Source organism: Staurois parvus, unplaced genomic scaffold (assembly GCF_062004578.1).
Source record: "Staurois parvus isolate SC_StPar_1 unplaced genomic scaffold, SC_StPar_1.0 ptg000205l, whole genome shotgun sequence".
In the NCBI taxonomy this organism is placed as follows: domain Eukaryota; kingdom Metazoa; phylum Chordata; class Amphibia; order Anura; family Ranidae; genus Staurois; species Staurois parvus.
In genome coordinates, this window is record NW_028318001.1 from 2,918,123 (window position 1) to 4,071,555 (window position 1,153,433).

General features: G+C 40.3%; 3 protein-coding genes across 9 annotated transcripts in view; 1 reads left to right on the forward strand and 2 right to left on the reverse strand.

The window, feature by feature from the left end:
* The first annotated feature begins 44,582 nt into the window (after positions 1-44,582).
* On the forward strand, positions 44,583-753,942 carry SNTG1 (syntrophin gamma 1). Its single transcript, XM_089678410.1, has 21 exons — positions 44,583-44,945; positions 197,608-197,647; positions 384,966-385,007; positions 497,171-497,281; positions 511,442-511,497; positions 558,918-559,052; positions 571,377-571,433; positions 599,392-599,449; positions 603,335-603,378; positions 603,469-603,510; positions 615,188-615,290; positions 620,591-620,673; positions 647,517-647,647; positions 676,720-676,849; positions 702,263-702,301; positions 725,872-725,988; positions 726,115-726,186; positions 733,809-733,961; positions 738,676-738,768; positions 739,421-739,531; positions 741,855-753,942. The coding sequence occupies exons 5-21, from the start codon at positions 511,471-511,473 to the stop codon at positions 742,023-742,025; spliced, it is 1,566 nt and encodes a 521-aa protein (XP_089534536.1). The 5' UTR covers positions 44,583-44,945; positions 197,608-197,647; positions 384,966-385,007; positions 497,171-497,281; positions 511,442-511,470; the 3' UTR covers positions 742,026-753,942.
* A 189,675-nt stretch (positions 753,943-943,617) lies between these two features.
* On the reverse strand, positions 943,618-1,001,332 carry PCMTD1 (protein-L-isoaspartate (D-aspartate) O-methyltransferase domain containing 1). Its single transcript, XM_089678411.1, has 6 exons — positions 1,001,172-1,001,332; positions 984,564-984,994; positions 971,183-971,285; positions 964,819-964,990; positions 963,343-963,466; positions 943,618-952,579 (listed from the first exon to the last, which is right to left on the reverse strand). The coding sequence occupies exons 2-6, from the start codon at positions 984,868-984,870 to the stop codon at positions 952,212-952,214; spliced, it is 1,074 nt and encodes a 357-aa protein (XP_089534537.1). The 5' UTR covers positions 984,871-984,994; positions 1,001,172-1,001,332; the 3' UTR covers positions 943,618-952,211.
* A 40,713-nt stretch (positions 1,001,333-1,042,045) lies between these two features.
* Positions 1,042,046-1,153,433, reverse strand: part of ST18 (ST18 C2H2C-type zinc finger transcription factor) — a 394,399-nt gene continuing 283,011 nt past the window's right edge. For 3 of the 7 annotated variants that reach the window (XM_089678414.1, XM_089678412.1, XM_089678415.1), the window contains 15 exons: positions 1,151,450-1,151,540; positions 1,145,657-1,145,749; positions 1,143,051-1,143,250; positions 1,139,502-1,139,710; positions 1,120,681-1,120,926; positions 1,097,189-1,097,304; positions 1,088,752-1,088,814; positions 1,084,029-1,084,097; positions 1,082,681-1,082,743; positions 1,082,517-1,082,597; positions 1,069,346-1,069,567; positions 1,067,176-1,067,264; positions 1,061,565-1,061,671; positions 1,053,067-1,053,210; positions 1,042,046-1,047,724 (listed from right to left, as the gene is read on the reverse strand). In XM_089678414.1, coding sequence (XP_089534540.1) covers positions 1,047,584-1,047,724; positions 1,053,067-1,053,210; positions 1,061,565-1,061,671; positions 1,067,176-1,067,264; positions 1,069,346-1,069,567; positions 1,082,517-1,082,597; positions 1,082,681-1,082,743; positions 1,084,029-1,084,097; positions 1,088,752-1,088,814; positions 1,097,189-1,097,304; positions 1,120,681-1,120,926; positions 1,139,502-1,139,710; positions 1,143,051-1,143,250; positions 1,145,657-1,145,749; positions 1,151,450-1,151,540 — 1,934 coding nt within the window. In that variant the 3' untranslated portion in view covers positions 1,042,046-1,047,583. The remainder of the gene's footprint in view (positions 1,047,725-1,053,066; positions 1,053,211-1,061,564; positions 1,061,672-1,067,175; positions 1,067,265-1,069,345; positions 1,069,568-1,082,516; positions 1,082,598-1,082,680; positions 1,082,744-1,084,028; positions 1,084,098-1,088,751; positions 1,088,815-1,097,188; positions 1,097,305-1,120,680; positions 1,120,927-1,139,501; positions 1,139,711-1,143,050; positions 1,143,251-1,145,656; positions 1,145,750-1,151,449; positions 1,151,541-1,153,433) is intronic. The other 4 variants (XM_089678413.1, XR_016312880.1, XM_089678417.1 and 1 more) reach the window with 4 other exon arrangements.

Sequence of the window (1,153,433 nt, forward strand, 5' to 3'; positions counted from 1 at the left end):
ACTTGCCTATCTATAAAATTTGTCAGAACAATTGCCTACGTGTGTTTAGGCAGCTGCTAAATAACTTATTTTGTGAATGATTTATAAAAAGATATATACTTTTTATAATTTTATATAATTTTCCATATTGTGCTGTTAAGTTATGAAGACTATTTTCATTTAACTACTAGTAATGGTACAAAGTTTTCACAAGTAAACAAGTCTGAGTCCCACTCCATGTACTTTTTCATATGTCCCCTCCACTCCTCCTTTTCATATTACTATCCTGCGTTCCCAAAATCTCACTTCTTTACCGCTGTGCTCCACCCCAAAGATTACACATCTCACCCTCACTGCTACCATCTCCCTACTACTGCTCTCATCACCTCCTGCTGATACTTCACTCACCTGCTGACCCAAACACCAGGACTGGAAGACATGTGCACTCGTGTACATCCCGCTCTCATGTTACTTTCCTCACCCTTCTTCTTCTCCTAACCTCTAAGGAAATCTCCCCAAACCCTGGTCCTCCACTATTTCATCCCCACACCAGGCATCCTCTTTCTTCCGGGAATAGCTGCAATCCCCTCAATTTAATATCGAACCCCGTGCTCCCAAAAACCATCCTCCCTTTTCATGTGCGCTCTGGAATGCCCGCTCTGTTTGCAATAAGCTCACCTCTGTCCATGACCTTTTTGTCTCCCGCTCCCTTAACCTACTAGCAATTACAGAAACCTGGCTTCAAGCAGCAGATTATTCTTCTCCCGCAGCACTTTCCTATGGAGGCCTTCTCTGGACCCACTCACCCAGACTCTGTGGTCGGAAAGGTGGTGGAGTTGGTTTGCTTCTATCCCCACTGACCACCTTTCGAGTCCTCCCTAACCCTCCTCTCTATCCTTCTCTTCTTTCGAGACTCACTGCATCCGGCTGTTTTCTCCCATTTCTGTGAGGATTGAAGTGATCTATCGGCCTCCTGGACCCGTGTCGCGCTTTCTTGATGATTTCTCCACCTGGCTACCCTACTTTCTCTCCTCTGAACTACCCACTATCATTCTCTGAGATTTTAATATCCCTATTAATGTCAACATCCTGACTACAACCCAACTCTTCAACTTAACCTCATCTTTTGCATTAGCAGTGTATACAGTCCTCCACTCACTCTGATGGGAATACATTAGACCTTGTTTTCTCCCATCTTTGCACTCCCTGCAACCTCACAAACACCCCCTTTCCTCTCTCTGATCACAATCTCATCACCTTCACAGTGTCCTCATCTTCAAACACCTATCCCTCCAGGAAACAAACAATTACCCGCAGAAACCTTCATAACTTGAACTCTGCTCCTTTCCACTCTGCAACTGACCAACTCTATGACAGAATCTCTCCCCTGTCCTGCCCTGACCTGGCCACTGCTGTCTATAACAGTTTGCTTTCATCTACATTAGACTAACTTGCTCCTCTAACAACATGAAGCATCAGGCCCTGACCGTTACAACCTTGGCAGACTGACAACACCAGAAATCTTAAACGACATTGCTGTGTGCTGAAGCGATTGTGGCGTAAAACCAAATTTCAACAAGCATTCACCCTATATAAATCTGCTTTCTTAACATACACTTCCTCCCTTCATGCTGCCAAACAAGCCTACTTTGTCACTCTTATTAATACCTTCTCATCCAGTCCTCGTCGTCTCTTCTCTACTTTTAACTCTCTACTTTCTCGACCTCCACCCCCACGCAGTACCTCACTCACTGCTCATGAGATTGCAAATCATTTCAAAAACAAGATTGACGCAATTCGTAGGGGCATTGCCACTGCACAGACATCCATCCCACTTAGCATACCTTACACTAAGCCTCCCTCAACAGTTTCCTCTTTTGACCTCGCTACTACCAAAGAGGTCACTAAGGTTTTCTCAGAAGCCTGTCTCACTACGTGCCCCCTGGATCCAGTCCCCTCACAACTACTACGGTCACCCTCTTCTTCCATCCTATGCTCCCTCACTCACATCTTCAATCTCTCCCTCTCTAATGGTGCCTTCCCCTCCCCTCTAAAGCATGCACACATCACTCCCATACTTAAAAAGCCCTCCCTGGACCCCACCAACCTGAACAACTTAAGACCCATCTCCCTGCTGCCATTTACCTCTAAATTCCTAGAACGCTTAGTCTACAATTGCTTGAGCTCCTACCTCACTGACAACAACCTTCTTAACCCTTTACAGTCTGGCTTTCGCTCACTACACTCCACTGAAACTGCCCTACTAAAACTCACTAATGATCTACCGATCTTGTCTCTAAACATCACCCAAACCGTACTCTTCACTCCTCAAAAGACCTCCTGCTGTCTAATTCCCTTGTCTCCTCCTCCCATGCTCATCTCCAGGACTTCTCCAGAGCTTCTCCCATCCTCTGGAACTCTCTACCCCAATTTATCAGACTATCGCCTACTCTGTTCACTTTTAGGCGATCTCTGAAAACCTATCTCTTCAGGGAAGCCTATCCTGCCCTCAGCTAATAATGGAATCTTATACTCTTCCAACCAGTCCATCCCCCACAGTTACTACCTTTTGTACCACTAACCCCTCCCTCCTAGATTGTAAGCTCCGAGGATCAGGGCCCTCCTATCCCTCTTGTATTGAACTGTACTGTTGCTGTATTGTCTCCCGTTATATTGTAAAGCGCTGAGCATACTGTTGGCGCTATATAAATCCTGTATAATAATAATAATAATAATAATAATAATAATAAAATAAACAAAATAATGAAGCTAACACAGAAAATACAGCAGTTTAATAAGGGAAAAGATGGCTGAGGTGAATGTGTGTGATATATCTGTAATGTGAGGTGGTTTGTGCATATTAGACTTTTACTTTTTTTTCTTTCAAATGATCCAAAAAATAAAGACTCTCAAATTAACTCTCAGCAAACACCTTAAAGTTATAATCTAATAAAAAGAGAAAATGTCATATTTAATAGCCATTTAATAGAAAAAAGTAAATTTCTTGTAGCGTATTGTGAAAGATGGGATTTTTGGCACAACTATTAAAAAATAAACTTTATTCAAGTAAACATAAAACCTAATAATTTAACATAATATTACATAAACTCAATCCATAATACAATCTTATTCATCGGTTTCACCAAAACATTTTAAAAAAATGGTATACATATATGCTGGTCTTTTGGGGTCCAACACGTTTCATGGAATACTCCATTTCTTCGGGAGCTGCCGAGTCCCATTGAGAGTATTTTGTGACATTTGGTTTTGTTGTAGGACTGTGTATTGACTTGAAAGATCCACTATCAGCCTGCTTTGCTTTTGTTTATATATCTCTTGGAATTGATTACTATATCCTACAGCTAGCACCTAGAGTGCAACTGTCTAGGACAGGACCCAATGAAGTTTCTGTCTTTTGATATCAGGTATATATTATAAGACCACATGTTAGCTTGTTTCCTGAATATCAGAAATTTAATAGATTATATTTTGGATAGCTTGTTTGAATAGATATACTGTATTTCCTTTTGTAAGATGCATCTAGTATATACTGGGGGATTTCACACAGTGCTAAGAATACAGTTATCTTTGTTACACTAGCAACTGATGGATTCTGGCCATTTGTTTTTATTCAGGTAGAGTGACCTTAATTATTGGTTATTGAATTATAAGTTTGAAAACCATGGAGACTCTTTCACTGCCATTGGATCCCCTCTGGACCCTGTTCCACGGATGCTTTTCCTTTCTCTGTCATGGCATGTGGTGGGTAACTGGCACTTAGGTCAAGTTGGTATTTCTTAATACTGACAGATATATATGTATACCCCCTACTTCATATCAATTTTGATACAGACCTCCACCCCACCTACCTCCTCTCACACAGCAACCCCCCAACACCCCTCCCCCTTGGCCTCACCACTGTTCAGACCTCCACCCCATCTAACATCCATCTAACCCCATTGAACATTTCTCACACAGTAGCCCCCTCAACACTCCACTTCTTCGACCCCACCACCACTGAGGAGGTCACCAAGGTCTTCTCTGAAGCCTGCCTCACCACCTGCCCCCTCGACCCTGTCCCCTCACAACTCCTATGATCTCCCTCCTCCTCCATCCTACGCTCCCTCTTCCACATCTTTTATCTCTCCCTCTCTTCTGGAGCATTCCCCTCCCCTCTGAAGCACGCACACATCACTCCCATACTTAAAAAGCCCTCCCTGGACCCCATCAAGCCGAACAACCTTAGACCCATCTCCCTGCTGCCATTTACATCCAAACTTCTTGAGCGCTTAGTCTGTACTCTCCTAAGCTCCCACCTCAACAACAACAACCTCCTCGACCCCCTACAGTCCAGCTTCCGCCTCCTACACTCCACCGAAACCGCCTTACTCAAACTCACAAACGACCTGCTAACCGCCAAAGCTAATGGCCACTACTCAGTCCTCCTACTCCTCGACCTCTCCGCGGCATTTGACACAGTCGACCACCCCCTCCTCCTCAAGAAACTACACTACCTTTGCCTCATAGACTCCACTCTCTCCTGGCTCTCATCCTACCTATCACAACGCCTCTTCAGCGTTACCTATAACACTACCACCTCCCCCCCACTCCCCCTTTTCTGTTGGGGTCCCTCAAGGCTCTGTTCTCAGGCCCTTTCTCTTCTCCATCTACACCTCCTCCCTTGGCCAACTGATACACTCTCACGGCTTCAACTACTACCTCTATGCTGACGACACGCAAATCTATCTCTCGACCCCTTGCCTCACCTCTTCAGTCTCCGCCCGAATCACCAGCCTACTGAACAACATATCAGATTGGATGTCGCTCCACTTCCTTAAACTGAACCTCTCCAAAACCGAGCTCCTAGTCTTCCCCTGATCCCGTGAACCCCCCCCCACTGACTTCTCCATCACGTCCAACCATGCCACCATCAAGCCCACCCCGCAAGCCAGAGTACTTGGTGTCATACTAGACTCCAAACTATCCTTCCAGCCCCAAGTCCAATCGCTAACAAACTCATGCAGACCCCACCTCCACAACATCGCCAAAATATGCCCATTCCTAACCCCAGAAACTACTAAGCAGCTCATCCACTCCCTCATCATATCACAACTCAATTACTGCAACTCCCTCCTCACTTGCCTGCCTCACAACAGGCTATCCCCACTTCAGTCGATCCTGAATACGGTGGCCAGACTCATCCACCTTACCAACCGCTCCGTTTTTGCCACCCCCCCTCTGCCAATCCCTCCACTGGCTTCTGATTGCCCAATGGATCAAATTCAAACTGCTAACACTGACGTACAAAGCTGTCCATAATTCTGCCCCAAACTACATCACCAACCTAATATCCAAATACCACCCAAAACGCACTCTCCGCTCTTCACAATACCTCCTTCTCTCTAGTTCCCTGATCTCCTCCTCCCATGCTCGCCTCCAGGACTTCTCCAGGGCATCACCCACCCTCTGGAACTCCCTATCCCAATCCATCAGACTATCACCCACTCTCCTCTCCTTTAGGCGCACCCTAAAAACCCACCTCTTCAGGGAAGCCTACCCCTCCCTCTGCTAACTGAAGATCTCCTCCACTCTTCCTATCACTCCATCCCCCACAGCTTTTCCTCCCATACCACTATCCCCTCCCTCCTAGATTGTAAACTCCAAGGAGTAGGGCTCTCGAACCCCTCGTGTATCGCACTGTATTGTTATTGTACTGTCTCATGTATTGTCCGCCATTGTAATGTACAGCACTGAGCGAACTGTTGGCGCTATATAAACACTGTATAATAATAATAAAAATAATAATACAATACTAAACTGGTGGCTCCTGAAGAAGTGGAGAATAACATGCAACGCGTTGGGTCACAAAAGACCAGCATATATGTAGACCATTTTTATGAACTGTTTTGGCGAAACTGATGAATAATATTGTATTAATGATTGTTTTTATGCAATATTGTATGTTATATTAGTAGGTTTTATATTTAATTGAATAAATAAGTAAATATTTTATTGGTTGTGCCTCAAAAATCCCATCATTCACAATACTCTCCTAGAAATTTATAATACAGGGGTGTAGCACTTTATAATTGATTTAGGATACTAGAAAAATTTAGCTAAGCTGTTGACAATTGACCAGCTAGCTACCAATATGTTTTTAACAGATATTGGTCCTGAAAGTGGAACTTTACCCATAACAACAACAATTATGCTACCAAAAAAAGTGTGTGCTGTAAATTGCCACCAGCATCGTTCCTGTATATTCTTGCTGGAGGATGCCAGAGCCTCTGAGCACCAGTAAATCCTTAAACTGTCAGCAGATCATCCTCTGTATATTCAGTACAGTGCCAATAAATAGGGAGCAACTGAGTATGTGCAGAGCAATGTGAGACAGTGTATTACTGGAGTTTAAACAGTATAGACACTAATTTTTAATGTTTTACATAGCTATACCTGCAAAGGGGCCAACCTGAGCTGATCTAGCATTGCTTTATTTTTTTAAACTTCACCTTTAAAATAGAATTCCCTGTCTAAACCCAACTAGTCTTAAAAATGTAAAGTACCCTCCCCTCTCTTAACATCAATGCTGACTATGCTGTGCAAAAAAGATGTACAGTCAGGTCCATAAATATTGGGACATCGACACAATTCTAACATTTTTGGCTCTATACACCACTACAATGGATTTCAAATGAAACGAACTAGATGTGCTTTAACTGCAGACTGTCAGCTTTAATTCGAGGGTATTTACATCCAAAACATGTGAACGGTGTAGGAATTACAACAGTTTGCATATGTGCCTCCCACTTGTTAAGGGACCAAAAGTAATGGGACAGAATAATAATCATAAATCAAACTTTCACTTTTTAATACTTGGTTGCAAATCCTTTGCAGTCAATTACAGCCTGAAGTCTGGAACGCATAGACATCACCAGACGCTGGGTTTCATCCCTCATAATGCTCTGCCAGGCCTCTACTGCAACTGTCTTCAGTTCCTGCTTGTTCTTGGGGCATTTTCCCTTCAGTTTTGTCTTCAGCAAGTGAAATGCATGCTCAATCGGATTCAGGTCAGGTGATTGATTTGGCCATTGCATAACATTCCACTTCTTTCCCTTAGAAAACTCTTTGGTTGCTTTTGCAGTATGCTTTGGGTCATTGTCCATCTGCACTGTGAAGCGGCGTCCAATGAGTTCTGAAGCATTTGGCTGAATATGAGCAGATAATATTGCCTGAAACACTTCAGAATTCATCCTGCTGCTTTTGTCAGCAGTCACATCATCAATAAATACAAGAGAAGCAGTTCCATTGGCAGCCATACATGCCCACGCCATGACACTACCACCACCATGCTTCACTGATGAGGTGGTATGCTTAGGATCATGAGCAGTTCCTTTCTTTCTCCATACTCTTCTCTTCCCATCACTCTGGTACAAGTTAATCTTGGTCTCATCTGTCCATAGGTTGTTGTTCCAGAACTGTAAAGGCTTTTTTAGATGTCGTTTGGCAAACTCTAATCTGGCCTTCCTGTTTTTGAGGCTCACCAATGGTTTACATCTTGTGGTGAACCCTCTGTATTCACTCTGGTGAAGTCTTCTCTTGATTGTTGACTTTGACACACATTCACCTACCTCCTGGAGAGTGTTCTTGATCTGGCCAACTGTTGTGAAGGGTGTTTTCTTCACCAGGGAAAGAATTCTTCGGTCATCCTCCACAGTTGTTTTCCGTGGTCTTCCGGGTCTTCAATTGGTGTTGCTGAGCTCACCGGTGCGTTCCTTCTTTTTAAGAATGTTCCAAACAGTTGTTTTGGCCACGCCTAATGTTTTTGCTATCTCTCTGATGGGTTTGTTTTGTTTTTTCAGCCTAATGATGGCTTGCTTCACTAATAGTGACAGCTCTTTGGATCTCATCTTGAGAGTTGACAGCAACAGATTCCAAATGCAAATAGCACACTTGAAATGAACTCTGGACCTTTTATCTGCTCATTGTAATTGGGATAATGAGGGAATAACACACACCTGGCCATGGAACAGCTGAGAAGCCAATTGTCTCATTACTTTTGGTCCCTTAACAAGTGGAGGCACATATGCAAACTGTTGTAATTCCTACACCGTTCACCTGATTTGGATGTAAATACCCTCAAATTAAAGCTGACAGTCTGCAGTTAAAGCACATCTTGTTTGTCTCATTTCAAATCCATTGTGGTGGTGTATAGAGCTAAAAATGTTAGAATTGTGTCAATGTCCCAATATTTATGGACCGGACTGTATATAGTTACCTATTTTCATCCTACTCCAGTCTGGTCACATAATCCCCTGTGTCAGCCAGTGGGGACTGAATGGGAGAGGAGCACTTAACAACAGTTGGGAATTCCAGGAGCAGTGATGTCACCAATAGGCTCCCACATCCCAGCTATTTTCGACACTCCCTCCTCTCCCCTGCAGCTGCTGCTGGTTGACGCAGTGAAGCCAGATCATGTGACCGGACCAGAGCTCGTTGAAATTAGGTAAGTATATACAGTGCATCTTTTTTACATTTAGTCATACAATTTAGACAGCATAGGTGTTAGGAGGGGTAGGGGACATTTAAGACTACTTAGGTTTAGGCTGTAATTCTACTTTAAAAGGATTTTAGGGTGCACATATCTGTGCACACAGATAGGGCACATAAGACAATTTACATCATCACTGCAAACCGAAAAAAACCTCAAGCACAGTTTGACAAGTACATATAAATCCAACCACTAAAATGTAATATAACCTTTAACAGTTGGTTATACTGATATACTTAATGTCCTTGCTTGGGCACTCAGTATTATGGGTGACTAATCTATGTCCGTCTCGCACAACCTCCTGCCTGTAATTTACTCTTTCACATTCCTTCCTAATGGAAAAGAAAACAAAAGAAGCATAAAGGGCACAAATGTAAAATGTAAATACACTGATGATATTTGCTAGTAGACACAATATCTCACACTTATAGTGCAGTTGGTGAAGATGTAGGATCCACAGTGAGAAGAAAACAAGCAAGTCCAGACAGAGGATATCTAGAGAGAGAAGAAAGCACAGCTGCTTCTCTGAAGCCGTCAGACTGGGGATGTCAGCATTCATGCACTGAATCAGCATCCAGGAGACATATGCAATGTTCAGCAGCACCAGTTTAATTGTTTTCTGAGCTACTAATAAACTAGAAAGGCAAGGCATGTCAGGACCCCAACACTTATTTTAAATCTCCCCAAAGGAAAGTTCTGTGAAAGATATATAATGCACATTGCCAAGGTATATTACACTATTTTTACCGAAAAGGTCTTTAAAAAACTTGCAGTCAGCAAGAATAAGGAAAACACCCTATGAAAAAACACATGCAGTCAGTCATCAATGAACTGTATGTGGACAACGGCAGACATTGAAAAAAATTGTCTGTAGTCAGCAAAAATTAGGAGATATGCCCTAAGAAAAACCTTATGTAGGCTGTTATAACTGCAGACAGTACATGTGGAGTGGCTGTAAAGAAGTCACAGGACACACATCACCAGCATTGAGTTTTAAAAATCCTTCCCTCCCATCACACCCAAATTCCCCAAGATAAACAGCATTTTGCAAAGGGCAGGCAATAAGGGTTTACATCTACTTTAAGAGATCAGTGTCTACAAGTCCTTCACTAAGGTGCCATTTTGTGTTTTATCAGCAGCAGTCCCTATGCCTTCACTATCACAGCTACGCATATTATCAGTATGGCTGTTGGGAACCCTGCCTATCATAGTGAGGGAGATGGCACATGACAAAGCCTCCATTACTGGCCATTATAACCCACATGACCAACGTTTGAAGCATTTTATTGGTAGTTTAAAGGAAATTTGTAAATTCTGTATAAAATTGTATTCTGTTGTGTGTGCTTTGCCTATGTATTGTACACAGCACTCATTGTGCACACGGCACTAATAACGTTTTCATTACATTTGAATTCCTCGAAGTCCTGATTAGAAATTAGCCTGCCTATGTAACACCCCTTGTTACCATAAAAGTAATGTAATATTAAAGTGATACATATGTGCTAAAAAAACGTCAAATGCACCGAATAAATAGAACAGTGATTTGGAAAGATGCTGAGTTTATCTTTCTGTGTCTGTTCCCTACAGCTGTAGTTATTATTAATTTGGAACCACTAATCCATATGTGGATAGGACTTGCCTATCTATTAAATTTCAGTATAAATGTCCAGAACAGTAGCTAGTTGCTTTGGCAATGAAAGTTCACATTAGATGACCATGTCTGTGCATTACAAATATGTTCTTGCAGCTCATTTCTAGCCTGAAACAGACTGAAACACAACTTTAGAGTTTCTGTTGTGTTTGAGGACGATTACTTCACAGTACAAGCAGCTAGAGAGACCTGTGATTGCTTGATTTAAAGTTATTTTACTGCTTGTTAAGAACATGTATGAAGGAAAAATTCCTAATTGTCTATAGTTTGGGAACAGTGCTATTTAATGTCCAAAAGGATATAGGACAACTTTTCTTTGTGTTCCAGATTTTAGTATAGATTTCAGAAGATGCTTATTTCAAGCTATTGCTGGGAAGTATTTTCTTTTTTGCTTCTACAGCTCTTGCTTTCACTATCACATCGGTTCTACCCTTATTACAGGATCATATTCTGTTTTTTTTTCTGGGTCCATCTGCTTCTTGGCAAACAAGTCACAAAAAATGGATAAGGAATTTTTTTCATGCTGTACAGTGGTCCTGGACCTTTTCCTGAATGCCTTGTTTGAAAGAGGCACAGCTCCTTTCTATTCTTATTCACAGCAGTGTTAGCCAGGTGGCACAGTGAGTTTACAATGGCCTCTCAGCTTAGCACCTCTTCCAAAGGCCAAAGACTTAACTCTACCTCTGTGTACCCATCTATATAACTCTCTAGTCCCTAAGCATTGGTGTATTGCTCCTAAATGCACACAGCCCAAAGTATTTGTGTCTGTTGCTTTTTAACTAACTCTAGATTTTAACTTGTGGCCTTTTACTTGCCTTTATCCTGCCCTTGGGGCACTATACCTTCCATTGATACCAACAATAGGGCAATATTTCCTGCACTGACATCAACAATGGGACGCTATTCTTCCAGCTGACACAAACAATGGGGCACTATTTCCCCAACTGACACTAACAATGGGACACTATTCCTCCCACTGACACCAATGAAGAGGCACTTTTCCTCCCACTTACAGCAGTGATAGGGCACATTTATTCCCACTGACACCAATGATAGGGCACTAATAATTCCCCTAATACCAAAGATGGGACATTATTTAATTTCTACTGATGCTGTGAAATTTTCTACTCCCACTGGCCACAATCCATCCCCCCTAAAGTCTGAAGCACAGTAAACTGGCCCTTTATTTAGAAAGTTTGGAGCCCCCAGGTTTAGATGAACCACTGGACAAGATACTGTTAGTCTGAACCTGTAATAGCCAGATTGAATTTAGAGCTCACAAAACTGGAATGTTTTCTTCATTTTTCCCTTTAGTTGCTTCTACATTATTTTCTAGGCCATATCATTTAGATTTCAGCTCCAGTGATTATTTTAATACAAATAAAATCTCATCTTGCAGGGCCCTTAAACAAGAACCATAATTACACAGTGCATTGTTTTTCCCATAATCATCAACTGCTAGTAATCAGACTGTGCTTTTTGTTTTTTAGATTTATGAGTACCTTAATAACTATTAACTGTACTAATGCTTTATCAGTAGGCACAGAACAAAGAATTTTATAGATATGCAATTACATGGCGACAAAACATTTTGTCCTCATGCTCACTAATAAATTGCATTTTCTGTGTTTAATTAAATGTAGAATTAGAATATTTGACATACAAATTCAAACTAAACTCACACATTCCAAACCTGCATTTATTTTACATATAATTTGGCAGCGCACTTTATTAGAATTATGTGGCATGCGAAAGTACCAGCAGTATAAAACGTGAAATGTTCAAAATATTATACTTTGTATGATTAGAATGGATTTACAAAATCAATATACTGTAGCTATTCATTCACGTGCTGCCAATAATTTGAATTCCCTCTGAGGGGGAATACTTTGAAAAATAGCTTAAAGTTTTGTGGTCTCTAGATAAGCTGCCATTATCTCCATCTCATACCTGTGGAGAGATCATGTGTAATTTATTCTCATTTCATCAATTTTCTTGCCATCTAACATGAACTGCAGAATCATTTAACTTTTTTCGTTTCTGCTACCCTCGACAGCTCTTGGGGAGTTGTGCCCACCTACTTAATCATAAACCAAACCTCCAAGAGCTAAGTCACACTCCAATCACAACTACCATGCTGACAAACTACAATTTCCTTCCACTGTTCACAGAAACAGCAGCCTTCAGCAAGCCATAGATTATACAACTTTTTTTCCTTCCACCACAGATGGAAGGAAATAAAATTGCTTGATTCCTCCTTCAACACAATCAGTGGTGATGGGGAAATTCCTCCCACAGAGCTATGGTGTTCTGTTGGCAGGAAGCCTTCCTTAACATCAGAACACAATGATCGTTGCTGGCTACTATAGCAGTGGGCAGTGGTTGCATGCAAAAAATCAGACAGGCTGGTTGTACTGAAGCCTATTGTCAAGGTCCTACCTTTTCCCAGAGATTGTGCTGCTTCATGTGCTGGCGTCCATCTTGGGTTTTTGCAGAGCATGGTGGGAGTCTTTTATGCCTTCAGGCCTCTGAGGTCCATTCCCCAGAGGGGTGTGGCTAATTACATTTAAGCCTGTGATCCGCACATGCCCTTTGCACTTGTGTCTTGTGTCTTTGTGTTGCTACATCTCTGTTCATACTCTCGTGACTCTCCTGGAATCTGACTCGGCTTGTGACTAGACCATTCTCTGTGTTTTCCTTTGATCTGACCTTCCGTTGCTGAACCCGGCCCGTGACCTGTGATTCTTGTCCACTGTTCTGTACCGTTTTGTCCCGTTGTTGTCGACCCGGCCTGCCTGACTATGCTATTGTCATTCCTACCAGCTACACGCCATTGGCGGCGGCCATTACCGCAGCTGGGGTTTCTCGGGGGCCGCAACCTGGTTCCTGGCTGCGTCAAGTCCATCCCTACCATCAGGGGCTCTGGTGAAGGGCAGCCTGGGACTTAGACTCCGCGCCCTGAGGGACTTCGGTCTGTGGGTGGTGGTTGTCGTCAGTCAGTGCGTTACCCTGCCACTAGGCCTGCCTGTCCGTTCCACAGCCCCTGCCCTGACATTACACAAGTGCCATGAATCCTGACGGTGCAGGTACGCCTTCGCTTCCAATGTTGGTCGCCAGACTTTATTAACAGGATCTCCTGTTGGATCAGTTCGCTCAGGTGTTGCAAACTCTGTTTTCACGCACCGCGCACCTTATTCCTGGTGCTTTTAGGCCGGTTGTCACTCCGGTGGTCGCTCCCGCTGCTGCTCCGCTTGTTGCGCCTACCTCCGTGGCTGTTGCAGTACCCGCGGCGCCCAGAGGTATGACTGGTTGAGCCCCTCTTCCACAGCGCTTTGGGGGTGAGCCGAGTCAGTGTCGTGGGCTCCTCAACCAGGTAGGGATTTATTTCTAATTAATACCCCACGCTTTTCCGACTGAGAGGTCAAAGGTGGGATTCCTAATATTGCTACTCTCAGACAAGGCCTTGACCTGGGCAAATCCCTTATGGGAGAGGAATGACCCGGTGATTCACGAGTTTTCCAGTTTTGTCGACGCCTTCCGTAGGGTATTCGACGTACTGGCTCGCTCCGCCTCGGCTGCCAAGCTGCTCATGTCTATGCATCAGGGTTTACGGACCGTTGCCGAGTACGCCATAGAGTTTCGTACCCTGGCGGCAGAGGTGGGTTGGAACAATGAGGCCCTGGTGGCTGCGTTTTCTCAGGGTCTTTCTAATGCATTGAAGGACGAGATTGCAGCCAAGGAACTGCCTGTGGAGCTGGAAGCACTCATTTCCTTCCTGATCCTGATTGACACCAGGCTCAGGGAGAGGCTTTCACTCAAGGAACGCCTGCGGAGGCCTTCCAATCGACTGGCACCCATGTTTTCTGTCCCACCCGTTCCTCCCTCTCCTCCCATGCCTCCTGGGGATAGATTGTCTGGTGGTGAGCCCATGCAGCTGGGGTTTGCTCGCTTTTCCGAGGGAGAGCGGGCCGCTCGGCATCAGGAGGGTCGCTGCCTGTACTGTGGCCTTGGTGGGCACTTTCGGCAGTCCTGTCCGGTCCGCCCGGGAAACGCTCGCACCTGAGATCCTGTCGGGGACAGATCTTGGGTGGAGTCTCCTCGTCCCCGGCATTCCGCAAAGATAAACCACTGATCACCGTTGTCCTCTCTTGGGTGGAGGGCTTGGTGATGGCCCAGGTGTTGGTAGATTCTGGGGCCGGCGGGTTGTTTATGGACAGCTCGTTTGCTGCCCAGCACTCCATTCCCCTGCAGGCTCGAGTTACCCCATTGGTTCTCGAGGCAATAGATGGCAGGCCCCTGCAACCGCCGCAGGTTACCCACGAGACTATGCCAGTTGAAGTAGCTATTGGGGCTGTTCACAGGGAGTTGGCCTGTTTTCAGGTAATTTCTTCCCCGCACTATTCGGTGGTTTTGGGGTATCCCTGGCTCCAGAGGCACAATCCAACCTTTAATTGGCGAACGGCCGAGATTCTCTCGTGGTCTCCACAGTGTGGGGCCGGGTGCATCCGTGGGCCGGTTAAGGTGTTATGTGCCTCCTCGGACTCTGCGTTGCTCACCGACTATGGGGAGTACCTGGACGTGTTTGATAAGGTACGCGCTGGTACCCTACCTCCTCATCGTCCTTACGACTGCGCCATATCCTTGCAACCCGGTGCCACTCCTCCGCGTGGCAGGGTGTATCCTCTCTCGGTTGCGGAGAATAAGGCCATGGAGGAGTACATTGCAGATGCGCTTTCCCAGGGGCACATTCGTAAGTCTACTTCCCCAGCAGGAGCGGGCTTTTTCTTCATAAAGAAGAAGGGTGGTGAATTGAGGCCTTGCATCGATTATAGGAGCCTCAATCGAATCACCATTAAGAATGCCTACCCAATTCCATTGATTACTGAGTTGTTCGACCGCCTTATGGGAGCAACAGTCTTTACCAAACTCGACATTAGGGCGGCGTACAACCTCGTACGGATAAAACAGGGGGATGAGTGGAAGACCGTGTTTAACACCAGAACGGGTCACTATGAATACTTGGTGATGCCCTTCGAGTTGTGTAACGAGCCCACGGTTTTTCAGGAATTCATAAATGATGTCCTTCGTGACTTGTTGCAGCAGTGCGTAGTGGTTTACTTGGATGACATCCTAGTTTACTCTGCCTCCATGGAGTCCCATATCCAGGATGTCAAGCGGGTGCTGCAACGATTACGTGAGAACTAACTTTTTTGTAAGCTTGAGAAGTGCGAATTCCATCGATCCCAAGTTGCCTTTTTTGGGCTAGATCATTTCTGTGGAGGGATTCTCCATGGACCCTCAGAAGGTTGCGTTGATTCTGCAGTGGCCTCAACCCAATGGTCTTTGGCCCATTCAGTGCTTTTTGGATTTCTCCAACTACTATCGGAAGTTCATCAGGAACTTCTCCACGCAGGCAAGACCTCTCTCAGACCTAACCAAGAAGGGCAGTAATCCTCACAAGTGGCCATCCGAGGCCATCGTAGCTTTCGAGGCTCTGAAATCCGCCTTCGCTTCGGCTCCGATACTGTCTCATCCCAATCCTGGATTGCCCTTCGTCCTCGAGGTTGATGCATCCGAAACAGGAGTAGGCGCTCTCCTGTCTCAACGTCGGTCGCCCGATGGACCCCTACTTCCCTGTGGGTTCTACTCCAGGAAGCTTTCCTCTGCAGAGTGCAACTACCAGATTGGAGATAGTTGTTGGCCATCATCCTGGCTCTTAAGGAATGGAGGCACCTGCCTGAGGGCAGTTCCTGTCCTCATTCTTACCGATCATAAGAACCTGACATATCTTTCGGAGGCCAAGAGATTGACACCCCGTCAGGCCAGATGGGCCTTGTTCTTGTCGCGTTTCAACTATGTGGTCTCCTATTTGCCTGCTTCCAAGAATGTCAGGGCTAATGCATTATCGCGGCAATACTCTGAGTTGTCCAGGGAGGACTCTGAGCCAACCTCGATCATACCTCCGAATCAGATCCTGGCTGCCATTCGCACCAGTCTGACTTCTCCCCTTGGGGAGCAGATTTTGGCGGCTCAAACTGACGCTCCTCCTGAGAGACCGGAGGGTAGATGTTTTGTACCCGAGGGGTTGCGCACCCGCCTGATGCGTACCTACCATAACTCCAAAACTGCCGGGCATCCGGGGAACAACCAGTTGTCTTGGTCTCTCGTTTACTCTGGTGGCCAACTCTCCGTGCCGACATTGCCTCTTATGTAGCGGCATGTTCGATCTGTGCCCAGAATAAATCTCCACGGCATCTTCCATTGGGTCTTCTGCAACCCATTCCCAATGGGGAGCGTCCTTGGTCACACCTGGGCATGGACTTTATTGTAGACCTCCCTGTGTCTTGGGGTCATACGGTCATTCTCATGGTCGTCGATCGTTTTTCCAAAATGTGCCATTGCAATCCACTCAAGAAATTACCAACAGCGCAAGAACTGGCCACGGTTTTTTCCAGGGAGATTTTTCGCCTGCATGGGTTGCCTAAGGTGATTGTCTCAGAACCAAGGTTCTGCCGCGCCTTCTGCTCCCAGTTGGGCATTAGGCTCTCCTTCTCTTCAGCCTACCACCCGCAGTCCAATGGGGCTGCGGAGCATTCCAACCAGGCCTTGGAACAATTCCTTCACTGTTATATCTCGGACCATCAGGACGATTGGGCAGATCTCCTGCCTTGGGCAGAGTTTGCCAGGAACTCGGCTGTCAACTCCTCCTCCGGGATGTCTCTCTTCATGGCCAACTATGGGTTCCAACCTGCGGTATTACCTGAGAGGTTCTCACCACAGGACATTCCAGCTGTGGAGAACCATCTTGCTGCCTTGCGTTCTTCATGGGGGCAGATCCAGAAGTCCTTGAGGGACTCAGCACAGCGCCAGAAGTTCCAAGCTGATCACAGATGGCTGCCCGCTCCTTCATACCAGGTCGGCGATCGGGTGTGGTTATCTACTCGCAACCTCAATCTGCGGGTGCCCGCACCTAAACTAGCCATCCCCATTTTGTTGGTTCTTTTCGCATTCTCCGCAAGGTGAATCCGGTGGCCTATGCTCTTGCCCTTCCTCCTGGGATGCAGATCTCCAATGTCTTCCATGTATCCCTGTTGAAGCCTCTGGTCTGCAATCGCTTTACTGCCTCTCTGCCTCGGCCTCGACCCATCCGGGTTGACGGTCATGAGGAGTATGAGGTGAGCCGGATCCTGGACTCTCGATTGGTTTGTGGTCGGGTGCAATTCCTGGTTCATTGGCACGGTTATGGTCCTGAGGAGCGTTCCTGGGTTCCTTCTGCGGATGTCCATGCCCCTTACCTCCTCCGTGCTTTTCATGCCCGCTTTCCTCAGAAGCCTTTTTGTTGAGCCGCCGAGGGGAGGGGCCCTTGAGGAGGAGGTACTGTCAAGGTCCTACCTTTTCCCAGAGATTGTGCTGCTTCATGTGCTGGCGTCCATCTTGGGTTTTTGCAGAGCATGGTGGGAGTCTTTTATGCCTTCAGGCCTCTGAGGTCCATTCCCAAGAGGGGTGTGGCTAGTTACATATAAGCCTGTGATCCACACATGCCCTTTGCACTTGTGTCTTGTGTCTTTGTGTTGCTAAAGCTCTGTTCATACTCTCGTGACTCTCCTGGAATCTGACTCGGCTTGTGACTAGACCATTCTCTGTGGTTTCCTTTGATCTGACCTTCCGTTGCTGAACCCGGCCCGTGACCTGTGATTCTTGTCCACTGTTCTGTACCGTTTTGTCCCGTTGTTGTCGACCCGGCCTGCCTGACTACGCTATTGTCATTCCTACCAGCTACACGCCATTGGCAGCGGCCATTACCGCAGCTGGGGTGTCTCGGGGGCCGCGACCTGGTTCCTGGCTGCGTCAAGTCCATCCCCACCATCAGGGGCTCTGGTGAAGGGCAGCCTGGGACTTAGACTCCGCTCCCTGAGGGACTTTGGTCTGTGGGTGGTGGTTGTCGTCAGTCAGTGCGTTACCCTGCCACTAGGCCTGCCTGTCCGTTCCATAGCCCCTGCCCTGACACCTATCAGTACAATCAGTCTGCCCATAGATGGATCAAATAGTAGCAGGGATTGGTCAAGATTCAATCTATCTATGGCCAGATTTAGAGTAAACATGTCAAATTCAAGTGCAGAGATGAGTCACATAGGAGGCTGCATCTTTAAATGGTAAATGGCAATGTTTAAATACATGCATTTACATATTCCAAATCACTGCCCAGCTGCACATTCTTTAATTCAAATTACTATTCAGCACCCTTTTTAGCTCAAACACTCTACTCATCTGCACTTTTATAAGCTCAAATGTATTGCTCAGCTGCACCATCTTCAATATATATTCACTGGCCCTGCCTACCCAACTACCTGTCTTTCACAATTCACACTAAGAGAATTATTATTAACCCATCATCAGCTGAGGATCCTGCCCATCCACCAGCTTCCCCATGCATGCATCAATCTAGTTATATTTATTGTACAAATGATGTCTATGGAAATATAAATATGGTGTATTCACCACAAGAAAATGTGACTCTTGGTTATGGAGAGATAGGTAAAGAAGCACAGGATATTTTGCACCCTAAGGAACAGTTTTGTATATTTCTAAGTTGGCCAGTTTAACCACTTGCCCTCCAGAGGAATTAGCCCCCTTTCTGACCAGGCCATGCTTGAATGCATGCAATGCTGTACATAAATGAAATGTATGCCCTTTTTTTCTCACAAATAGAGCTTTCTTTTAGTGGTATTTGATCACCTGAATGGTTTTTATTTTTTGTGCTATAAACAAAAAAAGACCAACAATTTTGAAAAAAAAAAAACAATATTTTTTGACTTTTTGCTATGAAACATATCCAGTAAAAAATTTTAAAAATCTAATTTCTTCATCAATTTAAGCCAACATGTATTCTGCTACATGCCTTTGCTAAAAAAACTCCAATACATCTAAATTAATTAGTTTACGTGAAAGCAGGGGCTGGCTGAAAATTCATGGGGCCCCCAGGCAATAAGGGATCATGGGGCCCCTGTGTCCTTTCCCACACTCAAACCACACCCAATAAAACCTATGAAAGGTGCCAGGGGCATCTCATGGGGCCCCCTACTGACTCCGGGCCCTCGGGAAGTGCTCGAGTGCCTGAATGGTCAGTCCACCCCTGTGTGAAAGTTATAGCATCTATAAATGGCGGTATATATACTTTAATTTTATTTTAATTTTTTTATACTAGTAATGGAGGCGATCAGCGACTTATAGCGGGAAAGTGGGACTACGGCGGGCATTCTGACACTGGGTGGGAATTAACTAACTGCCACTGACATCCCAATGACACTAATTCAGTGATCAGTGCTATTAAAAAGCACTGACACTATACTAATGACACTGGGCAGGAAGAGGTTAACATCTGGGGTGATCCAAGGGTTGACAGTGTGCTTTTTTATATGATGTGCTGTGTGTGTTTTACTACAGAGACATGCTGCTGTGTATTTCTCTGCTGTAGGGGGCACACGCACGCCCTACCTAGAAATGCAAATCACGTATTATATATGCATATACGTGATTTTGAGCAGCCCTACTGCCCTGTAGCAGTAGTTCTACTATAGGGTGGCGTGAAAGCAGTTAAAGAGAGTAATAAATAACCTTCAATAGACACTGCTCAAAAAAATTAAAGGAACACTTTGAAAACACATCAGATCTCAACGGGCAAAAATATCATGCTGGATATCTATACTGATATGGGCTGGGTAATGGGTAATGTGTTATGAATGTAAGAATGCTCCATCATCTGATGGAAATGAAAATTATCAACCTACAGAAGACTGAATTCAAAGACACCCCCGAAAATCAAAGTGAAAAAATGGTGCAGCAGGCTAGTCCATTTTGCTGAAATTTCACTGGAGCAACTCAAAATGGTACACAGTAGTTTGTTTGGCCCCCTGGTGCTGGTATGCATGCCTGACAACATTGAGGCATGCTCCTAATGAGATGATGTATGCTCCTAATGAGATGACATATGGTGTCCTGGGGTATTTCCTCCCAGATCTGGACCAGGGCATCATTCAACTCCTGGACAGTCTGAGGTGCAAGCTGGTGGCAACGGATGGACCAAAACATGATATCCCAGAGATGTTCTGTTGGATTTAGGTCAGGCAAGCGTGGGGGCCATTTAATGATATCAATTCCTTCATCCTCAAGGAACTACCTGCATACTCTCTCCATATGAGGCTGGGCATTGTCATGCACCAGGAGGAGCCCAGGACCCACTGCACCAATGTAGGGTCTGACAATAGGTCCAAAGATTTAATCCCGAAACCTAATGGCAGTCAGGGTGCCATTGCCTAGCCTGTAGAGGTCTGTGCATCCCTCCATGGATATGCCTCCCCAGACCATCACTGACACTAAAGAGGTCATGCTGAATGATGTTGCAGGCAGCATAACGTTCTCCACGGCTTCATCAGACCCTTTCACGTCTGTCACATGTGCTCAGGATGAACCTGCTCTCATCTGTGAAAAGCACAGGGCTCCAGTAGCGAATCTGCCAATTCTGGTATTCAATGACAAATTCCAATTGAGCTCTATGGTGCCGGGCAGTGAGCACAGGGCCCACTAGAGCATGTCGGGCTCTCACACCACCCTTATGAAGTCTGTTTCTGATTGTTTGGTCATAGATATTCACACCAGTGGCCTGCTGGAGGTCATTTTGTAGGGCTCTGGCAGTGCTCATCCTATTTCTCCTTGCACAATGAAGCAGATACTGGTCCTGCTGATGGGTTAAGGACCTTCTATGGCCCTATCCAGCTCTTCTAGAGTAACTGCCTGTCTCCTGGAATATCCTTCATACTCTTGAGATTGGTGGGAGACACAACTAACCTTCTGGCAATGGCATGTATTGATGTGTCATCCTGGAGGAGTTGGACTGCCGGTACAACCTCTGTAGGGTCCAGGTATCACATCATGCTATCAGTAGTGACACTGACCCTAGCCAAATGGAAAACTAGTGAAAAACAGTCAGAAAAGATGAGTAGGGGAAAAAATGTCAGTGGCCTCCACCTGTAAACCATTCCTGTTTTGGGGGGTTGTCTCATTGTTGCCCATCTAGTGCACCTGTTGTTAATTTCATTAACACCAAAGCAGCTAAAACTGATTAACAACCCCCTCTGCTATTTAACTGACCAGATCAATATCCCAGGAGTTTAATTGACTTGATGCTATCCTCTGATTAAAAAGTGTTCCCTTAATTTTTTTGTGCAGTGTATGTGTAAGTATTGTTCTTGTTAGAGTCCTGTCATTTGTCCCAGGATTCAGCCTTAACTCTAGGACTGAACTGCCAATCTTTTTCTGCTCATTTGGAGTTTTGGCAAACAGCTGAACTAAATTGGTGTTTGGTGGGTGTGGCCAAGCAGCCAATGTGAGAGGAAACTGATCTCCCAGCTGTCGCAGATGCTCTGCTTAATTATCTGCTTTATAGGCTTCCCATTGGGGCTCTCTGTGGCTACCCACATTTCTCATCACCCACTCTCCCACCCGATCCACCCTGCAGTCGGAAACAAGTATCAGGGCCACCATGACAAAGAAGAACAAAGAGGAGACTGGGGAGCTGGACTGGAGCAGCCAAGATGGTGCTGTCCAACTCTGTCCTCGTGCTCATCAGTGGGACAGAAGGAGGGACACAGCTGCAAAACTGGAGGACTTTGCCAGGGTCCCAGAAGAGCAATCCCCCTCTCCAAATGCCTCTGCCGATTGAGAGCTATCCTGGACTGGCATAAATATACACCCAGCAGCTCATGAGGGGGAGAGAGAAGAACAGCTTGCGACTGAAGGGGGAGTCTGGGATCCTCAGTCCCAGCCAGTTTGCCTGCTTCTACTCCTGAGCCCACCAATAAAGATATATTTTTAGCTGTGCAGAGCTGAAATTCCTCTCTAGCTATGCTTACTATGCAATTTCAGCATTTAAGGGAAGATATGTCCTTTATTCGCCGTGATGTGCAGAAAGTGCAGGAACACACCTCTGCTTTGGAAGGAAGGGTTAGCTCCCTCAAGGATGAGTGGGGACTGGCTAAGAGGGAAATCTCTGCCACTAACCTGGTAGTGCATAGGCATGTACATTGTATAGATGATATGGAAAACAGACTGAGAAGATATAATGTAAGGATCCTGGGTTTTATTGAGAAAATCAAAGGGAGGAATCCGACAGCATATATAGAGCAGTGGCTGTGTGATACCTTTGATAAGAAAAATCAGACACTGATCTTCGCTGTGGAAAGGGCGCCCTTTCATCTTGAAGCTACTCCACTACAGAGATAGGGATAACATCCTCGCCATGGCTCACACTAAGGGGCCTATTGAAATAAATGACTCCAAAATATCCTTCTTCCCTGATTTCTCGATGGAAGTACAGAAGTTGTGGGCCCAATATGATGAGGTGAAACGCAGGCTTTGCAAGGTGCAAATCCCCTATGCCATGTTGTACCCAGCTAAGCTACGCATTGTGGCAAAACACGAAACCCACTTCTTTGACACCCCTAAGAGCCCAACCCAATGGATGGATCGCAGTGAACAGCACTTGTCGAGATCTTGAACCCCCTCTTGAGCTTGAGATGCCACTAACCTACTGCTACTACATAATCTGAGAGAGAAGTCTACTTCAACAGCTGCTTAAGGCGGTGCTCGTAGTTGGATAATTTTCTGTTTACATCCCCGTTGGTTTTAGGGGACTACAGATTCATACCATCGGATAGCCTTGACACATCTTTGTTCCCCAAAAAATTTCCTGCGGGATTTATTGCAGTGTATGCAGTTTTTGAAGCTCCTGGGAGTCATCCTCCCTCAGTTTCTGATGATCACAACAAACAGAGACCAATGCTCCTGCCACACAATACTAACTTTGTCACTTGTGTCACCTGACTCATTATTGCCCTGTATACTCCACTGTGCTTAAATCATTTGGAATATTCCAACCCCTAGGGCTTCTCAACCTGCTTCTTTTCCTCAAGAGAGGGAGATGATCTTGCACAGTTCCTTTTTGCCTAGGATTCTCTATTATTACCAATGGCTGCAGAACTGAATGTTACTTCCTGGCATATCCAAGTCTTGCAAGACTCCAGCAAACGCCGAGCCCTATTTACTACTCTGGCTCACTATGGGACTTCAGTTGCATGTTTACAAGAAACACACTTAACCGTGGGTTCTATCTCCTTCACGCTCAAAGTTATCCGACACAATATCAATTGGTTTACTAGGCATATGCAAAGGGGTCGGTATCCTGATATCCTCTAAGGTTTATTTTTTCTGTCAAAACTCTATTGTGGACTTGAAAGGGAAATATATACGTATTTTCTGATGTGTAAAATTGACACTTTCTCCTTTTGGTTGGTCAATGTATATGGTCCTCCACCTTACAACAGCAAGGTAATCCGGGTGATTGCGCAGCTGATAGCAGATGAATTCCCTTTCTGGTGGTAGGGGATTATAACACAGTTTGTGATATTGGTATAGATAGAATTCCTCCAGAAACTCAGTCGTCTACTCCATTTGCACGAAAAATAGCCAAAATAGGTCTCAGGGATATGTGGCAGTTATGTAACCCCTCTTCAGCAAAATATTCTTGTTGTGATAGTTCTTACCAGTCTTAATCCAGGATAGATATAGCGTTGGGTGCTGATTCCATTCTACCTCACATTGCGGACGTTTTCTATGAAGCCTGGGGTCTATCAGACCATTCTCCATTAGTCTTAAGTATATTGCCCTCCCAGACATCTAGACGCTCTACCTGGAGAGTTAATCCCTTTTGGCTGAAGGTACTCCAGGAGGGTGATTCTATCCAAAATTCCCTTAGGGAATTTTTCAATATTAAAAGAGTAGCCTTCATCTCTGGTTGTGTGGGACACAATGAAGGCTTATCTGAGGGGGTTGTTGCTCAAAGAGATCAATGTGTACAAAAAAATCGAGTATGGAGTGGGAGACTTTCCTGTCTGATGAAGTTCGTAGAACCTAAGAGTAATATTTGTCTGCCCCCTTCTCCCCAGTCCCTCTGTTCCTGGAAAGATGCCCAAATACTTTATAAACAAAAGGTGCAGGACAAAGTGGAGAGCAAACAATTTTTAGCTGGCTGTCAATACTTTGCAGACGATGAAAACACAGGGCACCTCCTGGTGGTTATAGCCAGCTTCCAAAACCAGCCACACCACATAGCCGCTATTACCACTGCTACAGGAGATATTGCTCTTGACCCTGGTGTCAGGGCTCCCGGGTATGACCAGAGGTGAGTGACTGACGCAGGGAAACGCAGACTTCAGATAAGTTATAAACAATTTATTAACACTAACAATACAAACATAAACGCAGTGCAATACTAAAACATAACACAGTGCAAACGAACCAAACCAAACCACCCACAGATAACAGTACATACAGTGCAAGCGTCAGGCAGGCCGGGTCAATATCAATCGGGCAGGTAGGTACAGGGGGAGCAAGCGGAGAATAGTCAGGTCACGAGCAGGGTACAGCAACTAACAGGCAGGTAGGTACAGGGGGTCAGGCAGAGAATGGTCGGGGTCACAAGCCAGGGATCAGAACAGGAGAAGTCAGCAGAGGTCAGAATCAAGCCGGGTCAGCAACAAGACAGGAACAGGAACAGGAGCAGGAGCAGGATGCAGGAACAAGATACAGGGCCCAGGAAAAACACAACACCAAGGCAGAGTCTGCAGGTCTGAATGTCCCTTAAATACACCAGTATAATTAGTTCCAGGTGTTTGACTGGCTGCAAGGTTGAGTCTCTGATTGCTGGGAGCACCCACTGGCCAGCCCTGGTACTGCAGCTCACAAGGCAGGTGAGTCCCACTATTGCTGGCCAGTCCATTCCTGACACCTGGTGTGATCTCTGATACCTTTCTGAAGTTTTATAGCAACTTATACTGTAGCAAAGTACATTACCCAGAGCAAAACTTGATTAATTTCCTAAGCCCCCTTCGACTGCCAGTCTTGACGGCTGCGGATAGATAACTATTAAACTCCCCTATCACCTTAGAGAAACTGAGTGCAGTGGCGGGTGCGGCCCCTACTAACAAAGCATCAGGCCTGGATGGCCTACCATCAGAGATTGTCAAGACCTTTGGGGAAGCTTTGCTTCTAGAGTTGTTGGCAGTATTGAACTCGACCTATGAACTTCATCAACTCCCTGATTCTATGACTATGGCAGGCATTATTGTTCTTTCGAAACTGGGCAAGGATAACTTTCTTCCATAATCCCATCACCCTATCACTCTTCTAAACTCTGATATTAAATTACTAGCCAAGGTACTGCTCAATAAACTTAGCAAGGTTATGCAGAAATTGGTGCACCCTGACCAATCAGGGTTTATACCCACACATTTAACTGCCTTCATCATATGTAGACTTATTTTGAACCAGCAACTACCCTCAGATAATGTGGGAGATAGGTCCATTCTATCGTTAGATGCGGCCAAAGCTTTTGATAGTGTGGAATGGCCTTATCTTTGGAAGGTAATGGACCTCTTTGATCTGGGAGCTAGATTTATAGACTGGGTGACACTATTATACTCTGCATCCCGAACCACAATGTTGATTAACGGGTCCCAGTCTGCCTTCTTTTCTCTGCACATGAGCACGTGGCAGGGTTCTCCCCTCTCCCATCTCCTCTTCGCTATGGTGATTGAGCCTCTTGCTAAGACTATTCATCAGTTGCCATCTATTGTTGTCTTTAGAAGAGGAGACAAGGAGGAAAAGTTTGCCCTGTATGCTGACGAGCCTGTTTCTGGGATACACGGGCTCATCCTTGTCTCCTCTTATGCCTACTATAGTGACATTTGGATCCTTTTCTGGCTTTGTGATAAATTGGGACAAATCTGTCTTACTTCACTTAGACTCACAAAATATAATGTTGCCCCCCCCCCCCCCATGCTAGGCAGAATGGAATTGTGTCCAAATTTGAATACCTGAGAGTCTGGGTCCATCCCACTGTGGAGGATTACTTTCGCTACAACCTAAAGCCCCTACTGGATAAAATTAAAGTGAAAAGTAGGGCTTGGAGTAAGCTCCCAAAAGTAGTTTAAAAGTGTAGACTCCCTTTTTAGAATATTATAATGGAGGGGTAAGAATCTGATTATCTATTTTGCAATTTCCTAAAGATAGTGGAGGCTTGTCTGTTCCTTCCGCGTGACTATATTTTCTGGCAGCTCAACTTCAGCTCTTTTTTCCCGGGTGGGGTGCTACTAACATACAAGACCCAATACAAGCCATACTTTTGTCTAGGGCAGATAAATATTCAGTAATGGATAAACTAGAAACAGGGAGATTTTGGGATGACTCCCAATATCCAACATTAGTTCTTATGTTTAAAGTCTGGGAGGAAACAGAAAGGATTATGAGATATGAGGGAAGGACTAGCACTTACCCCTGTGGGAGAGGGGTTGGTTAGCTGAGTTACAGAAATTGCAAGGTTTTGAAGGATGGTATGCCAAGGGCATTCTCTTTCTCCATCAGTTATACATAAATAATCCATTGAAATCATTTCAAGACATACAGAGGGAATTTAGTCTTCCACCCCAGAGGTTCTATCAGTATTTCCTGCTTAGGCACACCCTGTCTGTACAAGCTAGATAGCTCCACTCATAGATCAATTAGCTTCTTCCAACAACAAGAGGGGACTTATCTCGTCTCTACATCAATTACTACTGCACAATTCCCTTTGAAATATTCAGCTAAATGGTAGATCAGGGTGGCCTAAGGATATAGATTCTCTGGATGGGGAAATTTGTGAGGCTATTCTGGAGCGGGTTACACTAGTGTCCCTTTCACTGTCCCAATGGCTGTCCCAGCTTTTTGTTATATAGAGAGTGTGCCGAACACCATATAAGCTTGTAGGGAGATGCCAGAATGCTCTAGATGTGGAGGTTCCACTGTGGACCTTCTCCACATGTTCTGGAAATACCCGAAACTGGTTAGATATTGACATAATATAATTGATATTGTAAATCAAGCATTTCAGGCACAACTACATAATGATCCACTAACATGTATACTTTTTACCCCTTATACCAAGACTTATATCTCCAGATTATTATTTATAGCTCGCAAATGTTATTTACTGAAAATGATCTCCCCTTCTCCAACTTTTGGGTTCTGGAGAGAACAGGTTAATATCACTCTGCTCAAGGAGCGACAAATCCTGTAGCAGCGAGGTACTCCTCATAGATTTAATAAGCTTTGGGACCCCTGGCTGCAAGTACCAGGGTTGGCCCCCCTGTCCCTACTATCCTTATGAATTTTCCTTACGAATTTTCCATTGTTAAAATTAATAAGAGGAGCCGGGGATACAGGGTGGGATGAGGATGGTGTCTGACAGTGGGTCAATGTATAGTATCAGAAATAATAAGGTTTATGTTTGTTGACTTATTTTCCATGATGGCGCTGGGGGTAATATGTAATTTCTTAATATGCAATCATAGGTTCTATTTGTGTTCATAGACATAATGTAAGTTTGAAGGATGTGGTGATGATTTCCCAAAGTTTTATGTTTTACTGTTTTGAGGTAATACTGGTTCTATCCCTATTCTAGCACACAGTGCTACATACACGACATGCTGGTACTGTGAAATTGTATGCTTGCTACTGTATATCATGATCTGCTTGGAGTTTTGTACTGTATTCTTTTTTTCCTTTTGGATTTTTGTAAACTTGAAAAATTTTGAATAAAAATTTTTAGGGAAAAAAAAATGGTGTTCGGTCAAGCTAAACCTCCAGCAGCTGTACTGCCACTACTAAATGTGACAGCTTCCCCTCAAACCCCCCCCCCCAAAAAAAAATCCCATGATATAAATACACCATCAGTCATGTCTTCCAGCAATACAGATCCATGTCAATCATGAAACGATTGATGCCTGCCAAACTGCAGGAAGAAAAAAACACTGATGGACACATCTGACCCCATCAGTTCACTTGTGCCAAATTACACTTCCCTGTTCCTGCCATTAAAGTAAATAAAGTGGAGGGGTCTCTTGGGTAATGTCATGACCTAATGGGGATCTCTGTAGTGTTATTGACAAAATATAGACATGTCTATATTTCATCAATGATGTCACTTGGGTGACCACACCTTTTATTTACTTTAGGAGCAATGGCCAGAAGTCATTTGGCTTAAGAGAAGAGACAGAATCGGATGAGTCAGTGTTTTTTACTGTCAGCAAGTTGGAGGGCAATGTTCATCCTCATTGCCATAAATTTACATCACCGGACAACATTATTGGTGGTGGATTTACAGCGTGGGACAGATTTTATTTTATTAAAGTGCACACAAAAGTGTGTGTATTTATTTTTTACTTTTAATGTGCATGAATAGGGGTACTAAGTATTCTTTACTTATTCGCATGGGGAGGTATCTGGGGGCCCCCTTATTGTTAGTCCCCCACCCACCATCCCAAACAACCACTGGGCCATGGTAGTGGAGAAGAGGCTATCAACATTGACTCAAGAGGGGGCACATGCTTTCTTAGCCAGGCTGCATGCTCAAATAAGGGTCTTGTATGGATTGGGGGGAGGGACCCCACACTTTTTCCTGATTTTTGTATCAGGGTCTTCCTTTAAATTAGGGTCTGATACGGAAAATGGTGGGACACTATGTTGTATATTTATTTATTTTTGTTTAAGGTCCCCCTTGACATCCAGATCAGACCCCCACCAAGGATAAGGGTCTGGTATGTATTTTTGGAAGGGAACCCCATACAGAAGCAAGCAGCTGAACCAGTCATTTGACAGAAATGTAAACAGCATTTTTTTCATTGTAAATGTCAGTTTTGCTGTAGTAGGTTGTATACAATGTACAGATGTACCACTTCACAGACAGGTTAAGGTCTTCCCCAGGCATACCATTTAGCTCTGGAAGGTTTTACCCCTTTCATGTCCATGCTATTTTTTTTCCTATTTAGCACTGCACTACTTTAACTGGTAATTGTGCTATTATGCAACGCTGTACTCAAACAAAATTTATATAATTTTTTTTGCACAAATAGAGCTTTCTTTAGTAGTATTTAATCACCATTGGTTTTTTTATTTTATTGCGATATAAATGAAAAAGGGCCAACATTTAAAAAAAAACAATATTTTTTACTTTCTACTACAACACATATCCGATAAAAAATAAAAAAAATAAAAATCCTTCATAAATTTTGTCCAAAATTTTTTCTGCTATATGTCTTTGGTAAAAAAAAAATTGGTTTGTGTGAAAGTTATAGCGTTTACAAACTATGGTATATACAGTATATTGGAATTTTTATTTTATTTTTTTATACCACTAATGGCAGTGATCAGGAACCTAAAATAGGACTGTAATAGAATAAGGGGACTGTTCTATATACCTTATAAGGACTGTTGCATATATGTTTATTCAAAATATTTACTTTTGACAATGGTTCACTTCAATCAATTGTATATTATTTATGTGAATTTCTTGTTGTATTTAAACATTTCACTTAGCACATTGTTATCTATTTATTTTGGTTTATGGATAATAACTTAAAATGATTACAGACAGCTCTTACATATTACATATACATTTTCATGACAACATAAGATTGTCCATAATGCTCATATATTTCCTATACGTTCGCTTTTGCGTTATAATAATTTGTTTTAACATTTAATAATGATATTATATGGTATCACTTAATCAGCATTTGTTAAAATGAGAGAAAATATGATACCTGCACTAAGGCTGCACAGCCACAACCTAAAATTTCAAATTGTATTTATTATATAAAAAGCACAATACAATGACCATATACTAAATAAAACACTTCAAAACAGGGTCAATAAATCAATATCCAGGTGCTCAGATCTAGGCATTTAAATACCCTCACATAACTACCGTATTTTTTGCTCCATAAGACGCACCTGACCATAAGACACGCCTAGGTTTCAGAGGAGAAAAACAAGAAAAAAAATATTCTGAACCAATGGACTGCAGACATAGTACAGGAAGTGACCAGACACTGCGGACACAGTACAGGAGATGACCAGAGACTGCAGATGCAGACAGTACAAGAGATAACCAGTGACTGCGGACACAGTACAGGAGATGACCAGAGACTGCGGACACAGTACAGGAGATGACCAGAGACTGCGGACACAGTACAGTAGATGACCAGAGACTGCGGACATAGTACAGGAGATGACCAGAGACTGCGGACATACTACAGGAGATGACCAGAGACTGCGGACATAGTACAGGAGATGACCAGAGACTGCGGACATAGTACAGGAGATGACCAGAGACTGCGGACATAGTACAGGAGATGACCAGAGACTGCGGACACAGTACAGGCGATGACCAGAGACTGCGGATATACTACAGGAGATTACCAGAGACTGCGGACATAGTACAGGAGATGACCAGAGACTGCGGACACAGTACAGGAGATGGACCAGAGACTGCGGACACAGTACAGGAGATGACCAGAGACTGTGGACATAGTACAGGAGATGACCAGAGACTGCGGACATAGTAAAGGAGATGACCAGAGACTGTGGACAGTTTAGGGGATGACCAGAGACTGCGGACAGTATAGGGGATGACCAGAGACTGCGGACAGTATAGGGGATGACCAGAGACTGCGGACAGCAGAGGAGATGAACAGAGACTGCGGACACAGTACAGGAGATGGACCAGAGACTGTGGACACAGTACAGGAGATGACCAGAGACTGCGGACATAGTACAGGAGATGACCACAGACTGCAGACAGTATAGGGGATGACCAGACACTGCGGACAGTACAGGGGATGACCAGACACTGCAGACAGTACAGGAGATGACCAGAGACTGCGGACAGTACAAATGACCAGAGACTGCAGACAGCACAGGGGATGACCAGAGACTGCAGACAACACAGGGGATGCAATATATATGTGACTTTTCTATAAGCAAATACATCAAATAAAATAAAACCAAAAATTATAAATAAAAAAAAAAATAATAAAAAAATACATATACAAAACTATGAAAATTGTAAAAATTATGTCCAAAGTCCCACCGTGTCCAAAATAAAATCAAAGATCCAAAAAAATAGTCCCCACAAGTGTAAAACGAAAAGCTTAAACTTTTTCTTCTTCTTTCATCACCAAAACCTTCTTAATACTCGCAAATCCTGATATTCATACACCTCAAAAAGAAAAAAACTCGACATAGTGTCATACCTTAAATGATATAGAACACACGTGCCACTCGCTGTGCAGCATGCAAAATATTAACTAAAAGTGTATACTCAAAACAAGTGTCAAAGCACATACAGATAAGTGAAATGACAATATGAGTGAAAACACATTCACATAGGGTATGCAATGCAATGTTTGAAAACCACTCCACAAATAACACTGCCAGTGTATAACACCACACCCTATATATATAAAAAGGTGATAGCCAAAAACCCAGATCACCACTCTCCAACTCTTATATGGATGGGTAATTACCCTATAACAGAAACAGCAGGGCAGATTACCACTCTGGGTTACACTCTCCTCTCATCGATTTTCTCCAAAGACTAGGGTCACTTCCTCCACTTTCCTCCAGAAAACCAGTCACAATATAAAAGATATTCTTCTTTATTGGTAACTCACATAAAAATTCCGTGGTAACAGCTCCTCCTCACAAGAAGTATGCACATGGACAGGTTCAGGGAAACATTAACCGCATGTTCCCACTTCCAAGATGGCCGCGATCGCACTTCCGGTCAACGTCGATGCGTATGACGTCACGTGTCTCTGACGCGTTTCGTCACTTCCTTTGACTTTTTCCTTTGACCCTTCTGAAAAAGTCAAAGGAAGTGACGAAACGCGTCAGAGACACGTGACGTCATACGCATCGACGTTGACCGGAAGTGCGATCGCACTGATGGACACATCTGACCCCATCAGTTCACTTGTGCCAAATTACACTTCCCTGTTCCTGCCATTAAAGTAAATAAAGTGGAGGGGTCTCTTGGGTAATGTCATGACCTAATGGGGATCTCTGTAGTGTTATTGACAAAATATAGACATGTCTATATTTCATCAATGATGTCACTTGGGTGACCACACCTTTTATTTACTTTAGGAGCAATGGCCAGAAGTCATTTGGCTTAAGAGAAGAGACAGAATCGGATGAGTCAGTGTTTTTTACTGTCAGCAAGTTGGAGGGCAATGTTCATCCTCATTGCCATAAATTTACATCACCGGACAACATTATTGGTGGTGGATTTACAGCGTGGGACAGATTTTATTTTATTAAAGTGCACACAAAAGTGTGTGTATTTATTTTTTACTTTTAATGTGCATGAATAGGGGTACTAAGTATTCTTTACTTATTCGCATGGGGAGGTATCTGGGGGCCCCCTTATTGTTAGTCCCCCACCCACCATCCCAAACAACCACTGGGCCATGGTAGTGGAGAAGAGGCTATCAACATTGATATGACTCAAGAGGGGGCACATGCTTTCTTAGCCAGGCTGCATGCTCAAATAAGGGTCTTGTATGGATTGGGGGGAGGGACCCCACACTTTTTCCTGATTTTTGTATCAGGGTCTTCCTTTAAATTAGGGTCTGATACGGAAAATGGTGGGACACTATGTTGTATATTTATTTATTTTTGTTTAAGGTCCCCCTTGACATCCAGATCAGACCCCCACCAAGGATAAGGGTCTGGTATGTATTTTGGAAGGGAACCCCATACAGAAGCAAGCAGCTGAACCAGTCATTTGACAGAAATGTAAACAGCATTTTTTTCATTGTAAATGTCAGTTTTGCTGTAGTAGGTTGTATACAATGTACAGATGTACCACTTCACAGACAGGTTAAGGTCTTCCCCAGGCATACCATTTAGCTCTGGAAGGTTTTACCCCTTTCATGTCCATGCTATTTTTTTTCCTATTTATTTTCCTTTGACTTTTTCAGAAGGGTCAAAGGAAAAAGTCAAAGGAAGTGACGAAACGCGTCAGAGACACATGACGTCATACGCATCGACGTTGACCGGAAGTGCGATCGCGGCCATCTTGGAAGTGGGAACATGCGGTTAATGTTTCCCTGAACCTGTCCATGTGCATACTTCTTGTGAGGAGGAGCTGTTACCACGGAATTTTTATGTGAGTTACCAATAAAGAAGAATATCTTTTATATTGTGACTGGTTTTCTGGAGGAAAGTGGAGGAAGTGACCCTAGTCTTTGGAGAAAATCGATGAGAGGAGAGTGTAACCCAGAGTGGTAATCTGCCCTGCTGTTTCTGTTATAGGGTAATTACCCATCCATATAAGAGTTGGAGAGTGGTGATCTGGGTTTTTGGCTATCACCTTTTTATATATATAGGGTGTGGTGTTATACACTGGCAGTGTTATTTGTGGAGTGGTTTTCAAACATTGCATTGCATACCCTATGTGAATGTGTTTTCACTCATATTGTCATTTCACTTATCTGTATGTGCTTTGACACTTGTTTTGAGTATACACTTTTAGTTAATATTTTGCATGCTGCACAGCGAGTGGCACGTGTGTTCTATATCATTTAAGGTATGACACTATGTCGAGTTTTTTTCTTTTTGAGGTGTATGAATATCAGGATTTGCGAGTATTAAGAAGGTTTTGGTGATGAAAGAAGAAGAAAAAGTTTAAGCTTTTCGTTTTACACTTGTGGGGACTATTTTTTTGGATCTTTGATTTTATTTTGGACACGGTGGGACTTTGGACATAATTTTTACAATTTTCATAGTTTTGTATATATATTTTTTTATTATTTTTTTTTTTATTTATAATTTTTGGTTTTATTTTATTTGATGTATTTGCTTATAGAAAAGTCACATATATATTGTTTAGCTGGCCTTCAAGGGTGAAGGTAGATTACTTTTCTGGGATATTATAGGTTTAAGTGTTGTGATATAGAAGTATAACAACACAGGGGATGACCAGAGACTGCAGACAGCACAGGGCATGACCAGACACTGCGGACCTTTAGGGAGGGTGGGGGAGCGGGTACCTGAATTTGACAGGTACCCGCTCCCACTTCCGCAGAGTTCTCCTTCCTATACTGTGGGCACCCGACTTTGACAGCCGGGTGCCCACTTTGCATGCGCGAGAAGCGCTGCCCTTTGTGAATGGCCCGGCGTCTTTTGGGACCTGTCATGTACTTCTCGCGCATGCGCAGTCGGCACCAGGCTGTCACAGATGCCAGGGCGGGAAGAAGCCGGCGCGGGAAGACTACAGCGCTGGACCGAGGAACAGGTGAGTTCCTGCCGCAGAGAACAGCTGAGCGGCCGGCCCGGTATTCTGACATGGTGGTGGCGGAAATACCAGACCAACCGCTTTATATTCGCTCCATAAGACGCACTGACATTTTCCCCCCTTTTTGGGGGGGGGGGGAAAGTGCGTCTTATGGAGCGAAAAATACAGTACATTAAATATATGGAAAATAAGATCACCAGAATACTAGTACATCATTCAGATTGTGTTCTCCCACTCCTGGCCAAAAATGGCCAACAATAGAAAACTGTGGCCTCAATTATACAATTCTAAATACAATATAAAAAATGTTCAGACATGCGGAATGGCACAAAAAAAAAGAAAGGACAATGTGGCTAACTATATAGACATATGGATAACAACACTCCAGGGTCTCAACAAAATTAATCAACAGTAAATAAAACTAAAAAATAATATACACCAGCAATATAATTTCACAAGAAATACCAAAATAATGCAAACCAAAATAAAACAACACACAAAAAAAATTAAACAAAAAGGTGAAGAAAATAAATCCTAAATAAAAAAAATCAAAATGCTCTAAAAAAAAAAAACAGTGTTTATAGGCAACAGAAATATAAATATTAAAGATTCAACTTACCACAATACTGTAGTTCACTTTTGCCTATAGGAAACAAAATTGTTATATGGTAATTTATTTTTCTCACTGACTTTACAGACAGTATCAAACAGTCTGCTACTAATTGAATGCACCCACATTCAAATCTATTGCACATCGGCAATATTTAAAGCTCATCAAGCAGTGTTTAATTATGTGGGAAGCTGTGCCATGAGTTGCCTATGCTCTAATTGGTGAACAACGCAGGTCAGAGTTAGAAAGCAAACCAGAGGACATTGTGCAGAAGGATCTAACTGGTCAGCCAGCTCACCATCCGATCCGTGGTCCAGGGATATCAGTAATGCCGCTCCCAATCTGATTCTAGTTCCTACTGCAGCCTCAGCCACAGGCTGCATGGGGCATGGTCAGAGCATCATTAGAGTAGCCAGCCCTGCCCCCTTGCCACTGCAGTCACTTCGCCATCATGGGGCGAGCCAAATTTGATAGCAGCACAGGCTCAAGGGGCAGCTGCCTTGGGCTCCATAACAATGATTGGGCCGAGGGCAGCTGCCCCTTTTGCCCAGAATTGTACTACACGTGTGGGTTTTTTTTGGCTTGGATTATGCTGGTATGGTGGCATCCAGGCACTGCTGGACCCTATCTGGTCCCTATGGTCCCTGTCAAGTTCAGTATTCATGTTCTTAAAGTGCCAGTTAAGATAAATGTTTAAGGGTGGTTGGACTATACCTGCATGTCTGACCTCTCTCTTAGATCTATGTCCAACCTAAGGTTAAACTTCACTTTTTTTTTACACAACACATCACAATACGTAGCATGTGCAGTTGAGTGCTGCACTGTGCGTATGTTGTCCATTACTGTAATAGTGCATTGGGGGCAGGGGCGGACTGACCATTTGGGAACTCGGGCACCACCCTGGGTCAGTAGGGGGCCTCACGAGATGCCCATGGTACCTTTCATAGGCTTTTTTGGGTGTGATTTGAGTGTGGGCGAGGACACAGGAGCCCCATGATCCCCTATTGCCCCGGGGGCCCCATGAGTTGTCAGTTTGCCCCTGATTGGGGGCTATTTAAAATGAATGGCTCTGCAACACATCATGATTCACAGTTTACTGGAAAGCAAAGGTGTAAATGGTCCCTAGAAAAAAATCTTTCCAAACACCCTACAGGTTTCCTAGGCCTGTCTGACATATGCTGACGTGAAATGAGGCATTTGCTAAGATTTGCAAGTTGCCCATGCCTACCAAAGCTTGATGGTGAGATTAAGCAATGCAGAACAAAGTGAACAGAACACATTTTAAATGTTTTACTCTTATGTTCCAATGTGTTTAGAAAGCTTCAATCCAATGCCAGTTCTTTATGCCTGTGTGAATGAATCCTAATAATTAAAATGTATCCACAGCCAACCGGGGGCTGTGGAAGTGATCGGGCGGCAGCACAGCCACCTGACTGCTTCTACCTGATAGGCAGGAGTCTGCCTGTCAGTTTTACACACAATCCCGGCGGCTTCAGCCACCAGATGGGTGTATAACCCCCTGCTGTCAGGTCCGGACGATGTACAGACCTGGCAGAGAAAGGGTTAAAGACTGTGTGAGCCTTAGAAAGGATTCACAATAGGACACAGATGGCAAAGAAAAAAAAAAACTTGACATGGGTTTTAACCCTTTCTTATGTGCATGTAGCATGCATTCCTGCACCCACAAGCACCTGCAGCCAAAATGAACTGCTCTGTAGCAGACCCACGGGAGGCACCCCCATGCATTAGGATATGCGGCTCGTTTTCAGTTGTATGAAACCATGTGGCTGCATTTTAAAACAAAAGGTTAAGAACTTTTTCTCTTTGGGAAATGCAGGTACAGCAGCCTATTCAAATGTATAAGTTGCTGTGCCCACCAAACCTAAGCTGTAAGAAATGTTTAAATGTGAACCTAGCCTCAGGGCTTGTTCACACCATCCTACAAGCTACAAAGCATGCATGGTGATGCAGTTGTTACAATGCATCACATTGTTTACTTTTTTACTTTAACCACTTGCCCTCCAGAGGATTTACCCCCCTTCCTGACCAGACCAGTTTTTGTGATACGGTGCTGCGTTACTTTAACTGACAATTGCGCGGTCATGCAACGTTGTACATAAATGTAATTTATGTCTTAAATTGTAATCTCCAAGGAGCAGGGTCCTCCTAACCCTCTTGTATTGAACTGTATTGTTGCTGTATTGTCTCCCATTTATATTGTAAAGTGCTGAGAAAACTGTTGTCGCTATATAAATCCTGTATAATAATAATAATGTATTTTTTTCCCACAAATAGAGCTTGCTTTCGGTGGTATTTGATCGCCTCTGCATTCTTTACTTATTGCGCTATAAACAAAAAAAATTTTGAAAAATCCCAATATTTTTTACTTTTTGCTATAAAACATATCCAATAAAAACATTTAAAAAAATCTAATTTCTTCATAAATTTAGCCCAAAATGTATTCTGCTACATGTCTTTGCTAAAAAAAATCCCAACATGTATAAATTAATTGGTTTACGTGAAAGTTATAGCGTTTACAAATGGAGGTATATATACTAGAATTTTTATTTTTATTATACTAGTAATGACGGTGATCAGCGACTTATAGAGGGGGCTGTGGGACTGCAGTGGGCATTCTGACACTGGGTGGGATCTGACTAACTGCCGCTTACATCCCCAGTGACACTAATACAGTGATCAGGGCTAATAAAAAGCATTGACACTGTCATAAGGACACTGAGCAGGAAAGGGTTAACATCTGGGGTGATCAAAGGGTTAACAGTGTGCTGTGTGTGTTTTACGTTATGTGCTGTGTGTGTTTTACTACGGAGACATGCTGCTTTGTATTTCTGTGCTGTGCAGAGAAATACAAAGTAGCATGTCCTCGCTGAAGGAGAGAGACCTGTGTTGTTTACACACAGGTCTCTCCCCTGTCAGCTTTCTTCGATGATCGTCGAGTGCCACCCGGGAATCACTGGCCGTAACCCGGTGATTGACATCCCTAGCCACCAATAGCGTTCGCGCACCCCCTACCTGGAAATGCAAATCACGTATATATACATGATTTTGTGCAGCCCTGCCGCCCTGTAGCAGTACTACTAAGCACAGGCAAGCGGTTAACTTCATTGAAGTGTCACAAAATGACACTTCTTTTGAAGCAATGCACTTCAACACTTTGCAAAGCGCTGTGATGACATTATTATTATTTAGGAGGTAAATCCCAGCAACAGTTTGAGCAGTGCTTTACAATATAAAGGAAGACAGTACAGCTACAATATAATTCAAAAATGGACTGCGCTTTAGTGTTGTCCATTTTTAAAATATATAAGATTTTGTGTTTAGGAATTCACATTTAGGACTGCTGCTATGTAGGTATCTTATATATAGATAAATTCTTTCACATATATGTTAATTGGTTTTTTTCCTAAGCGCTACAGCACCCCCTTTTTTTTTCAGTACAGCTACAATACAGTAAAAAACAAGAGAGTTAAGAAGTTTATGTTGCAGGGTGCAGAGTTGAACAGTGTGAAAATGCAGCTTGTCTGCAATTTTAGGCAATGTATCACAACCCACCTCAATGAAGAATTGTGATGTGAACAGGGCACATGGAGAACACTTGTTTTCTATGCACCCTTGCCTTGACACTGTGTTGATCTATACAGATCAATACAGCTGAAAGGAAACCTAGTCTAGCACACGTGCACTCATACTGAGAGCCATCAGTTTATTCCTGCACCAAGCATCTGCAGATTACATCTAGGATCAATCATCTGTCCCTAACCCCAGGTAACCACTGGATGAGTGGCAGACAGATATGACTCCAGTCAGCTTGTTATTGCTTTTTACAGGCTGAACGGTCACAGCTGTTCACATACAACTGAGAATCCAGCCACAGGAATCCGCAGATTTCTTTCTGCAGGAATCTGCTGATTGCCATAATTGCAAGCGTGAAATGAGCCCTAGGCCTTATTCACATGCCAAAAAGTGCCAGGTTTGGCAAGACTCCAGCAGATGTCTGCTGCTGAATATATAGGTGAGGTGAGGAGAGTTGCTGCCGTTCTGCCTGTTTGAAGCAATAATAAGCTGACTGATGATGTTCAGATGTAATTACATGTGGAATGATTACCTGTGGATAGGGACCTAACCACAGCTAATTGCTTCATGTACGAATACATCTGAACATTGGCAGACACCTGCTTAGGGGAACCTTCACCCAGCAGTTACTCGTTTGTCAAAATCACTGCTGCTATCACTACTTCTGTCAGCCTTGTAACAGAAGGAGGGGGCCTCGTCCCTATAGTAAATTATTGCAGCCAGGGCAGCCGCCCCTCCTGCCCACCCTTTGTCTCAGCCCTGCTAGGCACTGCAGTTCTTGGGTCTGCTTTGAGCACAGAGCAGTGACTGTCAATCACTTCTCTGTGCTCTGCCTCCATCACTCACTGGAGCACCATGCTGTGAAGGGGGTGTGAGTGGCTGGCTCAGTCTCTCAGTGGCTGCTGGTCAGACATCTAGGTGGATCCTTATTATTCTCAGGATCCCTGCAGAGCCTGGACTGGCTCCGTGATGTCAGATGACATTTAGCCTTCTGTCAGCTGAGTCATAGGAGTGCAGAACTAAGTGCACTCCTGTGACCCACAGGACAAGTATGGCCAAAAGATCATTGACTATACTTCTCCTTTAAGACTTCATTCACACTGGCCTGGACAAACTCGCAACTATATGTGCTCATAGGGCCTTTCTAAATGCATATAATGCTTTTTATAGTAACATTCACACTGTTCATCTACCTGTATTTAGGTGGCTTCAGTTTAGCTGAAAAAATTTAATGCTGTGTTTTCAGAATAAGATTAGATACTCTAAATGCACCTAAACACACATAAATGACTGTAAATGTACATCCCTCTCCATTTTGCAAGGTAACATTTTTACTTTGATACCCAGGGAGGGGCGGACTGACAACTCATGGGGTACCCAGGCAATAGGGGATCATGGGGCTCTTGTGTCCTTGCCCAAACTCAAAAAAGCCTATGAAAAAGGTACCAGGGGCATCTCATGGGGCCCCCTACTGACCCCGGGCCATCGGGCAGTGCCCAAGTTTCCAAATGGTCAGTCCGCCCCTGCTCATGAGATTATTCCAATGGATCCATAATATTCCTAATCACAGGCATTTCTACATTATTTTCTTCTGTTGACATAATAAACATTTTATTTTGTGAGACACCCATGGTACAAGGGGGGTCACTCGCTCATAAATTTGTAAAATCTCTAAGTGAGAGCGATCTTTTATATTTTTAGATTTTTCTGCTGCCATTAAAATATCATATCATTTTATTGGGATACATATTGGGGTTAATTTACTAAAGGCAAATAGGCTGTGCATTGCGAGTGCATTCCAAGTGCAGTGAAAGTGCAGTTTCTCTAGATCTGAGGGGAATATGCAAGGAAAATAAAAGAACAGCATTTATGCTTGTACATGATTGGATGAAAGAAATCATCAGAGCTTCACCTCATTTCAGAGCTTCCCCTCGGATATGAAGCTTGCAGTGCAAAGTAAAGTTAGCTTTAGTAAATCAACCCCAATGTGTCTTTCCAGTCTTCCCCCCTCCTTCTTTTCCCCCCCTTCTCTCCTTTTTCCTCTCCCTCCCCTCCCTTCCCTCCTTTCTTTTCTTTTTACTGTTCCCCAGCATGCATTCTGTCATGTATATACTTACTGGCCACGTTTCCAGGGGTATATACAGTATGTCAGTGGCGTCCCGAAGCAGGTGCAGGGGTTGCACACCGCACCGGGCGACACCGACTGCACGGGGTGACTCCGGATCCATTCCACGGAAAGGTAAGTTGTAAAGAAAGTCAACGATCCCCACAGGATGGATCGGATCTGTGGATTGAGCATAATGGATCGGGCTCCTGGGGTGTCACCAAGTGTTATCACACCGGGTGACACCAACCTTAGGAATGCCCCTGCAGTATGTATACAAGATACATTAGATAATATTACTTGATGCTGGCAGTCAGAGCATCCATTTTTTTCCAAGTCATCCCCCTTTGAGGGGATTTTAAATTTATTTTTCTATGTTAATAAACTAGTGTTTTTTACTGTTTCTGAGATATACTGTATATACTATATTGGATGGTTAATGCTTCTTTATTATTAAAGTCTATTTATTGTTAGGGTCTCTTTAAGTAATTTTTTCCTTTTTTTCCATCATATTTCCTTTACGTTTTTGTTTTTAATTTTCTTTCTCAAGTCCAATATACATTTTTATTTTTTTTGTGTTGATAAATAATTAATGATTATTTTGGATTGACGCTATGATGTGTGATAGACTGTCCGCCGCTTGTTAATTTTTTAGGAGCGACCTGTGGTATGATATTTTTGCACCATCTACTCCAGTGCACCTATCCTGGTTTTTTCTCTCTCCTTATCACACTCTATGTCATTTGCTGCCTAATTATTCCTGCAGCTGATGATACACTATATAATTTCTCTGGAGACTCACACCTCCATGATCAAGCCCTGGTTCAAATATATGCATTTTGTGCGGGCACAAGAGCCCATTCATTTGAATGGACTCCCATGCCCCACAGAGAAGACGTCCCTGTACTTCTTGTGAAAACGCAGCCAGCGCGGGGACCTTGGTTCCCAGCACGGTTGCGTTTTCTAGTGCGGTAACTGATGGCACCTGCCTGCGGGTCTGCATTTCTCTGTGCGGGTGGTGCGGCTGCACAGATTTTCGTGCGGATTCACAGCGGCACCACCCGCACAGATGTGAACATAGCCTTAGGCCTGTCGCCTGGGTGAAACGCATTGGAGGCGTGGCTATGGATGAATTGGCTGAGGCTGCTTTTACCTGTTTATTAATGACTTTTCTAGGTGTATGGTGTTTGGGACCTTCCTCTATACATGTTCTCCCTATGCCTGCGTGTGTTTCCTCCGGGTACTCCAGTTTCCTCCCACACTACAAAGACATGCAGGTAGGTTAATTGGCTCTTGCCTAAATTGGCCCTAGTATGTTTATGAATGTAAGTTAGGGACCTTCAATTGTACACCCCTTGAGGGTTAGGGACTGATAGGAATGTAAAATATATATATGCAAAGCGCTGCGTAAATGATAATGCTATATAAGTACCTGTAATAAATAAAATAAATAAAATATCCACAGTATGTGAGGACTGTAGACGGACTCCTGCCCAACCAGCACCCATTGCAGGAAACAGTGAATGGACTTATAGGAGCTTGAGAGGAGACCGTTTAATGAGGTTACTGTACAGGTGAAATGCAGGAGAAATTGAAATGGAAAGCATTTCTTTCGTTTATACTTCCCAGATAATTTCTCCTGAGTTTGGACAACCTAAATGCAGAGGTCTAGTGTAAATGTAGCCTAACTATAGAATAGTTTGGTAAAAACATTAATGCATAAAATCAGATAAAAAGCACAAATAAAAACATTGGGATTTGGCCATGATCATTGCAGCTAACCCACATAGAAGAAAAATGTATTTGAAATATATTTTAACCGTTTCAATACCGTGCAATTTTACACCTTCCTGCCCAGGCCAGTTTTCAGGTTTCAGCGCTCTCACACTTTGAATGACAATTGCGCGGTCATACAACATTGTACCCAAACAAAAATTTTATAATTTTCTTCACACAACTAGAGCTTTCTTTTGGTGGTATTTAATCACCGCTGGGGTTTTTATTTTTTGCTAAATTAACAAAAAAAGACCAAAAATTTTGAAAAAAAACACATTTTTCTTTGTTTCTGTTATTAAAGTTTACAAATAAATAATTGTTCTTCATAAATTTAGGCCGAGATGTATTCTGCTACATGTCTTTGGTGAAAATAACCCAAATTAGGATGTATTTTTTAGTTTGTAGGAAAGTTATAGAGTTCACAAACTATGGGATAGATCTGAATATTGATCAATCCTGAAGTACTGACGGCCAATCTAATTTCTTGAGGTCCAAGAATGTCAGAATAGTACAGATATCCCCAAATGACCCCTTTTTGCAAAGTAGACAGTCCGACATAAGAGGCATGGCAAGTTTTTTGAAGTTGTATTTTTTGTCATAATTTTTTGGAAAATGAAAAAATTTAAAAAAATATTTTCACTATTTTTTTTTTACATACTGTCACCAGTGCAGTACAGCATCATCATATAACTGGCATGGCGGTGAACAGGGACACTGACTGGTGACAGTATGAAAAAAAAATATATATAATTTTTTTTAAATTTTTTTTTTATTTTTTTATTATATTTAATTTTTTATTACATTTTTTTAAATTTTTTTTAAGATTTTTTTTTCATATTTTACTTTGACCAAAGTAGTGCAATGTTACCATAGTAACATTGTACTACTTTGGGGAAGTGATCAGTATTTTTTTTTTTTTTTTTACACAATTTGCTTATAGCAAAGAATTACTTTGCTATAAGCAAGCATTTACCTGAATGAAATCGATTCATTCAGCTTTTTTTTTTTTTTTTTTTTGTGCTTAGCTGTGATTTGGTCACAGCTAATCACATGACATGTGCATGTGATTAGCTGTGACCATTCACAGCTAGGCACTATACAATGGATGGCATCATGAATGAAGCCATCCATTGTATACACCTGTCATGTGACCTGCTGTGATTGGTCACAGCAGGTCACATGGTACCAGCAACGGGAGCCGGTACTCGGATCTGTCATCGGCCGTGTCCGAGGTGCACGGCCGCTGACAGATCGCACTGCTGCGCGGCTCTGCATTAGCGCAAACGGCGCATGTGCGGGAGCACGCCAAATGGCGTGCACCCGGAATGCAGGGACACAATTGAAGCCGCCAAACGGCCATTGGCCGGGCGGCTAATGGTTAAAAATAGTTTTCCCAAATATTTTGCCATGTATTTCAAATACTACAATTTTGGCCGTATTCAATATATTTCAAAATATACTGTATGTCAATCTATATATATATATATATATATATATATATATATATATATACACTGTATGTTGAAATGTGTTTTTATATATTACAAAATATGTGACAAATATTTTTAAAAATATATATTTTTTAAATATATTCTTCAGATTTTTTTTAACATATAAAAGTCATTTTAACATATATTTTTACATATATCTGTAAATGCATTCCAAAAATGTAGATTAAATGTATTTTTAAAGACATACAGTAATACAGTATATTTGAAATTGTATGTTTAAAAATATTTTTCATATATTTTGTAATATATATATATATATATTTTTTTTTTTTTTAATTATATATATTTTGAAATATGTTGAATATGGCCACAATTTCAAATATATGTCAATATATTTGGGAAGAATATTTTAAAAATATATTTAAAATATATTTTTCTTCCATGTGGGTAGACTGGACTGCATAAATAAAAAGAAGCAATACCCCAGAGCAGGATTGTAAAAATGTCATGGTTGTATGAAATCAGCGCTCTTCCCCTCTCGCTGTGTGTGCTGTAAACCTTGTGATGCAGGATTTATAGCACTGTGCTGTAAAACAGTCCATGTCACGTTTTGTGAACTGTCACTAGAGGCGTGCCTGCCTAGAGATGGAGAGCTCAGGCAGAGAGCAGAATTGCAGCTGTGTTGTGCTGAGCTGCTGCTCTTCCCAAGCACTGTGTACAATGAGATGGCATTAGAAGTGCTGCAGTTCCCTTCTTCTAGTCCTAGCTGGGGCTTTCTCTCCCCCTTGTCTGATCTCTGCTGAATAGCAACTTCCAATTCATCAAAAGGCGAGAGTCAGCCTGCCTGACAATGGATGTCCAGGGCAGAAAAGACACAGACAAGAGCACAGAATAATCAGGATGAGCCTGAGCACATTTTGGAATTAGATTACCCCGGCTAAAGGAGTGGATGCTTTCACTTGTTTTCAAGGATTGCTCCATTATCACCGCATGCAACTGGCTGGTGAGTGCAAATGATTATAGTCTTTTTCAGCTGTGTTGCTGGTTCTTCATTATATGTATGTGCTTTCTTCCCTGCATGCAATAACAAGGCAAGCACACAAGATTCATGTTTCCCCTAAATTCTAAATATAGCAGACTTTCCCACTTTTCGTTCATCTTTTGGTATGCAATCCATGTTCACATGCCAGAAGTGCTGCATACTACCCAAAAATAGTTGCAGCTCCCTTTTGTACAGAGTACCTGCAAGACTTTGGAGCTTCCTGTGTTCGGGAGATTTGCATTTCATATCTTTAGCATAAATCTGCATGTATTTGCATAACCTGAAATGCATTAGTCAGGCTGGCACTCCTGTATATTGCATACATGGATCTAACCCTGAGCATGCCCTAGAAATAAAGTTTTCATCTTACGAATGGAATTGTTAACCCTTGCTTTAGAGCACAGTCATTTACAGCACAGGTGCATGTAGTAGGTGTCTGTCCTTCCACAGTGATCCCAAAATACTCTGTATATGAAGGCATAGTCCTTGATAAATATTCCGTTGAAAGCAAGTAAAGCAGTTATCCAGATTTATAGTGCACCAGTGACATTATACTAAGAGCTTGATCAATTCCAATCATTTCTGTGTAGGAGGTTTTCGAAGGCTTGCTGGTTCCTATGGGCTTTATAAAACTTAGAAAATGATTTCTCTTTCAGTGTTTGACATTATATTGTAGTGCAACACACAATGCAGTCCATGGGACCATAAGTAATGTGTGCTGAATTTGAATGATTGGGCTGCATAGCAGTGAGCTATTTGGAAAAGTGGGCGAAAGGTAATGAGACAGGGCTTCTTATTGCTTCACATGTCAAACAAGTAACCACGTATGTTTCAGCTGTTTTCTCTCTTACTTTTCAAATGGAACAGTGATTTTCTAGAAATAAGATTAATACATCATTGTGATTACGAGTCGAGGATTTCTCTTGAACCGCTGACATGAGATCAGGCTTGCAAACAAATCGAGCGAATATGTGAATGGTTTGTCTGTTAGCTGAGCCTTTCCTTCAGGCGCATAGACCCTAATGAAAATGTTTGCTCTGTGGAACTTGCTCTCTTTTTTGTGCTGCGGGTCAGCGGGTGAAGCAAGAGGAAGTAAATGCATTACAAATGGAAATGGAGGTCTAAAGCTTGGCATGAAAGCAGGATATCACAGGCAGCTGATTTAATAAATGATAATCTGAGGTTGTCACTGCATTATGCTCCATCTAGTGAAATATTTAATATGGTTAAATATTAAAGCATGGCTGTAATATATCTAATTCTGACACGTATTGTTCCCCTAATAATCCAAGTTCTTTTTAAACATATCTTCTTGCAGTAACCCTGGGAGAGTTGCCATACCAAATGGCCTATTTCATGCAGAGAAAAAATGACATTATCACTACTTAGAGCTTATAAAAAGGAAGACTTGGTTGTACATTGTGTATGTTCAGTGGACACATTAACGTCTCTTTTATTGAGTAGCTACTTGTCTTTTTGTAGTTTTGCAACTGATGTGCTGCTATAGTTCTGTTGGGAAGAAATGGAAATGTAAAAAAGAAAAAATCTGATGGTTGGTATATCATCAATCATTCAAATGAGTTATATTGAATTTCTCACTCTTGCCTTTTTCCGCTGCTGGTGCTAATGAGGTGCTGCATAGTTTGAGTAAACATCATAGCATGTTTATGACATATAGAAAAAACCTGTTCTTTCAAAGAGTAAATTTAATGTCATTATTTTGTATTGTTTATTTTTATCTATGCTCCTATAGGCTGATGAAAAATAAGACTTCCAGTCTCCTTTCGACAAGTGTCCCAGGAATCTTCCTATACTGTTTTTAATTAGTGTGCATGGGCATACCAACTGTCTCCCACCTCAGTCTCCCCTCCAGAGAGCTTGCCTTTTTTTGTATGCTACAAATGATATTGTAAAACATTCTTGCATGTCAAAGTCAGATTGAAATTACATCACATTCCCTCAAGAAAGAAAATAGATTGATTGGTAACCAAGAGGTGATTTTTCAAAGCAAGCCTTCAATGGAAATGGGGAAAAATAATAATGGAGAGATTAAAAAAAGCAGCAATACTGCAAAGCAGAACCACTTGATTTTGGCTTAGAAAAATCATAATCAGTTTGGAAAGCAGAACAAAAAGTATGACATTGCTTTCGACACTCCAATATCCAAAATTCAAAAGAGAAGCAGAAAGTTATTAAAATTCTCAAGAAAGAATTTATTTTGTTAGAACTAATCCTGAAGTCAGGCACAATTGCTATACTTGGTCTTAAAGGGGTTGATTTACTAAAATTGGAGAGTGCAAAATCTGGTGCAACTCTGTATAGAAACCAATCGGCTTCCAGTTTTTTTTTTTTTTTGTCAAAAGCTTAATTAAACAAGCTGAAGTTAGAAGCTGATTGTCTACCATGCACAACTGCACCAGATTTTTCACTCTCCAGTTTTAGTAAATCAACCCCAAAGTATTCTTATACAGGGTTTTTAATCTATATTTTATATCGTTTTTGCTTTTTACTCTTTACTTTTGACAGCTGTTAACTCACAAACATCTACCCACCTTCCAGATTTGAAAATTGTTTCACATCCAGACTATGCCCCGTATGATTTTTCTTTCATGTCAGGATAAAACATGGTAGTTTCCATTGTTGACTTGTGTTTAAAGTGCAATCTTCAGGACTGTCATCTTTGGCCAGTGACTGACCTGGAAGAAATCTATATGAAAAACCTGATATCCGCATGTTGATTTCAGGTTAGTGGCTCACAAATTAGCAAAGCAAATATAAGCTAGTAAGATAATCCTAGAGCTTGTACCTTCAAAAACCAAGAAAACTGGCATGATTCTCAACTGGACAGTTGAAATTAGTGAAGTGGTGATTAAACATACCTGCCTCAACAAATACCAACAAGATAAGGATGTTTTACATATAGAGTATCTGAATGCTGGGCAATCAGAAGTCACACATATGTTAGAAGTAGAAAAAAAAACAGAGTTTCTGAGTAGGTTGAGAATGGTGGGTTAAGAAAAGGCTTGTCAATAATGAGTAGGTTTTATGATCAATAGAAGAGGTTTCTGTAATACGCTATACAAGATATGCTGTCTGTATGCACCGCAAGACCTGTCGTCACATGCTCTCTCAGGTTGACGATAAAGCCTCTCTGAGAAATACTGTATCTGTTTGATCTAGCTCTACTTGGTGAATGTGGATTTGCTGGTATTTATTACCGATTTATTACTGATTTTCTCCAATGTGGCAAACTATTCAATCATGTAGCTCCCAGTGTACCTCTTAATCACTGATGATGACCCTCTTGGGCTTATTAAAGCTTTTGATCACTGAAAAAAAAGGTTAGACTTAGACATAAACTACTAAATGTCCCCTGTATGACATCCATCTATTTGGAGAGCTTTCTCTCCAAAATATATATTTTTACATTATATACACACATATTTACATATATTTGATTGCATTTATTCCTAACTATTTCTCTGTATTTATATTTTTAAAATTTTATTTTACATTTGTTATGTATTTTGCTTGAGATAAAAACCAATAACATTCTCGTACCATAAAACAAAATAGGCTTAGAAGGTCTGACACTACAACTTTTGACAGGGTGTTGGTGAATAGTAACTGTGAAAACTGTACTGTTACTTTGTAAGGCTTTGCCCAGCCATAGTTTATTTTAATTGTACTTATCTGGATATACTGATACTGTGCATACTAGACAGTACTTTTTCAATGGCCTGCCTACATAAGCTGGTAAGTCATGGTTTCTGCAAAGTGAGTTTCTTTTTATTTTTTCTATGTATTCTTTGGGAATTCGGATGTTTTAAAGGGCATTGAAATATTCCCAAAAGTCTAAAGTCTCCATAATTTCTCATCTCTGTTTCCATCACAGACTACCATCTTTTCCATGGTAGACTACACACTCTATTTGGCAATGTTGAACAAACCCCCTATATGTGAAAAGGAAACCAGTATGGTGAGAAATACATTGGCTTTCACTGCTAAAAAAAAGCTGTGCGGCATTTATGCCGATTCATAGGCTTCAACATTCTGAGTCACTAACCCGGGGCAGGGATGCAGACCAGGAGTTCCAATTTACCTTGCTGCATGTTTGTTACTAGTCCATGAATCAAAAACTACTGAACTTAGGACATCAGCGTATCAAGCAGCTAAGCGGCAGTTAGAAAAAGATGTCAGCAATGAAATTTTCCATATTAACTTAGTGTAGTGCAACAGGAAAATGGTTGGTTTCATTTTATTAAGATTTTTTTTAGTTTTTTTTTTAAAAACTCTGGCTAATCCCAGTATGTCTTGATGAAAATTACATTGAAGGTCAAGAGTTTTATAGGTGTGAGAAAATTAAAATAGGTTTGATGCTTTACTTTCACTCAAAAAGTTTTTTTTGCAAGCAACATGGAAAGTATTTGTAGGGCACTAAGTCTTGGATCTCCCCATCAGCTGTCTAATGGTGAGCCTAAAAAAGTTGAGCAAAACAGTTTCTTGTAATCGTTTTTTTGCAACAAATCTGTACATTAAAAAAAACACTGAAAAAATAAAATAGTTGTGTTGCACAGAAAACTTACATTTCTTGAGATGAGATGAAGTGTTGGAGCTCATCAGCTTGCGTGTACACTAATTCTAGTGATTAATTGAACCCGTGGGATTCACCCCTCCTCTGCTGTGTGTATAATATATAATTTTATATATATATATATATATATATATATATATATATATATATATATATAGTTCTCTGTTAAATAACTCATCAAAATGAACAATATATGAATTATACCTTTTGACAGGTATAATTCTATGATGGAAATTGCAGATATTGAAGAAAATATGGAATCTGAAATATTTGAAACAAATACTGTGACATTTTTACAGAGAATTATACTTATTTTTTAACTGAAATTATTTGCATTGTGCCCAAAATCTAATATATTACAAATGAAAATGACTTCTTTCCCTCCGCAATTTGCCTGAAATTCCATTATTTGACTGTACCCACGTCTCTTGCAGTGACTGTTAAAAGAATCTGTGGGTAACCTTTCATATGTATGTTCTCATACCTGCATTAACGTCTGTCAAGGTTTAGGAGAAATGACCAAATGTTCCTCCTTTCCATAAGACAACTTATATTTTCGGTTTCAGAATGCTGCTACATTTACTGAACAGGTACCATTTTACATAATCTAGTGTCCTCTCTACTGTCCATTTGCTTCAATGCTTTTGATAATGCAGATATATCTATCAATTAATTTGTAGCTGTTTTATCATTTTCATTCACTGTGTTGCGTTGCATTAATTTTTCTTTCATTGCAGTACAATCATGAACAATTGGGAAGATTTACTAAAACTGGAACACTCAGAATCTGGTGCAGATGTGCATGGTAGCCAATTAGTTTCTAACTTCAGCTTGTTCAATTAGGCTTTGACAATAAGACTTGAAAGCTGATTGGTTTCTATGGAGGAGATACACAAGATTTTGCATGCTCACGTTTTAGTAAATCTCCCCCACTGTTTTGGTAAATGATGCCAATAAAGTACAATTCTTTTTTTTATATAACATTGCTAAAGGTTAGAATATTAGGTTTTATCCCTCTCCAGTGTCAGAGAATTCTGCTTCCTGACCAGTAACAAAAACTGAGGGTAAATCTCCCCAGGAGGAGTAAAAATTTAACGGGCTTTACTATTTCCCCAAACTGCCCAAAACAAAGAGATTTTGGCTGACATTTCACATTAACAACAAGGAAAAATTGTACATTTACTGCTTAAGTTTCATTTCATGAGTTTAGACTTAGCCTGGATTTATATATGTGTGGGGCTGGTTTGCCATACGATTGTAAAACAGTCCGGTGCGATTTTGTTCAGCGGTTCAGGTGCAATTCCAATGCAAATTGTTAAAATGTATGACACTGGAAGTTTCACCAACTGGGCTGAAAAGTGCACCAGACTCTTTCTGAAATCGCACCATGGCCGGCCCGCTGGCAAATGTGTGAGCTGGCTCCAAAGATTTTGATGTCATGCGAATCAGATGAGGTTGAAAACGCATCCAATTCCCATATATGTGAACTCTATCTTACTGGCTGGATCACCAGATGAAACTAGAAGAAAGAAAGTCTAAAAAAGAAAATGAATGTACCCATCACATCTTAGAAAATGTAAACTGAAATATAATAAATGTTTGCTTTTGAGTTTATTACCAGTTTCAGTAAAATCTAGCATTTAGCCAAAGCTGCCTCGTATAAATGGATCGTTCATTGATCATAGGAGAGCAAAAATGGGGCTGATATGGAGAGCAAAAAGGGAAGAACTCAAAGCAAAAGTACTTTCCTGCTGTAATTTTTCTAGTGCAGTTTCCAAAACGGAAGCCACCATATGGGTATGGTTAGCACTTTTTTTTATTTCATCATCTCCAAAGTGCTGGATCCAGCTACTCAACCTTTGATTACTTGGCCAGCATTGATGCTACAAACATACATGATGAAGTCATTAGACATTTCTTCCAAGTTTCTATATGGCAGTGTAATATGAGGGTGTTTAGCTTGGTGGTAAGTACGTTTTGACAGTAAGTCCATGGCAGTCAGCATTTTTGGTTTAAGGGTGTGGCAGCCCATTTTTATTAAAAGGCAACAGAATGAAAGTTCTGATAACATTAGGTTTCCCATGCAAGGGTCCTTCTTAAGCAAACACAACAAACGAAAATGACCAAGTCACTTGACTCTTTGGTCAGCAGCACCTCTGCTTGCTCTGATCTTCCAGATCTTGGGCTCCTCAGACTTGCTCAGTCTGTGCTTGCAGTACAACTGCTCAGGTCACACTCCTGACCTCACTTTATAGGATTCTCCCAGCACCCCGGGCTCTAATGCTTCATGGGAACACAGGTCTCCTACAGCCCCCTCTGTAGACTTACTCGTCACCTCAGCTTTCCCGGTCTCTCTTGACCTGCATAGCTGCCCTGACTCTCCCAGTGCTATGAGAAAGAAGTCCCCCCAACGCAGGGTCACATCTCCTGAGCAGGTCACCCGTCCTGACTGTAGCACACTGCTATGTTCAGACAAAGCCTGTGTCTCTGAATGGCAGCAATTGCCCTGAGATATGCTCAGACCTGATTGTGACCACCTGTGCATTCACACAGGCTGTAGGCAATTAGCAAAGTGAAGACTCCGTCGCACCCAATACTCTTTGGAGCCTTCAAACTTGCAGCCTCAATCCGGACTTACCAAATCCAGAGAAAACTCAGTACACAGTTTTCTCTGCTCGCAAAACATCTGCTGGTGCTTCTCAAACTGACTTTTTGAGAGTCCTGTGTTCTTTTTGAACCCATTTATATAGTGACAGGGACTCTCCTATGACAGATAGCCAAGGTCGAAGGTGTTGAAGCTGTCTTACTTAGAACATCTAGTAAGTCAGGTGAGGTTTTATATGTGTGGTGACACCATATCACTCCTCCCCTGTGTAACCTCCTTCTCTTTATATCAGCATATATGTTGAATAATGTCTTACTATGATATACACTACTGTGCAATATTTTAGTCAGGTGTGAAAAAATGCTGTAAATTAAGAATGCTTTCAGAAATATAAGTGTTAATAGTTTATTTTTATCAATTAACAAAATGGAAAGTGAATGAACAGAAGTGAAATCCAAATCAAATCAATATTTGGTGTGACCACCCTTTGCCTTAAAACAGCATCAATTCGTCTAGGCACACTTGCACACAGTTTTCCAAACATCTTGGAGAATTAAGCACAGATCTTCTGTGCATGTAGGCTACCTCAAATGCTTCTGTCTCTTCATGTAATCCCAGACAGACTCCATCAGAAGATGAACTCAGGGCTCTGTGGGAGCCAAACCATCACTTCCATGACTCTTTGTTCTTCTTTACACTGAAGATAGTTCCTAAAGATGTTGGCTGCATGTTTGGGATCATTGTCCTGCTGCAGAATACATTTGGGGGTCAATAAAAGTGTTCCTGATGGTATGGCATGCTGAATAAGTATCTGCCTGTATTTCTCAGCATTGAGGACACCATTGATCCTGACCAAATCTCCAACTCCATTTGCAGGAATTCAGCCCCAAACTTGCAAGGAACCTCTGCCTTGCTTCACTGTTGCCTGCAGACACTCATTGTTGTACTGCTCTCCAGCCTTTTCATGAACAAACTGCCTGCTGCCATAGCCAAATATATCACAGTTTGACTCACTAGTGCAGAGCACCTGCTGTCATTTTCTGCTTACCAGTTCCTATGTTTTAATGCATAGAACATAGAATCAAGACTAAGCGACTCAACTATGCACAAAAGCATTGGAACTGGAGTGTAGAAAAATGGCAGCAGGTGCTCTGGACTGTTGAGTTTTGGGCTGCATTTTGCAAATGTGAAAATCATTTTGCAAATGCACCAAATATTGATTTTATTTTGGTTTCTCTTCTGTTCATTTACATTCTATTTTGTTAATTGATAGTAGGCTAGTTACAAGGAGGAAACTTGATGTCAAACTGCAGACGTACTTCAATCCTGCATAGTTGTAAAGGTTTCTGTTGCTTGTCCAGATTTCACTGCACAGTGTGAGCTTCTCACAGTGTGCATTAGAAGCTGTAGCAAAAAAGATAGAGCCTGCCTCATTTTCTGGTTGGAGGGCATCCAGCATCAAACTAGTACTTGTGCTCCCCAGCCAAACTGTTTCTGGCTTGCCCCTTTCATTCATTGGATTTTAGTTATTTTACTTATGGAAGTTCAGAGTCACATGCTAATGTTACCTAGGGTGCTGCACTCAAATGAAGCCTGTCTAGGAATGCCCACTCCCCCAGACTGACATCCACTCATTGAGTCCACTGTGTGCAGCAGAGGTGAGGGTTCTTCAGAGATGTACTGAGGAAGGGTGTTGTGATGTTTTCAGGAAGATATGTACTGCACCCTGATGTCCCCTCCCATCAGCCATAATCTGCCTGAATTGTATAGAGAAGAAGAGACCCAGATTACATTAAGGATGCTAAACAAGATATGTAATAAAAATAGAAGGTTTTATTTAAAATGTTATTAAGATGCTGATGAGAGTGGAAGGGGGAACCAGGCAAGGCAATATATAAGCAGATTAGGGAGACTTAACTGTTGAGAACTACCGCAAGAAGGGGACTTGCCCATTGAGCACCATTGAAAACGGGGAAATTTCTGCTAAGTATTATTGAAAATGGGGCCGCTTTACTGAACTTAAAGCTGAGCTCTACCCAAAAGGGGAAGTTCACCTTTAAGGCTTTCTCCCCTGTTCCTCTTTAGGAAATGGCACTATTTTAGGTGGGGCACTCCCACTTCCGCTCTGACTACCCAAGCGATCGGAGCGGACGTTCTACCACCATCCCTCCCGCAGTCTTTTCAGGCAATTCACAATGCACAGTGCAGCTTGTGCATGTGCAGTGGGCACTCAGCTGCGAAGCCACAAGCAGGGTGCCCACAGTTAAAATGCTGGCACCGGAGACCAAAGACAGGTAGAGAAAATAACCTGGGTGAGCACAGTGCAGGGTCCTGGGACAGGTGAGTGGCTGTTTATTAAAAGCTACAGTTTTTGTAAATGCTGACTTTAAATTTTTAGAAATATGACTGGAGCTCCTCTTTAATTGCAAATGGGGCCTCTTTGCTGAGCACCATTGGGAAGAGTGGCCTTTTTTAGGGTTAATTTTTCTCCACCATTGCAAAAGGGGGGCCTCTCTGCAGAGCCCCACTGCAAAGGGGGTCTGTCCACTGGCAACATAGCTATGGGTTCCTGTCTGCTGAACCCCTGCACCAAGGGAGCCTGTTCACTAAACACTTTAGCAAACAGTGCCAGACCACTCTGCAAATAGGGCACTTGTCTGCTGAGCACCATTGCAAAGGCTGGCCTGTCCACTGATCAGCATTGTAAAGAATGGCCTGTGTAGTGAGCACTATTTTAAAGGGGAGTTTGTTACCTGAGTACCATTGCAAAAGGGGGGCCTCTCTGCAAAGGACCTTTGCAAAGGTGCCATAACACAACACAACTGAGCTAATGTCCACTATATATCTTTGTGTGACAATGTTCTCAATAATTATTGTGCAGACTACTAATACAATTTTTCAATGTGAATAAGTGCCCTGTGCATAAATAAGTCCAAAAACAGACATGCGTTGTGAAAAAACCCTAGTGCACACACTGCACTCACTGGGGCTTCCGGTGACATCACTTTGACTTCCTAGAATGCACACTGGAGAGCAATGCAGCAGTTTCAGTTTCATTTTGGCTTTGTCTCAAGTTTTTAACTGTGTAAGTGCAATACTGTTTTCTAACACAGGGCTTGAAAAAGCCGCTGGCCCGCTCGCCAAATGCGAGGAGAAATTCCTCTGTGGCGAGCGGCTGCGAGCGGTGGGCACAAATGAAGCATGGAGCGACTGCACCTGCGTTCCATGCCTCATTGTGAAGCTGAGTTCCGGTTTACAACTTCCGGTTTCCGGCTTCTGCGGCACCGCCGCCTAGGGGACAGGTGCAGGTGAGGTCTGCTCTCCTCCGCTGAGAGGAGACACCCTCTCCACCGCCGTGGGGGACTCAGGGGGACAGTAAGTACTGTATACAACATGTCATATCACTATAATGGAGTACAGGGGAGCTGAGATATACATTACTCAGTAATGTATATCCCAGCTCCCTTGTACTCCATTATAGTGATATGACATGTATACAGTAATGTATATCCCAGCTCCCCTGTACTTCATTATAGTGATATGACATGTATACAGTAATGTATATCCCAGCTCCCCTGTACTCCATTATAGTGATGACATGTATACAGTAATGATTACTGTACACATGTCATATCACTATAATGAAGCACAGGGAAGCTGGGATTTACATTACATTATACATGTCATATCACTATAATGGAGTACAGGGGATCTGGGATATACATTACTGTATACATGTCATATCACTATAATGGAGTACAGGGGAGGGGGATATACATTACTGTATACATGTCATATCACTATAATGGAGTACAGGGGAGCTGGGATATACATACTGAATACATGTCATATCACTATAATGGAGTACAGGGGAGGGGGATATACATTACTGTATACATGTCATATCACTATAATGGAGTACAGGGGAGGGGGGATATACATTACTGTATACATGTCATATCACTATAATGGAGTACAGGGGAGCTGGGATATACATTACTGTATACACGTCATATCACTATAATGGAGTACAGGGGAGGGGGGATATACATTACTGTGTACATGTCATATTACTATAATGGAGTACAGGGGAGCTGGGATATACATACTGTATACATGTCATATCACTATAATGGAGTACAGGGGAGGGGGGATATACATTACTGTATACACGTCATATCACTATAATGGAGTACAGGGGAGGGGGGATATACATACTGTATACATGTCATATCACTATAATGGAGTACAGGGGAGCTGGGATATACATTACTGTATACATGTCATATCACTATAATGGAGTACAGGGGAGCTGGGATATACATTACTGTATACATGTCATATCACTATAATGGAGTACAGGGGAGCTGGGATATACATTACTGTATACATGTCATATCACTATAATGGAGTACAGGGGAGCTGGGATATTCATTACTGTGTACAGTTTTATATTTTGGACTATTTATTCTAAAGAAAAATGTAATTTCATAAGCTTTAAGGGGGCGTGGTTGGGGGGCGAGCCAGGGGTGGGGTTTGGGGCGGACCTGGGCAAGGTTGGGTGGGGCAATTGGTGGAAAGTAAGTTTTGTGATTGGCTAGTAGGTCTGGACTCGAAATTTTAACCCCTGTTCTAACATATAGATAGATACTGTAGATAGATAGATAGATAGATAGATAGATAGATTTGACATCAGCACTATTTTTATCATTAAATAAGGTTTTTGTTTGAATTATTGCAAAGGTAACCTGTTTGCTGAGCACAATTGCAATGGGGATCTGTGCACTTGGCAACATTGCTGGTTGCTGTCCGCTAAGCACCTGTGCAAAGAGGGCCTGTTTACTAAATACATTAGCAAAGGGTGCCTCTCCACTGGGAACCTATGCAGAGCGAGTCTGTCCATTGGGCACCTGTGCAAATGGGCCTTATCCTTTGAACACCTGCGCAAAGGGGGCCTGTCCACTGAGTACTAAAAGGGGGAGTTGACCAAGCTAGCTATTGTTGTTAATGAGACATATCCAGTGATCACACTGGATCAAAGAATGTATTTCCCCTGACCACCAATGTGGAAAGGGTGAAAATTAGAAGGGTGCATACATTGCTCGTTATTAGTAAGGATTATAAATATGTTTCCAATATAACCACCAGTGATTAAGGAGCCTGTTATTAGGGGTACAAAATTCTAGGTGCCCCAGTGTAACAGCTTCAACTTATATACTGTAAACTCATAAGAAAATGACCCCTTTTGTTGACACACAATAATATAAAATAAGTTTGGTTGCATTGAAAAGGATTGCCTTTCTATTAACTTTGTCATACTTTCAAGCTTTATATTTATAAACCTCCAAAAAATTCTTCCTGCAAATCTCTTGTCATTTACCGAAATTCTAACAGACATGTAATGTTCATTCTATATGCACACTCTGTTGTTGGCTTCAAAGAAGATATTGAATTTTTAGTTTTCTTTTTATGTGCGTGAAGGCTGCAAACAAGAATTTAAATTGAGAGGGCAGGAATTCTATGGGGTCAGGTGAGAGCTATTTGTCATTTGCTAAGTCAATCTACTTGGTGTTGTCAGCACTAAGCACAACTCATTGTTGAAGCTTGTACATTATTTTGTCCAAGTTGTCTCAGGCCAATGTTGTGCCCTGTGGCCAGAGGTCAAAGAGTGGCATGTAGGTTGTCATGTAAGCTGCAAGACAGAGAAAATCTTTCAGTCGACAAGAAAATAGGAGAACCTATTTACTCTGACCTTGGCAAGTTGATATGAGCTCTCACATTAAATTGTTTTCTGTAATCTATTGCATGTTGCTCAGCTATTACTAAGGCTCTCTTACTATGTATATCCTTTCAGTAACCATGTTTTAAGGTTGATGATAATAAAATGAAAAGTTGATATTTGTATTCAATAATACGCCATCCTAAGGTAAAGATTTAGTTTATTTTTATTTAGTTTATTTTGTTAAAGGCCTTTTATAGGGACAAATATTGCATTCTGGCAACTGAATTTATTTTATTTCACATGCTTATTTATATTTTTCATGCAGAGTTTGGGTAAACCATATAACACTGGCATGCATGTTTGCAATGCTCAGCATCTCTATTTCTCTCTGCAGTCATTATATGAATACAACTATAGACACAGCAATGGTTTTGCCCAGGCACATACAGTATATCAAGGCTGCACAGAGCCTGAAAAGTAAAGGTAAACAGGTAAAACATTGCAGTCACAGACATACAGTTGTGGCCAAAATTATTCAACCCCCACTGAAATTGAGTGTTTTGGCCAGTTTGACATTGCTTTTGATCATTCAGTCATCTTGCTTACATTTACATTAAAGAGGCACTTGTAGGTCAGACAAATATAACATAACAGTTATAATGAAATAACCACAAATGTCTTTTCTGTGCTCACAGCATTATCAGTTTTATTCAACCCCCAAGTGACATTCAATCTTAGTACTTAGTACAGCATCCTTTTACAGTTATAACAGCTTTTAAACGTGAAGCATAGCTTGACACAAGTGTCTTGCAGCGATCTACGGGTATCTTCGCCCATTCTTCATGGGCAAAGGCCTCCAGTTCAGTCACATTCTTAGGCTTGCGCACTGCAACTGCTTTCTTTAAGTCCCACCAGAGGTTCTCAATCGGATTTAAGTCTGGTGACTGCGATGGCCACTCCAAAATGTTCCAGCCTTTCCTCTGCAACCATGCTCTAGTGGACTTGGAGGTATGCTTGGGATCATTGTCCTGTTGAAAGGTCCAACGTCTCCCAAGCCTCAGGTGTGTGACGGACTGCATCACGTTTCCATCCAATATCTCCTGGTACTGAAGAGAATTCATGGTACCTTGCACACGCTGAAGCTTCCCTGTACCTGCAGAAGCAAAACAGCCCCAAAGCATGATTGACCCTCCACCATGCTTCACAGTAGGCAAGGTGTTCTTTTCATCATAGGCCTTGTTCTTCCTCCTCCAAACATAGCGTTGATCCATGGGCCCAAACAGTTCTAATTTTGTTTCATCAGTCCACAGAACACTATCCCACAACTTTTGTGGTTTGTCCACATGGCTTTTGGCATACTGCAGTCGACTCTTCTTATTCTTTGGAGACAGCAAGGGGGTACGCCTGGGAGTTCTGGCACGGAGGCCTTCATTACGCAGTGTGCGTCTTATTGTCTGGGCTGAAACTTCTGTACCCACATCTGACAAATCTTTTCTCAGTTCCTCAGCAGTCACACGGGGACTTCTCTCCACTCTACGCTTCAGGTAGCGCACAGCAGTCGAAGTCAGCATCTTCTTTCTGCCACGACCAGGTAGCGTTTCAACAGTGCCCTTTGCCTTGAATTTGCGAATGATGCTTCCTAAGGTGTCTCTTGGTATGTTTAACATCTTTGCAATCTTCTTATAGCCATTGCCCTTCCTGTGAAGAGAAATCACCTCTTCTCTTGTCTTCCTGGACCATTCTCTTGCCTTCACCATGTTTGTAACCACACCAGTAAATGTCTAGAAGGAGCTGAGTATCACAGTCATTTTAAAGCTGCCTAATTGGTGCTTATTATGCTTGATTGCTGCTCGGTGACATCCACAGGTGTTTTCAATACCTGATGGAAAGCACCTGTATGAACCTCTGTTCTTCAGAGTGGTAGTCTTTAAGGGGTTGAATAATTGTGGCAATGAAGAAACCACATAAGAACCATTTACTACTGTATTACATAAACAATTGATGTCATTTTAGTTGCATTTGGGTAGTTACAACGTCCTTGTAGGATTTGATTCTGAATACAATTCCAAATGTACACTATAGTCCCTAAACCCCTTTACAGCATTGGGGGTTGAATAATTTTGGCCACAACTGTACATAGCATACATACACACACATACACATTCTCCTTCTTCAGCAAAAAGAGACTGTACACATGTCTATCCAGGGCTGCCATATCTTAGAAAATGTTTTTGGGACAGCCCTCCCTTTATAGATTATCTTATATTTTGGAAGGTTTGAATTCACTTGACAATAAATTTGTTGCTGAGTTGGGGGAGAACAGCCATTTGAATTTGCTTGTCTCTTATTTAAGCTGGCCTAACACCTATAGAATTTCATTAAAAAGTTATCATTTTCAAAATGTTTGACTATCTAAGATCAAAGGGCATAATTCAACACTTAGTTTCTACCAAAGCAGGCAAAAAAAATTCTCCCTGTCAAGAAAAATTTTTGCTAGTTTTATGCTCATGTACTTGTCAACGTTAATATGGAAGTAGAATGTTCATTCTATGAATTTGTTCAAAATTAGTTGAGTCCATGAAACCATTGAATGTTTAGATGTGGATTTTTATACTTTCTCATCCAGATAACAATTCTACAAGTACAGTATAAGGCTAGCATTAAAGTTCCTCTAGAACTACTGTACATGTCCATCTAAGACGATTCTGTCCACAGCGTGACAATGCTGCAGTGATCCCTGTAAATAATGAACAGCTTTGTCCTCCAGCTAAAGAAAGTAAAAATAATAGATCTCCTGGCCAGATCAACATGTTATAAAACTACACGTTACAAGGGAGACTCAGAAAAACAAAAACTGCTGTGTTAATGCTAGCGACAGACAGCATCGTATATATCATTTTAGATTTTGCCTAAAGCTCCACTTTAAATATATACTATAATATGTAGTAATTTAAATGGAATAAAGGTAAACTTCAATTAAATAGTTAAATACGCAGTTGAAATACATATATGTTTGCTGTGTTGCCTTTTTTTGGCAACCATTCTTATGATACACACCTTAGCTAGTCATGAATGTCACACTGCTACTTCTTGGATCAGATTTACTGCTTATTGACAGAGCTGATGATGCTGATTCAGAGTCTGCTGTCATTGTAAGGAGGTGAAGAGGTGGCAAGGGAAGCTGAATAGCTGAACCAGATAGATGAATTGCTTAATCAGTGCTTAGTGTGTCACCTGTATCACTGTGCAGGGTGAAAATGTGTGGAAATCACATATTTAGCTATAAAGAATTAGAAATTATTTGGCAGGTATATCAGTAATATATCATTTTATATTTATTTGGACTTTATATTAGGCTGTTTGCCTGGATGTTTGCTTTTAGATCGTGAAATATGTTTTACTTCAGATTTTACTTTGCATCTGTTTTTAGAACATTCTAGTTCCAATTGTGAAATAATATAGAAAGAATTTACATTCTATCTCTTTTTTAAACAGTTTGTGTTGCCTTTTAATGTAAATGGAAATTAGAGGTACTTCATATTTTTTATTTTGACAAAAGTTTATTTAACTTCTTGCCGACCGCGCATAGCCGAATGACGGCTTCACCGCGGCCGGCCAGTTCTGAGTGGACGTCATATGACGTCCTCCCAGAACGCGCTCTCCTGCGCGCCCCAGGGGGCGCGCACCCGGCGATCTCCGTGATCGCTGTGTCCTACAGACACAGCTGATCACGTGATGTGGTGAAAGGCCGATCCCACCGGCCTTTTACCACGTGATCAGCGGTGTCCAATGACACGCTGATCACAGGGAAATGCAAGTGCCGGTTCTCGGCTGCACTTTCCTCACGCTGTCAGATCGTGAGGAAAGTACTGCCGAGAACCGGCAGTTGTCAGAGCGGGGATCGGCACCGATCATCAGGGCACTGATGATCAGTGCCCTGATGATCGGTGCCCAGCAGTGACACCCGCAAGTTCCGCCCAGCAGTGCGCCCACTAGCCCCGCCCACCCGTTCCCAGCAGTGCCCCCACCTGTGCCCAGCAGTGCCCCCACCTGTGCCACTCTGCAGTGCCACCTACCTGTGCCCAGAAGTGCCACCTACATGTGCCCAGCAGTGCCACCCACCTGTGCCCACCCACCAGTGCCACCCACCTGTGCCCACCAGTGCCACCCACCTGTGCCCACCCACCAGTGCTGCCCACCAGTGCCACCCACCAGTGCAGCCCAGCAGTGCTGCCAGTCAGTGCCACCAGTCAGTGCCCAGGGGTTGTGCCAGTCAGTGCCGCCAGTCAGTGCCCAGAAGTGATGCCAGTCAGTGCCGTCTATCAGTACCCATCATCAGTGTCACCTATCAGTGCCGTCTATCAGTGCTGCATATTAGTGCCGCCTATCCGTGACCCCTAATTAGTGCTGTCTATCAGTGCCGCCTATCCGTGCCACCTCATTAGTACTGCCTATCAGTGCCCTTTAGTGCTGCCTATCAGTGCCCATAAGTGCCGCCTATCAGTGCCCATCAGTGCCGCCTCATCAACGCAAATCAGTGAAGGAGAAAAAATACCTGTTTGAAAAATTTTATAAAAGAAACAAATAAACTTTTTTTTTTCAAATTTTTTGCACTTTTTTTAATTTATAGCGCAAAAAGTAAAGCGCCCAGTGGCGATTAAATACCACCAAAAGAAAGCTCTATTTGTGAGAAAAAAATGATCAAAATTTCATATGGGTACAATGTTGCATGACCGCGCAATTGTCAATCAAAGTGCGGCAGCGCTGAAAGCTGAAAATTGGCCTGGTAAGGAAGGGGGTAAAAGTGCCTGGTAGGCAAGTGGTTAAGTAAAAGTCCAGTCAAATCCTAACTATACTTAAAGCATGAGAATAAATAATGAATATAGCGAGCGCTCAGAAAAACCAGCTGCTGGAACACTTCAAGGGATCACTAAACCTCATAGTAGAGACATTATATATATATAGTGCAGCGCTGAAAATGTAATAAAATAAGAAATATAAAATATAAAATATATATGAAAGTCTTTCTCATGACAATAAAGTCAAACATGTGCAGGTCTTCTCTTCATTAGGTGACTGGAAAATAACAAGATTGCGCACTCACCGACCGCACATTTAAAATGCGCCTGTGTATGATATATTCCAAAAGACCAGCCAGGTATACAGCTCCAGACACCACACGAATCCTCCCTCTTCCACACTCTCATCCGCCTTGGGTGTAGCAATATCTCCAGATCCAAAGGTAGAAAGACAGAGATCCCCCTTTTTTGGTTCCAGACACCCCAAGAATGGAAGATGTATATCTGCACCCTCCAACAGGAGAGTCAAAGAAAAAGGGGAACGCCAATAGTGTGGTACTATCAAAACTTTATTGGAGCAATAATGCCTGGGTCATATGCACACACATATCCATACACCATAAGCCAATAACGGACAGGTAGGTATGAAAAGAAAATAGTACTAACCCGGCAATGGCATAAAAACAAAGACCACTAGACCTCCTCTTGGTCTCAGTGGTCTGGAAGTCACACTTGCTACTTGGCTCCTCCTGAGGCCTTTCGTGCAAAAAGCACTTCTTCAGAGGATGGACGCCACTAGCAGTGTGACAGCCAGACTTCCATTTAAAAGCCGTTCGCGCATGCGCGAAAATCCCGCTCTATCGTGAAAAGCGGTACTGCGCATGCGCGAATAGCGGCCATATTGCCGTGGATCGCGGCTGTGCAGTATCAAACTGCGCATGCGCCACCCGATCGCCGCCATATTGCCATGGATCATAGGCAGCAAGGAATAGCTGCTGCTGAGAATTGACAAATTAAAAGAAACAAGCAAGCAACCCCATACTCAGGTGCTCTTTTATCCTGAAGATGGATACGGATGCCTTCCCACCCTTAAGGGAAACATTAGAAAGGCCCAACCTGGAGTCATTAATTCAAGTGGGATATACATATATATAGGGGAGTGCACAAAATAAGTGCACAAAATAAGTGCCACAAACGCCCTCTCAGAAATCACTAACTCCATGGCATAGGGGCTTATATGTCATCATACAAAGATGGAAATGGTGATAAGCTAAACTCTAAAATTATTATGTACTTATAAAACTTCTAAACGCCCCAAAATCATTCAGTATTGCGATCACATTCTGAAGGGGCTTAATTGATAATAATCAAATAATGCGCAAAGGTTGAGTGGTTCAATGTTAACCTAATCTCACCAATTCCGACTTTCCATATAGTTCAGGGCCATAACTCAAAACCTTGAATGGGGCTATTGAACAATCATAAAAAATCCACATATAGAACGAACTAAAATAAAATAATAAAATGCAATAAAAACTCAGCGCTATACCACGTTACAAAGTCTTCATGTCCTAGCTATTGGCAATGAAACAGTTTATGTCTACCTCCACATTGTGTCCATGAGGGTAAAGAGTACGCAATTCGTAGACCCAACGGGTCTCGGCCTGCGAGACTGTTCTGGTCTTGTGAAGTCCCCTCCAATGTGGTGATACCATTTCTATACCCACAAACCTTAAAGAAGTAGGGTCACTATTATGGAACCGTCTGAAGTGATTAGATAGCGAATGGTCCCTATAACCTTTTCTAATGTTGGCTACATGTTCCCGCAGACGGTCCCTTAGGCGTCTAGTTGTCCGCCCCACATACTGCTTATTGCAGGGACAACTGAGGAGGTAGACAACGTACTTGCTGTTACATGTTATACACTGCTTGATGGTATAGGACTTCCCTGTTGATGTTGAAGTAAACATATCTATTTTCTTCTTACGGGATTTGTCACATCTGCATATGATGCATTTGTTGCATGGATAGAATCCCTTTAAATCCCCAAAAAAAGAGATTTTCAAAGGGGGGTTTACAACATTTGGTGCAATGCGGTTTCTCATAGCCGGAGCTCTCCTAAACATAATTTCAGGCTTGTTGGGTAATATTTGTGAAAGGACTGGGTCCATTCTCAAAATATCCCAATTCTTCTTTATAAGTTTTCCCACCTGTTTATATTGTATTGAAAAAGTTGTTACAAAGGGACACACCTTTTCATTTTTCTTATGTGGTTTATGTGAAAGCATCCCTCTCCTATCCAGGTCAGCAACCTTAGTCAAGGACTCATCAAGTTCGGGTTCTTTATATCCTTTTTCAAGAAATCTATTTTTAAGGATATTTGCTTGGGACCAGTAGGTCTCAAGATCTGTGCAGTTACGTCTTATCCGAGTGAATTGGCCTTTCGGGATGTTTCTCAGCCAATTTGGATGGTGACAGCTACTTACAGGGATATAGCTGTTACGGTCGGATCCCTTAAAGAAGGACTCAGTAACTATCCTCCCATTATTTTTCTTCAGCGTAAGGTCCAAAAAATCAATCTGGTGTTGGCTATAAGTATATGTCAGATGAATGTTTAGGGTGTTATTATTCAACGTTGTAAAGAAGTTATTAAGGGCACTTTCCTCTCCATTCCAGAGGAGGAGGATGTCATCAATGTATCGCTTATATAATACAAGCTCCGGCCAATCTCTGGCATAAATGACATCCTCCTCCCATCTGGACATGAAGAGGTTGGCTAGGCTAGGGGCAAACTTCGCCCCCATCGCAACACCCTTGATCTGAAGATAATATGATTGATTATACCAAAAATAATTATGATACATAGAGAAATGTAACAGGTCCAGAATGAAACGCCTCTGCATTCCCGGTAAACGACTGCAATTGGTTAGATAGAAGTCGGTAGCTTCCATGCCATCTATGTGATTGATGCTGGTATATAAAGAACTGACATCAGCTGTAACCAGAAACATATCCGATGATATACGTATTGCGTCAATTTCATTAAGGACCTGCTTGGTGTCTCTAAGGTATGAGGGAGTTTCAGTAACCAATGGTTGCAGGTGGAAATCAATATACTCCCCAATCCTGGAAAGTAATGATCCTATCCCACTGATTATCGGTCGACCTGGAGGATGTACCGGGTCTTTATGTACTTTTGGGAGAATATACAATATGGGAAGTTTTGGAGCCACAGGGCACAGAAAAGCCTTCTCCTTCTTATTTATAATTCCATCCACAAAACCTTTCTGAATGATGGCCAGAAGGGACTTCTTATAGCCACTGAGAGGATCGCTAGGGAGTGGTCTATAGGTGGAATCATCCAACAACAACTTGCTGACCTCACCCATATAATCAACCTTCTTCCAAACCACCACCCCACCACCCTTGTCAGCTGGCCTGATAACGAGATCTTTCTTCTCCAAGAGAGTTTTTATGGCCAGCCTATCACAGGGATTATCATACGCCCGTTTTACAGGCATATTATCTAAATCCTTTAGAACTTTTTCCTTGAAAACGTTCAAATAGGAATGCGACTGTGGAGGGGGGTTGAAAGTGGATGCATTTTTTAAATTAGAATGAACCACGCCCAAAGAAGGCTGGTTCACCAAACTTGGTCTGTTAAAAAAGTATTTTTTGAGGGATAATTGTCTAATAAATTTATGTACATCCACATAAGTACTAAATTTATTCATCTGTGTAGCAGGGGTATATTTTAACCCTTTATCCAGTAGGTCAAGCTCCTCCTTAGTCAGCTCAACGTCACTCAGGTTATAAATACCCTGACCTTTTATACCCGTCTCTTTTTTGGAGTGTCCTCCCGTTCTCCTTCCTCCTCTCTTTCCCCTTCTATGTCTCTCCTTTTCCGTGGTTGACCTGTCCCTAAAAAAGACTGTTTAGTTTGATTTTGTTGTTGGGAGGGGTTTTGATGTTTCGGAGGTTTGGTGCTGCCCTGGTTATTACCTGATCTGTTATGGTCCTGACGTTTAGGGTAGTGAGACCGGTTCTGATTATAATTATAGTAATCATTTGGATGATAGTTCTGGTTATTATTAAACCCATATTCTCGGGGAGGGTAGGGACGCGCTCCCCCATTATGGTAATATTCCCTAGGGCTCTGTGAGGGATAATAGTATTGTGGATCACCCCTAGGTCTCTGTGGGGTCCTAGGAGGGAGTGGATGTTGATAATAATTATTGTCCCTTAGGGCATCATTGTTCCTATATATCCCATCCCTGGTCAGATGTATGGGGATATTAGGATAATACTCTCTGGATCCTATATTTTGATCCTGGAGGTGAACACCTCGGTTGTCATGAGGGCCCTGTCTCCCTGAATTGGGACCCTTCTTCCTCTTTTTATTCCTATTTTGGTTTCTTTTCATATTAAGATTTGGATCCTGGATCTGAGGCTCAGAATCATGTTCAGGGGGGAGTGTATCTTTGATTTTCTGCCAATCGAAGACCACCTGATTGGAATAATCGTTAAAGTCCCTAAGGAACTTCTTCTTTTTCTTACTTTGTTGTTCCTTCTCCACTCCTTCAAGATGTAATTTTAACTTATCCGATTCGATTTTATATCTGTCATTATCTTTAAGGGATACTAATTTCTCCCTAATAAGGTTAATTTCCCTGTCCAGACGTGTTAATTTCTTCCTCTTCCTAGTTACCAAAAACTTTAGAAGGTCCAATCCTGCATTGTTAAAGAATTGGTACCATTCTAATAAATTAGTCTTATCCTCTGTGTCTGGACGTACATCCCACCTTAGGGATCTCGGGACCATTTGTTCTTTCAAATATTTATCCAAAAAGGAAATATCCCACAAGGTTTTTATTTCCGCTGTGGTGACATTCTTTAATTTAAAGCATGCTCCAACTCCTATTCTAAGCCTATTTTAACCACCCTCTGGAAAAAAAGATGTCTATACCTACCTATGCTGAGGGTGCTCTGGTCCGGTTACACAATCTCCCCAGCGGCTGGCTTCAGTGAAGAGGGGAGATCACTAACATTGGCTGCAGAGTCTGGGTGGTGATGTCACCAATAGGCTCACCATGGGGCATTCGTTGTTGGCTGTTCCTCCTCTACACTGAAGCTGGTGCCGTGAGCCTATCATGACCAGACTGGAGCAACCACAGAATAGCTAAGTATAAACATCTTTATTTTACAGGGTAGTTAGAATAGGCTTAGAATAGGGGTATACTGTAGTATAGTTAGATTTGATCGGACTTTCACTTTGTTTTTTTATTACTTCTATAAAATATTTATTTTAAAATAAATGTTTGATAAAAAGGTATTCAGTAACATTTCAGCTGCAGCCAATTACAAGTTTGGACCAAAACTTGGCTGTTTGTGCATTTGCCAAAACACTGGAGTTTTAGCCTGCTCAGCAGTAGCTGAACATCATATTTAATTGCAATATTTCTACCACATCTAGCATTGAAAGATTCCTATCTGTCAGTGGTTGCTAAGGAAGCAGTAGGTGATAGTACCTGTCCCATCCTTAGCAACCAATGGTGTCATCCACTCCAGAGAGAATAGAGAATCCTCAGATATGTAATAATAAAGTGGGTATACAGTGACATCACTGACTGCCATGGCCATATTTGCTCAATTGCATAACCTAGTAGACCACCACCTTTTTATTTACTTTTAATGGAGGGGATCCAGAAGATTTGGGGTCATTTGGAGCTAGTCAGTGGTGGTATCAGATGTGTCCATCGGTCAGTGGGATTGTTTCCTTTTGGCAAGCGTCAGGTATTGTAGATTGTAGACATGTTATAGATATACCAATTCCCAGTTATTTTAAGAGTATCCCCCAGGCATGTTATTTAAAGGAAATTTAAATTTTTCTGCTGCCCTCAAAGCATTATTAAAATGACTTCTCCCTCCCAAACCTTTTTGTTTTTCTTCATGTTATTTGAATGACAATCTCTTGCCAGTTAGCCTAGAAAATGGGTCAGAGGAGGAGATCAAAATTACCATACCATAGCATGGTAGTACAAATCACTGCAGAAGACCTGAAGTCAGATGTCTCCACATGTCTCCTGCTTGCTAAAGTGATAGTTTTATAATATACATATTTCAGTGTCACATACAACACCAAATCCTCCACTCCTCTTCTTCTTTCTGTTGGGGTACCCCAAGGCTCCATCCTTGAGGCCTTCCTATTCTCTCGCTACACCTCCTCCCTGAGCCAGTTTATAACCTCCCATGGCTTCCAATACCACCTCTATGCTGACAACACCGAGATCTATCTCTCTACTCCCCAGCTCACCCCCTTGATCTCCTTATATACCTATACATATCATTATGGATGGCACACCACTTCCTCAAACTCAATCTTTCTAAAACCAATCTTGTAATACATCCTCCTTCCCAACCCCTCCCTAATAACTTTACCATTAAGATCAACAGCACAACCACTGGTATAAAATTCAAAATACTAACCACAATGAACAAAGCCATCCCTTTACGTTCCTATTGGCTTGAGGTTAAATGGATGACAGACTGTCATTATAAGGTTAAGATCCCTTTAAGGAGAACAAGGGTGGATATTTTTGGTGATATATAAGTACCGACTGACAGCCTGTACAACCAATATCTCTGAAGTGGGTGGGATGAAATGCGTCAGCTACACGTGCCCCCCCCTCCCCTGACATCCACATGCTATCTCCACACACTGTGGTGCATACCTGGATCTTCTACAGCCATACATCCATCTTTGGGCCATTTGCTAGGCTTGAATCTGAGGATTGGCAGCCATGGGAGTGCAGGCAGATTCTTTGCTGGACTTGGAGGTCCCACCGATATTTCAGCCTTTATCATTACAGGACCCAGGGGTCCCATCGGACTGTGAGTACTAGCGATTTTTGTGATGCTACCTTACTCATATCAGCTGTGCAGATCACAGACTGGACTGGTCATACATGTTTATGTCACTGATTTACTCCTTCATTATCTCCTATCACACAGGCTGGCTACCATGTACTACAGTACTGGACTCCTGTTTCCAGCTGACCATCCTCACTCCATGGTTGTCATACCTTCTCTGGCTATTAGCCAATCGATTTCAGCAGGCTGCACCAGTATCATCTACTTTCTCACAGCTTTTGCATGAAATACCTTTCATTGCCTCATCGTTATTATTGCCTTCATCCATCTGGCTCTGGTCACGCAAGAGGTCATTTATACCACATCTTGAATGGACTTTGAGGCTTTTGCCCTGTACAGTGACTGTATACCTTGTTATCCTCTCTGGTCAGTGGCCCTGGTCATACTGGCCTCTGTTTATTGCCATACATACCAATGCTACATGTTTATGCATATATGTCTGCTGTTTAGCTGTTGTTTTGACAATTAATTAGGTAGCACCCTTCCAGATATTCTGGTGGCACCCCCACTTTCAGATTCTGTGCGTGGATTCCCCAGTGTTTCCAAATTTCCTTTTCCCTGATTTTTGATATTTATTTGGTTGTGACTGAGCCTAAGCTTTTCAGACATCATGCATTTTTTACTTTCCAAAGAGCATGCTTATATTGTAAGTAACAGCCTATTACCACTTTGCCTTTTTTGTGCGTTCATTGCATTAAGGCAACCCATTAATTTTGAGTCAGCTGCCAATATACCAGAATGATAAAACATTTTCATATAGCATTTTTTCCATTACAACACACGGTAGTTTGTTACTGTGGGTTGTGGTATGTTGCAATGTATGTGTACTTGATCTGCTTTGCTCTTTTGCATAGGGTTGCTATTCAAAATAAATGTCAATGCAATGCACTAATGCACTCAAAGTGCATGTAAACACATGCTCTACAGCAACATTGGGATATAAAATGCTTTTTGCTTGCACATGATTTGTTAAAAGAATTGAACACATATTCACTTTATTTATCTAGAGAGTATATATATATATATATATATATATATATATATATATATATATATATAGTACGGGGAAGTAATACATGGTCCACTTAATAATAATGATATACAGTATTTCCCAAAGGTAAAAAAACACACACACACATATGACAAAATGCATGGTAATATGAGCAAGATGTAACTTATCAACAAATAAAACAATGAATACATTATTTGGTAGTATTGCCAGTTTATAATTAGTAAAAAGCATTAATAAGTAGTTGATCAATTGAAGGATAAGGATATTCACCTTTACAGTGATCCCAAGTCAGCTAGTGTTTGTGACTGCCTGTCATTAAAACACCTGTGGTAATGTACAGTTGCAAGAAAAAGTATGTGAACCCCTTGGGATTACATGGAGTTTTGCATGAATTGGGCATAAAATGTGCTCTGAATGTCATCTAAGTCACAACCATAGAAGAACACAGTCTGCTGAACATAATACTACACAAACATTAGATGTTGCCATGGTTTAATTGCACATAACATGTAAACATTCACAGTGCAGGGAGGAAAAAGTATGTGAGGCCCTAGCTTAATGACTTCTCCCAGAGCTAATTGCAGCCAGGAGTGAGCCAACCTTGACTCCAATCAGTGTGATGATATTGGATGTGTTGCTGACAGCTGTCCTGCCCTTAAAAAACACACACCTGTTTTGGGTTTACTGGTTTTAAGAAGCACTGTCTGATGTGAACCATGCCTCGCAGAAAAGAGCTCTCAGAAGACCTACCATCAAGAATTGTTGACTTGCATGAAGCTGGAAAGGGTTACAAAAGTATCTCCAAAAGCCTTGATGTTCATGTGTCCACGGTAAGACAGACTGTCTACAAATGGAGAAGGTTTAGCACTGTTGCTACTCTCCCTAGGCGTGGTCGTCCTGTAAAAATGACTGCAAGAGCACAGCGCAGAATGCTGCATGAGGTAAAGAAGAATCCCAGAGTGTCAGCTAAAGAGCTACAGAAATCTCTGGCACATGCTAACATTTTTGTTGACACATCTACAATAAGGAAAACATTAAACAAGAATGGAGTACATGGGAGGACACCACGGAGGAAGCCATTGCTGTCCAAAAAGAATATTGCAGCACGTTTGAAGTTTGCAAAAGAGCACCTGGATGTTCCACAGCACTACTGGCAAAATATACTGTGGACAGATGAAACCAAGATTGAGTTGTTTGGGAAGAACACACAACACTATGTGTGGAGAAAAAAAGGCGCAGCACACCGACATCAAAACCTCATCCCCACTGTGAAACATGGCGGAGGGAGCATCATGGTTTGGGGCTGCTTTGCTGCCTCAGGGCCTGGACGGATTGTTGTCATTGGGAAAATGAATTCCAGAGTTTATCAGGACATTTTGCAGAAAAACGTACGACCATCTGTCCGCCAACTGAAGCTCCGCAGAGGATGGGGGATGCAACAGGACAATGACCCAAAGCATACAAGTAATTCAACAAAACAATGGCTGCAACAGCACAGAATACGCCTTCTGGAGTGGCCCAGTCAGAGTCCTGACCTCAACCCGATTGAAATGCTGTGGCATGACCTTAAGAGAGCGATTCACACCAGACATCCCAAGAATATTGCTACACTGAAACAGTTTTGTGAAGAGGAGTGGTCCAAAATGACTCCAGATCGTTGTGCAGGTCTGATCTGCAACTACAGGAAATGTTTGGTTGAGGTTATTGCTGCCAAAGGAGGGTCAACCAGTTATTAAGTCCAAAGGATCACATACTTTTTCCTCCCTGCACTGTGAATGTTTACATGTTATGTGCAATTAAACCATGGCAACATCTAATGTTTGTGTAGTATTATGTTCAGCAGACTGTGTTCTTCTATTGTTGTGACTTAGATGACGTTCAGAGCACATTTTATGCCCAATTTATGCAAAACTCCACGTAATCCCAAGGGGTTCACATACTTTTTCTTGCAACTGTACTTCAACACACATTGCACATATTTAGCATTATACTAAAATGAATGAACTGATTAATTTACAATAACATGCAACACAAGGCATGACAATATGTGTGCAATACTGCAACACAGAGAGAGAACATTTTTTTCAGGTCCCAAGTGCACATTTGTCCATTGTATTAATGCATGCTTGCCAATATGTGTTACATCACAAATCACTCCAGTGTTCACCCTTTAAAAAAAACATGCACTTGGCAACAACAACAACAACACCAAAAGGACTATTAAAAGGGGATAAATACAATGGGGTTGATGTACTTAAAGAGACAGTGTCACCTTCCCCATGCAGGACCTGGAAGGTAACAGGGCCTCTGGAAAAGGTATTCCCAACCCCCTAATACCCTACCTGCACTCCCTCCCAGGTCCTTGCTCCTCTGCAGTACTACCCACCATTTGTCAGTATGAAGGAGTATGTGACCTGCCCCTCTGTGATGGTGCTTGCATCCTCTAGTCAGTTACTAGGCCATAAGCACTGTCACATTACAGGGGGAGTTCCCCAGTGCAAGCAGAAACCTCCTCGGAGCTTACAGGTTGTACCTCTGTGAAAAGCATGACATAATCATGAAACCCCAGGCTTATGTTTGGCTCAAACCTTATTGGATACCAGAAGCTAAGTGACAATAGCAGATAAGGTGCAGAAAATCTTACATGTTGAGATAATAGAGAAATCCAGGCATGGGTGGCTTAGCCAATTAGTAATAGTAAAGCTGGCAGTTCAATTTCTGAAATGACATTAGGAAGCTGAATGAGGTGTCAAAGTTCTATGTCTATCCTATGCCCTGGGTAAATGAATGATGGGACAAATAAGGGCTGGTCTGGTTCATATCCACCTTGGACCTTACTAAAGGGTACTGGCAAATTCTACTTACTGAGAGCGACAAAAAGACTTCTTTTGCCACTCCAGAGGGATTATGGCAGTATGTCTGCATGCCATTTGACTTACAAGGGGTGCCGTCAGTTTTTCAAAAAGCTATGCTTGAGATCCTTCAGCTACATCATAAGTATTCAGCCACCTACTTTGATTATGTTATAAACACCCCCCAGCTTCTGGTGTAGACTCTGTGGCAGTGTTGTCCTTCCTGGAAGCTAAAATGGTTGTACCTACCAAAAGAAAATTGAGATTTTGTAGGTAAACAGAGAATGTGTAAAAAGAGTAATAAAGAGTAAAAAAATATGACATTTTATTAATCACAAATAAAATCCAAAAATATACAGAGACCGTGTATCACCTGCCCTCACATGGGGTGAACAGTCTAGTGATAGATTGTTCATCCCACGTGGAGGTCGGTGATACACGGTCTCTGTATGTTATAGGCATTGTTTTTATGCTATTTTATATTTTTGGATTTCAGTCAATTATTTTATTTCCTATGCCTCAGTTTTTCATTCTCCTTCCCTCTTACTTGACATGCATGCATTTATATGTGTTTATAGGACAATTCTAAACACATATAAATGCATGTAACGATTTTAAATGGCATCGTTTACACTGTGTATTTACCTTCATTTAAGTGCATTTAGTTTATTTGCCTTTAAATATAACAGAATTCTGAGCATCTGGGAGAGATTTGATACTCTGAATGCATTTGAGTGCATGTAAGCACCCACATATACTTGAAAACACAAGTACGTTTATATGTAGGAAAATTTATCTGGGAAGTATTAAGTTTGCTTATACCTCCCAGATCAATTCTCACGTGTTTAATTAAAACAAATGCAGAAGGCTTTTGTGACTGTAGCCTTTAAGTGTTAGACTTTGGTTCACTGCTTACTCATGTTTTTTCTGTTTCTTTACCAACATTTTCTAAATGTCATAGTATATGTGTAACACAAATCACCTAATCAATGAGCACATTTAGCCCATTTTGGGCCCTTCACTGTTATGAGTTTATTATAATAAGCATTCTCCTAGTGACTTCAGACTACATGCCCACAATGTCAAATAATGTTGAGAACTTGGATTTTAGCAACAAATGTGTCAATTTTTATAATTTATACATCAGTAATTTGTAATGAATAGTGTTTTGATTAAATGCCAATGCAAGGAGGGTGATATGAACACAAGAGGCCAGTTCTGAAAATCCCTTTTGTAATAATAATATTTTCAGATCTTACAGATTGATGATAGAGGGTATTCTGCCAGCATATTTAGACATTTAATAATTCATTCAAGTTAAAGATTAATTACTTAACTTGCTAAAATATTTGCCAGCCATGTCAGATTAATGTGCGTCTGTCTAAACTTTGGATGCTCTTATTAATTATTATATTAAACCTGCCTATATTGTCAAACTTATTTCTTCTAAAAGAAGCATAATTACTACAAAGTGTTTTAGCAAGAAGGAACAGTTATTTTTTAACTGTGGAATAAAGGGAAAATAGGGCCATTTGATTATTCTTTTTCCTTCATGCCAAAAAAACTCCTTCAGTGTAGTGGTACCATGAGAACAAGCAACTGGTGATGACTACTTGTTTGTGATACTGCTGATAACTCTAAAAAACTACCTAACATATTTAGAATCTGTGGGACTCTCATCATTTTACCTATTTACTGCCTCCTTCTATAATTTGGAAAACGACTCCACTCATTATTGATTGCATCCAATTACTACCACGGTCAAGCACTCCACCAATGCTCACTTTCCTGAGTGGAAAACTACTCCGCTCAGTATTGATAACATCCACTACTACAAAGGTCAAGCACTTCACCATTGCTCACTTTCCAGTAGTCCATATGGACACAAAGCTCCTTCTGGTAAATACTGGGATTTATCTTTGTATAGCAAAATGTTTCACAGGATTGAAAATCTGTATATTTTGATTTTTATGCAGCATTTTTGGACACCAATAGCAGATACTTTATAGTTTACTGGTTTAAGTATGTTGTCATTTTCTATATATGTATTTTTCTTTAAGTCCCCATATCACCTCTAATATTACCTCTAAAGATATTAATATTTGAGCTCACACAGGAAGGGCTTTGTTTTGACATCTCTACTGCTTGATATTTTAATAATTGAAGAAAATAGGATTGTAGAGAGTCTTCCTCAGTTGAACTCACAAATCCAAATGATACAACTATGGGGCCATACAAGATGTCTAATTTTAATACCTGCACCCTGGGTGTCCCGGACCACTAAATATATTTGGGTGGAAAAGACATTTCATGGCTTCATTACCATGTCTTCATTTATATAATGTCCTTTCTATATTTGCCTGTATATACAGTATTTGTGTATACTGCAAATACTAAGAAAGATCTACTAGACTTATCTAGAACCTGTGTGATGCTGTCATCCTTTTACCTTATTTAATATGAATACTGCAAACCCATTTGATCAATTCTAAGACAGCTGCCAGTTCCTATAAATTGGAAAACTTTAAGAACCACGTGCAGGCTTGCCAAAAGTGCTGATGTTCTCTTTTCTTGTTCTTTGATGTGCAAGCATTTATCATCCACAGTATTCAAGAAGCTTTCACTTTGCTATGATCATACCAGTGGGTGTGGAACTATGCTTTAATGTTAATGTAAGGTTATGTTAATAGTTATGCTCTTTAATAAGAAAGGGGAATCAGAAGGACTTAAATACTTACCTTTCATGAAGAACATTCTGCTCTAGGCTCCCTTCAGTGTGAAAGCTTAGGGGCTATATTACATAAACTGTGAAAAAAAGAGAATACGAGTTTGGATGTGTTGATCGATACCCTCAACATGGATCATGTGACCAGATATCAATAATGGTTACGATGAGTTATTTTCTTACTTTTTCACAATTCGGTAAAAAATTAAATTGGGATTCGATAATGATAAAAAAAAAAATTATACTTACCTAGGTGGTTGCAGCATTGATCCATTGCCCTGTCCTCTGCTGGCTTTACACTAAGAACTGAGTGATCAAAGATCACTGGTCACTCAGTTCTTCCCTCTGCTCTGAGCAGAAATCAGTGCCTGTCAGCCACTGGCTCTCTGCTCTGCCTCTTCAGTGCAAACTGGAGACCTGGTCGCTGAGAGGCTGAGTCAGCTGCTGGTGGATGGGTGGATCCCAAGTGTAAAGTTGAGATCTTTCCTAATTCTGGACCAGCTGAATGAAGGACTAAAGCCCACTGTTGGCTGAAAACACGTCACAGGAGTGAAGAATGAACTGCACTACTATAAGCCATAGGAGAAGTAGGGCCAAAAAAAGCTTTGGCCCTACTTCTCCTTTATAGGTGCATACAGTTTAATAAAAGACTAGACTGTCCGATAATTGCAAGAGACAAAATCTAAGTATATTTTTCATACATTTTTTGGTTACATGAAAAGTAGTTTCACATTTTGTTATGCCCACAATAAAAATCTTAACCAGATGGTATAGATGTTCCCCCATCCTTTAATGTTCGATCCCTCTTATCCCCTGCCTCTATTAAGTCAGACACTATAGGTATCAAATGTTTTGTATAATCTGTTGAAAATACCCATCTCCCTTTCCCCCCCTACTCCTTCCCTTTATTTTCCTTTTCTTTTTCTCCTCTTTCTTTTCTTATTTCTATAGTTAAGTTAATCATCCCAGCAAAGGCTGCCATCTGGTCTGTCAGCCTCTTAGACATGCACACCCACCAGTGATGCTATGTATATTTATTCTCACCCTTTTGTAAGCTACTGTTACCTTATTTTCTGGGGTTCTACCCTACCCCTCTTGATCCAAGACTACAGCTCAATACACACTTTCTATAGATATTACTTGGTGTAGTTTCCCCAGAAAAATTTGAAATGTTGGCCAAACAGACAAGACTTTTGCCCCTGTTACAGTCTTTGAATACAATATCAATGGATTTTACTGTGCTTACTGTGCTAAGTGTTGTTTCTACAAATGATGTTACTGATTATTGTATTCATCGCAGCGCTGTGTATTCTGAGGCCCTTGGGCCCATGTAACTGCACCTCCTTTCTAATAAAATATTTGTGGAACTAAAAAAAAATCTGAATAAAAAACCTTTTAGAAGACTAGGGTTTTTCCCTTTTTTGCAAGCTGTAGCAACAACTTCTTATTGTCAACACCTGTGGTGGAGAGTTCTTAATCCACAGCTTGGGGTTCCCCAGGGCGCGGAGTCTAAGCCCCAGCCTGCTTGTTCACCAGGGCCCCTGATGGTGGGGATGGACTTGGAGCAGGCTGGAACCAGATCGCGGCCCCCAGGTACACCCAGCTGTGGTAGAAGAGACCGCTAGCGGGAGCAGGGTGCAATGGGAGTAGACTAGGAGATCTAGAAGACAAGCCGAAGTCGGGACAGGCGGAAGACAAGCAAAGTCAGGAACGAAGCCAGGGTTGGTACACAGGTGGACGATGTAGGAGAGAAGTCAGGGACAAAGCCGGGGTCGGTACACAGAAACACTAAACCGGATACTTGGAACACTGGGGAGCACAGACAACAAACGTTGCTCAGGAAATGTGGGACAGACTAAGCAGGTCTTAAATAGACAGGCAGACAAGGAGGCGGGCCAGGAAGTGATGAAACGTAGAACATAAAACCCAGGGAATAGCAGACGACGCCCATAGGTGAGCAGAGAGAAGGAAACACAAACAGCAAGGAGGTAAGACAAAGCAACAGGAGGCTGCAGGCTAACTTGTGACACTTATGATAAAGGGAAGTTGGTTCAGGCAATGGGTGGTGGCAAATGTGTGTTAAAATAGATTACTATGTTTTAAAAACATTAGCAATGTCAGAGGATAATTGTCTTGTGTAGAGAAGAAGAGTGAAAAGCTGTATAAATAGTTTGCAATCTTGGATGGAGTGTTCCAGCATGAAATCATCTATTTTATTACTACAGTAAACTCATACTGGTATCCATATAGGTATATAGCATAAATATGCTATGTACTAGACTGGGTTGATGGCCTATCAGTATATACCCTTTCTACCATATAATCCTCCCACCGTTTTTATGTGTAAATCATGTATCCACACAGGTAGTCACTAGTTTATAAATATTTTGGTCTAAAAAGATTCAGATACACAAACTTTAGGTTGCAGTCTTTCAAATCTGTCCAAAAACAACCCAATATCTGTAGAGGAACACATTACAACACCCAAAAGGGAACTAAACAATAAATCAAAAAGCCACATTCCCTGTCACGTGGGTTGTCTACACACCTCCCCCTTACTTCATTGCACTTAGCACTCCCATTACTAGAGCACTCTATTTTATGTGAAAAACTGGTCCAAAAGACATTGGGCTCCATTCCATGTGTTATTTAAGTGATCTGTCACATTTTCCCCAAATATTGCATGTGATACTAAACATTTCAATTTCCTATCTCGTTTGCGGTATTTACCTAAAATCCAAAATGGCTCTGTAAATAGCATATAAAAGGATGATAAAGTCAATTCACAAAAGGAAATGAATAAATTAATTCATGTGTTAAATACTGTAAGTAGGGGTCCAGCCATGTGATATTAAAGGAACGGATGATCAGAGACAACACTGAGGTCTGTTGAGCTGATCTGTGTAACATAACAGAGAGGGAAGACCACACTGTACAAATATAAAAGACAATCTGGAGTATCCTCTGTCTTGTTGAGCCAGTCTCTCAACAATAATGCACGCCAAACAAAATATGGTGAAATAAACACAGGACATTTAGATTTTTTTGCTCCTGTCATTTCTCCAGATTTTGTTTTTTTTTTTGCATATACAAGTAAAAAAAACATTAGCAGCATAAACCCCTTAATCACTCCAACCATAATACAATGTACATGCATTTCACAATGCTCTACTGCCTTAGTTGAACATGGGTCATATGTAGTGGGAAGACTAATTTTATACAAATATCTTTGGATCTTTGAAGAAAATTGTTGCTATACAGAAGTATTCTTTGGAGAACATTATCGCCAGACAGAAGCATTATTGTATGTTTGATTACAAAACCCATTGTTAAAAAGACTACAGGAAACAAAAATGTTCTCCAGCCATATTCGTAGGCCAAACAACTATTGTTAGACCAGAAATGTGCAGAACTACTGTATTTACAGGTCTTGAGTTATCCGCTTGCCAGCTGCCTACACTACTTGTACTGTGGGCTGGTGGCATGTACAGGCAGAGCAACATACTGGTACCTCGCTCTGGCTGTGCTAACACAGGGGGGGCAAAATGCGGATCCAGGTAATTTGATTTATAACAGCTTTGCTTCCCTTCCTGGTGAGCTCTGATTGGCCCACAGCTCTCACATGGTACATGCCTGGGCCAATCACAGCACCCTGTACCATGTGATTAGTTGTAGCAAATCAAATATCACTAGTATTTTGAACTTTCATGAACTTAAAGTGGTTGAAGAATGTATGAAGGTAAAAAATCTTCTGTGTGCAGCAGCTCTTCCAGCCCCCTCAATACTTACCTGAGCCTTATCACGATCCAGCGATGTGAATGAAAGCCATGACTGCCCCGGGTCTCTGTCTCCTCATTGGCTGAGACAGCAAACGGGAGCCATTGACTGACTGGCTGTCAATCAAAGCCAGTCAGCCAATGAGGAGAGAGAGAGGACGGGGCCAAGCCACAGCTCCGTATGTGAATGGACACATGGAGCAGTGGGTGCCCCCATAGCATGCTGCTTGCTGTGGGGGCACCCGACAGACAGGAGGAGCCAAGAGAGCCTACGGGGGACCTGAGAAGAGAAGGATCCAGGCTGCTCTGTGCAAAACCACTGCACACAGTAGGTAAAGTGTCAACTATGGATATTAATAATGTGCGTAATTTGTATGTCATGTGTAGTGTTTATTTACTTGGAATAACATCATCTTTTATTATGTATCAAACAATTGGGCAATATATTGTGTTTTTGTGCATTAAAATTTCAAAAAGTGTAGTTTTCAAAAAAATTTGCATCTGAACAATTGCAAATACTGTGTGGCATAAAAAAATTGCAACACCCACCATTTTAATCTCTAGGGCCTCTGCTTTAAAAAAAATATATACTGTTTGGGGGTTCAAAGTAATTTTCATGTAAACAAAAAGTGTCAGAAAAGGCTAGGTCTTCAAGTGGTTAGAAGAGTGCCTGCTGTGTGGCAAAATGTTGGCCCTGAAATGCCAGGATAGTAGAGCAACACCCCCCCTCCCCCCCCAAAAAAAATAACTCCTTTTTGGAAAGCAGACACTCCAAGGTGTTTGTTAAGGGGAAAAATCTTCCATGGACTCAACTTTGCTCTGAGCAAATTCCTTGGGGTATCCACTTTCCAAAAAGGGGAAATTTGAAGTTTTTTTGCAATGCCCTGGCATTTTAGCACCTCAAGAAATTTGATAAGCAGTCAGAACGTAAAAACTGTGCAAATTCCAATATTATATATATATATATATATATATACTGTATATATATATATATATATATACCATATTTTGTAGATGCTATAACTTTCACACAAACCAAATAATATACATGTATCTGGATATTTTTTATAACAGAAGTAGAGTAGAATTTTTTTTTTTTCGAAATTGTCAGTCTTTTTTCATTTACAGTATATCACAAAAAATAAAAAACCCAGTGGTGATCAGATACCACAAAAAGAAAATTCCATTTGTGTGAAAAAAAGGGCATAAATTTAGTTTGGGTACAGCATTGCATGACTGTGCAATCACTAGTTGAAATAGCAAAAAATAGTCTGGTCAAGAAGGGGGGGGAACCTTGCAGGGCTAAAGTAGTTGTATGCAAATGGAACTTAGGTGTCCCATCCCATTTTGATACACACCCCTAAACATCTCATCATCTGAGCGGTGAAATGTTTAGGCTCAACTATGAGTTCCACAAGTAAGAAAAAGCCATGTGTGCTACCAGCAAAGAAGAACAATGCTCAACAGTAAAGGCAAAAGCAGGTATGAACATAAATGAAGTGATGCCTACATGTATTCCACAAATAAGGAGAACCATGTGCCACAAGAAAAGCATGAAACTGCAACTATAAAGACAAATGAGGCTGTTTAATCACTTCAGTACTGGACACTTTTACCTTTCTCCTGCCAAGGCCAATTTTCAGCCTTTAGTGCTGTTGCACTTTGAATGACAATTGCACGTTCATGCAACACTGTACCCAAACAACATTCTTATCATTTTGTTCACACAACTAGAGCTTTCTTTTGGTGGTATTTAATCAGCACAGTTTTTTTTCTTTTGCTAACTAAACGAAAAAAAAAACCCTAAATTGTAAAAAAAAAACATGTTTTTCTTTGTTTCTGTTATAAAACTTTGAAAATAAATAATTGTTCTCATAAATTTAGGCCAAAATATATTCTGCTATATTTTGTTGGTGAAAATAACCAAAATCACTTTAGTTTGTAGGAAACTTATAGAGTCCACAAACTGTGGTATATAGTACAGGTATCTCTGTAAATCAATCAATCCTGATGTACTGACATCCTATTCCATTTCTTGAGGCCCAAAAATGTCAGGACATTACAAATTTCCCCAAATTACCTCTTTTTGAAAAGTAGACAGTCCAAAGTATTTGGCAAGAGCCATGACGAGTTTTTTGAAGTTGTAATGAAGAAATTAAATTTTTTATATGCTGTCACCAATGCAGTATAGTGTCATCATATAACTTGTGTGGCAGTGATCAGGGACACTGACTGGTGACAGTACGGAAAAAACTTTTTCTTAATAATTTTTTTACACACTGTGACCAGAGAAATATAATGTTACCATAGTAACATTGTACTACTCCAGCAAAGTGATCCATTTTTTTTACACATTATGATTGCCTATACAGTAGCAATGAATTTAATTGCTATAAGCCAGCATTTTACTGAATGAAATCGATTAATTCAGTTTTTTTGTTTGTGATTAGCTGTGATTGGCCACAGCTAATCACATGGCACAGATGGGCTGTGATTGTCCCAGTCTGTACCATGTGATCACTGTGATCAATCACAGCTAGGAACACAATTGTACACAATGGATGTCATGAAAGGAAGCCATCCATTGTTTACAATTGTCATGTGACCTGCTGTGATTGGTCACAGCGTTCACATGATATTGGCAGTGGGCCAGTGCACTGATCAGTCATGGGCTATGTCAGACGGACACAGCCAGTGACATAGTGTATTGCAGCTCAGCCCCGCGGGTGCGTACAAGGTGAAATCTGTGAGAACGTCTTGCGATGTACACCTGGATCGAAGAAAGGTCCTGCCTGGCCATCATTGTGCTATGTGCTGGGCGGGGAACTGGTTAAGCAAATAAATAAGATCCCTTTTTACTTATTTTATTTGTACTTCATTGGATAATTGAAGTAAATATTCAGTTGTAGCTGTACTAGGGAATTGACTTTGAAGTGGTCAAGTTAAGGCAGACAATATAAGTGATTAAAAACAATGCTTTATGCAATAAATACTGCATATAGACATTTAAAATGCTTGCTTTTCTTTGTTTTTACCTACACTTTAATACATCTTTAATACAATATGTAGACAGAGTTATTTATGAAAGAAATGGTGTATTTTTGACACTTAAAGATTCTATGAGATTCAGCTTCAAAGTACGTGTTGTGAATAGCAATACACAATAAGTACCATAGGTTAAGAGCAAGACTTTTATCTGACGTCTTATACAGTAAAGGCAGAACAGAAGGAAGAATGATCAGTCTTGTTTACCTTTATTTAATTGTTGTAAAGATAACACAAACCATAAATGTTTATCTATATGTTTATCTATAGAAATTAAAATAGAATCCACTTGCTGGGTAACATTTTAATGTTGATTTACTTTGCCTGTCAGTTTTGTCTCCAAGTTACACTTTTTGTATTAGGAGAACATGAAACATGAAAGATTTGTCCATCAACATCAACTGTGTCCCTTTGTAATGATAAGCCTTAATAGTTTAAGGATGATTTAACACGCTATGACCAGTGGCGGACTGACCATTTGGAAAATCGGGCACTGCCCGAGGGCCCGGGGTCAGTAGGGTGCCCCATGAGATGCCCCTGGTACCTTTTTCATAGGATTTTTTGAGTTTTGGCAAGGACACAGGGGCCCCATGATCGCCTATTGCCTGGGGGCCCCATGAGTTGTCAGTATGCCCCTGGCTATGACTGTAATCTAATAAAGTGGGAGCCTGCGGAATCTGCTAGTGACAAGGACAGGATGGATTCCACTCTACTTTCCTATACTACAATATACTACACTGTACTATATTATACTATAGTATACTATATTATACTATTTAGTTTAGAATGAACCAATAATGATATTATGAGAACTTTTGATATGGTGTGTTATTGTAATGACCAGACTGCAGTAAGCTTTGCCCTGTTTAGTTATTCAAGGGTCCACTTTTTAAAGGAAAACAGAATTCTGGCAGATCTGATTTGAAATAGAGACAGTTGACACACTGACCCCCAGCAGTGGGACTGTTCTTTATGTGCTTGTGATTCGACATCCTACTCTGCTTATCAGAGACAATTTAATTGAGAACATCAGGTAAAAGGGGGTACTCGCAAAACCACAAAGCAGGAGAGAATGAAATGGCGAGAGGTGACCAGGTCACTGTAGATAGCAACAAAAAATAACCAATGTGAAACCATGTGTCTTTTTCAAATAGATGCAATGATATGGAGATGCTACCTCTAGCTATGTGTGCAGTCTGTGCTCCGTTACCACCTTTTTAGCATGAGGTAGCATTTCCACATCATTGCACCAATTTGAAAAAGACACATGGTTTCACATTGGTTGTTATTTGTTGCCATCTACAGTGACCTGGTCACTTCTGGCCATTTGAACCTCTCCTACTTTGTGGTTTTGCGAGTATTCCCTGTTTTACCTGATGTTCTCAATTAAATTGTCTCTGATAAGTGTAAGATGTTGAATCACAAGAGCATGAAGAGCAGGCCCGCTGCTTAGGGCCTTTGCAGCTCACAATCCACTAACATTTTCAGGGTGACCTGCAGTCTCCATCTGACAATGAGGAACTTGACAATGACAGCCTGGATCATTGTCCCATGTTTGAGTTCATACTCTTCGGATTCTTTATTAGCTCTGTCAGGTGTAGCCCCATCCTCCAGGAAGGAATTATCCACAGCTATGCTAGAATATAAGAACCAAATTACAACTATGCTTCCTGATGCTGTAACATACTTCTACACCTTCCCCTGCAGAACCTGTGCCTGAAATAACTGTAGCAGTGGTGGCTTCTGAGCCTTTTATTGCAGAAGCTCTGTTGACAAAGAGTCTCACAGTCCTTGCTGGATGATTTGCTCCTGAGGAGCTTCAGGCAGCTGTCATACCTCCCATGCTTAAAAATACCATATCACTTATACCGCACTTATCGATGAGGTACATGCCATTTTAAAAATGGAACAACAGCCTCTATCTTCTACTAACTTCTACTAGTGATGTTACTAGTCTGGGGTCTTCTACCTGTGATGGAAGGAAAGAAAATTGCATAATCTATGGGCTGCTTAACCCCTTCTCACTGCTGCCTCTTGGCCCTTTAAGAGGTTCTAAATACCAGGAGATGGAGACAGAGGCAGAGGTGGGCATTGGCAGTCACATCAGTCACATGATCAGAAAGCGAATGATCGCTAATGATCACAAGTAGTCATTGGGAGCTTTCCACTACCCACTGATAACTGTGTTGGGAGAGCGCAGGGCACGCATTCTAAGCACAGAAGTATTTACATTTATATGTGGCTTCTTGGCTTTAAAGCCAGACTGCCAAGAGGCCGCATATATGCATGCTATATAAGACTATCAAAGCTACTTAGGTACACTCCTTACTAGGAGGTGTTTGTATTGAGATTAGAAAACTGGTAATAAACTATTTATCCCTGACAAACAAAGAAGCCATTGTTGTGCTGTTGGGGCAGAAATAGATACATCTCTGGATTGGGTAGAGATAAATATAAATCATTTGGTAGGTAATAGATCTGTGTATTCTCTCTGCACATTTTGCTCTTTGCCCAGAGTTCAGCTTTAATTTCGCATTAATATTTTATTCTTTAACATTTTCATGTAAATGTCATGTGCATGTCAAAAAACTGCATTGGTATCAAGCTAAAACACAAAGAGAAGGGGCAGATTGGGTTGAAAGAGCTTTATTATGAAAACATTCTATTGGCACATTTTTCTATCATTCACCTGTCTACCTGGACTTCGAGTTTTTATATTTTCTCTCCTGATAATTGGCCCATAAATGATGACTTTAAATTTTATATATAAGGAGCAGCTAAAATTATTCTGACAGACACAATGATATAACAGGCCACTCTGCTGCAACATGCAGTATTTGTACTCTTGGCTGCCAACCACCAGTTAATCATAAATTCCAGGTGTCTGTCAGACTGAGGGCTAAGAATCTAAAATCTGTGTTTGGCATCTTATAATGATTACAAATCAAGCAAATGTATTGAAAAGTACATATATGTATTTTACAGTAAAGCATTAAATAATTCATGAACAGCCAAGGAGGAAATGAGGGCAGAGAAAGGTAATATTAGACATAGTATTTATTTATTTCACAGCAGGTTCTTAGGATTGTAGAATTATTGTGTGTACAAGCATTGTCATATTTTTATAGAAGGCAGCACTACATAAATAAAAAAAAATCTGTTAAATATGTTACATAGTTTATTATATCTTTGAGTCCTTTATTTTTTCCTGTTTTTTTAACACTTTTTCCTTTTTTTTTTAAATTCTTTAGCTAGTTCATATTGTGAGAGCAAAAATGTGTCTGTTACAGATTTGCATTAGGTTATGGCATGAATTGTGTGTATTTTTTTCTATTTAATATGTTGGCTGACTTGTTTGAAGTGGGTTTTTTTATGCTGCGCACAGACACACTTTTCTGAGTGATAATGATGACAGATTAAAGGAAAACAACTCCAGGTTGATTTGACTATTATCACCTCTATTATTTTAAATCAAGCCATGCTGTAACTAAATGTTATTAAACAACTTTTACTTAAATTTACAGGAAGCTATGATTTTCAGTGCCTACCATAATAATTAAAATTCTGTTTTCAAAACCATTGCAACTTTATTCAAACAGAGTTTTTAAAATTATATTTAACCCTAGCTGAACATCATTTGTTTGGCAAAGCACTGTATATCATAAACCATTGTCATGGCTTTTTCATAAATTATTGTTTTCACCTTTTTTATTCTTTGGCAAAACAAGAGGCAATGGAGATGAAGCTCTCAAGAACCAACATGACACAAATAGCGTATTCGAACAAGCTTAGATGAACTACCACTTTATTTCCTAAAGAGACACAAATATTCCAGTGTCCAAAATGGGGGAGCTTACAAATCTAAAGTCCAAGTGGCTTCTTCAGTCTCCAATTTATGGGAGGTATAGGTCGTGCAACAACCAAAAATAAGACTGTTGTCGTGTGATTACTTTGGCTGCCCTCCAGGACAGTGAAATTATGTAGTGGGAGAATGCATGTGGAAATTGCCATTTTATAAATGGTAGCTGTTGAGGCAAAAATTAAAGGTTTGTTGTGTAAGGTATGTCTTTTTTTTCTGATGACACAAAGGTATACAATAGGGTTGATATCCCTGGAGGTGTATGTAACATGCAACATGATTTGGCATTGCTGGAAGATTGGTAAAAAAAAGTGAAAATTGCAGTTCAGTGTTTCCAAATGTAAATTAATGCACCTAGGGAAAAATAAGCCCTTAAGAGAGTACACAATCGGGGGTACATTATTGTTCAGCACTATAGAGGAAAATAATTTGGGGGTACTTATTTCAGGTGATTGCAAAATGAGCAAACAGTGTGGCAAGGCAGTAGAGAAAGCAAATAGAATTCTAGGATGCATCACTAGAGGGGTCACCAGCAGGAAGAAGGAGGTCCTGATTCCTCTGTATAGATCTTTAGTTAGACCTCATTTAGAATACTTTCCAGTTCTGGAGGCCTCACTTACAAAAAGATATTGATAAAATAAAACGAGTCTAGAGACGGTTAACAAAAATGGTGAAAGGTCTGGGGGATAAAACATAACAAGTGTGACTTCAGGAACTTAACATTTATAGTCTAGAGCAGCAATGGGCAAACTACGGCCCGCGGGCCGTATACGGCCCGGCGGACCTTTTAATCCGGCCCGCGGATGTGACTGTCAGGATGTGTCTAGGCGGGGCAGCGTGACGAACGTGAGGGGAGGGGAGCTATGGGGGATGAATTACTATGGGGGATGAATTACTATGGGGGATGAATTACTATATGGGGGATGAATTACTATGGGGGATGAATTACTATATGGGGGATTAATTACTATGCTTACTATGGGGGAATATTACTATACTTACTATGGGTGACACATACACATCATTCATCTACTCTTGGTCCGGCCCCCGGGTCCAATATATGAACCCATTGCGGCCCTCAAGTCAAAAAGTTTGCCCACCCCTGTTCTAGAGGAAAGAAGGGAAAGGGGAGACATGACTGAAACCTTTAAATACATCAAGGGGGTGAATAAGGTTTAAGAAGGCAGTGTTTTCAACAGGAAACCAAAATCAAGAACACGGGGACATGACCTTAAACGAACTGGAGGAAAGTTCAAAAACTAATTCCAGAAAATACTATTTTAATGAAAGATTAGTTAATGCTTGGAATAAACTTCCAGCAGAGGTAGTGAGCCAGTCAACAGTAAATAATTTCAAACATGCTTGGGACAAGCATAAGGCTATACTCAGACAAAAAAGTAAAAAAAAAAAAAAACAACAAAAAAATACCCCCCAAAAAAACAAAATCAACCCGGGGAAAAAACAAAAAATGGGCAGACTTAGCAGACCCCTCGTTTTTTTCTTCCATCACTTTTCTGTGTCTAAATTAGGGTCCCCATATTGGCAGACATGAGAATGTATATTCCAAGATTCTGCTGGATCAGGTTGCTGATCTCTAATGCCTACATTAATTGTTACATGTTGGTGACATCTATTTTTTTAATAGTGAATGCAATTGACTTTGACTTGCACCCTCTAGACAGTGCTGGTGAAGGTGGGAGGGACTGATAAGGGTTTTTTAAATAATATTTAATTAAGTTACTGAAGATAGAGCTATGTGCTGTCAAGCTGAAAGCCTATAGACTGAGCTAGACATTTTGCTACAGTATTATGTAGGGACAGCTATGAAATCTCTGAAGATCCCTGCCTCCTTATCAGAAGAAGTGCTTATCCAATAGTTCTATTGGAAGGATCAACAAGTATTTACAAAATGTTCTTGGGGATACTTAGAAAAACTTAGAGGTCTTACTGGTATGGGCAGCCTATATCACATTTTTGATTTCATAGTCTAACCATAGTTCTACATTAATACAAAATTATTAACATTCTAAAGTGAATTATGCTAGACTTTCAGGCATTGCAGGACTTCTACTCTTGCTAGGCTTGTATGCATGCTATTACATTTGAAAATGTCTCAATGTAATGTTTTGGGTTTTTTTTTTATATTTTTCCTTGGACACTTTTTTGCTAATAAATACCAGTTAACAGAATTCTGCATCATAATGCAATGTAAAACTTGAGAGTTTATATAAAAGAAAGTATTAAAAGGAAACTGATAATGAGGAACAGCTTTCTGTGCAGCTGCAGCCTATTCATTTTTGATGAGTAATTTGCTGTTTGTTTGAAGAACTTACAGTGTTACAATAAGAAGTGTAATGTGCTGCAGCTTTTAAAGGCTTATAGTAAAGGGGAACAGGTCTAATATTTGTAACTTTCTTTAACTGCCACACAAGATTTGCTGTTAAACAAAATTGTAAACTCAAAAATGTTCTTCGCTTAATCTTGCTTAGCAAAGAAAAACAGGCAATATTATAAGATATTCTAAACTGCAGATTCCAAGAAAAAATGGCTGCCATCCATTTGCCTTTTTGCTCTTTTATATTTAACACTGTTACCTCTCCCTAGGGGCAATATATCTATCTTTTTTAACATTTTCCTCATATTAATATTGATGGGACCAAGTCTTGTTTTCAACAAATATACACTCTGTAGAGGGTGCTATAAAATCGCAACCCTAATGTAAAAGTGTTATAGTGCTAAGTGCTACCAATATCAATTCATATAAAATATAAATAAATAAATTAATACAAAAATAAATAAATAGATATATAGGTGTTCATAATATGTATTGAATTATAGTTTATGATCAGTCCCAATAGTCTCAAGTGAAAACACCTTAGAAACACAGAATTACTTGATATTCTGACACCTTCACCACATAGTGTCCATATTTCACCCAGTGATTATGGCAATATTAAATCACTCACCAGACAGATATGACCTCTTTAATTAAACAGATGGTCTCATGGGCTTGTTCAAATCCTTTAATGATAAGACTAAAGGTGAATACTAAGGAATCCCCCTGGGACTTTTAAGGCAGACAAAAATGTAAAGTATTAATATCTAAAAGACAAATGTCAATCTTTATTGTCTGAACATATCTTGTTAATAAAAAACGATAATAAAAAGAGACCTAATCGGTCAATAAAATCTTTAGCCATATCATTATTTTGTGGGATGTTTGCAGAATTCCATATGTTTCATATCACTTGATTGAGTTTATTTCATTAATGCTCATATCCTTTGAAGTATGGATAAGACTTGGTATGTAGTCATGCAATCTGGTCTTCTCACATGCTCCATATTACCACATAAGAACCCAAAAGTGGAAACAATATATAGTGCAGTACATTTATTTAAAACTTGATTATAAAACAAAGATAAAATGCTCACGTTAATGTGTCTAACTTCGGCACTGATGGTACAGCGTGATATGTTTAAAATAGCTCATGCTACCCTTTTGAAAATATGCAATATGTTACATGTTAATGGAAGATAGGATATAGCAGGCACTAGCAAATTCTCAATGATAGCATATTAACACTTTATTGTTTTTTATGGAGTGTTTTTTTCTATCGAATAATAAACATTTTTGTAAATTTTATAAATCGAGGTTGTGTGCCTAAATATCTTGGAATTATGTTTGACACCTTAAAGTCCTTTGTTTTTATTTTCCTTCTTCTGTTGTTATGAGTATTAAGGCTTCTGTGCAATGTTCACTTCTTTAAAAAGTAACTCCAAAACCTTTCACTATAAAATCTGAGCTATAAGGAAAACTTTATAAAACCTACTAGGTTGACACCTGTATTCTGAAAAGGCAGTCTAAATGTCTGTTTTTTACCAATAAAAAAAGAAAATACACCACATAGACAGCAACAGCAACATATTATATACATTTCAAGCATACTATATCAAAAACCAAATGGGCAAATGAGAGAGAGGGGGAGAGAGAGAGGGGGAGAGAGAGAGGGAAGAGAGAGAGGGAAGAGAGCGGGAGGGAGAGAGGCAGGGGGGAGAGAGAGGAGAGGGAGAGAGACGGGGAGAGAGAGAAGGAAGAGTGAGAGGGGAGAGAGAGGGGGGAGAAGAGTGAGAGGGGAGAGAGAAAGGGAAGATAGCGAGGAGAGAGAGGGAAGAGAGAGGGAAGAGGGAGAGAGAGGGAAGAAAGAGAGAGAGATGGAAGAGAGAGGGATGAGAGAGAGGGAAGAAAGAGAGGGAGAGAGAGTAGAGAGGGAGAGAGAAAGGGAAAAGTGAGTGAGAGGAGAGAGAGAGGGGAGAGAGAGGGGAGAGGGAAGGAAGAGTGGGAGGGAAGAGAGAAGGAAGAGTGGGAGGGAAGAGAGAAGGAAGAGTGGGAGGGAAGAGAGAAGGAAGAGTGGGAGGGAAGAGAGAAGGAAGAGTGAGAGGGAAGAGAGAAGGAAGAGTGAGAGGGAAGAGAGAGGGGGAGAGAGAGGGGGAAGAGAGAGAGGGAAAAGAGAGAGAAGGAAGAGGGAAGACAGAGAGAGAGAGGCAAGAGAGGGGGGAGAGAGAAGAGATAAAGAGGGAGAGGGAAGAGAGAGGGAGAGAGAGGGAAGGGGGGAGAGAGGGGGGAGAGAGAGGGGAGAGAGAGGGAAGAGAGAGGGGGGAAGAAAGAGAGAGAGGAGAGAGGAGAGGGAGAGAGACAGGGAGAGGGGGGAGAGAGAGAGAGAGGGAAGAGAGAGGGAGAGAGAGGGAAGAGTGAGGGGGAGAGAGGGAAGAGTAAGAGGGAGAGGGAGAGAGAGAGAGAGGGAGGGAAGAGTGAGAGGGATAGAGAGGAGGAGAGAGAGGGGGGAGTATGAGAGAGAGATGGGAGAAAGAGGGGGGGTTGTGAGAAAGAGGGATGGAAGAGAGAGAGGGAAGGGTGTGAGAGAGATGGGAGAGTGAGAGGGAATTGTGAGAAAGAGGGATGGAAGGGAGAGAGAGAGAGAGAGAGGGGGAGAGAAGAGAGGGAGAGGGAGATAGGGAAGAATGAGAGAGAGAGAGCAAGGGAAGAGCGAAGGGAGAGAGAGGGAGGAGAGAGAGGGAAGAGTGAGAGGGAAGAGAGAAATAGAGAGGGGAGAAAGAAAGGGAAGAGAGAGGGAGAGAGAATCATATATACACACACACACTCATTGAACTCTTTCGCTCTCTCATTGGAGGGCGCACAATTTTTGTGTTGCCTAAGGCAGCACAAAACTTAAATACACCATTAGTCACATTGTACAAAATATAAAAAAAACTATACCTATAATAGCTTTAAGAGTTTAATCAGGCATTGATATTTAATATCCTAGTCATAAACAATAAAATTAATTAAGAACTTGATTTAAAAAATTAGGCAAATCAGACACAGTTAAATAGTATGATTCAGATTGCCCTAATTAATATCTATATTGTTTGACTGTTAAAATATATTTATTGTACAGGATGCCAAGGATGGGTCCTGGATGGGTGCTATGTGGCACCAATATATTGGTTATGGTCCTTTTAAGGTAAATGTGTGTGTACTCAGGTGTACTTACCCGTGATGAGTGAGGAATTCCAGGGTAGTCAAGTCCTCTCGGTATTAGTAGAGAATTATTTGTAAAATAACATATACAGTCATGGCCGAAATTGTTGGCACCCTTGATATTTTTCCTGAAAATCAAGTATTTCACACAAAAAAGGTATTGCATTAACACATGTTTTGCTATACACATGTTTATTCCCTTTGTATGTATTGGAACAAATATAAAACAGAGGCAGAAAAGCAAATATGACATAATGTCACACAAAACCCCAAAAATGGGCTGGACAAAAGTATTGGCACCCTTAACTTAATATTTGGTTGCACACCCTTTGGAAAACATAACTGAAATCAGTCGCTTCCTATAACCATCAATAAGCTTCTGACACCTCTCACCCGGAATTTTGGACCACTCTTCCTTTGCAAACAGCTCCAGGTCTCTCTTATTGGAAGGACACCTTTTCCCAACAGCAATTTTAAGATCTCTCCACAGGTGTTCAATGGGATTTAGATCTGGGCTCATTGCTGGCCACTTCAGAACTCTCCAGCGCTTCTTTGCCATCCATTTCTGAGTGCTTTTTGACGTATGTTTGGGGTCATTGTCCTGCTGGAAGACCCAGGATCTTGGACGCAAACCCAGCTTTCTGACACTGGGCCCTACAGTGCGACCCAAAATCCTTTGGTAATCCTCAGATTTCATGATGCCTTGCACACAGTCAAGGCACCCAGTGCCAGAGGCAGCAAAACAACCCCAAAACATCATTGAACCTCCACCATATTTTACCGTAGGTACTGTGTTTTGTTCTTTGTAGGCCTCATTCCGTTTTCGGTAAACAGTAGAATGATGTGCTTTACCGAAAAGCTCTATCTTGGTCTCATCTGTCCACAAGACGTTTTCCCAGAAGGCTTTTGGCTTACTCAAGTACATTTTGGCAAACTGTAGTCTTGCTTTTTTATGTCTCTGTGTCAGCAGTGGGGTCCTCCTGGGTCTCCTGCCATAGCGTTTCATTTCATTTAAATGTCGACGGATAGTTCGCGCTGACACTGATGCTCCCTGAGCCTGCAGGACAGCTTGAATGTCTTTGGAACATGTTTGGGGCTGCTTATCCACCATCCGGACTATTCTGCGTTGCAATCTTTCATCAATTTTCCTCATCCGTCCACGACCAGGGAGATTAGCTACAGTGCCATGGGTTGCAAACTTCTTGATAATGTTGCGCACTGTGGACAAAGGCAAATCTAGTTCTCTGGAGATGGACTTGTAACCTTGAGATTGTTGATATTTTGCCACAATTTTGGTTCTCAGGTCCTCAGACAGTTCTCGTCTCCTCTTTCTGTTGTCCATGCTTAGTGTGGCACAGACAGACACACAATGCAAAGGTTAAGTGAACGTCTCTCCTTTTTATCTGCTTTCAGGTGTGATTTCTATATTGCCCACACCTGTTACTTGCCCCAGGTGAGTTTACAGGAGCATCACATGCTTGTAACATTCTTATTTATCCGCAGTTGTGAAAGGGTGCCAATACTTTTGTCCAGCCCATTTTTGGAGGTTTGTGTGACATTATGTCGAATTTGCTTTCTTTCCTCCCTTTTTTTGTTTTGTCCCAATACACACAAAGGGAATAAACATGTGTATAGCAAAACATGTGTTAATGCAATACGTTTCGTGAGAAATACATGATTTCCTGGAGAAATATCAAGGGTGCCAACAATTTCGGCCATGACTGTATGTGGAAACAGTACCAAAAATAGACCAAATTATATAAAGCTGCTAAACCTCACCCCTTAAAAAAAAAGGTTGCAATATAAATCAAAAAAAGGTAGCGCTATTTAAAAAAAATCAACAACTTATAATGTGTCATAAATAAATATTGGAAACAAAAAACAAAATGTCTCTGAATTTTCTTTCAAACAATGTGAAAAAAGTCCATCGTCAACAAAAGTGTACCAATCCACCACCAATAGAAATGAATGAACTGACCAGAGCATATTGCTAGTCATATTATAAACCAGCCATTGCACATTTGCTCTGGGAGCAATACTCTGCAGACAGGCACAGCAACAACCAGACTCTCCAGTATATTCACTCTCAGCTAGTGGAGCAATACTCTGCAGGAAGGGAAACCCCAGACAGCCAGACTTTCCTAATATATCCTTTTGGGACCAATGCTCTGCAGACATGGGAACTCGGCAGCAAGATTCTCCATAAAACACTCCAATTCTCTCACACAGACTCAAAGGGGAAGAGAAAACAAAGCAGGCAATAGTGTAATACCATATGGTACATTTATTATTTAAAAAACACATCTGATCCACTCACATGGTAAAGTGTCTAGCCGACACTAGCAACAAACACATTGCATTTAAATCATCACAAAAAGCCAAAGACGACGGCCGCTTACGGAACGTAGTGACGTTAGTCCGAAGCTCCACCCTACGTGTTTCATCACTTGACATCTTCACGGAGCGGAAGGATGAACGTCATTACATACACAGCCTAGCAATTTATATCCCGCTTGAACGAGGAAAAAATTACCGGCATACATGCTTAACAATTATATACTTAAGCCAAAATATCTTTAAACTACAAAATTAATAAAACAATATAATAATTACAGCATAAAAAACTGAAAACATACCCGGTTGGTCATTACATTATATTATACGCCCTAAAGGGCCAGTGTCTTAAAGTGGAACTCTAGCATTCCAATTTTTATACATAAAGATAGTCAACTAATATGAGAATTATCAACTCTAAAGGACTAATATCATAAAGCGGAACTCTAATATTCCAAATATTACTGACAAAAACCATAGCCAATAATTACATCAGTATATTTAGAAATCTGTGAGAAAGCAATTAAGATCAATGTCAATATTTAACCCTTGTGGTCTTAAGGTATCCAAGTTATAGATCCAAAATGTCTCTCTTTTGGAGACTTCTTTAACATATCATTCCCTCTCCAATGCTGGTCAATTTTATCAAGTGACGAAACGCGCAGGGTGGGGCTTCGGACTGACATCACTACGTTCCATAAGCAGCCGGCGTCTCCGGCTTTTTGTGATGATTTCAATGCGATGTGTTTGTCACTATGCAATGTGTTTTTAAAATAATAAATGTACCATACAGTATTACACTATCGACAGCTTTGTTTGCTCTTCCCCTTTGAGCCTGTGTGAGAAAATTGGAGTGTTTTATGGAGAATCTTGCTGCCGAGTTCCCATGTCTGCAGAGCAATGGTCCCAAAAGGATATATTAGGAGAGTCTGGCTGTCTGGAGTTTCCCTTCCTGCAGAGTATTGCTCCACTAGCTGAGTGAATATACTGGAGAGTCTGGTTGCTGCTGTGCCTGTCTGCAGAGTATTGCTCCCAGAGCAAAAGTGCAATTGCTGGTTTATAATATGACTAGCAATATGCTCTGGTGAGTTCATTCATTTCTACTGTTGGGGGATTGGTACACTTTTGTTGGTGATGGACGTTTTTCAAATTTTTTTTAAATAGTGATACCTTTTTTTGATTTATAGAGAATTATTTGTGACCAGGAATTTTGTAGGCCCAAAGTGACATTTGGGTGGGAATTAGACCTCCACTCCTGACCACGGGGACTCCAGTCCCTACGGGATTAAGCAGCCGCAGGAAGCAGCAAATAAAACAGGAAACTCTTAGTAACAGGTGTGATGATGTAGTAGTTGAGAGGAGACCTGGCTGTGTGTTGCACTTGTGCTACAAACTGACAAAACATCTACAGCTGGACGCTGCTAACCCTGGGGTAAAGCCCTTGCTTGACGTTTTCATATCTAATAGTTTGATTTTTGCTGAAAATAAGCTGACTTTTTGTGTTGCATTTTCTAGAGTTTTGGTTTGCTGCTGGAAGCTCTTTTGTTTGTTTAAAGAAAATAAAGACTTTTATGCGTAAGATAACAGCTGTTGCATGTGGTCCCGAGGTGCTAGATACCCTGAACTTTACATTATTAAAACCATTATTTAATGATTGCTTTTTTAAAACTGCAGTACCTAGGAAGGATTTGTGTTGTCTCACTGATGAGAAAGATTTGTAAAAGTTAGGAGTCCAGCTTACTAAATTTGGGAAGCATATGTTCTAATTATGAGTTTTAAATAATTAAACCTATTAGTAAGGGTACTTACTTTCAAAATGTAATTCATGAAGATAAATATAGCTGTACATATTCTTGCACAACTATTGGAAATAACAGCCCTGTTTTCTCAGTTTTGTTGAAACAAAACATAAGGTTATGATAATGGCATACTATAGGGCTTGCTAGACATTTGTAAAGTCTACATTGTCTAGACATTAAATGATAAGTTCAACTAAAAAGATAAAAATAAGTGCACTTTTTTTGCAGGTAAACAAATTGCATTTTTTTTTTCTAAGAAGTCTGCAAAGCAATGCACCTAGGATCAGCAGATTGCAGGTGCAAATTAAGGCTCCTGCAGGCTTTCAGGATAGCTGTGTGGGCAGGCAGTTACCTGGGAGCAGGAAGATCAATGAAATACCAGAGCACTCAACAGCACCCTTGTAGTTCATTGAGAACTATGAGTTGTCAGCTGCCATTCACAGGAAACTGTGAGTGAATGATGTGGCCATGTGGGCAGAGCTGTTGTTGGCTGTTGTTTTCAAAAAGTGACAGCAGGTGCTGGGGATGATTCCCTGCCCGCTGTCACAGGGAGGGGGAAACGGGGGGAGAAATTGCAGATGCTAGAACATGTTACAAATTCCACCCTAAAAATGGGTGAAATATGTAGCATGTTCCAAAGGTGAACATATCCTTTAATTGTTCTTTTTCAGGCTGATGAGAAAGTTAAGCTTTTTCCAATTTGTTAAAAAAAAGTGTGCTTTATTCGAATTTGCATCCAGCAAATATATGCAAAAAAAAAAAAAGAATAGGAATCACCCGGTATCTCAAATTTGTGTCTGGAATTTACACGCATGGACAACAAATTGCTTTAGCTCTTGAGTTAACAGATGGTAAAAATCTTTATCTAACATGTTCAGGAAAAGAAGCTCATTACTAGTGTACAGGTTAATTATATCATTATTGTTAAACCTTCTGAACAACTAAGTGTTCACTAGTGGAGAAAATAAAATTGTGTCCATATAACTTTTGTACCTTCCAGAAGAAGGCTTAAAGGAGTATTTACAGACCGAAATGGAATAAATTTGCTTTCTTTTTTTTACACTGTATCAACTTTTGAAGGATATGCTTACAGATTGTCAAGGTCCTACCTTTTCCCTGAGGTTATGTTACTTCATGTGCTGGCGTCCATCTTGGATTCTGCTGTGCATGATGGGAATCCTTTTTATGCCTTCAGGTCTCTGAGGTCCACCCCCCAGAGGGGCGTGGCTGATGACATATAAGCCTGTGGCCCGCACATGCTCTTTGCACTTGTGTCTTGTGTCTTTGTGTCACTATTACTCTGTTCTGACTCTCGTGACTCTCCTGGTATTCTGATTCGGCTTGTGACTTGACTATTCTTTGTATTCTCCTTTGATCTGACCCTCTGTTGCTGAACCCGGCTTGTGACCTGTGATTCTCGTCTGCTGTCCTGTACTGTTTTGTCCTGTTGTTTTTGACCCCGGCTTGTCTGACTACTCTTTTGTTTCTTCCACCAGCTACACGCCATTGGCGGCGGCCATTACCGCAGCTGAGGTGTCTCGGGGGCCGCGACCTGGTTCCTGGCTGCGTCAAGTTCATCCCCACCATCAGGGGCCCTGGTGAAGGGCAGCCTGGGACTTAGACTCCGCGCCCTGAGGGACTTCGGTCTGTGGGTGGTGGTTGTCGTCAGCCAGTGCGTTACATTGTTAGGCCTGTCTGTCCGTTCCTCGGCTCCTGCCCTGACATTACACAAGTGCCATGAACCCTGACGGTGCAGGCACGCCTTCGCTCCCAACGCTAGTCGCCAGACTCAATCAACAGGATCACCTGTTGGATCAGTTCGCTCAGGCGTTGCAAACTCTGCTTGCACGCACTGCACACCTTGCTCCTGGTGCTATTAGGCCGGTAGTCACTCCGGTGGTCTCTCCCGCTGCTTCTCCGCCTATTGCGTCCACCAGCTCGGTGGCTGCATCAGCGGCACCCAGAGGTATGACTGGCTCTGCCCCTCTTCCACAGCGCTTTGGGGGTGAGCCGAGTCAGTGTCGTGGGTTCCTCAACCAGGTGGGTATTTATTTTGAATTAATACCCCACGCCTTCCCGTCTGAGAGGACAAGGCCTTGGCCTGGGCAAATCCCTTATGGGAGAGGAACGACCCGGTGATTCAAGATTTTTCCGGTTTTGTCGATGCCTTCCGTAGGGTATTCGATGTACCGGCTCGTTCCGCCTCGGCGGCCAAGCTGCTCATGACCATGCATCAGGGTTCACGGACCGTGGCCGAGTACGCCATAGAGTTTCGTACCCTGGCGGCAGAGGTCGGTTGGAACAATGAGGCTCTGGTGGCTGCGTTTTCCCATGGTCTTTTTGACACACTGAAGGACGAGATTGCAGCTAAGGAACTGCCTGTGGTGTTGGAGGAGCTCATCTCTTTCCTGATCCTGATTGACACCAGGCTCAGGGAGAGGCCTTCACTCAAGGAACGCCTATCGAGGCCTTCCAATCGACTGGCACCTGCGTTTTCTGTCCCACCCGTTCCTCCCTCTCCTCCCACGCCTCCTGGGGATGGATTGTCTGGTGGTGAGCCCATGCAGCTGGGGTTTGCTCGCCTTTCCGAGGGGGAGCGGGCCGCTCGGCGTCGGGAGGGTCGCTGCCTGTACTGTGGTCTTGGTGGGCACTTTCGGCAGTCCTGTCCGGTCCGTCCGGGAAACGCTCGCACCTGAGATCCTGTCGGCGACAGATCTTGGGTGGAGTCTCCTCGTCCCCGGCGTTCCGCAGAGATAAGCCACTGATCACCGTTGTCCTCTCTTTGGTGGAGGGCTCGGTGACGGCCCAGGCGTTGGTAGATTCTGGGGCCAGCGGGTTGTTTATGGACAGCTCGTTTGCTGCCCAGCACTCCATTCCCCTGCAGGCTCGAGTTACACCATTGGTTCTCGAGGCGATAGATGGCAGGCCCCTGCAATCACCGCAGGTTACCCACGAGACTGTGCCAGTGGAAGTAGCTATTGGGGCTGTTCACAGGGAGTTGGCCTGTTTCCAGGTGATTTCTTCTCCGCACTATTCGGTGGTTTTGGGGTATCCCTGGCTCCAGATGCACAATCCAACCTTCAATTGGCAAACAGCCGAGATTCTCTCGTGGTCTCCACAGTGTGGGGCCGGGTGCATCCGTGGGCCGGTTAAGGTGTTGTGTGCCTCCTCAGACTCTGCGTTGCCCTCTGATTATGGGGAGTACCAGGACGTGTTTGATAAGGTACGCACTGGTGCCTTACCTGCTCATCGTCCTTACGACTGCGCCATATCCTTGCAACCCGGTGCCACTCCTCCGCGTGGCAGGGTGTATCCTCTCTCGGTTGCGGAGAATAAGGCCATGGAGGAATACGTTGCGGATGCGCTTTCCCGGGGGCACATTCGTAAGTCTACTTCCCCAGCAGGAGCGGGCTTTTTCTTTGTAAAGAAGAAGGGTGGTGAATTGAGGCCTTGCATTGATTATAGGGGTCTTAATCGAATCACCACTAAGAATGCCTACCCGATTCCCTTGATTACTGAGTTATTCGACTGCCTTAAGGGGGCAACAGTCTTTACCAAACTTGACCTTAGGGCGGCGTACAACCTCGTACGGATCAAACAGGGGGATGAGTGGAAGACCGCGTTTAACACCAGAACCGGTCACTACGAATACCTGGTGATGCCCTTCGGGTTGTGTAACGCGCCCGCAGTTTTTCAGGAATTCATAAATGATGTCCTTCGTGACTTGTTGCAGCAGTGCGTGGTAGTTTACTTGGATGACATCCTGGTTTACTCTGCCTCCATGGAGTCCCATATCCAGGATGTCAAGCAGGTGCTGCAACGATTACGTGAGAACAAACTTTTTTGTAAACTTGAGAAGTGCGAATTCCATCGATCCCAAGTTGCCTTTTTAGGCTACATCATTTCTGCGGAGGGATTCTCCATGGACCCTCAGAAGGTTTCGGCGGTTCTGCAGTGGCCTCGTCCCAATGGTCTTCGGCCCATTCAGCGCTTTTTGGGTTTTGCCAACTACTATCGGAAGTTCATCCGGAACTTCTCCACGCTGGCAAAGCCTCTCTCAGACCTAACCAAGAAGGGCAGTAATCCTCACGAGTGGCCACCCGAGGCCATCGTAGCGTTCGAGGCTCTGAAATCCGCCTTCGCGGCGGCTCCGATACTGTCTCATCCCAATCCTGGATTGCCCTTCGTCCTTGAGGTTGATGCATCCGAGACGGGAGTAGGCGCTCTCCTGTCTCAACGTCGGTCGCCCGATGGACCCCTACTTCCCTGTGGGTTCTACTCCAGGAAGCTTTCCTCTGCAGAGTGCAACTACCAGATTGGAGATAGGGAGTTGTTGGCAATCATTCTGGCTCTCAAGGAATGGAGGCACCTGCTCGAGGGCTCCGCGGTTCCGGTCCTCATTCTTACCGATCATAAGAACCTGACTTATCTTTCGGAGGCCAAAAGATTGACACCCCGCCAGGCCAGATGGGCTCTGTGCTTGTCACGCTTCAACTATGTGGTTTCATATTTGCCTGGTTCCAAGAATGTCAGGGCTGATGCGTTATCACGGCAATACTCTGAGTTGTCCAGGGAAGACTCTGAGCCAATCTCAGTTATTCCTCCAGATCAGATCCTGGCTGCCATTCGCACCAGTCTGACCTTTCCTCTTGGGGAGCAGATTTTGGCGGCTCAATCTGATGCTCCCCCCGGGAAGCCGGAGGGTAGATGTTTTGTACCCGAGGGATTGCGCACCCGCCTGCTGCGTACCTACCATAACGCCAAAACTGCCGGGCATCCGGGGAAGAACCAGCTGTGTTGGGTCGTCTCTCGCTTATTCTGGTGGCCAACCCTCCGTGCTGACATTGCCTCTTATGTAGCGGCATGTTCGATCTGTGCCCAGAATAAGTCTCCACGGCATCTCCCTTTGGGTCTTCTGCAACCCATTCCCAATAGGGAGCGTCCTTGGTCACACCTAGGTATGGACTTTATTGTAGATCTCCCGGTGTCTCGGGGTCATACGGTCATCCTCATGATCGTCGATCGGTTTTCCAAGATGTGCCATTGCATTCCACTCAGGAAATTACCAACAGCGCAAGAACTGGCCACGGTCTTTTCCAGGGAGATTTTTCGCCTGCATGGGTTGCCTAAGGTGATTGTCTCGGTTCGCGGGAGTCAGTTCGTGTCCAGATTCTGGCGCGCCTTCTGCTCCCAGTTGGGTATTAGTCTCTCCTTTTCCTCAGCCTACCAACCGCAGTCCAATGGGGCTGCGGAGCGTTCCAATCAGGCCTTAGAACAATTCCTTTGATGTTATATTTCAGACCATCAGGACAATTGGGCCGATCTCCTGCCTTGGGCAGAGTTTGTCAGGAACTCGGCGGTCAACTCCTCCTCCGGGATGTCGCCCTTCATGGCCAACTATGGGTTCCAACCCGCAGTATTACCTGAGAGGTTCTCACCACAGGACATTCCGGCTGTGGAGAACCATCTTGCTGCCCTGCGTTCTTCATGGGGGCAGATCCAGAGGGCCTTGAGGGACTCAGCTCAGTGCCAAAAGTTCCAGGCTGATCGCAGACGGTTGCCCGCTCCTTCATACCAGGTCGGCGATTGGGTGTGGTTGTCTACTCGCAACCTCAATCTTCGGGTGCCCACACCCAAACTAGATCCCCGTTTTGTCGGTCCTTTCCGCATTCTCCGCAAAGTGAATCCGGTGGCCTATGCCCTTGCCCTTCTATCTGGGATGCGGATCTCCAATATCTTTCATGTTTCCCTGTTGAAACCTCTGATCTGCAATCGCTTCACTACCTCTCTGCCTCGGCCCCGTCCTGTCCGGGTTGACAGTCATGAGGAGCATGAGGTGAGCCGGATCCTGGACTCTCGATTGGTGCGCGGTCGATTACAGTTCCTGGTTCATTGGCGCGGTTATGGTCCTGAGGAGCGTTCCTGGGTTCCTTCCGCGGATGTCCATGCTCCTGCCCTCCTCCGCGCTTTTCATACTCGCTTTCCTCAGAAACCTTTTGTTGAGCCGCGGAGGGGGAGGGGCCCTTGAGGAGGAGGTACTGTCAAGGTCCTACCTTTTCCCTGAGGTTATGTTACTCCATGTGCTGGCGTCCATCTTGGATTCTGCTGTGCATGATGGGAATCCTTTTTATGCCTTCAGGTCTCTGAGGTCCACCCCCCAGAGGGGCGTGGCTGATGACATATAAGCCTGTGGCCCGCACATGCTCTTTGCACTTGTGTCTTGTGTCTTTGTGTCACTATTACTCTGTTCTGACTCTCGTGACTCTCCTGGTATTCTGATTCGGCTTGTGACTTGACTATTCTTTGTATTCTCCTTTGATCTGACCCTCTGTTGCTGAACCCGGCTTGTGACCTGTGATTCTCGTCTGCTGTCCTGTACTGTTTTGTCCTGTTGTTGTTGACCCCGGCTTGTCTGACTACTCTTTTGTTTCTTCCACCAGCTACACGCCATTGGCGGCGGCCATTACCGCAGCTGAGGTGTCTCGGGGGCCGCGACCTGGTTCCTGGCTGCGTCAAGTTCATCCCCACCATCAGGGGCCCTGGTGAAGGGCAGCCTGGGACTTAGACTCCGCGCCCTGAGGGACTTCGGTCTGTGGGTGGTGGTTGTCGTCAGCCAGTGCGTTACATTGTTAGGCCTGTCTGTCCGTTCCTCGGCTCCTGCCCTGACACAGATGGGATGTGTTACATCTTTAAATGATATATTTTCATTCCACCAGCACACATATATTAAAGTCATAGAGGGAAAATTTTCTTTATCGGAGATTATAAACGTATTATTGCTATCACAAAAGTATTCTCTTATTCTTATATATCTTGTATTATCTCTTGTATTCTTTATATATACTACTGTGTTGCCAAAAGTATTGGGATGCCTGCCTTTACACGCACATGGAGTTTAATGGCACCTCAGTCTTAGTCTGTAGGGTTCAATATTACGTTGGCCCACCTTTTCAGCTATAACAGCTTCAACTCTTCTGTGAAGGCTGTCCTCGAGGTTTAGGAGTGTGTCTATGGGAACATTTGACCATTTTTCCAGAAGCGCATTTGTGAGGTTAGGCACTGATGTCGGACGACAAGGCCTGGTTCTCAGTCTGTGCTCTAATTCATCCCTAAGATATTCTATTGGGTTGAGGTCAGGATTCGGTTCAGTCCAGTCAAGTTCCTCCACCCCAAACTCGGTCATGCATGTTTTTATAGACCTTGCTTTGTGCACTGGTGCACAGTCATGTTGGAACAAGAAAGGGCCATCTCCAAACTGTTCCCACAAAGTTGGGAGCATTAACTTGTCAAAAATGTCTTGGTATGCTGATGCCTTAAGAGTTCCCTTCACCGGAACCAAGCTCAACCCCTAAAAAGCAACCCCACACCATAACCCCCCCTCCACCAAACTTTACACTTGGCACAATGCAGTCAGGCAAGTAATGTTCTTCTGGCAACAGCCAAACCCAGACACATCCATTGGATTGCCAGACAGAGAAGCGTGATTTGTCATTCCAGAGAACACGTTTCCACTGCTCTAGAGTCCAGTAGTGGGGTGCTTTACATTACTGCATCTGATGCTTTGCATTACACTTGGTTATGTAAGGCATGCATGCAGCTACTCAGCCATGGATACCCATTCCATGAAGCTCTCTATGCACTGTTGTTTAGCTAGACTTTAGCTATTTACTCTGCAGGCAGCTGGCGAATTCTGAGCACTGTGCACTTCAGCATGCACTGACCTCGCTCTTTCATTTTATGTGGCCTACCACTTCTTAGCTGAGTTTCTGTTGTTCCCAGTTGCTTCTACTTTGTGATAATACCACTAACAGTTGACTGTGGAATATTTAGTAGCAAGGAAATTTCACGGATGGACTTATTGCACAGGTGGCAACCCATCACGGTACCACACTTAAATTCACTGAGCTTCTGAGAATAACTAATTTTTTCACAAATGTTTGTAGAAGTGGTCTGCATGCCTAGGTGCTTGCTTGAGTTGCTTGACACCTGTGGCCATGGAGATGATTGGAATACCTGAATCCAATGATTTGGAGGAGAGCCCCAATACCTTTGGCAATATAGTGTGTGTGTGTGTGTATATATATATATATATATATATATATACTGCTCCAAAAAATTAAAGGAGCACTTTGAAAACACATCAGATCTCAGCAGAGAAAAATATCATGCTGGATATCTATACTGATGTGGACTGGGTAATGTGTTGGGAATGTAAGAATGCCCCATTGTTTGATAGAAATGAAAATGATCAACCTACAGAGGACTGAATTCAACGATACCCCAAAAAACAAAGTGAAAAATGATGCAGCAGGCTGGTCTATTTCCTGAAATTTTATTGGAGCAACTCAAAATAGTACTCAGTAGTTTGTATGGCCCCCACATGCTTGTATGCATGCCTGACAATATCAGGTCATGCTCCTAATGAGATGAGAGATGGTGTCCTGGGGTATTTCCTCCCAGATCTAGACCAGGACATCATTCAGCTCCATGGATATGCCTCCTCAGACCATCACTGACCCACCACCAAAACAGTCATACTGAATGATGTTGCAGGCAGCATATTGTTCTTCACAGCTTCTCCAAACCCTTTTACGTCTGTCACATGTGCTCAGGCTGAACCTGCTCTCATCTGTGAAAAGCAAAGGGCTCCAGTGGTGGACATGCCAATTCTGGTGTTCAATGGTAAATGTCAATTGAGCTCTCTGGTGTCGGGCAGTGAGCACAGAGCCCACTAGAGGACGTTGGGTGCTCAGGCCACCCTCATGACATCTGTTTCTGATTGTTTGTTTGATCAGAGACATTCACACCAGTGGAGGCCATTTTATACTGCTCTGGCAGTGCTCATCCTGTTCCTCCTTGCACAAAGGAGCAGATACCGGTCCTGCTGTTGGGTTAAGGACCTTCTACAGCCCTGTCTAGCTCTCCTAAAGTAACTACCTGTCTCCTGATATCTCCTCCATGCTCTTGGTACTGTTCTGGGAGACACAACGAACATTCTGGCAATGGCATATATTGATGTGCCATCCTGGAAGAGTTGGACTGCCTATGCAACCTCTGTAGGGTTAAGGTATGGCCTTATGCTACCAGTAGTGACACTGATCCTAGCCAAATGAAAAAACACTAAAAAACAGTCAGAAAAGATGAGTAGGGAAAAAATGTCAGTGGCCTCCACCTGCAAAAGCATTCCTGTTTTGGGGGTCATCTCATCTAGTGCATGTGTTGTTGTTAACTACCCCCTCTGCTACTTAACTAACCAGATCAATATCCCTACAGGGGCTTAATAGACTTGATGCTATTCGCTGATTAAAAAGTGTTCCTTTAAATTTTTTCTAAGGTGTGTGTGTGTGTGTGTATATATATATAAAAAAAATTTTTTTTAATTATTATAGATATAAGAATGTGAAAAAATAAAAAAAATTTCTGGGAAAATCATACATTGTATACTTTGTTTAGTTTTATTGAAATCAATACAACAGCACGTTCCAGTATTCTATATTGTGTACATCTTACTATTAATAAAATTGTACTCTTTTTTTTTTTTTTGCAAAGAACAAAAAACTGTATGTGCCTCTTGCATTAACAGTTAGCATGAACCTCCACCTTGCCCAGACTAAGAAAAATTAAGTTAATACTTGCATAAATTATCTGAAATTCCTGGTGAAGGTCAGGGTGATTGGGGGACATCCTTACACCTAAAGGTGCAGTGTACCTGTTACTTTCCATTGTCTTGGCAAAGTTTGATTTAAGTTTTACCAAAATATTTGTGTTTGTAGCATTTAGAAGGAAACATTTTATCAAATTACTATGTTTGTTTAGTTTTTTTCTTCATCCTAATTCATCCTGATTTATCCAAATAATTTAAATTATTTCAACGAATGGATATAGAAATTATATGCTTTAAACCTAAATGTATTCTGAGGTGGAAACTTTCATAAACACTAAGCATTCCTTCTTCAGCTGTGCCTTAGGAAGAAATTTTAATATGTTTCATTTATAAAGCAGTGAATGTAAGATTTACAACATTTTCACTGCAGGTGAATCTTTCTTGCACATGTATTAAATTAAAGTGCTTAATTACTTTAATGTTTGCTTAATGTCACAATAACTGCTTACAAAAATATGCCTCTAAGTGTTCCTGAAAGCATGCACCTTAACATATTTTCAAATAGCCACAACAATTTTCCTTTACTACTATTATCTATAGCTAACATGGCAGAACACTTTACTGCAGGCATTGAAACTGTAATCCAAGAGTTCATCACAAAAGTAGATATACAATTTCACAATGTAAGCCCGATAGCCCAATATATATATATATATATATATATATATATATATATTTATATTTATATTAGAGCTCTCTCAGAACTAGCGTGGCTGCTAGAGTTTATATTGCTGCAACATAATTAAAAGTGAATTCAGCCATTTTTTTGTTATATTTTTTTACCATATTCATGCCAAAATGCAGTGCATACATTTTTGTACTGCTGTGCAAGATAAAGATCCTAGTTTTATTCATGACGGATAACACTGTCTGCAGGAGTCTTCCAGTTCTGCGGCTGAGAGCTGTGGGTTTCATACAGAGAAAGGATCATGTAGTTTACCCACCACCTTCTCTCCTCTTGTCCATTCACAAAAGCCCTTGTATTCTATGTACAACATATACAGTGTTTTGTTTAGATGGAAGTGAGGAGAGGAAGTGGAGAGTAGATGACAAGACTTCCCCTGCCCCCAGCAGCTCTCAGCCTCAGTACCAGAAGATCAGTTTAGTTTGAATAAAACTGTGATTTTACCTTTTACAGCAGACATCCAGACCTAGGATAACCAGTATTAAAGGTAACTCATTTGTACTAAGCTGTCATCAAAAATAGTTCCACTTTAGGCTGGCAAATGTCAATTCATGTGCTAATACATAAAGGGCAGTTTTATATAGTTTTTCAATGCAGCCCGCCCACTCCTGATGCTGTGACATTCCTCCAGTATCTGGACGCCATAGAGTGTGCAGATTAAATTCCAAGATCTCTCTACACAGTGCTGTCTAGCTTTGCCTGTGGCATGCTCACTATACAACATGAAACTCCTCTTACTAAAGCCTAGAAAGGACAGAGCAGAGAGGCCAAAACTAGCTGTAACATCCACAACTCTACTCATGCAGCCGGCACTGCTTCCACCAACCCTTTTCAACCTGGGTACCCAGGAACCCTGGGGGGCTTTCAGGTTTCTTCATGGGTGCCTTGGCAAAATGCCTAAAAATTGCCCAAAAATTGTATACAAGCCAGCAGGTGGATTAAGTCTTCCTTTTAGTTACACAAAGCCACAGGTTTTCATTGTGCATCAATACAACCATCATCATTGGTTGATAAGAAAGAACAGTGGGCACTTGGACAGCATGCATGTTTGCTCCTTCCCTACCCTCTCCGTCAGCACTGGGGTCACATTAGCTGAGAATTAGAGAATTATTAGAGAATCTGAGGAAGAAGAGAAACACAGAAATACTAGTCAGTACCCGGGTACAAAGGTATGTTTGCTTTGAAAGAATAAATCACCTCTAACATTGGATGTCCTATGTGTGTGGATACTGCTGCATTCTGTAACACTATTCGTTTTGTTTTTCACATTTTTGAAATGGGGCGCCTTGAGATTGTGCCGAATGGTAAAGTGTGCCTTGACTGAAAAAAAGTAACACTGGCTTAGACAGCAGGGACTCGCTGCCAGGGTTAGACAGCAAAGCAATATGAAGCCTGTGTACATGTGACTAAATCCCCGTACACACAGGCCGAATATTGGCCGGTATCAGCCAATTCAACAGAAACTGAACAACATTTGGCCCATGTGTACACCAGCCTGGCAAACCAGAATTCGATTGGTATCCGATCAGAGCTGGCAGCCAGTGGCAGTCGCCCTGATCACTGTACTGACATCAGATAACCCACTAGGTTGAATGAAAAAATAGTGATAGTATCAGGCATAAAGTGAAAATATGGGACAGCTGGGGCATATACATACAATATAAATGTGGGATAGAGAAGTAATGCTTGGCCCTTTTCTGCAAGCCTTTCCACAAACTAGACTGGCTATTCAGTTAACACTTTAGGTTGTTTAAAAATAGTTGCATTTCTACATAGAATTTTTTTACTTTCAGTAAATGAACATTTTAATTGTGAAGAAGTAGTCATCATATGATGACTCTTGCAGTGATAGAACTTATCTTTAATGAATGGTGACTTTGGAAAGGGATACAGCTGTTTTCTTATGGTTGCTCTGAATGCTTGCTTTGAAAGCATGAATTTTTAAAAATAGTTTTTAGGTAGAAGTAAACTGGATTAGACAAAGCTCAACTCGAATCGAAGAGATTAACACGTATGTTAATAAAGGCAAGTTGTATATATAGATTTTTAAAATAAATATATCTGTTTGCTATTTTTTGTAAGCCTGAGTTGTAGACTAGGCGCCCTTCGTTGAAGCAACTGCTGCTTCTAATGTAAATTTTGTAATTTTTTTTTTAAAATGCCCCCAAGTGACAGCATCAAGGTAATAGATGTTTGGGTACGAAGCTCTGCATTGTTGGAGGAAGTACAATCTAGGTTATTTAAGGATATGGGTTTACTTTAAAGGGAATGTGTAATGTATGCATATATTCTTTAATGAAGGCTTTAAGTACAAAAATGTTAAATATATATATATTTTCTGGTGTATGAGATTACATTACAATTTTTTTTCAATCAAATTATTGCGATGCTGCTTTCTTTAATGAATCATATTGTGAAAGTAATTTTGCATCACTAAATTACCATTTCTTTTTAGACATAAATTACTAGCTGTGCTGTGTTTTTTTTTTAATTGTGGTAAGTAATAGATGTTTATTTACTTTTTTTAAATTGGCTGCCTCTATCTCTATCTCCCTTCTCTAAACTTCAATCCACTGAATTAAGTGCAGTAACAGAAGGACCACCTGACCTCCTGATGTAGGGTAAATGTGCAAGAGTAGAGATTAGTTAATAAGGCTTTCAGTCTAGAGCTGTCTGTGCATGACTACACACAAAGCATGTACCTGTGTAGCTTGTAAGTGGGGAGTGGCCCAAGAGAGACCCCACAAGTTGTTAGAGCCACCCCATAAACATAAAGTGAACATTTGCCACATTCTTCTTTGAAAGAAATCATGCAGCCACAAGCAAAATGTAGTTAACAAATTATAATTATTCTTTTATCTGTTTCATAACACTTTGGTCACTATTTTCAGTGTATATTGTTTGCACACATATATTATTTTATGTGATGTGACATTTAACAACTTCAGGTCTGGACTCTTTCACCCCCTTCTAGTCCAGGCCAATTTGCAACTTTCAGCACTGTCACACTTTGAGTGACAATTACTCATGCAACACTGTACCCATATGAAATTTTTATAATTTTTTTGGGGAACGATACAGCTTTCTTTTGTGGTATTTGATCACTGGTGGGTTTTTTTACATTTTTTGCTATATAAATGAAAAAATACATTTTTTGCTTAGTTTTAATTCTAAAAGCTTGCACATAAATAATCATTTTTTTCATAAATTTAGACCAAAATGTTTTCTGCTACATTTTTGGGGTACAAATAACCCAAAACAGTGTGTATTATTTAGTTAGTGTGAAAGTTAGAGTCTACAAACTATGGGATATATATCTGAAAATTAACTGGTTGAGACTAAAATGCCAGACGCTGGTATAATGTATGGCAGTGATCAGGATGTTGACATGAGGTATGGCGGTGATCAGGATCCTAGTATGGCGGTGATCAGGACACTGGTATGGGATATGGCAGTGATCAGGACGCTACTATAGGGAATGGTTGTGATCAGGGCACTGGGGTGGTGTATGGCAGAGATCAGGGCTCTGATATGACATATGGTGGAGATCAAGGCACTGGTATGGCATGTGGCTGTGATCAGGGTGCTGGTATGGTGGTGATCAGAACATTGGTATGGTGTATGGCGGTATTATTGTGAGCACTGGGACAGGTGACAGGGTCTTTCTTCATTTTTTATTTACATTTCACTGTTGCAGTGATCAGGGACTCTGAGGCACACTGACACTGCAGTATGTGAATGTACATGCAGCCTGACAGCCTAAAAGGTTGCTATTTACTCACAGGCCGCTGCATCGGTTCTCTCTGCTCTTACAATGAGAGCAGAGAGAACCGATCTTTCCTTTTACTTTCCATTTCTTTCTATGTTAATGCTGTGATTGGACACAGCAATCACATAGTAAAACACCATGTGATTACGGGGCTCCCTGGTGCTCTTCATTTGTGATTGACAGTAGGCACTGGGTAGATCCTTAACCAATACACAGCCTGCTATTTGCCAAAGAATCCACTAACTGCCTGCTCTCAATTACACGATGAATACAAACCTGATGGGAACTGGTGTCTCAGCTTCCCTAGCAGAGATGGGGAGATCCTGTTTCTATGTATGCCATCCAGATATGTGACACCCCTGTCAGTTGACCACGCTTGCGCTGTCTTTTGTACCCTTTGGCCTCTACCCATTTATGCGACATACACATTTGTTTCCCCCCCTCTATGGACCACATTAGTGCCAACAACTTTTCAGTTCTTAGCAGTAGATTCATGTCTCCATGTTCAGGAGACACATGATTGTCCTTCGTTTACAGCATCATGCTCCCCCTCTCCACTAGGGGCCGCTGCAGCTTACCAGCCATCGGGTGTGGCCGATGAGCACTTCTCTTCTCAGCAGAACATGCTTTGCAGAGTCTCTTTCGGTTGGGAAGAGTTGGCCTGCCGCCCGAGGCTTCCCTGTGTGAGCTTGCATTCCAGCTCCATGCCACATGACACATGGAGCACACGGCGACCATGTTCTTAGCCTTGTAGCGGCTGGCGTGCGCTCCAGCGGGCCATATCCACCATGAGTGCCTTGATTCACTGCAATCCCAGTGGAAATCCACAGGCATCATCATGGCACTCATTCCTCTCATCCTTTTTCATGCCCTGGTCAACCCTACTGTGGTGCGCATCGAGGTTGTTATGGATGCAGCATATGACATTCACTTACATGGTAGGTGCTACATATTTGTGGCATATTTTATTTTATTGGTCCTACACATGCACATGTTTACTTGGCCACAGTGTGTCTGTCAGGGATTGTGGGGCTCGCTTCGGTGCGTGCGCAGATTGCCTAGGCGCACCAATGTGCAGGCACTAGGACCTGGGCGCCCGCGGCGGCAATTGCGGTGCAGGGCGCACTATTTAAACTAGCCAGGCGGTGATCAGATTGCCGCAAGGTCTAGTTCCTGTGTATCTGTTTCTGAAGTGAAGTTCCTAGTTGCCGACCCTGCCTGTCCTGATTCCTGTTGACCTTCTCCTGCTCTGATCCCTGGCTTGTCCCTGACTACTCCTCTGCCTACCCCTATGTTGTTGGACCTCCTGTTGCTGAACCTCGGCTCGTGACTCATTTACTCTTCGCCTACTGTTCTGTACCGATCTGCCTCCACTGTTACCGACCCGGCTTGCCTGACCACGCATACTCCTGACTGTCATCCATCCATCCCGCACGGGTCCAGGACCTGTCAGCCTCTTCACGTCAGGCTCACCCCTGGCACATACCCTCAGCGGGACCCCTCTACCACAGTTGGGTGCACTCAGGGACCGCGACCTGGTCTCAGTCCCGTGCCAAGTCCATCCCCACCATCAGGGGCTCTGGTGAAAAGGCAGACTGGGGCTTAGACTCCGCGTCCTGGGGAATCCCGTTCTGTGGGTCACTAGAGATCCCGCCAGGCAGTGCTTGACAGTGTCTTTCACACAGATTTCATACAGTTTTCTATATGTGCCCCACTGTTTTTACAAGGACTTGTATACATGTATTGGCATCCATTGTTACCATTCATTCATTCTACATTTCAATGCATTTTTATGGGTGGTACTCATTGGGGCTGTCCCTGCCTCTGAGCATAGAGGTGACAGCCCATCTGCAGCACTTAGACCCAATATCAAACCATTTATAAAGAGGTTCCAGGCACTGTGCATGTAGGCTCTGAGAAAGGGGCAAGTCCCCGAAACGCCTTAACCTATTGGAGGTCCTGTGTTCCTGTGGTGATACCATATCAAGCGGACTGGACATTGCTGTTTCATATGATAAGCTTTTATACTATTAACATTTGTGAGTATATCACTATCTGCTACTTTTATCAATAAATGTAATTTAGGTAATTCACTAGGCCGGTGCACCCTCTGTTTGTTTCTTTGCAAACATGATTATGTACAAGTTTGGGGAAAAAAAATCAAATATGTATTTCAAAGCCTTGGTAAACCCCTGTGATAAAAGGAAAAGGAGAAGACTCTTGCAGGTTTTGTGTAAGCAGCACAAAATAATTTATGGAAGCTTGAGAGTAAAGTGCTAGCAGTTCTCTCTCTCTTGTCATAAAACATTAAGAGAGGTAAATGTAAATCTGGCAGTTTTTACTTGTATTTCAGAGAATGGCATAAAAAGAGAAAAAAATGCATTTTTTTTTATCTCTGCTGACTTAAGAGACATATTTATAAAGTAGTGAATAAAAACATTCACTGCAGGTGAATCAATCTCTGTAATTTAAAACACATAGACTGGGAAGATACACTTGCAGTGAATTATCAGTGAATATCACATTTACAACTTTTTAATATTTATACTGTCTGTGAATGATCAGTGAATATCACATTTACAACTTTTAATATTTATACTGTCTGTTTACATTTTTTATCAGCATTACTGCAATCACAAAGGATCAAAAACATTTCCTGTGATAGCATGGGCCATAAGAGGTTCTCTTTATGGAAAGATCTGAGGTCTCGCGAGATCTCGCCTCTGCCCTTCAAATCAGTCAATCAAACTGAGATTGGTTTGATCAGCTGCTTTTCTAGCTGGTAACCACCACCAAACAAAAGCCCCAAACCGGAAGTGACAAAATCAGTGTCACTTTTGGTTTCATACACCACAAAGACTCAGGGAACAAATGTTCCTCCTTCTTCTTTATGGTAAGCCAGCCCAACTGCCTACATCAGTTCTGGGCTCCCGGGTGGAACGGGGAAGCCCAGGAAAGGTTGCAGGGGGTGGCAGTGGGGGGGACATAAAGTGATTGGGCAGCTGTATGGCTCACTTTTACATTTAAAGTGGTAGTAAACTCAATAGTATTACTTTGCTGCATTAAAATCCTTAAGAATCAATGTATATAGTGCTTTATTTACAGCTTGTCTAATTTGAGCCATTCTGTTGCAATCCAGATAGGATAGATGTGATGACATGACCAGCACATGCACATATTTGTGGGTGTTCACAGCATTCTCTGTGTGCCACCTCTCCATTCCAGATGCTGTGCCTTCATCATCTACTCCCTACGGCTTTGCAATCCTGCAAGAGTATAGACCCGCTCACATCTTCCTGAAACATGTCATGTGACTTTCTACATCACAAGGCGGTGTAAAGCAGGGGCGGACTGACAACTCATGGGGCCCCCTGGGCAATAGGGGATCATGGGACCCCTGTGTCCTTGCCCAAACTCAAAAAAGCCTATGAAAAAGGTACCAGGGGCATCTCATGGGGCTACTGACCCCGGGCCCCGGGCCCTCGGGCAGTGCCCGAGTTTCCAAATGGTCAGTCCGCCCCTGGTGTAAACATCAGTGCTGATCAAGGGGCTCTCAGTGCTAATCATAAACATGCCATAGTAATCCTGGATCTAAAATGAGGCTTGGTTATCACTCAATGTGCATGCTTGAGATTGCCATACAACAAGAAAGGGCAGAAATTTTACAGTGCACAGATGCGGAAGAGAACAGTAAAAATGGTGCCAGCTTTGGACAGGAGACAGGGAAAACAAAATCAGCTAAAAAATGTAAGAAGGAACTGAGGGGGTTTATTTACAAGGCAGATTGATATGAAATGCTTTTGTGAAATGCTTACATTAATTTTCAGGATTTTGTTGGCTAAGTTTACTATTGCTTTAAGGACATCGTCAGCTTAAAAAAATGATCTTGTTTGAACCACTTAAACCTGAGGACATACAGGTACATCCTATTGCGGGAAGAGGTTAATCTAATAACATTATAATGACTTAAAAGTTATGTGTAACCAAAACATATTCTCTCTTTTAGTGTTGGATGGAATAGGGAAGGAATAAATCCTGTACCAGGTTATTTTCTATCTATTATTATTATACAGGATTTATATAGCGCCAACAGTTTATGCAGAACCCTACAAAATAAGGGCAGAAAATACAATTTAATACAGTAGAGATCAGAGGGCCCAGCTTGTTAGAGCTTACAATCTAAAAGGGAGGATCAAGTGATGCAAAAGATAATAACTGTGGGGGATGAGTTAATTGAGACAATAATACAAATATTAGGTGGGGGCAGGGTAGGCCTTTTTTGATGAGAAGGGTTTTCATGGATCATTTAAAAGCGAACAGAGTAGGAGATAGTTGGACAAATTGGGGTACGGAGTTCCAGAGGATGGGAGAGGCTCAGGAGAAATTCTAGAGGTGAGCATGGGAGGAGGTGGCAGCTAGAGAATGCCTAGGGAGGAGAGTAGAGAATGATTTGGTTGGTATTTTGAGACTAGGTTAGTGATGTCGCTATTTGTTTTTTTAACCACTCTGTTTATTATTTGGGAAAGTTCTCTTCCCTGACAAGAAGTTAAAGAAAATTTCCCAAAGTAAGAGGAACTCTTCTGTTATACAGTTATTCCCGGGTACAGGCACCCCCAATGGGAGATTTCCCTCACCTCCCATTCTGGGGCAACTCTAACATTTTGGATTTTTATTTAATTTTTCTTTCTTGTTGACAAGTGTCACCAGTACCAATAGAGGGGTGAATTTTCTAGTGAGGACTCACAGCAATAAAAACTTGACGAAGGGTCTAACCCATCCCCACTATATCCCAAACCAAAAAAAGAATGGTTTTGCCTAGAGTTTTGCCTAGAGACACACTGTAAAAGCAGTTTATTTTCTGCATAGGTCATTGTCTACATGCAAACCAAACCATATTTTGTTGGCTTTTTCACAATTTAGCTATCTGTTTTGAAATATAAGCATCTTCTTCTTTCTGTATGCATCCTAATGTATTCTAAAAATTTCTGTGTATGATTTTGCCTTGATTGGAACAGTGTGTCCTCTATAATATAGAACACATACCTCTTTTGGCTTTGTTTCAATTTAATTTTGATTTTGGAATGTATTATCCAAGCGGCTTCCCTCTAAAGCCATAACTGTTTCTGAATTCCATTCTGATAAAATTAATACTTTATGCACACGAATCCTATGTTTATTTTCTTGACAGGCTCATCAAGGATTAATCAAAATGATTATACAGTGTAGTGGAATATTCTACATTGAGTTTAATTGGCTGTTATGTCCCTTTTATACAAATGGCAAGAGACATATTTATGCGGTAATTGCAATAGACAAGATAATATTAGACAGACAATATTATGTGATTATTGTATGGTTTCCTAATGGTATTCCATTTTAATGACATTATTGGAATGGTTTTATGCATGTATCTATATGTTATGTTTTGTGCAATAAACTATCCCACTTCTTCTAATCATATTCTATTATACTGTCCCTGGGTTTTTACAACCAAAAACTACAGGAACCTTTTTTAACATCCTAAATTCAGAAAATAAATAACATTTGCTTAGTGAAATGTGCTCAAATATGCTGGTTACTTCTTTTTATTTATAAGATCAACAAAAAGAAAAACAACAAAATAAGTGATTTGAAAAAGATCCAATATGACATCTCCTTTCTCATTTAAAATACTGTATATCTGGGGATAATCTCCCACAATCTTTCCCTCTGAGACTTGCCAGGACAAGAGTAATAGTTTTTGTAGATCAAATGTGTGAATGTTGAATCTACATCAGACAACTCTACTGTCTGCTCAGCAGACAAATGGGTGTCAATGTCATTCTGGACTTTACCTATTAGAGTGTTTTCAAAAGGGCAATCAGAGGGTGGTAAAAGCAGCTGGTAGATATGATTTTTTTTACTGCCCACTTACAAGTGGGCATGGCAGCTGGAGAGGATTGTACACATGTACTGGCTGTGATGCTTTGTGTCTGTGGCAAATTTAACTTAGCATGGCAAGTTTGATGGGCGGCACTGCCAGTCAAACTCACCCTTTGAAGTCAATAGGGCTGCACTGCATTTGGTTCAAGATTGTAGCACAATGTTTCAATACAAAATTCCCCCTCCGTTTCAAAAAAGCCAAAAAAATCAAAAACATGCATTCAGGAGGCTGCAGTTTCACCTCCTGAATGCCTGAAAGCTGCTTCTCTGCCTTTCTGTAAGTGATCCACTATGGATTGCTTTTCAGAAGGGAGAGAAAATTAAGCAAGTGATTTTTTTAAAACAGAAGAAACACACACCTATACATTGCTAACTGGTGACTCTGCAGTGCTGTATAAATATAATCAATATGGTAACACGCTCTAAATGTAGCTTTCTATAAAATCATCTAGAGGGATGGATTTTTGGATAATTTTTTTTTTTTTTCAAAATCCCTTATCACATTTGATACAGTTCCCCATAAACTCTTGATTTACAGATTAAGATACAGTATGTTGGCATTGATGATGGTGTATGTACCTGGATATTAAATTGGTTACAGGAGTGCATACAGGGGGTGGTGATAAATTGTGTATATTCAGAATGGTCTGGAGTTGCAAGTGGGGTACCCCAAGACTCTGTCCTTGGACCAATTCTGTTTAATGTTTTTATAAATGAAATAGAGGATGGTATAGATAATTTTCCACTAAGATATTGGCTAAACTTTGTGTGGATTAAACATACTATAGATATTTTAAAAGTCAAATTTACTTTTACACTATGTTTGAACAGCATTTCTTACAGATATCTTGCTTGCCATGGGTGCTAATGTGACCCCAACATTTGCTAACATATACCTGAAACAATATGCAGAAATGAGCAACATGTGCTCTGTTTTATACACCTTACACTAATGATGTTCTGGTTTTCTAGACAGCCTCCAATCTAACCTTAATTTTGTAGTCTGAATGTATCTTCAGCTCCCATCAAACTGTCACACAGTCTACGACAGACGTTGGGGTGGACTTAATAAAGGCAAATAGGCTGTGTACTCTGCAAGTGCAGTTGCTCCACAGCTTAGTAAAAGCTTCAGTTTGCAAAGAGCTATATATACCCAACTCATACAAATAATATATATACAGTGAATAATACATAAATTAAAAAATACAATATAAATAGTCTCTTCATGCATATGCTATAAAGTGCTCAGTGCATAAGTGTCTATCAAAGCTGTGCAGTAATTTATTCTTCCACCATATCCACTTTGGACCTTCTTGTGATCCCCTCAAGAGAGGAATTTGACTCTCTGCTGTCTGCAAAAAGAGTCAACCAGGCATAACAGGTATTATCCCTCCTGGGCTCTCCTCTGGTCCCCAGTGCTTTTTGTCCTTTAATTCCAGTCACTCTCCTGCTCTCCACTTCAATTTCATACCACTCTTCTTGGGAATTAGTGCTCAACCATACATGAGGACAAAGTGGGGAGTTCCTTCATAGTGAAACAAATTTTATTTAAGAAAAACCATACAACACTTTATAAAAACAAATGTGAACAGTATACTCATGTGAACCTATGGACCTTGACGCACTGCTGCAGCGTGCGTTCCACGGGCCAGAAGCAACATCACTGGAAACCGGCAACTCCACCCAATGCATTTCACCCATCCTCCAGGCATCCTCCGAGAACAGATCTGTTCTGGGTCCATAGGTTCACATGACTATACCATTCACATCTGGAGGTATAATACCTTCTATGCCTGGTTGACTCTTTTTGTTGACAGCAAAGAGTCAAATTCCTCTGATTGTGGGAAGATTCGAGGGGGTACGAATCACAAGGAGGTGTACCGTAGATCTTGTGGAACAATATATTACCTCACAGGTTTGATTGACACTTGAGCACTGAGCATATTCATGAAGAGACTCTTTGTATTTTTTATATTTTAAATTATTTATGTATTACTTACAGTATATGTATTTGTATGAGTTTGGTATAGATAGAGCTATGGGAATGCGTTTTAATATATGGTAAAGGGGTTTTGCGCTTATTGGAACATCTGCTTTTTAAAAGAGGTTATTTATTAATTTCAGGTACTTATATAGCACTGTTAATTTTTGTAGCGCTTCACATATATATGCACTTTAGTCCCTGCCCTCAAGGAGCTCACAACCTAAGGTCCATAACTCCCATTTCTACATGTTAAGGCCTATTTAGACCAGGTCCGGTGACCCTAGTGCTGCTAGGAAGAAGTGCTAACCACGTTGCCACTGTGCTGTAATTTTGGATTAAACACTGTTAGGTGAATTTGGAGAGCATAGTGGGCAATTTTGGATTTTATTGATTCATAAGACCTAGCTGTGATGTTAGAAACTGTAGCTATGAATATACATCACCCACTTAAAAAGCAGGATACTTTTAGTCAATTGACATCTAAGATACTGGGCTTTTTTGACTCCATAGATTTCACCATAATAAAAATCTTTATGAACTGCACTTTGAGGCTAACTGAAACTCCCCGTGGCTTTTTTTTTTGTTATAAAGCTTTGCACAATATATAATTCTTTATGTTTATGGCATTGCCAGTATAGGCCTATACTCACAATATCAGTTTTATTTTTTCACCTAGTGGTTACTTTTTTTTTTTTTAATTCTTTTTTAGATTGTTTGTCAAAATATAATTGTATAAGGTATCTCAAATACTTTAAGGCTCCATGCACACTGGCTTAAAAAAACACCAGTGCTTTTGGTAGAAAAAAATGCTAATTTTGAACATTTAGGAGCATTTAGCTTTTTTTTTTTCGCCAGAAAAACACTTTCAAAAACTCAAAACAGAGGGGTTTGGTTCCTGCCCCTAAATGCTGAGCTTACAAATTGCCTCTAGACTACTTAATATGCATGGACACATAGGGATTGAGTTACTAAAGGTAAATATACTGTGCACTGCAAGTGCACCACACATGCACCTGCAAGTGCAGTTGCTTCAGATCCGAGTGGAAGCTATAAAATGAGGTGAAGTGCTTTCATCCAATCATGTGCAAGCAAAAATGCAGTTTTTTTTATTTTCCTTTGCATGCTCCCCTCAGATCTTGCAGGGCACAGCCTATTTGCCTTTAGTAAATCAACCACATAGGATAATACTAGTTGTTTCTACAGGCAAAACGCTAAACTCCTCTAGGAACAGTGTTTTTTTTTTTTTCAAAATTGGTGTGCATGGAGCCTTAACCACTAAGGGATTGCCCACAGTACATATACTGTGGCAATGTGGCTCCTGTGCGTAGGATCACATATATAAACGTGATCCTGCATTTCCAGGTAGGGGGCTCATGATCCGGGAGTCAATCACCAGGTCCCAGCCGGTGATTACCCGCCAGCACCCAGTGATTCCTTCAGACACTGACAGGGAGGAGGGCTGAGCACAGCCATCCTGATCAGTGTGCTTACAGTGCAGCACACATCCCCTGCCCCCTAGTAAAACACTCCCATCACACAGTTAACCATTTGATTGCCTCTCATTGTTAATCCCATCCTCCCCAGTGCCATTAGTACAGTGTCAGCGCACAGGTGATCAAATACCACCAAAAGAAAGCTCTATTTGTGTTAACAAAAGGACATAAATTTAATTTATGTACCGTATTGCATGACCGCGCAATTGTCAGTTAAACTAGTGCAGTGCTGTATAGCAAAAAAATGGTGTAAATTGCAGTATCTATACCATAGTTTGTAGACGCTATAACTTTCACACAAGGCAGTTTTTTTACCAAAAACATGTAGCAGAATAAATTTTGGCCTAAATTTGGAACTAAATTTGAGTTTACTATATATTTTTTATGGCCGAAAGTAAAAAATATTGTTTTTCTTCAAAATTTTATGTCTTTTTTTTTTTATAGCACAAAAAATAAAAAGCGCACAGGTGATCAAATACCACCAAAAGAAAGCTCTATTTGTGTGAAAAAAAGGACATAAATTTTGTTTGGGTACAGCATTGCATGACCGAGCAATTATCAGTTGAATTAGTGCAGTGCCGAGTAGCAAAAAGAGGACTGGTCATTAAGAAGGTATCTTAAGAAGAATCCTCTGGAGGGCAAATGGTTAATGTTGCTCTGAGATTGTTTTTCAGTTTTAGCTTTAGTACCATTTGGGATTACTACATACACATTTTGTAGTTATTGCTGTTTTTTTTACACTTATTCCCAGAGTTCACACCTATAATGTGGAGTGTATACTCTAATTTGTCTTAGTTGTTCCTTATGTTTTCATTTTGTTGGCATGTTTTTATTAATATATGACATTACTTTGCCTATGTCCTTTAACATAGTTCTCTTTATATAAAAGTCATTCACGTAAGTTAGCAGGGATGAAGCATTAGAAACGGTTTCCTGGGGCAACAGGCTGGAGGTTTTGGGTTGCAACAGGAAGACACCAAGAGGGTAAGAATTACAGAAAGGTCAGAAAAGGTTATTTTAAGCTTGTAGTTGCAGCTGAAGGGTACCTTGCCACAGCCTGTGGCTCTAGATCTCATCTAGAAGAGCAAGAACAGCTTGTTTGGACCTGGTATATTTAATAGTAGAGGCTGTTGCTTTATGTTTGACAATGTGCTAAGAGCAATAGCAATAAATTAATAAAAAATGCTTTGTAGAATTGAAAGACATGTGCTGCCCTCCTTATGTGTGTATAGAGATGGAACTCCAAGCCATGTACAAGTGAACAGGTGATCGGAAAAACATACGAACAATACAAATCATTTAGACGAGCATAGAGGTAGTAAAATTATACAACAAATAGTAAGTCACAGGATTGAAGATAGATGTGTGAGAGAATCATTGGGTGGTTATTCTCTAGAACAGCTGTAAAATAAATTCTAGAGTACATTCAAAAAGTTGGGTATAGGGGTAAATGCAGTTACATAAAGGGCACTGTTGCTTAACCACTTGCCTACCAGGCACTTATACCCCCTTCCTTACCAGGCCAATTTTCAGCTTTCAGCGCTGCCGCACTTTGATTGACAATTGCGCGGTCATGCAACATTGTACCCATATGAAATTTAGATAATTTTTTTCTCACAAATAGAGCTTTCTTTTGGTGGTATTTAATCGCCACTGGGCGCTTTACTTTTTGCGCTATAAATTAAAAAAAGTGCAAAAAATTTGAAAAAAAAAAAAGTTTATTTGTTTCTTTTATAAAATTTTTCAAACAGGTATTTTTTCTCCTTCACTGATTTGCGTTGATGAGGCAGCACTGATGGGCACTGATAGGCGGCACTGATGGGCACTGATAGGCAGCACTAAAGGGCACTGATAGGCAGTACTAATGAGGTGGCACGGATAGGCGGCACTGATAGACAGCACTAATTAGGGGTCACGGATAGGCGGCACTGATATGCAGCACTGATAGGCGGCACTGATAGGTGACACTGATGATGGGTACTGATAGACGGCACTGACTGGCATCACTTCTGGGCACCGACTGGCGGCACTGACTGGCACAACCCCTGGGCACTGACTGGTGGCACTGACTGGCAGCACTGCTGGGCTGCACTGGTGGGTGGCACTGGTGGGCAGCACTGGTGGGTGGGCACAGGTGGGTGGCACTGGTGGGCACAGGTGGGTGGCACTGGTGGGCACAGGTGGGTGGGCACAGGTGGGTGGCACTGCTGGGCACATGTAGGTGGCACTTCTGGGCACAGGTAGGTGGCACTGCAGAGTGGCACAGGTGGGTGCACTGCTGGGCACAGGTGGGGGCACTGCTGGGCACAGGTGGGGGCACTGCTGGGAACGGGTGGGCGGGGCTAGTGGGCGCACTGCTGGGCGGAACTTGCGGGTGTCACTGCTGGGCACCGATCATCAGGGCACTGATCATCAGTGCCCTGATGATCGGTGCCGATCCCCGCTCTGACAACTGCCGATTCTCGGCAGTACTTTCCTCACGATCTGACAGCGTGAGGAAAGTGCAGCCGAGAACCGGCACTTGCATTTCCCTGTGATCAGCGTGTCATTGGACACCGCTGATCACATGGTAAAAGACTGGTGGGATCGGCCTTTCACCACATCACGTGATCAGCTGTGTCCGTAGGACACAGCGATCACGGAGATCGCCGGGTGCGCGCCCCCTGGGGCACGCAGGAGAGCGCATTCTGGGAGGACGTCATATGACGTCCAGTCAGAACTGGCCGGCCGCGGTGAAGCTGTCATTCGGCTATGCGCGGTCGGCAAGAGGTTAAGTTGTTAGGAAATAGAATCAAACAAACCACCCAGAGGCTTCCTAGAGAAGGTCATCCCTTAAAATTCTAAAGAAGATATGTAGGAGAAAATCAATAGGGAGGGTCTGAAAATGAGCTACGCAATTCAATAGTTGAGATTGTAATAAAGGTTGCACAGTATCAAGAGCTCTGTATAACCTTGTATAAACTCAAAGTGATGAATGTGGAGCGAATCTAACAAACCGCAAGAAATATAAGATATAGGGGATTCCTTATTAGACTCTGGGCATCTTGGTAAAATTCAAAATTTCAAAATTTTGATGCTGCAAAACAATTGATTACTGCATGGAAAATTAATTGCTAAAGGCAAAGCCTGCTGCAGAAATTAATTTAAAATGGGATTCTTTTCACACAACCCGTGGATAGCAGTACTATTTTCCAAAAACTTCCTGCTTTTGCCATATTTTTTGAATTTCGTACACATGGATGTGGAGCCTGCCTCATTACCATGCTAATAATATTTATATTTACCTAACATGGAGTTAAAATTGTGTCTCTGTCTCAATTCAAAGTAAGTGCAATTTTTCTTTCCCAGTGCTATAATGGAAATAGTCTTTTGTGGGAAGACAGTAAAGCTCTCATGAGCCATATAAATATTCACATACAGTATAACAATAATTTACCATGCTATACCTACAGAAACCTATGTTACATCAAATTGCATATATATTCTGTTGTGGTCAGTGCATGCTGTGGTGTCACCATTTAGAGAACCAATTTTCACTTTCTGTTGATATGAATAAAAAAAGGAATAAATGAAAATCAGATGATAAAATGACCATGTGCATTAAACACTGGTATTTGGAAATAATAGATGGACTGGTACATAAGTGCTTTGTATGGTTTAGCAGTGACCAAATGTATAATTTGTCCACATTCAGCAATTGAAGCAACAGGAGTCTAAATATATATGAAGATTATAGATAATAGAATTGCTTGTAGTTCAAAGCAAATCCTTTCAAGTTCAAGTAGAAAAAAAATGCACAAAATTACTTAAAGCAGGTACACAGGCAATACAATTACAGGTATATTTATACCTATAATTTAGATAATTATGAGTGCTAGAATAATTACATTAAAAAGTCGTGGATAAACTATTGATACAATTAGAGGCAATTCACTGAAAGGGGCTAACTAGCATTTAAAATGTAAATGAGAGAAAGAAAATTCTATATTCTTATCTCAGGAAAGTACCTTCTGTTTCTCTCACCTCCTCCAAATCTACAAATTACATTTTTATTTCTCCTAGATTGTAAGCTCCAAGGAGCAAGGCCCTCCTATCCCTCTTGTATTGAACTGTATTGTTGCTGTATTATCTCCCGTTATATTGTAAAGCGCTGAGCAAACTGTTGGCGCTATATAAATCCTGTATAATAATATGATATTGCAGCTGTGATCCAACTTCCTGTTAGAGGGTGGCTTTGTTTATTCTCCATGGTCCCACTGTATGTAGGAACATAGCCATCCTCTCTTGCTTGCTCCAGAGATGGAGTAGAGATTAGCGATGGGCCAAACACCCCCCTGTTCAGTTCATGGTCAAAATAATTTGAACCTAATGAAAATTCGACCATGAACTTCGAACATAATGCAACTCGAACTTGTAAAATCAAAAGTGCCAATTTTGAAGGCTTATATGCAACTTATTGGCCATAAAAGGGGTATGGGGATTTGGGTACTGCCCTGAAGGACATGAATCAGTGAATAAAATGTTTTCAAAAAGTACCATTTTTAAAAGGGCAGTCATTTTTCATTGCTTAAACTAAAAAAATAAATAAATAAATAAAAATTCCTTTAAATATAATGCCTGGGAGGTGCCCTTAAACTACTTGCAAAGTTATACATCTGTACAATGTATAGAACCTGCTGTAGCAGGACTGACTTTTTTTTCTTTTTAAATTATATTTTTATAAAAAAAAAACAGTGTGGGGTTCCCCCCTCCAATCCATACCAGACCCTTTAGGTCTGGTAGGAAGGTTAGGAGGGACACCACAGTAAAAATTAAAAAAAAAAAAAGGGCATGGGGTTCCCCCTTAAAGCAATACCAGGCCTTTTAGGCCTTGTAGGACTTTTAAGAGGAACCCCACCCTCAATAAATGGGGGAAAAAGTGTGGGGCCCCCCAAATTCCTACCAGATGCTTGATTTGAACACAGGCCTGGCAGGCTAGGAAAGGGGGGACAAATGAGTGGACCCCATCCTTAACTGTACCAGGCCACATGCCCTCAACATGGGGGGGTGATTTGGGGGGGCACCCCCAAAGCACCTTGTCCCTATGTTGATGGGGACAAGGGCCTCTTCCCCACAACCCTAGGCTGTGGTTGTGGGGGTCTGCAGGGAGTGACTTATCGGAATCTGCCATCTGGGGTACATAGTGTTCACCAAATTCACCATTCACCAAAAAAGTTAATAAAAACACAACAGTTTTTGACAAATCCCCTATTTTAAAAAAACAAAAAACAATGTAATCTATTGTCAATCACGGTGTCCAGCGTTGTCACTATGACAGCGACTCGCCGAAATAAAAAAATTCAAATGCCCGCAGACCTTTGCACACCCGCTGATCACTTGCCGCTATCTGACATTTGCCAGTCAGATATAAACAATTGGGTGGAGCTAGCAGTGAAGTCACCAATGGCTCTGTCGAATTGTGTTGTGATTGGCCAAATCATTGCATCTGACCTGTGGTCAGGTGCATTGCTTTGGCCAATCACAATGCACTGTCAGAGCGCAGTGTATTGTGAGGTGTGGTGAGCAAACATTTGACTTGATCATCAAGTCCATTATTAATATAGATTATGGGCTTTAGAATTTTTGTCATTTCTGAAGATCAGTGTGAAGAGAAGAGAATAGTAAGGGAACATTTTCCTGGAAAGTGGTCTATAGAGTTGGAGTCAGGAAGTTGCCCAGATATTTAATTCTCCAATCTCCCCGTTTTAACAGGAAGTTCAATTTTAGACAAGATAATTTATCTGGGGCGACCAAAACGTTCAAAGTTTCGAACTTTGAAAGATTGATTTTGTAGTTGAATAAATGGGAATAAGAGTCAAGTTCCCTTAACAGGTTCAGGATCGTTGTCTCAACACTGGTGATACATGCAGGTTTAAGGCATCCCCAAAGCATGTTAGTTGAAGGATTTTTATATTTATTAATGTCGACCTTTAAGTCACAATAAAATACTATTATGTACCTGGTAGAGACCGAATAGATGAAGGGGCACCTCTTGCACTTCCTGCCCAACAATCATGAAGGTGTTGACTGAAAGTGTGAGGACATGGAGTGGCAGGAGTACTGAAGTTTTGGGCAGTGCCCGGACCTGTGTTGCAGCCAGATTCAGTGGGGCAAGGAGCTGAGGATCATGAGAACCAAGCACAGGAATACATTACAATAACAAGCTGAAAACCACTAAGCAACTTCCTTCTGCAGTGCTTGTGTTTATATAGACTGCTGGGCACCAATAGCAGTGCTATGCATGCATGGTAGTTTTTGCTCATTTTTTAATGCATGCCTACTTGGTAATGAGCATCCTATGCATGGAGGTAAGGACAGAGTTATGTCCACTGGTCCCCTTACACTGTTGTGGATTTTTCCTTCCTTACAAAGACCTTCTCCCCACTGATTGATATTAGGGGATTGGTACATGTACTCTATGGCAGTGTCCAGCTACTTATGCCCTTTTTGGTTAGCAGCTTTCCTCCCATGGCAATTTATTTTATTGTTTGCATACATGCTAAAAATCTGCATTTTTTTGTTAAAAAAATACTTAGAACCTCAAAAAATATATATTTTGACAACAGAAGCCCTTTAGAATTGCATTGTAGCCATTTATCAAAAAATATTTTTCAGTAAGATATACACTAAATACATTTTTATGCACACAAACACAATATAATATCCAATTTTTTGATAAAATATATAAGATGATATTGTGTTGAATAAATATATATCAGCAGTGTCAAGATTTAAAATTGTGTGTGCCTGTCAAATAGTGACAAACTAAGGTACCTAAAATTGTCCTTAGGTGACACCTTTTAACGTATTTACAGGCTATCAGTTAGAATTTAATTGTGAATTAAGGCCATAGGAATATGGATTTTACTCCAATGTTCACGGCAAACCTTCACATGTATGGTGCAATCTATTTTTACATATGTGTGCAGAACCTAAGCCACATTTGCATTTGCGTGTATGTGTGGGGGGTAGGGTTGCATTCAAATATTTCAATATATATATATTATAATTTAGCAATTTTGAAAAAATACATGTTTTCTGTAATTTTATTGATATTACAAGGGGGCGAACAACCCCCCTTATGATCAGCTTTTGGCAGGTGACAGGTACTCTTTATAGAGACATCAGGGCCCTATTAGACCCCTGAAGTTTCCCATATCCTCTAAACCAACTAACCAAGTACAGATTGTGCTTGGTTAAATTCTTGCCTGGCTATAACAGACAGGGAATGACAGCTTTGAAACCAGAAGTGACAAATTTCTCATAGCTACTGGGATCATTCATCACAGAGGAGTCTGGGGAAAGGATGTTCTTCCATTTCCTCTATTGGAAACTGGTGGAATGGGAGAGCCCAGAAACCACGTGCGGCAGCAGGGAGCTGGGACTTTTGGAGTGCTGGAAAAGTCATCCAGTGAGCAGTTAATCCCTTGGTGTCAGCGCCTCCCAGCCCTTTAAATGGGTTTATGATGCCGGGAGTCGGGGAGGGGTTTGGAGTTATGTGACCACCCTGATTAGCTGTTATGGCGGTCATATGATCAGAAAGCTCCTGACCGCAAGTAGCAATTGGGACCTTCCATGAGGCATCAGTAAATGTGCAGAGAGCCCGCAGCATGCGCACTCAAGGCACATCTGTTGTTTACATTGAGTATGCAAATATGCACCCCCTCGGTGTCAAGGCCACATATTTGCTTGTGCTCATCCCTAAGAGTTAATCTTCCTGGATGATTTTTTTCAAGAAAGCCAGTCTCCAACTGAAAAAAATGGTACCAGGATCACTGCTGCAGCTGCAATGACCCTGGTATAACCACTTGTTGACAGGACATTTTAATACCTATAATTGTCAGCAAGTGGTTAATAAATACCAATGTTAAAAAATGATATTTTTATTGCTTATGCTTACTTTTAGATTTCTCCTGGAGATTTGCCATCTACAACTTCTAGTTTTAACAATTTATGTCAGAAAAACATTGATTAAAGCATGACTGTGAAGAGTGTTCTGCATTGGCAATGGCCACTAAAGCTGTTGATTAAACAATATACAGATATGTATTTTATAATATTATGGATACATGTAGCATTTTTCAATTGCTGACCATATTGCTGAACCCCATTGAAGTCTATGGAAGCCAAATCTTGTTATTTTTTCTATCCTTTTTCAAGGCTAATGTACAAGCTTTGTACAATGTATTAAGTGAAAAAATTAGTTTCCCACATTATCATGCTATCTAATATTTAACCCCACTTAAATATTTTAAAATCCTCTTACTGTGTAAGACAGCTGTGCAAAATAAAAGCAATACTTGTATTTACCAAATGAACATCACCATACAAAAACTGATAAATGAAAATATACTGTATATACACACATGTACTGCATGTATGTGCATAAATAAATAAAATAAAACACTAGTAATCATAAATTACTATGTCATCATGATGTAGAAAGTCCACAAATTACTATACAGTATAGTCCAGCTTTCCATGAAGAGTGCCATTTTGATATGAACATGTTTATTCTTGACTTCACCACCTTCTCCAATGTTTACCTGAAAAGATTTATAACATTGGGCTATGTTTGGTATTTAGCAAAATTCCTGATAGGTTAGATGAAAGTGCAGCAACTGTAAAATGTTAGATTTCCTCTCATTGTCTGCTTTGGTGATAGTTGATACCACTACAAAAACTAGGAGTGAATTCCTCCAATGGACTGAAATAACGGAGGTGCTGATGCAGATCACAGTGGGGAGAATTCATAAAGGGTATAATAGATACACATGCCACATCAAAATTGTCAGTGCTTCTGGTCAAATCATGTGTCTGTCACAGATTGAATCTGTTGGTGCCGGGCACTGAGGTTGGAGTTTCCATACTGGACTTTCCTTCCTCAGTGTACTCCCTGCCCAGCCACTACTTCCACCACATTGACAGGTGCATGATCAAGGAGTTTTGTAGTAGAGGTGAGCAGAGTCTCAAGGAAGACTGAGAGATAAGTTCCCCATTGGCTTCACATAACTGTTGATTGACAGCGCTTGGCAGAGGGCAGATCTATAGCAATTTTTCAGTCCAAAAATGACTTTCAGATCTTCCCATTGCCATGTGCTGTCGATCAGAAGTAAGGTGGACCTGATGGGGAACTAGTCTCTCAGTTCCTCATTAAGCTTCATTCACCCACTAATGCATGTTTTTCCCCAAATATGGGCATTGCCATATTTGGGTAATGAGATCAATACTGTCCCCAGCCCCTTTGTTTACATATAGTTTTTGTCTAGGGAATCTTGAAAATTGAAGTACATACTTTATTGAAATCTAACCTATTTGGCTAATGGCTCATCTTTAAGCCGACCATAGATGGATCAAATCTCAGCCAGTTCAGAAGGAACCTGCCAAGATTTGATCCATGTATGGTCAGACTGGTTGTATTGAAGTAGATCCATAAATCAGCTTCAGTGCAATCAGCCTGTTGGAGTTTTTGCATGTGATTACTGTCAGCGTCTATAGCTTCTAGCAATAATCGTTGCGTTTTGCAGGCGGGGAAGGCTCCCCTCCGGCAGAACACAATAGCGCTATGGGAGGGATTCCCCTATCAACACTGACTGTATAATAATGAGGAAATAGAGCAATTTTCTTTTCTGCAACCTGTAGTTGCAAGAAAGGAAAATCAAATCATCTATGGCTTGCCTAATCTATTTTTTCTTGACATAAATTGTTAGAGCTATGACTTGGAAATGGAATATCTCCAGGAGAAAGCTAAAAGTAGGCATGTGAAGATAGAAATATTAATTTCCCATCGCTTGTGAACTCTCCAACTAGGGGTGTTATCCAGTTCTTGAAGAACAAGTGCAAACTGTGAAGATGAAGATTCTCAATTCCCTTGTAGTATACTGTACTTGTTCCATACCAATGACTGCCCTGTTAGTGAATTCAGAGAATTTAATACAGCTGAGTTACAGTTGAAGTGTGGTGATGACGGTTTAAAGCATTATTAAACCAATTCTTAGATGTGGTGGCTGCATTTGTTTTTTAAAGCTTTATTTCCTTTATTGTCATCTGGTGATACATCCAGTTAGTCTATTGTTTTTAACAGCACAAGCTCTCCTGCAAATGTAGCAGTTAGAGAGTTGAGACAAACCACTTTCTACTGACAGGGGTACTTACAATGATCAACTTTGTTTTATTCATTTTAAACCTTTATCCCTCCCCCCAAAAAAAAATGTTGCTGTAACTGCTTGTGTAACTTGTTGTGAGCTGGAGTTTGGATTTAATGTGTTAGTGTAGCTAAATCTGCTAGTAAACCCCCCAGACTGACAATGCTTTTGTCCAAAGGTGACCCTGGGCTCATTCATCCAGAGTGGGGGCATTCTAATTCAGGGACGTGCTACTTGCCAGATGACAGGTGAAAACAGAGGGGGAAAAGCCTAAAAAAAGAAAACAAATGTAGCCATCACATCTAAGGATTAGTAAACTGAAATATATTACAGTTTTGGTTTTGGGTTTATTACCACTATAAGCAAATTCAAATAATAAAAATATGATGTGTTGCATTTGAATCAACACTTGCTAATGTTAGCTAGATGAAATGTACTGTATGGGTTATTCTTTCTGGACTACGTCATAAGAATCATTTATTTCCAGCCAGTGCTAAGATACAGCAATGATGGTAATAAGTCTCACAATTTGTTGGAGACCTCTAGCCAACTGTGTTTTTAGAGATGGATTTGTTCATGGCAGGTAGGCTTTTAGAACACAATTTTATCTTTATAGAGCTTATGATATTTCTACAGAGCACAGCATTACCTCCTAGCAGGAAAATTTAGTTAGAAAAGATTTCTGAGGATTTACAAAATGATCTGTGTGGTTAAATAAATGTAATATATTTGCTTCAGTGGAATTAGGGTGCTATATGCACAGTTATTAGGGGGATCTGACTAGTTCATTGCATTTAATAACAGATCTATAGACGTGTAAATGGATGTGTACAAATAGATGCGATCAATAGAAATCTGCATAAATATTAAAATGGACAATAGCTGTTTTTTTATTCTAGCTGTACCGTAACTGCATTATAAGGAAGCAGCATCACACCGATGAAGCTTTCATCCTGTAAGCACGTTTATGGTGTTAGAGTACAAACTACACAAACCAAGAGATATCTAATTGGCTGGTTGTCCTTCATTATTGATATATGTGAGATTACAAAGGCTGATACCAACATAGTTTGGCACTTGAGCTACTTCTAAATGAAACCACTTGATTTTCCACTTTCGTGGAAAAAATATAGCAAATTAAAAAATAAATATACAATCGCTACAAAAGCCATATTGTAATATATTGTTATACCGTATATAAATTTAAAAAAAGATAGGTATCTTCTACAAAGTTTGTTAAGATCCCTATAATGTATATTGATCACCCAGAGAGCTGTTTTTTTTTTTTCTCCACAAAAGTAGAGATACTCTTTAATGAACACTTTACTATATAAATTGCTTGCCAATAACTTTTCTGTATTGTTTTCTGAAGCCCTAAAGCTATTTATGCCATCTTAATACATCTCACTTTACTTTGTCTGCCTGCATGAGATCACTTGAATTTATTTGTCACTCTCACTAAGTAGTTACAAATTAGTGTGCAGACGATTAGGTGGAATTCAAGAAAACATTTTTTCCTACGTTTTGCTAAAGTGGTAAATTGTTAGAAACCCTCTCTGTTTTTTTTTTTTGCGCAATTTCTTTTGAAAGTTTTTTGGAAGTCCTAACTGCTCACTGAACTGTGCTAGTTACTTAGGTTCAGCATTAAAGGTGTGGTAGTGATCAAATAGATGGAGCTGCCAACTTTGAGCAATAATTGCATATCTCCAGCACACCAAAATGTTATTAATATGACTTGTAAAATCTCCAGTCAATGTTTAATGTTTCAGGGTCATGTTGGGTCCTCTTCGTTACTTTTGTACCTGACCAAGGGAGCCCTGCATAACCATGAAACATTAAGCATTGCTTCTAATGGTGATTTCACAGTACAGTCAGATTATGGGAACAGTCATTGGATGAAGTAGATGTGAGCGGGTCCATATTTGTAAAAGAAACATTCTCAATGTACAAATATTTCTTTAATATAGAAATTAATTCTGTTTTACTGTCTTTCTGGATTCTTGCAATTTGATGTCCTAATGGTGTCCTATTAATCTCCTATTAGCTGTTTTACAGTATCTTCTTTTTTAAAGGCCCATAGTTTTGTCTCTTAATGTCAATTGTCTCTCACATATGTGTTGCCTTGGAGTAATATTAAGATGTCATTGCTGGAGCTCAACATTTGTTTCCACATCTCTGACTATGGAATATCAGTTGTTTCACAAGGAAAGTGAAAGCATGGTAGTCTTCTCTGGATGCAGGCAGCCATTTCCACAACAGTGTAATAGTGGATAAGATAAATCGGGGCAGATTTACTAAAACTGATGCACAAAGAACCTGGTGAAGCTGTGCATAGTAACCAATGGGCTTCCAGGTTTTATTGTCAAAGTTTAATTGAACAATTTGAAGTTAGAAGATGATTAGTTACAATGCACAGCTACACCAGATATTGTATGCTCCACTTTATTATATCTCCCTCATTATTTCCTCATATGTTATTAGGTGGAAATGGCTTTGAGGGAATCTAGTGGTCCTCTGTTACGCATATGAAAATGGCTGTATTTGTATTGACAAATATAAATTTTTTTCTGGTTCTGTCATTTTTTAGCAGACGCATCTCATAGATCCCTAATCATTCACTTCATTTTTATTAATACATTAGGAAATTCCTAGCCTTTTCAGTATTTTTTTTTTAGTTATACATATAAGAGATCTGAACAATGTAAATAAGCTTATTACTGTGTCTTAATGGTTTAACTATATTATTTCGCAACTATATAGTATATGTACAGGGGAACAGCCATATCTGCATATTGCATACACATATTGTTGCATCTCACTATGTAGGTCTAGAATTCTGCTGGACACTAAAACTATACACTTCCTATATGGCTGAAATCTCACTAGTAACTAATCCGAAACTCCAGATAAAACATCCGTTCATGCCGTTTTTATATTTATATATATATATATATATATATACACTATACTGCCAAAAAGATTGGGACACCCCTCCAAATTATTAGATTCAGGTTTTCCAATCACTCCATGGCCACAGGTGTATATATTATGCACCTAGGCATGCAGACTGCATCTACAGACATTTATGAAAGAATGGGTCACTCTCAGGAGCTCAGTGAATTTAAGCATGGTGCCGTGATAGGTTGCCACCTTTGCAAGTCCGTCCGTAAAATTTCCTTGCTACTAAATATTCCATGGTCAACTGTTAGTGGTGTTATAAACAAATTGGAAGTAACTGGGAACAACAACAACTCAGCCACAAAGTGGTAGGCCACGTAAAATAACAGCGCTGGGTAAGCACATGCTGAAGCGCACAGTGCGCAGAAGTCGCCAACTGTCTGCAGTGTCAATAGCTAAAGACCTGCAAACTTTGTGTGGCCTTCAGATTAGCACAACAACAGTGTGTAGAGGGCTTAGTGGAATGGATTTCCATGGCCGAGCAACTGCAACCAAGCCTTACATCACCAAGTGCAATGCAAAGCGTCAGATGCAGTGGTGTAAAGCACGCCGCCACTGGACTCGAGCAGTGGAGACATGTTTTCTGGAGTGACTAATCACGCTTCTCTGTCTGGAAATCTGATGGACGTGTCTGGGTTTGGTGGTTGCCAGGAAAACGGTACCTGACTACCTGCATTGTGCCAAGTGTAAAGTTTGGTGGAGGGGGCATTATGGTGTGGGGTTGTTTTTCAGGGCTTGGACTTGTCCCCTTAGTTCCAGTGAAGGGAACTCTTAAGGTGTCAGTATACCAAGACATTTTGGACAATTTCATGTACCCAACTTTGTGGGAACAGTTTGGGAATGGCCCCTTCCTGTTCCAACATGACTGCGCACCAGTGCACAAAGCACAGTCCCTAAAGGCATGGATGACCGGGTTTGGGATGGAGGACCTTGACTGGCCTGCACAGGGTCCTGACCTCAACCCAAGAGAAGACTTTTGGAATGAATTAGAGCGGAGACTGTGAGCCAGGCTTTCTCATCCGACATCAGTGCCTGACCTCACAAATGTGCTTCTGAAAGAATGGTCAAACATTCCCATAGACACACTCTTAAACCTCTTGGACAGCCTTCCCAGAAGAGTTAAAGCTGTTATAGCTGCAAAGGGTGGGCCAACTCAATATTCAACCTTATGGACTAAGCCTGGGATGCCATTAAAGTTCATGTGCTTGTAAAGGTAGGTGTCCCAATACTTTTGGCAATATAGTGTGTATGTGCGTGTGTATGTATATATACACACCACACCTGTCCCTGTATCCCTCATTCTCTTTCCTCTTTCTGACCTGCTAGTGTAATGGAACAGTTGTGAAAAAGGCAGCAAAGGGGTTTTTTTTCAATCATCTCTGCATATTAACACTTCATGAGACATGCTATAAGAGGTGTGTTGATTGCTTTTCTACTTTGTACTAAAAGATCTCCCATCTTGGAAAACTGGGATGTATGGACAGGAAGAGAAAACCGATTAAAAATAGAAAAAAAATCGTCATTGGTGTATTGCTGCTTTTTCATTGTTCAGTCATCGGGTTGTAGGTTGTGTTTGGGGGAGGAGTGTGCGTATGACATCATAACATTGCCATTCATCGGGATAGCGGCCTGAAGTACTCCACAAAGGGCTCTTGAAACGGCATTACAGCAGGCAATAGCATTCATTGAGTGGGCCCGTGCTCTGCCTTGCAATTTATTACAGATGGTGTCTGTTTTGAGCTTGTACAGGACTCTGGTGCTGAGATGATACTGCCATCTTGTGTTTAATCAGTACATCACTGGATCTTCATCATACCTGGTGCAAAATACACCTCCGGAACATGAGTGTATTTCATATGTTTTAATTGATGAATAAAAGTTTTTAAGGATAAAACACTATTTTGAATTTTTTAATGAGGAATACGGCTGATACTAAGACGCTCATCAGGAGGGAGCTTAATTTGGAGTCTTCATTCAGCAAGCTGATTTTCTGAGTCCATATGGGACCCAAAGTGCAGTTAGACCGTAACATTGTATAATGTGAGGTCACACTGCGTGATTTTAGCAGATATATGGTAGAGGATGTCTTTGCACAGAAACTGATGACAGATGCACATATTTTCGTTATCCAAAGGAAGGTTCACTAAATGGACACTTTATTGATTGAACTTGATTTTTGATTGACATTCATTTGATTCATACTTAAACTTTTTTTAAATTTTTATATGATTTTATTTTATTATTTTTTTGTGGTTATATATATAAATATATATTGTGTGTGTGTTTGTGTGTGTGTGTATATATATATGTATGTGTGTGTATGTATATATGTGTGTGTGTGTGTGTGTATGTATATATATATACAGTGTGTGTATGTATATATATATATATATATATATATATATATATATATATACTGTATATCTATTTCAATATTATTTTTTCTACTACTATTTTTCTTCTAATAATAATAATTTTTTCACTTTGTTTTTTGGTAATGGTTTGTACCATTGGTTTATGTAGCGCAGCATTTTTTCATTTCATTTTTGATTGTATATTTGCCCCACTGAGACATGGGTTAGTTAGCGCTTAAGTTGTTCAATATATATTTTAGATCACATTTTATTAGCCACGATAGAAAGTAAGGGCAAATCATTAAGGGAGACACAAATGGCAATGAAAACCTGACCAGAGTTGTAGCCTTCTCCCACTTTACCTGCATCCAATAAACTCATACATGGTTTGTATGACCTATACCCCTGTAAAGTCTGGTGGTTGCCCTGAGTAATGACAAGCTCTTTTTTTATTTTATTATTTTAAACTCTTATCATTTGGTGAGCATGAGAGTTAGTGTTCCTGTTAATTACACTATTAGTGATACCACAAAATGCTGTTTTGTTTTTTGGTACTGGACCGTATTTGGACAAAGCAGCTTGTGTTGGATCCAGAAAATTGCATGTGACTATGACTATATTTGAGTTCACTTTGTTATTTGTGTATATATCAACATAGTTGATGGCAAAGTCTGTTGCAGATTGGGCTTCCTGCAGCCAAACAGGAAAAGTATCTTCTTAGTCTGTGCATGCATGGCCAGCTTTATGCTGGCTTGCCACTAAACACACTCTGGAAATTACACGCAACATTCATTCTGTGCTAAGCAGAATGTGTTTGAGTACTTGAAGCTAATTCCCTAAAAAGGACTGTTACTATGCTGGATGACTCCTTCAGACCAGGCTTTACAGCAAATAAAACAGAAGTGCTATGCTTGTGGTTGTTTTTTGTAGGAACTCTTAAAGTGGTTGTAAACCTCAGACATGAAATATGAACAAAGCGTATCCCTGTATAGGGTGTGCTTGTCTAAATCAAGAGCACCAAGGGTGATCCCTAAATTCTTGAATGTTTGGAGCCCCTGGGTAGAATGTTTTCTCCCACCTAATTTTGACGAATCCCTTCTTCTTCCTTGATTTTCGTACTGAGTGCCTTGGACATTGTTCTTGGCCCACCCTATATGATGCCCGCCTGTTACCATGCTCCTCCTTACCGCTCATGGAGTCACTGCTGTCACCCTCCCCCTTGTCCTCACCTACCCCCTCTTCTACCCTCCTCTAAAGCCCCCTTTTTTTTCCACAACGTACCAGTGAGTCATTATCCTAACTGATCGAAAATATGAATCCATCGTTGACAACCCCCGACTTTTTACTATCTTTAGAAACTTTGCATTGTTTTTTGCGATATATTGTTTCGTTCTCATTATTGTGACTCTGTCATAGTGTTGTCTATTCCTAACATTATGTTATCAGTACAATTTCTGTTGTATATTGATGATGTCTCTCTGCCCCTGTTACATTGGTTTTACTGTTAATAAAAAGTTTGAACAAGAGCACCAAGGGTAATTTCTGTCTCCTATCTAATTCCTCTGCCATCAGCATGAGCCACTTCTGATGAGTTTTCCTAACACCAAGAGCAAAATGGTGATGGGGAGGGCACAGCCTGTGATTGACAGCCTCAGCTCTGTTCCTGTGAGCTGGGTGAAGGAGGTGTGTCCCTTCCAATCAGATCTCAGAGGTCCCCTCACTGAGTGTAATGTCTGCTCCTCCCCCTGCTTTTCAGAGCTGAGAGATCCTGTGTAAATTCTGCACTTTGAATGGATGTAGAGAAGAGAGCTATAGAAAGGTACAATTTATATAGGAATTTTTGTTTCATCTAAGGCCAGTCACTTCATTGGGTATCTGTAAGGGTTTACAACCACTTTAAATGCCTCACAAATGGTGGTACAAAAAACAGCTTTAACTATAATTCTCACTTTCAGGGCCAGTTAACACCACAAAAATGCACTCCGGATGCATTCCGGATACGTCTTTTGCTTACAGTTCACACCACACACCATTCCAGTGCAGTTTTGATGCAGTTTACTATGTTCCAGTACAGTTCTGTGTAGAAAAAAATGCAGCGTGTTCTACTTTTTTTTCTGCGCCGGAAACTGACTGGAACTGACTGCACTAGTGTGATCTAGGGCCATTGGAATACATGGAAAACACTGTGCATGCATTTTTGATGCATAAAAAAATGGAACTGGACTGCATCTAATGTGAAATAGCTCTCAGTCTGGAGCTGCTCTCCACAGTACCACTTCTTCACAAGTCTTCTGGACTGAATGATACTGGACGTCTTTTGAACCAGTCATAGCTGTTTAATTTAATTATATTTTAATTACATTTTAATATTTAAACTTCAGCTATCCCTTCATCAGTTCAGTTGGAGTATCCCTTATTAATATAGACTGGGGAAAGAATATGAATACAGTCCTACCCCCTGAGCATGGCACCATGCACTTAGATTATATTGATGCAAGGAGCGTTGCTAATGTAATGACCTTGCCACCACTCTCTGCATCATCCAGGAGCTTCCACATCCTTGAGAAGCTGCAGGGGCAAGACTAGCCAGCCAGTCATGTGACCAGATAGGCAACATCCATAAAATGTGAGAAAAAAAAATTACTGCTGGGATAAGGGGAGTAAAGCCATTGGGGGGACCCAAAGCTAAGAATTATTTATACACTCTACCCAGAAGCAATAAACCAAGAAATGCAAAGTCTACCCTAGTTGCTTTAATAGATATTGATATGTACAAACTTAATGAATGGCAAGTGGGTTCCCAGTTGCATGAGCCAACTGTGAGAGTGGTTAACTTCACAGATAAATGTCTTTGTTGAAAGAATTGACAGGCAATACTGTCTCACCTGAATCACAACACAAAATGCCAGAAGCCCAGTGAATGCTTCCAGCATCCTCACTTAATGGGATTAATTTAGTGATTACAATTTTAAATCCTCCAAAATTCAAAGGACCCTGTGCTAGTTCAGGAAAGGATTACACATAATTACATTTTATTTTCACATTTTGATACACTATTAGGCTACATGGATTTTTTTTCTGGAGGGGATAAGGTTTTCATACGCATAAGTGTACCGAGCAGGAACTGGAAAAACATTTTGTTTATGGCTCAGAAGGTCATCTGCTAAAACAGTGGGGAAAGTTACACAAGAGGCAAAAAACTATGCACAGCACAAATTTAGTGAGCGCGCTGCAGCTGCAACAGCTGGCCTCATTCATATGGTAATGGTACTTTTATGTTCTACTGAGTTGTAAGGCAGAATCTTTTTATATTTACCATTTGCTCTTTGCTTTAAAGACTCCTGCCCAAACTAATGAGGGGATCGCTGAAGTTTAATTATTAAAATTGAGTTATAATAAAATTAGATTCACCAACGAATGCAGCCAGAACTCTTCTTGGATTCTTGCTTTATTATGCTAGAAAGGCAATTATTTGGAAATGAAAAGAATTCTCTTCTAAAGCTTATGTTCCAGAAGTCATTAATAAATGCAGCTTACCATTTGCTCAAGGATGCTTATCCTCTGTGAGGATGCCCCCCCAAAAAATGTAATTCGGAGTTATGTCATTGGCTATAGGCTCCTCTACAATTGCTCAAATGTAAGTAATTTTCATGTTTGTAATCTGTTTGCTGCTATCACAATAATCTGAAAGGTTAATTGGCTCCTGTCTAAACTGGCTGTAATATGTGTATGCATGCTTGTGAATAGAGACATTAGATTGCAAGCTCTTTGATGGCAGGGACTCATGAGAATGTACAACATGAAAAGTGCTGCTTAAATTGTCAGAACCATATAAATACATATAACAAATAAAAAAAAAATCATATTTTTGAGAAAATTATCGCATAACCTTCTTTTTTGGCATGTCAATTATTTTTTATTTAAACACCACCGTGATTAGATCCTGGTATCTATAATTGTGGTCTCCAAACTAAACACAATATTATATCTGTCTTTTCATTATTATGGATAAAGTGCAGTTGTGGGGAAAAATTAAATGTACAAGAGAGCTAAGGCCTCATGTACACTGCTGCTCCTAAACGTGAGTTTAGGAGCTTTTGGCATTTGTTTGCCAAAGCCCCTGAACTCAATGCAATAAAAGCCTGTGTCCATGTACACATAGGCTTTTACCAGAGTTTAGAAGTAGCAGAGTTTAGGGACAGTTAAACATTCCTCTTCTGAATGCAGAATAATCGTGTTCAGGAGAGGAACATTTTGGCCAAAAAAATGCTAAACGCTGCAAAAACGCATGTAAACACATCTAAACGCTAGCCACATTTAGAACTTTGGCGTTTTCCATTGATATGGATAAATACTCTGGCCAATCAAATGAATAAACATCTAAGTGCTAAATGCGGATACATGCGGGTGAATGTGGTACTGTTTACATGTGTTTTTGCTGCGTTTAGCTTTTTTTTGCTGCCAGGAGAGTTTAACAATTAGGTGAGTTCATATGTACATGAGGCCAAATAGTTTTCTATTCTTCAATCTGTTACGTTGTATGTTTTGGTATTGTGTGAAACACTTAGGCTTCATGTACACGAGCAGCTCCTAAACTCGAGTTTAACTTGTTGCCGACCGCAGATAGCCGAATGACGGCTGCACTGCGGCCGGCCAGTTCTGAGTGGACGTCATATTACGTCCTCCCAGAACGCGCTCTCCTGCGCGCCCCAGGGGGCGCGCACCCGGCGATCTCCGTGATCGCTGTGTCCTACGGACACAGCTGATCACGTGTTGTGGTAAAAGGCCAATCACAACGGCCTTTTACCACGTGATCAGCGGTGTCCAATGACACGTTGATCAGAGGGAAATGCAAGTGCCGGTTCTCGGCTGCACTTTCCTCACGCTGTCAGATCGTGAGCAAAGTACTGCCGAGAACCGGCAGTTGTCAGAGCGAGGATCGGCACCGATCATCAGGGCACTGATGATCAGTGCCCTGATGATCGGTGCCCAGCAGTGGCACCCACAAGTTCCGCCCACCTGTGCCCAGCAGTGCGCCCACTAGCTCCGCCCACCTGTGCCCAGCAGTGCACCCACCTGTGCCCAGCAGTGCACCCACCTGTGCCACTCTGCAGTGTCACACACCTGTGCCCAGAAGTGCCACCTACCTGTGCCCAGCAGTGCCACCCACCTGTGCCCACCCACCTGTGCCCACCAGTGCCACCCACCTGTGCCCACCCACCAGTGCTGCCCACCAGTGCCACCCACCAGTGCAGCCCAGCAGTGCTGCCAGTCAGTGCCACCAGTCAGTGTCCAGCGGTTGTGCCAGTCAGTGCCCAGCAGTGATGCCAGTCAGTGCCGTCTATCAGTACCCATCATCAGTGTCACCTATCAGTGCCGCCTATCAGTGCTGCATATTAGTGCCGCCTATCCGTGACACCTCATTAGTGCTGTCTATCAGTGCCGCCTATCCGTGCCACCTCATTAGTACTGCTTATCAGTGCCCTTTAGTGCTGCCTATCAGTGCCCATCAGTGCCGCCTATCAGTGCCCATCAGTGCTGCCTCATCAACCCACATCAGTGAAGGAGAAAAATTACCTGTTTGAAAAATTTTATAATAGAAACAAAGAAACTTTTTTTTTTCAAATTTTTTGCACTTTTTTTATTTATAGCGCAAAAAGTAAAGCGCCCAGTGGCGATTAAATACCACCAAAAGAAATCTCTATTTGTGAGAAAAAAATGATCAAAATTTCATATGGGTACAATGTTGCATGACCGCGCAATTGTCAATCAAAGTGCGGCAGCTCTGAAAGCTGAAAAATGGCCTGGTAAATAAGGGGGTATAAGTGCCTGGTAGGCAAGTGGTTAAGAGCTTTTGGCATTTTTTTGCCAAAGCTCCTAAACTCAACTCCATAAAAGCCTATGTGCCAATGAACACATAAACACAGCAGCTCCTAAACTCTGCTAAAAGCTTAAGTTAGGTTAAACCTCCCTCTCCTGAACGCGGAAGAATTGTGTTCAGGATAGGAACGTTTTGACCATCAAAAACTGCGGCAAAAGCGTAGCAAAATGCAGCAACCGTGGTGCTGTGTTTTTGCAACGATTTTGTATTTTCCCACGGCTGCCGGTCAGGGTAGGCTCATGTACATGAAGCCTTAAAATAAGTGACACATTTTTAAGTGGTAGTAAAATCTTGGAAAAAAAAAACTGTTCCCCTGCATGATGAGTTAGTATGTATCGCATGTCCAGCTCATTATGAATGACTTAGCTTTAGACTTGGCATTAGATGAAGCACTCCAGCAGTATACTGTCATCGCTGACAAGGCTTCCATCTTCACCTTCAGCCATTTGAATTGGTGAACCGTAATGACATCACATCCTGCACGGGAGCTATGATTGCGGCACAACGCACTGAAGGGACAGCATATTCAGTATGCTGTCCCTTGAGAGTGCAGTGCACATGCATCTGTGATGTCATTGACTGCAGAAATAGTGGTTAGCTCCTAAACAGTACACATTTAGGAATTATTCCTTGTACCTACAGGTAAGCTTTATTACAAGTCACCAATGAGTGTTTACTACTGCGTTAATAAAAAAAAATTACATTGGCAGCACTTGTTATATAAACATATTTAGTAAATATAATTAATACTGATGAGATGAATTATTGATACTGTTTTAAAGGATAAGTTCACATTTTAATAATAAATGCACATTTTTTCACAGGAAAAAAAAATATGCATTTACTATTTTTTGTTTTAGGAGCCTGGAAAGCATTTCACCAACGATCAGCAGTTCAAGTGCTTTCATTATCCTTGCTTGCTTTTTGTTTCTATTTTTTTTTTATAGAATGGAGAGGGATTAGAGCCCCTGTCAGGTTTTTATTGCTGTTTGTGCCCATGTTAGGGAAATTCACCCCTCTACTTGTCCTGTTTGAGATTTTCTTTTACTTGCACTTTCAGTAATACTGTCAAATTGTGGGCTGTCCCTAGAAAAGTAATAGAGGAGAAATCTTCCAATGGAGATGCTAGTTCCAGTGACCTGGGGGACCCCAAGGAATTCCTTTTAATTTATAAGGATTTCCTTTCACTTTCTGTTTGGCTCTGGGACAGGAAGTGAAGGGAAATCACCCCTATGGGATACGGCAAAAAAATCTGACAGGAGTTATAACCCTCCTTTTACTCTACCCAAAATGAAAAAAAAAATTGTCTATAGTTCTACTTGAAGAGAGAAGGTGCAAGATCAGAATAGACAAATAGGAGAATAATGCATTGCCAATGGATGGTTATTGGCTCCCATTGGGGTGCAAGGACAGGGTGCACCTGGGTTTCATCAGAATTGTAGAAGGTACAAATGAACTTATGGGACAGGACAACTCCTATTATGAATACCACACCAGTGCCTAGCTGGATGACTGTAGACAGATAGGCAGGCACAACCGGATACGCATTAAACAGCAAGGGTCAGTAACAAAGTTAGTACTAGTGAGCTACAAGAATACAATCAGAATATTCAAGGCTGAAAGGTCTAGACCAAATGCAGGAACATACAGAGGCTGATTACTAGAGTTAGTAAAGACCATCTTACACAGATGTACTAGCACTGTCTGGTGAAGGTATGAGCAAAAATAAATGAAACATAGCATTGACAGGGAAAACTTTCCAGATTTGTAACTAGATTCTGTGCTGGCACTTCAGAAGATATCCTTTTTTTCTTGGCCAAATACTCATTTTTCTAAATGTTCAAAGTAGATATAAACCTTAGAGGAGATTTAGACATGCCTCTAAAACTCCCTTGCCTCTGAGGCCCGATTCATGTTCAGGACGTGCTTCAGAGGCTACTGGCAGGCGGTGGGGAAGTGATGTAACTCCTACTAACCACCTGTTTTAACCCTATGAATGAAACGATGAAATCTTGTGCATTGCAAGTGGTTGCAGAGTGTTTTCAGCACTTCACCTTTGAGTTGAATGTGTAGCATTCGGTGGGCATGCCACCCGCCGATCTCTACATGTTGGGTGAACTTTGCCATGGGGATGAAGCAGAGCATTGCAGCCACAGCATGTAAACTAAAAATCCCCATCAGCTGCCTATTGCATTGTTGCACCCCCCAACCGCAAGTGTAAACGAAGTCTAAAAGTTCCTGTAAACCTACTTAAAAAAAATAAACATGACATACTTACCTGCTCTGCGCAATGGTATTGCACAAAGTAGCCCTGATTCTCCTCTTCTGTGATCTCCTGCCAGCGTTCCTGATTCCACCTTTTTGGCAAGTACTGGGCTTGATCCTGAACCACACTGCCTGCATCTATAGACACAGACAGTGCATCTCGGCCCCACCCTTTGCTCCCTTGTCCTATTATTTGATTCAGAGCAGCAATAATCAATGGCTATCAATCTGCCCTGTGAGGAGGGAGAGAGCGGAAAGAGCCACTGCTCTCGTGCACAGTGCTGGATCAAGCTCAGATTCAGGAAAGTATAAGGGGAAGCTCGGGGGGGGGGGGGGGGGAATCCTGTGGCACAGAAGGTTTGTACCTTAATGCAAAGAATGTATTAAGGTCAAAAAACCTTACAGCATATGTAAACCTGACATTTCATATTCCTGATATGTGCCTGCTATACCTTTTACTTGTATGAAAAAGTATCCTGTTTTTTTTTGTATTGCCTCCTTTGTGTGAAATACCTGGTGTTCCTGTCAGTCCCTCTGCTTTTCTATTTCAAACAGACCACAGTAGGCATGAGAGCACAGTGTGGTCAGTTTTCTAGCTGTGCTGGAACTCCGCTTGCTCTCCACCAATGTGGAATTCTGCTGAAATGCCCCATTTGCACAGTCAGTCACTGGAAAGATCAGTGTTCTGCTGTTTTTCCTCGCCCAGCTTCTTATACAGCTGAGATGTAATAACTTATAAAAAAGAGTGGAAAAGATATTTATAATGTTTTTATATGTTTACATACATTTTTTGTCTTTCATTTCTATTTTAAACAGGATGGGTTGTGTTACAAGGTGAGGGTTTACATATACTTTTAGCCTTTATAACCACTTTAACTAGATGATGTTTAATTTTCTAAAAGCATGGTGCATCAATAACAATTGCCATGTTTTTTCTTTTAGTAAATATTGTTGTCATCTTTTGCAGCCCATTTGTAGACATTTCTTCCAGATACTCACCATAGCTTAATATGGGCTTATTGATGGTGAGAATGGTGGAACATGCCTTTCACGGCTACCATTTATACAGTAGTCACCACCAGAAGCTCATGTGAAAAGGTGACAATACAGGAGAGCAAGTGAAAGACAGAGACCCTAACAGAAGAAATGCCTAAGCAAGCACTTTTATGGGAAGATCACTAGATATTTTAGAAAAAGCTATATATTTAAAAAGATGAAAATGACTTTTACAATATATTCCCATGTTAAATCCTATGAGATTTTAGTGGTTGAGTTATTATTATTATTATACAGGATTTATTTAGTGCCAACAATTTGCACAGCACTTTACAATGTAAAAAGGAAGACAGTACAGTTATAATACAATATAAGGGGGTGAAGAGAGCCCTGCTAATATGAGTTTACAATCTAATAGGGTGAGTTTGCATACATGCAGTACTTTAAACATGTTGGTATGAAGAAAATGTTGTTCCTGTGAAGCAAATTTTGTAGTATGATAGAAAATGTCTACAGCTACCATAGTGCATGTTAATTAAAGTTTTATCAGGCTCTCCGATTATCATAAATGTAATTTAATTTTGCATTATTATAAAAAAATTGGCACAGCCAGCATAAAACTAGAACAAATCAGTTCACTGCAAGAGACGATTGTTAGTTTTTGTCATTTGTCACACATAGGTGACTGGGTAGTCATGAGTTGATATGTTTAATGGAAAGTGATCGTCCATGAAAAGATGACTCACCATGGTAGCTAAAGCATTACATGTAAAATGATGTACTACATCTGCTATAAAAGTAATGCATCTTTAATTTGCTGATTGCCAGCTGATGTTCCTGCTGCTCCCCTAATGTAGGATTTGGGAAAAATGTGTATGCCTATAGTGGAAGTGAAAAGAAACCAAAGCAACGCACAGCTGAAATATGGAAGTGTAAACTGTCTTGCCAGTCCAGACAACTGGAAATTTTTTCAAGCAATACAATTTGGTCAAACACAACCCCAATTTGTGAATGGATAGTGAGGGACCAGCAACACACATACATTCTCCTAACATCCAGTTACCTGTGTACTGTTGGAGAAAAGCAAAGGGAAAATCATACGGACTTTTAAGGCACCAATTAACCATAAATGTATAAAATCATCATTTTCATTTAATTCAAATGTTTTTATAAAATCAGCTACAAAGAATCATTATTTTAAAATATACACACAGCCTTTCTTGACTAAACATACACTATATGGACATATTTCATTGATGGTTTACATATCCGACATATTACACAATTCTCATATAAGCGATAGAAGATAGGCAATCCCACTCAACAGGTTTCTCGGAAGACTGTTCTGCTTCTGCAAAAGTGGGTAAGTACAGGATAAAATGAGTGTCACCACCCTAGGGTCCACAGTGGGGGTAATGAACCAGGCTAGTAGCTTTCAGAATAATGGGCGGGGCAGTCCCAGAATCCACAGCAGAGACCCACACCATGCTCTATGTGCTTCAAAAAGAAATTATAATATGAATCTGAGTGCCTTTAATAAACTTGACTTGTACCACAATTGTGGAAATCGAGCATGTCCTCCCTGACTCCTAATGTGCTGGGGATTACAAAAGACTGATAAAAAGATTTTGTGAAGACAAAGGACTCTTCCACACAACCCTGGGTTGTGATTGTGGGGGTCTGTGGGTGAGGGCATTATTAGAAACTGGAAGCCCGTTTAACAAGGGGACACCCAGATCCTGGCCCTCCGCCATGTGAATTAGTAGGGGTACATAGTACCCCTACTCATTCACCGAAAAAAGTGTCAAAAGTAAAAAAAACACAAACACAGTTTTTGACAAGTTCTTTATTAAAAAAAACAAAAACATTTCTCCAAAGTAGATTCAAGGTTAATGACAATGGACAAAATAAAATTCTGCCGCTCACAGAACATGTCTGTCCTGTGTCCCGTCACACCAAATGACAGGTAAACATGGAGGCAGGGTCATCTGGTGATGTCACTGGATGACCCAAACCCTTTGTTTACCTGTCATTCGGCATGTGACAGGACACTGTCCAAATGTCAGGTGAACATAGGGGTGGGGTCACCTGGTGACATCATCGGATAGCCCCCCCCCCCATGTTTGCCTGTCATTTGAACAGTGTCCCGAATGTTTATCTGTCATTTGGCGTTTGACAGGTACACAGGAGCCAAAGTGTTCAGTAGTGGCCAGAGTTCATCATGAATGATGTTGGATCTACTATGGGGGGAAATTGTTTTTGTTTTTTTTGGGGGGGGGTTAAAAAAGGACTTACCAAAAACTGTGTTTGTTTTTTTTTTTCCATTGACACTTTTTTGGTGAATGAGTAGGGGTACTATGGGTGAGCCAGGATCTGTGGGCCCCCTTGTTAAAGGGGTTTTCCAGATTCTGCCAAGACCCCCACCCACAAGTCGCTGATCACCGCCATAAGTCGCTAATAGCCTCCATAAGTCGCTGATCGCCACCATTATTAGTCTTATAGATTGTAAGCTCCAAGGAGCAGGGCCCTCCTTTCCCTCTTGTATTGAACTGTATTGTTGCTGTATTGTCTCCCGTTATATTGTAAAGCGCTGAGCAAACTGTAGGCGCTATATAAATCCTGTATAATAATAATATTAAAAACAAAAATCCCAGTATCTATACTGCCATTTGTAGACGTCATAACTTTCACGTAAATCAATTAATTTACATGTATTGGGATTTTTTTTTAGCAAAGACATGTCACAGAATACATTTTGACCTAAATTTATGACAAAATTTGATTTTTAAATTTTTTTACTGGACATGTTTTATAGCAAAAAGTTCAAAATATAGTTTTTTTTTCTCAAAATTGTTGGGTTTTTTTATTTATAGCACAAAAAATAAAAAACACACAGGCGATCAAATACCACTGAAAGAAATCTCAATTCATGGGGAAAAAAGGACGTAAATTTAATTTTGGAGCAGGGTTTCATCACCACACAATTGTCAGTTAAAGTAGCGCAGCGACGTAATACAAACCGCTTCTGTAACCGCTTCCTGACCGCCTTATAGCAGAAATACTGCTACAGGGTGACATGGGTGCGCAAAATCACATATAAATACGTGATTCACGCTCCCGTGGTTTTCACACCCCTCCCAGATAGCGTCAGATTGCCCCTCAGTACACCAGTAATCACATGTAACCCCTTGATTGACAGGAAGACGCTCATACACAATAAACCTCCATTGCTAGTATAGTGTCTGAACGGATCAATATCTTTGATCAGATCAGCACTATACCAGCGCTCACATTAGTATAAAAATACAGCGTTAACGAGATCAGTGCCTGGCAGCACCTGCATTTAGCCCCTACACTTACCCCCTCCCTTCTCCCCCAGCAAGTGCAGTGTCAGTAGGTCACTGTCACTTGATACATTGCACATAAAACTACAGTGTTCGCAGAATCAGGCCTGATCTCTGTTAGCACTTGCCGGTAAATATTGATGACTCTCATATGCAGCAGAGTACCAGTATTAGTGCCGCGCTACCTTTTGGTGAACTGGCAAGCACCAGCGGCCTAGTACATCCTGGTCTTTTACATAAAATCACTGCAGTATAATTTGGTAACGTGGCGAGTCCCGTAAGTGCAGTACAAGCTGGTGCATTGGTGAGCACAAATATTGCCCCGCAACCATCAAGAATTCGCACACAGGCCCCTTAGTGTCCTTCTGGATGTGCTTGCAAATCCTGATTGGCAGCCCACAAATTCTTCAGCACCCGTACTTCCCCCATTTGCTACCCGGAATTCAGGTAGAAACAGCAAATTAACTACTGCCCTTGATTTTTTGTAGCTGTTTTTCACGGCATATCTGTATACATTGATTGTGGATCAAAGCAATTTATATGCACAACAATTTATTGCTGCCAACCCAAATTCAAACATTGCCAGACCATTCACATGGAAACCCATTACGGTTTCCAAATTTAAATTTTTTGGGGGCCTAACCCTCAGCATGGGCATTACTAAAAAAAATGAATTGCGGTTGTATTGGTCCACAGACCCCATTCATCACATTTAAAGCATGTCATGTTTGATATCTATTTACTCGGCATCTTTTATATTTTACCAAATAATTGGCCAATATATTGCTTTAGTGCATTAAAATAAAAAAAGTTTAATTTTTTTCAATTGTGTTTGAAAAATCGCTGCGCGAGTACTATGTGACGTACGAAATTGTAGCATCCACCATTTTATTCATGTGGACAAAAAGTGTCAGAAAAGGCTTGATCTTCAGGTGGTTAGAAGAGTGAGTGATGTGTGGCATAAACTTCTAATGCTGGGCATAAAATTTCCCCACCCCCCAAAACAACCCTTTTTTGGAAAGTAAAAGACACCCCAAGCTATTTGCTGAGAGGCATGTTGAATCAATAGAATTTATTTTTTACATGTTTTTGGAAAATGACAATTTCTTTTTGCACAAAATTGTCACTGAAATGATTTATTGCTCACACATGCCATGGGTATATGTGGAATTACTCCCCAAAATACATTCTGTCACTTCTCCCAAGTATGGGGGTACCGCATGAAATGAGACATTTTGGCAGTCTAGCCAAGTACAGGACCCCAAAATCCAATAAGCACCTTCAGGCTTTTAAAGGGCTTTATTTCATCATTACACTTCCTGACTACCTATCACAGTTTCGGAGGCCCTGAAATGCCAGGATAGCACCAACCCCGCCCCCCCCATGACCCCTTTTTGGAAAGTAGACACCCTAAGGAATTTGATAAGAAGCATGGTGAGTATTTTTCAGATCTTGTTTGTTGCCACAAGTTTTTGGAAAATTAAGAAAAAAAAACAAAAACATATTTTATCTTTTCTTTTTTTATATTTCAAAACTTTGTGAGAAAAAATAAGATCTGCAAAATACTCCTCATGCCTCTTTTTAAATTCCTTGGGGTGCCTACTTTCCAAAAAGGGGTCATGGGGGGGTTGCTATCCTGGTATTTCAGAGCTTCAAATCTGTGATATGTAGTGAGGAAGTGAAATGAGGAAGTTATTCAGGCTTTCTAAGTGGTCATTGGATTTCAGGCTTCTGTATGTGGCTAGGCTCCCAAAAAAGTCTCACACATGTGGTATCCCCATACTTAGTAGAAGTAGCAGAATGTATTTTTGGGTGTCATTTCACATATACCTATGGCTTGTGTGAGAACTATATAATTTAAATGCCAACTTTGTGTAAAAAAAAATGTTTTTATCATTTTCCAGAAACTTGTGGAAAACAAAAAATCTTCCATGGACTCAATGTGCCTCTTAGCAGATAGCTTAGGGTGTCTACTTTCTGGAAAGGGAGTCATTTGGGGGTGTTTGTACTATCCTGGTATTTTAGCACCTCAAGAAATGTGATGGGCAGTCAGAAAGTAAAAGCTGTGTAAATTCCATTATCTATACCATAGTTTGTAGTTGCTATAACCTTCACACAAAGCAATCAATATACACTTATTGGGATTTTTTTTAACCAAAAACATGTAGCAGAATACATTTTGGCCTAAATTTATGACAAAATTTTACTTTTTTTTAAATATTTTTTATGACAGAAATGAGAAAATATTGTTTAAAAAAAAAAATCAAAACGTTTTTTGTTTATAGCGCCAAAAATAAAAAGCGCACAGATGATAAAATACCACCAAAAGAAAGCTCCATTTGTGTGAAAAAAAAATTAAATTTATGTAATGTATTACATGACCACGCAATTGTCAGTTAAACTAGTGCAGTGCTGTATAGCAAACAAAATGGCATAAATTGCAGTATCTATACTATAGTTTGTAGACGCTTTCACACAAAGCAATCAATATACACTTATTTGGATTTTTTACCAAAAACATGTAGCAGAATACATTTTGGCCTAAATTTATAACTAACTTTGAGTTTACTATATATTTTTTTATAGCTGAAAGTAAAAAATAGTTTTTCTTCAAAATTGTTGGTCTTTTTTTGTTTATAGTGCGAAAAATAAAAAGCACACAGGTGATCAAATACCACCAAAAGAAAGTTCTATTTGTGTGAAAAATGGACATAAATTTTGTTTGGGTACAGCATTGCATGACCGCGCAATTATCAGTTGAATTAATGCAGCGCCGAGTAGCAAAAAGAGGCCTGGTCATTAAGGGGGGTAAATTCTCTGGAGGGTAAGTGGTTAATGTGCACTATAGATTTACTATAAATACCACAAAACATAAGACCTAAGAATCCAGAATTGTCAAGGCTTCATAAGTGTGTTTCTGCTTTGTATCAACAGTTACATATGATGAAAGCAATAGATGAAGCATATTTATTCTACACATGAATTATAAATATGAATTCAATCAATAAATAAACGTAGGAATGATCAAATGTTTGATGTATAGCTCTGATCCAGGAAAAGGCAGTGAATTAAAGGTTATTACTACCATTATGTACTCTTGTTCTAAGCAAGGGCAGAAAAATGATCAGTTTATAAATAGTATTCATTACCTGCTTTGCTTCACTGCATTCATATAAGGTTTTGATGTGTCTACTGTGTTAGTGGAAAATGTTCCTATTTTGTTTGCCATAAGAGAAATGAAGAAATGTATAATGCTGTAAATATTCCATGATTTATTATTTATAGTTGGGGCTTGTTTCAATTGTATCAAGCAAAATATAAGATTTGTGTAAGTCCCAATGACCTGTATGGGATTAACAAAATAATTGTCTAATGATTAATATTTATTGCATTTTTTTGTTTCTAGCTTTTACATTCCCTACAAAACTTTTTTTTGGATAGAGTGTGGAATGGTTAGAACATGTCATGTTTTTGGAGACATTTCCCTTCACTTGCTATCCTCACAACATGACCGATTGTGGAAGGGAGTTTCACACCCTTACTGCTCCAGCAGTAAAAAAAACGTAAGCAGTTTAAGGTTAAACCACTTCTGGTATATCTTCATTAAGTGGCCACGTGTCTTCTTGAGTGACCTAAGACTGAATAGTTCCCTCCCAATGTTGAAATCATCAAGATAATTGTGTATCATTACCATATTGCCTATTGAGCATCTTTTCTCTTGGGAGAATTTGTTTAATGTTTGTAAAGCTGTCCATAACACTGCCCCAAACTACATCACCGACCTGATATCCATTTACCACCCAAAACATACTCTCCGCTCCTCACAAGACCTCCTACTCTCTAGTTCCCTGGTCTCCTCCTCCCATGCCCGTCTCCAGGGCTTCCCCCATCCTCTGGAGCTCACTACCCCAATCCATCAAACTGTCACCTACCCTCCTCACCTTTAGGCGCACCCTGAAAACCCATCTCTTTAGAGAAGCCTACCCCGCCCTCAGCTAATTGCCGATCTCCTCCACTCATCCTACAAATTCAATTCCCCACAGCTATTTCCTCCTGTAACATTATCCCCCCCTCCTAGATTGTAAGGGGCCCTCGAACCCCTCGTGTTTTATTGTATTGTTACTGTGCTGTCTTGTGTACTGTCTCCCATTATAATGTACAGCGCTGAGCAAACTGTTGGCGCTATATAAATACTGTATAATTATAATAATAACTAGAAAAGCTACAATTTCTGGGGAAATTGTGTGAAGTGTTCTTGCCTCCACCAGTAGTCTACAACTGGAGTGGGCGGAGTAACTGGGTGGAGTGGCTTGAGTAACTGTTGTGTGGTTGGAGTGGCTGGAGTAACTGTGAAAAGGTTGGACTGGGCAGAGTAACTTTATGGAGTGGGCAGAGTAACTGTGTGGAGTGTTTGGGGTGAGTAAAGATAGTAAACATTACACTAACCAATTGATTATCAAGCTTGCCATGTGCACTTTTTAAATTTGATCAGAGTGAGAAATGCATTTCAACTTTTAATTATTTATATAGCTCATTTAATTGCAATGTTGTTGCCCAAAGTGCTTCACAGTTACATTAAAACATACATTTTATAAAAACATTAGTAGCATTATCACCTCAAATACTCTCTACTGTAAAAAACTTATTTCCAAACCTTTAACCAGAAGCCGACCAAACTGTTACGAATTCAAAATTAGATTTCAAATAGGGCAGAGAAGAGCGTTTAAAAACAAACTGCTCCAAATTGCTCACTTCAATGGCATCTTCAAATGTTTTAAAAACTATAAATCCTACAGCGAAGCGCTTTATATTGTGAGAATCACAAGACCCAGACCTACATTTTGATGCATAGTATGTCTCTGAAATATTAAAAATGAAGGCACAGTCGCAGTTTAGAAATTGCCCTTCAAATTTGAGGTGGCTAGAGTGGAGTTTCAATGAATGTCAATGGGCGGCTTGAGCTGCGAACAAATGTTCATATTGTGAAAACTATCAGGACTATGGCTTAGCTGTGGACATTTTTAGTGGCAGCAGGGATGGCTGAACGTTTTGATATAAGATTTGTGTAGGTGGGCTTTAAAATGAGGGAGCGATGGCAGAAATCATGTCCTGATTTTTCAGCTCACACTCTAGCTTTTGTCAGCTCCCACTCTAGTTTTGAACATTCCGCCATTCATTCCTATGGGACCAATTTCACCACAAAAACTCCGATATTTCGTGAACCATTCTGCGAAACGCTCCACAAAGTAATAGCACATCAATGAGGAACAATCCGCTCGTTTCGGTATATTACTGTGTAAAAACTGTGGGAGGAGTTAGGGTGGTAAATTTGGCTATAATAATAAGAATATATATGTGAGCTAACAGTAAGTGGTCTTGCCATGCAAGAACACATAATAATAATCATTCTTATTAAGAAGATCCTCCAGCCCTCTTACTAGTTTTGCTGCCCTTCTCTGGACTCTCTCCAGTTCCATCACATCCCTCATGAGGATTGGAGACCAGAACTGTTCATCATACTCAAGGTCAGGGTTTTGTAAAGTGGTAGAAATATGGTTGTATCTCTTGAGTAAATCTCCTTTTTAATGCATGCTAACATAATTGGTTTATCAACTAGGAGTCCCATATCTTTTTCCATCCTTGATTACCCCAGAGGTTCTCCCCCTAGAGTGTAGTTTGCATTCATATGTTTAGCCACTAAATGCATTACTTTACATTTCCCTACTTTGAACCTCATTTGCTATGTGTTTGCCCTCCCCTCTAACTTATCAAGGTCTTCCTATAGCTTTTCTATATCAAGTTTTAAAGTTATTTTCTTGTTCAGCATTGTAGCATCAGCAAACACTGCAATTGAACTAATTATCTCAACCTCTATATCATTTATGAACAAGTTAAACAGGATTTATCCCAAGATAGAGCCCTATACCCACTTATAACTGCAGACCATTCAGAAGATCCGCTATTTATCACCACCCTCTATAAGCACCCCTGTAATCAGTTTTCTGTGAAGGTACATATACTATCTTTAATGCCAACAGACCTTAATTTGTGTATTAAGAATTTATGGGGTACCATGTCAAATGCTTTGGAAAAGTCTAGATACAATACATCCACAGGCCCTACTTTATCAAGATTGCAGCTCACTTCCTCATAGAATGTTAAGAGGTTGATCTGGCAAGAATGATCTTTCATTAATCTATGCTGGTTATTACTAATTATACTGTTCGTATCTGCAAATTCTTGGATATGCTTAATAATCATTCCTTCTAATAGTTTACAAACTATTGGCGTTTGGCCCATTCTTTAATATTGGTACCACATTAGCTTTACACCAGTCCACTAGTCAGTCAGTTTTCCTTAAAGATTAGGAATAATTGTCTACCAATGACTTGGCTGAGTTCTTTGAGGACTCTTTGGTGCAAGCCATCTGGTCCTGGTGATTTGTTCACAATAACCTTTTCTAGTCTTTTCAGAACTCTGGATTTTGGTATCCACAATGGTACATTCCTTGCTGTGTTGCTAACAATTCTATCTTGTCTATTATATCCCTTCTTTTCCATAGGAAATACTGAGGAGAAGAACATATTTAATACTAGTGATAGGCCAAACACCCCGTTTGGTTCACAGTCGAACATTTGAATCTACCGAGAGTTCGACCGTGAACAGGGACAATTTACTGAATGGTATTTTACCACATCTGAGTAGGATACCGCTCAGCTACTGCATAAATTATATTATTACATCATGTGGTATTTTAGTAGTGAAACATTCTTTGATGTTGCAGCTATCAGCGAGGTTCTCCGATGATGCCTGAATGGCAAAATAATTGTCGCCATTGTCCGACAATTTAATTTTTTTTTCTAAATGGCATGGGGTCCCCCCTCCCATCCATACCAAGCCCTTTGGGTTTGGTAAGGATTGTGAGGGGAACCCCCATGTCAAATTAAAAAAAAAATTGTCATGGGGGTCCCTCCCAAAATCCATACCAGACCCTTATACAAGCATGCAGCCTGGCAGGTCAGGAAGCACCCTCCCCTCCTGAACCATACCGGGCCACATGCCCTCAACATGGGGAGGTGTTTTTGGGCAGGGGGACACTCCCCAAAGCACCTTGTCCCCATGTTGATGGGACAAGGGCCTTTTCCCCACAGCCCTGGTCAGTGGTTGTAGGGGTCTGCAGGCAGGGGGCTTATCGGAACCTGGAAGCCCCCTGTAACAAGTGGGTCCCCAGATCCCACCCCCCCATGTGAATAGTACTACTACCCATTCACAAAAAAGTGTAGTGTAAAAATGACAGACAGTTTTTGACAAGTCCTTTAATAAAAACAAGGTCAGTGCATTGCTTTGGCCAATCCCAATGCACTGTCAGGCCGCAGTGCATTGTGCGGCAAGGCAGGCGAACAGCCCGCCAAACACATGAATGGCCAATGTTCGAGTCGAACTTATGTTCGACTCGAACATAAAGCCCAACACTATTTAATTCATTTGCCTTCTCCTTGTTCTCTACATTGGTGATGACTGCTGCAAGGACAGGAAGTTAGAATGAGGAGATTCATTCTAACTTTCTGTCCTTGTAACACACTGGAAATACAGGCAACATTAAAGCTGACAAAAGTTCTAACCCTTCTCTAGTCTAGCTATCCTAAATTATGAAAAAGTGTTTACTGGAATTAAATTTTAATTAAACTACACTGGTATTTGATTGTGTTATACATATGTATGAGCTGGGAAACTGTTCTACTCGCTTGATGTAAAACAGTTAACTCGGAAGTAACTATCAGGACAATTAACTTTCATAAGTAATATTCACAATTAAAAAAGTTTAAAGCCCAACTCTGGGGGAAAAACTGCTTGTTTATTCTAGGAAAGAGTGGAAACACATTTATTTATCCCCTAACAGTTGGTGCTCCTTCATACCCTGGCAGTGGACTGTCCCTCTGCATCATCATTTGGGCTATGGACCCTACATTGATCTTGATGACATCAGAGTCTTATTATTATTATTATTATTATACAGTATTTATAAAGCGCCAATAGTTCGCTCAGTGCTGTACATTACAAAGGGAGACAGAACATGTGACAGAACAATACCAATACAATGCAAAACATGAGCGGATCAAGGGCCCTGCTCTTTCGAGCTTACAATCTAGGAGGGAGGGGGTGGTGGCACAGGAGGTGATAGCTGTGGGGGATGGAGTGGTAGGAAGAGTGGAGGAGGTCGGCAAGTTAGCAGGGGGTGGGGTAGGCTTCCCTGAAGAGATGGGTTTTCAGGGTGCGCCTAAAGGAGAGGAGAGTAGGTGATAATCTGATGGGTTGGGGCAGGGAGTTCCAGAGGATGGGTGACACCCTGGAGAAGTCCTGGAGGCGGGCATGGGAGGAGGAGACCAGGGAACTAGAGAGAAGGAGGTCTTGTGAGGAGCGGAGTGTGCGTGCTGGGCGTTACTTGGATATTAGGTCGGTGATGTAGTTCGGGGCAGTATGGTGGACAGCTTTGTACGTCAGCGTTAGGATTTTGAATTTGATCCGTTGCGCAATCGGAAGCCAGTGGAGGGATTGGCAGAGGGGGGTGGCGGAGACAGAGCGGTTGGAAAGGTGAATGAGTCTGGCAGCCGTGTTCAGGATGGACTGAAGAGGGGATAGCCAGCGGCGAGGCAGGCCAGTGAGGAGGGAGTTGCAGTAGTCGAGTCGTGATATGATGAGGGAGTGGATGAGCTGTTTAGTGGTTTCTGGGGTTAGGAACGTGCGGATTTTGGCGATGTTGCGGAGGTGGAGTCTGCACGAGTTTGTTAAAGATTGGACTTGGGGCTGGAAGGATAGGTTGGAGTCCAGAATGACACCCAGTACTCTGGCCTGCAGGGCGGGTTTGATGGTAGCGTTGTTGGATGTGATGGAGAAATCAATGGGGGGTGGTGTCCGGGCTGGGGGGAAGACAAGAAACTCGGTTTTGGAGAGGTTCAATTTAAGGAAGTGGAGCGACATCCAGTCTGATATGTCGCTCAGTAGGTGTGTGATTCGGGCTGAGACCAAGGGGGTGTCTTAGACCACTGGAGCATGAAGACACTGTGGGGACTGGTGTAGCAGAGTGGAGTAGTGGATGAGTAAATCGTGTGCATACCCCCTAGACCTAAATGATCAGTAAACCCTTGCAGTGCAGGTAGTTGGGCTTTAAGAATGAATATTAAAATCCAAGCATAAGCTAATCTATGACCTATGAGACATAAAGCAGAATGTAGACTTTCAGACTCAGACTCTGGACCCATTGGATCTACAATTCTAGACATTCTGCACATAACGTATTGCAGACTTAGATGACAACAATTGTATGGTGACTGTATCATGCAAAAAAGTGATGAGCATACATTCAGTTCTGTTCTGTTACTGCACTGGGACTAGTTATGAGAAGGCTGATCATTACACTTGTTCATCACTTCCATTAAATGAGCTGACATCTGCAGAAAAGAGCAGGTAAGAATCTGCAATACAATTTGATTAAATTGTAATTGATCCTGTATGTTGACTTGGAAAGAATTTGTGTACAAGAACAACTGGAGTTTTATAATAAGAAATCTCTATAGTTACGAGAGGCAAGTGCAGGAACCTCAAGTGTATAGTGGTAGGAGGGATTAGAGATATACAAAGAAGTTAAAAGTATGCCACCGCACCTACATTCATACATTCTGCTCCATTGCTTTTACCTGCACTAATTTCAGTGTTATGTAGCCTAAACTGTATTTCACCCATAGCCGCTTACCGAAACAGCAGAAATTGTAGACAGTAGTAACCTGCCAACAGAAATTGACTCTCTTAGCATGCATGACATACCATGGAATGCTGCTGACTCTAACTTGGCATGTAATAAACCTGTTACCAGAGTTAAGCTGGTTCCAGAAGCCAAACTTCCTTATTTTGTCAGCTGAGCAGTAAGAATGAACTACTGGCACATTTAGCTCGCATCATAGCACTACTCATTTTTTCTCAATGTCAGGTGTGTCATGCACCATTGTGTGTCACCATTACTATGAGACTGGCTAATCTCTTCAGAGAAATCTACATTAACCATTTTAACTACACAAATCATCCATTCATATGTAATTTTCATTATCTAATTTTGGTTTTTTACAAGTTGCAGAAAAAAATTAAAAATAAGACTTATGATGTTCCCTAATACTTATTAACAGTACATAATTGTCATCTTCTGGAATACATAGCCTGATATCATAAAAACTATCAAAACTAGAAAACTTGTGTGCAGTATAAACATGGTTACAAGCCCAGTCATTTCCACATTTCCCATTTTTTTTCACCTGCCCTGCACAGACCTCTTCTGGGAGCCAACGGTCTGTTCCTGGTTCTTGCAGCTGGTTCCCTAGTGTTTGGATACCAGATCTCAAGTGCACAGCCAGAGATCTGGTGCTAAGCATTTCTTTTTATGCCACAAGAATGAAATATTGAGGTATTTCCTGGTTGATAGAGACTCCTGTGAAATTCCTGTGAAATGGGAGGTAGGTTTCCCAGAAGGAAGCTAGATGTCATAGTACAAATCATCTTCACATAGGTAAGAATCAAGAAAATGGAAGGGTAATATTGAACTATGCAGAAAAAAGGTATTTGTAATGGATTAAAAAAACAAATAAACATAAAAGTATCTAAATAAAACAACAAGGTTGATTTAAAGGCTAATAGGTTATTAATTTGCAAGGGAATATTTGCTTTAGTTAGCTTAGCAAATGCAGTGAAAAATCACTTTGCAAATAATACCCAATCACATTAAAAAAAAGCCGTCAGCAGAGTTTCACCTCATTCCATAAGGTAAAGTAAAAATACCTTGTGAAAACTCCTTTGCAAAGTGAACAGCCTTTAGCAAATCAACCCCAATGTCTCTAATTGGTGGAGAGTATGTACTCCCTCTTATTGCTCTGTTGCCAATGCTTTCATCTTTCCTAAAGCTGACCATAGATGGGCAGAATTTCATACAAACATTCTTGAGAGAAAAAGATCCTAAAAAGTTTGTTAATCTTTCTAATCATTACTGAGTCAAATTAAAGTTCATGTTCAACCACAGTGATGAGAAAATTCAAAGGAACAGGATGGAAATTTTTTCTTGAACAAACACATTTCTAGCAGCTTAGGTGGTTTTCATGCAGTAAAGGCCAATTATTCCAAAATCAAATGTTAAAAACAAAATCTTTCAAACAACAAACAAATGTTCTGAAAATATTGAGACTTTTCTTACAAATTTTCCCAAGACTTTTCTCAAGAATTTTTATTCAATACTTATCCATCTATGGCCAGCTTTAGACAAAGTAACAAAAAAAAAAGCTTTTTCCAAAGCTCACTATATTTTCACTTTAACCACTTCCCACCTGTCCTATACTAAAATGACAGCCAGGTGAGCCCCTCGTCCCTCCCGGAGGGCGTCCTCTGATGCACTTCCTGGATTGCATCTTGCTCGTGCCTGTAGGGCCGCGCTGTGGCATGATCTGTCGCCGGCTGTGTACCTCGGACACGGCCGATGAAAGATCTGTGTACTGACCCCATTGCCAGTACCATGTGATCTGCTGAGACCAATAACAGCAGGTCACATGACAGTTGTAAACAATGGATGGCTTCCTTTCATGCCATCCAGTGTATACAAGTGTGTCTAGCTATGTATAGCCACAGTGATCACATGCACAGGCTGGGCCAATCACAGCCCATCTGTGTCATGTGATTAGCCATGGCCAATCACAGCTAATCACAACAAAAAAACCTGAATAAATCGATTTCATTCAGTTAAATGCTTGCTTATAGCAAATAAATTATTTGCTATAAGCAATCAATTTGTGTAAAAAAAAAAAAAAAATAAAAAATACTGATCACTTCCCCAAAGCAGTATAATGTTACTATGATAACATTATACTACTTTGGTCATAGTGTAATATGAAAAAAAAATCTTACAATTTTTTTTTAAAAATGTAATAAAAAATACAAAAATAATAATAAAATACAAAAAATTTAAACAAAATTATAATTTTGTTTTCCATACTGTCACCTGTCAGTGTCACTAATTGCTGCCACACCAGTTATATGATGACGATGTACTGCACTGGTGACAGAATGTAAAAAAAAAAATGTAAAATAATTTTTTTAATTTCTTTATTTGCGAAAAATTATGACAAAAAAATTACAACTTCAAAAAACTCGCCATGCCTCTTATGAAATACGTTGGACTGTCTACTTTGCAAAAAGGGGTAATTTGGGGGATATCTGTACTGTTCTGACATTTTGGGGCCTCAAGAAATTAAATTGGCTGTTAGTACATTCAGGATTTATCAATTTTCAGATATATCCCATAGTTTGTGAATGCTATAACTTTTCTACAGACTAAATAATAAATACTGATTTGGGTTATTTTCACCAAAAAAAGTAGCAGAATACATCTTTGCCTAAATTTCTGAAGAGCATTTATTTATTTACAAACTTTTATAACAAAAACAAAGAAAGTGTTGATTCAAAAATTTTGGTCTTTTTTTGTTAATTTTGCAAACAATAAAACCCCCAGTGGTGATTAAATATCACCAAAAGAAAGCTCTAGTTGTGTGAACAAAATGTGTTGCATTACCGTGCAATTGAAAGTGTGAGAGCGCTGAAACCTACAAATTGGCCTGGGCAGGAGGGGGGTAAAAGTGACCGGTATTTAAGTGGTTAAGGTGCAAAGTTCTGCCACCATTTTGGCATAGATAATTATGCTTCAACAGGATGGATAAATGAATAATGAACACATGCATGGGACCTTGGCTATTTTTAACAAAGACTGCATACAAAGTAATGGCAGTTGTCCAACACAAAATATCAGCAATGTTTTCTGAACCTATGCAAGAATACATGCAGCAGAATCCATTCATCTGTAGATTATTACATGATGCATTGCAGCAAAACAACATATTTTTCCAAAGTGTTTTTTTAAGCCTTAAGTTTACTAATCCAGAAGCCCACAGTACAAACAACAGAGTGGACATCACCAACCATAGGCACCAGCAAAAGACCCTAACCCCCACCTATTTTTATTGACCTGGTACAATCCTGGCACTCCTTCACCTCTTCAGTACCTGTGACCCTTGATATGCACTTTATGCCCCAGCTTTCGCCAAGCCCCTCCACTCCTCCCCAATAACCTTCCCATTCTAAATCCCCTCCCAGCCACCTCTCCCAAAACCAGCTGTTCCTTCCCACATCCAACCTTACTCTCCTGCCCCAAGTAACCTTGCCTATTTTTTACCCCACCATACTTCCTAACACCCTCAAATCCCTTTCCACATTATTCCTAACCTGAAAGAGCTCATTAAAATACTCCATCAAAAGGTAAAGCTGTTGTAAAAGGAACTCATCAATCGCAGCCTCAATTAATTACTCAGGACAGTTCTGGGAAATGTATAATGTGTGCACCACATGTGTCTCAAGCAGTCATCTCTGTGTATCAGAGCTTTAGTTTTTTTCACAGTGGTGGATAAATGCACATTTAACAAAAGAAAAATGGGTTCTCACAGCAAAGTTGAGCATAAAGCCACTGTAAGATTGCTGCATCATTACTACTACTGCTGGCCACTATTTAATTTTATCTTCTGTTGGACTGAGGTCTGTTGGTCAAGTTTTCAATCTAGTAAGTACTGTAATTTGCACTTGTATGATGTTTCCTTCCTTACTAATTACATACCTACCAATTTTCTGCTTTAGAAGCAATCAGCCCGAATACAAACTCGGCTTCAAAAAGTGGACAACTACTACATAGCTGATGGATTTTTGGAAGCTGCAGGCACATCCAGGACTGCCATCATGACTGGCGTTCCTAAGTTTATTGTATTATGAGTTATATTGTATTAGCAGAAGCATGTCCATTTAGATGTCAACAAAGTAGCACACCCCTGGGAAATTTGCAACAGCAAGAGTAAATCAAGGCCAGTGTGTTTTAGGAATAGTTGCAGGCAGTTGACAGGACAGAATCTGTAATCTCTAAATTTGCTAGTTTCTGGTTGCTGTGGGTTATTAGGCAATAATTTCTATACTATTATTCAATTGAACTAGATTTCTAGATTCTAGTATACTGTCTTTGGTGTTTTCCATGGTGAACAAGTGTTATTTCCTGAGGACCTATGCAACTCAAGAGTACTGTATCTCTCTATATGATTAGTAAATATTTGTATGTTTACATGAAAATCTAGAACTGCCTGTATAAGCACAATTCCGTTTCTTGCCGCCGGGGGCTTTCCATAGTAGAATTTAGCAATTGAGAAGTAATTGAAATGTAAATCAATGTAGCAGTCTTTCATGAAGAACATTTATAAATGAGAAGGCAGTGGAATAAGCAGGAAAACGGCACGGTAGTAGTGTGGGAGTGAAAAGTTGCCAGTCTGCAGATTAAAACTTACACAGATTTATAGGATGTCAGTGGAATTCAGAATTTCAGCTGTTGTTTTTGGAATTCGCTATAAAAGACAATCGGCAGCAGCGTAAAACAAGCCAAAGAGCCATGAAAACACCTTTGATTTGCCAAAGTCGGTACATTGATAATGGGATTTCTAATCTAAATATGGACATGGATTTTAGTGCCTTCCCTCTAAATGCACTTTTAGCTTTATTCCCTGTCTGGCATAGTAATGATGTTTTCTCTGAACGTTTTGGCTCTAGTTCTATGGTTATTGTTTACTCTACTATATTTTATCTCCTGCTGTTTACTGGATTTAGGTGAGATTTATATTTGCCAGCAGCTGCTGAATATATTCATTCGCCCGAGCTTGCAGCAAAAAGGTGCAGTCTTAAAAATGTTTTTGCAATTAAGAAGGACTTGTCAGTTTTAGATTAAACGGTTAATGATATTCCATTCCCCAGCAAACTGTGTGATCCATACTAAATATGGATCCATCGTCCAATTCACCTTTTATAAGTTCTCAAAGCTCCTTATTGCTGAACAAAATGTGTAAATGTGTTAAGATACTTTTGAATTAGAAATCATTTTTGCCCTTCAGCTTGTTTACCAAACATATAAACGGCTTTCCTTCTTCTAGGTTTCACTGAATCCATGGAAAAAGAATTACAAAAAGTCAAATATTAAAGTGGAGGTGCAGCATAGCCTGTAATCATGCTTCAGGGAAAAAAAAACACTTGCAGGTCCTCATTAGCTCTAACATATCACAGCACTCCCTTTGACATTACCTTAATTTCCTTTTATATCCGGAAGGACAGAACCATCTTTGTTCAGGCTTTATCCATGGTTAGCATCTACATCCTGGACTGAGATACTGGCTCAGAGATGACAGTCAGGTATATCCTGACTGTGCAGTTTTTGGCTGTGTTAATGAAAATCTTATATGAATTATGACCATTGGGGGAGAGGAGACTGAGGAATAGCTTCCTTCTGCCTGCAGCAGGCTGTTGGCATTTCAGCCTAGGCAAAATGACTTGCTTATTGCTGAAGGGCTTCTATAATCATAAAGGGTACAGTATTTTTTTTAAGCATACCGTTTGTGGAAATTGTGACATGGCAGGAAATATACAGTATTTACACAAATGAAAGGTTATTCCAATGAGCAGCAATTTCACAAACCTCAGGAACAAAGCACGTACTAGATGTCTTTCACACACCACACACACCAAAATAAGTAGAAACTTAAAGCACAAAGAGCAGCACTACTTGACAAATAATGTCAACCCCAAATCACCATATGTGTGTTATAAACAATCACTTTCATCATCAACATAATCCAATAAATGTATTATGTGCAACACAATGCAGTAGTGTATAATGGTGTGATCACCCTGTGAAATCTTATTCCATCATAAAACAATCTAATGTGAAAACACCTAAAATATAAAATGAAAATAGGGTATCATTCATAAAGCAACATCATAAATGTATACTACATGTGGTTCAAATTCTATTACCAAAACAAACTGAGTGCATGAAATTATGGTAAAATAATACAAGTTCCAAATTTCCTAATATGTGTCCATAACCATCACTGATCATAACTTGAATTCACTAGTCTTCTTTAAACAGCATCGGATTGATCCACCACCAACACCCTTGCAATCCAAAATGGATGCTTACCTTCATAAAAGGACTTTCTCGGCTTTTAGGAGGTCAAACACAGCCTTTTGGGGGTAGCATTTATTCTCAAGCTGCATGTCACTTTAAACAGAGGGTTATTCAGCATATAATGCCAACTTCATGCCACTCTCTACTTCCAACAAAGAACAATGTTCCTCTCCTGCTTTCACATTCCTCCATTCATCACTGTGCAGGGATAGAACTGACAATGAGGCTTGGCTCCTGCAGAAGAAAGGAACAGGCTGCCCTGAAGCCAAGAAGGGGGACCAATCCATGTTTTCCCTACCTCTGTGCAGTTATGAGTGGAGTAATGGGAAAACAGGAGAGGAACATTGTCCTTTGCAGGAAGTAGAGAGTGGACCTAAGCTGGTGTTATATTCTAAAATGACATGCAAACTGGGAATTGATGCTACCCTCAAAAGGCTGTATTTGACCTCCTATAACCCAAGAGGCACATTTATGAGGGTAAGCATCCAAGGCAGCAGCACCTCAAGTGTCTTAAATATTTCTTTAGCTATAACTTCAGCACACTTGAAGAATTACAGATTGAGGGCTCATTTATAATGCTAGTTATCCTTTGTTATTCCCTGCAGGGTTATGGCCTCTGCGGCCTTCATTTTACAGGTAATTCACAAAATGCAGGCCACAGACTTCCCTGTGCTTAACAAAGAAGAGCTAACTTGATGATTGGAGGAGAGCCAGTCATATGACTTTGACAGGTCATGTGACGTAAATATAAATACAAGGTGTGTTCAAATCAAACTGGGACTTTTAATTTTACAGGTATTAAAAGGGATGATAGCGTGGCGGTACTGCACACAGTAAGTGGCAAGTGAGTCATATTACTGATAACACTGATGCATTTCCGCCTGGCATGTTCTCCCTGTGCCTGTGTGGGTTTCCTCCAGGTACTCCAGTTTCCTCCCAAACTCCAAAGACATGCTGGTATGTTAATTGGCTCCTGTCTAAATTGGTCCTAGTATGTGTATGTATGAATGTAAGTTAGGGACCTTAGATTGTACACCCCTTGATGATTAGAGACTTATGTGAATGTACAATATATATGTAAAGCACTGCGTAAACTGACAGCTCTATATATAAGTATCTGTATCAAATAAATAACTACTGAGTCTTGAGCTGTCATGGTGCATGCCAGTGGGAGGTTAGCAGGGAATTGTGACACATAGTTTGGAGGGAGGGGCAGTTGGTGGGATCAGGCAATCCCAGAATTCTCAAACTCCTATTAATTTGCAAGGCTGGTAATGAATTATTAAAAATCTGACATTTCCAGTGTTGTCTTGCTGGTGTGTCACAGCTCCTTATCCCACTAATATTAACAGCAGGAGCAGCTTGCAGATAGCTATAACTGAAGTTGTGTTGTACAGCCCTGAAAAACTATATAACAGTAATTTTGTTTTAATTATTCTTTTGAAATCCAGATGCAATGGAGAACCTAGTAATTATATCAGCAATCATTTAGTGTGTGGGGTGGAGTTTGTATAGTTAAATGTGGTTCTACAATAATGGTGAGATATTCCCTGGAGGATGGCATAAAAATTTTTTTTTAATGAAGTGTATACAAGATGTTCTGAAAGAATGTATTGGATATTCTCAGAGAATTCTGTCAAATTAGACCCAGAGATTATAAGAAGGCAGCTAATGATTGGAAACAAACTTGCAAAAAAAACAAAATCTCAAGGTACCCTGTTAGTATGGCCACTCTCCCTCAGTGTTATTGGCCCATAATGATAGAACACAGAAAAATAGTATATAAAGAGTAGGAGCAGCCATCAATAACAGTCACTTATGAGCTCTTTTAAAAGAAAAAACCTGACCGTGAATCTTTTACACTCAAATAATATATTCAACTGTACTAAAAAAGAAAACACATGCCATAATTTATCTCCAATACAAATATATTTTATTATAGTACATAAAAAAACCCCAAAACAAAACAAAGGACCACATACAATAATAAACTATAAAACGTGGCTTAAAAGGAGAAAAAAACACTCCAGCTATCCCAAACCTTTAGGCTAATATTTAGATCATATAGAGCAGGTAATATAAAATTTAAGGAGCACTTGATTCAAATCAAACGTAATTAGTATTACACAGTGGAACCCTGTTTAATGTATTTACTACATCTGGAGGAGTAAATTTATCTTTGCCTATGGTTATATACTGTATATACACATAAGTAAAGTCCTCCACAACATATTGATTTAACTCCATGTGGTGTATACATGCGGAAAAAAAGGTGTGTATAAAGATAACAGGTATATATCAAATCACCTCTCTCAATATGCAAGGGGCCTAATAAAGTCCCATCAGAGTAGCTATGGCCACTTAGCAATGAATTTCAATATGGCCCATTGAAGTGGAGAAGCAACTTTAGGAAGAAGCAAAAAATATAGCACACATACCATCAGAGCCTTTCCATCTGTGTGATTTTCACATGCATTTCTCATGGTGGATATGAGAGTTTTCAGTAGGGTTGCACCAAGACTGATACCAGTATTGGTATCGGTGTCAACACTAAGAATTTGCATGAGTACTTGTACTTGTGCAAATGATCCAATACCGACACAGCCCATACAAAATGAATGGGCTCAAATCGCACTGCAAAGAATCCCATGTGATTTTGAACAGGAATGTGGTTAAATTCTTTTCTGAATCACATGCAGTTTCCCTGTGGGTGCAGAGCGGTTTGCAATGTGATTTAAGCCATTCATTTTGTACTTGAGCACAAATATCGGTATTCATACTCACCAATTTAAAAAAACATTATTGGTGCAACCCTAGCTTTTAGTTTGTGTCATATAATCCAACTTATCCACAAAATTTCCCAAGTGGACATAAGGATATACGAGAAGCAGTAGTACTGGAGGAAAGCTTCATAAGCAGATGTCAGTAAATGTATGTATCAGCAATAACTAAGTAAAGGAAGGAAGCGTCATAAGCAAGCATTGTGCAAGCAAAAAAAAGATTTAAACACTCTAGCTAAAAATCATACAGTAACAATAAAGCCCTCCGATAAGGGAGGCAATGTTTTTATCATGAACAATGAAAAATATTTACCTATGTGCAATAAGTACAACAAAGACTGGTATCGGTTGATATCGAAATCTCTGATTGAGTTATACAACAAAGAATTTACCTCTTGGCAGATAGAGCATACTATGACAACATTATTTCTAAGAACATTTGGGGGTTCGTTAGAACGGACTTTCCTAGGGTGGCTACCTCCTATGCCTTTCCTAAGATACACAAGAATCCATTGAATCCCCCAGGGAGACCCATCATCTCAGGAGGAGGAGATATAACCGAGAACCTTAGTCGGTTTGTAGACGATCATCTTAGACCTTTTGACACTAGCCTGCCCTCCTATGTTCGGGACACCATACATCTATTACAAATTGTTTATGGAATTCACGTAAGTGATGACACTTTTTTGGTCACCATCGACGTGGAAGCCCTGTACACCATCTGGGCCTTTCTGTGAGTCGTCATGTTTTATCCCAGAGAAGCAAAAGTGAATCCCAGTTGAATTCATTTATCTTGTGTTCTTTGGATTTTATTCTTGGACACAATGTCTTTTCCTTCAGCAGCTCCCACTACCTTCAGGTGCAGGGTTTGCTATGGGGACCTGTTGTGCCCCCTCCTATGCCAACCTGTACCTGGGGGAGTGGGAGCGGCTACTGTTGATTGATGACCATTTTTTGATGTATGCGAGCCATATTTTGGCATGTTATCCCTACATCAGTTACATCTTTGTCCTCTTTGAAAGTTTGGAAGACTCACTTAAATGTCTGACTTTCATGAACAACAATGACTGTAATTTACATTTCACTATGTCCTACAGCAAATCAGACATTACCTTTCTTGATGTATGTATTCAGAAGCGCTTTTCAGTAAACTCTTCCGTAAACCCACAGCAGGCAATGCCATCCTATATGCCACCAGCTTCCATCCAAGGCCACTGGTTGCATCCATCCCTTACAGCCAATGTGTCAGGAATGGACTTGCCAGTAATGGTGGGACTCACCTGCCTTGTGGGCTGCAGTACCAGGGCTGGCCAGCGGGTGCTCCCAGCAATCAGAGACTCAACCCTGCAGCCAGCCAAACACCTAAAGCTGATCATGCAGGTGTATTTAAGGGATGGCCAGACCTGCAGTCTCGTCCTTTGTGTGTGTTTTTCTATGGGCCCCTGTATCCTGCATTCCTGTTCCTGTTCCTGTATCCTGCATTCCTGTTCCTGTCTGATTCGTTGCCGACCCTGCCTGATCCGGACCTCTGATACTTCTCCTGTTTTGATCCCTGGCTTGTGACCCTGACCATTCTCTCCGCCTGCTCCTCCTGTACCTACCTGCCCGATAGCTATCGACCCGGCCTGCCTGATTACGTTGTGCTCTATATGTGTATGTACCTGTGTATCTGTATCAGTTTAGGTTTGGGTTTGTGTCACCTTGTTGTAGGTATTTGTGTTAGCTTGGGGTTTGGTGCACTGCGTTTATGTTTGTATTGTTAGTCTTTAATAAATTGTCTTATTTATAACATATCTGAAGCTTGCGTTTCCCTGCGTCAGTCCACACACTTCTGGTCACACCCTGGAGCCCTGACACAATGTCTGAGGGCTAAGTAGAATTGTTCAACTGATGCACTTTTTAAAAAAGAAGACGTTTTAAGATCACGTCTCTTAGAACGTGGATACACAAACATCTCCTTTAAAAAAGCATACAAACGAGTATCCGAATTACCACTTTAGAGACTACTGTTCTCCAAGAATAGAGCCAAACGGAATGAGCCAACTAGGATTATTACTACATTTTCCAACCAGCATAAACACGTTGAAAGCATTATCAATAAATATTGGTATCTTTTGACCATGGATTCCTCTGTGGGCCCTTTGATCTCTGACCAGCCAGCCATAACCTACAGGAGGGTTCCCTCTGTGGGCAAAAGGCTGGTCCACAGTGAATTTGTGGGAGACAATAGAGGTGACCCTTGTAGAAGAGTTGGTATGTACCACTGTGGAGCCTGTTCTTAGTGCATCTTTATGGACTTACGTCCCTATGCTATACTTCCCAATGGCTAATTGTTTCATCCCAAGCATTTCACCAATTGTAAAACTGCAGGTGTGGTTTACTACTTACCTGTGAGAGTGGATGCATTTATGTTGGGAAGACGAAGATTGAATTTTGGAGATGTATTTACTGCCATGTAGCCAGCATATGTAAAAAAGATCCTGAACTACTTTTAGGTCGCCATTCCGCCCTGGTACATGGTACCACAACTGCAAAGTGCTATTTTTAGCCCTGGATAGGGCACATGCAAATCCAAGGGGTGGTGACTTCAATAAACTTCTCTTACAAAGAGAACTTAGATGGATTTCCAATCTTAATGCCACCACACCCCCTTGTTTAAATGAAGCCTTTAACTTCAAGCCCTTCCTCTAGGGCTTATCCTCAGCGGGATGCAAATTGGGTCTCTAGGTGGGAGCCATTGTTATTATTTTTCCTTTCACCATAATGTTTGTTTTCACTTTATTTGTTCCTTAAGCTATCCAGTGCTTCATATTACCACTGATGTTGACCTTGTCCAGCTGAGGATTTTTAAAATCTCGTTCTTATTTTCCTTGAGCAATATTTTACATGCTTATCCCTTATTAACTGTATGTATGTGCTGGCATTTTTGCAGGTTTTCGGAGAATATATTCCTCCCTTTATCAATACATGTTAAAATGTTAGGCTGTATTTCTGCCATGCATCTGGGGGGTGCTGTGAGGACTTCCCCCCTTTTTTTGGTCCGCTTTCTGCCACCCAGCACGCGGGGGGCTCCCCCCTGGGCTCCCTTGCGGGTGTGGTGGGAGCCCAGTCATGGCCATTAGCTGTGGATTTTGCACTGTGTTCCTTTCCCCGTGCCAAACTCTCACCCATTCAGTCGTGATGGCTCTCTGACACATGCTGTTGACACGTCGACGTGTGACATCATCCTGTACAATGGGCGGAGCAGCGCCGCATGCTGCCGATGTCAAAGGATCCCCATGTGGACACTGCTGTATTCCACCATTAGGTTGCTCACTGACAGCCACCCACTCTTTCCCCCACAAACCATTGGATGGTTCTAAATGATCATCTATATTTATTGATGACATACAACTTCACCTTCTCCCAATTGGCATGCGATTGCTCACGCAAACACACCATACTTGACTTGAAACTGGTAAACCTCACTGGTATTTGCAAGGCCTGCTGCAGGCTGTTCTTCTCTTTTTGTCCCTTATTTTGTCTATGATGGGCTGTATACATTAGATGCACTATGACCTTTGGAGCTTATTTATCTATTTATATTTAATGGTGGACAATGACCAGTTCTCACCCCTATAACTCAGGAGCCTTCAGTAGATCAAATTTATTTATTTTTATAGCATACAAATACATGAATTTTTTATACTTTACAGACCTGTACATGCAAACTGTGGTATCACTGGAGATTCTTGTGGTAGTCTGGTGGACCTACAGGGGCATAGTCCTGCATTCCCTGGGGACACTGGAAGATCTCAGTCTTTTGGGATTTAATCCTTGCCATCCTTATGTGCAATATTACCTCCATTGACTATGTAAGTTAAAACTAAGAGTGTTTTAGGTGTATTTACATACATTTCTCTTGTTCGGCTTGTCTTATATGATTACTGTTTTTTGATATTTGTATGTTATATTTTAGAATTAATGTACCAGTTTCCTCCCCCTGAAGGAGTTATCTCTCTGAAAAATGTTGGGATTTGAAACGTATTGAGGAACACATTCAAAACTGACCAAGCTATGCTTATTGATTGCCAGTATATGTATGGTACAGATTTACATGTACTTGGGTACAGTCATGATATATTGTCAGCATAATCCCATATCGCATTCCATGTAAAGACCAGATGCTTTTACTGACCTATTGGTCTATTTTATTGTGGTACTGTTTATGTATGATCAATAAATAATAATTACTGTATCTTTTAATGATTTACTTTGATCTAGTATTTCCAAATAGAAGCAAATAGTGCTGTTACTCTCCAAGGAGCTTCTCTTATCATGAGTTTGCAGTAGATCATGAGAAGAACTTCATAGGCAGACATCAGTCAGCATACAGTACATAGCAATGTTTCAGTAATGGAGAGAAACTTTGTAAGCTAACAATAGGCAAGCACACTTAATAGAGGTGAACACACAATAGTGTTACCCTCCAAACATTTCCCTAGTAATGCTCTCCTTCTGTAAGCTGTACAGTTGCAGTAAGGCATATATAAAATTTACCCATCAGTATGGATAGTATCACTTAAATAAGGATCCATTCCCGGTAATGTCAATGCCCATGTGCAATATGCACATAAAGACAGGGGTTAAAATTTCGAGTCCAGACCTACTAGCCGGTCACAAAACTTACTCTCCACCAGTTGCCCCACCCAACCTTGACCAGGTCCGCCCCCAACCCCAGCCCACCCCACCCCAAACCACACCCCTGGTCCTCCCCCAACCACGCCCCCTTACAGCTTATGAAATTTCCTTTTTGCTTTAGAATAAAAAGTCCAAAATATAAAACTGTACACAGTAATGTATATCCCAGCTCCCCTGTACTCCATTATAGTGATATGACATGTATACAGTAATGTATATCCCAGCTCCCCTGTACTCCATTATAGTGATATGACATGTATACAGTAATGTATATCCCAGCTCCCCTGTACTCCATTATAGTGATATGACATGTATACAGTAATGTATATCCCAGCTCCCCTGTACTCCATTATAGTGATATGTCATGTATACAGTAATCATTACTGTATACATGTCATCACTATAATGGAGTACAGGGGAGCTGGGATATACATTACTATACAGTAATGTATATCCCAGCTCCCCTGTACTCCATTATAGTGATGACATGTATACAGTAATGATTACTATAATGTCATAAAACCATATATCTATCTATATTATAGTGATATGTTTTATATATATATATATATACATATAACATATCACTATAATGGAGTACAGGGGAGCTGGGATACTGAGTAATGTATATCCCAGCTCCCCTGTACTCCATTATAGTGATATGACATGTTGTATACAGTACTTACTCCTAGTCCCTCCGAGTCCCCCGTGGTGGTGGAGAGGGTGTCTTCTCTCAGCGGAGGAGAGCGGACCTCTCTTGCACCTGTCCCCTCAGTGGTGGTGCTGCAGAAGCCAGAAACCGGAAGTTGTAAACCAGAACTCGGCTTCACAATGAGGCTTGGAGCGCAGGTGCAGTCGCTCCATGCTTCATCTGTGCTTGCCGCTCACCGCAGAGGAATTTCTCCTCCCATTTGGCGAGTGGCTTTTTCAAGCCCTGATAAAGAGTACTATAAATCAAGTGTTCACATGTGGGGTAGCCATGCAATAGGGAGGGGGACTGGGGAGGATTATACCAACCCCAGGGCCTGATGGTTTTTGTCCATAGACACCAGCTGCATCAGAAGCTTGACACCACCTCTGGCATCATCATAGATGAGTTTGTGGTTCAGAGTGGGGCCTAAATTTTCATGATATGATTTCTATTGGTTTCCTGCTGCCAAGGCCAATATGACTACACAATCATAATTGCATAATTTGTGACAGTGTGTTTATACTGCAGTGACAGATGAAGATACAAGTGTGTGTGTGAAAAGTTTGAAAAATAAAGAAAGTAAATATATGTAATGAAGTTTGTTTTTTCCTTTATCACATTAAGGAATAATGTATTTGGGAGTGAATTAGAGAGATGAATAAGTACAGAAGAGTTGAAGATACTGATGTGTTATTTCTTCATGTATCTTTACATAAATTGTTGCTTCAATTGCTTTTAAAGTAGCTGCGTAGGAAGAAACTGACTTTACTTCTCGTAAACTATTTTGGAGGAAGTTTAAATTGTTTCAAAGCAATTTTTTAAAGCTTCTATAGACACATTTTTATTTAATGAGATTTAGGTACTGTATGTTTTCACTGGGGAGACCTCCTATATTCCTCTGTTAAAGAATATTTTTTCCAGCTATGGGACTTTTTTTATGCATAGCTAAAACGGTTTGTAGACACATCTTGAAGATAACACTAGACTGTCCATGATTATTATACATATTTTTTTTGTGACTTTGAGCAATAATGTTGCTTTAGCAATAGTAAATTAATTTCTTTACTAAATACAAGTCTCATAACTGATTTGCCTAGCAAAATTGCTTTCATATATTGTCATATTAGGATTTATGGATAGCTATTAGTTTGTATGTGTGATTAAAAAGAAATTCTAAAAGGTCATTTTACAAGAATAATTTAGGTGTAAGTCTTACATGCTTCAAAGCAACAATATCGGCTGTAAAGCTGGCAATAGGTTGATTGATTTCAGTACAACCAGCCTGTTGGGTATTTTTTGCCCAATCACTGCCGGAGATTATAGACTAAAGCAGTGATCATTGTATTCTGCCACGGGGGAAGGTTCCCTGCACTGCCCACTGGCAGAACACAATAGTGCTACGGGAAGGATTTCTTTCCATTAACACTGGCTGTCTTGATGGGAGAATCTAGCAATTTTCTTTCCTTCAACCTGTGGTTGAAAAAAATGAAAATTGCATAATGTATGGCCTGCCCAAAATATTTTGTAAAAACAGCCCCTGTGAAAGAAGGCTCCTAACACTGACCTCTCAAGCAAGAGTCTGGTCCTAAATTTAGACTGAGTGCTATAGTGGCTGAAGTATCTTCTGCATGAGATATGCTTCTGGGTGTCCCGCTGTGTGTTGTGGTTTCTACTGGCCTCTGCATCACTACCTGTGTCCTGCAGTGACATAAGGCTGGTAAATGGAACACACACCCAACAAAAGAAATCAAGGTGAAGCAAGAACTTCTGATATGCACATTTTAACGCTTTAAGTTTATTAATACTGAATGTTTTGTTAATTGGATACAGGTGTGTAAAGTATGTATATGTGTATATAAAATGTATCTATTGAGGCACTGACTGGCAGGATCAGGGGTGAACTGACAACTCATGGGGCCCCCAGGCAATAGGGGATCATGGGGCCCCTGTGTCCTTGCCCAAATTTAAAAAGCCTATGAAAAAGGTACCAGGGGCATCTCATGGGGCCCCCTACTGACCCCGGCAGTGCCCGAGTTTCCAAATGGTCAGTCCGCCCCTGGGCAGGATTGTGTACTGGGTATATGTGTCACCTAGTTTTCTTACACATGGGGCATTCCAGGGTTTATAAATGATATGGAGAAAGAAAATATTTTGTTGTCTCAAAGTCTTAAAAAGTTCAGTTCCAGGTCCTGAAGCCCAGAGGCATTATAGAGCTTTGAGTGGAATAGAGCCTCTATTCCTAGCTCTACATCTTACCTAATAGCCAGACCTCATTAATAGTCTCAGCTGTCTATAGGACTCTTATTCTCTTTGCTGTGGCTGACTGTTGATAAAACACTAAAAAAGGTACAAGAAATGCCTGTTTGTTCTGGGCAGCCCAACAGAAGGACAACCTGTTGGTCAGGTGCTGGCTTGAGTTTAGTTAGTGGCTCAGACACACAGATGTTTTCTTTTGTTTTATGCTATGGACTTACTGTACAAAGCCTTTCTGCACTAAAAAGTAGGACAAACCTGCTTGGACTGTTTCGAAATGTCCCTGTCGTGTGTATGGTTCACCAGCTTAGTATGTCTCCCTTACAATTTGTGTTTCTGGTGGAATGATTTAAGTCTGATTGTATGTAATGGGATGCTGGAAACTCCTCTCTTCCTAATCTACAGAAAAATAATTTACATTGAGACTTATGCAGGCTGCTTTGGCTTTCCTATCCTCCTGAAACTAATAGTTGCCTAGCTGTTAAAGTATATGTAAACCCTCACCTCGTAAAACAAAACATTTATGTATAGATAAAAAAAAATATATAAAAACGTTTTTGCTCTGTTTTATAAGTGATCACATTCCCTCTGTTATCAGCTGCAAAAGGAGCTCAGAGAGCTGGGGAAGGAAAAACAGCACAATGGTCGTACCAGTGAATAACTGTGTGTGTGTGGGTGTGGGGGGGGAGGGGGTCAGCACAAGTCTAATCATTGGAGGAGAGCAGGCTGAGTTTCCAGCACAACCAGAAAACTGACCACTCTCATGCCCAGTGTGGTCAATCTTTAAAAGGAAAGCAGAGGGACTGGCTGAAACGGCAGGTATTTCACACAAAGTACATGGTACAGTAGTCACATATCAAGAATATGACATGCTGGGGTAACATGATATTTAGGTATTAAGTCTTGGTTTTCTGACCTGGCTGCCATATGCTGAATGATTGACAACACCTACCAGTTGGCAGTCAATTTGTAGAACAGTGCTTTCAAGCTCTGAACAGAAGTACTATAGGTAAAAATTGGCAGTAATATGTGCTACAGTCTTCAATGTGTTCACATGTCCTTCTTTATGATAAATGAATTAACCTCTATAGGATTCCTACACAGTCTAGATTGAGGATTACTAAATTTGGAGGATGGCAGATTGCACAAAATTGGAAATGGGACAATATGAGTATAAATTAAATAAGGAACAGGAAACAACCATAAGACACTCCTGGTCTTTCTAAGTATATGAAAACATTTTCTGCCCTAAAGTCTGCTCTAAAATCTAGAAAGCTCTGCTTCGTCAGTTTACACTAGCTTCAAGGTGAGGAAGAACGTTGTATGTAGTCAAGAGGATTTTTTATGGTGGTAAAGTGATTTTCAGCTGTACTGTTTCATGACTGACATTATCACTGCTACTGCATAAGCAGCTTGCTTGATGGAGGTTAATGTAAAACAATATACCGTATTTTCCGGCGTATAAGACGACTTTTTGACCCTTGAAAATCTTCTCAAAAGTCGGGGGTCGTCTTATACGCCGGTATACGGCATGCTGACACTTTTTAGGGGGGCGGTGCGGTGCCACCGCCGCCCCCCCTTCCAACGGAAGTGAAACTAAGTACAGGGGTGGGCAGGGGCTTCTGTTTCTTACCTGGCTCCGGTCCCACGACGATCCGGTCCAGGAAGCGCGGCTGCTCCTTCCTTCAGTTCGGCCACTGGATGTTCGTGCTGCTGCTCGGCTCCGCCTCCTCACCGGTGATTGGCCGCCAGAACTGTACCTCAGGAAAGGCACACAGGCGGCCAATCACCGGGGAGGAGGCGGAGCCGAGCGGCCCCGCGAAAATCAAGTGAAGGTAAGTGTGCCGTGCACAGGTGCTGCTGCAACCATATATGCTTGCTGCAGCAGCACGATACTGAACAGGGGTCAGCAAGTGTCAGTGGGAGGAATAGTGCCCCATCATTGGTGTCACTGATACCAATGATGGGGCATTATTCCTCCCACTGACACCGACGATGGGGCACTTCCCCCCCCCCCACTGACACCAACGATGGGACACTATTCCCCCCCCCACTGACAAGAATGATGGGGCACTATTCCACCCCCCACTGACACCAATGATGGGACACTATTCCTCCCACTGACACCAATTATGGGGCACGATTCCTCACACTGACACCAATGATGGGGCACTATTCCTCCCACTGACGCCAATGATGGGGTGCTATTCCTCCCACTGACACCAATGATGGGGTGCTATTCCTCCCACTGACACCAATGATGGGACACTATTCCTCCCACTGACACCAATGATGGGGTGCTATTCCTCCCACTGACACCAATGATGGGGTGCTATTCCTCCCACTGACACCAATGATGGGACACTATTCCTCCCACTGACACCAATGATGGGGCACTATTCCTCCCACTGACACCAATGATGGGGTGCTATTCCTCCCACTGACACCAATGATGGGACACTATTCCTCCCACTGACACCAATGATGGGGTGCTATTCCTCCCACTGACACCAATGATGGGGTGCTATTCCTCCCACTGACACCAATGATTGGACACTATTCCTCCCACTGATACCAATGATGGGGCACGATTCTTCCCACTGGTGTGCATTGGAAGAGGGGTAGTCTTATACGGCGAGTATAGCCCAAACACTACATTTTAACAGGAAAAGTAGGGGGGTCGTCTTATACGCCCAGTCGTCTTATACCCCGGAAAATACGGTACTTATATAGAAAATATACAGTAGCTGCATGTTGGAAAGACATATACTGTATAAGCTACCTATAAGGTGCTGCCCAATTTTTCTAAGGCTGTCAGGGATGTCTGTTATTACGTAGTTGCTTTGTGAAATGCTTCTCCTATATTTTAGCCAGCATCTTATAACGTAGTTAATAAATCTAAGGATATGAAGTGTTCTTAAATTGTTAAGCAGATTTCAAGTCTTTTTTTTATCACTTGCTCTGCTCATTTAAAAGTAAAAAAAATGCTGCTCTTGCTGCAATACTTGTCTTGTGTCTCACAGAAATTAAACTTTGCTGGTGGTCATTGGTTTTCTTCCTTGTTGAATGGCAGCCAGTGTCATTTAGCCAAGAACCAGCAAACACAAATGCTCCTGCGCATGGGGATGGACTCGATGCAGGCTACAACCACATAAGGAATGTCCTGGAACATGCACACCTTGCTGCCCTCAAATGGACCGGGGAAATCCAAATATACTGAATGAGGACAGAAAAAACAGAGGGCACACAGGCCTAGTGCATTACCATAAAAAATGTTTAATAAAAAATAAAGTATGTGTTGTACTCACAAACGACAATATAGTCAAGGCACATCATAAAGAACAGCTGGGTCAACACCGCGCTGAGTAACAGTCCGCAATAGGGAGTATAGACATCCAAAAGGCTGACGTATTTCGAGGACTTGCCTCTTCCTCTGAGGACGTCATTTCCGGCATGGGGGCCATATTGGATCACCCTGGTGTAATACCCATGCAGTACACCCATAGCATGCGGTAGGAAGCTTGAATAAGCGTGGCTAATGTGAGTGGACCCCTTGTTTTTATTTGTTATTTGCTTATTAAAACTGGTTGCACTATGGAGGGTCTCTTTTTGTGTTTCATTATGACCCTGGGAGGAGCTGGCTGCTAGTCTGGTGGATGCTGCAGGTGAAAGGAGAAATCCAGAGAGGAATCCATTCTGATAGGATCGCTTTGATCCTTAAAGCGTGCTGACCCTGTGGGGTCTAAATAAGGAGGTGAGGGGGCATTTTGGACGTTAAAGGATTGGCACGTGTGGATCACGCACACTGCACATTATTTTTGCATGAAGAGTGGAGTGGGAAGACCACCACAAAACATTGTATTACTATTATTATATTGTTTGGACTTTTTTGCAATTGAATATTGGTTCACCCATTTTGAGCACTGTACGTTTTTTGCCACTATATTGTATTAAGATTGTATTTGTCACTTTTTTTGCACTAGATATTCCCTATGAGGGAATCCACGCATGACACTATTATATATTCTTTTTGATTATTTTAGATATATATTCATAGGGGATGTAAATTGAGTTTAATTATTGTTATCACCTATTCACTGGATATTTATATTTATTTATTATTTATTAGCGCTACATTGTTTATTTTAATGGACCTGAACACTACCTCTCCATAAGTCAGCTCCCTGACCCAACATAATTACAGATGTTGCTGTATTAGTCTGGCCTATTCAAAATGTTTGTCATTTTTTTTTCCGATCATTTCCAGGTAACCTGGATGTTCAGTTCAATACGCTGTCCCCAAATGACAGTAGCCATTCAGGCTACCTATGGCTCTTGCATTTTTCGCAAGTTCTTTTTATATACAAGTTTCTGTTTTTTTTCTATTGTTCCTACCAGTCTCTACTACTCCACACTCATATGCTACATTACCAGAAGCCATATGCACACCCTCTACCTACAAGTGACTTTATCTCCTGCATGATCTATTACCGTCACCCCAGAGTATGCCCTTTACTTGTCCAAGATGATGTAAATCCACTTCTCACACTCTGAACAACTCATTCAAATCTCCTCCAAAATCTTGATATGCACCACCTTCACCACAAAGCTAAACACCTAAATGGTGCTTAATATTGTATCACTCAACTCTCCCTTCAAGAGATCGTTACTAAACCGAGAGATTCATGCCCTACACGCAGATGTTATCTTTATCCAAGAGACTCGTTTTGATTAATCTAAAACACCCTTCTTTAAGCTGAAAAACTTCTCTAAAAGATACCTGGCATCCCACCATAAAAAGATGAATGGAGTCATGACTACAATCAAAGACACGATTTCCTTTCAGCTCCCATCCAAATACGCTGATCCACTGGGTTGCTTCCTGATACTAGTATGTCTTATCAACAATATCCCTTTCACGCTTGTTAACATCTATGGTCCCAACTCCAATCAACTTCCAATTCTACAAACAACTAATTAACAAGCTCACTCCGATTCAAAAAGGTCACTTAATCATGGGTGGAAATTTCAACATAGTGGGAAACATCCACTTAGATTCTTCATCTGACAAAAGATCTCCAAACCGCAGCTTGAATCAATTTCTCCACTATAACTACTTGTATGATATTTGGAGATGTCAACACTGCTCAGAGCGGGACTACTCATACTAATCACCTTCCCACCTGTCATACTCCATAATAGACTTCTTCCTCTTGGATAAATGGACTTTAAAACACATCTCCTCATCATCAATAGGATCAATAAAGTGGTCAGATCACGCTCCTATTAGTATCTCACTAGTCACACCTGGCAGTTTGCCAAACCCTAAACCATGCATTTAACAGATCTAGAACATAGGAAAACCATTAGAGAAGCTCATGACCTTTTTTTTAAACCAATAATACCCCAGACGTATCTATTGGCACCTTATGGAACACTTACTAGGCTTTTATGAGAGGAATTCTTTTAAAAATAAACTCCCAGGTATTCACTCGCAGGAGGCTTCAGATTGAAGAGCTCTTGGCATCTATTAAGACCAGCGAAGATATAAAAAAAACTAATGCTTATGTAAACAATTCCACCTCCCTATTGACCCAGAGGAAAACATTTTTATCCCTTCTTTTATTTCAATATGACCTGAACCTAAAAAAACTGAGGGCCAAATACTACTCCCTGAGTAATAAAGCAAGCTCCCTTTTAGCCAGATCCGTTAAACAACAACAACTTAAAACCAAAATCTAGGCAATTCGAAAACCGAGTTCTAAAACCCTTGTGTCTAATCCACTGGACATAGCTAATACATTTGCTGGCTCCTACCAGTCCCTCTACAACCTCAAAGATGATGAGGAGACCCCCCCCAGCCAACCCCTGAAGCCATCCAAGCTTTCTTACAATCCATAAAACTCCTAGCCCTCACACCGACTGAACTCCAATCCATTTCTGAACCTTTCCATTCAAATGAAATTAAAACAGTGATTCTCACATTGCCGCTTAATAAATCCCCTGGTAGCGATGGATACACTAACGAATATTATAAACTGTTCGCTAATATCCTCTCACCACACCTATCTAGGCTCTTCAATTCTTCTGCCTCCTCTGGTTCAATGCCGAAAGAAATGTTACAAACCACTATAACCACCATTCCTAAACTAGGAAAAGACCTTCAAATGGTAAACTTTAGACCAATATCCCTTATCAATACTGATGTGAAATTGTATGCCAAAACAATAGCACATAGACTGCTTCCTATCCTTCCATCCTTGGTACACCCAGAACAAGTAGGGTTCATATCAGGACATCAGGCACTGGAATCTCCCTTATTCATGACCTACAAGACCACCGAACGCCCTCTCTGCTCTTGTCACTGGATGCAGAGAAGGTGTTCGTTCGCATTCACTTGGTGTTCATGTAATCAGCCTTGCAAAAATTTGGTATTACAGGATGGATACAAGGGATATCATGTCTCTATACTCTTCCCCGTCAGCCAGAGTCCTTACTGATGGTATGTTGTTGAAATCATTTTAAATCACAAATGGCACCAGACAGTGATGCCCGCTATCCCCCATCATATTTCCACTACTAATTGAGCCTCTTGCCACAAAAATACAAGATAACCCAGAACTAACAGATATCAAACACCACAACTCTGAACATAAAATAAGCTTATTCACAGATGACATCATTTGAATGATTACTAATCCTACCCTATCTATAGATAGAAAGATTTTAGTGTCTTAAACTGCTGTATCGTACTACAAACTTAATGCAAATAAATCCCAAATACTAAACCTATATACACCTAAAAATAACCCAGATGCTTCTTTCAAAAAAATTCCAATTTATTTGGGCTGACCAATCAATTCCCTATCTCGGAATCAACTTAACTGCTTCAACTTCCCAACTGTATGATCTAAACCATAAACCATTCCTCTAAACTCTTCCCAAAGAAATGCAAGCACTCCAGACCTTTGGACTTTCTAAGCTCGGTCGCATAGCATCTCTAAAAATGTTTATACTACCCATACTGCTGTATATCTTTAGAACCCTACCTATCTCTATATCTCTGAAATTTTTCCATGCTGCCCAAAGACAATTCTCCCAATTTCTCTGGGAATCAAAAAGACCCAGATGCACTAACAATCTATTAATTTGCCCACATGGTAGAGGGGGAACAAGCCTTCCACACGTATTACCTAGCTACATTACTTGACCAAATTTATTATGGGTGGCACCCTTCCAAAGAAAAAATTTGGACCACCATGGAATCTCAAATATTCCACCTTACAACACCACAGACTCACCTCATCCTCCGCTCCTCCGACAATAGACTCATTCCATTCAAACAACCTTGTATTAAGGCCTCCCTAGAGGCATGGTCAGCCCTAATAACTCACTCCTCCCCAAACTCAGTAAAAATCTCTTCCCCTCTCAATGTCCCCCTATACCTTTTTATTTTGCATATAATTCTTACCAAATAGGAAACCAATGGTATCTTCGCTTTATCTGACTTATTTATAAATCAAGACCTAGCCCCCTTCCATTACCTCCAAAAAAAATTTCACTTCCACTTTACGCAGCAAAAAATATTACCAGATTATGTAAATCCTTAGACTCCCCGTCTATAACTAGAGTGGTATTTGATCTAAACACCCAATGCGAAATGGAGAGGAGATACTCCCTCTATCACCTTTCCAACTCTAAATTCCACAACGCTTGGGCCCTATGATCACTTAATCCCAAATGCACAGTTCGAGTTTGATAGCTCACATCATATGGAGTATATTTATGATATATCCTGACTGGTATTGTTACTGTATTATAAAAGTTTCTTGTTTCTTTCCTGTTCCTCCCCTTCTCCTTCTCCTCATCCTCTCCTCTCTTCCCCAATTTTCCCCCATTCTTTCTGGTTCCTGCTGTACAAGTTCTCATAGGCGCATTTTCCTCACTTTTATTCCCCTCCCATGGGATCCTCATAGTGCATACTGTACTTTAAAACTGTTTTCTTTTTTTTTTTATTATCTACGCATGTACAATTGTGAACCTGATTTGGTTTTTGTTGTTCCTTTGTACTATTACCTGAAAAACTTCAATAAAAATAAATTGAATATACAAAGAAATAGGGAGTGTAGAAAACTTTAAGTTGTAATAGTCATCTACTTGACAGCACTCTCTCATATTACTATATACAGTATAAGGTGGTTCTTTTGGTGGCACTGCTGTGCTGGATATATTGCCCTATAGAAAACATTCTTCTTAGTGATACTAACTGCTTCAACAGTATCCTTTTAAGAGACACTGAAGGAGATTACTAGTATAATGTTTAAAATACCCCATTAAAGACTTTGCTTAATAAAAGTCTAGTGAACAGTGCCAATTGGCCAGCCCTCAAGTATAGAGAGAAAGTAGATCAAAGCTTATTTTTCAATCCATGTACTGACACTCAGAAAAACTTAGGCTTGCTCTAACTTCATTGTATAATACCCTACTCAGAACTACACGTGGACAGTATTGTTTTTGATGTGCAATGGTTATTTGTGTATAGGACAGATGGTTCTTGTCAGCATGTGAAAACACTATGGAATTGATTTTGGTTCCCATGTATTATCACTTGTTCAGAAATACTTTGTTCTGAAAGTGAACCTGTCACGCACCTGACTGTGGAGCCTGAGATGATGAGGGTGACATCTTGTGTAATTCCTATCCAAGCACCCCTGGCAGTGGACACATGGATTGCTAGGGCAGTGGAAAGGTACAGGTTCCAGGAAGCTGGAGTAGTGAACTTGGGTTTGTAAGCACAAATGTCCTTCCAGTTGCAGTATGCATTCTGTTTGCTAGCTATGTTAAGCTGCAGTCATTCAAGTAGGTTCAGCAACATGTGTCAGAACAGCTGTCAGAAGGTGTAATTGTGGTCATAAGCCAAAGCTGTGGTCAATAACACAAGCGATCAACAGACATAACAGTCAGGGTGATCCAAGCGAGAAGTCAAGTGTAACTGGGTCAGGAACAAGGTAAGCAGACTTTCAGGAACTTAGCATACAGGAACCAGAGCTGAAGACAATCCAACACTGAAGCTAGGCAGACCTTGTTTAAATAGGCCTATGGGTGCCAGGATCTTTGGGTGTTCCTGTGCTCATGCATATGTGCATTCTTGTCCTTGCACGTCTAATTAGTCTTCTATGCTCACGACCCTGCAAATGAAAATTAGCACTTGCAACGCATAAATTAGCAATTGCTGTACAAGATTCCTGCCAGGGACCAAACTCAAAAATGAAGATTTTCAATGTTATAGTAAACATCTAGAAATGGTTACTGTGCCTAAGCCATACCGTAAAAAGGTACGATTTGCTTGGAGTTTCCAAAAAAAAAAAAATCTGTGCACTTCCTGGTATGGAAGTGTGCCTAGGCACAGCTATACACGCAGCCTCATAACCTTATATCTGCAGTTTATATCTAAGATTCTGCTGAAGCTAACTAATAGTATGATAAGATTTGGTGAAGTCAGTACTGTGCCGTGTACCATTCTCCTTACTGGAGGCTCTGAGAAAAAAAACATTGCCTTTATCAAGGTAACCACCACTACACTGAGGCACGATGGAGAACAAGGTATGGGAAAGTAATGGGGAAAGGTCAGCTGCAGGTAGACCATGTCAATACTGGTGAACAGTTCTTTAGCTTCCAACTGCCTTTTTCTAGGCACAGCTTCCTGAGTTCCTATTTTCTTAACAGGTGTCTCTTGCAAACATTTCCTCAAGTTAATTGTCTAAAGTTTCTCAATATTTTAAAAAGTAAGCTATCTACATATTTTTAAGTTCATCTGATTTCTTCTTAGTTAACTGAATGTAGTTTAAAGCCTTGTTTGCTTTGTAAATAGACTCTTTATTCACACTGAATGCTTTCATCTTATTAGAGGAGGTTTTATTAAAATTATGTTTTATCTTGATGACGTTGCTTGTGGATATAGGTTTGGTTTGCACCACGTTTATATCCTTAATGTGCACTTGAGTTGATCTGATTTCATGCTGATATTTGTGAAAAAAAAAAAAAGGTTTCTGCTTGCAGACAGCAATTCTGATATATTGATAAGATTGTGACCACTGCAGTTTATCTACTGTGAATATCAACTAAGCCATTAATAATGCAATTTTGTTAAAGAGGAGCATGACAAAATACTGAAAGCATGTTTATAGCCTAAAGACTGAAACTGCAAAGCTTCATAATTTCATTTTTGTTAATGTCAAAGTCAATAAAATCCTTCTACTAGTCCTAATTTGTAAAGTGTCGCAGTAGTGTAATATGTTTTTCTAGTAGTGGATGTTTGACAATCAAAAAGGCATTTTGGCTATGTGATCTTATCTTATTCATACATTTATTCTGCAGCAGCAATCCCTACAGCCTACACATTTAAAAGCAATTCAGCTTTGGTAGTACCCATATTTCTATCCTTAAGACTCAGTAAAACTGAAACTCGGATCAAAATCAGATCTCAGCAGTGTGATACTGTAGTGCAACTTGGATGCTACTTTGATACTACTTTGCAGTAGTTAGCATATTCAGTGGGGCCAAAATCAAACCTTTTCCAGAATTACACCATGCTGAGCTGTATTGATATGAAGGAGAAACATTGAAAACAATGTGATTTCCATTGTCACATGATTCTGTGCAACTCAAGTCACGCCTAAAATCTCACTAACATGAATGAAACCTTAACGTTCCATTTAACCCATTCGCTTCAAGGTCTGTATGGCATACTTATCTACAGCACTGCTTCCAGCTAGCCAGGTCTGTATGGACCTGACTTTCCTCCTTCTGCTATGAATGGATGATCAGTGGTGGTGGTGGGGTAAATATGTGTTTACCAAACCCCTTCCTTTCTGTCTTTTGAATGGGCACAGTGAGCAATGACTACTGATTGCCCCTCTGTCCATTCATCACTAGAGAATAGTAAACAGTGTTTTTACTATGTTTAAGTTTTGTGAATGAATAGGAGTCTCTATACAGACTCCTATTAATTTCTGTACAGTGTAGCTCAGGCTGCAGAGAAAGGGACTTCAGATTTCTGTTTCAAAAAAGAGACATCAGGGGTCTGTTTAGACCTCTGATATCTTACCAAAGTTTCATGTGAACAAGACCTTAATAGCCATTCAGCAGGAATTTTGTGAGTTATGTTGTATTTGTGTGCACTATTAATGATTTTAGTGTATTTTTAGTGAAAATAGCGATTTGATTTGCGCAACTATTGCAGGGCCTAAAAAATCAGTACCATATTTTCTTTATTCTGCAGGTCATGTGCTTTCAGAAAATATATGGTTTGGAGAGTCTTTTTACAAATCCTGAAAGCTGTAGGGTTTTTAGTGTACATTGTTTTTATCTTCAGTTTTCACCATTTCACAAAAAAGGCACAATTTAAATTTACAAATATTTGTTGTGCTAATTCAATACAGTTTTATATTTTATATTAGGTAGGAATTTAGCAGGGATTCTGTAAATTTTGCCATATATGTATTCACTAATAATGATTTTAGTGTATTTTTTAGTGAAAATAGTGATGTGATAAACATTTGCACAAATATCGTGGGAGCTAAAAAATCAGTAGCACATTTTTTTTGTTCTATAGCTCACGTACTTTCAGAAAATATATGGTTTGGAGGTCTTTTAAAAATTCTGAAGGCTGTAAGTGAAAAATGGTAACCTCCGGGTTTTTAGAGTACATTGTTTTTATCTAGTTTTGTCCAACTTCAGTTTTCACCGTTTCACAAAAAGGCACAATTTAAATTTACAAATATTTGTTGTGCGCTAACTCAAAACCGTTTTTATATTTTAGATTTAGTTGGAATTTATCAGGAATTATGTAAATGTTGTCATTTATGTATCCACTAATAATGGTTTTATGGGTTTTTTTGTGAAAATAGAGATGTAATAAACATTTGCACAAATATCGCAGGGTCAAAAAATCAGTAGCACAATCTTTTTTCGTTCTGTAGGTCAGGTGCTTTAAAGCCTGTCCTGCCTGGCTGTCAATCTGCTATAGGCCAGGCAGGACACTCCTCGTTGTGACTGGGCGTCCTGTCAAAACAAACAAATGGGTTATTTGAGGGGTATTTGTACTATCCTGGCGTTTTCGGGCCTCAAGAAATGAGATGGGCCATCAGTACATTCAGGATTGATCAATTGTCAGATATATATACCTTGGTTTGTGGATTCTATAACTTTCCTACAGACTAAATAATATACACTAATTTAGGGTATTTTCACCAAAGAAATGTAGCAGAATACATTTTGACCTAAATTTTTGAAGAAATGTTATTTGCAAAATTTTATAACAGACTAAGAAAAATGCGTTTTTTTTTCAAAAGTTTCAGGTATTTTTTGTTTTATTCAGCAAAAAATAAAAAACTCAGTGGTGATTTAAATACCACCAAAAGAAAGCTCTATTTGTGTGAAAAAAATGAAAAAATTTCATATGGGTATAGTGTTGCATGACCGCGCAATTGTCATTCAAATTGCAACAGCGGTAAAAGCTGAAAAGTGGCCTGGGCAGGAAGGGGGTAAAAGTGCCTGATAATGAAGTGGGTAAGAAAATATATGGTTTGAGAAGCTTTTACAAATTTTGAAAGCTTTAAGTGAAATATGATAACCTCTTTTTTTTACTGTTTTGCGCACCTTCAGTTTTCATCATTTTACAAAAAGTTCAATTTAAATTGTACAAATGTTTGTTATTTATTAACTCAATACAGGTTTAGCTTTGCTATTTAGTAGCAGTTTAACAGACATTTTTTATATTTTGACATGTATGTATCCACAAATAATGATTTTAGTGTATTTTTAACAAACCTTTTAATAATAATATTATTATTATTATTCAATTTTTATATAGCGCCAGCAGTTTGCACAGCACTTTACAAACTGAAGGTAGACACTACAGTTACAATACAATTTAGTACAAGAGGAATCAGATGGCCCTGCTCAATAGAGCTTACAATCTAAGAGGAAGGGTCAAGTGATATAAAGGGTAATAGCTGTGGGGGATGAGCTGATGGAGAAAGTAAAAACAAAGTGCGTTAGTTAAAAGCAGGATAGGCTTCTTTAAAGAGAAGGGTTTTCAGGGATCGTTTAAAGGTCGATAAATTAGGAGATAGTTGGGCAGATTGGGGTAGGGAGTTCCACAGGATAGGGGAAGCTCGAGAGAAGTCTTGGAGGTGAGCATGGGAGGAGATGACACAGGAGCTAGAGAGCAGGAGGTCTTAGGAGGACAGAAAAGAGTGGTTTGGTTGATATTTTGAGACCAGGTTATTGATATAGCTGGGGGCCAAGTTGTGGATGGCTTTGTTAGTTGTTGCTAGTACTTTGAATTTTATTTGTTGGGAGAGTGAAGCCAGTGAGGGGATTGGTAGAGAGGGGTACTAGACACTGAATGGTTGGTAATGTGGATGAGTCTGGCAGCAGCATTGATGATTGACTGAAGGGGGGATAGCCTATGTAAAGGTAAGCCAATGAGGACGGAGATGCTGTAGTCAAGGCAAGAGATAACTAGGGAGTGAAGTAGAAGCTTTGTGGCATATCCTGGAGATGTTGAAAAGTTTGAGGGGGCATGATATGGATAGGAATTGGATGTGGGCCTGAAAGGACCATTCAGAATCCAGGGTTACACCTAGCACCCTGACATGTGGGGATGGGTTGATAGTTGTGCTATTGATCTGGACAGAGAAATCAGGGGAAGAGGCACATGGGGGAGGAAATATTATGAGCTCAGTTTTGGATAGATTGAGTTTGAGGAAGTGGTGTGACATCCAGTCTGATATTTCTGCTAGTAAATCAGTGATGCAAGAGGAAATTGATGGGGTGTGCTGAGGGGTAGAGAGATAGATTTGTGTGGTATTGAAACAATAGGAATCAGCTGAACCAGGGAAGAGGTGTAGATCAAGAATAGAAGAGGTCCAATGACAGACCCTTGATGCTGGTCAGTTGAATATTCTGCTATGTTTAAATCTGCATCTAGTGAGATGTCTTTACTGTAGTTTTTGCTCTGACCTGTTGCCCGTGTGGGTCACCTCATTTACTAAGCTCTGGAGCAACTGCACTTGCAAACTGCACAGTCTATTTATCTTTAGTAAACCCACCCCAATATGTTTTTACACTTGAAAAGACCATAAAACATCCACTGTACTGCAAGTAACTGAAGTAAAATTGCATTGGATTTATATATATATTGTTCAGAAAGACTCTGTCTAAGGAGGTATCTCAAGGCATAAAGCGGCATTTGAAACAGAATAATCTGCCAAATACTGAAAAACTATTTTAATTGGACATACTCACTTAAATAATTATTACTTTGTATTTAAATAGGTGCTTTTGTTAGAATTTTGTTTTTGGCTATGTGTAATCAAATAAAAAATGTTTCTTATACTGTATGTTTGAGACTCTAAAAACAACAAAAATGTATTGTGAGCCTACAATCCTGACATATATTGTGGAATAGGCTGCCTAGCTGGAACTTCACCCAACAGGGGACATTCCACTTGTTTGCTCCCCCCCCCCTTTAACATTTGGCACTTAATTTTTTTGGGTGGAGAATGGGTACCACCTGGTTTTCACGGGTAAGCATTCCCACTTCTGCCCAGATCACCTCTGCAATCCAAGGAGAAGTTCACCCTCTTTGTCCCCAGCCTTCTGGGACACATCACAGGTCCCAGGTGACTGTGAAACCATTGACAAAGCACCATCAATATTCCCTTTGCACACTTTCCTAGATAAGGCTTTAGGAGTAACAGTTGCTGCAGCAACCACCAGCTGGAAATGGAAACATCACAGATCAAATGCATGTATTTGTTCAAATGCACATCAAATAAGTTCAAATCTTTATTGAATGATCACAGCATAGAAGACATAGTGTACAATGTCTTCTGTGCTGTGATAATTTTTCAGTAAACATTTTGATGTATTTGAGGATATGTAGTTGGTGACTATGTGCATTGCATTCACAAAGCACAGCGCAGCTCGAGCATGTGCAGTGGGAAGCAGGCTGTAAAGCTGCAATTATACACAGCCTGTTTCCCTTAGTTAAAAAGCCAGCATCTTACTCCAAAGCCCATGGAAGAGCTAGATCCTTGGACAGATGAGTGTCCTTATAATATTTGTATCTGCTGACTTTTCATTTTTTTGGGAAGAGACTGAAGTTACTCTTTAAAGAGGATCTCCAGTGGTTTTTGTGTTTAGTAAAAGTCAGCAGCTACAAAAACTGAAGCTGCTGATTTTTATTAAACACACACTAATTTGTCCCAGGATCCAGCATTGTGCTCACCAGTGGTGTATTTTGGTTTTGTGCTGCCCTAGGCAAGACAACAATTGCTCCCCCCTATCTAAATTTGCCCCACCCCTTCCTGTTTAGGATCCACCTCTTCATCTGTAAACTCTGCCTCTTCTGATTTAGGCTCCACCTCTACCCATTAGAGTTCCACCTCCAGGAGTTTGTCAAAGACTGTGGACAGGATACAGGAGACTGTCAGAGAATGTGGACAGGTTACAGGAAATGGTCAGAGACTGTGGATAGGATACAGGAGATGGTCAGAGATTGTGGGTAGGATACAGGAGATGGTCAGAGACTGAGGACAGGATACAGGAGAAGGTAAAAGACTGCAGACAGGGTACAGGAGATGATCAGGGTCTGCTGACATTCTACAGGAGATGGTCAGAGACTGTCGATAGGATACAGGGGATGGTCATAGACTGCGAAACAGGAGAGAAAGAAAGAGAAACAGAAGACAGAGAGAGAAAAAGAGGAGAGAGTGAAAGGGGGGGCATAAAGAGAGAGAGGGGGCAGAAAGAAAGAGGGCAGACAGAGAGAGAGGGGGCAGAGAGGGGGGAGGGGCAGAAAGAAAGAGAGAGAGAGAGGGAGAAAGAGAGAGAGGGCAGAGAGAGAGGGGGGGGAGGGGGCAGAAAGAAAGAGAGGGGGCAGAAAGAAAGAGAGGGCAGAAAGAAAGAGAGAAGGCAGAAAGAGAGAGGATAGGATACAGGGGATGGTCATAGATGACGAAACAGGAGAGAGAGAGAAAGAAAGAGAAACAGGTGACAGAGAGAGAGGAGAGAGATAGGGGGCAGAAAGAAAGAAAGAGAGAGGGGGGCCAGAAAGAAAGAGGGCAGAAAGCGAGAGAGAGGGGGCAGAGAGAGAGGGGGGGGGCAGAAAGAGAGCGATCAGAAATAGAGATAGAGAGAGAGGGGGGCAGAGAGAGAGGGGTGGCAGAAAGAAAGAGAGAGGGCAGAAAGAGAGAGGATAGGATACAAGGGATGGTCATAGACTGAGAAACAGGACAAAGAGAAAGAAAGAGAAACAGGTGACAGAGAGAGAGAGAAAAAGGAGAGAGAGAGAGGGGGGGTAGAGGGGGGCAGAAAGAAAGAGAGAGGGGGGGAGAGAGGGCAGAGAGAGGACAGCGAGAGAGAGAGCGAGAGGGGGGGCAGAAAGAAAGAAAGAGAAATGGGAGAGAGAGAGAGAGAGACAGGGGAAAGAAAGAAAGAAAGAGAAACAAGGCTGGCTGGAAGTGTGGGCGGGGCAGCTTTCTCTCTCCTCTCCCATCTGTGTTGGGGGGGGACTGTCAGCACTGGGGATGGCATATGCTCACAGATCCCCTGCAGTGCTGGAGATAAGGGGAGGGAGGGATGGCTGCGGGGAGCATACAGGAGCCGGCCGCATGCAGGAGATGGATAGGAGAGGCGGCCGGGCGGTACATGGAGGAACCAAGAAATGCACAGCCCTCTATGTGCCGCCAGGCCGCCTCTCCTATCCAGGTGGCCCCATGGATGACAGGTTTTCTGTATCCTCACATGTCCTCGCCCCCCCCCGCCCGAGCACACACAAGCCCTCCTCTCCGCCTGAACACACGTACACACACCCCCGTCCTAGCACATAGCAACCCCCCCCCCGCCCTAACACACATGAGCATGCCCCCCTGCCCATGCACAGCCCTTTGCAGTGACAGCACTGGTCCCTTCTGCCTGGGGGTGATGCAGCCCCCCTGAAAAATGCCGCCCAAGGCAGATGCCTTGTTTGCCTCACGGCAGATACGCCCCTGGTGCTCACCCATGCCTTCCCTTCTCTTCTCCTTTTCCTGGTTACAGCATTTCAATTGTGGGCACCCAGCTGTGACAGCCTTCAGCTTCAGCTTGGCTGCAGCTTGGGAGCGGGTACCTTTCAAAACTAGGTATCGGTTCCCCCCCACCACCTAAAAAAAAATTGGAAGCCAAATGTGGCAGTGGAGGGGAGGGGTACTTAAAGCGGAACTTCTCCTTTTGGGTGGAGCTCCGCTTTAATTTCAAAACCCTTGCATACGGAGCACTTGGTATTCCCCATTCCCAAAAGTCATACTTTGCAATTTTTTTTTCTATTTGCCAGATTTTTGCCTGTTATCTGTGACTATACCACATGGTTGGTGACAGGCAATTACATTATTTACTCTTTTGTCCTTCCCTTCTCATAATTAAACCACTGTCCGCTAAATGAGTTGCTACAAGAGTAACGTAGGAACAAGCTGTTCCTCTGACAGCTAAATATAAGGTAGGATAGTGCTCAGTCAAGCTGCATTTTTTATCACTAGAAATAATTCTTAGCTGTAGAAAACCACAACAACCTTAGCTTCCTCTTCTCTGTAAAGGAATGTTTCCTATGAAATTAGCAAGTGTTGCAGTACAATGGTGACAACTAAATTGTTTAGGACTAATTGGTTTTTAAGCATTATTGATTCTTTATACAATGGCAGGGGGTACACTTAAAAGGTGGGCTTACAGAGCTAGGGTTATTGACACAAACGTTTACAAATAACTTATGTAATCACCGGCAATTGCATTTTTTTTTATCATATTCAAGTCACAAGAGTAAACATCAAATATCATTTTTGGATTAATTATGCACATTATAATCTATCTGAACAATTGATTTTGCTGTTTAAATGTACTACAGGCAAAACAATTTATGGAGACTGCTGTGAGCTGTCAGAAGCATAGAAAGATGGATTGATGAGTTAAGTGCTTTACATGTTCATAGATTCAAGTTAGATTGAGGTGTCATTGACATGTTGACATCATGCAGAGCTGCAATTACAAATGGAAACACACATTCATAGGCTATCAATCTTTTTATCTGAAGAATGGAGTTTTCAATATGTATTTCTTGTAATATGCATAGGAACTAAGTAAGAATGTGCCTACATAGTCTCACCCACATCTAGTTTCCCTGCTTTATTTCAAACTGGCAGCTTTAATGGAAGGAATCATGTGGGAACAAGCTGGATTTTGATATACTGTTGTTTACATCCTCTGTCAGCAGTTAGCCGACAAAATGTGTTCTCTAGAAATAAAGAATGAAATTTAGAAATTAGCATTTTTTTAGTCATGATTAAGTTATATATTTTCTGTTTGTAGAGCTTTAAAAGATGATTATTCTAAAGGAAAAGTTATAGTATTAGATCATATTACCACGTATAATTTTATGTTGTGTGGTTTTGAGTGTGTGTTTGTGTGTGTGTTAAGGATGTGTGGCAGCAATGTGGTTTATAAATCACCTTCCATTTTCAATCCATTTAATCTCTATATATTATTTAGTTGGGTTATCCATTGTAGTCAGCAACCGCAACTTAATATGCTTTTTTGTACCTTTATTATACTGTCATTCTGTCATGCCTGGGATTCTGCAAATAGGGTCCTCATGAAGCATGGGAAGTGGTCTGTGGTACAATTAAACTAGTGAGGCTCTGACTGCTGAAGTCAAAGTTGAGTTGCAGCATGAGATAAAGTGACACTTTGGGGTTGATTTTAACTAAATCTGGAGAATGCAAACTCTGGTGCAGTTCTGTATAAAACCAAACATCTTCTAGGTTTTTTGCCAAAGTAAACTCCACTTTCAGGGGAAACAACTTAGCAAATAAAAAACAAATAATATAGCGTATACAATTGTGGCTCATGTTATATTGTAATTGAATGTTATTGAAAATGACCTTTCCTTTTCAATCTGCAGTGCTGTAATTTTCTGTATAATGAAACTCAATATGGCTTCCTGGAGGCATTCTGCACACAGGCCCCCTCTGAAAATGTAATTCCCTGCTTGTGTGATTGGCTTACTGATTTTCCTAGAAGTCTGCACTAAGATACAAGTCAGATTTTTAGCATCCCCTGTAACAAAATTGTCATTTGTTTGGTGAGATACTCCCAAAACGAAATCACATCTATAGCAATGCAAACCTTGGCAATTTTTTCATTAGAGTCCTGCCAGCACAGCAGCTGATTGATAATTATAAAATCACTCCCATATAGATTCACTTGGACACATGGACACATACAAACACACAGCTACTTCTTCTGAAAAACAAAAGGTAGGAATCTGCAACAAAATTTGTTAACATCGTTGCAATGTGCACTGATCACCCAGAGGGGAATGTTTTTTTTCTCAGCAAAAGTGGAGTTACTCTTTAATTTAACAAGCTGATGTTAGAAGCTGATTGGCTACGTTGCTCAACTGCACAAGATTTTGCACTGTCCAGTTTTAGTAAATCAACTCCATTGCACAGTATGTGGTTTATGGACACTTAGAGAGAGTGTGCATACAGCAGCCAATGCTGGGAGACTGCTGCAGTGTGGGGTGAGCTCAGAATTGGTCTGGTGCAGACCAAGCTTGCCATATGAGGTTATCAGACCATTGACTTAAAGACACACTAAACTTCGTTAAGTATTCAAGTTTATATTCTTAACTCAAAAAATGACCTTCCATTGCTCTCAACCTGCTTCAAATTCCTTTTTTTATTGCTGCTGTGACTTCTTTTAGAAGGTGGCTATACCATGACTTTTTCATGGTCCCACTGTATGTAGGAACATAGCCATCTTCACATGCTCACTTCTGAGATAGACTATAAACTATGGGACAAAACCACTACTAATATGTGCTGCTTGTTCCAAACAAATGGAAATGAGAGGTTAAAGAAGAGATTTGGGAGCTCAGGGAGGATGTTAAAAGGAGGCAAAACACACAGCGAGAAGCAATTTCTATATAAAAAAATATTACAGGGCCATTAAGCAATGGCCATATATATGTATTATTTTTTGAAGAATCATTATATTGTTTAGTGTAATTTTAGGGTAGCATGAACAAAACCTTCAGGGCAAACCTTTTCAGAGCACTGCAGAGTTCTATATTAGCATAATCATTTCCCTTTTCACTCCTGTTCACCTCCTATGAACCAGGACAATTTTTACATTTCTGCTCTGTACCTGTTTATTCGACAATAACTTTGCCATTACTAAAGATAACAAGGCATTACATATGTTCTTTTTTAAAGAAGAAACAAGACTTTCAGGTAATGATATTGTCTTTTTGCAAGAGAATGTATTACGGTAAAAAAACCTTTTTACCTTTACAATCACTTTAAACAAAGCAGACTGTAACCTACCTGGTGGTGGAACCTGAAGTGCAAAGGAAGGCCTCTCTTACAGCTGTGGCTCAAGAGCCCTGGAACGCTGGAGCACAGAGGAACTCGAGTGCCTGGTAAGACTTCTGCTGACGGATGCTGATGTGCATCTGGGATGCAGGAGTAGCTGGCTGGTAGCACGCTGGCAGAAGTGCAGAAGCAGCTGGCAGATGGCATGCTGGCAGAAGTGCAGGAACTGGATGCCGACAGGGATCAGCTGGTTCAGGTGCAGGAGGCAGTGTAGAGTTAAGGTCAGACTGTCCGGGTTGGCAATTTGCAGGCAGATCAATCATAAACAGCAGGCAGAAGAATAGTCAAAGGGAAGCCCAGGGGTCAATACAGGCAGCGTTCATGCAGAGTCAATAACAGGTCAGGTGGGCAACATAAGAAAACCCAGAAACAGAATGTATGGATGCTAGAATGTAGTAGACCAAACAGCATTGATACAAGGCACTAGTGCAGCCTAAACAGCCCGTCTGGTGCCAATGTGCCTTCCGCATGTGCAGTTGTGCATATCTGTGTGCACGATTGCGCATGTGCACCTGCTAATCGGCTACGAGCAGGGCTCACAGGGATTCTGCATCTGTGCATATATGCGCATTTCCTGACACAGATATTTGCTGTACACTGAGAGGGTTGTCCCAAAAGCAGGGCAGAGACTTGATGTGATATACATGCCCTGTATACAATCATGACTTTTTTGAACGTGTGTAGCATGCCCAAAAACTTTACTCCAAGCTCACAGGTAGTTTCAAAGGAGAGAGCAATGAGTGAAGCAGGAACCTGACTTCAAGTTATCAGGTGGAAACAGTTGTGAACAAGACAAGTTTTCCAACAAGTCTGATCACTAGAACATTATGACAATTGTCAGCAGGCCTGGAAATGTTCCGCAAACATTGTTGTCTGATGCCATGGGATCAGGCGTATTTTATCTAATGTGTAAGGGCACAGCCTGTCATCAAGACTGCATGACAATTCAGGGAAGCAATATATTCTGCAGTTGCCATATAACAGCAAACCCTTTGTCATTAAAGTTTCTTTGTCTGCATCTTTCCATAAAGAGAGGAAACAATTGAAAAATGGGAGCAAAAGAGGGCAGTGAGAAATGGCTACTAAAGATACTGAGAACAATACAGAAGCAAAGGATCAGGCTGATTTACTAAAGGTTTGATAATATCCTCTCAATAAATTCAATTATCCCATACAATTCAGATGAAATACACAAGGATTTTTCTTTTAGACATGATTGGATAATTGAAGTGAATCTCTATGTATTTTATTGTGTGAACATTCTCAAATCCATTAGTGAATCAGCCTGAATGTGTAAGTGATACCTTTTATATCAAAGCCTAAATGTTCTGCTTTTTGGTGTCAAATCTTTTTAGGTACTCCATTTCACAATTCCAATATGTCCGGTATTAAAAGAATGGGGCATACTATTGGCACAACATTTTTCCTGTTTATTAAGTTGTAGTATACAGTGTGATCTAGATCATATCCTTTGCCAGGTGTACCACTTGGAGAACATTCCAAGCCTATGTATCTAATAGGTCATATGACTACTTTAATCCAAAAATTGGTTAGAATTAAAAAAAAAAATCAAATTCAGATAGTAATTTAACCTACTTGGAACCTGAGACCCTAAGGGCCAATTCACTCCAGTGGGCTGATCTGTGTTTAAGTACAGCTGTAAAATTCAACAGAAAAAAAAAGATTTGCTGTAGAACATTTTGAACCTCACAAACCATGACCTAACTCTTGATCGTACCCTTAACCCTTCACCTGACCCTTGAAACCCTGACCCAACCCTAACCTATACCCTGATCCTTCATTTGACTCAAAATTTAAGCTTGAACCCCTGACCCAAAAATTATCTTTACCCTGACCCTAAAGTTGACCCAAACCCTAAACCACACTTGACTCTGAGCCTAAACATTTACCTAGCAATGGACATCTGTGTATAATCAAATAATTTTTCTGAGTGACATCGTAAATCATGGTATAAAGTCCAAAACTAAACTTTACATTCACACTGTGACAGCAATGGATGTACCCAATAGCATCTTCTTGTTTGCCGCAATCTCATACGTTTCATTCTCCTCAGTATAGCTAGTACTATCACAATGATTAGCGCTGTTGTGGAAGACATCCTATCACAAAAGACAGAGCACAAATCCACACAACAATTCTCCACATACGATATATGTATTCCCTCATCACACTCCTTCTCCACACACAGGATGTAATGTCACCGGATATGCTGTGAAAATGCAGTGTGCTTTAACGCACACTAAAATGCATGTCAACTGACATTAAAAAGTATGTCAACGTACGTCAAAATGCATGTCAACTGATGCCAGCATGCGACTAAAATGGATGGGAATGTACATCCATTTTCCATACATTTTAGTGCAAACCAGTGTCAATTTGCCCTAAGATATTAATTTAATATGCAACTTTCTGTGGTAGCAAATTATCTCTGTTCCCTGGGGAAAAATAATTATAAAAAACTCACTTCAATTGAGAAGCTCTGTGTCCTTCTGATGAAGTCTTACCAATAAGAATAAAAAATGTAGCTTGCAAATTTTAATACATTTCTTTCTCCTTTTTTAGGATGAATTATGGATGTGTTTGATACAGCTTGAGAGTGGTGGTATGTAATACACCTTACTATTTTGTTAGTGTGTTGCTTTAACGTATTGTAAATGTGTTGAATTTTTGTACGTTTTTGTAAGTACAATATATTTGCAATTTTACAATGTAACGTGTTTCATGTACTTGCTCAAGATAGGATTTGTTTGTATGTAGTCCTGGAAAAGATATACAGGCCCCAAAATGTGTATGCCTTTCATTTACCTCCCAATAATAAACATTTCCATCGTGTATCAAGTTTGTTGCGTCCCTGAACTTTCTGTGCTTTCTTTGGTTAGGACTTGGCCCCACTCTATTGAGAGTCTCTAGTGTATTCTTAAATTTGAGAAACCTAATATCTCTACACTTTCTGCTTTCTTTTTTCATAATGAGAGTACCACGTGCAGTCTCCTGTAGGATGTAAAGTATTAAACACTCATATATACAGTATATATGTACTGTATATACAGTATATATGCACAGTATATAATCAATATTTGGTGTGACCATCCATTGCCTTCAAAACAGAATCAGTTCTTCTAGGTACACTTGCACTCAGTTTTTGAAGAAACTTGGCAGGTAGGTTGTTTCAAACATCTTGGAGAACTAATCACAGATCTTCTGTGGGTGTAGGCTGCTTAAATCCTTCTGTCTCCTCATGTAATCCCAGACAGACTCGATGTTGAGATCAGGGCTCTGTGGGGGCCAAACCATGACATTAAGTTTCCTTAGTCGACCCCTCATCTATGGTCGTAAACGTTGCCTATTTCTTTGTGTTTCTTTAAGAGGTAGCTCAAACAGTACATCTTGAAACCTCAGCCTGCTTCAAAAACTTTACCTTATGCAGTATAACTACCTACCCTGTATCTTGTTGTTATGCTCTTCTTGCCATGGTGTACGAACTGTGACATGAAACTGTCCTCCACAGCCTCACTTTAGTAGCAGAGTCTGGCTGTTCCTCATCCAGTTTAAAGACTCCTACACAGCTGTTTCAGATAATGACTGTGTTTCAATCTACATATTAAATTGATAATCATTAGGACCTGCTTGGTATAATTGGTTAATCATACACCTGACTCTAATCCTACAAAACTCTAGACTTTCTGCATGTATACAAAGTGTGCAAGTGTAAGAATTGATGCTGGTTTGAAGCCGAAAGGTAGTCACACCAAATGTTGATTTAATTATTCTGTTCTCTCATGTTGCATTTTGTAAATTGATAAAATTAAACAATTCATATTTTTATATATATATATACAGTATGTGTGTATGTGTGTGTTTGTGTATATATATATATATATATATATATATATATATATATGTGTGTGTGTAGAAATGTTGCCATATAGTATATATTTAATATATGCCATAGTACATCATATATGTGTCCTTCGTAAGCAGTTACATATCTATCAGCGTGATATATGAGATTGCAAGCTTAGATAATGACTTCTATTTTTGCCTCATTGCAGCACACTGTGACCGTGATTTATATAGTCTAGAAATCCTTGGACAATGCATTCATTATAAGCGGTCTAGGCTGTGCATTACTAATAACCTCCCCATTGCCAGCAGCATCTACTATTTTCATTCCCTCTGTTTGCTGAATATTTTTCTTACTCTGCTGTTGGCCAAAACATGATATATTCTGATTATGATGCAATGTTTAAATAAATTTGTCTTTATTACATACCCTTTTTGTTAGTATAGAGCAGTACAGCTCAATGTTAATCCTAGGTGGGAGGTTGCCAATGAAGCTTGTGATCAGGAGTGATTTATTTAATAGTTCTGGCTAGGTAAATACAGTATAATGCATGAATATCAACAATACTGGCAATAAGTGTCAAAGCTGGGTTAGCTATCAATTTAATCATGCACCCAGCAAATGTGATTTTATTTGCAGAGCTTCCTGAAAAAATAATTCTCCCTGTAGTGACAGCTTTAGTGTTGGGTGGGATTTTGTATGTTAACCATACTCAACCTTCTCAATTACACAGACAGTTGTTGAGATCACCAAGCAGTGATATCTTCCTGATATCTTTTCAGCATTAGTCGCCCAACTCCCTTTGACTTCTATTTTTTATCTTTTATCAGTCTCATAGTAAAAGCCAATCATTGTCATGCAAATATCATTACTACAACTTACAGTACAGCTCTCCCACTAATACATATTTCTATTTTTTGTTGAACGTGCAGATAGAGTATACAAGGACCTTTGAAACATTTAAAATTAAGATCTTTAACAGTTTCCTTCAATGAAAAATGAGTTGTCTTTCAGTCTGGTCTATGCAATAAATGCATTTTACATCTACATCTAGATAAACTAATTTGCTTAGCTGCCCAGGCAAAAACGTTTTAATAAGGCAAAACAGAATTTCCGCTGTGGGACTTCTACTGTTTTACTGCGCATTTGTTCCTTCTTTTATGACCAACTACTTAAGCTAACAAGACAAAGCTGTTGGACCTTATGACTTGAATTTGTCTGTTTTTTTTTATTGTGCCCTTATGCACATCAGCAGAATATTAATGAATATGTAACTTTCCATTACAGTGTTATTCCAACACACATACTGTACATGATAGATAGATAGATAGATAGATAGATAGATAGATAGATAGATAGATAGATAGATATACTGGGGAAGGGTTAGAATAGTTTTCAGCTTTGTATTACTGTCTGTGTCCCCAAAAGTATATCTCATAATTTATTTTCCTAATAACCATTCCCACTTGTGCAGAAAGCAAAGGGGGTTCATTTGAAAGCAGAGTAATTTTGTATCGCCGTGGGAGAGAATCATTCTTATATTTTCCCATGATGACCATTGTCGCAAGACAAGAAGTTAGAGGACATTTCCACAGTATGGACACTGACAGCAGTAAAAGTTTGTCAGGTGTTTTTAACTTTAACTAAAAAAAAAGTGTTCCCCAATTTATATTGCTTTATAGAGTTGTGAAATGAGGTCTACATATCTAAAGCTTCCTAAAAAAAAGTGGCATCTCTGACTAGCATGAGAAGTGTTTCAAATACATACAGTAGTAGATGATCTGAAGGCATTTATTACATTTTAACCAGAAACTGGTAGTTAGGAGTTACACTGCACATCATCATTGCTTTAAAAAGAGTACTGTCGAATGCAAAGTTAAGAAATAATAATTAAAAAACACACTCTGCCTTGCAATACAGTCCACATTATAAATGATCTGAGCCTGTACTAAAGGATTTTGCGGGCTGCATAAAGTATAACATATATCTCTGCAATACATGCACTTCTCCTCATGTTTTGTCTGGTAAAAATGGCAAGTACAGAAAATTACCTGATGATCTGCCAGAAACTTTTTAAGCACCTAACTTCCCATTTAAGTTGAATATATAGGTTCTCAGTTGCACTAAAAGTGTTTTCAGCCCTGCCCAGTCCTACTTTGCCACAGTACAGAATAGGTCCTTCTCCTCGTCTCCATAATATGAAGGGGAGCTATTCTGTATCTTTGCAGAACTCAGTAGGGCTGACTCAGTACAACAGAAGCATAAGGTGTTAGAAGATCTCTTAGGATAATTCTAAATGGATCAACAGGTATTTTTCTGTGCTTGCATCCATTTTTAAGAGATAAAAAATGAGAACATGTGCTTGTATTTCAGGAATGCCATGAATATATTTTTTCTCATTCTGCCCTGACACTTTAAGGCTGGGATTGGCATTAGCTGAATGTAGAATATATCTCTAGGGCTCTTATGCAGGGTTAGTGGTGCATCGCACACCTACCGTACTTGCCCAGTATTGCTTGCTCAGGTGGATTGTCTTTTTCAACTCAATTGGCATTCTGTTACCAGAGACATTTAAACCTTCTCTTTCTTGTTGCTTAATGACTGTTGAATTTGGTAGGTATATGGTGATGGAAGTGCAGCATCATACTTGGCAATGATGATGTAGCCACAATGAGTGCAATGTAATGCCTAGCAAAAGCTTTTATGGTGTAAACATTCTAAGACCAGGGGAAAAAAATCACCCTGAAAAAAATGTTGCAGTTCCAGCTATAAAAATACCTTCAAGGCAAAATTTAGCACAGGTCAAGCATTTAATTCTTTATTTTTATTTTTTTATTGTTATGGTAAATTTGATTTTATAGAACAGTGTGCTGTCTTCAATCAAAGAAATATTATTAAGGGTTAGCAGATAATTATATAAAATCTGTAAGATAATTACATCAATGTGGCCACAGACTTCTCTTCTGACACTGCAAAAGGTACATTATGCTCTTGTCTTCTGTAATATAATTTATTAGCTGTTTTAGTTCTGATTATTTTTGTAACCCAATTAAACTCTAACAACTTAAAAAAAAAACTTTTCATGTGATATATTAATCATTCTTATTTGATTCCATGATTACATCTAATTAAAAGGGTTTTACACCCACTCTTGTCAACACTTCATTTTATAGCAAATGAGGACAAGATGTGATTGGTGGTAAGCCTGTCACAAAAGCAATGAACTGTCTCAAAAATGATGCGGCAGAGTGTCTTTGTAACTAATATAAGTAATTGTAAAAGCTCTTAAGAAAGAGAAATCTCTCTTTTTTTATTATATTGGTTTTTAACCTGGTGCTGATTCCCGCTTCCACCCACAGTTTCTGGGTGAGGGTGATGTCAAAGACCTTCCAGGAAAGCTGAAGATTTCAGATTTTGTGAGAAGATGCTCTTGCACACTATATGTCTTTTGTTGAGTTCCTGGGAAATCTGATTTTGTGAGAAGTTTCTCCAACACAGTGCAGGCACATTTTTTGCGTAGCACTACCCCAATGGAGATTGCTGTTGAGTTTGGGTCCACCTATAGTCCTGCACAGCCAGTCATTCAACATTTTTCCATGCAAGCTCTCATCCGTAGACAAAAATCAGTCCTTGAGCATTTGTTTTGTAATTTTAATGAGGGGATTAGAACTTGGATATGGTAAGGGGTGTATAGGATGCCCGAGGGAACCAAAATCTGAGGACAACTTCCTGAACTAATCACAGCTTCCCTTCTCTGTCACCGTCTCTGTTGGAGTGCTAACTAGCAGCTCCCAGTTGTACCACCCAAGATCCTAGATGAACTCCTCTACACCCAGAAATCTAGAGACTCGCTTCCTGAGCAGGGGAGCTGGCACCTGTTCCTTTAAATAAGGTGCACAGTCACTAGCAAAGGGCTAATCTGGTTTCCCACTAGAGTGTTCCTTCCCCTATCCACCCAGGGGGTGCAGGTGTACTCACTCATATCCTCTCCTGTACTGCTTGCGGGATGGCTGCTGCTACCAGGCCTATCAGCTTGGCTTCTCCTTCCCAGCCATACAGGTGGTCCTCACTCAGGGGGCCAGTGGGTCCTGAGTTTTCCTCCTTTCCATCTCCAGGATTGCAGGCAGCCCCCATCCCACTAGGCCTCCTGGCAGCCTTACTGCTACTGAGCAGGCTCTTCCACTTTTAAAGGAATCCCAGCCCCTTGCCATGCCTCATGTTTGGGATTGCCTGAGGTCCCTCAAGAGTGTAACCAGCCACTCCTTAGATCCACCCACTGCCTCCAAGGCCCTCCTCCAAAAGCCTCAGAGCAGGAAGAAATTCCAGCGGGGCTGGCCTGCAGAGTTTCTCAGCCCTGACCAGAATTTGACCTCCTCATGTGTGTGTGTGTGTTTTTATGTGTAATGCCACGTATTAAAATGAGCAGGTAGGGCTCTAAGAATTAACAGACCTTGGGCTGTTATAGGCTCTGCCTGCTTTAAAACATAATTTCTCTGATTAAAGCCTTAAACACAGTGGTATGATAAGAATTTATTTACTACAATTAGTATCTCATTCACTTATGTGTGTACATTTCAGCTTATTCTTTTGAGTTCTTTAAATAGGATATATTTTTAACTGGCGGCCAACAATTCAGAATCATACAGTATTTGAGAAAAATGAGACATCTTTTGGCATATGCACATATAATGCCATATGTTACTAAACCTGTTTATTATCTTTATTATCCTGTAATTTATGTTAAGTGTCCCCTAAAGGCTACTAATTCCTTCACCCTGCTCCCTACATACACCTATTGTGGTAATGTTCTTTCCTTACAGCATCCTCTCATGTTTTCACATAGCAGTCGCTTAACTATGAGGTAAACACATTGCTGCTTGTTAAAAATTGCATTGTAAATAGGGTATGTTAACCCTATCACTCCTGTACATGGTATATATTGAGTAACTGTTGCTAGGCTAATTTTCCAGGCAATCCTTTTTTTTTTTAAGTCAAATAGGTTTATTGACTTTTTATGCAATTTACCATCCAATTTATACTTTTTATGCAATATACCAATTGAAAAGAAAACTATAAATAACAAAAAAAAGAATACATACAATTCCAAAATTCCATTCCATTCCAGCACATACCTCTCAATGCAATTGAACACTGTTTAAAGAGCCATAACTTATCCATGGTGGAAATGAATGACAAGATAGGTTTGGAAATTTCCTCCATAATTAAATATCCAAAAGGGTGAGCAAGCAAATCCAAAAGTATATAAGATCCCCATAATGAAAAAGGTATTCAGCCTTGGATATTATCATAAAGCAGCAGCACCATCAGACAGGTCATGCATTAATGGATGCGGTTAGGCCTGATGTGGCTATCCAAGGAGACTAAATGTTATTACATTTTTTTTGGACATCCCCCGTGTTGGTAAGTTAGTTTTTCCTTATCAATCATTCACTGTGTTACACCATTGTGCAAAGGTTGGTGTGTTGGGGAAAACAGGTCTGGACTGGCCATAGGGCACCCTAGAGCCTTCGGGCCGCATGTCCCAGAGCCTGCACCCTCATCATCCCTTACCGCCTATCATACTAGTCAAACAGAGCTGGGGAAGCTTTCCCTAGGCTCTTCCTTGACTCTAATGTGCCCTATGAGATAAGATGAGGAGGAGCCTGGAAGGATGTCCTGTACCTCATCCCGCGGCTGGCCCCCCACACTCAGTGGCTGATCAGTGTTCTGGGTCATCACTAAGGACTGGATCATGGGACAGACAATGAGATCATCATGCTGGCTGGCAGGCTGGACCAATACCTGCAGGAGGTCTTCCATCACCTGGACTGGAGGAGAGAGGGCACCATTTCCAAGGAAGAGTTCCACACCCTCTGTGGGGTCCTGGATCTGGAACCAAGGATGGATGAATGCAAGGAGCTGCTGGAGAGCCTCACCTTCTGACATTTCCGGCCATAAAAGTCCCTTTTCAGGGACTTCCTTTAAGGCAACATTCAGATGACCAAATAGCAGCAGCCAGGGGCAGCCCAGAAGGAATCTGTAGCTTCCTGATGGCGGTTGTAAATGTGTGCAGAGGCTGCTGTAAACATCAGTGGTTGTCAGGCCTGGACTGGCTATAGGGCACAACGAGCATTTGGTTTAAAAAAAAAAATTGCTGCTTAGTCTAGAATGCCCTAGCCTATTTTTTGTCCCTGTCGAGGCCTGTGGGAGAGTCAGCATTGAGAGATCAGTCTACTGGCAAAGCACAACAATTGAGTGATTACAATTTTATGTGTAGAAGCTAGCCATTGATCTGGGAGTATGCCTAAAAGGGCAAGTTAGAATAAGGGGTTATTTGTATCGAACATAGATCAGAAATGTTTTGAAATATTGCTGTCTAGTACTGAAATAGTTTGGGGCATCTCCATAACATATTTGCTAAAATGACAATCATTAGCACATCAGGGACAGTTAAGTAACGTGATGCAGTCCCAAGAGAATAATTTTGGGGAGTGTAATACACCCTATGTAGGATAAACAGTTGGGTTAGTTTTTGAGAGGGAGAGGCACAGTACTCAGCATAAATGAGTACACCCCAACAGATTTATAAGAAAACCTTTACTTTCCTTTCAAAATCAACATTTTCTATGGGACACTATACTCCCACAAATGCGGGCCATTGGTTGCCAACAAGATTTGTTAATTTACACACACAAAAAAGTATTTTTCCTAACAAATTTATTCAAGACCATGTTGCAAAAATGAATATGCTGCAATGAAAGTCTTAGGCTGGCCATACATTATACAATTTTCTTGAGATTTTTAATTTAGATTTACCAAAAGCCATATAATAGGAGGTCAAACCTAACAACACTTTCAATTGTATCCAATTAGGCAGGCTCTTGCACCACATAGTTGAAGGTAAATCTAAAGGTAATTGGGCAGAAATTGGACAGAAAATTGTATAGTGTATGGCCAGCCTTAGGAGCAAAGATACATTTTAGACAACAAAATCCTAATTAACAAGAATTCAACTGCAGGTGAGTCTAATTATTCATTAAGCAGGTGTCCAGGGGGTGCATGCGCGACCAGGGATGATGGCGGACGCTTCCTGCTGAGCTCCGCTCATCTCCGGCCAGGAGTGACTCACCCGCTACGCGCCACAGCACATTCTCTGCCTCGGGTGAGTCACATATCCCCGAGCACCCGGCCCAGCACCGGGGAGAGGCTTCCATGGGGAATATAGGGCGCTGGAAGCCCCCCTCCCCGCAGCCTCAGGACCCGCGGCCCTCGCCACTGCGGCGCTTCTTGACTAGGCCGCAATCCCCGGCCTCAAGTGGGGACAGGAGTCCGAGGAACAATCCCGGACCTCTAGCGGCCACAGAGGGTACTGCACCCTGTATGTCTCCAGCACAGCTGCAAGCCTCTGCTTTGATCCATCCACAAATGGGGGATCACAACCCCCAATCCACAGCAGGAGGGGTTATGGACAACTCTACTCCGGGGTATTTTCCAGCCCCTAGTCCAAATCCTCAGCAGACAAAGTCATCCCCTCCGCTCACAACCTCTGCATTGGACAACAAGTTGCAAATTTTTTTACGAAATATCACCACCTCCATAGCCGCTGAAGTGGTCAAATTGGCTACTGAGCTCAGAGGGGAAATAGCCCAGATTGGGGACCGCACAGATAAACTGGAAAGTAAGTTTGATGATTTGGTGCAATACGTTCATGCATTGGAGGAAGATAACGCCTATCTGAAACATTCCATGTCCCAAATGCAACTCCAGCAAGAAGACCTGGAAAACAGGGAACGGCGCCAAAATATCCGTATTCGTGGTATGTCCGAATCCGTTGCTGATGCCCAATTACACCGCCATCTACTGTCCTTCTTCATCGCTACTGCTCCCATGGTTCAAGAGGCAGATTGGCGGATGGATAGGGCTCACCGCACTCTGGGCCCTAAACCTGTTGAGGGAACCAGACCACGCAACGTTATAGTCCGCTTCCACTACTTTCAAAGCAAAGAAGCCTTACTATCAGCGGTCCGCCACAAATCTTCCTTGGAGTTTAAAGGTGATAGACTCCAACTCTTCTGTGATATCTCCCCGATTACTCTTGCCAAGCGGCGTGCTTTGAAGCCGATCACTACACATCTTCAGCAACATCGTGTCCTGTATCGTTGGGGGTTTCCCTTCAAGCTGGTGGTTTCTAGGGACAACACTCATGTTATTCTCTGGGATCTTCAAGAGGCGGAATCTTTCCTAAAGCAGCTGGGACTTCCACCTCTACTGGATGATATGCCCTCACCGCCGCCTACTCCATCCCGTCCTTCCGCCACCCCTACCAAGATCTGGACACCGGCCCGCTGAGGCCGGAAGACAACCACGCGCACCCCGCAACGTCCACGCCCTTCCTGATCAAGCGACCCACCTGCCTGATGATTCTCAGTGGTGACCTTTTGTGGCGAATTTGGTGCTGTTTTGTTTGGCCATGGCCTTGTTGGGTGCATTTTATTTTGTTTTTGTTTCTTCTGGCCGGGTTTGACATCCTCCCGGAAGTGTCGGATGTTGTGCTGCCCCCAATACTGTCTAGCCATTGGCCTAGACGACTTGGGCTTAGTTGACGTTCCCAAGTTTATATCCTTGCGGATACCTGTTCTTCATTGTGTATTTTTTTCTTTTGTGTTCTTTGAATGTTTTATGTTTTTTAGTTTTTTTTTTTACTACTACATCAATGGTATTTCATCTATTTTTCATGCTAATACATGTAGCCCAGTCATTGTTATTTTATAATGGCTTTGAGGTTTCTGTCATATAATGTCAAGGGCCTCAACTCCATTCAAAAAAGGTGGATGGCTTTGAAGAAATTTCGATCCTCAGGAGCAGACATTATTTTTGTCCAAGAGACCCATTTCAAATCAACTGGCTGCTTTCGTTTTGCCTCAAGATTTTTTCCCCGAGCCTACTTGGCTTTTGATCCTTCTGGGAAGGCCGGGGTGGCAATTCTGATTGGGTCACACTGCTCCCTTCGGGTTGTTTCCTCCAAAGTTGACCAACAGGGTCGCTTCATTATTTTGGAGTGTATGTTTGGTGAGACTCCCCTTGTTCTGCTGAATTTATACGCCTCTAACACAGGTCAATTGCAATTCCTATCCAAAACACTTGCTGATATAGATTCCATTTCCACTTTGCAGGTGATAGTTGGGGGAGATTTTAATCTGATTCTTTCCCCCCATAAAGACAGGAAGGTTCTTTTTGAGTCCACCCCCTCAAAGCGGCAATGCTTCTCTTCAAAATCCTTTCGTAGATTAATTAGGGAGCATCGTCTCTTTGACGCATGGCGGATTAAACACCCTATCCATAAACAATTCACTTTTTACTCCACCCCTCACCGTAGTTATTCTCGCCTAGACCATTTTTTCATCTCTGCCCCATTGCTTCCTCTTCTGGTTTCTTCTGATATTAATCCCATTACTTGGTCCGACCATGCCTCTTTGACTTTAAATCTTTTTTTCCCCCCTGTTATATCCAAACCATGTCATTGGCGCCTTAATGAGACCTTTCTTTCCACAGACCATCTTAGAGATGAACTGTCGCAGGGACTTGATACTTACTTCACCCACAATGTTGGCTCCGTAACCTCTTCCTCAACTCTATGGGAGGCCCATAAGGCGGTTTTTCGAGGACTTTGTATTTCTATGGGTTCTCGTTTAAAAAGGTCCTCGGCGAGTGCTAGGGCTTCTCTCATACTACAGCTATCTTGGGCGGAACGACGGTTATTGGCCAAGCCGTCTATTCCTGGGCTCCAGAGGGTAACATCTTTACGTGTCCAAGTTAAAGCTCTCGACTCCAGTAAGACTGCCCAATCCCTCCTTTGGGTTAAGCAGAAATTCTACACCTTTTCCAACAAGCCCCATCGTATGTTAGTCAATCGTCTCAAAGCTCAGTCCCCTTCTACGATGCCTGACCTACTAATACAGCCAGATGGAAGCCCTACTTACGACCCTCGGGCTATGGCAACCCTTTTTGGCTCATTTTATGGGAAACTGTACAACTGTTTGACCCCAGACCTGCATCCACCCCTCACACAGTCATAATTTGATAATTATTTTGACCCATTGTCACTCCCGAGAATCTCACCTTCAGACATTGCCACCCTTAATGCTGACATTACACTAGAGGAATTATTGGACACAATTAAACATCTCCCTTCTCGTAAAGCCCCGGGACCGGACGGATTGGCCTACTCCTACTATAAAACTTTTCTTAGTATTCTGACCCCGCATCTCCTCTCTTTATATCGAGATCTTTTTAAGGGAATCATACCCCAGACCAAATTCTCCCGTGCATATATCTCGGTCATCCCTAAACCCGATAAGGACCATTCTTTCGTAGACAACTACTGCCCCATTGCCCTACTTAATTCCGATTACAAGATTTTCACCAAAATTTTGGCCAACCGATTGTCCGGAATCATTTCCAAGATCATACATAGGGACCAAGTGGGCTTTGTACCTGCCAGACATGCTGCAGATAACACCAGGAGAACTATCGATCTGGTTGATCTGGTTAACAGATCCCCTACCCCTGCTGTGTTATTAAGCTTGGACGCTCAAAAAGCTTTCGACCATTTAGGCTGGCCTTATATGTTCATGGTCTTGGAGAGATTTGGTTTTGGAGGTCCGTTTGTAGCGGCTTTGAAGGCCCTCTATTCATCCCCCCTCTCGCAGGTCAGATTAGCTTCTTTTCTCTCGCCTCCCTTTCAGATGTCAAATGGTACACGTCAGGGCTGCCCACTCTCTCCCTTACTGTTCATTCTTTATCTGGAGCCATTAGCCATCGCCATCAGGTCAAACCCGGATATTCGCGGGATACAATCACATTCCAACGAGTACAAATTATCGTTATTTGCAGATGACATCCTTCTTACGCTTACGAGTCCCCATACCTCCTTACCGATTTTGCATAAGACTTTGAAACAATTTGGGGCTATTTCAGGTTACAAAGTCAATACGTCCAAAACTGAGGCACTCCCAATACATGTCCCACCTACCGTTCTGTCCTCGCTTCAGGAAGCCTTTCCCTATCGGTGGTGCACCCACTCTTTAAAATATTTAGGTACTAATCTTACTCTCTCTTACCAATCCATATACGAGGCCAATTTCCCCCCTTTGTTTCTAGCGATTTCTCGCTCTCTGAAACATTGGGATCCCTTGCCCATCTCTTTCCTCGGACGCATTAACGTCCTAAAAATGACCGTGTTACCCAAACTCTTGTACCTGTTTGCGACCCTCCCCATTCCCATTCCTATGTCCAGGCTTCACTCCCTTCAGAAATCTTTCCTACATTTTATTTGGCAAAATAAGCGGCACAGGATTGCACGTTCTGTTCTGCTCTCTCCACGCTCTAGGGGAGGATTGGGAGCGCCGGATATAATCACGTATTATTATGCAACCCACCTTCGCTTTCTTATGTCATGGTCCACGCATTACCATCCCAATACATGGACTGAGATTGAATCTTTGCAACTGTCCCCAGTTCATCCATGTTCTCTCCTTTGGTCAGCCGCGGCAGTGGATGTCTCTTCCTTCCGTCATCTATTCCTTGGTCCCATGCAATTTTCATTGACTGTATGGCAGAAATGTAAGGCTAAATTTACACTGGCCTCTGAATGCTCCCCTCTGACAAATATCCTCTATAACCCTAATCTGCCAGACAATATGGCCATATCCCGGATGTCTCTCTGGGTGGTATCCAACCTTTTTCAATTGCGTCATTTGGTACATCCGGTGACTCGTAAGCTGCATTCATTTCCGGATCTCCAGAAAAAAGCTTCTTTACCTCCTCATCACCTATATATACAGTCATGGCCGAAATTGTTGGCACCCTTGATATTTTTCCTGAAAATCAAGTATTTCACACAAAAAAGGTATTGCATTAACACATGTTTTGCTATACACATGTTTATTCCCTTTGTATGTATTGGAACAAATATAAAACAGAGGCAGAAAAGCAAATATGACATAATGTCACACAAAACCCCAAAAATGGGCTGGACAAAAGTATTGGCACCCTTAACTTAATATTTGGTTGCACACCCTTTGGAAAACATAACTGAAATCAGTCGCTTCCTATAACCATCAATAAGCTTCTGACACCTCTCACCCGGAATTTTGGACCACTCTTCCTTTGCAAACAGCTCCAGGTCTCTCTTATTGGAAGGACACCTTTTCCCAACAGCAATTTTAAGATCTCTCCACAGGTGTTCAATGGGATTTAGATCTGGGCTCATTGCTGGCCACTTCAGAACTCTCCAGCGCTTCTTTGCCATCCATTTCTGAGTGCTTTTTGACGTATGTTTGGGGTCATTGTCCTGCTGGAAGACCCAGGATCTTGGACGCAAACCCAGCTTTCTGACACTGGGCCCTACAGTGCGACCCAAAATCCTTTGGTAATCCTCAGATTTCATGATGCCTTGCACACAGTCAAGGCACCCAGTGCCAGAGGCAGCAAAACAACCCCAAAACATCATTGAACCTCCACCATATTTTACCGTAGGTACTGTGTTTTGTTCTTTGTAGGCCTCATTCCGTTTTCGGTAAACAGTAGAATGATGTGCTTTACCGAAAAGCTCTATCTTGGTCTCATCTGTCCACAAGACGTTTTCCCAGAAGGCTTTTGGCTTACTCAAGTACATTTTGGCAAACTGTAGTCTTGCTTTTTTATGTCTCTGTGTCAGCAGTGGGGTCCTCCTGGGTCTCCTGCCATAGCGTTTCATTTCATTTAAATGTCGACGGATAGTTCGCGCTGACACTGATGCTCCCTGAGCCTGCAGGACAGCTTGAATGTCTTTGGAACATGTTTGGGGCTGCTTATCCACCATCCGGACTATTCTGCGTTGCAATCTTTCATCAATTTTCCTCATCCGTCCACGACCAGGGAGATTAGCTACAGTGCCATGGGTTGCAAACTTCTTGATAATGTTGCGCACTGTGGACAAAGGCAAATCTAGTTCTCTGGAGATGGACTTGTAACCTTGAGATTGTTGATATTTTGCCACAATTTTGGTTCTCAGGTCCTCAGACAGTTCTCGTCTCCTCTTTCTGTTGTCCATGCTTAGTGTGGCACAGACAGACACACAATGCAAAGGTTAAGTGAACGTCTCTCCTTTTTATCTGCTTTCAGGTGTGATTTCTATATTGCCCACACCTGTTACTTGCCCCAGGTGAGTTTACAGGAGCATCACATGCTTGTAACATTCTTATTTATCCGCAGTTGTGAAAGGGTGCCAATACTTTTGTCCAGCCCATTTTTGGAGGTTTGTGTGACATTATGTCGAATTTGCTTTCTTTCCTCCCTTTTTTTGTTTTGTCCCAATACACACAAAGGGAATAAACATGTGTATAGCAAAACATGTGTTAATGCAATACGTTTCGTGAGAAATACATGATTTCCTGGAGAAATATCAAGGGTGCCAACAATTTCGGCCATGACTGTATATTTTCAAATAAGCCATTTTTTCTCTACTTTATCATCCTCATTGAACCTGGGGAAGCCTACACCCTTCGAACATTTATGTATGCAGGGCCCCCACCAAAGGGGTAATATCTCTAATACTTATAAACTCCTTATGGACGCCTCCCATTTATCTAATGAAACTCACCTTTACATGCGTAGGTGGTCTCAGTTTGTACAACGTGGTATTGATTTACTAACGTGGAAGAATATTTGGGTAAATGCATCTAAATCTTCTGTTTGTGTGCTTTTTAAGGAAAACATATACAAGATTATGATGTTATGGTACAAAACACCTGAGGTTCTTCATGCTTTCAACCCGAGTGCTTCTCCTGTCTGCTGGCGCTGTGGTAAAGATTCTGGTTCTCTCTATCATATTTTTTGGACATGCAACTCTATTGCTCCTTTTTGGGAGGAAGTCCGCTCCTTGTTGCAATCAATGCTGCATGCCTCGCTCCCATTTGACCCTCTGCATTTTTTGCTGGGCTTGCCATTCCCGGGTCTACCTAAACCAGCCAGAAAACTTGCTGCATATGTGCTGACCGCGGCCAGGAGAAGTATTCCTATGGGTTGGTTATCTTCTACTCCCCCTACAATGCCGACTTTGTACAAACTTATTGCTGATGTAAGACAGATGGAGTATTTGACTGCTTTACATAATTGTTCATCTGCTGTATTTGAGATGATTTGGCTCCCGTGGGATTCCTTCATTTCATCTATGCCGGCCCGAAATCTAAGACCCTGATTGTTTCCGCACTGATTTTGTATGACTCTACTGGTCCTGATTATGTGTAGTTATGCCATCGATGTTCCTTTCTGTTATGCTTATTTTTTTTTTTCCTTCTCTTTTGTAAAGCATGTTGTTTGTACTTATTTGAAAACCAATAAAAATTGTTAAAATAGAAATATAATACAAACTCTAGATATCCCCGCGAAAAGTATCACTCTCAGCCTTGAAAGTGCAAACAAAATATACATACAATCTTTTCGATAATCCCTCTACCACCCCCGAACAGTGCAACAACATATATCAGCAAAAGTCCACATGTGAGTCCATGTATAGTGCTTTTCAATATATAGTGTTTTCAAACGTTGGAGACTCCTTCACTTTGCTGTTTTTCAATCCAGGAACCTCAAATAAGGATACCTCAAAAAATATAAACTAAATATAGTGCATTATCTTTAAACAAAGAAACACTCGTGAAAAAACCACACGTGAAAAGCTACAAGTGATTCCTCCTACACTCCCCCCAGTGACAAATCAACACTCCCAAAACCAAAAAAAAGTGATGAAGTGCAACACTCCACAACCAGTGTCACCTTCCAAAAGTACTATATGCCATTACCCTCTCATAAAAACACACGCATCCAAATAAAATAGTGCCATCTCTCTTGTGATTCAAAATACCATTACCCTCTTCCAATGCAGACCAAGCAAAGATTCCTTCCGGGCAATCCAAAATTTCTCCCTCACCGGAAGCTTCCTATTGCTTCCAATTCACCTTCCCCGTTCCTCAAAGGGGCAGATAGTAAAAAGGCTCAGTGGAGTATATAAAAGGGTATCACAATTTTATTCATATCTTACATAGATTACGCCAGCGTCCATCCTCTCCCACAGTCCATATAACTGAACTCCAGTCTTCAAGATGGCCGTGCCGCTCCTTCCGGTTTGAGATAATACTGTTACGTCCTTACGTCCCTGACGCGTTTCGTCACTTCCGACTTTTTCACAAGGGTCATAAAAATTGTTAATACAAAAAAAACAGGTGTCCAGCAGACAGTTGAATATAAAATGGCATTACTTAACAAAGAAAACCCCTTCCCATTTCATGCTGTCAGCAAAGGCACCACATGGAAGAGAAATGTCGCAAAGGTCTGAGAAGGAAAATAATTGATTTACACAAGAAAAATGAAGGCTACAAGAAGATCAGCAAAGCTTTATTTATCAGTCAGAATACTGTAGCAAAAGTGATACAAACATTTAACAGAGATGGAACTGCAACCATCTCGCAGAGACATTCAAGCCATCCACAGAAGTTAACACCTCGACAAGAGCATCTACTGATGAGAAGGGTTGAAAAAAATTGTTATGCAAGTTCACTGCAGTTAGCTAAAGAAGTAGGAAACCAAGCTGGGGTGATTGTTTCCCATGACACAATATGGCATACACTCCAGAGGAATGGCATGCATGGGTGTTGTCCACGAAGGAAGCCTCTCCTAAAGTCCATGCAGAAAATAGTCCACCTACAATTTGCCAGGGCCCATGCTGAAAAACAAGAAGACTTCTGGGACTCTGCACTACGGAGTGATCAGACCAAGATAAATATTTTTGGAACTGATGGCTTCAAAACTGTATGGTGTCGCAAAGGTGAGGAGTACAAAGAAAAAAGCATGGTGCCTACAGTGAAACATGGTGGCAGCAGTGTCCTTCTGTGGGGCTGAATGAGTGCCTCTGGTGCCAGGAAGCTGCATTTCATTGATGGTATCATGAATTTACAGATGTACTGCTCTATATTGAAAGAGAAGATGCTACCATCACTCCATGCCCTTGGTCGTTGTGCACTTTTCCAACATGACAATGATCCAAAACACACCTAATACCACTGTTGCATTTCTTTTTGTTTACAAACATTTTTATTTTGTTTTTTGCCAAGAAATAGACTACAAAATGGCAGTACAACATTAAGTAAGATATACAACAGGAACAAGGCACGTCTGTAATGTATATTTCAAATGGTACAACCATGCAAAGTAAAAAAAGAAACAAAGAGAAAAGAAATTAAGTACATGAGCAATATAGGTAGAAAGGTAGGCAGAGCTATACAGCTACCAAGAAAATGACTCAATCAACCAAAATATGAGTGGACCTTAGTCAGATAGTAAATGCCTATGAGTTCTCCAAATTTCCCATTTACCACTGTTGCATTTCTGAAGAAGAACAGGGTGAAAGTGATTCAGCGGCCAAGTATGTCTCCTGATGTGAACCCAAGCAAACACCTATTCTAAAGAGGCAAGTTGAGCATCACTTTCCATCCAGCATCCAGGATCTAAAAGAGGTCGTTCTTGAGGAATGGAAAAAGATAGATGTTGCAATATGTCGCCACTTTGTTCATTCCATGCCTAGAAGACTTGTTGCTGTCCTTACAAATCATGGAGGCCATACATATACTAGATGTAGTAGTTTTTGTTGTGGGGTGTATTCATTTTTGCATCAAATAATTTGAGTAAAACTAAAGATTTTGTAATCTAAGTTATAATATTAACCTTACTTTTATGTAATGAGCTAAACAAATGTTCTATAAAACTCAGTGTTGTCAGAATTTTGGAAATTGCTCTTGTTTTCAGTGAGCTATTGATTAAAATCTTACTTTTCAAAAGGGGTGTATTAATTTATGCTGAGCACTGTATCTCCAATGCTGTCTCCAAACCCAAAACAGGTGTGTGTTTTTTAAGGGCAGGACAGCTGTCAGCAACACATCCAATATCACACTGATTGGAGTCAAGGTTGGCTCACTCCTGGCTCCAATTAGGTCTGGGAGAAGTCATTAAACTAGGGCCTCACATACCTTTTCCTCCCTGCACTGTGAATGTTTACATGTTATGTGCAATTAAACCATGGCAACATCTAATGTTTGTGTAGTATTATGTTCAGCAGACTGTGTTCTTCTATTGTTGTGACTTAGATGACGTTCAGAGCACATTTTATGCCCAATTCATGCAAATCTCCACGTAATCCCAAGGGGTTCACATATGTTTTCTTACAACTGTATATCCCATTTGTCTAGGTTGCGGCATTATGTACAACTCTGATTTCATCTTCAGTGAAGTCAGAGCTGCGAATTACAGTTCTGGTTGGAATATTCAGGATACAGGGATTCTCTTGAAGTCTAGCTCCTCCAATAAGTAGCCATCTTTTATTGTTTTCAATGCATACAGTGCACTTTATGATTAGAAGAAGGGTTAATGAATGCATATATTAAAAAGAATACAAGCCCTTTACTGAATGGAGGAGAGAGAGTGTACGTGACAAACTGATCTGAGTACTCCAGATCTGTTATTCTCAGAGCCAGATGTTCAGCACTGACTGCATTGTATGGTACTGAGTGAAAATTATACATAGTGCTGCAACCTAGGCATGTGGAGCACACTTCAATAGCGTGGATGTAAAATGTTAAATAAAAATAGTTTTTGGCTTTAAATAAAAATAAAATATACCGTATTTTTCGCTCCATAAGACGCACTTTTTTCCCCCCAAAAAAGGGGGGAAAATGTCAGTGCGTCTTATGGAGCGAATATAAAGCGGCCGGTCCGGTATTTCTGCCGCCACCATGTTAGAATACCGGGCCGGCCGCTCAGCTGTTCTCTCCTGCAGGACCTTACCTGTTCCTCGGTCCAGCGCTGCACAGTCTTCCCGCGCTGGCTTTGGCTTCTGTGACAGCTGGGTGCCCACTGCGCATGTGCTGCGCTTTGTGAATGATCCGGTGTCTTCTGGGACACATGACAGGTCCCAGAAGGCGCCGGGCCATTCACAAAGCACAGCGCTTCTTGAGCATGCGCAGTGGGCACCCGGCTGTCACAGAAGCCGGCCCGGGAAGAAGAGAGAAGGACAACTCCACAGAAGTGGGAGCGGGTACATCTCAAATTCAGGTACCCGCTCCCCCTACCTCCCTCCCCAAAGGTCAGCAGTCTCTGGTCATCCCCTGCACTGTCTGCAGTCTCTGGTCATCCCCTGCACTGTCTGCAGTCTCTGGTCATCCCCTGCACTGTCTGCAGTCTCTGGTCATTCCCTGCACTGTCTGCAGTCTCTGGTCATCCCCTGCACTGTCTACAGTTTCTGGTCATTCCCTGCACTGTCTACAGTTTCTGGTCATTCCCTGCACTGTCTGCAGTCTCTGGTCATTCCCTGCACTGTCTGCAGTCTCTGGTCATTCCCTGCACTGTCTGCAGTCTCTGGTCATTCCCTGCACTGTCTGCAGTCTCTGGTCATCCCCTGCACTGTGTCCGCAGTCTCTGGTCATCTCCTGCACTGTGTCCGCAGTCTCTGGTCATCTCCTGCACTGTGTCCGCAGTCTCTGGTCATCTCCTGCACTGTGTCCGCAGTCTCTGGTCATCTCCTGCACTGTGTCCGCAGTCTCTGGTCATCTCCTGTACTGTGTCCGCAGTCTCTGGTCATCCCCTGTACTGTGTCCGCAGTCTCTGATCATCTCCTGCACTGTGTCCGCAGTCTCTGGTCATCTCCTGTACTGTGTCCGCAGTCTCTGGTCATCTCCTGCACTGTGTCCGCAGTCTCTGGTCATCTCCTGCACTGTGTCCGCAGTCTCTGGTCATCCTCTGTACTGTGTCTGCAGTCCATTGGTTCTGAATATTTTTTTTCTTGTTTTTCGCCTCTAAAACCTAGATGCGTCTTATGGTCAGGTGCGTCTTAGTGAGCGAAAAATACGGTAACTAAAGGCCTTATTTTATTATGTGTTTATTGTTGGTTTTAGAAAGGATCTGTGATCTGTTGTATATAGGTAAAAGTGCATTTAAATTTTGAACATATATTAACATATATTAATGCCTTGGCCTTGTAATGCTGAGTATAGGCGGGTACAGGTACTTATTTCAAACTAAGGTTATCATACCAGGCCCTAACATCCTACCTGATACAATTCAGAGAACCATTACTAAGGGCCCTTTCACACCAATTAAATTTTCATGCATTCCCATTGACTTACAATAGAAGGCACCTCTTTGGTGCACTTTTTAAAAACTTTGCAGCATGCATGACTTTTCAATGCACAGCACACCTGCATTTTAAAGAGTTACATAGGATTTAATGGGGAATAGTTTTCATGCCCTTTTATTGCCCTGGCCGGACAAGGCAAAAGCGCACCAGTGTGAAAGGGGCCTAAGGCAGTTTTTTTTGGCATACAGGATAACATCAGCTAATAAACTTTGAATATGCTGTGTTCCTCATTAGAGGGTACATGTAAAGCTCACCACATATGTTATAAGCTGATTGTACAATCTCCTTTTGATCTACCAACAACTATGTAGTACAAGGGCCTGCCTGATTTTATTAGTTTTTTATAGTACTTATATCATACCTGCTTGTCAAATATAAAACTAGGTAAAGTTGGCCCTACTCTAGAAGAGAGAACTTTCATTTCAGGATCATTTGTTCAGTTTTTGAATCATTCGTGGGGTCCAAGCAAAGTTTGAAGAAGCAAGATGGAAATTTTTTCTCTAATAATGAATGTGTTTTTGTTCAGAAAATTACATTCATTACAAAATCAAATGTTAAAAGCAAACCACATTTTGAAGTACTTTTGAACAACATTTAAATGTATTGTGAGAATTTCTGTATGGCCAGCTTTACAGTGTGGATAGGACAGATAATGAAGTGGTAACATATTAGCTAAAATGCTCAGATGCTATCCTTTAAAGGTGAAATTGCTGCTTCAGGCTAAACAAGTGTGACAGTCTAAGCACTAGGTCATGTGATATTTTATAGGGAGGAAGATCAGAGTTTGTATTGGCTGAGCTGCCCTTCAGCAGATTATGTGACCAGATCTTCATATGGGAACAACACTGAGCCCGAATCAGCATTTTGTTTATTTATTACAGGTTCTTTTAAAGCGCCATCAATTTACGCAGAGCTTTACATATACACTCACTGTCCACTTTATTAGGTACACCTGTTCAATTGCTTGGTAACACAAATTGTTAACCAGCCAATCACATGACAGCAACTCAATGCATTTAGGCATCTAGACGAGGTGAAGATGACTTGCTGAAGTTCAAACTGAGCATCAGAATGGGAAAGAAAGGACATTTAAGTGACTTTGAATGTGACATGGTTGTTGGTGCCAAATGGGCTGGTCTGAGTATTTCAAAAACTTCTGATCTACTGGGATTTTCACACACAATCATCTCTATGGTTTACAGAGAATTGCCCAAAAAAGAGAAAATATCCAGTGAGTGTCAGTTGTGTGGACGAAAATGCCTTGTTGATGTGAGAAGAGAATGAGCAGACTGGTTCAGCTGTAACATTCAAAAGGTAGGGTCAGATTTTGGTGTAAACATAAAAGCATGGATCCATCCTGCCTTTTATCAATAGTTCAGGCTGGTGGTGGTGGTGTGATGGTATGGGGGGTATTTTATTTGCACTAGCAAGGTGTATCTAATAAAGTGGCTGTTGTGTATATTGTACATTAATATCAGTCCCTGCCACATGGAGCTTACAATCTAAGGTCCCTAACTCACATTCATACATACACTATATTGCCAAAAGTATTGGGGCAACCCTCTATCATTGGATTCAGGTGTTCCAATCACCTCCATGGCCACAGGTGGATAAAATCAAGAACCTAGGCATGCAGACTGCTTCTACAAACATTTGTGAAGGAATGGATCACTCTCAGGAGCTCAGTGAATTCAAGCATGGTACCGTGATAGGTTGCCATCTGTGCAATAAGTCCATCCGTGAAATGTCCTTGCTACTAAGTATTCCACAGTCAACTGTTAGTGGTATCATAACAAAGTGGAAGCAACTGGGAACAACAGCAACTCAGCCACCAAGTGGTAGGCTGCGTAAAATGACAGAGCGGGGTCAGTTACCAATTGTCTGAGTCAATAGCTTAACCAGTTGCCACCTGACCGCCATCTGGTCATTTTTTCATTTTCCAAAAAATTCTGACAAAAAAATTACAACTTCAAAACACTCGCCATGCCTCTTATGAAATACATCGGACTGTCTACGTTGCAAAAAGTGGTCATTTGGGGGATATCTGTACTGTTCTGACATTCTTGGACCTCAAGAAATTAGATTGGCTGTCAGTACTTTAGGATTGATCAATATTCAGATATACTGTATACCATAGTTTGTGAACTCTATAACTTTCCTACAAACTAAATATTACATCCTAATTTGGGTTATTTTCACCAAAAAAATGTAGTAGAATACATCTTGGCCTAAATGTATGAAGAACAATTATTTATTTGCAAACTTTTATAACAGAAACAAAGAAAAACATGTTTTTTTTTCAGAATTTTCTGTCTTTTTTTGTTAATTTAGCAAAAAATAAAAACCCCAGCGGTGATTAAATACCACCAAAAGAAATCTCTAGTTGTGTGAAGAAAATTATAAAATTTTAGTGTGGGTACAGTATTGTATGACCGCGCAATTGTCATTCAAAGTGTGAGAGTGGTGAAAACTGAAAAATGGCCTGGACAGGAAGGGGGTAAAAGTGCCCTGTATGAAAGTGGTTAAAGACTTCCAAACTTTGCGTGGCCTTCAGATAAGCACAAAAACAGTGTGCAGAGAGCTTTCCATGGCCAAGCAGCTGCATCCAAGCCTTACATCACCAAGTGCAATGCAAAGTGTCGGCTACAGTGGTATAAAGCATGCTACCACTGGACTCTAGAGCAGTGGAGATGTGTTCTATGGAGTGATGAATCATGCTTCTCTCTCTAGCAATCCGATAGATGTGCTTGGGTTTGGCGATTGCCAGGAGAATGGTACTTGTCTGACTGCATTGTGCCAAGTGTAAAGATTGGTGGATGGGGGATTATGGTGTGGGATTGTTTTTCAGGGGTGGGGCTTGACCCCTGAGTTCCAGTGAAGGGAACACTTAAAGCATCAGCATACCAAGACATTTTGGACAATTTCATGCTCCCACTTTTGTGGGAACAGTTTGGGGATGGCCCCTTCCTGTTCCAACATGACTACCAGTGCACAAAGCAAGGTCCATAAAGACATGGATGAGCAAGTTTGGGGTGGAGGAACTTGACTGGCCTGCACAGAGTCCTGACCTCAACCCGATAGAACAGCTTTGGGATAAAGTTGAGCGGAGACTGTGAGCCAGGCCCTCTCATCTGACATCAGTGCCTAACCTCGCAAATGCACTTCTGGAAGAATTCTCATAGACATTCTCGTAGACGCACTCCTAAATCTTGTGGACATCCTTACCAGATGAGTTGAAGCTGTTATAGCTGTAAAGGGTGGGCCAACTCAATATTGAACCCTTTGTACTAAGATCGGGATGCCATTAAAGTTCATGTGAGCATAAAGGCAGGTGTTCCAATACTTTGGCAATATAGTGTATGCTAGGGCTAATTTAGACAGGAGCCAATTAGCCTACCAGCATGTCTTTTGAAGTGTGGGAGGAAACCCACACAAGCACAGAGAGAAGATGCCAACTCCAGGCAGGTAGTGCCATGGTTGGGATTCAAACCAACAACACTAATGCTGCTAGGCAGAAGTGCCAACCACTTACCCACTGTGCTGCCCTGGATAACCTAGTATCTACACATCCATTGTTACTTAATAATAATATTATTATTATACAGGATTTATAAAGAGCCAACAGTTTGCTCAGCGATTTACAATATAGTGGGAGACAATACAGCAACAATACAGTTCAATACAAGAGGGTTAGGAGGGACCTGCTCCTTGGAGCTTAAAATCTGAGACTTATTAAATATACATCCCAGAAGACTATTAATTATAGCATTATGCTAAAATTTGAGAATTACCAAGCACATGCAAGTAAATGTAAAGAGAGCTCTCAAAACAGACTTACTGCTCTCAGTTCATGTTATGTTTTACATAGAACTTCTATTGCGGTTTAAACACAACATATTTTAAAAGGATTAGCTGGGGGTGCCCTGTATTCTAAAGAAGATTGCCTTAGTACCAGCTTGCTGAATTGCTTCTCTAATGTGTTACAATAGGAAAATAGGACCTAGCTATGATAGCCTTAGTGTGAAACCAATGCCTATAAAGCTTTATAATCTTTGTTATCTTAATGTATTTCTTAGATCTGAGGAAAAATAATTATAGAGATTATCTGAGCAATTCCAATATACGATAGCTCATGATGAAATTAAACACTGGTTGAATGCTTCATAGAGAGAAATCGTACACACTCCTAATACAAAATATGCTTCATAGTGGCAGTTTTCTTTCTATTACTAGAAATTAAAATTGGATGAATGATTAAATGAAATGCATATGCTAATACCTATACTAAAATAAAAGGGCTAATTTAAGCTGAAATGTTGGAATTAGCATGTTTGCTAATAAGATTATTTTCAGAGGCAGGCTACTCATTTATATACTGCATAAATGTACACTTTAGTCAGATCTAAAAAAAAGAAGGAAATATATTCTAGGGGCACTGTCTACTTGCTTACGGCCTTTGTTGTTCATTCTGACATTATTTGTGTACATATGGTCACCAATATGTAAAATCCTATGGTAAATGGTTTCAAGAATCCATATTCCTTCCCAGGCATTGAGATCTCAAACATACTTACCAAAGTTACACTTAAATTGTGGGGCTGACATTTAACCTAATATGCATGCCCACCATTAATATATATATGTGTGTATGTTTATGTTCCCGTCAATCAGAATTAACATTTTTACACCTCTTTTTTTACCTACACTTCACTCTTGTAGAAACAGGATGGTAACATGATTTCCCCAGAATTACCTGCAACACACTGCCATCATCTTTCTTTTAACTTTTCTCAATCGAATTGCAACAGGTTATAGAAACATTCTATGATGCTACGATTTAGTATGGAAGGAAGGTTTAGCATGTGTAAATTAGCTGATACTCCTTTGTTATATGCTAGTAGTTTCTCAGCATCCTAGTAGAATTCATAGTTTTAGATGTCCACCATGCAGTGATTAAGTAGGGATAGGTGCCTATTTGATGAACAGAGCATATCCTTTTTTTTAAAGTTTTTAATGATAGATTAATTTTTATACATCTCAGAACAGAGATAAATACAGTATTATGAGTCTCATAGATTTATGTTAACAGTACATCAACATTAACATGTATGTAAAACATTTGTTTTGATTTTGGATAGAGTACTGAAGCTTTAAAACCCCTGTAAGGTTATTTTTGTCTGTGTTTGTGAATTTCTAGCCTTTTTTCACCCAAGCAAGTGTACCCATTGAAAGAATTACCCTCACCTCCAGGTCTTATGACAACTCAAAAATATTGGCTTTTCTATCACTATCTGTACAGGAGACAATGGTCACCAGGACCATTTGTAAGGATGAATCTCTTCACCAATTAAACAACTGCAAAGAAAGCCAGAACTTCATATGAAAGCGAAATGCTTTATACTGTAATTTCATGTGGGACCAAACCTACATTTTGAGGATGGAGAGGTCTACTTTATTGTATTGTCATCTTGATAAAGTGGTTCTCTATGTCACCAAGACATTGTTTGGTCTCACATGGAACTACAGTAAAGCCTGTCTTTCACATGGAGTGGTGGCTTTCTTTTGCAAAGGATAATCATCATCATTAACTAAGTGCCCTCTAAGATTTTTGGATGTTTGAGGCACAGGTTATTGACTGTAAAAAAAACTGTCAGAAGTTCAATCTTCTCCTAACTCTCTCCAAAACTGCAGAAAAGCAGTTTTTTCATTACATATGCTTTAACAAAATAGAGGGAAAACCTTCTCTGACTGTCCACCCACCATCCAAGGCAATGGTAGCTAACTGCCCCAACCAGATGAATGACAATATCTAAGCTGTGTTGAAAACACAAGTTATTTTAGCTGCTAAATTATGTGTTTTCTGACAACCTAGAAACTTCATTATATCTTGAAGATTTTCTTTTCTTTGTTTGTTAAGCAGATTGTGAATAGAAAGAAGTTGACAGCCTGTAATTCAGCATGAGGCATCACTATTCCTACTATCTTATCATTACTGCCACCAAACTGCTAAACACGTAGGTGATTAAAGCAGCTGGCAGGCTTGACTTTTCCCTTTTTTTTTATTAATGGTGAATTATAAAAAGCAACACTTACGGGAAGCAGTAGACTGTGTGCGTGGCCCGTAAAATCTTGACCATTTCCAATTACCTATCTAACATCTTCTGTTCCCTGCTCAGAAAACCTTACACCAATCCAAATTTAAAAAAAAGAAAAAGGAACTCATATTCCACAAGTTAGTATATTCATTTTATAAGGATATAAACATAAGAACTAGAACTAGCTGTTTATTCATCCTTAGCTAATTTATAGTACTTGCATTTAATGTATCACTTTCACATGGACTAGGTATTAGCTTTTAAAAATCACTTTATTATTTTAATGCAGTTCTAGTTATTGCATAGGTTTTAAGTACTAAGTGTAAAAAGCAGATAGATGTATATGTAAAAAGCCATATATCACGTTGTTCTCTGTAGTGGTAAATAATAAATTAGGTCAAATGCACTGTAACTGACACTTTAATTAAATGCAGCTAAAAGCCTGTTTGTTTGAACTTTGAGTGACTTTTACTGTGTAATTACTTTCTTAATAATGTAGAGATCAAGGTCATGAAGTTCTTGACTAAATTCATACTCGGCTTTTCTGGACACCTGTGGACCTTTTACTTCAATCATATTGTAAGATATAGTTCATTTGCATTGAATCGGTTCCGTACTGCCTTCAAATCTCTCCTTACATGTGTTTTAGGCTATCGCTTAGCATTTGATTAAAAAGAGAGTCAATTTAAAGTCTTACATTTTTTTATTGCTATAATGGCTGTGAAAGGCCAAGTTCACCTTTTTCCAGAAAATAGCCCATGTGGCCAAGGGGTCACAATGGGGATAAAAAAAACCTGAGTAGCTTTGTAAAATATTCAATAATTTCATTGTCACACATGTAGGTCATTTAGGCACCCCAGAAGCCTGGCTGAAAAACTCCCAGTTAGAAATCCCCTACATCCGGCCTTGTTACTAGGATGTGAAAAACATTAGACACTCAGTTCCCGCATTACAGGAGTGAAAACCTACAGGTTTAAACTCTTCCCACCACTACCTCCCGGTCCTTTAAGAGGTTCTAAATGTCTGGTGGAGGAGACGGGCATTCCGATCATGTGGGCACCACTGTCAGCACAGAAAATGTTTGCATCGGGACTCATATATGGCCTCTCTGAGTCAAAGCCTACCTGCCGAGAGGCCACAAATATGCATACGGCCAGCAGGAACAAGATAATAATGTTGTTAAAGTGGGAGTAAACTCATTTTTTGCTTTGTACCTACAGGTAAGCCTTAGTACCATAAATATCTTCTAAATGTGCACCATTTAGGAGATATTTACATGTGAAGCAGCCAGTGGCTTCCAGTGACTTCACTTACAGTGACTTCACCAGCGCACGTCCACTCTCAATGGCCAGCATGCCATCCATAGAGAGAACTGGTTCGTGGCTGTGACTCCAGCACACAGGTGCGGGAGTGACATCATTGGGGCTCGACCATTCGAAAGGCCAGAGCAGGCAAACCCTGAAGGGAGGCCGGGTGAAAGTGGATTCCCTGTCTGCAGTAACAGGGAGCCACTAGAGAAATCCTTTTCATTTAGGTAAGTCTGTCATAATGATTGAAAGCTTGAAAGAGCAGGGCCCTCGATCCCCTCCTGTTTTGCATTGTATTGGTATTGTTCTGTCACATGTTCTGTCCCCCTTTGTAATGTACAGCGCTGAGCGAACTATTGGCGCTTTATAAATACTGTATAATAATAATAATAATAATAATGTGCTTGTATGCAGTGCATACTAGCACATTATGACTTTCCCCTGCAGGGACATCCGTTTTGTATTTTTTAAAAGCAGTTTACTACCACTTTAATAAAAATTTTACAAAGCTTTACATTTTTTTAATACCTACTGAGGCCCCTTAGCTGCATAGGCTATTTTCTGGAAAAGGCTAACTTAGCCTTTAAGCCCATTCATAGCAATAGCTAAATGTAAGGCTTTAAATGGATTTCTTTCTTTTTAATCAAATGCTGATTGAAAGCCTAACAAAACATGTAAGATTTGAGAACTTTGCTTTTCAAAAAGACAATGCAGAACAGATTCAGCAATACCTTTTTATGAGACAGATGTTCTGTAAAATCATAGTTTGATTATGAATTTGCCCTTCGACTTCAGCATAGATGTATATTGTACAAAACTTGCCCCTAACCAACTCTTAACCCTTTTGCTGCCAGAGATGTTTTTGCATTTTCTGCATACATGTTAACATGCATATTTTAGGCCTTAGGATTAGTTGAAAACCGCCTCAAACAATAGATATTTTCTCAAAGTAAGGACCCTGAGGAATAAAATGGTACTAATTGCATTTTTTTATATCACACAATATTAGTGCAATAGCTTATCAAATCCATATTTTTAGTTAAAAGATAACTACAATTAATATAGTGCACACAACTGCAACATATCACTCAAATTATGATAAAAAAATAAAAGATGATGTTGGTTTAAATAAATAGATACCAAAAATGTCAAGTCTTAAAATTGCAAGGGGCATGTGCGGTGGTCCAAGATGGCGAATGCATGAAGTCTGAGCTCCGCTGACCCTCAGACTTCACGGCCCTCCCGTTCCACTTCTACAGCATCTGCAGTTTTGGGAAAGCCCTCTTCCAGGTCGTGACACATCCAGGCATTTCCATGGGAAAAATCGGGTACTGAAAGCCACCCACGCTACCTCCTCCAGACCCTCAGCCTTCAGTGCTGAACCGCTTCTTCACTAGGCCTGCATCCCCCGCCTCGAGTAGCGGTGGCAGCCCCAGCGATCGCTCCGGAGGATCCGCTGAGATGTAGGGGATGAACACAGATCCCCCTGCAGCTTCACATCCTTCTCCAGTGGTCCCTTCTCTGACAGTGGATACCTTGGAGGACAAACTGCAACTATTTCTACATAACATTACCAGCACTATTTCTTGGAGGTTGGGAAATTGGCTCAGGAGCATTGGGGGGAGATTACCCAGATAGGAGGCTGCACAGACCACCTTGAGTCTAAATTTGACAAACTGATACAATATGTTCATGTTCTAGAGGAGGATAATCCCAGCCTGAAACACTCTGTGTCTCAATTACAACTCCAACAGGAAGATTTGGAAAACAGGGAGCGTCGTCAGAATATTCGCATCCATGGCATATCCGAAACAGTCTCGGATTTCCAACTTTAAGATCACTTGCTGTCTCTATTCACTACTCTGGCTTCCAAGGTCCCAGATGTTGATTGGTGAATGGATCGGGCCCATAGGTCATTAGGCCCGAAACACTCTAAGGGCATGAGGCCTAGAGATGTTATCATTTGCCTTCACTACTTTGACAGCAAAGAAGCCTTGCTCACTTCTACCGGCAACAAGCCCTCTTTGGAATTTAAGGTTGACAGGCTCCAAATTTTCGCTATTTATCCCCCATCACCTTGGCAAAAAGACAGGTCCTGAAGTCGGTCACTTCTCATCTTCTGCAGTATCATATCCCATACCATTGTCTCCAAAGATAACACCCAAGTCATACTCTGTGACCTGCATGAAGCGGACTCCTTCTTTGAACAACTGGGACTTCCTCCCCTGCCAGACGAGACCCCTCCACTACCTCCTACCCCATCCAGGCCCCCTACCACCCCACGCAAGATCTGTGCACCTGCTAAGCCTGGAAGGAAGCGATTTCCTCGTACTCCTCAATGTCCACGACTTCCTGGATCAGTGGGCCCTACCACCTGACTTCTCCACATGTCAGGTTTCCCGCCCTATTAATTGGGCTGTTTTTTTTCCATGTGTTCCATAGCATGTTTTCCACATTAATATGTCTTGCCTACAATCGCTATATGTTTTACTGAGGTAGGCATCTGCCAAATTGGGTCAGCTGCCATGTTGCCCCCTGGAGTGTCAGGCCTCTGGCCCTGACGGCTCGGGATATTCCCATTATCCTGGGTGTATATCTTTGATGATATCTTTGTTTCTAGCTGTAATTCCTACAGCCTCTGTTGTGAGTGATACATTTGTATGTAATAAGCCCGTTGCCTTGATAATCACCTGGTGTCCTATCTCTGTTTTCTCTTTTGCCTCATCGATGACAATATTTCTGTATACTCAGGTTACACAGCTGATACACCCACTGCTGTTTCATAATGGCTTTTGTCATATAATGTCAAAGGTCTTAACTCAATTCAAAAATGGTGGATGGCTTGGAAGGAGTTCAGATCATTATATTTATTCAGGAAACTCATTTTAAACAGGATAGCTCTTTTTGTTTTGCCTCTAAGAAATTTCCACTATCCTATTCAGCTTTTGATCCCTTCAGAAAAGCCGGAGTGGCTATTTTGATTAAAAAAAACTGCTCCCTGCGGGTCTCCTCCTCCAGGGCTGACCCACTTGGTCGCTATGTTTTGCTAGAATGTATGTATGAGGGTTCCCCATTTGTTCTTCTGAATTTGTATGCACCCAACTCTGGACAGCTGCTATTTCTCTCTCAAACTTTAGATAAATTATATTCCCTATCTACTCCACGCATGATTGTTAGAGGGGATTTTAATTTGATTATGTCTCCTCAGAAGGATAGGAAGGTTCTCTTCACATCTACTTCATCGAAAAAGCTATGCTCCTCCTCCACAGCCTTCCGTAAACTCATCCGTGAGCATCGCTTCTTTGGCGCCTGTCAAACATCCTCTCCATAGGCAATTCATATTTTATTCTACACCGCATCGCGTATTCTCTCCATTAGATAATTTTTTGTCACCGCCCCCCTGCTCCCCTTTTTGGTCTCTTCTGAGATCAACCCTATAACTTGGTCAGATCATGCCTTACTGTCTCTTAATCTCCTTTTACCTAACTCCTCCCCTAGGGTCTTAGAGAGGAACTCTCTCAGGGACTGGACATTTATTTTCAATACAATGTTGGCTTGGTAGCCTCATCTTCCACCCTTTGGGAGGCTCACAGAGCGGCCTTTGGAGGCCTTTGTATCTCCATGTGCACTCATTTAAAGAAGGCCTCTTTTTGTACCAGACAATCTTTTATACCAACTGTCCTTAGCCAAAAAACGACTAATAGACAACCCGTCTATACCTCGGCTTCAGAAAGTGTCCCTTATATGCGACCAAATCAGAGCTCTTGACCTGCACAAAACTGCCCAGAACCTTGCTTGGGCTAGGCAAAAATTATATGAATTCTCTAACAAACCACATCACATGTTTGTAAATAGACTCAAATTTTAAGTGTCCCCCTCGCTGCCAGGTCACCTACTTCAGTCAGATGACAAACCCACCTATGACCCACATGTAATGGCTACTGTATTTGGGGAATATTATGAGAAGCTCTATAATTGCCTAACCCCTGATACCCACCCTCCCATTCAGATGGCTGCCTTTGACGCTATTTTTGACTCCTTATGACTACCAAGTTTGTCACTTGCTGATGTAACAGCTCTAAATGCAGACATCTCTACTGAAGAATTATTGGATATTGTCAAACATCTCCCCACACACAAATCTCCGGGACCAGACAGTCGTCTTTACTCATTACAAGACCTTTATTGGCATCCTGGCTCCCCACCTTTTGTCTTTGTTTCGGGATCTCCTGAAGGGGTTGCACCTACATGATGATTTTACTCGTGCATACATCTCGGTGATCCACAAACCGGATAAGGATCACTCCCTCCTGGCTAATTATCATCCTATAGCCCTATAACTCTGATTACAAGATATTTACGAAAATACTAGCTAACAGACTGGCCAAGTGTATTTCCAAGCTTATACACAGAGACCAGGTGTGTTTTGTACCGGCTAGACATACCGTGGATAACACTAGGAGGACTATTGACTTGATCGATCTTGTTAATAAGTCCCACTCTCTTGTTGAGCTTGGATGCTCAAAAGGCATTTGACCGCCTTAGCTGGCCTTATATGTTTCTGGTCCTGGAGAGATTTGGGTTTAGCAGTCCGTTTATAGCAGCTTTGAAAGTTCTTTACTCCACCCCCATCTCCCAGGTCAAATTGGCGTCGTTTTTATCACCTTCCTTCCTCATGTCAAATGATAGGCGCTAGGGATGTCCACTGTCCCTTTTTGTTGTTTATCCTCTGTTTAGAACACCTGGCCATAGCCATTAGATCCAACCTGGATATCCAAGGGATACGCACCTACAACAGTGACTATAAACTGTCCCTATTTGCTGATGATATCTTGTTGACGCTGACGGAGCACCAAACTACTTTATCTGTTTTGCATCGTACCTTACAGCTCTTCGGAGCCCTGTCGGGATATAAGGTTAACACATCTAAAACTGAACCGCTACCACTCCATACACCATTTATGATTTTATCTTCCCTCCAGTTAAATTATCCATACTGGTGGTGTCCCCATTCCTTGAATATTTAGGTACCAACATTACTTCCTCATACCTGTGCCATGCGCAACTCAGGAAAGACAGGGGGAGATTAGAGAACTCAATGCATGGCTGAAGACCTGGTGTAAGAGGGAAGGATTTGGGTTTCTAGAGCACTGGGCTGACTTTTCATTGGGGTGCAACCTATATGCTAGAGATGGTCTGCACCTAAATGAAAGGGGGTCTGCTGTGCTGGGGGAGAGGTTTATGGGAAGGCTGGAGGAGTATATAAACTAGGATCGAGGGTGGAGGGAGAATTAGATTATAATGGGGCAGACAGATCAGACAGGGGTCAGTACTTATTGATGGGTGGAATGGGGAAAGATGGGGGGGAAGGCTATGGCAGATAAGAAGGTTCCCATGTTACAAACAACCAGTGGAATTGGTACCATTTGTATGAAAATAAAAAATATGCAAAATACGTGTGAACAAGGTGTCAATCAATTAAAGTGTTTGTTCACCAATGCCAGAAGTCTGCCAAGCAAAATAGGTGAGTTGGTAGCTTTGTTGCATGAAGAGTACTATGATTTAATTGGTATTGCTGAATCTTGGTTTCATTCTTCGCATGACTGGGCCATTAATATTCCTGGCTATGTTCTCTTTCGGAGAGACAAAGTAAATAGGAAAGGTGGTGGTGTATGTCTCTGTGAGAAGTGATCTCAGAGTGAGTGTGAAAGAGGACCTAGTTGATGGAGGGTGTGATGAGACTGAAGTATTATGGGTGGAACTGCACATGGGGTGCGTGCTACAAAGGTAATCATTGGAGTTTGTTATAAGCCTCCCAGTGTTAATGAGGAGGTGGAAACTCAGCTCCTTGCACAGATCGAAAGGGCTGCAAGGGCTGGGACAGTGATAATAATGGGGGATTTTAACTACCTGGAAATTGACTGGAGTAATGGCACTGCAGAAACAGTTAAAGGGCAAACATTTTTAAACCTACTAAAGGACAATTTTATGGTACAGTTCATAAAAATAAAAACGCTCAATTTCAAGAGAGGTAATTTTCCAAGGCTGAGCGCTGCTCTCCAAGACTTAGACTGGGAGGGAATATTGGCATTGATGAACACAACACAGAAATGGGAGTTCTTCAAAAAGACTGTATGTGAACGCACTGCAAAATATATTCCCATGGGCAACAAGTTTAAAAGGCTAAAAATCAAACCTATGTGGCTTATGGCCAAAGTTAAAAAGGCTATAGATAATCAGAAAAGAGCTTTTATTCATTATAAAAATGAAGGAACGCTATCATCGTTTAAACATTACAAAGAATATAACAGAATGTGCAAAAATGAAATAAAGGCTGCAAAAATTGAAAACAAACGACAGATTGCAAAAGATAGCAGGACCAACCCCAAAATATTCTTCAATTATATTAATAGTAAAAAGTTCCAGTCCGAGCATGTAGGCCCTTTACAAAATAATCCAGAGTGGTTGACTGGGGATAAGGGAGAAGGCAAATTTATTTAATACCTTCTTCAACTCTGTGTATACAAAGGAGTATGGGGGAGCTCTTGTCCATAATGGGCATGGTATTGGCACAGCTCCAGATGATCCACATTGGCGCACAATTGATATGATACAGAAATATTTAGACAGTATAAAGGTGAATAAAGCACCTGGACCGGATGGCACACACCCACGGGTCCTTAAAGAATTGAGCTCTGTCATTTCAAAGCCATTGTTTCTAATTTTTAGGGACTCTTTATGACTGGCATAGTACCACTGGATTGGCGTAAGGCCAATGTTGTGCCAATATTTAAAAAGGGGTCAGACTCTTTACCAAATAATTATAGACCTGTTAGTTTAACTTCTATAGTTGGGAAGATACTGGACAGTTTAATAAAAGACAACATAGATGAGTTCTTGCTGGAAAACAATATTTTAAGCAACAGACAGCATGGATTCATGAAAGACAGAAGTTGTCAAACAAATCTGATTTCTTTTTATGAGGGGGTGAGCAAAACCTTGGACAGAGGGGTGACGGTGGACGTGGTATACTTGGTTTTTGCAAAAGCATTTGACACAGTTCCCCACAAACGGCTAATGTGTAAGGTAAAGTCTACGGGCTTGGAAAATCCGTATGTAAATGGATAGAAAACTGGCTAAAATATCGTAGTCAGAGAGTAGTGGTTATACTCTGAACGGTCTGGGGTCATCAGTGGTGTACCCCAGGGTTCAGTGTTGGGACCCTTACTTTTTAATATATTTATAAACGATATAGGGTCTGAGATTAAAGATCCCATTTCAGTCTTTGCAGATGACACCAAGCTGTGTAGTGGAATAACGCCCTTACAGAATATCTTCAACTTACAAGCTGACCTCAATGCACTGTTTAATTGGACAACTATGTGGCAAATGAGATTTAATGTTGATAAATGTAAGGTTATGCGTTTGGGGTTTAAGAATATGCATGCATCATACATACTGGGGGGGTGGGTACAACTGGGGGAATCAATGGTGAAGGATCTGGGGGTTCTGGAAGATCACAAGCTTAATAATGGCATGCAATGCCAAGCTGCGGTTTCTAAAGCGAGCAAAATCCTCTCTTGTATCAATAGAGGTATAGACTCCATTAGTAAGAGAGGTATAGACTCCAGAGAGAGATATCATTTTACCCCTGTACAAATCATTAGTAAGACCTCATCTGGAATATGCAGTTCAGTTTTGGGCACCAATTCACAAAAAGAACATTGGGGAACTGGAGAAAGTACAGAGAAGGGTAACTAAACTGATACGAGGCACGGAGGAGATCAGCTATGAGGAAAGATTTGAGGAACTGAGTTTATTTTCTCTTGAGAAGAGGAGATTAAGGGGGGATATGATCAACATGAATAAATACATCAGTGGTTCATATAGTGAACTCGGTCTAGAGGTCATCACAGAGGAGAAGGGGGCACTCTTTACGTCTGGAGGAAAATAAATTTAATCTTCAAACATGGAAAGGTTTCTTCACAGTGAGAGCTGTGAAAATGTGGAATAGACTTCCTCAAGAGTTGGTTCTGGCCAGCTCAGTGGATTGCTTCAAAAAAGACCTGGATTCTTTCTTACATACACAGAATATAATCTGTCTGAGATGCTTCCTGTTCCTATTCCCATGTCCAAATTACACTCCCTTCAGAAATCTTTCCTCTAGTTCATTTGGCATAATAAATCTTATTGGATTGCCTTTACTGTCCTCCTCTCTCCTCGATCTGGGGGGGAGGTCTGGGTGTCACAGTGCACTGCGTCAGACCCGAGCCCTTCTCACCAACTTGTGGCCGAAGGACCATCTGATCTAAGACCGCACTGCCACTTGCGCAACAATGCCACTCTCAGCTGCGCCCTGCACAAAGATTTTACCGTTCGCTGGACCACAATCTATGTGTCAGCAGCCTGAGAGCGATTGTTACTGGGTCAGTTTAATTACACAATTAACCCTTCACACTGCCACCACCATCTTTTTACAGAGAAGGAGGAAACTCACAAATCTTAGCAGTAACACTATAATATTTGAATAAGCGTCTGTATACACACTGCCACCGCAGACAGATGTATGCAGAGGGTTAATACATACAGTAGCATGTAGGGATTCTTTTAGTTTGCATTAAAAGCTTTAGAGGCAGTTTTAACACTTTTCAGAAAATAGGATTTATTTCTAAAAAGGTCAAAATGGTGCAATTGAAATATTTACAGAAAAGATGTAACAAATATATATATATATATATATATATATATATATATATATATATATATACAAAGAGAGCAATAAAACAACAGAGAAATAAAAGAAAGAAGTTTCAGAAGGTAGGATACTACAAAAAGTTCTTGGTTTAAGCAGAGTCCAAACGTCCGAACAAAAAGTTTGCCTGTCTCCCAAAGATGGTTCCTGGTGTTAAAAGGGAAAAATCTCTTCTTACTCTCTCCAGGCATGTCAGCCTTTTTTCTAGTATCCCCCAGGGGTGTCTCCTGAAAGCAAAGAGCCAATCGCCTCATTTGGGGATGATGTTAGGCTGGGACCCAGGCTATGACCAAATCCCTTACAAGTTTATACCATGGTCAATAGCCTTCAATAAGTACAGGTAGCATCCTAGCAACTAGCATATTAATATGCAGAATCATATTCTGAACGTCCCGATATCAAATATGGCATATCCTGCCACTCCGGATAAAAATATATTGCTTTTACCCTCTTGTAGATGCTACCTAGGGATGCAAGGTGTCATGTGACTCGTATTAAAATGACCTATCTGAATATATGCTTTATATCAATGTGTCCAGTTCCTGTTTAAGTTTATAAATTGGTATGAAAAGTGACTCATGCGGGATGTACGTTTTTTTGGCCCCTGCTGTCATGCTTACATGTCAAGTGACCGACTGAGTTATGGCTTTACGACCGGGCCAAGGAAAGTGTTTGTCAGACACTCTGGCACCAGGCTAATTGTGGTTACAACCATGAAGCTTATTCAGCTGTGCCCATTCACCTGTGACCCCAGTTCACACGCAGACCACATTCCATTCACAGGGAGGGGGGGGACTGGACGGAGTGAGAATGATATTTGCAGATTATGATACAACATGATTGTCAGCGTCCATTTATCTTAGCGCACAATTATCACACTGGGGGCTTCAGACATTGTGTCGTACTACTTCGCTACTCACCTTTGGGCTCCTGTCTCATGGTCCTTCCAGCGCCCTCCTAATAAATGGACCAAGATTGAATGGCTACAACTAAGTCCAACGCACCCTTGTTCTCTCCTCTGGTCTATGACCAACACTGAAACCTCCTCACAAACATCTCCTGCTTGGACCTATGCAGTTCACATTATCTATATGGAAGCGATGTAGGGTTAAATTCTCTATCTTCCCTGTGTTCCCCCTTGACCAAGTAATATTTAATCCCTGTCTCCCAGATAGCCTGACCTTGACTTGTGTGTGTGTCCCTGGACCGATGCCATCTATTTCAGTTGCAACACCTGGTCCATCCAGCGACTCATAAGTTTAAATCCTTCTCTGAGATTCAAAAAGCCACTCATATGCCACCCCACCAATACTATGTTTATCTACAGATACGTCACTTCTTCTCCTCCAAAGTCTATTCTTTGTCTCTTGAGAAACCTACCCCCTTTGAGCGTATCTGCATCCAAGGCCCATACCAATGGGGCATAATTTCCTCTACGTATAAGCCGCTTTTAGATCTTCTATATGTGTAGTATATAAAGAGAACACTTATAAAATTCTGATGTTTTGGTATAGGACTCCTGATGTTCTCCATGCTCGAAATCCGACTGTTTCTTCTGTCTGCTGGTGATGTGGCAAGGAAACTGGCACTTTTTTCCACATTTTTTGGGCTTGCCAGTACATTGGAAATTCTGAAGGACCCTCTGCACACTGGTATATACCCTTTCAAGCAAACTATGCAATAAATAGGGATATTTGGTTCACACATATTGCAATACATGCTTAAGCTGGCCAACTGCGTCAAAGTAATCCCTCTATGGCTAGTCCTACTCTGCCCTGCCTACGCAAGTGCTACTGTGGACACAATGCTAGCATAGGGGAAAAGACACAATGGGGAGAGCTACAAGGTTCAGGTCTGGCTACTGATAAATGCATGCACTAGCTGTATGGATTTGAGCACAGGGATCTCTTGTTTGTTGCCAGTACATTGCACCCTTTTGGAGAGAGGTCCTTAACCTACTACGGCTACTTTTGCGGGCTCCTATTTAGTTTAGCCCATCCACTTTTTGTTGGGCCTACCTTTTTCAAACCTCTCCAGTTTTGCAAGGAAACTTTCCTCCCATGTTTTAACAGTGGCTTTCTACCACGCCTTCTACGCTGTCAGAATTGATGAAGGTTATAGCTGAGATTAGAAAAATGGAGTACCTCACTGCTTTACATGCTAACTCTGTATCCACTTTTGTGGCGGTTTGGGAACCATGGGATACATGCAATTCCGACTGGTCTACTCAATTTTCTGAAAATGCTTGCTAAATCACTGTTATATATTGACATTGTACATACCTATGTACCTCTCATCGAAGAGCCTATTTCTCTGTCCTTTTGTTGCTTTTTGTTTGTCATACCGTGTTTCTATGTAACTCTGTTGTAAATGTTTGAAAATCAATAAAAAGTTAATTACAAGTCTTAAAATTGCACCCACCGATGAAATGGGAATCCAAAAGTGTTTGTAGGCCACATTTTAACCACTTGAAGACCTGGCCTATTCTTAGACTTTTTGTTTACATGTAAATATCAGTATTTTTTTTCTAGAACATTACGTAGAACCCCAAATGTTATATATTTTTTAAGCAGAAGCCCTAGAGAATAAAATGGTGTGTTCTGCAATTTTTCACACGGTATTTGTACAGTGGTTTTTCAAACTCAATTTTTTTTTTTAGAAAAAATATGTTAATGAATTTGTTTGGTAAAATATAATTGATGTTATGCTGAGTAAATAGATACCCAACATATCATGCCTTAAAATTGTGCATGCTCGTGGAATGGAGCTAAACTATGGTAGTTAAAAAATCTCCATAGCTGACTCTTTAAAAGCCTTTACAGGTTACCATTCTGAAGGTGCACAGGAGTCTGATGCTAGAATTATTTCTGTTGCTCTGACGTTCGTGGCGATACTTCACATGTGTAGAGTTATTGTCTATGTACCGACATGGGACTGATGCATGCATTCACCTTTACACACGAGCATGGTGGGACAGGGATGCTTAAATTTTTTTTTTCTATTTATTAATAACGTTTTTATAATTTTTTTCATTTTTACACTGTCTTTTTTATTTTTTTAGCACTCTTAATGCTATCACAAGGAATGTAAACATTTAATGAGACATCTGGAGTCTTAGACCCCAGATGTCTCCTCTGTCCTTGAAAGCATTGGATCAAACTCAGATTGGTTCAATCTACTGCTATTCTAGGCCAAAATGGCTTGTTTACTCTCTACAGAAACTGGAAGTGACAAAATACTCATCACTTCTGGTTTCTCATACCATAGAGATGATTGGGAAAGATGCGGTCCCTGATCCCCTCTATGGTAAGCCAACAGAACCATCTGCTTCAGTCCCAGGCTCCCCGATAGGATAGCTTAGAGAGATAACAATGGGAAAGGGGAGGACCTTGCAGATCTTCACTTGCTCTAAAAAAAGATACAGGGGCCTACTACAGCTGCAGCCATGGCCCAGGTGTAACCACTCAAACTGTTGCGATGTACCCGTACATCATTTGGCACCATTTGGTTAAAAGCATATATAGGTTATCAGGTAAAAGTTAACCATGAATGATGATGTTAGAATTATTGCTCAAATTTTTGCATTTTTTAAGAGAATATGTGTAACAGTTAGTTTTGTACATTTTACATGTTACATGTGATAGCCCTATGTGATAGCATATTGCTGGTGACAGGTCTTCTTTAAGGAGACATCAGGGTCATAGTGCCAGGAGATGACAGCTATGAACTCTGAAATTACAAAATACTTTTCCTGAAGTTCATTTCCAGGAGGTAGGATCAACGAATGTCAGTTAGCTGATCTCCCTGAGCTCTATTCACTAACAGCTGCCATAGCTATCATGGATCTGCAGGTGGGATGGCAGAGCCCATAATATATTGACTGAGGGACGTGTGTGTGTGTGAGGGGGGGTGGGGGGTGGCTGTGGAAGTGTTTGTAAAGTGGGCACACTCTACGATTACAAATACCCTGACTATTTAGCCTATCATCCTTTCTCTGCCATATCTCTAGGCACCCTGCTGAATTCTTAAAGGTGATATTTCTTTATTTCTAAATGGTTTACAAATTCTCATTAATTTTAGTTTACAAATTCTCATGAATTATTACCAAAGAGATGTCTATTGATTGTTATACTCTAGTGGCCATTTTCACAAATACTATTTTGACATTGGCAATGCAGTTTTATAATACATTGTGACATTTGGGAATCTACAGTTCTGAAATATGTCTTAGTTGGTCACTGTTTATTCTGGTCACTTTTACTAATACTGTATTTGGCGTGGTTCACACCTATTTTTTTTGTGCATTTTGCAGAAACGCACTACAGTCCATTTAACATAGTTTCCTATGGGACATCTTCACATTTATGCATCTTCAGTTGCTGTGTTTTAGGAAAGGGTCAAAGACTTTTTTCCTGCAGCAAATTTTGGTTTTTCATTTTTGGTGCAATACACTTCAATGGAACCCCACCAAAAACGCAAGTGTTGCGTTTTTGATGAGATTTTCTTTTTTGGCCAATAGGAAAGTATTGAGTGTGACTTTGATGCAACTATGATGCGACTTTACACACTCTGGAACTCAAGTTGCATCAAAGTATTGCGGGAACCTGTTACAAAAAGCGCCAGAAAAAACACATCAGTCACAACACACATAGATGTGAACCAGGCCTTTCTGCACATATTAAAATACTGTTACCCACATAACTGTACGAACCTGGGTTCAAGCAGATAGGGACTGCCCAGACCCTATTAAGAAAATTCTATTGATATATAAAATATCAAATTATTGACACAGAAGATCTGTGAGCAATAGGAATTTAATTTTAAATATGTTTAAGGGTTAGGAATTTTGTTTCAATAAGATTTTGTGGTTGATTTACTAAAGACATTTCCTTGCATGCGATTTGGCTTTTTTAAAAATATGAAATTTTATCACATTCACTAAGCTGTTCTCTTGCAATGTGTAAATTCATTTGGAATGTGATTACTCTATTTACCTTTAGTAAATCAACCACTATGTATATGGAGGTGATTATATAGTCAAAGTAATTATACAAGTATATTTTGACAGCTGAACAAGAGCAGTACAATTTCCTTATGTATGTAGTACCCTGTCAAAAGTTTGGTAAAATTTCATTTTTGGCTTTGCTGTACTCAGTGGAGAAAGTATCTGTTTTTTTTGCCTGGTCAAGGTTTCCCTAAATTTAGTGTTTGATTGCTCCTGTATGTATCTGGAGGAAGCTTCCAGATAATAGAATAGGATAGTCAACTACTGATAGCCTGATAAGGTGGCAGGAGAGGTGATACATTTCTGGAAGGCCTGCTCAGAGTGTTCTTTTCCTGGGGCAGCTGCCCCTGGGATGCATCCTGTATACTGTAGTTGCTGTGTAGGCCTCAGCAGATGCTGGGCTGAGGGCCTTCAGAATATATGGTAAAAGGATTTTTCTGGAGGGCATCATCTTAAAGTCTGGTTTGGAGAAGGATGTTTGTCTCTGTCGCTGATGACGGTCACCTGGAAGCTGGGTGGTAGCAGCTGTCCTCGAACATTGTGAGTATGACCTAGTTTTAGACTCTCAGGTGTGCATGTGCTGGTGGTAATTGAGGGACAGAGGGTACTGAATGGGCTGGGGATGCTCTTACAGAGACCTAGAATTACTGGCCATTCCCTATTACCTCAAGGCAAGACTCTTTCAAGACGATTTTGTAAGAAGTTTGTCATCCTGTTTATTTCTGCTCTTGTTTTGGAGTATCCTGAATCCTTAAATCCCCTCATGTACAAGTGTATGCAAATAAAATCCACAAAAAGACATCCCCTAGACTTGAGCATGTGTTGGTGTGCTTGGACCTCTGCCTGTGGCAGGCAGATTCTGTACTAGCAAGGGAGATCTGGGCATATTCTCAGTGGCCCCTCTGGGGTCAGATCTACATATAGTGAAATGATAAAGCTGTCACAGATGTTTTCATAATTTTCACATTTCTTTACCTAACTCTCAAGGTAACCTAGTTGACAACCTCCACTCCACCGTTATCAGTATGCCTGGAATCATTGTTCACTTGTCAACCACAAAGGTGTTGTACCATGGGTATGTTATATTTGTGTTTTGCACTGTTATTTGGTGCTATGAAACTTTTAAGACTAATGGCTTTTTTATTATTGGCAACAGATGAGTTAAACTTAGAACCCAGTTACACAACCTAGAGAACAATAGGTCTTTACACAGAGATGGATCCCCTGTTCTATCTTGTCTATTTCTGTAGAAGAAATGCCCTGAATTGATGATAGGACGCCGGCTCCCACCATCTGCATACCGGAAGGGTTATTTCCAGTTCCCCAGATTTGAGCGGCACTGCAAGCTTAACCTCCCTGGCGGTATTCCCGAGTGTAGCTCGGGGTAACATTTCAGTACCAAAAGCGGTAACCCCGAGCTACACTCGGGCTTACCCTGAGGCACTGCTCCGGCATGTGTTCTTCACTTACCTTACCCTGCGCTCCCACGATGTGTCCCCTGCAGCGTCCCCGGCCATCTCCTCCGGCCGATGCCGGCATCCGGCTTCTGTGTCCTGTCCCTGTGACGTCGGGACGTACGGGCGCCGCAGCCGCCGGCGGCGGGAAATTTAAAAATTTTAAAAAATGTCATTTTTTTTTTTTTACATTTTACCTAGTAAAACATTGCTGTTTCAACCTATTTCACATACATATTGTCCCTAGTGCTTTACCCTGCGCCCTGCCTGCATTTTGTCTATTCTTTCTGCTTGGAAACTGAGAAATGTCCATGGCGTCCAAAAAGTGTCCCTTTAGGTCAAAAGCGGTTTAGATCAGCTAGAGAACAGCGATAGTAAATCAGAACCACTTGCAGAATTGAGTGATAATGATTCGTGGGGGAAATTCCTCATCAGACACTGAAAACGATTTTGCGACTGAGCTCAGCAATGTGCGAACTTGGCGCTCTATTTCACATTTCAGTGTTTTTGGTTTGATTATATTATTGAATTAAATTTTTTATTATTTTTATATTATTTTTATGATTATTTATTAAATTATAATTTATGATTTTGTGTTTCAAATTTTATGATACCCGGGATGTTTACTAGACTCTTGTTCGGACAGATTTCAGTGAGTTTTTCCTAAAAATTACAGCCTACAATAAAAAAAATACATATTTCCATGCAAAAAAATGGTACCGCTTTCAGCACCAAAAATCTGAAATAATCATACCGCCAGGGAGGTTAATCTGTCATTGTCTATTTCTGTATTATTATATATTTTTTTTCTTAGAAAACATTTGAGGCAGATGGGCTAAAGTTTAATTGCAACATCATTTGAAACTTCTGACCTAACTGACTTCTACAAATAATGATCACTACAGATTTACATTTTTCTGACCTCATGTTTGGATTTGAGATGTCACTATCAACAGTTTCAGGCTTCTTAATGGTGCTGGGGTCACTTACCTTTGCCTGGCTACGTGCTCCATATTTTTGGTCCCTTAATCCTGTTGGGTGTCCCTAGTACAGCTCCACAGATATCATCCCTTTGGGTTTCCATTTAACTTAAAGAGGAACTTCAGTTGCTTTCTTTTTTTCAAATGCTAGAGCTGCTGAATTTTAAAAATTAGGTAATTACCAGGGCCTGGATTCCAGTGCTGTCTTCCCCCAGCTGGTTCTTTTTACCGCTGTAGGTCCCCAGCACTGCTAACTTGGATATGGAAGCTGGCTGTGGCTTCCTGCAGAACCACAGCTGGTTCCCCACTGTGCATGCTTTAGCTTGCACAGAACTCTGTGACTGGTCCTGCAGCCTTCAGAGACATGTGACATTTCCCAATAGTCTTTAGGAGGGTAAGTCTGGGGCAGCTCCTGCACTATTTCACTGAAGCTTAAGTTGAATCTGTTTATATTTTGCCTTCCCTACTTCCTCTGCCTCTATCAACATGCTAATTAACTTTTTGTAATAAATCCTTTGCTTTCTTATTCTTATATACCTTTTTGGGACCCAGTGATGGAACCACTGACTGGGTCTCAGTGCTCTTCTATGCCATACAGGCAAATCATGGCTGATGGGAGGGGTCAGCAGGGTGTTGTATATAGCTTCCTGAAAATATTACCGCACCCTGCCTCATTACACCTCATCAGCCCTGACCCTGATGCAAGCAATGGGCTAGCTCCTGGAAGCAGTTATGCACATTTCAAAATGCCTTAAGGAGCAGATGTCAGTGTGGAAGAGGGAGCATTCCTAGGCAAGCTGCATTTGCATTCAGACCACCCTAGATCATGCTGAGCCTTCAGGATTGTAATAATGTGCAGGGAAAGTTAAAAAAAAAAAAAAAAAATTTTGCTTGAATGATTGAATGATGGAAGTAAGCAGAGCTTCACCTCCTTCATTAAGCTAAGGTGAACATCCTATTTGCCTTTAGTAAATCAACCCCAAGGTGTCAGGTCAGTTTGGATGCTCTAAAAAACACCATATTTTATTCATCAGCTAGAAGTGTTTTTCATAAATCATATTATAATGCTGGCAGCTGTATTTTCAGCTGGCATAAACTAGCTCATAGGCTCAAATATGCATGCTAATCCAGTTAATCTTTTTAGTAGAGGATCTCTTAAAGTGTTTGAAGACTTGGGGATGTGATGTTCTTTTTGTGGAATTGGGATACTTCCATCAAATATACAGAGAGCCGCCAGGGCAGTACAGAAACTGTCAGATGGACTTTTCAGACATGCAGCAGATATGGACACATTTTACATAATGGGTATTTCTCTCGCCCTCTGCATATCCTAGCATTTGTATCCTGGCAAAGAGCATCCTGTCATTACATTTTAAAAAATCACCTGAGAAAACCTTGCTGTAATAGACTTTAACTTTTTTAAACTCTTTACAAATTGAAACTGAAAATATTTTTCAAGGTATGTATAATATTAAACAAATTTCATTCTAAAAGGAAACTGTTATGTATTTTCAGTGCTTAATACTGTAAAGTTTACTATTAGACATTTGTGACTTAATCTAAATTTTACTACCTTTGACATATATGTTCATGATTACATTTTAAATGCCAATTTTAAAGAGTAACTCCACTTTGTTGTGAAAAAAAATCCCTCTAGATGATAAATGCACATGGCAAGGATTATATCAAACTTTGTTGCAGATTCCTACCTGTTTCTGCTCTGAAGAAAAAGCCGTTTATTCTGTATTCTGTATTCAATCACGCAAGCAGGAAATTACATATATGGAAGTGTTCTGGACACCAACTGTGTTGCCAGGTTGCCATATTGCATTGAATTTTACAGAAAATTACAGTGCTGCAGATTGAAAAGGAAAGGTCATTTGTAATAGCATTACATTACAATATGACTTGTGTGGCAATTATATATGCTATTTAATTTTTTTTTAATTTGCTTTTTTTTTCCCCCACAAAAGTGGAGTTACCTCTTAAGGTTCTCTCTCAAGTGACAAAGAGCTCAAAGAGCACATTCAGCATTGTTGCTAAATACATTATGTAACCATTCCAGCATGCCTGCCCGCAATGCACTACTCCCCCCCGCGACTGCTGTGTCCGGCGGGCACAGCGGAATGAAGATCTTGGTGAATGGGACCTGGTGATCATGTGATCGCTATGCAGTCCCATGATCACAATGTAAGCAAAGCTGTTATGCATCAATCTGATTTATAACAGCTCTGCTTCTCTTCCTAGTGAGCTGTGATTGGCCCACAGCTGTCACATGATACACGGGGCCAATCACAGCACCCTGTACCATGTGACCAGCTCCAGCCAATCACAGATCACTATCTTGAGCTGTCAAAACTCATTCATGACTGTTCATAAATGCTTTAGATTCATGACAACAAGCTTTGCATTGCAGGAGAAATTATCTGTATTTCTCCTGCAAAGCAAATTTAAAAAAAAAGAAAAAAATCCTGATCACTTCCCCCCTCCCCCACAGTAGTACAATATTACTATGGTAACATTGTACAATTCTGATAAAAGTATTTTAAAAAAATAAAAAATAAATAAAAAACCCCCTAAAAATACCATATTGCAAATTTTTAGAAAAACAATGTTAAGGTTTTTTTTTAACTTTTTGCCGATTGCTTACCCGCATTTTGCTGCACTGAGCAAAGCGACGTATTCTTACGTTGCTTCCTATTTCGGGGTGTGAACATGCCTGCGCCACCCGCTGCCCCCCAGTCGGTCTGGGGAGAGAAGAGAGAACACTGCTCTGAGTAAAAGCACTACATTTTACACAAACACAATAGATTAGCGCATTTAACTCTTTGATCGCCCCTATTAACCTTTTGATTGCCCTGTCACCCATCCAGTGTCATTAGTACAGTATCAGTATATATAATTTTTCACTGATCACTGCATTCCTTCCACTAGCAACATCAGATAGCATCAGGGGCAGTTAGCTCCCCTCCCAGCCAGGGTCAGCTAGCGTTAGATTGCCCACACACTATCACACTATAGGTCTCTGATCACCCCCTTTACTAGTATAGTGTTTGTATGGATCAATATAATAATCATGAACAGAACTATACTAGTGCCTGCTTTATATAGTGTCCCCAAAAACACAGTGTTAGCAGGATCGACCCTGTTCATAGCCAGTACTAGCCCCTCTGTTGTTTTTGACAGAAGATTTGTACCAATTTATTGTGGGCCAAAGCAATTTATATGCACATCGCCGCCCACTCAAATTCAGCTCTTGCCAGACAAATCACATGGAAACCTATCAAGGTTTCTGAATTTAAAACTTTTATGGGCCTAACCCTCAACATGGGCATTACATAAAAGAATGAATTGCGGTCATATTGGTCCACATACCCGATTCATCATATGCCCGTGTTCTCTGCTGTTACATATATGCCCAACATAGGCCAGCAATGTACTGGTAGTACGTCGCTAAACTCTGAGTGGTTATATCGGGATGATACTTGCAGCTGCAGACATCATCATGGTATGGCTTTTTTAGCTGACAGTCGGCTTTCATGTAAAAGCAATCCTAGTGGCCAGTTAGCTGCTGAATCATTTTTCAAGCAGTGGGAAGGGACACCCCCCTCCTGCCATCTTCCACAGTTTTCTTGGGCTCTCCTGTCCCACAGGGGAACCTGAGAATGCTAATAATAAATTGAAACCTTGTGCTAAAGAAATAACAATCAATCAAAATAAATGCTGCTGTTCAAAGAAATGACAAAACATTAAACAAAACTCATAAGGTAACACAGCGCAAATAATAAAAAATAAAATTCTAAATTATAATATATACTGTAAGTCCAAAAAAAGTCCCAAATTAAAGTTCAGCATCCCAAAAAAATGTGAAAGTGAAAGAAAAAACACAATTTCATAAATTTTCCAGCATGCTCACATCATCAGTGGTGAATCATTTCCCCCACACTCACCAGATAAAGCAGATTCTGAAGCTGATAAGACTTTGAGAATCAAAACAGGCTTAAAGGTGGAGTGTAGTCTCCTCAGATGTTTTTCCCTTTATCGATTCCTTACTGAATCTCAAGAAATGTTTTCATATTTACAGATGTCCACCACCTCCCAGGTGCATGACAGAGTTCATGAATGCTGTAACAGTCTGACAGCATGCGCAAGTGTTGACCCTGTGCCAGTATGTAAATAGCAGTTCACCATGCATGTGAGGTAACGCCAGGAACGTCAGATCGAGTCCAGTAATTCTAGCACTAGACCTCCTGTTTAAATATAAATTGGTGACCTGTAAAGGCTTTCAAAGCTTCTCCTATAGATATTAAAAATGTGTGTAATTTGTCACCATTACACGGGCATGCGCAATTTTAAAAAATGTCATGTTTACTATCTATTTACTTGGCATAACATCATCTTTTATATTGTATCAAACAATTGGGGCAATATTATGTGTTTTAGTGTATTCAAATTCTAAACGTACATTTTTCCCAAAAGATTTGAGTTTGAAAAATCGCTCCGCAAATACTGTGTGACATAAAAAATTTCAACACCCACAGTTTTTTTCTCTAGGGCCTCTGCTTTAAAAAATATATAATGTTTGGGGATTCAAAGTAATTTCCTAGAAAAAAAAACATTTTATTCATGTAAACAAAAAGTGTCAGAAAAGGCTTGGTCTTCAAGAGTGGGTGATAAACTTCTAATGATTGCCCTGAAATGCCAGGATAGTAGAAGCAACCCTTCCAAATGACCCCTTTTTGGAAAATAGACACTCCAAATTTTTTGCTAAGGGTCATGGTGAGTATTTTGCAGATCTCATTTGTTGCCATGTTTTTGGAAAACAAAGAAAGCAAGAAATGTATTTTTTCTTTTCTTTTTTTCGTTTTCAAAACCCTGTGACAAAAATGATATATGTAAAATATTTACCATGCATCTTCTCAATTCCTTGGGGTGTCTACTTTCCAAAAAGGGGTCATTTGGGGGGTGTTTGTACTATCCTGGCATTTTAGGGTCTCTGAAACTGTGATAGGTAGTGGAGAAGTGATATGAGGAAATATGCCCTTTGAAAGCCTGGAGGTGGTCATTGGATTTTGGGGGCCTCTATGTAGCTAGGCTGCCAAAAAGTCTCTCACATGCAGTATGAGGTACAGTACTCAGGAGGAGTAGAAGAATGTGTTTTGGGGTGTTATTCCACGTATACCCATGGCATGCGTGAGCAATATATCATTTAATTGACAACTTTGTGTAAGGAAAAAAATTGTCATTTTCCAAAAATTTGTGGCAAAAAAATAAAATGTTCCAAGGACTCAACATGCCTCTCTGCAAAATCCTTGGGGTGTCTACTTTCCAAAAAGGGGTCATTTGGGGAGGGGGGTTGTACTGCCCTGGCATTTTAACACCTCAAGAAATGTGATAGGCAGTCAGAAAGTAAAAGCTGTGGAAATTCCAATATATATACCATAGTTTGTAGACGCTGTAACTTTCACACAAACCAATTAATATACAGTCAGGTCCATAAATATTGGGACATCGACACAATTCCAACATTTTTGGCTCTATACACTACCACAATGGATTTGAAATGAAAAGAACAAGATGTGCTTTAACTGCAGACTGCCAGCTTTAATTTGAGGGTATTTACATCCAAATCAGGTGAACGGTGTAGGAATTACAACAGTTTGCATATGTGCCTCCCACTTGTTAAGGGACCAAAAGTAATGAGACAATTGGCTTCTCAGCTGTTCCATGGCCAGGTATGTTATTCCCTCATTATCCCAATTACAATGAGCAGATAAAAGGTCCAGAGTTCATTTCAAGTGTGCTATTTGCATTTGGAATCTGTTGCTGTCAACTCTCAAGATGAGATCCAAAGAGCTGTCACTATCAGTGAAGCAAGCCATCATTTGGCTTAAAAAAACAAAACAAACCCATCAGAGAGATAGCAAAAACATTAGGCGTGGCCAAAACAACTGTTTGGAACATTCTTAAAAAGAAGGAACGCACTGGTGAGCTCAGGAACACCAAAAGACTCAGAAGACCACGGAAAACAACTGTGGGGGATGACCGAAGAATTCTTTCCCTGGTGAAGAAAACACCCTTCACAACAGTTGGCCAGATCAAGAACACTCTCCAGGAGGTAGGTGTATGTGTGTCAAAGTCAACAATCAAGAGAAGACTTCACCAGAGTGAATACAGAGGGTTCACCACAAGATGTAAACCATTGGTGAGCCTCAAAAACCATTGGTGAGCCTCAAAAACAGGAAGGCCAAATTTGAGTTTGCCAAACGACATCTAAAAAAGCCTTCACAGTTCTGGAACAACATCCTATGGACAGATGAGACCAAGATCAACTTGTACCAGAGTGATGGGAAGAGAAGAGTATGGAGATGGAAAGGAACTGCTCATGATCCTAAGCATACCACCTCATCAGTGAAGCATGGGGGTGGTAGTGGCATAGCGTGGGCATGTATGGCTGCCAATGGAACTGGTTCTCTTGTGTTTATTGATGATGTGACTGCTGACAAAAGCAGCAGGATGAATTCTGAAGTGTTTCAGGCAATATTATCTGCTCATATTCAGCCAAATGCTTCAGAACTCATTGGACGCCGCTTCACAGTGCAGATGGACAATGACCCAAAGCATACTGCAAAAGCAACCAAAGAGTTTTTTAAGGGAAAGAAGTGGAATGTTATGCAATGGCCAAGTCAGTCACCTAACCTGAATCCGATTGAGCATGCATTTCACTTGCTGAAGACAAAACTGAAGGGAAAATGCCCCAAGAACAAGCAGGAACTGAAGACAGTTGCAGTAGAGGCCTGGCAGAGCATCACCAGGGATGAAACCCAGCGTCTGGTGATGTCTATGTGTTCCAGACTTCAGGCTGTAATTGACTGCAAAGGATTTGCAACCAAGTATTCAAAAGTGAAAGTTTGATTTATGATTATTATTCTGTCCCATTACTTTTGGTCCCCTAATAAGTGGGAGGCACATATGCAAACTGTTGTAATTCCTATACCGTTCACCTGATTTGGATGTAAATACCTTCAAATTAAAGCTGATAGTCTGCAGTTAAAGCACATCTTGTTCGTTTCATTTCAAATCCATTGTGGTGGTGTATAGAGCCAAAAATGTTAGAATTGTGTCGATGTCCCAATATTTATGGACCTGACTGTACACGTTTTTTTGCCAAAGACATGTAGCAGAATACATTTTAGCCTAAATTTATGACTAACTTTGAGTTTATTGGATATTTTTTATAACCAAAAGTGAAAAATATCATTTTTTTTTTCAAATTGTTTGGTCTTTTTTTGTTTATAGAGCAAAAAGTAAAAACCGCAGAGGTTATCAAATACCACCAAAAGAAAGCTCTATTTGTGTGAAAAAAGGACATACATTTAGTTTGGATGCAGCATTGCACAACCACGCAATTACCAGTTGAAATAGAGCAGTGCCGAACAGCAAAAAACGGCCTGGTCATGAAGGGGGGTAAATCTTCTGGAGGGCAAGTGGTTAAAAAATCAATTACAAAGTAAACCTTCTAGAGACTGCTTTTTCTGTGGATGTCTATGGGTCAAGTTCTGTCTATAAATTTAGACTGAGATAACATGAGTAGTAAAGTACAATCACTATTGTATCACACAAAACATTCAGACATTGCTACTAGAGATGAGCGAATCGAAGTATCCGAAGTGGAATTCGAGTCGAATATCGGAAAAATTTCGTTTCGTGCCGAATCCGAAAAACAGCCTAATTCGGACGCGCGAATCGAAATTTTTCCGAAAATGGCGGCTGACATGTGCGGCGACGGAGCGGGGATGTCGGGGAAGGCGCGCAGACAAGGCGCGCTGCCCCATAATGCATTCCTCAACGACATGTGATCGCATCAGCCAATCAGCAGCCAGCCAGCCAGCACTGTGTAATGGTCGAGGTATATATAGCGGCCATTTTGGAAATCTTCATTTGCCTGCAGTCATTGAACAGAGGCAGACCGCTCTGTACTAGGGACAGGGACAGAGTTAGGGCCACAGAAACGAGAATTGGGGACAGAGAGAAGTTACTTAGGGACAGAGAACCATTACTCAGGGACACAGACTTGTTAATGAGGGCCACAGAATCGTTATTTAGGGACAAAGAAACGCTAGTTAGGGCCACAGAATTCATACTCAGGGACAGACAGAATTTTCACTCAGTGCCAGAGAATTGTTACTTAGGGCCACAGAAACGTTATTAGGGCCACAGAATTTTTACTCAGGGACAGACAGAATTGTTACTGAGTGCCAGAGAATTGTTACTCAGGGACAGACAGAATTGTTACTGAGTGCCAGAGAATTCTTACTCAGGGCCACAGAATTCATACTCAGGGACAGACAGAATTGTTACTCAGGGACAGACAGAATTGTTACTGAGTGCCAGAGAATTGTTACTCAGGGACAGACAGAATTGTTACTGAGTGCCAGAGAATTGTTACTCAGGGACAGACAGAACTGTTACTGAGTGCCAGAGAATTGTTACTCAGGGACAGACAGAATTGTTACTGAGTGCCAGAGAATTGTTACTCGCACAGACACAAAATTGTTACTTGCACAGACACAGAATTGTTACTCGCACAGACAGAATTGTTACTCAGGGCCACAGAATTCATACTCAGGGACAGACAGAATTGTTACTGAGTGCCAGAGAATTGTTACTCAGGGACAGACAGAATTGTTACTGAGTGCCAGAGAATTGTTACTCAGGGACAGACAGAATTGTTACTGAGTGCCAGAGAATTGTTACTCAGGGACAGACAGAATTGTTACTGAGTGCCAGAGAATTGTTACTCGCACAGACACAAAATTGTTACTTGCACAGACACAGAATTGTTACTCGCACAGACACAGAATTGTTACTCAGGGCCACAGAATTCATACTCAGGGACAGACAGAATTGTTACTGAGTGCCAGAGAATTGTTACTCAGGGACAGACAGAATTGTTACTGAGTGCCAGAGAATTGTTACTCAGGGACAGACAGAATTGTTACTGAGTGCCAGAGAATTGTTACTCGCACAGACACAAAATTGTTACTTGCACAGACACAGAATTGTTACTCGCACAGACACAGAATTGTTACTCAGGGCCACAGAATTCATACTCAGGGACAGACAGAATTGTTACTGAGTGCCAGAGAATTGTTACTCAGGGACAGACAGAATTGTTACTGAGTGCCAGAGAATTGTTACTCAGGGACAGACAGAATTGTTACTGAGTGCCAGAGAATTGTTACTCAGGGACAGACAGAATTGTTACTGAGTGCCAGAGAATTGTTACTCGCACAGACACAAAATTGTTACTTGCACAGACACAGAATTGTTACTCGCACAGACAGAATTGTTACTCAGGGCCACAGAATTCATACTCAGGGACAGACAGAATTGTTACTGAGTGCCAGAGAATTGTTACTCAGGGACAGACAGAATTGTTACTGAGTGCCAGAGAATTGTTACTCAGGGACAGACAGAATTGTTACTGAGTGCCAGAGAATTGTTACTCAGGGACAGACAGAATTGTTACTGAGTGCCAGAGAATTGTTACTCGCACAGACACAAAATTGTTACTTGCACAGACACAGAATTGTTACTCGCACAGACACAGAATTGTTACTCAGGGCCACAGAATTCATACTCAGGGACAGACAGAATTGTTACTGAGTGCCAGAGAATTGTTACTCAGGGACAGACAGAATTGTTACTGAGTGCCAGAGAATTGTTACTCAGGGACAGACAGAATTGTTACTGAGTGCCAGAGAATTGTTACTCTCACAGACACAAAATTGTTACTTGCACAGACACAAAATTGTTACTCGCACAGACACAGAATTGTTACTCAGGGCCACAGAATTCATACTCAGGGACAGACAGAATTGTTACTGAGTGCCAGAGAATTGTTACTCAGGGACAGACAGAATTGTTACTGAGTGCCAGAGAATTGTTACTCAGGGACAGACAGAATTGTTACTGAGTGCCAGAGAATTGTTACTCGCACAGACACAAAATTGTTACTTGCACAGACACAGAATTGTTACTCGCACAGACACAGAATTGTTACTGAGTGCCAGAGAATTGTTACTCAGGGACAGACAGAATTGTTACTGAGTGCCAGAGAATTGTTACTCAGGGACAGACAGAATTGTTACTGAGTGCCAGAGAATTGTTACTCGCACAGACACAAAATTGTTACTTGCACAGACACAGAATTGTTACTCGCACAGACACAGAATTGTTACTGAGTGCCAGAGAATTGTTACTCAGGGACAGACAGAATTGTTACTGAGTGCCAGAGAATTGTTACTCAGGGACAGACAGAATTGTTACTGAGTGCCAGAGAATTGTTACTCAGGGACAGACAGAATTGTTACTGAGTGCCAGAGAATTGTTACTCGCACAGACACAAAATTGTTACTTGCACAGACACAGAATTGTTACTCGCACAGACACAGAATTGTTACTCAGGGCCACAGAATTCATACTCAGGGACAGACAGAATTGTTACTGAGTGCCAGAGAATTGTTACTCAGGGACAGACAGAATTGTTACTGAGTGCCAGAGAATTGTTACTCGCACAGACACAAAATTGTTACTTGCACAGACACAGAATTGTTACTCGCACAGACACAGAATTGTTACTCAGGGCCACAGAATTCATACTCAGGGACAGACAGAATTGTTACTGAGTGCCAGAGAATTGTTACTCAGGGACAGACAGAATTGTTACTGAGTGCCAGAGAATTGTTACTCAGGGACAGACAGAATTGTTACTGAGTGCCAGAGAATTGTTACTCGCACAGACACAAAATTGTTACTTGCACAGACACAGAATTGTTACTCGCACAGACACAGAATTGTTACTCGCACAGACACAGAATTGTTACTCAGGGCCACAGAATTCATACTCAGGGACAGACAGAATTGTTACTGAGTGCCAGAGAATTGTTACTCAGGGACACCTAATCGTTGAATTAAATAGTATGTCAGACAACATGCAGAGGAGTGGCAGAGGAGGCAATGTTTTAGGAGCGAGCAGACGTGGCAGCAGAGGAAGGGGTCGAGGCAGCAGTATTCGCAGCCAGAGGCCAGTGCTCCCGGTGTCATCCAGCGGTCGTGTCTCCACCGACAACCCTGCCGTCATTGATTGGTTGGCTCGGTCGTCTTCCTCTTCCCAGGTCACCTCTGACACCTACAGCCAACGGTCGGTGGGTACGTCAGACACAACCGTTAGTTGGCATGGCCCGGGAGCAAGCCCACTGAAATCACGTGTCCTCTACCTGCCCCTGTCCTTTGCTGTTCCCTCACCAAGCGAAGTATCGCATGCTGTGGGCTCAGCCCCACTGTACAGTGAGGAAGAGCTAACAGAGGGCGGTCAGGAACGGGGGGAGACATCGGCCTTTTCAGCAGCCAAGCGAACAAGTACTGGCGAGGAGAGTGGCTCGGTAGCCGGTCTAGAGACAGGTCTGTCTCCTGACCCAGACGCAGCCGAGGGGGCTAGTAGTGAGGCGGAGACCCTACTTGATGATGAGGAGGTTGATCGCACTTGGCAGCCTCGTCGTCATCAGGCAATTTCTTCCGCATCATCAGGAGAAGAGGGTGGCAGCTTGGCAGCGAGCAAAACAGTCGGTGGGTTGCACAGGAGACAGCAGCAGGGTCGCATCAGTGTCAGTGGAGCCAAACGTCCACGGAGTAGAGCACCAGCTCCACTGCAGCCTACCACCACGGCCAGTAGTGGTGCCGGTGCGCACGGAGGAAGTAACAGTCAGCCAGTGAAGAGTAGCGGGGGCAAAGTTTCCTACTCGGTGGTGTGGCAATTTTTCCTCAAGCCGCCCGAGGAAGTAAACGTAGCCGTATGTCGACTATGTGGCCAGAAATGCAAGCGTGGCCAGGGGGCCCATGTTGGGACTACAGCGTTGCGTCAGCATATGCAGCGTCACCATTCGGTGGCCTGGGAAAACCGTGATAAACATACGGCGGTTCTGCCTGCCCCAGCCCCCGCTCCATCACCCGCTCCGTTACTTGCTCCGTCACCCGACGTCGTCAATCGCCCTCTATCAGCCAGTCAAGGCTCCAACACCTCTGCTGAGGGGAGTTGTCGCTCGTTGGCATCTTCCGCTCGTTCAGATGCTCCTTCTCCTGCTACTCCTCTTCTCGGATTCCGTCAACAGTCTTTCTTGGAATCCGTATCCAAGAGACAACAGTTTGCGAGCACGCACCCGACGGTGCAAAAGCTGAACGTCCTCCTGTCCAAGTTGCTGGTGCTGCAGTCCCTCCCTTTCCAACTGGTGGACTCAGCACCTTTCCGAGAAATGATGGCTTGTGCCGCGCCGCGGTGGAGAGTGCCAAGCCGTCATTTCTTTGCCCAAAAGGCAGTGCCAGCCCTGCATTCACATGTAGAAGAGATGGTGGGCCAGTCTTTGAGCATGTCGGTCTCTGCCAAAGTGCACGGCAGCGCCGACGTGTGGAGCTGTAACTACGGTCAGGGACAGTACATGTCATTTACGGCCCACTGGGTGAACGTGGTGCCGGCACAGCCGCACCAGCAACTTGGACAGGTCACGACGCTTTTGCCTCCACGTTTGCACGTCCTTGGTCCAGCAAGCATGTCCGCCTCTACCACCTCTTTTTCCGCCGTGTCCTCAGCCGCCACCCCCGTGCCAAGTCCCATTACCCGACCGGCATATCACATGTGCAGGGCGCAACGGTGTCACGCTGTGCTGCACCTGGTATGCCTTGGCGAACGTAGTCACACAGGGGAGGAACTGCTGAGTGTAATGAACAGAGAAATCGACAGATGGCTGTCTCCGCGCAAACTAAAAATCGGAATCATGTTGACTGACAACGGAAAGAACATGGTGTCTGCTCTGCGTCAAGGAAGGTTGTGCCATGCGCCATGCATGGCTCACGTGTTCAATCTGGTTGTCAAGCGGTTCCTAAAATCCACCATCCCACTGCAAGACATCCTTAAAATGTCACGTAAACTGTGCATGCATTTCAGCCATTCCTACACCGCAAAGAACACCCTCATTGAGCTGCAGCGGCAGAACGGAATTCCACAGCATCGCCTGATCTGCGACGTTGCAACAAGGTGGAATTCAACCCTACACATGTTAGACCGCCTTTACGAGCAGCGAAAGGCCATCACCGATTTCCTGATGTTACAAGCGGATAAAGGTACTCCCCTGTGTAACTTAGATGTCAGCCATTGGCAGCTCATGCGTGACACCTGCCGCTTGCTCAGGCCCTTTGAGGAGGCCACGCTATTCGTGAGTCGGCAGGACTATGGGATGAACGACGTCATTCCTCTGTTGCACGTCCTGGAACAAATGCTGTTAACAATGGCTGGTCAGGGTGCGGTAGACGTGGCGCACAGATCTCAACGCCACATGACCCCTGTGGGGGCAGGACAGGAAGAAGAGGAGGAGGTAGAGGAGGACATTTGTGCTCAGGAATTATTGAGTGAAATGGGTGGTTTTTCCACTCAGCGGACAGGAGTGGAGGAGCAGGAGCATCTGGTAGAGGAGGAGGAGGAGGAGACAGAGGACCCAGACGCACCGTGGCAGTATGCTGTGGAGATGGAGGCAGGGAGTCCCTCGCATTCCTTGGCACAAATGGCCCATAGCATGCTCGGTTGCTTGCGTAGCGACAGCCGAATAATAACCATCAGACAGAGGGATGACTTTTGGCTGTCCACCTTGTTGGACCCTCGCTACCGGTCCAAAATGGTGGCCTTTTTCACACCTGCTGAGAGGGAGGCCAAAATTACGTACTATAAAAACCACCTATGTAGTCAGTTGGTCTCTGCCTTTGTGCGCCAACGTCCATCCTCAGACACTGTGGGCCCTGTGCGCTCGCGTTCCGCTGGCATGGCAGCAGGGGAGGGGTGGGGTGGTAGGAGCAGTGGCAGCTCCACCAGCAGCGGCTGCCTCAGTCTGCAGTCGATGATGAGTAGCTTTCTTCACCAGCGCAGTGAGGAAACTACTAACCAGCCGCAGCAGCAGCAGCAGCATCAGGTGGACCTGGAGCAGGAGCTCAAACAACAGGCTTGGGCCTACTTGGACAGCACCCTGCCAACCGAGGTAGACAATCCCCTTGACTACTGGGCAACGAAACTTGACCTTTGGCCCCAACTAGCTGAATTTGCCCTTGAAAGGCTGTCATGCCCGGCCAGTAGCGTGGCATCGGAGCGCGTGTTTAGTGCGGCAGGAGGTATTGTAACTCCGCGGAGGACACGACTGTCCACCCAAAGTGTGGAGAGACTCACGTTTGTGAAAATGAATCAGGCGTGGATTAGTCTGGATTTCAAACCACCAGTTCCTGACACAACTGACTAAATCCGCCATGAATCATGCCTCAAACATGTGCCACTTTCAGGTCTCCTCACACTGCTGGTGTGTTTAATTTTTTGACATAGGGTGCTGGCAGATTACGGGCCTCCTATAGCTGCTGCCAGGCCCCTAATCTGCCATAGGCCCCTATATACCGCCTCCTCATGCTGCTGCTAGGTCCAGAGTCTCTCATGGGTCCCTGTACGGCCTCCCATTGCTGCTGTCTCCATCGCCACACTCTGCTGCCATGTGCCACTTTCAGGTCTCTTCACACTGCTGGTGTGTTTAATTTTTTGACATAGGGTGCAGGCAGATTACGGGCCTCACATAGCTGCTGCCAGGCCCCTAATCTGCCATGGGCCCCTATATACCGCCTCCTCATGCTGCTGCCAAGTCTAGAGTCTGTCATGGGTCCCTGTACGGCCTCCCATTGCTGCTGTCTCCATCGCCACACTCTGCTGCCATGTGCCACTTTCAGGTCTCTTCACACTGCTGGTGTGTTTAATTTTTTGACATAGGGTGCAGGCAGATTACGGGCCTCACATAGCTGCTGCCAGGCCCCTAATCTGCCATGGGCCCCTATATACCGCCTCCTCATGCTGCTGCCAAGTCTAGAGTCTCTCATGGGTCCCTGTACGGCCTCCCATTGCTGCTGTCTCCATCGCCACACTCTGCTGCCATGTGCCACTTTCAGGTCTCTTCACACTGCTGGTGTGTTTAATTTTTTGACATAGGGTGCAGGCAGATTACGGGCCTCACATAGCTGCTGCCAGGCCCCTAATCTGCCATGGGCCCCTATATACCGCCTCCTCATGCTGCTGCCAAGTCTAGAGTCTCTCATGGGTCCCTGTACGGCCTCCCATTGCTGCTGTCTCCATCGCCACACTCTGCTGCCATGTGCCACTTTCAGGTCTCTTCACACTGCTGGTGTGTTAAATTTTTTGACATAGGGTGCAGGCAGATTACGGGCCTCACATAGCTGCTGCCAGGCCCCTAATCTGCCATGGGCCCCTATATACCGCCTCCTCATGCTGCTGCCAAGTCCAGAGTCTCTCATGGGTCCCTGTACGGCCTCCCATTGCTGCTGTCTCCATCGCCACACTCTGCTGCCATGTGCCACTTTCAGGTCTCTTCACACTGCTGGTGTGTTTAATTTTTTGACATAGGGTGCAGGCAGATTACGGGCCTCACATAGCTGCTGCCAGGCCCCTAATCTGCCATGGGCCCCTATATACCGCCTCCTCATGCTGCTGCCAAGTCCAGAGTCTGTCATGGGTCCCTGTACGGCCTCCCATTGCTGCTGTCTCCATCGCCACACTCTGCTGCCATGTGCCACTTTCAGGTCTCTTCACACTGCTGGTGTGTTTAATTTTTTGACATAGGGTGCAGGCAGATTACGGGCCTCACATAGCTGCTGCCAGGCCCCTAATCTGCCATGGGCCCCTATATACCGCCTCCTCATGCTGCTGCCAAGTCTAGAGTCTCTCATGGGTCCCTGTACGGCCTCCCATTGCTGCTGTCTCCATCGCCACACTCTGCTGCCATGTGCCACTTTCAGGTCTCTTCACACTGCTGGTGTGTTTAATTTTTTGACATAGGGTGCTGCAAGATAACGGGCCTCACATAGCTGCTGCCAGGCCCCTAATCTGCCATGGGCCCCTATATACCGCCTCCTCATGCTGCTGCCAAGTCCAGAGTCTCTCATGGGTCCCTGTACGGCCTCCCATTGCTGCTGTCTCCATCGCCACACTCTGCTGCCATGTGCCACTTTCAGGTCTCTTCACACTGCTGGTGTGTTTAATTTTTTGACATAGGGTGCAGGCAGATTACGGGCCTCACATAGCTGCTGCCAGGCCCCTAATCTGCCATGGGCCCCTATATACCGCCTCCTCATGCTGCTGCCAAGTCTAGAGTCTCTCATGGGTCCCTGTACGGCCTCCCATTGCTGCTGTCTCCATCGCCACACTCTGCTGCCATGTGCCACTTTCAGGTCTCTTCACACTGCTGGTGTGTTTAATTTTTTGACATAGGGTGCTGCAAGATAACGGGCCTCACATAGCTGCTGCCAGGCCCCTAATCTGCCATGGGCCCCTATATACCGCCTCCTCATGCTGCTGCCAAGTCCAGAGTCTCTCATGGGTCCCTGTACGGCCTCCCATTGCTGCTGTCTCCATCGCCACACTCTGCTGCCATGTGCCACTTTCAGGTCTCTTCACACTGCTGGTGTGTTTAATTTTTTGACATAGGGTGCAGGCAGATTACGGGCCTCACATAGTTGCTGCCAGGCCCCTAATCTGCCATGGGCCCCTATATACCGCCTCCTCATGCTGCTGCCAAGTCTAGAGTCTCTCATGGGTCCCTGTACGGCCTCCCATTGCTGCTGTCTCCATCGCCACACTCTGCTGCCATGTGCCACTTTCAGGTCTCTTCACACTGCTGGTGTGTTTAATTTTTTGACATAGGGTGCTGCAAGATAACGGGCCTCACATAGCTGCTGCCAGGCCCCTAATCTGCCATGGGCCCCTATATACCGCCTCCTCATGCTGCTGCCAAGTCCAGAGTCTCTCATGGGTCCCTGTACGGCCTCCCATTGCTGCTGTCTCCATCGCCACACTCTGCTGCCATGTGCCACTTTCAGGTCTCTTCACACTGCTGGTGTGTTTAATTTTTTGACATAGGGTGCAGGCAGATTACGGGCCTCACATAGCTGCTGCCAGGCCCCTAATCTGCCATGGGCCCCTATATACCGCCTCCTCATGCTGCTGCCAAGTCTAGAGTCTCTCATGGGTCCCTGTACGGCCTCCCATTGCTGCTGTCTCCATCGCCACACTCTGCTGCCATGTGCCACTTTCAGGTCTCTTCACACTGCTGGTGTGTTTAATTTTTTGACATAGGGTGCAGGCAGATTACGGGCCTCACATAGCTGCTGCCAGGCCCCTAATCTGCCATGGGCCCCTATATACCGCCTCCTCATGCTGCTGCCAAGTCTAGAGTCTCTCATGGGTCCCTGTACGGCCTCCCATTGCTGCTGTCTCCATCGCCACACTCTGCTGCCATGTGCCACTTTCAGGTCTCTTCACACTGCTGGTGTGTTAAATTTTTTGACATAGGGTGCAGGCAGATTACGGGCCTCACATAGCTGCTGCCAGGCCCCTAATCTGCCATGGGCCCCTATATACCGCCTCCTCATGCTGCTGCCAAGTCCAGAGTCTCTCATGGGTCCCTGTACGGCCTCCCATTGCTGCTGTCTCCATCGCCACACTCTGCTGCCATGTGCCACTTTCAGGTCTCTTCACACTGCTGGTGTGTTAAATTTTTTGACATAGGGTGCTGGCAGATTATGGGCCTCCCATTGCTGCTGCCAGACATGTAATCTGCCATGGGCCCCCGTACCGACTCCTCATGCTGTGACGTTGCAACAAGGTGTAATTCAACCCTACATATGTTAGACCGCCTTTACGAACAGCTAAAGGCCATCACAGATTTCCTGATGTTAAAAGCGGATAAAGGTACTCCCTGTGTAACTTAGATGTCAGCCATTGTCAGCTCATGTGTGACACCTGCGCTTGCTCAGGCCCTTTGAGGAGGCCACGCTATTCGTGAGTCGGCAGGACTATGGGATGAATGAGGTCAAATCGGCCATGGGCCCCCGTACCGCCTGTTCACGCTGATGCTGGTCCCACAGTGTGACCTGGGTCCCTGTACGGCCTCCCATTGCTTCCACTCTGCCATGTACCTCTTTGAAATCTCCTCACACTCCTGCGGTTGTCCATTTTGTCATAGGTTGCTGGCAGATTAGCGGCCTTCCATAGGTGCCGCCAGGCCCCATATCGACCATGGGCCCCCGTACCTCCTGGTCACGCTGCTGCTGAGCCCACAGTGTGACCTGGGTCCCTGTACGGCCTCCCATTGCTTCCACTCTGCCATGTGCCACTTTGAAATCTCCTCACACTCCTGCGGTTGTCCATTTTGTCATAGGTTGCTGGCAGATTACAGGCCTTCCATAGGTGCCACCAAGCCCCATATCGGCCATGGGCCCCCGTACCGCCTGGTCACGCTGCTGCTGGGCCCACAGTGTGACCTGGGTCCCTGTACCGCCTCCCATTGCTCCCACTCTGCCATGTGCCACTTTCAGGTCTCCTCACGCTCCTGCTGGTTTCCATTTTGTCATAGGTTGCTGTATGGCCTCCCATTGCTGCTGCCTCCACCGCCACACTGTGGCTCCAAACACTGGTTTTGGCCCCGTGACTGGCCAAAGGAGTGAAGTGTGCAGTGATTCTAAGATCGACGGCACTCATCTGCATGTCATACTGACAGACAGTATTATTTCTCTTCCCCAGCAGACTCCAAGGGCATTTAAATTAAAGGTACAGTGTTCTGCACTAATATTAAGTCTCTCTGAAGCCTAGAAACACCCTTTTTTAAGTTAAATTCACAGCGAATTTATTCGACTCGAATCGAATATTGTCCACGAATTCGCCGAATCAGTCGAATCGAATTTTTCATTTCTTCGCTCATCTCTAATTGCTACCCAATATACTGTACATATCAAACCATATAATATTAATACGGTTTTAAAAACAGCAGTGCATGCTCATAAAGTGATACTGTGTAAGTTACATATACACTCATATATGCACAAAGAAATACTACACAAGGTTTTGTGCTCTTACCTGCCGCTGCTGTTCCTGATGCTGAGGCATTTTGTTTTCTACAATTTAGCAAGACTGAGTCTGTAATAATGATGCAGCATGCATTTCAACAGTGTTTCCGGATTGATCCAGCAGTAGCTAAGAACATTTGTTATTGGTATAAACAAATTGAAGAATTGGAGTGTTTATGTAAGGTGAAGAGTCCATGGCAACCACACACTTCAGAGGAAAATGTGCATCAATATCAAAAGGCTTTTCAGTGAAGCCCACACAAGTCCACTCTTCCTGGTAGCCAAGAACTTGCAATCCTTCATACAAATGTTTGTCATGTGTTAAATGACGTTTTCTTCTGAGGCCATACTGATTGCAACTGGTGCAAGCTCTTCATGTAAGTGGCCAAACAAAACTTTTAGATTTCTGTCATATGCTCTTAGACGACATGTAGAATGATAAATTCCTGCTGTGTTTGATTTTTAGTGACAAAGCAATGTTTCATCTAAGTGGTAAAGTTTTGCATTACAATGTTTGCATTATGGGGACATGAGAAGCCACACGAACTTGAGCGACTTTCACCAAAAATTAATTTGTTATGTGTGTTTTATTTACAAAGATTTATGGCACTTTCGTTATTGAGGGATGTTACAGGAAATTCCTATCTTGAAATGATGAGTGACTGGCTTGTCCCACAACTTAATGAAGACTCAAAGATTTAATTTTTCAGCAAGATGGAGCACTGCCACATTGGCACAACCAAGTTCATCAGTTTCTAAATGAAACATTGCCTTAATTTGTGTGAAAAAGGACATACATTTAGTTTGGGTGCAGCATTGCACCAACCACGTTGCATAGGTCACACGGGATCCCAAGACTTGGCACTACACTCTTGGCCCCCAAGATCCCCAAACATTATACCCTGTGACATTTTCTATTGGGGATATGTAAAACAATGTGTTTATGTTCCACCATTACCCGCTGACTTGGATGAGCTCAAAAACAGAATCACGGCCACAGTAACTTCTATGGAACACTCTCAGATGCGTTGGGGATGAATTCAGCTATAGTCTTGATGTTGTCTGTGCAGCAGGTGTAGGATACATAGAGCATTTATAACATGGTGAGTGAAACTTGAGGAATTACTTTGTTATGTAACTGTAACAATTTTTCATTATCAAATATAAATATTTGAAATTGGGACATTCTTTTTGAAACACACTATATACTTTAATGAATTTTAATGTACAAAAACACAATATACCCAAGTGTTTGGTAAAATATAAAAGATAATATTACGCTTCACAATTGCGTGCATCTGTGCAATAGCAAAAAACTATCTACATTTTATTATGCATAGATGGCGCTTTACAGTCTTTACAGGTTACCACTTTAGATTTACAAAGGAGGTCTAAAATTATTGTTCTCAATCTGATATTCACAGTAATACCTCACATGTGTGGCATGATCGCTGTTTAGATATCGATGCAGGACTGACGCGTGCATTCGTAAGCACGGTGGGACATGGGCACTTTAAATGTTGTATTTATATTTTACACTGTTCCTTTAAAACTTTTTTGATCACCTTTTATTATCACAAGGAATGTAAACATCCCATTTGATAACAATAGGCAGTGACAGCTATTCTTTAGTGAGAGATCTGGGGTCTGTTAGACCCCAGATCTTTCCTCTGCCCTTAACAGCATCTGATTATACCAATATCAGTGTGATCACATGCTTTTCCAATTTAAAAATGGTGCTGTTTACATCTTGCAAAACAAAATACTCAACACGTCCTGTTTCTCAGACCACATTGATGATTGGGGCCATTCTGGATCCTGATCAGCTCTATGGTCCGCTGGCTAAACACTCTAGTCTTCGGGTAGGACAGGAGAGCCTGAGAAGTCTGATAAAATTGCTCTTACAAGAAAGCCAACTGCTGGCTTATAAAAACAATAGCTAAAGGTATCATCCCAGTATAAGCACTCAAGTTAGACCGGTACGTCATCTTAAGTGAAGTGGTTAATATCTACAATATACTGTATATATAATGTGGTAATATTACCTCTTTTTATGACTTCTTTGGATCTTATAATAAATCTCACTTTTCTACCAAACTCAGTTAGTTACAACATAAGTAAAGTTATTTCCAAAGAACACATATTGGATATATAAATAAAACTAATTCTTTATTTAAAAAAAAAATAATTAAAATAATTTGAAAGACTATGATCCCCACTTTGCTGCACAACATAATGTAATTTGTTAACCTGTGAAAATGGTATTACAACTTGATTTCTAAATGGCTGAGCTATATAATAAGTACCCCACTATTGTTATACAGGGCACTGGATCAAATATTTCTACAAATGTTTGTATGTAGCCTTAACTTGTCATTGAATTTGTTTCTTTGGTATGTCAATGTGGTGACAATACCAGGGGCGGACTGACCATTTGGAAACTCGGGCACTGCCCGAGGGCCCGGGGTCAGTAGGGGGCCCTATGAGATGCCCCTGGTACCTTTTTCATAGGCTTTTTTGAGCTTGGGCAAGGACACAGGGGCCCCATGATCCCCTATTGCCCGGGCCCCATGAGTTGTCAGTCCACTCCTGGACAATACCATATGTGTAACATTGATCCTACTTCACCGTCACATCTCTAATAACTGCTAACCCTTAGATAAATTTTTAGGAAGGACAGCAGTTATTCTATATCATCCTTTATCTATGCTATATGGTAAAACTTTTGAGTCCCTATCAGTAAAAAGACAGCATTTTTTCCACTTTAAGTGTTTTTTAGGAGAGAAAAACACTGGTCATCAAATCCATATAAAAATATTTAAAATGACCCCTGGTACATTTTTGAATTTTTAGAGCTATTCGCATTTTTGTTCCAATTAAAATTTGATGTTGAGATTTTTTTCATGTGTTTTAAAGTTAGGACTAGGATAAAACTAGATTTAAAAAATAAGCTGTAAAAGAACAAATGTTTGTCAAAAGAAAAAGTGCACAGCTTTGACCTTTCATAAATAGCCCTGTTTATGTTAAGGAAAGTTGTGTTGCATGTTTTTTTTTACAACTAATGTGTTTAAGGATATATTTTCCTTCTTTAAAGTACAAGTCCAGCCAAAACTTTTTTGCTTAGCTCTTTACTTTCTTCCTGTCTGGTGAAACCGTTGTCAAAGACACAGAAAGTAGAGGTCGATATCTCTCTAATGAAGCCCCATAGCAATAAACCAGGCAGTCCTAGTCCTTCTCAACTCATACATACAGTTTAAATGATAACTAAGGTATTATCAAAGTGTTTGCAATTTTTGTACTGGAGGAAATTCTGTATGACTACTCTATGTACCTTAAAGTTTTATAAAGATGGATGGGTAGATTTGCAATAATTAAAGTGGTTGTAAAGGCTGAAGATTTTTTTTACCTTCATGCATTCTATATATGAAGGTAAAAACCCTTCTGTGTTGTGCTCCCCCAACAGCTCCCCCTAATACCCACCTGAGTCCCCTCTTGACCCAGAGATGTGCACGGGAGCCTCGGCTGTCCTGGGTCTCTCTCTCCTCATTGCCTGAGACACAGCATCAGGAGTCAATCACAGCCAGTGAGCCAATGACATGCGTGTGGGGACGAGGCCAAGCCGCAGTTCTATGTGTCTTATGGATGCATAGACCAGGGCTCAGGAGTGAGCACTCACCAGTGTCCCCATAGCAAGCAGCTTGCTATGGGGGTGTTCTGGACATTAATGCAGAAAAATGTATACAGAATTTTATACAATTGTATACAGAATTTTCAAATATCTACAATCACAACTGGGCAAGGGGGAGGAGCCAAGAGCACCTGCAGGGGATATGGGAAGAAGAGGATCAACCATTGCACAGAGCAGGTAAGTATGATATGTTTGCTATTAAAAAAAAAAACCCTTTAATATCACTTTGATTACGGAAGCATATGAAATCATAACAAAGACCTCACTCTACCACATCATTTACCCTTTCCAAGTGTAATATGGTATAAGATAATTTATTTAAATATCAGCAATAAATATAATTGGCAATAAACACCTTAATATGTACTGTACTGTAACATTTAGAGATTTCCCTACCCTGAACTGCAACCCCTCCCCTCTGCCCTGTTTGGAGAAATATTATGTAGGAGGATATTAAACACATAAAATACTGTTGATGGTAATAATACATTTTTGAAGCATGTCCTCCAAACATATGGTAGTCACTGATCTTGTCCTCACCAAAATGGGACAAGTAAACATTTTCTATCCTTGCATTCCTATGGCTACAACCATGTTCTTTAGTGCCAAGCAACTCCATGCATGGCTGGTGTTGAAGCTGTTTTAAAGAGGAACTAAAAGATGAACCACTACCATATTTCTGGAATTTGTCAGCTTCTTATCCTCAGGAAAATAGCTGACGATAGGGCTATGCCTTGCATCCCTTTGCTGAGAATAATCCTCTTGTTGGTTACTTCTTCCTCTCTGTTTCATTAAACAATATACAGTAGCCCTTTAGTGAAGAAAGCTCATGTTTTTCACTTATGAGTTGTCTGGAATGGATTTATCCTGATAAACCATTTACTTGCAAATTGCAATGCAATGAACTGTGGCTATGCTGGTATTTCATCAACTCCTCCTCCTTGGCTTGCCCTTCTCAAAAAAGGATGTACAGTATGTTACTGAAAAATGAATAGGAATGCAAAAATAATGTGTGATTGAGAATGATGCATGAAAAACTGTCAAAGTAGTATACTAAATTTTCTTTTAGCACCTAGTTTGGTATCTCCCATCAGCCCGAGGTCTACTGTGTAACTGAAGTCATGACCTCATTTCTCTACAGCACAATTTGTTACTTTGTTACATACTTACACTCTGTACACTTTGCTTTATATTTTTATACTTTATACTATTCCATTCCACTGTGTTTGACATTAAGATTCTGCATACTACTCCACTCCACTGCTCCACAATGAGCTTTAAATTAATATAGTTGATGCTTGCTTCTACATTCTGTACACTATATATTTTATACCATTTTATTCTGCAAATTATGCGTTACCTTAATATAGTCAATTCTGCTCCATTCTGCATATTATGCTGCAAATTACAGTGTGCAGACCCCTGGTTTTCACAGTTTTGTCATTGGTGGACAGAAGTTATCTGTACCATTATGTTTGATTTAAGAGTTGGTTATTTCACTTCTCTCAGTGAATGGGCACACATTTGCTAGGCTGTTCTGCTTCTCAAGGCAGATATTCTAAGGAACATGCTGCTAACTATGCTATTATTATTATTATACAGTATTTATATAGCGCTAAAAGGTTTGCTCAGCGCTGTACATTATAGTGGGGGACAGAACATGAGACAATACAGTAACAAAACAAAACAAAACACAAGGGTGTCAAGGGCCCTGCTCTTTCGAGCTTACAATCTAAGAATGAAAATATGCAAGGTTGTCACAGCATTCTGTCTGTTTATGTCTTTTAACATCATATACTGTATTTGACATTTGCAACTAGCTGGGTGAACTATAGTATAGTGTATGATTTTCATGCAAAATGCTCAGTTGAGTTCGTAGTACAGTAATTCCCCTACTTACGAACAAGTTCCATTCTGGGAGTTTGTTTGTAAGTCCAATTTGTTTGCAAGTCCAACAAAGTAAGGTTTATAATACTTTTCACACAAATAATGCATTAAAAACAAACGCAGGAAATACTGTACAGTAGTACAGTGCAACAGCTGACATATGGGCTGGCATGGAGTGACCAGACAAGATCGCTGATTTTATGCTTGCTTCCAGACATACTAGGGTTGAAATCAACATAAACAGGCTACACTCCATGCTATACCTCTGTTATGCTGTTTAATTTTTTCTCAATCATCGTTACACAGTCATCTTTTAGAGGTCTACTGTGCATCAAAGAGCTTCCTTTATTGGTCAGGTTGGAACATAGAATTTAAATTTCAAAAAGCAGTTCAACATATTTTGAAGATCAAATTACTATGCCAATGTCACTATATTTTACTGTTTAGCAAATGTAATTTTATAATCATTTCTGAAAAAAGCACAATGCTGATGACTAAATGTATTCTAATGCATTCTTTTTTTTTGGATATTTCAATGATTAGGATCCTGCTACAATTAAATTATAATATTATTTGGTATTGCGCTACCTTACTGCTGAAATTAAACATAAACTAAACCAATTATTATTTTAGTTCATGGACAAATCTGACATTGAGAAAATTAACAAAAGCAATCTAAAAATATGAATTACAGAGATCCTGCATATCCTTGCTAGATGTTTTATTTCCGTTGTTAAAAATAGTGGCACATTATAATTTGTATAGGATTGTTCTAACCTTTATCAATCATGATGAATGTAACCACATAGCATTGCTTTGAAAAGAATACAATTAATTGGCTTATAAAATAATTGCATTTGTGTGAATGACCTATACTTCAGATTTTAAACATTGTATTTTATTATTGAATCATTCTGTAGAATATGGTATTTTAAAATAAAATAATCAAAAGCACAGTAGCAAGTTAATGATGGTCATGTTTATTAGCTTGGGTTTAACATACCACCATTTATAAAGTGTAAAAGATGGTTTTAATGCAGTTCTCCTTCAAATGTGTTTTTTTCCCACAAAACCAAAGTGTGTGTTTTCAATTGAAGCTGTAAAAATAATAAGATAAATAAAATAGGAAAGATCATGTGTGTTATAAGCTATGTGAGCAAATAAATACAAAATATTACCTATGCATAACTATGAAATCTGTACATTACATTTTTTTAAACTCTGGAATGAAATCTTACTGGCTTATAAGGATTGCAACTTAGCAATAAATGTGTATATGATTTATTTAAATGTTTAATTTACATTATTCAAATGTTTAACATTCCCTGTGTCAGTTCATTGTTAAATCATTGTCTTTACAAAACCATTGCGAATTGTTGATTTTCGGCTCGAAAAACTGGCACAGCTACACTCCAACAGAACTTGTATCATTTATTTAGCTACCCATCTGGTGTGCAGTGCCTAGGGTCGTTCTGTGCGACATGGTCAGCATTTGGATGCATCCATCTGTTCACAAAATATAATGAATCTATATCTTCATCCATTATTCAGGTCATTTTTTAAGCATAGTTGACTGTTAAGTTTGATTTATTCAAAGTTTTTCATTTAAACTTAGAATTTGTTTATTTATTACAGTTTAAAAAATATTTATTACAAGTATTGATCTTTTATCCGATCAGCTGTTTTATTTTGGTCAATTAATCAGATATTAACATAATTGTTGAATGTAACACCAACAGTGAGTTAGTCTGCATTAGTTTGAATATTTTAGTGACAAAAGTCAAAAGGGTATCATTGTCTGACATCATGATAATATGACCAGAAATGACGGAATCAAAACCAATAAAAATGAGCTGGATCAGATGATTCATTGTGCGACTGTTAACTGAAGTTATTTGATACCATGCAATCAGGCAATTAAAATAGTGGTAATAAGTGATTTAAAATGTGTTAGATTCAATCAGCTCAACAAAAATGCAAGTAGATTTATGTTGGGGTTTATCGAATTACACATATTAGCCACCTACCTAGTAGACTGCTAGAAGTCTATACTGAACAGAATTGTCACTCAGGTGGGAAGACTGAGGAGACCTGTATCATATTGGGGATCTTTTAGCCACAATCTGGGAGATTGTTCTCAGAAATGGAGCTCAATGCTGTTTTAATGATAAAATGTATAGTTTTCTTTTTATATCATACAGTTTCTGTATTTTGTGAAATGTCAAGTATTTATTAATGCAGAGTCACTGACAGGTCTCCTTTAATGTTCAGACACTTGTATAGTAAGAGTCACTCAAGATCTCATGCTAATTAGCACTCGAGTTTATAGAAGTCGGCAAACGAAAATATGCAAGTATTGCAGAGTGTTAATTAAAAGTGGTACTTCAAGTGACTTTGTTGCATAAAAGAAAAAAAATAATAATCCTGTAAATGAAAAGGAAAAAATACACACCTGGTCCACAGTCTGTGCCTCCTATTTTTGCTCTCTTACAGATCTCCACTGGATGATGATTCTTCAATATCTATAACAAACTGAGTATTGGATGACTAGTTTCTCCCTGCATTTTGTGGTTCCATCCACCAGCCAAATGTCACTACAGCTTTTAGAGACAAAGTAATAAACAGTGGAACCACAGAACAGAGTTTCAATTTCTTCATTTAACCCCCCTGGGGTGTGTGTACTGTTGTCTGCCTTGCCCCTGTGGGTCATTTTATGTAGGTAGAACCACCAAGACCCTACTCAAACATTTTGGAGAACATAGACGCCTCATTGAACATCACCATAAATCCACCAAAGGCCTTGGAATCTGGGTGATCGAGGCTATCCCCAAAACATTCCCTGCAGCAGAACTTTTTAAACGTCTGTGCCAACAAGAAACATATTGGATTTATTTCCTCAGAACACTCACCCCAGAAGGGGGGATTTAATGAAGAAATTGAAACGCATACATACACATACAGTATTTACAGATGTCCCCTTCCCTCTTCTCTCCTCCCTTCCCCTTGTCCACTTTATATAAGTACGGTTCCTGATGTACACAGGGCATCCCGGCTCCATTCTTCCATCTTCCAGCCTAGATGACAGCGGCAGACTCTGCTAAAGGAGTACGCTAAGGACCTACTATCTGAAAAGTCTGAAGTTTTTAGTCATCTTGTGAGTGGTTTTAACCCGCTTTTAATAAACCATCCTTATACAAATACTGCACTTAGCTGGTGCCTCCTGTTCTTCCCTTACTGTCTTCCCTACAGAGCTGGTCACATTCTGCAGATGGCTGCCACCTGTGCCTCTTTGGAGTTTTTGTATCTTGTGAAACTCTGGCTTGTGGTGTGGTCTGTTGATTTGGAAAGCTAGGCTGACAATTAATGAGAATTTGCACTTTTATACCTAGCCAGGATGCTATAAACAAATGTGACACCATAGGAAGTTGTTTATAGTCCATTTTTGGTAAAGGAAAAAAAAAACTTGTATTATCTACATGGAGGGTATATGCATTAATGGAATGAACTATAAGAAGAAATTATACAAAGACCTCATATTGTAACACTAACTTTCAAATAAACAGTACATTGTTGCCAAATGGAGAATTTGTATTGTGTGAGATAAAGGTCCTTGGTGCCATTTAAATCATGCTTGAAAATAATTATATAAGAAAAATATTGTCATCACAATGAGAAGTTAGGGTTTGCATGTATAACATTGGGAACAAAGTGAGAACAAGTGCATATTGATCTTTTGTCTAATCTGATTTAGGGATTTTTCTTTCTAATTACTTTTAAACAAGTTCTGAGTCTAGTCAGAACTTACATAGAGATTAGGACTCTTTCCCCTCCTCCATGTGACAGTTATGGACTGCTCACTGACGCAAGACATGAAGGGGAGGGGTCACATTTTTCCCTACCTAAAAATAGCAGGTATTTTCTTTGCTGCTAGTGTCTTCTCTTAAAGGAAATGGCAGGAGATAGAAAAAAGGGTATGTGCTGCTGAAAGGGAACATTAAAGCAAACCTCTTGCTTTGCCTTCCATGGACCCCTGGGCCATACCCCATCTACACCCTGGTAACAATTTGACAAAGTATTTCTAAATTGGCAGGAAAAAGACTCACTCAGTGGAAACACTGGAAGCACAACCAAGATGGTGATTGCTCCCCTTCACAATGCAGCCTCTCACAATAGGACAGAAGCAAGAAAGCTGCAGTAAATTAGTACTATCATAGCCTTCCTAAACAACATTTCTATTTTAATTTCCACTTTAACAGATCAACAGCATACAATTAACAAATTGCTATGCATTAGACAACACACTGGTATTTATGCCAAGCTAAATCCAATATGTTCCTAGTGGATTCCTGCCCTGACTAGTCTCCCTGCTGACTCACCAATAAAACTCACTGATACGTTTAGCTACTTGGGAGTAGAAGTACAACTTCTGCTTGCCAGTTACGTTGAAAATAATTTACTAACTGTTTTCACAGTGTTTAAAAATAAATTCATGATTCTGGACAAGACTACCTCTTACTTTAATGGGAAGAATTAACCTGAAGAATTAACCTATTTAAAAGGAATTTACTAGCAAAATGTCTATACATTTTTTTCAAAGTCCTTGATATACAGTATATTCCTAAATATTGTTTCAAGAACGCATGGTAAAGCACACATTTTCTGTGCCATTTGCCAATGCGTTCGGAAACACACAGATGTGAATGGATCCTCATTGTTCTGTGTAAACGCACCAATTTCACTTTCAGACCCCATTCACACCGAGAGTAGCTGAAGCACATGTTTTTTGGCTTGTTTTTCCAGTGACACCATAGGGCAGACTGTTTATTTCAATGAGAAAATGTATATTATATAGGGCGCTCTTGTTGGAGCCCAACCTCTGTAGCTGTAAGATAAAGGTGCCAGATGGATATCAGGGATGGATGGATGGGAGCAGTAACACTGAGGCAGCTCTTCTTAGAGTGGAAGCAAGGCTCTAATGCAGTAACAAGAAAAAGAGAGGAAGGCGCCTCTAAGTGCAGTATTAACAATTTATTAGTAGACAATGGAAAATTTGCACTTACAAGATAAACGGTTAAAAAGACTCATCGTGTGGTAATTGGATCCAGGTGGGACATCCAGCCGTCCAGCAGCAAGCTATGCCTATAGGATGAGATGGTAGAGTCCAGGATGTGCCTGTGCATCAAAAATGAAGCTTGGAGAGCAGAGTCAGATGTAGCCTGCCTGCTACATCTGACTCTGCTCTCCAAGCTTCATTTTTGATGCACAGGCACATCCTGGACTCTACCATCTCATCCTATAGGCATAGCTTGCTGCTGGACGGCTGGATGTCCCACCTGGATCCAATTACCACACGATGAGTCTTTTTAACCGTTTATCTTGTAAGTGCAAATTTTCCATTGTCTACTAATAAATTGTTAATACTGCACTTAGAGGCGCCTTCCTCTCTTTTTCTGTTTATTTCAATGGGCTGTGCTACTTGTGGAAAATTAGCTCATGGGACATTTTGGTGTGGTGCATGCTGCAAGTTTTTTACTGTGCGTTTGGTTTCACTTCCCACCCATTTTTTCTTGTGGCAAAATGTGTGCCTGTTTCTGTATTTGGTGTGACATTAATAAAAAAAAGTGCAACTAGGTAATTTTAGGTGTATAAGGTGGCCATGCACTATACAATCTGATTGTACAATCTCTGTATAATCTCCTTTAGATTTACAAAACTATATATTTGGAGGACACACCATCTATCCAGTCACTCTATATCCAATCAAGCAGGCCCTTGCACAACATCAAGGGTGTCCCATGGGCTACATGCAGCCCCAGGGAGTATAGCATGCAGTCTGAGCCCATCTGTAGAGATGCTGGGGTAGCCAGGTAAATGCACGGGGGGGGGGGGGAGAGATTCTTGGGATTGCTGTGAAAAACAAATTGATGGGTGAAGGATGTGTACTAATGAGGTTAGTTCAGTATGTGTGTGCTAATGACAATCAGCTGGTAATCAGCTTGCAGGTCTTACTGGCTCCTCTATTCTCTGTCTACATTCCAGAAAGTGGAAAAACTTTCTAAGAAATTCACCAAGTGCTAAAGTAAGGCCTTGTTCTCCAGATCAAAGAGAGCTTGTATATTTTTGCAACTGAGGTACATTAATGGTATATTGGTGCATAGGGGAGCTGGATTTTAGAAATAAAAAGGTGAACTTAGCCTTAAATGCATGGAAAAAGTTGAAATGCCAACTTAACATAGGTTGACCTATAAGGCTGAAGGATGACCATTAAAATGTGAAAAAATATGGGGAGAATGGGTAAGTTATGTTCACACCTATTCCTACTCTAATTCATAATACCACTTCATAGTTTATACTGCTCTGTACACTTTTATTTGACCTTAGTCTCTGTATGGTTTGTTATCAAAACACACAATACTCGATTGGGAAATTTTAAATTAATCAGTAGTCCTCCAGTATCATACTTCACTGCATAACACCAAAAGTGAACCCTTTCTTGTTTTTTTTTCTTTACTTGATTAATTGGTTAGAAGTTCTAAAGCCTGAAGGTTTTTTAACTTCATGCATTTTATGCATGAAGGTAAGAAACCTTCAGTGTGCAGCTCCTCCCTCAAGACCCCCCTTATACTCACCTGAGCCCGATCCTGATCCAGCATTGAAAAGAAGAGCAGAAGCTCTACCAGGTCTCTGCCACCTCAATGGATGAGACACAGCAGCAAGAGCCATTGGCTTTCAGTGAGGTGGGAGCAGGGGGTGAGACAGTATGCTTCATAGACACACAGAGGTGGCTCGGAAGAGAGCATGCATGAGTGCCCCCTGAAGAAGCAGTTTGCTTTTGGGTCACTCAGCAAGGGGAGGGGCCAGGAGCTCCGGGGGGGGGGGGGGGGCTGCAAAGAGAAGGATTGGGGCTGCTCTGTGCAATGGTTTTGCAGGCAAGTATGATATGTTTTTGTTATTTTTTTAAAAATGGAACTTTTACAATCACTTTCAGGGTTTCATGTTGTACTGTTTATATGATATAAAACACTGTATTTATCAAACCATTTAGACATCAATATATGAACAGTGTCATGTTATTGGATTTGATCCACCTTTGCATTCCCTGTAATGAGGTAAATCCTCTCGTCACCAGAACCAATGTCCTCACTGAAAGTTTTCTCTGCAATACTTCTGAAACCACCACAAACCCCTCAAAAAAGGAATTAGCCACACTGCTCATGTAAAACATATACAGGGTGTTTACTAAAACTGGAGGGGGCAAAACCTGGTACAGCTCTGTTTAGAAGCCAATCAGCTTGCAGGTTTTATTGCCAAAGCTTAATTGAACAAGCTGAAGTGAGAAGCTGATTGGCTACCAAGCACATTTGAGTGCGCCAGTTTAGTAAATCTTCCCCATGTTGTTTATTAAATACAAAAATATTAGAAAACATATAACACCCTAACCTTTACAAATAATAACAAATCTCATCCCTAACCTTTACAAATAATAACAAATCTCATATAACTCATAAGGGAGAAATGTAAATATTAGAAATGTAAGTATTAGTTGAAATTGGTGTATAAGCCAGCAAGTGAATGCAAATAAAAATATTTTCATCACAGTTGTAATAACACTATAAATTGATTGCACTATAATCCCAAAAAGGTGCTGGTGAAATTCCGTGATATATAAATATAATGCAAATGTATAATAAACTAATACCAATAGTGTTCATAAGGATAAGCAAACTTAAATATTGATAAAGTGCGCTGTAATATTTTGGGGTATCGCTCCTCGGGACCATGTGCAAAGCCATTTGTCTTAAACATAAAGGTGTTTATTTTTCTTTATGTGCAAACAAAACAGTACCTTCAGCAGCAACACGGAATTCACTTAACTCCAAAAAATATAACAGAAAAGTCTGCTTATCTTCAGCGCAAACAGCATAAAGGAAACAAAGTTTATAGTTGAGATTTACCTCAAGGTTGGCACAGTCTGGAAGCTCCCAGCACACGTGCATCACTCCAACAGGAATCTCTCTAAACTCCTACTCTACACACCTAATACTCAGAGCTACCTGTTCTATGTAATACTTCCTGGAAGCTGCTTAACCCAGTAGGGACTGGTGTCCCTGTAGTCAAGAGTGGAGGTTCTTTTCCCACCTGAATGCCACTCCAAACCTCCAAAATTCTGGGTCCCAAATACATCTCTACTAATACCGAGTGGATAGTGAGTCAGTCCTCTCCTTTACATGACTACCTGGAAATACCTCACCCATCATGGGTGAGACCCCTGAGTATTCACACATTTCCATTAAAGGGACCATAACCCAAACATTGTGCCACATAGCACTCATCTAGGACCCACCCTTGGCACCCTGTACAGTGCACTGATCATGTATTTATCAAATATAACTGAACATCCTAACCAATATTGTGCAATTTTTATATCTAACTATATACCAAAGCTAACTGGGAACATCTTTAACCGGTATACTGCAAACCCAAAATACTTACAAAAAGACAATAAGGCACTAAAAAAAGAAAAATGAAAAAAAAAATATGATCCCAGGCAGTCTATATCCACAAAATGCTTCCAGGGAATATTGAGGGCATCCACAGGATAGCTTAAATTCTTAATTCTAGTGGTAACTTAAAATTATTCATTTTCCTACAGTTTCAGCCCTAATACTATTGGTCACCAAGACAAAGAGAGGGTACACATAACAAAACAATAAAAACCTAATAGAGGTTCTAATGATTTGCCTGAGTTAGCCTTTAAAGATAACATTTAGGACATGAATGCACCAGATGCCTCTGTCAAAAAGCTAAAGACATTGCACCTGTCATAGAAAACCTCACACATCTTGTTGCTTTGATATGCGTATTTTAGATGTTTGTAGTGGAATTGCCCTATGCTTTACAACCAAGTAAGCTGCCATCTTGCCTTCTGTTTGGTCTGCTGTTGCCATGGTGCTGCATATGTGATTAGTTATAACACCAGTCATTTTATAGCTTGACGGTTTGGTTGAGAGCACAAGCAGCTGACACAGTTATTATTCATGGCATGCCCTGTTTTGTAAAACAGATACATTTATGGGTTTAGTTCTGCTTTAAAAATCAGAAGCTATTTTAAGTCCAGTCTGACAAATGTTAGAACCCAATTAGTGCAATCTCTGGAAAGGACCATCACTAGGGTAGGTTTGCAATTGCCTCCTGGGTCATTCACATTTACAGATGAAAGCTGGCAGCGAGAGACTGACAGGGCTTCCCTCTGTGCTGTGCTCTATGCACTCATAAGTGCATCATCTCTGTACACAGAAGCAGCACTATGTGGCTGTATGACTGTTTGACTTTTTTATGGACTCAGTAAACATTGAATGTCTCCATAAGGAGGATAGCCATACTGTATATATGATTATTCTGCAGGAAGGCAAGGCAACTAGCTTACAATTAGTTGGTAGATCATCATCACACAAAAATAGTCATTTATAGGATTGTAAGGTTGCATATTGGTTCCAAAGTCTCCCCTTAGATCAATTATTGCAACTTTCCTTTGGGTGTCTGTTAATATTATTTTGTGCCACCTTGCAGTGAAATAGACCACATCTTACATAATTGGAGCTTTGTTTAACAAAGTGTATACATTTTTTTTAATTGAAAGTCAGCTAATTTCTAACTTTATATATATATATATATATATATATATATATATATATATATATATATATACTGTACTTAATACTTTTCAGATATATTTAACTGACCTGTCATATCTTGAAATACAGTTGTCTTTCAGACAGGCATTTCTTGGTAAATGAAAGCACTGCTGATTTAGGAAACAATGATTTAGGAACATATGTAGGAAATTTAAATACAGATTAGCCAGACACTGCCGTCCTGTCATTACTAATACCAGTCAATCTTCTTGCATGGCTGTCTTACTCTGTATCTGGGGTACACTTGATATGGCTCTTAAGATCCATGGGAATATTTTTAGCCAGACATGAAAATGATTAGGATTAATACGAGTAAAGCTAATATGAGTTCTCTATGACTTTTGCTAGGAGGGAAAAATATTTATAGAACCTGTCTGCCCACATTTGCAGAAGCATATATTTGAAAAGTAAAGCACTCTGCCTGAAATAAATGATTTGGATTTGTTTGATAATAATGTGTACAACATGTGGCACAGACAGGAGCTCAATGTTCTATTGGTAAAATTGTTTTCTCCCAACTTTTCACATGAAATAATTAGTACAATTATAACACAGATATCCAATTCTAGTAAAGTGAATGTTTTTGTATTGCATAAGACTCAGTGCCATACTTAGTTTTCTGTGAATCGCTTTCCACTTAAAACACAGAAAATCTAATTACTAAGCAAGCATGGTTTAGCAAAAAGCAACCAATCAAAAAGTATATTCAACTCTTTGCCCATAATAACAGTCACAATAGAATGCAAAATAATAATATTACTAACAAAAATGTATAATTAAGGCTTGAAAAGCCATATTATTTTCATAGACAGATCATTTGGTTGTGTCTAATTCATTTGATCATATTGCACTTGCCACTTACTTCAAGGCTGTCGTTTCTGTGGGTTCTCACATCAACATCATTTTAAATGGTTACCTCCTTATTTTTATTGTATGTCTAGTGGGTTATGTGCCTTTCTACCTTTGGCATATATGTACAATATATATATATATATATATATAATATGTCATGGAAGATTGTTGACTTTTTGTGTAATTGTTGTCTTATTGTCTTTTCATTGCAAATGTTCTTTCTTTTGTACAAAAAAGTCAGACATTGGTCCACAGAAACAATATAAAGGTACCAAGAGATGAGATTAAAATACAAATACAGCAAGTCTTTTAAGGGAAGCCTGCACATGGGAAGTATGTAGTCATAAAGAATGATTTCACAAGTGCAAATAGTTGTAGGCAGTCTATGCTACTAAACAGCATAGGTGCTGCTTTGTGCCGTAAAGAAGCTAATACATGCATCAGTCACATTTTAACATCATGCATAAGGGTGATTTGTTCAGACTTTGCAGATTTTGTTAATATTTTAAGTTAAGAAATATTTAGTTCTAATGAATATATGATGTCCTTGCAGGCTCCATTAATATTCCCCAGAGACTGAGCTGCTGTGGGAGCAGGAGATTGTTTGTATGGCTATCTAGGGTTGTAGTTCTGTACCTGCTTGGAAATATTTTAAGGTGTCCTAACCTAACCTAGTCCTCTTCCCTTTATGTTTTGTTAACAAAGTATTAAAAAATTATTAAACGGAATCTCACCACTGCTACCCTCTATAAGCTGAGATACCAACTCCAGAGATTACAGTGCTTTAGAGCTAGCTTTCAGGCACTGGCAAACAAGAAATATGACAAAAGGAGAAAGTCGAACTTAGGATCTGATTGACATTCAGTAGAGGGTCTGTCAGGATCTAGATACCCTGCTGGTGGGAATAGTGCTTACCAGAGTGGAGAATTGTAGTTCTGGTGTCCACCAGTGGGTGCCTTCCAGAAGTCAGAAGATCCCATTATTCAGTTTCCACCTGATACTGGCTGCTGGGAGGATATTTAGGTCTTCCCGCTCCAGTGTTTTACTGCTGCAGGATTCTGTTTGCCTGATCTTGCTCCTGCCCTGTATCCTGCTGCCCTGTACGTGCTCTCCATTGTTCCTGATCCAAGTTTTGGTTCTCCCTTCCCATCTGCTCCCTGCACCTCCAGTTTCCCCCTGCTTTTCTGTGTTCCCCATTATGCATATATATTATATAGACTCCTTCAGATTTAATGACTCCTTCAGATTTCTAACACAAGCTTCCAGGAGGTTAACCTGTTCACATCTGTCACAGTGATATTCCCATATTTATTTGGGTACTTCCTAAGATACTTTGTGGTGTTTAGTGACTAAATGTGTTTTTTTTAACTTTTTTTGCTTACAGCAATAAAATTCAACCAGCACAGAAAAAAGCTGTTTTCAACCCTCATGCAGAAGGAAAGTACATGCACTTTCATCTGGGCAAATTGATATTCAATTTTTTTCTAAATATGCCACTAAAAGTCTTTTTGTGAACATACCCCAAACAATGTTGGGCCTTCTATAAAATCTCAATTCCCATCCACCAATCTAATATACATACATTGAATAAAATAAATAAAAAAGATATAGTATTGCAATTGTGCTTTTAAATAAATCACGCGCTGCCCAAACCAACAGTTGGTCTAACCAAAGTTGCTACAAGCACTGCAATGTGTTCCCGCACCTCAAATAAATAACAAAAAAGTGTGCTGTGCTACTTCCTAAAAAAATAATAAACATATAACAGAAATACCCCCCCCCCCCCAGGTCAATAACTCAAATGCATTTACTCTCCTAGAAAATGACTCAAACCCAATGTGCAGTGCAATAACTTATGGACAAATGACAAATCTCAAATATGAAAGCCTTGGGTGTACAGCTGTTGGAAAAATTATGTGTAATAAAATGACATACTGTAAATAATGATCAAAGTGATCCCTGATGAAATCACATGACACGTGACACAATACATCCAAATGGAAGTGGGTGACATCATATCCTGTTTAGACCAGAAGTCGGCCATATTGGTACCTCCTTGTAGCACTATTGAGCCATATGGCTCTGAGATCTTTGTGAGTGTTTTTTTATGTACCATTTTTATCCTTTTAATGAAATACTGCACTGTGGGAAGTTTTTGATCTGTTCCTTTGAGTCCTTTTACCTGTGAGGATTCATTGGATCCATACATGACTGAACCAAGGAAAGTCAGCAATACTGGAGTCTGAAATAAAGTATCATCAGACCCATTGGGGTCTTTACTGGAGGTGAGCATGCATGCTGGCTGGTGGAGGATCACTATCTCAATATATGTTTTACAGAACATGTGCGTGAGAAGAGGCACCAGGTCTTCAATATATATATATATATATATATATATATATATATATATATATATATATTTATGGACACTTTGTACACTGACTGATTATTTTGTGCACTTTATTCATTTGATACCTTAGTGGTCTCATTGTTGTGGTATACTTATTTATCTCTATAGTGTTGGCCCCCCTGAATGGTGTTCACTGTCTGTTTTGAAATTGTTGGTTCTTGGCTATTGATAGGTTTTGACCATTGTTTCATTCCATTTTGTTTTCATTTCATTTGTGTTCATACACCCCTTGCAGGTGTTTACCACTTAGCACATAGCACTTTATGATTATAGTAATGGTTTGACCATTTTTTATTTCATTTGTGTTTTATACCCCTGGCAGATGTTTACCATCTGTTTTTTTTTTCACTGAGCACATAGCACTTTGATCATTATTTATATGTATGTTTATTACACAGAATTTTTCCTATAGCTGTACACTCCTGGCGGTGGTTTATTTATTCCTTCATATGTCATATTAGTCGTTTGCCCTAAAATTATTGCACTGCACATTGGGTATGAGTAATTTTCTAGGAGGTTATATGCATTTGAGATATTGACCTCGGGGGGGGGCGGGAGGTAACAGTATGTCTGTTTTTTTAAGAAGTAGTGCAGCAAACATTGTTTTTGTTATACTAAGTGACTGCTTTATGCATGTAATTGACTGTATGTATCTTAATGAAGGAATGAACAAGGTTTAAATGGAACACAGCACTAGAGACTAAATAGGTTGAGTTGGTTTATTTAAAAAGGAACAAAACATCAGAGACCGATATTTATGGTTTGAGTTGAATTGCAGTACTATATTTTTTTATTTCTTTGATTCAATTCATGCATATTAAATTGGTGGATGAGAATTGAGATTTATAGGAGGCACAGTAAAGTTATAATTTTTTGTTTGTGGGAATTTGTGGGAACACAATCATTTGTTTCAGCCTTCACAATTGGGATTGATATCTATATCTGTAGTATAAAGAGCTCTTATCACCAGGTAGCGCTGGATTGCCCTCCTTTTACTAGTTTTATACTTCAAACAATGCATGGTTAAGCGTGAATAATGCCCTGCTAAATCTCAGAGAGTAAATGTGCTTAAAAACACAAGACAACTTTATGTAGTAATAAAACAACTGAATTTCATACCCCCTAGGTTTCTGAAAGCTGCAAGCCAACAACTAAAATAAACTGCTGAAACATGCTGTAACTATGTGGAAAAGTCTTGGAATAAGCAAACAAAACCCTGTTTGATTTGTATATGTTAAAGTAACAAGCAGACATATATCCAGATATATAAAACTACAGCTGCCAATCTCATGAACATACCTTTAACCCTTTCGCTGCCAGGCTCTTCGCTCCACTTTTAAACTCAGGCGGCAAGACTATTTTTGCAATGTTTCCATTGTTTCATTTTTCCCTTACAGCTTTCAGAGTTTGTGAAATACCCCCAAAACCATACATTTTCTGAAATCATAGGACCAGTAGGAGAAAAAGAGGGTGCTACTGATTTTTTAGGCCCGTGATATTTGCGCAAATGTTTAGCAAACAATTTTTTCGCTAAAAATACACACTAGACCTTATTTGTGGAAACAAACACAGCAAAGCTTACAAAATTCCTAATAAATTCCTACTAAATGTAAAAGCTAAACTGCATTGAGTTAATAAATACTAAATATTTGTACATTTTAAATTGTCTTTTTGTGAAATGTTGAAAACTGAAGATGCACAAAAAGGTAAATAAAAACTGAGGTTACCATTTTTCCCTTACAGCTTTCAGAATTTGTAAAATACCCCCCAAACCATATATTTTTTGAAAGCACATGACCCATAGAATAAAGAAAATGTGATACTGATTTTTTAGGCCTCACAATAGTTGCGCAAATGTTTATCGCTATTTTCACTTAAAAATACACTTAAATCACTTATTTACACTTAAATCATTATTAGCGGACACAAACCCACCTCTACCTCTACAGCGAGCTTTTCATGCCAGCATGACCTTTGGCTGGTACTTGGGAGTCCATTTACATATGGTTCAGCAGTGAAGAACACACTGTATTTACTCCATCACATCCTCTGGGTGAAGCGTGGGACTTCACTGAGGAGAGCACTACCAGCATGTTGAATTGGTGAGAGCCTGCGGCATATTCACACTGTGGTAACTCTAAACTTTACTGTGACTCAGATTTCATGTACTGAGGCCTCCCCAAATTTAAACGCTACAGAATTATCTATGAGCCTTAATTACACTCTGTTTTCTCCATATCTGTGCATGCCCTCAGGATCACATATAAGGTGCAGTCTGCATATGGACAGTGCTGAGCTCTTTTACCTAGTTCATCTACCATATTATGCCCAGAACATGGGCACTGTCAGTATGTCCTCATTTTAGCTTGCTAGTTCACCTCCATAATTCTGGGGTATCCCATCATACTTGGTGTCTGGACATGGACTTCTTACTTTGCCTTGCCATGGTGCTACTGTAATCATGTCCTAATTGGATGTGAATCACCGTTATTTACTTATGTTGCTGCCGTTCAAAATAATTGAGCCTAATCTCCAGACCTCAGTCATCATATTACCCTCAGTATTTGAGGTGTGGGTAGCCTATAGAGTCACTTCTGTGCTCACTGGCACCTATTTACTGTCACTCTGGAGACTGTTGGTCTGATTGATTATGCTCTACATGAGACTGTTTATATGCAATATAGCATGTGTGAGTGGATGTGTGTTGCCCTGGCTTGGTTTTCATTAGGGTGATAACGTTATCCTACCTTATTTTAACGGTGTTTGGAGGATTGTTGGCCAATTAATCCTTATATTTGAATGATCTCAATAAAGCTGTATATTTTGAAAGTCACACCGCGATTGGTTCTCCTAATTTAGCTTCTTATTTTAAGGGGGCCTTCTTGGTCTCCTTTATATTTTTTTTTACAAACCCAACATAATTTACAAATTGCTTGCTAAATTTCTACTAATGGGGGGTACTAAAGTGTATGCCTGTGGAGGGCCATGTTTACCTTCACAGGGATGCCCAGGTGTTCCGTGCATCCCCGTGCAGGCAGTCCTAATGCTAATTGGGATGCAGCAGCTGCAGGGACACATCTGCTGCTCCCATGAATCATTTCCCCCTGATGAAGCCACATGACCCGGTGGAGTAACGCGTAGGGGAGGGGCTCTGACGTCACTATGTTCAGTCGGCTTGTCACGACGAGTATAGGAAGTGTGCAGAGCACACACAGAGGTTTATAACAAAGGCGCGTTACAATTGTTTAATATGTGAGTGGGATTACTCTTTTTATCAATAAAGTATTTTAAAGGATAAGGCACTATTTTTTGCTTTCTTTCTGGCATTATATATGTGGAGTCCTGGAGGGGATACAAGGAGGAATAGACCCCTGGAGGTGAGAAGGAGAAATCCATCCTTCCATCCTTAACCACCATAGGGAGCAGCACATTGGAGAGACACCAGGTGGATAATTAGTATATTGCAACGTGGAACCATCTGAGAAGGAGCTTTGGAGCAGCAATATTTGCATCTGTCCTTGTAGGACAAAAAGCTATTTCAGCCTAAATACATATTAGGCTAAAAAGGAGGTGAGCGCATCCATTTGTTGGAATAAAGTCCTTTTTTTATATATCATTTAAGGAGGACTTTATATAATTTGTGGACACTTTTTGATGGGATATATTTTTCATTATATTAGATTGGGGCAAATATATTGAATTGGTCACCATTATTAGTAATTTTTGTGGATATTATAGATATTTCACGGATTTGAAGTCACAGATGTATGGTTTTTATATTATCATTTATGGTTTTATCTATTAATTTAATAATATTAATATTATTAATTAGCACTGGAGCGCTGCACTATTGTTTGAATATATATATTCTATCATTGGATTACTCACCATCACGTGAAAATTGGCATTCAGTCCAGATTGGTGTGAGTGTTGTGTGGTTTGTTTTCTATGCACATACACTGCGCTTAGGCATCATTATCGGCTTATGCATGTTCCTTTTTTTCACTTATATAGTTGGCATTTATCACATGCACTATAATATCACTTTATTTGTGTATTAATTTTATTTGTTTTATTGTGGATATTTACATGTGTTTATAAGTTAAATTTTTACAGGTTTAGGGTTTATTCATAGGTAGGAGCGCCACATCATTTCCTTTTTCATTTACCATGTTTTTATGCATTTATTTATCTTTTAGTATTTAATATTTAATTTTTTTGGGGGGGGCGGGGGGGTCAGAGGTCTAAATAGACCCTTGATATGTCTTTTTGAGATAGAATTCAGTCCCTTTCTCTGTAGCCTCAACTGCAATGCACAATGAATAAATAGAGATCTCTGCATAGAGACTCCTAATCATTTATTCATAAACTAACACATAGTAAACACAGTTTACTATGTGTCAGTGAGCAATGAACACAGAAGTGATCAGTACAGACTGCTGTCTGTGTTCATTAAGGAAAGGAAGGGAACTGGTAAACACATGTATACCAGACCCCCATCCTGATAGCATAGATAAATGTTTCAAACCTGCTTCTGGGTTTGGGGTGCGCTCACATGCACCCCTAGCCAATCACAGAACAGAGCCCTGTGTTTACAAATAACACAAGGCTCTGTACACAGAGCAACCATTTGGCTGTTTATTCTCCCTGAAAAAAACATCAAAATCTTTTAGTAAAAGCAGCACATATCACACACATTACACTTGTTAGGCACATAGTTAATCCTTTGATTGCCCCTTGATGTTAACCCCTTCTCATTTAGTGTCATTAGTACAGTGACAGTGTAAATATTAGCACTGATCACTGTATTCACTATTGATGTCAGTGTCAGTTAGTGGACCTCTCAGGCAGCATCAGGTGGTGCCAGATTTTTTGCCACACTATCACAGTCCCAGTCATTGATCACCACTATTATCAGTATAGCGTCATAGCTGCATAAATTCCAGTGTATATGCCATAATTGTAGACGCTATAACTTTTGCACAAACCAATTAATATACATTTATTGGGATTTTGTTTTTTCCAAAGACATGTAGAAGAATTCATTTTAACCCACATTTAAAGAGGTTTGTTTTTATTTGTGGATATGTTTTATAATAGAAAGTAGAAAATATAATTTTTTTTTACCAAATTTTCAGTCTTTTGTCATTTATATAATAAAAAATTAAAAAACCCAGTGGTGTTCAATTACAAACAAATGACAGCTCTGTTTGTGTGAAAAAAAAACAATATATGTTTCTTTTGGGTACAGTGATGCCTGACTGCAAATTTTCCAGTCAAAGTAGTGCAGGGCTGAATAGCAAAAAAATGCCCTGGTTATGAAGGGGGTAAAATCTTCAGGAACTCAAGGGGTTAATAACCTACTATATGACAGTATTGAATTGAAATTGACTTTTGCTATATATTTATTGTATACTTTTAGAACAATGGTCAGAAATCTGTCAAACACAATCTATCACTAGTTTGCCTTTGGAAAGTCTGCAGGGCCATCAGGAAAATAGTCAAAAATCTGAAAAGACAAGTAAGAGAACATGCGTGCACCACTTGTTGTTATATATCATACTAAAACGTTTTCCATAGTGGGATTGCTTCAGCAGTTCAGGAAGTGAAGTCACTGCTTTGACTGAAAAATTTTATTATGGTTTGGGGTGGACTGTTCTGGAGTAGATGTAGATTTGACAGCAGGACACACCAGGGAGGGTAGCCATAATCTACAGCTTTTAATTACTCCAGGCTTAACTAATATACTATGAAGACTTAGAAAGAATTGTCTCAGGCTTGTAGGAAATAATAACACAGAATAAGCCCCATTAAAGGAATAGAGCTTTCTTTTGGTGGTATTTGATTGTCTGTGCATTTTTATTTTTTGCGCTATAAAAAAAAGACCGACAATTTTGAGAAAAAAACAATATTTTTGACTTTTTGCTATTAAACATGTCCAGTAAAAAAAAATAAAAAACGAATTTTGTCATAAATTTAGGACAAAATGTATTCTGCTACATGTCTTTGCTAAAAAAAAAATCCCAATATGTGTAAATTGGTTTATGTGAAAGTTATAGCATTTACAAATGGCAATATATATACTAGGGTTTTTTAAAACATTTTTTACGAGTAATGGTGGGACTGCGCAGGGCATTCTGACACTGGGGAGGAACTGACTTGGTGTCACTGACATCCCCAGTGACACCAATACAGTGATCAGGGCTAATAAAAAGCACTGACACTGTACTAATGGCACTTGGTATGAAGGAGTTAAGATGTGGGGCGATCAGAGGGTTAACTGTGCTGTGTGCCATTTTACATGATGTTCTGTCTTTGTGCTTCACTGTAAGCATATTGTTTTGCATGGCTGTGCTGTGCACAGCCATGCAAAGCAGTGTGCAGGAGCTGACAGGGGGAAGACCTGTTTTGTTCCCCCCCCATCGGAGATCCTCGGCAATCACTGAGCGCCGGCGAGTAATCACCAGCCAGGACCGCGAATATATATAGTATATATACGTGATTTTGCACATCGCTGCCACCCTGTAGCAGTATTTCTTCTATGGGGTGACACTAAAGCAGTTAATAAGTGATTGAACAGTACTGACTGGCATTTTCAAGGCTTTGGATAAGTTTTCTTTTATCCTTTTTCACCTTTATAAGGTTCCATTACTTTATTATGCAAGTCTTTTGACAGTTCTTTTCTGCTCCCCATGGCTCAGTATTTAGCTTGCTCATTGCATCCATGTGAGAGCTACCAAACTCATTGACTATATATACACAGACACTATTTGCAATTTAAAAAGCCACAGATGTGGGAAATTTACCTTAAATTGCAATTTTAACCCGTGTGTCTTCTTGTGTATACCAAGGCCAAACATTCCAGGGTATATAAACTTTTGATCAGGACCATCCAGGTGATTTCTGTCATCATTATGATTTAAAAAGGAGCCAAAGAACTGTGTGATAATACATGGCTTCATATGATCACTATCCTTGAATAAAATACATTTTTTGGCATGATCAGTCATATTCTCAATTCAATGCCGAAATGTCATAATTTCTGCCAGGGTATCTTTGAGCACAACTGTCTCTCTCTCTAAATATATATATATATATATATATATATATATATATATATATATATATATATTAACAAATGGGTGGGAGTTTTTTTTGTGCTCTTCACTCTTGGTCCACTTTGCCAGTCAGGGTTTCCTCTGCCCACCCCCACCCCAAAAAATGTCATAACAGCCACTTTTGTGAGAGGTTTTGTTTTTCTTGGGAGAGTGCATGTGATCAGCACAAGGCCAATTAGCACTGCCCAGAAAGAGGTCAGGGGTTCTGCATCCTCTTAGAGAAAACTCCTCCTACAAGATTTAACCAGTGCTCAGCTGGACACTGATAGAAGTCACAAGGCTGCTATATACTTCTGATAATAAAAGGTATTTAGCAGTTTATATTTACTAAAATAATTGCATTTCCATGTTGTGTGTACTGTGGGAGATCAGATATAGTGAATGCAGGGTTCAGGGTTTAGTAACACTTTCCTTGTAATCACCCACCTCTTAATCCTCTATTTGTTTCGTAATGTAAAGGACAGTAATACTGACCCATTAGGAAGGTTCAAGATGTGGGACAGGTGTGGCCAAGCTTTACTTTTTCAGAAAATGGGAAATTTTCATATGTGTTTTTCTATGTATTATTATTATAGAGTATTTATATAGCGCCAATAGTTTGCTTAGCGCTGTACATTATGTATATCGATTACCCTTCTCAAACTATATATGGTTAGTGAAGAGAGCCATCCTTTTCAGCATTTGGACTTACTTACCTGGATGCTGCTGTTGTACAGAACATAAGGGGCAGATATGAATGAAAACCAGGTTAGATAGGAGTCACATGTGCCATGGATTTCTGAGTCTGTAGTAAATTGCATTAAAAAAAAAAGTGGTCCCCTGCAGGGTAATGTCATAATGTGCTGGTATGCCTTGTATACTAGCACATTATGACAGTCTTAACTTAAAACAAAGCCCTCCAGTGCTGAGCTGTCTCCGCTGACAGGACTTCCATCTTCACCTGGTCTTCTTTATGGGTTTACGGACTCCGCAGTGCACATGTCTAAGGTTGTAATCTCCTTAATGGTGCATGTTCTGGAGATATTTATTGTACCTAAAGGTAAGCTTTATTATAGGCTTACCTGTAGGTATAAATAAAAAATCGGACTTCAGCTTTAAAGAACTACTCCTCTGAGCACCATTCAGAGTTAAACTGCTCCCATAATTTCAGTTTCAGCTAAACTACAACCTGTTTTTCTTTGAAGTATATTTACAGTATATTTTATGGCACAAATAATTTATCCTGTAAATAAATATTTTCTATATGAATTTTTATGCATTCTTAATAATTTTGATATCCCCAACAGTTAGGCATATGTTGTAGAATTTAAAAAAAAGGTCAGCTATATGTGACCACATTTCTGCATATCAGTGCTCATATTGGTGGACTGCCAATTATCTTAAACTAACGCAGGCACATGTAGCACCCTCCTAGTATAGGCACTAGGATGTAAATAGTTAGATTAGTGTAGTTTTCTCTTCTGCCTAACCGGGGCACTAGTAGATGAATTTACCCTTGGCATGCTGCTTAACAGGGTGCTGTAAACCATTAGGCAGGACTACTCATGATGCTGCTCCTGCATTCTGGAAGCCACTAGCGTTCTCCAGAAGATATGTGGGAACTAGGCAAATAAACAGCATGAAAATGGATACAGCTCTGGCCAATTACAGGCGGAGCATGGCCCCACTGCATGCTGGGAGATGGTATTTATATTCTGGGAGCACATGAGCTCAGTGTCTTTCACAGAATGGATTGCACCACACCAGGGACAAGGGAGGCTTGCCTCCCTTGGCACCTGCGGCCAAGAGGCCCCAGGTGGGCAACCTGAGGGCCTGAAACTGTAACTGATCAGTGGCCTTGATTCTCCTAAAAGCTGACTGAGAGATGTCCACTGAGGATCCATCTGGTGTCATTGAGAGAGGCTGTTGGTTGTTCTAAAAGAGCCTGTGAGTACAGACATTATGGGATCCCAGGGACCTGGTGCCTGTTAACCCCCCCCCCCCTGCTGTCTTCTAGTCAGCTAAGGGCCCAGCTAAAGGGATCACTGCCTAGTAATCCGAAGAGCTCTGTCTACCTGCCACATACTGCAAGAGACATTACTCAAGCTTCTTTACTACTGCATTGCCATTACAGGAGAATTCTGCCATCTGCTCCCAGCAAGAGCCTAAAGCTCTGTCTGAGAACAGCTAGTGTCCTCAGGTTGTGAATTCTTTTATTGTGGAGTATCCTACTCTAAACCCCTAACCCTATCCAAGGTTCTCTATAATAGGACTACAAAACAACACCCCTAGACTAGACTTTGACTCCAATGAGCTAAAAGTGTTTTCACCTGGCTCTGGGAAAATACCTCGTGCCTGGCTGTCAGCATAGTAGTGGAGAACCCTACGGGGGTAGTACTACACACAAATGACAATTAATTCCAGTTGCTTGTTTCAGAAGATCGACTGATTAATTTGAGTACAGGCAGCTCTTTTACTTGCAAAGCTGTAACAAAATGATCAATGTTTTGTATTTTTAAATACTTTAATGCTTACATTTTTACTTTTAAAAGTAGTAGTACAGTATGATAAAATGTTGGGTATCAATCAAAGAGTAAAGGTTGGTTCACTTATTTTGGGAAGAACTATAATTAAGATAAAGTCATTTAACAAAATATTCAAACTCTATTATATTCCCAAATGACATAGAAAAGGCTGTTGAAAAGTGATATTTAAAGCTAACTAAAAATGAAAACTTTTCAAGTTTTTCTAATAGTCAAACACATTTGAAAAAAGCAACTAGAAAATCTAATATCTCAACTATATGAGTCTGTAATACCTCTTTCCATTCCGTGTTAAAGATTTTATGTCTGTTCTCCACACTATTCAGTCTCTAGTAGATATAGTCACAAAGTTAAAAGGTTAAAAAAGACACCTCTATTCTTCCTCTTACTCCTACATTTTATCAAGACGAAACAAAACCCCTAGACAATTCCTGCCAATATTTCTATACAGGAGGAAAAATAGTTTCTTACTGGAGCCCCAAGGACAGCTGGATCAATTCCCTGGATCAAAATATTGCTCTATAAGTCTTTAGTATTTACAAATTTAGATATTATTACTAGCAAGAAAATCATTCAGACCTTTTTTCCAGGCAGAAATAAAATGTACAAATTAATGCAGCTCTGTATTTATTCGCTTTCTTCCTTAATGTATTTTTCAAACACAAGCTGTGTAAATACCTCATGGCCAAAGCAGTTGTGATTGTAGCCCTTGCAGAGCAGAGTGCAGTCTGGAGGAAGGGGAAGCAGCACAAGGAACCAATCAGCTTGCTTTACTGCAAGGAGCATGCTGATAGAAACAGAGTGACGGTGAGAGCAGCTCATCAGTCTGGTGCTTCTGCTTTCACAAGGTGGTGAGAATTGTACATGTTAGGCTCCATGTACACGGGGACATTTGGAAAACTCTTCTGAATGATGGAAACTGACTGCTGGAAAACGTAGGTTAAAAAATGTCTGTTTAGCCGCGTTTGCATACCGCGTTTATGAGCGTTTGCATTTAGAAGCTTTTTTAAGATAACCTCAGGAGACCTTCTAAAATGCCCAGAATACACTAAAAACAAAAAAAAAAAACGATTTTTGACATTTTGAGAGAAATTTAGAGCAGAAACAGAGAGCAGTATGTGTTGAGATGACCTGTCTTTTCTGGTTGTATTCACTATGGATCCCATCATGAGCATAATGAGGCACATTCTACCACTTTTTCCTTCATGCAAAACCTGGAACTGCCTGCGCTGGTGTACTGGGTCCATTTGAATACATGGAAAACACTTTGCATGCATTTCTGATGATAAAAAAAAGGCTCTGGACAGCATCTGGATATGGAACAGTTAAAAAAATGCTTCTAAACGCAAATGCTTATAAACACGGTTAGCTGCGTTTACACTCATTTACAAGCATTTGGCATTTGAAACGTTAATAAAATCTACTCCTGAACACAAATTTGTTGTGTTCAATAAAACGACTGTAAACTCAACTGCCTGTAAACGACTGTAAACGACATAGTGTACATGGACACATAGGAAAACATTAGGGAGAGTTCAGGGGCTGCTGAAAAAAAAATGCAAAAAAGTTTATGAACTTGAGTTTATCAGCTGCAGTGTACATGAACCCTTACTAAACAGTGGCAGAGAAACATCCAGTGTGCCATTGCCATACAAGGATGCTTAATGTGGAAGAGCTTTATAAATCTCAAAACAGAATGGCCAGAAATATAATTCCTTGGGTAGATAAATATAGTATCTCTCCTATATTATTATTATTATACAACATTTATAAAGTGCCAATAATTTGCTCAGCGCTGTACATTACAATGGGAAACAATATATGAGACAGTACAATGACAATACAGTGTGATACACGAGGGGTTCGAGGGCCCTGCTCCTTGGAGCTTACAATCTAGGATATATGTAATACATATGTGTATGTAGTTGTTTGGCTGGTGTTCAGCTTTAGTTTTCAATAAATATATTTGCTATTATGACCTCAAAAGCGAAAGCATTTCACAGCTTAACTGCTAAAACTGAAATTTTTTTTGTTTAGTAAATGCATTTCCATGGAGGTATTTAGAAAGGCAACCTTTTCAGGCTACTTTGTACTGGTGTTTTAGGCTTTTAGTTGTAGTCGTCCTACGTTTCATATATCAAGGGTATGACATTTAGCGTTAAGATGACTAAAGCTTTTAAACCTCCCACCAATATAGGTGATTTATGTCATTTAATCTCAAGGCTGCCAAGTGCTCACCAAAAGGAATTTGAAAATTCTTTTAGATTAGGGTTCAGCCAGATTGTATTAGGTGACTGGATCATATTTTTACCTGAAAATAACATACTTTCAAAGACATTTATATCAAGGCTGATTTCATCCCTCAGTGAACACCACCTTCATAGGTTTTATTACATAAGGATTCATAGAAAGCTGCAGCTGCACAAACAAATTTATTGCCAAGTACGAACCCCCAACGTATATACTGTATGTTAACTGAGGAATAATAGAAATAACCCAAAGTTCATTTGGGAGCAGGGGCGGACTGACAACTCATGGGGCCCCCAGGCAATAAGGGATCATGGGGCCCCTGTGTCCTCACCCACACCCAAAAAAGCCCATGAAAAAGCCAATGATAGGTACCAGGGGCATCTCATGGGGCCCCCTACTGACCCCGGGCCCTCGGGCAGTGCCCGAGTGCTCGAATGGTCAGTCCGCCCCTGTTTGGGAGTTCATTGTAGTTCTATTGATGATCTTGGAAGGGAAATATTTCACCAAAAGTGTGATAACAGCTTTGTATAGAGTTTGTTTGGGTTTCTCAAATATCAGCTGTACATATACTGTATATATATATTTATGGACAAGAACTGCCATAGAGTGCAATTAGACATGTGCAAAACGAAAATATGTGTTTAGTTTTGGATCAGTTGTTAAGTTACTAATTTTGTTTTGTCGCATTCATAACCAAATTTAAGTTTAGTTTTATTTGTTTTTGACTGGATTCCAAATTTTCTAATGGATTAAAATTATTCAAATAAAATTTGAATTAAATTCAAATAGAAAATATCAAATCAATCCAAATTCACTGTGAATAATAGCTGGAAATTAGATTTTTGAAAGACGATTATATTCTACTTTATTCTATTTATTATTTTTTAATCTAATATATTATTTTATTTTCTATTCTATTCTTTTCTATTCTATTATTTTCTATTCTGTTCTTTTCTATTCTATTCTTTTCTATTCTATTCTTTTATTTTCTATTCTATTTTATTATTTTCTATTCTTCTATATGCTTTTTTATTGTAGCCTATTCTTTTCTGTTCTATTTTTATTCTATTCTATTCTGTTCTGTTTTTCTCTATTTTTTTCTATTCCTTCCTCTTAGATTTTAAGCTCTAATGAGCAGGGTCCTCTGTTTTTCCTCTTGTACCAAATTGTATTGTAACTGTTATGTCTACCTTCATTTTGTAAAGCACTGCACAAACTGTTGGTGCTATATACATCCTGTAAATAATAATTAAAAAATAATAATATTCTATTCTGTTTTATCCAATTTTAAGAATATCTTCTTAGGGTTATTTTCATAGATTAAGTAGTAAAAGCATACAAAATTTTAGAAATATTCACCAATCATGTAACTTGCCTGATTAAGAGATGATGATGCTATTGTGTTGGAACTATGTAAATTCTCATGCTGACCTTAGGAAGAATAAGTTCACCTTCGGAACATGTTATATGCTCCACCTGTATTTAGGATAGAACATGTAGCATGTTCCAGTTCCTACCACCTCTTTCCCCGATCCCCCTTCCCCCATGATAGTGACTTGGGGCTCTTTTCTCTGCATCCACTGTCAATTTTTCAAAAGAGCACAGCTGTGCAGGGGTCTGGCCATACAGCTGCATCTTTTAATTACAGTTTCCTGTGAATGACTAAACTACATGTACCACATATTACAGTGGCAGACAAACTTGTAGCTTCAACAGACTGTGGGGGAGTTTGCTTGTAGTCCATTGACATGTCCCTCGGCTTGCAAGGAAAAAGCCTGTACAGAGGTACAGGCTGAAAGCTGAAGGGCATGTCTCCAGTACTCCACATTGCACCCCTAATCACAGGTGCAATGCTTTTCAGGCTCCTGTTGGAAAATATAATAAATGCACATTTTTTTCTGCAAAACTTTGTGCATATATTATTTTTTTTCCATAAAGGTGAACTTATTCTTTAAACTTACCTTCACTAAAAGTACTATCATATTTCTAGTCTAGATGATACACTTTGCAAGAAGTGTAAATATTCCCAAGTCAAGAAGTCTAGTGTTGTGCATTTTAAATTTACAGTGGGTAAAAGAAGTATTGGACATGTTACCATTTTTCTCTGTAAATATATTTCTAATATTGCTATTGACATGAAATTTTCACCACATGTTGGTAACAACCCATGCAATCCATATATACAAAGAAACCAAAACAGATTTTAGAAGTTCAGAAATTAAGTTAGGTGTAATAAAATGGAATGACACAGGGAAAATGTATTGAATACATGAAGAAAGGGAGGTGTAAACAAGTATGGAATGCCAAGACACCAGCTGAAATCTCAGTAATTAGAAAGCAATCCTACCCCTTGTCAGTGCAAATATCAGCTCAACTGATTGCCTATAAAAAACTGTCTCATTACCAAGGTGTCACACAAGAAACATCTCATGATGATTAAAAGCAAAGAGCTCTCTCAAGACTTTTCACAAGCTTATTGTTGCAAAATCTACTGATGGCATTGGTTACAGAAGGATTTCTAAACTTCTGAATGTTCCAGTGAGCACTGTTGGGGCCATAATCCTGAAATGGAAAGAACATTATTTCACTATAAACCGGCCATTAACAGGTGCTCCCCGCAAACTTTCTAACAGAGGAGTAAAACAAATTATCAGAAGAGTTGTCCAAGAGCCAAAGACTACTTGTGGAGAGCTTTAGAAAGATCTGGAATTAGCTGGTACAATTGTTTCAAAGAAAACAATAAGTCAAGCACTCAACCGCCATGGCCTGTATGCACGCTCACCTTGCAAGACTCCATTGCTGAAGAAAAAAGTATGTTGAAGTTCGGTCAAAGTTTTCTGCACTACATTTAGACAAGCCTGTGAAATACTGGGAGAATATAGTCTGGTCAGATGAGATCAAAATTTAACTCTTTGGATGCCATAATACACATCATGTTTGGAGGTCAAATGGCACTGCACATCTCCCCAAAAACACCATACCAACAGTGAAGTTTGGAGGTGGGAACATCATGGCATGGGGCTGTTTTTCAGAATACGGTACTGGCAAACGACAAATTGTTGAACGAGGGATGAATAGAAAAATGTGCCAAGACATTCTTGATAAAAATCTGCTGCCATCTACCAGGATGATGAAGATAAAACGAAGGTGGACATTTCAGCAAGACAATGATCCCAAACACAAACCCAAGGAAACTCTCAGTTGGTTTCAAAGAAAGAAAATAAAGCTGCTAGAATGACCCAGCCAATCACCTGACTCGAATCCAGTAGAAAATCTGCGGAAAAAACTAAAGATCAGAGTTCATAGAAGAGGCCCACAAGATTTGAAGACTGTTTTTGTGGAAAAATGGGCAAAAATCACACCTGAGCAATTCATGAAACTTGTTTCTGTATATAGTAGGTGTCTTAAAGCTGTCATTACCAACAAAGGATTTTGTACAAAGTATTAAATACATTTCAGTTAGCGTGTTCAATACTTTTCCCTGTGTCCTTTCATTTTATTACACAAAACTTAATTTCTGAACTTATTATTGTTTTCTTTGTATGTATGGATTACATGGGTTGTTACTGCTGTGGTGAAAATTTCATGTCAATAGCACTTTTAGAAATATATTTACTGAGAAAAATGGTAACGTGGTTAATACTTAGTTTACCCACTAGTATGTTGAATAAAGATTTGTAGTAACAGCATCTAACAGGATTTTTTTTTCATCACTGGTAATGAGTCAATTAGGAGAGTACTTACATAGATCGACTTGGTGTAGACTGAGCCAAAAATCATTTTTTATCATATTTCTGATCTACATGTTTTGTATTTTCCACTTTTTATGCATTTTGCCATTTTTTTGCAGAAGTTATTTTGGGATAGCTTTATTTAAGCTAGGATTTTGTATATTTTGCTTTGTTGATGGACTGTTGTGATTTGCGCTTTTTGTGATCTTTCTTTGACCTAGTATTTGTCTTTCAACCCTTGCATTGTGTGATGTCTTCACTAGGGGTGTTGTTGGTGGATGGGACTTTACATTTATTAGTCCGTTCATTTCCATGTTGTAGTGTCTTGAGAAAGATAGATTGAGCTTTATCAAAATATTGCCAATAAAAACTGCTTTTGATCTGCTTTTGATCCTCCTCTGCAAGATCTGTGAGTATATTTTTAAATACAGTATATATATATATATATATATATATATAATACATTGTCACACCAAAGAGGATTTAGAAGCACACTATCTTGGTGGCACATTAACCGTTATTATTCTGTATTTGTGGCATCGTTAACCACTTCAATACTGGGCACTTTCACCTCCTGAGGAAAGTACTGAAGATAACCGGCAAGTGTGTTTACATTGTAATCAGCTGTCATTGGATACAGCTGATCACAATGTACAGGAGAGCTGTGATTGGCTCTTCCTGAAGAACATCACAGAGCATGCCAGGAGCATGCCACATTGGGTGTGTGAGGGATGTGGTTCTGGAAGGACATCCATGGACTCCCTCCCGGAACAACAGAGCTGTGCTGTAGCCATTTTTTGGCTATAGAATGATAAGGAAGTGGTTAAAGAAATAAAACATAGAGAAGTGTGCATGTATGGTGTTTCAGAGACATACATGGTAAATACGTTATAGAAAACCAGAGTGTTATTGCAGCAACTGAAATACAAAGAATAGTTCTGTATGGTAGCTACATGACATTTGTAGTGTCCTGCCTTCCTGCAAAGAAAAGCTGCTATGTTACCAGAATATGTAATTTCCAATTATGAGTTTTCATCAAGAATTTAATGTAAACATGCAAATGACCTTATAGATGCAATGTGGTATGACATTAGCACTGTTTGCACTAAGTGTCAGGCAGAAAAAAGAAGCATACCCTACACTGAGTAATATTTTGAATTCCTAGAGGTTACATGGATTCCATGAAGAATGCCAGCTTACTTTGCATCTGGTGGCCTGCTGGACCTTTCCTTGCATGCTTTGCCTGAAATGAAAGATTCAATTACTAAAATTGGCAGCAGTACCACCATATCACTGTGCCAATGTAGCTAGAAAGTGTCAAAGCTTCATCATAAAAAGCATTCCGGCCCAATTGAGGAACACAGGCTAATATTAACATAAGGATTGCCAGAGTACTGTGTGTGTAGGACACGGAGGCAGGACAGTTTGGGAGAAATAAGACATTATGGCCTTGATTCACTATTGGGCGTGGGCGCATATTTATGGGCTTAAGCCCAATTTTCATGGGCGTCCGTCCATTTTTTACCCTGCAACCTAATTCACTATTGACCAGAGCCCATAAGCAGACGCCCAATCTAATTCACAAAAAGACACACGCCCGGAATCAGACTCACAAAAGCAGACTTGCTAAGAAGCATGTCTAACACCATGAAAAATCACTGTAGAGACATGTTCACTTAGAAATTTGCTTTGCCAAATATCAGGACTTCACTTTAAACAATATCTGCTATTTCCAAAAAAATTAAGAATGTGTTAAAAATCGTTTTTTTCAAGGAAATCGACACAGTAAAAATCTAGACGCCCGTGCAGTGTCTTTGGCAGATAGAACTGAGCATGTGCAGAACACCTTTTAGACCTCTGCCATGGGCGTTTGCTTTTTAGCCACTGACTAATAGTGAATCTGATTGTGGATTCCTCTGACAGCCGGCACTCGGTCGCGACTACTGTGTTTAATAAACAGCACTCGGCATATCTTCATGTAATCTAATTAGATTTCCTTCGTTTTAGTGATTCTATTTTTGTTTCTTATCCTTTATAATTATTTCTGTTATGATTTTACTTATTTTGAAGGTCTAGATAATATTTATTTTGAAAGCTGAATGTAAAAATAAAGGTCCGCAATAAAAAAAAAAAAAAAAAAAACAGCGTGGGTCCCCCCTCTCATCCATACCAAGCCCTTCAGGTCTGGTATGGATATTAAGGGGGAACTCCATGCTGAAATTTAAAAAAAAAACAGCGTGGGTCCCCCTCAGTATCCATACCAGACCTTTATCCGAGCATGCAGCCCGGCAGGTCAGGAAAGGGGGGGGGGGACGAGCGAGCGCCCCCCTCCTGAACCATACCAGGCCACATGCCCTCAACATGGGGGGGTGCTTTGGGGCAGGGGGGCTCCCCCCCCAAAGCACCTTGTCCCCATGTTGATGAGGACAAGGGCCTCTTCCCCACAACCCTGGCCGGTGGTTGTGGGGGTCTGCGGGCGGGGGGCTTATCATAATCTGGAAGCCCCCTTTAACAAGGGGGCCCCCAGATCCCGGCCCCCCCCCCTACGTGAATGATTCTGCGGTACACGGTCCGCAGACTCATTCACAAAAAAACTAAGTGTGGTGTAAAAAAAACACAGTACAGGGTCTTTGACAAGTCCTTTATTAAAACAATGTCCCCCGAAGTAGATCCAACGTCAATCGCGGCGGCGGCGGCGACCCGAAAAAAGGAAAAAAAAAAAAAGGTTCCGCTCCCGTCCAAGGCTTCCAGCCTAGTGAAGAAAAGCCTAGCTGACATTTCTTATATAGGTATGGGCGGGGCCAGCCGGGGACATCATCCCAGTGACCCGCCCCATGTCACATGCTTGCTGTTCCCGGCTGGCCCCGCCCCATACCTATATAAGAAATGTCAGCTAGGCTTTTCTTCACTAGGCTGGAAGCCTTGGACGGGAGCGGAACCTTTTTTTTTTTTTCCTTTTTTCGGGTCGCCGCCTTAGGACACAGCAATCACGGAGAGCGCGTTCTGCCAGGATGTCATATGACACCCTCCCAGAGCTGCCTGGATGCAGTGTAGCGTTATTCGGCTATCTGCGGTCGCCAAATAGGTAACCAGCTAGGCCTTCATGGCTAATCTTTGAATATCTGGACATGTATACTGCGTATAATGCATTACATTCTACAATGTGTTGGTGTACATGGTATTACAGTGTGCAATGCGTTGCTGGATTCTGCATGACAGTGGACAGCGTATCACAGTGTGCAATGCGTAGCTCCAGCCTGCATGACAGTGTACAGTGCATTACAGTCCATAATGTGTGGGTGTACACGGTATCACAGTGTGCAATGCGTTGCTCCATCCTGCATGACAGAGTACAGTGCATTACAGTCTACAATGTGTGGGTGTACACGGTATCACAGTGTGCAATGCGTTGCTCCATCCTGCATGACAGTGTACAGTGCATTACAGTCTACAATGTGTGGGTGTACACGGTATCACAGTGTGCAATGCGTAGCTCCAGCCTGCATGACAGTGTACAGTGCATTACAGTCTACAATGTGTGGGTGTACACGGTATTACATTGCACAGTGTATTACAGTGTGCAATGCGTTGTACACTGCAGTATGCACTAAAGCATTTTACACTCATGCACTGTACACACTAACGCATTTGACATTTCTAGTGTGCAATGTGTTAGTGTGCAATACCTTGGACAGTACAATGCATTTGCAGTATTGGTGTATGTTTATTAAGCACAGATAATTCATCTGATTTTAGTTATCAAGGAGAAGTCTTCTCTGTCCCCCTGTTTATGAGGTGGAGGACAATTGTTTTCCGAAGAGGAGAGGAGACATTTTTTCAAGGAGATCTGTATAGATTTCCAGAGATATGTGTAGATGGTTGAGGGGCTGCATGTGATCTCCGGAGATAATTGTGATTAATGATCACCTGAGTTAAACCAGTGAATGAAAAGTGTAAAAAAACATGGATTGAAAATAATCTGCACTGACCACTGTGCTTTGTCAAGCCACATATTGGCACATTCTGGTGTCACACAGATGCGATGTGAAATTTGCAGTGTTTTCTGTGCAAGCGCTGCACCGCATCACAACCGCAACCCCTTCATGCCACCTGCTGCGGCTTTCTAGGTGAAGTTACCAACACACCAATATTGGTACACAAAGCGTATTGCGATTTGCCAAATTGGATGGCATGCCTATTCACACCCATGTGCATACCCTGAAAAAGAGTCCTGCACATTTTTGGCCCGGATGCGGTGCAATTTGAGGTGTGCAAAATGTTTGTCTCTAATTGCAACGCACACAAATTGCATGTGATTTGCCCAGGAGTGCGGTGTTAGACCACAATGCATGTATGTGAAGCCAGAATAAAAGGATGTGGATTTTGTCTATTTTTACTTGCGCATGTTAACATTATGTAAGTGCATTTTTCTTCTGTTTAACATGCTATAGAAATGCAACATGCATTTGGATGTAGTGTTTTTGTATGTGCATTTTGGAAGTATTCTAAACACACATTGACCCTAGGGCCACACCATATCTTATGCAGGCCATAGATGGGTCGAAAATCGGCCGATTTTCGGATCGTTAGTGGGCTATTTGTTCGGCCGTTTTTCGGTATTTTGGCATATTTTTTTTTTCGGTAAAGTTGGAAAAAAACGGCCGAATTTGCCGATCGGCCGATTTTCGCGGCAATGATGGGCAAATCGGCCGATTTTTTTACTGATAAAAAATCTGCACATGAGCAGTGACCTGCAAGAGGAAGACAAAAAGAAGAAAAAGAAGAAGAGGATGATGATGATGAAGATGATGAAGAAGAGGATGATGATGATGAAGAAGATGATGAAGAGGAAGAAGAGGATGATGATGAAGAAGAAGAGGAAGAAGAAGAGGAAGAAGAACGATGAAAAATGAGAGGAATTCCAGTATGGCAAAAAGTGTCCCTGCAGAGAGCTCCGCTATTTCTTTGACAGTTCCTTGACATTTACAGCGGTTGCAACATTGTATCTATTTGTTTCCGAATAAAAACATCTGTATCCGAAATGGATACAAATACATTGTTGCAACCGCTATAAATGTCAAAGAACTGTCAAAGAAATAGCGGAGCTCTCTGCAGGGACACTTTTTGCCGGCTGTAGACGGGATGAAAATCGGCCGATTTTTTTTTTACCATTGCTGGTAACGTTGGCCGCTTGAACAACCGATTTTTCATTTTTTAAAAGAAAAATCGGCTGTTTTTCTCCCCGTCTATGGCCTGCATAAGCATTAGTGTGCCTGGGGGAGGGGGGGACCTTTGGCCTTTCCAAACACAGTAGATGCTCCAAGAATGTTTCCTTGAACTCTTGAAATGGTTAAAAAGGAAAGACACTCTAGATAGCCTGCACTGAGAATTGACTGTCATGATGACGTGTCAATGATTATTTGCTCTCATTTTTCAGGAGTGGTACTGCTTGCGGTTGAAGCTGGTAGAAATCCACCTTCACGTCCTCCACTCACCTTCACTTGTGACCAGTGGATATTTTGTGGCCGCAGGCAAGAACTGGCATCGAGGACCTGCATAATGACCCTGGCATGCCAGAGGTGGTTTGGAAGCAGCACAGCAATTTGACCATCCCTTTCCTCTATGTTGGTTTTAGGGTGCAGAATTGCTTCTCGTTCGTGAACGGACTGTCGCCAGATATCAGTGTCCCCATATTTTCAAGATATGTTTTAGCCATGTTGGCTTATTTTTATGTTATTTTCCAAGTGTGTCGCACCTAACCGCACAGTAGTGTGGTGCCATGCGTATTTGTGGCTGTGAATGGGGCTGTTTTTAATAGACGTGTGTAGGTGCAACAACGTTTTCATCATGGTACCTGCGCACATCTACATAGGGCATTGCATTTCTTTGCTGTGCTGGAAAATGTGTGTTCTTGCATGCGTTTCTGCACCACCAATGGTGTGAACAAGTCCTAAGGGCTGGTTCACACTATAGAAACAGTCTAGATTTGTTCCTGATGGGTTTTTTTCATGCCCTTTTGGCATGCATGTTTAGTGTGTTCCAGTACATTTTGGATGCATTTTGGACATGTTTACATTGCATTTTTGTATCCCTTCCACTTATTTTTTTCTATTTTCTTTGTATTCAATGTAGTTAGGGACATGTGCGTTTTAGTACATTCAAGGACGTTTCAATGTGTTCCAGTACAGTTCTGTGCAGAAACAATGCAGCGTGGTCAACTTTGTTTACAGCACCTGCAATGCATTGAAAATGCAAGCGCTCATGTGAACTATGACATTGACAACCATATAACCTTCTTTCTGTGCGTTTGTGATGCTGAAAAAGCAACTGAAACACATGTAGTGTGAACTGGCCCTAAAGGTTATTAGAGGTCAGGGAACAGGACTGACCAGGAATTGTGAATTCAATCAGACTAGTGGTGAGATACAATCAGCAATTGTATAATAATGTGAGATCTGAGCTGTAGCTGATAGAAAATGAGACACATTCACTTGATCAGTAAATAGATAGTTAAAGAGTGGGGCGGTGATCCATAGATTTGCATATGGGACAGGTGATGATGGGGTGGGGGAGGGGGTCAAGTTGTATAAGGAGACAGATTTAAAAGAGAAAAAAGTTACAATGAAATATACACGGCATGAAACTTGCACATGACCTAATTGGCAGAAGAACAGTACGCAAGTAACATTCATCCACTTTCTAGTCATTAGGCAAAATCATAATTGATTGATCAATATTCCTGCCACAACCCAGAAAATTGATCTCCATTTTTTTGGGATGTTGCCAAGACTGGGATTAGAACCCATGACCCAAGTGCTGTAAGTTCTGAGCTCTAACCACTAAACCACTGTGGGAAACACAGTTTGAGTTATAATGTAGAATAGTTACATTGTTTAAAAATGATAAAGCGAGCGCTGGTCAAATGATATAGACTAGTAAAATGGTATTACACAAGATAAATATAACCACGAACAGTAGTGCATGAACTCGTGAAAGGTCATCCACCCCTGTGACAGTGTACTACACTATTGAGCACCTTTCTGGCTCCTGTGGCTGAGCTAATTCCTCCCCAGGACCATTTGGGCACCCACCCTGATGGATGGATGGATGGAGCTGGATGACTAACCCATAGCTGCCAGCATACCGCTGCACCCCCAGATGTGCGATGTGTATAACCCATGCACATTAATACTTTTGTTCTGGTGAGTGTAGACCAGTCCCAAGGGTGGTTTACCTTTCACGAGTTCATGCACTACTGTCCGTCACGGAGAGACCACACGTGCCATTCATAGGCAATCTCTGAGTTGGTACTCTCACACGAAGGACATTCCATTATTCAGGAATGATTCTATGAACTTATTTTAGCACGATTTACCAGTTTACATCATTATTGCAATTCTTTGCACTTTTTGGTTTTTACATGCGTTCATTATTGATCACATGCATTTATAGCGCTGCACTTGTCTTTAACATAGAATAGTTATGTGATTAAAGAGAATGAAGATATATAACTATATTGGGAAATTAGAAGTATATAAATTATTTGAGATATAAGTGTGAAAAATTTGAAAATAAAATGTATGACATTCATTAGTAAATGCAATACTTTCCTGATCATTTTGGAGAAACAGCCAAAAAAAAAAAATAGCAAAAGAGAATTTTCAGAATGTAATAGTACAGCTGTATTAGAATTTTCTATCAGAAAAACGCCAATGTTAATAAAGCCCGCGCTTGTGCGCCATCTAGCGAATATATCCGGTATTGCACCTAAAAATGTGCCAGATGGGATACCACATTCACTAATGGCAAAGTAGTCAGTAGACGCTTGTTAATGAGCTTGCTAGACGCTGGTCAGAGGACTGATTGATTGACCGGAGTCTGCCTGAATGGTCAGTCTCTGCTAATACACTCACATCTTAGTGAATCAAGGCCTATCTGTCTAAGCTATACAGATGGTAAATGTGTAGCAATGGTTGAATGATATTAAAGTAAATTGGGCCTTTACCTACATCTTGAATGGTCATTTTTATTAGCTAGTGATTTCTTTAGTTGAAGTTTACTGTAAGTTGACCTTAAAATGGAACTAAAGTGTGCCTATATTGTCTCCGCCCCCCTGTAATGCAACATCTACAAACTCCCTCACTAGCCCCAACATACTCCTCTCAGCCTCTTTGGCCTTCCTGATTGGTCAGCCCTAGGTAACTTCTGTGTTCCACACAATAAATTTTCCACCCCAGCGCAAAAGCATGAGAGAATGTACACTGAGCTGCACATACACAGCTCTCTGAACATTCTACAAAATGTTTTGACCAGGCAGGTAAGAAATATTTATTGCCTCATCACAAATGTTAGTAACTATTGCTTTAATTGAAAGAGTATTTTCACTTTGCCAGAACATTTTAGCTTACAGGTGACATAGTCCACCTTTGGAACTGACAAATATAATGTAGGTGTTGGGTAGAAATATAGATAAATATATAAATATATATTAACATTTTACTCTAGTGATGTTTAGACCTGAACATCTGTAAGCATTCTTAAATACCCCACTGATTTTCCACTTCTGGAGTATGGGAGAGTGATTTGGGATGAAAAAAATGAATAGAGTTGCTTCAATGTATGTGATGGAAAAGCAGCCTTGAACTGTGTTTTGTACTCAGATTTTTCTTTTTATTCCCTCAAACTGCATTGGTAGTAAGCAGTTGTCCCTTTTTTTACTTTCTGTTAAGACTTTTGTTACTGTTCAGCAATCATATACTGCATGCATAAACATCTATAAGCAAAAACTGTCATAAATCATGCTTTTCTTTTTTTTACATTTTTACTCATTTTGTTAGTAAAACCACATCCAATAATTTTGTAAGCCTCTCAAACAACCTATTATCATGAAAGATTGATGAAATTGGGTAATGCATACCTTAGGCTCTTTAATGTTTTCAGTTGATAAACATGCTTTTTGAAAAGAAATTGCTGTAATTTGTTTAAAATGATTGAATGTCTTGTTCAGTATAAACAAGGATTTAAATATATATATTTTCAGGTTTTCACTTGAGATCAGTTCATTACTTTTAATACTGTCAATTCGTATGAAAAAAAAGTTTGAAGTAAGTAAATGAGATGGTTGTTATGCTGCATCCTCTAGATGTCAGAGAAGGTCATTCAGCTTTTACAGCTCATAGATGTAAAACAAGCAAACCTAATTTTCTGAATGTTTCAGGGTTTGTCCTCAAGTAGGGTCATAGAGCCACAGCTGGGTATAACATCCTAGTGTTTTTCTCTTGCTAATGCTACTTCCTCCTGTAAGTATGAGCTTTTCAGCTGTATTTTCAGAGTTAGCTGTCACTATTGTTTCTCCTTTTACCAATATACAGTTCCAGGTCAGGTCACTTTATACCAATTCTGTGCTGAGAAACTATATTTCGACACAGACACTGTATTAGGTGACAGTCATGACTAACTGCGAGAATGTGTCAGAATATCTTCACTGCGTGTCACCAAACTTTTCACTCTTCTTAAAGGAGGTAATAGCTGTTCGACATCTGTATTTTAAGATGGTAGTATCTTGCATGTTTGCATTGGTAGATCCAGTTTATTTTTTTGTTTACAAATGATTTTATTGAATAAAAGTAGACAGTAAAACAACAGCACATTTTCAAATAATATTTACAGCAAAAGCAAGGCACTTTTGAAAAGTACAATTCAGAAAAGTATATTATAGTAAGAAAGAGAAGAAACAGAAAGAAAGTAGATTGCAAGTACATGAAATACGTTAATGATAAGATAGGTTGAATGATACTTCTGTCAACAGTATATGTCAGTCATTTTTCACTGGAAATGTTGTTAATCATGCAATAAATGTCTATAATCACTCCATGACTCCCATTTTTTATCAAATAAGTGCATCTTATCCAGTAGGGTATAATGAATGCTTTCCATGAGCATTACAGCATCAATTCTGTGTAGGACGGAGGCCAAGGGTACAGCATTGGACCTCCAGTGTAAGGCAATAGACCATAAAGTGGCAATACATATAGTATGTATCAATCTCATAATGGCATCAGGGACCCCTATGATATGAGCCCCCAATAGACAGGTCTGTATAGACAAGCGTACTGGGGTACCCGCCAGTGAGGTAGCCACCTCGGATATCCTGCACTAAATCAAAGATATGGACGGGCAATCCCAAAATATATGCACCAAAGTGCCTGTAAGGCCACAGCCCCAGAAACATAGAGGGGACATTTGTGGGAACAATATATGTAGTCTTGATGGGGTATAATACCATCTGGTTAAAACCTTAAGGGCCGTCTCACAAACAGAAAGAGATCAAGAGCTTTTACATATGTTATCCACCATGGAATCCCAATCCTCATCTGAAAAAGTGGTACCACTATCCTCCTCCCATTTTTGTGGGTATAAAGGATGTGTATGAAAAAGACAGAGCAAAGATTGGTGATAAAAATTAGAAATAAGACCCCTACCCCTAGGAAAGTCACGGCTGGTACATTCAAAAAAGGAAATCAGAGAAGATGGTATAAGGCCAAAGTGTGACTTACAAAAAGTGTCTAATCTGTCGGTAACGATGGTACTCACGAAGGGGAATATCAAAAAGTGCGCACAGCATTTCAAAGGTAATGTAAGATCCTCCTCTTTGAAAATCAGATAATCTGATAAGAGATTGATCATACCACCAACGAAACAGTTGAGGAGAAGAAAAAGCTGCTGCAAAAGTAGGATCACCAAAAAATTAGATAACGGGGGGAATAGGAGAGACCAAATTTAATTTAAATTTGTATTTGGACCAAAGTGTCAGTGAATGGGTCACTATGGAGTTATAAAAGGTAAGCGATCGTGGGGAGATTTTGGACCATGGTAGATCCAGTTTAGTTGAAGCAATGGTATATAAAATTTTGCTGAAAGGCAATTCGTCTGTGCAATAGTTTCAGGCACTCCGTGTAAATCTTTTTACCAAGAGGAAAATGAAATACAAAAACATGATGAGTTTGCAAGACATTTGTTATATATATTTGTATATCTATTCTTTATTACCTTATCTTATGTGTTTATTTTGTCTGCTTTATTATTTTATGGTCAAGTTTTCTGGGCCTGGTCACTGTAGATTTCCGGATTTTTTTCATCGAAGAAATGGGATTGATTTACTAAAAGAGTGAAGACTGTTCATCCAGGAAAGAGGAAGTTCACAAATAAGGTGTTTGTAAATAAAGTGAAGGGACAAACATGGAAATTGAAGTGTCACATCTCTGCTATAAGGACCAGATACAAATTTATTCCAATAAAAATCATAGGGCAATCCAAACGTAACCAGCGTGTTTCAGGAGTCCAAGGGTTCCCTCTTCATCAGGGCTAGAAAAACCATAAAGACATCTTCATATCAATACAATATCAATAAAATCTCCCCTCCTAGAGGTCATATTTAAAACAACATACCCAATAGTCAGAAGTATCAAAATTAATGTTGGTTAGCATAGACCTCAAATGTAAGAAAATGAATATTAAACCATACCATTTGGGTTTATCAACTGGGTAAAAAAGTGCTTTTTTCCGGTGCTATTTTTCCTCTTTCCTAAAGTGTATAAGGTGAAGCTGTGTTCCCTTTGCATACCCAGTCATGTCTTGGGTAAATAAATGAGCAAGCTTTTTGCTAGCATATGACTGGATATACAAAGTGAACACACCCTCAACTTAACCACCAGCAATCGCTTTTCAAAATGGACATACATTTACCAACAGAAATATTTGTTTTACCTCTACTCTTTTAGTAATTCAACCCCATGGCATCTATAGATCTATTGGTTAGTGAAGCCTCCTATTAAAGGGATATGTCTGTATTTGGAGATCAAAGGCAAAAGGGAATGGGTCAGAACTAGTGGAACACAGGCTGGGTACTAATTGCATATGAGATATTTGTATGTTTCTATGGAGAGAAAGCTGAGAATCATGGGAAAAGCTGGGGAAATCTTGGGACCATGAACTAACACTCACTTTCCCAACAAACAGTCAAATTGGAGTTTACCCACAGACAAAACATTGTAAAAAAAAAGAAAGATAGCAACAGACTGTGATTAGCCTTTATCAATTACTGCTGGATAATAAAAATGTATGTTTCTTAAGTAGTTTTTCTAAGACTTCAGGGCTTCTGCATCTCTGCAGAAAAATTTCTGCTAAGCCTTCTGCAAATTGCGGAGGTCTTCCTGACATATGTATTATGAGAGGTGTCAGATTCTGTCTCCTTCAGTCATGTAAAGCAGCCATCAGACTTTCATTTCTCACACTTGTGTGTTAAGATGTGTACAGTGTACACTATGCATCTTAACTTGTCAAAAATTAAATTGCTTCTGGCTTTTGAAATCCCTCCATTCAAGGGGACGTCAAGAAGTCAGCTGGAAGAATGTGAAATGTGTTCAGTTTAGTCTGTGTGATTGGTCTGGCAATGTTATTTGGCTCGCAGAAATTACATTAGCGGCAAGTATATAATATACACCACAGACTGTTTGTTCATTTCTATTACAAATAATGTTAAGCCAGGTAAAAAGGAAATAACTAAAAATATACATTTATTTGAGTCATGTTGTGCATTCCTGTTACTGTAATGTGGTAATAGAGTGAAATCTGCAATCATGTAGTAATAGAGTGTCACTTTTTAAAAAATAAAATGAGATGCTAATAAAAACATAAATGAAAAAGTAATTGCTTAGTGTGTGACAGAAAACTGGAAGTTGGGCATAACAAAATCAGACCCACTGTTCTTGCTGTATTGTGCAATTTTACAAATACTGTACCCCATAAGCCCCCTCATCTTTTGCAGTACTGGCTTCTATTTTTAAGGCTCAGGCTGCTTTTGCAGTTGATTCTTAATGTGTATGTAAACCATAACAATGATCTTTTCTTATTTCCTCCTTTTTGGTCCAACTTTTTGTTGTATTTCTTTGATGATTGCAGAACAAATCTGTTGATCCTGCCAGAAATTCAGTAAGCTTTAACCTCTTGAGCACTGTGCCTCTGCTGCACTGAAATCTCATACAGTGTTAACAACCCTGCCCAGTTTACCTCAGTAAGTCCAATCCAAGAGCATGCAGCCTAGGGTGACAGTGCTGCCCCTCCATAGATATAGTACCATTAGGCAGAATTGCTAGGTGAAAATAAGAGAAAACAGTCTGGAAAAAGAAAACAAGTGCAACCACTAGATCTATGGACTTGTAAGGTGCAATGTATTAGATTTTTGTTCTTTAACCGCTTTCCGATCGCCCTATAGCAGAACTACTGCTACAGGGTGGCAGGGCTGTGCAAAATCATATATATATATAATGTATATATACATTATATGTAATTTTGTATCTCCAGATAGGGGACGCATGCGCTTTCTGCACTTGTGCCGCCATTGGTGGCTACAGCTGTTGATCACCGAATCCTGGCTGCAGATTTCCCACCCTTACACGGGGTTCGCTGAGGAACACTGACAGGGAAGAGGTCTGTATGTAAACAATACAGATCTCTCCCCTGTCAGCTCCAACACCCTGCTTTTTATTTCTCTGCTTACACAATAAAACACACACAGCATACAGTTAACCCTTTGATCACCCCAGATGTTAACCCCTTCCTGCCCAATGTCATTAGTAGAGTGTCAGTGCTTTTTATTAGCACTGATCACTGTATTAGTGTCACTAGGGATGTCAATCACAGTTAATCAGTTCCCCCCAGTGTCAAAATGCCCACCGCAGTCACGCTATAAGTCACTGATTGCCGCCATTGCTGGTATAAAAAAAAACTTCCAGTGTATATACCGCCATTTGTAGATGCTATAACTTTCAAGTAAACTAATTAATTTACACATATTGGGAATTTTTTTTAGCATGGACATGTAGCAGAATACATTTTGGCCTAAATTTATGACAAAATTAGATTTTTTAAAAAAGTTTTACTGGATATGTTTTATAGCAAAAAGTCAAAAATATTTAGTTTTTTTTCAAAATTGTCAGTCTTTTAAAGCACAAAAAATAAAAAACAGCCAATAAACTGGTATTGTCAGCAATGGCAGCCTATGTACTTTCTAAACCACAGGTTTCATTTAACTCTTTAAATTAAGTTCTTCAAGCTATTATTACCTGAAATAAAATATAAAAATCAAATTTTTCTGGCATACGTTAGAAGGTAGTTAGAATTTTGGAAGATCCAGACAAGGTTTTGGAATAATCTATACATTTAAATTACTTTGAAAAAAACTCAAAGTGATGCACTTTTATGTTAAAAGTAATTTGTTTGCCTTGGAGAATAAGTGAAGAAGGCCAACTAGAATGAAAAATGTGCACAAGAAATCAAAACAATAAAATAAATAATGCACAGCAACTACCCAACAGCACAAGTTAGAAAATCTCCCTGACAAGTGCCCCTAACTGTATGCAGTTCTCTTTGATGCCAATCTTCAGTACTTAGACTGATAATACTCCAGATCAGAAATGCTTGCTTTTATCAAGCTAATCCAGCCAGTCAATGAAAGAGGACTGTTGACTGGTAATAACATGAAAAATCTTCGTCTATAGTTTTTTTTTCTTCATTCAGCAAGTGGGCTAAACACAGATGATGTGTATGGAAGAATCTTCCCTGGTGGGACATTATATTGACAGTCAGATCCGCTGCTGTCAGAATACACTGGTGAACAGCTTCAGCCAATCGGCAAACATTTTCAAGCAAGCCAGTTCAACAGAAGTTGAACAAATGTTGCAGCAGAAATACACTGGGATGGGATGGCCACATATTAATTGGAATTTGACAAGTCCTTGCTGAGCTCTCCAAATTTCTATCAAGGTTTGATCTGATTAAATCTTCTCCAGACACAAAGGTTTTGGTAATTTGTACTTGTATTGAATTTCCATTCAATGTAATTTACTTTTTCATATATACTGCAAATTGAAATGGCCTCTCTGTTGGAAGCACAGTATACATGTACTTGTAACAATACTGCTTCCATAGTTTCCTCTGAAACTATTTTAAAGTGTTGGCAATAATTCACAAGTTGATTGTGCTGTGCATGTTCAACAAAAGATTACAAATATTTACAGATTTAAATAGACAGTTGAGCATAACAGCATCACAAAAGCTACAAATGAACAGAAATCAATTAGATTACGCATTTATATTCTTTATCACACCTAACGTATTTCCACCATAGACTACAGGAAATCTCTTCAGACTGTGCTTTGCAATCAATGCTACATTATAGAAACCTTCTCCAAAAAGGCTTTTTGTGTGCACTGCACATCTGGGTCAAGATGTTAAAACCATGAATTTTTAAGCAGTACCATTGGCATGTTCTCCAGGCATGTTCTCTAGCAGGCATGAAATGGACATGATTTCTGCAGAACATGATATAACCCCATCTAAAAAAAAAAGTCACTTCCTATTTTTTCATATGAGTAAATTCACCATTGCTGTGACCATCATCTATGGAAGCAGTTTACTAGAAATGTTCTAGCAGCAATACTTAGAGTCAAACATTTTTCCAACACTTTATCCAGTTTGACCCCAATGTCTGGTGGATAATCAGTATAGGGCCTGGCTATCATCATTGATCATACAGAAACCCCCCTATATGGCTATGTGGCAAAATATAAACATATTAGTAGCTCCAAATTGCAAGTTAAAAAGCTAACAGTATTTCTGAGTTTCAGTGAAATGTTGATGAAGAGAGGACACTAGGTTCCGTGAAATTGAGAGGAGAGGGTAATGGCTAGAAGGATTATATTGGAAGCACTAACTACATGAAATAGTCACAGCAAAATTGTTCACAGCCTTTACAGAAGCTGCAATAAAGAGTTTTGAAGCAACCTCTGTTCCTTGCACTTCTTTTCAGTTTATGAGATACATGGTCATTGACAGCACTGGTACTTGTGAGAAAGTGGTTGAAAATAGGAATCACTTGTACTGATAGCTTGATTCATGCGAGTTTGGCTTCTCTCATGATGATGTGCTGTGGGTCGACTTTGAGAGCTGAGGTATACAAAGAATACTTTCTTTATTGTGGATACAGTAATGGAAGAATATTTTATATGTTAGTGTTTGTCCAAGCAGTATACCTAATTGTTTATAAGGAATCTGTTTATGCGCCGATACTACTATTGTGTGTCTGTATTTGCATCTTTGAATCTGTAGAACCTTAAGTTTGCTTCTTAATCTGCTTCAGATGAACTCATAACTGTTATGCAGTCTTTTACCGCACTTTCATGAAAGACATGTCTCTCTGTTTATGTTCTCTTGAGTATCCCTATAACAAGAAGCCTGTGTGTGTGGTAGAGGAGATGGAGTATACCTGTGCATTTAATTTCATTCTGAATTGATTTTTGGATGAAAATTTGATTTTCAGAGATTTGAATGTATACAAATCTAAGAATGGACATAGTAATCAATGTCAACAAATCTGAAAAAGTTTTAACAAAATTACCGAATTCATTCATTTCATTCAGATGACATCACGTGATGCGATAGTAGTTCAGGTCCAATGGGAAATTTTCAAATTCCACAGTCAAATCTTAGGTTTGAAAAATTCAGGGCTGCAGAATTTTGCATTGTATTTATTTTGCTACGTCAGAAAATATCAAATAGTTTCGATATGTAAATAACAAATATTCCTAAAATATCAAAATAGAAAACTGATATATAGCAATCTTCTAAAAAAAAAAAAAAAGCTAAATTTTTAGAATCTACCTTGACCAACAAATATACAAAACAAATGCTGAACGAACATAAAAAATTAATTCAGAAAATGAATTGGTACAACAGTACACATGCCATGGCTTTGGTACTTTTATAGCCAATGACTTATATCAAGTATTCATATTAGGAGTTTTGACTTCACGCTGGTATCCTAAGATGTAATGCTGGCATAGATTTTTAGCATTTAAAGGATTATAGCTGGAGAGGATATAGCTGGAAAGGATTTATACATCAGTGCTGTCCAGTTCTGAAGAGACCTAATTCTTGTACTTCATTAGATTTTATGTAACTGACAGACTCTAATGAATTAAAGATGTATGTTGGTGTTTGGAATTAGGAAGAAACATTTATTGCCTGGCTTGGATAGAGCTCTCAAGGACAGACATTGGCTATTCCTCAGCAAGGTCATAGTACAAGTTGTAGGCAGACCAGATGTCTATTGTGCTTTACAGACAACATTTACAGTGCCAAACTTATAGCCACAAATCTTTTTGCCTGCAGTACCATTCGCAAAATGTGTATATATGTTTAATTAAGAATGATTCCAACATAGGAATAAATAGTGTAACTCCAGTTTTGAAAGAAAACATCTGAATTGCAAATGAAACCCTAATAAATCATACTAATACTGCTAATATCCATTATTCTCACAAGCTGAATTTATATAGGTGCTTTGCACTACTTGTCTATTAACAAACCTTAATGGAGTCCCAGTAAGGTTGGTGCATATCTTTACCTAAAATTGTTTGTGAAGGAAACAGACATGTGGTTGTTTTTCTACATTAACTGACAAGCCCTGTTCAGCTGTAATTTCACTTGCAGAACCTTTACGTTTGAAAAGTCAATAAAATGGTGTTTTGTTTGAAAATAAGTTTGTAAAATCCATGCAATAAATATAGAAAACCTGAAGTATTTTTAAATCTAGATATTCAACATTAAGAAGATGCAAGAGAGAGCATAAATGACCTTCCACAAATCCAAGCATGGTTATGGATCAACAGCATTTTTGTAGTGTTTTCAAAGTTGTTGGTTAGACAACATATTGCCATTGCATATTTTTATTAATTATGTATTGTGAGTTATTAATCTGCAAGTAAGTTTCACCTTCTTTTTTTCCCTAGTGTCAAATTTGCATGTTCATATTTCATTTATAGAATCTAGCACCACCACTAGTAATTATCTGCAGGTCAGACAGTGCAAATAGTATCTGTGCTAAATAAGCCCTGTGGTAAAGAAAGGAATAAAAATGGTGCTGAGCTCCCACACAAAATACCTATATGCTATATATACGCAAAAAAATATATATATATATATTGTACAAAAAATATATATTCCTCTAATAAACTCCACTGTATAGGATGTATAAACATCTAATATGAACAATATCTTGCGATAATGTGCAACATTAACACACATAAGAAAAAAACAAACAAGTATATAAATGCATGTCAAAGACTAAAAAGTAATAGTGCAAATACACACATGCGTCCCTTAAACAAGGGCAAAGGTGACATAAATCACAAAAGTGATGGACATATGGCATAAAATATTCCTGCAACTGTGCAGTGAGAATGGACTAACAACTGGCAAAAATGTTGCCTGTAAAAATAGATGGTAAGACGGTCAGGGTGAAACCTCACTAAAAGACAAAAAATAAGACTAAACAAAGTCCTTCCACATATATGGGTCTCAGAAACGTGATAGGTGACCATAAAGGATGAAAATAAATAGAAATGCCATGCTCAAGTCCCTAAATTGGGACTAAATGTGCTAATAGATGAACATTAACACGCATGTGTGTATTTGCACTATTTCTTTTTAATCTTTGACATGGTTTTATATATTTATTTGTTTTTTTTCTTTGTGTGTTAATTTTGTACATTATCGCACAATATTGTTCATATTAGATGTTTATACATCCTATCCAGCAGAGTTTTTTAAAGGAATATATATTTTATTTCATTTGTACTATATATATATATATATATATATATATATAATTATTATTATTATTATTATTATATATATATATATTTTTTAGTATATATAGCATATAGGTATTTTGTGTGGGAGTGCAGCACCATTTTTCTCCCTTTCTTTGCCATTCTATCCAGGTGTATAGCCAGGTGACAGCAGCTTCCCTATCTTAGGTTATAAGTGTATTCTGGGTAGCACAAGTGGTTTACATACTATTTTTTAAGCCCTGTGGTAAACTTCAAGGGTAAGGGAGATGATTATTGCATCTAATTGCTTTAAAATAGCTATATCAATGGACTCGAACTGAGGTAAATCCAGTTACAAATCTGGGCAACTTCAGCTTACCACATAATGGAAAGGTGCCCAAGCATAGATAGCCTTTAGGCTGACCATAAAAGAATATTTTTTTTTATCCAATTCCCCCATTAAAACAATCGATGTGGATGGGGGAATCACTCCCACTGTGTTATTTTATTTTGACACTGGGAGACTTCCTGGCCATCAGAATATAATGATCAATGCCGTCGGCTATAGCTGGCGGCACTGACTGTTTGGCAAAACCCGACAGGCTACTTATGGGAGTTGATTGATACATCAACTTGTGTACAATCAGCCTGCCTAAACATAAACCTGACAGGCTACTTAAAAAAGTTGATCAATAGATCAGCATGTCTACAACTGGCCTGCCCATACACACAATTTGGCTGATCCCTGCTGAAACAGCCACATTTTGATCCATGTATGGCCACTCTTAGTAAAATAATTCAAATAAAAATGTTCATCAGATACCTTGATCTGATGAACATTTTTATTTGCATTATTTTACAGGCAGTTGTACTTCTCAACCTCCTTATCCTCACTATTAGGCAGGAAGGCTGCACATCTCATTAAATGATTAAGACTGTGATTTACAAGAGAGCAAAGGTTGATAATATACTAAACTTTTGCTGGCAAAGAAAGGATTTGCATATAACCTGAACAGTCTGTATGTCTGTTGATCAACAAGTGATGTTTTCAAGAAAAATTTTACCCATGACTTTTTTTATGATATGCTCACTTTTGTTCAACTTTGTGACTTTGATGTAGACCTTGAATCAGATATATATTCTGACAATAAAGTCAATTTCTTTTTTCTCACTGGAAGACCAGTGGCACCTTAATTCAAGCATCATCCTGGGCCAGAATCTACTCCCAGGGCTACGATGTTGACACCAACAATGTACTCCTGTAAATTCTAGTATCTATGCAATAATCTTTATGATTATGTTGTGTGTATAGAAGTTGTCTCACACTGCTTAGCTGTCTTGTTGCTATGACCCTGTGACCTACTAGGAATATAAATGTATTCCATTACATTTATACAACTTAGTCCTCTTTATGACCTGCCAAATCAATTACAGTGTTATGCCATTTAGCCCCCCTACCACCTAATATGTATTGGAGAGATAAATGAGTGAGGGAATACTAGAGTAATGCTTCTTCCTGCCTACAGCAAACGTAAGTTGACATCATTCTCCAGAGTCTGTTCCTCTCAGGCAGAATTTGAGACAGTACCTAGGCTCAATAACTTTGCTGAAGATCCAGGATTGCATTTAATGACAACAGTGCTTCCCCTTCTCCTGGCCTGAGTGCTTCTTTACAGGGATTACAGGATGCTGAAATCAAATCAAATTCAGATACTTCCACTTTTAATACTGAGAGAATTCAATTAGTCATCCACTAAGGGAGAAGTACAGCCAAAGTTCTTTTGGCTGTACGTCTGTGGATCACAGGAGTGCAGTTTGTTCTGCACGCTTGTGACCTATTCTCAGCTGACAGCGAGCTAAAGCCAGCTGTTGTCTGATGTCACTCAGCCGATCAAGGCTTGGGAAAGATCCTGACTTTAAAGTTGGGATCTACCCCAGAGTCTGAAGCGGCATCTGTCTCAGCCTCTCAGTGATCCGCTGGGAGCCTGAGCCAGCTGTTATCCCCTCCTTACTTCTCTTTTAATGTATACACAGCTTCATTTGTTTGTGTCTTTTATATCCACCTGGAGTTCAGATTTAACTTTGGAGTTCATGCTGAATAATTTACATTAAATCACCTTGCTTAACCACTTTCTGCCCACGTACTGTAATTATACTGCAGAAGGGTGGCACGAGTAGGCTGGAACACGTACATGACCAAGCCTGTTTCACTTTAGGAGCACGCTGTGTGCTTCTCCGGTGACTACCGGTAATTGTTAACCGGGTATCATGTGACTGTTATGATTGGTCATAGTGATCACATGATAGCAATGTAAACAACCTGTCATGAATGATTTTCTATTCATGGACATCTTGCTTACTGTTGTCATTGGCCCACAGCAATCACATGGTTCCTGGCTAATTGTGCCATGTGATTAGCTGTAGCCAATCACAGATCGCAACCAATGGTAGGCTGTTTATGAATAGGAATCCCATTCATGACAGCTAAAGCTATTGCTTATACAGTGACCATCACTGTATAACCAATAACTGCATTAAAAAAAACATTAATCACCCCACTAGAGTAGTACACTGGCATCACTATGGTGACATTGAGCTACTCTGATGACAGCATGTTAAAAGAAAAAACAGTAAAAAAAAAAAAGTAAAAAAAAAAATTAAATTTAAATAAAACAAATTCTAAAAAGTTTTCTTTTAACATATTGTCACCAGTCAGTGTCCCTGATCACTGCCAAACCAGTCACATGATGACCCTGTACTAGTGACAATATGAACAAAAACTGAAAAAATACTTTTTTTTATTTCTTTATTTTCCAAAATATTGTGACAAAAAAATTACAAATTCAAAAACCTCACCATGCCTCTTGCTAAATACCTCAGACTGTCTATCTTCCAAAAATGGGTCATTTAGGGAATATTTGTACTGTCCTGTCATTGGCCATCAGCACATAAGGATTGATTAATTAAAAAAAAAAAATATATATATATATATATATATATATATATATATATATATACACACTGCTCAAAAAAATTAAAGGAACACTTTTTAATCAGAGTTTAGCATCCAGTTAATTCAACTCCTGGGAATATTGATCTGGTCAGTTAAGTAGCAAAAGGGATTGTTAATCATTTTCAGCTGCTTTGGTGTTAATGAAATTAACAACAGGTGCACTAGATGGGCAACAAAACACGACCCCCAAAACAGCAATGGTTTTACAGGTAAAGGCCACTGACTTTTTCTTCTCTACTCATCTTTTCTGACTGTTTTTCATTAGTTCTGCATTTGTCTAGGGTCAGTGTCACTACTGGTAGCATGAGGCGATACCTGGACCATACAGAGGTTGCACAGGCAGTCCAGCTTCTCTAGAATGGCACATCTATACGTGTGTCTCTCAGCACAGTCTCAAGAGCATGGAGGAGATTCCAGAAGACAGGCAGTTACTCTAGGAGAGCAGGACAGGGCCGTAGAAGGTCCTTAACCCATCTCCAGGATCGCTATCTGCTCCTTTGTACAAGGAGAAACAAAATTTTCACTGCCAGACCCTACAAAATGACCTCCGGCAGGCCACTGACCAAACAATCAGTAACAGACTTCACAAGGGTGGCCTAAGGGCCCAACGTCCTCTAGTGGGCTCTGTGCTCACTGCCTGACACCACAGAGCTTGATTGGCATTTCTCATTGAACACCAGAATTGGCAGGTCCACCACTGGTGCCCTGTGCTTAACACAGATCAGAGCAAGTTCACCCTGAGCACTCATGACAGACATGAAAGGGTCTGGAGAAGCCATGGAGAATGCTATGCTGTCTGTAGCATCATTCAGCATGACCTATTATATATATATGTACCATAGTTTGTAGATGCTAGAGATTTCACAAATACCAATTAGTGTACACATGTTGGGATTTTTTTTATATTTCAATATTTTTATTCAGAAACAGGCATATAATGGCATAAAACGAGATGGCAAAAAAAGTCCACCTACATGGTGGAACGATATATAGAATCACAATCACAACACTGATAGGCACGCAAAAAAAAAAAAGACTAACAATGGCAATAGGAATACACACAGAGAGTGCCATTACCATCAAGACATACAGGTTTCAATCAATAAATAAAGATTGAACCGTAGGAATAAACCAAATGTAACAAAAATAATTAAGCTGATAAAGTAGAAAAAGAGAGAAGAAAGAGAGAAAATAAGGAGGAAACAACTCCTAAGGGAAAGGAGAAAAAAGGGGGGGGGGGGGGGTCAGCTGTAAGACTCTCATGATACAGAAATGTAACTAATCCAAGGCTCCCAAGTCCCCTCAAATCTGGACACATCGTCATTGACAATACTTGTAAGTTTACCATTATCCAATTAAGTTTTTGGGAAATAAGTGCACAAGGTTCTGTGAGTAATCTAAGTTTGCTAATGATAAAAGAGCGAAGTTGGTGATAAGTTGGTGATAACTAAATATTTCCCCGGGAGGCATCTGATATTTTGTCAAAAAATGTTGAAGAGACCAAGGACGAAACCCATCTAAATAGTCTCCGATACGTAACAGACCCTTATTAATCCACCACTAGAACACCGATGGAGATAAATCCGGGGCAAACTCAGGATTACCAAACACTGGGGCTAACGGGGTATGTGGAGAGGAGAAAGGTTTGCGAGCTCGCCATCTATCCCACACCGATAACGAATAGGATAGAGTAGGACACAAAATAGGAGGACGCAATCCACTGGGAAGCCACATGAGAGTACCAATAGCATATGGATGGCACAAAAGAGTCTCAATCCCAACCCACTGGGGGACATATCCCCTGGCCGTAGTACACGATAACTGTGCTATTTGGGCCGCCTGAAAGTATGCCAAGAGATTAGGGAGTCCCAAACCGCCATGCCTCTTCAGGGAGAATAAGGTAGACTTGTTAATCCTAGGGTGTTTTCCCCTCCATATAAATCTAGAGACTGCTGCTTGTAGTAATAACAGTTCCCGTTTGGGGACCATGATTGGTAGAGTCCTGAAATAGTACAATAATCTCGGTAAAAAGGTCATTTTAATAGAATTAATTCTACCGAACCAGGAAAGTGAAAGATCCTGCCAGTCTAGTAAGTCATTTTTAAGTCGTTTGAAAAGCGGGAGATAGTTGGTCTTGTATAACGTCAATATAGATTTCATGAGGTGAATCCCTAGATAAGGGAGACAACAAGGGGCCCACTGAAAATCAAAATTTTCCCAGAGGTAATGAACCTCTGAATCGGGTAACGAGATATTTAAGGCAACCGTTTTAGACGAGTTAAGCGTAAGACCAGAGGCCTCAGAAAACCGATGAAACAAGTGGAAGAAACCAGGCAGAGATGTTCGAGGATTAGATACATACATGAGAACATCATCAGAAAATAAGGCGCATTTATGATCCCGTTGACCACAGTAGACACCCGAGATAGTGGGATCAGCGCGAATAGCAATCGCAAGTGGTTCCATTGCCAAAGCAAAGAGCAATGGAGAAAGAGGACATCCCTGTCTAGTCCCTCGTTCTACCAAAAAAGGAGCTGATTTATATCCACGAATGGAAACTTGAGCGGACGGAGTAGAATATAGGGCCCGTAACAGCGTTGTAAAATGAGGGCCAAACCCGAATTTGTCTAACGTCTGAAACAAATAGTCCCAAGATAGACTGTCGAATGCTTTCTGAATATCCAGTGACAGTAGTAGAATTTCCCTCTGTGAAAACCCGTCCCAATTGGACTGCACAGCTGACAGCAAAGCTATATCCGTTGAATTTGGTCTGATGTTTGTCAACCGCTTATGAATCCTGACTGGTCAACATGAATATATAGGGCCAGAAATTTATGGAGACGTAGGGCCAGGATTTTAGTAAGAATCTTTAAATCACAATTAATTAAGGAAATAGGCCGGTAATTGGAAACCATAGTGGCGTCCTTGAGAGGCTTGGGGATGACACCGATGAATGCCTTATTTTCATCTGGGAGTACCATTCCCCCGTCCCGCAAATAATTAAGTAGAGGGCCATATGGGGCGTCAAAATATCAGGGAAAGCTTTATAATACTTATTGGGAAGACCTTCCGGTCCTGGGGCCTTATGAGAGGCAAGAGATTTCACAGCGTTCCCGATTTCTCCACATGAGATAGGCCGTTCCATCATCTCCCTATGGGCCTCCTGGAGGGGGGGAAGCGAAACAGACCCCAAAAAGGTGTCAAGAGAAGAAGAAGAACCCCCTTTGGGCGAGCTATAAAGTTTAGTGTAGAAAGCATTAAATTTGTGGAGGATCTTACTAGGGTCCTGGGATAATGTACTGTTATCCAATCTGAGTTTGGGGAGAGCTGTCTGGGAGTCAGCTTGCATGCTAACAAGGTGCCAGGTCTGTCCCTCCAAGTAAAGAATTTATGATTAGACCAACAAAGTTGTTTGTCAGCAATGGTAGTAAGACACAAATTAAGTTCCAGTTGGGCCTGGTCAAGTTTAAGTAACAAATCAAGACTGGGATTTTGCTTATGTTGAGCAACCAGGTCAGTGTATGACTGAGTTTTAGTGGTAAGTAGGTCATTTCGGGCTTTTTTAAGACGAGAAGAAAGTTGAATAATACACCCCCTGACCGAGGCCTTATGAGCTGCCAAATTAACCACCGGGTTCGTGTCCTCTGCTTTATTGAAGTCAAAGAAAGCTTGTAAGTGTGAGGAGATTTCCCGACAATGAGAGGGGTTACCCAAAATAGAGTCATTAAGACGCCAGTGAAAAGCCATCTTACCAGGTGTCCCGGACGACAAGGTTATAGAAACTGGGTCATGGTCAGACCAGGGCGTAGAGAAGATTTTAGCAGTAAGAAATCTGGGGAGTGAATGTGTATGAAGAAAAATATGATCAATGCGGGAATAACTGTTATGAGCCCTGGAGTAATGGGAGTAGTCTTGAGAAGTAGGATTAGCCTCTCTCCATGCATCAATAAAGTCATAGCGATATAATAGTTGGGCCAACTTACGGCTCCGTCTAGAAGGAGGCTGAAGCGTGACGGTTTGGGAACGATCCAGAGTCTGGTCCAGTGCTAAATTGGAGTCACCAGCCAGAATAACATCACCCTCAAATTCCCCAACCAGAGTGCTTAGCAGGGACTGAAAAAATTCCACCTGATTGGTATTTGGAGTATAATAAATTAGAAAAGTGATTAGTTTTCCTCCCAAGTGGCCTTTCACCAGAAGATATCGCCCCTCCCTGTCCCGGATAATTTTAGATTCGCTAAAGGACAGTTAGAGAGAAAAGCAAAGGGCCACCCCCCGTTTTTTCCCTGTAGCATTAGCAAAAAAGCAGACGGTAATTTTTATGAATATAGTGCGGAGAGAAGGAGGGGGAAAAATGCGTCTCCTGTAAGGCAACTATATCTGCCCCAAGGGAATGGTTTGAACTAAAAGCCTGTATGCGTTTGGAGGGGGAATTAAGCCCCTGAACATTGTGAGAAATTAGACAAATACCCCATCTAGTTGACCGTAGGGAAGACATTATAAGTAATTAAGGAGCTAAGCAGGATAGAGACCCTCCGTTCCTGAAGAGTGAAAATGTTCCTAAGAGTCCCTAAATGTTGCCAGCTGACCCCGGAGGAAAACAAAAAAAGACAAAGAGACAAAAATTGGAGAAAAAGGAAAGAGAAAGGAAAAGACATTTGGAACACAAAAGTCCGAATGTCAAGTAACCGTGGTACACGAAACAATACTATATAAATGAATCAGACTATGTACCAGGAAATACAGAGCAATAGCCCTGTAGTGGAATGGATCTGCTCAGAGAAGCGTTCTCGGGGAAGAGTCTTCCAGTCAGGGAGAGTGCAAAGATGCTCTCCGGCACCGACAGTAACCCATCAGCAATAAATCAAAAGTTTAGTACATAAAAATATAAGAACAAAACAATTGAACCTTCTGAAATGGCATTCAGCAAACAGATGTAATGTAATCCCCAGGTCCCGCCCCCACCCCTAATCCCCTCACAACAACAGAGCAGCAGCAGCCAACGCTCTCAGGAGCCACAGAGAGGCCACCACCAATCAAAACATCACAGTGAAAAGTCCCCAAAAGGACACAGGAGTTTAAGAGATTTTCCCAGGTGGATTCCGTGACCCCTTCTTCTTAGAGTTTGGCGTAGTCCACAATGGTGGGAGCAGCGGAGGTCGAAAAGCGATCCAGTAGGTGAATGGGATGCCGGACTGCGAGAGATAACACCCAGCTGAAGCAGCAACTCCTCGCCATCCTGAAATGTAGCAAACCCATAGGACTTTCCATTAAGAGTGAACTGCAGGCAAAAAGGATAGGCCCAACGATATCTAATGCCCTTCTGAACTAAGTGAGAGAGTAGTGGCTTGAGGGATCACCGGTTCTGGATAATGGCCGGGGAGACATCAGCAAAGATTTGTATCTGGTGCCCCGTAAGCTCCAGGTCCGCCTGCCATACCGCATAACCGCTTCCTTGACCTGTAAAAAATGAGGCTTGTTGATGATATCTCTAGGAGGCCCCCCTTGCCAGGGGGGATTTATGCCCTGTGAATATGATCTATCTCAAGATGAAGGTCATCAATGTCGGGCAAAGCAGACCGCATGAGGGTGTGTGCGCAGCTAGTGAGCTCCTTAACCGACTCAGGGAGTCCTCGAATGCGAAAATTTTATCGCCTGGCCCGGTTCTCTAAATCATCAATTTTAGATTATGCTTCCTCCAGGCGATCTTGCAAGTCAGTGATCATGTTGGAATTTTGGGAGACACTATGGACTGTCGCATCAACTTTAGCCTCGATTCTGTTCAGACGTTGGCCCAAGACCTGAAAATCCTGCTTAAGTTCAGCCGCCAATTTTGAGGTAGCTCTATCCAGTTCGCACTGCAGAAAATCTGCCAACCAAACTATCAAGGTCGCGTCACACGAATACAGTGGCGGGTCAGGAGGAATTGTTGGCGAGGAAGCCGGGCTGTCATCTGCGGGCTCTGTACCGCTATGCTGGCTGGAAAAAATGGCAGCGATCTCGAATGGCGAGGAGGCAGGGGAGTCACGGCCCAAGGAACAGGCCGAAGCCTGGGACTCTGGTGGTACAGGACTGGAAAGTGACCAGGGGGGTCGCAGGGAGTCACTCACCCTAGTTGGTGACACTGTTGCCTCCTCGGTCCAGTGTGGGATGACGTGCTCGTTTTCTCCCTCTGGGGGAGAGGTGCTGCCGTGAGAGAGGCAGAGGAGGCACCAGGAGCTGTGGGCGCCGATCCGGGCGCCATCTTGCACCTCCCAGTCCCGGCAGGGAGCAGCATCTGGGAGCCTCCATGGCTCTTCCCCGCCGTTTGTCCCGGCATATTGTCCCCGAGGTCCGGTCCAGGTCTGGGGGGAGGGGGGTCCTGGGAGCTAGTCAGCACTATGCCCTTATATGGGCTTTTATCGGCGCCGGAGGTGTGCGGAGCTATCACCGGGACATCCGATCCCGGCGGCCGCGCATGCGCACTCCCCGTTGGGATTTTTTTTAACCAAAGATATTGCGCAATTGCCAGTTAAATTAGCACAGTGCTGAATAGCAAAAAATGCCCTGGTCATGAAGGGGGTAAATCCTTCTGGAGGATGACTGGTTAAAACCTACCTAAATGCTGCAGTCTTTTATTAATGTGACAATAAATTACATGCTGCCTTCTGATACAATTCACACAAACAGATTTTTAATATTTAACCGCTTGCCCTCCGGCAGATTTACCCCCCTTTATGACCAGGCTATTTTTTGCTGTTCGGCACTGCACTATTTCAACTGGTAATTGCGCAGTCATGCAATGCTGTACCCAAACAAAATTTATGTCCTTTTTTCACACAAATAGAGCTTTCTTTTGATGGTATTTGATCACCTCTGCAGTTTTTACTCAAAAACTCAAAGGTAGTCATATATTTAGGCCAAAATGTATTGTGCTACATGTCTCTGGTAAAACAAAAAATCCCAAATACGTGTATATTAATTGGTTTGTGTGAAAGTTATAGCTTCTACAAACTATGGTGTGTGTATATATATATATATATATATACATATATATATATATATATATATATATATATTGGAATTTCCACAACTTTTACTTTCTGACTGCCTTTCACATTTCTTGAGGTGCTAAAATGCCAGGGCAGTACAACCCCCCTCCTGAAATGACCCCTTTTTGGAAAGTAGACCCCAAGGATTTTGCAGAGAGGCATGTTGAGTCCATGAAGCAGTTTATTTTTTGCCACAAATGTTTTGAAAATAATTTTTTTTACACAAAGTTTTCAATTAAATGATAAATTGCACATGCATACCATGGGTATGTGTGGAATTACTCCCCAAAACACATTCTTCTACTTCTCCCAAGTATGGGGATACCACATGTGAGAAACTTTTTTGTCAGCCCAGCTACATACAGGTCCTCAAAATCCAATAACCACCTCCAGGCCTCCAGGGCATATTTCCTCATATCACTTCCCCACTACCTATCACAGTTTCAGAGGCTCTAAAATGCCAGGATAATATAAACCCCCCCCCCCAAATGACCCTTTTTGGAAAGTAGACACCCCAAGGAATTTGATAAGAGGCATGGTGAGTATTTTACGGATATCATTTTTGTCACAGGGTTTTGAAAAAGAAAAGAAAAATACATTTGTGTTTTCTTTCTTCATTTTCCAAAAACATATGGCACAAATGAGATCTGCAAAATAATCACCATGCCCCTTAGAAAATACCTTGGAATGTCTACTTTCTTAAAAGAAGTAATTTGGAGGGGTTGCTTGAACTATTCTGGCATTTCAGGGCCAACATTAGAAGCTTATGTCACACATAACCCACTCTTGAAGACCAAGCCTTTTCTGACACTTTGTGTTCACATGAAAAAACAGGTTTTTTTGCTAGAAAATTACTCTGAACCCCCAAACATTATATATTTTTTAAAGCAGAGGCCCTAGAGAATAAAACTTGGATGTTGAAATTTTTTTACGTCACACAGTATTTGCGCCTCGATTTTTCAAAATACACTTTTTAGAATTTGAATGCACAAAAACACAATATATTGCCCAATTGTTTGATAAGATATAAAAGATGATGTTAGGCCAAATAAATAGATACCAAACATGACATGCTTTAAAATTCCGCATGCCAGTGCAATGGTGACAAAAGTACATACAGTTTTAAGTTTGATGCTTTAAAAGCCTTTACAGGTCATCAATTTATGTTTACACAGGAGGTCTAATGTTATAATTACTGCCCTCTATCTGATGTTCATGGTAATACTTCACATGTATGGTGAAATCTCTGTTTACATACCAACACGGGACCAACGCTTGTGTTTGCCTCTGCACACAAGCATGGGAAGGGTAAATTTTTTTTTTTCTTTTTGCAATTTTGTTTATTTTTTTATTTTTACACTGTCCCTTTCTTTTTCTTTTGATCACTTTTATTGTTATCACAGGGAATGTAAATATCCCTAGTGATAGCAATAGGCAGTGACAGGTATTCTTTTCTGAGAAATCTGGGGTCTACTAGACTCAAGATATATAGATATCTCCTCTGCCCTTAAAGCATCTGATCACACCAAGACTGGAGTGATCAGATGCTTTCCCAATTTAAAAATGGCGCAGTTAAAATCCGGCGAAACGGAAATGATGAAATGCTCATAGTTTCCGGTCTCTTGGACCATAGAGATAATTGGAGCCATTATGGTCTCTGATCAGCTCTATGGTCAGCCTGTAGCTGCAGGCATCATCCCGGTATAACCACTCGAAGTCCAGTGACATACCAGTACATTGCTAGTCCATGTTGGGCATATATGTAACAGCAGAGAACATGGGCATATGATGAATTGAGTCTGTGGAACAATATGACTGCAATTAATTTGAATTCATGCGAATTGTCTAGCAAGAGATGAATTTGGGCGGGCGGCAATGCATTGTTTTGTGTATCAATTGCTTTGGCCCACAATCAATTGGTAGAAATCTTCTGTGAAAAAACAGCAGAGGGGCTAAATGCTAGTGCTAACAGCGAACGGTGCCGATTCTGCTAACACTGCATTTACACAGCAGGCACTAGTATAGTTCTGTTCATGATCATTATATTGATCCATAAAAACACTATACTAGTAATGACGGTGATCAGCGACCTATAGTGTGAGTGTGATAGTGTGTGGGCAATTTAATGCTAGCTGACCCTGGCTGGGAGGGGCATTTACTGACCCTGACGCTATCTGATGTTGCTAGTGGCAAGAATACAGTGCCACTGTACTATTGGCACTGGCTGTATGACAGGGCAATCAAAGGGTTAATAGGGGTGATCAAAGGGTTAAATGTGTGTGTAAAATTTAGTGCTTTTACTTGGTGCGGTCTTCTCTCCCTGGACCAACTGGGGGGCAGTGGGGGGCGCAGGCGCATTTGCACCTTGAAATAGAAAACAACGTAAGATTACATCTCTTTGCCCAGAGCCGCTCCTCACCTGCAAAATGTGGGTAAGCGGTCGGCAAGCAGTTAAAAAAAAAAACCTTATTTTTTTTTCTTTACTTATCAATATGGTATTTTATATTTTATTTTTTAAAACTTTTTTATTTATTTTTTAAATACTTTTACCAGACTAGTATCATACCATAGTAACATTGTACTACTGGGGGGTGATCAGGGTTTTTTTTTTTACACTTTGCTTTGCAGGAGAAATAAAGATCATTGCTCCTGCAATGCAAAGCTTGCTGTCATGAACCTAACTCATTCATGAACTGTCATGAATGAGTTAGGTTTTTGACAGCTCAAGATCGTGATCTGTGATTGGCTGGAGCTAGTCACATGGTACAGGGTGCTGTGATTGGCCCTGTGTATCATGTGACAGCTGTGGGCCAATCATAGCTCACTATAATAGAGCTGTTATGAATCAGATTGATTCAAAGCAGCTTTACGAATATTGTGATGATGTAATCGCATAGCAATCACATGATCACGGTCCCGTTCAATGGGAACTTCATTCTGCTGTGTCCGCCAGACACAGCAGTCGTGGGTGGGGAGCGCTTTGCCTGTTGCCCGTATGTTACTTTGCCTGTAGCTACTGCCTGGCCACAGTACATTGTGGGCAGGTGGGAAGTGGTTAATATAGAAGTGGTTTTGTGTGTGCATCTTTCATATTTGAAACCAAGAAGGGTGTCTTTTCTCAAGCTGTGTAAATTATTCTAAGTCATTCTATTTAGATTGTTTCTGTTACAGCTGCTATATACTTTATACATAATGGAATGCTAAAGTGCTGAAAAGCTACTTGAGCTGACGAAACACAAACACATAATTTGGTACACATTGCTATTCTAATAAACATGGAAACCGGTATGAAAGAAATGAAAGAGAAGAAAAGTCAACACAGCCAGTTCTCAGTCATACCTTCTATAGATTGGATAGACACTAGACTCCATTTTAAGTGTTCTCATTTGAAAAAAAAAATACTAGAAACATAATGAAAATACAAATATGTTAAAATATAAGCCAAAGTAAGAGCAATGTGCAATATAACTTTGAAGGAACACAAGTCAGAAATGACAATGTCACATGAGAATGGGAAAACTATGAAACTATGAAAGACATTAGGGGGGGATTTACTGAAACTGGTGCACACAGAGTCTGGTGCAGCTGTGCATAGTATCCAATCAGCTTCAAGGTTTTATTGTCAAAGTTTAATTGAACAATCTAAAATTAGAAGCTGATTGGTTACTATACACCAAATTATGAGTGCTCCAGTTTTAGTAAATCTCCCCCATTGCTTCTTATTTTATGTAACTTTATTCCTTTTATAGGAACAGTAAAGTGTCTAGCGAGCGACCAGATATGATTATTGCACCACATCCCTTAAAATTGCAAATATTCAATAGAGAAGATGGAACTTTCAGGGTGCATAAACATGAATACCAAACCATGAGTTATATAATTTTTATTTTGTGTTTTTTAAAAACAAAAACAGTTACTACAAATATATATAATCAACTTTGAATCTCAGTTCCACTCTTAGTACTGAAATTGTTATGTTTCTGTAATTTTTCCCTTTTGTTTTTAAAAAATACAAAATAACAATTATATAACTTTTTAATATGTTTGGTATTCATGTTCATACACCCATGAAAGTCCCATCTTCTCTATTAAATTTGTATTCCTTTTATGTTATGTACAACATTATTGAAATACACAAAACAAAAATAAAAAAAATAAGATACAGTTCATTGATTAGATTTAAAATAGTATTACAGACTTTAGTCAAAAGTATCATCATCACCTTTTTACTGTCTAGGCCTGCTCAGTGCTAAATTCAACTTTAGTAACCTGTTACATATTACACAGGTATTTAGGGAGTAACACATACTGTAACATGTTACTATGTACAAGTCCTCTCACCTTCCTATCTTCCCCTATGACCACGGGCAGGGATTCTTTTCCCCGCATTGGCTGTCACAATTTAAAAATAGCATAGCTGTGTGGAGTCTCACCCACACAGCTGCATCATTCATTTACAGGAATCTGTGAATGAATGAACTACAAATCCCATCTGCCAAAAAAATAATGCATTCACATTTTATTACCTGCAAAAAACATGTGCATTTATTGTTTATTTATTTATTTATAAGCAAAACTAAACCCATTGATTTAACTGTTTTCCAAAACAGTTATCATTGAGAGCATGCCTTGAATTTAACTGTCACATTTTCTTTTACTAGACAGATCAACAGAGGCCAGGATGTCAGCTTCCTTGGCTGTAAAACAGAGAAGGGTTTTGTTCCATTTTAAAGGCAAACTTAGCCTTTAAACCTTTTGAAACAAATATGGGTTTAGCCAACATTCTGTGGGACCGAGCCCATCTAATGTCTGACTTCAGAGAACTGCAGCCCGTAGGCAGGCCTTGGCAGTGAAAGTCAATTATGTTTGCCTAGATGACTATAACCCTGTCTTCAACTTCATGTGGTGGGGGGATGGGCTTTAAATATTCATTAGTAACTGAAATTACTTAGTAAAATATAATTGGCAAAAGTTTAAAGCTGACACTACTGCATGTTTAAATTTTGTAACTTTTTAACTTTTCTCTTTTTGAAAAATGTCTCACTGAATCCAACTTAGAAAAAAAACACAGAAATTTGCAATAAAGGGATTTTTTTTCAAAGTAAATGCATATCCTATGTAAAAGTCTTTTTTTTTTATTATTATTAAACTGTGTTGGTTTACAGGTTGAATAGAGCCCATTAAGACTTGTGAGTTTTGGTAACACATGTTTTACTGCTCATTAACCACTTCCCCACCGTCCTATAGCAGAAACACTGCTACAGGGCAGCAGGACTGCTTAAAATCACACACACATATATATATATATATATATGTGTGTGATTTTGCATTTCCAGGTAGAGGTCATGCCTGCACTCCGCCCTACCCGTGCCACCATTGGCAGCTTCAGATGTCGATCACTGGGTCCCAGCTGGAGATTCTCCGCCGGCACCCGGCGATCACTGAGAAACAGTGACAGGGGAGAGACCTGTGTGTAAACAACACAGGAGTGTCTCCTACCAGCAATAACATGCTGTTGTGCATTTCTCTGCAGAGCAGAAAAATACACAGCAGCATGTTTCCCTAGTAAAACACACACAGCACATTATGTAAAACAACACACAGTTAACCCTTTGCCCCTGATTTTAACCCCTTCCTGCCCAGTGTCATAAGTACAGTGTCAGTGCTTTTTATTAGCACTGATCACTGTATTAGTGTTGTTGGGATGTCAGTGGCAGTTAGTCAGCCCCCCCCCCCAGTGTCAGAATACCCACCGCAGTCCCACAGTCCTTCTATAAGTCTCTGAACTCTGCCATTGCTAGTATAAAAATTTATTTTTTAAATTCCGGTGTATATACTGCCATTTGTAGATGCTATAACTTTCATGTAAACCAATTCATTTACATGTATTGGAATTTTTTTAGCAGAATAAATTTTGGCCTAAATTTTATGATGAGATTTGATTTTTTTTTTCTGGATATGTTTTATAGCAAAAAGTAAAAAAAAATGTTTTTTTTTTCACAAAAACACACAGGTGATCAAATAGCACCAAAAGAAAGCTCTATTTGTGGGAAAAAAGGACATACATTTCATTTATGTACAGCGTTGCATGACTGCTCAATTGTCAGTTAAAGTAATGCAGCACTGTATAGCAAAAACAGCCTGGTCAGTAAGGGGGGTAAATCCTCTGGATGGCAAGTGGTTAATGCAAGACGTGGTCTTTGCACCTTGTGCATTGTGTTGCAGTCTGATTAATTTAGCATTCATAATGGCATACAACACACAACTAGAATAGCAGACAATGGGGAACATTTACAGTCAGCTTCCAGGTTTTAATGGCTTAATAAAACAACTGAAGTTAGAAGCTGATTGGTTACTATGCACAGCTGCACCAGATTCTGTGTGTTCCAGTTTTAGTAAATCTACCCCTCTGTGCATGTGTAATAGGGCACCACAATGCACATGCCATGCGTTGTGGAGCTCTCTGTTTCTAAAAGGCCAGCTATGCTTTTTGGTTCATTGCCATGGTTTACAGGTTGATTATAGCCCATTAAGACCTGTGAGTTGTGGAAATGCACTGTAAAACACATATTTTACTGCTCATTAATGCAAGATATGGCAATGTATGGCACCTTGTGCATTGTGTTGGAGTCCCATTCATTTAGCAATCAAAATGGCATACAACACGCAATTAGAGTAGAAGACAATATGCCTGTGTAACAGGGCACATTTTTTGTAGTGCTCTGTGTTTAAAAAAGTGTAATATATGCTTTTTGATCAATTGCCTTACTTAGGCAGCCTATTCATAATGAAAGGGCTGTCTTAATGCAACATAACAAGCTTTTATGCATCACATTTACCACGAAAGTCTGAAACCAGTCTAAAATTTTAATTAATCACCAACACATTGAATGTAGCTCAGTATTTTCATATATGCTGCACTTATATCAGATTTATCCTTAGGGTAATTGGGCAATGCAGTTTGTGTTAATTTGAAACTAAATTATGTTGTCAGTCATTAAAATGAATATAATCATAAATGTTTTAGTAAATCCCAAATTTGCATTATATGTAAATATAAATAAATGAAATGTTTTTTAGTAAGTTAAATAGTATTGATCATTGTAGCTGTACATATCCTAAGTGTTTAGCCTGTCATCCACTGTCAGTTTTGGTAAACTGCATTGCATTTCCTTCAATTTTCTCTCCTGATGTCAGTCACCAGAAAACGCAAACAATATTTAGTAAGGCTCATTAACTACTTCTCAATTAGTTCAAATGTAAAATTAACAGTCTGTACTTTAATTAATGCATACCCATCTTCAGGGCAAGGGAGGATGTACACAGCACTGGCACGAACTCATAAATTTATTAAAACCTCCAGTAGTAAAGACTCATGCAGTGTTGTAAAATCAATGGACAGAAGGATTGCTCCAATTCAGCAGAACAGGGATTCTCTGAGGTGCCTACCTGTTCCAAAGAGAATTGTGTATTCCAAACAGCTATAATATTTCTCCTTAGTGGAATCTATAAAGACACAAATTCTAAACTCTTAAACTGTGCACACTTTTGACAATAAAGCATACTTTCACTGGGACAAAAGATAATCATGTTGAACAGTTCAATATGTGGTTTATGATTGGTAATAACTGTCTTTATGTAATCAATGCCAAAATGAACTTTGAATCTTGCTTCACAGATTTGTCTTACTTAAAGTGATTGTAAAGGATATTAAAAAAGAACACTCATGCTATATTTACCTGCTCTGTGTAATGGTTTTGCACAGACCAGACTTGATCCTCCTCTTCTCAGGTCTCCCACTAACTCTCCTGGCTCCCCCTCCCTTTTGAGTGCCCCTATAGCAAACGGCTTGCTTCTGAGTCTACTCTGTGTGTACCTTGACACACAGAGCACGGCTCAGCCCCACCCCCCTTCTTACTGGCTGTAATTGACAGCAACGAAACCCAATGGCTTCTGCTGCTGTCTCTGAGCCAATGAGGAGGGAGAGAGCAGAGAGAGCATTTGCTCTTTGCTCTTGTGCACAGACTTGGATCAAAATTGCTCTCAGGTAACTATTTGTGGGGGAGGGGAAGGGAGGTTGGAGGGAGCTGCATGCTGAAAACGTTTTGCCTTTAGAACTATTTGTTTTTCTTACTAAGTTGATATTCATATTCATGACAGAAAAAACATTTTGTAAATTGTGTTAATTATTCATTTTGTTCCATTATGCTTGTATAGAAGAATCTTGGTGTAATCTTGGAATATACTTGTTGCCAGGGACTTTTCCGACCTTGGCACACATTACTGGAGCTGTCCGGTAGCCCAAACATTTTGGACTGAAATTTTCCATATCCTCTCTTTCATGTTTTCATGCTCTTTGACCCCTGACCCAGCCACAGCTCTCCTCAACAAACAACCAGCAGATTCATACCAGAAATACGCCATGAGGGGTGGAGCCTGAACATGGCGGCGCAGGAGAGCGGAGAATAGACACTCTCCGATAGCCTTCCCCACCTATCCTCCCTAATGTGTCCGGAGAAACTAACTGGCTGAACTGGCGGGCTGCTGGAGACCAACCTGGAAAGGCGGGGGATCTTGGCGGCGGTGCGGTGGCTTATCTGGGAGCAGGAAGCCAAGGCGACCGTTCTCTGGAAGTCTGCCTGAGGTGATCCCGGAGAAAGCGTGGGGTTGCCGGGCGACGAGGAGGAGCAGCGTCACCATGTGGGCTGCCGCGGGGAACTGCTGGGAGAGAAAGAAACCGGCTGGCGTCCTAGGAGCCTGGGGGAAACGCTGCCCGAGTGTCATCACCAAGCTGACCCCAGGAGAATCTGTACAGCATAAAGGAGAAGAGGGAAAAGAGACCTAATAGGAACCCCCCTGAAGAACACGGACAGGAGATAAAACAACCCAGGATGGCAACTCTGAAGCTGCTCCACTGAAGAGGGTGAGTGAGAGCTGTTGATCTGCCTAAGTGATTACTGCTTGGTCTGCTTGGTCTGTACTATAGCCCATTTGACATGCAGTTTGAGAATTAAGGAGGGGGTTCCCAGAGAGGGTCTGAAGATAAGAAGAAGAAGAAGAAGAAGAAAGAAGTGATAGTTTAAATATATACCAAAGAGCCTTAAAAAGCCTTTAAAAATCCTACAGGTGACATGAAAGGGAAAAATAGCAAAGGAAGCATGCCCAAGAACTCCCAAATTCAAACTGTAACGATAAAAAAATATACATCGCAGGGGAAATTGACTCCAGTAAGATCCCAGGAAATAAGTGAAAGGAGTGACCTGGAAATAAGCTTAGATAATAGCTCAAGATCCTCCCTGGGAGCAGCTAACAATAGCCAACAAATAATGGAAGGTATGGAGATGGGAGAAACTGAAAAAGATTTGCAAATACCGAATAAAAAGGAAATGGCGGAGATGTTTAAAAACCTGGAAAAATCTATAAAGCAAGAAATGGGGATAATGCGGAAAGAAATGGGACAGCTGTTGATTAGAGTGGAAGAAACGGAGGAAACAGTTAAATATCATACCCAAATTATCCCATAAATAGAGAAAACGATAATAGAAACCCGGAAGGAACAAAAAAGACTGCTTTATATGATGGAGGATCAAGAAAATAGGGAAAGGAGAAATAATATTAGAATAAGAGGAGTCCCAGAGCTGCTACAGGGGGAAGATTTAAAGGAGACCACATGCAAAATCTTGAACTTCATAATGGATAGATCTGTGGCGGAGACGTTTAAATTGGATGGAGTTTATAGGATAGGAAAGCCCCAACAAGAAAAAGGCCCAGAAAAATCAAGAGATATAATCGTTCAATTCCATAACTATGGAGATAAGGGTGAGATATGGAAGAAGATTAAAGGAAGATCAAATATTAAATATGGAGGGAAAAATATTCAAATTTTTGCAGATATAGCACCTGGGACACTGAGAAGAAAGAGGTCATTGAAACCATTATTGGAACTGTTGAAAAAACATAACGTGCAATATAGATGGGGTCGATCAGCATGTTTAATCGGTTGGAGAGATGGAGTCACAGCATTTTTGAGAACCCCTGAGGATATGAAAGACTTCTGTAACAAATTTGAACTGCAGAAAATAGAGATCCCGGGATGGGAAGAGGAGGAGGGAGAGTCATATATGTTGGGAAAAGAGGAATGGCAGCTAGTTAGAAGAGAAAATAGAGAGCAGATAGATAGAGGGACACCAGGGAGGAGGGGGGGAAGGTGAGCGATACATGGACGGAGCCGAACCCCCAGGTAGGAATCAAAAGTGGGACCTTTTCCACAAATGATTCATAGGCAAACAAAAAGCCTAATAGGGGGGAGGGGGAGGGGGGAGGGGCATTCGAGGGAGGGAGGGAGGGAGGGTAGGCGGAGGGAGGGAGGAGGGGGTTGACGGGAGGGAGAAAACTGGGGAGGAAGCGGGGAAAGGGGGTTTTAAAATTGACATCCTGTATGACAGAAGAGGTACAAGAAAGGGGAAGAGGAAAGGAAAAGGAAATGGTAAAATAGGAAGAAGATAAATAAAATATGGAGGAAATACGCTTTGTAATCCATAACGTAAATGGATTAAATTGTTCGGGTAAGAGATTTAGACTATATAGAGAATTACAGCATAGGGAGGCCTCAGTTGTATTTCTGCAGGAAACTCACCTAGAGCTAAAAAAAAACATTAAGCTGAACTCTAGACACCACCCGACATGGTATTATGCAGATTCCCCAATTAAGAGAGCGAAGGGTGTGGCTATAGGATTCGCAAAAAATATCAGGTTTAAACTGGAGGATAGAAAGGTGGACCCAGAAGGGAGGTTCTTGTTCTTGAAGGGTAAACTGCAGGACACTGAGTGTACACTCGCAAATATATATTGCCCTAATAGGAAGCCGGAGATGTTTTTGAAAGGGGTTATGAGAAGATTGATGGATTTTGGAAAGGGATATTTAATAGTGGCGGGGGACCTTAATATATGTATGGATCCACAAATAGACACAACATCTGTAGTGCAGAGAGGGGGAAATAGGTTGATGGGATCATTAAAAAAGGTGATGAAAGAGAGTCAACTGGTGGATAGCTGGAGAATTGTCAATATGAGAGACAGAGATTATACTTTTTTCTCTAGTGTACATGGGACATACTCTAGATTAGATTATATACTGGTGGACCATCGATTTATTGAGGATTTTATTAGGGTAAAAATAGAAGCAATGACTTTTTCGGATCACGCACCTGTGGTAATGAAATTAAGATGGGGAGGGAAGCTATCAGGTGGCCCGTCATGGAGGTTGAATGAGGCACTCCTCATGGATCAAGATACCAACAGGAAGATCAGGGAGGAGATAGAGAGGTTCTTTGAGGAAAATGAAACTGGAGATGTATCACTAGCCACAGTGTGGGAGGCACATAAAGTATATATAAGAGGAATCCTTATTGCAATTGGGGCAAAGAAAAAAAGGGAAAGACGAGAGAAGATTAGTGGGCTCTTGAAGGAAATAGCTGCGATGGAACTCCTACATAAAAACAATATAAGGAAAGAGATAGAGAAAAAAATGATAAAAAAAGAGGGAAGAACTAGAGAAACTAATGGAGGAGGAAGAAACGAGAACTTTTAATAAGATCAATGGGGAAAGATATAGATGGGGAGATAGATCGGGAAAATATCTAATGAGAGCCTTGAGGAGAAAGAAGAATAGGAACTATATAGATAAAATAAAAAACTCCAAGTGGGAATTAGTCCATTCAACCAAAGATATTGCAAAGGTATTCAAGGACTATTATAGTAAATTATATAATATTGCCCCCAAGGATGCTATAAATAAAGATAAAATGGTAAACACTGAAAAAAGAAGGGAATATTTAAGAAATGCAGGATTACCAAAATTAAGCGAAGAACTATTAAACTCCTTAGAATCTGACATTACACAGGAAGAATTAAAAATAGCACTAAAAAGCTTTATGATGGGAAAAAGCCCAGGCCCAGATGGGTATACTGTGAGGTATTATAAAAAATACAGTGACTTACTACTACCTAAGTTAAAGATATATATGGACTCACTGGGGGGAGAGATGGAGATGAGAAAGGAATCCCTACTTGCACAGATGGTTCTAATACATAAGGAAGGGAAAGACATCACCCAGTGCTCAAGTTATAGACCGATATCATTATTGAACATAGACACGAAGCTGTATGCAAAGGTATTGGCGAATAGGTTAAAAGATCTAATGCCAGATTGGATACATGGAGATCAGGTGGGCTTTGTTAGAGGAAGAGAAGGTCGAGACAATGGGTTGAGATCCCTGTTGTTAGTACAGAAAAGTAAAACGGAAAAAAATCCAGTGGTGCTGCTCTCGATAGATGCGGAGAAGGCGTTTGACAGGGTCAACTGGAGTTTTATGATGGACACACTAGAGGCCCTGGGATTGGGTAATAGGATGAGAAAGTGGATTGGACGGTTGTATGAAGGACCACCTGCGATGGTAATGGTAAATGGAGAAAGATCAGAGACCTTTTCGATGTCAAACGGAACCAGACAGGGTTGCCCACTTTCCCCATTGCTGTTTGTCCTATCCCTGGAACCCCTGCTATCAACAATTAGGAAAAATATAGATATAAAGGGAATTAAAGTAGGAAAGATAGAACATAAGATAGCAGCTTTTGCGGATAACCTATTGTTTTATGTTGGAAACCCTAGGATAACACTTCCTAACTTGGTGAAAACACTGAAGGAATATGGGGAAATGTCAAATCTAAAAATTAACCCGAGCAAAACAGAGATATTAAATATAAATCTTCCAAAGAGTGAAAAAGAAAAAATACAGAAAGAATTTCCCTTTATATGGAAAGACAGAGAAATAAAGTACCTGGGAGTAAAACTCACTCCTTCACAGAAAAACCTATATAAAACTCACTATATCCCATTGTTAAATGAAATTAGGGAGGAATTGAAGATAATTGGTGGAGGAAATCCGTCCTGGCTAGGTCGTATTAACCTGATAAAAATGGTAATTGTCCCTAAGATACTGTATAAATTCCAGATAATTCCTATTAATCTCCCAGAGGTGTATTTTAGAACAATTAAGCGAATGATAACAAAATATATATGGAAAAATAAAAAACCTAGGATATCATATGAAGTGCTAAGTAGAAATAAAGAAAAAGGAGGGTTGGGGATACCGGATTTTAAAAGATATCACAGAGCAGTTATTTTAGTAAGAATTTTTGATTGGGTGCATAACTCAAAGAGCAAACATTGGGTCACAATAGAAAATACACTTAGTGGAAAGGATTTGAGTAGGAGTGTGTGGGTGCCAGCACAGTTTAGAGAACTAGGGGAGAGCACGAGTATATACACGAGGATTGTATTAAGGGAGTGGGATAAAATGCACAAACAGGGGAAATGGGATTTTAATTCATTGTTAATGCCACTAAGAAACTCAGCGTTCTTTCCCCCAGGTAAAGAGGAAATCACAGGTAGATGGATTAAAAAGGAAGATGTCCAGTTGTGAGATGTAATGGAGGGGGAAAAATTAAGAACATTGGAGGATTTGAAAAAGGAGGAGGGAAAGATTTTCACTAGGATAGATATATGGAGATATAATCAACTGAAACAATTTGTGGAGAAACTTATGAAGCCCCTTAGAACTAGGAAAGACTGGAATGTATTTGAGAAATACTTAGAAGCTCGAGGAGATGGGAAACACAGCACAGCTAAAGCATACAAAGCACTCACTGATTTAGATAGTAAGTCAAAACTAAATTACATAGGCAAATGGGAAAGGGATTTAGGAGTGGAGTGGGAAGAGCACACACACAGAGAAAAATATATAAAAGGGTACACGAAAATATAAGCATGCGTGAGGTGGAAATGAATTTTAAGTGTCTGACAAGGTGGTATGTTACACCGATGATTGAGCACAAGATGAGTGGGGAAAAACAACCTTGGTGTTGGCGAGGATGCGGAGGGTTGGGCACGATGTATCACATATGGTGGGAATGTTTAAAAATACAAATATACTGGAAAAAAGTTATAAACCAAATTAGGATCATTACTGGAACAGAGATCGGACTGGACCCTGAAACCTGTCTTTTTCATAACTCAATAATATCTGAGAATAAATATAAAGAATTGGGTATAGGGAGCTACCTAAATGCAGCAAAAAGTTTGATTCCCAGGTTTTGGCGCAAAGTTGAGGCACCTAGAGAAGAGGATTGGATAAATAGAGTCGACCAGATCGCGAGATTGGAAAAACTCTATTATATACAGGAAGATAGGATGGTAGCATACTATATGAAATGGGAGAAATGGGAGGAGTTTAAGGTAAAGGTAAAAGAAGGTACTGAATAAGTAATAGTAAAGAAAGGGGAAAGAGAGAACGAGAAAAGAGAAAGGGGAAAGGAAAAAAGGAGAAAATATAGCAATTTATTTTTCTTTCTTTCTTTCAACTCTTTGTACCCAGAGGATGTGAGATATAAGTTGATCAGACAGATGTCATGGGTTTAAAACAGTGGGAGGGGGCGGAGGGTGGGTTGAAAGGAAGGGTACCAAGGGGAGAAAAAGATACGAAATAAGGGTTTTAAGAGATTTTGGTATGTTGTATTTTTCACTGTGAAATTTGAATTTTGTATCATTCTATTTGAAAATGAATAAATATTTAAATTAAAAAAAAAAAAACAAAACAACCAGCAGATTTGTCCCGCCGTCACTGTAAACTCCTCCTGCAGCAGCGATGCAAACCATAGCCTTGGAAATCGCCTCACCTCCACATCCTAAAAACGACCTTTCTTCTCCTCTTTATGGCCCATTAAAGCCTTTCAATATCGTCACCCTTTTTTTCTCCTCCTTCTTCACTTTCTACTTGGCCCAGGGGCCCTGTTGGTCACTGATAGTCTATCCCAGCAGTTACTTCCTGAGGTATCAACAGCTGTATACCATGTCTTGCCATTACAAACCCATACTGTCAGTAGGATACACTTCTCTGCACCTGTTCACTCGTGCTGGGTTATCCACTCTGCCTAATATGCCCCTTCATATAATCCTGCACCTCAAGGCTAAAAGTGGCCTACTAGAGAAAACCCTAAGAATTTACAGTTTAATAGTCTTGACACTCTGATGTACTTGCTATGTTGATCAGAACTTAAGCATTGTTCTATTACAGCTAATTGTTATATGCTGCTCCTCCTCTTCCCACTAAGGGCTGCACCCCCATAATTTGGGAACACTTTTAGGCACCTATTTTGTTGTGGTCTGTGAAGTTTGTCTACCAGTACCCTCTGACTTGTTATTTTACAATTGCAATAAAATACTTGAACAAGGAAAACTACTTGTTGCCATCTGTGAGATGTACAGACAATAAACTGTATACCGGAACCTTCCATGTTTACACTAACTGTCGGTAGTGGGAAACACTCAAAAAAATGTTATCATCAGTTATCTTCAGCAGGGAACAATAAATGACTGCATAATAAAGTCTTTAAACAAGAAAATTAGGTAATAAATACATTTTGTTATTATATTTCTTTTCTTTGTAAAATAAATCTTTTGCAAAATAACATTGTCATTTAAAGTACAATTCTGCTGGGCATTTGTGCATTTAAACTGCTTATATAACACTTATTCAATTTTAGAAAAAAAAAACTACCAATGCTTTTTTGTGAAAAAATAACTTTTATGAGAGCTTTTATGATAAAAACAGACAACTGAATCAGATTACAAAACTTCTTGGTGTTTTGGGTTTTCTTGAAAAATCACTATTACGCCATGTACCAGTGGTCTATAGGCTGACAAACAAGGTGAAAATAAAAGAGCTGAATTTTTAAAAAAGCTGATGACTCTGTAATGAAGGTTATAAATCAGGCCCTAGCAGATCGGATAAACTACTGGTCCCAGATTAATTGACTATACTGTACACTGTGTTGAAGGAATTGCCTTATCTACAATGTAATTACACTGATACTGTGTTACAATGTAATTCTCTTTTTTTACATATGTATTTAATGATTATTTTTTTTCACCAAGATAATATTCTATAGATTGCTTCTTAAAATATTGTTATGGTACAAGACCACTTCCTTTTCCAGCCCTGTACAAAGCTGTGTGTTTTATTCCATGTAGATACCTTTGCTGTTATCACTCTCAGTGAATACACTATACTCCTTTGGCTCACAATCACAATTCTGTTAGCATTAACCTTTTACAAAGTTAATTTAGAGATTAAGTGCATATGTGTCTGAGGGCTGCCTGTAACACCTTATCCAGGGAAAAGCATTAGCTAAAGAGTTTAAAGGATAAGTTCACTTTAAAAAAAAAAAACGTAAATGCAATTTTTTTGCAGGTAAAAAAAAGTGCATTTACTATTTTTTTGTAGGAGCCCGGAAAATATTGCACCCGCTATCAGCAGGTGCAAAGCAAGGCTCCTGCAGACCGTCAGTGTACGAGCAGACAGTTACACAATGACAGAATCAATACACTACCTAGAGCACTCAACAACCCCCTGGTAGTTCACTGAGAACTAGTAGCCGACAGCCGCAAAGACTGTCGATACTTGTAGTTCATTCATTCACAGAACTCTGTGAATGAATGACGATGTTGTGTGGGTGGAGCCCTGCACGGCCACACTCTTTTCTAATAGTGACAGCAGCTACAGGGAGAACATCCACAACTTGCTGTCATAGGGAGGGGGGCACAGGGGAGCAGCTTTAGAAGAGGGAACATGTTGCATGTTCCACCCTAAAAATGTAACATGTTCCCAAAGGTGAACTTATCCTTTAATGACCCTGTCACTTATTAATTCAAATTAAAAGCATTTTATATACTGGACAACACTTAGTTAAAGTAATTGGAATTGTCAAAAGATTACTAATCTTAGACGATCATATGATTTACAGCATAATTAACCTTCATATTTGCTGTGACATTTCATATAGAGTTCTGCTAAAAGAGAAGCTAAAGATCACTACAGCAGGCTTTTCTACCACTGTTCTGGACATCTGCTAAGAAAGCCAAACCTTATGCCATTTTACAGTGTTTAAACTACATTAGATTCTAAAAACATTATGTTCACAATATAGGGAAAACAGACAGTGGAACCAGAATTGGTTGTACCTGGTTAAAATGCCAATACATCTTTCTTAGTCTATTGCAACACTCTGAATGAAGGTACAATTCCAGTTAACACTTAGATTGTAAACTCCAGGAGCAGGGCCCTCATATTCCTTCTGTACTGAAGTGTATTATTGTACTGTCTCCCTTTATATTGCAAAGAGCTGCGCAAACTGTTGGCGCTATATAACTCCTGTATTATAATAATAATTATGCTTTAAAATCATACAAAAACACAATAGGCTCAACTAGCTAGTATTATACAGCTTTGCATAGAAACCAATCAGCTTCCAGGTTTTATTGCCAAAGCTTACTTGAAAAAGCTGAAGTAAGAAGCTGATTGGCTTCCATGCACATATGCACCAGATTCTGAGTGCTCCAATTTTAGCAAATCTCCTTCAGTGCATTAATGTTAAAGATGGTTTGCCATAATATGCACCAGAAACTGTAGGAAAGTTGAAGTTTATGCACCTTATAAACTAATGTCTGCAGTACAATGTGGAACAGATATTATCCAAAGACTTGCACCTGGTCTGACCAGCAGACTCCCTCTCATAAGCGTTTATACAGACAATTTCCAGAGGTAAAACATCTGCTTCCTCCCTCCCTTCCTCCTCTCTCTCCCTAGTTGAGCAGATGGGAGGAGGTATCTGGCAAGTTTCCTCTCATTAATGTTGGTATGGACACACAACAGAGGGAGCAGGCAGCAGACAACTCTGTGATGCCCTGCTGCCAGTACCTCAGTGATTGATTCCAGGTTTTAGAGGTATACTGTAACAGAAAATTGATAGCGTGAGCTGCTTTCATTCACTGTATGTCTTGATGCACAATGACGATATGATGGTATGTGCTGTCACTATAATTTTTTCCTTATATACAGAGATGTCCTCAGGCAATGCATCATGTTCAGTTTTTAGGGCCCAATGTATTTGTCCAAGGCTTCTGCTTTTGGCAGCCAAAATCACAAGGTACTAAGGCAAACCACAGCTCAAAATCTTTTTTTTTTTTTATAATCTGGAAGCATAAACTCAAGAACAAAATTGTATTATATTTCTATTTTCCAGTTCTTAGATGCAGTGGCTACATTCATTTTCATTTCTGAAACCAAGAACATTTTTAAAAGGTACAGAAAATACCTGTTGACCTTGTCAGAAATACATTGTCCTTTTTACTTTCTATGAATTGAACTGATATATCAAACAATTATGTCTTTCTTCAAGCTATGTTCTATAAATGGTTATTTCTCCTGTACATTTTGTAATAGTACTTAAACAAGAATGGCGGTGTGCATTCCCGTACACCAAAGGCTCAGGGGAGGGCAAATAACATTTATCAGGATTTTAATAATTGGTAGGACTGTTGTATGTGTTGTTAAATACTAGGATGGGGATCATTAACACTCCATAAACCTCCAATGCTGGCTGGGAGATTGGAAGATGTGTATCAGTCTCTCCTGCCCAAAATAGTGGCACCTTGAGAAAACAAAGATTCGGCAAAAAACAAAATCATAATAACAAAAAAAATGGTAACCCTATGCTGAGGTAAATTAAAAATGTCCCTCTCATAGCAAAAAAAAAGAGCACCATATAATAGTGCCTCTTGGATTCTAAACAATAAATATAATAAATACTGCAGGGGGACACAAATGAACAAACATTGGGGTTTGAAGACTTTTGAGGTGGCCAGTATGCAATGAGTTCCTCACCTCTGTCAGCTTCTCCCATAAAAAATGGCAGCCCAGAGAGGTAAAAACTAACTGAAACTACTTAAATCTCTTCACCGCTGGCCAGAGGAAATACTGGAGTAAAAGGTTACCATCCTACAAAAACCATGTGTGCTTCCCCAAAAAAGAAAAGAAAGGTGCAAAACTGAACTAACTCAACATGTTTCACTCCTACAAAGAGCTTTTTCAGGAATAAGTGAATAAATAAAAATCTAACTGTGCACCAAAAAAAATGAAAATCTCATGGCAAAAATAACTGAATCTCCTCTATTTATAACATAAGGGGTCAAAATGGCCCCACCCTGCAGCACATCACATCATGATGCACGTGCATGCACAATACACATTAAGCACCATCTTGTGGTCAGAATGAAGAAATCAGGCGTTATGCTGCACTGTTGTTTTATTGCTCTCAGAAGCAGAAGCTGTAAACAACAAGCATGGGAAAGATAAAAACAATGAACTTTAAGAGAGCAAATTTTCCAAGGATGAGGGCTGCTCTCCAAGACTTAGACTGGGAGGGAATATTGGCATCAATGAGCATTAAACTGATATGGGAGTTCTTCAAAATGAGTGTATGCAAACACACTACCAAAATATATTCCCATGGGCAACATATTTAAAATGCTAAAAATAAAACCTATGTGGCTTATGGTCAAAGTTAAAAAAGCTATAAATAATAAGATAAGAGCTTTTATAAAATATAAAAATGAAGGAACTCTATCATCGTTTAAATCTTACAAAGAATATAACAGAATATGTAATAAGGAAATCAAGGGAGTAAAAATTGAAAACGCGACAGATTGCAAAGGATAGCAGGACCCCCCAAAAATCTTCAGATATATTGCTTGAGGTGATTGTAGCTGTATTAGTGCACTTGTGACAGAAACAGCTGAGTACTGTCTGCATTACATTTTTTATTTGAACAACATTCAATTTTCAGGACAAGCTTTCGGGTATGACCCCTTCTTCAAGGTTCAAGAAGTATTACTTCACAGAATTTTAGCAGAATGTTAAAAAAAAAAAAGACAATCTTTGAGAGGGGAAAAACCCAAAACCAAAAATAAACAAACAAATGTACACAGCAGTGGTAATAAAACTAGGATAGGTAGTAAGATTCGACTAGGCTAAAGCTATAGACTTGGGGTGGGGGTGGGGATGACAGTCACAGAGGGGGTTGTAAAACTGTTGGAGAATGAGTGGGAAAACCTGTGTCTAAATTAAGGCTGTTATGTTTTGTGTCAAATATAACTATAATTAGTTCAAAAGTTTTCCTTTCTTGAATGGTTTTGACATACCCTTTAAGAAGTAAGATATTGAGGTCTTCCATAATGTTGTCCGGTTGTGAAAAATGATGTCCCACAGGTGTGCAGAACTCATCTTCTTTATGTGCCTTGATCGTATGTCTGTGAAAATTCATCCTTGTTTGCAACGTCTGTCCTGTTTCACCAACAAAAGATCCTTTGCTACATTTTTTTGCACTGGATAAGGTACACATTACAATTTCACCTCCATCTCCAAATACAGAAAGGTTTCTTCACAGTAAGAGCTGTGGAAATGTGGAATAGACACTCTCAAGTTTTGGTTCTGGCTAGCTCAGTAGATTTCTTTAAAGGCCTGTATTCTTTCCTAGATTCACAAACTATTACTGGATACTAACATTTATAGGTAAAGTTGATCCAGGGAATATCTGATTGCCTATTGGGGGTCAAGAAGGAATTTTTTCCACTGCTGGAGCAAATTGGATCATGCTTTGCTGAGGTTTTTTGCCTTCCTCTGGATCCACTGTGAGTATAGGATATACATTTTTATGGTTGACTAGGTTGACTTTTTTCAGCCAGATTAACTATGTAATTATGTAAGAACCTGAATAATAATGTGGAGATATAAAAGAGAAAAAGAAAAGGGAGACATTTAAATGGCCCCATTTCTCTTTAATTACCTCACTCAAGGCAAAGGGACCCAAATGATGCAAAAAGTGGTGAGCTTTTTTTTTTTAAAGGAACTAAACAAAGAGATAAATTGGTGATAAATATCATATAAGGGAATGAATCATCAGGAAACAGCAGGAAACATCACTGTGCCCCGTAGTGCAGAATTATTAGGTGAAGAAAAGAGTTAAAGTGGTATGGTATATACAAGTATAGAGAGAAGTAAATAATTGCTCAGGAAGACCGGATGGGCAAAAGCTTATAGGTGTAGAGAACTGTTATTGCACAGTTTGATGGGATGATCAGGTAAGGGATGCACTTCAAGGATCTGCAATCCAGTTGGCCCATGCATCATAACATTTTGGGGTAGACAGATTGACTTCGAAGAATGTGAGAAAAGGGGGATGTAAGGATTTCCATTTTTTTTTTGCAAGAGCTGGGTGGGTAGCTATAAGCATATGAGAGGTGAGGACTTGAAATTTTTTAGGCCAAGTAGGGAGCGTCAAGTCCATCAGGAGCTCCACTGGAGCAAGAGTGAGATGGAAGGGGCTCAGAGAGTTAATTAGACCAAGGACTTGAGACCAGAATGTTTTAATAAAAGGATAGTCCCACAAGATATGGTAGAGAGATCCTGGAAGATGTTGTTGTCAGACCAACTTATTTTGGAGGAAAGGTAATGGATTCAAAGGTAAATAAAGAAAGTTTTGGGGGATAGTACATTTTATCTCTCAGAAGCGTAAAGGAGTGGATTCCAGTTAAAGAAAATATATATTCTTCAGATTTTTTTTTTACATATAAAAAAGTCATTTTTACATATATTTGTAAATGCATTCCAAAAATGTGATTTGTATTTTTAAAGACCTACAGTATATTTGAAATGTATTTTTAAAAATATGTTTCATATATTTTGTAATAAAAATGCATTTCAACATACAGTGTGTGTGTGTGTGTGTTCATGTGTGTATGTATATGTGTATATATATATATATATATATATATATATATATATATATATTGAAATATATTTTGAAATATATTGAATATGGCCCAAATTGTAGCATTTCAAATATATGTCAATATATTTGGGAAGAATATTTTTAAAATATATTTCAAATATATTTTTCTTCCATATGGGGGACCACCAGGCTTTGGCTTGGTCAAGAATTACTGCTCTATAGTAGGATTGAACATTAGCGGTGCCTATTCCACCACAGTGAGTTGGGGTTGTAAGAATGGAAGGTTTGATTCTAGGGTATTTATTTTACCATTAGAATGCATTGAGGATCGGTTTTAATTTAGGAATTTTAGCATGTAAGAAAGGGATAGGTATAGTTCGGAAGACATATAGGATATGAGGTAGCAAATACATTTTAGCCTATGCAATTCTACCTGCCCAGGAAACACAAGGTTGAGATAGCCCCTTAGAGAGACATTGACGCTTTTCTACAAGGTTTGTCAGGTTAATAAGTAATTGTTTATTGAAGTGAGGTAGATTCCTAGATAGAACAATGAGGAGGGAGTCTGGATGAAGGGGGATTGTGCATAGATTTTTATGATGAGTTAGTATATCAAGACCAAGAGATAACATGAAAGATTTGTTGTGGTTTATTTTATATAAGAAGATGGAGCTAAAACTTTCTAAGATCCTTTTGAGTTCAGGAAGAGATTGGAGAGGGTTTGTTAGAGCTATGATAATCGAGATATGATCCAATTTTATGTTCAGTATCACCAACTGTGATGCCTGAAACCAGGGGAGCTGAATGGATAGCTTGCGCTAGCAGTTCCATAATCATTGCACAAATTAAGGGGACAAGGGGCATCCTTGACGTGTGCCATTTGTGATTGTAAAGGGGTCTGAAAGGATGCCTGATGTCCATATACGTGCACTTGGTGTGGAGTATAGGCCTAAAATGGCTGATGAGGGAGTACCTAATAATCCCAATTTTGCAGAGTACAGCCTCCATGTTTGGCCAATGAACTCTATCAAACGCCTTCTCTGCGTCAAGAAAGAGGATCAGAGAAGGAGTTTTATGTAGCCCCGCCCAATGTATGAGGTCAATTGAATGGCGGGTACCATATGAAGCCAGCCTTCCAGCCACAAAGCCAACTTGGTCTACATCGACTAAAAGCGGAATGACCGATGAGAGGCATTGTGCGTGGAGTTTAGCAAAAAGCTTGGTGTCGGTATTTAGTAAAGAGAAGTTGATTTGTTGTTCGAGGAGTAATATTGGAGTCTCAGTTTATTGATATAAAAATCACATTTTTGTTGTAGGTGATCACCAAGTTGGTGCCTAATGTCCTTTAGTTTCCTCGCTAGGGTGGGATCAGATGAAGTTTTGCTCTGTTGTTCTAACGTTCTGATTTGGGAAAGTAAGGAATTAGTGATGAAGGTATGTTGTTTTTTTGCATGTGCTCCCATTTTGATAAACAAACCTCGTACAAAAAAATGATGGGCATTCCAAAGTATGACTTTATCAAGAACAGAGCCTGAGTTGACCTTGAAGAAGTTTTCTAACTTAGTCTGTTCCTCATAGTGTGGGGAGGTGAGAAAAGACACACTGAGCTTCCAGAGTGTGTGTCGTGTTGAGTGGATATGCTGAAACATCTTAATGGAAATCGGGGGTGTGATGTGATCATGTTATGAGGCCAATGTTTGTTTCTGAGATTGATTGTAGAAGATGTTTATCTATGAGGAACAGATCAATTCTAGAGTATGAACATTGAGAATGAGAGTAAAAGGATTAGTGTCCTTCTACATCATGCATACATCTCCAGGGGTCATATAAATCTTTGTTTTTCAGGAGGGATGCAAGGGCTGATGGTCTGCATCTCAAAGGGTTTGAAGTGTCTAAGGTGGGATCAACCACATCATTGAAACCACCCCAAATGACCAAGGGTGAATTTCTGTATGGCATAAGTCTGGCCATCAGTGACTTGTAGAATTTCCATTGTGAGAAATTTGGGGCATATATATTGGCTAAAGTAATTGGGTGGTTATTAATAGTAATGGAGAGTATTAAGTATCTGCCTTCAAGGCAGGGGCAGACTGACAACTCATGGGGCCCCCGGGCAATAGGGGATCATGGGGCCCCTGTGTCCTTGCCCAAACTCAAAAAAGCCTATGAAAAAGGTACCAGGGGCATCTCATGGGGCCCCCTACTGACCCCGGGCCCTGGGCATTGCCCAAGGTTCCAAATGGTCAGTCCGCCCCTGCATCAGGGTCTTTTTTTATATCATGTAGGATAGAGGCACTGATAGTAATCATCATGCCGCAGTTTTTCCTGGGGGCAATGGCAAAGAAGCAATGGGGATATCGTTTGTGGGAGCAGGTCAGAGGTTCATTATTTTTAAAGTGTGTTTCTTGGATACACAATACATCTGTCCTTTAGGCAAATGCTTGTTTTCAAAGAAGGTTTCTTTTGAAAGGGGAATTTAGACCTTTGATATTAAACAAAGTAATTGTGAGGGCCATATTACTAAGATTTGACTATGAGAGTATGCCAGATGAGTGAGATCATACACTGTTATCAATACCATACGAATTATTAGAAAAAGGTGTCAAATAGAGAGGTAGAGGCTGTCTTGACTTGCAGTGGAGCCTACTTAAACATTGTCAACTTTGGCAGCGTGTTAGGACTAAGATGTGTAACAAAAATCAACACATATAATATGAGAGAGGCTCTGTGCAGTTCCATCGTGGCAGGAGATAAGTCCACGACAAGGAGAATGTTGGCATATGGCAGTGGGAGAGGCTTTTTTGCCTTGGCAGTTGAAAGAATTTGCTCCTTAATATGTAAGAAGTGTATTCGACTGAGGATATCTCTGGGGACATCAGCAGAGAGAGGAGCTGGTTTTGAGATCTTGTGTGCCCTGTCAATAATGATATCCTACTGAGTAAGAAGCTTAGTGATAAGTTGTTGCAGGAAGGGAATAAGCTCTGCAGGTTTTACTGACTCAGGGATCCCCTGAATTTAATATTATTGCACCTGGAGCAATCTTCCAGGTCTGCAAGCTTTAATTTAATGCTGCGTATCTCTTCTGCTCCGTGATCGTGTTCCTCCAAGAGCTCGTTATGAGCTTTGGTATATTTGCTCACATGCTCTTCCAGAACATCTGTCCATTCTTCCAGGGATTCAATTCTATTGTGGATATGAGAGATGGAGGCTTGAAACTCTCTGAAAATCTGTGACAGGATTATCAGTTACAGGAATAGAGGCAAGAGAAGGAGAATTTTCCAAGCTGTCATCTGTGTCATAGGAGGCAGCCCATTGCTGTTTCTTTGCCAGGGGCTGTTTGTTGGGTGAATGTGCAGGAGAAGGGGATCGGTGGAGGAACAACTGGAAGAGAAGGGAGACTGTCCATTTCTTCAGTGCCATCTGCTGTAGTGGGAGCCTGCAAGTCTCCAGGTGGCTGTCAGGTGATCTCCGTCTGAGAGCTGTGGAAGAGCAGAGCACGGGTCTCGTGGCTGGAGCCAGCGCCATTTTGAAAGAGCTGCATGTTGATGGCCAAGAAATATTGAGTGAAGCACCTCAGTGCAGGTGGCTTGTACTTTTTTTTTTTGACATGCCACTGAGTGTCCCTAATTCTTACCCCCTTTTTGAGACTCAGGCATCCATCCTGGTCTGTGGCTAGCCATGCCCCCCCCCCCCTCCCCAAGCTTTTTTTTTTAAGGAGTGTTAATGGTCCCCATGCTAATTGTATTTAAGAACACATACAACAGACCTACCAATTATTCAAATTCTAACAAACATTAGGTCATCTGCCCTCCCCTGAGGCTTTGGTGCGTGGGAATGCACACCCCTGTTCTTGATAAAGTATATGTACATGCCATATTAAGGGAGTTTTGATTTTGTATAACACAGCAGGCTTTAGTTTAAGTAACATTATGTAATAGAGATCAAAGCAGGAAGACCTGTTTGTATTTCTGTGCAATGGTGAGAAGCAGGTCATCTCCAAAGATACAGTTAATTGAGTAAGTGTAGCCACCATAGGACAGGAAGTAAGCTATTTGCAATTTGCAGGATTACTAAGTGAAAAAGCCTAAAAAATAAACCCAATGCAGCTATCACATCTAAAGACTGATAATTCATTTGTGGAGTTCATAATATTTCTTTTTCGGTGTTTATATACACTTGACATTACAGTAGCAACGTCCTACTTTCTGTTTCTGAACAGAGTGGCATATTTTATTTTCTATTATGCCTTTGCTAAGTTTTATATGTAGACATAGTAGTACAAACACCAGCAAAAATTTGTTATATTGTCACATCTGTGACATTAAAAATAATTATGTTTTGCATAGTGGAGCGTTCACTTCAGTATCAAGGCGTTTACATATTAATCTTTTTACATCTGACAAACAGTGGAATAGTTTGTTTCAAATTGTTAAGATGTACAATAACAATTTACCTAAATGGGAGTTAACAATAACTGTAACAAGAATACGGTTCAGTTTCAATTCAAAATAATTCTATTGCAAGTCTGGGAAGGATGACATGGTTAATGAGATAAGTAATGAGTACAATTAAGTCAGGAGTCAGCTTTCAGATAGTGCAGTGAGAGTGTGTGAACCATTTGTCCCAGGCATATTTATTTATTTATTACAGGTACTTATATAGTGCCGTCAATTTATGCAGTGCTTTAGATACATATATTGTACATTCACGTCAGTCCCTAACCCTCAAGGGGCATACAATCTAAGGTGCCCGACTCACATACATACATACATACACATATTAGGGCCAATTTAGACAGGAGCCAATTAAGCTACCAGCATGTCTTTGGAGTGTGGGAGGAACGCGGAGTACCCAGAGGAAACCCACGGAAGCACAGGAAGAACATACAAACTCCAGGCAGGAGGTGTATTGTAACTTAGCATAACTATTATTTTTTTTTAACACAAATACCCGTTTGTATGAGCACTGTAGATTCACACTTCTGGTGAGGCTGGTAGACTGGAGGAGATGCATCTGCAAATGATGTTCATTTTGGCTGCATATAGGATATGTACACTATTACAAGTGTGATAAGATTAGAAGGTATTTTGGCTATTTTGATGTGAAGGATAGCTAGCTCAATAGAGGGGGCGGACATCTAAGCTGTAGAATCCAATATAATATAATTCAATTTCAGTAGAACCTCAAAAATTTGCAGTGCCAGAGTATGTGAATTAGTGATCCTATGGAACCACAGGCTCTCCAGCACTGAGGAGAATTAGGAAAGAATTTGGAAAGCTCGAATGGATTAAGAAAACACCTAAATATTGCTTTTTTAAAAAATCCCCTATGGTTTGCACATTAAGTGGCTTTGTATGATAATTTAATGGCTGCTCAACACTTGTTATCAGGAAAAGTTTTACCAATGTCTTGTTCCCATTTCAATGTTGTAGAATTTTTAAGGAACCAGAGTTTGACTCCCAGTTTGTTCTAGAAAAAGGAGATTATCTGAATTTTGGGGGTAAGAGAATTGTAGAACTTGGAGGTGTACAGACCTGTATGGTATGTCAGCGCTAGTTGATAATGTCAAAAGAAATTAGAAGTATGCATGTATCTTTATTGTTCTTGTTGGAGAAGTTTGTATTCTGTACATATGTTACTGAATGGTTTTACCACTTGCTGACTGCCCTGTAGCAGTTTTACTGCTACTGGGTGGCCACTATGCAAAATATCACATACTTTATATGTATTTTAACATCAGAATTCAAAAGGGAAATTGACCTATAATTGTTTAGTTTATTAGGGTCTTTGTCTGGTTTTGGTATAGTTACAACCATCATTACCTCAGTGGGCTTCAAAACACTTTGCCAGGTAGGTACCTGCCTTATTGCTGAGTACATATGAGTTTGCTTTCAGAGGATTATGTTTTTACTTTTTTTTGTGTTTACACAATAATATTTGTAATGGCCTGCCTGTCTTTAAGGAGCTCACTTGCTATCTGAGAGGTTTTTTTTTCATTATTATGATTTTCTTTCAGTTTTATAGTCTGCATTAATCATGCACACTGTTGGATATGTGCTTTCTTAGCATGGTCACCAATTTTCCACTTATTCTTCCTTCTGAAAGCTTTGTGGGCATTCCACACCAGGTAGTGGTTAGTGTCTTGAGAATCAATCAAATAAAAAAATGTGTTTTGCGACTCCACAATCTGCTGTGCATAACGTAGAAATGCTATAAGGTAAGTGTTAAGTCTCCAAAAAGGAGCAGAATTATTAAGTTTTGTGACAATGATCCCTAACCACTTGATGACTGGGCTATTGCCAAATGACAGCTACAGCGTGGTCATCTAGTTCTGGAAGGGCATCATATGGCGTCCTCCAGAAACACGCCTCCCACACACCCCCGGCGAGCTCTGTGATCTCTGTATCCTTTGGACACAGTTGATCACATGACACAGTAAAGGGCCAATCACAGCGCCCTTTTACCACATGATCAGCTGTGTCCATTGACACAACTGATCACAATGTAAATACAGTTGCTGTTTACCGGCTGCACTTTCCTCACGATGTCACAGCATGAGGAGAGAAGAGAGGCGGTAATCGGCAAGTGTATTCCCAAATCAGAGGAGATCAGTGTAGCCCCAAGGGGACGTCAGTGCAGCCCCAACAATGTCCATCAGTGCAGTCCCAGAAGTGTCCATCAGTGCAGTCCCAACAGTGTCCAGCAGTGCCACCAGCCACTGTCCATCAGTGCTGCCAGTCAGTGTCTATAAGTGCCTCCAGTAAGTACCCATCAGTGCCACCAGTTAGTGCCATCTATCAGTGACCTTCAGGGCTGCCTATCAGTGCCCATCAGTGCTGCCTATCAGTGCCTCCTCGACAGTGCCGCCTATCAGTGCAGCCTCATCAGTGCCGCCTCATCAGTAACTATCAGTGCAGCCTAGCAGCGCCAATCAGTGCGGCATATCGGTGCCCATCAGTGCAGCCTCATTAGCGCACATCAGTGAAGGAAAAAAATGACCTGTTTGCAAAATTTTAAGAAACAACTTAAGAAAAATAAATATTTTTCTTATAAATGTTTGGTATTTTTTTGTTTGTTTAGCAAAAAATAACAAACCCAGTGGTGATTAAATACTACCAAAAGAAAGCTCTATATGTCTCAAAAAAATGGGTACAGTGTTGCAAGATCGCACAAATGTCATTCAAAGTGTGATAGCACTGAAAGCTAAAAATTGGCCTGGGGAGGAAGGGGGTGAAAATATCCGGTACACAAGTGGTGCATGGTCTGATCAGAATATTGGTTTGGTACTGAACTCTATGAACTAGAGTTCACTATTCTACTCTATTCCACATTTCCATGCATTCACTATTTGCTGTTCTCTTCCCTGAAAGTCAGTAAGGCAGGAAACACCTGCTTTCTCTAAATGACAGTTGCAGCAAACCTTCCCTGAAGCTGCTGTCAGAAGCAGCAAGGGGATTGCAGTAACAAGGATGAGATGGTAAGTAAAATTTATTCTTTCAAATATTTACTGAACATTGGTTTCAAGATATTAAAAGTAGGTTACAAAATCAGATTTACTCATTTTCTGGAGTTGCTTCTTTAAGAGAAATAATTAAAATTTACTTTATCTGTCTAGCAGGAATTAAATTAAAACAGTTTAATGTGACACAATAATCAGCAATGAAATGTATCTTCAGTGTCTCATTCCTATATAAAACCAGCAGAGCACTTCTGCACATGTGACAGTGCCTAGGCACATCATGTTTTTCTACCCTTACAGTATCCTATGAACAGTTTGGCATACCCAGACCCTTCCTGCTAATCATTTTTGGAGTACATTGATTATGCCATCAGAGGGCAGGCCTTTTGAACAGGAAATATGGAATGAATGCTAATGTTAGCTTGGGCAAAGGATCAGTTACAAAGTGTTTCTGCAGGTGCCATATGCCTTTCACAAGTGATTTATCTTACACTTTCTGAAGAATAATGTCAGGATAAAGAAAATATCACATATATACTTTAATGTACTATGGTTTTAGTATGGTAATTTATTTTCAATACCTACATACTGTAATTTGGTATAAAATAATTAAGATGTAAACATCAGGGCCAACTGGGGATTGTTCTCTCATATCAGCCATCAAAAATTAGAGGTTTTTTTTTCACAGGATTATATGGATTTTGATAGACCTTTAATAAGCAATAGAATTATATTATTTGTAAATACTTTTTTACTAATTCTGTTGTTCAGTTGCCATGACTTACCTTACAGTATGATTTTCAGATGGCAGCAGCAAGGAGGTGCCATCATTCATTTACAAAATACTGATACTTACTGCAGATACAGAGAAACATTTATGATGGCCCCTGCGCTGTAGGATATTGCAGTTTAGTGTCACCATCACAAAGGAATACATACTAAAGAGCCAGCCAGCCTGACACTTAGATTATAGTGAGGAACTCAGAATAATGAGAGCTTATAAAAATAAGGGGAAACTGCACAATTTTCATGCAGATAGTTACCCACCTAGTGGGAATCAAATCATGGACCAGACTTCTGCAGGGCAAAGGCCTTTACCACTTGGACCCCCCTATGCCCTAATGTATCAGTTATTTTGGATAATTGCAATATACCAAGTTCCTTGGCAAAACACATATTTGTGAATAATTATTAATATTTACATCCTTTAAACAATTTAAACTCATGGAAATGTGTTGATGTGTAGCAAAGTTTTGCATGTAACTACTTTGAAAAAAAGGAATAGCAACTCTATGTGATCTGCTTTGAACCATAAATAGAAAAAAGTACATCTATTCTATTTGAAGTAAATTGGTTGTTCGTCTTTTCCTAGTCATGAGCTACCATATGTTGCTTGAGCCTTTCATTCCTAATCTAGCCTTGTCTATTGGAATTTAAGTGATCGCTCTCTTGTGTCCGTTATCAGTGAGCAAAAAGGGTTTACTGCTTTAAAGAGCATTTCCTGGTAGAAGCTGATTTCCTTCATATCCCCTGCTTCATATGTTCGGCTGATTACAGTCACTGTTGAATCTCTCAGTTCATTTCCAGATCCAAGATAATCCTTAGGTTGATTGCCTCAGTATCAGTGCCCTTGACTGCTTTTTATGATCTGTACCTTGTGTGGCTTCAGTGTTCTACTTCAGTTGTGACTTGTGACCTTTGTATTTCCTTGAATTTATATCCCTGCTTCCTATTATACTTCTTCTGCAATATAGGCACACAATCACCTCTGTATACTTATCAGTCACCCACCATTTTGAAATGCATTTCTTCATAAAGTTGGTATTAGCATATACTTAAACAGTTGCAGGTCCACATAAATATTCAGCACTAATGAAATAAAACAAAAGTTTTCTCGCGTTGCATAAACTAAAAAGGGTATTAAACTGTGTGTAGTACTTGAAACTATAATACATAAAAAGACCTGTTAACTCCTTGTTATCATTTTCAAACAGTAAAAATATATTGTAATATTACACTTACAGAAAAAAGGGTTGTGTACACAAAGCAAGTGATGGAATAACATTCTGCTGATCTTCAGAGCTTATGCTCAGCACTCCCCAGGATGTATCTTGATTCATCTTGATGTATTTTGATGTTGGAAAAAAATGAATAATGAAAAGGGGAGGCTGCATGACACATTTAGATCTTTGTTAAAGTTATTACCAACTGCCTACTGGAAGTTACCCCAATATTGATTGGGCCAGATCAAGTAGAATTTGTTAAAGGGCATCAGGACCCAGATGGCACCAGGAGGATGATAAATTTGATTAGGCATACTGAAGCTAATGGAACCCCCACATTACTAGTGGCCCTGGATGCTGAAAAGGCCTTTGATAAGTTCAATTGTGGTTACCAATCCAAAGTCTTATCAAAATTTGGTCTTTTGGGGTTTATCTTCTCCGCTATAATGTCCCCTTATACATTAGCTTCGGCCCAAGTGTTCACATCTGAGATGTTATCTAACAGCTTCTAGTTATCCAGTGTTACTCACCGAGGTTGTCCCCTCTCTCTATTGATTTTCTCAATAGCAATCATACCTCTGCTTGAATTTATTAGGTCCAATTATTTAGTACACAGAATTAAGATTATAGAATATGAGCATACCATTGGCCTGTTTGCCAACTATATTATACTGACCCTTACTAAACCTGAGGAGTCTTTACCAAATGTAAATCATCTTTTAGCTATGTTTGGCAGGGTTTTATATTACAAAGTAAACACTGCTAAATGCTTTGCTTTGTCCATAGGTATTCTGGTAATGGGCTCACAGTCTATTACCTACCTGGAGATACAACTAACCTCTCTCTGAAACAGTTTATTTGCTGACAGTTTCCCCAGATTCTTAACTCACATTGCAGAGGAACTGTGAGATATGGGGAAATTTCTCATGTCCTGGGTGGGAAGAATTGCAGCATTCAAGATGCAGATCTTACCTAAATTGCTTTACTAGTTTAGAGCTCTCCCCATGCGTATATCACCCAATTTCATTCCCAGACTTATGAAATGTCTAAAAAATTATATATGGGCAGGTAACAGACCTCGGGTGTCACTTAATTCTCTTCATGTATCTAAATCTCAAAGGGGCCTAGGTATACTTAATGTATTGGCATATTATAATGCGTCTATGCTAGATCAAATATGGCCCTGGTTCTCTCCATCAACAGATAAACTATGGGTTAATATTGAAAGAGAAGTGACCCAGGGGCATGACCTCCCTGGTTTAACATTTACCTCTTTGCTATCCTTCTAGTATACTGTATCTGATTACACTACAATTAAAGCATACCTAGCCGCCTGGTAATTTTTACTCTGGAAGGAGACTACTGTATAGAGCACGGGTGTCAAACTGGTGGCCCTCCAGCTGTTGCGAAACTACAAGTCCCATCATGCCTCTACCTTTGGGAGTCATGCTTGTAACTGTCAATCTTGCAATGCCTCATGGAACTTGTCGTTTGTCAATAGCTGGAGAGCCACCAATTTGACACCAGGGATATAGAGGAAGGAGTTTGAAAACTTTAGGTCCCTGTGCAGTCCTAGAATTTCTTGGTTTATTTTTTCAATGCCCAAAATTGGATTAACCAATGAACCAACTAATCCTAACTCTACCATTGCTATTCCGCTACCTGTTTGGAACTACCTTATAGGTAGGATATCTGCACTGTGTAAAGGAATTTCCCTTTTATACGCACGCTGCAACTTTTCTCCCCTACTTAGATAACTGCCCACTATGCTTAAATGGGAAACTAAACTTTCACAATGATTTACAATTGGACATTAGAGTAAAGCTCTGTGGTCCAATAGCAAACTCTCATCTTGTATAGACCATTGAGACAACTCTCCAAAAATTCTTTATAGGTGGAATTTGACTCCTTATATGCTAAACAAAATGAGTTCCTTGATTTCCCCACTATGCTGGAGAAACTGCCAACAAATTGGCAGTCTATATTCTTTGGCATTGCAAAATCATACAAGTCTCTGGGACTCAATTTCATCCTGTCTCTCCTTAGTATCTGGTATTAATACCCCGTTAACATCTGCTCTAGCCCTTCTGAGCCTTGGAATAGGAAATTATCCCACTCCATTTCGAATAATAATTTCTCATATTATATATGCCTCAGGGCTAACACTCACTTAAAATTGGAAAGTAGCTTCAGCCCCATAATATACATTTGGTGATTGCTAGAATCAACAAGCAGTAGCATTATGAAAAACTGTTAGCCTATAAGGAGTGGAAGCGACCAAAATTTCTAAGAGAATGGTCACCTTGGCTATGCCATGCTAGGGCTTCAAAAACTGTCTGACATGTTTAATAGTGATGGTTTTGGGGTAAGATTTTGCTGCTCTATTGATACTTATTCTGGCATTCTAAGCTATTACGTGGGATAGAGTATATCCCTATGAGACCCCACATATAGACTAATTGCAGTATTTGCTAACATTTTGGTTTGTTGATTGTTCCTCTATGAGGTTCACCCGTTGGCGTGGGCCAGCTCATAGTCAAATCCCATTGGGGTGATAGGCCTCTACAAAACTCGGGGGACCTTAGGTTTTTGTATTTGTTTGTATAGATTACTTATTCTTTGTATAATTTATACAACGCCAATTTCTTCAGCTTTGTATTCATTGTATATTTTCCTTAATAAAAATTTAAAGTAAAAAAAACCTATATCATTTATATCAAAGAAAAAGAAAGGGTGCAGCAGCTATGCACCACATATAACTCTCATACACAACAGTCCAAACATAATACCCTGTGCTGCGCTGATAAACTAGTGAACATATATTCTCTCAATCTTATATATAATCAGTGACTGTGTATTGTAAATATAAATAAATGCATACATTTAAAGTGTCTGTATTCACAAACAAACTTTGCATATAAACCCAAAAAAAAAAACCACAACTTTTCAGAGATATGTTGATATGCCAAACACTATTTCCCTCTCTGTGCTCCACCAACCACACCGTGTACCACCGCCACCTCAGCATTTTGACCTCCCACTAGGTGCTTGGTCATAAAGCTTGTGTGTCCCCTAAAATGGACTGTGGTCACCACTCCACAATATGCCCAATGATGGTAATGAAACTCTCCTTCTCCTGCTGTCTATTCTCCACAACATGCAAATGAAATACCAAAGATAGTGGTTTATCCTTAAAAACTTTTATTGCCTCCCAAAAACAGATACAATGCCTCTCACATTATGTAGGTGCTAAATTGCACCAAATATATCCAGCCTTAAATTAGATGTAGTAATCCTATGCAATAGCACTATATAGGAATCCACATTTGCCCCACCCCCTCCCCTTAGATGGGTCGGAGCTTGGATGACATCACTACACTCAAACGCCATATGGCATGTGTGAATTCCTATATAGCGATATTGCATGAGGTTGCTACATCTAATTTAAGGCTGGATATATTAGGTGCGAGGCATACATACATAATGTGAGAGGCATTTTATCTGTTTATGGGAGGCAATAAAAGTTTTTAAAGATAAAGCACTATCTTCAGTATTTCATTTGCATGTCATGGAGTGGAGGCAGCAGGTGAAGGGAAGCTTCATTACCATCATTGGGTATATTGTGGAGTGATGACCACAGTCCATTTAAGGGGACACATATGCTTAATGACCAAACACCTAGTGGAAGGTCAAAATGCTGAGGTGAGAGTACAACTCATGGTGGTGGTACACAGTGTGGTTGGTGAAGCATGGTGAAATAATGTTTGGCATGTCAATGTATCTCTGAAGAGTTGACTTTTTTATTTTTTAATTTATTTAAATTTTTGGTTTTATATGCAAAGTTTGTTTGTTTGAATAGGGGCACATTATATTTATTTATTTATATTTATATAGCTTGTGTAAACTATTCATAGTCACTGATTATATATAAGACTGGGAGAATATACAGTATATTCACTGGTTTATTAGTGCAGCACTATTTTTAGATTGTAAGCTCTAAGGAGCAAGGCCCTCCTATCCCTCTTGTATTGAACTGTATTGTTGCTGTATTGTCTCTCATTATATTGTAAAGCCCTGAGCAAACTGTTGGCGCTATATAAATCATGTATAATAATAATAATCCAGGATATCATCTACAATATATCATGTTTATTTTTTTGGAGGATCAAATCTTTAAAGGTGCAGCAAATGTGCATGTAGATTTAAAAACATTACCAAGAGGCTAATATAATTTGTTAATACTGAAAGTGAAGCTACCAGATGACGAGGCTTAGTAATATGTAGCACTTCCTTATTAAAGAGAAACAGTTACAAAAGCAACAACTGAGCTACCAATGATACCAACTAAACAGGCAACTGTGCTAAACTCAGAAAATGTGCACATTTTAACCTAGTCTGAGTTCTCTGCAGTCCACTGCAGCAACATTTTTACAGACCACCTGATATGGTTTTAACAAGAGTAGTAGATTTCTGAAGCCTGTTCAATGTAACTTCCCGTCTCTGCATTTTGTTACACCAATCACATTCAAACTCCAAAGCTGGTTTAAATCTAACCTGAGACAGGGAGTTACTTCTTTGTTTTGACTTTCATTTTACATCTAGATTTCTGTATATGAGTGGCAGCAAGGACTGAGAGTCTATATTCCAGTATATTAAGAAGGCGCTTTTACACAATTTTTACATTGTCAGCAAAAGGGAGTGGGGTGGACTAGTACAGAATAGCAATGCCAGATCAAAGCTGAACTACTAGCAGTTAGACTTTACATCCTCCTTTTTTAATTTTAAGTGTACATCAAGTGTTACTTTGAAGTGTACTTTTAATTAGGTTCAATAAAAAAGTCAATTTACAAGTCTGTAGTCTAGAACTTTAATTTAATTTAGCTCATTCACCTGTGTGCTAACATCAGGCAGCTTCCTCGGACATTAAAAAGTTTCAGTTTATATGCTAACCAGTTTAAACCATGTAATTCCAGCAGGATAATATGATGGTACATCCAGAAAATGAACACTGTATAAAAAGAGCCATGTATTAGAATGCAGACATCCTAATGTTTCTTTTTTTTTTATCAGATCAGTCTTTCCCTATTGACAGGCACCTTGTTCTTGTCACACCTCCATTTGCTTAGTTGCTACTTTCATATTTATTTTCTTTATCAAAAGGCATTGCTACAAAATCATTGATTTGTGAACTTTCTGTGCTTAGAGATTCTCCCTGTTTCTTCCCAAACAACACGCAGTAACAATGAAATGTTCACAGCATTGGACCTATAATTATATTCAGTTTATATCATCAATTCCCTCATTTAAATCTAGTTCAAAATGTACAAAAATCAGTTTGAAATGGTTTATTAAGGGTAAAAAAGTGGAATATGTATTTTAAAATAAAACCTGATAGTGACTCATTTCTTAGCCATTAATGAGACCCATAAAGTAGGAAAATTTAAAACATTATTAAAACCTAACAGTTACGTTTATCTCCAATAGTATCTCATTCTAGCATCTCCACAGCTTGAACATTTTGCAAATTTAGATTGCTGCAATACTCTACCCAAGATTTTCACTTATAGGTTCTGATTCATCAAGCTCTGTAATATGTGACGTTGCATACTAAAAGTATCATATCAGGTGATGCTATTATAAGTGGAAAAGTCACTTTATTCATTAAATAGATTGCATTTATTGAGGTAGAACATTTTTCTTTTTTATCATCTGATTCATACCTTTTTACTAAGTTAAGTCTACTATGTTTATTGAGCAGGGAACTGACGTAAAGTGTTACTAAACCCACAACAGTAAAATCAGTCTGTAAATGCAGTAAAGAATGCTTGTTATACTCACTGTGGAACATAAGGTGTTAATCCTTTGCATTGTGTAAAAAAGGATGTTTGATCCTGCCTTCTCTGATCCTCCCCTTCTTTTACATTCCTCATTTAATCTCCTGATTAAACACAGCCTCTGGGACATGACAGCACATGCTCAGTTTGGTGTGCACTACTAGAGAGTTTTTTCTTTTTCTTGGGAGGGTGCATGTGATCAGCACAGGGCCAACCAACACTGTCCAGACAGATGGCCAGGGGTTATTCAATCTCATAGGGCAGTGAGTGGAGAATGAAAACTCCTCCAACAAGCTTTAACCAGTGCTCAGCTGGACACTGATAGATGTCACAAGACTACTGTAACTGCTGATGAGAAAAGGTATTTAGCAGTTTATAGTTACTAAAATAATTCCATGTTCTGTGTACTGTGGGAGACCAGATATAGTGAATGTAGGGTCTGGGGTTTAGTAACACTTTAAGAAGTAGATTGGTAAACCAGGATATAGAAGAGGGATCTTGCTGACTAGCAGAGGTGTGTTAATCACAAAAATGGTTGGGTACAATTGCAAATTCTTTGGCAGGCAAAGGTATAAACATATTGGGGGAGATTTACTGAAACTGGAGAACTCAGAATCTGGTGCAGCTGTGCATAGTAACCAATCAGCTTTTAACTTTAGTTTGTTCAGTTAAGCTTTGACAATAAAATCTGAAAGCTGATTGGTTTCTGCAGAGCTGCACCAGATTTTGCACTCTCCAGTTTTTAGTAAATAACCCCCATGTTTATCTTCAATGCAATTAGCTGATTTTTTGGGGAGTTCTAGTTCAAAAAAATAAAACATTAAAAAGTAACTTTGTCCTAAATGCTGCCTCATTCAATTATTAGCATTATCAACAGATATTTTTTGGGTAAATTTTGGGATGTAAACACTTTTTTGTTTTGGGATGTAAGATATACTCCAGAGAGAAAGCCCTTCAAAGTACCACTTGCCCTCCAGAGAATTTACCCCCCTTCCTGACCAGGCCATTTTTTGTGATATGGCGCTGTGTTACTGTAACTGACAATTGCGTGGTCATGTAACGCTGCAACCAAATTAAATTTCTGCCCTTTTTCCCCACACATAGAGTTTTCTCTTGGTGGTATTTGGTCACCTGTGCGTTTTTTATTTTTTGTGCTATAACCAAAAAAAGACTGACAATTTAAAAAAAAAAAAAACAATATTTTTTACTTTGTGCTATAAACATATCTAGTAAAAAAATTAAAAAAATCTAATTTCTTCATAAATCATAGTGTATGATATAAAAAGTATGTAAACATGTGAACTGGTTTTTCTGATGTTCTATATATGATACAGTAAATAAAATATTTTGTAATGAATATGAATTTGCTTATCATAGGTGTTACTAAATGTTTCCTGAAGCAGCCTGAAATAGGCAAAACATGTTAAGAATTATGACACCGGAATTATCTTTTGAACTAGTGATGTTTTGATTCAGAAGTGTTTTTTTACTCTTATTGAATTCTATGGATTTCTAATTTGATCAACAACAAAATTTGTACATTTTAGCTTTTGTTGGGTTTATCATTGATGGCACCTTAAAAATCCAGTTATCTCCTGAATTTTGGGGAAGCTCGCCTTTTCTCCCCCCCTCCTTTTTTCTTGTTATTACTACAGTATAAGGATTTCTTCTGATGCCTCTGTCTTTGTTCTTTTTCTCTTCTCTCCATATTCTTGAAGGTACCTTAGTCAGCATTACCACCCTAGTCTACTCTCCTGATTTGGTCTACAAACACCTTCTGCTCTCCTTATCTTCATTACATAGCGAGAAGGATTTTCTTTAGATCACAGACAATAGCTGGGAAGGTTGATAACATTGTTAGATATACAATGGATTTCTGGCACAATCAACAGATATTTTCCTGGAAATGTTGAAAATGCTCGTAGCCTGGAGAAAACAAAGGCAGCTACCACAAGTGGCAGAACTGGTAGCCGCAATATATTACTTTTTTTGTTCTTGGGTTTTTATATTCTTTAAGGGATTTTTCTCCATTTTACTGAAATACTGTAGGTGTGCATAATTTTTGATGCAAGATTTTGTAATGATCAGATTCTGCTTGTTAGAATGTAACCAGTGAATATTTTTCTCTGCTTATGCATGTGAGTTTGTATTTGTATGCATGTGGCTTTTTTACTTTCATTTCTTTGCCAGAAAAGCTTTCCCCGTGTTTGCTATAACCTTGCTGACAACCTATTTCCCTGTACTTTTGTGTTATACCCAGCATAACAATGACAAAAGTAGTAACAACTTCCTTCACTTTTGCTCAAACTTTCTGGATGCTTGAAGAGCAAACTTTGGCACAGAGCATGCCTAGTTAATGTAGGCTGCTTCTCATTTACAAAATTTCATATTGCAGTAATGTTACAAAATGGTTCCTTAAAAAGCTTACATTTTATTTTTTTGTTGTTTTCATTATATTGGCAAAGTTCTCAATTATTCATGTCATAGTATAACTAGTAGTAGTTAGTAATTGGACTAACTAGTAGTCACATCCAAATGGATCTTGGTGATTGTAACATTCAACTGAACTTGTACTATGACTAAACCCTACTTTGTTTTTTTTGGCTAAAATGTTAGACTCCTTGAAAGGAAACCTATTTTATATACTGTACTATACAGTATGTTGAAATAATTCTCTGTTTTTTATTAAGAACACATGTGAATTCAGTATAAGTAGAGGCTGAGCCACTCAGGGGACCAAACTGCCCTGGGTTCATTTTAAGCAGGGTTTGGTGAAGGAATTTCAGATGTCGAACCCCATTGAAAACAGTTGAAGCTGAATCTGTCAAATCAAATATCCTAATTTTCTGGTCTAACAGGCAAGGGGGGCAAAAATAGTATGGAGAGAGGGGGCTGGCAATGCCCTGGGGAATGTGAACTAATAAACAAAAATGTTTTTTAAATTCCATTCTGCCAGGAACAGTGAATTTTAAAATGATGTGGCTGTGTGCCATTTCTTTGCAGAAGCCAAAAATGAGATGTAATTTGCTATTATACATGACATTCTGCTCCCGCCAAACTGGTATATACTTGGGCTTTATGGCCAAATGCCCAAACAGCCAAAGTTCAGTCCAAACTCGTGTTCATACCAAGCCTTGAGCTCATCCCTACTCATAGTGTGTCTTAGTGCCCAGTCACTCCGGAGTGATTTCAGGGTGCAATTTGCAACTTGAAATCGCACCTGAAATCGCATCTAATGAATGTGAATGTCAGTGTCTTAACATTTGCGATTTGCTGCAGCATGATTTCTAAAGTAGTTCTTGCATTACTGTTCCTGCAGTTTTGTTGTGATTTCATATACATAGGATATAATGGAAATTGCACTGCAAATTGCAAGAAATCGTTGAAAATCTTTAGCAGTGGTAGCAATAAAGTCTTCAGAAATCGCACCTGAAATCGCGATAAAATTGCACACAAATCACCATGGTGTGACCGGTGATTAAGACACTCTTTACAATTCTGCTGCACTTCCACACATTGTAAACAGGTGCATAAATCTGGGGATTGCACCATCTGTAGAGGTGCGCTGAGACCAGAGTGTCCATATGAACACATCATCCTCAGTGCAAATGAGCTTCATACTGCCGCTGCAGCTGTCGCACAGACAGGGCAACAGCAGGAGAGTTTTAAAGGTGAGAGAGCGCAGCCTCAAGAGGATTCTGAGACACTATTTTCTGATCAGGTCAGCTCTCCTTGTGATTGACAGCAGGCAGTGGGTTGATTCATAGCCGATAGACTGCCAGCTATTGGCTATATAATCCACCCACTGTCAATCAAAGAGAGAGAGTAGACCCAATAGGAAAGTAGTGCTACAGCTTCCCTGACACTCTCCACCCACTGTCAGCAGCACTTACAAGAAGGCTATCAGCTATGAAGCTTTTCAGCATTCTTAATAACCTGTGACAAGTTGGGATGAGAGGTGGTAGCAGCAGCAAAACAGTGTACGGAGACCGGTACTCTGCTTGTGTCTGTATAGCAAGTTAAGATTGGTCCCTAATTACCGCCAATTTCATTATCTATCATGCGGAGGTAAATATTTTTAAATTTCATGCAGTAATAACACCACTTTGTAATAGTGGTGTTATAAAGAACTACCGGAATCTGGTGCATATATCAGTAAAGCTACCAAAACCGGCTATAGGGATTTTTGAATCCGGCAAAAGCCATTTTAAAAGGCCATGCTACTACAAAAGTGCTGATAGTACTGTAATGACTGTGGTTGCTTTAAATGGCCACTTATGTAAAAGGAAAATTTAAAAGAGACTTTTGTACATGACTGGATCATTGAAGTGAGCACATTATTTTCACCTTATTTTCTAAGCTCGGTGAACATTCCCTTATAATGTGGGAATACACTTTGTAAAGTGAATAGTCCATATTCTTTTAGTAAATTAAGCCCAGAGCATAATAGGAATATACAAACAGGGCGCATGGGCCTAGTGCATTAATAAGAAATAAAAGTAGGTGTTGTACTCACAAACGACAGTAAAGTCAAAGGCACGTCATAAAAGAACAGCTTGGTCAACACCGCGCTAAGTGTCAGTCCGCAATAGGGAGCGTAGACATCCAATAGGCTGACGCATTTCGAGGACTTGCCTCTTCCTCAGTGCGGTGTTGACCAAGCTGTTCTTTTATGAAGTGCCTTTGACTTTACTGCCATTTGTGAGTGCAAATCTAGCTTTATTTGTTATTAAACATTTTTTCATGGTAATGCACTAGGCCCGTGCGCCCTCTGTTTGTTCTTTCCTCATTCAGTATATTTGGATTTCCACTGAGGGCTGCAAGGTGTGCATGTTCCAGGACATTCTTGATGTGGTTGTAGCCTGTATCGAGTCCATCCCCAAGCTCAGGAGCATTTGTGTTTTTTGCTGGTTCTTCATAATAGAAATATGTATATGGTTGATGGGGAACTTTTAAAGCATAAGGTTGGTGCCTGAGCAAAATAAAGTAGTACAAGACCCCCCCCCCCCTTCCTTTGTTGTTTTTGCAATCTGATGTTTGGTTTGATTATGTGTGCTTTATATTTTTGCTTTGAGCATTTCTTGACCTGACAATAGTAGAGTCTAAAGGCTATTTGTGTTTGCTAGGAAAACCAACCTAGCAACACAGTAAAAAAGCAAAACTGCATGGGTGGCTGAGAAAAAAAATCCTCTCAAAGTAAATAGTATACATTGTAATTGTGCTGGCATACTTTTGTTTGTAGTTGTAGACCCCTATCTTTTTCTGTTCTGAAAATTTCCATGTAAGCCTTTGAAGCACTTGCAAGTAATTCTTCTACTTGGGAGGATTTGTATTCATATAGTAATAGTATGATCAGACTCAGTGTTGTAATTTTAAAAAGGCATTCTTGGCATCTCTTTAGATGTGTAAGAGACTAAAGCAGACCATAGATCAGTCGAAAACCGAACAAAAATTCTTGTTGATCGTCAGATCATTTGTTTTTATCATCATTAATGTGCCATCTGTGACATGTTATTTTCCTGCCTCATAAAAAAGTGCCTGATCCAACATGCTGATTTTTTTTAGAAAAACGAAACAAATTATGTCACAATCGTGTGTGCCATTTTCATTTTTCAATCGAGAAAGCGTTTGGATTTCGACTCGTCTACAGCCAGCTTTAGAGAGAATGCCACCAAAATGATATGCTTGTTACGTCCCTGCATACAATTATGCCATTATTTTTTTTGTTTTTCTAAAAGAAAATCCAGCATCAGGCACTTTGTATTGTGGCACTAAAATCACGTATCGCAGCTGGCACACTAATGATGCAAAAAACAGATGAGCTAACGATCGACAAGACTTTTCATTTGGTTTTTGACTTGTCTACGGTCTGCTTTATAGGAGATGACTGTAATTTGCAAGCTCTGTGCAGACTTTTGTAAAAAGCAGTGATCCAATTATTATATTAGATTTCTGAGTGTTGTGCATTTAAATTTCATACAGAATGGCCCTGCTAGCCATAGGCGCAAAAGTTTCTTGCTCTTTATGGTAGGTTTACAAAATCATATTGTCAGTAGATAGGGATTTCATAACTTTAAATTGTTAAATTACTTACGATATTATATTATTATTATTAGTGATTTTTATATTATTTTTATATATAACTATTGCTTGAGCAACATCTCTAAAGTCCCATATGGCGATGTACATAGTTGTTTGGATTATAAAATTACTTGTGTAACAATTATGTTTCTTATATAATTTTTAGAATTTTAAATAAATCGGTCTACAGCAATCAAAGTAACAGTCTCCAAATACATGTAATATTTTTTTTTTGGGGGGGGGTTACCTTTCTGAGAACACCTGTTGCAAGTTACACAGTTTGTCAGTTTGAAAAGCCATTCTAGTTCAACCAACTAGAAAACCTCCATATACACAATCTTATACCAACAATGCATCCTGACGAACGTAAAGAAAAAAATATGATGCATGGTCCTATTTTCTCCAGCAGTGGAATAAAATTCCTTTCTGATCCCTCAGGAGGTAGTTGGATTTTCCCTGGATCAGCTATCCTTGGTGTTATTACTTATAAATGGTAATATTCTGTTATATTTTGTGCAATTAGGAATGTATCTAGCTCTTTTCACATTTTCACAGCTCTTACTGTGAAGAAGCCTTTCTGTTTGTGAAGGTTAAATCTCTTTTCCTCCAGATATAGAATGTCCACTTGTCATTTGTGAACACCTAAATGTGAATAACTCTACACCAAGTTCTCTGTTTGGACAACTTATGTATTTATACTTGGTGATCATATCCTCCTTTAATATTCTCTTTTCAAAAAGAGAATGCATTGAGTTCAGCTAAGCTTTCCTTATAGTGGAGCTCCTCCATGCCTCTTATCAGTTTGGTTGCCCATCTCTGCATCTTTCAGTTTCCCAAAATCCATTTTGTGAACTGGTGCCCAAAACATAACTGCATATTCTAGATGAGGTCGTACTAATGGTTTGAACAATTTCCCCTCTAATTCAGAGGCATAAAGTTTATAATGTTTGTCTAAGTACTGTAAGAGCATTTAGCAATAGAAGCTCTTCTGTGTGTGTTCTTTTTTTTATTATTCTTTATTTAAAGTGACAAATTATAATAAAAAATAAAAATCACATTCTTTAATGTGTATGTAGACTGTATAGCGAGCGCTACTGCAAAAAAGCTTATTCAAATTATGTATATAAGGCGCTAGAACACCAAAAAGGTAACCAACAAACCCTTCCAAAGAACTATAAAAATAACAGTGCAGCGCTAGGAGTAAGAGTAATATCATGCAAATATCAACAAGAAAAAAGAACAGAAATTAAGATATATACAATGTGCAAATTAGTTATCAAAAGCACATTGGGTAATATAAAATTATTGGTCAAAAATCAATATAGTGTCCAAATCACAAGAAATGTGGATATAGGAATCTTGCAGGGTCCCGTCTATCGGTGAAGATAAGTGATCCAAAGGTGAAGATAAATAAATAAGTGGAATGCGCACTCACCAGAAGTGCGTTTAAAATACGCATGAAAGAAGTTTTCTCTATCAACAGATACATCTAGGTCATCTGCGTTCTGGTCAGGCTGCACTCGCAAACATCTTTTGGTCATCCGTTATGACAGGGCTCCAGGGTTCATCAGACAATCCCACACATCCGGGGTCCCCCTTTAGGATAGGCACTGCGGAGGGTGGCGCTCATAAACAGAGCCCAATAAGGGACATCACATAGTGTGATACTGCATAAATTAAATTTATTTAGGTAGGTAGAAACCAAAGTAAACAATACTGACCGGAAAATTCAGGATGGCCTCCAGCGGTGGCTAGATGTCCAAATGCTGTAGCCCTCTGACGCGTTTCGTGCTAAGCACGTATTCATAGGGTGCAGGGCTTACAGCAGGACCTCTGTGGATGGCTATTTATATTCTGAACTGGCGATCGCGCTTATTGAGCCTCCCATTTTGCCGGCGACTGGCGCATGCGCAGTACGCCGGCGCCATTTTGCCGTGGATCGCGGTGACTAGCAATCCTCTTCCCTCTTGTCATATTGTGTGCACCTTACGGCGCCATTTTGTTGGAGGGAAGAGAAACACATAACGTGTTTATAATCCAGAAACGGATCCATAAAAAGCTATGGCAAAATATGAGAATATGATAAAAGTTGGAATGGATAAACAAGATTAGTATCCATAGTGCATTGGGCAGTAAAAGGGTAAAGGTAGTATCCATAGTGCATTGGGCAGTAAAAGGGTAAAGGTAGGGTGGGGAAAGTAACTTATAAGACTTTATAAAACCTTATATACCCCTATATGGATATATTATACATATGACAAAACTGCATATATTAAAATATGCAATGCCCGCCCATTTACACATATACATGAACTAAACATAGTAGTCATGTGTAAGATATGTGTAATTAAAACAAAAATTAATTCAGACGAATATATAAATCAGCAAATTAGCATATGTACCCAGGTGTGACATCAATTTATGGATGTCATATTCGTAAGTGTTTCTAGAGAAGAATATATATAGCAACTATACAATAAATTATATAAATCACAAACAAATTAAAATACAATAAAAATCATGGTCAGTAAAACATACAAGGTCAGTAAAGTATATATAGATAGTAACTAGAGATGAGCGAATCGAAGCATCCGAAGTGGAATTCGAGTCGAATATCGGAAAAATTTCGATTCGTGCCGAATCCGAAAAACAGCCTAATTCGGACGCGCGAATCGAAATTTTTCCGAAAATGGCGGCTGACATGTGCGGCGACGGAGCGGGGATGTCGGGGAAGGCGCGCAGACAAGGCGCGCTGCCCCATAATGCATTCCTCAACGACATGTGATCGCATCAGCCAATCAGCAGCCAGCCAGCCAGCACTGTGTAATGGTCGAGGTATATATAGCGGCCATTTTGGAAATCTTCATTTGCCTGCAGTCATTGAACAGAGGCAGACCGCTCTGTACTAGGGACAGGGACAGAGTTAGGGCCACAGAAACGAGAATTGGGGACAGAGAGAAGTTACTTAGGGACAGAGAACCATTACTCAGGGACACAGACTTGTTAATGAGGGCCACAGAATCGTTATTTAGGGACAAAGAAACGCTAGTTAGGGCCACAGAATTCATACTCAGGGACAGACAGAATTGTTACTCAGTGCCAGAGAATTGTTACTTAGGGCCACAGAAACGTTATTAGGGCCACAGAATTTTTACTCAGGGACAGACAGAATTGTTACTGAGTGCCAGAGAATTGTTACTCAGGGACAGACAGAATTGTTACTGAGTGCCAGAGAATTCTTAGGGCCACAGAATTCATTCTCAGGGACAGACAGAATTGTTACTCAGGGACAGACAGAATTGTTACTGAGTGCCAGAGAATTGTTACTCAGGGACAGACAGAATTGTTACTGAGTGCCAGAGAATTGTTACTCAGGGACAGACAGAATTGTTACTGAGTGCCAGAGAATTGTTACTCAGGGACAGACAGAATTGTTACTGAGTGCCAGAGAATTGTTACTCAGGGACAGACAGAATTGTTACTGAGTGCCAGAGAATTGTTACTCGCACAGACACAAAATTGTTACTTGCACAGACACAGAATTGTTACTCGCACAGACACAGAATTGTTACTCAGGGCCACAGAATTCATACTCAGGGATAGACAGAATTGTTACTGAGTGCCAGAGAATTGTTACTCAGGGACAGACAGAATTGTTACTGAGTGCCAGAGAATTGTTACTCAGGGACAGACAGAATTGTTACTGAGTGCCAGAGAATTGTTACTCGCACAGACACAAAATTGTTACTTGCACAGACACAGAATTGTTACTCGCACAGACACAGAATTGTTACTCAGGGCCACAGAATTCATACTCAGGGACAGACAGAATTGTTACTGAGTGCCAGAGAATTGTTACTCAGGGACAGACAGAATTGTTACTGAGTGCCAGAGAATTGTTACTCAGGGACAGACAGAATTGTTACTGAGTGCCAGAGAATTGTTACTCGCACAGACACAAAATTGTTACTTGCACAGACACAGAATTGTTACTCGCACAGACACAGAATTGTTACTCAGGGCCACAGAATTCATACTCAGGGACAGACAGAATTGTTACTGAGTGCCAGAGAATTGTTACTCAGGGACAGACAGAATTGTTACTGAGTGCCAGAGAATTGTTACTCAGGGACAGACAGAATTGTTACTGAGTGCCAGAGAATTGTTACTCGCACAGACACAAAATTGTTACTTGCACAGACACAGAATTGTTACTCGCACAGACACAGAATTGTTACTCAGGGCCACAGAATTCATACTCAGGGACAGACAGAATTGTTACTGAGTGCCAGAGAATTGTTACTCAGGGACAGACAGAATTGTTACTGAGTGCCAGAGAATTGTTACTCAGGGACAGACAGAATTGTTACTGAGTGCCAGAGAATTGTTACTCAGGGACAGACAGAATTGTTACTGAGTGCCAGAGAATTGTTACTCAGGGACAGACAGAATTGTTACTGAGTGCCAGAGAATTGTTACTCGCACAGACACAAAATTGTTACTTGCACAGACACAGAATTGTTACTCGCACAGACACAGAATTGTTACTCAGGGCCACAGAATTCATACTCAGGGATAGACAGAATTGTTACTGAGTGCCAGAGAATTGTTACTCAGGGACAGACAGAATTGTTACTGAGTGCCAGAGAATTGTTACTCAGGGACAGACAGAATTGTTACTGAGTGCCAGAGAATTGTTACTCGCACAGACACAAAATTGTTACTTGCACAGACACAGAATTGTTACTCGCACAGACACAGAATTGTTACTCAGGGCCACAGAATTCATACTCAGGGACAGACAGAATTGTTACTGAGTGCCAGAGAATTGTTACTCAGGGACAGACAGAATTGTTACTGAGTGCCAGAGAATTGTTACTCAGGGACAGACAGAATTGTTACTGAGTGCCAGAGATTTGTTACTCGCACAGACACAAAATTGTTACTTGCACAGACACAGAATTGTTACTCGCACAGACACAGAATTGTTACTCAGGGCCACAGAATTCATACTCAGGGACAGACAGAATTGTTACTGAGTGCCAGAGAATTGTTACTCAGGGACAGACAGAATTGTTACTGAGTGCCAGAGAATTGTTACTCAGGGACAGACAGAATTGTTACTGAGTGCCAGAGAATTGTTACTCAGGGACAGACAGAATTGTTACTGAGTGCCAGAGAATTGTTACTCAGGGACAGACAGAATTGTTACTGAGTGCCAGAGAATTGTTACTCGCACAGACACAAAATTGTTACTTGCACAGACACAGAATTGTTACTCGCACAGACACAGAATTGTTACTCAGGGCCACAGAATTCATACTCAGGGATAGACAGAATTGTTACTGAGTGCCAGAGAATTGTTACTCAGGGACAGACAGAATTGTTACTGAGTGCCAGAGAATTGTTACTCAGGGACAGACAGAATTGTTACTGAGTGCCAGAGAATTGTTACTCGCACAGACACAAAATTGTTACTTGCACAGACACAGAATTGTTACTCGCACAGACACAGAATTGTTACTCAGGGCCACAGAATTCATACTCAGGGACAGACAGAATTGTTACTGAGTGCCAGAGAATTGTTACTCAGGGACAGACAGAATTGTTACTGAGTGCCAGAGAATTGTTACTCAGGGACAGACAGAATTGTTACTGAGTGCCAGAGATTTGTTACTCGCACAGACACAAAATTGTTACTTGCACAGACACAGAATTGTTACTCGCACAGACACAGAATTGTTACTCAGGGCCACAGAATTCATACTCAGGGACAGACAGAATTGTTACTGAGTGCCAGAGAATTGTTACTCAGGGACAGACAGAATTGTTACTGAGTGCCAGAGAATTGTTACTCAGGGACAGACAGAATTGTTACTGAGTGCCAGAGAATTGTTACTCAGGGACAGACAGAATTGTTACTGAGTGCCAGAGAATTGTTACTCAGGGACAGACAGAATTGTTACTGAGTGCCAGAGAATTGTTACTCGCACAGACACAAAATTGTTACTTGCACAGACACAGAATTGTTACTCGCACAGACACAGAATTGTTACTCAGGGCCACAGAATTCATACTCAGGGATAGACAGAATTGTTACTGAGTGCCAGAGAATTGTTACTCAGGGACAGACAGAATTGTTACTGAGTGCCAGAGAATTGTTACTCAGGGACAGACAGAATTGTTACTGAGTGCCAGAGAATTGTTACTCGCACAGACACAAAATTGTTACTTGCACAGACACAGAATTGTTACTCGCACAGACACAGAATTGTTACTCAGGGCCACAGAATTCATACTCAGGGATAGACAGAATTGTTACTGAGTGCCAGAGAATTGTTACTCAGGGACAGACAGAATTGTTACTGAGTGCCAGAGAATTGTTACTCAGGGACAGACAGAATTGTTACTGAGTGCCAGAGAATTGTTACTCGCACAGACACAAAATTGTTACTTGCACAGACACAGAATTGTTACTCGCACAGACACAGAATTGTTACTCAGGGCCACAGAATTCATACTCAGGGACAGACAGAATTGTTACTGAGTGCCAGAGAATTGTTACTCAGGGACAGACAGAATTGTTACTGAGTGCCAGAGAATTGTTACTCAGGGACAGACAGAATTGTTACTGAGTGCCAGAGATTTGTTACTCGCACAGACACAAAATTGTTACTTGCACAGACACAGAATTGTTACTCGCACAGACACAGAATTGTTACTCAGGGCCACAGAATTCATACTCAGGGACAGACAGAATTGTTACTGAGTGCCAGAGAATTGTTACTCAGGGACAGACAGAATTGTTACTGAGTGCCAGAGAATTGTTACTCGCACAGACACAAAATTGTTACTTGCACAGACACAGAATTGTTACTCGCACAGACACAGAATTGTTACTCAGGGCCACAGAATTCATACTCAGGGACAGACAGAATTGTTACTGAGTGCCAGAGAATTGTTACTCAGGGACAGACAGAATTGTTACTGAGTGCCAGAGAATTGTTACTCAGGGACAGACAGAATTGTTACTGAGTGCCAGAGATTTGTTACTCGCACAGACACAAAATTGTTACTTGCACAGACACAGAATTGTTACTCGCACAGACACAGAATTGTTACTCAGGGCCACAGAATTCATACTCAGGGACAGACAGAATTGTTACTGAGTGCCAGAGAATTGTTACTCAGGGACACCTAATCGTTGAATTAAATAGTATGTCAGACAACATGCAGAGGAGTGGCAGAGGAGGCAATGTTTTAGGAGCGAGCAGACGTGGCAGCAGAGGAAGGGGTCGAGGCAGCAGTATTCGCAGCCAGAGGCCAGTGCTCCCGGTGTCATCCAGCGGTCGTGTCTCCACCGACAACCCTGCCGTCATTGATTGGTTGGCTCGGTCGTCTTCCTCTTCCCAGGTCACCTCTGACACCTACAGCCAACGGTCGGTGGGTACGTCAGACACAACCGTTAGTTGGCATGGCCCGGGACCAAGCCCACTGAAATCACGTGTCCTCTACCTGCCCCTGTCCTTTGCTGTTCCCTCACCAAGCGAAGTATCGCATGCTGTGGGCTCAGCCCCACTGTACAGTGAGGAAGAGCTAACAGAGGGCGGTCAGGAACGGGGGGAGACATCGGCCTTTTCAGCAGCCAAGCGAACAAGTACTGGCGAGGAGAGTGGCTCGGTAGCCGGTCTAGAGACAGGTCTGTCTCCTGACCCAGACGCAGCCGAGGGGGCTAGTAGTGAGGCGGAGACCCTACTTGATGATGAGGAGGTTGATCGCACTTGGCAGCCTCGTCGTCATCAGGCAATTTCTTCCGCATCATCAGGAGAAGAGGGTGGCAGCTTGGCAGCGAGCAAAACAGTCGGTGGGTTGCCCAGGAGACAGCAGCAGGGTCGCATCAGTGTCAGTGGAGCCAAACGTCCACGGAGTAGAGCACCAGCTCCACTGCAGCCTACCACCACGGCCAGTAGTGGTGCCGTTGCGCACGGAGGAAGTAGCAGTCAGCCAGTGAAGAGTAGCGGGGGCAAAGTTTCCTACTCGGTGGTGTGGCAATTTTTCCTCAAGCCGCCCGAGGAAGTAAACGTAGCCGTATGTCGACTATGTGGCCAGAAATGCAAGCGTGGCCAGGGGGCCCATGTTGGGACTACAGCGTTGCGTCAGCATATGCAGCGTCACCATTCGGTGGCCTGGGAAAACCGTGATAAACATACGGCGGTTCTGCCTGCCCCAGCCCCCGCTCCATCACCCGCTCCGTTACTTGCTCCGTCACCCGACGTCGTCAATCGCCCTCTATCAGCCAGTCAAGGCTCCAACACCTCTGCTGAGGGGAGTTGTCGCTCATTGGCATCTTCCGCTCGTTCAGATGCTCCTTCTCCTGCTACTCCTCTTCTCGGATTCCGTCAACAGTCTTTCTTGGAATCCGTATCCAAGAGACAACAGTTTGCGAGCACGCACCCGACGGTGCAAAAGCTGAACGTCCTCCTGTCCAAGTTGCTGGTGCTGCAGTCCCTCCCTTTCCAACTGGTGGACTCAGCACCTTTCCGAGAAATGATGGCTTGTGCCGCGCCGCGGTGGAGAGTGCCAAGCCGTCATTTCTTTGCCCAAAAGGCAGTGCCAGCCCTGCATTCACATGTAGAAGAGATGGTGGGCCAGTCTTTGAGCATGTCGGTCTCTGCCAAAGTGCACGGCAGCGCCGACGTGTGGAGCTGTAACTACGGTCAGGGACAGTACATGTCATTTACGGCCCACTGGGTGAACGTGGTGCCGGCACAGCCGCACCAGCAACTTGGACAGGTCACGACGCTTTTGCCTCCACGTTTGCACGTCCTTGGTCCAGCAAGCATGTCCGCCTCTACCACCTCTTTTTCCGCCGTGTCCTCAGCCGCCACCCCCGTGCCAAGTCCCATTACCCGACCGGCATATCACATGTGCAGGGCGCAACGGTGTCACGCTGTGCTGCACCTGGTATGCCTTGGCGAACGTAGTCACACAGGGGAGGAACTGCTGAGTGTAATGAACAGAGAAATCGACAGATGGCTGTCTCCGCGCAAACTAAAAATCGGAACCATGTTGACTGACAACGGAAAGAACATGGTGTCTGCTCTGCGTCAAGGAAGGTTGTGCCATGCGCCATGCATGGCTCACGTGTTCAATCTGGTTGTCAAGCGGTTCCTAAAATCCACCATCCCACTGCAAGACATCCTTAAAATGTCACGTAAACTGTGCATGCATTTCAGCCATTCCTACACCGCAAAGAACACCCTCATTGAGCTGCAGCGGCAGAACGGAATTCCACAGCATCGCCTGATCTGCGACGTTGCAACAAGGTGGAATTCAACCCTACACATGTTAGACCGCCTTTACGAGCAGCGAAAGGCCATCACCGATTTCCTGATGTTACAAGCGGATAAAGGTACTCCCCTGTGTAACTTAGATGTCAGCCATTGGCAGCTCATGCGTGACACCTGCCGCTTGCTCAGGCCCTTTGAGGAGGCCACGCTATTCGTGAGTCGGCAGGACTATGGGATGAACGACGTCATTCCTCTGTTGCACGTCCTGGAACAAATGCTGTTAACAATGGCTGGTCAGGGTGCGGTAGACGTGGCGCACAGATCTCAACGCCACATGACCCCTGTGGGGGCAGGACAGGAAGAAGAGGAGGAGGTAGAGGAGGACATTTGTGCTCAGGAATTATTGAGTGAAATGGGTGGTTTTTCCACTCAGCGGACAGGAGTGGAGGAGCAGGAGCATCTGGTAGAGGAGGAGGAGGAGGAGACAGAGGACCCAGACGCACCGTGGCAGTATGCTGTGGAGATGGAGGCAGGGAGTCCCTCGCATTCCTTGGCACAAATGGCCCATAGCATGCTCGGTTGCTTGCGTAGCGACAGCCGAATAATAACCATCAGACAGAGGGATGACTTTTGGCTGTCCACCTTGTTGGACCCTCGCTACCGGTCCAAAATGGTGGCCTTTTTCACACCTGCTGAGAGGGAGGCCAAAATTACGTACTATAAAAACCACCTATGTAGTCAGTTGGTCTCTGCCTTTGTGCGCCAACGTCCATCCTCAGACACTGTGGGCCCTGTGCGCTCGCGTTCCGCTGGCATGGCAGCAGGGGAGGGGTGGGGTGGTAGGAGCAGTGGCAGCTCCACCAGCAGTGGCTGCCTCAGTCTGCAGTCGATGATGAGTAGCTTTCTTCACCAGCGCAGTGAGGAAACTACTAACCAGCCGCAGCAGCAGCAGCAGCATCAGGTGGACCTGGAGCAGGAGCTCAAACAACAGGCTTGGGCCTACTTGGACAGCACCCTGCCAACCGAGGTAGACAATCCCCTTGACTACTGGGCAACGAAACTTGACCTTTGGCCCCAACTAGCTGAATTTGCCCTTGAAAGGCTGTCATGCCCGGCCAGTAGCGTGGCATCGGAGCGCGTGTTTAGTGCGGCAGGAGGTATTGTAACTCCGCGGAGGACACGACTGTCCACCCAAAGTGTGGAGAGACTCACGTTTGTGAAAATGAATCAGGCGTGGATTAGTCTGGATTTCAAACCACCAGTTCCTGACACAACTGACTAAATCCGCCATGAATCATGCCTCAAACATGTGCCACTTTCAGGTCTCCTCACACACTGCTGGTGTGTAGAATTTTTTGACATAGGGTGCTGGCAGATTATGGGCCTCCTATAGCTGCTGCCAGGCCCCTAATCTGCCATAGGCCCCTATATACCGCTTCCTCATGCTGCTGCCAGGTCCAGAGTCTCTCATGGGTCCCTGTACGGCCTCCCATTGCTGCTGTCTCCATCGCCACACTCTGCTGCCATGTGCCACTTTCAGGTCTCTTCACACTGCTGGTGTGTTAAATTTTTTGACATAGGGTGCAGGCAGATTACGGGCCTCACATAGCTGCTGCCAGGCCCCTAATCTGCCATGGGCCCCTATATACCGCCTCCTCATGCTGCTGCCAAGTCCAGAGTCTGTCATGGGTCCCTGTATGGCCTCCCATTGCTGCTGTCTCCATCGCCACACTCTGCTGCCATGTGCCACTTTCAGGTCTCTTCACACTGCTGGTGTGTTAAATTTTTTGACATAGGGTGCAGGCAGATTACGGGCCTCACATAGCTGCTGCCAGGCCCCTAATCTGCCATGGGCCCCTATATACCGCCTCCTCATGCTGCTGCCAAGTCTAGAGTCTGTCATGGGTCCCTGTACGGCCTCCCATTGCTGCTGTCTCCATCGCCACACTCTGCTGCCATGTGCCACTTTCAGGTCTCCTCACACTGCTGGTGTGTAGAATTTTTTGACATAGGGTGCTGGCAGATTATGGGCCTCCTATAGCTGCTGCCAGGCCCCTAATCTGCCATGGGCCCCTATATACCGCCTCCTCATGCTGCTGCCAAGTCTAGAGTCTCTCATGGGTCCCTGTACGGCCTCCCATTGCTGCTGTCTCCATCGCCACACTCTGCTGCCATGTGCCACTTTCAGGTCTCTTCACACTGCTGGTGTGTTAAATTTTTTGACATAGGGTGCAGGCAGATTACGGGCCTCACATAGCTGCTGCCAGGCCCCTAATCTGCCATGGGCCCCTATATACCGCCTCCTCATGCTGCTGCCAAGTCTAGAGTCTCTCATGGGTCCCTGTACGGCCTCCCATTGCTGCTGTCTCCATCGCCACACTCTGCTGCCATGTGCCACTTTCAGGTCTCTTCACACTGCTGGTGTGTTAAATTTTTTGACATAGGGTGCAGGCAGATTACGGGCCTCACATAGCTGCTGCCAGGCCCCTAATCTGCCATGGGCCCCTATATACCGCCTCCTCATGCTGCTGCCAAGTCCAGAGTCTGTCATGGGTCCCTGTATGGCCTCCCATTGCTGCTGTCTCCATCGCCACACTCTGCTGCCATGTGCCACTTTCAGGTCTCTTCACACTGCTGGTGTGTTAAATTTTTTGACATAGGGTGCAGGCAGATTACGGGCCTCACATAGCTGCTGCCAGGCCCCTAATCTGCCATGGGCCCCTATATACCGCCTCCTCATGCTGCTGCCAAGTCCAGAGTCTCTCATGGGTCCCTGTACGGCCTCCCATTGCTGCTGTCTCCATCGCCACACTCTGCTGCCATGTGCCACTTTCAGGTCTCTTCACACTGCTGGTGTGTTAAATTTTTTGACATAGGGTGCAGGCAGATTACGGGCCTCACATAGCTGCTGCCAGACATGTAATCTGCCATGGGCCCCCGTACCGACTCCTCATGCTGTGACGTTGCAACAAGGTGGAATTCAACCCTACATATGTTAGACCGCCTTTACGAACAGCTAAAGGCCATCACAGATTTCCTGATGTTAAAAGCGGATAAAGGTACTCCCTGTGTAACTTAGATGTCAGCCATTGGCAGCTCATGTGTGACACCTGCGCTTGCTCAGGCCCTTTGAGGAGGCCACGCTATTCGTGAGTCGGCAGGACTATGGGATGAATGAGGTCAAATCGGCCATGGGCCCCCGTACCGCCTGTTCACGCTGATGCTGGTCCCACAGTGTGACCTGGGTCCCTGTACGGCCTTCCATTGCTTCCACTCTGCCATGTGCCACTTTGAAATCTCCTCACACTCCTGCGGTTGTCCATTTTGTCATAGGTTGCTGGCAGATTACAGGCCTTCCATAGGTGCCACCAAGCCCCATATCGGCCATGGGCCCCCGTACCGCCTGGTCACGCTGCTGCTGGGCCCATAGTGTGACCTGGGTCCCTGTACCGCCTCCCATTGCTCCCACTCTGCCATGTGCCACTTTCAGGTCTCCTCACGCTCCTGCTGGTTTCCATTTTGTCATAGGTTGCTGTATGGCCTCCCATTGCTGCTGCCTCCACCGCCACACTGTGGCTCCAAACACTGGTTTTGGCCCCGTGACTGGCCAAAGGAGTGAAGTGTGCAGTGATTCTAAGATCGACGGCACTCATCTGCATGTCATACTGACAGACAGTATTATTTCTCTTCCCCAGCAGACTCCAAGGGCATTTAAATTAAAGGTACAGTGTTCTGCACTAATATTAAGTCTCTCTGAAGCCTAGAAACACCCTTTTTTAAGTTAAATTCACAGCGAATTTATTCGACTCGAATCGAATATTGTCCACGAATTCGCCGAATCAGTCGAATCGAATTTTTCATTTCTTCGCTCATCTCTAATAGTAACATATAGAAAAATACAGTAATTAACAGGCAATGGTATTCATGATATGATAAAAGGATAACTAAATAAAACATATCATGGATGAATGAAATATATCATAAGTAGATAAAAATTATAAAAAATATATAAAAAGTATATCATGAATGGATAAAAATTGCAATGACAAGAACCAATAAGTCAATAAACCAGTAAAATAGCATATAAATATATATATATATATATGTACATATGTATATACACATACATACACATATGCACAGATGCATAGCCATATGTCAGGAATAAATATCATGGTGTGATAAGGTGTGTAAGATCAATGTAGATAAAAAAATCGATGTAGGATAAAATCATAATATTATAATAATATAATGAGATCACTCATTTAAGAAAAGCCACCCAATATTGGATCAAGACTTATGATTAATGTATATCAAAAGTATATTGTATAAAATATATGTATATATCTTAATTTCTGTTCTTTTTTCTTGTTGATATTTGCATGATATTACTCTTACTCCTAACGCTGCGCTTTTATTATTCTTTAATGTGTGTTTTTTAAATTTTTTTGGCAGGACATTTAACAACCTTTTGGGGAACATACATATCACACTCAAGCATTCACTCAACATTTTGTTTAATCATTTTTCTCTTGGAAAGGATGTGATGAGACAGAATCACATTCCAGTTTGTTTTGACAACTTTACGGACCTGCCATTAATGATTATCACATGTACTTATAAGCATAGTTTCACAAGATCATTCAGCACTCTTTTATTTGTGTTTTTTATTTTCCTTTGTCAGCTACTTGCATGCAAAAGCCTGTGTTGTATCCCCTAGCAACAATCGTATTCACCTATATTCTTTTGCTTTTTTGTATTAGAGAATTGTTGTACATGTTTCTTTGTGTTATTGTGCTGCCACTGAAGGACGTTACATTTAGCTTGTCAGAGCCTAGGGATAGGAAAATAATAACCTTACATAAAATGTCGAATGTCTTCACTCCTGCTGAAATTCACACGCACACAGAGCACTTTTATCTTTGACAAACACCGACATATAGGGCCTGTCACTTGATGCATCAATAGCGTCTGTAACACTGCCACTGTTTGCTAAAGGATCAAGCACTAACTAAGAGAATCAGATCATTGTCTAAGGTAAATGAGTTATATATAGGAATCGATGTATGCTTTCTCTAAGATATAAGGATCATAAAAGTTACAGAACATATTTTGAAGTGTTGACATCAGAAAGTGCTTTTCTAGAGGTCATGGAATTTTGAGGTTCTTTCTGTATTTGGAGATAAAGAGTAATCTCAGAAACTGCTTATATATAAAAGGCAGTACATCCAATCAGATTCTGGCATATGAGCTGTTGTCCCAATTTTAATGACTTGATCATACACAGGAATGGCCATATATGACTGGACTATTGTTGGTATCAGAACATCTTTTCAATCATGTATGTCAAGTAGCAGGTCTGTTATCACCACATATTCACAGAGATGTTGACATACAGAGACTACATTAATCATCCCAGTCATTCAAAATGAAGTCATAAAAATAAAAAAGTAATTCAATAATTAAGCCCCATACACAGGCTGGTTATCATCGGATGTCTGCATACATGTAATAAGCACCTCTGTATGCAGTTAGTATTTAAGCATTAAACACAGCTTCAGGCCAAGCATTATAAAAGACTTAATTTTCATTTACTGTTAGATTTCATTATAACCAAAGCTCACTTCTTATTTTAAGCTAGATTTAGTGAAGTTAACAAAAAAATGCCACCTGCTTTCTGGAATTATGTGGTTCCAGAAAAAAATCATATACTCTTGTTCTTGCACCATGCAATTTGAAGCAGTAACATTGAAGAAAGCCATTACTTGCTGATAATTTATACAATAATGAATACATTTAAGGTAACCTAGAGTATGTTTATTGGAAACTATTTTGTGTTTATTAGAAACAAAATTATATAATACAAACATAAACACAGATGTGCAATTTTGGGATCTGTATTTATCTTTGTATTACATAGTAACATAATTAAAATATATCAAAATATATAGAGGTTGATTTAGTAAAACTGGAGAGTGCAAAATCTGGTGCAGCTCTGCATAGAAACCAATCAGCTTCCAGGTTTTTTTTTTTTTGTCAAAACTTAATTGAGCAAGCTGAAGTTAGAAGACGATTGTCTACCATGCACAGCTGCACCAGATTTCGCGCTCTCCAGTTTTAGTAAACCAACCCCATAGTGTAGTCTTATATGCTTAAATAGTACACTGTGAATAAAAAAACACTAATATAACAGCACATAGGGGTAGATTTACAAAACTGCTGCACTGTTCATGGTAGCCAATCAGCTTCTAACTTCAACTTGTTAAATTAAACTGGAGGCTAATTGGTTTTAATGCAAAACTGCATCAGATTTTGCATGCTCCAGTTTTAGTAGATTAATCCCATAAAGTGCATATTAAAATAATAATGACAAGTGTAAATGTCCGTATAAAATTGCATATGTGAATAGTTCCACAGATACGACCTGTTTCCAATAAAAGAACCTATGATAAAGTGCCAAATGCAAAAATGCAAACCACTAAGTGAACTATGGTTACACTCACAAACCAAAAACTCAGAAATGTCTGATCTATATACACCTCCCAAAGTGTTTTCCAACACCTTCAATCACATGCAAAAAGTCACATAGTTTCTTACCAAATACTGTACTGTAGACCATTACCTGATAAATGGTCAGGTGGACTTTAAATGTAAGGTCCCTTCAATGTTATCCAAAGCCGCAATCTGACTTGTCAATGACAGATGTTTCCGACAACAAACAGTGGGGTATAAAGGGTGCATACTGTTCCATGTAAAAGCGAGCTTTATCAAAATGTAGTATGCACTTACATGATATATCTGCATAGTCACATTAGAATGTGTTCACGGACGATGCCGGAGGGAGTCCAACATGTGTCCGACTGTGAGATACTGTATAATGCAAATCTGTGTATAGCATGTAAGTGCATACTACATTTCAATAATGCTCGTTTTGCATATTTCACTATCGTTGGTGCCTTTTCTATCCCTCTGGTGGTTGCTTGCGTGCTGCAGTTTATTATTATATCATTTGTTTTTAAAACTATTGATGACCCTTCTTTTTGAGTAGCAATCTATAGAAATTAGGTGGAGGAGGGCTGTTTATCAGAAGGGGAGCTGTTTATCAGTTGTGAGCTCAGTTACTGTAATTTGTAATCTCTATATTGTATCCTTGACTCACAAGAAATCAAACAAATGTTAACAGATATCAGAAGGTGCTAGAGCAATTTGAAATATACAATATATAAAACCACAAAATTCATAGGAAAGTCCATACAAAATAAATGAATAGCCATGTTTTAATTGTGCAGGAAAAATGATAGGATTATCCCACTCCGTGAACAATCACTTCTCACGTTCACACTATGCAAGTTTCACTCACTAAAAAGATATGCCTCATGTGTGAATGTTTGGCAGAAAACGCCCAGAATGCACCAATCCTCTGAAGAATCTTCCAATACACTAGTAGACTTCAATCTGGAGGTTTCTAAAAGATATGCCTCACATGTGACTGCTCAGCATGGATTGCCCAGGATGCCCCACTCCTCTGAAGAATCTTCCCATACACTCATAGAATAATGAAACGATGGTTCCTCAGATATTAGGCAAAAACAAGGGGAACTTGCAAAGTGTATTACCATAAAAATGTTAAAATTCATTAACCATCCAATAGCCACTCACAAACAAAACAAAGTCAAAATCATACCATATATCCTGGCTGATCCAAAGGCATTAAAATTGGCTATCTCACACATCAACTATTGGTGTGCCTATAATTCGGCTCTTGGATGTTGCTGAGTTGCAGCTACACCTCCAGGATAGTGTGTAACATTGATACAGATTGCCGTTACCTGCACCCTGATGGAGCACGTTGTCACCTGACCTTTTCAAAGAGCCCTTGATTTCTTGCGAGTTATTTATGTGTTTATTAAGGAGGCAGCAGGAGTTTTTTCACAAATTTAGATTAATTGTTTAATAATTTATTTAACTCTATATGCTATTATTGATTGAGGTATCTGTTCATGGTAATTTCCATAGCCCAGAGTTATTCAAATTACTTTGTACCATTGTCTACTAATTTTAGCTTGTGATTGGGCATTGCAAGCAAATATGTCAAAATATTAATTTGTTTTGTTATGTTGTTTGAGTTATCTTGTTACTGATCCAACAGTCAAACTTCCAGGATTATATAATGTATCATGCAGTTTTGATTCCATTCATGGTTTTCATTTTTTTTGGAAGTCCTTCAGGTTGTTGGTTTTTCTAAGGATGCATTCCTTTTTTTGTTGTAGCTACTAGAATGTAAAGTTCAAAACACAATGTTTTTAAATTGTCTACCTAAATAAAGCTACATTTCAGTGGATCTGAAATGCTGGACATTCCATTTTGAAGATATTCACATGTGTTTCTTCCTAGACCAAAGGATTACTTTTATGGTTGAGCTGACAAATGTCACTCAAGTCCCTTGTCCCCAACTCAGCAGAATCAATATGCAGACCACTGTTTATTTTTTGCTAGTCTAGTAAAAATTTACTTTTCCCCTATTGCCAATTATTAATGTGAATAATTTTGTTCTGGAACGCTTACCAGAATGGCAGGTGAAGGAACAGAATATATTATAGATATTGGTGTCACTAACTTTTTTTGTATATCTGGTGTGCCATTGTTCAAAGCAAATTTCACGTTTATTATTCCTAATCCATGCCCTTCAAAATAATAGACTTCTCTACGTATCATTTTAAGCTTCTCTCTGTATTTTCTTGCCTTTGAAAAATGACAGGAGTGAATATGCACTTTTATTTAAGTGGAGCTGCAATATAAATACATCAAAATAAAAAAATGGTAGAGTTGAACTGAATAAAGATCCATAAGAAAAGTTCAATTTTCAAAAGAATTAAGTCATAATATATTTGTGACTTTTAAGGGATCACAACCTACCGTACATTCCTAAAACTTTTTTGTTTTCATCTCTACCTATACTTTTTTTTTTGTTTCTGTGATCAAGGGGGAAACATGCTTTTCTATTTCTTCTTACCTTTCTTTGTTTTCTCCTTTTCCTTTGCAGATGATCCAGACCGAAGAATTAATGTTGCACTCACCACAAAAGGTATGCTATGTTCTACTTTTTCTCTGCAAATTACTTTAACTATATCTTACCTTTTGGTCAGTACGGGAAGATAAACAAATGGAGAGGTTGGTTGATTTGTTTAATCTTGTTAATATAAAAATGTAACTTCTATGTAGCAGCTTGTGTTCAAAAATTATTACAAAAATATATACATTTTCTAATGGATAATATGGGAAGTATTGTATGTGGTTTGAATTCTGAAAAATGACTCTGCTTCTAAAACAATAAACATGTTATAACATGACAAGTAGTGTAACATGGTTAATATTATGTTTAAGACACTCTCAAACCTATATGTGTGTAATATGTGGTATTGCATGCATTTTCACATGTGGTTACATGCACATGTATTTTTATTTACTTTGATGTAAATTTTTCTAATCATGGTAATGTCGTTTTTTGCTCATACATTATGCAAAGTTGTAATGGAACTTTAAAGCTCAATACCAGGCAAATAGCTCAATGTCTAATCATTAAAAAAAAGAATCTCATACACAGACTGGGAGAGTGGAAATAAATAATGAACAACTTTATGTGTGTTTATTAGAACTGTCACCTGAAAATTTCAAATTAAGTATAAAATGAAAAAATTCTTAAGATGAAGCTTCAGTGACAGTCACATTGGCTGAAAATATGCAATCCATGCGGAGATATAGGTAGCTGAAGTTGTGTGCAAATTTGGACTTTTACAGTTTATATCAAGTGGCATCCCTCCTCTTTCATTTTCTTGAGCTTCCCTATCAGCTCTGAGTAGGCAACTCACTCATCAGGAGTAGGTCGGAGTTGGATCTATGTAAGCCTATAGTACGCATAGACATTTACAGGCATATTAGCAGAGAAGTATTTACAGGTGTAAAAAAAAAAAAACCCCATCAAAGGCACATTTAGAAGAAGAGCTAAAAAAATGCTAAACACATCTAACATTTAGGTACACTTAGTGTTTGATTGTTAATGCATTTTAATAGCCAGAAATTAGTATTCTGGCCAGAGGAATCTATTAATGCTCAAATACTCGACCAGCCTAAATGCACTTAAATTATTATTATTATTACACAGGTTTTATTTAGCGCCAACAGTTTGCTCAGCGCTTTAAAACATTTGCAATATGTGGCTGTTACAGAGTTTTAAGCCACCTTTCTCCTGCCAGGGGTTCTGCCATTCAGAGGGGCTAAACAAATGCCCTGTGTGCATGAAGCCTAAAAGTTCAAATTTGTCAGCAAATTTAGTTGCCTATATCTATGCATCTACAAATCATTTTAAAATGTGTTTTTTACCCAAGCTAATGTCTGCTTGTACTCCAATTACATAAAATAAGAGTTTTGAACATCGGTAAATTAGTATACAGTATGTTTTATCACCCTACCACCATCTCACCATCAAATAAAGGTGGGATCCTCATGATCTAGACCAAGCTGCCTAAACCAACATACGGTGAACTAAAGGGGATCACCAATATACAAAGTAGCTATAAAAGAGGACCTACTGTGGTGTATAAGAGCGTAATGCTTTATTGAAAAATCAGCATCAAAACATTACATGCATGTCAAATTGATGGAATCTAAACCATCCTCCAAGCACCATTAAAAACAAAAGATTGACAACGTTGTCAACTTTTAAAACTTGAGCCTGCACCACCTACACACCACACTTACACACAGCCTCATAAAGATAAAGTAGAGTTTACTAAACACAATAACCTCCTTAAAAAAGAAATAGATAAACTTAAAATAACCTGAAGTTTAAAAGGGATTTAAATTGGATTTAGATGATTAAATAAAAGAGTAGATCTTTGTTATAACCCCAAGAAGAGGAAGAAGTAAGTCAAAAGAAATTAAATTTCAAGAACAAGATCACGGACAGTGGCCACTTCCTTGGAAAGTGAAAAAGGACAAAGATTTTTTAGAAGAAGGCTCCCCAAGGAGGGAGGAGGTATCTCCTTCAAAGGGATCCTGAAAGGAGGGAGGGGACAAGGCTCAGAATGAAAAAAAGTAAAAGGATTAGGACAACCAGTGGAGTTGGAGAAGGCCAGAATGTCAAAATAGACGTATATCTAGACTATACAACAAGTAGATGTAAAGATATGAAGGTAATAAATCTCTCAGATTTTCAACTCGAAAACAGACACATCAGATTTTTGCTGAAGGGTTTTACCTTCATGCCAATGAACAAAATGGATCTTTTTGAGACATATAAAGACGTATGTCTGTTCTTGAGGAAAGTCTATTTGAGACTGATTCATTTTGTTTCGGTAAGCAATCGCTCTTCTTTATAATCACAATTCTACCTTCCTTCAATTCTCTCAATGCTGTCCTTTCATTAGATGTTAAATTGTCATAGGTACCCTTCATTCAGTTCACCCTGTTAAGGTCATTTTCAGAAACAACAACTTCAGCAGGGAAAGACGTTTCAGAAGTAGTGTTCACCAACCACATCCCCTTTACTGACATTATCTCTGATTCCAATTAAGAGCCAATATTCCTGATTCAAAAACTGCAGGTGCCAAACAGATCTTTGAGGTGCTCAGTGTTTTGATAGCACCCCACATATAGGTCTCAATAGAGGGAAAGGGGGACATTTTATCCTCTTGGTGCTTTGTCCTTGTTTTAAGCCTCCTGTGGATAGTTACATAGTTACATAGTCTGGCTGAAAAAAGAAGGACGTTCAACCATTAAAAAAATATTCAGGTCTCTTTTAAGCAATCCACTGAGCTGGGCAGAACCAACTCTTGAGAGATTCTATTTCACATTTACACAGCTCTCACTGTGAAAAAACCTTTCCATGTTTGGTGATTAAATAGCTTTTCTTCCAGATGTAAAGGGTGCCCCCTTGTCCTCTGTGATGACCTCAGGGTGAATAGCTCTACACCTATATGAACCACTGATGTATTTATACATGTTGATCATATCCCCCTTAATCTCCTCTTCTCAAGAGAGAATACATTCAGTTCCTCTAATCTTTCCTGAGAGCTGATCTCCTCCATGACTTGTATCAGTTTGGTTGCCCTTCTCTGTACTTTCTCCAGTTCCCCAATGTTCTTTTTGTGAATTGGTGCCCAAAGATGAACTGCATATTTCAGATGAGGTATTACTAATGATTTGTACTGGGGTAATATGATATCTCTCTCTCTGGAGTCTATACCTCTTTTAATACAAGAGAGGAATTTGCTCACTTTAGAAACCGCAGCTTGGCATTGCATGCCATTATTAAGCTTGTGATCTACCAGAACCCCCAGATCCTTCTACACCATTTATTCCCCCAGTTGTATCCCCCCTAGTATGTATGATGCATATATATTCATAGCTGCCAAGTGCATAACCTTACATTTTATCAACATTAAACCTCATTTGCCACGTAGTTGCCCAATTAAACAGTGCATTGAGGTCGGCTTGTAAGTTGAAGACATCCTGTAATGACTTTATGCCACTGCAGATCTTGGTGTCAGCTGCAAAGACTGAAATGTGATTTTTAATCCTAGACCCTATATCGTTTATAAATATATTAAAAAGTAAGGGTCCCAACACTGAACCTTGGGGTACACCACTGACAACCCTAGACCATTCAGAGTATGACTCATTAACCACTACTCTTTGAATATGATCTTTCAGCCAGTTTTCTATCCATTTGCATACAGATTTTTCCAAGCCCATAGAATTTACTTTACATGTACTAACTTGTGATGTCACCATTCCAGCACCAAGCCTATGCAGTAATGCATGAGAATTGAACTTTAGAAAAGGATTAGGGGCTCCCAATTTATGATTCCCCAGGAACACCAACCACTATTATACCATCATAGGAGACAGACAATACTGTGCATACATTTCCCATCTGGCATGGAGGCCAATCATTATATGGACATGCAAATCTTGATAAAAACAATGAAATATTATAACAAACAAACTGTCTTGTTCTGAACTTTAAAGTGGTTGTAAAAGTAAAAGGTTTTCTATGTTAATCCATTCTCTGCATTGAAGTAAAAAACCTTTAAATAGTAGCTCCCCCAGCAGACCCCCTAAATACTCACCTGAGCCTGATTTAGATCCAGTGCTGTGCGCGTCTGCAGCAGCTCTTCTTCCCTTTCCCCATTCTCACAGACTCCCATGAGAGCAGCGGAAACCATTGGTTTCCTCTGCTGTCAGTCAAAACCTGTAAGCAGAGGGGGAGAGGTGGGGTCAAGCCGGGCTATGTGTCTGAATAGATGCAAACCCCTCTGCTTCGGATCATGCACACATGGTGCCCCTATAGGAAGTGACTTCCTATGAGGGTGCTTGGCAGGGGGAGGAGCCAGCAGTTCTGGTGGGGACCCCAAGAAGAGGAGTATTGGGGTTGCTCTTTGCAAGACCATTGCACAGAACAGTTAAGTATGACTTCTTTATTAGTTACATTTTAAAAACATTAACTTTGACAGTGAAAGAGGAAATCTAAATTGCATGCCTCTACTATTTCTTCTGTCTAAGGATATTTAATTCTGTTTAGCTAGTCTTCAGATCATTTCCTAGTATATGTCTGATAGTTTTCTAGTTTTGTTTGAAGAATTTTAAAGCAACTTATTTTATTTTTTGCCACCTGTCAAGCATGTAATTTTTGTGGGTGACATCAGTTAGAGATCTGGAAACCATAAAGCAGATGATTTAGGGTGGTGCTTTTATAAAAAGTCTTCCTGTAGCTACAAATAAATCTTCTATAAATGAGCAGGCACAGTTGCAATCATTAAACACTGACTATAAAATCTCGAAGTCCATTTGGTGCATGCTTCCTTCTTACCAAGCATGATGATGTCATATAAAAGGTTGGTTTGACATTAAGCACAAAAACATGATGTTACTGTAAATCACACTGGAATATAATTAAGAAGGTTAATTAAATATTTCTTGATTTTGTGCAAGATGATTTGAATTATAAATCAAGTAGTTAGAGTTTATATTACTAAGATAAAATAAATATAACAAAATATTCTATCCAAAAATGTAATAATAAAATATCTATTACTAAATTACTGTGATCAATGCTATCATCTAGTGAAGCTCCAGTATGGTCAACAGTGTGGACATATACCCTGTTTAGCTGGACGAGTACAACAAATCAATCAGTTCTTGGGGGTAGGTGAGATGCAATAGTATAGTTAATGTGTTCTAATTTGAATTCATCAATGTTGTTCTATGATTCTGTGATTAAAAATAATGAGCATTGACTTAAGTAGGCTATAGATGCTGGAGGACAGTAAAACATGCAGGCACAATTCCACAGCTGTACAACATCTCTGGCAGTGGCCTAGCACCTAAACATTGCATTGGGCACACTTTTATGTTTAGCCTATCTAAGGGGATAATATGGGGAGCGTGCTGTAGATAGGTGCTTATTCTATTCTATCTTATTCTAGTCTCACTAGTCACTCATTATTCCCTGGGAAGTTCTTGAGCACCAGTTCTACAAAAGAGGATGGTTTTGAGCTGGAATGTATGATGTGTATACTGTCTGATGAATACATTCATTACTAGTTGGATTCACTGGCGTTCGGCCAAGTATTCTGTGGCCATTGTGTGTGTGAGCCCTTTGCAACTTAACCCTATCTGTCAACTGCCCCTTTTTTGGAACTAAATCCCTCTATCACTTTTTCTTCCTAAGTTGTTTAAATTACTTTGTTTGGTATTTTGTATAAGCAAAATAACTGAAAAGTAGTGATGAAAAGAAAAGCAGCTTTTGGTAAACCAATAATTGTTTTTGCGCATAAATTCTCATAGTTTACACTGGAGGTGTGGCAGGGACATGTCCTTTGCCTACATACTTTGTGCTATAATGTGTCCCTCTTTCCCATCTCACCAAGTTGGGAGGTATGGCTTAAAGAGGTTCTTTACTCTAGAACAAAAAAATTAAAAGTCAGTAGTTTTAAATCCTATAGCTGCTGACTTTTAACAAAAGGACACTTACCTGTCCAAGGAGTGTGCTGTCCTCTCCTGAACTGGCTCTTCACCAGTCTTCAGGTTCCCAGAACTAGCATCTTTAGTGTGGGAAGCTGGCTGTGATGGCTTGCAGGTTCACAACTGCCTTCTAGCACACATGCAGAAGCTGCACTGTGCTGTAGAAAGTGAGGCCAGCAGGTCTTGGAATGATACTATATCTCCATCACTTTCTGACCACTTTCATAGGCTTGATGTTACAATGAAATCAGAGCCTCATTTTAAAAACAGGTAAATGTGGGTGTCAGAAAGCACAATTTTAATTTACATGAGGTTAGCCAATGGCACCAATTTCTTTGTGGTGCTTGCTTAATAAATGTAGGCCATGATGTGCCCAGCAAAATAATTTGAGGGAAGATAAAATTCCTATGTACAAAAAGTCATATTATTAATAGTAGCACAATTCCTTTTAATATGGTTTGAAAGCATATACAATTTTGAGCTTACTAAGGATGTGTGCATGTGTAGACAATCTGATTCAGAGACTTATAAAACATGAAGCTTTAATCTTTCTCCGGTCAGTTTTTAACTAGATTTTAATCCTTCTTTTAAACAATACTAAATTTTATATTATGTGTTCTATTTTCAATGTATTTTTTTCTGGAATGCCTTTTCAGTAGCCATTGCATAAAAGTGAAAATGGTAAATTGAAAAAGGAGGGAAAATAGAATGAAAGTGGGCATTGCATTTTTAATTTGCTCCCCACTGGCTACAAGCTAAACAAATCGAAACCAGATGGTTTCAGTTGCAGTTTTTAAACATGGAGGAAATTCCCATAGATTAACAGCCAAAGAAAACAAGGCTGATTGGTGCTGTGTATTCCTTCCTGCTAGCCTATGTTTAGAAAAACAAACAGAATTATATAAGAATTGAAAATGGAAGTGAAATCCTTGTATACCCTACCCTGAGTTAGGCTATTACATTAGATATTATATTTGCCTATCTTATGGAAGCTACACTTACTGCACCTAATTATCCATCATTGCTACTTGCAATGCATTTTGTTACCAGGGCAGCTACCTTACTATAAACAATTTAGCTTTTACTCTTTCCTGGGTGAACTGGAAACGTGATCATTTTGATCTGTTATTTTTTTGACCATCATATGCATTAAGGATAATAATTAAAATGTACATCAGCTGTCCATGAAATATTTTTCTTGTTAAAATTGTTTATTGGTATGAAAGTGTTAGGGAGGTAACATACAAATAATGTAACCAGCTCAAGACGTAAAGGAACATTTAACAAGTAACAGTATTTGGTACAAGGTACATCTGAAGCATGAACAGAACAGGTCCAGGGGTGTAACAGATCATACAAGCAGTGAGTATCCCATAATGCAAGAAGTAAACAGGCTAGAGCTGGGAGAGCCAATGCCCAATCCCCTACATATCCGCCTATAAATCACTAAGTCGGTAGGTTTCTAGGGTACACAAAAAACTGAACAGCAAAACATACTGAGATACCTCTTAGGTGTAAAGTGGGCATGAAAGTCAGAGTAGAGGGAGAGGGTTTGAGTAAGAGAGGAGGGAGAGAGGCAAATGGAGGGGACCCAGAGCACCAACCCATGGTCGCTTTTGTAGGTAGGCCAGGTCATGTGGGAGGGAAAAGCATTAGGAGAGGTCATGGTAGCAGTAGGAATACAAAATAATTGGAATATGTCTCCTGCGCCACTAGGAATGCTGATATCACTAAGCAGCCAGCACTAGAAGTGCCACAACCACACAACTAACCGTAGTAACCAAGAGATCTATATAAGAACAGTGCGGCGCTACAAACAATGAATATAAACAGAGGTATAAGAACACAATCAATTAATACGTATTATGGCCCAAATAACCATAAACATATATGGGGAGTGCAGACTATAAATATTACACACTCAAACAGGGGTCTCATGCACTGTAGTGATTTCAACACAGTTTAGTGGATAGTGTCCATGTGTATTTATAAATTACATGCAGATGTGAACTCTAGGTGCCAATCCTCAATAGGTGCAGTGCCCCCTCACCTTCCTGCCCAGGCCCCTAAGGACCAATGAGCCTTGGTATATAGTAAGTATCTCTCCTGGAGCTGGATGGATCTTTCAAGGAATGATGGTGGGACCCCTTTCTTGTCTCTATCCTGGATCGTAGGTGGTATAGATATATGCCCCTCCAGAATGGTCACCAGTAAGGCAAGAAAAGCTTATATAGTGTAAAACCGTTTCTTGGAAAAATAGTTAAAAGGAACAAAATCCTACTCACACTTTACTTCAGTAAAATCAGGCCTTCACACCACTCAAAGGGTGTACTGCATACAAGGAACAAGGAGCACCAAGATGGCGCCCGCGCCGGATATGACGTCAAGTCATCAGTCGCTAGAGCTCCTCCCACTGGACTATCTACGCGTTACGTCACTTTGGTCACGTGACTTCATCAGGATATAGTGAACACTATCCACTAAACTGTGTTGAAATCACTACAGTGCATGAGACCCCTGTTTGAGTGTGTAATATTTATAGTCTGCACTCACCATATATGTTTATGGTTATTTGGGCCATAATACGTATTAATTGATTGTGTTCTTATACCTCTGTTTATATTCATTGTTTGTAGCACCCCACTGTTCTTATATAGGTCTCTTGGTTACTATGGTAGCAGTAGGGTTTCATCAAATTGGGGGGGAGAAAGTGGTGTACCCAAGGTTGCCACAATTTAGCAGAATATTCAACAATATCTAGTAATCTATTTAGCATACAGTAGATTATGGCTTTAGTGATTTTATTTTTGGTTTCTACGATATTAAGAAAGTTAGTCTTCCAGGCTTGTGGTTTGTGCACCAGTTGTCACTTGAAGAAATAGTTTATATTCAACCTGTGTTAAGCTGTGAGGTCGTAAAATCAATAGGGCCAAGTGAGGATCTGGAACCAGCTCAACCAACATTAAAGTGGTTCTAAACACTAGAGGTTTTTTACCTTCATGTATTCTATTTCCCTCGGGGTGATCTATGTACATTGCAAGGATTTTAACAAACTTTGTTGCAGATTCCTACCTTTTGTATTCTGAAGAAATTGATATTTTTTTGTCTGTGTCCATGTGCAGAGTGAATCCGTATGGGAGTGATTTCATAATTATCATTCAGCTGCTGAACCTGCAGGGCCCTAATGAGTAAATTGGCAAGGTTTGCATCCCTTTAAATGTGATTTCCCTTTGGGAATATCTCACCAAAAATGATATTTTTGTTGCAGGGGAAGCCAAAAATCTGTCTTATACCTTAGTGCAGACTTCTGGGAAAATGAGTAAGCCAATCATTGAAGCGGGAAATTATGTTTTCAGGGAGCGTTGTGTACGCAATCTGTGTACAGAACACCTCCAGGTAACCATGTTGCATTGCAATTTACAGAAAATTACAGTGCTGCAGATTGAAAAGGAAAGGTAATTTCTATTTTCTAGACAAAAATTTCTATTAACATTTAATTGCCATATGAATTGAGTTGTAATTGTGAACGCTATAATACATTTTTTTTATTTGCTATTTTTTCCCACTAAACTGGAGTCAACGTTTAAGTAAGGGAAGATGATTCAGGTAGAATTTACTTCCTGGAATCCATCTGCCCTTAGATCAGGAAAGAAGGTGTGCTTAGCTGAGAAAAAACCCTCCTCCTTTCCTTAAGACTCCTTGAATGTATGACATCATTGGCCTGGAAATTAGGGAGTAACTAAAGAAATGTAAAAGAAAAAAGTTAAAAATAAGTACATATAATATATCTTTCTATCTATTTACTAGTGCTAGGAACATAAGGATTAAAAATAGTCAATGCTGAATAAGAGAGTGAAGTTATGCAAGTATGCAGGAAAAGAGCTCTTAGGGTCCCTGGTGGCATGACAGACATTAATAGCACATTTGCTATATTACATGAGTTTGCAAATGATTTAAATATCAGTGATTTGGATGAGATAGCCTTTTTTGTGGACTCTTTCCAAAGCCTTTCCTCAGAGATACAGGCAGGTCGTTTTTGGGGTGAGAGATTGAATGTAGTTTGTTTCTTCCTAATCTTAAAAACAAAAAAATATATATTTTTATAACAATGTGAGGTTTATTCATGAACACTGAGAAAGTGAAAAGATTTCTGTGAAACAGTTGTAGACCATTTAAAAAAAAAGAAATACTGTAGGCTCTCTTGAAACAATCCATGAGCATCAGGATCTTGGAGTAAGCAATGAGAGAGAGAGATTGGTCTCAAGTGGCAGCTAAACTCATGATGACTATGGTGTTTCCTGTGTGTAGTGTAATGTGGGCATGGGCAGCACAGTGGCTAAATGGTTAGCACTTCCGTCTGGCAACACTAAGGTCATTGGTTCAAATCCGCACCACCTGCCTGGAGTTTGCATGTTCTCCCTGTGCCTGCGTGGGTTTCCTCCGGGTACTCTGGTTTCCTCTCACACTCCAAAGACATGCTGATAAATTCAGTGAAGTACTTTGGTTTTGTGCTGCCCTAGGAAAGACTAAAATTGCCCCCCCCTCCCTGACAAGACTAAAATCGGGCGCCCCCCCCCCCACCATCTGAATTTGTCCCACACCAGCCATGGTATACCATTTGGTGCCAAATTATGGTACCTAAAAATGTTCATAGGCAACATTTTAAAAGCCTTTACAAGTTACTAGTTTAGAATTACACAGGAGGTCTGGTGCTTGAATTGTTGCTCTCACTCTGACGTTCGTGGCAATACCTCCCATGTGTGGTGTGATCACCATTAACATAGGCGTGAGGGACCTGTGTGCATGTTGCGTGTGAGCACGGGGGAATGGGGGTACTTTGCTGGGGGAATGGGGGAATTGCTGAGCCCGCCCCCCTTCCTAAACCCTTCCTCCCGCCCGAGCCCTGCCAAGCTCTCCCGACCTGCCAAGCCCTGGTCCCTTGTCCCTTCTGCCTGGGGGCAGCATTGCCCCCCTGAAAACTGCCGCCCTAGGCAAACGCCTTGTTTGCCTAGCGGCAGATACGCCCCTGGGTAGGTTAGTTGGATTCTGTCTAAATTGGCTCTAGTATGTGTATGTATGAATGTAAGTTAGGGACCTTAGATTGTACGCCCCTTGAGGGTTAGGGACTGATGTGAATGTACAATATATATATTTAAAGAGCTGCCTAAATTGACTGCGCTATATAAGTACCTAAAATAAATAAGTAAATAAAATTAATTAAAAATAAATAAATCTACAATAAGAATACATTTGATCAATGCCTATTATAATGTTATTCAGTATGTTTACTATATATTTTAAGTCACATACCATTGTTTATTGTAATTGTCATGTTTATCTGCCAAGCTGTTCAGAATAAGTGCAATGACAAAAATAAAAAAATACCCCCTACCCCTGCCAAATTGTAAAACCTGTTTAAAATCCTGTATATATTCAGCACTATGGACAGTGGATATCCCACAATTCCAACCATCACCTAAAACTAAAGGAACTACTACTTTAATTTTCTTTTACATTTGTTTAATTTACATTTAAATTGTGGCTTGGTATAACATTTTCCAAGAACACAATATAAACATGATGAGTATTACTTGCTAATATTCATGGATTCACTGTCATCTATATTAGGATAACATCTATGCCTGTTTGTTTGATGCTTTTTTTGCTGTGTGTTTGTTGGTACATTGTTTTTCATGCTCATTTTTTATGCATTTTGGAATTTTTGGGAAGCGTTGATGTACATTTCTGGTGCATTTTTTATGCAACTCCATTGAAGTCAATGGAGCAAAAAACACAACGTGCTGTGTGTAAAAAAAAAAAGTCCCTGCACCTTTCCAAAAAACACATCGCAGGAAACTACATAGATGTGAATGGGGCCCATAGGTAATGAGGCTGAGTCTGCAAATGCACAAAAAATGCAGATCTGTGAACCTGGCCTTACAGTGTTCTGTCTCATAGTTTTTTTTACCTATCTGAAGAATTCTTTACTTTATTGCTCACTCATTTTTGGCAATGGATAAATATAACATGCTAAATCTGTTCAACAGCTGCATTATATTATATATGTAAATATTACTGTCTACAATATGAAAACTGTGATTTATTTTACATTATTCATTGAATTGCAAATGCCTACTTATTTTACTTTTTTTTCAAATTATATATGCCATGTCTATTTATTCTTAGGTGTATATTTATAAACCAGTGAATTTGACACCAAAACATGAACCGTAGGTATATCTTCCTGGTGTTTGTGCCCTCTTCCCCAGTGCTGTCAAATCCACTCTCTGTGCACCAACACAAATTGTATATCTGCAATGAACCCTCACCTTCCCGTGTGGGAATTTAAAAACAGGTCAGGAGCGCTTCCTCCCTGTCTATGGGGGATCTGTATGGATATCTCCGTAGGTCTGTGGTCTCTCTCTCCTCCACTGTGCACAGGTTCTGGTACACTCTCACTGCTGTCAGTCTGTCAGATAAAGCTCAAGGACAAAAGAAGACGCCATAGTGTAGTACATAAAATTCCAAAAGATATTTATTCAAATTACACTCACATAAAGAAGCTGAATATAAGCAGTTAAAAAGCCCAGGGACTCTCAAACATTGAGCAATCCCTGATGTCTCCAGCACGTTGAGTCTCTTGTCACCTAAGCTCTCCCCCACACGTATCATCATGGACCACGTGACTTCCTCAGTGTACAGTGTAAGCAAAACCTACTTTTGCTGCCTCCAACATCGCACCTCCACTTCCTTTGGCAGCTGTCACAGACTCTGCTTCTCTTGCAGCTCAACTACACCTCAGCATCTCCTGCAAATTCTGTTTCCTTTCACTGCATCCGCAGACCTGCTGCACCTCTGCTGCTACCGCAGACTCTGTGTCATCTTTTCTGCATGCACAGCCCCACTCTACTTCAGTTTTACCTGCCTTCTCCAAAGAATCATTGCTGCACTTGCAGCCCCACTGCACTTCTGCAACTACCACAGACTCAGATGCATTTTACCTGTGCACAAAGCCCTGCTGCACCCCAATTACCCCTGCAGTCTCTGTTTCCTTCCCAGCTTGCTCTGCTGCTTCACCCCAGAACCCGCACTCTCTACTGCAACTACAGTTTGAACCTTGGCTGTGCTATCTCTGCACCAGCTACCTCCAGACTCACCCCTGATTCTAGCTGCATGATGACCTCACATTCCAGTTATTAACTACCTAGGACCTATCCTCCTCCTCATCTGTTGTATGACCTGGGCATAGCATGTAGCTATGCCCAAACTCCCATGGGGGGGGGGGCGTCATGCCAGCTACCACTTAGACTCCACTTATAGGAAAAGCAGCTGCATCAAAGAGCAAAGTCTACATCTCAGATCATGACACTTTGTATTATAACAATAATTCCAGGTTGCATTTATCCAAATAGGAAGAAAACTATCTGGATGTATTATCGTATTCACTATGTCCTTTTGCTCCACCAGGATCAGTTTCCGTTGCCCTATCCTACTTTTTTGTTACTTTCCTCTTACTCATTACACATGTCTTTTTGTTTTTTAAAATGGCTGATAGTGATGACTTCCGGTTCCGGCGCCACATGAGCTAGGTGCGGGACCCGTGGCTCCGGGCACTCCAGCCTAATAAAATGGCTCCCTTACATCAATAAGCACAAAAGTGCCACCCGATCCTCCCTGCATGGATCGGTATCTGTTACAGGCTCCACCCGGCTCCGGTCCCGCTGCAAGGCCAAAGGGAAACAGCTCTCCCCATCCTTCAGCCAAGATGGCCGATCCTTACAGCAGCAGCATGGGCAGCAGCATGGACACAGGACCAGATATGGAAGAGACACAGGCACTGACTGCAGTTACACTGGGGCATGCTGGCACCCTTATTTCCACAGATCAATATGACAAGATTGCACAAGCTGTTGCTTCCTTACTGTTACCTATTATTACTCAGACTGTGGACAGAGCAGTATCATTGTGAATAGAGCAACTTAGAAGGGACCTGAGAGATAATGCCAAATGTATAACTGAAGCGGAGCAGCGCCTTTCAGACTTAGAAGATGAGTTTTAGGCTATGCAAGTGGGCGCTTTACACTCCAAACGCACGCAGCAAAGTATCCTGGAAAAAATTGACTACTTAGAAAATTGTACGCGCAGGAACAATCTGCGGGTTGTAGGCCTCCCAGAATACTGCAGTTCAGGCTCCCTATCCAAATTATGCTCTACGCAAATTGCCACGGCACTTGGCATCCCGACACTTTGTCAAGTTGAACGTGCGCACTGCCCAGGGGCGCCCTCAAATGACAGAAGCACACCGCGCTCAATAATTGTCAAATATCTTAATTACGCTGACCGCGTGGCCATCCTAAACTCTTTTCGCAACTCTTGCTCCCTACAGTTAGAGGGCCATAAACTATTACTATTCACTGACTACTCTCAAGAAGTCTCCCGTTAACAAAAAGCGTTCCAGCAAATATGTGCTATGTTAAACCAAAAAGGGGTCAAATTCACCCATGCATATCCCGCTACATTCACTCACCCGCAGGAAGCCCTTCAATACCTGCAAGCCAATCTCTCTGATATTGTGGGCCCTCTGAATTCCCTACATGTACCCCAAGACCCAGGCATGAGAGACCAACATAATCCGTGCAAGGACCCACCTAAACGACAACACGGCAACTTCTCTTCTGCTAAACTACGACCGCCCTGATTAGGCAAGCGCTTATTAGTTCCAACCAATTTCTTATTACTGATTGACCTGTCTGTCACTTTTTCAGGTCTTCAGTCCTCAGACGGATTTTTGTGAGTTACCCACAGTAGGGGTGGTATTCACCTCAAACGAGAATTTATCATTATCGTTTTGTTGCCCTGTATTATTATGCTATAGCGTTGTTGTTATGGTCACGATGTTACAGGATCTTTAGGATCCATGACTCTTAGTTACAAATGTTTGTCTGTCATGTTTCAATACTATGCTTTGACCACCACAACGCTGCTGGTATTGGGGTTTGCTGGTCCCTTCCCCACCAGGTTGCTAGTGTCACAATCGGGGATCCCTCTATTCATCGTTCCCAGCACTGCAACCCCCTTGGTGCAGGTTCACCTCCTATCAGCTCCGGTTATGCTGGTCGAGGTTTAGAGGTAACATGCGGAAAAATGTGAAGTGCAGATTGCTATTACGGTTTAATGCATTTTTTGGTTACTCCATGGGCCCCTGTTAGACTTTTGAAGTGTCCTTTTCCCCTTCTTCCCGTCTGTCTATTCTTTTCTGCTTACCTGGAGAACCCCTAATACCCCAGAGTTGAGTTTTCCAAGCTTACATTATGCAAAGGTGTTCTTTATACCCATCCACATATCCCTACTCTCACGTCACCATGACACGCATAATTTCATGGAATATCAAGGGCCTGAGATCACTTCATAAACGTATGGCCATACTCCGCCATCTTAAACGGCTAAAAGCGGACATAGCGTTTCTCCAAGAAACACACTTGACTCACTCCGATTTTGCGTGCATGAAAAAATTATGGGTGGGACAGGTGCTAGGCTCCCCCTCACTCCACCATAAAGCAGGAGTACTTATTCTCATATATAAACGGCTTACTCCTGACATCGTCTCTGTAGACAAGGACGATGGGGGGCGCTATGTCGCTGCTCACATCAAATTGGGCTCCTCCTCCTTGGCCCTCAACATATATGCCCCAAACTCGCTGCCTAAACAATTCTTCCAAGAACTGTCCTCACAAATCTCGAAATACATGGAAAATACCACTTATTAGGAGGCAATTTTAACTCATGCATGAACACACAGGAAGATAAATCAAAATCATCTGACCATACCCAACAATTTTCCACCACCCCACCTCCGGCATACACACTGCTCAATGTTACACCACATTGCAGACTCCACTATCCATGATATTGCCATTTCAGATCATTCTCCGATTTCTATAACCCTAAACCATCTACAACCTAGTCAACACTCACGGACATGGCGTTCTCCATCTTTCCTAGCAAATAATCAAGATTTACTTCGGGTTTTGAATTAAACAAACGCAGCTCACCTATCAAATCCAAATCTGTTTTGGGAAACGGGTAAGGTGGTGCTTCGTGGCAGAAATATCGCTTATTCTTTCACAAACGCAGAAAGATCTGGCGGATCTTAACTCACACGAAAACAGGAAAGCATGGGCGGACGCTAAACACCAATTTGATACCCGGGCAGCAACCCAGGAATCTTTATACCAATCTCATCTCGATCTGCATTATCATAAATTTGGCAACAAGCCGGGTAAATTGCTAGCACGTCTATGCAGAAAACCTTTTATTCCCACCCACTTTGCATCCTTAAAGGACTCCCAGGGCACGTTAAAAAGCACGCCAAAGGAAATCATTTCCATCTTAGAAAATTAAATCTATATGACTCAGATCCTATAGATGTCACTCGGGTCAACTCCTTTCTTGAACGCATTTCTCTCCCACAATTAGACCCAATCACGCTTCAATCCTTGAATGCCCCAATATCCCAATCAGACATTCTCCTAGATATGCAATCTCTCATGAATGGTAAAGCCCCTGGACCTAATGGCTATACGGCAGAATTTTACAAACTCATGGCCAAAATCCTTTCCCCTACTTTACAGACAGGATTCCAAACAATCCAGGAGGAAGGAGACTATCTCTCCTCTGGATTCCAAGCCCATATCAAATTAATAGCAAAAAAAGACAAAGACCCGACGGATCCTGGATCATATCGTCCAATATCCCTCTTAAACCTAGATGCAAAACTTCTATCAAAAATTATCGCAAATCCATTAGCCGCTATTTTACCTCCCCTTATTCACCCTTCACAAGCGGGTTTCGTACAGGATCGCTCAGCTGCCTCGAACATACGCAAAGTATTAACAGTCTTGAATAAGGCTAAACATGACTTGCTCCAAGACACAGCGATCATTTTTTTAGACACTGAAAAGGCCTTTGACAATGTCAATTTCACTTGGTTATTCTTAACCCTATGGAAATTCGGCCTTAACCTCGAATCCGTCCTTAGATCTGCCATACATTCAAGACACATTGTCTGACTTCCTCCTCTGCTCAGGGCTCCGCATAAATTTTTCTAAGAGTGAGGTTCTTCCACTGCATCACGCCCACCCTCTCATGTGGTCCTAAAACTCGCTATTCAAACTTGCTACTAGTCACATCACATACCTAGGCATAAAGATAGGGAAAATAGCATCATCTCTATATACGCTCAACTATACACCAATGATCAATAAAATTATAGGAGAATTGGAGATGTGGAAGGATCTACCGCTTTCACTTTTGGGCAGGTCGTATCTTTTCAAGATGGTGAGCTTCCCGAAACTTATATCCACTTCAGGCTATACCTCTCCTCTTGAGGCACAGTGATATAAACGAGATTAAACCAGGCAATATCCAAACTTCTATGGAGGGGTAAACACCCACGCATAGCATTACATAAAATGTTTCTACCGCAGAGTGAGGGGGGATCCGGCCTTCCTAACACACAAATTTACAATCTTTCTTGCCTGCTACGTATACGCCTGGACTGGCTTACCCAATCCTCCAGATACTCCACTTATTTCCTTTGTGTTCTCCTCCGTTTATTAATTTCTAGTTCATAACTTCTCTTCTTTTGTCTCCATCTTTTATTTCCATTTTTTTTTGTGTCTTTGGTGGACATCGGCTGACATCTCTTTGCACCCTGCTTACCCAGAAACAAATCCCACACCATACAATTTGTCGCCTTCACTCATTCCATCATTATTTGTTTTTAGCTTTTAGATCATTTTTTCACTCACCATTTTGTCACAGCACCCCTCAGTTACTTGTCTACATATGCTTCGGGTTGGGGGTTCTCTAATCCAAATGCACCTCAATGTTCTCATGCAATGTTTTCTTGTAGAATATGACTGGAGATTTTCTACATCTCTATATTGACATGATATCCTTTATATGTCGCCTGTTTGTTCGCTACAATGTATGTCTCAAAAACCCAATAAATATTCATTAAAAAAAAAAAAAATGGCTGATAACATATGAAAAGAGAATGAATATGCAATGTCATATACCTTGGTGTCTTGAAGAGCAAAGCTGTATTTTGCAAGGCCAGATATGATCCCTTCTACTACATATTCAATGCTGTCTGGGATGTAAACAATGAGATTTCTCCCACTCTCTCCAACAGTATCTGGCAGATTAAGCACCTATTACTATAGTTTCTGTAGAGGATGCATGCAACAGCACAGAACGGAGTTACAGTCTAAGGGTTTCTACCTAGCAAAAAATTGGAAACACAAATGGCTCATCTCATTTGAAAGGCCTAATTCAACTTGTGATGATCATCCCAGGGATGCATAGAGATCTCCGTTTTAAACATTGGTGAAAATGTATTGAGAAATTTAAACCTGTGCAACTCTACCCAAAACAAATGAAATTTCTTTAAACTGGGGTTACCTTTTCATATTTATATATATATAGTATATATGTATGTGTGTGTATATATATATATATATATATATATATATATATATATATTATACATACATTGTATATACTGTAGATATAAACTGTATTATGTGGTACTGTTCAGATTTGATCCTTAGTTGGCATTGGTAAAATAAGGTTTCCTGCATTTTTCCTTTTTTTTCATCAGTAACATCTATTTTTGTCTTGATTGTAAATGCTTTGTACAATTGACGTAATCAAGGTCAACAGCACAAAGTTAATTATGATAAATTAAAGCAAGCTCTAAAGACTGAATAGCACTACTAGCTCCTGTATTACCATTAGCTATTTTTTTAAACAGAGATAAGAGAGTGAAATATTAAATGAAGAGAAGGAAAAGCAACTGAGTCTGATGACTAAAATCAATAGAAATAATATGCAGGCATGATTTAATAGGATATCACCTAATGATTCCATAAAACTGTACTGTAATTTAGTGGGTAGATCAAGATGATGGATTTTACATGATATATAGGCAGACAATCTATGGACGTGTAGCATTGACATTAGTGTCTATATACAGTGTGTATATATTGTGGGGTTAGCTCAGGTGGATCACCTTCCCTGGGAAAAAGGTAGACCGCAGGCCCTCTTTAAAATCTGACTGGTCGTCAGTTTTATTAAAGGTTGCAAAATATCAAAACCAAACAAAACACAAAATAAATCCTTGCCATCCAGGCACTAACTAAACACTGGTGAAGGGTTTCTCCCTGTCACCAACAAAACAAAACAATAATCCAACCTTTTCTCTTGTGGTATAACAATCACTTTCATGCACAGCTCTCTCAGGAATGGTTCTCTGAGTCCCAGGCCACGAGCCGCTCCCTGCTCCAGCCCTGTCTTATTTATACCACCTGTTGGTGGTCATCAGTGGAGCACAAAATCCGGTCCGGAACCACCTCTGCCATTGTGGCCCCGTAAACCCGGAGTGGACTCCACCTTAAACCTCAAAGTATGATTGCATGCAAGGTGACACATAGGGGTTTATTTACTAAAGCTGGAGAGTCCAAAATCAGACTCCCTTCTGCATAGAAACCAATCAAATCCCCCTGATGAAGCCACGTGACCAGTGGCGTAACGCGTAGGGGTGGGACTGTAACGTCACTCGGAGGGAGTCAGTTCGTTTGCCGGACCACGGGTGCATGCCTCTGACAGTCAGCGGAGGACTCGGTTCACATTGTGATACGGATTTTTGAATACAACACATGTGAGTGTTATACTTGGAGTCAATAAAGCCAATCTTTATAAAGGATAAAACACCATGTTGAGATCTTTTTCCTATGTGGAGAGCCGTATGGAGATGAGAATATAGAGGAGTTGAATCCTCTGGAGAAGGGATCAATCCCAGAGCATATGTCAATAGCGGCGGATATCCATTGTTCCAAAGGAGGGAGTCCTAGTCAAGTAGGTTCCATAGGAGGAGAACCAAAAGCGCATATAGCCTAATTATAGGCAGAGAAGGAGGTGAGCGTACATCTGCACTAATGGGAGGATTCACAATCAGTCACGGATTCACATGCAATATGGATTGAAGATTAATTAACAGCACAAAGTCACTTTTATTATTTGGGACACTGTTTTCACATATGCATTTATTAATTTATTTATGCACATTGATCATTTGAATAATTTTTTATAAGTGAAGTAATATTCATTCTTTTATCACAGTTATTATTTTAGTATAATCACGGAGGTTTTTTAATATTAATTCAGTATATTTTTTATGTCATTTGATTTATTATATATATTTTTTTTATTTTTTTATTTTTATATTTTTTCTACATATGGTTCTTAGGACATAGATAAAGTGATTCCATATATAAATTGGAGTGTTTTGGGAGCGCAACATTATAGGATTTTATTCACATTTTTTTCACATTGGTAGTTATGTGTTAGATGTTTGCGATCCGACTATATAGAGGACATATATTTTATGTTGTATATTAGGGAGATCTTTTTTTGTTTTCTGGCTCGCAAGATACTTTAAATATTTTATTCCAGGTTTCATTGCCAAAGCTTCATTGAACAAGCTGAGGTTAGAAGCTGATTGGTTTCTATGCAGAAGGGAGTCTGATTTTGGACTCTCCAGCTTTAGTAAATAAACCCCACAGAGTCCATCTATCACCTCGCCATTTATACTGTCACAATATATATATATATATATATATATATATATATATATATATATATACTGTATTATATATACTGTACTGCGTATATGTGTATACAGCATAGAAAAGGATAGACAGCACCTGCAACTATTATAGTTGATTCACAGAACCCAGAGCCCTGCCTTCCAGGTTCAGTACATCACAAAAGTCCAAAAACAGTATACATACATAATTAATTTTAACTCAACAAGTTAAAGAGAGAGTTGCGAGGTACAAATATACGATGAGGGATAAAGAAGAGTAACAACCTTTAATATGGCATTTTGTTGAGCAGGGACACTCTCATTTGAAATATACTATTATCGATCTGGTGCCTAAGCTAAAAGAGGAGGTGATAGGGAATTTCTTCTTTAAAAAAGAGGGCAGTCTTCTTGATTCACAAATTAAAGAAGACATACAGTCAAAGCTCATTTGGCTGTACTTCTCTTTTAGATCACATGAGTGAAGTTTGTTTTGCACTCCTGTGACCCATTTTCAGCGATCAGCAGGCTAAAGTGTGCCTTCAGTTGATGTCACTCAGCCAATCCAGGCTGGGGAAAGATCCCAAGTTTAAAGTTGGGATCCACCCAGATTCTGGACCAGAACCTGGCTCAGTCTCTCAGTGAGCAGCTGAGAGCTGGAGCCAGCTGCTCCCACCCCCTACACAGTCCAGCGCTCCAGTGAGCACTGAGGGGAAAAGCAGGCAGAGATGACTGACAATCACTACTCTCTGCTCAGAGCAGCAGGTCTGTGAGGAAGCCCGAATCTGGGGCTTAACACGTATAGGTGGAAGGAGCTGAGCCCTAGATGTTTTGTACTGATGACCATCCAGGAGAGTGGGGTGGTGAGCCATGTAACAAAATTATACATTAAATGCTGGCTTGTTTCTTACATTTTGTAAGTGTTTTTAATCCGGGCGCTAATAAATTGTTTTGTAAATAGAGAGCAGCACTATGGTTCCACTTTTCTATTTTCCATAATACATATTATATGAGAGCGTCAGCTGGAGGAGTGTATACTGTGGCGGTGTCAGGAGAGTACCTGGAGGAAGACCACAGACAAGTCTGTCCACATGTTGAGCACATAATGACCTATTGTTGCGGTCATAAACTGAGCTGAAAAGGTTTTTCACCTCATGGTCGTGGCACGGTTGGCACTAAAGAAGAAATAAGATTTATCTTATACACATTGCGCAGTGGTGTTATAAGAGAATTTTTCATGGGACTTTAATTATTGTTTATTATTTATTTATGGGATATTAGTCTATTGTGCTACACTTTATTGTAATTCATAAAAGATGCCACCATGCACCCAACCACTTACCCCCTGTCTGACTACGAGCCTACCTGAGCCTGGCCAGCTTTGGAGCTGTTCATGCACAGTTCCAAAATCAGTCCATGGCCGTATTTTTTTACGAGCAGCTGCCATCTGTAACGGACATTTATGGGAAGCGTCAAAACTGTACAATTTTAAAAATGGTAAATTTATGGACAGTTGGAAGCCCTGCTCCTCATAGTAAAGATCTTTCCCTTAAAGATCTCCCCTTCCCAGTACAGGGCTCTTCTTCCACCTCCAAATTTCCCCACCCCACCTAGAGAGTACCAGCAGGAGAGTGCAGGCTGTGGAAATAGACTTTGGGAGAAACTGCTGCTGCCAAGCTAGCTAGGCTATGTACACCCTCTGCTCTCACAGAGATATGCACGGCAAGGGGGTTCTGTGTGAGCTTCCAGGTGAGGAGCTCTGTCGCTTGTAAACACAGAAGCCAGATATACAAATGATAGTAGCGAGCAAAAGACCAGCACTGGAGATGGCAGAACTCCATTCCGCTACGTTCCAATTGGAAAAAAAATCCAATCACCTCCATGGCCACAGGTGTATAAAATCAAGCACCTAGGCATGCAGACTGCTTCTACAAACATTTGTGAAAGAATGGGTCACTGTCAGGAGCTCAGTGAATTCAAACATAGTACCACAATAGGTTGCCACCTGTGCAATAAGTCAATCCGTGAAATTTCCTTGCTATGAAATATTCCACAGTCAACTGTTAGTGGAATTATAACAAAGTGAAAGCAACTGGGAACAACAGTAACTCAGCCACAAAGTGGTAGGCCACGTAAAATGACAGAGCAGGGTCAGTGTATGCTGAAGTGCACAGTGAGCAGAAGTTGCCAACTGTCTGCAGAGCCAATAGTTAAGACCTCCAAACTTCATGCGGCCTTCAGATTAGCACAAAAACAGTGCATAGAGAGCTTCATGGAATGGGTTTCCATTGCTGAGTGATGTGTTCTCTGGAGTGATGAATCATGCTTCTCTCACTGGCAATCCAAAGGATGTGTCTGGGTTTGGCGGTTGCCAGGAGAACAGTACTTGCCTAACTCCATTGTGTCAAGTGTAAAGATTGGTGGAGGGGGGATCATAGTGTGGGGTTGTTTTTCAGGGGTTGACCTTGGCCGCTTAGTTCCAGTGAAGGAAACTCTTAAGGCATCAGCATACCAAGACATTTTGGACAATTTCATCCTCCCAAATTTGTTGGAACAGTTTGGGGAAGGCCCCTTCCTGTTCCAACGTGACTGCGCACCAGTGCACAAAGGAAGGTCCATAAAGACATGGATGAGCGAGTTTGGGGTAGAGGAACTTGACTGGCCTGCACAGAGTCCTGACCTCAACCTGATAGAACCCCTTTGGGATGAATTAAAGCGGAGACTGTGAGCCAGGCCTTCTCATCTGATCAATGCCTGACCTCACAAATGCGCTTGTGGAAGAATGGTCAAACATTCCCATAGACACACTCCAAAACCTTGTGGACAGCCTTCCCAGAAGAGTTGAAGCTCTTATAGCTGCAAAGGGAGGGCCAACTCAATATTGAACCCTACGGACTAAGACTGGTTTGCCATTAAAGTTCATATGCGTGGAAAGGCAGGCGTCCCAATACTTTTGTCAATATAGTGTGTGTGTGAATCTATATATATATTGTGGGATTAGCTCAGGTGGGGGATCCCTGGGAAAAAAGGTAGACCGCACAGCAGGCTTTCTTAAAAATCTGACTGGTTGTCAGCTTTATTCACAGGTTTGCAAAACATGTCAAAACAAACAAAACAGCAAAATAATCCCTTGCCATCCAGGCACTAACTAAACATAGAACTATTCCTCTCTCATAGGTGAAGGGCTTCTCCCTGTCACCCAAAACAAAACAATACGCAAACCTTTTCTTGATGGTATAAAACACACCTCTCTCTCTCTCTCTCTCTCTCTCTCTCTCTCCCAGGCCACAAGCAGCTTCTTGCTCCAGCCCTGCCTTATTTACACCACCTGTTGGTGGTCATCAGTGGACCACAAAATCAGGTCCGGAACCACCTCTGCCATGGTGGCGCAGAAAACCCGGAGTGGATTTCACCTTAAACTTCCGTCAAAGTATGACGGAATACGAGCTGACACATAGCGTGCATCGATCACCTCGCCTTTCATACTGTCACTATATATATATATAATTTCCATCCTATATTTCTGCAAATAAAATAGCCAATTTTGATTTAAGCCAATTAAAATGTTAAGTATGTTTTTTTTTTCAATGTGCTTGGATCCAGTTCTCAAAACAACAATGCCATCCCTCTTACTGCTCTGTCTATCCGTGCATGTACCTTGATAAATTCTCCCATTTGAAAAATTGTAACAACTGGGATGTTTTGTGTATCTATGTCTGCCATTAGGTAAAACAACATTAAAGTCTATGGTTAGGATCCATGGCACTTCCAAAATCTCCAGTGGATTATAATTTCCTTTATGTTACGTTTGATTTCAAGAGAAGGAATGACTTTCTCAATGGAGAATGTTACTTTCATTGCTTTACAAATAGGCATCTTACTTTCTCAACTATACTCGAAAATCTCCTGCAGTAACCACTGTTAACAGTGAGAGAATGTTTTTATTCACAAAAATTAAAAATCACTGCTGTAATCCTTAGGGCAAGTTCACACTACATGTGTTTCAGTTGCTTTTTTTCTCCATCCAAAATGCACATAAAGTAGTTTATATGGTTGTCAATGTCATAGTTCACATCAGTGCTTGCAGTTTGTGTGTTCCAGTTGCAGCAAAAAAAAAGTAGAGCATGCTGCATTTTTTCTGCACAGAACTGTACTGGAACGCAGTAACACGTATCAGAAACACACCGGAACGCACTGGAACACACCAAAAACACACTGGAATGCACATGTCCCTATTTAAATTGAAGAAAAATAGAGGGGGAAAAATGAACTGGAATGCATAAAAAACACACTGGAACATGTCCAACGCACATGCAAAAATGCATCTGGAATGCATCTGGACTGTGTTTCTATAGTGTGAACCGGCCCTAAGCCTTTTATGTACCTCAATAAAGTTTTTATGTGTGTTTTTTTGTTTTTTTTTTAAATAAAGGTTGAACGTTGAAAGTTTTTTTTAATGAAAGACTTACTGTGCATATGCTAAGTATGGAAAGGAAAGTGTTACCTCCTATGGATCTTCTGTTTTCTTGGAGAAAAGTGATCCCTTTATGAAAGGTTCTCTCTCTGTGACACTGCTGGACATTGCTTCAATTACTGAGCACATTATAAGAGAAATATTTCATACTGGATGTCATTTCTGATATTGAAATTGACTGGGTTGATGCAAGAAATAGAAATTAATTAGACTAGTGTTAATATGGGGTTATTGTTGCAAATCACAACAGAACTTTAAGCTAGGAGGTAAGAAAAATGCTGTATTGGTTGTAGTCTGCAGTAAAATGAAATATATGGTTCTTATGATGTAGAATAATCATATTTCATTAACAAGGGAAACAGTGCAAGGTAGGATTGATGTCAACAATCTGCTGCCTGAGGCATCAATTAAAATGGTGCACTCCTCTGCCTGTTCCTTGTAATAAGAGCTGTAATCAAGTGAACATAAGCACTGTGTACCTCAAAAGAGTCTTCTTGTCATTTCAATCATAGTTCATGGTCAAGTGGATCTTACTCTTTCCATATGTTACCTATTGCTTGCACAGATCATTATAGCAATGAATTTGAAGATAAACCAGTAAAAAACAAGTTCTATGAAGAAAATGGAGAGAGTATTCTGCGGTTACTATAACCTAAAGCGTATGTTACCTTAAATATTTATTTTTTATTATTGTACGTTCATATATGTGTATTTTATAATTTATAGTGGTTGATTTACTAAAACTGGAGCATACAAAATGTGGTGCAGCTCTGCAGAGAAACCAATCAGTCTTGAAGTTTTAGTGTCAAAGCTTAATTGAACAAGCTGACATTAGAAGTTAATTGCCTACCATGCACAGCTGCACCAGATTCTGAGTGCTCCAGTTTTAGTAAATCTCTGCCATAGTCTCTATCATATTAATGTACTTTTTCCATCTGAAGTACCTGGTTGATCCTGCCAGTCACCTTTTTTCCTTGTTCTAAACTGACCAGTCAACGCACAGAAGATCTATACTTGTGTGGTCAGTTGTCATCCTTTAGCTAGTTATTCAGAGGTACAAGACACTGTGAAAATACATAGCATGCCTATGTTAAGTAGTTTGCTCAGTCTTCACACCCCCTGACAGGGGCAGACTGACCATTTGGAAACTCGGGCTCTGCCCGGGGTCAGTAGGGGGCCCAATGACATGCCCCTGGTACATTTTCATAGGCTTTTTTGAGTTTGGGCAAGGACATAGGGGCTCCATTATTCCCTATTGCCCAGGGGCCCCATGAGTTGTCAGTCCACCCCTGACCAACCGCAGCCTGTCACTCTGATATGCCCCCTGCTCAAGGACAGCTGGCATCTTAAAAATTCAAAACAAGGGTGGTGTGGATGGTGCGACACCCTATTAATTACTATCACAGAATCCCAAAATATTTGGGCTTTTAAGGCACCAGATATCAAATAATGACAACTACATAACATACAATTTTTTTATTTTTACACAATAAAAAGAATTATACATAAAATACATAAAAAATGGAAAAGATTCAATATCAATAATATACAGTAGGTGCACCCAAAACAAATATTCAACCCTATTGCTCTGTCCAAAGAAGGACCATGTAAAATACTATAATTACATTTTATACAAACAGGGAAGAAAGAGGGTCACCGTTGAGCTCTACACGTTACGCAGTCCGAACCGCTTCATCAGGAGAAGCACATATTAGAAACTATTACAATATATAAAACAAAAACCAGTCTCTATCCTCTGTATAAAATGTAATTAGAGTATTGTACATGGTCCTTCTTTGGACGGAGCAATTGGCTATCTTGATCTGCAAGTGTAATATGGTTATAGAGGGTTGGATATTTGTTTTGGGTGCACCTATATTAATTATTTAGAATCTTTTCCCTTTTTTATGTGTTTTATGTATAATTCTTTTCATTGTGTAAAAATAAAAATTTGTATGTTATGTAGTTTTCAGTATTTGATATCTGGTGCCTTAAAAGCCCACATATTTTGGAATTCTGCGACAGCTGGCATCTTGCCACAGGCTTAACAGACTATGGAATAGAAACACATTGTGTATGTGCACAGTGTCCTGTAACCCCATCCCCGACTATCAGGAAGAAGATGTGCATTGTAACATCCTTTTACCTAGTAAAAAAAAACTGTATTAGAGTGTCTATAAGATTGTATGTTCACATTTTATAGTAAATGATAGGTAGATACTTGCTATGCAGTTAATTTGGAAGTTTACTGCATTAGCAATATGTAATACAGATGCGCCAAGTTATTGCTAGGAGTGGTAGGTGGTCTCAGGCTGCCTATCCTCCAGGGCTTTAGTACCATTGGGTCCCAACGCAATTTTCTTCTTAATGTGACTGACCGGTGAATGGGGTACACACAATAAACACTTCAAGCCCCCTTTTTTTTAGAGAATAAAGAAAGTGTCCACATGTACAAACACTTTCCAGTAGGTTGGATATTCTGAGGTACATCATGGACTATATACAATCAAAAGAGCTCATTATCCCCCAGAGAATCCCTGGATAGATCGATTATTGTCAGGTGTGTTACTTGCAAAACATCGTGCTGTGTATGACCAGAGAACTGTATTGACTACCCTATAACCTGAACTGAAATGAACTGGACTAAACATAGGTGTTGCTCAGTTCAGCCTAACATATATTGCTTTTATTTTGTAACCTAAATGATCACTAGAAACTTACTCTGTTGATTAACTACTTGCTGACCCTGCTATAGCTGAAAAACGGCTAACTACTTGGCTCTCCAGTTCTGGGAACACATCTATGGACATCCACCCACGTGCGTGCCTCCCGCACACCCCCTGGGATGCGCATTGGGCGGTCTCTGTGACCGCTGTGTCCAAAGAATACCATAATCATAGATCATGGTAAAAAGCCAATCACAGTGGTCCTTTACCATGTGATCAGCTGTGTCCAAAGAGACTTGCCAGTTATTAGCATTTGCTTTCCTCACACGCTATCTCTGTGTGAAGAAAGGAGAGCCAAAAACCAAACAGTCTGACAGGGCACAATAAGTAATTTATACTGATAATCAGGGCACTTATTATCATTGTAGCCCCACCAGTGCCCATCAGTGTAGGTTATCAGTGCCCATCGATGCAGGTTATCAATGCCCATTAGCGCAGCCTATTAGTGCCACCTCATCAGTGCACCTTCATCAGTGCCCATAAGTGCAGCTTCTCAGTGTCCATAAAGTGCTGTAAAGCAGGAAGCCAAAGCTATACATTTTTTATGAATTAAAATATTTTATTTAAATAGGCCAAAATGTCTTATGTCATCCAAGTTGAACACAGTGGGGTTGATTTACTAAATGCAAATAAGATGTTTACTTTGCAAGGGAAGTAGCACATTGCAAGGGAATTTTCCTCCAGAGCTTAGTGAATGTAATGAATTGTAACTTTGCAAAGAATACCCAATGATGTGCAAGGAAAAAAAAAAACAGCATATTTGTTTGCACATGATTGGATGATGGAATAATGAGCAGCTTATTAACCTTTGGTAAATCAACCTCAGTGACTGCCTTTTTTGCTTTAGACTAAACTATCTATTGCAGTATAAATATTAATTTTTCATGTGTATTTCCTTATTGATCTTTCTATATAAGTCGTCATATTTAATTGTTATGGATAGTTTTTTTTATGAAGAATTGCGCATCGACAACTGAATCAGAACAAAATTACGCATGATATACTGTATATTATATTCTAGCTTATGTTATATTGCAATGTAATTAAATTATGATCACTAAGGCTCCTTTCACATGAACACCATCTGGTTCAATCAGCAGGGGATCCATAACCATTTTTGTGACATCTGCACCCATTCAATTTTTTTTACTTCATTTACATACTGGAGTTTTAAAGACCATGTTGGATCTATGGGAGGGTGGATGAAAACTGACTTACATCCATTTACATCAAATTACCTCTGGTCTGTCATGTTTAGATCCAGAAAAAAAAAAGGCATAGATCTTTTTTCTTTTGTTTTAAGACCTGAACATACTTGGAAGTTGTAAGATGTAAATGGACAAATGTCTATTTACATTCACTTGCCAATCGACATACACATGAGCTTACAAAAGCGTACCTCCAAACTGTAGACTTTCATAGGAGGAGGGGGTTGATTTACTAAAACTGGAGAGAGCAAAATCTGGTGCAGCTCTGCAAAGAAACCAATCAGCTTCAGTTTTTTGTCAAATCTTAATTGAACAAGCTGAAAATAGAAACTGATTGGCTAACATACAGAGTTTCACCAGATTTTGCACTCCTAAGCTTTAGTAAATCAGTTCTACAATCTTGTGGAGGGATAATGCAATAAATGCCTGGCTACTTAGCTTTGAATCAGTCACCAAAAATCCATTATCTCCTGCGCTCAAAGACTTAGATCAAACGGGCGTTAGTAACAAGCAGCGTGTTGTGTGTTCATCCGCTGGTGATCAGAGGTTGTGCAGCTCTATCATGAAGTTACACTAAACAGGCTGAATTGCTGTAATACTGACACTCAGTGGCTGAATATCTCCTTGCCATGGGAACTCTGCCATACTGAAGTCTCTATCTGCTCAACCCAGCTCTGATGAAGAAGGGAGAACCCTTTGAAACTCGTTAGCCTTCATTCCCCCCCCTTTTGGATTTACCTGTATCCCTGTTTGGATTATGGGCACTTATGCCTGTTATACCATCACTTTGTGAGTATATTTCCTTAATAATAAAATTAGTCACTATTTATTGAGGTAATGCGCAAGGTTTGTGCGCTCTTTCTTTCATCTTCTTCTACTTAGCTTTGAATATTGGGTGTGGGTTAAAATGTCATGGTTAAAGAGTGTGAGTCTACTCACAGTATACACTGCCCACATTTGCCACAATCTCTGTACCCAACAAATGCTCTGTAATTACTGTGATACAAGTGAGGGTCAAACAGACACATATAAACCTCAGGACGAAACACATTTTTGTACAAATTCTTCTATTAAATATGCTTTCTGTCTTAGTCTGCCTTAAAAAGAACTTCATTAAAACACTTGAGGGCCACTTAGCAACCAGCAACTGTCAAAGATAAATTATTTGGTTGGCAGCATGTAAGATACAGCACGGCATACTTTTTACTTGTTTGACAGTAGCTAAGTGTCATGCATAATAGAGGTAGAAATAATGCTATAGTACATAGCGGCTTTCTAGCTGTCAATGATTGTTAAGGGAGTGGCAGGTGTCGGCACCCACAATGTCCCTAGAACCCAGTGAAATCACCTGGCCCCCATTCATTTTCTGGCCAGGTATCTCTGGTCGTGTAAATACAGGTACAAGGTTAATGTGACATTGCTAGTCAAATATGGCCACACGGAGGGGTAAATGCTGGGTATTATTAGCCAGTAGGGGAAAAGTAAAATGCCCCACTATTGGTAGCCAGTGAGAGAAAAAATGTCCCACTGTTGGTGGTAATTTGGAGAAAACCCTTGGTTGATTGGTCAGTAGAGCAAAAGTGCCTGGCATTATTAGTCAGTGTTAGAAAAATGTCTGGCATTATTAGTCAGTGTTAGAAAAATGTCTGACATTATTGATCAGTGTTAGGTAAACATGGCCTGACTTTAGTAGGAATAAAAATGGCACTGGCGTCAGAGGTCAGGATGAGTCAAAAATATCCTGGCATCAGCAATAGGGAAAAAAAAATCAGCCCTCCATTAACACCAGACCTTAGATGAGTCATACCACATACCACAAATTAGCCTACTGAAACTCCCCTTTTAGACCTCAGATCAGTCCCCATTAACCATCTCCCTGTCAGTTCCCAGATAATCTTCATATAAAAATTTTTTTTAGCACCCCCCTCTTAAACTTCTCTTCAGACTTCAGATCAGCATCCCCTTTAACCTCTTTGCTATGAGAGTATGCATATATGTATCATCTCCGCGGATGGGCCTTGACTCTGAGAGGCCACATATATATATTCCAAAATATAAACAAACCTGTGCCTAGAGCACATACCCTGCACGCTCCTAGCACAGTTACCGACACCGAACGGAAAGCTTCCGACTGCTACTTGCGATCGGGAGCTTTCCGATCATGTGATCGCTGTGACCGGAAATCACAGTGATCACATGATCATAAACCTCACCTTCCGACATCGGAAACCCCTCAAATGGCTGGGAGGCGCTGGCGTTGAGGGGTTAAACTATACTTCAGACCTGACCCACTTAAACATTACTTTCGACTTCAGGTCAGCATCCATCCACCCCCCTCCATAGCATCTTCAGAGCACACTGGCTTCTCTTGTAGCTCAGAAATAGATGATGGGGATAGATTTACCCACTCTACTGTACTGGTGCTGTTCTGGTCTGAGGTCTAATATTGGCACCAAGTGCTTCCATGAGTGTTCAGTACCCAGCACCGAGCCATGGGATGATTATACGGGATCAGAAATTTCTATATTTTTATGCTTTTTTGTTGATATCCCAAACACAATACTCCCTTTTATCAGTTTTCTGTCTAACAAAATAAAAACATTTTTCCTTTAAAAAGAACTAATGTTGCATAATTTCCAGAACATTACTGATTCAATATTTACCTCCGATAAAGCACATAGTGGAAGCCTAGACCGCTTTCAATTGTGTGAACTGCTGAGTAGATATACCATTACATTATATCATTTTAATTTCATTTCACAAACGTATTGAACTCTGTGGTAAGAACTGATGGGCTACAAAAAAGCAAAATATGCTGTTTAGATTAAAGAGCACACAGTCCAAGTGCCATAAAGATTGCAGCATTAACTTTGAAAACAAACCTTGGCATCCTAAGAATTAATTAATGTCTTGATTCATCAATACTTGAATTCAGTTCATAACCTCTTGTCTACTTAGCAACTCACCACTCTTCTGGTATTACTTTTCTTCGAATTTTATAGAAATCTACCAGCTTATGGCAACAGTTTCTGTAGTAAAAGAAACACTCACAAGCTCATTAGTTTAATGTTTGTTATTTATAATAAAGTTTCTATCTGGAAAGTGAAAGAGCTGGTATGTTTCTCAGGTAAGTCCAGTTCTTAGAGACATAAGTATGCTGTATCTGCTCATTTGGTAGTCATGGAGCCCAATGAATTGCAAAATCTTACATGGGATTCCTCCTGCCATAATTCCTTTTAATTCCTTTTATTTTAAAAATTGTTCACATGGTAACTGGATTCCTAACTATAGTAAAGGTGCTGCTTGGCATTGATTAGCTTCATATAATATATACAGGTTGCCCCATAAGTAAACTCCTACTATTAAAATGCCCTTCATCAGCAGGATTTACCCTCCCTAGTGGTCTGATTATGTCCATATTTCTGTGCTCAAAGCGGTACATTTTTTTTGCATGGAAATATGTATTTTTTTTTATTGTAGGCCTGTAATTTTTAGGAATAACTCACTGAAATCTGTCCGAACAAAAGTCTAGTAAACATCCCGGGTAGGATAAAACTTGAAACACAAAATCATAAATTATAATTTAATAAATAATCATAAAAAATAATAATATAATAATACATTTAATTCAATAATATAATCAAACCAAAAACACTGAAATTTGAAATATAACGCCAAGTTCGCACATCACTGAGCAAAGTTGCAAAATCGTTTTCAGTGTCTAATGAGGAATTCCCCCATGAATCATTATCACTCAATTCTGCAACTGGTTCTGATTTACTATCGCTGTTCTCTAGCTGGTCTAAAACCGCTTTTGACCTAAAGGGACGCTTTTTGGACACCATGGACGTTTCTCAGTTTCCAGGCAGAAAGAACAGTAAAAATGTAGGCAGGGCACAGGACAAAGCACTAGGGACAAAATGTATGTGAAATGGCTTGATACAGTAATGTTTTACTATGTTATTTTAGTGATTTTAGTGAATGTCACATTTTGTCATTTTCAAATTTACCGCCGTTCCGTCCCCCATATGTCCCGACGCTCGCAGGGGATAGAACCCAGATGACAGATGCCAGCATCCGCCGGATTACATTGCCAGGGACACTGCAGGAGGCAGTGTGATCGAGGGATCGCGGAGCAGCGCCGCATGGTAAGCCCGAGTGTAGCTCGGGGTTACCGCTTGTGGTACTGAAACTTTACCCCGAGCTACACTCGCGAATACCTCCAGGGAGGTTAAAGAGGAACCAAACTCTAAAAACTGATCCTAAAAAGGGCAGGCAGAGAACAAAGGACTAGTCACTGGTATCGCCTGGGGTATCCCTATAGCTGCTCTTTCTCCATCACGATCTTACCATGCCCTGCTCCATCTTGTAGCTATGTGTGGGGGCAGCCATCTTGGTGGAGGAAATACTTTGCTTCCTCAGGGAAGACCCACCAGCAAAGAGGAGAATGGCTAGCATAGTAATGACATCACCAAATCTAACTACAAATTTTGTGAGACGTCTAAAGTAGCAATACCTTAGATATCAATTGAAATATAAACAGAAAAAAGACCATCACAAATTCTCCTTACTAAAAACCCAACATTTTGTATGTATACATATATATATATATATATATATATATATATATATGTGATTAAGTGCTGCACAGTGCCAAATCTTCCTAGTGGTAAATGCTCATGTGCCATGAAATATCACATAAAATCATATCATAAGTGAATTAGGTGTACATGCGCATATCCTATGCATTTATGTCCAAATATTGAACATGCATAGAACGTTATGCGTCTATGTAATCACAATATATCTAGACCAATAACTAAACTGAATCTTATAAGAAGGTATTCAGTGGCCATGCATCTCTCCTATGCGTATATGTAAAAACATAGAATCATGCGTAAAATATATGCATTTAACTCATCACCATTTATCTGAAACAATCCACACCCATAACTGCAAAACATAACAAAAACATAAAACTAGATCTTATAATAAATTATGTTCAGTGCACATGCGTGTATCATATGCGTATATCTAAACAAAAAATCATGTATAAAATATATGCGTTTAACTCATCATATATATAAAACAATCCACACCCATAACTACAACACATAAAATAATAGTAAATTTTAAGTGTCCATATATTTTCATAATGTCCAAAAATCCAACCGTGCAACGAAATATGTTGTGCTCTTCCTTTCTAAAATCTCCGTTTATATGATCACCACATGTAGATACCCATCCACTGACAGTAATATGTTCTCACCTTTTTGATAGACCTCACAACAAGGTCTCATGCGCCTGCCCTGGTAGTGTGGTCACCTATATCACAAGAGTAATGGTTTCCTCCAGGTCACTGGGGCTTCTCAATCCATCTCCATCCTCAACAAACCTTGGTGGAATGTTTTTAATAAACTCGGAACAAAGAAGGAAATATAGTGCTCTCCACTTAAAACTCACTATTTATTGAAAAAAGTATATAATACATTCAGCTTTTTTGGTTTTAGTGCACAGATCCAGTGCACGTGCTGAGCGCTGAGTTTTTTAAACTATTTTATTCATATATATATATATATATATATATATATATATTACAACTGACACTACAGGTGTTCTCACAGTCCACCACAATAAATACAAAACAGTGCTATGCTATACCTTTTTATGAAGTTATGAATACATTCTACCAATAAACTGTGTATGTCATGCAAACTAAAGCCATACTATATATCACCCCTTGTGTGAAATACACTTTGTACCCATAAATATAAAGTTAAATATTTATAGTATGCTTTGTTACTTCACTGTGTACCAGTGTACCACAGTCAGTGTCCTTATTCCACATTTACTGTTAAATTTTTCTCAGTAGTGAAGTCACACCATATTGTTCAATTCACATACAATTTGTGTGCACATACACTGTGCAATCTCATCACCATCACAATTCTGCTCTCACCTTCTTTATTTGACCCAAACTCAATCATGTCTACTGTGTCTTCTGCCTTCCCCAGAGAAGTCACGTGATTGAGTGACGTAACCCTTAGGGAGGAGCTGATGACGTCACACCGCAAGCAGAAGTGAGCAAAACACCTTCTTGGAGAGGTAACAACTGGCTGTACTTTTAAAGGGAAACAGAAGCTGTGATCTTTGAAGTGCACCAGATCAGTGCCCAAGTTTATGTGAGTGGCATTTTAAAGTGGCTTTAAACAAAAATAATAGTGGGATTTCAGAGAGTACTAATAGTATTATTTTTTTGGGGAGTGAAACTATCCCTATGGGTGGTTAAGGATGGAGGCAGATTGGGTTTCCAGAATTGGTGAAAGAGATACCAGTCGGGACTTACACACTCCAGTTAAAGGGGAAGGCGTAGTAGACCTAATTGAGTATGAGCACACAATTTGAATTTCAATTGAGCAACATGGTGTGTGACTTCACTGCACAGAAGAATTGAACAAGAAATGTGGAATAAGGACATGGACTGTGATAATTGGTGGATTAACAAAGTGTATTATAAATATTGAACTTTATATTTATAGGTACAAAGTATATTTCATACAAGGGGTGATTTACAGTATAACTTGAGTTTCCACGTCATATGCAATTTATTGGTAGAATGCATTCACGCAGAGGTATTGTGCGGCATTGTTTTGTATTTGTATTTGACCTTAGATATCATGCTGCAGATATACAGCTATGAGACTGCAGAACAAGTGCTAAAGGACATTCACATACCAGAAAGTAAAATGGTAGTTTGATGAGGACTTTAAGACAAAAGGTAACATTTTAGGATGCTGCTTAAGCACAATTAACATTCCTAAATGCTTTCCATAACATTGCAAAATATTCATCTTTTACTCCATTCACACATGTGCGTCTTGTCATGCGACTTAACATCAAAGTTGCATGACAAGTCGTATCCCATATTTTCCAATGATAACCATTCATATATGTGCGACAGTGGTGCAACAGTAAGTCCAGTTTTACAGAGTGACAAGTCACATCCAAGTCACACCCATCCAAAGTTGCACTTAAAAGTCAAGCAACTTTGGAGTTGTACAAATGTGAATGGAGCCTAAAGCATTGCATGTGGATCCGAATAAGATAATTCAGCACATAATTTGTTGCAGCCACATTTGGCTCCATTCACACTTGTAGGACTTCAAAGTTGAGCATCTTTGGAGTTCAATTTTGATGCAATTTTGATACAACTTTGGATGGGTGCGACTTGGATGTGGTTTGTCCCTTTGCAAAGCCTGACCCACTGTTGCACCAGTGTTGTATGTAAAACATTCAGGTCCGACTTTCATTCAACTTTTGAGAGTTAACACTGAAGTCCTCAAGTTGCATGAAAGTTGGCCCACAGTAGTGCATGAACTATTCTGAAGTTGCTGCAACTGTAAGTCACACATATATGAATGGTAATCATTGGAAAACATGGGATACAACTTGTCATGCAACTTTGATGTCCAAAGTTGCATGGGAGGTCGCACAAGTGTGAGTGGAGTCTAAAATAACCAAATATTGATAAGCTCTGTTGAGCACTGTTCTACAAATACAGACAATTCTCAGACTCCTCTTCCCCCTCCAGTTTCTAGTTTACTTTGAAACTATAATTTCCATTTCTAATATTTATAATTCCTTGTCATTTCCTGCTATGCAATGTAAAATCCACTTTCTAAGTATATTGTGTCCATAAGTTTTATTTTAAAGTAACTTTGACTTGTATTACCTTTTATCTTCTCATCAGGTAAAGCTGTACTGCGCATTTCTAATTTACTGCTTGGCCATCTCTTCAAATGAAGCACATAAATACCATTAGAACCATGTAACTATTTAGTTTGTTGCTTAGCTCAGCTAATCTCTAGATACGTACATTTCAATTTAGTGTTTCCTAGGAAAGCAGTCTAAGCCTCAAGTGAAAATAAAGCAAAAGCAGATAAATTAGTTTATAGCATATGTTGTAGATACATTGGTGGACTATGCTGCTTATCCTTTGCTAGTACTTAGACTGCAATCTTTACTTTTGTTAGTGATAAGCCCATAGATCGGTCAGCCTCCTGTGGATTTATACACAACAAATCTACTTAGGAACATGTCTGAAAGGTCAAAGTCATTTTGGTTTTGGAGCATGTTGCTGGATTGTAAAGGCAATTGATTGTAATTTGGGGTTGTAAGAATCTAGCTCTGGGAGACATGTATATGTGATTGCTTCGGAGAGAAAAGCAAGAGAAATTGGGACCAAGAGAAATTGAAGCTTGTGTATTAAAAGCCAAAGAACTATTTTTCTTTTGGTAAATTCATTTTAGCAGGATTGCAAGGATATTTTTTTAAATTGAAAATTTAAAGCAGGTGAAAAAAAAATAAAATAAATTTTATATATATATATATATATATATATATATATATATATATATATGTGTATCAGATAAATATTAGAGATGCCAATACTGATCACCCTGAAAATGCTAGTTGCTTGGCTGTTCTAATGATGGATTCAGCGTTCTCTGATTTAGAGACACACAGTAAGTATACTGGAAAAGTTGGAGATACAGGAAATATCAGGAAATATCAGGAAAGTTGGAGATACATATACCTAAAATGTGTCATTGGGGTTGATTTACTAAGTGTAAGTAGACTGTTCAAGTGCAGATGAATTTTCCATAAAGCTTAGTGAATGATGTGAAGCTTTGCTACCTTTCATCATACAATCATAAATACAATTTTGTTGCGCCTACCCCAAAACTAATTTCACCAAATAACTTATATTTATATGTGTGTGTATGTGTGTGTGTGTGTGTGTGTATATATATATATATATATATATATACACTGCTCAAAAAAAATGAAAGTAACACTTTTTAATCAGAGTATAGCATCAAGTCAATGAAACTCCTGGGATATTGATCTGGTCAGTTGTAGCAGAGAGGGTTGTTAATCATTTTGGTGTTAATGAAATTAGCAGGTGCACTAAATGGGCAACAATGAGACGACCCCAAAACAGGAATGGTTTTACAGGTGGAGGCCACTGACATTTTTTCCCTACCCATCTTTTCTGACTGTTTTTCACTACTTTTGCATTTGACTAAGGTCAGTGTCACTACTGGTAGCATGAGGCAATACCTGGACCCTGCAGAGGATGCACAGGCAGTCCAGGCAGTCCAACTCCTCCAGGATGGCTCATCAATACTTGCCATTGCCAGAAGGGTTGCTGTGTCTCCCAGCACAGTCTCAAGAACATGGAGGAGATTCCAAGAAGGCAGTTACTCTAGGAGAGCTAAACAGGGCTGTAGAAGGTCCTTAACCCATCAGCAGGATCTTTGTGCAAGGAGGAACAGGATGAGCGCTGCCAGAGCCCTACAAAATGACCTCCAGCAGGCCACTGGTGTGAATGTCTCTGACCAAACAATCAGAAACAGACTTCATGAGGGTGGCCTGAGGGCCTCACGTCCTCTAGTGGGCCCTGTGTTCACTGCCTGACACCATAGAGCTTGATTGGCATTTGACATTGAACACCAGAATTGGTGGGTCCACCCCCGGAGCCCTGGGCTTTCACAGATGAGAGCAGGTTCACCCTGAGTACATGTGACAGATGTGAAAGTCTGCAGAAGCCATGGAGAATGTTATGCTGCCTGTAACATCATTCAGCATGACCGTGTTGGTGGTGCTTCAGTGATGGTCTGGGAAGGCATATCCATGGAGGGACACACAGACCTCTACAGGCTAGACAATGGCATCCTGACTGCCATTAGGTATTGAGATGAAATCCTTGGACCCGTTGTCAGACCCTACACTGGTGCAATGGGCCCTGGGTTCTTTATGGTGCACGACAATGCCCGTCTTCATGTGGCAAGAGTATGCAAGCAGTTCCTGGAGGATGAAGGAAATTATACCATTGAATGGCCCCACGCTTGTCTGACCTAAATCCAATAGAACACCTCTGTCAAGTTTTGGTACATCTGACGCTGCCAGGTTGCATCTCAAACTGTTCAGGAGCTTAGAGATGCTCTGGTGTAGACCTGGGAGGAAATACCCCAGGACACCATCGTCTCGTTAGGAGCATGCCCTGATAAAACAAACTACTGAGTACCATTTTGAGTTGCTGCAATGAAATTTCAGCAAAATGGACTAGCCTGCTGCATCATTTTTTTTCTCACTTTGATTTTCGGGGTGTCCTTGAATTCAGTCCTCTGTCGGTTAATCATTTTCATTTCCAACAAATGATGGGGCATCCTTACGTTCCTAACACATTGCCCAGTCCATATCAGTATAGATATCCAGCATGAGATTTTTCTCAATTGAGATCTGATGTGTTTTCAAAGTATTCCTTTAATTGTTTAGTGTATATAAATATATATATATATATATATATATATATATATATATATATATATATATATATATAATAATACAGTTAATCAGTGTGAGACCTTTTCATGCAGTATTCTTTCTTTTGATACTTCAAAATTTCCAAACAAAAATCCACCCTTTGTGCTAGTGTTTCTTAAACCACGTTTTGGTGACTCCCACCACCATTCACATATGCTCTTACCTTCAGCCCTGGTTCACAGATCTCATGTGATTCAGCATTCCTGTGCAAATCACATGTGATGTCTGTATGGTGTGATTTGAGCCATACATTTTGTATGGCTCAAATTGCCTCGCATCTGCACTAAAAAGGTGCAGGACCCTTTTTTTTCCCCGCACCTGATTCGCATTGCATGGGTATTCACATCCATACAATGCAAATTCTGGTAATCGCACGGCATTTCGCGATCTGTTTCGGGATGTCATTAATTTAACATTGACACCTGTACCAGATCACATGGACACCGTGCGATTGCAATGCAGTGCGGGAAACGCACAGGATTCACTGTGATTACCGCACCTCATTAGTGTGAACCAGGGCTCAAAAGCGACCCGTCAGCAACCAGGTCAAAACACGCTTTCCCCACACTGGGGTGATTTACAGGCCCCACTCTACTCCCAGTCCTTGTTTCTACTAGTGCTTCTGATGGTGCCTATGCTGATTCCAAATTCCAGGTGTATGGCCCTTTACATTTTTGGGGTATTTTCTGCTAACAAGCTCATATAACACAGGATGCCCTCATAGTGTAGTACGTTGAAACAAACATGTATTTTTATACAATATTGCACTTACGTTATGTAAAAATGAATCATTGAAGTAAAGAAAACTTTTACCTTTAGAACCACTTTAATGCATTATTTACATTAAGGTAAAAACTTACACTAGCAGTGCCCCCTAGCCTCCCTCCCAAACACTTGCCTGAGTCCCATATCAATCCAATGCTGTGCTCAGCTTACGTTCTTGTTTCCCATGCTTCACATGCTCTCACAAGCTTGGCTGAGAGCAATGCTGCTGTCAGTTACATCATGTTAGGAGGGAACAGGGGATGTGGCCAAGCCGAGCTGTGTGTGTCAATAGACGCACACAGCTTGGCTCAAGCTCAAGCCTGCATGAGTGCATTCAGAGAAGAAACCTAGAGTGCTGGTAGAGGACCCCAGAAGAGGAGGTTAGGGGCCGCTCTGTGCAAAACCGTTACAGTGCAGGCAAGTATGATATGTTTTTAATTTAAAAAATACAGAAGACTTTACAGTAACTTTAAGTATTTTCCCTTCACATGTACGTTTCAGTAATGTATCACCCTTTTGACATTATCTGAATACCTTCTATAATAGTAAGCATTCAAATTAGTTTCATGCAAATGCATCAATGCTGCTATAGCATTCTAGTGATTAGTGAACTGAAACCAAGGAAATCCATGGAAAAATCCAATGAAGTCATATATAGCACCAAGGAGCTGAATCTTGTTTTTTTTTGTTTTGTTTTGCAGGATTACGGTAAAAATAGGAGCATGTGTAGCTGGGCACTGCCATGATGGACATGTACCAATGCAAAAAAAAAATGAGAAAAAATACTGTACAGTAGGAAGAGGGTCTTATAATGTGGACTAAAGGGCAGCATTAAAAATATACAAATCCCTTAAATAACATGCTTATGCCTACACAGGAAGGTATACACTAGTGCTAAGTAATAGTCCAGATGCCATGCCTGCTTTGGTTTGCAGACAAAGCAGACAGATCTCCTGTGCAGTTCTTTGCATTCCAGCAGTGCTAGGGAGCTGTCTTTTGCAATGGGAGTAGCAGTAGGACAGCATTATCTTGACGGTGGGTTGTCAAGTCATGTGTTCATGACTTATGTGAAGAAAACACACTTTTTATTTTTTAAGAACTTAACCTCCCTGGCGGTATGATTATTTCAGATTTTTGGTGCTGAAAGCGGTACCATTTTTTTGCATGGAAATATGTATTTTTTTAATTGTAGGCCTGTAATTTTTAGGAAAAACTCACTGAAATCTGTCTGAACAAGAGTCTAATAAACATCCCCGGTATGATAAAATTTGAAACACAAAATCATAAATTATAATTTAATAAATAATCATAAAAATAATATAAAAATAATAAAAAATTTAATTCAATAATATAATCAAACCAAAAACACTGAAATTTGAAATATAGCGCCAAGTTCGCACATTGCTGAGCTCAGTCGCAAAATCGTTTTCAGTATCTGATGACGAATTTCCCCACAAATCATTATCACTCAATTCTGCAAGTGGTTCTGATTTACTATCGCTGTTCTCTAGCTGCTCTAAAACCGCTTTTGACCTAAAGGGACACTTTTTGGACGCCATGGACATTTCTCAGTTTCCAGGCAGAAAGAACAGACAAAATGCAGGCAGGGCACAGGACAAAGCACTCGGGACAAAATGTATGTGAAATTGGTTGAGACAGCAATGTTTTACTATGTAAAATGTAAAAAAAAAAATGACATTTTTTTAAATTTTTAAATTTCCCGCCGCCTGTGGCGGCGGCGCCCGTACGTCCCGACGTCACAGGGACAGGACACAGAAGCCGGATGCCAGCATCGGCCGGAGGAGATGGCCGGGGACGCTGCAGGGGACACATCGTGGGAGCGCAGGGTAAGGTAAGTGAAGAACAAATGCCGGAGCAGTGCCGCATGGTATTCCCGAGTGTAGCTCGGGGTTACCGCTCTTGGTACTGAAATGTTACCCCGAGCTACACTCGGGAATACCGCCAAGGAGGTTAATAAGCCCTATATGGGTCCTGGAGCCCAGAGAACTGTGGGTGGGATAAAGCCGGCCATACATGGGTCGAATTCTGAAATAATTTTCTTTTGAAAATCTTTTCTAAGAATTTTTGTTCACATTTTGCACCATTAGTGGGCCACAGCAGCGGCCGATTTTCGAGCAACCATCGAATTTAAGTGACCAGGCATTTTGGAATTTTTTTTTTACAAAACCAATGAATTTCTAATCAGATGAGAGAATCGTGCAAGAAATGTAATCGAAAAAAAAATGAGCATGAGCTGTAACCTGCAAAGAAAAGAAAATTCTTGGCCACAAAAATTATTTTCTGTAGCAACATGAGGTAAAATTGAAGGCTTGGTTGTTCAAATTTCGAAATCAATGGTGGCACCAAAACATACGTAGTTTCCGATTTTCTAAAGAACATTCATTCGGAATTCGACCCATGTATGGCTTGCATAAGTCCACATCTTACTTGATAGGAAAACCTTGTGATTAGTCTCAGCTGTGCACAGGCCCTTATGAGCTGACTGATGCTCGGGGCTCCCTCTCTCTCGCTCTATCTGCAGTGGGAGGCTGCTGCTGAGTGAAAAAGCTGACTGCTAGCAAAACATTAAAAGGTACAATTGTTTTTCGTTTCATTTGAGGAACCCATGAGAGGACGCTCTGTTAATCAGGAATGGACCTGGGTGTAGTTAGTGGCTTGGACAAGCAGATATTTTGTTTCGGACTATGCTATGGACTTGCAAATACATCTCTCCTGCATTGTGACAATATTTAAATAATGCCATGCTAAATAAAGTACAGGACAAACTTGCTTGGACTGCTATTGGGTGTCTCTTTCTCATGCATGGTTTATTGTTGCCAGTTTCAGTTTAGCTTTTTCCTCCTAAGGGCTCATGTACATGGGGCATTTGGAAAATTCTTCTGACAGCTGGAAACTGACTGCTTGAAAACATAGGTTAAAAGCCACGTTTGTATACTGCATTTATGTCGATTTAGAAGCCTTTTTAAAAGATAACCTCAGGAGACCCCCCCAAATGCCCAGAATGCACTGAAATTAGTAAATGATTAACTATTTCAGACATTTTTTTAGAGAAATAGAGAGCAGATAGAGTAGTATGTGTTGAGATTACCTGTCTTTTCTGGTTGTATTCACTATGGATCCCATCATGAGCATAATGCGGCACGTTCTACCATTTTATTCCTTCACGCAAAACCTGGAACTGACTGCGCTGGTGTACTAGGTCTATTTGATTACATGGAAAATGCTTTGCATGCATTTTTGATGAAGAAAAAATACTCTGGACAGCATTTGGATATGGACCTGTCAAAAGCCTGGTCTAAACGCAAACGCTGGTAAACGCGATTAACATAGTATTTACATGCATTTACAAGCATTTGGAGTTTGAAACGCCAGTAAAATCTACTCCTGAACGCAATTTTGGTGTGTTCAAAAAATGACTGTAAACTCAACTGCCTGTAAACCACTGTAAACGACTATCTGTATATGGACACATAGGAAAACATAAAGGAGAGTTCAGGGGCTGCTGAAAAAAAACAGCTCCTGAATGTCAGTTTAGCAGCTGCAGTGCACATGAGCCCTTACAGTCTGGAAAAAAAGTAATAAATGTAAGAAAGTCTTTATTATGAGAGATGGATAATCTGAATATCGTATCATGCCCATTGTGTTCTGCAAGGCACCTGATGCCTACAGGAGTTTTTGTACAAAGTCTTTGGTGATCTGCTGTGTGCATGTATCATTGTATATTTTGATAGCCTACAGCTCTTGTCTACTAACCTCAAGAACCAATACTTTTACATCAAGCTGCAGAAATGATAGTTTACAAAAGGTGTGGTCCTCTTTAGGGTTTATGTAGTTTCCGTGGAAGGCCTTTGTATGTAACCTAATGACCTAGCTATGATCTTGTATTGAGCAGAGCCCATAGGCCTGGAAGTTATAAAATAAATTATACTCTTTGTCAAAAAATAGACACAAGAGAAATTATTTTACTGAAGGAGATCATACATGAAGTGGTATTTTATATCTCAGTGTTGAAAGAATAAAAATAATGATCATAGCCTTTTAAACTCAGATCGATTTGTTTTTATTTTCTATTTACAGCGGAACATTCATGAAAAACAGGAGGTCCAATTTCCTGCCAGCCCCTCTGCCACTCACACAAATTTTGATGCAAGAAAAAAAAATGGATCCCCTGTAAATGTCATTGTAATGTGACTGCTTTAAAATTAGATTTTTATCACATTTTACCCAATATTTCTCTCATGACAGGTTCACTTTAATAATAGGTTTCCTTTTTTCTATAGAAAATCAAATGGAAATAAAAAAGAAAGGTCACGACAGTAATGCTATGCATATTAAATGAGGATATGCAAATATTCTCAATTGATTGTCCTCTAGTTAAAACAGACTTAGTCTTGAACATATTGATGTTGTTTTTTTCCCTTCTACCTTTTGTTAATTAGTTGGAAACAACCTTGTAGAAATATTTGCAGTCTTCTTTTTAAAGTCTTCTGCTTAAAGGTTAAGTTCACCTTTTAGAACATTTTACATTATTATGTATTTAGGGTGTTCTTGTTCTTCCTCTCACGCCGTCACCTTTTCACTCCCCCCCCCCCGTGTGACAATGGGTGTGAGTTCCTCCTCCCACACTTGCTGACATATTTTGAAAACAGTGCCCACACAGCCCCATCAATTATTCACAAGAATGTGAATGAAAAAACGATCAGTCCCCTTCACCACCGCAGCAGGTGGACTTGTAGTTTGAATGAACTGCAGGTGCACTGATCAGCATGCCCATTGTTCATTCCCACTGTCTACATCTCTAAAAATGACAGCCAAACAGAGGTACGGGCAACAGAGCTGTAGGCAGTTTGTTCAGGAGCCTGACTTTGTACCTGTGATCTGCTGATTGTTGGTGCAAAACTTTGCTGGCGCCTTTTTAAAAAAAATAACTGCACATTTTTTACCTGCAAAAATATGTGCATTTATTATTTTTAAAAAAAGACATATATAAAATATTAGCACAGGAAAACCATTCAATGCCCATTTTAATGTAAAGAAAATAATCCTAAACACTGCCCCATTTGCTTAGCTTTATGATAAATATGTTTACATCAAGAACAAACCCTGGAAAATTTCCAAAGGGGAATGCTTTTAAGTGAAGAGCACATTTAAACTTGCCATGGTGCTGCCTTCTTGTTCTTATTTTCCAAAAAATTATCCTTGCACAACCATTCCCTGTAATCGGTTTTTGATGAAATAATTTCTTATTGTGTTTTTCTTCCCCCTTGTAAAATTCTATGTGAGACTGAGATCCTCTCATTTCCACTTCATCTTCATTTGTTTGGAATAAGCAGTACTGTTAGTTGCAGTCATGTGCACTGCTGTATGCACATGTAGCGCCCTTTAGGTACATTTTTTTGTGTGATTAGTTAGAGGTTTGTTAGAAGCCTGGGATGAGTCAGCCTGGCGGTGAGGCAGTGAGGTTACCTCAGGGCAGGCTGAGTGGCTTTACAGGTCAGGGCTTCTGGAGCCCTCCCACCCTTCTAGAAACTGCTGGAACTTTTTGGAAGAGTGGTGGAGGAAGGGAGGAGGCCTGGATTTGCATGAGGACTGGCATGGTGACTAGGAAAAACTGAAAGATGGTGCTGGAGCCTGAGAAGGGGCCGTAGGGATAGGGGGATAACTACAGGCTGGAGAAGATAGAAGGATCTCCAGTGCCCTACAGTATCCTAGGGAGGACAACCTGTCAGCAGGGAAGGAGCCAGGCCAGCATATGGCCTGAAAGCAGCTGCCACCCACTCAGCTACAGGAAAAGGACAGCGTGAGTACTTCTATTCCCCCTTGGCGACAGAAGGGAGAGGGTGGACAGGTGCAATACCCAACTAGTTCTCATCTGAGATGGCTTCACAGTAGATTCTGGAATCCCCTTCCCAGGGATACCCTCAGGACAGTCAAGTAAATGAAGGAGAGGTTCATCTAGGGTCTGAGGAGGTACACCAAAGGAAACTCAGGGATCCTTACTAAGACTATTGCTGTTGTTCGTCCACATCTTTGTACATTTTTTCTGCTAAGAAGTTGTCCACGTTATACAATTCCTTGGGCATCCCATATACCCCTAGACCCCTGATCCTAAATCCAAATTGTTAACCCCTAATAAAAACAACAAAAATAAGCTCAAGGACTGTTTCACTCTGAGAGAAAGTGTGGAAAATGCATGTTGCCTGGCTGTGCAGAGTTTAGATGGACCCAGCAAAATCCAGTGGCGCTGAAGGTATCATGACTGCGTTTCATGAACTCACTAAGATTATTGTAGGCGATACATGGCATTTTGCTATCTTTCTATGTCACTTGGTGATGTTAGTACTACTTTAACCTTTAAATGAAAATACTTTGTTTACACGTGACAGTTGTCATTGCGAAATAATGCATACTATTGCATACTGAAAATGTTTGAAGTGATTACGGGGGTTTCTTATACTCACTTTCCATTAGATTACTCACAATCCATTTTCCTGCTGCATAGCTGGGAGAAAAGTCCACTGTTCCATTGATTGGCACTAAGGATACTCTCGTCACCCTTTGTGACAGCACTGGGTGCCCAAGCGGCCAATTTTCAAGCACCACTGGAAGAAGTGAAATAAGTCACATGATCCCTCATATCTGAAAGTACCTGTTTATTTATTTGTTTCTGAAGAAGATTGGAGTGGCAGGATGGCAATAGGAAAGAGACCATACTTGGTAGCTAACATAGGGAACTAGCACGGTTTCCTTTTTAGCTAGATACTTGCATTCATGAAAAACATTATCAATTAAAATATTCTGATTGATTTTTTTTCCTTTGTGATATAAAATTGACTAAAATGTGTCATGTAATATAGATGACTACAAAGAGTACAACATTTCCATTTCATTTTAGTTTCATGTAGAGTTTGTGTGCCTCTTGCTGTAATAAAAATATTCACTTTCAGATTGATCAGCAATGAGTAGAGTAGAGCAACATTAGCCTGGAATGACTGCATTCTACACAGCCTACATGTTTATGAATCATCTATGCTCAGAATGTCAGTTAGCACATTGATTTATCTTGATTCAAATAATAGTCTTTACAATTTGTAGACCAGTGCTGGAAGCTTAGGTTTGTAATGAAAAAGAAATCAAAATCTATCATCACAAACTACACCCCATCACTTTTAATTAAACACTAATGGTGTCATATAATAAAATGCATAGTTAAATTACATAATATGATTGGGATATGTGCTGCATGTTGTGAATATACCAGTTAAGATATCAAATACTATTTTAAGTACATTTTATTTTTTTTTCTTTAATATCAGTATAATTTGCGGGTAAATATCTACTGACACAAAACATTATGAAATGCAATTAAGAGTTGTAATTAACATTCAGCTTTAAGTACAATATATGTCAGAGTTACATTATATGAGAATCAGAGAAGAGGTGAAATATATTAATGATAATAAATAGGGGAAGGTTGCCACTTAATTACATTTAATTACTGGTTAATTTACTCCAGATGTAGATTGATTAGGCCTCCAAACCATGCTGTTATTGTGTACATGACATTCCCCCATTAATCTTCTTTCCTTGCTGCTTCTACCACTTTGTCAGAATGACAGAAGGGTTTCCTTCGCTCCCTATAGCTAACATGGAGGGGGGGGGGTCATAGCATTAGGAGCCATATGAGGTTGAACTCAACAGGGGAGCTTAAATGTGCCTTTTTTCTTTCTTTTCTTTCTTGAGGAGCAGGTCTTTGGAAGCTGTACACAAAATTGAAAAGCAGAAGGACTAGTCACCAGTATTGCTTGTGGTATCCCTGCAGCTGATATTTTGCCCACTACTACCTTATGTCTTGTTCAGCAATGTGTCTCTGAGTGAAGGCAGCCATTAGGGTGTGGGAAGAGTTTTGCCTCCTTGATGTCTGTGAACCTCCAGTAAGGAGAACAATGAACATCACAGTACTGACATCACCAAATCTCATAAATATCACGAGACTAACAATCAGAGGCCCAAGTAGCTTAGACGATCTCAAACTGCACATATAAGGCTTTACAGAACAGAAGTGGCTAGGAATACTGACATATCAAGAGATGCTATTCATTTTTTCAGAAGCAAGTCATGACAAAAGATACATTTTCACTTTAAATGGTACTTATTGGGGAAAACTATATTGACATGGAGAAAGAGACATTGATTATAAGGCAAAATGATAACTTGTTAATGGTTAAGCTCACCTTTGGAACATGTTACATGATCCACCCATTTTTTAGGTGGAACATGTAGCATGTTCCAGCATCTGCACCCCACACCCCTCACCCTCCTCCCTATCACAGCAGGCGGGATCTCTTCTTTAAAAACAGCAAGGTTGTATGGGGCCTCACCTACATGGCCGAGTCATTCTTTCACAGTTTCCTGTGAATTAATAGCCTACAATTATCATCTGTCATTGTGGCTTATGGCTTGCAGTTCTCAATGAGCTGTGAGGGGGCTGGTAAATCATTGATCATCCTGCTCTCAAGTAACTGCATGCTCATATGAGGTGTGGGCTGACAGTTACCCTGAGAGTCTGCAGGAGCCTGAGATTGCACCTGCAAACTGATATGTTCTGCAGGCTCCTTAGAAAACAATAATGAATGCACATTTTTTTACCTGCAAAAACATGTGCATTTAATATTTTTTTTCTAAAGATGCACTTTGCCTTTAAACTGTAGATTATGTAATAAACATTAAATTCATATAGCTTCCAACTCTTTCTACTCTGCAGACAGGTACTGTAGGTCTAAGTCATGAAACATACATGACATCTGACTTCCCTTGCATACTATGTGAATATTCTCCTCTTGTTTCCTTTGCCACCAAATATTGCTGGGTATACAGCATGTATATGGTATTCAGCACACATTGGAGAAGACAATATACCAGAGATGCTATGGATGGCTTAGTCTATGTAACTAGATTACTTTCACTTCCTGAGGGTCTGCTGTGAGAATTGTTGACCAACAAATAAACATCAAAGTTGATGGGTGATTCAGGATTTAAGAAGATCTCAGCAGATACAATTATGTTTTACTGCAATATATCTGCACATATATACAATATTATCTTGAAAATAAGTTTTGCTTTTTTTGGATAAGTTTGTTGTTGTGTAATCATCCTTGCATGTCTAGTGTGCATACTGCTTAGGCAGAAATGCAACATGTAAAGTGCAGAGGGCTTAAGAGGAAATATAAGTCCTTGAAAACGACCAAAGAAAATTCACAGTGAGCATTCACTAAAAGCTGCTGCCCTATAGATAAAATCAGCAGAGACAAAGCACAATACACACCATGCAATACTCAAACATTTTTCACCTGTAGACCGATCAAAAGAAGTGGATTTCTAATTGGAGAAGACCTTTTTCTGTTATAAGCAGAGACAATTTCTGTAGTGATGTTGGGAAGATATTTACACTCTATGGTCTTGCAGATACCACCTTTGATCAAAAGTCCACTGTAAAGGGGTTGGGTAACAAAAGTATACAGATTGGCCTAAATGTGACTGGCACAAGGCTTAAGTGCTGGCACAGAGGATGAGGATAGGTTGCAATCTTTTTACTTTTAAATGTGAATAATCTTTATGACATTCTGTGTAATATAAACATGTCTAAGAAGCGGAGATAAGAAGCAAGACATTTGCAGCATCACAGATGAGAGGGTGAGCAAGCAGGGTTAGCAGGGCAAGTTGCTTTGACTGTGAAATTTCATCCTAATTGCTGTGTGGTGACCTCAGTCTTGTTTTTAAGGTAATGTATTTCTTGTTATGCTGATATAAATAAATGGGTACATAGTCAGGCCACTGGTTCACTTTAAAAGGAATACCACTTTGTAATAGTTTGCAAGCCATTAGGGACAACCCATCTCATTCACCTCTAAACTCCAGTAGTCAAACAGGACTCCTTATTAGCCTAATCTCATATCATCATTATTTTCTAAAACACTGCACAAACTATTGGCGCTACATAAATCCTTAATTATAATACGAATAATAATTATAATTCCACTAAAGTGCTTTCCTCAGGGACCCCAGGCAAAAACTTTTGGCGAGAAAAGAATACAAGCACAGCAATACAATGTAAGTGATCCTTGTGGAAGTAATGCAACTGTAAATGTAATTTACCTTCTCCATGTTCAGCCAGTAAGCTATTCCCCACTTTTCCATCTGAACAAAAAGCTTATCTTCTTCTTTGACATTATAACTCTGCAATTCTGGATGCTTACTGATTATAGGACTTTCAAGGAGAAATATATCACTCTGCATTCTTCCTGATGGGCATACCTACTACCGCAGAGCTGTACAACAAAGCATACCATTTCACTAACATTTACCAGCTCAACACCTCTAAAGGAATTTTGCCAAGAAGGCAATATTAATGAATGGGCTTATTATTAAAATATACTCTTTTAGTTTTAATTATGATGACAACCTTTAGAATCCCTTTAAACTATCACAAGCTCAGTAATACACAACTGGGGTAAAACAGGGAACACCCCCTTTAGTTTCTGCCTAAATGGCATCAAAAAGAAGTGAAAAAAGCGCTTTGAATGTGTCATTTCTACTCAGGCAGGAATTCAAGGGAGTACTTGTTACCAAGCATTACCTGGATATTACAAACTAGGAGAACAGTTGGGACATCAGGAAGAATGCCTCCCTCTTCTCCCCTGATCTAGATTTAAGCAGTGTCCAGGTCAAAGTGTTAAAACAAGGGTGTCTCAGCAACTTTTTGATGTACATCCAATGTACTTTGGCCCCTAAACTTCAGAAGGCCTTTGTGCATCTGTACAGTCTGCACCAACGCAGTGTCCACCCCTTCCCTTAATTGTTTTTTTTCCCCAACATAAGAACTCTGAGAGTTTCCAGTTGTATAATTTATGAAGCTTCTTCTTTTGTTCCACCTTTGAATTACATGATGACTGTCTCTGGAATGTTAATAACAGGCTAGATGACTTTTACAGAGTTTGGGCCTATATCTACCTGCATATAGGTTTATGGTTCCCATGCTCTTGGAATGGCTAAAGCCCAAATGGATGTTTTTGTACACTTTTAAACTCATGTAAATCTAATATGAAGTGTATGAACAATATGTGCCTTGCTACCCTGTTTCTTTTCCTGACCCCTCCATCAATTTTTCCCTTTCACTCAGTCACAGTGTCTTTTTTTTTTTTTTACCTCTACTCAACCAAGGCTGTTTTTTATTACAGTTCAACTTTATTTGTTTCAGAAAAAAAAGATAAGATTAGTTGTCTCACACAGGATGCTACTTAGGCTGCGCTGTTTTTTTTTTTTTAAATGACAAATTAAAAAAAGATTAAAGAAAAAAAAAAGTAAAAATTATAAAAAAAAGTAAGTTAAAAAAGATGACCTAAGGTCAAGGTCCTTACCTGCCCTAAGCCCCTTACAAGAGTGAAACATGTCAACCTTGTCTGTTACGATGTTTTGAACAATACATTTTTTCATTTAGAATGAATAGTGATGGTACATCTTGTATTTTCACAATTATAAAGGAAGTAACTGCCTCTACTAGTTATTACATCTACCTAGAATGCTATAGTGAGTAGCATGATACAACCTACAGACAATTGTGAACTTAGAATCAAATGTTCTAGCTGCTAACAAGTTGGAAGCAGTAAGTACAGTGCCATTTACTCAGAATGTGTGTTAAAGAGCAATGATTGGGAATGTTGACTTCTGCAATCTTAGCAGTTTTTAAAGAAAGGAAAGTTATTGGCAAAATTTTTATCTTTTGGAGTTCTGTAATCGGTTTGTTTAACAGTAAGAAAGATAAGCGTGAGATTTAATTATTTATCAGGAAACAGGATGAGCGGACTAATTGAAAGTCTTTGAGTAACATATGCATTTATTGCACACCATTTACTTCAAGTTGAACATGTTTTATTCACAAATGTACTGTAATAATGACACCGCGGGGGGAAACAGCTAGATCCCAATGGTTTCCAATTTTTTTTTTAACTAATCCTTTCTGCTAATCCTACTTCAGATACTCGCTCTTATATCAGTGATTACAGATAGCCTTTATATTTTTATAAAGAAAAAAATGTATATTTTGTGACTTTTTATATTTTGCCAGCTTTTTTATATTTAGATTTGTGTAGGAATTTTGTGGGAGTTTTTTGGCTCAGGCTAGTCACTCTGGGGTATATTTACTAAAGCTGGAGAGTTCAACATTAGGTGCACTTCTGCATAGAAACCAATCAGCTTTCAGGTTTTACTGCCAAAGCTTAATTGAACAAGCTGAGGTTAGAAGCTGATTGGTTGCCATGCACAGCTGCACCAGATTCTGAGTGAACCAGTTTTAGTAAATCTACCCCTCTGTGTCATGGGGAAGAGTAGTTCAGTAGTTATGGTCGTTCCAGCTCTCTATGACTTCCTTTAATTTTTTTTCATTCCTTTCAAAGTGTTACTTCTTTTTGTTATGATAGCCCCTGACACTGTCTCCTTTGCACTGGTTATTATTATATGACAACTATAACTTTTTAAAGTATGTGCTTGGGTGTTATTCTTTTGCAAAAAAAAGTTTTTTACTTTTTTTTCATCACATAGAGGACACAAAGTCCCCTATGTGATGATTTTTGAGTGACAGGTTCTCTTTAATGAGGCAAGCAGGGTCTAAAAGACCCTGCATGTCTCCTCTGGGCTCCACTGGATGTATTGCAATGCTATTCTAGCCGGGGGAAACTGACAGCAGTGACTAAGAAGTAAAGTCATACATGTCGCTTTCTGCATCACAGCAAGAAGGGGAGGAGAGTGGGGACACATTACTGGAGGCTGTGGAAGAAATCGGGCAGCAGTGCAGCCACCCAACTGCTTGGGTGGTTCTGAGTAGTTTGGCAAGAGAAAACTGGGCAGATATGACAATGTTCAGTTTACAATAATGCTGGATGTTGTCAGCCCACAACCGGATTTTGGAACTTAGTGCCTTTTTTGGCAAATCAACAGGTACAGGGGTTGGACAAAAATATGAAAACGGTACAAGATTTTCATGTGTGAAAGTGACGACATGTTTAATGTTGAAAGTGGAATCGATGTAACATTCTTTTGCTTCCTCTGTGTGAGGAGACACCTAGCTAACAGGTGGGAAGCCTCACTTTCCTCACTCATGCGTGCATTGCTAGTAATATGGAGTCATTTCAGAGCTTACTGAGCTTCAAAGAGGGCAAATAGTTGGTGTCTCTGTGACTGAAATTGCCAACTTATTTGCCATGTTGCGAGGTACAGTATCAAAGGGTATGATGCCATATACAGTTTCTGGGTAAAGGAATAAGGATTGTGACCCGGAATAAGAAAAAAACTGCTGCAAAAGTGACTGCAGAGCTCAAGCTCAGTCTTCCAAAGCCCATGTCCACAAAAACTGTGCAGAGTAAACTCCCTAAGCAAAATATTCACGACGAGCTACAATTGCCAAACCACTAGTGACCAATTTTATTGCTCAGAAGAGGAGAGAGTGGTGCAACACCCATAAATTGTGGACTGTCAATCAATGGAAGACTGTAATATGGTCCCATGAAATGAGCTTCACATTAGTCCCAGCCATCGGATGTGTTTACATGTGGCAAACACCATCCCAAGCTTACGACCAGGACTGATGTGTTCCAATGGTAAAGCATGGTATCAGCGCAATCATGGTTCTGGCAGCCATTTCTTGGTATTCTGCAGGCCCCATCATCCCCTTGAAAAGTAGAGTCACTGCCAGTGACTATGTACAGATTTTGCTAAACCATGTGCACGCTATGTTGCAGATATTGTTTCCCAAAGACAGTGCCAGTTACTAAGATAATAAAGCTCCAATTCACACAGCTGGTGTTGTCAAATCATGGTTGGATGAGCATTCAAGGTCTTACACCTTCCCTGGGCACTGAAGTCATTGGACTTCATATTATAGAGCCACTATGGTCAATTTTGGACAACAAGGTTTGGGCTCATTTTCTGCCACCGGCATCTCTGTGAGAGCTGTAATGATTTTTGCATGAAGAGTGGTATCAGATTTCATTATTCTCCATCCAATACTTACATTTGTCAATTCTCAGGAGAATTCAGGCAATCTCGGATGCCAAAGGCGGTCCAACACCATATTAGGTAACAATTTTATTCTTGAAAATACCGCTTTTCCCTTGGAATTTTAAAGGCAACCAATCAGCACACTGTATATATTTTTTATAAAAACATTTTTTATTTAATTATTTCAACCCTTATAGTGACAAAAAGTCAATGAACTTAATAAAAGTTTTAGAATACATTACTTTACATATATCAATAAAGGACATCAAGTATTGACATGAGTGTTTTTCAAGATTTTTCATTTTGAAGGTCAAGAGAACAGAATCTTGGTTATATGTTGGCCATAATAATCAGCAATTATACTAAGAACTTAGACACAAAGTTTATACTTTTATTCCTTGTCATATTTCATAGATTCCTTTACACTGATATGCATAAACACAGCCTAGATTGTTTTTCTCTCTCCAGGGGGAGAATTAATAGGTATGCTCAAGTCTTTATTGTCCAATGTTCAGGATAGGATGAAATAATACACTGGAAATTACTACTGACCTTTTCAACACTACATTTTCTAAACTGCTACATATCTCCCAAATGCATAAATAATAAATGCATAAGCACATCTAAAGAAGGAGCCACCTTTATTATTTTACAATAAAATAAAAAAACTTAAAGTATATGTGAACACTTATCTTGTAAAACAAAGTTTTACGGGGGGCAGGGGGACTGGCAGGATTACCAGGTATTTCACACAAAGGAAGCAATACAAAGAGAACATGATACTTTTAACAGAAGTACGTGGTACGGCAGGCACATATCAAGAATATGAAATGTTGGGGTAACACATTCTTTAACCACTTCAATATTGGGCACTTTCACCCCCTTTCTGTCCAGGCCAATTTTATACCTTGAATGACAATTGCACGGTCATGCAACACTGTACCCCAAATTGAATTTTTATCATTTTTGGAGAAAAAAAAAAAGCTTTCTTTTGGTGGTATTTAGGCTGCACTGATGGGCAGTGATAGGCACTGATGAGGTGGCACTAATGGCCACTGATGGCCACTGATGAGGTAGCACTGATAAGCTGCACAGATAGGCACTGATGAGGCTGCACTGATGAGCACTAATAGGCAGCACTGATGGGCATTGATAGACTGAACTGATGGGGCTGCATTGATGGGCACTGATATGCTGCATTGATGGGCACTGATGGGCACTGATATGCTGCACTGAGGGACTGCACTGACGGGCACTTATATGAGGCACTGATGGGGCTTCAATGATAATCAGGGCACTGATATCCCTGTTACAGGAAAATTGGTTAACGGATTTCCTTTTCTCGGCACTGTGAAAGTGCCGAGGAAAGGAAATGCCATAAACTGGCATTTGTTTACATGTGTTCAACTGTGATTGGACACAGCTGATCACATGGTAAAGAGCCAAAGTCATTGACGCTTGATCGGTAATGCCCTGTGTCCGAGGGACACAGGTCACCACTGATCGCCGTGCTGCATTTTTCTGGGAGTGCACATACGCATCAAGAATGGGAGGATGTACTATGACAGTCTCCCAGACTGAGAGGTCCCACTCAGCTGTCAATCCACAATAGGCCGGGCAGGAACCAGTTAAGTATATTTCATCTTATGGAGAACTAGTGGCAATGTTCCCTTGTGGCATCATCTTTGTGGAAGATAAGTCATAACTTGCCTGCAAGACATGAGAAACAATATACTGGGCTTGGATAAGTTCTATTTTTTTAACCTCTTGAACTTGGAAGGTTTTACCCCTTTCATGACCAGGCCATTTTTTGCTATTCAGCACTGTGCTACTTTAACTGGCAATTACTCGGTCATGCAACACTGTACCCAAATGAAAATTATATAATTTTTTTCACACAAATAGAGCTTTTTTGATGCTATTTGATCACCAGTGGCTTTTTATTTTTTTATTATATAAACAAAAAAGACCAAACATTTTGAAAAGAAAAACAAAACATATTTTCTAATTTCTGTTATAAAACAAATCCAAAAAAAATCTAATTTCCTCATACATTTAGGCCAAAATGTATTCTGCAACATGTCTTTGGTATAAAAATATCCCAATAAGTGTATATTATTGATTTGTGTAAAAGTTATAGCATGTACAAACTATTGAATATATACTGGAATTCACACAGCTTTACTAATAATGACGATGATCAGTGACTTCTAGTGGGGCTGTGATAGTGCGGCAGGCAATGTGGCGCTGACACTGGCTGGGAGGGACACTAACTGATAACGATGTCGCTAGTGACACTAGTAAAGTTATCAGATATAACACTGTACACTGTACTAATGACACTGACTGGGAAGGGGTTAACATCAAGGGGCAATGAAGGGGTTAACTGTATGCTTAACCTCCCTAGCGGTCTGATTATGTCAGTATTTCTGTGCTCAAAGCGGTACATGTTTTTGCATGGAAATATGTCGTTTTTTTATTGTAGGCCTGTAATTTTTAGGAATAACTCACTGAAATCTGCCCGAACAAGAGTCTAGTAAACATCCCAGGTATGTTAAAATTTGAAACACGAAATCATAAATTATAATTTAAAAAATAATCATAAAAAATAATAATATAATAATAATAAATTTAATTTAATAATATAATCAAACCAAAAACACTGAAATTTGAAATATAGCTCCAAGTACGCACATCACTGAGCAAAGTCGCAAAATTGTTTTCAGTGTCTGATGATGAATTTCCCCACGAATCATTATCACTCAATTTTGCAAGTAGTTCTGATTTACTATCACTGTTCTCTAGCTGGTGTAAAACCGCTTTTGACCTAAAGGGACACTTTTTGGATGCCATGGACTTTTCTCAGTTTCCAGGCAGAAAGAACAGTAAAAATGCAGGCAGGGCACAGGACAAAGCACTAGGAACAAAATGTATGTGAAATGGTTTGATACAGTAATGTTTTACTATGTGATTTTAGTGAATTTAGTGAATGTCACTTTTACAACTTTCAAATTTCCCTCCGTTCCGTCCCGACTTCGCAGGGAACGGAACCCAGAAGACAGATGATGGCATCGGCCGGAGAACATTGCCGTGGACACTGCAGGGGGGACATCGCGGGAGCGCAGGACAAGGTAAGTGCAGAAGAGATCCCGGAGCAGCGCTGCAAAGTATTCCCGAGTGTAGCTCGGCTTTACCGCTTGTGGTACTGAAACTTTACCCCGAGCTACACTCAGGAATACCGCCAGGGAGGTTAACAAATGTAATATGTTTAATGTGTGCAGCTTTTACACACAGATCTGGCTGTTTTTTCTCCCTGCTTTTTAGGGAGAGGAAAAAACCATATCGCTGTTTTGTGTACACAGAGTTCAGTGCGTTTGTAAAGATAGAACTCTGTGCTGTGATTGGCCATAGCCAATCAGCAGGTTTCAGCTGAAATCATTGGTTTAAACCTGCTGACAAACACAGCATGGATCAGTAGGGGACCCGCATAAAGAAGGCTGCAACGTACGGGTACATCTCCTAGTCTGGCTGTACAGCCCGCCTGTACTAGATGCACTGTGGGAGGGTGACAGGCAGTTCATTTTATTGTTTACAAATTTAGCTTTTATCATTTTATATACAATTTACATTTTTTAGGTATTAAGTAAAATGCCCACACATTCTAGGTTTTCTAATGATAGCACACAACAATATATCTTCTCCCTTTCCAACTCTTTCTCTCTAATGAAACTCTGTATGGTGGTAAAGAGAACCAGCGGGGGGGGGGGGTCACCCCTTCCAGATGCTTAGCTATGTGTGTAATTTGAGATTCAGTAAGTCGTGCCCTATTTTCTTTAAAAGGGAGCTGTAAACCTCTAATAAAAGATAGTGATAACTAAAGTATGGCAGGGCTTCCCAGTACTGTCCAATGCACATACCAGTTCCAGCAGCTTGCTTCTTATACTCAATAGTAAAGGCAAGATTTGTGCTGTCCTATACGCTGAAGATGATGCCATCTTAGTTTGTGCTAGTTGTTCTATCACCTGCGCACACTGTATGTCAGACACAATGTTTAGATGCTCGTGTGCACAGTCTCCTGTCCAGCCTGCTTTCATGTTGCCATGCTGTTGGTCAAGCAGGCACTTTTGACACAAAGCAATGAGTGGTGTCATCCCAACAGAACAAGATGCACATCTCACCATTTCTGTTACACTATGAATGCTAAATTGGCTGTACAGTCCACTCCACTCCTAATAATACCTTCTTGTTTTGATAGTTTTAAAGAGTTCAGTAGAAATTGAGCATGCTAAAATAGTAAGTAATGAGGTAGGCTACCATATGTAGGGTTTTATAACAAGCTAAAGTTCTACTTTAATGTATATAAGAAAGCATACAGTATATATAGAAAAAAAACAATGCATTTCCTTTAAAGTATATGTACACTTTTGATCTATATCTTTGGCATCATGTTCATATAAACTCACCGGACACTTTATTGGGCACACCTGTTCAATTGCTTGCTAACACAGATTGTTAATCAGTCAATCACATGGTGCACTCAGAATCTGGTGCAGCTGTGCATGGTAGCCAATCAGCTTCTTAGGTCAGCTTGTTCAATTATGTTTTAGCAATAAAACCTGGAAGCTGATTGGTTTCTGTGCAGAAATGCACCTGAATGTACAACATGCAGCTTTGGTAAATAAACCCCAATGCATTTAGACATGTAGATGTGGTGAGGATGACTTGCTGAAGTACAAATTGAGCATCATAATGAGGAAGAAAAGGGATTTAAGTGAATTTGAACATGGCATGGTTGTGATGCCAGACGGGCTGGTCTGAGTATTTCAAAAACTGCCGATCTACTGGGATTTTCACACAAAAACATCTCTAGGGTTTACAGAGAATGGTCCGAAAAAAAAATATTCAACGAGTGGCAGTTGTATGGACGAAAATGCCTTGTTGATGTCAGAAGTTACAGGAGAATGGGCAGACTGGTTCAGCCACGACATTCAGATGGTAGGGTCAGAATTTGGTGTAAACAACATGAAAGCATGGATCCATCCTGCCTTGTACCAATGGTTGAGGCTGGTGGAGACGGTATAATGGTATGGGGGATATTTTCTTGGCACTAGCAAGGTGTACCCAATAAAGTGGCTGGTGAGTGTATGTACTATATATATATATATATATATATATATATATATATATATATATATATACAGTGCTCAGCATAAATGAGTACACCCCAACAGATTTGTCAGAAAACCTTTACTTTCCTTTCAGAATCAACATTTTCTATGGGACACTATACTACAAACTACTACAAACTACTCCCACAAATGTGGGCCATTGATTGTACACAAGATTTGTTAATTTTCACATGCTAAAAAGTATTTTTCCTAACAAATTCATTCAAGACCATGTTGCAAAAATTAATACACCCCAATGAAAGGAGCAAAGCTAAATTTTAGACAACAAAATCCTAAATAACAAGAATTCATCTACAGGTGAGTCTAATTATTCATTAAACAGGTGTCCAGCAGACAGTTGATTATAAAAGGGCATTACATAACAAAGAAAACCCCCTCCCATTTCATGTTGTCAACAATGGCAGCACATGGAAGAGAAATGTCACAAGGCCTGAGAAAGAAATGTATTTCTTTACACAAGAAAGGTGAAGGCTACAAGAATATCAGCAAAGCTGTACTCATCAGTCAGAATATTGTAGCAAAAGTAATACAAAAAGTTAACAAAGATGGAACTGCGGCCATCTCACAGAGAAGTCTAGGCCATCCATGTAAGTTAACTCCTCAACAAGAGCGTCTTCTGAAAAGGGTTAAAGAAAATAGCCATGCAAGCTCACTGCAGTTAGCTAAAGAAGTAGAAAGCCAAACTGGGGTGATTATACAGTACAGGGTACACTGCGGAGGAATGACATGCATGGGTGTCATCCACGAAGGAAGCCTCTCCTAAAACCCGTGCACAAAAAAGTCTGACTAGAATTTGCCAGGGCCCATGCTGAAAAAAGAAGACTACTGGGACTCTGTACTCTGGAGTGATGAGACCAAGATAAATGTATTTAGAACTGATGGCTTCAAAAACTGTATGGCGTTGCAAAGGTGAGGAGTACAAAGAAAAATGCATAGTGACTACAGTGAAACATGGTGATAGCAGTGTCCTTCGGAGGGGATGCATGAGTGCTGCTGGTTTCAGGGAGCTGCATTTCATTGATGGCATCATGCATTCACAGATGCACTGCTATATATTGAAAGAGAAGATGCTACCATCACTCTGTGCCCTTGGTCATTGTTCTAAGATTGACAATGATCCAAAACACACATCTAAGGCCACTGTTGCATTTCTGAAGACGAACAGGGTGAAAGTGATTCAGTGGTCAAGAATGTTTTCTGATCTGGACCCAACCGAACACCTATAGGGAATTCTGAAGAGACAAGTTGAGCATCACTCTCCATCCAGCATCCAGGCTCTAAAAGAGGCCTTTCTTGAAGAATGGAAAGGGATGGATGTTGCAATATGTCACCAACTTGTTTATTCCATCCCTAGAAGACCTGATGCTTTCCTTTAGCCAAACAAGATACTTGATGCAGTAGTTTCTGTTGTGGGGTGTATTCATTTTTGCATCAACTAATTTGAGTAAAACTGAAGATTTTGTAATCTAAACTATATTATTAGCATTACTTGTATGTAATGAGCTAAACAAATGTTCTATAAAACTCAGTTTTTTCAAAATTTTGGAAATTGTTCTTGTGTTCATTGAGATATTGATTAAAATCTTACTTACAAAAGGGTGTACTTATGTATGCTGAGCGCTGCAGGTGTGTGTGTGTGTATGTATATATATATATATATATATATATATATATATATATATATATAGTGTCTTACCTGGATATCCTGTCAATCTTAGTATTTCCTGTTGCAGGTTAAACCACTGCCTTAGCAGCAGTACTGTTACCTGTCATGCATACTCCTTCAATTGGCTGGTGGGCTGCCTTTCTGTTATACCTGATAGGCAGTTCAATGGGCAGATGAAAAGAAGCACACACAACATGCTGACAAAGCTGCTTCGCATTGTCAACCTGCAAAAGCAGGTTCTATAACCAGCAGAGTCCCCAGGTAAAAAATGGGAACAGCTCATGATCCCTGCTGATTGGAAATCTGTAGCTTTTACTAAGTAAGAGACTGTCACAGTCTGGAGGAAGAGCAAGTGTTACTTAAATCTGAATTTCAGGTATGCATATTTTTTTACACTGTTACATCTTGGACCAATGTAAGTATTTATGTGTAATACTTAAATGATCCCCCTGGAAGCAGCAAATCACTGTAGTCATTCCCGCTACCACAGTGACTGCTGCTAGTTTCCAAGTACCGTGCTGAGCAACTGCCCTACTGCTTAGTGAACACAGGGGATTGCTTGCTCAGCACAGGCACCATTCAGAGAACACTTTGCATTTTCTCAATAAATGCAGAATGTTCTGTGATTAGATGAGGGGGAGATCAATACTTCACCATTCCAGGTCCCACAAGGCTTCTCTAACGCCATTGGACAGCCACTGTTGCAAGTACACATAGGAGTTATATTATTATCTCTGGCATCCAAACCTATTCTCTGCATCTTACAGTTACTGTAAATGATTCAGGATATGGCTGCTCAGTGTACGTAGAAAACAAACTGCAAAACATATGGGAAAGGGTTTGTAATGGCAAAGAGACTTTGCATGTCTCCCCCATCCTCATACAGTTGCTATGCTGCTAATTTTTGGATGGACATTTGGCCCTCATGCCCACTTGACGTTTTTACAGCTGTTGTTTTTGGCTTTTGACGTTGTTTTCTACAACCAGTAAACCCCCCAGCATGTTATCCTATGTGTCCATGTGCACACAGACTGTAATCAGCATTTTTTGGCTGGGACATTTTTGGCTGGAAAAAAAACCCAGGACTAGTGGGTTTCTAGAGGAGTTTCTTAGCTGTAAAAACGCCCTAATAATGAAAACGTGGCAAAACGCTGTAAAATACGGTAAAACGCAGTAAAACGCCACAAGCCGGCATTTGTGGACTTTTTTTGACCCAAAAAATCTTTTGGGGGGTAAAAAAACCTCTAAAAAATGCTAAATGCAAAAACACAAAAAAAAGCTGAAAAGCTCACGTTTTTAACACGACTTCCAGTGTGCATGAGGGTTAAGGATCGTTCTATTTTTTATCAGAATTTTTACATTGTGTGTGGCAGAAATGTTCCTGCATGCTGGAAGGTCTCTATATGAACAAAACCTAGAATGTGTTTTATTAGTATGCAATCAGTAAACATGCACTCTTCCTGATTCCCTTTAGTGTTGCACAGATGGTTGTTTCAACAGAGAAAATCATTGGTTACATGTTCGTGTGTATATATTATTGTGACAGTTTGTATATATTGCTTTTATGTATTTTTGTATTACTTGAAGCAGCTTTATCAAATGAAAAAAGCCAATGTTTGCTTGTTTGACAGATTTTGTGTGACAATCGCTGGAGTCCTTGTCAAAAGGGAAAATTAAATGAAGTGCAGATTATTGAACCTTAAATGGCATCTTGGCCTCTTGGGCATAAGGATTTTTTTAATGTACTCTGTAATTACAGCTAAATCCCAGTGTTCTGGAACAGACTCTGATAATCCTAAGAGACCTTTTTTATTACTTTTTCTGCTGAAAGTGTTCGAGGATCTGTGGGTTCTGGCTTGTTAGATATTTTTGTACTACAAAATTGATCTGTGTCTTCTTCCAGAGTAAATTTATCAGGTTATATTAACAAGAAAAAAATAAAATAAAATAGCTTGGTAGTTGTTTTTTTCTGTAGTTGGTACACCAAACACTGATCTTGACATTACAAAGCTGTGTGTTATAGACTAATTATTCAGCTTCAATCACCATCATGGGACTAGTACATTGTGCCATTGGTATTATCAATGTAATGTATGCATACACATACAACTGAACTTTTCCTGGACTTAGAGATGTTATTTCTATTTTATTTGGTTTCTTACCGTATAAAAACGTAAAACAACTTTTATTTTTCTACACGTTGTGACAATTACTTCACAGCAAACGGTACATGATCTAGAGGTTTTGGAGGGGAGGAGGCAGTTTGGAATGTTGTTGGCAAAAGCAGTGAAATTGAAGAGCCTACAGTATTTCCCCTGTCAAATGGCCTACCCTTGGTACAGGTAAGTATGGCCTTTATACAGACTATAGTACAAGAGTCTAAGATACATGTGTCAAACTCAAGGCCCATGGGCTGAATCTGGTCCTCCAGGGCATTTCATGTGGCCCTCACACATCTCCTCCATCTGCGCCGCCCCCTTGTCTTGCCTCCCTATGCAGACCATTGTGTCTCCACCTCCTCTTGACTAAGCATTCAGCAGACTCCAGCAGATGACTCCAGCCCTTTTTTGATCCTCCTCCAGACCCTGCACTTTCTGCTGCCCAGCTCTGCTCCAAACGTCTTCCTGTCAGTGCCCTGATGATCAGTGTACATGTCCCTTCCTCGGAAAGCCGATTACCGGCTCTCCTCTCGAGCTGTCAGCGTGATAGCTCAAGAGGAGAGAAATGCCGATAACCGGCATTTCCCTGTTTACATGTGATCAGCTGTGATTGAACACAGCTGATCACATGACCGAGACGACATCTTCGGCTCTTTCCGTAGATCGGTGATCCGCTGTGCCCCTCTTTATCCGGCTAGTGCGTGCTCCCTTTAACAACGTGCTCGTCCGCATGAAACGCGTCAGAGGGGAGCCTAGCCGGTGACGTCACACCGCCCCGCACCTCGTGGAGGTTGGCGGCCATCTTTGTTTCTGGGCTACCCTATGTGAGTGTGTATTGCATTGTGTTCAAATAAAAAACGTCTGTACATACTACACTATCAGTGCTTTTTTGGGGTGGGCTGTATGGTTGAGCCCCCCCCCTTTCAAGGTGGATATCTATTTTGGGCACCCTGCTCTGAGGAGTCCTGACTAGCTGTATGACAACCGTTGCTGGATGCCTGGTGACCCCCTGCTGGTTAGAGGAAGGAGCATCTCCATCAGAGTGACAGCCTGCTAGATGACCCACATTGCCTCAGCCTTCTAGTACCAGGAGTGGTCTGACAACTCAAATGCGCATATTATGCGCCTTCTGGTGAGTGCATATTGTATATCCACCTATGAGCACGGAGTCGACAGCATTTGCACTTATTACTGGGACGATTGATATATCACCAGAGGACGCTATTTTCACTTTAAGCACTTTAGCTTTAGCATTTTTATTTTAATTTTATTAGATGCATGATGTATATATGAGTCATTGCTTATCCTTTTTTAGCGCTGCATATTTTTATTATTTATATTGTGAAGGTTTGGGTTTGTACCTCTATGCTAGCTGCTCATTATTCATTTCCAAGCGCTCGTTAATGTTTTACTGTTTTGACTATCATAGCTATAAGCTGACTCGGAATAAGGAGTTCTGGGTCCCAATCATTAGTATGGGACCTGGGGCTCTCGGTGACACCCCGTTCCTTGTGCTGGGAGCACACCGTGTGGCAGCCTTCTCTGTCAGTATGCAGTTGGAACACCAGGCTAATGTACAGTATGTTAGCACACTCTCAATGGAAGGACTCTAAGATGTTTTTCTCTAGGCCATTTTTCATAAGTCTCAGGAAAATAAACGTTGCTGACACTTCTTGGTAACAGCTGTCAAGTTCAATGACCAGGATAAATTTTCTGAAACATTAATACCTAAAATCTTAAAAGCAGATACCCACTCTAACAATTGTCGTCTGATATAGAATGGAACCATGTCAGTCTTGCTCTTCCTAAAATCAATTAATAACTCCTTGGTCTTTCCAATGTTTAGGGAAAAATTGTTTGGCTTACACCACTCTACTAGATTGGCCACTTTTTCTCTGTACTGTCTGTACTGCTTCTTATCCCATCTTGTGATGCACCGTACTATGGGGGTATCATCTGCAAATTTGATGATACTATTTGTAGAAAAGCAGGGAGTACAATCACAAGTGTATAGAGAGTAAAGAAGAGGACTCAGTACACAACCTTATGGTACTCTTATGCTGACCACACGTTGGGTTAAAACATGCTTACCCAGTTTGACCACCTGTGGGCAGTCTACCAGGAAATCCTTTATCCTAGAGCAAAAGGAAGGGGGCATATTCAGCTTCAGCATCTTCTCCACCAATAGATCTGGGACAACGTGGTTAAAAGCTGAACTATAGCCAATGAACAACATTCTTATGTAGTTGCCAGAGTGTTCCAGGTGACGTAAAGCCACATGCAGTGCAAGAACTATAGCATCCTCAATGCTTCTATTGGCTCTGTACGCAAATTGGCAAGGGTCAATACTACCTGATAAGGCTATTTTGATACGTTTTAACACCAATCCCTCAAAGCAGTTCATTATTACCAGGGTGAGCGCAATTGGCCTCTAGTCCTTCAAACTATCTATGTTTGCTTTTTTGGTATAGGAGTAATGATAGCAAATTTTAAGCAGATTAGACCCACAGTCAATGATAATCATTGGTTAAATATATTAGTAAAGACACAGGACTTTAAAACGCTCCCTGGGACTCCTTCTGGACCCACCGATTTGCTGATATTGACAGATTTAAATGCCTGATGCATTTCATGGTCCTGTACCACAGGTGCGGCATCACCCATGCGCAAACTCAAAAAGTGTGTTTCCTGGGGCTACTGCATCCTCAATGCATGAGAAGAAACGGTTTAATTCCTCAGCCAGTTGGATATTACCATTTGCACCCTGGGGAGTGTTCTCTCTGTGGTTTTGGATATGCTGTGTCCCTTTCCAACCTTCCCGTGCATCATTCCCTCTGAAGTATTCTTCAATTTTATTTTAATAAACTAATTTGGCCTTTTTTATGCCCCTCTTTAGGTTTTCTCTAGCAACACTATACTTAACCTTATTCCCATTTCTAAAGGCACTATCCCGTACTCTCAAAAGAGTTAATTTATTTTTGGAGCAAGGGATCTAGCATTTGTTAGGAGGCTAGACAAGGAGGCCTGTGTGCTTGCTTTCTCAGTCTTGGCAGTTTTTCTGGTTGACAACCGCATTTTATTTTCTCTCAAGTTGTTTCCTTTGCTGCTTACCTAGCATAACAATGGGTGGCAGCCTCTCAATGTACTGGGCTGTCCTTGGGGATGACACTTCCTCTGGAAGAGACACCTTTAGCCAGCATTTTTTGGTGTAACCTGATATCCAGCAGCTGCACACTACTGTAGGTCATTTTAGCTTCACATTCCCCATATTCCTCTGAAATTATTACTCAATGTAATGCATAAAGTACATAGAAAAGTACTCTTTCCATTTATTCAAGGTCCAAAAGTAATTCAGCCTATAATGACACAATAAAAGGAAAAAAAGTGATCAAGAAGATTAACCACCTCCTGACCGCGCTATAGCCAAAGATGGCTACAGTGCAGTCGACTACTTCTGGGAGGGAATCCATGGACATCCTCCCAAAACCACTGCCCCCGTGAGCCCCCCGGGGCACGCTCCGTGCATGAGCTGTGATTGCTGTGTCCTTTGGACACAGCTAATCATGTGTTCGGTTAAAGGGTCAATCAGAGCTGCCTTTTACCATGTGATTAGCTTTGTCCAATCACAGCTGATCACAGTGTAAATAGGAAAAGCCGGCTGACAGCACGCGAGGAGTGGAGAGCTGGTAAGCGGCATTTCTCAGAGGGGACATCTACACTGATCATCAGGGCACTGATGATCAGTGCCCTGATGATCAATGTAGCCCCATCAGTGCTTAGCATCAGTACCCATCAGTGCTGGCTATCAGTGCCCATCAGTGCTGGCTATCAGTGCCCATTAGTGCTGCCTATCAGTCTCTATCGTTGCCACCTATCAATACCCATCAGTACTGCTTATCCATGCCCATCATTGCCACATATTGGTGCAGTCTCATCAGTGCTTCCTCATCAGTGCCCTTCAGTGCAGCCTATCAGTGCCCAGTGGTGCAGCCTCATCAGCACACTTCAGTGAAGGAGAAAAATCACTTATTTACAAAACTTTAAAACAGAAACTAACAAATACTTTTTCTTTTTAAATGTTTGTTCTTTTTTTGTTTGTTTAGCAATAAAAAAAATCAAAACCCCGGTGGTGGCTAAATACCACCAAAAGAAAGCTCTATTTGACTCAAAAAAATTATAACAATTTAGTTTGGGTACAGTGTTGCATGACCACTCAATTGTCATTCAAAGTGCAACAGTGCATAAAGCTGAAAAGTAGGCAAGTTGTTAATTATCAATAGAGGGAGCTATGCAACATAGTCAGATATACACAAAACCCAGAGAAATCTGTAAGATCAAATTTCTCTTCTCAGTACAGACACTCTGGAGCCCCTCACTCTGCATTCATGAAATCCTGTGTTATTGCTCCTACAATATATATATATATACAGGGCTTGAAATTTCCACTCGCCTGCTCGCATTGGCGAGTAGAAATTATAGTGGAGCCGAGTGTGTCCCCAGGGTTGTCTTGCTGAGCAGGCTCAGAACTCAGGGCCGGATCTGTCACTTGCACTGGGAGCCGTCAGATTGCTCAATCGTTGAGCACAATAAAAGCAAAGGAAGGAGTGTGTGCTGTGCTCTCTGCTTCCCCCTAGAGTGCAGTACCCGGCTCTGTGAGTGAAGGTAACGATATATTGCAAATTTTTATAGGGCTGTGTGTGAGTGTATGTGTGTGTATTTGTGTGTGTGTGTGTGTGTATTTCTGTGTATGTATGTACATGTATCTGTGTGTGTGTGTGTCTGAGTGTATGTACATGTGTGTATCTGTACATGTATGTGTGTGTGTACATGTGTGTATGTGCATGAACATGTGTGTGTGTGTTTCTGTGTATGTACATGTGTCTGTGTGTATGTACATGTATGTACATGTGTCTGTGTGTATGTACATGTGTCTGTGTGTATGTACATGTGTCTGTGTGTGTATGTACATGTCTGTGTGTGTGTGTGTGTGTGTGTGTGTGTGTGTGTGTACAGGTGTCTGTTTGTGTGTGTATGTACATGTGTCTGTATGTAAACCTACATGTATGGTTGGTTTGGACAGGTTCAGGATTATGTGGTTATTATGAGTGGTAGAGTATGGGGCAATTGAGGTATTGCTGGGTTGGATAGTAGGTAGGATATGCTTGGTAGAGTTATGGTTTTGTGAGTAAAAGATTATGGGAGGTTATGGTTGCATGCGGTGCATGGTCTAAGTATGATGGAGCATTTAGGGGGACATTGGTGATGTAATGTGGGGGGCCTCTGGGGACTAATGTAATGTGGGTAACATTTAACAGTGTCATTTCATGAAATAATTTACTAGGGCGTGCTTAGAGGTGGAATTAGGGGTATAGCAGGGTAGGGGTTGGGTGGGGCAACTGGTGGCGAGTAACTGTTAAGGCCTGGCTAGTAGCTCAGGACTTGAAATTTTAAGCCCTGTTTATATATATATATATATATATATATATATATATATATATATATATACACAGTGCTCAGCATAAATGAGTACACCTTTTTGAAAACTAAGATATTAATCAATAATTCAATCAACACAAGGACAATTTCCACAATTTTGACAAAACTGAGTTTTATAGAATATTTGTTTACATGAAAGCAAGGTTAATTATATAACATATATTACAAAATCTTCAGTTTTACTCAAATTTGTTGATGTAAAAATAAATACGCCCCACAACAAAGACTACTACATATATTATTTTATATGACCTCTATGATTTGTAAGGACAGCACCAAGTCTTCAGACATGGAATAAGTTGGCAACATATTGCAACATCTATAGTACACTTTTCCATTCTTGAAAAATGACCTTTTTTAGAGCCTGGGTGCTCGATGGAGTGTGATGCTCAACTTGTCTCTTCAGAATTCCCCATAGGTGTTTGATTGGGCTCAGATCAGGAGACATACTTGGCCACTGATTCACTTTCACCCTGTTCTTCTTCAGAAATGCAACAGTGGCCTTAGATGTATGTTTTATGTCATTGTCATGTTGGAAAAGTGCACAATGACCAAGGGCACGGAGTGATGGTAGCAGTCTTTCAATATTGAGCAGTACATCTGTGAATTCATGATACCATCAATAAATTGCATCTTCCCAACATCAGCAGCACTCATGTAGCCCCACAGAAGGACTCTGCCATCACCATGTTTCACTGTAGGCACCATGCACTTTTCTTTGTACTCCTCACCTTTGCGACACCATACAGTTTTGAAGCCATCAGTTCCAAAAACATTTATCTTGGTCTCATTACTCCAGAGTACAGAGTCCCAGTAGTCTTCTTCTTTTTCAGCATGGGCCCTGGCAAATTGTAGGTGTGATTTTTTTCTGCATGGGCTTTAGGAGAGGCTTCCTTTGTTGACAAGACCCATGCATGCCATTCCTCTGCAGTGTATGCTGTATTGTGTCACGGGAAACAATCACCCCAGTTCTTAAGCTAACTGCAGTGCATTTTCTTCAATCCTTTTCATCAGAAGACACTCTTATCGAGGTGTTAACTTCCATGGATGGCCTGGACGTCTCTGTGAGATGGTTGCAGTTCCATTCTTGCTAAATGTTTGCATCACTTTTGCTACAGTATTCTGACTGATAAGTAAAGTTTTACTTATCTTCTTGTAGCCTTCACCTTTCTTGTGTAAAGAAATTAATTGTGACATTTCTCTTCCACATGGTGCCATTGCTGACTGCATGAAATAGGAAGGGGTTTTCTTTGTTAAGTAACACCCTTTTATAATCAACTGTCTGCTGGACACCTGTTTAATGAACAATTATTCTTACCTGTAGTTGAATTCTTGCTAATTAGGATTTTGTTGTCTAAAATTTAGCTTTGCTCCTAAGACTTTCGTTGGGGTGTATTCATTTTTGCAACATGGTCTTGAATGACTTTGTTAGGAAAAACACTTTTTTGTGTGTGCAAATAACAAATCTTGTTTGCAATCAATGGCTCGCATTTGTGGGAGTATTTTGTAGTATAGTGTCCCATAGAAAATGTTGATTCTGAAAGGAAAGTAAAGGTTTTCTGACAAATCTGTTGGGGTGTACTTATTTATGTTGAGCACAGTATATATATATATACAAATTACCTTTATTGGCCTTCAAAATAATTGCCATCCTGCACAACACACTTTTGGCAATGTTCATAAAGCTTCTGGAAACTGTCAGCAAAGGCCTCTTTAGGATTCGATTGCAGAACCGCTGTCACATATTCTTGGATTGCTGCCACATCTGCAAAATGTACGCCTTTCATGATGCCTTCAGGCGGGGAAACAGAAATAAGTCCACAGGCGCCAGATCAGGGGAGAACAGGATGATCAATTACAGGTATGCCGCGCTGAGCCAAGAATTACAGCACGTAGGTAGCACAGTGTGCAGGCGCATTATCATGCAGCAACATTCTCTTTCCAGTAGAATAAAAAGTTTAACTGCTCAAGGCTGGTCTCCATCTGTATCACCTCCACTGTATACTAGCAGGTGCTGGCCCTGTTTGTAGCAGGCATCACAGTAGAGAAGAAAAATCCGGTCAGCTGCACATCCGATAAAATCACCTTTATTTGGACATATTCAAAATAGACACTCTAAAACATACAAAAGAGGGAACATAGCACTTCAGCTAACTCGTTTCACGCCACCATCAGTCACCTATCATCCTCTGTCCAGTCCTGTGCAACTCTGGCTGAGCACAGCAGAAGCATCGTAGCAACCATTTCAAAACGTCCTCGTAGAATGCGGCATTCACGGTGTGACCCACAAGAATGGATACCTTATGGATGATGCCATCATTGTTGAAGAAGGCAATCAATATTGTCTTGACCTTGGACTTTTGCAGGTGACTCTTTTTGGGTCACAGGGAAGATGGTGAACACTCCATCATTCGTCGCTTGGATTCCGAATCGAACTGGTAGCACCAGGTCTCCTCCCCTGTGCCAACGGTTCGCAGAATGGATGGATCCTGGTTTGAACCAGTTGTAAACACATTTTCTGCTCATGTCTTCCATCCTATACACTTGTACCAACATTTCATATCTCTCTCTCCATCTCTCTCTCCCTCTCCCCCTCTCTCCCTCCACCTCTCCCTCTCCAACACTCCCTTTCACTCTTCCTCTCTTTCTCTCTCCCCCTCTCCCTCTACCCCTCTACCTCTCTCTCTTGAAAGCTGAGGAGCTGATTGATAGCTCCTGGGATTTGTGCCAGACCCTGGCTGCCACTGACAACCAGTGGTTCTAGCCTGTATTTCCACCTGGACCCCAGAGAACCACTGATTCCCATTTTAAAATGCTGCAGGAACAATAACAACATTCCCTCTGCCATATTAAAATGGAGCCTGGGACTCAAGTAGTTAACATGATCCTATTCCTGCAAAAGACTAGGTATACATATACTTGAAATAGGCAATTTGGTAAAAGTGCCATAAAGGCTTACATTAATATCTCTAGGAAAGTAAAAGGTAGTGATCAAAAGTAGTGAGGGGAGTTTTTTTTTTCTTAAAACAATAAACAATAAAACTGTCACTTCATATTAAACCTTTTTTAGATGCTTTCAAATGTGATAAGACATTTAAAAAATGTAAAGCATTCGTTGTTTATGCTTTTCTAAGCATTTCTGCTTTTTATGTTTCCTTTATGGTTTAGATTACATATTCATATGGAAGTTAAAATGGAACAACTTGATAAGTGTCACCCAAATGCCAGGATGGAATATTGTACTAAGCTGAGCAGTTCAGTAAACATGTGCGTGGTTGGTGATTGTCCTATTTGGGCTGGTAACTCAGATGCTATCTCTGACTATTGACTATTCCCCACTGGAAAAGTATTCCAATCACTCATCTGCATTAGTTGCCTATCTGGACATATTCATATTCACATGTGTTTGTAATCATTATTTACTGTGTGTAATATTCTAGGTTCACACCTATGCATTTTGCAGAAACGCACAGCAGTCCATTTACCATGATCTCCTACGGGACAGGTTCACATCTCCACGTTTTCACCCGGTGTGTTTTTTGAAAAGGGTCAGGGACTTCTATTTAAATCTAAAACATTGCGTTTTTGATTCTATGGGCTTAAATGGAGACGCTGAAAAAAAGCATGTAATGCGTTTTTGATGCGCTTTGACGCGTTTTTGATGTGTTTTGCATTTTATTCTGCCCAGCAACAAATTGAAATAATAAAACATACAGAAACGCATGTGCAAGAACACAAAACGCTCCGCAAAAAGCACTGCAGAAAGGGATCAAATGCAAACTGCATAAGTGTGAACTCATCTTTACAGATATTTATATAAAAGCCAGCCAGGTAGCATTTTCAGGAGGAAAAATCAGCACTGACAGACAACATATTCTCTCAGTATGTTTTTTTCAAAGCAAAACTCTAGGGAAAATAGCTGTTCCCTGTTCTCTACACTGCTCAGCCAACCGATCTTGTGTCTACCCCATTGTGCATTATGAAGTCATGCTAGAACATTTAAGGTCCCTGTGAGGAACTCTTCAGGCAGCCAGTGGGCAGCATCCGTATCATCAGGAAGTATTATAGGCACTGCAGATTTGACCTTCCCACACTAAGTACCACAAAAAGGAAAACCTGTCACCTGAATAGAGTTTCTGGTAGGTATTTGAGGCTGCAGATGAAAAAAAAATATGCATTGCATACTAGCACATTATGAAGGACTTACCTTAAAATGAAGCCCTCCAGCGGTACGTTGTCACCGCTGACAGAACTTCAATCTTCACCGGTCTTCCTTTCGGGTCCACGAGCTCCAGCCATCTGACTGGCCGGGCCGTGATGACATCACAGGAGTCTCAGGACATGGCACAATGCTCTGAAGGAACGCCATGGGTATGCTGTTGCTTCAGAGCGCATGCGCTGGCAGTAAAAAAGAGCGAATATCTCCTAAACGGTGCATGTTTAGGAGATTATAATTTATTATAAGCTTACCTGTAGGTAAAAGATACAAAAATGGGTTTACTTCCACTTTAGGTATATTTTTTACTAAAAAAAATAGATTTAGTACAGGGTTGTTCCCTGGAGACTAGCAATATACTTTACAATATTTTGAAATGGAAAACCATATCCAACAAAAGAAAATGCATTTCTACACATACTAAAATACACTCACCAGCCATTTAATTAGGTACACCTTGCTAGTGCGAAGAAAATATCCCCACACCATTACACCACCACCACCAGCCTGAACCATTGATACAAGACAGGATGGTTCCATGCTTTCATGTTGATTAGGCAAAATTCTGACCCTATCATCTGAATGTCGCAGCAACCAGTCTACCCATTCTCCTCTGACATCAGCAAGGCATTTTCGTCCACACAACTGCAGTTAACTGGATATTTTCTCTTTATCGGACCATTCTCTGTAAACTCTAGAGATGGTTGTTTGTGAAAATCCCAGTAGGTCAGCAGTTTTTGAAATACTCAGACCAGCCTGCCTGGCACCAACAACCATGTCATGTTCAAAGTCACTAAAATCCCTTTTCTTCCCCATTCTGATGTTCGGTTTGAACTTCAGCAAGTCGTCTTCACATGTCCATGCCTAAATGCATTGAGTTGCTGTCACGTGATTGGCTGTTTAGCAATTTGCGTTAACAAGCAATTGAACAGGTGTACCTAATAAAATGGTTGGTCAGTGCATGTCCTTATTTATTTTCATCATTAGTAAGAATGAAAGCTTCAGTATAGTATGTCATATGTATGCTATGTATAAAGTAACATCAGAGTGAGGATATGCAATGACAACTAGGTGTCTTTTCCCAATGTAAAACAGATATCAAATAATTCTCCCAAAATACAAAAAACTTCCTTAATGAGTGTGTTTATAATGTCTTTTGACCATATGTTATACTGCCTGTCTGGAGGAACACTTAAAAAATAAATTGCTTTCATGTTCATTTTATGCATTACGTTTATTGTACTATATACTTCATGGTGTGTTTATTTTCAGTGCATGCTGAGAATTATACATTTAATTATATCAAGGCTTTCCTTTTTTAAACTGCACTTTGGCAACAAGCAATGTGTCTAAGGTAAGGGCAATAAAGTTTAATGTATCAGATCTATCCCATAATCTCTGCTCTTTTAATAATTGAATTGTTGCAATTGCAAAGAGAATCAGAGGGAATCTTGCTTGAAGAGTAGACACACTAAGCATACATCTAAGTTTACAACAGAATAATATGTAATGGTGTGATAAAGAATTTTAGGAAGCTTTAAAGTAACAGCAGTAATACTAATACTTCCTGCACTCACACAAATTGTTCAGGAAAGATCAGTTAGATCTGCTCCATGGTACACAGAGCCCAATTCCTATCATATAATCTACAAAATGTAAAGTACTCAGCCACCCAACCACCTCCTTTCCCCATCATGGAAGTACTGGCAAAAAAATGTCTATTTATAACACCGCAGCACAACAGCTACATCTCACTCCTACTAAGAGAACAATCAAGAAAATAATGTTCCAACTAGGTACAAGGTTCAAAGCAATCAAATAATATATACTGTATATTAGCCAAGGGGAGTGCTTGTATGAATTATGTGTATGTTCATTAAAAAAGAGTACTAGGTACTAGGTTCAAATAGTATATGCACAAATACTAACAACTTCTGCTCTGGATCACAGTACAACAGCACTAAGTAGTCCCTGCAGGTCACATGATTATAAAACAGCCTCCCATTCAAGCCACTCATGCATGCCCTCCAGCGTGTGCTGTGGTGTACTTTCTGATTACTGATTACTCAATATCCCTGATCACTAGTTATCTCTGTATAGTGTCACCATACCAGTGCAGGCAGCAACAGTATCCCAGATCGCTAGCCATCCCAGTACAGTGTCACCATACCAGTGCAGGCAGCCACAGTATCCCTGATCGCTAGCCATCCCAGTACAGTGTCACCATACCAGTGCAGGCAGCAACAGTATCCCTGATCGCTAGCCATCCCAGTGCAGTGTCACCATACCAGTGCAGGCAGCAACAGTATCCCTGATCGCTAGCCATCCCAGTGCAGTGTCACCATACCAGTGCAGGCAGCAACAGTATCCCTGATCGCTAGCCACCCCAGTACAGTGTCACCATACCAGTGCAGGCAGCCACAGTATCCCTGATCGCTAGCCACCCCAGTACAGTGTCACCATACCAGTGCAGGCAGCCACAGTATCCCTGATCGCTAGCCACCCCAGTACAGTGTCACCATACCAGTACAGGCAGCCACAATATCCCTGATCGCTAGCCACCCCAGTACAGTGTCACCATACCAGTGCAGGCAGCAACAGTATCCCTGATCGCTAGCCATCCCAGTACAGTGTCACCATACCAGTGCAGGCAGCTACAGTATCCCTGATTGCTAGCCACCCCAGTACAGTGTCACCATACCAGTGCAGGCAGCCACAGTATCCCTGATCGCTAGCCACCCCAGTACAGTGTCACCATACCAGTGCAGGCAGCCACAGTATCCCTGATCGCTAGCCACCCCAGTACAGTGTCACCATACCAGTGCAGGCAGCAACAGTATCCCTGATCGCTAGCCACCCCAGTACAGTGTCACCATACCAGTGTAGTTAACAAATGTCCCTGATCACTAGCCATCCCAGTACAGTGTTACTATACTTGTGAAGCCAGCCAGTGTACCTGATCACCACCACACCTATACAGTGTTGCCAGACCAATGCAGCTAGCCACAGTGTTCCTGATAGCTGTCATACTAGAACAGTGTTACTGTTACAGTGCATCCAGCTACAGTGTCCTTGATCATCAGCACACCAGTCACAGAGTCTCCAGATCTGTGCAGGCAAAAACAGTGTTCCTGATCACTGACAGAGCAGACCAGTGTAGCCACACCAGGGCCAGTGTAAGATGGCAACAGCATTCCTGAGCCCTGTCACGCCAGTCCCAGTGCCACCAGACAAGGTAATCAAGCAAAAGTGTTCCTGATTGCCACCACACCCATTCCAATGTCGCCACACCAGTGTAAGCCATGCTATATGAAGGGAGAAGTATGGAAAAAGCAACACCAACTTTGAGTTACCAAACAATTTATACATTATTATTAGAAAGTTTCAATGGCCTAATCAAGGCCATCTTGGATAAGTGTTTTTAGTCTATGTATCCAGAAAGTTTCTTATTTGCAGAGTCTCGTAAATCTGTTGTACTTCTTGGAAAGAGATGCAATCGCTACCTTTGGCAGAAAGGTTTAGATTGTTCTTACAACATTCTGCAACCCTCATAGGCATCTGAACACAGATTATAAACTGGGATGAAGAGTTTTAAAAAAATATCAATGGGTTATAAGCAAAATAATGCTGAAAATTCTGAAATTTTTTTTTTTTTCGTAGTTTGTTATAAAATTTTGCAATTAATCTTTCTTCATAAATGTTGGTCAAACTGTATTCGGATACATTTATTTGGTAAAAATAACCTAAAAAATAACCCAAAACAGTATATATTTTTTAGTCTTGTTCTGGGCATTAATGCTGAATTTTTATAGATAGGCAACTCCTATCCTCATATTGATTGGTGGTTCCAAATTAATTTCTACTGCAGTAGGGAACAGACACAAAAGAATACTCAGCATCTTTCCAAATCGCTGTTCTGTTTATTTTGCGCATTTGACGTTTTTTATACACATACTTGTAGGTATCATATTAATGTTACAATTGTACCTTTATGCTAACAAGGGGTGTTACATAGGTAGACTCATTTCTAATCAGGACTTAAAGTAATGCAAATGTATTGAAAACATTATTAGTGCCCTGTGCACAATGAGTGTACAATACATAGGCAAAGCATGCAAAGTAGAATACAATTGTGTACATAATTTACACATTTCCTTTACAGTCTGTTTGAAAGTTACAAAGTCAAAAAACTATATACTTATATAGTATTTAGTATAAACATATAGACAGAGAAGAGTGATTAGTCACTCCAGAGAACACATCTCCACTGCTCTAGAGTCCAGTGGTGGCGTGCTTTAGACCACTGCATCCGATGCTTTGCATTGCACTTGTGATGTAAGGCTTGGATGCAGTTGCTTGGCTATGGAAACCCATTCCATGAAGCCCACTAACAGTTGACCGTGGAATATTTAGTAGCAAGGAAATTTTATGGATGGACTTATTGCATAGGTGGCAACCTATCATAGTACCACGCTTGAATTCACTAAGCTCCTGAGAGCGATCCATTTTTTCACAAATGTTTGTAGAAGCAGTTTGCATGCTTCTAGGTGCTTGATTTTATACACCTGTGGCCATGGAGATGATTGTACATTCACATTAGTCCCTAACCCTCAAGGAGCATACAATATAAGGTCCCTCACATTCATATATGCACATACTAGGGCCAATTAACCAACCAGCATATCTTTGGAGTGTGGGAGGAAACTGGAATACTTGGAGGAAACCTGCACAAGCATAGGGAGAATATACAAACTCCAGGCAGGTGGTGCCATGGTTGGGATTCATACCAATGACCCTAGTGCTGCCAGGTGGAAGTGCGAACCATTTAACCACTGTTGAAAAGGAAATGCCCCAAAGTATTTTTTGAGAGTCATGGTGAGTCTTTTGAAGACTTCAAATTTTGCCACAAATGTTTGGAAAATGGAGAAAGAAAATGGAAATATATTTTTTTTTGCACAAAGTTGTCAATTTAATAAGATATTTTTCACACACAGCATGGGCATACTGAGAATTACACGCCATAACACGTTCTGCTACTCCTTCTGAGTATGGTGATACCACATGTGTGAGAATTTTTCACTGTCTGGGCTAATTATATACCAGACATTGTATCTTGTGCATCTCACAAATCAACCAATTGTATAAAAAACCAATTTACTGTAAAAATCTCCTCTATACGAGTGGTTAGGGAATATAGCTTAGTGTAGTGTCACCTATAGCGGTCCCAGTCCCTGTAAGCCATGAGCCCCTGTGGTTCCAGGAAAGCAGTTGTCTGCAGGGGATGGCTGGCACTGATGTTTCACAGGAACATAATCAGTCAGACATGCAGAAGGGTCAGGTTAGGCCACAGGCAGAAACATGGTCAGCAAACAGGCAAGGATCAGGCCAGGCAACAGGCAGAAACGTGGTCAATAAGCAGACCAGGGTCATTACACGCTGCAGGCAGAGGCAACACAGCACTGGTGTGGCAGTGATCAGGAACATTGTTGCTGGCTGCACTGGTCTGGTGACACTGGGTACTAGTTTAGCAGCAATCAGGAACACTGTTGCTGACTTATAATATTCAGGGGACACTGGGACTGGTGTGGCACCCATCAAGGACACCATTGCTGGCTTAGGCCCCATGTACATGGGCCAGATCCAGATTTGCTCAGCAGGGGATCGATCTGCTGATCCCCTGCTAAGGTGACAGATGACAGGTTCGTGCCCACAATGCTTATGCAGAGTCGACATGAACATAGCCCACTCTCCTCTATGGGCAGTAGGATGTAAACAGACTGGTTATCTGTTTACACCCAGCTGCCACGTGATCCAGTTAGATGGAAGGGAGAGGATCACCTTCATTTTATTTTTGCCAGATCGGTTAGGAGGTAGCCAGGTGTAAAGGGACGCAAGTCCGTTTACTTCCAGCTACCCGTAGAGGAGAATGGAAGGTCCGTCTGAAAAATTGACAGGTGGACTATACAGGACTGCCAGTGTGAAAGGGGCCTTACACTGGTGCATTGACACTGCAACTGGTGTGGCAGTGATCAGGGTGACTGTAACTGGTGTGGCAGTGATCAGAGACAATATGAATGGTGTGGAAGTGATTAGGGACACTGTACGTGGGTGGCAATGATTGGGGACAATGACTGTCATGGTGGTGATTAGGGATTTTTTATTATTATTACATCCTGTCACCAGAGCAGTGCAGTGCTACTCCAGGGAACTGACTGTTTTTTTTTTATTTTTAATATGAATGTCTATACTGCCTTGACGGCTGTATACTGTAAGCAATCATTTCTGACAGTTCTCAGCTGCATTCCTGCAGCCATTGAGAACACTGTGAAAGCTGTGATTGGCTACAGCTATCACATGGTACAGGGAGGTGGTGCTTGGCTCTGTACCATGTAACCACTGTGACTAATCACAGAACTTACAGTAGTTCTGAAAAGCTGCATGAATGGCAGCAATCTTTGCAACTGGACATGTGATCACTCAGTACTTGGCTAGGGGGTGCACAGGAGGTGCCAAGATTGCTGCTTGTCCCACCCGGCTGTTTATGTGCAGTGGCTGGGTCAAAAGTACTTAAAAGTGGGTCACATCTAAGTATGTGCAAGTGTTTTTCCAAGATCTTTTTGATCATCTGATGTTGGCCATTGTATTGGGTCAAGAAACTTAGAGTGTAGTGAGTGGAATTCAAGTTAATTTTTCTTTTGCAGGAAGTAGGCATTTGCTCTGGGTCAGTCTTTATGCCTTCATATCACTCAGAATGTGTAATTTTAATAATAGTGATAATTTTTTTTCTCTTTTTGAAACAATATAGTTTATGTTCTCAGATTTGTCTGAAGTTTTTGTATATTCATTTTGACACTCCCATTACTATTGACTATTTGGTTTTAATTATGATTCTGTGGGATATTTTATTGGTATCCGATTGATATGGAGATCTTCTTATGTTATTTCTAGCCCTGGTGAAGGGGGCAGTCTTGGACCCATACAACGCATTGGTTACTTTTTGAATTGTACCCCTGACTTTTAATGTAATAAAGTTGTATTGGGTCCTCCTGGCAGTGGTGTGGTGCGTTAATCCTAGAAAAATGAAGGTTGCTATAGTCACAATGGGGGTGGACAAGCCATAATAGGTTCCACAAGTTCAGATGTCTACAGTTGTTTGGTCATTTAGTAAATGTAAGCATTACAGAAAAACCTTACCTATATCCTGGTATTTTCAACATCCTCTATAACTGTAGGTTTTCTACACCATTATAAGCGCAGTGACAGACATGATGCACTTTTTTTTGTGTGTGTTCTGTTAATTGCAACAATGAGGTGTGCAATGAAGCAAGGAAAGATTGCTTGCAATTAGTTTTGTTTCTAGTGCTCCGTCCTTTGAACCATCACCACATTTCCTGAAAAGAAACATAAGAACCAGGGGATGCTGCTATGTGTTCTGTACTGAAGTATTTCACACATTTATTTTTTGCTTGTTGAAAATATGTTTCATAGATGTATAATCTTAGGTTATTTGGAGGAACAGCCTTGTGTTTAGCCTGCCATTGAGCCCAGATATACTGTATGTAGATTGGGATGGGTTTCATTGTCTTTTGTCTATTGGATATGCGTAAACATAATATTTCCGTAATTAAAGAAAAACAAACTTTATGCTGATATTTGCAGTTCAATATCTTGTAGGAAACAAAACCTGCATTAAAATGATATGCAATATGTGAATAGATTGGTGAAGGGGATTTTACCTCCAGAGATATTTAAAGACAGAGATCCATCATTCATTCTTTCATCAAGTTTTATTCATTATTAAGATGGATCTTAGCTTTCAGTTAATCAGTTGATTTCCCTAATGTGCAATTATTATTACTAGGCATTAGGGTAGCTGCGGTTACAGGCAGAACATCTTCATGGGTTTTGGCATATCTGTTTATGCTTGTTAGTTAAAATGATGTCTTCAACTGCAATGATTATATAAGATGTATAATAAGAGTAGAGTACTGAGGATAATGGGTATGACGACAATCAGCATGAAAAATAACACAAGGCACTAGAGAGCTTTTCCTTTTTCATATTGGGAATAAATGCTAAAAATAGTAATAACATTAATAGCGATGTGTGTGTTCGATGTGCTAGGAAAACTTCTTAATATAGCTTACTGTCTCAAAATGTACTCCTGAAAGTGGGAATTTTTAGTCAATAATGCTTGAAAACAGTGTGAGATTCAAAGTATATCTAAATCCAAAAACAAAATTATAGAACATTTCAGCTTACCAGTCATTACATGAGGTGGCTGTATTAATTTTCTGTTTTCATTCTTTTTCCCTTTTTTTTTTTCCCAAATAATCCTGTCAATAACAACATGGGTTGCTATGCTCACTTCTCCAGTGGAGGTAACCATGATTGCCACCCAGGGTAGACTTCAAGCAACCTTTGTTCATCTCCATTACACTGGGACTGATAGGATTAGCAGTTCACAAAAGGAAGATAAGAAAATAACATTTTCATTTTAGCTCACAGGAAGTGTCACGGATAATGCATTTCTGGCAAGACCAACAGTTATTTTCTATACATGTTGAAAGTGTTCTTAACCTGAAAAAAGACAACAAATGCATCTACCACATCTAATGACTGGTAAGCTGCAATATATTACTGTAGTCACATTGCCATATGCAAAAGTGACTTCTAAATCTTGTCTGCCTGGCTGTAACTGGACTAAAATTTAGGTTGTGTTGCTCAGTTACCCAAAAGGGCAGTCTGGCTATCAGTTCTCCCTTCTTTACTAGGTATCACTGACACCACTGCAACTAGTAGGAGGATTTACTACAAGTTTGTATTATTATTATTATACAGTATTTATAAAGCGCCAATAGTTCGCTCAGCGCTGTACATTACAAAGGGGGACAGAACATGTGACAGAACAATACCAATACAATGTGATACACGAGGGGTTTGAGGGCCCTGCTCTTTCGAGCTTACAATCTAGGAGGGAGGGGGTGGTGGCACAGGAGGATATAGCTGTGGGGGATGGAGTGGTAGGAAGAGTGGAGGAGGTCGGCAAGTTAGCAGGGGGTGGGGTAGGCTTCCCTGAAGAGATGGGTTTTCAGGGTGCGCCTAAAGGAGAGGAGAGTAGGTGATAATCTGATGGGTTGGGGCAGGGAGTTCCAGAGGATGGGTGACACCCTGGAGAAGTCCTGGAGGCGGGCATGGGAGGAGGAGACCAGGGAACTAGAGAGAAGGAGGTCTTGTGAGGAGCGGAGTGTGCGTGCTGGGCGGTACTTGGATATTAGGTCAGTGATGTAGTTCTGGGCAGTATGGTGGACAGCTTTGTACGTCAGCGTTAGGATTTTGAATTTGATCCGTTGCGCAATCGGAAGCCAGTGGAGGGATTGGCAGAGGGGGGTGGCGGAGACAGAGCAGTTGGAAAGGTGAATGAGTCTGGCAGCCGTATTCAGGATCGACTGAAGCGGGGATAGCCAGCGGCGAGGCAGGCCAGTGAGGAGGGAGTTGCAGTAGTCGAGTCGTGATATGATGAGAGAGTGGATGAGCTGTTTAGTGGTTTCTGGGGTTAGGAACGTGCGGATTTTGGCGATGTTGCGGAGGTGGAGTCTGCACGAGTTTGTTAAAGATTGGACTTGGGGCTGGAAGGATAGGTTGGAGTCCAGAATGACACCCAGTACTCTGGCCTGCAGGGCGGGTTTGATGGTAGCGTTGTTGGATGTGACGGAGAAATCAATGGGGGGTGGTGTCCGGGCTGGGGGGAAGACAAGAAACTCGGTTTTGGAGAGGTTCAATTTAAGGAAGTGGAGCGACATCCAGTCTGATATGTCGCTCAGTAGGTGTGTGATTCAGGCTGAGACCAAGGGGGTGAGGTGGGGGGTTGAGAGATAGATTTGTGTGTCGTCAGCATAGAGGTGGTAGTTGAAGCCGTGAGAGTGTATGAGTTGGCCAAGGGAGGAGGTATAGATGGAGAAGTGAAGGGGCCCAAGGACAGAGCCTTGAGGGACCCCAACAGAGAGGGGGAGTGAGGGGGAGGTGGTAGCATTATAGGTAACGCTGAAGGAGCGTTGTGACAGGTAGGATGAGAGCCAGGAGAGAGCAGAATCTCTGAGGCCGAGGGAGTGTAGTTTTTTGAGGAGGAGGGGGTGGTCGACTGTGTCGAAGCCGCAGAGAGGTCAAGGAGTAGGAGCACTGAATAGTGGCCATTAGCTTTGGTGGTTAGCAGGTCGTTGGAGAGTTTGAGTAAGGCAGTTTCGGTGGAGTGTAGGGGACGGAAGCCGGACTGTAGGGGATCGAGGAGGTTGTTGTCGTTGAGGTGAGAGCATAGGCGGGTGTAGACTAGGCGCTCGAGGAGTTTAGATGTAAATGGGAGCAGGGAGATGGGTCTGAGGTTGTTCGGGTCATTGGGGTCCAGGGAGGGCTTTTTAAGTATGGGGTGATGTGTGCATGTTCCAGAGGGGAGGGGAAAGTGCCTGAGGAGAGGGAGAGATTGAAGATGTGGGTGAGGGAGCGTAGGATGGAGGAGGAGGAAGGTCGTAGGAGTTGTGAGGGGATAGGGTCGAGGGGGCAGGTGGTGAGGTGGGCATCAGAGAGGATCTTGGAGGCTTCCTCGACGGTAGTAAGGTCAAAGGTGCGGAGTGTGGGGGGAGCTTCAGTATGAGGAATATAGGGTGGGGTGGAAGAGGAGGTCAGAGCAGTGGTGGGGCCGTGGGAGAGGGGTGATGAGGGGGTAGCTGAGTGAGGGTGAAGGGGGTTGGAGAGAGTTTGAGCAGCGACGAAGTCCCTGCGGGTTATGTCGAGGGGGAGGGGGGATAAGGGGGTAGCTGTGTGAGAGGGGACGGGTTGAGAGGGTGTGTGAGTTGCGGCAATGTCCTTGCGAATTGTGTCAATCTTGTTTTTGAAGTGATTGGCAATCTCAAGGGCAGTGAGTGATGTGCTGGGTGGAGGTGGGGGTGGAGAGAGTAGAGAGCTGAAGGCAGAGAAGAGTCGGCGAGGATTGGAGGAGAGGGCCTTGATGAGGGTCAAGAAGTAGGCCTGTTTGGCAGCATGGAGGGAGGAGGTGTAGGTGTGGAAGGCAGATTTGTAGCGGGTGAAGGCTTGTTGGGATTTGGTTTTGCGCCATAGTCGCTAAAGGACATGACTTTGTCGTTTGAGGGTTTTGGTGTGATCAGTCTGCCAGGGCTGGAGCGGTCGGGGTCTGATGTTGCGTGTGGTTAAAGGCGCTAGTGAGTCCAGGGCTGTTGAGAGCGCATTGTTGTAGGCGGTCAAAGCCAAGTCGGGGCAGGACAGGGGGAGGATGCGGTCGTGGAGTTGATCAGCTGCAGAGTGGAGGGAGGCAGGGTTAAGGTTGCGGAGGTTACGGCTGGTAGTAGTGTGACATTTGGAGGGGTAGGTGTTGGAGGACGAGGAGATAGAGAAGGCGATCAGGTTGTGGTCAGAGAGAGGGAAGGGGGTGTTAGTGAGGTTGTGGGGAGCGCAGCGGTTGGAGAAGACAAGGTCCAGGTATTATGAATATTTCTTTCTTTCTAGCCAACTACTAGGAGTTTCCTGTGAAAGTTTTGCATGCTGGGTAAGGGTATAAATGCTTGAGTTGAACTTCTGCAAGCTCTCTTTCCTGCCTGAAGAGGGCTATATAGGTTTGATTTAGGGTTTGCATTCCTAGAGAAGCCTGCATGACAAAAGAGCTAAAGTGCTGCTAAAGAGTTTAGACGAGGATGGGAATCCCAGGTAATTCTGGCAGATTCTCCTGGAGGACTCTCTTGAAGATTCTAATGTATGACCTAGGATGGGTGTCCCAGGTAATGTTGGTAGATTCTCCTGAAGATGCTAATGACTGCTAAAGGGATACTAACACTGGAGTGTTAGTTTTGAATGGGAAAGATTCCTTCTGTATGAGAATATGTGCAGTACCTGAGTTCTACTTCAAGCATCTGTGAGATATACCCCTTTCTCCCTGGACTGTAATTAATAAAGCTGCTTTTGTTTTCTTTCTAAAAGTGACTGGCATCCACTCTCTCCCCCCCCCCCCCCCTCGCTCCAACAGAAATGTATCTCATGTGTTGGGAAAACTTTTCAAAAGTCACACATGCTGTTAACAGTGGAACAAAGCACCAGAGAGAAACAACACTTAGAGCTTTGGAGAGAGACAAGTAAACACTACAGAAAACTTTGCTCTGTTCAGATTTCATGTCTGAGGTTTACAACAACTTTTAAGTCTTTTCTTCATAAAACAAATATTATTATTATTATTATTATTATTATTAATAATATGTGATTTTTTTTTTCCAAAAACATCCCCCCCATGTTTACTTTTGAGAGTATCCTCTGGTCGTGCTGATGCACTTCCCCCTCTGCCTGCAGGATCTATGGAGTCCTGCATTAGTCCCATCTACATGTGTGCTCCTGCTCCGTACTACAACTGTAATTAAGAGTATTCTGAGCACTGCGCACACAGGCATTGTAAGAAATACACACACGCAAGCCTCTCCTCCTCCTCCGCAGTGGTGATTGATAGTGGCTCTGTGTCCCTCTTGTGCTGCATGTGTGTGCAGCACAAGAAAGATGCACGCACAGTTGTAGTACAGAGTGGGAATGCGCATGTAGATGGAATGAAGGGAGCATACTGTATAGCAGGGAGAGTTTCAATGTGTCTGGGGGACACCTTTAAAAGTAAATGTTAAAGGGAATTTTTTTTAGAAAAACAGCAAACACATGTAACCAGATTATTATTATTACTATTATTTGTTTTATGAAAAAAGATGACTTTCATTTCACCTTTGTTAGCCTCCATAAAGATAGTATTGCTGTACTAACACTTGGCTGCAAGTGGAAATATTTGGTCCACAAAATGACAGGTTTTACTATATACTTATTTGCCTCCCAGTAATAGTTTTTCTTATTCAATTTTTTTATTAAAAATGTAACAAGTACAATCAAAAACAATTGCAACATTTCACAGACAGGGTGTAAAATCATCTTACAAGGGGCAGCAGCATTGGGGTATGAAGCACTGAATACAAAGGATATAGGTAATACGTTCAGCAAAGAGATAGTAGCATAAATATACAGTACATATGGCATCAAGAACCATGAAGAGCAGAATAGTGGGCACAAATCCAACCGAAAAATACCAGAGTACCATTGCTTCAAATTATTTCCAATTAGGAGCCATGCAAATGTTCATATTCCCATTGCTCACGTTCCTGGATCAGGCTCAGAAATGTCAGGTGCTACAGCAAAATCCAGCTTGAAACTGGAAACATCACAGGTCAACGTTCATATTTGCCTGCACACCACAGATCATCAATGTCATCCAAAAAAGCTTTTTTTATTGAAGAATGGTCAAATCACAGAAAGAAAGGTGTAACATTGCACAGGACCCCTTCGCCAGGCATGTGATGTCTGATAAAGGAGTCCTGTGAGGTTCCAAAATGGAAGGGAGAAGGGAAGGCGAGTGGTGGAATCCCCGGGGGGCAATGTGGATACATACATCTGCACCATAATGCTGATAAGATGTGTGCAGCCTAAACCGTCATGGGAATAATAATGATTCATCAAAATTAGGAGTCAGGTAATGGGGTACCAACCTCCAAGCTTTGTGCCTTGCAGATAGAAAGATGAGAACAGGTATATTTGCAAAATAAGGCGCTTCATTGACTAAAAATATTTATACAACCTTTAACTTAGCAATGCAAATTTAAAAGTGATTTTCAATATTTATAAACATGCAGCCTGCAATAAAAATAATACCTGGCAATCCTGTCATCAAAATCTCAAAAACTTCTTCATATAAAGTGACACCACTTTGTCCCTGTCTCTCAATTTTTGCATCTGCAAATATCACCATGTCACATGGGCTTCTGCCAAACACCTGAGGCCCATGTGACGTGGGGACTTAGGTCACTTGCCACGACATGGAGAAGGTCATCTCCTCACCGACAGGACTCTGTATCTCACCATGTGTCTCTCCGTAAGGTGCATCAGTCTAGCACTTTGACCTAGTGGTGTGCTGTCCCAACTCATATCTCGAATGGTAAAAGGCATCCACTTCACTCACTTGAAAATAGCCAGAAGCTTGGTATTTTATTGTACTTAAGATAGTTAATAATAGCAGTCCATAATAAATGATTAGTCAGGTCCTCTTTACATGGCACTGTACCTCTCAGAATCTGGTATAGGGAGGCCCATACTGGGTTAGCAGTATAGATTTAAGTTCTTAATCCATCCTCCAACCAGGCTCCTCTCTTCAATTCAGCCAGTGAACACCCAGAGTTTAGGAACCTGCCAGGAAAGAAGTGAACTCACCTCACTTCCTAAGAGGACTTAAGAAAAAACCCTAACTTAAAGGGGCAGGAAATTAACCCCTGCCCCAACTTTATAACTGTAACTGGTCAGAACTCTACAGAAATGTTGACCCTGGTCGCACATCTGTATCCAGGGTTAGTTGGAAGCTATATTTCCTGGTAACAGCTCAGATGAGAAGTCATTTAAACATGTAAACTTTGACAGTTCCTGCCATGGAATTGTACAGAGTACAAACCTGACAGCTGTCACTGACAGTTGTTAATGGTTTCAGACAATGGTGTTGATTTATTAAAACTGGGGAGTGCAAAATTTGGTGCAGCTCTGCACAGAAACCAATCAGCTTCCAGGTTTTTCTCAAGGCTCAATTGAACAAGCTGAAGTTAGAAGCTGATTGGCTACCATGCACAACTGTACCAGATTTTACACCTCCAGTTTTAGTAGAACAACCCCAATTCATTCAGCTAGCACATACTATCCACTGATTCTTGCCAGTGGCTGCCCCCATGCAACTCTGTGAATGCAGCCATATTCTCTTCTGTGGCTCCCTGCCTAGTATATATTTTCATAGGCCATTTTTGTGGAAACGCGTCGGGTGAAATCTGAGTGCGATGTCATCACGTACCAGCACACTGGCTGACACTGTGGCCGGAGTTTTTTTATAACATACTAGTCAATTTTACCTACCTAATGTAACTGCAATACTTTTATGAATAAATGAAAGTTTAATTCTACTACCCCATGAGGCTTCTCCCTATTTGTGCTTTACTCATGTGATTGTGGTGAGCGATATTTGAAACTAAGGCTGCTATTTGGTTTTTCTGTACACTCCTTCGATTAACTCATTTAATCTGCAGAGGGTCTGACAGTGAGAGTGCCACCATGGGGTGATGGCATCATAGAAAAAGGAGATTTGATCCTAATCGACCCTTAAAGGGACTGTTTTTTTCTCTAGATCAAGGGAAAGGAAAGAGGGCAGCCAGTGATTCTAAAACAGGGGATGACCAGGAGAGTGGAGGAACCCCAATTTATTTATTATCTTAAGCGCATTCCAATTGCCTCAAGGTGAGACTTCTGTGAGCAGTGAGGTGGCACAATCTGCATGTTTTGCAGCACTTTAAGAGATGGTGTTGTTATATGAGCACGTGAGAAATCTTATGAAGTTGTGAAGGAAGTTGATTGAAATAAAGCTATATCCACGATTCACCATTCTAATTCATATTCACATGGACTTGTTTCTATAGACATTCTATTTGTATGATTTATGCACGTTTTATATACATTTTGTGTTTTCATATTCAATTATTTGATGATTTGGTATGTACGGTATATTTTACATTAGCAGCACAGCATTAAGTTTATTTTATTTATTTATGTTTATGTTGTGGGAACACAATTTTTGATGCTAGCAGCATCTCTATACATTATTATTTATTACATGGTCACATTGAGGTAGTGCATGAGTTAATTCTTTATCTTGTCTGTTATCCCAGACAGCATAATGTTCTCCATGCCTTCTCCAGACCCTTTCACGACTGTCACATGTGCTCAGGGTGAACCTGCTCTCATCTATGAAAAGCACAGGGTGCCAGTGGTGGATCTGCCAATTCTGGTGTTCAATGGCAAATGCCAATTGAGCTCTATGATGTCAGGCAGAGAGCAAAGGGCCCACTAGAGGATGCCGGGCCCTCTGGCCACCCTCATGAAGTCTGTTTATGATTGTTAAGTCAGAGACATTCACACTAGTGGCCTGCTGGAGGTCATTTTGTAGGACTCTGGCAGTGCTCATCCTATTCCTCCTTGCACAAAGGAGCAGATAGCGGTCCTGCTGATGGGTTAAGGACCTTCTACAGCCCTGTCCAGCTCTCATAGAGTACCTGCCTGTCTCCTGGAATCTTCTCCATACTCTTGAGACTGTGCTGGGAGACACCGCAAACCTTCTGGCAATGGCACATATTGATGTGCTATCCTAGAGGAGTTGGACTGCCTGTGCAACCTCTGTAGGGTCCAGGTATCGCCTCATGCTACCAATAGTGACATTGACCCTAGCCAAATGCAAAACTAGTAAAAAAAATTTGAAAAAATGAGTAAGGAAAACAATTTCAAGACTTCCACCTGTAAAACCATTCCTGTTTTCGAGGTCGTCTCATTGTTGCCCATCTAGTGCACCTGTTGTTAATTCCATTAATACCAAAGCAGCTCAAACTGATTAACAACCCCCTCTGCTACTTAACTGAAAAGATCAATATCCCAGGAGTTTAATTGACTTGATGCTATACTCTGATTAAAAAATGTTCCTTTAATTATTTTGAGCTGTGTATTTACCCTACTAAACTCTAGTACACAAGTCACTGGGTTAGGTTTTCTTCTGAGAAGAACTGAAATGGTTATATCAGTTGACATAAGTAATATTCATGTCTATTTTGCATTATAAGTATAATACCAAAACATTCTGTAGAAATTGGGTTCTATTGTCATTTTCTCTACTTTTCAGAATTTCATCTTGGTGAAGGTAATAGTATTTAATGCATGAAGAAATTAGTCTAATGAGTTCAGTTTTCACTTAGAGATATACAATACTTGAGTTGTTCATTACAAAGGCAACACTTTTTATTAATCTATCAATTTCATTAAGACATTCAAGAGGAATGGGCTTAGCTTCTAGGTAATTTATTTGAGTGGCTCTTAAGTTTACACCTGAGACAAAAGCTTTGGTTCATTGCCTAATAGGAATTCCTTCTTGTTTGCTGTTTATTTTGTGTCAGTAGTAGTTTGTGTTTTCTTACTAACGTAAGCAAAGATTTAATCTTGTCTAATCCTTGGAGACAAAACACAGTAAGTGTTCTGTAACGTGCTCCATAGGCATTACACATCATGTATTTCAGAATATAAAGTACATACATAATGTAGTGTAACTACAGGCTGTTTGCTTGTCCAGATGTTACCCCCAATGTGCTGCTGCCTCCACTATTAATAATAACTTTCACTTTTGTAAAACTCCCACTGCATGCCTTTTTCTTCATTACTGTTTTTTGGGCTCAGAAGCAGCTATTTTTATACAGATAAATGTGCATTCTAGTCATACTTGAAAATTAAAGCACTAATATGCATATCAGGGTAGTTCAGATTAATTTTACAGAATGTCTGTTGTTTATGGCTGTATTGCTTTGGACTCCCCACTAAAATAATTTCCTTGTTGAGCACTGAATAAATACCAGCAAACTGGCGAAAGAGATAGATGGAGGTTGCTTGTAGGCAGGTGTAGCTTGGCCTTTCTGCACAGGTAAAGTTGCCAGCTACCAACATGCAGAGAGAGTAGAGAACAGGAGGAACTCACATTCTTCTTAGACCTCCATAGGTGTCATCAGGTGAGCAGATGTCCAGTTGGTTGCTGCTGCCTTGGATGATCTTGTGGCCATCTTTGGTGAGGACGGTGCTTATAAAATGTGCTGGTTCCCTGCATTTGGAGTAATTTTGCATGTGATTAGGACAGGGGCATGAACTGGCTGGTCAGTGAGTGTTTGCCTAACGGAAGGAAAGGTTCCATTGGAAGAGGGACATATTAGGGACTGTTCGCAAGTTCATCAGTATGAAGCCTATCTGCTATGAACACATGATGCGCCACTGCCTGCTAGCCACCTCCTCTGCCACGTGCTGTTGGCATCCAAGTATCATCCTCTGCAAGGGCTGAGTGATGAAAAGGTAAGTAAAAGTAGTTGTTGGTGCCAATCTAGTTTCCGTATTTCCTGGATAACATTAGCAATTCACTGATTTCCCTTGTTGCCCACAGTTGCTTTAAGGTTGTTCTATCAAATTTGTTTGCTTAGAGATTGGCTGTAGAGCAAAGATTAAAAAAAAATAATCTGATGTCATCTGACAGTAGGTAAGGCTCCATTGTTATGGTATAAGAGGGTACCTACACATGTCTGGGTGTTTGGTTAGCATTCCTGCTGATCTTGGATCCTGATATGATCTGAAGACTGAACTGGCATACCATTTCTCAATTTCTAAACAGCTTCCCTAGTTGATTACCTTTACCATGCCCTTTCCCTGTTGACTTAAAATTGTGATGGGTGGCCTCAATGGTCAAAGCTGAGGTTCAGAAATTTAGAAATAGCAGAACTTGGGTATTTTGTATAGTTTTTGAATGACCTGTGGGCCGGTGGATTCTGGCTGTTCTAAGTTTCTGTAAGCCCACCAGGTTCTTCTGGACTATGCTAGGAACCATGGACAGGGTAACTCGCCCTACACACAGGGTACTTTTACTGTATCATACTCATCAATGCCCCAGGACAAGCTAGGGACTGCTTTTAAGGAAAACCAACCTCCAGCTTAGAGATTGCTGTACACCATGTACACTGAGGGAATAAACGTGACTCCAATTCACTCTCTGGTCCCATGTCAATGCACATCTTTACTGTAACTGTTTCCATTTAGGGGGTCCTGCTGTGCAGTTAGCAAGGACCTCATGCATGTACTTTATCTTCTTACTCTTCCATACCTGGCGGCCAGATTAAGGGCCTCCATGACACTGATCTGCTCCCATTGCTATGGGAGACAGACCACTAGCGGAGGGAGTCCCAGAGGCAACTCCCCTGTTACAGGAATATCACTCACATGTCACAGGTACCACTCTTTATGACAGGCAGCTTGTGATGGTTGCTAGACCTCTGTTGCCTATGGCAACTGCTTGTTTTTCTATGTACCATGTTAAATTCTGCAGAGCTGTCTTCATACCCCAATATGCTTTAACTGACCCAAGCTTCAGATGATGTGTAGAGTGCCGTTTATTTTAATACACCACTTTAAATAACTTAAGACCAGGCAAGAAGAACAATTAAAAAAATTACTGATAAAGCTCAGCATTAATAGTTCCAATAAGTAGCAAGTCTTTCCCCTAACTTACCTTAACTTTGGTTCTGACTGCCCCGTGTACCTGCACAGGAAAAGTCCATTATTGGAAAAGTCCAGGATGGTGATTGTTCATGTTGACGGTATCCCAATGAGTCTGTGTATTCAGAGCGGACTGCAAGTCCCAGCAATCCCTCTACATGGAAGGCAGGCTCCAGACTCAAGCCCCAAGCCTCAGCAAGCAAGCAAGCAAGCTCTGGGATTCAGTCCCCTGTCCCTTTTATAACAATACAGAACTAGTGGGTCGGACCCAGAAAAAGCCCTGCAAACTAGCCTGGGGAGGGTGGCAAAGGCATTATCCCCCTCCCCCGGCTAAGGCAGCTAAAGCTAACTGACTTCCAGTAGGCAACCTGCCTACAGACCAGCTCATCACTGTTCTAGCCTTGTAATCCTCAGTGCGTAGGACAGCTCATCTTTCGCTTTGGAAAAAGAAACCATTGAGATCCTGTTGCAGAACATTCCAAACATGTTAGTTTCCTACAATCAATAACAAGCACTTCTGACTTAACTCCTACACTGCCTGATAATCGCAAGCAAAGTTTGAATTAGTTGTATAATTTATGAAATCTAGGCTGTGTACAACCATACACAAAGTAATAGTTAAAGCGGAGTTCCACTCACACTGTAAAAAAATAAAAGTCAGCAGCTACAAAAACAGCCACTCACCTGTCCCATGATCCTGTGGTGTGCTTCCCGCAGCCCGTTTGAGCAGCCATCCTGTGTTCCAGGTGCTGGAATCTTCAGTGCAGGTGCAGGTGCCCATTGCACATGCGCTAGTAGTGCTGCACTTCCTGAATGGCTCCGTAGTGTTCTGGGACCTGTCACGTGTCCCAGAAGCCTGCTGAGAGGGAGGGTAAGAAGACTTCCACTTCCGATCGCCTAGGTGATCGCAGCAGAAGTGGGAGCAGGTACCTGTCAATTTTGGGTACCCACTCCCCAAAGGTGCCAATCCTTAATGGGGAGCAGGGGACAAAGACTTAAAGTGCAACTTCCCCTTTTCAGTGGAACTATGCTTTAAGGAAAACATACAATGAGAGAAATACTTGGCTACTATTGCTGGCTGCCTTCTGAATATGCAGTCCCCTTGGTTTTAATAGCTTGAATCTATTACAGTGGGGATCGAAAGTTTGGGCACCCCAGCTAAAAATTTGTATTAATGTGCATAAAGAAGCCTAGGAAAGATGGAAAAATCTCCAAAAGGCATCAAATTACAGATTAGACATTCTTATAATATGTCAACAAAAGTTAGATTTTATTTCCATCATTTACACTTTCAAAATAACAGAAAACAAAAAAATGGCGTCTACAAAAGTTTGGGCGCCCTGCAGAGTTAATATCTTGTACTGCCCCCTTTGGCAAGTATCACAGCTTGTAAACGCTTTTTGTAGCCAGCCAAGAGTCTTTCAATTCTTGTTTGAGGTATCTTTGCCCATTCTTCCTTACAAAAGTCTTCCAGTTCTTTGAGATTTCTGGGCTGTCTGTCACGCACTGCTCTTTTAAGGTCTATCCATAGATTTTCAATTATGTTGAGGTCAGGAGATTGTGAAGGCCATGGCAAAACCTTCAGTTTACGCCTCTTGATGTAATCCCCCGTGGATATCGAGGTGTGTTTAGGATCATTATCCATTTGTAGAAGCCATCCTCTCTTTAACTTCAGCTTTTTCACAGATGGCATCAAGTTACCATCCAAAATTTGCTGAAATTTTATTGAATCCATTTTTCCTTCTACTCGTGAGATGTTCCCTGTGCCACTGGCTGCAACACAACCCCAAAGCAGGATTGATCCAACCCCATGCTTAACAGTTGGACAGAGGTTCTTTTCATTAAATTCTGTGCCCCTTCTTCTCCAAACGTACCTTTGCTCATTCCGGCCAAAAAAGTTCAATTTTAACCTCATCGGTCCACAGAACTTGTTTCCAAAATGCATCAGGCTTGTCTATATGTTCATTTGCAAAGTTCAAACGATGATTTTTGTGGTGAGGACGTAGAAGAGGTTTTCTTCTGATGACTCTTCCATGAAGACCATATTTGTACAAGTATCTCTTTATAGTGGAATAGTGTACCACAACTCCAGTGTCTGCCAGATCTTTCTGGAGGGATCGTGCAGTCAAACGTGGGTTTTGAATTGTTTTTCTCACAATCCTGTGAGCTGTTCTGTCTGATATTTTTCTTGGTCTTCCAGATCTTGCTTTAACTTCCACTGTTCCTGATGACTGCCATTTCTTAATTACATTCCGAACAGAGGATATTGACATCTGAAAACGCTTTGCTATCTTCTTATAGCCTTCTCCAGCTTTGTGAGCGTCAACTATTTTCAGTTTCAGTTTTCTAGAAAACTGCTTAGAAGAACCCATGGTGCTGATTGTTGGGGCAAGGTCAGATGAGTCTGGGCATTTAAAACCTTTGAGATTGACATCACCTGGTCTTCCCAGACGATGATTGAGAACAATCCATGACACTGGCAGGTCTCAGCTTGGCAAAGGGGGCAGTGCATGCTATAAATTCTGCAGGGTGCCCAAACTTTTGCAGACGCCATTTTTTTGTTTTCTGTTATTTTGAAAGTGTAAATGATGGAAATAAAATCTAACTTTTGTTGACATATTATAAGAATGTCTAATCTGTAATTTGATGCCTTTTGGAGATTTTTCCATCTTTCCTTGGCTTCTTTATGCACATTAATACAAATTTTTAGCTGGGGTGCCCAAACTTTCGACCTCCACTGTACCTAGAAGATGTATGCAGTCAAATGAGAATCTGAACTTGTGATCTACTTGAATTTTCCAGACCAGTGACTCAGAAGGTGTAGAAGTCAAAAGGACAGCTTGACAGCCAGGCAACTGCAATTTTCACAAGGAGATCACTAACGGCAGCTAGTGTGTTTTTGTTTCTTTTTTTATGACAGGGTCTTTCTTTAAGGGCTCATTCACACATATGGGTTTGGTTATGTAGGGGACAGTGCATGTTGGCCAGCACATGACAGTGCACGTGTGTTTCAGCAACACACAGTTATTACTTATATATATCTGTAACCTTCACAAACGAAGCTGCCTGAGTGAACACTGGGCGACTGGTATGCTTCCCTAGATTTGTATAATCTATAAATGTTATATTGGATCTTCTTCCCCTGTGTAAAATCAGGAATTTTACGACGTTCTAGCTATGTCACATGCACAACCTTAATATCACAAACATTAATTATGAATTGAACTGCTATATGCAGTGTTTGGAGATACCGTAATCTTTGTGCTGTTTAATCTACCTCAGAAATATATTAAAGCATGAAAGGAAGAGACAACACTACTTGTGTGCGCAAGATACAGTCTGTTATGTCTGAAAAAAAATCATCACCTTCTGTTTCAATAACATTATGTAGACGAATTATTTCAGACACTGCCGATGATAAAGTGTTTTATGTTGTTTTTGGAGAAGAATTCATGACTTGCTAAAATCAGATGCCGAATAATTATATTCTCAGGCACTCTAAAGTAGATATGTGAAAATAAGCAGTGCTTATCAGTTTGTGTATTTGTAAGTGAAAATGAAGGATAGTGGGAAAAAAGTGCTTGCTATCCATTGTACCAACATTACAATGTTTTGCCCCAAGGTTGTGTTAAAGGGAAACTATAATGATTTTCTTTCAATTTCATTTTACGTGTTTTAAATGTTATACATTTTTATAAGTGTTTTTACTTCTGTTTGTATTATGATGTATATACGTTTTGTTTTTACAAATAAACATTCAATAAGAGATAAATGGTTCCAAGATCCATGATTTCAATAGCACTATGGATTAGCAAAAAAGGGACGGCATAACAGAGCAGCTTTACAGCTCACTTTATCAAATAAAACATCACACTGTGTAAATCATCATGATGTCTGTAAACAACTAGCTTCTGGATAGATAGCTGAAAGCTGAAATACCTGAATATGTGGAAAGGAGACTAGAACTATTTCATAATTACCTGACTAGAAAAAATATGCACTTACTTTTTTAATTTTGACCATAATAAGCAAAGAAGGGAACATATGTATGTTGACTGTTACATTTTAATAAGTTTAATTGTATGTGAAAAAGAATGCTGGTTGACTAAACATTGATGGTGATAGGGTATACTTTGCAGACAGTGCTAGATGAGTAATGGAACCTGTTTATAGTACACATTGTAAGGAATATGCACATGCAAACAGGAGAAAGTGTTTTGAAGAATGGGAGGCGGGGGGCATTTTTCAACTGGTGATAAATACGGGGGCAGTATGATAGACCACCATTGTTAGTCAAGGGCAAGGTCTGGGATACAATGTACCTGCTGCCCTAATTTCGGTAAACTATGTGTCCCGAACTATGAAGGAGAGACTCCAAGATTGTAAGCAGGGATTTTCCAGCTGCATATACCGTCTACTGCCTGAGGCATAAAGAGCAGCAGCAGGACCTAAGGGGCCTATTCAAGGAGAGACCTAGACTCTCCTTGGGGTTCTGCAGACTGGAAGTCTAACATAGAGAATGAGAAAACTAGTCAAGCAGGGAGGCTGGGACTAAAAGGGTTTTCTCTGTCTGAATGAGCAAAACAAGTTGAGCAACAAATTGCTAGGAGTCTGAACAATCTTTGTTGCTAAATGCTGGTTTATCCTCAGTATGGGATAAATCTTAGATTGGTGTGCTTCATTGGTGAGAAACGTGGTCTGGAAGTCTTAAAATGCAGCTCAGTGAGCAGACTGGTACATTGGTACATTTATGAAAATGTTTTAAGCCTAAAATATTCCAAGCATGGTATCTTCTGTCCTTTGTTGCCATTGTAGAGCAATGTACATTTCTAATCTGTATGTGTACATATTGGACTGCACCCTCAGTAGTGAGCTATAAGACCAAACACTGGTTTGCTCCCAGTGACCTATTATATTGCTTTTGGTGAGGTGAAAGTATATCCTTGTGTCCCAGTGCATGGGGTATGGGCTTGTTCTCATACCAATCCAAAGGACTAGTAAATGTGAATAGGAGAAGTTAACCGCTATTCCCAACCAGCCTAGGTGAATAAATGATAAGAAGCAGCCTAAGCCTACATATCTCCACCAAACCACACACCCTGATGCATAGTCATAGGGACCCTATGACTAAGCCCTGGTGTGTGGGGCAAAATGCATCAGGCTGTGTGGTTTGGTGGTTAGGCTGAGTCCACTCCTTATCGTTATTTCACCTAGGCTGGTCAGGAGTACTGGTGATTCTTTCCTCTTTATATTTACTAGACCACTGGTTTGCTCCCAGTTTTGTAGCAAGTAATTTTAGCTTTAACCATCTTGCATGTATTTATGCAATAGTGCTAGAATCCTAGATTGTACCAGTGTTAGTTGTGGCTAAAATTACTGAATTAGAATAGAATCTTCAGACTGAAAAATTGGAAACATGTAAGACCAATTCCATGTTACAAATGTGATAAAATCAGATGTGCTGCAAAATAACATATTAACCACTTCTATACCGGGCACTTTTACCCCCTTCCTGCCCAGGCCAATTTTCAGGTTTCAGCGCTCTCACACTTTGAATGACAATTGCGCGGTCATGCAACACTGTACCCAAACTAAAATTTTAATATTTTCTTCATACAACTAGAGCTTTCTTTTGGTGGTATTTAATCACCACTGGGGCTTTTACTTTTTGCTAAATTAACAAAAAAAGACCAAATATTTGAAAGAAAAACACGTTTTTCTTTGTTTCTTTTATAAAAGTTTGCAAATAAATAATTGTTCTTCATAAATTTAGGCCAAGATGTATTCTGCTACATGTCTTTGGTGAAAATAACCCAAATAAGTATTTATTATTTAGTCTGTAGGAAAGTTATAGAGTTCACAAACTATGGGATATATCTGAAAATTGATCAATCCTGAAATACTGACGGCCACTCTAATTTCTTGAGGTCCAAGAATGTCAGAACAGTACAGATATCCCTCAAATTACCCTTTTTTGCAAAGTACACAGTCTGATGTATTTCATAACAGGCATGGCGAGTTTTTTGAACTTGTAATTTTTTTTCATAATTTTTCGGAAATGAAGAAATAAACAAAATGATTTTAATTATTGTTTTTTTTACATACTGTCACCAGAGCAGTACAGCGCCATCACATAACTGGCATGGCAGTGATCAGGGACACTGACTGGTGACAGTACGAAAAAGAAAAAATGTATATTTTTTTTATTTTTTTAGTAATTTTTTCTCTTTTTTAAGATTTTTTTTTCATATTTCACTATGTACTACTTTGGGGAAGTGATCAGTATTTTTTTTTTTTTACACAATTTGCTTATAGCAAAGAATTACTTTGTTATAAGCAAGCATTTACCTGAATGACATCGATTCATTCAGGGTTTTTTTCCTTTTTTGCTTAGCTGTGAGTTGGTCACAGCTAATCACATGACACAGCTGGGCTGTGATTGGCTCAGCTTGTGCATGTGATTGCTGTGGCCATTCACAGCTAGACACACTTGTATACAAAGTATGGCATGAAAGGAAGCCATCCATTGTATACAACTGTCATGTGACCAGCAGGTCACATGGTACTGGCAACGGGGCCGGGACACAGATCTGTCATCAGCCGTGTCCGAGGTACACGGCCGGTGACAGATCGTGCTGCTGCGCAGCTCTGCTGGCAGGCAAACTGTGCATGCCCGAAAGGATGCCATATGGCGTCCACCCGGAGGGACGAGGTGCTCGCCCAGCCACCATCTGGCCATAGGCCGGGCGGGAACCAGTTAATATGATGCAAACACAATTTGTTTCCTTGTGTGTAAATCTCAAAAACTGTTGCATAAAGCAGTGCAAAAACTATTACGAAAAAATTTAATATTTGGTTCAATGTACAAAAATAGAGAATAAACCTGTTTGTTTACTCAGTGACACCAAGGTGTGCAAAATATTATCACCGCTATTTTAGAGTAAAATACTCGTTCAATCACTTGAATTCACACATAAAATAAATTTGGCACTATGTTATGAGAAAAGGGGTTTTGTTTGGTTGTTTTAACAACACTATATGGTTTATTTGTGAACATACGTATGTATGCATTTGTTTAGTTTTATCTACTAGTTTTGACTACCATTGACTTTGCCTCACTGGTTTTCATGTTAATATATTTTAATAGCAAAAGGCATGCAAGGTAACATAATTGAAGTATAACTAAAGGTATTTTTTTTTTATTTATGTTTTGAATAAAGTGGAGAGTGATTAGAACATCTGGCAGATTTTTATTGCTGTCTATGCCCCCATTAGGGAATTTCACCTTCTCTATTTGTCCTGTTTACCATTGTCACCAAAAGGGAAAATAAAAAAAAATTGAAAATCTTGAGATGTCCCCAGAACAAGAATAGAGGTAAAGTATCCCAATGGAGACACTAGTTTTGGTGATCCTGGTGACAACCATGGATTCCCCATTTTGAAGCGGTTTCCTCCCACATCCTGTTTTTGGTATGGAACAGGAAGTGAGGAGAAATCTCTGTAATGTGACGCAGATGGCAAAAATAAAACTAACAGGAGTTATATCTCCCCTATACTGTATCCAAAATAATGACAAAAATGCACTTAGTTCTACTTTAACTTTAACAGTTAATTCCATTGTGTTTCTTTCTAAAAGATAAATGCACATTTGTTGTACAAATAATTAATGTACTTCCCGTACTTGTTGAATGCATGCTGATAATCCTAAAAATCATCATTACTGCAGTTCAAAATTACCTGGAACAGTGTCTTCCAGCTGAGCAGTTAAAGCATTGAAATCCAGAGGGGAAGGAAGAGGTAGACAGCTTGCAATTGTGTTTGTAATGGAGAGCATTCCAGCATTTCACTTAGGTGTAATTGCTCCTTCTTAAACTTCAGAGAAGAGTCTGTGCACACACAGGACTAGAGAGGACAGGACACCTATACTCAAAATGTGTGGATTTGCTATCTTAAATGGAATTTTATTTTGCAGTAGACATGTGTGGTTTGTTTCGTTCCAAAATCGAATTTGGACACATTTTTCATTATGCAGACATTCGGATGTCTACAAACTTCTGAATTACAATAGTAACAAATCCAAAATAACAAAACAAAATTTATAGGAAATTTGAATTAAATTCAACTTGAATTTGAATAGAAAAAAGAATAATAAATAAATTTGAATTCGAATGCTGATTTGCATTTCTGAATTCGGTTAAATTGAAGTTTAATTTGAAAACTAAGTGAAACAAATTCTGAAAAACAAATTAAATGAACTAAACAAATTTAATGAAACAAAATTATTTAAATACCGAATCAAAATTAAACCAATTTTTTCGTACTACACATGTCTATTTTGCAGAGGCAGTACCCTAACAATCTACCATTTGCCTTGAATTCCTCCGTCTGCTAATAACTATGTATCTGCAGTTTGAGATCGAAGTCACTGCTTCCTCTAATTGCTAGTTTAAAAAAATGTGGTGATGTCACTACTGAGCTGCTCACTGTTTTCCTTGCTGGAGTGGAAGCTGTATTTGAAGACCTGCTATGCAAGGAAAGTCTTTCTTCTGCTTCATTTACTGTATATTGTGGATCTGTGCTTCTTCCATCTCTGCTTCTTGATTATTCTTCCACCAATTTTCAGATCACCAATCATCAAGGGACAGCTCTGACACGAGGAAGCAATGTTCTGCCTCTCTACCAAGATGACTGTGTCCACACAGAGACACGGGTTGATTTACTAAAGGAGTAGCACATGTGAATTTTTATGTATCTTTGCTTGCACCATTCAGTTAGCTATGTGAACATTTATCTTGTAAACTGAACATGTTCTGCTGCTTTAGTAAGTAAATCTTTGTTTTGCTTTTAGACATAAGAAAATTTACTTCAACTGTCTGGATGTGGGACTGTTGAGTCTATCTTTGGGCTGCAACTTTAGACAGTGTGACACTCTTTTATTATTTCTCAGGGTACCCATGGGGACAGCCTGCTTCTCATTTTACTATCTCAAGGTACATTTGGCATTTCACCATACAAGACAAAGTTCCACTCTGTCAAGGTGCACTCCACTAGATCAGTTAGTGCTTCATAAATTTTTCAACATCAGGCATCTGTTTATCAGATTTGCAAGGCTGCCAGCTGGTCTTCTGTTCATCTATGCGTTTCAGAAAGGTGATGTTCAGGCCTACTCTGATGCCAGATTCAGTCATTAGGTTTTTCCAGTAGCTCTGTAAGCTCTTTTGAGTTCCATCTGTTAGCCTGTCATCACTTGTGGGCCTTTTAGCATTTTTTTTTGTTTTTTGCTGCGTTGCTCATTCCTCCATTGCATTGCTTCTGGACATTTCAGTGTCTCAGAATTACTTCATCCTATGCCCATAATTATGAAATTGTAAATCATGATTATGAAAACAGATTTTTTTTTTCTTGGAGTTTATTGAGTACACAGGTCCCACCCTCTCTTTCATGATCAATTCCTACTGTTGCTGTTTTACACAACTGGATTGCGCTAGGAGTAAGAAAAGTTATTCTATGCTGCCTCACAGTGTCTCTGGATTACTTCAACCTTTGCCCTTAATAAACTCCTAAAAAAAGATTTTACAGAAAAGAAAAACAATCCTGTTATTTTTTTTTGCACTCTTCCATAAAGCCCGGCTTTGGAGAATGTACGGGTTAAACTTGCTTCATATGGTAAAGTTGTGCCATATTCCTTCCATGTTTTATTATTGTGTTTAAACATGTTTTTAAGATTGTTCATAATTTGAAATTATTTTTTAAACCAGCCCCTGGCTAGTGTTTTCCAAAATGTTATCTCAGACACGATTTTATAGCTCTTTGATTTTCATGATGCTGATTTCATGAAACTAAGAACATTCAGCTTATTGTGAGACAGTGAATATGTAATACCTCTTTATTACTACTACAAATTTTTTTTTTTCAATAAAAGACATTTTGAAACTAATTGTGAGACTTTGAATGTAACTGACTGCATGTTTTTATTTTATTATCTATTTTGTACAGAACAAATGACATAAAATCCAATTTAGAACCATTTATTTCCAAGTTGTATCAGTAAAATATGGAAAAGTTCAAAGTGGTGAATGTTTATACAAACTGCACAGCAATATATTTTCTATTCCCATCATTCCTTAACATTTTCTATGCTTTTTCATAGAAATGTTTAGTAAAAATATGTTTCTTAATGACCCATGTACTCTTGGCCAACTGGATGGAGCATAATTTATACGAGTGCACTCTCTTTTCCACTTAGGGAGCTATTATGGCAAGCAGTATTGTATGTTGACAGAACAATTAGGAGGCTGAAAGCAGGTAATTATTGTGCATTTAGAATGTACTTCTGTTCTCAGGTACAGTAATCCAATGTACTCAAGCAATGTATGCAGTGTACTGCAAACATTGTACTTTATGGGAAACCACAGTGTTAAATCTTGTGTATAGACCCTTTCATTCAGTTATTGATCCCTTCATCCTTCAGGTTAAACACACAATTTCTGCAAATACCCAGAGTACAAAATATTATGTTTTTTCAAATTATAGTTTACACTACAACTACAAGCATTACTTTTATTCCAGCCCCCAAAAGAAAATATTCATTGTTAAGTAATATGAAGAGATGTAACAGCTTCTTTACAATGTCAGGTCTTCAGTTAATGTTATATGATCTTGAAATCAAAGTGCGTGGTTGTTATTGGATGATAGAAAATGACTATTTTTAAAGCCACATAATCACATTGCCATACACTAACAGTTTATACATGTATATGAGCTTGTTATATATTTTTATTTTTTTTAACTTATAATCTTAAGAGTATTTTATGTGTGGTGCATATTTTATTTAAAATTTAATTTTTCAGTTGTTACATTTTTCAATTTATGGATTTTTAAAAAAAATGTATTCTCTGATGTTTCAAAATATATAAGAATAGAAAAACACATATAGGGTTTGTAGCAACAAAAAAAAAAAACAATTAATGACTTTAAAGTGGTTGTAAACCCTCACATATCCCTAGCGAAGTGACTGGCCTCAGGTGATACACAGAGATTAAATAAATACTCCCATATACATTGTACGAGTTTATCTGTAGCATTCTCTTCTCTACAGCTGTTCAAAGTGCAGAACCTTGTCTGAGCTTCCAGAAAAAAGGGACAGAGAGCTGCAATTACACTCTGCAGAGCTCAGGGAGGAGAGTTCTGAGAGCTGATTGGAGGGAACGGACACACCCTCTTCTCATAGCACACAGGAACAGGCTGTCAATCAGCTGGAGCTCCCTCCTCTGTCACCTTTTTTTTCTTGGTATCAGGAAAACTTGTCAAGTGATTCATGCTGATAGCAAAAGAATGATGCAGCAGACAGAAATGAGACTTAGTGCTCATTTTCACTATAGAGGGGTATGCTTTGTTCATTATTCATGTCTGAAGTTTACAACCATTTTAGGATTGAATGTTTCACTATGAAAGGAGAAAATTGTGAATTAGGTGTAATTATTGATGTATTCATTATATTAATTATGTGTATTTCTTGTAGAGTGACATCACCAAATGCTCCCCTAAAGTTCTGTGTGAGCATGCCAGTTCACACACAGCTTCAAAATTGTCCACCAGCGCACAAGTGTCTCCAAATCAAATATTATAGCAGCATAACAAATACCAATTCCCCTGGTTAATCACAATAGAATTTATTACAAATTGTCCAATGCTTCAGATATACATGAAAGAAGCCATTCCCATCCTTCCATAAGTAATTTTTTCCCAAAAATGTTATTTCACTAGATTCTTACCAGATTTCAATAAAGCCTTATCCCTTCAATGTCTCTGTGTCTTCCTTAATCATTTCCAATAAACCTTTTCACTCCAATGCTTCAGTTTCTTCCATGGTCATCCTCACTTCACCTCATGTTTATCCCTCAAAACAAAAAACTCACATAATGTAACAGCTTCTATAATGGGCCAAAACACCAGTAAGAGTCTGGGAAGTAACCTTTTTGAGAAATTGAAGGATAGAAATTACATATGTCATGTATATCTGAAGCGCTGGACAGTTTGGATTAAATTGCATGTGTGAACATGGTCTAACAGTGCTCAAATCCTCAAGCCTGTGATCCAAAACCACAAGCTTGTGTACTTCCAGGCGATCCAAGAAATTAAAGAGCTGAATAATACAGTATATTCTACGAACACTTACATTGATACTCAAAGCCAAAGTAAAAGCAGTAAGATGCAAACTTACAAAAAGTATTTCTGCCTTACAATTTTCACCTAGCACTTTTCATCCATAAAGAGTTCCACCACCCAATAGGACTTTATCAGTTTGCCTGCTGAAATCCTTCCACCCAGCTCCCCCATACTTTATTAAACTCAGTGATCCCCGATTTTGAAAAATAACTCACTCATACCTGAGAGTAATGGCCATATGCTCCACCCACTCTTTAAGAGTGGGAGGGGAAGTACTCTTCCAATGTAACAATATCACTTTATGGGCCTGAAATAAGGCTCTAGCAACAGCCTCCCTCATAAACTGCTCTGTTAACACATCATCAATAATACCTAAGATACAGCGTTTAGGGTACAGAGAAGGAGTAGTAAGAAAAACTTGATTAATGGTGTTAAGTACTGCCTCCCAATACCTATGCAGTTTGGGACATATGGATCAGTTTACCATTATCCCTGCTACATTTAGGACAAATTGCAGGCAAGAAAGCCTATTTTGGACATTTGCACCAGAGTGCAGTGCAACCTCAGTAGGATATACAACTGAGACAATTGCTGGGATGTGTTCGAGGAGCTAGAATGGACCACCCCCAATGCCATCTCCCACTGCTCACCAGGTAGTTCCCCTATATCCATTTCCCCCTTCTCCGCTACTCTACAAGGATAAGCTGCTGCATGGATGTTCAGCAGCATAGCATAAAAGTGAGAAATAAAGCCTTTCTGACTGAGTCCCTGTTGCATCTCATTAAATATAGGGGTAGGGGAGAGAGAGAATCCTGGCGGGAAATGTTGTGCCTGGATCATGGATTGTGGTAACCCATATTGCAATTGTAGAATGGAGAATGGTAGCAAAATACCCCCTCTGAAAATATCTTTTAGATGTGAAACTCCGTGAGATAGCCATTTCCTTGCATATGGCAATCTAGCCAGCTCAGAGTATGTAGGATTATCCCAAATAGGGCTATAGTTTATAAAACCCTCTACTGCCTGTAACTGTTTGGCCTTACACCACACTTTGTGCATCAATTTGTACATGGGGAAGGACCGGTTGGGCTTAGCAAATTCTGGGATTCTAAACCTTCAGGTAGAGAATTTGACTGGGTGCAAGGTAGGACCAGGGCCAGAGAAGAGTCTACAGCAACCCTGGTGCCATCATCAACCTGGGGCATACCCAGCAACACATGCTGCACTTGAGCCGCCAAATAGTAAAACCAGGGATTGTGAAATGCAATGCCTCCAGTGCACTTAGGTTTCTGAAGTTGTTCCAAACATATCCGAGAAGGGCCTTGTTTGCAAAGGAGAGAGCAAAAAATAGCATTAATTGTACATAACAACTTAAATGGCAGTACAACTGGGGAGTTATGAAGGAAATAAAATTGAGGCGTCATAATCATTTTGGCCAAATTAGCCCATTCCATCACAGAAAGCTTATTTTATGCCATATCTTAAGTTTGTCCCGGAACCTAATGAGCAGTGGAGAGATGTTCAGGTGGGAGTAAGCCGTCAACTCAGAGGAGATGACAATGTCTAAATACTTAAAGGAGGCTACACAGGGAACAGAGCAAACAGATGTAATTGAGAGTTGGGTTACCCCTCCAGATGAATCAATGCTGATTTGGACCAGTTAATGGTTAACCCAGAGTATGTACCAAATTTCTGTATGATAGCCATAGTAGCTTTCAAAGAAGCATCAGTGTCTTCCAAAAGTAGCATTAAATTAGCAAAAGCCTGCATAGTTGTAAATTTTTTTTTAATCTAAATTAGTTTTTATTTGTATTGAAATGAGCAAAAATTGAAAACATCAATGCTGACAAAGACATACACATATGTTGTACATATTAAGTCAAGGAATACATATGACAAGGTCTCTGCAATATTGCATACATAGAATGTATTACATGGGCAATTGGTTATCAAATTGTTAAAGACAAATGAAATGAGTGACCTAAAATCCATATCTCTATGACTAAGCTCAATGAGGGCGAAGAGCATTGGAGGGGTGTGGGTACAGGTGGGGTCTGGCAGATCTCAGACTTGGAATAAAGCTTTTTTTTTACAAAATTGAAGCAATCAGTGTGTGGCTGTCTGTATGTGGATTTGGTTGTGCTATAGAATGAGGATTGGCTCTTATGGCTGGCACCTTTTAAATCCCAGACTGAGAAAGAAGAGCAGAATCCAAAGCTTTCCATTGTTGTAAGGTAGGGGTATCAGTTTGGATCCACACCTTAACAATTAGTATCTTGATAAACAATTCCTTATGATAAAAGGTGAGCAGATAAATGTTTAATTCTGAAGACCCAGGAGGAAGGTCTATTTGGATTGGGAAACCCATGACACAGTGCAAAAAGGTTATTATTTGCTTCCAGTAACCCTGTATCTGTGGGCAGGATCAAACTAGGTAGAAAAATTAGTCAGGAGTCCCTTGAACCTTATGGCATAATGAACTATAAGAAGGTTAATATAAATTAGAGGGTGAGATGACCAGAAAGTTTTAGGGAGACCAGTCAGTGGCTGGTTATGATCCCTGCTCAGATCTCAAAATCAATACGGCCCAAATCAACCTACTTCATCATTTTCCATACCTCTGTGTCTTGGGGTCCTGGAAGGCTGCTTAAAATTCAAAAATCATTTGATTTATTTGAGAGTTTTGTGAACCATAGCAGCAGGCAAACAATTATCTGCAAACACAGGTAATACAGTCCAAATTGCCTGGTGGCAATTTTAGTACTGCAAAAGCATAGAATTTAACAAATTAAATTTCTCTTTAAGATGCAAAAAGGATTTGGGTTGGCCACCCTTTATGATTTCAGATAAATGAGTGATACCATGTCTACCAGAAATCAGAATATTGCACCATACAAAGTGCAGGCAAAGATATATTATGCCAAAATGGAGTGTGACTACCTACCCCTGTAAATACCTAGTTTGGATATACAGGAACAATGTTGCATAGCTTGAGACAGCATCAGGTTGAAAGATCGTAGGCATGCGTAACCTTGACATTTTTAATTATTAATAACAAAATTTGTTAATTTGCACACACAGAAAATTATTTTTCCTAGCAGAATAATTACAGACTATGTTGCAAAAATGAATACACCCCAATGAAAGTCTTATGAGCAAAGCTAAATTTTAGACCACAAAATGCAAATGAACAAGAATTCCACTACAGGTGAGTCTAATTATTGATTAAACAGGTGTCCAGCAGACAGTTGATTATAAAAGGACATTACTTAACAAAGAAAACTCCTTCCATTTCATGTTGTCAGCATTGGCACCACATAAAAGAGAAATGTCACAAGGCCTGAGAAAGAAAATAATTTCTTTACACAAGAAAGGTGAAAGCTAAAAGAAGATCACCAAAGCTTTACCTATCAGTCAGAATACTGTAGCAAAAGTGATACTAAAATTTAACACAGATGGAACTGCAACCATCTCACAGAGATGTCCAGGCTGTCCATGGAAGTTAACACCTCGACAGGAGCATCTTCTGATGAGAAGGGTTGAAGAAAATTACCATGCACGTTTACTGCAGTTAGCTAAAGAAGTAGAAAGCCAAACTGGGGTGATTGTTTTCTGTGACACAATACGGCGTACACTGCGGGGGAATGACATGCATGGGTGTTTTCCTTAAAAGAAGCCTCTCCTACAGCCTATGAACAAAAAGCCTACCTAGAATTTGCCAGGGCCCATGCTAAAAAAGACTACTGGGACTCTGTACTCTGAAGAGATGAGACCAAGATAAATGTTTTTTAAACTGATGGCTTCAAAACTGTAAGGTGTCGCAAAGGTGAGGAGTACAAAGAAAAATGCATGGTACCTACAATGAAACATAGTGGTGATAGTGTTCTGTAGGGCTGCAGGAGTGCTGTTTGTGTTGGGGAGCTGCATTTCATTGAAAGCATCATGAATTTACAGTTGTACTGCTCTATATTTAAAGAGAAGATGCTACCATCACTTCGTGCCCTTGGTCATCGTTCTAACATGACAATGATCCAAAACACACATACAGTATGTGGTCACTGTTGCATTTCTGAAGAAGAACAGGGTGAACATGATTCAGTGGCCAAGTATGTCTCCTGATCTGAACCCAACTGAACACCTATGGGGAATTCTGAAGAGAGAAGTTGAGCATCACTCTCCATCCAGCATCCAGGCTCTAAAAGAGGTCATTCTTGAAGAATGGAAAAAGACAGATGTTGCAATATGTCGCCAACTTGTTCATTCCATACCTAGAAGACTTACAAATCATGGAGGTCATACAAAATACTAGATGTAGTAGTTTTTGTTGTGGGGTGTATTCATTTTTTATTTGTTCAACTAATTTGAGTAAAACTGAAGATTTTGTGATCTAAGTTATATTATTAACCTTACTTTCATGTAATGAGCTAAAAAAACTGTTCTATGAAACTCAGTTTTGTCAAAATTTTGGAAATTGTTCTGGTGTTCATTGAGATATTGATCAAAATCTTACTTTTCAAAAGGGGTGTACTCTTTTATGTTGAGCACTGTATATATATATGCTATTGCAGACTTCTTGACTTGCAAGAGTTATTTAGGTCACTGACAAAGAACAATTATAGTGATAAAGAATCTTGGCTTTCCTCTGCCTAATTTTGTATGCCTTTTCTGTGTGTGTCAGTGAATTAGAAATATTTAAAGGTTAAAGTGTTTCTAAAGGCTAAAATAAAAAAAAAACAAGCAAACATGTCTATACTTACTTGCTCTGTGCAGGGGTTTTGCACAGAGCAGCCCAGATCCTCCTCTTCTCAGGTCCCCCACTGGCCCTCCTGGCCCCTCCGTCCTGTCAGATGCCCCCACAGCAAGCAGCTTGCTATAGTGGCACCCAAGCATGCACACTCCCTAGCCGCTTCTCTGTGTGTCCATTCACACACAGAGCCATAGCTCAGACCTGTCCATCTCTCTTCTCATTGGCTCACTGTCTGTGATTGACAGCAGCGGGAGCCAATGGCTGATGTCTCAGCCAATGAGGAGAGGGAGTCCCAGGATAGCTGAGACTCCAGTGCACATCGTTGGATCGAAAGGGGGTTTGGGTGAGTATTAGGAGGGGCTGTTGTGCATGCTGCACAGAGTTTTTTACCTTCATGCATAGAATGCATGAAAGTAAAAAACCTTGAGCCTTCACAACTACTTTAAGTTCACATTTTGAAGCATTCTACACCCATATTTAGGGTGCAATATGTAACATGCTCCTATGCACCCACCTCCCACCACCACAGTTCCCCTCAGTGAGATAGCGGGTGGGGTTCTGTTCCCACACCCCTGTCACAATTTAAAAACAGCACAACTGTGCATGGCTCCATCCACACAGCCGAGTTATTCATTCACAGGAATTTACAAGCTCGTAGCTCATTGACACTACAAATCTACAAAGACTTGTAATGGCAATAAACTGCAAGCTCGCTGACCAGCACACATATAGTTAATTCACACTGCCTACAGCTCAGGAACTGTCTGCCCTTGCAGAAAGATGGGCAGAGACCTCTAGGCAGAGTGTGCAGGAGCTTGATATTGCATCAATGATCTACTGATTGCGGGTGTAATGCTCTGCAGGCTTCAGTATAAAAAAAAAATAATAGATGCACATTTTTTCCCCTGCAAAGACATGTGCATTCATATTTTTTTTTCACAAAGGTTAACTTAGCCTTTAGGTCAGATGCAGCTAGACAGGTAGCCTTTTAATAAAAAAAAAAGCCAGCAATGGCACCGTTCCCCCATATTTCTGCTCAAGATGAGTAAACTTTAAATGCTAACTGCTTTTCACAAATTCTGTTATTTGAAGTTGCCACGGTTTTCTTTTTGGTCATTAATAAAACATTTATCTAAAAATGAGTTTGAAAGCCCTTACATATTATTCTTGTGTCATATTTTACAAAACCATGTTTCATATACTGTTTTGTAGTCGCTAAGGGTCACATCTATCTATACGTCAGAATGAAAATAGAATCCTGGCTAAATAAGCATTTTAAGAAGTTCTGCAAAATAACATACCACATGTAGAGTATACCTTATTCCACACTATGAGCACTTTCTTAGTGCCTGTAGAGTATTTCCCGATGCCTGCTGCTGATAAGGTGCATTGAGCCAAATCCTTTAAGACACATCATGGCCTCATCATCACTATTGAAAACTGTCACCAAAAACAGCAGATGTCTAACAATTAAAACACTCACATGGGTAGAATAATGTGAACCTGAGAACAGAAATACAAAAGTCATTGTTACTTAACTTGTTTTAAAGGTACAAACGTAGGGTCTGTCATTTGTGTTTTAATATCATGCATACTTCGTCCAGGTCAGTGGTTCAGTAGGTGGTGAAGCCAGGGTCAGCATTACAAAGGCCACACACACAAGATACCAATCAAAGCTCTCATGTCTCTATCTTTGCAGGTTCCCTTTTACTAGTCTGGTATGCTGTCATGCCTAGTACACAGCTTTCAAGAGCCGATCATGTGAAATTTTCCACAGGGACAAGCATGAAAATTTTACTTGTACAATACCAGAACAAACGATTTTCATCTAATCAGTACAGTATTCGTCCGAAAAAAAAATTGAGTGACCAAGACCGTGCATGCCCAGAAACAAAAGAATACATTACAATAAAATACAATACAATATATTACACCACTTTCAAAGTTGTATTCTGTTGTATGAGAATTTTTTTTAACTTTAGTAACCTCATTTTCTATATATTTTTGGGACTAGCATGAAAAAAAATTCACCAAAAATGAACGATTATTTATCCGATATTCTCATCGTGTGTGCAAGGCTTAGCTTAACTCTGCATTTGTGTTAAGTGGGAGGAATGGCCCCAATTTATATGTCGAACAATGGGTGTAAAACTGCTACTATCAAATTGGCATGAAATGAGTTTGCAGTGATTATCAATGAAGCGCAGATGGCTATTTAAGAACAAACATGACTAATTTAAGGCTATTGTTTACTTCACTGTTTGGAACCCTCTACTTTGTAAGCTGTGTCCTCAATTGCTTTGGAAGAAAATTACAAAATCTTTAATTAAAGCCATTATAGTGCGTTTAATGACTATGAATGGTCATAAGCATTATCCCAAGTCATAGTTGGAAAGCAGGGGTCAAAGATATTTTATTGTTTTACATAAATGTTACTTTATTTGATTTATCAAAAAGGCTTCAGTTTCTTTTCATTTTTCTAACCTATGAAGACAATAGTTTTAAACAGGGTACAACGTTCTTATTATACTACCAGTAAAATGTTTTTGGTCATTTAATTACAAGTGATTTCCTGATACTGTTAACATAATAGGATGGATGTTTCTCTTATATTCTGAAATTGCTAAGGATAAAGATACAGGTTGTGAACACTATCTGGGCAGTTTGCCAAGACACAGATGTACAAAAGTTTATATGCAGTGGCTCATTAAAGTCTTAGAACATTTGAAACAGGCAAGTAGAGTGTGAACTTTCTTAAATCTTTGGGGGGCATACTGCATGACAGATGATAAAATCATCAAATGAATGCCTACCGTCAAGTTTAATTATTGTTACTGATTACCTCTTTTTGAGATTTCACAAACCACTTTGCATGTTGAGTAGCTATTCAGCATGCCATTCCTTTCTCAATAATTACACACACAGCTACAGTTTACTGCTTCTTTTCCCAATATCCTTAAATTGTTTCCAAGTTAGTCCCATTGTTTTTTAGGGTGAGCTGTGCTCACATCGTTTCTCCCAAACACATTACTTGCATCATTGTTTCCAGTCCCTTTCCTGTTTGAGCACACTTGCCATGTAAATTCTGTGTTGATTGCTGTTTTTTCTCTCATCAACAGATGTCTGCAGTTTTCTTCGCAACCTAATATTAAGGAAAATCAAAATCTGGATTCATGTTTGGATGAATTTTTGATTGCCGTTTCAACTCAGCTGTGCTTCATGAGCAAGTAGTAAGTCAAATCTATGCCATTGATATTTTTAGGTAATTAATAGTTTCGAATTTAGACTCTTCATCTTGTATTTTCTCTCACCAATTTCCATTTATGGAATAAGAGAAAAAATACACAATTAACTCTGGTAAAATAGATTTGTTGTTTTTAATAGACTGGCCTTCTAGAAGAAGCAGAATGGTGAGAATTGATGCTTATACTCCCACGTTACTTTTGTCAGCTCCATGGATAAAAATAGAGAGCATTGTGTTTTGACTGGGACTGGTAGTCAGTAACATGCAAATAGCATCACAGAAGCATTTCTCCATTACCCAGCAATTCTGTGGTCTGTGAATAGGGAGGGATTATTTAGGAAGCTATAGGCCATATGTGGAAAGAAAATTGTATGCAATGACAGTATTTGCATTGGGAAACCAATGCTGTGTAGTAATACGTTTGTAAAATTTGTTTTACTTCTAATAAAGTGATAGTGAAGTCTTTTTTTTCTATTTTAGTGGTTCTAAAGCCTAAACATTTTCTACCTTTATGCATTCCTTGCATTAGAGTGAAAAATGTTTAGGTAAAGTATTGCCCCCTCACCCCCCTAGTACTTACCTGAGCCCTCACTTGATTCAGCTCTGTGCCCATTTGCAGTGGCTCTCTCATCTTCTCTCCATTCTCACAGATGTTGCTAAGAGCAGTGGGAGCCAGTGGCTCCCGCTGCTGTCAGTCACATCCTATGACAAGGGACTGGGGAGCGGGGTAATCCCATGCTGCTCGAGTCAATGGACATAGACATTGGGGATCAAGCATGCTGGTTGCCAGCATAGGAATCGGTTTCCTATGATGGCACACCAAGAAGAGGAGGATCCAGGAGTGCCGATGGGGGACCTCAGAAGACAAGGTGAGGGGCCTCTGTGTGCAATTCCATTGCACAGAGCAGGTAACTATAAACCTCTTTGCTATTTAAAAAAATTAAGACTTTACAATCACTTTAAAATAAAAAAAGGTTATACTTACCTGTTCTGTACAACAATGTTGTACAGAGTGGTCCCTTACCTCTTCTTCTGGAGTCCCCCACCGGCACTATCCACTCCTTGTCTCCTGTGGGTGACCCTTCAGCAGGCATGGTGCTGAGGGGGCACCTATGTAGGTGCACTTCAAATCCAGGCTGTGACACATACAGTTCTGGTAATACCCGCCCCCTCACTCCTCACAAGAGTTTAACTAACAGCAGCAGGAACCTATGGCTTGCACTGATGCCTGTGTCTCTTGTGAGAAGAGGAAAGGAAAACGGGCTGCAGCTGGGGCACCGCTGGATCAGAAGAGGAGTCATGTAAGTGTTTAAGAATTGGGGGTGAGGGGGATAATGACTGGGGAGTTTTTTCCTTAATGCAGAGAATGCATTTTTGTAAAAAAAAAAAAAACATCTAGCCTTTAGAACTACTTTAATTTCTGTTGAAGAAAACTTAAAGAAACCCTGTCCCCATCTTAAAACATGCAAATAAAAGCATGGCAGATCAAGTAATTTTAAGACTTAATTGCAGTGTTTTCCTACCCATTATTTATTTTCTATTTACTGGCAAAATGTGAAACTTTGACTATTCCAAAAAGAGTCAGATTCCTAGCACAGCCTTTTCTGGAAGTGTCCAGTCACTCTCAATGTTGGCATAGCTCCTCCACCGCTTCATGTGCCTCTCTACATATACTTTTATGTGACTGCTGGGGGAGGAATAAGAGGAATACTATAGAGCAGGGGTGTCAAACCGGCGGCCCTCCAGCTGTTGCAAAACTACAAGTTCCATCATGCCTCTGCCTTTGGGAGTCATGCTTGTAACTGCCAATCCTGCAATGGCTCATGGGACTTGTAGTTTGACAACAGCTGCAGGGCCGCCAGTTTGACACCCATGCTATAGAGTATCATTTGGGTTAAGGCTGTGAATTTGCTGTAGCTGCTGCCAGTACATCCAAGATGGTGAAGCCTAGCAGCAGTCTCAGGGTTTTTGGATGTCCAAACAAGAGATTCTTTTACAGGTAAATAACATGCATTAAATGTGCATATAATCTTATGGGAAGCTTTTTATTGCAATAAATGGTCTGATGACAGCTTGATTGCATGTGCTGTGGGTGAATTCATTGTGGTTTTCCTATTAGGTGCTGATTATACCTTCTGTGTTCATTAAACAGTACTCTCTTTTTCATTAGTACTTATCCATTTGCCCTTTGGAAGATTTATTGCCCTTCATTACAATGCCATTTTTTGCTATCTGATTGAGCAGTCAAGCAACACTGTACACAAATGAAATTTATACATTTTTTTTTTCTTTTAGTGGTATTTGATCACCACTGGGTTTTTTTATTTTTGTGCACTATAAATGAAAAAAGACTGAAAATTGTGAAAAAAAAATATGTTTTACTTTTTGTTATAAAACATATCTTTTTTAAATTTCTAATAAATTTAGGACAAAATGTATTTTGCTACATACCTTTGGTAAAAAAAAATCCCTATAAGTGTATGTTAATTAATGCGTGAAAATGACAGTGTCTACAAATGATGATATATGTACTAGATTTTTTTTTTATACTAGTAATGGCGGCAATTAGTGACTTATAGTGGGACTGTGATAGTATGGTGGCATTTTGACACTGGCTAACTGACACTGACATGACCAGTGACACTAATACAGTGATTAGTGGTAATAAAATGCACTGACACCATACTAATGACATTGGGCAGGAAGGGGTTAACATCTGGGGCAATCAAAGAGTTAACAGCGTGCCTAACTATATGTGATATGTGTACTGTATATTGTTTACTAGTGGAAAATGACAGTTTTTGTCTTCCTGCTTTGAAATGAGAGAGAAACTGGCACATCCCCACTGTCAGTAGATAGATCTCTGTTGTTTATCAACACAGATCTCACTCCTGTCACTAGCTCCCACGATTGGTGGGTCCTGCCTGTGAATTATTGGTGGGACCCACAGATCGGCATGTCAGGGAGCCAATGACAACATGGGTACCTAGAAAAGCAAAATTGCTTGTATATACATGATTTTGCTCAGCCAGGCCACACTGTAGCAGTAAAGCTGCAGTGTGCAGTTGGCAAGCAGTTAAAATGACCCTGTCCATTTTTTTTCACCAATAATCATTCCATAAAAGTTATATATTAACATATTGTTTGCATGTCAATTACCTGTAAAACCTACCTTTAGATATCCAAAGACCCTAAGAGTGCTGCTGGCATCGCCATCTTGGATGTGATATCCAACGCCCCAGCAGACTCAGAGCTATCAGATAAGTGAGGCATAGGTAGAAAGAAATAATCTGAGAGGGGTCTAATCATTCCCAGTCTATCCACAGTTAAAAAAGAGCTAAAAAAAAACAATCTGACTAAGCATACATTTTATCCTTATTATAATGTAAAATTAGCAATCAATCTCTTGTTTTTTTCATTCTCTCTCATTCATGAAGCTTTTAAACATGTTTATACACCACAAGAGATCAAAGGGCCATTTCAGATAGTCACAAGTGCATTTATTTTTGTTTGTCAGCCTCTGCTGAAAATGGAAATTATATTTATGGAGTAAAATAAGGGCAACTTCTAGTGTTTTGGTTGCAGCTTAACTATTGCTTCTCTCTTATACTGGTAGGATTTTATTTTATTATTTATTTATTTCAGGTACGTATAGAGTGCTGTCAATTTATGCAGCGCTTTACATATATATTGTATATTCACATCAGTCCCTAACCCCAAAGGGGTGTACAGTCTAAGGTTCTGGACCCTAACTTACATTCATACATACACATATTAGGGAAAATTTAGACAGGATCCAATTAATCTACCAGCATGTCTTTGGAAACTCACCCAGGCACAGGGAGAACATGCAAACTCCAGGCAGGTGGTGCTGTTGTTGGGATTTGAACCAATGACCTTAGTACTGCCAGGTGGAAGTGCTAACCATTTACTCACTGTGCTGCGGATGGCCTTGGCTGAGCATTACGGGAGGTCTAGTTAAGAAACCGCTGGAGGCTAGATTGCTGTTTGGTTACATCACAGATTTCACTCCTCTTCTTGTGAATACACCAGAATTATATTTTTTTTCTGCTGAGCTTTTAACATTCAAAAATTAAACATATTTTCCCAAATCAAACTGAAACCAATTTTATGCACATCTTAGAGTCAGCAGGAGCATTGAGGATGACATCAATGACATTCAGTTTATAGAACATCTGCTTGGATGGCATGTCACCTTGTGATTTTGTGTCATTTTATTGAGTAAACATATTTGTCAGATTTTTGTTTTGCCGTACTCTCAGAAGATACCTGTCACCAAGATGACATGTGTGTCCATTACCCATAGCATTAACCTGCTGTGCAGCTACAAAATTTTTGCCTTCACCTTATGCCAGTGTGCACATTTGATTTCTGCTTAATGATTTTAAAAGTTCTCATTTTCTTTTTATTAGTGCTTGCTAAAAAGATGATTTGTTCTTATAATTACAGCACTGAAAAATGCATGATTAATTTGCGTCCTAGCAGCTGGGGCATTTTCCATAAGGGTTATACTTGATAGAGCTTTTAGAGAGTTAATTAAAACCTTATGCATATACTGCATGTATGTCCAACTTACTGCTTTAGGCTCCATGCACACTGACTTAAAAAAACACCAGTGCTATTGGAAGAAAAAAAAATCCTTTTTTGGCAGTTTTTTTTTGTACTGGCGTTAAAGAGCATTTAGGTGTGTTTTTTTTCTGCCTGAAGGGTTTTTCTGCCTCTAAACTCCTAGCTTATAAAACACCTCTAGACTACCTAATGTGAATAGACACATAGGATAACATTAGTTGCTTCTACAGTCAAAATACTAAACTCCACTAGGATCAGTATTTTATAAGCCAGTGTGTATGGAGCCTTATAGTTGAACTTTCACTTTAAATCAGCTGAATACATTCAAGGCACATCAAAATATATGATGTTCAATGGCATACAGTTCATTTTCTTATTAAAGCAGTCACAGTCTGAGTAGAAAAGCCTGTCCCCTGCCAGCAGATGCAGAACTGAACCCTTGCTTTCTCTGTAGAAGCAGTGGTTCTTTTGCAGCGTTCTGACAAAGTCTTCCCCAGAAAGATCAAGGGTTCCACACTGTAGTCTACAGACAGGGGACAGACTTTTCTACTCAGACTAGCATTGATTTTGAAGTGTAGCACTCACCTCCACAAAGGATGATGTGTTAATGCCCTGAGTTTATTCCCAATACTTCCACTGCAGTCAAAAACACAGTTTCAGTCACTGTTCAGGCTCATTGACCAGTCTTGAACTTTGACAGGTAGAGGGTAACCATAGGATATGCCAGTAATTCTTAGCAACAAACTTGTGGACACTACTTTACTTGCAGCAATTATTGGACTGAGCTTTTCAGGATCACTATACTAGTGCATTCCCTTTAGGTAGAACTGAAATAGGCTGACTATTGCAAGAGGTATAGCAGCAGCACACAGTCTTTGTGATCTCTCTCACTGTACTCACTAATGTCCTTGGATAATTGGCTGCCTCCTTTCAAGATCTTCTAGACTCATTTTCCAGTGATACCAGACTAGATCCCCAAGGAGAAAAATCCTTGGTTCTGCAAAGTAACTGTAGAATGGGTCCCAGACCAGCAGGGCTGAGACATAGATGAGCAGTAGAAAGCAGAAGCACATGTTAGCTGCTCCAGAGGGCAGCATGCCCTCTAGGATGGACTTCCCCTCTCCAGGACAAGACCATTCTGCTCCAAGTCTAAAACTATTTATACAGTTTTTCAGTGGCTACCTGTACAGGGCTCACAAAGATTGGCTGAGGCACTAGAAATATTGATGCTGCCCATTTACATTACTCCACACTCCAAGACCATCCAGTAGGTTCTAGAAGGCAGGAGGAGTAATCAAACCTGCAGCCTGTGAAACACAGAACAGACCTAAACAATCACACGCAGCTGCACTGATAACTGTGAACCAGAACTAAATTTGCCTAACCTAGGAATTTCAGCCACATTGATTACAGTGAGAAAAGCTAAATTTATCTAACACAAATAATAGAGCTCCAATGAACACAGTGGGCCAGAACTGAATCTGTTTAATCCTAGCACCTATCTAGGAAAGTGTAACATCAGGAAAACAAACTGTAACACTTTGTGCACCTTTTCTTCAAAAAGTGCATCTAGAATGTATAGAGGTGTCTTTTTATCATGCAGCGGTCAAAGACTGCTGCTCAATTCTCTGGCATTCTCAGAGGAGACCGTTCTCCTCTGAATACCTGTTCATGAAGCTAATGAGGAGAGAAGCGATCTACAAACACTTTGAACGCTAGAAAACAGTTTCTGTTACTGTAATCTCACGATTACAGTAAGAGATCAGTCAAACACACAGTTTACCAAGCAGGAGGAAATTGTCGCTGCTTCTTTTGCTGCTCCCCCAATTCTCCACCTCTGGGCTGGAGAATATGGAGGGAGAACACTGATCGCCAGTGAAGGGCTGACATCGCTCCTTCATACACTGGCCAACTGTGTCCTGAGATTATCAGCGGAGAATATGTTCTCCACTGATAATCTCTGTTTCCTAAACCACTAAAGATCTGAGATCAGCAACGATCCTCAGGATCGCTGCTGATCTCAGTTTCATAAAAGTACACCTTAGTTACTTTAACTAAAAGTTTGATTTGGCTTTGAGTAATACAACGTAGTATACTGATATGCTGTGACAGGGTAAGCTTTTGAGTAATATAAGCATTTGGCTTTAAAAAGACAATACTGTATATTGGTTAGATCCTGTACGTTAGTCAAACACATTTTGCTAAGCATTGTTTCTTCTTATTTTACTACATAGCATACATAAAATGCAGTTTTAGGAAAATAATAAGTCTTTCTGTGAACATAACATCTACTGTTCGCAAGGTTTCCATGGTTCTAACTGTTAAACCTCATGAAAGATTAAACATGTGACCACTATAGGGGTCCAGATAAATAAAAAAAAAATTTGCTCTCCTTAACTATTGGTTCATTTTTTTCCAAGCTTCTTTGTCAGTCATGAGGATGCAATTGTCAGGGTCGGCACAAACAGAATATAATTCCAAAAGACCCTAAAGATAATTTATGGCCAAGCTATGAACATTCAATTAGTTACACAATCTCAACAACCAAACTTCCAGAAAACTGAAATGTTCTGGATAATGTGGGTAAGGGTTAGAGCCTCTGTATGGTTTTGTTTGTCATCTGTGTCCCTACTGGGGAGATTTCTCCTGACTTCTTTTCAGAATAGGAAATTATAGAAAATCGCTGTCCTCTGTACTACTATCTTCAACATTTCTTGTACTGGTGTCACTTGGATAGAAAGTGAAGGAAAATATTCCCACTGATGTCAGAGGCAGCAATAAATACCTGAAAGGAACATTCTCATTCCTGCAGTATTAAGAAAATTAGCTGAAGTTTTTCCATCACTCTCTCACCTCTGCAGCTACAAGTCCACAGCAGAAAATCTAAAGCCATTGTCTCTCTCCAGCTCATCTCTTCCTGCTATCCCCCCCCTCCCAGAGCACCTGATCTGTATTTACATTGGAGATTGGATGGCTACCAAGTCACTGCTGAGAGGTAGGAGCAAGGTGACAGCTGAACTGCTGAAAGATAATGGCTGCAGTGTTTCTGAAATCATTTGAGGATGTACTGCTCCACAGGTACTGCAGCTGCAGAGGTCAGTGAGGGTTTTTTAAAAACCGTATGTAGTGCTTGTTAAGAATATGTAAATCATGAATGTTCACAATATTGGCACTGGTTTACTCTTGGGCAAGTAGTTTCATGCAATTATTTTTTTTTTGTGCCTGCTTTAGCTAAATACCCTAAACAGATACCATGTTAATTGTGTGTATGTCAGTGTACACTCTCCAGCGCTCCAAGAATCAATTGTCAAAATGAAACCAAGGGAACCAGGGCAAAAGGTGGCCTATGGGTAGTGTTTTGGGAATGCCACCCTCCTCAGACAGGGAAATCAACCACTGGAAAAAGAGCAAACAGGTGGCGCAAACACCTAGTGCATTATCCAAGGTTTATTAGAAAGTCTGTATGTTTTTGTCATTTTGACTTTCTAATAAACCTTAGATAATGCACGAGGTGTTTGCGCCACCTGTTTGCTCTTTTTCTAATTGTGTGTATGTGCCTATGTGGTTTCCACTGACACTAAAAGATCTTTAAGAAATAAGGAGACAGTAGGTTTTTAGTTTTGGAGGAAAAATTTTGTGAAAATTTAGTGAAAAGTCCAAAGCAGTCCAAATTCTTGTGAAACAGTAGTGTTTGCTGATGCAAAACCACTTCCAACGTCTTAAGGGTGTTCTCTAACCTTGGAATTTTGACCTTCACTACAAAGGTCAAGTGCACGTTTCATTAAACCAGGGATCAGACAGGTACTCAGGGATGGATTCACTAATGGTAACCCTCAGATGCAATACAGCCCATGGGAATTGTCAACACACCTCCATCAATCATCTGCTTCAGCAAATCAGGCTGATTATTAGACACAGCCCCTCGGGTATACACCAGATAACTAAATTAATTGGGCATCAAAAAGCTCAGGACAATTGACCAAACCAACAAATATAAAATAGATACAAAGAAAATTTTAATAATATGAATTTTAATCATAATGATAATAAAAGAAAATAACAGTCATATGCTACATATGCTCCGAGGTTAATGGATTGAATGATTAACCACTTCACAACCACGCTATAGCTGAATGATGGCTACAGCACAGTTGTCCAGTTCCGGGAGGGTGTCATATGACATTCTCCCAGAACGCGCCCTCCTGCGTGCCCCCAGTGGCATGCACTTGGCGCTCTCCATGATAGTTGTGTCCTACGGACACAGCTGATCACATGATGAGGTAAAAGGCCAATCACAACTGCCTTTTACCACACGATCAGCTGTGTACAATGACCAGAAGATCACAATGTAAATACAGTTGCCGGTTAATCAACAGCACTTTCCTCATGCTGTCACAGCATGAGGAAAGTACTGCCAATAACCGGCAAATGACAAAGAGAATATCTGCACCGATCAACAGGGCATTGATGATCAGCGCCCAACAGTGCTGCCCAGCAGTGACACCCACCAGTGCTCAGCAGTGCCTCCCACCAGTGCCCATCAGTGCCACCCATCATTGCCACCCATCAGTGCACAGCGGTGCCAACCATCAGTGCTTCCCAGCAGTTGTGCCCTTCAGTGCCCAGCTGTGCCGCCAGTCAGTGCCATCAGTCAGTGCCACCAGTCAGCGCCGCCCATCAGTGCAGCCCATCAGTGCTGCATATCAGTGCAGCAGCATCAGTGCCTCCTCTTCAATTCATAAAATCAAATAAAGTGCAGCACTTTCATAAGTAACATATTGCCTCTACCTGTAGAAAGTGCACAGTACAAATAAAGTGCTATTATCAATAAAAGTACACAGTATAAATAAAAGTACTATTAGTGCAAACCGTGCAAAGTACAGTCAATAAATCTCCATAAGTTATCAATCAGCATAATATATTAATGTTGCATACACAATCAGGGATTAAAGTGCTAATGTGCAATATATGCGATGAGTGACAATATGTCCATAATAATCATATACTCTTGTAAGCGTATATAAATTCAGCAGGAATCTTCCTTCAAACGGAATATTCCTGTGCTAAAAGTGCAATGGTACATATGTCTTTAAAATATTATCCACCACTTCTTATGGGTGCGCACTCACCAGAACTCTGATGTATACAGGCATGGTTACAATCTGTCACATATGGGTGCAGAGGTAGTTGGGCAGCTTAGGGGTTAATCCAGCATCCTCACAGTACTAGTGGTACCTGTCTCCTTAAATCCTTTTTCCAGGACATACTGTATGTGCAGAACACATGTGCTGTGAGGTAAGTATGGTAAGGTTCAAAAGAATGTGTCAACCGAGGACTTTCTCTAAGCTGCAGTAAGCATATAGATTATTATTATTATTACTATACAGGATTTATATAACACCAATGGTTTGCTCAGAGCTTTACATTATAGTATACATTATACAATACAGTTCAATACAAGAGGGATTTGAGGGCCCTGCTCCTTGGAGCTTACAATCTAGGAAGGAGGGGTTAATGGTACAAAAGGTAATAACTGTGGGTGATGGAGTGGTTGGAAGAGTAAAGGATTCCAGTATTAGCAGAGGGCGGTACAGGCTTCCCTGAAGAGATAGGTTTTCATTGATTGCCTAAAAGTAAATAGAGCTTGCCCCTCATTCATCCAGATCATAGGTGCTACTGCCACAAAGGCCCACTCTGAGTTCAGCTATACTTCATTTGCCTTCTTATCAATGCGCACCAGTGTCACCTCATCAGTGCAGCCTATCAGTGCCCATCAGTACTGCCTATTCATGACACCTCATCAGTGTTGCCTATCAGTGCCCTTCAGTGCTGCCTATTAGTTCAGCCTCATCAATGCACATCAGTGAAGGAAAAAAATTACTTGTTTGCAAAATTTTATAATAGAAACAAAGAAAATGTTTTGCTCTTTCTTTTTATAATGCAAAAAATAAAATACTCAGTGGCAATTAAATACCACCAAAAGAAAGCTGTATGTGTGAAAAAAAATGCTAAAAATTTCATATGGGTACAGTATCGCATGATCGAGCAATTGTCATTCAAAGTGTGACAGCGCTGAAAGCTGAAAATTGGCCAGAGCACAATGCGTGTAAAAGTGCCTGGTAGGCAAGTGGTTAAGTGAGGATTTAGCACTAGCATGAAATAAAATAATGTGGGTAGCACAAAAAACTAATCTGCAATGATCTATGAGAGTGCTGCTTTTGGACCACAGTGCGTGCTCTCGAATCATTGAAAAACAAAAGGAAAGACAAGAGCGCAAAAACCAATAGTGCTGTATACTAAGCACAAAGATTACATAGATAAAATAGGTAAAGATTAAGTATTAAATAGATAAAATTGCACTCACAAGGATGGCATGTGCTAGGCATAACAATCTGAGTTGCCTGGAAACTGGGAGTGATGAAGTGTGAACTAGGACCCCTGCCTTGACCTCTGGCAAGGGTATGAGAGTACACTAGTAATGAAATAAAGTTGTTTTCACTGAAGGAATACTGTCACCGATCCACAACCTCAGAAGTGGAGGGTGCCTGACATAGACAAAGTGCAATAGGATACAGGGATGCACTTTCAAGCTTCAAGCGTCTTCCTTAACCTGACGCAGGTTGAGGAAGACACTGAAATCTTGGAAATGTGTCTCTGTATCCTACAATAAATGTTTGGTGCCTCTCAAATAGGAGGCAGTGGATTGTACTAAAAAATAGATTGGCCATAAGAGAATCTATACAATTTACAATTGGATGGCCGGGTGGGTTAGACTGGTCCTTGTGTGTCTTGGGGAAATAATAATGATTGTAATTTTACCTTCCGAAGGTATCAGATCAGGTGTATCCCCAAGGGGCTGTGTCAATTGATCAGCCTGATTTGCTCAAGTTGGTGATTCCATTGAAGTGTGCGGGCGATTCCCATGACTGCAATGCATCTGAGGTTTACCATTACTGAGTCCATCCACAAGTACCTGTCTGATCTCTGGTTTAACCACTTGCCCTCGAGAGGATTTACCCCCCTTCCTTACCAGGCCATTTTTTGCAATACTGCGCTGCATTACTTTAACAGTTGCACAGTCATGCAATAAATACATGCATTAAATGTAAGTAATTTTTTTCCCCCACAAATAGAGCTTTCTTTTGGTGGTATTTGATCACCTATGCGTTTTTCATAAAACATATCCAGTAAATGTATTCTGCTACATGTCTTTGCTAAAAAAAAATCCCAGTACATGTAAATTAATTGGTTTACGTGAAAGTTATAGCGTCAACAAATGGCGGTATATATACTGGATTTTTTATTATAATTTTTTCATACTAGTAATGGTGGCGTTCAGTGACTTATTGCGGGACTGCGGCAGGCATTTCTGACACTGGGGGGAACTGACTGTCACTGACATCTCAAGTGACACCAATACAGTGATCAGTGCTAATAAAAAGCACTGACACTGTACTAATGGCACTGGACAGGAAGGGGTTAAAGAAACACCTGCACTTGTAGTGAAAGTGAAAATTCCAAGGTGAGAGAACACCCTTAAGGGGTTGGTGGAGGTTTCTCACCAAGTGCACGTCACTACTATATCTCAAGTATTTGGACTGCTTTGGACATTACTCAGGTTTTTTTATGTTTTATAGTTTTTATATTTAAGTTTTATGTTTAATATTTTGTTGTTCACACATCATTTATTTAACTACTGATCACTTATTGTATTTTTATTGACACAGCACTTATTTATATTGAACTTGAGAGAAGCTGCTGGCAGTCCATCAGCTTTCCCTTGCTTGATCCCTGTCCAGTGTTCTATATAAAATGTAAAATCTTAAAACATAAAACAGCTACCATAGTAGAGAGGTTGAGATAGCCCTGAGCATCAGTCAGTGCCCATGTATTGAGAAAAAAAGCTTTCTTTTGGTGGTATTTGATCATGACTGAGGTTTTTATGTTTTGCTAAACAAGGTGTAAAACATTTTGAAAAAAAAAGGTTTTTCATAGTTTCTGTTATAAAGTTTTGTAAATAAGTCTTTTTTCTCCTTCATTGATGGGCACTGATAGGTAGCACTGATGAGGAGTCACTGATGGCCACTGATAGGCAGCACTGATGGGCGCTGTTAGGCGGCACTGATGGACAGCACTGATGGGCATTGTTAGGCAGCATTGATGGGCAGCACTGATGGGCACTGTTAGGCAGCACTGATGGGCACTGATGGTCAGCACAGATGGGCACTGATGGGCACTATTGGCCGCACTGATGGGGCTACACTGATTACCAGGACACTGATCATCAGTGCCCTGATGATCAGTGTAGATGACCCCCTGCAAAATGCCGCTTAGCAGCTCTCCTCACGAGCTGTCAGCGCGAGGAGAGGACTGCCAATCACTGGCATTTTGTATTTATCCAGTGATCAGCTGTGATTGGACACAACTGGTCACATGGTAAAAGTGGCTGTGATTGGCCTGTTCCTTGGTCATGTGATCAGTGGTGTCTGAAAGACACAGTGATCACAGATCATGCACTGTAGCCATCTTTTGGCTATAACGTGGTCGGGAACTGGTTAAGCAGCAAATTAACACATTGATCCTGAATTTAATGTGTTAAAAGCAGAAAAAATGGGCAAGCGTAAGGATTTGAGTGACTTTTGACAAGGGCCAAATTGTAATGGCTAGATGAGTGGGTCAGAGCAACTCCAAAACTGTAGCTCTAGTGGAATGTTCTCAGTCTGCAGTGGTAAGGATCTACTAAAAGTGGTCCAAGGAAGGAAAACCAGCATAGGGGTCATGGGCTGCTGAAGATTATTGATGCACGATGTAAGCAAAGGCTGCCCTGTGTAGTCCAATCCAAAAGAAGAGCGACTGTAGCTCACAATGCTGAAAAAGCTATTGCTGATTCTGATGGAGAGATGTCAAAAAACATAGTGCATTTCACTATGCCTTAGGGTGCCCATGCTGACCCATGTCCACAGCCAAAAGTGTCTACAATGGGCATGTGAGCATCAGAGCTTTATCACGGAGCAATAGAAGAAGGTGGCCTAGTCCAATGAATTGAAGAATAGTCTGAGAAACACAACAATGTTGAGGTGTTGACTTGGCCTCCAAATTCTCCAGATCTCAATCGAGTCAAGTATCTATGGGATGTCCGATCCATGAAGGTTCCACCTCACAACTTACAGGACTTAAAGTATCTGATACTGATGGCTTGATGCCAGACACCATAGCATACCATCGGAGGTCTAGTGGAGTCCATGCCTTGATGGTAATGATGGGTGGTCATAATGTTAAGGCTATGCACAGCTGAGACTAATAACAACATCTGGCTACCCAGTAAGATGTGGACCTAGGAACAAAGGATTATTCCCTCCTAAATGTCTACAAAGCCTCTGGACTGCATGACCTAGAAAATGGCATATCAGTCAAAAGCCTTAGAGCCCCTCACCATGTGTAGATGTATATATGGGTGCGTGCGTACATACTCATTGTACTGTTTTAGCTGTCTCATTGAAATGTTAAAACATACAAAGCCTAGGTATAATAATGCATTATGTTTTCTTTTTTGTAGACAGAATATCCCAAAAGGTGCTACGGCATATGGATTTCAGGACGACATGTGATGAGGTGAGCACTTAAAATGATTATAATGTTTTGAAATAGCATATACTTCAGATCCCTATTTCATTTTGATGAATCAAATGAATGTGTCTTGCTTCATCCTTTAGCTAGGGTAAAATTTGAGGGACCAGTGTTTACATTTTCAGTTACAACAGAGCTCTTTTGGTGCATTTTTATGTACTTTTATATTCCAGTAGAAATTTGGATTTTCCACGTAAAAGTTCATATTGGGTGCATTGTGAATATAGTATTATACCGCATTATTTGTAATCTGCAAATTTCAATTCACATCCCAAAGATTTTTCTCTAGATTTTTCTCTAGAATTGAGATAAAATAGCAGGTTTTGTCTGTTTTGTTGCTACATTTGTCATTGTTCTGGCTTTAACTTCTGTGGCTGATTCCCAAATGAGGAAACAATGATACTGATGATAGTTTGTAGATATGAACTTACCAGTGTATAAACCATGTTTCATTTCGGGGAATTTAGTGTGTAATCCACAAAACTCTTTTAACATGTCATAGGGAAATTATATTTTCTGGGTAATCATTTTACCACTTTCTATTTGCAAGAATAGGACCATTTTAATTTGGCTAGATGTGTTTATGTGCTTGCTGGACACTTTCCAGCAAGGCAACAAAATGGCACTTACATATCAGAAACTTGGTCATAAAAGAAGGGTCCAAAGACTAGAGAAAAACATTGATGTATGCTCATAAGGGCAGCAAACAGTTGAAGTATATGCACACCCAATCACATAAAGGTTTGACATGTTAAAGAGGAGCTTCAAACAGGCTTCCAAAAATTAAGCACTTGACCTCTGGAAAGTGTTACCTGTAGTAAACTTGCTCATCAGAGATGGATGCAAATTCCCCCTTTATTAAAAGTAGTAATTTATCCCTTATTCTCCTTCCCCCTTCCTTTCTGAGAGGCACCATGACAGATGTGTGTGTGTTAAAAGTGTCACAGGCCAGATCCCAGCAGGGAGCCACATGGCACAGCACTGTCCAAAGAACCTGTGTAATTTCCCACCTCGGAAAAAGATAATGGAACCTTCCCAAGAGTTCAAGGCATTCCCAAGAAGCACAAACCAGATAACATTTTTAAAAGATACAGTTTTCCCCTATGTTTCATATCTTGAAATATGGAAGACTTACATAAAAACCGGGCACCTCGTGCGATGCCAATACACAGACTAACATTTTGATGGGTTACTCATCCACCTCAGATCATCAGGGGAGCCAAAACATAGAACTCGTACACCGTGTAATGTACAATTTCATAATTCATATCTACATGATCCTTAGACTTATCTGCATAATAAAATACCCACGGAGAGATTGTCACAACAAAAATGCTTTAAATCACAAGTACAATATATATATATATATATATATATATATGTAATTAGCCAAGTGCTGGCTATACCATTATGCCATTTTGGGACATTTACAGATGAGAGTATGATTAATCCTTTTCCCCCTAGTGCCCACCAGTACTGGAACAGCAGCATCATTGCCTGTTAGCAGAGTGGATCCAGTTCTTCTGACAGCAGAGGATCTTGGGACCTGTAGCCCTATAGCCAATACATACTATATTTCTGAGTTGAGCTGAGCTGATTGAACTACAATTACCAGAGAGCTGGGGAACCACAAGGTTGCTGGGAGAGCAGATATATTCTACAGCAGGGGCTGGCTTGCTCTCTTGGCTTGGGAATTAGAGCTGAACATCGGGGGGACTGCCAGTCTCTTTCAGAGACAGATTGCTGGCTACTACTGCTGGGCTCTGCATACCAGTTCAGTACAGCGGTGACGCTGATTGCCACACCAGGAATGCATCAGCTTCTCTGCATTGGGACTTTCACTATCCAGTCTTCAGACAGTCATCTCTGCTTTTTGAGCTAACAGGCTGTCAGGTGGTAACTCTACACTTCTCTGTGAACAGCCAAGAGTCTGGGCAAGAACCCTGTTCTTAGGAGGTCATGCTATCAATGGGATTGGAAGCCCAGTCTCTTTCTGTCATCACTCAAGAGACACTGCATGCAGACTCCTTTGCACCTCAGTATAAAGTATTGCTGTGTGTTTGAGCGTGTGATTTGATTGCTATTCTGTGGAATTTTAAAATCAATATTTATGTATAAGCTATGGAACACCGATTTATATTATAATAGATCAACTAGTTTATTTTATATAGGTACAGTATATAATCATATTATTTAAACATAAAAAAAAACTTTTTATTTTAATTATGATTGTTTGTTGTGTACCTCATTTAGAGTTCAATGGGCACTTGAAATGTATAGCTTTAAAATCATCAGGAATACACTCTTACACTCTGCTCTGGTGTGAATGCAGGCTAAAAGTCATATCTCAGACATATGATAATTCACATTAGTGTGCATATTTTTATACAAATTTTTATGCACATGAATACTCTTTTTTTTAGAATTTGTTATGCCAGTTAAGGAAGGTAAAGCCATGAACATGGACTCTACCAGTTAACCCACAGCAAAAATGTACAAACCTATAGCACATTCATTTTTGCACTTTTACTGTATCATACATTTCTATAGGCCAAAAACATGCTATACTGCATATAAAAATGTGACAATTTATAAAAAAAGAAAGAAAAAGCTGGTTCAAAGCATTTCAATGGTGTAATCACTGTCTTTAGAAAGAAATGGCCTTTCTATGTGTAATACATGTCACCCAACTTTACGAGAAAGAAAGATACCTTTTAGCACAAAGTTACATACTGTACATACCCCTTCCACTTACTGCACCCCCCTTCCCAAATGCATGGACCCCATAAAATTAATACACAGAAATTATTGGTTTAACCCAAAAGCACATTTCTTTCCATAACCAATGTATCGCTACACTGGGTTCTCAAATAAAAAAATGAAATAATTTAGTGGCAAATACATTTTACATACAGGGCTTTGATTCCAAAGAGGGAATCTCTCCAAGTGAGGTATACTTACAAGCTATGTGTAATGCCTTTTTTTTAGATGAAAAATTCAAAGATATGAACAGATCCATATCAATGTTATTATGGATTTAGATAATTTGATGATGCAAAATAAATGTGTGCACTTCTGATTAAAACACAGCTTTTGCATTTTAGATTTATTTAGATGCAATCAAAGCCTGTCACACAAGGAAGACATTTCTGAAAATAGAAATTCAGATGACCTTTCACCAGATTTCTACTTTGCATTCATTTGTGTGTTATACTTCCCGTTAATAAATCTAAAAATAAAAATATATATATTTTTCCCGTAAACAGGTCACATTAGGAAGTAGTCTGAAATCCTTATTCAAAGGTACAACTAAGCTGCCTGGCGACAAACATGTAGACTTGTAGTACAATAAATGATTTGGATTATTAATGACCATAGACAGTAATAATCAGATAGTGACATTAAAAAAACAAAAAAAAAAGACAAAAGTCACATGATAGAAAAAAACAAAACAAATCCACACTGCTTTCTGCAGCCCAGTGTGAAGATTGTATTTTGGCTTCCTATTCAAACTGATAAACAAGGCAATTAACTCTTGTCTGTGGAAGACTCTAGACTGGGTGAAAAGAGAAGTGCTATGGAAGCTACAGTAGACATTGCAGCACTGGATGGGATCAATTTGTAAAGTGTCTCTGCCATAATATGTAAATATGCTGTGCATACTTGGAAATTATGACAAAAATGTTCTACAGGGAGGGAGGGGAGAATGTTTTTATTTTTTTATTAAGGTTTTACTTCTGCTTTAAGTGCCTGTGTTTCTATTGACTTGTTACACTCATAAATTTCAAAAAATATAAAGTTTGAGGAATGATTGCATTTAGTGTGTTGTTTTGTATATTGCAAAAAGAATTTTCAGTACAAATATCTTTGCTGGGAAAGCTGCATAGGAGATGAATTTCCAGTGCAGTTATTTGAGTTTGTTCTGGAAGGCTCAGTTACAAATTAATAGTTTTTGTACAGATGGAGGTTCTGGAATGGGCAGTACCGGGACATGGTCATCCAATGCCCAGGGCAAAGATGCTGAAATGCACCCCCCCTTCCTTTCTGATGTGTAAGTTTAAGGGATCCTGTGCATAGCTGTCAATTGCCAAAATCACTGTGCAGCTCCTGGCTGTTTGTCAGATTTTGCATCGCCCTGGCAGTGCACAGTTTTTTCAACGCAGTCCCACCAGAAGAGACAGGTAGAAGGGGGAGAGATAACACAGCCCCCGTCACCACCCAGCTCTCTCTCTTTGTCATTCCCAGTACTGGGCTGACAGGAGTAGTGATGCCGCTGTCCCTAGTCCTGTCAGCCTTGTGACAGAAGGAAGGTGCCCCCATCCCTACAGTAAACCATTGCGCCCAGGGCAGCCAACCCTCTTGCCCACCCCTTGTCCTGGCCCTGGGAGTGGGGATTCATAATAAATAATTATGTTGCATATATATAGCCAGGACTGGATTTGCCAATAGGCATAATTTGCTTGAGCCCATTGGTAACAGAGCTAAAGAGGTGGCTCTTCCTTCTTTAGTCAATGGTTATTCATTTTTCATCATCATAATGGAGACATCTCATATAGGCTTATTTACGCATTGTCCCAATAATACAACTTGGGTTAGTACCACTGAAACAAAAAAGTTCATATCAAAGAGATAATGCTTACAGATGGGTTCTGATTGTAGCAGGAAAGCTTATATCCCTTCAAGCTCCAGTGATGGAAATCCAATCTGGTCTTTAGCTGCTTAAAATTCTTCCAAAGTAACATTCTTTAAAATTTTTCAAAGTGGTATACATTTACAGATGCTCATAGAATGACTACAACATAAATGCCTACTTATTTGGATAAATCCCTTAGTGAAGTGAATGTAATGTAGCATAATATTCCAGTAATTGTAATTTTTGAACAGACTGGACACCAGCCATACTACACTGTGTGTTGTATAAAATAGATTTAACTGTTTTTAAAGCCTTCAAATAAGTGTGTCTTTTGGTAATATATGGACAACTTTTAACATCTTCTTGTCCACTGTCTATGCTTCCCAGCATGATGCTTTGCGCAGGAGATGTGTCAACAAACATATCCTCTATGAAGCCAGGAGCTTATTCTTTATGCAAACTGTTTATTTACCTGTTTATGATGCCTCTTAACCTTGGTCCTCACTGATGGGTGGCACCACTGATGATCATAAAACCTATAGGTGTGATTCTCAATGATGTGATCACTGTCACCTCTGACATAGTGATCACATGCAGGCTGGAGGCTTTATAGTGTCATGGTCAGGGGTCAGGTTTGGAGACCAATAACTATAGCAGTGAAGGTTCAAACAGAAACCAGCAGGATAATTCACAAACCGGTCCCCCTGGCGGGTGACACAGGCTCACCCAAGGTATGGGGTCTAAGCACTAGATGGTCTTCACAGAGCTCATAATGGTGGAGATGGGTTTTGCTTCACGCTAATACCAGGTTACAGCCCTCAGGATCACCCCACCAAGCAGGAAATGACCAAGCCAGGCTCCGGTACCAGAGGTAGAGATCAAGCAGAAGTGTAGTCAGTAAACAAGTCAAAGGTCAGTAACACTTATTTGTAGGATGAGATCAAGTGGAAGCTTAGTTGAGGAACAAGCCAAAAGTTAGTAGCGAGTGGTAATAAGAATACGGACGTCAGCAGGAGTGTAAGGAGCAAGATACTGACAAACAGTAAGTGCAAAGGCATGGCTCAAATAGGAATTTCATGGCAGGAGGAAGGCGTTAAAGTTCAGGAGACACAAGATAAAAAGTAAAATTGTCCAAAGGATCAGGCGGGGAGCTATCCAGCATCTCAGGTGGCACAGCAATAAGAGCTGCTTCCAGATGCAGCAGATGTCCAGGATTCAGATCCAGGTTTTAACAATAAACCTTCAGCCTGCAGATAAACACAGCCACCTTCCGGCCGTGGTGACATCTGCAGGGCTACCTGTTTTATACTGAGGGCAATGCTGTATTTGAAAAATGTTTCCATTTTTTGCATAATTTTTGCCTATGATATAAAAAAAACACAGCAGGGTTTTTCTTCAAACAGTGTACAGCATTTAAAAAAGTTCTAAAAATTAATGAACATTTAGGTTAGCAAATTATTCAGAGTTATTGTCAAGTTCTGATGCTACTAAATTTGGCCTGGTAGTTTAAACATTAATGACTCTCATAATGAAAGGGTTAAGTACGGTAGCAGTGTCTTGTGTTGTTTAAATTAATTGAGTAAACACAACAAAGGGCAAAAAGGATTTTGCTTCCATAATTAAAAAAGAAAACAAGTAGTGTAATGTTTTTAGTAGAATTAATGTGATCAGAAAAAATTTCTGCACTGATGTACAGTAGCTGTCCATATGGAAGAAAAATATATTTGAAATATATTTTAAAAACATTCTTCCCAAATATATTGACATATATTTGAAATGCTAACATTTTGGTCATATTCAATATAATTCAAAATTGTTTTATATATATATATATATATATATATATATATAGATAGATAGATATATATACTGTATATATATACTGCATGTTGAAATGCGTTTTTATTACAAAATATCTAAAAAATATTTTTAACAATACATTTCAAATATACTGTTTGTCTTTAAAAATACAAGTTTAAATATTTGGAATGCATTTGCAAATAAATGTAAAAAATATATGTTAAAATTACTTTTTTATATGTTAAAAAAATCTGAAGAATATATTTAAAAAAATATATTTTTTTAAATATTTTTCATATATTTTGTAAAATATAAAAAATTCATTTCAACATGCAGTATATATATTTACTTATATACTACTTTATATAGGTAAATGATGAACAAGGCACCAATTTGTGATAACAAAACAATAAGCCAATGAATAACGGATTATTGTTACTTCTACTTATAAAGACAGTATTATCCAGTCTGTAAAAACTCATAAAATGTACAGCATAAATCATGATTATGTAGGTTCTTAACTTACAAGACTTCTGTACATAAAGCAAATCTCTAAACAAATATTCAAGAGATTCAAAAAGTTAGCAGTTATCCCAATTTGATAATCCCTTGGCAGCCTGTTTCAGTCATTTCTTTTCTTCTTGGGAAGAATGTAGAAAAAAATTTAGACTGCATTTTCGGCAAGGTCAGTGACTCATGTAATGATTATGAACAAATCATTTTGAACCAGTGTCAGGGTTTGATAATTCTGTTGGTATGATGAAGTTGATTTTTTTTTTACTTACGAAGGACAAAGCAACAGGTTCATTTTAAACAGAATGTGTCACATGGTTGAACAGAGCAGAGTGGGAGTAAATGAAAGTTGAGTATGTGTGGGGATTTTAAATTGAACTGCAATATTTTTTTAACCTATGTGAGCAAAACACAAGATTATTTTAAAACCCAAGCCTTTTTTTTTACATTTTTTAAAACCTAATAATATTTAATATGACTTGTTCACAGGGGCGGACTGACCATTTGGAAACTCGGGCACTGCCCGAGGGCCCGGGGTCAGTAGGAGGCCCCATGAGATGCCCCTGGTACCTTTTTCATAGGCTTTTTTGAGTTTGGGCAAGGACACTGGGGCCCCATGATTCCCTATTGCCCAAGGGCCCCATGAGTTGTCAGTCCACCCCTGCTTGTTCAATTCCTTGGTTATTTTTTACTGAAATAGATTTTTGAACCCCAGTGAGTTAGTGTGGGAGACATGCTTCCAAATCCCCACTGCACTGCATTGGTGTCTATGATAGACCAAGTCCTAGTGTTGTGCCTCTGCACCCTTCCTCTCTTCCTCTGCACCCTTTCTCTGCACTCTTCCTCTGCACCCTTCCTCTCTTCCTCTGCACCCTTGCTCTGCTGTGCCATTCACAAAACACAGACACTGCACTTTTAGCATGTAGTACATGTCTCAGGCATTTTATGTATTATCATACAGGTAGTTTGGCATAATTATAACATGTATGGTAGACTATTTGTAGCTATGCTCACAGGGTCATCATAATTTTAATGAGACTCTGTCACCAGACCATTAACAGCAATCTTTTCATAAGATCATATGTGCATTGAACCTAGCAACTGAACATTCATAAAGTGATTTAAAAATGTTAATGGAGGGCGTGGCCGAGCCGCGAGTGAAGATGGCCGCGTAATCACGGAGCTCCCGCCGGCCGGTTCCTACCTTGCTGCCGCTCTGCACTGACGGGTGAGACATCTCCCCTCTGCTATGGGGAAGACCGACAGGGCACCCTCTGGGGCCAGATCGCGGTCCCCGCGGGGTCAGAACACTCAGGGGAGGCATATAAAGGAGCTCTTCCGCTCCCAGCTGAAAGACGGGCCGCAGCCCTCTCCCTCTGCAGCGTCCTCCCCCTCTCCCCCTCCCTCTGCAGTCTCTGACACAGGCTCTGCAAGCACAGCCGAATATGCTGTGCTGGACACAGTGCCACAGCTGGATTCCTCACATTCCTCACGTGCTACACATTCCCTATCATTAAGGGACCTCCAGGCTGTGGCAGCTGACATAAAGACCACTTTAACCACCACATTAACCTCTGCCCTCTCTGAATTAAGGGATGACATCCGCTCTATGGGCACAAGGGTGGAGCGGGTGGAGCTGGATACCAGGCAGAATCAGGCGGCAATTTCTGATTTACAACAACAATCAGCGCTGCATGTGTCGACCATTCGAGATTTTTATAGACACATTGAGGACTTAGACAATCGTGGACGCAGACGCAACATTAGGGTCCGGGGCCTTCTTGAATCAGTGGAACCTTGTGATGTCCCTAAAGCGGTAATAGCTATCTTTAATGACCTCCTAGGTCGCCCACCTTCAACCATGATTGCCATTGAACGTGTACACCGGGCGACCCGTCCTAGGGGGGAAAACACAGACCCTCCCAGGGACGTAATTTGCTGTCTTGAAAGTTACCCGCTTAAAGAGGATATCCTCAAATGCGCCAGGGGGAGAAGACATCTTGCTTATGAGGGGGCGGAGATACAGCTATATCAGGACCTCTCCAATCTGACCCTGCAACAAAGGCGGGCGCTGCGCCCCCTATTGGATACTCTCCGCACGCGCAACATCCCCTATAGATGGCGGTTTCCGTTCTGCCTTTCTGCTCAAGTGAATGGCCGTAATTTCAACCTACGTGTTCCTGAAGAACTGCCATCTTTTTGCTCTGCTTTGGATATTCCTCCGATTGCCTTACCCGATTGGAACGGGTCTATGAGGTTGCCACGTGCCCCAGATCTGAGAGCTGAAGATGGTGCAACGGGCGGGCCTAACCCTGCTCAGCGACGGCGCCGGATGGTCCCTTCGACACCTCCACGATTCCCTGCAGGGGCCTCTATGGACACTTCCAGTCCCACGGCCTCCCCGGCGCACAGGAAGCCTCGGCACGAGAACCAATGATCCGCTACACCAGCAGGCTTTCAGCCTCCGTTTTTCCAGTTTTCCTGTTGATTTGTGATTGGCCAGCTACTTTTGCTTTGAGTAGGGCTCTACTGGTTTGCCCCAACGGTTACTGTTGCCTCGTTACAGTCGCTCTCGCAGGCTTTAGTCATCCATGTTGATATGCCACCTCCCCAGGTTTTGGGGTGATATTTATTAGCGTACAGGTCAGGAGACTTGTTCAAGATCGACACCCGGTATACACCCCATTGGTTTGCGGATTCTCCTTGCTCTAACAAGCATACTGCTCTTGCTCTGGATCTCTGCGCCTATCGCATCATGGAGTTACCTCCCCGCAGTATATTGCCTACTGAAGAAGAGTGGTCTTGCTCCTACGGCAGGGGTCTCTATCTCCTTCCGGGTGCCCGGTTCACTTCCTGTCTTAAGCTCCTCTTGTTCCGGTTTGGTGAAAGCTCTCGGGAAGGCCGGCTCCTTTCAGTTTGTACTGCACTACAAGCCCAGGCCGCGACCCGGCTTCATCTGAAGGATTTTTGCAGCCTTTTGGGGTCTATTTGACCGGAGGGAGTTGCCTCTGCTCCTGCTTCGGACACGTGCTCTATATGATACCCGTGGTTACTTTTGATATCCTTTTTGAGTTCTGCACTAGATACGGGATTTTGATGAGGGGCAGTTGTTATTTAGGGGGAGGGGGGTGGGACGGGGGGGAGAGGGATCTACCTCACAATGCTGCTGCCAGGGGATTGATGGGAGCCCTGTTACATTCTGAACGATGCCGCGTGAATGACCATCACCTCTGCGCACTTTGTTTGAGGCCTCACGGAGCAGGTTGGTGTACTCCCCTGTGACCTGCTTTTATGTAAGCGCTTACGGCTGTCTTGGGGCTCTATGCTTCCCCCCAGTCCTGGGGGTGTGCCCCCCCCTCCTTTCAGCATTGGTTATGGGAGAGGTGCTGCTCATTCTCGTGGGTGTCACAGGGGTTTTGGTAGAATCCGTTCCATATTTTGCTATAATTAGATGAGCTCGTCTCCACGGGGTAACAGTTCTGGCACTGAGTCTGGGGATCCTGAGTAGTACGGATGCCTGAAGCTGGGGTATACTGTTTTCTAGGGTTCTCTCCTGACCTCAGTTTTTGTATTGAAATTTGTTTTTCCTGTATGGCATTTGTTCATATGTTATGTTGTATTATTGCTTCTTTAATTGATAAGCCTGTATTACTCCTTACGGCCTCTCACAGATCTACTGTTTTACATGTCCTGCCTGTAGGTTCTGTTCTTATACGGATATAATTTGCCCTGTCCTCATGCAGGATTGGTTAGCCCCTCGATTTTTCTCAATCCGTATAATGGAATATCTGTGACCTATTATCCCGTCACTGTTGCCCCTTTTTGCCAGCGTGCCCGCCGCGGGCACCCGCATACGCCTCCTGGCTTATCACCTCTTGGGGTTGTCCAAGGTCTTTTCCCTTTTGGCTTGGCCTTTACTGTACACAGTATTACATGCCTTGCTTGAGCCCCCCCTTTTTCAACACTCACCCTCCTTTAGTTTTGTCTTTTTGATTATGCACTTTGCGAGGCGACCGGCCGGCGGTTGCTTCACTCTTGGCTCAACGCTTACTTCGTTCCCCACACAGTGAGCTCTGTGAGCTTTCACTGACCTCCTACATTAGGCTACTATTATTAGTTTCCTCTCCTCTACTTTTTCTTTTCTCTCGTTTTCCTTCCCTTTTTTTCTTTTTTGGCTCTGATCTCCTTCTTCTTCTAACTTTCCTCCCTCTTTCTGTACTCTTCCTTTCATACGTGGACTAGCTGGTCTTCTCCCCGAGCCGTGTAGTACTTTCACCCCTTTTCTTCTCTCTTTTTTTTTTTTTTTTTTCCTTCTTCTCTCTCTCTTGGGAGTTTTCTTATTCCTTCTCTTTTTTCTTGCTCTCTACCCCCTTACTTCTCTCCCTTTTCTCCTACTCCCCCCCCCCTTTTTTTTTTTTTTTTTTCTTCTCCCTGCTCGTTTGTAGTTGTGTCATCAGGCTTCCGCGATCAAGCTCTGCAGTCATGCTTTCTCCCGCCTCTAATGCGGGACTGCTGTCCTTAAAAATTCTTTCACTCAATGTTCAGGGTCTGAACACTCCCGAAAAGAGATCTATGTTACTTTCTTACGCGCATAAGCTAAAGGCGGATATACTCCTCCTCCAGGAGACGCATTTTCGCCGGGACTCCATACCCAAGCTTTTTAACTTCAGATACCCTACTGTTCTTCATGCCACCAATCCACTGGCTAAATCGAAAGGAGTGGCTATCCTGTTTGCCAGACATCTCCCATTTGTGCTACAGGATTCCCTTGCTGACCCGGAGGGCAGATACAGTATCTGTTTGTCAAGGGCTCTTTTTCCAACAGACCCATCACACTTGCCAATATTTATGCTCCCAATACCAAACAGGTTACGTTTATGCGTATGACTGCTGCTACTTTGGCTGAGTTTCAATCGGGTATGCTGATAATGGGGGGGGACTTGAATGTCCCATTAAACCCATTGCTAGACTCCTCTTCGGGCAGTTCATTTTTGCCTTTTAAGGCCCTCAGGCAGATACATTTGCAGTTGCAACACTTGCAATTACATGACTCCTGGCGCACACTCCACCCCACTGTTAAGGATTACACGTTCTTTTCTCCGCCGCACAATAAGTATTCTAGGATTGATTACCTTTTTCTGTCACAGTCGGACCTCCCATTTCTACATGCTGCATCTATAGAGCCGATGGTTCTCTCCGATCACCACCCCATAACCGTAACCTTGCGGCTCCCGGAGAAACTTGCTCGCTCGAAGCTGTGGCGCTTAGACGCCTCGCTTCTTGCAGACTGTGCTATTGAACAAGATATTCGCTCTCATCTGTGTGAATATTTCTCTTTGAATGGCTCTTCGGATACCTCCCCCCTTACGCAATGGGAAGCTCATAAATGTGTTATCCGGGGTTGCCTTATAGCGGCAGCAACGAGACGTAAGAAAGACAGACAGCAACGTTTGAAGCTACTTACAGATAGGAGACGCTCTCTGGAGAGGGCACATAAACAGACTCTGGCTGCGTCGACTCTTTCGGAACTCACAAGTGCTCGCTTGCGACTTCTTACTGAGCTGGGCAAAGTGGTCAAGAAAAGATTCATCCTCTCCCAAAAGCTTTATTATGAGTTTGCCAATAAAAGTGGGAGGTTTCTTGCTCGGGCTCTTCGGGAAAAACGATCCCATATGACTATACATAAAATAAGAGGCCCTGACGGTGTGATGGCCACGTCCAATCCTGATATTGCCTCTCAGTTCGAACATTTTTATAAGTCCCTTTATAATCTTCCACCAGAACGTCCCCCGATGCACATTGACAGGCCTAGAGCGTCCCTAATCTCTGAATTTCTTCGTCTTCATGGTCCAAACGCTCTCTCTGAGGAGACGGTTCTATCGCTGGACCAAGATTTGACCTTAAGCGAATTGCAGTGCGCGGTACGGCAGTTGAAAACGGGCAAAAGTCCGGGTCCTGACGGCTTCTCTGCAGCTTATTATAAATCCTTTCTGGACATTCTGAGTACTCCATTTCTTTCCGCTTTCAATACTCTTTCTCAGTCCCCTAGGCCACACCATAGGCTGTTGGAAGCACACATTTCCGTCATCCCCAAAAGCGGTAAAGATACCTCCCAGGTATCTAATTACAGACCCATCTCCCTGCTAAATGTGGATATTAAGTTGTTTGCAAAGATGCTTGCTAACCGACTTCTCCCTTTGCTCCCTTCCCTCATTGACTTGGATCAGGTGGGATTTATCCCTGGTAGAGAAGCTAGGGACAACACTATCAAGGCCCTTAATCTCCAACACTGGCTTTGCAAATCTAACTCTCCGGCCTTCTTCCTTTCATTGGATGCCGAGAAGGCCTTTGACAGGATTGCTTGGGATTATTTGCAGGGATCACTGATGGCTTGGGCCTGGGCGAGAAAATGATAAACTTTATTATGACCCTATACTCGAGCCCTACAGCTCAAGTTCGGGTCAATGGACACTTATCGAACCCTTTCCGCCTGGGAAATGGCACTCGTCAGGGTTGCCCCCTATCCCCGCTTCTGTTCGTCATTTCCCTTGAACCTCTTCTGAGACAAATTCGCGCTAACCCAGATATTAAGGGGATCAGGATAGCAGACAAAGAATACAAACTTGCTGCTTATGCGGATGATATCCTCCTTTTTTTGGCTGACCCTCGCACCACCCTACCGAGTTTGCTGAAAGACTTTGCTTTTTTCCGCTTTTTGTCAAACTTGAAAATTAATTTTTCAAAGTCATACGCCCTCAACATAACCCTTCCCACTGATCTCGTCTCCTTCTGTGAGTCTCATTTTCCATTTCAGTGGGTGAAGGATGCCCTTCCATATCTTGGTGTACAACTTACTCGCAATCTGGACGACCTTTATGCCAAAAATTTCTTACCGGTTTTCAAAGTCATTCAGGAGGACCTAAACAAGTGGCATCGCCCCTGCTTCTCTTGGTTTGGTAGGGCTGCCATTATTAAAATGAATATACTTCCGCGTCTCCTTTATCTCTTCCAAACTTTGCCAATTCAACTTCCATTGACATTCTTTGCTTCTTGCAAGAAACTATGTTCCTTATTTTTATGGAATCACAAGCGTCCGCGGGTCTCGTTCTCTCAGCTGACTCGTCCCAAACTCAGCGGGGGCATTGGGCTCCCTGACCTGCACCGCTATTACTGGGCGTGTCATCTTTCCCGCATAGTCGATTGGCACATTCATTCTGCTTCCAAAGACTGGGTCCTTTTGGAGAAGGCTTTTTCGCCCACTCCCCTACCATCGATCCCTTGGCTATTGCCGAAACACACACCTCAAGTTCTCCTCTCCCATCCTTTGATAGGTCCCACGTTAGAAGTTTTCCGTAAGGCCTGTAAAACGTCTTCCGTTTCGGACTCTCCTAGTCCCTTGACGTCGATCCGCCTGAATCCAGATTTTCCCCCAGGGTTGCACAAGGATTTTTTATCAAATTACTGGCCATACGCTCAGATTTTAGTAAAACATTTTCTTCACTCCGGCAAGGTGAAAACATTACAGGAGCTGAAGGTTAGCTTGAATATCCGCGAATTCCCTCTCTGGGCCTTTCTTCAGATTAGACACTTCCTGCTTTTCCATAAATCCCGCCATAATTGGACTCGCCCTGTTACTCCATTTGAATCCTTATGCTCTCAATCCGAACCGCGGAAGCATTTGATCTCTGAGATTTATCCTCTCCTAGGGGACAGCAGGACTTGCACTTCTTTCCCCTCTTGCTGTGCGTGGAACAGAGACCTAAAGACGGATTTATCAGAGTCGGATTGGGACCGCATTTTTATGTACTCCCACTCCTGCTCGAGTAATGTTTCGACGCAGGAAAATGGCTTCAAATTAGCCACTAGATGGTATCGTACTCCCTCCAGAATTCATCGGTTTAACTCTTCTGTCCCTGACGTGTGCTGGAGATGTGGGACACCTGGTGGCTCTTTCTTGCATATTTGGTGGTCCTGTCCACTTATTCAACCATTCTGGCAGGAGGTCCACCGGTTGGTGACTTCAGTGACCACTCTGCCCATAGTTTTCTCTGCTGCTCAGCTATTGCTTCATCATACCCCCATTCCTAGGAGTCAATATTTCAAGTCCCTAGCGATGCATATGATCAACGCAGCCAGACTCTGTCTTCCTGTGCTATGGGGCTCCACTCACCCCCCAACTATACGCGATTGGCTCAATCGAGTAGGCAAAGTGGCGGAAATGGAGGAACTGATTGCGACTGCACTTGATCTGCCAACTAAATACTCACATGTTTGGGCCTGCTGGACCCACTTTGTAACTACCCCTGAATTCGGATCTCTCATGGGTCGGGATACCTGATTGAGCTCAGCCCTACCTCTGGTTATGCCCTTGGTTCTCTCATAATCTGTGTGGTTATGACCTCTTTTCCGGTAATTTATATTTGCCTGCTTAGCTTGGGTGAGTGTTTAAATTCTTGACACTCTCATTTATGATCTCCAATAACAATGCTGACACGAACGTCGCAGCCCGGACCCTTCGCTTCCCTTGCTTCCCCCCCCCTTTTTTTTTTTTTTTTTTTTTGCCTCTTATTCCCCCTTCTCCCTCTCCCCTTACTCTACCCCCCCACCCCCCCTTTTTTTTTTTTTTTTCTCTCCCCCTCTTTCTCTTCTCTCTCTCTACTATGACTCCCATTCTTTTCCTTTTCTTATCCTTTTCTTTCTTTCTATTCCCCTTTTTTCTTTTCTTTCTCGACAACCTCTTAGTCTTCGATCAGGCTTAATCTTCATTTTATCCAGGATTACTTGGTATATGGTTAGCTTCTCTCCTCTAGGATAGTCAATGGTACTCACGACGTCTTCTCTTATACTACAATGCTCACTTAGCCTCATGATAGTGTACTGCTTTTGGTTTAGGCTCTGAAGGTTCATTTCCTCCATGCTTAGGCCAGTACGCCAATATTCACTTGGTGGAAGTAAGCTGTTATCACCTTCTATATTGTACATTTTTGAATCTTGAGTACTACAGGCATATCTCTGCCGTAATTTGCCATGCTTATGTTATCCATAGTGTCGCACTCTACCATGTTGTTTCTCCCTGTATTTTGGTTTAAGCTGTGTCTATGACCTGATTGATGCTGCGTGTGCATTTCTTTATATTTTCCTGTAACATGTTGTCACTTCTAAATAAACTTTTATGGAATAAAAAAAAAAAATGTTAATGGAAAGAAAATTTAAGAAAAGTAGGCATTTAAAATACAGTACTTGATTTTTCTGTACTTTTAACGGCAATGTTTTTATGTTTTAATGGTGTTTTTAAAGATCATATTGAAGATGGTGTAGTTATAGTAATCTTCATATCTATCGAAAATCAATTCCTGTTTCTTGGAAAATGGAAAATGGTTGTATTGCTTATACACTCACCAGCCACTTTATTAGGTACACCTTGCTAGTGCCAAGACAATTTCCCCCATACCATTACACCACCACCTCCAGCCTGAACCGTTGATTCAAGGCAGGATGATTACATGCATTCATGTTGTTTACACCAAATTCTGACCCTACCATCTGAATGTCGCAGCAACCAGTCTGCCCATTCTCCTCTGACCTCTGACATCAACAAGGTATTTTAGTCCACACAACTTCCCCTCACTGGATATTTTCTCTGTTTTGGACCATTCTTTGTACACCCTAGAGATGGTTGTGTGTGAAAATCCCAGTAGATCAGCAGTTTTTGAAATACTCAGACCAGCCCAACAACCATGCCACATTCAAAATTACTTAAACCCCCCTTCTTTCCCATTCTGATTCTCTGTTTGAACTTCAGCTATTCATCTTTACCACGTCTACATGCCTAAATGCTTTGAAACGCTGCCATATGATTGGCTGATTAGCAATTTGAATTACCAAGCAATTTAACAGGTGTACCTAATAAAGTGACCGGTGAGTGTATATTATTAGTTATTATTAGTTGGTATACAGTATATAACAGTTCATTACAATTTTTAGTGGGTTTTTTTATTTTGCAATTTTTGTTTTGTGGGAATTGGAAATCTTGGCCATAACTAAAATATTAGGTTATCATAGGCTTATTGCGCAGTTCAAGAAAGAGAGGAATGAGATGTTTGAATTGATGATCTTGAATTGATGTTTATTGTATGCTGAAAGGTCTGTTTCATTTAGCCCTATAAGGTAGTATTACACATAATTACAACAACATAATTGTTTGGGCTGTTTTTTAAAAAAAGGCATTGCCTTTCAGTGATACACCCCCTTCCTTGGGGAAAGGGAGAGTTGAGAAGATTGGTTCATATGGAAAAGTCAGAAAGACAGAAATATTTAGTTTATCTTCTGTTTGGGTACCTGAAAGTGTGTGCGTGATAGGATCTGAATCTTAGTTTGGTCTTATACACTCACAGATAGTTTCTAAGTTTAAAACCTAGCTTCAGGCTCTAGCTACCTTTTACATAGTTCATTTGGATCAAGTTGGTCCAAATGAACTATTTCTGTCTCTAATACATTCACCTTCTGGGAGCACTGTATAAACTGTATGCAGCATCAGCTACCTACAGGAAACATCGTTGTGTTCCAGCAGTGGTACAGGGACTCCCCATCCTGTTCCCCAAAAAAAATTAAACTGGGAATTAGTACTATGGTGCAGCGCTAGAAGAATATAAACTGAAAACAGTCCAAAAGTCAATGTGATAATAGCCGTGGTTTCTTATATAGGGTGCAGACTTTCAAAGCTCTTGCGGCCTTAAATAATAGCAATGCGCACTCACCAGAAACGCATGGATTATGCGCATGTAGGAATAATCATTCCAGATGTCAGATCCTCCAACATTCAGATAGCATGCATCCCTCTCACGGTGGGTCCCTGAAGACTCAAACCAGATCCTGAGGTCCTCCTTAAGGTGTATCAGGTACTTCACAATGGTGGTGGGACTCTCTCCACTAAGTGGTAATGGCACCTTCTCTGCAAAAAAATCTGCTTATATTCTTTTCTCAAAGATGAATTTAGCCTTTAAAGTTCCAGTTCCGCCGGGATCGGTGACCGCTCCAGAGTCAGGCTCGGGCCTCATAGACGGTGACTGGAGGCTGTAGGCCCCGACTTACTGCAACATGGCGAGGACCGGCGGCCCAACAAGCACCACTACTACCACCGCTCTACCTCCTCCCCCTGGAGCGCAGTGCAGCATGGGAGAAAGAGAGAAGGTGGAGCCAGCCCCCACCTGACACCACACGCCTCCCCTTTCCCCTTACTACGACGCCGTGAACCAGCAAGGGCACTTCCGGTCTGGCACTTCCTCTGCTCTGCTCACTGTTAGTGAGCAGAGCAGAGGAAGTGCCAGACCGGAAGTGCCCTTGCTGGTTCACGGCGTCGGAAGTGCCCTTGCTGGTTCACGGCGTCGTAGTAAGGGGAAAGGGGAGGCGTGTGGTGTCAGGTGGGGGCTGGCTCCACCTTCTCTCTTTCTCCCATGCTGCACTGCGCTCCAGGGGGAGGAGGTAGAGCGGTGGTAGTAGTGGTGCTTGTTGGGCCGCCGGTCCTCGCCATGTTGCAGTAAGTCGGGGCCTACAGCCTCCAGTCACCGTCTATGAGGCCCGAGCCTGACTCTGGAGCGGTCACCGATCCCGGCGGAACTGGAACTTTAAAGGCTAAATTCATCTTTGAGAAAAGAATATAAGCAGATTTTTTTGCAGAGAAGGTGCCATTACCACTTAGTGGAGAGAGTCCCACCACCATTGTGAAGTACCTGATACACCTTAAGGAGGACCTCAGGATCTGGTTTGAGTCTTCAGGGACCCACCGTGAGAGGGATGCATGCTATCTGAATGTTGGAGGATCTGACATCTGGAATGATTATTCCTACATGCGCATAATCCATGCGTTTCTGGTGAGTGCGCATTGCTATTATTTAAGGCCGCAAGAGCTTTGAAAGTCTGCACCCTATATAAGAAACCACGGCTATTATCACATTGACTTTTGGACTGTTTTCAGTTTATATTCTTCTAGCGCTGCACCATATTACCTTTTGTTTATACTTTACATTTAAAGGCATTGTGGTTGCCTTCGGTGCTTTAGCTGCTGTGTTCAATAAGAGCGCTCACTATTATTCATTTTTTCCTATTGTCTGGGAATTAGTACTACTCAGACAGTCACAGGAAACATTGTTAATTATCAATGAAGACATGGCTTCCTCTGACTGGTGATCATGATGTCATCCGCTTCCTTCTCCATCTCAGCCATTCAGAGCAAGCCTTGTATTAATTCAAAAAAGTACAAGGCTTCCTGTGAATGGCTGAGCAGTGCTCACCTGACTTGATTTTGTTCCAAGAACAGGAAAGGAATACCACTGCCAGAACACAGTGCTGTATACTATATGTGGACAATGCCACATACAGCTTATACAACTCCCTAGCTAGCAAGTGTTTGTGAAAGAAATAGTTCATTTAGACCAGCTTAGTCAAAACAAAAATATTTAGATGTAAATCAAACCTGGAGTTAGGGAATAACGATAAGGCAGTGCAAATACTTTTTTTCCTAAGTAGTGTTGCAGCCTTCTTTTTCCTGCTTCCTCACTTTGCTGAGTGTAATGTTGTTATCAACCGTCGGCAGCCACCTGAGACATTGTCATTAAGCATCCCAGGAATCTTGAATTTGGTGTAACCCAAGGTATTACACTATTTTGTTACTGAAAAGTACCAGATCTCTGTCTGCACACAGGCAAGAGCCACCTGTACATCATTAGGGGGCTGGCTAAAAAATGGGTAAGAGGCAGTCAAATTCTGAGGAAGATGATGAATTCTAGATGGTGGTATAGAAGGAGAGCAGCTCAAAGAGGACAATGCTGGATTTTATTGGCTTTTTTTTCATATTATACAGGAGTATTAGAGGACCTGATTTTTAATTTGGAAAGGTAATCATGTAGGAGTGAAGAAAACTGCCCATTGTCAGTCACTTAAATAAAGAGTTGCTGTTGGATGCACTCTGTGACTTGAGATCAGTGAAGCTGAGAGCCTGTAAATGAAACAAAAGAAAAAGTTAAAAACGCACATAAAACAAAAAAATTGTATATCAAAATTGATGACCTGTGAACTGATTTCAGGCCAGATTTGGTTGACTACAATTGTACACCACTGAAATACAGCTGAGCTCACTTGGCTCCTCATTTTATGCTGGTAATAATGGTCCAGTAAATTATATACCTGTCCTCGTATTTTAAAAGTGAGAATGAAAGCATCTTCATGAACTATTTTTCAGCTCCAGATGAGATCATTTGGAAAGCACTGTTTTAAGCTTGTACAGTACATGATCTATGAAAGTCTTACTTTGTAGAGAATTTGTAGAAGCAAATCTAATGAAGGTTGTAGGGTTTGCCTTCATTACAACAAAGACCTTTTGATTCATTGTTCCAAGTCAGAGGTTTGCATTGCTGTATCAATTTTCCAATTTACCAGTGGGACAATTTTGAATACAGTGAAATGCAGCTTTAACTATTTCCCTATCTCTGAACATTTTAAAACAGCAGAGAGGTGGACGTAGTGTCCTGAAGTATCATTTTAAAACAGTATATTTTGTGCACATGCGAAGGGGTGATAAGCACAAATCCCAGGCAGAGTGATTTTATGCCTTGTGAATGCTGTGATGGCCAATCATAGTGATCACAAATGCAAACAGCGCAATCTGTTAACAACAGAGGAGTATTTATGAATGGAAGACCTCGGTGGATACATGCAAGGCACCATCCCTTAAATTATCAATAATGTGAATACAAAAAAAGTTTCCAGTTGAGTTCCCTGGAGCTTCATGATCCATTTTGTTTTGTAAAATGTTCAATATACTAGGGGTTTCTGATGGATATGGTTTATAACTGTATTTTTCTGTACTAATAAAGCTGTATTTTAATTTTATGGTAATTGGTATGTTTGGCACATCTAAAATCCCCATATGCTGTTCTTCCTATCCATCAATTGGAAACCTTTTTGTATTCATATTATTTATGAATGAAGACTTAATAAATGAAGGGTAGGCAGCAGTATCCTGTCTCTGTTCTGTATGATATGTCCAAAAGTGGAAGCTCTGCTTATCTGCCTCCTCTTCCCCTCCGCTGCCACATTTGTCACCTACTGGGGGGGAGCGGGTGCCTGGTTTTGATAGGTACCCACTGCCATGAAGGTAAGTTTACAGACTTCAAGGTCATTCCGATCAAAATGAGTAGACTAGAAATAATTGAAATACAATGTTGAAATTATTATTATATTATACATTTTGACCATAAAGTTGCTTAAAGTAAAATTAAAGGTTCACTTTTTTCCTTTAAAACAACAATAGAAACTCCATTCTCTTCTTCTGGGGCCACTGCTGGTGCTCCTGGCTCCTTCATTCTTTTATTGATCAGTCTTTAGTACATTGTTCCAGAAGGTCTGGGCTCTGGCTATATATTGAATGTCAAAGTGTGTTCTTGCACTTTGTGCTCTTTTTTTGACATCAAAGGCTTTTTCTTAACACACCTCTCATGCAAGTTAGATGGCAGCAAACTCTTTTTGATTTTAGATGCAAGCACTTTGACGGTGCATCCGTGTTTTTCACGCTTTTTACCCACATTTTTAGCTACAGTCCCATAGCCTTTCTATTAGGTTCTCACACTTTTTGCCGATTTTCTGAAAGTGTACCAAAGTCCCACATGCTGCATCTGTGGTGCGTTTTCAGAAAAAGCACAAAAAAATGCAACCTGATAGAAAGTCTATGGGGTCACAGTTAAAACTGCAGGTAAAACATGTGAAAACCATGAATACACCCACACTTTAGCCAGCAGTGTGAAGCTGTTCTAAGTCAATAAATTATAAGAACTAATTATGTAAAAAATATATATTTGTAAAGTTCACTAGCAGTAATTGCACAAATACATATTGACATGTCACAATATAATTATTCAAGCTACACATTATATCATTCAAAAAAAAAAACAGTCTGGTCACCAGGCAAGTGACTATGCCTAGGTAAAGATGTGCACAATAGGATAGTAATGTCATCTGTCGGCTGCAGCTGGGAGAAAGCATTTTCTTAGTCTTCCCTCTCAGGTGATTACTTCTGCCCTTTCTTGTTAAAACCATTAAATCATAATAAATACAAGGTCTTTCTTTATCTGATACCTCATGCTGCCCTTCTGCTGCTTAAAAAAAGACCCATGAGCAGTAAACTTAGAGGCAACAAATGCCTTAAGAATGTGACTGCTGAGCCGCTATTAAACTTTTTGTTTATCTTTATGGTAGTACTGACCCACAATTTATTACCAGTGTCTAGTTCTCATCTAGCAAATTACTTCATTACAAAATTCCTATTGTATTAAGTAGTTAATCTGAGCATGGAGAACTGACCTGCATGCTCATGCCTTTCAGTCATCGTTTTAGTTGCCTACAGTATATATCTGGCATGCAAGGCAAATACCTCATGGGGGAGAGAGGGAATGTGCTGCTTTTACTAACAAAAGCCAATACATTTGAGAAAAAAGTAAAAGATCAGTGCTTCATTAGCATACTTGGAGACATTCCCATAATGACACTGTATCTCACATTACATCTCAGACATTGATGTTGTCTTGCAGCATTTTAACAATTTAAAAACTCTAGCCATCACAACAGATTGCAATGGAGTAAACATTTAGTAGATGCAGATATGCAGCCAAATTGCAATTTTTTGGATTGTTTGGAGATACCTGTGCTTAACGGTTTTTAATGAGATCGCCTTGTTGGGCAGAGTGTATGTTTCAGTGTTGTAATGAGTATATATATGTGTGTTTCTATATGAATGTGATTATATAGATATAAATGTAGGTTTATTCATATTTTTTCTCTCTTATAATTTTTTGCATATTGCTTATATGGAAAGTTAACTAAATTCTATTCTTGATAGAAAGTATTAGCGTTAAAGTGGCTTTTTGTAATATGTTTGCTTATACATAGTATGTGTTCATATAGATACATGACTGTATCATGAAGTATTGGTGTAAATATGAACAAATGGGAATATATTATATATATATATATATATATATATATATATATATATATATATATTATCAAAAACACACACTATATTGCCAAAAGTATTGGGACGCCTGCTTTTACACACACATGAACGTTAATGACATCTCAGTCTTAGTCCGTAGGGTTCAATAGTGAGTTGACCCACCCTTTGCAGCTATAACAGCTTCAACTCTTCTGGGAAGGTTGTCCACAAGGTTTAGGAGTGTGTCTATGGGAATGTTTGAACATTCTTTCAGAAGCACGTTTGTGAGGTCAGGCACTGATGTTGGATGAGAAGGCCTGGCTCGCAGTCTCTGGTCTAATTCATCCCAAAGGTGTTCTATCTGGTTGAGGTCAGGACTCTGTGCAGGCCAGTCAAGTTCCTCCACCCCAAACTCGCTCATCTATGTCTTTATGGACCTTGCTTTGTGCACTGGTGTGCAGTCATGTTGGAACAGGAAGGGGCCATCCCCAAACTCTTCCCACAAAGTTGGGATCTTGAAATTGTCCAAAATGTCTTGGTATTCTGACACCTTAAGAGTTCCCTTCACTGGAACTAAGGGGCCAAGCTCAACCTGTGAAAAACAACCCCACACCATTATCTCCCCTCCACAAAACTTTTCACTTGGCACATGACAGTCAGACAAGTACTGTTCTTCTGGCAATTACCAAACCCAGACATGTCAATCGGTTTGCCAGACAGAGAAGCATGATTTGCCAATTCAGAGAACATGTCTCCACTGTTCTAGAGTCCAGTGGTGGCATGCTTCACACCACTGCATCTGACGCTTTGCATTGCACTTAGTGATGTAAGGTTTGGATGTAGCTGCTCGTCCATGGAAACCCATTCCATGAAGCTGTCTATGCACTGTTGTTGTGCTAATCTGAAGGCCACATGAAGTTTGGAGGTCTTTAGCTACAGACTCTGGAGACAATTGGCGACTTCTGCACACTGTGTGCTTCCACATGCTCTGACCCCGCTCTATCATTTTACATGGCCTATCACTTCATGGCTGAGTTTCTGTTGTTCCAAGTTGTTTTCACTTTGTTATAATACTACTAACAGTTGACGGTTGAATATTTAGTAACAAGGAAATTTATTGGATGGGCTCATTGCGCAGGTGGCAACCTATCACAGTGCCACGTTTGAAATCACCTGAGAATGACCCATTCTTTCACAAATCTTTGTAGAAGCAGTCTGAATGCCTAGGTGCTTGATGTTATACACCAGTGGCCATGGAGGAGATTGGAACACCTGAATCCAATGATTTGGAGGGGTGTCCCAATACTTTTGGCAATATAGTGTATTGTGTAATATATATATATATATATATTTATATATGTACTTCCAGGTAGAGGGCGCAGGTGCCCATCTGGGCTGCACTGTCACTGGCTCCCTTACATACTGATTGTCAAAGCAAATGACAGGGGAGAGTTCTGTGAATGTAAACAACACAGATCTCTCTCCTGATAGTGGGGATGTGCCTGTTTTGGTATCAAAGTAGGGAATAAAAAACGGCAAATCCCTTAGTAAAACAGAACATAGTACACAACAATAACACATGTTAGGCACACAGTTAACCCTTTGATTGCCACAGATGTTAACCCCTTCCAACCTAGCGTCATTAGTACAGTGACATTTTACAGTGCATTTTATTAACACTGTGATAGAAGATTTCTGACTGACACATTGAAAATAAAAGTTTATTATTACATTCTATTGTATACAGAAGATAAAAAAGGGGGCGGTGTGAGATGTTAGTAAAAAATAGCGAATAGAATAATGTCCCATTTCATATGTCATAGACTATGCCTAACAGTTGTGAAACTAAAACCGTGAGAAGGGAGGGGGGAAAGAGAGAGAGCATCTAGGTTTGTTGTGTCTGTGTGTTAAGTCAGTGAAGGGCACAGGGCACATTTCAACATCACAAGCAATATAGAGTCTCTTGTGCTTAAATGAACAATACAATGAAAGTCCATGTCAGCACTGATCATTGTATTAGTGTCACTGATCATGTTAGTGTAAGTTAGCCAGTGTCAGAGTGCCTGCCATACTATTACAATCCCTCTATAAGTCACAGGTCGCCGCCATTACTAGTATAAAAAAATCCATTATATATACCATCTTTTGTAGATGCTAGAATTTTTATGCAAACATATTAATCTAAACTTATTGGCATTTTATTTTTACCAAAGACATATAGCAGAATACATTTGGCCTATATTTTTGAAGAAATTTTTTTTTTTATTGGATATGTTTTATATCAAAAAGTAAAAAATATAGTTTTCTTCTCGAAATGTTTGCTTTTTTGTTTATAGGGCAAAAAAACAGTGGTGATCAAATACCACCAAAAGAAAGATATATTTATGTGAAAAAATTTATATAAATTTCATTTTGCGTACAGTGCTGCGTGACTACGCAATTGTCAGTTAAAGTAGCGCAGCGCCATATAGCAAACAATGGTCTGGTCATAAAGGGTGGTAAATCTTCCAAAGGGCAAGTGGTTAATAGTTACATGTATTACCTGTATTACTCGGACTGTATAAACACACATATAGTAAAAACACACTCTCAGTTTCTATCTTGTTTTTTGCATTCTTTTATTTAGGAATTATGAAATATTACAGAGCAAAGAAACCATATAAGAAGCACTTGCAACTAATAACAGCAATATATAAATGAACATATGCATAGTAAAATAAAAATGTTCAATAGTATGGACAAGAAGATGAGATAATGTAATGTTATAATCAACATTTCATTGAAAAACATTAAAAATCAATTTGAACCTTAACAATTTTTATTTTGGTGATTGCTTAGCTGTTAAAACTGTAGCCAACTAGCACAAAATGTAATATATTACTAAAGGCAGTTCAAAACTCATTGAAATACTAGCTAAAAATAGCACAATCGTGAAAATTGTTTTCTGATGACTACCGGTATATGTGATTAATACACATATTGATAGTGAATTATATATTAATGCAGAACTCCAGGCATGTTTTTTTTTTATTTTGTGTCTGCAAACAATAATTATCTCTCCTGTGGTATATCCAAGGGCAAGATTGCCACTCTTTATTTTGATCTCTTTATTTTTATTTAAACTGTATAGTACAGCTCCTGTTGTACTTTGCTGTACTGCCATTTGTCCACCCCACTTTGTCCATTCACAGAATGCTGTATAATACACAACATTTTGTAAATGACCAAGGGGAGACAAGGGCATACAAACACGAATACAAAAGTAAAAAAAAAACTAGGAGTGCTGCATCCCCTCTGTGACAGCTCTGACACTGGAAGTGCCAAATCATTGTCGCTTCTGGGTTAATTTGTCAGAGGAGATCAAGGAGTGGATGTTCCTTCATCCACTGTATGGGAAGTAATTCTGGGTGTTTACCACGGAGGAACAGGAGAGCCAGGAAACCATAGCAGGCAATGGCAGGAGGAAGGGCAGCCCTTCGCAGAACTGTATAAGTGTTCACTTTTACAAAATAGCCGATTGCCGGCTGAAGAAAATTGTAATAACCACTTGCTGACAGAATGTTTACATACATACATCAGTCAGCAAGTGATTAAAGTGTCATTAAACCCACAACAGTAAAATCAGTCTGTATATGCAGTAAAGCATGCTTGTTATACTCACTGTGGAACCTAAGGGGTTAATCCTCTGCATTGTGTAAAAAGGATGTTTGATCCTGTCTTATCTGATCCTTCCCTTCTTCCACAGTCCCAAATCCATCTGCTGATAGAACAGAGCCTTGGGGTAAGCTGTACATGCTCAGTTTGGTGTGTATTGCTAGAGAGGTTTTTTTTTTCTTGGGAGTGTGCATGTGACCAGCACAGGGCCAATCAGCACTGTCCTTCAGCCTCATAGGACAATCAGGGGAGAATGAAATCTCATCCTACAAGCTTTAAAGAATGCTGTGCTGGACACTGATAAAAGTCACAAGACTGTTCTAGCTGCTAGTGAGAGAGGGTATTTAGCAGTTTATCAACAGGTAAAAATAAAGGAAAAAAATATCAAAAAGGAAGCTAGTGTAGCCACCACATCTAGGAATTGGTACTGCAATATATTACATTTTGGTTTTGAGGTGTAATACTGCTTTAAATAAGGGATATACAATTTACTAATATCACACAGACAAGAAAGGAAAACCCAATATGTTCCAGTCCTAATTACCTGGTATACTGCTTGGCTGAAATAGCTGTTTAAATTTCTCTGCTGTGGCTGACATTTATGTGAAATTCCTATTATTGCAGATAAAACCGCATATAAATAACATATTGGAGAGCTTGCTCTATTTCTGTCTTTAATGGAGTTTGTTGGTATTTACATTGCAAAAAGTGACAGTAATTTTACAATTTATTGCTTCATTACATAACCAATGTGACTGTTCTCATGTTTAAAATTCCAAAAAGTGTCTTTTAAAAAATGCATTGCCTCTATTCTAGCCCAACCGCAGATCTTTTTTAACTTTGAAAAGAACATCCATATAAAGATTTAATTACCTTACAGTTGTGGCCAAAATTATTCAACCCCCAATGCTGTAAAGGGGTTTAGGGACTATAGTGTACATTTGGAATTGTATTCAGAATCAAATCCTACAAGGACGTTGTAACTACCCAAATGCAACTAAAATGACATCAATTGTTTATGTAATACAGTAGTAAATGGTTCTTATGTGGTTTCTTCATTGCCACAATTATTCAACCCCTTAAAGACTACCACTCTGAAGAACAGAGGTTCATACAGGTGCTTTCCATCAGGTATTGAAAACACCTGTGGATGTCACCGAGCAGCAATCAAGCATAATAAGCACCAATTAGGCAGCTTTAAAATGACTGTGATACTCAGCTCCTTCTAGACATTTACTGGTGTGGTTACAAACATGGTGAAGGCAAGAGAATGGTCCAGGAAGACAAGAGAAGAGGTGATTTCTCTTCACAGGAAGGGCAATGGCTATAAGAAGATTGCAAAGATGTTAAACATACCAAGAGACACCTTAGGAAGCATCATTCGCAAATTCAAGGCAAAGGGCACTGTTGAAACGCTACCTGGTCGTGGCAGAAAGAAGATGCTGACTTCGACTGCTGTGCGCTACCTGAAGCGTAGAGTGGAGAGAAGTCCCCGTGTGACTGCTGAGGAACTGAGAAAAGATTTGTCAGATGTGGGTACAGAAGTTTCAGCCCAGACAATAAGACGCACACTGCGTAATGAAGGCCTCCGTGCCAGAACTCCCAGGCGTACCCCCTTGCTGTCTCCAAAGAATAAGAAGAGTCGACTGCAGTATGCCAAAAGCCATGTGGACAAACCACAAAAGTTGTGGGATAGTGTTCTGTGGACTGATGAAACAAAATTAGAACTGTTTGGGCCCATGGATCAACGCTATGTTTGGAGGAGGAAGAACAAGGCCTATGATGAAAAGAACACCTTGCCTACTGTGAAGCATGGTGGAGGGTCAATCATGCTTTGGGGCTGTTTTGCTTCTGCAGGTACAGGGAAGCTTCAGCGTGTGCAAGGTACCATGAATTCTCTTCAGTACCAGGAGATATTGGATGGAAACGTGATGCAGTCCGTCACACACCTGAGGCTTGGGAGACGTTGGACCTTTCAACAGGACAATGATCCCAAGCATACCTCCAAGTCCACTAGAGCATGGTTGCAGAGGAAAGGCTGGAACATTTTGGAGTGGCCATCGCAGTCACCAGACTTAAATCCGATTGAGAACCTCTGGTGGGACTTAAAGAAAGCAGTTGCAGTGCGCAAGCCTAAGAATGTGACTGAACTGGAGGCCTTTGCCCATGAAGAATGGGCGAAGATACCCGTAGATCGCTGCAAGACACTTGTGTCAAGCTATGCTTCACGTTTAAAAGCTGTTATAACTGTAAAAGGATGCTGTACTAAGTACTAAGATTGAATGTCACTTGGGGGTTGAATAAAACTGATAATGCTGTGAGCACAGAAAAGACATTTGTGGTTATTTCATTATAACTGTTATGTTATATTTGTCTGACCTACAAGTGCCTCTTTAATGTAAATGTAAGCAAGATGACTGAATGATCAAAAGCAATGTCAAACTGGCCAAAACACTCAATTTCAGTGGGGGTTGAATAATTTTGGCCACAACTGTATTAGTTTGGGCTTCTGCAATTGAATTATCAAGAAGGCGGACATAGAGTTTGTGTGATGATTTATAGGCTGAGTGCTCTTCTAAAATGTCATTGTCTGCAATTACAAAGGGCACACATAAAAAAGGATTGTATTTAATAATGAGTATTTTTTTCCCTTAACAATAGAAGATTTCTATGTAAATTCATGCTGTTTTAGAAGATAAAACAAGGAAAATTTAAATTCCCAGCACCCCTTCTTCCTGCCAAGCAATTCTGACAAAACTGAGCTCACCCATCAAATTGCCTGTCGGGAGTCTAAGCTATGGAGGAGCCAACCAATAGAATCACTGATATATCACTTTCTAAATATTGACTAATAGATCTGTCACATCTGTGAAGTCCGAAACAGTTCAGGAAACTAACCAATCATGGTCATGATTATATGATTCTCTCCAGATTGTACAAATCAACATGCATATGATCAGAAGAATATACATTTTGTAGCTATGGTTTTCAATCTAGTTCATTAGTAAATGTGAAGCCTGCAGATTGTTTACATGTGTCATATATAGAGATGGGAAAGCCTTGAAAATAACGGAAAAATGGGGAAAAAAACTTTTTTTTTCCAAAGCTGTTTTTGGAGTTTTTTTCCGGAATTATTTTTTTAAAAAGAGTTTGCAATATATTCTTTTACAATGATAAATAATATATGTATGACATGGTGCTCAAACTATAAAGAGTTCTGAGACTATGTAAAGTCTTAAATTGTTGCCTTCTCTCATCTAAAGACAGGCAAATCCTGGAATACAATTCAAGTAACATAGTACTTTTCAATGCAGTTCTCCAACAAGAGAAACATGCATTTCTGCTATTAAGGGACACTGCAGGTGAAAGGCTCCACATGCTTGTGGGCTTCATCTTGTACCTCCTACAATTGGGTGATTATTGGGATGCAGTAGATGATAGTTTCTATCCTCCTCTCAGGCCTTAATTGACAGGTAAAAGGGAACATTTGTTTGACAAATTTAGTTTATCTTTATAACCTTTAAATGATTCCTATAAATGTTCTCCACCATCACAGCATAATGTTTACCTATAGTCTCCTCAGTAAGGTTGTTTTTATTTTCCTCTTCTCAGCAAAATGGTGAGGTCAACATCTGAGTTTAGAAACATTTCCACAGTGCAATATCTGCTGAGAGAAAATCTGCAATTTGCAAATATTGTGGGAAGAAGTATTCTTTTCTAAATTCTATAAGAATGACAAAACACATCCTTGCATGCCAGAGGTTTCCTAAAGACATTAAAAATACTTTATGGAATTAAATGATGAGGACCATAATGAAAGTGCAAATAGCTTTTCCCTCCAGAGTTCTCATTCCAGAAACAATCTTTCCTCTGCTTCGGGACCTTCACACATCACAAATTTTAAAAAGCAAGTTTAGTTTATTTACAGAATAAGCTGTACTATTATTTCAAGAATAATACTTTTATCTACACTGCATTTCGTGTTTCCAACATAACAAAATTACTTTCAATTTGTAAAACTAAGCCACACTGATTTTTTTTTTTACTTTTTCTAAAATTTCCATTTTTTTCCAAAACAGAGAAAAAAAAATAACATTCTTCCCATGGCTTCAAAATTTCCAGAATTTTCACATCTCTAGTTATATGTGTAGGACACTAGCAAGCAACCCCACCATTACATGTTATTCGTAGGTCAGCCTTTCTGGATAATGCATCAATCACCCACAGCTGGCACATGATGCTGGCAATAAGGTTTGCAAATATGCCATTTGTGAAGCCAAGGAAAAAATGATGGATTGATAGCAATGAGACTTAGGCATTTGTTGGGATCTCAATGAAAGGGAAATCAAGCAAGATGACTCCATTTTTTATACTGGCATGTGGCTTCATGCACATATCTATAACGTAAAGTGGTTGTAAACCTCAAACATGAAAAATGAACAAAACACATATTTCTATAATGTTTACTTGTCTCAATTAAGAGCACTAAGTGTCATTTCTATCAGCTGCCTTGTTCTTCTGCTATCTGCATGAATCATTTCTGACAAGTTTTCCTGAAACCAAAAAAAAAAAGAAAAGGTGACAGAGGAGGGACCGCCACCATACAGGCTTTGATTGACAGTCTTAGCTCTGTTCCTGTGTGCTGTGTAAAGAGGGGTGTGTCCCTTCTCTCCAATCCGCTCTCAGAACTCTCCTCCTCACTGAGCCCTGCAGTGTGTAACTTCAGCTGTCTGCCCCCTGTTTTTCAAAAGCTCAGACAAGCTTTATAAGTTCTGGACTTTGAATGGATGTAGAGAAGAGAATATTGCAGATAGAAAGGTATAACGTATATCAGAGGTTTTGTTTAATCTCTGTGTATCACCTGATGCCAATCACTTCACTGGGTATACGTAAGGGTTTACAACCACTTTGAAAATACAGTATATACTGTAATTAATCCCTAGCAATTTACCAATCACTGTGAACCAATCATTACAACTATCTGTCATAGTTAGATGATCTGATAGGTGTGCTTGATTGGTGGTAGGTAGATAGCTGAGCAACTGGCAGCCAAAAAGTGTAATATCTCATGACTATTGTGTAGTGGAGTTGCTATACATTTGTTCTACTGCTCTGTGTTTCATATCATAAGCAACAGCAAAGTTGTACCCCAGCAGTGACAGCCCACTTATTGCTCTTGACAATTGAACTTTACATGGAGCCATTGCCCATATACCTGCCATGACACATTAAGGTGAAAAGAATGAGCTATAGCAGGATGTAATGCTAAAAGGACTCAACATGCAAAATTTATGAAATGTCAGGTGACTGGCACTGAGAGAGAATACTACGATCTGTTCTCAGTCAGACATCACAGTGTTTATTCCATCCTGCATCTGCATTTCATGCATCATTCATAAAATAGAACCTGTGGAACCTGTGCCACTACAGAGGACTTACCCTACTAAGAGAAGTCACATGAATGGTTTGCATCTCCTTTGTCCAGCACCTTTTCCCACTATATATTAAATGAATGGGGCTTCATTTGCTTTAAAGTCCCAAGCAAAAATGTGAAGCACATCACAGTGATTAATAAATGTGCCAGAATATTTTTTTTTCTTTGCAAAACATCACTTTATTATGTCTTTGTGTCTGCAGTGGCCATCTGTATTGGACATCTGGGTCAGAAGGCTCCATAGTTTAATAAATGACTCTGAATATAAAATAGGGTATTGTTGAAATACTCTTTTTTAACTTTTCTTGATCCAATATATTTAATAAAAAGTAACAGATTTATTACCACATTTTAAAAGTCAACATTTTATTGTTATTATTTATAGAAAAACTAAATAGGAAAACAGTTTTCTTCAGTTTCTCCTAAAATACAAATATATGTTTTCTTTAATACTGATGAGCTGAATATACCTGGGCTTGGTTGGATCATGGTTTGGCAAAAGATTAGAAAAATGCAGATACCAAATCTGAAGTCCATTAAAATCAATGAGAACTGAATCAATAATTGCCATATTCTTGGCTCATAGGCTAGAGATTGTAAAAAATGCCAAGGGACGCTGAACACTGACTGAGGGAATACATTTCCAATTCGTCCAGAAGCAGTGATTTTAATAACGCCTAAAATGAAACATTAAAAATGCCCAGTTTTTTTAAATCACCTAGCTGGGGGGGGAGGTCTGTTTAAATGCAGGTAAATGACAGAACCCCCCAAAATACATAAAAGACCCCTAAGGGTTTGGTCCAAACTTACATTCAGCCTGAACACTCTGTTCATCCATATTCTTCACATTCATGGTTTTATTTTTATTTTTTTTTTAATAAGTATAACTACTGCTGTTTCTAAAAAATGTGTATGTTGCCAATTCCTTAACACATATGGCACATTTCTAGAATGCTAAAGAATTGCTTCATTTATATCACGGAATGCCCAAATGCATCTTTCCAACAATTATTTCACTTTATGCACCATCTATTTTTTATTCGGTGCATACATATGGTACAATACAAAATGTAGGTTTTTTTAAAATGCTGCATTTAAATGTTTTAATTTTTGGTTGCAATTGGTCAATTGTACAAATGCATTCTAAAATGTATAAGACACTTTTTCCTTGTTCAATGTTGACATATGGACATTGATTGAGTGTATTTTGGTAATCAGAGGCAGGGGCACTTTTCAATAGCTATCGTTCTTCCTTTATTCTGTATTGAAGTGTGCCAATTACATTACAATTGTAACCTCCTTTAGGTATTTTGTCAAGTGTTGGAGCAAGAAATGTGGACTCTTTTTCAATTGCTTGGAATTATGCTGGATAAAAGGGAATTCAGATATTTTGAGTCACTGCTAAAGAATAACAGAGGCTGAGATGATTTTGAAGCAACAGACTCAGCATGACAGCCAAACAAGTAGTATTTGAAGAAGGAGGTCAGCAGAAGACACTAAATTGTCTTACTAAAACTGCCATATTTTCTACAGAACTTTATTAATGGTAGATGACAATATTTTCTTTAATACAGGAAGTATAATTTGTACACTAATGGAACAGTTTTTCTCTACACTCTAATCCTTGGGCACTTTCCATTCAAAATATTATAGACACATATAGCTCCAGGTCAAAATCTGCCAAATGTGACAGTACAAACTGTAAACTCTGGTTAAATGTCCATGTCAATTCCTTGTGGCCTAAGATAAGTTACTTTATTTTCAAGTGCCTCAGGCACAAATGCTCATATTATTCAAAAGTGACATATGCGAGCAGATATAGTGAGGACATATGTGGGTAGACACAGCTGTATGTAAAGGTAGACATAATGAAATATGTACATTAAATATGATTGTATGGTCATATTTGGTCTTTTTAGTTCAGTGCTATCATAAAAGACTAATATTTTATTTACATTCACAATTTGCCTGTTTAGTAATAGCAGCTACTAGTATGCTATGACTATTGAGATAGTGTTTTTTTTTTTTTTTTTTGAGTGTGCATGCGCAGCCGGCGGTACGGGACATGTCTCCCTGAAGCTCCTCCGTGCCGCGGGTAAGACAGCCCCCCCGCCGCGCGATCCGGGCTCGCACTGCTCCATAAGCGGCCCCGATCATCAATATAACCCCCCGGCCATCTGCAATAATGGTCAGGGGGGGGTCATAAACACCAGGTGACGCCGCCCTGCAAGCCCATAAAGGAGGCCCTAGCTCGAGCCTCATCCAAGATGGCCGCCACGTCGGGGAACTACAATGCCCAGCCAGCATCCTCCAGGCTTGCAGTCCTACAGCCAGAGCGACCGAGCCAGCCATGCTCTTCGGAGGGTGAGTCTGCAGATGAATCTGAGACCCCCATGACTACCACGACGCCTGACCTTACTGCCTCTGACCTTCTGACCCGCTTTGAAAAAATGTTGCACAAGGCCCTGAAACAGACCTCTGACCGCATTACTGACCAGCTGTCCAGGGAAATCCGCGAGCTGGGACAACGCACTGCAGACCTGGAGCAGAGGGTGGATGACTTTGACGCAACACTTCAAACGCAGGGGGACGAAATTGACCTGCTGCGGGACGAAAACCTTACACTTCAGACGCGTCTAGAGGACTTTGAGAACCGGGCCAGACGCTCCAATGTACGTATTCGCGGCCTCCCTGAGTCGGTCATTGATGTCCACTCTACAGTTACTGCGCTATTCCAAGAGCTCGCCCCTGCTATTCCAATAGAACGCCTTGAGATGGACAGGGTTCACAGGGCACTAGCTCCTAAACGCACTGACGGCCCGCCGCGAGATATCATAGCTAAACTCCATTTTTTCCGCACAAGAGAGCAACTACTTCAAGCCGCCCGCAATTCGGAGTCCCTCCTGTTTCAAGGTCATGCCTATCAACTATTTCAGGACCTCTGCCCCACTACTATCACCAAGCGCAGAGCCATGAAACCGCACCTGCAAGTGCTTCAGCAACATACTATACCATATAAATGGTGCTTTCCCTTTGCTGTGCGGTTCAGATACCAAGCCCGGGACCACGTATGCAAGGCCACTGATGAACTCCTGGACACGCTACGGAACCTCCAGCTACACCCCCCCGCAACACCGTCAGAGACTTCCAGAAGGCGAACGGCGTTGTGCTCTCCGAAGAAACTACAGCCTCCATCGATCCCTAATGGTCACCTGAATCTACACAACCGCGGTCGATTTTCATCTCCTGCTCCCTCACCACAAGACTCTATGGACTGAATCCTGTTGACCACTTCTACTCCTCCTACCGGCTCTTTGTGTGGTGGTCCGTGGCCGCCCCTGTAGTCGCTACTTGCTGAGTCGAATCAATTGGCCCCCCCATCTGACAGTTTACATTGCATACCTGTATCCTTAATCCTGTTTGCTGGGCTTTATTTGCTTTTTGGTTTTTTGGGGGTTTTTTTTGTTTTTTTTTTGTTTTTTTTGTTTTTGTTTGCTCAGGATACGGGCCATTCTAGATATGTCTTGTGTTGGGGTGTTACCTGCCTTACTGTTTGTTACGTTGGGGCTGCTGTTGGGCCTCTACCTTGCCTATTGGACCCCCGGCCCCGGCGGCTCTGATCGCCCGGTTCCGGTCTTTTGGAGGCTGTGCCGGGTGGGTCGGGGTCGCCGGCACCGGGGCACCCCGGGCTTCCTGCCCATTATGTTTGATGTTTTCTCTCTTTCCAGGATCGCTCAAGTATTTATTTGTCTACATGCTGTCTTACTTGTCGCCCACGCACCTGTGCACTCTCCACTTGCCCCTTTGGTGTCCTGTTTTTTTTTACACCACTCGGGCTACAACCGCTCCCCGGACTACCCGGATTCCGGGTACCACCGGGGACCGTTCTCCTTTTCTTTTTCTTCCAGCCTCTTTATGGCCCTCTTTACCTACCCTAGACCACCCTTACCCCTCCCCACCTCAACCCTTACTTTTCTGTACGGCCCCTTGTCATTATCCAGTTTCTACAACCGCATGCTTTCCCCTAGTTCAATTCGCAAGATGGCTCTCTTGAAGGGATTCCAATATTTACCAAATCACCTCTTCCTCCACCCATGGGTTCCCTGAATATCCTTACCCTGAATGTTCAGGGCCTTAATGTCCCGCAGAAGCGCAACAAAGCCTTTCGTTGTTTTGCATCCTATAAGGCCCACATAGTCTGCCTGCAGGAGACACATTTCACTCCTACCTCCACTCCTAAATTTTTTGGCCCCTGCTACCCACAGGTCTACGCCGCCTCTGCTACTGTTAAGCGCAGGGGTGTTTTAATTGCTCTTCACCGTACTACACCCTTCAAATTATGCACTGAAATTAAAGATCCGGAAGGTCGTTATCTTCTACTTGTAGGGCAATTGCTGGATTTTGAGGTCACCATTGCCACATACTATGCTCCAAACCAGGGTCCTTTGCCATTCGTTTCTCATCTCTTCTCGGTTATTGCTCATCATAAACGAGGCACGCTTATAGTCTGCGGAGACTCCAACTGTACACTATACCCTTTTCTAGATAAATCCCCACAATCTCTCACTCCACATACCCCCAAACACTCCTTTCAATCCATTCTGCAACAGCACTCAATGGTCGATTCATGGAGGGAATCCAATCCTACTAAACGCCAGTACACTTTTTACTCCCACCCACACAAAGTCTTCTCAAGAATCGTATCTTGGCTTCCGATATCCTTCCAATCCCATGGTCAGATCACTGTGCTGTGATCACCACCGTTGCTTCTCTAGCTCCTTCTCCCGCTGATCCCTCCTGGTCCATCAACGAACGCCTGCTGGCTAACCCAGCCCACTGCACAGAGATTGCTGCTGCGCTTAAAGAGTATCTCTCCCTAAATCAAACCCCCGGGATTTCCCCCCTCCTATTGTGGGAAGCGCATAAACCAGTAATCCGCGGATTCTGTATTAGTAAAGCCTCCTTCCTGAGTAGAGAAAGGAGGCAGAAACGCCTCCTTCTTGAACAAGAGTACGACCAATCCCATAGTGCCTTTCAAGCATCCCCCACCCCAGCTAACAATGAAGCCCTTGAACACTCTCGACTAGCCCTAGATCTCTTCCTTACGGACCAAGCCGAGCTCTCCATCCGCAGGTCACGACACAAATTTTACACTAAAGCCAATAAGCCCGACACTTTTCTTGCTCTCTCTCTCCATAAACTAGACCACACCGTCAAGCCTATAAGGTTGCGGACCTCATCGGCAACTTTCACCAGCAACCCGGAACGGATTCTACGAATTTTCCACAAACACCTCTCGAGTCTCTACTCTGCCTCCGCTCCCTTTGACTCTCCCCAGGCCGATGCCCTTTTTGGTTCCCTTCCTTTTCCAAAATTGGCTGGTGAGCATCTTGCTACGCTAGAGCGACCCATCACCACAGTCGAAGTCACAAATGCTATAAATTTCTTGAAGCCCCGCAAACGCCCAGGACCTGACGGCTTTTCAGCCACGTACTATAAAAAGTTTGCCCCCATTTTCACGCCTGTCTTGACGAACGCCTTTAATGCCATACTCTCGAATCATATCTTTAGCCCAGATACTGTGCAAGCCAACATCTCTATGATACCGAAGCCAAACTCAGATGACACGCAATGGTGTAATTACAGACCAATTTCCCTCCTTAACGTAGATGTTAAACTGCTAGCCAAAATCCTATCAACTCGCCTCAACGCATGTATTGGTTCCCTAATCCACAACGATCAGGTTGGTTTCATACCAACTAGGCAAGCAGGAGACAACGTTCGACGTGCATCCCTATTAGCACATTTAGCTAAATCCCGCAATATTCCCACATGCTTTCTGTCCTTAGACATTCGGAAGGCGTTTGACACAGTCTCATGGTCATACTTACATTACATCCTGGTCCGTTGGGGCTTTGGCCCACATTTCTTAACCTGGATATTTTCTCTCTACCAGGGCCCCTCGGCCAGAATTAAATATCTAGGACACCGGTCCGCCCATTTCCCGATTTTATGTGGCACCAGGCAAGGTTGTCCCCTTTCCCCCTTGCTTTTTGCACTAGCCATAGAACCACTGGCACTATTGATTAGAACCGTTCCTGATATCCGAGAGCTTGAGATAGGAGGCACCTCGCATAAACTGTGCTTGTTTGCTGATGACGTCCTACTTTTTCTCACTTCTCCCTTAACATCTACGCCTACTCTACTTCGTCTTCTTGATAGGTTTGGCGCGCTCTCTGGCCTTCAAATTAACCCCCAAAAATAATGGGCGCTTAATATCTCGCTACCACCTAACGAACTTACCCACCTCAAACAGATTTTGCCATTCTCATGGTCGCAAGACTCCGTCCCCTTTTTGGATATAAAATTCACCCCGCATATTTCAGGTCTCTATAACGCTAACTACATCCCTATGCTGGCCCATCTATGACTAAATGGTCCTCCCTTCCTCTAGCTTGGCTGGGCAGAATAGCGGTCGTGAAGATGTCGATCCTTCCCAAAATCCTTTATCTTTTCAGAGTTCTCCCTATTTCTGTACCCACTCATTACCTGCGAGTTCTGCAGCGCCGTATTTCTTCCTATGTTTGGGGCAAAGTCCGCCCCCGTGTCCCCCGCAGTACTCTATACCGATCTAAACTGCATGGCGGTCTTGGTCTCCCTGAGATCAGCAAATACTACCAAGCGGCGCATATGGCACAACTACCAAAATATCACGCTACCTACGAAATCCCGCAGTGGGTCATTCTCGAATCCATCGAGTTCGACCCCTTTTCTATAGCAAACCTTCTTTGGTTGAGACGCATTGACCGCCGCACGATTGAGAATCCCATTACTATGCATTTTTTGTCCCTTTGGGACAAACTGAAATCTCGTTACCTGCTACAATCTCCCCATAACCCCCTCCTTTCCTATCTTCGTAATCCAGCCTTCCCCCCGGCCTGGTCCACACCGCACGTCTTTGCTCGATGGGCAACGGCTGGTCTCACCCAGACCCGTCATTTTGTACTCAGGAATCAATTTAAATCTTTTACCTCTCTATGTGAGTCCCATAACCTCCCCACCTCTGAATTATTTAGATATTTGCAGTTGAAACATTTCTTTGCTCCGTACACATTGGCTGCTAACCCAATTTCCTCTCTGTCTCCTTTTGAGCGAGCATGTCACCGAGACCCTCATGGACGAGGTCTCATATCCTATCTATACTCCCTTTTTACAACTCCATCCGTTTCTCCATTACCCTCATATACCGATAAATGGGAAGCTGATTTAGGCCGGCAAATTGACCCGTCAGATTGGGACCTCATTTGGAACAATACCAAGGAGTCCTCGCAAAATGTTGTGGCCCTGGAGACCAATTACGAAGTCCTGACCCGCTGGTATCTTGTCCCAACCAGAATTGCGAAATTTACCCCTGATTATCCCCCAGTTTGTTTCAGAGGCTGCGCAGACCTAGGAACATTTTTTCATATTTGGTGGGATTGCCCAATCGTCCGAACTTTTTGGGCGGAGGTATTCAGAACACTGTCTGCACTCAGCGCCGCAACCCTCCAACCAAGTCCTCTAGTCGCGCTTCTCAATCACCGGCCACCAGACATCACAAAGGCAATTTTTAAGCTTATTCTGCAAGTCACCACTGCGGCCAAACTAAAGCCTGGAAATCACCCTTACTGAATACGACTGCAGTCATGACTAGGGTCACTCAGGCAATGATCCACGCAAAAATTGAAGCCACTATCCTGGATTCCATCCCCAAGTTTAAAAAGATTTGGAACCCATGGGTGGAGCATTTCCTCCCGCCCAACTTTGACGAGTCCCTACTCAACCCATAATCTGTGTTTTTTTGCTTTTTGGGAACCGTCCTTTGTTGATACTGCGGTTATTTGGCTATTTTCTGTATCCCCTTCCTTGGTGCCGTACACCCTATCCCTCCCTTCCTCCTCCTTTCCTTCATGTTAGGCTCTATTTGATATTTGTTGTTCGCTCTTGTTAGTGCTGCCTGACTATTATAATTGGGAACCTTACCTGTTCATTTACTGTACACCTCTAATATCCCATTTGCTTACTTATAACTTATGTTGTTGTACTCTAAAACAATAAAATGTTTGAACAAGAGATAGTGTTTTTTTTTTTTTTTAATATTGGAAATACAATTATAAAACCAAGCAAAGAAACCAGATAAACTTTCTTTGGATAGCTTTGGGTAGACTTAGGAGGATAAATATTTTTGTCAAGTATCTATTGCAGTATATGACCCCGGGAGATTTTACTTCCAGATTATGTGACAGTTAAACAAGAAATGAGAGAGATGTCATTATGACAGAGAGATACATACATACAGTAATGATAACTTGACAAATGTTCCAACCCTCGTCCACGTTGCTGAAAAGTGCTTTGTTGCATTGTGTGTCCCAGCTTGAGAGATTGTTACTCCCCATAAATACAGTCCACAAGTTAAAAAAATAGCAGAGGCTATAGTCTTTCCGCATTCTGTCCATAAAATAAAAATGATATATATTAATGTACAATATGGGATTGTTAGTCTAGGGATATCCCCCATATAACCTCAACCAATCCCAGCTAGTCTGAGTTTTTTGTTAATGTCCTTAGGTGACGGACCTCTTCTCTCTAGTGAGAGAAGTTTATCATTTTCCTATGGGATTGTTTTTCTAATATTCTAATTTCAAGAGTACAGCCTGCACAATAGCCACTGCAGCTTCTTCTGTGACTTCCAGATCGATTGACATCTTGACTGAGTCTTGGGGGACCATGCCTGGACCCTGCTTGGATTAATATGCAGGGTTGTAACTTTGGTTCAGGCACTGTATCCTCCATGGGCACTCATTTTGAAACATGGTGCATCACACTTAGCTTCATGGTGCTATAGAGGTCAAGGGATGTGTCTTGCTGGTTGCAGATTCCTGTATTTGAAGGCCTCCGAAGGTATGTCCACTATGGAGGGTGAAGCCAGCATGGGGTCTCATCCCCTGTATCCTTTCCTGAGTGCATAGACATTTGTAGTGGTAAATTCAGGGTTTGCACTCCCTAAGGGGCTGGCGCTCCTATGCCTCAGTCAAAGAAGAGCATAGGCTGTGGCACTTTGAACAGTGTGGGTTTCAGACATGGATGGGAACCTCCAGCTGTTAAAACAGGTGGCATGTCTGCAGTAAGTCTTTCGCATCTAGTGCTACAGCTTATGTGCAGGCTGACTCTCAGGCACTTCACTGAGTATGTGCTCTTTCTCTGGTGTATTTTCTTGCTTTGGGTGTGTTTTCTGTTGGCGAGCAGTAACAACTCCTTGACTCTCTCCACAGTATATCACAGTTCAGCTATAGTACAGCAGTCTCCTGGCACAGATGGCTTAACCCTTCCCTTTTCACAGATGTGGAGGTCATGAGTACCCTCTTGGGGTTACTTTTTTCACTACAAATGGCAGATCACAAGTGCAGGGGTAAAGGTTCAAAAGGCCTAGTACATGGATCCAAGAGAGAGGGCATGAATTCTATCTCCACAGGACCCTAGTACCATCTGTTTACATGATTGCCCTTAGTCTAATTCCCTGACTTATTCTGGGCACTCTGCTGCCCTTTCAGACACTCAGTCTTCTTCCTACTTATCTAGGGAAGAATTTTCTACTACAATGTCTGACTTCATGCTTAGAATTTCAGTCCTTTCACAGGCCACAGATAGCAGAAGTCACAACTGAGTCTCTTTTTTTCCCCATTGCTGAGTCAATTTCGACTGCCATGGCTGCAGACACAATGCCTGAGGATCTTCCTACTCTGAAAGAAACTTCTGACTCTCATCTCTCTTGCCCAGTCATCAGTGTCTGGATCCAGGGTAATTTGCACTTTATTCAAAAGGGTATTAAGCCCTTTGCCCCAGGTTGGACTCCAGATTTAACAACAAACTGGACAGCATTGTTGTCAGGTTCATGGACCCTTGGGCAATCGCAGTGGATGCTCTAGTGATTTCATGGAATCATTCCCATTTTATCCCTAGTTTGCTCCGCAGGAACAGGATGGAGTGTGTTTTCTCATCACATGAAACTGGCCCAAGAGGACATGGTACTTGGACATACTCAAATTCTTGACAGACTCTTTGTGGACCCTCCCAGATCATCTTGAACTTTTCTCTCAGGGGCTGGTCAACTGCTTCTTGGTATCTGGCTTTAATGGCATAGCTATAGAAGCCCTGGTCCTGAGGGACAGGGGAGTATCAGATTCAATCATCCCTGCCCTCTTGATGGCTAAGAAGTTGACTCTTTAGAAAGTCTATTATTTCACCTGGGAAGCCTTTTTTGCATCTACAATATTCCATCTTGAGAAATACTCCATTGGACACATCCTATCCTTTGTGGAGTCTGGTGGAGATCACCTATCTGGCCTAAAGTGCTATCAAGGGACAAATATTGGCCTTGGCCATTCTATTTCAGAAACTATTGACCTTTTATTCCTTAGTTGAATCAATTGTTCAGGCTATTGCATTAATTTGAATAAATCAAAGAGTGCGTTAAATATAAGTAAATACAAAAATTATTAGTTTAAAATAATGATGTCCGTGATAAAAAAATATTATATAAAAGTCCATCCACCATCACAAAGTAATTAAACAGTTCTGAAATCTTGTATAAATCAAACACTGTGCAAAAAAAAAAAAAAAGAATCCACCACCGAATGAAATGGGTACACTCACCAGAGCTCCATGCTGTCCAGATAATAAGTCAGCAAAGATAGCGTTTGCTCTGGGAGCGATGATCAGCAGAAGTAATCCAAACTGGGAGAAATATACTGCATGCAGCCAATCAGCACAATATGGAATAGCCTTAACAGCAGGTAGTCATCACGTCTCCATACCATAGATCATGTTCGGGGAATCAAAAAAGGAAATCATGGTGCAGTACGTTTAATACCAAAATGTTTTATTAAAACGTCAGAAATGCACTCACAAACAGGGTGTCTAGCCGACACCAGCAATGACAGCCTCAAGAGAGCAGGGACAAGCCTCGCTCACCGCAATATCACAGCCGACAGTCTATGAGGAGCGTCCCGACGTCACATCCAAAAGAAGCCCCGCCCTACTAGTTTTGTCATCCGACGTCCTCACGGGGCAGAATGGATGATAGACGTCTCTACACAACTATATATCACACACTCAGTCTGCATTGCAGACTAATTGCAGCCAATCAGAAACGGCATTATGGTAACACAATACCACTCGATCTCTGCAGGTACATAAGAGTGATTGCACATAAAATACGTATAAAAAAATTACTTCAATACAAGCAAGCGAGCGATCCCAAAACAATAAAAAATATAAAAAAATAAAAAACATTTTCATAGATGTTAAATAGCAATTACCCACAATTAATATACAGCAATAATGAAATGGCAAACATAATCATAAATAATTAATATGTAATTTATAAAATATAAACTATAATAATACGTACATAATACATAAAATACATCCACCAATCCATATATAGTAATAAATGCATGCAATAATGATGTACCATATTTTTCGCTCCATAAGAAGCACCTGACCATAAGACGTGCCTAGGTTTTAGAGGCGAAAAACAAGAAAAAAAATATTCTGAACCAATGGACTGCAGACATAGTACAGGGAATGACCAGAGACTGCGGACACAGTACAGGGAATGACCAGAGACTGCGGACACAGTAGAGGAGATGACCATAGACTGCGGACACAGTACAGGAGATGACCAGAGACTGCGGACACAGTACAGGAGATGACCAGAGACTGCAGACATACTACAGGAGATGACCAGAGACTGCGGACATACTACAGGAGATGACCAGAGACTGCGGACATACTACAGGAGATGATCAGAGACTGCAGACATAGTACAGGAGATGACCAGAGACTGCGGACATAGTACAGGAGATGACCAGAGACTGCAGACACAGTACAGGAGATGACCAGAGACTGCAGACACAGTACAGGAGATGACCAGAGACTGCGGACACAGTACAGGAGATGACCAGAGACTGCGGACACAGTACAGGAGTTGACCAGAGACTGCGGACATAGTACAGGAGATGACCAGAGACTGCAGACACAGTACAGGAGATGACCAGAGACTGCAGACACAGTACAGGAGATGACCAGAGACTGCAGACACAGTACAGGAGATGACCAGAGACTGCGGACACAGTACAGGAGTTGACCAGAGACTGCGGACACAGTACAGGGATGGTCAGAGACTGCAGACAAACTAGAGGAGACAGTCAGAGACTGCGGATATAGTACAGGAGATGACCAGAGACTGCGGACACAGTACAGGAGATGACCAGAGACTGCGGACACAGTACAGGAGATGACCAGAGACTGTGGACACAGTACAGGAGATGATCAGAGACTGCGGACACAGTACAGGAGATGACCAGAGACTGTGGACATAGTACAGGGAAAATACCAGGGACACAGTACAGATGACCAGAGTCTGCAGACAGTGCAGGGAATAACCAGAGACTGCAGACAGTGCAGGGGATGACCAGAGACTGCTGACCTTTGGGGAGGGAGGGGGAGCGGGTACCTGAAATTGACAGGTACCCCGCTCCCACTTCCGCGGCGTTGTCTTTCCCTCTCTTCCCGCGCCGGCTTCTGTGACAGCCGGGTGCCCACTGCGCATGCGCGAGAAGCGCTGCGCTTTGTGAATGGCCCGGCGCCTTCTGGGACCTGTCATGTGTCCCAGAAAACACTGGACCATTCACAAAGTGCAGCGCATGCGCAGTGGGCACCCGGCTGTCACAGAAGCCAGCGCGGGAAGACTGTGCAGCGCAGGAACGAGGAAGAGGTAAGGCCTTGCAGGAGAGAACAGCTGAGCGGCCGGCCCGGTATTCTGACATGGTGGCGGCAGAAATACCCGACCGGCCGCTTTATATTCGCTCCATAAGACGCACTGATGTTTTCCCCCCTTTTTTGGGGGGAAAAAAGTGCGTCTTATGGAGCAAAAAATACGGTATATATAAAAATCACTATAATATACCTATAGTAATAGCATCGACTACATTAAAAAGACCAATAATAGCATAGAATTCATTGAAGGGCCAATAATCTATCGCAAATCTCAATTTAACATCCCAAACTAGTCGTAATTTAAAAAGAATGCGATAGTAACAAACAACCAGATATTATAAGGTAATAAAACCTATAAATAGATATATTAAACGGATATTAAAATCCATCTATATATATGATACCATAATAGTAATGTCAAATACATATGCGATGCGATTAGTCAGATATAGTAAGATATTATAAGGTTAAAACAACCTATAAACGGATATTATAAACGGATATTAAATCCATCTACATATATAATAGTATTACAAAATACATAGGTGGACCAATAATATATAGCATCCCCCCAATCTAGGCTAAACATAGCTATAGCTAAAAACAAATATAATAAACAGCCAGATAATGGTGATATCGAATACATAGGAGGACCAATTTAATTTATAGCAAACCCCAATCTAACATATTAAGCTAGTCATAGATAGAGAAAAAACTCAAATATAATAAACAGCCAGATGATCTCTGATTGGCTGCAATTAGTCTGCAATGCAGACTGAGTGTGTGATATATAGTTGTGTAGAGATGTCTATCATCCATTCCGCCCCGTGAGGATGTCGGATGACGAAACTAGTAGGGTGGGGCTTCTTTTGGATGTGATGTTGGGACACTCCTCGTAGACTTGTCGGCTGTGATATCGCGATGAGCGAGGCTCGTCCCTAATAAAAACATTTTGGTTTTAAACGTACTGCACCATGATTTCCTTTTTTGATTCCCCGAACATGATCTATGGTATGGAGACGTGATGACTACCTGCTGTTAAGGCTATTCCATATTGTGCTGATTGGCTGCTTCCAGTATATTGCTCCCTGTTTGGATTACTTCTGCTGATCTTGTCAGCATGGAGCTCTGGTGAATGTACCCATTTCATTCGGTGGTGGATTCTTTTTTTTTTTTTTTGCACGGTGTTTGCTTTATACAAGATTTCAGAACTGTTTAATTACTTTGTGATGGTGGATGGACTTTTATATAATATTTTTTTATCACGGACATCATTATTTTAAACTAATAATTTTTGTATTTACTTATATTTAGCGCACTCTTTGATTTATTCACATTTTTACCTTTTTTTGGTTAGGAGTGCAGCTTTTGTTCTATTTAGTTTGTGGCGCTTTTTTTCTCTATTTCTTATAATATTATTGCATTAATTTACTTCTGGTAGGTCCCCTGGTGACTTTGTTCCTTTCCTAGTGTCATGCAGGTTGTCTTGAAGTCAAAAGCCTCTTTGGTCCCGAAGATTATTTCTTCTTTTTCACCTCAGCCAGAACATTGTACTCCCCATAATTTGCTCTGCTGCAAAACATCCTAAAAAAATTCTCTCCACTGTCTTGTTTTGGTACGCTACTGCTTATTTTAGGTAATAATATTTCATATTTCGCTTCCTATGAATTCCTACATGGGGCTCCTTGCTTCTTGCTTCATTAATGCTAGGTGAGACAAGTCATTATTTAAGCCTATAGTCTAAAGTATAGAGTCCCTCCCCTTTCTATCAGGGCACACCCTACCAGGGGTGGACTGACCATTTGGGATCTCGGGCACTGCCCGAGGGCCCAGGGTCACTAGGGGGCCCCATGAGATTCCCCTGGTACCTTTCATAGGCTTTTTTGGGTGTGGTTTCAGTGAGGGCGAGGACACAGAGGCCCCATGATCCCCTATTGCCCGGGGGCCCCATGAGTTGTCAGTCCGCCCCTTCACCCTACCACATATGTTAGTGTTTCATGGGCTTTAAGAATCAGGTATCTGTTACATAGACTTGCAAGGCTGCCACCTGGTCCTCTCTTTAATGTATATGTTTAAGCTTTACCAGGCAGATGCTCAGTCTTCCTCTAATTTCAGGCATAATGTTCTACAGCTGCTCTTTGAGTCCGTTTAGTTCTTCTTTACCTGTTTCTTATATGGGTCTGTTGAGCCTGTTGGTGTTTGTTTGCCCACCTGTCTCTTGGAATGCTTTTGGACATCCCATGGTCAACAATCACCCTGAGGTTAGGTGCCGTGATGTTTTAACTTGTGGATTATTTTACAATAAAGTTTCTTGGAGTTTCCTAACATCAGTGTGCAGCCGTCCAATTTATTCTTGAAAAGGATGTCCTCATTGAAAGATTTCCTCCTGCCTCCTGTTCAGTGGTATCCTATACTTTTGCATTTCCCATCTCTTTATGTTCCAGTGAAAAAAACCTTTGTCTTTAGATACTTTAACTATGCGACATACATCACAGAAATTTTTTATTGCATTTGTACATTAATAATGCTATTTAAGCTATCATAAAAATATTTTCTTTCTGTTTAAGGCAAAGACAGGAATTTGTTTGCTGCAAGATGGTAATCAAGAGCCTTTCAAAGTTCGACTCCACTTAGCCAAAGACATACTGATGATTCAAGAACAGGACGTTATCTGTGTGTCTGGTGAACCATTCTACTCTGGTGTAAGTAATTGTTTTAAAACCAGTTAAATAATGAACTAATTGCCCTGATATCTCCCACAAGATACTTTCTCACAAGTTTTGTGTCTTTCTTTCCCATTGAGGGACACAGAAAATCTTTAACCTTTGAGTTATACTGCTGCCTACAGGTAATTGAATGCTGACAAATAAAACCAAAAAACTGTGGGTCAACCCAGCATACCCCTTCCCAGTACCAGCATGCCTTATTGTTTTTGATAGTTTGCTTAAGAGGACATTTTTTTTGCTATCACCAATTTTTCTTTTTCTTTTTTCCTTTTTTTTTTAATCAAGACCCCTCTATGCAGTGCTGCTGGAGATATGTCTCTTAAATTGCAGCTTCCTTGTGTGGTCATGTTCAGTCTGACTTAGACTTGGAGTACCATTTATAGCCTCCACTGTACAGGATGTTGCAGGGATAACCTGGACTTGACTTTTGGACACTGGGTTTAGCATAGGATATTTTTCAGACTCCATTCTGGTAAAAATTGGCAACAGAGTGCTTTTCAGTCCCAGAGTCACGAACATAGCCTCACTGATTGTCATGTCTCTGAGAATTTACTTAGTAGGTAGGCCGATCGGGCTTAGTACTGGAAGCTACTGTACCTCAGTAACCTAAGTCACCAGGTGCTTTTGTTTTCTGTGGCTGTTGGTTTTGCCGCAAAAGTGGTTAACATTGTAGGATTGCTGACATCATCTGCTGGGTGAAATGTTGTGCGTGCATTCCCTGCACTTTTTCTCTCCATATATCTCCCTATGGAAGAAGCATCCTTCCTGTGGTACTTCTCCTGCCTGCAAACAGCCATGTGGAACTTCAAGTTTCAATCCATTCCTGCTGTCCACCTATTATGACCTTGGTCATTTCTGGCCATCTGACCCTCACCTGCTACCAGCTATACAGGTTTAATGAGTACCTGAGGGCATGCCTTTTACCCTGAGCCTATATTTTGCCTTACTGCCACACGGTCTCAACATGTCTGATCCTAGACTGGGGACGGATCAAATACATGGGAGGATAAAGGGGGTAAGGCACTGTACCAGATGCCACCAGCTTACATTCTAATCTTTTTGCTTTTGAAATTTTTTCCATTTTTTTGTTGTTGGGTCCTTTTCACCCATGGCTTTTTCATGGCCATGCAAGACTTTGACTCCTGTACCATCTCATGCAGATTCTATATCTGGTTAAATCATTGACTCCAGCTTCCAACCCACCAGCTACAGAGACTTTGAGTTGCTCCAGTCTTTGAGTTTACCCCTCAGGAATTAGTCTATTGTTATTACTTTCAAATTAGAGAAGACAGTTTTAGCTCTTACTGATGTAGCACCCACCAATGTAAAACTAGAGGACTAACCTGTTGCTTCTACCTGTGCTATTTTCAGTGTTCAGTCATTTAAAAAATCCTAAGGCCACAAACATTTTCCAGTTCCCTTTGCATCTGCTTTTCCAATCTTTTCTCTATGGAGATTAAAAACATCTCAATAAGTTATTTGATCCTACTAAATGATCATTGTACCCATTTGGCAAGGATTTTGTGCAGACATTTTCTAATCTCACTGTAGATACAGCACTCTCCAGTTTATAATTCTGGTACAGGACATGCATGTCTTCAAGGACCCAACTGCTAAGCAATTGAAAGTCTTCGTAGAGCTCTATTCTTGCTGGCAGGTCCTGCTTTTCATTTGATCCTGGCTGTATCCCTACTTTATCAAACTATGTTTACAGATCTAAAATCCATTTCTAAAGAAAAACTGTTGGTAAGAGGCTTGCTTGTCTTCTGAGGAACACTATTTGAGTACAGCAGCGATTTATTGGCAGTTATATTTGACATGCAGCATTTTTTCTTCACATTGGATTTGGGGACTTTCTATTTGAATTTAATTTTCATTTGGACTTATTACATTTATATTGATTATGTAACAATGACTTGGATTAAGTTTGCTGACAAATCTAGATGCATATGAATTATGTTTCATTTATATATGTATTTAGGAATTTTATTTTGCACATATTTTTGATTGATTACATTTAGTCGACAGTGCACTGTTTTTATTTGGTGTAAAGTGCTGGGCTGCAGAACCCTTGTGCAGAAAGCACTTGATTCTTATGATCTTCAATGCACAGATACTCACTTTAGACCAGCTACTAGTGGCAAAAGAACCCATCTTTCACAACAGAAGAAACCCAAGGAAACATCCCTTTTGTTTCTCTACTGCCATGATCTTAACCATGTTGCAAGTTCTGGTGCTTACAATGTGCTGAATCCTTCAACAAACTCTTTTGCAAAGAGATCACTGTATGTATCACCTTTTATCTTCAGGGAGATTGTCCGGCTTCTGTGGGCATCAGAGATGCTTACCTATCTGTCCCCATTTTTCCACCACATCAGCAATTTTTATGTTATACTGTTAGGCCCCTGCATTACCAATTTGTGGCCCTGCCCTTCAGTCTCCTGCTTGTACCTATGGTACTCATCAAGGTTCTGACTCCTGTCCTAGCTATGCTTCAATTTTCATGCATTCTTGTGGGATACTTAGACAACCTCCAGTTAAGGGAACAGTAGTCATGGACTCTGTGGGCAATGTGTCATTCTGTGGTTTCAGGTTCATTCCCTCCAGTCCAAAAGCTGTCCAACTGTCCACTTTTGCAGTCCGAAGTCTGATGGTAGCCTTTTTGAGGCAATCTCATTTTACCTGCTTCACTCCAGACCTCTATAACACAATATTCTGTTATCTGGACAAATCATTTTGCTTACCACCGACTTGGCTTGGTAATCCTGCTCTGAAGTCAGGGAAATCCTTCCTTACCATTTTTTGGAAGATCCTCATAACCTCTTTCAACCTGTTGGGCTGGGGGGAGTCCTGGGCAGCCTGTTGTAGTAGGGAACTTGATTATTTTCAGACTCTCATCTCCCAAACATTCTGGAACTTCCTGAGATTTGGCTGCATCCTTGGACCATCCTACTGGATGGTTATCGGATCCAGCTTCTGTCAGAGAATGTAAGAACAGTGGCATACATCAATCATCAAGGAGGAACCAAATGTTTTGCCACAGCAAGATAGGTCAATTGAATCCTGCCTTGAACAGAACTGCATTTTCCAGAACTGTCAGCCTTATTCTTTACATGCATGGATGGTTGGCAGCAAGACTTCTTCAGCCAGCAGTGCCTGAACCAGAGGGACTGGTCCCTACACACAGAGGGGTTTTTAGGATCTGTGTGACAGGTGAGGAGTGCTGGATGTGGACCTTATAGCCTCCAGGTTCACGAAAATTGGACAGGTTTGTGTTCAGGTACAGTGATCCTCTAACAGAAGCAGTGGATGCTCCAGTGGCTCAGTTGGATCAATACACTCTGATTTATGTCTGTCCTTCCCCTGAAACTTTTTGGTCTTTGGCTTTACAGTTTGGAAGATGAAGTTGGAGGGCATTCCAGTGATCCTTGTTACTCCAGAGCTCAGGAAGGTGTGCTATATTGACCTGGTAAGACTCTTGGGCTCTACCTGATCATCAATATCTTTTATCCCAAACACTGATTTGCCTCCTGGTTCATAGCTACTGGCTTTAAAGGGTTGGCTTTCCCATGTCCTGATGCATAATGGAATCTCTGTGTCTGTGATTCCTACAATACTAAAAGCTAGCTAGCTGCCTACTTCTCGCAAGGTCTATCATCAGAATTGGAAGGCATACTTCGCTTTGTTTGTAGAGGTTATCCTTAAATACAGCCTTGAATATTGCTAATAAGAGCACACATCGTAAGGAACTGCTGAAGGATAAAAAGAAATCCCCTCAAGCTAATAACATTCCTGCTTTTTCCACTCCCTATAGTGCCGAGTTTAATAGGATCAAAAACATAGTTGAAAGGTATTTACCAGTATTATTTAGTGATCCCGTTTATACACAGGTGTTAGCTAAGTGTATTAGGGTAGTTTCCCGTAGAGCCCCCACTTTAGGTGATTATTTGTCTTCCAGTTTATTTCCCAGTAAGACAGAAATTACTTTGCACTTCAATTTAAGGGTTCTTTTAAATGTGGAGCTAATGGATGTCCCTGTTGCTCACATATTAGAGAAGGAGATATTGTGCATTCCACTAGTGATAATAGAGATAATAAAATCACTTCTTTTATTAACTGTAATGCAAAAAATCGAATCTATGTCTTCACGTGTGGTCTCTGTTCTATTCAATATGGTGATGTTCCTCACAGACTGAGGAATTACTTACATGATTATTACATGATATGATATTTAAAAAACAAATCCCACAAATGTAGCTAATCACTTATGAGCGTCATGGTGTTTTATATCATACAACTGTTTCACAGATTTTCAAGGCCACCACCTAGTTTTCTGTTCACATATTCTACCAGGTGGCCCTTGCAACCTCATCTCATACCAGCTTTGGACAAAAAGGTACTTCAGGTGGCTATTTGAACTGCAGGCAGTCCCTAGTTCTCTGTTGTGTTGTAGGTCTGTTAGAATTTGTTTCCTGGGTTGCTCACCCTTCAGTTTTACTGCTTTTGGAAGTTCCAAAGGTGTAAGAATTCCTGTGTTCCTCTATGGATGGGAAAGAAAATAAGATTTTTGTACTCACTGTTAAAGTATTTTCCTGGAGTCAGTCATTCAGGGACCCCCCTATCCTTGTGATCATTCTCTTGGTACTGCTTTTGGAAGGAGTTATCCTAGGGTGACCTACAGTTTTTCATTTGCCAGTGTCCAATATTTCTGTAAGTGGCAGTATAACCAGAAGCTAAATATTTCCTGGGCCCCTCAATGAACACAAAGGAAAGGATTTTATAATGAGTACAAAAATCCTATTATTTTTGCAGGGACATTAGCCTGCATAGTATTTCTTTTTAAATATTATTTTTCCTGGTCTCCTTTTCGCTTTTGGAACCCACGGGAGTTGATTCTAACCCCTGCTATTTAATAGTTTTAAAAATAGTGACCAATAACTCTTTACTGTATGAATTTTGTCAATATCTGCAGTATCTTGGTACATCAGCTATCTAAAATCTGCAGCAGAACACTAGAAGAGAAAACTGTTTATTTCCTACTGTTTCTTCTGAATAAAGGCTGCATTTTTACATGACAGTAAAAAATAAATAGCGATGTGCTTGCTGCATACCCTTTTGCGCAACAGATAAATCTTGGAAGCTCAGCAGTTTGTATCAATTCGTAGTATTTACTTTTATCATTAATCAGCAGGAAGTACGAATTATGTAGCCTGAGGCTTAGTTCACAATAGTTACCGGGGATCAATTTATAAAAGCAGTGTGTATATATATATATATATATATATATATATATATATATTCACATAGTAAAGCATAATAAAGCAAATATGTCACTGCCATTATCTCATTGATAAATAATTTATGCTGCCAATGGTTCTAACAAAAGGTAATACAGAATTTAATAAAGAATTTAGCATCTGCTGCTAGTTTTTTCCCAAGCTGATAGGCAGAAGATAGATTGATGATTTATAGCTTTACTTGTTATTGAAACTGCTTTAGTATCCCATAATAGAGGACTAACTAAAGTGCATCTGGATACAAGTGACATCAGTGTGTACCAAAGTCATCAAATGTCATTTTAAAGTAAGCTGTAAAATACACCACAATTTGCTGTAAGAAAATACATACAATGTGGCACATTATTTAGCCTAAATATTACTAACCAGACCACCCTCTCCTGTAGCTCAGTCTCTGGTAGCAAGAACCTCCTAGTTTGCTGTGCATGGGCTGTATCTTACTGAAAAGGAACAGGGGAGTCATACCAACAAAGAAATGCTGATGGTGAAGGGGGTGTGGGGGTACTCAGTTACCAAGGTAGGGTGTAATAAGCTACACACATGTAGTAGGAGCCCCTCTGTTACCTATAAAAGCATGCCTAATCCCAGCTGACATGAAGAGTTTGCGCTGCATGCATAAAAGAATTAAGGCGCATCATGGATACAGCAATTGTATTAAGACACAAGTGTACCTTTACATTAAAAACCCTGTTTGTGTTTCCCTACCCCTCTACTATCTGCCATACTCAAAGACAGATCTGAGATGCAGCATGCTGTACACTGTCCAGCTCTCTGCTGCTCCAAGCAGTGTTTTCATTCAGTTTTCTCCTATCACCTGTGTTGCATAGCACAGTTTTAGTAAATAAACCCTTATGTCTCCTGCTGTATTTGTATACTTTAGAATCGATAGATGCCTTGATTACCAAAAGGAAAAATATCCAGTGCATCATCAGTGAACATAAGAAACAAAAAAAACAGTAATAATATTACATTCAGAAATTTGTTAGAACACATAGAAAATACAGTGACTTCAGGATTAACACAATAATGCAAACATGGTATGATATGCAAAAGACCATAGAAGCTTGGTGACATTGGAGCTCAGTTCTGGCTGGATTATCACAACCTCCTGCTTAGTAAGTATATTGGGGAAATATATTCATATAAGGGAAGATCTGGGTAGCAGTGACACTAACATGATTTAATTTAGTGTAAGCTGTAAACAACAAACATATACTGGAAAGATAAAAACACCTAATTTTAAAGAAGCAAATTTTCCAAGGCCGAAGGCTGCTCTCCAAGATTTAGACTAGAAGGGAATGTTGTCATTAAAGAACACAGAACAGAAATGGGAATGCTTCAAATTGACTGTATGCAAGTAACCTGCAAAATATATTCCCAAGGGCTATAAGTTTAAATGGCTACATATAAAACCAATGTGTCTAACGTCCAAAGTTAAAATAGCTTTAAATATTAAGAAAAGAGCATTAAAAATATATTAAAATGAAGGAACACGATCAGCATTTAAAAGTTACAAAGAATATAGCAGAATATGTAAAACAGTAATTAAGGCCACAAAAATCAAAAACTAATGCTAGATTGCAAAAGAGAGTTGGACAAACTACAAAATTCTTGAAATACAGTAAATTAATAGTAAAAAGGTCAGAACAGAGAATGTAGACCCTTTACTAGATTATTTTGAGTTGGTGACTGGGGACAAAGAGAAGACAAATGTATTAAATACTTTCTTCAGGTCTGTGTATACAAAGGAAAAACAGGAAGCTCAAACCCTTAATGGATATAGTATTTACAGAGCCCCAAATGATCCACAATGGCTCAAAATTTACATAGTCCAAAAACACTGGTTGAACTAGATGGACACGTGTATTTTTCAACTTTACTAACTACTAAACATCTGTGTACCCCAAATCCGAGGAGTGGATTCCCTCATGAACTGTGAACGTGGGACAGAGAAAGATGTGAGGAAAGATATAGGCAGAGTAGACATGAGTGTTAAGAGGGGGGTAGTGGTGAAAATGGTGAAGAGCTTGAAAAGCGTTTTGTAGAATTGTTTAAAGCAACCTGCTATGTCTTGGGACTTTGAAAGCAGGTTTTCATTATACACTGCAAAGTGGGGAATGAAAGATTGTGCCCTTTTGCTAAAAATCTGTTTGGCATGTTTTCGAACTGATAATATGTTCACTTTATCGTAAATTATTCACCATGTCCCTCCTCAATTGTAAATCTCTAACTACAGCTTGAGACAGTGTTTTTGGTGTTGGGACACCAAGATGTGAATATTTTTTCTGATCTCTTCTTGTTATGCCTGGCAGCTTGGCAGATTATAACCCTTCTGATATAACATTTGTGAGATTTCCATGTCTAAAAAGGAGGAGACTTTGTGTGTGGGGGGGAGGGAGGGGTATTACTACATCTTAAGTTTGTTAGTCTTGTTAATAAAATGTATTCAGGTTCCATTGCCAGGACCTGGCTTCTTCCTTATGGAGTTGTATCTCCAGTATGATAGGGGCAAGGTCTGAAATAGAGACAATGTCTATGTGGGTTGCCTGAACTTGGTGTAGGTCTGTTTGTTTTATACAGAAGTAGTCTATTCTAAAGTCTCGTTCATCTATGTACTTGGTGTGCCACACATCTATTGAGATCTTTTTTAAAAAGAGAAGAAAAGAGTATGATAAATGCAAGGCATTTTTCAAGACATCTAGTTGTGGGTCTAGGGCAACATCACAATTGCCACCAACAAGCAGGCTTCAAAGAATAAGTCTGATTGCAATCAGGGGTGTAAATGTTTACTAGAGTAGCCTGTTTGCATCCTATAGTCCCATTGAGAAACAGGTGTTGGCTATTTTAAAAGCAAGTATCCAACACAGCATAATTCTCTGAATCCTTTCTTTATTGTAACAGCATTAAAAGCAATTTTATAATGCCTCAAAGGGCCTTAATCATGTTGCACAAGACATAGACCTCAATAAAAAAGAAACTGGCTGTTTTCATCTGAGAACTGGGCCTGGAAGATATAGTTGACACCTCTGGCCACTAAAATGCTGCAATTATTACTACAATAGGTAAAATGCCAGGAGAGCATCTCAGTAGCTCATTTAAACAATACGTGTCTTTGGTCTGTACACTCTGTATGTTGTATGTTCAGTGAAAGAGAATGGGAAGGCAGAAGGGGTATAAAAGCTTTTTATTCAGGGGGAAGGCGGGATAGGATTATTTTGTAAAAGAAAAAACAGGGCGAGTAGGAATAGAGGGGAGGACAGGATACCCCTTGAATTCCAAGAATGGGGAGTAGGGAGTGTAACAAAAGAGAGACTAGGAACTTGGAAAAAAAAATAAAACAAAATACAGGATAACAAATTCTACAAGAAAGCAAAACTCACAACTAGATATCTCCCACAAAGTAAGTTGTTAGGAGTTCCCTCTGTGGTAGCAGTGTCAAGCAGAAGAACTAGTAGAGGTGTGTCACGCACAACTTTATTAAGACAATTAAAAAAAATATATGGAACAACCATGACCCCCATCTAGAGAAGGCCTTCCACCAAAACTCATTAAGGAAAGCATTAGTCTGAGAATTAACCATGAGGTTATTGGTACAGAGATTCATTGCTGAAAAACCTTTCTATAGGACATAACCTCTAAAATATTAGTGCAGCGCTGCACTAATATTTTCAAAATTGTCATTCTGGGACTGTTACCTATACCCTGAGTGCTAGCTGCTTTTAATTAATTTGAATATATATAATTTTAATATCATATACTGCATTTAGCGCTCGCTCTATTATCTTTTCTACATAGGACATAACCTGGACATTTCCAGGTTTTATGACAGAGGAGTGGGAAGAAATACATTGCTGAAAATCATATGAAACCCTTTTTGTAGCTTTTAAAAAGACATATGCAAGGCACAGAAAATATATGAAAAAAGGGATTTCCGCTATGATGAAACCAAAACCTAACTTTCTGTGCTTAACATAAAACATTTTATGAGAAGGAAATTCAAAACTACATCTCACCCACAGAACACAGCCATATGGTACTAGCAGCATCATGTTGTGGAGATTCTTTTTAGTAGCAAGTGTTGGGAAACTGGTGAATAGGGATGAGCCAAACATACCTGGATTTAGTTCAAGGTGGATTCAACAAACATTAATAAAGTTCAGGTGCAAAATCTGAACCCCGTTGAGGTCAATAAAAAAACAGTAATGGACATTTTTTAGGCTAATAGGCAAGGGTTTTTCATACATTTGTTACTGGGGACTGGGCACTGCCCTGGAGAACATGTACAAAAGCACGGACCCCTGTGATGTCACAGACTAAATATGGTCGTATCTATATTTCTTCAATTATGTAATCTGGGAGACATCACCCCCCCCCCCTTTTTCTTAGCAGTGTGGCACCTAGAGATGTCATTTGATGTAAGTGTCAGGAGTGGATCAAAGCAGCGGGATATTCTTTCAGTGGGCATTGTTCATTGCAATTGACATAAATCTGGATCACTGGGCAATGTGATTGATAATGTAGTTATACCATAGGAATTTAGGATTTAGTTTTTTATTGTCAAAAGGTGTCAGTGTGTTTATTTGCTGTTTCCTTTTTTGTGTATTCATAGGAGTGCTATGTAGCCCTTACTTATTATTATTATTATTGTTATACAGTATTTATATAGCGCCAAAGGGCTTGCTCAGCGCTGTACAATAGCAAGGGGGACAGAACATGAGACAAGACAGAAACAATACAACACACGAGGGGTTCGAGGGCCCTGCTCTTTCGAGCTTACAATCTAGGAGGGAGGGGAAAGTGGTACAGGAGGAAATGGCTGTGGGGGAATGAAGTGGTGGGAGGAGTGGAGGAGGTCAGCTGTTAGGTTAGGGTGGGGTAGGCTTCCCTGAAGAGGTGGGTCTTCAGGATGCGCCTAAAGGTGATGAGGATAGGTGACAGTCTGATGGATTGGGGTAGGGAATTCCAGAGGATGGGGGAAGTCCTGGAGAAATCCTGCAATCGGGCGTGGGAGGAGGAGACCAGGGAGCTAGAGAGTAGGTCCTGTGAGGAGCGAAGGGCACAGGTATGGGTAGTATTTGGGTATCAGGTCGGTTATGTAGTTTGGGGCGGCGTTGTGAATGGCTTTGTAGGTCAGGGTTAGCAGTCTGAATTTGATGCGCTGGGCAATTGGGAGCCAGTGAAGGGATTGGCAGAGGGGGGTGGCGGATGTGGAGCGGTTGGTGAGGTGGATGAGTCTCCCCACTGAGTTCAGGATCGACTGGAGTGGGGATAGCGTTCGTTTGGGTAGGCCAGTGAGAAGGGAGTTGCAATAGTCCAGGCGTGAGATGATGAGGAAGTGTACGAGTTGTTTAGTAGTGTCTGGGGTGAGAAATGTATGTATCTTGGAGATGTTGTGGAGGTGGAGCCTGCAAGATCTTGATAGCAATTAGATGTGGGGTAGGAAGGAGAGGTGTGAGTCCAGGGTGACACCCAGGACTTTGGCATGTGGGGTGGGAGTGATGGTGGCATTGTTAGTAATGATGGAGAGAATGGGGGGGGGGGCAGAGGGGGGGGAGACCAGGAGCTCTGTTTTGGACAGGTTAAGTTTGAGGAAATGGAGCGACATCCAGTCTGATATGTCGTTCAGGAGGTGGACGATGCGGGCGGAGAGTGAGGGGGTGAGGTGGGGGGTGGAGAGGTAAATTTGTGTGTCGTCGGCATAGAGGTGGTAATTGAAGCCGTGGGAGTGTATTAGTTTGCCAAGGGAGGAGGTATAGATGGAGAAGAGGAGGGGTCAGAGGACAGAGCCCTGGGGGACTCCGACAGAGAGGGGGAGGGAGGGGGAGGTGGCAGTGTTATAGGTGATGCTGAAGGAGCGTTGGGAAAGGTAGGAGGAGAACCAGGAGAGAGCAGCATACCTGATGCCAAGGGAGTGCAGTTTAGTAAGGAGGAGAGGGTGGTCGACAGTGTCGAAGGCCGCGGAGAGGTCAAGGAGCAGGAGGACAGAATAGTGGCCATTAGCTTTAGCAAAGAGGTCGTGGATGGCAGTGAGCTTGTTGCAAACCGAGCGGGCGTTCAGGAGTGCAACCGAGAGAGGAGGGGTGGATGCGGGGAGGAGGGGGACAGATACGAGGTTGAGGGGGTTGCGGTGGCTGGCGGGAGTAGGGGGGTGCCGAGAGGGGGAGTGGGGAGATGGGGGGCCAGGGTTCGGGGAGATGTCTCCGGCGGTTAGGAGAAGGAGGAGGGTGAGGAAGGTGGCATGGGAACGGGATGTGCAGGAGCGTGTGGGTCTGTTGGTGGTGGCGTGTGGGTTGGCGACCATTATTATACAGGGGGTGGAAGTTTCTGATAAGCCCTCTGACTACAGACCTCTAGCCACTGAGCCATAACTGGGGGCAAAAGGTCCTTGACCTCATCAGCATGGGGACAAGGTGTTTGACAAGGGGTTCCCCCTTAGAAAGGTACCCCTGCATGGTGAGTACACAGGGCCTGGTGTGTTTCAGGAGTGGGATGCACGCTCACCTCCCATTTCCTGGATGACCAGGCTTCAAGTTTGAATCAAGGTCTGGTGTAGATTTTGAGGGGGAATTCGTGCTTTTATTTTTTGATAATTGTGCCCCCTTAAAACCCATACCAGACATGAAGGGTCTGATATGAATATTGAGGGGGGCAACCTTGCTTGTATGGAGTCCCCTTTAAAATCTATACCAGACCTGAAATGTCTGAATATTGGAGAGGTGGGAAGTCACAACCATTTTTTACACAATCCCTACCCATTTGTTTACATTCTGCTATCATTCTGCATGAGTGTGGTATAACATTATTATAAATTATAGGTGTGCAAAGGGACAAGAAAAGCTGGAAATAGTTATTTGCACTTTTTAAAGTGCTTAGTACTATAGCAACACTATAGAAATGAGAAAGATTTTGCAACTGCTGTTTCTGATATTAAATATTTTTTGTTGACAATAAGTTATACAGTTTGTTCAAATTTAGGCTTGACTGGTTTATTTTTTGCTTATAGGAAAGAACAGTAGCAATCAGAAGGCAAACTGTAGGAGGATTTGGACTCAGCATAAAGGTACAGTAACATCTGTAACTTTTAAGTGTGCAGTTGTGTAATATGGAACATGTATTGTAACTCTTTTTTGTGCATTCATTGAACATAATTACGGGTAATGATGTAAAGGTTAAATCCTGGATATTTTATATAACCTGTAGCGCTACCCCCACAGGGGCTGCTTGTTAATGCTTGTTCCCAGTGGTTGCTTTGACCCTGAAAGCCTCCCAGCACCTCTGAAACTCTGGGTTTAGACATATTTCAATGGCATAGGATAATATTGCTGGAGACACAATTCTTAGTAACACCTCTATATTAGTGTTGTTCAAAAGACTAGACCACAATGGGTTTAGGATATACAACCCCAGTTAACGAATAACAGTAGAACACTGGGGAAATAGGAATAATCAATTAGCAACATTTAACAAATTCTACAATCATGAGTAGTAAGCTTCAACTTTTAAATTGCAACACCAGTAGTAAGAGGGAGAAGAAAAAGCTTCTTGACTTATCAGCACCCTCTGGGCCACCTGTGCTGCAAAGGTGGATGCAGAGAATTATGTAAAAGTATACTCCAACATAAATAGATACAAGTACCCTAATTTGAATAGCAATAGCCTTAAATGAGGGGCCCCTTGAACTAGAGATTTCAACTCGAACCCTGTGATGTTAAGGTTCCTGATATGGTGGTGTCCGTTGTCTTTTGCTAGCAATGGTGGGGCCCATAAACAGTAGTGAATACTGGTAATTCAATTAAGTTAAACAGGCTGTGATACTGCTCAAAGCAAAGATATCCTGAAAAGCGATACAAAAACGAGAAGCGCACCAACCTTGTACTGTACTGAGTTTCTACCCCCATGATGGGACCCGCGCTGGCTCCCTATCTTTCAAGTCCCTCTGAGGACTTTCATACTTGATTTTATTCACTGTTTGTGAGTATCATTTTGCATTAATAAAATTTTGGTTACTGAGGTAATGCGCAAGGTTGGTGCGCTTCTCGTTTTTGTTTCGCTTTGCAGTATTGGTCGGGCTTCCCCAGCCTTGTTTAGAGCTGCACAACTATGTATGCACTGGTGGTCGATTTTTCCAGGTCTGGTTCCATCCATCCGCCACCCGCCTGGGTTCTAGAGCGCAGGAGAATTTGTTTCTGGTTCAAAGATATCCTGATACTGAGGTGTAAATGTATCTGCATGCAGTTTCTCTAGAGTGATGACAGAAAGAGGTTCTGCATCCACCTGCTCACCAATCCCATAGATAGCACTGCACACACTCTTGGCTGCATTGAGTCTTCCTGTCAGCATATCTGCTTGCCTGTACATCCCTTACAGGCAAGCAGATACACTGACAGGTCTGCAAGAGACAGGTCTGCTGATCACTGGTGCAATGCATTAGAGGCTCTAGAAACAAAAAAAATAAATACACATTTTTTACCTGCAAAAAAAGGTGTATTTATTATTTTTTGTAAAAAGGTGAACTTATCCTTTAATCATAGTGTCATCTGTAAATGTCCCTGAAAGGCATATTGATATAACTGGCACCTTACTACAAACCTATTTTTTTACTTTGGCAGGGAGATCTTCGACTGCTGGTCATGATGTGACATCCGGAGGGTTGGCTTTAAACTGCACTTCTACAGAATGAATTGTCCAAATATTACCCCAGTGGTCTCTCTATAGGAATGTCTGAAACCTTCATTCTAAAAAAAACAACCATGGAGCTAACAACTAACTCTGGATGTCATTTCACGCCCAGGGTAGGAAGGAGATCTCTCAAGGTAGCCATACCAGCAAATGTGATACTGGGTGTACCCACTCTGTCTGAAACTAAGTAAAATATTCTGCGTGAAGTTTTTCTTTAGATTTGCAATATAGCACAGGCTTTATAAATATAGACTAAATCTTAGAATAGCAGCACATTTTATGGAAGATGAATTACTAAACTCAGGTATGTTTCAACCTAATCTCCCCTTATTTCCTTTTACCTATTCATCATGGTGTGGGTCTGTTTAAGTATTATGCCTGCAGCGGTTTGGAAATGCTGGAAAAACTCAGCATTACCTAAAGAAGAGTTTAGCTTGTTTCATGAATTTCTCTATGTAGTTCATCCTGTAGCTGGAAATTCATGAACTGTGCAATTAACCTTGTTACTATAGAAATAGTACCGCTTTACTGCTTTCTTTCACAATCTGCATTGTTCCTGACTTTTATTAACTTTTTTTTTTTAATATAAGGAATTAGATTGTAGAGTGTGTTCTTTTTAATATTCTATCAGTCTTACTTATTGTACTTGAAATCAAAGCACATTTTGCAGCTAGAATATGACCAGATGTAATTTACAAGTTGGAGGGTGAAGAAGTACTTGATTCTTAATTGTGTTTTGTTACACAGTTCACATATTCCTTCAGATCATTAGGCCTCTTTGTTAACGTATACTTTTACTATTGTTAATATATAACGTATTGAATATGTTGAACAACTATTGCAACTACTCTAATCAATTTATAACCATCTTTTAAAAGTAAGTAAGGTGCACCTTGAGGGATTTGAACAGAACAAACACAATATAAAAAAATCCCAACATACTTACCAGATAGCCATCAAAGGAAAGCAAATTACACTGTTTAACAATTTGCTTGAAAAAAAAACAGTGGTTTTAGTTGCACAATATTTGCAAACATATAGGGAAGCCACACTGCCTAGTAAAAGCCCCTGTGTAGTGTGGTCCCTAACTCTAGCCTATGAGAGCCTGCAAATTGGAGCATATATAGCAATGGAGCAATATATAGCAATTGAGGGCAGGTATGCTTGGAGGCAGTCCATTCTTCCTTAAGGACACAAAAACACACCAGAAGCCCAGCAAAGCACAATGGCAACTGAAGGTGTCTAATTTGTCCCCATGCCAATTCCAGCAATCAATTTGTAATACATTGGACTTGACTGGTGGGTAATCAAAACATCACATCCTGTGTTAGAACATTCAGGCTAGGTTCACACTCATGTGGTGCGGTACATCGCATGTGATTCGCACAGGAACCGCACCGCATTCCTGTGCAAATCAAATGCGAAGTGTGTGCACCGCATCCACAGCAAAAAGGTGCAAGACTCTTTTTAGTGCCCGCACTAGAATCGGATTGCATGGGTATTCACACGTATGTAATCAGATTGTGCACATCGTACCGTGTTTTACGGACCAATTGTGGGGTGTTGTTAACTTAACATACACACCCGCAGCAGTTCGTATGAACGGGGTGCGATTCTGATGCAGTGCGGAATTCGCACTGAAAACGCTGCAAATTCCGGACCGCATCATTGTGAACCCAGCCTTAAACAACAGACCAGTTAATGGCATTTTTAAGGTGGAGATAAAGATTATTATAAAAAAAATTGTATTACTTCATGAATAAAACAATAAAATAGTTCAATATCATTTTGCATAACATATATTTGACACAAGATGTATAACACCTTAATCCACCCCAATTAACTATTACTTAGTTATCTTGTCGGTAGGGTTCAGTACTGAGTTGGCCCATCCTTTGCAGCTATAACAGCTTCAATTCTTCTTGGAAGGCTGTCCACCAGGTTTAGGAAATGTTTGACCATTTTTCCAGAAGCACATTTATGAGGTTAGGCACTGATGTTGGACTAGAATGCCTGGCTTGCAGTCTACACTCTAATTCATCCAAAAGGTGTTCTTTTGGATTGAGGTCAGGACTCTGCAGGCCAGTCAAGTGTCTCCAATCCAAACTCACTCATCCATGTCTTTATGGACCTTGCTTTGTGCACTGGTGTGCAGTCATGTGGGAACATGAAGGGGCCATCCCCAAACTCTTCCCACAAAGTTGGGAGCATGAAATTGTCCAAAATGTCTTGGTATGCTCACGCCTTAAGAGTTCCCTGCACTGGAACTAAGGGGCCAAGCCCAACCCCTGAAAAACAACCCAACACCATAATCCCCCCTCGACCAAACTTTATACTTTGCACAGTGCGGTCAGGCAAGTACCGTTCTCCTGGCAACCACCAAACCCAGGCACATTCATGGGATTGCCAGACAGAGAAGCGTGATTTGTCATTCCAGAGAACACGTCTCCACTGCTCTAGAGTCCAGTGACAGCGTGCTTTACACCACTGCATCTGATGCTTTGCATTGTACTTGGTGATGTAAAGCTTGCATGCAGAAGCTCTCTACGCACTGTAGTTGTGCTAATATGAAGACCACCAATGATTTGGAGGGGTGTCCCAATACGTTTGGCAATATAGTGTATGTTGGCAGACTACACTACAGTTGAGCAGAACTAGTGATCTAGGAGTCTCCCCAGTCTGTGGTTGGACAATGAGGGCAAGCATGGAGCCATCACTCTTCAGTCTTGCATCAGGGTTGAGGGTTCTTGAGATGAGTGCTAAGGCAGAGTGTTGCAATATTTCCAGGAAATTATGTACAGTATCCAGTATCCATGGGCTATCTACATTGCATAGAGAAGAAAAAAGACCCAATGATTACATCCCTGGCTCTAAAATAAAATATGTAATGCGATTAGAAAAGTTTTATTTAAAAGTTGTATTAGCAAGTTAATGAGGAGGGGGAATGAACCATTGAAGGAAAAATATAAGCTGATAAAACAGTTTTAACTGTCTGCTTTCCAACTGTGTATGAAAACCAACTGGAATGATTTTTCCTTTCCTACTGTTTTCACTTTTTGTCATCCTTTTTTTTGTATCTTGGTGCTGCTGATCTTCTCCAGTCTCTTTAAAGCCACCAGTATCTAGGGGCTTTAGCAACAGCTGCATGGCATAGCTCATTCAAGGTTGGTTCCCTGATAATGACAACAGTCATTGATTAGCAGTTAACATTTCTAGGAGTTGCCACTAGAACAGGAATTGAAAAGAAATCTTGAGGATGGATACTTGTTCCATTGACAGCTGTCTAAGAGGGGATTTACCCCACTTTAGATATATTTCCTACTTCCTGTTGTGTTTACATGACAGAGAGTGAAGGGAAAGCTCTCAAATGGGACACAAAGGAAAAAAAAGAGTCTGGTAGAAGCTTAAACCATTTCATACTGTATGTAAAATGAACAAAAAATGTGGGGTTTAGATACAATTTAATAAAAAAACAGCTTGGCCAATGACCTCAGACCGGCTGATTGGACAATGATGAGGCACTGTAGCCCTCTAATTAGGCCATCCCTGTGTTCTTCCCTTGTTTAAGCATGTTCACAATGTGTTACAATGCTGTGCACAGCAAAAGAGACCTGAATGCTGTTCCAGTTTATTCTATGCTGTACAGGGAATTACATAATTCTAAAATAATAATTAAATAAAATATTTAAAGATGAACTTCAAGCTTATATACAAGACACAAATGACACTAATCCTGTTTATTGTTTCATGCAAGCAGTGTAAGTACCTGCATTTGACTTCGCATCAGCGTCATGCCCTTCCCCATACAGCAGTGCTCAGGCTGGGAAATCGGGGAAGCAGCACAAAGTTAATCAGTCAGTCAGTAGCATTGCAGTGCTCATGTGCTAATAAGGGGCATGGTGACAGGAGGAGAGAGCTGCAGGACAGAAAAGTGCACCAGCCTGCTAATTCTTTTACTATTTAGTGACAGTCTGGAGACAAGACCTGTAAGTGTTGCATAACAGCAGCAGAAACTCAGGTTTCCTGCTCTGGTGGACTGGAAGGACAGAAATACAGATGCTTCAACCCCTATTTATATATTTCAGCTGTTGGACTGTAGTTGAGGTTTACTTTTAATTATATTGGCTGTAGTTGCCCTTTAAGATGATTCTGAGTTATGCTGCTACTTTCTCTAGTTCTTCTTTTAGTACATTTTTCACTGTCACTGTATTCTTCACCTAAGCTTGGATGTCCCTCTGTGCTGCGACCATGAGCTTAGCCTGTCCTTTTTGTTCTCATTCAGACTCATCTCTAGCTTTATGTCAGTTCAGAAGTTCACTTTTTTCAGTTTTGTCATATTTCTCTTTATAATCCAAGGTTAGCCCAACACAGAATAAATTACAAACTATACTGATAGAAAAGAAAATGACATAACTTCTTCAGATTATACTTGACTTCCTCTGTTTTTGGTCCACTATGAATATTTTTGCTAAAAAATAAATTCCAGTTGGCTGGGAGGAATTACATGGAATATCAGGAACTACCTGGTATAGGTAAGCATGGGACTCATTTCTCTTTAGGATATTTGCCCCATAATTTTCCCAGCACTGGCACATATAGTTGGAGAATAGATTCTTAGCACCATGTGAGCTCTGACAAATCAGTTTGGAGATTGCACTGGGCCTTCTTGATCTCTTGTTGGCTGTAACAAAGATTAAGGAAAGCTGAGTATGTACTGGTGGTGGGCAAGTGTTAAGTGACTCTTTTGCTATTCTCTGCCTAAGAAAACATCACTAACAATGTAATATATATGCTTGACTCTACTGCTCTGCTGTGAATAGCTTGTGTTGCAATCAGATTATATGCAAAAAGATCAGAGGAGAAGCTCACTACACTGCCTGATAGTTCTGCATATATGGTCCTGTCTGAAAGTATTTCAACTGTGTTGAAATGTTTTCCTGTAGTTCTGAAGTTTATACAAACCATATTTCTGCATAAAATAGCTCGGTGTGGTCCAGATAGAATATAAACACCGCTGTTAACCACTTTCCCACCAGAGAATTTACCTCCCTTCCTGAAAAAGCCATTTTTTGCGTTACGATGCTGCGTTACTTTAACTGACAATTGTGCGGTCATGCAATGCTGCACTCAAATGAAATTTATGTCCTTCTCTTCCCACAGATGGAGTTTTCTTTTGGTGGTATTTGATCGCCTGTGCGATTTTTATTTTTTTGCGCTATAAACAAAGAAAGACCGACAATTTTGAAAAAACAGCTTTTCTTTTTTACTTTTTGCTATAAAACATATCCAGTAAAAAAATGTTAAAAATCAAAATTCATCATAAATTTAAGCCAAAATGTATTCTGCTACATGTCTTTGCTAAAACAATCCCAGTATGTGTAAATTAATTAGTTTACATGAAAGTTTTAGTGTCTACAAATAGTGGTATATATACTGGAATTTGTTATTTTTTTAATACTAGTAATGGCGGCGATCAGTGACTTATAGGTGGGCTGTAGTGGGCATTCTGACACTGGGGGGAACTGACTAACTGCAACTGACATTCCCAGTGACACTAATACAGAGGATCAGTGCTAATAAAAAGCACTGACACTGTACTAATGGCACTGGACATGAAGCGGTTAACATCTGGGGTGATCAAAGGGTTAACTGTGTGCTGTTTTTCTGTGTTGTCTGTGTGTGCTTTACTGTGTAAGCACACTGCTTTGTATTGCTCTGCTATGCAAAACAATACAAAGCAGCATGTTGAAAGGGGAGAGATCTGTATTGTTTACATATAGACATCTCCTCTGTCACTATTCAATCGCCATGTGCCGGCTGGTAATCTCCGACTGAGACCCGGTGATGGACAGCTGAAGCCTCCAATGGCTTCTTTCCCAACAAAGGTGAAGTTACTCTTTAAGGAGACATTTTTGACCTTTACTGATGCAGTGTACATGTGCTTTGACATAGAGCAACTTGAGCAACCTGCATCAGCCTTCTATTAGTCACCAGCCTGGGCTATCTGAAAATGCCCTGGCCCACTAAAACCTTACCTGTACACTTATTTTTTCAGTATGTCTTGTACAGAGATTGGCCCCATCCTGGAAAGATCTTCACCCTTTCCATTCATCTAGCCCAGCTATATCCTATTGAAAGTGTGGGGGGAGGGGGGTCTAAAGATGCTGTACTGGTTGTAGAATCAGGCATCTCCTGTCTTAACAAGATACTATTAGTCCCTGTAGAGGACATTTGGTCTCTGCCTCCACTTCATGTTGTCATATTTGCCAACATCCCAGCTAAAGGCTAGTGGATCTTCACACTGCTCCACAGCAGCTCCTCTCCTGGGGTGTTATTGCCATTGTACCTAAGGAGTAAGGGTTCTAGAGTTTTTACTCAAACCTGTCCACCTTCCTCACTATCTTAACTCTTGTAGTAAATCCCTAAACTCTGTGCTTTGTTTTTATTATTATTATTATTATTATTATTATTATTATTATTATAATACAGTTTGCACAGTGCTTTACAATGTCAGGGCAAACAGTACAGTTACAATACAATTGAATACAGGAGGAATCAGAGGTCCCTGCTCATTAGAGCTTGCAATCTACAAGGGGAGGGTCAAGTCATATAAATGGTAATAACTGGGGGATGAGCTTATGGAGAAAATATATGTACAGTTGTTAGGTGGAGGCAGGATAGGCTTCGCTGAAGAGAAAAGTATGAGAGTAGGAAAACAGTAGGAGATAGTCGGACAGATTGGGGTAGGGAATTCCATAGGATGGGAGAGGCCTGGGAGATGTCCTGCAGACGAGCATGGGAGGAGCTGACAAGGGAACTAGAGAGCAGGAATTCTGGGAGGAACAAAGAGTGCGATTTGGTTGGTATTTTGAGACCAGGTTAGTGATTTAGCTGGGGGCCGAGTTGTGGATGGTTTTGTAAGTTGTTAGTATTTTAATTTAATTTATTGGGTGAGTGCCAGCCAATGGAGGGAATGGTCGAGAGGGGTAGCAGACACTGAACGGTTGGTAAGGTGGATGAGCCAGGCAGCAGCATTCATGATGGACCTTCATGATTAGCCTATGTAAAGGTAAGCCAATGAAGAGGGATTTGCAGTATTCGAGGTGAGAGATAACTTGGGAGTGAATTTGGAGCTTTGTGGTGTCATTGTTTAGGAAGAGGCATATTTTGGATATGTTGTGGAGGTTCAGACAGCAATTTTTGGAAAGTGATTGGATGAGGGGTCGAAAGGAGAGTTCAGAGTCCAGGATTACACCTAGCACCCTGGCATGTGGGGACAGGTTGATGGTTGTGCTGTTGATCTTGATAGATAAGTCAGGGGAAGGGGCATGTAGGGGAGAAAATATTAGGAGCTCAGTTTTGGATAGATTGATTTTGAGGAAGTGGTGTGACATCTAGGTTGATATGTCAGTCACTAAATTAGTGATACATGAGGTGACTCTTGTTGTGAACTGAGGGGTAGAGAAATAGATTTGGGGAATGTCAGCATAGAAATTATATTGAAAGCCATGGAAGGCTATCAGCTGGCCCAGGGAGGAGGTGTAGATTGAAAATAGGGGAGGTCCTAAAACAGAAAATTGGGGGACCCCAATGGAAAAAGGAAGAGGAGAGGAGGAAGTTGAATTGTAACTGACACTGAAGGTGTGGTGAGATAGGTAGAATGAGAACCATCAAAGAGTACAGTCATGGATACCAAGGGAGTAAAGTTTTTTTTTTTTTTTTAGGAGGGGGTGGTCAACCGTATAAAGAAAGGCAGCTGAAAGGTTCAGAAGCAGGAGTACAGAATAGTGTCCATTGATTTTTGCTGTTAGCAAATTGTTTGTGAGTTTTAGGAGAGTAGTTTCTGTGGCGTGTTGAGGGCGAAATCCAGACTGAAGGGGATCAAGAAGATTATTCCTGATGAGGTGGTCAGTTGATTATAGACCAGCCATTCAAAGAATTTGGGGGAAAGGGGAGCAAGGAGATGGGGCATAGGTTGTTAAGATTTCTGGGGTCCAAGGAAGGCTTTTTAAGTATGTGGGTGACTAGTGCATGTTTTAAAGTGCTGGAAAAGGTGCCAGAAGAGAGGGAGAGTTTGAAGATGTGAGTCAGAGAGTGTAGGATAGAGCCAGAGTGTGACCACAGTATTTGAAAGGGAATAGGGTTCAGAGGACAGGTGGTTAGGTGGGCATTAGAAAGAAGTTTAGCAACCTCATCTACAATAGCAGGGTTGAATAAGGGTAGTGTAGAGTGTACCTGTGGACATGGGGTGTTAAGTGGGGGAGTTATCTGTAGAGTGAAAATTTCATTATGAATTGCATTGATCTTTTTTTTTTATGTAATTGGTGATCTCCTGGGCAGTGAGTGAGTTAGTGGGTGGAGGCAATGGAGGATGAAGAAGAGAGTTAAAGGTAGAGAACAGTTGACAGGGACTGGATGAGAAGGTGTTAATGAGAGTGATAAAATAGGTCTGCTTGGCAGTGTGGAGGCAAGAGTTGTATTTTTGGAGGTTTTTTATTGGTTGAAGTCTTTGTGAGACTTGGTCTTGTGCCACAGATGCTCAAGAGCGTGGCTGCATTTTTTGAGATTTCTGTTATTGTCTGTTTGCCAGGGTTGTCGAGGTCTTGGCCTGATCCTGTGTGTAGTGAGAGGGGCGAGCTCATCCGGGGCGAAGGACAGGGATCTATTGTATACAGAAGTGGGGCAGGACAGGGATGAGATATTGTCATAGAGGTGGTCAGTAGCACAGTGGAGAAGAGTTGGGTTAAAGTGGTGAAGGTCTCTATGGGTAATTGTTAGGTGTTGGAGGGAGAGGTGGTGGAAAACAGGGAGAAAGTGAAACTAATAAGGTGGGGAGAGAAGATAAGGAATGTTGAAGAGGTTGGATGGAATGCATAGGTAGGAGAGTATGAGGTCGAGGGTGTTGCCTTCAGAGTGAATAGGAGCATGTCCCCAATGCTTCAGGTCAAATGAAGAGGTTAGACTAAGAAGTTTAGAAGTAGCATGAGTGTTAATAATAACATAGTTGTTGATGTCACCAAGAATGATTGTGGACATTTCAGAAAGTAGGGTAGCCAGGCAGAGAAGTCATCAAGGAATGTTGATAACAGTCCAGGGGACTGGTAGATGACAGCAATTTTTAAAGAAATTGGAGAAAATAGTTGTACACAGTGAGCTTTGAACGATGAAAGGGACAGAGAGGGAGGAGATTGAAGAACCTGAAAGGTGCTCTATGGGGATAGGAGGATTCCCACTCCACCTCCCTTGCATCCACTGGGTCTGGGGGAGTGAGTCCAGAGAAGACCACCGTGGAAGAGGGAAGCAGAAGAGCAGTGTCGGATTCATAAAGCCAGGTTTTGGTGCCAGCAAATAGATGAAAGGAGTGACAAAGAGGTCATAAACAGCGGTGAGTTTGTTGCATACAGAGCGGACATTCCTGAGGGCACAGGATGGACTGGTTTTAAGAAAAAGAGAAATGGAAACTAGATTTTGTCAATTGTGGCTGATGTCAGAGGGTGCAGGGTTATGGGTGCATTCGTTGCAGTTTAATAAAGGAGGCCCAGGGTTTTTGGATATGTCTCCAGAGGTTAGGAGAAGCAGAAGGATGAGAGGGATAATATGAGAGTGCAATATATTTGAGGGGACATGCCTCAGCATCCTTGGGGTTGAATAAACAACATATAAATGTGAACAGAGCTACAGATGGATGTGAAGCAGCAGAGACATAAATGCAGGTTTACCAGAAAGGCATTGAGAGGTATCAGTCTGTATTCAGTTTAAGGTGGATATAATGCAGCAGTAACATGAATGCAGGGTTACCAGAAAGACACTGAGAGGTGTCAGTCTGTATTCAGTTTAAAGTGGATATCAAGCAGCAGTAACATAAATGCAGGTTTACCAGAAAGACATTGAGAGGTGTCAGTCTGTATTCAGTTTAAAGTGGATATCAAGCAGCAGTAACATAAATGCAGGTTTACCTGTGAAGGGAGAGAAGAGATGTCCAGATGATCATATGAGCAAGAGCGGAAGTGCCACTTAATTAACTAACCCCATTTTGTTAGAAGGACCCCAGCATGCACCACCCTGGCATGTGCCTCCATGTTTCTAATACATTTGAGCCTGCCCTTGCTGAGTAAAACTGTTCTGCCATTTGCCCATTTTATAATACTGTATCATCTTCAGTCTTTTATTTCTTATAGTAAAATACCCACCTGTACCCTTTCTCTACTACAATTTGGCCTGTTATCCCTGATTAAAACTGTCCTGCTACTGGCCAACTTTACACTGGCATATCATTTTCAGTATCCTAATACCAACTGTGTTCTTTGTCCTAAGTCCTATCCATGTTATTTAAAAATGTTCTGCTGCTGGCCAATGTTACACTGCTGTATCATTTGTGGTATCCTAATTCTTAACGAGAGCTTAAAAGAAACTGGCCATTGGCATGACAGTTTTGCATCAGCGAGAAAACAGGGACAGCCTCAGTCATTTTCTAACTGCCAGTCAAAGCGGGTCCACTATCTTTTGTTTAAAGAAACATGTTTCTCTGCATGAAAATGTTTTCAAACATGAATTAGTCAGACTGGGGTGCTGTAGCTGTATGTAAACCAAGCTAATTGTAAAAGAAAAAAAAATAAATTCTAGCCAAATATGCATTAAAAGTTTACTCTGTGGATCAACAAAGAATTTGATTCCCCGCATTGTATGCTATATTGCGGTCTAGAAGTAACATGGCCAGCAGGTGGCCGGAGCAAAAAAAAACACGTATCTTTAAAATATATGTATATAAATATATTTTATTAGGTTCTCCAAAAAAAATAAAAATATAAAAACTTAGTTGCACAAGGCACTCATTTACTACACTAATTTCAGTTCACATCAATTGTGCATATTGTTAACAGAGTTTTACACAACTTGCATCATAATTCTCTTAATGATGTACAGCTGGATAATCTGCATCATAAATCTATGCATTTCGTGAAATAAAATATTCTCAATGTCTGATTTGTAGTCTCTTAACCACTTCCTTACTGTGCTATAGCCGAATGATGGCTACAGCGCGATCGTCCAGTTCTGTGACATCCTCCCCTCCGCACTCGGCACTCTCTGTGATTTCTGTGTCCTTTGGTAAATGGCATGGTAAAAGACCAATCACAGTGGCCTTTTACAATGTGTTCAGCTATGTCTAATCACAGCTGATCTCCTTGTAAATACGCTTGCTGGTTATCGGCAGTAGTGTCCTCTCGCTGTCACAGAGTGAGGAAAGTACTGCCAATAACTGCCAACTGTCAAAGGAGACATCTGCTCTGATAATCAGGGCACTGATTAAATACCACCAAAATAAAGCTCTATTTGTGTGGAAAACATGATAAAAATTTCATATGGGTGCATGCTTGCATGACTGTGCAGTTATCATTCAAAGTGCAACAGCTGAAATTTGACTTGGGCAGAAAGGGGGTAAAAGTGCCCAGTAGGCAAGTGGTTGATTTTTAATGACCGCTTGATAGAAACTGGCCAGTGACATGACAGTTTTGCAGCAGCAAAAACAGTCAGTTATTTTCTGTTGATCAAAGCAAATCTACTACCGTTTGATTAAAGAAACTGCTAAACCTACATGAAAAAAAAAAAATTTTAAAACTGAAATTATTCAGATTGTGGTCCTGCTGCTGTAGGTAATTCAAACTAATTGTAAAAGAAAAAAAAATCCATAGTTAAATATGCACTTAGAGTTTACTCTCTTTAAGACTCTTTACTGTCCTTAAGACTTTTTTTGGAAAATTGTACTGTTCTTTAACACCATATACAGCTTTAAGACATCCCCCAAGCATGTTAAAGAATTGTACATTTTCAATGTTGCTCTCAAAGCTGCATGAAAAGACTCTTTCCCGTTGTATGTTGCTTTTCTTTTTTCGCACTAGTACCTTTTCCCAATGGCAGTGTCTACCTTCCAATACCTTTTTGATAGTAGCTTACCTATTAGTCTTAATTTAACTATAATTTAACAAAATGTTTTGCAGTTGCATAGACTTCAGTTGAATTTGCCTCCAGTTTTTGGGTTCCATAATTCTCTTGGCTTATCTAATATAGACAGAATCGCCCACCACTAATTCCAATTGCATATAGATACAAGCTTAGATTTATGGAAATGCAATATAGGTTGGAACCAGGGGTGGACTGACAACTCATGGGGCCCCCGGGCAATAGGGGGTCATGGGGCCCCTGTTTCCTTGCCCACACTCAAAAAAAGCCTATAAAAGGTACCAGGTGCATTTCATGGGGCCCCCTACTGACCCTGGGGCAGTGCCCGAGTGCTCGAATGGTAAATCTGCCCCTGGTTGGAACTATGGGCACATTAATTAGTGTAGTAGAATGACTCTTGTTTAATTATCCATTAATGTCTTTCCTATGTAAGTGTTAAGTATTGTTAATAAAACAACAGTATACCACATATTTAATACACAGTGACATAAAAATATGTGAGCACAGAGGGCAGGACAATACAGTGCCTTTGAGGCACACAAAATTGAAATCTGGCTCAGTATATAAAATAGGTTATTGCACAACACAAATTAGTGCCTGTGTTGTCTCCACAATGATTCTTTTAATACCTTCATAAAATATTGCATTGTCACCTCTGGAACTGATTGCATTATTATACAAAGTTTTGCCTTACTCTGGGTAAGGGTTTGATCAATAACAATAAAAGCAAAAACATGTCTTGCATGCTCTAGAATCTTTAGAATGCAGTTTTTAACTATCTTTTCAGCAGAAAAGCTGCCTGAAAATAGAAGCATGGGTTATTATCAGGATATATGCTGGAGGAACTGGCACAATAGAGGTCCCAAGGCTGTACTTATACTATCCAAAGATGAATTCAGTTTTCTTTTACAAATAGTATTGCAATACAGGTGTGAAATATGAACTAGAAACAGCAATGAAACATTTTTGAATAATACACAAAATCTTACCATCCAATAGCAGTATGCTAAAAAAAAGACCTGTATATGAGAATGACTAACAGCCCCTATAATGAAATCCTTAAAAATATCATTGTGTGATGTGTTTTCTTTCTCTCTATGGTGGTGTTTGAAATAGTCTTTAATTAAACATCCTAAAGAGCAACAGTGATGATCAAAATGCAGTAATGCGCATCAATCAGTTTGATTCAATATTACTAATAAATTCAGTAAAACTGTTTTCTGATTGGTTGCAGTAAATTATTGTTCATTGCCTTATCAAATAAGCCTAAATATATTTACAAAACAGGCTGCTCCCTGTTCCTATATGGAATTTTACAAACTCCCTGCAGATGCAGCCTTAGCAGGATTTAATCACAGAGCCCTTTGGCTAAAAAAAAAAAAAATAAAAAGTACTAATTAGAAATATGTACAGGCATACCTCGGTTTTCAAATTTAATTCTGTGGGACTTTTCATATAGAGAAAAATTTGTAAACCGAAACACCATTTCCCATAGGCATGCACTGAAAACCAATTAATCAGTTCCGGAGGTCAGAAAAAAGTAAATACTACTAAAATACCGCATGCGTTATTTTATCAAGTCATGTGGTATTTTAGTAGTGACAATCATGTGTTAATATTTCAGCTGTCAGCGGGGTTCCCCATTGATAGCCGAATGTAAATAAAGAATTGCCAGCAATTAAAAAAAAAATTAAAAAAAAACGGTGTGGGGTCCCCCCTCCCATCCATACCAAGCCCTTCGGGTCTGGTATGGATTTTGAAGGGAACTCCCATGGCAAAATTAAAAAAAAATGGCGTGGAGTTCAACCCTAAAATCCATATCAGACCTTTATCCAAGCATGCAGTCCGCCAGGTCAGGAAGGGGGAGGGAAAGAGCGAGCGCCCCCTTTCTGAACCATACCAGGCCACATGCTCTTGTTGATGGGGACAAGGGCCTCTTCCCCACAACCCTGGCCGGTGGTTGTGGGGGTCTGCGGGCGGGGGGCTTATCGGAATCTGGAAGCCTCCTATAACAGGGGGGCCCCCAGATCCCGCCCCCCCATGTGATTGAGCATGGGGTACATGGTCCTGCTATTCATTCACAAAAAACGAAAAGTGTAGTGGGAAAAAAGTCAAGACACGGTCTTTGACAAGTCCTTTATTAAAAGAAAAAACAAAAATAATGTCCCCCACAGTAGATCCAATGTCAAGCACGATGTCCGCCGCTGACCCAAAAAAATTTAAAATAAATAGGCTCTGCTCCTGATGATGGCTCCCGGCCATCTGCCTCTGAGCTGGCTTGACAGTTCTTTAATATGTAAGGGGTGGGGCCACCCAGTGACATCACTGACACATCGTGTATGGCCCCACCTCCTTGTGACATCATTGATCCAGCATGCCCCGGTTGATGATGCCACAAGACAAGTTTTTTTCTTTTAATAAAGGACTTATCAAAAACCGTGTCCTGTCTTTTTTCATACTACACTTTTTGTTTTTTTGTGAATGAGTAGCGGGACCATGTACTCCATACTCATTCACATGGGGGGCGCAATCTGGAAGCCCCCTTGTTAGAGTGGGCATCCAGATTTCGATAGGCATCCCCGCCCGCAGACCCCCACAACCACCGGTGAGGGTTGTGCGAAAGATGCCCTTGTCCCCATCAACGAGGTGCTTTGGGAGGGGAGCCCCCAGCCCCAAAGCACCCCCCCGTTTGAGGGCATGTGGCCTGGTATGGTTCAGGAGGGGGGGCACTCGCTCGGATAAGAGTCTGGTAAGGATCTTGGGGAGGGCCCCCACACCATTTTTATTACCATTTTTTTGGCATAGGTATGATGTCAAATCAGCAACAGTAATAAAAGCTGGTAATAGTGGCAGGAGATGGCAATGCTGTAATAACATTTTTGATGCAATATGTAAAGAAAAAAATAAATCCTGAGGGTCTGCCTCAGGGATCTGGTACTCATTGCATTTTTATAAAGGTAAGCCAGTCAACTGTGTCACAAAACCACTTGCTGCACAAAATGTGCATTCTGAAGAGACATTGGCTGCAGGGGAGCCCACCAGCTAGATTGCATACTTTGCAAGCTCCGGCCTGTGGTCCATCCTTGGCACCCAAAAGTCAAGGGAGTTGACCATTCTAAGGTCACCCCCATTATCAGAGATCATACAGTTTAGGTGCTGGCTGTGACTGTAAAGGCTGGATGAGCTCTGGCAATTTCTGCTGGATCTAAAAGGGTGGCAAACCACTAATGGTCCTTTTCCTTAATGGCCAGAATCCTGGGGTCCTTAGATATATGCACTGCAGCATGTATTTGAAAATGAATAAATAAATAAAATGAACTATTGGGTGTATTAATTGTGAGGGCAGTGGATAATGCATATTATATGTAACCCAATGCAATTCACATAACAACCCAGCCACATTGGGTGCAACTTGCAAATCGTATGCGAAGTCGTACCCTATTGTCCGCAATCAGAGCGGTCAAATCGGTGTGGTTCCAACTTGGTTGGAGTCGCATTGATTTCTAAAGTAGTACATGCACTACATTTGTTGAAATTTGCATAGACATCTGTGCCAGATATCTTGCAAATCGCACCTGAAATCGGAATTTCACCCGGATTTGAAATCGTGCGACTTCATTGTAAGTGGCACAATTTCAAAGTGTTAATGAAGCAATATACAACTCAGTGAGCACTGTAACATAGCAGTAATGCTATACAGCACTGTATAGCTATCACAGCTAACACCCTCTGAGAAAAGGCTGATGAGAGAGCTGACTTGTTTGGGGAGGGGGCTGGCACAAACAGTATTAGTGGTTATACTATAGCACCCATCTACAGTTCATGAAATGCATTAGAGTATTTGGGTTTTGGCACAGCTGTGAATGAACTCAATAGTTCTCTGTTTTTCCAGATGACAGATATGGTCAAATTCTATTTTAGCTTGAATCACTTTCCTGGCCAATGCTACCAGTCACTTCCAGCTAACTAACAGATTCTTGCTAATTCTGAAGTATTGAGTTTTAGGTTTAAATGACTAGATCTATCCCTTTAACAATACTTTATTCACAAATGTTTACAGCAAGACCAAAATTGTCTAATCCATTTAATTTGCTAAATCTGGCAGATATCAGGCCTGCCTCTTTCCATTGAAATAGTTGGCTGCTGCTCCCTTTTTCCCCTCCCTTATTTGTGTTCTTCATTACTCTCCCTTGTACCTGCTATAAATTTTAGCCTGGGTTCACACTGACGTGGTGCAGAATTCATCGCATTTTCTGTGCGAATTCCGCACCACATCACAATGGCACCCCGTTCATGCGAACCACTGCGGGTGTGTATGTTAAGTTAACAACACCCCAAAATTGATTTGCAGACTGCAGTGCGATGTGCAGAATTGAGCCATACACAATGTATGGCTCAAATCGCACCACACAAAATTTGCATGTGATTTGCACAGGAATGTGGTGCAGTTCCTGTGCAAATCACATGCAATATGTTGCACCACAGAAGTGTGAACCCAGGCTCAATATAATTGCCTTCTTTCTGCCATCATCAAAATACTGTTCTTTCCCTCTTAACATCACTACACTGATTAAAAAGAGAGATGTAAAAGGGTTGTCCTAAAACAGATATCCACTTGAAAGTTAGGTGAAGCCTATTGTCATACATTTCACCAGAGTGATTGATGAATACAACATTTTGAAAATGATAGGTCCTTAATAAAGGAATACCACTTTCTGAACAAGACATTGTGGGGTTTATTTACTAAAGCTGGAGAGTCCAAAATCAGACTCCCTTCTGCATAGAAACCAACCAGCTTCTAACCTCAGCTTGTTCAATGAAGCTTTGGCAATGAAACCTGGAAGCTGACTGGTTTCTATGCAGAAGGGAGTCTGATTTTGGACTCTCCAGCTTTAGTAAATAAACCCCTGTATGTTTTCTTCCCTGATTTACATTAATTTATTCTGGGTCTAGTTTACTCTAAGAATCCAAGAACATAGAATTTGGATAACTGTTTGCCATTCAGTTAGCCCCATTTTGGGAGAAAGGATATATGATTGTGGTAGGGGTGCCATATTGCAAGCTCCTTTGAGAGAAAGGACTGGTATAATTTAATGTTATCTGGAAACTGCTGAAACATGTGTTAATGGTGTAAAAGGAGTGAATTAAAAAATAACATATTTTGCTATCCTGAATTCACAAAGTTATATTGTTGAACCTAAACTTATGTTTTTGTAAAGGTTTCTTCTAGAACTGAAAAGATAATTTTAGTGTTTTAATAAATCCAGGGCTATATACATATACCTATGCAATTGACTCATTCCGATCTATTATGCCTTACAAGATTGTGCCAGTAGTGGCTGCAGTGCTTTTAATTAAATTGATCAGAGATAAAGTAAATTGACTGCTGTAGGTACATGGGGCAGTCTTTTTATTAAAGGATCTATTTGTTCAGATAAAAACAATTTAAAGTGATTCTAAAGGCAAGACATGTTTTATCTTAATGCATTTCCTGGTTTAAGGTATAAAAAGTCTCAGTAAGTGTATCACCCCTAACCTCCCTATATACCTACCTGAGTCCTATATTGATCCAATGCTGTTCTCTTTCCCTCTTCATACAAGCAGCAGAAGCCATTGGTACCAATAAATCAAATTATGTGAGAAGGGAGTGGGTGTGGTGGGGATAAGCCACACTGTGTGTGTCTATAGATGCATACAGCCCTGGTCAGGAGTGGGCCTGCGGGTATGCCCTCATAGGGAGCAGCTTTCTATGGTGGTGCAAGAAGAAGACGAGGAGCCTAGTCAGCAGGACACCCCAGAAGAGGAGGATGGGGTACGCCCTCTGCAATACCATTGCATGGAGCAAGTAAATATAACATGTTTATTATTTAAACAAGAAATAAGGAAGCCTTCATAATCATTTTAAGCATTTCTTTATATATTGTCCCAATTGCCCTTATTTTCTGTATACATAACTGAGACTGTGTTTCTTTCAAGATCCACTGAACATAAAATGAAGGACAAAAAAATCTATTGATTACATCTACAGATAGCATTGTGAAAATTTTGGTTGTCTTAAAAATATTTAGTTTGGCAGAGGAAATATGTTGCTTTACTTACTTTTCATGTATTTTACCTGTGTTGTAAAACAATTAAAATGGATAGAAATAGAGGTAGTGTGTTCTAAAATACATAACTTTCAGATGGTCTTGTTCTCACTGGTGTCACTGGTGTTCTATTATACTGCACTTTCTAAGTAATTGCAACATGCTGCATTTACAAGTGTTTTCAGCCTATTATAGAAAATTGCTAAAAGCAGTTACAAAAAGGCATAAAAACAAATGTATATGTGTTTTCCATGCATTCTCGAAGTTCATAACTAATTGTCACCACCCTTCAAATACATCAAAAGCCAACACCTAAACGCATTGTTTTTTTTTGTTGTTTTTTTCCCCTTTTGTCTCCATACAAAATAAATACATCTTGAAAAATTACTACACTGTTTTTTTTGGTTCATTTAGATTTTTTTTATTTTATGTTTTTAAACCGATCCTGTATATCTTTTTCCATTTAATTAAAATATTTTTTTAACAGATGAACATATTTAATATACACAACACATTGCAGATTTCCCTTAAAGTGTTATTAAACCCAGGACCCTGCATTCACTCTCTCTGGTCTCCCACAGCACACACAACATGGAAATGCAATTATTTTAGTAAATATAAACTGCTAAATACATTTTCTCATCATCAATTAGAGCTGTCTTGTGACTTCTATCAGTGTCCAGAAGAGCACTGGTAAAAGTTTGTAGAAGTTGTCATCCTCCCCTGACAGTCCTATGAGGCTGCAGGACCCCTGACCCTCTGGCTGGACTGTGCTGATTGGCCCTCTGCTGATCACATGTACCCTCCCAAGAAAAAAAAAAACTCTGGCAATACACACCAAACTGAGCGTAGGCAGCTTGCGCCCAAGGCTCTGTTCTATTAGCAGATGGATTGGAGACATTTGAAGAAGGGGAGGATTAAAGAAGACAGGATCAAACATCCTTTTTATACATTATTATTATAATACAGGATTTATATAGCACCAGCAGTTTGCGCAATGCTTTACAATATAAGGGAGACAGTACAATTACAATACATTTCAGTACAGGAGGAATGTGAGGGTCCTGCTCGTGGAGCTTACAATCTAAAGGAAGGGGGAGGTGATACAAAAGGTGATAGCTGTGGGGGATCATCTGGTGGAGGTGATTCAAGTACAGTTCTTAGGTGGAGGTGGGGTAGGCTTCCCTGAAGAAGTGAGTTTTCAAAGATAGCCTACAGGGTGGGGGCTGACTGGACATGCTGTGGTAGGGAGTTCCAGAGGAAGGGAGAGGCTCTGGAGAAGTCCTGGAGGTGAGCGTGGGAGGAGGTGATGAGGGAGCTAGAGAGGAAGATATCATGAGAGGAACCGAGTGGGCGATTTGGGCTGATGTGTGGATGAGGTCGGTGATGTAGCTAGGGGCAGTGTTGTGGATGGCTTTGTAAGCTGTGGTTAGTATTTTGAATTTTATACATTGGGTTTTTGGAAGCCAGTGAAGGGATCGGCAGAGAGGGGCAGCAGTCATACTACATTGTAGAGGATTAACCCCTTAGGTTCCACAGTGAGTATAACAAGCATGCTTTACTGCATATACAGACTGATTTTACTGTTGTGGATTTAGTAACACTTTAAGGACATGCTTTTATTCTCACATCAGCCTAGGAGGAAACAGAGAGAAGAAGCAGAATAGAACAAGGGCTATTTATTGAGGTGATTCTCAGCCATCCAGGGTAAAACAACAGGTTAACTTTAATACTCGAACCTGTGCTGAAGGGGAGGGGGAGAATTCATATAAAAACTCCAAAATCTCATTTTGGAGCCTACATATGGATGATGATTCTTTCTCTGCACATATGTTCTGTGTGCCTGAGTGGCCAGTTCCTGGGGGAATGGGTCACCCACATACCTGAGTAAATAGCATAAAAATACACAACTACAAAACGTTTACCTACATTTATATTCTTTTCAGTTTTTGTTGATTACATTAGAGCAGAGTTCACTGTGGTCTAGCATTGTGTTGGGTTTTAGCAAACAAAACAGGCTGTGTTTCAGCATTGAACAGCAATAATTATTAAATACGTACACGCATAGTCTACATCCTGGTCTTCCAGCTCCACCTTCACAGATGATTCCCATAGGAAGACTTCTCTCAAGGGTCTCCTACCTGAGGAGATGGCCCCATAGAACCCTATGGAAACATGCCACATAGGTAGGACCAGCACATGAAAGACGGGAAGTGAGATGCAAACCAACCACAGAGGCTGCAGGCACAATTACAAAGTAAGTTTGCATCTGGAGAGTGAAAGGTGTACAGTGTCTGTGTATTATATACAAAAATGTGACAGCACAGCACTTACATATGTAAAAACAAATTAATACAAATATCCTGGCCATATAAAATAATATACAGAAACTACCAAAACCATTAATAAACACCATTAATTGACATAACAATATAATTTCACCAAGTGAAAAGTGATCTAATTAAATATTTATAAATGTATCTCAAGGTGTCCATAAACAATTCTTGTTATCTTCACTCTTGAGTGAATGTGAAAATCTTCAAAACCCAATGAAGTGTCCACCACCTGAGCTTGATCGTAAACTCACCCTTGAGTTGTGACCCTAGTATTTCAGGTCATATGCATGTTTTGGGAATAGTAACCTTTAAACGGTTCTGCTCCACCTCCAACTCACAACCACATTATCCACATCATATCATTTCCAGATACATACAATGAACAGTGATATATCAGTGCTATATTATATAAAACCACTTTTTGTTTAAAACCAAAGTTGCAAGCCTTTGACAAATGCACTCACAAGTGACAGTGCAACGACCTTCACCAATATGTCAAGCCTTATTAGATGCAACTTTTGATTCCAGCTCTAGGGAGTTTCTCCAAAAGTGTTTTTCAGAGATACCTTTAGTATGTACTGTGGCCACACCAACATGTTTTGTCACAATGGATTTCATCCAGGGGTCACGTGTGTTTGTATGTGTATTTAAGGGGGGGTTAGTCATCTATAAACTAACTGCTGTCCTACTGCCATTTTTGTGGTCTGTGCAAACCCCGCTGTTGTTTCTACAGCCTTTCTACAGTGCCTCCCCAGGGTGCCCTGTGTACATTTTTCCTATTTACATTATCACCATTGTGAATGATCAGTTAAAGGAAGTGGCACATATGGGATGTGGCAATCTTATTTTACACCTTGTCTGAATGATTCTAATTTTATATCAGTGGACTTGCAGTTTGCTCATGTGTTAATTGCTACCTAACCGTCTACTCCTTTCTGTTTTTGGATCAGGTCATCTAGGGCATTTCTCCCTGGTCAAATTTATTGTTTTATCTTTTTGTTTTTGTACATCGTTATTTTTATTTCTTGAAACATGCTTTATCCAGAATCCAAATCTTTGTCCTTGTTTGTTTGCCTAAAAGCGTTAAACCAGTCATGGAGTTACACATTGGCAAAAACAACAAATGTTTGAGTGAAATATTGTTATGTCAGTTAATATTTTTGATATTTGATAAGCTGATTGTTACACTTCAATAAGTCTCATACTGTTTATACAATGTACTACAATTAATTACTTAAAAGAGAAGTATTTTTTTTTTTAGAATTTATGCTTACCTAGGTGAATGCAGCATCAGTCCAATGCTGCATCTGTTCCCCACCCTAAGACTGAGAACTGAGCGATCAAGATTGCTGATTGCTCAGTGCTCTCGGAGCAGAGAGCTGGTGACTGTCAGTCACTACTGTCTGCTCTGCCCCCCCCTCACCGCACTTACTGAAGCGCTGGGCTGTGGAGGGGGAGGGGGCAGCTGGCTCAGACTCTCAATGGATTGTTGAGAGGCTGAGCCATATGCTGGTCCAGGCTCCTGGGTGGATCCTGATGATATGTTTGGGATCTTTCCCCAGCCTGGATCAGCTCTGTGACGTCGGCCAACAGCCGCTGTTGGCTGAAAACAGGTCACAGAAGTGCAGAACGAACTGCACACCTGTGATCTGCAGAACTGTAGTCAAAGAAGATTTGACTGTACTTCTCCTTTAACAACTGTAAAGCAACCTTTTAACCTGACAACTAAACACAGACAGGCAATCTGTATTACTTGTAAGTAAGGCACGTCAGTTGTAGTTGTTTGAGACTCCTAGACAAAGATATAAGCATCACAATTTATCCAGAAAATTGACACTTCCAGGAGTGTTGGACTGTGGGCCTTCCAGGATGGCTGAAAAATAAATCCAGCCAGAACATATTCTGTGGTTTTATTTAGAGTGAGAAGGGTTATAACAACTGTCAGTTTGTTTTACTGCTTTCTGTGCCCTTGTAGTGAAGGTTCCAGATGATATTTCCTAAATTTAGAGACATAAAAAAGCCAGTTAAGGTTCCAATTCTTTCCCACGATATTGAAAAAGAATAATTTTTTTTTTGTAGCCTGTAGCCTGTGTCCTGCAGTTGGAGAGGTTTCCCCTCACTTCCTCTCACAAGGAGTGCAGATACTGGAACTGGAAGTGAGACAAGTGTCACCCATTGGGGTCAGAATATGGAGAAAACCCTCTTGTTTTTGGGACTTTAAAGGCACCCGACAGACACAAATTGTAAAAATAATGAGGTAAATTTTATTGTACAAAAATAGTTAAAACCACAGAGGAAAGAATAGGCGGTTAAATATTTTTACATCAATGATGAACCACATTTGGTACAATTTATAAACAGGGTTCAGACCATTTTTATAAATATACATTTTTTTTGTGTAGGAATTGTTGCAGAATCTAGAATCTACATCTGCTAAGCCCCTGTGGTGCCCCCTTTGCCCCCCTTGGGAGTGGCCTGGAAGAGTATTCCTTACCCGTGGCCCCACCTGGAAGATTCATGGAGATGGTGACAGCAAATACTTTTTGGTTTTAAATGATGGCGGTTGTTTTCATCAATCACCTTAGACAGCGTTCATGAAGCAACCTGTATGCAGCTCATTGTATTCAATTTATTTGTCTGTTGAAACAATATATTTACCGATATGTTTTTACTGCAAGTATTTTGCTTTATATCTAGGCACCTCTACAGAAAAGATTCCATTTTTGTCTCAAATTGCATCAGGTGTCCTATAAATGATGGTTTGAACCCTGTTCATAATTTGTACCAAATGTGATCCCTCATTGATGTAAGAATATTTGAACGCCTATTCTTTGCTCTGTGGTTTTACCTATTTTTGTACAATGAAATTTACCTTATTATTTTTCCAATCTATGTCTACCAGTGCCTTTAAAGTAAAAATAAGAGGGTTTGATCCATATTCTTTATTTCAAGGATGATGGGACAATCCAAGACCACACCAATATTTACCCCATTGGGGACAGAGACAACAATAAAACCTGTGTATAGCCAATATTAAAATTGGACTCCTGACATTTTTAAGTATTTACTATTGTCTTCCAGTGTGCTTACCATGGGGCATGGAAAATATCACTACTGGAGATAGAGACAACAATAAAAGCCTTACAGAGATTTAAGATTTAATGTTGTTTGTGTCTGTATTGATGAGGGTTTTCCCTAATGTTTCTGCTTTGTCGACCTCAAAAGGTGCTAGGGGAAATTTGAAGGAGTCACAGACAGAAAGGAAATAAACTGGGGTTCCACTCCTCATTCAGAATAAAGTTTTGAATGGTATCCCACTTTCAAGATTTGTTTTATAGTATATCTAAATCCCAAACTTTTTTACTTCTGTATTGAGTACACGATGGTAAATCTAATGTTACATTTCTGTAGCTTCCAAAAGATTTCTGTTTCCTGTACCTTCCAAAAGGAAGGTAGGGAAAATTTCTCCACACGGAGAGGAAATCCCTCATTTACACAACTGTTACAAGAACTGGTGTCCTCATTGGAGGGATTATCCCTGGATTTATGTTAAGTTGAAATTTTCAATTTTCAGCCACTTTCTATCTCAGTGACATCTTCTTGTCCAGTGGTAGTGGTAAGCACTCAAGTAATAATGAGTACGGTTCTGTGCAGGCTTCTACTGTGATCGTAGACTGGCATAATGATGCATCTACAGGATATGTCTATGACTGCCATGTCTCTCAAAAAATGGAGTCAGCATTTAAATTAAATGAGAACCAGCACTGGAAATTGAAGCAGTGAATCTGTAGGAGACAGCGTCAAAGTGGGGGTGAGTATTCTGGAAAGAAGAGCTGCTGGGCAACTTTTTTTTAAATTTTAGCAAAAAGGTAAAGTTAGGTTTTAATGCATTTAACTTATGTCATCACTATATACAGTTTCTTTGCTTAAAGTGGTTGTAAAGTCACAGAACTGGTATCAATTTCTTCTCATCGACATCATAGAGGAGGGGGAGGAGTAGCTGCCAGGGAATAGTATTACTCAACAAAGGCAGGAGGAGAGGAGAGGGGAGGAGATCGGATTCACACACAGACTATGGAAATGACAGGGAGGGAAGGAGGGGGAGTGGGGGAGATTCAGAAACTCTGATGAGAGAGCAGGATGATGGAGGCACATAATCTAACCATGGATCAGCATCAGCACCTTGATAAATATTGTCAGTTTACACAGGGAAACACAAGAACCAGCAGAATCAACCAGGTATTGTAGAACATGGAGAGGGACAATTGACATGGCAAAAGGACTGTGCTATATCTTGTGCCTTAAAGGGACAGGATCAATTTATTTTTTAATTATTATTATTTTACTATATTACTATAATGTAGTCATGTTGCATATATAGTAATAGATATGATGCTCTTTTCTTTTTTAAGTTTCCAAGTGCTGCAACAAGGGTTAAAATACTCTGTGCTAGCAGTACCTTAGAAAAAAAAAAATGTAATAACAATCCACACAATATTTATAGTTTACAATCCAATATAAGCTTACTTGAAAAATTTCCTTTCATGTAGTCAGTGCTGCCTGTCTGCTGTCCATTTCTGTCTGCAACTTCCTGGATTCCATGCATGCTTTGCAGGTTCTCCTCTGCAGTTTTCTTTATATTTCTAAGGACTACACATCCCATGTTACCTTGCTGTCTGCTAGCATGATTCCTGCACTCTTTTTCTCTCAGCATCTCTGTAGTTAAGAAGGCAGGCTCTGTGAAATATTTCACACAGCAGTGCCTACTCATGGGGGTTAGGGAATAAAAGTTACAGAATTAAAAGATGGAAAATATGTGGGGGTATTCACAAAGTACATTTACAAATTTAAGACTGTTCAGATTAATAGGAGTAGGCTAGAAATGAATAAATAGAAGTTCAGGATTAAAAAAATAGACATTCATATTCACCTAGGTCAGGGGTAGGCAACCTGTGGCTCTCTAGCTGCTGCAACAGCTGAAGAGCCGCAGGTTGCCTACCCCTGACCTAGGTGGATGCATCATTGGTCTGATGCTGCTTCTGTCCCCCACCGCCTCTACACTGAGAACTGAGTGATCAAAGACTGCTGATTGCTCAGTTCTCAGTCTTCAGTGAGCAGAGAGTGGTGACTGACAGTTACCATTCTCTGCTCTGCCCTTTCAGGTCTCGCTGGAGCCCCAAGCAAGGGGGGGGGGGGGCGTAAGCTACTGGCTCAGGCTCTTGGCATTCTCACTGAGAGGCTGAGCCAGCTGCTGGTCATGCATCTGGCAGATCCTGACATTAAAATCAGGATCTATCCAAGCCTGGACGTGCTCACTGACATCAGCTGACATATGGCTTTAGCCTGCTGTCATCTGAATATGAGTCACAGGACTGCAGAACAAAGTGAACTCCTTTGATCCCCAGGTGAAGTAGGGTCAAAGGAGCTTTGGCCCTACTTCTACTTTAAAATACAATGTGAAAATTAATATATGATTTTACATTTTGAACATAAATACACTTTAACAATCTACTAAAGGTTGGGAGTCTTTTCCTTTTCAATAAACATTTTTAATACCTAGTTTTCTACAGGTTTCTGTGTTCTATAAGCTGTGTAATCCCCTTACCATATTTGTCTTCTCTGGCAAGGTTTGTATCTTACCTGTCACTGAGTGTCTGTACACTTGACAATAACTGAAGCAAAGCTCTGTGGGCCTTAATGTCAAATTTGAACATTTCAAACAAGGATAAGGCACAATGGTCTGTGCTTAGATGTACTCATAGGAATGCAGGCCACAGCAGTTCACATGCAGCTGACTGATAAGATAGGAGTATGAGTGTGTATGTATACTAAGATAAAGCATATTGCTTAATGCCGAAAACCTTATAATGGCATTTATCATGATATTTACAAAATAACTTCTTTAATCCTAACTTCAAACATTTAAAGCTTTGATTTCTCTTTTATGTGTTTTTTATAGGGAGGAGCTGAACATAACATTCCCGTTGTTATATCAAAGATATCCAAAGAACAAAGAGGTATGCAAATGCGTGTATATGACTAAAGCAATATCATTTGCTGCTGAATTTTTGGAAATGTATTAGTAAGGTATTTGTTAAAAAAAAATCTGACTGCGACATGAAGGTTGCCATTGTCACTTATTATTCTAGAAATGCTAGTTACCTGGCTGTCATGTTTATCCTCTTGTTTCAATACTGTCTGTCCCCTACCTGAAACAAGTATGCAAATAAGCAAGGCTTGACAATTCCTGTGGGGGAATGCAAGGAAAGTAAGTATTTGCAGCTCTGGAACCATCACTTACCTGTTTCAAGGCTGGCATGTTATACCTCCTTCCTGTCCAGGTCATTTGTTAGCTTTTAGCGCTATGATCACTTGGAAATTGGAAATTACTTTTTTACAGAAATTGCTTTTGGTGGTATTCAATAACCACTGTTTTTACTATTTAAAAGAAAAAAGATAATATAGCAGCTGTGAAGCATCATCCTGAGGTGGATTGTTATGAAGGCGGGGAAACATCATCAGGCAATGGGTCATCATGATGGAGGATGGGTTTACATGGTAGAGCACAAGCAAGGTCACAGGAAAGTGTTAAAAACTGCAAGTAGCTCAAAAATAAAACAATATTTCATTTACATGAAAATAGCCAGGATTTCTCCCCCACTGGACTAGCAGTGCTAAGCTCTAGCAATCACATTATTATAACAGAAGCAACATTTCAGGGCCTTGCAGGACCCCTTCATCAGGCACGTTGCTTCTGTTATAATGATATGATTGCTGAAAAAAGCTTTGTACCCATCATTCCTAGCAAAGGAATTTTTTACTCATTTTCCCCCAAAAAGTAAAATATAAATAAACACACTAATGCAATAAAAAAATGTATTTAATCAAATATAGTTTAAACAAAGTAATCAATGTCCCCCAATGTACATAAAACGTCAATCATGACAACCTGACCCCTACTGATGCCAACCTATCCCACAGTGTTAAAAGGTGCATGGCCTGGTCTGGGTCAAGAAGGGTGGGGAGGGCACATGCTTGCTTCCCTTTTATTCCTAGACACAAAGGCTATATGCTTGAATTAGATTCTGGTGGTAAGTTTAAAGTGTAATCTTAGAAAATTAGGTCCTGCTGGATCACTACAGGCTGGCTCTTTGTGCATGCATAGCTATGTAAAACATTTACATAGAAGTGCCTATACTGTTTAAAATCCAGTAATACACTGTCTCATCCTGCTCTGCACATGCTCTGATGCTCTCTATTTTTAGGCACTGTGCCGAAAATGTAGGGGTTGATCTGCTGACAGCCTAATGATCTGCTGCTGCTCCGGGGCTCTGGGCTTTAGAAAAATGTCAGCCTCCAGCAAGAAACAGAAACAATACTGAAGGCAATTTACAGCGCACACTAATTTTGGTAGCATAATTATTAATATGGACTGTATGTTCCTTTCTAAAAAAATTTTGTTTATCAAGTTATTATGGGTAAAGTTCCACTTTAAGGGGGGACCCTACAACATTTTATTTTTTTAATCCTTTAACCACTTGCCGACCAGTCACTGTAGAAATACGGCGGCAGGTTGGCGCGGCTGGGAAAAAGCATGTTTTAAAACGTGTGTTTGCAAAACAGGTAGGGGGCGCACACGAGGCGCGCTGCCGCCCTACCTGCAGCGCCGATCCCGGCTGTGGGTGTCAGTCGTCGGGTCACGGCCGGTCATTACCGGCTGTGTCCCGCCGATTAGCAGCAATCACTGACAGAGAGCAGGGCTGCAGTAGCTCTACTTTCTGTCAGTTCCCTGACAGCTCCTGACACGCTGATCAGGAGAGAAGAGTTTATCTCTCCCGATCAGCGTGTCCCCATGCAGTACACACCCCCGCCCCCTAGTAAAACACTCCCCTCAAACAGTTAACCCTTTCAGTAAATAAAAAAGTTAACGCCTTCCTCCCCAGTGCCATTAGTACAGTGTCAGTGTTTTTTTTTTTGCACTGATCATTGTATTGGTGTCACTGGGGATGTCAGTGACCCCAAGTCAGTTCACCCGCAGTGTCAGAATGTCCACTGCAGTCCCGCAGTCCTGCCATAAGTTGCTGATCGCCACCATAAGTCACTGATCACCGCCATAAGTCACTGATCACCACCATTATTAGTATGAAAAAACATTAAAAATCTGAGTATCTTTCCCGCCATTTGTAAACGCTATAACTTTCACGTAAACCAATTAATTTACACGTATTGGGGTTTTGTTTAGCAAAGACATGTTTTATAGCAAAAAGTCCAAAATATTGTTTTTTTTTCTCAAAATTGTCACCTTTTATTTTATAGTGCAAAAAATAAAAAACGCACAGGAGATCAAATAGCACCAAAAGAAAGCTCTATTTGTGTGAAAAAAAAGGACATAAACTTCATTTATGTCCCCTATTGCATGACCGCGCAATTGTTCGTTAAACTAGCGCAGCGCTGTATAGCAAAAAAATGGCGTAAATTGCAGTATCTATACCATAGTTTGTAGACACTATAACTTTCACACAAAGCAATCAATATACACTTATTGGGAGTTTTTTTACCAAAGACATGTAGCAGAATACATTTTGGCCTAAATTTATAACCAACTTTGAGTTTACTATATATTTTATATAGCTGAAAGTAAAAAATGTTGTTTTTCTTCAAAAATTTTGATCCTATTTTGTTTATAGCGTGAAAAATAAAAAGCGCACAGGTGATAAAATACCACCAAAAGAAAGCTCTATTTGTGTGAAAAAAAGGATGTAAATTTTGTTTGGGTGCAGCATTGCATGACCGCGCAATTATCAGTTGAAGTAGTGCAGCGCCGAGTAGCAAAAAGAGGCCTGGTCATTAAGGGGGGTAAATCCTCAGGAGGGCAAGTGGTTAAATAACATGCTTGGGGGATTCTTTAAGTAGAAAATAATAAAGAGAAACCTGCAAGTATTAAACAAGATATTTCTTATGCCAGTGTACTATATTTAGCCTGCCTGGAGAGCAATGACTCTGCAATATGTAAATAAACCACATGCCTGCATCCTTTTCATTTATCTGTGAAATAATTTTCCATGTGGGTTTTTTGCCTTGATGAACAAAGTACACACGGTATTTCCAAGAGTCTAAGAGTCATTGCAAAGCTTTCCAGTCTCTGTGTGATGACTGAATAATGAAAAAATAAATTATTACTTGGGGAAAAATTAAAGGCAAATTGAATTATACCACTGTGGCAGATAGATGCATCCTTCCCCACGCTAATCAAGGAAATGCAATCTCTGAATACCAAAATTACCAAGTTTGTGACTCCTACAACTGCCCATAGGAGACTTAAGAGGATTAATGTTTTCTTCCTAGGCGCACTACTTTTGGCAGCTTGAAAATGAGTTTCTGTATCTTACATTTGGTTTTCTCAGTATGGTAAATCCTTTCAAGTAGAGAAAAAAAATCAGATTTGCTAACATTTTCAACAATCTGTTAATACAATCATAGAATGTTTTTTTTTGTGTTAACGTGGAACTATGGGTAACATAAAAAATGATATATATGATGCAGTCTGTCACTAGCATTTACATGGCAGATTTTTTTTTCTGGGCCTGTCCCCTGTAACATAGTTGTCTCACTTGTTGATCCAGCCAGTAAATCTGTTATTTTTCAAATTTCTTTAATAGACCAAGTTCTCCAGTAAACGTTGCAGTAAGAGTGTTGAAACAAACCATTTGACAATGACAAGAGTGCTTACAGTGGTCAATCTTTATACATTTTTGTAAAACCCAAAAGAAAAAAAGTCCAAAACAAGAAAACTAATGCAGCTACCAAATCTAGGAATTGGTAAACTGCAATATATACTTATATTTTTATTCTTAGGTTCAGAAATACTTTAAGTAATCTGTTTATATTTGTATAATTTACAGCAGAGCTTTCAGGACTTTTATTCATCGGAGATGCTATTCTACAGGTAGGATTTTCTAGTGTCTCATGTTCTATCCTGCATTTCCCATAACTATGTAGCATAAACAGTGAATATTGTATCTTATTATTATTACAGATCAATGGAATCAATGTGAGGAAGTGCAAACACGAAGAAGTGGTAAGATTTTTCTCTTTCTTATATATTAAACAGTATCTGTCATCTATCTTGGTGGCTTTTATATAGGTGTTCTTGCCTGGATGTTTGGAAAACATGACTGTTGTGCAGGGAGAGTATTCAGTGAAAGAGATGGTGGCATTACTGCTTTTAGCTCTAAGGCCTTTGTTAGTAAAGTCATATCAATAGTTGGAAGACTATTGTCCCTAATCAATAAAGCTATTGAAAAGTTCTAACTCACAGCATATAAAACGCACAGAAACCTCTAAAGGGTGTTTTTGATTTTATCAGCATTACTTAGAATATAATAACCTCTTCAAAAAAAGCATTCTAAAGTAATTTAGTAAATAAACAACTCTTATTTTGTAACAGCCAATTCAAACTATTTGTAGGACCTTTAAGGTGTAACGGAAGATGGTGTGTTTGGTGCTTGGGGTGCATTGGGCTGATTCACACTTCAGTTATCCCGACATCATAGTTCATATAGTGCCAGGATGACTGAAGTGCATTATTTCTATTATTACATTGTAATATTTAATGAAACAGTTCAATTCACCATAAATCAGAATCAGTGGGAGCCCTGAGCTTGTCAATGTAGCCTTCCACTGGATGCAGCGTGTCACTTGTCACCATCTCCTACCACCAGATGCAGTGTGTCATTTGCCACCGTAGCCTACCACCAGATGCAGAGTGTCACTTGCCACCATCACCTACCACCAGATGCAGTGTGTCACTTGCTACTATCACCTACCACCAGATACAGTGTGTCACTTAACACCATCGCCTACCACCAAATGAAGTGTGTCAATTGCCACCGTTGCTTACCACCAATACAGTATATCACTTGCCACCATCGCCTACCACCAGATGCAGTGTGCCACTTGCCACCATCACTTACCACCGTTACCTACCACCAGATACAGTGTGTCACTTGTCACTATTGCCTACCACCAGATGCAGTATGTCACTTGCCACCATCACCTACTACCAGATGCAGTGTGTCACTTGCCACCATCATCTACTACCAGATGCAGTGTGTCATTTGCCACTGTTGCCTGCCACCAGATACAGCGTATCACTTGCCAACATCACCTACCACCAGATACAGCGTGTCACTTGTCACTATTGCCTACCACCAGATGCAGTGTTTCGCTTGCCACCATCACTTACCACCAGATGCAGTGTGTCACTTGTCACCATTGCCTAACACTGATGCCTACAACTAGATACAGAGTGTCACTTGCCACCATCGCCTACAGGTGAAACTCGAAAAGTTAGAATATTGTGCAAAAGTTCATTTAGTTCAGTAATGCAACTTAAAAGGTGAAACTAATATATGAGAGAGACTCATTACATGCAAAGCAAGATAGTTCAAGCCGTGATTTGTCATAATTGTGACAATTATGGCTTACAGCTCCTGAAAACCCTAAATCCACAATCTCAGAAAATTAGAATATTGTGAAAAGGTGCAATATTCTAGGCTCAAAGTATCCCACTCTAATCAGCTAATTAAGCCATAACACCTGAAAAGGGTTCCTGAGCCTTTAAATGGTCTCTCAGTCTGGTTCAGTAGGAATCACAATCATGGGAAAGACTGCTGACCTGACAGTTGTGCAGAAAACCATCATTGACACCCTCCATAAGGAGGGAAAGCCTCAAAAGGTAATTGCAAAAGAAGTTGGATGTTCCCAAAGTGCTGTATCAAAGCACATTAATAGAAAGTTATGTGGAAGGGAAAAGTGTGGAAGAAAAAGGTGCACAAGCAGCAGGGATGACCGCAGCCTGGAGAGGATTGTCAGGAAAAGGCCATTCAAAAGTGTTGGGGACTTTCACAAGGAGTGGAAGTTAAAGGCTCAGGCTGGAGTCAGTGCATCAAGAGCCACCACACACAGACGGATCCTGGGCATGGGCTTCAAATGTCGTATTCCTCTTGTCAAGCCGTTGCTGAACAACAAACAACGTTAGAAGCGTCTTACCTGGGCTAAAGAAAAACAGACCTGGTCTGTTGCTCAGTGGTCCAAAGTCCTCTTTTCTGATGAGAGCAGCTTTTGCATCTCATTTGGAAACCATGGACACAGAGTATGGAGGAAGAATGGAGAAGAACACACTGCAAGATGCTTGAAGTCCAGTGTGACGTTTCCACAGTCTGTGTTGATTTAGGGAGCCATGTCATCTGCCGGTGTTGGTCCACTGTGCTTCATTAAGTCTAGGGTCAATGCAGCCATCTACCAGGAGATTTTGGAGCACTTCATGCTTCCTTCCGCAGACATGCTTTATGGGGATGCTGACTTCATTTTCCAGCTGGACTTGGCATCTGCCCACACTGCCAAAAGCACCAAAACCTGGTTCAATGACCGTGGGATTACTGTGCTTGATTGGCCAGCAAACTCGCCTGACCTGAACCCCATAGAGACTCTATGGGGCATTGCCAAGAGAAAGATGAGAGACATGAGACCGAACAATGCAGAAGAGCTGAAGGCCACTATTGAAGCATCCTGGTCTTCCATAACACCTCAGCAGTGCCACAGGCTGATAGCTTCCATGCCACGCCGCATTGAGGCAGTAATTGCTGCAAAAGGGGCCCAAACCAAGTACTGAGTACATATGCATGCTTATACTTTTCAGAGGTCCGATATTGTTCTATGTACAATCCTTGTTTTATTGATTGCATGTAATATTCTAATTTTCTGAGATTGTGGATTTGGGGTTTTCATGAGCTGTAAGCCATAATCATCACAATTATGACAAATCACGGCTTGAACTATCTTGCTTTGCATGTAATGAGTCTATCTCATATATTAGTAAGTCCACAACACTTTTGAATGGTCTTTTTCTGACAATCCTCTCCAGGCTGCGGTCATCCCTGCTGCTTGTGCACCTTTTTCTTCCACACTTTTCCCTTCCACATAACTTTCTATTAATGTGCTTTGATACAGCACTTTGGGAACATCCAACTTCTTTTGCAATTACCTTTTGAGCCTTTCCCTCCTTATGGAGGGTGTCAATGATGGTGTTCTGCACAACTGTCAGGTCAGCAGTCTTTTCCATGATTGTAATTCCTACTGAACCAGACTGAGAGACCATTTAAAGGCTCAGGAACCCTTTGCAGGTGTTATGGCTTAATTAGCTGATTAGAGTGGGACATTTTGAGCCTAGAATATTGCACCTTTTCACAATATTCTAATTTTCTGAGATTGTGGATTTGGGGTTTTCATGAGCTGTAAGCCATAATCATCACAATTATGACAAATCACGGCTCAAACTATCTTGCTTTGCATGTAATGAGTCTATCTCATATATTAGTTTCACCTTTTAAGTTGCATTACTGAAATAAATGAACTTTTGCACGATATTCTAATTTTTCGAGTTTCACCTGTACCACCAGATGCAGGGTGTCACTTACCATTGTATCCTGCCACTAGATGCAGCTTGTCACTTGCCACCTTGGTCTACCAGTTTTCTCTTTGCAGTGAAACCTCTCACTATACACTTATGCAGCCTCTCCATGGGCTCCGTCCAGCCTCTCCCCAACGCTACCATCTCAGACAACTGGCATTATATAAGGAGGGAAACCTACAATTGGCATATGCACAGTTCACAATAGGATTCCCCTCCTGAGAATCTGATGCGCCGCTGATGCACTGATCTCACAGGAGGCGACCCAGCACACGGGATCTGACATAGTGTTGAGAACCGCTATGTAAACAAACAGCCTCTCTCCTCCCAGTGGCAGTGAGGCCTGGTTTCTGACAGGCCATGAACTGGTACCGATTTGAAGCCCGGTGGTTAGGGACCCCTTATGTTAAGGACTCATTCAAACCAGCCTTAAATTACAGCCGTTGGTGTGTGGTGGGAAAGCATCAATGCTTATACATTTCACTTTTTTCTGAAAACTTTACAGGAACATCACAAAGTGCCATTTTGTTTAGTTATACTGTTCACACCAGGCTGCACTGAAATACAGCACTGTGTGCTATTCTTTTTTCAGTGCACACCACCTCAACACAATGCTATGAACTTGCATGATAGTGAACAAGGCTTTTTGTCTTGTCTTTCACTGGGACTGTGCCATGCTGGGCACCATGGATAGAGTCTTTTATTACACTATGCTGGTTGGTGATATGGACATTTCCCATGATCTCATTTATAATATAGTTATGCTGCTTTTATTGCATCAACAGTGAATTACTGGTGGAAATGGAGGATAGTTAAGTTCAGTGAGTGGTGCATAGATGGTGGGAAGTGTAGTTGTTCCCAGCATCTCCCTGCCTCTATTTTCTCCAACAAAGAGCATGATGAAGTACAATGATGGACATCACTGCCAGGCTTTTTTCCAGCAGGACTGCCTGGAAGATGCAGAGCTGAGTCTGTGGAAGCGGCAGAGCACAGAAAGTATATACTGCATTTTGTAAGTTAGGAGTTAGAAGCTACTTAGCCCCACCATGTGTCAATTTAGTGTTTCTATTATTCTTACAGACCATAGGTGTTGTGCTATCTCTGTGAGTTTTGTGAATGAGCAAGTGCAGATGAGAAAGAGACACATCAGCATGGGTGTTTCGTCATACTTGCAGCTTTGGTGTCATAATGAAAGTACAAGTAACATGTGAACTGTACAATCCAGTGTAACCAAAAGCCCAGTTTTTAAGTTATATGAAAAAAAGAACACTGAATGTACATGTGGTAGAGGTAACAGCTATTAACCACAATACCTTTTAAAGGTATTGAGATGATGGTGCTTGGCGTTAAACCCTAAAAGATAAAGATACCCATCCCTGAAGAATTCCCATTTTCACCTATCTAGAGAATACACCCAAACATCAATAAAGAGCTCATCTTAGTCTCTTTACAATAATAATATAAAAATCATTTAATATACATTAGTGGTTGGTGAAGCTGCGGGAGTCTCACATCTTAGTCCATGGCAGGACTGCCCTTTCTCCAGGCTGCATTCACTTCCCTAAAAAAAAAACTAATAAACTCATTAAAAGAATATTTTCAGTAAAAAATAAGAAGAAAACTGTTTATTCTTAAATACTGCACAAGTATTGATGAGAATATTAAAACTAGTCATGTTTTGTAGAACAGCATAAGTGTCATCACCTCTTATTGATATTTTCTGACAGAAGAGTTTTAGACAACATAAGCTGTATTCACCACACTTTATTGCACGTTTCTGTTATGAATTGTAGCTGACAAATGCTTTGTTTATTGTTTGCCAGTGCCCGCTTCCACTCTCTGGATTTTCTTAGAAGACAAATCCACAAATCACTTTTTATTGTGTTTCTGCCTGGCTTTTAATAATTAAAATGGCTCTGACAGTTGGCTCTGTTGTGATTTCTATGTGGCTTACAACGGGTAATTGTAGATTAAGCGGGAGTTGTTTCCTTCAATGTACTTTGTTTGGTGATCATTTACAGTATGTGTAACAGATCATATATGTTCCCTGATTGCAATGTCATACTGTACTTTTTCATTTCTTACAGTAAACCTGTGTAAGATAATCCCAGGTCCATTGAGTAGGGTGGTGGATGGCCTTTTTAGCCAATAGACGGGCTTGGTGTGTGGAAGTAAATGGGCATAATTATTACCCAGAAGATAAAGCAACCTACAAACAGTCACCAGTAGGTGCATGGTCATTAGATATGGGGCCACCTTACTTGGTAACATATGCCCAGAGATTTAAAGTGTTACTAAAATCAGAGCCCTGCATTCACTATATCTGGTCTCCCACAGTACACAGGACATGGAAATTAAATTACTTCAGTAAATGTAAACTGCTAAATACCTTTTCTCATCAGCAGTTAGAGCAGTCTTCTGACTTCTATCAGTGTCCAGCAGGGCACTGGTTAAAGCTTGTAGGAGGAGTTTTCCTTCTCCCCTGATTTTCCCATGAGGCTGCATAACCCCTGACCATCTGTCTGGACAGTGCAGATTGGCCATGTGCTGATCTCATGTACTCTTCCAAGAAAAAAAAACCTCTCTAGCAATACACACCAAACTGTGCATGTGTAGCCTGTCCCCAAGGCTCTGTTCTATCAGGAGATGGCCTGGGGACTGTGGAATAAGGGGAGGATCAGAGAAGACAGGATCAAACATCTTTTTTACACAATGAGGAGGAATAACCCCTTAGGTTCCCCAGTGAGTACAATAAGCATGTTTTACTGCATATACAGACTGATTTTATAGCTGTGAGTTTAGTAACACTTTAAGTCAGTTTATTTAGATATGGATCTCACTACTGGTCTGCATGCCCTGATTTTATTAGATTTATACAGAACTTTACTAGTCTAAAGCTGACCATAGATGGGGCTTTTTTCCTTTTTTTAGTCAGCCAGTGGGTTGAGCAAAAAAAAAAAATTATCGATTTTCCCACTCACATAATTAAGATGGGTAAAGGAATTTTCCCTGCTGTGCTATTGTATTATGACAACAGGGACACTTCCTGTGCCAGAATAAACTGATCAGCACTGCATCCGGTTGGCTGAAGCTGCTAATTGAATGAAAATTTTCCAGCATCCCATTCGACAAAAATTGATCGTTAGAGGTGGTGGATGAGAGACAGTGGCAATATGGTGGTTACATGGAAGAGGGAAATTGTGGCTTTAAAATAGTGCCATAGACCTCCTCCTCCATGTAGCCACCAAACAATTATGGAACCACCAAGGCCATTCTCAGACAATCAGCAATGAGCCAGATGGTCATTCCACTTAATCCCTGGCTCTTTACTTATTGGCAGAGAAAACAGAAATCATGCTGCTCAAAACAATCTACTCAGCTTCTAACCTCTCTGTCTCCAGGTCTGCACGAGGAGGGGAAGAAGCATGGTCAAAAAGTCCACAAAAGCCCTTAAATGATTTAACCCCTTTTCCTGCCTTTGTTGTCTTCTATGTTATTGTTTTACATGCTTCAGGGAGCACAGAAGTGGGTAGTCAGATTTTCAATGATTTGTTGGCACCCAGTGTCCTGGATCTTGTTGGATGGCCAGGGGGACTTGAACATTGTGGGACAATGTACAAAATCCAGGACTGTCTCACAAGATCCAGGAGAAGCCTTTAAACAAACTTATATTGCAAAGAAAAGGAAAGGGTGTGTCTGACCAGGTCTATTACATTACTAAGAATATTGAGTCTTACTCTTGTTCCTATTCCCATGCGCTGCATGGCAGCCATAACAAGAAAAATGAAAATGGAGGTTATTTGGATGAAATCTATTTAAATGCATATCTGTTTCTGTGATTTCAACTGGGCTTTTTGGCCAGGAGTGTAACCATAAAAATGGTAGGAAGATTTTTTTCCCAGAAATATCGGCAGTGATTGCCATGTTTACCCTACACCCACCCATCTCTTTAATGCTGCTTTTGATTACTTACAATTCCTCACTGTCCTGAATTTACCTGAAAGCCTGTTGATTAAGTGACAGTAATCAATACGTAAAAGAAAATTCACAACGATTATTACACAGGCATTGCTTCTAAAAATATTGTCATCTTGTGCATGGGGTTGACAATGGGTTTCAATGAGGAGTCTATTGAGGAAAGCAGAAAAACAAGCCATTCCAAAAAGAGATAAACAAAATCACTCATGAAATAAAATGATTGGGATATAGAGAACTTAAATAGTTAAATGTTTATTTCATAACAATTCCAACACTGTCATTTATTTTTGTGAATTGAACACTTTGCTGCTAAAATTGTCATGACACAACATAATGAATGTAAATGAACTCATGTGGCTTTGTGAATTGATCTTATTATTTAACACAGATTTATAATTGCATGCTTATTGCCTGAGATAAACTTGTGGTTTATTTTGCTACATTTATAACATAGCCATACATCTTTACTTTTGCTGCCATGGTTTAATGATGTTTGGGCCCTTTAGCTGTAGTTTCTTTTTGTTACTACATCTGACTCCTCTATATTTTTAGTATTTATTCTTTTCATTAATTAATTTTTGATCTTCAGCCACAGCATAGTGCAGGTACTTGAGGCATTTTCTTCTTCTGTTTTATTATCTCTGTAATTAACAGCAGTCCTTTTGAACTGAGTCTAAATCTCAGAGAATTATTAGCAAATTTGTTTGAGCTTTGCATAATATCTTTGCCCAAAGAGTTTTTGAAAAGAAATCGACTTTTCTGCTTGTGGTAAACAAAGCTGTAAATGTACTGAAAAGGGATTAATGTCCCTGTTACTGAATATTTAACTTGTAACCTTAATACCTAAGACTGATCATTACAATTCCAACAAAGAATGCTATTATGTTTATGGTCCTTAAAATGCATCTAAATATGCAGTGTCTAGTTTAACAAGTTAAGCTTTTGTACCTGCACTCCCTTTATGGACAAAAGCAATTTTTTATATTTCTTCTATGGGCCTTTTGCATGGCATACATTACAAGAAAAATGGGGTGGACAGATAAGGCTTTCTTTTGACAATATTGTCTTGTACAAATCATTTAATTTTGTATGTAACCCATCAAGAAAAAGAAGAAGTGAAGCAAATGTATTTACTTATTTGTTTGTTTGTTTATTTAATCACTTTCCCACTGCCCTATAGCAGAAATACTGCTATAGGGTGGCAGGGCTGTGCAAAATCACGTGTATATATATATATATATATATATATATATTTATACATATATATATATTACGTGATTTTGCATTTCTGGGTAGAGGGGTGCGCAGCCTCAGCTGTCGATCGCCAGGTCCCGGAGGGTGATTTCCTGCCAACACCTGGCGATCGCCGAGTATCACTGACGGGGGGGGAGACCTGTATGTAAACAATAGCTAAACTGTCACGTAAATCAATTAATTTACACATATTGGGATTTTTTTTTTAGCAAAGACATGTTGCAGAATACATTTTGGCCTAAAATTATGACGAAATTAGATTTTTTAAAATTTTTTTAATGGACATGTTTAATAGCAAAAAGTGAAAAACACTGTTTTTTTCTCAAAATTGTTGTTGTTTTTTTTATAACGAAAAAATAAAAATGCACAGGCAATCAAATACCACCAAAAGAAAGCACCATTTGTGGGAAAAAGGACATCAATTTTATTTGGATGCAGTGTTGCATGACCGTGCAATTGTCAGTTAAAGTAACGCAGCACCATAACGTGAAAAATGGCCTGGTCAGGAAGGGGGTCAAATCCTCTGGAGGGCAAGTGGTTAATTTTGTGGTTTGGCTCAGTAAACCCAGATCCTTGGATTTCCTCTCAGTTTGGCTCAGTAAAGCCCCACATCCCTGGATTTCCTCTCTGCTTCAGAAACCATGAGCGCCCCTGAGCCTGCTGATTAAATTAATTGCTGTTGTTAGGGGCTCACAAGCTCCTGATCATAGCCATGGGGGAAAGGAATGGGAAACTAGCATACAGCAGCAGACTACCAAGTCAATAGATGGCAGATCCTGGGGGACTGTCTTCTGTGAATCAATTCAAGAGTGATCTACATTTTTCAGACTATATTTATGATACGAGCCATCTTTAGCATACATTGTATATATTACTTTTTCTATTTTAATTGTTTTAACCAGAGTTCCAGTTATGAAAATAATGCTTAGGCGGTTTTATAATGCATTTATTGTCTACTCATTAAATTTAAAAAAAAGTCTAACAGTAAATGACTATGTAAATAGTCTGTGTTGCAATTTGTGCTAAGAGGCATCTGTGTCCAAGGTCGATGTTAATGTTCATAGATGTAAATGAGAAATGTAAATATAAGGTTTGTAAGACATTTTCTGGCACCGTAGCTGATTGTCTTTGTTATCCTATTTAGTTTAGAAAAACAGTTGGATTCTCATGAAAAGTATATATTGTGACAGTAACTATAGGTTACATTTCAGCATTGCTCTCTGATGTGTTCCCTATTTTGGTACATTGATTTATCTACTGATGTTCTCATTGTACCACAATTGAAAGTAATGCAAACTAGCCTACAAACAATTTGATGATGCCAGAGCTCAGCTCCATGCAAGTAAAAACTAATAATTTAATGTTATTGCCCCCCCCCCATAATCCTTGCACTCTAGACCAATTAGGGACCATCAGCGTGATGCTAGTACGTGACTGTCCAGTCACAACCTGGGGTTGATCATGGAACCAGCTATATCCTTTATCTACAGTGCAGGAAGGTCCAGGGCCTGGCTAAAACATTCCACCTGTAGGTATATCGCCTATCCAATTAGCAATTATACCCAGAGTCCAGCTTAAAGACAGATGTCTATTTTGCCAAAATACAAGGTTCTTTAGAAGCAACTGTTTGAATGTAGTCTTACTCTGTTATGCTGAAGAATTCACCAACAAGCAAACTGGTGATAAATAAATGAAATATGTAAGGTGGCATACTTTTTTGATTTTTATCTCCTTTCATGATACTATAGTGATTCTAGCAGTTTCAAATTTCTGAGGGATTCTCTATAACTATTGGGAGCACAAAAGCCTGTTCCTAATAGCCCATCCCCACGTGAATCACAGATTAGGACAAGTTACAGAACTGCGGCTTGGTCTTTATGGGTTTATGTAGAGTTTCTGAACTCCCAAGCTGTACTTGCAACCAGCTTAAAAGAGAAGAATGAGAATGTAAAAAATCAGACATTCATACTTCCCTAGGTTGATGCAGCATTGGTCCCCCATTGCCTCTAAGATCAAGAACTCAGTGATCAAAGATGGCTGAGTGGTCAGTTCTTGGTCTTCAGTAAGCAGACAGTGGTGACTTCAGTAATTGTCAATCATTGTCAGTCACCACTCTGTGCTCTGCCCCTCGAGCACTCACTTGAGAGCCAGGCTGTAGAGGGGTGGGAGTAGCTGGCTTAGCCTTTTTGTGGCTCACTGAGAGGCTGAGCTAGCTGCAGAGTCAAGCATTTAGTTTGATCCTGACTTTAAAATTGGGATCTCTTCAGAGCCTGGACCGGTCCAGTGACATCAGCCAACAGAGGACTTTAGCCCGCTGTTGTCTGAAAATGAGTCACAGAAGTGCAAAACAAAGTGCTCCTGTGATCCATAGAAGTAGGGCAAAAAAGAGATTTAAAGTAAGTGGGTCTAAGGTATGTGATGCTGGTTCTATAGCACAATTCTGTTGTTGTGTTCATAGTGCCTATTGACACTTAAAAGCAATTTTAATTATCTCTGCTTCCTTCAGGTAGGATAAGTAGGTGGTCCGTGATCATTCAGCTGTGGACTCGGTAGTGATAGTGCACAGTATTGTACTGATTTGTTTGCACTGGTTTTCACTTTGTGATGTGGAGGAAAGTTCAAAACTAATCTTAGAAAGTATCATTTTACCAAAAGCGTAAGTGATGCTTAGAAGAGTCTTCCAGCAGAGGTAATGAGTCAGTCAACAGTAAGTAGATTCAGATGTGCTTGGGACAAACATAGATTTATACTCAGACAAAAAAACAAAACAAAACAGAAAAAAGCATATAAATATACTGCATATGAGGCAAACTCAATGGTTATTTTTCTGCCATTATTCTCTTTTTCTTTAATTAATGAGATATACAGACTATTTTCCAGAGCTCATCTGTTTGGATGTTTGACTGTATTATTGATGTTACTTATCCTCCTCAACGGTAAACATGTAAGAGTAATATAACTAGTGAACCATGTGATCTAGATAATGTAATAGACTGTGTCATTTGCAAGGAGCAGGAACATCAAAAAATATATACCCATTTTGTCTTCATAGGTGCAAGTCTTACGAAATGCCGGAGAAGAAGTTACATTAACTGTTTCATTTTTAAAAAGGGCGCCGGCTTTCCTTAAATTACCCCTGAACGAAGACTGTGCATGTAAGTGCTCTTAATGCTCTTGACATCTGACACCAATTAAGGCGATATATATATATATAAATACTTGTAACCTTTTCTGCATGTGAAAATGTTGCTCACATCAGGCTACATGATGGGAAAAATACAATGCATTTGTCAAAGACACTGAACACTTGACATATGCAGTGAGGGGATGATATGAGGTGAGTCAGAAAATTACAGAAGAAAGACATGAAGGAGGAAAATAATTACAGCAAGGAAAAGAAGAAGCACAGGGAATTTATAAAGAGGCCAGGAATTATAGTTAGATATATTTCTGAAAGGAGGGGGAGATACATGAGAGAAAAAGCAAGTGACACGATTCATACGGGAATGTTTATGAACCAGTGATGCATAATTGCATTTCTTTGTTGTTTATTGAGGGACGCAGAATCCAGAGACAGTTGGGTTATACTGACAACAACAGAAGGATTTGGACACTGGCAAGAAAAAAAATGATTATTATATAGGATTTTTTTTAGTGCCATCAGTTTGCACAGCTTTACAAAATGAAGGTAGACATTACAGTTACAATACAATTTGATACAAGAGGAAACAGAGGGCTCTGCTCGTTAGAGCTTACAATCTAGGAGGAACAAAAGGTAATAGCTGTGGGGGATGAGCTGATGGAAGAAATAAATGGCAGTTTGCTAGTTAGAAGCAGGATAGGCTTCTTTAAAGAAAGAGGTTTTTAGGGATCGTCTAAAGGTGGATAGATTAGGAGCAGGGGCGGACTGACAACTCATGGGGCCCCCGAGCAATAAGAGATAATGGGGGCCCCTGTGTCTCCACCTACACTAAAGCCAAAGCCACATCCACACAACACCCCACTTACATATTACAGCTCAGCTGCATATATAGGGCATTACAAATAATTTAAAAATAATAAAACAACGTTGTGGGATCCTCCCTCCATCCATACCAAGCCATTCGGATCTGGTATGGGTTTTGAGGGGAACACCCACACCAAAAAAAAAATTGCGTGGGGTCCCTCCCAAGATCCATACCAGACCCTTATCAAGCATGCAGCCCGACAGGTCAGGAAACTATACCAAGCCACATGCACTCAATATAGGGTTTTTTTTTTTATGGGGACAAGGGCCTCTTCCCCACAACCCTTGCCTGTGGTTGTGGGGGTCTGAGGGCAGAGGGATTATTGGCCCCCAGAACCTGCTCCCCCATGTGAATGAGTATGGGGTACATGGTACTGCTACCCATTCACAAACAAAAAGTGTAGTGTGTCGGCAATTCTTTCTTTTACATTCAGCTGTCAGTGGGGAACCCCGCTGACAGCTGAAACATTAACACATGGTTTTCACTACTAAAATACCGCATGACTTGATAAGATAACTCATGTGGCATTTTAGTAGCGTTTTTTGGTGAATTCAAACGTTTGTTTTTTTTTTAAATGCTATGTGGTATTCTACTGCATACTCAGATGTGGTAAGATACCGCTTAGTAAATTGTGCCCAGTGAGCCTCTCATTAGGCCCCCTACTGACCCTGGGCCCTTGGGCAATGCCCGAATGCCCTAATGGTCAGTCCACCCCTGATTAGGAGACAGCTGGACATATTGGGGTAGGGAGTTCCATAGGATGGGAGAAGCTTGGGAGAAGTCACCTGCCTGGTATAACCCCACCCTGCTGGACAGGATGAGAGAAGGGCTTGCCTGTAATGTGACCTTTGGGCCCTGGGCTCTGCTTGTGGTACTTTCCATATCTGTGTTTTGTGTGTATGTTAGCAGCAGAGTGTTTTCAGGTCTGGAGCCATGGCACAGCCTCTTGAGGGCACTCAAAATACAGTATATGTAAAAATTGCTAATGCCAGCTCAATTGGTAAGTGCTGCCATTGTAACTAAAAAAAATACATATGAATAAATAATAAAGTCAGATAAGGTCTGAGTGCAGGTTAATAACCCTGAAACTCAGATAGGGCTTGATAAGGTCTGAGTGCAAGTTAAACAGTGGTTTTCTTAATGACATGCATGGCTTTAACTACAGTATATCAAAAAGTCAATTTTGTTAGATTAATCGGAACATTAGAAACCAAGTGCCTTGGTCACATCGGTAAAAAACACACATTATAGTGCATGCCAAATTAAACATGGAACACAAAGACATCATATAATGAGTGCAGTGCAACACTCAGGCACATATTTTCAATCTGTATGTATTTATTATTTATTTCAGGTACTTACCGGTATATAGAGCTGTCAATTTACGCAGCGGTTTACATACATATATTGTACATTCACATCAGTCCCTAACCCTCAAGGGGTGTACAGTCTAAAGTCCCTAACTCACATTCATACATACACATACTAGGGCCAATTTAGACAGGAGCCAATTAACCTACCAGCATGTCTTTGGAGTGTGGAAGGAAACTGGAGTACCTGGAGGAAACCCACGCAAGCACAGGGAGAACATGCAAAGTCCAGGCAGGTGGTGGTGGTTTGGGATTTGAACCAGTGACCCTAGTACTGCCAGGCATGTATGGTATGCATACCAGATATTTATTCATAAAGTCAAAATCAATTATATAAGCTGGGTTTGCTGAGCATTCATTTCCTAAAAAAAGCTTGAGCCAAGATTTTTAAAAAGATTGAACCATTGATAAACCAATAGTCTATATATTGTGTTTAGCTGCCTATTATCAGGTAGCTGCTTCCATTCATAAGTAGGCCAGGGGCGGACTGACCATTCGAGCACTTGGGCACTGCCCGAGGGCCCAGGGTCAGTAGGGAGCCCCATGAAATGCCCCTGGTACCTTATATAGGCTTTTTTGGGTGTGCTTTGAGTGTGGGCAAGGAGACAGGGGCCCCATGATCCCCTATTGCCCAGGGGGCCCCCTGAGCTGTCAGTCTGCCCCTGAAGTAGGCTGTGTGGCACAAGCACCTTTAGCAACTATATTTATTAGTACTATTAGGCACTATCATTACCACCTTTTTTTCCATTTATCTACATGAAAATGGTTAAAACACTGAGGAACTGACTTGTACAGTGAGGAACAGAAGTATTTGAACACCCTGCGATTTTGCAAGTTATCCCACTTAGAAATCATGGAGGAGTCTGAAATTCACATTGTAGGTGCATTCCCACTCAGAGAGACAGAATTTAGAAACAAAGTTCAGGAAATCACATTGTATGATTTTTAAAGAATTTATTTGTCTTGCACTGCTGAACATAAGTATTTGAACATCTAAGAAACAGAAAGAATTCTGGCTCTCAAAGACCTGTTACTGTACCTTTAAAAAGTCCACCTCTACTCCACTCATTAATCTAACTTAGTAGCACCTGTCTGAGCTCTTTAAAGACACTTGTCCACCCCACAGTCAGTCAGACGCCAACTACTACCATGGGTAAGACCAAAGAGCTGTCAAAAGACACCAGAGACAAAATTGTGGACCTCCACAAGGCTGGAAAGGGCTACGGGGCAATTGCCAAGCAGCTTGGTGAAAATAGATCAACTGTTGGAGCAATTGTTAGAAAATGGAAGAGGCTAAAGACGACTGTCAGTCTCCCCTGGACTGGGGCTCCATGCAAGATCTCACCTTGTGGGGTATCACTGATGATAAGAAAGGTGAGGAATCAGCCCAGGACTACAAGGGAAGAGCTGGTCAATGACATGAAGAGAGCTGGGACCACAGTTTCAAAGGTTACTGTCGGTAGAACACTACGCCGTCATGGTTTCAAATCATGCATTGCACGGAAGGTTCCCCTGCTCAAGTCATCACATGTCCAGGCCCATCTGAAGTTTGCCAATAACCATCTGGATGATCCAGAGGAGGCATGGGAGAAAGTCATGTGGTCAGATGAGACCAAAGTAGAACTTTTTGGTCTAAATTTCACTCGTCGTGTTTGGAGGAAAAAGAAGGATGAGTTGCATCCCAAGAACACCATCCCTACTGTGAATCATGGGGGTGGTAATATCATGCTTTGGGGGTGCTTTTCTGCAAAGAGGACAGGTCGACTGCACTGTGTTAAGGAGAGGATGAATGGGGCCATTTATTGTGAGATTTTGAGCAACAACCTCCTTCCCTCAGTCAGAGCATTGAAGATGGGTTGTGGCTGGGTCTTCCAACATGACAACGACCCGAAGCACACAGCCAGGATAACCAAGGAGTGGCTCCGTAAGAAGCATATCAAGGTTCTGGAGTGGCCTAGACAGTCTCCAGACCTAAATCCAATAGAACATCTTTGGAGGGAGCTGAAACTCTGTGTTGTTCAGCGACAGCCCCGAAACCTAACAGATCTAGAGGAGATCTGTGTGTAGGAGTGGGCCAATATCCCTGTTGCAGTGTGTGCAAACCTGGTCAAGGACTACAGGAAACGTTTGACCTCTGTAATTGCAAACAAAGGCTTCTGTACCAAAATATTAACACTGATTTTCTCAGGTGTTCAAATGCTTATGTTCAGCAGTGCAAGACAAATAAATTCTTTAAAAATCATACAATGTGATTTCCTGAATTGTTTTTTTTAAATTCTGTCTCTCAGAGAGGGAATGCACCTACAATGTGAATTTCAGACCCATCCATGATTTCTAAGTGGGAGAACTTGCAAAATCGCAGGGTGTTCAAATACTTCTGTTCCTCACTGTATATGAATACAGAACCTGCTTGATACAAATAAAAGCCTATCAACATGGACCCTTACTTTTATCTCAAAGAGTTGAACAAATAAAACATATCATCGTTCAATGAAGAGTGATAATCCTTACAGTATATATCTAGCCAAAACATTTTTAAAGGTTGTGTTACATAGAGTATGGAAAAGGTGCCAAATTTTTATTTCTATCTACATCTCCATGACATTGTCACCAGAATAAAAAGTGATGGGGAATCCAACATTTTTTGGAGGGTATACAGTATATTCCAGTGGAGCACATATTATAGTGACCACTGCCTATCAGGAAATTTCCCTCACATTCTGTAGTGTCTCTTGGAAAAAAATACTTTTAGATATTGACCCACTTTAAATGTTAATTCTGAGCTAACCCTCAGCAGCCAATCAGAATGCACTTTGTACTGGCTGATTTCAGTGAATGAAAATAGAGATTCGCTATTTTTCCACATTGCATTATAAAAGTTAAACTTACAAACTGCTTGATGGAAACAGTCAAGAAGACTCCTTTAGAATGTAAAACATTTTCACTCTTTTATTTGAAAAAAAAAAAAATGTATGATTTGGGCTTTTTTAAATAAGCGAATAATGTGACTTTTAAATTGAAAGGCAAACAAAAGAGCAGAAATTAAAATAATAAATTAATATTCATATTTTTTAACAGGTGCGCCTAGTGACCAAAGCAGTGGTACATCATCCCCCCTGTGTGACAGTGGATTACATCTAAACTATCATCCAAATAATACGGTATGTCTTTTAATGTAGAAGATTTTTTTAATGCCCATAACATATCAATAAGGTCATACAATGAATATAATAAATACATACAAGTACAGCGCTTAAAAAGTTACAAATAATCATAAGAAAACAGTGAAAAATGTGTCAAAAAATAGTCCATCCAAATATAAAAGAAACCTCTCAGAAACTGTGATGAAACAAAAGAAAACCAAGGACAGTTGTCCTGTCACCGACCACTACTACAGAAGGCTTACCAGAAAGGCATGACCCCCTGTTAAGAGTGGTCAATCGCGCTTTGTTAAACAATCCAGAAAGCCAGTCACTGGAATCCTTCTCCAGATCAACAAAACAGCAGATAAGGATCTTCCAAACAATGGACCTTAATTAGGGTAGCTAAACCATTCAGGATGAGGCTTGGACTCGTAGTGGAAAACATGCAAAGAAAGAACGCTCCACATAGTATAATCCATAATTACAACATTTATTTAAAGTATGGTTGCACTCACATGTAAGCAAACATCATTAGGCATTGATTAGCAAAAAAATCCAAATTTTTCCATTTCCAAAATAGCCCCCAGCTGTTCGCGTATGAGCAGTAGCGTGTGAGCATGGCTCCACCCTACGCATTTCGTCACAGGTAACTTCATCAGGGTCACCAATGAATATAATAAATTGCATTTAAAAATGGGTAGAAATTCTTACAAGAATGTGTCCCTCCTCCTCTCCACCCTCCCACAATTTAACGTTGATACTACCATATTGGCTGCTTAAGGGCATGCATTGGATTGTGGGATGGTCACACATGTTGCAATCCTATTGTATAATCCTCTTCATGTTTACCAACAACTCTGTGGTGCAAGAACCAACTGATTGGATAGTAAATGGATTGTGTAGGGAATTTTTTAAGTGATTGTAAACCCTTGCCTTCTAAAACAGCCCATACAATTTAAAATAGAAATGAAGCAAAACATGTGGATAGATATTAAAAACCATTATAAATACCCTTTTCCCACTTTTTTATAAGTGATTGCTTGCCCTCCGTTCTCAGCTGCATAAGGAGCTGGGGGAGGGGAAACAGCATTACACTGATCTTACAAATGAAAATCTGTATGTTTGTTTGTGTGTGTGTGTGTGTGGGGGGGGGGGTCTAGGACAAGTCTGATCATTAGAAGAGAGCAGGCTGAAAGGCTGTGTGTGTGGGGAGGGGGGGGCGCTGTCAGGACAAGTCTGATCATTAGAGGGCAGGCTATATTCCCAGCACAGCTAGACATCTGACCACAGTGTGTTTTCCTGCCTGGTGTGGTCCGTTTATAATAGGAAAGCAGAGGGTCTGGCAGGAACACCAGGGACTTCAAAAGAAGAAAGCAGTACAGAGAGCACAAGATACTTTTTCATACAAGTACATGGTACAGAAGGCACATATCAAAAATATGAAATGTTGAGTTTACGTATTCTTTAATTCAAAAGGAGAGTTTAAAGCTCAAGCACATAAAATATCTGTCTTTTGTTTATGTTGTCATATACAGTATATTAAATATACTTATTTATTCATTTTCACAATTCCTTTTTTTTTGCTTTGTCTTTCTGGCCCAACCACTAGTGAGATGTGTATCTATTGCTCCAAGTAACATAACTGCAAATGCCAGACACATCATTTACTGCAGTGCCATTCATATAAGGCTGGGAGAAGCAGTACATGATTTTTATTATACACTAAGCCAGTTCACATGGTAACTGAATCAAAGAAAATTGTGAGTAGCACCTACCTATGTGCCAAATAATGGAAGGGCAGCCTGGGACAGCTTACTCCTTGCAACACACTGCACTCTTTCCTAAATGGATTGTAAACCCTCGCCATGTAAAACAACCCTTTCCCCTTTCAGTTTAAAGTAGAAATTAAAACAAAACATTTGTGCATAGATATAAAATATATTATAAATACCTTTTTTTTCCCTCTTTTTTATAAGTGATCACATTACCTCTAAGTTCCTTATGCAGCTGAGAACAGAGAGCTGGGAGGCGGAGAAGCAGCAACACACTGAGCTTCCCAGTGAATGGCTGTGCAAGGGGTCTATCAGCAGAAGTCTGATCATTGGAGGAGAGCAGTCTGAGTTCCAGCACCGCTAGAGAACTGACCCTGCTGTGCTCTCATAGCTAGTATGGTCAATTTTTACTAGGAAAACAGAGGGTTTGGAAAGAGCACCAGGGATTTCACACACAAGAAGCAATACAAAGAGAACAGGAAAGTTTTGCATACATGGTACAGCAGGCACATATCAGGAATACTGATGTCAGGGAACTCTTAGCAGTGGGGAAGTGTGTCTGCATTTGAGGTATGGCTTTTATTGCTAGCTCTGATGAGGATGGCACATGCAGGATAGTTGTAGGGGACTTTACAACTATACTTTAGCCTCATCTTTCATCCCATTAAACACCCTACCTATCCAAATTTTACATTTACATATTGATCGCACTTAATATCCCTGACATGCAAGATCCCTCATACTGCCTCGTAGAATGTGTGATGAAGATATCCGAGGAGGCAGTTTGTGGGATCTTGTGCATGTACAGAAATACTGCAGGGGCTCCCTGGGAGACCTCACCTGGGCAAAGATTGAAAAAAACAAATCAGGTATGTACTTTCTTAAAAACAAACAGTTTTTATAAGCAAGGCAGAGGAGGCAGGAGAGGAGTTGAAGATATGCTTTCAGCTCAGACCGGTAAAGTGGACATATCATCTGCACAATGCCATTGGAGCTTTTGGGGAAGATATATGTCCCCTGCAGTGATGTTCTACATAGGTAACAGAGCAAGCTACAGAAGCAAGAATCTGACAACTCACTTTGTTTTCTTTCCATATCTTTTTCTCTAATGCTTGTCCTTTCTCAGAACACTAGTTGCTCTTACAACTAACTTTCTCATAACCTAACCTCGTAGAGCTTCCATGGTAACATTCAGCAAGTATGGTGGTACCCAGTGGCATTGCTATGGGTGTGGGGACCACCCCCGGGTGACACTCACCAGAGGGGTGGCACCAGAGCTGCATTACCATAAGTGTGCGCTGCCTGCTACTGGGGCCCCAGAGGAGGTAGGAGCCTTGACACTTTTTATAGCTTACAGTCGATACACATCCACCACCTCCTGCGCTCCGGGGCTCAGATCAGAGGAAGGTCAATCCAATAAAATGGTAATGTTCATCCAATACTGATCAAAGGTTGTGCAGCTCTAACATGAAGCTGGGGACGCTTGATATAGACTGTAGTACAGAACAAAAGAAAAGAGCGCACCAACCTAGTACATTACCTCAGTAAACCGTTCATGAATTTATTGATAAATTATACTCACAAGAGTAGCAGTAAAAAAGGTATATAACATCCACAACCAACACAGGGTTAAAAGACACGTGCGAGTTCCATCCAGAAAGGAGATAAACTCTTGGTCAAACTGACGTGTTTCGAAAGGGGGTCCCTTCTTCCTCAGAGCTTAAAAGGTCTACAAATGCGAACCTGGATTACTGATAAAAAATATTCTATTTTAGTTCAGTTCCTATGCACAGGAAGCATTCTGCCACTATATGATGTGTTTCTGTCAATTTTGCAGAAAAAAAAAAGAGAGAAACACTGACACATAGTGGCAGAATGCCTCCTGTGAATAGGAACTGAACTAAAATAGAATATTTTTATCAGTAATCCAGGTCCTCATTTGCAGACCTTTTAAGCTCTGAGGAAGAAGGGACCCCCCTTCGAAACGTGCCAGTTTGACCAAGAGTTTATCTCCCTTCCGGATGGAACTCACACGTGTCTTTTAACCCTGTGTTGGTTGTGGATGTTATATGCCTTTTTTACTGCTACTCTTGTGAGTATAATTTATCAATAAATTCATGAACTGTTTACTGAGGTAATGCGCAAGGTTGGTGCGCTCTTTTCTTTTGTTCTCTACTACTTTTTATAGCTTATCAGAGGTGCAGGTGACAAACGCAGCAGGTTCCGTATCTCTGCTCTGTCTTGCTCCAACGGCTTCATTCATTTTTAAGGGCAGATAGCAGGATTCTGTCTGAGACCAGGAAAGTTAAAGCGGCGCTCCACCCAAAAGGGGAAGTTCCGCTTTAAGGATCAGTCCCCCACTCCCGGTTAAGGATTGGCACCTTTGGGGAGCACGGGGGGGGGCAGGTACCTGAAATTGACAGGCACCTGCTCCCACCTCCGCTGTGATTGCCTAGGCGATTGGAAGCGGAAGTTGTCCTCCCCCTTCCCTCCCCGTAGTCTTCTGGGACACGTGACAGGTCCCAGAAAACTATAGAACCATTCACAAATACTTGGGCATGCGCAGTGAGCACCTGGCTGTGAAGCCGCAAGCTGTCACAGCAGGGTGCCCACACTGAAGATGCTGGCGTCGGGAACACAGGGTGGCTGGTGAAACTGGCTGTGGTGGGAAACTGACACAGTGAGGTCGAGAGACAGGAAAGTGTCCATTTATTAACCACTTTCCTGCTGCCCTATAGCAGATATACTGCTAAAGGGAGGCAGGGGTGCGCAAAACCATGTATATATACATGACTTTGCATTTCCGGGTAGGGCGCACGCAAGCCACACGCTCGCCCTTCCCGCGCTGCCATTCACGGCCACGGCTGTCAATCAACGGGTTCTGGCTCGTGATTACTCATTGGCACTCAGTGATTACCAAGCATCTCCAATAGGGAGGAGGACCGTTTTGTTTACAAACAGTCCTCCTCCCTGTCAGCTCGGGCACACTGCTCTGGATGGCTGTGCTATGTACAGTCATCCAGAGCAGTGTGATTACAGTGAAACACATCCCCCCACATCCCCCAGTAAAACACTCCCTTCGCACAGTTAACCCTTTGATCGATGCATATGTTAACCCCTTCCTGCCCAGTGCCATTAGTACAGTGTCAGTGCTTTTTTTTTTAGCACTGATCACTGTGTTTGTGTCACTAGGGATGTCAGTGACACCAAGTCAGTTCCCCCCAGTGTCAGAATGTCCACCGCAGTCCCGCTATAAGTCGCTGATTGCCGCCATTACTAGAAAAAAAAACCTCCAGTATCTATATCGCCATTTGTAAACACTATGACTTTCACGTAAACCAATTAATTTACACGTATTGGGATTTTTTTTTTAGCAAAGACATGTAGCAGAATACATTTTGGCCTAAATTTTTGACTAAATTTGATTGTTTGCATTTTTTTACTGGACATGTTTAATAGCAAAAAGTCCAAAATATTGTTTTCTTCTCAAAATTGTCTTATTTTATTTTTTATAGCTCAAAAAAAAAACACAGGCGATAAATTACCATCGAAAGAAAGCTCAATTCATGGGAAAAAAGGACGTAAATTTCATGTGGGTGCAGCTTTGCATGACTTGTCAATTAAAGTAATACAGCGCCGTAATGCAAAAATGGCCTGGTCAGGAAGGGAGGTAAATCCTCAGGAGGGCAAGTGGCAAAAAGTCAGCAGCTACAGTTTATGTAGCTGCTAACTTTTATTTATTTATTTTTTCACTGGAACTCCACTTTAACTTCCTCGGGAGTCGGGCTGCGAGTGCTAAGTATCCCTTTCTGTCACTACTACTCTCCCAGTCCCTCCCTCACTCTACCACCTATCCAATCCCCCACTTCGCCTCCCATTTGTGTCCGCCCAACCCCACCCACACTCCAACCCCCTGTGTGAGATGGGGAAACAGCTCTCATTGTTTGAACACTGTTTGTGTGCAGTAAATTATTGTGTGGAGTAAATTAAATGTTTGGGAATGACATTCTGCGGTTTAGCCACAAGATGCCACTGTTTTCCTAACACAGCCTCAGACTGCATAGATATTTCTATATTCATGAAGAGGTGGGGTTTTCACACAGAGTTTACAGAACAGGAAGGAGAGAGACAGCAGCCATGTTTAGACGATGGTGAATGCAGGAGCCGTGTGAACAGAGAATCTGATGGCGTCCAGGTGTGAGAACATCCATCAGTAACCAGAGCTGCAGCTAAGTGAAGCTGATCATGTCCAAGACCCTGATCCTGTTCAGAGAAAGGAAGATTGCTGCCAAGAATTCTGATGAGAGAAGAGGAACAAAGCAACATAAATATACTGCATGCTTGTTGGAGAGACATTTGTTCTGTTCAGAGTCACCAGTGGATGTAAAGCAGACCCGGGTCGGTAAGATCGTGCACGCACCTCATTTCAGTGTTGGCTCCTAGAGACTGAGTCCACGTCTATAGTTAGTTAGTTAGGGTCTCTGTTTGAGTCAGGCCACAAGTGTCATTACTGATCATTGGAAGGGCTCCATAACTTAAAGTGACATTTCACATTGGAGAGCTGATAACATCCCACAAACTCAAGCCAGACTGGCGTTTTGCTCAGAAGGAATACTCAGGCACGTGCTACAGCACCAGTTATGGGAGGGGGAATACTGTAGATTTGTGTAAGATTGTAAGCTGTTGTGCTGCACCGCAGGCTAGCCCATACCGTATACCCATTCACTGATTCCTGCTCTTTAGGGTAATAACGGGTAAGGTGTGGCAGCTTAGTTGTGCCCGCCAGTAGGTAAATTACTACACCTTCTGCCTTCATCCATCAGGAGGCACCGTGCTGTGCAGCACAAGGGTCTCAGCCTTTGGGCTGGGTGTATGTAAATTTATTGTATGTTCTCAGCATTTGTGGTTGTGTTTATATGCCACATCTAAGTAAAATTCTGTTGTGGCAAAAGCTGCTGTTGGGGTTGCTTTCCTCATTCGTGACTTCACTGTATCCTGGGGATCCCACCCCGGTACACGGCTTACACCTGTATGCAATGCCTGCAGTGTGCTGTGAAAGGGGTTCTGTGAGCAGCTGAGCAGGAGATCTGAAACAATGGCTGCTATAGCTGCCTAAGCTGCCCAGTGGGAACCAGTCTGAGAGGAGGGAGGCACAATTGGTGAGTGAGTCTTTGGGACACAGAACAAGCCCCCTGTCACCCCCATAACCACCTTTTGCTCTGCCCCCTCTTCCCCCCTTCTCCCTCCCTCTCTCCTTTCACTCTCCCCTTCTCACCCCCCCCCCCCACGCACACACTCTCCTCTTTTCCTTTCACCCCTCTTTTTCTCCACTCTCTCTCTCTCTCCTCCCTCTCTCATCCCTTTTCCCTCTTTCTTCCCCGAGTCTCAAATTTCCTCTCCCTCTCTTTCTCCCTCCATTCTCCCCACCCCTCTCTCTCTCCCCCCCCTCTCTTAATCCCCCCCTCCGTTTATCCCCCTTTCTCTCTCCACCTTCCCTTCTTCTTTCTCCTCACACTCTCCTCCCTCTCTTCCTCCCTTTCACCTTCCTGTCTCCCCACTTTAGCCCCCTTTCTTTAGCCTCAATTTTTTCTGCCCCTCTATCTTTCTCCAATCTTTCTCTTTTTCTCCTCTCTATCTCTCCCCCCCCCCCGGTCCCCTCACAGTCTCTCCCTTTTGTTCTGTCTTTTTTTTCTTCCTTTTTCTCACCCTCCTCACTCCCCTCATTTGCCCCCATTTTTTGTCCATCCTCTCTGTCCTTCTCCCATTATATTTCCCCCCCCCTTTTTTCACTCTCCCCCTCCTCTCTCTTTTCTCTCTTTCTCCCCTCTCTTCCCGGCATTTCCTCCCCTCTCTTCCCCCCCTTTTCTTTTTCTCCTGTACTCTATCTCTTTCTTCTCTCTCTCTCTCACCTCACTTTCTCTATCTTTTGCCTCCCTCTCCCTCCACCAACTCTTTTTTCCCCTTTCTTTGTCCGATATGTCTCTTCTCATTATATACAGACCAGTTTGCACCCTGATAACACCATACTGTACAACAGGTCTTGAAATTTGAACTCGCCTGCTCGCCAATGGCGAGTGGAAATTATGGTGGGGCGAGTGTGTCCCCAGGGCCGTCTTGCTGAGCAGGCTCGGATCTGTCACTCACACTGGGAGCCGTCAGACTGCTCAATAGCTGAGCGCAGTGAAAGCAAAGGAAGGAGTGTGTGCTGTGCTCTGTCTCCCCCTAGAGTGCAGTACCCGGCTCTGTGAGTGAATAATGAAGTACTGCAACTTTTTATAGGGCTGGCTGTGTGTGTGTGTGTGTGTGTGTGTGTGTGTGTGTGTGTATTTGTATGTGTGTGTGTATTTGTATGTACATGTATATGTGGGTGTGTGTCTGTGTATGTATGTACTTGTGTCTGTGTGTATGTACATGTGTGTATCTGCACATGTGTCTGCGTGTATGTACATGTGTGTGTGTGTGTGTGTGTGTACATGTGTGCATGCATGTACGTACATGTGTCTGTGTATGTATGTACATGTGTCTGTGTGTATGTACATGTATGTGTGTATACATCTGTCTGTGTGTGTGTAAATGTGTCTGTGTATGTATGTACATGTGTCTGTGTGTATGTACATGTGTCTGTGTGTATGTACATGTGTCTGTGCATATGTACATGTGTCTGTGCGTGTGTATTTCTGTGTATGTACATGTGTCTGTGTGTATGCACGTGTATGTGTGTCTGTACGTGTCTGCGTGTGTATACATGTGTCTGTATGTGTGTACATGTGTCTCTGTGCGTGTGTGTACATGTTTCTTTGTGTGTATGTGTGTGTGTGTGTATGTACATGTCTGTGTGTGTGTGTGTGTGTGTGTACAGGTGTCTCTGTTTGTGTGTGTGTGTATGTACATGTGTCTGTATGTAAACCTACATGTATGGGTGGTTTGGTCAGGTTCAGGATTATGTGGTTATTATGGATGGTAGAGTATGGGGCATTGAGGTACTGCTGGGTTGGATAGTAGGTAGGATATGCTTAATAGAGTTGTATGCGGTGCATGGTATAAGTATAATGGAGTGTTTAGGGGGACATTGGAGGCCCTGATGTAATGGGGGGGGGGGGACTCTGGGGACCCTGATGTAATGTGGGTAACATTTAACAGTGTCATTTCATTAAATAATTTACAAGGGCGTGTTTAGGGGTGAATTAGGGGTGTAGCAGGGATGGTAGGGGTTGGGTGAAGCAAGTAACTCTAAAGGCCTGGCTAGTAGCTCAGGACTTGAAATTTTAAGCCCTGCTTTACAATATATACAGACCAGTGTATATAATGTACAGTACAGTGTCAGGGTACAGACTGGTCTGTATATAATGTACAGTACAGTCTCAGGGTACAGACTGGTCTGTATATAATGTACAGTACAGGGTCAGGGTACAGACTGGTTTGTATATAATGTACAGTACAGTGTTAGGGTACAGACTGGTTTGTATATAATGTACAGTATGGTGTCATCAGGGTACAGACTGGTCTGTATATAATGTACAGTGCCAGGGTACAAACTGGGTTGTATATAATGTACAGTATGGTGTCATCAGGGTACAGACCGGTCTGTATACAGTGTCAGGGTACACACCAGTCTGTATATAATGTACAGTACAGTGTCAGGGTACAGACCGGTCTGTATATAATGTACAGTACAGTGTCAGGATACAGACTAGTTTGTAATGTATAGTATGGTGCCATCAGGGTACAGACTGGTCTGTATATAATGTACAGTACAGTGTCAGGGTACAGACTGGCCTGTATATAATGTAGAGTATAGTGTCAGGGTACAGACCGGCCTTTATATAATGTAGAGTATAGTGTCAGGGTACAGACTGGTCTGTATATAATGTACAGTTTGGTGTCATCAGGGTACAGACTGGTTTGTATTTAATGTACAGTACAGTGTCAGGGTACAGACTGGTCTGTATATAATGTACAGTACAGTGTCAGGGTACAGACTGGTTTGTATATAATGTACAGTACAGTGTTAGGGTACAGACTGGTCTGTATATAATGTGCAGTACAGTGTTAGGGTACAGACTGGTTTGTATATAATGTACAGTGTCAGGGTACAGACTGGTCTGTATATAGTGTACAGTACAGTGTCAGGGTACAGACTGGTCTGTATATAATGTACAGTACAGTGTCAGGGTACAGACTGGTCTGTATATAATGTAGAGTATAGTGTCAGTGTACAGACCGGTCTGTATATAATGTACAGTTTGGTATCATCAGGGTACAGACTGGTTTGTATTTAATGTACAGTACAGTGTCAGGGTACAGACTGGTCTGTATATAATGTACAGTTTGGTGTCATCAGGGTACAGACCGGTCTGTATATAATGTACAGTACAGTGTCAGGGTACAGACCGGCCTGTATATAATGTACAGTACAGTGTCAGGGTACAGACTGGTCTGTATATAATGTACAGTTTGGTGTCATCAGGGTACAGACCGGTCTGTATATAATGTACAGTATGGTATTATGGTACAGACTGGTCTGTACATACTATATATTATATACAGACTAATCTGTACTCTGAAACTGTACTGTACATTGTATACAGACCAGTGTATATAACATTCAGTATGGTGTTGGGGGGGGGGGTGACACTATGTTTTACAGCACCAGGTGACACCAACTGTAGTGACCCCACTGGTGGCACCAGACCTTGAGCACGTGCTTTGCACATCTCCATTACAAAGTGGTAAAAGCATTAGTGTGGAGAGTTGATTCCCCTCCCTCCTCCTTCACAGTTTTGTGTTTACTGCCAGTTTGTATATGTAGGTACTTGAAATATTGATGACACATTTTCTTCAGGTCTACGTTTTGGTTTTTATTTTCAGTAAACCCAATGCCACTGCAGTCTTTGTACCTGTCAACACTAAAACATTTCTTTGTGAATGTTTTGTCAATGAGTAATTGAAAGCCTTGACTAAGGAATGCTTGGGGTGGGCACCTGACACATCCATGTCTCTAAAGTATGTATCTGTTGCTGTGGAAACACAGTGGCAAATTTGCATTGAAGATTTATTTTTCTTAAGATATAATGCTATTTTTCATTATAATGCATATTTGTGTTTAACACAAACAGCTCCTTCTACATTGTGTGTGTGTTTTATGCCACTTTTATATCGTTTTTTCACCCTTCACACCTGTCTGTGTTAAAAATAGCATAGTAATTTAATGTGTATTTGAAAGATTATCCTTGGAAAGACTTTCTACGACTGCATCCTTTTTAAATTATCTGATTTTAAACAGTTAGAGAGGATCTACTGCATGTGCAAAATAATATACGCAAAATACTGTAAATAGAACCCCCCTCCCCAAACAAATAGCTTTATTACCTGTTGATCCTGTCAGTAGATTCCCTATTTTTCACTTCCTCTTTTCACAGACCTAGATGTCCAGCAACAGTTGTAATTAAGTGGCTGGGACAAACCATGTAACACTGCCAGGGGTGCTTACAATGATCAGCTTTTATTCATATGGTTTAAACCTTTTTCATGATCTTTTCAGCCTCATATTGCCACCTACAGGAGCAAACCAACTGTAGGCCAACCCAGCAATTAACCCCTTCACTACGCATGCCTAAGTTTTTGCTAGTGTTTTAGGAGGATCATTCGTCCTTCAGTTCTGCTGTATAAAGACTAACCTGTGAATTTCTAGAAAATATCTTTTCTCTTAAGTTGATCTCAAAACCATAAAATTTTCTATCTTTCCAGTGCACCAAGGTTTTGTGAGATTTTCTACAGGACCCTGCCATTTACACTACCTTGGGTGTTCGTCAAGTTGCTGGCTCAAGTGTTAGCTCTGTTGCACTCTTGCAGCATCCCCATTATAGGATACTTAGATGATTTTGTGTTAAGGAATGAGCCAATGAGAGCTTTTTCAGGCAATATATCCCTGATTGTCCACACATTGCAGAAATGTGGGTGGATCATAAAAACCTTGCTGGAACTGGCTTATCATTTGGAGTATCTGGGTCTAGTCATGTACACATCATAGTCAAAAGTGTCCCTTCCCCAGGAGAAGCTTCAGATTGTCTTGCTCCATGATCAGAAGTATCAGTCCTAAAGTCATCTGACTCTCTGCTTTTGTATGAGATTCTTAGTACTGGTCTTAGCATACATGAAGGTAAACCTTTAGGCTTTAGAATCACTTTAATATATTCCCTGCATTAAAGTAAAAAATATCCCACTAGTTGTATCACCTCGCTATATACTTATCTAAATCCACCACTGTGCCCATCTGCAGAAGCACTGGTCTCTCTCTTTCTTTCCTCATAGGCTCACAGACAGCAGTGGGAGCCATTATAACCTGCTGCTGACAATCAAATCCTGTGAGGAGGGAGTGGGGGGCAGAGCCGAGCCACACTGTGTGTTGCAAAGGACATACACAGCCCAGCTAGGGAGTCAGCCTGCAGTTGTGCCACCATTGGAAGCTGCTTCCAATGGTGGCACACAGAAAAGAGTCAAGAGCACCGGCATTGGGCCCCGAAAGAGGACCATTGCACAGAGAAGGTAAGTATACCATGTTTATTATTTTAATTAAAAAAATATCCTTTACAATTTCTTTATGAAGGTTGGTGTAATGGTAGTGTTTGCATTGCAAGATCTTATGGTATGTGTAAATCATGGCATTTTAATATTTGTATGTAAATAAAAGCTTTTCATTAAGAGCACAGCTTGCATACAGTACATATTGTTAGAGTGTTTATTGAGACATATGCTTTGCAATTTCTATAAGGTCCTTAAACGTTCTAGAGGCAGGTTAGTGTCTTTTGATTATAATGAGCAAACTACTCACAGGGATAAGCTGAGGCCAGTTAGGTGTAAACATTTACCCCATATAGGGTGTTTGGCATGGACAAAAATGACAACTTCCTGATGTTAATGGTTTCTAAGAAAGCAGTGGTTGCCTGCACCTGCCACATCCTTACCACCCACTGACATCACATGGTCCTATTTGCTTACATGTTCAGGAATCCCTGACCGTAAAAGCAAGGGGATAGGGGTAGGGCGTGACATCAATGTCTAAATATTATCATGTGACCATATTTGGGGCAATGAAGTCACTACTATCCTTGCCCCTCAGGGAGCTGTCATTTGGTGAGTGCCTGTCATTGTGTTCTTTCAGCAAATGTCATACATTGTAACTGATGATAATCTACATCACTGGATGATGTGAATGACAATTGATATACATTGCGGGACATTTTTGGTAAAAACTGAGTGTTTTTACTTACTGTTCACTTTTTTCCTGTGAATAAGTAGGGGTACTAAATACTCCTTACACAATCACATGGGGAAATGGTATCTGGGTTATCCCTTATTGTTGAAGAAGACATTACCAATAAGCCTCCTATCCACAGAACCCCATAACCCCCGAGCCAGGGTTGTGGGGACAAGTTTTTTTTCCAGGTGATTGCCCACTTTGCAAGTAATTTCCCAGCATGCTCGAATTATAGGTCTGAATGTATGGATTTTGAAGGCACACACTTTTTTGTTGTTTTGCATACGGTTCCTCCTTAAAAATATGAAGGGTTTTCTGTTTGTCATTCTTTCTGTAGGATGTACTACTGCAAAAGTGACATTTACAAAGAAAACAACAAATTTTAAATTAGTGATGAATTACATTTCACTGCTTGGTTTTTTATTTGGTTAAAAATAGCATTGGAACTGCCTCAAAGGTCCCCTAAAATACTTACCAGACCCTTAAGGGTAGCTGTAATTTTCTGGCATTTAAGCAAAGTTTTTTATTTGAAAATGTTACAGTTCACATCACAGAAATGCAGTCAGGATACATTTCTGCATGTGCATTTGTGATGCAATTTGGATGCATTCCATTGAGTTTTTTATGCTTTTTTTCAATGCACTCCAGTGGGCTTTCCATTCATGAACAGCTTGCTTACTGTTGTGATCTTTGATTGGCCCACAGCAATCACATGGTACCTGGCTACCTGAACCATGCGATTAGCTGTAGCCATTCACAGATCACAATCATAAACAAGCTGTTCATATATAGGAAACCCATTCATGACCACTAAAACTATTGCTTATACAGTGATCATCATTGTCTAAGCAATAACAGTGCAAAAAAAAAACTGATCACCCCAAAAATAGTACACTATGGTGACACTGAGCTACTCTAATGACAGGATGTAAAAAAAAATCTGTAAAAATGACATACTGTCATCAGTGTTTATCCCCGATCACCATCACACAAAGCAAATGATGATGCTCTACTGCACTGGTGACGGTATGTGTAAAAAAAGGAAAAAAAAACATTTGTTTCCATTTTCCAAAAAATTGTGACAACAGGCTTCAAAAAGCTTGTCATGCCTCTTACTAGATACCTCAGACTGTCTATTTTCCAAAAAGGGGTGATTTGGGGGGTATCTGTACTATTCTGGCATTTTAGGGCCTCAAGAGATTAGATAAGTAGTCAGTACATTGGGACTGATCATTTTTTAACTTCCACACAAATCAATTAATATATGTTTATTGGGATTTTTTTTTACCAAAAACATGTAACAGAATACATTTTGGAGTAAATTTGTAAAGAAATTGGATTTTTGAATTGTTTTCATTGATATATTTAATAACAGAAAGTAGAAAATAACTTGTTTTTTTTCAGAATTTTCCTCTTTTTTTGTTTGTATCAGAAAATAAAAAACTCAGCGGTGATCTAATACCACCAAAAGAAAGCTCTGTGTGAAAAAAAATTATAGAAAGTTAATTTGGGTAGTGTTGCATGACCACACAATTTCCAGTTAATGTAGCGTTGTGCTGAATACCAAAAAATGCCCTGGTCATGAAGGGGGTAAAACCTCCTGGAGTGCAAGTGGTTAAATGGGACATTGGTAATGTTTCACTTAAAACATTTTAAAATCATTGCTCCCAGATGAACTGAATTAAAAAAAAAAATTGCATCAGTACATATTCCCTAAGGTCAGTGTCTAACCCACCATGCTATTTGTTTGGCAATCCATAGCCTAATAGCCAAGAAAATTGTTAATGTTTTTAAAGATTTGGCTTCCATTTATTTCAATGGCGTTTGAATTTAGCATCCAAACTTATCTAATGTTCGCCGAACCCTGCTTGAATTGAACCCAAGTATATTCAGTTCATCCTTTCTCACAATCAGCTAACTCCTCAGAGGTGTTCTAGGCCATAGTCATAAAGTTTTACAATCATTCTAAAGTTGTAATTTATGTTTTGTTTTGCTTTTTTGTTTGCCTAACCGCTTAAAGACCACCCTATAGCAGATATACTGCTACAGGGCGGCACATGTGCGCAAAATCACCTATATATATGTGATATTGCATTTTCGGGTAGGGGGTGCATGTGTGCCCTACCCGCACCGCCATTTGCGGCCGCAGATGTCAATCACCGGGTTCAGGCCAATAATTACCCACTGACGCCCGGTGATTACTGACAATCACCCACAGGGAGGAAGATTTTTTGTTTACAAATGGTCTTCCTCCCTGTCAGCTTGAGCGCACTGCCCGATCAGTGTGCTTACAGTAAAGCACACACCCCCTCCCCCTAGTAAAACACTCTCAGCACATAGTTAACCCTTTGATCGTCCCTCACATTAACCCCTTCCTGCCCAGTGTCATTAGTACAGTGTCAGTGCTTTTTTTTTAGCACTGATCACTGTATTGGTGTCACTGGGGTTGTCGGCCAAGTTAGTTAGTTCAACCCAGTGTCAGAATGTCTACCGCAGTCCCGCTAAAAGTTGCTGATCGCCGCCATTACTAGTAGAAAAAAAAATCCCAGTATCTACCACCATTTGTAAACACTATAACTTTCATGTCAACCAATTAATTTACACGTATTGGGATTTTGTTTTAGCAAAGACATGTTGCAGAATACATTTTGGCCTAAATTTATGACAAAACTTTATTTTTTAAATTTTATTACGGGACATGTTTAATAACAAAAAGTCCAAAATATTGTTTTTTTTTCTCAAAATTGTCGGCTTTTTTTTGCTTATAGAGCAAAAAATTAAAAATGCACAGGCGATCAAATACCACCGAAAGAAAGCTCAATTTGTCGAAAAAAAGGACATAAAATTAATTTGGGTGCAGCGTTGCATGACTGCACAATTTTCAGTTAAAGTAATGTAGCAACGTGGCAAGTTATGACAATTAAATCTGCCCATATCTAATCAGTTTTTTTAATAAACAATTTATTTTTATGGAGTTTTAAGGGTTTTTTCTTTAAAGGGATGGTAAAGTATTTTGGTCAAAACAAGTGTCTTTGCAAATAGGGCACTGGTATTTTTTAATAGAGTTAGCTCCGGCAGCAGCTTGTCAACAGAAAAGCAGCCATAATAGATGCAAGATATTCTTTTCTTTAGAAATATTCTTTTTTAAATCACTCAGTAGGCACATTTCTGTATTTGACAGCAGTTTGACACACAACTGCCTAATCTTTGGGGTGTGACACCCTTTACCAACAAGTCAAATATGCCTTTTTACTATAACTTATATGCATCGTCATTAGGATGGGGGTCCTATTCCTAATCCTTTTGGTCATAAAATGATGAATATAACAATATCCCTGGAGCCTTTTAACTTACCTCTGTGAGTCTTCCCATCCTGAAGAAGTATGGTAGTGATAACTTTATTGTGCTCAAGTTCAGTGCCATCATTTTCCTCCATGTCCAGAACATGTAAATGTTACAGAAATTATAGAGTGTGGGGGCTCTGAGCGTATGTGCTATAAGGTTATCTTTACTGTCAAGCTAGTGTGTTCACACCACCTCAAAATTACTGGACATCTTCAAACTAGTCCAATTTCTCATCCTCAGCTCTTCACCTTTACATATAAAATGCAGCGCTGTAAAATTATCAAATCATGCAAATCAACACAATAATAGTCCTGAAAAGGTGCTCATTAATTCCCAGTTTAGGAGGAGCCTGTGGACGTCGTTGACACTACGCCGCCGCTGCCATGTGGAGGCCCGGCGGCCACCTTTAATTTTAAGAGGGTCAGTGGGTCACTTTCACTTGCTACCTGATTACATGTTTTTTACTTGGTTTTTTTAAATAAATTGAAGTAATATACTACACTATGAGTATCTCTCTGTGTTCTCTGTGAGGGGTCTCTCTCCCAATTTCACAGCCACAGAGTGATTTCAATCCCAGCCTTGGTTCCATTGAAGAGGAATATCCTATCCTAGGAGCTTCCTGGCCTGCAGGATTTCGCTTTTCCACAAGAGGGCGTTATCATCATCCATTTCAGCACATATCCATTTTCTGACCAGAGGGAGAGAGGGGAATCTCCAGGATTTCTTACACACATGCGTACTTCAAATGCACTTCTGGTTAGTTTGCATTCTTTCCATTGACACTGGGAATTAATGAGCACCTTTTCAGGACTATTATTGTGTTGATTTGCATGATTTGATAATTTTACAGCGCTGCATTTTATATGTATATGTTTTACTGAGGATTTTTATATGCGTTTATCCTGGATGTTCAGCTGCTGTTTCTTTGAGAGCGCTCACTGTGTGTCTTTTACCTATTCAGCTCTTCACCTGTTCTTCATTAGCCAGTCAAAATTTTGAACAGACAATACCATTTTCTTCTAAAATTTGAAGGCTCAATCCCTGGCATTCAGAAAGACTGGAACAGACAGAAATAACAAAAGTGTCTCAGAGGCAGTAAGAAAGTGGTGTAGAACACGGTAAATTTGTGTACCTGTGAAAAAGAATTCACAGAAAAGTGGTTACATCATGGACAGAGTTCGATACTCAGAATGATTCCCAAAAATGATGCTTTATTACACAATAGTTATAGACAATAGGGTAAATACCCTGGTTCACCATCACCTCAGTATGAGATAATACACAAGGACCTAAAATCACATAAAAACAACATCAAGACCGGTCTTAATATAGATGTGCTGCATAAGCAATGACAGAAACCTGTCTAGTGTATTTGCAGCACCAACACATTGGTTACACCACCAGCAGGGGGTGTCTCAAAAAATTGTACCATCAGGTATGCACTGTACAGCGCTATGCAATATTGGCTGATAACAGGCACCATATAATAAGAAAAATACCCATAACCCTGTCAAGGAAATGTGGGTGAAAAATTGTAAATATAAAGGGAGGGTACGGATGCTCCTATAATCAGGATGATAGAATAAATGCAGCCCCTATGTAAGGCACAAATGAGTGGTGAACATGTATAGATTCACAATGGACATGCCCATATGTAAAAATGCAGAATTATTCATAAAATAATCACTGTTGGAATCCTTAGTGAGGTGAAGATGATAAAGATGGCAGGGCCCTGCTTCACGGGGTTTCTTCACCGCAACGTGCGGACTATAAACCACCTTAATATAGATGATAGTATGAAGCCTGCTGAGTCCTCCGTCTTTTGTAATATATAATTGGTGCCTCACACCTAATTTGTAAATCATATTGTCCCCATCCTGCAATAGATTGATGACAAATGGACAGTCAATCAATATATTTCTGCTGATGTATGTGTAGAGTGGCGAATAAACACCTTTTCATTTAGCTGTATGACAGTTCACTCACCACCTGAGACATAGGTGATACTTTCTGGAAGTTTCCTCCTCCTAGATTACCAGGTATAACCCCGGGAACAGCCACTACCATCGAGCCTATGACTGGCGAACTCCGTTCTCCCCTTGGTGCTGGTGCAGCCTTGCACAGCTCGTGGCACACAAATATGGCTGCTTCCCTGTTGGTCAGCACGTATGGCACCAATGCGCATGACCGGAAGTCACATATCTGACTATGACGTCAACGCGTTTCGCCGATGGGCGTATCTCACTCGGCTTTGTCAGGACCAATGAGACATCTGCCTTTCAGCTTCCTATTTATTCTGGGCTCAATACCGCCCATATATGCAAATCGGTTGCTGCCGTGTTGAATGACTAAGTGCCATTCAAAACGTGACAGCGCTGAAATCTGAAAATTTGCATGGGCAAGAAGAGGTTGGAAGTATCCGGTATTGAAATGGTTAAATGATACTAACAAAATGACTAAGTAGTTAAATAAATAACGTCACTATCTAGCTGACACTGACACTCAGTAGACTAGACCAAGTCCCAATCTGATCAATCTTTATTTTTTTCACCAGACTTTACATATGTACACATCTTTGTGGATCCATTATGTCCTCAATCTCTCTGTGTGGCAAAAGAGAACTAGTCTCAATTAGCTCCAGTTTCACAAGAGACAAACTTTTGGTATTTCATTTTGGGAATTTGACGCAATCAATGCGACAAAATGAAAAGTGTCTCAAATATGAACAAGCTGAATTTAGCACTTGACTCGCAGATGGGAAGAAAAGAGTTGCAAAAGTTTTTGGAATTTGGCGCAATGCATTAACAATGTCTGGGAAAGTGTCACAGGAACTTTATTGAATTCCCCGAATGTATTGAATCACCTGTAATGCAGCTTAGTGCACATGATTTCATTGTAATTCTACTTTGAGCCATTAAAAAAAGACAAATCAATTTTTCTATCTCCTCAGTTTACTCATCGGTTCTTAGTAAACTAAAAATGTCTTCACATCTCAAATTTGTTGCTGCCATTATTGCTAATCTTAGGTACCTTTAATCTAGTTCTGCCTAAAAACATTTATTTACCACATGGCATCGATGTTATGGTAGATACATCTAATACACATTTACAATTTGCCCTAAAAGTGCAAATAAGACTGATTTACTGGATAGAATTAGCCAGCTCACGAACTTGGAATTAAATGATCTTCAACATGAGGTATATCCTTAAGGCTCAAGGTGAGCCTAAAGTGTATAAACTTTTTTTCTTTTAGTTTTGGAAAGAGTGGGGAAGGACCTGTCTGTTTGTAATGCAGTTCAGGGTTTTCAGTATGGAATTTCCCCCCCACTTACTGTCATATTGACAACAGTTTCCTCAGACAGGAGGTGAGGGAGAATCTTGAAAAGCAACACAGAATGAAATATTTATTTTTCAGAAAGTAGAGGAAGACTAGATCTCCTGTCAGATTTTTAGATTTGTCTGTATTGCAGATGTTTTCTCACTTTCTATATCATGGGGGGGAAAAGGTTTTGGTTGGACAAAGCAACTACTGGTGCCACCTTCAACTTTGTATAAGTCCTTTCTGAATTATGTAGGTGTTCTTTAGCATTAAAAGCCAGGACACATGACAGCGATTTGGCAGTAGTGAGGTTCAGAAGATGGGAGGTGGTAGGCCTGATCTAATGACCACAAGAGCCAATTAATCTTTGCAGCTGCCTGGTTTTCTGAGCTCATCATCTGAGGACATCAGAGGTGATGATGAAGAGTTTGGAATGGCCTTCTGTACAATGTAAAATATGTTAGTATTTTTATTTTGCCTACAAGTTTACTGCAGTGATGAAAATATGTCAGAAACTAGTCAAAGGTCTTTTGAGTTTATTGGCATCGTTGAATGAAAACTATGCTTTGCCTTGCATGTTATCTAATGAAGATGTTATGGGACTCATTTGTTTATTCTGTACACTCAAGAATGCTGCAGTATGGTGCATTGTCTTCGTAAATTATTTATACCCTCCTGGCACCACTTGTTGTGTCCTACATAATTAGATCAAGGCAAAGAGACCCAGAGCTTGAAATCCTAATACAGTGAACCAAGAATCATGGGAATTATAGTTTGCAAAAAGCTGTGTGTCTTAAGTTACACATAAAAAAAAGAGGATCCTCTTAAAGCTTTTTATTTAACCAATCATAGAGTTGAATAGTCCTTTCTAGGTGTTTTCCTAAAATTCATTACAAAGCTAAAAATTTGCAATATGCAGATGTTTATGAGTTTTAGTTCCTATATCCTACATTTTATCATTTAATTGAATTTTGTAGCTTTGGGCAAAGTGGAGAAGAGCTGAAATATCTTCCAGTTTTTTATTGCTCGTTTATAAATCCATTGGGAAGATTTCTGCTCACTTTCTGTGTGATCACCAGGAAAATACTGTAAGTACAGGAAATCCTTCCAACAGGGATACTGATTTGTTTTTATAGAAGCAAAGACAATGCTTCCATCAGGGATACTGATTTGGTTTTATAGAATCAAAAACAATGCTTCCATCAGGGATACTGATTTGTTTTTAGTAGCAATACAGGGTATCCTTCCAACAGGGATACTCATTTGTTCTTAGTAGCAGTACAGGATATCCTTCCAACAGTAATACTAATTTGTTCTTAGTAATAGTAGGCAGTGGTGTATTTTGGATTTGTGCTCCCCTAGGCAAGACTAAAGTTGGCCCCCCTGTCTATACGTGCCCCACCCCTTTCTGTTTAAAGCCCACCCTTCATCTGTATACTCTACCCCTTCCTCTTTAGATCCCACCTCTTCAGAGGAGGGGTTATTGTTTTGGATGGGGAGGGGGTTATTGTTTAGGGTGGAGAGGTGGGGAGGGGTTTATTGTTTAAGGTGGAGAGGTGGAGATGGGGTTATTGTTTAGGGTGGAAAGGTGGGGAGGGGGGAAGAGGAGGTATTTGGGATTTGAAAACCTCACACCGCCTTGCACTACAACACACAGCAGACCCACCCTCCCCCTCCAAGACGTTTTGCAACAGCTGAGACACCCAGGGAAAGTTGGAGAGAGGGGAAGCCTGGCTTGGCACTGAGCGGGATGCACTACTCACCAGAGCAGAATCACATGCAGCCACCCCAGGGAGGGAAAGAGCATGTCACTGGGAAGAGGCTAGCTTAAATTTAGCTAAAGGGGTACAGCCAGTGCAGGAGGAGCAGGAGGGGACAGGACCGGTGTGGGAAGGGGGCAAGGCCAGCAGACAGGAATCTGTATGAGGGGACACTTAACCCCTGCTGCAGCTGTAGTGCCTGACAGTATCATCCATGTGTGCAGTGTATGTCGGAGGCCGGTATTCAGTGAACACCCTGCACCCATGGATGATATGCCACTGGCCTGGGGGTGACACTGCCCCCCTGAAAAATGTCTCCCAAGGAAAACTCTTTGTTTGGCTTACAGTAGATATGCCCCTGGCAGTACAGGATAGCCTTCCAGAAGGAATACTGTGCAATTTGTCTTCCTAAAATGTTGTGCAATGTTTATTGCTGTCTGTTTCCGCACTGGGTAAGCTCCTGCATTTCCTGGTTGGGGATCAGGGCGCAAAGTGATGAGAAATGCCCTTAACCAGAATAGAGACAGCAATAAAAACCTTTCAGTTTAAATTTAAAACAATATTTAGCTCTAGTTGCACTTTAAAAAGGACTTATTAACATCTGTTGAAAGAAGAAATGTAGTGAAGAGAATTTTGGATACATTTGATTAAGATTTGTATAAAATTGTTTATGCTATATTATATTTAGTCTTTAGACAATAGACTGTTTTAAGTCAAAAGCTGGAAGGATGCTTGGTAAACTTGATTTTATACCTGAACTCATATTCTTTTGATTCTTCCAATGAACAATTAGGAATAAGTAGGATGAGTATATAGCATACTCCTAGATAGCAAGGGGGAGCTAGTGTTCAATTGTTAGTCAGAGTAGCAGCCTATGTTGATAGTCAGAGGGAGGTTAAATTTCGGTCACAGCTGAAAGGCTCTGGAGGTCAGTTCCTTGATACCTCCCCATGCTCTAGAGAGCCTGGAGAAGATTCTATAAGCAGTGGGTGGGGGAGGGGAGGGGCTGGCTTACACACTTGGAGGACCTTGGCCAATCTTCAAGCAGGAGGCTTGGCATGAGCCTAGGGCAGCCTTCAAATGTGAAAGAGCCTGCTCAGCAGCAGGAGAGTTCGGGTGGAATGGGTTATTGTTTAGGGTGGAGAGCTACGGATGAGGAAGGGGGGTATTTGGGGTTTGAGAACTTCACTGCTGCCAGTCACTGCCCTGCACTGCAATACACAGAATACCCACCCTCCCTTCTCCAAAAAGTTCTGCAGCAGCTGAGATACCCAGGGAAAGTTGGGGGGGAGCCTCTCTCAGGGCGGGACACCTTGGCACTGAGCGGGACACACTAGAGGCTGGAAAGCAGGCACCTGGGAGGGGGCCCAGATAGAAAGGGGCTCACCTACAGGCAGTGGAGCTGGAAAGGAGTAAAGCTCAGGACATCACCAGCCCCCAGAGTGAGGACCATCTGTGCAGCAGGGAAAGAACGGTCCAGAAGAAAGCCTGAGAGTAGCCACTGACCCATCAGCTCACAGACAGAGGACTAAGTGAGTAGACCTACACCCACTGGGCCAGAAAGGGGCAGGAGCATTCTAGTGAGAAACTAGATTAGTTTTCTACCCAGAACTGTCTTATATCTTAAGTGACAGACACTGGATCTCCTGCCTAGGGATTCACGCAGAACAGTTGGATAAGGAGAGGATTCATCTGGGCTCTAGGGTGGTACACCTGGAGATGCTGGCTAGCTCTCCAGAAGAAAATTTTTGCTTTCTAAAGAGACTTGTACATAGTTCCAGGAAGATTTCCCTGAGCTGCCTTTCCCTTTGGGCATCCTATACATCCCTTACCCCATCCAAGTTCAATTCCCTAATAAAATCCAAAAAAACAAGTTCAAAGACTGGTCACTGTCTCCTGGATGCAAGTCTGTGTGAAAAATGTGTTGCCTGGCTGTGCAGGACTATAGGGGGACCCGAAACTCAGCAATCCCTACAGGGGTAGTGCTTCAAGTATAAAAATGGAGTTGCAGTGATGAGCAAAGTAATATGTTTGAAACAGGCGTTAGATTTAGCTTCAAGGGCCCTCTCACATCGGAATGTGGTACAAGAAAGGTACGTTTTCATGTGTATTTCTCACACCACATGGGGATGCCCTGCCCTTGTTAGACGTGTGCAGGTTCCATTCTGTGGTAATTGCACCCCAAATGCATCTAGCAAACCCAGTTTGTAGTCACCAAACCACATGGCACCACAATACAATGCAGTTTGATGCAGAGCAATTTGTAAAAATAGTGCCTGCATTTTGCACATTCATTTCAATGAACTGTGAAAAATAGAAACCCTGTGAATGTGCAAAAAATGCACATTCAAACACACGTATTCCAGCGTAAAATGGTCCTAAATTGAGAGTATTCCAAGGATTAAGCCCACTCAGCAAAACATTCCTTGTCCTACTGTCTCCTGATTTAGGAGAAATCTATATGCTCAGACACCTCAACACATAAATCTCTGCCATTATAATCGTGCTGTGCGGCAGGGGTTAATAGAGCTAGGGGAGCTATGGCAGTCACACATCAAGAATGCCCAACTATGCCCACCCTTTCTTTTTTTTCAAAGGTAAATTTTTATTGATTTTATTTTTTATACACATACACGAATACAAAGGTATACGGTGTACCAAACTAAAACAAAAAAAGGAAAAAAAGATAAATTAGCAAGAGTCCACTCAGTAGCTTATTGTGATGCAGAGCAAGAATACATGTTTTCAGATTTCCAGCAGTACACAATATGTAATTTAGTACATCAGATTACACTGAGAAAGTCAGGCTAACCCCAGTAGCTCATAGCTGCATAGCATGACATACAGAGGTACTGTCTACAATTTTAGGTATGGTGGCTTGTGTATTTACCCAAGGGGACCAATGTCAACATCGGGATAACCTAATTTAAGTCATTGGGTTAATTTGGGGGCATTTTGTGATTTCCACTGAATATGACCACCCTTTCTGTCCACCTCCGCCATTCAAAGAATCTGTACTACAGTTTCAATGAATAAAATGTGGTCAATGAATGGAGGAGGCTGACCTTTCAATCAGCTGCACATCCTCCATACATAGATAGTTGAAAGTTGATAGTTTCTATGACTGGAGGAGGGGTCATGGAAAGGGAAGGCATAGTCGGGCAGCTCTCTTGACTAAATTAACTTCTGCCACACTTGAAGATTACAGAAACAATGATAGTGGGTGTCACGGAGCTGGCCCTTCCCCCCATCCTCTAGGCTTGCTGCCTGCCACCCCCCACCCCTCAGCAGCCCCTCACTCTTCTGTCCCATCCATGGTGGGACTTCTAGTCCTCCGTGTCCCTGACACAGGCAGCCCCCAGCAGCCCCTCACCCGCCTGTCACAGGCAGTCTGGCCCCCTGCTGAGGGATCATCCTGCTTTCCTGGCTGGATGCCAGAAAATCGGCTCCCTACTGTGGGAATCCACAAACAGGCCCCCTCCTGTCACTTCCCTCCCTGCCCCCTCTTGCACGTCTTCCCGGGCTCCGTACTCGACAGGGACAAAGGCCGTGTTCCCTGGGCGGGTCCAGAGACGTGGGGGACGGGCACCGTTGCCATGGTAACCGGAAGCGAAGTCTTGGGTTACCATGGCAACAGCAACGCGCCTGGCTCTGTACTTAAGAGAGAGCAGGGCACCCCCCGTTGTGTTCTTTTGGCTGCGTGTGTGAGAGGTCTGTGCTGCGTGCCAGCCTCTTCTCGGCTTCCATTCCCCAGCTCCCTTCTCCTCTCCTCTGCTGCTGGATCCCTCCCCTGTGTGGGGTTAACTGCCTGGAGCTGTCTGTGTGGATTGACCCTGTTTTGCCAGTGTGCACTGTAACCCTCTGTGTCCGGCTCCCCGCATCTAGTAAGTGGACTTAACCCCTTGCTCTCCATGAATCTGCCTGGACTTAACCCTTCGCTGCCTGGAGCTGCCTGTGTGGATTGACCCTGTGATGCCGGTGTGGACTGTAACCCTCCGTGCCTGGCTCCCCACATCTAGTAAGTGGTCTAACCCCATGCTGCCCAAAAGGCTGAGCCCAATTCCCCCCAGGAACCCAAAGTCTCCCGAAACCGCTACTTTACTGTCCTACTGAACCCTGTGGACTACCAGCCCCCTGTTGTTCCATATTGCCTTCCAGAGAACTTTACTGTGTTGCTGTGTCTGGTGTGGATTTGTGGACTAACGGAACTATTGTCTGTGCCCCAAAAACCTCCCCAATAAACGCCCGCACGTCGGGTTCCTTGCAATCTGTCTCCACGTGCTCTCTGGTTCTCGTGACAGTGGGGAATTGGAGGAAGAACATTTTTATTAAATCAGGATCCAGAAGCACAAATGACACACCACTCTGATAATAAATAACATCCCTTGTGCTGATTTTTTTAAAACTAAACTTAGGCTTTAAATGGTTCCTTTGGTTACCAGACTGGACTGCTTGTCTGCTCACACACAGATTGCTATAATTAGTGGTGTTTTATTGACATATATACCTGCTCTCCGTTTTTCCAGTATTTTATATTTGGCCTGATGTTTGTTACAGTTCATGTAAAACAAAATGCATGAGCAGCATGTCAATTACCTACAAACAAGCATGTTTGGTAAGGAAACATGAAGAGAAATAACAGAGTAAGATGGGTCATTGCACATTGCACATCATTGCCGTTCTTGCCACTGAAATATTGTGTGAACCTTAAAGTGAACCTTTCACTAATTTTCTACATGGATAAATTCCTGACATGTCACAGTATCCAGAAACAGTATAATTTTCCAGAAACGCTTCAACATCATTAAAAAAAATCCTTGAGCTCCAGGCAAGTTACTTTTCCTAGATAAAATGATATCATCTGCCTGCTGCAAGTAGAAGAACATGTTTACTTTGCTATAGTACAATGTTGTAACTTTATAGCAAGTCACAAGGCAAGAGGCTGCAGCAAAGGGCTGATTTGTGTCAGATATTTGTGAATACACATACACTATGATTTACAAACATGGCTGAACAAAAATGGCACTGTCCTTCTGGAAAAAAAAAACAGGTGAAAGAATTGTTAGGGTGATAACTGTGATGTCTTTGAGAGGTAATAAATACCTGTAAAGGTTTTACTTATACATTACTTTGCATTTATACACTTAACATAAAACCCATATCTGATGCTAGGCTTACTTTAAAATATAATAATGATGACAGTCAGTGTGTATTTAGTTTATATTTGTGTTATGAAAACTGTATAGCAATGGCCATTGCTTTAATGATACTATTAAGGTTTTATAAAATTATCCTAAAACTCATACTGACTACCTATTTTCACTGCAAATGCACAAAAGACTGATCGTGCAAAGATTTGCTGTCTAAGTTTTACAATAAAATATTTGCATTCTGCCTTTCCCTCACAGGACACATTGTCGTGCTCTTCATGGCCAACATCACCTGCCCTAAGATGGGAAAAACGGTGGTGTGATCTGCGCTTAATCCCACTTCTCCATTCAAGATTATCACAATATATAACAGGAACAGATTCATGCAGGTAAAAAAAAGGAAATATTATTGTATTTAAATGAATGACCACAATGTTCTGTTTAATGATGTTTTAATATTATTTTGAAAATGTACTTAAGTTTTATAACAATCCCACCTGCATGTACTTTAAATTCTATACAGTATATGTTGCCATCAATGTGTAAAATTAGGCTATCCATAGAATGGTGAAAATTAGATGTCAAAGTAAGAACCACTTAATATTTCACACATTTCTTAGGCATTATACCAGGCATTCTGCCTAAATAGTACTTGTCATTCTGTATTATATACAATACCTAGGAAAAGTATATAGCATATTAAAATAGCACAGGCATTTGCTTTGCTTTGCCTAAAAACATTCTATATTCTATAGAATGCTTAATTTCACATATTGATATATAGTATGTGTGACATGTGAGTATAATTCAGAGCAGTAGTAGTATTCTGAGCACAGGCCAGCATGATGGCAAATGGTCTAAGGGAGCGAGTCCATGACAACCCGAGCTCAAAGAAAGCATGCTGGATGATGCTGGCTGCCATTCATTTTAGCAGACTGTTGTCAGTGGCAGAAAGAAATTACTGCAGGGGATAGCTTCAGATTGAAGATGATTATTGCATCAAAAGCAGTTTTTTTCTTTTACAATGTATGTCTTAATTGTTTTTCTAATTCAGTTTTAATTATATGTACAATGCAATGACTCTCATAGATACAGTGCTCTCATTTACACCATGTAAACTGTATTCATGAAGAACAGAACAATAAAAAAAAGTTAAAAGTAAAGTATGGAGTTTAAAAATAAAAAAAATATTTATACTCACCTGGGTGGATCCAATACTGCCTCTGTCCCCCGCTGGCTCTGCAGTGAGAACTGAGCGATCAAACATTGCTGATCACTCAGTTCTCCCCTCCACTGTGAGCAGAAAGCCAGAGCTTACTAGAGCACTGGGCTGCAGAGGGGGCGGGAGGGGCTAGCTCAGGCTGTCCGCAGATTGCTGATAGGCTGAGCCATGTGCCAGTCCAGGATTCTGAGTTGTTCGGACTCTTTTCAGAGCCTGGCCCAGCTCAGTGATGTCAGCTATGGAATTTAGCCTGCTGTCAACTGAAAACAGCTCACAGATGTGCAGAATGAGCTGCACTTCTATGATCCACAGAAGAAGTATAGCCAAAAAAGCATTGGCTATACGTCTCCTTTAACCCCTTCACGCCGGCGCCTCCCGGCCCTTTAAGAGTTTCGGGAGGCGGGACGGGGTTTAGGGATCATGTGACCATCACTGCGGTCACATGATTGGGAAATGTCCCGATCGAAAGAGGAGACCGGGACCTTTCCGTGAGTACCGGACATGTGTGCTGGGAGCGCGCAGGGCGCCTGCTCTCAGCACATATGTTTTTTTTATTAGAACACAAATGTGCAGCCGCTCGGTGTCTAGGCCCAGATGCCGGAAGGCCACACATTTGTGTGCTGCCAGCGTGAAGAGGTTAAAATGTCATTAAACCCACATCATTAAAAACTATCAGTAAATGCTGTATTACATGCTGTTCATACTCATTCAGTCATTATGGGATTTATTTTCTGAATTCTGCAAAAAACCTGTTTGATCCTGCTTTTCTCTGTCTCCCCCTTCTGTCCATGTCCCCACTGCAGCTGGGGATTTTGCAGAGCAACTGTAGGCAGCTACTGCAGATGCTCAGTTTTCAGTGTATTTATACACTGAGCATTTCCTCACTTTCATATCTGAGCAGCCCATGTGACTCTAGAGTCCCACATGTGGGTGTATACACTCTGGAAAATGACAGCCCACTCCCTCCCTCCTCTTCCATGTTTACTAACCAGCTAAACACAATGAGGGTGGGATATTACATATTGATTGATGGAGGCCTCACCTCCCTGTTATTCTAAGACACAGGCTGGAGGGGCATGACACAGCCTGTGAATAGCGGAAATCTGCCCACACCATGTTATTGCCAAAAAATAATAAGGAATTGATTTAAAATATATATTTGTATGACAGTTTATTGATATTAACTATTAATTTTTACTCTGTATCCCAAAGACTGTTTTTTATTGTGAACATGTGACCATTAGCAGAGGACTAGAAGCTCCTCCTGCCATTTTTCCCTGCAGATAGGCTGGGGAACAACTGGGTCATGTGGCAGCTATATATCAATTAGGAAAAAACTTGTCATCATCCACATACAGAAAGAGAAGGGATAATGTAATCTAAACAGGGTCTGTTTCGTATCACTTTAAATTAACTGTATATGGAATATGGTTTCCAAGATGACTCTGTTCAAAATATACAGAATATATAATATATACAGTGTGTATATATATATTATTGATGTATGCTTTGACCCTATTGAAGTAATGTAGAGCTATCTATTGACCGACATCACACTATTAAAGAGACCTAGATAGTGTTTATCTGGGCTAGAACTACCTAATTGGAACAGTAAAAATCCTCCTATGTATTTCTATTCGCCCACCACTCTTTCCACCACCTTAAAATTTCCCCAGAGGATTTCACTGCTAAAATGCATGCAATAAAAAAAACCCCAGAACCCCAAATCCACAGTTGATCCAGAGGAAGGCAAAAACACAGTATAAGGCACAGTTCTTAGCCCAGGGTAAATAAAAATCCTTTTTGATCCTCAAAGGCAATCAGATTTTCACTGGATCAACATTCTACAGTATTTGTCATACATATCAATAGCTAAATTTATTTTGAGTATTACGAAACACAGCCTGACCATTTTTGAAGCCATCTGCCCTTATCTGGAAGATTTTTGCAACTCTTACTGTGCGTATTGTGATGAACTTAAAGTGAACCACTTCACAAAGGTGGGAAATTACATCTGATTTAGGCCTCATGTACATGGAGCTTAAAAGATAAGTTCACCTATCGTAACATGTTCCACCTATCTTTGGGGTGTAACATGTAAAATGTTATGAATGGACCGGTTCCTGCATCCAGCTCCTGTTGTGACAGCTAGTGGGGGATCTTCTTCTCCCGCTAGATGTCACAGTTTTAAAAAAAATGTGGCCATGCAGGGCTTTGTCCAGCCACGTCGCTCATTCACAGTGTTCTGTGAATGAGAAAACTAGATGTCCCAGCAGCCTTTGTGGCTGTCAGCTTGTATTCTCAATTAACTACCATAGCCCTGTGAGCACTGTGGTAGTTCATTGAGTGTTCCTGTCAGTAAGTTTTGGCTTCCCAAGTACGAGGAAGCAGATACACTGAAAGGTCTTCAGGAGATCTGCATGGCACCAGCGATCTGCAATGCTTTAAATGTGCATTTATTACAGTAATTTGTGTTGAAAGGGGAACTTACCCTTTTAAAATACCACTTATATGGGAATTTCTTTTTATTATTATTATTATTAATGTCTGTAAAAGCACCTCTGTTAGTCGATTGCTATGCACACATAGGTGTTTATAAGTGTATTTGGAGAGAAGTGTTTACACACATTAAAAATCACACCAAAGGTGTGCTCTGAGAGGAGCTTTTGGACAGAAAAAATGCACATAAACCAATGTAAACATGCACATACTGTATGTACAAAAATGTATTCCAATGGGCAGAATAAATTAATGTTGTGGCTAGTAGAATGCATTCACATTACATAAACGTACATAAATGCACATAAACACACATACATGCTGTAACATTGTTTTTTTTTCTGCCAAATTCTGGGAAAAACTGTGGCTTATTTTATTGAGCCTGTGTGTATGAGGCCAAAAGGAGTTTAAAACACTGATATTGATGCAGTGTACCAAATGTGAAACAAAGGGCAAATGTAAGCAGGGAAATATCACTGCAATGAATAGCACTGTTTTTTATGTTTTATCCATGTGGTCTGCAAAAAAATAATTTGTCAGAGGCATAGGTCGGAAATAAGAATAGGGATGATGCCTGAGAAATGAAACATGTTGTAGCTAACTTGGAAGCTGACTTGGAGCTGACTTGGAAACCTATATTTTTTATCATCAGATCATCTAAACTTTTCTTTGTGCATAAGCTCCTTTTGTAGCAGCCCCAACTGAGTGGATGCTACATGTATGCCTTCCCAGTTTTAATATTTGTGATTATGGGGACAGCAGGAGGTAAAGGAGTGAAATGTTAGACTGGTATTCTGATAGATTTTCTGGTTATTACCTTGACCTGTGTTCTGGATAGCCTGTTCACCTCTGTGTCTCCTGACCTATGTTTGCTTTTTTTAAAAATGGAAATTTAATTCATTGCAGGTGCTTATATAGCACCATCAATTTCCGCAGTGCTTTACATATACAGTATATTGTATATTTACATCAGTCCCTGCCTTCAAGGAGCTTACATCTAAGGTCCCTTACTCACATTCATATATACACATACTAGGGCCCATTTAGACAGCATCTGGTTAACCTGCCAGCACGAATTTTGGAGTGTGAGAGGAAACCCACACGGGCACAGAGAAATCATGCAAACTACGTGCAGATAGTGCTGCGGTTGAGATTCAAACCAAAGACCCTAGTGCTGCTAGGCAGAAGTGCTAACCACTTAGCCACTGTGCTGCCCTATTTTAGCTTGTTTTTAAACACTTGCTTTTTGACATGGCACATCAGTGTCAGTAGCTGCCAGAGGACGAAGGACCATTACCTAGGACTGTAATTTAACGAAACCTAAACCTCCTTACATGGTTCTGTAGAGCCCACACGATATGCTTTGTAGCACAGAGGGGTCACACATGCAGTAACATTTCATTCTGGCCATGAAGTGCCCTGTTTGCTACTATGCAACACCTCTGACAATGATCCAAATATCAGGAAGCTAAAAAGACCAAGTATGCCAAGTCCTGTACTAGCTTGGAACCTCTACAAAACAACTACTGTGTGTATTAGTGACTATTTCTCCTTTGACTACTATTTACATTATAATCATGGAGCCAAGGCATTTCAGAACTTTTTTTAATGTCAAATCAAATTTGTTTCCTAGTAGTACGTCTTTTTTAAGGGCCTTAAGTAAAATATATATATAATATATATATTGTTGTGTCCCAATTCCTACAAATATGCCAAGGCTCTACATGGTTGGTCCAGTATGGATTATGTTTCTGCTGTTTACATTCAGAACTAAAAACCATGAAGCTTTAGTGGCTTTTTATTTAATTGTATTTTTATTGAGTTTTTCAAAATTAACAAGAAAAAGAGATTCATAAATACATCAGCATCAAAGATAGATATCTTAAATAATCAGAATGTCACAATATATATAACGCAATTGCAGATCACAAAGAAACCAGAGAATATGGTTATAAGAAACCACAACAAGTGGAAGTCCAATGCATGAGTTGAGGTGGGAACAGCCCTAACTCAAAATCCCGCAAATAGTGAGAATCTATAAGAAGGTTGTAGGAAACATAAGGTATATACCATAGATAAGTAAAAATAACAGTTAACATAGCTAAAGGCCAATAATAAAAAAAAAGTCATCAAGGGAATGATAGGAGGGAAGAGAGACCAAACTCAGATTGGTGCCATGCAGCCCAAACTTTGTTGAATTGTGTTAAAGTGCTGCTGTGAGATATTCCATTCTCCTGATATCTGCAATGATTTTCAGTAGCTGGGATTGAGAGGGTGGATCTGTAGATAGCTAGAACAACAAAATGGCTCATTTAGCAGCAGATAAAATGCTAGAAATATGCCAAATTAGTTTTTTAGAGTGCTGAACAATACCAGGGAAAGGTAAACCTTGTAAATAGTGGACAGGGTCCAGTGGGGAAGACAAATCAAGGACTTGTTAAAAAATGGAGATTATATAAGCCCAGAAAAATTGGATGAGGATATGGTTCTGTGAGACTATGTTGTAGCTGTATCTCCAGCAAGACTCCAATATCATTTGATTATGGCAATAAAGTATCTCTGGTGTTCTGTACCAAAATATCCAGTACTTACTCTCTGCACCATAAATGTAAGGATTTGGAGGTGGATTCCCATATTTTTTCCAGTGATTAAAAAAAAAAAGGGAGGTTGACGAATATGCACCTACTTACGCATGTATGGTGATCTACAGAAAGCAAAGATTCTTTATGAAGAATAGAGGTTTCTAAATGTATTTTATATGGAAAAGTAGTGTTTAACTTGGAAATAAGAGAAAAAAGGTGTTTCACAATGCATTTCTTAAGCTGGGTACACGTTAGAAGTTTTTTGTTCAAGCCAGCAGATTAGATTGCCATGCTAACAAAAGCAATGTTAGTGTGGCAATCTCTCTCTCGCTGTGCTATTGTACTCTGACAGGGGGACTGCCCCCTGCCAGAGCACACTGATCAGTGCTCACAGCCATTGACTGCAAGCATTGATTGGATGCTGGTTTTCCAGTATGCCCATTTGTCAGAAGCCAGTTGTGAGCCCAGATTCTGTTGAACAGAGAACTGTACACACATGACAAAAGCCGTCTGGTTCATGCTAAACCGATTTTGGCCAATTTTTGCCCCGTGTGTACAAGATTTTTGTCTGAAGTTCCTCAAAGGAGCGTAGCTTACAATATACTGGTGACACAGATGGAAAATATATGCATGGGGCCTAAGGCATCATTTGCCCTTACAAAAAGAATAGAGACTTGATTCTTCAGTGTGAGTTCCTGCCATAGCAACCTCAGAGACACTGCTCTGAGGAAGGGGGCCTTTTTCCCAAAACACATAAGCTGGCATTGTCATTTGTACATTTGTGGCATTTGGAGAGCTGATTTCTGGAACTGTGTTTTATGTTAAGACATCTATTCAATTAGACTTGTGAGTATATATGTGTTGTCGGTCACCCCTTAATAAAGTGTTGCAGATAATACACCAGACGTTTGCGCCCTCTTTGTTTCTTGTTTTTTTATCATTTTCCCTTAGGACATACTCTCCGGTATCACTGGGTTATATAAAAAGTTGGACCAATGAGGACATGGCGAAGAGAGGGAATACTTTACATGACATTTGTTCCAAATTGACAATGTGAACAAAATGGTAGCTAAACATAAGTGCTTCAACAGAACATTTGCATTAGTTGAGTTGGACCACACCAAGGAGCAGAGATGGGAGGGACAGATGAACCAAGCTACAATTTCTGCCCATCTATTAGGTGAATATTGAGTGGACCAAGAAGCAATGTTACATAAATGTGTTGCATAATAGCATTTAATCACATCTGGTGCTCCCAATTCCCTTAGAGATCTTAGAGAAAAAAGTGCTGGACTGGCTCTTTGGTGAGCTTTGTTGTGCCAGTTAACATTAATAAATGTCCTCTAAATAGACCAAAGTTGTGAGATAGAAATCAAGACTGGAAAAGTTTTGAATAGATATAATTTTGGTGAAATTGCCATCGTAAGTGCATTTATTCTCCAGAGCAGGGAGAGATAATATGAGAATCCCACTGTTTCAACATGAGAGAAATTTCTTGGAACAGAGGAGAATAATTAGCATTATACAGGGCCGAGTAAGTGGGTGTTATGTAAGTGCACAAGTATTTAAAGGACTGGGAATACCAGTGATAGGGGTTTTTCATCTGTAAGGAAATGAGTAAAGTAAGAGGAATATGAATGGGTAGAGCTTCTGTCTTGGCAATGTTGATTTTATAACCTGATAGAAATCCAAAAGTTGAGAACAGCATATGCAGTGTTGGAAGATAAAAATGGAGGTCTGTCAATGTCAATAAAATGGCATCAAATAAAAATAACTTATATTCCCTATGCTGTATAAATACTCCATGAATATCTGGGAGGGAACGTATAGCTTCAGCTAGGCGGTCTAAACAGAGGATGCATAATAGAGTGAATAGTGGATATCCCTGTCTGGTACCATTACTCATTGGAAATGAACATGCCAGGAGTGAAGGATGGGAATATAAAGCTTTCAAAGAGTTAAAGAAGGGGTCTTTGAATTAAAAGTGAGAGAAGGTAGAATACATATAGGGCCAGCCTAATCTATCAAAGGCTTTTTGAGTGTCTAAGCTCAGTATGAGGGTAGGGGAGTTGGTCCTATTTAGTACTTCAAGTCTATGGTACATCTAGTGTTATCCCCTTTATGTCCAGCTGGACAAAGCCAACATATTCTTTATTTATAGTACAAGGAATTTGTTGGATTAGTCTATTAACCAGGACTTTTGTAAAAATTTTATAGAACAGATTTAACTAGGGCTATAGGTCTGTAGTTTGTCAGGTGTGGCTGTTTTTTTCCCAGGATTTGGTGTATTGGTGATATATGAATGCATAAATGGGAATGGGGTATACTGTATCTCCTTTGCATAAAGAGTGATATGCACTACTGTTCAAATGTTTTAGACAGGTGTTAAAAATGCTCTAAATGTAGAATGTCTTCAGAAATAGAAGTATTGTTTTAACAATTAAGAAAATAGAAAGTAAATGAACAAAAGAGAAATCCAAATCAAATCAATATTTGGCGTGACCACACTTTTCAAAACAGCATCAATTCTACTAGGTACACTTGCATACAGTTTCTCAAGGAATGTTGCAGGTAGGTTGTTCCAAACATCTAGGAGAAGTAATAATAAGTGTGTGTACTTGTGAGCTACTATGTTGTATTAAATAAAATAAATTAATTAATTGTGAATAATTGGTGCTAATTCCTATTATTGTGGTTCACCAACACTTTTTACACATACCCATAAACTGCGAAAGAGTGATTAATAAATAATTATTATAAGTGTCGCGCTCCACCAATATTAACTAATAAACATAAAACATATATTTAATTTTTACACTTTTAAATATGTGACAAAATACCTGTCAATCTACAAAATAAATAATATGCCTTTACCAAAATTAATAATATTGCAATATGTGCTTAAGAAAGTGGTATTAATCAAAATATAGCTACATATATATATACCCCAATATAAAAATCAATATACAATATAAAATTAAAATGTGCAATTCTAACGATTTTTAAATGATTTTTAAATTAAAGTCCACTCCATGATTCTGATCTTGATGTGTGTGGATAATTTATGTGCTCACCTCACTTTTAGCCAAACCTTTAAGTAAGGCTAAAATCACTGTTGTGTCCTTATGTGGACAGGATGGTAGTTTTCATACTGTAATCTTGTATAAAAAAAGATGATGGCTAAACTGTAATATTACACTTCTCCCACTGGGGGTCTCCTGGACTTGCTGATCCTTGTATGTGTAATGGATGTTTAGGGATTTCTCCCCTCGTCCTCCAGGGGTCTCAGTACTTCCTCCACCTCTCCTCTTTATTCCTCCATATTTTTGGTTATCATGTAAGAGAATAAATGCATAGTGCCTTATCCTTTTTAAAAATAGCTTTATTATATCTCCAAATGCACACTCACATCATATAAAATCAATTGGTGTGTTTCAAAGTAAATATTGTCTCAGTGTGTGCTCTTGCACACTGTCTGTACTCGCCGCGTGTGTTGTCTGAATGGCGTCGTGACGTCAGAGCCCCTCCCTACGCGTTGCGCCATGGGGTCACGTGGCTTCATCAGGCAAATTCAATTTTATATTGTATATTGATTATTTATTATATTGGGGTATATATATGTAGCTATATTTTGATTAATACCACTTTTCTAAGCACAAATTGCAATATTAATTCTGGTAAAGGCATATTATTTATTTTGTAGATTGACACAGGTATTTTGTCACATATTTAAGTGTAAAAATGAAATATATGTTTTATGATTAAAACATATATTCATTGACTTAAACCCAAAAACCCACAATTATAGTGAAAAAATCAAGACCCAAAGAGATTACCCAAAAATAAAAAATATCAAATATATATAAAAGAACAAAAATAAAATAAAGTCCCAATATGCAAAGTGTCCAAATAATGTGTCCAAACAAAGATCAATTTCTTGATAGGAAGACGCTTCCTACTCCACTGAAGAAGATGCAAATCAATCACAGGTGCTCTTCAAATACCTCAAAAAACAAAATCTCAACATAGTATATTACCTTTTAAATCCCAGAACTAAAGTGCCACACGTGTATCATGCAAAAAAAACACTCCAGTGTCACAGCACTCGTGAAGAAAAAAAAAAAAATTTTTTTAAATATCACTGCAAACTATATACAAAGTGTATAATTACCCTAAAACAAACAAATTCCAGCTTGTAATCAACCAAATATGTACAGAGTGTCCTTAGATTGGTATCCTCTTGTTCCTCAGGACCCTAAAACAAACAAATTCCAGCTTGTAATCAACCACATATGTACAGAGTGTCCTTAGATTGGTATCTTCTTGTTCCTCAGGACCTCACAAACAGACCAGGAATCAGTATGTGAATTATAATCATATATAAAATTTATTGTAGCCACTTACATATAAAAACGATAAGATCAGCAAGACAGCATCAAACTCCTCATGCCCAGTATACGATCCCTTTTCCGTGTGTAGAGGGTCTCCCGATCACCAGGTAATTCCCCCTTGCTACTCCTATCCAGCACTATCACTTTGTAGCTCTGGGGGACACCTGAAGTGCACCGTTACTCTCCAGACCTCCAACACACAGGGATTTCAGAATCCAAAATGGCTGCCGCAGCACTTCCGGGAACGTCACGTGCCCTGGACGCGTTTCGTCTCTTCCGGACTTTGTCAACAAGGATACGGACATAAGGTGTGTGTCGGAGGTCTGGAGAGTAACGGTGCACTTCAGGTGTCCCCCAGAGCTACAAAGTGATAGTGCTGGATAGGAGTAGCAAGGGGGAATTACCTGGTGATCGGGAGACCCTCTACACACGGAAAAGGGATCGTATACTGGGCATGAGGAGTTTGATGCTGTCTTGCTGATCTTATCGTTTTTATATGTAAGTGGCTACAATAAATTTTATATATGATTATAATTCACATACTGATTCCTGGTCTGTTTGTGAGGTCCTGAGGAACAAGAGGATACCAATCTAAGGACACTCTGTACATATGTGGTTGATTACAAGCTGGAATTTGTTTGTTTTAGGGTCCTGAGGAACAAGAGGATACCAATCTAAGGACACTCTGTACATATGTGGTTGATTACAAGCTGGAATTTGTTTGTTTTAGGGTAATTATGCACTATATATAGTTTGCAGTGATATAAAATAGTGATTAGTGATTTAAAATGTGGCACTTTAGTTCTGGGATTTAAAAGGTAATATACTATGTTGAGATTTTGTTTTTTGAGGTATTTGAAGAGCACCTGTGATTGATTTGCATCTTCTTCAATGGAGTAGGAAGTGTCTTCCTATCAAGAAATTGATCTTTGTTTGGACACATTATTTGGACACTTTGCATATTGGGACTTTATTTTATTTTTGTTCTTTTATATATATTTGATATTTTTTATTTTTGGGTAATCTCTTTGGGTCTTGATTTTTTCACTATAATTGTGGGTTTTTGGGTTTAAGTCAATGAATATATGTTTTATTAGTACTTCAGGGGAAGGATATTGATATGACTTTAAGGGATTTCTGAGGATTTTATATATATATATGTGTGTGCTGATTTATACTTATTATGTTTTACGATTATTACTTAATATTGATGGAGCGCGACACTTATAATAATCATTTATTCATCTTGGAGAAGTAACCACAGATCATCTGTAGATGTATGCTGCTTGAAATCCTTCTGTCTCATGTTTTCCCAGACAAACGTCATGATGTTGAAATCAGGGCTCATTGGGAGTCAAACCATCACTTTCAGGACTCCTTGTTCTTCTTTATGGTGAATATAGTTCTTAATGAAATTGGCTGTGTGTTTGGGGTCATTGGCCTGCTGCATAATACATTTTTGGCCAATCACATTGCTCCTTGATGATATGGTATGATGCATAAGTATCTGCCTGTATTTCTCAGTATTGGGGACACCACTAATCCATAAATCTCCAGTTGAAGGCACTCATTATTGTACCACTCTCCAGACCTTTGGTGAACAAATATTTTCCTGCTTCAGCCAAATATTTAATTCATCAGTCCAGAGCACCTGCTGACATTTTCTGTATCCCAGTTCCTATGTTTTTGTGCATAACTGAGTTGCTTAGCCTTGTTTCCACATCTGAGGTATAGCTTTTTGCCCAAAATTCTTCCATGAAGACCACTTCTGACCATACTTCTCAATAGATGGGTGTACCTGGGTCCCTCTGTTTTCTGCCAGTTCTGTACTGATGGCAAACCTGGACATCTTCTGATGTTTAAGGGAAGAATGATGTGTCTTTCATCTGCTGCATTAAAGAATATGCATTTCATATTCCTGATTTTTGCCTGCTGTACCATGTTATTGTATGAAAATGTAGCCTGTTCTCATTGTATTGCTTCCTTTGTGTGAAATACCTGTTGTTCCCTCCAGTCCCTCTGCTTTGCTTTGGCAAACTGATCACATTAGGCAAGAGAGCACAGCGTGGTCAATTTTCTAGCTGCACTGAGAGCTAAACCTGCTCTCCTCCACTGATCAGGCTTGTGCAAACCTGCCCCCCCCCCCACACCCCACCCATCGGGTGGTGGTGAGTCCAGTGTGCTGATGCCTTCAGATTGATATCAGCTGGCTGAATTGAAGTGGGGGTTAAAGAAAGCAGACAAGCACTGCATTTACATCATGCGTCTGCCATGACTTGGAGCCACACATGTGCCCTCCAGTGGCTGTCTTTTGGCAAGGTTTACTGATACAACATGTCTATTAGAGACATTCTTTCTACATTTAATGACACCTGTTTCCAGGAATGAGCTCAGGAATGGTAGTGCTCTAGGCTGATACCTTGCCTAGCCCAAAGTTTTTGCTACTACTATTCAAATTGGCAGCCTGAAGCTTTCCAAAGAGGTGCACAGTTGTCTCTAGCTTTAGAAATTATGCCTCTACTGAGCTGGAAAGGCATACTTTTCAAACAACTGCTCAGAGAAGCAAGAAAACTCCTGCTTCTTCAGCAGCCTTGCAAAAGTAGCACAGTTTAGTCAAACACACACCCAGACTGCTTGAGAATAAAGGACCAGCAGATCAAAGATCTCAACTCTGCTCTCTCAAGTCCTCTTCTTTTCTGAGCAGCTAGGGTGAGGGTTTCACATAGATGAGCTATTAGTGGGGGGTTAGTTGTAATTTTGTTAACCACTTAAGCTCCAGAAGATTTTACCCCCTTGGCAATGGTGACCAGGTCATTTTTTGCTATACTGCACTGCAGCACTTTTTTTTTTTTTTTTAAATAAAAAATACTGAAAAATTGGAGGACAACAAAACAATATTTTCTACTTTCTGCTATAAAACATATCCAATATAATTTTTTTAAATTTCTTTTTAAATTTTGTACAAACTGTATTCTGTTACATGTCTTTGATAAAAAAAAAAACAATAAGTGTATATTGGTTGGTTTGCATGAAAGTGATAGCACCTACAAACTATGGTATATATACTGGAATTTAAAAAAAAAAACTATTAATGGTGATCAGCAACTTATAATGGGGCTGTGATAGTATAGAAAGCAATCCGATATTAACTGATGCTGGGGAGAACTGACTAACTGCCACTGACATCCCCAAACATTAATACAGTGATCATTGATAATATTATACACTGTCACTGGCTGGGAAGGGATTAATGTTTAGGGCAATCAAGGAGTTATACTGTATACTGTAGAGCTCTGTGTTGATTTTCAACACAGAGCTCTGAGCTGTGATTGTACACAGGTGGTCAGAAGGTTCTGGGCATGAATCATTGGCTGGGACTTGCTGACAGGCTCCCGCTGTGTACAGTCAGACCAGGTGCCAGCCAAGAGGCAATCATGCGCAAGTCCAAAATTCGGATGTAGGCAGCGAAGTACATTTCTTTGTCTACAACACCCACCCATCCGCAGTACATTGTGGGCGGGCTGTCATTAAGTGGTTAAAGTAGAATTCCAACAAACATTGGCCCAATAAAAGATAAATTGATAAACAACCTTTGCTGCAATACTCTTATTATCTTCAATCTGAAGCTGTCCCCTGCAGTGCTTGTTCTCCCCCATTAGATGGTCTGCTTTCTGGGTTGAATGATGAGCAGCTTTATTCCAGGATATCATGGACCCGCCCCAGGGGCACCATGATTATGCAGTCAGGGCTCAGAGTGTTGCTTCACTACACTGCTTTTTTTAAGTGTTTGTAGGGGAAAGACACAAAAACACTAAACAAAACTAGACTTCTGCTTTTAGGGTATAGCTGTCCTTCAAATAAAATGAACACAAAACTGTTAATGTCTCCCTTTAATCCCTATGTAAAATTGATATAATTATGCCAATATATAACATACAACTATCACATATATAATGGAAGCTATACTGTTATGTCAAAAAATGAATGCTAGACTTTCAGTCTGTGAAATCATTGGTGCCAAAACCTGCACAAAAACAAAATTATCCATCTGTAAACTGATCTGCTTGGTCAGCGAAGTTCTTGGGACATAAAGTGACTTGAATTCAGTCACTTCAAAATGTATTATTACATGTTGCTTTTCCATTTGACGATGGTGATTACTGATCGAAATGAGAAGCACTGAAGGTAAACATTGCACATAGCAGCTATGTTATCAAAGCTAAAAGATGAGCCACTGTGATTCCTGTGCCATTCCCTGGAGAGATAGACATCTAATGCATTTACTTGCTCAGTGTTGTTGATTGATGTAATGCTTTCAAAAATATTAGAAAACATCCTATTTATTTAACCTTTAAGCTTTTTTACATTCTTTGCTTGACCAATATTATTTAGACATAGTGCTAAAAATGTGCCGTTTTAAGTTTTTTTTTCTGCACTTAGCAAAAATTAATTATTCAAATTTCTCATATTTACAGAAGGTTTGGTATTTTTACAGCTAGTGTCAGCCAAAAAGGTAAAGAGCCAGCAGTCTTAAGCAGAAAAAAATTATCATGGTGGCTTTAGCTAACCAAGGAAATGGGAGAAAGAAAGTCAACGTGAAGGAATCTAATAATTTACTTACAACAATCGTACATTCTAGACAGATACTGATCATAGAATATAGTGATGCCAATGACAATCATTACATCATTACACCCAGGGTGTTTTGTGGAGGAAGGTGGGGATGACCCTTTCAGAGACTGATCGATAATGTAATACAGATGGTACTTGGGCACAATGTTCTGCAGAAGGCTTTTCAGAAATACTCACACAAACACAGCAAATCTGTTAGGGAACAAATCCCCACACACCATTATTAATGAAATGACAAATCATTGCAAGTCTATGTAGTAAATAAGAAATTAAAGCTGGAGATTTTTTCAAGGGGGACTTATAGTTTTATGTGAATGTTATTTGGCAACTTACTTATTGTAGGCATGAAGTGGTACATACTTGCCTAACTCAGCACAGGCATCTCCAGGCACTTGCTATCCAGGTTCTTTCATAGTGTAAGCATCCTACTTGCCTAGAAAGTCAGGGTACTCTGATAAACACTAGACATGTACGATTTGTTTCATTACAAATTGAAATTCAGATGACATTTTTTGGGGGAGTTTCGGATGTACCCAAATCTCCAAATCACAACAGTAACCAAATTCAACGAATCCAAAATAAATGATATAGAAACAATGTATTCATGTGTTTCATTCAAATGACATGATGCAATAGTTTAGGCCTTTTGTTAATTAATATTTGAAGCATCTGAAATACAGTAACAACATAACGAACTGTCAAAGTTTATTTGGATCCATTTTGTTTTTATTTTGTATTAACATTTTTCATCATTTATAAAAAAAATGCAGTACAAATGAAATGGAAACATATTGCAATAAATACAGTAAGGTATAAAAGTGAAATAAGTTGATGATTCCTACTTATTTTGTTTGGGTTGGATAGAGGTGGACCCATCAGAATCTCTGAATCGTAATATAATTAATTAATTTGAAATTCATCCAGTAAGTAATCTCCCGAAATAAAAAATTAACATGAATTAACAAGTTAAAATGAATATAGCCAATTTTCCAAAAATACAAATCGATTTGGAACAACAAATATACGAAGCAAATCCTAATATATAAAACAAATCCAAATATATGAAAATAATTCCAAAAAGAATAATTCAAACATAGTGAATATGATGAAACAAAATTATTTATTTAATGAATAAATTTGAAACAAGATGAAACTTATTTTTTCATAATGCACATCTCTAATAAACACTTATTTTCTCAATCTATGGAACAACAGCCTGACTTGGCCTCAGTGTCCAAAAATGAAACACCTTAGATTTATGTTATTCCTCTCAGAGGTAAATAAATAAGAATAACCATATGTAAACATGCAGTGAACATAACTTGGGTCAAGACTATATAGGCCACCATGTTAGCATGTTACCCTGTAGTTTTTCTATTCTAGTCACAGACTTGAAATCTGGGGTATGAAAGCAGATGGTTTGGAAAGTTGTAGATCATTTAAGGAGGGACAAGAAGGGAGAATTGCATTTGTTTTGTTAAAGGTAAATCTATCTTTTAAAGAAAATGTATCCAGAACTATGAAAGTTTCTTTTATACCCCATTGTGAGTCGTATACTTTACCCTTAAATGCATATTCATTCAGTTAGCCCATTAGATGTGTTAGGCTCGGTTCACACTGCCACAAGACCCCAAGTTGCATGACATGTGAAATCCCATGTTAGTCAATGAGGGCTGTCTTAATTAGCACTACTGAAGTTACTCTGACTTTAGAAAAGGTTCCTGTACTACCTCAAGGCAACCGACCATAGACTTTAATGGAAGTCGCCTCCAAGTCGGATCCTCATCTATATTGATGTGATTTGGATCTGACATTACAGGATGATTACCCAGGCATTCCCTGAAAGTTGCTTCAGAGTTGCTTTAGAGTTGCTTCAAAGTACTACTCAAGTTGCCTGGCAAAGTTACACTTTAAGTCATATGACTTTCAGGTCGCAGTAGTGTGAACCAAGACTTAATTAGTGCAGTTTCACTATAGTATCCCTTGACTGTTATAGAGGAACTGTGTGGAGTGTTTGGTGACACCTTGTGCCTGTGCATTAGGAAAAGCTGCATATTGAAAGTGCAGGTCACAACACCCAGAGCTTTCATACTTAAGGGCACACATCTTAACCTCCCTAGCGGTCTGATTATGTCCATATTTCTGTGCTCAAAGCGGTACATTTTTTTGCATGGAAATATATAGTTTTTTTATTGTAGGCCTGTAATTTTTAGGAATAACTCACTGAAATCTGTCCGAACAAGAGTCTAGTAAACATCCCGGGTATGATAAAATTTGAAGCACGAAATCATAATCATAAAAAATAATAATATAATAATAATAAATTCAATTCAATAATATAATCAAACCAAAAACACTGAAATTTGAAATATAGCGCCAAGTTTGCACATCACTGAGCAAAGTCGCAAAATCGTTTTCAGTGTCCGATGATGAATCTCCCCATGAATCATTATCACTCAATTCTGCAAGTGGTTCTAATTTACTATCGCTGTTCTCTAGCTGGTCTAAAACCGCTTTTGACCTAAAGGGACGCTTTTTGGACGCCATAGACATTTCTCAGTTTCCAGGCAGAAAGAACGGTACAAATGCAGGCAGGGCACAGGACAAAGCACTAGGGACAAAATGTATGTGAAATGGTTTGATACAGGAATGTTATACTATGTGATTTTAGTGTATTGAGTGAATGTCACTTTTGGTCATTTTCAAATTTCCCGCCGTTCCGTCTCCCGTACGTCCCGACGCTTGCAGGGGACGGAACCTAGATGACAGATGCCGGCATCCGCCGGATTACATTGCCGGGGACACCGCAGGAGGGACATCGCGGGAGCGCAGGACAAGGTAAGTGAAGAACAGATGCCGGAGCAGAGCTGCATGGTAAGCCCGAGTGTAGCTTGGGGTTACCGCTTTTGGTACTGAAACTTTACCCCGAGCTACACTCGGGAATACCTCCAGGGAGGTTAAAGTGGTTGTTAAGGCTCAAGTTTTTTTTGCCTTCATGCATTAATGCATCTAGGCATGAAGGTAAAAAACCTTCTGTGTGCAGCACCCCCCCAGCCCCACTAATATTTACCTGAGCCCCATTGTGATCCAGCAATATACAAGAGAACCTCGGCTCTCCAGGTACTCTCCCTGCTTATTGACTGAGACAGCAGCGGGAGCCATTGGCTCCAGCTGTTGTCAATCACAGCCAGTGAGCCAATGAGGAGAGAGAGGGTGTGGGGCTGAATGTGTGAATGGAGATGCAAATCATCAGCTCGAGAGAGAGCCTGCTTTGGACCTCCATATCAAGCTGCTTGCTCTGGGGGCACTTGGCAGGAGAGGCAGGCCAGGAGCTCTGGTGGGGGACCCAAGAAGCGGAGGACTGGGGCAGCTCTGTGCAAAACCACTGCACAGAGCAGGTGAGTATGACATGTTTGCTATTTTACAAAAATGCCTTTAATACCACTTTAATCTTGTTCAGAAAAGATGCTAAGGAACCCAATCTGATTGCTGTGAGATAGTGATGCAGCAAACTTTTAATATGCGGATTCACATCATGATCAATGACTGCTTGTAATATATATGGTGCCAAACGAGTTCTATTATTCAATTCAACCATTCTGCCTACTGTAACAGTGAGGTCATGGAAAATATGTATTTTTAAGTGATTTTATTATGTTTTTGTAATTATTTGCTTAGAACTGTGAAATTCCAAGATGATTTACAGTGGGTATCTACTAAACCTTGCAATAAGTTATGTTTCATGGATGAGTGAAATACACCACATTTGACAATAAAGCAAGGTTACAAAATAGCCATATGTTGTGTATTAGCATAGACTCCCTTGGTGAAAAGTTTAAAACAGGAACACCTGGATAAATGACTTAGAATTCTACAGACATTAATAACCAAGCAGGCCACACAGCTATCTAGCATAAATATAGAGGAGTCATTAAAACCAAATTAGCATATTGTTAGGTAATAAACCAGCACGAGCATTATGTTGGCCTCAGCAGAAACATTTCCTGATTAACATCAGTGACATTCTTTTAGCAGTCATATAAAAGACTATTCAACTTCTATCATAAACATAACTCTGCCTAATGTACCTTTACAAAGTGTCAGAGATTCAGTGGGGGCACATCTCTTTCACAGTATGTTTTATCTATCTATCTATCTATCTATCTATCTATCTATCTATCTATCTATCTATCTGTCTGTCTGTCTGTCTGTCTGTCTGTCTGTCTGTCTGTCTGTCTGTCTGTCTGTCTGTCTGTCTGTCTGTCTGTCTGTCTATCTATCTATCTATCTATCTATCTATCTATCTATCTATCTATCCATATATCTATACTTTCTATACCATATCTACCTTTCTAGTCATCTATCTATCTATCTATCTATCTATCACTTTATAGATAGATAATTTTAATGATGTATTTGTTACTCTTCTGCTTGTGAAGCCATTGCATTTGAGGCAAATCATTAGCTACAGTATATAGAATGCATAGTACGATAGGGCAAGTGCCTATTTTATACTTTCATCTTTCAAATCTTCCTTCCGGGGTTGTTAAATAGTGTGTAGAAGCACGTAGCACTGCTATTATATTCTTTTTAAACCTTAACAGCTCATTAGGTGCCCTCATTTAAAGTGACCTTAGGCACTGGATTCTGTGAGTGCATCCCTGCTTGTTTAGATTATAAATAAATGCTTTTTTACAAACATGACAGTTCCATAAGAACCCAAAAGCACAACAAGTATCGATCATTAGGACACTACATTTTTCTTATTATGTTCCTAGTATTCCCCAACAAAATCAATCGCTGCCATTTGTCTCACATGTTTTCATGGCACAGTATAATGACTTGTCTTTGATTGTACTATAATTATGGTCAAGATGCATGTGTGAAGGATTTAAAATGATAGCCATAATATACTTTTCAGATGATGGAATTGATTGTAGAAAGAAAACATGTTATAAGAAAGGAAAAGATAGAGAAAAAACACATGCTGGCCATTAATTATGAATTAAATCTCTTAAGGTGGTAAGACGTGGACAAATATTATTACAAAGTTGTACAAAGTATGTTTTTTGCAATTGTGTGGCAGCCTCACAATGGGTGGTAAATCAACACACAACCTGAGCTCACAGCACTCCTGGGCTAACCAGTGCTCTGTCCTTATTGCATAAGTGCTGCCTAGTTCAGGAAGAAAGACCCCATTACTTCTACCAAGGAAGAATAGGAAGTACCCATAATGTCAACCCACCAGCCTGAAGACTCCTGGATGTAAGGTATGTATGAGAACAAAACCAGGGAGGGAGGACTTGAAGATTAGAAAATGTGTGTATTATAGTCTAATTTCTGCTAGTGTATGTGAACACATCATTTGCAGAAATGAAAGAGACTGGATACACAGATGATTCACAAAACACATTTATATCTCAAACCTGATTCTGCAACATGCTTCAGCGCTCAAGCTATTTCAGGTGCAAAAACTTAAACATACCTTAAAGTGTATCTCCAAACACAACTTTCTTCTTTCAATATTTGATAAACTTTGAACTTTAGTAGACTCTTATTGCTCTCTGTGGTCCCATAGGTGTTATTTCCCTTCAGTTCCTGTTCTGGTCATATCAGTAGGACAGGAGGTAAGGAGAAACCTTCAAGAGGCACACAGACAGAATAAAACACTTTTTTTTATAATAAGGTTAACCCACAACAGCTTTTTACTACAACTACATGTGCCCCTGTTGGTGATTTTTCATTATTTGCTGTCCAGGTTGCAACATTGTCATATGGATAGAAAGTTAGAGGAAATGCAATTAACAAGGCCAAAAATAGCAGCAAAAAAAAAAAAAACATTACTCTTTTCTTCCAAAAAAAAATAGATAAAAATACACTCTAAATAATATATGCCCGGGTCTCAAGTTAAGTCGACCATACCCTGGGAAAACCTCATAAAAAAATGTAATTCATTGTTTCTCTAATTTATAGTGGGGTCAAACTGACATTTGTTTTTACCCACAGTGTAGAAAACATTCGAAGGAGCAGGATGGAATATTTATGTCAAATAAACAAACAACTAATAGTGATTGTTTTTGTCTGGAAAGCCAATTCACTTCATTTGAATGTTAAAATCAAATAGTTTTTGAAGGACATTCGAATGACATTCTTCAAGTCATCTAATGTACTGATGAGAATTTCTATATCAATGTACGTACAAACGTTCCTTTGAAAACCTACTAGTGTATGGCCAGCTTTACACTTTCTGATTACCTCCTGTAACAAAGCCTGTCAGACCCAATAAAGAATGAATTTGCAACAAGATACAATTTGAAAAAATGGTAATTAACTACATTATAGCAGAGAGACTTCTAGGGGGCACTTCTGCAATTACACCATGTGCTGTGTTAGTTATATTGTGGTAAATATGCCTTTATATTCTGTTTCATGTGACCTGAATTATCTATTGGGCCTGTTCCTGGTTACTAAGTCTTGCTTAGATAGTGATCAGTAGGGGTTAATCAATTACTTGCTAACTCATAAATCAAAGCTCCTTATTTAAGGTCACAATGTTCTGATATCTGTATTCCAGAGCCTGGAGTTATGGCTTTGTTGTAGTAAATAACAATGGAACAAATTTTTCATTAAAACTCTGTACTTCTCTCCCAAAGTTTATTGACCAACACTGCATTTAAACAAAGGGACTAAGAAGAACAACATACTGCAATTTCATGCAAAGTAAAAATATATTTCATGTCTGCATTATGTACAGCCAAAAATGCACTGCAAGTCAAGGCAAAAAAGGCAACAATAGCAACAGAAGTGATCTGTATTAAAAAAAAAGGGCAAAATAATTTATTTTAGAGAGATATTTTAAACAAAATTATAGATATAAAAACAAAAGTGTGCATGCAGCATTGTGTTCCAGAAGAGTTGCTAACCTCAGCTTTATTATATTTCCAAACTTCTAGTATCACATTGGTGAAATAAATTTAGTTGTGAATAGTGATTTTATTTCTACTAATTCATACCAGTAAAACTGTTATTAACATGATATAATTATATAATATAGAATTTTATTATAAATGTTAAGAATATGTAAACCCAACATTTCATATTCCTGATATGTTCCTGCTGTGCCATGTATCCTGTTCTCTTTGTAGTGCTTCCTTTGTGTGAAATCCCTGGTGTTCCTGTCAGTCCCTCTGCTTTTCTATTAAACATTGACCACACTAAGAAGGGGAATACACTGTGGTCAGTTCTATAGCTGTGCTGGGAACTCAGCCTGCCCTCCCCCATCCACAGCCTTTTACTGGGAAGTTCAGTGTGCTGCTATTTCTCTTTCCCCAGCTCTTATGTAGCTGAGAACAAAGAGAATGTGATCCCTTATTAAAAAAAGGAAGAACAAATGTATTTATAATGTATTCTTATATCTATACACAAATGTTTTGCATTTCATTTATATTTTAAACTGGATGGGTTGTTTCACAAAGTGAGGGTTCACAATAATTTTAAAGTAGAGCCGAAGGCAAAAAGCAGGAAGTGGGAGGAAGCCCTCCAGAGTGAGGGAATCCTGGGGTGTTACCAGGGTCACTAGAACTTGTGTCCCCATTGGAAGATTTTTCCTTTTTTCCTGTTCTGATATCACCCCAAAATGCAGGGTTTTCTGTTCCTTTATATTTTTTTAATATCGTTAAGCAGGACAAATAGAGAAAGTGAATCTCTGCAACTCCCTCCTCATTGGCTTACCTTTATATAGGCTATCCCCCCTCAAGTCCATCATGAATGCTGCTACCAGGCTTTATCCACCTTACCAATCATTCAGTGTCTGCTACTCCTCTCTGCCAATCCCTCCACTGGTTTCCACTCGCCCAATAACTAAAATTCAAAATACTAACAACTTACAAAGCCATCCACAACTCTTCCCCCAGGTACACCACCCACCTGGTCTCAAAATATCAACAAAACCGCTTTCTTCGATCCTCCCAAGACCATCTGCTCTCTAGTTCCCATGTAACCTCCTCCCATGCTCTCCTAATCTATCCACCTTTAGACGATCCCTGAAAACCCTTCTCTTTAACTACTAGCCTACAGGGCACTTATACCCCCTTCCTGCCCAGGCCAATTTCCAGCTTTCAGCACTGTCGCACTTTGAATGACAATTGCGCGGTCATACAACACTGTACATATATGAAATTTTTATCATTTTTTTGTGACAGATAGTGCTTTCTTTTGGTGGTATTTAATCACCTCTGGGATTTTTATTTTTTCTTAAACAAACCAAAAACCACTGAAAATTTTGGAAATAAAATTTTTTTTCTTAGTTTTTGTTATAAAATTTTGTAAATAAGTGATTTTTCTCCTTCACTTATGTGCGCTAATGAGGCTGCAGTGGTGGGCACTGATAGGCTGCACTGATGGACACTGATAGGTGACACTGATGAGGAGGCACTGGTAGGTGGCACTGATGGGCATTGACAGGCATCACTGAAGGGCACTGAAAAGCAGCACTGATACATGGCACTGGTAGGTGGCACTGACTGGCAGCACTGAAAGGTGGCACTGACTGGCACTGATAGGTGGCACTGACTGGCACTGTTAGGTGGCACTGACTGGCACTGATAGGCGGCACTGACACGGCACTGATAGGCAGCACTGATGCACACTGATAGGCGGCACTGACTGGCACTGATAGGTGGCATTGATTGGCAGCACTGATAGGTGGCACTGATTGGCATTGATAGGTAGCACTGACTGGCACTGATGGGTGACGTTGAAAGGCAGCTCAGATGGGCACTGATATGTGGCATTGATGTGCACTGGTAGGCACTGATATGTGGCATTGATGGGGCACTGGCACAAGGCACTGATGGACACTGACAGGTGGCACTGCTGGGGCTACAATGATCATCAGGGCACATTGATCACCAGTGCCCTAATGACCAGTGTACATGTCCCCTCCGTGGAAAGCCGATTACCGGCTCTCCTCTCCTCTTGAGCTCTCAGCGTGAAAGCTCAAGAGGAGAGGAATGCCGATAACCGACATTTCCCTGTTTACATGTGATCAGCTGTGATTGGACACAGCTGATCACATGACCGAGCCAACATCTTTGGCTCTTTCCGTGATCGGTGATCCGCTGTGTCCGAGGGACACAGCGCACTGCAGATCTCCACGCTGCGCGCTCCCTGAGCCGCGCATGCTCGATGAGAATGGGAGGACGTCATATGACATCCTCCCAGAACAAGAGAACCACCTTGCACCCGTCATTGGACTATATGGTGGGCAGGAGGTGGTTAAAGAGCCTATCCTGCTTCTATCTAGTAAACTGCCTTTTATTTCCTCCATTAGCTCACCCCCCACAGCTATTACCTTTTGTATCACTCAACCCTTCCTCTTAGATTGTAAGCTCTAAAGAGCAGGGCCCTCTGTTTCCTCTTGTACCAAATTGTATTGTAACTGTAATGTCTACCTTCATTTTGTAATGTGTTGCACAAACTGTTAGCGCTATATAAATCCTGTATAATAATAATAATCTCCCCAAGGCTCCATGCACACTGGCTTCCAAATCACTGCTTCTACAGGAGTATTTTGTTTTGCCTGTAGAAGCAGCTCAATGTTATCCTATGTGTCCATGCACATTAGGATGATTAGAGGCATATTTTAAGCCCAATATTTAGAGGAAGTAAATAAAAACCTTCTGGTTTGCATTTTTGATTGGAGCATTCTGGCTCTCCTAAACTCATCTAACTGTGTACAAAAAATGCTCTATATCAGCATTTTTCTCCACCAAGTGAACTGTTGTTTTTTCCCATTTGGAAATTAGATAAATATCAATTTATGCACATTTTGAAAATTTGAATGAAATTGAGTTTAATAGGTTTATCTGTCGTTAACAAAGTGTGCATTTTTTAGATCTAACTATCTTTAAAGAGGAAGGAGAAACATTGAAAAGACATTCTTTAAAGAGACTGATAGGATTTCATAGAGCTCTGTCTCCAGCTGCCACCACATCAAATGGATAAATAATATACCTTGGGGTCAGTTTTTTAGACTAAGAAAGAACTGTGGTTCTATAAAGCACTATTTAAAAAACAAACAAAAAACAAAACACTGTAAAGGAGACATATGTCATAGGGGATAAAATAAGAACCATTTAAAGGTTTATGAAAACTCCTCAGCTTTAGTCATATTACTGAGTTTGTAATTATTTATTTTCTATTTATTTTTTTTACTTTGTCATATGAATTGGAAATATTATACACTTATTATTGATAATATATTAGTTAATACCATACTTATAATAATTTTAATGTCATTATACTAAGACATGAAAACTAATAGAAAACATTTACAAATCCTAAAGGTTCATGAAATAGCAGAAATAAAAAGTTGCTGCAAAAAAAAGAAAGTAGACTATACAAGTGAACAGGAAGAACTTACTGTAGATTTGTAACTGATTTCAGTTCCTATTATAAACAATTTAAATACTGTATAGTCAAAAAAAATATTGGTATATCATCAAGAAAGATAAAGTACTGGATACATTACTACCTGAAAAAGCAAAGGTTTTCTATAGAAAAGTACTCCCTCTAGTAAATATAGGCTGGCTCTGAGCACTATAAATCTGCCAAGAAAGATGAAGAGGGTGGTATGGAATTTTACACTTGCTCCTTGTGTAAATAAACAAATAAATGTAATAAAAGGTCCTCCTTTTAAAGTTTACATTTATTTTCCATTCCATATGACAGCCATTTGCAATAAAGTAGTTTATTTCATGCGTTACATTCTTTATAGTTTGGCATCATTTTTGCAATACCTGTCATTATTATAACTTTGATACAATATTGACACAAGCAGAACAGACCATTTAAAATTGGAACACTGAAAACTAATAGTCTAAGTTTTATAAATAAAGAATAACATATATATATATAATAGTAACAAACATGTGGCTCATCAAAATATCAAAATAACACTTCATCGCAATGTGCTCACCTTTCAAGCCCCGTGAGTGCCTTATTTATTGGACTGTTTGTACTTCATACTTTGCTGAGCACCTGGTTCCATTTTCTCTCAGACATGTGTGCAGTAGCAGTTGTTAGATTATATTAATATGAATATGTACCATATATTTTCCATATGTTGGAAAATAATAAAATAGGATTAATACACTAGGCTTTTTGGTTAATGTGTAAAAATATGCAAGATACCAAGTAAATAGAATGCAATTATTGACTGAGCTCTTGAGCAAGTCCTACTAGAACCATGTTGAGTGCACAGTGAGGGAATGACATTCTAATGCTTTGCATCAATATGATTTGTCAACTCCAAGGGAGTGTTTTCAAGGTTTGATAATGTACTTTATCATGTGAATAGTTTCATGTTGCTTTTACTTTCTTAATAAAATAATTTACTATACTAGGAGAGTCTTCTATTTATGATGGGAACAAGAGAAGTAAAGCTTTAAAACCCAGAATGGATCTTACCAAATGTAGGAATTTTGCTTCTGGGAGAAGCACCAGTTGAAAAACTGAAAAGAAAAAGCGTCCTCTTAACTATTATTATTATTATACAGGATCAATATAGCGCCAACAGTTTGCACCTCTTTAAAATACAAAGTGGGACAGTACAACTACAATGCAGTTCAATCCAAAGGGAATAGGAAGGCCCCACTCATGGATCTTACAATCTAAAGGATGGGGAGGTGATACAAAAGGTGATAGCTGGGGGGGATTATCTGGTGGAGGTGATTCAAGTAGAGTTCTTAGGTCGAGGAGGGTGTAGGCTTCCCTGAATAAGAGGGTTTTCAAAGATCATATAAAGGCGGACAGGGTGCAGACTGACCAGGCATACTGGGGTAGGGAGCTCCAGAGGATGGGAGAGGTTCTGGAGAAGTCCTGGAGGTGAGCATGGAGGAGGTGACAAGGGAGCTATAGAGCAAAATGACTTGGTAGGTGCGGAGCAGTCAATTTAGATTATATCTGCAGATGAGGTTAATGATGTAGGTAGGGGCAGTGTTGTGGGTGGCTTTGTACATTGTGGTTAGTATTTTTAATTTTATACGTTGGGCTAGTGGAGGTCAGTGAAGGGATTGGGAGAGAGGGGCAGCAGTCACTGATTGGTTGGTAAGGTGTATAAGTCTAGCAGCAGCATTCATAATAGACTAAAGGGGGGATAACCTATATAAAGGTAGGCCAGTGAGGAGGGTGCAGGATATAACCAGGGCATGGATAAGTTGTTTTGTGGTGTCATTAGTCAGGAAGGGGTGAATTCTGGAAATGTTATGGAGATTGAGGTGGCAGGATTTAGCCAGTGATTGTATGTTGGGCCAAAGGAGAGGAGTTTAGGATTACACTTAGCACCTATTAGACTTTCTATTAATTTAGAGGTCACTGTTACTATTTGGTGAATACCTGAAGGGAAGTGCTTAAAGAAAAGAAATGTAGAGACACAATCAATGTATGAATTGACTAGTAGACTTGTTTTTTGTTGGTACCTTATCATGTGAGAAGACTAATAATACACAGTATATAGGACTCTTGTAATGTGTTTCTGATCTGGTCCAATATACTTCTAGACTTATTGATTGATTTTTATTTACTAAGAGGCAAGTTTAAAACACAAAGTGGTAATATGACTGCATTAAGGTCACACCATTGCTTTATAACTCGGGCTCCAAGTATATTTAGTTGTCACAATTTGAATGTACAGTAGTGCACTATATGCATTGGAGGAAATAGGAAAGTTGGCAACTTAGCGCTGTGTCATAAGAACACATTAGGTAAACTTAACTTCAGCTGAACTGTGAAGGTACTGTTAGGTGGGAAAAAAGTGCACCCAAGTAGACTCATTTAAGGGCAACTGTTATTGCCTGTATCTGGGGCTGCCTGCACAACCTATAGGTTTTTTTGTTTGTTTTTTTTTTTTGTAGCTGGAGTACCTTTGTTCTCATGGTTACATGATTTTAACATGCTGACAGTCTTTGAACTATTGCAGCAGAAAAACAACAGAATATTGTGTCTGACTTTATAAGGAAAGAGCTAGTGAAGTTACAAGCCTTCTGACACTTTCCACCCACTGCTTTATGATTCCCTGCTACTGACAGACTGATAAACCAACGAGTTGAGTGGTAGTGGACAAGTAGAAGGCAGAGTCAGTATGACTATAGTAACTTTCTTTCTGTTACCTTTCCCTGATGGGTTTCAGAAAGTGTAGGCCAGATTTCTCTACAACCAGCATAGTCCATGACCTAGGGCAGCGGGAATATGAGGCTAGTACTGTAGCTTGTGCCCTTGATGGGTGGAATAGTGTACCATGTGCTTATAGTCCTCTCATTATGGGTCGGTGCAGATACAACTAAACATCTAGCAGTGAAGGGTGACAGTTTGCCCTATTTTCCATTTGTCTGTTAAAGGTGTTCTGATGATGAGTTGACAGACTGGGAGATTTACTAAAACTGGAGTGTGTAAAATCTGGTGCAGCTCTGCATAGAAACAAATCCATTTCCCGGTTTTATTGCAAAGGTTAACTGAACAAGCTGACGTTATAAACTGATTGACTACCATGAACAGCTGCACCAGATTCTGAGTGCTCCAGTTTTAGCAGATCTCCCCCACTCATCTCATTCAGCCTCTCCAACCCAGCTGTGGTATGTCTTGTGCAGTTATGACATCTTGTTAGTGTACTACAAAGGCTAGCCAGATGACTGGAGTAGGATGGACAGGGACAATTGGTAAACCTGTGCCCCATTGGTCGGTATGCTTGCTCTGCTGTGATCCATTTCAGGGTCTCATTATATTCTGATATCTGTCATGTATGAATTCAGATGAATTTCCACATTTTTGAGTGGGTTTTAACTTCAATTTTCCTTATTATTCTGCATTTTCCACCATCTTTCCACACATCTGAATTAACCCCAGGGTGCATGTGCCTAAGACAATAATGCAAATGTTTGTTTCCTCTATAAAGTTCAGCAGAACAAAATGTGTATACTATATGAGTTGAATAAATACAGAATGATTATAATTTTTGTGTCTTTTATTTTAAATATGCTTGGTGCTGTAAGCATGATCTTCTTTCATCATTTGTTTGTGTTATTGTAACTATTTTCTAGTCTCAGTTGAATGTGTTTAAATCATTTCTGTATTTACAGGCAGAATGCATTTCAGATCACTGCGGTAGATGGTGTTTGCAGTGGAATAATTCAATGTTTATCTGCTGATGAGTGCATTGAGTGGCTACAATCTATATCATCTAATATTTCAAATCTCACAAAGCACAATGTAAGTAAAAAAAGCCTTTTACCTGTAATTCTTTTGATCCAATGCCTTTGAGATACCACCTTGTCTTATCTTCAAATAAGGGAAGCTGAGGGCATCTTTGTAAGCAATGAATATAATACTATTACTAAATCATTTATAAAACATTCATGAAAAGTGAGCTTCTGCCTGGGGTTTTCATTTGTATTTCTGATATCAGGGATTGAGGGGCATTGTTATATAGATCTGTTATTTAGTTCTGATGGACCAAGAATTGTAAATGCAGAATACTAATGAGTATTGAAATAAATCATTGCTATTAGCAAAACATTTTCCATTGTAATGGATCGATGTTGTGCACAAATGTATGCAGCATTAAGCTAATAGATTATCAATGTCAAAAAACAGGGCTGTTCTTCAAGTTAAAATGTTTTCAACTTAGTTTTTTTTTATAGGATTCATTTGAAAGCCTGCATAAAGATTACATTGCAGCATTTGTCACAAACCTTTATACATTTGGAAGAAAAGGTTTCTGATCTCTGTAATTATCTGGATGTCTGCATGAATGACTCCTGAACTGAGATCTGATCTTCATTACAAGGCTCAATTCACTAAGCTATAATGCATACAATAGGAATCATTATTTTCACACAAGTGATCCTTATTTTCAGCTCCTTTTGCTGAAAATAATCATCATTATATTGATTCTTTTTGCTTAATGAATTGAACTTTAAGGCACAAAGATTAAACAGTCTTATTAAACACAACATATCCAGCATTTTAGGGCATTGCCATAGCTTTATTGCGTAAATGTCTTAATGCTGAGCTCCTGGGATAAAAACATCATGTAAAAAATATCTAAACATAAACAATAAATACACTGCATCTTGAAAGTCCTTAAATTAGGTGAAGGCATTACTTTTCTTCTTTTGGGCTTTTTCCCCTTTAGTTTAATCTGGTTTTCCCGGTAGTAATATAGTTTCTGTACCTGGATAGCCACACTCATTCCTTCACTATATCTATGGTGGGAACCATGGTTGTCACATTGGTTGGACTTAAACCATGTCTGTCTTTGTTCATCTCCATTGATAGTTTTAGGTTTAGATACACTTTAATTTCAATATTTAGTCAATGAAGGCTCAATACATATATTTTTAAATAAGTTGCAATAATGCTTTTATTTTATTTTTTTTACATATCAACACTTTAATGCCTTGCACAGCATGATTCCTTCCTTAATCAGGCTCCGCTGCTTTGCAGAGTGCTGCTAATATAGCATAGTAAGCTTACTATCAAGAGATAAGCCATGACTTCATCGACATGATGCTACTCCTTCATTGCCAGTGTTAAATTCTTTACATTTCAAGATATATTTATACAATTTTGATCATTTATGCAAAGAAGCTGATTAACATTTGACATGCTTCTCATTATTACCAACCAAACCCACTTATATAACCCTGTATACCTCCAACACTGAATTTCCTGAAGACAGACCTAATATTTAGCCATAACAAGCTCACTTAAAGCACGATAACCTTACTGGGTCTACCATTCCCAGGATTACCTAAATTATCCAGGAAACTCGCTGTACATGTGCTGACCGCGGCCAGGAGAAGCATTCCTATGTGTTGGTTATCCTCTAATCCTCCTTCAATGTCGATTTTGTACAAACTCATTGCTGATGTAAGACAGATGGAATATTTGACTGCACTACATAGTTGTTCGTTTGCTGTATTTGAGATGATTTGGCTCCCATGGGATACTTTCACCTCTTCTATGCCGGCCCACATTGCAAGGCCCTGACATCCTTTACATTGATATTTATGACTCCGCTGGTCCTGACACTATTTAATTTTGCCATCGATGTATCTTTCTGTTATGTTTATTTTCTTTTCTTATCCTTTTGAAATATACTGTTTGTATTTCATGAAAACCAATAAAAATTGTTAATATAAAAAAAAAAAGTTGGGCTTTTCCCCATGACTATCCTAAAGCCGGCCGTGCATGGGTCGAAATTCCGAGATAGTTTTCTTTCGAAAATCTTTTCTAAGAATTTTCGTTCGAGTTTCGCACCATTGGCCACAGAAACAGCCTATTTTAATGAAACCATCGAATTTGAGTGATTGGGCATATTGGAATTTTTTTTAAAAGCGAACTAATTTCTAATCAATGATGGGAGAATCATGTGAGAAATATAATTGCAAAAGAAACGAGGACCTGGAAAGAAAAGAAAATTCTTTGCCACAAAAAAATGCACAAAATTTCTGATTTTCTAGGGAAGATTTGTTTGGAATTCGATACGTGCATGGCCTGTGTAACACACAGCCCCGTGTAAGTTTTCCAGGTGTAATAAAATGAGTTTGTTGGTCAAAAAAAAAAAAAAAAAGCACGATAACCCATAGTCTCCCAGAGTCTTTTATACCCAAAACAATTTGGCTGGGTATTGGACAACATAGTGTTTCTCATGCCTAATGCCATAAAAATATCAACACTTCTCACAGACACCCATATATCTAATTAGTTTCTTAACCCTCTAACTGGAGTAGCTAAAGGTAATAAAATCAAAACCATCTGACTGAAGCCATGTTAACAAATCCCCAACAATAGGACCTTAGAATAAGCATTGGAGAAATGCATAAAGAGGAAAGAGGCTATAAAGTGTTTCCAATGTTCTGAGAATAGTAAGTAAATTATTCTAAAGACTGGTACACGGGGGCTGAATATCTAAACTGGCTGACATTCTGCCCTGTGTACAGCAGCCTATCTGACAGAAGCTGACCTAATATTTAGCTTCTGTTAAATTGGCATGCCAGAAAACCAGCAGCCACACAGAATCTGATCAGAATTCACACCCAATGGCTGCGAGTGCTGACTGATGTGTTCTGCTGAGGGGGCAGTCCCCCTGTCAGAACACAATAGCTTAGCAGGAGATCACTGTACTAACATTACGTAGTTAGCACAGTGAGATCCTCAGATGTTTTTTGTTCAGCCTGCTAGGTTGAATGAAAAAAAAAAACTACCTGTGGGTACCGGGCTTAGGAGTGCAGGAATTATGGCACTATTCTACTCTGCCTATCAGTGAGCATCAAAGATAACAGAAAAAGCACTGTGTTCAAAACCGAAGGAGAGAAATCAGCAAGGTAACAGCAAAGAGCACTCTATGTCCATGTATCCAGTAAAAGAAAAACACCTTCAGTGGAGGATTCCAGAGGTCCATCATATTTCAAATACCACCTTGATGCTCCACAATGCTTCGAGGACAGTGTTTGTTGATGAAGAAAATGTAAATTGTTTGTCGGAATTGTGCGGTATTATGTATACTGGAAGTATGTAAAAGCTCACACACCAAAACATCATTACAACTATGATGCACGGTGAAAGGGGAATGGTTGTTTCCATTTGCTTTGCTGCCTCAGGACAACAGCTTGCTATCAAAATTGTATCAAAAACAACCAGGAAAACCCGCTTTAGAAACTATTTTCTCCCCTAAATGGTTCTTGAAGAAGCTGAGCAGATTTGTTTAAACAGCGTATTTCATGTCATGCCACGTTTATTTGGGATTGATGTCTGGTCTGACTTGGCCATTCCAGAATGCATTTTTAATTTAAGCTATTCTGTTGTTTATTTGCTATTTTCCTATAAGGAAATGGGTTGGGTCTTAAAGTCAACATTGTATCTATAGCCATTTTTTGTATTATTTTTGGATAGAGCGTGGAAGGATTATAACTCTATTAGATTTTCTGTCATTAGAGAGATTTTTTCACTTTCTGTCTTGTAAAAAGTTTGTCTGCAGAACAGGAAGCAAGGGGAATCTCATTTACAGTAACACAGACAGAAGTATTTTTGTTTTTATTTATTTTGGTTAAATAGGGGAATGCTAGAACTTCTGTCACTTTATTGTTGTCAGATTTTCTCCTTTCTTGCTATCTCGTAAAACTTTCTCCCCAGTATGGAAAGTAAAAGGAAATCTCTCTAACTGAGCGGATAGCAGTAAAAGCTGAAAGAGGTTCTAATTTTTCCCATTCTGTCCAAAACTGAAAAAATGTTTCAGGTATGGATACACTTTAATAGATTTTTGATAACGTAATAAAAGAACAGACTTAAATAAAAAGAGCAAATTAACAGAAATATGACTTAATTAGAAAATTTGTATTTTGGAATGATAAATCAGGCCAGATTTAAATCACAAATATATTCTAAAAAATCAGTTTAACTCTAATCAGCAATTATTTAAAATATTTAGTGGAGAACAGTTACTAAAGAAGGTTTTTCCCAATCAGGGGGCAGCATTGGTCAGAGTGCAATAGGTCTACTCTAAGCCCAGAATCATATGAGCTCCCCGAACTGCTTATGTACTCATGTGCTTACTGCCCAGATCAGATGGCATATCCACCCCACTAGGTTATGAGAGCTTTGAAGGAAAGGAACAGGGGGAGATTTCCCTTTCGACTCCTTAGGGATACTAGAAGCTGGACATGCAATCATATTACTCCATATGTCACTGTCAAATAGTGTATGGAGGTGCTATTCACCAAGACATTTGACAATATGTTGATAATTTGTTCTTTGTGTTTTCTCTCCCCTCACATTTATGTGTTGAATGTCTCATTACATTTCAATTGCTGTAATGACTGTACTGTTTCACTTATTTGTTACTGTGCAACATTTGTACCTGAAGCTTAAATTTCAATAAAACAAACTTTTTTTTGGAAAAAAAAAGATGTTTTTTCTAGATACTAGATAGTAGGGTTCACATATTGTTTTCCATCAAAACTGTGGCTCTTTAAGGGTCCTCAGATACTACCACAAGCGTAAAGCTATAGTATTGTAAATGTTTTTGCTCCTGATAATATCTGTCCAAGTACATATTATGCAAATGAGCACCTACAGTATCTCAAGCTAGACAACCAAAATAATTAACTATTGTCATGTGAGTCATGGTTGCTCTCTAGAGAGAATCAGAAAGAGAGTTGTGTACACTTCAGTATCCCCACCATCTAGATCACAAGGTATTTTATATTTTAGTGGTGCAGCAACTCATATACTGTACTTTCTACATGCGCAGTAACATCTCCTGTCTGAAGGAAAGAATGACACATTGTAGATACACAGCAGATATCAGGTTTTGTCTATTATTCTAGGAGAGTTGAGCAGATGTAGGTGATGCATGTTTGAATTTTTCAAACCATGGGTTTAAGGAAAGAAAATTGCTTGATTCTCCCATCAACACAGTCAATGTTGATAAGGGAACCCCTCCTGCTGTGCTATTGCATTCTGACAGCTGTAGATTTCCCCTTCATCAGAATACAATGACCACTGTTGCTGGCTATAGCCAGTAATCATTTCTTTTTTTTGTTTTTTTCTTACAAAAAAAGAAAATATTGAAATATGCCTGATTCCTGCTGAACCGGCCAAATTTCAATCATTTCTTTTTTCTTACAAAAAAAGAAATGATTGAAATATGCCTGATTCCTGCTGAACCGGCCAAATTTGATCCACCTATGGCTGGCTTAAGTGTTTTTACAAGAAGGGGGTTGTTGCATTTCTTACATTTTAGTGGGATTTTGTTAAGGGGACAATTTAGAGATAAATAACACTTTCAGTTTTTTTTCTTTTGGGGGGGGGGGGGGGCGGTTGTGCAAAAAGTTTTCCTACATTCCACTGCCACCTAATTCACCACTGCACATTAGTGAAAGAATAGTAAACACACAGCTCTTTCAGGTTATGGTGAAACATGTTATCACCCCCTTCCCCCAGAAGATAACAGAATTTGTTAGTTTGTTATTGTGTCTTTTTTGGGGATTAAAAAGAAAGTACAAGTAATTCCTGTAGCTATCAATGTTCAAGGCGGTGTACAAAGTTTTTTTAAGCTGTATGTAAGCAAAATCAATGTACATGAGCATGATCTGGTAGATGAAGGCAGTCATATTATGTTTAATGACTGAAAAAACAAATAGACTAAAATGTTTTTTCATGCGTAATTATGCCCAGTTTAGAGTATTACTTCATTAAATGCATACAGTATATACATAAAATATGTAAGGTTTATGTCTGTCCCCTCTTTCATTGCTCAACTCCAAAGAACCAATTTTTTTTAGGCTCACGCTGTTTAGAACATTTCAACTCTCAACGTCTGTAACATCACATATTTAGTTAGCAAACATGTTCACAAACTATTATACTGTGAGGAGTCAGGTGACTGTAGACATTAGATACCAGATAAAAAACAACCAACCATTTGTTTCTATTATTTCATGGGCAATCTATTCATATGTATCTATCTATCTAGTGGATAAAAACTGGCCAGACCTCCGATGTCACTTTAGGAGCGAGAGGTGGTAAGGTAGCACTGGCTGAACAGGTGATTGTGTAAAGATGTGCTTAATTAAAAAATATAGAAATATAAAAAGTGTCCTTTTCAGTATGTGTGTGAACCTTAAAGCCAATTTGTAGAAATTAAAACTTAGTGACCCTATGACTTTTTTCTGCATTGCATTGGTCTTTATTGTGTCTTAAAGTGTTACTAAACCCACAACAGTAAAATCAGTCTGGATATGCAGTAAAGCATGCTTGTTATACTCACTGTGGAACCTAAGGGGTTAATCCTCTGCATTGTGCAAAAAGGCTGTTTGATCTTTTCTTCTCTGTCCCTACTCTTGTTGAAATGATCACCTGATACAGACTGAACCCGTGATCACATGCACATGCCCAGTTTGGTGTGTATTGCTAGAGAGGTTTTTTTTTCTTGGGAGAGTGCATGTGATCAGCATAGGGCCAATCAGCACTGTCCAGACAGAGAGTCAGAGGTTTCACATCCTCCTAGAGCCGAAAGAAAACTCCTCTTACAAGCTTTAACCAGTGCTCTGCTGAAGTCACAAGACTGCTCTAACTGCTGATGAGAAAAGGTATTTAGCAGTTTATATTTACTAAAATAATTGCATTTCCATGTTGTGTGTACTGTGGGAGACCAGATATAGTGAATGCAGGGTCCTGGGTTTAGTAACACTTTAAGTATTTAGTATACCCATGTTGATAAAGCATGCTTTAGTTTGAAAATTAAATTCAACATCTGGGTGGTTTCCTGAATCCAACACAATAATTACACCTCCGTTCTTAACTTTTATACTGAACCTCTGTATATGCTCTAGTTTGAATATTTGCATGAATTTGTGCTATATTTAAAGGATCTGTTTTTGCTTTCATAAACAACTTTTTGGGATATAATACGTGTGCCTAGTTTCACACTTTGTCCTGCAGCCTTACAGTGTTCTCTTTAAACTCATCTGTGGGGAAAGGAGAGCTGCCGATTGGTTTTGTACTGGACCAAATGAGCTACTGTCTGCTTTTCTCTAATTGTGCTCTCTAGTGATAGCTGGTAGCAGTTTACTCAACACCAAAACAGCAGGAACATAGAACATGGAAAATTGGGAAACACTACAGTGTTTTAAACTCACTGTTAGTTTCAGCACATAATACACCTCATTGAGTTTTTGATTTACAGGCTGCAGGAAACAGGGCAAATAGTGAATTAGTACTGAAAGTGCACATATCCTCTAAATGCATAAATACATAATAACTGACATATTTTCTTGAATTCCATAATGTAAAAGCTTCACTACGTCAAGCTGAATGGAAAATATGTCAGAAATGAATTGCTGCATGTACCAGGGAAGAAGTATGCGGGCCATAGGTTTTATTGAAAACAAAGCAATATTTTAGTGCACAGCAGTGCATAGTATAAAACCCTATGATGTCCTTAGTGAGCAAGTTTCCTAGAATTCTAAGATATAGAAGCTACAGTAAGCCAAGGAAAGATAAATATATTACAGAAATGATTTGCTGAACATACAGCAGTGTGGAAGTATGAGTAACATAGGTTTACTGATAACCTTTTTATCTCAACAATTCATATTTTAGGACACACTTCATCAAAATCATCTTCGCTTCATAGTCCTAGAAATAAAAATTCAAAGGTTTTATAGCAGACTCAGATACTGATCTACAAAATGAGTAGGACTGTCTAAAAGCAAATAAAGGGCAAGACAATTCAATATATAATAACACCACTGTGTAAAAATACAGCGGGAGAGCAGTTTAAAGATTGAAAAATCAATTCAAACAATTTTTGGGGATTTTGTGCACTCTTGTTTCACAGGGTTGGAACATTTGTACATAATAGAGAAGGTTTTCCAAATTTGGCAAAAACCTTAAATAGAAAATTGGACATACATCTTGTTTCTTTTTTGTACTTTGGAACAAGAAATTAAGATTTATAAGCCAAACAGGAATCACAGGAAATAAAAGCATTTCCTGGGCACTTTTTACAGTTTTGAGAAATCTTCACTTCATGATGGCTTATGGAACGACATTGATTTGAGAAACACTCAAGAATTAGAAAATATCAAGTCAAGAGTAAGCTTGTATAACCACTAGAGGTAAACTCAACACAGGATTTTTAATGTACACAAACATTTATTTAACATTAAAAATGAATTGCTGCAACAGATGTAGAAGACAGGGAAACTTAACTTGTATGGAGATTTCTGTATTTCTAAATTAAAGACTGTGATTGCACTTTGTGATTTCTTTAAAGTATATCTATACCAAAAATAAAAATGTAATATATTGGAGCTAACCAGTCCTTAGATGTGGTGGCTGCATTCATTTACATTTTTTACTTTATTTTCACCTGGTGACCCTGCCACCAATAAACTTCCTGTCCATTTTGCCAACTGACAATGCTTACTCAATATACTGTATTTATGGAATAGCAGTGTTGCATCCTAGGATAGGAGGTGTGCTAGGATTACAGAACACCTCCTTTTCTTCTCAACAGCATAAGGGGGTTCTGTAATGTACACATAGAATTGGGAAAAATGCTTACTGGTAAGTCAGATGACGTAAAGATCACAGAAAGTTATCATCTGACAATATTGCTGGTATGATCAACAGGTATTTTTGTGCACCTATGCAACAGATATAGCAAAAATGTTTCCAATGACATTTAACTGACCAAAAGAGAACAAATAGAAGTTGATTGTTAGTGTTTATCTACAATTTAAATAAGACTGAAATAGATTGAAAGGGTATTTTTTCATCCAATTGTCATATTTCGTATAAACTGCCAGTGCAAAAATGGTGGACCATTAATTCACATTGTACCTGGGGAGAGATTTGCACCTTAGATGCCGCCACATATTAACTGGCTGGATTAGTTCTCTTGTTGGGGTTATGATGGACCACCTATCTGAGCAGGATATAAAGGGGTTGGCATCAGCATGTGATGTTTTTCTAACAATATGCTGTCTACCTTCCTAGTTAATACCATTGTGTTTTCATGTGGTTTGCGTATGCAATGTGGTTTTCATGCAAAGACTCACATCACTAATATATGAAGTGGATGACCATGTTGTTCTACTATCCTGCAAAGATTGCTGGCTATGGTGTCCGTTTATGAACCAGCAGTAATAGATCGCTGCTCAGTTCTCCGGCATTCTCAGAGAACACAGTTCTCCTGTGAATGCCGTTTATGAAGCATATGTAGATCAGTTCTCCAAACGAAGGGAGAGCGGTCTACAAACGCTGGAAAACGGCTGATTTTACTATAATCTCGTGAGATTACAGTAAAAAATCAGTTTACTAAGCAGAGGTAAATTATCTCTGCTTAGTTTTCGTTCCCCTGATTCTCCAGCTCTGGGCTGGAGAATCTGGAGGGAGAACACAGATCTCCAGAGAAGGGCTGAACATATTCTCCTGGGTGTCATAAACTGTGAATGACCAGAGAATAGCTGTGATCCTCTGAATCGTAGCTATTCTGTGTGTCATAAACGGACACCTTAGTCAATGAATGATAGGTGTGTGTGCACTCAGCTTAGTTGTAATATTGACTAAGTGAATTTGATGGTATAGCATAATTTCAAATTCAAACCCTACTTATTTCCTGATGAAGTGACACATAATGTATAATCCACAAAACTCATCAAGAAAAAATCTGTCCCTTTCACACCACAGTTAATATGGAAACATTTTGGGGAAGATTGTCTTATTTGTTCAAATATGTGTTAATTTATAGGAGGAAAACACATGTAGGAGGCATATATTTATAATATATATACTATACAGTCAATATATTTGTATATCAGCTGAAGCATTTAATATGCAATATCATTTTTTGAATATAAAATAAACAGATGTGCATTTATATAGAACATGCTGTGTTTTGGTACTGTTAATGTACCAGATTGGCTGCTTCAATTATATAAGGTCTGTTGGCACCTTTCCTATAAAGGTGCTATACCCTTATAATATCTATTAATTCACAGCCCTTCATATACAGAAATAAATGCATATTGTCCTAGCTGCAAAATCTTGGTCTACTAATTTTGGTACACTGGAGATTAATTTAAAACTATTATCTAGATGGTATCTGGTCCCCTCACATATGTATGTATGTATCTAACTATTCCCCTAGATACTTGTGGGGGTCACCTATACATTGGTGGCAATGCCCAGTTGTCTCTAAATTTCAGATGCAAGGATTCCAGCTCATTGCAGTGCTTCTTCTAAAGATGTTCCCTAAAGACCAGAAAATGACACTGCTTATTAAAAAGCTGAAAGCAATTACCTTATACCAATTTAGGCTTCTGACTTATTTTTTCAAAGCCAAGAACAAGCCGTTGCAAAAGTGTGGAAATCTCCCAGTCTCAATTCCATAAAATAAAGCATTGCATCACCTGGTTTATGGTCAATGACAAGAGAACGGCAAAATGGAATGATAACGTGGCACAATTTGATAGCATATGAGCTCCCTGGGGGAACTACTTTTTTGCCACCTAAATTTGACCAACAGCTCCATCTTCATCCCCATTCCCTTTATTAGCCTCTCATTTTCCATTTGCAGATGTCCCAGTAAAGATACAAAGATGCCACCACTGCCTCATTCTCCATTTATTCAGTGGTCTGTCATTCCTCGGGTTGTACCTATGTGATGCCTACATAATACCCTCTATGATTGTACCAATTTGCATCTTTACTATAGTCCTACTGAGATGGGACAGACATGTCTTTGCACTATTCTGTACCTCTATATTCCTGCAATTTTGTAGTTTTTGCACTTATATAGGCAATGTGCCTTGGTGTGATGTTACACTTTGTTAAAAAGCACAAATTTCATCACAAGATTCTTGAATAAACTCTTGAATCAAAAACAATGCTGAAAACATTTTAAGAACACTTAGCTGCAATTTCCTTTGAGGACTAGCACCTTGATCTTTTTTCCCCTGCACCTGTAAAGATTGAGATGCAGACAATAAGTCCTAGATGTTCACCTCACCTTCTTGACCTTAACTCTATTTGTTACATTAGTTAGGTAAATCTATGGAAGCTGCCATTACTAATCTGTTATTAAGGTGCAAGTTCCAGAGCTATCATTCTTATCAATCTCCCGATAATCGGTGTAAATAGTTAGTCCCCATTACCCTTCTTAATCTGACTTATAACTTGTAGATCCCCTATATAGTGAAGTAGCAGTTGGCTTCTCAGTAAAAGCCAACTGCCGATGTTAAAATTTCACTCTCAATAAAGGCTTCTTGCTTTTTTTCCTTCTATCATAAGGCCATGTTGGCAACTTTCATAAAATGTATGTGTAAAAAGAGAACCCTCCCCAATCTAGTGACCAAGAGCTTGGAGGGACGGAATGTACATACTGTTAATTGGGGGTTATTTACTACAACTGGAGAGTGCAAAATCTGGCGCATCTCTGCATAGAAACCAATCAGCTTCCAGGTTTTATTACCAAAGCTTAATTGAACAAGCTGAAGTTAGAAGCTCATTGGCTAACATGCAGAGTTGCACCAAATTCTGAGTGCACCAGTTTTACTAAATCTCCCTCAATGTTTTATATGTACATATAATACCCTAACAGTTTATACAAATATATTGTATGTATACTTAATGTAATGTTCTTTCCAATAATAATGTCTTAATTGAGAAATATTAAAGTATAAAGATATCATTCCTACATGCTTAATAAACTTTTACACACTTTCAATAAAAATATTCTACAGAAAAATGATTGACTCACACAATTTGGAATGGGTGGAGTTGTGTTAGCCCAAACCTAATTAATACCATCTGTAAAGCTTTTGCAAATATGCATGTATTTTCATAGAAACTTCTATAATGTCTGCTTGTTTTAATTTTCCCAATCTTGAACAAAAAATATAACAATTCATATAATTCTAAGGTCCATCCATCCATATATATCAATAATGATAATTATTAGATATTAGATTAAAGAAGGCTTCCAACACACAGGGCTATGGACTCTATGTATGACAGCATTGATTGGCCCAGAGTTGTAACACAGAGTGTGTCACATGCTCCTCTATACCCAAAAGCATTTTCTGTGAGTATGTGCTCAGAGGGGTGGAGGTTGAATAAAACAAGCATGTTGCTTTGCTCTGAATGGGCAAAGCATGGGTTTCTTTTAAGTCAGTCTGAAGGGAAAAACAGAAAAAGAAGTGCTACTTAACCTTTTGTCAGACAACTTCAAGTTTCCTGGTTGGGGGCCTATTACTCTTATAGACTCCAATATTAACAAACAGAAACAATAAAAATAATACACATCACAACTTTTTTCTTTTTGTTTATAAGGACTTTAATTGGACTTTAAATGTATTTAATTTCTTTGATTCAAGCATGATATTTTTGGTTATAATTAATAAAAATAAACCCCCTCTCGGGTTTATTTTAGCAATAATAAAAAAAATGCTCCCACTTCACTATGAAGTATGTGTATGTAGTGACTAAAAATAATAAAGAATCAAAAATATATTGTCAGGAAAAACAATTTACATATATAATTCAGCTGTGTGCTTAGCAGTTTGGCTGGAATTCATCATTTAGGTGATTGCTTTTTAGAAAAATAAAACTTGCTGGTAATGTAAAATGTATTAAACATATTGGGCTGCAGTTGGATTACTCATTGCTAGCATGAAGGCAAGTGATGCATTAAAACACCAATATTTCATATCAGTATAGTATGTATAGTGAAGCAATGTGTACTTATTTCTCCCAGGCATCTATATGAATTTTTAATAAGAAATGTGTTTGCTCTGCTCCACTGACAGATTTAAAAGAAGTATGCACAGTCCTTGCTAATCATAAAATTCATTAAAATCCATATCACGAATTTTACAAGTCTCAGTTTGATGTTAGTATCTTACCCAAATTTGTCTATGAGGCCATTGTGCAGTGCAGTCTACATGCAGCAACTACTGTACAATATAAAATCAGACTGGTTCAAGAAGCATCACTGGAAGACCAGAAGAGACAAGGAGATAAATAATTGACTATTTGGGGGTCCTTTTATGAAACAGAGATCAGCGGCGATCCTGAGGATCTTTGCTGATCTCCGATCATCAGTGGTTTAGGAAACAGAGATGATCAGTAGAGAACATATTCTCTGCTGACCATCTCAGCACACAGTTGGCCAGTGTATGAAGGAGCAATGTCAGCCCTTCACTGGTGATATGTGTTCTCCCTCCAGATTATCCAGCTCAGAGCTGGAGAATCGGAGGAACCGCAAACGAAGCAGCGATAATTTACCGCTGCTTAGTAAATGGTGTTTGACTGATCTCTTACTGTAATCTTACGAGATTATAGTAAAAGCAGCCAATTTCCAGCATTCAAATCGTTTGTAGATCGCTTCTCCCTTCATTCGGAGAAGTGATCTTCACCGCTTCATAAAAAAGCATTCAGAGGAGAACTCTCTCCTCTGAGAATGCCGGTGAACTGAGCAGCGGTTATTTACCACTGCTTGATAAAAGGACACCTTGATCAGGTATCCGATTAGATCACAAGTTCCTACTTGTGTTAAAGGTGCAGCCTTAAGAACTGTCATGCAAATTCCAATTTATCTCCCTTGTAAGGCACAGGAAGCATTCAGTCAGTATATTCTGAATTCTTGATTGTGTGCTTGTACAGATAGCCTTACTACAGTAGACCAAGGAGCATGGTGCAGGTTCAAGCATCCCTTCAACCTGCACCATTAAAAGCAAGTTACCAGTGATAATCATATTCACATGGATTCTTAAAAACATTAAAGTGAACCATTTCAAGTATTAATCCTGAAAGTACTGCCTGGCAGCAGGCACCATGAGGTGTCTGTAAGTTACTTTCATATGCAAAAAAAATTTTTTTTTCTTAATTAGAATACACATGATTTTAGTTTAGTGTTTTTTATATTCCATGTCATGCCATGTATGCTATTAATTTTTAATGGATTGATATGTTTCTAATGAGTTGATACGTTCTTTATAGTGGTGCACCGAAATGAAAATTCTGGTGTCGAAACCGAAAATTCAGGATGCACTTGGCTGAAAAATGAAACTGAAATGCACAGTTTTTTTAAAAAAAATTATATATATATATATATATATATATATATATATATATATAAAATTGTATTATATTCCACTTTTTAATTACTATCATGAATTTAAATGAATGTGAAATAAAACAATATAATCCAGTAACGTAAAATAACTTTTATTGAAGATAACACACTAAAATTGGACTGAAAATAAAATGAGATATTAATAAAATTAATAAACTTAAAATGGTTGTAAAGGCTCAAGATTTTTTACCTTCATGCATTCTATGCATGAAGGTAAAAAACCTTCTGTGTGCTGCAGTGCCCCCAGCCCCCTCAATACTTACCTGAGCCCCATCGAGATCCAGCGATGTGCACAACAGCCTTGGCTATTTCGGGTCTCTGCCTCGTCATTGGCTGAGACAGCAAGCGGGAGTCATTGGCTCCAACTGCTGTCAATCACAGCCAGTCAGCCAATGAGGAGTGAGAGGGGGCAGGGCTAAGCCAGTGCTCCATGTGGGAGTGGGTGTACTCATAGCAAGCTGCTTGCTATGGGGGCACCCGAAAAAAAAGGTAGAGCCAGGAGAGCCTGTGAGGGACCCAAGAAGAGGAGCATCCAGGCTGCTCTGTGCAAATCCACTACACAGAGCAGGTAAGTATAGACATGTTAGTTATTTTGCATAAAAAAAAAATGAACCTTTAGTATCGCTTTAAATATGCTGCACAATAATATTTAAAAAAAAACAGGCAAACCAGAATGGCAAAGAGCTTATGTAGATGTATTTTCACTTGTATTAATTATTGTGCAATACAATAAATAAAACTACCCAACAGAATGGCAAAAGGCCTCTAATCTGTTTCATAAATGTATTTTCCCTTTATTTGCAAAGTTACTTTGCAAAATTGTAATAAATAGAACTAACCAGCAGAATGGCAGAAGGCCGTTATTCTGTTTCATGTAAATATATTTGAACTTTAATTGAAAATTAACCAACAAAATGGCAAAGGAAAGGCCCTCTATTCTGTTTAAGTAAACTTATTTCAACTTTAATTGAAAGTTAGTAAAAGTAAGTAAAAGTGGCAGATTTTGCTTTAACAACAAAAGTTGCTCAGCTTTCTCACAGGAGAGATGGTTCTTTTTCTCATCAAGAATATGAGATGCTATACTGAATAGTCTTTCACTCTCTATACTGGTGCTTGGGGCAGATAAATATCTGCGTGCAATGGAAAATGTTCTATGTTCATGCGCCAGTAGTCAATGGTATTGTCACTTCTGGTGATAGGCAGTTCAATCTCCTTCACCAGATGCTTTCATCTCCTCCAGTTGTACTTGTATCATTCCCTGTGCATGCTGCTTTTTCTCTGCATCTAAATAATGTTCTTTAAATCAAGGATTTAGGATTTCTAAATCCTTGATTTAAAGAACATTATTTAGATGCAGTGCAGTATAGAGGGTTGGACCTGGTCAGGGGCGGACTGACAACTCATGGGGCCCCCGGGCAATAGGGGATCATTGGGCCCCCGTGTACTCGCCCACACTCAAACCACACCCAAAAAAGCCAATGAAAGGTACCAGGGACATCTCATGGGCCCCCTACTGATCCCGAGCCCTCGGGCCATGCCCGAGTACCCGAATGGTCAGTCCGCCCCTGGACCCGGTGTCTTGTAACCAGTTAACAGCCTCCAGTAGAGTGGTGTTAGAAGTTTTTACACTATGGTCTGTTTCTGACTCTTTCTGGCAGACGCTCTAGTGCGGCAACCAAGGGAATAACTTCAGAAATGGAAGCATTAGTCGAGCTTATTTCTTTTGTTAAATGTTCAAATGGAATTAGAAGAGACATACTGTTTTCAATTACCATCCACTGAGTGTGCTCAATATTGCCGGAAGTTTGTAAACTGCAATGTATACAGCTAAAACACACTTTGTTTGAGAAGACTTTGCAGCATATAGTAGGTTCTATTCCAATAAGTGGCTATATATTGCTGCAGTTGTTTTGATGGCATTCCAAACTGTGTCTGCAAAGCTTGTAATCTGGAATATGCAAGCAGAGAATGCTTAAAGTGACCCACAATTTTTCTCCCTTTTACTGCTATATCTGATATGGTGTGCTGACTCAGCAATCCATCATTCACAGCCAACTGTAGACTGTGTGCCATGCAGTGTGCTTTTAAGTCCACTATCCTCCATAGCCTTTGCCAGGTTTCATGCATTATCTCAAACAATCAGATGCACTCTAGACTTATCAATGTTTAAAGTGTCAAGCATGGTATTTAAAGCCTCAGATGTTGCTGCTACAGCGTGTGATCCAACAAACTCATGTGCGTTAAGTAGGATGTTTAGCAATTTAAAATTGGTATCTATCCACTGCACTGTCAGGCTAAGCATGTTCATTGGACTGACGTCTGAACTCCAAAAGTCCTGAGACCTGGGGTGTTGGTAGTCATGAGCTCATGAATGTGTTTTGCAATACTCTTAAACATCTCAGGTAGACAGGTATCTGCAAAGTAGCATCTGCTTGGCAATGTGTAGCGTGGCTCGACATGTTGAATGAGCATATCAAATTCAATGTCCTCCACAACAGAGAACGGTTGGTCTTCTAACATAATAAATTCCATAATTTTCTCTGTAATTCCATGTGCTTTGGGACTGTCACTTGCAAATTTTCTAGCCTTTTCGAAGGCTGTGGCAACAGATAGTGTGGATGTGCTTGGGGTACTTTTTTGAAGCTGTGTTTCTTTATTGTACTCTGCATGCTGAACCGGATGACGTGTTTTCAGGTAGTGTATCAAACCTGTTGTGGAAAAATGCCTGGGCACTTTACCTCCTTTTGAAAGTTCAGCTGAGCAAATGCTGCAGATTTCAAATCTGCTGTCTTTATCAGAAACTCTACAAAATTTCCACACTGCAGACATGGTCGGCCATTGCTGATAGTGCAGTGATATAGCATTAGATCTAGAGTGGGAGTGAAACCTGAGGGAGAATAAAAGGGACTAATCAATTTTAAACTAAATCCCAGCTATAAATTAAAATAAGGGGGGGAGAGTGACTAACTTTATAAACATTTATATTGATTTTTATAAAGAGATAACTTACTGTAATATTATCAATATGAATTCAGCTGTATAACGGAAAATTTCATTCCAATCATTTGTATATATAATGGTACAGAGCTTCTTGCCATGCAAGTTAAGTCTGCATCTTGTCTATACTTAAATAAAAATGCACTACCCTGTTGTCAGTAATAACCTACTACTCAATGCTATCTCTTTCTAAACAGCATGCATAATCAATGTTGTATTTTATTCTTTGGTTGTCAAAACTCTAACCTTCCCAAAGAAAAGCACCTTGTCATTGAAAAGGTATACATGCAGTTGGAAAGAGCCGATATTGCTCACTTTTAGAATATACAGCATATAACATGTAGGTCCCATCTAGGAGAAATACAACCCTCTCTCCCATATAGCTAGCCCTTTAAATATGCTCTCAACAGCAAGTCATGTCATCTAGTGGTGCGTCCACTACCACGGGTCATGTGCAACTGTAAAGCCAAGGCGTCCTCACTACGCATCCGCACCTCCACCCCCAGAAGGTGGAGGAGGAAGCTTGACCCACGGCTCCCCAGTGAGAAGGGGGCAGGATGGAACCAAGATGTCACAGCCACACCTACTCCCTTCATGCACCACCCAACGGACAGCTGGTAGCAGGCAAATGCTCACAGGCTGCAACAGAGAAGCTACTATCAGCAGCTTTTTTTCCTATCTGCAAAATGCTGAAAATTCTATTTTTTTCTGATTGATACATTTCCGTGGCTGATATATCAGTGCATCCCTACTTCTTTATGATTTGATGGTTCTCTATTAAATGATACACATATTTTATGGGTTACTAGTCTTCCCTTGTACATCCACTGAGTCTGACCCCAGCCAGCCCCTGGTCCATCTACTACTGTGTGACTATTTTCATCTGTGTGAGTAGCCCTAGAGTTAGGTTGAGAAAGAGGTGAGATACATGGAAAAGCATCCTATTGCCATGTTTGAGGGTGACATCAGAGTAGGGTGGATGCTGGTCTCGTGGCCACATTTCCTGGCTTGCCAGTGATTCTAACCATCTTGCTGCTGTGCTGGTGCTCTGCTATCACTGGATCATGTATGCTTTCGACTGAGGCACAGGTGTCACCATCAGGAATTATTGTCTTTCTCACTGTGCAATGTGCAAACAGAAGATAATGTATTTTCCTAGGATTCACACCAGATGCGAATACCCTTGTTGTATCTGGGTCTAATAAAACTTGTGGTATCAGACTTGATAAATCTAATAAAGCTTGCTTTAATAGACTTGAAAATAAATCTTGTCTGTTTTCTTTGCTTCCTCTCTTCCTTATGTCCTCTCCTCATCCATGTGCCATAAGTATAAAAGTTAACGTAGTATGCTCAAAATACTGAAGACATTAAACAGGATATGTTAAGAAAGTTATATTATATGTGCAGGATTACATTTACTGGTTACATTTACTAAGAGTAGGTGGACAATGGGGATGGTAGTGTGGATAGAAGAGAACTGAGTTGTTAGCTCATTTTATTCACATTAATGTGAACACAATTTTAACTGAAGAACGGACAATTAAAAAATAAAGACAACACACATTTTCAAGCCTGTTACTGCAAGCTTTATTAGATCCAGATATTATCAAGTCTGATACCACAAATAATATCAGATCCAGATGCAACAAGGGTCCCCGCATCTGGTTAAAATCCTAGGAAAAAGCATTATCCTGTTTACATATTGGGACTATTTTCTTTTGAAAAGACTTTGAATGGACATTTAAACAAACACTAATTTTGAGGTTATATCTATTTTTTTTAAAACCCATCAGTGCTTCCTTTATTATTAGTCAATGTATGACATTATCAATTTGTTGTCCCTCCTTTTGCTAGCGCACCTCGGGTCTTTATCAAGGTGTTAGCATCCATCATGCTCTGCTCCCTTCTCACTCTCTTAGAGTATTCCCTTGTGTGTTACCTAGACAATCTCCTGCTAAAGGACTAATCAGTCCAGACTGTGTCGGCCAATGTCCTACAGACTGTACATACCCTGCAGAGATTTAGTTGAATCTTGAATCTCTAGAAATCAGTAATGGATCTGACTTATTGCTTGGAGTATCTGGACCTGACCTTGGATGTGACCCTGTCTTGATTCTTCCTGCCTCAAGACAAGCTTCTGACTCTCTGTTCCCATGTGTGGACCCTGTGGTCCAGGAGACACCCAACCATTTGCTTTTGCAGGACAGTTTGGAGCAGGGGCGGACTGACAACTCATGGGGCCCCCGGGCAATAGGGGATCATGGGGCCCCTGTGTCCTTGCCCAAACCCAAAAAAGCCTATGAAATAGGTACAAGAGGCATCTCATGGGGCCCCCTACTGACCCCAGGCCCTTGGCAGTGCCTGAGTTTCCAAATGGTCAGTCCACCCCTGGTTTGGGGGGTAATGGTGGTGTGACCTCGATTGAAGCAGTACTATATGCTCAATTTAAGCCCCAGGCCATTGCTACTCAACATGCTTGTGGCATAGGACTAGCAGGCCCAGTCTAAGGATTGCCTCATGCACCTGTTCAGATTATATGATTTTCATTCTCTAACAATTCCCATAGCCCTATATATTCTGTATCCTGAAGAAGACATCTAAATGTTTTTGAAGTTGTCAACACTCTCAGCTAGTACCACGTCCTAGAGGGAGTTCCACCTTACTAACAGTAAAAAAAAAATCACAATCTAAGATTAAATATCCTTTATAGCTATGTGTTCTCTTCAGGGACCTTAGAGTAAACAATTTATTACAGTTGCTGGAGTTGACTTTTATATATTTGTACACTGTAATTAAATCCCCTCTTAAGTGCCTATTCTCCAGAACTAATAACTATAATCTATGCAATTGATCCTCATAACTGAGGTCTTCTATCCTCCTTATTAATTGTGTTGCCCTTCGCTGAACTCTTTCTAATTTAATGTTAGTTTAATGTCTTTCCTGAGGTTTGGTGACCAAAACTGAGCTGCATATTCAAGATGAGGCCAAACCAGTGTTTTGTAAAGGGGTCAAATTATTGATTTATCTCTTGAATGTATACACTTTTTAATGCATGAGAGTATTTTGCTAGCTCTTTTATCTGCAGCTTAGCATTGCATGCTTTTGTAAAGTCTGTGATTTACATGGACTTCAAGCTAATTTTCCAGCACAGATTCTCCCATGGAGCTCCTAAAATATATTGCATATGTATTTTTGGTACCCAAGTGCATAAATGTACCTTTCTCAATATTAAACATCATTTGCCGTGTAGCTGCTCAAAAACTTATTTTATCAAGGTCTCCATCTTATGCCAAATGTATAATTTATATAATCAAACACTGAAACTGAGCTCTTAACTCCAACATCTATATCATTAATGAACAAACTGAACAGCATTGGCCCCAAGACAGAACCCTGGTGCACACTACTCACAACTTTAGACCATTTAGAGAATGAATAATTTCTCATTAATCCCTGGACCAGTTCATGCAACCAGGTTCCTAGCCACATACAATTTCATCAAATCCAAAAAGAACATACTTTAAAAATTAAACATTTATAAGGTACAACATCAGCCGCTTTAGCAAAATCTAGATAAACCATGTCCACTGGACTTCTGCCATAAAATTTCTCACCTACTTCCTCAAACAAGGTCCTTTCTCCCAAAGACCTGAAAGTTACTCACAGCGGATACCAGCCTGTCTGGCTGGGGTGGAGTCCTGGATTTCTGCTTGGTACAGGGGACTTGTTTGTTGGAGGCAGCTTGGCCTTCTTTAAATCCTGGGGCTCAGGGCAACCAGGTTATCCTTCCATTTCTGAACCTTTCAACTGCTGGGTCACCTTACCAGGATTCTGTTAGATGATGCCAAAGCAGGGAAGCTCCAGAAATTGTACCGTTCAAAGAGAAAAAGGAAGGATTCTGGTTTTGGAAGAATGCAAGTTCCAGCTCTGACTGCCCTGAACATTTCAGGAGTGGAAAACTGGTAGACGGGTTTTCTTTGTTGTCAACATTTGGATGCTTCCTGCTGCTCTCTGAGTTGCCTGTCCCTCTGTTTGACCATTTGTTCAGGGGTCTGTTGGTGTTTGCTGATGTGTTCCCTTACCCTCAGTTGCATTGTTTTTGTACATCCCAGTTGTTGAAGACTAAGTTCCTGTATGATTAACCAGTTTCAGGCTCTGGGTGTATTAGACAAGCCCAAAAAATGTGTAACACGTCCGGTCCTTGTGCCCTGCTGCCAGGACTTCCCCTAGCACAGGGCAATTCAGCTCTGATTAATTAAGGCAGCATTGCAGAATACGCAGAGAAAGTTCTGACATCTGGAGCTGTCAAAGAAAAGCAATCTGGCAATGTTTATCAACAACATTGCTCAAAAGAAACAATGTTTCATTTTGTATCTGTTCATTCATCTACAGATCAAAAGGACAAATTTCTATCTGTAAATGAAGTCAGTTAAAGCAGCCTGACAAGTAAAAAACAGTTTGTTTGTTTTTTTTATTAAATGTTCTTCTGTTTAACCCCTTAATAACCCTTTCTTTACTCCTTATTTTCCTTCTCCAATCTATTATTATTTTCCTGCTGATTTTTTGTTTTTAGTTTCTATTTTATTAACTAATAATATTTAAACTTTTTGTTTTTGTTTATTAATATTTTTACACCTTTAACATATATTTACAAATTTTGCATTTAAAAAACCCTGCAATGTAGAAAATAACCCACTTTATTTCATTTTTAAATAGCTTTGCAATACTTTGTACCAGAATCATATATCAGTCTCATTTTAAACATGACAAATTACAGAAAAAAATGTGCACTTTTTATGAGCAGTAGCATTATTTATTTTTAAAATAACACTGCTAAAAAAAAGTGAGTTTTGTTGCTTTTTGTCACGTTAATTAAGGATTGTGAAGAAAAAAAAATCATTGTTGCAAGACAACATTCACAAAAAGAAAGCCTTGTATGTCCTTAAAAAAAACAACAATATAATATATGTATTATGTTTTTATCTTAAGTAATGACAAAGTTATTGCCCAATAAACAGGCCCATAGCAGAAATGTAAACATAGCTCTGGTCCATAAAAAGTAAACAGATGTGAGCGCCAAAGTAGTTAAGAAAATAGGATATTGACTTATCTGCAAATCCTTCTTTTCAAGTAGTGTACATTGCAGGACACAAGTCCTGAAATGTATATGATTCCATCCAGGGGCGGACTGACCATTCGAACACTCGGGCACTGCACGAGGGCCTGGGGTCAGTAGGGGGCCCCATGAAATGCCCCTGGTACCTTTTATAGGCTTTTTTGGGTGTGCTTTGAGTGTGAGAAAGGACACAGGGGCCCCATGATCCCCTATTGCCCAGGGGCCCCATGAGTTGTCGGTCCACCCCTGATTCCATCCTTACCTCCAACCAGTTGTAGTCTTTATAGTTGTTGCCTGTGATTCTCTTTTTCTTTCTTGACTTTTTCTCTCTCCTGTTTCTCAATCCTTCTCTGCATTTGCCTCTCTTCTATTTTCACTGTTTGTTTTTCCCATTTCCTTTTCTTTTCTGAATGATGCTTGTCAGCAGGGATTCTCACCCCATAGAGGACAGCTTGGCAATGATAACAAAATTTGCTTTGCCCTTCATATTAGTCCTCCTTGGTTATGGTTAGAACTCAGCTTATTTAACAATATACTTTGCCTACTTTCTGAATGTTTACCTCCACCCCTGTATAGGGAAACCATTATCTTGCTCTGAAAAATTAAATAAATATATTGAAACAGAAATATACATGATTTACTCATTATTGGTTACCACTTTATTGCTTGCTGGGAGTGGTTATGCTAAGGCTATCCTTACAGCTTTGTTTGCCCCTGCCAAATCACCTGATTGCAGCTGCATAACATACTCATTTAAATTATGATCCTGTGTCCTGTAATGCACTACAACTAAGGATTTTGCATGTACAGTAAGTCCAAAATTCTATTTCTCCATTGTTGCTAGGGATTTGACCCACTTGACATCTGGGCAATGCTGCCACCTGTGCCTATAATGATTGCTGGGTGTTTTTACTAGATAGCGGGGGGGGGGCTTTGAAACCCTTAGACCAGAAGTCAGCAAATTCAGGTCACAGTAGCAAAGTATAAATAAAAAGCCTTTATGAGGTCACAGAAATAGATATGCAGTCAGGCCTTCATATTAATATTGTTGACCCTTCAAAAGCCCTATTTGAATCCATTTTTCCTGGTACAGCAGCTGTGCAGGGAGTTTATATCTGCCTGTTCAACTTAACATGCAGCAGTGTCAGACCTAGTGCACTCAGTGATCATCACTGAATCACAGACCTGATCTGTTCCTCTCTTATACTACAATAATATTCTGTCTGAGGATACTTGTGCCAAAGGGTATAACTGTTACTAGGCCAAACTAGCATAGAATACTGAATTGGGAGAGCAGGGAGCCTTAATGAGGCTTTAAACAGAGAAAGTTTTTGAAAAGGATGTTTTTGTGGCTAAATAAAGATAAGGACAAACATCTTGTGGTACAAGCTCTTGGGCAGGATGTTTACATGTTTAAAGAAAGTGGAGAAGGTGCCTCTAAGTGTAGACTGTAAAACACTTTATTATAAAATTATAAAAATTGAAGATGTGGACACGCTGCAGGTGACTACTATGCAGAAGCTAGATCTTGAAACAGGCTTAGGACTGTAAGAGCTAGATCCAGGTTAGGCAGTAATATGGAGATGACCTAACCTGGCCCCAGCTCTCACAGCCCCAAGCCTGTTTCAAGATCCAGCTTTTGCATAGTACTCACCTGCAGTGTGTCCAAATCTTCCATGGAAGATTGCCATATACCAAAGATGTGCCTATTTATATCTCTCAAAACGTGAGTGCAATTTTGATCATTTTGTAATAAAGTGTTTTACAGTCTACACTTAGTGACGCCTTCTCCACTTTCTTTTTACATTTTCATCTGGCAACCTGCTTCTGCTCCTTCTCATAAGGCCAGGCTTGAAGTGTGCACTGTTCTGGAACTACCGAGAACCCTCTTCTGGATTCAGTAGCAGGGTCTCTCTTCTAGCTTTCCCTCTTCATCCCTTTATTTAAAAGTGGGGCAATGAACTGACTAGAGGACAATTTGTGTGCCAACACTATTCCATGTATGTTTACATGTTTAAAATGGGTGGTAGAAAGAAACCACAAAACTATGTGACCTTTCTTCAATGCACATGACAAGTAGCTTAAAGGGTTCTACTGGTGACTATATTTGTATATGAACATATAATAATGTCATACATGCCATCGAACAAGCCATTCTAGTGCTTCCCATTACAGTTAATTGTACACATACAGTTCCAGCACTTACTTTACAAGATTACATGCACAGCTTTTGATAAACAGGACTCAATGTAAATGAAACTCAAGTCCACTCAGAATCTTTGTGTAAACAAGAACTTATAGATTGAGACTGATACAATGAATAAACTGGCAAAGAAAGGAGAGATATTTGATGTATGCTGGCATTCTGTAGATATATAGCTAGATACTAGGTGCTCCCTGTAATAATTCCAGCACAAAATAGTGAAAATCATCTATAACTGTTTACAGCAACCTATTAACTCATCTCAGAAATAAGAGATCAAGTATTATATTTTCTTTTTCACGTATACACTTCATGATTGCTGATTACTGAGAATGTTTATGGCAGTGCTGTAAGAACAGATAATTGAGCTATCACACTTCTGAGATGTTCTGTATTCTTGGGAGCCCACCTGCCACTTATGTTCTTTCCGTATATATGTAGTATAACCAATTAGGGGTTGTAGTGAAGTAAATTACCATCATTTGAGATTATCGAGGAGCCAATATACTAACTAGGTCTGTTCCATTTCTTAACATCTGATTTAGTAGTCATAAAGCTGTGTTCCTGGTTAAATGTGGCCTTATAATCTTATACTCTACAATGAGTAATAATGTTGTAGTTTTTTAACATAATTCTAATGTTTATATCTTGTTTCTACAGATAAAGAAAATTAACAGGAACTTTCCTGTGAATCAACAGGTATGTACAGAAATGCAACAGAAACACGGACATTGTTAACAGATAATATTACTTTATTAATATTATTCAGACTATGGTTTTAACTTGTTTATTAAAATAGCTCAAAGTACCAAGTTTAAGGCACACTAACTACCAAGTGTAGTGCTCATGAAAATTAATCAGGTACCTATCATGTACTGATTTGGATTCAGTAAGCTGAATTCTGATCGGCTGGTATATGTTGCTGACCTTTAGTTAATTTTTTGCATATTTGATAAAAATCATACTAGGCCTTACTAATATCAATTTTACTTTTTGCTCCACAGTTCAGAACATACATTTTTAACAACCAAAAACAAATTATATATGGCAATTTGGAGATAAAAAAGGCAAACTGTGAAAATAAAGGCTCCCATTAATGATATAATATTGTATAAAATCTTGGGGAAAATGTTACCTTTACTACAATATGATGGAGATATAATAGGAAATAGATGTTCAAGGATAAAAGGGAAAATTAATTGACCATGTGATATGTGGGCAAGCATATGCAATTTAACTAAATAGCAAATATATAAGAAAACTACAATTAGTACAAAATTTAGTAACTAATCTTATTAGCCACTTGAGCTGTGGGAAGGTTTTACCCCCTTCATGACAGGGCATTTTTTGCAGTTTGCACTGCAGTACCTTAACGGGCAATGTTCGATCGTGCAATACTATACCTAAATTAAATTTATATAATTTTTTTCACACAGAACAGAGCTTTCTTTTGGTGGTATTTGATCACATCTGGGTTTTTTTTTTATTTATCATATGAATGAAAAAAGACTGAAAATTTAGAAAAAAAATATTTTCTACTTTCTGTTATAAAACATATATATATATATATATATATTTTATATATATATATATATATATATATATATATATATATATATATATAAAATCAAATGCATTCATGAATTCAGGCCAAAATGTATTCTGCTATATGTCTTGGTAAAGAAGACAAAATACCAAGTGTATATTAATTGGTTTGTGTGGAAGTTATAGTTTCTACAAATTATTGTGTATATATAGAGGAATGTAAGCAGCTATAACACTATACTGGTAATTGCAGTGACCAGTGACTTAAAGTGGGAGTGTGATATTGCAGAGGGCAATCTGTTGCTAACAGACACTGGCTGGGAGGCACACTAACTGGCACTGACATCAATAGTGACACTAATGCTGTACACTGTACTAATAATACTGGCTGGGAAGGGGTTAACATCAAGGATCAATCAAGGGATTATTTGTGTGCCTAATAATGTGTAATGTGTGTAATATGTGCTGCTTTTAGTTTATTGTATGGCTGTATATTCTCCCTGCAAAACAGGGAGAATAAACAGCCAAATCACTGTTCCCTACACACCCTGTTTTGTATACACAGAACTCTGTGTAGTGATTGGACACAGCGAATATCAGCTGAAATCAGCTGCCAAACTTGTGCTGTGTCCAAACACAGCGAGGGTCAGGGGAACACCAAACCCGGACGTTCAGTCGTGATGTACCAATATGTTGCTTGGCCTGGCTGTGCCGCTCGTCCACAGTCCATGTACTAAAACTGGTTAAAATGGTACTGCATCAGCAGAGTTTGGTAAGACTACTGTAAATATTTTTACAGAAGATAAAGAAGTGTGGATATTTTTGGAAAGTAGTATTTCCAGTGCCAATAAAAAGAACCATTTCATCCTTTTAATATTTTGAAGAGTTTTTCTTTTATGTAGAGATATATAATTCCCCTCAGTTTATGCTGACTGGGCTTAAATTAGTAGGTGTCTGATACCCTTTGCTGATGATCGCTTACCCTTCGCTTAAAATTACATGTGAGGCTCTAGAATTTGATAGCTGAATGGTAGGAGGTGATCTTAGCCTTAGAAGAGCAGGACTTGGGTGTCTGTTTATCATGCAGCGGGCAGTGACCGCTGCTCAGTTCTCTGGCATTCTCAGAGGAGACAATTCTCCTCTGAATGTCTGTTCATGAAGCGGTATGGATCACTTCTAACGAGGAGTGAAGCAATCTACAAACGCTTTGAACTCTAGAAAATGGCTTCTGTTACTGTAATCTCGTGAGATTTCTGTAAGAGATCAGTCAAACACATGGTTTACTAAGAAGTGGTAAATTGCCGCTGCTTCGTTTAGCAGCTCTCTCAGAGGACACCGCTCAGTACCTCATTACACTGTACACACACGTTTTACTAACTTTCTGTACCCCATCGGAAGTTTTGAAAGGCAGGGGGGCTTTTCTACTGTCTTGGTGGCTCTAATTGAGGAAAAAGGAAGTCAATAATCTTCCTCCTTCCTCCTCAGTTCTCCCAGGATTCACTCTTCAATTCCTCGATTCTCCACCTCTGGGCTGTTTCTGTCAGTGACCCCTCCCAATACTTACTTAAGCCCCATCGTGATCCAGTGATGTGCACAAGAACCTTGGGTCTCTCTAGAGACTCTCCCTCCTCATTGGCTGAGACACTCACAGCCAGGAGCCAATGAGAGAGAGGGGGTGGGGTCAAGCTGTAGCTCTCTGTGTGAATGGACACACAGATCAGTAGCTCGGGAATGAGCCTGCTTGGGTCCCCCCCTAGCAAGTTGTTTGTTACTTCGTTACATAGTTAGTCTGGCTGAAAAAAGATAAAAGTCCATCCAGTTCAACCATAAAAAAAAGTTATAATCCTACACCCACAGTTGATCCAGAGGAAGGCAAAAAAAACAGCAAAGCATGATACAATTTGCTCCTGCAGGGGAAAAATGTTGGATCAACTTTACCTATAAATGTCAGTAACCAGTTATATTCTGTGTATCCAAGATAGAATCCAGGCCTTTTTTAAAGCAATCCACTGAGCTGGCCAGAACCAACTCTTGAGGGAGTATATTCACAGCTCTTACTGAGAAGAAACCTTTCAGTATTTGGAGATTACATTTCTTTTACTCCAGATGTAGAGCGTGCCCCCTTGTCCTCTGTGATGACCTCAGGGTGAATAACTCTACACCAAGTTCACTATATAAACCACTGATGTACGTATATATGTTGATCATATCCCCCCTTAATCTCCTCTTCTCAAGAGAGAATAAATTCAGTTCCTCTAATCTTTCCTCATAGCTGATCTCCTCCATGCCTCATATCAGTTTAGTTGCCCTTCTCTGCACTTCCTCCAGTTCCCCAATGTTCTTTTTGTGAATCAGTGCCCAAAATTTAACTGCATATTCCAGATGAGGTCTTACTAATGATTTGTACAGGGGTAATATGATATCTCTCTCTCTGGAGTCTATACCTCTTTTAATACAAGAGAGGATTTTGCTCGCTTTAGAAACTGCAGCTTGGCATTGCATGCCATTATTAAGCTTGTGATCTACCAGAACTCCCAGATCCTTCTCCACCATTGATTCCCCCAGTTGTACCCCCCTAGTATGTATGATGCATGCATATTCTTAGCCCCCAAGTGCATAACCTTACATTTATCAACATTAAACCTCATTTGCCACATAGTTGCCCAATTAAACAGTGCATTGAGGTCGGCTTGTAAGCTGGAGACATCCTGTAAGGATGTTATTCCACTGCACTGATTGGTGTCATCTGCAAAGACTGAAATGGGATTTTTAACACCAGACCCTATATCATTTATAAATATATTAAAAAGTAAGGGTCCCAACACTGAACTTTGGGGTACACCACTGACAACCCTAGACCATTCAGAGTATGAATTATTAACCACTACTCTCTGAATACAATCTTTTAGCCAGTTTTCTGTCCATTTACATACAGCTTTTTCCAAGCCCATAGACTTTACTTTACACATTAGCCGTGTGCGGGGAACTGTGTCAAACGCTTTTGCAAAATCCAAGTATACCACATCCACAGCCACCCCTCTGTCCAAGGTTTTGCTCACCTCCCCATAAAAAGAAATCATATTTGTTTGACAACTTCTATCTTTCATGAATCCATGCTGTCTGTTGCTTGAAATATTTATTTCCAGCAAAAACTCATCTATGTGGTCTTTTATTAAACTCTCCAGTATCTTCCCAGTTAAATAAGTTAAACTAACAGGTCTATAATTACTTGGTAAAGATTTTGACCCCTTTTTAAATATGGGCGCCACATTGGCCTTACGCCAATCCAGTGGTACTATGCCAGTTATTAAAGAGTCCCTAAAATTTAGAAACAATGGCTTTGAAATGACAGAGCTCAATTTTTTAAGGACCTGTGGGTGTATGCCATCCTCTCCAGGTGCTTTATTCACCTTTATTCTGTCTAAATATTTCTGTATCAATTTCTCCCCCAAGCTCCTTTGTATACACAGAGTTGAAGAAGATATGTATTAAATTTTCCTTCTCTTTGTCCTCAGTCACCCACTGTAGATTATTTTGTAAAGGGCCTACATGGTCAGACCTGACCTATTTACTGTTAATATATTTGAAGAATTTTGGGGGGTTTGTCCTGCTATCCTTTGCAATCTGTCGTACGTTTTCAATTTTTGCAGCCTTTATTTCCTTTTTGCATATTCTGTTATATTCTTTGTAATGTTTAAACAATGATAGCGTTCCTTCATTTTTATATTCAGTAAAAGCGCTTTTCTTACTATCTATAGCTTTTTTAACTTTGTTGTGGGGACACCTGGCAGGAGGGAGGGGCCAGGAGCACTGTTGGGGGATTGGAGAAGAGGAGGATAGGGGATGCTCTGTGCAAAACCACTGCAAAGGGCAGGTAAGTATGACACATTTGTTTTTGTTTTTTTTAAATGCCTTCAATATCACTTTAAAGTGTTACTAAACTCACAACAGTAACATCAGTCTGTATATGCAGTAAGCATGCTTGTTATACTCACTGTGGAGCCTAAGGGGATAATCTTCTGCATTGTGTAAAAAGGCTGTTTGATCCGATCTTCTCTGATCCTCCCCTTCGTCTACTGTCTCCAATCCATCTGCTGATAGTACAGAGCTCTAGGAGTCACTCTGTACATGCTGAGTTTACTGTGTAATGCTAGAGAGTTTTTTTTTCCTTTGGTAGAGTGCATGTGATCAGCACTGGACCAATTAGCACTGTCCAGACAGAGGGTTAGGAGTTCTGCAGACTCATAGGACAGTCAGAGGAGAATGAAAACTCCTCCTACAAGATTAACCAGTGCTTGGCCAGACACTGATAGAAGTCACAAGACTGCTCTAACTGCTGATGACAAGTTTATATTTACTAAAATAATTGCATTTCCATGTTCTGTGCATTGTGAGAGACCATATATAGTGAATGCAGGGCCCTGGGTTTAGTAACACTTTAAATTTATTCTATTGTGTGCAGTTGCTATGGATAAATTAGAGATTTTTGCTGCAAGTGCAATATGAATTTATCGAAAAAATAGGTCAGAGAGGCATAAAAACTATTAGAAATGAGCACACTGCTAACACAATCCTACATAAAAGACATTTCAAAGCAGTTGCCTAAATGCATGAGTGACTGTTCTAATCCCAAGAACTCACATACAACAACTGGTACCAATAAAATAAAAAACACACAAAAAACATAATGGTAGCAAGGGCATGCTTCTCTTGGTTTCAAATTCCTTGCTGTAACAGGAAAATTTCCCCTATAATTTGATAAATGTGATCATTGATTTGATAAATCACCTCAAGCCTAAACATGATCATAAACTTAAATTCAGTATTTAGCTATTTTGTACTGCCACACAAATGTGTTCTAATGTATTCTGACATACTCACATACATTTTACACTTCTGTATTTGGTCAGAGGTGCATTTTGTTTGAAAAATTCTTTTCTACAGATCAGCTAACATGCATATGTCTGCTAGTGACAAATATTTGGCATATACAACAGATCACAGCAGTCTGCCTCAGATGTGTATTTAGCTGTCTGGATACAGTATTACTTAAAATAAATCGGCTTACTGCTATTCACAAATATATACATGTCTCTATATTTATACAGAATGTAAGTTATTTCCTATTCCATTTACATTTGCTGTGAAACAGAGTTACTCATTTTGCTTGTTAACAGGCATTTAAGGCTTCAGGAGGTTTACCACTGGATGTCACCAATGTTCTTAAATCATGTTACGTATGAACTCAATGTGTTAAAATGTCCTTCTGACACAAAACAATTCTTCCTCAAATTCTTTAATTCTGATAAGCTCCTGATAAGATTTGAAGTTGTTTCATCCAGCTGGTGCAATGCATGTGCCACTAGACTTTTATCTTCTCTGAGCATTTATTTGGTCCAATTTATATAATTGTGTATTCTGAAAGCTGGGCATGGTCTACACTTTACATATTTGGATTTTTTTCTGAAGGCTGTATTTTACTATATTACACATTATACTGGATTGTAAAGTTGATAATTGCAAACGCGCAGGAATCATTTTTGTTTTTAGCCAAAATATTTGTAAGGTATTAGATTCAGCTCATCAATAGATCATAGTTTGAGGAGGTCAAAGAACTTCATATGAGGCCCTCAAATGCAAAACAGGATGCCCCACAAACAGGAGGACCCAATCAGCTTCCAAGTTTTGGTGTCCGTTTGTGAACCAGCGGTAATAGATCGCTGCTCAGTTCTCCGGCATTCTCGGAGAACACAGTTCTTGTCAGGAATGGACTAGCCAGCAATGGTGGGACTCACCTGCCTTTTGATCTGCAGTACCAGGGCTGGCCAGCGGGTGCTCCCAGCAATCAGAGACTCAACTTTGCAGCCAGCTAACACCTGGAACTGATTATGCTGGGGTATTTAAGGGATGGCCAGACTTGCAGACTCTGCCTTGGTGTTGTGTTTCTCTTGGGCCCTGTATCCTGTTCCTGCTCTCTGTTCCTGTCTGATTCTCTGCTGACCCTGCTCTGATCCCTGGCTTGTCTGACCATCCCTCTGCCTGACCCTCTGTACTACGCTGCCTGCTACCTGTTCTGATCCCTGGCTTGTGACCCTGACCATCCCTCTGCCTGACCCTCTGTACTACGCTGCTAGCCACCTGCTGAACCTGGCCTGTGACCCCGACCAATCTCCGCTTGCTCCCCCTGTACCTACCTGCCCAATTGATATTGACCCGGCCTGCCTGACGACGCTTGCTTGTATGTACTGTTATCTGTGGGTGGTTGGTTTGGTTTGTTTGCACTGTATTATGTTTAGTATTGCACTGCGTTTATGTTTGTATTGTTAGTGTTAATAAATTATATTGTTTATCACATATCTGAAGTCTGCGTTTCCCTGCGTCAGTCACACACCTCTGGTCACACCTGGGAGCCCTGACATTACACCAAGGCCAATCCTGACCAGAAGTGGCTGCACAGGGAAGCCATCTTGGCTTGTTGCTGGGAAGGATGGATCTGGATGAGGTTGTGTATTTATCTCTGCTAGTGTTTGATGACAGGGAGTATGCTTATCAAACTCTGAAGGAGTATCCCAGGGATCAACTACTAGAATGTATACGGCTCGCTCATGTTCTAGTAGATCAGGGCACAGAGTTCTCTGAGGTGCAGCCTTTGATTGAGGTTTGTGCTGAGTTGGTTTCATCTGGTTCCCCCAAATGCAGGGATGAATTTTTGCCACCATTTAGTGCAGACCAGGTAGAGTCCCTGGTGTGGTTATTAGAGGATGATGTGGGTTACTTTCTGGAGCGTTATTCCACATGTTCACCACAGACACTAAGAGATTGTATAAACGCAGTGCAGTCATTGACCAGACAGGCTTTGTGTAAGCTCAGCTTTGTTCAACCCCTACTGCAGACATGGACAGACTTGTTGCACCCAGCCTCAGTCAGCTTACAAAAACCCAGTCCTGCTTCTAACTCTACTCCTGTATTCCCACCAGCTCCTCCAGTTACAGCCCAGTATACTTGGCTATCTACCGCATGTCAGTACCCTGTTCCCACTCGCTGCACCTATCCTGCCTTTAACCCTGTAAAAAAGCCCTCTGTAGCAACTGCTCCCTCTCCTGTTCCATCCTCCAGTTTTTCTCTGTCTCCAGCTGCTCCATTCGTTTGCAGACCTGCGTTTACTTGCAGTGCTCCAGTAGTTAAAACCAGAAAAAAGCGAAAATTCTTTCCAACCAATACCATCCTGCCAGTATCCAAACCGGTGAACCTGCCTTCCGTGACTCAGCCTGAAGCCTCTACTCAGCCTGAAGCCTCTCTTCAGCCGGATGCCTCTCTTCAGCCGGATGCCTCTCTTCAGCCGGATGCCTCTCTTCAGCCTGATGCCTCTCTTCAGCCTGATGCCTCTCTTCAGCCTGATGCCTCTCTTCAGCCTGATGCCTCTCTTCAGCCTGATGCCTCTACTCAGCCTGAAGCCTCTACTCGGCCTGATGCCTGCATTCAGCCTGATGCCGCTACTCAGCATGATGAACTGATCCAGCCCGACGATCCTATTAGGCCAGTTGACTCGATGCCCGCTGTTGATCCAGATGATCCGGTACCTGATCCAGTGCCCGCTGTCGTGCCAATTGACTCAGAGCCCGCTGTCATACCTGGTGACCCGGTGCCCACTGCCTTGCCAGATGACGCGGTGCCCGCTGGCAAGCCAAATGACCTGATGCCTGGTGACCCAGTGCCCGCTGTCATACCTGGTGACCCGATGCCCGCTGTCGAGCCAGACAATCCGATACCTGATGATCCGGTGCCCACTGTCGTGCCTGTTGACTCGGAGCCCACTGTCTTGCCAGACGACTCGGTGCCCGCTGTTCCGCCAGTCGACTCGGTGCCCGCAGTCTTGCCAGACGACTCGGTGCCCGCAGTCTTGCCAGACGACTCGGTGCCCGCAGTCTTGCCAGACGACTCGGTGCTCGCAGTCTTGCCAGTTGACTCGATGCCCGCTGTTCCGCCAGACGACTCGGTGCCCGCAGTCTTGCCAGACGACTCGGTGCCCGCAGTCTTGCCAGTTGACTCGATGCCCGCTGTTCCGCCAGTTGACTCGATGCCCGCTGTTCCGCCAGTTGACTCGGTGCCCGCAGTCTTGCCAGACGACTCGGTGCCCGCAGTCTTGCCAGACGACTCGGTGCCCGCAGTCTTGCCAGACGACTCGGTGCCCGCTGTTCCGCCAGTTGACTCGGTGCCCGCAGTCTTGCCAGACGACTCGGTGCCCGCAGTCTTGCCAGACGACTCGGTGCCCGCAGTCTTGCCAGACGACTCGGTGCCCGCAGTCTTGCCAGACGACTCGGTGCCCGCAGTCTTGCCAGACGACTCGGTGCCCGCTGTTCCGCCAGTTGACTCGATGCCCGCTGTTCCGCCAGTTGACTCGGTGCCCGCAGTCTTGCCAGACGACTCGGTGCCCGCAGTCTTGCCAGACGACTCGGTGCCCGCAGTCTTGCCAGGCGACTCGGTGCCCGCAGTCTTGCCAGACGACTCGGTGCCCACTGTCGTGCCTGGTGACTCGGTGCCCGCCGCTTCGTCTGGGGGCCCGAGACCTGTTGCTTCGCCCGGGGGCCCGAGACCTGTCGCTCCACCTGGGGGTCCGGCGCCCGCCGCTCCGCCTGAGGGCCCGAGACCTGTTGCTCCACCTGGGGGTCCGGCGCCCGCCGCTCCGCCTGAGGGCCCGAGACCTGTCGCTCCATCTGGGGGTCCGGCGCCCGCCGCTCCGCCTGAGGGCCCGAGACCTGTCGCTCCACCTGGGGGTCCGGCGCCCGCCGCTCCGCCTGAGGGCCCGAGACCTGTCGCTCCATCTGGGGGTCCGGCGCCCGCCGCTCCGCCTGAGGGCCCGAGACATGTCTCTCCGCCTGGGGGCCCGAGACCTGTCGCTCCACCTGGGGGTCCGGCGCCCGCCGCTCCGCCTGAGGGCCCGAGACATGTCTCTCCGCCTGGGGGCCCGAGACCTGTCGCTCCACCTGGGGGTCCGGCACCCGCCGCTCCGCCTGAGGGCCCGAGACCTGTCGCTCCACCTGGGGGTCCGGCGCCCGCCCCGCCTGGGGACCCGATGCCGGTCGCCCCGCCCGGGGGCCCGGTGCCTGCTGCTTCGCCTGGTAATCCGATGTGCCTCTGCCCGGAGTCCAGCCCGATGTGCCTCTGCCCGGAGTCCAGCCCGATGTGCCTCTGCCCGGAGTCCAGCCCGATGTGCCTCTGCCCGGAGTCCTGCCCGATGTGCCTCTGCCCGGAGTCCTGCCCGATGTGCCTCTGCCCGGAGTCCAGCCCGATGTGCCTCTGCCCGGAGTCCTGCCCGATGTGCCTCTGCCCGGAGTCCAGCCCGATGTGCCTCTGCCCGGAGTCCAGCCCGATGTGCCTCTGCCCGGAGTCCAGCCCGATGTGCCTCTGCCCGGAGTCCTGCCCGATGTGCCTCTGCCCGGAGTCCTGCCCGATGTGCCTCTGCCCGGAGTCCTGCCCGATGTGCCTCTGCCCGGAGTCCTGCCCGATGTGCCTCTGCCTGGAGTGCCGCTGCCCGGTGTGCCCCTGCCCGGTGTGCCGCTGCCCGGAGTCCTGCCCGGTGTGCCGCTGCCCGGAGTCCTGCCCGGTGTGCCGCTGCCCGGAGTCCTGCCCGGTGTGCCGCTGCCCGGAGTCCTGCCCGGTGTGCCGCTGCCCGGAGTCCTGCCCGATGTGCCTCTGCCCGGAGTCCTGCCCGATGTGCCTCTGCCCGGAGTCCAGCCCGATGTGCCTCTGCCCGGAGTCCAGCCCGATGTGCCTCTGCCCGGAGTCCAGCCCGATGTGCCTCTGCCCGGAGTCCAGCCCGATGTGCCTCTGCCCGGAGTCCTGCCCGATGTGCCTCTGCCCGGAGTCCTGCCCGATGTGCCTCTGCCCGGAGTCCTGCCCGATGTGCCTCTGCCCGGAGTCCTGCCCGATGTGCCTCTGCCCGGAGTGCCGCTGCCCGGTGTGCCCCTGCCCGGTGTGCCGCTGCCCGGAGTCCTGCCCGGTGTGCCGCTGCCCGGAGTCCTGCCCGGTGTGCCGCTGCCCGGAGTCCTGCCCGGTGTGCCGCTGCCCGGAGTCCTGCCCGGTGTGCCAGTCTTTGATATCCCGCCAGTTACCAGACCCGGGCGGTGGAACATTTTGCCCAGCTAGGACTGTTTGGAGCGTCCTGAGGCCGCTCCTTGCGGGGGGGGGAGGTACTGTCAGGAATGGACTAGCCAGCAATGGTGGGACTCACCTGCCTTTTGATCTGCAGTACCAGGGCTGGCCAGCGGGTGCTCCCAGCAATCAGAGACTCAACTTTGCAGCCAGCTAACACCTGGAACTGATTATGCTGGGGTATTTAAGGGATGGCCAGACTTGCAGACTCTGCCTTGGTGTTGTGTTTCTCTTGGACCCTGTATCCTGTTCCTGCTCTCTGTTCCTGTCTGATTCTCTGCTGACCCTGCTCTGATCCCTGGCTTGTCTGACCATCCCTCTGCCTGACCCTCTGTACTACGCTGCCTGCTACCTGTTCTGATCCCTGGCTTGTGACCCTGACCATCCCTCTGCCTGACCCTCTGTACTACGCTGCTAGCCACCTGCTGAACCTGGCCTGTGACCCCGACCAATCTCCGCTTGCTCCCCCTGTACCTACCTGCCCAATTGATATTGACCCGGCCTGCCTGACGACGCTTGCTTGTATGTACTGTTATCTGTGGGTGGTTGGTTTGGTTTGTTTGCACTGTATTATGTTTAGTATTGCACTGCGTTTATGTTTGTATTGTTAGTGTTAATAAATTATATTGTTTATGTAATTAATTTCCGTATGGGCCTGAACTATTATTGCATCATGCGACATCATCTGAATAAAACGAATAAAACAAATTAATTCATTTCATTATCACTTTTTTTCTATTTGTTGCCATTCATTTCTGTGTCCATGCAGAGATTCAGATACATCTGAATCTCTGAAAATTAAATTTTCGTCCAAGGAACGAATCAAAACGAAACAAATTGCAGATGTCTACTATAAATGCACACAGCTTGGGAGAGGGACGCACTGTGGCCCCCATAGCAAGTGGCTTGGTATAGAGTCACAAGAAGAAGAGGAGGAGCTAAGATAACTAGCATGGGACCCCAAAAGAGGAGGTTTGGGGCCTCTTTGTGCAATACCATTGCACACAGCAGGTAAGTATAACATGTTTAATATTTTCATAAAAAAAAACAATGTTACCTTTAGTAATGCTTTAAAGAAGCATGCCAAATGTGTACATGAAAATATGTACATAGAATGTACATAGAAATATAGAGCACTAACTTGAGCAAGAAATCACTACAAAATCACAGGTAAATGATGTAGCATTGGCTCAGAAAAAAAAGAAGTAAATAGAAATGGAATAAATAAAATGAATCAATTATAAAGAACAGGATTTTCTTTTGGTATTCCAAGTATTTGTACAGAAGGCGAGGTGCTAGCTGTCGCAACACTCAGCTTCAAGAAAGTCATTCTTACATACTAGTATGTGCAGTTTATTGTGTTCTGTTCCACACTGCACATTGTAAAAATGTTTCTTGTTTGCTGGAGAAATGAATGTCTTCCTCTGCAATTATTTAGTCACTCTTCTTACATACCAGTATATGCAGTTCATTGTGTTCTATTCCACACTGTGCTTTGTAAAGATGTTTCTTGTTTGCTGGGGAAATGAATGTCTTCCTCTGCAATTATCACTTCTCTTAAAGATCAAGCATTATGTTTTAAAGCTTTTGTCACTTTACAATGCTGCAAAAGCAATGCAAAGATCAGGTTGCTAAGCAATAATATCAATGTAGTTCCACCTTGGTTAAAAACAATCTGTCTCCTACAAGACAGTGCTTGGACTTGAAGGAATACTAATTACACAAAGTTATTTTTGCCAAGTACCTAAACGTCCACAGTAATATTACTTTGTACAAATACAGTCACTATGGGCATAGCCATGTTGAATAATTTTCTGCAGTGTCTAGACTAAGTGAGAGGTCTGACACCATGGAAGTATTACAAAGCTGAACCAAATGAAAGGCTACAGAAATGCTTTCCCTTGCCAAGTAGTCAGCAATGCCAGCGTGAATTAAAAAGCGATTTCTGCAGTCACTTGGTCTGTTGTACAGCCTTGTCATCCTGTTGTAAATGTGACCAAGATAAATGTAGAAAAAGTGAATGCAATTTGCATAGAGGCACTTGCCAAAAACATGTTTCAGGTATTAATATACAAATAAATTACAAGGTTATATTAACAGAAATTTGAAACAATCTTGATCCTTGTAAATCATGTTTTTCATCTGTCTGTAAAATGTTTCATTCAGTTTTGAACAGAGACGGGGAGGGTATGAAACTCTCAGCTTTTTTTTATTGCCATCTTTGTCTACAATGGTGAGATGATGGGAGATCTGTCCTATGGGACACAGACAAAAATAAATAATATTTTAGTAAAGTGGGGCGCGTAAGAATCTGGCAACTTCACTCATGGGGTCACAGACAGAAATACAATCTGTTTTAAAAGCTATTAGCTTTTCCCCACTGTGTCCAAACTTCCTCCCCAAGGTTTTAGCAGGATTGAGGTGCAGGCCACTTCAGTTCCTCCACACTTGGTTTTATGAAGGTGTCTTTGTACACAGGGGTACAATCATGCTAGAACAGAAAAGGGCCTTGAAACTGTTGCCAGAACGGTGTAAGTACACAGCTGTCCAGGATGTTTTGTTTGCTGTAACATTATTTAGTTTCTTTATTGGAAACATCTGAATCATTTGGTGCCCACATATGGCTCATTTTTAAAAGATATTTCAGCCACAATTAATGCTGTATTTTTCGTAAATGACAGTAGCTTGATATACCTCCTGGCTGCTTATATATATCTCAGAAAGCTCAATGGATATATATTAACTTCTTCCCACTGGGCCTATTGCAATATGACTGCTGAGCAGGAACCCTATTATCCTGGGAGGACATCATATGATATCTTTCCAGGATTGCACCTCACACGTGCCCCATGGGCAGTGCTCCGGCACGATCTGTCAGCAGCTGTGTCCATGGCACACAGGTGATGACAGATCGCTACACCGTCCCGCTGACAGTGTCATGTGATTGCTGTGATCAATCACAGATCACATGACAGTTGGAAACAATGAATGACAGTTGTAAACAATGAATTACTTCCTTTCATTGCTTACAACTGTGCTGCAAACTGTGATTTGTCACAGTGGTCACATGTACAGATTGGCCAATCACAGCCCATCTGTAGTATGTGATCAGCTATGGCCAATCACAGCTGATCACAACAAAAACTATTGAATTAATCAGTTTCATTCAGTAAAAGTGCTTGTTTATACCAATGAAATTAATTGGTATAAGCTATCATAATGTATTAAAAAAAAAATCTTGATCACTCACTTGCCCAGAGTAGTACGATGTTACTATGGTAACATTGCATTGCTCTGGTCACAGGAATAGAAAATCATAAAGAATTTAAAAAAATGTAATAAACTTTTTTTTTTTTTAAATTAAAGTGTATCTTTTACCTACAGGTAAGCTTATAATAAAGCTTACCTGTAGGTAAAATGAATATCTCCTAAACATGCACTGTTTAGGTGATATTGGCTCTTTTTTTTACAGCCGACATATGCGTTCTAAAGGAGCAAAGGAGCAGCATACCAGTAAGGTTTCTTTAGAGCACTGTGCCGTGTCCCAAGACTCCCATGTGCATGCGCAGGAGTGACATCATTTGGACGGAGCCCTGCGTACCTGGAAGGAATATCGGTGAAGATGGAAGCCCTGTCAGTGGTAACAGTGTGCTGCTGGACGGCTTTGTTTTAAGGTAAGTCCTTCATAATGTGCTAGTATGTGTGGCATACTAGCACATTGTGACATAACCTTGCAGGGGATTTTTTATATTTTTTTTTTATCTGCAGTTTACTACTGCTTTAAAAAATGTTTTGTTTTTTTTTCATACTGTCGCCAGTCAGTGTCACTGCTGCACCAGATATATTATGACGCTGTACTGCATTGGTGACAGTATGTCAGAATGTAGCAGAATACAATCTGGCCTGAATTTGTGTAGAAAGAGTATTTATTAAGTGTTCTTGCATGGCAAGACCACTTACTGTTATCTCACATATATATTCTTATTATTATAGCCAAATTTACCACCCTAACTCCTCCCACAGTTTTTACACTACATAGACAGTAATATACCGAAACGTGCGGATTGTTCCCGATTGGTGTGCTATTACTTTGTGGAATGTTTCACCAAATGGTTCACAAAATATCGGCGTTTTTGTGGTGAGATTGGTCCCATAGGAATGAATGGCGGAATGTTCAAAACTAGAGTGGGAGCTGACAAAACCTAGAGTGTGAGCTGAAAAATCAGGACATGATTTCTAAACTGCCATCACTCCCATTTTCAAGCCCACCTACACAAATCTTATATCAAAACGTTCAGCTATCCCTGCTGCCACTAAAAATGTCCACAGCTAAGCCATAGTCCTGGTAGTTTTCACAATATGACCATTTGTTTGCAACTCATGCCGCCCATTGACATTCATTGAAACTCCACTCTAGCCACCTCAAATTTGAAGGGCAATTTCTAAACTGCAACCGTGCCTTCATTTTTAATATTTCAGAGACATACTCTGCATCAAAATGTAGGTCTGGGTCTTGTGATTCTCACAATATAAAGCTCTTTGCTGTATACGGATTTATAGTTTTTAAAACTACAACCATTTGAAGATGCCAGTGGAGTGAGCAAATTGGAGCAGTTTGTTTTTAACCGCTCTTCTCTGCCCTATTTGAAATCTAATTTTGAATTCGTGACAGTTTGGCCGGCTTCTGGTTAAAGGTTTGGAAATAAGTTTTTTACAGTAGAGAGTATTTGAGGTGATAATGCTGCTAATGTTTTTATAAATGTATGTTTTAATGTAACTGTAAAGCACTTTGGGCAACAACATTGCAATTAAATGTGCTATATAAATAATTAAAAGTTGCATTTCTCACTCTATCAAGCCTGCCATGTGCACTTTTTAAATTTGATCAATCAATTGGTTAGTGTAATGTTTACTATCTTTACTCACTCCAAACACTCCACACAGTTACTCTGCCCACTCCATAAAGTTACTCTGCACAGTCCAACCTTTTCACAGTTACTCCAGCCACTCCAACCACACAACAGTTACTCAAGCCACCCCACCCAGTTACTCCGCCCACTCCAGTTGTAGACTACTGGTGGAGGCAAGAACACCTCACACAATTTCCCCAGAAATTGTAGCTTTTCTAGTTTGCAAAATGTTATAACAGAAATGAAGAAAAATGCATTTTTTATCAAGATTTTCGGTCTTTTTTCATTTATAGTACAAAAAATCAAAAATACCACCAAAATAAATCTCTATTTGTGTGAAAAAAAGATACAAATTTAATATGGGTACAGTGTTGCATGACCATACAATTGTCATTAAAAGTGCAACCGCGAGGTGAAAATTGTCCTGAGCAGGACGGGGTAAAAGTGCCCAGTAGGCAAGTGGTTAAGTCTCATGACTGGTAGTCGGCATACTGGCTACCAGCATTGGCCTGTACCGTCTTAAAAAATAAGCCAAAATGCAGATATGTTAGAAAGCTTAGCCTTTTCCACATAGTTACGTTAGAGTGTCCATTCACTCATTGTACAAGTACTTTTAATCTTGCCATAACGCCTCCAAGGAATCACACAATCATTTCTTTACAGTAATTCATCACTATGTTGCTGTAGGAGCATAACATGCTTTTTAGCACAAAAAAGAGAGATTATCTCCATGTCTGCAGAGGGCCCTTTAGCTAAATCACCTGGTGGGCACTTCATACTCCACTTCATCAGTGATGGCATCTAATTTGTCATCTTCAAAGTAATCTGGTGTGACAAAAGTTCTCAGAGTATAAGCCTTACCTGGCTTTTCCTGTTACTAAAATGCTGTAAAGTCTGTTATTGCTCATTGTAAGACAAAATCTAATTTGACAGATCACTAAAACAAATCAGAAACTATGCACTGTGGTGTTCTGGGGTGAACATGGAAAAAACATTAGTGCCCTGTTTTAATGTGACAATTAAAAAAAGTAATATACTGTATGTGCTTATATATTATATATATAATATATATATATATATATATACTAAATTACCAAAAGTATTGGGACGCCTGCCTTTACACACACATGTCAGTCTTAGTCTGTAGGTTTCAATACTGAGCTGACCCACCCTTTGCAGCTATAACAGCTTCAACTCTTCTGGGAAAGCTGTCCACAAGGTTTAGGAGTGTCTATGGGAATGTTTGACCTTTCTTCCAGCAGCACATTTATGAGGTCAGACACTGATGCCAGATGAGAAGGTCTGGCTCGCAGTCTCCACTATAATTTATCCGAAAGGTGTTCTTCCAGGTTGAGGTGAGGACTCTGTGCAGGCCAGTTAAGTTCCTCCACCCCAAACTTGCTCATCCACATCTTTAAGACCTTGCTTTGTGCACTGGTGCGCAGTCATGTTGGAACAGGGAGGGGCCATCCCCAAACTGTTCCCACAAAGTCGGGAGCATGAAATTGTCAAAAATGTCTTGGTATGCTCACACCTTAAGAGTTCCTTTTACTGGAACCAAGGGGTCAAGCCCAACTCCTGAAAAACAATCCTACACCATAATCCCCACTCCACCAACTTTACACTTGGCACAATGGAGTCAGGCAAGTGCTGTTCTCCTGGTAACCACACAACCCAGACACATCCATTGGATTGCCAGACAGAGAAGCATGATACATCACTTCAGAGAACATGTCTCCACTGTTCTAGAGGCCAGTGGTGGCATGCATCCGACACTTTGCATTGCACTTGATGTAAGGCTTGGATGCAGCTGCTCAGCCATTGAAACTCATTCCATGAAGCTCTCTACTCACTGCTGTTGTGCTAATCTGAAGGTCACATGAAGTTTAGAGGTCTTTAGCTATTAACTCTGCAAACAATTGGCGACTTCTGCGCACTGTGCACTTCAGCAAGTGCTGACCCAGCATGTGATAGACCCATGTGCTCTGTCAGTTTACGTGGCCTACCATTTCGTGGCTGAGCTGCTGTTGTCCCCAGTTGCTTCCACTTTGCTTCCAAATATTCCACTGTCAACTGCTAGTGGTATTATAGCAAAGAAATGTAACGGATGGACTTATTTCACAGGTGGCAACCTATCATGGTACCACGCTTGAATTCACTGAGCTCATGAGAGCGATCCATTCTTTCACAAATGCTTTTAGAAGCAGTCTGCATGCCTAGGTGCTTGATTTTATACACCTGTGGCCATGGAGGTGATTGGAACACCTAAATCCAATGATTTGGAATGGTGTCCCAATACTTTTTGCAATATAGTACAGTGGGGATCGAAAGTTTGGGCACCCCAGCTAAAAATTAGTATTAATGTGCATAAAGACGCTTTGCTATCTTCTTATAGCCTTCTCCAGCTTTGTGAGCGTCAACTATTTTCAGTTTCAGTTTTCTAGACAACTGCTTGGAAGAACCCATGGTGCTGATTGTTGGGACAAGGTCAGATGAGTCTGGGCATTTAAAACCTTTGAGACTGACATCATCTGGTCTTCCCAGACGATGATTGAGAACAATCCATGACACTGGCAGGTCTCAGCTTTGCAAAGGGGGTAGTGCATGCTATAAATTCTGCAGGGTGCCCAAACTTTAGCAGACGCCATTTTTTTGTTTTCTGTTATTTTGAAAGTGTAAATGATGGAAATAAAATCTAACTTTTGTTGACATATTATAAGAATGTCTAATCTGTAATTTGATGCCTTTTGGAGATTTTTCCATCTTTCCTTGGCTTCTTTATGCACATTAATACAAATTTTTAGCTGGGGTGCCCAAACTTTCGATCCCCACTGTATGTATATATAGGTCGTATTATCATATCTTCATATAACCAATATAAAAGCTAACATACATCTATTTTCAATTTTCATTCAAAAATGGAGGAACTTATATCAGCCAATCAGAATTTATTCTGCTGAAGTTGGTGTATTTTGATGTGTGCTACAGGTTATTGCATACCTTTGGAACTTGAGAAAGAGGGACACCTTAGTGAAATGAGGACCTTAGCATGCAGAAAGTAGGTGTGATAAATTATGCTAAATCTTGGGCATGGCTTAATAAAAGTCTGAGCCTATTCGTATACAACACACACATATGCCACAGTCCTTGTACTCACAAATTACTCCTTATTTCCAGTGGCAAAAATGAGAGTCTTACAGACATTCATGAACCTCAGCACAATGATCATTTTTAAAAATGTAAGCTTTTCATTACACATGTCTTTCTCTGCACAGAATATAGCAGACCACTACACTTTGATCCTACCTTGAAGGAGAACTTAAATAAAACAAATGGGGACTGCATGTCAACCAGCAACTGTTGAGACAATAAACACCATGGTCAGGATTATGTAGTATACAGTGCAGCAGTGCTGACTATATCGGCATAAATCATAATGTATACAATGCAGCAGTCCAAATTATATAGTGTACAGCATAGCTTGCAGAGTAAGTCACTATTATAACATAAATAAGGCCACATATAGTGCACCAGTCAGGTGTATGTAATTTACAACATAGCTTATAGAATTCAGAGATCAGGAGTAGAACACACAGCTCAAGATACATAGTGCAAAGGTCAGGAGTATGTAACATAGTCCTGCCTGCTGGTCAGTGGGAGGCAAAAATATCCTGGCTTCCGTAGTCAATGAGAGGAAAAAACACAAATACCTTAGCAGCTGGTGGAAGAAAAAAATGACTGTGGTGAGTAGAGGAAAGGTTTCCCCATCAACATTAATAAAAGCATCTGCATCAGTGTGAGGAAGAATCCCTCCTCCTCCTGCACTGATGGTCAGTGGAGAAAAATTCCTCCACCTCTTTCCAGGTGGACAGTAGGTTTATCCCAGCTGCACCCCACCCCCTCCCCCACACACTTTTTTTCCAGCAGACACTGGTGGTCAGCAGAGGCCCATTCACACAAGGGTGTTGCTGTAATACATAATAGGTGCATTTGTGCACTGAAGTGTTACTCATTGTGAATGGCACAAAAGGTTACCTTCCCAATGCAGTTGGCACAAGGGTTTGCTGCATATGTAGTTTTTTTCTGAGCTTGCATACTGGGGAACATAACCTATGCTGGGAGCAGTGACATCCTTTGTGTCCAACACTTATCTAGCAACAAAGAAAGGATTTTGTCAGCCGACAACCAACTGCCCGGTGGTGTGAGCCAAGCATTATGGGACACAGCTCAAATCAGTGGGATGCTGTTAAAATCAAGACAGTCCTGAAAAATCTGGGATAGCTGGGAGTTATGTTCCTGCAGTTGTCAAACTCTGAACTCTAAAAATTGACTTTATCTTCAGAAGTCAAGTATTGAGAGTGTGTCTGTGTAGTAGGTCTTCCCAGATACAATAACTTCAGTTCTCTTTTCTCAGTTGGTTAAAATTATTACTTTTCTATTGGCTGACAGCTAATTCAGCTGCCAGCCAATAATAAACAAGCAAAAAATAATAATAGTAATTCCAACCAATCAGGAACGGAGGGTTGATGTCATAGTGGTACGGGAGGATATAGCTGTGGGGGATGGAGTTGTAGGAAGATTGGAGGAGGTCGGCAATTAGCAGGGGGTGGGGTAGGCTTTCCTGAAGAGGTGGGTTTTCACCTCCCTCCTAGATTGTAAGCTCAAAAGAGCAGGGCCCTCGAACCTCTCATGTATCGCATTGTATTGTTACTGTACTGTCACATGTTCTGTCCCCCTTTGTAATGTACAGCGCTGAGTGAACTGTTGGCACTTTATAAATATTGTATAATAATAATAATAAAAATAATAATAATAATAATTAAATCTAGGCAGACATCTGAAGCTAAAGAAATTTTTTACCCAGCTGGTCGCAGCTGTTAAAGGATTTCTAGAGAGCTGTGACATAAAAGGGAGCAATAAAGTTTTCAACAGCACATTCACTGTTAGATGGGATAGCAAAAGGAATACAATGGGTCACTTTAAGGGCAAAAACTATTTATTGTAAAAGGCTGAATTTGTTCTTTGTCACTAACCTTACTTGTGTCCTTTTCTTTTGTTACTAAGAGTCTCATGTCAGCTGTGCTGTGATATAATAACATTAACACAACACTACTGTACATTTAAATTGATTGGAGTAGATCTTTTACTCTATAGCATAGTGTGACATTAAGTATGTAGTGACAAAAATCAATATCTTCATTTTCTACAGAGGTCAAGTTTTTATACTGGCTACACTGGAAAATCAGACCTTGCTACAGTTAGATTGTTTGACAATGTAGCTTACATCACTAAAAGTCACAGTTGCCCCATTAAACATATAGGGCTGCATACACATAGGTGTATTTATCTGAGCAGCATACAGACACTGTGTATTTCTGGTGTGCCGGATGTCCAAGGGCTGCAGGCAGCTGCCCTTAGACATGAGGTGGCTGTATGCAGCTATTTAAGTTAAACAGTTACATAGTCTGACTGAAAAAAGACAAAAGTCCATCCAGTTAAACCATTAAAAAAAAAGTTATAATCCTACACCCACAGTTGATCCAGAGGAAGGCAAAAAAAACCCCAGCAAAGCAGATCAAATTTGCTCCTGCAGGGGAAAAAAATCCTTCCTGATCCCCAGAGTGGCAATTGGATATTCCCTGGATCAAACAGTGCATGTACACATATGTAATGTACAGAAAGTGCCTTAGGTGTGTTCGGTGCTTCATGTCTATGTGCATGCATTACTTTACAGAAATAGTGACGCAAAGCTACATACAGCCTCCTTCACTCAATTATGCCTATGGGCGGCTGTATGCAGCTCTAGGACATATTTGTAGACATTGGAGAAATATACTTTCTCCTAATCCCTCAGAAGTTCTGATGCAGGTTAATCTTAACTATAATTATGAAAAATTACTAGCCATTGGAAATGTTTCCTATCCATCCTTTGAGAAAAACTGGAAACCCTGGGTTGCATGGTGTTCAAGATAGTGCTAACAGAAATGGTATATGTAATTCTAATTCTGCTGATAAATGAATTGCATAATTTCTATGTTATATAAACAAATTTTGATTGTTATGCTATGGAGCCTACGTGGTCTTATTCACATATGTGCACCACTGTACCACTGTACTACTTAGAGATCTGTACTTGTTTCTACAACTCTCTTTGATTCATAGATCTTTCTGTCTATAGGTATCAAAAGTTCAATAAAAAATATGTTAAAAAAAAAAGAATATTAAAGCTGCACTCCAAGAAATGTTTTTTGTAAACTCTGCAAGTTAAATAGGTTACTTCTAATTACAACTATGTCTCAAAGGCTGCTGGTTACTGCAAAAATCATACCAGTTCTATTGCTGGATCCTACACACAGCACTATAATTCCAGTGCTGTGAGAATGCAGCACTGTCCATTCGCAAAAAAGCTTTCTATTTTTTCACAGAATACAAAGCATCCTTTGAATGGATATTTGGAGCAGAGGGGCACATGAATGGCAGAATCTCCCCTTGTTCATTTCCAAAACACCTTGCATTCTATGGAAAAAATACAAGGCTTTATGTGAATGGAAAAGGGGGAAGAACAGGGAGGACAACAACGTGAACCCTTCACTGTCTCTGTCTTCATTCCCTCAGCACCAGAAATATAGCTCTGTCTGTAGGAACTGCACCAGAGCAGCTATGAAGTTTGTAGTAACCAGCAGTTGTCCAGACCTAGAATAAATTGAATACAAATTAAACAGAGGTACTATCTATGTTGTGGTGTTTGCTAAACCCCCTCAAAAAAATTCTGGAGTTCAGTTTATTATCCGTCATTCGGTGGCTGTTCTAACAGGAAGATAATTGGTATATTATAGTAGATATAAACAAAATTGGGAAAGGATGTGGGACCTACAATATTTCTGGTGGCATTTTGGGAGACAGTTCTACAATCTCTTTAGCTGACATCACTCTCCACCTCACAAGGGCTGAATCAACTATTTATTCTACATAGAGTCTACCATACTCTGGCATTCTTGTACAGAATTGGCCTATACAATGATCCCTGCTGCAACAGATTTAATCAGCCTCATTCTATTCTAATCCACTTCCTGTGGTGGTGCCCTAAACTCTGTAGCTTTTGGGAAGGTGTGATTTCGACTCTTAATATAGTCTTCAGCACATAACTGGTTGCTGGCCCCCAGGCATGTGTCTTGAAACATTTTGGCACATTTTTCCCCTGATGATTGTACATCACTTGGGTACTACAATTCCTGTTTGTAGATTGCAAAATGATAGCCTTAAAATGGGTTTCCTTAACACCTCCTATAGTGGATTAATAGATACTTGAACTGAACAGATACACTGCCTTTGGGAAATGCCATGCATAAATTCAGCAATATATGGTCTCTCCGGTCCTTTGGGGCAAGTTCTGTTTAATATACAAACTACTGGTTTATCCAGTCTGACATATATGTGAGAGGTTGCTGTATTATGTTCTGTCCAAAAAAGGACTGTACCTTTTATATTTTCTCTGCTTTTAATAATCCCATAATCCTAATCAAAATTTTGTTGAGATTTACTCTACAGGATATTTTCTATATATGAGCAACATGTTTGAAAAATGTAATGAAAAGTAATGAAAAGCACCACAATTTTTCTGCATTGGACACAGTTCTTATAATTACTATGTTTTCTTTCCAGATAATATACATGGGCTGGGTTGAAGAGCGGGAGCAAGATAATCTTCAAGACCATTTATACACACCAAAGTTCCTCGCATTAAGAGGGTCATCACTTTATAAATTTAATTCACCTCCCGTAAGTAAATATTGCAAGTGATCAGTATATAATTTCTAAAACTCGAATCTATGATTTGTATATAGTCATGTTATCATATTAATTGTTTTATAGTTCTATAGTCATTCTGCTATTTTTCTTTCTAAGGTTACTACGTGGGACTGGATGCGAGCGGAGAAAAAATTTACTGTGTATGAAATAATGTGTAAAGTGTTTAAGGTAATTTCTAAGCTGAACTATACAACATGACTTTTTTCACAGCTCAGTTTTAAAAAATGCATACTGTTATGTATGTCACTCTGCTTTGTGCTAGAGCAGGCATGTTACAGTCAAATTAAAACAAATGCAAAATTTGAGCAGGATAACACATCAAGGGGTTATATCAAAGTGTATCAATTGGAGTAAAGAATGATCAGTATCTTCAAAAATCCTGAGCGGCAGTTAAAAGTCAATCCTGAGGCTGCTGCTAGCAAGAACCACAAATAATTGTGTACCGGTATAGAAGTTGAATATGCTGCACTGCTGTGTTGATATGGTGGGAATTTGGGGTGCTACATATGAAAAAAAATATATATATATACTGTATATATAATTTGTTTTAATGGTGAACTACAATGCACCTCCATCCTTAATGAAACTGCTATACAATACTCTGTTTTAAATTCATGCCAATTGTGCATGACCAAAGATACCTAATTGTCTAATGCAACCTGATAAATAAAGTGCTCCCACTGCAGGGGGTGTATTCGTTGTAAAATTTGGCTTACAGTGATTGCAATTACCCCACATACATAAAATTGAGAAATTAAAAAAAATGGATAAATAATGGGGTGTAGGGGTCTACAATACACCTCTCCCTGTGTGAATACACAATTTTTAAAACACCTGTGTACAAATACACTAGTGCAAACAATTAAAGTGATATATAAACATAAATAAAGTCAGTCCATGATCATAACATATAAATAAAAAATATATTGAAAGTCTAGGTGCTATAGGATACCTTCCACATCAAAGAATCAGCATAGTATAGTGACAATGTGGCGATCCTGCTATGCAATGGTGATAAGTGCTCCACTCATGCTCCCCCTCCATAGCCCCACTCACCGCAAGGTTTTGACCACCTCCTACTCCTGATGATGTCATATGACAAAACGCGTTGGGCGGGGCGAGCAGCGTCACATCCATTCTGTACAAGCTTCCTAGGACACATTTGTTTTTAAAGAGCCATGTATATGGAATACATGTAAGTGCAATTTTAAATTATGGTATAACATTATGGAAGTCTCCCTTTGATTGTTTACTGAGGAGGAGGAGTTTGGCGGATGTTTAAAGAGTTTCCTGAAAGAAAACTACAGGTCTAAAGGACAGCGGTTGTTAAAGGGTACAGGTAGACTGACATACCCTAGGGGCTTGACAAAGCACCCAAAAGCACCTTTTGACCTACCTTGGCTGAGGTGGACAAAGTCTTGCGGTGAGTGGGTCTCTGGAGGGGGAGCACGAGTGGAGCACTTATCACCGTTGTTGGATAGCAGGATCACCAGATTGTCACTACACTATGCTGATTCTTTGATGTGGAAGGTGTCCTATAGCACCTGGACTATCAATATATTTTTTATTTTTATTTATATGTTATGATCATGGACTGATTGTTTATTTATGCTTATGTATCACTTTAATTGCACTAGTGGATATGTACACAGGTGTTCTCAAAATTGTGTATTAAAGTCACATTCACACAGGGGGAGGTGTATTGTAGTCCCCTACCATCCATTATTCATCAATGTTTTTCAATTTCTCAATTTTATGTATGCGGGGTAATTGCAATCAATATAAGACAAATTAACCCTGCAGTGGGAGGTGTATTATAGAACCTTATTTATCAGGTTGCATTATCACAGGTGTTTGGAAAACAAGGTATCTTTGGTCATGCACAATTGGCACGAAGCACAATTTAAAACATAGAGTGTTGTATGGTAGTTTTATTGAGGAGGGAGGTGCATTGCAGTTCACACTATATATATATATATATAGTCACAGTTTGCTGCTCTCCCCCCTCCGCTGGCCCGCTCAGGAATGCCCCCCTGCTATCTCTCGTCCTGCCTCGGCTCTTTGAAGCTGAGCCACGCAGGAAGAGAGGCACGGCTCCTCTCACATCTGCCACTATCTTATCCCCATCCGGCGAGGCCGGAGGGGACAAGATAGTGAGGTTCACATCTTTCTGCGGAGAGGTGCGAACCTCCTGCAGAGATGTTCCGGACCGAGGCATCAGGCTGACTCCACAAGGTCCCGGGATCCGTAGCGCAGGCCCGAGGAGTTCCCACGCTTGCGGATGCCTCCGGACAAAGGCTGCACTCACGAGAGCGCGACCCGTGTCCAAAGGGGCGTGCCTCATTGCTGAGCAATGAGGCACGCCGCCCACGGCCCGCCCACCATTGCCAGGACGACCGAGAAGCATCCTGCATCGGTTTAAAAGACCAATGTCGGGCTTCCCGGTCATCCATTCCACTGCCAAGCCACAGAGGGATCCCCAGCTGGGGCGGGACCCTCGTGGCCACTCTGCATAGACCCCCCAGGGATAAGGGGGGGCCTCCGCGAGCTGCCGCTCTGCACACCACAGAAGAGGAGGAGAACTACGCAGCTGCCCACCGCAAGCCCCAGAGAAGGGGGAGACCTCCGCAAGCTGTCACTCTGCAGATCCCCAGGATAAGGGGGAGACCACCGCAAGCTGCCCCACCGCAAAGCCCCGGAGAAAGTAGAGATACACCAGCTGCCCTCTGCAGTCACCCAGGACTTGGGGGGAGGATTGCTACCGCTGACACTGCTAATACTCCAGGGCTGGGAGTACCGCTGACACTGTTAATACTCCAGGGCTGAGAGTACCGCTGACACTGCTAATACTCCAGGGCTGGGAGTACCGCTGACACTGCTAATAAATCAGGGCTGGGAGTACCGCTAACACTGCTAATACTCCAGGGCTGGGAGTACCGCTGACACTGCTAATACTCCAGGGCTGGGAGTACCGCTGACACTGCTAATACTCCAGGGCTGGGAGTACCGCTGACACTGCTAATACTCCAGGGCTGGGAATACCGCTGACACTGCTAATACTCCAGGGCTAGGAGTACCGCTGACAATGCTAATACTCCAAGGCTGGGAGTACCACTGACACTGCTAATACTCCAGGGCTGGGAGTACCGCTGACGCTGCTAACACTCCAGGGCTGGGAGTACTGCTGACACTGCTAATACTCCAGGGCTGGGAGTACCGCTGCTAACACTCCAGGGCTGGGAGTACCGCTGACACTGCTAATACCCTGGGTCAGGACTATCTGCTGTGGGCCCCACAATACTTTGCCTAATACTCTGGGGCCCAGATTACCCGTGGTTGCTGTGTGCTGAGCAGGGTCGCCCTGCTGCTATCCGCTGTGAGCCAGGACACCCCTGCCGGAGCCGAGAGTGTATGCACCCCTGTTTTATTCCCCATGGACTGTTCTTGAACTCTGTTCCCCCTCTGCTCCCTACTTGGATTACAAATTGCTAGAGACTCTAACTTGCCCCTTGGGGACGGATTACAATTATTTTGAGCCCACTCCTTGCTATTTCCATACCTGGCACTGTCCCACTCCCTGCAATCCCCCCATTGAGTGACTGTCAGTTGTCTCAATAAAGCTTTGTGTGTTTGCCATCCGCCTTGCGTGTTCTGTCCTGCCTACCCTCCGTCACATACATATATATATATATTTTTTTTTCATATGTAGCACCCCAAATTCCCACAGTATCAACACAGCAGCACAGCATATTCAAAGAATGATCAGTGTCTTGCCATCTTTCTTATTGGGAAGCTTTCTAATAACAATGCAAAAGTTTAGATTTTCCTTAGTTCTTAGTTGGTTCTGATGATAGTGGTCATCAGGTGAAATGGAGAGACTAAATAGTCTACTGTCATAGGTAAACAGATGGGTGTATATACCTTAGAGGGGTGCAAACTCCTCACCACTCCAAAACCAAAAAAATGTTGTGGAATTACAATTTACATTCTTCATATTGATGAGAGCCATTTGGAGGGAAACAGTAGGCTGCATGCACTCAAACGTTTATGTGAAAATTATTTTTTTTTATTTTACTTCAGCATAAGTTTTTTGTTTTATATCAAAATATATGGAAGAGTGAATGTTTCTGGTTTCAGTTTGTGGGACATCAAACCCATCAAAGTCTGAAAACTGAAATCTTAAAACCAAACAATAATGATGTCTATGTGAGGGTGAATCTTGAAAATCAGTTCTGACCATTTTCAAAGCCAATAGTTGTTATATGTTTGGAAAATGTCTTTAAGCTGTATGAGGAGTTACAGAAAAGTATGATTCTCAGCATTTTCTGGCATCACATACAGTGTTTTGAATATATAAATTATTTAACATTTACTTTAATGCTTGGCTTAATCACAGCAATATTCCAATCTGATTCATTGCAATACAAAAAAGGCCTTTTTAGAGACCTGTGAAACCTGATTTTTTTTTTTTATCCATTGGTAATAGACCTGAATTGAATGGTGAAAGTAGCATTGAGAACCGATCTTAAAGCTACAGAAAAGAAAAAAAAATCATAAAGCTAAAACAGCTAAAATGTTACTGTATACAAAATTGGATTTTGAACATGTGTGTCTGCACTCTCCAGGTTCCCCCAGACTTACTGTATATCCCTTTTATACTGCATTCTAAATGTGTGAATGCCCCTCTCATCTATCTCATACATCCAGAATTGGGAATGGGATCTCACAGACTCTCTGGAATTGAAGGATTGGAGTAAAATCTGGTCTAGAATAGTGAAATGTTTCTTTAATACATTCTAAAAACAGCAAAACAAATCTCTTACAGTGGTACTGGGTACCAGCTCCAATGCTCATGCTATCCCAGATTACAGTGATAGATGCTTCAGAGGGTGTGGTAGGTACTATATATTTGGTGGCTTTGCCCAAAGCTGGCCAAGTTTTGTTCCAGAACATTTGACATCCTTCAAACTTTGTTTCATATAATAGCCTCAAAAGATGCATGATTGGCCCTCATTCATCATACAACCGAAGGCCTTTTTCCATACCAACAAAAATTAGCTACATATTTGTTCCTGGCTTCAAACAAATCATAGCTAAAGCCAGAAAGAAGCCCACAGTTACTTCCAAGAACTCAAAGAACACATGGTTAATGAGATACTATCCAATATAATTAATGATTCACAATCTAAATTTCCTAAAACATAGAAGCAGTCATTTACCTATGCTTTTTGATCTTTGAACTCTTCTAACCCGAGTTATTTATGGTGTACGTATTTGGCTTCTGGGACCTGAGTACGAAGAAGATACATCCCCACCTATCGTTCTCCCATGACCTACCCGTTCTACAGACCTCTGACCTCTTCCTTCAACTCCTGCCCTCTGATCTCCTTCCTTGATACATCACTCCTCTAGGAGTTTCTGAGTACCCTTCTCTAAACAGTTTTCACTATATTCTTCTTTTTCCATTCCTCTTTCCCTGGATTTCTCTTTTCTGAACCTACATGCTCGACCAGTGGTTTAGTCTAGTGACCCATGGTTATAAGTCCATAACAAATCCTCAAATAGTGCTTTTTATGTTAGGCCCTGAAAGTTTACTGCTGAACATTTTGGATTAGTGTACTGTTATTGCCTGTTATCTACATCAGATGTTTTAACTCCTGCATGGCTGTGACTGTTGTTATTCCCTTTAAAACCCATTAAAAACTATTGTAGCAGAAAATTACAGACCATAATGTAACTGGAAATATTTGAAAATAATAAAAACTGCAGCTAAAAAATAAATAAATAAGGCAGCTTATATTATTTCAGAGGCAATAGCCACATATATTGTACAGTGTATGGACAGTATGTAAGCACCTTCATTGGATGAGAGTGTATTATTTCAGAGCCACACAAATTTTGCAGTGACATATGTAAAGACCTTGGTTAGGCCACAGTGTAAGAGGGAGACAAGGTAGGTTTTATCCTGAAATATAAGTTAGTGTATTTTATTCAGAGACAGTAGCCACACATAATATACAAAGACTATGCAGTATGTAAGCAGATTATTTAGGCTGCAATGTAGAAGGATGAAAAGAGGCAGGCTTTATCCCTAATTAAAAATGTGAATGTATTATTTCAGAGAAAATTCCCACACATATTGTACAGGTGATGTAAGCACCTTGATTAGGCAACAATGTAAGAGACAGAGAGAGAGAGAGGCAGGTTTCATCATAATATACCATATATATATATATATATATATATATATATATATATATATATATATATATATATATATATAAAGTTGCTGCTGACATACAGAACACAAAAAGGTAGACCTAGGAAAGAATGTATATTGCAATGCAGAAGGCTGTTTATAGAACTATCACTTCCCAATCACACATGTCAGCTCTACCTATTTACTCTGAAACACATGGACAACGGCTGAAGACACTGCCTTTTATATGTTTATTTGTTCTATAAAAAGTTTAAAAGCTAACATTAGATATATCGGTGTAATATAAAAGTATGCATTTATAAAACAATGCTACATTACCGTATTTGCCGGCGTATAAGATGACTGGGCGTATAAGACGACCCCCCTACTTTTCCTGCTAAAATGTAGTGTTTGGGCTATACTCGCCGTATAAGACTACCCCTCTTCCAATGCACACCAGTGGGAGGAATAGTGCCCCATCATTGATGTCAGTGGGAGGAATAGTGCCCCATCATTGATGTCAGTGGGAGGAATAGTGCCCCATCATTGATGTCAGTGGGAGGAATAGTGCCCCATCATTGATGTCAGTGGGAGGAATAGTGCCCCATCATTGGTATCAGTGGGAGGAATAGTGCCCCATCATTGGTATCAGTGGGGGGAATAGGTGCCCCATCATTGGTATCAGTGGCAGGAATAGTGCCCCATCATTGGTGTCAGTGGGAGGAATGGTGTCCCATCATTGGTGTCAGTGAGGGGTGGAATAGTGCCCCATCATTGGTGTCAGTGGGGGGAGGAATAGTGCCCCATCGTTGGTGTCAGTGGGGGGGGGAATAGTGCCCCATCGTTGGTGTCAGTGGGAGGAATAGTGCCCCATCGTTGGTATCAGTGGGAGGAATAGTGCCCCATCATTGGTATCAGTGACACCAATGATGGGGCACTATTCCTCCCACTGACACTTGCTGACCCTGTTCTAGTACGGTGCTGCTGCAGCCAGCATATGTGGTTGCAGCAGCACCTCTACACAGAGCACTTACCTGCTGCTCCGGCACTCAATTTTCGCGGGGCCGCTCGGCTCCGCCCCCTCGCCGGTGATTGGCCGCCTGTGTGCCTTTCCTGAGCTACAGTTCTGGCAGCCAATCACCGGTGAGGAGGCGGAGCCGCGCAGCCGCACGAACATCCAGTGTCCGAACTGAAGGAGACGCCGTGCTTCCTGGACCGGATCGTCGTGGGACTGGATCCAGGTAAGAGACGTCAGCCCCTGCAAACCCCTGTACTTAATGCCGCAGCCCCCCCTAACATGTGTACCGGCGTATAAGACGACCCCCGACTTTTGAGAAGATTTTCAAGGGTCAAAAAGTCGTCTTATACGCCGGCAAATACGGTATATTGATCAGTCTCCAGACTGTCTAACCTTTCAAAAAATGTTCATGCAAAAATATTTTATTAAATAAAAAGTTGGTTATGCTCTGCTCATTATAGTATGGCTGTTCATTCTTATGGTTCAAGTAACTGTGGAATACTTAAATCAGGGAACTGTAAAAAAAATATTACTTGATGTATGCCAGATTGTATAACTTCAGGTTTTAATCAGGACAGTGATCTTCTGGATCGGCGGAAACACTGCTTTGGTGTTCAGTCGGAATCTGGGGAGGACCTGTATTTCTCTGTGGAGTTGGAAAATGAACTTACAACCTGGGAGAAAGCATTCCACACGGCAACTTTTCTAGAAGTTGAAAGGATACAGGCAAGAACTCTTTATGGTATCATTTACATGTGATTAGGTAAATCTGGAAAATTACATTTTGCAGTATATTTCAATTCTATTGTCAGTCATACTTGGGAAGACCTCTTTGACTTTGAATGATGATCACTGTGATCACTATCTGCTCCTTTAAAACTCCACAACACAGAAACCTAATCCACTAAAAACTGATGTATTAGCTTTTGTACAGTAGGAGAAATCTAAAGAGCCTGCATATTTCTCATTTATGCATATGACATACTCTTTTCTACTCAAGTAAAATATTCTTCTAGTAGTATAGTTTTAATATTAAATACTGTCCATTTAGTTTCCTAATTCCCAACCCTGCTGAAAGCATAATGTAAACAAGTGCTGGCATAAAAAATTTAAAAAACAAAAAAAACAGCATGCCCCCCCCCAATCTATACCAATACTGTATGGATTTAGGGGACCCCACAAAAAATAAAAAAAAGGTGTGGGGTCCCCCCCTAAATCCATAGCAGACTCTTATCAGCATGCAGCTCACCAGGCCAGGAAAGGGAGGAACAAGCAAGCTTCCCCCCGAACCATATCAGGCCACATGCCTTCAACATGGGGGGTGCTTTGGAGGAAAAAAAGCACCTAGTCCCTATATTGATGGGTACAAGGGCCTCTTCTGCAGAACCCTAGGTGATGGTTGTGGGGGTCTGCGAGTGGGGGGCTTATCAGAATCTGGAACCCCCCTTTAACAAGGGGACTCCCAGATCCTGCCCCCATATGAATGACTAGGGGTAAAAAATACCTATTCACCAAAAAAGTGTCAAAAGTAAATAAAGACACAAACACAGTTTTTGATAAGTTTACACAAAAAAATGTCCCCTGAAGTAGATCCAATATCAATGACGATAAACGCATGAAACAATGCCCTGCTGTGCATCATCCAGGGACACATAGAAAATGATTAGTAGACATGGGGGCAGGGTCATCCAGTGATGTCCACAAGTTACACCGCCCCCATGTTAACCTGTCATTCACCGTGTGTCCTTGGACATGTCGTATTCAGTTTGCAGCAATTTTTTTTCACGCTGCTCGATGTTCAACATGATCGACGTTGGATCTACTTCAGGAAACATGCATTTATTTATTTATTTAAATATTTTTTCTGTTGACACTTTTTTTGGTGAATTAGTAGGGGCAATATGTACCCCATATTCATTCACATGGGGGGCTGGGATATGGGGGCACCCTTGTTAAAGGGGCTTTCTAGATTCCAATAAGCCCATCACCCACAGACCCACACAACCACAACCCAGGATTGTGGGCAAGAGGCTTGTGTCCCCATCAACAGAGGTGCAAGGTGCTCCCCAGAAGCACTCTTCCATGTTGGGGGCATGTGGCCTGCCATGGTTCAGAAGGGGGAGTGCCCACTCTCCCCCCCCCCTTTCCTGGCTTGCCAGGCTCTGATAAGGGTCCTGTAACGATTTAGGTGAGACCACACACTTTTTTTTTTCATTTTGGCATGGGGTTCCTCTTTAAATCCATACCTGACCTAAGGGTCTGGTATGGATTTGGTGGTGAGACCCATGTCATTTTTATTAAAATTTTGGCATGGGGTTCCCCTCAAAATCCATACCAGACTTAAAGGGCTTGCTGTGGGTTGGGAAGACCCCCAAGCTGTTTTTTGTTATTCTATGCCAGCACTTGTTTGTCTACATTCTGCTGTCAGCAGGATTCATGAGTCATGGTTGCTAAGCATGCAGGAGTCACCTGCTCCTTAACAACCAGCTATTTGCAATGAATTTGATATTGTCCACCAAATTCAAAATGAAACAAATGCATTATTTTTTTTTTAATATAACTTTTTTTGGATTCGTTGCCATTTATTTTTATAGTTCATTTGGAAATTCGGATGAATCAAACATCTGCTGTTTCCAAATATAAAATCTTTTTTGAAAATGTCTATTTCTATGTGACACCATTCCCATGGGTGTGCCATGTTTTAAAAGATAATTTGAAAAGGTGTACATGCATTCCTGCTCATTGAATCCAAACCATGTAGTGTCTCTTTAAGCCATAAAACAATAAGCCAACGTATGGCAATTTGCCAGGACTGTTACCTGGAAAGCATATACTTTATCTTACGTTGCAGTCCCTTCCATAAACAACCCTACCTGAGGTGTCCCTACCCTGCAGGACAGCATTTCAAAATGTAGCTACATCCATATTCTTGTTATGCAAACCCTAAATGAATTTTAAAAGCATTTGAATACCACTGTTTTTGCATTATACATTGCTATATATTTAGCATTAAGTTAAGAAAATGGAAATTTGAAGTTTGTATTTCCATCTGAATAGTACTTGTGCTCAGTTCAGTCTTGATAATTCCGATTAATGATATTTAGTTATTTTTAAAAGGACACATTTACAAATAGATTTCTGTTCATAAACATGACTGGTACTTATTTATCATTCTTTTTTGTTTTTGTGCATTATTAGACATGTTCAACAGTCACCTAAATTAGATTGTAAGGCCAATGACTTAATGCTGATGAAAGAAGAAAACATTAATAACTATTTATCACTGTCATAGTTCCTGTTAAAGGATATGTTTTAATGAAAGGAACAGCTTGCATGCATATGGAAAATATAGTCTCACAGTGTGCCTCGACAGTAAAAATTAAAATTTTAGTCAGGATAATTATATCACATGCTGCTTTTTCTATAAAGTACTGAACTCAAAGAGAGTTGAAGAGTACAAATACAATAAATATAACTGTGTCCATTCAGCTTAAAATAATCATTCCAAAATTACATTTATTTTCACGCTGAGAGTCATCTAACTAGAAAAGAAAGGAAATAAAAAGAAAATAACCTATTTCAGTCATCTGGTTTATGATTTAATATTGTGCATAATTCAGAAAGATAAATAGAATTACCATGAAGTCAACTTGCATGCAGAAAAAACAAACTTTCCCCTCCAGGAATGGAATAAATATAGTCAGCCCTTGACACTAAATTCTTATAACTTTAAGGACTACTGTGGTTAGTTCTCAGCCCTTCCTGCCTGTTCAACCATTACAAAGGAATATAAGGCACTGGAAGGTAGATATTGTATTGCTTCTGGTGTCTCCAACTGATTTAAGCTGATGAGTAACTCGACTTACTAATATATACCCATAACGAAAATATCACTTTTGGGTAGATTGACTCTTTAATGAATTCTGTGACAAGCCATTCAGTTTACAACTCACAGTCCAAAGCATCCAATCTGGTCAATGAGTATCCATACAAAACTTTTCTGAATCATAGAGAAAATCTGATTCAACTTTTAACTCCAGAGGAATAAAGTGACATTGTTTTTCAATGGGACAAAATCCTCATTGTTGATTATGAATGGTATTGTATACGGGGCAAGATTTTTCCACACAGATCCATTGGGAATCTGTTTTACTTATATAACCTTTTAACCTTTTACTTTAGACATTTTTTTTAATTGCAAACCTGTGACAAGGTAATAGACTTGAAAATATTTGGATATTCTTAACAAGCAGTAAATGAGTTTAAAAGAAACATATGGGAATAAAAAAAGTAAATATTCATACTTACCTAAATGGCTGCAGCTGTGCCCTGCCACTTCTAAAACAGAGTACTGAGCTATCAGCAGTATTTGATCACTCAGATCTCGGTCGTCAGCCTGCAGAGAGCTGTTGACTGTCAGTCACCAGCTCTCTGTTCTGCCCCTCCAGCGCAAACTGGAGGTTCGGGCTGTGGAGAGGGTGGGAACGGATGGCTTAGCCCCCTAGTAACTCACTGAGAGGCAAAACTAGCTGCTGATTCAGTTGGGATCTTTCCTGAGCCTAGAGTGGCTGAGTGACATCAGCCGACAGTGGGCTTTAGTTCACAAGAGTGCAGAACTAACTGAACTCTTGTGATCCATAGGAGAAGTATGGCCAGAAAAGCTTTGGCCATTCTTCTCCTTTAAAAGCTGCATTGCAGTAAAGTGTGGCAACACACATTACACAAATTTTTGTTATTCCCAGATTGCTGCAAATCAAATGCATTAGCCACTTCATTGCCATTTCAGGCTAGAGTTCAATCTGCATACTTTACAATGCACATAGTTTGTATGTTATCAACAGGGCCACGGGAATGAAAACTGAACTGTGGGCAAACATCTATATACACAGAGGAAAAATATATAAACGGGAGCTGTTTTACCTGACTAAACATTTGTATTCTTGTTTATCCAGTCTTGAGATTTACATACACAGCTCTACAACAGCACGGCCATTTGTGGCAGGGTAGGAGACCTAATTTTTCTCTGTTGCAGTTAAGTAAGAGTTGTAGGTCTTGTTCCTTCCCCCCGCCTGTGACTGGACAGTGAGAGAAAAAACAGATCATAGCAACATGGTCCTTGTTGGAACAATGAGCACTACAGCACAGCTGCAGTTTCCATCTGCAGCTTCTTTCTCCCCTTTCAGGGCTTTTTTTTGCCATGCAGGGAACTGCAAGAAGCTAATATCAAGTCAAATATAGGTACTTAAACTAGTGTTTAATAAAAAAATAAATTTAATTATATATTAATAAATGCAGAACTTTAATAATTTCTGTCTTATATCATCCTTGAGCTTTAATATTTAAAAGAAATGTGTAGTGTGCATTCTAGTCTGTTTTAGCAATGCATTTTTTGTAACCTAATCTATGTTGATTGGTAATAATTATGGATTATTTATTTCAGTGCAAAACCTATGCCTGTGTTATTGACAGCCATTTAATGGGCCTTACCATTGACTTTGGTATGGGATTCATCTGCTTTGATGCTGCAACCAAGGTAAACAACTACAAAAATGTTGCTGTTGATTCACATCAATAATACTTCTGATTAAAAACAATTTTCTTGATTTTTTTTTATTTGATTTAGTATAAATTGTGCACAACATTATTTATCATAAACGGAGCTTAAAATACATCCATCAATAATTTAAATTTAAACTTTAAAATTGAAAGTCCTACTTAAGAGCAGAAACTGTGACATACCCAATGAGAATCCCTCAGTGACCAATGAGTCGCAGGTAGGTAGGGCTTAGACTTGAAGTCAAGAAAGTAAAGTCCTTAAATAATCAAAATTAAATTGATTTAAGAAGTAAACACAGAGGAAGAAAATAAAATAAAGGTAATATTGGGTGCCTTTTGATGTCTACATTAGGGGAAGAATTTAAAAGTTAAGACTGTAAAAAGCAGACCAAAGCAAAGGGTGATATTTTAATTGTTGGTGTCAGTAGAAGTCACTAGTTGAAGATTTTTTTCTACATCCTAAGAAACTAAAACAATGGTTAATGATTATTTATTTGGAAAAAAATAGTCATATGTACAGCTGTAGATGTTAAGAATTTTTTTCTTTGTGGAACTGCCTACAACTTTACTACACACCTCTTTTCTGATTGCTGAGCTCACTGTACCATTTTTGATGTTTTATTTCTAAGGCTATTCTATGGAGGTATAAATTTTCTCAGCTGAAAGGCTCTTCAGATGATGGGAAAAGTAAAATCAAGTTTCTGTTCCAGAATCAGGATACAAAACAAATTGAAGCAAAGGTAAATGCAGACCAGCTTTTGTTCCGATAGAGTAAAATAGTTGGATTGTATTATGATACGTAAATTCTGATAAGCTGGCAATTGTAATAGTAATAATGTTATAGTTACAAAAAAACTACATTGCATTTTCAAAAATTACTAAACAAAATCTATCTATCTATCTATCTATCTATCTATCTATCTATCTATCTATCTTGTACTGTAGATGGGTGAACAATAGATGAAATATGTAGATATAGACCCATAATTTGTGTATAATTAGTATACTCAATATACTAATAGAGAAGATGGTAGTCATTGTCTGTGTATATATATTCTTTAGGCTATTCTAATTTTTTTTTATTAGGTCAGTATTGCAATGCTAGGCTGTCACATAAAACTAACATAAAACTATCACTGTCAACTTATCTCTTCATAGCCACTGGGGCAAGGGTTACAATGGAATAGAACTTTCAGCTGGCCAGCTCAGTAACCTTTCTGTCTGCTGCATTCCCTTCTGTAGTATGCTCATGATAACTTCAGAGATGCTAAACTTATTTTAGAAGAGTCCCTTAGACTCTGCTGCTTAAGTAATAGCTGTGACAATGGCTGACATGTTGTTGATCCTATCCATTCATAACAAAATCTATAAATGAACATGGAAGTTCTCAGTACCAAATATTTCCTTGTTCAATAGTAATTGCAAGGTGGCAGAGGGGAAGGAGCTCTGTATCTAGCTCAAATGTGAAACATCAGGGTTTTTTTAGACTTCAATAAAGCTCCAAGGCAAGCTCTGATTAGTTGAGAGTGAGCAGGAGGGCAGTTGATGTCACAATCTCCACCTCAGCCAATCAAAGAAATCCTTGCATTCATTGAAAAAAAAGGCTCCTCCTAAATGATGGAGGTATGCTAAGACTTACTTCCTTATATTCAGCAGTAGAGAGGAAGTGGCTCATACTGCTACCAGAACATAATTATTATTATTTCAGGTACTTATATAGTGCCACCAATTTATGTAGCTCTTTACATATATATTGTACATTCACATCAGTCCCTAACCTTCAAGGGGTGTACAATCTAAGGCACTTAACTTACATTCATACATACACATACTAAGGCCAATTTAGACAGGATCCAATTAACCTACCAGCATGTCTCTGGAGTGTGGGAGGAAACCAGAGTACCTGGAGGAAACCCACGCAGGCACAAGGAGAACATGCCAACTCCAGGCAGGTGGTGCCGTGGTTGGGATTCAAACCAACGACCCTAGTACTGCCAGGTGGAAGTGATAACCGTTTAGCCACTGTGCTGCTCTGGTGTTTACTCTATGTAGCACAAGCTACTACAGTATATTAATACTTAAGCAGATGCCAGTCTGTTCAGGCACGCAAATAAATTGTTTGTTCCAAGCTGGACAAAACAAATTATTTAAAGGGCCAGGAAACCTGGAATTCTGGTTTAAAGTGACCCGATGATCATTGTTTCTGGGAATAAAAGTGATGAAAATTAAACATTTTTGAAGTTGCCACAGAAAGGTTGGTTGAGCAGAAATCTTCCAATGGGTATACAGTACATTTTCTGGTGATATTTGTTTAAGAGGGAATTTCCACTCTTCTTAAATAAGATTTCCTCTGTTAGGTCTCCTGGGATAGTAGACAGTAGTTTTAACCATTCCTTGCTGTATTTAAAAAAATAAAAAAGTTTTGGCTTTACATAAACAGTAAGTAATATTTGAATAATAATAATAACCTTTTAGTTATACTGTTGAGACAAGCTATTGAATATACTGTAACTGTTGGAGTGCTGGATATACAACCAATGGACTCTTTGTACATGGCATGATCTTTGCAAGTATCTCATTCCAAGCATGTTTTATGACAGTTGAAGAGTAAGCTTTAGAGAAATTCCCTAAGGGGGTTGTTACTTGGGATTTTAAATGCTTTTTACACAGGACTTCCAGTTTTTTTGAAAAGTCATTGGTGTGCATCCACAGATTATCCCTTTATAAGCAGAGGGAGCTGTCACCTTGTACATGCTGCATTCACCCATCAACCTAATCAGAAAAAAGAATCCCTGGTCCATAGTACCAGTGGTGCTTAAATGTTATCTTGTTAATGAGATATCTATCTACTCATGTGTGGATGGCCTTAGCACTAGTAACACAAACTAAATACAGTATATAAACACAGAAAAATAAATAAATAAATAAATATGTATATATATATATATATATATATATATATATATATACATACAGTAAAGAAAGAAAAAAAGAAATCTTTTTCAGCTCTGTTTATATTTAGTAATATAATGTGTCCTGTGTTGGTGATTTATCTCTCTGCAGGAGCTGGAATTCTCCAATCTATTTGCAGTCCTCCACTGCATTCATTCATTCTTTGCTGCTAAAGTCGCTTGCTTGGACCCTTTATTTGTTGATAGTCAGGGAGCTGCCTCTTCATCTGTATCAACTTCTGGTGCCACAGCGAGTGTTTGTAAAATGAAATACTCAACTTAACATGTCCAAAAAGGAATGCACTCACCTACTGAGGATACGCAAACTGTGAGCGAATATTTATAGAATGGTGGATCTGGGACTCTAGCTCAGGAGACCTGAATATTTACTCATTTATTTTTATGCAGAAAAAGCATCCTATGGATTAATGACAATTACTTATTGTTCAGCCTGGAAGATACCACATGGCAGCTGGAAAAGCAAAGGTCTGTGTTCGCTACAAAAACCCAGGAAATCAAGGACATGTTTTTATTATTTTCTGTGTTTTAATGTTAGTGTACAAATATGAAAAATAAAAAAATAAAATGGCTACATGAATATAGCACTTATTTTCTAAGGTTGCAATGTGAAAGTGCCAAAAAGGAGAAGGATCTTGATTATTTTTATGGACAGAATACATGTTGCTAAAGTAACAAATGTAGAAAAGCATTTATACGGGAAACCATAGTAACCCCCCGAAACAATATCCTAAGAAATGCACTAAAAAAACCCTATCCCATGGAAAAGGAATCAGATGATATGTTATACTATTTATTTATTTTATAGTGCAGGTAAGAAGTAATTTTCATCAAACGCTAAATCTGTTACAATAACCTTGTTAATTTTTATGTTTGCATTTTTTTTTCCTGATTTACTTCCTTCTTGTCTTTCATGCATTACTGTAATTGAGACACGAAAGCCATGCAAGTACTTGACAAAGTTAGCATTGTTCAGCTTATATTTATAGGATGTTCCAGTATCTGTAAACTATGTACAGAGTCTGTCTTGGCTGAATCTATGTAAATTATGTAAATGGAAAGAACTGTTTGACCATATTGGCTCTTTTCATCAAAGAATGCATTTTAGCATTGTTCTCTTTGTAGTTTCCTTCTTTGAAAACATTTTAAGGTATTGTAGAGGCACTTAAAAGGAACATTTCTTTTTTAAAGGCTTAAATAATAATAATAAGTTTAATAATAACAATAATATGGCCGTTTTAATTAAATATTTAGAGTTTATATTTTTGCTCCAGGGAGGTATAAAAGGGTCATATAAAGCAAGTTCTGTATTTATAAATTATTATTTTTTTAATGAAAAGAGTGTAATACCTGAATTTTATTTGATATTAGCCTTTTGCAATTCCATGGTACACCAGCACTCACCAGACTGCAAGGCAATGACAGGACTGTGCTGAATTGCAACTGTGTTGATAAGGAACATGCTGATAGAAGGAAAGATCAAACTGATGATCTTAGATAGATGGGGTAGAGAAAGGATACCTTTTGTATTCCTTTGCTACAAATGTTGTGATCCACCTGGCTGTCTTGTGTAGGTTGTGTAAATCTCAGAAATTGATGAACAGAGATGCACATCCTTTTGCAGGTTAAACCATTCCGTTTATGTATTTCATCTCTTTGCCTGGAGCTCATTATTAATTATGATTCATAATTCAAATGTGTAAATACACTATTTTTTTAAATGTTAAAAGGCTGGAAATAATGGTCCATGTGCTGCAACAGTAACAATTCCTCCCTGTGACAAAGGCCATTTACTGGAAGAGCTGCAATTTACAAATCTAGATTTTTTATTTTTTTTTGCTGAACTTCAAAAAAAATAGCTAAACACACAATTAAAATACTTATATTTTAATTATTTTAACTTTCAAAGTATTTGTAATTCTGTTCATGCCATGTTCATACAGCCACCCTGTAAGACAGCTGCAGGCAAGTTATGGACCTCTCCAGAAGATCCACCCCAGCCTAAGGCACAATATTGAGATCTCATCCACCTGCTCTGGCCTCCTATAAACCTAAAGTCGTATTATGATTAGAGTGCCATCTCTCATTTTTCTGTTTCATGTCCGAGCCACAGAAGAAACTATATGAGGCTAATATCAGAACAGATCACTGTTTAAAGATATGTTTAATGGTTTTCTAAAGAATACATAACTGAATTAATGTTATATGTCTATAGTTTCTCTTTAAATCCTAACGCCAGCTTTCTGTCACTTTAAAATAGTTTGGGCAAAGCTCATGCAAAGAAACTATTTTCTTTACTAACCATTGCAGCCACTGTCAGTTCTATATAAACTGCATGTAGCAACTATATGTATATACATATATATATACTGTATATGTATGTATACAGCGCTGTGTTCTTCTTGTCCCTCTTCCAGAACAAAATTAAGTCGAGCTGAATGCTGCTCAGCCATTCACAGGAAACTTTATATTTTCTGAATGAGTACAAGGCCTCTTCTGATTGGCTGAGGTGGAGAGGTGGGAGGATGATGTAATCATATTGACCTCAGTCAATCAGGAGATGCCTTGCACTCTGTCAGAAAATATGAAGCTTTCTGTGAATGGCTGAGCAGTGCTAGACCCAACTCGATCTTGTTCTGGGAGCAGGATGGGTAGTCCCTCTGCCAGAATACAGCGCTGTGTACTATATATGTCTGATGCTACATACACTTTTTCATTATTGACAGTGTGTGCATTTGTTAGTGAAGGTAATTAGTTCTTTTAGGCTTGGTTGGTCCAAGCAAACTATTTTAAAGTGACAAAATATCACTAGGTATGAGTAACCATTACTTCAGTTCACAGGATGTTTACAACACCCAAAAAAGGTCAACTAACCTCAATCATAGCGCCAAACTTGTAGACGTCTATAGGAGACAAATATTGATATATTATTCTGGCTAATTTTTCATGGACAATTTGCAAGTTTTTGTTAAAAAGAGCAACTGGGCACTGCCATGTACCAATGAAAACATTTTTTTTTTAGTACCATTTCATTTTACATGCTTTAGGAATGTCTTAAACCTGCATGTGAAGTTGTAGATCATATTCCTATAAATGTGACATTACTTACAAACAGTGGCAGGGTGTGTCAATAAGAAGTGGGAGCGATGACACTGCTAAAGAACATATGTAAACAAACAGACCAGGGGTCATGGGTGATGTCATTGACCATTTGTTCATGACCATATTTGGTCAAATACATCAACCAGCATTCCAAGCCCATTTGTTTACATATAGAAGCCATCATTTGCAATGCAGTTGGTGGGTCATTGTGACTGACGTGGATCTGCATCACTGGACAATGTAATTGACTTTTGATTTACAGGGGAAGGTATTGGATTTACATGGGGAGACTTTTTTATTTCCTTCTAATAAAGGACATTTTTTTTAAAGTGTGGGTGTTTTTATTTGCTATTTACATTTTTTTGTGAATAAGTGCTAATGGTTACTATGTACTCTATACTTCACCTGGGGAAGGAAAGTGGATACCTGGATATATAGTCCTCTCTACATCCTTTTTGGACTACAAGATGTGGAGATAAGGCCCCTATTACTGCCCTACTTTCCTGTCCATTCAATTTGCATGCCTGGATAAGGGTCTTTTATAAATCCATAGGTAGACCACGTGTTTTTTTGGGGTTATTCTTACTTATTCTTATGTTTGTAAACGATGTGTACTGTCCTTTTAGAAAAAAAAACAAGGTGTGGGGTCCCTCTAATAAATGGGTAGGGTACTTTGCAAAGAAAGACAAAAAAAGTCTCCCTCTTTGCAAGGCACATTGTCTCCATGCTAATGGAGTAAAGGAGCTCATTCCCACATTCTGTCCCCTAAAAGGGATGTGCGGGTCTGTGGGGAGGCTAATGGAATCTAAAAGCTCCATTTAGAACAAGGGGCCCCAGAAATCTGCCCCCCCCCCCTCCCAGGTGAATGAGTACAAGGTACATAGTACCCCTTGTTGCTCATTCAGAAAAAAAGTAAATAGTCAATAAAAATACCCACACCATGAAAAAGTCACTTTTTAGAAAAAAATAAAAATGTAGCAAACCATGTCCCCGATATCATATATCAATCTAGTCATCCAGCGATGTAAATCCACATAATCATCATGATCTGTTGACCATGTTGACTCACCAATATGAAGACACACCACCTAACAATGTTCACCCTGCTTTTCCTGTCACAAATTAAAGATCCTGGACAGCTTTTGTAAGACAAGACCATGGATGCTAAGTGACATCATTGACCAAATATGGTTAGGACCATATTAAGTGAATGAAAACACCCAGGATCAATGACCCATTGTGTTTAGAAACAGAAAGAAACCAGCTGGTGATATGTCAATAATTGGTTATAGCATTAAAGTATATACAAAAGGTATTTTTTTGTAATTTAAAAAAAAATGTCATACTTGCCTGCTCTGTGCAATAGTTTTGAACAGAGCTGCCATGATCCTCCTCTTCTCAGGCTCTCCACTTTGCTCCTGCCTCCTACTCCCTGCTGAATGCCCCTATAGCAAGCCCCTTGAAATAGGAGCACTCATGCATGTTTGCACCTAAGCCGCACTATATGTGTCCATAAACACATACAGAGTATGACTCAGTCCTGCTCCCCACTCCCTCCTCACTGCCTGTAAATGACAGCAGTGGGAGCCAATGAGGAGAGAGAGAGCCAGGAGAGCTTCTGTCCTTGTGCACATTGCTGAATTCAGATCAGGTTCTTGTAAGTATAAGGGGGGGGGGGGGAGGAAAGCTGCGCACAGAAAGTTTTTTACCTTCATGCATAAAATGCACAAAAGCAAAAACCTTCAGCCTTTAGAACCACTTTAACCACTTACCATCCAGAGGTTTTACCCTTCCTGGCCAGGCCATTTTTTTGTGCGTTACTTTAACTGACAATTGTGCAGTCATGCAACATTGTACAAAAATAAAATTTATGTCCTTTTTTCCCACAAATAGAACTTTCTTTTGGTGGTATTTGATCACCTGTGTGGTCTTTATTTTTTGTGCGATAAACAAAAATATACCGAAATTTTTTAAAAATAATATTTTTGACTTTTTGCTATAAAACATATCTAGTAAAAAAATTTAAAAAATAAAATTGCATCATAGATTTAGACCAAAATGTATTCTGCTACATGTATCTGCTAAAAAAAATCCCAATACATGTATACATGTAAATTAATTGGTTTACTTAAAAGTTATAGCATCTACAAATGGCGGTATATATACTGGGATTTTTTTTTTTTTCAATACTAGTAATGGCGGTTATCAGCGATTAATAGCGGGACTTCGGCAGGCATTCTGACACTGGGTGGGAACTGACTAACTGCCACTGACATCCCAATGACACTAATACAGTGATCAATGCTAATAAAAAGCACTGATGCTGTACTAATGACACTGGAAGTGGTTAACATCTGTGGCGATCAAAGGGGTAATAGTATGCTGTTTTACATAATGTGCTGTGTGTCTTTTACTAGGGAGACATGCTGCTGTGTATTTCTGTGCTTTGCAGAGAAATACAAAGCAGCATGTCCTTGCTGGCAGGACAGAGACCTGTGTTGTTTACACACAAGTCTCTCCCCTGCCAGTTTTGCCCAACAATCGCTGTGCGCCCCCTACCTGGAAATAGAAATCACATGTATATACATCTGATTTTGCACAGCCCCGCCGCCCTGTAGCAGTAGTACTGTTGTAAGTACAGTAGTAGTGCTACATCCTGTAAATGACAGGTCCCTGGCTGGTCTGTTTCTGTTTGAAAAATGGCTAGGGAACCTGGATAATGTAACTGAGCATCCCCAGTCACCTTGTTGACCTAGAGTAGCTTGCCAGGATCTATCATTTGCGACAGGAATAGTGGCTGGTGAACATTGTCGAGCAGCACCTCTTGCTGATCAATATCATCGAGAGGTGGATTATCATGAGTTATCATGACGTCAATCTACTGTACATCACAGGATGATATTATTTAAGTTCTATTTACATCACGGCACATTGCTTATTTATTTCTAATAAAGGATTAATTCACCTTGTGGGTGTTTTTATTTTACATTTACATTTGTAAATGAGTAAGAAGAGGTACTATGTACCCTGTTTTCATTCCCCAGGGAAGGAAGGAGCAGATACCTGAAAGACCCCTTAATTCAAAGGGTGCTCCCAAACTCTGATAAGACCCTCATGTGGAGCCCTACATCCTTTTGTGGGCATAGAATGTGGGGATGAGGCCCCTTTCCCCATCACATGGTATTTCCTAGTGTTGAAGACATGGCATGGTATGTTTAAGGAAGGGACAATCCAGCTCCTCCCTCCTTTCTTAGCCATCCAGGCCACATGCCTGGTTAAGGGTGTAGTATCAATTTTCAGAGGGACCCCACCATTTTTCTTTTCATTAAAGGGACAGTACACTTTTTTGTAAACAATATGTACTGTCCCTTTAAGAAAAAATATCATGGGTCCCCTAAAAATTAACAACAGACAATTATCCAGGAAACTTGGGTGGCCAAGAAAAGGTGGAGGGAAATGAGTGCTCACCCACTCTCTGACCACACCAGGCCACATGCCCTTGAGGGGGGCAGTAAAGCCTTTACTAGAAAACCAAAAAAACAACAACAATGTCTCATCATAAAAATTGAGTATTGATCATGTTTTCCAGTGATGTAGATCCATACCACTACTCCTCTCACAAATGACAGATCCCAACTAGATGCTGAATGTAATGTGATCATGTGATCATGGATTCAATATGATTACGACCATATTTGTTAAGTGACATCACTCAGGATCCTTGCTGGCCAGTTTGTTCACAAACTGAAGCTTGTGGGAATCTATTTTGCAGTAAAAGTGCAAGCATGACAAAAGTACAGACTATCTGCTGATTTGTTGACAAACATGAGTAAGGAGTTCAGGAAGGTGAATTGCATATAGGATAGGTTTGTGTCGAACTCATGTGTAACCCAAACCTGAAGCTCACTCCTACATATCACCACTTTAGCCAGAATTAGAACACACAGAGTTATAATTGCAAGATTTATGGGTGGAGGGGTTCGGGCAGGTGAACTGGCCAGGTATGGCCAGTTTGTTCATCCTTTCAGTGAACTGCAAACAGGCTGGGTTCAGCCCGACCATAAAATTCATACCTCTATATCACTACTTTTGCCAGATTAAAAAAACAAGGGATTTATCATTTCAAGATTCGTGGGTGGAATAATACAAAGGCGATTATTTCTCATGGCGATGTTCATCCAGGACCTTGCTGCTTTTTAGCTTCAAACAAGCAAAAACTTTGGATAAATGACTGTGCATTAAATCCTTCTGGCTACATACTTTAGATGGCTACAAGGTTATAAATGAGTGATATGTCCTAAATAATGGATTTGGCAGGACTTGGACATATGGAAATACCTCTTTCTATAAAGTATTTATAGTAACTTTCACTAATGATCTTTCTTACATTTGCTCAAGGTTATATTCCATGAAAACAGAGTATTATATTTATTCTGGATTTAAAAAAATAATATGCTGTCTAATCTTTCTTGACAGTTTTTTTTTCTTCTGGTCCCAAGTAACCTTAATTGATAACTCCTCTATTAACGTTAGCATCTCACAAACAAAATAATCAAAATGTAGGATATATACATAATGTTGTCATGTCCTGAAAAAAAAAAACAGGGCATGATAGAATTGCAGATAATTGCTGTGCTTTCCCTTCATGCTCTTCTACTTTCAGTTTCACGCCAGCCTTGTGTGTTTATCACAGCTCCCTAGGGAAAGGAAGTAAATATTAAAACTAGCAGATAGATTCCTCATAAACTTCTCATAGAGAACAAAAAAAGAGACCTTGTTGCTATGGGATACTGGAAACTTCTTAGACTTCGACAGGTTATATAAAGCAGACCCTAATGAGAGCTGGAAATTGTTCGAAATGTGAGAAACTGTACATCCAAAAAGCAAAGCATTTATGGCCCATGTAAACAGCCATGAAAAATGCTGCATTTGTACAAGAAAACTTTTTAACAGATCTTTTTGCAGGTCTATTGTATTCAGATGCACTCGAATCTGTAAAAAAAAAAAAATTATATATATATATATATATATATATACATATATATATACATACATACACATTTCTACATCCTAGCAACAGAAGGATGCTTAGTGGCTTGCTTCAGGTGATGCCTGCATCCTAGCAATTATGAATGCTAGGCAGCAATAGCCGCCTGTGTCCTTGCAATGTAGAGCGATTTCCTTAGGAGTCAAATGCATTCTATTAATGGAAGGATGTAAAACAACTTTTTTGAAAGGAAATGAAGCACATTAGTTGGCTCCTTTGAGAAGCTATTTGTGTTCTAGCAAAGGAGAAGGCTAGGCAGATTCCTTGGGAAGCCACCTGCATCTTAGCAACAGGGCTATTTATCCTGTTATACACGCAAACATTGCTCAACTGGTATATGCCTATAGAAAACTTTTTCAACAGGATCTTGCTGCCAGCAAGAGCCTGCATACTAGCTGTCATATGTTCATTTGGTCATGTGCACGTACCCTTAGTGTATCTTTTTTTTTTTATATTATTAAATAAATATTTTTTTTTTCTTAAACTGTACTGGGCTTATGTTATATGTTATGTCACTTTACTTATGTTTGTAACATACTGGATAAATTCTGTTAGGTTAACTTTCTACATTTTTACTTTTACCAAGCAACATAATTTGGGTAATCTATGTAATAGTGTAAATCACAAAAGATTAGTTTGCTGGGTCAAAAGCATATACAGTATTTAAGTTATTCCATGGCTGACCTCCTTTAAAAAAATGCTGGTTCCCTGGCTGTTTTGCTGATGCACCACCATTAATACTTTGAGTCATTGAACCAGAGTGAATGATCATATTAGTATGAAGTTAGAGGACAACATGACAGCAATGTAACTAGCATTTGCAGAATGAGAAGCCAAGAATGGCAGCCTCCATATTTATTTCAGGATTTTGTTTTTTGACCCAGTTAGGCTGATGCAAAAAAGTTTAAACTGATGAAATAAACACAGGGTTGTTTGGTTAATATGTTTGGCTTTTAAAACAGTTTTTTGTGATGCAATTTGATTTCAGCTGGTTTCCAACACCTTCTGATGTGCCCACTTCATTTTCAAACAATTAAATATCCTAAACTACATAACCCCTAAACTCCTACAAGTTACAAGTTAGATTTGGCTGCCAACCACTTCCAAGTTTAATGCACTGTAAGTCCTGCTGGGTCTCTCTTCCTTCTGTACTATGTAATGCAGTATTTACTGCTGTACCTTTTTTCTATTTTGTTGCTACAGTGTTTTAGGTTATCTATTCATGTCCTTCCCAGACCTCAGCAATTTCTGCCTGTTGTTTATGTCACCTCATCTGACTCAAAGGAAACCTGTACTGGGAAAAATAAGGGGCTGCCATTACTGACCTCCTTCTGATAATGCTTGTTACTGAAAAATCAAACACATATTAATGATTGCTAATAAATAATTTCATTAAGTGGCCCACAAAGTGCAAATATTGTCCACTTCAAAAATTACAATCTCAAAGTGCTGGTAGGTGTGTGAAAAAGTGCTTAAGATGTCCCTCCAAAAGACTGGCCATTAAAAAGCTTCTAATGAATTACCAGCTCCACCTCCTCTGAAAAAACATCCCCCAGGTAGGCCTCTTTTACAAGGTTGGACTCCATCAAGCAGATCTGCCTGCTCAGTGGGGAATCTGTCCGCTGATCCCCTTTGAGTTGGTGGATGACAGGTCCATATCTGTTCTGCTTGTGCAGAGTGGACACAGATGCAGCCCACTGTTCTCTACAGGGCGGTTGGATGTAAATCTGACATCTGACTCATACGATCCACTAGAGGGATGTGGAATGGATCTCCCATCCGTCTGTTTTTAGTGGATCAGATACAGGGGGTGTAAATGGACACATGTCCATTTGTACCCGCCTCCCCATAGAGAACAATCCTCCTTAGAGAACAATGGATGACCCAATTGGGTCCACCTGAAAAACGGAAAGATGATCCCAATCAGTCTGCCCATGTGAAAGGGGCTTCAGACCAAACTCACCAGATGAAGATGACCCCTTAAATTAAAGCCTAACTCCTGCTTTCTGCCACTTTCTGATCCAAACAAACTATTTATTTCACTGACAAATGCACTCACTGTGAGTACTATATGTAGCATCAGCTCCAAACAATATACAACACTCTGTTCCAGCAGAGAGTTCATGCCCTGCCCTGGAACAAAATCGAATTGTCACAAGAAACTTTGTATTTTTTTAATGAATTGGCTGAGGGGGAGAGGTGACCAATCAGAGGAAGCTTTGTAGTCATCGCTAAATTACTGCCAATTTTGTCCTGGGAGTGGGATGGAAAGTTCCCTCCTCAATGCAGGAACACAGAGCCACATACTGTATGCAGCTAATGATACATACCATTTCTACAGAGCTCACTGGGGACACATCTGTTAGTGAAGGCAGTATTGTGTTTGGACCACTTTGGTCCACACAAACTATTTTAAAGTGACAGAAAGCTGGAGTTCAGCTTTAAGTAGGTTGGTTAATAGAGCAGGGTAACTTTCTTAGTGTATATCTTTAATTCTGTTAAACCATTTACATTCTCATAGTGTTTTACCCAACACTATAGGAAAAAACACTCAATCCCTGTGGGAGCCACACATTTCTTAGTATTATTGTGCATGCCGTGCACACCTTAAACACTTTATATTGAGGTTTTTAGCATTGTAGTAATTTACACATATTGTATATCTTTGTGCCTTCTTCTAAGGCATTTACATAGCTGCTAGGATTCATTTATTTATTTAGATAGGAGAACAGTATTTAGTAGGATTTAGGAGAGTTAGATACTGAGCTGTTTAGCTAATCTATTGGTTTTAAAACTTTCTATGTCACCAACCCAGTGCATATATGCAGATAAGATAACTTGATTTTGTCATTGCTGGCTGCTTGTTTCTTCTGGGTTATTGACTCAAAGTATTAAAGGCAGAGACAACCAGGACACTGGGATTTCTTTTAAAGGATGTCAACAATGTTACTTCCCATACCTCTCGCAGCACAGTTTTTAATATGAATTACCATTCATATTTTACAGAAGTGTTTGTTTCTGCATACAGCAGATACCATTGGTGCAAATATCATTTTAAAATAGAGCCATTAAGGGCTGGGTAAATCAACCTATAGCCATGTATACTGGCTTTGGCCAAACCAAGAGTATCTGCTTGATAACACAAAATGCTTACATATCCTGACTGTTTCACACTGCTGGCATAATTGGCAAGATTGAAACAGTCAGCTAATGTCAATGGATACTGTGCAGAATGTTGTACAAATGAAGGTATGGGCATCTGAAAGAAAAGCATGGGGAAAATTTTGGAAGTGGTATACTTCCAGTTCACTGGGTAGAGAGGTCTCAAACACAAACCCACTTTTAGCCTAAAGTAAAAGACCCCTTATTCATTCCTTCATTACCTCCCTATAGTTTTATATCAAATACATTCTGCAGTTTCAGTACCTTCTTTATGCAATCCAGCAGTGTTGCCCAGCATAGTTTTGCAGTATATTTGTAATCAATACACAATACAACAATATGACTTCTGCTTCCTTGGATGTATATTGTGCTTTCTCAGGAACAAGGTCCTGTCCACCAATTGTATCTTTTTCTGTAAATAACAATTGTATATTTGTTTCCCAGACTGTACAGTACAATGGAAAATGTTTGTGCTTTGTAAATAATAAAGGTTAAAGAGTAACGAGGTTATGTATTTCCAAAGAAAAAAAAAATGTAAATAATATTTTTAACATTTAAACATGAATTTGCCTAAAAATAAAATCTCAGTTTGATGCAGTAATCAATACTGCTGACTAAAGCAATATTGAGTGTGACTATCACTATAATCTTTAAGTATCTTCAGCTGTTATTTTTCAAGTGTAAAGGGATGAGGAGAAAGTTAATTGGATTGTATGTAAAGTGATTTGATTTTTATACAAATAAATTATACAGGTCACTGAATGTTCCATCTAATTAGATTATAAATCACAGTTATATACTAAAGTTGAAAAAGGGGATGAAGTATTTAATTGCTGTGTAAAAGTATAAGAGAATAAAATATTTTCGCTGATGTGTAGCTTGTTTTATAAAAGCAGATTGTTGTGTTTTAGCGCCACAATGGGTTTGTTGACAAATATCACAAAACTAAACAATCTGATTGTACATTTCAAAAATCCTAATTCAGTTAATATAGTTTATACCAACAGGATATCTGGTAAATCTGCAATGTATACAATAAATGAATAAATACTGGACCTCTGGAGTCAGAGAAATGAAGATTAGAAATATAAATAAAAGTAAACTTGCTGCTATTATTCACAAATATGCACTGAAAGGCACCTCAATTTTTATATAATAATAACAGTAAAACATATTAAACAGTTAAAGTGTAATTCCACGTTTGTTGAGGAGAAAAGAAAAACAATCCAATGTGAGTTATCTATATAGATTGCAAGCGTTTAAACAAACATAGTTGATTCCTACCTTTTTCTGTTTGGAAGAAATAGCTGTTTGTTTGATCAAGTCCTTGCAAAAATGACTCCTGAATGGGAGGATGTGATTTAATATAACCATCTGGTACATTTTCAGTGGTCTAACTGGGAAATTTGGAGTGTCTGCAATTAATCCTTAGGGAGTATCTCACCAAATATGAAGTTCCATTTGCAGAGGATACCTAATATGTTGCTTGGATCTCAGATCTTCTCTAAGAAAATCAGTGAGCTGGTGAGCAGGAAATAATATTTTTGAGAGTGTTATGTACAACAATAGTGTGCAAAATGCCTCCAGGCCACCATATTGCATTACATATTTTAACAGTTTTAGATAATTATAGCAGCTTCAGACTGAAGTGGAAAGATAATTTTTAATAACATTAAATTGCAGAATGGCTTGTGTGGCAGTTTTATATGATATTTTTTTAAACAAAAGGAAAATTCTGTATTAAACCAATTTACAAATCTTTGAAGTTCCTATTATTTTAGATAAACTAAGGATCAAAGTAATCATTTTTAATTCATGTATTTAAAGTATTTGTAAACCCAATTACAATTCTGTATACAGTGGGGATCGAAAGTTTGGGCACCCCAGCTAAAAATTTGTATTAATGTGCATAAAGAAGCCAAGGAAAGATGGAAAATTCTCCAAAAGGCATCAAATTACAGATTAGACATTCTTATAATATGTCAACAAAAGTTAGATTTTATTTCCATCATTTACACTTTCAAAATAACAGAAAACAAAAAAATGGCGTCTGCAGAAGTTTGGGCACCCTGCAGAGTTAATATCTTGTACTGCCCCCTTTGGCAAGTATCACAGCTTGTAAACACTTTTTGTAGCCAGCCAAGAGTCTTTCAATTCTTGTTTGAGGTATCTTTGCCCATTCTTCCTTACAAAAGTCTTCCAGTTCTTTGAGATTTCTGGGCTGTCTGTCACGCACTGGTCTTTTAAGGTCTATCCATAGATTTTCAAATTATGTTGAGGTCAGGAGATTGTGAAGGCCATGGCAAAACCTTCAGTTTACGCCTCTTGATGTAATCCCCCATGGATTTCGAGGTGTGTTTAGGATCGTTATCCATTTGTAGAAGCCATCCTCTCTTTAACTTCAGCTTTTTCACAGATGGCATCAAGTTACCATCCAAAATTTGCTGAAATTTTATTGAATCCATTTTTCCTTCTACTCGTGAGATGTTCCCTGTGCCACTGGCTGCAACAGAACCCCAAAGCATAATTTGATCCAACACCATGCTTAACCTCCTTGGCGGTATTCCCGAGTGTAGCTCGGGGTAACATTTCAGTACCAAAAGCGGTAACCCCGAGCTACACTCGGGAATACCATGCGGCGCTGCTCCGGCATGTGTTCTTCACTTACCTTACCCTGCGCTCCCACGATGTGTCCCCTGCAGCGTCCCCGGCCATCTCCTCCGGCCGATGCCGGCATCCGGCTTCTGTGTCCTGTCCCTGTGACGTCAGGACGTACGGGCGCCGCCGCCGCCGCCGGCGGCGGGAAATTTAAAAATTTTAAAAAATGTCATTTTTTTTTTTTTTCATTTTACACAGTAAAACATTGCTGTTTCAACCTATTTCACATACATATTGTCCCTAGTGCTTTGTCCTGTGCCCTGCCTGCATTTTGTCTGTTCTTTCTGCCTGGAAACTGAGAAACGTCCATGGCGTCCAAAAAGTGTCCCTTTAGGTCAAAAGCGGTTTAGATCAGCTAGAGAACAGCGATAGTAAATCAGAACCACTTACAGAATTGAGTGATAATGATTCGTGGGGAAATTCATCATCAGAAACTGAAAACGATTTTGCGACTGAGCTCAGCAATGTGCGAACTTGGCGCTCTATTTCACATTTCAGTGTTTTTGGTTTGATTATATTATTGAATTAAATTTTTTATTATTTTTATATTATTTTTATGATTATTTATTAAATTATAATTTATGATTTTGTGTTTCAAATTTTATCCTACCCGGGATGTTTACTAGACTCTTGTTCGGACAGATTTCAGTGAGTTTTTCCTAAAAATTACAGCCTACAATAAAAAAAATACATATTTCCATGCAAAAAAATGGTACCGCTTTCAGCACCAAAAATCTGAAATAATCATACCGCCAGGGAGGTTAACAGTTGGACAGAGGTTCTTTTCATTAAATTCTGTGCCCCTTCTTCTCCAAACGTACCTTTGCTCATTCCGGCCAAAAAGTTCAATTTTAACCTCATCGGTCCACAGAACTTGTTTCCAAAATGCATCAGGCTTGTCTATATGTTCATTTGCAAAGTTCAAACGATGATTTTTGTGGTAAGGACGTAGAAGAGGTTTTCTTCTGATGACTCTTCCATGAAGACCATATTTGTACAAGTATCTCTTTATAGTGGAATAGTGTACCACAACTCCAGTGTCTGCCAGATCTTTCTGGAGGGATCGTGCAGTCAAACGTGGGTTTTGAATTGTTTTTCTCACAATCCTGCGAGCTGTTCTGTCTGATATTTTTCTTGATCTTCCAGATCTTGCTTTAACTTCCACTGTTCCTGATGACTGCCATTTCTTAATTACATTCCGAACAGAGGATATTGACATCTGAAAACGCTTTGCTATCTTCTTATAGCCTTCTCCAGCTTTGTGAGCGTCAACTATTTTCAGTTTCAGTTTTCTAGACAACTGCTTGGAAGAACCCATGGTGCTGATTGTTGGGGCAAGGTCAGATGAGTCTGGGCATTTAAAACCTTTGAGATTGACATCACCTGGTCTTCCCAGACGATGATTGAGAACAATCCATGACACTGGCAGGTCTCAGCTTTGCAAAGGGGGCAGTGCATGCTATAAATTCTGCAGGGTGCCCAAACTTTTGCAGACGCCATTTTTTTGTTTTCTGTTATTTTGAAAGTGTAAATGATGGAAATAAAATCTAACTTTTGTTGACATATTATAAGAATGTCTAATCTGTAATTTGATGCCTTTTGGAGATTTTTCCATCTTTCCTTGGCTTCTTTATGCACATTAATACAATTTTTTAGCTGGGGTGCCCAAACTTTCGATCCCCACTGTAGGCTTTCACATGTTAATGTAATTTGAAAAGTAACTAACTCTTTTTAAGGTCCTGTGTTGAAGACCTTTGGCTTGAGGTGACAACATCAGTTTGAGACTTTTCTGTGATCATTCAGAATTAACTGACAGCTGCATTTGACCTACAGTTGCCATCCTTCTCACCTGCAAACTAAAAGAGCTCTGACATTTTTTTTCATACTTCCAGTTCCAACTTATTGCTTGGAGCATCTGGGCCATTTCCTAGACAAAATTCTGTCCAAGGTTTTCCTTCCCCACACAAAACTTCAGCCTCTGCTCCCATTTTTGGACGGGCCTAATGAGTCCTACTTTAAGGCAGTTTCCTTTGCCCAGTTTTACTCCACATTCTAGCAATTCAACATTCTGGCAGTGTGGAGAAGGTGAAGTTTCTGTTCAATATGCCTGACTGGCATGACCAGACTTGCCCTGTAAGGTGAGTCACAAGTTGAGAACTGGAATTGGGAAAATCCTTACTCCCAATGGTTTGGAAGATTTTCATAATGGATGCCAGCCTATTGTGCGGACGAGAAGTTCTAGGGTACCGTCTTGGTGCAAGGTACTTTGTCATTGGAGGAAGCTCATCGTCCAATCAATAGTCAGGAACTCAGGGTGATATGGTTATCCTTTCAACCCTAAATTCTTATCTCCAAGCTCATCCAAGCAGAATTCAATTGAACAATGCCATGACAGTGGGTACAGAGGGACAGGACTTATCAGACTCAATCATTCCTGTGCTTTTGAAACTACTTCTTAAAAAGTCTACCATCACACCTGGAAAGCATATTTTTCTTATTGCAAGACAAGAAACTTCAATCACAGGAAGTTCTCAGCAGGACAAATTATTTCTTTTTCCTGTATGGCCTAGATTAGCATTTCACTTAGAGTAATAACAAGGATCAAGTCTCAGCCTTAGATGTTCTTTTTTAGAGACTTCTTGCCTCTCACACCTTAATAAAGGTCTTTGTTCCTCTTGTATGTTCACCAGTGAACTCTTCATGATCTCAGTCTGGTCCTCTTGGATTTTAGAATTTATCAGGGATATTCCATCAACTCTGCAAGGCAACCTTCTGAGTTGTCAGCCTTAACCTGTATAAAACCATTTCAAAAACTACATCCCCCAGAGGAAGCTACGAGTCCCTGTAGCGTAACGCGTAGGGGAGGGGCGGTGACGTCATCACGCATCCACAGAGGAAACGGCGAGTATAGCGAGTGAACACACACACACCTGCAGGGCTGTTTGCAGGAGGACCTGGATTTATTTACACAAAGCGTTACTTTTGCTGATACCATGAATAAGCCAAGCAGATAGAGGAGAAAGTCCTAATTGAGAAAAGCTGAATTGAGGAGAAAGGAGAGGAGGAAGGAGAGAGAGGTTCATGCCATGAACATAGACTTACCACGCCAGTCAGATTGATTCACATTACCATCTCAATTCGTATGAACTGAACTATTATTAATTCATACAAAATTTTCTTCCAGTTTATTTTATTTTATTTATTTATTTATTTTTATTATTATTATTTTTTTAAATAGTTTTTCAGGCACGAAGTTTTTTATGTATTGATTTACAATATTAATTGAATTTTTTCACTTCTATCATGGATTCAAGTATTATGCAAATATGAATTTAAGTATTATGGATATAGATTATTATTGAATTTTTAGTTATATATAATTATTTATTTATTTATTTAGAGCACTTAGATTTATTAATTTTGGAGCGCGGTACAATATAGATATATGAAAACCATTTCTTATGCTACGCAAGGACAAAGTTGTTTTTGAGACCTAGGACCTATTTTCTTCCCAAGCTGGTTTCTTCCTTTTACTTTAACCAGGACCTTGTTCTATCATCTTTCTGTCCTGCTCCTAAATGTCCTAAGGAGAGTTCCCTCCATTGCCTAGGTTTGGTACATCCTGTCCAGTTTACCTTTTAGTCACAGCTCCCTTTCCACAGTCCACCTTTTTGTTTGTTATTCCTGAAGGTCAACACTGGGGACATCCTGTTCATTGTTCCACTCTCCCTAGGTGGATTGGACATCTCTTTATTCAAGTGCGTGACCTCAAGGGAAATTTTCTCACTTTCCCAGTTAAAAAGCACTCCAGAAAATCAATTAGTGCTTCATGAGCTTTTCAGCATCAAATATCTGTTTCTCACATTTGCAAACCTGCCACCTGGTCATCTGTTCTGTTTTACCAGGTGGATGTTCAGGTCTCAAAATATGCTGTGTTCGGTCACATGGTTCTTCATACTGTAGGTATCATCAAGCTACCCTCATTAACCTGTTGTTTTTTTTTCTTTGTTAGCCTTTCCTTTGCTGTTTCTCACCCTTCAGTTGGACCGATGTTGGATGTCCAAGTATTTCAGAAAACTAACCTGTGCCCCGTAATATTTGAATACAAACTTTTTATTTTTATCTTACCTCTAAAATCCATTTCTGAGATATATTATAGGACCCAGGTCTCTTCTTGTGGTTCTTATGATCCATGTGTAAGGGTCTTCAAAGAGTGTGTTTACCAACTTTAAGGAGTAGGCTAAAAATAACTGACATTCAGTGTGGAAATTAAAATAATGATATTAAATTCTGACCATTTAAATATTTTTGGATTAAACAACAAAAAGACCAAAAGCAGAAAAATAATAGCTAAGAGAAAAAGGAGGAAGGAATTTATGAGAGCTGATTAGGCTTAAAGTGGGTTTTAAAGCCTTAAGGTTTTTCACCTTAATGCATTCTATGCATTAAGGTGAAAAACCACCTGTGCTGAAGCTTCCCCCCAGCCCCTCATTTTTCCTACCTCAGACTGATCTGATCTAGCGATGTGCACGAGAGCAGCGACTCCAGCCTCCCTCCTCACTGTGCAGATTAATAGCAGTGGGAGGCATTGGCTCCCACAGCTGTCAATCAAATGCTGTGACACAGGAGTGGGGGGTGTGACTGAGCAGCATCAATGGATGCAGACAGGGTGACTCAGGAGTGAGCCCACACAGGTGCCCGATGGGAATCAGCTTTCTATGTGGGCACCTGCTGAAGAGTAGGGGCCAGGAGGGCAGGTGGGGAACCCTAGAAGAGGAGGATTGGGGCTGCTCTGTGCAAAAAGCATTGTGAAGAGCAGGTATGTATAGACATATTTGTTATTTTAATTTAAAAAAAACAAAGGTTTAATATCACTTTAACTAATGGTTAATAAGGTGTTAAATACTAATACATTTTATTTAAAAAAATGTTTTTTTCAATTTTTTTTATGTGGAAGGTTGCTGTAACTGACATTTGCAGATCAAAGGTCACCACTGCATATAACTGGAACAAAGTAAATACAATGTAACAGAAATGTTGTTACATCATATTTATAATTGAAGTTTCTAGACACTTACTGGACACTGTACAGAAGCATCTTTTTTATACAGAACAAGCCTTTGCTGTCATTTTACAGCCATTATTTTCAGGAAATAGTGGTTTGAGAGCACTGGCAGGGAACAGAGTATACTGCATTCTCCTAAGATACTTAGTTGAAGTTCTTATGGTACGTTCCTTAGGTTCTCGACTGCCTAAAATAATACCAAGTGAACTTTTTGATATCTGGTCGAGAGCCATGGGAAAGTCCAACCAGAGCGCCTCCACACCCCTCACACCCTGGAACACTGGCACCCAACTCAGCCAGAACATTCCAGAGTTGTTCCACACCCAGTGCTCTGAGAGCCATGTGGCCTCACAGGAAAAGCTCTGAGGCTTTAGCAGACAGTGGGGGAACTATATCCATGGCCTCCACTCCTCAGGCCACCTAGCCTATCAGATCTACAAACGGTGGCTTCGGATATAAAAAAAACGCCTTAATGGCTGCAATTACAGACCTTCGCACAGATGTGCAGGCTGTTGCTTCCCGCCTGGGAGAAGTGGAAAAAATAACCCATACCCATGCCGATGCCATCTGCCAGGTACAGGTATGACTCTCAATTAGCACACCTTTTAGATATGCATAGGCATCTTGAAGATTTGGACAATCAGGATCACAGGTGCAATAATGGAATGCGGGGGCTATCATAGGTTGTAGATCCAGCAACTCTGGAGCAACCTGAGGAACTGGAGACACCCCAAGATGTCATCTACTGCCTGGTCTATTTCCCTTTAAAGGAGGAGATACTCCGCAAAGCCAGAAAGAGGGAATGCATTCTCTACTATGAAACAGAGATAGAGCTTTTTCAAGGTCTTCCTCAAATTACACTCTAGAATAGGCAAACCCTGCAACCCTTGTTGGAAATCCTTTGAACGCATGGAATACCTAATAGATGGAAATTTCCATTTTGCTTATCTTACACAACTTCCGTGAATCCCTGATGCTACCTTTGGTGGATCTCCCAGACTGGTACCCATTCTTTTTCTGGAACCGTGGCAGTCAATTTCATGCAACCCTTCCCACAAGTAGCTCAGCAGCATAGGTCCCACAGACATCAGCCAGTCCCCATCTCTCCTACCTAGAATTCTGCTAGGCAAGTCCTCAACCACCGCAGTCCGCAAACATCACTAGAACAACGCTAAGTTTCAAGAGCCTCATGCTGATTTTGTTCCAGACAGTATTGCCTCTCTGTTCTTAGGCTTGTATAGTCCTATTAGCCAACACATACAGTACTTCTCTCTGTGGAGCACCAGTTTCTCCTTCCTCATTTCCACTGTGCTGTGACCTGCCTCTTTTACTCATTAGTCAGTCCCCAGCTTCATACATATGCTTTTCACCTGCTTGCGTCGATATGTAGTACACTCATCTGCCTGGCTATTTGGGTATCCTTCTAGCTTTTGTTTGCACCCTGTTGGAACTCTGGCTATATTTATTTTATTAAGCTGCCTAAGTAGGCTCTATTAATGCTGTGGCCCCTGGTTATCAGCTGGTTTACTCTTCTCACCTATACAACATCTCTCAGGATATGGACAGAGATTGCTTACTTTAGCAGCTGTGTGCATGGGCAATGGCAGTTGAACTTGCCTTATCCTCTCCACAATGCTGATATACTTGACATGCTTCCTCATGCATGTAAGATCATTTTACTACATATGGACTTGCAAATAGACACATTTATTGATAGAGATGTTAAGGATCTAATGTATACTGTCTAACATGGTCACTCTCTATTGGATGCTCCCCCTTCTTCCCCTCTCCTTCCTTTCCTACTTCACATCCACCCCTCCTCATTCTTTGCCCTCCCCCCGCCCCCTCTCCATTTCTTTTTCTTTTCTCCTATCCTTTCCCCCTTTTTCCTCCCTCTTCTTTCTCCTTCTCTCCATCTCTGGGTTGAATGCAGTATGTTTTATTACTTAATGCTTATGACATATATCTGGTCCTTATTGTAAATGCTGCTATGACATGAAGGACCATTACCTGGCTGGGGGCCAGTCCAGGCATTTGCAGACAGTCATGTCTTACTGACTCCCTCTAACAATCGTATGCCCCACTTGAGACTCTTGAAGCCTGTGCCATTTTCCCCCTACCCACTGGGGGAGGGGGCCTTTTGAGGATGTCAGTGGTGAGGTTCCTGGCCTGACCCTTGCTAGGTCTTATACAGTAGGGGTCCCCCACTTCTCTAGCTTGGGACACTCTTGGGACTCCCAAAATTGGGTGGCCTCACTACACCAGAAGAGTGATGATGATGCCAATTAGCCCTGACCAGCTTTAATTATATTTATTTTACTATTAGCCTGTCAGGGGGCTTCCCTTAGGATCATCAGGCTTACTAAATTCAACCGTCTTCACTACACAATTTGGATCTCTTCCTCCTCAGGTGTTGCAAGTTCTATAATAAAGTTATTTGATGTTATGTTGACCTTAGGTCTATATATTTTTTTTCTATACAGCCTTTCTAGTTGGTTTCCTTTCATGTGTATGGTATGGGCTCTCATATACACATAACATGGCGCTCAGTCACAATGCACTTAGTCAATAGATAAATCTCTTGGTTCGCTACTTCTCATAGCTACTGTACCCTCTTTATTCAGACTCCCCCATCTTCTCCTCCATATGCTATTCTAGCCCTTCTATGTGCAACCTCATGATCACATTAGTCTCTCTTGCGACCCCACACAGCACCTCATTAGTAGGTTGCTAAACCTCCAGAAGTTTATTTTTCCCTGACTAGGTAGAGGTACTGATTTATCTCCATCTCTTGTCTTCTTGTTTGTGCTTGTCTCAGCTGGCTTATATCTTTCCTATCTCTTCCTTTTTATACTTTTTTGTTACTTGACTACCCCCCAACCCCCCCTTTTTTCCCTCTATCTCCTGGCCTGCATGCCACTCCTCCCCTCCTCTCACTATTTGCCTGGAAGCCCTGCACCAAGTGTGCATGAATAGCATGATATATCTGTTATTGCTTTCTGTTGAATTGCTCTTCATATTTTTGGCTTTGACTCTCTCAGATATGCCACACTCTAATATTGTCTAACAAATTACTTTGCGGTAAATACAATCCCAGATATCCCAGGTATCAGCCCCACTGTTTTATGGGAGGCTCACAAGTGTGTGGCCAGGGGTGAACTTCTTTCTATGTTGGCCAAAAAAGAACACCAGTTTTTAATTCAATCTTGGTCCTAGTGGAGGGTACACAAACAGACCCCGTACAAATCACTCTGCAAGAACTAGAGCATGCACGCTCCCTCTTGCTGAGGGAATTGAGGAAAAGGGGCTTATCGACAATATGTACTCCATCAAAAAGTGTTCTTTGAACATGGCAATAAGAGTGAAAATCTACTAGCCTGTGCCCTCCAATCTTCCCAAGCTCCTTGTACTATTCATCACCTTTGTGATTGTTCTAGCAACATTCTCGTGAAAAATTAGGACATAGCCAAGCAGTTTGAGCTCTATTATAAGAATCTCTATAATATTCACCCTGCTAGCCAAGATCTGGACAGCCAGAGCACATGCTCCCTTTTGATCAAAGAGTTTCTGTCTGTCTACTCTTCAGCAGCCATCCCCATGCAGAAGGCTCAGGAACTGGAAAGACAGTTTACACTGCAGGAGCTAGAGACTGCTCTAAAGCAAATGAAACCAGGAAAGAGCCTGGGTCCTGACGGGCTGACTCTTCAATACTACAAGTGTCTATATAAGGTCCTCCTCCCACATTTGCGCTGGACTCTCAACTCACTGCCTACCTCAACGGTATCCTTGGAATGCTTACTTGAAGCCCATATCACAGTCATACCAAAGGGGGCAAGGATCTGACTTAACTGTCCAGCTATAGGCCAATCTCTTTATTAAATGTCGACCTTTGATATTCATGTTGGCCCTGGACCCTTTCCTGAATAAGCTTCGCACCAATTCAAATGTAAAGGGCCTTATGCTTGAGGACAGGGAGTATAAAGTGGCAGCTTTCGGTGACGATCTGCTCCTATTTCTATCTGAGCCCTGCACATCCTTGCCTAACCTTCTTACTGATCCAGCATTTTTTGGCCAAATATCGAACCTGAAAATCAATTATGCCAAGTCACATGCGTTAAATATATCTCTCACACAAGCAGTGCTCACCCATTGTCAGGAACAATTTCCATTTACCTGGAAGAAAGATGCTGTTACATATCTGGGAATCCAGATCCCAGCCAATCTTTTGTAACTTTATGATAAAAACTTCCAGATCATGTTGGAAAACATACAAGGAGATCTTAAGCAATGGAATAGCCTTTACCTGTCCTGGTTTGGATGTTCATAACTCATTAAAATGAACATTCTACCCCGACTTTTGTATCTGATGTAAACCATTACGATCCACCTCCCGTCATTTTTTTTCCGCATATAAAAAGAGTTGCTCACTTTTTAATTGACAGAAATCTTCTCCGCATATTAAATACTCGTGTCTCACTTTGCCAAAACCTAAGGGGGATATCAACCTACCGGATTTGCATACTGTAACTACCACTCTGCATGCTTACTCACCAGAATAGTGTATTGGAATATTCACTCTCATAGGAAAGCATGGGTCTCTTTGGAAAATAACTATATCAACATACCTCTACATTTACTGCCCTGGCTTCCCTCTAGTTGCACTTTCCCTTCTCTTTTGGATCACCCCTTTATAGGCTCAACCATAACCAGCTTTGGACAGGCATGCAAACTTCCCATTCTCATCAAGACCTTGCCCTTTGACGTCAATACAGGGCAACACTGATTTTCCCCCTGGCATGTCAGACTGCTTTCTTTTTTTTCTTTGCTGGTCTCATTTCAAAACAACTAAGCAATACAAGAGCTATCTACAGTAAACCACATCATTCTCCTAATTTGAGATGTTTGCTCGCTTTTCAACATATAGGGGCAAAAAGCATAAATGTACACTTATACTGTCATGCCTTGGTGGTTATGAAGCATTCGTGGTAGCTGTGGGACAGGGCCCTCCAGTCCTCCCTCCCTGTTCCCACTCCAGTATTCCCCCCCCCCTTTTTTTTCTCTCCTTTTCTTCTTTACTTTCTTTTCTTTATATTATCTTTGATTTCCACCATGGGACCTCCATCTGAAAGATTTGTCTTGGGATGATACTTCAGCCTTTCTTACTACATTTCTAGGTAACTGGAAAAGCCCCATAACCACCCTTACAGTGTATGCAGGGGCTCCCGGTGGTAAGAACACATATTTTATGGGTCTGTGTATTTCCTGCCACTACATTGACATAGGTCTATTGATAGACCATCCATCGTATTTTCAATTTGTGCATTGTATATGTATATATGCTTCCTGTCTGAAAAAAATGTTTCTCTGAAAAAAATGTTTCTCTGTTGATTAGTCCTGAAATACCTACTGTTACGCAATTCTTTTGTAATTTGTTAAAAAAACAAACATTTAGCTAGATCATATACTCCTAGACCACCCCGCAATTTAGGTGTAAAGAGAGTGCATTTGTTCCCCCGGGGTGAAGTTTGTTTATTCTAATAAAATGTTCCTATGTTTAACCCCTTATTAACTCTTAGTTTACTCTAGAAATGCAGAGAACAGCCGACAACTCCAAATCCATATGAATTGCTTTATTTCCACATCATAATGAATACAAAAATCAACCGCCTTTTGGTAGATAGCCTTGATCATAGCACAATATTTCATATACAAACAGACATTTATTTAAAAATTTCTACCCACATGAACAATTAAATCATGCAATTTAAAATCAGCATCAGGTGTAAAAAGAGAAAAAGCAGAATGTCATTAATACTTGAGATAGGTAGCTATATTAGGTCAAGCATGAGAAAACAAGTGATCAGTGTGCTGGAATCAGGTCAGAAACAAATAGTAGTACCTAACAAAAAGGAAAGGGAAACATAAATCCCCCAAAAAAATGTAGGAGGAAAAAAATAATACCCCACATAAAAGGTATATCTAAGGTAGTGTCAAGGTCCTACCTTTCTTCTCAGCTTGTGCATCTCCATGAGCTGGCATCCATCTTGGTTTTCTGCAAAGCATGGTGGGAACCTTTATGCCTTCAGGCTTCTGCGGCTCCTCCTCAGAAGGGTGTGGTTGAGCACATTTAAACCTCCTGTCTGCAAGTGTGCTCTGCACTTGTGTCCTGTATGTTGCCCTGTTGCAAGCTCTTGTGTTGTTCTCATTGCTCTCCTGGTAACCGACTCGGCTTGGACAAGACTACTCTCTGCGTTAACCCTTTACCTGACCTCCCGTTGCTGAACCTGGCCCGTGACCTGAGTATTCTTTGCCTACCGTCTAGTACTGTCTGCTCCGTTGTTATTGACCCGGCTTGTCTGACTACTCTACTCGTGTTCCCATCTAGCTCCCACCAGCTGTACGCCATTGGCGGCAGTCGTTATCGCAGCTGGGGTCACTCGGGGGCCGCGACCTGGTCTCAGGCTGTGTCAAGTCCATACCCACCATCAGGGGCCCTGGTGAAGGGTAGCCTGGGGCTTAGACTCCGCGCCCTGAGGGACTCTGGTCTGTGGGTAGTGGCTGTCGTCAGTCGCAGCTCGACCGTACCATAGGCCTGCCTGCCCATTCCAGCGTTCCTGCCCTGACAGGTAGATCATTTATTTAAAAAAAAAGCCCACAATCTATCTGGAGTTCAACCCAGTGGGAATCCTGGTAAAAAACCACTACACCTCTCTAGAAGTCTGTGGTGGGTATCACCTTCATGTATAGATCTCCTGACCTTTTCCAGCCCACTTAACACAAAAGATTCCATTTTCCAGCATGTGTGTATTTAAAATGTTTTAGAAACATTAGACAAACCTTTGTCATTAGCATAAGAAAGACCATTATAGTGCTTTCCAATCCTGGCCTGAAGGGATCTGGACATACATCCCACCTGTTGAAGTGTTTTACATTCAATGATATAAATCACATTCTTAGTACTACAATTAATAAAGTCTCTAATAGTATATTCTTTACTGGAGGATTGAGAAATGAAAACTGTGTTATTCTTGCAGTGACCAGAAAATCTACATCCATTGGCAAGTACAGGGACAAGGTCTTTGTCAGCCAATAATACTGATACATTATATTCTTAATCTGATTGAATTTGAGGGATAAGGAAGTTACAAAGGTCACAGGATTGTTACAGACATTATTAGACACAGCTTTCTTATCACAAGATTCCTTTTTATTAAGAAGAGCTGTTCTATCCTTGCTAGAGACTATGTGGATGGCTCTATCCATTCCCTATAACCCCGTTCTTTTAATATGGAAGTGATAATGTCACATTCCAGTAAAAACCTATTTGTGTCAGAACATATATGTCTAGCCCTTAGGTCAAGGACGGGGAGAACGTGGTTCCCATAGAGGCCCTTCTACACTGTAGATAATGTATCTGGCCAAACATGAAATATGTGCTGTAATGATGAAGATGGAATTTCAAAGCTTCAAGTGCCAGATCATGAGGGATGCATGAATAAAGGGACTTGCCGTCCAAAGTGACCCATAAGAATGATCTCTGCCAATGGATAGCCTTGACACCTGTTAAAGCCAAGTTCCACCCAAAAGTGGAAGCTCTGCTTGTTTTCCTCCTTTTCCCCTCCACTGCCATATTTGGCACCTTTTGGCGGGGAGCGGGTACCTGGTTTTGACCGATACCCACTCCCACTTCCAGGTCAGGTCACTGCGGCGAAGTGAGACGGAAATTCGGCCCCCTCCTTCCTCCCGCAGTCTCCCGGGAACTTTCACAGGTCCCAGAAGACTGACGAACCAATCAGAAGGCACAGCCTGTGAAGTCAAAAGCTGTTACAGCCTGGTGCCCACAGCTGAGATGCCGGTGCTGTGGAGGAGAGAAGGGACCGCGCAGGTGAGTACATCGCTGGACTCTTGGACAGGTAAGTGTGTGTTTATTAAAAGTCAGCAGCTACAGTTTTTTGTAGCTACTAGCTTTTAATAAACACAAAAACGGCTGGTACACCGCTTCATTATCGATGTAGTATCCTTGGTATAACCAAGTAACCTGGCAACAAGTGGCTGCAGATACTGATCAACCCATTCCCATAATTTTTCAAACAAAGAGCCAATCCCTTCCACTATGGGTGGGCATTTGACAGGAACATCTTTTTTTATGGTAAATGGTGAAAAATTGGAACTATCGGAAACGCTACCGTCAAAAAGTCTACTAGTTTAACCCCATCTCCTTCCCTGTGTGCAAAAGATGTAACAAGTGTTCTTTGAAAATAAAATTAGGGTCTGTTTTTAAAACATGGTATGTAGAGGTGTCATTTACTTGGCATAATACTTCAGCTCAATATGCTGCAGATGAAAGAACAACCATAGCTCCACCCCGTCAGCTTTACGTATCACAATATCCCTTTGGAATTTCAGCCGTGAAAGGACTTGGCTTTCAAATTTATTTAGGTTCTCACTGGCATGGGTGGAAACAGCTGTGGAATTCTTCTGGAGATGTAAAAGGTCCATCTCCACCAAACTTTGAAACATTTTGACAGATGTGCTCCTTGTATGCACCGGATAGAAATATTTATCACCTCTATAGGTAGCATCTGACTTTATACCGTAAATATGCACCGAGAGGTCTGACTGGAGCCTCTCAAGTGTGGACCTGACAACTAGGTCTTGAAAATTTTAAGTTTTTACCACTGTCAAAGCCTGAAAACCAACCATTTGAGATGCTCCAGAAGAATCCACTGCAGCAGAGAAATATTTTCTCATTAAAACATTGCATATTAATCTATGAACATCTAGCAATGTTGTAAACACATCAAAGTGAGAGGAAGGGGCAAAAGAAATACCTTTAGATAAAAGTGAAAACCTTGAAAGAGAGGCATCAGAAAAGATGTATAACCTTTTTTCATTCCATGAGAGTTTACAGTCACCTGTGCTAATCTTTCTTCTTTCTTGCTTGATGAGGATAATTGGTTCTTCTTATTTCCACATCTTCCCCTCCTTGTCTCCCTTTTTTCTTTTTGCTAAATCTGGTATCTGGGGTCACTGGCTGTTTTTGATAACTTTGCTGGGATTATCCCTTGTAAACACGGAAGAAACCGAACTCTTCAATGCACCAGAAGACCTCCCATCTGTGGTGCTGAGAAATTAGATTGTGTATCCGATCGAATGGTTAGGAGAGCTGAATATAACATGTCTTTGATTGTTGTCTTTGATTGATGTTTGTGTTTATTTTTCTTTCTTAGAATTGAGGTCTCCTAGACCTGTTACGGACATAAACAGTTTACTCTAATCAGCTATGTTATTAACTATTAATATTTAAATGGTTTTGAGTTTCTTTACACTTTTAACATACTGTATATTTACACATTTTTTAAAAAGTGCAAAACTGAAAAAAAAACACTATTTCATTTGTAATTAACTTTGCAATGCTTTGTACCAGAATCCGAATATTTGTGTAATTTTAAACAGGACAAATTACAGAATAATAGGTGCACATTTTGCATGTGCAGTAACATGGTTTATTTTTAAACTAACACTGCTAAAAAAAATGTGTTTTGTTGAGTTTTATTGTCCAAGACAATATCCTGAAAAGAAAACCTTGTTTGTCTTAAAAAAAACAATATATGTATTACCTTGCTATGCTTGGCAATGACAAAATTATCGCTGAATAAACAGGTCCATAGCAGAAATGAAAAAAATTGCTTTGGTTCATAGGGGGTGAACAGGTGTGAGAGGTGAAGTGCTTAAAAAAAGTCTGTTTTTTATTTACTATGCTTTGGAAAACTAAATGTCATCCAGTTGTGATTTACATCTATTTTTTCAAGTCTCTAGTGTTTGAAGGCTTTCTATAGTACTATGTATATAAAATACTCAACGTATGCTGTCAAGCAGAGCTGTGGGCAAAGGGTTCATCTCCAAGCAGAAGGAATGGACCACACTGTCTAATTATTAAAACTATTGAAAATAGATTGATGTTCCAGAGTTCCTTTGGTAAATGCATAAAATGACCATTCTGCAGCAACTTGGAATTTTAATATATTTAAATACTGTACATTCTCTCCAACATCTATCCACCATGCTGCAGGACTCACAGAATATAATCTCTCATCAAGCAAGCTCTAATATTAGCAATAGCCTCCTCCAAGTGTAAAAATTTGCTGGAACCTAATTGTGGATGCAAAATCTACTTCAGTATAAATCTGTCCCCAATTCCAGCATAAATGGTTTAAAAGCTGGTCTGAAAACAGGTTTCTGAAGAAGAATGTGCAAAAGAGTGTTGCATAGATTGCTAACATAAATATACTTTAGAAGAATAATTCACCACACAAATTATAAACCAAGAGAAAGGCATAGCAAGATCATTAGTTTCACCCAAACATTGTTTTGCAGCCAAAATACTTTCCTTTGGTCCTTGTATGGTGAATGGCAGAGTGGAAAAAGTGGGGTTTGGGGACGCAATGCATTATTGCTACATATTAGGTATATTCTTTATCTAGCATGCTCTGAAGTCCTAATTTATGTGTTTAGTACATGGTAAAATTTACTTGAATTACTTCTAAATTTCTATTATTATTATATATATAATATATATAATATATAATTAAGTGTTCTTGCATGGCAAGACCATTTACTGTTATCTCACATATATATTCTTATTATTATAGCCAAATTTACCACCCTAACTCCTCCCACAGTTTTTACACTACATAGACAGTAATATACCGAAACGTGCGGATTGTTCCTGATTGGTGTGCTATTACTTTGTGGAACGTTTTGCTGAATGGTTCACGAAATATCAGCGTTTTTGTGGTGAAATTGGTCCCATAGGAATGAATGGCGAAATGTTCAAAACTAGAGTGGGAGCTGACAAAAGCTAGAGTGGGAGCTGAAAAATCAGGACATGATTTCTAAACTGCCATCACTCCCTTATTTTCAAGCCCACCTACACAAATCTTATATCAAAACGTTCAGCTATCCCTGCTGCCACTAAAAATGTCCACGGCTAAGCCATAGTCCTGATATTTTTCACAACATGACCATTTGTTTGCAACTCACGCCGCCCATTGACATTCATTGAAACTCCACTCTAGCCACCTCAAATTTAAAGGGCAATTTCTAAACTGCGACTGTGCCTTCATTTTTAATATTTCAGAGACATACTATGCATCAAAATGTAGGTCTGGGTCTTGTGATTCTCACAATATGTTGTGGTGTAGGATTTATAACTTTTAAACTACAACCATTTGAAGATTGCAACCTCCAGTGAAGTGAGCAAGTTGGAGCAGTTTGTTTTTAACCGTTCTTCTCTGCCTTTGCTGTAGAGTGAGTTGCCATAGGAACCCTGGTGTGTGAGCAGGCAGCACAGTGACAAGCCATTCCACCCATTTACTCCGCCCACTCCAGTTGTAGACTACTGGTGGAGGCAAGAACACTTCACACAATTTCCCCAGAAATTGTAGCTTTTCTAGTTATATTATTAAAATTATTATTTTATGTATTAAAACATTTCTAAATAGAACATAAGCTTGATCAACAATGGAATGCCATATTACAGTTCCCAGTAATCCGTTCACACAAATTTTTTTCTATATGTAGACTTTTTGCATAGACTTTTAGTGCAATGCACATAGGGCAGCTCATTCATTTCAATTGGTTGTCCTATGGGTGACAAACACAGCAAAATAGCTCATGTAGCTTTTTGCCACATTAAGCCATACGCATTTTGTACTGCACGTTTTGCTATGTTTGTTGCACATTTTTCTGCATGGCAAAATTCACATCTTCTTGTCATGTTTGAGGTGCCATTAACAATGAATGGCATGCAAACACAACACATATTTTCAGAGCATTTTGTAAATGATTTTTTGTATGTGATTTTGCACATGTTTACCAGGGGTGTATTTACCACAAGGCAAACAAGGCACTTGCCTAGAGCGGCATTTTTTAAGGGGGCAGCACTTTCCCCCCAGAAGAAGGAATGAAAGAAGGGACACGCGCATTATGGGATACAAGGTGGGATCCGAGAGAGGCTGTGGGCTGCTTCATGGTGTATGTACAGCCTGACTCTTGTTCCCGGGGATGTCCAGAGCTGTGAAGATGAGTGACACTATCACTGGGAGTGGAAGGCTCTCCTGGGTGGGGGGCAGGGATGTTGTTGAGGGGGAAGGGGGGGTTGTGTTGGTCAGTGTCCTAGGGGGCAGACGATTTTCGTGTTGCCTAGGGCAGCACAAAACCTAAATACACCACTGCAAATTACACAGGTGTGAATGGAGCCTCAAAGTCTAAACCAATTGTGAGGTCAGACTCTGCAGCTCATCAGGTTTGACTACAGCATTGCTTACAGTGGATTGTTATTTCAAGTGTCACCAAATTGAATTACAGATGAAACCTGTTAAGAAACAAACACCAAAGGAGCCAACAGAAAGGAGCCCTGTTCTGCATCTGCTAGATCCTGGAGTGCTACTAGTTTGGCAGCAGTATAGAAGGTTTTTATCTGACCCTCTTTCTTTTATTCACAGTTTAGCTAAGTATGCTTTGATTAAATCTTATTCAAAGCTGTTTAAGAAATGTGGACTATGCAGTGATATATATGTGCCAAAGTTTTCCTTTTCAGTTTTACACTGAAGTAGTTATTGAAGATTTAATAGCATTTGAAAAGAGGAGCTTATAATACCTTTCAATGACTTCCTTCTCCCAGCCAGACCTGAGCCTTTTATGTCTAACTTCAGCTGCAGGAAAGACACACTTCAGATGTCAAAAGAAGTACTAGTAGTTAAAAATGCAAAAGGAACAGTTAAAAGAAAATGATGACTCACTGGGATGAGATGAAAGACAAGTTTATGATTTCTGTAGAGAATACTAATAAAACTTTGAAATGCATTTCCACCCCAGTAGATACTGAGGGCATAAAATATATGTTGAGGAGTCAAGGCCAAATATTCTAAAGTCTAGATTAAGTAAATGGAAGCTTCCCACGTTTAGTTTAATTTCATTATAAAAAAAACATATCTATTGTAAGATCGATGCCTCTCAGAAATATATTATGACATCTCCTTTGTTATATATTTGTTTAAAGTTTTGAATAAAGTGTGGGAAGGTTTAGAACCTTTCCCTGTCACAGTACAAAAATTATTTTGGTTTAGATACCCTCATATTTCTCCTCCTCCTAGACATAGGTATTAAACAGAACAGGAAGTAAGGGGAGGCACAGGAACAGAGAAAGCATAAAAACCTGACAGACATTCTGACCCTTCCCTTCTCCTACCAACATTTTGGTTAGTGTTTAAATGCAAAAGATGCCTCCCTAGAGCTTTTATAAGTCTGCCTGAAAATGCTAGAGCAAGTCAGTAGAACAAAAAACAGGTCATACACCACCAAGGGTTTGTGACTAGACCCACTTGATATTTATTTGCACCTAGAAACAAAAAGAAGGCCATACATGGACCGAAATGCAGTCAGTTCAAGTGGTTGTAAACCCTTATATATGCCCAGTGACCAGCCTCAAGTGATAAACAGAGATGAAACAAATCCTCCTACATAAGTTGTATCTGTTTATCTGCAGTCTTCTCTACAATACATCTGTTCAAAGTCCAGGATTTAAAAAGCTTGTAAGGCTATCAAAAAAGGGGGAGGAGAGCTGAAGTTACACTCTGAAGAGCACAGTGAAGAGAGGTTTATGACCACTTTTAGCTGGGATCAGCCAAATTTTGATCCATGTATGGGCAGGCTGGTTGTACACAATCAACGTGTCTATAACCAGCCTGTTGGGAACTTTCCTTTTGATCAGCACTGCTGGCTATAGCCAGTGGTGCAGATAAATGTATTCAGCCAAGTTTACAATAGCTCAGCAGGAGATATTCTTCATCCACATCAAGTGGATGGGGGAATTGAATAATTTTCTGTCATTCAACCAGGGGGTTGAACAAAAGAAAATGACTCATGTATAGCCAGCCTAAAGTGTGTACTCTGACCCTTGTCTAATTGTAGTATTGTGACATGCATGGAATTTTTTCTACAGTAATAGGTTGGCTAGGCAATGAGACAAACCTGAAGGACTTCAAAATCACAGCTCCCAACTATTACTGCAGCTAAATCCTTCTAAATCATGCAAATGTTTTCCTCTGAGGTTTTTAGAAACAAATCAGCTATACATTGTACCTGTTTTGTATAAAATTGCAATGTATAAATTCTGCAATAAATATTTTGCAACTATGCAGTTTACAACTGTATAAAGTGTTTGTTCTTATGGGGTCATAAATTAACATAATTGGACTAGAAGTTCTATTGGAGTAAAAGTAATGGCAGAACCTCCAATCTTCTTTATTTCATAAACTTGGAAGATCTGTACTGATCTTATGTGGCCACCATAGTACCCACATGTTCTAACCTTTCCCCACTCTATCCAATCCAACCAAAATGCTTTTTTAGGATTTTAACGTAATGCAATGCACTGCACACATTTTGCAAGTGCTCAAATACTGTTTGAAAACTGTAAAGCTGAACTCAAAATAATTTTTTTTTTTACATAGTAGTAGGTGAGAACATGTGTCATATTTTTCTATGTCCCAGGTGGGAATATTTCCATTTTCTTTCTTCCCTTTTCTTAAAATTGATGGCATTATATAAGTACCTGTAACATTATTATTATTATTATTATTAATAATAATAATAATTTCCTGGTGACACCCTGTTACGCTGGCAAACAGAGGAAAGCAAGCATGGCGTCTCCTCAATGGGAAACGAGATAGAGGCCTTTTGCACTTAAAATAAAATAAAATTTGTTTACATTTTGATAGTTTGAGAGATTTACCTTCAGTTCCTGCTTCAATGAGAAAATAGAAAGTAAGAAGAAATCTACCCAAGAAATGCAATTATAAAAAAAGTGACATAGGTTCTAATAGACCACAGAGTTGTCAGATCCCAAACTCTGGAACTAATATGTGTCTAACTAACCTGCCACTATCACCAGTATGCAATGATGGCCCTCTCAGCCTCATCTACACAGAGATGTTTCAGTTTTCAGGACAACAACAAAGTGACATTTGACCGAGTGTGATTGGCACTGAGGTTGGTTAACTTCACAGTTAACCCTTTTTACAAACACAAACAGCTGCCACCGTGTGTTTTATTGGAAATGCACTGTTCACAGTATCTGCTGTAACAATTCTGTAATACATGCAGTCACAACACACAGGGATGTAACAGAGAGACAGATATTCTTTAAGTTCTGTTTAAAGCATTAGTGATAAGGTGTAACCATTTCAAAATAAAATTTAATAAAAAGACAAGAAAAATAGTACAATCAAAATATTTATAGAAAAAGACATTACGGAAAATTTAATAATAGCATAGCAGCAGTAAAATAAATGAAAAGAAGAATGAAAAGTACTTAGGATTTCCTGGCATTTAGTTCTGGAAGAGTCTAGTTCAATATAGCACAAGTCTGAATGGGTGTATCATAGTCCTTAGAATGACTTTCGGGATGTCTGCTTAGTTTAGCTGGAAAAGGAGGACTTCAGAGCTGCAATTGCACCAACTTTTGTGTGAACTTCTAAAGGGTATCACTGCCCCCCACCCAATCAAAAGAGCTTAAGAGACTAGAAGTACGAGTGCTGAAATATTTGGTTACTTCATCAACCACCCCCATATTTCTGAATGACCATAGTTTATGGTTAGGCAACCAGCATATTGTTACACAGACTTAAATCATGGGTCAGTATAATCCTGAGCTTTTATGTATGTCTTCCTTAGAAGGGTTAATGTGCCCCGGTAGTTTCCTGCACTTCGCAATACAGGAGTATCCACTACCTACATGACTGATTTTTTCTTACACATTATGATACATTCTTGTTATTAATGTAGCGCTCCTATGTCATGAGTTACGAATTATGTTTGATTTCTGAGAGCTATATGTAATAAAAAGGCCATCCCCAGGTCACAAGCAGTCTGTATTTATAATAAACATATAAAGAGCGTCTAGTTTCCTGTCTTTCCCTAATTGTTAATATGATGCCATTAATCTTTCACAACCAGGTAATTAAAGTTTTAAGTCCTCTGACCTGCCAGGCTCCCTATTGGGTGTAACTAACCCCAATTAGCCATTTACTATTCCTAATTGACAGGTCTGTGGATTCTGGCTAGTAGCTCAAGTCTTGTTTAGATGTGTGCTAAAATTCTTAATGGCAGTTTAGAAGGCTTAAAGTGACACTGAATGATATCATTATTCTCCACAAATCACCCATACACATCCATTACTTAATAGTCCTGCAATCAATTTTTTAAAAATAATTTCTTACTGTGTTTTTCTGCCTCCTTAAAACATCTTCCATGATCTCCAAAATCTCTTTTCTGCCTCTCACTTCAGTTTGTTTGAAGTGAGCAATGTATGTTAGTTATAGTCATGGGCATTGCTCTATGCACACTATACATCCCATAGTTCATAGTCATTTGTCGATCTCTGAGGCTAGCAAAAGTAAATGGCTATGATCCTACTTACAGTGGGACCATGGAGAATGAGCATAGCTATCTTCTCACAGAAAGTAGAATGATATTAGCAAAAAAAACCCACAACAACTGGAGATTTGGAAAAGGGTGAGAGTAAAAGAACGTACTTTTTGAGTTCATAATACATACTGAGAATGTTTTTTCTTTTTAACTAGAGTTTAGTGTCAATGTAATTAAAAATCCTTTGAAGCTTAACGAAAGATCTGTCTGGGTGAGTTGTAATGGAATTTAGAATACATTGGACATAGTGTCACAAAGCTGTGAATTCTCAGTATGATGTCCGATTTGGCTGTTTTGGGGATCCTCAGACCTCAATATCGTTGCACTAACCCTCTATTACTTTACTAAAAAAGTTATGGCTGGAATTGGGCTTTTTGAAAAAAAAAAAAGCAGTTGGGGATAACATGAATAATGTATTAGGTATCATGACATAAATGCTATGATTTTTATACAGTTCACCTATAATGACTCTATTTTCCAAGACCTTTTCCCCTGTTTTACAGTTTATTCCTATATTAGTATTCAACACCGCACAGGATGTTATAATTAGATACTCGCATATCGCTGAGTTTAGTCTGTTCCAGTGTTACTAATGTTCACATTAAACAAATCAATTCCTTTAACAAGACAAGAGCATTAGTCATGACTGCTCCATAATTGTTCTCATTATACTAAGTAGATATGCACATATGTAATGCATACAGTACATCAGGGGTCTTTGGCACCATCTCTAATACAACCTACTCTTAACGTCTACTTTTACAAACTAAGTTCCCAGCAGCACGGATAACATTTTTATTTTATTTTGATACATTAGTACAATGGTTGAGCTCAAGTGATCATATAACAGATCATAGTAACCACTTCCAAGCTCCTCTAATAGATAGTATATTAAAGGTAGGTAAAATGGATTTCGGTAAAACCACATGTAGTTTCTTTGCTCTGAAGTATCCATTATTGTAGTAAAGACAACAAATGTTTGTTATTGAATGGAGCCAAAACAATTTGAAAAAAAGGGCATACCTTCCTATCAATGCACCACTGTATAATCTTATTAGTGGGAAATTAAATTGTAAGACTTTTATGTTTTTTATATTATTTGCTTTGAACAGCTGATGTTTAGATGTGATTGCCTCTCCAAATTCCATTAACTGTGTGATTTATATGTGTAACAATTACTAATCAATAGTTACTTAACAGCAGAATATATATATAGTTACATAGTTAGTCTGGCTGAAAAAAGACAAAAGTCCATCCAGTTCAACCATTAAAAAAAAAAAAAAAAAAAAGTTATAATCATACACCCACAGTTGATATATAGGATAGGATTTATCACTAAAACCTTTGGTTTATACTCAATTGGGAAATGTAACTTTTATATGACTAGTAACAAAGAGTATTATTGCTTTTTGAAAGAAATATAAGGCATTCACGAGAAGACAAAAGTTAAAACAAAACCAGATGAATGTGCATGATTTTATTTATTTATTTAATTGGAAAGAGCATATAATAATTGATTGTAATGGAAACATCTCTTCATCTATTGCTCATAAAGTGGTCATGGAGAAAAATGAGAATCTTTGTAATCTGACAAGCATATGGGGTGCAGGCACAATGAAACTTCAGAAAAGTTGAATCCCGGCAAAGCTCTTTATTTGCTTTACTTTCATTCTAAGAGCAGTGAATGCAGAAAGTTCATCATACAGTAGAATATAGACCTGTTATTCTATCCCTACCTTTTCATTTGCTATAATAAATTAGACTGTTGTAACCTACTGTGGTGTGTCTTCACTACTATGTATTATCACAACTGGTTCTGGTATAATATTATGCTAGTTTGTCTCACTAAGCTAGCTATTTCAGAAAAATTGATGTTTTAGGGAAATTATCTGTTTCCTCTTCACTAAAATTAACAATAAACATCTGCATTCAGAATGCTTGGTTGAAATTAGCTTCAAATAAAAATTGCATATCTTTGATTTCTAATATAATGATCAATAAATGTGTTGATAATGTATGCTAATTTTTCTCGCAAGGTAGAGCTATTTCGACAAAATTGATGGTTTAGGGAAATTATCAGCTTCACCTTCACTAAAATTGGCCTCAAATGACAGCTTGCAAAATGCTTGGTTGAAATTAGTTTCAAGTAAAAATCACATGGCTTTGATTGATAATATTATAATATTATAATCAATAAATGTGTTGATAAACAAAGACAGTGCTGGCAATGTGATCACATGACTGTTACACAAGGGGTTAGTGTTATGGTTAGGATACCTGTTCTTCTCAACATCTAATGTCATGTTCTAGAAAATAAGGTTACACTTTTGGTGCAAGAATAGGTCCAGGATATTAGCTTTCCTAATCCATATGAGCCATTTAATGCCACCTTAAAAGCCACCAAAAATATTTGAATTCCTAAGCCCAGGCTCTCTGCTCCCACCCTCGTGTGAACATCACTAGCTCTACACTATGCTTTTTTTGTTTGCTGTATACTTACCTTTTTGGAGGCGTTCAGATTAGTCACATGATAGCTTTATCTTCATCATTTCATTTAGCCCTGGTTCACACCAGTGTGACTTGTCATGTGACTTGAGAGTTCAAAGTTGCATGACAAGTCGCACCCGATTAGCAGCAGTGGAACTGTTCAAATTGGTGCAACTCAAGTTGCAGCAACTGTGAAAAAGGTTTCTGCACTATTTTTTGCAACGTCATTGCAACTTGCATTGACATCTGTTAAATGGAGTCGTACAGAGTATCAGCAAGTCACAATGAAGTCGCACTGCATAATCAACTTTGAAGATGCATGAAGTAGTGCGATTTAACCAATTCAATACCGGGCAATTTTACACCTTCCTGCCCAGGCCATTTTTCAGGTTTCAGCGCTCTCACACTTTGAAAGACAATTGCGCGGTCATACAACATTGTACCCAAACTAAAATTTTATAATTTTCTTCACACAACTAGAGTTTTCTTTTGGTGGTAGTTAATCATCACCAGGGTTTTTATTTTTTGCTAAATTAAAAAAAAAAGACCGAAAATTTTGAAAAACAAAACATGTTTTTCTTTGTTTCTGTTATAAAAGTTTGCAAATAAATAATTGTTCTTCATAAATTTAGGCCAAAATGTATTCTACTACATGTCTTTGGTGAAAATAACCCAAATTAGGATGTTCACAAACTATGGTATAGATCTGAATATTGATCAATCCTGAAGTACTGACAGACAATCTAATTTCTTGAGGTCCAAGAATGTCAGAACAGTACAGATATCCCCCAAATGACCCCTTTTTGCAGATTAGACAGTCCGACATACTTCATAAGAGGCATTGCGAGTTTTTTGAAGTTGTATTTTTTGTCATAATTTTTTGGAAAATTAAAAAATATAAAAAATTATTTTCACTATTTGTTTTTTACATACTGTCACCAGTGTAGTACAGCATCATCATATAACTGGCATGGCGGTGATCAGGGACAATGACTGGTGACAGTGTGAAAAAAAAAAATATATATATATTTTTTTTAATTTTGAATTTTTTATTACATTTGTTTTCTTTTTTTTAAGATTTTTTTTTCATATTTCACTATGTCCAAAGTAGTACAATGTTACCATAGTAACATTGTACTACTTTGGGGAAGTGATCAGTATTTTTTTTTTTTTTAACACAATTTGCTTATAACAAAGAATTACTTTGCTATAAGCAAGCATTTACCTGAATGACATTGATTCATTCAGGGTTTTTTTTTTGTTTTTTTTGTGCTAAGCTGTGATTTGGCCACAGCTAATCACATGACATGTGCATGTGATTAGCTGTGACCATTCACAGCTAGACACTAGTATACAGTGGATGGCATGAATGAAGCCATCCATTGTTCACAACTGTCATGTGACCTGCTGTGATTGGTCACAGCAGGTCACATGGTACTGGCAACGGGGCCAATACTCTGAGGTACACGGCTGGTGACAGATCGCGCCGCTGCGCGGCTCTGCAACCGCGCGATCTACGCATGTGCGAGAGTACGCCAAATGGCGGCCTCCAGGAAAGCTAGTGCATTTTTCCGGACGCCATACGGCTATTGGCTGGGTGTCAAATGGTTAAAAACAGCACTGGTGCGAACGAGGGCTTACAGCAAAAATATCAGTGTTCCTGGATGAAATTCTGGGAATTATTTAACCCAAAAGACTGAAGGCATCTTGTGGACAAGATTAGTAGAGCAGCCAGAGCTTCCTTTTTTCCCCTTTCCCCCACATCACCTGGGTAGCATTTGGAAAAAAAAAAAAAACTTTAGCCCGGAGTTCATCTTTAACTTTGCATTCCCCTTTGATTTCAATGCATTTTCCCAAAAATGTAACAATGTTAGCAAAATATTCTGATCTTCAGTGAAAGTGAAAACTCCAAAATTAATATTTTGTTGATCCCAAATTGCCACTTGTTACTTCAGGGCATGGCTTGAATGTTGTTCCTATAATATGTGTAATACATAGTGATGGCAGCAGCATATCTCCTGTGTCCTGAATGCCTTCAAATGCTTAGCATCAAAGCATTACAATAGAATATTTTATGTTGTTTGAGATCTTTGTAGAATAGGGAACTATAAATAAAAGGTAAAAGCACTGCCTGAACAAAAATGGATTTCCTTCCAGTCAAGCAGCACTGAATGAAAGAGTGTAAACATTTTAGAGAACGTGAAAAGATTTAAACAGCCCCCTGATCCTATAGTATAAGCTCCTGTTAAAGAAAACCAAGAGGAGGAAAAGTACTATTTCTGTCTTGGTTTGGAGGGAAAGGCGGAAACATTTACACCACATGTAGACATGTGTGCAGTGGACAACAAGCAGTTCAGTGGTTATTGGAAGCTCTCTGCAGACCATGGCTTTTGCTGTAGGATGTGACTAAGAAAATGTCAGGAAAGAGCTACTAGAACAGCTGAACTTTATTTGTGGTTAATCAGAGGCACTTTAAATGATGGCAGGTGTGAACTGACTCCTATTTAACATGATTTTTAATGTGATTGCTTAATTCTGAACACAGCTACATCCCCAGTCATAAGAGGGAGTTAACACTTATTCAACCACATTATTTTAGTTTTTTTATCCTTATTTCCCCCCTAAAAGATTTAAGCTTGTTTTTCAATTGAGTTGTACAGTTTATAGGTCACAGTAAAGGTGGAAAAAGTTCTGAAATGATTTATCTTTGTCTCATTTGTTTACATCACAGAAACCTGAATTTTAACAGGGGTGTGTAGACTTTTTAGATCCACTTTAACAATGGAAGACTGTATTATGATGTATTTTTCTATCATCGGGAAAATAGATGATTCCAGCAGAAGGATGTTGCTTTGGGTGCCAAATTTTTTCTACATGCTCAACTCAGTTATATCAGATCCTGTCTTAGTCAAGGGCATAAGGACCACCAACCTACCAACCCACCTGGGTTCTGATGCCTGCACCCACTCGCACTTCTCCCAACAGAGGATTAAAGGATGAGCTCACCTTTCGTAACATGTTGCATCCATATTCAGTAGGAATCCCCCCCCATGCCCCTTGAGACAGCCCACGCAGCTGAGTCATTTATTCACAGAGTTCTGTGAATGGGAGAACTACATGTCCCGCCAGCCTTTGTGGCTGTTATTTTGTAGTTCTCAATAAACTACCACGGTGCTGTTGAATGCTGTGGTAGTTCATTGATTATTCCTGTCAGTGTAAAACTGCCTGCTCATATGAGGTTTGAGCACACTACACTGACAGTCTGCAAGAAACCACATGTGGAAAATGTCAACTGTGTTGTACTGATACCTTTTTTAATACTTAGTGAGTAATATCGAACCTGGGATCTAATTAATTGCAGCTCAACACGGGCAATGTAAATGTTGTCCTGCCCATGTAATAAGCTTTACATTGGCAAAACCAAATGCTCTTTAAAAACACAGATATGCGAACATATGAAAGAGATAAGAGAAAAGAACCCTGAGAAACCTTCTGCCAGACACTTTGCCACTCATGGTGGCAGACTGTCTGGCATGAAAATAAAAGGCATCTATATGCTTAAGTTACCCCCAGGACATGGGGACTTTGATTGCATATTGCTACCAAAAGAAAAAACTGGATCTACAAGTTAAAAACTTTGACCCCAATGAGGCTGAATGTAGAAATTAACCTTCTAGTTTTTCTTGAAGCATAAATTTTAAATGTTGCTACTCTAAACTGTTTCATAAAAACAGAATTTTTTGATGTTTGTGTAAACAATGACCTCTAGATTTAAATAAACCCCTGTCTCATGAAGGCCAAATAGGCTATATGATGGAAACACTCCTTTAGCAAATATAAGTTATGGAAGATGTGTAAGTCATGTGATTGACTTTTCTTACCTCAGATGTAATATGATAGTGCTATGCATTACTATAAGGGCAAATGGAGAGCAAACCTGGCTATGTCCCTTTAATTGGAAAAAAGCGGGTGGTCCCTGGGTGGTGGCAGCATGGTCATAAGGGACCACTAACATACCGCCTGATGTCCAGACACAGCTATTGTCAGGAATGGACTGGCCAGCAATGGTGGGACTCACCTGCCTTTTGATCTGCAGTACCAGGGCTGGCCAGCGGGTGCTCCCAGCAATCAGAGACTCAACTTTGCAGCCAGCTAACACCTGGAACTGATTATGCTGGGGTATTTAAGGGATGGCCAGACCCACAGACTCTGCCTTGGTGTGTGTTTCTCTTGGGCCCTGTATCCTGTTCCTGTCTGATCCTCTGCTGACCCTGCTCTGATCCCTGGCTTGTCTGACCATCCCTCTGCCTGACCCTCTGTACTACGCTGCCTGCTACCTGTTCTGATCCCTGGCTTGTGACCCTGACCATCCCTCTGCTTGACCCTCTGTACTACGCTGCTTGCTACCTGCTGAACCTGGCCTGTGACCCCGACCATTCTCCGCTTGCTCCCCCTGTACCTACCTGCCCAATTGAGATTGACCCGGCCTGCCTGACGACGCTTGCTTGTATGTACTGTTATCTGTGGGTGGTTGGTTTGGTTTGTTTGCACTGTATTATGTTTAGTATTGCACTGCGTTTATGTTTGTATTGTTAGTGTTAATAAATTATATTGTTTATCCCATATCTGAAGTCTGCGTTTCCCTGCGTCAGTCACACATCTCTGGTCATACCTGGGAGCCCTGACAGCTATGCTACTTCCTAACAAAACGCCATCTTACTGTTTGGGAATTCTAAATTTGACTTTGGCTTATCATAACTTGCAAAGGCTACGGGATGGATTTGAGAGATGCAGCCTGAGTGATGAAGCATCGCTGAATCTTTCTCTCCACAAGATAGAAGTCGGCAGAGTTGCATACCTTGAAGGGCCATATGCATGGGCCGCGAGAGTGGTAATGTATGAACTGCCCCTTCCTAAGTTATAGGAGGACATGCATGGAGAATGGTTACTCCACTACCCCTGATACTATAGGTCAAGGACTTACCAGGATGGACATTTTTATTACATACGTGATAGCCCCCAATGCTTAAAGGCTTGCTTGCACTCTGCTGCTGCTGCCCTGTGTGGACTGCTATATATGTGCTAGTCAATGCACTGGATTTTTTTTACATCTCTCTCCCCCCATAATGCTTGATCCTACACTAGGACATTAGTTCACAAAGGAGTAAACTGCTGATTGTTGAAAGAATATACTGCATCCTACTACCATTGGGACTGACACATTTATTTCTCCCGAGCCACTTTACCTAGAGGAGGCAATAACCAATAGTTATGATTTAACTTTCATCTTTAAGCTGCATTTAGGCACTTTCATGTAGCAACGGCCCTGTTCGATTCCCAAGAATCCATGCATGGGAAATACCTAGGTGGGGATTTACATTAATAAATGTAGCAAATGCTGTGGTATAATCCCATGTATGACTTCATTTGGACGTCCGGATGTTAACATGATATTGTTTATCTGTCTTATCTTGTTTGTCTTTCCATGGTTAAGTGTTTTCGTAAACATCAATTTTCAAGCCAATCAATGTTTGTGCTCCACGCTGGTGGTTTTTAAGTATATTTAATTTTTGAGTACACAAACTTATTGATTAAAAATTACTAGAATAGATTGTTTTCTCTATTCAGCAGTCCCCCCATGTGCTCACTCTTTGGGGCCTTTTGTTGTTGTGTTTTTTTTCTTATAAAATGTTTTATTTTCACTCAAAACCCTCATAATACAAAATCCAATAAGTGGTTTTTAGTTTATTGATTTTGTTGAGAAGAGATCAATCAAAAGTCTACTGAACAAGGACATACTTCCTGCACTTTGAATATAGATCTCCGAATACATTTCTTTTTTTTGTAATATTTATTGGATTTTCAACATAGGAAATTACAACAGCGCATAACACCAATAAAAAACAGGAAGTTGGGGAGACAACCGACCTAGATAAATTAGTAGTACAGAAAGTAAGCATGCAATATCTTTTACACCCTTAATTATAACAACATGCTGAGTTACATAAGAGTTAACCAAGTGTGAGCATCCAATCTTTTACCCCTAGAGAAGAGTGATTGTGATTACAAGTTTAGGGAGTATTGGAAGGGTATTGATGGAGGGGGAGAAAGTTAAGGCATAGGATGGAGGCTGAGAACATAGGATTATAGCCTTCTGGATGGGGAAGGAGTGTAGAATTGAGAATTTGGTACGGGGCAAAAATAGTAGATGCTCTAGAGGCAATGTTCTGGTTCTACGAAGGTGAGGAATTGGATGGGAACTTTTCTCCAAAACCTAGTGGGAGTGGAGGATGTTCCATGTCAAATATTAAGTAGTACTGCACTGTATATCGAATGTGGAATTTGTATGGTTATTACCATCTTGGGCTTTGCCCTCCCTTGGCAAATATATGACAAAAAGTGAAGCAAGGAGAAAACAAATTACAAGGCAGAAGGGGAATAAACTAAATGGGGCAGGTGGAACCATGTCACCTTTAGATGGTTATTGTGGAATAGGAGGATTTTGAGTCCAGGGGAAATGGCGGCAGTAGATTTCTTGGACGATGAGACATGAATAAAGGAGCTGTCCTTTTCTGGAGCTTGGTGTCTCTGGTAGTTAAGTTGAAGTTATGGTTTGCTGGGGGCCTGGGGTCTTGATTTGGGTTCGTGTCAAGAGATCAATTTGATAGTTTGAGGGGAGCATTATAGTAATGATTTGGCTCCATTTACATTGAAATTTTTCAGTGGATCTGGAGCTAGAAAGATCCAAGTCCAATTTTTCCTTGCCCATTGAGATCTTGTTTGACATCTGCTAAAGTGGGAGGTGTCGAGGAAGTCCATTTCTTTAGGATAGCACGTGTAGTAGCCATGAAGCAAGTTGTAAGCAAGGCTTTGCTGCAATGAATAGCCACTGCCTGGGCTCTCGAAGGTGCTGCTTTGATGTCAGCTACATATCCAAAGAGGAGCATTAGGGGATCCTTGGATGGGTGGCAGCCAGTGACTACTGCCGCAAAGTTCTCCAGCTGATCCCAAAAAGCAGTGATGGAAGTACATGCCAAGAATCTATAGTGCAGAGTTGGCCTTTGTGCTTTGCATAATGGGCAGCGCTGAAGATATGATGGATGTTTGAATATAAGACAGGACATGTATGCTCAGTGCATAATTTTAAATTATTGCTCCCTCCAAAATTTGTTGGTTACAAAGGTGCAGATGGAGTTGTAGCCCGCCAGTATGTGTTCCACTGCTATAAGTCCTTAATCCAAGAGGAAACGGAAGAAGACTTGAGGGTTTGATTAGCCAGAGGTTTAGTGGACCATAAATGACTGATATTTTGTACTGCCGATGCTGAAGTAGTGTGTCAATGAGGGAAGTGTGGAATCTCTTGAGTTTGTTGGGACCAATATTGATAACATGGTTCACCACATATTGAGCAAAAATAAAATGTTGAGAGGGTAAGTTAAAGTGCTTCATGAGGTGAGGGAAAGGTAGAGAAGCCCCAGTTGATACATCAAATAATTGCACAACATTCACGATCCTGTGCGAGACCCATGTAGCATATGCCGCATACTGCTGCGACTGTGAAAAATAAGGATTTTTTTGAATTGGGAGATAGCGGGATATCATGGGTGACAGACCCAATTTGTGTCTGAGCTCCCTCCAGGCTATTATTGTGTCTGGTAGGAGTTGGTTATGTTTCAATGCGGGTGGAATTCAAGTTACAGTGCAGCAGAGCCTGCAGGCTATATGAGTCTACCATTTGTGACTCTAGATCAAAGTTAGAATATACCCTTATATTAGGCAAGCTGGACCCCCTACCCCCCTTGCTCCTGGGGGAGAAATAGTTTTTGGAGAGAAATAAGAGGGAGGTATCTGCGCCAGAGAAATTTCATCAGAGCTTTATGTAACTTTAAGAGATACAGATGTCATAGCAAGAGGGGGATAGTTTGAAGGGGGTAGAGAAGTTTGGGAAAGATGATAATTTTGAATAAATGACATTGTTGTTTTTGACAATATGCAGGACACTTGCATGGAACCAGTGATTTGCTGATCACTGGTGCAATGCTTTATGGGCTTCTACAATGAAAATAGTAAATGCACATTTTTTATTTGCAAAAAAAGTGTCTTTATTATTTTTTGGTAAAAGGTGAACTTATACTTTAACTGCTCCCCTGATACCATTGTCTGCTAATATAACCTCTAGTTGCAGTATATTGCTATTTTGTTCTTTGAGTTTTGTTAGACATATGCAATTACCATTCTTGCTGAAGGGCTGCTGAGATAAAAGATTACCAAATAATGCATCTTGGCTTATTCAGTAAAGATTTGTCACTGCAACGGTTCAGGCAGATCTAGCAATGTTATAGTTTGTCCTAAAACTTTTCATTGTATTTTTTGTTGGATATCTTGGCCAACTTGTAAAATTGAGAAAAATAATAATAAAGGTATATAAAAAGAATATATTATTTGAGTAATATTGCTTTACAAATATAAGAAATCTCTATTAAATAAGATTGATTTAATTGTAATTGGTAAACTGGTTGACCTGGTTGGAGTGAACATATCATGCAAAGCACAGAACCTACATAGCAAATGCAATATACAAAAAAAACACTACTTCCAAACTATTGGAAGGTATTAGGGTGGTCACATGATTGATATACACATATATGGAAGCACACTAGTATGAGATGTTTGATAACTTAATATCTTATATTGGAATTGGTATCAGTTGAAAATTATTAGTTACCATTCACTATTCTTTCCTAGTCTATTCTTTCTATTATTCTTTCATTGTTTAGTATAAGACTGGTGCCATGATGTAAAAAATGCAATAGAGCCCAATTATATGATTTATAATATTTTACTTCTAAAAGGAATGAAGCTTTCCATAGCCTATCATATTAGAGCTTATGTATGAGGATAAATAGAGTTCTGTTGGTTTTGGTAGTAGGGATGAATTAGGTCTTGGGAGCAAATATTTTATCTAGCCCAGGTTACAAACCATAGTACAGGGTGACATATCACATGATATGTTGAAATATGTAATCCAATTACTTAAGTGAATCAGAAATCCATTTATAGGAATATAAATAAATTTAATTGATTTCTGTTCATTGCATGGTGATTTAGATTTTATTTCCCACTGTAGAACACAATTTATGTTAAAAGGTTTTGGTTACAATTAGTTAAATAGTACGTTTCTGATACACAAAATGTATGTTTTCTGTATGTTGTACATGGGTTTACTCAGAATACAGAATATAATCTACCCCCCACCATTATTTATCTAAAAAAATCAACATCCTATACTATGACAAAAAGCCACACAATTTATCTAGTTATTACTCAAGTGTAAACTTCAAAACCCAAAGTAAGAGGCAATTAAAGGTTTTTTTTCAAAATCCATTGTTGATAGAATAAAACAGCAGCTTCCAATAAATCAATGTATTTCTCACTTCAAATGCTGTTTCAAGGTAAACCAAGGTGAAAACTTTGTTCCATGAAGAAACCACCAAAAATAGGATTTCTCTGAAGAATAAACAGTATGTCTAAAAAGAATTGCACTCGAAGTGCACAACCAATTACTGAAACATAAACTCTGAATACAAAAAAGTACACTAACATTTTTTATGTTGGTCAGAAAATAAAGCCTAACAAAAAATACTTTAAGTATGCCAAATCTATAATATACTGTACATATCAGGACTAGTAAAATGTATTAGCAGTTGGGGATTCAGGCTGTGCAATTTATGGGAATTTTAGATATTACTGAATTCAGCCATTGTAGAGCTAGAAAATTTACAGTATAGACATGGGGGAGGGGCTAGGTAGGATTAGGTAAGCATCGCATAAGCTACCCTGTTTTCAATTTGTATAAGAACTATGGTACATACAAATTTGTCTTCAATTTGTTAGTGTATGTAAATCTGCTATTGCACTCCCCACCCCCAGATTAACAATGCAGGTGTCCAAAGATGCTCCTGTGCTCCTTCATTCAAAATAGGAATGCTCTAATGCAGGAGGTACGCTACTGGACAAGTCACCAAGTGAAAACAGAGAAAAAGCCTAAAAAAAACTAATACAGCCAATACATATAATGATTGGTAAGCTGTAAAATGTTAAATTTTTAGTTTTGTGTTTAATACCCTTTTGTATTAGATCCATGTGCTTGCCAGCACCAGGCTGATGTTTGAAGCTAATGTTCTTGAAGCAGCTGCTGGATACTAAAATGTACTGTATACAGGCTGATAAAAGCATGATAAGTTATCCACATGCTCATGGTTTTATAGACATGGGGATAGCTTGTGGTATTTTTTTGTTATGTTTTCTTTTTGCACATGCTTGCCAATATAGTATTATTGGTTTCAAGATTTCATTATGATGTTTAAAAACAATGATAACACCCAGCGATAAGGCAGCAAAAGTAATATCTTACATTAGGGGTGTCAAACGTAATTTCAATGCAGACCACATCAGCATTATGGCTGCCTTCAAAGGGCCATTTGTATCTGTAAGACTATGTAAGTGTATCCGCTCTTTATCATATTAAATAATTGCCTCTGCATTTGATTATTACTAGGTTTAATAATAATAACTTAAGACATAAGCTGTGAAGGGCAGGTGTAGTCCAGCACAGAGCCCACTCACATTCCTGTAGCAGATGATGCAAGTCTGAGAAGAAGGGTTGCACACAGCTGGTATCATCTGCAATATACTTTATTGTAGACTGCTGAGACAGAAGATGGTTCTGCCATGGTGTTCTGTCTCAGCAGTCTCCAATAAAGTTTCTCGTGGATCATACCAGCGGTGTGCAACCCTGCTTTTCAACTGTCTTTGAATTGTATTATTCTTGTAATAATTTTAAGCAGATGTCCAGAGCCCCCCGCCACCAGAGGTCAAGAGTCCCGTACCCTCCATACATCACAGTGCACCCCTCTTACCTTGTGCCACTGCCCAGAAGAAGCTGGAAGCAGAGATGCAAGAGAGGTGCGAGGGCCACATGAAATAGCTTGGAGGGCCACAGTTGGCCCTGGGGCCTCGTGTTTGACACATGTGCTTTACACCAAATTTCTGTTCATCACTTAATGCAGTATTAAACTCAAAAGCATGTATGTATTATATTGCAGCTTGCACATTCAAATTAACTAATTGCATTCCCTGCTTTTAAACACATTTGGAAAAACCACTATTTCTGGGAAAGAGATGACAGATTTCATCAATAAATATGAAATTAGAGTGTATTTTTGTAAGGACAGAAAATAACAATTATACAGGTTTGCTGCAGAGAATCTCATCTTTTTAAAATGAGGTAAATTAATAGGTAGAGAGTAGACTTATTTGGGCTAGGAAGTTCATATAAACCTGTAGTTTTCAGACACAGATAATAAAAGTTCTACAGTTTTTCTGAAAAGAAGCTTATCCTTTTTAATAGAATGGAACATTCAGAGGCAGACTGTAAACAATCATTTCAGTGCTTAAATAAACATAAACTACATAAAAAAAAAGTCCAACTAGACTTGGCCACCCCTGAACTAGACCAATAACTGTCCACATTTGATCCTGTATCCACTACCGTGATGGAACCATGCAGTAAAATACTGTGTAAACGTCTTTCTATTAAACAGAGTGCAAACTCACCACAAGGATATGCTGCCAGGAATTGTGTAGCAAAAGCACTTCTACACCAAGTTTATGCAGCATCTATCCACATCTCAGCAAATCTAGTCACCTCTTTGCCTCTTTCCTCCACTGGGGGCAACAAATTAGTAGGTAGAAAGTAGGCTTATTTGAGACAGGAATTGAGCATGAAACTGGATTTTTCAGACACAGATAATAAAAGTTCTAGCTTTGAGGTGTGTCCACCCAACACTTCCATTACCATGAATGGTAATGCAAAAGCTCTAGGAGCTAGAAATTACGGACCTAAATGTGGGAAGTTTGACACACCCCTAACTCTTGCTTTTTCAAATGCAGTCTTCTTAATGCTTACTCTTCACTCAGACATTTTACTATCACATCCAATGTGGCTTGAACAATGTTGTTCCTGCACACTTAATTTACTATTGTATACGCCTGAAGGCACCAGTTTTTCTTTTCCTTTTTACTGTTACTGAATACATGACATGTACAGTGAAGGAAATAAGTATTTGATTCCCTGCTGATTTTGAATGTTTGCCCACTCACAAAAAAATGATCAGTCTAAAAATCGATTGGTAGGTGTATTGTAACAGAATAGCAATAAAAAATTCAAAAGAATGCATGTCTAACAAATTATGCACTGATTTGCATGTTCATGAGGGAAATAAGTATTTGATCCCCTATCATTCAGCAGGACTTCTGGCTACTAGTTGTCTTTCATGCAGGTAACAAGCTGAGATTAAAAGCAGTCTCTTAAAGGGAGTGCTGCTAATCTCATTTTGTTACCTGTATAAAAGACACCTGTGCACAGAAGCAATCAAATAATCAGATTCCAAACTCTCCACCATGGCAAAGATCAAAGAGCTGTCCAAAGATGTCAGGGACAAGATTGTAGACCTACACAAGGCTGGACTGGGCTACCAAACTATCGCCAAGCAGCTTGGTGAGAAGGTGACAACAGTTGGTGCAATCACTAATAGTCTAATAACAGTCCAAATCCAAAATTTGAACCTGTATCCACCACTGTGCAGTAAAATACTGTGTGAACCTCCTTGCACCAGAATGACAAGAGTGCGAGTTCACCACAAAGATTTGCAGGCAAATCACCTATACACCAAGTGTATGCAGGCATTATTCCATAACTCAGCAGGTCTCCTTCACTGGGGAAAGTACTCTGCTCTTGCACTCATACACTACCACATGACACTTATTTAGACCCAGTGACACTATCACTGTGTTTGTGTGCAATTCAGACAGATTGTGGCTCGGAAGCAGAGAGTTGGCTTATTTCAGCCAGAAATGATAAATTAAAGAATGACACTGTATCAAAACTGTATGGATTCTCTAAACAGAATCTCATCCTTTTGGAGTTTTGGAGGCAGATTTTTTTCTGTTTTCCTGACACCAAATAAAAACATTATACAGATTTGTCGCACAGAGTCTAATTATTTTCCAAAGGAGGAAATTCAAGAGGTAGAGAGCAGGCAGACGTCATCTTTAATTGGATTTTTTTATCCACAGAGATTTTAATAATGTTTCATAGGCTACAAGTTTCAAAGATACAGAGTTAGAACTGCATACAATAGTGTGTATCCCAGAAAAGTGGGATTTACAAGAGCAATTAAAGTATTACTAAACCCAGAACCCTACATTCACTATATCTGGTCTCCCATGGTACACACTACATGGAAAAGCAATTAATTTAGTAAATATAAATTACTAAATACCTTTTCTCATCAACAGTTAGAGCAGTCTTGTGACTTCTATCAGTGTCCAGCACAGCACATGTTAAAGCTTGTAGGAGGAGTTTTCTTTCTGCTCTAGAAGGATGCAAAATCCCTGATCTCTATCTGGACAGTGATGATTGGCTCTGTTCTGATCACATGCATGCTCCCAGGAAAAAAAAAACCTTTCTATCAATACACACCAAACTGAGCATGTGCATATTGTCTCCATATGATATGTCTTATCAGGAGATAAGTGGGAGAAACTGGAGAAGGGAAGGATAAGAGAAGTCAGGATCAAACAGCATTTGTATACAATGCAGAGTATTAACCCTTTAGGTTCCACAGTGAATATAACAAGCATGCTTTACTGCATATACAAACTGATTTTCATTGTTGTGGGTTTAGTAACACTTTAAGTAGGCTCAAAAGATTAATACAAACAGAATTATGTAGCCTTGATCAAAACCAAAAAAACTTTCAATTAAGGAGCAGCATGCAGAAACATTAAGGGCCCTTTCAGATGGGGCAGACATACCAGCTCAGAGGGGGATCTCTCCACTGATCCCCGCTAAGCAAGCGAATCACAGATATATGTCCACTCTGCTGCTGCAGAGCAGACACAGACGCAGCCTGATTTTTCCTAATGGGAGGTTGGATGGAAATGGACCGCCTTTCGGTTACCACTCAACTGTCATCCGATTCACCAGATGGATGGAAAATGGATCCCCATCAGGGGAGGACTGACAACTCATGGGGCCCCCGAGCAATAAGGGATCAAGGGGCCCCTGTGTCCTAACCAACACTCAAAAAAGCCTATGAAACAGCCAATGAAAGGTACCAGGGGCATGTCATGGGGCCCCCTACTGACCCCGGGCCCTCGGGCAGTGCCCGAGTGTTCGAATGGTCAGTCCGCCCCTGATCCCCATCCGCCTGTTTTGGGTGTATTGGATCGGATGCCGGCAGGTGTCAGTGGACACTTGTCTGCTGACATCCGCCGGTCCATAGAGGTCTATGGATGGTCAGATCAGGTCCACATAAAAAACTGACAGGCTGACCCATTTGGACTGTCAGTGTGAAAGGAACCTAAGAAATGATTTTGAACTTCGGGAAACAGCAGTTGAAAACTTTGTCAAAACACTGTTACTCAACACAAATATTTATACAGAGCACAGAATACTATATATTCTGGAATTAAATGTTATTTTTTTGTAACAAAGAAACAACTGTGGAACAATTAAATGTGTCATTGTAACAGACTACAGAAATGGAGCCAGTATGATATAGTAATAATGGAAAGCCTACAGCAGTGGCAATAGATCATAATAGTGTCAGGCCAGCAGTGGTCTGGGGCAGGAGATGGCAATGGTGGTAGGATATGGTATGTATTTCAGGAATGGAGAGGTTTAAGCTATACAACAGAACAATATTTTGGGGGGGGGAAATCCAGAAGTAACATCTGCAGCAGAGGCTTTGTAGTTATTGCTGATCCAGGATTTATTGATTTTTAGAAAGGTTAGCAATTTAACTCTGTCTGGAGATAGAGGGATTCTTTTTTTCTGTAGTACAGCTCCCCACATAGTTACATGTTAATTCAGAAAGCATGCTGGTTGCATATTGGGCAAGCTCTGGCCAGTCGTCCATCCTGGTCACCTAAGGGGCTCATCTGTTGCAAGCATGTCAACATCTACCTTTGACCCTATGCCATCATATGATTCAGTTGCTGCCTATAGCTCCTGGCAGCAGAGAACCCTGCATACTGGGTACAGAACGATGTTTTGAAAGCTTTGTTTAGGCTGCCACCACTGCTCCTCCTTTCACTGAAAGGAGGCTGCAAGCCACATTGTCCATGAAATTGTGTTCCACCTGCCTCTGGAAAGGAGGTTGACAGGTACCTCTGCAGCACTCCTCCAGATGTTTCATATTTTGCCTCTGAGGATAAAATGAGGTCTGTGACTTATAACATTAATCCAGGAGGGTGGATAGCCAGTAACAGTTACTCTCCTTGATGCCATGAATCCTGAGGGGCTTTTGCAGGCACTGGAGAATTAAGAAGCCAATCCACAACACACTGAAGGCAGAGGAACCCAGGGACAACATTGTCCTCAGCTATCTACCCCTAACCACATTCAAGTCCTGGGGGTTAGTGAGGTTGAAAATCACCCCCAGAGGTCTGCTCTATGTTCTCCAACTTTTTAATGCAGCCATGGCAACCATACCCCTCCTTCTCCTCCTAGTGCTCTTCCTGTGCCTGCTGTGTCCTCTCAGGGAATGAGTCTTAATAAAGCAGGCCATCTTTTCCTTATTCTGCTGTGCTTCAAGTGCCAAGTTTGCAGATTCTGGATGTGTTAGACACTCCCAAAAATGTAATCATTGTAAACAGGGCGTGTGCAACAAGTCCAGTCCTTCTGCCCTGCTGCAAGGATCTCCCTTGTCCCAGTACTAAACAATTCAGCTCTTAGTAATCAATGTAGCATTGGCATGTACACAGAGAAAGTTCTGACAGCTGAAGCATTGCTCAAAAGAAACAATGTTTCATTTTGTATCTGTTCATTCATCAACAGATCAAAGGGATGAACTTCCATTTGCATTTGAAGTCAGATAAAGCACCCTGATAAGTAAAAATAAAACAAGTTTTTTTTTTAAATTAAATATTCCTCTTTTTAACCCCTTATCAACCCCTAGTTTACTAAAATCAACCCTTATTAACTCCTTATTCTCCTTTTCTGTTCAGTTATTATTTTCCTGCTGATTTTTTTTTTGTTAGTTTCTATTTTATTACCTAATAATATTTAAACTTTTTTGTTTGTTTTGTTCATTAATAATTTTACACCTTTAACATATATTTACACATTTCACATTTAACCACCTCCCGCCCGCCATATAGTACAATGACGGGCGCAAGGTGGTTCTCTCATTCTGGGAGGATGTCATATCATGTTGTCCCATTCTAACCGCGTATGCGCGGCTCCGGGAGCGTGCAGCTTAGCAATCGGTGGTGTGCTGTGTCCCCGGGACACAGCAGATCACCGATCAACAGAAAGAGCCGAGGATGTCAGCTCGGTCACGTGATCAGCTGTGTCCAATCACAGCTGATCTCATGTAAATAGGGAAATGCCGGTTATCGGCATTTCTCTCCTCATGAGCTGTCACGCTGACAGCACGAGAGGAGAGAAGGTAATCGGCATCCCTCAGAGGGGACATGTGCACTGATCATCAGGGCACTGATGATCAGTGTGCCCTGATGATTTGTGTAGCCCCAGCAGTGCCAGCTGTCAGTGTCCATCAGTGCCAGCTGTCAGTGCTTATCCATGCCACCTGCCAGTGCCCATCAGTGCCACATCAATGCCACATATCAGTGCCTACCAGTGCACCTCAATGCCACATATCAGTGCCCATCTGAGCTGCCTTTCAGTGTCACCCATCAATGCCAGTCAGTGCCACCTATCAGTGCTGCCAATCAGTGCCACCTATCAGTGCTAGTCAGTGCCGCCTATCAGTGCCACCTATCAGTGTGCATCAGTGCCGCCTATCAGTGCCCGTCAGTGCTGCCTATCAGTGCCGCCTATTAGTGCCAGTCAGTGCCACCTATCAGTGTGCATCAGTGCCGCCTATCAGTGCCAGTCAGTGCCGCCTATCAGTGCCAGTCAGTGCCACCTATCAGTGCCACCTATCAGTGCTGCCTATCAGTGCCATATATGAGTGCTGTCTTTCAGTGCCCATCAGTGATGCCTGTCAATGCCCATCAGTGCCACCTACCAGTGCCTCCCCATCAGTGCCACCTATCAGTGTCCATCAGTGCAGCCTATCAGTGCCCATCACTGCAGCCTCATTAGAGCACATCAGTGAAGGAGACAAATCACTTATTTACAAAAAAGTTTAAAAAAATAAGAAAAAAGATTTTTTTTCAAAATTTTCAGTGGTTTTTGGTTTGTTTAAGAAAAAATAAAAAACCCAGAGGTGATTAAATACCACCAAAATAAAGCTCTATCTGTCTCAAAAAAAGATACAAATTTCATATGGGTACAGTGTTGCATGACCATGCAATTGTCATTCAAAGTGTGACAGTGCTGAAAGTTGGAAATTGGCCTGGGCAGGAAGGGGGTATAAGTGCCCTGTAGGCTAATGGTTAAAAAAGTACAAAATTAAAAGAGAAAAACTTTTTCATTTGGAAACAGCTTTGTAATTTTTTGTACCAGAATTATAATTTTTTGTGTAATTTTAAAAAGGACAAATTACAGAATAAAATGTGCAATTTTTATGTGCAGTAACATTATTTATTTTTAAACTAACACTGCTCAAAAAAGAAAAAGAAAATATATGTATTACTTTTTTTATCTTAAGTAATGACAAAGTTATCACCAAATAAAAAGGCCCATAGCAGAAATATAAAAATTGCTCTGGTCCATAGGGGGTGAACAGGTATGAGAGGTGAAGTGGTTAATATCTCATGTAGTGTTTGCTCTAACAGGAACAATAAAGAAATAGTGAAGTTTATGCTTGCATTGTTATGTTCATCATTCAGGTTGCTTCCTCAAATGTTGATAATATAGTGTATGTTCCCTGAATGAGAAGCCACTGATGTTGGAAAAAAAAAACCTGTGTGCCAGGCAAAGACATTTCCTTGTTGTCACACACACATTTCCTAGCAAAAGATGCTGTGGGAGTCACTACTTCTAGGTCTGCTCCTGCAGAGCTGGCAGAATCTCTGTCTCCAGTCTTCTAGGCATATCAGCTATAAAACTATATGGCATCATTTTGACTGAGCTGTTGCATAGCTTCTTGAATGCTTGGAGGGACTGGTGGTCCTAAAGTCAACTCACCAGAAGAGGGAATAAAGGAGAGGATGGGGTGGAGGTGACATCGTTGCCAGATTTAAGGCAGTATAACTAGGTCCAGCAGCCCTGATTTGTGTCCTTGCTGGTGTCCGCAAAGTAAGCTGGTGAGCCATAAATTACATGTAACATTCTTGCCTATACTTTCTGGGCATGTGGACCTTGCAGCTGATGACCATGTGGAAATATTACCTTCCATGTGATGGTGGAGATCAGGGACAGCCTTATGGGCAGAAATGGTGATTTGGAACCTCCCACTATGGTACAGAACAGGTCAGAGATTCATAGAAGGGGAAGACTCTTCCAGCTGTAACAGAAAGCCAGCACATTTTCCTGTTATTGAGATGCTGAGCATGGTGGTTGCTGGGGTTGCTTTTTTTTCATTCCAGCAGGTGAGGCAGAGAAATCTACTCAGGGTGAGGTTGGCACCCCATCTGATGTTGATTCTTTCTCCCTCCTTTACTATATCTGGTAGCCAAGTACAGTCAGAGACCTTATCAGCATCCACTCCTCATCACTGGATCCAATTTGGCAGAATATTGCAACTGCAGGAATATCAGTGCCAATTGGTTCTTTCTCCTGCTTTCCTCTCCCTCTCCTGCTGCTCTCCTGATCAACCTCAGTTGTGTTAATTGCTGTGCATCCTCTTACAACAAGTGATTGACATTGTGCTCAAAAATTGAGGTGACTCCTCCAAGCCAGTGTGTGGGGCCATGGCAGGAGTAACTGTGAATGGAAGGAAGTATGGGGAACCTTTCCAGTTAATGATGATTTCAAGCTACTTTGCACCTTTAAGACATAGGGGGGGTCTCATGAAGACTTGGTTAGGTACTTCACCACTTCTGCTCTGCATGTACTCTGCATAAAAACAATGATGCACATGCCCTGCCTCTTGATGCTGCACCCTGACTATTGCTTTGGCCTGTGGATACAGAAGCTGCTGTCCACCAGAACCTCTATCTATCCCTTTAGGCCCCCTAGACATGATGTTAATTTGAAGGTTATTCTCAAATTTATAAACAGCTATGGCAAGAGATTTTTGGGGTATGTAGAGGTTTATTGTGCTTGACACTGAGATGCTTTAGATCATAGGTGCTCAACCTGTGGCCCTCCTGTGGCTGTTGTGGAACCATCATGCCTCTGCCTTTGGGAATCATACTTGTAACTGTCTGCCTTGCAATGCCTCATGGGACTGCAACAGCTGAAGGGCCACTGGTTGGGCACCCATGTTTTAGAGGCCTAAACTGCACCACAATAAGATGCAGGGCTCCTATGCAAACAAGGGGCATTTTTGTGGTCTTACCAACCACTTCACACTGCTGCTGAACAAAAACACTAAACAAAAAAACACCAACCCTATGCACTAAAATTAAACCCTTTTTTGTAAAGTCAAATTATGAATGCAAGACAGGTTACATAGCACTCTCCCTAACCCCAGAAACTCTAAGTCACTGAAACCTCTCAGGTTCAACATACAGCACTGTATAGCTCTGCAGCGGCCCACCACACTAGCAAACTCTCTCTCTCTCTAAAAACTTAAAAACACTCTTCATTCACTCTCATTAAACTCCAACACACTGTCAAAGGGCTGCTGGGAAATCAAAATTTTATAGTGTGTGAATTATAAACACATATGAGTAGTGCACTATATTACTGAGCCTGATTATAGGTAGTGTTGTACCTTAAACGGTCCAATGACACATAGTCCATCTGAAAAATCTGGTCTTTATCAGCAGCCAACAATCCTGCTGCTCCTATAGAAGAAGTTCATCTTTAGGGGCATCAGGGGTTAACATAGAAAGCTCCAATGGTCCTTGCAGAAAGCAATATTAAACTATTCTGTTGCACCTTATGAGGATCCAGGTAAATCCAACTTGCATACACTACTATCTCTGCACCTTTTTGTTCTCTGCTTCTGATTTTATGAGTGGCCTGGAACTTTAACCAAAAACCATCATTGGCTACAGTCGTGCAGCTAATGAGAGATTTTTTGCAATGTATTGTGGGATGTTTGGCTAGGTGAGTCCTGCCAAACATCTTGAAAGTTTGGATTAACCACTTGACCCCAATGCCAATTCTGACACTTTTCACATGCATGTAAAAATGTCATGTGTCTGGGGGGCCATGTTGTTGTTTTAAAGAATGTGGCTTATAGTAACACACCATTTCACATATACAAAGTACATATACAGAAAATATGGACTTCAAACAGTTTCCACACTTTTATATATATAATAGAATTTTTAAAAGTATGGAAAATTTTTTGAAGAACACACACACAGGTATATATATACACTATATTGCCAAAAGTATTGGGCCACCTGCCTTTACACGCACATGAACTTTAATGGCTTCAATATGGGTTCAATATTGAGTTGGCCCACCCTTTGCAGCTATAACAGCTTCAACTCTTCTGGGAAGGCTGTCCACAAGGTTTAGGAGTGTGTCTATGTTAATGTTTGAACATTCTTCCAGAATCGCATTTGTGAGGTCAGGCACTGATTTTGGGCGACAAGGCCTGGCTCTCATAAATTCATCCCAAAGGTGTTCTATCTGGTTGAGGTCACGACTCTATGCAGGCCAGTCAAGTTCCTCCACCCCAAACTCACTCAACCATGTCTTTATGGACCTTGATTTGTGCGCAGTCATGTTGGAACAGGAAGGCGCCATCCCCAAACTGTTCCCACAAAGTTGGGAGCATGAAATTGTTCAAAATGTCTTGGTATGTTGACGCCTTAAGAGTTCCCTTCGCTGGAACTAAGGGGTAAAGCCCAACCCCTGAAAAATAACCCCACACCATAATCCCCCCTCCACCAAACTTTACACTTGGCACAGTGCAGTCAGGCAAGTACCATTCTCCTGGCAACCGCCAAACCCAGACACGCCCATCAGATTGCCAGACAGAGAATCGTGCTTCGTCACTACAGAGACCAAATCTCCACTGCTCTAGAGTCCAGTGCCAGCGTGCTTTACACCACTGCATCTGACCCTTTGCATTGCACTTGGTGATGTAAGGCTTGAATGCAGCTGCTCGGTCATGGAAACCCATTCCATGAAGCTCTCTACGTACTGTTGTTGTGCTAATCTGAAGGCCACATGAAGTTTGGAGATCTTTAGCTATTGACTCTGCAGACAGTTGGTGACTTCTGCACACTCTGCGTTTCAGCATGCACTGATCCCGCTCTGTCATTTTACATGGCCTACCACTTCATGGCTGAGTTGCTGTTGTTCCCAGTTGCTTCCACTTTGTTATAATACCACTAACAGTTGACTGTGGAATATTTGGTAGCAAAGAAATTTCATAAATGGACTTATTGCACAGGTGGCAAGCTACCACGGTACCACGCTTGGAGTCACTGAGCTCCTGAGAGCGACCCATTCTTTCACAAATGTTTGTAGAAGCAGTCTGCATGCCTAGGTGCTTGATTTTATACACCATAGGCCATGGAGGTGATTGGAGCATTGGTTGCATACAACTCTGAGATACAACAGGAAGTTAAGGCTAAAAGACTTTCATCTCCCAGGTGTTGTGATTCCAGGTCTGATCAGGAACCAGGTAGCTTTATAATACACAGCTGCTGTCACTTACTGCATGTTCTGCTCTGACTGAGGTCTAATCCCCTATTTTGACGCTGTTGACTACCAGGTGATGAATTCTTTTGAGATATGCCTGAAAACCTTTCTGTTGTAATATATGTGAGTGTTCTGCATTTTTAAACATTTTTTGTGGATTCAATAAACGGGATTACACTATTAGCACCATTTTGCCTCCCGGGCTCGTTTTATATCGAGCCAACTAGGGAGGAGTGGATCCAGGAGTCTGAACGGCATTGGACCTTCTGGTGAGCCTGTGATGACCCCCAAGTGTGAGTGACACCATCCCTGGGAATCTGCTGCAGCCCTAGATGACGCCATTCCGGTGACCAGATCCTGAAATCTCCACGGATTATTTACATACAACGCTCAGTTTGTATGTACTTCTGGTAAGTGCATTATTGTACTATCACCTCACGGAGCAGCCAGAAGTATATCACATTACTTTGACCTCTGCAGTATTGGAATACTTTACATCAACAGGACTTTTAAGTTTTTGCTTTATGAAGAGATAATTCACTCGAACATTCTGTTTGCATTTGATGGTCATTATTACAATCATAATTTCAGCGCTGCATTTTTTTAGATTTTTATTTAAAATATTGCTACTCAGGGACACTATCCTAACACATAGGGTTGATACTGGACTAGAGGGATATTGCCTTCCAGCTCAGTCGTCCACTGATCAGTTGGTTTAAAGTAGAACTATAGGCATTGTTTTTGCATTTTGGATAGAGTAAAAGAGGGTTATAATTCCTGTAAGTTTTATTTTTGCCATTTTTGTCCCATTGGAGACTTTTTTCTGCACTTCCTGTCCCATAACCAAACAGGACATGAGAGGAAATTTCTGAAAATTAAAAGAATCTCTTGGGAACCCCCAGGTCACCAGAACTAGTGTCCTTATTGGAAGATTTCCCCCCTATTACTAGGACAAATAAAGAGGTGAATCTCCCTAACAGGGACACAGACAATAAAAACTGACAAGTGTACTAATCCATCTCCCACCTATCCAAAGCTAGAAAAAATATTTTGCCTTTAGTTATATTTTAATAAGCCAAGCACAGTACACTATACCTCACATTAATTGTAGCATACGGCAGCATCTTTTCAGAGCTAAAATCCAAGGAGGTAAAATAGAATATGCATTACTTGATTTAGCTGTACACGAGCAATGGAAAAAGTATTGGAAACTGCAAACAACTACTGTTAAGCAAAAACAATTTTAAAGAAATTCATTTTATTTATAGGATTTATTTTGCCAGTAACATAACATAACCTCAATGCTATTTTAACCATGGAAATTTTTCATAAGGAACAAAAGTGTATCAACCTTTAAGTGGTTGAAAGTAAACTCCAAGAAAGCAGTTAAATACACTATTTACATGCCAAAAGATTTCTAACTTTTTCAGCCACCTTTGTTATCCAGGTACCCCTGCCAGGCAGCACAACCAGCTTCTCAGTTTGTACTGTAGCAGGCCAAAGTCAAGAACACAAACCCAGTCTGCTGATTAGACAATAAAGGAGTAGCAGCACAGTAATGAGTTAACTTTCTGCTCACCCTTCTTGTCTGAATGCCTGTTGTCAGCACAATGCTTAAAGTGGTTGTAAACACTTACATACCCAGTGAAGTGACTGGCCTCAGGTGATATACAGAAATGAAACAACTCCTCCTACATAGGTTGTACTTGATTATCTGAAGTATTCTCCTCTCTACAGGCATTCTAAATGCAGAATTTACACAGGGATTCTCAGTTCTGAAAAGCAGGGGGAGGGGAGCTGAAGTTACATCAGTGAAGAGAGCTCTGAGAGCTGATTGGAAGAAAGGGACACACCCCCTTCACACAGAACACAGGAACAGTGCTGAGGTTTTCAATCACTGGCTGTGCGCTGGAGCTCCCTCACTTGTCAACATTTTTCTCTTGGTGTCAGGAAAACTTGTCAGAAGTGACTCATGCAGATAGCAGAGGAAGGAGGCTGTCACGTATCTGACAGTGGACCCCAAGATGATGAGGGTGGCCTCTTCCGCAATTCCCGTCCAAGCACCCCTGGTAGTGGAAACAGGGACTGCTAGGGCAGTGAAAGGGCACAGGTGCCAAGAAGCTGTTGTAGTGGACTGAAGCTTGGCAGCACAGGAGTCCTTCCAGTATGGCGGCTGGTCACAAACCTTGTTCAGCAGCAGACAGGTGCAGGGTCAGGATCAGGTTCAAGGTGAGAAACAGGCAAAAGTCGGTAACGTGCTGGCAACAAGGTACAAAGCCAGGAGGCAGAGATGTAGACAGAAATCTAAGCCAAGATTGGTAACACAAGCGAGCAGCAGACATAACACGTAGGGGTGATCCAAGAGAGGTGTCAGATGAAGCTGGGTTAGGAACAAAGTTAGTAGAACCAGGAACACAGGAACTAGAGCTGAAGACAATCCAGCACCGAAGCCAGGCAGACTCTCAGTTTATACAGGCTGCTGGGTGCCACAATCTGTGGATGCGTGCGCACACCTATGTGTGCATGTGCGTGCTCACACATATGTACCAATGCTTGTCCATTCTAGTCCTTCCTCTTGTTAGGCTTCTATGCGCATGATTCTGCACATGCTCATAAGAATGAGCATCTTCTGCACAGAAATGAGCATCTGCTGTACTAGATTTCTGACAGAGGCAGCAGACAGAAATTACATTTATTACTCTGGATTGAGACAAACACACAATATAGAGGAATGTGCTTTGTTCATATTTTATGTCTGAGATTTACAAACACTTTAACTAGCCCTCCTTCAGTCTAAGTCTCAGCATACAGGGGTTTATGAAAGACTGAAGGTAAATGTTGGTACTTACAATAGTTGTAGCCAAAATGCAAGTAAAAATGTAGATTTAATGATGATGATGACATAACGGCATTAGCTTGTGAAAATCACTTACAAAGGCAACACATACTAGTTATTCATAATCAACAGTTCTCTCATGCATATGGATTAACAATCTGAATTGCTAATAAATCATATTATAATGTTGATGTCTATAATTATTATTGCTGCATGGATTTATTTTGGTATATAATATTGGTCATTTGAAATCTGGCTTTAGCTGAATGGTGTCAATTGGGATGAACACACCATGATGAGTACTTCAAAATGTTGTAGTTTTTCTTTAAAGTAAATCTGTACTGAGCACATGAAGGCTTCCATTACTGACTTCCTTCTAAAAATTCTGTTTCTCTGGCTGTCAGGTTGAGCCAGTGGTTTCAGCACTCTCTCAGTACTTTCTCATTTCATGATGTACTGATATGTGATGTACTTAAAGGAGAACTACACTGTGTCTGAGTACCACAAATTGAAAAGGCAATTTAATTCATTCTTAACATTCAAGTCCAACTCTCCCATTCGTCTATGTATCCGCACTTTTTTTTGTGGAGAAATCACTTTGACACCCCCTCCCCCCTATCATTCCTAGCTGCAGCCATCTTGAGTAAGGGCAGATGAATCTTGTAGCCTTTACTTACTGGAATCCATTTTCTCTTAGCTGAGGCATGCAGGGTGTGCTGAGCAAGACCTCCCTCCCCTCCTCTAGAAAAAAATGCATACAAGACTCCTGGGATGTATGACATCATTATGGCCTAGGTCAGAAACCAAGAAGCAACAGAAGAAATGTAAAAAAAAGCAAAAGCATAGTAAATATTATATACATTCCTATCTATTTACTAATGCTAGCAACATAAGGATTAAAAATAGTTCAATAGTTCATGTTGATTGAGAGAGTTTACCTCTGCTTTAGGAGTTGTAGAACCAGAACGAGATCAGCGGACTGACAACTCATGGGGCCCTCGGGCAATAGGGGATCATGGGGCCCATGTGTCCTTGCCCAAACTTAAAAAAGCCTATGAAAAAGCTACCAGGGGCATCTCATGGGGCCCCCTACTGACCCCAGGCCCTCGGACTGTGCCCGAGTTTCCAAATGGTCAGTTCACCCCTGGTAGGAACTTACTTTGAACTACAATATAAACATATTTATTGGTATGTGTCATGCAAATATGCAATTTTATAAGCTTTTTTTGTTATATAAAATATATAATTCTTTTGTTATATAAATATATTAATTCTTTTGCAGCCAGGCCCTGAGCATTTTTGCAATATTTCACTTTTTTCACTTACAGCTTTCAGGAGAAGATCCACCAACCCACATATTTCCTGAAAGCAAAGGACCACGTTCTGACTAAATCTAAAAGCTAAAACTGTATCGAGTTAATAAATAACAAATATTTGTAAATTTAAAATTATGGCTTTTGACAAAACTGTGAAAATTGAATGTATACAAAACTGTACATTAGCAACTTACACTAAAAATCTGAAGGTTATAATTTTTTACTTACCGTTTTCAGAGCTTGTAGAGCCCCCCCCCCCCCAAACTATATAACTATATATTTTTTGAAAGCACAAAAAGGATGGTGCTATGATTTTGTAGGTCATAGTTGCGTGAAGATTTAACTAGCCAATATTTTCCATACAAATACTCTAAAATCATTACTAATGCACACAGACACAAAAAAACTTTCCAAATTCCTACTATATCTAAAAAAATAAAACTATATTAAGTTGATAAATTACAAATATTTGTAAATTTTAAATTATGGCTTTTGACAAAACTGTGAAAATTAGAGGTATACAAAACTGTACATTAGCAACTTACTCTAAAAATCTGAAGGTTATCATTTTTCACTCACCATTTTCAGAGCTTGTAGAGCCCCCCCCCCCCCCCCCCAAACTATATAACTATATATTTTTTTAAAGCACAAAAAGGACGGTGCTATGATTTTGTAGGTCATAATTGCATGAGCATTTAACTAACAATATTTTCTGTACAATTACTCTAAAATCATTACTAATGAACACAAACACAACAAAACCTTCCAAAATCCTACTATATCTAAAAAAAATAAACTATATTAAGTTAATAAATTACAAATAGTAGTTAATTTTTAGAATTGTGCTTTTTTGTGAAACATTGAAAATTGAATGCACACAAAACTGTAAAGTAGCCACTATCACCAAAAATATGGAGGATTAAGGTAATGCCGATCTGCAGTGCCTAGTGTCCTCTGCATCTGTGTAAATTGCAATAACATGATCCAGGCATACATTTTACTACAATGGCAATGTGTTGAAACGTGCTGCTGCACATAACGTTGAATGACTGTAATCCTAAAAAAATCTGTAAACAAAAAATGTGTGCATGCTGGTATGAACGACCCCCAGTGTGTTGGAGCACCGCAGTGCACCAACACACAAAATGTGCATTACTATGATGTAATGTAATTTATGTGTTCAAGTTTTGTGTGTGTTTAACCAGTTCCTGCTGGCCATAGACACATATGCGGTGACAGGGTGGATGTGCCTTTACACTGAGCTGCCATACATATGCGTCCATGGGGAACTTCTCAGTGAGGAACAGAAGTATTTGAACACCCTGCGATTTTGCAAGTTTTCCCACTTAGAAATCATGGAGGGGTCTGAAATTCACGTTCTAGGTGCACTCCCACTCTGAGAGACAGAATTAAAAAAAAAATTCAGGAAATCACATTGTATGATTTTTAAAGAAATGTATTTGTCTTGCACTACTGAACATAAGTATTTGAACACCTAAGAAACAGCAAGAATTCTGGCTCTCAAACACCTGTTACTGTGCCTTTAAAAAGTCCACCTCTACTCCACTCATTAATCTAACTTAGTAGCACCTGTCTGAGCTCTTTAAAGACACCTGTCCACCCCACAGTCAGTCAGACGCCAACTACTACCATGGGCAAGACCAAAGAGCTGTCAAAAGACACCAGAGACAAAATTGTGGACCTCCACAAGGCTGGAAAGGGCTACGGGGCAATTGCCAAGCAGCTTGGTGAAAATAGATCAACTGTTGGAGCAATTGTTAGAAAATGGAAGAGGCTAAAGATGACTGTCAGTCTCCCTCGGACTAGGGCTCCATGCAAGATCTCACCTCGTGGGGTATCACTGATGATAATAAAGGTGAGGAATCAGCCCAGAACTACAAGGGAGGAGCTGGTCAATGACATGAAGAGAGCTGGGACCACAGTTTCAAAGGTCACTGTCGGTAGAACACTACGCCATCATGGTTTCAAATCATGCATTGCACGGAAAGTTTCCCTGCTCAAGTCATCACATGTCCAGGCCCATCTGAAGTTTGCCAATAACCATCTGGATGATCCAGAGGAGGCATGGGAGAAAGTCATGTGGTCAGATGAGACCAAAGTATAACTTTTTGGTCTAAACTTCACTCGTCGTGTTTGGAGGAAAAAGAAGGATGAGTTGCATCCCAAGAACACCATCCCTACTGTGAAGCATGGGGGTGGTAACATCATGATTTGGGGGTGCTTTTCTGTGAAGAGGACAGGTCGACTGCACTGTGTTAAGGAGAGGATGAATGGGGCCATTTATTGTGAGATTTTGAGCAACAACCTCCTTCCCTCAGTCAGAGCATTGAAGATGGGTCGTGGCTGGGTCTTCCAACATGACAACGACCCTAAGCACACAGCCAGGATAACCAAGGAGTGGCTCCGTAAGAAGCATATCAAGGTTCTGGAGTGGCCGAGCCAGTCTCCAGACCTAAATCCAATAGAACATCTTTGGAGGGAGCTGAAACTCCGTGTTGCTCAGCAACAGCCCCGAAACCTGACAGATCTAGAGGAGATCTGTGTGGAGGAGTAGGCCAAAATCCCTGTTGCAGTATGTGCAAACCTAGTAAAGAACTACAGGAAACGTTTGACCTCTGTAATTGCAAACAAAGGCTTCTGTACCAAATATTAACACTGATTTTCTCAGGTGTTCAAATTCTTATGTTCAGCAGTGCAAGACAAATAAATTCTTTAAAAATCATACAATGTGATTTCCTGAAATTTTTTTTTAATTCTGTCTCTCAGATTGGGAATGCACCTACAATGTGAATTTCAGACCCCTCCATGATTTCTAAGGGGGAGAACTTGCAAAATTGCAGGGAGTTCAAATACTTCTGTTACTGAGAGAACGCTCACTGCATGCTCCCAGCTTAGAGTTGCCACCTCATCCCTTTAAAACCATATCAATTACACAGGTTCTGAGGCCAGTTAAGGTAGTAATTAAACTCACTTAGTACCTTATCTGTATTAAATTAGCCTCAGAACCCGTGTAATTAATGTGACAGAGCTGTCTTGGAGAGCTTCTGATCATTGTTCATAAGTCAGGAGCTTCAGATTAAGTGACCGCAGTGACAGTTAATCACAGCTGTCACATGATTAGAAATCATCTGCTAGCATTTAGAATCCCTTAAAAGACTGCCAGAAATCAGTGGCAGGGTTCAAATATATATGATGTGGCAACACTCATATTTACTGATCCTCAGCTCAGCCATCTTGAAAGATCAGATCTTCCCCTGTGAATGCTGGCAGTCTTCTCCCCTGAACAACCTACTGTCTCTGCTGCTACAGGCAGGGAGAAAGAGGCAGAGGAACTGGTGGTCACAGAGGAGACAGTGAGCTGTACAAAGGACACAGAATGAAGCAGTATGCCAGCACAAGACTATCATTGGGTTCTCCCCAAGGGGGCATTGATTGTTTCTCCCCTGCTAAAAGAGGTGGAGTGAAGCAAGAGGGATTGGAGAGCAAAGGGGGGTGAATGGGCTGTGCAGAGGATGCTGAATTTTCATGTTTGGCTGCCCAATGAGGTGGATCAATAGTGGTAGAGTGGCTGTTCCTGGAGTTTTTCTGCGGTAGCAGCAGACATGGGGGCACTATTAGGATGAATTGTTATTCATTTAATCTGCAGAAGTATGCATCTACTATACAGTCATGGTCACTGAAGTGATAGTGAGCTTATAGCAGAACAGAAAATGCAGCCATAAGGCACACTGACTTGGCCATCTGGAAGCTGATCTGTGCCACTGCATATGCCCTTCATTGATAGCAGTGAAAGGGTTAAAGGACAACTCTAATTTTATATACTTTTTCTGGCTATGTTGCTGCTATTCTCAGCCTGGAAATCAACTCTGGAAATATTATCCACTACCCCTTATTTTGTTCAGTTAAACTTGAACCAGCTGAGGAATAGAAATACACAGATAATTACACTGCTTATATTTATGTGGTATAACAGCAGCATCAGCACCATTAGTATGATGGACCAGACTGAAATGTTGACTATGATCATGAAGATTAGTAGCAGAATACAGAGGTGAACAAATGTGGGGAGACCTGTCCAGTGATAGATCCATGCAGTAATAACAGCAAAAATACAATTTGAAGCCACAGGCAGCTATTGGCAGCCAATCCTACGGAAAACACACAGACTAGGTATTTGATGTCCAGCAGAAAAATACAACTTGTACAGAGTATACACTGTATAATATGTTTTTTTTTTCACTTTTTTAATTGACATAGTGAAGGAGATAATGGTAACTGACTACCAGTTAATGTCACTAAAACCTAAAAATCTAAGTCAAACACATTATAGAATGGTGCCTGGTCTGGGATAGACCTATGACAGCAAACAAATGACAGAGCCAGTATTTCTGGGTCTAAAAGAGCAGTACACTAATAGGAACTGGCACATGTATATTAATAGAACTTGCAATCTTTCTAGAAGAATGCTTTCATTTGATCAACTCCCTCCATGATGTTCTTTTCACATGACATTTTTTCTCTCTCTGGTACAGTCAGGTCCATAAATATTGGGACATCGACACAATTCTAACATTTTTGGCTCTATACACCACCACAATGGATTTGAAATAAAACAAACAAGATGTGCTTTAACTGCAGACAGTCAGCTTTAATTTGAGGGTATTTACATCCAAATCAGGTGAACGGTGTAGGAATTACAACAGTTTGTATATGTGCCTCCCACTTGTTAAGGGACCAAAAGTAATGGGACAGAATAATAATACTTTCACTTTTTAATACTTTGCAGTCAATTACAGCCTGAAGTCTGGAATGCATAGACATCACCAGGCGCTGGGTTTCATCCCTGGTGATGCTCTGCCAGGCCTCTACTGCAACTGTCTTTAGTTCCTGCTTGTTCCTGGGGCATTTTCCCTTCAGTTTTGTCTTCAGCAAGTGAAATGCATGCTCAACCGGATTCAGGTCAGGTGATTGACTTGGCCATTGCATAACATTCCACTTCTTTCCCTTAAAAAACTCTTTGGTTGCTTTTGCAGTATGCTTTGGGTCATTGTCCATCTGCACTGTGAAGCGGCGTCCAATGAGTTCTGAAGAATTTGGCTGAATATGAGCAGATAATATTGCCCAAAACACTTCAGAATTCATCCTGCTGCTTTTGTCAGCAGTCACATCATCAATAAATACAAGAGAACCAGTTCCATTGGCAGTCACACATGCCCACGCCATGACACTACCACCACCATGCTTCACTGATGAGGTGGTATGCTTAGGATCATGAGCAGTTCCTTTCCTTCTCCATACTCTTCTCTTCCCATCACTCTGGTACAAGTAGATCTTGGTCTCATCTGTCCATAGGATGTTGTTCCAGAACTGTGAAGGCTTTTTTAGATGTCGTTTGGCAAACTCTAATCTGGCATTCCTGTTTTTGAGGCTCACCAATAGTTTACAGCTTGTGGTGAACCCTCTGTATTCACTCTGGTGAAGTCTTCTCTTGATTGTTGACTTTGACACACATACACCTACCTCCTGGAGAGTGTTCTTGATCTGGCCAACTGTTGTGAAGGGTGTTTTCTTCACCAGGGAAAGAATTCTTCGGTCATCCACCACAGTTGTTTTCCGTGGTCTTCCGGGTCTTTTGGTGTTGCTGAGCTCACCGGTGCGTTCCTTCTTTTTAAGAATGTTCCAAACAGTTGTTTTGGCCACGCCTAATGTTTTTGCTATCTCTCTGATGGGTTTGTTTTGTTTTTTCAGCCTAATGATGGCTTGCTTCACTGATAGTGACAGCTCTTTGGATCTCATCTTGAGAGTTGACAGCAACAGATTCCAAATGCAATTAGCACACTTGAAATGAACGCTGGACCTTTTATCTGCTCATTGTAATTGGGATAATGAGGGAATAACACACACCTGGCCATGGAACAGCTGAGAAGCCAATTGTCCATTTACTTTTGGTCCCTTAACAAGCCTTAACAAGTGGGAGGCACATATGCAAACTGTTGTAACTTCCTACACCGTTCACCTGATTTGGATGTAAATACCCTCAAATTAAAGCTGACAGTCTGCAATTAAAGCACATCTTGTTTGTTTCATTTCAAATCCATTGTGGTGGTGTATAGAGCCAAAAATGTTAGAATTGTGTCGATGTCCCAATATTTATGGACCTGACTGTATGTATTTTACTTTAAATAGAAGAAATAATTTTTCATCGTTTTACTGTAAAACATGTATAAAACTTAATACACCTGGGTCATCTTTGTGCAGCTCTAGCACTGTGCAAGATAAGTTACCTACATCTAATATATATATATATATATATATATATATATATATATATATATATATATAAAATGTAAATGTTTTGTTGTATTGGGGGTTAATAGTGGATGTCCAAGACCATATCAGGTCAGTAATGTCAAGCGGATTATTGTGACATCATTTACAAAATATAGACATGTTCATATTTGGTCAATGTCGTAAAGCTGGAGATTTCACCCTTTGATTACTTTAGCAGCAATGACCAGGAAATGTTATTCAGCACAAGTGAAGCAACGGAATCCGATATCTCCGTGGTTGGAAGGTTTATTTCATTTGGCGGGCATTATTCATCGTAATTGATCTCAATTGTTGGACAATGTGACTGAGGAAATTACTTTGTGGCACTTTTTAGCGTTTATATTTCATTAAAAAACTGTCTGTGCTTATTTACTTATGATATAATTTACTGTGTACCAGTACTCATTCAGTGTCCAGGAGCCTTAAGAGCCTTCCTGTAGACTCCCACAACCACCAGGCCATTTGTATGGTTTAGACACTAGTCCTCACCCCCCCCCCCCCCCCCATTCTTTGCCTGCCAGGCTGTATGCTCAGATCAGGGCCTGATGTGAATTTGTGGAGGGACCCCACTTTTTTTTGTAGGGTCATCCCTTAAAATCCAAGAGATCCCAATGGTCTAGTATGAAATTTTGGGGGAAACCCACACTGATTTTTTTACCCAGTTCCTGCTTTTTTGTTTACAATCCACTATTGACTTGGCCGAACAACAGTTTAGTTTAACCATGTTTAAAACCTCCAAACAAGCAAAATCTAAGCATTTGGACCAAATGGTTTGAGACATATACTGTAAATTACTAAACAAATTCAGAGCTAGACATATCTCCATCCCTCTTTGGTAGTATTCAAGGAAAAATTAGACAGAAGACTGTATGTGAACACACTGCAAAATATATTCCCATGGGCAACAAGTTTAAAAGGCTAAAAATCAAACCTATGTGGCTTACAGCCAAAGTTAAAAGACTATAGATAATAAGAAAAGAGCTTTTATTAAATATAAAAATTAAGGAACGCTATCATTGTTTACACATTACAAAGAATATAATAGAATATGCAAAAGGAAATAAAAACTGCAAAAATGTAAAATAAACGACAGGTTACAAAAGATAGCAGGACAAACCCCCAAACATTCTTCAAATATATTAATAGTAAAAAAGTCAAGTACAGACATGTAGGCCCTTTACAAAATAATCTAGAGTGGGTGACTGGGGACAAAGAAAAGGCAAATTTATTAAATACCTTCTTCAGCTCTGTGTATACAAAGGAGCATGGGGGAGCTCTTGTCCATAATGGGCATGGTATTGACACAGCTCCAGATGATCCAAACTGGCTCACAATTTATATAATCCAGAAATATTTAGACAGAATAAAGGTGAATAAAGCACCTGGACTAGATGGCATACACCCATGGGTCCTTAAAGAATTGAGCTCTGTCATTTCAAAGTCGTTGTTTCTAATTTTTAGGGACTCTTTAATGACTGGCATAGTACCACTGGATTGGCATAAGGCCAATGTGGTGCCCATATTTAAAAAGGGGTCAAAATCTTTACCAAGTAATTATAGAACTGTTAGTTTAACATCTATAGTTGGGAAGGTACTGGAGAGTTTAATAAAAGACCACATAGATGAGATCTTGCTGGAAAAATATATTTTAAGTAACAGACCGCATGGATTCATGAAAGACAGAAACTGTCAAACAAATCTGATTTCTTTTTATGAGGAGGTGAGCAAAACCTTGGACAGAGGGGTGGCTGTGGATGTGGTATACTTGGATTTTGCAAAAGCATTTGATACAGTTCCCTGCACATGGCTAATGTGTAAGGTAAAGTCTACAGGCTTGGAAAAATCTGTATGTACTGTAAATGGTTAGAAAACTGCCTAAAAGATCGTATCCAAAGAGTAGTGGTTAATAATTCATACTCTGAATGGTCTAGGGTTCTTAGTGGTGTACCCCAAAGTTCAGTGTTGGGACCCTTACTTTTTAATATATTTATAAATGATATAGGGTCTGAGATTAAAAATCCCATTTCAGTCTTTGCAGATGACACCAGGCTGTGCAGTGGAATAACGTCCTTACAGGATGTCTTCAATTTACAAGCCGACCTCAATGCACTGTTTAATTGGACAACTATGTGGCAAAGTTGGAAAACTGGAGAAAGCTCAGAGAAGAGCAACCAAACTGGTAAAAGGCATGGAGAAACTCAGCTATGAGGAAAGATTAGTGGAACTGAATTTATTCTCTCTTGAGAAAAGGAGATTGAGGGGGGATATGATCAACACATATAAATACATCAGTGGTTCATATAGTGAACTTGGTGTAGAGCTATTCACCCTGAGGTCATCACAGAGGACAAGGGGGCACTTTTTACGTCTGGAGGAAAAAAAATGTAATCTCCAAATACGGAAAAGTTTCTTCACAGTGAGAGCTGTGAGAATGTGGAATAAACTTCCTCAAGAGTTGGTTCTGGCCAGCTCAGTGGATTGTTTTAAAAAAAGACCTGGATTCTTTCTTGGATACACAAAACATAACTGGATACTAACATTTATAGGTAAAGTTGATTCAGGGAATATCCAATTGGGGGATCAGGAAGGATTTTTTCCCCTGCAGGAGCAAGTTGGATCATGCTTTGCTGGGTTTTTTGCCTTCCAACTGTGGGTATAGGATTATAACTTTTTTTTTTTTTTATGGTTGAACTGGGTGGCCTTTTTTGTCTTTGCAGCCTGACTAACTAAGTAACTATGTAATATTGCAGAGCCCACCTTCATCATTCTGACCTCTCCGCCATTCACAGAACACATATTGCTACACTTCCACAATGTATCATGTTCTGTGAATTGGAGGAGTAGCTATTGAATTACAGGATCTCCACTGCCCAATCACAGAATGAAATGCATTGTGGGATTGTAATAAGATGAGTCTTATGATTGGCTGAGAGGTCAGGAGGGGGTGAGAAGGCAGAGCAACTTTTCTCTTGCATGTTAGGTCAAATTGAAAAAAAAAAGTCTAAAAATAAATTTAGTTGCATAATATGTTTTTTTTTCCTCTCACTAATTCTCTATAAAGCATTTTGAGCCAATAGACATATTGCATGAAATTCTCTCCAGGTTGGCATCAGAAAATAGAAGCCAAAGAATTTATGAAATGCCAGATGATCAAACACGGGCAAAGATGAAGGAGACCATTAACATCTTTACAGTAGGAAGATGAAAGAACTGAATCAAACGTAAGGATGTAAAACAGAGTGTTAAGAACATGCTATGTGCATAATGGAATAATTACAGTAAGTACAAACAATTTTTCATCCAGTGAAGGTCAATGACACATTATAATAAACAAGCACCCTTCTAAAATAAAAATCTATACCAAACTGAGTTCTGATCTATAACAACTTGGAATAATAAATAACAAAGATAAAGAATAGGTCAATAATATAAACATTCTAACAGCTGTAGGTATACATGATATTATATATCCTTTAAAGCAAAGGATCATTATTATAAATAATTTATTATGGTAAGAAATGTTAAAAATAAGAACTGTGCATAGATTAATTGAACAGGATTCTAGGGATAATAGACTGAAAGCAGACGATAAACATGTGCATTTTTCATATTTGCATGTAATGAGGATATAGATATGTTAATACACAAATGGTATGAATCCAGTAAAATCAATAATGTAATAGCTATAGTTATACAGTAAGTTGGGTTGGAGGAAAAAAAAGAAAAACATAAGTGCATTTTCACAACCTTTAAAACTGATCTCCAGTATAAGTAAATATTGACTAAATACAAGCCATTATGCTGTATTTCTTTATTTTTATTTAAGTATTTCAGTAAAATACTGCATTACGGCCATAATATGGAGCTGATCATAGGAGATATTTATATTATAAATAATACTGTGATCATTCATTGCGCCTGTGCAAATGCCATAGATATCTGCATGGCGATTTTTTAATACATAGACCTGTTTGTGTGCTTTGCGCATTTTTCAGATCTGTGCAGTAATCCAGTGTAAAACCTTTCTTTTGCGCGGGATCTTCTTGTATTCAAGAGAAGTCACTACTGTTAGTCTTGTTTCTGCCCCCTCCGGTAGTTTTCTGCAGGCTTTCTATTTTTACAAGGTAATATCTACTATATGCAAAGGCATTTGGTTCACACATGTGTATTATTTCCTTTGTGGCTATTGAGGAATATATTTAAAAATTTTAGTGCCCAAATATTAACTTCAACCCAGGGTTGATCCATAGGAATGCAAAAATAAAATACAAAAATCCCCCTGCGCTCCACAGAACCTAGTGAGTAAGCTGCTATCACCTGTTCTTTATACCGCAAGATATGTGAAATCAAATCATATAAGTGGTGAAGCGCTCAACTTATAATTCCCTAGTGAAATACACAAATCATATCTCTCAATAATACAAATAATAAATATTAAATAAAACTAGTGCAATATCTTCATACACATAACAAATATATATCCCTGGTGATATAGTGAAAACTTATATCTCTTAAACTGTGCAGAAAGTGAAATACAATGATTAAAATAAATGGTGATATCACACTGTGAAAATTAATGGCAAAGTGTTCAAAATAATGTCACTCCATGCTGCAAATAGTGCTCTTCGTGTAAATCTTGACGTGACTCCCCTCAATAGCAGAAATGCCCCCTCACCTTCCACATTCGACCCTTGCGGGTCACAGAGCTTTTTTATATATCTCTCTCTGTTAGATGTTCTCCACTGCCTCCACCGACCATAATCCACCTCCAGGCAGTAAGTACCTCTCCAATTACTCCACTTTGCCAGGTAAACCTCTCCTCCACTGCCACCTCCGACCAAGATCCTCCTCCAGGCAGTAAATAATATCCAATACCCCTCACACAATGGACTCAGGCTCAGAGCGATTCCTGGGTACTTCCGACTCAGTAGTGGTCGCTGGTGACGTAAAAAGCGAAAAAAAGATGACAGAGGAGCTTTTGGGGGTTCCTTCAGTGGAGCTTTTGGTAAGTCAGGTAAGACTGGATTTTTCGAGAACCACCTTGCTGTCGTACACTGCACAGCTGATAACGCACTAGGAAGACTGCTGCACCTTCCAGCTTGTGCACAGCTGAGCCCGACCAGCGACTTGACAAGGACCCCAACACCTCTAGACAGCAGGGAAACCATCAGGGATGGTCAAGTCGCTGGTCGGGCTCAGCTGTGCACAAGCTGGAAGGTGCAGCAGTCTTCCTAGTGCGTTATCAGCTGTGCAGTGTACGACAGCAAGGTGGTTCTCGAAAAATCCAGTCTTACCTGACTTACCAAAAGCTCCACTGAAGGAACCCCCAAAAGCTCCTCTGTCATCTTTTTTTCGCTTTTTACGTCACCAGCGACCACTACTGAGTCGGAAGTACCCAGGAATCGCTCTGAGCCTGAGTCCATTGTGTGAGGGGTATTGGATATTATTTACTGCCTGGAGGAGGATCTTGGTCGGAGGTGGCAGTGGAGGAGAGGTTTACCTGGCAAAGTGGAGTAATTGGAGAGGTACTTACTGCCTGGAGGTGGATTATGGTCGGTGGAGGCAGTGGAGAACATCTAACAGAGAGAGATATATAAAAAAGCTCTGTGACCCGCAAGGGTCGAATGTGGAAGGTGAGGGGGCATTTCTGCTATTGAGGGGAGTCACGTCAAGATTTACACGAAGAGCACTATTTGCAGCATGGAGTGACATTATTTTGAACACTTTGCCATTAATTTTCACAGTGTGATATCACCATTTATTTTAATCATTGTATTTCACTTTCTGCACAGTTTAAGAGATATAAGTTTTCACTATATCACCAGGGATATATATTTGTTATGTGTATGAAGATATTGCACTAGTTTTATTTAATATTTATTATTTGTATTATTGAGAGATATGATTTGTGTATTTCACTAGGGAATTATAAGTTGAGCGCTTCACCACTTATATGATTTGATTTCACATAGGAATGCAAAACCCATTTTTGATGTCCAATTTGCTTTAACATGTAAAAATTCCAGATCAGAATTGAATTGAAACAATTCACGGGGAAGATTAGCCAGGAGAGTCATAGTCTTCCTGAGAGGAACTGGTGCAGTTTTATTTTACTGGTCCCATTTTGTTTTTTTGGGGTCTCTTTTTTTATATTCTGAAGGCCATCACCTTTTAAATATACAGTACATTGTACATTAGCCTTTGCCCTCAAGGAGCTTAGAGTCTAAGGTCCCTAACTCACATCCATACATACATAAAGACAGACGTGGAGTACGAGCAGTACCTACCTATTAGATCAGTGTTTGAGTTTAGTATAATAAGCTACATAGCTGTGTGCTTTTTGTTCTTTTCTTTGTATTGTTATACAGTATTTATGATTACTGTATGTGAACATATTATTATGACATCATTTCATCATAGACAGATCAATCCCTTGAGGATTAAAGTATTTTGTATTTTGGCCAATCCTGAAAAAGCATTATAACAGAAAAACGCTTCAACAGAAAAGATTACGGGCATTGTAATTTATGCATAGTTAAAGGACTGGTTGTCATAGGAGAGTATATTTGTTTTTAAAATAACAATTGTGCAAGTTTTATGGATTGGACTGTGTACTGTGCTTACAGGTAATATGTGAATTAAAATGGACTTTTATGTTTCTTTTTCTCTGTGAGAAGATTAAAAGTCCTGAAAAACTGTTTATGCATTTTTTGTAGTATGGTAGTATATGGGGTGGTGCCCCCAGGGTAAATAGATGTGTTTCATTGGTAATTTTGGATTCCACCAATTTTTGACATTACCTAATCTTGTGAATTATTTTTCTTTTCATATTTCTATAGCTCTCTAAGTAGAATTCCTTTCAATATGAAAGATAAACATTTTTTTTTGAGTCACAAAAAGTAGCCTGTTTGCATGTATGGTCTTTTTTATACTTATATATTGTGATCTGCAACATTGTGAATAAAATCAGGCCAATTAACCTTTCTTCATAGCTGAGGTCCTCCATGCTCTTTATTAGTCTAGATCAGTGGTCGGCAAGCCGCGGCTCGCGAGCCACATGCGGCTCTTTACAAGCTTAAATGCGGCTCTTCTGTGTGCCGGGCGCCCGCTCCCCTCCCTCCTCTCCCTCCTCTCGGATGGGCGTGTGCCGGGCGGCCGCCCCCTCACCTCCCCTCCCCTCCCCTCCCCTCCCTCCTCTCGAACGGCCGCCCGCTCCCCTCCCTCCTCTCGGGCGGCCGCCCCAAAAGTCAGGACTCTGCAGCTGTCAGGATGTAGGCGGGGCAGCCAGGATGTAGGCGGGGCAGCGTGACGAACTCCTCTCCTCTCACAGTCCGCCCTGAAGACCAGAACGGCGCGGGAAGCACGACGAGAGGAACGCGCGGAGCAAAGGTAAGTGAATTGACACAGGGGGGACTTACTATATGGGGGATGAATTACTATATGGGGGACTTACTATATGGGGGGACTTACTATATGGGGGGGGACTTACTATATGGGGGATGAATTACTATATGGGGGGGGACTTACTATATGGGGGGGACTTACTATATGGGGGGGGGACTTACTATATGGGGGACTTACAATATGGGGGACTTACTATACGGGGGATGAATTACTATATGGGAGATGAATTACTATATGATAGATGAATTACTATATGGGGGATGAATTACTATATGGGGGATGAATTACTATGGGGGATGAATTACTATATGGGGGATGAATTACTATATGGGGGATGAATTACTATATGGGGGATGAATTACTATGGGGGATGAATTACTATATGGGGATGAATTACTATATGGGGGATGAATTACTATGGGGGATGAATTACTATATGGGAGATGTATTTTCAGTTTTAAAAATGTGGCTCTCAAAATAAATTTCAATCGTGGTTTTGGCGAGATTTGGCTCAGTTGAAAAAAAAGGTTGCCCACCACTGGTCTAGATGATCTTATCTGTACCAGTTCCATTATATCTTTTTTGAGAAATAATTGCAAGCCTTCCAGGCTTTTTTGTCTGACTGAAAGCATTAGGCTCTCTACAAAAAGTAGTGATATCAAACACCCATAATGTTCTTAGTAACCAGGGGGTGAGCAAAACCTTGGACAGAGGGGTGGCGGTGGACGTGGTATACTTGAATTTTTCAAAAGCATTTCACACAGTTCCCCACACACGGCTAATGTGTAAGGTAAAGTCTACAGGCTTGGAAAAATCAGTATGTAAATGGGTAGAAAACTGGCTAAAAGATTGTATACAAAGAGTACTGGCTAATGATTCATACTCTGAATGGTCTAGGGTTGTCAGTGATGTACCCCAAGGTTCAGTGTTGGGACCCTTACTTTTTAATATATTTATAAATGATATAGGGTCTGGGATTAAAAATCCCATTTCAGTTTTTGCAGATGACACCAAGCTGTGCAGTGGAATAACGTCCTTACAGGATGTCTTCAACTTACAAGCCGACCGCATGGCACTGTTTAATTGGGCAACTATGTGGCAAATGAGGTTTAATGTTGATAAATGTAAGGTTATGCATTTGGGGGCTAAGAATATGCATGCATCATACATACTAGGGGGGGTACAACTGGGGGAATCAATGGTGGAGAAGGATCTGGGAGTTCTGGTATATCACAAGCTTAATAATGGCATGCAATGCCAAGCTGCGGTTTCTAAAGCAAGCAAAATCCTCTCTTGTATTAAAAGAGGTATAGACTCCAGAGAGAGAGATATTATATTATCCCTGTACAAATCCTTAGTAACACCTCATCTGGAATATGCAGTTCAGGTTTGGACACCAATTCACAAAAAGAACATTGGGGAACTGGAGAAAGTACAGTGTCTGCATTAGTTGAGGGAACTTGGAGATGAGCAGCGGTGAGTACATTATCATACTAGTGAGCATGTAGCCTAAATCCTTCACAAGGAATGCTTCACAGTGAAAACCCATTGTAGATATACAACAGCATGCAGCCAATTATTCAACAATAAAATAGTATGTTAGAGCTTCATAGGTGGTCTTGACAGTATCTGTGTTTTTCTTTAATTACATTTTGAAACCACTGTGGCTTTGATAACTGGATCCACTCACTGCAGTGTAATTATTTATAGCACCTTGGCTGCAAAATGCTTTCCTGTTCTGTTTCATGTTTTGTATGGTTTTGTTTCAATTTACTATTTCCTATCAGAATGAGTTTAACTTGAACAGTTCATAGTGCTATGGGAATTAAATATATTATCTTTTCCTGGCTCACAATCATCAACAGCACTGTTTGTCCACTGTGTGCACTCATTCAGTTGGCTGTTGGACTTAAAGCAGAGTTCCAGTCTTTTTTTTTCTCCTCTGAAAGACAATGGTCTCCCTTTTCACAGTCCGTTTTGACAATATATATATGTATATTTTTTTCCTAAATACCTTTAATTAATCATTTCTGTCTCCACTTCCTGTCCCGGCTGCCTAGGCAATTACATCATCAGGCATTCCCTAGGGCTTCTGGGAGATTGGTGTCATCTATACCAAAATCTCGTGTTATTATGAGACCGGAAGTAAAGCAATAGCAGGGATTTCTTCACACTGCGCAGGTACAAGATCGCTCCTTCTTCACATTGCTCAGGCGCTAGAAAGCCTTCTTCACATTGCGCAGGAGCGAGAACGGGAAGTGCATGCTGGGTAGCCAGCTGCACAATTTCCTGGAAGAATGTCTGAGCGGGCTTCAGGTGCCCACACTTACGATGACAGCGTTCACAATATCCAGGTGAAAAACTTTGTAACATTAATAAATAACTAGAAAAGCTACAATTTCTGGGGAAATTGTGTGAAGTGTTCTTGCCTCCACCAGTAGTCTACAACTGGAGTGCTCGCAGTTTAGAAATTGCCCTTCAAATTTGAGGTGGCTAGAGTGGAATTTCAATAAATGTCCATGGGCGGCGTGAGTTGCAAACTAATGGTCATATTGTGAAAACTATCAGGACTATGGCTTAGCCGTGGACATTTTTAGTGGTGTGGGAGTGGTGGCAGTTTAGAAATCATGTCCTGATTTTTCAACTCACACTCTATCTTTTGTCAGCTCCCATTCTAGTTTTGAACATTCCACCATTCATTCCTATGGGACCAATTTCACCACATAAACACTGAGATTTCGTGAACCATTCAGCGAAACGTTCCACAAAGTAATAGCACATCAATCGGGAACAATCCGCACGTTTCGGTATATTACTGTCTATGTAGTGTAAAAACTGTGGGAGGAGTTGGGGTGGTAAATTTGGCTATTATAATAAGAATATATATGTGAGATAACAGTAAGTGGTCTTGCCATGCAAGAACACTTAATAATCATTTTCAAGAAAACTGTATACAATGAGAAATTTGGCACATATAAATAATGAAAACATAAGCAGCACTGTAATCATTAGTACACTAACCTCTTACCAACCGGCCCATGCAGACATACTGCAGACCGGCAGCTCACCTGCACCAGATCACGGACATGCACATCATTTGGTATTTCTGGGTAGGGAGGACATGTACGCACCCGCCGCCCCAGATGTGCTGTCGTTTGCTACAGCACAAGATCAGCAGGTCCTGGTCAATGATTTATGGCTGGGACCCACTGATCAGCTCAGCGAATGACAGAAGTAAGCCCTGTGTTGGTAAAAAACACAGGGCTCTCTACAAACAGCAGTGAGGTGCAAAGCAGAGAGTAAAAACCGGCACATTGCTTACTAAAAACAGCACACAGTAAACATTGTTAGGCAAACAGTTAACCCTTTGATTGCCCCTAAATGTTAACCCCTTCCCAGCCAGCATCATTAGAACAGTGACAATGTACATTATTAGCACTGATCATTGTATTAGTGTCACTGGAGATGACAGTTGCAATTAGTCAGTTTCCACAAGTGTCAGTTAGTGTCAGATTGTCCACTGCACTATCACTACCAGTCCCACTATAAGTCGTTGATCACCGTCATTACTAGTATAAAAAATAAATAAAAATTCCAGTATATACCATTGCTTGTAGATGCTATAACTTTCACACAACCAAATAATATACACTTATTGGTATTTTCTTTACCAAAGACATTTATGTAGAAATTAGATTTTCTTAAACATTTTTATTGGATATCCTTTATAACAGAAAGTTAAACATATAGTTTTTTTTTTTTCCAAAAACTTTTTTCATTTATATTTGGACTTTTTTCATTTATATAATAAAAAACCTAGTAGTGATCAAATATTACCAAAAGAAAGCTCTATTTGTGTAAAAAAATGATATAAATTTAATTTGGGTACAGCATTGCATGACCACGCAATTACCAGTTAAAGTAGGCAAGTGCTAAGTAGCAAAAATGGCCTGGTCATGAAGGGGGTAGAATCTTCCAGAGCTTAAGTGGTAATAAATGCATTTTTTTATTACAGAAGTAGAAGTATCTGAATTTGACCTGGTATGAACCTCTTGCAGTCTCTGTTCAGGAGGACTGCTGTGTTGGAGGAAGAAGCAGTTTATGTGCTGACAAGAATCATGCTGAAAGGAAGAGTAGAAGAGAGACAGATAGATGAGCTAACCATCGTGCTGCTGATCATTTCACTGTCCAGTTACTGACTGGGATGGGTCCAGGATGACCTGAGCTCAGAGAAAGTGCGTTAATTGATGCTGGCCATTAGACTGAAGACATCTCTAATATTAGGATGAATACTGCATCAAAAAATGTTTTTTTGTGCTTTTTTTTATTAAGGTATTTTTGGTTGGAATTCTGCCTTTAATGTAGACCTTAAATAGATGACATTTTATTTTTGCAAATTGCTATATAAAGTGTCATAACCAAGTGCCTTGTAGTAATATTCTAAACCCTTTTCATTATTTTTGTATCTCAAAGCTGCTGATTTCCTCCATCCTCTTTTCAACTTTCTGTCTACATGCCTGCACTCCAAAGTTGGCTGCAAATTATTGCTATGAACTGGCTTCCTGATAGTGACCATGCCTGCGCAATGTAGATATGCAAGCCCACTTATATTCTTGATGAGGAATGCATGGGACAGGGTGACAATGCAGAAGCACAGTTGGGAGACAGGGACAGAGCGATGTTACCCTACAACAGGAAGTGCCCAAAATAGACCTTTATGGGCAAATCAACCAGATATTACTTTATTAAAACCTGCAGATTTAAAAATATTGAAAACTATTTTTGAACAAACATTAACATGGTAATGTTAGGTTTATATCAACTTTAAATTTCATATACATAAGTATAATCCTACAAAATGTTACAGTGGTAGAAATCATGTTTTGCACATTTATTCACAATAAATAACCTTTAATAAAAGAACGATGAACCATGTTAGTGAGAACAGTGGGATCCATTCATTATGCGTTATATTACACATCTGAGTATGCAGTAATATACCACACAGCTTTAAAAAAAAAAAAAAAAAAAAAAACTTGTTAATTCACAAAGAAATGCTACTTAAATACCACGTGTTACATTTTCACATAAATTGGTGTGGTAAGTTATCACAAACATATTGCATAATGGCTCATCCTGTTGGTGATGCTTTCCCAAAAAACTGTAATGCAGCCAATAATTTAGTCATGGCTGGTATGGCATGACTTTGCTGAATTGAGCACTCAAGGTAACCTCTTAGTTGTGCATATAGCTCCATAATTAGTGCCTTGGATAACTGGAACTTTTAGAGGGTATCAGCATCCGTGTAATTATCCAGCAGTGTTTGCCCCTTCAGTTACCTTTCCCTTAACATGACCACTCTAGATCTTCTCCTCTTCCTCCCCTGCATAACTTTAAATTCCAATAGATTGGATTCAAAGGACTCCATCTACTGTGCTATGCAGTCTGCCATCCCCCTGAGAGAACTCCTGAGTGGAATCCAGCTACAATGTACTTTCCGACCTATTTTTTTAAGCCAATTCCTGACCTCCTGTACTGGGACTTTCACGGATGCGTCATCCATTCCACACATATTGCATGCCACTATCGACCACTACTTAATTACTACATGCATTTAATTATTTCCTTTAGTGAATTGATTTTGATGCTGTTTTACGTGCTATTTACAAAGCATTTTTATTTTTTGCAATAAATAAAAAACGATAGCGAATTGACATTTTTCAGTATCGCATGCAATATGTTTTCACATGGCTGACATACCACATGCGATAACCTTTAGTGAATGAAGTCCAGTGTCTCCAACTTCCATTTTGGTTGTTTATTTTCATTTTATATATCTATGCTTAGAATATGTGAATATTGCACCTTATAGACTATGTGAGCTGGAAATGTTTCTCTGTATCCTCTAAAGAGAGATATCTGGTTCAATTAGCCTGAGGAATTTTTGTTAATGATTAGCCATTAGTAATTAGTTGTTAGAAGAGCGTGTATTGGAAACTTTTCAAATAAATGCTTTTTAGTTTGCTATATGAAGGATATACTGTATAAGCTCTCAAATAACATTGGTATGAGAGAACTAACACCATCCCATTCTATTTATGTGTCACCATTGCTTTGATTGCTGTTTTGCTTTACTAAAACCAAAAAAGAAATAAAAAAACTTGAATTACTAAAGACAAAAAAGCTGTTCGTCTTGCAAGGAAATTTTCTATTGGTTTAGTAAATAAAGTGAAGCTTTGCTGACTCACATTATCCAGTCAAGTGCAAACAAAAAACTGTTTATTTCCCTTGAATGTGGTTAGTTGTTCTTTGCATGGTGAATATCATATTCGCTAAAGGTAAAATTCCAGTTACAAAGTGAATCGCATAAAGGCAACATACAGTATTTGCCTTTAGTAAATCAACCCCAAAGTCTGTTGAAGATTTATCCCAAGGAGTCTAAAGTTTTTCTGAGTGGTAGTTAACAAACCCTTTAGCAGACAACAGCATAAAATCCACAAAAACACCAGCACAGAAAAATAAATATATATATATTTATATATATTTTAAAACAAACAAAATAGATATTGCTACTACAACGTGTACTTATTTATCTTCCAACTTTGAAATCATATACAACAAATTGCTTGAGTTTGCCCGTAGGGATTTGCCTATAAATCCTGCATGTGCAAATTAAAATCCAATGAACTGTTATGCTAAATGAAGTTTCAAGTGCTAGCTTTAAACATATTTCTCTGTAGTCAATATTTTTATTGTGGTTGATGACTGAATAATCAACCATATATTGCTCTATGATTAATGGATCTGCAATCCTTATTCGGCATGAACTTAACTTGTGACAGAGCAAACTTTTTAAATGCCAATATAGCTTGCATGGTTAAAAGCGTTAGATCTCCAACAGTTATTTAAATTTAAAAAAAGGAAAAATAATTTCTGCTGTGTATCAACCTGATTCACTTTATATGTTGTATTAAAACTGTCAGCACATAGCTATTTATAGACAAAATCATACCCACTAAAATAAGGGGGAAATTCACTTTGCTTTCCTTTGGCCCTTTTGTTGAAACTCTGCTGCTTCACTGCTTTCCAAGCACTGCAAGTACTCAGTGGGTTAGATGAGTTGAATATCTGTTTCTTTCTCTGTGTATCATGATTCTTCCTGCTAGCTGTAAAGTCCTGTAGTGATGTATGAATTGGCAGGAGAAACCACAGTGTGCTGCAGGTAATCAGGTATTTTACACACCAAGAAGAGTGGAAAACTTGCAGTGGCAAGGGGGCAGCAGAGCAACAGCGTTTCAAGACATGAGTATTTTGGTCCTGTGGGGTACCCAGTTCTTTACTTTAGTATTCTTGTCAGTTACCAACAGTCCTCTGCTTGTCATCAAACAGGTTTATAAAATATAAAGGATCTGCAGTTATCAGCAATGGAAAAAGCATCAGCTAAAAAAAGCACCTACTGTTCTCCAAGGACTGTGACTATATTCACCATGAAAACCCTTCTTCATCAATTTATGGACTGTTCAGAAGAAGAAGAAGGTGAAGCTTGGATTAGAAGAGGTCTTGGGATCCTGGATTTTACGACCCAAGCCTCTTCAGAATTATTAGACAAAGAATTCCATAGTTTCTGGGTCCAGCTCTACCTTTAGAGGAGATTTCATGTCCATGTGGTGATGAGCGAAGCAATCCAGCTTCATTTCCCCCAGGCAGACAGTGATCTGTTCCTGCAGATCCTTCCCAATCCCTTCCCAATTATGCAACTTCTGGGGCAATCGTCAACTGCTTAATTTCTAGATCCTGTCTTTGTGATGCAACCTCTGGTGGCAGCAGGTGTCATGTCAGAGATCAGCGAGATAATGGGATCCACATGCTATATATTGGTTCCAGGCTCTACGCAAGTTAGAGCACCAACACAAACTAATTGTAAGTTGGAAAATTTACAGTTGTTATTGCAATTAGTCAATTCCTTTTCTAGACTTGTAGATTAGTTTAAATGCACAGTCATCATAGTACAAATGCTGCTGTTTAGATTCTTCTGAGATCTATTCTGAGATTGATTCTGTTCTTAGTGACCTTCCTGGCAGTTCTGACAGAAATCCCAGCTGCTGCACCCAGTGATCTTTGCCCTTTCCAATTGTTTTAAAGAAGCCTTAGCGTGCAAGTTATCTGTTAGAAAAGATTCTAAGAAAGGGGATAATAATAAGTGTAGAAATGTTACTAGATCATTTAATAACGTGTTACAAGCATTCTGCATTTATGATAACCCTATTCTGAACGTTGCTTTGCCCTGTTTCAACATGTTGAAATAATTTTTGAAGTTTATATACATTTCAATGGTTTTTCTTGGTTCTTTTATAATGAGTAATTCCATTAAAAACTTTCTAAACATAAGAGTTTAAAAAGGGGCACTAAAGATGTGGACTAAGGCTAAGTTTGTTGATGCCATAAGCAAGCCACCAATTTCCGTAATACCTACATCATATAAGAAAGGTTGATGTTTAAGTTTTTTGGGTCAATGGCCTAATTCTTGTTGATATAAGCATGAATGTGCATTTTTGCTGGGTTGGGTCCCAAAAACAACAACAACTCCATTGAAGCTTTAGGAATTCTGTCCATGGCTATACAACTAACCAAACATACTGAATTTTCACAAGTTTTAAACAATAATCATTTCAAGCAATAGACTGTATCATATTCAATAATTTACCATCAATATTTCAATTTGAGCTTAGAGTTGCTGAAGTTGCTGAAAAAGCTCAAAAGAAATTAGTGAAGTGAAGATTGCTGGTCCATTTCCATCCCCTCATTTTGCTAATTTCCGAATTTCCCTTTTAGGGCTGTTAACACAGAAGGAACCAAACACATTTCAACTTCACTTCACATCACTTATAATATCCCAGATGTTTTTCTTTAAATGATAATATGGATCCTGCTGTATTTTCTGTTAGTATTCCTCTTCAGCTCAGGCTGATATCAAATCTGTATCCTACCTATTATCTACAGTGTTTATCCTCAGACTTCCAGTTCTCTTGCTTTATTTAACAGTGATTATTTCTATGACAAATGTATACCAATGGGTTGCTCACTATCTTGTCATTATTTTGAAACTTTTTCAGCTTTTTTGTAATAGGTTATTTGTTTTAAAGGCAATAATGTCCTTGCTACATGCTAAATAAAAAGAAAGACCACCAGCAGTGTGAACAAAATTGAGAAAATAATAAATATCTAAATATATAGTTTGCAGATTTTTTTTTTTAAGAACTGAAGTCCTCCTGCAGCTGTCCTTGATTACACCATGCACAAGGGAATGCACTGGATCTTATCAGAAAAATAAACAAGAGAAAAACATACTGGGCTCAGCTGCACTTTAAAATATGCTGTTACACAGTTCACACCTACTGTCAATGGGGGCAGCTGAATGTTTTGGGGTCTTGTCCCCCTTGCTGAAGCCTAGAACCTGTTATTATAACTCAATACTATTTTAGATTTAGTAGGAATTGAATAAGAATTTTGTATGCTTTGTTTGTGAGTGTTAATAATGATTTTAGTGTGTGTTTTATAAAAAATATTGTTTTTAGTAAACATTTGCACAGCCATCATGGGATCTACAAAGTTAATGGCACCATTTTTTTATTCTGCTTGTCCTGTGCTTTTATAAAATGTATAGGTTGGGGAACCGTTTCCAAACTCTAAAAGCTGTAAATAAAAAAGGTAAATATTGTAAACATGGTTTGAGCAACTAAGAAAAACAATGGTTCACATAGATGGCCTGGTGGCAAAAGGGCTCATAGATGTTCAGTTTGTGAATTCAGAAAGTGAATTCAGAATAGATAAAGGTTACAGAAGCAGGAGTAGATAAAGGTTACAGAAGCAGTAAGTTTTACAGCTATGCATAGTTTTAGCATGGCCATTGGTGCTTTTGGTCATGGCCCTGTTCATGGCAGTGAAGAGCTTTAACTACGAAGATTGTTTTGTTGGAATTATTTCTGAAATAATTGACATAGAGCTATGCGGCCCTCATTTTTTCAACTGCAGCATACTATTTAAGTTGCATAAGAGTGTAATGTATGCAAGGAATTGTTTATCTTCAATGTCTCCAACTGTTGTCAAAATCTTACGGCAGTTGTATTTTAAATGTCTTGAACGTATTATATGGGTGAAAGCAAGCTATCTTCTCGGTAAATGTAATGAGATAGTGGACTCTCCTGTTTACAGATGACCCAGTTTTGTGCTTTGTTACCAGAAACCGTCGATTTAGAAAGGTTGTGCCCACCACACCTCTGGAAACTAATTGTAATTTTATTAGATGTAATATTCAAAACTCAGTGGTACTTGTATTGTTCCCTTCCTCATAATAAATTCCCCAGTTATCTGATTTTTTGATATTATCCTTTCTTAATAATTTAATAGTAAGACCTTATTCTTATTCTCATATAATTAAAAAAAAAAAAGCCTTCTTGCACAAGTTTGTCCCTGTCAATCAGGCATTAAAAGGATATAAAAACATTATACCCCATATTGCTGAAAGCCCAATACTCTCGATATATTAAAACAACATTGTTTATTTGCTGCAAACATTTGTTTTACACCTGATAAAAATTTGCTCTTTCAACTTTCCTTTTATGGTGCCTTCTGTATTACAGAGTTACTTCCCTGAAATATAAAAGCCATATCGGGTATCACTGTTCAAAACATTTTCTTTGGTGAAAATAATGAATAGAAATGATCAGCTAGGTGAGGAGTGTTAATTTGTGCTCAGATCCTTGGTTGCCTCTCTAATTTGCCTTTATTTTTTTGGCTAAAGAATTTCTGTGCTTTAAAACCACTTTTACCCAATCAACATCTGATACATGGTGGCAACCTTGGCCTAACATCTAAATATTTTCATGTTTGTTGGTTTGGAAAATTTGGTATGCCATGGAATGACTTTGGCTAGGTTATATCATATTTAGTCATCCCCCCATATTATTATTATTATTATTATTATTCTCAGTGGTAATGATATTTGCAATAGAAAAACAATGGACATAGTTTATAAAATTACATTTGATTTATTTAATATCCATTTAACTTCACCCAATATAATTTTGTTGTTTTTGAAACAGTTAGCTGCTAAAACCTGACAGCATGTAGATAAAATCATTAATGACATTTATATAAAATCAGAAAACAAATTAATAAGCCCACTTCTAAATTCATGCTACCTGTTAATGGTATATCTTTTTGTCATTCCAACTTTTTCAGTTGCTTACAACTTTTCCAGGGTTGTATAGAACCGATGTGGTGCAATTATCTAATGGGACCCTAGACATCTTCAATTTAAACTTAGTGTTTCATAAAACTGACTGCAGTGCGGATGGGGTACCAGGCTGATGGTTAACATGATCGAGCATTTTTATTTAGTTCTTATTGATTACTTTTAGCTAGCTTGAGTTGTAGTGGCTAAGCTATGTTTTCAGATAAATTAAGCTGGAATTTAAATTTTATATGTCTTATTCCATGGTTTATAGTTAATTATTTAAAAGTGTATTTATAAGCGCATTTGTGCAGCTGATCATGAAGAATCCTTGACCCACAAGCTTCACATCAAGCCAGATGAACACCAGTGTCTGCATATACCCAAGAGGATCCAACGTGGTTCAAAAGATGAGAGGGAGCTCACTACCAAGGGGCAACAGTGCCAGGAGGGAACATGTGGCACATACAATTGCAGCCACCTCTGAAAATGCATTCAGGATCTTTAGCAACAATTGGACTTTGCCCTATCAAAACTTGATGATCTAGGAAATAAATCCCAACGGTATAACTTTCAGACTTAGGGCTTACCAGAGACTCTAATAGATATTGAAAAAGATGCACAAACCTTTCTCAAGAACATTACTCATGACATCCCTGAACACAGCCTAGATATCTAGAATCTGGTCGGAAGGACTCCCCTCAGGATATTATTATCAGGCCGTATTATTATATATGACAGGTCCTGTTTAAGGAGACATCAGGAGACATCAGGGGTCTATTAGACCCCTGATGTCACTTCTGAACTCCAAATACGCTATTGCACAGACAGCTACTTCCCTGACAACAGCAGCCAGGGAATGATAGATCCAAACCTGGAAGAAACGTAATCCTTGTTGCCTTCATGTTCATTTAACAGAGGGGTGACCCATGAAAGGATGTTCATTAATCTCCCTCCACTCTTGCTGCTAACATCTGCCATGCCCATCCGTGGATAGCAGCTTTGAAGTAGCATTGTATGCAAAACAGTGGTGATGGATACCTTACAGGAGGCATAGACGTGAGCTGGCCTCAGTTTTCACTTTCATCAGAAAGTTGTCAGGTGGCTTATCAAATATAAACATCCATGCACTAGCAGCGGGGAATTAAAGGTTCTCTCTGGCTGCATGATAGTTAAAACAAGAAGCAGTAACATCTGGCAAAACAATAAATGAAACCTGCCATAAAAGAAACATCGAAGCTGGCATTGCTGAACTCTCCTAAAAAATGGCCAGTTGCTGAATTTCATGTTGACCTAAAACAAGTATGCAGATAAAGAATACTCCATCCCTCTTAAATTTCGTAATCTGTACTTTTATTCTGGCTGTATCACTCAAAGTACTTAAACAGTAGGCGCGATAACAGCCAGGGACACAGTATTTTCACAGCAGGAGATTAACGACAGCTTCCAAAAACAGTTAAATGCTCAGCTTAAACACAATTATAGCAGCTGTTTTATTGACAAATGATTGATATTTTATCCATCCAATCCTAAGATTTATATAGCCCTGCTACATAGCACTACAGGCCTTGTGACCTGACTTTTCTCTTCTGGAGTTAAACATGTATTAAACCCAAAAGCAAACATGTATTATAATGCAATTTACCAATTCTTAGATGTGATGGCTGCATTAGTTTAGTTTTTTAGACTTTCTTTCCTTTATTTTAATCTGGTGGTCCAGGCAGTAAATCTGTTTTTTTTAACAGAATAAGCTTTCCATCAAATGTAGCAGTGTCAAGCAAACCATTTACCACTGACAGGGGTGCTTACAATGATCAGCTTTTATTTATTCATATAAAAATCTCAAAAGAGATTTAAAAAATGGCTGCTGTAACTGCAGTGTGAGCTGCTTTTTGGCTTCAGTTTATTAGTGTATCTAAATCTTCTAGTACATTGAACACTCACCAGTCTGACAATGCTGCTGTCCAAAGGTGCCCCCTGTGTTCATTCATCCAGAGTGGGGGCACTCTAATACAGGAGGTGTGTTACTAGATCATCAGGTAAAAATAGAGAGAAAACGTCTAAAAAGAATAAGAGAACAAATGCAGCCACCACATCTAATAACTGGTAATGGTATATTACATTCTTGGCTTTGGGTTTAATGGTGCTTAAAGCAATGCAGTCTGGACACCTCCAGACCCCCTGCCGTTAATGGACAATGAAGGAGCAGAAACACCCTGATAAGGTCCTTTGTATGATCTCTCTTCCTTTTTGCAGATTTCCTGTCAGTACATTTGAAAGCAAGTCACCTAGTCTGAGTTCTGCTGTGCACAAATTTACAGGAGAATTCCATTAAGTCAAATTAAAATGTTCTTAACCACTTGGCAACCGCGCTATAGCCGAATGACAGCTACAGTGTGGTTGTCCAGTTCTGGGAGGGCGTCACATGACACCCTCCTACGTGCCCCCAGCGGAGTGCACCTGGCGATCTCCATGATCGCTGTGTCCTACAGACACAGCTGATCACGTGATGTTGTAACAGACTAATCACAGCGGCCTTTTACTATGTGATCAGCTGTGCCCAATGACACAGTAGATCACCGGGTGAATGCAGTTACAGGTTATCGGCTGTCGCAGCGTGAGGAATGTACTGCTGATAACCGGCAATTGTCAGAGAACAGATTGGCACTGACCATCAGTGCTGCCATTTAGTGCCACCTATCATTGCCAGCTCATCAGTACCGCCATTCAGTGCTGCCTATCAGTGCCCATCAGTGCTGCCTATCCGTGCCACCTCATCAGTGCCCATCAGTGCCGCCTATCAGTACCCATCAGTGCTGCCTATCAGTGCAGCCTCATCAATGCACATCAGAGAAGGAGAAAAATTACCCGTTTGCAAAAGTTTATAATAGAAACAAAGAAAAACTTTTTTTTCAAATTTTTTGCTCTTTTTTGGTTTATAGCACAAAAAATAAAACACCCAGAAGTGATTAAATACCACCAAAAGAAATCTCTCTTTGTGTGAAAAAAATTATACAATTTCATATGGGTACAATGTTGCATAATCGCGTAATTGCCATTCAAAGTGTGACAGCGCTGAAAGATGAAAATTGGCCTGGGCAGGAAGGGGGTATAAGTGCTTGGTAGGCAAGTGGTTAAAAATGGAACTCCACCCAAAAGGGGAAATTCCACTTTAAGTCTTCCCCCCCTCCTCCCCTGCCATGTTTGGCATGTCATTTTTTGAGAGGGAAAGCTAGCACCTAGTTTTGACAGGTACCCACTCCCACGTCTGCTCGGATCACCTAGGTGATCCGAGCAGAGGTTCTCCTCTCCCCGTCTCTACTTGCAGTCTTCTGGGACACATGACAGGTCTCAGAAGCCTGAGGGACCATTCATAAAGTACAGCATCACCCACGCATGTGCAGTGGGCAACCAGCTGCCCACAGTTAGGATGACAGTGTCGGGAACTTGAAGGCTAATGAAGAACTATCCTGAGTGAGGATGGCACTGGATCCCCAGACAGTTAAGTGTCTTTTTATTAAAAGTCAGCAGCTACATGATTTTTTTATGTTATTTATTTATTTATTTACAGAGTGGACCTCCTCTTTAATATCTGCCTGCAGTTTAGTGTATAGGTTTGATTGGTAATGGGATCATGCTGCATGTAGAAAGTTACCAGTTACATTTTAAATTTTGTCCTCCTGCCTCAAAGAATAACAATCCATTGTGGGCACCTTTGCCAAAGATTTTTTGATTTGTAAAGATTTGATTAAACTAAGCAGGAATTATTACATCTTAAAATATTTTTTTATCCATTAAACTTTGCCATAGCACATCTGCTGAATGCAATTTGAGGTACAATGAACAGTGATTAAAACACAATTTAAAACAAATTGACTGTCTATTCTTGTCACTTATTACCTTTCATAACGATGAGTAATAGAAAGTCATTATTCAACAAGTGATTGAATTTGCTGCGGGAACATTGACTAATTTGTTGAAATCGTCTCCAGTCACAATGTCCCAAGCCTAATAAATATTCCTTTAATAAGGAATCTGAAATGTCCTTGACGACCTCGCCACCAAAAAAAAAAATAATATACACTGTATATATATATAAATATTCACACACATTTCCTGAGCATATTGGTAAGGAGCTAATCCTACCAACAACAAATGACTATTTCCTTTTTATGGCACCATTTTATTACATTTCGGAGACTGCTGCAAAATGGTTCCCATCATTTACATTTTATTGTGAGGATATTAGCATGAATACAAGCTGCTGTGCTAAGTGTTACCGGGCACTTTACTGCTTTTAATGTCTTATAGGGAGGAAAACTTTATTGTTAAATTGTAAAAATAAACCAGGAACCCGACTTCATTAAATTTTCCCAAATTTTATAGGATTATGATATGTGTTGCAATGGGTGTATACTATTGTTCATCAGGAACAAGACGTTCTTGAATATTTTATCTATTTTAGAAACATTTGGAGCTACATAAAAAAAGCCGAACAAAATGATGAAAACGTAGTGCAACACTATTAATATTTATAAAAGTGGATATAGTTCATTTTAGTCTGTAGAGTACAAATTTTCCACTGGTAGGAGAACAAGTAAAATGTGAATTCACAATATAATTTCCAGGCATATTTTGCTACTGTATAAGTTAATATAAACAGGACAAAACTGCACCCGCCATGTCAGTCCCAGGCCCGCAGATGGATAAGCGGAGTCCGGAATACAGGCTGGGAGTGTGCGTACACAGGGTGGAGGGTGCTGTTACTAGGGAGTGTGGAAGCAATTGGGTGGCAGCGCAGCCACCCAACTGCTTTCACCTGACAGGCAGGAGTCAGCCTTTCAGCTTTATGCACAATTCTGGTGGCTGCTGGATTTTGCATAAAACCCCACGCTGTCAGGTCCATATGATGTACAGACCTTGCAAGAAATACATAGAGTACTGCCCCCTGCCTCACTTTTGGTGTGACGTGTATTTCTTTATTTGAATTACTATCTAGCTGTCAGTTATCATTAGATCAGATGGAAGGGAGGTATTAGGGGAACAAGATTAGGAAGTGTTTAATATTGGGTGGTTATATGTACCAACTTGTACCAATGTCTTTTAAATGAGGTTTTAACAACTTGTAGTAAGATTTTGTAATGATAATTTTTATACAGTGGTTATGTATGCCTCATTACTTCCACATAGATGTATGTAATGCCTGAGTTCCATTTTTCAAAATGTTCTCTGAAACATTTTTCCAAATGTAAAAAAAGGCATTTGTTAGGAGACCTCTCTATTACTGATGCCTGCCGGTTTTCAGTAACCATTCTCTAAACACTAATCAGGATGTAGGAATGATTTCATACAGAATACATTAATCAATAAGAGGTTTATGATATTATTTGCCTTCCCTACACCTGTAGTGGTACCCTCTTGAGGGCTGCTGTGTTTCTGAGTTCCCCTAAGCTTCTCACAGCCAGGCAACATGCATTTTCTTCACTTACATCCAGTCAATGAACAGTCCATGAGCTTGGTTTTTGTTATTTTACTAGGGGAAATAACTTGGATGGGGTATTTACAGGAATAATGGGATGCCCAGCTTGACTGAATCAATGCACAGAGACAACTTCCTTCCTATTTAAAGAAACAATTCTGGACTTTTCTTGTCCTTGAATGCGGTCAGTGTTTACAGATCAGTAACAAAACCTCTTTACAGGCTAGGGACTCTTAGCCCCTCTGAAAGTTAGCACAGATTGTTGCAAACTACATGCAGAAGTATCTCCTCTCCCCTGTAGAACTGTTCCCAGCTCTACAGCCTGCAGACACTTTGAGCCCTCCTGGCTGCTCTGAAGATCTCCCAGGACAAGGGTAATGGATTAAGCATAGTGCTGTCCTTTGAAAGTTTGCTACATGTGGCAGGCTCTCCCCTTGCAAACCCCTGGGTGTGCTGATGTACTCACACTGTCCTCCTTGCTCCTGCTGCTCCCAGGCAATGATGCTGAACGGATCTTCCAGAGCCAGCCCGAGCCCAGCCTGGAGGCCAAGCCCCTCCTAGACCGAGGGGACCCCTCCCAGGCCCCCGATAGCCTCCTCAGCACTCCATCTTCCACTGACTCTCCCGCTAGGATGGCTCTCCCATATTTATAGGTTAGCCTTACAACACTACCAGCGCCTCCAAGCCAGGGATTGGTCAGACTCCCATAAACATGAAGATGTAGGTTTCCATACCTTCCACTCACTGGCTTCTGGAATCTTCCATGGTCCTCAAGAAACAGGTGGAGGCAACAGAGTCCCAACCTTCTGAGTCGCCCAGCCTGAACTGCAATAAACTGACCTACAGACTCACACAGTTACCACGAGTCGTGCCATAATAAATTAACCTACACTGACACTAATAGCACACTGGAGGGTGCTACACAAAGAAAGGGAGGAATGCTACATTATTGGCTAGTGTTGGGGACCTGTGAGGAGATGTCACTAGTCAATGTCTATACTGGGGACTTGAAAAACCTTGTTATTTGGCAATGGCTGCAAGTGGAGAGAGTTTGCACTTCTTTGAGCAGGTTTACATGTGCTACAAGATCGAATTAGTAATGGTTCCAGCATATACCAGACATTTGATCTGCTATTAGTGGCATGCCATCAACTTCTTATTTTTCCCTTCACATTAACCTGCCTATTTAAAGCAGACATGTACTTAAAATGTTAATATACATTTACATAAACAGCCTTGCTGTAATGGATATACAAGTAAAGGTAGTACAGGAGTTAAATTTTTGAAAAAAAGGAATTTTGACATACCTGTAAATGTTTATCTTGGACTACAGTACAGGACACAGGTGTTATTTCTTAGATCTTGCATTATGTGCTGCTGCCTTCAGGTGACTCTAAGACACCAGCAAATGTTTTGCTGGAAACTGACCCCCAGTATACTCATAACTCCACACACTCCATGAGGCTGCAGGTTTTTTTAGCAAGCAGTAAGGAGATCACAGAGGAAGAGGGGCATGACCTGTGTCCTGTACTGTGGTACTTAATCACCCAGTACAGGGCAATGGGGTTAATTCTTAGTTAATGGGACATCCCCAAGCAATATTTTGGGAGGTGGGCAACAAAAAATGTCAAAATTGCAGCAACAGGCTTAGACCAAAAAGGGTCAATAGATAGATTCCAGCAGAATCATTTGGTAGCCCAAAAAAAGGTTTTGAAAATGCAAACAGAAAAATAGGCAGTGGCTCTGCAACCCTTGAGAAGGACCAATGCTAGATGCTGTAAGGAATCCAGGTACCCCAACCTCTTGTGGGAATGAGCACAAATAGGGAAGCAGGGATTCATTCCCTGAGGGCAGAAGACATGGAATTAGGGAAATTTACAACCCAGCCTAATGTAAGAGGAGGGAGGAATCCTATAGAGGAACCACCCTGGGAGAAACAGAAGAGGCATTGGTTGACAACAGAATACATGGCAGACCATCACAGATGACAGTTCTGACTTCAGTCATAAGGCGAATTGTAGGCATGTGATATGCTTTTGGGATTTGAGCACAGGTATCTCTTGTTTGTTGTATTGTTGGGTCAGTAGCCAGACCTGAACCTTGTAGCTCTCCCCCATTGTGTCTTTTCCCCTATGTTGGCATTGTGTCCACAGTAGCATTTGCGTAGGCAGAGCAGAGTAGGACTGGCCATAGAGGGATTACTTTGACGCAGTTGGCCAGCTTGAGCATGTATTGCAATATGTGTGAACTAAATATCCCTATTTATTGCATAATATGCTTGAAAGGGTATATACCAGTGTGCAGAGGGTTCTTCAGAATTTCTAGTGTTAATATGTGGTTACACCCTTTAGCACCTGATGGATAAATGCACGCACTAGCTTTTGGGATTTGAGCACAGGGATCTCTTGTTTGTTTGATGCTTTCAAGACAGACACAGAGGGAGACTGATATTCTCAAAGAGCTCCAGGAAAGCAGGAAAGACAGGCTTCCAGGCTACTTTGTTCCCATGTAGCATACGAAAAGTATGGGGCCTGCAAGGACTAATACAAAAGACCAAGGCATAACTATGGCCTTTGAGGGTAAAAAAAAGAAGAAAGTTCTGTTTGACAGAGAACATATAAAGAAGTGACCTCTTTTTAGCAAAGGGAGGGCTCTGCATGTGAAAGAGTAGTTGAAAAAGGCCCCAGAAGGACACTAAAAATCACGATGATGAAGAGAAACTTCTTGGAAAAGATTGTGCACAAGGAGTGCAAAGCCAAGGTGTAAGGAAAAAGATATACCAGACCTAACCAAGGCCTTGAAAGGTATAGGGTTCCCTACCATAACATTAGTTGAGAACTATCTCATAGAATAGATTACAGAGCATGGGGAGAGCAATCTTCATGCACCTGAGAAGAGAACGGTACCCAACCCAGGAGTTGGAACGTGTCTAACTGGTGAATATTGAGAAATGTGAAATCCTGGAAGATCTCTGGGCTAGGGTTTGTATGGTAATCACATAATTAAAGAGCACTATCACCAATAAATACTGATGATACCAATAAATATGCAAAAATCTAAATAAATTAATAAACAACATACAGTATAAAAACAGCCGAATATCATAATGAAAAAAATTAAATTAATTTTGTAAACCAATAAAGTGTCTGGTGCTTTATAGTGCAAATAAATTAAAGTGCAACAGATATTTCAATTGAAATATTGCGTGATTCCATAAATTTCAAAAACAATTTTGTGTAAAAGAATCTTCTTTACCCCACTTCATAAAGGGTCCAGTGAAAGAAATTAAGTAAACAAAGAGTTCCAACAGCCACTGATCCTTGTTAAAATCCACCGCAAGTGTGTCCACCAGCACCACTCACACTAAGTTGTTCACTAGAATTAATTGCTGGTAGCCATAAACACCAGCAAAAAAAGCATATCACCAGAAATAACTTTGCAATCACCATTTTAATGGTGTCATCTTTGGTTCTTGAAGAGCATAGTAGCATCAATCTGCCTCATCAATCAATGTCACAGCTCACACCAGGACCCAACCCAAAGGAAGAAGGAAGAGAGCCTTTTGTTCTGAAGAGGTTCCTGGTTTTTTTCAACATGTAACATGCACAAACCCAAAGTCTTCTTCAGGGTCTGAGTGACATAGGGATGGACCACAGCCCTGGACTTGCATAGCACCCTGCAGTTATCCCACTAGTTGCACCACATACCAAGGAAAGCACTGAATGCAAGATCTATTGCCCAAAGCAAACATTACAGGCTCCTACTGTTTCAAGGTCTGGGTATGGTTACCAAGATGGACATCAAGGGTGACTGATCCTGACATCTTCTCTAACAGGAAAAGGGTTCTATCTTTTAAGAACACCAAAAAACATTTCAGCCCTCACTGAGTGGGTGGGATTACAAGGGTACACTGAGGGCGGTTTCCATCAAAGCAAAACCCATGATGTCACGATTTAGCCTGAAGTTGTCCTGCCTGTGTATCTTTAGCTCCTTGCTGCATTGTCCTAGGTCCTCTGTCCTAGTCCTCTGATTTCTTTCACATGTGCTGTGGGCTTTAATGCTCACCTACGGGCATCGCCTGTTATTCTGTGGGTTGTTATTTCCTTTCCTTGCAATAACTTCCTGGCTCGCCTCAAAATTTGCAGTCCTATATATACACATGTGCTCAGTGCAGGTCACATTGAGTAAGCAACTTCACAGTTCTCTGAGCTCCCATCTGCTTATTATTTTGTGTATCCTGTGTCTGACTACCTGTGTGCTGATCCCGACTTTGTCTACAGTCAGTGCTAGCGTGTCATCTGCCCTTACCTCGACTTGTTCTTTGTTTTCCTTCAGTCGACTGCCATTGTGCTCCACATGTGCTAGTGGTCTCTGCATTTTTAGCTGGGCATACTTGGTTCCAACTTGCTGCCAGTCCATCCCCACCTGGAAGTTTAGCTAAGTGCTTGAACCAATTGTATTTACAGTGACAATTTTTTTTCTACACATACAAGTCACCAATGCCAAGCAAAAACAACAGCAAAAAGTACATGGGGCAGGGGAGTATAGGCAATTACATATAAGGAATAAACAACAAATATGTAGGATAACAGGACAAATGAAACCATTCCAATGATTCAATTACTGTGCTTTGCATATAGCTTACTCAATATACTGCATGTTCATTGTTTTGCAGGTCACGTGACCTGGTTTTACTCTTAGCACTGGAATAAGTCAGTACAACACAGGACAAACTTGAGTGCAAACAGGTAAAAAGGATATTGACTACCTCCCATCCCCCTGGTTCCCATGCTTCAAGGTATTTTTTCCTATCTATGAATAATGCTATGCTCATCTAAGTCCCCCATCCAGGTTCCTTGCCACCATAATTTCTGAGGAACCACTAATCCTGTTCTGCTCATGTGTCCGTTAGCTCCAGTACCCTCCACTGACATCGCTCCTCTTTTTGATCCTGAGAGGACCCTGCAAATGGACAGCTAACAGGAAGTGTCCACGTCATTGCCTGCAAAGAAATATTTCACAGAAAGTAAACAGAATAGGATTGAAAGCTGAAGGGTTGAGTGACTGCAGCTTCGGTTAAGTAAAAAGAGCAAACATTTTTTTCTTCTATTATAACCATCAGTTGGAAGGGATGGGAGGGGAGTGAACTTTATTGATGGGCTTTCAATTTAAAAATGTTCCTACTCTGCTATAAGTCTACAAGATCTTTTGTACTGAAAGTAATTTGCCTGTAAGCTATTGTTTATACCTGGTGATGCAAATTATTGAAAAGGGATTTAGATTAGCAGTATCTCTGGATGTTGTTTTGGGTAATTTTCTTGTTTACAAATTTCTTCTCAGTATGAAAGTGACAGGATGCCAGCCAATAACTGCAAGACATAATGATAGAAAACTTGCAAAAAAAAATGTTGTTCGTTTTCAGTGTTTTTCCTTGACACATACTTTTCAGGCTACAGAATATGTCATCCAGTTGCAGCATTTCAAAGATATTTCCTTTCACGGAACCTACATGAAAGTAATGTATTCACAAAGAATCTTCCAATTACATGAATTGCCCTAGCTAGGACCAGAGTCTCTATATTTGTCCCTAATGTGGTCACCAGTCAATTGTTTTTTAACAACTTTAATAAAAAACAAAAAGTAGATTATTATACTTCCATGACAGTGCAATGAATATGTATTGCTCCAAAATCAGTGATATATCAGCCACACATTATTCATATTGTGAATTTATAATCTTTACAAGTTTAAAAAAATAATAATAATATGTGGCTGATAAACCACTCTTTTCAGAGTAATAAAAATCAGTTTAATTATACAGCACTACAATATTCCGCAGTGCTGTATAAGTTAGTAAACTGGCTGTCATCAGAATAAATAGGAAATATATAGCAGTACTTGAAACAAATAGAAAAATGAAGCCCTGCTCAAAACGTAAGGAGCAATACAAAAAGTGTGAGTGCTATGTGGCCAACTGAACCAGCTGTACTTGCAAACAAGTCTTTATAGGAAGCAGGGGCTACTGGCATATGATGCTGATACAGCCTGTATAGTAAAATGAGCCAAACACCTTCCATCTGAAGCTTTGTGAAGTCAAGTGTAGCTTGCTTAAAAAGAAAGAATTTAAATATCATGACTTCCAACACACATCCAAAAATAAGGGCATTGTATGGAAGCAGGAGGTGGAAAGTGGGTACAGATGTTTTTTTTACAAGTCAAGATGAAGCTGGACAAGTGAATGAGCCCTTCTTGTTTTAGTGGAAACAATGTGAACATGAAACAGGAAATTACATCATGAGTCTGTGGTTTCACTAGGAAGACATACCATTATACAATAACATTACTACCAAGTGGCACAACTAGTAATCACAATATAATATGTTAAATGGTTCTTGCACCTATGTCTGTATAAATAGCATGCTAACAAGGAGTCATGTAGAATATTCATTTTTCCTTTGCAGCCGTTAGCCGGTGTACGTGGCTACAGCCTACATTTTTTCCAAATTGCATACAGCTGTTTGAGGATATTTGGCCATTATCAGCCCAAAAGTATGAAAAACTGGGACTAAAAATGTGGGAAAGGATAATTATGAATCGGAAGATTCCAGCACCAGGCCATTACCACTGGTAACTTTCTGCATTGGAAATTCTGAACATGTATACAAATCACTAAGTTTACATAAGTAGGGAATAGTGTAATATGGAGGGTTAGCATCAGGGGGCATGGGATTGAATATTGGGGTTTGAATATTGCTCTCTATTCTGCCCCTGGAGCTCTGTTCTGAAGGGAATTTATCCCTCCCCAGCTTAATCTTTTCTGCTCCTCCCAGATGTATACTGACCTTAATTTAGGGGCTGTGAACACCAATATTTATTAAGAGCACATCCCTAAAATTGTCTGTGTACTCTCCACCTACTTGCTCCCCATAAACCTGGATCTATGTCCTAGGGATAGAGACAATCAAAAAATTACATGGTTCATCAAACACTCTGCATTTTTCCAGGTTAGATTTGCACTGGTTTCACCCTTATCACATACTCTTTTGCCCCCTCCTTGCTGTTTGCCTATCTCCCACGCAACTATTAACATCTTATCAAGTGGAGTGACCATGCTGTAATTATGTAAATTTAGGCTTTTTGACTATGGCACAGGTATAATGTCTCCTAGATGGCACTATTACTTCATCACTTTATTTTGCTTGCTGCATGCTCTTTAACCTTGTGACTGCTAAATATACAGTATGTACTGTACGTCATGCCTGTCCCCTTCAGAAAAGGCCAATGATATATAGTGAACATCATGGCAATCAGAGGATTAAAATAAACTCATGGCTGTAATAAAAAAAACATGATTTTGTTTAAATTTAATGTGACAGCTTTGAGCTTTTTGTAGAAACAGACATATATACATTTCTACAAAGTAAAAACAGATGTCAAGGCTTGGGTTCAAACCTGGGATCTCTGCAAGGTCTCTTTTTGCTGAGCCACCTGGAATGCTGGACAGCACCCTGGACAATTCCTTGAATGATTCTGCCTTGACCTTGCTTGTCATGAACCTTGAACCCTTTGCTCCTTCCATGAACTCCCTGATTTAGGACATGCATCAGAACCTCCTGCTTGCCAGGTTATTTTGCCTTCTCCACCAATATCTCGCTCTTGTCTCTCTTGCTGCCATCCTTACCTTTGCTACCACTCATTACCGACCTTTGGATTGTTCCTCGACTATGTTTCTGCCTAATCCCAACCTGCAACCACTTGTTACCAACCTTTGGCTTGTTTAATGACTACGCCTCTGTTTGATCCCTACCTGCTATACCTGTTACTGGAACCTGTCTTGCTCACACACTGGTGGGGCGATACTGAGGACTGCGCCCTGGTACTAACACACATAAAAACCTATCTCCACCATCAGGAGCTCTGATGAATACTGGTTAGTGTTTAGACTTCAGATGAGCCTGCATCATCTGCCATGGTGACCTGCTGGTATACCTAGCCTGCTATTTTGTGGGAGACTCTCTGATGCTATAGCTACTGGTCTCTGAGCCTGACACCTGTCCATGACAACAGAGCCCCCCCCCACCCCCCATTCCCCCATCATTGCCCCAGCTGCTGCTGTGCTAATGCCAGAAGTGCTTAGGCAGGGTTGGTGCCCTAATATCCTTTTCTAGCACACAGTGGAGTCATCAGTGGTATATTAGGGCCCCTGGTTTGCATAAAAAACCCTCAATGTATGTACTTCTTAGCTACCATTCGGTTTTTGTTTTTTGTTTTTTTTCATTTTTGTATGTTACTTTTTTTCTATTCTTTATCCTTATGAGTTCATTAACTTTAAATAATAAATTATGAAAAATAAAAGTAAAGAAAAATAAAAGCATAATGCACAATTATGTACAGTTATGATGCACTTACCACCATTATAATATACACATAATGATGAATGAATTAAATTTTAAATCAATGAACAATAGAAGCATTTAGGTAGAGAGTTATCCATGCAACACCAAAATCAATTTCATATCAAAACAACTGTATGTGAGCATCTTGTGCATGATGAATTTCTGAACTTGTAGAGGTGTTAGTAGCATTCTAATGTTTAGTTAACCATACATTTACAGATCTTTCACTAGATGTGATAAAGTTCCAAAGCTGTCTTTCTTCCCTATTCTCTAATGCCAAAGGTTTAATTCCGAACTCTACAGGGTAAATGTAAAAAGCAGTGGTATGGCCTTACAATGCCATTAAAAGGGACATTTATAAAGCATAAGTGTGTGATATTCGGTACTCAAAAGCCAATTATTAAAATAATTGAGTACAAAAAAAAGGCAGGAGTAATGTAAACGATTCTCTTCCTATCAATTAATTCTCTCCATTATATTAAAGGAGTAAGAACTCCAAAAGCACTGCAGGAGTAACACTGTTGAGTACAGCGGAGATCCAATACTAAATATTTGGTTTCTGTTATACAGTTGTGGCCAAAATTATTCAACCCCCACTGAAATTGAGTGTTTTGGCCAGTTTGACATTGCTTTTGATCATTCAGTCATCTTGCTTACATTTACATTAAAGAGGCACTTGTAGGTCAGACAAATATAACATAACAGTTATAATGAAATAACCACAAATGTCTTTTCTGTGCTCACAGCATTATCAGTTTTATTCAACCCCCAAGTGACATTCAATCTTAGTACTTAGTACAGCATCCTTTTACAGTTATAACAGCTTTTAAACGTGAAGCATAGCTTGACACAAGTGTCTTGCAGCGATCTACGGGTATCTTCGCCCATTCTTCATGGGCAAAGGCCTCCAGTTCAGTCACATTCTTAGGCTTGCGCACTGCAACTGCTTTCTTTAAGTCCCACCAGAGGTTCTCAATCGGATTTAAGTCTGGTGACTGCGATGGCCACTCCAAAATGTTCCAGCCTTTCCTCTGCAACCATGCTCTAGTGGACTTGGAGGTATGCTTGGGATCATTGTCCTGTTGAAAGGTCCAACGTCTCCCAAGCCTCAGGTGTGTGACGGACTGCATCACGTTTCCATCCAATATCTCCTGGTACTGAAGAGAATTCATGGTACCTTGCACACGCTGAAGCTTCCCTGTACCTGCAGAAGCAAAACAGCCCCAAAGCATGATTGACCCTCCACCATGCTTCACAGTAGGCAAGGTGTTCTTTTCATCATAGGCCTTGTTCTTCCTCCTCCAAACATAGCGTTGATCCATGGGCCCAAACAGTTCTAATTTTGTTTCATCAGTCCACAGAACACTATCCCACAACTTTTGTGGTTTGTCCACATGGCTTTTGGCATACTGCAGTCGACTCTTCTTATTCTTTGGAGACAGCAAGGGGGTACGCCTGGGAGTTCTGGCACGGAGGCCTTCATTACGCAGTGTGCGTCTTATTGTCTGGGCTGAAACTTCTGTACCCACATCTGACAAATCTTTTCTCAGTTCCTCAGCAGTCACACGGGGACTTCTCTCCACTCTACGCTTCAGGTAGCGCACAGCAGTCGAAGTCAGCATCTTCTTTCTGCCACGACCAGGTAGCGTTTCAACAGTGCCCTTTGCCTTGAATTTGCGAATGATGCTTCCTAAGGTGTCTCTTGGTATGTTTAACATCTTTGCAATCTTCTTATAGCCATTGCCCTTCCTGTGAAGAGAAATCACCTCTTCTCTTGTCTTCCTGGACCATTCTCTTGCCTTCACCATGTTTGTAACCACACCAGTAAATGTCTAGAAGGAGCTGAGTATCACAGTCATTTTAAAGCTGCCTAATTGGTGCTTATTATGCTTGATTGCTGCTCGGTGACATCCACAGGTGTTTTCAATACCTGATGGAAAGCACCTGTATGAACCTCTGTTCTTCAGAGTGGTAGTCTTTAAGGGGTTGAATAATTGTGGCAATGAAGAAACCACATAAGAACCATTTACTACTGTATTACATAAACAATTGATGTCATTTTAGTTGCATTTGGGTAGTTACAACGTCCTTGTAGGATTTGATTCTGAATACAATTCCAAATGTACACTATAGTCCCTAAACCCCTTTACAGCATTGGGGGTTGAATAATTTTGGACACAACTGTAAATGGGTCTTTAAAATATTTTTTTTCATATATTGCACATATGTTTTTTTTGCATTCTGAGAACTTAGCGAAGCAACATTTAAATGCTACTGAATACTTGGTATTGTCTATCCCTTAAAATACAACTAATCCATAGTTTCTAATTGCAAAACTGCTTGGATTTTTAAATAAAGCAAATTTTGAATCAACAGCATTGCTAATATAAAAAGTCCCTAATCCTGCTGTGAAATTATTAAGAATCAGTAGAAGAAAGGTAAATCCTACCCCCATTTGCAGCCACATGTTGAAGAGGAGTGAACAATGATGATTTAGTAATTGTGGCTCACTAAGCAAAATAATGATCAGCCTATATACAGAAAAATACAGAAAGTAATACCATGCAGCATGAAAGAAAAAGTTCTTATCTGTTTAATATTGAGATACCGAGGGCTTGTTCAAACCAAAAGTGTGATATATGTGCAACATGTTCAATTGCATTTACATGAAAAAACATTATTTTAAACCTATAGCATAATAATATAATAAAAGTTGTGAATCCTGTATGAAAAAGCATGTAAATACTGTAGGTACCATGAAAGGTAAACATGGACCTGAGAAGACAGGGTGGATATACATGGTCAGAAAGCAAGGTCAGATTTACTATTTGACATGGTAGGCCTGTTCCTAGAGGAAGCAGAGGCAAAGAAATAGCTTTTGCCTAGATATTGGCCATCTATTTTTTACACTCACCGGCCACTTTATTAGGTACACCTGTTCAATTGCTTGGTAAACACAAATTGCTAATCAGTCAATCACATGGAAGAAACTCATTTCATTTAGGCATCTAGAAGTAGTGAAGATGACTTGCTGAAGTTCAAACCGAGCATCAGAATGGGGAAGAAAGGAGATTTAAGTGATTTTGATCATGGCATGGTTGTTAGTGCCAGACGGGCTGGTCTAAGTATTTCAAAAACTGCCAATCTGCTGACATTTTCATGCACAACCATTACAGAGAATGGTCCAGTAAAGACAAAATATCCAGTGAGAAACAGTTGTGTGGACAAAAATGCCTTGCTTAGGTCAGAGGAGAATGGGCAGACTGGTTCAGCTGTGACATTCAGATGGTAGAGTCAGAATTTGGTGCAAATAACATGAAAGCATGGATCCATCCTGCCTTGTATCAACAGTTCAGGCTGGTGGTGACGGTGTAATGGTGTGGGGGATATTTTCTTGGCACTAGCAAGGTGTACCTAATAAAGTGGCCGGTGAGTGTATGTCAGCAACAGAAATGCACTTATCTGAATTCATATAATTTTTTACCTGGATAGGACTAGTAAGACTAGGACTAGTAAGACTGGATAGAACCAATAGGAAAACAAAATGTTCTGTATAATAGAGGCGACCAGGGTTCTTCGGTGCCAATGGCTGTGCCTAATTGCAAGCAAAACTCCATATGGGCAAAATTATTAGAACAGATATTAAAAAATGTATAGAGTGCAGAAATTTCTCAATGTGCTGGAAAATATGTGACTTGATACTAATGGCTCCCTTTTCAATAGAGAAAAGTGTGCAAACTTTTCCCTTTTGTGTGCAGCATCCATACTGGTAAAGCTGTGAAGAAGGCATCAGCTGTAGAAAGGATGGGCAGATGTTTCACTGTCTATCACCAGTGCTCTTGATAAAGCATCAATCTGTCTATTGCCTACCAATTTTTTTCTTCAAAATGATGCAAAGTTTTTAGAAGTTTAGAGAGAACTAAAAAGGAAAAAATCTATAACTGTGAATTGCTAAACAATAGTCTTCATCAACATTCTCCTTCTATGCTCCCATCCAGTGAAAATAAACACGCCAGAGGCAATCCTGGGGCGATAATAGTATATGGAAAGTAATAGATTTCACTTGGGATAAATGGGAGATGAGGGAAATTGCACCAAAGAAAATATGAGGTATTTATAGATCAAACAGCCGCCTTTTAATATTCCACCTCAGATTGTGTTATACAAATCTAAATAGCATTTATTTATTTGTGAAATGTGGGAATTACATCTCAATGTGGCAGGTACTTATCTCCACAAGCTACTTGTTTTTCTGAAGTTTTTTTTTTTAGATTGTTCTCTTACAATAGAGATGGGTGCATTTATCTGGAATATATGAAAAAAATGGAAATGCTTATATTCTTTCCTCTTAATATTGGAAGGGACAATTAATGATTTATTAACCACTTGACCTCCAGAAGTTTTTACCCCCCTTCATGACCAGATAATTTTTTGCTACTTAGCGCTGTGCTACTTTAACTGTCAATTGCTCGGTCCTGCAACACTGTAATCAAATGAAATTTATATAATTTCTTTCCACACAAATTAAGCTTTTTTTGGTGGTATTTAATCACCATTGAGTTTTTTTCTTTTTTATTATATAAACGAAAAAATACTGAATATTTTGAAAAAAAACCCCAATATTTTCTGCTTTCTCTTATACAACATATTAAAATATAAAAAATAAATTTCTTCATAATTTTTGGCCAAACTTTATTCTGCCACATATCTCTTGTAACAAAAAAAATCCCAAATAAATTTATATTAATTGGCTTGTGTGAATGTTATAGCATCTACAAACTATGGTAAATATACTGGAATTTACACAGCTATGGCTCTATACTGGTAATGGTGGTGATCAGCGACTTATAGTGGGACTGTGATAGTGTGGTAGGCAATGTGGCACCAACAGACCCTTGCTGGGAGGTACACTAACTGACACTGATATCAATAGTGACACTAAGAATGTGATCAGACATAATATAATGCACACTGTCACTGTACTAATGACACTAGCTGGGAAGAGGTTAACATCAAGATGAAATCAAAGAGTTAACTGTGTGCCTAACAAGACAAATGTAAGTGATATGTACTGCTTTTACTAAGAGTTCTAGCTGTTTTTTTTCTCCTTGCTTTGCAGGGGGAAGAAGCAGGCAGGCCATTGCTCTATGTACAAAGTCCTGTGTGTTTCTAAGCACAGGACTCTGTGTTGTGATTGGCTACAGCTGATCAGCATGTCTCAGACATAAATCATTGGTTGACGCCTGCTGACAAAATCTCATTGTGTCCAACCAAAACACGGGTCACCAGGGGGCACCTGTGTGTGCTCCCCAAGCCCAGAACCAAGCCGGCAATGTTTATTTACGTTGCTGAGCCTGTATCTGCCTCCTGATCACAGTAAATCTACTGTAACCATGCAGCACATGGTTAATATTGTTTATTTATTTATTCAGGTACTTATATAGCTCCGTCAATTTACGCAGTGCTTTACATATATATTGTACATTCACATCAGTCCCTAATCCTCAAGGGGCGTACAATCCAAGATCCCTAACTTACATTCATACATAGACATACTAGGGACAATTTAGACAGGAGCCAATTAACCTACCAGCATGTCTTTGGAGTGTGGGAGGAAACTGGAGTAACCGGAGGAAACCCACGCAGTCACAGGGAGAACATGCAAACTCCAGGCAGGAGGTGCCGTGGCTGGGATTTGAACCAACGACCCTTGTACTGCCAGGTGGAAGTGCTAACCATTTAGCAACTGTGCTGCCCATTATTATTATTATTATTTATTATTATTATATTAATAATAAATTATTATTATTTATTTATTTTTTAATTTAATCCATCACTTTTTTATTTAAAATGCATCCAGAGTTCTTTTACCATTGCATTTCTGTTACACAGTATCAAACATGTTGCCATCTATTCTGGGCATGTATCAGTTAATGCATGCTGAACTGCCTCTTCTTAGATCTATAATGTAAGAAGGTCTACCACCATTATATCTTTTAATACTACCGAACCTCATCACATCCTTACAGTATAGCATCATATGTCAAATCAAAGTGAAGAAACCAAATAACTTCACTTGACATCTCCATATAAGATATATACTGTAGGTGAGTCTAGCACATCAAAGAACGGCTTACAAGAACCACCACCAACTGCCACCCACCATGGACAATCAGAGGACTACCACATTGTATACAAACATCTTGACTGATTAAACAACAGTATGAGAATTCAGGTGACCGAGCAACTCTCAGACTCTCATATTAAGTCACTGACCTCTCTTCTACTAATCTAACATACAGCATACTTTAACCCAACAAATAATGCCACTACTAGCAGAACTACCCAGAATATACATAATAATTTATGTTATACAATGTAATGTAAGACTAATATTACTATGTATAATTTACATACCTGTTAATATACAATAAAATGTATCCATGTCCTTGTACATCATAGTTTTCCCCAACAAGCATTATATTAATATTACTGCATATGTTCTGCATAACTGTTAATGTACAATAAAATGTAACCATGTCCTTGTACTTCATAATATCATTTTTATGTTTATGCTAAAACACTCTTGCAACATATTATAGCACACGTTCCTTAAAGGGAACCTAAACTTGCTTTTACAAAAATTCCCCAGAAAGTAAAATTTTCATCAAAGGAGACTCGAAAAGTCTCTTATGCAAAAAACAAACCTTTTTGTGTTCCCAGGGTACATCTTGTTGTCTATGTACATAGAGATGGCAGCGGTGAGGAATCTAGTGATGACCTGATCTTGGACCCATTATCACTGGAGGACAACACAGAGGGAGGTATAAGTGTGTCATAATACTTGCAGATTATAGCAAAAGCTCACCCCGCCATTTATAGTATTTCCACTTTAAGGGCCAGTTCACACTACATGCGTTTCAGCATCCAAAACGCACAGAAAGTAGGTTATATGGTTGTCAATGTCATAGTTCCCATCAGTGCTTGCAGATCCAGTGCGTTTCAGTTGCAGAAAAAAAGGTAGAATAGGCTGCCTTTTAGCCTGCACAGAACTATACTGGGATGCGGTAAAACGCTTCAAAAATGCACCATTACGCACTGGAATGCATCAAAATGCACCAAAAAATGCACTTGAATGCACATGCACCTATTTAAATTGAAGAAAAAGAGAAGGGGAAACAATTAACTGGAACACATCAAAAACACACCATCCGGAATGTATCTGGACTGTGTTTCTATGGTGTGAACTAGCCCTAAAGCATAACTTCAATCTTTTTTTAAGTTTTGGATAGAGTGGGAAGAGTTTACATTTCTGACAAGTTTTTATTTTGAAACTCCATTAGGGAGATTTTCCCTCTTGTGACCATGACACTCACTGAAGAACATAGGAAGGGGGGGGGGGGGAGGTCACTGGGACAGGAAGACACACACGAGATTTACTAAAACTGGTGCACACAGAATCTGGTACAGCTGTACATTGTAGCCAATCAGCTTCTAACTTCAGCTTGTTCAATTAAGCTTTGGCAATGAAATCTGTAAGCGGATTGGTTTCTATACAGAACTGCACCAGATTTTGCATTCTCCAGTTTTAGTAAATACCCCCCTTTGACAACAACAATGAAAACATCTTATAATTATAGAATGCATAGAATGCATGAAGGTAAAAAACACTGAGCCTTTACAACCGCTTTAACTTATATGTTACGGTATGTTTGCCAAAACAATCCAAAAAGTGCTTCAGAAAGTCTTTTTAATGTTTTTTTTTTTAAATATGCAATTAGAAAAGTAGAAAAGATTAGTGCAGAGTAAATAATCTTATTGGAGCATGTTAAATGTATTAATCCCTTCTGCCAGAAATGTGTTTATTAACAGGGCATTGAGCTGGAGATATGTTAAAAATCACCTTCCCCTTGAGAGCCACAAGTCAACACTTTGCTTAGCTGGTAATCTTGGATAAAATTGACAGCTTCAGTCCCCACTGAAAATCATGAACTAGTCAGAGTGGTTTCCAATCATACGCCGATGTTCAGGCAGGAGGCAGGAGGTTTCATTAACAAATTCAACCTATATATTGCCACCTTCAGGTTATATTTAAAAGTGGTAATGTCAGATACAAATACATTATTATTTTAAAAATTAGTTTTTTATTCAATAAGTATTCAAACTAAAAGCCTTATATGTCCTGAAAAACAGTTAAACTGTATTATGCAAATGTGGTATGCAATATTGGTGTCCATTTATGACACAGAGAATAGCTGCGATTCAGAGGATCGCAGCTATTCTCTGGTCATTCACAGTTTATGACACTCAGGAGATCAGCAGAGAACTTGTTCAGCCCTTCACTGGAGATCTGTGATCTCCCTCCAGATTCTCTAGCCCAAAACTGGAGAATCGGAGGAACCGCAAACTAAGCAGTGATAACACTGTTCAACAAATTTTTATTTTTTGCCAGTTTTGGAAACAAAAGGATCCATTTCTTAATGAATTTCACATTCTGAGTTCAAATATAACAATGAAATTTGTCAATTGGCTCTAGTTTTTCTGTAAACGGAAAGTTTTCTACTATAGGCGTAATGACTACATAATGCACAATAATTATATAGATAGATGTCTTTCCACAAATATAAAGCAAGTGATATTGACTACATAACAAAGCCTAAATGGCATAATATATTGCATAGGATTACCAAGAAAAATTATAGCCATAAGCTAAGTTGAATCATTTTAATACTTAGGATTCTCACTAGTTTTGTCTTCAGTTTGTGTCGGTTTTGCTTCTCTTGGCTTTTCTCTTGTATTCGAGGAAAGGGCTATCTCTTACAACTGTCCAGCAATAGTCAGCAAGCATTGATGGGCTCCATTTACCTTGATATCTTCTTTCCATAGCTGCAATGTCTTGATGGAAGCGATCTCCGTGTTCATCACTCACTGCTCCACAGTTTGGTGGGAAAAAATCCAGATGCGAATGTAGAAAATGAATTTTTAGAGATGTTGCAACCCAGATTTCTGTAAGTCTGGATGAGTTTTTCTACCACTTTCTTGTAGTCTGGTGTTTTATTGTTTCCAAGAAAATTTGATGTCACTGATACAAATGCTGTCCAGGCAGCCTTTTCCTTTCCACGCAACAGAGAAAGAAACTCATCATCATGAATAAGTTTACGAATCTGTGGCCCAACAAAGACTCCTTCATTTATTTTTGCAGCACTAAGTGCTGGAAATTTGCTAATCAGGTACTTGAAACCTGCTTTATTCTTGTCCATTGCCTTAACAAAGTTTTTCATTAATCCCAACTTGATGTGTAATGGAGGTAATAAGATCTTACTGCTGTCTACAAGTGCTGGATAGTTAACATTTTTTTCTCCAGGCTGCAATGACTGGTGTAATGGCCAGTCTCTTTTGGCATAGTGCATTTCTCTCGCACAACTGTCCCACTCACAGAGGAAGCAGCAGTACTTAGTATATCCACCTTGAAGTCCATGTAGGATAGCAATCACCTTCAGGTCACCACAAATCGACCATTGATGTTCATCATAGTTGATGCACCTTAAAAGCTCTTTCAAGTTTTCATATGTTTCTTTCATTGAAACTGCGTAAGCAACTGGAACTGACGGCAGCTGATTGCCATTATGGAGCAAAACAGCTTTAAGACTCCCCTTTGAAGCATCAATGAACAGCCTCCACTCATCGGGATCATAACATACGCCGATGGCTGAGATTAAACCATGAACATTGTTACATACAGCCATATCACCTTCCTGGACGAAGAATGGGATCAGATATTTCTAACGATGACGGTAGAAAGACGTACGAACATCACTTGCTAGGAGATTCCACTGTTGTAGTCTTGATCCCAAAAGCTCTGCCTTGTTCTTCGGAAGATCCAGGTCTCTGATAAGATCGCTCAATTCCACTTGTGTAATGAGGTGTGGTTCAGTGGGTGTGGATGGAAGAAAGTCTGGGTCATGTGAGGTTGACGGTTGATGACTACACGCTTCAGGTTCTTCCTCACTTGACTCAACCACGAAGGATTCTGGTGCTTTAGGAATTGGTAGCCCCTCTCCATGAGGAACTGGACGTATTGCCAATGGAATATTTGGATAGTGCACAGATAACTTTTTCTTCTTATTTAGCCCTTTTACAATTGGAGGCACCATACAAAAGTAACAATTACTAACATGATCTGTTGGCTCTCTCCAAATCATTGGCACAGCGAAAGGCATAGATGCCTTTTTTCCATTCAACCATTGCTCCAGTGCCGTCCCACAAGAATTGCAGCATATATGTGGTGCCCAGCTCTTGTCCTGGTCTCCTATCTTGCAGCCAAAATACAAGTTGTAGGCGTTCCTAATCATTCCTGTTATCCTCCTTTTTTGTGAGATAAAAGTTATTTCACCGCAGATATAGCAGAAATGATCTGCTTTATTCACACAAGTTCGAGGCATTACTGAGTAGCCTATATAAGCATAAAACGAAATGTAAAGACGCTGTCGAACTACAATCAGCTACAGATACTGCAGCTTTTATGCAGTGAAGTGATGCAATTAAAGGCTAATATTGCATCATCTCAGTATACATGCAATTTTCTATTGGTCACCAGTATCAATTGCGCAATATGCAGCTGAAGTTGCATCATAATTTTGAATGGCTTACGTCATTAGATGGGTGAATATATCATGGAAACTAGAGCCAATCAACATTTTTTAGGGTCATTTTCGTTTTCAGCACCCCAAAATTATGTAAGATTAGCTAATTTTATGCCCAAAACTTTTTACCTGTTGAACAGTGTAATTTACCTCTGCTTAGTAAACTGATCTTTTACTATAATCTCGCGAGATTATAGTAAAATCAGCCATTTTCCAGCATTTGTAGACCGTTCTCCAGCGTTTGTAGACCGGTCTCCCTTTGTTTGGAGAACTGATCTACACCGCTTCATAAACTGCATTCACAGGAGAACTGTGTTCTCCGAGAATGCCGGAGAACTGAGCAGCGATCTATTACCGCTGGTTCATAAACGGACACCTATGACTTATAATTATTCTCAAGTTAACCAATGCATGCTGTCGCTGATAAATTTGGCCTTAGTATTTAGGCATCAATGATCTCTGGTCATGAAGGGATGAAAGATATCAATTCTATGTAGAGTTTGCAACTGTATAGGTACATTTTTGGGACAACCAATTGGCTTATTAAAATTGCAGCCTTTGCTACTGTCTAAGGAATGATGTACAATGTTGAGCCTTATACTGTACATATATTATTTACTACAGGTCTACAACAAGAGATTTTTTTGCTGTCTCTAATGTGGTGAAACATTCCCAATAGTATTACCCAGAGACCATGTGATTAATGCTGCTTGGGATTTAGGTCACATAAAGGAATTTGGGAGCAGTGCTTTTTTTTTAGTATTCATGACAAACAGGTGTTTTTTTGTTACTCAAGATAAAAATGTGATTTGACAATGCTGAACCATGTCCTACAGAGTCACATAAAGTACAAATTTCATAGGGCCACTTTAAAATAGATTGTATTTACATGTCATCTTGTCCATCATAAATGCAAAACATCTCCATTTACAGCAGGGTCATATGGAATAGTTACTTGTTGAGCAAAAGTGTTATAAACAGAAATAATTCAAAAATATAAAGTATCCACATATACTGTACAAATAAGGTTCAACAATGTAAACCAACATATACATATAACTTAAGATAATGTAGTGTCTGTTAACTTCCTTAGCGGTATTCCCGAGTGTAGCTTGGGGTAAAATTTCTATACCAAAAGCGGTAACCCCGAGCTTCACTCGGGCTTACCATGCGGCGTTGCTCTGGGGGTCCCTGCAGCACCTACCTTGTCCTTCGCTCCCGTGATGTGTCCCCTGCAGCATCCCTGGCCATCTCCTCCGGTCAATGCCAGCATCCGGCTTCTGTGTTCTGGTACCTGTGACGTCGGGACGTACGGCGGGAAATTTGAAATTTTTCAAAAATGACATTTTTGCTGTCATTGCTGTTTCAATGCATTTCACATACATTTTGTCCCTACTGATTTGTCCTGTGCCCTGCCTGCATTTTGAATGTTCTTTCTGCCTGGAAACTTAGAAAAGTCGATGGCGTCCAAAAAGTGTCCCTTTACGTCAAAAGCGGTTTTAGAACAGCGATAGTAAATCAGAACCACTTGCAGAATTGAGTGATAATGATTCGTGGGGAAATTCGTCATCAGACACTGAAAACGATTTTGCAACTTTGCTCAGCGATGTGCGAATTTGCCTCTGTATTTCAAATTTCAGTGTTTTTGGTTTGATTATATTATTGAATTAAATTTATTATTATTATATTATTATCTTTTATGATTATTTATTAAATTATAATTTATGATTTCGTGTTTCAAATTTTATCATATCCAGAATGTTTAATAGACTCTTGTTCGTACAGATTTCAGTGAGTTATTCCTAAAAATTACAGCCTACAATAAAAAACTACATATTTCCATGCAAAAAAATGGTACCACTTTCAGCACAAAAAATCTGAAACAATCATACCGCCAAGGAGGTTAAGAAGATAGTAAGATGAACCACATATGTAGTCCCTTTGTCCTCTGTAAAGAGTCTTCACCCAGTGATCCAGGACACTCAACAGCAGGGCCGATACTAGGGGGGTCAGAAGGGGTGGAAGCCCTGGGCAGAAGAATTTACTGGAGGGGGGGGGGGGTGCAGGTGAAGTGCAGTGTGAGGCTAAAGTCTTCCACCTTGAAGATGCACAGACAGAGCTGCAGCGGCACGCTGAGTGCAATCCTGCAATCGACACAAGTTTAAACTACATGCATTACATTCTCTGTCAGGTGGAGTGATCTCCTCCAGACAGATGACTTCTAGTCCCGGCCTCTGACATGATGTCATGCAGAGGCCGGCACAGGAAGGGAGAGTGGCACTGGTGCAGACTGCAGACAAGTGAGTAGTAAATTCACAGCAGCAAATCTTTGACAATGGGGTGGTAAAGTGGTGTATGTGGAGAATGCGGGACAGGAGGAGCTGAGTGTACTGGGCAAAGGGAGGGGAAGCTCTGTGTACTAGAGAGCTAAGGAGAGGGGGAGCTCTGTTCTGGGGGGTGAGAGGGGGTGGAGCTCTATGTACTGGGGGGGTGGAAGGAAAGGGGGGCTAGGGGTGAATGGAGCTCTGTAGTTGGGGTGGGAGAAGTGGGGAGCTAGGAGGTTGGAGGAGCAGTGTACTGAAGGAGTGGAAGGAAAGAGAAGATCTATGTACTGGGGGGAAAATGAAGTGTGAGGCTCGTAGCAAGAAAAGGGGGGGGGTTGGAGTGAGGAGCACTGTATTGGGGGTGGGAGGAGAGTGGGCTCTATGTATTGGGAGTGGGGGGGAGTTCTATGTAATGGGGGGACTAGGGGGTAATGAGAGCTCGGTGCTGGGGGTGATGGAAGAAAGAGGAGCTCTGCACTGGGAAGAGAATGAGGGGCAGCGACGTACCTAATGAGTACGGGGGGGGGGACGCAGGTACCGCAGCTCTACGGGTGCCAATGCAGATTAAGTCTAGTGGCACACACAGTTGTCAGTTTGTCTGGTTACTCACAGTGGTGCCATCACCACACAGTGCACCAGCACGGAATCACTTTGCTCCTCCTGCCCCCCCCTCAGAAAAGCATTCCTAGTGATGCTGCAGTTACTGCTGCTTAGCTATTCAGCGCTGGTTTGCAGAGGAGGTCACCCTCCTCCTGCATAGGTCCCACCCACATTGCATCATGCTGCTATACGCATGCTAGCCGCAGCAAAAATTTAAAGGGGAGAGCCTGCCTGAAACAATAAGGCCTACACTAAGAGAGGGGGTTTGTGTGGCAAATGCCCCTGGACTCTCTCGATGGGAGGGGGCGCACTTTCCCATTTTCACCCAGGCAGCCAGTTGACTTTGTCCCGGCACTGATCAAGAGTGTCACCCCCACCAATGGCTGAAATGAAAACTCACAAAGAGGTGTTGCTGTCTAAATACAGAAAAGCAATAAGCGCTTGTATGATAATGATTCACTCCCAAAATGTGATCCTCCGCTTTAACAGGAACTCAGTTATCCTCCTCACATCCCATTGCATCAGATGTCGGTATATGAACTCTAATCCTCCAAAAACCACCAAAAGAAACTTCTCATAGTGTAGCAGTTGTAATTATAGAGTGCAGAAAGTACAGATAAGATTCGTAATACACAAATAAAAGTCACTGTGTTCACTTACATAAGGGTCCATGGCGGCACGACCTCCAGCATTAACACAACAACTCAACACCGTTTCACACTATAGCACGTCCTCAGGGGTTTCCAAACCAGCAATGACAGCCGGCATCATTATGTTGCCCATTTGTATAGATGGCGAAACGTCACTTGCGGTCTCAGCATCATTTTCCAATGGACTAGGAAGGCGTAAGAATGTCACTTACGGTATCTGCGCCATTTTCCTGTAGTCTCAAAAGATCATCAACAAACGGCTGCCATAATACTGAAGATCCTCTACAGGATATTACAGATTACAAAATCGGATAATAAATATATATCCGAACGATATTATACGGGTAAACTAATTACTCAGACACACTACATAGATTGATCTTAAGCATAAAATACATTACATAGTATAATTAAAAACAGAAATAGTAACTATATATGAAAGAATATATATACTGTCATAAACCTTCTGGTGGGGGAGAACATTTCAAAAATATAAAACACTCTTTACTATCAAAAGCATATTAAAAATAAAATAAAATGAAATATAATAAAATAAATACATTAAAATAGATAAATTAAAATTAGCTGGTATCGATAAAACAATTTATATCCCAATCCACGTTTAAACCTAATGAGGCATAGGATTTTAGTTCATACAATCATTTCAACTCATGTTTTGATATTTTTCTTTTCTAATGACACCCTCTCCAATGGTGTTGTAATTTATCGATCACCGCAAATTTAAGTCATCTAGGGTCTCTATTGTGGCATTGACGAAAATGTGCAAATGTGTTTTTAAAACCTTTTTTTTATATTGTAAACATGTTCCCTAAGCCGATCCCTCAATCCCCTGGTAGTTCTGCCCATGTATTGTTTATGGCATGGGCATTCCAGTAAGTATACTATATACTTTGATTCACATGTGATACATGTATCTATAGAATACTGTTTATTGGTAACGGCTCAAGTAAAAGTCGCTACTTTTTTCTTTCTAACATTATTAACCATACAAATCATGCATCTATTACAAGGATAAAATCCCTTAGAATGCATGAAAAAAGAAGGTGAGGGTTTTGAGGGGTCAACTATATTTGGAACCAATTTGTCTCTCAAATTAGGGGCTCTCCTAAAAATAACCTCTGGCTTATCAGGTAAAATCTCTCTAAGTACCAAATCAGTTTTCAATATAACCCATCTCCTTTTAAGGATATGTTTAATCTGGGTATACTGAACAGAAAAATTTGTAATGAAAGGCCAAAACATATTTTTCTCTTTTTTTCTCATAAGGGCCCAACAATGACTCTATTCATCGCTGCTACCTCCCGAATAGTATTATCTGGAGTAGCTTCATTATAGCCCTTCTTTAAAAATCTATTTTTTAGTAAACTCGTTAGATGTATCACATGTGAATCAAAGTATATAGTATACTTACTAGAATGACCATGCCATAAACAATATGTGGGCAGAACTACCAGGGGGTTGAGGGATTGCTTCAGGGAACATGTTTACAATATAACAAAATGTTTTAAAAACCACAACCTGTAGGCGCATTTTCGTTATTGCCACAATAGAGGCCCTAAGGGACTTACATTTGCGGCAATCGATAAATTACAACCCCATTGGAAAGGGTGTCATTGGAGAAGAGAAATAATGAAACTTGAGATAAAATGGTTGTATGTACTAAAATCCTATGCCCCATTAGGTTTAAACATGGATTGAGATACAGATTGTTTTATCGATAGCAGCTAATTTTAATTTATCTATTTCAATTTATTTATTTTATTATATTTTATTTTGTCTTTAATATATTTTTGATAGTAATAAAGAGTGTTTTATATTTTTGAAATGTTCTCTCCCACCAGAAGGTTTATGTCAGTATATATATTATTTTATCTATTTTTACTATTTTTGTTTTTAATTATACTATGTAATGTATTTTATGTTTAAGATCAATATATGTAGCCCATCTGAGTGATTAGTTTACTCTTATAATATCATTTGGATATATATTTATCTGATTTTGTAATCTGTAATATCCTGTAGGGTATCTTCAATATTATGGCAGCCGTTTGTTAATGGTCTTTTGAGACTACAGGAAAATGGTACAGATAGCGGAGGTGATGTTCTTATGCCTTTATTCCTAGTGTCTGGTGGCCCCTTATGTAAGTGAACACAGTGGATTTTATTTGTGTATTACAAATTGTATCTGTACTTTTTGCACTCTACCATTAAAACTACTACACTATGAGAGGTTTCTGTTGGTGGTTTTTGGAGGATTAGAGTGCATATACTGACATCTGGTGGAATGCAGCAATCACACAAGGAGCGCCAGGCACCACTAGGACCCAAACAGTGCACACAAGTTGGCAAGGGGAGTTCTAACAGAAGGAGAGAGAAAAGAGAATAAAGAGATACACTATCACAATCACGGGCTGGGGTCAGGGAGACGACCAAGCTATATTGTCTAAGTGCAGTACAGAAAAGTCAAGCCATCAACCTGGCTGTGCTGTGTAACAGGACTCTGTACATCTCATGATGAGATGGACAGTAATACAAATCCTTTCACTGGTAAAATAGCCTCATACACTCACTGGCCACTTTATTAGGTACACCTTGCTAGTATTGGGCTGGACCCCCTTATGCCTTCAGAACTGCCTTAATTCTTCATGGCATAGATTCAACAAGGTGTTAGAAATATAACTTTTGGAATTTTGGTCCATATTGACATGCTAGCATCACGCAATTGCTACAGATTTGTCTGCACATCCATGATGCGAATCTCCCATTCAACCACATCACAAAGGTGCTTTATTGTATTGAGATGTGGTGACTGTGGAGGCCAGTGGAGTACAGTGAACTCATTGTCATGTTCAAGAAACCAGTTTGAGATGATTTGAGCTTTGTGACATGGTGCATTATCCTGCTAGAAGTAGCCATCAGAAGATGAGTAAATTGGCACCCAGAGTGGTCTTCTGCTGCTGTAGCCCATCTGATTCAAGGTTCAATGTGTTGTGCATTCAGAGATGGTATTCTGCATACCTTGGCTGTAACTAGTTGTTGAGTTACTGTTGCCTTTCTGTCATCTCGATCCAGTCTGCCCATTCTCCTCTGACCTCGGACATCAACAAGGCATTATTGTCCACTGTGCCGCTCACTGTATATTTTCCCTTTTTTTGACCATTCTCTGTAAACCCTAGAGATGGTTGTGTGTAAAAATCCTAGTGGATCGGCAGTTTCTGAAATATTATGCACCAACAACCATGCCACTTTAAAAGTCACTTAAATCCCCTTTCTTCTCCATTCTGATGCTTTGTTTGAACTTCAGCAAGTCTGTGTCTATATGTCTAAATGCACTGTGTTTTTGCCATGTGATTGTCTGATTACCAATTTGTGTTACCAAGCAATTGAACAGATGTACCTAATAAAGTGACATGTGAGTGTATATCTAAAATATATTAATCTGTTTGACAGGAGTCCAACTAATTGTCCAGTAAATATTCAGCATGAACAATGTGTTTGAAAAAGGTTCTCTACCTCGTTACTACTCCCTCCACCCCATCCCACCCCTCCAAAGCATGTACTGTTCACATCCATGCTTAAAAATCCCTATCTAGACCCCACCAGCCTAAACAATTTAAGGCCAATTTCCCTATCCCCATTTACCTCTAAACTTCTAGAACACCTAGTCTATAACTGTCTGAGTCACTACCTCATGTAAAAAACAACCTTCTTGATCCCTAAAAGTCATTATTTTGCCCATGATACTCCACAGAACCTGCCCTACTAAAACTCACAAATGACTGACTAACTGCTAAAACCATTTGGCATTACTCCATACTTCAAGCTCTTTCTACTGCCTTTGACACAGTTGACCACCCACTCCTAAAAAAAACAACATTCCACTCCCTTAGCTTTAGAGACTTTGCTCTTAACTGGTTGTCCTCCTACCTGTCTAATCAGTTTTTTAGTGTTGCCTACAAATCTATCTCCTTCTCTCCTCTTCCTCTTTCCATAATCTTGCCCCAAGGTTCTATCTTTAGACCCCTTCTATTTTCTATCTACACATCCTTCCTTGGTCACTCCATAATCTCTGACAGCTTCAAACACCTTTTTTTATGAACATCCAAGTCTATCTCTCTACTTCTCACCTCACCCTTTCAGTCCCCTCTCACATTAGTAATTTACTAATTGTAATAATCAGTATGGATATCACACCACTTCCAAAAATGAAATATTTCTAAAGAAAATAAGATTTCCTCCCCACATGCTCCCGCCCCTGGCTTTTCCATTAAGATCAATATTATGCTGGATAATGGTAGACTGTGCTAGGTGTAGTCCTGGATTTTGACCTATTCTTTCAGCCCCAAATAAATTACTGTCCAAGTTTTGCCAACTTCACCTCTGTATCAATCCCAAAATATGCCTCTTCTTAACTAATGAAACCACCAAGCTACTCATTCATTCCCTTGTTATCTCTTAACTCCACTATTGCAACTCTCTTCTCCTTGGCTTAACTTTGTGCCGGCTATACCCCCTTTAGTCTATTATGAATGCTGCTGTCAGACTCATGCACCTTACCAACCAGTCAGTGTCAATCACCCATCTTAGCTAATCCCACCGCTGGCTTCCAATCGCCCAGTGTATACAATTCAGAATACTAACAACAGCAAACAAAGCCATCCACAACTCTTCCCCAAGCTACATCACCAACCTCATCTTAAAATATCAATCAAACCATCTTTTCTAGTCCTCCCAAGACCTTCTGATCTCTAGCTCCCATGTCACTTCCTCCCATGCTTGTATCCAGTACTTCTTAAGAGTCTCTCCCACCCTCTGGAGCTCTCTACCCCAATCTGTTCAGTTATATCATACTTGGTCTGCATGTTCTGTGATCCCCGAAAATGCATAATTTCAGGGAAGCTTAATTTATCACCGCATAACAACTGCAATTTTCATTCTTCATCAGCTCATCCCCACACAGTTATTACATTTTGTAAGATTTTGCAAGGAAGGCCCGCCTCACCCTCTTGAATTGTATTGTAACCTCTTAATGTCCATGTGTCTTGGACTAGGTCACTTACAGACCATTTACCGTGATCTACCAGTGAGCCAAATTAATATGAGAATACGTGCACGTGGAAGTAAGACACTGACACTTCGCAGTTTGCCAACTTCCTAAAATTCTGTTTTATTGAGGAACTAACAGTATCATTTATAGGGCATATGATGCAGGCAAAGCATATACATTGATTGGGTGAAAAGTCCACTGGTTTCTGCATGTTCGTCCATCCGTGTTGATATCTTCCAATCATTGTCCCCAAAGAGACTCATTCCCTTTTATGGGGGTTGTTTACATTAAAAGATACTTTTCTCCTAATGAGTCACCAAGGGTGAGACTCCGGATGAAGGCGCCATCTTAATTATCATCATTGTTCTGTCAACCTATATCTGATTGTTTTCTTAAGAGAGTAAGGAATTTGTTTTTTAAAGAGCAAGAAGCATAAAGTAGCAAGACTATAAAATTGTCATTTTACTGATCATCTAATAAAACGTGGACTGTCTATCACAATCCACTACAATCCCCCCTTAAAATGGCTATTTTATTCCTGACTGTCCCTATGTCTTCTGATTTCCTAACTGCCTGGTGGCCCTCCCCTTGGAACTCTTTTAAGACACATATAGAGCCCCTGAGTGGCTAATCCATCCCTAGAGTCTCGATACGTCCTGAGATGCTTAAAAAGCTCTGCTCCTAAAAGAGTCTAGTGTTTTGCCCGTAGAAGCAATTAATGTTATCCTGCATTTAGAGGCAGGAAAAAATACCCTTTTTGTTTTGCTTTTTTGAGAGTAGTTTTCTGGCAGAAAGAAACGCTAAACACTAGTACAAAAACACACAAAATTAGTGGGTTTTTTTTTCTGCCAAGAGCACTGGCGTTTTTTTAAAGTGATATTAAAGGCAATTTTTTTTAGATAACAAACATGTTATACTCACCTGCTCTGTGGATTTGCACAAAGCAGCCCCCAGAGCAAGCAGCTTGTTGTGGGTGCACCCAAGCAGGTACTCTCCTGAGCTGCTGGTCTGCATTTCTATTCACACACAGAGCCACGGCTTGGCCCTGCCTCTCTCTCTCTCTCTCTCTCTCTCTCTCTCTCATAATTGGCTTCCTTTCTGTAATTGGCAGCAGTGGAACCCAATGGCTCCTGCTGCTGTCTCAGCTATTTAGAAGGGAGAGTCCCTGGAAACCCAAGGCTCTCGTTCACATTGATGGACCGCGATGGGGCTCGCATAAGTATTAGAGGGATTTTGGGAGATGAATAGAATGCATGAAGGTAAAAAACCTTGAGCCTTTGCAACCATTTTAAGCCAGTGTGCATGGACCCTATCTTAAATGTCCAAGGATAAAAAAATACAGAGTAAATACTAGCCCATTTTTAGAGTATGAAGAGGTACACAAAGTTTTGTGGTGGCACCTTTAATAAATGAAGAGGTACAGTAAATGTATGTTATTAAGAGTTTGACCCCTAAACTCTGTGGTTCTCTTGACTGTCCATTAAATAAGGCTTTCTGTCCTTGTGGCACTGATGTCTGAGGTATTATTATAGAAATGTTCCTATAGTGAAAGCAACGACAATTTTTTTTCTATAGCATGATAATTGCTATGTCTTTTAATATTTTATTACTACTAAGATCATGAACCTGTGTAATATGTTTATCACAGGTCTTGCCCGTGGAACATCTAGTTCCCATTTTGCCTGAGGCATTAAAATGAATTCTGTCAAACAGGCGCCTTAAGCTGACCAGAGATGATTTTTTTTTTGTTGAGTTAGTTGGTTGAATGAAAAGAAAATGAACAGATTCTCCATTCATACAAACGAGGTGGATGAAGGAATGTCTCCTGCCAGGACATTGTATTCTGACAGTGGGACTTGGTGCACTGCCACTGATCATTATGAAGAAAGCCAGACTTATTTGCATCCATTCATGGTATTTTTTATCTTTTGACATTTTAGTATATAGTCTATTCTAGCATGGATAAGTCTGTCCAAAAATACTTGTATTCTATGTTCTTTAGTTATGTAGAGTGCAGTGTATATTGTTCAGGTTGGTTTTGAAGCTGTATGTGTTGTGCATTCTTGAATAAAAGAAAACAAGAATCTAACAGTGTGGAAAAATGATTTTTGTGCTGAAGCAAATATATTAAATCATGGAAAAAAGTTAGTACGGCAAAATTGCTCAAACAATAGGGAGCTTGCAAAAACAGTTAATAATTAATTTGTAATTATTGAATGTCATTAATAAACTATATTTCTGTCAGCAGTGATTTTGTCAGGTTAGTAATACATGTTTTAGCATTTCTGAAATGGGCCTGTATGAATAACAGTATGTAATAACCTGTAATTGCATTTATGAACTTTTTGGTAGAACAATGATATTTACAACTTCTATAGCAAAGGCAAATTATTGAGAAATTTGTCTTGCGCTCAGAACTTTCATTCTTTCTGAAGTTTGCTATGTGAAAGTTTTATATGCCTAAATGTATTATTCAACCAAGTACATACAGAATAGCAGTGGCTCATACGTACATATTCTCTTTTGCGTTGCCGATACATGCAGAACAGTACAGCTCAAGACACCTTATACTGCAACAGTGACAAACTAATAAATGCCTATAGGCCAATTTACACTTCTTTTTTCTGGTGCGTAGCAATAGTTCACGCACGTTAACGTGACTTGTGATATGCATTCATGTATGTTGTATCAAGGCAGGCTATTCAAATTATTGGGCTGTCAATGCACTAGAACAGAGAAAAATAGACAGGAACCTGTTTTCTGTTGCAGTGCAGTACCCTGCATAATATTGTATTACTTTGCATTGTGATGCAACTCATGTGCAGCAGAGGTGTGTTCCTTTGGTGCTGGCGTGCAGTTCAAAATGCATGCCACCGAAATGTGCTAACTCACGTTGCCTGAGGTCCCATTGCACTGATGCCCGATGGCAACGCATGGTAAAATGTGTTTTCTATAACGCATTACCACAATGCACAAAGCCCATTACAGTGCTATTCTTTTTCAATGGCTTCCCAATGCACTACTAAGGCACCAGCCAATGCCAATGCACTGCAGCACACATGTCCAGGTCAATAAAATATATTGCATAGTGGTGTGAAACTGACTATAATGTTTTACCTCCCAGGTCTGCATTGGATATAAATGATATGTGCTAACAGTGTGCAAGGCATATGAAACTAAACACTGTTTGTTTAGGAATAACTCTTAAATATAGTATTAAATATCAATTCATCTGTATATAAATCAATAAAGTGAATAAATCATTAAATATAAAATGTGAACATATTGTTATTCCCTTTATTGATTTATATTTAATGATTTATTTGTTTTATTGATTTACAGGTGAACTGATATTCAGTCCTATATTTTGTGGTTAGACAACAAACATTTTCATGTTTTCTTGTTTCATAATACCTTGTGTTTGGGTAGTGGTGAATGCAACTGTCCATCTTTATGATTTTTGGATTTTGTATTGGTTTCTTTTTGGCACTTTTTAGGGCAGGATCTGTTAGTATTAGGAATAACTTTTCAGTAGCTTTAAATTTATGCGAAAGTAAAATTGAATTTTCAGTCTGGGATTTGTAATAAACCAATCAATATGTCTATGTACTTTCTAGTCTTTGGTGCTCAAAATACATTTTTCATCAAATTCTTTAGATGTACTGCAAGACTCAAGCATTAGTTTTATTGGAGCTGTTGCTATGATTTTCTGCCAGATAATAACTACAGAGTGTATCCAATTCCATCCAGTACCTGTTAACAACATCTGACTTCCCTGTTATAATCAGCAATTCAAGAAAAAAATCTAAGGTGCACTAATTGTATGGAGGACTATTTTCTTATACCAGAATGTTATATGCAAACACTACAATATAAATGTTTTTGTTCAACAATTGTATTTGTCGGTTCAATTTGTCGGTTCAATCTAATATCTGTGGGATATTATTCATATCAACTTGCTATCTAATTCTGCATTTTAAAGACATTTCCTATTAAAACTATCCTCACTTCTACTGTTTGAAATTCACAGGGCAAATGTTTTAATTTGACTGATGATCTTGTGAGGAAAAACAAAGCAACATCTAACAATTACCAAAAATGGCAATGGTTAAGCCATGCTCCAATTTCCAAAAATCACTGACACCTCATCAATTTAGCATAATTTCCAGACATTGGCGCCTACTCATCCACATCCTATAGTGGGTTAACCAGGTGAACTATATGAAATGAAGGAACACTTAAGGGGGGGGATTTACTATAACTGTTACCGATCAGCTTATAAATTCAGCGTGTTCAATTAAGCTTTGACAATAAAACCTGGAAGCCGATTGGTTTCTGTACAGAGCTGAACCAGATTTTGCACTCTTCAATTTCAGTAAACCCCCCCTTTTCACTAAATAGACCAGATTAGAGACTTACAATAGCAAGTGGTATAGTTAAAAAAAACTCCTCACCTTCTGGGACTATAAAACCCTGATGTCCTGATTTAGCTGACCTGCTGATCTATGGAGCACTGGGGTTGAATCCGTAAAACTGGAGAATGGAAAATCTGGTACAGCTGTGCATGGCAGCCAATCATCTTCTAACGTCAGCTCATTCATATAAGCTTCGACAAAAAAAAACTAAAGGCTGATTGTTTTCTTTGCAGAGCTGCACCACATTTTGTACTCTCCAGTTTTAGTAAATAAACCCCATGGTCATTCTTTTCTGGGTAGTTGATAGTCTCCAACCTCCATGGGCCAAACATAATCCTCATGACAGACTGGACTGATGTGCTGGGTGATTTCTCCTTGGTAAACTCCCTGCAATCCTATCCTTGTCCCCCCTTTCTTTCCGCCTTAATTAATTTATTTCAGGTACTTATATAGCGCCATCAATTTACGCAGTGCTTTACATATATATTGTACATTCACATCAGTCCCTAATCCTCAAGGGGCGCACCTTTCCACAGCATATTCTTCACTGCCTGCATGCTCTCTCACCCTTTATTTTCTCCCTCTCTGCTCATGTATCCTTACCCACATGTACAAGTCTCATTCTCCACTACTGTCTCTCCTCCCCCCTCAATTGCACATCCAGTGTTTATGACCCTATATTCTTCATTTCTTCATTATATCACACATCAGTGCACGCAACAGAACTCAGTAATTAGATGGATGCTTTAACCAAAAAGGGGCAACTATACTGAAGCATGGAATCTGGAACTTTACGTTTCACACCATTTGGGCATCTCTTCTGTAATAATTTACTGTTGAATTATAAAGGATGGAATAAGAAAAAAAGAAATGGTATTGGTTGAATTCCATGAAGTGGGAGGAAATTGCTTGGACTGTCTCTGTTTGCATTTTTCTATATTTTGAAGTGTACTTAAAGTGGTTCTAAAGGCAGAAGGTTTTTTTACCTTCATGCATTCTTCAGTGTTCAGCTCCCTGCTCAGCCCCCCTAATACGTACCTGAGCCTGATCTCAAACCAGTGATGTGCAGGAGACCTCTCTTGGGTCTCTCCTTCCTCATTGGCTCAGACACAGCAGCAGGAGCCATTGGCTGCTGTCAATCACAGCCAGTGAGGAGGGCGTGTCTTATAGACACACAGATGAAGCCTGGGAGTGAGCACTCACATGTGTCCCCATAGTAAGCAGCTTGCTCTGGGGACACTAATCAGAGGGGAAAAGCCAGGAGTGCCAGCAGGGGACCCGAGAAGAGGAGGATCGCGGCTGCTCTGTGCAAAACCATTGCACAAAGCAGGTAAGTATGACATGTTTATTATTTTTAAAACAAAAACATGTGACCCTTTAATATAACTTTAAACAGCTGTTCCAGGCAATAAAGTAAACCAGTCATCAAGCTACTAATAATATCTAGCAAAAACTGTGATTTTGTTTAAAACCCACAAACAATTTTGCAATATAGTGCAGCTTCCCAGTCCTTAGATGTGTTGGTTACATTCATTTTCGTTTTAAGGGTTTTTTTTTCATATTTTCAGTTGGTGATTCTGTTCTAGGGTGACAATATTCTCCACTTCACTGCATCTGTGGAGGAGGAGTATTGTCACCATTAGACAGAAAGGGGTTGATATACTAAAAGACAATATACTGTGCACTGCAAAAATGCTGTTTTTTTATTTTCCTTGCATGTGATTGGGTATTATTTGTAAAAAGAAGGTTTACCTCATTTACCAAGCTCTGGAGCAAGTGCACAGTATAATTGCCTTTAGTAAATCAACCCCATTGTGTTTTAGGACTTCAGGACTATAGGCAGTTTCCAAATGAGTAACTCCTGGTCTGAAAGTGGACAGATTAGGTGACTGTCATCTCATGTTTATAGGTACCCTAAGGAAGTACTCAAACACAGTACTGGTATGGTATAGTTTTCATTTTCTAAGCTCCCAGAAGCTGTTATCAGCATTTTTCTGCTCTTAGAAGCTAAATAGTGTCATGCTATGTGTCCATACACATTCAAGCTTCTGCATTTAGAAGCAGAAAAAAAAATAGTTTTTGTAGAGCAGAAAAAAGCTAAACGCTCCGAAACGCTACTAAACACTACTAAAATGTTCCTAAACAGCTTTTTTTCCCCTACATGTACTGTAAAAACTCTAATAAAATGCCACCTCTCCTAAACTCTTCTAAATGCTGCTAAAAACACTATTACCAGCATTTTTTATTCAGCTTTTTTCCCATCTTTTTTTAACCGTAAAAAAAAAAATGCTAGTGTGCATGGAGTCTAATAGCTAAAATGCTGGGAGTTTTAGAGGCTAATCCCACCTTATTTATATGACAAATGAAAAAGGGTTATCACAGTTTTGTGGTTAGAGCAGAAATCCTTTTTAAGTGTTTATTCCAGGTTTTTGGCTCAAGAAAGTCATTTCAGTGCAAGGAAGACAAAGCTTACAACCTTACAACCATATCAACTTTTAAGGAGAAATCAGTCAGCTAGCATGGTATTTATACTGACAGTCTGCAATGATTTCTAAATACGGCTGTGCCGCAACAATTACAGAGGGATACTTCTCTCTGCTCCAGTGAACACAGAAACACATCATCAACTCTGGCTGCATATGTATCTCAATCTTCTGCCTTCTTGTTTACCTACTTGAGCACTTTGGGAGACAGATTCTGAGAAGTGACTGATTAATCCGTGTGAATGATACATGTGGCATATGCCTTATGCTCCAGGGGTTGGTGCTTTGTGTCAGTACAAATGAGCACAGACACATCTTCCTGCAGTGGGATATTGATAGAGAACAACTGTAACAAAGAAAGAACACCACAAAGAGACAAGAAAAAGATATTAAGAAAGTGAGACTGACAAAGACAGTTATTTAAATTTTACAAAAAGATGAGAAAAAAAAAACACATCTAGTGGCTCAGATTTCCAAACAAATGTGTGGAAAATCCAAAACCTTTTAAAAAGAATGTTTTATTGGAAGAAACTTAAAAAGCAAACTCCCCATTTCCTCTTTTTACCTGTAAGAAAATCTTTAGTTTGGGTTTTTTTTTTAATTAACCTAAATTTTCCATCAAGATTTTTGATTGATATCATCTTTCCTGGAAAAAATGGCTTTGGAAGTGTGTTTGCTTACAATGAATTCAGCATCACAACATTTTGTGAAATAATGAATATTTTAAAATTATTTTAATATTTTTATTTATACAATGCTTCTCATGTGGTGTGTGTGTGTGTAGGTGGGTTATAGCGTATGGCTGATTGGATGTTGGTCAATGACACACTGGGGTTTATTTACTAAAGCTGGACCGTGTACAATCAGGTTCACTCCTGCATAGAAACCAACCAGCTTCTAGCTTCAGCTTGTGTAGCCTCCCTGGCGGTATTCCCGAGTGTAGCTCGGGGTAAAGTTTCAGTACCACAAGCAGTAACCCCGAGCTACACTCAGGAATACAATGCGGCACTGCTCCGGGATCTGTTCTTCTCTTACCTTGTCCTGCGCTCCCGCAATGTCCCTCCTGCAGTGTCCCATGTAATGTCCAGATGCCGGCATCTGTCTTCTGGGTTCCATCCCCTGCGACGTCGGGACGTATGGGGACGGAACAGCGGGAAATTTGAAAATGACAAAAAGTGACATTCACTAAATTCACTAAAATAACATAGTAAAACATTACTGTATCAAATCATTTCACATACATTTTGTCCCTAGTGCTTTGTCCTGTGCCCTGCCTACATTTTTACTGTTCTTTCTGCCTGGAAACTGAGAAACAACCATGGCGTCCAAAAAGCGTCCCTTTAGGAAAAAAAAACGTTTTAAACCAGCTAGAAAACTAGTAAATTAGAACTACTTGCAGAATTGAGTGATAATGATTCGTGGGGAAATTCGTCATCAGACACTGAAAACGATTTTGCAACTTTGCTCAGTGATGTGCGAACTTGGCGCTATATTTCAAATTAAATTTTTTAAATTATAATTTATGATTTTGTGTTTCAAATTTTAACATACCTGGGATGTTTACTAGACTCTTGTTCAGACAGATTTCAGTGAGTTATTCCTAAAAATTACAGGCCTACAATAAAAAAAATACATATTTCCATGCAAAAAAATGTACCGCTTTGAGCACAGAAATATGGACATAATCAGACCGCTAGGGAGGTTAATTAAGCTATGGCGATAAAATCTACAAGCTGGTTGGTTTCTTTGCACAAGTGAGCCTAATTTTGCACTCTCCAGCTTTAGTAAATAAACCCCAGTTTCTCTCATTGAAAAGCATGCCAAAACACTTCACAGACTTACTTGGATTATGTATGTATGTTTTAATTTGATTGTATTAGAAGTCTCTTTGAAATACTGATTTGCCGAATATAATATTCACCTGTAAATACATTGTAATCCCTAAATTTTACAATACAGAACAAAATAAAAGAAACATTACATGAAAATGAGCTTAACCTCAAAATAAACTGATCAAAATGATAAACACAACTGCAAAGACAAGTCATATTATATTGATTGACAGTTAGTAGTGTGCATCAAGAAGTATGTCAAAGAGCACTTTATTATGTGAGTTTTCATAGAAATAATGGGCAACTAATACAGTTCTGATGACTTCAGGCTAGTGGGTGTTCCAGTTTTCTTTATTGTACATCATGGGACACAGAGCAGACTACAAATCATGACTACCTGGGATGTTCCAAAGAAATGAACATGAGGGGAGGGAAACATAGCAGCCAGGGTAACTACTCCACAGCCCACAAAACACTGCAACCAAAAGCAGCATCCTCGGTAACCTTTATGTCTACCTGGTAAAACATCGTAAGGTGTGTACCAAAGGCCAGGTTGCAGCCTTGCAAACCTAAGCCATTGACACCTGATGACAGATTGCCCAAGAGGCCCCTACATTCCTAGTAGAGTGAGCCTCTACAGAAAAAGATGAAGCCTTACCCTTCAAACCAAAGGTTTGGACAATAAACTGACTAATCTGTTGTAAAATGGTCAGCTAAGTAGCCACCTGGCCTTTCCTAGAGTATTCAGGAAGGACAAACAATGAATCAGATTGTTTGATTGCTGTAAACATTTTCATATACATTCTTAAAGCACAGCCTAAATCTAATGTATGCAGGGCTCTTTCCACTGGTGACTGAGGACTGGGAAAAAACAAAGATAAGACAATGTCTTGATTCCAATGAAAACGCTACACCACCTTCGACAAGAATGATGAATGAGGACACAATACTAACTTGTCCTGACGGAGTACTAAAAACAGCTCCTTACAGAAAAGAGATGCCAAATCCGACACTCTCCATGCCTAAATGATTGCCACCAAAAAAAAACAACTTTCCAAGTCAAAAAGACTAATGGAATCTCATGAATTGGCTCGAAAGGTGATTTCTGCAAAACAGACAAAATCAAATTCAAGTCCCATGGACACAAGGGAGACTTAACAGGTGGAATCATACAGGTTACCCTTTGAACCAAAGTGAGAACCAATTAATGAGAGGCAATTGGTCTCTGGAAAAAACTGCCAGGGATGATATCTGGCCTTTAATGGTACTTAAGTCCAAATTCAATTCAACCCCTAATTGGAGAAAAGCCAAAAATTAGACCATTTATATATTTATGAAAACTTCCTGGCCTCACACCTGAACACACAAGACCTCCAAGTCCTATGATACATTTTTCTGGAGGAAGGTAAGACTGCATCAGAGATCCCTTGATCATTCAGCACCTGGGTTTCAATAGTACAGCCATTAAACCCAGCGACTGTAAATCAGGATTCAATATTGGACTCTGAGACAGGAAGTCTGCTGGGCCAAATGATTGCATGTTTGTTAAATGTTATTTTTTTACCTTGAACCCTTCACTCTAGAAACCTGGCCTTCATTTTTACTGGAAAAAGATAGGGAAGTATACTATCAGATCGGGAAATCAGGCATAATCCCAACTGTACCATTTACACACAGACTGTCACACAAAAGCACTTTATAAAATACTTGTTGATGTCATAAAATTGTACAACTAGAAGTACAGAGAGTATTTAGGAATACAGAAGTAGTGAGGTGCTGGCTATGCTATAATAGAAACCAAGGGATACTGGCAAGCAGAACTATGGATTAAACCTTTCCCCCCTAGTGCCCAGTATTCAGATAATTACATCACTTCCTATCATCAGAGAAAGAGCTAAACTCCTAAGAGACAGCATAGGATCTTGGGACCTGTAGTCCCGCTGCCACTGAACTACACATAGTTACATAGTTCTCCTCATTTTAACTTCAGAGCTTGTACATCACACCCTGTTCACGCCGATTGGTGAGCAGGCAAATGCCCAAACCCCCTTATGCCACTTTGCTGTTTAGAGACACTGCATGCAGACACAATAACCCTTCTGTTTTACAGGAACCGTTATCATTATTATTTCAGTCATTCATCTGTGGATACTACATACCTTTAAAAAAATGTACCATTACCCACAGGCCCCAACACACTAGTGAAGATACCACCTTGCACTTAAAATCTGAACTGTCCCCTATATTAATAGTGACAGGTTGTGAATTTGCCTAAAGGGTTACTCTATCCTTTCACTATCCTAAAAGCAGGGGCGTTTGTCAGAGATACAGTGGTCCAGAGGGAGCTGACCTATTTCAAAGTCTCTTAAACCAGTGTTGCACCTGGCCACCCTTGTTAATTGTATTTGTTTTCCATATATAGTTATCTATATACTTATAAGAATTGCTTGGGATACAAAGAAAAATGTGCATGTAACCTCAGGAGAAATACAGGCTGCTCTGGAGAAAGACAGTGTGGTTGTTTCAAGGAGCACAATCCATCACAACAAAAATGAACTGCTTAGTCGAGTTTCCAGAAAGAAGTCTTTACTGTGCTAATGCCACAAAAACAATTCTTCTGGCAGTTGTGGCTGCAGTCTTTCTTGGTCTACCTGACCTTGGCTTGGTATCAAAAGATCCCTGAACGTTGTACTTCTTAATAAGTGATTGAACAGCAGCAACTGACATTCAAGGCTTTGGATATCTTTTTATATCCTTTTCCATTTTTTTTTTAAAGTTTCATTACCTCATTACAGGTCTTTTGACGGTTATTTTATGCTCCCCATGGCTCAGTATCTAGCTTTCTGAGTGCAACCATGTGAGAGATAACAGACTCACTGACTTTTTATACACAGACAGTAATTGCAATTTAAAAAGTCACATATGTGGGAAATTAACCTTTAATTGCCATTTTAACCTGTGTGTGTCACCTTGCATGTCTGTACCAAGGCCAAACATTCCAGGGTATGTAAACTTTTTATCAGGGCCATTTGGGTGACTTATTTTTTTTTATTTTTTTATTTCAGGTACTTATATAGTGCCGTCAATTTATGCAGCGCTTTACATGTATATTGTACATTCACATCAGTCCCTAACCCTCAAGGGATGTACAATCTAAGGTCCCTAATTTACATTCATACATACACATACTAGGGCCAATTTAGACAGGATCCAATTCACCTACCAGCATGTCTTTGGAGGGTGGGAGGAAACCGGAATACCTGGAGGAAGCCCACGCAGGCACAGAGAGAACATGCAAACACCAGGCAGGTGGTGCCATGGTTGGGATTCAAACCAACGACCCTAGTACTGCCAGGCGGAAGTGCTAACCATTTAGCGACTTCTGTTATTATTATGATTTAAAAAGGAGCAAAACTATGTGAACTATGTTTACATTTACAATTTAAATGCCAAAAATGTCATGATTTCTGTCAGGGTATGCAAACTTTTCAGCACAACTATATCTCTTTATTTTTTGAGATTTGTTTGTGATCCATTCAACTGTTACCCAGCACTTCATCCAATCCAGTGTTTGCTGTGATAGATCTGTGCTGTGTTCTCTAATCTGTTCAGTGAGTACTGCTACCTGAGCTAAATATGTCTGACCCTAGATTATCAGAAGATTTGACAGGCTTGCAAAATCAGGGCAACAACAGGGGGCAAGTATTAATTGGTGGCCCCCTACGGGGGTAGCGCTACACAGATATATCACAAAAGGCTCAACAGTGGCTAAATCAATACCCTTGTGAGGGACAGTAATGATACCTGCCACTCTAATAATGAAATGTGAGAAATAATATGGGAAATAATACAATATTGCTAGATGATATGCACAAAAATGTGGAAAATATGTACATGTCAACCCACAAAATACTGCAAAAAGTTTGTTCTACGTTTCAGTGTGTTGAGTTTGATGCCCCAGCCTCTTTTGATTTTGTCTGCATTCCTAGTGCAAATTCACATTTACAGTGAGAATGAGGTCAACAGGGACTAGAAGGGCTCATGGCACTGTGGGGAGCATTAAAAAATTTGAGATGAGTCACAGTAGAGAAGTTGTTGCTACAAACTGTATTGTGGACAAGGCATCCATTACACAGTTTAGAATTATCTTTGTTTTTATGGGTTTTATTGTGTTAGTAAATACCAACACCTAAAAGATGAAAGCCTTTGTATGAAAGAAATGCACACAAACATTGATGGACTACCCTGTAGTGAAGGACACATGATTAAATCAGTGAATGTTGTCTCTTGAAAGCCATTATCATTACAGTGATGAACAGAAAACTCCAAATGGCAGATGCTACATATAAGAAAACACAGCAGGTCTGCTTGTCTCTCATTAGCCATGATTACATTGAACGTCAGCCATACAGTCACCTCCATCAGAGCCCAAGCTGGATGAGCCAAACTCTAGATAACTGTAGTATGGAGCTCAAAGGTACAATAGATCAGCACACTCAAATTAAATCTTTTTCCTTCCATCTGTGGCTGATCTATCATTTGCTACTTATAAACAGTGTACAGTTGTGTCATCTAATCAAATGCAATGTCTGGTTAAGTAGTTTTCCTTAAATTAAAGCGACAATTACAACTATGTGCTCAAATGTATACATGCTCTAATTAACATTAGTTCAATGACAGGTGAAAGTCAGGATTTACAAAGCTTAATTGTGTGATATAATTTTATGGCCTTGCATGATGTTAATATAAAATGACATGCTATGTTACGAGTGAAAAAGACTAAAAATGTACATCAGTGAGCTTCTAGCATTTTTAAATTCAAAAATATAACATATTGCAGCTTACCAGTCCTTAGATGTAGTGACTGAAATAGTTTTTTTTTTTCCCCCTTTATTTTCATCCGGTGGTTAAGTGAATACTTTCTGCCCTTGGGTGGCTACACTCACTCCACTCTATATGTAGAGGGAGCCATGGTCATCACCTAGGTTGGACTTCACACTTGTCTTTCCAACTTCACAGAATTTACAAGAAGGGTGGGGGAATTCGAAGTTTACAGAAGGATGATAACTTTCAGTGCAGTTCAGCTCATGGGAAGTGACAAGAACTTCTGGAAAGAGAACAGGAATTTTCAGGATTAGGTTTAGATATCATATATATATATATATACACATATATATACAGTATCCTCAGTCCCCTACAGTCCGGCTTCTGTCCCCTACACTCCACCGAAACTGCCTTACTCAAGCTCTCCAACAACCTGCTAACCGCCAAAGCTAATGGCCACTATTCAGTGCTCCTACTCCTTGACCTCTCCGCAGCCTTCGACACAGTTGACCACCCCCTCCTCCTCAAAAAAACTACACTCCCTCAGCCTCAGAGACTCTGCTCTCTCCTGGCTCTCATCCTACCTGTCACAACGCTCTTTCAGCGTTACCTATAATGCTACCACCTCCCCCTCACTCCCCCTCTCTGTTGGGGTCCCTCAAGGCTCCGTCCTCGGGCCCCTTCTCTTCTCCATCTACACCTCCTCCCTTGGCCAAATCATACACTCTCATGGCTTCAACTACCACCTATATGCCGACGACACACAAATCTATCTCTCAAACCTCCACCTCACCCCCTCAGTCTCCGCCCGAATCACACACCTACTGAGCGACATATCAGACTGGATGTCGCTCCACTTCCTTAAACTGAACCTCTCCAAAACCGAGTTTCTTGTCTTCCCCCCAGCACGCACACCACCCCCCATTGACTTCTCCATCATGTCCAACAACGCCACCATCAAACCCGCCCCGCAGGCCAGAGTACTTGGTGTCATTCTGGACTCCAACCTATCCTTCCAGCCCCAAGTCCAATCTTTAACAAACTCATGCAGACTCCACCTCCGCAACATTGCCAAAATACTCACGTTCCTAACCCCAGAAACCACTAAACAGCTCATCCACTCCCTCATCATATCACAACTCGATTACTGCAACTCCTTCCTTACTGGCCTGCCTCGCCGCTGGCTATCCCTGCTTCAGCCGATCCTGAATAAGCGTCTAAACTTTTGATCTTCCTGGTCTTTTCGGTCGACACCCAAAAGCTGTGCAAGTCCTTTGAAGCGGTGAAGCAGTCTCTCCTCTGACATGGGGGTGAAATATAGCATACTATTCCTGGCTCGCTTGAGAGTTCAGCATAATGAGTCTGTCAACTTTTTTGCTACCCCTGAGGAGGCCTTGCAGTTGCTTAATATCTTACCAAAAGAATGATTATCCACTTGGCCTTATTCACCTCCTTGATGCGGGCTCCTCGGGTCTCCTTATGCACCCTGCGGGTTCTTTTGTTATATGCAACATTTTTCAGGGACTACCAACTTACTTGCCTTAGTCATTCACCTGTGCCTGTTTGCCTTTCCCCTCCTGGACTGGCTGCTGTGGCTCCCTTGGGGTTAAACACCTGCTGAGTTTCATTGCCGGTCCAGTGGAGGCCTACTATCCTGTTGTCGATGCTGCAACTGTCTACTGCTATTGAACGCGCTGGAGGACTGTCTTTCCCTACCCCTTGGCCATATTCAAGTTTCAGACCAGATGTTTATGGGAAGTCAGACGGTGACTGTTTTTACTGTAGACAATTGATTTTTCTGACACTTAAGTTTGTGCCCCCGACTTCGGTCAGAAGATAGTGAAGATTATGTGTTTTTTATCCTACTCCCTTTGGCAGCATCTCTTGAAGGGAACTACCTCAGTGCGACTACCCTTTAGTTTTGCATCCACTTAGTTGTTCACTGTTTGCAACCCCGTTTTGGTTAATTACCATGTTTAGTTTATTTGTATTTTGCAGGAGACCCATTTGACTGGGAGCAGAATACTCAGTCTTAAAAAACCCTGGGGGACTCACTAGTACCATGTCACTTATTCTTCCTATGCATGGGGAGTGAGTGTGTTGGCTCGTAAATCTCTACCCTTCACACTTTTTTGGTCATGCTGGGACGTTATATCCCTCATCCTGCTATACTTACCAAATTGACCCAGCTGCTTGCTAAATACCCTACTACGGATATTATCCTGGCAGGGGATTTCAATTTGCTCCTGATGTGGCCATGGACTCACCTCTGTCTACATGGGCCTCCACATTTGCCTTTACTGATGTATGGAAATGGAAATATCTGCATGCTAGGAATTATACCTGCCATTCAGCTACATATGCTACTATGTTCCGCATTGATCTTGTTTACGTTAGAGACCATGTTGGCCAAGGTGTCAGAGGTGTTGATTCTCCCACGGGGAATCTCAGACCATGCCCCAATCCTTTTATGGTTAAATATGTCAGTGGCCTCTCCTGCTATTGGATCTCTGACGAACGTGCTGAGCCTATTTTGTCTGGAGCCATACAAGACTATTGGCTGACCAACCTAAACACAGCATGCCCCACGTTGTTTTGGGAAGCCTTTAAAGCCTATGTCCGTGGCTACTACCAGACCACTATTGTCACGGTTCACAGACAATCTGAAGCCACTCTGGCTGCTGCTGAGAACAGATCTAGGGACTTGGAGATTAGGTTTGCAAATAGTGGTGACAGGGGAATGTATGGAGACCTGCAGGTGGCCCTGTAAGAGGTGATGTTTCTCTGGGTTGCTATGGTTAAAAGCAGCTGTTACATCACTCTCAGAGGATTTTTGAGCAGGGGGAGAGGACTAGGCAACTATTGTCATGGTTGTCTAAGGAACAATCTGCCTCTACACATATTGCTGCTATTAGAGATGTTGATGGCAGTTTACTGACTACTCCGGATGCCATCAATGCTTGCTTTGCAAACTATTATCTTAACTTATAGTCCTCTGTCTGCGCCCATGATTCCAAGAGGCTGCGTTCTTTTCTAGATGAGATTGAGTTTCCTTTCCTCTCTGCTAGCTTGCAACAGCTCCAAGGAAACTTTATGACTGCTCTGGATAATGCCACCCTCCCGGAGTCTATGCTGAGAACCATTATAGTAGTGGTGCGCAAGCCTAGTAAGGATCGAGAACTCTGTTCCTCTTACTGGCCCATATCTCTTTTGAATGCAGCTGCAAAAATTTTTGCTAAGGTCTTGGCTACCTGACTTAATAAAGTAATTATTTCCCTGGTTCATAGGGATCAAACAGGGTTTATGCCTGGTGAGGGGACTGACATAAATTTAAGAAAGTTATTTACTGTGATCGCTCATGCTGAAAAATCTGGAGCCCCACGGGTGATGGCCTCTCTAGATGCCAAAAAAAGCTTTAGATTCAGTGGATTGGGAATATTTATAGCTGGTTATGCGTAAATTTTGGATTGGCCCAACTTTCATCTCAAAGGTTCAACTCCTTTATTCTGCTCCTCCTGACAGAGTCCAGACCAATAATTTCTTATCCAACTCTTTCCTGCTCCACCAAGGTATGAGACAGGAGTGATCTCTCTCCCCGGGCCTCTTTGCTCTGGCAATTGAGCCCATGGCATTGCTCCTGAGAGCATCTCCTCTGGCATACTGGTTGAACCACTGATGGAAAACATGTCCCTTTATGCAGATGCCACTCTTCTGTATTTTCAGGATGCCCTCCAATAGTTGGCTTCGGCCTTAGATATTATTAATACTTTTGGTACTTACTCAGGGGTCAGAGTGAATTGGGATAAATCTGTACTGTTTCCTTTAACTCCTTGAGCACCCCCTCCAACCCTGCCGGGCCTGCTTGTGTGGGTGTCCTAATTTAAATACAGTACCTAGGTATTAAGGTTCAAAAGGACTTAGCCACACACTTGGCTGATAACCTTTATCCAGTCCTACAGCAGCTTATACAAAAATGTTCGGTTTGGAAATCACTGCCTTTCACTCTAGTTGGCAGAGTGAATCTTATCAAGATGACTTATCTTCCCAAGTTTCTGTATACATTTTGCCACACACCGGTGCCTATTCCTAATGCTATTTCCTAATATTTAAAAACTAGAAAAGATTGTTACATCCTTTAGACTACTCTGCAACTTCTCTTGTCTGGTGGGGGGTTGGCTATGCCCTGCTTTAAAAAGTATTATTGGGCCGCACTGCTGGTAACAGTACAGTGGTGGTTCGCTCAAATTAAACCAAATCCGGCAGTCAACTTGGAGGAAGCTTTATTGGGGTCCTATTCAGAGCTTAGCAATCTAGTGTACAGAGGGCCTCAGTCCAGTCCTAATATGCCTGAAGGCCATCTCCTCACCTTTGATGAGTTGAGAAGTCAATTCCACCATCCTCCTGGATGTTCTTTAGGTTCTTGCAGCTCTGGCATGCAGTATGGGCACAGTTCCCTAATCCCATCACTTTGGATTCTCATTCAGTTGAGAGACTTTTAACTGCTCAAAATATAAATAAACCATTGTCTTCTATATATCTTAGACTTACAGCTGGAGATAAAAATCTGCCAGCTTATATAATATGTGGCATCATGACCTGCCTGCACTGACTAGTGAGGACTGGGATGAAGGGCTCCAGCAATATCGTCCCTAAATGATTTAATCTAGATATCACTTAGCTCAACTCAAGTTCCTTCACAGAGTGTATTACACTCCTCAGAGACTGTCAGCCATTTACCGTACTGGTCAAGTGAGTGGGGGTCCTAGTGCCCCCCCAGCTGTGTCAAGTGACAAAGATGAGGAGGAACCTAGGAGCTTTCCTTTTCTCTGACCTGTGTTGCCTTTGAGGTCCAAATTTAACCAGTGGTAGATGACACAACATTAGAGGCACCAATGTGCTATCACAGTGACGTGTCTATAACTGAAGAGGAGACCCAGGGCACGTGTCCCTGGTGCTAACACTCATAACAAATGCTCTGAAGTAGCTAGGACCCCATATCCTTCCTCTTATCTATGCCCCAGGAGAAAGATAAGGCTCCTACTACAACTACTTTTGAATTCAAAGCATATGTAGTACTGATGGAGCTGTCCGCTCTGGTTCACATATGGACATTTCATCATCTGCCCTTGGCATCATTATACTTTGTTGCAGGTGTTATGTGTTTAAGGATGTAAAGTTTTGTCTTGTATCCGTACTTAGAAACCCAGGGCTGCATAGAGTACTCTCTTATCACTCACTTCCCCAGACTCTTACCAAATTTTCTGACCGACATGTATCAAAATGGCTCCAGTAAAGCTTCACAACATCCCCTTCTCTGTGTCCTTTGTTCCTTCTAATAGTGCTTTCACTTCAGTGTTTCCACATATTCCACAAAAATCTTCATACATCCCGTGTACATCCTCCAAAAAGTAATTGTGAACCTATCATAAAAAGTTACACTAATTTTGCTCATTTTAAAACATACATAGATGTAGAAACTTTTTTTAGGATAATGAACATAAAAAAACATTTTTTGAACAATAGCAAGGACCCTAGTGAGGCAAGGGAAGAGGATCAGTTTATGCACAGCGAGTAGAGAAATGCATCAAAGTTTAATCACAAATCATTTAGCAATCAATGCTTGGATATGGTTAAAGCCATGGTTGAGGAGGATAATAAAATATGAGAATCCCACATAAGAAAAGAATAAAGGATATTGATAAAGGGATAAAAAAATTTGAAAAGTAGGAAAAATATAGTGATTAGATCTACTGATAAGGGGAGGGGAGAATAGTGATTGTAAATAAAGAGGAGTAGGTACCTGAGATGGAAAGGTTACTTTCAGAAGAAAATACACATAAAACCTTGTCAAAAAAATTAAATCAATAATGTAATGAATGAATTAAAGAAGTTGGTGAAAAAGGCAAAATATTGAGGAAATTAAATTAAAAGAAAGTCCGCTACCTTATACCTAATGCACCTGAAATACCCGTAATATACTATCCACCAAAAATACATAAAAATAAGACCAAACTACCAGGCAAACCCATAATAAATGGAATAGATTCTGCCTTTAGAAGAATGGGAGAATATATTAATTCCTTCTTACAAAGAATAGTAACTAATAAACCTGCCTATTTGGAAGACAGGGGACAATTGATTAAAATGTAAAAAAAAAAAAAAAGTTCCCTTGGAAAATGATTGCATACTAGTGACACATAATGTAAACGTGCTATACTCAAATAGAAAAGCAGGAAGATGGAATGGAAGCAGTAAGGTGGGGACTAGAAGGTCTTAGGGAACTAAAGGAGGAAAAAAAAGTATATTTTAGAATTTAAAAAATCTAGCTATGAAAAATATTTTTTTCTGGTATAAAAATAAGTATTACTTGAAGACAATGGGCATTGCAATGGGGGACAAGTGGGAAGCTGAAAAAATTTATGGTAAGATAAGACAGGAGTTAGTCTTTTATAAACATTTCATAGATGACGCAATAGTAATATGGAAAGGAAGTGAAAGGTCATTGAAAACATTTTTGGACAACATCAATGAAATAAATATGGTACCTTATTCTCAAGAACCTGGAGCCATAAAGAGGTGAATTTCTTAGATCAGATAGTGTTTTCACATCGTAATAGACTATATACAAAAAGTACTTTAAGGAAGTGGATCCTAATAGTTCTTGCCTACCCACAGTTGTCATCACCCCAAATCGGTCAACAGCATACCAAATGTACAAATGATTAGGATGCGGCATCACTGTCATGCCCCATTCCAGCATGCTGATTATCACCTTCCCCGATGCGATGCCAGCATTCTGATCACCACCATAACCCATACCAGCTTCCTGATTACCCCATATGCCATATCAGCATCCTGAACACTGCCATACCAGTGTCCTGATCACCGCCATACCTCATGCTAGCATCCTGATCACTGCCATACCCCATACCAACATCCTGATCACCCCATACCGGCATCCTGATCACCCCATACCCCATACAAGCATCCTTATCACCGCATACCCCATACCAGCATCCTGATCACCCCATACCCTATACCAGCATCCTGATCACTGCCATGCCCCATACCAGCATTTTGATCACCGCCATGCCCCATATCAGCATTCTGATCACCACCATACCCAATACCAGCATTCTGATCACCACCATAACCCATACCAGCTTCCTGATTACCCCATATGCCATATCAGCATCCTGAACACTGCCATACCAGTGTCCTGATCACCGCCATACCTCATGCTAGCATCCTGATCACTGCCATACCCCATACCAACATCCTGATCACCCCATACCGGCATCCTGATCACCCCATACCCCATACAAGCATCCTTATCACCGCATACCCCATACCAGCATCCTGATCACCCCATACCCTATACCAGCATCCTGATCACTGCCATGCCCCATACCAGCATTTTGATCACCGCCATGCCCCATATCAGCATTCTGATCACCACCATACCCAATACCAGCATTCTGATCACCACCATACCCCATACTAGCATCCTGATCACCCCATATGCTATATCAGCATCCTGAACACTGCCATACCAGCATCCTGATTACTGCCATACCTCATGCTAATGTCCTGATCACCGCTATACCCCATACCAGCATCCTGATCACTGCCATACCCCATAACAGAGTCCTGATTATTTCCATACCCCATGCCAGTAACCGGCATTTTAGGGTCTCAACTGATCAATTTTCAAATATATAGTCCATAGTTTGTAAACTCTATAGCTTTCACACAGACTAAATATTACACTGTTTTGGGTGATTTGTACCCCGAAAATGTAGCAGAATACATTTTGGCCTAAATTTATGAAGAAAAATTATTCATTTGCCAAATTTTATAACAAAAACTAAGCAAAAACTGATTTTTTTTCCCCAGTACCACGAAAAGAAAGTATTATCTGTCTTAAACAATTGATACAAATTTCATATGGGTACAGTGTTGCATGACCGAGTAATTGTCACTCAAACTGTGATAGTGCTGACGGCTGAAAATTGGTCTGGACTGAAAGGGGGCAAAAGTGTCCGAACTTGGTTATGTTGTCCCTGATATATATATATATATATATATATATATAAAGAAAATGCATAACAAATGGACTCCTATTATATATATAAGGGTGGGTCAGCCCAGTCAAATTGTCATATTATGTGGTTCTCAATACATATCTTAAACATATGTCAGCAATATGGTATTCCACAATTCTGACTGAAACCCATATACAGCAGACAAAACCATGGCTCTTTTACACCAGAAGCATATCGGGAAGTCCTCAGATCAAAATTCCATCTCCTTAATAGTTCTTTGAGTGATGCATGTATTCAATATCATGCGTATTATACTTCATATATTATGGATAAATAGGGCTGTTGTATAGTAAAATCACTTCAGACAAGACTAAAGGATTGTGTTTCCACAGTGAGGATAAATTCCCGTGTATGGCAGAACACTAAGTCCCCGTCACATCCGATGAACTGGCCAGAACAATGGAAAAAACACAATTGGCTTTGCATTTGGGAAAAATTTCACACTAATTCATATTGCTCACAAGTGTGGCATCAACAGCCACTCCATTTTAATCCATGTATATAAACACAGCCATGGTAAAATGCATAAAAGTAAGTAATACTTAACCTCCCTAGCGGTCTGATTATGTCCATATTTACCGTATTTATTCGAGTATAACGCGCAAAATTTTCTACCAAAAAAAGAAATCAAAGTTTGGGTGCGCGTTATAAACGAGGGCTGGGGTGGGGTGACGCAGTGGCGGCCGATCCATTGAGGGCGCAGGCGCTCACTGTACACGAGGGCGAAGAAAAAAAAACGTCCCCTGTGCCAGCCCCACCCCTTTAAGGGGCGGCGAAAACAGGGGATCGTTTTTTTTTTTCTATGTCCCCTCGTCGCGTACAGTGGGCGGCCCGAACTGGCGAGATACACTGGGGGTGAGAATTCTTATCCGCTGTAACATATGGTCGCCTCTTCATTTCCTTTCCTCGCCTCGCCCACACGTTACGGTAAGCATTGCTGTTTTGCTGTTTTGCACAATTCAGTGTTCTTCATATTTTTGGTTCTTCAAAAAGTGAAACAAAATTTTATACCGATTTTTAATCGAAAATTAGGGGTGCGCATTATACACGTGTGCGCGTTATACTCGAATAAATACGGTATGTGCTCAAAGCGGTACATTTTTTTGCATGGAAATATGTATTTTTTTTATTGTAGGCCTGTAATTTTTAGGAATAATTCACTGAAATATGTCCGAACAAGAGTCTAGTAAACATCCCAGGTATGTTAAAATTTGAAACACAAAATCATAAATTATAATTTAATAAATAATCATAAAAAATAATAATATAATAATAAATTTATTTCAATAATATAATCAAACCAAAAACACTGAAATTTGAAACTAAGCACCAAGTTCGCACATCACTGAGCAAAGTCACAAAATCGTTTTCAGTGTCTGATGACTAATTTCCCCACGAATCATTATCACTCAATTCTGCAAGTGGTTCTGATTTACTATCGCTGTATTCTAGCTGGTCTAAAACCGATTTTGACCTAAAGGGATGCTTTTTGGACGCCATGGACGTTTCTCAGTTTCCAGGCAGAACAGTACAAATGTAGGCAGGGCACAGGACAAAGCACTAGGGACAAAATGTATGTAAAATGCTTTGATACAGTAATGTTTTACTATGTGAATTTAGTGAATTTAGTGAATTTCACTTTTTGTCATTTTCAAATTTCCCACCAGTTCCATCCCCTGTATGTCCCGACGCTCGGAGGGGACAAAACCCAGATGACAGATGCCGGCATCCGCCGGAAAACATTACAGGGGACACTGCAGGAGGGACATCGCGGGAGCGCAGGACAAGGTAAGAGAAGTGTATGGTAAGCCCGAGTGTAGTCGGGGTTACCGCTTGTGGTGCTGAAACTTTACCCCGAGCTACACTCGGGAATACCGCCAGGGAGGTTAAAGGGTTACTAAAGGCTAATTTTTTTAAATGAAAATAACAAACATGTTATACTCACCTTCTCTGTGCAATGGTACTGCACAGAGCGGTCCAGATCCTCCTCTTTTTGGATCACCTGCCGGAGATCTTGGCTCCTCCTCTTATTAGTGTGTCCCCATAGCAAGCCATTTGCTATGGAGGCACACAGTGTCTGCTCGCTTCAGAGCTGTGTGTCTATGCAGCTGAGCTCCCCTACTTCCTCCTTACTGTATTTGATCAACAGCAGCAGCACACAACTTTATGGTTGAACTAGATGGTCTTGTGATTTTTTTTTTAGCCAGGCTAATTATGTAACTATGTCACTTTGTATTGCAATCAATGCATTAAGGTAAAAAGTTAATTACATTTTAAATCATTTCTATAACTTTATAATTCTGCCCTGTATCATTCCCACAGCATCTATATGATTACTATGATGTTGATAATATGTTTATTGTCTTACACAATCGACTATTTTTTTGTTTCTTCATCTTTTGCATATGCTATTACAGTATCTGATGATTGTCAAATTTGTGATGTGTGATGACTGGTAAATACTGTTCAGACTCATGACTCTCCCAGCTCACCCAATTATATTATATAGAAGAAATGAATTATAAAAAATGTTCTTTCTGTGTCCTACACAAGCATCCCTAGATGCAATTGTACAGACGCTCAGGGCGTAGCTTTTCGGTCAATATTCGACATGCTCATCTTCATATGACATGCCTGCGGATCCAAGCCCCTAGTTCCAAATATGGTTCCTTAAATACCCACTCAATCACTATCAGTATGATACAAAATTGTCCATTACACTTGTCAATGTTGAGTGAATGAATCTCTAATTTCTCTGAGACATCAACAGAAATGTCCAATGCTTGATTTATGTGTTGATTATTTGTGGACCTTTTTTCAGTCATTTATAAGTCTAATTTCTCAACACTAGATGGCATTCTTGTCTGTAGGTGTGCAATTATCTTGTTGACCACAGTTAGTGCTGTTGTGAATGTGTTCATTGCTTTTTTTGTGAGCCTGTATTGTTGCTGGGTGGCTTCGGTTCACGCATGCGCGTCGGAGCTCTTGCACATGCGCAGTCGTGTATCGGACATCCGCTCCCGGCCAATGACATCATATGTTGACCGGCGTGGAGGATATAAAAGAGGATAGGAAATAGGAGATGGTCTCTTGGCCAGAGGCATGCATATGCCATTCAGGCGGCCTGCTATGTACTATTTGCTAAGTATTGTTTGTTTTTTTTACAGTTGGCACCTTGTGAATTGATGGCTACTACTGATATTTATTATATTATTATTATACAGTATTTATAAAGCGCCAATAGTTCGCTCAGCGCTGTACATTACAAAGGGGGACAGAACATGTGACAGAACAATACCAATACAATGCAAAACATGAGGGGATTGAGGGATATCTAGTGACAAACTGTGACAGTGACAAGTATATTATTTTTCCAGTCATTGTAACTAACATGCAGGTCTATTTGACATTTATAACTGTTTTTGTTCGTTTTTCTTCTTTGTGGGTTACATGTTGCTTATATACATATGTTAAACCTAGATGGATAGTTGACCTCTCCTATATCCTCTGCAATTGCATGAACTCTTGGGTCAAAAAGACGTTCAATTGCCTATAATTGACATGCCTCATTAGCTTTGGAAGCTTGATGCTCTTGGTAAGCTGGGGAGCCTTATATTGTTCTGGTCAGTTTAAACAAGTACCTTTGCACAAAAAAATATTATTATTTCTTTCTTATTGTAACTTTTTTTATGTATATTATAGACTGTACTGCAGCTCCACTTCTTTCCCTGAGGAAGACCATGTTGGGCAAAACATGTAGGGAAGTTATATTCCTCAATACCGCAGCAAACAGCCAAGCTTGTTATTGTTGTACTGGTTTTTACTGGAATTTTTATATTGACTAATAAAGCAAAAAATAATTTTTTATAAACGTTATTTGTCTATAGTTTTGCACCTCAAAAATACCACAAACTTCCTAGTTCTATATGCTTTTTTTCAAGGGATGTGCTTTAGTGTCTAGGCTTGGCCTTTTATACAGTACTTGCTCAGGTTTGGCAATAAAACGTGGAGGCTGGTTTCTATGCAGAGCTACACCAGATTTTGCACTCTTCGGTTTTAGTAAATCAACCCCATAGTGTCCTAAGCAGGACCAGCCACGGGATTACAGCATGTGGTGGTGGATGGTTGCCTGAGTGATTTTTCCAGTTTCACATTGGCTGCATCAGAGGCTCTGCTCAATCTTCTGATTCTGAATCTTCAATCTTCTAGATCTCCCTCAAAGAGAACCTCTCATAGTGTAGTAATATCCAATGTATTAAAAAATTCCTTAAAACCACACTTACATCAATATAGAACAGTCAAGCATGAAGTATCTTAGAAATGGAAACCAAAACTGCCAGTTTGCTCTCCACTGACTGGAAGTGACATATCATGGAAAGCTTTCCCAACACCTTTTGTTAGCAACTTCTGATGTCATCAGGGTTCACATGACCAGACACTCACTTCCTTTATAGTCAGAGTCAGAATTAATGAACATATAAGTAACATTAAGGGTTTTCCAAAACAGTGTGTCCAATCACTTTTGGTTCACCATAATAGGGATCTGGGATTATTGACATTTTGTGGTATTGAAAGTTGAATAGGATTGGAGAGGCTGTAATTTAAAACAAGCCATTACCATGAATGAAACACAATGGATTTTTGAGCTGCTAGCCTTAATTTAGATATAGATTTAAATTGTTTTATTTCTCATTTTTAAGGCATTTTAAATTGAATGTATTTGCACTTGCACTTAATCGATCCAATCAAATTGTATCACCTTTTGCTTAATGGTAGGTTGTATACTGATAGTTATTATTTTTACCACAAGGGGGTCTTTTAAATTCCCACTTTTTGGGTTTGTGTGATTTATATTTATAATACTAATTTTTACCAAAAGGAGACCTCAGAGTATCAATTTATAAATGACATATTAAGAGCTCTCATTTTTAAAGCCCTATTCATATTTAACCACTAGACGTCCCTATCTGGGTGGTATTATGTTTATTAGGTGGTATTATTTTATTTATTAGCCACACATATACATTTATAACATACAAATGATGACTGATATAATTCATATATGATAGTAAGATTTTGTTTAGGGTAATAGCAAGCATTTAATATATAGGATAGTCCTGATTCTGATTGGATAAAGTAGGAGCAAGATGGCAGTAATGTACATATAAAGGAAGTAAGTGTCCGGTCATGTGACCCCTGATGACATTAGACAATACTGACGAAATGCATTAGGCGGCCTTTCCGTGATACGACACTTCCGGTCAGTAGAGCGCAGGTAGAGTGCAAACCGGCGGTTTCAGTTTCCATTTCTAAGATACCACATGCTTGACTGTTCTACATTGATGCAAGTGTGATTTTAAAGGAATGTTTTTAATAAATTGGATATTATTACACAATGACAGGTCCCTCTACATCTTTCCCTCTTTGAGGGAGATCCATACAGATTCTCTTAAAGGCACTGCAGCATGGCCAATATACAATGAGATTTAATTGTCCACATGTGTGGGGCATTATCATTATCAAATATTTAAGATATCACAAGCAAATGTGACCTTCTGTGACCTTCTTCAAAAGAGGTCATACATTTCTAGTGAGTGTAGTGTGCTTTCTTTTGGGAAGAGAGGAAGAGCACAATTTCCTTGGGTATCATTTTTCTGCACAGTCTGATTATGTCTATTTGGTACTGAGCACTTTAATTCTGAATACAGACTATGGACTTTTTCTTGTTAAATATGAACTGTTTATTTATTTTGTATTAATGTATTGCACGCAATTTTGTTGCACATAATTTATTTAGGCTGCATTAAGTACTTTTATTTATTACACACATTTCTTTGTGCATTGTCTGTTTAGGAGAGCGCGGTCAATATGACATGACAAGCTTGGCGACGTGCTGCTCTTTGATGGTTGTGGAATAGATATATTTGTATACACGGGGCACTTTGTAATTAATTGCATATAAGAGCTAATCTAATATACATTCATACATAAGTTCACACAGTTGCTAAAAAGGGGCATCTGTAAAGTAACCTCCAACAGCTGAAACTGAAAGGGTGTTCTGAGTAAAATGCAAGAAAACAACACCCATTGATATGAGCCCTTCTAAAACATATCTAAACCAAAAACAAATATACTGCAGCTTACCATTCCTTAGATGTGTTGGCTGTATTTGTTTTTAGTATTTTCTTTCTCCGATTTTAACCTGTTGATCCAGCTAGTGGAATGCTTCTTGTCTTAGAGTGTCTCCACCCTGGATGAAGGACCAATGGGGGCACCTTTGGACAGCAGCAGTATCAATCTGGAGAGAGGGTAATGTTGGATCCACTAGCAGATGTAGATAGATTTAACTAACAAATTAAAGTCAAAATCCAGCTAACACTTTTAAGTAGTGTGAAAAGGGGTAGTTAGCTCTCATGGCAGATGCATTGTTTTAGTGAGTCCACAGCAGAGAGGAACTATTTTAAGGGCTTGGTAGCCCACTTTTATTTAAAAGAAAGAGAAAATTCACAAATGCATGATTTCAACAAAAATCCACATTGGAAAATACCGAACCACCTGGCTCACAAGCTCACTCAGCTTCACTTGCAGTACTTCTCCTGGATACGTGGCTCTCTAGCCTTTAGACACAGCACCCTGTAAAGTCCACCTCTGGCCTGTGGATGGGGTTCTCTTGACACCCCTATAGGAGCCGACCTGACTCCTGGAACTGAGACCCCTGTCTCCTGGCCTACGACTGGGTCCTCTGACTCTTCAATGAGACTATCCATCTCCCCCACTGCGAGCGGTTTCCAAGTGGGAGCCCTGAGCTATTATGAGACCTGAGTATATATCGACCCCTCCCACCTGTGTACTCCAGATTGCATCCAGCAAAACTCAGACACAGGATTGAATGTTCCAATCCAGAGCTGCATAATCCAGAGAAAACCCATTCCACAGCCTTCCCTGCCCATAAACACTAGTCTGGAACTAGTCACTCTAAATGAGAGTCCTGGGTCACACTTTTCTACTGGGTGACAGGGTCTCTTACAGCTTTTTTGTTTCCTTTTGGGATACAAAGTTTTACATAAATAAATAAAAACTGACCATTGTAGGCACCCTTGTCAGTGTTAAATGGTTTGTCTCAACCCTCTAACTGCCACTTTTCTGGACAGCTTGGCTTGTTAAAAGAAGCTGAAAAAGCCTAAAAAAGAAAATGGAAACAGCCACCACATCTAAGGATTTGTAAACTGAAATATATAAAATGTTTATTTTGGGTTTAGGTGCACTTTAAGTAGGTTTTGCATTCCTATTGACTTGTATAAGAATTCAAAATCTGCTTAAAGCAAACAAAAGCATGTCGACGCGGACCCTAAAGACCGTGCAAGTGCAGTACGAAGTATTAACTGTAGTGTATTGCAGATACTCTGTGCTATAAATCTTCCCCCTTAATGTTATCCAGCATCTCAATTTACATGATCTCCCATAACCAGTTCAGCTAATGATATTATAGGGATGTATTCCCTAATGCCTCGTACGCACAATGAGAATATTGGATGAATGATCCTGTGTTTTTTTTTTTTTTGCATGATAGTCCCATATTGAAAGTGAATAGGTTACTAAAGCTACGAAAATTATCGTAAGACAGAATATAATGCCTTACGATCATGTAATGTATTGTATTTTAATGCATTCTTTTGTTTACGAGCATGCACGTTTTTGGTGACTTGATTTTTTATGGACAAACACTGTATTGATTACATGAAATGTAAGATAACGTTCTGTTATCTTACAAGAAAAATTTTTGTTCTTGTACCTTCAGATAATTTTGCATAAACTGTTGTGACTGGCTTAAAGTGGTTTTAAACACACGTTCCTCTCTGGGTCCTGCTGGAACTACATAATTGTGCCCCTATTGCAACATCCTGCACTTCTTTATATATACGAACTATGGACACGTTATCCTGCACTTAAACCACTGTTATTTGTCCATTGAGGGTTATTGGTTCTAGTGGTTCTAGTGTATTCCCCTGTGGATTTGGGTCATATATATCTATATATATTCATTTATATCAATTCTGTTTAGATATTAGAATCTTTAGCGCTGCATCAACTTTTATATTTTATGTATATTGCCTTTGCTTGGTATGGGATAGATGCTGGCTGCTTTTTAGTTTGTTCTACGGTTTACCATAAGAGCGCAGGAGGATATATATCTATGTGATTTGTTTATTCTTCTTACCAGTTCACTTCCTGCTGCAAACTATGGATATATTTGGTTTTATTGATAGTAGACCCATTAATATTGAAGAGGTTTTTTCCAAACCTCCTAATGATCCTAATAGTGACCTAGACACCCAATTTAGGAGACTGGGTCACCTTATGGAGAAAAAAGTCACCACTTGGTGGGATATGATTACACATGAGAGATACCTCAAGGATAAATTAGTCCCTAGGCGTCTTAGATGGGATGTTCCCATCAGTGATGGGTTATTAGACACAGAAGATAAAGATGAGTGGTTTAATTTTTTCCAAGAAAGAGGGTTGGAACTGGTCAAATTCCTCCTTAAGAGGAAACAAAAGAAAATGAAACATCTGGAAACTTTGATTTCTGATATTAAGTGCAAACTAGACCCCCTCAAGGATAATCCAGAGGTTATCAATCTCACTAATAGATTATATAAAGACTTGGAGAAAGTAGACCAGGAGGTAAAATGCAGGAAAATTAAGAAGTATCATAGAGATCTGAATGATTTCCATAAAGATCAGGTCTTCAAGTGGCAAAATATCATTGCTGAGACTGAAGCAGCATCTATTAGTACCACACCAGTGAAGGAAATTAGATTCAATACCAATCCTGGACCATTGAAATCTCCCAATAATGGTCATAAACCTCCTTATAATTATTCTTCTAATCGCCCTATGAACCATTCCCCTAAAAAAGGTTGGCAACCACGCAGTGGGGGACAGCCTAGAGAAAAAGCCTTATAAAAAGGGGAAACAATGGAAAAATACCAATTACACACAAGGAAATTACTATCAGCAACCTTATCAGGATTATGCTAGACGTGATTATAATGTACCACAGAGATACAATCACTATCCAAATGAAGCCCCATCCCGACCATATTACGGACCCTCACAAGGCAGAAGCCCTGTATCTTCACATGGCAGAAGCCCTGGTCCGTACTATGGTCAGAAGAATTATCACCACCCCTATACCAGCAGTCCTATATCTACACATAATAGATATGAACCTTTGAGAACACAACATATTGAGTCTCAACAGAATGAAGGTTTTTTAGAGAGGGGCAGAGCCAATCTCAGCCCAGTCCGGAGAAGTTTCGACAGAGGAGGGGATGTAGAGGGGGTTGGAAGGCCAAAAAGAAAAAGAGAGTTGTAGGGGAAGGGGTGTTCAATCTCAGCCCAGTCACACTCACCACTGAAGAACTGTTGGTGTTAGACAAAGGCCTCAAATACGCTCCCCCCATAGCTGCGAATGGATTTAATGTATATATAGATACTCTCAAATATGTTAGAAAACTTAATATCAAGAAATACTTCCATAGTCTGCCAGGAGCCAAGAATGTGATATCTAATGCGAGTAGTGATGTTTTTGCCCATACGGGATTAAGGAATAAATCTCTATTCAATCCTCAAATAACTAACAATAATCAGTTAGAGGTTTTCAAAAAAATGGTCACTAGTGACATGAAAAAACTTAAACCCGGGAAAGTAAGGCAAAACAAAGCATTATATATTGGACAGAAGAGGTTGTCCAAAAGGGATAATATAGTTATCAGACCTGCTGATAAGGGGGGGAGTATAGTGATACTTTCCAAAGAGTATTACGAGAAAGAACTGGAGTCACAATTAGAGGACACCAGTACATACCTCCCCTTACCAAAAGATCCGACCAGTCAATATAGAAAAGAGCTTGTCACATTGGTCAAGAAAGGAAAGGATAACAAGATACTAAATAAAAAAGAAGCCCTATATTTGGTTCCGGATGTATGCAGATTACCAATTATCTATACCCTACCGAAGATGCATAAAGACCCCTTGAATCCACCAGGGCGACCCATTGTTAATGGGATACAATCTGTTATGTCTAGGATGGGTCAATACATCGACATTTTCCTTCAACCCCTGGTTATTAAAACTAAGGCCTATCTGAGAGACACTAAACACCTTATACAACTGTTAGATGGTATCAACATAAAAGATGGTATTCTGCTTGCGAGTGCAGATGTCTCTGCTTTATATACCATCATTGATCATAAAGATGCAGTTGACTCAGTAGGCTGGGGTATTAGAGTTTTTAGTGACCTTCAATGGCCACAGAGGAAATTCATTTTGGAAAGTCTTGAGTACTGTCTCTCCCATAACTACTTTTGGTATAAAAAACAGTTTTATAACCAAATGAAAGGAGTAGCTATGGGGGCTAGGTTTGCTCCCAGTGTGGCCAACTTGTTCATGGCCCACTGGGAGGAGGAGGCAATGTATCAGAACCCCCCTAGACAATTACGTCTTTATAAAAGATTTATTGACGATGTTATCATTATTTGGGATGGATTGGAATCTGATTTATTATCCTTTCTAAATCAGTTAAATAATAATGATAAATGTATCAAGCTCTCGTGGGAAATAAGTGGTACCTCTATTAATTATCTGGATTTGTGCATCTCGGTGAGGGATAATAATCTCCATACCAAAACTTTTTTCAAAAAAGTAGATCGGAATGGATATATTCCATTGGATAGTTGCCATTTCCCTCCCTGGCTGATGAATATCCCGAAAGGACAGCTGGTCAGACTTAGAAGGAATTGCTCAGATGTTAAGGAATACTATGAGCAAGCTAACATTATGGAAGAAAGATTTTGCAGTAAAGGGTACTCTAGAGATACAATTAATAATAAAATCGTAGAAGTGGGAACTATGACGAGGAGTAACCTCCTTATAGATAAACCCAAATTAGTAGACTCAGGGGACCATACAGCAATTATTTTGGACTTTACCAGTAACTACAAACAGATAGAAAATGTCTTTAGACGTTATTGGCCGATTTTAAAAACCGATCCCATTCTCTCAAAATTGCTACCGGTTACACCCAAGTTTATATATAGGAAGGCTCCTTCCCTTAGGTCCAAATTGGTACGTAGTGTACTGAACCCCCCCATTAAAAGTCTCAAAACTACGTTTCTTGATCAAAAAGGGTTTTTCCCGTGTAAGATCTGTTATGCGTGTAGAGCTACAAGGGGTTCGAACACTAGATTGAGCTCCTTTACAGCCACTAGCAATGGTAGGTCCTTTCAGATCAGGGATTTTATATCTTGTAGGATGGAGGGGGTGGTTTATGTTCTCCAATGTGGATGTGGTTTGCAATATGTGGGAAGGACCAAAAGACCCTTATGGGTCCGGCTGAGAGAACATGTCCAGAATATTAAAAAGGGTTTCCCGAAACACTGTTTATCCAATCATTTTCGGCTGTACCATAATCAAGACCCCTCTGGTCTTAAATTCTGGGGAGTTGAAAAATATAAGAAATATTGGAGAGGGTCCCATAAAGTGAGATCGTTAAGTCAGACAGAATCTAAATACATTTTCCTTATGGATACATTTGCCCCAATGGGACTCAATATCGAGTTCGATCTAAATTGCTTTATCAGTGATCGATAAATTCTCTATGTCAATTTTATGTGTGTTATGGTATTTGAAGTAAAGAGTTCATGCATGATTACAAAGGAGCGTCTTTACTACTATATATATTTTTTTATATTTTTATTTGTTTTTTATACTATTTTATTTCATACTTTTTTGTATGATATTCATTTATACAGGGCATGTTATATATATATATATTCTATGGACATGCTCATTTTAATCTTATTATTAAAGTATGTGGTTTTTCCACATCTAATTTTTAATATTAGTTTTCTTATGGTTTATGTGTCCACTAGTGAGAGGTATTGGTCGTGTGGTGCTTTCCATCCAAGCTGTGTCAACCTATTTGGATCGTCAGACCTAATGGGAGAAGGTCTGCCCACACTGGACCACAGTAATATGGCTGCACAGGCTGTTTGTAAATTGGACCATTAGAATATGGCCGCGATCGCACCGCCCATTGTAGTTTGGATGGGTGCGGTTTCAGGCCTTTATAAGGAAGTACTGCTGGCCAATCACGCTGTCCTGATGAAGTCACGAGTCACGTGACGCAACGCGTCGACGGCATTGGCGTGGTGACGTACTTCCGGCGTGACGCCATCTTGGTGCACCTTTGTGATCTTGCTGTACACCCAGCATATTGTGATACAAGCTGTTGCCATGTAAGTGGATTATCTCCTTTCTTTGGATATATACTGCCTATCTGCTAATAAAGCGGTAATATACTATGAGGACTGTGTTTATCTCCTCATTTATGAGCTTATGAGCGGTTGGGACATCGGAGGAGAGTGCTTTCCGTTTGCTTACTGGTCTGGATGAATACTGTCCTGGTTCATGTGATGTCTTCCTACCTTAAAAGTCACTGAATTGGAGGATCTCGAGGTGATTTACAGAATGCTTTGTGGCCCTGTAGGGTCATAGAGTGGAGGTGAGAGGCCACTGCAGCTAGACTGCCTGGGATCACGTTTGGAGTGTGCTGTGATTCACCTGCACTTCTTTATATATACGAACTATGGACACGTTATCCTGCACTTAAACCACTGTTATTTGTCCATTGAGGGTTATTGGTTCTAGTGTATTCCCCTGTGGATTTGGGTCATATATATCTATATATATTCATTTATATCAATTCTGTTTAGATATTAGAATCTTTAGCGCTGCATCAACTTTTATATTTTATGTATATTGCCTTTGCTTGGTATGGGATAGATGCTGGCTGCTTTTTAGTTTGTTCTACGGTTTACCATAAGAGCGCAGGAGGATATATATCTATGTGACCTATTGCAACATCGATACTTCTATGGCTTCCCCTGCCCTGCGCCCTACGGCACTGTGTCCGATTTTGTGCCCTACGGCACTGTGTCCATAGCTTACAAGTGTGGGATTCGGTACACGTTACTCCAGTGGCTTGATGTCTCCTTTCCTACCTTTGCTCCCAATTACTAACAACCCTCTCTTCCCATCGGGTTTAGATCAACCAAGGGCGTTTTCTTGATGGGTGGCAAATGGTTTTTCGCAGGTGCAGCACTTTTTGACTTCTCGGTCCTTCCCTACCTGGAACTTTCTTTGGGAGTCATGGGATGTCTCTCCAGCTGAATTTTTTTGTTACCTTCAATTGCGACATTGGATGATCTCATTGCGGGGCACTTCTGCTTTCCCGTACCAGAAATCTGTCTTTGAACTGCTTTGCCAACAGCGTCCGGGCGCCCCGGGCCTTATTTCCCTTCTTTATGCAGCTTTGAACAGGCGCACAATGAATACTTCTCTTTCATATGTCGTTCAGTGGGAGCGTGACCTGGGGGCAGTCGTGGATCTGGAGGATTGGAATAGGGTCTGGTCACTTATAGCTAAATGTTCATTTAATACGACCACGCTGGAAGCGGCATACAAAGTATTGTTTCGTTGGTATTGGGTTCCGGCTCGTTTGGCCCAGGTGAACCCTGCCTGCAGTGATAGATGCTTTCGGGGTTGTGGCCATTGTGGTTATGTATTGCATATCTGGTGGTCATGCCTGAGACTGCTTCGTTTTTGGTCTCGTGTGTTTGTCCTCCTTTTCACCTTGTTCCATCTCTCCGTATAACGGGATGCTCGGTATGCTTTGCTTTATTGTCCCATACCAGGCCTCTTGGCTCATCAGCAGAAGTTGGCTTCCTATTTGTTTTTGTCGGCCACTAGAACAATTGCTCAGGCCAGGAAGAGCCCGTTTGTCCCTCTTCAGGGAGTGCGGGACCGTATGACCATTATGAGGTTCAATGAACAGATGCGATTATCTGTAACGACTCCCATGGTAAATTCTTGAAAATATGGAAGCCGTGGTTGCAATATGTCTTTCCCATGCTCCCCCCTGCTAGCCTGGGAATGTGATGTTGTTCGGCATTGGCGTTCTTGGATCCCTGCTCTTGGTTTTATCTTTTTATTTTGTACTCCTCCTTCCTTTTCTTTTTTCAGTTTGTTTTTGGTGTGGCAGTGGATAGCTGCCTTTAGTTTGAGTTACTATCAGTGTTGTACTAATGTTTTGTTATTTAAGTGCCATTGATAGCCCCTACCTGGGAGTACCTTTTGCTCTGTTGGTGTTAGAGCACTGATTTTTCTAATTTTCTAAGTTCCATTGATAGCCCCTGCGTGGGCGTGATTTGTTGCTCCTGTGTTAAACTGTTACAAATTAATAAAAACCATTGAAATACAAAGTGGTTTTAAACACTTACATATACCAAGTGACGTGACTGGCCTCAAGTGATACAGAGAGATGAAGCAAATCACCCTACATAAGTTGTACACGTTTATCTGAAGCCATCTTTCCCCTGCAGAATTTACACAGGATCTCTCAGCTCTAAAAGCAGGGGGCGGAGAGCTGAAGTTACACTCAATGAGGAGAGCTCTCAGAGCTGATTGGAGGGAAGGGACACACCCTCCTTCATACAACACACAGTAACAGAGCAAAGGCTATCAGTCATAGGCTGTGCCCTCCCATGTCACCATTTTTCTCTTGTTGTCAGGAAAACTTGTTAGAAGTGCCTGCTGATAGCAGAGGAATGGGGAGCATACAGTTATCACACTTAGTGCTTTGGGTTCAGACAAGTACACACTATAGAAGGATGTGCTTTGTTCATATTTCATGTCTGAGGCCTGATTAAATCTACACTATGAAGTGCCATTTGCCAAACTCTATTGAGAGATCAAGACCAATCAGCTCAGGCATGTTCAGACACCAGTCTGAAACTACCTGAGCTATCCCACCGGGAAGCTGTCAAAGCCAACAGTCAATAAAAGGTGGTGGAGGCAGTCCCTGCCCTGCAGATGCATGTATACAAGTCCCTTGCGTATGTGTGGCTGCTGGGCAGGGAATGACTTACCAGCAGGATAGCTCAGGAGGGGTTCAGACTCATGTCCGAACATGCTGGGCTGATCCTTAATCCAGAGGTCTGAGTTAGAGATTCAACATAGGCTGGCCTTGCATGTTAGCTGACTAGCCAGTCATGGATATGCTTTTCTTTGGTGGACTAGATCTAGCTTTAACAAACATCCTTAGCAGACTTCTGGAAGGGTTTAATGCACATAAGCTGTTGCCTGAGTTTGAAGTCCTGGGCTGGAGCCCTAGGTTATAAAGGCTACCTGACTAAGAAGATTTTATCTATGCTCATCATGCTGTTAATGAGATATCACTGGGGTCAATGGAGCCACACTTGAACCTCCACTGGTCTGGGATTTCACCTATGTTGTTCCAGTAGCAGAAGAGATATATCTGGAGACAATACAGTAACATTTAGACCTTCACTGGTCTGTGTCAAGGTCCTACCTTTCCTCAGACCTTGTGCTGCTCCATGTGCTGGCATCCATCTTAGGTGTCTGCAAAGCATTGTGGGATCCTTTATGCTTTCAGCCCTCTGCGGCTCCTCCCCCACGAGGTGGCGGCTTATCACATATAAGTCTGCTGTTTGTGGGTGTCCATTGCATTCGTGTCCTGTCTGTTGTACAACAGCAAGCTCCTATTTAGCTACTCATTGCTTTCCTGGATACCGACTTGGCTTTGGCTAAGACTCCTCCTGGCTTTTGACCCCGGCTCTGGCGAACATTCTTCCTGGCTCCTTATCCCAGCTCTGGCGATGATTCTTCCTGGCTCCTGATTCCGGCTCTGGCGACGATTCTTCCTGATCCCGGCTCTGGTGATGATTCTTCCTGGCTCCTGATCCCGGCTCTGGCGACGATTCTTCCAGGCTCTTGACCCCGGCTTTGGCTACGATTTCCGCTGTTGGACTTGCATAGACTCTTGTCTTATTTTTATATTAATAAACCTAACTTTAATTGCACTTCCTTGTGTGTCTGGCTCCTCGCTCCCTGACACTACACGAATGCCATGAATCCTGACTGTGCAGGTACGCCCCCGCTCCCTATGTTGGTTGCCAGACTTGATCAGCAGGATATCTTGTTGGCTCAGTTCGCTCAGGCGTTGCAGACGCTGCTTGCACGCACAGCGCACCTTGCTCCTGGTGCTATTAGGCTGGTTGTCACTCCTGTGGTCGCTCCCGTTGTTGCTCCGGTTGTTGCGCCTACCTCCGCATCTGCTGCAGCACCTGCGGTGCCCAGAGGTATGATTGGTTCAGCCCCCCTTCCACAGCGCTTTGGGGGTGAACCGAGTCAGTGTCGGGGTTTCCTTAACCAACTGGGCATATATTTTGAATTGATACCCTACGCTTTTCCTACTGAGAGGTCAAAGGTGGGCTTCCTAATCTTGCTGCTCTCGGACAAGGCCTTGGCCTGGGCAAATCCCTTATGGGAGAACAATAACCCTGTGATTCACGAGTTTGCCGGTTTTGTTGCCTCCTTCCATACGGTATTTGATGTGCCTGCTCGCTCTGCCTCTGCCGCTAAGCTGCTCATGTCCATGCATCAGGGTTCACGAACCGTTGCCGAGTACGCCATAGAATTTTGTACCCTGGTGGCAGAGGTGGGTTGGAACAATGAGGCTCTGCTGGCTGCTTTTTCTCATGGTCTCTCAGATGCGTTGAAGGACGAGATTGCAGCCAAAGAACTGCCTGTGGAGCTCGAAGCACTCATTTCCTTCCTAATCCTGATTGACACCAGGCTCAGGGAGAGGCCTTCACTTAAGGAGCATCTGCGGAGGCCTCCTAACCGATTGGCGCCTACGTTTTCTGTCCCACCCGTTCCTCCCTCTCCTCCCACGCCTCCTGGGGATGGCTTGTCTGGCGGTGAGCCCATGCAGCTGGGGTTTGCTCACCTTTCCGAGGGGGAGCGGGCTTCTCAGCGTCGGGAGGGTCGCTGCCTGTGCTGTGGTCTCAGTGGGCATTTTCGGCAGTCCTGTCCGGTCCGTCCAGGATACGCTCGCACCTGAGATCCTGTCGGGGGCAGATCTTGGGTGGAGTTTCCTCGTCCCCGGTTTCCCACAAAGATAAACCGCTAATCACCGTTGTCCTCTCTTGGGCAGAAGGCTCGGTGACGGCCCAGGCATTGGTAGACTCTGGTGCTGGCGGGTTGTTTAAGGACAGTTTGTTTGCTGCCCAGTACTCCATTCCGCTGCAGGCTCGAGTTACTCCATTGGTCCACAAGGCGATAGATGGCAGGCCCCTGCAACCACCGCAGGTTACCCATGAGACCCTGCCGGTGGAAGTAGCTATTGGGGCTGTTCACAGGGAGTTGGCCTGTTTCCAGGTAATTTCTTCCCTGCACTACTCCGTGGATTTGGGACTACTCCCTGGCTTCAGAAGCACAATCCGACCTTTGATTGGCGGTCGGCCGAGATTCTCTCGTGGTCTCCACAGTGTGGGGCCGGTTGCATCCTTGGACCTGTTAAGGTGTTCTGTGCCTCCTTAGACTCTGTGTTGCCCACTGACTATGGGGAGTACCTGGACGTGTTTGACAAGGTGCACGCCGGTGCTCTGCCTCCTCATCGTCCATACGATTGTGCCATAACCTTACAACCCGGTGCCACTCCTCCGCAAGGCAGGGTGTATCCTCTTTCGGTTGCGCAGAATCAGGCCATAGAGGAGTACGTTGCAAGTCTACTTTATGCTTTCAGACCTCTGCGGCTCCTCCCCCAGGAGGTGGCGGCTTGTCACATATAAGTCTGCTGTTTGTGGCTCTCCATTGCATTCGTGTCCTGTCTGTTGCACAACAGCAAGCTCCTGTTTAGCTACTCATTGCTTTTCTGGATACCGACTCGGCTTTGGCTAAGACTCCTCCTGGCTTCTGACCTCGGCTCTGGTGAACATTCTTCCTGGCTCCTGATCCCGGCTCTGGCGACGATTCTTCCTGGCTCCTGATTCCGGCTCTGGCGATGATTCTTCCTGGCTCCTGATCCCAGCTCTGGCGACGATTCTTCCAGGCTCTTGCCCCTGGCTTTGGCTACAATTTCCGCTGTTGGACTTGCATAGACTCTTGTCTTATTTTTATATTAAAAAACCTACCTTTAATTGCACCTCCTTGTGTGTCTGACTCCTCGCTCCCTGACAGTCTGCTGCTGCAGTTAGTACCTGGTATAAGGGAAATTTGTTGCATTGGATGATACTTCTGTTTGCTGTACTAGAAGAGGTCTGAGTGCCATCCGACTATCATTTTTGAAAAGATGTGCTATAGCTTGGTATTCCACCCACCCCTGTTCTACCTTTCTGTGTAATAAGCCTTTAAAAGAATTCTATTGATTTGACTGCCATCACTAGTTTTATCTCAGTTGGGAATTCTTCATGCATTACACAAAGCTCAGCTTAGTGGAGGCACCGACAAAGACTGTACCTACCTTGGGAAGGCTCAGTCTTCAGCTTACCGTAACGGTGCATTGTGCTTTAGTAGCCTACAGAGAGAAATATCAAGGAGTGTTAAACAAAAGGGCTACAATATCACACTCATCAAATTGACTATTTTCTCACTGATATGTGTGCATTGCCAACCACCAGATTATATATGTATTGACATGTAAGGCAACTTTGGTTGCCATTATGCAATGTACTAGCCCACGCGTATCCCATGCTTCACGTTCACATTCTACATGCTGTCAGAATACACTGCATAAAAGGTGTAATCTAAAAATATGAATGTACACTTAACACTACTTGCCATTACTATGGAAACTATGTTCTACCATGTATCAATAATGTGGAACATGCAGTGACTATAAGCAAGTGTGAAATACAATGGCATTTTATAAATACAACATGACAAATAATAAATAATATGACAAAAACCAATCGGTGAATAAGAATATTGTCAATAGAGTAACACTGCCATCTAGTGATCCTTAGGCGCACCAGTGAACATCATGGTCCTACCTCTGTATAGCTCTTTTTTTTGTTGTTGTTGTTTTTTTTATAATGCATTAATCAGCTAAAACACAGTTTGAAGACTATTTGTAGACTACTTTAACTGCCATGAATCAACACTTTAGTCCACTTTACTGTAGTCATAAAGCATATGTAGCGGTCGATTTACTAAAACTGGAAAGTGCAAAATCTGGTGCAGCTCTGCATAGAAACCCCATCAACCCCATAGACCCAAAACTAGACAATAGAATGAATTGTAGTTATCGGTTCTTAGATAGTGGGATTGCATTAATTTTTTTCAGGCTTTTTTCTTTATTTTCATCTGATGATTCTTCCAGTAGCATATCTCCTTTGCTAGAGTGAAATGTAGCTTGCTCTCCGATTTGGACTATAAACACCTTCTCCTCACCTCACTATTTAGAGAGGTGGTGTTTTGTAGTTCACAGAAGATAAGTGGTACAGCTGATAACATTGTTTGAAATATCAGTTAAGTGCACATTAAGTTACAAGGACATTGGAATTCTGGCAAGACAGACATTCATCTGTACTTGCAGGAAATACACTTAACCAGAAAAAAGAAAAAGGAATGCAACCATCTAAGGAAGGGTAAGATGCAATATATTACATTTTTGTTCTCGAGTTTAGATCATTTCTAACAAACCTTAAGACAAGAGTAACAATATTATTCAATGTTGCAGCTGTTTATCCTCCTTTATCGCTTGCTTATTCATTGAACTATGAATATATTTCATCGCAGTGATTCCCCCATCCACATCCGCATCCACAGGTTGCAGGAAAGAAAATTGCTCGATTGCACCATCAATATAGTCAGTGCTGATGGGGGAATCCCTCCCGTGGAGCCATTGGGGTTGACTTACTAAAACTGGAAGGTGCAAAACGTAATGCAGCTCTGCATAGACATCAATCAGCTTCCAGGTTTTATTGTCAAAACTTAATTGAACACACTGAAGTTAGAAGCTGATTGGCTACCATGCACAGCTGCACCAGATTTTGCACTCTCCAGTTTTAGTAAATATAATAGCTGCTAGCAATAATTGCATGTAAAATCTGACAGCCTGGTTGTACCCAAGTTGATAGATTGATTGATGTACTTACAGTAGGTACATTTGAGCCTGTCCATACATTGCTTGAATCTCGGCTAGTCCCTGCTGAACCAGTTGAGATTGGAACCATTTATGGCTAACTAAATGTATGGCCAATGCTGCTCTTAGATCTCTAGAACATAAAGGCTAATCATTCTGTAGTCCAAGATAAGAACTAGGAGGACTGTTTGAGATAACACAGGAAATTGGCAGAAGACACAAGACATCTTTGATTATCCAACATGATTAACAGTTTTTTGCACTTATTAGCCAGATATAACAAAAGGACAAAGGGGGAGATTTACTAAAACTGTAGAGTGCAAAATCTGCTGCAGCTGTGCATGGCAGCCACTCAGCTTCTAATTCCAGCTTGTTCAAACATGCTTTGACAATAAAACCTGGAAGCTGATTGGTTTCTATACAGAGCTGCACTGGATTTTGCACTCTCCAGTTATAGTAAATCAACCTCAGTATGTTTAATATAAAATAAGAGACGTTCATTGTTAGGGTTTATATACACTTCTACAAAGGACAATACAAAGTAGTCTCCAACATTGATTTTTATTTAAAAATAGACATTTTCCTTATTTATATACTGTAAATTTTTCTGTTTCTTGACCCTGCCAAGATAGCAGATGGTTTATGGTGAATATACAGAAGAAAACCTTCATGCTAAACCTGGCAGAGAGCTACACACAATTTGAGATTGTTGCACAAGATGCTTTTGGGAAAGATGTGTGACAATCTCAAAATGAACCTCTATTAATTTCTGGTAAGCCAAAAGCAAAGTGGATGAATAAAAATAACCCAGCCACCCCCTCAGTTATATATTCTCTCTGTATCCACAAAATACAGCATATGGTGTAGTAATGTTTAGCCATAACCTGACACTCCCCTCCCTAGGGGAAAAAAAAAAAATCATGTTATAATAGATAATGTCATTTTGGGCTTATAAAAACAAATTGGAGGATTCCAAATCTAAAACATAAAAAGATCTTCTCACGTAATATCTTTTTTAAAGATTGATAAACATCACCGATCTTGTCTCTAAATATCACCCAAACCGTACTCTCCGCTCCTCGCAAGACCTCCTGCTCTCTAGCTCCCTTGTCTCCTCCTCCCATGTTCATCTGCAGGACTTTTCCAGAGCTTCCCCCATCCTCTGGAACTCTCTACCCCAATTTATCAGACTATCGCCTTCTCTGCTCACTTTTAGGCGATCTCTGAAAACCTATCTCTTCAGGGAAGCCTTTCCTGCCCTCAGCTAATAATGGAATCTTCTACTCTTCCAACCAGTCCATCCCCCACAGTTACTACCTTTTGTACCACTAGCCCCTCCCTTCTAGATTGTAAGCTCCAAGGAGCAGGGCCCTCCTAACCCTCTTGTATTGAACTGTATTGTTGCTGTATTGTCTCTTGTTATATTGTAAAGCGCTGAGCAAACTGTTGGCGCTATATAAATCCTGTATAATAATAAAGATTGATAATAGCATAGAAAAAAATTATTCTAAAAATTATTCTAAGATCTCATGCACACTGGGCTCTTCTAAACGATTTTTTCTTGGCAGGAAAAACGCACCTAACGCCATGCTTTTGCAAACCAGTTTAAGTGTGTTTAAGTCAGGGCCAGATCTAGCCAGTCTGATGTGGGGATGTAGTAAAAAATATCAGGTGGGCAAAGGATGGGATGTCAGCAGGGGAGCATATAGGGCATGGCAGTGTACAGGGGGACAGCAGGGCAGAGAACATATAATATGTTCCTAAACGAAGCCTTTAAACCAAGGGTACTGAATTAAAATTCAAGGAGATCTGTTCACTAAAATTTTCTTTCAGCCAAGGCTCGAATCTCAAGTTTGTGCTATGATTCAGAAAGATTGTTGTCACTGTATGTCTGTATGTCAAAAACTGAGAACTGTACAATTTCGATAGCATTTCAACAATATTTATTGTAAAGTTTCAGTAACAAGGGGGAACTCTGATGGGGACATCAGTTGACCCCATCAGAATGCCCCCTTTTTCAATCAGGTGTCTCCATCAGAAAGACATTTACATCAGGTTTCTGCATTCAATCCCCCCCTTACATCAAGTGTATCCCATCAGAGCGCCCCTTTACATCAGTTGTCCCCATCAAAGTGCCCCTTTACTTCATATGTGCCTATAAAAGTGCTTCTTTACACAATATGTGCCCATCAGTGTGCCCTTTTATGTTATATGTGCCCATCAGAATGCCCCTTTACATCATATGTGCCTTCCAGAGTGCCCTCTTTCCATCATTTGTGCTCATCATAGTGCCCCTGTAAGTCATATTTCCCCATCAGTGTCCCTTTACATCAGGTGTCCCCACCAGTGTGCCCCTTTACATCATATGTCCCACCAGAGTGCCCCTTTCCATAATTTGTGCTCATCAGAGTGCACCTTTACGCCATATGTGCCTATCAGAGTGCCTCTTTACATCATATATGCCCATCAGAGTCGCTAAAAATCTCTGATGTGCTCATTTGGTAAGTCAAGGTAGGCCTTTTGTGGGACTCTGGTAAGAAAGGGGGGGGGATAATGCCAGCCCATTGGTCCCGGGGCTACCCACATCATCACTGGGTGTCAGTTTCTGTAAATAATGGCTCACTCTCACAGTTACTTGGTTGCCAGGCATAACGACTGCTTAGTCTCATCCCTGGGCAAGACGATGCACTGCCTCCTGCAAGGTATCCACTTGTTCCTGTGTAGTTTCCTGCTGGGCTGTACACTGGGTGGTCAGCAAACAAGTGTTTTCCTGTTGTGCAGCTACAGCCTGTGCCAGGGCCTGCTGCTGCTGAACCATTGCCTCCTCATTGTGACAGTTGGTGTTCCCCTCAGACGACGTGCGGGTGCACGAAACACGTAAGGAGGAGCCAATAACGCCGTGACGTCATGCCGCCGGAGCAACGTGGAGCTCCGGAGGCCATCTTTAATGTTCATGCTGTTTGCCTGCATACTTTATGCTTTTACACCTGGATGCTTTAGCCCATGCTGTTTATGCGCACATTGTATGCTTCTGTACCTGGATGCTTTTAATACCTTCAATAAATAATTGAACTTACTATACTATGGATATTTCTCTGCCTTAACTCCCTTGGGGAGTATTGGTTTTCAGACATCTACTATCCAGTCTCCAGAGATGGAGCCTCTTTTACACCCTGTGAGCTGCACCCATCCATCCCTTAAGGGGAACTCTGGAATTTCCTGAATCATCAGTTAAAGTCCCAGGACCTATCCACCTGGAGAGGGAGTTAATCTTATACCTAGCCCATCTCAGATGACCAATTGATGACATCAGATTATATTAATCAAACGTGCATTATATTGCACATTCCAGTGAGTGCGCATTTCTTCCATATCTGATTGCACAAGCACCGAATTTTGGATAAGCGCAGGATCTATAAGAGCACCTACAGTCACCTTATGAACTTTTTATATATTTTATGCTATTTTCATATCTGTTTTTAATATTTTTAGCACTGCACATTCTTGTTTATATTGCTTATTTTGAGCTATTTGGTTACCTTGGTGCATATCGGCTGATATTCCTTTTTGTGCGCTCACATACATCTATTGTACAAAACAGCAACATGGAATTCAATTAACTCCAGAAAATATAACAGAAAAGTCTACTTATCTTCAGCACAAACAGCATAAAGGAAACATAAAGAAACATAAAGTTCATAGATGGGATTTACTCCAAGGTTGGCACAGTCCCACTCTGGCTATCTGGAAGCTCCCAGCACACGTGCATCACTTCAATAGGAATCTCTCAAAACTTCTACTCTACACACCTAATACTCAGAGCTTCCTGTTTTATGTGCCCCCAAAATTCTGGGTTCCCAAATACGTCTCTGCTAATATAGAGAGAGCACTGCGAGTCAGTCCTCTCTTTTACATGACTACCCTGGAATACCTCACCCATGACAGCTATGACCCCTGAGCACACACACATTTTTTTTTCCTTAAACCATTTGCCTACCAGGCACTTTTACCCCCTTCGTGCCCAGGCCAATTTTCAGCTTTCAGCGCTGTCACACTTTGAATGACAATTACGCAGTCATGCAACACTGTACCCATATGACATTTTTATCATTTTTTTCACACAAATATAGCTTTTTTTTGGTGGTATTTAATCACCACTGGGTGTTTTATTTTTTGCACTATAAACAAAAAAAGAGCAAAAAAAAAAAAGTTAATCTTTGTTTCTATTATAAAATTTTGCAAACCGGTAATTTTTCTCCTTCACTGATATGCGTTGATGAGGCTGCACTGATAGGCAGCACTGATGGGCACTTTTGAGGCAGCACTGATGGGTATTGATGAGGAGGCACTGATGATGCTGCACTGATGGACACTGATGTGCAGTGCTGACTGACAGCACTGATTGGCGGCACTGATGGGGGGCATTGCCGGACACTACTGGTCACAACTTCTGGGCAGCACCGATGGGCGGCACTGATGGGTGGCACTGATGGGTGGCATTGATAGGTGGCACTGATGGGCACTGATGGGTGGCACTGCTGGGCACTGATGTGCACTGGTGGGAGGCACTGCTGAGCACTGGTGGGTGGCACTGCTGGGAGGCACTGCAGGGCACTGGTCATCAGTGCCATGATGGTCAGTCCCGATCTGCTCTGTAACAGCTGTTCTTTCCTCGCACTGTGACAGCGTGGCGAAGATGCTGCCGATAACAGGCAACTGTATTTACTCCGTGATCTGCTGTGTCATTGGACACAGCTGATCATGTGGTAAAAGGCTGCTTTGATTGGCCTTTTACCTCATCACATGATCAGATGTGTCTGTAGGAGATTGCTGGGTGCATGCTGCTGGGAGTGCGCAGGAGGGTGCATTCTTGGAGGACGTAATATGACGCCCTCCCAGAACTGGACAACTGCACCGTAGTTGTTATTCGGCTATAGCGCTGTTAGCAAGTGGTTAACTAGACCATATCCCAAATATTGTGCCACATAGCACCCATCCAGGACCCTGGCGTCCTGTACAGCGTTTATTAATTTAATTGGGCAGAATATGAATATATTCTGGTTATGGAAATGAATGAACACCCAAGCACTTGACATGCCTAGCGCTTATGTGTGTTTAGACACATTTTCATGCATTTAAGCATATTTTCTGCCAAAATGCTGCTGCTCCTGAATTCACTGGCAGTGGAGGTTTTTTTTCCTGCCTGTAAATGCCTATGTGTGCACGGACCCATAGGCTAACATTGAGGAATGTTTAGAGGCAGATGAAAAAATGCAAGACACCTCTAAATGCTACGTTTAAAATGTACAATGTGCATGAGGCCTTACAAATCCAACGCCTGTCCCTCAGTACTGTCACCAGGAGTAGTAAGGACTTTATTTATGCCGGTATTACTATACCAGCCTTTCTCAACATTTTCAACACAGAGGAACCCTTGAAAACTTTCCAGTCTCAGGGAACCCCTTCTAAAAATTACTATATCCACAACTCATGATACATTAGTGTGATGACCAGTAGGAAGAATACGTTTTACACTTGTGATCATTGTGAATACTTACCCCCTTACACATGGCTAAAAAGATCACTGGTGTCAGAGGGGACTTATCTGAGAGCCAGAAATTGCTCATTGCTCAAGGAACCCCTAACAACCTTTCGAAGAACTCTAGGGATCCATGGAACCCTGGTTGAGCAACCCTGATCTACATACTGTCACTAACACCACTCACACACAGAGTAGTAAAGTCTACACTTATGCTGGTGCTACTACAGTATACTGGCCCTGACACCACCCAAACACACAGTTCTGTTATCTATGAAACATTTGTTAGTGTTCCCTCGTATTAACAAGTTTCACACACTTGTGCATTGTTATTTGTTTGTCTCTCGCATTAATTAATCATGTGATATATTCCTCTCAACACATCAAGTAATTAAAAGGGTGCTGCAATGGCATCCTACTGATCATAACATACAACATGCATGAAATACATTGCCAGCACACAGGCACACTTGATTCAAAGTGCAAAGCTCTTTATTCTTGTATGATCACATAGAAAAGCTATATTTTGGCTCCACATAATAATTAGTCATATTAGTAAGACATATATTTTGGAATTAGGAAGAAATGCAAATACTGTTGATATGCAGGCTTTTCAACCTCCTCAATATCACCATTTATTTAAGAAAAGGTCCATTGTTATTGTTTTTGGAATTCAGAATTACATAAAGTGTAACCAAAGGCAAAACTTTTTGGATAGAGTAACGGAGGGAGGAATATATATATATATATATATATATATATATATATTTATTTTTTTGCCATTCGTGTCCCATTTGGGAGATTTCTTTTCCTGCCTATTGCCATAACAGAAACGAGAGAAAATGTCACCAGTGTCACCAGAACTAGTGTCCCCATTGGAAGATTTACAATGCAATACTGTTCCAATGTCAACCCAAAATTTAGAATTTTCTTTTACTTTCACTTTCAATGGTAATGGTAAACAGGCAGGGGCAGACTGACTATTCGAGCACTCGGGCACTGCCCGAGGGCCCAGAGTCAGTAGGGGGCCCCATGAGATGCCCCTGGTACCTTTCATTGGCTTTTTCATAGGCTTTTTTGGGTGTGGGTGAGAACACAGGGGCCCCATGATCCCCTATTGCCCGGGGGCCCCCTGAGTTGTCAGTCTGCCCCTGTAAACAGGACAAACAGACAGGGAGAATCTTGCTAACAAAGACACAGCAATAAAAACTGATAGGTGTTTAGACCCTCTCCATGCTATACTGTAAAAAAAATAAAATAAAGTTTTGCCTTTAGTTAAATTTTAATAAGAATACAGAGGAAGATGCAAAAGGCTCAGTTCAGAAAGGTAATGCACCAGGATTACGATATTTAATTTTTGTTAAGTGACAATTATTTTAATTTAAGTCTTATGAATAAAGTTTTTAAAATATTCCCATAGAGACCAAGAGGACTCTAGTTTCATTTTGTTCAAGAGATTACATCTGTTTAATCACTATGCGCACAATCTCAGCTTCGGGAAGAAAAAAATGTTATTGAATTTTCATGAAGTGGCACCCCACCATTGTTTGTTCTTCCATTTTTCATCCAACACCCCCACCCAGGGGTGTATTTACCACAAGGCAAACAAGGCATTTGCCTAGTGCAGCATTTTTTCAAGGGGGCAGAGCCAGCCCCCCGAAAGAAGGGATGGAGGAAGGGACACACACAGCATGGGGATCAGGTGGGATCTGAGAGAGGCTGCGGGCTTCTTGATGGTGTATGCAGAGCCTGACTCTTGTTTTCGAGGATGCCCGGAGCTGTGAAGGTGAGTGTCTATCTCTCGCCAGGGTGGGAAGGTTGCCAGTGTATAGGGGGTGGAGGTAATGGAAGGCTCTCTTTGGTGGGGGGAGGACAGGGGTGTTGTTGGTCAATGTCAGGCTCTCTTCATGGGGGAGGGGGGGTGTTGGTCTGTGTCAGGGTCTATCTGTGGTGGTGGTGTGGGGGGGTAGCTGATTTTTGTGTTGCCTAGGGCAGCACGAAATCTAAATACACCACTGCCCCCACCACCACCAACACCACCACCGCCGTCTCAGCAGTCAGCAGCATAGAGAAGGAAAAAACTCCTCCTACAAATCCTGTGATTGTCTGTGAAGCTGCAGCACCCACCTGACTCCACATTCCCTGGTCTTAGCATTCATCCTGAGTAACCGAAAATTTAAAACAAAATCAATTTGCTGAGTAGGGCTTACAGAAAAAACAGATAAATGAAAGTGTGGTTAAAGAATCAGAAAAAAAGTCTGGGGGGAGAAGGGACAAGGGAAGGAGGGGAGGGAATAAAAAGTAGGTGGCTAAGGGTGGGTAAGGTAAAGAGGGTAAAGTGGGAGTGGGGAAGGGGGGAGGAAGGGAAAGGTTGATAGGCAGAGCTCTTGCAGGTATAGAGCGATAAGGTTGAAGAGATCACTCAGGTTGTGTCAGCGCATTGAGGTATGCATCAGTGTACACAAAGTATTGCAAAGGTCCACATGGTCTGGAAAGTCTCTTCCATGTTGTCCAACATTTCTTTGAGGTCTTCCATGTCCCTACTTTCATTCACTTTTATTCACTTTAGAAAAACAGAGAGATTTAGTTTTCAGGCTTGTGTTCTTCCACCAAAGCAGAATACATGCCTTTGCCATAATGAATGGTTAGGGAGGACTTATATTTTCTGAGCAGTCACTTGGAGGTAGATATGGTGGAGTGTGCTAGCGACCCTATAATACCTTGTAAGAATCATGAATTTGTCTCCTGCAGTCTAGTAGTAATGGAGGACTTTTGAGCAAAGGATCTTTTCACTTTGCTTGGCAGTGAAATGGGTTCCCAAATCGGATTCCCATTTTGATAGAAAAGGCAGGATGTAACTGGATTTCGATCAGCCTATGGAAGCATAGGTAATGGAGAGACAGTGATGGATCCCCTTTGTGGTATATTTTCTCGAGCTCAGTGACAGGATGTGTTACACCTTTCTGTTTGAAAAGTAGGCATAGAAAGTGGCGAAGCTGGAGACCACTCCAAAAGTCCAAAGGCGGATTCACTAGTTGGGTTACGTCAGTGGAAGTAAGAGCGTCATCTCCTGTCAGAAAGCATAACAGGTGGGTGTAGTCACTGGACGTTGTAGCCGTTGAATATGTTTGTTGTTGATTAGGGCAAACTCAGGGTTGCTGAGTATGGGAACCAAAGGCAAAGGAAGAAGGGAGACTTGAGAGCAACATGCTGCTTCTCTGGAGACCACCAATGTGCTGCCTAGTATAGGATGTTCACTGAACTCAGCGGGCAATGGAGAGGTAATCCAGGGCCAGCTCAGGGCCATATCCTGGGAATCCTCAAGTTCCATGGCCAGCTCAGGGCCATATCATCATATTATGGGATTCTTCACATTTTATGGCAACCTATGGCATTGCCAGTTGACGAACCTGGTCAAATGGGCTGCTCTTTAGTAGGCTCGGATATCATGGAGGCCTATGTCTCCATGCACTATATGTAGAAACAAATTCTGCAGCCTAAGGTGAGGTTTTTTTATGGGACCACATGAATTCTCAAAACATAGTTGACACTTTTGAAAAAGGGAAGGAGAGCTGAATGGGAAGGACCTGAAGTAAGTAGAGTACTTGGTAATGGTAATTTTCATTGCATTACAGCAGGCCAAACCATGTTAATATAGCTTGGAACACATCAAATCTTTTATGCACCCCGGGTGTTAATCTTTGCCTGCATTTGTGTTTTTATATATGGATATTAATAAAGTGGTATTTCTGCGGCGTGCAGCCTGTAAGAAGGTTATAATTAGATAGTTAGGTTCCGCTGGACGCGAGGGTAAGGGTTTATGCCTTTCCCAGTTCTTTGGTTTTTGGTGGGTTCTTCTCCGGGTCTGGCCCACTAATCCTATGATAAATAAATAGAGGATAGCGGTTTAGTAAGTGAAGAACACCCCTCCCCCCCCCCCAAGAGAGGTAGCTGGGGGTGGTCCAGGGATTGTTCCCCATGGAAAGCCCAAGAAGGAAGGTCGCAAGTAGGGATGGCCTTAATGTTCGAGTCGATGTTGGTTGATGTTGATGTTGGCCATTTGTGAGTTTGCTGAACATGTGTTTCATATAAAATTTTGGAAATAAATAAGTTTTCTTCATAAATCTTGGCCAAAATGTATTCATTTATCTTTTTAGTAAAAAAAAATAACCCAAATTAGTTTATAACCAACAATTTTAATTTTTCAAAATAATTTTTTACATTTTTATTTTATTTTTTTATATTATTATTATTTATTTTTATTTTTTTTTAACATACTGTCACCTTAGCAGTACAGTGTCACCATAATGACACTGTATTACTTGTGGGGTGTGATGAAGATTTTTTTTTTTACACTGATTGCTTTGACACTCATAAAGGCTGTAAAAGCAATAATTTCTCCTTCTCTCTGGCAGCATTCTTGCAGCCATTGAGAAATACTGTGAGAGCTGTGATTGGTCACAGCTTGTCACATGATACAAGGCTGTTGTGAATAGCCTTGTACCATGTGACCTCTGTGATCATTCACAGATTTCACTAGTAGTAAGCAATGATGTAAGCAAGTTACATCTTGCTTACTACTATTCATGTGATCACTGATTGGCAAATCAGTGATCACATGATCGGGACCTCACATCAGGCACTGGATCACGGTGCTACGCGCTCCCAGGGAGCACACACAGCCTATAAATGCGGGCGATGTTTATGAACGGCAACCCGCTCCTGCACTGCTCCCGTCCGGCCGTTTATGTACATAGGCCAGACGGAAAATGGTTAAAGGCACAGTATTGTCTACTGGGGAGACCATTCTGGCATCTATACCCGTCTTTAGAGGGACTTAATTCTGAGTGCTTAAATGCCAGGTTTGAATCCCCATGTACTAGCCAGTAGGGAAGGACTGGACAAAGTTGGACCATTGCCCCTTAACCAAGACCTTCTCCAGTATAGAGATTAGGGGTCATGCTCTGGTCCATTTGTTTATTACCAGTTGTATACTTTATTTTGACACTGTTTCACAAACTTGTGATTATTGCCAGTTCCATTTCTTTTGTTATTGTATTATTGAATATTGCTGCAAAAAAATCCACCCTTCAGTCCTAATGTGTCAGAGAGTGTGGTGATGCTTGGAGAGTCATAGGCCCTGGGAACAGGGGACCAGGGAAAACAGCAGCTCCTTTAGGGAAAAGCGCTACATATAGGCTGTGCATACAGGGCGACAAATCACATCATGAAATGACATGATTAATGTACATCTTATACAGGTGAAAAACACAGGTGAAAAACAGGTGAAAAAAGGTAAAGGTAGAAAGACTGATAATTCCTTTAAGTTACCGTATATAAACTAATTCTAATATTTTATAAGGCTGCGATAATGTGTACATTTTTACTAAAGAAGGAAATGTACACATACAGCTTGATGCAGGACAACAGAATAAAATATCAGTGACTGACACTACTGTTTTTGTGCAGGCTATATGAGACTGTTCTAGTGCTTTATGTTAAGAAAAGAAAAAGTACAAAAGCATTCAACTAGTACAAAATGGGAAAAGAAATAATAAAATGTACTGTTACCACCTTTCAGGATATCAATACAGGACCCGTAGCCACATTTTATTACACAGTATTTTTCTTAAGCTCGTTAATGGGCAAATCCTGACAGATGATGTGCCATTAAGACACTGTTCTGTGAAGGTTCAGCAGGAGCAATATTCTTTAGCTAATCAGATAGGTGAGATATGAACAGATATTGAATTTTACTAGCTACCACTTGGAGGACATCTTCTGTGATATGGAAAATTAAATCATGGCTCCCAGGCTCATAAAAATTTCCAATTATCTATGTTTTCTGCCATTTGGGCACTTTACCTGACACTGTCACTTTCTGCAAAGATATATTGTGTGTATACATGATGACTTGTACTCTCTTGTGATTCTGTTATATGAACCCCCAGCTCCCCTGTGAGGCACATGTAAGTCACTTGTTTTAAGTCACTTTACATTGAAAGGGGACCTTTTTTTTCTTCTTGCCATGTCAGGAGGTTAGAATTTAGCTAGAAGTACAGTATGTGATCATTCTAGGAGAGAACTTTCTGCACTAGTAGATGGTTCTTCATGCAGTGTCTTCATTAGTGAACATAGACATTATTTTGTGCCATTGGCTGCATAGGCAAGTTTAAAGGGTTAGTTTACAAAAAAAAACAAAAACTGCTTATTCAGATAAGAGATATCTGTAAGCACTTAACGACTGCCCATCCACAATAAACTGCGGACGGGCGACCACTGTAGGCAAAGCGACGTACCCGTATGTTGTTGTCTACTTCTGTGTAACGGGCGTTATTCTCAGTTGGGACCTGCTGCTCAGCTATATACAATCACAGCCCAAAGCTCTGTGTTGACATTCAACACAGAGCTCTGTACAGAGGGAACAATATTTGCGGTTCTCATCCCTGAAAAGCAGGGAAGCAGGGAAAACATGATTTTGAATGTGATTGCTTAATTCTGAACACAGCTACATCCCCAGTTATAAGAGGGTGTGCACACTTATGCAACCACATTATTTTAGTTTTTTATGTTTACTCCCCCCCTAAAAGATTTCAGTGTGTTTTTTAATTGAGTTGTACAGCTTATAGGTCACATTAAAAAGTTCTGAAATTATTTATCTCTGTCTCATATTTTTACATCACAGAAACCTGACATTTTACAGGGGTGTGTAGATTTTTTACAGCCACTTTATGTGTTTGGTATACCATAAAAAATGGTGCCATAGAATGGACGTTTATGTGTATACTAAATATAAGTAATAATGAATTCAGTGTATGCTATGCCATAATGGCAGATGTGTCTTCAGCTGTAGTAGAAACATAGTTCTCACAGTGGTATCCATCAAAATGACAGAATGAGAGTTTCTGTGAAGTTCATAAATATTCTCTGCAACACATAGAGCATTCTAAACTAATTTGAGAACATTCATCTCCAATCTGTCTTTATACATTTTTTATTATTTGAGAACATGATAGATGACTATTCTAAATGTGCTCCCTCCCTCCCCTAATCAACCCCCCCCCTTCCTGCCTGTGGACCGACTGCTATTTTAAAAATATTTTTCTTGACCCTTTATGAAGTCTTTATGCCAGTCAAATCAAGTCACAGGGTCCTCTTTATCTTTACCTCTTCTTCAGGTTGGGTGTACCTTCAAGTTCAGGCACCAGGACCCTGGAGAGACCAGGACCAAACAACCAAAGGAACTGCTGTCTTAACCAGATCAGCCTGTATCCCATGTAATTCAGATTACACCTCTGGGGAACCGTAAAGTCCAGCCCCTCCTCTGCCTTAATTAATCGCACATCCAATTAAAAGGAATACCTTCTAGGTTCAAATCAGATAAAAACAGACATAGTGCTCACTGCAGTAAAACCACTTTATTAAAAGACTGAAATGTACTCACATGCATGGCAAATAAAAGCACTCAACTCAGTGCAAGTCTCTTGCTCACACCACTGTAATTGACATTCCTGGGGGGCACAAAGCACAGCGAGGCAATAAACTGTAATTGCAGAAGAGCAGGCCACAGTTGTGCTCCTGCGCTGAAGACCAATTGCAAAAAAAACAAAAAACGAATCAGGCTACGCAGAAAGCAAAACATCCTGAGTACTATATCCCAGTCTTTAATTCGCAGGGTGATCACAGGCAGAAAGAAATAAACTTGAAAATAAAAACCAACTTCCGGTTCTGGTGCCACATGTAGTGAGAGCAGAAGTCGGTGGCTCCGGAGCACATCCACTTATAAAGCCTGCAACGCAGCCCAAGGATGCAAATCAGTGGTGTCCATCACCCCCCCTCAAACTTACCTGCAGTCCGATACTGCATGGAGAGGTAATTGATCCCCTCCAGAGCCGGTCCCCCTCCAGCCATCCATCACGAGCGCTCTCCTGCAGGGACACAAACTGCCAAGATGGGCGACGGAATGGACACAGGGATCTCAGGCGCCGAGTCACAGCGACCCGACATTGCTGCAAATCCGTTAGAAGACGATTATGGTAGGATAGCACAGGCTGCCGCAGCCCTACTCTCTCCCACCATTACAGCTGCAGTGGACAGGGCGGTGTCAGCGGGCATTGAGCAAACTAGAAAGGAGATAAGGGACCATGCTAAGAGACTCACAGAGGCGGAATAACAGATATCAGATATAAAAGATGAACTCCAGAGTTCCCAGGCCACTGCACTACAAGCCACCCAGACACAGCAATACATTTTAGATAAACTTGATGACCTGGAAAATCGTTCTTGGAGGAACAATTTAAAAATTATAGGCCATCCAGAGTTGGTCACCCCCAATGCTTTGTCTGATTTTTGTGCTACACACCTCCCTAAAGGACAGGGGGTCACGACACCACGTCTTGTGGAACGAGCACACCGCGTGGGGGCTCCATCCAGCGAACACCGCTTACCTCGCACCTTAATAGTCCGCTACCTAAATTATGCAGATAGAGTGGCAATTTTGAAAGCATTCCGTTCATCTCACTGACTTCAAATTAATGGTCACAAAATCCTGTTATTCGCTGATTATTCACAGAAGGTATCCCGTAAGCGGAAGGTGTATCAACCTATATGTGCTGCTCTTCTCCAGAAAGGAATAAAATTTACCCTGGCATATCCTGCTATCTTGCGATTGTCTAACCAATCTGGCGAAACCAAAACTTTCTCTCACCCTGAGTAAGCAGCACACTACATGCAAGCATACCTCCATATCCCGCAAGAGCTGTATTGTCCTGCCTCTTTTTCACCCCCCAAAGGCCCCAGAGAGCAACGCAGCCTGCCAAAAGACCCGCCAAAAAGACCTTGTTACTCCTCTGGCTCACGATCTGCAATAACCCCTACTTGGTAGGGCCTTTAGCGTCTTTAGAGTCTTTGGCTATCATATTGTGTATGCATACTAATTTTTGCCCATTTTCTTTATTTGTAGCAATATAATGTTTCCATAAAATCTGGCTTTCAGGTATAGCAACATTGTTTATGTGGTGGGGGTAATTCTCTTCCGCTCACATCCTTCTGATACGCTCAGCTGCATTCTAGAGGACTTAAGAGGTGGAGACAGTACTATCTCCTCCGCTCCCTCCACCTTTATTGAGGGGTTGCTCTACTGTATGTTTAGTTTTTCACTACGAGACAAAGTCGCTAGCCTGCAGCTTCTGTGATGATTTTCTATGTAGAAAAATGTGAAGTTCTGGCTTCCAAAAGTTTTGTTCTGTTATTATTTTTGTTTGTGTCCCAATTGCTCCTTGTCCTTTAAGCCCCTTGCATTGGCCCTGTTTCCACCCTGAAGGAGGTGAATCAACTGTTTGAAAACTTTTACTCTAATCTCTACGGGCAGGATCCTATTGATGTAAATAATGCTAAAACCTTCTTAGATCAGGTCTCCCTCCTGCAAGTAGATTCATTACTTTTGTCAGCTCTAAACTTACCTGTTTCCCCCCAGGAAGTCATTAACACAATTTCCTCCTTGTCTAAGGGTAAGGCCCCAGGTCCTGATGGGTATACATCTGAATTCTATAAGTTGGCTGCCCAGACGGTTGTCCCCTCTCTGGTCTCACTCTATCAGGGAATACAGGGAGGAGGCCAATACTCACGCCCAGGTTTTCAGGCGTATGTTAAACTAATCATGAAAAAAGGTAAGGACCCCTTGGAATCCGGCTCCTGCCGCCCGATTCTTCCTTTGAATCTAGCATGCTAGGTCTCATTCATCCAACGACTTTGCTATAATATCCCTAGATGCAGAAAAAGCATTTGATAATGTCAGTTTTCAATGGCTTATGCTAGTTCTTCAGGGCTTTGGATTCATGAGCTCCTTTACACACTTAATCTCCACTATGTAATCAGCCCCCTCAGCCAATATAGTTGCGGCTGGAACTGTCTCGCACGGCATACGCCTACACAAAGGCACAAGGCAGGGCTGTCCCTTGTGCCCCTTGCTTTTTAATCTAGCACTGGAGCCCCTGTCTAGATTCCTCCTAAAAGATCCTTTGCTCCACCAAATACAAATAGGCAATCAAGATCTCAGGCTAGCCCTATTTGCGGACGATATTTTGATATTTACCTCTTAGATTGCAAGCTCCAAGGAGCAGGGCCCTCCTAACCATATTGTATTGAACTGTATTGTTGCTGTATTGTCTCCCGTTATATTGTAAAGTGCTGAGCAAACTGTTGGCGCTATACAAATCCTGTTAATTAATAATATTTATTTATATCTAACCCAAGCATAGTCTCATATACAGGACATATTCACATGCTTTCGTATATGCTTGGGTCTTAGGATTAATTTTGGGAAAGTGAAATCCTCCCTCTCTTTCATGCCAGGTCTCCACAATGGGCCGACTCCTCTATCTTTCAAGTGGCAGCACATCATATCACCTATCTAGGTATCAAAATTGGGAAAACCCCCTCCTCCTTTTACCACCCTAATTTTCCACCGGTGATCCCAAAAATTATAGGAGAGTTGGAGACATGGATGTGGCTTCCAATTTCGCTCTTTGGGAGATACCACTTGTTCAAAATGGTGAGCTTTGCTAAACTCCTTTATCCTCTCCAAACCATTCCTTTACTGATCCGACATGTGGAAATACAGAGGCTACATACAGCTTTAACTAAATTTCTGTGGCGCAATCGTCATCCTCGTATATCTTTACAAAAACTGCGTATTCTGTGGAGCGAAAGGGGGGGCCAACCTACCTAACATTAGAGCATATAATTTGTCTTGTTTACTTAGGGTATGTATGGATTGGTTATCTCAGACTTCTAAGTACTCTAATTTTGATCTGGAATCTCAAATAGTGGACGCCTACGAGCTTTCTGCCATACTGCATTGTAAATTACATTCTCTCCCACCATGTTTAAAACATAATTCTTTACATAGAGATACCCCCGTGACCTGGAGAGAGGTTAGATGCAAGTTGGGCCTTTCCCCATGATATCCCGCCATCTCCCAATCCATGGAAACCCGTCCTTTCCTTTGCCTCAACTACATGCCGCCTATGCTACCTTGGCACACAAAGGGCTTAAGTATTTTGCACAATTATTTGACACCACCTCAGGTACAGTTCAATCTCTGTCTCACATTAGAGAGTGATACCACCTTCCGGCTCATCACTTCCTACTGGTTCAACAAGCAATGGATTATATCTCTAGCACCTACCAGAATAAATCTAGGAGATTCCGGACTTCTATGATAGATATTTGGTTGGAGCGCAGGACATTTAAGATTTCAGATATTTATAAACCACTGCACTTTTGCCTATCTAAACCTATCCAATCCTCATCCGCGGCCTCCTGGAATAAGGATCTCCTCTCCCCTGATGGAATCAATCAGATCCTGTGGGGATATAACACCACCTGTGCCTTTTTAACCAACGAATTCTGGAGGGAACAACAGTTCAAAATTATGCACCGAGCTTACATTCCTCACCTGACATCTCAGCTTCATCAGCAACAAAACAGATGCCCCTCGTTTGAAACCCTCAGGCCTACATTTCTCCACAGGCTGTGGTTATGCTCATACATCTCCACCTTCTGGAAACAACTGGAGGTTTTTGCTGCCCATATCACAGGGTACTTCCCCTCTCAAGACCCCCTCCTGCTTATTTTTGGCTACTTCCCTTCCACCCACTCGGATCTAACCAGACCCCAGACGATAGTCTTGCAACGTAACAAGGCGTGGCTAGTCACCTCTTTCATCCTCAGAAAGTGGCTATCTTCCTCTCCACCTACTATTTCGGAGGTTAAGCAGGATTTGTTACACTTACTTTGCAAAGAGAAACTCAATATGGATTTTTCATTAACCTCTTGGCGCCGGCCAAATACAAATGTACAGACTCTCGGCATCTGGGCCTAGACATCGAGCAGCCGCACATTTGCGGTCTATAATAAAAGAACATATGTGCTAAGAGCGCGCGCCCTGCGCGCCCCCAGCACACACGTTCGGTACTCACGGAAAGGTCCCGATCTCCTCTTTCGATCTGGACCTTTCCCGATCATGTGATCGCCGTAACAGCGAATCACGGTGGTCACATGTCGCTAAAACCCCGCCCTACCTCCGGGATTCTAGAACCTTTAAAGGGCCTGAGGCGCTGGCGCCAAGGGGTTATAATTGTCTTTTTTGCGGGTTTCACAAAAAAATGGGGCCTGTTCATATCTAAGTCACTCTCACCCCCAGAACAGAGCACGTACCTTCAAAAGCTCTAACCTCCATCTTCTTTTCTATCCAACACTACTCCTCTGCTCCCTTTGAATTGCTGGACTTCGGGTTACCACACCACTCTCGATATCCAGCCAACTGGTAATATGGCATATCAACTACCACCCAACGGATTACAAATCAGCGCATATACTGCTGTGATGCGGATGCACCATCCCATGAGGTACTTCTTTCTTCTGGTCCTCCCCTGTGTGGAAGCAGGTTTTCTAATCTGGGCCTGTCCCTTCCCCTCCTGGTTCTGATCGTTTGTTGCATGTTTGAATTGGTACATTTGATCTACTCACGTGTGTTATGAGTCATGCCCTCTGCTTTACCATAGTAATGGACAGTTGAGGTCCAGTTGTTACTGCCTGTGTAAGGTAGAAGGGTATAGGTAGGTCTCTCATGTCTCCACCTTGATTTAAGCTTCCCATTTCTAACATAGTAAATGGCATGTATTTCATACTTGCTTGACTGCACTGTATACTGTATCTATGTACATTCCCCTCCTCCACCTTCCCCCCTATCTAACAGACGTGTTTTATTTGTATATCCCCCCCTTTATGTTCTCGTATCAAGACACCTGCCACATGTGCTTAATGTATCACTTATCCTTTGTTGAACAGTGTACAATCTTTGCTTTCTTTTATGCCTTTTTTGTAAACATTTTGAAATCTCAATAAAAATATTATAAAAAAAATAAATAAAAAACAAATGAAAATGTAAAAAATGTGTATATTGCCATTCAGGCCCAACTCCTGGAGACCACTCACAGTATCTACCACTGCCTAAAATACTTGTTTATTCAGAATCATGAAAAAATGCCATTAAAAATATATATGCATTATTTAAAAAACATATGTGTGTGTGTATATGTATATATATATATATATATATATATATATATATATATATGTATGTATATATACACTGTATAAATATTACAGCTAAAATATGCAACAATGTATAAACTAATATACAATAATATGTAATAAATAAACTTTTTTGGCGTACACACGTACAGCAATATTTCTAAAAATATTCAAAAATATAGATTACAGAAAATATGTGTATGACACAGTGAATGATTAACCATTTTATCTACATGTGCCAAAATGGATATAAAACCAATTAGAAAAAAAGAGACCACATAAAGATATATAAAAATAAATCATATAAAAAAAACACAATATTAGAAATGGCTACACCACATAAACATTCCATAAAATATTACAAGTCACTAATAAAGCACATTCAAATTTTTGGGTACTGTTCCTCCATTGCATACCAGTTTTTCCACGCCCCAGAATTGAAGACATCTAGTCTTATATGGTAGTTACAAAAATGCTTGGAAACATTATGCCCCTTAAAGCCCTTTTTTAATATTATAAATGTGTTCTCTCTAGCTGGGTAGCTAGTTCTCTTGTTGTCCTCTCAATGTACTGGAGCTCACAGGGGCATTGGAGAATGCACAGTATACTACTGTCACAAAAAATAAACTGTTTGAACATGACTTTCTTACTGTTGTCATGGACAATAAAATCTTTCTTTCTTTTCATATTTGAGACAACAGTTGTACACAGTGGGCACCTTCCACAACAGTAAAACCTCACACAGTCCAAAAAAGTGGGTTTGAACCTACACCCTGTTTTGGAGGGATCAATTGCACTTTTTGCTAGTGTGTTATCAACTGTAGGTGCTCTACGATAAAGGAAAGGGGGTTTATCTGGTAAGAGGTATCCTAAATGCCTGTCGTTCTTAAGGATGCCCTACTGGTTTTTTAGACGCCCTCAATTTGTCTGAGCTGGGTGTTATAATCTAACACAATAGCCAGATCCCTTCCATCTGATGGCTTTCTTTGTTTTGTTTTGTTTTTAATATTACCATGTAGGATCCCTATCTTTCTCATTTCTCATACTATTGTGTTAGATTATAGCACCCAGTTCAGATAAGTTGAGGTGTTCTTGAAAAGAAAATTGGGGCATCCTTAACAACACATACAGGGTTGGGCATGATTATATGAGTGTTTATTTAGTATTTTCACATTTGCAAATAATTTTTTAACAAAAGCAACAGGAGATATTATTCCTTTTGCAACCAGGAAGCATCGCTGCCTCTTCTGCTTAAGAGAGTAGCATTGGGGAGCAGAAAAAACATGGCTCAACCATGTGGTTTTACCACTCTTTAGCTGCTAGTGTAAACAAGCTCTTACTGATGCAGAGCGTGGCACTGGTGTGATGATGCACCAGTACACTCGGAATGAAGGGTGACATGATTACACCCCCTTATGGCATGGGATTTCAGATACCTTGCAATCACAGTACTTCATTCTTCTGGATTAAAGCAGAACTAAACTCCCTCACTCCTTCATCAGTGCAGAGAGCTTCACCCACTCTTCTTTCAGGTTTGGGATCTTCAGTCAGTTTGAATGACTGGACCGTGTGATGTAACTCCCGTGCTCTCGCCACTGAGGTGTGCCATGAATGTACACTGAGCTGCTCAGGGTTCATTCTAAAGAAGACTGCAAACAGGCAGGTATGTTTGTTTTTTTAATGCAGAAGGAGACATGTTGTTTTTATTATTATTATAATACAGTATTTATATAGCGCCAACAGTTTGCTAAGCGCTTTACAATATAACGGGAGACAATACAGCAACAGTACAGTTCAATACAAGAGGGTTAGGAGGCCCCTGTTCCTTGGAGCTTACAATCTAAGAGGGAGGGGCTAGTGGTACAATAGGTAGTAACTGTGGGGGATGGACTGGTAGGAGTAGAAGATTCCATTATTAGGTGAGGGCAGGATAGGCTTCCCTGAAGAGATAGGTTTTCAGATATCACCTAAAAGTGAGCAGAGTAGGCAAGTCTTTTAAATTGGGGTAGAGAGTTCCAGAGGATGGGGGAAGCTCTGGAAAAGTCCTGGAGATGAGCATGGGAGGAGAGAACAAGGGAGCTAGAGAGCAGGGGGTCGTGCGAGGAGCAGAGAGTAAGGTTTGGGTGATATTTGGAGACAAGATTGGTGATGTAATTTGAGGCAGAGTTATAATTGGCTTTATATGTTATTGTTAATGTTTTGAATTTTATCCGTTGGGCAATGGGAAGCCAGTGGAGGGATTGGCAGAGAGGGGTGGCAGATACAGAATGGTTAGTAAGGTGGATGAGTCTAGCAGCAGCATTCATGATAGACTGAAGAGGGGATAGCCTGCGATGAGGTAGGCCATTGAGGAGGGAGTTACAATAGTTAAAGTGAGAGATAACAATGGAGTGAATAAGTTGCTTAGTGGTTTCAGAGGTTAAGAGCGGGCGTATCTTGGAGATGTTGTCTAAAAGATTTGGACAGCGATTGGATTTGGGGCTGAAAGGACAGTGTACATGCATCTATATACAAATCTATATACACATGCCTGCTCACATTTGTTTTCTTCACAGCTTAATTCCGCTTTAAGTGACGCTGGGTGGCATTCAACATGAAATAATGAGAACATCTTGTGTCATATATACAATACAATAATGCCATTAATGCTTCAGAGTCCCGAAGCTGGCCCAACAAAGAGCACATTTGTAAAGCACACCGACTTAGGTGACATTTCTGACCTCTTGAAGATGTTAGTGTTTGCCTGTTATTCTGCTTCTCTACCTATATTACGTTATCAGTCCAGAACAGGTATATGAAATGAGGAAAGTTATTGAAAATAAAAAGTCCTTACCTGTTTAATTGTTCTGGGTTGCTGAGTTAAGACATAGAAGCAAGAAACTCCATATGACAGCCAGGCAACTAGTGTTTTTGAATGGAGAGGTCAGCAGTGACAACCCTCAGGTTTCTTTTATGACATGTTTCCTTTGGCTCAGCTTCACAGCTATGCTTGCTTTACCATGGTATCGCACCAAGCAAAACCCCAACGTATTAAAAAAACATACCAGCTTAGCAGCACACAAGCATGGACGGTAGAGCATTACCATGTGAGAGAAAGAAGCAAGTCAAGGAACCAATCAGTTCATATTCGGACAAGAAGCATGCTGATAGGAGGAGAAAGTAAAAAAGTGAAAAGAGAGATGAGCTATCACTGTGCTACTCCTCCATTTACTATTTAGTCACAGGCTGGGAGCAGGTCGGAGATGACCTGGGTTTAGAGAAACTGGGTTGAATGATGCTGACCATCAGACTGAGGACATCTCGTGGCAGAAAACATAAGTACTACAGGGGAAATCTCTGACATAAAGGTGAATATTTTAATAGGCTATTCTTTGTTTTAACCACTTGCTGACAGTCCTCCCTCAACACTCTGCAGACCGGCGACAGCTACAGGCAAAGCAACGTACGGGCACGTTGCTCTGGCTGTACTAACACATGGAGGCATTGTGTGCACAAGCAGGTACGCAGCACTTCCCAACTGCTACCACTGTGTCCCTTGGACACGGCAGAATGAAGATCACGGTGAACGGGACCCAGTGATCATGTGATCGCTATGCAATTACTTGATCACAATGGTAGCAAAGCTGTTATGAATCAATCTGATTCATAACAGCTCTGCTTCTTTTCCTGGTGAGCTGTGATTGGCCCACAGCTCTCACATGATACATAGGGGCAATCACAGCAACCTGTACCATGTGACCAGCTCTAGTCAATCACAGATCACTATTATATTGAACTGTCATGAGCTTAACTCATTCATGACAGTTCAAAGCAAGATTTGCATTGCAGAGCAATAATCTTTATTTGCTCTTGCAAAGCAAAGTGGGGTGAAAAAATATCTGATCATCCCCCCACATTAGTGCAATGTTACTATAGTAACATTGCACTACTCTGATAAAGTATAAAAAAAAGTTAAAAAAATAAATAAATAAAATAAGATAAATACTGTATCAAGAATTTTATTTTACATTTTTTAAAAGTTTTTTTAACTACTTGCCGACCACCTGCCCGCATTGTGCAGGCGAGCAGTGGCTCTGGGCAAAGCGACATAACCTTACATCTCTTTCTATTTCGGAATGCGCCTGTGCCCCCTGCTGCCCCACTTGTCAGTCCAGCGAGAGAAGAGAGAACACAGCACTGTGAGTAAAAGCACTACATTTTACACGCACATTTAACCCTTTGATCACGCCTATTACCCTTTGATCACCCCATCACCCAGCCAGTGCCATTAGTATAGTGTCAGTATATAAAATTTATTACTGATCACTGTAATACTGCAACTAGTGACATCAGATAATGTCAAGGTCTGTAAGTTCCCCTCCCAGCCAGAGCCAGCTAGCGTTAGATTGCTTGCACACTATTGCATTCATGCTATAGGTCGCTAATCACTGCCTTTACTAGTGTTGGATTTGTACAGATCAATATATTGATCACGATTAGAACTATACTAGTACCTCCTTTGTATAGTGTCCCCAAACATGCAGTGTTAACAGGATCAGCCCCATTCATTATCAGCACTAGTGTTTAGCCCCTCCACCGTTTTGCACGTAAGATTTGTATCAATTGATTGTGGGCCAAAGCAATTTATACGCACAAAAATACATCGCTGCTCATCAAAATTCACCAGACAATTCACATGGAAATTTATCACAGTTTCTGAGTTTAAAACTTTTTTGGGCCTATCCTTCAACATGGACATTACAAAAAAGGATGAATTGCGGTCATATTGGTCCACAGACCCGATTCATCATATGCCCATGTCCCTCGCTGTTAGATATAGGCTCAAAAAGGACCAGGAACATACTTGTACATTGCTGGACGTTTAGTGGTTATACCGGGATGATGCCTGCAGCTACAGACATCATCCTTGTATCGTTTTTTTCAGCTGCTCGTTGGCTTTCATGTAAAAGCAATCTTAGTGGCTAATTAGCTGCTGGATAATTTTTACAAGCAGCGGTATAGGACATTCTGCCCCCCACAGCCTTCAAGTGCAAGATACATACCCCCCGAGAGATGTGGTGTGCTACTTAAACGGCTTCCGTCTTAAAGAAGAGATCTTAATCCCTTCGCGCACAAATATGCAGACTCACAGAACTGGGCTTTTTTCCATGGGGCCGCATATTTGCGTACCTGTCTTTGTGATGGGAGCGCGCCGCACAGTGTGTTCCCAGCACAAAGACCGGGGTGTCAGTGAGAGCCCCGAGTCCTGTTCTAATGATCGGGACCCAGTACTCCCAATTCCAGGTCACATGATCGCTGTGATAGCCTCTGATTGGCTATCACAGTGATCAATCACTGTATAGCCCGCTCCCCTTGTTTTTTTTTTCTGTATGAATGGAGGAGAGAGATACATTGTATCTCTCTAACTCCTGGCATAGAGGGGAAAAAAATGTTTGTTTAAAAAAAAAAAAAAAAAAAAGATAAATAAATATTAAAAAGAAAAGAAAAAATAAAGAAAAAAATACCTAAATCAAGGTTTGATCTAGTTCAGTGCCAAGGTAAGTGGTTGGGTCAAAGGTCAGGATTTGTGTTTTTTTTTTACATTGGTATCAGTGTCAGTGCCAGTGTGTTTTAGGTAAAAAAAAAAAAGAAACACAAAATGCGCACTATTGTTTCTGGGCTGTACTACGGGTACAAACAACAAATAACATACACATATATGATATTGCTGCAATCGTCAAGAGCTGGAAAATTTATTTTGGGTTGTTCTTTGGAGGTAGGTTATGGTAGTAACAAGAAACACAGAGCTAAATTTACAAAATATATTTGTTTTTACTATTTTGGGCCAGTTTTCCTTTAATAAAATAAAAAAAAAAAATTAGGAGACATCCATTACCATTTACCACCAACTGAAAGCCCAATTTGTCCAGAAAAGAACAAGGTATAATTCACCTGGATGTACAAAGTAGTTGTGATAATATGTACGGTTTTACTAACACATGTCAACGTTGCAAAATTGTGCTTAGGCATTAAGATTTGTTTTACCCTTAGGCATGAAGGGGTTAAGGAAGGCACGCAATAGGATCCAGATCACATACAACAGTATGGACATTAAGATCTATCAAGACCTGTCAAATATCACTCTCCAAAACTGAAGGGAACTTTTCCCCCTACTGGAGGTATTACAAACACATGGCATCCATTAATTATGGAAATTTCCATTTTGCCTCTCCCCTACGGTACTAGGTTGCACAACCTTACTGAGTGTCTCAGAGGACATTCCACATTTCTGTAAATGTCTTGATATCCCACTGGTCCACATTCCAGAATGGTATATGGAGTTCTGCCCATCCTCCACCATGCAAACTCCATCTAGAGATGACAGGATGGATTTCCAACTCCACCAACAGCGATGTTGCAGAACTTCACATTGAAGTCTGCCCTCGCCAGCAGACCACAGGCCACACCTTGCCCAGATTCCAACCAGCACAGTGGCTAAATGGTTAGCACTTCCGTTTGGCAGTACTAGGGTCGTTGGTTCAAATCCCAACCACGGCACCACCTGGAGTTTGCATGCTCTCCCTGTGCCTGCATGGGTTTCCTCCAGATACTCCAGTTTCCTCCCACACTCCAAAGACATACTGGTAGGTGAATTGGCTCCTGTCTAAATTGGCCCTAGCATGTATATGTATGAATGTGAGTTAGGGACCTTAGATTGTGCACCACTTGAGGGTTACGGATTGATGTGAATGTACAATATATATGTAAAGCGCTGTGTAAATTGACAAGTGCCTGAAATAAATAAACAATTCTCCAGTCCACTAGAGACCCATACAAGATGACTCAGATTCTACCGCACGCAGCAATGGCAACTTAGAAAGCAGATAATTCTCACTGATAATTTGCTCTGCTGCCTTTCAACACTCTACTGCCTAATCACATACCTACCTCTTTAATACTTACCTAAGCCAGGCTTGTTTGGCTCACCTTCTTCACGATTTTCTGTACTTGGTTCCCAGTGGTCCACTGGACATACTGCACAGTATGTTACCTAAGAATAATATATTATCCACCCTGATATTATGACGCTTTCTCACCTCCCTGCATGATGCTACCCCCAGAAGTAAAGGCAAGCACCCCTTCAAAAAGACATTTCCCTTTATTCCTGTTTGATACCCATAAGAATGAGACTACAGCCACTGGAATGGACATCTACCTGAAGGTTTTTCTTTTATATGCTTCACCCACAAACCTGCAAATGCTCACTATCTATGGGCTGTGTTTTAATATCCTCACACCTATTTCTTCTGATAGTAAATACTCTATAAGGCATGCAATACTAGGATGATAGTTACCAGCTTGGACCATGATCAGGGAGTCAAATATATTATCGCACACACCATTCAATAAATTGAACCTGCAGAGATCATGTGTCCCCTAGCCATTTCTATTACCATCTATATTATTATTCAGGATGAAACCCTAGACCACTGCGGGGCTCACATAATGCTCATGCTCTACTACCACCCTATAGCTCCCTGCTGGTGGCTATTTTCCCTCGAGCCTGACATGCTCAGTATTTTAGATATTACCATAAACAACATAGGATTTGTGCTTCTGTAAATTTGAATGGTAAAGTTGTCTATTTTGTAGTGGTACTTACAGAGATATCTGACTGGTCATGGTTCGAAAACAAGGGATGATGGCGATACTAAAAGATTATTCAAATTTACTCTCACACATACCAGTTACACCAAGCAAAGAAGTGCATACCGAAATCTCCACCTCAAAAGATCGATCCTCTCCTGTGCACCCACATTAATTACCAAACCTCCTTGTGTTTACACTCTAAAGGAGTCTCTGCATATGAACCCTTAGGAGAGTGACCGCTGAGCTTCCTTGTTTCCAAATCTAGGCTCAATCAAATTACAGTATATGTCCAAAGCCTATTTGAGTATAGTGAAGCTTACTCCTTCTCACACTCACTTTCAGGGATCACTGGCTGATATGTCAGTGCTGAAAACATCTATTTTGCGGTACGCATTACCTTTCTATCGGTTAGCCCAGCCCATCCTAATTGGCCCCTGAGGTCCTAAAAGGCAGAACTACCCTCTATATCAAACAAAATGCTGCTTATACACACCAATTCCCTAACCCTTCTATCTCTATGAAACTCATACCATTGTCTCTGGGAAACAAGAAAGAAAACATTGGTACTCCTTACTACTCACATATTTAATACCATGTATGACAGTCAAAAGTTGCCTGGCACACTTTTCACTTCTAACTTGCTAAACCTTTAAATTACAATCACTTCCACTCTCATTGTAATCCCCATAGGCATCACTGAGACATCTACAATGACATCTACTGTCTGGACTCTTAATCTGCTTCTCCTCCCTCTAAACGGCTCATAGTTGACTTTTTCTTTTTTGCTCACTTACAGAACATGTCCCCACACACAGTGGCATTTCTCTGCTCCCAAAATAGCTTTTTACTATACTACACATCCCCGTTGAACCTTTCTGGATCCACCCATATTACATAGAGCAGGCTAGCTGGCACTTCCCTGCCTCTGGAGTTTCACACCCTCCTTCACCCTGTCTTTTCACCTTCTAACCTATACCCCTTGACCCCTTCTCCCCCACGCTCCCATCATAGGGAGCCATCCCTCCTTCTTTTTCTCACAACTTCACCTTTAAAACTTCCCTCCTCCTCTAACCTCCCCCCTAATCACACCCCCTTTTTTTTCTCCCCCCACCTCTACGTCTCCTGTGCACTTGCACTTGTAATGGCATTTCTGCCTTAACCACTCATTGATCCACTCCACCCACCCGTACTATGATTAAACAGATGCATGACAACATCGGCAATGCTTTAAAATGTGTTTCTCTGAATGCACAAGGTCTTAATATCCCGGAGAAGGGATCACAGCTCATACTATTGATGCAAAAACAAATTGTGAAGCGAAAACACACACTGATAGTATACTAAAATTGTCAGACCAATATTACACCAGTGTGTACCATGCCACAAAAAATTTAGCAAAAACCAAATGGAGTATCTATCCTCATTTCTAAACATACCCCTCTGCAAATTACAGACTCCTTAATGGATAAAGAAGATTGGCAGATTTCTATTTCTGAAAGGCTTAGTATATAACAGGCCTATCACCCTGGAAATATATACTGTCTAAACACGAAGCAAGTGGCTTTCATCAAGTAGACTGTGAGCCAACTTCCAATCTGGGATCCTTGTGCTAGGATGGGATTTCAATGTCCCTCTCCACCCTATACGGGATATGTCTACTGGCACTTCTACATTACCTTATAGAGCCTTACGATGTTTGAAACTCCAACTACAAGACCTCCTAGTGCATGACACCTGGAGCACACTCTATCCTAATACACAAGACTACACTTACTTCTCGTCACTACATAATAGACATTCTAGGCTGGACTACTTCTTCTTTTCTTAACCTGATCGTTCCTTACTTTTATGAGCTACCATATAGCCCCTAGGAATTTCCAACCACAGCCCGATTGTGATAACACTAACTTTCCCAGACTGCAAACCCCTTTCTTATCTGTGATGTATGGATACCTCATTACTCGCAAACAAGGAGACAATATCCCACATCCTATCGTGTCTCAGCACATATTTTCAAGAAAATACTGATCCTGAGATCTCACTGATCTCTATCTGGGAGGCACACAAATATGTTAAAGGGGGGGAGCTCATGGCTTTGATGACCCACAAACAAAAAGAAAGACAAGCTTGCCTCAACACCTTCCTTACACTCGCTAGGAACCTAGAAACAGCTCATAAGAGATCTAGAAATGAACAGACATCCCAAGATCTACTTAAAGCAAGAACAAACCTACTAAATGGACTCAATAAGATAACAAAATGTAGATATATCCTCACTAAAAAAAAATTCTACGAGCAGAGAAACAAAAGTGGCAAACTCCTAGTGAGAGCCCTACAAGCCAAACGGGCAGCAACCTCACACAACATTAGGACTTCTGATGGACATCGCCTACCCTCTACTGAAGACATTGCAAAACACTTTGTACACTACTACACTGATCAATGTAATCTACATAAAGGTAACCCTCCCATGACTGACCCCACCCACAGACAGCAACTTATAGCAGACTTTCTTTCCCAATATAGCCCAAAACCCTTGTCCTCCACTGACTAATAAGTTAAATTGCAGAATAACAGTGGAAGAACTTTCATTGGCTATTAAACAATTAAAAACTGGGAAAAGCCTGGGTCCTGATTGCCTCTCCGCAGCATACTGCAAGACCTTAGTTGAAATACTATCTGGCCCATTCTTAACAGTGTTCAATTTATTATTATCCCAACCACAAAGCCTGAGAGACACCCTAGAAGCGCATATCTCAGTTATTCCTAAAGAAGGGAAGGACCCCACACTAGTCACCAGCTACAGACCTATTTCACTCCTGAATGCAGACTTTAAGATCTATGCAAAAATACTGTCCAATCGCCTACAGCTATTCCTACCTTCTCTCACAACAACATACCAAGCTGGCTTTATACCTGGGAGAGAGGCCAGCGACAATACGTTGAAAGCTCTGAACCTGCACCACTGGTTGACATCTTCTAGACAACATGGTTCCTTTCTATCACTAGATGCGGAGAAAGAATTTGACAGGGTGCCCCGGGAATAACTGCAAGCAGCTTTGGAAGCAGTCGGCATACGCAATAACATGCTAAACTATATTCTTGCATTCCATTTGAAGCCGACTGTGAGAGTTAGAGTCAACAGCCACCTGTTGGATGCCTTCTCCATATCGAATGGCACCAGACAAGGTTTCCCACTATCCCCACTTCTTTTTGTCCTCACATTAGAACAACTATTGAGACAGATTAGAGCCAATGCCAACATTAAAGGCATACATTTGTCAGGGTACACATATAAGGGTGCAGCTTTTGCCAACGATATACAGTATTGCTATTTCTATCAGAACCCCAACACACAATTCCAAGTCTTTTGAAAGTCTTTGCTAGTTACAAAGTCCTATCTAACTTGCAAATCAACTTTACCAAATCATTTGCTCCCAATATCTCACTACTGAAACTAGAAGTAGAGAAATGTAAGTAGGTATCCATTTATCTGGCAATCTCAATCCATTATACAGATGTGTTCAAAATAATAGCAGTGTGTTGAAAAAAGTGAATAAAGCTCAAAATCCTTCTAATAGCTTTTATTTCCATACACACAAATGCATTGGGAACACTACACATTGTATTCCAAATCAAAACATGAAGAAAAATATATCAAATTTGTGTTGTTCCTCTAACAAAATTGAAGAAAAGTGAATATTAGACTGTTCAAAAAAAATAGCAGTGTTTGTATTCTTCTTTACAAACTCAAACATTCACTATATAAAGTGAAAAATGTTTGAAGATTTTGCTTTCCTTTGAATCGCCTAATTAATATTTAGTTGTATAAGCACTGTTTCTGAGAACTGCTGTACAACTGTGTTGCATGGAGTCAACCAACTTCTGGCACCTGTGAACAGGTATTCCAGCCCAGGATGATTGGACTACATTCCACAGTTCTTCTCTATTTCTTGGTTTTGCCTCAGAAATGGCATTTTTGTTGTCACCCGACAAGTTTTTCTATTGGATTAAGATCCGGGGATTGGGCTGGCCACTCCATAACGTCACTCTTGTTGGTCTGGAACCAAGATGTTGCACGTTGTGTTTGGGGTCTTTGTCTTGTTGGAACACCCATTTCAAGGGTATTTCCTCTTCAGCATAAGGCAGCATGACCTCTTCAAGTATTCTGATGTATTCAAACTGATCCATGACCCCTGTTATGCGATAAATAGGCCCAACACCGTAGTATGAGAAACATCCCCATATCATGATGCTTGTGCAACCATGCTTCACTGTCTTCACAGTGTACTGTGGCTTGAATTCAGTGTTTGGGGGTCGTCTGACAAACTGTCTCTGGCCACTAGACCCAAAAAGAACAATCTTACTTTCATCAGTCCACAAAATGTTGCGCCATTTCTCTTTAGGCCAGTCAATGTGCTCTTTGACAAATTATTGTAACCTCTTCAGCACGTCTTTTTTTCAACAGTGGGACTTTGCGGGGGCTTCTTGCAGATAGCTTGGCTTCACATAGGCGTCTTCTAATTGTAACAGTACTCACAGGTAACTTTACACCTTCTTTGATCTTTCTGGAGCTGACAGTTGGCTGAGTCCTTGCCATTTTGGCTATTCTTCTATCCGTTCGAATGGTAGTTTTTCGCTTTCTTCCATGTCTTTCAGGTTTTGGTTGCCATTTTAAAGCATTTGCAATCATTTAAGCTGAGTAGCCTATCATTTTCTGCACTTCTTTATATGTTTTCCCCTCTCCAATCAACTTTTTAATCAAAGTACGCTGTTCTTCTGAACAATGTCTGGAACGACCCATTTTCCTCTAAAATAACCACCTAAACTCTGGATTTTACCTCCCCCACCCCCCTGCACAATACCTCCTATACCACTCATCTCTTCCTAAATGTGTGTATCACAGATCCCTGGTAATAAATCTAGTCAATGTGGCTAGACGCTGCATCCCCCTGAAATCAGGCACTGTAAACCCCCTGACCATTGCAGAGTGGTTTCAATGCACTAGACAAACAGCCAAAATGGAAGAGCTAGTTACCATTGCACACAACACACCAACCAAATCTACCCACACATGGGAGTGTTGGTTACACTTCCTGATTTCAAAGGAATACCCACTTCTTCAATGTTCCCCTACATAGCTAAAGCAATAGTTGATCGCCTAACAAGCTGGACTAGATGTACTCCTAAACCTTAATACACCCATACTTTACTCTAAAATCTCCCCCCCCCCTTTTTTTTTTACTTCCCTTACACCGTTCAATTTAATTTCCCACTACCCCTCACCCGTGCTCCGTTTTTCTACTACCACTTATTCCTTCACACCCCTTACCTTCCTTCACTGTACATCTACTACAAACTTAAAGATCACTTCCATGGGCCAGTTAATAGGCAGACAACAGAACCCAATTCTCGATGGCTTCCTTACATCAAATTTTATCTTAGTTCATAGTTTGATTGCTTATTGGTGATACTATATACAGTAAAACAGTTTTCATGTCTTAATTTGTATCCTGTTTTACTAATAACTTTATCAATATTATACTCTGTTGTATATCCTCTTCTCCAGGATGTTCTTAATAGTCTTCTGAGAGGACAGGCCATGATATTCCTTTTGATTCCCCATATAGTCATTTGTATTACAATGTTATTTTGGTCACTACTTGGTAACACTCTGGGAGGCATATGCTTCTACCCTTCCTGTAAAAAGTACTGCCTATGGTATTGTTACTGTTTTGGTACCTTTATGTTGATACTGTTCATATAGATTTAGTAATATACTTGAAAAAGAAAGAAAGAAAACCTTGTAAGAATAAATTGTGTTGCTTTTCCAAGGTTTAAACTTTTCTGGTGAATTTGCCATTTCATGACTTTTTTAACATCATTAATTGTTCCTCACTGTATCTGATAAAAATACGAAATCCGAGCGGAGATGTGTTACCAGAACCGAAGTGGTCAGGGTGACATCTCTGATATTTATACAGCAAGGTCCTACTGAGTAATCTAACATATACCTAATGAAACATTTCAGTGGAGACACTAGAAACGGTGCACTACTGCCATCAAGTGGGTAAACAACTGGCTACAACTCCAGAAGAGAATTAGAGCCCATTGTTACAAAAGCTTTAAAACAGTCAATAAAACCAATAGGTGGTTTTAAAATGTTTCAGGTCTGCTAAAGGCATCCTTTTAAGGAGTCTTCAGTGTGCTACAAGCAAAAATGCACTCAAACTGCTGTTTCCTGAGTTATTGCTATTTTATGAGATTGGTAAAATCTACCTTCCCTGACATTCCTACAGATTTATAAAGGGGTCAGCTTTAATTAGGAGCCCTTTACACCACCCACAATAGCGGGTAAAGCTCCTGGCCACATAATGGAATTTGAACTTGTTGAATTGGCCATAGGAAAGTATGGGCAGGGTGTACAGAATACATTTATAGAGCACACTTTGTTTTAAAGTGAATAAGAAGAGGTAAACAAACTCACAACACTCTTCCTACTCCCCTGGTTCCAGTTGCCCTTATCTGTCCATGCTAGCTGATTTAGTAGCCTGAGCATTTGAAAGCTGCAATCTTCTGCACCCTTCTTTGTTTTGGGATGGCTTAGAGATTCTCGTTGGTCAGCATGGTCATTTGTTGTTGCTAACCAATACTCGCTTACAACCATGATGCCACACGATCTCTGAGTTGTGTACTGCATTTTTCAGATGCCCAGACCACTACACCAGCTGCATGGGTAGCAGAGAATAATCAAGGGAGGATATAATGAAGCAAGGACCTGAGATGTGGGAAAGGTGTAGCGTGTTCATTTTTATTTTTGTGATAAGGTGAACTAACCTTGTAAAGCCTAAGTTTGCTAAACATTTTTTTTTTTAACATGAGACATGTGGTACTTACATGCAATGCAAAGTGTCCCTTGGGCTGCTGGCTAATTTCTTGGTTGAAATCTGTATATATAAACATTGTGCTTGTGTATTAATTGGGGAGAACCAGGTCCTGGTTTAGCTTAGATATTATTGAGGCTTAGTTAGACTTCCTGGAGAAAAAAAGACTTTCCTCAGTAACGATTACAAGCTACAGCCAGATTAGTCCTATATTTTTGATGCATTACGATATATTTACTAAAGGAAAATAGGCTGTTCATCTATAAGGAAATTTTCCCTTAGCTTAATTAATATGGTGAAGCTCTACTGTCTTCAATCACCCAATCACGTGCAAGAATTTTATTTTTTTTTAATAATTTTCTTTAAACATGGATACGTATTCTTCACAGAATGAATTTCCACTATATTCACGAAGCTAAGGAAAAGATCCCTTGCAAGCTGAACAGACTATTTTCCTTTAGTAAATTAACCCCATTGCCTCTGCTGAAAGAACAGATTAAAGCTCAGGCAAAAAAAACACATGACCTTAGCATTGGGATTAAAATTCTAACAATTCTAGAAAACAATACAGCAATTCTGATCAGTCTGTATTTTTTATCATTTTTAATTGGGGTGAGGATAGATTTTTCTGGAGGAAGGGTTGGTCCCCAAATGGCCCTTTGCTAGTCTTTTAGGCCTTTGGGGCACTATTCCTCCCAATGATATGAGACACTATTACTCCCATTGACACCAACAGTGGGACATAATTCCTGAGATTAATGATCAGGCACTATTCCTCCCACTAATATCAATGATGGGGCACTACTCCTCCTCCTACACCAACCCTGAAGCAATGTTTATTCTCACTGATGCTAGACCTGGGACATTTCTACCTGCACTGACCATAATCTGACAACCCGTAAAGTCTGAAGGACAGTAAACTGGCCCTTTGAAAAGTTTGAAGACCCCTAACTTTAGAATATACCTCAAATTTAAGGTGTTCCATAATAAAATCTTAGTCCCAGACAAGATGGAACACTGCAATGGAACTGAATACCAAAGATAAATCACTAACAATAACCTCCGCAAGCACATTTGCACCTATTTTCTGGGATTTGTGCAGCCCTGCAAGTGACTATTCGCATGAAGCTGGTTAATTGCATCTTCACAGCAAAAATGTATCTATCTATGAAGAATATTGATCTTTCAATGGGGTGGACTTACACACCACTTTAAAGTTTTATGTAAAATTATGTGTCCCTGTACTAAGTGATGATGACAGCCTAATGAATCACCTTCCTCAACCTACTTGAAAATTGAAGCACTATTTCATAAATGTGCTGAAATATGGTACTGTGAAGCCCCACACCTTCCTCACTAGCCCCATCCTTTTTTCCATACTACTGTTGTCGGTGTAAAGCATCACATTGCTGTGACATTCATATTGGACAAGTGAAAGAACTCGTATTTCTTCATCTTAGTGGTAGGAGTGACATTTAATATACCACCCCAAAGTAATGAGTTGTGATCCATTGTTAGTGGTGGACAAAATGGGGATGATGTGTGTAGCTTAGCTTTCTATGCATTCCTCTGATCTTCATATATACTGTATTGTAGTAAAGGATTGCTTTTTAACCACTTGCCCTCCAGAGGATTTACCTCCCCTTCCTGATTTTTTGCTATATGGCGCTGGGTTACATTAACTGACAATTGCGCAGTCATACAATGCTGCACCCAAATGAAACCTATGTCCTTTTTACCTACAAATCAAGCTTTCCTTCGGTGGTATTTGATCACCTCTGCGGTTTTTATTTTTTACGCTATAAACAAAAAAAAGACCCAACAATTTTGCAAAAAAAAACCAATATTTTTGACTTTTTGCTATACCACATATCCAGTAAAAATAATCAAATTTCGTCATAAATTTAGGCCAAAATTTATTCTGCTACATGTCTTTGCTAAAAAAAAAAAATCCCAATACAAGTAAATTAATTGGTTTCTGTTAATGTTATCACATCTACAAATGGCTGTATATATACAGTGGGGCAAAAAAGTATTTAGTCAGCCACCAATTGTGCAAGTTCTCCCACTTAAAAAGATGAGAGAGGCCTGTAATTGGCATCATAGGTAGACCTCAACTATGAGAGACAAAATGAGAAAAAAAATCCAGACAGTCACATTGGCTGATTTGGAAAGAATTTATTTGCAAATTATGGTGGAAAATAAGTATTTGGTCACCAACAAACAAGCAAGATTTCTGGCTCACACAGACCTGTACCTTCTTTAAGAGGCTCCTCTGTCCTGCACTCATTACCTGTATCAATGGCACCTGTTTGAACTTGTTATCAGTATAAAACACCTGTCCACAACCTCAAACAGTCACACTCCAAACTCCACTATGGCAAAGACCAAAGAGCTGTCAAAGGACACCAGAACCAAATTGTAGACCTGCACCAGGCTGGGAAGACTGAATCTGCAATAGGCAAGCAGCTTGGTTTGAACAAATCAACTGTGGGAGCAATAATTAGAAAATGGAAGACATACAAGACCACTGATAATCTCCCTCGATCTGGGGCTCCACGCAAGATCTCACCCCGTGGGGTCAAAACGATCACAAGAGCAAAAATCCCAGGACCACACGGGGGGACCTAGTGAATGACCTGCAGAGAGCTGGGACCAATGTAACAAAGGCTACCATCAGTAACACACTACGCCGTCAGGGACTCAGATCCTGCAGTGCCAGACGTGTCCCCCTGCTTAAGCCAGTACATGTCCGGGCCCGTCTGAAGTTTGCTAGAGAGCATTTGGATGATCCAGAAGAGGATTGGGAGAATGTCATATGGTCGGATGAAACCAAAATAGAACTGTTTGGTAGAAACACAACTCGTCGTGTGTGGAGGAGAGAGAATGCTGAGTTGCATCCAAAGAACACCATACCTACTGTGAAGCATGGGGGTGGCAACATCATGCTTTGGGGCTGTTTCTCCACAAAGGGACCAGGACGACTGATGCATGTACAGGACAGAATGAATGGGGCCATATATTGTGAGATTTTGAGTGCAAACCACCTTCCATCAGCAAGGGCATTGAAGATGAAACGTGGCTGGGTCTATCAACATGACAATGATCCCAAACATACCACCCGGGCAACGAAGGAGTGGCTTCGTAAGAAGCATTTCAAGGTCCTGGAGTGGCCTAGCTAGTCTCCAGATCTCAACCCCATAGAAAACCTTTGGAGGGAGTTGAAAGTCCGTGTTGCCCAGCAACAGCCCCAAAACATCACTGCTCTAGAGGAGATCTGCATGGAGGAATGGGCCAACATACCAGCAACAGTGTGTGCCAACCTTGTGAAGACTTACAGGAAATGTTTGACCTCTGTCATTGCCAACAAAGGATATATAACAAAGTATTGAGATGAACTTTTGATATTGACCAAATACTTATTTTCCACCATAATTTGCAAATAAATTCTTTCCAAATCAGCCAATGTGATTGTTTGGATTTTTTTTCTCATTTTGTCTCTCATAGTTGAGGTCTACCTATGATGCCAATTACAGGCCTCTCTCATCTTTTTAAGTGGGAGAACTTGCACAATTGGTGGCTGACTGAATACTTTTCTGCCCCACTGTAGATTGGAATTTAATTTTTTTTTTTTTAATACTAGTAATTGCGGCGATCAGCGACTTATAGCGGGACTGCGGTGGGCATTCTGACACTGGGGGGGGAACTGCCAATGACATCCCCACTGACACTAATACAGTGATCAGTGCTAATAAAAAGCACTGATACTGTAGTAGTGACACTGGGCAGGAAGAACTTAACATCTGGGGCGATCAAAAGGTTAACTGTGTGCTGTTTTACAACATGTGCTGTGTGTGTTTTACATGGGAAACATGATGCTGTGCAGAGAAATACACAGCAGCATGTTACTGCTGGCAGCAGAGAGACCTGTGCTGTTTACACACAGGTCTCTCCCCTGTCAGTGTTGCTCGGCGTTCATTGGGTGCTGGCAGAGAATCTCCGGCCAGGACCCGGTGATTGACATCCGCACGCGCCCCCTACCCGGAAAAGCAAATCACGTATATATACACATGTGAGTTTGCGCAGCCCTGCCACCCTGTAGCAGTATTTATGCTATAGGGCGGTGGGCAACTGGTAAAAGAGAAGTTCGTGAATTAAAAAAAAAAAAAAAATCTATACGCACCTAGGTGGATGCTGCATCACTCCGATGCTAAATCTGTCCCCTATAACTTTTAAGACAGAACTGAGCAATTAAAGAAAGCTGATTGCTCAGTTCTTGGTCTTCACTGAGTAGAGAGTGGTGACTGCTAGTCACAGGCTCTCTGCTCTGCGCTTCCAGCACTCATTCGAGTGCCAGGCTGTGGAGGGGCTGGGAACTGCTGGCTCACGCTCTGAGTAGTTTGCTGAGAGGTTGAGCCAGCTGCTGGTTCAGGCATCTGGGTGGATCTCAACATTCAAGTTGGGAGCTCTCCAGAGTCTGGACCAGCCCTGAGACATCAACCAGCTCAAAACATGTTTTAGAATAGTGAAGAACTAAGTGATCCCCAGAATTAGGGCCAAAAGAATTTTGGCTATACTCCTAAGTCTATATGAACAGCAAATCTGCCAAATTGGATAATTTTGTTACAGGTGGAATTTCATAGATTATGACTACTTCAACAGTGAGATCTGTCTTTAATACCTCCCACCTCTGTCTCCATCCACCTCTTGTCATCCCTGTCCACCTCTGCATTTTCCAGCTACCAGTTGATTTTTACAGAATATAAATTAAAGTAAAATAAATCAAACAGAGAGGGTTCGACCCCCTCATACTGGCACAGCAGGTGTGCAGACCCAAGAACCCATGATTAGACTCCACAAGAGGTATGAACAAATGTCAGCTATTTAAACTTTAGCAACTATCAAAACTGAAATATTAATTCTGAGTAAACTGACCCGTTTAACCAAGTAACAAAAAAAAAAAAACACAAGACCTTTTATTTTTATTTTTTTATTGCAATAATGTCCCAATCAACAGCATATGCAAAATGTTTCAATAACCACTTATTTTTTTACTTGCTTTTCTATTTTCATTTAATTCAGCTGTCAAGTTGGTGAAAAGGATGAGACAAGCAATTCTTGAAAATACATATATAAACCAAACATTTAAAAATAGTCATGAAAACATATCTATTAACCGCTTGCAAAGAGTACAATCAAATGAAAGTGCAGTCAGTCTTTCTACAAAAAGCATGTTACAAGTACAATGTACTAACTACCTCGGCTGTCCAACAGGCCCAGAGAACCACACATTAGAAACACCACTACAGGTTTTGAAAATTCTTCATTAAAAGAAAAAGCTGGTATTTAACCTGTTACTGTGAGGAAGTAATTTTATGCTGCTGACATAAGCAATAGAACAGTAATAGGTTCAGGGTAAATATAGCAGCTATGTAGACTATCAGTTTAAAGAAAACAACACACACTATAGAAAGCATGACTAACTGAAGCTACATTTATAAGATTTTTTTCCATATTTTTTAAAATATTTATAGGATTTATCATTTGTAATATAATTCTTTACCCACAGCAGGGTGGAACTAAGTTTATTTGTATGCAAAATTAGCACTATAGGTGTTTGAAATGGGTATTTACATTTAAAACATTTCAATATATTCCCAAAATTGTTATTGTAGTTTGAGTATCAGTAAGAAAGCTATATTTAATGTTGTCAAAATAGATTATGTGTTGGACTATCAACTATCTTTTTTTTTTTTAGCTGGTGATACTATTCTAAAAGGAATGTTTGATATTTGTGCCCAAGCAAAAGAAAAAAGTCAACATAGTTGGTATTTGGTATGTAACAATTCCAGAGATTCTCTGGCTACAGGAAATATAAAATGTTTTCTACTGAAAGGGCTGTGCTACGATAAACAACTAGCCATCAACTTACTAGGGGAGCAGACTTATGTTAAAGCTCAATGGAAGTCTCACACCTTTTTCTTCTCCTTATAGTTCTGTAATACCATACATTATGATTTTTGACTGATTTGCAAGTGGATATACCTTCAAAATCCCTTTTGCATTAGTGGAAATGCGTTTCCTGTCCTCCCACTCCATTGCTCTATGCTGTTATACATGGGTACTGTCCATACTCCTCATTGTCTTTATGCACATGTGCATTGTTAGGGTTCATTCACATCTTTGCAATTCATTAACCACTTGCTTCCCAAGCCTATTCTGACACGTCTCTCCTACATGTAAAAATCATTTTTTTTGCTAGGAAATGACTTGGAACCCCAGAATATTATATGTTTTTTTACGCATAGGCCCTAGAGGATAAAATGGTGGTGTTGCAATTTTTTTTATGTAACACGGTATTTGCACAGCAGTTTTTTTAAACACAATTTTTGGGGAAAAAATACACTTTAATTAGATATTAGATTTAAAAAACTTTTAATTAGATACACATCTCAAGATTTAAAATTGCCTATGGCTCTGGAACGGCGCCAAACTACAATACCTAAAAATATCAATAGGCGATGCTTTAAATGCCTTTACAGGTTACCAGTTTAAAGTCACAGAGCAGGTCTGGTGCTAGAATTTTTGCTCTTGCTCTCACGTCTGCCATGAAACTTCAAATGTGTGGTGCAATCGCCATTTACGTATGAGTGCAGGATTGAGGCATGCATTCTCTTTTGTACACAAGCATGGGGGAATGAGGTTGCTTTAAAAAAAATTAATTTTGATTTTTGTTTTATTTTTACACTGTCTCTTTAAATTTTAATCACTTTTATTGCTGTCATAAGCAATGTAACCATCCCTTATGACAACAATCAGCTTTGACAGGTCCTCTTTACTGAGACATCTGGGGTTTATTAGACCCCAGATGTCTCTTCTGACCTTAATGGCATCACATCAGACTAAGACTGGTCGGATCCGATGCTTGTACACGCTAGTAATAGCTTGTAAACAAAGCACTGAAACTGGAAGTGACATATACAGGTCACTTCTGGTTTCTGATACCATAAAGGTGATCGGAGATGATCAGGATTCTGAACACCTCTATGGTAAGCCAGCGCAACTGCCGGTCTACTGGTGGAATGGGAGAGCCCGAGAGAGCAGTGGAAGGCGGCTAAAATTACTTTTACATTTTATTAAAATTGCCAGCTGAAAAGAAAAATACCAGGATGATGCTTGTAGCTGCAGACATCATCCCAATATAACCCCTTCAACCAGAGGATGTACAGGTACGTCCTTTTGTGGGACGGGGTTAAAGTGGGTTGTGTTAAGGCAGCCCATTCAAATTGTTTGCAATGTGTCACAGAGTATCAAAGAAAAAAAAAAAAAATCAGCATTCCCCATTTTAATAATGCAGTACATCATAATGCATGGTAGTATGTCATCATGCATTGTGGGTTGCTGCTGCACATGTGTTAAGAGTTGCACTGCCTTCAAAATAATTGGCAATGCAAGGTGTTAGTGCACATAGTATGCATTACCACAATGGTGTGAATGGGGCCCTCTGGAAAGAAGGGGCATATCTGACCAAGTCACTTAGCATGCACTGGACAGGCTGGTTAAACTCTGGTGCTGCACAGTTACATTTTCAGACCCAGCGCAACAGTTAAAATAGTTAGAGGTAATACTATGAAAATGGAGATTATTCATACAATTTCTATCTATAAAAACATCTATTTCTGGGACTTCAATTAGGCTTTAAGTGTAGATGTAATACAGTGACTAGACATTTGTTACCATCGATCCAGTGACATGAATACATTCAGATTTATCCCTTCTTATTCTTTCAGAGTCTGTTCTTTGTGAATGCGGATTACACCATAAGATATGTTTACCTCTATGCACTGGCAGAATGTGCCCAACTAATAAAATATTTCTAGTATGCAGAATAGTGAAAACCCCATATTCATCAGATGCAAGTTCAATACAGTGTATTGGTAAACTTCAGCAAATTGTTGCAGCTAACAATACTTCAAGGCGTTAAGGTGTAGGTAATACTACAAGTATGAGAAAGCATGCTTCTTATTTGCAAACACAAACAAAAGTAAATTTCTCCTGAGGGTTAGTAAAGCTTGCCTATTTTTTGCAGTCAACTAATAAATGCATTATAGTGTGCTTGTGTCTAGCAATTATGCCAGCTCATTCTCAGCATTATCCTTAATGTGTGCATTAAATGTATCCACATTCAATAACAATTCTGAATTGTGTTCTTTTTAACTGTATATTTTTTAAAATCAGAAACTGTAGAACAGAATGGAATATCAGTACTCAATTCCTAGTCATAACTGCTCATATCACAATTATTCTCTAACAAACGGACAGACTGCTGAATGAAAAAAGCCTACTTAGGGAGTTTAGCCTCCTTGGTGAACAGGGTAGTGCATACCATGGAGCAAAGCCATGCAAGCACCTGTCTGGAAATAAATAGAAAACATTTCATACTTAGCTGCAGAACTTTTATAACCCTTCTGGAGCCCATTCCCACTTCTGTACCTTACAGACATTAAAAACTGCACTGAACTTGTGGGATCTAAGTCTGTTTTAAATGGTGCAGTTCTGTTCAATCAAGTTTCCTAAATCCTACATGCTGCACTTTAGGTGTATTTAATTACAAATGAGCCTTAATGCAGGGAAAAGAAGCCCATGTACAACATGTTTTATAATTATTTTGTCGTTTACAGGGCCACTTGCTTCTTTTCCACTAAAAAAAAAAGACAAAAAGCAAACATGCATATCACATGCAATGTGCCTAAAATGTACACTAATGCAAGAAAAAACTGCATTACATATTACAAAAAACATTACAAATGCATGCAGTTAAAGCACAGAAGTGTGAATGGGCCTTTATGTAGTAAGAGACAAGGCTTTTTCCTTTGCCTGGTGATAAAGTAGGCAGAAGAGCTTGGGTCAGGGGCGGACTGACAAATCATGGGGCCCCCGGGCAATAGGAGATTATGTGTCCTTGCCCAAACTCAAAAAAGCCTATGAAAAAGGTACCAGGGGCATCTCATGGGGCCCCCTACTGACTCCGGGCCCTCAGGCAGTGCCCGAGTTTCCAAATGGTCAGTCCGCCCCGGCTTGGGTAATTCATTTTGTATACCCTATTTTTCTCAGAAACAAAACTGAAAAAAAGTATTGATCTACGCTTTCACAGAAACTACATATTTCAGCACGTTCCTTTTACTGAAAGAATAACAATACATAATTGGAAGAAATTGATTCAAAACGCTGCCCAGTAATATCATGCAGAATAGGTGTGTTGTGTTAGCTCAGAGGCTGAGTTAATATTACTTTACATCTTCAGTTATAAACTGTCTCTCAGAAAACTGTACAGTTATGTTTAAAATGTCATGGTGTAGAAATTGAAAACATGGTCAACTGGCTTTCTTCAGAAGAGTGAAAAGCTGTATTTGTACAAGCAATTTGTTGCACTCAGACATACTTTCCCACTGTCCACTTCTCTGTGCATGACTGTACTGTGCTCTCTCACACCATGGGGTTGATTAGAGCGTGCAAAATCTAGTGAAGTTCTGCATAGAAACCAAATAGCTTCCAGGTTTTTTTGTCAAAAGCTTAATTGAACAAGCTAAAGTTAGAAGCCGATTGGCTACCATGCACAGCTGCACCAGATTTTGCACTCTCCAGTTTTGGTAAATTAACCCATGTGAGTCTAACATGCTAAAGTGTAAAGCAAAGAAAAGTCCATCTCTGTGCACTACAAGCAACCTATCAGGTCTAGGGTGAATTTGAAAAAATACATCTTTTACATTTAAGTGGATGCTTGAAGCGAACTCTGGTTCACTTTAACTTGATTCACAGCTAAGTAAATCAGGCACTTTGGGAGAACAACAGCTCAATTTATCCACTTGATTAGAGGGAACAAATGTCTAGGTGCATCTGAATAATAAAGATCACCACTTATCTGAATGATAAGATGAAAATAAGCAGATAACTTACAATACATTTAGAGCCTATTTATTGAAAAATGTCACAGACACATTTTCAAACCTTAAGACCACATAACAGCACAAGTTAATGAAAATGCTGCTAAAACCTTTCATTTGCATTGGCACAATGAGCCAACAAAAACAGGCGTTCCGATATGATCTGTTCACTTAAATAGCCTTTACTAAAAAAAAACAAAAATGACTCAAGTCTGCAGCCTTTCTACCCTAGCGATGAACTTGCTGCAACTCCTACCATTGCTGTGACAATGTGTTTGGCTTTTCAGCAGAACTTCTCATATCACCTGCTGAAGTGAGCTCTTTATACAGTATGTTCATTTGAGAAGTCCATTGGAAGATAAGTGATAAAAGTCTCCTGTGCCCTCTATTGGACTTTTAATTGAAATCTATGTGGAGTTTACATAAGCAGGGGACATCAGAAGCTCAGCTAAAAAGCCAAGCTTTGCCTGTCACAAAAGTTCCTACATTAAGAGACCCCCTAATAAGGTCAGAGGACTAGAAATATCCCAAAGGGAACTGAAAGTTACTCCTTCTCCTTTAAGGAAGCCACTAATGGTATACAATGAAAGTCAGTAGTGCAAAAAAACTGTAAATGTACTAAATGATCAAAAGTATGTAGATGCTTGAACATCACACCTACATAAGCTTGGTGAACACCACATTCGAAAACTATGGCTATAACAGCCTCCACTCCTCTCGGAAACTATCTGTGATGTCAAGCACTGATGATGAACGTAAAGACCTGGCTCGAACTGGCACTCCAATTCATCCCAAAGATGTTCAGCATTACTATTATTGTTATAATACAGAATTTATATAGCGCCAACAGTTTGTGCAGCGCTTTACAATGTGAGGGCAAACAGTACAGTTACAATACAATTGAATACAGAAGGAATCGGAGGGCCCTGCTCGCTAGAGCTTACAATCTACAACGGGAGGGTGAAGCGACACAAAAGGTAATAACTGTGGGGGATGAGTCGATAGATAAAATACATGTACAGTTGTTAGGTGAAGGCAGGATAGGCTTCTCTGAAGAGAAAAGTTTTCAGGGATCGCCTAAAAGTGGACAGAGTTGGAGATAGTCGGACAGATTGAGGTAGGAAATTCCATAGGATGGGAGAGGCTCAGGAGAAGTCCTGCAGGCAAGCATGGGAGCAGGTGACAAAGGAACTAGAGAGCAGGAGGTCTTGGGAGGAAGGAGGAGTGCAATTTGGTTGGTATTTTGAGACTAGGTTAGTGATGTAGCTGGGAGCAGAGTTTTGGATGTCTTTGTAAGCTGTTAGTATTTTGAATTTAATTTGTTGGGTGAGTGGCAGCCAATGCAGGGAATGGCAGAGAGGGGTAGCAGACACTGATTGGTTGGTAAGGTGCATGAGTATAACAGCAGCAATCGTGATAAACTGGAGGGGAGAAAGCCTATGTAAAGGTAAGCCAATGAGGGAGTTGCAGTAATCAAGGTGAGAGATTACTTGGGAGTGAATTAGGAGCTTTGTGGTGTCATTGGTTAGGAAGGGGCGTATTTTCGAGATGTTGCGGAGGTTGAGACGGCAAGATTTGGAAAGTGGCTGGATGTGGGGCCGAAAGGAGAGTTCAGAGTCCAGGATTACACCTAGCATTCTGGCATGGGGGGGTGGGTTAATGGTTGTGCCATTGATCTTGATAGAGAAGTTATGGGAAGGGGCATGTGGGGGAGGAAATATTAAGAGCTCGGTTTTGGATAGATTGAGTTTGAGGAAGTGGTGTGACATCTAGACTGATATGTCAGTCAGTAAGTTAGTGATACGCGAGGAGACTGTTGTTGTGAGCTGAGCGGTCGAGAGATAGATTTGGGTGTCGTCAGCGTAGAAATGATATTGAAAGCCATGGGAGGCTATCAGCTGACCCAGGGAGGAGGTGTAGATTGAGAATAGGAGAAGTCTGAGAACATAACCTGGCGGGACCCCAAACGGAAAAGGGAAGAGGAGAGGAGGAAGTAGAATTGACACTGAAGGTGCGGTGGGATAGGTAGGATGAGAACCAACGAAGAGCACAGTCACAGATACCAAGGAAGTAAAGTTTTTTGAGGAGGAGGCGGTGGTCTACAATATCAAAGGCAGCTGAGAGGTCCAGAAGTAGGAGTACAGAATAGTGTTCATTGGTTTTTGCTGTCAGTAGGGTTGTGATCAGGACTCTGTGCAGGCCTCTTGAAATTCTCCACCCTAAACTCGTCAAACTATGTCTTTATGGACCTGCTTTGTGCAAAGTCATGTTGGAAAAGAAAAAGGCTTTCCCTATAATGTTGCTACAAGGCAGGGTGTGCACAATTGTTTAAATATCTGTATTAACAGAATCCCACATAGGAAACAGTGGATCTCAATAATTTGGAGGGTTGTTCACATACACTTTCCTATATAACAGGTGTGATGATTAGCTGTTCACAAACTTTTGGATACATAGTGTATGTCAATATAGCAGTCTGCTTATGTTGTTTTTACAGTAACACATTTGCAGATCTTTAAACTCAGGTGAGTCAGACACTCTTAAAAAGATTACAACAAGACTAATGAGGCCTTCACTATTCATACCTTGCTTCATGGCGCATTACCACTTGTTGAATTACAAAATTTCAGAAACAATTACTGCAGCAAATGCAGTTGTTTCACATTCTAGAATTTAAAGATGACCAAACATGAACAGGCATTTATAATGGATAACAAACACATGCAGTGTCTAGTTCCATTACCTACAAAACCAGCCTCTTATAGTATTTTGTTCCAGAAGGAGTCCATCCAATGACTAAATTTACTCTCATGTTCTCGTTACATGGAACATTAGGTCTATATCAAAAAAGGTTATTTTTTTTTACTTAACATACATTTTCTCTTACATGAGAAAAAAAAAAAAAAAAAACAACCAGATGGAATATCATGAAAATATAACTAATGGAGCACAGTGAAATGTCTACTGAAAACTCCCTTAATTACAGCAAACAACAAATATTTTACCACTATAAAACTGGATATTCATAGATATCCACTGAAGAGTTCAACAAATTGGTTATACGGAACACACATAGAATTGATTACTTTAAAGAAGATTGTAACGAGCAACAATTTCTTCAAAAGGCAGCACAATTTCCTTATCTGACACTTTTCAGCAATCACACAGTTTGTGGCATCCACAAAATGTTATCATGCTAATCTTTTACAATTGCTTTCAACTGTGATATATAAACAAATGTTTAAAAAGTGAAACAGAATGGAATGTTTCAATGTGACTGAAGCATCTTCGATGGCTATATAAGCCAACTACTATTCACTTGGACCTGTCTGAAGTGTGCTTTGTCCTGTATCTTAACTCAGGGCTACAGAAGTTCTTTCCAAATTGCAAGCTATGTTACAAAGTGATAACTTGCTACACTAAAAATGTGTGTATTCTGTATCTGAAAATGTAGAGAAAATAGAGAAATTCTACAAAAAAAAAGCTTAATGGAGTCTAGACAGTTTTAGGTGTCCACTGAAACTGTCACTAAAAGGTTTAACTGCCAAATAGTTTATTAACAAATGCTACATTTTCAAGAAAGAAATGAAATCAGCAGGCATTACAGTTTTAGTTTCACATATATCATTTCTCTCTGTAGTAGGTCAAGTATGCCTTTAAAGATTCAGGGAGAGGTAAACTCAGAATTTTCTCCCGAAGAAGATTTGGTGGAGGTTCCTCGGCTTTCAGTGCCTCATTATGATCCTTCTCTTCTTCTTTACTGTCCTCATCAATTTTTTCATCGTCGTCGCTATCTAAGGCTTGGGGAATAAGTTGGTTTCCTACAAATACATAGGTGTTTATGCGGCGCCTGCGGCACCGCCTCCTTTTTCGCTTTGGGGGTGCCTTTGGAGGTATACCTTTGGCCTGCATCTCCTCATTTATGCAGTTTCTAAGTGTGCGACGAATATAGATGCGGGCCAAGTCCTGAAGGCTCCTGACATTGCACGCAGCTGTTTAAAAGAAATTAAATTATGCTTACAGTAGAAAGTCGTTCATATTGCCACAAAGTATTACAGTACAGAATATTCAGGCAGTCTGCTTATATTTCATATACCATAGACAACCACTCTACAGTGCCTTGAAAAAGTATTCATACTCCTTGAAATTTTCCACATTTTGTCATGTTACAACCAAAAATGTAAATGTATTTTATTTGGATTTTATTTGACAGAACAACACAAAGTGACATATAATTGTGAAGTGGAAGGAAAATGATAAATGGTTTTCAAAAATTTTTACAAATAAATATCTGAAAAGTGTGGGGTGTATTTGTATTCAGCCCCCTTTACTCTGATACCCCTAACTGAAATCTAATGGAACCAATTCCACCTGTGTGTAATTTAATCTCAGTATAAGAACAGCTGTCCTATGAAGCCCTCAGAGGTATGTAAGAAAACATTAGTAAACAAACAGCATCATGAAGGCCAAGGAATGCACCAGACAGGCCAGGGATAAAGTTGTGAAGTTTAAAGCAGGGTTAGCATATAAAAAAATATCCCAAGCTTTGAACATTTCACAGAGCACTGTTCAATCCATCATCCGAAAATGGAAAGAGTATGGCAGAACTGTAAACCTACTAAGACATGGCCGTCCACCTAAACTGACAGGCTGGGCAAGGAAAGCATTAATCAGAGAAGCAGCCAAGAGACCCACAGTAACTCTGGAGGAGCTGCAGAGATCCACAACTCCACATCCAAGAAAGCCATTGTTGAAAGAAAGCCATTTGTAGTTTGCGAGAAGCCATGTGGGGGACACAGCAAACATGTGAAAGAAGGTAGTCTGGTCAGATGAGCCAAAATTGAACTGTTTGCAAAACTCTGTGTGGCGGAAAACTAACACCACATATCACCCTGAACATACCATCCCCACCGTGAAACATTGTGGTGGCAGCATCATGTTGTGAGGATGCTTTTCTACAGCAGGGACAGGGAAGCTGATCAGAGTTGATGGGTAGATGGATGGAGCCAAATACAGGGCAATCTTAGAAGAAAATCTGATAGAGTCTGCAAAAGACTTGAAAATGGGGCAGAGGTTCACCTTACAGCAGGATAACAACCCTAAACATACAGTAAAAGCTAAAATGGAATGGTTTAGATCAAAGCATATTCATGTGTTAGAATGGCCCAGTCAAAGTCCAGACCTAAATCCAATTGGGAATCTGCAGTAAGACTAAAAATTGCTCTTCACAGATGTTCTCCTTTCAATATGAAAGAGCTTGAGCTATTTTTCAAAGACGAATGGGCAAAAATGTCACTCTCCAGATGTGCAAATCTGGTAGAGACATACCCAAAAAGACTTGCAGCTGTAATTGCAGTGAAAGGAGGTTGTACAAAGTTTTGACTCGGGGGGAGGAACACAAATGCACGCCACACTTTTCAGAAACAGTGGATATAAATAGTCTACATACCCTGTTAAAATGTCAGGTTTCTGTGATGTAAAAAAATTAGACTAAAGATAAATAAATTTCAGAACTTTTTTCACCATTAATGTGACCTACAAACTGTACAGTAAACATAAAAAACCTAAAATAATGTGGTTGCATAAGTGTGCACACCCTCTTATAACTGAGGATGTAGTTGTGTTCAGAATTAAGCAATCACATTCAAAATCATGTTAAATAGGAGTCAGTACACACCTGCCAACATTTAAAGAGCCTCTGATTAATCCCAAATAAAGTTCAGCTGTTCTAGTAGGTATTTCCTGACATTTTCTTAGTCACATCCTACAGCAAAATCCATGGTCTGCAGAGAGCTTCCAAAGCATCAGAGAGATCTCATTGTCAAAAGGTATCAGTCAGGAGAAGGGTACTAAAGAAGGCATTAGATATACCATGAAACACAGCGCAGATAGTTATCAAGTAGAGAAAATATGGCACAACAGTGACATTACCAAGAACTGGACGTCCCTCCAAAATTGATGAAAAAACGAGAAGAAAACTGGTCTGGGAGGCAGCCAACAGGCCTACAGCAACATAAAGAAGCTGCAGGAATATCTGGCAAGTACTGGCTGTGTGGTACATGTAAAATCTTCCGTATTCTTCATATGTCTGGGCTATGGGGTAGATTAGCAAGATGGAAGCCTTTTTTTAGGAAGAAAAACATCCAAGCCTGTCTAAATTTTGCAAAAACACATCTGAAGTCTCCCAAAAGCATGTGGAAAATGTGTTATGGTCTGATGAAACCAAGGTTGAACTTTTTGGCCACAATTCCAAAAGATATGTTTGGCGCAAAAACACACATCACCGAAAGAACACCATACCCACCAGTGAAGCATGGTGGTGGCAGCATCATGCTTTGGGGCTGTTTTTCTTCAGCTGGAACTAGGGCCTTAGTCAAGGTAGAGGGAATTATGAAGTTCCAAATACCAGTCAATATTGGTACAAAACCTTCAGGCTTCTGCTAGAAAGCTGAACATGAAGAGGAACTTCATCTTTCAGCATGACAACGACCCAAAGCATTCATCCAAATCAATAAAGGAATGGCTTCACCAGAAGAGGATTAAAGTTTTGGAATGGCCCAGCCAGAGCCCAGACCTGAATCCAATTGAAAATCTGTGAGGTGGTTTGAAGAGGGCTGTGCACAGGAGATGCCCTCGCAATGACAGATTTGGAATATTTTTGCAAGGAAGCTCGAGCAAATATTGCCAAGTCAAGATGTGCCATGCTGATAGACTCAAAAAGACTGAGTACTGGAATCAAATCAAAAGGTGCTTCAACAAAGTATTAGTTTAAGGTTGTGCACACTTATGCAACCATATTATTTTATTTTTATATTTTTAAATAAATTGTTACTTCCTTCCACCTAAAAGATTTCAGTTTGTTGTTCAACTGAGTTGTACAGTTTATAGGTTACATTTAAGGTGGAAAAAGTTCTGAAATTATTTATCTTTGTCTCATTTTTTTTTTTACATCACAGAAACCTGGCGTTTTAGCAGGGCTGTGACGACTTTTTATTATTTTTTTATTAATATTTTATTAAAATTTTTACATTTCATCTTTTCCATCAATAAAAACAACATCTTTTATGCGACTATTTTCACCCAAATACAAAAATACAAAAACTCCCCCCTACCCCCCCCCCCTCCCAATTCATATCTCCCCTTCCCTCCCCCCCCCCCCCCCCCTCCACTCAGCATCCTTCCCCTCTCTTTTATAGTCCTAGGGTTTTCTTCCATTCCTGTTTCCTATATGCTTTCAATTAATTTAACCTTCTTAAACTCCTCCCATTTTTTCCATTTTTCATGAAACCACTCCATTTTATCCTCATCAATATGGTATAGTTCCTCCATTCTATATATCTGATCTACCTTTCTTATTCAATCCGTTGTTTTTGGTACTTCTTGTTTCCTCCAAAACTTAGGAATCAAACTTTTTTCTGCATTAATATATTGCAATAACCCATATTTTTTATATTTTTCAACCGTTAGCTCTGTTCCATGTAAAAGACATATCTCTGGTTCTTTTGGCATTTTTATCCCAGTTATTTCCTTTATCTGGAGGATTATTTCTTCCCAATATTTTTGGATCTTATAACACTCCCACCAAATGTGACCTACTGTGCCCTGTTCCCCACATCCCCTACAACATAATGGTGATTTATCCTTATTTTGTTTGTGTACTATATTTGGTGTCATATACCACCTTGCTAAACATTTATAATTCATCTCTAAATCCTTCATACTTATATTACAGTGTGTTAACTTATACATCTTTTTTTGTTTCTCTTCCTCTATCCTTATTCCTAATTCCCTTTCCCATCTCTCCATATATGCGGGGACCGTGTTTGTTGCTAACTTAGTAAAAATGTTATATATTTTCAAAGTTGCGTGGTTCCCATCCCCCCATGTACTAAACAAAAGTTCAAATGGATTCCAATTTCCTTTTTTCCTTAAAGGCCTAGGGAGTTTTTCTACAAAATGTTTCATTTGTAAATGCCGCCACTTATCTACTTTAATGAACAGCTCCTTATTCTTTTTCATTTCCGCTAGGGGACAGATTTCCTCTCCTTTCATTAAATCTCTCAATTGTGCATTTCCTTTTTTTATCCATCTCCCAGCAACCTTTTCATTCCCCGGTGGGAAGAAATCTGTGTTTACGATAGGCATCAACAATGAGTTAAATTCCCATCCCATCTGTTTGTGCATTATGTCCCACACTTTCAAAACAATACTTGTGCTGTCTTTCATTCCACGACAATGAGGTGGTAACCATATTATCTTACTCAAATGTGTTTTACTTACTGTGTTTTCTATACTTATCCAACTTTTCCCCTGTGCATTGTGTGCCCAGTCAAAAATTCGAGCTACCAATACTGAATTAAAATATCTTTTAAAATGTCCTGGCAGCTTTATTGGGGTCATCTGGAATTTATATAGAATTTTTGGAACAATTACAATCTTAATTAGGTTTATTCGTCCTATCCAAGATATTCCACCTGTCCCAAGTTTTCTCATTTCATCTCTGATGTTATTTAATAATGGGACATAATTTGCTTTATATAAATTCTTTAAGGATATGGTTGAATTTATTCCCAAATATTTTAGTTCTTTTTCCTTCCAAGAAAAAGAAAACTCTTTGTAAAGCCTTTTTCTCTCTTCTCGGAAGATTTATGTTCAAGATTTCTGTTTTAGTTGGGTTAATCATTAGGTTAGACAGCTCCCCATATTCCTTCAGTGTTTTTATTAAATTGGGTAATGTTATCCTTGAGTTACCTACATAAAACAGCTGATCGTCGGCATACGCCGCTACTTTATGTTCTGTCTCTCCTATACAAATTCCCTTAATATATGTGTTTTTCCTTATTTTTGCTAAGAGGGATTCTAAGGACAGGACAAACAGCAAAGGTGACAATGGACATCCCTGACGGGTCCCGTTGTACATCTTAAATCTCTCTGATATTTCCCCATTTACCTTTATTGCCGCACATGGTTGACTATACAATTTCCCTATCCATATTCTCATTCTAGGGCCCATTCCCAGAACTTTCAATGTATCCAACATATACCCCAAATTTAATCTATCAAACACTTTCTCAGCATTCACGAACAATAGCAAAACAGGGACTTTTTCTATTTTACTTCTTTGTATAATCAATAATGATCTTAATCCATGATCCCTACCCTCTCTCCCAGGGACAAACCCCACTTGATCTATATGGATCCACTCCAGCATTAAATCCTTTAGCCTTTTTGCTAACTCTTTTGCATATAATTTAGTGTCTATATTTAGTAAGGATATCGGTCTACAGCTAGAACACTGTGTCCTATCTTTCCATTCTTTTGGTATTATTGTAATATGCGCTTGTAGGGATTCCTACTCTCATTTCCATCTCCCCTCCCTATGCATTCATATATAAACTCAATTTAGGTATCAATTGTTCTTTAAATTTCTTACAGTATCTCACAGTATACCCATCCGGTCCCGGACTTTTCCCTGCCATAGTAATCTTCAATGCACAATGGTATTTCTTCTGCTGATATTGATCTCTAAACTTTTGCAATATTTTTGGTAGAGTATTTTAGTTCTCCTTTATTATCTCTTACTTTCTCTATATAGTTCTTACCTTTCTTTTTTCTTTGGGCTCTCATTAAATATTTTCCTGGTCTATCTCCCTACCGTTATCTTTCACTAATCATCTTATTAAACACTTTTCTCTTTTCTTCCTCCATTAAATTGTTTAGTTCTTCGCGTTTTTCCATTACACACTGCTTAGTCTGTTTTGTTATTTTCTTTTTATGTACCTGTTCTAATTCAAATAAATTCTCTAAGAAGCGTGTTAATTCCCTCTTTCCTTTTTCTTTTGCGCTCCAATCGCTATTAAGATTCCTCTAATATAGGACTTATGGGCTTCCCACACCGTCACTACAGACACCTCCTCAGTCTCATTTCTTTCAAAATATTGTTCTATTTCTCTTTTAATTGTCTGTTCCGTCTCCTGATCCTGAAGTATCTCATTTAATCTCCACGTGTTACTCTTTTTATGCTCTTTTCCCCATATAAGCCTCAATGTGACAGGTGCATGATCCGATAATGTTATAACTTCTATTTTTGCTTTCACCAAAGACTCAATAAGTCTGTGATCTAGCAATATGTATCCAATCTTGAGTACGTCTCATGTGCATGAGAATAGAATGTATAGTCTCTATCTTTCAGATTTTTAATTCTCCAACTATCCACAAACTGACGTTGTATTGTCTTGCCTAATACTTTCAAGTATTTATTGCCCTCTCTTAGCACATGTGACATTGTATCCATCTGTGGTTCCATGCAACAGTTAAAATCTCCTGCCACAATTAGTTTACCTTTTTTAAAATCTAAAAGTTCCTTCAGTATGTTCTTAGATAGACCTCAGGTTTTTTATTAGGGCAATATATTTGCCAATGTACATTCTACCTCTTGCAATTTCCCCTTTAAAAATAAAAATATCCCCTCTGGATCCTCCAATTTGTCTTCCAAACTAAACCTTATATTCTTTGCAAACCCAATTGCTACTCCTTTTGCACGTTTAGTTGGGGAGTCTGCATAGCACCATATTGGGTAGAGCCTAGAATATAACTTCACATTAGTTTTCTGTATTAAATGAGTTTCCTGTATAAACACTACCTCAATAGATCTTTTTTGTATTTCTCTAAGTATCTTAAATATTTTCTACGGACTATTTAACCCTTTGACATTATACATCATAAAATTAACCTCCTCCATTACTATAAATTTTTCCGTTCTTTCTTTTCCAAGGATTCTCCTTTTTCTATCTCCTCTTCTTTGGCTGAGTGTCATCCTTATCCCTCCCTCTGCCCTCCACCCCCCCAAATCCCAACTCACTCCCCTCCCTATCCCCTAGACTACCTTTTTGCCTACAAATCATTTATAGTCCTAATCTCACTTTTGATTCGACTTTAAGGTTGTACTCCGACTATGTACAATTCACCAGCTACCTATCGTCCTTCATGCCCTGCCATTCTCTATATCCATAGGTAAGTCTCCAGCCACCCACCGGAGTGGGAGGGCTGAAGGGAGAGAGAAAGAGGGGCGGGTAGAGGAAAAAAAACCCCTCTCCTCTTCCCTCTCCCCTCCACTCTAATTTTTTCTTATAGCTACCTGACTGTCCTCTTTTCCAATAGCCCATATCTCTCTTTCATCTTCTTCCCACCCAGGTATCTCTATTCTCTGCAAATCAAGTCTCACATGAAAGTCTCTCATCTCTTCAGGAAATCTCAGTCTTGCTGTACACCCATTTTTCCATCCGATTAAACACTACGGAAAGCCCCATCTATATTGCACATATTGCCTCCTCATCTGCTCCAACAATGGTCTCAAGGATCTCCTTCTTGTCAATGTCTCTGCAGCCAAATCTGCAAAAATCTGAATATTTATTTCTCCATATTTAATTACTGTTCTTCCTTCGATCTTCTTCCATATCTCTTCTCTATCTCCATAATTATTAAATTATACAATTATATCTCTCGGCCTTTCTTTACCCTTTTCTTGTTGGAGCTTTCCTATTCTATATACACCGTCCAGTTTAAGAGTCTCTGATGCAGATCTATCCATTATAGTGTTCAACATTTTACATATTATACCCAATAAATCTTCTCCATGTGAAATCTCTGGTACTCCTCGAGTCCTTAGATTACTTCTCCTATCCCTATTTTCTTGATCCTCTATTTTATATAGCAGCTTTCTTTGTTCTTTTCTCATTTCTATCGTCCATTTTTCTAATTTCAGAATATTTTGAGCCTTTTTATTCACTCTTCCTTCCGTCTCTTCCACTCTTGTTAACATTTGCCCCAGGTATTATCACCATCTCTTGTTTTATTGATTTTTCAAGACCTTTAAACATTTCTGCCATTTATTTTTTATTTGGCATCTGTAGGTCGCTTTCTTGTTCTCCCACCACCACTCTTTCACTCGTTGACCACTATTAGCCATTCCCAGGGATAGTCTAAGACTGTCCTCCACACTGATTTCCAGCTCACTCCTTTCACTTATTCCTTGTTGTCTTTCTGCGGTCAAATTCCCCTGTGAGGGTATATATTTTTTAATTGTACCTGTTAGGGAACCCTTGGGCCCACTTCCTTTGGCCACTTTATTTTTCATGCCGCTGTAAAGCTTAATTCCCCTATCCAAGTTCTGGGGGGGTGAGGGGGTTTCCTCTTCCTTTATTGTCCCTTCGCTTGTCACTTTAAATTTCCCTCTGCCCACTTCTATAGGTCTTGTGCTATAATGATTTTTGTCCTCCTTTTCTCCTGGACCCCCTGGATAGTCTCCCCCCCCCCCCAATTTCACAGTACAGTTCAGCTCCTTTCCATACAGTTCCACTCACCCTCCTGTTGTCTTCTCACTTTTTTGGAATGGCTTCTGGCTCTTCCCTCTGGGGGCTGCGTTCCCCACAGCCCCTTTACTTAGAATGCCGCTTTTCTTGTTTAATGGGCGACTCTCCCCGCAGGGTCCTTTACTTTCCCGGTCCTGTATGTGTCTGTATGAATGGGGGATCACATACAAGCCTCCTATGCCCGAGGAGAGTGCCTGCATCTTCCTCCGTCTGTAGTTGCCGGTCGGCTTCTCCTCCTCCAAGTACTCCTTTGCGGGAGGTCGCCCCCACTTCCAGACTCCAGACCACCCACCGCTCCGGACGGAGATCGTAGTCGTCCCACCGCGGTGGATGTCGGGCACTCCATCCACCTCTCCAGCCGGCTCGTTCCACAGTTCTCTCTGGGCCTCCAAACCCCCCCTCTCACAGGTAGGTCTCTGGGCACTTTGCGGGCATCATTTGGCAGCCTTGGCAGGACACTTGCGGTGCAGGCAGCTGGCTATTGGGGAGCTCTCACGTCGAGCTCTCCTTCACCGCCATAGTCAGGCTCCTTCCTCCTTGATTGCTATTATATGGCTTTTTTTTATCCACTTTTTATATCCACTGTATTTATTTGTAAAAAATGTTGAAAACCATTTATCATTTTCCTTCCACTTCACAATTATGTGCCACTTTGTGTTGGTCTATCATTTAAAATCCCAATAAAATACATTTACGTTTTTGGTTGTAACATGACAAAATGTGGAAAATGTGGGGTATGAATACTTTTTCAAGACACCATAACGGTCAACATTCCCAGTTAAACCATACATTATTATTTGAAAATAAAGACCACCCAAAAACTTAAATTTAGCTGAGTTTAGGGTGATTAGAGCACATGGTAATACATTCTTCTGTGAGACATATTAAAGCGAGCTTAAAACAGGAGTTTTCTCTATCATTTGAGTCTCACGCTACCTGTAGCTATAAGGGCCGGTTCACACCATGGAAACGCAGACCAGATGAGGTCAATGCGTTTCTGCATGCACATCTTTGACGTGTTCCAGTGTGTTTCCCCCCCCCCCTCATTTTGTTCAATTTCAATAGGGACATGTGCATTTTTGGTGCGATCCAGTGCAAATTTGTATGCGTTGTACCGCATTCCAGTAGTTATGGGCAGGAAAAATGCAGCCTGTTATACTTTTTTCTGCAAACTGGAATGCCCTAGAGCTGTAAGTACTGATGTGAACTATGACGTTGACAACCATATAACCTATTTTCTGTGCACCTTGGATGCAGAAAAAAGCACACTTAAACGCATGTAGTGTGAACTGGCCCTTAAACAATTCCTCACCTCACTGTGTGAACACTTGCATTTTAACATCAACATTTTCAAAACCAAAAGGTAATTAAAATATAAAAATCTATTATGGATGTGTAAGTATGAATTACTTTCTAACACAGAATATCTAGACTCATTTCTATGGCTGTTTAGAATTTTAGACTATATCATTCTACATTGTAAGATGATGAATACTTTCAACTAGCACACCAATATGGCAGAAGCAACTGGAAAATCAACCATTAAGAGGTAACCCTCCACAGCTAAAAAGAGAAAGACAATCCCCACGGACAGGAAAAAAATGGTGCTGCTGGTGCGGGTCAAGGAGAAAGACAGCAGTTGATGCATGGGGCATAAGGTAACCTCATTTGAGGTTAGTAATCATGTAACATTTTGAATATTTTAATTATTCCTTGCTGAGAGATGTGTGGCAAACTGTGCAAGACCTAACATTTGGTCTACTTTAAAAATGTTATCTGTATTTACTGTATGCCTGCCGTATGTATAATGATACAATTGTTCTATATGACAAATTTTTGATGAAAGAAATGTATGTTTCAAAACAAATAAGTGATTTGATCAATAAAGCGGAATTTTTACTGACAACAGAATCAGTCATGGCGAAAAATCATATTTCACCAAATCTTTTTATTTGTGGTTTCAAACCATTTAAACTGTCAGACTACTGAATCAATGATTGATATTTTTCATTGTGTATATAGCCAGCGTTAAAAGGGACTTTATCACAGACAACATGTAGTTAGACAGCCATTACAAGTGCCTACCTTATACAAATCTGTATTAAGAATTCCCCCTGCAGGCACACAATAAATGCTAAATGTTTTAGGGAGGACCTGAACAGGCCATAAATTGGCATGTGTCAGGCTACCTGTACCTTCGCGCAAACTTATGTCAGAGCTGCAATTTCAGAAAAGTTTAACACAAGATAATTCAAATCTATTCTAACACAGAATATCTAGTTAGTTACTTTGGGTTTTCAGAATTTCTTTTGGACTGTATACTCCTGTTTATTAGGATGAATAATCATTTCAAATTAGCAATCAATCAGGATGTAAATACTTACGTAGTCTCACAGTCTCAGGTTTGTGGTTGTCGTTTTTACTTGGTTGCATTAGAGGAGCAAATGAAACTGCTAAAATGTTTTTACTTTCCCACGTGTTTTGCCCTGTTCTCTGGATCTGAGTAAGCTATAAAAAGATAAAGAGAACATGTAGCTCTTTAGTTATACATATGCCCCCACATGTTTAACAATGATAAACTGATTTAAATAAAAAACGCCAGTAGTGTTAGCTGTAGAATTCTGCAATAAAAACAAGAGTTTTTTTGCGGTTTTTAGCATTTTTACATTAGCTTTTTTCAGTGTTTTTTAGTGTTTTTCAGCTTTTTGCGGTTTTTTTAGCAAAGGTATACTCCCACAAAATCTTCAGGCTCCAAAAGCGCTCATAAACACCAAATAGTTGTGTTTTTAGCGGTTTTCAGTTTTTATCAGTGCTAGAGCATTTTTACAGCCAAAAAACTCCTCTTGAAACCCACTAGTTCTGGGTTTTTCTTCCAGCCAGAAAAAGATCCTGCCACAAACCGCTGATTAAAGCCTGTGTATGCATGAACATATAGGATAACATGCTGGGGAGTTTACTGGTTGTAGGAAAAAAAGCCAGAAGCCAAAAACAGCAGCTGTCAAAATGTCCAGTGTGCATGAGGACTAAAACTATCAAGCAGATCCTCTCTCAACTTGCACATAATGTTTACATTTCTTCATTACATTGTGACCTAGGTAAAAGCTCCATAGTTTCACGACTGCAGGTTTTTTTGCTAAAAAATTACTTAGAACCCCCAAACATTATACATTTTCTTAAAGCAGAGGCCCTGGAAAATAAAACACTGGCAATTTTTTATATCGCACAATATTTGAGCAACCGTTTCTCAAATACAAATATTCCAAACAAAATACACTTAAATGCCTTTTAGTGCACATAAACACAATAAAACACTAAATTTTTTGGAATAAATATAAAAATAATGTTGACAATAAACAGATTCCAAACATGTTGACATTTAAAATTGCACATGCCTGTGAAATGGTGACAAACTATGGAACCTAAAATTGTCCATAGGCAATGCTTTAAACATTCTTTACAGATTTTCAGCTTAAAGCTAAACATGAGCTACGGTGCTAGAATTATCGCTTTCACTCTGAGGTTTGCAGTGATTCCTCACTAAAGTGACAGTCGTCTGGATCACTTTTACAGGAATGCCAATTGCCAGCATTAAAAATTCAACACCAGCATCGTAGCTGCAGCCACATATTTTTACTGTATATAGACCATATTTATGTGTATATTGGGCAGCAAGCAGTTAAATATAATACTATAAAGCCACTCATCTCCTCCAATTCTGGTTGCCAAACTTTATTGCTGTACACAGTTTTGTTTTGACTCTTGTTAATCACTTGCAGACATCATAATTTACACATTTTCTGGCTTGTTATTGTTAATTTGACGAAATTATAATTGAAGAAATATATTTGACGAAGTCTCACCTGGTCCTCAATAGGCATAACTAAAATACCACCGACTTTCAATAAAATTTTCATGTAGTTTTCATGGTCCTTCTGAACACCAGCTCCACAGTAAATTCGATCATACTGTGGACTATCCGATGCAATCTCCAAACAATTGCCAACCACAAAAGCAGGTTCGCAAAATTCAAATCTAAGAAAGGACAACAAGAAGCTAATCAAATTTCATGAACAATACCATAGTAAATACAGCAATTATAAAGTGTTCATGCTGGATATACGCTGATGTGGTTAGTGCAAGCGTTATCACGCGTTGACAGACACCACAAAATGGCCATCAACTAATTTTCGTAGCACACCACAACATGCAGTAGTGCATTATCATGAATTATTATGCCCTTTTATGCATGAGCACTAGGTAAAGCAGTAGAGCAGTAGTAAGTTATAACTGCGATGTTTTATTTTTTTTTTTTTTGCAAAATGTTTGTTTTTTCAAAATATACATGCATTATTAGTTTACACAGCATAAATATCTGTCACGGAAGGCCTGCCCATAGTATAGGTGAATCTCCACGGCGCACAAATATGCGCATGTGCAGGGTTCTGGCAAGCTGAGCAAATGTGCTTGAGCCTGGACAGCGGCGCGCGCAGTTGCGCTCGCGGCGCACGCCTGTCATTAATGCTGGCGCCAAGAGGGCTATTTAAACTGACTGCTGTGGTTGTCTCATTGCCGTATGGACTTTTCCCCTGCTCGTGTTTCCTGACTTCCGTGATTGATTCCTGTTGCCAAAACCAGCCTGTTCCTGACTTCTGCTTGATCGCCTCCTGCCCTGACTTCTGGCCTGTCCTCGGATTATTCTTCTGCCTGCTCCTGCCTGATTGACCTCCTACTACTGAACCCGGCCTGTGTCCCAACTATTCTCCTTCCTGCCGTTTAATCCTGATCTGTCTTGTCAATATCGAACCCGGCTCATCTGACTCTGCATCCTCAGCACACAGTGCTCTGGCATCCATCCATCCTGCACGGATACATCTGCACCCTGCTCTGGCCTGCTACTCATCAGTCCAACAGCTGTTACCGGACAGATCCCAGGCCCTCATACCCCGCCGAGCTCCTGCGACCGCCATTCCACTCTCAGCAGTCCTTGAGCCGGAGTTGTACGAGAGGTCTGCCTCTTCACGTCAGGCTCACTACCCAGGTATGTGACCATATCTTTTGCAGCACTATATAATTACACTATAACTACATTATAAACATGTACAATGCCATACAAGAAAAAAAAAAACCCAGTAGAATAAAGGTACATCCAAGATGACTATAAAGTACAAAATTCTTTTCTCTTAAATTTCCTGGTCACAAGCTGCCTTCATCGCTACTGGATTAGCTGTTGTGGCGTCTCACACCTGCCTTCAATTCCCACCAGCCTAATATTATGTTGTCTAGAAACTTGTACGACTTCAGAGAAAAATCAGGAACCATGTAAAATGGAATGGTGCAGAGGCTGGTGTCAGACAAAAGTAGGTATCCAAGGGATCTGTTCAGGCAGACATGCTGCCCTGCTGGAACCGTTCAGCCAATGGTGAGTTAGTGAGCACACACATCAAAGGGATTCAGGTAGTCCTGTGTATGTGTATCTGTAAAGGACTTTGTGAAATAGAAGGAAATTTTAACTAGCAGGACATTGTATTACTTTACAGCTCCCCAATAAAAAGAAACCAAAAGGTGTGAGGTAATATTTACAAGCTTGCTTGATTTACCAATAGGTATTAATGTTATTTAGTGCTGTTATTCTTAAAAACGTCATAAATTATACATGACATGATAAAAAAGGTAAAAAATTATGAAATTACAATGTTGCTTACTTAAAGCCAATCTTTGAGCAAAAAAATGTTCTCCCATGCAGTGGGGCTGTGCCCGCACTGCAAAGGTTAACTGCTCGTTTTTGTCTAGGGAGAGGAGAAAGAGTTACAATACCGGTCCCGCACCCCCATGCGCTAGCAGCCTTGAGTTGTTGGCTATTCCTGGCATTATTGAGCCAAAAGTTTTAAGAATGGCACAAATATAAATTTTCACAAAATCAGCTGCTTCAGTGTTTTTAGATCTTTTTGTCAGATGTTACTATGGTATACTGCAGTATAATTACAAGCATTTCATAAGTGTCAAACGCTTTTATTGACAATTACATTAAGTTTATACAAAGAGTCAATATTTGCAATGTTAATAATAAACAATAGTGCAGCGCTAACAAACTAAATCACTATAAATACTACTTCATGGGCTAAAAAAGCCAAAAGCACCTACATGTGAAATACTTAAATAAAAGTATAAACATGAAAATATATAAAATGTGAAAATTATAACACATCTTAAGGTGACCAAATTATCTTAGTGCCCCATTCCTGTGCCAACAATTAATAATAAAAAAATCACAAGCACAAATAACGTGATGGTGCCACTTCAAATCTCATAAATGAACAAACACATAAATATAGAAGTCCAATAAAATAATTCAGTGACGTAGCATACTTCACGCAATGTGCAATTAGTGCTCAATCGTGTAAGTGCCAACACACTTTTCCACTCCAGCTGCAGTGCCTCCTCACCTCCTTTCTATGACCCCTAGGGGCCACAGAGCTTTCAGGATCACCCTGGATCCTCAACAACAAGTGCGTCACTTCAAAACCGGAAGCTGCGTATCGGCGTACCTACGCGTTACGTCACGTGGTCTCGTGACTTCCTCGGGGTCCCCGAGGAAGTCACGAGACCACGTGACGTAACGCGTAGGTACGCCGAGGAAGTCACGAGACCACGTGACGTTACGCGTAGGTACGCCGATACGCAGCTTCCGGTTTTGAAGTGACGCACTGCCGGTACGGAACGCCATCTTGAAACTCCCAGGAAGTACCACATGAATGCAGTTTACCCATGCAGGGGAGAGGAAGAGGCTGTATTTCAATGTGAGTAACTTCTGCTTATAAAATAAACGCCTGCAAGCTTGATTTACTACACTATGGAGGATCTCTTTTTTTGCTCACTAATATGAGAGTGAGATTTCACAGAAATACTGCCTAAAAGACCTCATAGGTCACAGAGAAGAAAAGGTGGAGGAGGCATAATAGGAGAACTAAGGAGGTTTACCAGACGGAATTGTTGAGGATCCAGGGTGATCCTGAAAGCTCTATGGCCCCTGGGGGTCGTAGAAAGGAGGTGAGGAGGCACTGCAGCTGGAGTGGAAAAGTGTGTTGGCACTTACACGATTGAGCACTAATTGCACATTGCATGAAGTATGCTGCGTCACTGAATTATTTTATTGGACTTATATATTTATGTGTTTGTTCATTTATGAGATTTGAAGTGGCACCATCACGTTATTTGTGCTTGTGATTTTTTTATTATTAATTGTTGGCACAGGAATGGGGCACTAAGATAATTTGGTCACCTTAAGATGTGTTATAATTTTCACATTTTATAAATTTTCATGTTTATACTTTTATTTAAGTATTTCACATGTAGGTGCTTTTGGCTTTTTTAGCCCATGAAGTAGTATTTATAGTGATTTAGTTTGTTAGCGCTGCACTATTGTTTATTATTCATTTTGCACTGGTTGGGTATCAGTCGAGTGTTAGCAGCTGATAGGTAGGGATTGGGGGTCCATTACAGCGCAGGAGGAATTCTTCATCAAAAAATATTTGCAATGTTGACCTTTCTATATCAAGACTGCTGCAATTTGCCCTGGCATTCTGTATGTCAGCTTCTGGGCCACATCCTGACTGATGGCAGCCCATTCTTGCATAATCAGTGCTTGGAGTTTGTCCGAATTTGTGGGGTTTTTTTGTTCACCCACCTCCTGGGGAGTTTCTTGGCCATGGACCCAACATTTTGATATTTTATTCCGCGAGCCACTTAGTTATCCCTTTTGCCTTATGGCAAGTTGCTCCATTATGCTGGAAAAAGCATTGTTCATCACCAAAGTGTCCTTGGATGTTTGGGAGAAGTTGCTCTTGGAGATTTTTGTACTATTCTTTATTCATAGCTGTGTTCTTAGGCCAACTTGTGAGTAAGCACACTCCCTTGGCTGAGAAGCAACCTCACATATGAATGGTCTCAGGATGCTTTACTGTTGGCATGACAAAGGACTAATGGTAGCGTTCACCTTTTCTTCTCCGGACACATTTTTTTTTGGATGCCCCAAACAATCGGAAAGGGGATTCATCAGAGAAAATTACTTTACCTCAGTCCTCAGCAGTCCAATCCCTGTACCTTTTGCAGAATATCAGTCTGTTCCTGATGTTTTTCCTGGAGGGAAGTGGCTTCTTTGCTGTCCTTCTTGACACTAGGCTATCCTCCAAAAGTCTTTGCCTCACTGTACATGCACTCACACCTGCCTGCTGCCATTCCTGAGCAAGCTCTGCACTAGTGCTGCCCCGATCACACAGCTGAATCACCTTTAGGAGAGGGTACTGGCACTTGCTGGACTATCTTGGACACCCTGAAGCCTTCTTCACAACAATTGAACCTCTCTTCTTCAAGTTCTTGATGATCCGATAAATGGTTGATTTAGGTGTAATCTTAGTAGCAGCAATATCCTTGTCTGTGAATCCCTTTTTGTGCAAAGCAATAATCACTGCATGTGTTTCCTTGCAGGTAGCCATGGTTAACAGAATAAGAACAATGATTTCAAGCAACACTATCCTTTTAAAGTTTCAAGTCTGTTATTCTAACTCAATCAGTATGACAGAATGATTTCCAGCCTTGTCCTCGTCATCACTGACACCTGTGTTAACATGAGACTCACTGACATGATGTCAGCTGGTCCTTTTGTGGCAGGGTTGAAATGCAGTGAAAATTTGTTTTTGGGATTAGGTTCATTTTCATGGCAAAGAGGGACTTTGCAATTAATTGCAAGTCATCTAGGCACTCTGCATAACATTCTGGAGTATATGCAAATTGTCATCCTATAAACCAAGGCAGCAGACTTTGTGAAAATGAATATTTGTGTCATTCTCAAAACTTTTGGCCACAGCTGTACACAACTAGATGCTACATATATGACCGTACACAATAGGAGCCCATTCACCGCAGAAGTTACGTTAGAACACACCCTGGTGTGTTATGAAAGGCTGCGGTGTCAATGAGCAAGAAACAGCACATCGCACAGCAATCTTTTTCCAAAACTAACTCCTTTGTGACCACCCAACACATATGTTCTGCAGAAAAAGGGTGGGCTTTAAGCCTGCAGGCTACACAAATGTATTGCTGGGCGGACAATTTTTATGTGCTGAACGTGGGCACCGAAAGACAGTTTTCGGTCTGGGGTAAACACTAGTAGCCGAATGTACCGACTTCCGATCATGTGACCACTGAGCATGATCGCAAATCCTTCATGCCCCCACGGCGGTCTGAACTTTTTAAAGCGATGCTGGAGTGGGAAGGGGTTAATGAAGTGTCACAAAGAGACATTTCACTCTGTTCTATCAGCGACAGCGATTTGTGAAGTGGAGGGCTGCATCAAGCCATGCTGAGCTGAAAAAAAAAAAAAACCTACTGCATGCTCTACTTTTTTTTCAGCACACACCACCACATTGCAGTGGTGTAAACTGAGCTGACAGTAAACAAGGCAAATTGCCTTGTCTTGCACTGGGACTGCACTGGGCATGGCTGCTCAGACCAGTCCCAAACACACCTGTTGTAAACGCACCACCCTAAGGCTACATTCACACTAGCCTTGTGTGTAGGCGGCAGAGAGGCGTTTGGGAAGCGTTTTTACCGCTTCCCAAACGCCTCTGCCAATTCTGCACATTACAGCACATGGTGCTGTTCTAACGGGAGCGTTTGCGTCGCGTCGCGGCAAAACGGACGCCTCTGGACGAGTCAGGAGGCTTTGAAGCCTCCTATTCTCGTCTATGGTGCCGCTCCGCAAACGCCCGGCCGGCGTTTGCGGTGCGGTTGCGACGCGGTTGCGGGGCGTTTGCGGAGCGGTAACACCACTCAAACTGCATTATAGGCGTTTGTGGGGCGTTATTAACGCTCGGCAAATGCCTAGCAACCGCCGCTAAACCGCGCATGCGGCGTTTGCGGAGCGTTTGCCGAGCGTTAAAAAACGCTCCGCAAACGCCGGACCAACGCTTGCCAAACGCTATAGGGGCGTTTGGCAAGCGTTGGCAAAACAGCCTAGTGTGAACGAGCCCTAAGAGTTAACAAATGGCTGAAAATTCAAACAAGGGAATACCTGGGATATAGAGTACATCAGCAGCTTTGCATCAGATAGATTCAAGTCCTTCAAGGACCCTAACTGCATAAACCTTTTTAATATTCTCCCCAAGTTTGAATAACCCCACCTTGTGTTTCAAAGTTTTTTCCCTAGGTAGCAAAGATAATACTCACTTATCAAAGCTATCACTGAATTTAATGAAAGACTCCAATTTCTCCTTTGCATATTCAACCACATCTGAATGAAGCTCAACTCCATGGTTAATGCCAAATGGACCTGAAATAGGAGCAGAGAGAACGCCTTATGAAATTTTTGCTGTCTCATCAGAGAAATTTGATATTATTTTGATATTAATATATCCTGAAGGATATACAAGCACAATGCCAGTTCTTAAGACAACAAGCATATGAACAGAAAGGTTTTAAAATAAGCAAATACTCAAAATTGATTTTCAACACTGTCAACTTTTATCTTCTCAAAACAATTATATAAAATGATTAACATTACCAGCTGTAAAACATATACACACACACACTATACAAGGGACATCTAAACATTTGTGGAAAATTATTTCATGAAAAAAAAAACAAAGCAAGCAATTTAATATCTGTTTATAACAGAGTAGACTTGGACTTGTGTTGTAACACATATGAACCGGTAGCATATATGAATGTTAGATTGAAACTTATGCCACTGTGAAGTCGACCATCTGTGGAGCAAAATGAATTCCGACAAAACTGAAGCAAGATCAGATTTATGTGGAAACTTTGCTGGAAGAATGCAGACATCATTACTGCTCTGATAAAAGGTTACAGAGCTGATTCACCATAGAATCTACAATTTACAAAAGGATAGCCCATTTCAGAGAAGGACTAGACAGAGTTGAAAACAATGAACGAAGGGGCTGATCATCATCAACAGTTTGTGAGGAATAAAATTGATGCTGTTTGAAATTTAGTAGAGGGTGGCGATGATTAAAGGCAGAGAAAATAACACCCTAGACATCTCAGTAGGTTCTGTTCACACAATTTTACCTAGGAGATTAAAGCTATGCAAACTGTCTGCTTGTTGGGTACAAAAACTGTTGCACCCAGATGAACCACAGACAAGAACAGAGCTTTCAATGAACATTTTGAACTAAAGGGATCAAAATCCAGAGGACTTTCTGAAGTGAATTGTAACTGGAGATGACACTTGGCTTTATCAATATGATCCTGAAGACAAAGCTCATTTGAAGCAATGGCTGTCTAAAAGGAATCAAATCAAAGTAAAAGCAAGCAGGTCAGGAGGAAAGATTAAGGCAACTGTTTTCTGGGATGCTGATGGAATTCCAGTAACAGTACTGGAAAGTAGCTGATGGAAAGTCAGTAACATTCGCTTATTATGTGTTTTGAGAAAATTAGCTAAACAGCAAGTCCTTTTCCACCACGACAATGCCCCTGCCTTCTTCTCACCAATCAATGGCAATATTGTGAGAATTTCAGAGTGAAATCATTAGAAATCCACCCCACAGTCCTGATTTAGCACCTTCTGACCTTTTCTTATTAACTAATTTGAAACAATTTTGAAAGGTACCCATTCTAATACCATTAATGAGGTAAACAAGGCTGCTTTGACATAGTTAAATTCTCTGGACCCTCAGTTCTTCGGGGGTGGTACAATGAGCTGGTATCATCTCTTACAGAAGTGTCTTGATGTGGATTGAGCTTATGTAAAAAAAAAAAAAAAAAGGCTTATTCCTAAAATATTGTGCTTTTGATTAATTTTTTCCCAATAACTTTTTGAATACCCCTTGCATATCCAAATATATACCGTATAAAGATATATAATGTCTAACACATATTCACTTTCATTCACAGTTCATATGGTGTGCACCCTACTCACCTTTTAGCTCTTCAATACTTATTGTCAGTTAAAACTATAATTTCTGCATCTATAAGATTATCGTCTATGGCAGTGGTTCTCAACCTGTGGGTCGCGACCCTTTTGGGGGTCGAACGACCCTTTTACAGGGGTCCCCTAAGACCATCAGAAAACACATATTTCTGATGTGTAAAGAGCAGCTACTGTGTAGAAAGCAGCTGCTGTGTTGAAAGCAGCTACTCTGTTAAAAGCAGCTACTCTGTTAAAAGCAGCTACTCTGTTAAAAGCAGCTACTCTGTTAAAAGCAGCTACTCTGTTAAAAGCAGCTACTCTGTTAAAAGCAGCTACTCTGTTAAAAGCAGCTACTCTGTTAAAAGCAGCTACTCTGTTAAAAGCAGCTACTCTGTTAAAAGCAGCTACTCTGTTAAAAGCAGCAGTATTGGAGGTAAAATGAAACTCATGAATTATAATTACTGGGTAAATAATTTTATGGTTGGGGGTCACCACAACATGAGGAACTGTATTAAAGGATCACAGCATTAGGAAGGTTGAGAACCACTGATCTATGGGGTGATCTAACCCAGAATAATACTTATTCCATGTTGCAGCAACAGCGGACCATCTACAATTCCCTTCTCTCCAGAGTCAGAATATGGGCAGACACTCCTACATCATCCTGTGCAATGCAGGACTGAGTGTGACACTGACCTAGGACATGCATGCTGTAAACAAGTGTCAGAAATGATTTACTAATTGCATATAAACTGTGCACTTGGCAAGCGCATTTGCTCCAGAGCTTAGTAAAAGTGGTGAAGCTTCTTTGCAAAAAATACCCAAACATACACAAGAAAAAAAAAAAATCAACATTTTGCTTCCACGAGTTGGCCATCAACAGAGCTTCACCCCATTTACTAAGCTCCGGAGCAACTGCACAATCTATTTGCTAGTAAATCAACCCCAATGTGTCAGCATGATAGCCAAGAAACCAGCTATTTCGGAAGAAAGCCAGCAATGGCACCTCCCTTACTTCTCTCACAACAGATTCTTTTCATTTATATGAGCAGTGTCTGCATGGATTTCTATTCCATAGGTTCTTAAGATACCAGCACTGTACATTTGTGAGTGCTTGCATGTTTCATTAGATGCAACTGTAAATAACGTTCACTTTTTTTTTTAAACTAAGTATCCTAATGTATTATCATGGTTAACTGAGCATATAGTGCTCTCTATATCCTCCACACATTACTCTTCTCTCGTGTCTTATCAATGTGATTTGGTTTTTCCTGCTGCTGGATTGCCCAGTCATGGAGGAATGATGAGGAGGATGCTCCTCTGACCTTAAAAGAGAAGTGTGGGATTTAAAAAAAAAAAAATACTTACCTAGGTTGATGCAGCCTAGGTTGATGCAGTGGTCCGATGCTGCATCTGTCCCCCGCCGGCCCTAAGTGTGAGAACTCAGCAACAGCATGACCACGGAGTTCTCACAGCCGCTTTGACCAGAGAGCGGTGACTGTCAGTCACTGCTGTCTACTCTGTCCTCCCCAGTGCTCACTGGAGCGCTGGGCTGTGGAGGGGGGGGGGGAGCAGCTATCTCAGGCTCTCAGAGGCTTGCAGAGAAGCTGAGCCAGGTGACGCTCCAGACTCTGGGGTGGAACCTGACTTTAAAGTCAGGATCTTTCCCTTGCCTGGACCAGAGTTACGACGTCAGCCAACAGCAGGCTTCAGCCTGCTGTCAGCTGAAAATGGGTTACAGGCATGCAGAATGAACTGCACTCCTGTGATCCACAGAAGTACAGCCAAACGAGCTTTGGCTGTACTTCTTTAAAGGAAGCATGTCATTAAAGGAAGATGGAGGCTGCCATTGCTATAATCTACTTCTGAGAATGAAAGTCCCCTGCCTTTTATCCTGATTTACTGCCTTCAACACTTTTTAAGTCACTGATCAAGTACAAGTATGCAGATCAGAAGTTCTCACTTCCCTCTGATTTCACTTGCTCTGTGCTTGTTCTGGTTCAGTACTTCAGCAAATATTGAAGTCAGAGACAGTCAAGAACAGCCTTTTGTAGAAGGAAAGAAATGGCAGCTTGAGCATGTTTATCTCTTCTACGGTCAAAGAACTTTTTTAAAGTGTATACATGGCAATAAAAAGAGAAATAGACTCATACAGCCATTCGAAGGAATATTTAATAGAAGAATGCTCACTCCTGTGATGCTAGGGAGTGTCCTAACAGACGGTTTTTTGGCCAGGATTCGGGGGGATGCAAATGGCCTACAGGTATGGCTATTCAAACACAATATTTCAAAGCTGCGTCGGGTTTTTGAACACACTTGACTACATGGTGTATTTATTGAAAAGGTGCACTAACCCTTTATGCTTGAGGGTCCAAAAATACGGGGCTTAAAAAACTTCAATTCCCTTGGTAGAAAAAATATTTATAGTGTTTTTGCACACACGTTTAGGAAAGTTAAGCGGTTTATTTCTGTCAGAAAACTCCTCTCAAATACGCAACCCAGAAGTTTTTTTTTTCTGCCTTGTGGCAGGGTGAGGCAATACCACTGTGTAAAATGGCAGTCTAGGCCAGGATTTTTAAGAAATAGTCGCACTAATGGTGCAGGTGTGTGCTAGGTTTCATAATAGAGTCAGAATCAGAGTTCAGCACTCCACCCTCTCTGGTGTCAGTGTGTGTCTGCAAGGTAGCAAAGAGGTACATGTATGCACCATGCTGTCCAGGACAGGGCAGACAGAGGCCTAAGCCTGAGAGAGAGACGCAGAGCAGCAGTGAGCTACAGGAAAGTGACAAGAAACCGAAAGTGGTACAGCGATTGGTGTAGGAGCACTGGGACATGTGTCTGACAATCAGGAGGACCAAGGCATGAGGCCTAAGGATTTCCAAAGAAAGTGATCTAACAGGCGAAGTATTTCGCTCTGAAATTTAAAGTGATGGTGTAAACCTCTGCATGGGAAACTTATGTCTTTTGTTGAACTTTTCTTTGCTGTTTTAAAGAAAAGTGGGCAGAAAAGCCCTTAAACGGAGTTGATGACGTGGACTGGACTAACTGTTTGCACTACCATTAGGTTAAACAACCCCTAAATTATCACAGCATCTAAACACTGAGTTTAATGTATGTCTTTAAACATCCTAATGTGCATGGACACATAGGATAACATTGAGCTGCTTCTACAGGCAGAACGCTAAACTCCTGTAGGAACAGTGTTTTTTAAGCCCAGTGCGCATGGAGCCTAAATGATATACTGTGTAATGAATGTGTGTGCTGTCCATCTATACATGCAAGTTCACCAACCCTCAGAGCAACATCCACATTCCTTGTTTTTGGATAAAGAATCACTATATTGCAGAACATATTAAAAATTATTCTTTCATTAGACTTTGTTGTAGACTGCATTGTAACATAAAAAGATGCGTGGATGTTTCTGTGGTCTGTGGGACGTTCAAAGCTGATAATGTTTCATGCATATTCTACTGATATAGTGAAGGAAATAAGTATTTGATCCCTGATGATTTCGAATGTTTGCCTACTCACAAAGAAATGATCAGTCTAAAAATCGAATGGTAGGTGTATTGTAACACTGAGAGACAGAATAGCAACAAAAAATTCAAAAGAAATGCATGTCTAACAAATTATGCACTGATTTGCATGTTCATGAAGAAAATAAGTATATGACCCCCTATCATTCAGCAGGATGTCTGGCTACCAGGTGTCTTTCATGCAGGTAACAAGCTGAGATTAGAACCAGTCACTTAAAGGGAGTGCTGCTAATCTCATTTTGTTACCTGTATAAAAGACACCTGTCCACAGGAGCAATCAAACAATCAGATTCCAAACTCCCCACCATGGCAAAGACCAAAGCGCTGTCCAAGGATGTCAGGGACAAGATTGTAGCCAGGCTGTACACAAGGCTGGACTGGGCTACAAAACTATCGCCAAGCAGCTTGGTGAGAAGGTGACAACAGTTGGTGCAATCATTCACAAATATAAAAAACACAAAACAACTGTCAGTCTCCCTAGGTCTGGTGCACCATGCAAGATATCACCTCGTGGAGTGTCAATGATCATGAGAACAGTGAGGAATCATCCCAGAACTACACGTGAGGGATCTTGTCAATGATCTCCAGGCAGCTGGGACCACAGTCACCAAGAAAACAATTGGTAACACACTACGCCGACAAGGATTGAAATCCTGCAGTACCCGCAAGGTCCCTCTGCTCAAGAAAGCACATGGCCAGGCCCGTCTGAAGTTTGCCACTGAACATCTGAATGATGCAGAGGAGGACTGGTTGAAAGTGTTGTAGTCAGATGAGACCAAAATTGAGCTCTTTGGCATCAACTCAACTCACTGTGTTTGGAGAAGGAGGAATGCTGCCTATGACCTCAAGAACACCATCCCAACTGTCAAACATGGTGGTGGAAACATTCTGCTTTGGGGGTGTTTTTCTGCTAAGGGGACAGGACAACTGCACCGCATCCAAGGGATGATGGACGAGGCAATTTATCATCAAATCGTGGGTGAGAACCTTCTTCTCTCAGCAAGGGTATTGAAAATGGGTCGTAGATGGGTGTTCCAGCATGACAATGACCCAAAACACACGGCCAAGGCAACAAAGGAGTGGCTCAAGAAGAAACACTTTAAGGTCCTGGAGTGGCCTAGCCAGTCTCCAGACCATAATCTGATTGAAAATCTGTGGAGGGAGCTGAAAGTTTGAGTTGCCAAATGTCAGCCATCAAACCTTAATGACTTGGAGAGGATCTGCCAAGAGGAGTGGGCCAAAATCCCTCCTGAGATGTGTGCAAACCTGGTGGCCAACTACAGGAAATGTCTGACCTCTGTTATTGCCAACAAGGGATTTGCCACCAAGTACTAAGTCATGTTTTGTGAAGGGGATCAAATACTTATTTCCCTCATGAACATGCAAATCAGTGCATAATTTGTTAGACATGCATTTCTTTTGAATTTTTTGTTGCTATTCTGTCTCTCAGTGTTAGAATACACTTACCATTTGATTTTTAGACTGATCATTTCTTTGTGCGTGGGCAAACATTCAAAATCAGCAGGGGATCAAATACTTATTTCCTTCACTGTACATGGTATCATAACCACTGAACTAATAAAGGCTTTGTTACACCCCTCCTCTTCTTCATTTGACACTCGTTGTGCACTGATGAAGTCTGAAAGTCTTACAACTTCACAGATGCTCCACTTACCACTTGCCTCTTTTGTTCTCAATGGTAAAATAGGAAAAAAACATTTTAGGAATAACGCTAACACAGAGCTATAGTATATAGTATAAAAAAAGACTAGTTCAATGGGTAACAGCTCAATGACACAGGGTTTAAAAACACTGCTTTTACAGGATTGTTTTTTCTCTTGAAAACGTCTACATCTGCATGGACACATAGACCTACATAGAAGCGCTTTTACAGGCTGAAAAAATACAAAACAAAACACCAATGTGTCTATGCACACACGCATTCACATGACTATTAGAAGAAAAAAGTGTTACAGGATGAAAAAAAAATACACCAAAGGCATGTGAAGGAGAGGGGCTGAAGAGCAGAAAAAAACATCAGACTTGTCTAGCGTTTGAGCAGTAATGCATTTCAGTGGCTAGAATAAATTATTGTTATGGCCAATAGAATGCAGTAATGCTCAAACACTAGATGAGCCTAAACATGTGTTCAATACGAGGCTTTTACCCTGTTTTTTAAATAACTTTTTCCTGTCAGGAGTTCTGAATTTCAGAGGGGCTAAACATATGCCCTGTGTTGTATGAGGCCTAGGGGTTAATGCCAAAAGAAGACCCAACATAACCTGCAGTGAGTTCAATTTTCAACTATTCAGAATATCCTTTTTACTTTGGTGTCATCATTGTATTTGCTCAACCTCACCCCGACCTTCTGTCCTGCCTCAATGAACCATTCACATGTGCACTGGATAGAAGGAACGTCTGCGCTTTGTAGATTTTGCCATTAGGCAACCAATAAACGAACTATGATGCACATATCACATGACAGTGGACTTCTCGCAGGACATCATTTGTATATGTCACCTAGATATTCAGAACTACTAATACCGACATAACAATGCAGTGAATGTAGAACACGTGAAGGATCACCTGAACTTAAAAGTGGGAGAAAAGCCTAGCACTGTTCCTAAAAACTCCCCCCTACTGCTACCTATCCTGCATACCCTTTATTAAAAACTATTCGTGTACTAGCCTATTTTAATCTGCTTCAATCCAGGCATATGATCCTATAGCTGCTGCAGGGGAGAGGAGGGAGTGCTGAGAACAGCTGGGCCATGGGTGTCGGCATGGCTCCCAGGATTTCTCAGCAATTGTCAACACTCCCTTACACAGGGAAGCCAGACGTGCAGGATCATGTGATTGGACCAGATTTAAAAAAGGTGAGCAGGGTATGCAGGATAGGTAGAAGGGAAAGGATAGTTTTTTGAATAACTCATGTTAGGCTTTTCTTCCATTTTAGCGCCCCTAAAATTTAAAGATTACAGAGCAAGAAGTGCATGCATACACCTGCAGGAGCCTCACAATAGCTCCTGACAGCCCATTACAACAGACAAAGATTCAGCGACACTTTCTTATCCTTTCCTGCCTCCTGAACCATGTGGCAGTCCATCATAGTGATTGGTAAAAAGGAATTGTGGGGACAGGGCTGAGCTGCGAGCCCTCAACACTACCTAGAAGTGGTGGAGCTTTACCCTTAAGAAAAGCCTAGCATTCACTAGAACTGGAGGGGGTCAGAGGCTGATGCAAGTATGTGCCCACACTTTATACAGTCTCATTAATGAGAATATAAATTATTTTATAAATAACATTATAATGTAATATTACAATTCTTGGTTGCCTCATAACAATCTGATTGTATAGTTAAAGTATAACTAAAGGCAAAACTTTGTTGTTTCCATTTCAGGCTGTGAACACCTGCCACATTTCTATTGCTGTCTGTGCCCTCGCTAAGTAATAGAGGGGAAAACTTCAAAAAAAGAAGCCAGTTCTGGTGTCAACCAGGGATTCCATCACTTTAAAGGGAATTTCTCTGACTTCTTGTTTTGACTATAGAATAGGGGGTGAAAGGAAATTTCCCCAATGGGACACAGATGGTAAAATAACCCTTACTCTATTCAAAATGGGAAAAAAAGTTTGGCTTTTAGTTCTGCTTTAAAATACTCTTCTGTAGTTTGAATTATAAAGTTATCATACCTTATAATAGAGCACCATATTGCATGTTGGCCTTATACTGTCCAGGGTCTATTCAGTGAATTTCATTAGCAGATGTTACAAAATAAAATCCCTATATTTCAGTTATCAGATGACCATGCCAATAAATGAACTTTTTTTTTTAATATCCAGATCAGTATTTTGACTCCTTATACAAATGAACAGTCTACTGACTAGTATAGTAATCCATAGCAAGTATCCTAGATTGTAAGCTCCAAGGAGCAGGTCCCTGCTATCCCTCTTGTATTGAACTGTATTGTTGCTGTATTGTCTCTCGTTATATTGTACAGCACTGAGCAAACTATTGGCGCTATATAAATCCTGTATAATAATAATAATAATAACTAGAAAAGCTACAATTTCTGGGGAAATTGTGTGAAGTGTTCTTGCCTCCACCAGTAGTCTACAACTGGAGTGGGCGGAGTAACTGGGTGGAGTGGCTTGAGTAACTGTTGTGTGGTTGGAGTGGCTGGAGGAACTGTGAAAAGGTCAATGGGCAGCGTGAGTTGCAAACAAATGGTCATATTGTGAAAACTATCAGGACTATGGCTTAGCCGTGAACATTTTGTGGCAGCAAGGATAGCTGAACGTTTTGATATAAGATTTGTGTAGGTGGGCTTGAAAATAAGGGAGTGATGGCAGTTTAGAAATCATGTCCTGATTTTTCAGCTCACACTCTAGCTTTTGTCAGCTCCCACTCTAGTTTTGAACATTCCGCCATTCATTCCTATGGGACCAATTTCACCACAAAAACGCAGATATTTCGTGAACCATATGGCGAAACGTTCCACAAAGTAATAGCACACCAATTGGGAACAATCCGCACGTTTCGGTATATTACTGTCTATGTAGTGTAAACTGTGGGAGGAGTTAGGGTGGTAAATTTGGCTATAATAATAAGAATATATATGTGAGATAACAGTAAGTGGTCTTGCCATGCAAGAACACTTAAGTCATCTCTTAGATTGTAAGCTCCAAGGTGCAGGGCCCTCCTAACCCTCTTGTATTGAACTGTATTTTTGCTGTATTGTCTCCAGGTATATTGTAAAGTGCTGAGCAAACTGTTGGCGCTATATAAATCCTGTATAGTAATAATCCCCAGACATCAGTATATGGAAATCTTTATGGTTCATATATGTCAAAGTATAGCTAAACTCTCCTATCCTTTTACAGCTTGGAATGACATCTTAGTCTCTATTAAAATTGCATTTGCCATGGTGCTGCACACATGATCATCTGTGATATCAGCTATTAGATGGTTTAAAATGTTGGTTGAGCTGAAATACGTATACTGGCCACGTATCCAAAGAACAAAGGCATACCGCTCAGGAAACAGTCCAGATCAATCCACAACAGGCGCAGGCTCTGGCTCACCACCACACACGATGCAATAGGAAGAAGGATCAGCCGCACACCAGAGGATAGATGAATATAGTGTGTATTTATTAATCCATAGGACACACAAAACACCAGGACATATTAACGCATTTCCCACGATCTCATGCTTAATCATAACCGTTATTATTAAGAACGAGATCATGTGAAACGCCTTAACAGGTCCTGTATTCATGTCCTGGTGTTTTGTGTGTCCTGTGGATCAATAAATACACATAATATTCATCTATCCTCCAGTGTGTGGCTGACCCTTCTTCCTATTACTGCCCTTTGTGTCTCTCACTGAACAAGTATAACACTTGTAGAAAAAAATGAAAACATATACTTATCACCACATGAAGATGACAAGTGAAACTACCCTTTTATGGCCAGCTTTAGGCCCCATTCACATCTGGACGTTTTGCATCACTCGACAATCATGACAGAACTGCACCGCATTTTAGGTGCCATTGAAAATTAATGGCACCTTAACACGCATAGTGCAATTTGTCATTTTTGCACAGCATTTTAGGATTGCGGGCAGGATTTCTGCAATAGAAAATGGCCAGGTCTTAGGCTCATGTCACACTAGTGATCCTGTCACCACACAGACATGCTAAAAGAACAAAAAAAAAACACATGGTGGAAGGAATTGCTTCACTGCTGCTCAATATCATAGGAGCAGAGTGCCCTCTTTAGCAATCCTATTAGTGACGAGTTGCCAGAAGTGACAGGATAGCCTGTGAGACGCAGTCCTTGCTTTTATTGCTTGATTCACCTGGCAAGCCAAACTCTGCCATAAAACAATGATAGGAATATAAATAGTGTTGTTAAAGTGCTCTTTTCCTATTTCATGTAAATTGTATGTTTGGAAAACAGAGGGTTTGATTCTTAACAGGCAAAGATCCATCTAGATCAGCCAAGTATACAAAAAAAGCAGTCATCAAGATGTAGCTTGGATATGAAGAAACAAGACCCTGCTCTTCTACCAAGATGGCCACCTCCACGCAGGGACACAGTGCAGAACAAGGCATGGTTAGTCAGTAATGGAGAAAAGACAAACTGTAGGAAGACCACAGGCAATATTGGCGACTAGTATTTAACCTCACTTGCCTTATTTGGGAACAGCCTCCACAGTACAGCTCCTCTATACAAAAAAAAAAATGTAAGAAAAAATGTATTATGAACACTATGTATTATATTATGTACATGTATTATATACACTCACCGGCCACTTTATTAAGTACACCTTGCTAGTGCCAAGAAAATATCTCCCACACCATTACACCACCACCAGCCTGAACCACTGATACAAGGCAGGATGGATACATTGTTTCATGTTGTTTACACCAGTTTCTGAATGTCACAGCTGAACCAGTCTGCCCATTCTCCTCTGACCCCTAACATCAACAAGGCACTTTCGTCCACACAACTGCCGCGCACTGGATAATTTCTCTTTTTTGGACTATTCCCTACAAACCCTAGAGATGGTTGTGCGTGCAATTTCCAGCAGATCAGCAATTTGAAATACACAGACCAGCCCGTCTGGCACCAACATTCAAATTCACTTAAATTCCCTTTCTTCCCCATTCTGATGCTCGGTTTGGACTTCAGCAAGTCATCTTCACCATGTCTAGATGCCTAAATGGACTGGGTTGCTGCCATGTGATTGGCTGATTAGCAATTTGTGTTACTAAGCAATTAAACAGGTGTACCTAATAAAGTGGCCGGAGAGTGTATATGGAGGAGTACTGCAGAAGCTGTTGGCATGTTTCCTCCCACTGAAGTCATCACTGGAGCACCAGTTCATACACTAACACCAACAATAGGGCATTGTTTCACCCACTGATACCAATGAACGGGCACTGTTCAACCCACTGACACCAATGAATAGGGCTCTATTCCTCCCACTGACAACAATGATTGGGCATTGTTCCTTTTACTGACACAAGTAAAATGCAGAGGCAATAATGTGCCATCATTGTTCCTCCCACATCAACCCTGGGAAGCTTTTTACTACCACTCACTACCAAGCCTGGATCGTATGCTCCAGTTGACCACTGATGCCAGGGCATTTGTTTTTCCCACTGGCCATCTAAAGTCTGAAGGACAGTGAATTGGCCCTTTTTTTTTAAATGTTTAAGAACTCCTGGTTTACGTCACTGGGAGATGCAATTAATGGATGAAAAAAAACTATCAACATCTACATAAGAATTTATAGCTTATTTTTGCAAATGTACTTAACTCTAACACCCATCTAAAAATTTATCAGCTACTAGTATGTAGTATATTATAGGTAAACAAAATGTAATTGCTCTGGAGTGTCTGGTTCCACCACCATAGTACACATGGACTGAAGCCAAAATCTAGCTAAGTGCCAGTTCACATATATGCGGATTGGATGCGGTTTGAACCGCATCCAATCCGCATGACATGTGAAAAAACATTGCTTCCTGGTGCCTGTTCACATATGTCCGGTGCACTGGCGGTATGGATTCAGTGGAGATTCAGTGCAGTTTGAAAAAGAGTCATGTACGATTTCTGAGCACTGCCTTCAGGGTCAGGTATGGATTACAAGCTATTGACTTCTAAGAGAACCGTTTCTAACTTGCATGTGTGTGAACAGGATAAGATCCTGAGCTAATCCTGTCCTGAGCCTGATGTAAACCTGACATGAACCGCTGAACAACTAGTGTATCAATTAGCTCTGAAACCTGAGCTTCATTCCGCACCACACATAATCTCACACTTCCTACATAATGGAGTTACCAAGAGTCTGAAGCATTACCAGTTTAAAAATATTTCCATGTGCACTACCAGTTTAAAATGAACTATACATGTATACCACGTGTCATTTTAGAACATCCTTACGAATGTAAACAATAACATAAAAAGATATCCGATGATATAATGCAAGTAATATATAGTGTTTATATTGTTAGAGTCTTAGGCATGATTTCTGAGATACGCTTGTTTAATATATGGCTCAACCAAATCTGAAATACTTCTTACAACCATTTACAGCACCAAATAATATTAATTAATTAGAAAAATGATTTACCTAAAATTAAGCCCACCATTGTACTTAAATATCCAGTTCCACTTCCAAGGTTTAGAAAAGATAATCCCGGTTGAAGTTTTAATGCCTCCATAACTTCTGAATAGATGCAAGGTGCAGATAGGTGTATGTTCCCATGCTTCCAAGCCAAGTCTTTATATGCATTGTCCCTGTAACCTTCCAAGTAATATTCTCCTCGGTCAATTGCTCTGAAGGCTTGTTCTACTTTTTCAGTACGTATATACTGTGCCTCTTTTAGGTTATCAATTAAGTCATCATTGTCTTCTCCAGCGCTCACTGCTCCTCCCATGATAGGTCAATAGTTTAAACGAATTTGTTACATTCGATAAAAGAAGAATAAAGTATCAATGAGACCACCAATTGAAATCAGCTGACCTCTAGCAGGTTATCACTACAACTTCCATATATGCACCCTGTGGAAATAAAAAGAGATGCAAAGGATTTGAGTTTCTTATAAACAAACAGAACAAAAGCAAATATTAACAGGGTAGGTGGTAGAAGGCATTTCAAGCAAACAATTTGTGTTTTTTGACCCCTTCCTTTAGTAACACAGCAGGATCCCCTACTTAAGGGGCCACAGTTTCAGAAATAATGTGTACCATCATAGTATGATAAAATCTAATGACTCACAAAAAGAATCTTTTTATTCAGTGGTCATATTTAGGGTTTCCTGCTGTTTAGAATAGAGCTGGGAGAGATAAACATTTGTTACTACATAGACATTATTTCCATTTGTATAAATCCTTATAATTTACAAATGTCATACAGCATAGTTTTTTTTCACACATACGTTACCTACTGTGCATTTAATTCTTTCACTGTTGGTGGCAATTTATATATTTGAGAACATAATGAACAGCTTTGGATTTTGGTGATTAAATAGAGAAAATGTGATAAGACCCAGGCTTACCACAGACTAGATTCAAATGTTTTATGCAATTAGAAAAAATACTTTTCTCACTTTTAGAAATGGGTGAAAATAAAAAAAATCTTTTTGAAAACAGAGCTGCCATGTGGGCTTTGCCCACACAGCCACATCATTCATTTACAGAGTTCTGTGAATTAATGAACTACAAGTCCTGACAGCCTTTGCGGCTGTCAGCTTGTAGTTCTCAATGGACTACTACGGTGCTGTTGAGCATTGTGGTAGTTCATTGAGTCTTCCTGTCAGACTGTATCTGCTTGCCTGTACGGGATGTACGGGAACACAGATACACTGACAGTTTGCAGGAGTCCTGCATGGCACCAGTGATCTGGTGATTGCTGGTGCAATGCTTTCCAGACTGAATAAAAGAAATAAAATAGTAAATGCACATTTGTTTACCTGTATCTTCTACCAACAATCAATAACAAACCTCCAAGACAGGAGAAAATCCTTATTAGCAAAATGTTTTCTCCCATCAGGCATTAGGAATGAGAGCGGGGTATACTGCTGCACTACAGAAATGCATGGATGAAAAACTGGAGTACTGAACAAGTAGGGTATGACTGGAGCAGGGGCAGACTGACCATTTGGAAACTCGGGAACTGCCCGAGGGCCTGGGGTCAGTAGGGTGCCCCATGAGATGCCCCTGGTACCTTTTTCATAGGCTTTTTTGAGTTTGGACAAGGACACAGGGGCCCCATGATCCCCTATTGCCTGGAGGCCCCATGAGTTGTCAGTCCGCCCCTGGACTGGAGTGTACTTTCAAAAGGCAAAAATCTCTCTTCCAGAGCTACCAGTTCTATTCCCTTGTCTTGGAGCATCACTACTTTAGGAGGAGGTGCACACCCACATCACTGCTTTTTTCAGTAGTAAAAAAAATAGTTAAAAATTGGACAAATAACATCATGAAAGGTAAGTTCAAGAAGCAGTGTGGCTTCACATGTATTTTCAAATATGTGCAACATAAATAACACTGGCTTCCATTAATCAAGACCCTGAAATGGCAAACAAAAGTTGCTGAAGCAGCCCATATAACCCCTAACACTCCCAGCAATCCTAAGTTTTTTTAGCAAGCAATAACTTGTAGGCTTACCTATAGGTACCGTAAATATCTCCTAGATGTGCAGTTTCGAAGATATTTACCTGTGTAGCCGCCAGTGAAGTCACCGGTACATGCTCTCTGAAGGAATGGCATACCTGTGCCATTCCTTCAGAGTTTTGCGCCATAAACAATGACTCCCATGAGTGACGTCATTGCAGCTTGGCCAATCAAGCGGCCACAGCTAGCAGCCAGCGAACCCAGAAAAAGACCGGGTGATGATGGATTCCCTGTCAGCAGTAACAGGGCACTGTTGGAGAGATCCGCTTAACAGGTAAGTTTGTCATAATGTGCTAGTATGCTGTGCATATTAGTACATCATGACTTTACTCTGCGGGGGGACCAGTTGTTTCGGGGGGTTTTCAGCAGCGGTTTACTACCACTTTAATTTAGACCTAAACATTCTAAACAAGATCTATGAATGGAGAATGGTTCTCCACAGACCTGTCAATCATCAGCCCACCCCCATTCAAAGATCCTGTTTTACTCATAGTAGCTGTAGCAGATGCTTCTATGAATGGAGCAGCCAGGAGGAAAGGGCAGGCATAGTCAGGCACTCTTCATGAGTGCCAGTCACAGCCCCTTACTTCTCCTAATCCTCGCTGCACCGAAAGATTAAACGTCAGGGTCAGGGGGTTATTGGAGAAGATTTAGGTGAAAAGTGGACACAGCAGAACAAGGGACACATCTCAGTGAAGGTAAGTAATGTCCCTTGTGCTGGTGTTTTATTTTCTTGTTTTAGGTAAACTTAGGCTTTAAGCTGTATTGAAATACAGCTCGAATTAAGCTGAGCCAAGTATCTGCGCTGGTGATATAGCTTAGGGGCCGAAGTTCTAGAGGGCAGTCAGCTTGTGCTTGCATGTCAATCTGCCCTGACTACTAAGGAGACCCTAAGTGCTCATGCACACAGGGCTTAAAAAAGCACTGCTTTTACAGCAGCAGATTTAGATACACTAAACTACTGGAAGCCAAACTACAGCTCACACTTTATAAGCAGTTACAGCGTTTTATTTATCCTATTGGGATAAAAGTTTTATATAAAAACTGATCACTGTAAGCACCCCTTTCTGTAGTAAATGGTTTTTCTCAATCCTTTAACTGCCGCATCTGAGGATAAAAATAGAACACTAATGAAGCTGACACATCTAAGAATTGGTAAACTCCAATATAATACATTTTGGTTTTGGGTTTAATACAGATTTAGGGTAAAAAAAAAATCCTTTTACCTTCAGAACCACTTTAAAGCCTAACTCCAGGAATCTTGTGTCATCCCCTGATAGGTAACTCCATCAAAATCTTGCACTCAGACAAGAGTTCTACTTTGAGTGCACTGTCATTTTCCCTCAACCCCATCTATTTTAATGTATCTTCCCGGTCATAGGACACCCTAAACACTTCCAGCCTTTATCAGTAACGGGCGTTTTCAGAAATTCAAAGCAGGCTAGACCCTCCCATATCCCAGAATATACCACTTCCTAAACCAGACAAGGGGAAGGCGTCGTCCCCTCTTCTGCTTTGACTACCTTTGATCCACAGCTTACCTGGTCAGACATGATCTAAATCACATACAAAGGTTCACATATCCAGTAGATCCTTTCACTCTTCCTTATATTAAAAAGTGGGAGGTAGAACCAGGAAGTTCTTTTTCAGAAAACAGATAGACCAACTTATTTGGTTTATCCATAAAGCATCAATTTCAAATAAAATACAAGAGACCACATTTAAGATGTAAGTGTACCATAACATTTTTCCACAGTGCTCCTCCCTCTGCTAGAGATGTCAACAACATGAGGGAACTATAATACACGTGTTTTGGAGATGCCCAGTCTTACAAAACTTTTAAAACCAGGTGAGGGACATTATATTCCAACTGACCAAGATCCATCTTGGAGACAACCCTGCAGCATTCCTCCTCCACCTAACAGCATTGTCAGCAAAACACAAACAATCTCTTCTGATGCTCAGTAAAATAATAAAATAAACCACGGAGGGAAATAATTTTGAAAGATGTGCTTCTATTTAGGGATGCACCGAAATTTTGGTTGCCGAAACGCTCCAGCAGAAAACGTGCCTTTCAGCCGTTGGCTGAAATGAAAAAAAGCACGGATACAGGTGCTGAAAAAACCCCGCCCCTCACGACCCCTTGGCAGTCCTCAGCCTTACCTGAAAAACCATCAATCCCGGCGCTGGGCATAGAGATGAGTGAAGGAAAGATGACCGCCACTCATCTCTATGTCCTTGGAAGACCGGAGCGCTGTCACTTCCCATTCTAGCCATTTTTTTTTTCTTTTAAAGCACTAGATCAATGCTTTTTTTTGTAAAGAGCTGCATAGATTGACAAAGCTATATAAGTACCTTAACTAAATAAACAAATTAATCAAATAAATAGAGGAGAGATGTGAGGTCTTATTGACCCCACATCTCTCCATAAAGAGGACCTGTCACTAATTATTTCTATCACATGGGATGCATGCATTTCTTGTGATAAGAATAAAAGTGATTAAAATTTTTTCTAAAGGGACAGTGCAAAAAAAAAAAAAACATTAAATAAATTTAAAAAAAAGTTTAAAGTGTCTCCGTCACTCCAGTACTCGCATGTAGTGGTGAACGCATACCTAGGCCATGCCCACATATGTTAACTGTGTTCAAACCACACACGTGAGGTATCGCCACAAACGTCGGAGCGAGAGCAATAATTCTCGCACTAGACATCCTCTGTAACTTTACACTACTAACCTGTAGAAAATTTTAAAGTATCACCCATGGAGATTTTTTAAGTACTGCAGTTTCATGCCATTCCACAAGCGTGTGCAATTTTAAAGCGTGACATGTTGGGTATCTATTTACTCGCCGTAACATCCCGTTTCATATTTTACAAAAGAAATTGGGTTATATATATTTTTTTTTTGCTTTTTTAATCAGTGTATTTTTAAAAAATATATATATATTCATTTTTAAAAACTGCGCATTTCGGTTTTCAGCCAAGTACATTTTGAATTTTTGGTTTCGGCACCAGAATTTTAATTTCGGTGCACCACTAGTTCTATTGGATTAACTTTACATGTAATCCCACATATTGAGCTTTGATGACCAGTCTGTGATAATCTCTCCAACCTTGCCTTCCTTTAGTAACACAGCAGGATCTCCTACTTAAGCGGCCACAGTTTCAGAAATAATGTGTACCATCATGGTATGATAAAATCTAATGACTTACCTGCAACAGATGCAACCGCTGGGAGTGATGCACATCTACATACAGTATTGTGTTCCAGCAAAGGGAAGGGGAGTTCCTGTTCAGCTCCCAGAACAAACTCAAGTTGGGCAGAGTGCTTCTCAGCCATTCGCAGGAAGCATTGTATTTCAACATAGAAAATAAAACTTCCTCTGCCCCACTGAGGTGGAGTTTGTGACGACATCCACCTGCCTCTCCACCTCAGCCAAAAAGAGGAAGTCCTAATTTCTTTGATGAAATACAGGACTTCCTGTGAATGGCTCAGCAGCCCGCCTTAATTTTGTTCTGGGAGCGGAGTGAGAAGTCCTCATACTGCAACGCTATATACAGTGTGTAGCGGAGGCTACATATAGTGTATATAGAGCTCACAGCAGCTGCATGCATTAGTGAAGCAGCTTGGTCCAAACTATTTAAAGTCACAAGAAATGTGGAGTTAGATGTTAAAGCAGTATTAAACCCAGAAGCAAACATTTATTATACTGCAACTTACCAATTCTTAGATATGATGGCTGCATTCATTTCCTTTTATTGGCTTTCTCTCTTCTATTTTCATCTGATGACTCAGCTGGCAACTCTGTTGCTTTTTAGAAGTTAAAGCTCACCAGCAGAATGTATCAGCTTACATGGATGAGACTATCCATTTACCACTGGCAGGGGTGATTAAAATTATAAGCTTTTGTTTATACATGTAAAATATTTATCCCAAAAGGAAAAAAACTGTTTTCTGTAACTGATTACAAAATGTTGGTTGGAGTTTGCCCCCCCCCCCACTGACAGTGCTGCTGTCTCCTGTGTCCTAGTTCATTCCTCCAGAGTGGTGTCTCAATGATACAGGAGGTGTGTTACTTGCCAGATCACCAGGTGAAAACAGAAAGGAAAAAGCCAAAAAGAAAAGAAAACTGATGCAGTTACCACATCTAATGATTGGTAAAGCTGCAAAATATTACATTTTTGGTTTTATACCGCTTTAACTCCTCTGTACTAATAAAAGACTGAGCCCAAGACCTCCTGTAGCTGCCAGCTAGTTCAGAGGAGACTATCATAGTAGTAGCTGGTGGATGGTGTTGTAGATGGCAGCGACCGTAATTCACCAAAACACAACCATTTGCTTGCAGCTATTACAATATTCTCTCTGGGACAAATGTAGCAAGCAGCTTGTGTTGTCAGCTTGTGTTTGGTGATCCATTCCGGCCGTTGTCATTAACACAAACCGCCAGCTACTACTGTAGTAAAGTCCTCTGAACTAGCTGGTCTTTGAGTCAGTCAGTACAAAGGAAGCAGAAGAGGCAAAGAGCTGCACGGTAAGCAGAGATGCAGATGTTTCTTCTTGCTGTGTTCAAAGGAGGCGGGGGCTGCATGCTATCAGTCAGAGTCAGTTTCCTAACTTCAGCATGGTCAGATGGCAGGGGTAAGGGGTAGGTGAGCTATCCAATCACACTACTGTACAACCAGGGCACACATTTTAACAGGACAAATGCTATGTGCATTGTCCTGTTAAAATGTCATTCCTTGGGGGAATGAACAATTTTTAACTTCTGAAGGGACTTCTTTAAGGCCCCTTCTGGTCTGCAAACCACAGACAAGAACCAAGAGAGAACCAGTTAGCCATGTTTACATGCAACTCCTTTATATACTGTTAAAGCACATGGTACAAAATCAGGACTGACTTCAAACTATCCCACAGAAACGTCAAGGGATACTTACACTGGAAGTCCGCAAAAGGAAAGATGGTAATAATGGTACCAGGTGCTTGACAATGCTGGTCATACACATAACAACTTTCAAGCAATTTCAACCTTTTCAAACCTCTTTCAACCAGCAAAAGTGACCAAACAGATCAACACAGCCTTCAACCAACTGATCCCTCCATTATTTCAGAAGTCAAAAGCTGGACAAAAATTGCAGAGTCTATGGCTAGCATAAAGCCCAGCTCATACCTGAGCCAGTCAAAGACGACTTAGCGCTTCACCAGAAATGCTTCAGCACTCAACACTGAGATTTCTATTATTTTCAGTGGTACCTATTCACACCTGAACACAGTGTTGCTGGAAACTCACTATTCAAAAAAATACAGGAGCTTCATGTGTGTTGACCCCAATAGACTTCTATGGGAGTGTGTTAAAATGCCTTTAACAGTAATTTTTTCGTGTTTTCTTGCCTAGTAACCAGCGTTCCATTGGCTTAAGAGAAAAAAAAATGCTCAAGCTTGAAACCTACAAAATTACACCTGTACAAAGGCTAAACAGAAAATGCCTGAAAAATGACCAAATATGCTCAGCTAAACTGGGCTGCTCTTATACAATTTGCTCATTTATTGAACCACTTCCCACCCAACCTATTGTAAGAAAACAACCGAGCGGGAGTACTCTTATCCTCGATGCATCAGGGATGTTCAATTCATATCGCCTAACACCCGGGACATGCAGTTCCGGGCGTCAGGCAGGTAGTTTTTCTTTTACCTTTAGCCCTGCTGCGGGCAAGCAGCACGGCTCATCTTTCAGGTGGAAGCATTCGGGGGGTAGTGCTGATGCCCGATTGCTTCCACACAGCCCACTATGGTGCCAGCCTCTGCCCCCTCCCCCACTATGGCTCCGCTTGCCCATCTGCGGGCCCGGGACCAGTCAGTGGCTGTTGGCAGGTATAGGGGAGGGAGGAGAGCAGAAACATCAGCTCCCCTCCCTTTCTTGTCCTGACTCGGAAGTGATGTGACATCACTTCCAGGTCCCCGTTGACAGATTTCCGGCCATAGAGGCCAGGAAAGAATGTAATGCAGTGTGATGTGCACTGCATTACATTCAGTAGAGCACAGGGGAGAAATTTTCTCAAAAAAGAGAATCTGTCACCAAAAATCATCACATAGGGGACTTTCTGTCCCCTATGCAAAAACGAAAAAAAAAAGTTAAGTAAAAAAAAAAAAAAAATTAAAGTTATACCCAAGCATATAACCCCACCAAATTTTTAAAGGCCCCCCACATATGTACGCATATACAAATGTAAAAGCACTCGCTAGTCCACCTACACATGAAAACGATTGCAATACATGTTACATATCACCACGCACAGCAGAATGAGAACAATAATTCTAGCATCAGACCTCTTCAATAACACTAAACTGATGACCTAGAAGGGGCTTTAAATGTGTCACCTATAGAAAATATAGGGTACTAAAGTTTGTTGCCATTTGCAAATTTAAGGTTTGACATGTTGGATATCTATTTACTTAATGCAACCTCATCTTTTATATTTTACAAAAAAATTGGATAATTTATTGTTTTTTGCGCCCTAATATTAACTTGAGTGTATTTTTTACTGAAGTTTTACATTTCCTAGACCTTTGTGATAATATCGTGTGACATAAAAAAAAATGTAACTACTGCTATTTTGTTCTCTAGGATCTCTGATTTTAGAAAATATATGTTTTAGAGTTTTGTGTACTCTTCAGGCCTTAAATTTTTTTTTAAATATCTCAAACTGTCTACTTTACAAAAAGGAGTAATTTGGGGGCATGTGTACTGTCCTGGCATTAGAGGGCTCAAGAAATGAGATCGGCAGTCAGTACATCGGGACTGATCAATTTTTAACAATATACAAGTGTCATCACTTCTTGTTCCAGTGTGACGTCATATCCGGCCTGAACTTGCAGTGGTTGGAGCACACGCCGCTAACAAAGAGGTGCTGAGTCTGGGCACAGGGACAAGTGAGTGCAGTGATACATCTATGTTTTTACACCTGATATAATACTACACTATATTACTTTGGTTTGTTGTTGTGGTGTCTTTGAGACAATATTGAAGATATGGGAGATGGTCTGAAGATCTGTTGATATATGATGTGATCGGTCTGGAGAATTTATACCAATGTGCTAGTTGACCTTTAATTTAGAGGTCACTGGATTGATGGTGAGTGCACACTTTTCAAAGGGGTTGGTGATTTGTGGTGGCACACATGGAACATCATTTATCAGTACACAGAAGATTCACATGTATGGTGGCAGAATCGTACCGTATAAGTTTGGACTGCATAATGACTGAATTTTGGTTCATTATTTAATGTTTACAATATTTTTGAGATTTAAAAAGTATGTGCTTCTTTCCCCCCAGTTATACTTATCTAGGTGGATGCTGCATCTGTCCCCCACTGGCTCTAAGTGTGAGAACTCAGGCAATCACAGTGAGTTCTCACAGCTGCTCTGAGCAGAGAGGGGTGACTGTCAGTCACCCCTCTATGCTTTCCCCCCCATGCTCACTCGAGTGCTGTGTTGTGGAGAGGGGGGGGGGAGCGGCTGGCTCAGGTTCTCAGCAGATCGCTGACAGGCTGAGCCAGGTGCCACTCCAGACTCTGGGGTGGGTCCCGGCTTTAAATTCAGGATCTTTCCCAAGCCTGGACTGGCTGAGTGAAATAAGCGGACAGCGGGCTTCTGCTGGCTGTCAGCTGAAAATGATCCACAGAAGAACAGTCAAAAGAGCTTGGGCTGTACTTCTTCTAGAACAGTTATTATATAAGTTAGCGCAATATCCCTGTTTTTTCTTTACATTACACACAAAGTGATATATATACCATAGTTTGTGGACTCAATAACATACACCAATTTTGGGTTATTTTTACCAAACAAATGTAGCAGAATATATTTTGGCCTAAATTTATGAAGAAAAAGTATTTATTTGCAAAATTGTATAACAGAACTTTTTTTTTCAAAATGTTCAATATTTTTTTCGCTTAAATAGCAAATATATAAAAAAAAACAGCGGTGATTAAACACCACCAAAAGAAAGTTCTATCTGTCTGAAAACAATTACAAGAATTTCATTTGGGTACAGTGTTGCATGACTGAGTAATTGTGTGGCAGCTCTAAAAGCTGAACATTGACCTGAGCAGGAAGAGGATGAAAGTGTCCGCTATTGAAGTCTTTAATTAGATGTTAGGTATTACTGTCAGATCGTGCTGCAATAGACTGCAATCTGCCATGCTCTTTGTACTGCAGTTTACACAATCTACCATTCCACAGGTATCAATATCCTTCACGGATTACCTTCATTAGGTTTTTTACACAAGTGTCTTGTGATGTTTATTTATTGTCAGCTGCTGAAACAACTTTGCATTTCTCCCACACAGCCAACATGTTTTAAACTAAGGTTCATAACTAAAAACAATCTGTGTTTTGTGCTTTTATGTTGTCTGACGAGAAGGATGACTCATTGAACCAGTTCTTTGGTTTGTGAGCTGCACTGATGTCATGTTTATTATTATTTATGGAAAGTAAACGTTTGTCTATTTATGGGGAAGGGCCTGCAAGTTGCATAACATACAAGTGCAATGGTAAACGGATCATAACAAAGAAAGTGGAAGTAACCTGACTCAGAGATCTTCAGGCTTTCTTCTAAGCAGTTTGGAGAGTGTGTGGAGCTTGATGAACGGTGTGACAGATGAGGTGAGGACTGCCCTGAGGCTCACAGTAAACACTGCTGTGGCAACACTGAAAACACAGGCAGTATGACGCCACAGCCTGGGGGATGAGCAAAGCTTTACTGTGTTGCTGATGGATGATTATCAGTCAGGTATATAGAAACCCAACTACTAAAATCTGATCTATGCTTTGCCATTTCAAAACAACATAATAACAGTGGTGATCCTGCTATGAAGGTCTGTGTTCAGGCCTCATTCAGATGCAGCTAAATACTGCGGCTCCCTGTGCTATGGCCGCATACAAACTGGATGATCAGCTGTGTCTAGTTTGTGTGCAGGCAGAACTGCCAGCCTTGGATGCTGCTGTCTATGTCTAGGACGGGTAAGAGCCCCGAATCACATGTAACTACTCAGATGACAAGTTAGATGCCAACAGCAGCGGTGCTGACCATTGATTTCTACAAATTGAGCATAAACCTAGCTACAGCTGTTCACACACAGAATGCACATAAAGATCGTTCCTCTGCCAGCAAGAAAATGCAGATTCCTACTGGCATCTGCCCATCTGAATGGGCCCTTATAGGTTGACAACACTCTGTTACCGTCTCCTAATTGCTCTCCTACGTTGTCGCCCTGTCACATGTTCTCCCAACAGAGACTACAATGATCATGCCATCAGGACCCCTAATAAGAAACGCCATGCATGGAGACATGAAGTAGCTACAAAGAGTCTGCAGGAGATGCAACACAGGATAAAAAAGGTGTTTCAAACAGAACTAAAGCCTCTTATCCAGTTTACAGCCAAGGAAGCTGCCATCTTAGCTTCTGCTTGATCTGCAGTTGCCATGCTGTGATCAGTTATGACACCATGATGCCATTTGATGGTTGGAAAGTTCAGTTGGGAGAACACCAATAATTGTGACAGCTATCATTCATGGCAAGCCTTCACTGGAACTGTTTTGCGGAACAGTTAACGTATAAACTACAGCCAACTTTTTCTTTTAGTTCTATATAAAGTGGAGAGAGTTTAGAAAGCCTGTCTGTTCCCTGTGATTCACCCTCTCTATTTGTCCTGTTTACCATGATCACCAAAAGGGAAAGTAAAAGAAAAGCCCACATTTTGGGCTGTCCCCAGAACAGTAATAGACTGGAAATTTTCCAGTGGAGACACTAGTTCTGATGACACCCAAGTATTCCATCACTTTAGAGGGAATCAAAAACAATATTTTTGACTTTTTGCTATTAAACACGTCCAGTAAAAAAAATTTAAAAAATAAAGTTCTGTCAAAAATTTAGGCCAAAATGTATTCTGCTACATGTCTTTGCTAAAAAAAAAAATCCCAATATGTGTAAATTAATTGGTTTACATGAAAGTTATAGCATTTACAAATGGAGGTGTATATACTGGAATTTTCTATTTTTATTATTATATTTTTAGTTTTTTTACTAGTAATGGTGGTGATCAGCGACTTATAGCATGACTGCGGAAGGAATTTTGACACTGGGGAGAAACAACTTGGTGTCACTGAGATCCCTAGTGACACCAATACAGTGATCAGAGCTAATAAAAAGCACTGACACTGTACTAATGGCACTGGGCATAAAGGTGTTAACATTGGTGCAATCAAAGGGTTAACTGTGTGCTGTTTCACTATGTGGGCTGTGTGTGTGTTTCACTGTAAGCACACTGCTTTGTATGGCTCTGCTATGCAAAGCCATACAAAGTAGTGTGCAGGAGCTGACAAGAAAGTGATCTGTATTGTTTACATACAGGTCTCTTCCCCATTGGAGATACTCGGCAATCACTGGGTGCTGGCGAGTTATCGCTGGCCGGGACCCGAAGATTGACAGCTGAGACCACGAATGGCGCCTGCACCCCCTACCCAGAACTGCAAAATCACGTATACATACGTGATTTTGCGCACCACCCTATAGAAGAAATACTATAGCACCCTATAGAAGAAATACTGCTACAGGGCGGCGTGGGTGTGCAAAATCACATATGTATACGTGATTTTATGCACCTGTGCCGCCCTGTAGCAGCATTTCTGCCATAGGGTGGTGCGAAACTGGTTAAGCAAACTAAATGTAATTCAGTGTTTTCATGAAGCTCCAGAATTGACTGAGGATCTGTTGCTAGTCAAAGTGAGACTAACATTCCTCTGTCACAAAATGCAAGCAAGTAGATTCTTTTTTGCAAAAGAGACATCCAATGAAGACGGGTGATGCTAGTGAGGGATGGGAACCGTTGAAAGAACAGTAAACCACTTGAAGACCAAGCATTTTCTGGCACGTTTTGTATACATGTTTAAATCAGTATTTTTTGCTAGAAAAGTACTTATAACCCCCAAATATTATATAGACATATATTTTTTTTTCTAGCAAATACCCTAGAGAATGAAATGGTGAAGTTTTACGTCACATGCTATTTGCACCGGAATTTTTCAAACCCATTTTTTTATATACACTTTAAAAATTTTTTTTTTTTTTTTAGAAAATATGAAAGAGGATGTTACGGCGAGCAAATAGATGTCTATAAAGTCACACCTTATAATTGCGTATGCTCGTGGAATGGCGACAAACTATGGTACCTAAAAAAATCTCCATAGGCGACACTTTAAAAATGTTTACAGGTTACCTGTGTAGCATTACAGAGGAGGTCTAGCACTAGAATTATTGTTCATGTTCGAACGTTCATGGCGATACCTCACGTGTGCTGTGAACACCGTTTACATATGCGTGCATGACTTAGGTATGTGTTCACTTCTGCATGTAAGGGAAAATGTCACCAACACACTGAGGATCACCAATATGGGTCCAAAAGTTTTAATGAACGATCACATAGTTACAGCAAGGCAATGTTTTGGAGTCTCGCAGGACCCCTTCATTAGGCATGTGAGACTCCGAACCGTTGCCTCACTGTAACTATGTGATCGTTCGTTACAATTTTTGGACCCGTATTGGTGGTCATCGGTGTGCTGGGGACATTCTCCCTTGCTGATTTTGTTCAGTTCCAGCCAACGGTCGCTGCAGAACCCACTTATACACACAGCCATTTTTAACGCGGGAACGTGTGCGTTTGGATTGCACACTTGCACTTCTGCATGTGAGCACAGGGGGATGGCGGTGCTTTAAAAAAATGTTTTTCTTATTTATTTTTTTTACACTGTCTTCATTTATTTATTTTGGATCACTGTTATTCCTATTACAAGGAATGTAAACATCCCTTGTAATAGAAATAAGCATGACCGGTCCTCTTTAAGGAGAGATCTGGGGGTCAAAAATACCCCAAATCTCTCCTTTGCCTTTAAAAGCAAAAGAGCGAAAAAAAAAAAAAGTTTGATCTTTAGCTTTAAAAAAGAAAAAAAATAGTGTACATCCGGACCAGAAGTGACATCACAACATCACTCCGGTCCTCCAAGGCCATAGAGAGGATAGAGTCTCTCATCGCCTCTGTTACCAGCTGGCTGCAATGTGGAATAGTTTCTTGAGCACCGGTTGTAATGGTAAGGGGGGGAGGGGGGGAGGAGACATCCTCTCCCACCACTACTGAAAGCGATCCTGTGGTTAATGAGCCACTGAGATTGCTTTCTAGAGAAAGCTGGCTGAAGAAAAAAAAAAAAAAAAAAAAAAAAAACATACCGGAGTTATGGCTGATATTTCCAGCCATAACCCCGGCAAACCACAACGTTGATATACGGCAAGCAGCCCACACACTATTCCTGTTTTTGTTCAACCTGGAGGTTGAATAAAAAAAAAAAAAAAAAGACTCAATTCCTCCATCCACACACTCAACATAGATGGGGGAATCACTTCTGCTGAGGTATTGTATTCTGACAGCGGGGAGACTTCCCCACCATTAGAATACACTGATCAGAGCTACTTGCTATAGCCGATGCTGCAGATTGTGTACACATTTTCAAATAGGTTGGTTGGAACGCCAATCAACTTCCAACCAACTGTACTATACAACCATCCTGCCCACACATGGATCGAAATTCAGCCGGTCCCTGCTGAACTGTATGAATTTTGTTCCATGTATGGCCAGATTAATTCCTCTTTCAGAGCCGGTTCAAACCAGGAATCACGCAGGAACGTGCTGTGCGTTCGTGCCAGATTCACAAGCAGTGCAGTTTGAGTCCAATCATTTTGAATGGGCTGAATCATACTGCAATGCACCAAAAATAGGGAATGGTCTACTTTAAAAATGCACAGCAACTGCATTGCATGGTCCTTCTGTGCCATGCGAACTGGTGCAGGCAAACACACTGCATTTGGAGTGTCATTGACTTAACATTGACACCTGCAGCACGTTTTAAACATGGTGCGGAAACGTGCATGGAACGCAGGGTTCCCGCATTGCGGTCTGGTGTGAACGGGCACTGAGGGCCAGTGCACACGGTGTGGGAAAGGTGCATTCTGAGCACAGTTACTGCACCACATGTGAAGGCACAGCCCTTGTGAGAGGTCTGCAGGTGTCATTAGTTGTTAATGACACCCCAAACCCATCTGGCAAAGTGCGTTTGCAGCCACCAAACCGCATGGCACCACAGTACCACGGGGTCTGGTATGCTGTGATCTTAAAAAAGCAGCGCCTGTCATACTTTTTGTGCATTTGGCAACCCATTTGAATCAAAATACCAGTGTCAGCACCGGAATGTTTACATTTATCCCATTGTTTACTTTATTAAACATCACTAAATGAGCGATCAGTCAGGTCTGTGCATTACACCGTCTTCTGCCCTGATATGGTGATGGAAAAACACAGACGTGGCAGCTTTTTCTGCGGGGTTATGGTGAACGGGGTGGGCAGAAATCATTCTTTTCTATATGTCGATCTATACAGATTGTCCCAGCTCAGCTGACGGGGGGTAGATGACCCCAAATCCACATAAATGGGCTCTACAGCCCAGAGAACCAGATGTGTGGGGGGAGTATCATGACACCGATCCATTACAGCGGTCCATGGCACCGACTCATGACACCAGTCCAGGGGCATCCCTAGGATTGGTGTCACCTGGTGCGATAACACTTGGTGACACCCCCTCCGACATTCCCTGCAGAATGCATCAGATCTGCAGATTGAGCATAATGGATCGGACTCCGATCCATTATGCTCCCCAATCCACAGATCCGATCTATCCTGCAGGGATCGTCTGCTTTCTTTACAACTTACCTTTTCGTGGAGCGGGTCCGGTGTCACCCCGTATAGGCTGCATGCCGACGATCCCCGCAGGATGGTTCGGATCTGCAGATTGAGCATAATGGATTGGAGTCTGATCCATTATGCTCCCCAACCACAGATCGGATCCATCCTGCGGGGATCTTCGGCTTGCTTTACAACTTACCTTTTCATGAAGCAGGTCCGGAGTCACCCCATGTGGTAGGTGTCACCCGGTGCGGGCCGCACCCCCCGCAACTGCCTCAGGACGCCACTGCACCAGTCCATGGCACCGACTCATGACACCAGTCTATGGCAGGTCATGACCTACGACACGGACCTCAGTTCATGATACTTGTCCATAACACCAGTCCGTGACAACTGTCCGTGGCACCGGCCAGTGGCAGCTGCCCGTGACCCCGGCACGTGACAGCTGCCCGTGACCCCGGCCCGTGACTAGAACAAAGGGTAAAAGTTTAGTGAGTTGTCAGAGGAGAGGCCAGCTGTCAGTGTGCCATCTGGGAGAACACTGACTGCCACATGTACAGGGAGACGCTACACAAGGATGGCTCTGAAGAACTACAAGTCCCAGCAGGCCCCGCCCCTCCGGGCCCCGCAGTACTGGTCTCCATGCCTGCACACAGCGGCTGGGAGTTGCACTGGCTGGGTGAGTGACTGCGCCACAAGCCGGGAGGCGGAGAGATCTCGTCTTTATCTTCTGGAAGTCCACAGTGGCCGGACCCCGAGCGCCCCGCACCCCGACCACTCACCATGAGAAGCGGGGAAGGTGTCGGGGGGGGCGGCACACTCACTCCCTGCTCGCCCAGCGTCTTCTGGGAGCTGCCACGAGCTGTATCTGGCGATGTAGGACGGGGGGAGTGCGGAGCGCACACAGGCCTGTGTACAGCCCGTCTTCTCTCAGCCCGCATCCCCGGCCTCCCTCTAACCGAGCACACATCTCTTCCATCAGCCGCCAGGTGGCGCTGTGCCTCGCACGCTCAATGCCATTGTATGGCAATCTCCTCACAGACCTTCAATAGAACGACCACCATATCATAGACACACAACGATGTCATTGCAAACATGGGTTACACACTTTAAGGGGAGAGGGGGGGAAATACGCCATTTTATTTTTAGTGTATATATTTAAACATCTACATAGTCATGCTGAGGGCAGCCAGGTCATACAGCCTAATTGGTTGCTAAGAAGCTGGCAGTCAGGTCACACAACATCATCGGTTGCTAGGATGCTGGTAGCCAGGTTACACAGCATCATTGGTCGCTAGGACGCTGGCAGGTCACATAACATCATTGGTTGCTAGGACCAGGTCACACAGCCTCATTGGTTGCTAGGACGCTGGCAGCCAGGTCACACAGCCTCATTGGTTGCTAGGACGCTGGTAGCCAGGTCACACAACATTATTGTTTGCTGGGATGCTGGCAGCCAGGTCCTACAGCCTCATTGGTTGCTAGGACACTGGCATTTAGGTTGCTAGGATGCTGGTAGGCAGGTCACACAGCCACATTGCTTGCTAGGATGCTGGCAGCCAGGTCACACAGCCTCATTGGTTGCTAGGAGGATGGCATTCGGGCCCCACAGCCTCATTGGTTGCTAGGACGCTGGCAGCCAGGTCACACAACTTCATTGTTTGCTACAACACTGGCAGCCAGGTCACAGCCTCAGTGGTTGTTAAGGTGCTGGCAGCCAGGACACACAGCATTATTGGTTGCTAGAACACTGGCAGTCAGGCCCCACAGCCTCATTGGTTGCTAGGATGCTGGCAGCCAGGTCACACAACCTCGTTGGTTGCTACGACACTGGCAGTCAGGTCACACGTCAGTGGTTGCTAAGGTGCTGGCAGCCAGGTCATACTGCCTCATTGGTTGCTAAGGTGCTGGCAGCCTGGACACACAGCATTATTGGTTGCTAGAACACTGGCAGTCAGGTCCCACAGCCTCATTGGTTGCTAGGATGCTGGCAACCAGGTCACACAACCTCATTGGTTGCTACTACACTGACAGCCAGGTCACACAACCTTAGTGGTTGCTAAGGTGCTGGCAGCCAGGTCACACAACCTCAGTGGTTGCTAAGGTGCTGGCAGCCAGGTCACACAACCTCAGTGGTTGCTAAGGTGCTGGCAGCCAGGTTATACTGCCTCATTGGTTGCTAAGGTGCTGGCAGCCGGGACACACAGCATTGGTTGCTAGGACACTGGCAGTAAGGTCTCAGCCTCAGTGGTTTCTGGGATGCTGGCAGCCAGGATACACAACCTCATTTGTTGCTACAACACTGGCAGCCGGATCACAGCTTCAGTAGTTGCTAAGGTGCTGGAAGCCTGGTTACACAACCTCACTGGTTGCTGTGACACTGGCAGCCAGGTCACACAGCCTCAGTGGTTGCTAAGGTGCTGGCAGTAAGGACACACAGCATTACTGGTTTCTAGGACACTGGCAGCCAGGTCAAAGTGTTTTTAGTTGTTAGGATGCTGGCAGCCAGGTCGCACAGCCTCATTGGTTGCAAGGATGCTAGCAGCCAGGTCACACAGCTTCATTGGTTGCTACAACACTGGCAGCCAGGTCTCACAACATCATTCGATGTCGAACACTGGTGGCTAGGCCACAAAGTATTTTGCTTGCTATGACACTGGTGTTGGGATGCAAAGTGATGTTGGTTGCTAGGATGTAGGCTCCTGCACCATAGCAACCAATGACACTGTATGGCCTGGGTGAATATACATGTGTCTGGCATGGACACTCCAGCCTCAGTGCTGTGCCATGATATGCAGTTTCTATTACTACCTGATAGTGGGACTGTGATAGTGCGGCAGGCAATCTGACACTGATTGGGAAGTACACTGACTGACACTGACTTCACCATTGATAACACTATACACTGTACTAATGACACTGGCTGGGAAGGAGTTAACATCTCGGGGTAATCAAGGAGTTAAGTGTGTGCCTAACAAGTGTTAATGTGTGTAATGTGCTGATTTTTACTAAATATCTGTTGGTTCTTTCTTCCTGCTTTATAGGAAGAATCAAAGAGATGGTTCCCTCTGTACAGAACCCTGTGTGTTTGTCAACACAGGGCTCTGGGCTGTGATTGGACACAACCAATCAGCAGGTTTCAGCCATGAATCATTGTCTGTTGACAAAATCCCACTGTGTCTAATAACAGTGGGAGTCAGCTGGGCACAACCCCAGAAGACACTTCTGTACAAGTCAGCAAGTGGTTAAATCAGCTGCTGAAAGTTCTAAAATTCTGAAGGGGTTTCACATCCCTTTAAAGTAGACAGCCATGAAATTGTTCTATGGTGAGTGTGAAAATTGTCTGCCCTAAATCTGGTCATACATGTATACAATTTAATTCGAGAATTTTTGTTTCATTTAATTTTGACAGAAGTGACAGGAAAATTCGAAGGGGCAGGAAGGAAAACTTCTTGATCAAACTAATTTTCAGCCAGTGTATGTGGTTATCATTCAGAAATTACATTCATTATGAAATCTAATGTTAAAAGTAAAAGACAATTTTCAAACGACATTTGTCCATTCATCGAATGTGCAAAGAATTTTCATCCGACTTTTCTCATCCGAAAATCTACACGTGTACGGCCAGCTTAAGAGTTTAACGTGATTGTAAAGGCTCAGTTTTTTCTTTTTAACTGCTTACCCGCCGCTATATAGCAGATATAGTGCTACAGGACGGCATGGGTGCGCAAAATCATGTATATATACGTGACTTTGCATTTCCGAGTAGGGAGCACGAGCGAGCCGCACGCATGCCCTACCCACACCGCCATTCGCGGCCACAGATGTCAATCACCAGGTCCCGGCCGGTGATTACCCGCCAGCGTCCGATGATTACCAACAATCACTGATGGGGAGGAAGACTATTTTATTTACAGTCTTCCTCCCTGTCAGCTCAGGCACACTGCTCCTTATCAGTGTGTTAACAGAGAAGCACACACCCCCGCCCCCTAGTAAAACACTCCCTACACACAGTTAACCCTTTGATCACCCCTCACATTAACCCCTTCCTGCCCAGTGCCATTAGTACTGTGTCAGTGCTGTTTTTTTAGCACTGATCACTGTATTGGTGTCACTGGGGATGTCAGTGACACCAAGTTAGTTCCCAGCCAGTGTCAGAATGTCCGCCACAGTCCCGCTAAAAGTCGTTGATCGTCGCCATTACTAGTAGGGAAAAAAAAATCCCAGTATGTATGCCGCCATTTGTAAACGCTATAACTTTCAGGCAAACCAATTAATTTACACGTGTTGGGATTTTGTTTAGCAAAGACATGTCGCAGAATACATTTTGGCCTAAATTTATAACAAAGTTTGATTTTTTTAAATGTTTTTTCTGGACATGTTTAATAGCAAAAGTCCAAAATATTGTTTTTTTCTCAAAATTGTTGGTCCTTTTTTGCTTATAACGCAAAAAATAAAACCCGCACAGGTGATCAAATACCACCAAAAAAAGCTCAATTCATGGGAAAAAAAAGATTTCAATTTCATCTGGTTGCGGCGTTGCATAACCGCGCAATTGTCAGGTAAAGTAATGTAGCGCCGTAACGCAAAAAATGGCCTGGTCAGGAAGGGGGGGAAGTCCTCAGGAGGGCAAGGTGTTAAATAACAAACATGGTATATTTACCATATATAAGTGAAAAAAGAAACATACATAAGCTGATAATGATGCCTAAACACAGTGTATGTGCATAAACAAACCACACAATACTCACACCAATCTGGACTGATTGTCCAATTTACACGTTATCGTGAGTAGTCTAATGATAGGACTACTATAGGTGCTCCAAATTTCTAAAAAAAAATATACACCCCACATAAAATATCAAAACATATGTACATGTAACATATATACAAAATAAACCAACCAACTAAATCAATATGTGAAAAAACACATCACATTTCGTGCAAATACTCAACAAAACGATGGAAAACACCTACATGCATAAAGTGCAAAAAATAGATCTCATGCCGTGCTGAACATACATACTGTATATATAGCACACATACATACTGTATATATATTTACACATATACCAGTCTGAAAGAGGGATGTCATCCAGGAGAAAGTGACGCGGTTATGGAGGAGCTTTTCACATGAAGGATCCAGTGATAGAGATCCTAATAGCATTGTGACCCTTTATGGGTCGACGCGGGGAGGTGAGCACGCATTTTTCCATTAGTGGATGCCCTCTTGTCACCATCTGCACAGTTCACTAAAGTTCAAAGGATTTCATATTTTATCTGTATTGCACCCATCTTGGACATTTTTTGTTATATTAGGGTGTGCTATATATATGTATGTTCTGCACGGCATGAGATATATTTTTTGCACTTTATGCATGTAGGTGTTTTCCATCGTTTTGTTGAGTATTTGCACGAAATGTGATGTTTTTTCACATATTGATTTAGTTGGTTGGTTTATTTTGTATATATGTTACATGTACATGCATTTTGATACTTTATGTGGGGTGTATATTTTTTTTGAGAAATTTGGAGCACCTATAGTAGTCCTATCATTAGACTACTCACCATCACGTGTAAATTGGACAATCAGTCCAGATTGGTGTGAGTATTGTGTGGTTTGTTTATGCACATACACTGTGTTTAGGCATCATTATCAGCTTATGTATGTTCCTTTTATCACTTATATAGTTGGCATTTATCACATGCACTATAATATCACTTGATTTGTGTATTCATTTTGTTTTATTGTGGATATTTACATGTGTTTATAAGTTTATTTTTTACAGGTTTAGGTTTTTTTGGGTAGGAGTGCCACATAATTTCCTTTTTCATTATTTCATTTATCATCTGGTATATGATTGGATGTTGGCAGCTTCATTTGATCTTCTTAGTATAGGCTTAGTAGCGCAGGAGGTTTACACTTTTTAAATAATAATAACATGTCCCTATTCAAATTGAAGAAAAAGAGACAGGAAAAAATGAACTGGAACACATAAAAATATGCACTAGAACGCATCAAAAACACCGGATTGTGTAAAAAATGTGCATGCGGAAACGCATCTTGAACGTATCTGGACTGCGTTTCTATAGTGTAAACCAACCCTTAAAGTGTTACTAAACCCAGGACCCTGCATTCACTATATCTGGTCTCCCACAGTACACACAACATGGAAATAGAATTATTTTAGTAAACATAAACTGCTAAATACCTTTTCTCATCAGCAGTTAGAGCAGTCCTGTGACTTCTATCAGTGTCCAGCAGGACACTAGTTTAAGCTTGTAGGAGTTTTCATTCTCCTCCGACTGTCCTATGAGGCTGCAAGACCCCTGACCTTGTGTCTGATTGGCCCTGTGCTGATCACATGCACTCTCCCAAGATAAAAAAACAACTCTTTAGCAATACATACCAAACTGAGCATGTGTAACTTGCCCCCAAGGCTCTGTTCTATCAGCAGAAGGATTAGGGACTGTGGAAGAAGGGGAGGATCAGAGAAGTCAGGATCAAACACAATGCGGACGATTACCCCTTAGGTTCCACAGCGAGTATAACAAGCACGCTTTACTGCATATACAAACCGATTTTACGGTTCATAACACTTTTTAATTGAAGTGTACATACAACTTTAGCTAGAGAAGGGTTAAACCCCCCTACCATTGCAGAACATTTCTCTTCATTTCCTGTCCAAGAAATGCAACAGGAAGTTAAAGAAAATCCCCCAAAGTGAGAAGAAATCCACTCTTAGTTGTCCCTAGAAAAGGTGACCCCATTGGAGGATTTCCCCTCACCTTTAACATGTTGATTCTCCCCTCACTTTCTTCCTCTTTTGTTCTTCCAATACAATTAGAAGAGTAAATTTCTTCACTGGGGACAGAGCCAGCAATAAAAGGTCTACCCCTCCCCCCTCATACAGAACTCTGCCCAGAGACACGGGTTAGCACAGAGCATGTGAGCTCAGACAGGCCTGGAGGCACACATCTGAAGGGAGGCCGGGGATGCCCTCTGTGGGAAAACCCCGACTCGCTATTTGTTTTGATATGTGCGGTGCATTGTGGGAGAAGGTGGGGGTGAACAGCTGAGAGGATGTAAACAGTGTGGCAACGTGACCGGCTACAGCGCTGGCCAATCACTGTGCCTGTGCAGTGTGTTCGTGTGTGGGACGTCAGTGGAGAGGGCGGGGATTGCGGATTTTATTGTATGAGAGGTCTAATGACGTCGCAGAGACCAGTAATGACAGGGGACTTATGGAGGGACTGATGGACTTTGTATTTCCTGACACTATAGAGAGGGCGCCCCCTGTCTTCTTGTGTACGGGACTACAGACTGAAGGGGTGCATTGTTCTCCTTTGTGTGCCACTTCCTGCATCATGTGACACCACTGTTATGGGAGTGCAAAGTTTACAAGGCTAGTAGTCTAGGGGGGAGGGGTGTTATTAGCGCAGCTGCAGAAAAGAGATACAAGGTATGCAGTTTGTGACATTTTGGGATTATTTGCTGGGTTGCAGCTGCTCAGCCGTCACATTTGCAGCCAATCCATGGACAATTTATAGACACAATATATTTATACTGATGGCTGAGGAAGAGCTCACGTGTTTGGTTGGACACAAGTCCTAACCTTACTGACTATCCTGTCAGGAAGATGTCAAAGCTGGCAGCCAATCACAGGCAGCGGAGGCATTCCCCGCAGCCACCCCTATACATACACCCCTTGCGTCTGTCAAGTATGGAATGTCTCCGCTGCCTGTGATTGGCTGTCAGCTTTCTGGCAGGTTGGGAATCAGCTTCAACTACTGGGGGAATTCATACTACATATGTCAGGGCTTGTCCTCACATGCGTCAGCCCTTGCCACCCCCTTTGAAAATGATCCACTGTGAATCAGTTTTTAGAGAGCGTTTGACAAGCACTGAAGAAGTGGTATATCACCTTCTTACCTCCTCCTTCAACCCCAAAAATGGATAAAACGCCATGCTGCAATAGTGTGCAATTGCAGTGCGACCTCATACACTTAACTGGGTCACACTGGGCGATGTTACCACCCACTGAATGCAACTTGCAAAGCATCACGGCCACAGCATGTGTATATCCTTCTGTAGGTGAGTGGTTGGGGATGCTAAAACCATAGCTCAACCACCTGCTGTTACCACCCCTTGGCTGTCTGTATCAATGGGTCCTAAAGGGTCATATAAACTAGAGGTTGGGGGGGCAGCTGTAAAACCCAGTTGCCAGGAGAACTGTTCTTGCCTGACTGCATTGTGCCAAGTGTAAAGTTTGGTGGAGGGGGGATTATGGTGTGGGGTTGTTTTTCAGGGGTTGGGCTTGGCCCTTTCGTTCCAGTGAAGGGAACTCTTAAGGTGTCAGCATATCAAGACATTTTGGACAATTTCATGCTCCCAACTTTGTGGGAAGAGTTTGTGGATGGCCCCTTTGTGTTCCAACATGTCTGCGCTCCAGTACACAAAGCAAGGTCCATAAAGACATGGATGAGTCTGGGTGGAGGAACTTGACTGGCCTGCTCAGAGTCCTGACCTCAACCCGATAGAACACCTTTGTGATGGATTAGAGCGGAGACTGCGAGCCAAGCTTTCTCGTCCAACAGCAGTGTCTGACCTCACAAATGCTCTTCTGGAAGAATGGTCAAAAATTCCCATAGACACTCCTAAACCTTGTGGACAGCCTTCCCAGAAGAGTTGAAGCTGTTATAGCTGCAAAGGGTGGGCCAAGTCAATATTGAACCCTACGGACTAAGACTGGGATGCCAATAAGTGTGTGTAAAGGCAGGCGTCCTAATATTTTTGGCAATATAGTGTATATCCCCAACAAAGACCAGCAATGTACTGGTACGTCACTGGACTTTGGGTGGTTATACCAGGATAATGCCTGTAGCAGTTACAGGCATCATCCTGATCTTGTTTTTTTCAGTTGGTGGTTGGATGTCATGTAAAAGCAATCCTAGCGGCTAGTTAGTCACTGGATAGCTTTTGCAAGCAACCGGGAGGAATGTCCCCCCCCCTTCCATGGCTTTCTTGGGCTCTCATGTCCCACAGGGGAACCCAAAAATGCATCTGGTGGTTCTGCCAGCTGATCATAATGTTGATCGAAGACTGGAATGGCTCCAATCAAATCTATGGTCTAAGAAACCGTAAGCTATCAACATTTCATAATTTCAGTTTCGCCAGATATAAACAGTGCCATTTTAAAATTGGGAAAGCATCTGATTACACTGATTTTGGTGTGATCAGATGCATTAAGGGCAGAGGAGAGATCTAGAGTCTAATAGACCCCAGATTTCTCAGAAAAGAGTACCTGTCATTGCCTACTGCTATCACAGGGGATATGTACACTCTCTATGATAACAATAAAAGTGATCCAAAAAAAAAAAAGGGATAGTGTTAAAATAAAAAAAGCAAAAAAAAAACAAATAATCAGTGCCGCCCCAATCTATGCTCACGCAAAGTCGAATGCAAGCCCCGGTCCCATGTCAGTATGTAAACAGAGATTGCACCATGCATGCGAGGTATCACCACAAAAGTCAGATCAAGGGTAGTAATTCTAGCAGTAGACCTCCTGTGTAAATCTAGAGTGGTAACCTGTAAAGGCTTTTAAGTGTCGCCTATGGATATTAAAAATTTTCGTAGTTTGTTGCCATTGCATGGGTGTGCGCAATTTTAAAGCATGCCATGTTTGGTATCTATTTACTCGGTGTATATTCACCATGCCTCTTATCAAATTCCTTGGGGTGTCTACTTTCCAAAAAGGGGTCATTTGGGAGGTGTTTGTACTGTCCTGGAATTTCAGGGCCTCTGAAACTGTGATAGGTAGTGAGGAATGTCATGAGAAAATATGCCCTTTGAAAGGCTGAAGGTGGCCATTGGATTTTGGGGGTATCCCCATAGGAAAAATAGCAGAATGTGTTTTTGGGTGTTATTCCACATATACCCATGGCACGTGTAAGCAATACATCATTTAAGTGAGAATTTTGTGCAAAAAAAAAATTGTTTTGTCATTTTCCAAAACTGGTAAAAAAATAAAATCTTCCTTGTACTCCTGAGGGGAGGCACTACAACCTAGGTGCCGAACTGGAACGTAAGGCCCACACATCGAAATCAGCTGGTAGGAAGTGTTCCACCCAGGGTTTCCACAGTATAATCATTCGTATTTACTCATCTTGTCTAGAAGGACTGCTTCGACCTTGACATGGATCATGGCTCTGGTGATCCTGTTTTTCATCTCTATAACATTGAGGTGGGGCGATTTTAATGCTATGGTTTGTTTTGCTGCAGTTGTGACCTGCAAGAGGAGCCTGAAGTGTCTACGAGATCGGTCTGGTGGCCGTTTATTGAAAAGGGCTGTGGCCAGGCCAGGAGCCAGAGGACAGGAGAAGAAGGTGGAGAGGATACGGAAAACCTCAGTCCAGAAAGATTGGGCCACAGGACAAGCCCGCCATCTGTGGAGGTGTGTGCCAAGGTTGGAGCAGCCCCTAAAGCAAGCAGATGGGTAGGAGGGGGGGTATTTGGCTATTCGAGCAGGAATAAGGTACCACCTCAAGAGTACTTTGCAGTTAGTTTCCAAGGCTACTATGTTTTGTGAAGTTGATTACGTAGCCCACCAGATGTCATCCCAGTCAGTGGTTTCCGTGTGGAGACCTAGGTCTCTCTCCCATCTTGTAATATACGGCAGAGTTGGGTGTGATGATGGAGTGAGTAGTTAAGAGTAAAGTGCGGTAATCAAGCCACAGACATGTGGGTCACTCTTACAGGTCCTTTTGAATCTGGACATAACTGGTAGGGAGGAATCTGTTCATAGATAGGGAGTGAGAAAATGCTTGATCTGGAGATATCAGAAGAGCTCGGCACTTGGAAGACCATAGGTCTCACGTAAAGTTGAGAAATATTTGAAGGTGTCTGAGGTTGTAAGCTTATGGGTCCAAAAGAGATTGCTAGAAGACCAGTGTGGAATGAAGAAGGGGATGTCCAAGCTGGATAAAAGTCTGAGTTACGGAGGAAGGACAGAAGTGGGTTGTGAGGGGATTGCAAGACAAAGCATGACTTGAGGGATTCCCAGAGAGCTAAACAGTGTCTGGTGACAGGGTTTTGGAGGGCCTGGCGGTCCTTCGGGTGGAGCCACAGTAAGTTTGCAAATGAAAGTGGATCGCAATCCGCAAACTCTAGGGTAACCCAGAGTGGAAAAAAATAAAATCTTCCATGGACTCAACATGCCTCTCAGAAAATTCCTTGGGGTGTCTATTTTCCGAAAAGGGTTCATTTGGGGGGTTTGTACTGCCCTGGCATTTTAGCACCTCAAGAAATGTGATAGGCAGTCAGAAAGTAAAAGCTGCATAAATTCCAGTATATATACCATAGTTTGTAGATGCTATAACTTTCACACAAACCAATTAATATACACATATTGGGATTTTTTTAACCAAAGAACCATGTAGCAGAGTACATCTTGGACTAAATGTACAGTTGCAAGAAAAAGTATGTGAACCCCTTGGGATTACGTGGAGTTTTGCATGAATTGGGCATAAAATGTGCTCTGAATGTCATCTAAGTCACAACAATAGAAGAACACAGTCTGCTGAACATAATACTACAGAAAAATTAGATGTTGCCATGGTTTAATTGCACATAACATGTAAACATTCACAGTGCAGGGAGGAAAAAGTATGTGAAGCCCTAGCTTAATGACTTCTCCCAGAGCTAATTGGAGCCAGGAGTGAGCCAACCTTGACTGCAATCAGTTTGATGATATTGGATGTGTTGCTGACAGCTGTCCTGCCCTTAAAAAACACACACCTGTTTTGGGTTTACTGGTTTCAAGAAGCACTGTGTGATGTGAACCATGCCTTGCAGAAAAGAGCTCTCAGAAGACCTACGATCAAGAATTGTTGACTTGCATGAAGCTGGAAAGGGTTACAAAAGTATCTCCAAAAGCCTTGATGTTCATGTGTCCACGGTAAGACAGACTGTCTACAAATGGAGAAAGTTCAGCACTGTTGCTACTCTCCCTAGACGTGGTCGTCCTGTAAAAATGACTGCAAGAGCACAGTGCAGAATGCTGCATGAGGTAAAGAAGAATCCCAGAGTGTCAGCTAAAGACCTACAGAAATCTCTGGCACATGCTAACATTTTTGTTGACACATCTACAATAAGGAAAACATTAAACAAGAATGGAGTACATGGGAGGACACCACGGAGGAAGCCATTGCTGTCCAAAAAGAATATTGCAGCACGTTTGAAGTTTGCAAAAGAGCACCTGGATGTTCCACAGCACTACTGGCAAAATGTACTGTGGACAGATGAAACCAAGATTGAGTTGTTTGGGAAGAACACACAACACTATGTGTGGAGAAAAAAAGGCACAGCACACCAACATCAAACCTCATCCCCACTGTAAAACATGGCGGAGAGAGCATCATGGTTTGGGGCTGCTTTGCTGCCTCAGGGCCTGGACGGATTGTTGTCATTGATGGGAAAATGAATTCCAGAGTTTATCAAGACATTTTGCAGGAAAACGTACGACCATCTGTCCGCCAACTGAAGCTCCGCAGAGGATGGGTGATGCAACAGGACAATGACCCAAAGCATACAAGTAATTCAACAAAACAATGGCTGCAACAGCAGAGAATACGCCTTCTGGAGTGGCCCAGTCAGAGTCCTGACCTCAACCCGATTGAAATGCTGTGGCATGACCTTAAGAGAGTGATTCACACCAGACATCCCAAGAATATTGCTACACTGAAACAGTTTTGTGAAGAGGAGTGGTCCAAAATGACTCCAGATCATTGTGCCGGTCTGATCTGCAACTACAGGAAACGTTTGGTTGAGGTTATTGCTGCCAAAGGAGGGTCAACCAGTTATTAAGTCCAAAGGTTCACATACTTTTTCCTCCCTGCACTGTGAATGTTTACATGTTATGTGCAATTAAACCATGGCAACATCTAATGTTTGTCTGGTATTATGTTCAGCAGACTGTGTTCTTCTATTGTTGTGACTTAGATGACGTTCAGAGCACATTTTATGCCCAATTCATGCAAAACTCCACGTAATCCCAAAGGGTTCACATACTTTTTCTTGCAACTGTATGACTAAATTTGAGTTTATTGGATCTTTTTTAAAACAGAAAGTAGAAAATATTGTTGTTTTTTTTTCAAAATTTTCTTTTTTTTGTTTATATCAAAAAAAATACAAAACCCAGTGGTGATCAAATACCACCAAAATCTATTTGTGTTGAAAAAAAGAAGTAAAATTTTAGTTTGGGTATAGTGTTGCATGGCCAAACAATTACCAATTGAAATAGCGCAGTGCTGAATAGCAAAAAATGGTCTGGTCAGGAAGGGGGGAAAACCTTCAGGGGCTGAAGTGATTAAGGGGGCAATGGTGTTTTAAGGTGACTATTACTTCCTGTGCACAGGACTATTGTGCACTTTACTGTGTGAGTGTATTTTTGTGGGTTTTAAGATTTCTGGGGCCAAAAAGTTTTAGAAAGCTAAAAATATTATATGATAATGGTCTTTAATATACTTTGCGAGTGATATTGACCAAGGAGGAATGAATTGTTGTGAGAGAAGTGTTCTCTCAGGGGTAGAGCGAGCTGTTTATACATCTAGAGAGCACCGTGGAGAGATACAGCCCAAAGGACAAAGCGCTGCATGACCTATTTATATAGGTTATAGGTCAATTTGTGGAGGTGAGCAGGTGGTTTGATTGGTGATGACTTTCATGAAGGTGACATTTAGGCCCGGTTCACACCGATTCACAGGAATCGCTGCTTTTTCCACATCACATTGCACCTCATAGCAATCGCACTGTGTTCATGTGATTTGCTATATGTATCAATGAAAAGTTAATGACACCCCAAAAGTAGATTGTACAATGCAGTGCATTTGCCTGAATCGGATTGCATAAGTATGGACACCCATGCGATCCGATTCCAGTGCAGCAAAAATAAGGGACCTGCCCCTTTTTAGTGCAGATGCGGTATGATTGGAACCATACAAAATGATGAGCTCAGATCGCACCGCACAGAATCGCATGTGATTTGTACAGTAATGTGGTGCTAATCACATGCAATGTGACGGTGTGAACTGGGGCTTAATGATATAAACACAGAGAAAGGATTGTTTGCACTTGGAGCACTTTATATGGGACATTTATGCATTCTCTGCAACTATGATTATGTTCTGAGACTAGATGAACATATACACACTTTCACAGTGAGAACACACGTTTGATAAACAAGAGGACATTAGAAGCATGTTTGTATGATTTTTATTGACTAGTACAGTTTCATGTAATTTTTGCGCTCCAATTTATATGGTATAGAAAGATAACGGTGCACGCCTGGAGACCACCCTGTATGTATCAAAAAAAGACTTTAGCTCCGCCTCCTCCCAAGCCACAGCCTCTAACACATTTCACCTGCTCATGAACTTAAAGCGGAACTATACTAACCTAGAAAGCGGGATGCTTCATTGGCTGGGCGGAGATGGCATCACTCCTGCAAATGCGCAGTAGTTCCATCAGATTTGGCATTGCTGAATCTATGTGGTGAGCTTCGCTTGCACAACTTAATGTGCAGGGGTGGAGAGGCGGATAAGTAGCATTAAAGTGATAGCAAACTCTCTTTTTTATTTTTATCTACAGGTAAGCTTATAATAAAGTATAAGTAAGCTTATAATAAAGCTTAGCTGTAGGTAAAATGAATACAGGCATACCTCGGTTTACGAATTTAATGCGTTCTGCGGGACTTTTCGTATTGTGAAAAATTCATAAACCGAAAAGCGGTTTCGCATTGAAAATCAATTAATCCAGAAAGGTCAGAAAAAAGTAAAAAAAAAAGTCTTTTATCTCTTGTGAGAACTAGCATCAAGCGTAGAGTTTTTAAAGTACACAGCCACTCGCTTTGTTCTTTTTCAGGGCCATTTTAGCCCAATGTTATTTAAAAGAAAGTACCAGAAATTTCCCTCACAGGGGTTTTCAGCATTTCACTCTTCAAAAAAAACAGATATTTAGCCTCCTGGCTTATACACACAATTCTACCCACTGGCCTTCCACTTCAGGCTCACAGCCGTCTCCTGCAGTCTCCTTCCTAAATGGCTTTTTCTGCACACAGCTAGCAGTCACTTGCACACAGCTAGCAACCCCTTGCACACAGCTAGCAACCCCTTGCACAGGGACAGACTAAAACATTTAATGTGAAAATGGCTTAATGTAGCTTATCGTGTAATAAACTGTCTAAATCTTAATCAATTGACTTGAAACTTTGCACAGCCCAAGTTCTCAACGTCCCAAACATGTCCTAGAAGTTTCATAGATGTCAGCCTTCCACAAAGAAAATGGGGGACATTAAGCTTGTTATTTGGGCAGCTTAATGTGGCTTAATGTACAAAAAAGAGCTTAGATGTTTACCAATCTCTCCCAAACTTCACACAGTAGAAGACTATCTATGGCGGCAACATATTCTGAAAATTTCAGGTGATTTGGTAAATCACACCAAAAGTTATTCACATTAAGCTATATTTTACAGTGCTAAAACATTTAATGTGAAGAGCTTAATGTAAAAAGAGCTTAACGTACCATAATGTGCCTAAACCTCAATCAATTGACTTGAAACTTTGCACAGCCCAAGTTCTCAACATCCCAAACAGGTCCTAGAAGTTTCATAGATGTCAGCCTTCCACAAAGAAAATGGGGGACATTAAGCTTGTTTTTTGGGGAGCTTAATGTAGCTTAATGTACAAAAAAAGAGCTTAGATGTTTACCAATTTCCCCCAAACTTCAAACAATACAAGACTCTATCTATGTCAACATGTTCTGAAAATTTCAGGTCATTTGGTAAATCATACCAAAAGTTATTCACATTAAGCTATATTTGACAGTGCTAAAACATTTAATGTGAACAGCTTAATGTAAAAAGAGCTTAACGTACCATAATGTGCCTAAATATCAATCTATTGACTTAAAACTTTGCACAGCCCAAGTTCTCAACTTACCAAACATGTCCTAGAAGTTTCATAGATGTCAGCCTCCCACAAAGAAAATGGGGGACATTAAGCTTGTTTTTTGGGAGCTTAATGTGGCTTAACATACAAAAAAGAGCTTAGATGTTTACCAATCTCCCCCACACTTCACACATTAGAAGACCCTATCTATGGCAACATATTCTGAAAATTTCAGGTCATTTGGTAAATCACACCAAAAGTAATTCACATTAAGGTATATTTTACAGTGCTAAAACATTTAATGTGAAGAGCTTAATGTAAAAAGAGCTTAACATACCATAATGTGCCTAAACCTCAATCAATTGACTTGAAACTTCGCACAGCCCAAGTTCTCAACGTCCCAAACATGTCCTAAAAGTTTCATAGATGTCAGCCTTCCACAAAGAAAATGGGGGACATTAAGCTTGTTTTTTGGGGAGCTTAATGTAGCTTAATGTACAAAAAAGAGCTTAGATGTTTACCAATTTCCCCCAAACTTCAAACAATACAAGACTCTATCCATGTCAACATGTTCTGAAAATTTCAGGTCATTTGGTAAATCATACCAAAAGTTATTCACATTAAGCTATATTTTACAGTGCTAAAACATTTAATGTGAACAGCTTAATGTAAAAAGAGCTTAACGTACCATAATGTGCCTAAATATCAATCTATTGACTTGAAACTTTGCACAGCCCAAGTTCTCAACTTACCAAACATGTCCTAGAAGTTTCATAGATGTCAGCCTTCCACAAAGAAAATGGTGGACATTAAGCTTGTTTTTTGGGGAGCTTAATTACATTACATTACATTACATTGAGTTTATATAGCGCCAAAGGGTTTGCTCAGCGCTGTACAATAGAGGGGGGGACAATACATGAAACATTACAGCAACAACAAACAGCACACGAGGGGTTATAGGGCCCTACTCTTTCGAGCTTACAATCTAGGAGGGAGGGGGTAGAGGTACAGGAGGAAGTGGCTGTGGGGGATGGAGTGGTAGGAGGAATGAAGGAGAGCAGCAGTTAGGTGAGGGTGGGGTAGGCTTCCCTGAAGAGGTGGGTTTTCAGGGAGCGCCTGAAGGTGAGGAGGGAAGGTGACAGTCTGATGGATTGGGGTAGTGAGTTCCAGAGGATGGGGGAGGACCTGGAGAAGTCTTGCAGACGTGCGTGTGAGGAGGAGACCAGGGAGCAAGATAGAAGGAGGTCCTGTGAAGAGCGAAGGGTACGGGTAGGGTGGTACTTGGGAATCAGGTTGGTAAGGTAGTTAGGGGCAGTGTTGTGAATGGCTTTGTAGGTCAGAGTGAGTAGTTTGAATTTGATGCGTTGGGCGATAGGGAGCCAGTGGAGGGAGAGGCAGAGGGGGGGTGGCAGAGGTGGAGCGGGTGGTGAGGTGGATGAGTCTAGCCGCTGAGTTGAGGATGGTCTGAAGCGGGGAGAGCCTGCACTGGGGTAGGCCGGTGAGGAGGGAGTTGCAGTAGTCAAGGCGTGAGATAATCAGGGAGTGCACAAGTAGTTTAGTGGTGTCTGGGGTAAGGAAGGAGCGTATTTTGGCGATATTGCGGAGGTGGAGTCTGCACGTGTTTGTGAGTGATTTGACATGAGGTTGGAAGGAGAGGTTAGAGTCCAGAATGACTCCAAGGACTTTGGCTTGCGGGGCGGGATTGATGGTGGTGATGTTAGTAGTGATGGATAGGATGGGGGGGGGGCGCGGGCAGGAGGGAAAACGAGAAGCTCGGTTTTGGAGAGGTTGAGTTTGAGGAAATGGAGCGACATCCAGTCAGAGATGTCGTTTAGGAGGTGAGTGATGCGGGCGGAGAAAGTGGGTTAACATACAAAAAAGAGCTTAGATATTTACCAATCTCCCCCACACTTCACACATTAGAAGACCCTATCTATGGCAACATATTCTGAAAATTTCAGGTCATTTGGTAAATCACACCAAAAGTTATTCACATTAAGCTATATTTTACAGTGCTAAAACATTTAATGTGAAGAGCTTAATGTAAAAAGAGCTTAACGTACCATAATGTGCCTAAACCTCAATCAATTGACATGAAACTTTGCACAGCCCAAGTTCTCAATGTCCCAAAAATGTCCTAGAAGTTTCATAGATTTTGAACTTCCACAAAGAAAATGGGGGACATTAAGCTTGTTTTTTGGGGAGCTTAATGTAGCTTAACGTACAAAAAACAGCTTCGATGTTTACCAATCTCCCCCAAACTTCACACATTAGAAGACCCAATCTATGGCAACATATTCTGAAAATTTCAGGTCATTTGGTAAATCACACCAAAAGTTATTCACGTTAAGCTATATTTTACAGTGCTAAAACACTTAATGTGAACAGCTGAATGTAAAAAGAGCTTAACGTACCACAATGTGCCTAAACCTCAATCAATTGGGAAGTGCATTCTTCCAAGTTCCAAATACCAGTCAATATTGGCACAAAACCTTTAGGCTTGTGCTAGAAAGCTGAACATAAAGAGGAACTTCATCTTTCAGCATGACAACAACCCAAAGCATACATCCAAATCAACAAAGGAATGGCTTCACCAGAAGATGATTAAAGTTTTAGAAGGGGCCAGCCAGAGCCCAGACCTGAATCTGATTGAAAATCTGTGGGGTGATGTGAAGAGGGCTGTGCACAGGAGATGCCTTCGCAATCTGACAGAGTTGAAGAGTTTTTGCAAGGAAGAGTGGGCAAATATTGCAAAGTCAAGATGTGCCATGCTGATAGACTCATACCCAAAAAGACTCAGTGACGTAATAACATGAAATGGTGCTTCAACAAAGTATTAGTTTAAGGGGGTGCACACTTATGCAACCATATTATTTTAGTCTTTTATTTTTACTTCCCTCCACCAAAAAGATTTCAATATGTTTTTCAACTGAGTTGTACAGTTTAAAGGTCACATTAAAGGTAGAAATTTTTCTGAAATTATTTTTCTTTGTCTCATTTTCTTACATCACAGAAACCTGACTTTTTTAATAGTGGTATGTCGACTTTTTATATCCACTGTATATATTCATGAGAATTGCTATGTGCTCAATCTTAGTACAGTCTACCTCCAGGCTTGGCCTGGGGAGGTAATGCTTATGTGCGGGAAAGGTTTGACTAGGCCTCAAGCCTAGAAGGGGCCTCACATGCTGATTGAGGAGGAGAATGAGAGAAGCTGGATGGCTACTGGAGGTACCTGGTACTAGAATGGACCTAAGGGGCAAGTCTGTCTGACCTATTGAAGATCACATGACTATCCATATTTAGCTGTTCCTCTAATAACCAGTGCCGGCTTGTGCTCCTATTGATTCTGCACTGTGAAATACTGAAAGGGTCTGGTGAGTCTGAAGTTCTTTTCTAATATAGTTTTGACATGAATGTTCTGAACCCTATGTCCTATCTCCCAGTTATGAAGTTCCCCAATAAAGAATTCAAAGATGTACTTAAACTGACTGGCTCCTAACTTTTCTTTGATCGCACATCCCTTCACAGGCCTAGGATCTGCACGAAAACAAGATGTCAGCCTTCCCTGCCTTTGAGGGTCCACGCTATGCCTCTGGGGGTCAGGGAGGTGCTGTACTTATTTTTAGGGGAGCTAATTGTGGCTTAAAGTACAAAAGAGAGCTTGGATGTTATCCAATTTCCTCAAAATGTATACAATAGAAGACTCTATCTATGCCAACATATTATAAAAATCTCAGGTTGTTTGGTAAAACAGACTAAAGATTATTAACATTTAAAGGAGAACTCTGGGCAAAATCTTTTTTTACATGTTCTTGTTGCTTATCTCCTGCCTTCCCTGAATATGTAATCCATATTCTTGTTATCTGAGTAGTTGTTCTAGTAAGACTGATCACTGCTATGCCCCCTATTCCCACAGACACTGGTCTTGGTACATCCCATCTGTAGTTCTGTTCTCCAGCAAGCAGGGATGTATTTCCATCCCTGCTTGTTGCAGTGGGCGGATCATGATACACAGACCGCCGGTCTGTACCGTCCATGGAGGTGGTGTCCTAGGAATGACAGCCCCCCTGGGCTGCTCTGAAGGCTGCATCCAAGGGAGTCTGTAACCCTTGCTGCCTGCACATTGGGGTAGCATCACAGCTGGCTCAGAATCCTCTGTTTGCTGTACCATCCAAAGACCAGCTTTCGGAAGACCAGCTTTCTGGTTCTGGTAGCTGCTGCCCAATGTCCCCCAGTGAAATCACTGGTTGCTAGGACCGCCTGGTATCTAGCAACCAGTGATGTATATGCAAAGCCACAGAATTCACAGCCAGGAGGCTCCAACTTTATTCTATTGAGCTGCTCCACCTCCTCCCTTGTCTGCCCTGCTTACCATGACTATGGAAGAGTCTGAGAGCTGTGAGTGATTAGGGGAGCCAGGAATAGAGAGACAGAGGCATTCTGTGCTGGAGGAACAAGAGAGTGTAACTAGAGATGGGGGGGGCAGAGCAAGCAGCTGGAGGAACAAGAGAGTGCAACTAGAGATGGGTGGGGGGGCAGAGCAAGCAGCTGGAGAAAGCAGCTGAACATCCTACACTGGCAGACCTGCAATATCCTCTGTGAAAATTCTGCCTCTGCTGCTGTTCTGCACCAACAGCCCTTCTCTGCCTTTACTGACAACTGAGAGTACGGGAAAAGTTGACGGGCTTTAGTGATCACTTTGCTTCATCTCCTGTGCTGTGAGCTGAGCAATTGGAGCCAGTCAAGCCTTGATATGTAGTGGCATTGAGAGTCTCACTCCCCCCCCTTCTTTCTCTCTCTCTCCCCCTCTCCCTCTCCCTCTGAATAACTTTTGGCATGTTTTATGAAACAACCTGAAATTTGCACAATTTGTTGGTACATGTAGAGCAGGCTTCACTAAATGGCGGACTGCGGTCTGTACACAGACCAAGTGATAGTTCAGTCCGGACCTCAGCCGCACCACCCAGCAGCCTGAGCGGACTCATTTCCTCCCACCACTGCAGATGTTAAGGATTACTGTCCTGCAGAGGGTGGGAGAAATGGCAAGGTGGACGGGGACCTGGACCCCCCCCATGCACCCGCCCACCACAGCAGAGCGGGCGGAAGGAATGGAAGGTCTACAGGGGGAGCAGCAGTTGCCCGACCCCTCCCCCTGAATACACTTGTCGCCACTGAACCCACAGCAAGGAGGACCTGAATCCCCTCCCCCCCACATTCACTCATCTGCCACCGCTGCTGAAGTCACAGCAGAGTGGGTTGGAGGAAAGTAAGGTGTACAGGAGTATGCCCAACCTCTTCCCCCCAATGCACTTGTCCACCATTGAACTCACAGTAAGGAGGAGGGCAGGAGGCATGGAGCCTAGTGGCAGCAGCAGGTGTGCACACCCAGAAGAGGAAACTAACTTGCCACTCTCTCAGCCCTCCACAACACTGAGTTAAGCTAGGGGGAGATTATGGGGGGGGGGTCTGTGATGTCAGAGAGGGAGCTGTGATATGGGGGGCTGGGAAGTGAGAGGAGGGAGCTGTGAGGGGTGAGCTCTGATATGAGTGGCTGTGAGAGAGGGGAATTGTAATACTTGGGGAGCTGTGATGTGATAGGGAGAATCTGTGATATGGGGGCTGTGATATGGGGGGCTGTGATGTTATATAGGGGGCTGTGATGTGAGAATGGGGAGCCGTGATATAAGGGGCTGTGATGAGAATGGGGGGGGGGTGGGTGCTGTAATATAAAGTTTTGTGAGAGTGGGGCAATAATGTGAGAGGGAGAAGCTGTGGTATGGGGGGCTGTGATGTAAGAAGGGGAAGCTGTGATGCGAGATGTGGAGCTGTGATATGGCGGGCTGTGATGTAAGATGGGGGAGCTGTATTATGGGTGGGCTGTGATGTGAAAGGGGGGCTGTGATATGAAGGGTTTGTGATGTGAGGAGGAGGGCTGTGATGTCCAGAGGGGGTGAGCTGTTATGTGGGGGGTTGTGATTGCAAAGGCGACTGTGATGGGGTTATGATTGCAAGGGGATGTGATGTAAGTGTGGCTGTAATGTTGGGGGCTCTGATGTGAAAGGGAATTGTGATATATAGAGGGGTGTAATTGGAAAAGGGGGACTGAGGACATTAATTGAAAAGGGTCTGTGACGTTAATGACCTGAGTCATAGAATAAAAATGAGATTCGGAAAAAAGGATTAAAAACTGGACCTCCGTGAATTTTAATTCAGTACCCGTGATGTAGATTCTTGTATTTTGTGAAGTTTGGGGGAAATTGGTAAACATCTAAGCTCTTTTTTGGACGTTAAGCCACATTAAGCCCCCCAAAAAACAAGCTTAATGTCCCCCATTTTCTTTGTGGATGTTCAAAATCTATGAAACTTCTAGGACATGTTTGGTAAGTTGAGAACTTGGGCTGTGCAAAGTTTCAAGTAAATTGATTGAGGTTTAGGCACATTATAGTACGTTAAGCTCTTTTTACATTAAGCTCTTCACATTAAATGTTTTAGCACTGTAAAATATAGCTTAATGTGAATAACTTTTGGTGTGATTTACCAAATGACCTGAAATTTTCAGAATACGTTGACATAGATAGAGTCTTGTATTGTGTGAAGTTTGGGGGAAATTGGTCAACATCTAAGCTCTTTTTTGTACGTTAAGCTACATTAAGCTCCCCAAAAAACAAGCTTAATGTCCCCCATTTTCTTTGTGGAAGGCAGAAATCTATGAAACTTCTAGGACATGTTTGGGACATTGAGAACTAGGGCTGTGCGAAGTTTCAAGTCAATTGATTGAGATTTAGGCACATTATGGTATGTTAAGCTACATTAAGCCATTTTCACATTAAATGTTTTAGTCTGTCCCCCTTGCACACAGCTAGCAGCCCCTTGCACACAGCTAGCAGCCCCTTGCACACAGCTAGCAGCCACTTGCACACAGCTAGCAGCTCTGGCTCCCACTTCTCCTCCGTCTCCGTGGAACTCTCCTGACTCCAAGGCAATGACCTCCTGTCTGCCGGGGTGGAGCCCAGAATCATGGTTAGGCCTCTACAAAAAGGCCTGCACACACCTGTGCAATCAGTGTGCTGGGGGTCCTGAAAACACGGACCCAGGATTGGAGATTTCATCTCTCCCAAATCACTTAGAAATCTCCAGGTCCCAAAACAGGCTTTAAGAACCAACGAGGAAACTGACAAACCAGCAAGCAACCCGCCTGGAGCCCTTCATCCTGTATGGTTGAGAATCCTGGGTTATAAGCTGGATTTAGACCGTGGCAGGATACCGCACTGCCACACTGTTCAAAAGTCTTTATAAAATTCACTTTAAAGGCATACATACTGTACAGGGACATAATTAAAACTTAATTTGTAAATGCATTGAAAACCTATTAATCCATTCCGGACTTCAGAAAAAAGTCAAAAAAAGTTTTATCTGTTCAAAACTCTTTATAAAGTGCACTTTAAAGGCATAAAGGGACATGATTAAAAAAAAATTGTAAATGCATTGAAAACCAATTAATCCATTTCGGAGGCCAGAAAAAAGTAAAAAAAAAAGTCTTATCTGTTGAAAACTCTTTATAAAGTGCACTTTAAATGCATAGTACTGTACAGGGACATGATTAAAAAAAAATTTGTAAATGCATTGAAAACCAATTAATCCGCTTTATTGCGAAAAAAATTTGTAAACCGAGGCATTATTTTCAATGCATTTTCATTCGTAAACCGAAAATTATGTTAACCGAGGTGTTCGTAAATCGAAGTACGCCTGTTTCTCCTAAACGTGCACCATTTAAGAGATATTCTAGCGTGTGGTAGCTAGTGGCGTAACCAGGTGACCAGCGCATGTGCTCTGAAGGAATGGCATACCCATGCAGAGCTGTGTATTGTTACCGAGACTTCCACCCGCATGCATGGGAGTGACGTCAGCGTGGCATGCCCATTCAAGCGGCCGCAGCCCATGAACCCGGGAGAAAGACCTGGTGAAGATGGAAGCCTTTGCAGCCATGACAGCTTGGCCAATCAGTGATCACATGAATAGTAGTAAGCAAGATGTCAATTCTGACATCATTGCTTACTAATTGTGAAATCTGTGAATGATCACAGAGGTCACATGGTACAAGGCTATTCACAACAGCCTCATACCATGTGACAAGCTGTGACCAATCACAGCTCTCACAGTATTTCTCAATGGCTGCAAGAATGCAGCCAGAGAGAAGGAGAGATGATTGCTTTTACAGCCTTTATGGGTGTAAAGCAATCAATGTAAAAAAACAATCTTCACCCCCCCCACACACACAAGTAGTACAGTGTCACTATGGTGACACTGTACTGCTAGGGTGACAGTATGTTAAAAAAAAAAACATAAATAATAATATAAAAAAAAATAAACATTTTTAAACATTTTTTTGAAAAATTATAATTTTTGGTTATAAACTAATTTGTTTTTTTTACTAAAAATATAACTGAATAAATTTTGGCCAAGAATTATGAAGAAATACTACTTATTTGCAAAATTTGTGTACTTTTTCATCTATATAGCAAAAAAATAAAAATCCCAGTGGTGAATAAATGCCACCAAAATAAAGTTTTAGCTGTCTCAAAAAATGCTAAAAAAAATTCATATGGGTACAGTGTTGCATGATCGCGCAATTGTCATTCAAAGTGTGATAGCACTGAAAGCTGAAAATTGGCCTGGGAGGGAAGGGGGTAAAGGTATCCGGACTTGAAGTTAAACAAGAGTTTACTACCACTTTAATGTAGAAGAGACAAAGCATGTCTCTTCTGCATTACAAAATCTGCCTGCCCGCCCCTTTTTAATGTGGAGCCTAAAGATCCACTTTAATTAAGCCCATGAGCAGGTGAAATGCATTAGGGTGGCATGGCTTAGGATGAGACAGCTGAAACCTTTTTTGATACATACAGTATCAGGTGGTCTCCTGTTGTGTACCTCTATCTTTCTGTTTATAGGTGCTGTACACATGCCACGGCAGGAATTCGAGTGAACACAACCGCACACAATGTACACAGTGTTTTATCATTTAGGGGATTGAAACGGGGTGAGGCGATGATACAATGCCTGTAAAATGCGCTCTGAAGATTGAACCAAATGTGGATCACTCTTCGGGGAGCAAGACAAATGTAAACAACCCCTAAGGGTGTTTCTGGAAGGGGGACATTTGGGATGACCCTCTCCTTGCAGCATTAAGAGCTGGGTAGCCAGGCTTTGTGCTTGTGTTGATGTTCAGTGTTGATCAGTTTGAGACTCTTCTGAGATCATAAGGAATTCTTTGAAAGACATATCTGATCTGTTTCAAGTTGGTTATGCATTCCAATAAACTTGTATGCATTATTTGTCCCAGATGCCATCTTTTTAACAGGAGCTGGGGACCTCCAAAAATACACTCAGGTGGTGGAAGACCAGCAAACTTTAGTTCATTGATCCTCACTGTGCAGTAAAAACCTGGAAGCAGTCAGCTTTGAGTATTTCTGGGTTCAGGGCTGTCAGCCCTCCTGTGATAGCAATACAGTTAACCACTTGCCTACCGGGCACTTATACTCACTTCCTTACCAGGCCAATTTTTAGCTTTCAGTGCTGTCGCACTTTGAATGACAATTGCACCGTCATGCAATATTGTACCCATATGAAATTTGTATCATTTTTTTCTCATTAATAGAACTTTCTTTTGGTGGTATTTAATCGTCGCTGGGTGTTTTACTTTTTGCGCTATAAACAAAAAAAGTGAAAAAAATGTGAAAAAAAAGTTTCTTTGTTTCTATTATATAAAATTTTGCAAACAGGTAATTTTTCTCCTTCACTGATGTGCGTTGATGAGGCAGCAGTGATGGGCACTGATAGGCAGCACTAATGAGGTGGCATGGATAGGCAGAACTGATAGGCGGCACTGACTGGCGGCACTGCTGGGCATTGACTGACGCAACTGTTGGGCACTGACTGGCACAATTGCTGGGCACTGAATGGTGGCACTGACTGGCGGCACTGCTGACTGCACTGATGGGCAGTGGTGGGTGGTACTGGAGGGCACAGGTGAATAGCACTGCTTGGCACAGGTGGGTGGCACTGCTGGGCACAGGTGGGCGGAGCTGGTGGGTGGCACTGCTGGGCACCGATCATCAGTGCCCTGATGATTGGTGCCGATCCCTGCTCTGACAGCTGCCGGTTATTGGCAGTACTTTCCTCACGCATTTCCCTGTGATCAGTGTGTCTTTGGACACTGCTGATCACGTGGTAAAAGGCTGCTGTGATTGGCCTTTTACCACATCACGTGATCAGCTGTGTCCATAGAACACAACGATCATGGAGATTGCCAGGGGCGTGCCCCATGGGCGTGCAGGAGAGCGCGTTCTAGGATGACGTCATATGACGCCCTCCCAGAACTGGCCGTCCGCAGTGTAGCCGTCATTCGGCTATCTGCGGTCGACAACTGGTTAAATCTGAACTCCAGGTATGATCTTTTTTGCATAGTTACTTTGGTCCAGCTTGGCACAATGTAAGTATGCTTATCTCATACCATAGGGGCTGCTGTGGAAGCTCACAGTCACTGTAGTAGTCAGTGCTACTACAGTGAAAGCTGAAAGTCCTACTCTTGTTCTATGCAAACAGCTTCCCCTCTGCACACTGAACACAGGGGGTCATAGAATGGTGTAATTTTTTTATTGAATGCAAAGTGTTCTTTAATTGGACAAGGTAGAAAGCGTGATGTCACTGCCCCTCCTTTCATCCGTGTCCAAACAGAGAACTCCTTGTTTTTACGAAAAAAAAAAAGCATTCTATGAATGACAGTAGTGGCAAGTTGTACCAATAGAACTATGTAAAAAAGATCATACCTGGAGTTCAATTTTAAATAAAATTTTATTTTTTCTGTTAGATTAAAGTTCAATAAAATTTTAAAAAGCCACTTACAAACATACATACATACTAGTGTAAATGCAGGTGTCAGGTGAAAATGATTACGCCACACATATTAGGTACTGGAGCTGTGCGTGTCTGAATGAGAGGAATTATTATACATAGTTTATAATTAAAGTGGTTCTAAATATAAACACTCCACAGCGCAAAAAAATCTTATGTGTAAAAAGTCCAAAAAAAGTCCCAAATGTAAGAATGTGCTCCAAACTCTTTGGTCTTTGATAATGCCCTGGAGGAGGGGCGAAACACGTCAATGTATTTCCGGTTCCGGTGGATGCATAGTGACATCACGTCCCGTGAGTGGAGCGCACGATGGTTTGTGGTGCTCTGGAGTGACTTCCTGCTTTCCTTAAGGGGAGATTGTAATTCATATTACCTACTGCCAGGCCACTTCTGCTAAGGAGGAATTTATAAGGATTTGTGTCATAAGTATGAGCCTCTGAAGCTCATTATAGAAGCGTGAACACAATTTATATCATGTGAGTGCATTAAGGGTAGCAATTATTAGGAATAAAGAGTTTTATACAGTATTGCACTATTTGTGTTCTTTATTTGTTTTTCATTTCCATCCAAATGTGAGAATCGCTTTTAGAGGATATCAAGTGCAGATGTATCTGGGGAGGATGCACCCCGTCTTTAGAGCTTGTTTGAATCTTTAGCCATACCAGCAAAGAGTCCACTCCATCTGTTGAGTGGAGATTGGATTGTCAATCATGGATGGTGTGAGCACTTTTGTGAAGATTTTGTTGAGCACTATTTCTGGGATTTGGAGCACATTCTTATATTTGGGACTTTTTTTGTACTTTTTACACATAAAGATTTTTTTGCGCTGTGGAGTGTTAATATTTATATTTGATTGTTTTTTTCCTTTCATGAGCAGTGGCATTTAGATTTGGATAATATATTTAATTTTTCTTTGGCGCAGGTTTATTTCATTTAAAGTGGTTCTAAAGGCTGAAAGTTTTTTTTACTGTCATGCATTCTATGCATGAAAGTAAAAAAACCTTCTGTGTTTAGCTCCCCCCTCAGCCCCCCCTAATACTTACCTGAGCCCGATCTCGATCCATCAATGTGTAGTGACTCTCCTGGGTCTCTCCCTCCTCATTGGCTCTCACTACTCTTAATCATAGCCAATAAGAAGGGAGTGGAGGTGGGGCCAAGCCACTCTCTGTATGTCCTATAGACACGCAAAGGTGGCTCAGGAGGAAGCATGCACAAGTGCCCCCCAAGCAAGAAGCTTACTCTGGGGGCACTCAGCAGGGGGGAGGAGCCAGGCATTCTGGCGGGGGACCTGAGAAGAGGAGGAACAGGGCTGCTCTGTGCAAAACTATTATACAGAGCAGGTAAGTATGACATGTTTGTTATTTTAAAAAAAATCTAAACCTTTAGTATCATTAACTCTAAATGCAGTAATGGCACGGGCTTCGCCTATAGACAATTTTGGGTTTTGTAGTTTTTCGCTGTTTTCCAGGTGCACTCAATTTTGCATTTTGACATCTGTTTACTAGGCGAAATTTAAGCTTTGGGGAGTATATTGTGTTTGCACTAAAATTTATTTGGGTGAATAAATTATGGAAAATATAAATTTGATAAACATTTATGCAAACATCATGTGACATCAAAAGTTGCAATTGCCATCATTATATTCTTTAGGGTCCTCTGCATTTAGAACATGTGTAATGTTTTAGGTAATCTTCAGGCCACAAATGTCCATTTTAAAACATATGTGAAAAAGGTTCCACCGTTAAAGTGATATTAAATCCTAACTTTCTTTACTGAAGAGGAGGCCCACACTTAAAAAATGTGATGATCCTTTTATTTTGAATGGCCCCATTCTTTCTCCTACAGCTGGTCCAGTAGTCACTCCTCTTCCATTTGCAGGTGTCTTCATAGCTTGCTGGCTAGACACCAATGCCTTTGCACTCCCGGGCGCTGCTGTGTGCATCCACAGATACATCCAGTGCCATCAAGTCAAGCCCTTGCTCACTCCTCCCAGCAATTTGACAGAGTACAATAGGAGCCAATCGCACTGCTGCCCTCAGTACCCACCTGCAAAACCCAGAAGTTCCAGATAGTGGTGCAGATAAGAGGACTCGGCGGCAGATGAAGCAGGTAAATGTTTGAGGATGGCAGCAGAATAAGATACTGAGCATTTTTACCTTACTGCAGACAAGAACAATTGAGTACTGTCCGTGATATTTTTTTTATTTGCACTAACATACAATTTTGAGGACAAGCTTTCGGGGAATGTCCCCTTCTTCAGGTCTAAGCATTATGGAGTACTGCTTAGATGCGAGATGCGGAAACAGCTCTCATTGTTTGAATACTGCTTGTGTGGAGTAAATTAAATGTTATGACTGACATTCTGCAGTTTAGCCACAAGATGTCTCTGTTTTTTTAACACAGCCTCAGACTGCATAGATATTTCTATATTCATGAAGAGGTGGAGTTTACACACAGAGTTGAGAGGGAACAGGAAGAAGAGACAGCAGCCATGATCTGGAGAATGGTGAATGAGGTGGGCAGTGTGAGCTGAGAATCTGATGACATCCAGGTGTGAGAGCATCCCTCCGTAACTAGAGTTGCTGCCAGGAAGCTGATGAGATTGCTGCCAGGAATGCTGATGAGATTGCTGCCAGGACTTCTGATGAGAGCAGTGGAACTAAGCAACATATACAACGAGACTGCATGCTTGTTGGAGAGACATTTGTTCTGTTCAGAGTCACCAGCTGATGCATAGCAGACTCTGGTAAGATTGTGCACGCACCTCATTTCAGTGTTGACACCTTGAGACTGAGTCCAGGCCTATAGTTAGTTAGGGTCTCTGTTTGTGTCAGGCCACAAGTGTTGTTACTGATCATTGGAAGGACTCCACAACTTAAAGTGACATTTCACATTGGAGAGCTGATAAAATCCTACTAACTCAAGCCAGACTGGCGTTTTGCTCAGAAGGAATACTCAGGCACGTGCTACAGGACCAGTTATGGGAGAGGGAATACTGTAGATTTGTGTAAGATTGTAAGCTCTTGTGCTGCACTGCAGGCTAGCCCATACCGTACACCCATACACTGATTCCTGCTCTTTTAGGGTAATAACAGGTAAGGTGTGGCAGCTTAGTTGTGCCCGCCAGTAGGTAAATTACTTCACTTTCTACCTTCATCCATCAGAGGGCGCCGTGCTGTGCAGCACAAGGGTCTCAGCCTTTGGGTTGGGTGTATGTAAATTTATTGTATGTTTCCAGCATTTGTGGTTGTGTTTATTTGCCACATCTAAGTAAAATTCTGTTGTGGCAAAAGCTGGTGTTGAGGTTGCTTTCCTCGTTCGTGACTTCACTGTAACCTGAGGAGCCCACCCCGGTACACGGCTTACATAGACCTAAAGAAGGGGACATTCCCCGAAAGCTTGTCCTCAAAATTGTATGTTAGTGCAAATAAAAAAGTATCACGGACAGTACTCAAATGTTCCTGTCGCAAATGCACTAATACGGCTACAATCACCTCAAGGAAAATGGAAGATACCTTACTGCAGAGAATGCATTAAGAAAAAAAAAATGCAGCGCATTTATGCTACAAAACCAAACATTTATTATATTGCAGCTTACCAATCCTTAGGTGTAGTGGCTGCATTAGTTTTTTTTATGCTTTTTTTCCCCCTTTTTTACCTGCCAGTAAGCCTGTTATTTTTCAACATCTTTTAACAAAGCAAGCTGTCCAGCAAAGGTATTAGTTAGAGGTTTGAGACAAACCATTTACCACTGACAGGGGTGCTTATGACGATCAAAATTTATTTTTGTAAAACCTTTACCCCAAAAGAGAAAAACATGTTTGCTGTAACTGCTTAAAAGTGATAGCTGGAGTTCAGCTTCAATTGTTAGTAAAGCCCATCTAAATCTAGTAGTGCATCTAACAATACCCTCACCCCAGAGTGAAAGTGCTGCTGTGCAAAGGTGTCAGTCTGTGGTAAGTAAGCATTGCATGGTTTAACAATATACTGTATTTAGCGATTTGTTAAATTAATACATGTTTATATGTATGCATTTGCTATAACTGAAGTTTTTATATTTGCTTCAGTTTTCCTTAAAATAATACTATGTCGCTCTTCTATTTGTATTATGTACCCTGGATTATTTTGAAACTTAAAAATTATCAAAAAATAATATTGTATATGAAACAATATTTAGGGGGAGATTTCTGAATGAAAAGTTAGGCACTCTTGATTTCTAAATATACGTATTTATAGAAATTGTATTATATACCATGCAGATAATTATTTCTAGTGAGCAAAAATGGAAGTGCTTGAAATGAACTTTGGATTGTGCCATAACAGGTGCTAGAGAGAAGTAGGCTGGTGACAGATGGATAAGATACACAAACACAGAACAAAGTGAATTTGAATGGGGAAGGAAGAGGATCATTAGCTACATAAGAGAGCAAAAATAGATGAATTATTGAACAAGCTGGTATAGCTGGATTCTCTTTGGTAATCATCATCCTCTGTTTAGCACGACAGGGAACAAGCTATTTAGTACAGTGGCAGATGCATGTTTACATGACATAAGTTTCTAGACAACATTTCATTTGTACTTGGGGAAAAAAAGCTGATCTATATAATGTAAAATATTTGAGCATGACCAATTTTGTCTTACAAATCATAAAATATAAATACTATAACAACTTTACTTTGCACAGCTAGAAATATTATATCTTAATCATACAATAGAGGACACCAGCTTGATATTCACAGAACCAGGGTTATAGGCTGGCATCTTCAGGTGATTGGACACTGGTAAAGCTTTTCAAGAAACATACCTGGGACCATTCTATAACCCTACCCCAATTTGTGAGTCCTTGGTTTTTATTGCTAGTTTCCTAAGGTGATTGATTTCCCTCCCCTTAAGGAGAAATCACTCTTAGTTTAATTTTTTTTTCAGATACTGTATGTTTTCTTCAGATTCTTCAATCAGCCCTTCAATTAATTTTTCACCATCTTCTAAAATAACAATAAAACCAGTGCATTCATACTGGTGCAACCTCAGTAAAACGTTGGGAGTTATACCTGGGGATACACCGTGGGGATAGCCTGTAATGTTTCTTTGTGCACTGGATCCTGCATGGGTGTCCACCTCAGCTCTTGGTGTAACAATGTAGTTAACCGCAGGGTGCTACAGGTCCAGGGCTATGTTCCATTCTTATGAAATCCAAATCCTGAAGACCCCGTCAGAGGTATACCCACTGTGACGGACAAAGCCTGGACCCTACAAAGAGTCCAGCAACATGGACAGATAAGACCGGGTCACCCTGTGTCCTTTGTTACTGGAATCCCACAGCAAGTATGAGAGAAAATATCTCTGTTGCTTGATGTACACTTGTTATGTGTATCCTGATTAGTATGCATTTACACATGAAACACTATCAGAAAACCAGAGCTGTGTTTGAAATGTGTTCACCTATATGGTGTAAACCTGCCAGCAAAGTTCAACCACTTAGAGCAGAGGTGTCAAACTTATGGCTCTCCAGCTGCTGCAAAACTGCAAGTCCCATCATGCTTCTGCTTGTGGGAGTCATGCTTGTAATTGTCAGCCTTGCAATGCCTCAAGGGACTTGTAGTTCCACAACAGCTGGAAGCCCACCAGTTGACCAGTTGTTATATCACACCACAGGTCATACATTTTGCTGCCATTTCCACCTAGGACTCTTTATAAGGTACCTTCCACCCTTTTGCCATGAGGACTTCACTGCAGGACAGTCACCACTGGGTTGCTCCATATTTCATGGACATGTCTACTCCATTTCCTTACCCTACTCCATGAATATCCCACAAGGGAATACCCTCACTGATAGCAATGGCGGACACCAGGCACAAAGGAATCACAGCAACATTTGCTCTTGAAGTGCACAAAGGACTCGCCATTGCTTCTCTTTATTCTCCTCCATTTCATCATACCTCTTTGGGATGGGTTGTCTTTGAAGATTGGGTTAATCTAAACAAGGTTTTCACCACTCTAAGAAATATTGCTGGACTCTATCCAATGGAAAAGAGTTAACACAAAACTGTTCTGTCCTAGTAGTAGACACTGATTTTGAGGCCTTAAACAACTTACTGCACTTACAGAAGATGTTCCTACATTAAAACATTCTTCTGACAAAAAGTTTAAGATGCTCTTAAAGTCTCTCTTTACTCTTGTATGCCAAGCTCTGCAACCAGCTGTTGCTGCAATTTCTCTTTCTTAAACTACAGCAAGTTGGACCAGAGCAATGAACAACCAATATGATCTGGTATCCTAGGACTGTACCTTGGCAAGGCAATTACAGCAAATACCTTCTGCCATTTGTGTGCATGCCCTAGGACAAGTCATGACACAAATCTCCAGAATGGCTCTGATTCCTGTTCCCATGCGCAGGATCCTGTGGTTCAAAGACTAGTTAGCTGAAGCTGTCTGTAAAAAGTACTTTACATGTATGTCCTTTGATGGAGGACATCTCTTGGAAGCAAGGCACCTGGCAAATTAATCAAAGATGTCACAGAAGGAAATGTTTTTCTTCTACAGCAGAAGTTTATAAAATCCCCTTCTTCAGGGCATTCTACTTCCTCAAACCACAGAGCACCTCAATGCCCTACCAAGGCTTCAACAGCTAAGCCAACATTCAGCTCCTTTTTTTGGCACAAGAATTGGAACCCAAAATCCACAAAATGTACCTTAAAGCCCTCTTTCCTATGAAGGGGTACTCTCACTCCAAAACGTGGGCAATGTCTTTTGCAGTTTGCTTTTCTCTGGATCACAGATGTCCCAAAACTCTACCCTCTCACTGCTTTATTTTTCAAACCTACTAAAATCTGTTCAAGGTCTCTTATCCCAAAAATGAGTAATTTCATACCTCTGGAGGACAGGTTCAAAAGATTCTGTTTTAATCCGTTTGCAGAACCAAAACACAGTGTGGGTATTTGTCCTATCCTGGACCTAAAATCCCTAAACAAGTACCTTCAAGTTCCAATGTTTTGTATGGAATCAGTATGGTCAGTTATTGCCTCTCTGAGTTAAGTGGAATACTTGGCATCCATGGACATCCAAAAGTCGACTCTCTAACCTTCCTTTCGCCTGCTGTACTTGGGTCTCATTCTAGATACAGCCTAAGCAAAATTCTTTTTTTTTTAGAAGATAAACTGGTTTCTCTCAGACCCCATGCTTAGACCTTGAAATAAAAAAACAAACCATCCTCTTTGAGATTCTCTATGAGAGTCCTGGTCCTTATGTTGACTTCCTTCGAGATGGTTCCATTCAACCAATTCCATTCAAAGACTCTATAACACAACATCTTGTTGGCCTGGAAAAACATTCCCTCTCTTGACCTGCCTATGCTCCTACCCAGCCAAGCAGGGAACTTCCTAGCTTGGTGGATTTCCAAATCGGCCTTGGCAAAGGGGAAGTAGTTTCTACCATACCACTGGAAGGTGATAACAGATGCCAGTCTGTCAGGCTGGGGAGGTGTGTTTCAATCCCTCTCAGTTCAGGGATCATGGTCATCAGAGGAAGCCAAGCTCCCTGATCAGGGTGCAATTGGACAACACCAAGGCTGTAGCCTATATCAATAAACAAGGGGTTACCAGAAGTCATACAGGCTTGATGGAAGCAAACCTGATCATCTAATGGGTGGAAAAACACTGTCCAGCAATCTCTGCTGTCCACATTTCAGGAGTGGACAATTGGAAGAAGGATTACTTCAGTCATCACCAGCTGGACCAAGGAGAATGGGCCCTTCATGCCGACATCTTCCGCTTGATACGTCAGAAATAGGGGAATCCAGATGTTCATAGACTGGCCTCCAGGTTCAACAACAAGTTCTCTAGTACTGGTGTTGTATAATCTGATAATGCACTGAACTCAGGGCCTTTCTGCCAGTGTGAATTATGCCTCAACTATTCCATAAACTAGAGCAAGAGAGGAGACAGTGATTCTCATTGCATCAAGCTGCCCTAGAAGAACATACTTAGATTTCTAGGAGAAGACCCCTGTCCACTTCCAAAAAAATCAGACATGCAGGACCTGGTCTGACTCTGGACTCTGGTCCATCCTGTTGTAGAGTCACTGGATTTAATGGCATGGCAAGCCCAGGTCTTGAAAGACAGAGGAGTCTCTGAGTCTGTCAATCCCACATTGCTAAAAGCAAGGAAAGACATTTCTAAAAAGATCTATTGCCATACATGGAAATCCTTTGCCCGGTGTGAACACAGGCACTTCAGTCCTAGAGATTACTCTGTACCTCATATTCTGACCTTCCTACCATCAGAGCTTGATCAGGACTTGGCCTTAAGTACTCCTAATGGCATTGTACATTATTTTCCAAAATCTTCTGGCTTTGCTTTCCCATTATTTAAAGTGTTTCTTACAAAAAATTGAAGAATTTCACTCTCTTCCTCAACATCTCTTTCTTGCAATAAACGAGCCTTTGACTTCCCAGGAGCTAACAATTTTGTCTCTAAAATAGTTAAAATATGTCTCCTGCGCCACTAGGAATACTAATGTCACTAAGCAGCCAGCCCTAGAAGTGCCACAACCACAGCACCAACCGTATTAACCAAGAGATATTTATAAAAACAGTGCGGCACTCAAACAATGAATATAAACAGAAAGTATAAGAACACAATCAATTGTACTATTATTAGTGCCACCATGTAATATAGCCCAAACAACCATAAACATATATGGAGAGTACAGGCTGGTGATATTACACACTCAAACAGGGGTCTCATGCACTGTAGTGATTTCAACACAATTAGTGAATAGTGTCCATGTGCATTTATAAATTTCATGCGGATGTGAACTGCAAGTGCCAATCCTCAGTATGTGGAGTGCCCCCTCACCTTCCTGCCCAGGCCCCTAAGGACCAATGAGCCTTGGTATATAATAGGTATCTCTCCTGGAGTTGGATGGATCCTTCAGGTAATGGTGGTGGGACCCCCTTCTTGTCTCTATCCTGGATCGTAGGTGGTATAGGTATATGCCCCTCCAGAATGGTCACCAGTAAGGCAAGAAAAACTTATATAGTGTAAAACCGCTTTATTGAGAAAATAGTTAAAAGGAACAAAATCCTACTCACACATTACTTCAGTAAAATCAGGCCTTCACACCACTCAAAGGGTGTACTGCATACAAGAAACAAGGAGCACCAAGATGGCGCCCGCGCCGGATATGACGTCAAGTCGTCAGTCGCTAAAGCTCCTCCCACTGGCGTATCTACGCGTTACGTCACTTTGGTCACATTATCATCTCGGTCCCTCCCCAAGAAAGGTTCAATGGCTTCTATTTAAACCTTTTTACCTTTCACAAAAAAAGGGTTTTGTCCCATCCTGGATCTCAAAGTGTTAAATGCCTTTGTGAAAGTCAAGAAATTCAGCATGGTGACAGAGATTCCCCTGCACTAATATGGCACCTAATTTCTATATGCTGCTAACACCCTATCCTCTACCCATAAGTGGACAAATATAAGTGATAAAATATAATAGTGGTGTAACGCTGATAACTAAATAGCACTCAGCCAGAAGTGCAGCACTACGTTGTATCTACGCGTTGCGTCACGTACACGTGACTTCCTCAGGATAACGTCGCTATAGGACACGTGTACATGACGCAACGCATAGATACGACGTGGTGACGCACTTCCGGCGGAGCGCTATATTGCTACACCAGGTTTACACAGCACACCCATACTGAGTGGTGTGACAAGCATTGTTTGATCTGCGTTAATGTGAGTGCAATATTTGTGTTTGCTTCTGTTCCAGGGTGTCCCTTCTGTTATTGTATCAATCCCTACGTATTTGTAAATCCTTTCCCTTTAATGGCTTATGAGTGTTATGGTTGATGGAAGTCTTTTTGTTTGATAGAGGGAGTTTTGAAATCTGTTTGGGGTCAATGGTTAAAAGAGGAAGCTTGTATTTCAATACTTTCAATTTTTTGGAGCTCTGAGATATCCGGATCTTCTGTGGTAGCATACTATAAGACTCAGCTGAAAAATACTACAGCAATGGCATATGTGAATGACCAAGGAGGCACACAGAGCGCAGAAGTGGTGTGGGAGGATGACCACATTCTTTAAAAAGAGAGGCATGTTCCTGCTCTGTGGTCTGCATTCTAGGTTTGGACAACTGCAAATGAATATCGGCCAATCCCTTCACCTGAGGTGTTGAAATAAAATTGTTTCAAGTGGGGAACTCTGGGTGTGGATCTGCTAGCCTTTCAACCCAATGCCAAACTGGACAAGTTCATTCCGTGGTCAAGGCATTTGCAGGTTATAGTAGCAGGTGCCTTCCTGGCAATGTGGGATGAATTCAGTCTGATCTAGGCGTATCCATCCTTATGTCTTCTATACAGACTTCTTTGAGGGATTTAATTTGAAGAATCATCAAGAAGTATCAGTTGTATCTCCAGACTGGCCTTGCAGGGCTTGGTACACAGACCTAATTCTTCTACTAGCAGATGAACTTTTGTGCCTTCCAGCTTGTCCAGATCTCCTATCTCAAGGCCCAGTCTCCCATTTTACTTCTTGGTTGCTGGCTTTAACAGCATGGCTGTAAAAACCCAGTTATTGAGGGATAGAGGTCTATCTGAGTCTGTTATTCCTTCCATGTTGCAGGCTTGTAAGTGTGCTTCTCATGAGATCTACCATCACACCTGGAAATTGTACTTCTGATGTTGTGAATCTTTAGGCATTTCTCTTCAGACATTTTGGTGAGTAGGATCCTTTCTATTTTACCTCACTCTTCCTTTCTACCTAAAGCAGTTTCTGCTGTTCACTTTAATGAAGATACTGTGCTTCTGTCTTTCTGAATAGCTTCTTCTTATCGTAAGAAAATCCTTTTAGATGTTGTCATTGTTATTGGAGTATATCTTCAGGATATTTCTGCCTTCTGTAAAACTAATTATTTCTACCAGTCCTCAGTTTTTAAGTTTGTAAGGCTGTTACCTCATCTTCTGTTCATATATTTTCTAAGTTTTATAGCTTTGGCTGCAGAGTTTTAAAGGCAGCAGTGTGATTTGACCTTTGGGGTAAGACCTCATTGTGTATGTTAGTTTATAACTGGTATATTGCCTGCTCCTTTTGTTGGGTACTGCTAGTTGACTTCCCACTGGTTCTAATTGATCATTACTAAACAGCTGTGTCTCTTGATAAACTTAAGAGAAAATATATATTTTTTGTATTTACTATACATTTTTTCTCTGAGTACATTGAGAGACACAGCTCCTACCCCTCTTTTTGGGTTGTTATTCAGCCCTATGCCAAGGGTATTTATTTATGCATTCTCCTCGTACTGCTTGCTACTAACTGACATACTCTGACAGTAAGGGGGGTTAAGCCACCCAAGAGAGCCATCATCCTAGTTGCCTGTTTTTTTGCTCCTAGTTTTCTAGATCTGAAAATAGGCAGCTTAATCCAGTGGTTCTGATCTTCTGTCAACACCTGTGTCTTTGTGAACTTTGTGAGAAAATAAAAATTATTTGTTTTGGCAGGAAGCCAAAACTATGCGATATTATAAAATTATACATTTGCTTATTCTTTGGTTTTCCTGGTGATCCAGTTTGTCAACTAATGGGTGTCAAACGTTTATCAATTCACTTTTTAATAGCTTTGGACAATGGTGGTCAACTTAGTAATTAAAGATTGTCTTAATTGTGGCCCTTGACAAGTCTGAAGGGTCTCACAATAACTTTTTTTAAATTTACTAACGCATCCACTAATGCATGCAGGGTGCTATGTCCATGACAGCCTGGGTCCACAGTATTTAGTGAGATGGTTCTTATTGTTATTAAAAATAAAATCATCCCTTTCCTTGTTTTTCCATGTTGTTTGGTGCATTTTATTGTTATTAATGGTGGCTAATATGTTAGTAAAATGACAAAAAGGTATCAAAAGTAGCATCTTTTGCATTTTTAATACTATGCGCATACTTTTTAAAAGTTGTTATTTGAACTTTGTTTTTCCTTATTGTGTAAGTTGCCTCAAATAATAAATTATACAAAAAATATGCAATTTTTTAAAATAATAATTACTTTATTAATTTTTTTTAAATAAATAAATCAATTCATATTACTCAGCTGTGAAATGAATACAGTGAGTCACCATTGTCCTGCTTTCACCTGTTGACATACACATAAATGGCTTTGTTTACCTTCAAACTCATTAAAATATTATAATGGTTATGATGATAAAATAACCCCTTTCATACAAACAATCCCAGGAGACTGCTGCAGCGTGTAGGAAGAAAAGCAGTCTGACATGGGAAACAGGTAGACAGGAACAATTTGACTAGTGGGGACAGAGACAGGAGAAGGGCAGTTTGACCGGAAGGAAGACAAAAGGTCAGGAAAGGAGGATTCATACAGGGGAAGAGAAGGTGGGAGCAGTATGACTGAAGGAAATTTGGTTAATGGGGGGAGAGGCGGCCAGGGAGAGTGGCAGGTGGGCTTGGTCAGATAAGGACACCATCTTGCTGTTTGCCTATACAAGAGAAAGTCCAGTTTGCCATAACTCCTAAAATAACAAGCTGGTGGGTTTGTTTACACTTGTACAGCAGCGCTAAGGCTCCATGCACATTGGCTTAAAAATCGCTGCTTCTACAGGAATTTTTGTTTTGCCTGTAGAAGCAGCTCCATGTTATCCCATGTGTCCATGCACATTCGGAAGATTAGAGTCATATTTTAAGCTCAACAATTAGAGGCAGGAAAAAAAACCCTTCTGGTTTGCATTTTTGATTGAAGCTTCCTGGCAGAAAAAAAACTAAACTCTCCTAAACTCGCCTAAACTGTGTAAAAAAAACACCCTATTTCAGGGTTTTTTTCTGCCAAGGGAACTGGTGTTTTTTTAAGCCCAGTGTGCATGGAGCCTTACAGTGGCTCCAGTATGAGTTTAAACAACACTGTGCTCCATAACTACACATAACTGAGCCATGGTATGGAACAAGTAGTTACATGTTTTGAAAGAGAAAAAAAGAAAACATATTCGGTAGACATTATAGATTAACAGCATTTACCTTCTACATTTAAAAAATAAATATGACTAATTAAACAGTGACAGGACTTTTTACTGTTTTATTTGGATCTCTTTCATTTATGAAATACTGTAGATCCATACCTGAACATTTTTCGTTCAGGTATTAATGTTGGACACAGGATCTGGCTCACAATTGGAGTTCCAATTAATCCTAAAAGTATTCAATAGGGTTGAGGTTGGAGCTCAGTGCTGGCAACTCATGTTCTTTCACACCAAACTCATTGGAACAGAAATCTGAAGCAGAAAAGGGCTTTCTCCAAATTATTGCCACAAGGATGGAAGCACACAATTATCTAATTGTAGCATTACCTGTATTCTTCATAGAAAACACCTGATTTTGATCTTGAATTTGGTTTTAAAATGGAATGTCCGAAAAGCTTTTGTATAGGTTTAATGGTACAGTGTCCTCAGACTTTGAGCCATGTAATTTAGTTTCCATACACATACCGTATGTCTTTGGTATCTCTTTTAGGTAATATGAAAGAAGTAGAGTGCTATAGTGAAAGTGACTGCGCCCTGAGTAAATGTGCCATGTCCTGAAACAGTTTCAGAAAGAGGGCATTAATATAAATCTGTGCAAATGTCCCGAATTAGACTTCTGTTGTCACACATCTTTGAAAAAAAATATCATCTGTAAAACTCTTATTTACTTGTTTAAAAAAGGAAAAACAACGGCTAATAACATTTATAAGCAAAAATTGCAAAAACACAAATGGCAAAAATGTAAGTTTCTGCATAGGTGGGTCAACTTTTAGCAGCTATGTTTAAATGTTATAAAAACCTTTTTTTTGGGTAAAGGACAGAGTTGTCTGCAGCTGACAAGCACCGGCTAAAAGAAAACTGGCCACATCATATCTAATTGCCTGGAGAGGAGCTCACCACTATTAAGCTTATCCCTGAGGGGGAGATCGCTGCACGGAGAGGGACGCAGTGACAGAGGAGTCTTATTCATGGAGGATCCAGTTTGGTGATCCTGCAGGTGTTTTGGCCCTTTCGAAGCAAGGAGGTCGAAGGTTTCGAAGGTCGAAGCAAGGAGGATTGGAATCCCATACACAGCATTCTGGAGTAGGAGTCTGAGAAGTAACTACAACACCTGAGTGTTCTCTGTTAAGGCTTGAAATTACTCTTGTGAGGGTAATTGTATGCATTTTTGCTTTTTTTTTTTTTTTTTTTTTATTCTTTTCTTTTATTTATTTATTTTTATTTTTGATTTTATATTTTTTTTAGTTGATTTATTTATTTTTGATTTAAGAGTGTACACTTTTTGTCACATTTATTTATATTTATTTATTTATTTATGGTGTACACAGAGTGATCTCACGATTCATGTGTTACTCACGTTTTGAATCTTGGTTTGTTTTTGCACGTATTTGTTATAAGTATATACTTATTGGTTGTTAAAGTATATACCGATTTATTGAGGTAATACACTATTTTAGTTTTATTTTTTTGAGGTACGCACCTGATCTGGATTTATGGGAATATTGAAGTTGGACACAGAGGATTATTTTATTTTGGACTTTATTTAGTTATACGTATTGACTGACACAAAAAAGGTTTTTATAATATTTTTCACTTTCAAGGGTGGAAATGTGATTTTTTTGGACTATTTGAATTTACACAAGTTGGGTTTACATATTTTGTGCAATATTTAATTTGGGATGCTGAATACTGATTTATTTATGTTTAAAATGTATTTGTTCAAAAAGTATTAAAAAATATATATATATATTAAAATACAGCAAGACAAATTGACATTTGGTGTTTTATAATCAACTTTATTTTCTAACATCCACCAGTTGTACAGCACAAAACACAATTTGTTGCTTTGAATGTAAGAAATATTAATTTGTGAAGACACAATATATAAACTACTCCAGATAAAAGTTGCATACATTGCTCCATACAAAAAAAAATCTAATTTACAGTGTTGCTCACCGATGCAATTTAACACAAAAATCAGTGCACATTACATAGGAAAGAACAAACAAAAAAAAAACACATCAATTACAAAAGAAGCAAATTAATAAATACAAACATATACTACCAAACACCCTTAGCATCAGACATAAATTAATGAATAAGCCTTAGCAATAAATACATAGGTCAGTGAAATTTATTTTTCTTAACTTAAATATAAAACACATTTAAACATGTAGTAAATTAAATATTAACAATTGCTGTGATTCCTGTAGTAACTACTACTTCCCTGAATACTTCCATTGTGTAGATGCAAATCTCAGAAACCTTCACTTGTAACATGTAACAGCCACAGTTGTGGTTTTTAGGTTAGGTTTGTTGAGATATAGCCACAGGCATTGTAAACTCACCACTTTCTACAACAGAATCTGCTTAGGGCCTCAGTGACATTTTTGACCACAGCAACCCAAGTCCAGCGTTAGCCTTAGGTTATATGGTGCCCTAAGCAAATCTCAACAGAGTGCCCCATGGCAAAAGCAAATCTTGTCCATTAGTACAGGTCACATGTAGCTAAGGCCAACAATGCCTGTGTCTTTTGGGTATTATCAAAGCCACGACACTGTAATTAATTTTACAGTAATAAAAATTGCTTTTGAAGCATTGTGACACAGCTGCCTGAACTATATTATATACATACATTCATTAAATCCTAATTCTCTTCCAGGTGCTACTTGTACAAGCTATTTTACAACCAGACAAAAATGGAGTCCGAGGCATTTTTCTCTGTGTATTTGGCCCCCTCTGCTACTGGGCCAATTGCAGATGCATCAGTTACTATGGCTATAGTTACATCCTTGGGTATAGCAGACATTCTTTGTGATTGATAGATTTGACCTTCACTCTATAAGGTATGTTTATATGATGTAGACTTTGCTGTGAATTTATAAGTTCAAGATAGAAGAATCAGAAGCAAATTATGTCACTTTTTTTCATCAAAACTTGGCTAGAGACAAGCATGATGGTTTGCAATGGAATGAGATTTATGGAAACATTACAAGAGAAGTAATACATTATGAAAACATCTCCACTTCTATCTGTCTACCTTTTGAAAAGGAATGCTACTGTATGTGTGTGTGTTTATATGTAGCCCAAACCGAGCACATACGTGGTGTTAAATGAATTTTTTCCGTTTATAGACTAAGTAAAGCTTTGGGGCACAAGGTCAGAATACTTGTCTGTCTCAAGCTATGTAGCTAACAGAAGCCCTAGTCAGAAGCCAGATAAAACAACTCTCCTGACATCTAACAAAACTGCTAGAATGCCAGCTTGAGCACATCTACAAGGCTTGCACACCTTATGTCTCTCTATATCAGGACAACCTATTGCATTGTAAACCACCTTACTTTTTGCTATGTAAAAATGCTACACAATGTATCACTGTGCAAAACAGATCTAGCACCATGAAATTACATTAGGGCTCAGATACACTGGATATTTATAACTAATTAGCTGATTGATGGCAATGTGGTTCAAATAAGGCAGTTTTCAAAAAAAGGGGTAATCTCATGCTGCTTTGAGTACAAATCTGTGTAGCTGAGCCCTTTTTATTGATAGATATCCATGGCACATACAAAACACTTTAAAGATAATTTACAAAGTGCATACAAAATGTAAGCGGCAATGCATTGACGTTTAATGTATCCTACCTCAAGGGTTAATTATCATCTATTCATGTGCTACTGAGCTTCACCCACATCAGGAGAGAATCATACAGATCTTCAAACTTTCCAGCTCTCTCAAAATAACCATTTGTACAAAATACTATAGCACAAAATATTGCTTATTGGTATAAGTGTTCGCAAATGTTAATTAGTCTTGCAGCCAGGCAGAAAACTTTGTTTTCCGTATAGTTCCCATTGTGCAAAGGTAATTCAAACACCAATGCAGGTAGTCTACTTCTAAAACTTTTATCCTCGAAAAAACAGACTATATTGCTACAAAGGCCTCTAAATGAATGTACAGGAAAGTCACCATCTCCAAGGGATTAGTAAAAAACAAGACCTGTTGTGAATGAAAGACTTGCTTTAGCCCATTACTATCTAAGAATCACCTCTATCAACCTGTGAAACTAATTTAATAGCCATTGCACTCAAAACCAATATTTGTCATAATATCCAATGTACCCAGGTATGCACTTTCATAAAAATGCATTTGACTTGGGTACAGTACTGTTTACATTTCCTTTACCTAGCTCTACCTGGAAAGCTACTTTTTGCCTAGTTGTCAGAAATTTATTTTCTTGCATCTTGAGCTAGGAGATTGAAGCTTCTCAAACCAATACTTTATTGCAGGCAGACTTTCAGCTTATGGGAGATACTTCACAAATTAATTTGTTAGTGCAAATTAAAAAAAAAGAGAGGCATGCTTGCATTTTAATACACCACTCCAAGCTGAAGAGTGAATATGATGGTCTTGAATTCCATTTTGTAGTTATCAGTGTTTTTTATGCCAACTTAATTATCAGGGAAGTGCTTGGAAATGAAGTTTTGAAATTTTTATCATGAATATATTTTAGAATATTTTCTTAAAAATTGTTTTGAATAATTTATTATGTCTTGCTAAATCAAACTTGCAAAATGTTTCACTATTATCACATGGTGCATTTTTAACTGTAAAGTAATCTTCAATAACAATATGCCTAAACAGCGATTACTATGAAAGTGGCACAAATCGTACATTATTTTAATGGGTTCTTCTTCAGCCAGGGATCATGGGAGATATGCAACACATGTAACATGCTTGCTCCCATGTTCAGTTGATGTCATTCGCTGATTTTATTAGTAATTGATGTTTCCAATTCCAAAAAAAACAAGGGCACCAATCAAAATGAAACAACCTGAAGTACTTTCAGTATTAAACAAACACAAGTTGAACTAACTCATTTATACTGAGGCACATATGCACAACAAAAGTGCATACACAAGGCAGTTTAGCTGGTATTTTACATCATCTTGCAAAAATATAGTATGTGGAAAAAAATACACAGGAAAGCACTATAAGCATATTTAACTGTCCTAGTTTCTATAAATTTAGTATTTGTACACAATTATGTTATCAGTAATAGTGCACCCTCATGAACTTGGCATATTGTGTATTAGGCTGTGTGCACACACATTGTTTTCGTTTCTTCACCTCTATTAAGTTTGAAAAAATTGTCAGATAAGAAATAGAAGAGAAAGTAGATTTTTCCGGAGTACATATATGCAACCTGGTGGTCTTAAATTAGGATGTTGGAAACTATTTTCGGGTTTTCAACTTGCAAGATTGTACTAGCAGTATATCTTTTTTGAGAGCAGAACAATGGAAAATTGTTGTATCTCTAATCAGTATCAATTGGACCTTTTAGCATGCATCACCACTTCAAAAAGGTGGAATGGAATATGCATAGAAGATACTAGTCCCTCTATAAAAATGGAAACCCCATGTCCAAATATCACATAGCCAATGCTTTCATCAAGGAAAGGTGGGGGCAAAGTAAAGTTGTCTTTAATTTTCACATTCATCATTTGATGGCAGTAACATTGAAAAAAAAAAACAGACGGCAACTGGGACATTTATGGCTTCTAAAAACCTCAACAGATACCCTTGGTAGATATAATGTAGGGGAATAGGTGTTAGCTGGGTTGGATTCTTTTTGTCAATCAGATTGTCCTCCTGAAATCTTTATTTGATTTACCAGAGGCACACCAACATGTAGTCTTTTTATTTTACTTTATTCTGCATCTATGTGCAGCTGATGGGAAAATAATTGTTCATTGGGTGGGTAATTTTTCTAGACTGTCCCAAAACATCATGTGTTACGGAACACAATACTTGGACAAAGTTGTGCAGACAACTTGTTTATTTCCATTCAACTGTCTCCAAGCTTTACTAGTTCATTTGAAATTACCTGAACATAGCATCTGACTATTTAGTGAAATGTGCATGCGCTTTCAAAACGTGTAGAGAATTAAAAAATGATTGGCTGCTGACTTGTCACTATATGAAGATTTAATAGTTGACTTCTATAGAATGGATTTATTAAAATAAATGTTGTAAAACTACAACATCTTATCAGCCCAAACAAATGTTTATTTTTTTATGAGCATGTTAGCTATATTTTAGCTTTATCCACTCCCCTATATCCCAATATCCATCTTTGATATCTGGTTATATTTTTCTCAACAGCTATTTTTTCAGAAATATTAAAATTCCCAAAGCAAAACCTACTCTCTCTTCCATTACATCCTGTGGTAATTAATCATAAACATAAAATAAACAAGGGAGAGAAGCCCATGTACACCAGCCCTTATTTACAATCCAAGAAAATTGTGGTAATGAGAAAACAGTTATATTTGCACAAATAAACTACAATATAGAACCTGTAAAAATAAGTCATATTACATTATTGAGTTCTAAAGGATTAAGATTAGATTGCCACCTTATGTGGAAGAAGAATTAAGTTTTATATTTCTAAGAAAACATGCCAGTGAAGCATACAAAAATCCCAGAAACAAAACTGTAGTATAATCTTTCATAATTTTCTATATGCTAAAGGCCATGAGGTATCATTTATGAATTATTCAAGTGCTAGCAAGAAATCCAGTGTGTATGACACAAATAAATAATATATATTGCAATAAACAACATTAATTTATATGCTACTAATTATTATTGCTAGCATTAGTCTAAAATAAACAAAAACATGATGTTAGAAAAAAAATCTGTATATGGGTGGCTATCTGTTATTTTTAATCCCTGATCTCATGATGCAGCAATGCTACTTTTAAAAATGATATTAAGGATTTAAGGGAAACGGTCAATAGTACCAAAAATATAATAATGACCTTCGCCCCACTTTTTATTTCTGTAGTCTTTTCATTTCAGATTTTTCCATTGTTATTTACAGAATCACCAATCATTAAATCTGTTTAAAATCCACTCAGAAAATAACTCAGGAAAAAAAGATATTTGTAAAAATATGGTAATCCTAATCAAATAAAAAAGTCATCAAAAGTTATGAACAAAACTTCTTTTTGAACTGAAATAAATACAATTTATAAAAAATAGTTGCAAACACCTTTTTACATTCACTATACAAAAAAGAGTGCAATAGAGAAAAAATGAGCTGAAATAAGTACATTGGAATACACTTTTAAGTGTGGTGCTGTTAATTTAAACAGTCACTTATTTTAGTTTTTGATTTATGACTGCTGGGAAAGTAGTGCAGTTTTGGAGTACTTCAATCCATTATTTTCATTGTGTTGGTACTTCAGCAAGATACCGATGGAATTTTCTTTTCAGTTATATTGCGGTGCCCAGCAGCTTTTTGCATACTATACATGGATACCCTTCACTGCCTGCTTAATATTTTCCAAGAGCGCTTTGCATTCTGGGGAATAGTCCCGCTCCATATTGCTGTACATCTCAGTGAGAGTATTTACATAGGCCTCAAAATTATGTTCACTGATTGGTTCCTAATTGGAGAAAAGAACATGGATTATTACAGATCAAGTTTATGCAGGTGGATTGCAACAGCATATGTCAGAAAATAGCTTCTAAACAGAAACAAATCTGTCTTCAAGTCACTGTGGAGTTTATTTACTAAAGCTGGAGAGTGAACAATAATGCTCACTTCTGCATGGAAACCGATCAGCTGCTTCAATTAAAGTGGTTATAAAGGCTCAAGGTTTTTTACCTTCATGCATTTTATACATGAAGTTAAAAGACCTTCTGTGTGTAGCAGGCCCCAACTAGCACTTACCTGAGCCCCATCCTGATCCAGCGATGTCCACGAGAGCTTAGGTTCTCTGGGGACTCTCACTCCTGATTGGCTGAGGCAGTAGCAGAAGCCATTGGCTCCCGCTGCTGTCAATCACATCCAATGAACTAAACAGGAGAGGGAGGGGCAGGGCCGAGTCGTGGCTCTGTGTGTTAATGGACACGCAGAGCCGCGGCTCGGGGGCTCGCCTGCTCAGGTGCCCGTTCACGCTGCTTGCTGTGGGAGCAGGGGCGGACTGACAACTCATGGGGCCCCCGGGCAATAGGGAATTATGAGGCCCCTGTGTCCTTGCCCAAACTCAAAAAAGCCTATGAAAAAGGTACCAGGGGCATCTAATGGGGCCCCCTACTGACCCCGGGCCCTCGGGCAGTGCCCGAGTTTAGAAATGGTCAGTCCGCCCCTGTGTGGGAGCACCCAACAGGAGGGAGGGCCAAGAGTGCAAGCAAGGAACCCGAGAAGAGGAGCATCCGGGCTGCTCTGTGCAAACCACTTTTGGCTTTTGATATAATTTAATGCAAGTAAATACAGTACAGAAAAAACAAAATAGTTCTACAGATTATTAATCTGTGATTTAAAAGCAATGACTAAAAACCTTAATCATTCTAGCATCACATTGCTTGGTCATCCACTTTCAGAAGGTGATTTTTAGTTTTTCAATGCACATATACATAGTGAATTGGCATTTCTGCTTTATGCCAGCAAAAAAAAGCCAATTTGCTATCTTACCCCTTGTGTATATAGCTGCAAAATAGTTATCTGTAAATGCCGGAAAAGAGGTGGTATTCTTTGGGAAAAGACAGAACTTTGTGGCCTTGACTGATGCATTTAAGCATCATGTCAAGCAGCTGCCATGTCAGGTAGTAAGTTTGCTTCAACCACCAAGATGCAGAGCCCGTAATATGAAAAAATTATGATATTTCAAACAACCAATTAGACTGGTCTCAGTAGTTAATCCAGACAATATTTCTTTCCTGCATTATGTCTGAATGCAAAATACTTTAGTTTTGTCCAAGAAAGTTGAAGACAGAATTTATCTTAGTAATTAAGACATTCATGAGAGATACTGTTTGGTATATCCTTATGGGTCACAGTTTAGTAGAGGGTTCTGAGCTTAAAGAGGTTACAACACTTTTGCCTTGCCATACAACTTTCTCATTGTTAGTGGAGAGTGGCATTGGTAGTTGACAAAAGTATTCAGCAGTATTTTTTGTGAAACCATTATAAAATCATAATGCTGGTATCCCTTTCTCAATTAGGGGGGCATTCACGTCCCATCAAGACATTATACACAACATTTGTGTGAACTCTGTGACTGTAACTATCATTTTCTGTATGCAATTCCTTTATCAAGTTGAAAAATGTACAAGTCCTATGCCTCTTTCAGACTTGTGACCAAGCCCGCTATAAAGTAATGTGTACATATCTGTGTGCTTGTTTTAGGTAATAAGATGAATTATGACAGTGCCCTACATGAATGGTTAAAAATTATCTTCAAAATACTATTCTGTGAAACGAAGAACAAAAATCAGAAATCTGGAAGTTGTTTACTAGTTCTATTTGACAGCTCTTGGGAGCAATTCACCATAGTACCAAGCTACTAACTTGAGCAGGTACTTAGCAGATGGTGCATACATAATGGTAGCAGGCGTGAACAAGTTTTTCATCAATAGCCTTAGTATTGAATTTTCAGATCTAACTCCCCATGTACAATAACACAATAATTGTTAGTCGGATACAACATGACCTTTATGTCTTTATATTTAGATACCAGATGGATGGTTGTTTGTTGCAGTAATTTAGCTTACAACTATTCATGGAATTTAATAACCTATTCTATATGGGCAGCAAGGTGCCTTAGTTTTTAAGCCATGTGGCTTTACAGTTATGTCATTCCAGATTGAATTCTTATCTTGGCTACCATCTGCATAGAGCTTTATGTTCCCACTGTGTTTGTGTCAGTTTCCTTTGTGTACTCTGGTTTCTCTTTCATATCTATAAACCAAATCAAAGGTAAAGCCGGTCACAGATGGGTTAGATCTCAGCAGGAATCAGGCGAGATTTGAACCATGTATGGGCAGGCTGAATGTACCCAAGTTGATCGATCGATCAACTTGGGTTCAACCAGCCTGCCAGATTTTACATGCAATAATCACCGTTTTCTCCTGGCCAGGGCTTCCCCCGCCAGGAGAGCACATTGGCTCCACGGGAGGGATTCCCTGTCAACACTGTCTGTGTTGATGGGGGAATCAAGCAAGTTTCATTTCTGCAACCATGGTTGCAGGAAAGAAATTTACACCGTCTATGGCAGGGGTGGGCAACCTTTTTGACTTGAGGGCCGCAATGGGTTCATATATTGGACCCAGGGGCCGGACCAAGAGTAGATGAATGATGTGTATGTGTCATCCATAGTAAGTATAGTAATATTCCCCCATAGTAAGCATAGTAATAAATCCCCCATATAGTAATTCATCCCCCATAGTAATTCATCCCCCATATAGTAATTCATCCCCCATATAGTAATTCATCCCCCATAGTAATTCATCCCCCATATAGTAATTCATCCCCCATATAGTAATACATCCCCCATATAGTAATTCATCCCCCATATAGTAATACATCCCCTATAGTAATTCATCCCCCATAGTAATTCATCCCCCATATAGTAATTCATCCCCCATATAGTAATTCATCCCCCATAGTAATTCATCCCCCCTATAGTAATTCATCCCCCCTATAGTAATTCATTCCCCATATAGTAATTCATCCCCCATATAGTAATTCATCCCCCATATTAATTCATCCCCCATATTAAGTCCCCAAGTCCCCCCTGTGTCAATTCACTTACCTTTGCTCCGCACGTTCCTCTCTCCGTGTTCCCACGCCGTTCCGGTGTAGCATGAAAATCTGTCTCCTATGAGTATCGTCCCCCTCGACGTATCTGCGCATGTGCCAGTTTCAGGCATTAGCAGCCGATCGGCGATCTCCGGCACATGCGCAGATACGTCGAGGGGGACAGATCCTCATAGGAGACAGATTTTCATGCTACACCGGTCTTCAGGGCGGCCTGTGAGAGGAGCCTAGCGGGAGCCTAGCTCCGCGGGCCGGATTAAAAGGTCCGCCGGGCCGTAGTTTGCCCATTGCTGGTCTATGGCCTGCCCTAAATGAGTGTTCACCCAAACTGACACTAATATTTTTCATTCTTTATAACTTTTACAGAGGTCATTAGACTGTATGCGTCTTAATGGATATGGACTGAAATTAATTTGTTTAGTGGTTTCTCTAAAATTTGATGGGATTTTAGGTGTTTTCAAAAAAATTGGGGAGGAGAAGTTGTATCCTGAAGCAACCTGTATAGTTCACATCTGCCATAAAGATCAATACCATGGAGGTATAGCCCTTTAAATCTGGGGTACATAAGATTCTTCTGGAAGAGAGGCCAAAGATCCCAAGTTATAAGTTAGGGTAGAACTTTAGTCAGAAAATTAAGTCCTGCTAGATCACTTCAGGCTGGCCCCCTTTGCAGGTAAAAGATTACAAATATGTACCTATATTGTTTAAAATCCAGTAATACACTGGAGTTGTTTTACTAAAATTGGAGAGTGCAAAATCTGGTGCAGTTCTGCATATAAACCAATCAGCTTCCAGTTCTTTTGTTGTCAAAGCTTTATTGAACAAGCTGAAGATAGAAGCTGATTGGCTATCATGCACAGCTACATCAGATTTTGCACTCTCCAGTTTTATTAAATCAACCCATCTGTCTCATCCTGCTCTGTACATGCTCAGTTGCTCTCTAAAAGGCACTGTGCAGAATTTGTAGAAGTCGATCTGCTAAGAGCCTAAAGATGTAATGCTGCTCAGGGGCTTTGAGTTTCAACAAAATGGCAGCCTCCAGCAAAAAGAAACAGGAGCAATGCTGGAGGCAATTTACAGCGCACACTAATTTTGGTAGCATAATTATTATTGTGAAATGTATGTTCCTTGCCAAAGAACATTATTTTTTATAAGTTGTTATGGGTAAAGGTCCACTTTAAGTGAGCATTAGTGTATGACAATTAAAGCCAGGCGAGCAATATCAATGCTCATGGCATGGGCTTAGACAGTCTTTATAGGAGCTATTGTAAGTTGAACAGTTTCAAGTCAACAAAACAGCCTTGTCTGTGACAAAAGCAAAAGTCACCTACACTCAGACTTGCCCAGAGTTTAAACTTCATCCATAAAACCCTGTTCTAATAAGTATTCTCACCAATCAATTTATTAGCCTGATATTTCAGAGTGTCATTACTTCAGTCTCAGTGGTGTCTATGGGGAGGTCAGACTGGTTCATGGTGCTGACATTTTTAAAGTTCAGGTTCATAGTGTCGTGCATGCACTTTTGGCCAAAACATGTCCTAACATTGCTAATTTCCTTTTAAAATTGTGTTTCACAGCGTACAGATGACTTGGAGCATAATGAGCACACCATCCTTTGCAAACTACTTGTTATCTTAATCACTGGGGTAGATTTACTAAAACTGGAGACTGCAAAATCTAGTGCAGCTGTGCATGATAGCCAATCAGCTTCTAACTTCAGCTTGTTCAATTAAATCAAATCTCCCGTCAAACCTACAAAAAAATAAAAGTCAGCAGCTACAAAAACTTTAGCTGCTGACTTATAAAAAAACAGCTACTCACCTGTTCCACGATCCAGCAGTGTACTCACCGCAGTCCCTTTCACTGGCCATCCTCACTCCCCGGCGCCGGCATCCTAAGTGTGGGCACCCGGCTGTGACAGCTTGCGACAGTGTCCATTGCGCATGCGCGAGCAGTGTTGTGCCTTGTGACAGGTCCCATAAGACTACGGAGAGAGAGGGGAGGAGGACAACTTCTCCTTCAAGCTATGCCAAAAAAAGCATAAAAAATCTGGAAGCTGATTGGTTTTCTTTTCAGAGCTGCACCAGATTTTGCACTCTCCAGGTTTAGTATAACAACCCTATGGAGTAGTTAAATATCAAGGATGCTATCATAAGTGGATAATGATGGCAAACTTTATAGCCTTACCATTTGTGGAAGCTGTATATCGGCAAGACTTGAGATAAGGGCTTGGCTCAGACCAGCCAACTCCTTCAAAAGACTTTCATTGTTCTGCTCTATGAGTTTGTTCTCCTCCTCTATTGTTTTCAGATTTGTCTCCATTGAAGAGATCTAAATCAGAAGATTCTGAGGGTTACATGGGAACTATGAAATTATGGCCTGAATGAGAGACAAAACTACATAAACAGAGATGACTATACATTGATTTAATGACCTGCAGAAGATGATGAATAATATGCACATTTCCCTTTTTTAAATGGACTTTTATTTCCAGGAATATTCCTTATGTAGTCATACTCCTAGGCAAATAATGTTATGCTGTGCATTTGATTGAACTCAGAGCTGCCACACATTGTTCCTACCTATCAACCAAATAGAACTTGTAGACAAATGATCCAGTAGGACCTAACTTGTGATTAACTAGAAGTATACCAACTAATGTATCTATGTATACATTCTATATCATTTCTTTTTGTTCAGTTGTCTTTTGCTTACATCTATGTATAAGATTTTGTTAGAGCAAATAATTGAGAAACTATGAAAACACATAAAGAATGTTTAGAATAGCAGCTGTGCATAGTAACCAATCAGCTTCCAGGTGTTATTGTCAAAGCTTAATTGAACAAGCTGAAGATAGAAACTGATTAGTTACTATGCAAAGCTGCACCAGATTCTGTATGCACCCGTTTTAGTAAATCCCCCCCCATAGTTTACCACTATACCAGTTTGTTTGTTTTTTTTTTGCTTTTACATTTGCTGCCCACTTATTTTAAGTTTGTTCATTCATTTATGTAAAACTTTTATCCCAAAAGGGAAAAAAAACCTGTTGCTGTAAGGTATATTTTAGACAACAAGCAACAGTGCTTACCGCCCTGTGAAAAGTGATCCACAGCGGATAGGGTGGTATAGCAGCAGCTGACAGGCTACTGCTGCCTCCTGGAAAAGATCCACAGCAGACAGGGCAGTAAAGGTAGTGGCGGACATGTTCTACTGCTGTCTCCTGATGCCTCTGTGCATGTTTTTTTTTTTTTACTGTTTTAAATTTCTGAATTGCAAATTTACTTTGAGGGGCCACGCTGTAACTACAAGCCAAGCATTTGGCTTATGGTTGCAGTGCGGCCCCATTGATCTCAATGTATGATTTTGAATAGAGGTACCATCTGTTAAACTCTGTAGATTGAGTTAAAAATGCCACAGAAGCATATGTAGAGCCTTACAAGGCTGTAAGATTAGCAATCAGGTGGGTAGCCGGAGGGAGGTGAAGATGCTGCTCAGCCACCTGTGTTTAGTGCCTCCCCTACCCAGCCACGTGGGTGAAAGAGCCCTAACTGCTTAAAAAGCATTATCTGGAATTTGGCTTTAATTTGTTAATCAAGTCTGTCTAAATCTGCTAGCAAATCTAACACTACCCTCCAAAGGTGCTGCTGTCCAAAGGTGAAAATAAAGGGAAAAAAGGAAACTAATGGAGCCATCACATTTAAGGATTGGTAAGTTGCAATATATTACATTTTTGTTTTGGTGTTTAATAAGCTTTAAGCATAGAAAATGAAAGCTAGAAGCTGATTGGTTGTAATGCACACGTGCTTCAGATTCTGGCGCTCCAGGCTTCCTGCAATTTACCCTGGCTGTATGTATAGTGGCCGGACATGATCAATACAGATTCTTGTTAGTATTATCATGAGCCCTGTGATTTTTTTAGGAAAATGTGATAAACCACTAATACTGATTACTCCATACAACCATATGGAGAGCTAGAGAGGCCATTGTATCTTGTTCAAGGTAACAACATGATGCAAAACATGCAAAGAATATTAGGAAAAGGATATTTATACATGGTATCACTTACAGCTGTAAGTTGTATTTACTGTACATGATTATGTTGTTAGAATTGTCACAATACTGTATTTTCTGGAGGGTGGAGGTAAACTCTGTGATGTCACTACATATTGCATGATGACAGGTTAGAAGTGGCAGGGGCTTGATACTATGTTTTAGATCAGGGGCGTCCAACCCGCTACCCAAGATAATTCTGAATGCTGCCCAATACAAAATCATAAACTTACTTAAAAATGTAGATTTTTTTTTACTTTTTTTTTTTGTAAAACTGAATTTGCACTTAGCGAACACATGAGACCAAAGAAAATTCTGACAGCATCTCTTTGCTGGAATTTTATACTGTAAGTTATCTTCCCAAAGAGAAATATCCCACTTTTCACAATCACATCTTATCCATTTAGTCAGTTGCCAGCAGCACCTATATACAGTCATGGCCGAAATTGTTGGCACCCTTGATATTTCTCCAGGAAATCATGTATTTCTCACGAAACGTATTGCATTAACACATGTTTTGCTATACACATGTTTATTCCCTTTGTGTGTATTGGGACAAAACAAAAAAAGGGAGGAAAGAAAGCAAATTCGACATAATGTCACACAAACCTCCAAAAATGGGCTGGACAAAAGTATTGGCACCCTTTCACAACTGCGGATAAATAAGAATGTTACAAGCATGTGATGCTCCTGTAAACTCACCTGGGGCAAGTAACAGGTGTGGGCAATATAGAAATCACACCTGAAAGCAGATAAAAAGGAGAGACGTTCACTTAACCTTTGCATTGTGTGTCTGTCTGTGCCACACTAAGCATGGACAACAGAAAGAGGAGACGAGAACTGTCTGAGGACCTGAGAACCAAAATTGTGGCAAAATATCAACAATCTCAAGGTTACAAGTCCATCTCCAGAGAACTAGATTTGCCTTTGTCCACAGTGCGCAACATTATCAAGAAGTTTGCAACCCATGGCACTGTAGCTAATCTCCCTGGTCGTGGACGGATGAGGAAAATTGATGAAAGATTGCAACGCAGAATAGTCCGGATGGTGGATAAGCAGCCCCAAACATGTTCCAAAGACATTCAAGCTGTCCTGCAGGCTCAGGGAGCATCAGTGTCAGCGCGAACTATCCGTCGACATTTAAATGAAATGAAACGCTATGGCAGGAGACCCAGGAGGACCCCACTGCTGACACAGAGACATAAAAAAGCAAGACTACAGTTTGCCAAAATGTACTTGAGTAAGCCAAAAGCCTTCTGGGAAAACGTCTTGTGGACAGATGAGACCAAGATAGAGCTTTTCGGTAAAGCACATCATTCTACTGTTTACCGAAAACGGAATGAGGCCTACAAAGAACAAAACACAGTACCTACGGTAAAATATGGTGGAGGTTCAATGATGTTTTGGGGTTGTTTTGCTGCCTCTGGCACTGGGTGCCTTGACTGTGTGCAAGGCATCATGAAATCTGAGGATTACCAAAGGATTTTGGGTCGCACTGTAGGGCCCAGTGTCAGAAAGCTGGGTTTGCGTCCAAGATCCTGGGTCTTCCAGCAGGACAATGACCCCAAACATACGTCAAAAAGCACTCAGAAATGGATGGCAAAGAAGCGCTGGAGAGTTCTGAAGTGGCCAGCAATGAGCCCAGATCTAAATCCCATTGAACACCTGTGGAGAGATCTTAAAATTGCTGTTGGGAAAAGGTGTCCTTCCAATAAGAGAGACCTGGAGCTGTTTGCAAAGGAAGAGTGGTCCAAAATTCCGGGTGAGAGGTGTCAGAAGCTTATTGATGGTTATAGGAAGCGACTGATTTCAGTTATGTTTTCCAAAGGGTGTGCAACCAAATATTAAGTTAAGGGTGCCAATACTTTTGTCCAGCCCATTTTTGGGGTTTTGTGTGACATTATGTCATATTTGCTTTTCTGCCTCTGTTTTATATTTGTTCCAATACATACAAAGGGAATAAACATGTGTATAGCAAAACATGTGTTAATGCAATACCTTTTTTGTGTGAAATACTTGATTTTCAGGAAAAATATCAAGGGTGCCAACAATTTCGGCCATGACTGTATATGAACAATTGTTTTTAACCACTTGAAAATCCTGAGGATTTACCCCCCTTCCTGACAAGGCCATTTTTTTGCATTATGGCACTGCGTTACTGTAACTGACAATTGCGCGGTCATGTAATGCTGCACCCATATTAAATTTGTCATTTTTTTCCCCACGAATTGAGCTTTCTTTCGGTGGTATTTGATCAACTGTGCATTTTTTTTATTTTTGCGCAATAAAAAAAAAAGCCAGACAATTTTGAGAAAAACAATATTTTTTACTTTTTGCTATTAAACGTCCAGTAAAAATTTTTTAAAAATTAAATTTCATCATAAATTTAGGCCAAAATGTATTCTGCTACATGTTTTTGCTAACAAAAAATTCCAATACGTGTAAATTAATTGGTTTACATGAACGTTTTAGTGTTTACAAATGGCGTTATAGATACTGGAATTTTTTTTTAATTTTTACTAGTAATGGCGGCGATCAGCGACTTATAGCGGGACTGCGGGACTGTGGCGGGCAGTCTGACACTTGGGGGAACTGACTTGGTGTCACTGACATCCCCAGTGACACCAATACAATGATCAGTGCTAATAAAAAGCACTGACACTGTACTAATGGCACTGGGCAGGAAGGAGTTAACATGAGGGGCGATCAAAGGATTAACTGTGTGTTGGGAGTGTTTTACATAGGAGGCCGTGTCAGTGTGCTTCACTGTAAGCACGTTGCTTTGGATGGCTGTGCTGCACACAGCCATCCAAAGCAGTGTGCCCGAGCTGACAGGGAAGAGAACTGTTAGTAAACAAAACAGTTCTCCTCCCCTTTGGAGATAGTCGGAAATCACCGGGCGCTGGCAAGTAATCACCGGCCAGGACCCAGTGATTGACATCCGCGGATAGTGGCACGGGTAGGGAGCGTGTGCCCCCTACCCGAAAATGCAAAATCACGCATATATACGTGATTTTGCGCACCCGTGCAGCCCTGTAGCAATATTTCTGCTATAGGGCGGTGCAAAAGTGGTTACAAATGATGCACAGGAAGGGAAATATTAAAGCCAAAATATCTGATGAGCATCTTGAGAGTTCATTGAGTACTGCTATTTCATCCATCAAAACAGATGATGATGCATTCGTTTATCCAAAACAGTGTCAGATATCGCACTAGTTTTATGCTGCTTTTTTTACTTTTATAACAAAAAAACATTTAAAAAAAAGTTTAATTACTCAGATGATCGAAACAGATATTGATGCATCATTTTATCCAAAACAGTGTCAAATATCGCACTAGTTGCCCTCTTTTAATTTTATTATAACAATTTAAAAAAAAATGAAATCTTATTACTCAGATAGGTACATTATCTATATCAGTGATCGTTAACTTGTGATCTGGCTGACTTTTTCTGCTCATAAGCTATCCTTACTGTTAGTGTATTTTATGTGTGGCCCAAGACAATTCCTCTTCTTCCAATGTGGCCCAGAAAAGTCAAAAGGTTGTACAACCCTCTTTCAGATAAATGGCTAGTTAAGGTTTTAAATTAAAAGCCTTTGTCTTGCATTTCAGACTTTGTATTTTTTTATACATACCCTGTAATGTGACAGAATATAAGAATACTGCAACTGAAAACTTCAGATAAAAACAGAGCTCCTCATTATGCCAATTATCCCTGCAGCTGTCAGACTCTTTGTTTTGGGTGGCTATTAAGCATGTTCTATTGAATTATCCTGTCCCTACACTTAGAACAAAATATGGCAATTTTCCCACCAACAGGCTGCATTAAAAAAAAACTGGGAAAAAGTTTGTTTTTAAAATGTTTCCAGTAATATGCAATATAAAAGCCCCAGAATGTTATATAGACTTTTACTATTTATCATACCTATATACACTATGCTTTGCACTCATGGTTAATATAAATACAACAGTATATCCTATTTATAAATGGCTACAAAACTATTTTATTTTGATTGGATTAAAATATAAAATGTCTTGTACTCTACCAGCATAATATATGCTTTTTACACACCTCTGATTTCTCCTCTTCGAATGTGCATTTTTGAGACAAAATTAGCCCTCCCCTACTGGATCTGTAGTAGGATATGAAATCTTTGTCTGACAGCATTTTGGGGGGGGATTTGCTACACTCAACCTCTTTAAAAATTTTCCATCAGGTTGAGAAACTCGCTTTGAACACTAGTGCGTGTACTGATGCAGTTCTCAACAGGAAAATTAAAGATTATGTGCACAAAATATGATTTTAACTAAACAAACTTTTTATCCAAACTGTAGCTCACCATTAAGTTGGCCATACAGTTGTGTCCAAAATTATTCAACCCCCACTGAAATTGAGTGTTTTGGCCAGTTTGACATTGCTTTTGATCATTCAGTCATCTTGCTTACATTTACATTAAAGAGGCACTTGTAGGTCAGACAAATATAACATAACAGTTATAATGAAATAACCACAAATGTCTTTTCTGTGCTCACAGCATTATCAGTTTTATTCAACCCCCAAGTGACATTCAATCTTAGTACTTAGTACAGCATCCTTTTACAGTTATAACAGCTTTTAAACGTGAAGCATAGCTTGACACAAGTGTCTTGCAGCGATCTACGGGTATCTTCGCCCATTCTTCATGGGCAAAGGCCTCCAGTTCAGTCACATTCTTAGGCTTGCGCACTGCAACTGCTTTCTTTAAGTCCCACCAGAGGTTCTCAATCGGATTTAAGTCTGGTGACTGCGATGGCCACTCCAAAATGTTCCAGCCTTTCCTCTGCAACCATGCTCTAGTGGACTTGGAGGTATGCTTGGGATCATTGTCCTGTTGAAAGGTCCAACGTCTCCCAAGCCTCAGGTGTGTGACGGACTGCATCACGTTTCCATCCAATATCTCCTGGTACTGAAGAGAATTCATGGTACCTTGCACACGCTGAAGCTTCCCTGTACCTGCAGAAGCAAAACAGCCCCAAAGCATGATTGACCCTCCACCATGCTTCACAGTAGGCAAGGTGTTCTTTTCATCATAGGCCTTGTTCTTCCTCCTCCAAACATAGCGTTGATCCATGGGCCCAAACAGTTCTAATTTTGTTTCATCAGTCCACAGAACACTATCCCACAACTTTTGTGGTTTGTCCACATGGCTTTTGGCATACTGCAGTCGACTCTTCTTATTCTTTGGAGACAGCAAGGGGGTACGCCTGGGAGTTCTGGCACGGAGGCCTTCATTACGCAGTGTGCGTCTTATTGTCTGGGCTGAAACTTCTGTACCCACATCTGACAAATCTTTTCTCAGTTCCTCAGCAGTCACACGGGGACTTCTCTCCACTCTACGCTTCAGGTAGCGCACAGCAGTCGAAGTCAGCATCTTCTTTCTGCCACGACCAGGTAGCGTTTCAACAGTGCCCTTTGCCTTGAATTTGCGAATGATGCTTCCTAAGGTGTCTCTTGGTATGTTTAACATCTTTGCAATCTTCTTATAGCCATTGCCCTTCCTGTGAAGAGAAATCACCTCTTCTCTTGTCTTCCTGGACCATTCTCTTGCCTTCACCATGTTTGTAACCACACCAGTAAATGTCTAGAAGGAGCTGAGTATCACAGTCATTTTAAAGCTGCCTAATTGGTGCTTATTATGCTTGATTGCTGCTCGGTGACATCCACAGGTGTTTTCAATACCTGATGGAAAGCACCTGTATGAACCTCTGTTCTTCAGAGTGGTAGTCTTTAAGGGGTTGAATAATTGTGGCAATGAAGAAACCACATAAGAACCATTTACTACTGTATTACATAAACAATTGATGTCATTTTAGTTGCATTTGGGTAGTTACAACGTCCTTGTAGGATTTGATTCTGAATACAATTCCAAATGTACACTATAGTCCCTAAACCCCTTTACAGCATTGGGGGTTGAATAATTTTGGACACAACTGTACATACGGAGACGTTTTGACCTTCTGACCAAAATACAAGAGAACTGATATTTCTTCTATTTTCTTATTCTCCACATAATCATTTGATAATCACTATGGTGGCTATAATGTTCCAGATTTTCAAGATTGTTATTTTATTTTATTTTTTTTTACTTGAAGGTCTACGTCTACAAACAAAATGCTAAAATTAGCGAAGTCACTTCATGAGAACACATCCATGCATCCAGCCAAATTTTATTCTGTGTTTGATTGTACTGAGGGGTCAAAACCTTTGCCTGGTCTTTATTGTGTTTCTGATGAGTCTCCTTGTTTCTTGTCTCAGAGAACAACAAAAAAGAGCAAATTTTTCCAAATTGAGGAAAATCTTAATTTTTTGAATGGTCACTAGAATGGGGGTCGCCATTTGGATATTGTCCATTATTGCCTGTTAACAGTAACAGCTGTCAATAATTTAATCTCCTCTCACTTTTTCTCTTGGTCACAACTATAGGAAGTGAGGGTAAATCTCCCCAACAGGGAGAGAGACAGCAGATAAACAAGGAAAAGTGCTGACTGGAGTTCTACTCTATTAAAAAAAAAATGGCTCGACCACAGCAATTTTTTTGTATGCATAATTTGTGATTTGAATAGAAGTGTAAACAGAAGGACTGAAATATTCTAACCTGGGTTTGAAGTTTCATCATATCAGCTTCTATCTTCAAATTTGATTCATTCAGTTCTTTGATCTCTTCATCTAAATTCCTGATATCATCCCCATTCTCTATGCCTGCTGGGTACATTAACACATTTATATTTATGAACAGTTGTTTTCAGGGTGATGCCAGTGTTCAGATGTATAGTATAACATCAATGGAATGTGGGAAGTGAGCTTGGTATAACTACATTTAAAAAATATAATTTAAGGGCTTTAATATAATCAATCATTCAGTAGATTCATAAGTTCAGCTGAAGCTAATATTAATTAAAAATTGTGTTTCATAAAATTTAATATGGCATTAACAAAGATAGGAGAAGATAGCTTGAACTTAAATATTTCCAGAAAATAAGAAATTACATTTTATCGTCCTTTTTATTCCTTCCAACATTTTTTATTCTGTTTTTGATGACATTCACTGTTACAGGTGCATTAATATAGGAAGCATAACCTATATCAAACTATATTTATTGATCTTGTTATAAAGGAATCAGTTAAAGCTGTGTTTCACATATAAAATAAATAGGGATGGTTTCTTCATATCTCTTCGTTAAGACATATTGGCGGTTTTCTTGAACCCATAAATCACTAAATCATAATAAAGCTAGCCATGGGCTTGATTTACCAAACATGATATATATATATATATATATATTTATATATTTTATTTTTATTTTTTTTGCAGAGGCCCTAGAGAATAAAATGGTGGGTGTTGCAATTTTTTCTGTCACATGGTTTTTATTGAGCAATTTTTCGAATGCACATTTAAAAAAATAATACACTTTAATGAAATTTAATGAAAAACAACACAACATCTAACCCAATTTTTGGTAAAATATAAAGATGATGTTATGCTGAGTAAAGAGATACCTAACATGTCATTCCTGCAGACATGCCCAATCCGATGTCTAAAGTGGTTCTAAAGATTAAAATTTTTCTTGAAATCATAAACACATCATACTTACCTGCTCTATGCAATGGTTTTATACAGGACATTCCTGATTTTCTTCTTGGGTCCCCCGCCCTTGTCAAGTGACCAAAGAGCAAGCTGCTTGCTCTGGGGGGAACTCGTGCTTGCTCGGTCCCAAGTCGGCTCTGTGTGTTTATGGGACACAGAGAGCATGGCTCAGTCCCCCCCCTCCCACTCCTTCCTCAATGGCTCCCACTTCTGTGTCTTAGCCAATGAGGAGAGACAGACCCAGGAGAGCCACTGCTCTTGTGCATATTGCTGGATCAGGATTGGGTTCAGGTAAGTATTAAGGGGGTTGCGGGGGTACTGCACACTGAAGGTTTTCACTGTGCACATCACTGGATCAAGATCGGGTTCAAGTAGGTATTAAGGGGGCTATGGGGGTGCTGCACACTGAAGGTTTTTACCTTCATGCATAAAATGCATGAAGGTAAAAAACCTTCACCATTTATAACCAATTTAATATTAATCAGTTGTAGGCAGTAATTGTGATTTTTGGTCACTTAATGGTGTCATGAGAAATTAACCAGTTCAGCAAGTTAAAGTAACCTTTTAAAGTTAAGCTGTTTGGCATGTACTCACTATAAAGCTTCTCACCTTACCATCCATGTTACTTTAATCCTTTTTAGAGTTTGAAAGCTTCCTAAGGACTTATCTTTAGGACCAAGCACTTTCCTGTGGAGGTGTTCCTAAAATTATGTAACTACTGAGTTCCAGACTGTTGGTATTTACATAGGAACTTTTGGGGGCATAAGTGGCACATAGAAGAGGGTTATTGTACCTTCAATTCATGGTGTCTAATGTATGTTATACAGTATATAATTTAACCTTTTTTAAAAGTGCAAATATACTTTGATTAGGAGCTCAAGGCAGTAAGTAAAACAATTCACTAAACTGCTAATACCATCTAACAATCAATGCAACTTTGCTAGTTAGAATGTCTCAATGTAACATCTGATTTTACATTTGACCTAACTTTATATACTCCTTTTTAAAGCAGATTATTAATTTTTTTACAATACTTATAGGTTAGACTATAGGTTCTAGCCAGATTTTTTGTGCTGTGCTAATGTCTGCTGCTATGGCATGTGGAGGTTACAATGGCCTCAGGTAGACTGGGGTTTTCGGGAAAGACTATGGGGTTTTAGGAAATGCCTCTTGTCCACTGCTGTATACCTTTTTAAAGTAAATAAACTAAAATGAATATGGTAACCATTATGGATGAGTGTACCCCATACATTGTTGGAATTCATTTTTCCCTATTGTATTTAGATGAAAGCTGACAACTATAGTAATTTACTAATGGGGTCTCAACAAATAGTGGAAACTTACTGCCCTCCTTGTGTATCTATTAGCTACTAAGTATGATAGGCATCCAGACTGACCAGCAGATGCAGAGGGTAGGAGGGGTGGGCCAGAGGAAGATCATATCAACTTTGGTTTCAATTTTCACCTTCCTAGATCTCTCCGGAAATAATATTTACTGACACCTACAGATGCCAGATCTATATGTCTAAGATGATATGTTCTATTCAAGGTGTGAAAAATAAACTCAACCAAGCCAGTGTAATGGGATAAATGGGAGTAAGTTGTATAGCTATAGACACATTGTGATCGATACATTTTACACAGCAATTCACATGTAACCTTGATTCAAAACATCAAAATGCCATGCTAATGTTGATGTCATGCATGCATAGTATTATTTATATTTTCATTTAAATTCCTGTAGTTTTAATTGATTTTTCCTTGTGAATTGTTTTTATATTCTCTTTATTTTTATTTTTTGTTGCCATATTTTGTTTGTCATACTTCTCTCATAACTGTCATAGTCCATGAATGAAAATGTAGAAAGCACTGCTGCTGATCTGCCATGTCCAAACCCCGTCATGTCATAACCATATGTCCATGCCACTGGGGAGCAATAAAATAGTTTTTTTTCCAGCTCTGCATTAGTGAATTAAAAGGGTGATCAATTTTTTCAATTTTTGATTCATGCCAGAGGGTGTTTTTTCTATGCCTCTGAGATTGAGCTCCAAGGCCTATACAACTTTTTTTTTAGGTTTTCCAAAGGGCTTCCACTTCCTATGTTGAACTGTTTTAAATTTTGTTTTATATTATAGAAAAAGCAAGTATAGGGGTGAAATACAAAAAGGTCAAATATGGGTGGGGAAAGAGCTAGCAACTATAATAAGGAGAACTTGTCACCAAAGTCCCCAGGTTATATAGGAAGTCAGTGGTTAACTTGAGCCAGCAGATCCTACTTATAACTGAATAATCACCAATATATGGACTGATCCTTGAAGCATTTACAGTATTTCTTTGTGTTGTACTTAATATTTTATCCTAAGTGAAGCTAGGTTACAAATTGTATAGCAGATAAAAATAATGTAAAACTCAGTTTTACTTTTTAAAAGCATGCTGGCTTTGTCCAATAATTAGCAGAAAGTAATTTTTTTTTGTCTGTATTCGATTTCTGAAACTACATCAAGAAGCTCCATAAAGCCAGGAGCCTTGAATAGACCTGTGCACAAATACAGAGGATGACGGTTTATAATGGATGGAGCAGGGTGAATTTTGTATCTGAGTGTACAAGACACTGTGAGCTTAGATTTCTTTCAGAATCAAAATATACTAAAAGTTATTCTGGAGATTAACTAGATAAAACAAATCTTAAATCAGTAACTCTCTAAATATCCTTGTTGATGAGCTTAGCCTCTGTGAAGGATCCATGCTGATTCACCGCAGTCAAATCTATAAGAAATTATTTGCTTAGCTTACTGGATCACTAACAGAAACTGATGAATTTTAAAGATCTGCTGAAAGGGGATATGGGGAGAAGGAGCATTTTAAAGGAGAAACACCATGAATGAAATAATTCTCCTGCTTTTCACAACCCCTCAAAATGTTCATTATCTTGCTGTCCTGCTGATGTTCCAGTTTTATTACTGTGTGAGGCAAGAATCAGAACAAGCATGCATCTAATGCAGTTAGGACTCCCTAAGACTCATGGGTCTTATTTATATCGGAGAGTAGATGCTGCTATTTGCTTTTAGTTGGACACCACAGCATTTACTTCAAGGAGTACTTTGGAGTTCTGTCTGCATTATAATGCAGAAATAACTTCATAAGTGGAAGAGAGGCCAGCCACCTGAATTTGACACGTCACATAGTTACATAGTTGCATAGTTAGTTTACCTGAAAAAAGACACAAGTCCATCTAGTTCAACCATAAAAGGGGAATTTTTATTTTATTTTATTTTTTTTTATCCTATACTCACAGTTGATCCAGAGGAAGGCTAAAAAGCCCAGCAAAGCATGATGCAATTTGCTCCTGCAGGGGAAAAAAAATCCTTCCTGATCTCCCAAGAGGAAATCAGATATTCCCTGGATCAACTTTACCTATAAATGCTAGTATCAGTTATATTCTGTGTATCTAGGAAAGAATCCAGGCCTTTTTTAAAGCAATCTACTGAGCTGTCCAGAACCAACTCTTGAGGCAGTCTATTCCACATTTTCACAGCTCTCACTGCGAAGAAACATTTCCATATTTGGAGATTAAATCTCTTTCCCTCCAGACGTAAAGAGTGCCCCCTTGTCCTCTGTGATGACCTTAAGGTAAATAACTCTACACCGAGTTCACTATATGGACCACTTACTGTATGTATTTATACATGTTGATCATATCCCCCCTTAATCTCCTCTTCTCAAGAGACAATAAATTAAGTTCTTCTAATTGATCAAGCTCTTTGACTTTTTGCTATTTCTTTTTCATTCATTCTTTAGAATGAGTGGCACCCCAACTTGGAACCCTGCAGCAAGGAGCATGTAATACACATTTGTATTTGTAAGTAGCAGTATGGCCACAGTAAGTGCATATCTGCTGCTTTTTTTTTGAAGGGCCTAAGTAGTGAATTGTCACCTTCAGAATGGAGTCAGAAATGTCAGCTCATGTATTTCTCTTAGGAAAGATTCCCTATTTATTTTGTTTATAAAGGTATCAACAGTTTAGAGGAGTGCTCCTTTAAATGCTGACTGTTGAATTAAAATATATATTGAGTATTTTGCAATTTTTAAGTGAAGGCTGTTTGCTTTTCCCCTCCCAAACACATTTGTTTACTTCTAGTTAGATTTTCAGTAGCTATGCAAAGATCTTAATTAATACACCAAACAGTCTAATTGCTGAATATTATTAGTACAGCTTTTTTAGGCAAGCGATCGCATTTAATTATTTTTGGAGAGTCTATTGATCATTATGCCCCTGGACTCCGAGGCTTATAAAAATCAGCACTCTGTTAAGGATTTCAATGAGTGGAAGTAACTTTGAAAACATGAACATGTGGAAAACTGTGAAATACAGGATTTGATATTTCTTGTACGGGTTATACCAGTTACCTTTGAAAATCCTTTTAGAGCCCTAGGCAAAGCATTGAAGTGGACTCATGATATATTACAAAAAGCCACGCAAATGTCAGAAATCATATTCACTTGGAGAAATGCATTTATTTTGCTTTCATGTTTGAATGAAACATTTATGCGTATCAAAGACAAGGGTGTATTTAGATTAGTTGCGGCAGCCTTTCATAAACATTGATAAACAGCACCTTACCTCCGCTTGTCTTCAGCTTTACACTCATTAGTTCCTCTGATGTTTTTCCCTTTTTTATAGCTTGTGCATTTAACGGGCATCCAGATAAACTGTAAATCATGCAAGAGAAAATATTTAGTGTTAGCTTATCAAATTTCCTAAATTGTTTTTAAAAATGCAGTGATTTGGAAATGAACAACAGTGGCAAAACTATATGGGTTACATTGGGTGCAGCAACATTTATTTTGCCCATGGAAACCTGTAAGCAAGTTTGCTCTGTTAAGTGCTGCCCCTTTTACTTACCATAGAGAAGAAGAATAGTAATCAGGGCAGGTTACAAACTGATTGCTTCTGATGAGGAGATGGTCACTTAAAGGAGAAGTAGGATCAAAGCTCTTTTGGTCCTTCTTCTCCTGGGGATCACAGGAGTGCATTTTGTTCTGCACTCCTGTTACCCGTATTCAGCTGACAGTGGGCTAAAGCCCTCTGTTGGCTGACATCACTCAGCTGGTCCAGGGTCTGAAGAGATCCCAACTTTAATGTCGGGACCAGCAACTGGCTCAGCCTCTCATTGAGCCACTGAGAGGCTGAGCTAACCACTCCCACCCCCTCTCCTGCCTGGTTCTCCAGTGAGTGCTGGAGGGGCATAGCAGAGTCACTGAAGACCAAGAACTGAGCAATCAGTGGTCTTTTATAGCTCAGTTCTTAGTGTAGGCAGCTGGAGACAGATACAGCATTAGATAGATGCTGCAGCCACCTGAGTATAAATGTTTCTTTTTTTTAATCCTGAACTTCTCTTTTAAGGCTGCAAAATAATTAAGAGATCAAGAGGAGTTTATATTTAATTGGTTTGGCTACCAGCCTCATCTGGTTGAGAGGGTCATCAGGAGCTGGCACAAGCACTGAAATGGGGTGTAAATAATTCTCTCCCTCTCATTCTAGTGATATTAAAGGTTAATTTTCTGAAAATAAAAATAACAAACATATCATACTTACCTGATCTGTGCAATGGTTTTTCACTGAGCAGCCCTGATCCTCTTCTTTTCAGGTCCCCCTCCAGCATGCCTGGCTTCTCCCCCTTGGCCCGTACCCCCAATAGCAAGGCGCTTGCTATGGGGGCACTTGCTATGGGGGCACTGGTGCATACTCACTCCCAAGCCCTGCTTATGTGTCCATAAGACACAAAGAGCAGGGGCTCAGCCATGTCCCTTAATCTTTTCTCATTGGCTCACTGACTGTGATTGACAGCAGTGGGAGCCAATGGCTCCTGCTGCTATGTCTCAGCCAATGAGCAGATAGAGACCCGGGACAGCTGAGGCTCCCGTGTACATCGCTGGATCGACAGGGGGCTCAAGTGGTTATTGGGGGGGGGGGGGGGGGAGCAGCACATTGAAGATATGAATGCATGAAGGTAAAAAACCTTCAGTCTTTACAACCACTTTAAACCTTCTGTTTCTTCTTTTGGGCAATAATCACCCTATGGTAATTCTACTTCTGGAGTGCTATAAGCATTATTGAGTTAGAGTCTGATCTGGTGTGCTTCCCTGGTAGTTGTTACTACATGCGTAACACAGCATACTCAAACGCTGACAGGCAGGGAGAAGCAGTTATGACATTTTTGTTTCTTAAGTTTAAATCAGGTTTAGAGTCTTTTGAGATCAGCTTGTGCTTTGCTTCTATTTCTTCATGCAAGCCAATGTGAGTGTATATTAAGCATGAAAATCACATCTCAAACACCCATATAACATTAACCCAAATGCTTATGGATTGAACCAGACAAAAAAGCAAAATGTTTTGTGCTTACACTATAAATTGTGTAATATGAATATGAATATGAAATACAAATTATAGCTGATTGATAAATGCTTTTCATACCAGGGGCTCTAACATGTTTTTGGGCACTATACATTTTTATTAAACTAATGATCAAGAGTTACCTTTGTTACTGCTGTGGTAAATCCAACACCTACTATAGTAAAAAATTTGGATTGACTTCCATCACATACACACCTGTACTTGCCTCCAGCCATAGATGCACCATCTGTGGAACCTTATATGATGATATTCTTATTATGGTGCTGAACAGAATTAATCACAGACAGCATAGAGGACTTGCAATAGGAGACTACCTTATATTTTTATGGTAGAAACAATAGCATAAAAATTGCAAAATGGAAAAAAATTAAATTACCTTCGGTGAGTGACAAAGACATTATTGACATGGCCCAGCCCATTGCAGCCTGGAAGTGGACAATGTGGCAGCTCCTGCTTATTCTGTTTCCAAGTCAGTGATGCACCATTCAGAGAGCTGTCCTTCTGCCTTTTTGCAGCCAAGGGGCAACCAGAAGCACTTCGATGAGATGTGTATTTCCCAGATATATGTCCCTGGCCCTCACAGCCTGCAACTGGACACCTGTTCAAACAGGTAATGATAGCATTATTGTAGATCCTTCTATCAAACATAACACTTTACATGCTCAGAACAATTCTCAGTAATTTATTACAGTTAATTTAATGAACAATATGTCTTCAGTAGAAGAGTTCCAGTAATATTTCTTTTATTTCTCTGTACAAAATGTTCTGGCCTTATCTAATTTTAGCCCAGCTGTTTTGTACTTGACCACAACATGTGTATTCAAAGATTATTTTTTTACTTTCACACTTTTTAACTTAGGCAGAACATACATTGTGCATGAACTGTAGACAAGACAACTTCGTATTCTGTATCAATGTTCTACAAAAAGAATAAAAAACATCCAGAAGGAACAGATATTATTTATTAAAGCTTATTAAAGCTCCCATGCCCGCCTCCAGGATTTCTCCAGGACATCACCTATCCTCTGGAACTCCCTACCCCAATCCATCAGACCTACTCCTACTCTCCTCTCCTTTAGGCACACCCTGAAAACCCACCTCTTCAGGGAATCCTACCGCACCCCCTGCTAATTGCCGACCTCCTCCACTCTTCCTACCACTCCATTCCCCACAGCTATCTCCTCCTGTACCACTATCCCTTCCCTCCTAGATTGTAAGCTCGAAAGAGCAGGGCCCTCAAACCCCTCGTGTATCACATTGTATTGTTTTTGTACTATCGCATGTTCTGTCTCCCTTTGTAATGTACAGCGCTGAGCGAACTGTTGGCGCGTCATAAATACTGTATAATAATAATAAAAAAGCTGAACTCTGGGCAGAAATGTTTTAACAGTATCTTGGATGGCAACAAAATTACAGCCAAAGTAACTAGGGATAAAAGTAACAAAGGGAATTGTCATTCAAGTTTAAAATACCAAAATGAGACAGGTACTGATAGCAAAGGACAGATCAGTGCAAAAAGCTGCATATGATATATCAATGTACAATGCACATAAACTCAGAGTAGAATAGTAAAATATTAAAATATTCAGGCTATCCGCAGGTATCAAGACACAACATATAAAGGAGGGGAGGGAAGGAAAGGGAAAGAGAAAAGAGAGAAGAACAAAAGGGGGAAAGGGGGGGGGAGGCAGAGAAGGTGATCATGTGGTGATCAGAATAGGGCAGTTCACCAAAGTAATAGCAGTAGGTCATAGCGCTAGGTCTCTGACCTTGACCCAGGCTCCCCATATTTTTTTCTAATTTCATGGGGCAGTTACGACCCAGATACATGAGTTTATATAGTGGCAACACTTGGTTATCCAAAGTATGCCACTGTTGCAGTGTTGGGGGAGTATCTGGCTTCTATATAAGAAGAATAGATTTCCTAGCATAATACAATGCATAAAACAAAAACAATCTTTTGTAATGGGTAGTATTTAATATATCACAGATGCCTAAGAAGAGGATTAATGGGTCCTAAGGTACCACCAATGCACTTAAGGCACTCAGGTCTGATACCACCTCGCTCCAAAAAGATTGTATAGTAGGACAAGACCAGACCATGTGTACAAAGATACCAACATACCTCTTACATTTAGGAATTGTGGGATCTAGCGTAGGGTATATCAAAGAGAGACGTTGGGGAGAATAATATACCCTATGTAGAAGTTTAAGTTGAATCCATCTATCCCTAAAGGGCAGAAATGTTTTTAATATCTATAATGGTGCTTTCTAACCTTGGACAAATGTGGTTGTGCGTGCATTGATAGGTATATTGAACATGAGATATGCATTTTTATTCTTCAGCTTTGCAGAGCGGAATCACCTGTACATTTGTTTGTTAGACTGGAATAGGGCTTTTAAAGCAATAAATGCAAATTCAGTTAGTAACAGAAGTTTGTTTCATCTGCTTAGCACAAAGATGTATTAAAAAGAGAGTAAACTATGTAAAAAATGGAGAGGTGGTCATGTGGAAAAAAGAAAATGTGAGAAACAATTAAAATTCAGTTCTGTGAATAGTAAATGCACAGTAGCAACAAAGCACGTGAAACACCCTTTCAGGCTTTTGCAATGTGGGAAAGTACTCTTAATAGATCACCAATGCTTTGCCATTCCTGACACTACAATAACAGCTGATGGTATAACATGATATGTATGATATTGTCAGGAAGATCAAGTGCGTGGTCATGCCCAAAGATCTGTGTATTAATACAGCCCATGACCCAATATACGAGGTTATGGCAATGCACATTCATGTGAACATACATTCAGTGGCATTGATGCCAAACAATTTATTTAAAGCCTAGAACATGGAGGAGAAGTTGTTGAGTGACTGTCAGCTTCTGTGACTTTTGACCAGACAAGTATCCTGCTATCCTGTGTTTGACTTAGCTTGCCTTCTGATTATGCTGTGTCTAGATCCCCTGTTTCTGACCGTGGATTTGTTTCCTGTTGCCCTCTGTGAGCTGTTTCAGTACTTCTGCTTCTCATTTGATAGTTATTATGGCCTGGCTTCTGACCTTGCTTTTGCCTTTTGATTTGGTATCTTTGCTGCCCAGTTGTGGCTGACTCTGGATCATTTTGACTATGGCTCTGCTGCCTGCTCATGCAAGTTCTTTTGCTCTACCTGTGTACCAACTGTTGCACCCTCCTAGTTAGCTAGATGATTTTTTTGTAGATAGAAGGCTGGGTAGCAGCCAGGGAGAAATAGTCATAGAGTCAAATTTGGATCAGGGCTGAGAGGCTCCTCAGATCAGCTCACTGATACCTCCCCCTGCTGTAGATACTTGAAGAAGTCTCTAGAACTCAGTGGGCAGGGGTGAGGAGGAGCTGGTCTGTAATGTTAAGGGATCCTGGCCAATCCCCAAGCAGGAGGCTTGGCATGGGGTCAGGACAGCCCTTAACCACTTCCAGACCGGACACTTTTACCCCCTTCCTGACCAGGGCAATTTTCAGCTTTTAGCGCTATCACACTTTGAATGACAATTGCGCGGTCATGCAACACTGTACCCAAATGAATTTTTTACCATTTTTTTTAGATAGATAAAGCTTTATTTTGGTGGTATTTATTCACCACTGGGATTTGTATTTTTTTTGCTATGAAAATGAAATGTCCAAAAAATTTTTAAAAAAGTTTTTTTTATAAAATTTTGCAAATAAATAATATTTCATCATACATCTTAGCCAAAATTTATTCCGTTATCTTTTTAGTAAAAAAAAAAAAATCCAAATTAGTTCATAAGCAAAAATTATAATTTTTAAACATTTTTTTTTACATTTTTATTTTATTTTTTTATATTATTATTTTTTATTTTTATTTTTTTTTTACATACTGTCACCCTAGCAGTACAGTGTCACCATGGTGACACTGTACTACTTGTGAGGGGTGATAAAGATTTTTTTTTTTTACACTGATTGCTTTTACACCCATATAGGATGTAAAAGCAATCATTTCTCTTTCTCTCTGTGTGCATTCCTGCACTCATTGAGAAATACAGAGTGAGCTGTGATTGGTCACAGCTTGTCACATGGTACAAGGCTTTTGTGAATAGCCTTGTACCATGTGACCTCTGTGATCATTCACAGATTTCACACATAGTAAGCAATGATGTCAGAAGTGACATCTTGCTTACTACTTTGCATGTAATCACTGATTGGCCAATCAGTGATCACATGATCGGGACCTCGTACAGAGGTCCTGTCCGACGATCGGTGTTTCACTGTGTCCGGAGGACACAGCGGGCACCGGATCGCGGTGCTGCGCGCTCCCAGGGAGCGCGCACAAGCAGGGTGCGGGGAGGCCGTTTATAGACGGCCACCCGACCCTGTTGTGCCACCGTCCGGCCGTTTATATACAACAGCCGGTCGGGAAGTGGTTAAGAGTGACTGAGCCTGCTCAGTAGCAGGAGAGCTCTAGTGGAAGATGGGGTGAGGATCCTGGGAGGGGATCTAGGAGAGGGGCCTGCCTACAGGTAGAGGAGCTTAAATGGAGCATCTCTCATCCTCAATCATCCCCAGAGAGAGGACAGCCTGGGAAGCAGAGAAGGAGCCAGCCCAGCATAAGGCCTGAAGGCAGCCACCAACCCACAAGCTTGCAGGAGAAGACTGAGTGAGTTATCCCACACACCATGGGCCAGATAAGGGGAAAGGGCATTCTGGTGGGAAACCTGACTAGCCCCCATCTGGGACTGCTGATTCTAAAGTGGTAGATTCTGGGCCCCCTTGCCCAAGCATTCTCTCAGGCAGCTGGGTGAAGATGAGATTTCATCTGGGGTCGGAGCAGGTACACCAGGAGAGGCTGGATAGCTCTCCAAGAAGAGGATTATTGTCTAATGGACTTGTACAGTTGTTAAGGAGTGTGTCCTCAGCTTACAGTTACCCTGGGCATCCCATACACCCCTCTGCCACATCCAAGTTCAATACCTCTTAATAATCCAATAAACCCCCCCAAAAAACAAGCTCAAGGACTGTTTACTGTCTCCTGTGTGCAAGGTCTGAAGGAAATGCCTGTTGCCTCGCTGTGCAGGACTATAGTGGGACCCAAATCTCTGGTGAGTCCTAAGGGAGTAGTGCTACACTCTTCCCAAGTTTCATTCTGAGGATACACAGCATCCTGGGTGCCGGAGGTAGCAGAGCATGATCATTGTGTTGTTACATAGCAGTAATACAATGATTATGCTCCACCAAATGGTTGCTGGGAATATATTGTTTTTCTTTCAGACCCTCTAGGGGGAGCTCTGTTGAAGGCACTAGGTAAACAGCACCGGAGCTGAACTCCTGTTTATGAGGACAGTAGGACGCTGTTCGCCCTACAATGTGTGTCACGGTGTGCCTTCACCCTCCCCCCTTGCCGTGTCCTCATCCTACACAGCCTCGAAAGCCAGGCTGTGCAGGATGGACAGAGGGGAACCCCCGCCAGGAGACCCCAGCAGCAGGCCGCCAAGGTGTCTCCGTGCGCCCCAGGCGGGCACGAGGCGTTCCCGCACTCTGCACCCACCGGAGACAAAGGCCGTGCTCCCTCAGCGTGGCCCAAGTCAAGAGGGCCTGCCTCGTTGTCCTGGCAATGCGGCGCTGGGCCGGCCATTGCCGGGGCAACACGGAAGCGTCCCAGGAGCTTTAAAAAGGCCAGCGTGAGAGCCGGCCGGTCTCTTTCTCCCACTGCTGTCCCTGGGGCCACCGCTGTCGTGGGAGGTACGGGTGGGGACCGGGCCTCAGCAGCCATCCCCGCTGTGCACTCTGCAGACCCCCAAAAGGTCCGGACTGTAGCCCTCCGCAATACCCCAGGGTTGGGATTACCGGCTGCCCTCCGCTGAATGCCCCAGGGTGGGAGCCTCCGCAGCCATCCCCGCTGAGCACTCTGCATGAACCCCCCTCCTCAAGGTCAGACCCCACAGCCATGACTCCCGCTGTTGTTCCTAGCTGCTTCGAGGGCCCCTGCCTGCTGATCTCTGGGCCCCTGGAGAAGCTGGCCGCTGTGAGGGTCACTGTCCATTGCTGAGGGTCCCTGAGAAGCCGTCCTGTCTGCTGATCATTGGGCCCCTGGGAAGCCACCCTGCCTGCAGATTGCTGGGCCCCTGGGAAGCTGTCCTGCCTGCTAACCACTACTGTCCCAAGAAAAGCTGGCCGCTGTGAGGGCCGCCGTCCATTGCTAAGGGTCCCTGGGAAGCCGTCCTGTCTGTTGATCATTGGGCCCCTGGGAAGCTGCCCTGCCAGCTGATTGCTGGACCCCTGGGAATCCGTCCTGCCTGCTGACCGCTCTGACCGCTTTCATACATTATAGATAATCCCGACAATATATTGTCTCTTCACTCAATTTATGAACATAGTACACGATACAATCCATCAGTTTGTTTGTGCAGTGTCCTCTGACCTAATAGAGCTGAGGTGGGACTTATTCAGATTTGCCTCCTTGCCTGGGCCTCTGATAGTTTTACGCCCCCTTTCTATGGGCTTATTCTGGTAAATAATAAATTTAAGAACTGTATACATACATTTGGACAGAATATATTATGGGTTAATAATGTATGTTTTTATACTCAGAGACATTCATCTCTAGCTCCTGTAAAATGTATAAAATCCAAGAAACGTGTCGAGCTTTCAAGAATCTGAATTTGTAATATTTATTATATTTGAGATATAATGCAAGTTTAATGTGGTTTATAGACACCAAACTGATGAAAATGTTATATTTTAAACTGATTTTTTGTAGGAATAAACTGTATATTTTAAAAGAACTATTTTGTTGTGCCTGCAAAATCCCACCATGTCAAAAGTTTTGTTTGGTCTATTTATAATAAATATTGCATAGCCATTCATCCAGAAAATCTGCATGTACATTTGTTCTGTGTAAATTGAACAAAAACGATTGTTCTTAAGGCTATATTCTCTTAAAAACAGTTCATTGTGGGCATAATATACCACTGGTTACATAATTTTTCTGATTCCTTCTAGCGTTCTCTAGAATTTTTACATTACCATACATCTTGTGGTATTTTACTACTGCCCATATAAAAAAACTCTTTTGTTCACTACAGAAATAGCCTAATATCATTTGTTTTTGCCCAATTCGCACAGAATGAATCTACATGCAGATTCGCTGGACAAATGGCTATATACATTTTTTAAACAGATTCCTAAGTGTGATGTTAAAATTTGGGAGTGGGATGATATCACAGATATTCTCTTAATTCAGTGATATTGTACATATTTTATTAGTACAAACTTGGAGATCAAAGGAACTAACACCGAACCACTAACAACTGTCTGACATGTTTTGCAGGCATGTGTGCTTATAAGGGTGGACAACACCTCTTGGCTGTAAAACTCATCAGGAAAAGAAGAGATTTTTACACACTGGGCTCCACTCTTTTTTAAAAAAATGTATCCCTTCTGTAAGTACACATATTGAGCTAGGGGCAGATGCACAATTGTATGTCCTGGTTGCACAGAGCCACCTATGGACCAACACAATGGTTAAATGAGGCCTACTTGTGGCAGCCACGCAGTGTGGACTCATCACAATCGGGCTGATGCACCAGTGTAGGAAACCATAATCCTAACCCAACCACCAGAACCAGCTGTTCCATATAACATATGGCCATTTCAGGAGGCAATGACCAATAATACCTCAATAAATTGAGAAACAAGAATAAGGAACACAGAAAAATAATAAACACTGAACAACATAATTCATCTAGGACCTTTTCAGTGTGCTTCCTGCCAACAGGATAAGCTACTGTTTATTGTCCAAATAGTAGTTTATTACTGTATTTTCTCCCTTTTATTTGATAGTAAACAGTCAAATTCCTATATGTTAGATGTCTTTCTTATATTCTTGAAATTTTTATCCTTTATACATATTTCTATGCACTGCCTACCTAGGGAAATTAAAAGCTACCATATTGCCAGACAGGAGTCTGTGTGTGTATATGGCTGTCTAATAGACCAGTCAGCTGACAAGCTGCATTTGATGACAGCCAACCTAAGACATGTGCCTAGTGTGTGCATGGGCATGCCAAGATTCTAACTTGTAGGATTCTAAATTGTAAGATAGCTTGGGGAATCCCAGAAGTGTGTAGAAATCACTAGTCTGCTAGTCTGCTCCACAACACTTAGAATGTTGTGGAGAATGAATCAGTTGTATGCTGGATTTGTATCTACCTTTGTGTGTCCAGCCAACTAACTTTGGGTGAGTCTCTCTCCAGTGACAGCCAGCATTATATAGGCTGTGATGACTGTATTACAGCTGGTATTGTCTTCCCATTTTTCCTCCACCAAACAAGGTCCTTGTCTTGGTCAGCAAGTTGGAATGGGCATGCTTCCTTAACACTAAGTTATAGCCCAACTCCAGGCAAAAAAAAGGAAAGAAATTGTGCCCCAGCAGTTTAAAAAAAAAAGATCAAAAAAGCAGCTCTGACTGTATTATTATACAGTATTTATATAGCGCCAATAGTTCGCTCAGCGCTGTACATTACAAAGGGGGACAGAACATGTGACAGAACAACAACAATACAATGCAAAACATGAGGAGATCGAGGGCCCTGCTCTTTCGAGCTTACAATCTAGGAGGGAGGGGATGGTGGCACAGGAGGAGATAGCTGTGGGGGATGGGGTGGTAGGAAGAGTGGAGGAGGTCGGCAAGTTAGCAGGGGGTGGGGTAGGCTTCCCTGAAGAGATGGGTTTTCAGGGTGCGCCTAAAGGAGAGGAGAGTAGGTAATAATCTGATGGGTTGGGGCAGGGAGTTCCAGAGGATGGGTGACACCCTGGAGAAGTCCTGGAGGTGGGCATGGGAGGAGGAGACCAGGGAACTACAGAGAAGGAGGTCTTGTGAGGACTATAATACTAACCTGCTCTATGATACTATCCATCACGGTAATTTTTTCACTACTAGGCAGGGTTTTTTTTTCTCAGAGTCTCAGGGAATAGGTGCAGGAACTCTCCCTTTCAAAGTCAGCCTTGTCTCTGCCTCTACCCACATGTTCCTTGTTTTTAAACCCCTACCACCTCCCAGTACTGCCTTTTAGAGAATACAGAACCAAGTATCATTTTGTGGTGCTAAATAATTTGTATGGAATTTGTTAATAACAATATAAACAGTAAAATAGAACCCTCTCAGCCAGCAACAATAGACCCCCAGCAACAATAGATCCCCCAGTAACAATGGATTTGCCCTCAGCTAGCAACAACAGACCCCTCCTTCAACAGTAGATCCCTTCCACCAACAGTTGACACCGCCCAGCAACATAAGACCCACTCCAAGCGACAATCAATCTCCCCCACGTTCCCACTGAAAAAAAGCCCTGCTACAAGGTGTCCTCATTCTTCTGGGATGAATGAAGATGTCAAGTGGGGTTACTATGGTGGGCTGGGAGGGGGGAGCCTAGTGTTGTGCACTAAATTGTCTATTACATGTTTTTCCCATCTTTTCAGTACTTATTAATGCTGAATGCTATAGAAAGTACAGAGGAAGCGCTCACAAGTGATTGCAACTCATATCGTTAATAGAAAAATTCTAAATACAAAATCTTTTCAAACATATATCAAGTAACATTCTTTATATAATTAGTGCAAATAAAAGCCCCTTTATTGTTACTTCACCGCCACTCATATCCAAAAATAAAGCTGTGCATTTCAACCCACCATCTATGGAAAGCAGCTCATTGTTATGATATGACCGCTATTTATAGGAAGGTCAAAAAATGCTTTAAATCGCCAACATTGTGACTCAGGAAGTCAGAATCTTCGGCTCATTAAAAAACATAGGAACATCTGCCACTTTTATTCATCTAGAAATCATTTGTTGCAATATGCATCAGAAGAGAAAGCAAATTCCTCATAGTGAAAAACCACTTTGCAAACTTTATTTATTTCATAGATAAACTCACATTGAAAAGGTGCCAAATAGACTCTATTATATGTACATGGAAAACATATTGTGTAGAATGCATCTCAATTGTAATACCACTAGGGCAGCACAGTGGCTAAATGGTTAGCACTAGGGTCGTTGGTTCGAATCCCAGCCACGGCACCTCCTGCCTGGAGTTTGCATGTTCTCCCTGTGCCTGCGTGGGTTTCCTCCCACACGCCAAAGACATGCTGGTAGGTGAATTGGATCCTGTCTAAATTGTCCCTAGTATGTGTATGTATGAATGTAGCACATACAGTACACACTTAACCCTTTGATCGCCCCAGATGTTAACCTCTTCATGCCCAGTGTCAGTATAGTGTCAGTGCTTTTTATTAGCACTGATCACTGTATTAGTGTCACTGGGAATGTCAATGACAGTTAGTCAGTTCCCCCCCAGTGTCAGAATGCCTGCCGCAGTCCCACAGTCTTGCTAAAAGTAGCTGATTGCTGCCATTATTAGTATTAAAAAAAAAATTCCATTATATACCACTATTTGTAGATGCTATGACGTTAATGTAAACCAATTAGTTTACACATATTGGGTTTTTTATTTAGCAAAGACATGTAGCAGAATACATTTTGGTCTACATTTTATGATACAATATGAAAATAATAAATAAGAATAATAAATAGGAAATATTGTTTTTTTTTTCAAAATTGTTGGGTATTTTTTTGTTTATAGTGCAAAAAATTAAAAATGCAGAGGCGATCAAATACCACCAAAAGAAAGCTCCATTTGTGGAAAAAAAAGGACATACATTTCATTTGGGTGCAGCATTGCATGACCGCGCAATTGTCAGTTAAAGTAACACAGCGCTGTATCACACAAAATGGCCTTGTCAGGAAGGGGGGTAAATCCTCTGGAGGGCAAGTGGTTAATGAAATCAAAGGATATACCTTCTGGTCCTCTGGGTTGGAGTCTCTACACATTAACAGACCTATAAAAATGTTCCCCGCCTATATACTTATGCAAAAAAAAGGACAAAGCTAAACAATTGCAGCATGTCACAGCTGTAGCAACAGCTGCAGGTGCTGTGTAAGATTTAAAGCAACCAGCACTCTGCTACACTATGCTATGCTTCTTGTTGCTTTTCTTGAGGGTTATCCCTGTAAAGTGGCAGAGAGATGGGAATGAGATGTGGGACCCCTAGTTGAGGATCAGTGGGAAACAGTACTGAAATTGATTCCACTGAGTTCCCTTTGATGTTTTCCAGAGCTCTCACAGCTATACATACTTCTGTGTACTCATTATATACCTTTGAGACTTTTTCAAATTGGAATATTGAAGAATCCGCTGTGTGGAAAATGCAATAGAGATCTGATTCACCTGCTTTGATGATTTCCTAAGCTCCATAGACATTGGGTGGAGGTTATTAAAACTTTGAATACAGTATTTCAAAGCAGTATTCAATCTGACCCAAAGCAGTGTATACTGGGAATTTTAGATGATCTTGAGGTACAGCAGCATACCAGAGAGGCCAGCTCTTTTCCAAGCTTTTAAACTTCTTTTGCAACACTGGAAGGCAGCTAATCCCTCTACCCATATAGAGTGGGCTAGACACATGTATGACTTGAATTAATGTATATGTCAACATAGAGGTTGTCCTAATATACAGTATTTGAGAAAGCATGATCAAACTGGTTGGACACTTCTGGTTTATGTCCACTTGACTTGGCTACAGGGAGAATTGTGTAATACTTACTGGAAGCACTTGAAATCGATGTATAGTTCTTAAGAAACACAGACCCATGGTTTATGTACAATATTTTGGTAATGCTGAGATAACCTTGATAGCATCTACACTACCTCAGTCTTATAGCTGCAATTCTTTACCATCTTTCTTTTTTTACTGCCTATTTTTACAAACTGTATTATTGTTCGGCTGCTCTGGAGCTACTCAATAAAAGTTCATTCTGATTTATAGAAAAAGAAAAAAGAGGACATTTCACCGCATTCATTACGTTCTGGGGCAAATTCCCTTGGAAAGTGAACAAGCTATTTACCTTTAGTAAATCAACCTCCATTGCAACATATCATTTCTGTATGAATCAGAGGCAGATGAGTTCCAAATTACCATTTGAGTCTACCATTTTGTCATCGTGAGTCACATCTTTTGTGGCTTCAGGTGTTTTTTTTGTAAGTTTATTAGAAATAGAAGTGATATTATAATGGTGAGCTGCTTTACATAGGTGATAGGTTTAAATGAACAGATGTATTTTTGGACACAAGTGGTAGTGAAACAAGATTAAAAGAACTTTTATGAGGAGTGATACTGATCAGATAGGTTACTTGTTATATTATTGAAAAGATTAAATTTTTTTGTTTTAGGATTTAAGGATTTTTGTATTGATGATATGAGTTATACTTGTGAGCATGTTTTCTTTTGTTTGGACTATATATGGGTTTCTTGTAAAATATTTGAGGCAGCAGCTATTTTTTCACTTATAGTTTTTCTTAAAGGTGTACACACACATGCAAGCAAAGTCCAACCTCTCTACACAACCATGTCCTTTCCACCTTTAACCACTTAAGGACCACCCACCCATAATGTGCTGTGGGTGGGTGGTCTGTACAGGCACAACGACGTGCCTGTACATTGCTGGCCTCTTCCAGGTACAGGGCGTGCGTGTGCCCCCACCCACCGACTCCTGCTGTGATTATACACCTGGGACCTACTTATTGGCTGTTTTCAATCACAGCCCAGAGCCCTGTGTTGACAAACAACACAGGGATCTGTACAGAGGGAATAATCTCTTTGCATCTTCTCCCTGCAAAACGAGGAGAAAGAGCAAAGAGATTTTTAGCAAAAAGCAGTGCATAATACATTCATTAACACTTTTTAGGTACACACTTGTGTTGCCCCAAGATGTTAACCCCTTCCCAGCCAGTGTAATTAGTATAGTGACAGTGTATAGTATTATCCCTGATCACTGTATAAGTGTCACTGGTGATGTCAGTGTCAGTCAGTTCCCATCAAGTGTCAGTTAGTGTCAGATTGCCCGCTGCACTATCACAGTCCCACTATAGGTTGCTGATCACCACCATTAGCAGTATAAAAAAAAATTCCAGTGTATATACCATAGTTGTAGACATTATAACTTTTACAAAAAACAATCAATATACACTTATTGGGTTTTTGTTTTACCAAAAACAGAATACATTTTGGCCTAAATTCATGAAGAAATTAAATTTAAAATAAAAATTTATTGGATATGTTTTTATAGCAGAAAGACAAAAATATTGTTTTTTTCAAATATGTTCAATTTTTACTCATTCATATAATAAAAAATAAAATAACCAGTGGTGATCAAATACCATCAAAATAAAGCTCTATTTGTGTAAAAAATATTTACAAAGTTTACTTGGGTACAGCATTGCAGGACCTCACAATTACCAGTTAAAGTAACATAAGCTAAATAGCAGAAAATGGCCTGGTAATGAAGGGGGTAACACTTTCTGGGGCTGAAGTGGTTAACAGGATTTGCAACAGAGGGACTGGAGAAAGGAAAGAGAGAATATTCCAGAACACCATTCTCATCACTCTTAAATATGAACAAGAAAAAAAAAGATATTAAAACCATTATAAATATGTTTGCTTACTTAAGTTCTGGGTCTTCTTTATCTTCTTTGCTTGGAAATGCCTTGACCCCACTTTTTCTGGCTCTTGGACACCCTGATAAACTATGGAAGTAATTAACATAATAAATATGTATATATAACAACCGATTGGTAGATTAAATCATGCACCTAGTTATGTATTTTACCTTCTGTGAGATGCATAATTTCCAGTAACATGTCCAGATCCATCACAGCCTGGTGTTGGACACCTGAAGAAATAATAATCATCACTTGTTCCATTTGCTTAACCGAATCCATACCGGGAACTTTTACCCCATTCCCTCCCAGGCCATTTTTCAGGTCTCAGCGCTCTCACACTTTGAATGACAATTGCGCGGTCATACAACATTGTACCCAAACTAAAATTTTATCATTTTCTTCACACAACTAGAGCTTTCTTTTGGTGGTATTTAATAACCACTGGGGTTTATATTTTGTGCTAAATTAACAAAAAAAACAAAAATTTTGAAAAAAACCCAAGTTTTTCTTTGTTTCTGTCATAAAAGTTTGCAAATAAATAATTGCCCTTCATAAATTTAGGCCAGAATGTATTCTGCTACATGTCTTTGGTGAAAATAACCAAAATTAGGATGTATTTTTAGTTTGTAGGAAAGTTATAGAGTTCACAAACTATGGTATAGATCTGAAAATTGATCAATCCTGAAGTACTGACGGCCAATCTAATTTCTTGAAGTCCAAGAATGTCAGAACAGTACAGATATCCCCCAAATGACCCCTTTTTGCAAAGTAGACAGTCCGACGTACTTCATAAGAGGCATGGCGAGTTTTTTGAAGTTGTATTTTTTTGTCATAATTTTTCGGAAAATGAAAAAAAAGTCACAATTTTTTTTTTCACATACTGCTGCCAGTGCAGTACAGCATCATCATATAACTGGCATGGCGGTGATCAGGGACACTGACTGGTGACAGTATGAAAAATTTTTTATTAATTTTTTTTCTTTTTTTAAGATTTTTTTTTCGTATTTCACTTTGACCAAAGTAGCACAATACTACCATAGTAACACTGTACTACTTTGGGGAAGTGATCAGTATTTTTTTTTTTTTTACACAATTTGCTTATATTTTGCCAGGGGTGAAAATTGTAAGTAAAAAATATCAGAAGATCCAGACATATAAGCAGCTGAAGTTACTTATAAATCCCAATTGTCTCTGTAAAAGTTGAGCTTGGTCGCACCCCCTAATGCCTCTCCAGCATCCCAATTATCATTATTTACAATGGGAGACCTCAATGACCCAATGAGTGTCCCAGGATGTTGCAATGATGGGGCCAAGCTCCATTTTCATAGGAAGACTTGAGATTTGATTGCAAACTCAGGTGCCTGTATGTCTGGATCTACTGATTGTTTTAACTTGCAGCTTCCACTGACCTTTTCTCAGTTTGAATTACCCAGGTGTGGTACTGGTTTACTTTACCAGAAAATCTGCATGATGCAAATCTCACAGTGTGATCTGTATCTTGAATGAGACACTTACTTGAGTTCCTGGGAGTTTGCAGCCATCAGAGACTTCAGAGTTTTGTCAGCTAGTGGGCAGCCAGAAACACTGCAAATGACAATGATTAAATCATATTAAATCATATTAAAGTATCTTTGTTGATGTGTCTTTGTTTTAGATACTAAATATTTTGACTTCCTAGTATGCTTCTATTGAATGGTGTCCATATACATGTTGTCTCAGACACAAGTATATCTACAGTTGTGCTCAGAAGTTTGCAGAATTTGTGAAATTTTGGTATTAATATTGGTATTATTTTGGTATTAATATTGAAACAATGACTGATCATGCCAAAAAACTGTTTTTATTTAAGAATAGTGATCGGTGTAGTTGTTTGAAATCAACAGATCCATGAATTTGCTACTTCTTAATAAGTGATTGAACAGCACTGATTGACATATTCAAGGCTTTTGTCAGGGTCCTGTCCACAGCAGAAGTTCTGGCGTTTCTGCTAATACTCTACATGGCCGCAAAAGGACACATCAGCCTCAGTCTGGTGCCAGACAGCCTTTATAAGGAGGCTCATCACTTCCTCTGGTTGCTGGTTTGTTCCTGTTTCCTGTGGCATGTGACTTCCTGATTCCGACCCGGCTTGTACTTGGACCTGTCTGCTCTACTGACCCCCCTGATCTGACCTCGGGTTAGCTAAAGGATACTCGCTCTCTCTCGCTCCTCCATGTATGACCACGGCTATCCCACCTGACCACGTCTGTTCTGTTTCCCACCCGGTACCTGACCTTGGCTCAAACTGACTAACCAGCAAACATCCAAATCCTGGAAGGCTTGCATACCATGCACAGGCGCCTCCAGTCTGCAGACCTATCCCCGTGCACCAGCTGTGCTTGTGAGTGGACCACCAACCAGCACTCCTACAGGCGACCTGTGCAACTTTGGGCCTGACTCCCATTGTCCCACTCTCAGGGGAGTCTGGAACTTAGCCGCAAGGGAAGCCCTCTCTCTATTGGCCTCCATCACCAGGTATGTGATAGCTTTTTACATCTTATATATCCTTTTTCATCTTTATAAAGTTCCATTAACTTGTTATGCAGTTCTTTTGACAGTTCTTTTCTGATCTCCATGGCTCAGTACCTAGCCTGCTCAGTGTACTAACATGAGAGCTAACAAACTCATTGACTATTTATACACAGACACTAATTTCAATTTAAAAGCCACAGATGTGGGAAATTAACCTTTAATTGTCATTTTAACCCATGTGTGTCACCTTGTGTGTCTGTACCAAGGCCAAACAGTCCAGGTTATGTAAACTTTTCATCAAAGCCATTTGGGTGATTTCTGTTATCATTATGATTTAAAAAGGAGCCAACCAACTATGTGATAATAAAGGGCTTCATATGATCACTATCCTTAAATAAAAGACAGCTTTATGGCATGATCAGTCATATTTTCAATATCAGAGCCAAAATTTCACGATTTCTGCCAGAGTATGCAAACTTTTGAGCACAACTGTACACAAATGTGTCTTCAATAAAATATGTGTTGATAATGATGAAGTGATACGTTATATTTTTACTAGCTATCTTAAATGGCGGAATGCCTATAAGGAACTCAAGTAAGAGATAGAACAGCCTTAGAGTCTGATACTGAGCCCAATGTTTGCACTGTAGATAATGAGGGATGGTTCAAACCAGGCTGGTGTGCAGTGCGATCCAGCTGAGATCAACAAAGTAAAGATGTGCTGAGCTCAGAGAAGTACACTGTTTCCTTTTTTCAAAAACAAACTTGATTGAGATGTCACAAAAGCATCTCATAAAGTTCAATTGCCAGCCATGCAGTGTGAGGCAGCAGATTGCCTCCTACTGTGCTGCACTGAGAAAAAGTACTGCTGCAGTACTTTTCTCAGCATACTGTGCCCGTGGTGTGAACCAGGCACAAAGGACATTTTACCTTGTCCATGCAGTGGGACTGTGCTGGAATACCTGCCCAATGCAGTCCTACAACATCTGCTATGAATATACCATGAGAAGTCTACTTTTATAACATTTCAAATGTGGTAAATATGATTATTACTGTGCTCTTTAAAGCTAAACTTCAGGCACAAAAACTTTCCTATATATGTTCTTCAGTATCCACAAAGGTTATGCATGCAGAGCTGTGGGAGGGATCAAGTAGATCCATCCACTACAGGCTGCCTGCAGAAAATCACAGGGGGTGGATACAGGACCAGGAGAGAGAGCAGTAGTAATAGGTCTTATTACAGGAAAAACCTAGACAGAGGCAAAGGGCAGGAGTTGTTTCATGCTGGATTATTATTAAAGAAAGGATATGGAAAAAAGAATGCAAAAAATCATCCAATAATACAGCCCTTGTATTTAGACAACATAGAAACATAGAAAAGTGATGGTGGAAAATAAACTAAGTGGTCCATCGAGTCTGACCCTTTTTTATATTGGTTTTTTTGTTAACTTTTACATTATTCATTTAGTCCAGACTTCTGCTTTGAGAGGCTCAATAGACAGAGTAGACAGATAGAAGGAAGTGCCAAAAGGCTTCCTGGTACAGTTGCAAGAAAAAGTATGTGAACCCCTTGGGATTACGTGGAGTTTTGCATGAATTGGGGATAAAATGTGCTCTGAACCTCATCTAAATCACAACAATAGAAGAACACAGTCTGCTGAACATAAAACCACACAAACATTAGATGTTGCCATGGTTTAATTGCACATAACATGTAAACATTCACAGTGCAGGGAGGAAAAAGTATGTGAGGCCCTAGCTTAATAACTTCTCCCAGAGCTAATTGGAGCCAGGAGTGAGCCAACCTTGACTCCAATCAGTGTGATGATATTGGATGTGTTGCTGACAACTGTCCTGCCCTTAAAAAAACACACACCTGTTTTGGGTTTACTGGTTTCAAGAAGCACTGTCTGATGTGAACCATGCCTCGCAGAAAAGAGCTCTCAGAAGACCTACGATCAAGAATTGTTGACTTGCATGAAGCTGGAAAGGGTTACAAAAGTATCTCCAAAAGCCTTGATGTTCATGTGTCCACGGTAAGACAGACTGTCTACAAATGGAGAAAGTTTAGCACTGTTGCTACTCTCCCTAGGCCTGGTAGTCCTGTAAAAATGATTGCAAGAGCACAGCGCAGAATGCTGCATGAGGTAAAGAAGAATCCCAGAGTGTCAGCTAAAGACCTACAGAAATCTCTGGCACATGCTAACATTTTTGTTGACACATCTACAATAAGGAAAACATTAAACAAGAATGGAGTACATGGGAGGACACCACGGAGGAAGCCATTGCTGTCCAAAAAGAATATTGCAGCACGTTTGAAGTTTGCAAAAGAGCACCTGGATGTTCCACAGCACTACTGGCAAAATATACTGCGGACAGATGAAACCAAGATTGAGTTGTTTGGGAAGAACACACAACACTATGTGTGGAGAAAAAAAGGCACAGCACACCAACATCAAAACCTCATCCCCACTGTAAAACACGGCGGAGGGAGCATCATGGTTTGGGGCTGCTTTGCTGCCTCAGGGCCTGGACGGATTGTTGTCATTGATGGGAATATGAATTCCAGAGTTTATCAAGGCATTTTGCAGGAAAACGTACGACCATCTGTCCGCCAACTGAAGCTCCGCAGAGGATGGGTGATGCAACAGGACAATGACTCAAAGTATACAAGTAATTCAACAAAACAATGGCTGCAACAGCACAGAATATGCCTTCTGGAGTGGCCCAGTCAGAGTCCCATCCCTCAACTCAATTGAAATGCTGTGGCATGACCTTAAGAGAGAGATTCACACCAGACATCCCAAGAATATTGCTACACTGAAACAGTTTTGTGAAGAGGAGTGGTCCAAAATTACTCCAGATCATTGTGCAGGTCTGATCTGCAACTACAGGAAACATTTGGTTGAGGTTATTGCTGCCAAAGGAGGGTCAACCAGTTATTAAGTCCAAAAGTTCACATACTTTTTCCTCCCTGCACTGTGTTTACATGTTATGTGCAATTAAACCATGGCAACATCTAATGTTTGTGTAGTATTATGTTCAGCAGACTGTGTTCTTCTATTGTTGTGACTTAGATGACGTTCAGAGCACATTTTATGCCCAATTCATGCAAAACTCCACGTAATCCCAAGGGGTTCACATACTTTTTCTTGCAACTGTATGTACTAAGTATATACCAGGAAGCCATTTGTCACTCCCTTCTATCTGTCCTTTACCTCGATAAATTATATTTTTTTGCTGTCTCATTTAATTGTAATTATAAAGTACTAGTTTTGTTGTTTTTTGTATTTAACAACAAAGTATACCCTGGAATTTTCTTTAAAATAAATATTTAAAATATAAAGATATAGTATATGTTCAAAATGCAGAATTGGAATTGTACAGAAAATATATAGACAAACTAAAAATGAGCTGACAGGTAATCATTACACAGTAGGCTTGCTAACAGCTGACTGCCTTATTATTCTATGCAGGAAGATCTACACAGCAAAGTGTTCTCTGAAGGCAGATCTGAACCTAACGCTTCAGAATTCTTGTAAAAGTGAAATATTTTAAACCTTTTATTATGCAATGTATATAGGATAAGAGGTAGATGGAGAGAATTACCCGTACATTACCATTTATGTTTTAGTTGTATAGTTTTTTCAGCTGAAATTGCTTCTAAGGCATAACAGTAAAAGACTGAAAGTAACACATTTAATTGTGGCTTCCTTTGGTTTTGTACCTGCGATGAGAAGCATAGTTTCCTGTTACATGACCACTTCCATCACATCCTGGGGTTGGACAACTGTAAAAAAAAACACAAGAATAGATGCTTGGCTTCTTGACATTGCTATATTGTGTTTTAATAATAGTCCCAGTTTTTATTAGCTGATAAACAATAAACAATGGTGATCAATTTTAAACAATTCAAACTGAAAGTCCTGTCTAAGAGCAGGTATTACGTAAGCTGACCATACACTAATCACATTGCAGCCTGTTGCTAAATACATTTGCTTTGTGGGTGGCCATGTCAGCACCATCCTGTGCAGCACCTTTCAAATAAAAAATTGAAGAAGATGCATGGAAAATTGGCAGCCGAACAGTGGCTGTATCCATTCGAATGCAACCACTGTTTGGGTACTCTGACAACCTCCTGTAAAACTTGTCCGTATACAATAGCTGTAGCAGAAGATTTGTCTATCAGTGCTGTATAGTGTGGATGGTGGACTCTGTTGACTGATCGAAATAAATCTATATGTGTAGTGCCATCTGTAGGGGTTGATTTACTAAAACTGGAGAGTGCACAATCTGCTGCAGCTCTGCATAGAAACCAATCAGCTTCCAAGTTTTATTATCAAAGCTTAACTTAACAAGCTGAAGCTAGAAGCTTTTTGGCTATCATGGCTGCACCAGATTCTGAGTGCTCCAGTTTTAGTAAATCTCCTCAATAGTGTCTGCTCCAACATTTATTTGCCAGGAAAACTACAAAAGCTTACCCTGCTCATGTAGTTTTACTTTTTAACTAGGGGTTGATTTCTGGGATAGGCACTGGCAACAGCCATTCCATCTATTCAATAAGATCACTTTAGGGCTACTGGAGGCAATCTGATTAGACAGGCTGGAAAAAAGTGGTCAAGCCTTAACCTAGAAGTCAGAAATGTCAGGCCAGTACTAACCAAGTCATACTTAAAAGAGAAGTATGGGTCAAAAAAATATCAGTACTCGCCTCTATACTGCAGCATCAGAATGATGCTGCAGCCATTCCATGTTGGCAGACTAAGAACTGAGCGATTACATGATCACTGATTGCTAAGTTCTTAGTCTGCTCAGAGTAGAGAGTGGCAACTTTCAGTCACCGCTCTCTCCTGTGCTTCTTCAGAAGTCACTGGAGTACTGAGCTATGGAGGGGGCAGGCAAAGCTGGTCACAGCTCTAAGCCGCCTGCTGAGAGGCAGAGTCAACTGTTAATTAGACAGCTACATGGATCCCGACAATATTGTTGGGATCCTTCCAGAGCCTATAGCAGCTCTGCTCTGTCATCTTATAGTGGGTAACAGCCAGTTACACTGGGTCACAGGAGAATGATAGTAAGAGTACTTCTGGGACCCACAAGAGAAGTATGGCCAAAAGAGCTTTGGTCATACTTCTCTTGTAACCAAAGAGACAAATAGAGGTGGTTAATAACAGCAAAATAGTTTATAGGTTCAATCCAAACTTTAAAGACTACTCTAAACTATAATGACTTTTTTTCAGTGCTTTAAGAAAAAGGGACAGTCTTTAATCAGCTTTATAAAATTTTCATCATGGAGAAAAATCTCCACACCCAACCGCAAGTATAACTGTCTCTCATCTGTATGTTTTATTAACCATGAATTGTCATATTATGGATGATCTGATCAGGCACGTCACATGCAAAACATAGGATGTAAGCCAACAAGCTACAGTATCTGTATTCTATACATTGCTCCTAACTGTATTTGTTAAAGTGCATTAACACAATAACCTCCATAAATAAAAATCTACCTGCCCCCCAAGCATAGCCTAAAATATATGCTGTTCTAGCTTTTCCAGTGACTTGGCAGAATTGTCAGAATGTATTTGTGGCAGTTAGGGTGAGAATTTTGCTCCCCTATGCCCCTGGTGCTTTTCCCCACTGGGGTCCTAGCTAAAAATTGCTCACCATGGCTCTCACCGTGCTGCACTTCTCATCTCACTTCATACAAGCTCCTCTGCACATCCAGAGGAAATTATGGGGCAATGCTGTCAATGCTCCTGTTCCACGGCAGCTGCTGGTCTCATTCCAGCATCCCAGTTTTGGCTGAGCTGCACTCGACCTGTCTCACTGTCCACCTGCAGGGTGACTGGTGTAGAAACAGTCTACGGGTGGAGTCTAAACCTGTTTTGAACTTGCCATGCCCTTAGTGTCATGCATGTGATAGTGTTTGCAACACGTGCTTCAAGCTCCCTGTTTGCCTACCTTGTTCCCATACCTTGACCTTTTCCATTGCATAATCCCAGCACTGCCAGCTAGTTTTGATTCCATTGTTGTTGACCTTGGATTGGACTATTCTCTGAACTCAGGCTGCCTTTTGACCACGGATTTGACCCTGACAACTCTCTGAACGTTTTCTGCCCTGAACCTAGACTGCCATTGGACCTATCTGCCAACTGCAAGTACCTGTTTGCTGAACTTAGCCTGCCCCAGTGTGGTGGCCAGGCACTATAGCAGTGTGTAAGAGACCCGGGGCCAAGTGAGTTCCAGTAGGCCTGCTTGCCTAATGGGAAAGGGGGCTGCCATAGGTGAAGAACACAAACTCAGCTGTAGTGCCTGACCACCAATGCTAGGGGTAGGAGTGACAGGCAGGAGAGAGGACAGATGTTGTTTAAAATAAATCTAGAAGACTTTCTATAGTTAGAAATTGAAGGAGGGCTGGAAGTTCCAAATTAAATATTTATAAATGTTCTTGCCCTCCACAACACACGTTTTTCTCACTGGGAAGGACAACAAGTATAGGAACAGGAACATTAGGCAGATCAGTGGTGCCTAGTTCTTGAATTTTAATGAGACAATTCAATAACAAAGAGAACTTAAATGTACATTGTAGTAAGTATCAGTTCTTTGCTGCTTCTAGTGATCAGACTGATAAAAGCTGATTTCTTGTTGTTTGCTATAAGTGTTATTGTTCTCTCTTTCCATTTCCATAAGCCAATAGATTTCTAAATAGATAATCTAAATAGTAGTCCTTGATGTTTGAAATGTAAGTTCGACTCGAACATCGGCTGTTCATGTGTTTGGTGAACACACAAATGGTAAGGGAATTCGGTGGGTCAGATGCAATGCTTGGGCCAATCACAGTACAATTGGGTGGAGTTAGCAGTGACATTACTGCTAGCTCTGCCCAATTGTTTACATCTGACCGGCAAATGTCAGATAGCGGTGAGTGCTCAGCGGGTGGGACGGGATGACGGGCGTGGGTTTTTTTTTATTTTGATGCCGTAATTGACGATGGATTACAATGATGGAACCATTTTTTTGCCTTTTTTTTTTAAAGGACTTGTATAAAACTGTTGTTGCGGTTTTATTCACATTTTACACTTTTGTGGTGAATAGATATGGGGTACTTATTCACTAAGGAGGGGGGCTGGGATTTGGGGGCCCCTTGTTAAAGGGGCTTCCAGATTCCAATAAGTTACCCGCTGCAGACATCCACGACCACAGCCCAGGGTTGTGGGGAAGAGTCACTTGTCCCCATCAACATGGGGAGAAGGTGCTTTTGGGGGGGGAGCCCCCCTACCCCAAAGCACCTCCCAATGTTGAGGGCATGTGGCCTGGTACAGTTTAGGAGGGGGGTCCTCGCCCCCCCCCCCCCCTTTTCTGGCTTGCCAGGCCTTTGCTTGGATTAAAGATCTGGTAGGAATTGAGGAAGGACCCCACACTTTTTCCCCCCATTTTTTTGGGGTGGGGCTCCCCTTAAAAGTCATCTTTTTTTACTGTGGGGGTCCCTTCCAAACTTCTTACCAGACTTATAGGGTCTGGTATGGATTAACCCACACTGGTATTTTTTTTTTTTTTATAAAAATGTCAGTTCTGCTGCAGCAGGTTCTATACATTGTATAGATGTGCAAATTTGCAGGTAGTTTAAGGAGACCCCCAGGTATGATATTTAAAGGAACTTTTCAGGGGTTTTTCAAAAACAGTAATTTTTGAATTTTTTTTTCACTGATTCATGTCCCTCAGGGCAGTACTGGAGTCTCCATACCGCTTTTTAATGCCAATAACTTGCATATAAGCCTTCAAATGGGCACTTTTGAATTTACATATTCAAGTCCTATGGACCTGCATTAAGTTTGAAGTTTGTGGTCAAACCTTAGTTAGGTTCAAATGTTCACAAGTGTACCGAACAGAGGGGTGTTCGGCCCATCACTATTTCTAAATATATAGGAACTTTTATATACCATACTGCACATTGTTTTTAATTAGAAATTTTAAATAATAACCAACGGCAATAAAGACATTTTGATATCAAGCCTCATTTTCATATAAAAAAGAGTGGAATTTTAGGATAGGCCTAAAAAGTTTGACATTTAGTAGCTGATTCATTGAAACTAGAGAAAACCTTAATCATTCAAATTTTTTTTCACTTTTCAGCCTCTAAGATTATACTATCCTTTAAAAATGCATATGCTATTTCTGTATGTTTGTGTTTAGAAACCCACAATGTTTAAAAATGTTAATATAAGTCAAGTATAAGGACTATGCAAATTAAATTAAGGTACTGTAAATAGCTTACAGTACTACAGATATTAGAGATATTTGTTTCATTAGAAATGAATACTCCTGATGTTATTTGTATGTACTTGTAAATTTATCTGGAATAAATAGTATTGTGTAAGTAGTGGTCTCAGGAAGAATGCAGTACTTCTGCATATCCACAAGATGGCAATAAACTGCAGGCATTTTCCAAAAAATGTATGTTCTCTCTTTTTGAGTGAATATAAATTATAAAAATTAATTTAAATAAAATGTAATGGGAAAATAAGTTTAAATTCATGAATGGAAATATAAAATGTATGCAGAAATTCACAACTGTGCTTTTAGGTATATCTTTTAGCTTAGTGCACATTTTTCAGAAAGAAAACTTGTTCAGAAGTTGCTGTTCCTAGAAACCACCTCTATTCCTAGAAACTCTGGGGTAGATTTACTAAAACTGGTGCACTCAGAATCTGGTTCAGCTGTGCATAGTAACCAATCAGTTACTTTGTTCAACTAAGCTTTGATAATAAAACCTGGAAGCGGATTGGTTTCTATCCAGAGCTGCATCAGATTTTGCACTCTCCAGTTTTAGTAAATAACCCCCTCTGTAATGTTGTTGTCACATCTTGGATAGTAATAGAGTGACTCTGAATATAATTTACTGTAGCACTTTCTACAGCTAATGCTATCTTTAAAGCGGAGTTCCACTCAAAAGCAGAAGTTCCGCTTATTTGCCTCCTCCCCCCTTCACCTTTTGGGAGGGAGCGGATACCTGTTTTTGACAGGTACCCGCTCCCACTTTTGGCTCAGGTTGCTGCGGCAAAGTGAGCCGGACATTCAGCCCCCCTGCTACCTCCCACAGTCTCCTGGGAACCATCACAGGTCCCAGTAGACTGCTGGACCAATGAAAATGCACAGCAGGAATTGTGCATGTGCAGTGGGCACCCGTCTCTGAAGCCGCAAGCTGTCACAGCCTGGTGCCTACAGCTCTGAGGCCGACGCCGGAGAGAGAAGAGGCAAATAAGGGACGGCGAGGGTGAGCACATTGCTGGACCCTGGGACAGGTGAGCGTGTGTTTATTAAAAGTAAACAACTACAGTTTTTGTAGTTGCTGACTTTTAACCTCCCTGGCAGTCTGATTATGTCAATATTTTTGAATGTCAAAGCAGTACATTGTTTTGCATGGAAATTTGTTGTTTTATATTGTAGGCCTGCAATTCTTAGGAATATCTCACTTAAATCTGTCCATACAAGAGTCTAATAAACATCCCGGGTATGATAAAGTTTGAAACACAAAATCATAAATTATAATATAACAAATAATTATAAAAAAAATAATATAATAATAATAAATTTAATTCAATAATGTAATCAAACCAAAAACACTGAAATTTGAAATAGAGCGCCAAGTTCGCACATCACTGAGCAAAGTCGCAGAATCGTTGCTGTCGTCACTTTCAGTGTCTGATGACGAATTTCCTCACAAATCACAATCTCTCAATTCTGTGAGTGATTCTAATTTACTACCACTGTTTTCTAGCTGGTCTAAAACCGCTTTTGACCTAAAGGAATGCTTTTTGGATGCCATGGACGTTCTCAAGTTTCCAGGCAGAAAGAATGGTAAAAGTGCAGGCAGGGTACAGGACAAAGCACTAGGGACAAAATTTAGGTGAAATGGTTTGAAACAGTAATGTTATCCTAACAGATTACAATGTATTGTGTGTATGTCATGTTTTTACTTTTTTTCGCGATGCTCGCAGGGAAGAGAACCCAGAAGACGGATGGACATGGCCAGAGGAAACAGCAGAAGGACAACGGGGATCACAGGACAAGGTAAGTTACACTACAGTGTAATCCCGAGTGTGGCTCGGGGTTACCGCTTTTGGTACTGAAAATTAACCCCGAGCCACACTCGGGATTACCGCTAGGAAAGTTAATAACCACAAAACTGACTGGAAATCTGCTTTAAACTAGAAAATAGATATTGTGGTAGACTTATAGACTGTCAGGAGTATGGCTTTAGCAAAAAGTACATCTGCTGTCATGTTAGCCCTCTTGTACAAACCAAACTCATTTCAGGAGCATTTTACATAAAATAAGGAGAGGTACAGTAAGCTCTCCATCCCTTCCATAAGAGGTCCATTCCACATCTACAGAATTTTCAGAATGTAGACATGACCAATGTGGACCCATTTGATATCATTTCCACCCTAGGCAAAAATGTTTTTATTTTTGTTTGTGTTTGATAGATTAGGGAAAACCCCTATCAGGTTTTTATTGCTGTCTTTGTCCCCACAAGGCAGATGTTTTCTATTTATCATCACCAAGTCAGAAAGATTAGAAGTCTAAAATGTTTTACAGGTACAAGAGGTGTAGGGAAATCTTACAATGCGGACGCCTAGTTTGGTGGCAGAAATTAACTCCTTGCCATGAAGTTCCACTTTTAATTTTGAATTGCCCATTTAAAATAATGCTTAGAGGCCCTTTCACATTGCACTTCATTGTGTTACTTCTGTGTGTTGCAACATGTTACATGCTTTTGAATGGCAGCCCAACTTACACAGCTCAGCACAATTTACTTTCATTATGAGGCATCTATGTGTTGTTATGCACTGCATATGTGTTTTATTTGTGCATTAAGATGTGCTTTCAGACCAATCAGAAAATGGCAGTTAAAACAAAAATAAAGTTCCGCTGTCACAAACTGCAAGCAGGGTTGGCTCAGTATTGCAGAAGAAATATGCGATGTCTCGTTTGCAATAAAATACACCTTATGCCATTCTCTGGCATGTAAACTGAGCTGTCCATGTACAGCTCAGCTTACATCAGTGGATCCCAAACTGTGGCTCGGGGGCCATATGCGGCCTTTTGCTTGCTTTTATCCAGCCCTTGGGCCACTTTTCACCCCACTGTCAGCAACAATGGAGCATAGTTTCTTCCCCCTGACACCAACATTGGGGCATTATTTCTCACTGACGCCAAGGATGGGGCATTATTCCTTTCACTGACACCAACAATGGGGCGCTATTCCTCCCCCTAATACCAAAAAAGGGACACTGTTTACTCCCACTGACACCAAGACATTTTCTAGTCCCGCTGGCCACAGTCTGGCCCTCCTAAAGTTTGAAGCACAATAAACCGGCCCTTTGTTTAGAAAATTTGGAAACCTCTGGCTTACATCATTGGAATAGTCCCTGTGTGCTGAAATTACTGACTCCTGCACATGATCAGGATTTACATCATGCCACCCTGGCCACTGAAGATGATCGAAGATTGGCACATAGAAGAAGATGCTGGCACTGGTGAGGGATGAGCACCGTTGGAAAAAAGGTAAATTTAGCTCCTCTGTAACTTCTGATTAACAGCTACGAACAAATAAGCAAATCCAATTTTTTTTGCCTAAGCTTTAACCAATTTCAGTGTAAATCAAATATAAGTAACTTTACGTTCAATGGCATTTGGGTACAAAGAATGTCAGCCACTCCAAATAAGCAGAAGTAATATCAAAGTCCACAGTACAGAGAGTTTGCAGTTTTACCAATACAATACAACATTATTGTGCTATCATTCTCTATCTATAGTTTTTCTTCAAAATCCAGCAAAGGGTAATCTAGATTATGGCACCCAAAATCATGCCAAAAAATATGACATCTTGTTTATTTTTCTTTTTAGCAGCAAAAATGACAATCAAATGCCAAAATGACTTTTCTTACAGCATTTACTGCGAAGGTTACCGACTGTGCTTTCCTTATCTGAGCATTATTTAAACAAATATGTGTAACAGATCTACTGTCAAGAACAATAGGTAATAAAACTGTTATTTCATTTTTAATTTTTCCTACAGTTACACTTTAAATAAGAGGCTCAATGGCCTTGTTTGCAAATATTCTGTCACAGATAGAAGGAAAAAAATGTAACAAACATACGTAATGAGCTCCTTCTTCATATCCCTTGAATGAAACTTTGATTTAGGGCTGGTCATTGTGACATCTCCAGAGTATTTGGTCTCATCTGTGTTTTCCGAACAGCTTCCAGGATCCAGCTGGAACAATAATGTAGAAATGTATTTAGTTTGTATTTTATTATTGTCTTTTTGAATATCACCAAGAATTTTGCAGCTGGCTAAGTGGGTGGAGCCTATACCTAGCTAACCTAAAATGTAGATTGTGTCTTTTTCATTGAATATAAATCCACACATTAGGCCACCTCATCCATAAATTATTCATGAATGTCCCATTCTATCCTGTAACATATACCTTTTTTTTCATCCAGCAAATATACTTCATTTTTAGCTAACATATCACTTTATCCTCTTTCCACCAAGTGTATGCATATATGCAGGCTCAGGAAAGTGTGCCTTTATCTGTGGGTGCTGCATATACACCGTGTTTGTGCTGGGAACATGCTGCACAGCACACTCCCAGCACAGTGGCCGAGCTGTCAGTGACAGCTCTGAGTCTTGTACTAAGCAATCAGGAACCACGAGGCCCAGTTCCCAATCACCAGATTGCTGTGATAGCCTCTGATTGGCTATCATAGTGATCAGTCACTTTACAGCCCAACCCTGTGTTGTTTTCTCCTCTTAAATGGAGAAAAAGATGCATTGGGGTTTATTTACTAAAACTGGAGAGTGCGAAATCTGGTGCAGCTCTGCAAAGAAACCAATCAGCTTCCAGTTTTTATTGTCAAAGTTTAATTGAACAAGCTGATGACAGATGCTAATTGTCTACCATGCACAGCTGCACCAGGTTTTGCGCTCTCCAGGTTTAGTAAATCTCCCCCATTGCATCTTTTCCACTTTGAGAAAGTGCACTACTACAGGTACAAACAACTAACATACACATACACAATTTATTTTGAGTTGTTCTTTGGTGGTAGGTTATGATAATAGCAAGAAATATATAGATAACCTTTAAAAAAGATTTTTTTTACTATTTTGTGCCAGTTTTCCTTATGGTATTAAAACAAATTAGGAGATATCCAGTACCACTTATCACCAAATGAAAGCCCAATTTGTCTTGAAAAGAAACAAGTTATAATTCACCCTGACAGACTAAGTAGTTGCAATGGCATGCACAGTTTTACTAACACTGCAAAACGGTGTTCAGACATTAACAATTGTTTTACCCTCCATCATGAAGGCGTTAAGGTGGATTGCACTTTAAGATCAGTTCAGTTTTTATACATTTATCAGCTCCATTATACTCCCTAATAATTAGGATAACAGTTTGACAGATAACTGCTGACCAAAAAAAAAACCACTACAATAGCAATCCTATATAAACTGTCAACCAGTAGCCAAATAAACAATACAGTGGGCTAGGGGTGGACCTCATCACATGCTGTGTAGATCATTATTTAAGAGTATTTTAGCCCAACATTTCATATTCCTAATATGTGCCTGCTGTACCATTTACTTGTATGAACAAGTACTGTTTCCTGTTCTCTTTGTGTGAAATCCATGGTGTGCTTGTCAGACCCTCTGCTTTCCTATTACAAACTGGCCACACTAAGAATGAGAACACACCACAGTCAGGTGTCCGTTTATGACACACAGAATAGCTGAGATTCAGAGGATCACAGCTACAGTTGTGACCAAAATTATTCAACCCCCACTGAAATTGAGTGTTTTGGCCAGTTTGACATTGCTTTTGATCATTCAGTCATCTTGCTTACATTTACATTAAAGAGGCACTTGTAGGTCAGACAAATATAACATAACAGTTATAATGAAATAACCACAAATGTCTTTTCTGTGCTCACAGCATTATCAGTTTTATTCAACCCCCAAGTGACATTCAATCTTAGTACTTAGTACAGCATCCTTTTACAGTTATAACAGCTTTTAAACGTGAAGCATAGCTTGACACAAGTGTCTTGCAGCGATCTACGGGTATCTTCGCCCATTCTTCATGGGCAAAGGCCTCCAGTTCAGTCACATTCTTAGGCTTGCGCACTGCAACTGCTTTCTTTAAGTCCCACCAGAGGTTCTCAATCGGATTTAAGTCTGGTGACTGCGATGGCCACTCCAAAATGTTCCAGCCTTTCCTCTGCAACCATGCTCTAGTGGACTTGGAGGTATGCTTGGGATCATTGTCCTGTTGAAAGGTCCAACGTCTCCCAAGCCTCAGGTGTGTGACGGACTGCATCACGTTTCCATCCAATATCTCCTGGTACTGAAGAGAATTCATGGTACCTTGCACACGCTGAAGCTTCCCTGTACCTGCAGAAGCAAAACAGCCCCAAAGCATGATTGACCCTCCACCATGCTTCACAGTAGGCAAGGTGTTCTTTTCATCATAGGCCTTGTTCTTCCTCCTCCAAACATAGCGTTGATCCATGGGCCCAAACAGTTCTAATTTTGTTTCATCAGTCCACAGAACACTATCCCACAACTTTTGTGGTTTGTCCACATGGCTTTTGGCATACTGCAGTCGACTCTTCTTATTCTTTGGAGACAGCAAGGGGGTACGCCTGGGAGTTCTGGCACGGAGGCCTTCATTACGCAGTGTGCGTCTTATTGTCTGGGCTGAAACTTCTGTACCCACATCTGACAAATCTTTTCTCAGTTCCTCAGCAGTCACACGGGGACTTCTCTCCACTCTACGCTTCAGGTAGCGCACAGCAGTCGAAGTCAGCATCTTCTTTCTGCCACGACCAGGTAGCGTTTCAACAGTGCCCTTTGCCTTGAATTTGCGAATGATGCTTCCTAAGGTGTCTCTTGGTATGTTTAACATCTTTGCAATCTTCTTATAGCCATTGCCCTTCCTGTGAAGAGAAATCACCTCTTCTCTTGTCTTCCTGGACCATTCTCTTGCCTTCACCATGTTTGTAACCACACCAGTAAATGTCTAGAAGGAGCTGAGTATCACAGTCATTTTAAAGCTGCCTAATTGGTGCTTATTATGCTTGATTGCTGCTCGGTGACATCCACAGGTGTTTTCAATACCTGATGGAAAGCACCTGTATGAACCTCTGTTCTTCAGAGTGGTAGTCTTTAAGGGGTTGAATAATTGTGGCAATGAAGAAACCACATAAGAACCATTTACTACTGTATTACATAAACAATTGATGTCATTTTAGTTGCATTTGGGTAGTTACAACGTCCTTGTAGGATTTGATTCTGAATACAATTCCAAATGTACACTATAGTCCCTAAACCCCTTTACAGCATTGGGGGTTGAATAATTTTGGTCACAACTGTATTCTCTGGTCATTCACAGTTTATGACACCCAGGAGAATATGTTCAGCCCTTCTCTGGAGATCTGTGTTCTCCCTCCAGATTCTCCAGCCCAGAGCTGGAGAATTGGAGGGACCACAAACTAAGCAGAGATAATTTACATCTGCTTAGTAAACTGATCTTTTACTGTAATCTCGCGAGATTATAGTAAAATCAGCCGTTTTCCAGCGTTTTTAGACCGTTCTCCCTTCGTTTGGAGAACTGATCTACATATGCTTCATAAACGGCATTCACAGAAGAACTGTGTTCTCCGAGAATACCGGAGAACTGAGCAGCGATCTATTACTGCTGGTTCATAAACGAACACCTCAGTTCTCTAGCTATGCTGGGAACTCAGCCTACTCTTCTCCAATGCTCAGACTTGCTATGAAATGCTTCCCTACCCCCATTCTACACAGCCTTTTACTTGGAGGGTCAGTGTGATGCTGTTTCTCCTCTTCCAGCTCTTATGCAGCTGTGAACAGAGTGAATATAATCACTTATAAAATGGGTAAAAAGTATATATATTATGTTTTTTATTTCTATACACATATGGTTTGCCTTTCTTGTCTTTCGTTTCTATTTTAAACTGAATGGGTTTTACAAGGTGAGAGTTTACATATACATTAACTTGCAAACCCTCTTTAGTGCACCAAAGAAGCCCTCTGGATGATAATGACCCAAACTTCTACAATTCAAACGTAACCTGTAATGAGAAAGCACTACTGCTGAACTCTTTCTGAAAATGCTATTCACCTGGCTGTCACTGGTATCTGTAGTTATCCAGTCATTGGCCCATAGGAAGTATGCAGCTGATGAAATGCAAACTCTTGTTTTGCATATGTGTTCCAGTGTGTGTATTGAAGCCCAAGGATCAACAAGATAGCCAAGAAGCTAGCATTTCCACAAACAGAGGTCAGCATTGGCATCTCAGTCAAAGGCTTACAGACATAGCATGTCCCCTGTTGAACTCAAGAGGGTTTTTAAAGTAATAAATGTAATAGCAAACATTTTGCCATGCTTGTTCTGTGGGAGTCTAAAATGTTATAAAAGCTGTCAGGCCGTTCATTTATTTTGGACAATGCATCATCCTTTGCAGGAAGATTCAGTAGGTGGCACAGCATTTCATTGCGGGGAATGCAGATCCTTGTTACATGAGTCCTTACTGAGATCTGTAGAGGGCTGTGCTGGGGACCAGGGAACACTTGGCTTGCAGTTTTTTAGGCTTGTGTGTGTGGTCAATCAGAAAATGAGGATATTGACAACCATAAAATTTCATACAAGCAGAGTGGCCAGCTGCATAAAAATGTACCTCCTATGAGTTTCAATGCAAACTTCTGTTTGATTTAAATGTACTTGCACGTGCTCCATGTGATTATGATATATGCATCAAGGATTATTTTTACTCACCAGTGGAATGGGTGAGTAGAAACATTCTAGGTGTCTGATTCAAATAAAAAGATAACGCTCCTACCAGTACTGGAACAAGTGTGTACAAATCGAACTGAACAGGGTAAAATGTCATAAACTGCCTTTCACACCTACCCTGGTAACAGGACATCTAACCATTTTAGTGAAGCATAAATCTAGAATATGCAAATGTAATAATGGTTTTATTTACTGTGAGCTCATAGCACCAAGAGGAATTAAGCAGAGCATTATCCAATATTTTTTCTCATATTCCAATTCAAATATAACAAAGGCAGGCCTTTATTGCCATGCTACGTAAGCTTAAAAACAAGTCTTTATCTCTTCGCTGACCTTTCTGGTTATTTATCAATAAAAAGGTAAAGTCAGCCATCTGTTGTTTTGTAGGTTGAGTGGGTGTTTTTTTAATGATTCAAAATTAAAACAAAGGTATAGTGCATAAATAACTTTTGTCCTTTAAAGTTAAATTCTAAGCAAATGTTACTTTGGGGACCTAATTGCTGTGTACTTTTACCATGGTGTTAATGAGTAACTAAGTCTTAAATTTTATTTTTGCTGGATAAAGACCTCTTATAATGCTCATGAAAGTCCTGAGTATGCCCAGCTGTCGAGGAAGTACAAGTCTTAGCATGCTTCGAACATGTCTGTGGAAATGCCTTAAATTCATCAAAGTCTGCCTTGGAAGCCTAAGTTTATCTAAAACAAAAATATAAAAAGTCAGAACAAGGGATAATACTTACCTTGAGTGAGATGTATCCCTTATGCTGCTGTATACTCCTTTCACCAAAATCTTCCCCTTTTGATGCCTCCCCCTTCCCCACCATAATATTTTGATATGGTGGAGGTTAATAAAACTAAGGGACTGTAACCGTACACCTCAAGAGTGCTCAACTATGTTCACTCTTCCCATTCAGCTTCTCCATTCAAAGTGGTCCATACTACAGTTCCCATAATGACACAGGATCTATGAATGATGGACAGGTAGATGATTGAAAGATCTGTCCCCTCCATTCATAGATGGTGTTTCATTCATAGAAGCTGTAGTATTGTCTTCCATAAATAGAGCAGTTGGGCATAAAACGCAGGCATAGTCAAGAACTCTTAGTGTATGACTGTCACAGCCCCTTAATTCTATTAACCCCCATCACACCAGAAGAATACAGTGGCCAAGGTGGGGGGCATCAGAGGAGGAAGATTTCATCAAAAGGAAGACACAGTAGCTCAAGGGACACATCTCACTGAAGGTAAGTAATGTAACTTTTGCTGATTTTGTAGGCATTTATTGTAGGTAAATTTAGTATCCTGTTGATCTAAAGTTCAGATTGTAAAGTATTCATTATTTCTTCTAGATCTTTAATGACTAGGGAAAAATAAAAATGATCCACATGAATCCAGATTAGATATGGATTCCCACTATTGACAGGTCATAGATGAATCTTAAAATTAACTATCTATTAAAATTAACTGCCGTGCGACACATCACCCAGAAATTCACAGACTGTGAGATTCCATTGGAGCCTGCTTTCTTTTTATTGCACCACCATACCACCCCTAGCTCAACCTTCCAATACTTGATTGTGCCACTTCTACCCAAAGCAGCACAGAGCTGTATTCTGGACTTTCAGAAACAACAACAGATGCATTCCATTGCCATCTGGATGACTAAAATCATTGACATCAACAGAACTGAGGATTTCATTTCAACAACAAAAAAGTATTTGCAAAAAAAAAAAAATGTTTTAGTGGTATGAATTCTTCTACACTCCTGAACATACATATTTGATGGAAATGTCTTAGCTTAAAGTATTTTTGCCCAGGCATGAACTGTTCTCTTGGACCTGGTAGAGGAAGAAGCAGATACTTCCTCTACATTCCCTTCATTGCATTTGGTCCCCTTCCGGTGTTTGTCCACCTTTTGGTTTTCCCTTACTCCCTCCTACCCATCCCCTTTTCTTCCTGGACTTCCTATTACTTTTTTATTTTCCTTACTTTAGCTCCACTAGGTTTTATTCTGCAAAGGATATTTTGTGAGAAACTGTGCTATCTATGATAGCATCTTTTCTTTCAAGACCATGTTGTCTCTGCAGGCTATGCCTGGTTGATGATTTACTTTGCTAATGCTACTGGATATGTAAATATTGATATTCTGTTGATCTCTGGATTATGATTTTAAGTTCATGGCATCACTACTTTTTTGAGTTGTTATGCAACATGCATAACCTTTGTATTCTTGCATATTTATAACTATCTATATAACTATCCGTGTGAACTTAGTATTCACAATTTTCCCCTGCAGTACAGTTGGTGTTCTAAATCATGAAATTGGAAAAATTGGAGTTCTACAGGTAACATATCTTATGGATAGGTGAGCTAGCCTTCCAAAGACACAGATCCTATTATTATTTATTTCCAATCAAGATAAAAAGGTGGGTTTCTAGGTCATCATGGTGAGGCCAAAGTAGAAACTCACTTTTGTATTATAAAGTTTTGTATTGTAGAGAGATCACTACCTCTGGGTAGTTATTAACACAGCCCTTGAAGTAGATGTAAACTCTGCTTTTCTTTATCCAAATGCTGTAGATCATAAATAATTGTCATTTAAAAAAATTACAATTCTTGTTTTTAGAGAAAACCTCTCACGTAGTTAAAACAATCAGAACAACAATGCCCTGTATAGAAGCAGGTTTATGCTTAATAGTTTGGTGGCCAGCTTGCTGAAACAAGCTCTCTTGTTGAGCTACAGTATGTACATTGATAATATAGTTCACTTTCTGGCTACTCTGGTTCCTCCTTCCAACCCCTGGTTGCTGTAGGACATAGTAGTGAAAAATAAGTCAGAAGAAGGAACCAAAGCAGTCATCAGGAGGCATGCTATTTAAAACGCAGACCTGCGGGATAGTATCAATGCACAGAACTTTGACAGAGACCAAAGTTTTAGAAAACCACCCACCAGAAATGTAAGTTTAAGGTTGGCACTTTTAGGGAGTAATGCTATTTTTCCCCCAACAGGGTCACTTTTACTTTTTTATCCTTTGTTGCATTTCAGTAATGCTGATCTCCTGCAGCCACATCCTGCTTACATGCTTATACTTCAGTGATGACAACCTGACAGCTGATAGTGATAATAGTGGATCATGCCTGTGTATGTTGCATTGGCCACTTGAAGTCTCCATCAGAAATGTCACTGGGTACACAGGGCAACAATGAAGAGGAGGGAAAGAGAGTTTTTACTCTATAACAGTTAGTGCCTAAGCAATCACATTTATGGTCACCAGGTATTAGTATGTCTGGTAATGAAAGCTACCATACTAAAAATCGATTGTCAGTCCATCGGTAATTTAATTGTTCCAGAGACAAATTTTTCTAGGCAAATATTATTTGACAATAATCTCTGCCCTCAATGAGGATGTCCAGTTTAGAAAAGTGGGTAGTCCTGCTGTTTCCAAAGTGGATATTCCTGCTGTTTCTATAATGACTCTTTCTGGCAGCCATTATGGTATGCAAAACAAAAAACTTCTCAGTATTATGTACCAGTCTTAAATTAAGTCAGAATTAAGCCAAGAAAGGCCAGATCAGAACTTGCTTCAAACCAAGTCCATAATTGAAGCAATAATTTCCTAGCTGAAGTTGGTATTTGCATAATAGTGTGGGTTTTGGTGTTTCCAGATTTGTAATCTCATCCATTAACATAACTGTACCTGAATATCTAAAGGTTTCTGCACCTTCCCTTCAAATCCTGAGGGATTTGAGTTCGACTTGATCACCTTCTTTTGGAGGAACACTTCCTCTTTTAAGCCAAATTCTCTTTTGCATCTTCCTTGCACATGGTCCCTCTTCTATATCGGATGTCAGTTTCTAATAAATACATGACTAATATTTATGGAAACATGTTTTATTGTTCCCTTTAGCCATGTTTCATATTTTTACAAAGGAAATATGAAAATTACAGTTTTATTTCATGTTTTTAAATACTATTTTACTTCAAGATACGTTTAAAAACTGGGCTATATGAAACGATGACAAAGGGCCCAATTAGGTCCTGACCCTCAGAGAGAGTACTAGGTCATGCAAAAAAAAAATCAAAATCAGTTTTCACTATAATGCTAAAGATACATTTTTGGCTTATGAATTTCTATTAGGTTCCCATAGGTTGTTGTCCATCATTTTCTCCTTACTCTAAAAATACATAGTTTCATGGCTTTTGAAGTATAGATCCCCTTGGAATCTTGTTAAGCCACTAAATCTACTATTTGTAAATGTAACCTAAAATCAACTGAAATAATTTTGCAAATGTTATTTTATAAATGTGCATTTAACATGGTGTTTCAAATATTCTCTTTAATTTGTCCTTTAAATAACTATGATAGAGATGACATTTTGTAGGTGTATTGTGTTTGCATGCCTGGTGGTGATTCAAAAAGAAACAGAGAGGGAGGAATACGCTAAATTCCATTAATATGCAGATGGAAGTTTATAGTGATTCCAGAAAAGACCAGAACATAGTGCTAAAATGAATAACACATAATGGCATCTGGCACTTTAGACATTTTTTTAGGCCTTGAAATTGTTGGAGAACTGACAGTTTGAACTAAACTAACAGCCCTATTTATTTATCAAGGATTTTGTAGAGAATTTGAGTCATGTCCAAATTCATCGTTTTTTTTTTGTTATTGTTTGTTAGAGGGCATCTGGACAGGCTATTTCATGGAGACATATAGACAATATTTTCTGTAAATTGCCACCCAAATTAAGCAACTGTTGTGTATATGAACTGGTGCAATGAGCAAAAGACCACATATCAAAAATACCATTGTCTACAATTTACTAGAAAACAAACAGCCAAACAAAAAAATTATCATTTCCATCCAAAGTAGTGGAAATGTTTTGCTGTAGGAGGCACTGGAAGGAAAGCAACTGTACAACTGTGTCTCTTTGCGTAGTAATCTGGTCACATAAATCAAATGTGGAACGGTTATGTCACTCCAAAAACAGAACGGTATAAAGGGAATCCAGGACTAACCTTCATTTCCATGTTGCCTATTTTTTTGTGTTGTATACATTAAAGGGAACATTCCCCTGTATGGCTGTCATGCTTACCCTGTTAAGCAAAACAAAGCTGATAGCACTGCTACCCTATGTAACTTGTTAGATGAGATAAAGTCCCATATCGGTACCCAAATTTAAGCCTCTGCAAACCATTCAGATAGGAAGTATTCAAAAGACCCGGCAACCCAGAAAGGTACAATCTAATCTTTATTCAAAATAAGATTGTGCTTTTCCGTGTTGTTGGCTCTTTTGAATGCTTATCATATTGCCTTTTTGTTAGCCTGTTACTGGCCAAGAACAATTATGCAGGTTGGGAGTTTTATTTCCATCATCTGCAAGCCTGTTCCCCATCAGTCACTCACTGAGGTTTATTTACAGTGATTGTAAAACCTTCTTTTTTTTAATAAACAACATTACTTACCTTCTTTGTTCAATGGTTTTGCACTCGGCAGCCTTTATCCTCCTCTTCTGGGGTCCACCGCCGCCACTACTGGTTCCACCTCTTAGGCAAATGTCCCTGTAGCAAGCTTCTTCCTGTGGGGGCGCTCATGTGGGCTCAATCCCGAGCTGTTCTGCTTGCGTTTATAGACCTTGTGCGTCTGTGTATATATCCTGGTCACAGGACTTGATTGACAGCAGCAGGTGCCAATGGCTCCCACTGCTATCAATATGCCCTGTAAGGAGGGAGAGAGCAGAAAGAGCTGCTGCTCATGGGCACAGCGTTGGATCAAAATCAAGCTTAGGTAAGTATACAGGGGTGTTGGGAGGATCCTGCAGCACAGAAGGTTTTTTTTAACCTTAATACAGAGAATACATCATATTATTATTATTATACAGGATTTATATAGCGCCAACAGTTTGTGCAGCGCTTTACAATATAAGGGAGACAGTACAATTACAATACATTTCAGTACATATGGAATAGGAGGGCCCTGCTCGTGGAGCTTACAATCTAAAGGAAGGGGGAGATGATACAAAAGGTGATACCTGTGGGGGATTATCTGGCGGAGGTGATTCAAGTACAGTTCTTAGGTGGAGGTGGGGTAGGCTTCCCTGAAGAAGTGAGTTTTCAAAGATCGCCTAAAGGCAGACAGGGTGGGGGCTGACTGGACATGCTGTGGTAGGGAGTTCCAGAGAATGGGAGAGGCTCTGGAGAAGTCCTGGAGGCGAGCGTGGGAGGAGGTGATGAGGGAGCTAGAGAGGAGGATATCATGGGGCGATTTGGGCGGTATCTGTGGATGAGGTTGGTGATGTAGCTAGGGGCAGTGTTGTGGATGGCTTTGTATGCTGTGGTTAGTATTTTGAATTTTATATGTTGGGTTATTGGAAGTCAGTGAAGGGATTGGCAGAGAGTGGCAGCAGTCGCTGATCAGTTGGTAAGGTGTATGAGTCTAGCAGCAGCATTCATAATAGACTGAAGGGGGGATAGCCTGTGTAACAGTAGACCAGTGACAAGGGAGTTGCAGTAATCGAGGTGGGATATAACCAAGGCGTGGATAAGTTGTTTTGTGGTGTCATTGGTCAGGAAGGGGCAAATTTTGGAAATGTTCCGTAGGTTGAGGCGGCAGAATTTAGCCAGTGAGTGGATGTGGGGCCCAAAGGAGAGGTCAGAGTCTAAGATTACGCCTAGCACCCTGGCATGAGGGGAAGGACCAATGGTAGTGCTGTTGATCTTAATGGTAAAGTTATGAGTGGGGGATCGGGGAGGAGGAAATATTACAAGCTCAGTTTTTGAAAGATTGAGTTTAAGGTAGTGATGTGACATCCATGCTGATATGTTGCTTAATAGATTTGTGATACGTGAGGAGATTGAGGGGGTGAGCTGGGAGTGGAGAGATAGATCTGGGTGTCTTCAGCATAGAGGTGGTATTGGAAGCCATGGGAGGTTATCAGTTGGCCCAGGGAGGAGGTATAGAGAGAGAAAAGGAGTGGTCCAAGAACAGAACCTTGGGGTACCCCAATAGAAATAGGAAGCGGAGCGGAGGAGGAGGACTTGTATGTGACACTGAGAGTGCACTGAGAAAGGTAAGAGGAGAACCAGGAGAGAGCAGAGTCATGGAGGCCTATGGAGTGGAGTTTACTGAGGAGGAGCAGGTGGTCGACTGTGTCATATAAATAAATATATCAGATACTGGGTCCAAGGTCCACTCTAAGTGCATTTATGATAAATAATATGCAAATTTATCTCTTATAGGTATTTATTGCCGCTCACAAAGAAAACCGGAACTCCCTTCATTTGCTTATCTCTCCAGAAGGATGGAGCCATCTTTGTCCAAGCATTTTCCAGGGTCAGCATATTTAAAGTGTTATTAAATGTTCAGTTTATTTTTCTTTAAAATAACAAACACATTATACTTACTTGCTCTGAGCAAAGATTTTGCACAGAGCAGCTCTGATCCTCCTCTTCGAGGGTTCCCCTCTGACGCTCCTGGCTCCTCCTATCCACCCGCTAAGTGCCCCCACAGCAAACCACTGCTGTATCTAAGCCAATGAGGAATAAGAGGGAGGAGAGAGCCTTGGCTCTCGTGCACATTGCTGGATTAGGATCGGGATCATGCTCAGGTGAGTATAAGGAAGGGGCTGAGGGGGAGGCTGCATGCAGAAGGTTTTTTACCTTCATGCATAGAATGCATGAAGGTAAAAACCTTCTACATTTACAACCACTTTAACCTGGACATTCATGGTGGCTCAGATATGGCACAATTAAGTAAATCATGGTGCCTGTACAGTTATTGGCTTAACAAATTCTGACACAGGTCAGTCCCTACTGCAGCCTATCTCTTTGTAACTTGCTACAAAATGTACAGTGTTGCAGTCTGATCACTAAAGGAGGGAGGGAATGTTCCTAATGCATGAAGCAAATTTATTACATCATCTCAGCCTAGGCAAAGGTACTTTTTGTAGTGTCACTGTAAATTGTGGCATGCCAGAAATATATTCATGCATACGTAAAGAGTGCTTACTTTGCAGAGTGAATGTTAACTTAACTTTGTGAAGAGGGAAATACTGTGTTATTCCTGCAAAAGTAAATCAAAATGAATACAAAATATCTAATGAGGAGATTGAGACCCCTTGTAACAGCCACAGATATTGTACAGACACAGATATCTCACATATAGGGTCACTGGTAAATATAGGAAACTATAGAAACTATTAGGATTAACTCTACAGCATGTGCCAAAAGCTGAGACTTCAGTTATGGGTGGACTGGACTCAAGTTACCTTTACTGGCAATGCAGATTGTTTTTTTTGATTCATTAATACCCAGTGCTTGTTTATGCTTCTGTGTGTACAGGAACATTCTAAACAATGGGCTGCATTTTAGATTGGTAAAAAAAAAAAATTCTGTACTGAGCGTTTTCAGGCTACCATGTACAAGAGGTCTGAGAAATAAGTTAAACTTCCTCCTCAGGGAACAATAGTTTCTGAAGTTCTACTCAAAAGTCCAGATACGCAGATATTAAAGTAATGTCAAAGTGATTGTCAGTTGAGAGCATACCTGTCCTCAATTTATCCATTGCTACATACTGTATATGTTCCAACATGGAGGCCCAAAATAGACTAGAGGTAGGGGTGCACTATACAAAGGGGCTTTGATGAGACAGTCTTGGCTTCCACATATATTGGGTGACAATGCAGAAGACACTTGTCACCATATATTAGGAAGTGTCTGATCAAGGACCCTATTGGCAGGATCATCGGGTATTCTTTTTACTAAGAGCTGCTTATATAAAAATGTTATAAAACATCTTTTGAAACTAAATTGAGATGTTACAGTGCTAGAGCACTCTTTGCATACTTCAGCACTGCATTAACAGTACATTGCTGTACTTTCTAACATAGAAGTACTGAAGAACAGAGAGGCTGTCAGCTCTGAACAGGCCAGCCAGTTGAATGAATGGCTTTACATCAAAAAGACAATCAGTGTCAGCCATAGTCATTATTAGCCCTTGAGTGACACATTGTTTCCACGTCTCCCTTTCACTTAATTCCAGATTATGACTACCACCTGGATAATGCAAACCAAGAGAATGCTCATCTACCCAGGTTAAAGTGTCAGCAGATTCTCAGCACCTGCCTAACCCTCATCTTGTGTTTATGGACCCTTGCGCAGCTGAACAGTATAAACAAATGGTGCATCTTCCCCAAGCGCTATGCTGAACCTTTATGCAATGGATTAAAGCAGTATCAAACCCAAACACAAATATTTAATATGTTGCAGCTTAACAATTCTTGAATGTGATGGCTGCATTAGTTTTCTTTTTTAGTCTTTCTTCTATTTTCATCCGCTGATCCAGCCAGTAAAGCTATTGTTTTTCAAAAGGACACACTCTCTTGCAGATGGATTAGTAGTAGGGATGAGACAAACCATTTACCACTGACAGGAGTGCTGATAATCAGCTTTTATTTATTTACTATGTGTACAATCTTTATCCCCTCCCCCCAAAAGAACAAAACAAAAACTCTTTGCTCTAGCTGGTTATAAAGTGTTAGCAGGAGTTTGGCTTTAATTTGTTAGTGTATCTAAATCTGCTAGTACATTAAATACTCCTTTTCCCTCAGACTCGCAATGCTGCTGTCCAAAGGCACTACCAGCACTCCTTCATCCAGAGTGGGGGCACTGTAATACAGGAGGTGTGTTATTGGCTAGCTCAGAGATTCACCAAAGGATTGGGAAGCTGCAATATATTCAGTTTTTGGTTTTGGGTTTAATACTGCTTTAAGCTTCAGTTTAAAAAGTGTCAGTATTTGGACTTAAGTATTTTTGATGAGTTAGATATTTTTGGGATAATTTAGTGAGTAATTTTACACTTAGCCTGGGGAACCCCAGTTGACACCTGAGATCCCATCATGTGATGGTTAAATAGCACTGAGGGAGTGATGAAAGGTAAGAATTGGGTACTAATGAAGGGACAATAAAGTGAACCTGTTGCTTTGTTCTGTATGGGCAAAACACAGGTTTGTTTTTAAGGAATCTCCAAAATTGTTAGAGAAGCATCAATCCTGCTATGACAACTGCTATTCTTCCACTCCTAGAACAGCTTCTTTGTAATTGAATGTGGCATGAGGATCACAGAGTTGTGGCTGATGTGAGAGGCATAAAGCTGAGATAGAGACCCTTTAGGACCCCTTTGTATTTCCATGCCGCAGTGAGGTACAGTATTCATTTTGTGAATGTCCAGCACTAATAAACGTAACTAAGCAAAATTCAGCTCAGTAGTATTCCAAAGAAAGAGGCCCTGTAAATAGGATATTTAAGACCCCTTCACATATCCATTACAGTAACACATGTAAAAAGTAAATTTTTTCTTGTGTTGAACCATTGATTCAACATGAATGGACTGCTTAAATGCTGCAAGCCAAGTGACCCTGTTACCACTGTCTGTACGCTTTGAATAAAAGGGAGGCACCGTACTTATCCTTTCAGCAGCCATGTATTAAAATGCTGCCATTGCTTTTCTTCTTTTCTTCTTCCTGGCTGCTGCAAGTATACAGCCCTTTACAAAAGGTCAAATACCTGCCCTCTCCACCGAGGTGGTTCCTTCCAATGCCTTGTATCTCCTGTATTGATGTACATGCTGGTGAGAAGACCTTTTGCTTGCTGTGGGGGAGCAGGTATTCTACACATCTATGCTTCAGGAGACTTTGAACTACATTTAGTTTATGTTAGGGTGATCAGGGATGCAAATATTGAAAAATGACTAAATAAAGAAAATTGACTTTGAACAGTAGTACAATGCCACCCAGTGTCTGCTAATTAATAAGATAGGGGGCAGATATTAACTTGTACAGTCAGGAATGTCTAAAAAAATGTCTATGTAATCTTTTCCTCAGCAGAAATGTTTTTACAGTATATGCATTTCAATATAACGTGCCTTTAATTTAAATTGTATTATGCCAGCCATATTATTTTACATCATTTTCCTTAAAATAAAATTACAGTACTATGCAAGGTAACATGCAATTAACACAGTTCATCAAAGCTTTAATAAGGGCTAAATATGCAAGACAGAAAAAATAAGATCCTTATTCTGTAGGCTTCAGCTACCAAACATTAAAGCCAATGGTACAAATTTCCACAGTGATACTGCTCTCTGTCATGGCATGTTGTGATAGGGTTCTGCTGCCATTGTCACAGCTCTATTTGTGAAATGAATACCTTCAGTGAAATCACTAAATTCATTCACTTCTTTCCACAGTCAATACACCTGCACATTTGCCGCCACCACAGCTCAGACTTAGTACCTCCAGTGCCATTCTGTCTCATATGAAAGCCCTGGCTACTTCAACGCTCCATTTGTAAACAACAGTTGGACCTCTTCCCTGCTTTTGAAGTGTCATCTGAATAGAATCTAGCACCCTCCTAGTTAGGCTGCTAGGTAGATTTAAGTCTTGGCTCCTTGTAACCAGGGGAGCAGTAAGTGTTTGGTCTGGTCTGTTCAGGGCTTCACAGAAGGCTGATTGCTTCTCTGTGCCTCTAGAAGAGGTTTCTGGGGCTTAGGGTGGGAGAATTCAATTGGCCTGAATATTGAGCAGGGCCTAGCCAGCCAATCCCTGGGGAGGTGTGCCAAGATGCTGGCTGGGATGCTGTTTAATAATCTGGAGCCCCGAGGAGATTGCCTTTCTCCCTGCTGAGGGAATGGATCTGTGAGCTGAATGGAGGGGGGGGGGTGCTTTTCCCTGGTGCCCTGTGTGATTGATGTTGGACTACTCTACAAAATGCTGCACCTATGGACTTATCCTGTTCCAGGATTCTGTGAGTAGAGCCTTGACCTGTTCTCAAACCTACGCCAGGGTCCCCAACTGTGAACTTGTTGACTGTTGCAGTCAACCTTTGCTTGTGCTCAGACCTGTTTCATGGTCCCCGGCCATGTATCTATAGACTGTTCCAGTCTGCTTATTACTTGTGCTGCTGGAAACTGCTGAGTGAAAAGTGTCCTCTGCTAACAATACTTAATGTTTTAAAGTATCGCATACCACCCCAAACCTCTTCCTGCTACCAGTTCTACAAGCAAATAACATTTAAAAAGTGCCTTGAGGTTTCTTCAGGGGTGCCTTGTCAAAATGTCTTAAAATTGCCCAAAACTTATATACAAGCCAATGGGTGGAACAAGCCTGCCTTTTAGTTAAACAAAGCCACAGGTTTTCATTGTGCACCAATACAACCTTCTAGCCCAGCAATGGGCAAACTACGGCTCGCGGGCCATATACGGCCTGGCGGACCTTTTAATCCGGCCCGCGGAACGTGATAAAAAAAAAAACAGCCAGGGCAGGCAAACATTGGCTGTCAGGATGTGTGTAGGCGGGGCAGCGTGACGAACGTGAGGGGAGCTAGGCTCCTCTCACAGTCCGCCCTGAAGACCAGAACGGCGCGGGAACACGGCGAGAGGAACGCGCGGAGCAGAGGTAAGTAAATTGACACAGGGGGGACTTGGCTTACTACTTGGGGGGGAATAGTACTATGGGGGATGAAATACTATATGAGGGATGAATTAATATGGGGGATGAATTAATATGGGGAATGAATTACTATAGGGGGGATGAATTACTATAGGGGGGATGAATTACTATGGGGGATGAATTACTATGGGGGATGAATTACTATATGGGGGATTAATTACTATGCTTACTATGGGGGAATATTACTATACTTACTATGGATGGCATGGTAGTGGCTGGGCCAGCCAGCAGCTAGTGGGGGGCGGGGCTGTGGGGGAGTACGGATTGAGCCAAGAAGAAAGCACTGCGCAGTCTCAGTCTCTTAACAAAAAAGGGAGACCAACAACACTGTTCCCACTAAAATTGAAGGCACTATTTTATGAAAGAAATACATTGCATAAAAGTTTTGTAAAATAACTCTTTTTATGCTTTTCTACCTTAAATTAATCTAAACATTTAATGTTACAAATTTTAATTTATATTAATTCACACATACACATCATTCATCTACTCTTGGTCCGGCCCCCGGGTCCAATATATGAACCCATTGCGGCCCTCAAGTCAAAAAGTTTGCCCACCCCTGTTCTAGCCGCTGGCATCCTGACAATCAATGCCATCATCAGTTGATAAGGAGGATGTCAGCTGCTTGCACAGCATCCTAGTTCAACCCTCCCCTGCCCCTTCCCATCAGTGCGGGGGTCACATTAGCTCAGTCATGGAAACAAAACTGAGGGAGAAGAGGAACATTGGAATACTAATCAGTAGCAGTGTGCAAGAGTGTATTTGCTTTGGAAGAATAAATCACCTCTAATGTTGGGTGTCCTACATGTGTGGATGTTGCTGTGTTTTATACAGCTATGAGAATAGTTTTTAACATTTTGGAATGGGGTGCCCTTTTAAAATTATGGAACAGTCTAGTCTCACTCCATTTTAGAATGGGGTGCCTCAAGACTGTCTATAATTATAAAGGGTGCTTTGGGACTGTCCATAATTTTAAAGGGTGCCTTGACTGAAAAAAGGTTGAGAAACACTGGCCTAGACTGTTCAATGAACCGGAGCCTGTTAAACTACAGCAGCACCTAATAGCAGCTACATTTAAAAAATAATACAATGGCTTTCAACAGAGAGCCTATAACATTTTATGTACATTGCAATACCATGTTTGAACAAACAAGTTTGGAAGCAACATATACTGCGGGTGAATGGCAGCTGCTGTTGCTAACCTCTTGAAAATAATAATCCTCTGGTCAAAATGCCTAGCCAGTACCTTGAATACTCTCCCTAAAGTTGACTAAAAGACTGGTCCATTTGGCTGGTTCAGCAGGGACTGCTTTTGATCAATGTGTGGACATCCCTGTTTACAGAAAACAATAGTTTGATTGACTTCTGTTGAAAAAACAAGTTGGAAAACTTTTCTAAATCAGTAGCTACAGCTGCTTACCATTGTACTCTAACAGCAGTGGAAGCCACTGTCAGAACACAATGTATTGGTGGGGGATTCCTCCATCCACCTTGCTTATGTGGGTGTAGGAACCTGTTAGTTTTTATTTTCATTCAGCCTGCTAGCTGAAAGAAAAATGAAATGTGCATAACCAGTTTTATCCAGAACAGGTAAGCACAATAGAAATTCTAACTTCATCCTGACTTTCATTTTCTGCTTCTCATCAGAAGAATGTCACCAGTGGCATCCTTTGTATTTCTTTTAGTACAAGATTCTTCTCAAATCAATATTTAGATCAAGTAAAACACAGAAGTTAGATGAAGGAAAAAAAGACACAAATATGTCTTAAACAAACAGGGAATTTTTAGTTTCTGCTGCAGGTAGGAAGCACAGCTTTCCTTCCTGTACATGCTTGCAGCAGCCTTCCATATATTTCTGCTGTGGACACAATTTTTGTTCTTTTCCAGATGGAGCCTAAACTTGTCTGCCCCATCATATCTTCTGATCATTTGTATTTGACAATGAGACAGTCTCTCATACAGATAGGACAATCGAATTGTGAGAGGGCAGAACTTAGCAGCAGGTTATGACACTCCCTAGAACTGTTGGAGCTTTGATTTTCAGAGCTGCCAGCGTTCAACAATGACAGGGAAGTTTGGAAGGCTGATGTAGGCATGTGCAGGTACAATACGGTACAATACACGCATAAAGCAACCTCCCTTCCAAACCCCTATGACATAGTTTCTGGAACTCTATTGTTTCCAGACCCACTTTTGCATTTTTTCATAGATAAAAAAATGTGTAATGTGAGTTTGAAAATTCAATAAAGGGCTCTAAAACGCTTTCTTGAAAGCAGAGGAACTATAAATAAGTGTTTTTATTTTATAGGAGGCACACTTTTTCTAAAAATGCATAAAAGCTACATTTTCAGCAAAAAAAATACAATAAATTATGTTAAGTGCAGACAAACTATTAATATAATTAAACTAGGTAAATAGTGGTAGAATGATAAACAACAAGAACATTTAAAATTGTATGCTTAACAGCAAAAAGCGAATATCTGCAAACTGGATAGTGGTGATGCATTTAAATCCTTTGCCTCTTTAGCGAGCATTAGACAAACTGGCTTCCTTTGCAATTATTCTTAAACCTTAAATGTGTGTGTTAAAGGCTTTAAAAGGGTATATATTGTATGTCATTTATCTGTGTATAGATTCCATTAAATTATCTCAATGTATACATTTTTTACCTTTCACCTTTTTCTTGCTTAAAGCCAGATTCTAAACAAGTAGTTACATTCATTGTTGAAATACATAGGGGTTGATTTACTAAAACTGGAGAGTGCAAAATCTGGTGCAGCTGTGCATGGTAGCCAATCAGCTTCTAACTTCAGCTTGTTCAATTAAGCTTTGAGAAAAAAAAACTGGAAACTGAGCTGCAGCAGATTTTGCACTCTCCAATTTTAGCAAATGAACCCCATAGTGTATATGAAAGTGACAAGGATTTATAATTTTCTGGAGCCAGTCTTGCAATCCAGCCACTTCTGTCAGAAAGCATAGATAGCACTACAAGATCTGAACTCATGCCAGACTTGCAGACTAAAAGCAGAAATGTGGCCATCTCTCTGCTCTATCCTCCTATCAGCATGTTTACTGCTTTCACGTATGCATTGCTGAACAGCCTTGTTCTGGCTCTGTGTTTTCCAGCCTCGGTGCTGCTATACAAAGGATAACTGGAGGCTGTCATAAAGACAGTTTTATGCATTTGTAATAGTTGCTTTTGAAAATATATTTTAAATGAGTACAAATCTGCATGAATTGTTTATTTCTATCTGCCTGGAGTTCAGGTTTAATGTCTTTGTTGTGATATCCAGTACACACTGGTGTTTGAGTTCTCATTAGGCCTCCTCTGTTATGGATTGCTTTACTAAAAGCACATTGGCTGTTCCCTTTGAAAGAGAATTGGTGAATGTGGTGACAATTCACTTTGCAAAGAACACCCAAACATGTGCAAATTAAAAACAGTATTTTTGCTTGCATGTGATTGGGTAATGGAAATCAGAAAAGCTTCCCCTCATTCATTAAGGTAAGAGAAGATTCCTTTGCAACAGCCTTTTTACCTTTAGTAAACTACCCCAGAGAGTCCTGGTCAGCAGCAGAAGTTTAATCAGTAAATTGGAGAATGGAGTCTCACCAATATGTCACAGTTTGCCATCCTGAAATTAAATACATGGGTGCTGGGTTTAGAGGAGATCCAAGTGAGAACCAGGGATGTGGGCAGTATAGGTGGGGAAGGGGAAGTGCCCAGTGAAATCACATTCATAGTTACATAGTTACATAGTTAGTCTGGCTGAAAAAAGACACAAGTCCATCCAGTTCAACCATTAAAAAAAAAAATGTTATAATCCTATACCCACAGTTGATCCAGAGGAAGGCATAAAACCCAGCAAAGCATGATCCAAAGTGCTCCTGCAGAGAAAAAAATTCATTCCTAACATATGAAACAAGCTGTTGATTTCCTTAAAAACCAACTCCAGCATTGCTGTTTTATTTAAAAATACGTATGCCAGCAACTGATTGAAAAACCAGCATAATTCAGCCCACTTCCTGTGAAATCAGGGCATCAAAGACCCTCCTCCTGAGTGCATGTTATCAAGCCACCTTGAATTCAAAGGAGAATACTGCAGGGTATAATCCCACATCTGTGAATACTGTTCCTTTAACACTTAGGCTCCATGCACATGGGGCGTTTTGATAACACTGGTAACGCTAGCTGTGTAAAGTCATGGTAAAAACGTGAGTTTTTAAGCTATTTTTAGTGTTTTTGCATTAGCATTTAGCTGCGTTTTTCCACATTTTTCTACATTTGTGTTTTTAGTGTTGTTTTTTTAACAAAAAAAAACTTGTTTGGGTCCAACATCGCTGGTTTGTAGCGGTTTACCATGTTTTACCGTGTTTTGCCGCGTTTTTCAGCATTAGAGCATTTTTACAGCCCAAAAACTCCTCTAGAAACCCACTAGGCTTGGGTTTTTTTTACAGCCAAAAAACATCTCTGCCAAAAAACGTTGATTACAGCCTATGTGCGCATGGACACATAGAATAACATGCTGGGGAGTTTACTGGAGGTAGAAAATAACGTCAAAATCCAAAAACAGCAGCTGTAAAAAGTCCAGTGTGCATGAGGACTTAGGATTTCCCCCTATTACTGAGAACAGAAAAGGAGGAAGAGGAACTGTGATATCAATTGACTAGACTGAATACAGATCTCATTCAATCACTAAAAATTCTGCCCACAATCCTAAAACGCGTGGCAATCACAGCACAATGCTCCGCATGCATTTGGGTAACATTATCCTTCAATGGCACTCTAAATGTGATAAGATTCCGCTGTGGCTGTCAGGCAGCAGGATCATGCAGCAATTGCGGTGAATCAAGCCTTCACAAATCGCGGGAAGCTTGTCACCCAAAAAGGAGCAGGAACTTTTTGGGTGACTAGTGAATGCTCTGCCTTACGGGACATGCAAAATTACATGAAAATCTCTTGTCAAAATCATGTAGCGGGAACACTCATTCCCGCTACATGATAATGTGAACAGAGCCTTACAGGTATGTATAAACTTGTTTTTAAAAAATTAAGAATGCAGAGGTGCTGGGGGGGGGGGGGTCATCTTTGATCTCCAAGACATTTACTGCACATCATTAGCTGAAAAGAGTTAATGTCTTATGGGGTCTCTGTGGATAATGTAATTTGGCCAGCTTTGCAACTGATGGTTTCTGTTTCTGTTTTCACGTTGAACAGACAATAGTTTCTTTTAAAAGTACCACAATTTTCACTTCATTATATAAATTTCCATTGTTTATATAGCACTGACATATATTAAAAAGGTGTATACAGAGTATATAGATACATTCAAATCTTTTCATTGTGTAAATGAGTACACTTGGGGGTTGATTTACTAAAGACAAAGAGACTGTGCACTTTGCAAGGGGCAATTGCACTCTGCGAGAGCAGTTGCTCCAGAGCTTAGTGAATGAGCAGAAGCTCTGCTGACTTCCATCATCCAATTATGTGCAGTTTTTTTTATTTTCCTTGCAAGTGATTGGGTATTCTTTGTAAAGTGAAGCTTTACCTCATTCACTAAGCTCTAGAACAACCACACTTTGCAAAGTGCACAGTCTATTTGCCTTTAGTGTTTACTTTTGCAATAGTATAAAAAAAGCTATAGTCATCTTGAAAATAAATGTTTAAATTCAATTGGAATGTATATGTTAATGTTCATTAAATCTTTATGGGGACTTTGTTATTCAAATATTATATTTAAATACCGAATTTCAGGTCTGCTTTTTTGAAGCGTAGCCTAGAATTTACTCTTTTTTGATCTTAAAACAGGCCAAAATACACTGACTTTTGATGGAAACAATTTTTATTGTTCTTCTGGAATAATTGGTTTTATTTTCTATGTTGGTATAGATAAAAGAGACATTAAAAATGTCTTTGTTGAAGTGTAGTTCAAATGCTTAATTGTCATGTTGCACTGATCACCGGGTTAAAAGATATGATTGCCCAATTATAGAGTATTAACAGGGTGATTACAGCATGCTGGCACTTTGACATCACAATGTTCAACTAGAGGATTGTTGGTACTGTCTGTTATTTATCACTGGCATTGAATATTGGACAAATACTACTTAAAATGTCATTTAGTTATGACAGTGTTATTTACTTCTGTTTTGATTTCCTCCACATAACAATGTAGCTTTGCTTATGCCATTTTAAACAGTTACACCCTAATGAGTCAATATGACACATTTTTAAAGCATCCCAGTAATTAGCCATCAATTACCTCGATGTCCTCTTCACTTTTGCCATGAACTTTACTGTAGTTAATTGGTGCATCCCAACCTTCTTTTTCACAGAGGGCCTTGTAAAAGGCAGCATTGACCAACAGGCTACTAGTTTGAAATGGAGAAGAAGACGATGCTGTTATGATTGGACTGCAAGAGCCTAAACTGCTAGTCTTGTCATTTAGGCGATTCTTCTTCATGCTCAAGTCCAAAGTTCCATTTTCATCAACTTCAATCTCCGCAGCCTAGGGAAAACAGTAACAATATATTTTAAATTGATGAACAGTTTGTGGCTTTGATAATGCAGCCATGTGGTGCTTTTAAGGGATAAAAGTAAATGCAAGCTTTTATTTAAATAATATCTGATTTAAAAAGCTGCTTTTGATTTACATCACATCAGTTAATGTGTAATTCTTTGCCAGAGTTCTGGGTAACCTCATAATGCTTGCCATCTTTTGCAGCTTATTGCATGTAGAATTTAAATAAGACGCTTCCAGATTTTAACAACAATTTAGAAAGCAAAAAAAAACAAAATCTCAGTTTATTTGAATAAAAATCAGTCAATGAAAAGCTGCCTGATCTTTTTTGATCTTTTTGATACAATAAAAAAAGTTGACCCAGTTTCATAAATACAGCTTATGCAACCAACGCATATTTCTGTTGTTCTTTCAAACATACACACATTTGAGTTATATATTACTGATACTGTTCATATTCAAAGTACTGTGTTTCCCATTGTTGGCCCTTTTGTATGGAATATTTGCTTGGAAAATTATTAATGTTTCAAACAGTTGGTTTTGCTAGCTACACTATTTCTGGACCTTCTGATTTCTAAAGAAAATTAAGACACAATTCCTATAATTGTATTTAAAATTTCAATAAAAATTATCAAAAGCTAGATAATGATTCATAGTTGTTTTTATATGACTTTTGAAAGGTTTAAAAATTCAGTGTTTGTCAAGTGGCCCCTGATGTGCTCCAGTTTACTTCAACTACCTCCTGACTTGGATATTTACTTATTGCTGGTACCTCCTCAAGTTTACATGTTTTGGAAGCAAATAATAATAAAAAGAAAAAGGCAGTGCTTAACGTAAATCATATGCCATGATATAACCAAATCATATCCCACAATGTGCAATACTTTATATCACTAGAAAAGTCCTTAACAATCTCCACAGTTTCCACCATGATAAATATTCACTCTTAAATAGAAGCAAGTCCCCTTGGGATGATAGATGACCTCCATTCAAATAAATCTAAATCTGTATCACTCTATACCATTTGAGCCCTCCACCTTTGGTAATATCAATCACCAGATATTATGACCTCCAGATTATACTGTAGGTAGATCATAATCCCTACAGTACACAAATAGATAAGGACTCTCCCCAACGTGCATCAGAAGATTGTACTCCCTTATAAAGAAGTCAGAAGTGATGAAATGCGTCAAGGGACGTGACGTCTGATGTTACATATTGACCGGAAGTAACGGAGCGGCCATCTTTACTAAGGTGAAAGCAACACAGGCGGTTTTGGAAGCTGTTTAGAAGCCGTATATTATGGGAATACAAGCATTTTATAACTTTTATCATGTAAGCGTAATCTATTAAAACCTTGATTGATTTATTTGAATGCTACACTATATAGTCCTCTCTTTCTTTCTGGGTTATTCCTTATATGGACGGCATTGAGATGAATATCCTATGAGAGCAACCTTATTCCACTATTCTTATGTTATGCTTGGGGACAAGTATTAGTCCAGTAAGGTGCATGAATTTGAAGGTGGGGGAGAGTTTTACACGAGAGATTATATTTGAGATTATTATACCACATATTTTATTTGGAGGATATTGCACTAATATTAAAATCTTTTTTTAGACGTAATTTTTCCATGACTACTATGGAATGGTCTTGAAGGAACTATTGGAGAATACCTATTGGGAGCATTATATTAAAGGCCATTGTCTATTTTCATTAGGGTAAGAGTATTCACTCTAGCCACTTAGAAGTGCTCACGGGGTGTTCCACAATGTCCCGTGATTCACGTTTATTCACTTTTTTCATATTTTATTCTATATGTTTTGATTATTTGTGTTTATATACTGAGGGTAATACACTATTTCGTTTTATATTTTTTGAGGTACACGGTGGATGCCTATACCACATTTGGATTATTACATCAAAGGAATAAAGAATTGAGAAGATGTACTGACACCAAGAGGGTTTTTATTTTAGACTCCTTTAATCAGTTTGCATCCTTGTAAGATGAATGTCAATCAAAAACACCCATAGAATAATCCTATTTTTTATTTAAATAGAATGCCAATGGAGAGTGAGTGACATGTTAGTCCTGTCCTACTTTTTTCATCACAGCGACTTCCTCAGGAGCTATAGCCATATCTGGGTGTTTTATTTGCTAGCAAATCTGAATTTGTCTGATTATTAAATCACTTATTTTGATTGGCATAAAGAAATAGAAATAATACGGGACATTAGCTACTTATTTTTTCTCATTGGTTGTTTATATCTTTTGAGCTAAGTTTCATTTAACAATGCCTTTTATTTAAGTACTAAACACATCTTTTAAAAGGTCAAGCAAATAAAGCAGTGCTGCATACACCCCTAAAGACAATATGGGAATACAGACTCAGATATTAAATCAGTACTTAGAAAAAACATGAGTACTATAAACTGTAACTAAAAGAGGTCACAGAGCTGGTATATTGGACGGTTGTCCTTATAAATACATAATTTTACCATATTTATATTACAGTACTTTAACTAAGTGTTTCTGGCCATTTCACTACAATAGTTTAATCTGATGTGATAGTTTTAAGTACTGAATTTAACATTGCAGCTTATCCTAGATAATAACTTAGTAACAACATCTTGTGCCATCTGTATAATATCAAATGCATTTGACATTAGTATTAATAACTCTTAGTTACAGAAATCGTGGACATTAACTATATCTGTACCAAATGATCTGAAGTTTGAGAGGAATCAGTGAGTTTTGATTTGAGCATTTTAAAACATAGAAAATGGTTGGGGTTTTTTTTTGCGTTTTAAAGAATACATTTTCTCTTTTACATCGTTTGGTTTTTAAGTATGTCATACTAACAGTGTTGTGAGTAGACCAAGACGTTTAGTAAAAAATGAGTCTACTTTTAGTAACAAATGAGGTAATGTAAAAGTATAGGTCATAATAAACATCTTTTATATATTTTTATCTATTAATTGTCATTTAACATCGTATTGTTACTGTACTGTCTCGTGTACTGTCTCCCATTATAATGTACAGCGCTGAGCAAACTATTGGCGCTATATAAATCCTGTAGAATAATAATAATAATTTAACATAGGAAAAATACATTCTAAAGGGCTAATGGGTAACAAATAATGAAACAATTACAATTAAAATAAGTATTTTACTTTTTTTAAAAAGTACTTGAAATTAAAAAACATTAGTGTTTGAGTAATGTTCAAACAAACATGGAAATTCTCTACTAACAAGCAGAGCAAGAAGGTTCCTTATATGCAGTAAATGATGATAGGACTGGTAAAGGAGAGCCAATGAATATTAACCGCTTAAAGACCGCCCTATAGTACATTTACTGCTACAGGGCGGCCCCTGTGCACAGGATCATGTATATATACATTATTCTGCATTTCTGGGTAGGGGGTGTGCGTGAGCGCCCTACTCGCACCGCTGATCATGGCCCCGTGTGTTAGTCTCCGGGTCCTGGCCAGTGATTACCCGCCGGTGCCCGGGGATTAACGGCAATCACCGACAGGGAGGAGGGCTGCATTGTTTACCAACAGCCCTCCTCCCAGTCAGTTTGGGCACACTGCTGTGGATGGCAATGAAGCACAACCCCCCACCCCCTAGTAAAACACTCCCGTTACACAGTTGCCCCTCGTGTTAACCCATTCCTGCCCAGTGATATTAATACAGTTTCAGTGCTTTTTTTTAGCACTGATTACTGTATTGGTGTTACTGGGGATGTCAGTGACACCAAGTCAGTTCCCCCCAGTGTCAGAATGCCCGATGCATATAAGTCGCTGATCGCTGCCATAGGTAGCTGATCGCCGCCATTATTAGTATAAAAAAAATTCCAGTATCTATACCGCCATTTGTAAATGCTACAGTATAAATTTCACGCAAACCAATTAATTTACACGTATTGGGATTTTTTAAAAATAAAGACATGTCTCAGAATACATTTTGGCCTAAATTTATTACAAAATTTGATTTTTAAATTTTTTTACTGGACATGTTTAATAGCAAAAAGTTCACAGTATTGTTTTTTTCTGAAACTTGTCGGTCTCTTTTTTTATAGTGCAAAAAATTAAAAATGCACAGGCAATCAAATACCACTGAAAGAAAGCTCAATTTGTGGAAAAAACAGGACATACATTTTATTTGGGTGCAGCGTTGCATGACCGCGCAATTGTCAAAGTAACACAGCGCCGTAATGAAAACTGCTTCTTTAACTGCTTCCTGACCGCTCTATAGCAGAAATACTGCTACAGGGCGGCACGGGTTTGCAAAATCACGTATATATACGTGATTCACGCTCCCATGGTTTTCACGCCCCTCCCAGATAGCCTCAGATTGCCGGTCAGTACACCAGTCATCACCTTTAACCCCTTGATTGCCAGGACCACACTCATACACAATAAACCTCCATTGCTAGTATAGTGTCTGAACGGATCAATATCTTTGATCAGATCAGCACTATACCAGCATTCACATTAGTATAGTGTACGCAAAAATGCAGCATTAGTGTACACTGTACCAGCAAAAAATCTGCGTTGATGAGACCCTCGTTATTTTTTCTGGCCGCCTTGCATTCAAGCAATTTCTCACCAGCAAGCGTGCCAGATATGGGGTCAAGATGTATAAGACCTGTGAGAGGGCAACAGGCTATACATATAAGTTTTGGATTTATGAGGAAAAAGATAGGCACGTGGAGCCCCCCGGATGCCCAGACTACATTGGAACTAGTGCAAGATAGTTTGGAACTTGGTGTCATCCTTTTTCCATATGGGGTACCACTTATACGTGGACAATTTTAATTCAAGCGTGCCACTATTTAGACATTTGTACAATCTTGGAATTGGCGCATGTGACACCGTGTGACCTAACCATATATTCTAATGGTGGGCATACCACACACTTTTTCTGGAAGAGAATTCTTCTCTCTTTTTCATTCAGCCCACAGGCTGCATAAAAAAAAAAGAACATAGCATATATACCCAACAAGGACCAGTGACATACCGGTACATCACTGGACTTTGTTATACCAGGATGATGCCTACAGCTGCAGGCATCATCCTGGTATAGTTTTTTTCAGCCTGCGATCATCTTTCATGTAAAAGCAATCCTGGTGGCTAATTAGCTGCAGGATGGCTTTTACAAGCAGCGGGAGACAATGCCCCCCCTCCCCCTCTTGCCTTCCATGGCCTTCTCAGGCAGTCCTGTGCCATCATTGTTTCTGCAAGCTGACCATAGAGCTGATTGGAGACCGCAATGGTGCCAATCATCTCTAAAGTCTAAGAAAACGGAAGCTATGAGCATTTCATCACTTTAGTTTCACAGGATATAAACAGCGCCATTTGTAAATTGGGAAAGCATCTGATCACACAGATCTTGGTGATATTAGATAATGTAAGGGCAGAGGAAATATCTAGAGTCTTATAGACCCCAGATTTCTCAAAAAAGAATATATGACAATGAAGTTATAGGGGATATTTGCATTGCATTCCCTGTGAAGCATTAAAAGTGATAAAAAAAAAAAATTAAAGGGACAATGTAAAAATAATAAAAAAAATCAAATAACTTTAAATAAAAAAAAAAGCACACTCACCCCCACCCCCGTACCAGCTCCTGTATGTGCGAGCATTGACTCTGTGTCGGTATGTAAACAGTGGTTTCACCATGCATGTGAGGTATTGCGGCAAGCATCAGATCAAGGGCAGTAATTCTAGCACTAGACCTCCTCTGTAAATCTAAAATGGTAGCTTGTAAAGGCTTTTATAGCGTTGGCTATGGATGTTAAAAATAATGCAGTTTGTCACCATTGCACGGAGCATGCGCAGTTTTAAAGCATGCCATGTTTGGTATATATTTACTCGGCGTACCATCATCTTTTAAAGTTTACCAAATAATTGGCCAATATATTGTGATTTTGTGCATTAAACATAAAAAAAGAGTATTTTTTTCAAAAACTTTGCGTTTGAAAAATTGCTGCCCGAATACTATGTGCCATAAAAAATTGCAGCACCCACCATTTTATTCACTAGGGTGTCTGCTTTAAAAATAAATAATGTTTGGGGGTTGAAAGTAATTTCCTAGTATAAAATACTGATTTTGTTTTTCATGTGAACAAAAAGTGTCAGAAAAGGCTTGGTCTTCAGGTGGTCAGAAGAGTGAATGATGTGTGGCATAAACTTCTAATGTTGGGCACAAAATGCTCCCACCCCCCAAAATGCCCCCTTTTTGAAAAGTAGACACCCTAGACTATTTGCTGAGAGGTATGTTGAGTCAATAGAATTATTTATTTTTTTACCACAAGTTTTTGGAAAATGACAAAAACTATTTTTGTTTTTTTTACACAAAATTGTCACTTAAATTATTTATTGCTCACACATGCTATGGGTATATGTGGAATGACTCCCAAAAATACATTCTACTACTTCTCCTGAGTATGGGGGTACAACATGTGAGAGACTTTTTGGCAGTCTAGCCAAGTACAGGACTCCAAAATCCAATAAGCACCTTCAGGCCTTTAAAAGGCTTTATTTCGTCTTTACACTTCCTGACTACCTATCACAGTTTGGGAGGCCCTGAAATGCCAGGATAGCACCAACCCCCCCCCCCCCAAATTACACTTTTTTTGCAAATTAGACACCATAAGGAATTTGATGAGAAGCATGGTGAGTATTTTGCAGATCTTGTTTGTTGCCACAAGTTTTTGGAAGATGAAGAAAGAAAACAAAAACCTATTTTTTCTTTTCTTTTTTTATATTTCAAAACCTTGTGAGAAAAAATGAGATCTTCAAAATAGTCACCATGCCTCTTGTTAAATTCCCTGGGGTGTCTGCTTTCCAAAAAGGGGTCTATTTGGTGCTATCCTGGCATTTCAGGGCCTCCGAAACTGTGATAGGTAGTGAGGAAGTTACGCACATTCAGGCTTTCAACGTGGGCATTGGATTTCAGGCTCCTGTATGTGGCTAGGCTCCCAAAAAGTCTCACACATGTGGTATGCCCATACTCAGCAGAAGTAGCAGAATGTATTTTGGGGTGTAATTCTACATATACCCATGGTGTGTGTGAAAAATATATAATTTAAATAACAACTTTGTGTTCAAAAAAATAATGTTTGTGTCATTTTCCAAAAACTTGTGGAAAAAGAAAATCTTCCATGGACTCAGTATGCCTCTCAGCAGATAGCTTACGGTGTCTACTTTCTGGAAAGGGGTCATTTGGGGGTGTTTGTACTGTCCTGGTATTTTAGCACCTCAAGAAATGTCATGGGCAGTCAGAAAGTAAAAGCTGTGTAAATTCCATTATCCATACCATAGTTTGTAGATGCTATAACTTTCACACAAAGCAATCAATATACACTTATTGGGATTTTTTAACCAAAAACATGTAGCAGAATACACTTTGGCCTAAGTTTATGATGAAATTTTAGTTTTTTGGATACTTTTTATGACAAAAATGAGAAAATATCGTTCTTTTTCAAAAAAATATTTTTTAAAAACATTTTTTATAGCGCCAAAATATAAAAAGTGCACAGGTGATCAAATACCACCAAAAGAAAGCTCAATTTGTATGAAAAAAAGGACGTAAATTTCATTTATGTACTGTATTGCATGACTGCGCAATTGTCAGTTAAACTAGTGCTGCGCTGTATAGCAAAAAGATGTTTTAAATTGCAATATCTATACCATAGTTTGTAGACACTATAACTTTCACACAAATCAATTCATATACACTTATTGGGATTTTTTTTACCAAAAACATGTAGCAGAATACATTTTGGCCCAAATTTATGACTAACTTTGAGTTTACTATATATTTTTTATAGCTGAAAATAAAAATATAATTTTTCTTCAAAATTTTATATTTTACATATTTTGTATAGCACAAAAAATAAAAAGCGCACAGATGATCAAATACCACAGAAAGAAAGCTCTATTTGTGTGAAAAAAAGGACATAAATTTTGTTTGGGTACAGCATTGCATGACCGCGCAATTATCAGTTGAAATAGTGCAGCGCTGAATAGCAAAAGGAGGCCTGGTCATTAAGGGGGTAAATCCTCAGGATGGCAAGTGGTTAAAGTGGTTGAAAACATATAATGGTATAGACACTTTCTAATACTGTTATAACTATGCAGTCACTATAGCTACTTTTGCTTAATTTCAGAAATGATCTTTCATACCTTTATAACAAGGTTATAAAGTACTGCCATGTTACCATGCATGTTTTCTTCTTGATAGTTGGGGGTGGGGTTTCAGGCCTGTATCGTCTGTTCAGCCTGAGGCAAGATGCGGGATGTGCTTGAGCAGGGGGTGTGGCTGTGATTAGGAGGGGGTGTATGTCAGAGGCAGGCTGTGATTTGGAGGGGGTGTGATGGCTAAACAAATTTTGCAAGACGGGCATGCTGTGTGTCTGCACAGTGTCCTGTACACCTGAATGGCCAGCCAAAGGATGAAAACTGACCACGCGTGGTCAGATCAGCTTCTGTGCTTTGCATGGTTAGTTTAGAACAAGGAAGAAAGGTGACTGGCAGGCACAACCAGGTACTTCAGATGGAAGTACATAAAAATGATAGAGACTATGATTTATAAAATACACATATGTGAACATGCACAGCAAAAAAATAAATATTTAGGGTAACATACACTTTAAGGTGTATGCCCTGTGTTATCTTGTGTGGAGAGTGACTGGGGAACATATCAGCAGTTTTATCAGTTTTCTAGGTGCTTAATAAAAGTGGAAAATAACCTGACATTGCCATTGACGTAAATACATGTGATAATAAATGGGATATGCTAGTTTTTTGCTTTCTAAATCAGTTTTGTTGTTTGTGGTGCAGGAATTTAGACACCAGATATTCTGACATTCAACATTTCAGTTAAGTTCAGTTCACATCAGTTTTCATCCGTTGTTGCGTCTACTTTTTTAGTTGTTGCAGAAACCAATCATAGGAGACAAAAGTATAAACAAAAAATGTGTTTTGCCTACAAATTTACATAAACAGAACAGGCATAAACAGACAGCTCAAGTTTATATCCATTCAGATGCATCTAATTGGAAAAGGTTGCAGACTTGTTTCAAAAAAATGGATGTGAATGGAGACGGATTTAGGTAGATGTAAACATATGATCATCGGTGTACATCCGCCCATAGACATGCATTGTGGTTCAATCTAGATCTGTCTGAAAAATTGACAGATGGATCCATACTGAATGCCCATGTAAATGGGCCCCTAGGTTAGCCTTTTAGATTTCAGAGCTTCCATAGTGAACTACTATGTACCACATGTAGTACATGTTTGAAAAGCTATATCAATTTGTGTTTCCTACCATGTTTCCTTCTAGCTCAGTGGTTCTTAACCTTGTTGGAGGTACTGAACCCCACCAGTTTCATATGCGCATTCACCGAACCCTTCTTAATTGGAAAAATAAAATATGATTTTTAAAAATCAAAACATAGGTATATATTTAGGTATATATTTATACATAGGTGCACAAAATGAACAAAACCGTTAAGAACAAAGAACAAAACCATTAAAACATGATTTTCACACAAAAACAAAAACATAATAATGAATATTTACTGCACGAATCATATGAGTCGGGTGTGGGTCTTCACCTCCGCCGAACCCGCGAGACTGACTCACCGAACCCCTGGGGTTCGATCGAACCCAGGTTAAGAACCACTGTAGTAATTCATACCCATATAGTAATTCATCCCCCATAGTAATTCACCCCCCCTATAGTAATTCATCCCCCATATAGTAATTCATCCCCCATAGTAATTCATCCCCCATATAGTAATTCATCCCCCATATAGTAATTCATCCCCCATATAGTAATTCATCCCCCATAGTAATTCATCCCCCATAGTAATTCATCCCCCATATAGTAATTCACCCCCCCATAGTAATTCATCCCCCATATAGTAATTCATCCCCCATAGTAATTCATCCCCCATAGTAATTCATCCCCCATATAGTAATTCATCCCCCATAGTAATTCATCCCCCATATAGTAATTCATCCCCCATAGTAATTCATCCCCCATAGTAATTCATCCCCCATATAGTAATTCATCCCCCATAGTAATTCATCCCCCATATAGTAATTCATCCCCCATAGTAATTCATCCCCCATAGTAATTCATCCCCCATATAGTAATTCATCCCCCATAGTAATTCATCCCCCATAGTAATTCATCCCCCATATAGTAATTCATCCCCCATATAGTAATTCATCCCCCATAGTAATACATCCCCCATATAGTAATTCATCCCCCATAGTAATTCATCCCCCATATAGTAATTTTTCCCCTATAGTAATTCATCCCCCATAGTAATTCATCCCCCATATAGTAATTCATCCCCCATATAGTAATTCATCCCCCATAGTAATTCATCCCCCATATAGTAATTCATCCCCCATAGTAATTCATCCCCCATATAGTAATTCATCCCCCATAGTAATTCATCCCCCATAGTAATTCATCCCCCATATAGTAATTCATCCCCCATAGTAATTCATCCCCCATATAGTAATTCATCCCCCATAGTAATACATCCCCCATATAGTAATTCATCCCCCATATAGTAATTCATCCCCCCTATAGTAATTAATCCCCCATATTAATTCATCCCTTATATAGTAGTAGTAAGTAAGTAGCAAGTAGTAAGCCAAGTCCCCCCTGTGTCAATTCACTTACCTTTGCTCTGCGCGTTCCTCTCGCCGTATTCCCGTGCCGTTCCGGTCTTCAGGGCAGACTGTGAGAGGAGCCTAGCTCCTCTCACGTTCGTCACGCTGCCCCGCCTACACACATCCTGACAGCCAATCACTGGCTATCAGGATGTGAGTGGCAGCGAGATTGGCCAATCATTGCATTTGAGCGCGCTGCCCTGGCTGTTTTTTTTTTTTGGATCACGCTGCAGAGTCCCTGCCGCCCGAGAGGAGGGAGGGGAGCGGGCGCCCGGCACACAAGAGCCGCATTAAAGCGTGTAAAGAGCCGCATGTGGCTCGCGAGCCGCGGCTTGCCGACCACTGGGCTAAGCGATGTTGCGTGACCACCTGCAGCCAATGATGGACAAGCGGGGCATGTCATCACAAATCATATGAGTAGGGTGTGGGTCTTCACCTCCGCCAAACCCGCGAGACTGACTCACCCAACCCCTGGGGTTCGATCGAACCCAGGTTAAGAACCACTGTTCTAGCTGCTTCCAGAACAAGACAAAATTCAGACAGGCAGAGATGGGAGCATTGAAGACGATAGCATAGAGGGCAGGTGGATGCTGATGTTTTATATAGTCTATGTTGGGATCAGGAAAGAAAGGGGGAAACCAAATTTTTCAGTGCATACTACAGAGTTTGTGGCTGGGCCCCTGGATGTCAGCTACACTGTAGGGATTTGCCTAGGTATACCTGTGTATGATATAGCCTTGCTGGGATAAAAGTTGAGAAAAGACTATTATTTATTCTAACATTTTATAGAGATGAATAAGCTGGTCCAGATGGACTGACCGTTGACCTAGATTTTATCAAATGATGAACTACAAAAAAAGCTGTTTTTTAAAAACCCAGTTACTGTTAACCATTTGTTCTGGGGAAGAGATGATTGATGGGATCAGAGGTGTCTCATAAAAAAGTGTCTGTTTTTAAAGAACAGAGCCCTAAGCTTGCCAAAACCTAGCATGTCCACTAGCACTTTTAGAAAAAAACACATAATGTCAAACAGGGATTCAACCCTGAAGAGATACTGACATATCAGAAACACCACATTATTCTTTAATTACACTCTTTCAGTTTTATACGATCACATCTTGCAATACCAAACTAACATTGTAGTACTGGTTTTTTTTTAATTTATGGCAGTGTGACTATAACAGATAATCATGACAGGGCACTATGTATTGAATTTAATGATTATAAAATATGATTTTAGGAAATAATAACATTGTTCAAAACGTATTTAATGATCATAAACTATGACTTCAGCAAATAATCACATACAGTTGTGTCCAAAATTATTCAACCCCCACTGAAATTGAGTGTTTTGGCCAGTTTGACATTGCTTTTGATCATTCAGTCATCTTGCTTACATTTACATTAAAGAGGCACTTGTAGGTCAGACAAATATAACATAACAGTTATAATGAAATAACCACAAATGTCTTTTCTGTGCTCACAGCATTATCAGTTTTATTCAACCCCCAAGTGACATTCAATCTTAGTACTTAGTACAGCATCCTTTTACAGTTATAACAGCTTTTAAACGTGAAGCATAGCTTGACACAAGTGTCTTGCAGCGATCTACGGGTATCTTCGCCCATTCTTCATGGGCAAAGGCCTCCAGTTCAGTCACATTCTTAGGCTTGCGCACTGCAACTGCTTTCTTTAAGTCCCACCAGAGGTTCTCAATCGGATTTAAGTCTGGTGACTGCGATGGCCACTCCAAAATGTTCCAGCCTTTCCTCTGCAACCATGCTCTAGTGGACTTGGAGGTATGCTTGGGATCATTGTCCTGTTGAAAGGTCCAACGTCTCCCAAGCCTCAGGTGTGTGACGGACTGCATCACGTTTCCATCCAATATCTCCTGGTACTGAAGAGAATTCATGGTACCTTGCACACGCTGAAGCTTCCCTGTACCTGCAGAAGCAAAACAGCCCCAAAGCATGATTGACCCTCCACCATGCTTCACAGTAGGCAAGGTGTTCTTTTCATCATAGGCCTTGTTCTTCCTCCTCCAAACATAGCGTTGATCCATGGGCCCAAACAGTTCTAATTTTGTTTCATCAGTCCACAGAACACTATCCCACAACTTTTGTGGTTTGTCCACATGGCTTTTGGCATACTGCAGTCGACTCTTCTTATTCTTTGGAGACAGCAAGGGGGTACGCCTGGGAGTTCTGGCACGGAGGCCTTCATTACGCAGTGTGCGTCTTATTGTCTGGGCTGAAACTTCTGTACCCACATCTGACAAATCTTTTCTCAGTTCCTCAGCAGTCACACGGGGACTTCTCTCCACTCTACGCTTCAGGTAGCGCACAGCAGTCGAAGTCAGCATCTTCTTTCTGCCACGACCAGGTAGCGTTTCAACAGTGCCCTTTGCCTTGAATTTGCGAATGATGCTTCCTAAGGTGTCTCTTGGTATGTTTAACATCTTTGCAATCTTCTTATAGCCATTGCCCTTCCTGTGAAGAGAAATCACCTCTTCTCTTGTCTTCCTGGACCATTCTCTTGCCTTCACCATGTTTGTAACCACACCAGTAAATGTCTAGAAGGAGCTGAGTATCACAGTCATTTTAAAGCTGCCTAATTGGTGCTTATTATGCTTGATTGCTGCTCGGTGACATCCACAGGTGTTTTCAATACCTGATGGAAAGCACCTGTATGAACCTCTGTTCTTCAGAGTGGTAGTCTTTAAGGGGTTGAATAATTGTGGCAATGAAGAAACCACATAAGAACCATTTACTACTGTATTACATAAACAATTGATGTCATTTTAGTTGCATTTGGGTAGTTACAACGTCCTTGTAGGATTTGATTCTGAATACAATTCCAAATGTACACTATAGTCCCTAAACCCCTTTACAGCATTGGGGGTTGAATAATTTTGGACACAACTGTAGTTCAAAACAGAAAAAGACTTAATGCTAACAATAAAATTCACCTAAAACTCCAGACCTCGGCAACAGATGGCTTGGATAAAGAACAATTCAACTAGCCTAAAATCCTTTTATGGTACAAAAACTGTAAAAACTCTCTTACTGAAAAAAATACTCTTAAGGCAGCAAATGAGCAATATTCCTTAACTCCAAATAACAGATTTGCCTAAATTGGAGAGCATACTGAGTACTTAACAACTGAAAGCAAGTACTAAATGTTTTCCTGCTGTGCTCAGTCCATACTGAGCAGATTTACTATTGTTGATATTATGGATTTGTTTTGCAATCGGCAGCATTTTGTACCTGGATTTTGGCCTGTCTAATTATTATAGGCTTGAATAGTTTATATTTTTTTCTTTTATACATCTTGTTTAAACATTTATAACAGACAAATAACTTTTTGCCTACATTTTAATCTTTTTGAAATTGTAATTTGTTTTCTTTTTTTCTCAGAATATTCAGGAAAATACAATGGACTTATCTACTAAAGGAAGAGAATATTTGCTTATCAAAGATTAATGAAAAAAGGTAAACTTTGTTTATTCAATCATGAGCAATGTACAATCCTGATTTTTGAAGTTCTCCTTCACATGATAGGGTGTTCAAAGTGAACAAATATTCACTTTGTTCATTGTGCTAAGTGAACTTTCTTTATGTCTTTAGTGTGGTGGTCTAAAACTGTAGCAAGTAGTCCATGGAATGATCTTCATTACAAATACAAGGATCTAGTAAAACAAAAATAAAAATTGGGGCTAAGAAAAATGGTGGAACACTACGATCTAGTGTTTATTTAGAACTAATTTAGCATCTGGAAAGTGGATCCTGATTGGATGTTATAGGTTAGTGTTTTTAACACATCACGTTTGTGTACCACCATCACAGCCTTAGTAGTATCTGAGCATCATCAGCTTTACTATTAAGGATTGCTACACATCCTACATTAGCAGTATCCAGTCATAACATTGCCCACTTAACCTCATACCAACCAGCGTAAACTGTATTACTATGATCCCTGTGATTTGCTGCTGGTAGCTTATTGCTATATGAAATATATTTCTCAAAAGATAACTGCACAGAGAGATTCTGAGCCCAACAGTGTACCACCCTCAGTGAATTAGAATAACACCAGTTCCATGCTTTCCAAAGGTTGCTATAGGTAAATTCTTTCTTTGATTTGTTTTTGTTTTTAATTTCCTAGAAAGACCCACATTAAAGTAATGTGAAAATGCAGCAACCTGGTATCTGTTCCCAGCCTCACATTAAACACGAAAGATGGTATATAAAGGCCACATAATTGTTACTAGAGATGAACACAATGATTACATAATTCAATTTCTTGATTTTGAGGCTTTATGGATTAGAGACCAATCTGAATGTATGTTATTATAATTCTAACTTATTTTCTCTTTGGCCAATTCCAAAATAGCAGGGTAAACTGTGATAAAGCTGAACTGTGTAATTTCACAGTTTATGTTTGAAAAGACTCTTCTGCTATGCCCATTCAAGGCAAAGTGACTGGTTATTATAAAAGAACAATCCAGAATCCACTGATGCATACCATCCTCTAGTACATTGGTGCTTTATTGAGGTGTAAGTTAAAACACTGTGTAAAGTTCAATGTATTATGGTGTGAAAGCTTTAAACAGGGTTAATTACTTCCTCCTCTTCCTTCAGTGACAGAGTTTGGGCCTGGCAGTTGGCCACTCAGATCTGAGCACTGCATCCAGGGAGGAAGGAGAGGAGGTTCCTTCAATAACTGGAACACTGTGTACTCCTGAGGGTTTGAACAGAGCAGAGTAGAGTGCTGTGAAAGTGAATATTGATGAGTCTGGTGTGGAGGAACTCTTGTAGCCTGTACAAAGTCCTGACTGCTGAGTACCTTTGGGATGAATTGCCATTCCAAATCTTCTCATCCACCATCAGTAACTGCCCTCACAAGTTCCATTTGGCTAAATGGACAGAACATTCCCACAGACAGACTTCAAAAGCTTGTGAAAAGCCTTCTTAGAAGAGTGAAAACAGATATAGCCATCTTCACTAAAGGGGGGTAGACTTAATGTTAATTTCCATAGTTTTGGGATTGAATTTCCAACAACCCCATAAATGTGTAATAGTCTGATGTCTACAAACTTTTGGCATACAATATTTTTTTTATAAATTTGTAGTTCATTACAGATCTATATTTACCTATAGAACCATACTAAATTAAGGAACTTTTATGATAAATACCAAATGCAGGCACAATTTCTAATTATAGGTTTAATTTTTAATACACTCAGTTATTTTTGGTTAGTCTAACCCCAAATACTTGTAAAATTTCCTACCGAATAACATTTTACAGATTTTAAAGATTGTAATTTTTCTTTCATAGTGGTGTGCAGTTATCTCACTTTCAAATGAATAATTTAAGCCTTTCTACCGAATATTGTTAGTTTTCTATTATTAAGGAATAATGTAGTCTTAGTTTGTGTGACGATTTATCTTGCATATATTCATCACATATAATGTATTATTCTATACTTATGTTTTCATATGTGAAGAGAGGCACAAGCACAATAAGTTCTTTATAACCTCCTGGTATATACCTTGCTACTTTCTCCAATCCTTTAACCACTAAATGCTTATAGCTCCTTCTACGAATTCTTTATTCCTTTAATCTTTTTGAGAATGCAACATACAATGACCACACAAATGTCTTTATTTTGGCATTTTCAGAAACTCACCACAGACTAATTTTGTTTGTTATTTTTCTAAATCGAGATGCTGGACTCACAATACACTATGGCAACAAATAATCCACTTAATGATTCATTTTCTCAGGAGGGATGAGCATAATGATCTCCCTGTTCTGTTATTTACCCAGCAGTCTTTCAAGGACTATTGCATATAATCTTCTCACATCCTTGGTAAAGACTTCCAGCTAATAATTTGAATACATATTGGCTGATACAAGAAAACCTACACCACAGCACATTGCATAGCTCGAAGATATCTCACTCATTCTATTTTTAGAGACTTGAAGGATAAAAGAACACTCTAAAATTTGATGTTGGCCAAACAGAATACAGCAGCAAAGCAGCATGGCGTCTAAGTGGTTAGCAGACTAGCTTTTTAACACACAGATTGTTGGTTCAGCTCTGACAGACACACTATTTGCCTGGAGTTTTTTTTTATATATATATCCTTCCCATTTTTCTAGTTTACAGATATCTATTGAGTAGAAAATGGTGATAAAAGTACAATTGTACAAATATAGAATAAGCAAAGTATTCCAATAGGTGCTTCCTGGCACAAATAGCATAGGTGAGGCACAAAATAAATGACAACCATCTAGAAAAAAACATCATCTGATGTATAAAAGATAAGGTAGAAAAAGACTTTATGGCCAACATTTATAACCAATGTCAACACAAGGTGATAATCCTTCACATTTTTCTTTAGGTTTCCTCCAAGTGCTTTGATTTGGACCCAGAAATACATTACTAGGTTGAAGAAACCCTGTTGCGTTACTAACATTTTAAAGACAAGCTAAACCTGTGAAAGAAGAAAAGGAATGCTTACCTCTCCTGATACCTGTACCCCCCAAATGCCACTCCTCTCCTGAGAAAGCATCCCCAGAAGTCTGCTGGAAAGGAATCTTTACTGTGAATGTCAATCTCATGGGTACTCCTCAGCTCTTACTGTTTTTTTAGAGCTGCGGGGAACCCATGAGATTGACACTACTGGAAGTGTTGGTTTCCCACAGAAAGCCAGAGGACAATGTTTCAGAAATGAAGGGCAGCAAGTAAGGTAGTAAAGGTAAGTATTTCCTCTCTTCTTTTACAGGTACAGCTTACTTAATTTTTTTAGTATATAGACAGGGTGACTTTAACTAGTTTTTATCCAAATTAGTCTTAGAATGTGTATATGTGTTTAAATGACTGTTGGAAGCAGGGACTAAGGTGAATGATTCAGTCTGGAACAGGAAGTCTGTTACTGGCAGGATCACCAAGTAAAAACCAAATAAACGTTAAAAAAGCCAGTAAAGGAAAACAAATGCAACAATCACTTCTAAGGACTGGTAAGCAGCAATATATTATATTTTTTTCTTGAGTTTAAATACACTTTAAGCTAAAAGTGAACATTTACTTTGCAATGTGAAAGTGTGATACTTAGAATATTGTTTATCCATACCCAATTGAAATGTAGAGATTAGCTCACTACAATGTTATTACCAACCCGATTCCTGTGATATGTGATAAAGAGTATATTGCTATGTGTATCCTTTCAGTCACCTGATTATCAAAAATCAGAAGTGTGATACTTTTTGAAATTTAGAATTTTCACAAATTTCAGTGGAAGATGTTTCCTCTATATAAGTATAATCTTAAAAACATAGAACCATTTTAGGATCCTAATTATGGGGTGTTAAATATGACAAGGTTCAACTATTATTGCGTTCAAGGTAAATAGATTAGTACTTGCTTAATTCACCATGTAAGATGTTCATCCAAACTCTGTGTGAATCTTCCTAGAACAATACAAGCAGGATGGAATTACCTAGTGCACATCTCTCGAGAAAATCATAGCTATCTACAAATCTGCACTTTGAAAATTCAGCTCCATTACCCTAGAAAATAAAAATGGAACCAATTTTTCTCTCCCCGGGCCTTCTGCAGATGACAATTGGTTATGTCTTACATCCAACTAATTTCCTAATGCTCCTGGAAAAAATAGCTTGCTTCCAGCTCCACAGAATAATTTTATTTCACCATGTTTTTGTATAAAGTATAGAGTTGCCCCTAGATACAGTAACAGTACATCACATGTTTTTGTGGCCTTTAACACTAATGTGAAAAGCAGTTTATTCACAGCTCAGTAGCCACTACAGGCTCCAGGATCTTGGATTCTCCTACCTTGGCAGACAGACCCAATGGTTTGTTGGACAGGATCTCTGCTGCTGCTTCCCTGCAGCGGGTGGAAAGGTTGAGGATGGCAGCAGCTGCTGCTATGTGGGTGTCTTCACTACACTGACCATAGCTGTAAGAGCTGGCATGGCAGGGACTCTGTGTGTGGGCGCTAGGCAGTCGGTTGGAAGATTTTACTGGACTTGTAAATTGTTTTGCTGTTAAAGAGAGATGAGATTACATGCATACAACATATTTTGTTCATGGCTGAATAACTGATAATACATTTCAGACAATACAAATGATTTCTGATGTAGGAAGAGCACTAAGAATCCTAAATAAAATGTTCATCCATTCTGTCTTACAAATAACACTAATTTGTTTAATGGAAAATTGTAGCTATTTCATCATTTTCTATATATCTTGTTCTTATCTTTAAATCACTAAACACTATTATTCTCTGATAATTACGAATTAGTAAACTGTATCATTTCCTCTCTCCTAGAATGTATGTATAGACATTTTTTTGGTTTTGGATAGAGCAAGTCAAGCAATATTTTCTGTCTGTATCCCATCCAGGTAGATTCACCCTATTTCTTTTTTCTGGTGATCACTTTTATTGAAACAAACAGTATCAGAAAATCAAAGTTTCAGACGTTGTTACCAGAACAAAAGGTGAGGGGAAATCTTCCAATTCAGACACATTTTTTGGGGACAGTGGTCTAAAAGAAGGATTTCCTTCAATTTCTAGAGAATTTCTTTAATTTCCTGCTGCATCTCCAAAGCAAGTGGGACCCAGGCAGGAAAAAGAAAACATGACAAGGGTTTCAGCCCTTCCTTACTATTTAAACAAACTTACAGGTAAAAATCTATCTGCACTATGAGACATTTGGCATGGTATAAAATGTTATTGTTCTAGTCGAAAGCATAGGATAGTCCTGGCTGTGATCTCCCTCTCAGACAGGGCTATCCTGTAGGTTTTGTCCAGAACCTGAACAATTAAGTTTTATACCACACTAGATTTTTCATAGTGCAGCCTTTTGTCTGTGGTCTGGCTGAGAAACCTGAACAAGAGTTGGTTTGGTGTTGGAAGCACTGGCCAACATAGGCTTTCCAGCACTCCATTTATGTTTGTAAGCTAAATTGTGGGTTTACAGACCAGCTAAAATATTTATGCTGGTAATTTGATGACACACATAGGAAGATTTGTCAAGGTATGAAAAATTGTTTAAGCATTGCCTATTCATTTTTGTGGAGAGAAAACAAATGATTATCTCTAGAGACAAGCAGTTTCAATACTTCTGCTACTACTTCAACTACTAACAGAGATGTCTGAATTGGTTAATCCAAACCCCAAATCTAGGAGCATAACAAGAACCTTCAGGGCCCCGGTGCAAGAAACCATGAAGGGCTCTCTGACCCCCAGCCGGGGCACCTCCCTTAGGGCTTGGGGCCCTTCACACTGATCCTAGGGTCTTTTATTCTCCTCGCAGGGCAATTTATTACAGTGCCACACCAGAACTCTTTTACATGTTCTGCAGTGAGACCCCTTCCTGTCATCTTGGGCCCCCAAAAATGGCAGAATACCACGACTAGGTCGCAAGTGTGACCTTTGCAACCCTGGTAGTTCTGCCACTGGTGTTAGTAGTTTTTTATTTTTGTTAGTTTATATTTTTATTACTTTTTACTATTTTATTTTATATATTTTTTTATTTTTTACAATTTTATTTTTTATAATTTTTTTAATTTTTTTTAGGAGCCCCATAAGGGAGCTATGGTAAGATATCAGAGGTATAAACAAACCTGATGTTTCACCTTTGAGGCCCTCAATCTCCATCTCTGCAGCCTCAGCAGCACAGAATGAATGGACAGGATTAGCTCTATACAGAGCTTCCCATTCATTATCAAACTGAAGCATAGTAAGCATAGTTTAATATATTCAGTTATTCAGTTAAGACTGAACAGAGTCAGTGATCCATATTGATCACTGACTCTGTCCATTTACAAAAGGAAGGGGCCACTAAATTACATATTTACGAGGCCCCTTCCCTGCTCTCCATCCTGACACATTCTTTGCAGCAGCTCGGGGGGGGGAGGGGAAAAGCTGGCAGCACTGCTTGGGGACGGTGGGAGCAGGGGGGCACACAGGGGCCCCAGGGGAGCAGGAGACAAGTAACTTGGATAGGAGGGGCAATGGGGGCAGCATATAGAGGGACTAATTTCCTACATTTTCCTCCTGCAGTCACTGAATGCCTGCAGGTGGGAGAGGAGGAGAAGCAGGCTTTTAGTTGTTGCAGGAGGAAAATGAAGGGGGATCGGTTCCTCTATAGTCTGCCTCCACTGCCCTTTTACAGGTGTGGAGGGGAGCCGCACAGGCTCCCTGGAGCATTGGACTTGGTCGCACTTGCAACCCCTGCGACCCCTGTAGTTATGTCTCTGCCTGAATCACAATTTGATGTACCCTGTACCAGTCCATGTTCTGTTCAGAGCAGCTCTTCTTCCTTTTCTGCTCCTTACCCCCACCCATCCTTCTGTTATTCAGTAAATGGCTTCATAGGCAAGTGGGTCTTATGTTAATGATGCAGGGCACAGCCTTATCAGTGTGCCATGTTATCATGATGTATATAGATGTATATACCATAACCCTATTAATTCCAATAATAGTAACAGCTTTGTCATAATGATATGGTGCACTTTCCAAATGCCACACTATCAGTAAAAAGTTGTTCTACAAGAATATGTGTGGGAAAAGGATTCCTTTAAGAGTTAAAGTAAAGATAAATTCTAACAATAAATATCCCTTATTTGATTACTTTTGGGCTATTAATTATACCATTAAAAGCGTTTTATTATATCTGTTCGATAAGCGCAATAACAAATAGCTGTTTATCCAGCTAGAAATCTTGTGAACTAATAACTTCCTGCCTCTGGACTGTTCTCAGATAACATTGTTCCCTGCTATCTTAGTGGACTACAAAACACCTCTCCTATTATGGAGAGGAAAGGGAGGTGTTATGTAACCTTAACACAGTGCAAAGTATTCTTAACACACTCAATGTTCAGATAAACAGAAGGTAACAATGCTGCTCAACATGGTTGTCACCCTAGAAAGCATGTTAATGGCATGATTGCCAAGGTAAAATAAAGAAAAAATGTCTGAAAAATGAAAACCAATGGAGCCATCACATGATACATTTTAAGTTGATGCTAGGAATTTCCTTTGGACCTGGGAAAAAAAATCTCAGGTTTTGATTTGCCAGATGGCCAATTAAATTAACCCGAAAGGACTCCCTCATCATTAATTACTACATACATCTTGTGGGATAGACAATTTTGCCGATTGTTTCTAATGATGTAGAGTTAAGATGATTGAGTTTTTAAAAGGCTGTTATACCTGGCAAGCTCATTCAGTCACTGACTAAGACAAGGTTATTGACATTCATTGAATAGTAAAGACATATCAGGTATGGCCAGCTTTAGATGATTTAACAGCATGATTATAATCTTGACAAAATATAATTTGTATACACATAAAGATAAGCTGATTATAGTTCTTACCATCACCATTAGTTGTCTCTTGGCTGTGAACAACTGTTGCAATAGTATGTTTCCCAAAGACTTGTGCATCAAAACTGGCATAATCAAATGGAACTTTCCCAAATCTATCATGCTCTTTAATTATTGTTGCTCGTGTTGTAGTAACTGGTGCGGTCCGATAACTGAATTGTGTTACTTCAAGATGCTTCACACATGTTGCTCTGAAAAACATTGAATTACAGAAAAAATGTGAATAATACAGCTCATGTAAAATGATGTTAATTGACTTCTTTATCAATAGTAGCTAAAATAAGTTATCACCGGTCAATGGATTTATGATGTAGGAGAGAGAATTACATAAGTTCTCTGCATCACATTTCCATTCTACCAATTCATTTACAGAATGGGCACAGTCATCCTCAAACTCAATTTGCTTGTGAAAAACTCCAGACTAAAAAAAGTTTATAGAAAATCTCTAGCTGGAGGTAGATGGAACCCAGAGGTCCATTTTGAAGGACTTAAAGTGTATGTATATCTAAACTTTTTAGTCTTAGTTTTGTGTAGCATGGGGAAAGGTTAAAACTCCTATCAGTTTATTTTTTGCTGCCATTGTCTCATTTTGGAGAAACATAGAATAAACGGCAGAAAAAAGACCAAGTGGTCCATCAACTCTTCCCCTTTTTTTTATATACATGTTTTTGTATTTTTTTTTTGTCTGAGTATTGATCTATTTTTGTCCCAAGCAAGTTTGAAACCACTTCCTGTTGACTGACTCACTACCTCTGCTGGAAGTCTATTCAAAGCATCAACTACCCTTTCAGTAAAATAATACTTTCTAAGATTAGTTTTGAACTTTCCTTCGATTAGTTTAAGGTCATGTCCCCGTGTTCTGGATCTTCGTTTCATATTGAAAATACTGCCCTCCTAAACCTTATTCACCCCCTTGATGTAGTTAAAGGTTTCAAGCATGTTTCCCCTTTCCCTTCTTTCCTCCAGACTGTACATATTAAGTTCCTGAAGTCTTTTCCGATATGTTTTATCCCCCAGAACTTTCACTATTTTTGTTACCCGTCTCTGGACTCGTTCTACCTTATCAATATCTTTTTGTAATTGAGGTCTCCAGAACTAGACACAGTATTCTAAATTAGGCCTATCTAAAGATCTATGATTTTTTACTTTACACTCTTTTTGTGAATGAGTAGTGGTACCATGTACCCCATAGTCATTCACATTGGAGGGGGCTGGGAACTGGTGGCCCCCTTGTTAAAGGGGGCTTCCAGATTCTGATAATCCCCTCATCCGCAGACCCCCACAACCACCAGCCAAGGTTGTGGGGAAGCCCTTGTCCTCATCATGGGGGCAAGGTGCTTTGAGGGGGAGCCCCTCTGCCCCAAAGCACCCTCCCATGTTGAGGGCATGTGGTCTAGAATGGTTCAGGAGGTGGTTGCTCGCTTGTCCTCCCCCCTTCCTGACCTGCCAGGCTGCATGCTCGGATAAGGGTCTGGTATGGATCCTGGTGAGGAACCCCACGTCATTTAAAAAAAAAAAAATTGGCATGATGGTTCCCCTCAAAATCTATGCCAGACCAAAGGGCTTGGTATGAATGGGGGAACCCCACGCCATTTTTTTTATTAATTCTAAATTGCTGGCAATTCTTGTTTTTTTTACATTCAGCTGTCATGGGGAAACCCGCTGACAGCTGATGAGTCATCTGTTGTTAAGGGCTCAGCGACTGGCTTCCTTAACAACCAACTCTAAAAAAATGCCGCATGTGATACTGCCAGCAAACCCCTGGTGGTAAATATCTTATCTTTTTTTACATTTGGTTCCGTTTTTGAATTGGATTTAACAGCTTACCGTATTTTTTTCTTTTTTTCATAATTGTTATTTTTTGTGTGTGTGAATTGGACATTTTGTTACCACATGCGATAATTTATGAAAATGGGTCACGTGACCGTGTTATCGCATGCGGTAACCTTTAGTCAATTGACCCCATTGTCAAAAAATTCAACCAGATTAGTCTGAGATGATCTGCCCTAAGTAAAGACATGCTGCTTTGGGTCCAGCAAGTTGTGTGTTTTTAAGTGATCATTGATCCTCTTTTTCAGGAGTGATTCCATTAACTTGACTAACCTTCAATTCCTGTCCTGAAAATGAAACAGGAAGTGAGAAGACATTTCTCTAATGTTATAGAATGTTCCCTGTAACAGCTATAATTGTAATTATAAAATGTTAGATTCCCCATCCCTTTCTGTCCTGGTGACTATGGTCACTGGGACAAATAGAGTGGGTGAGTCTCTAGTGGGCACAGAGACAGCAAAAAAAGATTGACAGGGGTTCTATTTATCCACTCTATTTAAAATTAAGGAAAACGTTTTTGCATCACATCACATTTATATCATCTTGCTCCATTCAAGTCAAATCGATGATATTCTTTTTTTTTTTCTTTTAATAGGTGCACAACTGAAACCAAAATACTGTCCTGTTCTGGCAAATATAGAATATTACAAATGTAAATGTACATTTGCTTAGTATTATAAAAGGTAGAACTAGACAATATATAGAAATGTATTTAATAAGCCAGTACAAAGGATAATGATGACTTGAAAGATAAACTATATACACACCTGTGAATGGATTCAAGGTTTGCACCAGGTGAATAATGTTTTTCTTGTGTTTTTGAAAGTTTTTCTGCTGCAGCAATCGGACAACCTGAAAGACTTTAAACAAAAAATTATAATTATGATTATGTGATTTATAATTAAACAGAAAAATTATAATACTATAATGGTGTATAACACGAATAAAGAAGAAACCTAGCCTCATTATATGAATGTTTAAAACAAACGGCATAGAAGTGGATTTATTACATTCAAACAGACTGTATACCTTGCAAGTGCAGTTGTTTCAGAGCTTAGTAAATAAGGAGAAATTCTGCTGACTTCCATCATTCAATTATAGCCAAGGAAAATGTATTATTTTTTTTTTCCTTGCATTTGATTGAGCATTATTTGTAAAGTGAAGCCTTACCTAATTTACTAAGCTCTAGAGCAAATGAACTTGCACTCTATTTGCCTTTAGTAAATCAGCCTAATAATATAATACAATATGATGAAGCTAACGTGGCATTATTTGAAACGGAAAAAATGTAAACCACTAACATGGCTGATAACATTTTTTCAGTTGCTGAATGTCACCCCACATAATATTTAGGACAGTATTGCTCCCTCTAGCCAAAGCTTCCAAAGCCTTTTTGTTCAAAATGAGCCTAGAAAAAAACAACCTGGAAAGCTTTGGCTGAAGGGAGTTGTACTGTCCACATCAGATTTTTATTCCTGACTATGTCTCTGTGTACAGCATTTGCTGATACAGAAAATGAAGGGCAAATCTCCCCCAAAAACAATGTATCCCTTTTACCTGCTGTTCTTGTAACACAACATAAAGTGAGAGTTACTGTAGGTTCTCTGTCTGAGTTTCATCACTATCTATGCCACCACTGGGAAGATTTTCCTTTAATTATTGTCTTTGTAATATACGTCACGGGGAAAGCAAATGAGGGGAATATGGGGTCACAGAAGGACATTCATACTAAGCAGACATTTTAACCCTTCCCCACCCTATGGGGGAAGAAACCAGAGATCTAGGGCACTGATTGTCAGCTAGCTAGGTTTTTGCTGGCATCTGTCATGGTCCCAACCTTTTCTAAGGACTGAATACTAAATTATACATTTTCAGGAAAAATTAGGGAAATAATTCATCTGTAATATTATCAATGCTAGTTGCGTGTTATCAGTATAACAAATGTACTATGGTTACAGTATGGGAGTCCAAAACATTACATTTTAGAGAGGGGAAGGAATAAAGCTCCTGTTGGGTTTTAACTGCTATCTGTTATAAAGATTTCCTTTCACTTACTGCAATGATGACAAAGGCTAAACCACACAAACTGGGGTTTATTTACTAAACCTGGAGACTGCAAAATCAGGCTCATTTCCGCATAGAAACCAATCAGCTTCTAACCTCAGCTTGTTCAATTAAGCTTTGGCAATAAAACCCAGAACCTAATTGGGTTCTATGCAGAAGTGATCCTGTTTTTGCACTCTCTACAGCTTTAAGAAACAAACCCTGATGTGTGGGAAAATCTAAAACAGGGACACAGACAACAATAAAAAGCTGAAAGGAAATATAGTCTTTTCTTACTAATTTTTCTATCTGTGTTACTGTTGGAGATTTTCCCTCATTTCCTGTCTAGCGAAACCATTATCTCCAGGACAGCGAGGAAAAATCTATTTAATGAATCCCTGGATAGCTGTAAATAGCCCAATAGGGGTTCTAATTCTTCTGTTTTAAAAAATTTTGGCTGGAAATACACCTAAAGCAGAACTCCATAAAACATTTTTAGTCAGTGCACTACGTGGTTTACATAGTTACATAGTCTGGCTGAAAAAAGACAGAAGCCCATCTAGTTCAACCATAAAAGGGAAGGAAAAAAAAGTATAATCCTATACCCACAGTTGAACCAAAGGAAGGAAAAAAAAACCCAGCAAAGCATGATCCAATTTGCTCCTGCAGGGGAAAAAACTCCTTCCTGATCCCCCGACGGGAAATAGAATATTGCCTGGATCAACTTTACCTATAAATGTTAATATCCAGTAAAATTATGTGTATCTAAGAAAGAATCTAGGTCTTTTTTAAAGAACTCCACTGAGCTGGCCAGAACCAACTCTTGAGAGAGTCTATTTCACATTTTCACAGCTCTTACTGTGAAGAAACCTTTCCATATTTGGAGATTAAATCTTTTTTCTCCCAGATGCACAGAGTGCCCCCTTGTCCTCTGTGATGACCTTAGGTTGAACCGAGTTTACTATATGGACCACTTATGTATTTATACATGTTGATCATATTGCCCCTTAATCTCCTCTTCTTAAGAGAGAATGAATTCAGTTCCTCTAATCTTTCCTCATAGCTGAGCTCCTCCATGCCTTCTATCAGTTTGGTTGCCCTTCTCTGCACTTTTCCCAGTTCCCCAATATTCTTTTTGTGAATTGGTGCCAAAAACTGAACTGCATATTCCAGATGAGATCTTACTAATGATTTGTACAGGGACAAAATTATATCTCTCTCTTTGGAATCGACATCTCTTTAATGCAAGAGATGATTTTGCTCACTTTGGAAACCACTTTTGGTTTACTGCTTGTTTTGTCTTGGGGTGAACACAGAGCTTATGCTCACCTGATCCTATGATCCTCTGGAAAATGGTGCCCCCCCCCCTTCAGCAGTGGACTGTTCCTGCCAACCTCACATGCAGAGCTGGTCTATGGGTGTGCTGATGTCAGGAGCAGTGCACCGCACAAGACCGCTAAACCGCAGGGAGTGATCCGGAGCCTCAGGGATTGGTCTTGCGCTAGCGGATTAGGTAAGTATATCTCTGCTCTCCTCACCTCTAGACAAAAACAAGCAGTTACCCATGCAGTGCGGGCCCAGCCTCACTGCATGAGATAAAAAATGTTTTCTTGAGTTCTGCTTTAATGATGCATAGCATAAAATAGCAGCCTTCAACTTAATTTTCTTTTTGACTTCACTGAAAATGGTAGTGAGAAACACTGACCAGTTTGTAATTGTGTTAAACAGAGCAAGTGAGAAGGGCTGCAGTCAGACTTTACCAAGTGGTCCTCATATATCTAATTTAGCAGTATGTATTAAATAAGAAATGTGTGAGGATCCACATACATCTGAGAAAATTATGGGGAGGGTGGTATGATTACTCAGTGGCTCTTCTCGAATTTGGTAATCTGTAAGAACATGTCAGTGAATCAGCCATAGCTGCTGTGTCAAAACATTGTTTCTAGATCAGGCATCCTTATATATCTCAGCATGTTTCTAAATAATGAGAATAACAAAATTTGACTCACAACAGCCGTGCAGGCCAAGAGGATAAACATACATACTATTTTACATATTTATTATACCTCCCACACAAAATTTCTTTTTTGATGTGAAAATAAATTACATTTGCAGCAGTCCTTTTGGTTACTGCCACTTCTGTTACTAATACTTATTTTCTTTCCCTGAGGCTAAAGCCTGTTCGAACATTGTAAGATATCAATACAATTTTGTACTGCTTAGTACGACTAAAATATATAAACACCATGTTATGGGGATTTGATTTTTTATTTTAATATACTTTATTTGACATCCACCCTATGGGGATTTACTGTGTTTCTGGCTACCAATATAATGTCCCTGCTGGGCTACAGAAAAAAAATGGCATCAAGCAATGCTCCATCATTAGCTTCAAGAGTGTTCTTATAATTTCAACAATACTTAAAGTGGATTTCCACTTTTTTAGTTACATTTGATCCTCCCTCCGCAATCCCATATGTTTGTAATGTGTTCCTATTTGCACAGCATACCTGATTTACTATATCTCCAAAAAAGTCCAAAATCTTGTGCAGCTGTGCATGGCAGCCAGTCTTCTAACCTCAGCTTGTTCAATTAGGCTATGACAAAAAAAAAACATGGAAGCTGATTGATTTCAATGCAGAGCTGCACCAAATTTTGCACCCTCCAGTTTTAGTAAATCAATCCAACTGTGTACAAAGCTAGTGCAATAGTAGAGATATCTTCTTCCAGATAGGGTTAGTTATGGTAAACACAGCTTCCCAGTTCTGTTCTTATAACAAAGAGAACTGAGTTGATTTTGTCCTCGCTGGAAGTAACTGAAAAGAACATCTAAAAAGGTAAGCTACATTATTTATTTATGTATGTTTTGCTATGTGACTGGGAACATGTAACAGATATTAACTAGGCATTATCCCAATTGCCCTGCAAAAATGGAGATACCCTTTAAGGAAACCATATGGTATGGTGTTTGCATAAGCTGTAAGTCAACATCCTTGTTTCTACAATGTAATTAGCAATCATACATATTTTATTTATTATATATTTTGTGTTTGCAGTTGAGGGAGTAATAAAAGTACTGTATAAGGCTATTTTAGAGTGTTGTTTCAAAAATTATAAGACGAAAATTGTTTGTGTTGCCTATGGCAACACATCACATTGCTATTCATTATGTAGAAAGGAATACTTGCTCTTCAGCATATAGTATGTCAGTACTAGTCTCAATGCAGATAAAACAGTTGGTTTTTAAATTGCAAAATCTGTATTTTTCCAACACAAAATACCAAATCCCCTTTACATTCGCCGTGCTGCTTCTGCAGTGATTTATATTACTAAACAGATATTAAATAAGATATGTGCAACAGCATAGTTTAGTGTATATAATAAAATACAAACAATTAAATAGCTTTAAAACACTCAAAGTTGTGGATGTGAAAGTGCCTATAAGGCCTAATTATGTGGAATACAGTAGAAACTGATAGTCCCACAGGTGGTGTTCATGCCCAAAGAGCAAGCCATACTCTCCTAGCTACATGCACTCTGAGCACAATATTTAAGTGAACAGGATTTGCTTTATACAGTATTTGTCTAGAAATCAGTGTGATTGCCCCTGTAATACTTTTACTGATGTTTGGAAAACAAGAATTGAAAACTGATTTTCAGAGATTTTACAGATCCATTTCCTCATTTTTTTCTCTAATTAAGTAATATTAAAGATCTATGCACCATGCATAGCACAGAGCTGACCTGGACTCACATTTTAAAAAACAGGGAAAATGTATCAGATAAGAACTGTGAGTAGATAAATGCCACAGTAATAGTTTTTACAATTTTTTTTTTTTTTAATAATTTTTTTTAAACTATTTTTTAACCAATTTTAACATCAGCATTGTAGACTATTTGTAATAAGTATAGCAGTAGATAAATGTAAACCTCCCCCCTAGCAGTCTTTCTAGTTATATTTATATAATATAATTCTACAATTGCTGACAAGAAAACGATGTTGGAGAATATTGAAATGTAAACCTGTATAGATACCCTGATAAGAGATTAATTAATAAAAATATAAACGTATGCATGATGATGTTATGAAGGTACTTCACCTAAATGTTTTACTATATAGCCTTTCAAACCTGTCTTATTTCTAACTTAAATATTCACGATGGTTAAATGATCAGATAAATTGGACTGAGAGACAATGTAGGGATATACCGCAAATCATTACCAGTAATGTAGGCCAATGAAGTCATAAATGAAAACCTGTAGCCTTTTGTGGCATCTGCTTTTGAAATGCACAACCCTTTCAAAGTTTTAAATCACTATTTTCATTTAAATAAATCTGTGGCTTCAGTAGACTCTAAAAAGCTTCCCAGTAAGCGCACCATCTGCTCAATCCTGATTTGTTACAAGATGGTTCCTTTGTAGATGACAGCCTATTGCTTTATCCAAACAGTCATTTGTCCTGTCAATCATAGTTCAATCATGCAACAGTTTTTAAATGCAGTATCCATTGACGGTACCTTCTGTGAGTGTTACGATTACTGTTCACATGTCCTCTTCCTGTACATCCTGGTGTTGGACACTTTAATACATTTTCATGCATGGCCAAAACTAATTAAAGAAAAAAAATAGATAAACAAACTCAGTAATTCTTACCAAATTAAGGAATAAAGAAATAGTCAGTCAAGGGTACTAATCAAAGAAACAAACAACACCAGAGGGGTAATTGTCACTTCCTTCTCAGTGTCATTTTAAATGGGTTACATTGTTTGGTTCATTTATAAAACTAAACCTATAAAATAGTTGCTGCCAACAGCAGCCTGTAGGGTTGTACTTTTTATAATGAATACTAAATTAGAAACATGAATTTTGATGCTATGAGTAACATCTCTACTTTCCATTGCTTCAGATTTTTTACATTGAATTGTTGTCCAATCAGGTTTCATATTCTTTGTAAAAATAAATTAAGGAGTCTGATTTTCTTATGTAGTTATTTTAGTTCTATAAATTATCTCTAGTTTTTCTCTGCTTTGTCTCGTGGGGTCTACGGACATAAGAGAATGTTTGTCTGAACATTCAAATAAATGTAGGCCCTCCGTGACTGTGGCAGACTTCCCTGAGCATTCTCAGGGTCGGAGAGGATTGGCTGCATGATTTTTTCCCAGTCAGTTGCTATCATTTAACTGGTATTGGGAATGTCTGCAGTATGCTTGCCTTGCTCTATAGGCACAGGCATGCACATATTTTTCAGTGGCCTGACTGTGCATGCACAGCTGATTGTCATCTAATGTGTTAAGGCATTCAATAACAACTGTGATAATCAACAATAGTTGATTGTGATGCTAAAATACTGCTCAAAATAGACCTTCCCAACTCTTTCCCTAACAATATTGACTACATTAATGCAGTCTATCTAGTAAAACTATTAACATTTATAGTATTTACTTCCCTCCTTCTTCTTCCCCAAACTCAGCATTTGGTCCTCATTGATGGTCTGAATCCAACAATTTAATTTAAAGAAAACATCATTGATGGCCAGTTTCTTCTTCTTCAGTTTCTGTCACCTCACTGATGACATTTTTGTTGGAAAAAAAAGGACTTTCCCCCAAGACTACTGAAATAAATGCTTTTTTTGCAACAGATCATTGGATAAGGCAATTTTTAATGGGAGAAAAATTAGATCTCCCTGGAAAGCACTGGTGACATGGACCTCCAAGAGGGAATCTGTGAGGTCAAGGCTATGTCACCTGTGCCTCATTTAACCAGAAAGTAGTTATTATTTTAAATGATTTAAGGATGCTTAATGACTGACCTACAGAGCTGCGTGCACATAAGATTTTTAACTTTAGGGGAGAAAAGTCCACTTTAATGCACCTTCAACAGTGCTAAAGAAAAAACGCCTACAAGTACTTATGTAGTCTTCAAATCAATCTCTGTGTTCTTGAGCCTCCTTCGATCCTATGGTCAGGCTGTACAAAGGGCCTTAACTTCTGCAGAAATTGATATTAAGCCCTGTTCCCTCCTGGTGCTAAGTCCCACCATTTTATTCAACTGTCAAATGCCAGAATTTCTACTTCACACTGATGTCCTAGCCAAAACTAATTGGTAAGTAAAAATACAGATATGACATCATCTCTATGAAAAAGGGTACAAATCTAGGACTTTAATAATATGCATTTAATTTTACTTGACAGGCTCTGCGCATTTAAAAACATTTGATCTAAAAATAACGTTAATTCAGTTTCACAACTGTGAGCAAAGTATATAATGTACCTTGCATGTAGCATCAGTATAATCAATTAGTTTTATTTAAATAAAGAAAACACTCGTTTTATTTGATGTTATGTGGTATGGATTTTTTATAACTACTTTGTAATCAATTTTGTTATGAATGTAATTTCGTTTCAGATGATGAGGCAGCTTTATGGCTGCATGTTAATTGGGTAATATATTAAATAATTTTCTATGATGACACAGTTTCTACTAGCATAAATACTGATAAAT

What these genes read in the sequence shown, in the direction of transcription:
- SNTG1 (XM_089678410.1), top strand. Translation starts at nt 511,471, where the DNA reads ATGGATTTCAGGACGACATGTGATGAG. An exon ending in GATATCCAAAGAACAAAGAG is followed by an intron (nt 599,450 to 603,334) that starts GTATGCAAATGC and finishes TATAATTTACAG; the next exon opens with CAGAGCTTTCAGGACTTTTA. An exon ending in CAAATCTCACAAAGCACAAT is followed by an intron (nt 676,850 to 702,262) that starts GTAAGTAAAAAA and finishes TTGTTTCTACAG; the next exon opens with ATAAAGAAAATTAACAGGAA.
- PCMTD1 (XM_089678411.1), bottom strand. Translation starts at nt 984,870, where the DNA reads ATGGGAGGAGCAGTGAGCGCTGGAGAAGACAATGATGACTTAATTGAT. An exon ending in TTCAGTGATAGCTTTGATAA is followed by an intron (nt 964,991 to 971,182) that starts GTGAGTATTATC and finishes GTCCTTTCTTAG; the next exon opens with ATTTGAATTTTGCGAACCTG. An exon ending in TTATGCCTATTGAGGACCAG is followed by an intron (nt 963,467 to 964,818) that starts GTGAGACTTCGT and finishes ATCTTTTTATAG; the next exon opens with CTTACTCAGATCCAGAGAAC.